This window comes from Bos javanicus, chromosome 7 (genome assembly GCF_032452875.1).
Source record: "Bos javanicus breed banteng chromosome 7, ARS-OSU_banteng_1.0, whole genome shotgun sequence".
Classification (NCBI taxonomy): Eukaryota; Metazoa; Chordata; class Mammalia; order Artiodactyla; family Bovidae; genus Bos; species Bos javanicus.
In genome coordinates, this window is record NC_083874.1 from 89,451,489 (window position 1) to 90,604,921 (window position 1,153,433).

The 1,153,433-nt window shown below is 39.3% G+C and overlaps 6 protein-coding genes, 1 long non-coding RNA gene, 1 other non-coding gene and 1 pseudogene across 15 annotated transcripts; 4 read left to right on the forward strand and 5 right to left on the reverse strand.

The window, feature by feature from the left end:
• Positions 1-61,695: 61,695 nt before the first annotated feature.
• CETN3 (centrin 3) lies at positions 61,696-79,265 on the reverse strand. Its single transcript, XM_061424373.1, has 5 exons — positions 79,106-79,265; positions 76,986-77,121; positions 75,077-75,191; positions 67,138-67,329; positions 61,696-62,096 (listed from the first exon to the last, which is right to left on the reverse strand). Exons 1-5 carry the CDS (start codon positions 79,120-79,122, stop codon positions 62,053-62,055), a joined length of 504 nt encoding a protein of 167 aa, XP_061280357.1. The 5' UTR covers positions 79,123-79,265; the 3' UTR covers positions 61,696-62,052.
• On the forward strand, positions 67,346-70,690 carry LOC133251764 (actin-related protein 2/3 complex subunit 1A-like; annotated as a pseudogene).
• A 46,773-nt stretch (positions 79,266-126,038) lies between the features above and the next one.
• Positions 126,039-150,133, reverse strand: MBLAC2 (metallo-beta-lactamase domain containing 2). Its single transcript, XM_061424375.1, has 2 exons — positions 149,680-150,133; positions 126,039-129,382 (listed from the first exon to the last, which is right to left on the reverse strand). Exons 1-2 carry the CDS (start codon positions 150,131-150,133, stop codon positions 128,997-128,999), a joined length of 840 nt encoding a protein of 279 aa, XP_061280359.1. The 3' UTR covers positions 126,039-128,996.
• Positions 150,060-195,001, forward strand: POLR3G (RNA polymerase III subunit G). Of its 4 annotated transcripts, none has more exons than XM_061424376.1 (9): positions 150,786-150,941; positions 160,453-160,685; positions 163,767-163,888; positions 166,190-166,319; positions 172,825-172,881; positions 176,007-176,057; positions 184,401-184,483; positions 190,161-190,307; positions 193,967-195,001. In XM_061424376.1, exons 2-9 carry the CDS (start codon positions 160,616-160,618, stop codon positions 194,051-194,053), a joined length of 747 nt encoding a protein of 248 aa, XP_061280360.1. In that variant the 5' UTR covers positions 150,786-150,941; positions 160,453-160,615; the 3' UTR covers positions 194,054-195,001. The 4 variants fall into 4 exon arrangements, with proteins under 4 accessions (XP_061280364.1, XP_061280360.1, XP_061280361.1 ...); XM_061424377.1 differs by having other exon boundaries at positions 150,788-150,941; positions 184,404-184,483; XM_061424380.1 differs by lacking the exons at positions 150,786-150,941; positions 160,453-160,685 and adding an exon at positions 150,060-150,143.
• Positions 195,002-196,299: 1,298 nt separating this feature from the next.
• LYSMD3 (LysM domain containing 3) lies at positions 196,300-210,870 on the reverse strand. The gene is made up of 3 exons (XM_061424374.1): positions 210,779-210,870; positions 205,305-205,567; positions 196,300-201,020 (listed from the first exon to the last, which is right to left on the reverse strand). Exons 2-3 carry the CDS (start codon positions 205,557-205,559, stop codon positions 200,355-200,357), a joined length of 921 nt encoding a protein of 306 aa, XP_061280358.1. The 5' UTR covers positions 205,560-205,567; positions 210,779-210,870; the 3' UTR covers positions 196,300-200,354.
• A 29,266-nt stretch (positions 210,871-240,136) lies between these two features.
• On the forward strand, positions 240,137-783,090 carry ADGRV1 (adhesion G protein-coupled receptor V1). Its single transcript, XM_061424381.1, has 90 exons — positions 240,137-240,389; positions 270,113-270,297; positions 272,418-272,567; positions 273,712-273,807; positions 276,613-276,717; positions 278,214-278,327; positions 280,156-280,721; positions 281,089-281,359; positions 281,967-282,296; positions 290,286-290,462; positions 292,590-292,813; positions 297,662-297,788; positions 298,836-299,021; positions 299,764-299,944; positions 300,854-301,017; positions 302,333-302,456; positions 303,456-303,722; positions 310,942-311,068; positions 311,769-311,986; positions 312,489-313,232; positions 315,709-316,082; positions 327,146-327,322; positions 331,042-331,222; positions 332,185-332,387; positions 338,841-338,970; positions 341,911-341,991; positions 343,396-343,535; positions 345,319-345,928; positions 349,792-350,007; positions 354,408-354,623; positions 355,314-355,558; positions 356,786-356,967; positions 358,037-358,848; positions 364,837-365,046; positions 372,093-372,223; positions 373,283-373,382; positions 374,363-374,542; positions 375,279-375,442; positions 379,362-379,455; positions 381,539-381,617; positions 381,718-381,856; positions 382,491-382,632; positions 384,226-384,488; positions 386,311-386,486; positions 387,471-387,595; positions 389,951-390,108; positions 390,199-390,345; positions 390,671-390,778; positions 394,525-394,789; positions 395,524-395,646; positions 402,615-402,837; positions 403,167-403,371; positions 407,416-407,562; positions 410,103-410,358; positions 411,838-412,040; positions 413,471-413,647; positions 414,010-414,189; positions 416,291-416,470; positions 419,732-419,896; positions 423,649-423,766; positions 425,639-425,762; positions 427,711-427,849; positions 428,013-428,198; positions 428,480-428,712; positions 430,420-430,568; positions 433,630-433,831; positions 434,416-434,635; positions 437,001-437,240; positions 438,673-438,822; positions 439,835-440,308; positions 446,220-446,363; positions 449,169-449,343; positions 452,498-452,633; positions 454,144-455,249; positions 458,959-459,076; positions 460,020-460,191; positions 467,611-467,853; positions 471,387-471,794; positions 476,596-476,780; positions 479,812-480,061; positions 480,560-480,699; positions 482,227-482,387; positions 490,908-491,008; positions 594,909-595,025; positions 604,168-604,346; positions 684,821-684,978; positions 713,602-713,723; positions 771,412-771,603; positions 773,854-774,031; positions 782,652-783,090. Exons 1-90 carry the CDS (start codon positions 240,368-240,370, stop codon positions 782,768-782,770), a joined length of 18,924 nt encoding a protein of 6,307 aa, XP_061280365.1. The 5' UTR covers positions 240,137-240,367; the 3' UTR covers positions 782,771-783,090.
• On the forward strand, positions 416,049-416,175 carry LOC133252220 (small nucleolar RNA SNORA40). The gene has a single exon (XR_009737845.1). It is a non-coding gene; the product is annotated as a small nucleolar RNA SNORA40 (small nucleolar RNA).
• LOC133251665 (uncharacterized) lies at positions 770,560-788,991 on the reverse strand. Its single transcript, XR_009737720.1, has 2 exons — positions 787,815-788,991; positions 770,560-773,244 (listed from the first exon to the last, which is right to left on the reverse strand). It is a non-coding gene; the product is annotated as an uncharacterized LOC133251665 (long non-coding RNA).
• A 165,621-nt stretch (positions 788,992-954,612) lies between these two features.
• ARRDC3 (arrestin domain containing 3) lies at positions 954,613-968,660 on the reverse strand. 5 transcript variants are annotated; one of them, XM_061424382.1, is made up of 8 exons: positions 968,128-968,657; positions 964,062-964,143; positions 962,022-962,169; positions 960,919-961,021; positions 960,304-960,560; positions 959,811-959,973; positions 959,384-959,538; positions 954,613-957,337 (listed from the first exon to the last, which is right to left on the reverse strand). In XM_061424382.1, the coding sequence occupies exons 1-8, from the start codon at positions 968,405-968,407 to the stop codon at positions 957,281-957,283; spliced, it is 1,245 nt and encodes a 414-aa protein (XP_061280366.1). In that variant the 5' UTR covers positions 968,408-968,657; the 3' UTR covers positions 954,613-957,280. The 5 variants fall into 5 exon arrangements, with proteins under 5 accessions (XP_061280366.1, XP_061280368.1, XP_061280370.1 ...); XM_061424384.1 differs by lacking the exon at positions 962,022-962,169 and adding an exon at positions 964,242-964,327 and having other exon boundaries at positions 968,128-968,218; XM_061424386.1 differs by lacking the exons at positions 962,022-962,169; positions 968,128-968,657 and adding an exon at positions 965,184-965,516.
• Between the last annotated feature and the right edge of the window lie 184,773 nt (positions 968,661-1,153,433).

The window sequence follows — 1,153,433 nt, forward strand, 5'->3', positions numbered from 1 at the left end:
CATGAGAAACGCTGGGCTGGATGAAGCACAAGCTGGAATCAAGACTGCCGGGAGAAATGTCAATCACCTCAGATATGCAGATGACACCACCCTTAGGGCAGAAGTGAAGAGGAACTAAAAAGCCTCTTGATGAAAGTGAAAGTGGAGAGTGAAAAAGTTGGCTTAAATCTCAACATTCAGAAAACGAAAATCATGGCATCTGGTCCCATCACTTCATGGGAAATGGATGGGAAAAGTGGAAACAGTGTCAGATTTTATTTTTGGGGACTCCAAAATCACTGCAGATGGTGATTGCAGACATGAAATTAAAAGACGCTTACTCCTTGGAAGGAAAGTTATGACCAACCTAGATAGCATATTGAAAGCAGAGATATTACTTTGCCAACAAAGGTCCATCTAGTCAAGGCTATGGTTTTTACAGTGGTCATGTATGGATGTGAGAGTTGGACAGTGAAGAAAGCTGAATGCTGAAGAATTGATGCTTTTGAACTGTGATGCTGGAGAAGACTCTTGAGAGTCCCTTGGACTGCAAGGACATCCAACCAGTCCATCCTAAGGGAGATCAGTCCTGGGTGTTCATTGGAAGGACTGATGCTGAAGCTGAAACTCCAATACTTTGGCCACTTCATGCAAAGAGTTGACTCATTGGAAAAGACCCTGATGCTGGGAGGGATTGGGAGGAGTAGGAGAAGGGGGCGACAGAGGGATGAGATGGCTGGATGGCATCACAGACTTGATGGACATGAGTTTGAGTGAACTCCGGGAGTTGGTGATGGACAGGGAGGCCTGGCATGCTGTGATTCATGGGGTCGCAAAGAGTCGGACACGACTGAGCGACTGAACTGAACTGAACTGAAGTTCAGTGAATACTAATCATGTGATCAATATATACAGGCATCTATTGGATTTATTGTTACATATATTAAGGGTAATTTTTGCAAAGTATTTTTTAAAATAGTGAATAATATCTTAAAGGACAATGGAAAATCAATGAAGGTTCTATGCAGGATAGTAGCATATTCAGAAAGATGATTTTTCCTATTATTCAGTTCAGTTCAGTTGCTCAGTCACATCCGACCTGTTGCGATCCCATGGACTGCACCATGCCAGGCTTCCCTGTCCATCACCAACTCCCAGAGCCTACTCAAATTTGTGTCCATTGAGTCGGTGATGCCATCCAACCCTCTCATCCTCAGTCATCCCCTTCTCCTCCTGCCTTCAATCTTTCCCATCATCAGGGTTTTTTCCAGTGAGTCAGTTCTTCGCATCAGGTGGCCAAAGTATTGGAGCTTCAGCTTCAGCATCAGTCCTTCCAATGAATTCAGGACCGATTTCCTTTAGGATGGACTGGTTGGATCTCCTTGTAGTCCAAGGGACTCTCAAGAGTCTTCTCTAACATCACAGTTCAAAAGCATCAATTCTTCGGTGCTCAGCTTTCTTTATAGTCCAACTCTCACATCCATACATGACTACTGGACAAACCATAGCTTTGACTAGATGGACCTTTGTTGGCAAAGTAATGTCTCTGCTTTTTAATATGCTGTCTACTTTTGTCATAGCTTTTCCTCCAAGGAGCAAGTGTCTTCTAATTTCATGGTGACAGTCACCATCTGCAGTGATATTGGAGCCCAAGAAAATAAAGTCTGTCACTGCTTCCATTGTTTCCCCATCTATTTGCCATGAAGTGATGGGACTGGATGCCAAGATCTTCATTTTTTGAATGCTGAGTTTTAAGCCAGTTTTTTCACTCTCCTCTTTCACTTTCATCAAGAGGCCCTTTAGTTCCTCTTTGCTTTCTGCATATCTGCATATCTGAGATTATTGCTATTTCTCCTGGCAATCTTGATTCCAGCTTGTGCTTCATCCATTCTGGTATTTCACATGATGTACTCTGCATATAAGTTAAATAAGCAGGGTGACAATATACAATCTTGATGTACTCCTTTCTCAATTTGGAACAAGTCTATTGTTCCATGTCGGGTTCTAGCTGTTGCTTCTTGATCTGCATACAGATTTCTCAGGAGACAGGTAAAGGTGGTCTGGTATTCCCATCTCTTTCAGAATTTTTCACAGTTTGTTGTGACCCACACAGTCAAAGGTTTTAGCATAGTCAATGAAGCAGAAATAGATGTTTTTCTGGAACTCTCTTGCTTTTTTGATGATCCAGCGGATGTTAGCAATTTGGTCTCTGGTTCCTCTGCCTTTTCTAAAACCAGCTTGAACATCTGGAAGTTCATGGTTCACATATTGTTGAAGCCTGGCTTGGAGAACTTTGAACATTACTTTACTAGCATGTGAGATGAGTGCAATTGTGCGGTAGTTTGAGCATTCTTTGGCATTGCCTTTCTTTGGGATTGGAATGAAAACTGTCCTTTTCTAGTCCTGTGGCCACTGCTGAGTTTTCCAAATTTGCTGGCATATTGGTGCAGCATTTTCACAGCATCATCTTTTAGGATTTTAAATAGCTCAGCTGGGATTCCATCATCTCTTCTAGCTTTGTTCATAGTGATGCTTCCTAGGGCCCACTTGACTTCGCACTCAAGGATGTCAGGCTCTAGGTGAGTAATTGAACCTCGTGGTTATCTGGATCATTAAGATCTTTTTGGCATAGTTCTTCTGTGTATTCTTGCCATCTCTTCTTAATATCTTCTGCTTCTGTTAGGTCCATACCATTTCTTATTACATTTCATCGACTCTTAAGACATCACTAAATATAAAATGCACCATCCTTTTACATATGACATTAAAAAAAATGCTGCTAATGGAACTATATATACCAAATCAATCATAAGATATATCCTGATTTCAGAGGAGTTAAAATGTAAAAAAAAAAAGAAGAAGTGGATATTACAGTTAATATAATACATGTGAATTTTAAGTGGGAAACCAAGGACACAGGATGACTAGTTAGAATGTATTTTCATGGCTGCTCCAGTGACTCAGGCTATTGCAGACAGATAAAATGGAAGCATAAAAGTGGCCTATAGGAGGAAAGTGAACAGAAAAGAAAGCTATTCAGCAAGTAGAACTGCAGGAACTTGCAACTGATGAATATCAGAGTGAGGATGTCTGAGGCACTGGGTGGATTGTGGTACTATTTACTGAGTTCAGATCATTACTATGGAAACTCTGAAGAGAAATCTGGGCTAGGGATATGCATTTGTGGCTTATCAGCATACAGATAGTAAATGAAGTCATGGGAGCAAAAGAGATTTGTTTTTCCCTTAGGTAGCACTTTTTAATCAAGGGCAATCACTCCAGCTGCAGGTTAAGGTGGAGATGGCCACAATGGCAGGCAGTGAAACAAATCAAAAGCTTCTTGGAGTAGTACCAGTGAGAACAAATGAGAGCCTGACAAAGGCATCAGTCATGAAACAGAAAGAGTGTTCAGACCCTACAGATATTGTAGAGGTGAAAGCTAAGGACTCAGTGACAAAATTGACTGCTGAGGCTGTGAAAGTAGAATTATTTATAGGTTCCTGGGTAGACTGTGGTGCCATTAACTATAATGAAGAAAAGAAGGAGGAGATGGAGACAGGGTTTCCAGGGAAGACAATGAAATCAGTTTTAGGCCCTTTTAATTGCTGACTATGGCATATATGGATGTGAGAGTTGGACTGTGAAGAAAGCTGAGTGCCAAAGAATTGATGCTTTTGAACTGTGGTGTTGGAGAAGACTCTTGAGAGTCCCTTGGACTGCAAGGAGATCCAACCAGTCCATTCTAAAGGAGATCGGTCCTGGGTGTTCTTTGGAAGGAATAATGCTAATGCTGAAACTCCAGTACTTTGGCCACCTCATGAGAAGAGTTGACTCATTGGAAAAGACTCTGATGCTGGGCAGGATTGGAGGCAGGAGGAGAACAAGGATGAGGATGGCTGGATGGCATCACTGACTCAATGGACGTGAGTTTGAGTGAATTCCAGGAGTTGGTGATGGACAGGGAGGCCTGGCATGCTGCAATTCATGGGGTCGCAAAGAGTCGGACACAACTGAGCGACTTAACTGAACTGATGGCCTACGGAACATCCAACTGAAAATGTCTCCCTAGCAATTTTACAAGTGCTAACAACAACAACAACTCTACACTACGCTGTATTGGAATCTGTGCTAAGTACTGCAGTCATATCTGACTTTTTGTGACCCCATGGACCATAGCCACCAGGATACTCTGTCCATGGCATTCTCCAGGCAAGAATACTGGAGTGGGTTGCCATTTCCTCCTCCAGGGGATCATCCCAACTCAGAGGTCTAACTTGAGTCTTTTACATCTCCTGCATTGGCAGGTAGGTTCTTTACCACTGGCACCAGCTGGGAAGCCCCAGTATTGGAACCTCATACATACTAGAAGGAACAGGGTGACTGTCAAGGCCTTACTTATTTTTTTTCAGAGAAAAGTGGTATCATTGGTCACAGTAGTTAGATGGACTTGAACTCCAATAGCAACAGACTGGGAGAACTTGGGCAAGACACTTTGTATCTCTGAGCCTGATTTCCTCATCAGTACACTGAGGATGACGTTTAGCTTTTAAAGGTATTTTTCAAATTAAGCAAGACACAAAAATAATCAGAACAGCACTTGGCATGTGAAAAGCACTTGATAAATTGCAGCTATTTTTATTATATGTTCTGGTGTGGGACAATCTCTTCAAATGTTCATAATTGTATTCATCTTTTTTATTCTTATATCAAATATTTATTGGACCCTGCTATGTGGGATGTACTGGTACCCATCTGCTTCTACCACATCTCTCCATCTCTTATTCTAATCATCTGAGTTGCTAGCTGCTATTCCTCAATTTTTCCTGTGTTCCCTATAGCCTTTGACATCTCACCTCCAATCTGGGTTGAAATATCAGCAAAGACTCACACGCATGTCAGCACAGAGTCACGCAAGCTTTCTTCCTAAGAGGACAAATAAAAGGACGTGAGGAAGACAGACATGAGGCAAGAAAGAGGATCCAAGTTTGAACCCAAAACTTACATTTTTGCAGAACGTATGTATTAAAAAAGAAAAATGATTTTTACATCAGAGAGAGTCAATTTCTCAAAATGATTTAAATCTCTTTTCCTGCTACACTTGCAAAAATTGCACCACGATTCATTTGTGATTCTCTTTCTCTAACATTTGTAATTTTAATCCTTACTGGTACCTTTCTTTCTTTAGGGATTTATTCCTCTTTGTTACTATTTTATCATTAAAAGGCTTTGTCACAAAGTCATTTTGAAGCTAGTCTCCCTTACAATTTTATTTTTCTCCACTTGACTTTAGCACTGATTTTAAAGTTCTTACCCAGAGTTGCCTGTTGGAAACTGACCTTGTTATAGAAGAGGTCACTGTGATTTATAATAGATCGAGATATGTATTCTTTTGTGGTTTCTAAATTTCCCTTTGCTTACTTGTTTTGGAAAATTCTTCAGTCTGCTTCTGTCTGTTAATTGATCACTTCCTCAGCTAGGATTTTACTACTTTAACTGAAAATGTTTCCTTGTAATTATTTCATTTTTATCCTCTTCTGGTCTGGGTATGCCAGTAGAATATCAGGGAGAATATCCTAGATACCACTATCCTAGTTTTAAAAGATTCCCATTCAGAGCCATCTGTTGACTCTTTGCTCATGGCAAACCACCTAGGATCCCATGTGGAAATAGAGACCTTTCATCGGTTTCTTCACTGAAGAACACACACTATAGAATTAAAACACAAACACAATTTTCTGTATTTAGAGGAACATTTATGAGCATATTTTTATGTAATATCAACATGTCATTTCTTTGTTAGCTGTTTAAGAGCTTGCAATCTAGTTGGGAGAGACAGAACACCATGGAATGGTTCAGAGAAGTGAAAGTGTTAGTCACTCAGTCATGTCCAACTCTTTGTGACCCTATGGACTATAGCCCACGAGGCTCCTCTGTCCATGGAATTCTCCAGGCAAGAATACCAGAGTGAGTTGCCATGCCCTCGTCCAGGGGATCTTCCCAACCCAGGAATCTAACCTACTTCTCTTATGTCTCCTGCATTGGCAGGCAGGTTTTTTACCACTAGCCCCACCTGAGAAGCCCTCAAAAGCAAGTTCCTAGGGAACATAAATTTTTTTAGCTATTTAACAAAATAAAGTAATCTTGTTTCTTTCAAAATAAGTAATAACATGGAGATTTCAGGGTGCCAAGAGATTTAGAGACCAATGCAATAGTTTGAAAGAAAGTGAAAGTGTTAGTCACTCAGTCATGTCTGACTTTTTGTGACCCCATGGACTCTAACCCACCAGGCTCCTCTGTCCATGGAATTCTCCAGGAAAGAATACTGGAGTGGGTTGCCATTTCCTTTTCCAGGGGATCTTCCTGACCCAGGGATTGAACTTGGGTCTCCCGCATTGCAGGCAGACTCTCTACTGACTGAGCCACCTGGTAATAGTTTGAGACCCAATCTATTCTCAGTTCAAACAATATTATATATCAGATGTTTCCACATTGGTTTCAGTTCTTTGATTATCTGGATATTTTTCCTATAAATATTTAGCAGCTAGAATTGCCCTACCTCTAGAAAATAGGGAAGGAAGGGCAGACAAACAGGTTTTTGCCTTAAGGTAAGTGATAACTTCAAAACTGAAATACAGTTGACCTTTGAACAACACAGGGGTTTGAGGAGAAGTAAAAAAAAAAACTGGAAATAGAACTGCCTTATGATCCAGCAATCCCACTGCTGGGCATACACACTGAGGAAACCAGAAGGGAAAGAGACACGTGTACCCCAATGTTCATTGCAGCACTGTTTATAATAGCCAGGACATGGAAGCAACCTAGATGTCCATCAGCAGATGAATAGATAAGAAAGCGGTGGTACATATACACAATGGAGTATTACTCAGCCATTAAAAAGAATTCGTTTGAATCAGTTCTAATGAGGTGGATGAAACTGGAGCCTATTATACATAGTGAAGTAAGCCAGAAGGAAAAACACCAATACAGTATACTAAGGCATATATATGGAATTTAGAAAGATGATAATGATAACCCGGTGTACGAGACAACAAAAGAGACACTGATGTATGGAACAGTCTTATGGACTCTGTGGGAGAGGGGGAGGGTGGGAAGATTTGGGAGAATGGTATTGAAACATGTAAAATATCGTGTATGAAACGAGATGCTAGTCCAGGTTCAATGCACGATAGTGGATGCTTGGGGCTAGTGCACTAGGATGACCCAGAGGGATGGTATGGGGAGGGAGGAGGGAGGAGGGTTCAGGATGGGGAGCACATGTATACCTGTGATGGATTCATTTTGATATTTGGCAAAACTAAGACAATTATGTAAAGTTTAAAAATAAAATAAAATTAAAAAAAAAATCTGTGTATAACTTACAGTGGGCCTCTGTATTCACAGTTCTTCCAATATATGATTCCTTCATGGCTGCAGTTCTGCACTGGAATCCAAACAACTGCAGACCATATGATACTATAGTATTTACAATTTTAAAAGCCTGCCTACTCATGGACCCAGTCATTCACAGGTCATCTCTATGTCCCTTTAAATTCCCGTGGAACAAAAACATTTGAAGGTGACAACAGCCCGTCGTAATCCCACTCCCCCTGGTGGTTCAGACAGAAAAGAATGTGCCTGCAGTGCGGGAGCCCGGATTCGATTCCTGGGTCGGAAAGATCCCCTGGAGAAGGGAATGGCAGCACACTCCAGTATTCTTGCCTGGAGAATTCCATGGACAGAGGAGCCTGGTGGGCTACATCCATGGGGTCACAAAGAGTCAGACACCACTGAACAACTAACACTCTCACTTTTTCACTTTCATATGACATTGTCCCATAACCAGGACCTTCTCCATTCCTTAGCAGAAATAAAAGTGAAGCTGGCACACTTCTAGATGGTGATTTCTTATAGAAACTCTCCATACGTTAAATGTTCTATTTGTTTGATAATTGTTTTTTGAAAAAAGTCTTGTTTCACAGAGATCTTAGTTGTTTCCCATAAGAAAGAACAAACCATTAATCATATGGTGAGTATAAGGGAAAATTTATACCATGTGAGAAGAAGCAAAAGGGAATTCTGGAATAGCCCAAAAGGAAACAAAATAAGAAACTTCCTAGAAATTTTAAGACAAACACAGGAGTTAAAAAATAAACTTTATTTTCTATGAAAGAAAATGGATATAGTCTATCAAGGAGAATAATCTTGACTTAGAGAACAGTCTCAATTAGAGTATAATTTCTCTAGAGTTTAGTTTTAGTAATTAATTTCAAACACAAAATAAAAACTACAATAAGAAAGAAATATATTAGCAAAATTACATTGGATTTTGAAAATTTATAATTCATTATAATGTGATAAGAACTTAAGAATTTAATGCTAAATAGAGAAGGTGAACATATGTTGTAAAAAAACCTCTTACTTCATGAATCACTTGATTTCAAAAGATTGGATTTCTTCATACTTGTGAGTAAAACCTGAATTTCAAAATAGAAAAAAAAAAACAAAAAAACCAACCTCATTCTAAAATAAGGGTTTCAGTAACAGACTGAGTTTTAATTCCAACTTGTCATTCACTATGTTCCTTCAGCATTTTCTTTCTATATACTAATATGTGCTGTGGAAATACATTGTGATGTATATAAAGCAACTAAAACTTCCTGTTAAGTATGGTGGATTAAACACACCTGTCTCTGGTCCTTCCCCAAAGCTCTAGAGCTCTAGATTAAAAAAAGAACAAGAGAAGGAAAAAAAAAAAAAACAATCCATACACATTAAATATGAATCTACAAGGACAACAAAAATAAGAGAAGAATGAAAGGGACAAGAGTTGACAAGATAAGTTTAATAGCTGGAAGCAAACAAGCAAAAGGCTAAGTGTCAACATATCAGAGAAAGCTGAAACCTGGCTGTCATCTACTTGTGCCAAAGAGCCTGGAAGTCTCAAGAACTCACAGCACCAAGTATTTCTGAAGCTACATGTAGAGTGGGACCAAAAACAAAATTATAGACAAATCTCTCTCCTCAATCTGTGCTGAAGACTAAAGTTTACTATCTGGGGAGGATGAACCAGGGAAGTTCTGAAACTAGGGATAGAAGTTAGAGCTAGGGCATGAGCAAGATACCAAGTTCAAAACAGGGGCACAGAGTGCAAGGTTACATTTAGAATAACACCGCTCCTCAACCTCTACTTGTCTCTTAGAACACCAGCAGGCATTCTGACCCCATAACCCATAATATCAAAGATTCTTCTCTAAATTAGCTGGCCCAAGGGAAAAGACATAGATATGAAAATAAGATGGAGAAAAGTTAAAAGTTAAGGGATCCATCCAGCAAGTCCAATATCAAAATACCAGGGTTTTCCAGAGAGAAAAAGAAAAATGGAAGGACATAAATTGTTCTAGAACTAACACAAGAAAAAAAACCTCAAATCCTAAATGTCACAAGTTCCAAACTGAAAGCTGGATAAAAATAGACTTTTTTAAAGTACTGATAGCAACAAAGGCAACTTGGACTTCAAGAGCCAAAATCACAGAGGAAGGGGAAACTCATTGAGATGAGCTTACATTCACTGATGCTTTTCCCCCAGAATATTTGTTGATTTGCACTGTGGGGCACGGAAGTTGGACAAAAAGGGTTGGCTTTTGTGTGTGTGTCAGTTTCCATGGTTTATGGAGACCTAAATTTAAGTTCAATGATACCTAGGCTTCCAAAATTTGAGGATCCAATATCCTAAAGAAAAGGGGACCACAGGAAGAAATAAACCTGACATTCCTTGTAACTTCTTTGCTTAAGGTATTTGCAGATTCTTAAGATGTCCAAGATTAGAAGCCAAGAAACCAAGCAGGAATCTGCAGGTTAGAAGCTGAAAATGAAGCAGTGTTCAACTGACCACAGTGTCAAGAAGACAAAAATGGGGGTTCAAAGTCTGTCAAAGATAAGAGGTCTTGGTAGATACCTCCAGACTTTGAGCTGAAATTTACAAACAGAAATACTGTGAGAACAGACTGAAATAACTATGCACAAATATATCAAGGTGATCCATCCCTCCTCTAACTGCCTGCCAGAGCCGGGGTCGGGGGTGGGGGGGGGGATGCGGGGGGGAATTCTCTCTGGGGAAAAAAGATAAAATCAATCATTTTTAATTTACAATGTCTGGCATTAAGTCAAAAATTATGCATGCCAGGAAGACAAAAATGACTGAAAACAAAGAGAAAGAGAAAATAGAAACACATCCCAGGTATTGGAGTTATCAATAAGAATTTCAAAATAACTATAATAACACAGTCAAGAAAATAAATGGCAAGATGAAGAATTTCATCAAAACTGCAGTCTGTATTAAAAAGAATTCAGGGAAAATTCTAAAACTGAAAAATAACAGTTTAAGAAATCAATGAGTATAGCAAAAGATTTAGATAAGCAAAAGAAAGAAAGGATTAATGAATTAGAAAATATTTCATTAGAAAAAAGATCTTAAGGAGACTAAAAGAATGGAAAAATCAGAAATAGTATTAGCGTGAAATGGAACACAGCAAAAAGATGTAGTGTAAAACTGAAAGTGTTAGTCCCTCATCATGTCCGACTCTTTTTCAATTCCATGGCTGTAGCCCACCACGCTCCTCTGTCCATGGAATTCTCCAGGCAAGAATGCTAGAGTGGGTTGTCATGCCCTTCTCCAGGGGATCTTCTCAACCCAGGGATCGAACCTGGGTCTCCTGGCATTGAGGGCATATTCTTTACCATCTGAGCCACCAGGAAAGCCCAACAGACTTATAAATGGAACTCTCAGGATGCTAGCTATGTGGCAGGCCTGAAGAACAACCAGGGCAGATTAGAGTAGAAGAAAAGAGATCTTTAAAGGGATACCTCTCACACATAATGAACATGACAGTTACCCAGTGAGTTAGGATTTCAGTTCCATCAGAGAACTGGGGATGAATTAATGATATTTACATAGAAAAGAAACAAAAACAGATTTTTTTTTAATTTCAAAGAAAATATAAGTTATATTTTAAAGGAAATGAAATAGAGTATAATACATGGTTCACTATCTGTATACAATATTTACATGGTCACCACAATGTAAATAAACATTGACAAATAAAAATGATTATATAATTTTACTGAAAGAATAAGAAAGGAGACATGTATCTATCTTGAAGAGGTGGGGATATAAGAGAGCTAAACCATAATCTTCTAGAGAAGGAAGTCAATAAATAATATTCAAAGAGACAAATCAAGAAATAGCAATAAAAGCTATTTTTATATATGGTAGCAAATATAAGACTAAATAGTTAAAAATAGAGTAGTTGCCTCTGGAGAGAAGGAATTAGAAGAGGAGAAAAATAAAATAGGGATTAGCCATTTCTTATGAGTCTTGAAGTACTGTTTGATTTTCTAAGCATTTGTCAATATAACTGTAATAAGAAAAAATTACATTAAGATAAAAAGATAAAGAACCTAACAAAATGACTGATACATGGAAGATACTCCATAAATGTTTGTTATACAAATTGTATGACCTCAGGGAATATGGTGAAAAGTAAGTAATCTACATTTGTTGAGCTCAAGATCTTCTGGAGAAGTGAAGCACTGCCTGCAATTGAATTCCTGCATATTCTGAGTGTGGTTTCTGCCCCATTTGCCAAAGTCTCTCCCAACAACTACTCAGCAGGACTATCCCTTCTCAGAGCAGAGTGGGCAGCTCCCTACATGGTCTATTTGATAACACTAAATCATCACATGACTATAGGTAATACTTCCCAGTGCCTTTTCATAGGCTCAGATTTATTCAAGTCTTCCAAGCTCATAGAGTCTAGATACTGATCCAATGGTGAGGTCAGCTGGCTTTCTTCAGCTGATTGGCAAATCATGAAGAAACTTCAAGCGCTGGTTTGATCATGCTAAGTGATCCAGATTGTGGTGGTAGACAAGAAATCCTCAATGTCAAAAAGTTGGAATACTGTATCACTATCCACCCCACTTACCCAAAAATAAAACAAAAACAAACAAACAAAATTGTAACACTCACATTTCGCCTCCAAGTAACAATCAGATCTGCTTAGGTGATCATATATCTGAGAAATGGTATTAATAGTGTGGATATTTACAGCCTCAAATAGCACAGCAAACCCGATAAGTACCTAGAGAAACAAAGCTAGTCTGTAGTAAGAGGCTCAGTATTTGTTATTAGGATGGATGTATAGTTAGATGGATATGAGGCTAAGTTTTGACTCAGAGAAAGAAATATAATTGTAGCACACAGCTAATTTTAGACATGCAGAGTCTGATAATATGAGAGTGAGGCTATACCTCATACGTTCCTTCTTTCACAATTTTGAGTTACCTTATACAGTCACAGACCTCAGAATTGGAAAAAAATATTAGGAGATGGTTTTGTTCTCTTATTTCTAACAGATGAAGAAACCAAATCTTCAAGAATTCAAGGTAGGAAGAAACTCTGGGAAGACACTGATGACAGTGGAGCAGTTTTGAATCTCCCCAAATTCTGTCATAAAAACAGAAAACAATTGTAACAGCAAAACCAAAACCCACAGACCAACATCTAATAATAAAATAGGTGATAAGGTGTCCTGTTGAACCCCCAAATCAAGCAGATAGGGACAAAATATCAACAGCTCATGACATGTGTGGAATTGGCATTTTTGTATAAGAAGGTGGAGAAGTATATTACTGAGCTGAGGATGACATTGGAAAGTGGAAAGTGTTGCAGGCTAAGACTCAAGGCTTCTTTCTAATAAAAATAAAATCATTCTTTTAGAAGTAAACATTGATGTAACTGACATCACAAATGATCGGTGAGCTATTCTGATGCCCTCGTCTGCAGACTGTTCTCAGTCGCTAAGTTGTATCCAACTCTTTGTGACCTTGGGGACTGTAGCCCACCAGGATTCTCTGTCCATGATATTTTCCAGGCAAGAATACTGGAGTGTGTTGCCATTTCGTAATCCAGAGAATATTCTCAACCCAGGGATCTCAACCCCTATCTCCTACATCAGCAGAGAGATTCTTAACCACTGAGTCACCTGGGAAGCCCACTTTGCAGATTCAGGCAGTTCAGTTGCTCAGTCATGTCTGACTCTTTGCGACCCCATGGAATGCAGCACACCAGGCTTCCCTGTCCATCACCAACTCCCGGAGTCTACCCAAACCCATGTCCATTGAGTCAGTGATGCCATCCAACCACCTCATCCTCTGACATCCCCTTCTCCTCCTGCCTTCAATCTTTCCCAGCATCAGGGTCTTTTCCAATGAGTCAGTTTTTCCATCAGGTGGCCAAATACTGAAGCTTCAGCTTCAGCATCAATCCTTCCAATGAATATTCAGGACTCTTCTCCTTTAGGACTGACTGGTTGAATCTCCTTGCTGTCTAAGGGACTCTCAAGAGTCTTCTCCAACACCACAGTTCAAAAGCATCAGGTCTTTGGCACTCAGCTTTCTTTATCGTTCAATTCTCACATCCATACATGACTACTAGAAAAACCAAAGCTTTGACTAGATGGATCTTTGTTAGCAAAGTAATGTCTTTGCTTCTTAACATGCTGTCTAGGTTTGTCATAGCTTTTCTTCCAATTTCATGGGTGCAGTCACCATCTGCAGTGACTTTGGAGCCCAAAAAAACAAGGTTTCTCACTGCTTCCATTGTTTCCCCATCTATTTACCATGAAGTGATGGGACTGGATGCCGTGATTTTTGTTTTTGAAATCTTGAGTTTTAAGCCAACTTTTTCACTCTCCTCTTTCACTTTCATCAAGAGGCTCTTTAGTTCCTCTTCACTTTCTGCCATAAGGGTGGTGTCATCTGCATATCTGAGGTCATTAACATTTCTCCTGGCAATCTTGATTCCAGCCTGTGCTTCATCCAGCCCAGCATTTCGCATGACGTACTCTGCATAGTAGTTAAATAAGCACGGTGACAATATACAGCCTTGATGTACTCCTTTCCCAATTTGGAACTAGTCCGTTGTTCCATGTCCAGTTCTAACTGCTGCTTATTGACCTGCATACAGATCTCTCAGGATGCAGGTAAGGTGGTCTGGTATTCCCAACTCTTGAAGAATTTTCCACAGTTTGTTGTGATTCACACAGTCAAAGGCTTTGGCATCTAATCTGCAGATTAGGTCACAGAAAATTTGAATATTGGAAATTCATCAAGTTGTAACAGTCCCATTAGTTGGCAATTTTTAAAAATTGGTTAGAAAATAAAAAGCAATTTGAAAGACTATTCATGTATGTGTGTGACCTTACCAATATCAATCTATCAATATTTTTATATAATCTCCCCTTCAAGTTATTTGTCCTGTACTATTTGGGGCACTAAAATGAGTACACTAGAAAATCACTATATTTTCACTTTAAAATTGTTTGAAACTATGAAATTGACCTTTAAAAATACTAATGTTTTAGCTAAATGCTCAAATATCCTTTTAGCATTTAGCTGCTCTTATCTTGGGGATAACAAGTCTGCTATTTTCCCCTCAAAATGCATGAGAAGACCCTCCAGTGTACATTGATATGGTACCCTGAGGATGTCTCTATTTATAATGTGGGGTATCTCATGAACAATTCTGGTTCTACGCCACAGTGCTCCAAGGCAGAACACAGTGATCGGTCCCAGGTGAGTTTCTTAGGTAGCCCCCTATAATGTAAATTGGGCTGCCCTCAAGGCACCCTATAAATTTATTATAAAAACCTAAAATAAAAAATACACAAACCCCCTAAAAGTTTGCATTAATAAAATGAAAACTGTTCCCCTGAACTAAATATAATTTGAAAATAGAGCAGAGCAACAAGTGCCAAAGGAAACAATGGAGGAAGCCTCTAGCACTTCCAAAAACACTTGTATATAACTCTGAAAGAAGTTTTTAAAAATCTGATTTTAAGTTGCTGAGGTGATAACAGTGTCTTCCCTGCTCTGCAAACATTATATTGTTTTGTGGGTAGACAATGAGCATTAACTATTGTTAAGAGTTCATTGTAACAAATCCAGAATTTGTTTTAATAACCTTCTTACTTTGATGTCTCCAGAAATGTATTCTGGCAAGAACTGCTAAACATTAGCTAAATACAAATCTTAAACTACCTTTTAAACTTTAATTATTTGCAAATCTGCTTCTGACCGTGATAGAAGTAAAAGTGAGCCTTCCACCTTAAACAATTAGAAAATTTGACTGAAATCCAGGAAACAATTGTTTTTAGACATTGAATAATAGGTGACACAAGAGTGTGGCTCCTAAGGAGAGGAAGACACTGTGAGCTCTGCCACCTCCAACATTCTACCTGAAGACAGTTAACAGTCCTCAGGGAATAGAAGGGAACCCAAACTGAGCCCTATGGTCTTGCTGAGCTGAAGAGACAGAAGTTGGAATTCAGAAACACCAAGACAGGGAGACTTTCTGGGGCAGAGTACCAGAGAGCAAGGAGCTACAGAAGCAAGAGAAAGCAGTAAGTAGATCAATTCTCAATTTATCTCCTATATGGATGAAAACAATCCATGTTCCCACCAGGCAGAGCAGGAAGATGTAAAATATGCTAAGCATGAGGAAGAGTCTTCAGAAGGTAGTGCCTTAGCCACAGGGCCAAATGAGCCCTAGACTAAAGGCTGTTCTGGATCTGCCCAACAAAGCTTAAAACTCAGCCTCAAAGAAATTTATTCCTAAGAATGCAATTGCATGCCAGGACAAAAGCCCCATTTTTAAAGGTACTTGAAGGAATACCAAAAAATTCACCCCCAAAAACAAAAGCACAATATCCATTATTCAATCAGTATTCACCACACAGGAAAACAGGCAAAAATGACAGAGATAATAGAATTAGCACACACAAAGTGATGAGGTGAGAAAGGGAAGATTTTATCCATGAAACTTTTAGAGATGAAAAATTTAGGAGCTGAAATTAAATATATAAATATCCTTGACATAATTAGCAAATTAGGCACTACGGGGGCGGTGGGGGGGGGGGGGATTAAGGAGGGGAAGGGGGTGGATTTGAAGACCTGTAATAGAAACTACAGGAATTGAAGCATAGAAAGAAAAGATTGGGACAAGAAAGTATCACTGACCTCTGGCATAATATAAAGTTGTCTAATATATGTACACTCAAAATCCACAGGAAAGCCAAGAGAGAGGAGGAGAGAAAAATCCATGAAGAAATAACAGTTTAAAAACTCCCAAATTTGGTAAATTCTAGTTATTTTTTAAATTTGTAATATCTCAGAGAAAATTCCATTCTCTAGTGATTGATAAGTCTAATACTTAACTTGGGAAGACAAAAATTCAAAGCTAGTACTGAGAAATTCAACATAATTAACCTTAGCTCTTGTATCAAGAGAGAGAGAGAGAAAGAAAAAGAAAATAAATAACAGTCATAGGCCGTGAATTAAGGTTAAAATGCCGTGTGGTATTTTAACCTTAATTCTGAATTTTCTTGTTCTCATCTATCTAAATTAGGCCCTAATGATATTTAAACGAAGTTACTTGTAATTCCCATAATAGGCAAATAGAAGGGAGGTTAAAATAATTCTATTATTTCACAATGATGAAACAGATTGAATATTTCAATTATTCTACTTATTATAGTACACATAGAACAATGCTCTGTAATCTGCTTCGATATATATAGGCTCTTTACCCACACCACAGTGGGACTAATGCAGTCAATTTGGTTGAGCCTCACTCGCTGATTCAGTGTTGGAATAAAGTACTTCACAGATTAGCTTAGTCTGCAGCACTTAAAGGTCAGGATTTATTGTAATGTAAATCACAAAGCAATTTTATCTTGACAGAGATTACATACTGTTACAATATTTCTCGCTGAATCTAGTGATGCGTTTGCTTTTTCTTTGCAACTGCTGTGCAAATTGGACTGTAGCCCAGAAAAGAAAAAGAGATGGCAGGCTGCTTTGGCTTTTTAGAAACAACTTAATTCTCTTCATTTTTCAAAGTTCCACAAGGGAAAAAAAAAAAAAAAACTCTGAAAATAGACATAAAACCATACATAAATACTTGTAAACCTTTACAAACCCTAAGCTCGAGTGCACATAGATATCTGTGAATGACCATCTTTCAAATATTTTGATGTGTTTTAGGACAGAGTGTAATTGCTAATGGCTGACTTCTTATAATTCATACAAAAGAGTCTTGATATATTATCTAAATTGTCTCCATTTGAAGCAAACAAACAAAAGAATAAGAAGCATTTATGCTTTCCACTCTCACAAACAAAAAGAAAACTGAGTGCAAACAAAGCAAGGTGAACATTAGGAAATCCACTGCTGTCAGCATCTAGGTAACAAATATTGAAAGACAGAATGGCAACACCTTCCTACTTTTTCTGAAACTTCAACTGAAATAGAAGGGATTGAGACTAGATATCAGAAAAACCTTTTCGATTACCAGAGAATTAAATGAACTACTCAGAGTTTGAAGAGTACTCATTCCTGAAATCTTCAAGACAAGATCAACTGTCTCCATCCTAAATCATGTATCTCAAAGAATAAACATGAATAAAATGTTCCCACAAAGTTTAAACCAGGATCTGTATTAAATTTTACCAAGTTTTATCAATTCTTCATACATTTGCTGTTGTTGTTTGGTTGCTAAGTCATGTCCAAATCTTTGCAGCCCACAGACTATAGTCCACCATGCTCCTCTGTCCATGGGATTCTCCAGGCAAGAATGCTGGAGTGGGTAGCCATTCCTTCTCTAGGGATTTTCTCAGCCCAGAGATCAAACCCACGTCCCCTGCACTGGCAGGCAGATTCTTGACCACTGAGCCACCAGGGAAGCCCTGTTCATAAGTAGTTTCCAATACTGACTACAAAAGTAGTAGTAAGGCCCAGAACTTACCAGAAAAAGTAACCAAAGCCAATTGTCAGATGCAAATACTCCATTTCTATTCCCCTCACCTGAGGCATGACTGGGTTCAGTATTTGTCTTTTCTCCAACTCTTGCAAAGCACTTTTCCTGGAATGAAAGGTGATACATTATAATATTGTTTATTCAAATACTGACTAGTTTATTCTTTCAGTCTCCTGGCTCTACCCTGTCAAGCAGGGTTTCCTACTTATCAGTCATTCTGTAATCCAATTATAATATGATTCACTTGTTTTCTTTAAATGAATTCTAAATTTGGTCTAAATAAAAGTATTTTAGTATAGAAATTTTACTTTCAAAAATACAGATTTGACGCGCTAGTTTAAAAAAATTCAGTGTTTGCTCTGTAACTCTTGAAATGGTCTCGGGTGCCACCTGTTGTCCATGTAGCACACGCTGGAGATTATAAACTATACAAAGAGCTGTGAAAATAAACAATAAGTGGTACAGGTTCAACTTGTATGTGGGCAGTAAATGTATTCTTATTCATAAAACGCCAGCATCTGTGTCCACAATAACATATACAATTAGGCATAGTGAAAGAAGTAAAAGTGAAAGTGTTGGTTGTGTCCGGCTCTTTGGCGACCCCATGGACTACAGCCCACTAGGCTCCTCTGCCCATGGGATTCTCCAGGCAAGAACACTGGAGTGGGTTGTCATTCCCTTCTCCAGAGGATCTTCCCAACTCAGGAACTGAACTCTCATCTCCTGCACTGCCGGCAGATTCTTTACCGTCTGAGCCACCAGGGAAGCCCTAGGCTCTTCCCATCTGAAATTTCCCTAAGTCCATAGGGTCACAAAGAGTCAGACATGACTGAGCAACAGAACAACGACATGGGCTGATCAGGCATCCTGGTTTGCTTGGGACACTCCCAGTTGCTGACTGTTGTACTAGAGCTCCCTCTCATTCTCAAAGAAGATTCTGGTTTGGATGATACCCAAAAAAGTGGAAAACTGGACACCCTCAGGAAACTGGACTGTCAAATGTTTCTGATAGGCCTTATTCATATCTGCTGGGTAGCTCTTCAGTTCTTCCCTACAAACTATCTTATTTCATCTTCACAGCAAACCTGTGACCTAAGAAGTACATATAAATTACAAATGGGAGGAAAGGCTCCAGGAGGTTAACAACCCAGGGTTCACACAGCTGTTCCAGAGCACAACTAGAATTCACATCCAGTCTCTGTTCCCTATCAAGAGATCTTTCCTAGGGAATTGGGAGGTGTGGGAGGTCTGGGAAGGAGAAGGGTGGGGTGTGGGAGGCAGAAGCATTCTGAGAAAGAGCCCATTCCTTTCCACGGTGCATTTGAAGGTCAGCGCAAGAAACAGCACAGTTGGTCTGCAATGTTGCCACAGTCTCATGTCATAAGAATCCCTCATTTTCCATTAAAACCATAAGCACTTGTTCAATTACCAGGATTATAAGCAGCAGGCCTCGTGAGTTAAATGGACTTTTGTGCTCTGCCCTGAAAAATCTAACCAGACTCTTAAACACAGCCAAATTTTCTAACTGGGTTTTCTTTTCTGATGCTGAAAAGAAAAGAATTAGAAGGAGGAAAAGGAGGCACCCCTGGGTGGAGATATGGAAAAAAGGGGAGGACGTGTAACAAAACACTCAGCCGGCCTTTCCCCAAGACCCTCCTTTCCTCCTGTGCCTCTGTGCGCTGCCAAGCACGTCTCCCCTCCCAGCTCGTGTGGGGGAAGGCCAAAAGCTTTACATTACACCACTGGTTTACACCCTGAGAAACGTCGCGTGAGCTGCAAAATACACTTTGAAGCAACTTTCTAAAAGGCACATCTATATTTACCAATGTGTTCCACATGATTAAACTGTGAAATTTGTCTCCAGTTTGGCAATACCTTAGAGAGATGTTGTGAGGTTTAGAAAGAAAATGCCTGTGAAGTGCCTTAAGTTCCACGGAAGGGAAGCACTACTTACATCCAAGGTGCTGTTATACGCCTTTATGTTATATTGGTGCAACAGCAAATAAAATAACGTAAGTTATGATGTCACAATGTTGTCACGCAACATCATCCACAGTGAGAGCAAGAAAAATCTGTTTTTAAAATGTCTCTTTTCCCCCCTCCTCTTCAGCATGTTAAAGCATATGGTATCCAAAACTAGTTCACAGTGAACTTCATTTCTGCCACTGCTGTAAATGAAGTTTCTTCTCAGGCAGATGTCAGTGCTAAAAGTTTGGTGCTCATAAATACCAAATTAACATAAAATCTATATAGCTTCTTTTCAAACGTCTTCCTTGGTTGATGTGGGCTGACTGGATAGAACACATAGTTCACTTATTTATTCTTGAATCCATAATACATTTTCAGATTCACTAATATGAAAAACAATCATTATAACTGAACCACAAGGGATATTCCCCGAGGCCTCTCTGACTGTGAATGTCATGTGACAAAAGAAAGAAAACACAACTAGAAAGGTAACAGATATTCTTGAACTGTTAATTTAGGCTTTATGGTTCCAAATTATAAGTCACCACTTACACAAAAAAGCATTTGTAGATGGAATAAGAAATAAATCTTGTATATACCTTACTGCCTGATAAAACCATCAAAATAACCTGTTAATAAAGCAAACCTGAGTTTATTGCTTACCACAGTACAAGAGGCCAAAGATCCTGACAAGAATCATGATGGTGTTTCAGAGGAAAGGCAAAGATGGGATACATATAAGACTTAGGGGATCTAGTTTAAGATGGATATTTTGAAGGGTTTGATTATGATTAGGCAAACTTGTGATCTGACAGTTTGGGACTGACAGACTAAGCGAGAGCAAAGATTTTTTTTTTTAATTAAAAGGGTTTCAAAGCACATCTTGAAGAGTAAAAATGTTGTACAATGCTACTTTAATTTGATTTGTCTAATATTGGTTTAAATGGATTCCCATGAATTTTCTGAAATGAACAATAAAGTTATAGTCAATTTTATCCTTCTGAACAAGAATTTTCTCATAATAAGTAAAATCATGTCAATGCAAAATATAGGCTGTTATGGGTAGAGATCACTACATATAATTACTAGTATTATTATGGAGTCCCTGGTGGCTCAGACAGTAAAGAGTCTGCCTGCAGTGCAGGAGACCTGGGTTCGATCCCTGTGTCCAGAAGATCCTCTGGAGAAGGAAATGGCAACCCACTCCAGTATTCTTGCCTGGAGAATCCCATGGTCATGGGATCGCAAAGGGTTGGACACGACTGAGCGACTTCACTTTCACCTTTCACTTTTTTCACTATTATTTATCTGGAAAAGCCCAGCACACCAAGAGCAGCTCCTGTTTTGAGAAAAGAACTCACTTTTCTCAGAAGTGAGTCACCAAAACAGAAAAGAAGTCACCAAAACAGACAATGGTCTCCTCTCAGATGCCACCTGCCTTCACCCTTGCTTTCATTGCTGACCAAATTCAGACTGGCTCATTACTTCTTAAAGAAGTTACTGCTTCTTTAAGATCAGTCAGTTTTTGGTCTAGGGATCATTCCTTTATGTGACTTAACATATCTCAATATATATAACATAATTCAACACTTCGAAGACTAACCTCAAGTTCTTTGGAAACACTTCATCATCATTTCCACAATAAAAATCCTAATCATATCTCTACTCTGCTTAAAGCTTTTTAGTAAGTCTGCTCTGTCCTCTGGATGAAGTCTAAACTTCTCAAAGTGCCTCTTGAACTGTATTATCCCCTGCTCCTCTCTCACTTTTCCACACGCATGTGTGCATACATGAATTTTATATGCCAATCACATTAAACTCTTAATACCTGCAATTCCAGAACATGTTTGGCTCTGTCTTCCCTCACTGAAAGTTCTCTTTGGTGCAGAGCTGTGGCTTTCTGGAAAACTCACCAACACTCCTTCACTTCTCTTTCTACTGGTTAATTTCTACTCATGTCAAAGATTCACTCAGCTGAGAAAGGATGACTCTTGAAAATATAAGGGAAAGTCTCCCCATTAATGCTCCCTTAAGACTATGTGCTTATTTCCATCATCCCACTCCATTCTCAATAATATGGTTCTTAGTACACTGTATTGTAATGGTCCATTTATTTGCTTACCCTGTCCTCCCTGTCAGTAAGCAACTTGAGGACAAATACCACATCTTACTGCATTGTCTGGGAAACAGAGGTCACTCAAGATATTTTTTTAATAGGCAATGAGTGAATAGATAGATAAAACCTTATGACTGTGACCAAAAAATTATAAAGATGGATAGGATTCAAAAAAAAAAAAATCATCTGATAGATCCTAAAAAGTAAAAAGGGATTAATCCTCAAAGTGATAATTACAAATCAACAGTGGAATTTAAGAAAACTAAAATTTGTACATACCAAATTAATAAAACTTTTAAAACATGGGAAGGCATTCTGTTGGTGAGGCTGTGGGAAGGCAGGCACTTTCATATCTCACCAGTATACCCTTTCAGAGGGGAATCTGACATTGACAATACCTAATAAAACCACATGTGCATGTACATCTCATCCCAGCAATTCCACTTCTAAAATTGAGCCTAAAGTTTCATTTACAATAGAAAAATACATATACACCAAGTTTTTCATTGCAACACTGTTTATAATGGCAAAATACTAGAAACAACCTAAACGCCCATAAGTAGAATAATGATTAATAAATCATACTACATTCACAAAGGGAGAATTATTACAGCTAAAAAAATAAGAATAAGGAAGATTATGAACTGATATGGAGTGATTTCCAGGATATTTGGTTAAGAGAAAACAGCAAAATGCAAAAGAGCACCATGGGATTTTACTATTTGTGTTAGAAAAGGAAAAGGGAAATATAAGAAGATACACATCTAAAGGATAAACCAAAAACTAATAAAACTGTCCACCTACAAGGGGTGGAAACAGAATGGAAGGAAGGAAGAAAAACAACATAATAAAATGGGTAAAGGGAAATTGAAGTACATCTTCTTGTACAATTCTGATTTTTAGAACAAGGACATTGTTTTAAAATATAATTCACCAGGATTTGGAGAAAACCCAAAAGAAAATATAAACAGCAACAAATGAGCCTTACTGCCCTAGCAAGGAATAACATAACCCTATTTAAGAGGACAAAGAAGAAAAGAACTAGCTTAAGCAACTTTGTGGGAGATTTTTTTAATATATATTTTAAGTCTAAAGACAATAAAGAAAACTACATAAGTACTATTCCCCAATTAATAAATTATTCTGAAATAGATGGGGAAACAGTGGAAACAGTGTCAGGGTTTATCTTTTTGGGCTCCAAAATCACTGCAGATGGTGACTGCAGCCATGAAATTAAAAGATGCTTACTCCTTGGAAGAAAAGTTATGATCAACCTAGATAGTATATTAAAAAGCAGAGACATTACTTTGCCAACAAAGGTCCGTCTAGTCAAGGCTATGGTTTTTCCTGTGGTCATGTATGGATGTGAGAGTTGGACTGTGAAGAAAGCTGAGTGCCAAAGAATTGATGCTTTTGAACTGTGGTGTTGGAGAAGACTCTTGAGAGTCCCTTGGACTGCAAGGAGATCCAACCAGGGCTGAAGGAGATCAGCCCTGGGTGTTCTTTGGAAGGAATGATGCTAAAGCTGAAACTCCAGTACTTTGGCCACCTCATGCGAAGAGTTGACTCATTGGAAAAGACTCTGATGCTGGGAGGGATTGGGGGCAGGTAGAGAAGGGGACGACAGAGGATGAGATGGCTGGATGGCATCACTGACTCGATGGACATGAGTTTGAGTGAACTCCGGGAGTTGGTGATGGACAGGGAGGCCTGGCGTGCTGCGATTCATGCGGTCGCAAAGAGTTGGATACGACTGAGCGACTAAACTGAACTGAAACATATTCTAGGACTCAGTAAATAAATACATTGTAGATAACAAAATTCAGGTATCTATTTTACTATTGGAGAAAGGATTTACAAATAATGAAAGAGGGAAGGCTAGAATGAGTCCTGTACTGTTGGACTGGAATTGAAGATATCAATATGGAATTGTGATTTTTAATCTATTCAGAGAAACAGAGAGAATGTTTCCTTGCTCTGTCCACTTAGAGGAATAACATCACAGAACTAATGAAGGCACTTAGTACCCAGATCTTGATTTATAAACATATTAATTAAATGAACCAGGACTCCTTGGAGAAATAACTGAGTCAAGGGCTGGAGCAGAGAAAGTTCAACATGGGTCTGGAATATCTCATAGAACCAGAAAGTATGGAAGTATTCAAATAGGTAATGTTGATATATTAGTCCCTACACAAATACACAAATGTCACAAAACCCAAATGAAATAAAAAAGGCAGAAAATACATGAAATTAAAAAAAATTAAAACCACTGGTAGCAAAAGAGTGTGAAGAAAAAATGAACCTGAAATATTAAAAATAGGTACCTAAAATTAATTAATTCATTTAACTCTTGTTTATTTTTTTATTTTACTTTGCCTAGGTATCCAATTTCCTCACTCACTTTTGAAGAGTATTTAGAAACACAGGATAAACAATTATTTCATATCATGTGCTCTAATACCTAAGTGGGAAAAAGAAAACACTTTATTTGCTTAATTATTTAAATACAACTTCTCTTTGCCTATTATTGCTGTTACAAATAAAGATTAAATACCTCATGTTTAGTCACTCAGTCATGTTGGACTCTGCCACCCCATGGAGTGTAGCCCGCCAGGTTCCTCTTGTCCGTGGGGATTCTCCAGGCAAGAATACTGGAGTGGGTTGCCATGCCCTCCTCAAGGGGATCTTCTCAACCCACAGATTGAACCCAGGTTTCCCACATTGCAGGTGGATTCTTTACTGTCTGAGCCACCAGGGAAGCCTGAGAATACTGGAGTGGGTTGCCATGTCCTCCTCTTAAGAGATCGTCCCAGTCCAGGAATCGAACCAGGGTCTCCTGCATTGCAGGCAGATTCTTTACCAGTTGAGCTATGAGGTACTACTTCAATGCTATTCTCAAGAATAATTTCCAACACTAAGAAGGAAGATTCACTTTTATGTCTCATGACCTTATAATAGCGGTTGGTAAACAGCTATAGACAATATTTTTTTGCCCTCCATGGGTTATCCTGGAAACAGAAAAGGGAAAAATGTAATTCTGGTTGCCAATATCAACTTCAGAGGAATGCTTTTATTTCACATGAAAGTTGACCATTCTTCAGAGAGTTGCGTTAGCACATATTTATGCTAATGGTGAGTGTTCTGACAATAACTCAGGTGCTACCTGGGGCAGCTCTTTAAAGTTGCTTTGAATGCTATTTAGATCTTCTATTTTTATTTACTTTCCACTTGTTTTTGATGTCTGTCCACTGGTGAATCCAAGAGACCTGAGGACACGTTATTTATCTTACAGCTCTCTTCCTTATGCCTCCTATGGCATGTATCACAGTATTTGCCTGAAGAAGGAGACAAGGTTTGAGGAAGACAGTGCAGTTTTGATACATGCTTTCTTTACAGAAGTTAGATCAACATTACATACTATGACTAGAAAGGACACCAATTAATCAGAAAAAATACGTTTAATCATCTTCAAACTGTCCGTTAGAAAAATGTAAAGACAAATGAGAATTTGAAAGTGATAAATATCTTTAGTCAAGTTAAATTAAACTAAACAACTTTTTAAATGGCCAAAAGTTCTTTTAGGAAAAACGTATAGGAAGTAGGAACATAAGCGTCTACTTGTTTCATCTGTACAATAATCGTATAATGTAGGAATTATTACTCCCATTTGACAGGTGAGGAAATGGAGTCTCAGAGTCATTTGCTCTGAGCAATTCACACACAATCATGCAACTAGTAATTGGCAGAACTAGAATTCACAATTCACTTTGATATCAAAGTAAATAATCTACTATGCCACAATAAGAAACACCTCTAATAAAACCTAAAAAGGATAAAATCAAAATAGTCAAATGAAGTTTTAATTATATTAAAACTAAAACAGAACATAAGAGGCAAAAACAATCTTAGATAAAAAATCAACTCAAATAGCACTAGACTAGAAGGAGACCTAGGTTCTAGATCTTTTTCTCACTTTACACCTTTTAATTCTAACACCTAGCTCAACAAAACTAGTCTTTAAATATTCATTGCCTCACCCACTGACTAAAAGATACAAATAGAACACTTAAAATCAATCACTAAACTACATTATAATAAAATTTCAATTAACCAGAACAATTAGGAGCTTGTTCATTTTTAAATAACCTTTAGCTAACTAACAACGAATGAGAAAAACCTTTTTGCAGATTAAAGGTTGCCATTGGAAACCTTTCCAAATCTGTTTTGCTAAGCAAAGCAAATTTTATTGAATAGAAGCAGCACTGGAGAACTTGCTACAATGCAGATCCCTACGTTCCCCCACAAGAGAGTCTTATTTGGTATGTCTGTCTGGAGTGATTCTTATTAAGATCTTAAGATGAAACTAAGAAACATTAAGTAAAGGATATAAAACATAATAAAACCTTTTTGAATTGCAAGGCTCACCAGTACCTCAACCATCATTCTGACCACTAATCATTTTTCCCAAATCTCAAAATAGATGTTAAAGGCACAGAGTCATGAACAAGAACCTAGAAGCCCAAAATCTGGGCTTTTACCTTTGTCTTCTAAGGAAACTATATTTAAAAACTTAAAACTGAGGTTAATTGCCATCTAGTAAATTGAAGTTTCTAAAACTAAATTGAAGTTTCTTAAAACTAAACAGAACAAAAACAATCTTAGATAAAAATCAACTCAAATAGCCCTAGACTAGAAAGAGACTTAGGTTCTAGATCTTTTTCTCACTTTTACGCCTTTTAATTCTAAAAGGCCTTTTAGGTACTATCATCAAATTTTATTAGATTTATGTGACATGGAATACAAAATGATGTTTAGGATTATTAAAAACAATGTTCATAACATGTCATGCTGCTAAGTCACTTCAGTCGTGTCCAACTCTGTGCGACCCCATAGACAGCAGCCCACCAGGCTTCCCCGTCCCTGGGATTCTCCAGGCAAGAACACTGGAGTGGGTTGCTATTTCCTTCTCCAATGCATGAAAGTGAAAAGTGAAAGTGAAGTCACTCAGTCATGTCTGACTCTGTGCGACCCCATGGACTGCAGCCTACCAGGCTCCTCCGTCTATGGGATTTTCCAGGCAAGAGTACTGGAGTGGCGTGCCATTGCCTTCTCTGTAACATACCTAAGGAATTAAGAATATGCCAATGTCATACAAATGGTGTGCACCAGACCTACCACTTCACAACTTCCTGTTTCAGTAGGTCATAGTCTTAGTATATTCATGGTCACAACACAAAGTGCATAGTCAATAGCTATGGGTTGCTAATGGACATATTAGTAATTAGTTTATAAGCAGCAGAATTTAAAATATATGTTAAACAGCTGGTACCAGAATTCTTCTTAAAGAAAGAAAGAACAATCTTTGTTTAGGGAAATGTCCTGATGAGTCACTTGGATTGGAAAATATAGATCAGGAGGAAAAAAAAAAAAAAGAGCAAAGGGAGGATTAAACTGCTGTGGATGAAAAATGTAAGGCATTTGGGGAAGGAGGTTTTCCTTGAGAGTGGAGGAAGAATGGAGAAAAATAACGGTAAGCGGTATGGCAGGAGCCTAAAGTACAAGTTATGAGAAATAGCTAAAGTTTGTCGTTTTCTTTAAGCCAGAAATGTTCAATAAAATTTTAAATTATCTGTTTGGCTAAGATATAAACTTTTTCTCTCTCTCCAAACATTCACTGACGTTTGCTACCCTCTAAACATATTTTTCATTTCAATCCCTTCTGAATTGTTCTATTTTTAATGTATATATATATATATATATATATTCATAAAAATGAAATAATATTAACATACTAAGCTCTTTGCTATTTCATTTAATCTCCAGACCAATTCTATAGAGTAGGTACTATCATTAAATCCATTTTATGGATGAGAAAGCTGAGTTCTAAAAGGCTAAACAACTTACTCAAGATCATGAAGTTACTAGATGAACTGGAATTCAAACCTTTACTAGATCAAACTTAAGTTCACAGCTAAATAGGTACATAGGGTTTCCCACATAGCCCAGTGGTAAAGAATCCACCTGCCAAGCAGGAGACATGGGTTCAGTCCCTGGGTCAGGAAGATCCCTTGGAAAAAGAAATAGCAACCCACTCCAGTATTCTTGCCTAGGAAATCCCATGGACAGAGGAGCCTGGTGGGCTACAGTCTATGGGGTCACAAATAGTTGGACACAACTTAGTGACTAAACAGCAACAACAAACAGATACATATATACATATACACATGTATACACACATAAGATAAAAAGATATCCTGGTATCCACATTTAAGCAAAATACATTTTTATAAAATAGGAATATTCAAAATACGAGTAACATTCAAAATATTAGCAATAATGCTATATTACTATTTTTTTCAAAATATTTCAAAATCACTAAAAGTTAAAGTATACAAATTCCAGCTATTGAATTCTGACTATTCAGCATTTCTACTTTATTCTTTTATCATATAATCATCTTTGAAAAGTTAATCACTAAATATTTGCTAATATTTAATAATTAATAACAAATAACTACTTAAATACTAATTATAGAGTATAATCTGTACAGCATATTAAAAAGCAGAGACGTCACTTTGCCAACAAAGGTCCATCTAGTCAAGGCTATGGTTTTTCCAGTGGTCACGTATGGATGTGAGAGTTGGACTGTGAAGAAAGCTGAGCGCTGAAGAATTGATGCTTTTGAACTGTGGTGTTGGAGAAGACTCTTGAGAGTCCCTTGGACTGCAAGGAGATCCAACCAGTCCATCTTAAAGGAGATCAGTCCTGGATGTTCATTGGAAGGACTGATGCTGAAGCTGAAACTCCAATACTTTGGCCACCTGATGCGAAGAGCTGACTCATTTGAAAAGACCCTGATGCTGGGAAAGATTGAGGGCAGGAGGAGAAGGGGACGACAGAGGATGAGATGGCTGGATGGCATCACTGACTTGATGGACTTGAGTCTGAGTGAACTCCGGGAGTTGGTGATGGACAGGGAGGCCTGGCGTGCTGCGGTTCATGGGGTCGCAAAAGGGTCGGACACAACTGAGCGACTGAACTGAACTGAACCTGTACAGTGATTTTAAAATATACCCAGATTTTTTCTGACACTCTTCCCTCTACCAAGTGGATCCTAAATCCCCTTAAGTGTGGGCTGGACTCAGTGACTCACTTTTAATAAATACTATGTGGCAAAAGTGATGGAAGCGACTAGGTCATTAAAGTCTCTAACTTCCTCGTTGCTCTCCAACTTGGATCACTTGCTCTGGGGAAAACCTGCTACCATGACACAAGGACACTCAAGCAGCCCTAAGATGAGATGCAGGTACCAAGGAACTGAGTCCTCCTGCCAACAGCCAGTGAGGAATGGAGGCCCCTATCAACAGTTAAGTGAATGAGCCACATAAGAAGTGGACCCTCCTGTACCCGTAGAGCCTTTGGAGGACAGCAGCCCTGACTGATGTCTTGAGTGCAACCCTATGAGAGACCCCAAGCAAGAACCAGCTTGAACCAACTCCCAAGACCTGGGCCCACAGAAACTGTGTACAATAATAAACCTTTAAGTCATCTAAGTTTGGAATGATTTGTTGTACTAGCAATAGTTAACTAATATACTTACTGTGTCAGTAATTCCCAAAGTGTGGTTCCAAGACCAGCAGGATCAGCCTCTTTTGGGTACGTGATAGAAGCGCAGATTCTCAGGCTCTACCCGAGATGTACTGAATCAGGAACTCTCAGGATGCTGGGCAGCAATTTGTGTTTGAACAAGCCCCCTGTGTGATTCTGGGCTTCCCAGGTGGTACAAGTGTTAAAGACCCTGACTGCCAATGCAGATGACATAGGAGACGTGGGTTCAATCCCCGGGTGGGGAAAATCTCCTCAGGGGAGGTGGGTGCCGTCACAACCCACTCCACTATTCTTGCCTGGAGAATCCCCATGGACAGAGGAGCCTGGCGGACTACAGTCCATAGGGTTGCACAGAGTCAGACACGACGAGCCACTTAGCATGCACACACATACGAGGTGGTTCTAACATACAGTAAAATTTGGGAAGCACTATGCTAAGCCCTCAATAATTCAGCTAACAGTGAACAAACCTCAAATCTCCTTAATAACAGACCTCACTCTCCACCTCCAGAGACACTTGTATTTATTCTTGGAATATGGTATAATCTTTCAGCATCAGATTGCAAACAAGCTTCATTCTCATGACAAAATGTCAGCTTGGAAAGGGCAGAGAATCCTCCTATCTCCACATTGTGCCTGGCACACAATCAATGTTAAATAAATATTACTTGACATGAATAACTGAATACACAACTATTGTTTTGTGAAGATTAAAATGAAGTCTTTCTTTTTTTTCTTTTCCATCTATCATCACTTGAACTCTTTTAAATTGACTTCAGCCAAGATCATGTTTGTTATGGTATCCATGGAAATAAGATGTTCCTAGTATACTAAAGTATATTAAAGTAGAGATTAAAATGACTAAGCCTGACTTCACAACAGACACTCACTTTGGTGGCTTGTGGAGTTGTCAAAAACAAAATGAAATTCATCAATTATCAGTAATGCACAATATGTCGCCCCAGTCCTTGTTAGGGATCTTATTAGATGTTTGAACACCAAAACAGAGCTTGAGGAACCTGGCAAATGCTAACAACTGCCTGACATTTGTTCTTATCATTCCTTTCTAAAACATGTATTATTAGAATACAACTCCAACTGACTATAGGAGTGTTTAAAAACTAACAGGTAGTGATATGAAGTCCTCCAAATCAGCCAACTTGCTGAGTTCATAACACTAATTCTGTAACATCTTTAATTAATCAAATGAAAAAAATCTCTATCCATATAATTTGGAGTTACAAGGTGGAACAACTGTTTTTCCTAGTGGACACATCAGAGCCTTTGACATACACTAATGTGAAAACATGGACACTTTTAAAGGAGCAGCTTATAAAGCTAACACTTTAGTAAACACCACCCTATTGCAAACCTTCAACAACTTCTTTACTTTCAATTTGTAATTTTAACTTTTAAGTAAATTGTTTGATTTATAAACTGTATCTCTTCTTTGTGTGTGTGTATGTGTGTATGTGTGTTAATCACTCAGTCGTGTCCAACCCTTTGCTATCCCGTGAACTGTAGCCCACCAAGCTCTCCTGTCCCTGGAATTCTCCAGGCAAGAATACTGTTGAGTAGCCATTCCCTTTGCCAGAGGATCTTCCCAACCCAGCAATAGAACCCAGGTCTTCTGCATTCCAGGCGGACACCTTACTGTCTGAGCCACCAGGGAAGCCCCTAGTGATATTTAAATCATTTAAATCATTACTTCCCATATGTCCTATATACTTAACTCCATCCCATTCCTATCTCCAAAAATATTATTATATATTCATTGATATTATTATTATATACAAAGTAATTCTTTTTAGTATAAAGTACAACTTAGTTGTTAAAATGACATACCCAAAATCATATCAGTATTTTCCCCTGGTTATTAATTTAAATAAAAACCATATAGAAATATTTTAACAGTTATAACAGCTCAAGGGAACAAGTTTATAAACTGTAATAGTCAAACCTTTTAAGAGTATAATAATCATCTATATAATTGTACTGATAATACTCTTAAGGCAATGATTTCCAACTACAGTGTGTTCCAACTGTTATCTGTAGCATATACATTCTAGATTGTCATCCTCATTCTCTGAGAACAAATATTCCACCCCATTCAGAAATGGGCTCCAGTACCCATGTATTCTGGTGCCATAGATCAGAATTAATTGGGCCAGATTTGGATACTAGACTAATATGTCCAGTCATATTCTCTTTCCAGGAAATTATATTTAGGAATAAGAAATTCTAGTTTGCCTCTACTAGGGTCAAAAAACTGAGTCCATATAAATTTGGGAACTTTGGGAATGACTCTATAGATAGAAAAGAAAAATCATTCTGCAAAGAAAACCAATAAAACATACACAACAAGGAAAGTGTATATGACCTTAGAAACGTACTTCATAAGTATCTATTTGTAAAAGCATGGTATGTTTATAATGGATGCTTTATTACACATTTAGCAGAGAAGTCCCTTCAGTTTCTCACTGCTTACCTGAAATGGTTATAAAGAAGTAGGTACGTTGTGAGCTGCAAAATCATACTTAGAAACTTCTGGTTTAACAAAAATAAAAAAATAAGGAAACAAAAACACTAAGAATTCTCCATTCTCCAAGGTCAAGCTTTCAAAGATCCTTTATCCACATCCAAAGCAGTAGCCCTACTTGTACAAATGGCTTTTGTGGCTGAGCCACATAAGAACTCAGGCTGCTCTATTTCTCTATGGGCAGATTCCATTATAGGTAATGGGGCCTTGTAAGGAAAAACTTACCTCTCTGTGTTTCTCCTTTGCTCTCACACTACTACCACACTCACAGCATTTCTGACACCAGATGCATGGGGCTTTGTCTCACACCAAACAATTCTTTGTGACACCAGCCAGGCATCCTGCAAGTCAGTTATGACACTAACCAGAATTAGTAAAGACTTAGTGCTACAATTCTGTCCCCAACTTTAGATGTCAATTATAAGCAGTAGGACCTTTCATTACACACAACTTCTGTCCAACATAGTATAAATTGGAAGTTCCTACAACCCCCTTCCTTGGGTTTGATCGTTTGCTGAAACAGCTCACAGAACTCAGGGTAACATTTCCTTACATCTACCAGATTGTTATAAAGGATAGGATAAAGGATATATAGGAAGAGTCAGATGAAGTGACACATGAAGCAAGATCTGAAAGGATCTTCACACAGGAACATCAGTCTCCAAGGAGTTGAGATGTACCAATTCCAGGTACTTAGATGTATTTGCCAACCAAGAATCTCCCTAAATCCTGTACTGTGGGGATTTTATTGGAATTTCACCAAGTAGGCACAATGGAATATTAATTCTATCTTGTTTCTGGAGAATGGAGATTAGGGCCAAAGTTTCAAGCTTTTAATTATGCCTTAGTCTTTCTAGTGATTGACTCCCAACCAGGAGTCCACTTAGAGACATCTCATTAGAACAAAACACATTCCTATCACTCAGGTATTTCAAGGCAATTCCAAGGATCTCAGGTTCAGTTCAGTTTAGTTCAGTTCAGCCACTCAGTCATGTCCAACTCTTTGCCATCCCATGAATTGCAGCACACCAGGCCTCCCTGTCCCATCACCAACTCCCGGAGTTTACTCAGACTCACGTTCATGGAGTCGGTGATGCCATCCAGCCATCTCATCCTCTGTCGTCCCCTTCTCCTCCTGCCCCCAATCCCTCCCAGCATCAGAGTCTTTTCCAATGAGTCAACCCTTCGCATGAGATGGCCAAAGTACTGGAGTTTCAGCTTTAGCATCATTCCTTCCAAAGAAATCTCAGGGCTGATCTCCTTCAGAATGGACTGGTTGGATCTCCTTGCAGTCCAAGGGACTCTCAAGAGTCTTCTCCAACATCACAGTTCAAAAGCATCAATTCTTTGGCACTCAGCCTTCTTCACAGTCCAACTCTCACATCCATACATGACCACAGGAAAAACCATAGCCTTGACTAGATGAACCTTTGTTGGCAAAGTAATGTCTCTGCTTTTGAATATGCTATCTAGGTTGGTCATAACATTCCTTTCAAGGAGTAAGCGTCTTTTAATTTCATGGCTGCAGTCACCATCTGCAGTGATTTGGGAGCCCAGAAAAATAAAGTCTGACACTGTTTCCCCATCTATTTCCCATGAAGTGATGGGACTGGATGCCATGATCTTCGTTTTCTGAATGTTGAGCTTTAAGCCAACTTTTTCACTCTCCTCTTTCACTTTCATCAAGGGGCTTTTGAGTTCCTCTTCACTTTCTGCCATAAGGGTGGTGTCATCTGCATATCTGAGGTGATTGATATTTCTCCCAGCAATCTTGATTCCAGCTTGTGTTTCTTCCAGCCCAGCGTTTCTCATGATGTACTCTGCATAGAAGTTAAATAAGCAGAGTAACAATATACAGCCTTGACGTAATCCTTTTCCTATTTGGAACCAGTCTGTTGCTCCATGTCCAGTTCTAACTGTTGCTTCCTGACCTGCATATAGGTTTCTCAAGAGGCAGGTCAGGTGGTCTGGTATTTCCATCTCTTTCAGAATTTTCCACAGTTTATTGTGATCCACACAGTCAAAGGCTTTGGCATAGTCAATAAAGCAGAAATAGATGCTTTTCTGGAACTCTCTTGCTTTTTCAATGATCCAGCAGATGTTGGCAATTTGATCTCTGGTTCCTCTGCCTTTTCTAAAACCAGCTTGAATATCTGGAAATTCATGGTTCACGTATTGCTGAAGCCTAGCTTGGAGAATTTTGAGCATTACTTTACTAGTGTGTGAGATGAGTGCAATTGTGCGGTCGTTTGAGCATTCATTGGCATTGCCTTTCTTTGGGATTGGAATGAAAACTGACCTTTTCCAGTCCTGTGGCCACTGCTGAGTTTGCCAAATTTGCTGGCATATTGAGTGCAGCACTTTCACAGCCTCATCTTTCAGGATTTGAAATAGATCAACTGGAATTCCATCACCTCCACTAGCTTTAGTCTTAGGAGCTCTGTCAGGAACCAAATTTTTTTAAGGTTTTACAACCCCACAGATAGAACAGTTTCTACCGTAACTACCATGAACTTCCACCATGAACTACCTGTGACTGACATGACCTGTTGAGAAAGCGAAAGATAAAACTTTATTAACCAAAACATATAATGTAGCTCACCTAACTTCAGAGGGAGTGGAAAGTTCACTCCTTTCAAACTCCTAAAAGTAGAATGTAATACTTATCACATTAAGACATAGTTTGCATTTGAATGCCTGATAATTCACATGTCTGGATAATAAGTAGAAAATACTCCTGCTCACCTCCATAGTCTCTTCTCAAGTGAGACTTCAAATCTGACCCAAACATTTCAGTTCATACACAGCACGTCCAACACTTCTGAGCTAGCTTCTTATGATATAGGCGAATTCACTAAGGGATTCTGGCACAGACACTAGCAACCTTCCAGAAATAAGAGGAAGATGATTTGTGTAAGCAAAAGAAATAGTGAGGCCTTGCTTTTCACATATATCTGCTACTCCTAAAGTCTATCAGTTTTGCATCTTTAGATTAAAAAGACCTTAAAATTATTTTAAATTTAGAAAGCAAATGTAAGCTCAGAAATTCCAGAGAGAATAGGAAAGAATGAAGACAATTAAAAGTACTCCTTTTCACTACCTAGAGATATCTATTTCTTATTATAGAGGACTTCAAAACATATTCAAAATTATCTAAATATTTGATACTAAGCACTTGATACATTTTATATTGTTGGGCATTTAAGGAGATTATAGTTTTTCTGTTGTTGTTCCATGTCCAGTTCTAACTGTTGCTTCCTGACCTGCATACAAATTTCTCAAGAGGCAGATCAGGTGGTCTGGTATTCCCATCTCTTTCAGAATTTTCCACAGTTTATTGTGATCCACACAGTCAAAGGCTTTGGCATAGTCAATAAAGCAGAAATAGATGCTTTTCTGGAACTCTCTTGCTTTTTCGATGATCCAGTGGATGTTGGCAATTTGATCTCTGGTTCCTCTGCCTTTTCTAAAACCAGCTTGAACATCAGGAAGTTCACGGTTCACATATTGCTGAAGCCTGGCTTGGAGAATTTTGAGCATTACTTTACTAGCATGTGAGATGAGTGCAATTGTGCAGTAGTTTGAGCATTCTTTGGCATTGCCTTTCTTTGGGATTGGAATGAAAACTGACCTTTTCCAGTCCTGTGGCCACTGCTGAGGTTTCCAAATTTGCTGGCATATTGAGTGCAGCACTTTCACAGCATCATCTTTCAGGATTTGGAATAGCTCAACTGGAATTCCATCACCTCCACTAGCTTTGTTCATAGTGATGCTTTCTAAGGCCCACTTGACTTCACATTCCAGGATGTCTGGCTCTAGGTGAGTGATCACACCATCGTGATTATCTGGTCGTGAAGATCTTTTTTGTACAGTTCTTCTGTGTATTCTTACCATCTCTTTTTAATATCTTCTGCTTCTGTTAGGTTAGGTCCATACCATTTCTGTCCTTTATCGAGCTCATCTTTGCATGAAATGTTCCTTTGGTATCTCTGATTTGGTTTCCAAATAGGAAAAGGAGTTCATCAAGGCTGTATATTGTCACCCTGTTTATTTAACTTATATGCAGAGTACATCATGAGAAACGCTGGGCTGGAAGAAACACAAGCTGGAATCAAGATTGCCGGGAGAAATATCAATCACCTCAGATATGCAGATGACACCACCCTTATGGCAGAAAGTGAAGAGGAACTCAAAAGCCTCTTGATGAAAGTGAAAGTGGAGAGTGAAAAAGTTGGCTTAAAGCTCAACATTCAGAAAACAAAGATCATGGCATCTGGTCCCATCACTTCATGGGAAATAGATGGGGAAACAGTGGAAACAGTGTCAGACTTTATTTTTCTGGGCTCCAAAATCACTACAGATGGTGACTGCAGCCATGAAATTAAAAGACGCTTACTCCTTGGAAGGAAAGTTACGACCAACCTAGATAGCACATTCAAAAGCAGAGACATTACTTTGCCAAAAAAGGTTCGTCTAGTCAAGGCTATGGTTTTTCCTGTGGTCATGTATGGATGTGAGAGTTGGACTGTGAAGAAGGCTGAGCGCCGATGAATTGATGCTTTTGAACTGTGATGTTGGAGAAGACTCTTGAGAGTCCCTTGGACTGCAAGGAGATCCAACCAGTCCATTCTAAAGGAGATCAGCCCTGGGATTTCTTTGGAAGGAATGATGCTAAAGCTGAAACTTCAGTACTTTGGCCACCTCATGCGAAGAGTTGACTCATTGGAAAAGACTCATGCTGGGAGGGATTGGGGGCAGGAGGAGAAGGGGACGACAGAGGATAAGATGGCTGGATGGCATCACTGACTCGATGGACATGAGTCTGAGTGAACTCCGGGAGTTGGTGATGGACAGGGAGGCCTGGCGTGCTGCAATTCATGGGGTCACAAAGAGTCGGACATGACTAAGCAACTGATCTGATCTGATCTTATAGTTTTTCTGCACTATAAATAATGATGCAATAGGAATTTGTATTCATCAATCTTTGTGCAAGTCTCTAAGTATCAGATTAGGTTAATAAAAACATAAAAATTAAATTTAGAAGTGTGGGCTTTCTTTAAGTTCTTAACGCATATTGCTGAACTGTAAAATCCATGAGGTCAGGAACTTTGTCATATTTGCTCCTCTATTTGTGTATGCTAAGTTGCTTCAGTTGTGTCTGACTCTTGCAACCCCATGGACTGTAGCCCACCAGGCTCCTCTGTCCATGGGATTCTTCAGGCAAGAATACTAGAGTGGGTTGATATGTCCTCCTCCAGGGGATCTCGTGACCCAGGAATCAACCAGTATCTCTTATGTCTCCAGCATTAGCAGGTGAGTTCTTTATCACTAGTGACATTTGGAAAGCTATTTGCCTCTCCTGGATCAGTAGAAAAGTGACTGGAACATAGGAGACCTTCACTAAGAATGTGCTAAATGAATGAATGAATATATTGCAAAGAAACTTTCCAAAGTAAACTGTACTTTCAAATATAATTCTTCCCTCAGAAAGTTAAGTCCATCACTTGTTACCATCCTGGTCTGATTCATTATTTAGCTCATTATTTCTTTCCTGATACTCACTAAAGGAAAATGTACATTTCATGAGAGCCATTTTCTAGGAAGTAGTAAAAAAGAGAAGGATACAAATTTACTTTTACCTCTAATTCCCTCCCCTACATTTATCAGGGACCTTAGGATTCAACAATTTTTTTGATAATTTTGCAGCAAAAAAGAGAAAAACCACCCATAGGCTGAAAATACTTATATTTTTCTAAACCCCAGATAGGTGATAGATGCTCATAGGTAAATGAATATAAGTGCTATAAATTACTGCAGTGTGTGTGTGCATGTGTGCATGTGTGCCCACTAATGGGTACAATAATACAAATTACATTTTGACCCAGATTAAAAATTGTTTTAAAAAATTGTTCATATTTTTCAAATTAATCCACATCCAAAATGCATATATTGCTTTCCATTTCTAAACAGTACTATGATAAGATCAGCCTTTGACAAATTCTTTAGCTTGCCTGACTCACCTTTCTCTAATAATACAAAGTATACATGGAGTAGTTCTATATAGGGCTTCTATATCTCAATTTCTAAATTAAGACCTTTGATGGAGCTTTTAATAATACAGTTCCACACTCCTGGAATTATAAAGTTAAAAATTATTCTTTCTTTGCCTTTCAACAAATTTCATTTCTCCCCTCTGTGTGCATGTAAATTCTATTAATGCTAATGGAGGCAACGCACATGCATACGGAGTGGAATATATCTCTAAATCACACTTTAATCTTTAGCTACAATTCTGGCACCTGTTCAAATGATACATGTGCCTCAAATACACACTGTATGTCTGTTGTTTCCTGTCTGGATATTAAAATTTATTCATGTATTTTTAGTAGCTATTACAATATTTTGGCCAACAAATTTTCTTATTATTATTATACATGTGTTGAGTTTTAACTGGGTGCTAGATGCAACTGTAAACAGTCCTGATTTATTATAATATAATTAGAATGTAAATTCAATTCCTGACCAGGTTATATTTGTATTAAAAAATGGAAATTTTCTGTTGTTTTCCACCTGGTTAAACATATGTAGTAAAGAGAAAACATAATGCAAACAAAATAAATATAAGTAACCTGGTTGCTTGTTTCTGTACTGAATCATGGTTATCCTTACATAATTTAAAAAAAATTTAACCCATGCATTTAAAACCTAGTTAAAAGATATAATATTAAGTTTACTAAAAATACCAAAATTATTATATTAACCATACTTTTTGAACAAAGTGGCTACCTAAATAATTTTGCATTATTTTTACATAATCTTAATTGATGTTCTGTAAAACCACATAGCCATTTCTCAACAGAGCCCTATGCATCTCCATATTTACATTTTTTTCTTTATTTTTCCACTTTTTATGATGTTGCCCCAAAAGGTTAAAAAAAGATGATCCTGAAATATGTAAAACATAGCATAGTCAAAATTTATATAATTTGAAGTGAAGAAAAATGGTAAAATTTCTCTACAATTTGATCTTTTCTTATTCTGAAGTCTTAGTAGGAAAAATGTTCCCAATTTAAACGTAATCCAGTCTATTTGCATTTTCGAATGTGAATATTCAGTCAGTGCAAAGTTCAAAATCTCTGTCAGATCTGTTTTTCCTCCAACTTTCCCTTTTCTTTCCAGAAACAGTAGAGGGAGTATGAAGGCTTCACATGCCTAGATGATGTAGGAAAGCTCTCCTGTGATCCATGCAGTTTTGTCAATTCTTTTGGTTACTGCCTAAACAGTCATTGGCTTCAACCGGTCTTCAGGCATCAAATCTACCTTCTGGAGGAATTTCAAATTATATGGTACTCACATGCCGTCTCAGACACTTAACTTACCCCATCCTTCAGGCATTTAATCTCTTAAAAAGAGGCACGTTGAATGCGGCTAAACTCCAATTTCAGCATTTCTCTAAAAACCTTCAGTTCAGTTCAGTTGCTCCGTCATGTCCGACCCTTTGCAACCCAATTGACTGCACCAGGTCAGGCTTCCCTGTTCATCACCAACTCCTGGAGCTTGCTCAAACTCATCTCCAGAGTCAGTAATACCATCCAACCATCTCATCCTTTGTCGTCCCCTTCTCCTCCCCTCTTCAATCTTTCCCAGCATCAGGGTCTTTTCAAATGAGTCAGTTCTTCAAATCAGGTAGCCAAAGTATTGGAGTTTCAGCTTCAGCATCAGTCCTTGCAATGAATATTCAGGATTGATTTCCTTTAGGATGGACTGGTTGGATCTTCTTGCAGTCCAACGGACTCTCAAGAGTCCTCTCCAACCCCACAGTTCAAAAGCATCAATTCTTCGGTGTTCAGTTTTGTTTATAGTCCAACTCTCACATCCACACATGACTACTGGAAAAACGATAGCTTTGACTAGACAGAGCTTTGTCAGCAAAGTAATGTCTCTGCTTTTTAATATGCTGTCTAGGTTTTAATATGCTGTCATAGATTTTCTTCCAAGGAGCGAGCGTCTTTTCATTTCATGGCTGCAGTCACCATCTGCAGTGATTTTGGAGCCCAGGAAAATAAAGTCTGTCACTGTTTCCATTGTTTCCCCATCTATCTGACATGAAGTGATGCAACCGAATGCCATGATCTTCATTTTTTGAATGCTGAGTTTTAAGCCAGCTTTTTTACTCTCCTCTTTCACTGTCATCAAAAGGCTCTTTAATTCCTCTTCGCTTTCTGCCATAGGATGCTGTTATCTGCATATATGAGGTTATTGATATTTCTTCCGGCAATCTTGATTCCAGCTAGTGCTTCATCCAGTCCAGCATTTACCTTGATGTACTCTGCACAGAAGTTAAATTAGCAGGGTGACAATATACATCCTTGACATACTCCTTTCCCAGCTTGGAACCACTCCATTGTTCCATGTCCGGTTCTAACTGTTGTTTCTTGACCTGCAGGTAAGGTGATGAGGTATTCCCATTGCTTGAAGAATTTTCCACAGTTTGTTGTGATTCACACAGTCAAAGGATTTAGGGCAGCCAATGAGACAGAAGAATTTTTCTGGAATTCCCTTGCTTTTTCTATGATCCAACATATGTTGGCAATTTGATTTCTGGTTCTTCTGTCTTTTCAAAACCCAGCTTTGAAGTTCTCAGTTCATGTACTGTTGAAGCCTAACTTGGACCATTTTGAGCAATACTTTGCTAGAGTGTGAGATGAGCACAATTGTGCAGTAGTTTGAACAATCTTTGGCATTGCCTTTCTTTGGGATTGGAATGAAAACTGACCTTTTCCAGTCCTGTGGCCACTGCTGAAGTTTCCAAATTTGCTGGCATATTGAGTGCAGCACTTTCACAGCATCATCTTTCAGAATTTGAAATAGCTCAGCCGGAATTCCATCACCTCCACTAGCTTTGTTCATAGTGATGCTTTCCAAGGTCCACTTGACTTCACATTCCAAGATGTCTGGCTCTAGGTGAGTGATCACACCATCGTGATCATCTGGGTCATGAAGAATTTTTTTGTACAGTTCTTCTGTACACCTCTTGCCACCTCCTCTTAATATCTTCTGCTTCTGTTAGGTCCATCCATTTCTGTCCTTTATTGAGCCCATCTTTGCATGAAAATGTTCCCTTGGTATCTCTAATTTTCTTGAAGAGATTTCTAGTCTTTTCCATTCTATTGTTTCCCTCTATTCTTTGCACTGATCACCGAGGAAGGCTTCTTATCTCTCCTTGCTATTCTTTGGAACTCTGCCTTCAAATAGGTATATCTTTCCTTTTCTCCTTTGCTTTTAGCTTCTCTTCTTTTCACAGCTATATGTAAGGCCTCCTCAGAAAACCATTTTGCCTTTTCGTATTTCTTTTTCTTGGGGATGGTCTTGATCCTTGTCTCCTGTAATGTCACAAACCTCCATCCATAATTCTCCAGGCACTCTGTCTATCAGATCTAATCCCTTGAATCTATTTGTCATTTCTACTGTATAATCATAAGGTATATGATTTAGGTCATACCTCAATGCTTTAGTGGTTTTCCCTACTTTCTTCAATTTCAGTCTGAATTTTGCAATAAGGAGTTTATGATCTGAGCCACAGTCAGCTCCCGGTCTTGCTTTTTGCTGACTGTATAGAGCTTCTGCAGCTTCAGCTGCAAAGAATATAATCAATCTGATTTCAATATTGACCATCTAGTGATGTCCATGTGTAGAGTCTTTTCTTGTGTTGTTAGAAGAGGGTGTTTGCTATGACCAGTGTGTTCTCTTGGCAAAATTCTGTTAGCCTTTGCCCTGCTTCATTCTGTACTCCAAGGCCAAACTGCCTGTTAGTCCAGGTATCTCTTGACTTCACTTTTGCATTCCAGTCCCCTATGATGAAAAGGACATCTTTTGGGGGTGTTAGTTCTAGAAGGTCTTGTAGGTCATCACAGAACTGTTCAGCTTTTTTGGCATTAGTGCTTGGGGCATAGACTTGGATTACTCTGATATTGAATGGTTTGCCTTGGAAATGAACACTGATTATTCTGTCCTTTTTGAGACTGCACCTAAGTATTGCATTTCAGACTCTTGTTGACCATGAGGGCTTCTCCATTTCTTCTAAGGGATTCTAGCCTACAGTAGTAGATATAGTGGTCATCTGAATTAAATTTGCCTATCTGGTCCATTTTAGTTCACTGATTCCTAAAATGTCGATGTTCACTCTTGCCATCTCCTGTTTAACCACTTCCAATTTGCCTTGATTCATGGACCTAACATTCCAGGTTCCTATGCAATATTGTTCTTTGAGCATTGGACTTTGCTTCCATCACCAGCCACATCCACAACTGGGCATTGTTTTCATTTTGACTCAGTCTTTTCATGGTTTCTGGAGCTATTTCTCCACTCTTCTCCTGTAGCATTTCAAGAACCTACCAACCTAGGGAGTTCATCTTTCAGTGTCCTATCTTTTTGCCTTTTCATACTGTTCATGGGGTTCTCAAGGCAGGAATACTGAAGTGATTTGCCACTCCCTTTGACAGTGGACCACTTTTTGTCAGAACTCTCCACCATGACCCATCCGTCTTGGGTAGCCCTACATGGCGTGGCTCATAGTCTCACTGAGTTAGACAAGGCTGTGATTCAAATGGTCAGTTTGGTTAGTTTTCTGTAATTGTGGTTTCCATCCTGTTTGTGCTCTGATGGATAAGGATAAGAGGCCTGGGGAAGCTTCCTGATGGGAGGGACTGGCTGTGGGGGAATTGGGTCTTGCTCTGATGGGCAGGGAGGGTAAATCTTTAATCCAATTTTCTGTTGATGGGTGGGGCTGTGTTCCCTCCCTCAGGCCAAACCATGGTAGGGGTAAGTCCTTCAAAAGGACTTATGCCAAGGCTGTTGTATTCAGTTCCCTGACCCCATGCAGGCCACTGTCGGCCCACCCTTCTGCCAGAGACTCCTGGACACGCACAGGCAAGTCTGGTTCCGTCTCTTGTGAGGTCGCTGCTCTTCTCTCCAGGGTCCTGGGACACACAGTGTTTTGTTCGTGCCCTCCAAGAGTCTGTTCCCCTAGTCCTGTGGAAGTTCTGTAATCAAGTCCCACTGGCCAGTTCTCAGTCCCTTTGCCAAATCCCCAGGTTGGGAAATCTGTTGTGGACCCTAGAACTTTCTTAACAGTGAATTTCTGTGGCATAATTATTCTGAAGGTTGTGGGTCGTCTAAGAGACTTGCAATGTCCTAAACCAAGTCTTAAGAAACCAAGACTAAGGGTCCTTTTTACTAGGAACCTATGTGCTTCCATCATCCTTAACCTCTGCCTGCAAGGCCCCTCCCTAAGTTTAAAACCCAAGATGGGGAGCCAGGACTTCCATCACTGACCTTTCACTGCCTTTCTCTCTCTCATTCTCTCAGTGAAAGAATTTTCTACCTTCCCTTCCTATCACACCAGAACTGTGGCTAAAATGTAGGTTTCTTCTTTCCAATTCCATGGGATTTGCCCTTCTCTTCCCTTGTTCCTTGCTAACATAATCCTGACTTTACTCAGGTATGAGATGTGTTTCAGGGGAGACTGAGCCCCTTCTCAACTTCAAAGAGCATTCTTTGGATGAAGCAACCATGGTAATTCATTACACTGGCAACCTGAGGAACGACATGTGACACAATTATGATCAAGAAATGTGAGTAGACACAGGCTGGTGCTTCTGGCAAAATGTTCAAATGTGAATGTCTTCTTCTTCCATGTAGCTCTTAGACATTGCTTATGAAGACATAAGGCCTTGAACTGCTGCAGTCGGTTATCTTGCACCTAAGACAAGAGTAGCCACCATGCTAAGAATGGCACACAGGATAAGCACAAAAAAAAATCTGGTCCCTCGTAATATCATTGAGCCATTAAACACTCTACCTAGAACCTGAAGATTTCTTTTTATGTGAGAGAATATTTCCTTATGGTTAAACACTTTTTGTTGGCTATTACTTAGCCAAAAGCATACTATTGGATTATATCTTCCCTGGGATAAAAATATCAGAAGGGCCACAGGGTGAGAAATCAGAGACTAGACAAGGAATATTATAAGGAAATATAGTATAAAAAAATATTACACCCATAACAAGTACAGGCTGTCAAATGAGGTGATGTAAAGTGATACAAATATGTAGTATCACTTCACAATTCTGAGTGGGCTCAGCTACAAGAGTTATTGGTGAATTCAGGTTTCCACCCAGGAGTAATGAGTTCCAATTAGCTACCTGGACACTACTGAGGCTAGATTTAATCTACTCTGAATTTAAAAAGAGTGCCCAAAGTGTTAACATCCCCTATTTGGTGGCATCTTTGATAGAGACCCAGATGTCTACAGTGCTTGAAAGGGAACTCAAGACAGTTCTTAATGACACAGATTAAAAAAAAAAAAATAGACAAGAGATAACTGATTTATCAGATGCTGCCTTCCATTTTTTTGTTGTTTGTGCTTTTTTTCAAACTTATAAATACACATAGTTTATGGAATCAACGAGTTCCACAAAGTTTTCACTCAGTTCAGTTCAGTTCAGCTCAGTTGCTCAGTCGTGTCCAACTCTTTGGGACCCCATGGACCACAGCATGCCAGGCCTCCCTGTCCATCACCAACTCCCAGAGTTCACCCAAACTCATGTCCATTAAGTCAGTGATGCCATCCAACCATCTCATCCTCTGTTGTCCACTTCTCCTCCTGCCCTCAATCTTTCCCAACATCAAGGTTTTTTCAAATGAGTCAGCTCTTCGCATCGGGTGGCCAAAGTTTTGGAGTTTCAGCTTCAACATCAGTCCTTCCAATGAATATTCAGGACTGATCTTCCTTAGGATGGACTGCGTGGATCTCCTTGCAGTCCAAGGGACTCTCAAGAGTCTTCTCACCACAGTTCAAAAGCATCAATTCTTTGGTGCTCAGCTTTCTTTATAGTCCAACTCTCACATCCATACATGACTACTGGAAAAACGATAGCCTTGACTAGATGGATCTTTGTTGACAAAGTAATGTCTCTGCTTTTTAATATGCTGTCTAGGTTGGTCATAACTTTCCTTCCAAGGAGTAAGTGTCTTTTAATTTCATGGCTGTAATCACCATCTGCAGTGATTTTGGAGCCCAAAAAAATAAAGTCAGCCACTGTTTCCACTGTTACCCCATCTATTTCATTAGAGGAAATAAAAAGCAATCTCTCTTCCCTACTATCATATCCTGCTTCCCAGAGGCAACCACGCTTAGCTCTTTGAAGTGAACCTTTTGGAATGTAATAATTAATTTGCTAGGGCTGCCATAACAAAATACCATAGGTTGTGCCTTAAATAAAAGAAATTTACTTTCTCACAGTTCTAGAGGCTACAAGTCTTAAGAGATCAAAGTGTCTGCAGCTTTGGTTTCTCCTAAGGCATCTCTCCTTGACTTGCCCTTTCTGTGTGCCATCTGTGAGGAAGACACACTTGTCCTCACATATCCTTTTCTCTGTGTCCATGCATGCCTGGTGTCTCTCCGTGCATGCCCTAGTGTTTTCTTATAAAGACACCAATCAGATTAGACTGAGGCCTACCCTGAAGCCCTTGCTTTAATTTAATTACCTCTTTAAAGGCCCCAGCTCCAAATATTCATTCTAAAGTACTAGAAATTAAGGCTCCCACATATGAATTTGGTGGTGGAGAAGGGCACAATTCAGTCCATAACAGGTAACATAAATTGAAAATATTTACATCACAGCTACTGTAGAGCAGTACAGTGGTGGTCTAATCTTACCTATTCATTATCCTCACAGTAACTATGTGTGATGTGTATTACCATTATCTCCTTTTTAAAGATGACTACTAATGTACAGACAAATCAAGTAACTTGTTTAAGGTCATACTGCTGGAAAGTAGCTATCATTCAAACCTAGACAGTTTCAATCCAAAGTTTATGTTTTAATACTCAAGTATGCTCCATTCTTATAGTGCTACTTCTCTCTATAGAAAATGAGCATTTAGTTCTCTAATCCTATCAAATACAGACACGTGAACAGTCTTCCCTCACCCTTTCAAATTATTATTTCATTAATTTTGGTTAGATCAATATTCAGCATTTACCTTTTGTGAATATGTATGTGATTTTATCGGAGAAGACAATGGCACCCCACTCCAGTACTCTTGCCTGGAAAATCCCATGTATGGAGGAGCCTGGTAGGATGCAGTCCTTGGGGTCACTAAGAGTCAGACATGATTGAGCGATTTCACTTTAATTTTTCACTTTCATGCATTGGAGAAGGAAATGGCAACCCACTCCAGTGTTCTTGCCTGGAGAATCCCAGGGATGGGGGAGCCTGGTGGGCTGCTGTCTATGGGGTCACACAGAGTCAGACACAAATGAAGCGACTTAGCAGTAGCAGCAGCATGTGATTTTATAGTTAGGCAATAAAGACGTTATTTTTCTTTCTTGCATAAAATTTCATTTCCCTGGAGTTAATATTAATAGCGATCTTGTTTTTACATTTGCTTAGTTTTATGTGTAGTTATCGGGTGCACAGTGGGATGATGGTGGCAGGGACAGGGATGGGTGCTGGCCTGCAGACCCAGCATGAGCGAAGTTCCCTGCAGAAAACGTGATGACTCAACATTCAGGAAACTCAGAAAACTAAAACCGTGGCATCTGGTCCCATCACTTCATGGTAAATAGATGGAGAAACAGTGGAAACAGTGACAGACTTTATTTTGGGGGGGGGGGGGCTCCAAAATCACTGCAGATAGTGACTGCAGCCATGAAATTAAAAGATGCTTGCTCCTTGGAAGGAAGGTTATGACCAACCTAGACAGCATATTAAAAAACAAAGACATTACTTTGCCAACAAAGGTCCGTCTAGTCAAGGCTATGGTTTTTCCAGTAGTCATGTATGGATGGGAGAGTTGGACTATAAAGAAAGCTGAGCACCGAAGAATTGATGCTTTTGAACTGTGGTGTTGGAGAACACTCTTGAGAGTCCCTTAAACAGCAAGTAGATCCAACCAATCCATCTTAAAGGAAATCAGTCCTGAATATTCATTGAAAAGACTGATGTTGAAGCTGAAACTCCAATACTTTGGCCACCTGATTTGAAGAACTGACTCATTTGAAAAGACCCTGATGTTGGGAAAGATTGAAGGCAGGAGGAGAAGGGGATGACAGAGGATGAGATGGTTGGATGGCATTACCAACTCAATGGACATGAGTTTGAGTAAACTCTGGGAGTTGGTGATGGACAGGGAGGCCTGGTGTGGTGTAGTCCATGGGGTCCCAAAGAGTCAGACACGACTGAGTGGCTGAACTGATGTGTAATTATCAGGGATTTCCCAGGTGGCACTAGTGGTAAAGAACCTGCCTGCCAATGCAGGAGACATAGAAAGACACATATTTAATCCCTGGGTGGGAAAGATCCCTTGGAGGAGGGCAGGCAACCCACTCCAGTATTCTTGCCTGGAGAACCCATTGGACATAGGAGCCTGGTGGGCTATGGTCTATAGGGTCACAAAGAGTCAGACACAACTGAAGCGACTTACCATGCACACACATGTGCAGTTATCACTAATTTAACCCCAAATTCTCTGAAAATTATTAAATCTCTCCTCAATTTTTTATTCACAGTAGGTATTCCAGTGATCTCATCTTGAATAATTTCTGCCAGAGCGTTCAGACTTGCTTGAATCTGGATTGGTCACTCTCTAAAGCCTAGGGCACAATTAACATCTTGGTATTTGCTTAACCCACATCACAGAGATTTTGCTTTGCTTCTTTCATAGCTACATCTTAAAGTTTCTTACTATATGTCCTCATTTCAGAGGATTTTATCTTTCAGGAGCTTCCAAAGAAGACAAATGGGGAGGTAAAATTTTTGAGAACTTGGAGGTCTCCAAATGTCAATCCTATCTCATAAGAGTTTGACTCACTATGGAATATCTAGGCTTCCCTGGTGGCTCAGACACTAAAGAATTCACCTGCAATGCGGGAGACCCAAGTTTGATCCCTGGGTCAGGAAGATCCCCTGGAGAAGCAAATGACTTACCCGCTCTAGTATTCTTGCCTGGAGAATTCCATGGACAGAGGCTATAGTTGCAGGCAGTTGGATATGACTGAGCAACTTACATTTTCATGGAATATCTGCATCGAAGTCATTTTTCTTCTCCATTTTGAATCTAATGATACACAGTCCTCAAGCTTCCAGTGTGCTAAGAAATCATTCTGATTCTTAATATTTTATGACTATCTATTCTCTCCAGAAAGTTACAGAATCTTCTTTTTGCATCCCAGTATCCTGAAATTTTGCTGTGAGGTGCCCTAATTCACAAGTGGGCTGCTTGGATCTCAACCTGAAAATTCATATCCTTAAATTTTGAGAAATGGTATTATTTTGTTGGTGGTGATTACTTCCCCCTTATTTTCCCTCATGACAATCATTTCCTCTGTGGTGTCTTTCTGAAGCTTTTTTTATTCAGATGCCACATATTTAGACTGATCTTAACACCTTTTTTTTCCTCTTTGTCCTTTTGCTCTACTTTCTGAGATTTCTTAAACTTTATCTTTCAACATATTTATTCAGTTTTTATTTTCATTTCTACCATGATATTTTTAACTTTTAGAAGCTCTTTTATATTCTTTCGATTTTTCCTCTTGTGGTGTCTTGCTTTTGCATCATGGATGTAGTATCTTCTCTAATTTATCTAAGGTTATCCATTTTTCCATTTTTCCCATTTAGATTCTAAGTAGGGTTTCCCAAGGCTGAGATTTAGGGGCAGGTGGTCAATTGGGGACCACCTTCAGGAACAATACCTTCAAGGAAGTGAGGAAGGCAGGACTGGACTGACAAAGAAGATGACCCGTGATGCAGTCACCACAGCCAATCTCACAGGGAGTTTTGAAGCTGGAATGGCTCTTTAGAGTTGTTTCCCATTTTTGTCCCCAACTGGGGCAAGGGAACCACGTCTTTGTGACACCTTCCATCTCAAACAGACTGCATGTGGGCTGCTCTGAGGGAAGGATATAACCCTAGGCAAAGTGAAATAGAAGGTCTTGGTATTCAGTTTGCAAATGCTTAATAATCACTTTGTTTTCAGCAAGTTACTTACAACGCTCCCCGTACCCCTACCTCCTCCTGGTACATCTTAATCCAAAGAGTTTTGTGGGATTTTTTTTTTTTTTAACCCAGTTCAGAAACTAAACCTTAAGATTGGGGAAGGGAATTTGCCTGGCTGTGCAACTGGGAACTGCTTTAAGAAGCTTTCAACTATTCTTCCTATTTTTAGCCCCACCTTCCGTCTCATTTCCAGAGGTAACTGGAGAAGCCAATTCCTGGTCCTTCAGGATATTCTGCAACATGAAAGCTTCTGTTTTTCCCACTGTCAGCAAAGAATCTGGCTCTCTGGGTCTGCTGAGTCAGTACCATTCATTCATCTGTTTTCCAGCTTCCAGAAATTTGCTATTTCTTCCTCTTCCAGTCTGTCCTTGTGGGTATATGCCTTTTTAAAAATATCCCTTTACTGTCATTTTAGGAAGCAAAAGTATATGTGTCTACTTAATCTCTTACATATTTTCTCTCTTTCTCAGATACGCATTTTAAAAATAGGTCGTATATTCTCCTGGCTCTAAAGAAAATGTCTTTTTTACCCATCTCTGAGCTACCCAGTTACCTCTTTTGCCTACAGTTCCAAGCAGGAAATCACTTGTATCAGTCCTCTTTGTAGCCTTTATTAGTATAAAAGGAAATATGCATATTCTCTTTCCTTTTTAGACAAAAGATGGCTTAAGACTGTTCTGCACCTTGCAGTTTTCATTTAATATTGCTTAAAGTTGTTTGCCTATCAGTGTAGAGCTTGCTCATTCTTTTCAACAGCTGTATAATAATCTATTTAACCAACCAACCACCTATCAGATGGCATTTATTTCCATTTTTCGCTATAACAAACCTATGAATAACCTCAAACATAAATAATGTTGCATGTGCACAAGTATATCCACAGGCTAAATTCTAAGCAACTTGTTGCTAGGTCAAGTAGTGTCTATCATTTACAGTGCTGATAGATATTGTCCACAGGTGGTTGCACCAATTTTTAATCCCAGCAGTGGAAGAATGTCTGGTTTATTTATTTATCCCCCCAACATATACACTTTTTAGTGTCTAACAAAGTATATTACAAAAATAACTAGGTGAAACTGGTATCTCAGAGTACTTTAACTTGGCATTTCTTTCAGTATGGGTAGAACTTTTCCTATATCTGAGTCCCATTTTCATCTCATTTTGCTTGAGTTACATTCAGTCCTTCATAGAGTCAAAACTTTTCTTTGGGGAGAAAAATTGTGTGTGAGTGTGTAAACAGAAATTCAAAGGCATCATTAAAACACTGTTGAGCCAAATGGATTATTATGATATCAACAAAAAATATCTCTTGCCACATCTACAATACCATGTATTCACATTTTCTAAGGACAAGGGAAATTATCCAAATACTTTATCTAGAGCGAGGCATTCCTCATACAGAAGAACATGTCTAGTCAGAAGACACACTAACTCAAATTATGAGTTCACTTGTTTTGGTCAAGAAATATGCTTGGAAAGATGGTTGGTCCATATCTGGACTACCTTAAAATCAACTGTGGTATTGCAGAGAAAATGCTGGGCTTAGAATAAGAAGGCAGAGTACATTACGTTAGTCAGGTCAGGTAATCATTCTCAGCCTCAATTTCCTAATCTGAAAAATGGAGACAGTAATGCCTTGCCGCACAGAATTTGTAAACTGTTCACCACTGAAAACCATTAATGTAAATTACTTCTAATCAATAAATTCAGGAAGGAGGAGCAATGCAAATCAGGTAAAAACACCTTGAATATAAAAACAATTATTTGAACCATAAAAAAGTAAGGCATATTAAGAAATATGAGCATAAACAAATAGTACCTGATGCTAAGAAAGCATGTATAATCAGAAGGCACAAAAGAGAATGTCCTCACAACTAGAAGTGAGACAAAAGATTTACCAATTTGGTGATTATACCACTTACTCACTTTATGATTATAAATATTAGCTTGGTGCAAAAGTAATTTCAGTTTTGCATTCTTGAACTTTGCCATTTGATATTGGAATACATTCTTAAATGTGGTTATGTTATATATGATTTTAATGCACATTTCTTGCTTTATGTTTTCTTGCTAATAACATTGCTGCTGCTGCTGCTGCTAAGTCACTTCAGTTGTGTCCGACTCTGTGCAACCCCATAGACGGCAGCCCACCAGGCTCCCCTGTCCCTGGGATTCTCCAGGCAAGAACACTGGAGTGGGTTGCCATTTCCTTCTCCAATGCATGAAAGTGAAAAGTGAAAGGGAAGTCACTCAGTCGTGTCCAACCCTCAGCAACCCCATGGACTGCAGCCTTCCAGGCTCCTCCGTCCTTGGGATTTTCCAGGCAAGAGTACTGGAGTGGGGTGCCATTGCCTTCTCCATGCTAATGACATTACTTGCTGTTTATTTTATATTTATTTTAGACTATAGAAATTACATTAGACAAAAAGCAAATCTGAGTGATTTTTTTTAATTCAAGCTCAAAATGGGTTCTAAAGCAGCAGAGACAACTCACAACATCAACAACGCATTTGGCCCAGGAACTGCTAACAAATGTATAGTGCAGTGGTGTTTCAAGCAGTTTTGCAAAGATGAGAGCCTTGAAGATAAGAAGCATAGTGGTCAGCCACTGCAAGTTGACAACAACAAACTGAGAGCAATCATCAAAGCTGACCTTCTTACAACTACACGAGAAACTGCCGAAGAACTCAACATCGACCATTCTATGATCATCCAGCATTTGCAGCAAATTGGAAAAGTGAAAAAGTGGGTGATTCATAAGCTGACCACAAATCAAAAAAACTGTCATTTTTGAAGTGTCATCCATCTTCTTATTTACACAACAATGAATCATTTCTCGATCGGATTGTAACAAAAAGTGGATTTTATATAATAACCAGTGACAACATACACAGTGGTTGGACTGAGAAGAAGCTCTAATGCACTTCCCAAAGCTAAATTTGCACCAAAAAAGGTCCTGGTCACCGTTTGGTGGCCTACTACCCATCTAGTCCACTACAGCTTTCTGAATCCAGGTGAAACCATTACATCTGAGAAGTATGCTCAGCAAAGCAAAAACTGCAATGCCTGCACCCGGCATCAGCCAATAGAATAACCCCAATTCTTCTCTACAACACCTGCACTTCAAAACAACCAGCACTTCAAAAGTTGAACAAATCTGGCTACAGAGTTTTGCCTCATCCACCATATCCACTGACCTCTCGCCAACCAACTACCACTTCTTCAAGCATCTCAACAACTTTTTGCAGTGATAACGCTTCCACAACCAGCAGGAGGCAGAAAATACTTTCCGAGCATTCACTGAATCGCAAAGCACTGATTTTTACACCACAGAAGTAAACAAACTTATTTCTTATTAGCAAAATGTGTTGATTGTAATGGTTCCTATTTTGATTAATAAAAATGTAAAAATCAGCCTAGTTATAATGATTTAAAATCCAAATGCTGAAACTGCTATTACTTTTGTACCAACCTAATATTATAGTATAAGCTAAAATGTTTCATAAGAATTATAAGCCTTTACATCACAGACAAAAGCCAGTAGAGTAGCAAAAATATATACTGAATTGGCAATATTTAGAAACATGTTTTGTGAAAAAGTTTCTTCTGTTTTATGTAGGTCTGCTGCTGCTGCTGCTGCTGCTGCTAAGTCACTTCAGTCCTGTCCGACTCTGTGCGACCCCACAGACGGCAGCCCACCAGACTCCCCCGTCCCTGGGATTCTCCAGGCAAGAACACTGGAGTGGGTTGCCATTTCCTTCCCCAATGCATTAAAGTGAAAAGTGAAAGTGAAGTCGCTCAGTCATGTCCGACCCTCAGCGACCCCATGGACTGCAGTCTTCAAATACAAGTTATTCACAAGACTGAACTTATATTTTTCATTTTATAATTATTTTCTAAAAAAAGTTTGTTAAATCAAACACACCTCATCTTATTTCTCCATTTTTATATTTTAATTTTTAGATAAAATGTAAAAATAAAACTATAACACAAGAAATATTTATGAGGAATATAAAAGCACTATTTCAAATGTGTGTATGCTTCAAAAAATAAAAACTATTATCATGTAACTGTCATGTGAAATTCATGTTTTCTCAGATGATTTTTTAGTTGCAGCAATAGGTCCCCCTAGTGGAGGCTGGAAGTATATTTTATCCTATTTTTCTCTCCAAATGCTATTCTAATTTGAACAGTTAGATTAAGTACATTGATATTCTTCCTTGAAGAAATCATGAGAAACACTGGGCTGGAGGAAGCACAAGCTGGAATCAAAATTACCGGGAGAAATATCAATAACCTCAGATATGCAGATGACATAACACCACCCTTATGGCAGAAAGTGAAAAACTAAAGAGCTTCTTGATGAAAGTGAAAGAGGAGAGTGAAAAAGTTGGCTTAAAACTCAACATTCAGAAAACTAAGATCATGGAATCCAGTCCCATCACTTCATGGCAAATAGATGGGGAAACAGTGGCTGACTTTATTTTTCTGGGCTCCAAAAATCACTGCAGATGGTGACTGCAGCCATGAAATTAAAAGACGCTTACTCCTTGGAAGGAAAGTTATGACCAACTTAGAATAGCATATTAAAAAGCAGAGACATTACTTTGTCAACAAAGGTTGGTCTAGTCAGGCTATGTTTTTTCCAGTGGTCACGTATGGATGTGAGAGTTGGACTATAAAGAAAGCTGAGCACAGAAGAATTGATGCTTTTGAACTCTGGTGTTGAAGAAGACTCTTGAGAGTCCCTTGGAATGCAAGGAGATCCAACCAGTCCATCCTAAAGGAGATCAGTCCTGGGTGTTCATTGGAAGGACTGATGCTGAAGGTGAAACTCCAGTACTTTGGCCACATGATGCAAAGAGCTGATTCATTTGAAAAGACCCTGATGCTGGGAAAGATTGAGGGCAGGAGGAGAAGGGGACGACAGAGGATGAGATGGTTGGATGGCATCACTGACTCAATGGACATGGGTTTGGGTGGACTCCAGGAGTTGGTGATGCACAGGGGGGCCTGGCATGCTGAGGTTCATGAGGTCACAAAGAATCAGACACGACTGAGTGACTGAACTGAACTGAACTTGAAGAAATGCATAGGGACAGTTAGTTTAAGAGAAGAATTGGCTGATTAAGAAGTCAGAAGGCCTGTGAATTTACTGTCAGTTACACTACATGTAAATTTGTTCTAAACACATTCAAAATTAGAAGAACCCAAACCCACTCCCCCTAAAAAGAACAATCTCAAAACATAAGATTTCATTAATAGAGATTAACAAAGCTGAATATGTAACAAGATGAAGCTTTAAAAAGCTAGACTCACAGATTACAAGAACCAAGCTAATGACTCCTTTTATTGGTCTATATCTATTAATGTATACAAGGCAAACAGCTCCTTAGACACAAAAGCACAATCACTGTTCATTGAAAACTCACAAGAATATTACCAAATTGAAGTGCTTTTAATTTTTTATACTTTTAATTTTTAGATGAATGGGATGATACCCTAAGTGATACAAAATGGGAGAAGTGTGTTGACTTCTACGAATGAATGAAATGGAAGGAACCAGAACCACGTGTTCCCATTCAATTCCATCAGTGGATGCCCAGCCACAGTCACCTTAGAACAGTATGGAATTTAGATTCCATTCTACGCTCTTTTGAAAACTGAGGTCAAACAGAATCAGTCCCAGGACAAAAACAGAATCGTAGATGAGATTGTTTTCCATACCCTAGAGGTCCTGGAACATTCAAGATCTGACAGTAAATGCACAGGCCAATAACTATTGAGCAGTCCTTTGCCATCAGTGTCTCTCAGCCACCCATCCTTTCCCTACAACTCCTGCAAACTTCTCCCATACCACTCCTAAACCTCTGGTTTCCTTGAGGCTAAGCATCAATTGAAGTGGTTACTGTATTCCTCAATGCCCAATTAATCAGAATCCTGAGCCATGTTTTAAGATATTGGGCCATACATTTAATTTCATGTTTCTATACTTTAGAAAGTAGTATACGGGATATGTCATTCAGTAACGAGTCTGTGCATTAATTTGCACTTCTGAAACTTCTATTTTGACACAGTAACTCATATTCCAAATCCAGCTTAAAAAAAAAAAAAAATATTGGCCCTCACCTTTTACCTTCGTCTGGATTCCTGGGACAAGTATCTTGGTTATGTAGGCCCAGCTTAACTAGGCTGTAGATTCACCACACGAAGGCACAGCAGGAGTCCAGTATTTTCCCTTCCCTATAGTGCCAGGAGTTGGGGACATGTACTGGAGAATGGGCTTCCCAGGTGGCGCTAGTGGTAAAGAACCTGCCTGCCAATGCAGGAGACACAAGAGATGAGGTTCAAGCCCTGGATTAGGAAGATTCCCTGGAGAAGGGCATGGCAACCCACGCCAGTATCCTTGCCTGGGGAATCCCCATGGACAGAAGAGCCTGGCGGCCTACAGCCCATAGGGTGGCACAGAGTCGGACACGACTGAAGCGACTTAGCGTGCACACACTGGAGAATGAGGGGCTGCTGTAGGTCTCACCCCCACTTTAACCAGAGATGGTTCTCAGTTAACTCAGCACTTCTCTAATCCCAAGGAGGCAAAAGGAAGGAGAGTACAGCGGTAAAAAGCAGCTATTTGTGATGGGAAGATCAGCCTTGTCCCCGGTCTCTGCTAGCCAGTTAATTTTAAAACTCTTTCAAATTAATACTGAATAACTAAAGTTGACTTTGATTTGTGTCTTCTTCATTTCATCTGGTTTGTAATCTATTATTTCTAATTTAATAATCTTATTGTATTTGTGCTGGAGACATTTGCTATAAATCTCTCTTTGGAAAAAGATGAGATATAAATTATCAATAAAATAGAAACAAAGAACTCTCTAAGAAAAAAATTTGCCTATCTTTTTTTCTCATGAATTAATCCTTTAGAAATGAAGACCCTCATAGCTGCCAGGAAATTAAGATTAGCTTTTTACAACAATTTTTTAAAAAAATCTTTTGACAATAATAACTTGAGTAGAAATATGCTGCTGCTGCTGCTAAGTCATTTCAGTCATGTCTGACTCTGTGTGATCCCATAGACGGAAGCCCACCAGGCTCCCCTGTCCCTGGGATTCTCCAGGTAAGAACACTGGAGTAGATTGCCATTTCCTTCTCCAAGAGTAGAAATAGAAATTGTTACAATTTTAAGCTTATTTCAACCAAATGGAAACATTTTAACATTATTACTATTTTGACCAAACATAAACAGTATATTATTTATATAATTCTCTACTTTTATATACCAAGTTCCCTAAGAACATACTTCCTTCAAATGGACTAAACACTGGGCTTACTCATCTGCTTATAAACATGTCAAAGAAACAAATGCAGGTTTAAAATTTTCCCCCTACCAATCTTCTAGCTACATGGGTCTGGGTACACCTGAGAGTCCCTTAGGGGACTTGGAGATCCCAGATGTTCTAGGACCAGACTATAGAACTACAAGTCACTTGGCCCCACAGATCAGCAATTCTAACTGTAGTACCTGTCTAGTTCTATAGCAATTTATATTTTAATAAAACTTGCAATTCACAAAACATCTTCACAAGTATAATCTGATTTAATTTTTCCCCAAACCAAAAAAGGTATTTACAACATATGTTTTCTAGTTTTTAAAAAATCTTTCCTATTTTATTTCTTTTAATCTTTGCTAAGCAGTGAAACTAGCCAATTAGATTTGAACAAAGTTTTCTCTCATAAAAAACATCCTTACAATCTAAATCTTCCCTTTTTTTTTTTTCTTTTTCCCCCTTTGAGGGAGTTATTTTGTTTTTATTGCTAATGCTGAAAAACATCACATCATCTCGTAGGAGTTAGATTAGCAATAATTATCTCTCAGCAGGACTGACATAGAGAAAGTCTCCTGGAAAGTTTAGTTTTGGCCAGCTATTTCAGATTTAATTGAACATGTTTACCTTAATAGGAAATGAAAAAGAAAAATGTTGATTTTGCTTAAAGTATGGTTAAGTTTACCAGGTTGGCAAGGACTTTAAATGCCTCAGTTTTCAACACAAGCAAAATACATGTTCTCTAAGGAAAGATAGCTTCTCTAATGAAACACAAATCATTAACCAGCTGTTACAATTAAGGAGGTCATCCATGATAGATCCCCTGGAGAAGGGTTTAAAAGTTTGATCATTTGTACCTTGAGATAGTTTATAAACATCATTGTAGGCGGATAATCTAGTGGCTATGAGCAGACTCTGGAGTCAGAACGCTTAGGAGCAAATTCCAATTCTTATTACCTTGAAGGGCTTCACTGGTATCTCAATTGGTAAAGAATCTGCCTGCAATGCAGGAGACCGGGGTTTGATCCCTGGGTCAGGGAGATCCTATGGAGAAGGAAATGGCAAGCCACTCCAGTATTCTTGCCTGGAAAATCCCACAGACAGAGGAGCCTGGCAGGAGCCTCTTTGGGGCTGCAAAGAATCGGACACAACTTAGCAACTAAAACTAAAGCATTACCTTGAACAAGTTACTTAAGCCCTCTAAGCTTTGAGTTTTGTGTATGTAAAACAAAAGCCACTCAACAGTATCTATCCCAAGTTATTAAGATTAAAATACATAATCTATATAAATACCTCTGTGTGCCTGGAACACAATAGCACTTAATTTACTAATTTTTACTGTTTTCTTTTTAATCTTTTGGCTACACCTCAAGGTATGTGGGATTTTAGTTCCCCGAGTAGGCATCAACCCATGCCCAGTATTGGCAGCACGGTCTTAACCACTGGACCACAGGGAAGTCCAAGTTACTAAATTTTTAAAGACATTTCCTTTATAAAACTTAGCTGCACAATGGATAGAATATTCATGTGGGGGAAAAAAAAAAAACTATTTCTATAATCTCATGTAAGTGCAAATGAAACAGGATGAAAGAATCTTCTCCAAAATGACAATGGATACTAGTCCCAGATAAAAGGTGACAGTATGTCCTAATTTGCCTAGACTAGTTCTGAGTTACACCTGTTGTCCCAATATAAATAATAATCTCCCCCTAAGCCCCTTCACTCTCAAGTAACCTGGTTCAGATCATAAAATAGATGGTCAATTGTGTTTGTTACTAAACTTTTTCCCCACACACCTCCAAGTCATATTCTATACTCAAATGTATAATACTGGAGGTTAGGTCTGTGTAAATGACATTTTCCCTTTGCCAGCTGAATTTTTTTAAGCTCCACTAAATACTGAACTGGGGCTTCCCAGATGGCACTAGTAGTAAAGAACCCTACTGCCAATGCAGGATATGTAAGAGATGGGGGTTCAATTCCTGGGTCAGGACAATTCCTGAAGGAGGGCATGGCAATCCACTCCAGAATTCATGCCTGGAGAATCCCCATGGATAGAGGCCCTGGAGGGCTACAGTCCAGGGGGTCGCAAAGAGTCAGATACAACTGAAGTGACTTGGCACACATGCATGCAAAAAGAGAACTAGAAGAATAAAGGAAGACAGGAGGAGGAAAGGCTCGTAACATTTCCTGTTTGCCTGGAGTTCCTGTCAACATCTCCAAGGCAACAGGTCTTCATTTCAGGAGCATCACCTGGTTCCACTCGCCAGCTTTTTCTGGAGATTTCCCAAACCAGCCTCATCAATCCCCTACCAGTGCCCTCCTCCTCAGGCAGCTCTGAGTCCCTGCTCTGCAGGACCTCTCCTCCAAACTTCTAGTTTCCAGGAACCACCACCTTTACCCTCAGCTATCTCAGTGTTCCTTTTCTGATTTTTTTCGGTTCTCTAGCACCAGTGGCAACCCACTCCAGTGTTCTTGCCTGGAGAATCCCAGGGACGGGAGAGCCTGGTGGGCTTCCGTCTCTGGGGTCGCACAGAGTCGGACACGACTGAAGCGACTTCACAGCAGCAGCAGCAGCACCAATTTAACTTATTTCCGGTATTTGCCGGTTTTAGTTGATAAGTCCTGGCGGGACTCTCTCATGACCCTAGGACTGCAGCCCGCCACGCTCTTCTGTCCATGGGATTTGCCAGGCAAGTATACTGCTGTGGGTTGCCATTTCCTTCTGCAGGGGATCTTTCACGACCCAGGGATCAAACCTGCGTCTCCTGCATTGCAGGCCGATTCTCAGTGGTACTGAGCCACCAGGGGAGTCCACTCTATATTACACTCTGTTAAAATATCCAGTTGTGCTCTTCTTGATGTCTGAAGTCTAACTGATACTGATACTATTGAGAGGAATGGGAATGGAACTGGCAATTTTAACACAAAAAAAGAATTTTTGCTGTTACTTTCTATATTATCTTTATATAATACCTACATAAGTTAAATTTAATTATATATTTTAAATGATTTTTTAAAACTATTTTGCCATCTTCACGTTGGTCTTCAGAACATTAAAAATCATCTTCAGGGTAAAACACGTCACTAGCAATTCCCAAGAGGATTTACATTCGGCGATTATCGTCAGATAGATGGCTTAGGGAGTTGAAGAAATAAGCAACCCAACTGGATAGTCCACTCATCATAGTGTTTGCTAATGCAAGGCCATTAACACTGGCACATCAACTAAATTTTAAAGTGTTCCATTAGAAATGCTATATGAATTTCCTGCAATAAACTATTAAATAAGCATTATGCATCACATATTAAGTGCATAATAAATATATTTCTGATTTCCTCCCCATCGCAACTACCTACCACCAGACCCTAATCTAGGAACTGTTGAGAGGCACATAACTTCTTAAGAAAGTAGGCTTTGTTGGCTTACATATAAAAAAAAAGATCTTAGCTGAAAAATTGCAAACTATCAAAGCTTACCAGGACACCAGAGCAGCAAACGCACCAGCTTAAGTTTAACAAGAAAGTTATTTTCTTACATCATGAAATGTCATTGCATAATCAATATAACTATAATAATAAATGACTAATACTCACCTCCACTTCCTTTTGTAAAGCAAATTCACTCCTGTCTTCTTATTGCCCCCTCTACTAGTTAATTTTATAAGCCTTTGGACTCTACAGTTATTGACACTGGAAAAAACTTTACCCTCTGTCCCTGGGATTCTCCAGGCAAGAATACTGGAGTGGGTTGCCATTTCCTTCTCCAATGCATGAAAGTGAAAAGTGAAAATGAAGTCTCTCAGTCGTCCCCAACTCTTAGCGACACCAAGGACTGGAGCCTACCAGGCTCCTCCGTCCATGGGATTTCCCAGGCAAGAGTACTGGAGTGGGATGCCATTGCCTTTTCCGAACTGTAAGAGAAAGCTTTCACAAACAAAGAACTGAGGTGAGCACTCTTCCCCTCAAGCCACAGTTTCAAAAGAAAATGCTGGCATCCCAAGGAGAAAGTATTTATATTAAGACTAAAGAAGAATCTCTGTACATGACAAAAAGTATCTTGGGTTATCTATTCCAATACAGTGGTAGAAGACTAGCAAGCCTCGCTATATGTTCGTGCTCTACTCTGCATTTTCTTTATTCTTCAACTTCCTGGAAATCAACATATTTTGTGATTGAGACAAGGAAGGCATATTCATCACTATGATACAATTTTTTTAATTTCACAGTCTATTTGTTGCCCTAGATACTGGACACTCAGTCATGTCCAGCTCTTTGTGATCCCTACACTATACTACTATGAACAATTGATTTCAAATTCAAAATTAAATTTTAATATGGTGAACAATTAACTTGCTTTCTAGATAATTACCTGAAATATCACCACTATTACATTATTCTTTACTGATTTTTTTTGCTAAGTTCCTAGTGGATAATTCTTTCTGTAGTATTCTAAGAGGCTCACATTTAGAGTGCCTCAAATTATTACTTTCCTTTAGATTTAAAACAAGAACCTAAACACCACTGAACCAAACTTTCTTCCTACCACCAGGAACAGGTGATTAGTGAAAGATGGGTATAAATTCCATTTGTCTATGACCTATCTCCCATTACCAGGTGTCTTCCCCCAACATACCCTTCTATAAGGAAGAAGAACCCACCAATACCTGGAAAATCTGCCACCACTGCTTCTTGGCAAATCACTGAATGTTCCTTTATGCAGTAAAACAGAGCCTTACATGATTTCTGTGACTCACAGTTTCCTATTTTCACCACTGTGACGTTTAATTGAGTGATAATTATCTTAAGAGATCAAAATTCCAAAATTTACATCTTTCACTTTGCCAAGAAGTTAGATGATTCAAACTGTATTCAATTAGTTTAAGATGGAAATATCCAGATTTAACTGTCATAACTTACGTTGACACCAAAAGTATTATGGAACATAATACATGAGGATAAATGAATCTATATGCACAATACTTTTTCCCTCCAAACTGAAAGACTCATGAAAAAGGAATTATGCCTATATTGAGTCATCATTTTGTACTGAAACATCAAATATCAAACTTGTAATGAAAAATGTACTATTATATTAAAATCTGTATGTCAATTTTTGTTTCTGAAACCAATAGTGTAAAGAGAAAAGATTTAAGAAAGATACTCTTGAGAATTAACAGACATTTGGAATCAAAATAAAACAAAATGTACCAAATTTTAATACACTAAAAAATAAACATTTTATTAAAGAAAGTCTGAAAAACATATGCACCAAAACAAAAGTGACTACGAATGCTAAATAAAAAACCTTCAAAAAATGTGTACCACATGATTCAACGTTTTAACTTTATATATAAAAGCTATACTATAAAATACAAAGCTAAACTATTAGAGTACTAACAATACTATTCATATAAAGAAACTTAACAGTAGTAAAATATGAATACATAAGATGCTTATTTTTGGTCCTTTCGGAAAAACAAACTAAGATTTTTTTTTTTTTTAACACAGCTCCAGGGACAAAAATAGAATATAAGATGACAACTGCAACATTCTTAGTGTTTATCCTTGTAATTCTTTAAATGTCACCAGTCATAATAGCAATGAATTCCTCTTGATTTACTGTGATAAGAAAGAAAATGTAAGTCAGAAATACAAATTTTTTTCAGAGAACATTTTTACTATTTTATACTAAGTATTTTTAAATTTTATATTATACAAAATTCTTAATAAACCAAGACATAGTATTTTGCTTTTACTTCTTTGTAGCAAATTGAATACATTAAATTGAATTTCATGAATACAAAAATATATAAAATATAATAAACATAAATATTCTATAATATTAACTAAAGTATCCAAGTTACAAAAAACCCATCATAATCATTTACACACACAATAAAATAGTTTTAAAAGCTTGTTATTTTAAATTTCTTAGATGGTTAAGCTCTCTTGATAATCTTTATTCCACTAGTTCATTTAACAAACACTTTCTGAATAAATAAGCTTAAATATATCATACATGTAAATTAGAATTATGAAGGATGAAAATAGAAAAAATGTCAACTTGTTTTTGGAACTTTTACAGACATAAAAGCCTCTGTTTAAAAGGAAACAAAACTGAAACATAGTTAAAGAAAAAACAGTGCAAAAAAAAGCTATAAGGAATTAAGAAGAATGAGTTGCTCAGAACCTGAGAAAGAACAACCAATTCATGCATTCAATATTAAACATCTACAACACAGTATGACAGACAGTGGAACAGAATACAAAACCTATAATACAAAACTCAAAATACTTTCAATGATTTTATAAACTGCAGTATTGATTTTTCACCTTTGCAGTTAAAGGAATACGCTTCAATATCTTATGACAGCTATTACCCCTTTCCCTCTCTAGTTATAAAACATAATCAAAATATATTAAAACTTTGAACAATTTCATCGATATGCACCTTCTTTTAAGAACCCCTGATTTAGAAAAATCTAGAATCAGGCATCTAGACCAAAACAGCAAACAAGAGTATATTTTTAAGGAAAACAACACAAGGAAAGTGGCCTTAGAATGATTTGACTAACATCATTTTAACAGCATAACAGAGCCATAATTAAAATATTCAAAATCTGAAAAGTACTTATGTTTTCTTACTTTAAGAAAGAAAACTTAACCTCAAACTTTTTCTCTCAATTTGTAAAATCCCAATACTCAAATTTCAAATCAAGCATCATGGAGTTCTAAAACAAAACACTGGAGCATTTCAAAAGTATTTTAAACTATTCCATAATTCCATATCTAAAAACAAAATGTTTAAGTCCAAAAAAGTAAACTTAAAAGCTGGCTCAGACAGTAAAGAATCTGTCTGCAGGACAAACCTGGGTTCCATTCCTGAGTTGGGAAGATTCCCTGGAAAAGGACATGGCAACCCACTCTAGTATTTCTTGCCTGTTGAGTTCCATGGACAGAGGAACCTGGCAGGCTACAGTCCATGGGGTCACAAAGAATTGGACACAACTGAGCGACTTCACTTCACTTCACACACTGAGCAACTTCATTTCACTTCACTTTGTTATCAGTAAGACTTTCAGACAATTAGGAGGATCGATGATGCCTTCATACATTTGGTTTTATAACCTTCTCTATCAATCGTATCTTATATCAAGTTCCTTTATTTAATAATTCTAACATAATGCCTACCTTAAAATAAGCATTTGATAAACTATATATTGAATCAAACAAATATGCCACTTCATTTTTTTGTACACTACCTTTTCAAACAAAATTTTCATCAGTCATTTTATAGGGTAAATCTTATTACATTTTATTAAAATTAAAACATTTCAGGGAAATTAAGTAGATTAATTACCTTAGAGACTATCTGGCTTCAGAGGGGAAATAACAAATTTTAACATCTGAAGTGCCAGTTGAATACTTTACTAACACATTGCTTCATATAATAATATGTAACTTAAAAAACTCTATAAACATAGAAAACTAATATTTTACTTTATAGCATAAGAGGCAATACAGTATTATGGTTAAAAGCATATTCTTTGTCATTATGGAGATTTGAGTTTAAATCTCACTCTGCTGTGTTGTGATAACCTTGAATAGGTTATTAAACTCTCAGAGCTTTAGTTTCCCCATCTATATATTCATCTATCCTAAGCATAAATATGTAAAACAATGTATTTACTTCACAAAAGCTATTATGAAAATTAAGTGACATAATCCACAAGGTAACATTATAAGCACAGAATATAAAATATATTAAGTACTAAATAAATGTTAAAGGGATTTCCTGATGGCTCAGATGGTAAAGAGTCTGTCTGCAATGTAGGAGACCCAGGTTTGATCCCTGGGTTGGGAAGATCCCCTGGAGAAAAAAATGGCAACCCACTCCAGTATTCTTGCCTGGAAAAATCCCATTGACGGAGGAGCCTGGCGGGCTACAGTCTATAAGGTCGTCAAGAGTCAGACATGACTGACCAACTTCACTTCACTTCAAATGTTAACATTCATAATTATTTAGAAGATGGTCCACTTGGAGTTTTTTAATGTTGCTACTGTTTTTCAAAAAGATTTATTGTGTTTTAGTTTATATATCTTGGGAAGGAGTCTTTCTATATCATTACCAGAGCTTTATTTAGAGAAGCAATCCTGTACCTAGTATAGGTAAAACAAACTGTTTTACCCGTATAATACTGTATAATACCTCTGGTCTTTTGACACATTAGTAGCAGGAGTATGAAACAGATATACCAAGATTCTCTCTACCACTGAAGAGAGTATGTTACATAAAGGAACTCATTTAAAGCTGCTGCTGCTGCTGCTAAGTCGCTTCAGTCGTGTCCGACTCTGTTCGACCCCAGAGACGGCAGCCCACCAGGCTCCCCCGTCCCTGGGATTCTCCAGGCAAGAACACTGGAGTGGGTTGCCATTTCCTTCTCCAATGCATGAAACTGAAAAGGGAAAGTGAAGTCGCTCAGTCATGTCCGACTCTTAGCAACCCCATGGACTGCAGCCTACCAGGCTCCTCCATCCATGGGATTTTCCAGGCAAGAGTACTGGAGTGGGGTGCCATTGCCTTCTCCGCATTTAAAGCTAACTCAGAGTAATAATCAACAGCTAGGGAAGACACAAACATTTTTTAACTATGAAGGCAGTGGATTATAAATCCAAATATTAGAGTTAGAGCTTAAGAAGTCATTTAAATTTTCTCAAGTTTCAATCATCTCTGTTTTAAAATATAATTAATTATGTTGATTCTCTTCAAAGAGCTAGTACTAAAAATAGAAAAGTTGTATGCATGTATGCTAAGTCACTTCAGTAGTGTCCAACTCTTTGCGACCCTATAGACTGTAGCCCACCAGGCTTCTCTGACCATGGGATTCTCCAGGCAAGAATACTGAAGTGAGTTGCCATCCCCTCCTCCAGAGGATCTTTCCGACCCAAGGATCAAACCCAAGCCTCCTGCATTGCAGGCAGATTCTTTACCGCTGAGCTAACCGGAAAGCCCCAGAAAAGTTGTATAATGCTCAGTAATAGTCACATAAATATAACGGGAAAGCATAATAATGCACAATTCTAACAATCTACAAATCTGTATTGACAACCAGTTGCTACTATCTTACCTCCTTATTGAAGCATCCCAGTATTTCCAAGGTTATATAAATATACGTATATACATATAAATATATATATTCATGTAAAAATGAATAGTTGGTACTATAGCAACATATATCTACTGTAACACACACTTCTGCTCACTACTTAAGTCTATAAACATCACAGTACTCATCACGTTCAAGAAAACGCAGGAGAATATAAACATGAAAAAAAAAAAAAAGGAAAACAAGTTTACACTTAATGCTAGGCATGTTCAATTATCTCCATTTCATAATCATAACCACCTTGAAAGGTATTTTTTTTTTTTTTGAAAGGTATTAAAGTTGATTTTTGTAAATAGGAAAACTGAGACTCAGAAATGTAACAACCTGCACAAAATTACAGAGCTACTAAGTAAGTGGTAGAGATTCAATTCAAATCCAGGCCTGTATGATTCCAAAGCCTCAGGCTTTTTGCACTGTATGATTCCATACTGCTCTTCAGTGGCTCACAATATAATTGAAAAGGCACATATGTATATAACTAACAGAAGGCAATGTATAAAAGGTCAAAAAAGATTGTTTCGCTAAATGGGCCCTCAATGGAAATCTCATCATTTACAAATAGAGATCAATGAGGGAGGCTTTGGGGAGTTTAAGATGAACCTGAGATAACGACTAACATTTTCGCAGACAGAACCTGGCAATTAGATTAAAGAACAGCATGATGAAAGGCACAGCATAAAAGGACAGGATGGAATATATTCTGTCAAAGTATGTATACTATATAAGTAGTGAGGGTTAGAGTAAAAAGAGGAAGAATACAGTGGAAAATAAAACGAGATAGCTGTTGTAGGACAGATCTCATTTAGGCACTAAAGAATCATAAGTGTCTGAATATGAAAATGACATCACCAAACTTGCATTTTAGGAAAAGAATGATATTAGGATGAAAACAGAGGCTTAGAGGCATAGAGGAGGCAATTAGGAGGCTACAAGAGACTCTAAGTCAGCAAGAGCAGGGACAACATCAGCCTCTTACTGGGCAGCACTGGTCAGCACACAGAACTGTGTACCAGCAGGCATTCAAGGAAATAATGAACGAAGCTATGATAAATTCCAACAAAGAAATTAGGGCCTGAATTAGGACAGCAGCAGTAAATAAAGAAATAAAACTTCAAAATATTTGAAGGGAAGACTCAAACTTAAGACATGCATAAAGGTTGAGAAAGAAAGCATTAAAGGATGAAATTTACTGAGAGGCTGAAATTTTGGAGATATTTCACCCTCAACGAAATATAATATGAGGTTCCACACTTCAATACTTTCTTGAAGTGTGGAACCTCATATTATAACCTGTACAGTTAGTTTTAAAGGTCTGCTTCATTTCAAGCCAAGTATGTGTGATACTTATGCAAAAAGCCCATTACAGAATGAACAACATTTACACTAAATAAAGGGACAGTTTGCAAACGGTCTTGAAAATCATTTGGTTTAAAAAAAATTACTTATGTGTACAAGTAGGAATATTTGGAATATATGTTTTACTCAAAACTTACTTTCTCCATCACCATCTTTATCAAATTCTTCTATCATAGCCCGAAGTTCTTCATCACTCATGTTTTCACCCAATTCTCTGGCAACACGTCGCAAATTCCTCAAGCTTATTTTACCAGAATCATCATCATCAAATAGTTTAAATGCCTTCAGTATTTCTTCATGTGGATCTCTTTCCAATATCCAGTCTGTCACTATAGTTAAAGAGAGATGAAAGGTAAACCTTCACAGTCACAAAGGCATTCATTTGTAAAATCAACTAATTATTAGATGAGAATTAAAACTGTGAAAGTAGTTTGGCAATAAAAACGCCAAACCAAAGTACAAAATCCCTGAGATAAAACCTAAAATCAGAAAAGCCAAATCCATATTTTAGAATTTAACCTTCACATTATCTACAATTTATCCTATTATATGGCTTCCCACGTGGCTCAATGGTAAAGGATCTGCCTGACAAGCAGAAGACATGGGTTTGAAGCCTGGGCCAGGAAGATCCTCAGTGAAGGAAATGGCAACCCACTACAGTATTCTTGCCTGGGAAATCCTGTAGACAATGGAGCCTGGTACATTACAGTCCATGGGGTCGCAAAAGAGTCAAACACAACTTGTGACTAAACAATAATATTCTATTTTAAGAGTAAGCATAATTATATTACACAGAAGCAAATTTTTGAAAACTATATTTATACCATATTTATTTAAGGTCTACTATTAAGAACTGTACTAGGTTCCACTGATATCAAGCACACAAGTCTGGGAGTTCGTAACCTAGTTGTAGAGATGACATACCAACAGAACAATCAAAACCAACTAAAAATTGTTTGCTGGCTAAACTTAATAGTAATACTGATCTCCAAATTTAACACAACTTAAAAACAAATTTCCCTAACAAATTTACAAAATTAACTGTCACTATTAATAAAGACACAATTTCAGATAGTATATGAAAATTCTGCTTGTATCTTCATAACTTAGAAGAACCCCTTGGTTTCTCAAAAGAAGTTCCTAAAAGGATAGAATCTGATTGTAGTAAGAATAAAAAAGTCTGGAAAGGAGATCTCTCTAAAGTCAAATCCATTCTGTTCAGCAAGATAGTAACTATCAGACAGCTAAATTAAAATTAAATGTGAGCAATTTCAGGCCTCAATAGTAACAATTATTTAATATATTAAATTTAACAATATATAATAAGAGTGAGCTTAATATTTTCATAAAACCACAGTCTTTAATCAATAGCCACAACAACAAAACTTTTTAATCTGTGGTATAAAACTTTTTAAGTTACTAGATAAAATTCTGAAAATATCAAAGTAAAAATCTTTGAAGTAATTCTACATGTTAATCTACCACTACAACAAGAGCCATTTATGATTTTCACTGTGCCATTAAAAATAACTCCATCCTGTGAGGTTTACAGAATCATTAAAAATTTGCAAAGGCTTACAGATGGAAAACACTGGAATATTTAATGCACCCAAAAGAAAAATACAATTCAAGTCCCCCACAAACTGTTGCTATGCTGCTGTCTGCATCATATCTGGTTGAATGAGCTTTAGAATAAGCACCTATTCAAGATAATGTTAAATCATCTACACATATATTCAATAATTTTCTTTTTTTCCTCTACAATAATTTTCTTTTATCCATTAATTTTATACAAAAGTCTTCCAAGTAACTAATTGAAGTATATTACTCTAAGTATGCAAATCATCAAAGCTCATAAATATTCAGTTAAAAAGGAGTTGGCATATATACAGCCATAACACCAAAATAAAATACCACACTTAACTTTATGGCTCATACTCAACTTATTTTGAATTTAGTCCCAACAAAAAAGCAGGACAAGGAAAAAAAAAAAGTGTTAAGAAATTTTCTTCACCAATTAAATAATTTACATGACAGGTGAACCAAAAAAGCAGCTTGCTGAAAATATTAATGTACTTAAAGAAGCAACAGGGTGATCTGGGGAACAGATGGGGTTCCAAGATGTATAAATTCCTATCCCAATGGTGCTTTAATTGTGTTAGTTACTTCAGACTTGTGTGTCTATAGAATCTTTTATCAATACTTTGCCTTAGAATGCAACTTTTCTTTGGAAGTATAAATACCCATCATTCTGGACAGCTAACACATTTTAACTTCATGATGACTCCCCTCCATGCCTTCATGTTCTATTCTTGCTCTACAAAGTAGAATTATAACATATATTTTTTTCAATGAAAATAAATCAACAGAAAGGCAGTAAAGGTGGGTTGAATCTATTTCACAAATTTCTGTCCATGTAACTCTATTTTCAAATGACTTAATTATACTATCAGAAATGTACTCACTCAAAATAGTTAGATCTTATACATTGTAAAAATCACTTAAGGGTCCTCTACTCGTGCCCACCAGAGTCTATGAGCATGCACTGACCAGAGTCCACGAATTCAATACTCCAAGCCCGTCCAGATGTCCCCGATCCCAGCTTTCTATGCTTCAAAAACACTAAGAACAATACCCCTGCATCAGTTTTTACTATAGCCAATCACCTTTCATGCCTAGAACACGGATCATACCCAAAGCGCCTTTAGCCCAAATAATCACAAAGTCCACATCTATAAGAAGGACGGGGGCCACTGGGTGAAAGTTCAGGAACTCAAGGAGCACAATGGACACATCACAGGTCCCGATTGGGCTCCCAAGGGTGACCATACCATCACTTGCGGGGCCCACCGCAATACCTACATCTGGAGTCAGAAAGATGGTGTCTGGAAGCTAACCCTGGTGATCCTGAGAACTAACCATGCAGCCACTTTCATCAAGTGAGAACAGATTCGCCATGGGCAGCAGGGCATGACTCATCTTTGTTTGGTACTTCGAGTCTGAAAATGATTGGTATGTGAGCAAGCACGTTAAAAAGCCCACCCGCTCCACGGTCCTCAGCGTGGACTGGCATCCCAACAACGTTTTGCTGGCAGTGGGATCCTGTGACTTCAATGAAGAGTGCTTTCTACCTACATTAAAGAAGTGGATGAGAAGCCAGCCAGTATGCCCTGGGGTGGCAAAATGCTTTTCAGTCAGCTGATGTCAGAGTATGGAGGCAGGGCACACGGGCTCAGCTTCTCGGCCAGCGGCAGCCACCTGGCTTGGGTCAGCCACAACAGCACTGTGTCCACTGCCAACGCCTCAAAAAGCATGCAAGTCTCAACCCTAAAGGTGGAGTTCCTGCCCCTCCTGAGTGTGTCGTTTGTCTCAGAGAACAGCATCGTGGCTGCTGGCCATGACTGCTGCCCCATGCTCTTTAACAAGAACAATCACAGCTGCTTGACCTTCGTCACCAAGCTGGACATCCCCAAACAGAGCATCCAACACAATATGGACAAGCGGGCCGTGACTGAGGACTGCAACACGGCCCTGGAGACACTGCACCAGAACAGCATCACTCAAGTCTCTATATATGAGGTGGACAACCAAGATTGTTGCAAATTTTGCACTAATGGCATTGACAGAGGCATGACCATTTGGGATTTTAAGACCTTAGAATCTTCCAGCCGGACCCTTCGGATAATATGAAGATGAGCAGACTTCCACGCAGGATGCGTGGGGCAGCTCCACCATTTGCATCGGAGGAGAGCCACTGCCAGGAAACACTGAAGACACACACGGCGCAAACCTTGTTCTGTGTTTTGTGTGAGTATAACTAGTGAAAGCGTTGGCTTTTTAAAAGCAGCAGAGATTGAGTTTTGTTTCATGGGTTTTTTTGTTTTGTGACTTCATTCCATTCTTGACCAAAGTTTCTCTTTAAGTAGTTTATTATGGAAAATTGTCAAGACTAACTTAAAGGAAGGGCTGGGGAGGTATATAAATTGTCTGCTAAAAAAATTAAGTAAAAACACTGAATATGTTTTAAAAAATCACTTAATACAGCAAATTAGAAAACATCACATTAAAACTTTAAACCCAAGCAGTCATATCCTAGATTACTGAGGTTACTAACTTTTTTACTCTTAACTACATCCCTTTTCTTTTCACTCTCACCACCCTCAGCACAGAAAATCTATTACAGTTGTCCCTCAGTTTCTATGGTATCCATGGGAGACTGGTTCCAGGACTTTCCTCAGATTTCAACATCTGGAATGGGTAGTATTTGCATATAACCTATGCACATACCCCTGTATACTTTAAAACATCTCTGGACTACTTACAATATCTAATACAATGTAAATGCTATGTAAATAGTTGTAAATACGACGTAGTGAAGTGAAAGTGGCATCTGACTCTTTTAGACCCCATGGGCTATACAGACCATGGAATTCTCCAGGCCAGAAGACTGGAGTGGGTAGCCTTTCCCTTCTCCAGGGGATCTTTCCAGCCCAGGGATGGAACCCAGATCTCCCACATTGCAGGCAGATGCTTTACCAGCTGAGCCACAAGGGAAGCCCAAGAATATTGGAGTGGGTAGCTTATCCCTTCTCCAGCGGATCTTCTCAACCCAGGAATCATTGCAGGATTCAATTCCTGGGTCTATTCTGATTCAGAGTAATTTGTCCCAAAGTGGGTTCGATCCCTGGGGTGGGAAGATCCCCTGGAGGAGGGCATGTGGGTTGCCTGGAGAATCCCCATAGACAGAGGAGCCTGGCGGGCTATACTCCATGGTGTCATAAAGAGTCAGATATGACTGAGCAACCAAGCACAGCACAGCACATAAAACATATATTCATCTGTGGTCAGTCATTATTTTAAAATAATCAAAAAATGAAGAGAAAACATGGTTCTTAACTATTCCCAAACAGTAATAAAATTTTATCTGACAGTTGATATTCTTAATAAGTGGCCTGAGGATAGCTAAAGTATGTGCTGAGCCTGTGAAAAGGTTGATCTTTGAAAGTCAGGGTGAAGTTTATTCATGAACATTTATTCTAGAAGGAACCCAGTATTTCTGCTCTATTAGAAACACAGAAGAGATGGAGGATCAGGAAAGGTAGAGATGACATAGGACTCTGGCTTCAGCTGCTAATAAAATCAAAATTTTAAAACTGTATCCACTTAAGATGAAATAATGTGTTTTATAAAATTATTAGAGGCAATTATATAGTGCTTAGGGCTTCCCTGGTGGCTCAGAGGTTAAAGCGTCTGCCTGCAATCTGGGAGACCTGGGTTCGATCCCTGGGTCAGGAAGATCCCCTGGAGAAGGAAATGGCAACCCAGTCCAGTATTCTTGCCTGGAGAATCCCATGGACGGAGGAGCCTGGTGGGCTACAGTCCATGGGGTCGCAGAGTCGGACACGACTGAGCGACTTCACTCACTCTCACTCATATAGTGCTTAAAATAACCTACAACCAGCTGGCACTAGTGGTAAAGAATTTGCCTGCCAATGCAGGAGACACAAGAGACGCCAGTTCAATCCCTGGGTTGGGAAGACCCCCTGAAGGAGGAAACGGCACCCCACTACACTATTCTTGCCAAGAGAAGCCCTTGGACAGAGGAGTCTAGCGGGCTACAGTACATGGGGTCACAAAGAGTAAGACACAACTGAGCGTCAACATACACAGGAAAAGGTAATGAGAAAAATACAAATACATGGAGTAGAATACTTTTTATGCTTCAACAATACACATATATCACATTTTCAAGCCATTAAAACAAAGACTAATTTTTTAAGTAATAACAAACACTTAATTGGCTCAGCTGGTAAAGAATCTGTCTGCAGTGCCCGGGAGACCTGGGCTTGATCCCTGGGTTGGGAAGATCCCCTAGAGAAGGAAAAGGCTACCTCCTCCTTAGTTCTCTCCTGGCCTGGAGAATTCCATGGACTAGATAGTCCACGGGGTCTCAAAGAGTCAGACACAACTTACCAACTTTCACTTTCAATTGAACTTACTATATACTAAGGCTCTTTTGTTAAACACTTCACATATTTTTAACTTATTTATTCCTAAGAACCCTATGAGATAGTACAACCATTCCCATTTTATAGCTGAAAATGAGGCAGAGAGAAGTAAAATGACCAAGTTACACAGCTAGCAGGTGGCAAAACCAGGATCTAAACCCAGGCAATCTGATTCCAAAATGTCCATGCTAAACCACTACACTGGACCAAATTTATTTGAAGTATAGCTCTTTCCTAGTAGTATCATTCCTATTGTATCCTGAACCTTGTTTCTATAAACAATCTAGTTGAAACTTTCGGAGAAGGCAATGGCACCCCACTCCAGTACTCTTGCCTGGAAATCCCATGGATGGAGGAGCCTGGTAGGCTGCAGTCCATGGGGTCACTAAGAGTTGGACATGACTGAGCGACTTCCCTTTCACTTTTCACTTTCATGCATTGGAGAAGGAAATGGCAACCCACTCCAGTGTTCTTGCCTGGAGAATCCCAGGGACGGACAGAGACCGGTGGGCTGCCGTCTATGGGGTCACACAGAGTTGGACACCACTGACGTGACTTAGCAGTAGCAGCAGTTAAAACTTTTGCTAAAATCATAAACCCCAAAAGCTTCAATACTGGGAAAATGAAATGGCACTATTCCTCTTCTCAAGTAAATTCTACAAATTAGAGAAAAAAAAGAAGATGCTCTCCAAAGGGACAGGCTCCTTTCCAAATAATCATCTATTAATTGGAGATCTTCTCTGTGGTGCTTTTTTTGTCTTCTAGATTTTTTCCTTTAATTTCCCTCTTCCTCGCTTTGGGTTCAAATTTTCAGATTTGAAAAAAATTACTAACGATACAAATCTATTTTTTTCCACACGTACTAACTGCTATTCCTTTTCTTTCTCATATTACTTCTTGTTGAATACTTAAAGGTTTCTTTGTATATGTCTGTGTGTAGCTGAATTTTCCTAGATTCTTAGAATATCAAAAACTAACTAAATATTTAGGATTAGGATACTATTATTATTTAGGATATTATTTAGGATATTATTATTTAGGATTATTAGGATATTATTACTAACTAAATATTAGGATATTAGAAGGATTTCCCTGGTGATCCCATGGTTAAGAATCTTCCTTGCAATGCTGAGGACATGCGTTCGATCCAGGAACTAAGATCCCATAGGCTGCAGAGCATAAAGCCCACACACTGCGACTACTCAGCCCAAGTGACACAATAAGAGTGTCTATGTACTACAATGAAAAATCCAATATGCCACAACTAAGATCCAACACAACCAAATAAATAAATTAAATATTTTTTAAAATGAACAAAGGATTTGAATAGACATTAAAAATAATAATAATATGCTTAGATTATGACCCAGCTGGTCGTTCTAAATGTTTTCTTCTGCTCCCAGTCTAGCAACTGCCACCCTTACTACAATCTTCTCCCCACCAGTGACTTTAAAGAGATGACTTTATTCATTGAGCTCAAGGTCATCTACAGTATGCAGCCCCGCTCATATGCTTTGTCAACCTGAAGGCATGTACTTCATAGATGGCTAAAGATACCATATCTTTAGATATGGTAGTTTGGTAGATACTGCTACCAATTTCTTCTTCTCCCACCGTGCCAATGAAAATCACATATTTGGATAGTCTTGGGAAATATTTTCTAAACAAAAATACACCAAATCTTATCTTTTCCTCTAAGAAAATAATTTCTCGACCATTCTTAGTTTTATCACATAATATAGGTACCCATTACGTAGAAAGACATCTTCCCGTAACAAGCAACACAACAGTTGCTTGGTTAAAATCTTCAGAACAAAGCAAAAGACAAAATGATAAATCTCATTTACAGTGAAGCTACAAATCTTTTCTTTGAAAATTAGCAAAAAAGAAAGAGCACCCCAAAAAAAACACCAAAAATAAGATGTACATTATATAGCAATGTTCAATGACAAAATTCCATAACCCAGAGAATTTTAGAAATACTGATAGTATCCAGATAATTTCCTAACAACTGTTGATTACAAAGACTTTTGTAAAACAGTGTTTACAAAACTGTAAAAATACACACCAACTTCATTGAAATCCTCAAAGGTTATTTTCCCAGTGGCTTCTCTGTCATAATCTTTAAGAATCTTCAGTACATCAGCTTTTTTTACATCAAACCCCAAGGCTCTCATTGCCACCTTTTGGATTAAAAGGGAAAAGCAAATTATAAAAAATTTTTACAAAATAAGTGAATTCCAATTCTTCAGTTCTTAAAACTTAAAAGATGACAACATATCAGTAAAGCATATTCTTTCACATGTTTTGTCTCTAAAATAACAGTGACAGTTTTTCTTCATGAATAAAATTAAATGGCATTTCTTTTCATTTTTATGTATCCCTTTTTTAATATGACAAACTAATCAATGAGTGTTTATAGAATATATTGTACAATGTATTGACTTTACTGCACAGATAATTTTAACAAGTTATTTTTTTCTCAAAGGATTAACAACCAAATTTTTAAAAAAGGCATAGCATAAATATTAAAAGTTATACAACAGAAGAGATTAAAAAATTAAAATAAGAATTACTCAACATGATTAGTTATCAAGTAAGTTATCAACTACTTACTGCTATCAAGTAAGTAGTCACAATCCCAAACTTAGAGAAAGAAAAGATCTAGTTAATAGTAACAAAGAAGAAGAGATGTTATTATTAAAGAAGTCTTACTGGAGAGATACAAGTTGGATGAAGTGGAGTAGAAGGGCATTTAGAAAAGAATGACTAGTACTAAAACACACAAAGAAATACACAACAGGCTTGAACACAGTGAACAGAGCACTCTACCTTACCTGAATGGGGAAAGAGCAGGTGGAAAAAAAGCAGTTAGCAAATGAGAAAAGTATGTGGTAGTAAAAGTGTGGGAGGCATTCAATGCAAATGAAAAAAATCTGAACTCAATCTAGTGTACAATGAGGAGCCACTAAGCATTTATGAGCAATGAATAACATGATGAAAGAATTTTAGAAAGATGAATCTAATGATAGTGTACAGGAAATGGAGAAACCATGTAGGAAGTTCCAGATACAAAAAACCACAAACCAAGATAATAAGAATGGCCACAAATAGAAGAGACATTATAAAGGAAGTAAAGTGAAGTGAAGTCAAAGTCGCTCAGTCGTGTCCGACTCTTTTCGATCCCATGGACTATACAGTCCATGGCATTCTCTAGGCCAGAATACTGGAGTGAGTAGCCTTTCCTTCTCCAGGGGGATATTTCCAACACAGGGATCAAACCCAGATCTCCAACACTGCAGGCGGATTCTTTACCAGCTGAGCCACAAGGGAAGCCCATTATAAAGGAAGAACTGATCAAAGCTAGGTAACTAAAACAGAAGGAAAAGTAAGCTAAAGAGCCACAAGGATACTACCTCTCTCATTGTGCTGAGTTTAAGATCCAAACTATCTTAAACATCAATTTCCCCTTGATTCTTTATAAAAAATTCTAAAACTTAAAACTGATATTTTTCCCCACTAGCACTGCATCAACACCAGACACCACTTATATCATTTGAATAAGAGAAAATAGGTTGAGACTGTTACTAACATGTTTAAATTAAAAAACAACACTGCCTCAATCTGAGAAATGAATGAGTCACAAAAAAAGGAAAAAAACACACAATGGGAAGAGGAATATGGTTAGAACTGTTTAAATCCTACAGTTTCAAATATTTTAACTATGTGAATGAAAAATAAGCCCCTCTACAGGAATATATTTTTACATTTAAAATATTATTCATTTTACCATGTGAAAGGGAGTTTCTAAAAAGATACAAGTACTACTCAACTATATTATAGCACTTAACAGTAAATGTTTAAAATGGTTTACATTTCCAAAACCAGTTCAATTAAAATATTTAGAAATGCATTTTTAATCAGCAGACAAAAATGCAAAACATTTTAATAGAAAAGATATATTTTAAGTGTATTACCTTTAATTCATGATAATCTATTGCTTCATCTTTGTCTGTGTCAAATAGTTCAAAAGCATCTTTAATTTCTTGTTTCTGTTCTTCAGAGAGTTCTCTTCTTTTTTTCCTCTTTGTTTTGTCTACTACAAGGTCATTTCTATGAAATGATAAGAAGAAAGTCTGTTTAGTCCACCTTAATCCTATTGTCATATGCTTCTAAATGATAAAATTCCAAAAATGCAACCAAAAAATTAGCCAATGAATAATGTTTTAAATTTCTAAAAAGTATTTTGTAAAAACATAAAGAAATTTCCTAACATGAGTCAAAGCCCTGCTCATTCCACTAAGCTGCTTTAAATTTATACCTCCCTAAAACTGAAAAGTTTTACAGTTTTAAAAGGTTATTAAAAGAAATGAGGACCTAGCTTTTCCTTCTTCCTAGCTTTGTATTTATTCCCACTAATATTACTGTGGAAGAAACAAGAAGTGTGAAAAAGAAAGTTCTGTCAGAAACCCCAACAAAAAACATAACACCCATACTTATTCTCATCATTCTACAATATAGACTGTTTAAAAAAAAGAATTCAATTCACAATTGATCTCTATATATTAGGTTTACTTTTATAGTGCTTAGAATTATCAATAGTATTGCAAAAAAAGTCTAATTCATCAATTAATTTACAAGCTATTTTGGCACTGTTAGACTACACATTTTAAACTGTTTGGCACTTTTTTGTAATTTCTCCCATTGATATTAACAAATCAGCCAAAATAATGAACGTAAGCATACCACGAATATCAAACACCAAAAAAGTACTTAATATTTGTGGTATTTTATTTATACATAAGGTGAAGAGTCAATTGTCTTGTAAATCTCAGCATATACATTTAGACAGTTTCTCACAAACTCTGAAAAAACTTAAAGTAAAAAAAGTAATTTACTTTAAAAACTAGAAATGTATTCCTTAAGAGGTGCCAATATAAGCGTTCCAAATTTTCAAATGGGGCTTACAACACTTGTACAAGTTTTGAAACAAGAATTCTATAAACTTTAAAAATGTAAAAACCAGTTGACTTTTATTCTCTGAAATCTACTCTAAAAAGGCAAGAGATGACTAGGAAATGACCAAATGAGGTTATGATAAAGCTCTTTCTTTCACAAGAGACCTGAATTCACACAAGCTTGGAAACTCCGGGGGTTATTCTCTTCCCAAGATTCTGACCGGACAAAAGTTCACAACCCACCGACAGTAGGTCTCATTCAAGGTTACCACGATTATCCCTCTTCAGAACTCGCTTCCTTTTTACTGAAGCGTAACTACATAAACACTTTTACGGTAAAACTTCTAGCTGTGGTTGGGAGAGGGAGCAACAAACAGTGAGTTAGAGGCTGGAAACGAATGAAAGGTAAAATGAGAAAATTTAGGAAATCTAAGAGATTACCAACTAAAATCACTAAAAGGAGCCTCTGATTATACCCTTTTGCAGGGCCCCAGGAGAAGGAGCAGAGGTTTTGCGTTATTTCCAAAATTTACGGGTAAATATGTTAGTAGGGGGCTTCCCAGGTGGCTCAGTGGGTAAAGAATACGCCTGCAATGCAGAAGACGCAGGTGTGGAAGATCCCCTGGAGGAAGGCAGGGCAATCCTCTCCAGTACTCTTGCCTGGAGAAACCCACACCCAGAGGAGCCTGGCGGGCTACAGCCCATAGGGTCGCAGAGTCTGACACGACTGAAACGACTGAGCACGCACGTTAGCAGGAGGTCGGCTGAGGTGGGAGCCGTGGACAAAGCACTGAACTAAGGGATGCTCCAAGGCCTGGTTTCCCGGTTTCTCGCATAAACACCGCGCATTGAAACCTCGCGATATTTCCCTGCCTCCTCAAGACTACCACAGCCCGGCTTTTTGGCGGTCTAAAGCCAGTGCCCTGACAGAAATGACCGCCTCAGCTAAAGTGCGGAGCTCACCAGGGCCCCCAAGGGGAGGAGGTCTGGGCCCGGGAACTTTGACCAAGGATCCCGTCCCTCGTCCCAAACTGCATTCCCTTTCTCGCTTCGGCCTCCAGCTGCTTCCCTTCCACACACAACCGCCCTGGGGCCCGCTGCGAGGTGTAGAGTGCATTTGCCGCCTCCTCATTACCGACCTCAGAGCTAAACTCATTTTGTCTTCGGACTGAGACGTTCCTCTCGAGAACGATTTTAACCCCCTACCCAAAGCAGCAAGACTTCCACAGGCCGTTCGACAGACGCCAACGACCCTCAGCGGTCTCAAAAACCTCCCACAAAGCAAGACACTCCTGATCTGGATTGGTTGAAATCGCTAACGTCCTGCCCATTGAGGCGAAAGCGTCACTTGTCCTCTGCTCTCATTGGGCATATTTCACGTCAATCAAATAGATCTCCCTGCCGGCATCCCCTGCTACGCCTCTCACCCTTTAGATTGGCCTGTTGCTTTCCGCCCACCCCCAATCCTTTGAGAAGCTGAGTGTTCGCTGCACTCAGGTGGGAGGTAGCTGAGCTATGCCTCTGACCGGAAAGCCTGTGGCGTGTGGCCCAGGGTCCGGAGACCCGGCGGAAAGGGAAGGGATGAGATATGCCGCAGGCTGTCCTCCGGCTAGAAGGAGGGAGCGGCTTTCGAACGGTGTCTGCGAAACTTGACTCTACTGTATTGTACATTTTTGGATGGTTTGAGTACCTGGGGGAGTGTATTTAAAACGCAGATTTAAATATCACTCATTCTGATTTCTAGTAGGTGTGAATCTGCATTTTTTTATACAAACTTCAAATGATTCTGAAGCAGATACTGTGGATTATATTTTGATAATCACTGGGTTGGATTATTAGGCTATTTACGGTTGAAGCTGTACCTAAAGGGCCATTTGCTCCCCTATTCTTCCTTTGAACGGGTTTGTTCGTTTTTGTCCTTTATTTTCGAGTGCTGTAAGCTGCTTATACTCATGATGTTATCTTCACCACCAAACGAAGTCTCTTAAAGCTCACTTGGACATTTAGTATCTTTACCTGTTCATCTCTCCTACTAATCTTAAAAGGCTTATATCCTTCATTTAACACTATTCCTAGTGCCTAAAACAATGTCTGATGCGTTGTAAATGTCTGATGCCTCTGCTCAGTAAAGATTTGTCGCATTGAATGGAATCTTGCTGTGAAAAATCACAAACTACTGAGCTAAACTGCAAATCTCAAAAAGGAATGAAATAGCCAGAGACTAGGTGTCCAGTAACAGAAGAGGGAAGGTATTAATATATAAAACTGTGACATAAATATAAAGAGATACATGTACACGTTTAGAGAAGAGAGAGAACACAGAAGGTATAAGAAAGACTTCTTGAAGGAGATGGCATATATGTTAAGCCTAGAAAGATGAGCTAAATTTGGGTAAGTAAAGATGGTAAAAACATTCAATTCCGCTTTATTGACTGCCAAAGCCTTTGACTGTGTGGATCACAACAAACTGTGGAAAATTCTGAAAGAGATGGAAATACCAGACCACCTCACCTGCCTCCTGAGAAATCTGTATACAGGTCAAGAAGCAACAGTTAGAACTGGACATGAAACAACAGACTGGTACCAAATCAGGAAAGGAGTACGTCAAGGCTATATATTGACTTATTTAATTTATATGCAGAGTACATCATGAGAAACGCTGGGCTGGATGAAACACAAGCTGGAATCAAGATTGCCAAAAGACATATCAATAACCTCAGATACACGAGATGACACCACCCTCATGGCAGAAAGCGAAGAAGAACTAAAGAACCTCTTGATGAAAGTGAAAGAAGAGAGCGAAAAAGTTGGCTTAAAACTCAGCATTCAGAAAACTATGATCATGGCATCTGGTTCCATTACTTTGTGGCAAATAGATGGGGAAACAATGGAAACAGTGACAGATTTTATTTTGGGGGGCTCCAAAATTACTGCAGATGGTGACTGCAGCCATAAAATTAAAAGACGCTTGCTCCTTGGAAGGAAAGTTATGACCAACCTAGAAAGCATATCAAGAAGCAGAGACATTACTTTGCCAACAAAGTTCTGTCTAGACAAAGCTATGGTTTTTCCAGTAGTCATGAATGGATGTGAGAGTTGGACTATAAAGAAAGCTGAGAGCCAAAGAATTGGTGCTTTTGAACTGTGGTGTTGGAGAAGACTCTTGAGAGTCCCTTGGACAACAAGGAGATCTAACCAGTCCATCCTAAAGGAGATCAGTCCTGAATATTCATTGGAAGGACTGATGCTGAAGCTGAAACTCCAATATTTTGGCACCTGATGCAAAGAACTGACTCGTTTGAAAAGACCCTGATGCTGGGAAAGATTGAAGGCAGGAGGAGAAGGGGATGACAGAGGATGAGATGGTTGGATGGCATCACCGACTCAATGGACATGAGTTTGAGTAAACTCCAGGAGTTGGTGATGGACAGGAAGGCCTGGTGTGCTGCAGTCCATGAGGTTGCAAAGAATCAGACATGACTGAGCAACTGAACTGAAAGATGGTATAGTAGCTCAGACAGTAAAGCATCCTCCTGTAATGCAGGAGACCTGAGTTGGATCCCTTGGTGGAGAAGATCCCCTGGAGTAGGAAATGGCAACCCATTCCAGTATTCTTGCCTGGAGATTTCCATGGACAGAGGAGCCTGGCGGGTCACAGTCTATGGGTGTCGCAAAAAGTCAGACCCGACTGAGCGACTAACACACACGCAGAGATGGTATAATGAAGTAAAGCTAAGAATTAATAGCTACAGGATAGCCCTTCAAAAAATAACAGAGTTAAAAAACTCTAAATTTTAAAGTATAAATCACCTTTGAGTCTAAAAGGACAGTAAAATTGCAATTACATACTAGACAGTAATGACAATGGAAAACTATATTAAAATGGTAAGATACAGACCAAGCTATAGAACAAAGTTATTTTACTATTAAACAAGAATAAAAGTAAACCAACATTGATTTGAATATTTTAGAAATGAACAAAATTAACTAATTGAAATTAGGAAGAAGAAATTACTAAAGATAAAACAACAACAAAAGAAAATAGGTTTTTAGAAGAAAATTGTGAAAGTTATAAATGATAAATAGTCTCATAATCTAATAATAAACTGGTTTTTGGCAATAGCAATAAAATGGACAGAATTAGGGAATTGTAACAAGAAAGGGAATGTTGCCACTAATAAAGTTGACAGTTTAAAAGAGAATTTCAAAAATTATTAAAATACTTTATACAACTTCATTCTGCCAATAAATATTAACACTAAAATGAAATAGTCACTTTTCAGGGAAAAAAAATAAGGACTCAAAAAAAGTAGAAAACTGAAGCTATAGATAAGACTTTAAAATTATGCAAAGCTCTGTATCACAAAACAAAAAGGCATCCAGCCTACTCAGATTTATGGGTGAGTTTTAAAAATTCTTGAAGAGCTTATTCTTGTGCTTTAAATTCAAAGTATGATGGAGAGCTTCTTAGCTTAATTTTTGAAGAGAGCACAACCCTTAGCATCTTAAAGGTGTTTACAGTCAGTGAATGCATGCTCCATGATGAGCCAGAAGAGAAAGTTGCTCAGTCGTGTGCAACTCTGCGATTCCATGGACTGTAGCTTACCAGGCTCCTTCGTCCAGGGAATTTTCCAGGCAAGAGTACTGAAGTGGGTTGCCATTTCCTTCTCCAGGGAATCAAACCCAGGTCTCCCACGTTGCAGGCAGACACTTTACCTTCTGAGCCACCAGGGAGGCCCATGATGAGCCAGAGCAGAGCCAAAAGTAAATAAAATGGTTTAGGAAGATTAGTAGCATTAGTTATTTGTTTAGCCTTCCTCCTGAAACCTTAAACAATCATTGAGAAGTTAATTTCTAATTCAGAAGTGACTTGGAGAAGCACCATCTACAGATAAGATATTTCAAAAAGATATCTGAAATATCAAAAGAGGTATGGAAACCTGTTAACAAATGACACAGATCATCAAAGTGGCATCTCAGAATTTGCAAGAGGTGACTAATGGTTCAGAGAGAGTTGATCTGCCTGGCAGAGTCCAAGACGCTAGGTTTAGAGTTACAAAGTAGAGGGTGGAAATGAGAAGAGGGCTACATAAAATGTAAGTTTAAAAACTCTAGGTAACCACTGCACTTCAGTTTCTCCAAGTTCCCCTCCTCATTATTCTCTCTTCACCTCTGTTTAGAACCCCACTCTTAAAAAGTGAATGAAAAAATCAAAAACCATTAGAGATAGGAAGAAAATCAATGGTATGAAGGATGAAACTAAGGAAACAGCTATCTACGAAGACTGAGCTTAGGAACCAAAAGAAATTCATGATAAATTAATAATATTAAGCTTTCTAAGAGTCAAGAAAATATTGTATTGGAGAATGAGATATTTTGAAAAAGAAACATCCTGACAGTAAGAAAAGACTTAAATATGATTACAGAAATTAAAATTTTAATACATTAGTGAGATGATTTAATTGAAATATTTCAGAACACAGAGCATTCAGACAAAAACATGGAAAAATTGAAAGAAAAAAAAACGTGGAGGATTAATTCAGTAGGTCCATCATATGACTAATAGGAATTCCAGAAAGAGACAGTAACAACTGGAGAAGAGGCAGAGTCATACACGACTGACCGACTGAACTGAACTGAACTGAATAAATAATTGAAGAAAAATTTCAAGAAACTGAAGAGTAGCACAGGTCTTCAGATTGATAGATATTCCTAGTGCTGAACAAAATAAATGGTAAAAGAAACCACATCTCACCACATCAACAAGATATTTCATAACATGAAAAAGAAAAGATATAGGCCTAAAAGCTTTCAGAGACAAGAATCTGATCTTCTATAAAAGAATAATAATTGAATTAGCATTAGATTTTTTATCAGAAGCATTAGACAGACCACAATGCCATCAAAATTTTAAGGGGAAATTATTTTGAATTTAGAGTTCTATCCCTTGTCAAGATAAAAATCAAATGTGAGAACATAATAAGGATATCAGTAAACTCAATCATCATCTATGCTGAGCGGTGTACTCCATAAAAATGAGTGAAATTAAAAAATAAGATAGATGTAAAAGACAAAATTTATAACTTAGTGTGGGAAATAGAATGGTTAGCCAAAAATGTCTGTGCCCTAATTCCTGAAATTTGTGAATATGTCATATTACATGGCAAAAGGAACTTTGCAGGTATAATTAATACTACCAACCTTAAGATATGGCAGTTAATTAGGGAACTTTCTCCCTGTTGAAGGAGAAGAGATCAAAGTGATGTGCAAAATGAAAAGGACTAGATCCACCATTGCTGGCTTTAAAATGAAGAAATGATGTCATGAATTAGGGAATGTGAGCAGTTTCTAGAAGCTGAGACAGCCTCCAACCATCAACCAGCAAGGAAACAGGGATTCAGTCCTACAAAAGCGCGAACTAAATCCTGGCAGTGACCTCATCTACCAGATTCATCCTCTGAGCCTCCAGAAAGAAGCATGTCACTTCTAACACCCTGATTTAGGCCTTGTGAGACCCTAAGCAGATAATTCAGTTGAACCACACTGTGCTAGACTTTTGACCCATAAATTTGAGACAAAATGAGTGGTTGTTGTTTTAAGTCATTGACTTTGTAGTAATCTTTTATGACAGTAAAAGAAAACTAATACATTGCATAATTCAATGAAAAGAGAAAAGGTAAGACACAAAAGGCTTAGAAAGCAATTAACCTAAAATAGACACCTAGAATGTTTTCAACAAGAAAAATTGAATGGATTGCAAGCAATAGATAGAATGTGTGTGTGTGTAAAAGACAAGTGTGATATTAAAACCAATAAAGATATAAAAATATAAAGATTAAAAAATTAAACAGCAGACTTCCAGGGCAGTCCAGTGGTTAAGACTTCACAAGTCCACTGCAGGTGGCTTGGGCTCAATCCCTGATCAGAGAACTAAGATCCTGATCAGGCAACTAAGGCAAATAATGAAGTAGAAAAAATATTTGCAAATACATGAAGGACAAGGGGCTATTATTTTTCATAATATAACTGAAAACTGTTTATAATCTGACCTTGACCTGTTCCAAACCAGAAGTTTGTTTTCTTGTTCTCCAAGTACTGCTTTCAAGTATATTTTACCCAATCTCTCCTTCCTGTTGCTCTCTGTCTAAGGCATCTCTTATAGCTTGCTTTTCATTGTTGATTTTAAGACTAAGGCCCTATGATTATGATTTCCTTTCTGGTATTAAAAAGTCAAATCGGGGGCAAAACTATATCTAGTCCATTACTTTTCCCTAGTAGTTAGATAAGTTGTTTTGGAACAACTGAGTAGCCTTGTAGAAGAGATAAAGGTAGGTTCATACCACCTTGGTTCATTGGTTTATGATGGAGAACTATGAATACATCTTCATACATTTCCAAAGTAATACCACATAGATGATTTTCTTGTCCCAAGGAGGGAAATGTCATTTTACCACAAGGTACCATGAGTCTGCTCTTGAACCTGCCTGCCGGTGCAGAAGACATAAGAGATGCAAGTTTGATCCCTGGGTCAGAAGATCCCCTGGAGAAGAGCACAGCAATCCACTCCAGTATTCTTGCCTGGAGAATCCCATGGACAGAGGACAGGTGGGCTACGGTCCATAGGGTTGCAAAGAGTCCAACACCACTGAAGCAACTTAGCACACACGGATACATCACCAGTCTGATATAATGGTCTAAATTAACAACACCAACTGCAATATTACCAGATATCAAATATCTGCTAATGTAATTAACATTAAGTAGCCAACCCAACCTCTTACATCTTTTAGCCTAGAATGTCTAAGTTGAATTTTATTACATTGTAATATCTAATTTTCCATTCTATAGGAAATATAAGAGATAAAGAAACCTCTTTTTAAAAAAGGACGGGGGGAGGGGGCTAGTCCAGAAAAAGCATTCTATAGGGTAATTGCGGAGAAGGCAATGGCACCCCACTCCAGTACTCTTGCCTGGAAAATCCCATGGATGGAGGAGCCTGGTAGGCTGCAGTCTATGGGGTTGCTGAGGGTCGGACACGCCTGAGCGACTTCACTTTCACTTTTCACTTTCATACATTGGAGAAGGAAATGGCAACCCACTCCAGTGTTCTTGCCTGCAGAATCCCAGGGACGGGGGAGCCTGGTGGGCTGCCATCTCTGGGGTCTCACAAAGTCGGACACGACTAAAGCGACTTAGCAGCAGCAGCAGGGTAATTGGCCATTCTCTTCAATAAGTTAGTGCATGAAAAAAGGGGCTGACCTAGTTCAAAGGGTCTTAAAAGATATTACAATCAGATAGAATGCCTTGTCCTCAATTAAATACTGATTTGGACCAAGCAGTTATAAAAGGCATTATGTAGACAACTGAGGAAATTTGAATATGGACAGGGAATTAAATGATATAAACAAATTATTATTTTGTCCATCTAATAATATTCCGTCCATCTATGAAAATGTTCTCTTATTTAGAGATACAAACTAAAGTTTTTAGAGGTAAAATGTTTAAAATGTTTATAGTTTACTTTAAAATAGCACACCAAAATCTGTTTTAAATCTTTTTTAAATACAATGATAAATTCTATGAAGAAACTAAGACAGGAGAGTGAGATAAGAGGTGAATTTACTGCTCAGAGGTTGAGTACCACAGATCTGGGAAGGCTCTGAGAAAGTGATTTTCGATCTGACATATAAAATGATTGCCAGCTGTGTTACAGATCCTCCAAGTGCAGAAGAGAAGATAGGATTAGGTGTGACAGAGACTAGGAAACATCTGTGAGGGTGAAGGTGTGGCAAGAGGAATCAAGAGAGTCTTCAAACCACAATCTAGTTGTGACACCTGGGAAGGGAGAGCAGGAAGGAAGGAAAATTAGGTTGGAAGAGCTTTAGAGTGAAATGTAAGAAAATCTGGGGCCAGTGAAGAACCCCAAAGCAAGAACTGCTCTTTTGAGGAGTCCTATGGTAGGCAGCCATGAAATTAAAAGATGCTTACTCCTTGGAAGAAAAGTTATGACCAACCTAGACAGCATATTCAAAAGCAGAGACATTACTTTGCCAACAAAGGTCCATCTAGTCAAGGCTATGTTTTTTCCAGTGGTCATGTATGGATGTGAGAGTTGGACTGTGAAGAAAGCTTAGCGCCAAAGAATTGATGCTTTTGAACTGTGGTGTTGGAGAAGACTCTTGAGAGTCCCTTGGACTGCAAGGAGATGCAACCAGTCCATTCTGAAGGAGATCAGCCCTGGGATTTCTTTGGAAGGAATGATGCTAAAGCTGAAACTCCAGTATTTTGGCCACCTCATGCTAAGAGTTGACTCATTGGAAAAGACTCTGATGCTGGGAGGGATTGGGGGCAGGAGGAGAAGGGGACGACAGAGGATGAGATGGCTGGATGGCATCACCTGACTTGATGGACGTGAGTCTGAGTGAACTCCGGGAGATGGTGATGGACAGGGGGGCCTGGCGTGCTGCGATTCGTGGGGTCACAAAGAATCAGACATGACTGAGTGACTGAACTGAACTGAACTGATGGTAGGCAGAAATAGCCTAAACTAGGTAGCTCTGATCGGAGAAGGCGATAGCACCCCACTCCAGTACTCTTGCCTGGAAAGTCCCATGGACAGAGGAGCCTGACAGGCTGCAGTCCATGGGATCGCGAAGAGTCGGACACGACTGAGCGACTTCGCTTTCACTTTTCACTTTCATGCATTGGAGAAGGAAATGGCAACCCACTCCAGTGTTCTTGCCTGGAGAATCCCAGGGACGGGGGAGCCTGGTGGGCTGCCGTCTATGGGGTCGCACAGAGTCGGACATGACTGAAGTGACGAGGCAGCAGCAGCAGCTAGCTCTGATATCCATGCTGTACTCACTAGCTAGGTGCAGCTCAGGTTAAGTGTGGTCTCAGTGTGAGTGGATCTGAAGGTATGACAGCTGGAAGGTGTTACTGTGCTCCTCACAGCAGGATTTTTTTTTTTTTTAGAAAGATGATAACGATAACCCTGTAAGCGAGACAGCAAAAGAGACACAGATGTATAGAACAGTCTTTTGGACTCTGTAGGAGAGGGAGAGGGTGGGATGATTTGGGAGAATGGCATTGAAACATGTATAGTATCATATATGAAACGAGTCGCCAGTCCAGGTTCGATGCACGATACTGGATGCTTGGGGCTGGTGCACTGGGATGACCCAGAGGGATGGTACGGGGAGGGAGGTGGGAGGGGGATTCAGGATGGGGAACACGTGTATACCTGTGGTGGATTCATGTTGACGTATGGCAAAACCAATACAATATTGTAAAGTAATTAACCTCCAATTAAAATAAATAAATTTATTTTTAAAATAATTTAAAATTTTAAAAAACTTTTAAAAAGGATTTTTTAACTTTCTTTTAAAAGTTCTTTTAAAGGATGCCTTCATTACTGTTATACAAGAGTTGCAAAGGTCTGGAGGGAGAGGATATCAAAAAGAGGAACTGGCAAAGGTCCTAAGATAGGAACAAGGTTGGCATATTCAAGGGGGGAAAAAATAGAATTCAATAAGTTTGAAGCATGATGAGAGTGGCAGAGTTGTACAGGAAGGCAGATTGATAAATAGAGTCCTAATCACATAGGAACCTAATAGACTATGATAAGGAGATGAATTTTATTTCAAGTGTAATGGAAACCCATCAGCATGTTTTAAGCAGTGAATTATTATGATCTGATTTAGGTCTTAGAGCCAAACTTCCTGAAACAATCTATATTTACAGCATCCATTTCCTCATATCTCATTTTCTCCCAGCCCACAGCAAATCTAGCTTACATCCTCACCTCACTACTTGAAGAGCTTTTACTAGGTCACCAAAGACTTCTTAATTGCTAGGTTCAATTGCTTCTTTTCAATTCCCATCCTAGTTGTCCCCTGGGTCGTGTCTGCACACTGACCACTCACTCCTTAAAATTGCTCTCATGGCTGCTTTTTTTTACTACTCCTTCTTTGATGACTTTTCTTCACCCACTGTCTAAATGTTGTTTGTTTGGTTTTTTTGGCAGAATTATATCCTTAATTTTTCCATGCTATCCTAGGCCCTCTCATCTCCTAAATTCCAACAATCACCTAAAATTTCTCAGAAATGTTCCTCTAGCCCTCTACTCTCAGTTTTCAAACCTAGATTTCCATTTCTGTGCTAGCATGTCCATCTTAATGGAAAATAATGTACCAAAACAACAGTCATTTTCTCCTAAAAGACTTCTTATGTACGCTCTACCTTGCATAACGGCCTCACCAGTCACCTAGTTCATGTAACTCAGTGGAATAAATTTAACTCCTCACTATTGTCAAAGTATAATATTCAAAACTTAAAGACATGACTATTGTACAAATGTAAAGTGAATATGTTTCCAAGCTCTATTTAATTCTTTAACCAGGAAACCAGCAAGATGATAAAGCTGGTTCACAGAAAAATTATGGAAACTGAGTGTACATAGTCACAAAAGGTGTGCTGAAATAAATTTGCTCAGTTATGATGTCCTGCTGGTTAATGTCTTTACAAGTCAAAATAAACTGTAGCCTTGATTTATATTCTCTACCAGACAAAAATCACTTGCAAAAATCTATGAGTTAACATTTTGCTCCATTTTAGCCCTGTGTGTACGTGTGCTAAGTCGCTTCAGTCATGTCCGACTCTTTGAGACAGTATGAATTGAGTGTAGCTGGCCAGGCTCCTTTGTCCAAGGGATTCTCCAGACAAGAATACTGCAGTGGGTTGCCATGCCCTTCTCCAGGGGATCTTTCTGACACAGGGGTTGAACTAGCATCTCTTACGTCTCCTGCATTTGCAGGCAAGTTCTTTGCCACTAGCGCCACCTGGGAAGCCTGCTCATACAGTCAATTAATTCACTACAAAGGCACCAATATCATTTAATGAGAAAAAGAAGATCTTCAATGAATAGTACTGCAGTGACCAAATGTCACACAAAAGAGAAATTAACCTGATTCCTATCTCTTGGCATAGACAAGAATTGATTTGAAATGAGTCTTAGACTTACAAGTGAAAGAAAATGTTTTAAAGCTTCTAAAAGAAAATATAGGAGACTATCTCCATGACTTTAGGGCAGATATGATTTCTTAAACAGGACTTAAAAAGTATTCATCATAAAATTAAAAATTGACAAATTAGACAGCATCAGAAGTTCACATTTCTCTCATCAAAGACACCATTAGGAAAGTGAAGAGGCAATCCACAAACTGGGAGAAGACATTTACAGTACATATATCTGAGAAAGCATTAGAAATCAACTATAAAAATGCTGAAAATCAAATAGAAACATTGCACAAAATATTTGAATAGGCATTTTGCAAAAGTACATATCTAAATGACCAATAAGCATATAAAGAAGTGTTCAACAGTATTAGTTCTTAGGAAAATACAAGTTAAAACCACAATGAATATCACCACTCGTGCACCAAAATGACTAAAATTTTAAAATATTAAAGTTTTTTGAAAGACTAACAATATCCAATGCTGGGAAGGATGTGGGCCAACTCTTAAACATTGCTCCTGTGTCAGTGAAATAAAACAACCACTTGTAATATTGTCTGTCTCAACTAATGTCAAGCTCACCCAACTTATGACACAGCAATTTCATTTCTAGGTATATACCCAGGAAAAGCAGTATGTCTCCCTAGAACAATTTTTGAAAGAAAGTTTATTGCAACTTTATTCACAATAACTCCAACCTGGAAACAAACCAGATTTCCACTAACAGGTTAAAGAACAAACAAATTGAGGTATATTCATACAATGGAATATTACCAGGGATAAAAGAAAAAAATTATAAACAACTGAAAAAAACAAAGAACTATTTATAGAGTCAACAAAAAGATGGATACTCATGGATACTATTTTTTTTTTCATGGATACTATTTTAAGTGAAATAAGACACAAAAAGTATGTGCGAGTAAATTTGAAGCATGATTCCATTTGTATAAAGTTCAACAACAGGCAGAACTAACCAATGTTTATCAAAATCATAACAGCATTACTTTTGGGTAGGTGGGGATGGGATAGTAGCTGGTGGTATGTACTGAAAAGAAGCACAAAGGAACTTTATAGAGTAATGGAAGTATTCTATATCTTAATCTACATGGTGGCTACAGGAGTGTATGCATGTACAAAAATCTTCTACCTGCCTACTTAAGATTACCATGCTTTATGCATTTTACTAGGTATGTTATCTATTTAAAAATATTAGTTTTTCACAGGGCCTTTGGATGCCATGTTTGTAGAATTAGGGAATACAGATTGTAGAGAGTTAAAGAATGATGAGATAGTGATTAACCTCACTTTGAAGAAATTCAGCTATGAAGAGAAGATTGAGGAATTAATAAAGATATCAGCAAGTTTTAAAAATTCCTTTAGAACAGGGAACACTTTATCAGAGGAGAAGCCAATTGAGACGTACAGGTTAAAGATGGGAGTAAAGCAGGAGAAGAGGAAATTAATAAGATTTAGATCTCTTAGAGTCGAAAGTGAAGGATTATCTACATAAAGAGAAGGAAGTTAGAGTTAAAAAAAAGAGAGGTAGGTGAAGATGCTCAGAGACTGTGAGGTAGAAGATAATTTGAGAACTTTCACTGTACTTGTTCTCAAACTTGTAAGTACAATAGGAAGTTGGGATATCCACTAAAAGTCAGGATATGGGATGAAAAGTTGACAGGAAGTAGAGTGAAAGGTTTGATGAAGCCAGTTAGCTCTTTTATTAGCTGTGAGGGGCTAGTTTTTTACTTTTCAAGCTTCCTCATCCCTGTGATGGGGATCACACTTACTTCACAAAGTTGCTTTGAAGAGTGAATAAATTAATGAGTCTAAAGTATCCATTAAGACAATCAGTAAATGTTTGTTTCTCCTTTAAAAAAAGGACCAGAGCTGCAGAAAATTATTATTCATGAGTAGTTTGACAAAAAAATTGAACAACCTGGTGTCAGGACAAAAGGTGTAGCAGAGGACAAGGAACCTAGTCCCCAGCAGTTCCTTAGCATTGTGAAGGCTGGTGCAAATGTACAAATATTTCCAAGTTACAAATCAAGTTGTGTATGTGTGTTAGTCACTCAGTTGTATCCAACTCTTTGTGATCCCATGGACTTTGTAGCCTGCCGGGTTCCTCTGTCCATGGAATTCTCCAGGCAAGAATGCTGCCATTTCCTCCTCCCGGGGATCTTCCCAACCCAGGGATTGAACCCAGGTCTCCTGCATTGCAGATAGACAGATTCTTTACCTTCTGAGGCATCAGATCAAATCAGTCGCTCAGTCGTGTCTGACTCTTTGCGACCCCATGAATCCCAGCATGCCAGGCCTCCCTGTCCATCACCAACTCCCGGAGTTCACTCATACTCACGTCCATCGAGTCAGTGATGCCATCTAGCCATCTCATCCTCTGTCATCCCCTTCTCCTCCTGCCCCCAATCCCTTCCAGCATCAGAGTCTTTTCCAATGAGTCAACTCTTAGCATGAGGTGGCCAAAGTACTGGAGTTTTAGCTTTAGCATCATTCCTTCCAAAGAAATCCCAGGGCTGATCTCCTTCAGAATGGACTGGTTGCATCTCCTTGCAGTCCAAGGGACTCTCAAGAGTCTTCTCCAACACCACAGTTCAAAAGCATCAATTCTTTGGTGCTAAGCTTTCTTCACAGTCCAACTCTCACATCTATACATGACCACAGGAAAAACCATAGCCTTGACTAGACGAACCTTTGTTGGCAAAGTAATGTTTCTGCTTTTGAATATGCTGTCTAGGTTGGTCATAACTTTCCTTCCAAGGAGTAAGTGTCTTTTAATTTCATGGCTGCAGTCACCATCTGCAGTGATTTTGGAGCCCACAAAAATAAAGTCTGACACTGTTTCCACTGTTTCCCCATCTATTTCCCATGAAGTGATGGGACCGGATGACATGATCTTCGTTTTCTGAATGTTGAGCTTTAAGCCAACTTTTTCACTCTCCATTTTCACCTTCATCAAGAGGCTTTTTAGTTCCTCTTCACTTTCTGCCATAAGGGTGGTGTCATCTGCATATCTGAGGTGATTGATATTTCTCCCGGCAATCTTGATTCCAGCTTGTGTTTCTTCCAGTCCAGCGTTTCTCATGATGTACTCTGCATAGAAGTTAAATAAGCAGCTTGACAATATACAGCCTTGACATACTCCTTTTCCTATTTGGAACCAGTCTGTTGTTCCATGTCCAGTTCTAACTGTTGCTTCCTGACCTGCATACAGATTTCTCAAGAGGCAGATCAGGTGGTCTGGTATTCCCATCTCTTTCAGAATTTCCCACAGTTCCTTGTGATCCACACAGTCAAAGGCTTTGGCATAGTCGATAAAGCAGAAATAGATGTTTTTCTGGAATTCTCTTGCTTTTTCTATGATCCAGCGGATGTTGGCAATTTGATCTCTGGTTCCTCTGCCTTTTCTAAAACCAGCTTGAACATCAGGAAGTTCACGGTTCACATATTGCTGAAGCCTGGCTTGGAGAATTTTGAGCATTACTTTACTAGCATGTGACATGAGTGCAATTGTGTGGTAGTTTGAACATTCTTTGGCATTGCCTTTCTTTGGGATTGGAATGAAAACTGACCTTTTCCAGTCCTGTGGCCACTGCTGAGTTTGCCAAATTTGCTGGCATATTGAGTGCAGCACTTTCACAGCATCATCTTTCAGGATTTGGAATAGCTCAACTGGAATTCCATCACCTCCACTAGCTTTGTTCGTAGTAATGCTTTCTAAGGCCCACTTGACTTCACATTCCAGGATGTCTGGCTCTAGGTCAGTGATCACACCATCGTGATTATCTGGGTCGTGAAGATCTTTTTTGTACAGTTCTTCTGTGTATTCTTGCCATCTCTTCTTAATATCTTCTGCTTCTGTTAGGTCCATACCATTTCTGTCCTTTATCGAGCCCATCAGGGAAGCTCATAAATCAGACTGGCAAGCGGTTAAATAAAATATGTTCTATCATCCTGCTTTAACAAACATGGCTTCATGGTGACCTGAAGTTCAGGTTCAAAGTTGGAATTCTGATTCTTTAGTGTTTCATACTGAATCCTGGTAATGGGGGAAGATCCAGACAGACTCAGCCTTTTCTTCTTTCTTCCAACTCCACCCCACACTGTGGAGGGCCTCTAGTGTACATGTGTAGATACTACAGCCTGCGAGCCCAAGCTTCATTCTCACCCTTGGCAAATTTGGCCACCCATGAGCTTAGGGTTGTACACTCCAATGGCATGGTTCTTGCCATGCAAAAATCTTAGAGGCAGACTCAGAGCCATTTGGACAAGGAATTCTGGGGTCCCAAGTATCTGGAACTTGTACACAAAGTGGGTATGTGGGCTTTGGGTGTATAGGGGAGGAAAATAATTTCCCATCTATCCCTTTGAGTTCTTGCCTGACAGCCCTGTAATAAAAGGCTGATTAACAAGAGAAAAACAAACAGAAGTTTATTAACATATTTACCCCCTATATACCTGGGAGATATCCAGTAAAAAATGAGTAATTCTAAAAAGTGGCTTAGAACTCCAGCTTATATAAAATATTCAACAAAGAACAGGACATTTGTAGAGAGGAGTTACAGGATAAAGGAAAACAATTTTAGGCTTTCAAGGGCAGAAAACTGGGAGGATTAGTCTATGAGAGGAAACTAATAGAATAAGGTTTGCAGATTCCTCTGGTGCCATCTCTGGGTTAATAAGGGTCTGTCTCTAACAAAGGGAGGGTTCGTGTCCTTTTAAGAGGTGGGTCAAGGGAGCTTTTCCTCCATCTGCTGCTTCGTAATTGCTTTGGCTCAAAAAATTTTTGTCAGAGGCATGTTTTAAAGTAATGCATTCTGCTGCTCCTCAGATGGGTATATCTTAGGCCCCTGAGACGCCTCACCACATATGAAGTACAGCTGAAGAAGGGCCAGAGTGAGTTCCAAAGTGTGGGACCCTGAGCAGGGACCTCTTATACCCAGAGCTAAGGGCAGTATAGCTAGTCATATTGAAGTCTAGGATTATCCACACTTCATGCTTCCAGCACTCAATACACGTAATATCTCTACTCACATTAACTAGAAAGAACAAAAAAACCTCAAGATTAAAATATGCTGAAATTTTTAATAAGAATCGACTAGAACATATACTTTCTACTTGAAAAGTAAGTCATCTAGCTTTTTGACTTATTTTGCTGGATTGAAAGTTTCCCGATGAAGCCTTGTATAAAACTGAAAATGATTTATTAATCTCAGAGCTACTCTTCAAATCCGAATATTTAGTCGGCAGCAGTGGTCTGGTAACCAGCTTTGGGGAGCTTTAGCTAAAGAAAAGGAAATTTCATGGCTTCTCTGTCTGGCTTTACATTTCTTAAAACCAGATAAGTTGTATTTAGACACCCATGCTTGTAGATTCATAGGATGTCTTTGAACCCAAATGGTGTTCTTATCACAGCAGTCAGAAAAAAGGATTTTGCATTTTTTTTTTTTTGGATGAATTCTCGTTGGTAATGAGGCACTAAACATGCTACTGAATTCAATATAGAGAAGATTAATAGAGTTATTTTTAGCTACCACCTACATACTATAGGCAGACAGCATCAAGAGCAGGAGGGAAATAATGGTTCTTTTAGTTTAATAAATCATAATGTTCCTGCAAAATTCTTCTCTTTCCTCCACAATTGGGGCATCTAATTATATAAAGTGATTACTGTGGCAACAGTTAAGATATTTAGAGAAAGAAAAAAGAGAAAGAGAGGGAAAAGAGGAGGATGTGGCGGGGAGGATTAGGCTATTAAACAGAAGAATAATTAAAAGAAAAAAGTATTTTGACTGAAAAGTAAACTGTGATAACTAGAAGAGAAATGAAACACTGAAATATCTATGTTTAGGTTTGAACAGTCAATAGCTGAATATCAAAGTAAAGACAAATTTTCTGACTGTAGATAAAAGAACCACAATAGTAGCTTAGGTGAGGAAATTGCAATATATTTATATCTCCAAACAAACTCTGCAAGTCACATTCGAGAGAATGTAAAATACCATAAGAAATAAGATCAAAATTTATATGTTATATAGTATATTATGTATTATTAAATATAACATTTAATATGCTTTTATATTATATTCTCCAGTCCAGAATACTGAGGTGGGTAGCTATTCCCTTCTCCAGAGGATCTTCCCAACCCAGGGATCGAACCCAGGTCTCCCTCACTGCAGGTGGATTCTTTACCAGCTGAGCCACAAGGGAAGCCCAAGAGTACTGGAGTGGGTAGCCAATCCCTTCTCCAGTAGATCTTCCCGACCCAGGAATCAAACCAGGGTCTCCTGCATCGCAGGCAGATTCTTTACCAGCTGAGCTCCCAGGGAAGCCCAACATTTGATATGTTTTTATATTAGAACCTAAAATATATAGAAGACAGCTTGCATAAAAAGAACTATAAATATCTTTCAAACATACAACTTGCTCAGCTTCTCTAAAAATAAGTAAATGCACAAATAAATTACACTGAGATACAAATTTTCACCTACTAGAAATGTCTAAGCTTGGTATTGTTTTTGTTGTTGTTTAGACGCTAAGTCGTGTCTGACTGTTTTGTGACCCCATGAAATGTAGCCCACTAGGTTCCTCTGTCTGTAGGATTTCCCAGGCAAGAATATTGGAGCAAGTTGCCATTTCCTTCTCCAGGGGACTTTTTTGACCCAGGGATTGAACCCATGTCCTCTGCAGCAGCAGGCAGATTCTTTACCCCAGAGCCACATGGGAAGCCCAAATTTGGTATTACAAACTTAACTATGGAGAATGAGCAGGAAAAACCTTTCTTAAGCGTTGTTAGGTAATTTGAAACAAACTCTTTGGAAAGCGTTGGAGATCATATGTATCAAAATTATAAATGTACATACAATTTAAACTAAGATTTATACTTCTCAGAAATTATGTTGTAAATATAGTTGCAAAAAGTGAAGCTTCCCAGGTGGCTCAGTGGTAAAGAACCCACCTATCAATGCAGGAGACCTGGGTTCCACCCCTGGGTCGGGAAGATACCGTGGAGAAAGAAATGGCTATTCCAGTATTCTTGCCTGGGAAATCCCATGGACAGAGGAGCCTGGAGGGCTACAGTCCATGGAGTAACAAAAGAGTCGGACACAACTGAGTGACTAAACAGCAGCAACGGTGTAAAATATGTGTATAACTATTCACTGCCATTTAGAAAAAAGATTGGGAAGACACTCAATGTTCATAAGGTAGTTAAATATATTTATTTACATCTGTAGCATGGAGTTATTATGCTCCTGTTAAAAAAGATAAGGCAGATCTGTACATACTAATATGTAATATGCTTGAAATATATCCTTAAGGAAAATATAAGTACAAACTAGTTATATAATAAACTATCATTTGAGTTAAAATAATATTAACAATAAGAATAAAGAGAGATTAAGGCCACTTCACAATGTCAATGCTCTTCAGCCAAAGACTACCAGAGATAACTGTAGTTGAACAAGTGAGTTTATTTATTTACATTTGCTGCAAGTGCAGTGAGAGAATTGTGACGTATCTCAGAAAAAAGAGTGTAAGAAAAGACTTGTCTCTGATTGGGTAATTTGAGGGGGTCCAAGGAAGCAGGGTCAACTATAGGAGTGGGTGTCTGAATGACTTTCATCTATAGCGAGGACAGCCGACGGGAGGATAAGGAAACAATCGAGCAGTCTCAGTTTCCCACTTGGCCTTTGCTGGCATGGGTGGGGATGAAGCCACAGTTTTTTCTGTGGCAAATTAGTTGCTTTCAAAAAGCTTTCTGTCTTGCTAGGCCACCCTTTTCTGGTCCTTTGGTTCAGGGATAAGGCATTGGTTGGACCTTTGTCAGTGCCCATTGTCATTTGCAAGTTGTCTGCTTCTCCAGTATTCATTCTAGGATGATATGCCTTAAAAAAAGAAATCCAAGGAACTCACCATGTGGTTTGCTCACTGGATCCTGAAGTCCTTAGCTGTTCTGATCTATTTTTATCCGCCAGAATCTTCATATGTTTGTGTTACATGTTATGCCCAGAGTTGTTTTTTGTTTTTGTTTTTGCAACTGGAAAAGTACAGCTACTCCATCTTCCTGGAAGTGGAAGTCTCCTGGGTATATTTTTGCAGTGTTTGAATTGTTTCACTCAAAGCATGAATCATCCATTCAAATGAATAAATACCTACATAGGTACATGCCTTGCTTTTTTAGAACTGATAATGGTGACTACAGCCATGAAATTAAAAGATGCTTTCTCCTTGGAAGAAAAGCTATGACAAACCTAGACAGCATATTATAAAACAGAAACATCACTTGGCCAACAAAGTTCCATATAGTCAAAGCTATGGTTTTTCCAGTAGTCATGTACGGATATGAGAGTTGGACCATAAAGAAGGCTGAACACCAAATAATTGATGCCTTTGTATGGCGGTGTTGGAGAAGACTTTTGAGGGTCCCTTGGACTGAAAGGAGATCCAACCAGTCAGTCCTAAAGGAGATTAACCTTGAATGTTCATTGGAAGAACTGATGCTAAAGCTGAAGCTCCAATTCTTTGGCCACCTGTTTCGAAGAGCCAACTCATTGGAAAAGACCCTCATGCTGAGAAAGATTGAAGGCAGGAGGAGAAGGGGATGACAGAGGATGAGATGGTTGGATGGCATTACCAACTCAATGCACATGAGTTTGAGCAAACTCCGGGAGATAATGAAGGATAGGGAGGCCTGCAGTTCATAGGATTGCAAAGAGTCAGACACGACTGAGTGACTAAACAATAACAATTGCTAAATATCTTTGAACAAAATAATGGAGAACATTAGGACAAAAAGTAGATGAAGTATGTAAAGCTGTGTTGGTAGAGTGGTCAAGGAAAGCCTCTCCACAGCACTTGAGCTGGGATCAAAAGCCAGCCTAGTGAAGAGCTGAAAAAGAAAATGGGAAGGGTAAATGCAAAAGTACTGAAGTAGGAATAAGCTTGGCATAATCCAGGAATAGAGAGAATTCTAATGTAAGTGGAGTGCTAGAGCTGGCTAGTATTGTCTTACTTATTGACATGCTGCTGCTGCTGCTAAGTCACTTCAGTCATGTCCAACTCTGTGCGACCCCAGAGACGGCAGCCCACCAGGCTCTGCCATCCCTGGGATTCTCCAGGCAAGAACATTGGAGTGGGTTGCCATTTCCTTCTCCAATGCATGAAAGTGAAAAGTGAAAGGGAAGTCGCTCAGTCTTGTCCGACTCTTAGCGACCCCATGGACTGCAGCCCACCAGACTTCTCCATCCATGGAATTTTCCAGGCAAGAGTACTGGATTGGGGTGCCATTGCCTTCTCTGACTTATTGACATAATGAAAACAATTAATGACCATTCATATTGGAACTACATTTGTTTATCAGTTGCAACCATAGTTTGAATACAGATACAGGATTTGGCAAAAATCAATGAGAGAATGTTGCAAAAACTAATATGCTATATGGAATTTTTAATAAAGAATATTGTCTTTATTGTGCAACATATTCCTTATATCATTAAAATTTATTCTAAAATGTATGAATCTTCATATAAACACATGTGTAGGTGTATGATGACTCAGAAAAAAAGTGAAGGATAGGAATAAATTTGAGTCATCAGTATTTAAATTGAAGTTAAAGTTGTATAACTAGATAAATCAACTAGAAAAACCAGTGTGTTTAAAAAAAAATAATCAAGTTCAAGATGAAATCCTAAGCATGTGAATGGAATGGTCAATATAAAGAAAACCAGGAGAAACTGGAAACCAAATAGGAGTAAGTGATCAGCTCAGTTGAACTTGGCAATATTGGTGATTTCAGCAGGAGCACATTAGTGCAAGGTTGTTGCTGGAAGCCAGATTGAATTAATTTAAAACAGGCATAGCATTTCTATTGTTGATCAAGATTTATGCAAAATGTATTTTGAAATTTTCTTCTAAGTTAGAGAACTATAACATAGCTGCTGCTGCTAAGTCACTTCAGTCGTGTCCGACTCTGTGCGACACCATAGACAGCAGCCCACCAGGCTCCCCCGTCCCTGAGATTCTCCAGGCAAGAACACTGGTGTGGGTTGCCATTTCCTTCTCCAATGCATGAAAGTGAAAAGTGAAAAGTGAAAGTGAAGTCGCTCAGTCGTGTTTGACTCTTAGTGACCCCATGGAGTGCAGCCTACCAGGCTCCTCCGTCCATGGGATTTTCCAGGCAAGAATACTGGAGTGGGGTGCCATTGCCTTCTCCAATGCGTGCATGCATGCTATGTCACTTCAGCTGTGTCCCACTCTGCAACCCCATGGACAGCAGCCCAGCAGGCTCCCCGTCCCTGGGATTCTCCAGGCAAGAATACTGGAGTGGGTTGCCATTTCCTTCTCCAACTATAAGTTAGAAAACTACTTAAATGTTAGGTTTACCTGATAATTGCAGAAAGAATTTCTTCCTTTAACTCTATTAGGAAACCATCCCTTCTTTCTCGTGCTTCCCCTCCCCATCGTCACTAAGAATCTTCCCACGAGACTACTGTTTCTCAGTCATCCCTTAGAAAACTGTATAAATATTGAAGTATTTACAAATGAGATGATGTGATGTCTACAGTTGGCTTCAAAATAATCCAGTATGTGTGTAGGGTAGGAGAGTAGGGATTTGATGAGGGTATGGAGGAAACAAAATTGGCCAGATGTTGAAAATTCTTGAGGATAGTCAGCTCAGGGTTTGATTATGCTACTGTTTTTCTACATCTGTATATGATTGAGATTTTCCAAAATAAAAAGATTTTTTAAGTATCAGGGAAGAACTGGATAGTCTTTACCATTAAAAAAACTTGCACACGACTTAGGACTTCCCTGATGGTCCAGTAGTTAAGATTCCACACTTCCAAAGCAAATGAGGCACGCCTTGGATTCCTGGTCAGGGAACTAAGACCCTACTTGCTGCAGAACATTAAAAAAAAAAAAAAAATGACCTTACACGCAACTTAAGAAAGGTCTTATTCAAAAGAGTTAAAACTCGGGAAGGTGAAGGGAGGAGAGTGCACCGACAGGGAGGGATGGCCCGTGGGTGTTTGAAGGAAGCCAGACTGTAGCGTGATTTGGGTATAGTAGGAATATTCATGGAATGTTTATTTCTGTGGTGCTATGTCTTACAGGTGTTTTCTCATTTACTGATCATACATCCTATGACGTCATACATACGCACAAAAAAAAATGCTAGGACGTGTTATTTTTCTTGAGTCACAAAGCTGGTAACTCTTGGTTTACTAATCTCACTGGAAAAGCCAGAATGAAAAAGTAATGGGCTAAGGGAGAGAGGGCCAGAGACCACCTACTAGCCAAATAAGACCTACAGAAGGTACGTTTAAAATGTTTGACTTTGCTCCTAACATTTAAACCAGGAACCAGAAAATGAAGAACAAAAACTTTCAATTTCCGATTTGTCTTAAAGAACGGAAGATTCAGCATTACAGATGTTGCACCCCACTCACAGTCAAGGCACTGCTGCCCTCTTTGTGTGGGACTTGAGCTTTCTCCTTTTTGCCAGAGTCCCTTTCATTTGTTTTATTGTGAACGAACTGCTTCACTTTGTGCATTATGGCCTATATAAGTATTTGAGTTCATTTTATACTAATTATATTCAACCTGGAGTGTTATGACACACTAGGGTGGCTCTGATCAGTGAGAAAGGAACAGAGGCATCGAAACGCAATATGATTTTTCCACCACATGTTGAGAACTAAAGTCCAAACCACTCCTAGCAATCAATCCCACACTCTGTGCCTATTGTAGTGTCTCTTGCAGAGTTTTTTTGTGCTATAAATGTTAATTGCCAGGTGAATGAATGGTATAATAATAAATGCTTGAGAATTCAGAGGAGGGCACAATTATTTCTGTAATCATCAAGGCAAAGAATTCTAAAGTTGTGCTGAAATTTTATGAGAAGCAAAAACATTTCAGATGGAAGTAAAATCAAAGGAAAAATGCATGAATTTAGGAAAGTACAAAATATGTGGAAGGACTAGGAAAGTAGACTAGTATAGAGCTGAGACTCCTTGATCCCGGTAACTCTATTATTCCATCAGGATCAGATGGAATCACAGAAATGTTAAAACTAGAAAGGGACTTACAGCTCATCTATACTCAAAAGCCTTCTTCCCACAGATAACAAACAAAATGTGATTTGCTTAAAGTCACATAACTAATTGGTGAAGGAATTAAAATTAGAATTTCCAATTTCTCATAGTCTTCCTCCATAACTTCCCTTCAATATGGCGTGTTTACATTATACCCAAGGAGAAGAAACTATGAGCTGAGTTCTGGATATATTGTTTTTAATAACTGCAAGTAGCAACTACCCTTTTCCTTTCATCATTCATTTCCACTTCAAATTCTTTTTTATTTATTATTATTATTATTGGTTGCACTGAGCCTTTGTTCTTGCACTTGGGCTTTCTCTAGTTGCAGTGAGTGGACCGCTCTCTAGCTGGAGGTGCATGGGTTTCTCATTGCGCTGGCTTCTCTTGTTGCAGAGTATGGGCTCTAGGGCATATGGGCTTCAGGAGCTGCTGCACAGAAACTCAATAGTTGTGGCTCAATGGTTTAGTAGCTCTGAGGCATGTGGGTTCTTCCCAGATCAGGGAAGCTGACATTCGGGAGCTTGCCTGGTGGCACAGATGGTGAAAAATCTACCCACAATCCTGAAGACCCGGGTTCAATCCCTGGGTCTGGAAGATCCCCTGGATACAGGAATGGCAACCCACTCCAATATTCTTGCCTGTATAATTCCATGTACAGAGGAATCTGACAGGCTTCAGTCCGTGGGGTCACAAAGAGTCAGACATGACTGAGCAACTATCACTTTCTTTCAAGAGGGTGGAAGAGGGTGGCAGAGGATGAGACAGTTGGATGGCATCACTATTTCAATGGACATGAACTTGGTCGAATGCCAGGAGATGGTGAGGGACAGGCAGGCCTGGCATGCTGCAGTCCATGCGGTCACAAACAGTCAGACACGACTTAGCGACTGAACAACAACAACAGAGTGGACAGTCACATGTTCTGGCCTGCAATCTCAGGCTCAGTGTTTATAAAAATAAGGGTCAGAATCTGAAAATAGCAATCAGCCTCAATATTGCTCAAAAGGGGCTGATAGGCTGCCTCTGATTTTTACTGTGAGTTGGTGATACCTGGTTTGCGTCTTGGAATTTGAGACTGGCAATATAATATAGTGTTGGGTTTGAATCCGGGCTCTAGCATTTATCAGCTAAGTGATAAGGACAATTATTTAACCTCTCCAAGCATTAAATTGCACATATATAAAATAATGATGGGAATAGTTTCTACCTCTCTCTCTGAGTTGGTATGAGAATTGAGTACCTTTGTTTGGGTTTCCCCCAGAGCAAACTCTGAGACAAGGATTTCATATAGTTTATTTGGGAGATGATCCCAGGAAACATGTGAGGGTGATGAAGTGAAACAGGGAAGGAAATCTTCCTGGGGATCCTCCAGCAAAGGCTAGGAAGCTCAGAAGGGTAATTATCCACAATCTGTATTCCCTATTGGATGAGGGTTGCCCCTGGAATATTAACTGTCCGGCACTTCTGGCTGACCCTGAGCACAGGTCTACTCCAGGGGCAGACAAACCCCCCACAGGAAAGGTTCAAGGCTTGAAGTAAGAAGCTTTGAGTTTTTCCAGGAATTATCAACCAAGGTTACAGGTGACCTGGAGGGGGCTGAGAGGATATGAGCACAGCACTGACAGCATCTTCTATAGTGAGATACTGTGCTTGTCATGGTAGCATCTGGAACATAGCCAGCATTAACAAATGAAATTAGCTACTTAAAATACAAAATACTAAGATGGCAGAGGGAAAGTCTTCCCAATTAAAAAGAAGAGACACTATTACTGAGGAGGTGAGATGAATGGACTCAAAACAAAACCTAGAAGTCATCCTTCACACTATCTTCTTCTCATCCCACCAATCGAATCACTTGAACAGTTTCCTCTCTCTCTTCTCTATCAACACTTCTTAAAGTAGGCTTTTCACATTTCTCGCTTGAATTATCAGATGATCTTCTAATTGGGCTTCCTGCTAATTTCACTTTCTTGCCCCACCCCAACCCTCACTCAACCCATTCACTCAGGACTATCAGAATGCTTTTTCTAAAATTCAACTCAGATGGAATTACCCTCTATTCATTACTTCAAATAATTCAGTGGTTCACCACTTATTTGGGGGTGAAAATACACCCTAAAGCTTAGGATACTAGACTGTTCATAGCCTAGTCCTGCTTATTTCTCCAATCCCATTTCCCTTGTACCTCACTCTTAACTCTTAAATTCCAGGTATAAGAAATTTTCCTTAGTTCCTCATATATGCCACACTATCTCATAGTTCAGGGCCATTTTTCATGCTCTTCACCACCTTTGTTCATCTAGAAAACAGCTAGTTTTTATTCAGGAATTCAAGTTGATACCACTTTTTATGAAAAACTATCCCTGATATTTTTCCCTTCCTTCTTAGTATAGATCAGTGATCAAACAGCATCTGTATATCTCTTAAAACTTGCCACTTGTATTACAAATGTCTGTTTACTTTCTAACTTACTAATGAGACCAATTTCCTCATAATCAGATACTGAGCATCTGCATTCTTAATAGGTATCCAGGGTTATTTTTATTCCTACTGAAGTCTAAGAATCATTTTATTGTACCAAGAGCATTCTAAGCCAAAAACTTGTTTCTCTATCATTTTAGTGCATGTTATAGCATCTGACATGTAGCTGATATTCAATAAGTAACTATTGGATTAATAAATACTACTGTTTACATCTTGAGTATTTCTACTCTCAAAGAGATTTTATCAGGTTGCCACCTATGGTAATATGACTCATTAATTAAACATTAAATTCATTATTTCTTGTACCAATGATGTTATAAATTGGGATTCTTATTGGTGATCTGCCAGTCCTCCAGCTAAGTGGCTATTAAACTTGACCAGTTGTTCCACTCTTTCACGCTTGGTAGACTTTAACTTTTTCTATTGAAATTATTTAGTCTTACTGGTTTTTTTTTTTAATGACATCTAGAATAGTTCTCAAACTAATATATATTATAAAGACCTGGAGAGCTTGTTAAAAATAGGTGTGGCCTCAATCTCATAGATTCTAGCTCAGTAATATTTGAGAGAGGAGGGGCAAACTTCTCTATTTTTAATAAGTTCTTGATGAAGAAATTATCCCCTATAGTAAATGAAAGTGAAAGTTGCTGTCATGTCCAACTCTTTGTGACCCCATGGACTATACAGTCTATGGCATTCTCTAGGCCAGAATACTGGAGTGGGTAGCCTTTCCCTTCTCCATGGGATCTTCCCAACCTAGAGATCGAACCCAGGTCTCCCTCATTGCAGACGATTCTTTACCAGCTGAGCCACAAGGGAAGCCCAAGACATACTGGAGTAGGGAGCCTATCTCTTCTCCAGGGAATCTTCCTATAATAAATAGATTTACATATTACATAGACAGAGAAAAGACTGACATTTCTACAAACTGATTTATACTTAAGTTTTATTTCTTCTAGTTGAATAGTGTGACCTGCTTCAGCAGAGGTCATTAACACACTTTGCAAACAGGTCTTGAATTAGCAGTGCTACAATATTTTGCCTTGATTGACTTGCCTGGTAACTTAATGTACTTAAAGAAAACACATGTCTAAATTTTTTCTTTCACTTTTGACATATATAAATGTAGATTACATACTTAATCTACCAGGATCCTTTGCTTTTATTAAACAGCTTCTTGTCAGCAAAATTGGAAACGCAGCCAAGGACTAGGAGTGTGGTCATCTAGTTTTGGCTTGTGTGTGCTCCCATGCTTCCTTCCTATATGCAGCCTCTTACTAGACACATGAATCAAATCTTACTCTAAACCTTGAGTCTGGCTTATTTTCCACAAAAACCACAACAGGATCTGTAGTTACCTGAACTCTGACAATAATTGTGTGTGTGTGTGGGACAGGGGAGGGTTGGGGAGGCAGAATGAGAATGAGTATGTGCAGTAATACTCCTTCCTTCTCTTTGTTTGTTTTTTTCCATTACCATCAATCATCATTATATGTATGTATACATATATATTATTGATAGATAGTTGATTTACAACGTTGTGTTAATTTCTGCTGCTCAACAAAGTGATTCAGTTAGGTGGCACTAGTGGTAAAGAACTCCCCTGCTAATGCAGGAGACGACAGAGATGCAAGTTTGATCCCTGGGTCCGGAAGACCCCTTAGAGGAGAGCATGGCAACCCACTCCAGTATTCTTGCCTGGAGAATCCCATGGACAGAGGAGCCTACAGTCCATAGGGTCACAACTTATTACACACATATACATACATATATTCTTTTTCATATTCTTTCCATCACATGTAAAGAATATGAATAAAGATACTGAATAAAGTTCCCTGTGCTATATGGTAGGAACTTGTTGTTTATCCATTTATATGTATTAAACTTCTCCTTACTTTAAACACTGCCCAGGGGTCATATGACAGTCTGTGCCCCTGAACCATTTTTGGAGTAGAAGGTTTCATCATTTCACATCAGGATCATAAACGGAGCCTTTGATCATAAATGTCCCTCGGTCTAGTTTCTGTGTCTCTCCTTTAGATTTTTACATCTACCCCAGAAGATGCCATGAAAAGACATCCTTTCTCTTGTTTGTCCCCAGCTGGATGGATTGCATCATGACACTTTCATGACCAAGGATGAGAAGGCTCTACCAAGTTCAAAGTAAGCATATGGTTCCCAGAGTGTAAAGTCTGCTTTAAAAGTGGAATCAGAATACTCAGAAATTTTTATTTAAAAATTCCCGTTTGAAGAAACCTGGATACATGATGGTCTGAAAATACAAGAGGAACCTGGAAAATCCCTATCACAGCTAGATGGAGTCAGAGTATCTTCGGGAGCTATTGTCTCTCATGCTGCTATTAGAAATGAAATGTTTCTACAGTACAACAGAGTAATTCTCCTTTATATAATACTATAAAAATTCACACCAATGCAGAAATGAATGATAATATCTGTGAATTTTCTGTTTACCTCTAAATAGAATTTTGCTGGTCTTTTACATATAATTTTTATGTTTAAGTGTCAAAGTTTGGGGGTTGGAGAGTTTTATAGAAATACATTTCTTCTTTTATGATCAAAACAAATGATGGAATGATATTTTACTTAATGGAATATTCTTTTGTAGAGAATTTGCTATAATGGAGCTATTTAATACAAGCAAAGGATCCTGGTATAAGAGCCTAGCTTTAAACCATACTTTAGAGGATACTGCTATAATAATTCGGAGAAGACAGTGGCACCCCACTCCAGTATTCTTGCCTGGAAAATCCCATGGACGGAGGAGCCTGGTAGGCTGCAGTCCATGGGGTCGCTAAGAGTCGGACACAACTGAGTGACTTCACTTTCACTTTCCACTTTCATGCATTGGAGAAGGAAATGGCAACCCACTCCAGTGTTCTTGCCTGGAGAATCCCAGGAACGGGGGAGCCTGGTGGGCTGCCATCTATGGGGTCGCACAGAGTCGGACACAGCTGAAGCAATTTAGCAGCAGCAGCAGCAGCTATTATAATTGTATGTAACTTGTACCTATTTATTACATATAGTTCCTTTCTAAAATTTGGTATGAACTATTCATTTGATCATTAATTTGATTTTTTTTTTATTTTATGATTTGGTTTAACATTTGGTTTGTGGCTTGCTTAACCAGTGGAACATTGTCTTTTATTACTATTTTCTTCAAATTATGAAAACGTTTTTGCTTGTTCTGATTAATACTTTACAGAGCTTAATAGTTAGGGAATATAACCTGAAAAGAGTGACTAATCTAAAAAATCAATTAAAAATATATTAATAATTTCTTTCTAAAATCAGGGTTTGGGAGGGAAATTCAAGAGGGAGGAGACATATGTATACTTATGGCTGATTTATGTTGATGTATGGCAGAAACCAACACAATATTGTAAAGCAATTATGCTTCAATTAAAAATAAATAAATGAAAATTTAAAAGTCAAGGTTTTTTTTTTGTTTCTTTTTAAATTACACTTCATATAAAGAGAGTATTATGTGAACTTTCAGAAGAAAAACTGTTTCACTGAATTTCTTCAATTAAACCACTAGATGGCAATATCTTTGTGTCTTTATGAATCAACTAGACTGGCTCTTGAAAAAAGCACTCAGTTATCATATTTTCTAAAGCTCAAACCTCAGCTACCAAATTGCAGTTCCTCAGTTGTAAAGAAAGAAAACTACAGAGGAAAAAACTGAAGTCCAGTTAAAGAGGCTGTATTGTATTTCTGGTAATAAACTAACATCCTTCTTCAGTAACCAGAGGTGTCACTGGGTCACTGAGGTGAAAATTCACTTTGAAGCACACAAATTTCTGAGATTTTGTGCCTGTAAGGATACTCTATACAGAAAGACACAGCTGAAACAGTGTTCTTGAATCTGTTTTCTTTTCTTGCAACTGCTTTTTCTTTTTTTTGCTTTCTCATCTAATTCCACTGTTTCTAACACTTCTCTTTCCCCTTTATGCATTAAAAAATACAGACAAGGGTGGAAGGAAGGGTTTGAGAGCAAACCACCTTTGTGAAGGAGATTCCTTTACCACAGAAAAGTTTACATGCTGCATGGAAAAACTATAATCACTATACCCAAAATGTTCTTTTTACCTGAAGATCACTACAACTAATTTTTGTGCAATTTAGGTTTACATATTTAGTAACCTGAGTTTCTTTTTCAGCTGGAGCTCCTGAAATGCAATGACCAAAACATCAGGTATTTAATTGCTAAAGTATTATGTCCAAAAAGAAAAAAAATAGTTTTCACTTTTATGTATACATAATATAAAATAAACACAAGTGAAAGATTTTATTCAGTTCATTAGTAATGAGAGAATCAATTTAAAAGAAAATTTCCAAAACATACATACATACGCACATAGTAAGGAATGCTGAAGAGAATCCGCTAATAGAAGCAAAACTGGTTAATAACCAATAGGGCAATAAAATTTAATGTTTGTGGTAATCTTTCCTATAAGGCAGAAGTCAGTTTTATAGCTGTAACACAAAATCAATTAATTTGCATTGCTATGTACAAGAATTATTGTTTTACTAGTAGTTTTGTACAAGTTAATTTCTACAATATTGAGATGTAAAACAGCCTCTTCAGTAGAAAGTCAGTCAAAGATACATAATGTTATGTAATCAGATAATCCCCAGGAAGTCTACTGAACTCAGTGATCTCTTTTGCCCACTTCCAAGTCATGGACAATTTTTCCTCACATGACAATTTTTTAAAATAATGATGTTGGGATGAGCGATGTAATTGTTCCAGTAAGAGCCTTATTCCATGTGCTGTAATATTAGGGCAAACCACAAGGAGGCACTTTCTGTACTAGATTTACTGTACTGCCCTGGGCTCAGACGGTAAAGCGTCTGCTCGCAGTGCGGGAGACCCGGGTTCGATTCCTGGGTTGGGAAGATCCCCTGAAGAAGGAAACGGCCACTCACTCCAGTACTCTTGCCTGGAAAACTCCATGGACTGAGAGGCTCCTCAGAGCCTGGTAGGCTACAGTCTCGCAGAGTCGGACACGACTGAGCGACTTCACTTCACTCACTTACTGCACAGGTGGTGACCAGGACCAATGATTAAATCAAGGACACTGTCATGAAAAAAGTGATAGTAAAGTCACTCGGTCATGTCCGACTCTTTGCGACCCCATGGACTATACAGTCCATGGAATTCTCCAGGCCCAGAAAACTGGAGTGGATAGCCTTTCCCTTCTCCAGGGAATCTTCCCAACCCAGGGATTGAACCCAGGTCTCCTGCATGGCAGGCGGATTCTTTACCAGCTGAGCCACAAGGAAAGCCCCACTGTAAGTAAGTTTTGTAATAAATTAAACTGACACTGAATTTCCTTAGCTCTGAAAGCAGATGTCAGAGGAGGTAAGCAAAGAATTGTCCCTAAAGTAAAAGAGAATAGAAATTATTTGTCTCTGACTTGGCTCACTGTTTTGAGTGTAATGTGGTGCCACATCATAGTCTCAAAATCTGGAGATGGGTCACAGTTTCTCTAGAGGTTAGATCTGGGAAAAAAAAAAAGAAAAAGAACACAGTGCATTTTATAAACTAAAAAGATCAAGATTTGCAAGCACAAATGCCCACAAGGGCAAGGCATTTAAGTAAAATGAGAAAAGCAGGCTGAGTGCGTACAGCACATAGCAGGGGAACTGTGACAAATTGGGAAGCTCATGACCCATCTAAAGAGGGAGATTGCTATTTGGGTCCAACCGCATGAAAATAGGGGCTTTCCAGGTGGCACTAGTGGTTAAAAAAAAAAAAAAAAAAAAAACCACCTGCCAATACAGGAGACACAGGAGACGCGGGTTCGATCCCCTGCTCAGGAGGACACTCCAGAGGAGGTCACGGCAATTCACTCCAGTATTCTTGTCCTGGAGAATCCCATGGACAAAGGAGCCTGGCGGGCTACAGTCCATGGGATCGCACAGAGTCAGACACAACTGAAGTGACTTAGCACACATGCATGTATGAAAATACAGATAACCAAACCCCGGGTTTTCAGATTTTTCAAGAGAAATAAGAACAACGTATTGTTATTTGGATTCTCCTGGTTTTTTTTTTTTTTTTTTTTAATGCTGGCTACTTAACCAAAAAATAAATAAAATATGTCTTCCCTTCCTTTCCTAAAACTTGCCTAAGGGAATTTTCTAGAATCCTTATCTCAGATGAAGCCTGTTGAAGGAGCAAGTTCTGAGAAGTGAGAGTGTGATTGAGAAGTAATGGAAGAATTGAGCAGCAGAGATGAGCAGGTCAACAATAAGTATATGTAGACTACACACTTAGGAGCCCCTTGGGAATTACTGGAAATGGAGGATCTTTTGGGGAGTTAGACTTTATGTACCTTAGAAAAGTCTAGAACACCAAAGACCACTTTTATTATTTATTGTCCTTCTTACCCTTTCCACCCCAAGTTGTCCAGTGCTGAGCTCACTGAAGGGAATCAATAAATATTACCTCACTGAGTTTTCATTCAAATAACAAGCAGAAGGATCAAAATAACAACCTTAATTTTTTGTCAGCTCTTTTATAATTTAGACACCGTGTGTATGTGTCTGTGAGTATTCTTAATTTCTTAAAATCAGTGGGGAAGAAAAGGTGTGAAAGAATAAATGGTAAGATTCCAAAATGGAGCTGGGACTGTATTGTCACCACAGCCCTCTTTACCTCTTAAGGATTTCATGAAACTGTGGATGATGTGTATTTTAACTGGTCACAGCCCCTGTAAGGACATATGCAAAGACCACCCCGCCCACCACAGCCTGTTGCTCCACCTGGAGACACCTGACCTAAACTGAAAAAATCAGATTCTTTTTCTCAGGACTTCTGAATACAGGTACTGAGTCAATGAGTCAGAAGATGCTAAATGCTCCAACTGAAAGGTCAAGCCAAGACGCGACAAAGGACAACAAATCAGTCAACTACAAGATAATTTATGGGGGAGCCAAGATGCCACAAATAAACCCCAAAGCACAGGGAAAAACAGAGTCCGTAACACTCAGAGGGATGTGAGAGGAAGTTGTTGGGTTTATAACAGCCTCTTTTCCATTTTCCAGGTGTATTTTATTCTTCATTACCTAATTGTATTTTATTCTTCAAATGTTTTTGAAATGGCCAGTTTCATTGCTTTGATAAATCCTCTTTATTGATGCTGTTTTGAGTGTGTGTTTGCAACTTGCAACCACCCAAGTCTGTCTACTAGCTGCGGCAGTGTCAGATGCAGGGAACTCGTCCTTGGCAGAACGGAGAGACCTCATTAACGTGACCTGACAACATGGTGTGGTCTCCATGGTGATTCTTGCAGTTGATTCTCAAGTACTTTTTATCGTTTTGACTCTGAGGGTTAAAGTGCTGCTAAAAGACATGAAATAGAACCTCAGGGTCAAACTGAATCTTCCTTGGCATTTCCTCTATAATTCTTTCAACATCATATGTTTCTATTAAAAACATCACGATGACTGCTGGGCTTACATTTAAAGACTGTAATTTTTGCAGTTTTTGCCATAAGAAATAGCATTTAGATATTTAAAAGTTAGTTCATTTGATTGTCTACTTAATGGCCAGATATTTTTAAAAGCTTGAATAACCTAAATAGTTCATTGGAAACAAACTAAAAAATGTTTTCTCCTTAATTCATAGATCAGTGATTCAATTACTTTTTGTCCCCTTTACCTGTTATGTCTCATTTTCCCCAATACCTTACCAGAATCTCTAGGTAGCTTGACAATATAGAACGTACTACTCATAGTCTCTATTTGTGTATTCATTTGTCAGTTCCCATAGCATTTAGTTCAGTACTGTGTATCTTATAATGTAAAATGTAAGAATTGAATTGTAGAAATGAATTAAATTATAGAAATGAATTATAAAGCAATATTTATGATTATATTTGCATTTATTTTTATATTAGAAATCTAATATTGAAACGACTTATAAACGTAGGATTTGTTTTGTTTGGGCCGAGCTGGGTCTTCACTGTGGTGTGTGCGCTTTTTCTTGTTGTGGAGCACAGGCCACAAACCGTGGAGGCTCAGCAGTTACATTGTATGGGTTCTCTCGTTGCGACATGGGCTTAGTTGCTCCAGGGAATGTGGGATCTCAGTTCTCCAAATAGGGACTGGACCCATGACCCCTGCATCTCAAGGCAGGTTCTTAACTACTGGACTACCAGGGAAGCCCCCAAAACATAGATTTTTATTTTTTTAAATCTTTTTTCAAGTCTTTTACTGGCAGGTAGCTTTGTAATCATATCTAATTATACCTACTATGTGGACAATAATGTTGTAGATAATTAAATTTCATTATTATTATTTTGCTATGAACTTAGTATAGCAATAAGAATAAATAGACTCTGTAGCTTCTTTATCTCTAGTAATAAGCTTCATCATACATTAGTTTTTACCATCAGTAAGTAAATATTAAATGACACTGTAATAGAGAGGATCTATTAAAACCAGTCTTTTCGGGAAATTATTCTATTGGTAACACTCAAAGTAAGAGAGGGAGATGATGGGAACTACATAGGAGGTTCCTGCAGTAATCTGTGTGTTAGATGATAGAGCCTTGAAATAGATGGAAAGCTGAAGGGATGAAAAGTAAGAGACCAGCTTGAAAAACATCATGAAGATGATGGTACTTTTGATAGGAAAGAATCAGGATAACTGAATGTTTGATTCTGAGTACCTATGAGAGAAATGGGGAAATCAAGAGAGATGGCTTTGTGGCAAGATATCCTGTTAGAGTGATGATACAACAATTCTTCTTCTCATGATCAATGAGAACTTTGTTATTCTCTCTTATTGGCACCATAAATGTTACTTTATCAATATTATACCTAAGAACCCAGTCATTTAGAACAATCAGGTTTGCCCACATTGACTAATCCCAACCTAGAGTAAAAATTGGCCTGAAGTAGACATCTTGTGTGTGTTTTTTCCCCTTAGTTATTCATTAAATATATTATTGAGCACATAATACCCTGAGCACATTTGTACTATTTAAAAAAACGACAAAGGGACAGGAATTATGTGAGTAGAGGGAGAGTGGGAAGAATTCAAAGGGGTAAGGGAGTAGCTTGGTAGCATCTTATAAAAGTACACAAGCCATCACTAGGACTTAATTTTCATTTGAAATGAGAAAAAGAATCATGAACGGCTTGGGGCAGAGGAGTGATAAGATTCACCTTAAGAATTTTAAAATGTCACTTTGGACACTTGGTGAGAAAACATCATGCGGAGACACGCAGGAGAAGAGAGACCAGTTGGGATTTGTTCTTGCAAAGAAAAAATAATAATAATTTGTTATTGCAATAATTCACATGAGATTTTGATGGGAGCTGAGACAGGTGACAGTGGTGGAGAGGATGAAAAGTACTCAAACTCTGAATTTGAATTAGATTTTGAAGGTAGAATTGGTCAGTCAGTTAGTTCAGTCGTTCAGTCGTGTCCGACTCTCTGCGACCCCATGAATCGCAGCACGCCAGGCCTCCCTGTCCATCACCAACTCCCGGAGTTCACTCAGACTCATGTCCATCGAGTCAGTGACGTCATCCAGCCATCTCATCCTCTGTCGCCCCCTTCTCCTCCTGCCCTCAACCCCTCCCAGCCTCAGAGTCTTTTCCAATGAATCAACTCTTCGCATGAGGTGGCCAAAGTACTGGAGTTTCAGCTTTAGCATCATTAGGTAGAATTGGTAGCATTTATCAAAAGTGGAATATATCAGTTAGGAATTTAGGAACTGTATTAAGCAATTAGGAACAGAAATCTACCTAGAGTGTTTTTGTTTTTTTTTTTAATGTAAAGTAATTCTAGAAGTAGGCTATCCATGGTATAACCTGGACATTTTATACAACCTTTCCAGAAGTCTTATAAAACATTTTTACTTATAACTCCTAAGGCAGAGCTTAGTCACAAAGCTATGCTTAATTACAAGGCACATCTGGGAAATGAGATCTCCCAGATGACATTATTGTTGCTCCCTGCCAAAAAACCCCTGGGGTTCTGATACTACGGAAATAAGAAGAATGGATACTGGTCATAACTAGCATCTTTGGACATGGGTGAGATAAACTAAGAGGTCAAGGAGGACCAGAAGGAAAGTGCTTTTACCCCTCATATGGCATGGGCCCTTTAGCCTTTAGGGAAGCCTATGAACCACCCTCTGAGAACAGCATTTTAAGTGTATGAAATGAGATACATAAGATTACACGGGAAGCTAATTCTATTAAAATATTACTATCAAAATATTAGAAAATATGTGATATGTGTGCTCCTTCATAATTGCTCCTATAAAATTCAAAGTAATGAGAAGTGTTAAAGATATTTTGAAATCTCTGCAACAACTGTACTATGATATAAAAATGTCTGTTACCATTATTCATGAGATTGTCACAGATACTACTAACACTAATGTGGTTGATTGCCTGTGATCATAAAAGTAGGAAATGTTACATTTCAGGTATAGCTTCATGGTGTGATAGGTGTGAATTTTTCCCCATCCGAGTTGATAGAGTCTGTCACCCCTTGAACCTTCATGAACCCAAAGTTAAGGACCCCTTTTCAAGAGGATTTCAGCCTATGCAACTGAAAGGATATGAGATGCTGTTACTAAGGATTGAGAGAAAAGAAATCCAAAGTCCATTTTTGGACACATTAAATTTGAGATGTCTATTTTACTGTTAAGATTAGATTCAGTTAAAATAATAGAAAAATTCTGACTATCCATGGCTTATATTGGAGAAGGCAATGGCAACCCACTCCAATACTCTTGCCTGGAAAACCCAATGGACAGAGGAGCCTGGTGGACTGCAGTCCATGGGGTCGCTAAGAGTCAGACATGACTGAGCGACTTCACTTTCACTTTTCACTCTCATGCATTGGAGAAGGAAATGGCAACCCATTCCAGTGTTCTTGCCTGGAGAATCCCAGGGATGGGGGAGCCTGGTGGGCTGCCATCTATGGGGTCTCACAAAGTCGGACACGACTAAAGCGACTTAGCAGCATGGCTTACATAACAAAAGCACATGAAAGTCTGAGAAAGGCAGTCCAGAGTTGGCATGATGGCCCCACATGTCAATAACCCAGGATCATTTCATCTTGTTGCTCCACCGTGTGCTTTTCCATTCCTAAGTTTCCTCTATGGTCCAAGATGGCTTTTGGACTTGAATCATTATATCCATTCTAAATGCCTAGAACAGAATTCTGGCAAAGAATAAATATTTGTTGAATGAATACACAATAGAGGCACAAATATTGTAGTCATCATCCCAGAAGTAACAGCTCAAGTTTTAAGAGGAGGTTAAGATTTTAAAGGAAAAAAAAAAATGTTATGTATGTGTGTGCATGTATACACACGTATATGTATGTATAAAAGCATATATATTTGAGATTTTTCTTTAAAAATCTAATTTTTATATAAAAGTTTATGTGTGTGTACATACACATTCACATACAACACACACACACATATGTAGGAGGGCCTGCATTTAGAAGGCCTCTACACTCAGTTTAATGTTCTGCTATGGCACCCCACTCCAGTACTCTTGCCTGGAAAATCCAATGGACAGAAGAGCCTGGTGGGCTGCAGTCCATGGGGTCGCGAAGAGTCAGACATGACTGAGCTACTTCACTTTCTCTTTTCACCTTCATGCATTGGAGAAGGAAATGGCAATCCACTCCAGTGTTCTTGCCTTGAGAATCCCAGGGACGGGGGAGCCTGATGGGCTGCCTGCCGTCTATGGGGTCACACAGAGTCGGACATGACTGAAGCGACTTAGCAGCAGCAGCAGCAGGGCCATCTTGAAATTCTTCATAATTTCTGAATGAAATTCATTTTTATTTTGCACTGGGGCCCCACAAATTAAGTAACTGATCCTGTGAACAGACTTTTTGCTCTGGTGATTCAAAACCTCAGCTCGGATTGTACTTTGTCTGCTGGAGAAAATAAAACCATGAGAAATCTTGGGCAAATGGGCCTATTTGCATTCGTCCATAAACAGTGAATCACAAGTTTCACCTCCCACATAAAATTTTAGTTTCCAGCAAATAACACCTGTGCTAAGACACACATACAGAATTAGTCAACATAGCCAAATACATACCTGAATAAACACGTATAGTGACTTGTTTGAATATAGATTAATACTGCTTTACTATATTTATAAGCCATAACACAGGACAAATGAATTCAACTTCCTTGCTTGTCAGAAAAGCCTCTTAAGTGGAATTCCAAGTTTTGAGACTATTCAATCTTTAATGCATGATACCAAAAAATAAAGTTAAAAAAAAAAAAAAAAACACTTGGCAGTAAGAAAAAGAGGCTGGTGGCAGATAAGGTGAAAAAAAATTTCTTGAGCTACTGTATCATCAGAAATGCAGCTGGTTCTAGTCTGCATTCCCCAGCTACACTTTTCTCACTCAAGCATAGGCCATCTGCTAACCAGCCAAGGTGACTGTCACTATCAGCCCCCAATATAAAGGAAACCAGCTGGAGAAGGCAATGGCAGGCCACTCCAGTACTCTTGCCTGGAAAATCCCATGGACAGAAGAGCCTGGTGGGCTGCAGTCCATGGGGTCGCTGAGAGTCCGACACGACTGAGCGACTTCCCTTTCACTTTTCACTTTCATGCATTGGAGAACTAAATGGCAACCCACTCCAGTGTTCTCCCCTGGAGAATCCCAGGGACACAGAAGCCTGGTGGGCTGCCGTCTATGGGGTCGCACAGAGTCAGACACGACTGAAGCGACTTAGCATAGCATAGCGTAGCATATCTCGGATAACTGTTGTGGGCATTTCGCCTAATTTAAGAAAAGAGAGGATCATTGTTACCATCTTTCTAAATTCCATATATATGAGCTAATATACTGTATTGGTGTTTTTCTTTCTAACTTACTTCACTCTGTATAATTGGACTCTGTTGGAGAAAGTGAGGGTGAGATGATTTGAGAGAATAGCATTGAAACATGTATACTATCATATGTGAAACAGATCGCCTGTCCAGGTTTGATGCATGAGACAGGGCACCCAGGGCTGGTACACTGGGATGATCCTGAGGGAAGGGATGGGGAGGGATGTGAGAGCGGGGTTCGGGATACGGAACACATGTACACCCATGGCTGATTCATGTCAGTGTATGGCAAAAACCACCACAATATTGTAAATTAATTAGCCTCCAATGAAAATACATTAATTTTTTTTTTAAAAAGAAAGAAAAGGAGACTGACCAAATCATTGTTTGTTACAACCAGATTTTTTTTTTAATTTAAAAATATGTTGACTATTCCAATTCAAAAGACCCCGGATACCTTAGAAATGGTGGAAAGAAAACAGGAATTAGCAAATCTATTGCTTAAAGTTACCTAAACTGACATTCACATTATCAGTATAATAATGTTCATACCAGTGGTTCTTAACCCATCCTCTGAGCATCAGAATCAACTTGGGAAGTTTTCAGCACTCAGATAACCAGATTTTTTTAAATTGCAGCCCTTCAGTTATATTGCAGTCATCTCACATGCTAGTAAAGTAATGCTCAAAATTCTCCAAGCCAGGCTTCAGCAATATGTGAACCGTGAACTTCCTGATGTTCAAGCTGGTTTTAGAAAAGGCAGAGCAACCAGAGATCAAATTGCCAACATCCACTGGATCATCGAAAAAGCAAGAGAGTTCCAGAAAAACATCTATTTCTGCTTTATTGACTATGCCAAAGCCTTTGACTGTGTGGATCACAAGAAACTGTGGGAAATTCTGAAAGAGATGGGAATACCAGACCACATGACCTGCCTCTTGAGAAATTTGTATGCAGGTCAGGAAGCAACAGTTAGAACTGGACATGGAACAACAGACTGGTTCCAAATAGGAAAAGGAGTTCGTCAAGGCTGTATATTGTCACCCTGTTTATTTAACTTATATGCAGAGTACATCATGAGAAACGCTGGACTGGAAGAAACACAAGCTGGAATCAAGATTGCTGGGAGAAATATCAATCACCTCAGATATGCAGATGACACCACCCTTATGGCAGAAAGTGAAGAGGAACTCAAAAGCCTCTTGATGAAAGTGAAAGTGGAGAGTGAAAAAGTTGGCTTAAAGCTCAACATTCAGAAAACGAAGATCATGGCATCCAGTCCCATCACTTCATGGGAAATAGATGGGGAAACAGTGGAAACAGTGTCAGACTTTATTTTTCTGGGCTCCAAAATCACTACAGATGGTGACTGCAGGCATGAAATTAAAAGACGCTTACTCCTTGGAAGGAAAGTTATGTCCAACCTAGATAGTATATTCAAAAGCAGAGACATTACTTTGCCAACAAAGGTTCGTCTAGTCAAGGCTGTGGTTTTTCCTGTGGTCATGTATGGATGTGAGAGTTGGACTGTGAAGAAAGCTGAGTGCCGAAGGATTGATGCTTTTGAAGTGTGGGGTTGGAGAAGACTCTTGAGAGTCCCTTGGACTACAAGGAGATCGAATCAGTCCATTCTGAAGGAGATCAGCCCTGGGATTTCCTTGGGAGGAATGATGCTAAAGCTGAAACTCCAGTACTTTGGCCACCTCATGCGAAGGGTTGACTCATTGGAAAAGACTCTGATGCTGGGAGGGATTGGGGGCAGGAGGAGAAGGGGACGACAGAGGATGAGATGGCTGGATGGCATCACTGACTCGATGGACGTGAGTTTGAGTGAACTCTGGGAGTTTGTGATGGACAGGGAGGCCTGGCATGCTGCAATTCATGGGGTCACAAAGAGTTGGACTTGACAGCGACTGAACCGAACTGATGGTATTATTGCTCTCCAGTTTGTGGGTCGTCCACCCGGCAGGTATGGGATTTGGTTTTAACATGATTACGTCCCTCCTACCATCTTGTTGTGACTCCTCCTTTGTCCTTGGACAAGGGATATCTTTTTTTGGTGGATTCAACCTCCTCCTGTTGATGGTAGCTCAACAGCTAATTGAGATTTTGGTGTTCTCAAGGAGAACATGGGCACACATTCTTCTCCTACACTGCTTGACCCAGGCCTCACAAAGATCACAGCCTTGTCATGGCGAAAGGACCTCAGTGAAGCTAAGAACCATGCCATGCAGGGCCACCCAAGATGGGCTGGATGTGGTGGAGGCTCTTGACAAAGGTGGTCCACTGGAGAAGGGAATGGCAAAACCACTCCAGAACTCCTGCCTTGAGAACCCCATGAATAGTATGAAAAGGCAAAAATATATGACACAGAAAGATGAGGCCCCCACTCCCAGGTCAGTAGATGTCCAATATACTACTGGGGAAAAGTGGAAAAATAGCTCCAGAAAGAATGAAGAGGCTGGGCCAAAGCAGAAACAATACTCAATTGTTGATGTGTCTGGTGAAAGTGAAGTCCAATGCTGTAAAGAACAATATTGCATAGGAACCTGGAATGTTAGGTCCATGAATCAAGGTAAATTGGGGGTGATCAAGAATGAGATGGCAAGAGTGAACATTGATATTTTAGGAATCAATGAACTAAAATGGACAGGAAGGGGTGAATTTTATTCAGATGACCATTATATCTATTACTTCGAGCAAGAATCCCTTAGAAGAAATGGAGTAGCCCTCATAGTCAACAAAAGAGTCCAAAATGCAGTACCTGGGTGCTCTCAAAATGACAGAATAATTTCAGTTCATTTCCAAGGCAAATCATTCAATATCACAGTAATCCAAGTCTATGCCCCAACCACTAACGCTGAAGCAGCTGAAGTTGAAGAGTTCTGTGAAGACCACAAGACCCTCTAGAACTAACACCAAAAAACGATGTCCTTTTCATTATAGGGGATGGAATGCAAAATCAGGAAGTCAAGAGATACTTGGAGTAACAGGCAAGTTTGGCCTTGGAGTACAAAATGAAGCAGGGGAAGGGCTAAAAGAGTTTTGTCAAGAGAACACATTGGGCATAGCAAACATCCTGTTCCAACAACACAAGAGAAGACTACGCATGGACGTCACCAGATGATCAATAAGGAAATCAGATTGTTTATATTTTCTACAGTTGAAGATCTTTGTTGTTCAGTCGCTAAGTCATGTCCAACACTTTGTGACCCCATGGACTGCAGCATGCCAGGCTTCCCTGTCCTTCACTATCTCCCAGAGTTTCCTCAAACTCATGTCCATTGAGTTGCTGATGCCATCCAACCATCTTATCTTCTGTTGCCCGCTTTTCCACCTGCCTTCAATCCTTTCCAGCAACAAGATATTTTCCAATAAGTCAGCTCTTCATATCAGGTAGCCAAAGTATTAGAAGTTCAGCTTCAGCATCAGCCTTTCCAATGAGTATTCAGGACTGATTTCTTTTAGGATTGACTGGTTTGATCTCCAGTTGCAAAGAGTCAGACATGACATAGTGACTGAACAACAACTGAAGATTCTATTTAACTTGTTCTTAATGAGAGAACCAGGAAAATGTCATAACTGATTCAAAGGCAAAGTTAAAGAATGGAGATATTTATAAATCAGAAATATGAAACAAATTTGCAGAGGGACCAAAAGCTTGCTTTTGGGACTGAGAGGGTCCCTATTGTCCTTCCACCAGAAAAAAATTTATGTGCATCTCTAGATAAGAATTTTATGCATTGCTCTTGACTTCCAAGGTTAGGATATCACACCCAAGCAACCCTCTGAGCCAAGTTTTATAGACAGTACCTATAAATTTGGGGAAATTCCTCGTTCTTGAAGTCTCCAAAATATTAGAATATTCTTGGATTGCTGAGAAGGAAAGTTTCCTTACCACTTGTCAGTCTGGAACTGTTCTGGCCCCTTTAACCTTCTGTAGCAAAAATACCATAGATTAGGTGGCTTATAGACAACAATGGTTACCTATTCATTGTTTCCTTACATGGCAGAGGGGTAAGGGAACTCTCTTAAACCTCTTTTATATGGGCACTAACTCCATTCATTGCAGGCTGCTCATGGCCTAATCATCTCCCAAAGGCTGCTGCTGCTGCTAAGTCACTTTAGTCGTGTCCGACTCTGTGCGACCCCATAGATGGCAGCCCACCAGGCTCCCCCATCCCTGGGATTCTCCAGGCAAGAACACTGGAGTGGGTTGCCATTTCCTTCTCCAATGCGTGAAAGTGAAGTTGCTCAGTCGTGTCCGACTCTTCGAGACCCCATGGACTGCAGCCTACCAGGCTCCTCTGTCCATGGCATTTTCCAGGCAAGAGTACTGGAGTAGGGTGCCATCGCCCTCTCCCAAAGGCACCACCTCCAAATACCAGCACATTCGATTTCAACATGAATTTTAGGGTGGGGACGCAGACATTCAGCGTATATCAGTGACCCTGTAAGTCAGGGACAGGCCAGCTTTCCTAAAAGGACTCCATAGGCACCAACTTTCCATTTCTTTGATTTTGAGTTCTTCTGGTATTAACGTATATTAGGATGACATTAAATTTGTAAATAGCAAGTATAGAAGTCTTTATGATATGGAGTCTTGCTTGTCAAAAACCAGGAAGGGTATGAAATTTTGCCACATTCACAAGCTGACAAGTTAGCCTATTACCAATTTATGTATGCTGGCAGAAGATATGAAACTTCTGAATCAGAGACAAAAGTTTTCATTACTCACTGCAATGGCAGTGGCTACAATATAATAATTTTCTTACACTGGTTTCCTAAGCACCAGTTGTGAAAAGAGCCAGGTCACACAGTGAATGTTTCACAGGAAAGAAACAGCTTAGGGATCCAAAGTTTTCATACTGGCCAGTAAGAAGACCTTCCCTTTGCTGTAGAGGAGATATCATGTCATTTTTCAAAGCTGTTTGGTATAGAAACACCATTGAAAAATTTGTCTATCTGGTGTTGATAGCAGGGTGATGCTGGCCTTGGAGATTGAGTTGACATGTTTCTCTGCACTTTCTTGAGACTGTCTTGCACTTTCATTTGTGAAGGAAAAATGTTCACTTTTCTCTAAATATGTGGTAGAATTCACCTGTTATGCCGTCTGGTTCTGGACTTTTGTTTTGGGGGAGGTTTTGTTACTGACTCAATTTCATTGCTGATAGTGGGTCTGTTCCTATTTTCTCTTTCTTCTTGGTTCAGTATGGGGAGATTGTACATTTCTTCTAGGTTTTGCATTTTGTTGCTGTATAGCTGTCCATAGCTATCTCTCATGATCCTTTATGTTTCTATACTATCGCTTATATAACTTCTCTTTCTTCATTTGTGATTTTATTGATTTGGGCCCTCTCCCTTTTCTTCTGGATGAGTCTGACTGAAGATTGATCAATTTTGTTTACCTTTTCAAAAAACTAGATCTTTGTTTGATCTTCCCTATTTTTTTAGTCTTTATTTCATTTATTTTCTGTGTCCTTTACAATTTATTTCCATCTAATAACTTTGAATTTTGTTTATTCTCCTTCTTTTAGTTCCTTTAGGTATAATGTTAGGTCATTTGAGATTTTTCCTATTTTCTAAGGTAGGTTTGCATGGCCATAAATTTCCCTCTTGGAACTGCTTTTTCATTTGTCTCCAGGTATTGTTTGATTTCCTCAGTAATCCACTGGTTGTTTAGTAGCATATTATTTAGTCTCCACATGTGTATTTTTTCTTTTTTTTTTTTTTGCAGTTTCTTTTTCTTATAGCTGATTTCTAGTCTCACAGAATTGAGGTTGGAAAAGGGTGCTTGACATTTCAGTTTTCTTAAATTTACTCTGACTTGTTTTGTAGGCCTGGCAGATGATCTATCCTGGAGCATGTTCCATGTACACTTGAAAAGAATCTGTGCTGCTGCTTTTGGGTGGAATGTTCTATAACATCTACTAAGTTCTTCTTGCCAACACGTATGTGATCATGGTAGAATGAGTTCCCCAAAATGGCTGCAGTCAGTGTCTGTCCCAACATGATCTCCGATTGCCTCCAGCCTCTCCAGGAGGCTGTCCAAGATTGGCATGTAGGTCTGAGTCAGGATCCTTTTCAAATGACTGCTTCTGCTTTGGGTCCTGAAGCATGTGAGATCTTGTATGCACTCTCTAGGAGTGGAGTTTATTTCCCATAGCCCTCTGGGTCTCCCAAAAGCGAGCCATCCTGGCCTTCAAAGCCAAACATTCTGAGGGCTTGTCTTCCTGGTGCAAGAGCCTTGGGCTGAGGAGTCCAGTGTAGGGCTCAGATTCCTTATTCTTTATTCTGCAATTGTAATTATTCTCTTGTTATAGAATAGCCCACTGGTGGGCATAGGTATGAATTGTACCACATATCTGGCCCTCTTACGTGTCTCACTGTGGCTCCTTCTTTACATATTTAGTTGTAGAAGATCATTTATGTTACTCTACTGGTCCTTCTCATCAACAGTTGTTCTTTAGATAATCTAGTTGCAATTTTGGTGCGCCCATGGGAAGGGGGCTCAAAGTCTACCTAATCTGATATGGCCATTCCCTAAAAGCTCATTTCTGCTTTTTAGCACTGAATAATATGCCATCGTCTAGATGTATTCAAGAAAATTAGAGATACCAAGGGAACATTTCATGCAAAGATGGGCTCTATAAAAGACAGAAATGGTATGGACCTAACAGAAGCAGAAGATATTAAGAAGAGGTGGCAAGAATACACAGAAGAACTGTACAAAAAAGATCTCCTGACCCAGATAATCACAATGGTGTGATCACTCACCTAGAGCCAGACATCCTGGAATGTGAAGTCAAGTGGGCCTTAGAAAACATCACTATGAACAAAGCTAGTGGAGGTGATGGAATATCAGTTCAGCTATTTCAGGAAAGTGCTTAGTAGTATAGAATTAGGGGGAATTTGATGGTCAAAGTCGCAAACTAAAATTGGAGCAAAAAGGTTTTCACTCATAGTCCTAGAGGTACCTGCTACTATCAATTTCTAAGCCTTTTTAGGGGGAATGTAAATTGGAACAGCCACTGTGGAGAACAGTATGGAGGTTCCTTAAAAAACTAAAATAGAACTACCACATGACCCAGCAGTCCCACTACAGAGAAAAACTAAATACTAATTTAAAAAGACACATGCACCCCAGTGTTCATTGCAGCACTACTTACAATGGCCAGGGCATGGAGACAACCTAAATGTCTGTCAACAGAGGAATGGATAAAGACGATGTGGTACATACACACATGAAATGCTACTCAACCATAAAAAGGAACAAAATTGGGTCATTTGTAGAGATGTAGATGGACCTAGAGACTGTCATTCTTTGTTAAAATGGTATATATGCCCTCAAGCCTATCCACTCCTCTGGGTTTTTACTTACATATAAAGACCTCCATGTACACATAAAAATATCAACATCAAATAGAATTTGTATGCTTTGCTCCTATTACTCTCTTGTATGTTTAATTCTCAGGCCCAGAAATATAGAAAAAGTCTTTCTGTATTTCTGTATAGAAAAGGTCTTTCCTGCCATATGTTAGTTTATCTTTTTCTTGCTGACTTGCAGGCATTCTTTATATTTGCCTTAAATTTTTTTCTGTTACACAAGTTAATGAATATTTTAAAATTTCTCTTTTTATATATATCTGAGTTATATCTGAGTTATAAGACATTTTAAATTCTAATATAGTTTTATCTTGTGTTTATATAAAGAGAAGATCTTCCCTATTCTAATGGCTTAAACACAATTAATTTTCTTTCAATGCATATATGATTCTGCTTTAGATGTTAAATCCACCTGGAATTTATGATGATGAATTTATCTTTATGATCAACATTTTTATGATGATGTTGATTTTTTTCCCACATCAACTGAAATATATATTTAATAGTGCATCTTTTATCCATTTATTTGAAAGGCCATATTTATGAACTAGTAAGGCTTCTATCTGCTTTGACCCAGGTGCTTCATTTGTTCTGGGGCTATTGGTAATTCTCCTTTGCTATTCCTCAGTAGCATGTCGGACACCTTCAGACCTGGAGGACTCATCTTTCGGTGTCACATCTTTTTCATCTTTTATACAGTTCATGAGGTTCTCATGGCAAGTATACTGTGGTTTGCCATTCCCTCCTCCACTGGATCACGTTTTGTCAGAACTCTCTGCTGTGACCCATCCGTCTCTGGTGGCCCTTCACGGCACGGCTCATAGCTTCACTGAGTTACACAAGCCCCTTCATCATGACAAGGCAACTGGGAAAGATTAAGGGTAAAAGGAGAAGAAGGCATCAGAGGTAAGATGGCTGGATGGCATCATGGATGCAATGAACATGAACTTGGGCAAACTTTTGCAGATAGTGAAGGGCAGGGAGGCCTGGGGTGCTGCAGTCCATGGGTCACAAAGAGTCAGACATGACTGGGTGACTGAACAACAACAAGGTTAAATAGGTATTATTCAGTTTCTAGGTTCTAATATTCTTGCCCAGGGATTTGACATCTTCTTTATTTCAAGTTTTTCCAAAATGCTTCATACAGAAAATAACCTTGCAAGACATTAAATTGAAATTTGCTAACATTTATAAAAAATACCAACCATAGATTGAAATAAAATGTTCACTTTAATCGTTATCACACAAATGTTTAGTTACAGTTATCTGAAAATTATAAGAGAACAATTTGTGCATGTCACATTCATGTTACTATCCATATAAGAACAACTACACATAATCATTTATTCAACTACATCAGGATAACACACAAGGTTTTGTTTGCTCTAGACTTCTCAGTTAAAAAGAAACACCAAATAAGGAAACTGAATTTCCAAAAATTAAGTTATTAACAAAATAAATAATAAAAATTATTTCTAAATGTCTTATATTTTGACAACTTTGAATTATACTTACATACTATTATTTCTCCAAACCAAAAATTACAACAAGGGTCACTGTCAGGGTGAAAATACATATTTTTAAAGTTTTTTTAAAATACGCTATTAAGCTTTAACATGACTTGATTTATTCTTGGCACATGTGGCATTTTGAAAAGTAAAAATACACTTTGCCAATTTTACATTATTGTGCAGGTATAAGAGAAAGAGCACAGTTTGGGAGGCAGAGAGACCTGTGTTCAGTTACCAGCTTTGTTCCCAAGTTGTGTTGTTAGGCTGGTCAATTACTTCTCGGCACTGGGGCCAGGATTAAATTAAATAATGCCTATTTTAAAATGCATAGCATGGGCACTGAATGAATGATACCTCCTTTCCCTAATTTACTCACATTGAAGCAAAAGCAAAATATCACAGTTGTATGTTCTGGTACAATTTGAAAAATCTAGGAAAAAAATGGGAAATTTAAAAATAAAATCAGTGTATTTTGAAAAATTGCACTTTTAAGAAATAAGGAAAGCTTTCATCAGGTTTAAATATTTCCCAATAAAACAGTGCCTACTATACCCTGATTTAAAAAAAAAAAAGTCCTAAAATATGATAAAATGATCAATGATTAAGGACTTTTGGTTTTCTTTTGTGCTATTGATATAAAAATAATGGCTATATTTAAGGCTCATTAAGTGATAGTCTGTAGTTGCCCTGAACCAAATCTGTAGTCTTGAAGTTGCACTATTAAAACAGACCTACTGCCTTGAATGACTATCACAGAGAAATTCCCATAATATTCTTCATTTCAACAACCATGTCCTCCTTACTGATTTTAAGTAAGGGATCATTTGGTGGCATGTGGCCATATACCTTGTCTGTCTTAAAGATGATTCTTATACACATAATCACTTTTTCATGCTAAATGTCTGGTGCTTAGAAGATCTAAGGCTCCTGAAAACTAAATCGTCACAAGGGAATAGCCTACTCTGGACAGCAACGCTTCCATCCCTATTCTTAGCACCGAAGATGCAGAAACAACCCTATTCTTATTTTCTATCCTCACCACCTAATAAATCATCTTTCCAAAGCTGACTGAAAATCTCCTCCTCCAGGACACTTTCCCTAACCAAACTTCACACTCCTCCATTTATGTCCCTGACACTCGTGTGTAATTTGTATAAACTTCAACCTGCATATACTTCTATTCATGTTTTGTCTTCTACTTCCAGCTAGGATACAGTCTCTGACTTTGTAAGCTTCCACAGTGTTTAGCACAATGAATGCATGTATGTATGTGACTGTGTGTATGTACGTGGGGTGTGTATGTGTATGTGTGTGCTGAATGAATAAAAGACTAAGAACCTGAGTGGGGTGTAGGGTAGGAAAAGTTTCATAATTTTTCAGAAATCAAAATTGCTGGACCTTCCTAATACTAAAATTTCTGATTTCCAAAGCTATCTGAGTTTGGTTTTATATGTCAATAATAAAAAGGCAGTGAAAAAAAATGTTTAAAAAAACCTTTATGAAATATTCCAAAGGTTTTTTAATAAGTTACTAAAAGCACCAAACCAAAACATCTTACTAAATAGTGGGATAATCTTTCCTATAATTTTATAAATGGAAATTTCTTTTCATTCAAGACAAAGAATACTGAACAGGAATAGGTGTTGTGAATCAGGATAAAAAAGGCAATTCATTCTAAGTCAGTATCTAACACACATTTTGCAATTAATCTGAAAAGCCTTCTGTGGTACATATGTATGCTTTGTTAAGAAAAAGAATGGTTTATTTTAGGATGTTGTCTGGTACTATAAAATAAGATACATATACTGAAGCTGCTATTTAACAAGGAAATTTTTGTTTATAATAGCTGTTACTATTAAAATAGGATATATTTTAAAAATTATTCTTAATGTGTATATTTTCAAATTTGCCTGACAGTGTCCTTTTGAAAAATCTGACAATTTGTAGTTAGATTACAGACATTTGAACTTTGTTTCTACAATTCAAAATATTACACTTACATAATAACAAAAAATAATATATTGTAGCTTTTTTACTGAAGCACTCTGCAATTAATATTTAAAGCTTTTCCATAAAATAAAATTCACTGTACTTTTTGTAAGTAAAATTACACAACACATAATGTACACTATACTTACATTAAGAACAAATAAAATGAAGCATAAAAATTCTGTACCATAACAATGGATTGTTTTAGCTGTCATTCTAAATGTTAGCTTATTTGTTATGTTTTGAGTTTTTAATCTTAAACCCAAGAACCTTTATTTTGAAATAATATACTAAAAATATCAAGTCTGGAGTTTAAAACTCTCTTATGCTCTTTTTTTCTAGATCATCTAGGAAATAAGAGAAATGAGACACAGAGATAATTCTATTACTGCAAAATGCCTCCTTGCTTCCCCATATACCTCTATATCATTTCTAGAGCAAATGATACAGGAAAATGGCAGATTACAACTTTGGCAAATTATAAGCTCATTTAAGTGGTTTCTTATTTGGAAAAAAGAAAAACTAACAAGTTCCTTTTTTGGCTTATTCATTCTCAATCTTTTTTTTCTCTAATATATAACAGTACTATAAAAGCACTTCTTAAAATGCTTACTGTTTAAACAACACAAAATGAACTGGAATAATTTATAGAATTAATCAAAGTAGATACTAGGGTGAGGTCCTAGAATTTGTTACACGTAGGGCTAAACTTGCAAGAGATCGCATGGCAAAAGTAGAGACTTTATGGCATATCCCAGCTTTTGAAATATAGTTAGAAGCCAATCGAAAAAGCCTTTCAGCACCAAAGGTATTGAAGTGCCCAGGAAGTACTTTCTCTACCAGACCTCTGTCGACTAATTCTATCAGACGTTCACAGGTTCCAACATAGTCACTTATCCTGCTGTATGGGAGCCAATCAATTAGTGATCCATCATACACGACGTCTCCACTGAAGAGAATCTTTCGGTCTTTGTCATGCAAGCAAATACTGCCCCTAGAATGACCCGGCATGTGCATAACAGTGAGCTGTCTGTCACCAAGGTTGATCACATCCCCTAAAAATGAAAACAGAATTTACAGATAAACATGTTAGATATTTGACTTCAATCACTTCAAGAACAGCAGAACACAACAGTTTCAAAGATGTTGGGAAGATGATATTTATTTTACTTTTATTGTAAAAGTAGGCTAGTAATAAAAGATAATTTAAAATAAGTTGCCTACATTTCATTTCTGTTGTTTATTAGACCAGTGTTTGCCAAAGTAAACAGTGGAACACAATTTCTGCTGGTTGTTACAATACATAAAAGAAAAGATTCAGTGGTCAAATAATTTGGAAAACTCTTCCTTCAATGAAAATTAAGCAGCTTTCTTTTCTGCAAGTTATGCTAATGTACATTTAATATGCTAATGTACATTGTGGATATACACAAGTGAAATATGGCTGTATAGTTTCACAAATTTATTTGACAAAAAAATTCATTTTCAAAACATCCATTATACTAATATCTTGGTGACACAATTCAATAATGATGCTCTAGTGAAGGGTATGGTATTTTTACCCTTTGTTTTATCACTCTGTGGAAATTAAGGTCTGAGGAATCAGTACAAATGATGATGCTCTGGCTACTGCTATTGCTGTAATAAACTTCTTAGTCTCGGACCCAGGAACTTCAACTCTTCCATCAGAATCCACTAAATCGTCGCACCTAACTTACTAACCTACAAATAGGGTAAAATCTCAAACTCCCCCCAGTTATTTGACAGTGGGGACGAAACTGAGCTATATGAATACAAAATTGCTCTTTCACTGGATTTAAACCAGTACAAACTTAGGTAAATCATAATAAAAGATTCATATTGCTATCTCTAGTGAAAACATAAACATATACAGAAAAAAATCGAAGAAAAATAGCTAAAACTAATAGTGAAATTAAAACGGCATAATAATCAGGAATACGTCAAGGCTGTAAATTGTTACCCTGTTTCTTTAACTTATATGCAGGGTACATTATGAGAAACGCTGGGCTGGAAGAAGCACAAGCTGGAATCAAGATTGCCGGGAGAAATATCAATAACCTCAGATATGCAGATGACACCACCCTTATGGCAGAAAGTGAAGAGGAACTAAAAAGCCTCTTGATGAAAGTGAAAGTGGAGAGTGAAAAAGTGGGCTTAAAGCTCAACATTCAGAAAACGAAGATCATGGCATCCAGTCCCATCACTTCATGGGAAATAGATGGGGAAACAGTGGAAACAGTGTCAGACTTTATCTTTTGGGGCTCCAAAATCACTGCAGATGGTGACTGCAGGCATGAAATTAAAAGACGCTTACTCCTTGGAAGGAAAGTTATGACAAACCTAGATAGCATATTCAAAAGCAGGGACATTACTTTGCCAACAAAGGTCCGTCTAGTCAAGGCTATGGTTTTTCCTGTGGTCATGTATGGATGTGAGAGTTGGACTGTGAAGAAAGCTTAGCGCCGAAGAACTGATGCTTTTGAACTGTGGTGTTGGAGAAGATTCTTAAGAGTCCCTTGGCTCTCTCTCCCTTGCGCTGGGGCGCTCTTCTCCTCGTGTCTTTGGATCGACCCTCACGCCTCAAAGATGGATTTTCCTGCTATCTTCTAAATAAAATAGAGCTGTAACACTGAGCTGTAACACTGATTTGTCTAAAAGCTATAACACGGTTTGTCCAAGACCTGAGAGCTGTGACGTGCCGAGGGCTTTAATGTCCATTGCTCCAAATCTTTGTTGTGATGAGACAAAGAACTGAGGAACATACACTCGTGTGACATCTGTGGTGCCGTGACTTGGATTTAACCTGGCTGAAACAATCTCTGTGCGGAAGAGGCCAAGCACAGCAGGAGCCCAACTCAGCGAAGCTCCGGAAGGCGAAGAAAACCAGCGCAGGGGAAGGCCCATCGTGCTGGAAACTGGGACAGGGAAAAACGAACTCAGCAGAAAGTTCACGTGGCCCAGTCTCAGATTCCAGAAGACATCCGGTTAAGAAACCTTGGACCACTGGGAAAAAACCCCGAGAAGGATTGTCAGAAGATCCTCTGACCAATCCTGAGGAAATCTGGTACACTGATGGAAGCAGCTTTGTCTTGGATTGAAAAAGAAGAGCTGGGTATGCAGTAGTCTCCAATTTTAAGACCATAGAGTCTAAGCCTCTGCCGCCAGATCAACAAGCTACAATATGCAGTGCCAGTTCAACAAAGATAAAAAACTACAGCCAACCACGGAAAATATCACACACCCTTAGATGGACACCGCTGTAAGGACTCTGAGGCTTGAAACTAGCAAGAGGAGGAGGCGCAATACCCCTCGCCATCCCAGTTCAGCAGGAAGTAACCAGAAAGACCTCGACGCCTCTATTCCCAAAGAATTGGGCCTCCCATCTCTTGAGGGGGGAATGTTATGTAGAATAGGGTAAAGGAGTCCAAAATGGCGGTGGCTAAAAGACAAGGAAGGGAAAAGCCCGCGAAAAGAGAACAAAGGAAGGTCAAAGGAAGGTCCAAGGACCAGAGTGAAGACTTCAGGTAGAATAAACAGCACTCCTGGCTAAGCCCAATTTGCATAGGGCAGGCGCAGGTGGAGGAAAAAACATATATAAAGAGGAGCCAAAGCACTTTCTCTCTCTCTCCCTCTCCCACACACTCCTCCACTCTCTTCTCTTCGAGTCTTTGGGTTGGCATGCCCTCACGCTTCAAGGATGGATTCTCCTGAGATCTTCTAAATCAAATACAGCTGTAACACTGAAAAAAAAAAGAGTCCCTTGGACTGCAAGGAGATCCAACCAGTCCATTCTAAAGGAGATCAGTCCTGGGTGTTCTTTGAAAGGAATGATGCTAAAGCTGAAACTCCAGTACTTCGGCCACCTGATTCGAAGAGTTGACTCATTGGAAAAGACTCTGATGCTGGGAGGGATTGGGGCAGGAGGAAAAGGGGATGATAAAGGATGAGATGGCTGGATGGCATCATCGACTCGATGGACGAGTTTGAGTGAACTCCGGGAGTTGGTGATGGACAAGGAGGCCTAGCGTGCTGCGATTCATGGGGTCGCAAAGAGTCGGACACGACTGAGCAACTAAACTGAACTGAACTGAACTGAATCAGGAATCACTAAATATAAGACACAACAAAAGAAAAATAAAGGCATAAACAGGAAATGAGACATACAAAACAAATGACAAAATGGCAGAGCTAAATACAACTGTGTCAGTCATATTAAATATGAAAGGGATAAACACCCTAATCAAAAGCAAAAATTGTCAGACTGATTTAAAAAGCAAGATATGTACTCAGTCTACAAGAGAGGAACTATAAAATCAAAGCGAAAAATAGGATGATAAGTCATACCTAATAAATAAGAATGACAAGAACTAGAGTAGTTATATTGTCAGACAAAATGATTTTTATATAAAGAATATTGGAGCAAGAGAGTTCCAGAAAAGCATCTATTTCTGCTTTATTGACTATGCCAAAGCCTTTGACTGTGTGGATCACAAGAAACTGTGGGAAATTCAGAAAGAGATGGGAATACCAGACCACCCGACCTGCCTCTTGAGAAATTTGTACGCAGGTCAGGAAGCAACAGTTAGAACTGGACATGGAACAACAGACTAGTTCCAAATGGGAAAAGGAGGACGTCAAGGCTGTATATTGTCACCCTGTTTATTTAACTTCTATGCAGAGTACATCATGAGAAACGCTAGACTGGAAGAAACACAAGCTGGAATCAAGATTGCCGGGAGAAATATCAATACCCTCAGATATGCAGATGACACCACCCTTATGGCAGAAAGTGAAGAGGAACTAAAAAGCCTCTTGATGAAAGTGAAAGTGGAGAGTGAAAAAGTGGGCTTAAAGCTCAACATTCAGAAAATGAAGATCATGGCATCCGGTCCCATCACTTCATGGGAAATAGATGGGGAAACAGTAGAAACAGTGTCAGACTTTATTTTTCTGGGCTCCAAAATCACTACAGATGGTGACTGCAGCCATGAAATTAAAAGACGCTGACTCCTTGGAAGGAAAGTTATGACCAACCTAGATAGCATATTCAAAAGCAGAGACATTACTTTGCCAACAAAGGTCCGTCTAGTCAAGGCTGCGGTTTTTCCTGTGGTCATGTATGGATGTAAGAGTTGGACTGTGAAGAAGGCTGAGCGCTGAAGAACTGATGCTTTTGAAGTGTGGTGTTGGAGAAGACTCTTGAGAGTCTCTTGGACTGCAAGGAGATGCAACCAGTCCATTCTGAAGGAGATCAGCCCTGGGATTTCTTTGGAAGGAATGATGCTAAAGCTGAAACTCCAGTACTTTGGCCACCTCATGTGAAGAGTTAACTCATTGGAAAAGACTCTGATGCTGGGAGGGATTGGGGGCAGGAGGAGAAGGGGATGACAGAGGATGAGATGGCTGGATGGCATCACTGACTCGATGGACGTGAGTCTGAGTGAACTCCGGGAGTTGGTGATGGACAGGGAGGCCTGGCATGCTGGGATTCATGGGGTCGCAAAGAGTCGGACACGACTGAGCAACTGATCTGATTTGATTACTAGAGAAAAGAGGTACATTTTATGACGACAAAATTAGGTCAATACCTAATGAAAAAAAGTCTAAATGTATATGTACCTTAAAAATTCATAAAATAAAAACTGAGAATTAAAATAAGAATAAACAGTTGAACAACTATGCTTAGATATTTGAGTAGTTTGAATAATTCATAATATAAGCAGATAGAAACAGTACGGATGCAGAAGACTTGAACAAAACCACCAGCCAACTTGATCTAGCCGACATATATAAAATAATTCATGCCAAAAGAGCAAAGTACACATTCCTTTCACATGAAAGAGATGCTTTGTTATGTCTGCACACTGAAAACTACAGTAACACTTTAAAGAGAAATTAAAGAGAATGTGAGCAAAAGGAGAAATATGCCATATCCATTGATTGGAAGACTTGAAACTGTTAAGATGGTAATTAAATTCAGTTTTTCCTACAGCTGCACTCTCTAATATGTAATTTATCAGATAATACAAATGTTCTCTATCAACACTAGGCAATATGGTCAGATCAGATCAGTCGCTCAGTCCTGTCTGACTCTTTGCGACCCCATGAATCACAGCACGCCAGGCCTCCCTGTCCATCACCAACTCCCGGAGTTCACTCAGACTCACGTCCATCGAGTCAGTGATGCCATCCAGCCATCTCATCCTCTGTCGTCCCCTTCTCCTCCTGCCCCCAATCCCTCCCAGCATCAGAGTCTTTTCCAATGAGTCAACTCTTCACATGAGGTGGCCAAAGTACTGGAGTTTCAGCTTTAGCATCATTCCTTCCAAAGAAATCCCAGGGCTGATCTCCTTCAGAATGGACTGGTTGCATCTCCTTGCAGTCCAAGGGACTCTCAAGAGTCTTCTCCAACACCACACTTCAAAAGCATCAATTCTTCCGCGCTCAGCCTTCTTCACAGTCCAACTCTTACATCCATACATGACCACAGGAAAAACCACAGCCTTGACTAGACGGACCTTTGTTGGCAAAGTAATGTCTCTGCTTTTGAATATGCTATCTAGGTTGGTCATAACTTTCCTTCCAAGGAGTCAGCGTCTTTTAATTTCATGGCTGCAGTCACCATCTGCAGTGATTTTGGAGCCCAGAAAAATAAAGTCTGACACTGTTTCTACTGTTTCCCCATCTATTTCCCATGAAGTGATGGGACCGGATGCCATGATCTTCATTTTCTGAATGTTGAGCTTTAAGCCCACTTTTTCACTCTCCACTTTCACTTTCATCAAGAGGCTTTTTAGTTCCTCTTCACTTTCTGCCATAAGGGTGGTGTCATCTGCATATCTGAGGGTATTGATATTTCTCCCGGCAATCTTGATTCCAGCTTGTGTTTCTTCCAGTCTAGCGTTTCTCATGATGTACTCTGCATAGAAGTTAAATAAACAGGGTGACAATATACAGCCTTGACGTCCTCCTTTTCCCATTTGGAACCAGTCTGTTGTTCCATGTCCAGTTCTAACTGTTGCTTCCTGACCTGCGTACAAATTTCTTAAGAGGCAGGTCAGGTGGTCTGGTATTCCCATCTCTTTCAGAATTTCCCACAGTTTCTTGTGATCCACACAGTCAAAGGCTTTATTTGATAATACAGCAGAAATAGATGCTTTTCTGGAACTCTCTCACTCTTTCCATGATCCAGCGGATGTTGGTAATTTGATCTCTGGTTCCTCTGCCTTTTCTAAAACCAGCTTGAACATCAGGAAGTTCACGGTTGATATATTGCTGAAGCCTGGCTTGGAGAATTTTGAGCATTACTTTACTAGCGTGTGAGATGAGTGCAATTGTGTGGTAGTTTGAGCATTTTTTGGCATTGCCTTTCTTTAGGACTGGAATTAAAACTGACCTTTTCCAGTCCTGTGGCCACTGCTGAGGTTTCCAAATTTGCTGGCATATTGAGTGTACCACTTTCACAGCATCATCTTCAGGATTTGAAAGAGCTCAATTGGAATTCCGTCACCTCCACGAGCTTTGTTCATAGTGATGCTTTCTAAGGCCCACTTGATTTACATTCCAGGATGTCTGGCTCTAGGTCAGTGATCACACCATCGTGATTATCTGGGTCGTGAAGATCTTTTTGTACAGTTCTTCTGTGTATTCTTGCCATCTCTTCTTAATATCTTCTGCTTCTGTTAGGTCCATACAATTTCTGTCCTTTATTGAGCCCATCTTTGCATGAAATGTTCCCTTGGTATCTCTGATTTTCTTGAAGAGATCCCTAGTCTTTCCCATTCTGTTGTTTTCCTCTATTTCTTTGCATTGATCGCTGAAGAAGGCTTTCTTATCTCTTCTTGCTCTTCTTTGGAACTCTGAATTCAGATGCTTATATCTTCCCTTTTCTCCTTTGCTTTTCACTTCTCTTCTTTTCACAGCTATTTGTAAGGCCTCCCAGACAGCCATTTTGCTTTTTAGCGTTTCTTTTCTATGGGGATGGTCTTCATCCCTGTCTCCTGTACAATGTGACGAACCTCATTCCATAGTTCATCAGGCACTCTATCTATCAGATCTAGGCCCTTAAATCTATTTCTCACTTCCACTGTATAATCATAAGGGATTTGATTTAGGTCATACCTGAATGGTCTAGTGGTTTTCCCTACTTTCTTCAACTTAAGTCTGAATTTGGCAATAAGGAGTTCATGATCTGAGCCACAGTCAGCTCCTGGTCTTGTTTTTGCTGACTGTATAGAGCTTCTCCATCTTTGGCTGCAAAGAATATAATCAGTCTGATTTCGGTGTTGACCATCTGGTGATGTCCATGTATAGAGTCTTCTCTTGTGTTGTTGGAAGAGGGTGTTTGTTATGACCAGTGCATTTTCTTGGCAAAACTCTATTAGTCTTTGCCCTGCTTCATTCCGTATGCCAAGGCCAAGTTTGCCTGTTACTCCAGGTGTTTCTTGACTTCCTACTTTTGCATTCCAGGCCCCTATAGTGAAAAGGACATATTTTTTGGGTGTTAGTTCTAAAAGGTCTTGTAGGTCTTCATAGAACCATTCAACTTCAGCTTCTTCAGTGTTTTTGGTTGGGGTATAGACTTGGATTAATGTGATATTGAATGGTTTGCCTTGGAAACGAACAGAGATCATTCCGTTATTTTTGGGATTGTATCCAAGTACTGCATTTCGGACTCTTTTGTTGACCATGATGGCTACTCCATTTCTTTTGAGGGATTCCTGCCCGCAGTAGTAGATATAATGGTCATCTGAGTTAAATTCACCCATTCCAGTCCATTTCAGTTCGCTGATTCCTAGAATGTCAACATTCACTCTTGCCATCTCTTGTTTGATCACTTCCAATTTGCCTTGATTCATGGACCTGACATTCCAGGTTCCTATGCAATATTGCTCTTTACAGCATCAGACCTTGCTTCTATCACCAGTCACATCCACAGCTGGGTATTCTTTTTGTTTTGGCTTCATCCCTTCATTCTTTTTGGAGTTATTTCTCCACTGATCTCCAGTAGCATATTGGGCACGTACTGACCTGGGGAGTTCCTCTTTCAGTATCCTATCATTTTGCCTTTTCATACTGTTCATGGGGTTCTCAAGGCAAGATACTGAAGTGGTTTGCCATTCCCTTCTCCAGTGGGCCACATTCTCTCAGATCTCTCCACCATGACTTGCCCATCTTGGGTTGCCCCATGGGCATGGCTTAGTTTCATTGAGTTAGACAAGGCTGCGGTCCTAGTGTGATTAGATTGACTAGTTTTCTGTGAGTATGGCTTCAGTGTGTTTGCCCTCTGATGCCCTCTTGCAACACCTACCATCTTACTTGGGTTTCTCTTACCTTGGGCGTGGGGTATCTCTTCATGGCTGGCTCCAGCAAAGCGCAGCCATTGCTCCTTACCTTGGATGAGGGGTATTTCCTCACCACCACCCTTCCTGACCTTCAATGTGGGATAGCTCCTCTAGGCCCTCCGCAATATGGTAGCCACTAGCTCTATGTGGCTAATGGCATGAGAAATAAAGCTAGTGTAACTAAGAAGCTAAAACTTTCATTTTAATCAATCTTAACTAATTTAAATTTGCATTAGATAGCTACATGTATTAATAGCTACATTCAGAGAAGAACTATACAAAGAAGATCTTCATGACCCAGATAACCATGATAATGTGATCACTCACATGGAGCCAGACATCCTGGAATGCAAAGTCAAGTGGGCCAGAGGAAGCATCACTACAAACAAAGCTAGTGGAGGTTATGGAATTCTAGCTGAGCTACTTCAAATCCTAAAAGATGATGCAGTGAAACTGCTGCGCTCAAAATGCCAGCGAATTTGGAAAACTCAGCAGCGTGCACAGGACTGGAAAAGATCAGTTTTCATTCCAATCCCAAAGAAAGGCAATGCCAAAGAATGCTCAAACTACTGCACAATTGCACTCATCTCACATGCTAGCAAAATAATGCTCAAAATTCTCCAAGTCAGGCTTCAACAATATGTGAATCAAGAACTTCCTGATGTTCAAGCTGGATTTAGAAAAGGCAGAGGAACCAGAGATCAAATTGCCAACACTCGTTGGATCATTGAAAAAGCAACAGAGTTCCAGAAAAACGTCTACTCCTGCTTTACTGACTATGCCAAAGCCTTTGACTGTGTGGATCACAACAAACTGTGGAAAATTCTGAAAGAGATGGGAATACCAGACCACCTGACCTGCCTCCAGGGAAAGCTGTATGCAGGTCAAGAAGCAACTGTTAGAACGGACGTGGAACAACAAACTGGTTCCAAGTTGGGAAAGGAGTACGTCAAGACTGTATATTGTCACCCTGCTTATTTAACTTCTATGCAGAGCACATCATGCAGAATGCTGGGTTGGATGAAGCACAAGCTGGAATCAAGATTTCGGAAAGAAATATCAATAACCTCAGACATGCAGATGACACCACCCTCATGGCAGAAAGCGAAGAAGAACTAAAGAATCTCTTGAAAGTGAAAGAGGAGAGTGAAAAAGTTGGCTTAAAGCTCGACATTCAGAAAATGAAGATCATGGCATCTTGTCCCATCACTTCATAGCAAATAGATGGGGAACAGTGGAAACAGTGGCTTACTTTATTTGTGTGTGTGTGTTGGGGGAGGGGTGCTCCAAAATCACTGCAGATGGTGAATGCAGCCATGAAATTAAAAGATGCTTGCTCCTTGGAAGAAAAGCTATGACCAACCTAGACAGCACATTAAAAAGCAGAGACATTACTTTGCCAAAAAAGGTCTGTCTAGTCAAAGCTATGGTTTTTCCAGTGGTCATGTATGGACATGACAGTTGGACTAAAGAAAGCTGAGTGCCGAAGAATTGATGCTTTTGAATGTGGTGTTGGAGAAGATTCTTGAGAGTTCCTTGGACTGCAAGAAGATCCAACCAGTCCATCCTAAAGGAGATCAGTCCTGGGTGTTCATTGGAAGGATTGATGTGAAGGTGATACTCCAATACTTTGGTCACCTGGTGCCAAGAACGGACTCATTGGAAAAGACCCTGATGCTGAAAAAGACTGAAGGGAGGCGAAGGGGATGACAGAAAATAAGATGGTTGGATGTCATCATTGACTCAATGAACATGAGTTTACGTAAGCTCCAGAAGTTGGTGATGGACAGGGAAGACTGGCATGCTGCAGTCCATGGGGTCGCAAAGAGTAGGACCTGACTGAGCGACTGAATTGAACTGAGCTACATGTGGCTAGTGACACAATGGTAGATGTATAGATTCAAGAATCTCAATCAAAACCTTGACATGTTTTTTTATAAAAACAAAATCTGGCTCTAAAGTTTATATGCAATGCAAATGACCTGGAACAGCCAAAGCTGGAAGACTTAAACAATCCAATTTCAAGAATTAGAATGAAGTTTAAATAATCCGGAGAGTGTTGTGCTGGCTATACGACAGACATAATCGATGAAAGAGACTAGAGTCCAGAAGAAAACATTCACATGTATGGTCAGTGGATTTTTGACAAAGGTTATCAACAAAGATAATCCACTGGGTAAAAGGACAGTCTCTTCAACTAATTGGCCTGGACTACTTTGGAAATCTATATGCAAATAAACAATAAAGCACCTCATAACCTTTCACAATCTTTGCATGAAATGTTCCCTTGATATCTCTAGTTTTCTTAATGAGGTCTCTAGTCTTTCCCATTGTATTACTTTCCTCTGTTCTGTGCATTGATCACTGAGGAAGGCTTTCTTATCTCTCCTTGCCATTCTTTGGAACTCTGCATTCAAATGGGTCTATCTTTCCTTTTCTCCTTTGCCTTTCACTTCACTTCTTTTCTCAGCTATTCGTAAGGACTTCTCAGATGACCATTTTGCCTTTATGCATTTATTTTTCTTGGGAATGGTCTTGATCATCTTGTGGTGTTGAAGCAGTCTCTTGAGAGTCCCTTGGACTGCAAGGAGATCCAACCAGTCAATCCTAAAGAAAATCAGTTCTGAATATTCATTGGAAGGACTGATGTTGAAGCTGAAACGCCAATAATTTGGCCACCTGATGCAAAGAACTGACTCACTGGAAAAGACCCTGATGCTAGGAAAGACTGAAGGCCGGAGAAGGGGCTGACAGAGAATGAGATGGTTGGATGGCATCACCGACTCTATGGACATAAGTTTCAGTAAGCTCTGGGAGTTGGTGATGGACAGGGAAGCCTGGCGTGCTGCAGTCCATGGTGTTGCAGAGTTGGACATGACTGAGCAACTGAACTGAACCTTCCACAACAGTAACAAAAATTAACTCAAAATGGATCATAATCCTAAATGTGAGAGCTTCCAAAAAAAAAGAAAATCTTTGTGATTTTGGGCTTGTCATAGAGCTCTTAGAATAACACAAAAAGCATAAAACATAAGGAAAAATGATTAATTGGACTTCATCCGAGTTAAAAACTTTCTTGCCCAAAACATTAAGGACTTCCCTGGTTGTGCAATGGACAAGAATCTGCCTGCCAAGGCAGGGAAGAGAAGTGTTAGTAGCTCAGTCCTGTCCAGCTCTTTGTGATCCCATGGACTATAGCCTGCCGGCCTCCTCTGTCCATGGGATTCTCCAGGCAAGAATACTGGAGTAGGTAGCCTTTCGCTTCTACAGGGGATCTTCTCAACCCAGGGATTGAATCTGGGTCTCCTGTATTGCAGGCGGATTGTCAACCATCTGAGTAATTCAATTCCTGGTCTGGGAAGATGTCACAGTTTGCACAGCAACTAAGCCTGTGCACCAAAACTACTTCAGGGCCTGCTAGCCGCAACTACTGAGCCTGTGTGCCAAAACTGTGGAAGTCCATGTGGCCTGGAGCCACAGACTGCAACTGCTGAAGCCTGCTCACCTATGCAGGCTAGTCCTCCACAACAAGGCAGCACAATAGGAAGCCCGCGCACCACAACAGAGAGCAGCCCTTGCTCATCGCAAGTAGAGAAAGCTCATGCACAGCAATGAAGGCCTAGTGCAACCAAAAAAACAAAGACAAAAAATTTGCTTACTTAAAAAAAAGAGGATACTATTAAGAAAATGAAAAGACATGACATACACTGGGAGTAAACACTTGCAAAATGTATATCTGATAAAGGACTTGAATTAAGAATATATAAAGAACTCTTACAGCTCAACTAGGAGAAAACAAAATTTCAATTTTTAAAAAAGAGAAAAGATTTTGATAAGATCTTTCGACAAGATATCTGAATAGCAAATAAGTGCCTGAAAAGATGTTCAACATAATCAGTCATTGAAGTGAAAGTGAAAGTGAAGTTGCTCAGTCGTGTCCAACTCTTTGCGACCCCATGGACTGCAGCCTACCAGGCTTCTCCATCCATGGGATTTTCCAGGCAAGAATACTGGACTGGGTTACCATTTCCTTCTCCAGGGCATATTCCCGACCCAGGGATCGAACCCGGGTCTCCCACATTGGAGGCAGATGCTTTAACCTCTGAGCCACCAAGGAAGCCCAAATGCAAATTAAAACCTCAATGAAATACCACTAGAATGCCTAAAATCAAAAGGACTGACAAAATCGAGTGCTGACAGTGATGTGGAGAAACTGCAACTTATACACTGCACTTGGGAATGTAAAATGGCATAGCACTTTGGAAAACAGCTTGGCACCTTCTTAAACATTTAACACACGTTTACCACGTGTGCGTATGCTGTATGCCACATTCACCACACAACCCAGAAATTCATTTCTAGCTATCTACCTACGAAATAAAAGCAGGCATCAACATAAAAACTTACATGTAAACTTTCATGCTGCATTATTCATAACAATTCCAAACTAGAAAGTTCAAATCTCCTTCAACAGGTGAATATGTAAAATGTGTTCTATTGATAAATTAGTTTCTCAGCAACAGAAGGGAATTATTCATAGATAAAACAACATGGATGAATCTCCAAAAACAGCATGCCAAAGGAAAGAAGACACAAAAGATTGCACGTGATTATGTTTTGTATTAAGTTTTCAGAAAAAGAAAACTATAATGGCAAAAACAGGTCAGTGGGGCCTGGGTGGGAACAGAGGTTGCTCTGGTCTTGTCTCGAATCCCAGTAATTATTAATACAGTAAGATGGAATTCAGTTCAGTTCAGTTCAGTTCAGTCACTCAGTCGTGTCCGACTCTTTTCGACCCCATGAATCCCAGCGTGCCAGGCCTCCCTGTCCATCACCAACTCCCGGAGTTCACTCAGACTCACGTCCATCGAGTCAGTGATGCCATCCAGCCATCTCATCCTCTGTCGTCCCCTTCTCCTCCTGCCCCAAATCCCTCCCAGCATCAGAGTCTTTTCCAATGAGTCAACTCTTCACATGAGGTGGCCAAAGTACTGGAGTTTCAGCTTTAGCATCATTCCTTCCAAAGAAATCCCAGGGCTGATCTCCTTCAGAATGGACTGGTTGCATCTCCTTGCAGTCCAAGGGACTCTCAAGAGTCTTCTCCAACACCACACTTCAAAAGCATCAATTCTTTGGCTCTAAGCTTTCTTCACAGTCCAACTCTCACATCCATACATGACCACAGGAAAAACCATAGCCTTGACTAGACGAACCTTTGTTGGCAAAGTAATGTCTCTGCTTTTGAATGTGCTATTTAGGTTGGTCGTAACTTTCCTTCCAAGGAGTAAGCGTCTTTTAATTTCATGGCTGCAGTCACCATCTGTAGTGATTTTGGAGCCCAGAAAAATAAAGTCTGACACTGTTTCTACTGTTTCCCCATCTATTTCCCATGAAGTGATGGGACCGGATGCCATGATCTTCATTTTCTGAATGTTGAGCTTTAAGCCCACTTTTTCACTCTCTACTTTCACTTTCATCAAGAGGCTTTTTAGTTCCTCTTCACTTTCTGCCATAAGGGTGGTGTCATCTGCATATCTGAGGTTATTGATATTTCTCCCAGCAATCTTGATTCCAGCTTAATTAGGTACTCTCAAATTTCCCCACATTCCAGTCATAAGGAGCCAGACTCCTTCACAGGATAATTGTTTCAGATTTAAGGTGCTTCTGGGGATCAAAAACCACTGCCATTTCCTGTATGATTGATAAGTAAGGTAAAGGATATTATAGGTAAGTTGATTTAATAATAGAACTGTTGCAGACAGTTTAATAAATGTACAGAATGAAGAAGAATGAGGGAAGTTTGATGCTAAAAATGAAGCTGTAGAGAATTACCAATGGAGGGATAGAGTCTTATGGATTTTTGATATTCAAGGCCAGGTGATATTCAAAATACTTAGCAGTAGATAAGACATAAGCACCCACGTATCAAAATGGACACCAATTGTAAACAATTGATAAGGCCACAGTGATGGAATATTATTAATATTAGGTCTGCCATTACCATATAGCTTTATAAATACCTCCCCTATGCTTATAATGCTAACACATATAATTTCATCAAGACCTCTCTTACAAGAACCACAATTGTCTATGAAATATATAAATATCATATATAAATTTATGTAAAAAAAAAATATATATCACATACTATCTATCCTTTCAAGCCTTCACCCTAACCCAGTTGTCACCACATTCCAACTACACTAGACTTTTCTTGGCTTCTCAAATATCCTTTCCCATCTTGGCATTCCCCATTTTTAATTTTCATTTCACTTTTAATTAAAGAACTAAATTACATATTTCAAATAAAACATTTCAGGAGGGCTTAAAATGCCAGAAAACATTCTTTGCCCCATTCTGGCTCTATCTCTAATCCTGCTCCCAATAGGCAACCACTGTTAACAATTTTAGCAACTTCTTCTGGTAGTTGCCTCTACTAGATATGTTGTTTGTTGTTCAACCTCTCAGTTGTATCCAACTCTTTGCGACTCCATGAACCACAGCACGCCAGGCTTTTCTGTCCTTCACTTTCTCCCAGAGTTTGCTCAAATTCATGTCCATTCAGTCAGTGATGCATCCAACCATCTCGTCCTCTGTCGTCCGCTTCTCCTCCTGCCTTCAATCTTTCCCAGGATCAGGGTCTTTTCCCATGAATCGGCTCTTCACATCAGGTGGTCAAAGTATTGGAGCCAAAGTATTATTTACAGATGACTACTGGGTATAATCATCTGTAAATGTTTATAGCTCATACTCTACTGATTTCATTCATGTATTATCATTTCTTGGTTTTTAATTTTAGATGTTATCCACTGACTTCCACTATGAAACATAAGGATTTTTAGTAGCTCTTTTTACTCCTCTCTACCACCATCATGACACATGTATACATTTCTCATCCTCCCACCCCTCGAAAGAATAATGATTCAACTGCTTAGATCTGGAATCCTCTATGCTTGAGGTTCTATCGTTGTCAGTGTCATCCTTTGCCATCATCCTGAGGCTTCAACTTTGGCGAGCTACAGTCCAGGGGTCGCTAAGAGTCGGACATGACTGAGCAACTTCACTTTCACTTTTCACTTTCCTGCATTGGAGAAGGAAATGGCAACCCACTTCAGTGTTCTTGTCTGGAGAATCCCAGGGACGGAGGAACCTGGTGGGCTGCCGTCTATGGCGTCCCACAGAGTCAGACACGACTGAATCGACTTAGCAGCATCAGCAGCAGCAGATCTTCTATTTCCTATATTCCATGTCTTCCTCTTGGTTTATCCCTTATTTTGAAGGGAGTTAGGGTGAAGTTTCTCAGTCGTGTCTGACTTTGCAACCCTATGGACTGTTGCCCCCCAGGCTCCTGAGGCCATGGGATTTTCCAGGCAATAATACTGGAGTGGGTTGCCATTTCCTTCTCCAGGGAATCTTCCCAACTCAGGGACTGAACTCAGGTCTCCTGCATTGCAGGCAGACTCTCTCTGAGCCACCAGGAACTATAAGATGTATCTTAGTGGCTTCCTAAGTAACAGCATGTGGGAAATAATTTTTTGAAAGCTTGACTGATACTGGAATGGATGTCAGAATTCTAAGTTGGAAATTGGTTTTATTCAAATAAGTCCCAGCTCTTCTTTTCTAGCTCTAAAGCCATTATGATTGGTATAGATGACCTTTTTTGTTTAAATCTGGAAGTCTGTAGACTCTTTGATCCCAGCATTCTGAAATTTTATAATAACGGGCCATGGGTTGAATATGTTTTCATCTATGGGCTCTTTCAATCTGGAAATGTACATCCCTTAATCATGGGATATTTTCTCTACTATTCTTTTTCTCTACTTTCTCTATTTGCTCTATCTGTGCTCTTATTATTCTAATGTCAGATTTTTCACACTCATTCTTTACTAGTTTTCTCCTAGTTTTTCATTTTGCCTATCTGCTGCTTTTCTAAGTTTTCAACTTCATCTTCCAGACCTTGCACTAAATAATTTCTGACATTTTAAATTCCAATGGTTCTTTTAGGAGTGTGAATATGGTTCTGCCTGTTGCTTATTTTTATGGCATCCTATTGTCTCTCAGGTATCTTGAATGCAATAGTTTCTGTTATCCCCTGATGATATTAATGATTGTCTGCTCTTCTCAAGTCACTTTATGTTCTTTTAGTATTTTACTTCATGTGAGATGATTTTCTCAGATTTTTTTTCACAATGCTTGATTACCTGTTTAAGAGTTGGAGGATAGTGAAAAAGCTATTTGAAGCACATGCATGACACCTGGTGATGCAGGCTTCACTGTAGAAAGTCCAAGCCAAGAATTACCTACGAATCAGCATCTTAATCTTAACCCCAGGGCTGGGCAGATTTCCAGATAAGATTCTTCCAATTTCCTACCTGGAGGCATGGTGGCTAAAGGCCTGGCTCTTATTCTTTTGGGAAACTAGTAAAGAACATATATATTATCTATCTATTATTTTTCTGTATTTTTATATACATTCCCATACACTTATCCCTCCTCTTTTCCATCTAAAGCCTTGAGCTCATTAGTACTTGGCATCCCTCAATCAAGAAACCCTTTTGCTTCATTCTCCCCAGAGAACCAACTAACTCTGGGGAGAGGTGCATTCACTTAGAGAGAAGAATTCCAGAGTTTTAACAGCTTCTTAAGTGACTTTCCATCAATTCTACTTATTTTAGTTTTCTTCCTTTTGCCCCTGCTAAGGTACTGGCTACTGCTAATTCTTGAGCCTATTAATCTCCTGTAGAACAAAGTGGAGTGGCTCTCAATTTTCTATTGCTGGCATAGGATAAAACTGCTAAGTCAGTCACCACAGGATTGGCAAGATCCCCTGGAGAAGGAAATGGCAACCCGCTCCAGTATTCCTGCCTGGGAAATCCCACGGACAGAGGAGCCTGGCGGGCTACGGTCCATGGGGTTGCAAAGAGTTGGACACGACTTTGCAACTAAACAACAACAACAATGGAAAACAGAACCTCAGTCAATGTGGATTTATACATAAAACAGACAAACCATGGTCCATTTGCTGCAATCTTAGTCAGATTTTGAGAGGGAGTCAAATTAAATGTGTTCGTTCAACCTGCTGCCTCTCTGTAATCTTCTTTGTTTTTAATCTCCCCAAACGATCTAAGTTTACCTAAAACTACTCTTGTACTGTCTTGATGACTCTGGGAAAATCATTTAAACACGTATAACAGGAGCCAAAATGCCTGCCTCTTGTGAAAAACAGACAGAATGATGTGTGCCCATTCATGAAGAACGTGCTGTGTCTATCTAGGGTTTATTGCTGTCTTCTTATACGAAGATATGGTTTCACTATTAGTAGGGTGAGTAGGTTTTTTCATCAAAAATGATGCAGTGGATGATGACCTCACCTTGTCCTCCTCATCTCGCATATGCAAGTCAGCTTTTGGGTTAGTGATACAGTGCACAGACTCATGCTTCTCCATGACGGGTGATCACCAATACACTAAATGAAACGTATGTAGTAAGCTAGTGAATCCAGCCTCCTCATTTTCTAACTGAAACAATGAAGACTATGCTGTTAGGTATGTGCTATTCACATGTGTGCGTAACTGTATATGAATTTTTTTTGTATATGATTTTTATATAAATATTTTATATCTCTTTCCAGGCATCTGGATTATGATAATATTAAATTAGCAGGCCACACCATTCAGAAGAGACAGGAAATTAATATTCCTGAGAGAAGAGGATATTGGATTCTATTTGAGAGGGTGAGACATCCAGCTCCTACTGAAAAACAACTTTTAATTTAACACAGTAGTATCACCTTCCAAGTGTTTAGTAAATATTAAGCTTTCTTTTCACACTTTCAAAGGCTTAAAGCACCACACAGGTAGGTTGCATGTCCCCTGCAACTCCAAAAGCCTATAATTCTAGCACTGACTGGGATTTAAGAAATCTGATTTCTAGTCCAGGCTCTTTCCCTAACAGGCTATGTGATTTCAGGCATAATATTCAAGCCTGTGTGGACTTTTCATCTATAAAACAATATTTCTTATCATTCTTTCATCATTGATTTCCTGACACAGGAGCCAAAGTAAATAAATCAAAGGTCATTTATTCTTTTAAACAACTTAAACATACTTTAAATACTGATGCAAAACTTCTCTTTTTTTGGGGGGGGGTCTGAGTTAATTTAGTCTGAATACCCATAAATTGTATGGAAATCCTACTTCTAAAGTATTAATTTCAAAGAAATATAGTAATTAAAAGCACATTTAATGTAAATTTAAATTTAGTTTTCTTTCACCTCAAAGTGTCAGGTAATGTAAGGCTTCCATCTAAACCACTTTTTTTTAATCTTCAGATAGTGGTAAGGTACAGAATATTGCTATTTTTTATATGTCAAGTGATCAAGATCTCATCTGTTAAGATAAACTCATTTTCGGAAAGTACTTCATTATTTGTCATATTGGTTGGTCATAAAGTGAGCCTTACTGTACTGCAGCAACTGGATTTTTTTTTTTGCTTCAGAACAGTTCAATAAATTAAACTGGCAAATAAAATAGTTTCAAGATAGAAAGGAAAGGGGGTTTCATATCCTATTCAGAATTACCATAAAAATTTATTTTGGGGGTAGGATTAACGTGTGATCTACACGCTTTGATCTACTGTGCCTGGGTTGGAATCCTAGCTTTTGTCTCAAGCTTGCTCTGTGGCCCCTAGGCAAGCCATTTAATTGAAGCCATTTAAGTAGCCTCACTTCAAACGTGTTGGAGGATAAAATGGTATCAACAGTAGCATTCTATATCATATATGAAACGAGTCGCCAGTCCAGGTTCGATGCACGATACTGGATGCTTGGGGCTGGTGCACCCAGAGGGATGGTACCACCCAGAGGGATGGACGACCCAGATAGGAGGGAGGAGAAAGGAGGGTTCAGGATGGGGAACACGTGTATACCTGTGGCGGATTCATTTTGATATATGGCAAAACCAATACAATATTGTAAAGTTAAAAAATTAAATTAAATTAAATTTAAAAATACCTTGAAAAGAAAAAATAAAAAGAACAAAGAAATTAATACACAAATATCACTGCTGTGACCAACTGACTCAATGGTTTGGCTCAATCATTTAAGTGCCTGTGTGGGGTTGGAAGGGTTGGAACCCTACACTATTTTATTCTATTAATTTCTTTCTGAATCCCATTCTGTTTTTCGCAGAGCCAAAGAGGCCCAAGGTTATCTATGCATTAGTCCACATACTTCACCATTATGGGAACAGCTTCCTTATTAATCTTTCTCAGGCCTGGCTTTCAGCCAGAACAGAGAGCTGTCATAACGTTAAGACTCAGGCACATTCTACTTCGTACGTTCACTATCAAGCTTTTTCTCTTGTGAGGCAGCATCAGGAGCAGAAACCTATCTGGAAGCTAAAGATGCGTGAGCAGATTAGAATCGCTGCTCTGCAATGGCCTTCTAAGCCTACAGGTGGGCACTGTCCGTACTGAGCCAATGGAGTGAGCTGTTCTCAAAAAGCACAGAGCCAACGACACGCACTCTCTCCACGAAGTGTCATTCCTTAGAAGTCTCTTCGCTAGAAAAGTGCTTGCAAATGACGGACATGTCTGAGGGGGAAAGAATGGGAATCCTAGTGACCAGTCTCTAGTGGTGTTACTGCACACCGTAGACCTTCCAGAGAAAACTGACTAGGGGGGTGGGGCTGGCTTTCAGTCGAGTACGCGGCGTCAGAGCTGGTCTCCTGCAGGAAAGGTTGCAATGGCCTTCCAGCGACTCGATGGTGGAGTGAGTGGGCTTTTTGGCCCCCAGGGAGAGGGGGAGGGAGAAAGTGAAGCAAGTGTTTCTGCGATATGACAAAACAAACCAACCTCCCCACCTCACTCCCTCAACCTCACAGCCAAGCAGGTCTGCATCAAGCATCCCTCGGAACCGTCTCTCCCCCAATCCCTTCCCTTAAATGAGACAGCAAGAGCCCGAGAAGGGGGCGGGGGGTGAGCATTACCGTCCTGCAGGACGAGGGTGGGCTGCACCGCCTGCACTCGGAACTGCCTGGCCCTCCAGCCCGGGCTCGGCGCCCGCACCACCTCGCTGTCGGACAGCCAGGTCACGGTCTCGAAGTTGTCCCCGCGGGCCAGCGCCTCGGCCTCGGCGTGGTGCACCGCCACCCGGTCGAACTGGTAGAGGCCGCCCGAGTGGTCGAAGTGCACGTGGGTAGCCACGGCCAGCAGCGGCCGGCACGCCGCGTCGTCTCTGGCCGCGCGGTCCCGCAGGAGGCCGGAGGAGTACAGGTACTCAGGGAGGCTACGCAGCCCCAGGCCGGTGTCGATCACCACGTCCTGCTCGGAGCCCCGCACCAGCCAGATGTTGGCGCGGTTGCCCGACTCGTAGAAGCGTTCCTGAATCCAGAAAATGCCGTCGCCCAGGGACTTGTGGGCGTACCACTCGAGCGCCGACATGCTGCGCGGGGTATGGCGGCCCAAGGCGAGAGGGGGTTTGTGGGCGCGCGCGCGCGTGTGTGTATGTGTGCCTTCCCGCGGGCGGTCTGGACTCGGGCGCTGCGGCGGTGTAGAGCCGTCTGCCCGCAGCCGGGGACGAGGCGCAGAGCCGGGAGGGGGCGGGCGGGGGATGCGGCTGCGGTGGGTGTGTGTGTGTGTGGAGAACTAGGCGAGGAGGAAGGACTCGGGGAGAGGCACTGCCTGGCGCGTCCGCCCGCACCCTCACGCCGGGTCCGCGGAGAGCAGACGCCGCTGTCCCCGCGCCGGGGCGCCGGAACAATTGCAGCCGTAACTGGACGCAGCAACAGGAACGTTAACGCACGGGCCAATGCAGTCGTCGGGAGATCCAGAAAGTGACACGCTTCCTAACCGCAGGGGGGTCGGACCGCAGAGCCCTTAGAGCGAGGCGGGGGCTGGGAGTGCGAGGAAGCCAGGCCGCCCACCCGCCGCGCGCCGCTACGCGCATTTCCAGCCGGCGCGGAAAGAGTCGGGCCAAGGCTCGGGCGGGGGGCGGGGCTGGAGGACTACGGCGCCTGCCGAGGGCTAAAAAAGCTCTGGGCCCGGAGGGCGGGGCCTCGCCCGGGAGTGGGCGGGGATAACTGGTTGGGATCCGAACGCCGCTGGGAGGCCGCGTGGAGGGAGGAGCGCGCCTTCTCCAGAGGTGGAACCGGCCGGCCCTGGAGCGCCGGAAGCTTCGGTCTGCACCCCTTGGTTGCCGGCCGGCACTTCAGCTGCACGCTTTCCCCGAGCCTCGAGACTTAGCGAGCAGGTAACTGAGGAGGCAATCGAGGGCTTGGGAGGAGTTGGGGTTGTGTGTGGGGGGGTAGTTAAAGGGGCACGTGGAGAAGGTGGGAGGAAGTCAGCCGTGGAGATTAATTAAAGCGCCTCTGGGTTGAGGGGCGTTGGAAGATTAAGCTTTTGGTTCCTTCTCCTAATCCCATCACACTCTTAAAAAATCGTAGTTTCCACACTTTACCTAGTCTACACTTAGGACTGCGGTGAGTTAAAAGGGAATTGATGCTCTTACTGACGCTGTGATGGGCTCAAACGCGAGTCATTGCTGCAGACTTGCAGCTAAGGGCAGGATATTCAGTATGTTTTCTTAACTGTTAGCACTTTATCCTATATTCCATGCAGGGAGGGATGTTGTTGATAAGGTTTTTCTTCTCTTCTAAAAGAATTATATATTCGTTCCCCTGCCTTCCCTTGTTTTTGGTGAGTTTGTCCGCTCTTGGAAGAGAGCAAAAAAAGTTGGTAGAGAAAGACTAAACTAAAGAGAGGGGGAAGCAGCCGCACCTTGAGGAGACGGGAAAAGTGGATAATGACATGGGTGTGGCCCCACCAGCCGCAGAGATCACCCCCACTAATAACACCAGGTTCCTCCTGTCCCCATCCCGAATCTTCTCGCTGTTGAAACACCCAATTAGGCTTCAAAAATTCCCTTGAGAACTTGACTAACCTCCCTGCTCAGCCAGGAGAAATTATGAAGACTCATGAGACAGCATTATGAAAGATAATTATGAAAACACTTACTGTGGCAGCTACTAATAAGCCTTTATAGAGGGAGAGGTGTATTCTCCTCCCCTACAGTTAACTCTTGGATGAGGATGTAGCCTTTCTGAATATTTGCCTAACCTGGTTAGAATTTATCCAGACATTCAGTTCTGCAAGCTAAGTGATGTGTAAAAGTACAGAATTTTTTTTTTTTTTTTAAGATCACAATCTGGGTTCTCAAGGAATTTGAAGGAAGATAATATTTGCACACAAATGTTGGCAATATAAAGCAAATGAGATATGTCCCCAGAGTAAGTAAAAACTAGGTTCAATGAGAATATGCATGGAAGGAACTTAGTAGCAATTTGAGCTGGCCTTAAAAGACCACTGTTAGCATGATCTCAGCAGGGACATACAGACCTCTCTGTCATTTTATTTTTCCTCTAGTCAAAGAGAGGTGAATTGCAGTGATATCCTTACCAGGCTATGAGCTCAGCAATAATTCTCCCAATTTTATTGGACTTTTGCCAGGCTCTGGTTAGTAATAGGACAGGAAAAGGTCAATGAGTCTTCAAAGAGGGCTTCACACTTACAGATCCTTCTGCTTGTACACTTTCCTCTATATATCCTTTCCTAGTTCTCAGCATGACTTTTTCCTTCACTGTGTCAGGTTTGTGTTCAAATATTACAAGATACAAGAGAACTTCTTTATCTAGTCTTTCTATAATAGCACCCATGTTTCCTGCTTTTTTTTTTTCATAGCACTGATCACTATCTGACACTTTCTATAAAGTACATTTTTTTTTCCATTTCCCATAATAGACTGTGAGCACTATGAAAGCAGGGATTTTGTTTTGTTCACTATTATATTCCAATTATATAGAAGATGATCTGACACAGAGGGTACTTAATAAATACTTGAAGAGTGGATAATTGAAGAAATTACTGAGGAGATAGACAAGAACTGACAATTACAACATGATTTTTTAAAGGGCAATAAAGGCAGTGTTTGTGCTCTGTCCCTTCAGCCATGACAAACTCTGCGACCTTATGGACCATAGATCCTATGGACACAGGCTCCTCTGTCCATGGGATTCTCCAGGCAAGAATACTGGAGTGGGTTGCCATGCCCTCCTCTAGGGGATCTTCCCAGCCCAGGGATTGAACCCGCATCTCTTATGTCTCCCTCATTGGCAGGCAGGTTCTTGGCCACTAGCACCACCTGGGAAGCCTCCAAAGCAGTGTAGCACTTGGGAAACAGGAAAGAGATAGGTCTGCCTCCACTTAGGGTGGAAGAAATGGTAGAAGAGAAGTAGTATTTGCATAGACTTTTCAGTGATGATGGGGCTTGGGCAGGTGGACGTGGCATTCCAGGCAGAAGGAACGCAATGTGACAGCGGGAATAGCAGAGTTGGGACTGGTTAGAGTTGGGGTGAGAGGGTAGTGCAGGATGCAAGAGGCGGAAAGTTAGACCCCAAAGTTCTGTTAGTTAAGAAGAGTGATACATTAAGGTTTGTGTTCAAGAGTGATGACTGGAGAATGGATTGAAAGGATGAGTCTAGCCATTAGAGGGGCTTCCCAGGTGGATAAGTGGTAAAAAATCTGCCTGCCAATGCAGAGAGACGTGGCTTCAATCCCTGGGCCAGGAATATCCCCTGGAGGAGGAAATGGTAGCCCACTCCAGTATTCTTGCCTGGGAAATTCCATGGACAGAGGAGCCTGGAGGGCTACAGTCCATGAGGTTGTGAAGAGTCAGACACAACTAAGCGATTGAGCATGCACAGGCGGCCATGAGAAGTTTACTTGTTCTGTATTAGAGATCCAAGCAAGAGATGTTGAAGCCCTGAACTAAGGCAGAAGTAAAGAAAGGCAAACTTGTAAGAAGGGACACAGAGCTGATTGTCTTCTGTGGTTAGATGAGGGGATCAAGGGAGATGGAGACAAGGTCAGCATGACTATTAGTTTCTAATTAGGGCAATTTAAGTGTCATTCATCAGGAAAGACACTGACCTGGCTTTCAGTGCCTCTCCTAGCTTCCATGTCTGCTTCTATCTGTGTATTATTCACCTAGGGAATATGTGCAAGAAACTTAACTGTGTGAGACGTGGAGGACAGCACAGTTAAGCCACAATTATAACTCATAAAACATTAGAGTGAGAAGGAGTTTCTGAGATGAGCTCAATCTCTGCCTCAGGGTTGTTTGTTATTAATTAGAATAGGCTTTCGCAGGTCAGCTCCTGGGTGCTTGAACTGCACCCATGAAACTCTCTCAGAACAATGTTGAATACGAATTTTCAGGAGGCATCCCAAAAAGGAAGGGTAGTACATCTGATTTTACATCTTTCAATCCAATTTATTTTGCCATTACTATTTCAGTTCATTGTAAAGATTAAAGATATTGCCGGGATTGAAAGGTCTTCAGCTAATCTCAAAGTGTGCTACAGGCAGCATGATATAAATATAAGGACAATGGAAAGGTAACCTGAACATTTAACTCAGTCCTGACTTTGTTAGGAATTCGCTCTGTCTTTAGGCACTCCATTGATCTTTCAGTGCCTCACTTTCCTACATAATGGGAAGTTCAGTCTGGAGCCATGGTTCATAATTTAGGTTACACACTGGAGTCTCCTGGGGTGATTTAAAAAGTCCTACTGCCTAAATCCTACCCCTGCAGATTCTGATTTCCTTGTTCTGGGGTGATGTTGGAGGGTTTCTTTATTTTTTTTCCCTTTATGCTGTTTTTTTTTTTTTTTAACTCTCCTGATGATTCCAGTGTACAACCAGGTCCCAAACTTAGTTCTAGAAGATAACAAACAAAAACAAAAATTCTTAATAGTTGGCTGAATAATTTGTATTTCTGTGGGTAAATTTGTTCATCAAATCACCGTGAGTTCAGATCAGTGGCTTAGTTGTGTCTGACTGACTCTTTGTAACACCATGGACTGCAGCACACCAGGCTTCCCTGTCCTTTACCAACTCCCAGAGTTTGCTAAAACTCATGTCCATCTCATCCTCTGTCATCCCCTTCCACGCCTTCAATCTTTCCTAGCATCCAAGTCTTTTCCAATGAATCATTTCTTTGCATCAGGTGGCCAAAGTACTGGAGTTTCAGTTTCAGCATCAGTCCTTCCAATAAATATTCAGGACTGATTTCCTTTAGGATTGGCTGGTTTGATCCTTGCAATCCAAAGGACTCTCAAGAGTCTTCTTCAACACCACAGTTCAAAAGCATCAATTCTTTGGTGCTCAGCTTTCTTCATACTCCAACTCTCACATCCATATATAACTTCTGCAAACACCATAGCCTTGACTAGATGGACCTTTGTTGGCAAAGTAATGTCTCTGCTTTTTAATATGCTGTCTAGGTTTGTAATAGCTTTTCTTCCAAGGAGCAAGCATCTTTTAATTTCATGGCTGCAGTCACCACATACAGTGATTTTGGAGCCCCAAAAAAATAAAGTCTGCCACTGTTTCCTCTGTTTCTCCATCTATTTCCCATGAAGTGATGGGACCAGATGCCATGATCTTTGTTTTCTGAATGTTGAGCTTTAAGCCAACTTTTTCACTCTCCACTTTCACCTTCATCAAGAGGCTTTTTAGTTCCTCTTCACTTTCTGCCATAAGGGTGGTGTCATCTGCATATCTGAGGTTATTGATATTTTTCCCGGCAATCTTGATTCCAGCTTGTGCTTCATCCAGCCCAGCATTTCTCATGATGTACTCTGAACATAAGTTAAATAAGCAGGGTGACAATATATAGACTTGACGTACTGCGTTTGCTATTTGGAACCAGTCTGTTGTTCCATGTCCAGTTCTAACTGTTGCTTCCTGACTTGCATAAGATTTCTCAAGAGGCAGGTCATGTGGTCTGGTATTCCCATGTCTTGAAGAATTTTCCACAGTTTCTTGTGATCCACACAGTCAAAGGCTTTGGCATAGTCAATAAAGCAGAAATAGATGTTTTTCTGGAACTCTCTTGCTTTTTCGATGATCCAGCAGATGTTGGCAATTTGATCTCTGGTTCCTCTGGCTTTTCTAAAACCAGCTTGAACATCTGAAAGTTCTGGTTCACGTACTGTTAAAGCATGGCTTGGAGACTTTTGAGCATTACTTTACTAGCGTGTGAGATGAGTGCAATTGTGTGGTAGTTTGAGCATTCTTTGGCATTGCCTTTCTTTGGGATTGGAATGAAAACTGACCTTTTCCAGTCCTGTGGCCACTGCTAGTTTTCCAAATTTGTTGCATATTGAGTGCAGCACTTTGACAGCATTATCTTTCAGGATTTGGAATAGCTCAACTGGAATTCCATCACTTCCACTAGCTTTGTTCATAGTGATACTTCCTAAGGCCCACTTGACTTCACATTCCAGGATGTCTGGCTCTAGGTGAGTGATCACACCATCATGGTAATCTGGGTCCTGAAGATTGTATAGTTCTTTTGTGTATTCTTGCCACCTTTTCTTAATCTCTTCTGCTTCTGTTGGGTCCCTACCATTTCTGTCCTTTATTGAACCCATCTTTGCATGAAATGTTCCCTTGATATCTCTAATTTTCTTGATGAGATCTCTAGTCTTTCCCATTCTATTATTTTCCTCTGTTCTTTACATTGATCACTAAGGAAGGCTTTCTTATCTCTCCTTGCTATCCTTTGGAACTCTTCATTCAAATGTGTCTATCTTTCCTTTTCTCCTTGCCTTTGACTCCTCGTCTTTTCTCAGCTATTTGTAAGGCCTCCTCAGACAACCATTTTGCCTTTTTGCGTTTCTTTTTCTTGGGGATGGTCTTGATCACTGCTTCCTGTACATTGTCCCAAACCTTTGTCCATAGTTCTTCAAACCTCTGCCCATAGTTCTTCAGGCACTCTAGCAGATCTATTTGAATCTATTTGTCACTTCCACTGTATAATCATAAGGGATTTGATTTAGGATTTGATTTAGGTCATATCTGAATGGTCTAGTGGTTTTCCTTACTTTCTTCAGTTAAAGGCTGAATTTTGCAATAAGGAATTCATGATCTGAGCCACACTCAGTTCCTGATCTTGTTTTTGCTGACTGTATAGAGTTTCTCCATCTTTGGCTGCAAAGAATATAATCAATCTGATTTCAGTGTTGACCATCTGGTGATGTCTATGTGTAGAGTATTCTCTTGAGTTGTTGGAAGAGGGTGTTTGCTATGACCAGTGCCTTCTCTTGAAATAACTCTGTTAGCCTTTGCCCCATTTCATTTTGTACTCCAAGGCCAAATTTGCGTGTTACTCCAGATATCTCTTGACTTCCTACTTTTGCATCCCATTCCAAATCAACCATAAGTCAATAAATAAGGAAACAACATTGATTATGAAACTGTTGCTACATAAAGAGTATTCTGCTAAACAGTGGGGAATATAAGATTTCTAGTGTTAATACATTTGAAGAAACAAAAAAATAGAAGTGAGTCTGCTTTGGAAAAGTTGCTTTTCCCAAAAGAGGCATTGTCTGTATTTCTTCCAGAATTGAAGAAAATGGCAAAATATATCACCTCAGTTTTTAAAAATCCATGTATTTTAACAGAAGAAAGTTTCCAAAAGCAAGTTGGGATGAACTGACAGTTGTGATGTTGAGCAAGTTAAACTGGATCTTAACGTGAAAGGGATGCAGCCAGACAAGGAGGAAGTGGTTTCCAGTGGAGAGAGTGCTAGTCAAGAAATGATTACAGGCCAGTGAGTTGGGAGGATCAGTGCAAGCATCATAAAAGGGCTCTCAATACTTGGAATAGTGAGTTTGGACTTAATTATCTAGCCAAGAGGGAAGAGAAGAGAAGCGTTTAATCAGAACTCTGCTTTAGAATGAATAGTGTGAGAGAATAAAATAAACAGGAAGAACAGGGGATACTACAAAATCTGGCAGCCGTCAAAAGTGAGGTGGAAAGGAGCCGAACTGAATTATGGTAGTGAAAACGGAAAGGAAGGGACATTTTGAAAACAGTTAGATGATTGATTCTGATAGAGGGGTGAAACAGAATGATAAATCAATCCTGAGTCACTCCAAATCTTCAAATATTGGTGACTGGGGAAATAGCATACTGTGGATAGAAATAGGGACATTCTATATGAAAAGTGAGCTAGTTACTATAGAGAGATGATCTCAGTATTTTAAGCTAAGATTGTTGTTGTTTAGTCTCTAAGTTGTGTCCAGTTGTTTTCCAACCCTTTGGACGATAGCCTGCCAGGCTCTTCTGTCTTTGGGATTTCCCAAGCAAGAATCCCGGAGTGGATTGCCATTTCTTTCTCTAGAGGAATCTTCCCAACCCAGAGATCAAACCCCCGTCTCCTGCATTGGCAGGTAGATTCTTTACCATTGAGCTGCCAGGGAAGCCCTGAGTTTAAGGTACGTCCAAATATTCTTTTGGTAGTAAGAAAATGGGATGAAACTCTGAACAAAGGTTAGTGGTATAGGTAATTGGAGGACGTTATCAAACCCTGACAGGGGGTGCTTTTTCCAAAGATAAGGAGCAGAACCTATAGATTGACCCTTAAGGAAATCCATATTTAGTAAGTTTTAAGAACAGAAGTAGACAAAAACTGGTCACGAGTTAGAAGAACCAACAATCAGACTAAAGCCTGGAGAATAGACAGTTTCATCCAAGAAGGCAATGGCAACCCACTCCAGTACTCTTGCCTGGAAAATCCCATGGATGGAGGAGCCTAGTGGGCTGCCATTTATGGGGTCGCACAGAGTTGGACACGACTGAGCGACTTCACTTTCACTTTTCACTTTCATACATTGGAGAAGGAAATGGCAACCCACTCCAGTATTCTTACCTGGAGAATCCCAGGGACAGAGGAGCCTAGTGGGCTGCTGTTTATGGGGTCACACAGAGTCGGACACAACTGAAGCAACTTAGCAGTAGCAGCAGCAGCGGCAGTAAGGATGGAGGCAATAATGAGTGGTATGCCTTGGATATACCAGTCCTATCACTTCTTGGCAAACAGATGGGGAAACAATGGAAACAGTGGCAGATTTTATTTTCTTGGGTTCCGAAATCACTGTGGACGGTGACTGCAGCCATGAAATTAAAAGACGCTTGCTCCTTGGAAGGAAAACTATGACAATATAGGCAGCACATTCGCATCATTTTGCCAACAAAAGTTCGTATAGTTAAAGCTATAGTTTTTCCATTAGTCATGTGCAGATGTGAGAGTAGGACCATAAAGAAGGCTGAGCACCAAAGAATTGATGCTTTCAAACTGTAGTGCTGGAGAAAAGACTCTTGAGAGTCCCTTGGACGCCAAGGAGATCAAACCAGTCAGTCCTAAAGGAAATCAACCCTGAATACTCATTGGAAGGGCTAATGCTAACAAAGCTTCAATACTTTGGCCACCTGATGTGAAGAGCTGACTCACTGGAAAAGACCCTAATGCTGGGAAAGATTGAAGGAAGAAGGAGAAGGGGATGACAGAGGATGAGATGGTTGGATGGCATCACTGACTCAATGGACATGAGTTTGAGCAAACTCCAGGAGATAGTGAAGGACAGGGAAGCCTGGCATGCTGCAGTGCATGGGGTCACACAGAGTTGGACACAATTGAACGACTGAACAACAACAGCATGCTTTTGAAGTCCAAAAGCATGAACAAGAGGAATAGTCCAGTGGATTTTGCCACTGAGGACTGTTAGGGACCTTTGCATTTCAGCATCTGCCTGAGTATCATTCACATCACAATAAGACAAAAGCCAAACCTTTTACCATAGCTCACACAGGGCTCCACAAGATCTGGTCTTAATCAGCCTCTCCTTGCTTCTCACCTGCATGAGCTTCTTGCTCCTCAGACACTGCATCTTACGGCTTCCTCTCCTGCCTTTGTTTTGCCTTCCGTGCATAGCCATCTTCTAGAGAAGGCAATGGCAGCCCACTCCCGTACTCTTGCCTGGAAAATCCCATGGACGGAGGAGCCTGGTAGGCTGCAGTCCATGGGCTCACTAAGAGTCAGACAAGACTGAGCGACTTCCCTTTCACTTTCATGCATTGGAGAAGGAAATGGCAACCCACTCCAGTGTTCTTGCCTGGAGAATCCCAGGGACGGGGGAGCCTGATGGGCTGCCGTCTATGGGGTTGCACAGAGTCAGACACTGAAGCGACTTAGCAGCAGCAGCAGCAGCATAGCCATCTTCACCTCATTCCTCTATCTTAAAACTCTTAGTCCCTCTACAGCATGCCACTCTAGCTTATTGTCCACAGAAAGACTGCATTTGTGTGAAAAAGTCAGTACTACACCTCTTCATTATTCTTTACCCCCTTACCATGATTTATTTTTCTTCAGAGCTATATTAATTCCTACAGCTGCCACAAACTATGTGACTTAAAAACAACAGAAATTTATTCTCTCATTTTTAGAGCCAGAAATCTGAGATCAAGGTATTAGCGGAGTTTGTTCCCTCTGGAGGCTCTGAGGGAGAATGTTCAGCGCCGCTCTTCCAGCTTCTGATGGTTCCTGGCACTCCTCGGTGTTTCTGGGTTGCTGCTATGGCACTCCAGTCTGTGCTCCCATCTTCACGTAGTGTTTCCCCTGTGTGCCTGTGTCTGCCCAAGCACCCCCGTTATAAGGACACTAGTCACTAGGAGAGGACTCACCCTTCTCTTGTATGAAAGAGAAGTGAAAGTTGCTCAGTTGTGTCCGACTCTCTGCAACCCCATGGACTATACAGTCCATGGAATTCTCCAGGCCAGAAAACTGGAGTGGGTAGCCTTTCCCTTCTCCAGGGGATCTTCCCAACACAGGGATCGAACTCAGATCTCCTCCGTTGCAGGTGGATTTTCTACCAGCTGAGCCACAAGGGAAGTCCAAGAATACTGGAGTGGGTAGCTCATCCCTTCTCCAGTGGATCTTCCCAACCCAGGAATCGAACCAGGGTCTCCTGCATTGCAGGAGGATTCTTTACCAACTGAGCTATCGGGGAAGCCCAATCTCCTATGACCTCAATGTTAATTTTATTACATCTCCAAAGACTTTATTTACAAACAAGGAAGGTCATATTCACAGGTAAGGGGTTTGGGGGAAGACATAATTCAACCCACTACAGGAGCACATAATATTATGTTACATACTTATGGTTGTTTATCCACCAAAATATAAGCCCTGAAGGCAGAGACTTTGTTTTGTTCAGTGCTCTCTGAATGCCTGGAATGCTCAATATTAATTGGATGAAATTGGCCCACATAAATTAGAGGATGATTTGGATAATGAGAAAATGGGGAAAGCTGGTTAAAAAAAAAAACCTCTTCATTCAAGAAGCTTAGCAGGATGAAAAAGGACCACGGAAATGGCTTAATCAACTTAAAGGATTTCAAGGGATTCAAACAGTGAAGCTTAGGCCACAACTTGTGAGTCTGTTTTGCCAAGAGACTGTTACCAGAGTCCAGCCATTGCCTCCCAGTTCTGCAGGAGAAGCGAATGAATTTCCAAAATAGAAAGAAATGGATTTCTAGGCCAGAATGCCATGTAATTATTAAGGGTGTCTCAAGAGTTAGGATTGATTTTTCTGCCAAGGGCAGTGCATTCACTAATGATAATCAAGTTTATACACCCAAAGGTTTCTTAATAAATATGAAACTTTAGAGTCAGCAGAATTCAATAGTTCTCAGGAGATACTCCATCAAGTAACGACGGCTGGTATACTCTCCTTTTAGGTGGGTTTTCCTCAGAGTGAAGGTGTGAGCTCTTTTTGTTCAGTTGCTCAGTCGTGTCCAACTCTGCAGCACCATGGACTGCAGCTTGCCAGGCTTCCCTGTCCTTCACCATCTCCTGGAGTTTGCTCAAAGTCTTGTCCCCTGAGTGGGTGATGCCATCCAACCATCTCATCTTCTGTCTTCCCAGACAGAAGATGAGATCCCTTCTCCTCCCGCCTTCAGTCTTTCCCAGCATCAGGGTCTTTTCCAACGAGTTGGCACTTTGCATCCGGTGGCCAAAGTATTGGAGCTTCAGGTTCAGCATTAATCTTTCCAGTGCTCAGCAATTTTCATACTTGGGAGACCTGCTTTCTATAGGTTCAGCATATGTTTTAGGGACTCAGCAATTGAAACAAGGCCATTTGTATATTTTCACTCTCTCAGTGTGGACAACTGGCATGAGCTTGGTTATTAAAATCAATATCTTTTCTATATGAATTGTATTTCATAGTAACTAAATAGTAGATGAAGGGAATTGATAACTGGTGGGATTCAAGTTAAGAAAGAAATTATAAAATTTATCACCACATTATAATCCACAGTGAACTTGTAAATCTAGGATACGATCATCAATACCTGCAGTTTTAAAAATCATTAAGTGAAAACTGATTTCATGTTACAGTTGACTTCGAACAACACAAATTTGAATTACATGGGTCCACTTATGTTTGGACTTTTTTTTTCAACTTTATACTGGACAAAACAGACTAACAGCACGTGACCCCAATGACCAGAGAACATCACTGAAAGAGACTTCATATGCATCATGTGATCAGTAGGAAAAACAGCATCTCTTTTGAGTATTTTTGTAAAAAATCAAACCCAAATTTGAGTAAGCCTCTAGTCCATCTGTTTATAGAAAATACAGGGAGTAGAGGAATGTGTTGGAGACGGCAATGGCACCCCACTCCAGTGTTCTTGCCTGGAGAATCCCAGGGACGGGCGAGTCTGATGGGCTGCTGTCTATGGGGTGGCACAGAGTTGGACACGACTGAAGCAACTTAGCAGCAGCAGCAGCAGCAGCCACATCACTGAAATCCACAGTATGGGAAATTGTCCACCCCTCCTACTCTCAAAGTGTGGTCTGCAAACCAGTAACACTGCTATCTTCAGAGAGCTTGTTAGAAATGCTGATCTTCAGGCCTCATCCTTGGCCAGCTGGTTCAGATTCTGCCTTTTTGGCAAGATTTCTGAATAATCTGCACATTCCTTAGGGCTGAAGTTGGAGAAGCATTGTAGACGATAGTGACCTGATTTCCTCAACACATAAATGGTTAGGGAGAAAAGGAAGGTAACTGTTAAAGTGGTATGGAGGACCTAGTATTGCTTTCTTGGACTTAACGGAGTTGAATGATCCTCGGTATCACCATTGGGGGAAATATTTAAAGAATGTGCATTATGATCTTCACTACAGTCCAGTGAGTTGTAGTGAAAGGGCCCTAGTGTAGGAATCCTGTTTTCACACTACGGTTGATTGAACAACACAAACTTGAATTGAATGGATCCTCTTAATATGTGGATTTTTTTCAGTGAAAACTAACAGTACACAAACTGAGGTTGGTTGAATTTCAGAATGGAGAACCATGGATTCGGAGGGTTGACTGTAAAATTATACATGGATTTTTGACTGCGTGGGGTGGTCAGTGCCCCTAACCCCATGTTGTTCAAGCATCAACTATATAGAGTAATCATGTTTCAGAAGACTCAGAAATTAAGTATAGGACTTAAGAATGATATTGTTCTCTAACAATGATAACTTTATCCCTAAAGTTACAGAGTATACAGGTTTATCTTTAACAATTTTTTCTGCTTGGACAGACCTGTTCAAAGTCTTATGAGTCCATTCCCATTTCTAAAAGGAGGACTTTGGAATAGATCTCAAGGATTCTTTCTGACACTCAGATTTTGGGATAAATAAATCATTTAAGCATTTAAAGTATGTATGACTGCTGATAGTCTTCAAGTTGATTTGGAAAACAAGGTGTCCCTTGTTCATCAGCACAGCCCCTACTGGGCCACATCTTTAACGCATATCTGAGATCCCGTTGCAGAACCACAGAGAGGTGGAGAGAATTGCACCAGCTGACTGCACACTGGTTGGGGCAGCATCGCAAAGAAGCCCCGGGGTCAGCCCTCCAGCCAGTCTGTGTGAGGTCATTGAGACCATCATCACCATACCTTCCAAGCATGACTAAGTAGGACATGTTTAGGAATCAGTTTATCCCATATTTGTTTCTTTACAAGTTTTGCTTTCCAGAAGTGTTCTAAATGAGCCATGCAACCTGAGGGGTGGAGTATATTTTGCTTTTAAATGTTGGTTTCATTTTTCTTGCAATACCATGAAACCTAAACATTAATAGTGTCTTAATTTGTCTGCTTTTTCTGATATAACTAGTTCCAATGGCTGGGAATAAAGGAAGAGGACGTGCTGCTTATACCTTTAACATTGAAGCAGTTGGATTTAGCAGAGGTGAAAAGTTACCTGATGTCGTATTGAAACCACCCCCACTGTTTCCTGTAAGTACATTAACAGCGAAATTCTCACAGGATATTTTTCATGTTTCAGAGAGAATTTAAATACTGTATAAGACTTGAATATATATTGTTGGGCTTCCCTAGTGGCTCAGACGGTAATGCGTCTGTCTGCAATGCAGGAGACCCAGGTTCGATCCCTGGGTTGGGAAGATCCCCTGGAGAAGGAAATGGCAGCCCACTCCAATATTCTTACCTGGAAAATCCCATGGACCGCGGAGCCCGGTAGGCTACCGTCCATGGGGTCTCAAAGAGTCAGACACGACTGAGCGACTTCACATTCACATGATATCCTAAACTGTAAGAAAGTAAAAGAGATGGTCACTTACCTTTAATTTAAATATTTCCACTGTTCTTTTCTGAAACATTTCTAATTTTCAGACTGCTTTCTTAAAATGCAAAAAGCTATATATATATTTTTTCCCTGAATGTAGTCAATATTTTCTGACCTATAATTTTTTTTTCAATTTTTGTGTCTTACAATGCTGTTATTGATATAGTCCAATATTAAAATAATATTTTTTAAAGTAAAGTTAGATTTTATAGTGGTCCTCACTTCCTATTTTGCCAGACCTTCACTTAATGACTTTATTCTCATCTTTCGTCTATAGAATTCAATTTTGCTCCCTAGTATACCACTGGGCCTTTTTTCCCCCACTGAGTTTTTTGTTTTTTTTGCTTAGTTCCTTATTTTATTAAAGTAAATTTTAATTTTGTCACTGTTTTTCAAAATAGAAGCATTTCGACTACGTTTAGTATTGCTTTTAAATTTAATTATGCTGCAAACTTAATTGGTGTGATTTTTAATCAAATGCTTGACTTTAGTTTAAAACTTAAGGTTACATTTCCAGATGCACATGTGCTGTGATACAAAATACGAAAATGTCATAAATAACCAGATACTCCTTCCAGGAATCTTTTCCGTCTTTCAAAAGGAAACATCCTTTGTTGAAAGATTTCTCTGAGTACAGGACCCTGAACAGATGTTCTTGGGATCTAGATGCCTCACATGGGGAGAGTCTACTTTTTACTCTTGATATTTTTCTTTTCTGATATTCAGTGCAGCCTAAAAACAAAGGTAAATATCGCAGGTATAGACAGAATGTCACTTTATATTGATTTCCTTTTAAAACAAGTTCTTCTTCATGTGTGAGATTACTTCTAAAGCTTGGGAATATTAGTACATACTATTGTTTTCTGCAGGGAATAAAATTTATTACTGGCTAAAAGGCTCTGTCTGATCTGGCTTTCTGATGTTTCTCTGATCCTTTTCCCACCACTGTCCTCATTCCTTAGCCGTGGTGGTCTCCTTTTTCCCTTAGGCATTTTCCCCTATTAGTTTCCCTGGCTGGAGCCATCGGTCTCCCCATTTCTTTGTATGGATGGCTTCATATTCTTATCCCGATCTCTGCTCAAAGGTGACTCTCCCAAGAAGTGTGTGCTTACTGGGTGGACCAGCCATTTGCAGTCTCCGTGGGCTCTGTCCGTCACTCTTTCCTCTTCTGGGCTTCAGTCCTTCTATCACTTATCACTGTCTAAAATTGTGTATTATCTTATTTGTTTACTTATTTTTCTCCCCTAGAATGTAAATTCCACACAGGCAAAAGGTTTGACTAGTTCATCACGGTGTCTCCTGTTGTATTATAAATATATATGCGTACATAATACATATGTGTGTGTACTTGTAGTTCTTAATAATTGAAGATATAGGTTCAAATTTCTGCTTTGCCACTTTTGTGTTATATGGACTTACAGATTATTCACTTCTCAGCTTCCTCACTATAAAAGGGGAATTATTGATACTTTAGATGAATTCATGGATTCTGAATATTGAGTATATCCGGGTTGTAGTAACCACTTGTTAAACAGTAGCTGCTACTACTTTTTTTTTTTTTTTAATGCTACTCTCCTACTAATACCACCATGGCTAATAGGAAACCACCATAATAGGAGACCCAGACTGCTTTGATCTGTGTGCTTTAATTTTTAAAATACAGAATCACAGTCATCAGACTATATAGCAAATGACTCTTGGTGTGGTCAGTAGAAAAATTAGGCAGGTAGGAACATTAAGTATCTTTTCTACTTATAAAGTAAGAGAAAAATAAGAGATGGGTGAAAATGTTTAATAGATAATAAAAGCTCAAAATATTTTAAGTTGATGGTAAAACTTAATGCCTATAAAATATGGTTTTTCAATAAAACTGACATGTTTTCAGAACATAGACAAAAGGGATATTAAAATATTTTATTTATTTTTTAAAAATTGCCTCTTAATGTAAACAGGATACAGACTATAAACCAGTGCCACTAAAAACAGGAGAGAGTGAAGATTATGTGCTCGCCTTGAAACAAGAGTTGAGAGAAACTGTGAAAAGAATGCCTTATTTTGTAGAAACACCTGAAGAAAAACAAGGTGCGTACTAGACTCTGATTGTGTGGTTCACTGTCTACAGATAAAACAGTGTTTCACCATGAAGTACATGATCTTTAATGCTGATTGATTTGATTCAGTGGGAAATTATCAACCACCCTGAAAAAGCATATGTATGTTGATTTAACAGAAAATATATTTTTAACTTTTTGATATTTTTAAGATTACCTTTCAAAATAAACGTGTTATATGTTCAGTGAAATTTATGAAAACAGAAATATTAAGAAAGTGAAAATCACCCTGGGACTTCCATGGTGGTCCAGTGGTTAAAGCTCAGAGCTTCCAACGCGGGAGGCGTGGGTTTGACCCCTGGTCAGGGAAGTAAGATCCCACATGCTGTGCAGTATGGCAAAAAAAAAAAGAAAAAATCACCTTTATTCCTTATGTCTAGAGAACTACTGCTGCTAAGTTACTTTAGTCATGTCCGACTCTGTGTGACCCCATAGACGGCAGCCCACCAGGCTGCCCCGTCCCTGGGATTCTCCAGGCAAGAACACTGGAGTGGGTTGCCATTTCCTTCTCCAATGTATGCAAGTGAAAAGTCAAAGTGAAGTTGCTCAGTCCTGTCTGACTCTTAGCGACCCCATGGACTGCAGCCTACCAGGCTCCTCCATCCATGGGATTTTCCAGGCAAGAGTACTAGAGTGGGGTGCCATTGCCTTCTCCCTACCACTGATATTGTATATTCCAAATTTTTCTTCTATGTGTATATCCTTTTACAAGATTGGATTCATGTTACTTTGTATCTTCCTTTTTTACTCAATAGCATATTATTAGCATTGTCACATATTCTTTTTTTTTTAATTAATCTTTATTGGAGTATAGTTGGTGTACAGTCTTGTGTTCGGTTCTGCTGTACAGCAAAGTGAATCAGTTATATGTATATCCACTCTTTCTTAGATTATGTCCTCGTACAGGTCATTACAGAGTCCTGAGTAAAGCTCCCTATGCTATACAGTAGATTCTTACTAGTTACCTATTTTATATTCTTAGAAAATACGATTTTTGATGACTGCGTGGCATTCCATTGTGTGGCTATAACGTTATTCATTGTAACGTGTGTTTGTTTTTTCCCACTTTTGGTTTGCCACTTTTAGTTCCCTGCTGTTAGATTTAAGATTGTTTTTAGTTTTTTTGCTCATATGTATAATGCTGTGATTTTTATCCTTATACATAAATCTTTAAGCAGGTCTCTGATTATTTAGTATTTTGGTTACAAATTTTGAAAGCCTTGACTATATTTTGGCTCACCATTTGTATCAAATATAAAATGTAAAAGATGTATTCATTCATTATGCCAAGGACAGAGAGGAGAAATTGTAGTTGGAGAAAGCTTGGCAATCTCAGACTGAAAGTGAGAAGTGGTTTCATAGGAAGAGAATACATTCCTGAGTAGTTATTTAGCACAGTAGAACTATATTGATTTTCAGTTTCTGCCCTTGAATGTTGAAATTAGAGAGATCGATATCATCCTTGAGTTCTCAAAACAACATCATTAAAACATGAGAAATTCCTATAGTGTCATCTCATTCCATTAGTATTAAAAATGCATACCCTTTTCCTCTTTCTAAAAGACTTAGAATTGGATAAGAATCAAAAAGGAAGTCTTATATAGTAATACCACGTGTGCCTATAATTGTAAGAGGCATTTTAGACGGGTTTAATTTTTCAAAAGAAAGCTGCTTGAAGTTATATAATAAATGATTTGACATTTTACCTCAGAAGTACTGAATTTTTTTTACTTTCATGATTATATCACATGCTTTTATCTGTTTGAGTTTAAAAATGAAATTAAAGCTCATTTTAAAGATTTAACTAAGTAAGATTAAGTGAACTAATAAATATCCACTTTTATTGAAAAAAAATGATAGTGTAGGGTATACTTTACCCTTTTAAAAATTAGTCTCTAGACTATGGAACATACATACTTAACCAAATGTAACTGTTAGTAAAGTACATATCTAATTTTAAAGTACATCATACTGTGAAGACATTTATTTGAGTCATTTAGACCAGGAACATAATTTTGTCCCTGATTTCTGGGAGTAGCTGTCTTATACCTGGGTCAAAAGGGTCTTTACCTTTTATAACTGCTTAATGAAGTTTTAAAAGTATAAGGAATCATTTGCTACTGTTTTCAGAAGAAAACTCTTGCATAGAATTTTCCAAATTGATCCAAGTATGTTCTCTTTGAATATATACATGTTTACCTCTCTTGCCTGATGTAATGTTTTTACACAAAAAAACCACTGTGGTTGTTATAGTATATACTATATGGTCTTCCCTGGTGGCTCAATGGTAAAGAATCTGCCTGCCAATGCAGAAGACCTGGGTTCCATCCCTGGCTTGGGAAGATCTCCTGGAGAAGGAAATGGCAGCCTTTCCAGTATATTTGCTTGGCAAATCTCATGGACAGAGGAGCCTGGTGGACTAGAGTCCATGGGGGTGCAAAACAGTTGGACATGACTTAGTGACTAAACAACAACATATACATATATATGTAAATACAGATTAGTATAATATATACTGTAGATACACATTATATATGTATATGTACACGCACAAATAGTGTGTATGTATACACACCATGAGTGGGAAAGAATTGACCAGACTGAATGGAAGTACACAGCTGTCGCAGGAAGCCATATTCTAGGGAGTATTCCATCAACGTATCCTCACTACCCTTTCCCCAGCACTGACTTCCTATGTGCTTTAGGACAGAGAGACTTACGGACTAACAGTGTAAAAAACTAAATCTCTAGAGACTTGGACAGACAGAGCAGGAAATCTCTTGCTGATAATCTCTTGCCCTGGTGGCTCAGGGCATTGAGATTTTTCACAAAGAACCAAGGGTCCAGAATAAACATTTTTCATGTTAGGTATTCCAGGTTTGTTTATAGTGTTCTGAGGTAGAATTAATAGAAGTGATTGGTATTTTCTCTACAGTGAAATGTATTATTTTTATAATAAAGAGAAAAAAATTAGTGAATATTATTATTTTGATGAGTTTTAGCTCCAGAGTTACATAGAGAACATCTGGTCCAGTGGTTCCCAGCTCAGGTTCCTGAAGCACTGGGGTCCTCTGAGCTAGAAACAGGAGTGACAGTGGTGATGGTTCTGTAAGCCATTTTCAGAACTTCAAAAACTTAATGGAAATCCTGCCTCTACCTACATTATGACCACGAGGTCTCTTTTGAATGAATGGAGTTTGTTTGGTTTATTAACTCTCACTATATGGTCATGGTCCACGAGACCTCATTTTAATTTTTTAGTTTCGTTTTTGGAGCATTTCTTACTATATGTAATGATCGATATTCATAATTTATATTTTCATAGAGCTCTTCCAAGAAACAGAGAGAACTTGCTTTAAAAGAGAAGAAAAGTTATTTTGTCCTAGCATTACCTGTGTTGGCCCATTGGACCCTTTCCTAAATCTAAAGTACATTTTAGAATTTCAGTGATCTTACTTTTCTTGCATCTTGAAACATTTTTGTTTCATCATGATAGATATTATTTCATCGTTTTTCATCAATTAGCCTCTACTATGCTAGAAAATGGAGAAGGAAATGGCAACCCGCTCCAGTATTCTTGCCTGGAGAATTCCAGGGACAGAGGAGCCTGGTGGGCTGCCATCTATGGGGTCGCACAAGAGTTGGATACGACTGAAGTGACTTAGCAACAGCAGCATGCTAGAAAAGACTAAAATATACAAAATGGAAGAATGATGAAATTGCATAGAAGCATCGTGCAATACTGAAATAAATCATCACTGTTAAATCATCCTTTAATTTTCTTATTGTGTTGGCCAAAGTATACTACTAATTTTTAAGAAGATATAGAATAATTTTGGAGATACTCCTGTCTGTATAGTTATTTTGGTTTTGTTTAGCTTTCATAGAATACAATTTAGAATTCAGAAATTTTCATTTTCTACCCATAACTGCAGAGAAGAAAATTGGCAGAGGAAGATGTTTCAGTTACTAGACAAATCAGAAGAGGAATGCAAAGAGATAGAAAGGAGCCCCTGATGCTAATATTGCTGGTGGAATTGATGGTATAAGCAGAGTCTCACACTGAGTCTTCAGATGACAGTATCCTAAATGAATTTTCTCAGACTTATGAATCAATAAGTAAACAGTGTCTGTCAAAGAATGAAAAGGAAAATATAGTGTTCTCATACAGTTAATCTTTGCAATGGACCTCATCACATAATATTTTGTGGTAGGAACATGAAAAATTCCATTTGCTAAAATGACATGTGACCATATTTTTTTCTTTTTTGTTGGGTTTTATGTACCAAATATTTGTAACTAGACAGCTGTTGAAAGCAAAGGCAAAGACAAAGATGACTGAAAGGAAATAGATTATGTAGAAGTGAAACAGTTTATTGGATTGATCATATTAATTGGTAATGATATATTTAATAATGAAAATGAAAATGGCTGGGCCGTCCTCTCTTCAACAGAAGTGTGAGCCATAAAAGTTTTTTAAAGCATTACTTTTTGATGGTGCAAATACAAGAATTGGACATAATGATAAGCTAGATCATGTTAATAGAAATGTACTCATAATCTAGAATCACTTGGGTGGGGCAGGTGTGAGAAAAGCCAGAAGTAATATGTTAGAATTTTTTAAAGATGTATTTGAAATCCAGAATCAGGATTATGAAATACTTGCATTTAATGTTTGCACATGACAAACTCACAATGCACAGTTGATGCACACTTAGCTGTGTTCAAAGGATGTTGCCCATTTTGGGTAAATATACCTTCAAAACCAAGAAAATGGTGGAGTATGAGTTTGAGTTTACTTAACGCTTATTAAAATTCCCAATAATTACTTTTCTTTCTTTTTAAATAACAGCTTTATTGAGATAGTGAAAATAAGTGTTAATCACTCAGTCGTGTCTGACTCTTTGTGACTCCCATGGACTGTAGCCCATAACCGCCAGGCTCCTCTGTCCATGGGATTCTCCAAGCAAGAATATCCTGGAGTGGGTTGTCATCCCCCTCTTCAGGAGCTCTTCCCGACCCGGGCACTGAACCCGGGTTTCCCACATTGCAGGCAGATTCTTTACCATCTGATCCACCAGGGAAGCCTTATTGAGATAAAAATCCAGATATATAAAATTTACTTTTTACAGCATACAGTTCAGTCCCTTTGAGTGTACTCACAAAATTGTGCCGCCAACAGTATTATCTAATTTATAGAATTGGTTCGTCATCCTGAAAAGAGACTCCCATACCCTTTCGTATCAATCCCTATTGTCCCCTCCCTGCCTCAGCCCTTGGCACCCTGTAATCGGCTTTGTCTGTTTTAGGCATTTCATATAAATGGAATCTTAATGTGTATTCTTCTGTGACTGGTTTCCTTCACTTAGCATAATGGTCTCGGGGTTCATACATAGTAGAGCATGTATCAGTGTTTCATTCCTTTTTGTGGCTGAATAATATTCCATTATATGTATATACCTCATTTTGTTCATTCCTCAGTTGATGGACGTTTGGGTCACTTCTACAGTGGGGTTTTCAAGAATAATGCTGCTATAAACATTCATGTGTGTGTTTTTGTGTACCATGTCACTTTTGTTGTATATCTAGGGTCAGATGGTAAATTTTTATTTTACATTTTGAGGAACTGCCAACTATTTTCCAAAGTGGTTGCACCATTTTATATTACCTACAATGTATAAGGGTTCCCATTTCTCCACAGCCTTGTTAACACTTATTATTGGTTCTTGCCATCCGACTGGGTATAAAGTGGTAGCTCATTGTGATGCCATCCAACCATCTCATCCTCTGTCTCCTCCTGCCCTCAATCTTTCCCAGCATCAGGGTCTTTTCCAGTGAGTTGGCTCTTTGCATCAGGTGGTCAAAGTACTGGAGCTTCAGGTTCAGCATCAGTCCTTCCAGTGAATATTCAGGGTTGATTTCCTTTAGGATGGACTGGTTTGATCTCCAACCTCGCCTCCTCCTATCCTTTTCCCCACTGTCTTTCCCAATGGGTTGTGAAAAGTGTCTCCCTGAGAAGACTGACTGAATGTGTGTATTAAGTATTTGCTTACTTTATTAGAGGTAAGCAAACAGCCCTCCATCCTCACTTAGGTACTTAATACCTCCCAGTTACACGAGATTTAAAGATTGGGAGCTAGAGGCCAGTGTCACAAGAAGAAAAGAGAAGATACACAGACCTCCCCACCTGCACCCTCCCCCCAGACTTTTTGTGTAAGTGGCTTCCTGACTTGCCTTTGGGCTTTTGTGAAAATTCTCAGAGATGAATCAGATTATCTGCTACTGAGAACTTTAATTAGGGTTTCAGTCTCTGCTCACCCCCAGCCATTTATTCTCAGGTGCTTCTTGCCACTTCCCTAGATGTGTATTACTCTGATGTCTAGGAACACATTAAACTCCCTGTACTGGAAATAAAAGATGATACCTGGTGTTTTCAATTATTTTGAAATTCTTTTTTTTCTATCTTTTTTTTCTAGATATTGAAAGATATAGTAAAAGATATATGAAGGTGTACAAAGAAGAGTGGATACCAGGTAACCATAAAACTGACAATGTTAAAATTAATCTTCAAAGGCTATCTCTCTACCATGTCTTTTTAGGACTAATTTTCTATTTTCACTATAGGAAAATAGAGCCTGGCTCTCTTCCTGTAATTAATTAGCAACATATATCTTTTGAAAACTAAGATGAAAAGATTTTTATATTGTAACAAGGAATATTTGAAGTGATATTGTAGAAGTTCTTAGGATACTTTTTTTTTCTTTTAATAAAATAGGGCTGGCCAAACTCATTGGATTTTCCATTTTCATTTGATACAATCAAAGTTTTCATCTTTAATACTAATAGTAACTCACTTCTGTGTTCCTGAGTGATTTTGTAGCTTTTGAGGAGGAAACAAGCCTAGTTTTAAGAATATTTTCAGCCGAGCTTGTGTATCTTCCTTTCTTTCCAGCAGGCATAGACTCTTTTTGGCTGTTAATGTGCCTTTTCAACAGAACCATACCTAAGAGAGTTTTTTTTTTTTTTTCAACATTCACAAAATTGCCTTGGTAGAGGCAAGGTGTAAGGGGTTGCGGAGATCTCATCTACTTCATTTTGTAGAAAATTAACAGTTGCTATAGAAACGCAGTGACCTGTCAAGGCAACTTGGAATATTGTAGTAAAACCCAGGTTTCCTCACTTCAGCACACTTCCCTTTGACATCTCTGTCCTTGGTGTGTTACAGAAACTGCCTGTATGCAGAAGCCTAAGTCACATTTACAGCATTGGTTGCCTTCCTGAGTTGCAGCGTCTCTTTTCAATGCTAATTGTTGATAATGTTGTGTCCCTCTGGAAACACTCCTCTTAGGTCTCTCATTTCTTCTACTACATAAATATTTGTCTCTAAATTATTCTCTTTAAGTACTTTGTCGTGATCACCTATGGATCATTTATGAAAACAAACATATTAGGTTGGTGTAAAAGTAATTGTGGTTTTTGTATTGTTGAACTTTGTTGTTTGATACTGGAATACATTCTTAAATAAATGTGGTTATATTATACTTCATTTTAATGCTCATTTCTTGCTTTATGTGTCTTTTTTTGGCTAAAGACAAATTACTTGCTGTTTAGATTAAGGAAATGATGTTAGACAAAAAGCAAATTCAAGTGATTTTTTAAAAATTTTTATTATTATTTTTTTAATTTTATTTTAACTTTACAATATTGTATTGGTGATTTTTTATTTGAGTTCAAAAGGAGTCGTAAAGCAATGGAGACAACTCTCAACATCAACAACACCTTTGGCCCAGGAACTGCTAATGAACATACAGGGCAGTGATGGTTCAAAAAATTTTGCAAAGGAGACGAGAGCCTTGAGGATGAGGAGTGTAGTGACCAGCTGAGAGCCATCATCGAAAGTGATCCTCTTATACCTACACAAGAAGTTGCCAAAGAACTCGACATCAACCTTTCTATGGTCGTTCAGCATTTGAAGCAAATTGGAAAGGTGAAAGGCTTGATAAGCGGGTGCCTCATGAGCTGACCGAAAATCAAAAAAACTGTCATTTTGATGTGTCTTCTTACTCTGTACAACAGTGAACCATTTCTCGATTGGATACTGACGTGCAATGAAGTGTGGATTTAAATGTCAACTAGCAATGACCAGTGCAGTGGGTAGACCAAGAAGAAGCTCCAAAGTACTTCCCAAAACCAAACTTGCACCAAAAAAGGTCATGGTCACTGTTTGGTGGTCTGATGCCCATTGTCAGACCCACTCCAGCTTTCTGAATCCAGCGAAACCATTGGATCTGAGAAGTATGCTCAGCAAATCAACGAGATGCACTGAAAACTGCAATGCCCACAGCCAGCATTGGTCAACAGAAAGGGTCCAGTTCTTCTGTACAACAGTGCCCAACCGCATGTCGCGCAACCAGTGCTTCAAAAGTTGAATGAATTGGGCTACAGAATTTTGCATCATCTACCATATTCACCTGACCTCTCACTAACTGGCTACCACATCTTCAAGCATCTTGACAAGTTTTTGCAGGGAAAATGCTTTCATAAGCAGCTGGAGGCAGAAAATGATTTCTGAAAGTTGCTCAAATTCTGAAGCACTGATTTTTACGCTATAGGAATAAACAAACTTATTTCTCATTGGCAAAAATGTGTTGATTGTAATGGTTCCTATTTTGATTAATAAAGATGTGTTTAAGCCTAGTTATAATGATTTAAAATTCACAGTCTGAACCTGCAATTACTTTTATACCAACCTAATATTTAAAGCAAAATTTATTAGTTCAGGAAAAATAGCTTGAGATATAAGTATTTTCTACAAACAGTACTGAGTTTTTTATTAGTAAGCAGCATTTTTTAAATCTGTTTTCATGTTGCTTCAGTTTTCTGATTGTCTCTTAAGCTTAAAAAAGAAAAACAAGTGACAAATTAGAGGAATTGTTTAGCTAATGCAGGCAAAATCATTCAATGGAAGGAATTTACTTTTCCATAGCTATTTCTGTTTTTAACTTTAAAGTTTTCCTATAATTATTAAATTGTTTAGTTTTGTATATATTAGGATTATGGTCACATATTTTAACTTTGAAAAAAATTTTTCATTATGTAAGAAATACATATCAACTACAGAACATGTACAAAATAGAGTAATTGAATAATAAATTACATTTAAGGAAAATAACTATAATCCCAACACAAGAAATTCCTGTAATATTTTGTTTCCAACCTAGAACTTTCTCTGCACAAATATACATCTGTTCAAGCATTTACATGTTAGGTTTATTCTTTAAATGGAATTATATATGTATTGTTTTAGAAACTTTTTAAATTTAACAGTATATCATGAATAACTTGTCATGCCCATAAATATTTTTCTACATTTTTTCATTATGAAAATTCCTGTACTTGGAGTTAACTATATAAATACTATGTAACTTAAAAGAATATTATAGAAATTTTATAAGTATTTCAAAGGTATTTTAATGAATTTTTTTCTTTATAGGAGAAAATCTATCACTATTATAGTTTAATCCCCAGCTAAATCTATACAGATATTAAATTTTATTTCCATTGCATGAGCCACTCTCATGTTCTTTAAATAGTTATACCTAGTGCCAGTAATTCCCAGAGGAAACAGCCCTTTTTATTTCTCCTTTTGTACACACAGATTGGAGAAGACTCCCTAGAGAGTTGATGCCAAGGAAAAAATGCATAAAAGGTACATTAACTAATTAATAAAATCCAGATAAGAAAAGGTTATTGCTTAACTTCTATCTATATGAAATTGTCAATATAAAGTTACACTCAATGTTCTAAACGCTTTTTCCAAAAGTATTTTTAATATTTTGATTATTTTGTTAGTGCTTTTTGCTGTCGATTTTTTGTTTTGTTTGTTTTTCCCTTAATTAGAAATTTTGATGTGCTAGGGAAAGACTTTTCAATTATGTAGATATTCTCATTTGTATATTTGAAATTTTTTAGATGATTATACTGGCTTTATTTTAAGTTTTTAACTACAACATTTGGAACTGGTAACATTTGGGAACTGGTAGGATAGAACTTTATGGTGTACATAAAATGCCGAAGTGAAAATTTTTGTTGTGTTGTTCTTTCATAATTCCACCAAATAAAAAGCTGTTGAGCATCTACTGTTGCCAGACCCTGTGCTAAGAGGGATAAGCCAGTGAGCAAAGGAGTAAACCTCACCCTCACAGAGCTTACAGATGGAGTAAAGACATTCAGCATAGCGCACTGTCTTCTCTGGGAGGTCAGGGAAGGGTTTGTTGAGGAGACGCAGTTGAACTCCAGATTGAATGACGAGTACGAGATTGCTGTGATGAGGTCATGGGAGTGACGCTGGAGAAACCGGGTTTATTAATGTGTTTTTCTTGTTGAGTCTTAAGAGTTCTTTGTGTATTTTGGATACTAATCTGTTGGAAAAATATTCCTGCTGTGTGTTTCTCCTTTCCTCTTATACCACTACTGCGTTCACAGCACTTCTGACACTAGATTTAGGGAGTTATTTTTTCTTGCATATCAAACAGTTCTCTGTAACACCAACTGCGTGTCTTATCATTTAATTCAGCTCTGACACTAATTGGAGTTAGCGCTGATCCCACTAAGGGCTCAGTCCCAGGAGACTGCTCCCTACTACAGATGTCAGTCGCAGGGATAGTGTGTCTTCAGGTTTCCCACAACTGCTGTCTGCGTTGGCTACCAGTTGGAGGTTCCTATGACCCTCCCTGGTGGGATTTGATTTACCTGAACAGCTCATGGGACATGGTGATATATTTACTTATATTTACCAGTTGACTATAATAAAGGTTATGATAAAGACGCAGATGAACAGTCAAGTGAAAAGAGGCATAAGGTCAAGTCTGGAAGGTCACCCATGCATGTCTGTGGAGTTGGGATGTGTCACCTTCCAGTTCACGAATATTTTCACCAATCCAGAAATTCTTGGAACCGCATACTTTGGGGATTTTTATGGAGGCTTCATTACATAGGCCTGACCAGTCATTAACTCAGTCTCCAGCTCCTTTCCCCTTTTCCAAGGATTCTGATCATGGCTTGATGTATCTGATAGCCAGCCCCATCCTGAAGCCACCTAGCACCCCACTGAGAGTCACCTCCTTAGAATAAAAGAGACTCCTGTGCTCAGTTGCTTCAGTTGTGTCCGACTCTTTGCGATTCCATGGGTGGTTCCTCTGTCCATGGGATTTTCCCCACAAGATTACTGGAATGGGTTGCCATGCCCTTCTCCAGGGAATCTTCCCAACCCAGGGATCGAACCCATGTCTCCTGCATTGGCAGGTGGAGTCTTTTATCTGCTGAGCCATCAGGGAATCTCCAAAAGACACTCCTGTTGTCCAGTAAATTCCAAGGAATGTAGATTCTTGTTAGAACAACAACAAAAAATTACTGTTATTACTTAGGAAGCTTTAAGAGTTTTAGCAGTTCTATGCCTGGAACCAGATGCTGAGACCAATATGTATTTGTTTCTATTTCACACAGTCCTTTTTCAAATATGTCTTTTGCAAACATTTTCTCCCATTCCATAGCTTGTCTTCTTATTCCCTTGACACTATCTTTTACACAGAAGTTTTGAGTTTTAATGTAGTCCGGGTTATCTGTTCTTTTCATGGATCATGCCTTTGGTTTTGCATCTTAAAAGTCATCATCAAGCTCAAGGTCACCTAAATTTTCTCTTATGTTATCTTTGAAGAGTTTCATAATTTTATGTTTTACATTTAGGACTGTGGTCCATTGTGAGTTAATTTTTGTGAAGGGTGTAAAGTCTGTATAAGTTTATTTTTTTGCACATGGAAGTCCAGTTGCATTTTTCTATATTTATGTGGGTCTCTTTCTGGGCTCTCTATTCTGTTTCATTGATTGATGTATTTATTTCACCTATACCATAGTTTCGATTACAATAACTTCATAGTATGTTTTTAAAATCAGGTAGGACCATCCTCTAACTTTGTTATTTTTCTTCAGTATTGTGTTGGGTGTTCTCAGTCTTTTGCCTTCCATATATATAGTAGAGTCAGTTTGCTGATATCTGTAGAATAACTTACTAGAATTTTGAGGTTGCATTGAACTTATAGATGGAATTGGGAAGAAAAGACATCTTGAAGATATTAGCTCTTCTTACCAATGAATATGTACTATGTCTCCATTTGTTTAGTTCTCTGATATCATTATTCAAAGTTTTATAGTCTTCCTCATATAGGTCATGTATATATATATTTTGTTAGATTTATACCTAAGTATTTCATTTTGGGAGATACTAATATAAATAACACTATGCTTTTCATTTCAATTTCCACTAGTTCATTGTTCATATATAGGAAATCTATTGAATTTTGTGTATTAACTTTGTATGCTGTAATCCTGCTGTAATTTCTTATTAGTTCCCAGTTTTTTAGCCCACTCTTTCAGATTTTCTCCATATTGTCTATGAACAAAGAAAGTTTTATTTCTTCCTTCCCAATCTACATACCTTTTATATCCTTTTCCTATCTTAGTGTATTAGCTAGGACTTCTAGTACAATGTTGAAAAGCAGTAGCAGGTGACGCAGGAGACACGGGTTCGATCCCTGGGTTGGGAAGGTCCCCTGGAGAAGGAAATGGCAACCCTTTCCAGTATTCTTGCCTGGAAAATTCCACGGAGAGAGGAGGCTGGCGGGCTACAGCCATGGGAGCAAAGAGTCAGACACGACTAAGCCCACACAGAAGCATGAATGATACTAGTCATGACCTAGTGGATCATGAATTTTTAGTAGACTTTAAAGGGCTGAAAAGAATATATCTGATTTGGAGGAATTCATGTTCAAATACATCCCACAACTGCTCATCCTTAGAAGCCCATGGACACATTAAAGGTTAGTAAAAGCTTCCAGCACGTCAGGCTTTTCATCTGTTGAAAAACAAAACAACAGCAAAACTTTCCTTTTCCATTCTGCTCTCATATTTTTGTTGCATATTATATAATTTTTGTGTTTTGTTCCTGGTAAGCTTCTATACTCTCTTTTGTTAAAAATGGTCTCCCCTGATTTACAAGAAAGTAGATAATACCTAAAGAGCCAAAGACAGAAAAGGTCTGTTTCTTGAAGATCCAGCTATTGGCAGGTGTTGTGTTAAAAGAAATAAAAAAATTTAAATATATGCATATATTTGGCCAAAGATAAAAAAAATGTAAATGTTTTGAGGTTGAAACAGTCTTAACAGATTTTAGTAATTTTATACTTCTTTTCCAATTATAAATAAAAGAATTGGGCATTACATAAAACCAGAATGGAATGTAGCAAAAATTGCTGAATGGACTTGAATATGCAGCTATGACTTTCTTGGGTAAGAGATTAATAATTTTTATAAGTTTATTTACCTGACCATGTTCTATAATATCCATTTAGCAGATTTATGTGTTATGAAATTTAAATAATTTGACAAAAGTTCCTTAGACAAAAAGAGTTCTTGATGTAATTTACATTCCTAGCTAGTGATTTCTGAAATCAGTAATGTATGTTGAGAGCTTGTTCATATATGATATGATATTTTACATGCTACAATTCAGATTAAACAGTCTTTGCCATCAAGGGAAGCAGAGAAAGTTACCCATTATTAAATCTAGCTATTTTTTTTAGTAACTTTTGTTTGAGCAAAACCTCACTAATATATATGTTCAGGAGTCTCAAACTTAGAGACTCCCCAAGGGGCAATTTGGTTTAACACAATAAATTGTAAATTCCATTAGTTATGGGTCACGTCCACAATCTAAAAATCTCTTGTTCTGTAGGTTAAATGTTAATCTTTAACAAAATTACATCTTTCTGAGCCATATTTTCCTGTTACCAAGTAATTTCTAAGTATTTAGCTTGACATTGGGAAAATGATGGTAATACTTGGTGATCACAATGGGACATTTTTGTAACATTATCAATTTTGTAACATAACATCATAATTTTTGTAACATGTCAGTTTTGGTAACTGACTAGAAAGATCTATATGTGAAACAATTCTCTATACCCTGCAGTTTCACAATACACTCAAAATGCAATATTTTTGATATAGCTTAAAAATTATGTATCCCAAAGCCATTAAAGGGCTTCCCTAGTAGCTCAGACAGTAAAGCGCCTGCCTGCAATACAGGCGACCTGGGTTCTATCCCTAGGTCGGGACGATCCCATGAAGAAGGAAATGGCAGCCCACTCCAGTGGTCTTACCTGGAGAATTCCATGGACAGAGGAACCTGGCGGGCTACAGTCCATGGGGTCACAAAGAATTGGACACGACTGAGTGACTAACACACACACACACACACACACACACAAAGCCATTAAAACATATTATTATTGCTTTGAGTTTTCAGATTCATGTGATTGGTATGTTCCATTTAAGTATTTTATTCTTCATTTCAAAGATAATACTATGTTGTCCTGAATATAACCTCTTTCTCATCCCTTCAACCACTGGCAAATGTGTGTTTATTCTGCACTTGCTTGTTTTTTAATTGAAGTGTACTTGATTTTAGAGAAGGCAATGGCAACCCACTCCAGTACTCTTGCCTGGAAAATCCCATGGACAGAGGAGCCTGGTAGGCTGCAGTCCATGGGGTCGCTAGGAGTCGGACACGACTGAGCGACTTCACTTTCACTTTTCACTTTCATGCATTGGAGAAGGAAATGGCGACCCACTCCAGTGTTCTTGCCTGGAGAATCCCAGGGACGGGGGAGCCTGGCCGGCTGCCATCTATGGGGTCGCACAAAGTCGGACACGACTGAAGCGACTTAGCAGCAGCAGCAGCAGTACTTGATTTTGTTGCTTTTCAGTCTCTCAGTCATGTCCAACTCTTTGCGACTCCATGGACTGCAGCAAGCCAGGCTTGCCTGTCCTTCACCATCTCCCTGAGTTTGCTCACTCATGTCCATTGAATTGGTGATGCCATCCAACTATCTCATCGTCTATCACCCTTCTCCTCTTGCCTTCAATTTTTCCTAGCATCAGGGTCTTTTTCAGTGAGTCAGCTCTTTGCATCATGTGGCCAAAGTACTGGAGTTTCAGCTTCAGCATCAGTCCTTCCGATGAACATTCAGGGTTTGTTTCCTTTAGATTGACTGGTTTGATCTCCTTGCAATCCAAGGGACTCTCAAGAGTCTTTGCCAACACCACAGTTCAAAAGCATCAATTTTTCAGTACTCAGCCTTTTTTATGGTCCACCTCTCACATCCATACATGACTGCTGGAAAAAAACATAGCTTTTGACTATATGGACCTTTGTCAGCAAAGTAATATCTCTTTTTTCAATGTGCTGTCTAGGTTTGTCATAACTTCTCTTCAAAGGAGCAAATGTCTTTTAATTTTGTGGCTGCAGTCACTTTCCACAGTGATTTGGAGCCCAAGAAAATGAAGTCTGTCACTGTTTCTATTGTTTCCCCATCTATTTGCCATGATGTGATGGGACCAGATGCCATGATCTTCTTTTTTTGAATGTTGAGTTTTAAGCCAGATTTTTCACTCTCCTCTTTCACTTTCATTAAGAGGCTCTTTAGTTTTTCTTCACTTTCTGCCATAAGGGTGATGTCATCTGCATATCTGAGCTTATTGATATTTCTCCCCACAGTTCTGATTCCAGCTTGTGCTTCATCCAGCCTGGCATTTCTCATGATGTAAGGACTTCCCTGATGGCTCAGCTGGTAAAGAATCCTCCTGTAGTGTGGGAGACCTGGGTTCAATCCCTGGGTTGGGAAGATCCCCTGGAGAAGGGAAAGGCTACCCACTCCAGTATTCTGGCCTGGAGAATTCCATGGACTACAGTCCATGGGGTCACAAAGAGTCTGACACGACTGAGCAATTTTCACTTTCACTCTGCGTATAAGTTAATAAGTCAGGTGACAACATATAGCCTTGACGTGCTCCTTTCCCAATTCTGAAGCAGTCTGTTGTTCCAAGTCTGGTTCTAACTGTTGCTTCTTGGCCTGCATACAGATTTCTCAGGAGACAGGTCAGGTGGTCTGGTATTCCCATCTCTTTCAGAATTTTCCACAGTTTGTTGTGATCCACATAGTCAAAGGCTTTAGTGTAGACAATGAGGCAGAAGCACATGTTTTTCCGGAATTCTCTTGGTTTTTCTGTTATCGAATGGATGTTGGAAATTTGATCTCTGGTTCTTCTGCCTTTTCTAAATCCAACTTGTACATCTGGAAGTTCTAGGTTCATGTACTGTTGAAACCTACCTTGGAGAACTTTGAACATTATCTTGCTAGCATGTGAAATGAGTGCAATTGTGCTGTAGTTTGAACATTCTTTAGCATTGCCCTTCTTTGGAATTGGAATGAAAACTGACTTTTTCCAGTCCTGTGGCCAACTGCTGAGTTTTCCAAATTTGCTAGCATGTTGAGTGCAGCACTTTTACAGCATCATCTTTTAGGATTTGAAATAGCTCAACTGGAATTCCATCACCTCCACTAGACCTGGTAGGCTGCTGTCCATGGGGTCACTAAGAGTCAGACAGGACTGAGCGACTTCACTTTCACTTTTCGTGCATTGGAGCAGGAAATGGCAACCCACTCCAGTGTTCTTGCCTTGAGAATCCCAGGGACGGGGGAGCCTGGTGGGCTTCCATTTATGGGGTCGCACAGAGTTGGACACGACTGAAGCAACTTAGCAGCAGCAGCAGCAGCCACTAGCTTTATTCATAGTGATGCTTCCTAAGGCCCACTTGACTTCACACTCTAGGATGTCTGGCTCTAGCTGAGTGATCACACCATCATGGTTATCCGGGTCATGAAGATCTTTTTTGTGTAGTTCTTCTGTGCATTCCTGTCACCTCTTCTAAATATGTTCTGCTTCTACCATTGTTGCAGTTTTGGCCCTGATGTCATAAATTGCCAGTTCAAATTTTTAGTAAAATATCCAGTTGTATAACAGACCAAGATGAGCATAGCCTTTAGCAGGTAGCTGTTGCTGTGTGTCCATTACTCTGTTACCAAGCAACAGGTCTTGCTCAGCTCTTGCTCGTTGCCTCAGTGGCCCTGTCCCCAAGCAGCCAGCTGTCAGTGAGGGACCACTGGGGAAGTGATTCAGTCAAGGATTGGTGGTGTGGTGGTCATCATGTGGACAGTGAGGTCAGAGGCAGATTTAGGCTTTCTGCTGGAGACCCTTCAGCTTACCCAGTCTTGGGCCAGTGGGTGAGCAGGAGGGCCCAGGGAACAGACTGGGGACTATGTCCTGCTGGGCTCCAGAGCCTTGACTAAAGCCCTCCACTAGCCGTGGCTCAGGCCTTCGGTGAGCCTTTCCCCCATACCTGTCTCTGCAAACTAATAGCAGAGGCCGTCTGTCTGGGTCACAGTCCATGAGACCTGGTCCCCCACTTTGGGGCGCCTGAGGAGACTGAGGGCCAGTTGAGTTGGGCGCCTAACTCCCTCAGGGATGACAGCTGGGCAGGATGTGGGAACCTGGCCCTGAAGGAGCCGCCAACTGAGATTTGCCCCCTTTAGCCAGGACTGGGACCGTGGAGGGTGAACCTTGTGCCTTGGGACTTTGCCCTTTCTTGTCAGGACAGAGAATAACATTCATCTGGTCGAGATTTTCAGGAACATCATTACCTGATCATGACCCGACTGAACAGTCTGCAACTACTAACCACACCCATCTCTCACCTTTTGCTTTTAAAGGGACTTGCTGAAAGCTTTCAGTAATTTTGGGGCTCCTAGGGCACGAGCCACCCATCTCCTTGTACAAATCTGTAATAAACCTTTCTCTGTTCCAAACTGACGTTTAGTATTGATGGGCTTCACTGTGCATCAGGCACAGGGGCTTGTGATTTCAGTAACAGTTGCAGTCTTAGAAAATATCCTATTAAGTGATTATCGTTTGCTCCTTATCATAGAAAATTGCCAATGTGTGCTGATTTATTTTGTTCATTCTTTAAGTTAATTCAGCCTGCAAATTATGTGGCCGGTGTGGCATACCACCCTGCTAGATGGCATATTAAAAGGCGAAGACGTTTAATACACAATTGCTGTTATACAAAAATGTGTTACCAGTGGTTTTACTTCAGCAGGCCCCAAATCCAAAAAGGCAAAGGATACAGGCAAAGGCCCTTCACTCACAAATCCTGCGGATGTATTGAAAAAAATTGAGGTAAGGTTTTCTTCTCACTATAGGAACAGACTGAGAAAATATCATACCTCTTTTTGTCTTCTGCAGCCTTTCCACCTTCTGTCTCTTTTAAATGACTTGTGAATTTGGCAGAGTTGAGCCCAGCATCCAGGGTGGCTAGCAGTGTTTGAACAGTGTTGGCTGGGAGCTATGGGGGCTCCATCCTGTTCTTTCTACTCCCCACCTGTCAGCTTGCCTCACCTTCTAGCATCTGCCTCTTTTCCACTCTATTCCTCTTTTCCTCTTGAATTATGCATGGGAAGGAAACATAAATGTATATCTCTGAAAACCTCTCATTTTTTTCTCTTATTGGTGTATGTGTGTTTTTAATGCTTTTATTCTGTCTTATGTCTAAAAGATTCTATTGAGGGAAAATCCTTTCTTGTGGCACACTTTTATTGCCTTTTAAAAAACATTTGAAAAATAAAAAGATGTAAAATTCTAAAAGTTAATAAACTGAAAATATGCCCTCCAATCTCTGCCCCTAGCCATCCATCCAAGTCCCCTATTAGAGACAACCAGTGTTACCAGTTTCTTATATATCCTTCCAGAAACATTTTATACATAGAAAATACTATTTTTTCTTTTTAATAACAAAAAGTAACATATTACATTCCTTGCCTTTTTATCTTATTACTTAAAGTATGTTGGCTTCTGTATCAGTCTACAAAAGAGTTCCATCATTCCTTTCTTTCTTTCTTTTTTTTTTTTTTGGCTACACTATAAGAATGAACCATAGTAAATTTAACCAGTAACCTGTTGATGGACATTACATACATGGCTGTCCTGGCTGTGATTGTTCGTTAAAAAGTGTTTCACAGAGGATAGGAAGCTCTGTGAAATACCAGAGGGCTTCCCAGGTGGCACTAGTGGTCAAGAACCTGTCTGCTAATGCAGGAGACGTAAAGAGATGCAGGTTCAATCCCTGGGTCAGAAAGATCCGCTGGAGAAGGGAATGGCAACCCACTCCAGTATTCTTGCCTGGAGAATCCCATGGATGGAGGAGCCTGGTGGGCTCCAGTCCATAGAGTCGCAAAGAGTCGTACAGGACTGAAGCGACTTGGCGCACACACGTGTTTCATTTAGTGTTTCACTATTGGAAGTAATGCTAGGCCTTCCCTGGCAGTCCAGTGGTTAAGACTCTGAGCTTTCACTGCAGAAGGCGCACGCATTTGATCCCTGGTTGGGAAACTAAAATCCCACATGCCATATGGCATGGCCAAAAAAGTTTTTTTTTCCATTAAAAAAAAAAAAATATATATATATATAAAAACAGTGGAACAGTGAATCCATGTTAAGTATGTGATTTCACTTGTATAAAGTAGATTTCTAGAAGTAGATTTGCTAGGTTAATTGTTATATGTACTGTATAATATAGAAAATATAGATAATATGCATAAATAATGGCAGATCATTCTCTATAGAGGTTATACCAGTTTATTCCCTTATTCCCACTGTCTATGCATGAATTATCTTGCATTGATGGTGATAGTGATGATGATGATGATATAATTATGATAGCAGCTATTGCTTTTTGAGAACTTTTTATATAGCGGGCTCTTTGATGAGCTATTTACAGCCGTTATGTCCTTAAGACTTCATAACAACAAAGAGAATAGGTATTATTTTTCCTTATTTACCGATGAGGAAGTCAAGGCTTTAAAACTTGCCTGACCAAGTTAGCATAGCTACATGGTAACAGAAACTCATCTTTTTTTTTTTTTCCCTCACTTCTCCTTTATGGAAAAATCTTTCATTCACCCTTTAAAGATAATCAGTGAACATTGCTTTAAGTTTCTACTCCCTGCAAGGTGTAGGATGAGCACAGCTGATGGAAGGCACTTAGGAATAATCTCTGATTTAAAAACCTCATTGTCTAAGGAAGAATGTAAGATGTGAACTGAACTACTTTAGTGTTTAGGATTAGTACTTAGTTGGCTGCAACACAGCAGGTGCTGGTCTCTGGTCAGTGTCTGAAGGGTTCCCTGCTGCCCGGGACCACCTCTCTCGACCATGGTGCCACAGCCTGTCTGCCGGACTATTCTGCTGCCCTGATCTGTTCCTCAGGCTCCTCTGAGGAGATCTTGGAGATCCTGGTTAAATTTTACTTTTGACCAGTACAGGCGCTGAAAATCACTTGTCTGAGAATCAAGCCAGGAGGATTGTTGAAGGAATAGCGCCAAGTGTCAGGTTTAACTGGGATGCAGGGCTGCAGAACTAGCCACCTTGTGTTGATTGAGCACAGACTCTGACTTCTTACAACTTCCTGCAAAGAAGTTGCTCAGATGACCTGTGGTATAAGGAAATTTAGTCTGGACCTCTGGATGTGGTTTTTCATCAGAACAAATTGTATCTCCTTATGCTCTACATTTAAACACCTTTTTCATCACACACATTGTTAAAACTGGAGTTTTAAATCTAGAAATCCCAATAAGTTAGCAACTTTAATAGAACAGTTAGCTTCCAGATGACTCAATTATTCATTTCTTCAGCAAAAGTCGTTGCAGGTTTTTGTTAGAGAATGGCATCCACAGTCACATCTTATGGTGGGAATAGTCAGACAGCAGTAACCTAATATTTGAGCTTATTTCTGTATGACATGCTTATAGGTGGATGTCTCTGTTGGGTGGTGTACAGTATTTAAACAAAAGGGACTGTTTCCTGTCCATAAGTTAACTGTTTCCAAAATGTTTTCACATTGTGTGTTTTACATTGTTATTCCCGTTGTTCTTAAATCCATAAAGTAGTAAGGGTAAATAGTTACATCTCACAGAAGGCAATGGCACCCCACTCCAGTACTCTTGCCTGGAAAATCCCATGGACGGAGGAGCCTGGTAGGCTGCAGTCCATGGGGTCACGAAGAGTCGTACACGACTGCTCGACTTCACTTCCACTTTTCACTTTCATGCATTGGAGAAGGAAATGGCCACCCACTCCAGTATTCTTGCCTGGAGAATCCCAGGGACGGGGGAGCCTGGTGGGCTGCCGTCTATGGGGTCGCACAGAGTCGGACACGACTGAAGTGACTTAGCAGCAGCAGCAGCACAGAAGAGAAAATGGAGACTACTAAGTAGACAGATGAAGACTAATAGCCTAACACAAAGGGAATGATGTGATGAGACAGTGTGTAGGAGGCCATTTTTCTAAATTTTATAAATCTGATATTTGTTAACTGATTTAGGTATTTTATTTGTTTGATTTAGGTCTATGTGATAGAAATAAAGTTGAGGTTATTTATTTGGAGATAATTGAGATGGCAGTATTGGAAATCAAGACCTCCTACTCCCTACAGAGATTGAATGAATTCTATATTTAAAAAATATTTTTACATAACTGGTTTAAATAATTCTATTGCTAATTATGAAATAAGAGCTAACAGCATGGTTTTTCATATATAGCGTATACTTTGCACATAGTTAAAAATAGCACTACAATTCACTTTAAACTACAGTCTTGTGGGATGTAGGCCTTTTTATTAGGGTTTGATTAAAACAAAATAAAAATGTTATATCTTAATTAACATTAACATAGCATCATTTTATATATAGGTGTGTATTTATAGACATTTCAAAATATCTGTAAGTACTATTTTGTTTGCTTGCAATTTTCCAAAGGGACTTCCAGTTGGTAAAAATTGCACACATTATATTGTAGTAATAACTCATAAAAGGTAACATGGGTCAGTAGCCCCAGGATGAAGATAAATCATCTTATATCTATTACCTTCATTTTATTTGTTCTAGCTAAGTGGGGTAGGGTGACAAGAAAGGCGGAGTTTGAATTTTTATTAAAAATTGAGACTATCTGATGTAGTCTTTCATTGCCTTTCAGTTCAGTTCAGTTCAGTTCAGTCGTTCAGTCGTGTCCAACTCTTTTCGACCCTATGAATCGCAGCACACCAGGCCTCCCTGTCCGTCACCAACTCCCGGAGTTCACTCAGACTCACGTCCATCGAGTCGGTGATGCCATCCAGCCATCTCATCCTCTGTCGTCCCCTTCTCCTCCTGCCCCCATTACCTTTGCTTTCCTTAAATTCATATTTGAGTGGATTTTAAAAAACATTTAAGAGCCAAATGGAATAAAGTTGTAGTTATGCCAAATACAAAGTATGTTTTCTCTCTGTATGTAATCTATAGAGCAAATATCTTACAATAAGGTGCAGTATTTACAGATTTATGAATTAGTGTTCTGATTACTGATTAAGGATAATAATGTTTTAGCTAAACTGATCTTATGCCTCAATTATGAGTATTAATATGTAAAACTATTGCTGTTCCCCACCTCTTACAAAACTTGTGAAATTCTGTCACTTGTGCAAATTAAACATAGGACAGATTAGTGAGTTGATAATAACAGTAATGAAAACAGGTCACTTTTATCAAATGGAAAATAAATGTTGGTAGTCATAATAGAAATATAAAGATATAATCTTAAATCTGCGTCTAACTGAAGGTGGCGTAGTGATTTTAACAAGGTAAGTGGAGCCATCACATAATCAAAGATTTTCTAACTCTGTATCTCTTCTTTGCCTCCATTCTTAGGAGTGTTAATAAGTACTAATATTGACTCAGATTTGAGTTTTAATCTCTCTTTTTTTCCACCTGCCAGATACATTACGAAACAAAAATCCTTGGATATGGGAAGTAAATAAGGAGAGAGAACAGAGATAAAAACATAGATATCAGGTTTTACAGCGGAAACCAACACAACATTTTAAAGCAATTATCCTCCAATTAAAAATAAATTTAAAAAAATAATGAAATGTTAAAAAACGTGGATAATCTGCAAATAGGATAATTCACCCCAAGATGACTTGATATTATTTTAAACAGTTTCAGTTAGCAGCTAAAACAGAGACACTTTGAAATGTTACCATTACATTCTCTTTTCTCCTTTCATGAAGGAGAAGAAAAAATAACATTCTGAAAGTTCTTCATAAGCTGAAGGAAGTAGGATAGTAATCCGGAGAAGGCAATGGCACCCCACTCCAGTACTTTTGCCTAGAAAATCCCATGGACGGAGGAGCCTGGTGGGCTGCAGTCCATGGGGTCGCTAGAGTCGGACACAACTAAGCAACTTCCCTTTCACTTTTCACTTTCATGCATTGGAGAAGGAAATGGCCACCCACTCCAGTGTTCTTGCCTGGAGAATCCCAGGGACGGGGAAGCCTGGTGGGCTGCCGTCTATGGGGTCGCACGACTGAAGTGACTTAGCAGCAGTAGCAGGATAGTAATCATAAAAATAAAGCACTATGCTATAGAGCTGAAATCGAAGCATTACCCAAGACCAATTTTTTGTGTGTGTTCTTTTTTTATATATTTTAATTTATTTGGCTGCATAGTCTTTCTTAGTTGTGGCACATGGGATCTAGTTCTCTGACCAGGAATTGAACCCAGCCCCCTGTCTTAGCCACTGGACCACCAGCAAATTCCCCCAAGACGGAGTTATAAAATAACAAAATCAAAGAAGGTACCAATGTAATGACGAGCCAGTGAGTACCTCCTGTCTTGAGGTAGCTCACAGTGTCCTAGGTGAGGAGCTGGCGGTGTTGGTAAGGGAGGGTTAGAATTAGGTGGTAGGTAACTGTTCTCTTGAGGTTGAGCAGGAACGTCAGAGTCTGGTGGTTTCCATTTAAATTAATGAAGTTCATTTATACTAGGAATTGGAAAAGAAAGGTGATGGTGAAAAATCAGATGAGGAAAATGAAGAGAAAGAAGGAAGCAAAGAGAAAAGTAAAGAAGGCGATGATGATGAGGAAGATGATGCTGCAGAACAAGAGGAATATGATGAAGAAGAGCAAGAAGAGGTAATGGGCCATTCTGGGAGAGTAGCAAAGGTCCTGAACTTAGGATGATCTAACAAGGAATCAGATATGTGGTATGTAATTAAAATGTTAAACAAAAACCAAGTTGATGGGAACCAGGGGTATATTATTATCCATGGCATCAAGTCTTTGGCACTAGGAGAATTATAGCATTGAAATTATAGTGATACCAAATGGAATGTAGGAGGTAAGAGTTACTTGATAGACAGCTTTGACCGTGGAAGTCCGTAAGTTAGGGAAATGGTTCCGTTTAGTTTGAGATTTATCTACTTATCACTTTAAGTCAGCAATAAGGTATAAATTACGGGTTTAGTCATATGTTGAGGGGGAATCCAGAAATACCATCAGGTTTTAAATCCCAAAGTGCATGTGGATGCTATCAGAGAACATTCATAATTCAACCTCAAGTATGACTGAGTCAGAACTCCGTATTTTAGATTTGGGATTTCCAACTTTCAGAAACAAGGTGCATTTCAAAGTAAGCTGGAGTCAATCAAGCACGGTGATTGTGTTGGTCACGGCCTCTTTGGGGCTTTGTAGATGCCTCACGTTAGAGTTTCTTCTGTTGATACATTCCAGTGACCACTGTCTTCACTCCATTTTGACTTCACACACCACACTGATGAATCTTTCTTTTACCTGAACTGCTCCACCTAAGAAATCTTAATTATATGCTACAGTTGCCTTAAATTTTGGTTTTATATTGGTGTGCAGGAAGCGTACTGATTCATTTTTATCTGCTTCCAAATGGCTAGCCAGTTGCCTGCCTCATGTACTAAATAATTTTCTTTCTGCATTGATTTGAAATTCTCCTTTATCAGCTCTTAGATTCCTTCATCTGCTTAGATGTATTTCTGGCCTCTGTTCCATTGATCTATGTCTGAATCATCACTAAGACATTCCAATTAATAGAAACTTCTCATTATTTGTTAATATTTTAAGAGCATGTTACTCTTTTTTGAAATTTTCTTGAATATTCTTTGGCTTTTGAAATGCTCTGTTTATAAAGTCTAGACTTGAGCTGTGTTTGAAATTAAGATCTGTCCTAACAAAAACAACAAACATTAGAATTCTAGTAATTTCAGAATTCTATATAGAGTACTAAACACCACCAATGGGTTCATATAACTGTATTTCATTTTTTAAAAACCCAACTTTTTATTTTAATAAACAAATGATACATATTTTAAAGGTGAGGCTAGGTGAGTCTGGGTATAAGCAAGCTCAGAGCCTTTCCATATTTAAAGTTACTCTCTTTGCTCTTTTTAGCAGTTAACTAATGAAAAATTACTGCTAATTAACTCATTGGAGAAGGAAATGGCAACCCACTCCAGTGTTCTTGCTTGGAGAATCCCAGGGATGGGGGAGCCTGGTGGTCTGCCGTCTATGGGGTCGCACAGAGTCGGACATGACTGAAGTGACTTGGCAGCAGCTCATTGATATATATATATTGAGGATGTGATAAGCATTTTGTTTGGAAGAGTAAAATGGAGCGAATTATCTATATAACACCTACATGTAAAATTGAGAAAATATGGACTTTTTCTTCAGCCTTTTGAATGTTGTAGTTAAAGAGCAGGGGCCCAAATGAAGGCAAGAACCCTTTACACCATCAGTTTCAACAGGTTCTGACTCTGTACCCGTCTTTGTATCAAGATGACTCATCTCACAGAATTACCAAATGTGAGTCACTGAACCCACTTGGACGTGCACATGTCTAAGCCCAAGTAGCATATGCTCAATTTGAAATGCAGTGTCTCTTCCTTTCTCATTTCCACTGTGTGTACAAACTGACTAGCTTACACTTTCACACCAGTGTCCTTAGCAAGGCGGCCTCACCTGCACCATGCCACCCCTCCCCTATACACTACCCCCAGGATTCAGCCGGGTTTCCAGACTGTTGGGTTTCTTAGCACCAGAGAAACCAGGACAGCTTCCTAGATATAGTAAGGGTCTGAGCTAGAAACAGGAAATTACAGTGTTTAGTGAGGACAAAGTAATGAAAGACATATCTGAATAATACGTTACCTTTCTTACATTATTTATATAAATTTATATATAGTATCCCACCATGCAAATCCTAAAAAAAATGATATCCAGGAGACTTTCTTTTGAGAATAGTCTCTATTTCTTAATTACTCTGTGATAATTCCTGCTATAGATAATAGAGATATGGAGATTAATTTGGCAGGGGGTGAAGTAGAAAAGAATAGCTTGTGCTTTGCCAGGCAAAGAGGGCCACAGCAGGCTAACACCCTCAAAACAATATCTTGGAGGTTAATTTTTTATGGCAAATTTCAGTCATGTTCAAAAACTAGTGACTAGTAATAAAAACACCTACAGACTCATCATTCAGCTTTAACAATCATCAATTCATAGCCAGCCTTTCTGCTGCTCTTTCATCCACCCAGTCCGCTCCTGCCCCCCAACCCCCTTCAAAGCCCCAGCTGCCTTGGATCATTGTAAAGCAAATCCCAGGCATTGTATCATTTCATCCATAAATATTTCAGTCAGCTCAGTCGCTCAGTCATATCTGACTCTTTGCGACCCCAGGGACTGCAGCATGCCAGGCCTCCCTGTCCATCACCAACTCCTGGAGCTTACTTATGTGCATCGAGTCGGTGATGCCATCCAACCATCTTATCCTCTATCATCCCCTTTTCTGTCCACTTTCAGTCTTTCCCAACATCAGGGTCATTTCTGGTGAGTCAGTTCTTTGCATCAGGTGGGTGAAGTATTGGGAAGTTCAGCTTCATTAGTTCAGTATGTACTCAAAAATAAGGGCTCTTTATCACATTATCATAGCTAATAGAATAAAATATATTTCTTTAATACCATCAAGTATTAAACCAGTGTTCAGATTGTTTTGATGGGAGAAAAATTTTTGCTTGTTCCAATTGGAATCTAGTGACAGTCCACACACTGCAGTTGGTTAATAACTCCCTTAAATTTCTTTTAATCTATATCCAAAATGGATTTTTGAATTTTTGGTAGAAAGCAGAAATATCTTGAGTCATATACATGGATAGTAGTCTTACTCACCCAGAAGAATTGGAATGTTCCCAGGGGATTAATCTCTCTTAAAAGAAACTGAGCCACCCTAGATAGAATGTAATATGTCATCCTCTATGTTTGATTCAGTATCTTGAGGTCTTTTATTTATTTTGATAGGAAGCAAAAATCTCTGCTTATGCTCAGCTATTACAACTGAAAACCTTAGTTCTGGTGTAGTCAAATGAATGTTAGTGTAAATTGGCTTCATTTATTGTTTGTACATTTGTTTGGAGTAAGTGTATAGTGGTTAAACTAGCTAAACCACGTATCATCCCTCCTCTAAGGTATAATGAATGAGATGTATCCTGGTAACATGTAATGGGCATCCGTATATGTTCTCTGAGCTAGTTGGTGCCTGAGACTAGTAGGGGATGGTGGTCTCGAGGAAGAAAGAGCACAGGTAGATGTGTGAAAGTCAATGTTTTAAGCATTGAAATAACAGAGGCTTCTTTTAAGCCTGGCCTAGTTTCTAGTTACCTAACTTTGGTATTTATAAACTTATGTTTAAAGGGATAGCCCACATTATATTCTTTAATGTTACTACTCATACTTTTGAAGTTTACTGAGGAGTGTATCATTTCACTTAGGAAAATGACTACATCAATTCCTACTTTGAAGATGGAGATGATTTTGGTGTGGACAGTGACGACAACATGGATGAAGCAACCTACTAGCTATGGAATTTCTCAAAAAATATTTTTATGAAACAGCTTCTGAACATTTGGACAGACTTATTTTCTATTTTATTTCTGATAAGGAATGAGTAAGTACTTTATTTTGTTACTGTTTTGTTGGAAAAATACTTGTTGCTAAAATATTCAGAACCACTTTGAGTTTACACACTAGTCACCTTACCAGTTAATTTCTGACACTGACCTTCCTTCTCAACACCTGTCATCTCTAATGTATTCATGTGGATTTTTTTTTTATGTTTTGGATTAGAATGTGCCTGAAGAGTTTCTGCATCTTTTTTAAAGAGTTTTTGCATCTTTTAATCTATGTATTCATACTTTAAAAAATTATTCTTATTTAACGTTGATCTTTTCTAAAACTGCTACTAGTCATCATAGTGGATTTCTATAATCTGAAAGTTGGTTTAATACTGCACATAGAGCACTTTAGAAACAAAGAAACTTGAAAATAATTTTATTTTTTACTTTTACATGGCATGTTCTGTGCTACTATATTATGACTACATAAACCTACCTGAGCTCTTACAAATGCATATTTTATGAGATTAAAAGTTTTGTGATTGGAAACACACACACAGGGAGAAATGCCAATCTGAGCTAATTTCATAATTTAATCTCAAAGCAATACGAAGACCTGGGATAAATAAATACCTGAATTTGGGGCTAACTTCATACCATCCTATAGATCAATTAATCATCCCACTGTATCAAGTTTGTTATCTTTGAGTCACTGGTTAATGAAAAATTAGACTGAGGTATTTAATTTTGTACTTGATGAAAATGTGGAGTAAGTTCAAGTTGTATAAATCTCATTGCAGAATGCATATATGTGTAATCTTTGAGGTGTAGTGGCCTCTGTTACGTTTCATAGGACTCAAACTGTCCAGTTGATTTAACAATGCAGAATAAAACTCAGGTCACTTTGAAATTGAGATTAATCTTTTTTGATTCATTTAAAAACTAGCTCCCCTTTTTGTATTGGGGTAGGAGAGAGGATATCTAAAATCTTCAGCTTCCAATGACTCACATATGCCAAAGATTTTCAAGGACATTCTTATTATGTATTTTTTAAATGATTTATTAACATTACTCTCCAAAAAAATAATTTTTTCCCTCTTGGGAAGATACCACGCATTGCTCTCTGACCTGAGAATCAGAGCCGTAGATTCTGTTTCTACCTTTACTATTAAACTCAGCCTTGAAATTGAGCTTGGTTAGGTTTTCTGTGCCTTAGTTTCTTCACTTGTAAACAGTTTTCTATAAAAACTGCTTAAATTCCAACCAGAGTTTACCATGTGTGTTCATTCTCTCACCTTGTGGCAATGATCATGCTTAAATTTGATTCTCACCCTCTAAAAAAAATTGTAACTGGCAAAGTGATTGCACAGTTTTGAGAGACAGACTTATTTTCCTCACAAAATGTATCGAAATCTGATTTTCCCATCTTATTTTCTAGAGGAAAAAATGTGTATTGTCTTGTGCCATCTTGTAATATGGCTTTCTCAGGAAAAAAAGACCACTTTCAATTGTAATATTTTCTCAGATCATTCACTATGGGTGTGAGGGCCATTATTCAGTATTGTGCTGATCCTATGTGATTTCTTAAAGGAGTTTATGAAAAATTTTAAAGATTATAAATGGAAAACATGAATGAAACACTCTAAAGTAGCAATCTACTTAAGAGTAGAAGTCTCACTTTTCAGTTGTAATGGGCAAGTCATTTAGGGTTGGTAAGTTACATGTTTCTTATTCTCTCAACTCCTTAGTACTACAGCTAAATACTATTTAATTTATACAAATCTTATTGTTCTGTTACACTTCCTTTTTTATGAATCTGAAGATAACATGTGAATCAGGCAAATACACCAAAGATACAGGAATCTTTTTTCCTGGCTTCCAGTTTGTTGCCACCATTTTAGTCCTGCAGATGGTAAAGTACCTACTATGGGCAAGGATTTGCTGGGGAGGCCCAGCCATGTCGATTAAGTGCATTGCCTTCCTCCTTGGGAAGATCTTTTTATAAGTTTAAAGTAGACTAATTGTGAGAACAGGCAAGAAGTATTTGCGGGTTGCTTTAACAGTGGCAATCTTATTTTTCTGGCTTAAAATCTAAGAAGACTGTGAAATTATTCTGTAAGAAGGTAAACTTTAGTGCAGAGATTCGCCTCATACTTGATGGTGAAGTGTCTTTAAAATTTCTATATATAAGATGCAAAATTGTTTTGTGGCTCTAATGCTTATTTTTCTGTATGTTTACACATTAAATTCCTGCAAAAAAAAAAAATTGTGTCCTTTTGTTTTATATTGTTTTATTTTGACCCTACTTGAAATGTTTGAGAAAACTAATTTGTTAATACTTATTTTACAAACTAGTACGGTAACTGTATATTTGTTGAGCAGGATGCCAGTATCAGATGTTCTTGAACAAACAACCATCAACAATAAAACTCTAGGTGATGAAAAGCTGTAAGAACAAAGAGATTTGGATATTGAGAGAATGCTGACACTCACTGGACCTTGTTAACCTTTCCTTCCCCACTTTCAGATGTACAGTATCAGGGCTTTTCTTTAGTATGCTTAAAGGTTCTGAAGTTAGTAACTTTTTATAAGAAAAATTATAAATACAATTTTAAGATTAAGATGCTTTTAAAAATGAAGAAACCAAGGTTTACACCACAGATTCTCCATTAAATAACTCCAAATACCTGATTTTTGTTACTAGTATTTCTTACAATTAGTATTTTGAGATAAAAAGTTTGTTTCATAATAAAATTTAGATGTAAATAGAGCATATTGTTACATGACCAATCTGTAATCTCCATGCCTCGTAAGGCCTTTTTCACTGCAAATAACGTTCATCTGAAATTTGTTTTCATTTCCTTTCACTTATGTACTATAAGTCATCCAGTGTATTTTGTTTCAATATAAGGGGGAATCTGAATTGGTAAATCTTCGGCAATTCAGTCTAACTTACATAGTATCTCTTTTATCAAATAGAGGAGGAGAAAAGATTTGCTTTATTCAATTAAATTAACCAGCTTCCATTTTTTGATTGAATAATAAAATAGAAACTTTATTACATTTTGTATATCTTTTAAAATATGAAAAATAAGGGGCAGAAAGTTTTAAAACCCAGTTTTACAGATGTACATGCTAACATAATATTCTACAATTCCATGCTGCATTTGTATAAAATACATTATACAAAAGTTTTATATAATTTGCATACATAAAATAATTAAAGCATTCAGATTTCTGTGATCCAACAGTGCAATATGCACATACTTGGAAGAAAAATACTGATTTCCTGAGCAACGTAATTCAAAATAAGAATGATTCCCATCATAATGTACCGTTTAAATACAGACTTCCCAAAACTCCACCTTTACTCTGTAACACTTTGACTGTATCCTGTTTCATGGTATTTCGAAAACCTAATTAATTGTATGCTTCATATTCCAAGTAGGTAATTTTAGTAAAACTAATGACTGAATAGTGGTTCATTTAAAGAACTTTTCAGGCCACTGAACAAGTAGGGCTCAGAAAAAGACAAGCTTTAAAATACAAGTTTTCGAAGAAGTTAACTTTACTGTCTTCTAATTCCTAATGACTCTATAACTGATCTTAATATATCTTTTAAGGACACAAAGCCCATAATTTTCTAGGAATAGGATTGCAAAAATTATTTAAATACCATCCATTGTTTGAAACAAGCTTAACCATTTGTACCCAAACTTTAAGAAAGAACTGCCCCTTTTAAAAATAAGCAGGTTTTTCTTAAACACTTGCAACTCCAACATTTAAAGTGAACCTAATGCAGTGATTCACAGTTGTTACTTTTACATACATACGTGTGTATGTATCTTCTAATGTAAAGTCTCAGTAAATTCAAATAAGGGTTTCAACACAAAAGCCACAATATCAAATGATAACTTTTCTTGTTTTATTAAGTTTTACAAAGTAATCTGCATTTACTACAAATTTTGTAGTACTACTTAGTACTTTTTAAAAGTTAAAATTATTTTATCTATTAAATGCTTAGGAAATTTTTTTTGACAAGGATTAAAATCTAGAATTCTATATATATAACATATAGAATTCTCTCTATATATAACATATACATAGAATTATATGTAATTCAAACTATATTCAATCAAGTAAAAATATATTTTTAATTTTTTAATTATAATATATATAATTCAAACATAAGGACAAAGGAAACTGTGTCAGAAGGATATGTTATACTTCCTTCAAGGAATAGGACACTCTGCAAGACAGAAAATGTTTTTAACCAACACAGAACACCTACTTTTTAAAATGTTAATGATTTTGGAAATCAGACTTCTCTTTGTCAATTTCCAAGTATCACAAGCAGAAAGGAATCCTTGACTATCTGAAATTTCATCAATTTGATGTAAACAAAGTTCTTCAAAGGCCATCTAGCCCATTCTATCCTAAAATAATCTTTTATTTTCTTCCCTAAAACTTGATTTTCAGCAGGCTTAATAAATACAATGTAAACTGACCAAGTTAACACTGAGCATAAATTAGAAAGATGCCCAAGGCACATTAAAACAATTTTTTAAATCTCAAACTAATAGAGTCACTCAAAAAATCAATTTGCTACAGACTTCCATATTAATGCTTTCTGGTAATCATCTAAGGTCCTCTGATATATATATGGAAGGGCTTTAATGTTTGACTTCTTTGTCCTATCTTTCTCTGACACATTGCTCCTGAAAGTACATTAAGCCTCATTAAGCATATATATATATATATTTTGTTCACCTCACTTTGTATCCAGATTGAAATCTGAAATACAAAACAACTGGTCAAAAAGCTTAAACATTAAAAGTTAGGAAATAATGCCCAGAAAATGAGGTGTTATTATGTATCTTAAGGTACATACTTTATTATACACAAAACAGGCAAGCCAGACTCTACCAAATCTTGCTTCTAATGAATTAGATAACATTTTAAAAACACATACTTTAAAAAATTAAATCATAGAATCAATATGCAAATGCAATTTAGCCAGAGTCTGTCTGATGCACAGTAGATCTTAAAATGTGGCCCTATAAACCCCTTCTTTCTGACCAAACCATACACCTCTGGCCTCTGTTCCCCAGAGATGCTCTAATTCAGGGAAAAAGGATCTAAGTTGAACATTTTCTCTTTGAAAAACTCTAGAGGCTAAGGGATCAATAAAGCAATATGTCTGTTACTGCTAATGCTAATGGTCTCTTTACCCCTGCTTTTCTGCAACAGACCTCAGAGAGAGACTGAAAATGTTTTCATCCCATTAACTTGTGCTTGATAGTGAAGGTGGAGGCTAATTTTATACAGCCTATGTTATGAATCCTATTGGACTATCTAAAACAATGCTTAATTCTAAAAATTATATAAGGCATTAAATGTAATTAAGGCATGTTATTACATGTAATACAGCAACAACTTACCACAGTATGTGAGGAAATATTTGCTAAATAATGGTAACCTGTACATGTGTAACACTTTCATCAAAGAAGAACCAAAGTGCTTTCAAATATCAGAGGCAAATAAAATTACTTAAAAAACAGAAGCAGTGGCAGCATTCTTTAAGAGATAAAGATAACTTTTACGTCCTGACATAATCCAGTGTTCTAGTGACCAAATGGCAACTTCCCAACAGTAACACATTATTTGGGGGGTTTAATAATAATATATCTCACCCTCTATTACAGACATTATAGATAACTTTCTCATTTCTGTTCTACTTATGCTTTCATAGTGTATGAACTAAATGCTTTTTTAAAACTTCAAAATAGAATTTTAAGTGCTATCAAATAATTTTAGAATTAGACTTTCTTGCAACTGAACATCTTGATGGCTCACAGTATTAAAATTTTCATCAGCTGCAGACATCTGATGCTATCATTATTTGCTTAATAAATGTATTACTAATAACCTCAAAACAAAAATACTTTAAAAATAAAATTTAAAGATAACCAGTCTTGACTAAGAAAAAGATGCATTTTTCAAGAACTTCCTAGACACACATTCAAATTCATTTCTGCTTTAAGCATTGATACAACAGATACACAGATTCACTGCTTTCAATATCAACAACTAGCAACTGTAAGGATTTTATACTCAACCCATTTGTAAGTGGCTCCAAATAACAAAAGGTGAAAAACAAAGCATCTTCAGTCTAAATTCTGCCTTTGAAGTGGTTACTGACTGTAACTGATTGACCAAGTTCCAAATGCACATGTGATTGGTAACTGTAATTGTGAACTAACTGCTATGTTTTGTGTTGAGCAGCAGGTAACTGAGAATCTTGATTATATAGTTTATGATCATCTTGTGGACCAAAGGGTATTCCTTTAGTTGGAGCAATTCCATTTTCCATTTCTCTCTGCTGTGATGGGGGTGTGACTCCTGAATGCAAATGTGAAGAATCCACCGTTGAATGGTGACTGACATCCACCTTAGCTAAAATTTCATAATACAGCAAATAAAACACTGGTGTTATTATGCCTACTATCAACATTATCACTACAGCTGTCCACCACCCTATTCCCCAGTCTGCTCCATAGTAAGGATCCTTCCGTTGAATGTTTTTGTTGTCAGGTTCAAAACGGACCTGTTGTGCTGTCAAAGCAGACACCACCTCATTAAGGTTCTCTCTTTTGGTGTCTGTACATTTTACTATTTGTTCGATGTCTCGGTCTACTTCTTTTAGAAAGCTACCAGCTGACTCGGTGGAAGAAAGACAGTCAATAGCTGACAAAACTTCCTGTTGTTCTGGAAGGTACTGAACAGTTGAAGGACGTGAAGCCTGTCTTCCTTTTGGAGGATAAAGTGTTTCAGTCAATGAACTAAACTTTTTTACTGGAATTTTGATAGACCTAAGGGCAAAAAAGTCTTGGTCACTGATGAGATTGTTAACCCTCTTGATATCTGCTACCTGTAAGAAAAAAAAAACAACAACATTCAACTAAATTCTGAATCAAAATAAAAGTAGTAACAATTCATTCATCCCAGTTACTTTTAGAGGGGAAAAAATGAGCTTAGTATTGGAAGTACTGAGTTATCACATCCAGAGAGATTTTATTTGTGGATAACAGTTCTACACCACTCTTGATCTACCAGTCTTAAGAAATCACCAATTATATTCTAACATCAACCCATATATTGTTAACACTAATTCTAGTTAAATAGATTCTAGGATCTTTTGATATTTCTCTTTGCACATCCTATACAAATATCACACTCTGCTGCTTGTAAACAATTTGTGAAGGAAGGATTACAGACTTAAGTTCTTCTTATGTGGCAGTTAGAGTATAGGCAAATGTCAACTTAACCCAATAAAAGTACCATGTTTTATCAAAACTAAGATGCCATCCACTCTTAGGATGTCCCATTATTCTATGCATCATAAAGGTAAAAAACTCCACCAAATATTGAAGATGCCACCATTCTAATTTTAAAGATGTTAAAATATTTTATTTTTAAAAATACATGTTGGAATTAATAAAGTGATAATTTATCTCCTTCACTTGTTTTCTGAAGCCATTTCCCCCCAAACTTCTTGCTGTAAATGCATTATTCAGCTCCTCCCAAGATCAGTCATTTTTATAGGCTTTCCTTGTATATTTTATATAGTCCTCAACCTGTCTATATATCCTATCCACCTGCCAACAATGGCAAGAGTAAGGGAGTATTTCTCAGGCTACCAATTACTATGCCAGGCTCTCCAACTACTTTTAAATTATTAGTTCATCAAAGCTGTAAACTAAGCCCTGATCATTTATCACCTGATTGATGTCAGAGAAGTTAAAGTAAATCTAGGATAAAACTTAGATTTCTGACATGGCCAACAATGGATAATCATGTCCCTCATTAAGATACGGAAGAGAGAATGAACACAGATTTCACACGTGTTGACTTTGAGGTGCCTGAAATATGAAAGTGGAGGATGTCCAAAAGGCAGTTAAGAGATCAATGTCTGAAATTCAGAAGAATGATCCAGCGAAAAAGAGAGATTTGTGGATTACCAGCAGAAATGATAATTGAAGTCACAAGAGTAGATAGATTTGCTAGAAGAAGGCAACAAAGCAAAGATCCCTGAGGAATGCCAACATTTGAGGTGCGTGCTGAGTAAGAGAAAGCCACAAAACAGACTGAGAAACAGTAGCCAGGAAAGCACTATATGATAGTGGTTAAAAGCACAGGTCACTTGCATTTGAAGCATGACCTTGACACTTTCTAGCTGTTACGATTTGGGGCAGGTTGTTTAACCTCTCTGCAAATCAGTTTCACATATGTAAAATGACCGTAATAATACTACCTACCACATAACGGTTACTGTGAAGATTAATGTATTAAAATGTCCAAAGAACATCTATAGTGAAACACATATATTATGCAAGTGTTAGCTCATATTAAACTTTAACAGTAGGAAAATCAGAAACCTGCAGAATCCAGGTTGTCAAAGAGGGTTTTTAAGAGGCAGTAGTGACCTGGATTAATTGCATATTACTGATCCAGTGTGATGCAGAATGAGAAAAAGTGAATTCCTTTGACGTGTATGTGTGGAAGGAAAAGAGAGAGGAGATGACAGTGTAATGTTAAAGGGTGCTTCGTCATTTTAATACCTTAGGAATCTTCTTTAAAACAAATGAGGATTCACTGACAACATGAAAGCCTGACCCTATTCTCTTTAAATGCTCTTTTGTTTGGTATTGTACATTCCAACTAATACCTACTCAGCAATCTTTCTGAACCTTGCTTCCAAGATTTAGCCTCTACCTCTCTAAACACCCCTATAATGTTTTCTCTGTTATGCTAACTTCCTTGGTTACATTTAAGATTCCAACCCTGAACTTTTTATTCCTCTTATCACTGTTTTATAACAGGCATATTTTAATAATTCCTAAGGTTGAATATTTATAAGCAGAATATAGCACTAACTTCCTTAATTTTTAAATGATAAATCCTTTTTGTAAGATTAATCGTTTTTTTCCCCTATTAGTTGAGCTCTGTCAAACAGAGCACTGTTTAACTCCTAACTCCGCTTTATCAATTTTCCCATTACTATGGCCAATGCCATCTTCTCTGTTAAGCTAACTGCCTTTCATCACTCTACATTTAATTAAGGAAACAGCAGACACATCTTGTGATTGCCCCTAATACATTTTCTATCAGCTTCTTCTCTATCCTTGCTGTAAGTATTTTAGCCCACGCACTTATATTCATTGGATATTCCAATAACCTCTTTCTTGGATTCCCTCTAATTCACCAGCAGGTTCTCCCTGCCCCACCCTACCCCCATTTTGCAGCACTCTTTAAAACCTTAAAATGATGTTCTTACTATATAGCACACTTTTCCTCAGTTATCTTAAAGCACAGTATCCTAGTCTGTGTCACTCATTTCTGACACACCTAATAAACTTCCTCTGTTGTCTGTTTATACCTCCTTGCTATCTTTTCTACTTCACTGTCATGTCTGAAATACTTTGTTCTTTTCAAAACCTCCCTGATTAAAAATATGACCTATTTTTAAATCATTCAGATGGCATTTCAGATTTCTCTTTTTCTAAGAAAACTTTCTAGGCTCTAGAAAACTGCTGTCTTTCTCTAATAAAACGACTAGACCATATTCTTCTCTTGGATCTCCATGTTGATATTTTTAGCCTTGTCCCAATCTTAAAAGTCTTGATTACTTTCCATTAACAACCTTCTAAGGTTGCTTTCTCCATGGTCTTATTTCTCTACAGAATACATATTAACAATTTTATCTGCATTAAAGAATGAAATCAAATCATTTTCTGATTTAACAATAAATGTTCCCATACATGAACAAATCACAAAAAACCCCAAACCCAGCTTTTCTTACTCCATCAAGAAATGCATTTCAATAAAATATTTTATTAAATGTTTAAATTAAAATGTGTAATATTTGTTTTGATCAATTGTGAATAACTGCAGTACTTATTCATAAAAAATAACACATAGAACCTCATGGTCGTAGGAAACTTTATAAAATTAAATTTAAATATATATATAAATTTATCAATATATGTGTGACAGGTAATCAATAAAGGTTCTCAAGCATAAATATATTTTACACTATGAAAGATTTTGAGGGGGAGAATGAAAATATTAATCAAGGAGAAAAAGGAATATATAAAATTTCATGCTACTAAAAAGACAGCTCATATATTTTAAATGAATGATTTTAGGTAGCAAATCCTGGTGGTATTTAGAATTCCATGCATACATTTAAAGAATATTCTAATAGTCTTATTTTTAAATATCAATATTGACAACATTCTGGAAATTAAATTCTTTGAAACAATTTTAAGTCATGATGTATTTAAGATGTTCACTTTAAAATGTGCGAGATGTTACATAGTACATTTCAAAATTCTTTTGGGAGCCTAAGAATAAAAACTTTGATAACAAAGGATTTAAACATGTTTACATGAAAACAGATTCCATGTTATGGATGCAAGATGGACATGACACAGATATAAAATGAATTTAAACAGAATTTAATACCTAGTAAAATAAAAAATATACCTTTCCTCTATAAATCCCTCTTAAGAGAATCTATTTCACAGAAACAAAGGTATTAGTTAGTGATGACATTCACTGCCCAATGCAAAACATGGAGGAAATCCTGACTACCCATGAATAAGAGAACAATTTAATAACTGTGGTATATCCATACTATGGAACATTGTAAGCTATATACCATAGTCAGACCTATATGGCTATGAGGGATGTCCATGATATACTAAGAAATGAAAAAGAGGCAACTTACACAGTAACATGGATAATATAAACCAATTTTAAAAACATCACCACATACATATACATCTCCCCTGAGAGAAGGTATGGAAAGAGATACACCAGTGTGTGTTATCTTAGGAAATTGGGACAGGAAAAATATTTTTCTCATATATTTCTACATTCTCTTACAACTTGAATAAGGAGAAAAATAAATACATTTCAGTGTTTTCAATCTGAAAACAGAATCATGACTTAGAAATAAACAGAATTCAAGTGTTCACTTAAAATTTAAGAAGTTAACATCCACCAACAGGATAAGAGATTTCTGTGGAAAGAGGAAAAAAAGTAGGGGGTGGAGGAACGAAGATAAAAGGGCACAGACTTTACTCCAACTTGTACTATGAACAAATGGTGTATTTGGGGCTGCATTATGCAAAATCAGATTAAAACTTACCGTACAACAGTACTGAAGGGCTATTGCATTTAAAGTGTCTCCTTCCTGTATATCTTTTGTTAACACTATAATGTCATCAAGTCTATCTTTTGATGTACTTCTTCGGATTTTTTCTTTTCCTCGGGATCGAAGCTCATACACTTCAGCATCTTCCTCCAACATATCACTGTCTGCACAATTTCCAAATGCATGTACTTGAGCACTTGAATGAATTCCTGGAAGAGGAAAACTACGATTCTGATGCCTCCCAGCCATGTCCAAATCTGGTGGGGAAAGAAGGCAGAGGAAACTGTGGAATGTAGCTGACCCATTTGACTGATTTACATGAATCTTATATTCAAGACACTCTATATTTTGTTTTTTAAAGAATGGTTTGAGTTATTTAAAAACTTAGGTTCAAGTTTTGTAGCTGTTGAAGAACAATGAGCATATCTGGCAATGGAGACAATGGGATGGAAGAGGTAATCCATTCTTTCAGATTGTTTGTCACAAAACAGTGATGCTTACATTTTAATAAGGGCAAATTGCTATATTTTTTTAGGTCAAAAAATTAAGCTTCCCCATGCTGAGTATGTGAAGAAAATATAAGAAATAATTTTAAGATCACATATCTTAAAAACGTGTGATCATATATATAATTTATAGATCTGATGGAATCAAAATATAGTTTTTACATATATACACACTTTTATAAACCCCAAACTTTCTGAGTTGTCCTGAGTTTTAAGTTCCATGAGACTGAACTATCTTTTGGACTCCCCTCCCACTTCCCTGGATCAGGCTAATTTCAGTATTTATACTTAGTACAATATGTGCCATCTATACAGGTCATGATTTTGCTCTCAACCAGGGATTTTTCTTCCCCCCCGAGATTTTTCTTCCCTCCCAAGATTTTTCTTCCCTGGCAGCTTTTCATCAAACTTTTAGCTTACCAAAGCTCCCATGAAACTAAACTTATAGTTCATAGAGACTGTGAACAGACCCCGTTTATTTAACTTATATGCAGAGTACATCATGAGAAACGTTGGACTGGAAGAAACACAAGCTGGAATCAAGACTGCCAGGAGAAATATCAATAACCTCAGATATGCAGATGACACCACCTTTATGGCAGAAAGTGAAGAGAAACTAAAAAGCCTCTTGATGAAAGTGAAAGTGGAGAGTGAAAAAGTTGGCTTAAAGCTCAACATTCAGAAAACGAAGATCATGGCATCCGGTCCCATCACTTCATGGGAAATAGATGGGGAAACAGTGGAAACAGTGTCAGACTTTATTTTTCTGGGCTCCAAAATCACTGCAGATGGTGACTGCAACCATGAAATTAAAAGACCCTTACTCCTTGGAAGGAAGGTTATGACCAACCTAGATAGCATATTCAAAAGCAGAGACATTACTTTGCCAACAAAGGTCTGTCTAGTCAAGGCTATGGTTTTTCCTGTGGTCATGTATGGATGTGAGAGTTGGACTGTGAAGAAGGCTGAGCGCTGGAGAATTGATGCTTTTGAACTGTGGTATTGGAGAAGACTCTTGAGAGTCCCTTGGACTGCAAGGAGGTCCAACCAGTCCATTCTGATTTCTTTGGAAGGAATGATGCTAAAGCTGAAACTCCAGTACTTTGGCCACCTCATGCGAAGAACTGACTCATTGGAAAAGACTCTGATGCTGGGAGGGCTTGGGGGCAAGAGGAGAAGGGGACGACAGAGGATGAGATGGCTGGATGGCATCACTGACTCGATGGACGTGAGTCTGAGTGAACTCTGGGAGTTTGTGATGGACAGGGAGGCCTGGCATGCTGCGATTCATGGGGTCGCAAAGAGTCGGACATGACTGAGTGACTGATCTGATCTGATCTGATTCACTTATACTACAGAAAAGACAATTTAAGACTGAGATGAGAGCTCACTTAAGTGTACTCACTCACAACTCACCTTCATCAAGCTGACCTATTCTCATTAAAAAAGAGTAGGTGGGAGAAATTCTCCAATGGGAGGGGCATTTGGTGCTACATGTTCTGAATGGATGACTTTGACACAGGCGTGCCACGATGTATGGCAATGGTGTCTGCGTCATCAACCACTCCTGTGAACCCAACTGCTTTCTCGAGTCATCCACGTGGAGGGCTAGGGGCACATCATCATCTTTACCTACCCTGCATTGCTTCCTGCGTGGTGAGGAGCTCATGTATGACTACAAGTCACCACTGACGATGCCAGCAACAAGATGCCGTGTAACTATGGTACCTAGTGCTGCTGAAGCTGTGGCTACCTGCCATAAGCCCTGTTGCCAACTTGGCCCTAGCCTGGGGACTTCCTCATCCCTCCCAGAGCATCTCACCCCACCATCATGTTCAGGGTGGATGTGGGCATGCAGGTGGCAAGGGCTCTGCCTCCCCACCTCCAGGCCACCCAGCAATTACCCCCTTCCTACCCTGGGGCCCCAGAATATAGACACTGCCCAAAGGTTTCTAAATCCCTTCTTACCTATGTTAGGAGAGTAGGATCCCAGGTGGCAACCAGACCCTCCCCCACCAAAGTCTATCAGTGTTAAAAACAAAAAACAAGAACATAAACCAATTCCACACTCACGGTTTTAGCTTCATATTAATTATTCACATAAGGAAGGATAGATTATTTTTAATAATTGTGAAAGAGAGTAGAGAAGTAGTAAAAGGAATTTGGAAGGTAAAATACTTAGGGCTTAACAATGTGGCTCAGATACGAAGAAAAGAAATTAGTTAAAGGTCACACCAAGATTTCTGATTTGTGTCCCTGAGTAAACGTTGGTGCCATTCACTAAGATTTGGAACTCTGGAAGAGCATGGGGTGAGGGTGGGTGACTTTGATTATAAATTGCTTTAAGATAACCAAAAAGAATGTCAAATAGTCAAGTGGACTATGTGGTCAAATTCAGAAAGGTCTGAGTGACATAATTCATGACTCGCCTGCACATAGGTGGAAACTGAAGCTGTATAGATAAGATTACCTGGAGAGAGAGGGTGCAGAATAAGAAAAGTGGGTCCAATGCGGACCCTTAGAGAACTGCTAACATCTAGAGTATCTAGATGTTACTCTAGAACATCTAGAGTATCTAGATGAAGGAAGATCAGCCTGCAAAGAGGGAAAATAAGTAATCAGAGGAGGAGGAAATCATGAAAATGCTGTGCAATGAAAGCCAAGACTAAATGATTCCCCAAAGGCAGTTGTGAATACTATGGACAAGCACCAGGTGGAAAAGAAAAAAATCAGAAAAGACCAACTCCAAAAGTCTGAATTTGTAATATATACAATAAATCATCTACTATGTTGGGACATACTTAGAAAATTTTGATAACTATTTCATATCATTGAATCCAACCCCAGAAAACCAGTTTCTGTCCCTGCTCTTATGGCAATATGGTAATGCTTTAAAAATTCAAGTTTCTACTCAATAAGTAACTAATAGCTACATATTAAGTCGATTATTTCACCTGTACAGCTACATTATTTACTACCATAAACTGACTCAGCAGCCACCAAACTACAGAAACCTACCCACATTTTACATCTCAAAAGCAGTTTTAAAATCACATCTATTCCTTCAAGGAATTCTAACAAGTGACAACTCTAACAAGGTTAAAGATGAAACTTGTTTTAATACCATAATAAATTAAGGATGCTTTATTTTTATTTTGTTCTCAAAGAAGTTGAAAGAGTATCTCACCTTCACCTAAAACAGATAATAGTTTTATTTCCACTTTTTTAACAGTCTTTCAATACTGTCTTTAATCTAGGAAATATCTGAATACTGTGGATTCCTAGGCAAAACTGTATACATATGCACACTTTTCTGGGGATAATATTCATTGTTTTCATATTCTCAAAAAGTTTTACAAGTTATGAACCACTTAATATACAGCAATTTACACTTGGTTATAGGGATTGGTGGCAGGAGGAAAAGGGGACGACAGAGGATGAGATGGCTGGATGGCATCACCGACTCCACAGACGTGAGTCTGAGTGAACTCCGGGAGTTGGTGATGGACAGGGAGGCTTGGCGTGCTGCGATTCATAGGGTCGCAGAGAGTCGGACACGACTGAGCGACTGAACTGAACTGATACTATAACTCAGTTATGCTGCCAACTTTAGACTTTTTCTCCTGATAATTTGTTCTTAGAATCCCCAAGTGGCTTAGTACCGCTGAAATTCACTGAGCAAGGCACAACAGCCATTTTAGATACTATTATCAACGTCTCTCCATAGTATGTGCTACACAGGTGGCGCCAGTGGTAAAGAACCTCTCTGCCAATGCGGAAGACCTAAGAGATGCAGGTTTGATCCACTGGTCGGGAAGATCCCCGGGAAGAGGGCATGGCAACCCACTCTGGTATTCTTGCCTGGAGAATCCCAGGCACAGAGGAGCCTGGCGGGCTACAGTCCATAGGGTCGCAGAGAGTCGGACACGACTGAAGCGACTTAGCAGCAGCGACTCCATGATCCACTGCGAAACAGTATCTGTCTCACCATCTCTTCACTCCCCTTGTACTGAAGTAACGCAGGCAGTAGAATATCACAAACTGGATCGTTTGTTTCTGAATAATCAAGAGTTGGTTGTGTCCCTAACTGACATGAAAAGCTAGACTCTGGCCCTGGCATATAATTATCTGGGCCAACTATATAAAAGATTACAAAGTACACAGTAGTGAAGTCATCTGGCTCAATTCGCGCCACCTGTTACAATTCTCTTAGGGCAGGACAGAAAGCACAAGTGCCTCCTTCAGAAAACTAAAACAAGCCTGCATGCTACGTAGATTACAAGACACCCAATGGACCCCATGTTAAAGTACTCATCAGCTCATTCGGTAACTGAAAATTATTTCCCCAATGCCTACGTGCTCTATAAATGCTGTTGGGTGTTTTCACTTTGACGTTTCTTAAGCAAGTAGCAATTAAAAGGGCCACAGGTCTCAAGCTACTTCAGCACTGGGACAGTATCAGAGAGAGTGTTTTCTCAGGGCCAATCGAGTTTCTAGAAACTTAACTTCCCTCCTCCTCCTTTCCACACGTCTAGTTTTTTTTCTGTTACACCTAGCGATGATCAAACCTCAGATCCCTATGTTGTCATCGCACTTGGGACGATGTGGACCAGCTGCTGTCAACGAATATTCAACACAAACACGAGGTTGTGGGAGAAAGGTAGCGTGTCTAGTCGGGAAACGCGATGCTCAGGGATTCGGGCAGGGAGGAGCCTTTCCTCCGAGCCTCAGTTTCCCCGAGAGTGTAACAAGGGGCTTTGGTGGAGCTGGTCTCGAAGGTCTCCGCTGCCTCGGAGTCTCTTCCAAGCGGGGCCGGGGTCCGAACCCCCGACAGCCGGCCCGCCACATCTGCGGCCGCTGGGTCCGCGCCGCCTCCAGCGAAGGGGCAGTCCGGGCCCCAACGCCGCCGGCCGGACTCGGCCACCTCCCACCCCCTCACCCACCTCTGGCCGCCATCTTTACCTGTCCCGTTAGCAGGGGGGACTTAACGAGGAGACGGCCACCAGGTCCGCCGCCGCCGCCGCGGTCCCGGGCCAGTTCATGGCCGAGCCTCAGTCTCCGACTGCCCCTGTCCTCCTCCACCGTCGCCGCCGCCGCCGCCAACGTCTCCGCCTTTCGTGCCGTGCGCCGCCGCCACGTCCGCAAACCTGCCGTGCGTCATCGCGTCAAGTGGGCGGAGGTGGGAAGAGACCGGGAGGAGGAGGAGGGCGGGGGCGCGAGGGCGAGCCCAAGAACCCGGGACTCCCTAACCACAGGCCGACGCCGGCGCGCAGGCGCAGGGATTCCGCTGTAGCCCGGGAGTCGGGTGCAGGTTCCAGCCCTGCCCCTGACTCCTCCCCTTCGGCCCCGCCCCTTCATTTTCCCCAGTACGTAAACGCTCCGGGGCCAAGTCCGCAGGCTAATCCAGCTATTTGGGCGGACAGCGTGTAGTCGTCTGTTTCATTCGTACCGCGTTGGCAAAGACCGGCTGGAAAACACTGAGGGGGGCGGTACTGATGGTTTGTGAGGGTTTGTCCGGGGCTGCTGTGCATTTCCTCTTTGCCTCTGAAGGTTTGTGTGGTGTGGGGAAGGACGCCCCTAAGCATTGACATCCATGTTTTAAATTATTCCATGCTTCTTCGTACTGAATCCTCTCGACTCCTGCAGAAAAGACAAAATACTGGAGGGAAAAAACCCTTGGGCGGCAGAGGACAATTGTTTCAGCCTTTATATTCTTAGATGAGGAAAGTGAGCCACCTAGAGTTAAGCCCCGGAAAATGTTTGCCCTCGAGCCCCGGGATTTCAGGCTTCCTTTTCTCTATGAGACAAGGCTGTTTACAAATTGCAATTTAGTTTGTTTTGAAAATTAACTGAAAGCCTACCACGTTTGTTTTGGAGTCAATAAGATTTTAGTTTGTTAAATGACAAACTCATGACATCATACATGGTGCTTCTCAGAAATTTACTGAATGAGTGTGATAACGTGTTTGCATTTATGTGAATAAGTGTAAAGCGTTTTTAATGATGTGCGTAATGTCTCCCAGTGTTGACGTTAGACTTTACACTTTGACGATCAGGCTGTTCTTATGACAATATAAATTTTAGACCCAAACAGGCAGGGTGCAGTGTACTTCTTTGAGGAATGTCTGAATATTTATGCATCATGAAGTCTTCGAGGCTTTGTTTTAGATTATTTTCAAAGATTATGTTTTCTGTTTTCTGGGAAGTGCCTCAGTAAAGGTTAGGAATTCTGCATTGCAATCTTTTTTCTTTTATTTCTGAAGATAGGCACTGTGCTCCACAATGCAAGAAAAAGAACTGGAGTAGAAGACTTAAAAAAAAAAAAATGTTTTTTAAGTTTGTCGGAGCTGTTCTGTGTGCTGTTGCCCTTCTGACACCCCTGTCTGTAACCATTTATCACTGAGACATTTTCTCATCAGTAGACAAAGGATATTTTCCCGACTGGATGTGTAGGACTCAAGCAGCTCAGCCTTCATGAATGTTAATGTGAATACAACCTTCTTTCTGCATATAGGTTTCTTTTCTTATTTTAATGTCAATAGGCAGTGGAATCCATGTGAAAGTCCAAGAGAGAGAATTTCAAGCGCTTCTACAGGACTGCTACCTATTTCCTTTGTATAAATACTTTCTCAATGATATGTGCATGCTCTTGAACCATTATTTATATTTAACAAAGGTGCAGTTACTGAACTTTGTACAAAAAGATAATAATAGAAATATATTTTATTATAAAAATATACAAAGGAGGCAGTTAGCCATGAAGTTTGGCCAAGTTCCAAAAAACTGGCCAGTAGGAACAAATACTTTGTCTGAGAAAAGGGATGTCCCTAGTACTGAGCAAGGCTAAAGGGATTTTCAGTTTTTTAGATCTCTGACAGTTTTCATTCAAAGGCTGTAGACAAAAAAAAAATGTAGTTTCTAGGAATGTGTATTTCTTTCATTAAACATTTAGATTTTGTAGTATGTCCCAGAATAAAAACTGTATTTTAATAAGAGTGTAAATTGATGCAAGCAGTTAAGACTGTTACTTGGAAATATGAAAGTTAAAAATGTAATTGACTGAATTATTACATTGCAAAGTAATTACCTTGGATTCACTTACAGATAAACATGTATAAGATGTAATGGGTATGTTCAGGAATGTTTATTACAGTAATAGTCAAAAATCTGAAAATATGTTAAATGTTCATCAATAACAGACTGAAAACTTCTAGTACTTTTAAATAATGCAATATTATGCCTTTGCTCAAAGCAATGAAGTTGTTTTTCGTATTTTCTGATTTATTAATTTAATTACCTAATATGTTTTTTCTGGAGAAGAACTATGCATGCAACCTTTGTTCTAGGCATTGGGGATACAATGCTTAAAAAGCCAAAGTTTCCTTATTCATGGGGCTTCCATAACTAGGCACATGGAAAGAAAGTACTCCAGAACGTATTTTAAAGAGAAAAAAAGTAAGATGCCACATAGAATGTGTGATGTCATTGCTTTGGAATAAAATTTTAAATGCACACCCCTCACCCTCCTTACTCTCACACACACACATTCATATATCTGTACAGGAAAATGTGTTTAATTTTTCTTTCTAGAAACTAAAGAAATTTTTGAAAGGACTAGATGTGGTGGAAACCTTTGCCCTTTCTTCTTAGACCTCTCTACATAGACTGAATTTTTATTACCATGTGCTTTTATTATTATTGAAAAATATTAAGGCTGAAGACTTTTTTTTTAATTGGCTGTGCTTGCTGGGTCTTTGTTGCTATGTGGGATTTTCTCTGGTTGCAGCGAGTGGAGGCTACTCTCTAGATGCAGTGTGGGCTTCTCATTGTGGTGCCTTCTCTTCTTGCTGAGCACGGGCCTTAGGGTATGCAGGCTTCAGTAGTTGTGTTTCCTGGGCTCTAGAGCATAGGCCTAATAGTTGTGGCACAAGGGCTTAATTGCTCTGTGGCATGTGGGATCTTCTTGCATTGGCAGGTGGATTCTTTACCACTGACCCACCAGGGAAGCCTGCTTTTTATTGTTGAATAACTGGACTTGTTTTATCCACAGTTAGCCAGTAGTCAACCATGCACCGCTTAATCATTCCTGAGTCTCTTTGTGCTTTATATCCAAGTAGTGAGTATCTATCAGAGAAGGCGATGGCACCCAACTCCAGTACTCTTGCCTGGAAAATCCCATGGGTGGAGGAGCCTGATAGGCTGCAGTCCATGGGGTGGCTAAGAGTTGGACACGACTGAGCGACTTCCCTTTCACTTTTCACTTTCATACATTGGAGAAGGAAATGCCAACCCACTCCAGTGTTCTTGCCTGGAGAATCCCAGGGACAGGGGAGCCTGGTGGGCTGCCATCTATGGGGTCACACAGAGTCGGACACGACTGAAGCGACTTAGCAGCAGCAGCAGCAGCAGTGAGTATCTATAAAAAAAAAGAACCAGATCAAGTCCCTTGGAATCAAAAGACAAAAGAGTAATGGAACATTTAATTGCTTTTATATTTCTTCCTTATTTCCCTTTGCCAGATTTCTTTCACCCTTGCTTTTTGACTCTCTGCTCCTTCTATCCTTTTATCAGCTGTTCCTTCTCATCCTACTTTCTAGAAGCAAAGACTAGTACACCAAGGAAATACTTCAAGGACTTTAAAACTGGATTATGAGATGAGACCTAAAAAAACTCCCCTCATCTCTGATCTTCAAACAATCTATATGTAGAAAAAAATTATTGTGTCTCTTCTCCAGAAGTCTTTAAAAAAACAGACTGCGTAGTTTAGATACATTCCACTAGAGGTAAGCCAGATGAACTCCCTAGTTGCTGTTCCTCCTCTACTTCTAAAGCAGAATGATTATCATAATCAAGGGCCTCCCTGGTGGCTCAGACAGTAAAGAATGCGGGAGACCCAGGTTTGATCCCTGGGTTGAGAAGATCCCCTGTAGAACGGAATGGCTACCTACTCCTGGAGAATCGCCTGGAGAATTCCAAGGACAGAGGAGCCTGTCGAGCTATAGTCCATAGGGTCACAAAGAGTAAGACATGACTGAGTGACTAACACTTTCACTTATTGTAATGCTCTGCCATAATGTGTATAAAAGAAGAGTCAAGTGTACTTCAGGAATTCAGAGTTGCTTGCAAATGCAATTTTAATGTATTTGTACATGCAAATATAAGTGGTTATAAATGCAAGTAAATATAATTCGGGGGTATTAACTATTGAATATGATTTGAATGACTTCAAATGTCTCTATCTACAGATATTATTAGACGAAAACTAGACTCAAAATACTATTCCTAAATTCTCTAGCTAGGAAGTTATTACACAAAGAAAGGAATAGTCACATGTTTACAATTAAGTAGACTGTGATTTGAAATTCCTTGTTTCCTGTGTTCTCTACAATTACTCTGGCTACATAAATAAAGGGGGCAGATGAATGCCCTAGAATATGTATCCTGCTTGCTGTCTTGCCTACTCTTCCAAAGACCTACCATGGTCAATAGACTTAATTAAGTCCACTTTCACCAAAGGAAAACACAACAGATGACCCCATCAATGGAACTGGATAAGAGCATACAAAATTGGAGAGCAACTCAAAATAAAGTCCAGAAAGTAGACATCCAGTTAGATTTCTAAGTATTCAGTAGTGTACTCATGGAGTTAGGAAGATCAGGAGGTAGGGAAGCATGAAGAGAAAATGAAGAGGTACATGGAAAGATCTCCAAAACAAAGACACAAAAGTGTTTCCCTGTTCTAGCCTAGGTCTTTCCAGATAGTTAGAGACCATTCCCATGGCAGTCCTCAGCTTAACCAACAGTATTTCAAAAAACAAGATAGAAATTCCATTCCCAGATAAAGAATCAGAACAGCGAGGTGCATATACCTAAAGGGAAGGTAGTACTCGTCTGACAAAATATAGACAGAAATTACATCTATTCATTTGATAAATATTAATTAAGCACCTACTGTGTTTCAGGCTCTGTTTTAAGGACCAGGGATCTATAGTAAACAATCAAGCCCAAATCCTTGTTTTCTTGGAGCTTATATTCTTGTGGTAGAAGAGAAAGAAATAAATGGAACATTAGTATGTAAGATAGCGATAATTTCATGGAGAAAAATTGAGTAGAGAAGAAGCTTGCAGTGGTTTGTTGTTGTTTGTTGTTTTTATTGAAGTATAGTTGGTTTACAATGTTGTGCCAATCTTTGCTGTACAGCAAAATGATTCAGTTTTACAGACATAGACAGTGTTTTGGGTTGGTGAGGGGAGTTTGCTCTGGGGATTGAGCGGGTAAGGAAAGGCCTGACTTTTGTTTCGCATGTATTTGTTTATTTATTTGGCTGTGACAGGTCTTAGCTGCTGCACATGGGATCTCGTTCCCTGACCAGGGATTGAACCCCGGGCCTTCTGCATTGGGAGCATGGAGTTTTAGCCATGAACCACCAGGGAAGTCCCAGGAAAGGGACTGATTGAAAAGGTAGATAGGCACCAGCCTGAGGAGAGTCTGGTTGAGAGCCACATTGGCAGCTGGGAGGAGAACTTGCCAGGCAGAAGGAAGAGCCAAGAGCCCAGTCGGATGGCTGGAGTGGATTGCACCAGGTCTGAGAGCAGCAGGACATGAGGTTAGAGGGGGCCAAATAGGACAGAACTGTGTAGGCCATTCCTAGGACTTGGACTTCTACTCCCAGCAAGGTGGGAAACCATGGGAGGATTTGGTGCAGAGGAGGACGTTAAATACATTGTAAGTGGATTGTTTAGTAGAGTCAGGATACAAGCAGGTAGATCACTGAGGAGGCTATGGCCATAATGGGGGCAGGAAAGAGGTTGGCTTTAGTCAGAGAGGACATAAAATATCATATTGATTTGGATTAGAAATACTTGGCTTAAAGTCATTTTTTCAAATCATGCAAATTCCTGAGGTTACATCATATTGGTTTTTAAGACACTTTTCACCAGTTCCTTCCTGTATACCTTCATTTCCCCTGTTGATACTAAATAAACCAGACTTACCACTGTGGCAATTGAAGGATCTAAGTAAAGTTTGCCTTCTCCCTTCTCACCATGTTTTCTTTTATTTACAGTTAAGGTTGAGCTGATTTTTTTTTTTTCTTTTTTTTTCCCCAAGCTTTAATCCTATCTGGCTTCTAAATCCCTTCAGAATTGTTTGAAGCAAAGAATGCCTGCTGACTTCAAAGAGTGTTTCATACTTGGATTTACTCACTGGGGCATTTAATGAGAGTGGTAGAACTTTCCTTTCCACAGAATTGCGTGTTTGGCAATGGTATATGTTGACTGGTAAGCAGTCTGTTAAGAAAAAATACCCTGAAACTCATCTTTTTTTAATCTATTATTTTACAAAGGACTTATATTCCTTCTGAATATTCTAAATCTAATCCTTTATTTTATAGGAGAATCAATTTGTATTAACAGAAAATTGATTAACTTCCCTTTCATTACTTTGACCTGAAGACTATACTACAGACTTGGTTATCTGTAGCATAACATAGTATAAATGAATAATTGGTGTATAAAGATTTCTAAATCTTATTGCTTTACTTCACCAGTCTTCAGAAGAAAATTCCTTGAGTATTACTCTTGGCTTTGTGAAAGACAATTTATATAGACTTTATAATTCATGCCGATGCAAAATCAGGCATTAGCTTGAGAAAGAATGATTCTTTGTATAAAAATATTATGGTTGCTCATAGGGTAAGGCCATTAAAAGCATTTCATAATCTAGTCTGGTAAAATACATGTGTTAGCTCTTCTATCTTAATTGGTTTTAGCAACTGGAAGGGATAGTTTGGAGGTGAACGTGATGTGAATACATGAAAGTGTTTATAATGAATCTTTTTTCTTCCTGTCTTGTCCTGCCTTCCATGAGCCATGTTCACCTTTCTCTAAATATCTAGTCTTTACTCATTAAAATTCAAATTTCATAATATTTAGAAGTGGAGACAACTACTGCTGGTTGGGTGTGTGTAATGAGAGCACCCAAAGACATCAATAGTAGACTGGAAAACTTCAACAAGGAAATTATGATAAGAATGGCAACATCTACTTCTTTTAATATTTGTGAAGTTAAGGCAGTCTATGCAAAACTGACATTTCAACAGCTCTACCAGCTTTTGTCAAAGTGTAGTCTGCCAAACTTGTCTAAGTGTAGTCTTGCCAATCCCCAAGACTCCTTCATGGAATCCTCAAGATCAAAATTATTTTTGCAGTAATACTAAGACGTTATTTATCTGGCTCACTGTGTTATCATTTATACTCATGTGAATGAATCAAGACAGTGGCATCAAACTATTAATAATAATATATTAGTAGTTATGATAATACATGGGGCTTCCCTGGTGGTTCAGTTGGTAAAGAATCTGCCTGCAATGTGGGAGACCTGAGTTCAATCCCTGGGTTGGGAAGATCCCCTGGAGGAGGACATGGCAACCTACTCAGGTATTCTTGCCTGGAGAATCCCATGGACAGAGGAGCCTGGCAGGCTGCAGTCCATGGGGTTGCAAAGAGTTGGAGACAACTGAGTGACTAAGCACAGCACAATACATTATAATGCTCACTGATACATGCTCATTTTTAAATTTTATTTCTTCATTCATTTATCTGGCTTCACTGTGCAGTTTGGAGGATCTTAGTTCCCCAACTAGGGATCGAATCTGGCCAGGCATGCAGCAATAAAAGGGCAAAATACTAACCACTGGACCACTAGGGAATTCCACATACTCATTTTTTTTTTTCTAAATAAACCTTTACTTTGAAAATGTTCCTTAATTATTATATTTCAACCCTTGAGTTCTTAGTGTTATTATTCTTTCTGATGAAATGGTTCAGTTCAGTCGCTCAGTCATGTCCAACTCTTTGCGACCCCATGAATCGCAGCACGCCAGGCCTCCCTGTCCATCATCAACTCCCAGAGTTCACTCAGACTCATGTCCATCGAGTCAGTGATGCCATCCAGCCATCTCATCCTCTGTCATCCCCTTCTCCTCCTGCCCCCAACCCCTCCCAGCATCAGAGTCTTTTCCAATGAGTCAACTCTTCGCATGAGGTGGCCAAAGTACTGGAGTTTCAGCTTTAGCATCATTCCTTCCAAAGAAATCTCAGGGCTGATCTCCTTTAGAATGGACTGGTTGGATCTCCTTGCAGTCCAAGGGACTCTCAAGAGTCTTCTCCAACACCACAGTTCAAAAGCATCAATTCTTCGGCGCTCAGCCTTCTTCACAGTCCAACTCTCACATCCATACATGACCACAGGAAAAACCATGGCCTTGACTAGACGGACCTTTGTTGGCAAAGTAATGTCTCTGGTTTTGAATACGCTATCTAGGTTGACCATAACTTTCCTTCCAAGGAGTAAGCGTCTTTTAATTTCATGGCTGCAGTCACCATCTGTAGTGATGAAATGGTAAAGCTGTACAAATATATACACTATATATATATATATATATATATTAGATATATATTCTGCTATATATATCAAAGTACAGTGGTTGCTTGGAGGGAAAGCTCTTATGCCCTTGTTTGAGTTGGAGTCATTTTTATCATCAAACACAAATTTAATAGGAAGAATGACTGATAGAAAAACTATGGTCAACAAGACTCAGATATTCGTGTACATCTTCTTGAAAATGAGCTGAGTAAGACAGTAACTTCAAAGAAGAGAGTATTGCTACCATTGATAAAATTCAAGTTTTATATCAATCAAAAATTTTATTTTAGAAAACTTTTATTGCCTCTATAGCTTTGGCAACTTCCCCAAACTGATAGAATTTTGTGATGATAAATTGGTGATGATATTAATAAGATGATTTTTCAAATATCACATAATGAATAGTATCAACACTTAGAAAATGTTCATAACTCAGTAAACCCAATATTTTCCAAATATACAATGTTACAAAATGATGTGTTGATAAAAGATCCCTTTAAAGTGTAAGGCCAAGGGGTTTTAATGTGACTACATAAAAAATGCTTATTGATATGATTTCACATGCCACATTGCAACTAACCTTTAAGAAACTATCACTTATTAAGACTTGATATAGTATCAAAGACAAATATCTATAATTATCTAAAAAAGCTTGTTAGAACTCTTTTTTCCTATCTTAACTGAGTATCTTTGAGAGGCTGGATTTTCTTCATATACTTAAGCCAAAACAATATATAGCAACAGACTGAATGCAGAGCAAATATAAGAATCTACCTGTCAGTGCCAATAGACATCTTTAGTAAAATTGTGAGATGCAAGATCAATGCATAAAATTTACTAGTGTTTCTGTACACTGCAATGAACAATCTGAAAAGAAAATTTAGAAAATAATTCCATTTTTTTAATTGAACAATGCAAAGAAATAGAGGAATTGAGATATCCAGTCTGCATTTGTTTTGTAGCCTGTACCTTGATTTGAATTTGTTTGATTACTTTCTCATGATTAAATTCAGGTTAAATGTTGAGGGGCAAGAATTGTACATGGGTGATGTTGGATACTTCTCAGGGCATCATATCAAAAGACACACAGTGTAGCTTTGTCTCATTATTGGTGACCTGGCACTTTTTTCAGTACTTAATACATTTAATTTTTAAAACAATTTATGTTTGTAGGTATTTCTTTTCTTTCATATGGATTCCAATACTTTGTGTGTAAGGACGCTGAGAGATTGTGTCTTGTCTAAGGTCAGCTAACTAGTAAATAGTAGAGCAGAGTTCTGAACTCAGTTGTCCTAGATTCTGCAAAATTAACCACTTCCTTGGGTCGGGGAGATACCCTGGAGAAGGGAATGGCTATCCATTCCATGTTCTTGCCTGGAGAATTCCATGGACAGAAGAGCCTGGCAGGCTACAGTCCATGGGTTGCAAGGAGTCGGACGTGACAGTGCAACTAACACGCACACGTGCGCACGCACGCGCACACACACACACACCTCTTTCCCAGGTTTTTCAACCCAGAACAAGCCATAAAAGAGCACAGTAGAGTGGATAAGTTTAAAAGTTGGGAGGAATCGAGAAAAAGAATGCCCATGCCTTCCTACTCCACTGTAGGCTTTAAAGTCTGGCTCAGACTCAAGCAAGCACAGACTGACTCTCAAAGTGTAAATGGAAGGGAAGTAAACTTTGCTTATGCTATCTGAGCATAAAACCATTTGTTAGCAGTTGAAATGAGTGTGAAATATGGGATCCACCCAAGATTTCATCCTGGAGCAGAAAAGAATGCAGTGCAGCTTTAATGAGTCATGGGTGAGCAAGAGCATAAGTGACTTCATTTAGTAAACTGGCTCCTTCCGTGTGGAAGTATTCCTTTCCAGTGTTTCCCCTCGGGTTAGTCTTACATTAAACTCTGGGAAACAATTTCCTCCTCCATCACTGCCAGACTGCCTCTGATCTTCAACTTTAATTTAGGAAGAGTTGTTTAATGGTTATTCTTCTCCTGGGCAACGTCCAGAATTGTGGGCTGAGCACAATTTTGTGAATTGCAAGCAGTGTGAACTGCAAACAGAACTCTTCCAGTTGTCAAATGGAAGATATTATCACAGACAACGTGGTATTTTTCAATAGTACCACCACCCAAATATTGCCCCTACAATGGGAGCCAAACGCAGCTGTCTGAGCGTGGGCCAGGCATTTGTTGGGAACCCCATTCTGCTGTTCCTGGAATATGGACAGGAAGTGAGACCTGGAATATGGACAGTGCCTGTCCACTCCCCCCTCCCTCCCCTGGTACTAAATCTTTCAGCTGGGTCTTTCAGGCAGCACTCAGTGGCAGAGTTCTTTGTCTCTTTCGACTCAGTCCCATTCTGCCCTCTTTCTCGCTTCCTTTCTTCTCTCCCTTCCACATTGTTTCTAACATGAGCCAGCTCCTCCTCTTTGGCTTTACCTTCCGCTTTCCAGCACTAGGCTTTCTCTTGAGACCTTAAGGAGACATGGTATTTCTGAGTGAGGTAGGATGGTCATCCACAGTGAGATTGGCTTTTCCTCTCTGGTTCCATTAGGATTGGGGGGCTTCCCTGGTGGCTCAGAGGTTAAAGCGTCTGCCTGCAATGTGGGAGACCTGGGTTCGATCCCTGGGTCGGGAAGATCCCCTGGAGAAGGAAATGGCAACCCACTCCAGTATTCTTGCCTGGAGAATCCCATGGACGGAGGAGCCTGGTGGGCTGCAGTCCATGGAGTCGCAAAGAGTGGGACACGACTGAGCAACTTCACTTTCACTTTCCATTAGGATTGGGCTTCCCTTGTGGCTCATCATAAAGAATCCGCCTGCAATGCGGGAGACCTGGGTTCGATCCCTAGGTTGGGAAAATCCCCTGGAGAAGGCAAAGGCTACCCACTCCAGTATTCTGGCCTGGAGAAATGGACTACACCACAAAGAGTCGGACATGACTGAGCTTTCCATTAGGATTAAGTTTCACTCTGTCTCCCTCCAGCAGCCCTACACCTCCCTCTCAGCTCCTCCAGCCCCTCAATGTGCCCACACTATCTGCTTCCGGGCCTCTCAAAGTAGCAAATGGAGGAAGCCTGGCACACTGTTTGCATCATCATTTTGTAGAGGATTATAGGAGCACATGGAGAAGGCAATGGCAACCCACTCCAGTACTCTTGCCTGGAAAATCCCATGGACGGAGGAGCCTGGTGGGCTACAGTCCATGGGTCGCTAGGAGTCGGACACGACTGAGCGACTTCACTTTCACTTTTCATTTTCATGCATTGGAGAAGGAAATGGCAACCCACTCCAGTACTCTTGCCTGGAGAATCCCAGGGACAGAGGAGCCTGGTAGGCTGCTGTCTGTGGGGTCGCACAGAGTCGGACACGACTGAAGCGACTTAGCAGCAGCAGCAGCAGCAGCAGCATGGGAGCACAGTCGATCTGGAAAAGTGTTTTCTCCTCCTAACCATCATATCAAATAGAGAAAAGCCTCCATTAAAGTGCCTCATGACTGCCTGAGGGTAGCCCCAGTAGAAAGGTGGAAAATGTTAAGTAACTGTAAGTATATCCAACTTATAAAATATTTATTAATCAAGGGGAGGAAAAGGAATATTAATCTATTCATGTGTTTAGGGAAAGGGACTAAAAATGTTAAATAGTCTAAAATAAACTGCATAAAATTGAATAACTGTTTTGTATTCTATTGAATGATGATCGATAACACAATGGGCTGCCATTTTAATGAGGAGGAAAATTGTGTATTCAAGTTATATAAAATGGCTATTAGTCAACAATTTTGCCATTATTTGACCATTTTAATGTAAGAAAATATCAGTTTCATGTGGTTCAGCCTAATATTGGTGTTTTAAAGGCATTTCTGATAGTATTTCTCTGTTGTCGATGCATGATAATGTATGTTAATCTAAATTTTTTCTTTTCTATTGTTTTCAGTTACTTTACCATGCCAGTAGACTGTGTTGGGTGCCTGGTGATATCAAAGGAGATTTGTATAATAAAAAAGTATGCTTAGACACATCTGGTTATGATTTGTGTTTCCTTTTCTCCAATTGCATAATTCAAGTTTATGCTGCATAATTCTTTCTTCTTTTATTCTATTCCATATGGTGGCAGAACAACTACCAAAAGATGAATACTTTCAGTACCTTTCATATCAAAGCTGCAGCTTTCACATTCTGTTCTATTGATACTGCATTTTGGCAGTGGATAAAGGGACACAGTTAAAATCTCTGCTCTTAATTGGGTTTTTTTTTGGGGGGGGGAGACTTTCTTTGAACTAGTGACCACCCGTGATTTTATAATTATCAAAAATTAAGCAGCTCAGCATTTCTTGTAGGAAGTATTCACAATTCACTTCTTTGCTTTTAGAAGAAAAAAGAAAAGGAAAAAGAAAAGAAAAACTAAGGCGTATTAGAGAATTCCATTTTGTTTGGGAGTATTCCATGTGGGATTATTCTAATGCAATGCTAAGGCTATATTTGTCTGCATAGTACTCTTTCAAGCACAATCTTAAAAACCTTTTATCTTGTTCAGAACCCTACAAAGAGAAAAACTTGAAACAAGTTAGCTTTTCTGAAAAGTGAGACAATTCCAGTGTAAGATTTCTGATATGGCCTGACTTACAATACGAGCTACAGACAAAGCAATGAAGCTCTCTGTGGAATACTCTTGTTTTTTTTCCTTTCTTTAAACCATTTTCTTGACATATAATTCATGTACCATACAATTCATTCATTTCAAATGTACAGTTCAATGGTTTTGATATATAACATTATTATGGTTGAAGAATAGTGGTAAAATAAATATAAAATATGCCAGTTTAATATTTTTTAAGTATGCAGTTCAATGCTATTAATAACATTCATGATATTAGATATCTCTATGGTTCACTTTAAAAACTTTTAAATCACCTTAGCCAGAAGTTGCAGAGTATTCATACATATTTCAGTATGAGTTGAAATTCGTATGGCTGTATGGAATTCAGTTCCTATGAAATTGTTTAAGAAAGCTAACTGGATATCTGGAAGATAAAGCACTCCAAACTTAAGTCTAAACCTGCTGGCAATGATGTCTGTTTTAAGTAGGCAATCGCTGACACATATGTATACTTTGCAAAGCCCTGCGTGTTCCCCAAACATACCATGGGTCAAACCTCTCTGCCCACTGGGCTTGATTTTCCCACCCATGTGGGAAATAGACAGCGGGAGCTTTGTTTGCCGTGGCTTTGTTTCCTTGCAGTCATTGGCAAAATAAACATTACTTCAGTTTGGAGAAGTCTTCAGTAGAACTTGGGGGTCCTGGGAAAGCAGATTCTATGACCCAACACAGATGACTTCATCACATTATCTCTGGTGTTGGGTCATCCTGTTAGGATAATTGCATCACAGCATCCTGTGTGTATCCTTGTAGGACTGGCCTACATCAGAAGATGCTACGTGGGAGACTGCTCAGCCCTGGAAAGAGATGTAAAGGAGGAATACTGAAGACCTGCCCTATGTGTATCAAAGCTTCAGAGACACTTCAGGGTTTCCCCAGGCAGAGTCACACTTAAAAAAATGTCTTATGCTTTCATCATTGGACAGTACTGACGAGCTCTGCACTGAATTTGGCACAGGGATAACTGAAAATACACACAGGGAGTGTTTAGAGGGAGAACTCAGACTCATTTTGTGACCCTAACCACTAGAAGCTTCAGTTCAGTTCAGTCGCTCAGTCGTGTCCAACTCTTTGCGATCTCATGAATCACAGCGTGCCAGGCCTCCCTGTCCATCACCAACTAGAAGCTTATGTGATTATAAAAAAGTCTTTGAAGAAATCTCAGTATTTGAAAATAGAAAAGATAAGTTTAATAATTTTATATTTGTCGAAGGAAAGTGGACATTATTAAACAGAAAGACTTAGTACATAAAACGCTTACCCTCGTTCTTATTAATTATGCTTCTAGATGGGATACATATAAAAATGGAATTTAAGGAATCTTACATCACAGATTTAAAGATTTTTTTCTATCACAAGAAAATCTCTCCTTCCTGCCCTCCACCCCCATAACTGCCAAGAAATTAGCTATTTGAAATCAGCATTTGATAAGCTTACCACAGCTCACACAATGTTTTCAGAAACTTTAAATTCTTTGTCACTGTTTTATCAGTCATGCAAATGCAAGCTTATTACAAGGTAATTATGCAAAGAGTGGAAACCTGATAGTCTATCCTCATGAAGTGTCAACAGAAGTCATAATCTTGGCCCACCTAGAATTTGATGATCGGAATGAAGGGTGTGTTTGCTTCGTCTGCTCCCAAACCTCAAGTAATAAATCTCAAAAGCGTCAATATTGATTCAACAAAATGAAGGGCTGAGTCACTTCAGAACGACTCTGACAAGTGGACAAATGCTGCCATGGTGACATTTTGACATCAGGGTGGTTCCTGAACTTTGCTGGTTTCTTCCCTTGCCATTAAAGCAAAATGACAAAACCACGGGAAGTACCACACACAGCGTGCCTAAACCAGAGGCAACCAAGAAATAAGATTTCATTAGCTGTTCTTAAAGGATTAAAAATTCCATACACATTCACATCTGATTTGTGGGGAAATTCCTTTCAAAATATGAGAAAAACTGTTCTGAGACACGCTTCTGCATTGCAGGTGGATTCCTTACCTGCTGAGCCATTGGGAAAGCCCTAAGACATGTTTCTTATTAAAAATTGGAAACTATTATTAATCTAAAAATAGTCTCAGAGCATTTCCTGTAAATGTTTTGTAAACGTTGCTTGAGGAAGAAATATTTTTAACTTGGCAAGATACAGTTTTAAAATATTTTCTACAGGACATAAAGTTGTACCTAATTCATCCTTTGCTAAATAATGTAATAGATATTGTATATGGTCATAATAAAAATAAAATACAATATATGTAGCCAAATACTACTACAGTGTATATTTAGATTTATAAGGAGATGAGACTATTTGTTAGAAGGTGATATGTACACTTGATCTTAATATTCATTTGATGGAGCTATTTAGCAATTATATATATATATTTTTTACTGGTGTAAAATATGCCCAGATATATTAAAAAGAGATGCTATCGCATCATAGCAATGAAAAGAAATTATTTTAAAAATCTAATGGGAAAATGCTTTTAAATACATAACTATAAAATTGTGAATGTATAATTACCATTGTAGTGCTTTCAATATTAGATTGTTTAACTCACAAGAGAAATTTTCTCAACTGTATCTAAAACACAGCCAAAGTAGGAAATCATTGTTTTTATTTTATGTCCCTGTTTTTCTGTCAGTTATTGAAATCTTACTGTATACCGGACTTCACTATCTCTTTCAATCCACGTACAAGTCTGTGCAGTAGGTATTGTAAAAACTTCCATTTTGCAGATAAGGAAAGTAAAAGTGTCAAAGATTAATAAAATTTATGTTTGTTCAATCTAGTTATACTGTATTATCTCTTGGCATCATCTGAACCTAACTAGGAGAAACAGTTTTATTTTTGTCCTTCTATGCCTTTAGAGATAGAAACTGTGTACTGATCTTACAACATCTCAACTATCAGGTTCTGTAAATGGACTTTTTGAAGAAGAATATTTTTAACTTAAGAAGGTAAAGATTTAAAGAATTTGTAGTAGAACATAAAAATCACAGTTAATTCATCCTTTACGTTTTGCTCATTAATTTTAGAAAAATTAAGTACTGAGATTATGAGAAACTTAGAAAAGGGAGATATAGCCAAGTATAGAAAAAGTGAAATGTTAATTTCACATGAAAAAAGCAAGAGATAAGTTTTAATGTTATTTATTTATTTCTGCATCACATTTCTGATTTAAAATTCTAACATGCCACCTAGCTTCTGTTATCTGTAATGGTCTGGATTGAGTGCTACCTTGTCAAATATCTCATTCTTAAATTAAAAAGTAACTACCCTTTGTATGGGTTTCCTAGGTGGCTCAGTGGTAAAGAATCTGTCTGCCAATGCAGGGGACACAGGAGAAGTGGGTTCGGTCCCTGGGTTGAGAAGATCTGGAGTAGGAAATGGCAACCCACTCCAGTTTTCGTGCCTGGGAAATTCCATGGACAGAGGAGTCTAGCGGCTACAGACTCAACTCTCATGGAGTTGCAAAGAGTCAGACACAGCTGTGCATACATGGATGTACTCTTTGTATACTTCATCTCTGTAGGAACCAAATCATTTACAGAGAAGTTTCTGACATGGCACATTAGAGTTTTCAAAACAATTGTGATAAATCATGACAAATTAGTCACCTCTAGACAGCTGCTAAGACAATTGGTAAACAGGTGTGAGTCAGGGTAACCAAAGGCTTTGGTAAGACAGGAAAATATGGGGACTATGGCTCCTGCTAATTCTTTAGCCTCCTCCAGTTGGCTCTTCTGAGTTGACTGCTGAGCAGTAACTTTCAGCAGCCCCAACTTGTCCAACTAGAATCAACCAGGGCTCGAGACTAAATCTTTCCTCATGCCCAAATCTTTTCCTGGGAAGATGTGAAGTCACCTCCAGCTGAAGCTGTGTGTGAACACTTTCTGTCTGGGCACTTCCCTCATAGTACTGTACATGTGTCAACTTTCATTTTTGGTACCATTTTTGTTTTATTTTGTAGACCTGAAACAAATAAGCTGGCAGATACTTTTTCCAGCAAAGATTGTTTATTCGGGATCAGCAGAAAATTGCAATTCAGGGCTGGCAACCATGGTGAACCACATGCAAATCCCCCACAGCAAGGAAAAGAGAGCACCTTCATATAGAGGAAAAGGAATTTGGAAGGACTGCAGGAAACAAAGGCTATTCTTTGGCTGAGTCCTTCTCAGGAAAGAAGAGGAGTCTTTCTTCTTCCTGTTAGAAAATTAAGATCATGGCATCTGGTCCCATCACTTCATGGCAAATAGAAGGGGAAAAGTGGAAACAGTGGCAGATTTTATTTTCTTGGGTTCCAAAATCACTGCAGATGGTGACTACAGCCATGAAATTAAAAGATGCTTGCTCCTTGGAAGGAAATCAATGACAAACCTAGACAGCGTATTAAAAAGCAGAGATATCACTTTGCCGACAAATGTCCCTATAGTCAAAACTATGGTTTTCCCAGTAGCCATGTACGAATGTGAGAGTTGGACTATAAGGAGGGCTGAGCCCCAAAGAATTGATGCTTTCGAATTGTGGAGCTGGAGAAGACTCTTGAGAATCCCCTGGCCAGCAAGATCAAACCAGTCAATCCTAAAGACAATCAACCCTGAATATTCATTAGAAGGACTGATTTTGAAGCTGAAGCTCCAATACTTTGGCCACCTGATGCCAAGAGCTGACTCACTGGAAAAGCCCCTGATGCTGGGAAAGATGGAAGGTGGGAGGAGAAGCAGGTGGCAGAGGATGAGATGGTTGGATGGTATCACTGGTTCAATGGACATGAGTCTGAACAAACTCTGGGAGATAGGGAAGGACAGAGGAGTCTGGTGTACTGCAGTCCATGGGGTCACAAAGAGTCGGACAGGACTGAGTGACTGAAAAACAACAGGCGCCACAGGGTGTGAGAGCTCTCTCTTCTGGTTTCCTGAGCCCATTTTAATTGAGCGTTCTGTTTATTAATTTTTTACAGCCTATAGAAGCTTGACTATGAAAGTCAGGGTAGAAAAGACATGAAAAATGCCTCTCAGGGGCTATGGCATTGATCACCGTCCACTTCTTCCAGGCATCCAACTTTATTTTCTGATATGAGTCTTATACTCCCCAGAAGGACTTCTCTCAATTTTCCAAGACCTCTTTCAGTTTTTCAACCTACTCATAAAGTACAGGTTTTCTCATGTGATCTTCGTTGGTGTGAACAACTACTGGGGGCACGCACCCCTCACACAGATTTCCATGCAAACGATATTGCTGAGACTTGCACAACTCCTGAAATTCTGGAGGAATTACCCAGACAGCAAGGAATACAACCTCCACCCCCCAAAATAGGTTTCTTTCCATTAACTGCCCAACTGGCATTCATATGACTTTGATTTTAGACCTATGGCCAGACTTCGATACTTTTTTTGAGTAGAATTTTCAATGTATTTTGAAGGTTATGAAGAGGAATCGCACAGAAAAAAATGTTTCCATGATTAAATAAATACATCAAATAGTGAGCTAAACAAATTTAAACTGGTTTGTTTACTATAGTGTTCAGATGTTTTAACATTTTATTGTGCTTAACTGTTTTCTAAGAATGTTTCCCACACTTATGGTTTGATTGCGGAGACTTTTGCCAGTTAGGGGAATTGAAATCTACAGTATATGCTTTTGAAAATGCTAATATAGCTGGTTTACTGAGGACTTTTATTCAGTGGAATTCAAATGTGAACTTCAAACATAAATATGAATCAGTGTTGTTATCCATAGTCTCTTCTGTATGTGTGCTCAATTGCTCAGTCATGTCCAACTCTTTGCGACCCCATGGACTGTAGCCCACCAGGCTCCTCTGTCCATGGAATTCTCCAGGTTAGAATACTGGAGTGGGTTGTGATTTCCTATTCCAGGGGGATCTTTCCAATCCAGGGATCGAACCCACGTCTCTTTTATCTCCTGCATTGGCAGGTGGATTCTTCACCACTGACCTACCTGGAAGCCCTCTTCTCTATGTATCCTATGTCAAATTATTCTTTCTTACTGGGTAGCAAATCTCTTGGAAGATCCTATAAGTTCAATATATGCCAAGTGAAGTGAAAGTCGCTCAGTCGTGTCCAACTATTTGCACCCCATGGACTATACAGTCCATGGAATTCTCTGGGTCAGAATACTGGAGTGGGTAGCCTTTCCCTTCTTCAGGGGATCTTCCCAACCCAGGGATCGAACCCATGTCTCCCGCATTGCAGGCGGATTCTTTACCAGCTGAGCCACCAGGGAAGCCCAAACCAACTGAGCTATCAGGGAAGCCCTCAATACATGCCAATCTCAAGCTGAATTCAAAGTTTTTTCTCCTCACTGCAACCTGGACCAATGGCTCCAGGGGCTTGAAATGAAAGGGAGACATGATCAGTTGTTGAAGTATGTAGTGGCGGGGGGTGTGTGTGTGTATGTGTGTGTCTGATGATTCTGGTTCTAGACCAGTGGCTCCAGGGGCAGGACACATGATTAGTTGTTCAAGTTTGTAGTGGGGTGTGTGTGTGTGTGTGTGTGTGTGTGTGCATGTGTGTCTGGTGATCCTGGTTCTAGAATACCTGTCTTTTCTAACTCTTTCTTTTCAAGGTCTAACTCTTTAGATGCTGAAAGCTGAGAGGGAGACGGGAAGGACAAACGTCCTTTCATCTACCCGCTTATCGGCATAGTGCCCTCTGGAAGGGCTGTGGCTGCTTCCCTGGATGGTACAGACTCACTGTCCTCTGTGTGACTGGCCCGCTGATGTTCTCAGAGGCACAAGGGTACATTCTGGTGGGTTCTGCGAGGCCTTCCCATTACACGTTTCCGTGAATTGGGTTCTTCCTTAATGGCCTCCTTCAGCTACTTCCCGGAAGTACACAGCGTCTTGTTCCTGGAATCTTCCTTCCTCATGGCCTATTCTCTTGGGTCAGGTATTGACAAGATTTTACCAAGGTGCACCCTCCATGGTATCACAATCAGTGAGAGATCTACACATTTTTGTACAAAGGTGACAGCGAGGCTGCTCCCTTGCCCACTTTCTTTCTGTCCTGCCATCTTTCTTTTCCAGTTCTCTTTTCTCTCAGCGGTAGTGTCAGGGCAGATCAACACATCTACTGACCTGAGTGGACAATAGTGGAATGAATTACCAGTCCTCCTGCTCTACTGTGATCTCCAATCTCCGATATTTACCAAAATTCTGAAGGAGAGATAAAAGCCAGAACGGCCACCACAGGTTAACTAGTTGGAGCTGATTCTTCTTCCCCCTGAGGTGAAGCTGGAGGTAGGTGATTGTCCCCTATTTGTCTTTCCACCTCTGAAAAAGCCCTGGAGGCATGATCTGGTCTCAGTGGTTGGCAGCTATCTTTACAAGTCAGTTTCTTGTCTCTTTGGTCCTGGTTTGAACCAAATCACCAGTTATGCAGGAATAGAAAATGGCCCATTCAGTACAGTGAATTTTAATACTGTACAAGGTACACAGTAGGCAGACAAGAAGATGCAGTTCATGCATACGTTGATAAGTTGTTAGCTGCTTTTTAAAAAGTTTCTTCTCTTTTTTAAAGAGTGAGAATGTTGAACTCAGGGCAGGTTTGTTAACGGGCATAAGTTTAGATCAGACTAAGCAAGAGGCTAGTCAGAATCTGTACGTATAATTGTCGTGAGGGTCAGATGAAAACATTAATTAGAAACTAGGCAGAGAAAAAAGAAACAGTTTATTATAAAAATGAGGACCTAGGACAGGGGACAGCACAGATTTCTTGCAAAGAATCAGGACTAGAATATACATAAAATGGAATATATAGAGGGACTTTGCAGAATAGGACAGCAAATTCTGGTACTGAAATCTTCATAAAGACTGAGACCATATCCTTATTCATTTTTACATTTCTGAAACATCATATATAATTGGCACTCAGTAAATGTCTGTGGTGTTGGAGAAGACTCTTGAAAGTCCCTTGGACAGCAAGGAGATCAAACCAGTCAATCCTAAAGGAAATCGACCCTGAATATTCATTAGAAGGATTGTTGCTGAAGCTAAAACTCCAGTACTTGGGCCACCTGATGGGAAAAGTTGACTCACTGATAAAGACCCTGATGCTGGGAAAGATGAGGGCACGAGGAGAAGGGGGCAGTAGAGGATGAGATGGTTGGATGGCATCATTGACACAATGGACATGAGTCTGAGCCAACTTAGATAGACAGTGAAGGACAGGGAAGCCTGGCGTGCTGCAGTCCATGGTGTTGCAGAGTCAGGAATGACTTAGCAACTGAATGACAACAACAATAATGTTTGTTGAGTGAATTAATCAATTTAGGATACCAGTGTAAAAGAAAACCTGATGACAAAAGTAACTTTTGTTTCTGCATAGAGCAGGGAGCCACAATAGCCCTTTGGCTATTTCTGCCTGCTTCTGTAAATAAGTTTTATTGGAACACAGCCATGTACTTCTGTTTACATATCGTCTTTGATTGCTTTCACACTACAATGGCAGAGTTGAATAGTTTGGACAGAGACTGCAAGTCTAAAATATTTGCTGTCTGGCCCTTTATAGAAAAGGTTTTCTGACTCCTGGCCAAGAAGTTTAAAACTGATTTTATATATGCTTCCAGTTGAACATGACTCAGTCACAGCATGGGTAAGTCAGGTCCAGAGGTCAGTGGGAGCAGCCGGCTGTTTCATCCAACAATGCCAAGCCCAGGGAACCATGGGGAGGTGGATGTGACAGGTCTGTCAGAGCCAAGAAGAAAGTCATCTTGATGCAGGCCAGTAACCTCGTCTCTCCCTTCTCTGAACTATCTTTGTATCTCTCTGATGGTCACACTGTACTTTGGATTATCATGATTTGTGTCTTCTTTCTTCAGTTCAGTGTGGACTAGAGGAGGGCAGAGATGGCATTTTGTCCATGTTTTTATCCTGAGGGTCCAGCGATGCTTCTGGTTAATCAGGTACTGATTTAGAAGATGAATTTTAGCTAACAGGATTATAGTGCTATCTGCAGAAGAAGAAAAGCCAAGTCTGGCAGCTCAGTGACAGATGGTTTTTAATTATCAGTAAACAAGAGACTGAACTGAACTGAACTGAAACAAGAGACTGGGGCTTCCCAAGCGGCATAGTGGTAAAGAATCCACCTACCGATGCAGGAGATGCAAGAGATGCAGGTTCAATCCCTGGGTTGGGAAGATCCTCTGGAGTAGAAAATGACAACCCACTCCAGTATCCTTGCCTGGGAAATCCCATGGACAGAGGAACCCAGTGGGCTACAGTCCATGTGGTCGTAAAGAGTCAGATACGACTGAACGACTGAGAATGCACGCAAAGAAGAGATTAGTTCAGTCAAAACCAGTTTTGAGCAGTGTTCGAGGGACGATTAACACCAAGGCATAGCTCTGACTGATAAAGTTCAGGGACTTGCTCAGATGTTCTGAGGCTATTTATGGCCCCAAAGCCCAAGAGTATTTGTCTTTTTCTGACCTGGGCGCAGAATCTCAAGCTTAAAGCATTCTCAGTAATTAAATGAATTCTCTGAGCCAACTTTGGCAGAGAATGGTTTCCTTTGGCTCACAAAATGAAATTCTGGATTCGACAGTGGGGCCTCCTTCTCACGCATTTGTCCAGTTACATCACTCACCAACAAATGCTTAATGAGCTACTACATCATGCCAGGCCCTTTGCGAGCTTGGGTTTAAACTGTCTGTTTTTCCATTATGAAATGCTAAGATGATAAACAAACACTCCAATTTATTGACAACTTTATGACATATTGGGGCCTGAGGAAGGAAAGTTGATTGGCTCGTTACTGAGGTGGGTGTGAACCTAGAGGCAGAAGGGTCCGGGTGTGGAGCAAGCTTCTGACAAGTCTCAATTTTTTCCTGTTTGTGCCCAGAGGAAAGAAATCTCTGGCAGGCCGATTTGGGTACTCCTATTTCTGTTTTTTTTTTTTTGGAAGGAAGGATAAGTAGATACTGCCTAAGCTTGGTTTTGTTCCTTTCATGAAATTCCCTTATGCATACCTAAGCTTAGATATTCAAACTCAGAATGTCAAGTATGAGAAACACCTTTGTCAAGGAACGAAAAAGATCTTTGGAGAAGATTTACAAGGTTTATTAGTATGCAGGACTACACTGGAGAAGGAAGAAAAATTGTAAGACATCAATACTTTTCTTACAGGCTTAAGAAAATGACTTATGCTTTAATGTGTGACATTTAATGATTTACTCGATTTCATGAAGATTCCAATAGTGCGGCAGACTTAACATTCCAACAGCGCTGCATTTGGGCGGAATTGGGAGTGAGGCCAACTTGCCTTCAGATCTTTCAACTTCCCTTTCAACGCCCTTCTCTTTCAGTGGCCCCTCCACCTCCCACCTCCAGATGTTCAGTAATCCTCTTCCTTTCTGTTTTCCTTGTCAAAGCTTGACTTGAAGACCCACTCTCTAAGCTGTAAAGGATGGAAGTAGAAAAATATCTCTGATTCCAGCATATTTGTATTTTAATATGGGATCAAGGCATGTTTTCTAAGGCTGGATCATGAAGTACAAGGAAATAGGCTCTGGGAATCTTTTTGATGGGACTGCCACCAGGTTCTTCACACAATCTTATTATATAGGCCTTTCCTCCTTCCCACCCTCCCTTCCATACATACTAACTTTCTACTATATTCCAAAGCCTATCCCAGCTGCTTGGTATAGAGCAGTGACTGAGAGCGACATGGAACCTACCCCTCTTGGAGCTTTCATTTTTACAGGTAGACAAAAATACCTAAATAAGCAAATAAGATCTTTATTAGGGATAAATAATAGGAAGAAAATAAACCAAACTAGTAGGTAATAGTGCACACAGAAGTAATCAGGGCAGACACCTCCAAAGAAAGGACAGTTGACCGCTGAGCTACCCCTGAAATGGAGGATATGGTAGAAGGAGCCAGCCATACGAAGGTCAGTGTGATAGGAATATAGTGACAGAGGGAGAATGGGACCAAGTGAGGCTGGACAGAACCAGGTGTGGCTCTTTCAGTCCAGGAGAGGAGTTTGGATTTAAGTGCAATGGGACAGATGTTCACTGAGAACTTTCAGCATTTGATAACATCTATGTGACTTTGCCGGAGAAGGCAATGGCAACCCACTTCACATGCAGCAGCAGCATGTGACTTTTCAGAGGCTTTCCAGATGGTACTAGTGGTAAAGAACCTGCCTGCCAATGCAGGAGAAGCAGGAGATGGAGGTTCGATCCCTGGGTCATTAAGATCCTCTGGAGGAGGGCATGGCAATCCACTCCAGTATTCTTGCCTGGAGAATCCCATGGACAGAGGAGCCTGGTGGGTTACAGCCCAAAGGGTCACACAGAGTTGGACATGACTGTAGCAACTTAGCACGCCTGCACATGCATGGGACTCTACTAAAAATATCAGCCGTACGGTTTGCTGTGGTTTATTTTTCAGCTCTTGGGAGAAGCTTTCAGTTTTCCATATATTCTCTTGCTGTTGAAGCATTTCCAGTACTCTCTGAGATGCTCATTTTTCTGCTTGGCATATTCTGCTTTGTGGTTCATTAAACTCTCACCCTAGCGAGAATGCAACCTGAGTGATTGTGACTCACAATCTCACAAACTCAGAGTTGTGATTTAGAGATCACTGTTTTTCCCACAGTGCCTTCCTGCATTTTCTGCTTCCTAAACACTTAGTAATAATTGTTAATTAATTACTTAGCTCCCTGGGGAAGCTTTGAGGAGAGTGGGTGTAAGTTTTCATTTTGACCCATCCCAAGGCCTAGGGCAATGTCACCCACAGAGTGAAAATGCATGCTAAGTCCAGTTGTGCGGAATGGAACCCGGTGAAACAAAGATTAATACAGAATAGTTCACTGATAAACACTGACTTCGTTCGGTCTTGGTCAAGTAATATATAGTTGCAAATAAAGCCTTTAAGCAGGCTTCCCGGGTGGTGCTAGTGGTAAAGAACCTACCTGCCAATGCAGGAAATATAAGAGACATGGGTTCAATCTCTGAGTGGGAAAGATCCCCTGGAGGAGGGCACAGCAACCCACTCCAGTATTCTTGCCTCGAGAATCCCCATGGACAGAGGAGCCTGGCTGGCTACAGTCCATAAGGTTGCACAGTCGGACTGAAGAGACTTAGCATGCACGAAAAGCCTTTAACCATCCTAACAACACAATGAAACTGTGGGTTGAATATATATTTCAGTAAGATATTTTAAATAATCAAGAAGCTACAAGAGGTCTGAAATAATTTAGGAGCCGTAAATCCATGGGGTGTATTAATAGAGTAGACGCATGTTTACAATAGTTAATGTAAGAAAATATTTTTCTAATATTGTTTTCTGTTTCACATTATCAGTACAACTGATACATTATTTTCACTCTGATTTGTCTTCAAGTTTGTTTTCTATTGCAGGATATAGTAAGCAAGTCTATGTTTACTCTGTTAATAATGCCTCATGAATTTACAGCTTCTAGACCCAGCTCCACCTTTGTAGTTGAGCCTCACGGGGAAACTCTTCAATTCCCTTGATCACTTAGGTCGCTCTTTTTACCACCTGTTCTTCACTTCTGAAGTGCCTCATTTGCATTCCCACATGGTCTCTCTAGCAGAACACTTGCCTGAATAACTTTTGGCTTTGATGCCATTTGTTGACTGTTGCAGCTTTGAGATGATAAACTTCACAACAGTTCATAATAATGCTAAATTAGTACTCCAGGATAGCAGTTTGGAGCTCAAAGAAGTATTCTAGTTATTCCTATTCCTTTTCCCTTCCTTAGGAAGGGTACCTCAGTTCAGATCAGTTCAGTCGCGCAGTCGTGTCTGACTCTTGGCTTCCCTGTCCATCACTAACTCCCAGAGCTTGCTCAAACTCCTGTCCATCGAGTTGGTAATGCCATCCAACCATCTCATCCCCTGTCGTCCCCTTCTCCTCCTGCCTTCAATCTTTTTCAGGGTCTTTTTCAAAGAATCAGCTCTTGCATCAGGTGGCCAAAGTATTGGAGTTTCAGCTTCAGTATCAGTCCTTCCAATGAATACCCAGGACTGATTTCCTTTAGGATCTCCTTGTAGTCCAAGGGACTCTCAAGAGTCTTTTCCAACACCACAGTTCAAAAGCATCAGTTCTTTGGTGCTCAGCTTTCTTTATAGTTCAACTCTCACATCCATACATGACTACTGGAAAAACCATAGCTTTGACTTGACAGACCTTTGTGGGCAAAGTAATGTCTCTGCTTTTTAATACACTGTTTGGATTGGTCATAGCTTTTCTTTCAAGGAGCAAGCGTCTTTTAATTTCATGGCTGCAGTCACCATCTGCAGAGATTTTGGAGCCCCCTCCAAAAAGTCTCACTGTTTCCATTGTTTCCCCATCTATTTGCAATGAAGTGATGGGATTGGATGCCATGATCTTAGTTTTTGAATGTTGAGATTTAATCCAACTTTTTCACTCTCCACTTTCACTTTCATCAAGAGGTTCTTCAGTTCTTCTTCGTGTTCTGCCATAAGTATGGTGTCATCTGCATTTCTGAGGTTATTGATATTTCTCCCAGAAATCTTGATTCTAGCTTGTGCTTCATCCAGCCCAGCATTTCACATGATGTACTCTGCATGTAAGTTAAATAAGCAGGGTGACAATATACAGCCTTGATGTACTCCTTTCCCAATTTGGAACCAGTCTATTGTTACATGTCTGGTTCTAACTTGCTTCTTGACCTACATACAGATTTCTCAGAAGGAAGGCAGGTGGTCTGGTATTCCCATCTCTTGAAGATTTTTCCACAGTTTGTGTGATCCATGCAGTCAAAGGCTTTAGCGTAGTCAATGAGGCAGAAGTAGATGTTTTTCTGGAATTCTCTTGCTTTTTTGATGATCCAACGAATGTTGGCAATTTAATCTCTGGTTTATCTGCCTTTCTTGAATCCAGCTTGAACATCTGGAAGTTCACAGTTCATGTACTGTTGAAGTCTGGCTTGGAGAATTTTGAGTATTACTTTGCTAGCTCCTAATACCTGGAATAATAGGTAAATTTGGCCTTGGAGTACAAAATGAGGCAGGGCAAAGGTAACAAGAGTTTTACCAAGAGAACCCACTGGTCATAGCAAACATCCTCTTCCAACAACACAAGAGAAGACTCTACACATGGACATCACCAGACGGTCAACACTGAAATCAGACTGATTATATTCTTTGTAGCCAAAGATGGAGAAACTCTATACAGTCAGCAAAAACAAGACCGGGAGCTGACTGTGGCTCAGACCATGAACTCCTTATTGCCAAATTCAGACTTAAATTGAAGAAAGTAGGAAAAACCACTAGACCATTCAGGTATGACCTAAATCAAATCCCCTATGATTATACAGTGGAAGCGGCAAATAGGTTCAAGGGATTAGATCTGATAGACCCAGTGCCTGAAGAACTATAGACAGAGGTTCATGACATTGTACAGGAGGCAGTGATCAAGACCATCCCCAAGAAAAAGAAATGTAAAAAGGCAAAATGGTTTTCTGAGGAGGCCTTACAAATAGCTGTAAAAAGAAGAGAAGCTAAAGGCAAAGGAGACACGGAAAGACATACCCATTTGAATGCAGAGTTCCAAAGAGTAGGACAGAGAGAGAAGAAAGCCTTCCTCAGTGATCAATGCAAAGAAACAGAGGAAAACAATAGAATGGGAAAGACTAGGGATATCTTCAAGAAAATTAGAGATACCGAGGGAACATTTCATGCAAAGATGGGCACAATAAAGGACAGAAATGATATGGACCTAACAGAAGCAGAGGATATTGAGAAGAGGAGGCAAGAATACACAGAATAACTATACAAAAAAGATCTTCATGACCCAGATAATAAGAATGCTTTGATCCCTCACCTAGAGCCAGACATTCTGGAATGCAAAGTCAAATGGGCCTTAGGAAGCATCACTACAAACAAAGCTAGTGGAGGTGATGGAATTCCAGTTGAGCTATTTCAAATCCTAAAAGATGATGCTGTTAAGGTGCTGCACTCAATATGCCAGCAAATTTGGAAAACTCAGCAGTGGCCACAGGACTGGGAAAGGCCAGTTTTCATTCCAATCCCAAAGAAAGGCAATGCCAAAGAATGTTCAAACTACCACACAACTGCAGTCATCTCATTTGCTAGGAAGGGTACCTACATGCCGCATATTTGGAAATAGGAACCCTAGAAAAGTGAAGTCGCTCAGTCGTGCCCGACTCTTTACGACCCCATGGACTGTAGCCTATCAGGCTCCTCTGTCCATGGGATTCTACAGGCAAGAATACTGGAGTGGGTTGCCATTTCCTTCTCCAGGGGATCTTCCCTGACCCAGGGATCAAACCCAGATCTCCCGCATTGCGGGCAGATGCTTTAACCTCTGAGCCACCAGGGATCTAGTCCTAATTATGCCTTTAACTAAGCCACTCAATCAGCTAGTATTTTAATTTTTTTCGACCCTAAAATCTGGGGTGAGGTGGTATTAGACAGGTGATTGCTAATTTCAATCTCCCTCTTGGTTTCAAATTTCTATAATTCTAATAATCCTTCATGTGCTTTATAAATCTCTGATGCAGATGGTGAGTTGCACGTTGCTGATGAGATGGTTTGACCTTGCAGGCTGAACGAATAATTGCCAACATTTGTTGAGGGTTTACCAAGTGCCAGGTGTAAAGAGTTGCACCTCACACAAACTCATTCATTTAATCCTTCCCACAGCCTTCTTAGGTAAGAATTAATAATCCTATTTTATAAACAAGGAGGCAGATAACTTACTCAGATGTTGACCTCAGTTTGTGCTTAGAAGGGTTATGTGGGAGTAGATTCCTCATTTCTAACATTTCTCCAATTCACACGCAAATTCTTAAGAGGTTAACATCTCATGGAGCGCTTCAACGTTAAAAGCCATGCCCTTTTAGGAACGAAATAAGACTCAGTACATGAGTTTTCTCTGCGGAAAGAAAACCAGCAATTGCGCACAGTTTTGTACGCAGGGCACAGTGCCCCGCTGCCTAGGTGTGCGTGATTCTTGTGCCCAAGGGGACAAACTAGCAAGCTGAGTCCAAGCGGACTACCATAAAACACGGTTCGCTCCCGAGGTCTGAGATGCGCTGCAGCTGCAGGATGCGCGCGTTGCTGCGCGCCGGCAGGTCAGCTAGGGCGCCTAGCTGCTGGAAGAGTCCATGAGGGACGGCCACGGCAGGGTGTTCCGGTCGCCGGAGGGCCGGACCTGCCGGCCCGCTGCGCAGACGAGGGCGCTTCGTCTTGGGCGGCCACCCCCGCTCCGCTAGTCAGGTGAGCGCAGCCCGGGGAGCCGCGTGTCCGATTGGAGCAGCTGGAGGAGGCCGAGGGGAGGGTGAGCGGGGGAGGATGGAGCCACCTTCCTGACGCGACCGCGGGAGAGAGACTTGGCAGCACCGGGCGAAGTGTGCGGACGCGAGCGGGAGGCGGAGCGAGGATCGGGCGAAGGGAGGCTCGGCGGGGACCTCAGGGCGCGCGCGGATGTCGGTGTCCCCGGGGCCAGGTAGGCGGTGGCTCTGCGGGGTGGTCCTGCGAGCCTCGGGGTGGCCCGCGGGAGCGCCGCAGCATCCCGGCCGTGCGCGGTGGGTCGCCCGCACCTGTTGCTGGTGGTGTGGGCGGCGAGCGAGCCATGCGCTGCGGCTCATCCAGGCGTGCCGCCCGCGGCCACACCGCCTGCAGTCCCGGCGGGGCAGCTGGCGTGGCGTTCCCCCACCCGCCCCTGCCGAAGCCGCCTCATCTCACGGAAGGTGTGAAGCGAGGAGCGGAGGGAAATAAAAGTTTTCTTCTCTTTCTGCCTGTTTGAAACTTGAATTCTGGCTTGAGTTTTAAACAGTCTGCTTGAAAAACAAGTGATCTCTAGATCTGTCTAAGGCGCGTATTAGATAATAATAACGGGAAGGTTGAGATAAATTGAAAGAGTCTTTAGGTTCCAAAACCGCTACAGTCGAAGAACTTTCAGGGAATTGATTTCAGGAAAGTAGGAATTCGCCTGGAACTGTAGAATAATGTGTATTAAAAACTTACCCATTTTTAATGTTTTAAATTATTTCAAAATTGATTTTTTTTCCTTGAAACCAAAACTTAAGAAATTATGGCAGTTTTTATCAAGCGGAAAAGCTGGTGTGAAGGTGCCGTGTTTACTTATTCTGCGTAACTCTTCTTTTAAACCATCTTTTCACGTTTCACAGAATCCACAGCCTTTAAAAATGTGTGTAATGTGTTTATATGTTAGCTGTACACTGTTTTAGAGATTACTGATATCAGATCTTAAGGATGCATAATTATTGACAATAAAGCTCAAAAAATGTGCTTTAATACATTCAACATTAAATGTAAATACTTGCTGAAGTTATTACCTTATATTACTAAAGTTCTTTTTCCTCCTCAATGTGTCATTTATCAAAAGAGCCAGATAGAACCGTAAAAAATATAAAAGGAAAAAAAGATGTTCTGTGTCTAGTAAGGATACAAATGAACTCCAGCAATCTGTTTTTTTGGGGGTTATTTCCTAGTCTGTAGGGAAATGCCAAATACACCTTGAACTGTGTTGCAGTAAAACATTTTAAATATTTGTGTTTAGATACAACGTCCTGGCACTGCCATTAATACAGTGACTTTGGACATTCGTTTACCCTTCTGTGCCTTAGTTTCTTCATTTATAAAGTAAAGGGATTGGACTAGGTGCTTGAAAAGACTTAATTCAGCTAGAAATGAAATATCTCAAGATTATAACTTTTAAAAAAGGAGTAACCAAAATGTATACACTAGAAATAAGTATGACCCAAATTGGTCCATGTTCCTGTTTCCATGACGAGTGACGATAGCAGTTGCCCAGTATTGAATGCTTGCTATCTAATGAATTCTGAGAAGCCCTTTATATAGATTATTTAACACTCACAACAAGATGTAAATTAAATAGTATTACCCAGTTTAACGATAATGCCAATAATTGTAGGCTAGGTAATGTAAATAACTGTAGACTAGAATGTAAGTCCGTAATGGAGGTGAAGGTAAATTACGAAACACATGGAGTTTTAATATCATCAAATATAGAAATGATGAATTAGCTACACCTTTATTATATTTTAATAACAGTTATAGTTTGTGTTGTATATATACTTATCAAATATTGAGTGCTAATTATATTCATTGTCAGAAAATGAGAACATAAGGTATATTTGGAACACAAATACTTTTGTGATAATCATGGATAGAAATGATATTAGGGAGGCTAGGGTTACACTTCTTCCTTTGGAGAAGGAAATGGCAACCCACTCCAGTGTTCTTGCCTGGAGAATCCCAGGGACAGCAGAGCCTGGTGGGCTGCCGTCTATGGGGTCGCACAGAGTCGGACACGACTCAAGTGACTTAGCAGGGATACACAAAAGTTACAAAAGGTTCAGATATCTTTCTAGTTAGAGGTATCGTTGGCCTTGGCACACACAAAGAAAAAGTGTTCACAGAAGAATCAGCTGTGACTAAACTCTTTTGTACATATTCCCAAGATGAGTGATAATAGTATGCCGCATTTTTCGAAAGTCCACTATATGGACTTTGTGTTTACTTGGCAAGTATTATTTGATTTGCAGATGAAGAAACTGAAGCAGAAAGATCTATGCTCTGGAAAGCTCCACAAAGAAAACACATTTTAACTCAGATTAGGTGTGTGATCCTTTATTGCTCAGAGATTCATAGACTGTGAACATGGCATTGAAATCCTCAAGCACTGGGAGGAGGCTTGCAGCCAAACTAGACTAATCCCTTTTATTTTATATTTGGGAAAACTGGAACTTTCTAAGTTAAGAGACTCACTTAAAGTCACATATTCTGTTTTCCCATTTATGACTGTAGATCTGTATATTCCCAGAAACAAATAAGTGAGAAGCATGTTAACGGATAAGTGTTTAGTTTATTGCCTCTCAACCAAATGCTGCCTCATGCCCTTTTTAATATTGCTGACCTACTGTTACTGAAAATTGCAAGGTGGCCCCAGTTAGGCCACAGAACCTTTGAGGACAGTGACTATCTTTTGTATTTCTCTAGTATCTGTAGGATTTGGCAAAGTGATACATTGAGTAACTGGCTTTGTCACCTGTTTACCTGTGACAAGGGTCCAGAGTTTGGATCTGGTTTGGATGCACTAGATCCAGGGTTTGCACAATGAAATCACTGTGCCATCACCACTTTGGCTTCGTGTACAGAGCAACTAGACAATTGATACATGCTTAGAAAGCATATTAAGCTGCTTGGGTGATGATTATTTAATTTTACTATCAAATGTAAATAGTATGTTACCATGGAGATGGATGAGCATTTCCCTGATTTCGTGGGGGGAAAAAAAATCACACAGCTAAGTATTACACACAGTTGAGTGTAAACATCTCTCTAACTTGCAGATAACTTTTTTCCAGTTGTTAATACAAATTCATGTAGAAAATTCAAATGGTACAGGGAAAAAAAAAATCACCAGGAACTCCACTGTCCAAAGGTTTTGGTGACTATCCAGTTGGAGAGATGTCTTCCTTCTATTAACTCCTGCCTAATCAGGGTGAGAGCTGAATTATTTATTTAAACCGTTGATGGTTTAAAGCTCTATTTAGTCTTAGTATTCTCTCACTCAACTGTTCTATAAACAAAGATGTTTGCTGAAAAATGAAGATAAGCATGCTGCTAATAAACTGGACTCTTGCCCTCTCATGCAGAATGAAGTAGTACAGAGAGTTGATTTTGCCACATAATGCACGTCTGTTTTTTTCCCTTCAGCGGGCAGGACTTGGGGGACAGAAGGCATCTTTGAATGTATGGAGGATTCTCTGATATGTCAGGATGTCCGGCCACACAGGAAGCCAGAGCAACAGAGCTCTGTGGTCCTGATAAGAGGTGTGGCAGAGGAGAGGAGGGTGGAACTGGGACACAGGAGGCTGTGGTAATACAAAGGCTGTGTTTTCTGATTCCACTGTGACACACTATACACTTTAAAATGTTCCACGCCAAGTCCCTCCCACAGCTGTTGGGCAGGTGGTCACGGGGCCCTTTCTGGTGCAGTCAGGCGTAAGTCTGCCTATCCCTCCGAGTAGGGGCAGGATGCTGAAAGGGCAATTTCTCATTCATTTATTCAGGATTCTGAAAACTCAGAATGGACTGCCTTTCATCTAAAGGAGTCAAACTGACTGTTGGGATAGTGGTCCATCCATGAGTTTTGAACTAATGCAAAATTATTAGTTATAAAGGAAGGCGGGAGGTTCTATTTGAGAGAGACAATGCCAGCTCTCTCTCTATGCATTTGAATGTCTTTACATTGTAAATGTTAGTTTTAAAGATTATTTGATTATTTGCATTTCATAAATTTATGTGTTATTTAAATTCCTTTTCCCTGGGCATGTTTTCTTGATTTGTACTATGTATTTGGGAGTAGCATTCTTTCATGCTTTACTTTATTAGGGGCTTAACATGGCTTAAGTCCAACCATCTGTTCCAGTCTTGGCACATCAGCACATTAGTGGTGGTGGTAGGGGCTAAATAAAATTCCCACAATTTAAAGGTTAGGGAAAGAGCTACCTTTATGAATAGATTTCAGCAAGACAATAGTGCAGAAGTGGAGTAAAAATGCATTTCATTCTCTGAAGCACAAGGTCCCCTGTCTGTCTTTAGTTTTGCTGAAAGGCAATTAGCATTTCAGCTAGCCAATTTGCTTACATGCAACGAAGTACTTGGGTTTATAATTTGCTGCTCTCTGTCTGAAGCTGTTGAGTCCAGTTCTTATGTAATCCTCTCCCAAGTAGCCTTCTCTCCAGCATAGTTATTGTTGCTGGTCTTAAATAACTAATCAACAGAGAGTTTTCCTTGCCTTCAACTGTAGGGTGCCATAGGGCATGGAAAATGAAATGCCAAGCTAATAAGGGGATGATTGTAATTATTAAATAGTCATTATTGAAGTGGGGCACAGGCTGAAAGATGCTGAATAGCTTCAAATCAAATGTAACTTCAAAAAGGCATTGTGTGGTGCTCTTAATAGTTTATTTCTGCATGCAGTATGTGCAGTAAACAAAGGGTATATATTAATATGTTGGAATTAATTGAGGAAGGTGACTCAAAATTAACAAAGAAGAAGCAATTCTTAATTATTTATATTGACTTTGCCCCTTTCTGCAAGAAAGAAGAGTATGTTTAAAGAGAAAATATTTTTTTTCTTAAGTGTTACAACAAATAAACAAGTGCTCTGAGGCATATTGTATAAACAATTCAAGGGTTTGTATTTGTATGCTAGTTGGAAATAAGATTTTGTAAGCTTCTTTAGTCATGAATTCTGATTATTGGGGTGCTATTAGTATATTTCATGCATATACTGATATCCCTCTGAAAAAGCCACTGTATATTATGATAATCCTTTTGTTAGGATAATTGGAGTAATATTATCCTTTAATCCATGTCATGGGACAGTAATTCAATTTAGCTCATCTTTTAATACAGTCCTGTTTTTGCAAAGTTATACTTATGTAATTATTTGGAAGTAAATTAATACATTCCTCATTTTTCAAAGAATGTTTAACTGAAAGAAGGCATGTATTAGATACAAGCCTTGTAAGTGATCATTATAATTGAGAACATATAGGAAAGGACTGCATGATCTTATATTTCCAGTCTGTGATATAAAGAAAAAGCCCTATCTGCAGCTATAAATAGAGTGGTTTGTATATTGTTCAACTGCATTCACCAGTGTTGATGACTAGGAATGAATCAAAGGCTTACCTGTCCTCTGGCAGACTAGTTAACTCAGGATGGAAAGTGTCCTGGAAACAGGGGCCCTTGATCTGCACTTTGAAGAGTGGTAAAGGAGAGGGAGTGCTGAGGGGTAGAGAGAAAGGCCTGGGGAATGTCTTGGATCAAAGGTGCACAGGTAAGAATGATCCGGCTGTCTTGTCCCAGATACACATTAGATCAACTTGTTGACAGAAGAGAAAAAGATGACAGAAGAGAAAAAGATGACTGAATGTATGGTGGTATGATTTTTTTTTTTAATTGAGATATAATTCACTTACCAAAAAAAAAAAAATTCACCTTTCAAAGTAGACAATTCAGTGTCACTTAATGTATTTACAAATTTGTGCCGTTGTTAACCATTGTCATTCCAGAACATTTTCATCACCTCAAAAAGAAATCCTGTTCCCATTCACCATCACTTCCTGTTCTCTCCCCACTCTCAAGTCTTTGGCAACCAGTCTACTTTCTGTCCCTATAGACGTGCCTCTTTTAGACATGTTATATACATGGAGTCATCCAGTACATGGCCTTTTGTGTCTGCCTTCTGTCACTTACCTGATATTTACAAGGTTCGTCACGTGGTAGTGTGTTTGTACACGTAAAGTACTTTGTTCTTTTTTATGGCTGAATAATTCCATTCTGTGAATATACTACTTTTTGTTTATCCATTCATCAATTGATGGATATTGAGATTGTTTCTAATTTTTAACTATTATATTATGGACAAGTTTGTGTACAAGTTTTTGTGTGAATAAATGCTTTCAGTTCTCTTGGTAAGGAGTGGAATTGCTGGGTCAATAGAGAGGTGAATAAAATAGCCAGGATGCATTAGAAGAACTTTATCCCTTCTATACATCCTGTTAAGCTCAGTGTCGCCATATAAGGCAGATGATTGAAGTGTGACCTGAAGTTTTATCACTTAGAACTCTACTTGCATAGATCTCTGCCAATTGTGTGTGTGCTAAGTCGTTTCAGTTGTTTCTGACTCTTTGCAACCCTATGAACTGTAGCCCACTAGGCCCCTCTGTCCATGGGGATTCTCCAGGCAAGAATACTAGAGTGGGTTGCCCTACCCTCCTCCTATGAACTGTAGCCCACTAGGCTCCTCTGTCCATGGGGATTCTCCAGGCAAGAATACTAGAGTGGGTTGCCCTACCCTCCTCCTATGAACTGTAGCCCACTAGGCTCCTCTGTCCATGGGGATTCTCCAGGCAAGAATACTAGAGTGGGTTGCCCTACCCTCCTCCTATGAACTGTAGCCCACTAGGCTCCTCTGTCCATGGGGATTCTCCAGGCAAGAATACTAGAGTGGGTTGCCCTACCCTCCTGCAGGGGATCTTCCCGACTTAGGGATTGAATCCACTTCTCTTATGTCTCCTGCCTTGGCAGGTGGGTTCTTTACCACTAGTGCTGCCTAGGAAGCCCAGATCTTTGCCAATTATAATTCATTTAATACAACCAAACTGTGATAAAACAAAATAAAAGGACAGTTTGCGACCAATGACTTCTCCTTCACTAGTGGCTGTAGGTTTTCTTAAGATGGGAAGTATGGTAATGGCTGGCATAATGCTTGACCTTTCTAGGATATGCTAAAATAAAAGGTGTGATTGTGTATTACATGATGCACGCTGAATTCAATTTTCTGATGACTTCTGTCCTTTCGGTAGGCATTCATCTAAATGATATGGTTGAATTGACAAAATGAGATAAATTTATTTATTCTTCTAAGGTAAACTACAGAGCTTTAAAATGTTATTTTGTTAAGGAGGGCAGTTCATAGATTATTTGATTGAAAGTTGGGCTTTAAGTAAAAGACGTGTTCAGTTCACTAATGTATAGTTTGTCAGATATCACTAATTCTGTTGTGTATGTGTACACTTGTGTATTTATCTGAAACCTTAAGTAATTTTCTGAAAGGGTCTGATGTACTTTATGAAATAAACTGACATTTGAACGAATTTGTCTAATTTTGGATGAGGCAAAATATTTTAAGCTCTTTCGAAAAAACTCGATGTATTTGCTTAGGGCCTCATGATTTGGGCTTCCCTTGTGGCTCAGCTGGTAAAGAATCCACCTGCAATACGGGAGACCTGGGTCCCATCCGTGGGTTGGGAAGATCCCCTGGGGAAGGCTACCCCCTCCAGTATTCCAGCCTGGAGAATCCCATGGACTGTATAGTCTATGGGGTCGCAAAGAGTTGGACACAACTGAGCGACATTCACTTTATGATTTGGAACATATGTTCACATAAATTTATTCATGTAATCTTAATAACCACTTCATTGTTAGAGCCAATTTGACCTCCTGATGGCAAATATTCATGCATTTTTACATTTTAATTATTTATTTAAAATTAATTTTATTAGCGTATAGTTGATTTACAGTGTTGTGGTCGTTTCTGTTGTTCCCTGCATTTTTCACAAGTAGGAATTTTCAACTGAGGCACCAAAGAAGTTGTATATCAAATGTCAAAGTGAGTTGCGAGAAATTATCAGGACTCAGAATTTCAAAGAAGATAACAGAAACTAATTGGATAATTTTAAAATTTCTTCATATAAAGTAAAAGAGTTAAGTCCGAGAGAGGATTTTCTGGAGGGAATTTATATTGGAAATCCGTGGAAGTGCTGTGACTATCCCATCTTGTGTGTATCTGTGTGTATGTGTGTTAATCAGTCAGTTGTGTCTAACTCTTTGCAACCCATGGGCTGTAGCCTGCCAGGCTTCTCTGTCCATGGGATTCTCTGGGCAAGAATACTGGAGTGGGTTGCCATTCCCTTCCCCAGGGGATTTTCCCAATTTAGGGATCAAACCTGGGTCTCCTACGTTGCAGGCAGATTCTTTAACATCTGAGTTTGTGGCTCTTCTTGAATGTGGTGGGAAGCGCTTCAGCTCTGCTTGGAGAGTCTGATTTGTGGTTGAGGACAGAAGCAAAAATGTTACCAAGAGAACTCAGCAGGGTGGAGGGATGTGTCTGGTGATGCTGTGCAAAGGGAAGTGAGCCCCAAGAGCCAGCTATGGCACTCACAATAGGGATGTTACCTGAAGTCATTTTCAAAGAATCTTGCCTAAGAGGACAGCTTGTGGCAGGCCCTGGTTGGGGTAAAAGAAAAGTTAGTGTTAAATTAGGAGAAGGCAATGGCACCCCACTCCAGTACTTTGCCTGGAAAATCCCATGGACAGAAGAGCCTGGTAGGCTGCAGTCCATTGGGTCGCTAAGAGTCGAACATGACTGAGCGACTTCACTTTCACTTTTCACTTTCATGCATTGGAGAAGGAAATGGCAACCCACTCTAGTGTTCTTGCCTGGAGAATCCCAGGGATGGGGGAGCCTGGTGGCTGCCCTCTGTGGGGTCACACAGAGTCGGACACGACTGAAGTGACTTAGCAGTAGCAGCAGTGTTAAATTAATTAGAGCTTTGATTGTTAATGTGAGTTTGCCAGTAAATAGGTATTATTATGAAAGCTTTCAAACATGTACATAAATAGAAAAGAAAAATGAACCCCTTTACACCTACTGCTCAGAATTGACAGTTTTCAAGATTTTCTGTGTGTGTTTCATGTATCAACATATCACAGAAGGAAGCTGTAAAAATACGGTTATTTTCTTACATAATCACAATTCTGTTATCTTACCTAACAAAATTAACAATAATCCCATAGTCTCGTTCACTAGTGAGTTCATTTTCAAATTTCCTTGATTGTCTCAAATATGTCTTTTTAGAGTTTGAGTCTTCTAATTAGGATGTAAATAATTCTTAGCTGTTCCTTCTGACAGAATCTCAAAGTTGTTTTGAATCTCCCTTTCCCCCCATACCTTTGATGTGTTGAATAAATTTGGTAATTTATCACCTGGTGTATCTGTGTTCTGCATTTGATTGTTTCTTTCTTTTTGGAATACTTAATGAGTTTCTTTATCCCCTGTTTTGAGTTGGTGATGGACAGGGAGGCCTGGCGTGCTGCGATTCATGGGGTCGCGAAGAGTCGGACACGACTGAGCGACTGAACTGAAACTGGGAGTTAGCTGTCAAACGTCCATTGGATTCAGGTTCTGTCTTTTGGACAATATAGGTGGTGCTGTAAAGTTTATATGCTATTTATCTGGACATGTGTGGTTCTCTGTCTTTAGTGACACTAGGCGTCAGCAGTGGATTTGAATTTAAATCAACAGTCAGAAAGCCCAGTCTCTACATTCAGAAGTTTCCCATTACCAGCCCACCCCCAATTTTACTGATATGGTTGACATGTAGCACTGTAGTATTTTAAGGTGTACAGCAAAATGATTTGATATATGTGTATATTGCAAAATGATTACCACAGTAGTTTAGATAACATCCCTCTCCTCACATAGCTATAAATATTTTTTCTTGTAATGAGAACTTTTAAGGTTTTCTCTCTTAGCAGCTTTTGAATATATAATACCATCTTGTTAGCTGTAATCATCATGCTGTGTATTACATCCTGGGAAGAACATATAACTGGGAGTTTATAGTTTTTGAACGCCTTTACCCATTTTCACCTCTATCTCCCTCTGGCAGCCCCAATGTAATCTGTTTCTGAGTTTGTTTTTTAAAATGCCACATATAAGTAAGATCATACAATATTTATCTTTCTTTGTATGACTTACTTCACTTAGCATAAAATCCTCATGGTCTATCCATGTTATAAAAATGGCAAGATTTCCTTCTTTTTTATGGCTGAATACTATTCCTGTGTGTGTGTGTGTGTGTGTGTGTGTGTGTGTGTGTGTACACATGTTTATCACAGTATCCATTCAATCCATTCATTCATTGACGGGCACTTAGGTTGTTGCTATGTTTTGGCTGTTGTAAATAATGCTACAGTGAACACGGTGATACAGATATGTCTTTGAGATAGTGATTTTGTTTCCTTCAGATATGTACCTTGAATGGGAATTGCTGGATCCTCTGTTGGTTGTATTTTTAGTTTCTTTGAGCAACCTTTATAATGTTTTCTACAGTGGCTGCACCAATTTACATTCCCTCCAATAGAGCCCAACTTCTTTTCTCCACATCCTTATTAACACATCTCTTGTCTTTTTTATTACAGCCATTCTAACAGTGTGAGGTGGTATTTTATTGTGGTTTTGATTTCATTTCCCTGATGGTTAATGATGTTGACTGTCTTTTCATGTACCTGTTGCTCATTTTTATGTCTTCTTTGGGAAATGTCTATTTAGTTTGTCTGCCTATATTTTAATCAGATATTTTTGGTATTTAGTTTATGAGTTCTTTATATCTTTTGGATAGTAACTTCTTATTAGATACATGATTTGCAAATATTTTCCTCCGTTCTGCAGGTTTCCTTTTCATTTTGTTGATGGCTTCTTTTGCTGAGTGGAAGCTTTTTAGTTTAGTGTGGTCCTACTTGCTTAGTTTTGCTTTTGTTGAATTTCCTTTTTATGTGAAATATTAAAAATCATTGCCAGAACCAATGTCAGGGAGCTTACCCCCTTGGTTTTCTTCTAGGAGTTTTATGGTTTCAGGTCTTGCATTAGAATCTTTAATCTATTTTTTTTTTAATTTTTATCTAATTGTTTCACCTATGAATGGTCATTTCTTTAGTTATTTTTTTGGAAGTAGCAAACAGGTGGTTTTCTAACTCTGTCCCTCTTGCCACATTAACTGGAATTTTTTTAAGGAAAACTTTTTCCTTAACTAGGCTATTTGGTTACTCTGAAAAGGAATTTACCTAGGATAGATAGGATAAATATTTAATTCTTTCCCTTTAAATGTTAATTTCAGAGTAAGGAGTTGATACCCTGGTTGCATTTAGTGGTGACCAAGAGACATGAAACAACAGACTGGTTCCAAATAGGAAAAGGACTACATCAAGGCTGTATATTATCACCCTGCTTATTTAGCTCATATGCAGAGTACATCATGAGAAACCCTGGACTGGAAGAAACACAAGCTGGAATCAAGATTGCCAGGAGAAATATCAGTAACCTCAGATATGCAGATGACACCACGCTTATGGCAGAAAGTGAAGAGGAACTCAAAAGCCTCTTGATGAAAGTGAAAGTGGAGAGTGAAAAAGTTGGCTTAAAGCTCAACATTCAGAAAACGAAGATCATGTCATCTGGTCCCATCACTTCATGGGAAATAGATGGGAAACAGTGGAAACAGTGTCAGACTTTTTTTTTTGGGGCTCCAAAATCACTGCAGATGGTGACTGCAGCCACGAAATTAAAAGACGCTTACTCCTTGGAAGGAAAGTTATGTCCAACCTAGATGGCATATTCAATAGCAGAGACATTACTTTGCCAACAAAGGTCCGTCTAGTCAAGGCTATGGTTTTTCCTGTGGTCATGTATGGATGTGAGAGTTGGACTGTGAAGAAAGCTGAGTGCTGGAGAATTGATGGTTTTGAACTATGGTGTTGGAGAAGACTCTTGAGAGTCCCTTGGACTGCAAGGAGATCCAACCAATCCATTCTGAAGGAGATCAGCCCTGGGATTTCTTTGGAAGGAATGATGTTAAAGCTGAAACTCCAGTACTTTGGCCACCTCATGTGAAGAATTGACTCATTGGAAAAGACTCTGATGCTGGGAGGGATTGGGGGCAAGAGGAGAAGGGGACGACAGAGGATGAGATGGCTGGATGGCATCACTGACTTGATGGATGTGAGTCTGAGTGAACTCCGGGAGTTGGTGATGGACAGGGAGGCCTGGCGTGCTGTGACTCATGGGATCGCAAAGAGTCGGACACGACTGAGTGACTGAACTGAAGGAGATCAGTCCTGGGTGTTCATTGGAAGGACTGATGCTGAGGCTGAAACTCCAGTACTTTGGCCACCTCATGCGAAGAGTTGACTCATTGGAAAAGACCCTGATGCTGGGAGGGATTGGGGCAGGAGGAGAAGGGGACGACAGAGGATGAGATGGCTGGATGGTGTCACCGACTCAATGGACATGAGTTTATGTAAATTCCGGGAGTTGGTGATGGACAGGGAGGCCTGGCGTGCTGCGATTCATGGGGTCACAAAGAGTCGGACATGACTGAGCGACTGAACTGATCTGAACTGAATGAGACAGACAGATGGAGTGATTGATTTTTGTATCCTTTTAAACTTAAGGGTTTATATATTCTGTGTGTTTCAAACAGTTGCAGTCTTTACCCTCTTAGATAGACAAAATTTTAATCTTTGGCCAATGGAAACCCTCTCATGTTCCTCTTGTGCCCCATTGACATGACCTCATTAATCTTCAGTAGCTTCCTTGCTGTTATGAGATGTTCAGGTTCATTTTGTATATTTTCCTCCCCAAGTAATCAGTTATTCCTCTAATGACCCTTGGTTCCTTTTTGTGGGGAGTGATGTTTAGAAACAAAAATGTGGGCACTAGTAATGCTTACTGTTATGGATTTGTCATTACTTTTAAGCCTTTTTAATGTTCATTTCTTTCTTATGTAGTTATTTATTATTTGTTCTATCCTACAACATATACAGTTTCAATATATATATTCTACAGTGTGTAAAATGTGGTCCTGAAATGTGTATTCTACAATATACAAATTTAATTTAAATATAATAATACTGATATTACCACTGACAGTAAGAATACCGATTGAAGTATAAACTTCCGTTGAAGCAGGGTGTTTGTCCTTAGAGTTTATTCTACTTAGGTCAGATGGTCAAAATACCATGTTCTAAAGCCACTAGAAAGAATTATTTTGTCAGTGATTATATCACCACTTGATATACAGTTAATCTTACTTGTTTCAGTTTGTTTGTCCATATGTAGTTCTGTCTGCAAAAGAAACATTGGCAACATAATTCCAGGGCTAGTAAAAGTGGTTACCTGTGGGTGGAGGGAGAAAGGAATAGATGGATAGAAGTGAGAATTCTCTGAATATACCTTGTTAAACTATAGGTTTGAGCTTGTATTCATGGAAATGCATTATATATTTTGAAAATAAAAATCAGATTAAAAATTACCTATACCTAGAGATGTCAAGTGAAAGAGGAGAGTGAAAAAGTTGGCTTAAAATTCAACATTCAGAAAACTAAGATCATGGCATCTGGTCCCATCAGTTCATGTGAAATGGATGGGAAAACAGTGGAAACAGTGGCAGACTATTTTTGGGGGCTCCAAAATCACTGCAGATAGTGATTGCAGCCATGAAATTAAAAGACACTTACTCCTTGGAAGGAAAGTTATGACCAACTTGGACAGCATATTAAAAAGCACGAGACATTACTTTGCCAACAAAGGTCCATCTAGTCAAGGCTATGGTTTTTCCAGTGGTCACGTATGGATGTGAGAGTTGGACTGTGAAGAAAGCTGAGCACCGAAGAATTGATGCTTTTGAACTGTGATGCTGGAGAAAACTCTTGAGAGTCCCTTGGACTGCAAGGAGATCCAACCAGTCCATCCTAAAGGAGACCAGTCCTGGGTGTTCATTGAAAGGACTGATGGATGCTGAGGCTGAAACTCCAGTACTTTGGCCACCTCATGCGAAGAGTTGACTCATTGGAAAAGACCCTGATACTGGGAGGGATTGGGGGCAGGAGGAGAAGGGGACGACAGAGGATGAGATGGCTGTATGGCATCACCGACTCGATGCACATGAATTTGGGTAGACTCCGGGAGTTGGTGATGGACAGGGAGGCCTGGTGTGCTGCAATTCATGGGGTCACAAAGAGTCGGACACGACTGAGCGACTGAATTGAACTGAACTGAGAGATGTCAAATAGTCTGCTGAATAAATTCCAAATTTAGAGGTGAAGTTTGGCTGGAGATGTACATTTGGAAGACTATGTTTTAAGCAGTGAGGTCAATGAGATCCCAGTGAGAGTGAGTGTAGATGCAGAAGAGGTCTGGGCTTGGTACCTGGACTGCGACCAGGGTGGTATAACTTCAAGGTATTTTGTACCCAGACTGATGCCTGTTTTATCACAAAGACATCAGAAGATAGGGATCCAGCAAAAGAGACTGAAGGGTACCTAGTGAGTGAGAAGGGAAAGCAGATGAATGTGGCATCAGGAAGCCACATGAGAAAGTGACTCAAGAAGCAGGAAGTGACCAACCACCTGCTCTTTCAGTCACTTTTTTTTTTTTTTAATTTACTTTTTGGCTGTGGGCATATAGTTCCCAACCAGGGATGGAACCCACATTCCCTGCTTTGGGAGTGTGGATTCTTTTTATTTTTTTGGCATGTGGAATCTTAGCTCCCTGACCAGGGATTGAACCCATGACTCCTGCAGTGAAAGCATGGAGTCTTAACCACTGGACCATCAGAAAAATCCCTGGAAGTGTGGATTCTTTTTTTTTTTTTTAACTTTACATAATTGTATTAGTTTTGCCAAATATCAAAATGAATCCATCACAGGTATACATGTGCTCCCCATCCTGAACCCTCCTCCCTCCTCCCTCCCCATACCATCCCTCTGGGTCGTCCCAGTGCACTAGCCCCAAGCATCCAGTATCGTGCATCGAACCTGGACTGGCATCTCGTTTCATACATGATATTTTACATGTTTCAATGCCATTCTCCCAAATCTTCCCACCCTCTCCCTCTCCCACAGAGTCCATAAGACTGTTCCATACATCAGCGTCACTTTTGCTGTCTCGTACACAGGGTTATTGTTATCATCTTTCTAAATTCCATATATATGCGTTAGTATACTGTATTGGTGTTTTTCCTTCTGGATTACTTAACCACTGGACCAGGAAAGCCCCTCAGTCACATTTTGTATTATGATTTTTCCAGCACATCCTAAACCACAAGAGCATATTTAAAAGCGTTATAGGAGGTGGCTGAACTTAGAGAAATGGGAGATATTTAGAGTGGGAAAGATGTGGTCTGATAATGGGAAAGTTAAGTCCAAGCTACAAGACAAATTCAGGTAAGTCACTTCTTGTGAAACTTTCACTTCTAAGTCTACATTCGCAGAGCCTCAACTCTCACATTTGATTTTGTAAGTTTAAATGAAACTCTGGATTCAAAATAGGGTGAAATTAAAATTTAATGTTGAAAGAAGTAACAAAAAGTATTGTCTTTCATGAATTGTGAAAAAAATACAGATAGAAAAATGATACATCTTTTTTTAAAAGCCAGTTAAACTTTATGATTGAAAGAAGGGACAATTACCATGCTAGAAGGTGAGGGCAGAGTGGGTGGCATAACTTCAAGATAATTTGTACCCTGGACACATTGATCAAAGGCAAAATAAAAAAGGAGCAACAGTCTGAGGGAGTCATTGCATTATCAGAAGAAGATTCCTTGTATTTCAATTCACGATATCAGGTCTCCTATGGCCAAGTCAAGAGATGAAATATAGTGTAGTTGATACACACAATGAATTCTATTAAAGTCTTTTTCACTGGTGAATATTCTTGTAAGGTAAGTTTTGCGTAGAAAGGATTTCATAGAAGCATGTGAAATAGACCTGTGTAGGGGGAACTGTATTCTTTTCTGAAGTTGTATATTACAGCTGAAAGAAGAAAATGGAGAATGGAGGATAAGGAAGAAAATAGGAAAGGTACAAAAAGATGATGAGAGATTTGTCTACATTCTTATTTTGATTGATATTTCTGCCTTTTTTGTTTTAGAAAAACACTTGGGCACTAAACATATCTAGAAGTTACCTATTTTATAATGTGTTGATAACACATTCATATAATTCTAAAGTTGTAGTTCTTGGATTACATTAAGCCCTAGAAATTTACAGCCACAATTCAAGTGTTAGGATGGCGATGTTAAATGATCTTTAGATTTAGATCTCATTTAGAAAATGATCTTCAGTTTCAGAGTTCTATATTTTGGTATTTTGCTTTTCAAAATAGGATTAGAAATGACCAAAGTAGAACATTTTCAAGTGCAGTAACTATGAAAAAAATAGAAAAACACAAAGAAACAGCAAAATCACTTCAAATTTCTTTTGCCTAAAGTTGACCATGGTTTTTTCAGTACTTTTCCAGGTGGATATTCACTTGTATATATAAACATGTATGTATATTTAGTATTTATATTTTATGTAAAATATTTTATTTTAAATTAACATACTGCATCATAAAATTCATTTAAGATAGACTATAATATTTTATAATATATTCTTCATTCTTTGAAATAATTATGTAATAAGATTGGATATGCATGCTCAGTCATGTCTGACTGTTTGTGACCCCGTGGACTGTAGCCCACCAGGCTCCTTTGTCCATGGAATTCTCCGGGTGAGAATACTGGAATGGGTTGCCATGCCCTCCTCCAGGGGATCTTATCGACCCAGGAATCAAACTCACATCTCTTACGTCTCCTGCATTAGCAGATTTTTCCAGCAATCATGTGCAAGTCATGTACTGATGTGAGAGTTGGACCAGAAAGAAGAATGAGCACTGAAGAATTGATGCTTTCACACTGTGGTGTTGGAGAAGACACCCTTGGACTGCAAGGGGATCAAATCAGTCAATCCTAAAAGAAATCAACCCTGAATATTCATTGGAAGGACTGATGCTGAAGCTGAAGCTCCCATACTTTGACTCTCTGATGTAAAGAGCCGACTCGTTGGAAATGACCCTGATGCTAGGAAAGATTAAGGGTAGGAGGAGAAGGGTGTGGCAGAAGATGAGATGGTTAGATAGCATCATCAACTCAATGGACATGAGTTTGAGCAAACTCCGGGAGATAGTGGACAGGAAAGTCTGGAGAGCTTCAGTCCATGGGTTCACAAAAAGTCAGACAGGACTGAGCAACTGAACAGGATCTTTTCTGTTCCACATTACTGTACAGTATCCATTTTCATCACCCATCACAACTTGTTTTTAAAAATGGAACATTTTTTTACATAGAGAAATGGATGTGGAAATACAGTCAAGATTCTTTTTGCTTAACTTATGTGGAAATCAAACATCAAAGCAATAAACATAACCAAGCTGGTGCAAGTGATTTCCAATGCTTGATTTAGGTATTTTGAGCATATTGGGCTATCTCCTGCATGGTATAATGCTGACCGTTTTCCATTAATGTCTCAATTTGATCACTGTCAACTTCAACTGGTCTGCCAGACCATGGAGCACCATCCAGAGAAATCTGCAACACAAAACTTTACAAACCACTTTTGACATGTTCCATCAGTCACGGCGTTGCCAACTACCTAGACAGTTCCATCTAGCTATTCTTAGCACATTGCCTAACCTAGAGTAACTGCTCAATAATTGTGCATTATTGTTATTAATTTACCCAATTAATACTGACAAAATGAAAGCAAAGAGGAACTAGAGTCTCTTGATAAGGGTGAAAGAGGAGAGTGAAAAAGCGAGCTTAAAACTCAGCATTCACAAAACTAAGATCGTGACATCTGTTGCCATCACTTCATGGCAAATAGAAAAAGTGGAAACAGTGACAGATTTTATTTTCTTGGGCTCCAAAATCACTGTGGATGGGGACTGCAGCCATGAAATTAAAAGACACTTGCTCCTTGGAAGAAAGCTATGACAAACCTAAACAGTATATTAAAAAGCAGAGATAACCACTTTGCCAACAAAGATCCATATAGTCAAAGCTATGGTTTTCCCATAGTCATGAATGGATGTGAGAGTTGGACTATAAAGAAAGCTAAACACCGAAGAATTGATGCTTTTGAACTGTGGTGTTGGAGAAGACTCTTGAGAGTCCCTTGGACTGCAAGGAGATCCAACCAATCCATCCTAAAGGAAATCGGTCCTGAGTGTTCATTGGAAGGATTGATGCTGAAGCTGAAACTCCAATACTTTGGCCATCTGATGCGAACAACTGACTCACTGGAAAAGACCCTGATGCTTGCTTCCCGTGTCCCTAACAAGGTGTGGAATTAGTTAATACTCTGGTTCAAGTTTTGCAGGTCATCCAGGAATATCAGGAATCCCACGGTTTTGTTCTTCGAACACAACGTTGCCGTTCATTCCCCTTCTGATCCTGAAGTCAGTGCCCACGATGGGTTTTCGTTGTGCTTTTCCAACTTTGCTAAATTCTCAATGCTTCCATCTACTGCAGACAGCCTCCTTTTATTCTGATGTTGCTGCTTTACGGGTGGGTGGATGAGAGGATGGTCTGTACACAAGGCAGTCTAGACTGCTGGATCCGTTTCTCTTGACAGCGTGGACATGGAAGGCCTAGAGCCTGGAATCTGGCCCTTGTGGCAGATGAGGGTGAGACTACCCTGATGCTGCAGCTGTTCTTTTTTCCTTCCTTTAACGCTTGAGGGAACTTGAGTCCCAGAGAAGTGAATTGGTTTGTTCAAAGTCACACAGGTGGGAAGATGGTTGAGACTAGCGTGGAGCCCATGTCTGACTCCAGCTCTAGTATTTACCTCCTGCTTGACCCCCAGACGTCCTGGCAGCATCCCGCTAGAGGCTTCATAGCACCTATCACAGAATCTTCACATGCCAGGAATGCCTCCCAGTGTCTTATAAAATCAAATGCCTGCAACTCTGCAGGGAGGCAGTCTGCAAGATGTGTAATGAGTGAATGTGTGTGTGTGCATCTATGCAGATGCACATTTGTGCCTCTTTTTCCCTCTTTGAATGGCATAAATATATGAAATATTTTACTTTCCTGTTTTACCCAAGACTGAGGAAACATGGGCAGGTTTCTGGAGAGCAAATTCTCTGTCCAAATAACAGCTGCCACTCAGATCCAGCCAATCAGGATTGTGTAAAAATGTGGACTCAGATTTACCAATTCTGTGATTTTTCAAAATAGTCCAGAAATCCACTTTTTAAAAATGCAGTATCTTCACATATGATCTTGGCACACATTCTCGTGTTATTTTGTAAATACAGTTTAGACTAAAAAACACATCTCTCTGGATTGAAACCTCTGAGTTTGTTTATGAAGCTCTCTCCCTTACCTTCCATGAGGGCAAATAATTCATTTAGAAAATACAAGCACCTAGATACTTAGTAAAAACAGATGATATTCCCTAAGTAGGTACAAAATATAAAGAAATCACACAAAGTACCTCTCCCCACCTTTTTTTTAGGTTAATACTGAATCTCAGTGGAAAGACTAGAACTAATTAGAGCTGTTTCAGTGAGACTTTAATTTCAAGAAGATTATTTTTGACTTTTGCCTTTGAGTTCTATGAAGAATTAAAAATTGTACAATGTTATGGGTGGCAAAAATTCTTACAACCTTTTTTCATAATTTGAGAAATTGTTATTGATTATTTTGGAAGATGGAGGGGTGCCATCTAATGGTGGTTCAAGAAACCTTTAGATACAGGAGCCTTGTATTTCAAAGGAGCGAAAAGACAAATGTGTCTTATCTCTTGACAGAAGACCTTTCAGATTTGGTGGCTGCAGGAACATACCTTGACTTAATTCACTGCTTTTGAATTTGCCTCAGAGGCTTTAGTGTAGTGAGTCTTTCCTTTTGTGTTTTGCCAAAGTGGAGTTGAAAGAGCACAGATGAAATCCATATTCTTGTAGCACTTCACATAGCTCTATATACTGTTCATCCTTTTTCCTCGGTGGGCATTTGTAAGCCAGATATGAGCAGCTTGACCAGTTTTTACGATACCCTTATTTGGTGACTTACAAAAATGAGAGTACATGAGCTCATGGAAAATGAAGAAACATTACATAGAAGATGGATTCCAGAATAAATAACAAAGCAACTTGGAGGTAACAAAGGCTATAAAGAGAATATTGTTGTTGTTGGTATTTAGACAATCATGTCCAACTCTTCTGTGACTTCATGGACTGTAGCCTGCCAGGCTCCTCTCACCATGAAATTCTCCAGGCAAGAACACTGGAGTAGGTTGTCATTTCCTCTTCCAGGGGATCTTCCTGACACAGGATCGAACTCATGTCTCCTGCATTGCCGGCGGATTCTTTTACTGCTGAGCCACTGGGGAAGTCCCCATAAAGAGAACAGAAAATTTAAAAAATAAGTATTTTCTGAGAAGTAAAAGATGGTTTAATGGATTAAGGGAAAAAGAACAGGCTACAACTATTTCCTAGAAATTGAAAACACAATGGGATAAACAAAAAAAATTAGAAGAACTGAAATTTTATTTTGAATTAAATTCTCTGAAATAGGGGAAAAATCAAAGGTTAGAAATTAGAGATGAAAATTAGAAAATTAGAGGGCTAGTCTGAGAAAACCAGTGTTAAAGAGTTTCAGGATGCAAGAACAGTGAAAATGGAAGGTGAAGAAATCATTGTGAAATAATATAAGAAAAATTTCTGATACCTTAAAGATGAATATATGAGTGAAAAGGACTGACTGAGTGTTTAGCCAAATAGACAAAAATAATCATGTTCCAAGAAAAATCTTGTGCAATTTTATGCTTTGGACAGAGAGAACATTCTGGGGCGTCAAGGGAGTGGGGTGTGGGGTTAACACAAATAAGCAAACACATATAATACTTTGGAATCAAAATGATTTTGAATTTCTTAACAGCAACATTGGAAGTCTGAAAACAGTGGAAACAAAGCTTTCAAAATAATGAAAGAAAACTATTTTTACCAAAAATTCTATACCCAATGAAAATATTAGTTAAATGGAAAATTAATATTAGAGTAATTTCTGATATGCAAGACCTAAAACATTTATATTCACATACACTTTTTTTGGGAAGTTACTGGAGGATGTTCTCCATCAAAAAAAGGGATAAACCAAGTAAACCATAAAAGGAAAATGTGGGAATCAGTAAACAGGAGATCAAATGGGGAACAATCAAAAACAATCCCAGGATGAAGTAAAAGGGGATCTCACGATGACTCTTGTGTTCCAGGTATAGAGGTCATGCTTAATGTAGATCTTCAGGAATGTAGGTTTGATAATGTGAGATCTAGTAAATTTCAAGTTTCCATAGTTGTGTCTACCCTTCCCTAGAGGCTGAATTGGTAGATACGGTAAAAGGCAGTGGGAACCATCATTTTACAGATGAGATCTATAAAGCTGACAGTGTGTTGTTGAGACAGTAAATATTTTCCCACGATGGATGTCTACCTCAAAGCCTAGTATTTACCTATTTATGTCTTGAAAAAATGTGTTGATTCCTGTAGTCTCTATGTAGAAGAAAACAGAATTTGTTGCATGAATTTTCTCCTGTAGACATACATATTAATATATGTACAGATTCTCTCATGAGAGACAGATAAGGTCGATAACCATAATGGACTATGTGTAGAAGAAGCATATGGCTGGTGGGGGTTGGTGTGAGGTAAACGTTTTATTGTTTACTTTTTTGTTCCTTTTTAATATGGTATCACATATATGTCATTTATAGGTGAATAAAATTATTTTCCTTAAAGTTATAAGTTATATATATATATATATATATATATATATATATAAAGGTAAGAAACATTTATAGTCTGAAAAACTATGAGACTATTCCTTTTATCATTTAAAAGTATTTAGCATTTCCTCAATTTATAACATTAGATTGTTTGATTTTGAACGATGCACATTTAAATTCTATTTTAGTATGGAAGAAGGAAACAGCCAATTTTTTGTAGTAGTTGCCAAATACCAATAACACAGATTAAGAATTCTTAGAGGCTGAATAATTGATGATGTGAATGATGAAACCTCTGTTGTTCCACAGGAGTAATTCTATAGTTTGAGAATGCCCTTTAGTAAATGTAATAGAATTCAAGTAATTCTAAACTTGAAAACCTTGCTCCATTAGGATCATATTTTCAGTATGAATTACCTGGGGGTCCCACTGTGGGAAGGATGCTTGCTATGGCGTGGAAAAGACAACAGCTGAAGCTGAAAAATCAATGTAACCCTTCAGTTCTGCACTAGTAATCTTTTTCCCTCATCCTGTCACTCACAGAGATTGTCCAGTTTTTATTGTGAAACTTAAAGAGACCAAGTTAACATTCAGATTGATGAAAGGTTATGTATGAGAGTTGATTGCTTCAAAATCGGCAAATCAGTTGCATTCTCCTGTTTTTCTTTACACTGTTATCTGTTGGGTCCTGATTTTTGTTTATGTATTTTTTTTCTGATTTGTTTCCACAGACTTATTGAAACTTAAAGTAGACCATTCCCTTTTATTTAGAATATAGTATACTTGGTACCTTTTCTATGGTACCCATTAATAAGAGGCAAGATGAGAGGAAGGTAATATCCTAGATAACAGAATTCAGAATTCCATGATTACTAGAGCGTATCGTGTTGGCAGGTATTGTTTTATAAATGAAACTTAGTTTGTTTATGTGCTAAGTAATGTGAGTGAAAAGGCTTCCCGGACAGCTCAGTGATAAAGAATCTGCCTGCCAGTGCAGGAAAAGCAGAGAGTGCCGGTTCAATCCCAGGTTCAGGAGGATCCCCTGGAGGAGGAAATGGCAACCTACTTGGTAATCTTGCCTGGAATACCCTGTAGACAGAGGATCCTCATGGGCTACAGTCCATGGGGTTGCAGAGAGTCGAGCATAACTTAAGTGACTGAGCACAGCACAATGCAAATGAAGAATGAAATTAGCAAATACCAGATTTTCAGAAGGGAAGAAAGAGCTAGACATCCAGGATAAAAGGAAGAGAAAGGAATTAATGCCTGACTAATGAAGGAAAGTTATGACCAACCTAGACAGCATATTAAAAAGCAGAGAGATTACTTTGTCAACAAAGGTCCGTCTAGTAGTCATGTATGGATGGGAGAGTTGGACTATAAAGAAAGCTGAGCACCAAAGACTTGATGCTTTTGAACTGTGGTGTTGGAGAAGACTCTTGAAAGTTCCTTGGACTGCAAGGAGATCCAAACAGTCCATCCTAAAGGAGACCAGTCCTGGGTGTTCATTGGAAGGACTGATGTTGAAGCTGAAAATCCAATACTTTGGCCACCTGATGTGAAGAGCTGACTCATTTGAAAAGACCCTGATGCTGGGAAAGATTGAGGGCAGGAGGAGAAGGGGACAACAGAGGATGAGATGGTTGGATGGCATCACTGACTTGATGGACATGGGTTTGGGTGGACTCCAGGAGTTGGTAATGGACAGGGAGGCCTGGCATACTGTGTGTGGTTCATGGGGTCGCAAATAGTCCGACATGACTGAGTGACTGAACTGAATTTGAGGAATCATGGTCTTGGGATTCCTTAGGACAGTTAGAAGTGCATTATCTTTTTCAGTACATTGAATCAGTTTGGGGTATGCCTATCTTGCTTTGTTCTATTGTGAAGACATTTTTCGTTTGTCTGTTGTAAATTTCCTCACTCGTAATTGTCCATTTCAGAGTGGAGGGGGAAATATTATAGATGGTGGTAATAATTGCATGGGGGCCTGCCTGATGGTTCAGCCTGGGAGAATTTGCCTGCCAGTACAGAAGACACGAGTTCAATCCCTGGGTCAGGAAAATCCCCTGGAGAAGGAAATGGAAACCCACTCCAGTATTCTTGCTTAGGGAATCCCCTGGACAGAGGAGCCTGGTGGGCTTCCGTCCATGGGGTCACCAAGACTTGGACACGACTTACCAACTAAACAACAGCAACAATTACATGAAAACAGGAAAGACCGCTGGTGTGGTGTCCTTTCACAGATGTTTATGAATTCTATGGCTGTTGAGTATGAGAGTGGACGAGGAGGGATCTTCCACTTGGTATATCCAAACATGAGTTTATGGTGTCTTAGGTTTGAATTTAATGGATGAATGTTTATGCTGAAAGTGACTGAGTATCTAAACCAAACTGGCTGTAGTAGAAAATGTATTTTATTGCCTTAGCCACTGAAACGGAGAAGGCAATGGCACCCCACTCCAGCACTCTTGCCTGGAAAATCCCATGGATGGAGGAGCCTGGTAGGCTGCAGTCCATGGGGTCGCTAAGAGTTGGACATGACTGAGCAGCTTCACTTTCACTTTTCACTTTCATGCATTGGAGGAGGAAATGGCAACCCACTCCAGTGTTCTTGCCTGGAGAATCCCAGGGACGGAGGAGCCTGACGGGCTGCCGTCTATGGGGTCCCATAGAGTCGGACACGACTGAAACGACTTAGCAGCAGTAGCACCCACTGAAAATGCAAGGGTAAAACTGGCTTCAGGAACTTGAACTTGAGTATCAAGACTTGGCACTTCTCCACCTCTTAGATCTGTGTTTGGCTGTGTTGCTTTACTTTCAGACTTCAGAGAAAGGTGGTCCCAATCAACATGATCCTGAATCCAACAGTAGAGGGAATCTGCATCTTTACGCTTAAGCAAAAGTCTCAGAATTGTGTCTTAAAAAATTGTTTTTTTAAATTTTATATTGGAACTATAGTTGATTTACAATGCTGTGTTTGTTTCAGAAATACAGCATAGTGATTCAGTTATACATGTATCTATTGTTTTTCAAGTTCTTTTCTCATTTAAGTTATTACAGAATATAAAGCAGAGTTCACTATGCTATGAAATAGGTCCATATTGGTTATCTATTGTATATGTAGTAGTGTGTATATGTTAATCCCCCATCTTTTCTCTTGGATAATCGTAAGGTTGTTTTCTAAGTCTGTGAGTCTGTTTCTGATTTGTTACTAAGTGCATTGTATCATTGTTTAAAACTTCCACATATAAGCGATATCATATTTGTCTTTGTCTGACTTACTCCATGTAGTGTGATAATCTCCAGGTCCGTCCATGTTGCTGCAAATGGCATTATTTCATCAGAATTGTCTTGTTGACTTTCACTGGCCTGGTCTAAGTCTGTGGCCACCCCTGTGAGTAGAATCAGGAGCAGGGCCCCTCTCTTCAGCGTCTTTGTGTCCTCAGTGATTAGCACAGGTGTTACACAACGCATAGTAGGTGCTCAGTGTGCAGGTGTTAGGTGCAACTGTAACCTGTTCTTCTGAAAGCAACCAGTTTGCATTGTTAGAGCCGTTCTAATATATTCCTGATTTTAATTTTGAAGGATTTTTGGTAGAATTAGGTGACTTGTTGGATAGGCTGAATGAAAAGTGAAAATCGCTCAGTCATGTCTGACTCTTTGCAACCTCATGGACTATACAGTCCAGGGAATTCTCCAGGCCAGAATACTGGCGTGGGTAGCCTTTCCCTTCACCAGGGGATCTTCCCAACCCAGGGATCGAACCCAGGTCTCCCGAATTGCAGGTGGACTCTTTACCAACTGAGCTATCAGGGAAGCCACATGGATAAGCTGAATATAATTACTAAAATCCAAGAACATGAGATTTTATATCTGCATATTATCTGGACTCTGTCCAAACTTCATAGTATAATTTGGGATAGACATAAAAAAGTAACCTAAATATGAGTATTGTTTAAACACAATAAGAGATTAAGAGATAAGAGATCCCCTACTGACAGGAAAAAAAAATTTTTTTTTTGAATCATGCTACCGAGGAGTGGGAGTCATGAGGGTAATGTAGATGATAGTTGGAAATGAGAGGATTTGAATTTTGGAATATCATGATATTACAATTTAGAGGAATGAGTCAGTAAAACTAAAATTACTCTTTGATGATTGTGACAGAATATGAAATAAGCACATAGTGATCTTTAAATGTATGTTTGAAATTCATTTTATAGAGACGTTTAAAATAGGTGGTCTGGTGGGTTGTGTAAAATATTCTTTAAATCTAATAAGAGAAAAAGTGACCTGAAATAGATGTAAGACTTTTGTGTTGTGTCAGTTGCTAACGCCTAATCTTCTGAGTTTAATAAAGGGAATTCCAAAGACAGGACTTTTAGTATGATAGAGGAAAATGTACCTAGTTACCCTAAAAAGAAGCTATTCAGCACTTGTGTAATTATGCCTGTCTTCTGATGGGAACTTCACTTTCAAAGCTTTTTCTGCATCATCTTAACTTCCATTGAATGCCAGCTTTGCTTCAAAAACTTTTCTTACAAGTTGAAAAGATGAAAGCAGAAGCGATTCAGTTATCAGTGATGTCACAGAATTTGAGGCATTTCCAATCATGCTTTGTTTGTTCATTTTGCATAATCTCAAAACTCACTGATGTGCGCCAATCCAAAATGAATTTAGTGACTTAACCACAGCATCTAATTGCGTGGGAGATTGAAAGAATGCATCATTTGAGCTCACTGGCCCTGGCATTAAAAGATGTTGTTAAATATTTCAAATAGTCAAGAGAATCATAGTTTCAGTTAAACAAATGTACTGTTTATCAGAATAATAAGGTGCAAACTTTTAGGAGACTCATACAGTTTTATGAAAATCAGTCCTGAATATTCATTGGAAGGACTGATGCTGAAGCTGAAGCTCCAATATTTTGGCCACCTGATTCGAAGAGCCGACTCATCAGAAAAGACCCTGATGCTGGGGAAGATTGAAGGCAGGAGGAGAAGGGGATGACAGAGGATGAGATGGTTGGATGGCATCACCGACTCGATGGACATGAGTTTGGGCAAACTCCGGGAGTTGGTGATGGACAGGGAAGCCTGGCGTGCTACAGTCCATGGGGTTGCAGTTGGACATGACTGAGTGACTGAATTGAACTGATGGTGGTTTTGGTTATTGTGTGTAAGTTTAAAATAGTAGCATGCTTGGAAATGTGTAGCATAAATGACCTCCATATTATTGAAGACAGAGATGTGTGGTTTGTAGGAATGACAGGTAGTAGACAGTCTCATGTGGTTATGGGTAGGGGGTCTGGAGGTGAACTGGGTTCAAATCTTGCCAGCCACTTACTTAGCCAAGGGATACTGCGTGTGTTAACTAATATCTGTGCCTTAGTTCCCTGAGCTATGAAATGGGGTTAATAATACTGACGCCTTCACAGAGATGTTGTAAAGATTTAAATGTGTTACTGTGTGTAAAGTACCTAGAACAACACTAAGCATTTGCTGTTGTGATTACTTTCTATAGGTCTTAAACTTTTTCTTCAGGATATATGGAATCTTACCACAGGCTTCCCTCATGGTCTAGTGGTTAAGACTTTGTCTTCCAGTGAAGGGAGTGCAGGTTCAATCCCTGGTTGTGGAACTCAGATCCCACGTGCCTCTCAGCCAAAAAAAAAAAAAAAAGCAAAGCATAAAACAGAAGTCATGTTGTAACAAATTCAATAAAGACTTTAAAAATGGTCCACATAAAAAAAATCTTAAAAACTCTGTTTAATAATGTTAAAAAAAATATGGAAAGTCTGCAGTAAGTTCAAGTGGATTGCATTGAAAAATTTAGTAATTAACTTAAAGCTACAAATGTGGTTTATTTTGTCTCCTCTAAGACACATCTCTCACACTTCCCAGGTAGGCATTGATTGTTGCGCGTGACAGATCACAAGTTATTCATCCTTTTTACGCTACGACTCAGTCTCACTCTTTCTCACTTAGAACTGCAGGTGTCGTCTTATTTCAGCTTAAGGTTCTGTCACATCTCAGGTTCAAGCAATTGCGTTTTCTTTCAAAATCAGAACAGACCAAAGTTGTCTTTTTCTTCCACATCCAGGGCCTGGGTTGCTACCTCCATACCCCCTTCACTCAGCATTCTCTTTCTTGTCCCTAGTTTCTTTCTTTCCCACTGTTTGTCATAGTGAGATGTAAAATTATTCTGGCTTTAGAATTCCACAAAAGATCTTCATTTGTCTCTGGTTTAGCCCAGCACGCCCAGTTTCCCGCCTCACCTAGGCTTTCCCAGTGCACACTCCTGGCTTAGAAGTCAGGGAAGAGATTGCAGTTGATGAGAAAGAACTATCTCCTATCTTATTTCTTCTCCCAAGTCCCTTAGCCCCATGGCAGGCTTTCTAAGAGAGAAGGCACAGGTGTTAAAAATGTCCAGAATATCTGTGCCCGTTGGTCTGTTGGAGGAAGGGGGATCCCTTCCAGGGCCCGAAACTGGGCTCTTGTCTAACACTTGGAAATTAATTGTCCGAGGAGACACATGTGCTGACAAAGCAAGAGATTTTATTGGGAAAGGGCACCCGGGTGGAGAGCAGCAGGGTAAGGGAACCCAGGAGAACTGCTCTGCCGTGTGGCTCGCAGTCTCGGGTTTTATGGTGATGGGATTGGTTTCCGGGTTGTCTTTGGCCCATCATTCTAATTCAGAGTCTTTCCTGGTGGCACACGCATCGCCCAGCCAAGATGGATGCTAGCAAGAGGGATTCTGGAAAGTGGATGGACACACGGTATCTCCTTTTGACCTTTCCCAAATTCTTCCGGTTGGTGGTAGCTTATTAGTTGTGTATTCCTTACCAGGATCTCTTGTCATAAAATAACTCACGCGAATGGTTATTAAAGGGCCTGGCCAGGGTGGGCGGTTTCAATCAGTGTGCTTCCCCTAAGGTCTATATCTCTTTCCTGGACTCTTATCTGAACTCTGCGTCCCTGTCTACAGATTTTGCAGCCTCACACATGTGAGACAATCCCAGACTGCCTTGTTTGCATATATTCCACTGAGTAGTTTGCCTTTTAACCCTAAAGTACATTAAGAACATGTGTATCTGGTGGTTCCTAAATATGAAGCCTTGTGTAGCCATGTGGCAAAGGCAGCTACATGAAAATTTTATTACTTCTTGACCAAGGTAAAGATTAATAGGAAGCATTTTGGTTCATAGAGTACGTAATGCAACTTTTTTAAAAGCCATGAACTTGTTATGTTCGGGTGGCTGCTCACATAATCCTTTGGAATCTTAATGATCCGTGAGATAAATTGCTTACATTTTTAGAGATACATCTACATCACAAAACATCAGCTCTTTCAAGAGGCCCCTGTGCTGTTGTGCTTTTGAAAACACTTGAATCACACAGAGCTGAAAGTAGGAACAATATTGGCGTCTCATAAACACACACATTGTACAAAGAAGAAAACAATAAAGGTTATGGGAAAGAAAGTAAATGCTTTGCCAAACTTGCTTAGTTTTAAAGAAGCATGGGCATTTTCTAAGAAGTGATACTAGTATTTTAGCTAGTACAATGGGAGAAATTTAAGTCCCATTAGAAACTTAGGTGTTCTTTCAAAGGATTAGCATTTCCTTGCAATAACTGAAAAATTTTAAAAAGCATTCTCAAGACAAAACTATGGGAAAAGTAGATATGACCAAGAAATAAACTTTGGCTCTCACTCACTGCCTTGTGTGACCGTTCCAAGAGTTTTGCTCATATTGATACTTGTATAATTGTCAAATAGAGAATGTCACATTATCAGTCCTTTTGATAATTTTAGTTTTTGCTTGTCTTTTACAGTTTGATTTGGGGGAAGATGGGCTTTAATTCAGTTCACATGTTGCTGCTTAGGTTTTTCTTAGAATAAATTGGAGGGACATTTAATAAACTAAATTTGATAAATAAGTGTAAGGCAAGTTATTACTATTATGTTAATATGCAAGTTAAAGGAAAAAAAAGTACTTATGAATAGTAGACAGTACCACAGAAGAGTATTGTCATTTTTGACTTATTTCTGTGGCCACACATTTGAATTGGATAGCTTAATATTTGATACATCTTTATGTCTTATTGCTTAGTAGCTCTTCACTCTGTGTTTATATCTGTAGACAATGTACCCTAATGAAAATATATTGGATATATTTTGTAAACAAAATCTTTTTCTTTTTTTTCTCTATAGGGATGCCCTCTGCATCTTTATTAGTAAATCTTCTTTCAGCTTTATTCATCCCTTTTGTGTTTGGAGAAACAGAAATCAGATTTGCCGGACAAACAGAATTTGTAGTTAATGAAACAAGTACAACAGTTATTCGTCTTGTTGTTGAAAGGATAGGAGACCCAGCAAATGTTACTGCGATTGTATCGGTAAGAGATGACAGTAGTTCTATTTTTACGGAAATAGGTAGGAAATGTCGTAGTGATCAGAATGTCTTTAACTGTTTGAGATTCTGAGTAGTTCCATTATAGTAAATAATTTGCAGATAAACTGTTCATTCTTTTTATATGTCTTGGAGGTTTATAGAGTGATCTAAGGTAGCATGTGTATTTGACAGTAATAGTATTTTAAAAATATAGACTGATTATTTTAAAATGTTAATATGCTTATTATATTTAATATATGCCAATATTAGCATATATCAATATATTTATATACTAATATATTTATTATTATAAATTAAATATATTAATTAAAATTAAATGTATTAATATATTTAATATATGCTAACATAATATGCTGATATATTTAAAACAAATATAAACCAAAAATATCAGTATTTCTAAATAAATTTTTTTTGGGATAACTTGGATTCTAGTTATTCTCTGCTTGGATTTATTGCTTAGAATCGGGTGACTTAGAGAAAAATATATGAAATTTTAAATGTAGAGGAATGGCAATTAAAAAAAACCTTTATGTTAGAGAGCTCCTCTTTTGGGAGAAATTAAGTACAGTAAGTAGCAGTGAGAAATAGAAATTTGATAGAATATTGCTCTATCTTGCACACACTTTAGTTAGTAGATGGGTTGTATGTACACGTATCTGCGTTTGTATTTAACCAGAAAATCATGTCATATGAACACTAAGGACATTGATATATTTGAGGCCCAAACTACTTGGAATTTTTTTTTTTTAAGTTTTTTTAAGCGATAGGTTAAATCGTCAAATTGGGAAACACTGTAAAAAGAGACAAGAAAAACTAAGAACCCCAGTGTTATAATTTTGTGCATTGCTTTTGGTTTTTAATTTATGACATGTTTGTATTTATTTGAATTTATTTTTAGTTTGATTATATATTTATATATTTTTAGTTTATTATATTTTATAGCCTTTTACATATAATTTTGATCATATCCTGATAACTTTTTCAGATCGCTCTGTCATATTCACAACTTTTCTTGATGATGGCATCATTTCCCAGTCATTTCTCAACAGTTTTTCATTGAGGTTGCTTCCAGTTTTTGCTGTTGTAAATATTGCTGTGATGAAACTGTACACATACATACCAATTTCTGCATATTTTGGATTGTTAAATGATTTGGGGGTTATAGGACCATGATTTTCTCTTTGTATCCATGTCTTTTGATATTTAACACTTTTGAAAGACTGCGCCAACTTTTTTATTAAGGTATGAATACAAGTTTTTTAACACCCTTAACAACTTACTTGGATTTCTCAAGTGTTTAAAACTAACTTTATTTTTGTAAAAGAGAACTAGACATTGACTATAATATCCCCATACATCCTTCATTTTTTATTTATATTCAATCATGATTTTTTTCTAGTAGCTAAGTTATTCATTTTTGTATTCTTTGGCAGAAAAACATCTCATTTGGATTTTCACAAGAAGTTGCTGCTTTATAATTTCATAATTATTGCTCCTTTGAGAATCTTAGCAATGCTGACATTACAGAATGAGGTATTAAAAAGTTCTGAGGAAAAGTTTATAATGACTAATAAATTTGGTGTACTGAAAATCGAGTCTTTATTGGTGCTGTGGGAGAATATAAATAAAGCTTCAAGTTGAAAGTTTTGGAAGGAGTAGTTTCATTAAACCCAATTTTTTTCCTGATGTATTTTTGCAGGCTACTTACACATCTTCTTTGGGAGAGTTTTAGCTACAGTTGATCTTCTTGTTAGGTTTGCTGTAATCCACATCAAATCAATCAAGAGTGGAGAAAAAAAAATTCACATCATTGTTTTCCTATGTGATTATTACTTTTCTATGAAATTATCCCTTTACCTTCAAGAGAATAAACAAATGTTTTTATGTAGAATCATTTCTTTTTATAATGCTTTTGAAAGGTGATTTTTATCAGTTGTTAGATATTTGTTTGGTTTTTGTACATCCTATTTATAAACTTCAGTGTCATTGGGTGGTTCATGTTTTTTTTTTTTTTTTTATTCTGTTGGTTGCTGTATTTAGCATCAATTCTGCTTGTCCTAACTCTATGTTATGTAAGAACTGTCTGTGTTTTGCGTTTGATAGCTGTATGGAGATGACACTGGGGACTTTTTTGACACATACGCTGCAACTTTTATACCCTTTGGAGAAACCAGTAGGACAGTGTACATAGCAGTGTGTGATGACGATTTTCCCGAGCCGGATGAAACTTTCATTTTTCACTTAACTTTACAGGTAAGTCCTTTTTTTCCCCCCTGTTAAAGCTTAAACTTATCAAAATCTTACAACGCTTAAGAATCAGTTTCTGTAGAGATAAGCCAATTTAAGTGCTTGGTGGTGGTTTTCATAGAAGCCAGAACTGACAGTCTCGTTGGCAATTCCATGGTCTGGTTATTCCTCAGACAATCTTGTGTAGAAGATTCTGCAGCTAGTTTTTGGATTAATGCAGCTTTATTTAGGAATTGCCGTGACAGATGCTCAGGGAAAGCTTGTCGTCCCTTTGGCCCGTTTCTCTTTGGTCCCTCCCCTGCTACCAGCCGCACAAAGAATGACCGTGACTTCTGAGCTCCAAGGAGAGGGCTACAAAAGCAGGCCTGGAAGTGGGGGGCCCTGTGCTTAGAAGAACTTTGGAGTGACCCTGGGAAAAACGCTTGACCAGCCTCAGGTTTAATCGTCGTTTATGACCTGATCTATTAGGTTGAGGCAATGATGGCTAACACTGCTCTAGTTAATTTTTCTCCAGTGGATTACAAGTTTTTTTTTTTTAGAAGAATTGTGTTGGTATGATTAAGATTTTTATGAAATTGGTACTGGAAGCAATCACGTTTTGCTTTTGTAAAAAACTTTTCTCATAATCCTTTATGGTGCTATTAAATATCAACAAAAATGTTGTAGCACACTCTTTACTTATTAGAAAAACTGTTGTACTGTTTTAACTTTATTTTGACTCTACAACTGATAGAAAAACTAATTCTTTAAGTTCTAGCACCTTCTATAGTATAAGAAAAGAGTCATGTTTGAACCCAATTTCATAGTCACTTAATTCTCTGTTATATTGTGTCACAGAAAAACCTGAAAGAACTTTTTGGCCAACTCAATATTAGTCATGAAATTTAAGTAATTAGAATATATTACTAGCCAGTAATGATTTAGAATTACAAAAATTTATATTTTAACAGTGATTAATGGTTTTAAAAACTCTTTTGAAGAGTTCTTTTTTGGGACTTCACCATGTTGACTTAGTTTGAATATATTATCTTAGTCACATACTTGTATTTTAATTCATTTTCTGAATGATTACTTAAAGACTGAAATGCTATTAAAATAATTGTTTTACTCTTGTTTAATGTGTTAATTTATTTTTTGGCTTTTGTTTTAGAAACCTTCAGCAAACGTGAAGCTTGGATGGCCCAGGACTGTTACTGTGACAATATTATCAAATGACAATGCATTTGGGATTATTTCCTTTAATATGGTATGGTTATAATTTGATTTATCTTGTGATTGCTGGATAATAGTTTATTAAATTTTTGGATAGCTTTTTATGTTACCTAGTATCATCCTGTGTAAACATCCTGTATGTGTACATAAGATTTGCTCAATTCATCCATATTCCACATTCTGTAGACTGTCCTTCTGTTTTATCTAAGATTACTTAGAAGTGAGGAGGCCTGTACAATCATGGTCATCTCTCGCCCTAATCTCTTTCTGCTGATCATTCCGCCTGCTTCATTTGTTCTCTAACTTGGATGTTGTCTCAGTTCAATCTGCTATAAAGAGTATTAGTACATAGACTGGGTGGTTTAATAACAACAGAAATTTATTTCTTACAGTTACAGAGGCTGACAAGTCCAAAATCTGGGCATCAGCAGATTTGGGGTTTGGTGTGGGCCCTTCTGGTTCATAGACAGTTCTCTTTTTGCTGTGTTTCCATGTGGTAGAAGGGGCAAGAGAACTCTTGGGTGTCTCTTTTATAAAAATACTAGTCTCATTCATAACAGTTCTGCCTTCATGACCTACTCCCCTCCCAAAGGCCCCAGCTTCCAATAACATCACATTGGAGGTTAGGATATGAACATGAATTTTGAGGAGGCACAGACAGTCAGTCTATAACAGATGTTGTAACTCAGTTCCTTTTGCTTGATATCCCCAACTGCCACTTAAAAAAAGCATTGTCTGTTAGCCTCCTCTGAAAGTTTGGAGTGATTCGAGACAAGAGAAATACATTGAAAGATCACTGAAAAAAAAAAACAAACAAACCCTATAGTAAGCTTAAATTGAATAGCAGACATTATAGCTCTTAAAAATTCTATAATTATTCTCTACTTGGAGATTTTCCTATTAATTAGTATTTCTTGAAGGTTAAAGCTCCATGTCATCCCTCTTAGTTTTGCTCAAAAGTTCATTTTTTTCCCTCCCTTATCACTAAATTCATGTGCCTCTGGTTAGTCCTATGTTCAGAGGGTTTTGTCTTTAGAATCCCTCCCTGATAAAAATCGTATTCAGCTCCGAAATAAAAACAGAATTTGTGTTAAGTGGAATGATATATTGCAACTACATTTTAGTCTACAATAAGGTTCCTGGTTTTTAGAGTCTTTTGAATATGCTACTGATTATCATTACTAAAAGATGATGTGACCCTCCCATCTTGTTATCTATATTCCAATTTGGATAACTCCTTCAATTGATGTATGTCATTTTCCTAGCACCTTAAATTGTCTTTGAAATAAGGTGAGCTATAGATAATATGATCTTTAGAGTTGCAGTATCCTTATTAAAAAGGATATGTGGATCATGCCAATGTAGTAGACATTTTGTTACCTCCCTTATTATAGCATTTACAAAAGTTAATTAATCAAATCACTTCTTTTTGAATGATAGGGAATTATTAGTTAATTATGAACCAGGCTCCCTTAATTGCTTGATTTTTCTCCCCACTGCCTTTACAAAACTCACTCCCAACTCTTTATCCCCAACCTCATACTGGTTAGTTTAACATCAGAATGAATCCTGGTCTCTAGCATTGTCCCAAGTTCCCAACTGTTGTGGTCTCATGGCTGCCCAGCAGTCTCTGCCTGGGTACCGGCCCTCTGTGATTAAAATTGAACTAAGTAACTGATGAGCTTGCAGTCAGTACTTTGGTTTCCTAAAGTACCTAGTCTGACTTTGGTTTCCAGACTGGATGATGATTGTATCGATGATGAAGGTGACGGAGATGGTGATAATAATTATAGCCAACCTTTGCTGGCCTTCACTGCCTGTCCTGGACTAGGATAAGCACTTAGGCGTGAATTATCTCATTGCAACCTCATCAGAACCCTTTGAGACAGGCATTCCTACCCCTGGTGATGGATGGGGATACTGAGACCTAGGGGTCACCTGCTGCCTTGGCTGGCCTGTACCTGGCCACTCACCTCTTCTACCCTGAGTTTCAACCGGCCATGCCAACACTTTCCAACACTTGAAGTCCTGGCTCTTGCTTCTCCTCAGTAATCATGTCTTGAAAAAATTCATTCAGTTCAGTTCAGTCACTCAGTTGTGTCCGACTCTTTGCGACCCCATGAACCGTAGCACGCCAGGCCTCCCTGTCCACCACCAACTCCCGGAGTCCACCTAAACCCATGTGCATTGAGTTGGTGATGCCATCCAACCATCTCATTCTCTATCGTCTCCTTCTCCTCCTGACCTCAATCTTTCCTAACATCAGGGTCCTTTCAAATGAGTCAGTTCTTCCCAGCAGGTGGCCAAAGTATTGGAGTGTCAGCTTCAGCATTAGTCCTTCCAATGCACACCCAGGACTGATCTCCTTTAGGATGGACTGGTTGGATCTCATTAGCAGCTACCTGTTTTCAGTGGCAAGCTGACCGATGAGGAAGAAACCATGGTTGAGAGCAAGGCTGAGCCACAGTCCCAGTGAACTGCCCGGGTCTGGAGGCACAACTCATTCCTGTGACCTCCTGGTTCCCTGGGAGCCTTTGAATTCATCACCTTTCAATTAGGTAACCTTTAAGATTCCTTAGTAGAACAGCTCGTTGTTGGCAGAAGCAGGGCAAGAACCTCCATCTTTTGCCTGACTAGTTTTATGTTCTCCTCATACTATTATTTGAACCTTCTAAGCCTTATTAGCTATAGTTGGTGAAGGTGAGGAGACCCCACATTCTTGAGAGCACGAAGTAGATGGATTTGTCTGTGGAAAATTAGGATTTCTAAGGTAGTAACAGTTTGTACGAGCTCCTGCCTCTGGTTGATCAGCACCTGATGGTCTTTGCTCTCCCAATAGCCTTTCTCAATCACAGTGAGTGAGCCCAGAGGCAGAAATGAATCTGTGCCTCTTACTCTCATCAGAGAAAAAGGAACCTATGGGATGGTGACTGTGACTTTTGAGGTAAGTTTACTGTGAAATCATTTTAAATGGTAATGCTTAGAAGTCATACTAGATCACTGCAATTTAAAAAATCAAGGTCCTTGGTATAATAAATATGCTGTTTAATGAAAATGAAATAGAATGCTTTCATCACCTGGTAAACTTCATGTTTAATATAAAACTGTTTTCCTTGCTGCTTGGAATATACTATGCTTCCATGAAACACAACAGATTATTTTAGATACAGGATAATAATAAACCACAAATTAATAACAATAATTCTATAAAATTCATAGAACATTTAAGACAGATCTCTTTAAGGGTATAAAATTTTAAAATGCTCGTGGGTTCCTTAGGCTTACATAAAATTATCTAATATGTAGTCTTCCCTATATACATTCTCCATTTAAAAAAATACACTTAATGGATGGTGGTAACAGCAGTCACATTCCAAAAACTGGATAAAAATTGGCTACAGAAATGATAAGGCATCATCAGGTTATAGTGTTTTCAACTCTCTGAACGTCTGAAGTTATTTTGTCGAATCGTGAGCCTTTTGTTCTGTTGAAATGATTACAGCTAACGTTCGTGGAGCACTTAACATCACTCAGCCCTGGTGTAAGTGCTTTACACTGATTATTGCTGCACGTGAACTGTAGCTCTTCCCTGGACTCAGTGTCCCTCATGCCATTTAAAATGTTTTTTTCCATAGTCCTCACCATCATCCGCCACTCATTTATTTATCTTCCATTTGTTCCCTTTCATTAAATGTCAGGTCCTGGTGGGTAGAAAGCTTGCTTTGTTCTCTGCTATATCCTTAGTACCTAAAAGAGGTCAGACACAGAGTACTTAATAAAACTTTTTGAAAGGAATATGATTTTATTAAATATTTACATCTAGCCTGGTAAGTGGACCTTATTTCCTCATTTTAAAGATGGGGAAACAGCCACACAGGGTTGTTAAAAATACCTCATCCAAGGTTACAGCACCAGGGGTAGAACTGGTATTTGATTCCATTACTTCAGAGAATATAATAATTTTGAATGCATTCTGCTCAAGAAAAAGTTTTTATAATTTTTTTCCTCAGGCTTAATATTATCGTTGAGAAAAGAGAAAACTCTTAGAAACCATGTCGTTTAATCTGCGTGTGTACTAAGTTGCTTCAATCATGTTCAACTCTCTGTGACCCTATGGACTGTAGCCCACCAGACTTCTGTGTCCATAGAATGAATTCTCCAGGCAAGAACAGTGAGATTGAACCTGGGTCTCCCACATTGCAGGCAGATTCTTTCTTCGCTGAGCCCCCAGGGAAGTCCTTGTAGTTTAATTATAGTCAAGATCTGTAATTATATTAATGGGCCTTAACTCCATTAATTAAAAGGGCAGACTTAATACAGGTTAGTGTCATTCTTCTTGCAAAACATTTTAAAGTAAGTTTGCCAGTTTATATCACAGTAATGCTTTCTTACTCTAATGAAATGTTTTATGTTTATTGATGGCACCATGTTTCTTTGCAGGTAGAGGGTGGCCCAAATCCACCTGAAGAAGATTTAAGTCCAGTTAAAGGAAATATCACTTTTCCTGCAGGCAAAGCAACAGTAGTTTATAACTTGACAGTACTTGATGATGAGGTAGGATGTGTTAAATGCTTAAAAGGAACAAGGGCTCTCTGTATTACAGTCATGTTAGAGAGTATTATGTCAAGTATTAAGTTGTGTTCAGTATTTGAAATTATTCAAGAGCACGGTCATATATAAGGTAATGTACTGCAGCCAGATATGCCATAGCTGTTAATGCCTATTTTGGAATAGATCTTGTTAATATCTACCTTATTTAATTCACATTAAGTTGTATATCTGAAAGGTGATGAACTTGAATGTAACTGACAGCCACACTCAATACAAGCATTTCAGCATTTTGTAAACCTTGGTGATTGATTTTGCTAGTCATTGCACTTTTGAGCAGGTATAGTATTACTTACCCAGCATAAATGTATTACTATAAAAGGAAAGAAAATTCTGTTGCAATTGATATTTATTTGTTTGGATGTTTTAAATGTTCACATTCCTAGGAAGGCTTTTGTTATTTTCAATTTCACAGTGAAGCTACCAAGGATTGAAATATATGACATAGCTAGAAAAGAGTGAATTTGTGCAGTATATACAGGGATGTTTCTTATGAGCTAACCAAAAGAAAACATGCCTTTTAATACAATAACCTTAGCAGTAATACCAGAAGAAAAGGGATAGCTGGGAATTTATCCCTCTACCCTCCCACAAAAAATCATGAAACTAAATCACAACAAATCCCCAAAAAGATGAATTAGAAGACATTATTGGAAAAGAGTATTTCTCTCGAAAAAGTGAGATATTGAATAGTGCTGATAGCTCTAGCTTACTGGTTATGAAAGCTAGCAAAAGCCGTTTGTTTTTAGAACCTGGAACGTTGAGCAGGTTATAGTTTGGGGGCAGTGATTAATACACATTTTAATTGTAAGTTTGAAAGACTATGGTTAATAATATAGTATTCTATACTTCAGAGTTACTGAGAGTAGGGCTTAGGCATTCTCTCCACACATACATACATAGAATTAACTGTGTGAGGTGGTGGATTTGTTAGTATCTTGATCTTTGTGATCACAATGTATATGTATATCAAATCATCGTATTGTACCCATAAATATATTGGTTATATATTTTTATTCTTCAGTAAAGTTTGAAGGAAAAAGATCTTCAGTCAAACCACTGCATTTTCTTTTTTGAGATAAATAGCTTTACTTTTTCTATTTCTATTGATGGAGGCAAAAGTATATATTATTTCACTTTCATTCATTTATAGTGAAGTAAAAATTCAAATAGCACAGTAGAGATTATCCCTGGGATTTCTGTGTAGTTAAAAAAAAAGTTTAATTTTAACAGTGTCATCATTTTGCCTAAAGTGACTCTTATAGCTTGTTTTCCAGAGATACATGATATGTATTTTGAAAATCATATAATTGATATCATGGTTAAATCTTGAGATAGGAGCTGCTTAGAAGCAAGAATAATTGATATGATAGAAAAACTAACAATTCGTGTGTGATGTTTATTGTACTCTACCAAATTCATAAATAGTATGAGACCTCGAATGTTGCTTCTGATCCTGCACACCTGATGAAACTAATAAGAACTTGTTTTTCTGTCAGATCTTTAGTTCTCTAGAGATTGATCAAGGTTGAAAGTCATTATGCTGATACTTCATTTCTTATTCGTATCATTGCTTTATCTAAAATATGTTATTTACCTTTGGAAAATAGTTTAGTAAATAGACAGTGAACAACCCTCCTTATCTGCTCCTTTCAGTTAAAGATTTTTTTAAAATTGCTGTGTAATTGCATTGAAATATAAGTACTTTTTACACTTGTGTTTTGCAGGTGTGTTAGCTACTGATGTTTTGCCATTGCTTGTATTTCTCTGACAGGTACCAGAAAATGATGAAATATTTTTGATTCAACTGAAAAGTGTGGAAGGAGGAGCTGAGATCAATACCTCCAGGAGCTCAGTGGAGATCATCGTTAAGAAAAATGATAGTCCTGTGAGATTCATTCAGAATGTTTATTTGGTACCTGAGGAAGACCACATACTCACAATTCCAGTGGTTCGTGGAAAAGATGACAGTGGAAATCTGATTGGATCTGATGACTGTGAAGTTTCTATCAGTTATGTTATCATAACTGGGAATTCAACAGCACATGCCCAGCAAAATTTAGACTTCATTGATCTCCAGCCAAACACAACTATTGTTTTTCCACCTTTTATTTATGAATCACACCTGAAATTTCAAATAGTGGATGATGCCATACCAGAGATTGCCGAATCGTTTCAAGTTGTGTTACTAAAAGATACTTTACGGGGAGATGCTGTGCTGTTTGGCCCTTCTGTTGTGCAGGTCACCATTAAGCCAAACGACAAACCTTACGGCGTCCTCTCGTTCAACAGTGTCTTGTTTGAAAGGCCAGTTATAATTGACGAAGATACAACAACAAGGTAGGATTTATCTTAAACCTTCTATTGCTGCAGTTATTTAGTATATTACTCCAAGATTTGATATTAATGGTGTTGGACACAGTGCTGAACTGTTAAGGATAATATGTGTAATTTCCTTGACCGTGGTTTCACTGTTTTCTTTCTTATTTGGGGAGTGATACTTAAAACACATATTTAAATATGCAAGCTAATTCATGTTACGGTAGTTTCCTAGAGCCTATCTTCATACCTACTCCTTCATATTAAAAGCAGTCATTCTTTATGGTTTGGATTCTGCTTACCAGTGGCTAGTGGCCAACTTGATGTTGAAAATACCCATTTCAGGGGAAAAAGAGTGTATTATGTGACCATATCATATTTCTTCCAGATTTGAAGAAATTACAGTGGTTAGAAATGGTGGCACTCATGGAAATGTTTCCGTGAACTGGGTGCTGACACGCAATAGCAGTGATCCCTCACCAGTAACGACAGATATCAGGCCAAGATCTGGAGTTCTGCATTTTGCACAAGGGCAGATGTTGGCATCAATTCCTCTCACTGTTGTTAATGATGATCTTCCAGAAGAGGCAGAAGCTTACCTACTTCAGATTCTACCTCATACCATACGAGGAGGTGCAGAAGTGAGCGAACCAGCGGAGGTAGATCTCTTGCTACGCTTTGCTTGTAGAAATACTTCTGTGCTCTCGAACAGACAAAGAATTTGATCATACACATCTTATACATGTTTAGTTTGATATGACAGGAAGAGCATGGGTTTTGGAAGCGGTGGTTAATTCCCTTGCGGAAGGTTTGTCCCATCTGTAAATAAAAAGTTTGTTCTTAAAAAAAATTCCACAAAGTTTTCAAATGTATTTTTAATTCATCTTCTTTTTGTAGTTGTTCAGTTGCTAAGTTGTGTCCGACTCTTTTGCGACCCCATAGACCGTAGCCTGCCAGTCTCCTCCGTCTGTGGGATTTCCCAGGCAAGAATACTGGAGTGGGTTGCAATTTCCTGCTCTCAACTCAGTTGGGATCTTTCCAGCTCAGGGATCGAACGTGCATCTCCTGCATCGGCAGGCAGATTCTTTACGACTGAGCCACCTGGGAAGCCCAATTCCTCTTTTACTCTGTTACTTATATGAGTAATCATTTTTAGATATGATACAGAATTACACATTAAAATTCAAAATAGCCTAGAAAATAAACAGTTTGGTGATCTCAGATGTGAGAATTTTGCTCTTTAATGTTTTATTCCTTTATCTGCAGCTTTTGTTCTACATTCAGGATAGTGATGATGTTTATGGCCTAATAACATTTTTTCCTGTGGAAAACCAGAAGATTGAAAGTAGCCCAGGTGAACGATGTTTATCCTTGAGTCTTACAAGACTGGGAGGAACTAAAGGAAATGTGAAGATATTTTATTCTGCACTTTATATTCCTGCTGGAGCTGTGGACCCTTTGCGAGCGAAAGATGGCATCTTAAATATATCCAAGAGAAGCAGTCTCATTTTTCCAGAACAGAAAACCCAAGTCACTATAAAATTGCCAATAAGAAATGATGCATTCCTTCAAAATGGGGCCCACTTTTTAGTACAGGTACTTTAATGATTAAAATAATCTCAACTTTGGTTCAGCAACAAGTATCCTTACCTGAGTGAGAGAGTTAATTAGTCATTATTTTATCCTTATTTATATTTTGGATTCTGTTGCTTACTGCAAGTTATGTAGGGAATCTAAAGAGAAACCGTCTGCCCCTCAGGTGTATAAGGATGAATAAAACAAGGGTTATACTAAGATCAGTGCTTTAATTATCCAATAATAAAAGCAGATCAGACATGAAATGTAGGTCAGTATAATTCATAATTTAATGGAGTTATTCATGAACTGTGAGTAGGGGAGGGCCGGGAGAGAGCCAGTGAGAGGTCTGTCATTCTTTTGAGTTGATTTGGGAAAATGTGACATAGAAATTTGGATTGTAGAATAAATACTTTTTTCATGATGGATATAGCAGGGAAGGCGTTCAGAAATGAAAAAAGCAATATGACAGAAAATTGTGTAGATACTTTTAAATAGTATACCAAAAAAATCTGTTAACATAGGTAGAGTCTTTGGACTTTTATTACTTAATAAGAAATAAAGCTCTCATAACATTTTTATATCTTATTTCTTTTATTTCTTAACTTTTATTAACCAAAGCATTATTTAAACATTTTTTTAATTTAAGTTTTTTAGCCATATGGCTTGGCATGCGGAATCTTAGTTCCCTGACCATGGATCAGACCCATGCTGCCTGCAGTGGAAGTGTGGAGTCTTAACTGCTGGACCGCTGGGGAAGTCCAAACCAAAGCATTGTTTTTATTGCCAAGTTTGATATATCTGTACTCACAATACTATAGTTGTATTTTCCATATGGTTGCTATTGATTGATTTTGAAAATTAGAAAGTAATAAAGGGTGCTTATCAAATTTTGATTATGTAACTAAATTTCTAAATTTCAAGCAGAATCAGATAGTATGAATAGAGCAATAAGGAAGGAATGTATAATCTGTTATCATACATTTTGCTAACTGAAGTATATATGAAATGAAATCTCATATTTTGTCAATTTCTTTGAACCATGGGATATTTAAGTTTGTTTCATATTTTTCCCTAGCTTTGTTTTATAGTTTATTATTGCTTTCTCTGGAGTTTCTGACTGCCCCCTTTTATATGCCATTCTTACCAAATTAGTTCTTCCATCCAGCTGTCTTTTTTGTGCAGTCGATAAACTGTATCCAGTTCTTTGTGACCCCATGGACTGCAGCAGGCCAGGCTTCCCTGTCCTTCACTATCTCCTGGAGTTTGCTCAAATTCATGTCCATTGAGTTGATGATGCCATCCAACCATCTCATCCTCTGTTGCCCCCTTCTCCGCCTGCCCTCAGTCTTTCCCAGCATCAGGGTCTTTTCGAATGAGTTGGCTCTTCACATCACGTGGCCAAAGTATTGGATTTTCAGTATCAGTCCTTCTAAGCTGTCTTACTTGTGTTGAATGCTGAATTTAGCTGTGCCAGCTGCTTTCTCCAACTTGCTTTTCACGTGGTGCTTGTGACTGTTTTACTAACTCCTTAATTTTCTTGATTTCTTGTGTCTTATTTCTTGGATTGTGTTTTAGTTTTGTTGTAACATATGTATCCTCAAATACATGAGCAGAAAACGTATGTGCCAGGTAAACTTCTTGAACCTTTGAGCTCAGTGAAACTTCATACATTGATTCCTGGCTTATAGGAATTTCTAGATTAAAATAATTTCTTCTTAAGAACTTGAAAGGTATTCTCTTTTAGCTTCCAGAGTAGCTAATGAGAAGTTTGAGGAGAAGAAATCATTTGCCTTTAGATTAACTTGCTCTTTATCTCTGAAAACTTTAAAAAAAAAAATCATCTTGGCATTTTGAATTTCTCATGGCTGTGTCATAACTTGCTTAGCAGTTGATGGGTTGGGCCATTTTATTCTGAAGATTTTTTTTGTCTTTTTTTTTTTGAGCTGGTCTACTTCTCGTGCTTGTATGGTTTGTGCATTAATTGAGGACTCCTAGTGAAGGTGTCTTGGAGAAGGCAATGGCACCCCACTCCAGTACTCTTGCCTGGAAAATCCTATGGACAGAGGAGCCTGGTAGGCTGCAGTCCATGGGGTCGCGAAGAGTCAGACATGACTGAGCGACTTCACTTTCAGTTTTCACTTTCATGCATTGGAGAAGGAAATGGCAACCCACTCCAGTGTTCTTGCCTGGAGAATCCCAGGCACGGGGGAGCCTGGTGGGCTGCCGTCTATGGGGTCGCACAGAGTTGGACACAACTGAAGCGACTTAGCAGCAGCAGTGGAGGTGTCTAGTGAGTGCTCTGTTAAGGGGTATACGATTTGTCAGTATGTAGGGATGACTTTTTGTGATATGTACAGGGAGACCTTTTGTCAGTATCCCAAGGCTTTGTCCCTAGTGGTGGGAGATCTGTATTTCATCTTTATTGTTATTTCTGTTATTCTGTTGTGTCTCCTCATAATGAGTAAATTATTATATGAGGCACCCTTCTGTCTATGAGGATAACCCACTTTTTAGAGGACCCTTGAATTTCTCTTCTTGGGATGATGGGTGAACAGCACATGGTATCACTCACAGTTGTTTCTGTTCCCCCTGCCACTGGGGGAATGCTCTTGTGAGATGAATGGCCAGACAGTGGTGGATCTGAATCCCTGAAGAGAAATTGAGCAAGTGGTCAAGCCCATGGTCCTGGCCCTGTTGAGCAAGAAGTTAAGGCAATTAGAATACCACTGCTGCTGCTGCTAAGTCACTTCAATCGTGTCTCTGTGTGACCCCATAGACGGCAGCCCACCAGGCTCCCCCATCCCTGGGATTCTCCAGGCAAGAACACTGGAGTGGGTGGCCATTTCCTTCTCCAATGCATGAAAGTGAAAAGTGAAAGTGAAGTCGCTCAGTCATGTCCAACTCTTAGCGACCCACCAGGCTCCTCCGTCCATGGGATTTTCCAGGCAAGAGTACTGGCGTGGGGTGCCATTGTCTTCTCCGAGAATACTGCTGCCAGAGCACATTTAGAGGTATACTTAGAAAATTTTTAAAAGCTTTAGGTTTGGCCTTCTGAAAAACATGTCGTAACTTTATTTATTTATGACTGTGCTGGGTTTTTGTAGCTGTGCATGGGCTTTCCCTGGTGGCTTAGGTGGTAAAAGTGTCTGCCTACAATGCGGGAGACCCGGGTTCGATCCCTGGGTTGGGAATATCCCCTAGAGAAGGAAATGGCATCCCACTCCAGTTCTCTTGCCTGGAAAATCCCACGGCCGGAGGAGCTTGGTAGGCTACAGTCCATGGGGGTCTCAAACAGTCGGACACGACCGAGCGACTTCGCTTTCACTTTCCGTGGGCTTTCTCTAGTTGCGGTGGCCGGGGGCTACTCTGTATCTGCGGTGCACGGGCTTCTCGTGGTGGCTTCTCCTGTTACTGAGCACAGGCTCACCGGCTTCCGTAGTTGCGGTTCCTTGGCTCCACAGCACAGGCTCAATAGTTGTGGCACACGGGCTTAGTTGCCCCATGCCATGTGAGATCTTCCCAGACCAGGGATTGAATCCGTATCCTCTGCACTGGCAGGCGGATTTTTATCCACTAGACCACCAGGGGCACTCCTTTGCCTTCTCTGCTGTTGGCGTCCTTTGGATTCAGAGCATTCTCATTAGTAGACATTGTCTTGGTCAGTTCAGGCTGTTGTAAAGATTGCCACAGACTGGGTCGTGGCTTAAACATCAGGCATTTACTCTGCTCACTTCTGGAGGCTGGGAGGTGTGAGATCAGACTCTTGGGGAGAATCCCCTTCCTGGTGTGCAGAAATGATTTCTTTTTGCTGAGTGCTCACGTGGTGCAGAGAGACAGGATCCAGATTCTTTGGTGTTTCTCCTTATAAGGGCACAAACCTCATCATGAGGGTTCTACTCTTACAATCTGGCTGCCTCCCAAAGGTCCCATCTTCAAATACCATCATACTGGGCATAAGGGTTTCAACGTATGAATTCTAGGGGTGGGGATACAAGCATTCAATTCATAGCATGTATGTTTAAGGTTTTTTGGTCCCTAGAATCTCAGTATTCAGTTCTCCCTTTGTCTCCAATCTTGGCTAGGTCAAAACTCATATGAGAAAGAAATTACTAAAACAAGTGAAATGAAGGCAGGATTTTACACAGTTGATTTTGCTTTCATGGAGCCCTGGAATTCCTATAGTAGTTGCAGTGACGTGACCCAAGAATTGATTAATTGATTGACGTGACCCGAGATTGAGAATTGATGATGCAGTGTATTGATTTTGAATTGTAGAGAACTTTTCTGTTTTCCATTTCTGATTTGTTTTCTTACGCTGCCTCAAAACCAGTTTTTACTGTGGCTAGGAAGGGTTGAGGGCAGGAGAAGAAGAGGGTGACAGAGGATGAGATGGTTGGATGGCATCACTGACTCAACAGACATGAGTTTGAGCAAACTCCGGGAGATAGTGAAGCACAGGAAGCCTGGCTTGTTGCAGTCCATGGGGTTGCAAAGAGTTGGATGTGACTAAGCGACTGAAGAACAAGAGACACCCTATATTTATGCCAGTGTTAGTAACCTTTATATTGAACTTTTAGCCTCTGAAGACATCCAATATCTCTATCCACGTGGCTGCAGAATCCCTATATAAACAAAACTCTATTAAAAATCTTCAACTGGTCAGAATTACTCTAGTGATTTTATTTCAGCCTTCTGTATGAACACGACCAGTGAAAAAGCTGGCTTAAAACTCAGCATTCAAAAAACGAAGATCATAGCATCTGGACCCATCACTTCATGGCAAATAGATGGGGAAACAATGGAAACAGTGACAGACTTTATTTTCTTGGGCTCCAAAATCACTGCAGATGGTGACTGCAGCCATAAAGTTAAAAGATGCTTGCGCCTTGGAAGAAAAGCTATGACAAACCTAGACAGTGTATTACAAAGCAGAGACATTACTTTGTTGACAAAGGTCAAAGCTATTATTCTTCCAATAGTGATGTATGGATGTGAGAGTTGGACCATAAAGAAGGCTGAGTGCCAAAGAATTGATGCTTCTGAACTGTGGTGTTGGAGAAGACTCTTGAGAGTCTCTTGGACTGCAAGGAGATCAAACCAGTCAATCCTCAAGGAAATCAGTCCTGAATATTTGTTGGAAGGACTGATGCTTAAGCTGAAACTCCAGTACTTTGGCCACCTGATGTGAAGAACTGACTCATTAGAAAAGACCTGGATGCTGGGAAAGATTGAGGGCAGGAGGAGAAGGAGGTGACAGAGGACGAGATGGTTGGATGGCATCACTGACTCAGTAGACATGATTTTGAGCAACCTCTGGGAGATAGTGAAGGACAGGGAGGCCTGGCATGCTGCAGTCCATGAGGTTGCAAAGAGTCAGACATGACTGAGCGACCAAAGAGGAAATATGAACATGACAGAGTTTATTTTTGATAATACTCGAAAAGTAAGGAGAAACTTGAAGAATATCAGAATTTTGGTGATTGTGGGTTAGAAATCTGTTTGTACTAATTCCAGACTCAATTTTTATCTATTTCTATATTCAGTTGAATAAGAAAGGTCTTATAGTGCAGACGGTCATTTTAACACTTTAGGAAGAAAGGGCATTATTAGTCACTAACACAGTTCCTTAAGGTTCAGAACAGCTGTTGGCTCTGGAAGGCTGGTTGGAAGTAAAAGGTTGTGTAGTTTGTATAGTACATAATGGATGAGCAACTTTAGAATAGGAGGCATCAGACTGCATGGAAATCTGAATGAAACTGAAGAAAGGAGAATCAGAGACATGAGCTTCTTATTCTTTAGTGACCCTCTCAGCTAAATACATTAGTCTGGGATACAGCTTTTGGCAGGCATGGGGTTACTAATGTGCTGTCCCCCTTGCAAACTGTCTGAAAGCAAAGAACAGCTATGAATGGAGTAGTCTGATTTAGCAGATGCTTAAGGAACCCAGACAAAAAAGGCTTGGAGACTAGGAAGTAAGCCATGGAAAATTAGCATTTTTGCTTTTGATCAGTTCATTTCATGGCCTTCTATATCTTCTTTCTTCCTAGTTTTTAAAAATACTATGTTTAGAATTAGTTCTGTAACTGTTTTGATAAATTTAAGTAGAATATGAATTTTCTCCTTTTTGAGAAGTTTCGAAGTAAAATATGTTGGTTTTTTTCCCCCTTGATGTTTTCAACAGTGTTATCAGTTTGACTCTGTGAATATATAGGGATGAGAGTGTTCATTCACAAACACGTTCTGACTCACACAGGACCATTGTGTTTTTAGTCTTTGCCTCTAACCAGTGTGCACTTTATATGCCAGTCAAATATATATTTTTATTTTTAAATTTTTGTGCTATCTTTAAAGATAAATACATATATATGTATATTATTTTTCTGTAGAAGAATAACAGTTATGTGGTTTTAACTATTTATTTCCACATTTCATTTATTTTATTAAGTAAATGCAGTATTCTGAAGAACTGAATGTTTTATTTTACTTGATTCAGTCTACATACCAATATTTGGCAAAATTAGTTTGATTTCTTTTTTTTTTTTTCTTTTACTCAAGTGAAGTGAATATTTACCAATTATGGGACTTTGGGTATTCTTCTCCTGTATATGATTTTCAAAGCAAAGTGTGTTACATTTAAAAAGCATTTACTTTTGCCCTTATAAACGTAGCACTGTTCATCAGAAAATGTGAGCATATGTGCAGGATCAGTTTAGTCCTTGTCCACGAGGGGAAAACCAATTTCAATCACCAGGGTCTACTGCTGGTTACGTAGTGGCTTCGTATCCACATTAAAGCCTAACAGAGGGCTCTGGAGAGGGAGAGATCCATACTGCTCCACTAAGTTTACAGTTGCTTTTTAACTTAAAATCTCTATGCTTTTTGCAGTCGTATAATGACTGTCTATTCCTGCAGTCACGTGAACACTGTGAGGATTGATAAGTCGGGTTTTCGAAAGTTGAAGATTTTGATGTATCAGGATTCGTAGAGAGTTCATTTTGTGTTGTAGGGGTAAATCAACACATTTATTGTGTAGCTGCTGCACTTACAGGTCTATGTCATGTTTCAGGAAAATATTGAGAAGGACACAGATCCACAAAAGTTCTGTAGTCCTGTTGGGAAGTAAAAGTCTGGAACATGGGAAATGATGATAAGCAAGCAATATGTGAAATTTAAAGTGAATTTCTCAGTTTAGTGAGGGTAGTAGTAGAAGTCGAGGAAGAGATAGAAGAAAGAGGGCTGGAGAATCCAAGGAAATTTTCCTAGGGGAGAGGGATATTTAACTAGTTTTTAAAAGCGAGCGCATTTTGATTTTTGAGATGGTTAGAGGCAATTTTACATGAGGAAAAACTTTGAAAGTTACAGTGACGGTCAAGTTCATTAATCACAGGGACACATGATGCATTTCTTTAAACATAAAGACATATTAAGTCACATTTGGAGTTGTGAATGGTCTTCTGATAGTGAGTTTTCTCTGGCAGAGAGGAGGAGTGAATGATTTGATTGGAGATGTGGTTCAGTGGAAGGGAGGAGGCAGGTGTGGGCAACTCGCTGATGTTTGGCTTTAAATCAGGGTAGGTGGGTACAGGCAGCAAGGAGGAAAAGTGGATGGCGGTACTGGGGAAAACCGTGTAACATGGAGCAGAGATGGTGGTTTCTTTTGTGCACATTCTATCCTGTAAGGTGTCTGCAACATTTATGTCATATTCAGTGGCAGTTATAAAGATCTGGAATTTTGAAGGAGAGATCCAGAGGTTTTTAGGGAGTGGAATTTTAAGATAAAGGTCTCAGGAAGAACCCTGGGAATAATCATAATTGAGAAGCAGGAAGAGGTTAAGAGGCCAGTGCACGAGGTTGAGTCAGGATAATAAATGAAGGAGATGGAAGTTGCCAGATTATTGGTGGCCTCTACCCATGTTTGTCTTTTCATTCAATTGAGACTTTAAAATTTTTCTTAAAAATTTCTTTTCTTTTCATTTTGTATGGTGTTTTTCTATCTGTTTATTACAGTTGGAAGCTGTGGAGTTGGTGAATATAGTTCCCCCAATCCCACCTATAAGTCCTAGATTTGGGGAAATCCAAAATATTTCTTTGGTGGTTACTCCAGACATTGCAAATGGAGAAATTGGCTTTATTAGCAGTCTTCCAATCATTTTGCATGAGCCAGAAGACTTTGCTGCTGAAGTGGTAAGTAGACTTTTTCTTATTGATGGGGCATATTGAGTTTGAGATAGAGACTTTTTTTTTGAGGGGGAGTCAGGTTAATATAGAGTTAACAGATCTTGAAAAACTTCACCGTTTATAGCAAGCCTTCAGTTTGTAATTTGACATAAAGTAATTGATGAATGTGTGATTTTTTTCATGTTTTTCCATATTTGATAGAATAAAATTAGAATTAATTGCTTACAGGAAAAGAAGGATAGTATGATGAGGCTGTTTTCAGCTAGTGCTTGTGACATTTGATAAAGTAATAGCCCAACACAATTTTTTTTTTAAAATTAGCCAAATCATATGTACCACAAGAATCCTTGACTTTTTCCATTTCCAAGCATTCCTCATACTTGCCTTGGGCAGGATTGGGGTGGTGTCCTATGTTTGGTGGTGAAAGTCGTGGTGATAAAGTAGGGGATACAAAATCTTAGGAATTATATATATATATATATAAAATTTATATATATGAATATTTCTGGATACACACACACACACTAGCATGTTCACGCATATGGCACCTCTCCCTGCCTGCCACCTGGTTGAATTTTCCTGCCATCTGTCTAGAGACCACTCTGACCTTTGACCATGCCATTCCCTGAGCCACAGTCTGTCCCTAAAACCCTCTCAAGTTCCCTCACACTTAGATTTGATTTAAACTGATTTGTGGTTCAGGTTAGGAATGTGTATAGAGTTGTTTTTGTTACCAAAGCCTCATGTCAAAATATGGTGACCACAACTTCTTTTGTTTGTGTATTTGATTCTGTGAATTGGCAGAGAAGCTCAGTTTTTCAAGATGGTTTTGATTTTTTGTATTTTTCATAATACACTGTTTTCTTCTAAAACCTCAAAAGCATTCAGTTTGAATTCAGCATTCTGAAAGAATGGTTTGTTCTTACTCATCTATCTTACAAAGCTCTACATGTACCATTCCATATTTTTCCCTGGAGGGAAATGAGCTTCTAGGGAAAGTGTTGGTCTCCCTGAACCTGTATTCTTCTCCTGGGAAACAGCAGAAGAAGTGAGAATTTCCCTTTGTTTGTCCTATTTGCAGCCTGGCCACGCCCACTCCCTTGGGGTGATTCAAGGGCCCAGCCCTTTCTTGCTGCTTCTTTTTTTTTTCCAATCTTTTCTAAGAATCTTACTTTCTTGCTAGTATCCAGCCTTGACGGTTGCTAGCCAAATTAGGAGAATGGTTAGTGAGGAAAATATCTTCCATGTTTTTCAAGATGGCCTATGTTAAAGGGCAAAGCTCAGAGGACACCTTTTTTATGCGCTTAAAAATAATTGCATACCTACTGTTAAATATTTGTTTATATTCTTTGCTTGAAAAAACTTTATTATGATCCTTTTCTTAGACATTTTGAAAGTGTGCTGTACTCAAATGACACTACCAAATACAATTTGTTTCAGAATTATTATAATAGTTTCCATTTATTTAGTTCATGCTATGGAGAGATACTTTACTCTTCACCAGGAACTTGCAAAATAGGGAACCTCTAGCTTCATTTCACATGTGGAAATTGAGGTCAGAAAGGTTAAGTAACTTGCCCATGGAAACTCAGAGCCCTGATTTGAGTATCAGCATTTGTTTGGTTAGAAGCATTTCTTATTTTTACTTGTATTATTATTTTCTTATTTTCCCCCTATGACTTTAGGATGCATTTGATGTAACTGTGTACTTCCCAGATTTATTCGCAAAAGCTTATTTTTCAGTTTGTATTGTGATATTAATTCTCTTTTCAGAGATTCTCTGATGGAGATTTACTCTTTAACTAAATTGTTCTATGTTTTTCACGGTTCTTTGGCTCTTAAAATGAAGTCTTTTTGTTAAGACAAATCTCAGGGTAGGCATTTTGTTGGGTGGGGGAAATTTAGTAGATGAATTTGACTAGCAAAAACTAATATGAAGTAATTAAATCTTATAATTGTCATGTGTAGAAAGAAGCTTGTTCAGTTGTGCTTTTAATAGCATTTTAATTGTTCGCTTCTCTATGCAGAGTGCCTAAACATTCATTTAGCGTGTGTCTATACTGACTGAAAAGCTTAGGTAGTTTGTGAGCATGTATTTCAGAAGAACTTGTTCTGTTTTTTTCTCTTTATAAGGTATGCATTCCCTTACATCGGGATGGAACTGATGGCCAGGCTACTGTCTACTGGAGTTTGAAGCCCTCTGGCTTTAATTCAAAAGCAGTGACCCTGGACGATATAGGACCCTTTAATGGCTCTGTTGTGTTTTTATCTGGGCAGAGTGACACAACAATCAACATTACTGTCAAAGCTGATGACATACCGGAAATGAATGAGACAGTAACACTTTCTCTAGACAGGTAATAGCGCATTGAGGTAGCGTTCAGTGACATGTATATGTTCATGTTCTCTGAAATAATTTTATTTCTTTTCTTCAGGTAAATTATGGAGAATAATTCTTTTTCCATGTAAAGTAAAAAGAAAAAATTAAGTAGATAATGCTCTGCTGACCTGACTTTACTGCTGTTTTATGATGGCTTTTGGTTAGATCATAAATATTATGATATAGTGAACTGTTATGCTGATATTTTTGTGAAGAAACATTACATTGAGAATTTAAGGTATTAGATACATCTTAAGCATAGCTAATATGTTGCTATATTCAAAAAATAGGCAGCAATAAATGCAAAATGTTAGGTTAGGCAAATAGCTCTGCTGGCTTCATTTTTATCAAGTAGGAGGATTAAAACTTTTGAGTGAGTAAAAAGAAAGTGTTAATATTCATATAATGAAATTCTCTTTTTTATATGGAATTTAAATATTAAATAATACTTTTTTTCCAAAGAATAAAAAAATAATACACATTTAAGGGGTATTTTTAAGTAATAGTGAGGATTTACTTAACATTTCTCAAGTAAGTGATTTAGATCAGGGAAATATCAGGATCTCTCAAAGAGAATTTTTCAGTAATTCATGAAATTCCAAAAATAAAAAAATATTTTGCTTAAGTGGTTTTAATTGAGTTAAAATTAAAACCAGCTTATCTACCATAGATCTCTAAATTAAAGTTGATACATATTAAGGCTAATGTGTGATTTGAGGACTTTGCAAAATTTTCGTTTTAGAAACAATAAAATTCATAGATGAATTCAGTGATTCAATAGGTGTTATTTTGCACTATTTTAATCAGGACTTTGGTGTGCTGCGATTCATGGGGTCGCAAAGAGTCGGACACGACTGAGCGACTGAACTGAACTGAACTGAAGTAGTAATAATCATTTTATGTAACCCCTGATCCTCTCCACATTTTGCTTTCAGACTCTTATAGTATTGTATAAATACAAACACATTTAATAAACCTTATGAGTAGTTTTTATTTTTATATGAAAGGAAAAAATTCAGAATATAGGGAACTAATCTGTTGTTCATTTTGTTTGCTTTCATAACCACGTTGTTTCTTTTTTTAAAATAAAAATTAAAACAAAACAACAGCAAAATAGGCAAACAAAGAAACCCAAAAAAGCAAAAACCAAATACTGTGTGCATGCATACACATACAGACACACACACACAGAGTCTAAATACTTATGGTTTTAATAAATATTTTACATTAAATGTTTTGGAAAGATATTTCATATGATAAAAAATTAGTGAAATGTAATGAAATGTAAACTGAAAATTATTATTTTTTCACTTATATCCTTTTTTTGTTTAAGTTAGATTTGAGTGCTTATTAAATCAATGGCCTGTCTTAAAAAGAAACTAAAGAAAAATGAACAGCAGTTATAAACCAAAGCGGCAATAATCTGTAGAGACTTTGTTAATTCATTTGAGAGTTTCAACTCTGAACTAAATGTGTAGCAAGTTCATAAGTGACTACTCTTCATATTCTTTCAAAATAGTCATTTTTAACCTTATGTAAATCTTTGAAATTAACTAAATATAATTTTAAATTATTTTTTTCTCTCTCTCTTTCCTATGGGTTAAAGTAGTACGCAAGAAAGTATAAACCACAGGGTAGAGAATTTCAGAAGTTATTGATTCCTCTTTCAACTGGAATAAATTAGTTCAAATTCATACTAAATTTTTTTAGCTCAATTAGTAACTAGCACATACTTGTATTATCTACATGTGCGTGAGCAAATTACAAATCAGTATTCTAAGACATATTGAAATAAACGTGACAATCAAATCCACAATTAAAATAAGGTATTTCGTCAAAACCTCCATCTCAATTTTGCAAATTTTTAACAAAACTAAAAGAATGAATGAATGCTAGTGTGATTATAGTAAGTTACAGTAAAATATTGCAAGAAATATACTCTTTTGAACTATTTGAATTTTTTATCATTTATATGCAGTACTTCAATTAAAAAAAAAACTTTTGTAGAAAATATTGCAAGAAAACACTTTATTCTGATATCATTTGTGATTTTCTTTTAATGTAAAATTCAAATGGAAATTTGGTATATTTCTGTTAAATAGAGATAAAAGTTGCCCTAGTACTGAATGATTTATGATGCTTTTAATACCATACTAATTAAAAATATTTTTAAGTTCTCTCCAGATCAGAAACAACTTTATTATGCCAGTTAATTTCAGGAAAATTTGAGACATATGTAGAATATATAACTCCTTATTTATGGTATTATTTGACTTGAAAAGTGAAACACTAGGGACTATATACTCTGACATGTTTCTCAAGGCTGTTTAAAAATGCAGCACATTGGAAATCTGAAAAAGTGTTTATATTTCCTGATAGAAAGTTATATTTAAGTAATATTTGTCATAATTAGAAGATACAGTGATATCTTTTGCTTTCTTAAGTATATTCCTGTGCAACCGATGAAAGGTATATATTTCTCTGCTGATAAGACTTTTTATTCTTTCCAAGAATAACTGGCTTCAGATCTGAGGCTGTGGGTTTTTTATTATTTTTTTTTGAAACCTAATTAAAACTACTAAGTAATTATAAGTCAGGCTGAATGAAATTTGCTCAGCTGCTGGGGTTTTGTGAGCACGCACAGTGCTTGGCAGGCTCTAGCGCCTTGGAGCGGGCCTGGAAAGGAATGTCTTCAATGGGTCTTGACATGCTGGCTGGCCATGGGGTCATCTTCCCTAAGTGGGAACTGCCGAACCTCTTGCTGGCATTTGTGAATAGCAAAGAACCCAGTGTGCGGAGTTCCCTTCAAGTGAATATGACCAGCTCGTGCAGGGCGGGGGCGGGGGCGGGGGCAGGGGCAGAAAAGAAAGGCTTTCTTGAGCTTTATTTTTACCCTGCCATTCCCATTTCTAGCAGCATTAGTGAAGTTTTGGCAAATACTGTCTCCCTTCCCCCTCTCCCCTGCCCCACACACACTGTCTTCTGTGTTGGTTGACAGGGTAGAAACCGAAAGGTTTGTCGTGTTCTTTGGGTAAGTGTACCGAAGAATGTCTGGTTTGCGGTGATTCAACATTTTGTTTTTGCATGCCAGTGTTTTGGACAAGGCTTCGGTTCTGCATGACTGCCAGCCCTGGGAAAGTTCGCTTGTCCACCTGCTTGTACATGCTTTGTGTGTCCATTTATCTTCTAATGATAAGCTTAGCTGAAGGTTTTGTGTGTGTGTGTGTTAGTTTTAAATTATGAATACTATTAAGATAGCTGATAAAAATTTTGAGGATTTATGTAATTACATATTTTGAAGAACTTAAAAATTTTAGCTTTCCTGATAGTGTATGTATAACCAAGAAAACAAGTAGTGTCCTTTGCTTGTGCCATTCTTACTTAACATCTTTTATGAATCTTGTGGTTGTTTCACAAAGAATTCAGAAGCAGAGCGCTCATTTCTTCCATTGATTTTTGAGTGCGTTTAAGCAGTTTCTTGCCTGCATTCTCTTTGTTGTTGTGTAAAGAACTTTTCAAAACTTTGCCTTTTTTCCAAAAGGGTAGCTTTTTTTAAGAAAGCTTAAAAATAAGTTCATTTGTTTAATGCTCAGAATGGATTTTTATATTCATTCTGATCCTGTTTTTGTCTCAGCTTATATGGACATAGGAAGTTTTAATTAATAAAAATATTCATTTAAATGAAATATGGGCAATTTACTATGAAAATAATAATAATAATAGAAAAAGCCTAACTGCCTTATTATTTTGATTATATCTTCTGTGGCCACTAGTATGCTAGGTATTGGTTGGCAGATTTCCAAAAACTGGGGAAGGATGTTAATTCAGATTCTCTGTTACACAGGAAGTGTGCTGTTCTTTCTACATATTAATTGTGGCTGCATTGTAATTTTGAGGTTTGATCAGGGTACTTTTTGATTCAATAGAACGTGACATTTGGAAAGGTTTAGAAGAGCTTGTGGGACTGAGAATTCTCAGAGTATGCTGGCTTTTAAACCCTCAGAGCCTTACAGTTCTAGTCCCTTTGATCATTTTAATTATAGATTGAACATAAAAACCAGAAATAAAAAAAGCATCTTGTTTTAATATATTCTTTTGAGATTTGTATAGGAATTGCTATAGCATATCATATATTTCAGATCCATTCCATTCCATTTTTCGTGATGTCCTACTTTTTCTTTTACTATAAAAGAAATATTATCTATTTATATTTATTATTTATAATATTTCTTTTATAATAAAAGAAAAAGCATAAGGTTAAAGTCAGGGTGAACAGAATCATGCTGAAGGTCATGAAATATTTCTAAAATCTAATCACAACTTTATTTTTTGGTCAATGTGTCTTGCTTTAGTCCAAGCAGTTATCCAACTTGTATTCAATTAGTATAATCTTATGTAATGAGTTTTTAAAAAACAAATTCAAGTGTATGTAAAGTTTAAGGAATTTTATTTAAATTACTTTAAAACTATGTATTACAAGTTAAATTTCTCTAAAACTGGAAACAAGTCTATAAATTTGATACTACTTTATAAAATATATTTAAACTTTCAATTACTGTATTTTTAATATATATATGCAGTGTTTGTTTTCAATCAAATATAAAAGATATAATGAATTCAGAAAGAGGAGTTCTCCCATAAGTGTTATCAGTGACACTGTTTTGATCTTATGTGATTTTAATATACTTAAATTTAGTTTAAGTTTTAACTTCTAATAACCTTCATATCCATTATCTGAAAGTGTTATAAATATTGTAAGTAAGACTTCAAATTCAGAAGTAAGTCTATAGTTAGTGGATACCTTTCCCCTCACTGTTTTCTCCAGGGTCAGTGTGGAAAACCAAGTGCTGAAATCTGGATATACGAGCCGTGACCTAATTATTTTGGAAAATGATGATCCTGGGGGAGTTTTTGAATTTTCTCCTGCTTCCAGAGGACCCTATATTATAAAAGTAAGTATGAAAGAGATTTCAATCTGTTCTGTACTCACAACCTCAGAAGAGAAATTTCAAAGGATTTGAACTTCTGTTGACTTTTTTCCCTATCTTTTATATGGTACTTTACTGGCAGGAACATAGTCATCATCATTATTATTGGTATCATCATATAGATAACATGTAATTAGGATCTGTTATGTTCTAGTCACTGTTCTAAGCAGTCTGTGCTATATTTCAGTGTGAAAGAGACACATTGGCACTTCTAACTGAGCCTTACACAAATTGCTTAAAGTTGTGATGCAAACCTGTTCAGTCTGAATTCAGAGTGTGGGATTATTTTTTTTTAATGCAGTTTTGAAAAAGTACTTTCCATTTACACTATTGCGCAATCTCGTCTATATTCCCCACGCTGTACACTTTGTCCTTGAGCCTCTCTTATAGCCAGTAGTTTTTACCCTCTATCCCGACCCCTCTATTGCCCTCACTCCACTAGTAACCGCTAGTTCTCTGTATATGAGCCTGCTTCTTTTTTGTTATATTCGCTAGTTTGTTGTATTTTTAGATTCCACGTTTACGTGATATCGTACATTATTTGTCTTTCTGTCTGACTTACTTCACTTAGCATAATGCCCTCTATGCCCATTCACGTTGTGTGTTGGTTGCTCAGTTGTGTCCCACTCTTTGTGACCCCGTGGCCTGTAGCCTGCCAGGCTCCTCTGTCCATGGGATTTTCCAGGCAAGAATACTGGAGTGGGTTGCCATTCCCTTGTCCAGGGGATCTTCTCAACCCAGGGGTCGAACCTGGGTCTCCTGCATTGCAGGCAGATTCTTTACCATCTGAGCCACCAGGGAAGCCATTTGGCAAATGGCAAAATTTCTTTCTTTTTGATGACTGAGTAGTATTCATTCACACACACACCCACACACACACACATCACATCTTTACCATTCATCTGTTGATGGACACTTATGTTGCTCTTTTATCTTAGCAGTTATAAATAATGCTTCCATGAACATTGGGGTGCATGTATCTTTTTGAATTTTGTGAAATTTTTTTTTAAGGAAGGAGAATCTGTAGAGCTCCACATCATCCGATATAGGGGAGCACTGGTTAAGCAGTTTCTACACTATCGAATAGAGCCAAGAGATAGCAATGAATTCTATGGCAACACAGGAGTACTGGAATTTAAACCTGGGGAAAGGGAGATTGTAATCACCTTGCTGTCAAGATTGGATGGGATACCAGAGGTATGGGATTTTATTTTTCTCTTGTGCCTTTGTGAAAAGTTGATAATATCTACTGTGTTATGAACATAAATAGTTTGAATGTTGGCAAGGAAATACAGGAAAGGAAGCAGGCAAGAAAAGATAAAGAGAAGTATACTTATGTTTGGAAACTAAAAAACAAGCTTCAAAAGCAAAGTAAGAGTCATACCAATTTGAATTGTCCATTCTTACATAAAATGATAGCCCAATCTGAAACTTATGAGTTTTCGTCTCCTTTTAGCTTTATATATGTTAAACATTGTTTTATATAATCTGTATTGACTGAACTTTCAGGATGTGGTTTCAAACTGAAGAAATTTTTCTGTAAAATTACTCTTTTAAAGAAAATAAATTTAAGTTTTAAATATATTAAGAGAACCAGATATTGTTCCGTTATGTATGTACATCATTGCATATGTAACTTTTAAATTAATTTAATTTTATTAGTTTAAATGACTGGAACATCATTATAAGATCCAGTCTCCTTACTATTTTAATGTAGTAACGTGATTTGTCTTTTCCGTTTTTGAATAATGTATATTTATACCTGATATCTCTCTTAATTGATGGAAAAATGTTAAAAATTTAAAAAAATCAGCTTTGTTTTTTTCAGTGAGTGCATCGTTGTGAAAAATTGATGGTATTAATATTTTTGAATATATATTTTTATTTGCTCTGAAAATTTCAACTTTTTATTTTTCCTAATTTGACATGCTCACTTTAGTTGGATGAACGTTATTGGGTGGTCCTCACCAGCCACGGTGAACGGGAAAGCAAGTTGGGAAGTGCTACAGTTGTCAACATAACAATTCTAAAAAATGATGATCCTCATGGGATTATAGAATTTGTTTCTGATGATCTAATTGTTACGATAAGTGAAAGTAAAGGAGACAATACCTATAGTGGTAATGTATTCTACTCCTTATATTCCATTACTCTTTACTGAAGAAAAAATTTGGTGTTTTTAAATTTATTTCTTTAGTAGATAGTTATTTTTAGTTGTCCAGCTGCTTTAAATTGCACATGGTGTAGAAATTAGTGTTTTAAAAATCATATTTAAGATTGTAATTTTTATTTCTTATGCAGTATTATGATGATGGTGGCTCAGATGGTAAAGAATCTGTCTGCAGTGCAGGAGACCTGGTTCAGTCCCTGGGTTGGGAAGATCCTCTGGAGAAGGGAATGGCTACCCACTCCATTATTCTTGCCTGAAGAATTCCATGGACAGAGGAGCCTGGTGGGCTATAGTTCATGGGGTCACAAAGAGTCAGATACGATTGAGTGGCTAACACACACATTACAGTTATATTTTGATTTCCATTGACCAAATGCAGTAGAACTCAAGCATTCAAAAGAATGGGTTGAGTCAAATAGGAAAAGCTGTGAAACTGAGAGTTACATCTGGGGAACTCTTGCAGTGGCGTGAAATGAGACGTAATTTATCTTTAGAGCCATGTCTGTCTGGATAAGAAAATCGTTTCTGAGTGCGCAGCTTTCTCTGACTGTCTTTACCAAATACCCTTATAGGACTTTGTGATAGATGTACCTAGACACCATTCTGTTCCCTGTGCTGAGTGACTTTTAAGATCTCAGACTGTGGTAGCAAAGATTGAGTCCGTTAATTTTATCAATTGTATGGCTATAGAGGAAAGACTGGGTTAATTTATATATACCTTGAGGCTGGGCTAAGCAAATGATTGATTTTTATTAAAAAGGGGGCTTATTTTTACTTCTCTTTGACCACTTTCTTTACTCATCACTTTAAAATTGTTTAATATGTGATCATGTGTGTTGTACCCATTTGTATTTCACAGCTGTTTATGGTGTGATAAGAAATCGAGGCAACTTTGGTGATGTTAATGTATCATGGGTTGTTAGTCCAGATTTTACACACGATGTGTTTCCTGTCCGAGGAACTGTTTTCTTTGGAGACCAGGAATTTTTAAAAAATATCACCATTTACTCCCTTCCAGATGAGGTAAATGTTACATGTTTAACTCTTACTGTTGTTTAATAGTTATTTTTTTTATTGAATATTAAACATCTGGTAATACTTTGCCATGAGAGTATGTGATAAAGAACTCAGGTATAATGTCTTAACTATAAACCAAAGTGATTTCTAGGTGGCTCAGTGGTAAAGAATCTGCCAACCAATGCAGGAGATGCCAGAGATGCCAGTTTGATTCCTGGATCGGGAAGATCCCCTGGAGTGGTAAATGACACCCTCTCCTGTGTTCTTGCTGGCAAAATCCCATGGGCAGAGGAGGCTGGTGGGCGATAATTCGTGAGGTCACAGAGAGTCGGACATGACCGAGTGACTGAGCGCACACACACACACAAATCAAAGTAGAAATGTTATTTTTGGTTCCCCTACGGGCATTTTTAACTTTTAGAACTGATTGATAATCGCTGGTGACACTGTGTAGGTGTCAAATATTAGAGATTCACGCTGTGAGAGAGGTTGTCAAGCGCTCGGTTTGTACTCAAGGCCCTTTGAGAATGAGAGTGCTATCTACAGAGTACACTAGGGTGCACTTGCAGGACATCGGTCCAGGTGGATGGTGGACTCAGCGTAACGCAGAGAAAAAACTTAGTAATAATGGAATGGACCTTTCTGAGGGGAATTGCACTTCAAATAGGTATGGAAACCTGTCTCCTTTCCCTCACACTCCTGCCTCCAGAGACAAAATTCAAACACTCTTCCATTTTAGGATGCGGAGAAGACTAAGTCACACGGATGAGGAGAAAGCTAAACAGAGTCCACGTGGGGAGGCATATAGGCTCAGAGATGTGGGGAATCTCACCTTGTTAGGACAGTGGAATGAGGTCTTTGTGATGCACTTCTGTGAAACTTAAAGTTTATAAGGGGCCTTTGAAAGCTAACTGAACCTTTGTTACTATTATGATTTCTGTTCTAAAAGTGTCCAGAAGTTATTTTTCTGTTTCACCATTTTTCCTTAAAAACAACATATAGCCCATTTTCTTACAGAAAAATCTTAAGCTATGTAGTATTTCTCTTTTTAATTTGCATAAGGCAAAAATATCTCTATTTCCATTACATTTTATAGTGAGTCAAAATAAGGTGGCTGTTTGGATGAGTGCATGTTAAAATTTTGAAGGGTTCTGATTCTTACTTGAATAATTTAGGGTGGTTCTGCTCAGAAGTGGAAATGAACGTTAATACTGTTATTAATAAAGGTTTTTTTTTAGAGATGAAACAATTTAGGTATATGTAGTGGAATTATTTGTACAGATCACCTAACTAAAAAGCATGTGTAACATTTTCCCAAAAGATTCCAGAGGAAATGGAGGAATTTACCATTACCCTACTTAATGCCACTGGAGGAGCTAAAATAGGAAATATAACTACTGCTACTCTGAGGATTAGAAGAAATGATGACCCCATTTATTTTGCAGGTGGTATTGCTTTCTTATTTGAGTGAGTTTATCTTTCTTGAACAGTGTTAAGGATGCTTTTTTCAATAATTGTTTTAAGTGAACATTTTCAATAAAGCATAATTGATACATGTTTAAATAGGATTTCATAATTTGACCATTATTCAATCTCTTTGACATTTTAACAGATATTTTTAAGGATTCTGAAGGAAAAATTAAGTACTATTTTGTTAGCTTTGTTTTCCTCTTTTAAATTTCAAAGTATTTTCTTTCCTTTGGCAAAAATGAACACTCTTCCATGTTACCTCTTCCAGTACACAGGGAAGTAGTGAAGACAGTTCAGGGTTTGTGTATTGTACTTAATGAATGCTTACTTACTATAATTACTGTTAATTTCATGGACATATAAATTAACATGTAAATTAAGGTTTCCCCATTTTTTCCACTTGAATGCTTTCTTTACAACTGTCTTTGCCACTGGAGACATCTTTTAGTTTAATTTGGTATCTAATTTATTGGTATCTTATTCTTCCTTAAATCATTTTTTGCAGGCTGTTCAATTTGCAACTGTAGAACTCGTAAACCTCTTGAATTTTATCGATTTATGTTTTAACCTTCAGTTAACATGTATTTAATGAATTAGTCCTGTGTTCAGTCTTCTATTAACCCTGTAGAAGATGTGGAAGGTATCTGGGCCTATTTTCAAAAAAAAATTTATGGTCCAAGTTTAGAAATGAATTCTATGAAACAGTAAGCAGAGGATTCCATATAGTATACAGTTTACTGACAAATTGGGAGTTGCAGACAATGGATTTTGTAGGAATCAAGGCAAGAGGAAAGCCACTGACTCAGAGTAATTAGAGGAGACCTCATGCAGGCATTGGAATCACAGCTGTCTTTCAGCAAAGACTCAGTGGAGGGCATTTCTTGTGGTGGGCAGGGAGAAATGTGCAATCTGATAATATGTAGATGGAATCAGAAAAGCTCACACGTTCCTTCTTTTCTTTGTGAATATTTTAGAGCCTCGTGTAGTGAGGGTTCGGGAAGGTGAGACTGCTGACTTTAAAGTTCTCAGAAATGGATCTGTTGATGTTCCCTGCACTGTCCAATATGCTACCATGGATGGGGAGGCTACTGCCAGAGAGGGAGACTTTGTTCCCATTGAAAAAGGAGAAATGCTCGTTTTTGCAGTTGGAAGTAGAGAGCAGAACATATCTGTATTCATTATGGAAGATGATATCCCAGAAACAGATGAGCCCTTTTATATAATCCTCTTTAACTCAACAGGTAAATAAATTATATTTATGGCAGATTGTTGTTTCAGTTCTTTTACAAGATGGCATTAAGTACTTCACTGTCACCTGTGAATGTTCAAGAGCAAAATTGTTTCACTGATTTCTTGAGGGAAGGGGTAAAAGAATACATGTGTTGAAACTTTGTGTACCTGGTATACACTATGTCATTATTTTTAATCTTTTTTCACAAATAGCACACACAGAAAATTATGTTATTATATGAGGAATTGAAATCTTCTAGCTGAAACTACCCGAAGTCTTTCCTAGTCACTCAAGGACTTAGGACGTTATTATCCTGTAGACTTTTCCCTCCTACCAGGGCACCGGGCATAGTGGTTGGGAAGCTGTATTCTGCAGGTGACTGAGCCCACCTGACTGATAATTCTCTGTAGCCATAATCACAGTGTGTGACAGTTTGCAAGCGGGAAAGATAGACTTTTCCCTCTTCTCTATACTGTAACTGAAGCAGAATGTTTTGCCCCTATCTTTAGTAAATTAGAGGGGCTATAGCTTCTTTTGGTAATTGTTTTATTCTTTTAAGAGTACACAGAGCTATTTTTTCCTTAATCTTTTCTAGTAAGTTGAAGACATGATACTCTATCACCCCTAATTATGCAAGTGTGTTTTTTCATATATACAAGACATTTTCCTACATAACCACAATATAACCATTAAAAGCAGGAGATTAATACCATCATTGCCTCAGACCCCATTCAGATTTCTCCAGTTTTCCCTTAGTGTCCTTTTGAGCGAAATGATCCTTTCCCAGATCATGCATTGCGTTTAATTGCTGTGTGTCTTTAATCTCTTCAGTCTGAAATACTCCGTCTTTCCTTGGCTTACGTGACCTTTATAGTATGGAAAATTACAGGGCAGTTATTGAGTCGAATGTCCTTCATTTTGGTTGGTTTGATGTTCCTCATTATTAGGTTCGGGTTTTGCATCCTTGGCAGGAATTGCGTAGAAGAATTCTGTGTTCCCATCACATCCCTTCTGTTGGCACAGATTTCTATTTTGTCCCTTTACTACCAGGTCTATTTTGACCACAATTTAGGTGGTGATTGCCAGGCTTCTCTGCTGTACTTTTTGTTCCTTTGTTTTTAATACAAATTTTGTGGGAGAAGTACTTTAGAACTACATAACTGTCCTGTTACTCATCAAACTTTAAATTTTTTCATTGACATTTATTTATCAGTATGGGCTTATGATTTCTATTTAATGCAGTGGGTTATATTTCACTATGATTGTTTACTTTGAAGGTCAGATTATCCCAGGTTTGGCTAGGGGTGGTCTGTTAAAATGACTTTCTTGTCTTTTTGACATGTTCCTATTATTCTTTGAGCATTTTCTTACTTCCTGGCACAGCAAGCTGTTCCATACTCATCTGGTACTTTTCCTGTCAAAACCCTGAAATCAGTCATTTGTTTCAAGAAGCCCTGACTCCTTTCAGTGCAGAATGCTGTTTAGAAACCAGAACCTCAATACTTGGTGTGGGAATTGCTTCTTAGGCTGTTCTCCTCCTAGGCCCACTTTCAGAGACAGGGAATGCATGTATGTCTGTATGCATTTGTGTACTGGGTGAGCTGACAAGTTTGTTTAGGTTTTTCTGTAAAGTTACGGAGAAACATGAATGAACTTTTTGACTGTCCCTATATATATATTTGTCGTTGTTGTGTAGTCGCTAAGTTGTGTTTGATTCTTTGCAACCGCATGGACTGTAGCCTGCCAGACTCCTCTGTCCAAGAGATTTCCCAGGCAAGAATACTGGAGTGGGTTGCCACTTCCTTCTTCAGGGGAGCTTCCTGACCCAGGGATCGAACCCATGTCTTCTGCCTTGGCGGTGGATTCTTTGCCTTGGAGCCCCCAGGAAAGCCCCTCAATATATACACACACACATTAACATCTGTAGTTCTGTACCCAGCTGTATATATTGAAGGCCATTGTATCTAGTATCACAGGGCTTGTTCTAGTTTTCTCTGTTTTCCTATTTATCCCTCTGTCTTCTGGTGATGAGAAATCCAGCTCCCTTTATCGTTATTTTTTAAATTAATTAATTATTATAATTGGAGGCTAATTACAATATTTGGTGGTTTTGCCATATGTTGACATGACTCAGCCACTGGTGTACATGTGTCCCCCTGTCCTGAACCCCTTTCCCACCTCCCTCCCCATCCCATCCCTCTGAGTTGGCCCAGTACACTGGCTTTGAGTGCCCTGTTTCATGCATCAAGCTTGGACTGGTGATCTTTTTCACATATGGTAATATACATGTTTCAGTGCTATTCTCTCAAATCATCCCACCCTCACCTTCTCCCACAGAGTCCAAAAGACTGTTCTTTATATCTGTGTCTCTTTTGCTGTCTCACATATAGAGTTGTTGTTACCATCTTTCTGAATTCCATATATATGCGTTAATATACTGTATTGGTGTTTTTCTTTCTGACTTACTTCACTCTGTATGATAGACTCCAGTTTCACTCACTTCATTAGAATTGACTCAAATGCATTTTTAATAGTTGAGTGATATTCCATTGTGTATATGTACCACAACTTTCTTATCCATTCATCTGCTGATGGACATCTAGGTTGCTTCCATGTCCTGGCTATTGTAAACAGTGCTGTAATGAACATTGGGGTACATGTGTCTCTTTCAATTCTGCTTTCTTCGGTGTGTATGCCCAGCAGTGGGATTGCTGGGTCGTATGGCAGTTCTATCTCCAGTTTTTTAAGGAATCTCCACACTGTTCTCCATAGTGGCTGTACTAGTTTGCATTCCCTCCAACAGTGTAAGAGGGTTCCCTTTTCTCCACACCCTCTCCAGCATTTATTGTTTGTAGACTTTTTGATAGCAGCCATTCTGACCAGCGTGAGATGGTACCTCATTGTGGTTTTGATTTGCATTTCTCTGATAATGAGTGATGTTGAGCATCTTTTCATGTGTTTGTTAGCCGTGTGTATGTCTTCTTTGGAGAAATGTCTGTTTAGTTCTTTAGCCATTTTTTTGATTGGGTCATTTATTTTCTGGTACTGAGCTACATAAGCTGCTTGTATATTTTTGAGATTCATTCTTTGTCAGTTGCTTCATTTGATATTATTTTCTCCCATTCTGAAGGCTGTCTTTTCACCTTGCTTATAGTTTCCTTCATTGTGGAAAAGCTTTTAAGTTTAATTAGGTCCCATTTGTTTATTTTTGCTTTTGTGTCCATTACTCTGGAAGGTGGGTCATAGAGGATCCTGCTGTGATTAATGTCAGAGTGTTCTGCCTGTGTTTTCTTCTAGGAGTTTTATAGTTTCTGGTCTTATATTAGATCTTTAATCCATTATGAGTTTATTTTTGTATATGGTGTTAGAAAGTGTTCTAGTTTCATTTTTTACAGGTAGTTGACCACTTGTTAAAGAGATTGTCCAGCACCACTTGTTAAAGACATTATCTTTTCTTCCTTGTATATTTTTGCCTCCTTTGTCAAAGATAGGTATCCATAGGTGTGTGGGTTTATCTCTGGGCTTTCTATTTTGTTCTACTGATCTATATTTCCGTATTTGTGCGAGTACCATACTGTCTTGATGACTGTAGCTTTGTAGTATAGCCTGAAGTCAGGCAGGTTGATTCCTCCAGTTCCATTCTTCTTTCTTAAGATTGCTTTGGCTATTTGAATTTTTTTGTGTTTCCATAGAAATTGTGAAATTATTTGTTCTAGTTCTGTGAAAAATACCGTTGGTATCTTGATAGGGATTGTATTGAATCTATAGATTGCTTTGGGTAGTATACTCAAAGTATACTTTCACTATATTTATATGTATATGAATATATACATATATATTTATATGTATAAATATATTTCACATATATTTATATATGGTAGTATATTTTCACTATATTGATACTTCCTATCCATGAACATGGTATATTTCTCCATCTATTTGTGTCGTCTTTGAATTCTTTCATCAGTGTTTTATAGTTTTCTACATATAGGTCTTTTGTTTCTTTAGGTAAATTTATTCCTAAGTATTTTATTTTCATTGCAATGGTATGGGATTGTTTTCTTAATTTCTCTTTCTGTTTTCTCATTGTTAGTGTATAGGAATGCAAGGGGTTTCTGTGTATTAATATCCTGCAACTTTACTATATTCATTGATTAGCTCTAGTAATTTTCTGGTGGAGTCTTTAGGGTTTTCTATGTAGAGGATCATGTCATCTGCAAACAGTGAGAGTTTTACTTGTTCTTTTCCAATCTGGATTCCTTTTATTTCTTTTTCTTTTCTGATTGCTGTGGCTAAAACTTCCAAAATTATGTTGAATACTAGTGGTGAGAGTGGGCACCCTTGTTTTGTTCCTGACTTTAGGGAAAATGCTTTCAGTTTTTCACCATTGAGGATAATGTTTGCTGTGGGTTTATCACATATGGCTTTTATTATGTTGAGATGTGTTCCTTCTGTGCCTGCTTTATGGAGATTTTTTTTTTTAATCATAAATGGGTGTTGAATTTTGTTAGGCTTTCTCTGCATCTATTGAGATAATCATATTGTTTTTATCTTTCGATTTGTTAATGTGTATCACACTATTGCTTTGTGAATATTGAAGAATCCTTGCCTCCCTGGGATAAAGCCCATTTGGTCATATTGCATGATCTTTTTAATATGTTGTTGGATTCTGTTTGCTAGAATTTTGTTGAGGATTTTTGCATCCGTGTTCATCAGTGATACTGGCCTGTTCAGTTCAGTTCAGTTCAGTTGCTCAGTCGTGTCCGACTCTTTGCGACCCCATGAATCGCAGCACGCCAGGCCTCCCTGTCCATCACCAACTCCCGGAGTTCACTCAGACTCACGTCCATTGAGTCAGTGATGCCATCCAGCCATCTCATCCTCTGTCGTCCCCTTCTCCTCCTGGCTCCAATCCCTCCCAGCATCAGAGACTTTTCCAAGGAGTCAACTCTTCGCATGAGGTGGCCATAGTACTGGAATTTCAGCTTTAGCATCATTCCTTCCAAAGAAATCCCAGGGATGGTCTCCTTCAGAATGGACTGATTGGATCTCCTTGCAGTCCAAGGGACTCTCAAGAGTCTTCTCCAACACCACACTTCAAAAGCATCAATTCTTCGGCACTCAGCTTTCTTCACAGTCCAACTCTCACATCCATACATGACCACTGAAAAAACCATAGCCTTGACTAGATGGACCTTTGTTGGCAAAGTAATGTCTCTGCTTTTGAATATGTTATCTAGGTTGGTCATAACTTTCCTTCCAAGGAGTAAGTGTCTTTTAATTTCATGGCTGCAGTCACCATCTGCAGTGATTTTGGAGCCCCCCAAAATAAAAGTGTGCCACTGTTTCCGCATCTATTTCCCATGAAGTGATGGGACGAGATGTCATGATCTTCGTTTTCTGAATGTTGAGCTTTAAGCCAACTTTTTCACTCTCCTCTTTGACTTTCATCAAGAGACTTTTTAGTTCCTCTTCACTTTCTGCCATAAGGGTGGTGTCATCTACATATCTGAGGTTATTGATATTTCTCCTGGCAATCTTGATTCCAGCTTGTGCTTCTTCCAGTCCAGCGTTTCTCATGATGTACTTATGTGTAACCACTTTCCATTGCTTTGTTTACCTCCTTGCTAAAACAAGATGGCCTTTCTTACTACACTTGGGTTCTCACTTGCTGCTCCAGGCCAACCCTCTTCCATCACGTGGATGTCCTCCCACTCCACTCAGACTCCAGCATCGAGCACCAAGATTTTCTCTGTTGGAGGTGTCCTTCTTCCCCTGAGCAAGCTCTAACCTTGGGCTGGGTTCCTGTGGTGCCCTGTCCCTTACCCTCTGTGTGCATGTGTGCCTCATGCCTCTTACATGCAAATACTCAGAAAGAAGATGGTGAAAAAATAGAGATTGCTTAATTTTTGTTTGTGCTGTTTGTCATTCTCCTGATCCTTTGACTCTCTCTTTTGTGTCTTCCTGTTTCCCTTCATTTCCATTATTTGCTATACCACCAATTTCCAATATTTGCTGTGACATATTGTATCACAAATGTGCATGAAAGCAGAACCCTACCAAAATTAGGCTTGCTTGTTTTTGTTTTAGATTTTATGATATATTTTAAGTTATTCTATTACTCTGTAACATCAGGATATTTTATATAACTTACTGTCTGTCTTTTTTATTTCCTCCTTTTTTCATTGGCTAATTATCTAGTATGGTTAAGTACAGCTGTATATGTATATAAATTACGTATAATGGGCTGGTTTGCCACACATGTCCGTTTCTCTAAGTTTAGTTTTAGGTGTTGTCCTCATCTAATTTTCAAAGTTTTAATTGTATCCGTTCAGTAAACTTTCATAAATACCGGTGACTGAGCCTCCACCCTGCTGGGAGATGAAGTTGATGAAGAAGCATTTGTCCAAGGACTTACAATGAATTGTGTGTGTACGTGTGTGAGTGTGTGTGTCAGTATGTATGTGTTAGTATAATGTGATAATCACTATGTTAGATTGACAAAGTGTGAAGTGGTGTAGGAATACAGCAGAGATGCACTTAACTTGGGAATTCAAGGAAAAATTCCCAAAAAGAGTTGTTGCTTGAGCTGGGTCTTGAGGAGTGATGAAAGGTGAATAAAGATGAAGACGACTTTGGTTACAGAGGTGACAGCTGCAGTGGAGAGTAAAAGCTATGAACCTCAAGGGACTGGTGAGAAGACACGTAATTTATTGGCTGTTACAGTGTTAACAGGCTGTGGAAAGAATTGGAATAGAAAGAAATCATGTTCAACATCATAAAGATTGCTTTGTTCTGTGTATGAACAGATCAAACTCTGCTATGTGAAGGCAGAGATCGAAGTACTTAAGCCAGTGATTCTAATTAATGTATCTTATAGGGTAATCCTTTAATTCATTATTTTTTTACGAAATGAATCTACCTCAACATTTAGAAATTTGATAAAGCTATATTTTAAATTTCTAATTAAACTATTGAAGTGATATTCCTATTATAAAAATATCATGTATGTTTTTCAATAAAGTAGTTCTTCTGTAATTAAACATTTCCCCAGAGACAAGTCATAGTAAACTTATTTAGGCATCTCTTTCTCTCATTTATGACCTTCAATGAGTAAATTCCTCCTGGAATTTGAACCTTATTACAAGATGTTTCTTAGTTTAAAAATACAAATTTAACAGTAAGTTAAGTACTTTTTTGTTATTTTGACTCCTCCATTTTTAATTTAGGTGATACGGTTGTATATCCATATGCAATAGCTACAGTGATAATTGAAGCTAATGATGACCCAAATGGTATTTTTGCTTTGGAGCCCATAGACAAAGCAGTTGAAGAAGGAAAGACTAATTCATTTTGGTAAGCATGTTTACATAAGGCAAATTGAAAGTTGAATAAAGTAAAATAAAATCTTTACATATGCAAAAATTTGAAACATAGTTAATCTTTCAAAATTTAAAAATATGCCTATGAATGGAATAATTTCAGAGTTGGTTGTCTGATTAAATCATAAACTTCTTTATGCTGTTTTCACTTGTTAAAAAAACTCTTGACACTTTAGATGGTAAGAGAAATTATTCTTTTTACCCTCCTTAACCCCAACTTTTGTTCCTCATCAGAACACAGAGACTTGAATTATCCATGGTCTTCTGGACTTCTTCTCTCAAGTGATATGTACCTACCCTCGCCCTGGGCTTTGCTTTTGAAGAACTTTTGTCAATTCTCATCTGAATATTTTTGATTGAATTTGTCTTGGAATTTATCTAAGAATTTATCTATTCTAGATAGAATTTTATCTATTAGAATTTATCTATTAGTTTGGATCTGTTAGTTATGATTTTTAAGCATTCTTTTCTTTATTATTTAAGGTTCTACTTCATTTGTCCTTTTCCATGAGATTCTTCATGGTTGCTCAGTAAGAACTGGCTGGCTGGTTTATATTAAAGATGATAAACAGACAAAGTGTATTTATGAGATAATACAGAAAGTTCTCAGTAGAGTTGGATTTGCCACTTCCACATTCTTCATAAGAAATAATTTTCTGTACTTTGTTTTATAGGATTTTGAGGCACCGGGGACACTTCGGCAATGTTTCCGTGGCTTGGCAGCTCTTTCAGAATGATTCTGCTTTGCAACCTGGACAAGAGTTCTATGAAACTTCAGGGACTGTTAACTTTTTGGATGGAGAAGGAGCCAAACCAATAATTCTCCATGCTTTTCCAGACAAAATTCCTGAATTCAACGAGTTTTATATTTTAAAGCTTGTAAACATTTCAGGTGCAGTGTTTTCCCATCTATTTTATTTTACCACTAAAGTTTAATATTTTATGCTGAAATAGCTAGAGCTAGGTAGAAAATGCACCTAATGAAGTTTTATGGATGGAAACTTATTTCCATTCTCAAACTTGTAAATAAAATTTTTTCCTCACACCAAATAGAGTATCTCAAACAAAACAGTAATAGGTGATAGGAAGTACAGATTCATGGTAGCTTAAAAAGCTTGGCCTTTGTACCTTAATTTAAATAATAATGTCCCCATCAATTTTGGTTTTAAGCATGAGAATTAAGTCTTTCTATTTAATATCCTCTTTTCAGCTGGTTGTTAATGAAATTATAGTGAATACCCTTGAACATGTGGTGAAAGCTGTTTGGTGACACCATGTTCATTGATCAACAAGTAAAGTACTTAATGAGAAGTTTGGTAAACAAATTCCTTTTGCCTTCACTTTATACTGGAAAGTGTTTTCAATTCTGAGTTTTCATTCTGATTTCATTACAGGTGGGTCCCCAGGTCCTGGGGGCCAGCTGGCAGCAACCAACCTCCAGGTGACAGTAATGATTCCATTCAATGATGATCCCTTTGGAGTTTTCATCTTGGATCCGGAGTGCCTAGAGAGAGAAGTGGCAGAAGATGTCCTCTCGGAAGACGCTATGTCTTATATCACCAACTTTACCGTTCTGAGACAGCAGGGTGCCTTTGGTGATGTACGAGTAGGCTGGGAAATATTGTCTAGTGAATTCACTGCTGGTTTGCCTCCGGTGACAGATTTTTTGCTGGCTGGAATTTTTCCCAGCTCCGTGCATTTGCAGCCACACATGAGGCGTCACCACAGTGGGACAGATGCATTGTACTTCAGTGGACTAGAGGGTGCATTTGGAACTGTTAATCCAAAATACCATCCCTCGAGGAACAACTCAATTGCCAACTTCACATTTTCAGCTTGGGTAATGCCCAATCCCAATACGAATGGATTTGTTATAGCAAAGGATGATGGTAATGGAGGCATCTACTATGGGGTAAAAATTCACACAAATGAATCCCACGTGACACTTTCCCTCCATTACAAAACTCTGGGTTCCAATGCTACATATGTTGCCAAGACCACTGTCATGAAATATTTGGAAGAAAATGTTTGGCTGCATCTTCTAATTGTCCTGGATGATGGTATAATTGAATTCTACCTTGATGGAAATGCAATGCCCAGAGGAATCAAGAGTCTGAAAGGAGAGGCCATTACTGATGGTGAGTGTCATCTCCACAATTAGGACCCTGAATTTTGAGTTTTGAAAAATTTTGACTTCTTAAAAGCCTCGCAGGTATTTCTGGGAAGAGGGGAGGAGAGGGTGAGATGTATGGAGAGAGTAACATGGAAACTTATGTTACCGTATGTGAAATAGGTAGCTAATGGGAATTTGCTGTATGTCTCAGGAAACTCAAACAGGGGCTCTGTATCAACCTAGAGGGGTGGGGTAGGGAGAGAGAGGGGAGGGAGGTTCAAAAGAGAGGGAATATATGTATACCTGTGGCTGATTCATGTTGGTGTTTGACAGAAAACAACAAAATTCTGTAAAGTGATTTTCCTTAAATCAAAAAAAAAAAAAAGGCCTAGCTAGTATTTAAAAATCTGCTTGGTGTTTGGTTTATAATTTCTTTAAATAAAACTGTGTGTCTACCAAGACCATAAGTTTTGTGCTGGGTACTGTAGAAATGAATTGGGCAGAGACTCCGCCTTTGAAGGTAGCTGAAATAGGCTCTGGGAGAAAGGTATGCAAACAGATCACTCTAACACATGGTAAGAAGAAAGAAAAAAAATTACCAAGTAGAAAGAAACATTTATTCCTCCTGTGGTCGTAGGAGAGTTGGGCATGATATTCCAGATAGAGAAAAGAACAAAGGTATGGAAATGTGAAATAGAATATTGAATCTGGGGAAACTGCTACCAGCTCAGTATTTCTGGAAGTAGAGTATGCTGGAGATACGATTAAAGAGGAGTCAAAAGAAACTTATATTAAGCAATCTAGCAATTACAGAGGTTTCAAGTAACAGGCTTTAAAGTGGTGAATTCTGTGGTGTGCTTTATAGAGAGGATCTTTGTTGTCTTTAAGCTGGACCACAGTATGCTGTTTCCTTGAGAAACACACTTGTGTGCATGTTTCTTCCCAAACATCACTTATCTCTATTATAATCACAATTCCCTCCCAGCCCCTCTATCCTGTGATTTGGTTCTGTTTTTGTTTTTTTCCCAATGGGAAAATAGAACAGAGCTTGTATGATATCTTAACAGATTATCTTTCCTTCTGAAACCTCCTGCATTAGCTATCTGGTTGTATTTTTTCTTTCCTAGTAGAAAAGAAGATGGGCAAAAGAAAACATATACACACTGCTGATTTCAAGCTCAAGAACTATGCTTACAGTGCTCTGTGGCATTAAATTTTGTCGTTTGATTGTGAATATAGACATGTTTGTTAACATTGATTTTTTTGGGTCATCGCATGGTGGTAGAATGAGAATGGGAAAGACGGGAAAGTAAGACCTGGTGTTTCTTTTCTCTGTGTAGCTTGCTGCAAGGAACTTACATTGTTGATGTAATTTGTAACTTAAAGTGGAGAAAGTGTGTATATATATATTTAGGTTATGAATGAAATGCAGGGTATTATATGTTTATTATAAAATATATAAAAGTACACATAAGTGTACAGATACATGAATTTTTTAAAATTTTTAAATGAATCAGTTTCAGCACTCCATATAACCAGTCCCCACATCAAGATATTTTTTTCCAGAAACCCTCTCATTTTCTCTTTGCTAGTCATTGACTCACCACCATGCCCAGCAGCTACTATTGCCATTTCTAAGAGCCTAACATTAGTTTTTAAAATTTACGTAAATAGGATTGAGCAGTGTGTACACTTGAGTGTCTGAGGTATGTCCAATGGTGTGTGTGAAGTTCATCTATATTTTTGTCTGTTGTAGACATTTCACTGTTTCAGTCAGTCCAGAACCACTGGAGAAGGCATGGAGGCAATCCCAAATCACTGCCAAACTCTCATCTTCCATAAATATTTTAGTTGAGTTATTAGAGGGAATAAGTAAAGAAATAAGAATTGTTGAATTCTTGAAAGGGTTTATTATTGCTACGTAGTAATGTAGTTAAGCTGCATGTTGTTATTATCATGAAAAAGTCCCCGAGACTCATATAATTGTAGTTCCTAGAAAGGGATATTTCTTTTTCTGCATTTATTGCATTGTTTGGGTAAAAAGTTATATTTAGTCCATAAGAATTTCTTTTGCTGAATTCTCACAACTTTAACTCAAGATAACTTTTTAACAGACCAAGAGTTGAAGTTCTCAAAGAACAGTAATACTAAAGTTTTAAAATTGTGACTGAGTTGAATCATTCCATTCTTAGATGTGCAAGGAAATTTTTAAATTTCCTGGAAGAAATGTCTGTCTTAATATATGCACATACATTTGTATATACACATACATACACATGTACAACATATCCTTTGGTACAAAATGTCTTAAATCCCAGTGATTCCTGATTCATTTTTCATTATAATATTGACAGAAAATAGCCTTTATTTGTGTTCTAGTTATGCAAAAGCTTTGCTTAGCTAATAAGACCTTTTAATAAAATCATTTCACTTTCTGAATCACACTTGTCATTTAGTACAATTGTGGTTATTGTAGCATTTAAACCCATTTCTAATTTCAGGTCCAGGAACGTTGAGAATTGGGGCCGGAGTGAATGGCAACGACAGATTTACAGGCCTGATGCAGGATGTGAGGTCCTATGAGCGGAAATTGACCCTTGAAGAAATTTATGAACTTCACGCCATGCCAGCCAAGAGTGATTTGCATCCTGTTTCTGGATATCTGGAATTCAGAGAGGGAGAAACTAACAAATCATTCATTATTTCTGCAAGAGATGACAATGAAGAGGAAGGAGAAGAATTATTCATTCTTAAGCTAGTTTCTGTATATGGAGGAGCTCGCCTTTCCGAAGAGAACACTACAGCAAGATTGGTAATACAAAAAAGTGACAATGCCAATGGCTTGTTTGGTTTCACAGGAGCCTGTATACCCGAGGTAAGTAGTGAGCTTGGTGAATTTCAGAGTGAAAAAGTTCATCACGTGGATTTGTTTGGGAGTGGACTCTCTTTCATTTGGTAAGATGGCTTGAGTGTTGACACTAGACCCAGAAGTATGCTATAGACAGTGCTGAAAATGTAAATTATAAGGTCTTTGCTCTTGTAAGTTCACAGTTTGAATCAGAAAATTAATGAGGAGAGAGAAGTAATAATAAGGTAGCAAGTGCAGCTTTAGCAATTATCCTTAGAGTTAATGCCTTTCACAGAATGTATAATTGTACTCCACATGGAATTTACTTTCTGGTTACCAGGTAAGTAAATGAAATAATATATATTGAAAGCATCTGTGAATAATTGAAATTTTATTAAAGTATATATTTTAATATTTTTCCCCCCACATGCGAAATATTCTTAGGTAGTTACAACGTTCTTCCATGCTGGGTGTAAATGCCTTTCTTATCACCCTCTTGGCCAGCTTAATTCATTAGGCAGTTTTACCATCCTTATCAGCCCTTTCCAAGCATTCAGAGATTCGTAATCATCTTGGTTTCCTGCTCAGTAACGTGAGATCGCGTGAAACTGCTTCACAGGTGTTGTGTGTGACAGCAACAGCTCAGTGTCCGTGAAAGAATGCCAGCGAACAAGAGAGGCGTTCCCTTTGCAAGTTTTTCTTGTAGGTTTACAGGGGTACATACATAAATTGAAGCAATTAACAAAAATTTGAAGGGTAGAACTTGAAAAAATATCTAGGTCACAGGCCTCATCTGTAGCTCAGATTGGGGTTACTGGCTCCCTGGAGTGTCTTATTGCCCCTCTTACTCTTTGGTGACAGTCGTAAGAGATCTTCAATACGTGCTCTTTTTTACACCAGCAATAGAATATCCTAGACGGGGAGGACAAATGTCCTCCTATGATTTAAAAGAGAAATGTATTTATCTTTAATGATAGTACTTTTAGATGCTTAGTCATCAAAGAACTTTACATGTTAAGTTTTTTGTTCAACTTTCTGACAATTCCTAATGTACTGCAACAAATATTACTCTCTTCATTTAGTAGAGTTAGAAATGGCTGGTTAGAGACCTTAGAAAATAACTAACCCTAGTTGAATTAAATGAGATAGGATCAAATAACAGATTCAAAGCCTGGCAGTTACTAGCATTTTAATAAATATTAATTTTTCTCCTCCTTTTTTTGCTCCTAAGAGGCAATGGGAAGAACTGGAATTTGAACTTATGTCTTGTGAATTCTAACCTTCTGTCTTTCCCCCTTGTATCTTCAATATCATCTTTATTTTTAAAAAGACAAAGGGACTTCCATCAGGTTGTGAGGACCATTCTGGCACCATGTAAGATTAGTTTACCTTCATATCTCTTCAGGACCTGGCACCTGCCTCTGACTTCTCGTGTTAATCTCCTCTTCGGTCAACATGTTTCGGTCAGACTTGCCTTCTTTTAGTTCCAGTCTCAGGGTCTCAGCACTTTCTAGCCTTTCTGTCTGGAACATTCTAATTCCAGATCCGCAGAATTAATCATTCGAGTCTCAGCTCCAAAGACATCTCAGTGAAGACTTTTTGATTTAAAGTAATCCTCCCACTTCTCCCAGCTGGTCAGTCTCCATCCCTTCACCTAATTTTACTTGTTTCATAGCACTGATCACACTTTTCAATTCCTTATATTATTTATAAGCCTACTTATACACTGGCTTTCCCTTTTTCCCACAAAGGGGAAAGAGCTCTGAGTGTGACAAGGTTCATTACTATATCTCTGAGACCCAGGTTTGATCCCTGGGTCAGGAAGATCCCCTGGAGAAGGAAATGGCAACCCTCTCCAGTATTCTTGCCTGGAAAATCCCATGGACGGAGGAGCCTGGTAGGCTACAGTCCATGGGGTCACAAAGAGTCGGACGTGACCGAGTGACTTCACTTCTTCTAGCTTTCTGGGCCATTAAACTCAATACTGTTTTCAGTGTTGGCTTGTCTCACAGTTTCCCCTGATAGATTGTCTTGGTGTTGTTTTAGTTGCACCTAGATACGTACCTTTGTTCCAAGATATTTCAGAATTTGAACAGGGTCAGTCAAGAGGAGCCTGGTGGGCTGCAGTCCATTGGGTCACTAAGGGTCGGACACGACTGAGCGACTTCACTTTCACTTTTCACTTTCATGCATTGGAGAAGGAAATGGCAACCCACTCCAGTGTTCTTGCCTGGAGAATCCCAGGGACAGGGGAGCCTAGTGGGCTGCTGTCTATGGGGTCGCACAGAATCAGACATGACTGAAGCGACTTAGCAGCAGCAGCAGCAGTCAGGCTTTGATTGCAGAATAGAACTTCCTTACATGAGCCACAGCACCTGTAGTTGTAAAATCTCTGGAAAGAAAAGGAAAACATGACTGATTATCCTGTAAGTCCACATGAGAGAAAAATAGCATATACATCTGTGTTGGGAAAAAGTTTAGATGGTTAATACAGGAAAAGTGTTGTGTCTTAAATAGCAGATTCTGCAATTTGATCGTCAGGAAGATTACAGAATTTTCATGCCTGAAAATGTTAAGAAGTATAGAACTCATACTTTCATCTTGGAGGGATTTGAAGACAGGGTGATGTGAAATATTTTTGTTGTGATGACTGTCATCAGTATTTATTGATTGCTTACTGAAATTGGTCTCAGAGTGTAGTCCAAGTCCAAGGACCGTTATGGGTTCTTGACTTCTTTTAGGAGTTCCACAAAGATCAAATCTAATTTTATAAAAAACTACGATGTCTTTTTCATTTTATTGACAATTGACCTTTGCACTGCAAAAGCAGTGGTTGCCAAAACTGCTAGTTGCCAGTGCCTTTGTATGAATCCAGGCAGCAGAACCTGACTGTACTAGTTGTCATTTCTGTTTATTACCACACACCTGTAGTTCAAGAGGTGAAAATCTCACTTGAGTATACTTGATGAAGGAGTACAAAACATTCATTTGATAAAATTTCAACCCTTAAATACTCACCTTTTTAACACTGTGTATCATAGGTGGTGCTAGTGGTAAAGAACCCGCCAGTCAATGCTGGAGACATAAGAGATGCGGGTTTGATCCCTGGGTGGGGAAGATCCCCTGGAGGAGGGCACAGCACCCACTCCAGAATTCTTGCCTGGAGAATCCTGTGGACAGAGGAGCCTCGTGGGCTACTGTCCATAGGGTCGCAAAGAGTCGGGCATGACTGAAGTGACTTAGCACATGCACGAATCACAAAATGAGAAGCACAGATAAAGCGCTTCTCTGCGTTAACAAAACATGGTAATTGTGGAAGGTGTGTGGATAGAGTCATCAGCTGAACTAGCTGCCCTTTTTGCGGAACAGCATTTTTCCTTGAAAAAGTGACCAGTAAAGTTTGGTTATTCAGATTTGGGCGCCTGGCAGACATTTATGGAGACAAATGAAGTGAGCCAGTGACTACCAGGAAAGCAACTGATAGTATTTATTACCAGTGGTAAAAACTTGAGCTTTCAAACAAAAATTAAGAGTTGTTGAAACATCTTACAAACTAAAGTGAGCTTGACTGTTTTCCAATACTTAAAGACTTTTTGGTTAAGATTGAAAGTGATATTAGCTTATTTTGATAGTGATTAGCTTTTATTGATAGTGATTTGCTTATTTTGTGTAGTGAAATGCATCAATATTTGGAAGATCTGTGTAACTAGGTGAACCAATATTTTCCAGATAGTCAATGTGTATTGCTACAAATATAATGACAGAGTTTAAATTTTATGGTTACTTGCTTCATTTTCAAATGTAAAAACCATTTTCATTTCTGTAGATTCTTCTCCATTGTGTTGTTGCAGTGACATTGAAAAGTTTACTTTTTCCTATCCCTTCAAAAATGCTGAAGTCAATAGAGATCCTTAAAGACTTCTGTCTGAGTTATGTTACGCTTTTAAATTTTTCATAGATTCACATGACATAAAGTAATATTAAGGTTAAAGTAAAAACATAATCAGATCTGAAACAGGTAGTGAAAGTATGTAGAATATGACGTAGTCTGCTAGTTGGCATCTTGAAAGAGATGACATTACTTTATGATATGTTTCCTCCTAACCAGGTACAGTGTGTTCTGGCAAATAGCAGATACTTAATAAATTTAATTGAAAGAATGAACAAACTTGTACGTAGTTTAGTGCCCTGGTGGGGTATGCCAAGTAGTTCTTTTTATTCCAAGAGATCCCTATACTGAACAGGTGACTGATTTTTGTTTGACTGTTGCCTAGTAACCATGTTCTCATGTTCCCTTCCTGTATTTTGCTATTCTTTGTACTTTTCAGTGTTATTTTCTCTCCACCTTCTTTTCCCACTATTTTTGTATGTCCTGAAAGCTTATATGCTCCATAATGATAAAGTTTCCTTTCCTAATGATTCATAGAAATTGCAGGTCTTATTGGTTTACTTTTACAGCCAATATTTGGATTATGTTTTATATTTTTGGTTTGTTTGTCTTTAAGCATTTATTTTTTTAAAGACTCATTTATTGATTTATTTTTGGCTGCACTGGGTTGTCGTGGCTTTGCTCTGGCTTTCTCCAGTTGTAGAGCAGGGGCTACTCTTTGTTGCAGAGCACAGAATCTAGGCACATGTGAGGGCTTAGCTGCCCCATGGCATGTAGGATCCTCCCTGATCAGGGATCAAACCTGTGTCCCCTGCATTGGCAGGCAGATTCTTAATTGCTAGACCACCAAGGAAGGCCCCGGGTTATGTTTTATATATTTAAACTTGTGGCTTAAGAATAAAGTTAGAGATAATTTTGAGAGGATCTTTGTAAAAAGAGAATATTATTTGACTTGGACTGTGTTCGCTTTTGCGTGCCTGCCATCTGTTATGTGAATAGATTCCTTTAGATAAAAGTGATGCTGATATAATCTGATGTCACACATCATCACCCAAGCATGAAACAAACTAAAAAATTAATTGAATGTGTAATTGTTTAGCTTTACTCTTCTGTTTCAGTAGAGAAATCCAATTCATGGCTTACAGTGTATTATTTTTTCTAAAAAATGTATTTCTAAAACTCTGCTCACTGTTAACCTTTATAATTACTTTTCTGATGATCTGAAGATACGACGAATTCCTGACTCAGTAGAGGAAACAGTAGTGGCTGCTATTGCTTCTTGTGAAAAACTGAGTGATGGTGGTTCTGACGTTTATTGCTTGATGTTATGCCCTTTCATATACTATCCTGAACATTTGCTTGTTTTATGATTCTAAAGTCAATTAGATGAATATTTTAATAGTAGAGAAAAATCTTTTAATTACTTATTCTCTGTGTCTTAATCCCCTTCTGGTATTACTGATTTCATCATCTCGTCTGCTACTTCCCAAAGTGCTGTGCATTGTGCATGGATGGTCTTGGATGGAAATATCTCATGCATTTTCCTCGACACCCGTCCTGAATCAAGACCCCATTTCTGAGTCAGAATCTCTGGCATGGGATGGGAGGGGAGGTAAAAAGCTGAATTTAAAAAGTCTTTTAAAGTGGAAAATACACATACAAAAAATATGATATGGCACTCCAGTTACCTCTCACCTAGTTTTAACATTTATCAGCCTTTTGTCAGTCTTGTCTTTTTCTAAGCTGGCAGAATTAATTTTAAAAGCAAATGTCAGGCATTATGTCATTTCTCTGTAAATTTATAAGTTTGTAAGGTAGATTTTTTACCAAACATCCCATGTGATTTTTTTTATGGGTGCTTGACACTTGAAACTTCTTCCTTAATTAAAACTTTAAAATTTGCTTTATTGTATAAATTATTAAGTTATTAAAATTTCTATGAAATTTTGATATATAGCATACATCTGCACACACTGTATTGAATATGGATAGTCTTTTTTGCCTTTCTTTTTAAAACTGAAAATAATAGGTGATAGATTTTAATGAAATAGACAACTTTTCCCCATGTGATTCTTGCAGACGAAAAGCTTAGTGCTGTATTCTGCCTGGCTATTTGTCATTGATTTGGTAAAAAGCTATAAGGAAACATCATACTCCCCAGTGTATCTTTGGATCTATTTAATCTATGTCTTGGACTTTGCTGGTGGCTCAAATGGTAAAGGATCTGTCTGCAATGTGAGAGACCTGGGTTGGGAAGATCCCCTGGAGGAGGGCATGGCAACCCACTCCAGTATTCTTATCTGGAGAATCCCCATGGACAGAGGAGCCTGCTGGGGTACAATCCATGGGGCTGCATGTAAGGAGAAGAAATGTAAGGGTTTTTTTCTTAGCATTTAACTGTATTATTGGGGACCATGTAAAGCACTTGTTTAACTTCCACCAAAACCCAGGAGACTTTGTGATCTGCATTCTAAGAAGAGATCACTGAGACTGAGGACGCTTGGTAAATGACAGAGTGAAACAGTCAACCAGGACTGAGTGACTGCAAAGTCGTGCTCTTTCCAGCACACACGTGTTTGTGTACCATTTGGCTCTGAGGAGCATGCTGATGTTGCTGTCTAAATTAGGTACTGTGTTAAACACCTGTGTCTGTCTGTCGTTTCTTCCCTCCAGCCTCTGAGGCTTGGAGAGCCCCACGTTCTGAATACTTTGTTTTCATGTAACATGATTGATGGGTTCCTAAAAATCACCACACTATGGCAAATCACATAATGAAAAACACAGAACTTAGGGGAAAGATGGGTTAGGAGAACACGACCCCCCAAATTGGTCAGTAGTAGAGAAATTGAAATGTAGGGACCTAGTAAAGAATAAGTTTACATAATTTTTTAAGTCTTAAATATGCTTATGAAATATGGCATGTATACCTTACAAAAAAAGTTTGTTTGTAAAAGTGGGGAAAGTGCAGTTAAGTGATGGAAGGAGGGTTATTTGAAGTCAGAGGGAAAGGTGTCACATTAGATGCAGTAAGTGGCTGCTAACACACATGCTGAGCGGAGGCAGCAGGTAGGTGTGCGTGCCCATGTAGCTTGTCTCCGGTGGTGCAGTTTTCTGTGTTTGCTATGTTTCTAACGGATGAAGTTTTACATAAATAAATGTGGACTCCATGTTATGTTTAGAATGCTTCCTGATACGTCACTTGTATTGGGACACTCGTTTCAAAACCAGGGTTACTGCAGAGCTGATTGTACTTGGTCCTGTTCTATCTAGGTTTACTTCTCTATTGTCTCATCCAGTCTTTACACACCATTTATGTCATGACATTAAAATATACCATTTGTATATGGCCTTGAAATACCACTTTTTAAACTGAACTGTAGTTGATTGATAATACTGTGTTAGTTTCAGACGTACGGCAAAGAGATTCAATTACAATGAATCAGATTCTTTTCCACTATGGGTTCTTAAAAGATATTGAATATAGTTTCCTGTTCATTTGTTCAGTCGTGTCCAACTCTTTGTGACCTCAAGAACCACAGCATGCCAGGCCTCCCTGTCCATCACCAACTCCCAGAGTTTACCCGAACTCATGTCCATTGAGTTGGTAATATGATCCTATCATCTCATCCTCTGTCGTCCCCTTCTCGTCCTGCCTTCAATCTTTCCCAGCATCAGGGTCTTTTCCAGTGAGTCAGCTCTTCGCATCAGGTGGCCAAAGTATTGGCGTTTCAGCTTCAACATCAGTACTTCCAATGAACACCCAGGACTGATCTCCTTTAGGGTGCACTGGTTGGATTGCCTTGAAGTCCAAGGGACTCTCAAGAGTCTTCTCCAACACCACAGTTCAAAAGCATCAATTCTTCAGTGCTCAGCTTTCTTTATAGTCCAACTCTCACATCCATATGTGACTACTGGAAAAACCATAGCCTTGACTAGACGGACCTTTGTTGACAAAGTAATGTGTCTCTGCTTTTTAATATGCTGTCTAGGTTGGTCATAACTTTCCTTCCAAGGAGTAAGTGTCTTTTAATTTCATGGCTGCAATCACCATCTGCAGTGATTTTGGAGCCCCCAAAAATAAAGTCTGACACTGTTTCCACTGTTTCCCCATCTATTTCCCATGAAGTGGTGGGACCGGATGCCATGATCTTCGTTTTCTGAATGTTGAGCTTTAAGCCAACTTTTTCACTCTCCTCTTTCCCTTTCATCAAGAGGCTCTTTAGTTCTTCTTCACTTTCTGCCATAAGGGTGGTGTCATCTGCATATCTGAGGTTATTGATATTTCTCCCGGCAATCTTGATTCCAGCTTGTGCTTCTTCCAGCCTAGCGTTTCTCATGATGTATTCTGCATATAAGTTAAATAAGCAGGGTGACAATATACAGCCTTGACGTACTCCTTTTCCTATTTGGAACCAGTCTGTTGTTCCATGCCCAGTTCTAACTGTTGCTTCCTGACTTGCATACAAATTTCTCAAGAGGCAGGTCAGGTGGTCTGGTATTCCCATCTCTTTCAGAATTTTCCACAGTTTATTGTGATCCACACAGTCAAAGGCTTTGGCATAGTCAATAAAGCAGAAATAGATGTTTTTTCTGGAACTCTCTTGCCTTTTCGATGATCCAGCAGATGTTGGCAATTTGATCTCTGGTTCCTCTTCCTTTTCTAAAACCAGCTTGAGCATCTGGAAGTTCACGGTTCACATACAGTGAAGCCTGGCTTGGAGACTTTTGAGCATTACTTTACTAGCGTGTGAGATGAGTGCAATTGTGTGGTAGTTTGAGCATTCTTTGGCATTGACTTGCTTTGGAATTGGAATGAAAACTGACCTTTTCCAGGCCTGTGGCCACTACTGAGTTTTCCAAATTTGCTGCATATTGAGGTGCAGCGCTTTCACAGCATCATCTTTCAGGATTTGAAATAGCTCAAGTGGAATCCCATCGCCTCCACTAGCTTTGTTCATAGTGATGCTTCCTAAGGCCCACTTGACTTCACATTCCAGGATGTCTGGCTCTAGGTGAGTGATCACAGCATCGTGATCATCTGGATTGTGAAGCTCTTTTTCGTACAGTTCTTCTGTGTATTCTTGCCACCTCTTCTTAATATCTTCTGCTTCTGTTAGGTCCATACCCTTTCTGTCCTTTATTGAGCCCATCTTTGCATGAAGTAGTTTCCTGCGCTATACAGTAAATCCTTGTTGTTTATTTTATATATGGTGTATGTATCTGTTTTCCCATACTCCTAATTTATTCTTACACCCTTTCCCCTTGGGTAACCATAAGTGTTCTGTGTCTGTGAGTCTGTTTCTGGCTTGTTTTTCTTCCCAGCTCCACACAGCTTGTGGAATCTTAGTTCCTTGACCAGGGATTGAATCTGGGTCCGTGGTAGTAAAAGCCTGATTCTTAACCACTGGACCACCAAGGAGTTCCCTGTTTCTATTTTATAAATAAGTTTATTTGTTTTATTTTTTAGATTCCACATATGAGTGGTAACAGACGATATTTATCTTTCTCTGACCTGCTTCACTTCGTATGATAATCTCTAGGTCTATCCATGTCGCAAATGGCAGTATTTCATTCTTTTTTATGGCTAATATTCCATTGTCTGTGTATGTACAACATCACCTGAAGCAGTGGGCCTGGTGTAACAGTGGAATGTCCTGTTGAAAACTCAGCCAAAGTACCAGCTCAGGGACAACATCTTGAAGGGTTGCGTGCTGTCCTCCAGGATCGAGTATGTGTACCCAGTGGCTGATAATTATTTCTGTGTCTCCAGAGATTAGACACATAAGCATAGGAAGCAAGAGGTAGTAGTAGGACTGAATCTCCATCACCTCCTGCTCCCATGTTTTAGGCTCCACTGGATTAGAAGTTCTGGTTGCACCTGGAGATAGAATATGTCCATCAGGAAACAGATTACAGGCCGTTTCTGAACAACTATATGGTCATTTTGGACTTCTTCTGCTAGTGGATGAACAGGCAAATCTTGTCTCCCATGAGGCAGTAGGGCTGTTGATGCTCAGTGAAACTCATCGGGTTTACTGGAACAACAACTGGTGTTTCCATGCTCCTTGATAACTGACTGTTGCCTGTTAGCAGACAAATTTCAAGTCTGTTTTCTTCAGCTCTGATGTTAGCACCAAAATAGCTGTATTTAATGTTGATCAGAGGTGCTTAAGATTGATATGAAAAATTTTAAAATGACATTATATATTAAGATTTATAGTTTGAGCTTTGTTCAGTTTTAGTTCTTTTTTTAATGAGTTATGTATTTGATAGTATAAAAATAGAATTGGGAGAACAAGAATATGAAGATAAGATATTCCAATATCCTACTCCACGTAATTGCTAAACATTATCTTAAAAGTGAAGTGAAGTGGATTTGCTCAGTCATGTCCGACTCTTTGCGACCCCATGGACTGTAGCCTACCAGGCTCCTCCGTCCCTGGGATTCTCCAGGCAGGAATACTGGCGTGGGTTGCCATTTCCTTCCCCAGGAGATCTTCCCAACCCAGGGATCGAACCTGGGTCTCCCGTATTGCAGGCAGACGCTTTACCATCTGAGCCACCATGGAAGTAAAAAAATGCACACACGTGTATGTAAACACACATATATGTATTTATGTCAGAAATAGCAAAAATATATTAATCATGGTATCAGTGCCCTCCTGTACCTGACTGTTGTCTCTCCACCAGGAATTTGTCAAGGTTCTCACTGGATACTTTGTATCACCTCCAAATGATTTCACCAAATACTCTTGATTATTTCTTATGTTTATGCCTAAAAAGTTCTCCCTGATGTCATGTTCCACTCTCTACCCATAACTTCAGTGCTGAACTCATCATAAAATCATGAGTTTGTTTTCCTCTTTAGACTTACCTACAAAAAGGATTGTGCTTTAAAAAAAAAACAAAAAAAACTAGCACAGTGCCAGACCTGAGAGGTTTCAATGAATGAATTACGTGGTATAGCTAATTATTGCTGTTTTGCGTTTATTTATCCTTTTAAAGGAATGAACCGAGAAACCAATGATTGTAAATACTTTTTAGCAATCAGAGATATATCTGGAAGAATATAGAGGCCTCCTTACAGATGTAGAAAGTTATAGAACAAAGTTTATGGTGAAAGAATTTCATGAACGCATTTGTAATTTTATCACTGATTTGAATCGGTGTATACTTACAAAGAGTTTATGTTCAATTTCAGATTGCAGAGGAGGGATCCACCATTTCATGTGTAGTGGAGCGGACCAGAGGAGCCCTGGATTATGTGCATGTTTTTTACACTATCTCACAGATCGAATCTGATGGTGTTAATTACCTTGTTGATGATTTTGCTAATGCTAGCGGAAGTATCACGTTCCTTCCTTGGCAGAGATCAGAGGTAAACCCTACCTTCTTTCTTTCTTTGAAAACCTCTTGGGAAGCTTCTCCTTATCCATTTGTTGTGTAATTTATTTTTAGCGTCCTGCTTTTTAAGCAATTTAGAATATTTAGGTGATTAGGTATATCTCATGATCTAAAATATTTTGTATTTATTTCTGCAAAAGAAACATTAAGAATGTTGAATAATGTGTGTTATAGTTTTGTCACTGTTTAGTCGCCAAGTTGAGTCTGACTTGTGATTCCGTGGACTGTAGCCCACACACTCCTCTGTCCAAAGGATTTCGCAGGCAAGAATACTGGAGTGGGTTTCCTCCATTTCCTTCTCCAGGGGATCTTCCTGACCCAGGATCAAACCTGCCTCTCCTGCATTGGCACTCTTTACCACTGAGCCACCAGTTATAGTTTTACCTATTGTTTAATCTACACATAATAAAAATGGTATAGCATGAAGGTTTATCATTACATGTTTTTTGTTATTACCAATACAGTGAGAAACTGCAAAATTCTTAACACTTAAAAATTCAATACTATTAAGAATTCTGTCAGTCAGCCAAGAGGAATTCTTTTGACTGTAATCTCATTTTATTTTTAAATTTGGAAAAATAGGCAATTTTTCTTTGTTTTGAAAGTAAAAGATCACCAGTTTTACCAAAAACTTGCTGTGAACCAGAGTCTGATTTCTGAATATATACTTCAGAAATAAGTGACACTTCTTATAAGTGAAATCAAAGGGAGACCTTCTCCTGTATCAAAAATTTTCTCACATTCTTTTAGTCTTGTATGTTGGAATATTTGTATCAGCATAATTTTTCACTAGAAATATAGATAGCTTATAGGTCATCAGTGATAAATAGCATAAATATTTAAGACTTGTAATCTTTGAAGAAATTTTTAAGGGACTTAGGCGTTGACTGGATGAAAAAGATAAAATTAGGGCAAACTTGAAATATTCTTAAGTTTTAAAGAGTTAAAGCTCAAGAAGAATGGCCAAATATCTATACTTTGGGGAAAGAAGGAAAAATGTTAAAAGTTCCCCAAAAGCAGTCTGAGGAGAGAGCAATGATAAATATTTTTAAATGAGGACTATGAGGACACTAGTAAGTTTTCATGGGGCTGAAATAATTCAATTTAAAGGACTATTATTGGATTTTTTTTTCATTTCTCTCCTGGATTTGAAATACTCAAATCAAATAATAGCAGTATGTGGTGATTTTTTAATGTTCCTCCTTGGAAAACAGAGTTGATCCTTACATTATTCTACTGGAAAATTTACCAACTATGAAATAAAGGTGTAACTGGGAACCACTGTTTTATAAAGTGGGTTCACATGTATTTTGAAAGAGATAAGAGTTAATAAATAAGATTTTGGTTAGGTAAATAGTCATATATGCTGCTGTCAAGATTTATTTAAAGTAATTTCTTCAATCATTTTGAAAGTTCTTTGAAAAGTAAATTGACCTTTACAGCAGCAGTAATAGCACTGAGTAAAGGTGTCGGTTTTTAGCCCCATGCCTGCTGAATCTACAGCAGCCTCTCAGTATTACCATGCCAGAGACTGGATCCTGGGGTGTCTGCTGATGCTCTATGACTGTGCTTTCCAGCACAGACAGCAGTAGTTTTGCTGTTGCTTTCTAGGTGTCTGAGGGAGTGTGTTTAATTAAATATACTTAAATTGCATCCAGAAATCTAGCTGCCAGAGAGTCTAAAAGTGTGTGTTTGTGTTTGCCGCAATGCAAGAACTTGAAATGTGTTTTTCAAGTGTTTTTAAATGGTCTATTAGTTATGAAATCAATTTAGTGAGTTATGATCAAGATTTAAAAAATAGAATAGAAAGTAGAGGGTATAGCATAATAAAGGGAAACACTGTTTTATATACTGAGTCACTGTATGAAATACATTTGTAGCTTGATATGGTCTTCCGTTTGGGAAACTCTTCATTTCACTAAAATGAGCAGTTACTTTGGTATCACTTTCAACACTTGAAAAACTATTAATTGCTTCATTGTTAATGGACAGCTTGATGTTTTGGTGTTGCTTTTCATAGTAACATTTTTCAGCTTGCTTTCTGGGGGATGAGATGCGTTAAATCTTAAGTCTACTTTTTGTTTTCTCTAGCTCAAGAACAATGACAATATTTGAGTAGAAGTGTCAATTTTATGCTTCTCCTCTGAGCACATTGGCCATTCCATATATTACTTTATTAATTAAAATTCTGATCAAAATGAACATCGAAACCAAATTCAGATTCTATCTTGGGCCTAGTGATAGAAAAACTACGTTAGAAAAAAGGCTCTCCAAATGATTTTAGGCCCAATGACTAGGGTTTGAATCTTGCATTTGGAGTTACAGTCTGTTTTCAGACGGTTGTCACCTTCCTTTCTCGAAGAAACCAGGAAATCATAGGTCATTCCTTCCTGTCCCTCACTCCCTTTGCTGAGTCTTTAAGATCTGGGTCTTTTGTCCCCAGAACAAATCTCAAGTCCGTCTCTTTTTCTCATCTCCTCTGTCCCTGCACTAGTTTAGAACCTCAGTATTTCTGGTCCGTCACCTCCTAGCTCAGCCCTTTGCACCCTTTCTGGCTCTGTCCGCTCTCTTTACGTTCTGCCTTGGTACTGATTCTAAATCGCAGTTCTCATTCTATCTGTCTCCTGCTTATGATTCTTCAGTTTTGCTTTACTCTCCATGGAATGAAGTTCATTTTTCTAATGATACCCTGATAGGTCCCTATAATCTTGACCTCTGTTTATCCATCCAGTCTTCCCTCCCACTCCAGCCTTAGTGTCTAATTGTAGTTCCCCAGATATCTTATTCTTTCATGCTCTTGTTTCTTTTACTTGCCCTTCCCCATAATTACTTAACAACTACAACCAATCCATTAAGACTTGCTTCAAACCTGTCTATTGTAAAACCTTTACTAGATAGAGGCTTCCCTGGTGGCTCAGGAAATGCAATGCAGGAGACACGGGGAGAGCTGATTGTTTTGTTCTTAGTTTATTTTGTATATAACTCTATGACATTTTTACATTGCATTTTAAATGTTTTTCCACAAGTCTCTCTCCTACAGAAAACTCTAAGTCTCAGAACTAGAAATTGCCCATTGTAGATGTCAACGTGCTTGTTCAGTTAATAGAAGAGAGAGGAATCATTTTTTCACTTTTAATTTTGACTTACCTTTTGCATAGCATGGCTGAATTATTGCTATTTCTTTTCCAAATGTGTTTTGGGCAATTTGTGTATGCCAGACTTCTAGGGTCTATTGTAAATCTATTTTCTAGCATGCTGCCTGTAGGTATGTCAGACTTTCCTTAGGCAGTAACTAGACATGTTGCCCTTTTCTACAATCCTACCACATCCTAACAGATAATGTGCAGTTCCTTGAGTAGTAATTCTATACCCTGAGGTTGGTAATACTGCTGTCTTTGGTACAAAGAATATATGATATGGGTATGTCACTATATCACATATGCTATGATACTAATATGTAACTAGGATATTTTTATACAGAAAATATTACTGTTCAGTACCCATTATTGATTAAAGAGTTAATTTCTCAGATCTTTCTCTCTCTCTCTGTGTGTGTTTTAATGTTTAAGTTTTTGTAGAAACCTCTCATGTGAGAAAGTAACGTCAGTTGGCTGCTTTATTTTCTTCTGGTTGAGTGGTAAATAATTTCTACTTGCATCATTGCTTAGTGCCTCTGGATTTTTGTATTTAAAGGTCCTGAATATTTATGTCCTTGATGATGATATTCCCGAGCTTAATGAGTATTTCCGTGTGACCTTGGTTTCTGCGATTCCTGGAGATGGGAAAATAGGTTCAACTCCCACCAGTGGTGCAAGCATAGACCCTGAAAAGGAAACAACAGATATCACCATCAAAGCGAGTGATCATCCATATGGTAACCAAGCCCTTGTGCAAGAATAGTCTTCCCTTCTCTGGGTATACTTGCTCTTGTTAAGAGTTTAAGGAACTTTTGCAAATGATTGAAGTAGACCTTCTTTGGGTCTCTCTAACCTTCTAAACTCTTGAACTTCTAAGCTGCCGTTTTGAGGGACGGTGTGTATGAAATACAAGAACCAATTTCTAAAGTTTAAAAATATATTTTATAAAGTATATGCAGGATTATTTTAAGTGAAAATCAAAATATTTTTATTCATGGCTATCGAAAGTTTTAGTTTTAAAAATTATCCTACTGTGATATGTTAACACCTGATTGAAGTACTTTGTAATTTGTGTTTTATTAGACTTCAAGAAGTAGAGTTATCACTGTCTGTTTGTATTAATTTCTTTTAGTTTTATGCTGAAAAGTGATCATTTTCTTAGTTGGGTAACAGATGTCTTATAATAAGTTGAGACTGTTTTCTGCACTGAGAAGTAGTATTTCTTTTGTAGGAAAGCATCCAATAAAAAATCTGTGTAGGAAACGTGGGAAGTTCTTCAACTCATTTTCATACTTAAATTTTCAAAAAAATGAATTGCAAGTCCTTTGGGGTGCCATTAATTTTGTTTTGCTATATGTTTAAGGATGAATTCTAGAGACAAATATGAATAAATGTGCGATAATATATATTATAAAACTCCATCACTGTTCTTTTTATTGACATTTCCTTTTAAAAAAGTTTTCTTTGGATAGAGACAAGGAAAATTGTCATTTTAGTTTTTAATATCCTGAAAGCTTCCTACCATATTCTGTGTCAAAAGCATGTTAATCAAATCGTCACTGAGGTCTTTTCTAAAGGAGAGCCCTCTGAATTTTCTCCTGGTGGTCAAAATAATTGTGTAAGATTGTTTCAAGTGCGTATGGAATTCTTCTACAGATAACTGGGGCAAATATGCCCTGCTTCTCTTTGTATCTGCCAGGCTTGCTACAGTTCTCCACTGGGCCGCCTCCGCAGCCTGAGGACACGATGACCCTGCCTGCCAGCGGTGTTCCCCACGTCACCGTGCGGGAGGAAGATGGAGAAGTTAGGTTGCTGGTCGTCCGTGCACAAGGGCTCCTGGGGAGGGTTATGGCAGAATACAGAACAGTGTCACTGACAGCATTCAGTCCTGAAGACTACCAGGTAAATCCCTTAATCCTTTTGAAGCAGTACATACGCTTGTAGAACAGACACAGTCCCCTTCGAGGATTGCAAGGGGCTTGGCACTGTACGTGCAACTTATTAAACAAGGAAAAGATCATTGATGGTTTGAGATTTATGTGAAGCCTTTAAATTTATGTGAATTTAAAGTATTTCTGTCCCCCAAGTCTGACACTTAAATAGCTATCCTATTGATTTCTCTTGTCCCTTTTATCTGTTGTAGTCTTCATTGTATTATTTAGTCTTCTAGGTTTTAATCATATGTATTTAAAAATTATGTTTTGTACACATTTAAAATCCCCTTGTCTGTGTCTGTCGAACACAGCCAAAATTGTAAAGAAATTATATGTCTATGTCATTTCAATTTTAATTTTTTTCTCCAAATGAAAACCTGGGTGGTACTGGCAAAAAAAAGAAAACCGGTTTGGAAACTGGGTTTAAACTGAGCTTCTAAATGTGTGCCCTTCACGGAGACTCAGTGTTTCCTGACCTCAGTTTCCTTCTTGGTAAGAGAGAGAAATTTTCTGTTGGGAAGGTCACCCTGAGGATTGATGGCAGTTTTAAGTGTCATGTACTGTATGTGGCATATGTATAGTAACCCTGAATAACGTTATGTAGTCTTATTATCACCACCTCTCATATTAAGTGAATGCTCATAATTTCTTCTTGGCTATACTTCTCAGGCAGTATTTTATATCCTTCAACATTTGTTTTCCCAAAGAGTCTTTTTCTTTAAATTTAATATTAATTATCTTGATTTTCCTTTTATTCCTAATACAAGCTGTACAAGGGTGTAGTATTCAGTAATTTGTGCATACTTTTCCTCCCAAATTCCAGAAAACTTGGCTAAGAGAATTCAATTAATTTCAGGTGTATTGCAGTTGGGAGAATTTTCTGATTTGTTTTATTGGGCAAGTTATATCTCTCTTGCCCTGACATTTATTTCATCTTTAGCTAGTTTGGTATGAAATACCTTCCATGGGGCGTCTCAGCTCAGCTTGGTACTGTCTTCTCTGCATTCTCTTAAAGAAATACTTTAGTCTTATACTGATGTTCTTTTAAAAGTTATTTTTTTAACTTTATTGAGGTATAGTTGACAAATAAAATTATATATATTTAAGATTTACAACGTGATATTTTGATATACATATACTGTGTGAAATAATTACCACAGTCAAGCTAATTCACATATCCATCACCTCACATAGATAATGTTTTCTTTCCCTTCCTTCCTTCCCTCCTTTCTCACTTTCTTTCAGAAAGTTTAAGATCTACCTTCTTAGCAGATTTCAGGTGCACAGTATAGTACTGCTCCAGAACTTATTCACCTTGCATTACTGAAACTTTGGAAGTATCCTTTGGTAGACATCTCCTTATTTTCCCCTTCCCCCAGTTCCTGGCAAGCACTATTCTAGGCTGATCTCTGCTTCTGTGAGTTTGACTATTTTAGATTACATGTATTAGTGAGATCATGAAGTATTTGTCTTTCTGTGTCTGGCTTATTTTACCTAGCATAATGTTCTCTAGGTTCATCTCTGTTGTTGTATATGGCGGAATTTACTTCTTTTTCTTGTCTGTGCCACTTGGCATGTGGGATCTTAGTTCCCCAACCAGAGAGGAACCCACGCCCCATTCCTGGAAGGTGGATTCTTAATCACTGGACCACCAGGGAGGACCCCTTCTTTTCTTAAGGCTGAATAATATTCTGTTCTTTCTGTCTGTCTGTTAGTGTATTTATCTATCTATATAATTTTCTTTTTTTATCTGCTGACAGACATTTAGGTTGTATATCTTGGCTGCTGTGAATAATGCTTCAGTGAACATGGAAATACAGCTGTCTCCTCAAAATAGTAAATTTATATCCTTTAGTGAATTTATATCCGGTGAATATATATCCTGGACATATATCCAGGAGTGTAATTGCTGGATCATATGACAGTTCTATTTTTAGTTTTTTGAGAAGCCTCCATACTGTTTTCCACTGTGGTTGTACCAATTTGCATTCCCACCATAGCGTATGAAGAGTCCCTTTTCTCCACATCCTGGACAACATGTGTTATTTGTGCTGTGTTTGATGTCAGCCATTCTGACGGGTGTGAGGTGATATCTCATTGTGGTTTTGATTTGCAGTTCCCTGATGATTGGCGATGTTGAGCATCTTTTCATGTGCTTGCCCATCTACAGTCCTCTTTAGAAAAAACATCTGTTCAGTTCTTTAGCCCATTTTTTAATTGAATTGATTTTTTTAATGTTGAGTTGTCTGAATTGTATATATATGTTGGATATGAATCCGTTACTTGTCATATTATTTGGAAAAAATTTCTCTTATTTGATAGATTGTATTTTCATTCTGTGGATAATTTTCTTTGCTGTGCAAAAGCTTGGAAGTTTACCTTGTTTACTTTTGCTTTCATTGGTTTTTGTGCCAGTACCATCCTGTTTTGATTACTGTAGCTTTCTAGTGTAGTCTGAAGTCAGGGAGTGTGATTTCTTCGGCTCTGTCCTTCTCAAGATTGTTTTGGCTATTTGAGGTCTTCTGTATTTCAGACAAATTCTGAAATTATTTGTTGAACAAAAGGGGTGAGAGTAGGCATGCTTGTCTTGTTTCTTATCTTAGAGGAAATGCTTTCTGCTTTCCTCCATTGAGTATGCTGTTAGTTGTGGATTTGACATATATGGCCATCTTCAATCTCCAATTGGATTATCATTTTCTTTAATAACTAAAACAAAATGAAAAAATATGTTTGTGTCCTCCATGACTGTCAGAAAGTTAATACCTTTGGAGACCTTTCTGAGAATTTTCAGGCTATGAGCTGCTGAATGAATGTTGTGTTAGCAGGCGTGAAAACAATATGAATCTTGTACATTTCCATTAGAACTCCTGGATGATCAGGTCCCTTGTCAATTAGCAGTGATATTTTGAAAGGGATTTTTTTTTTTTCCTGAGAAGTAGCTCTCCACAGTAGGCTTAAATATTTAGTAAACTATGTTGTTAACAGATGTGCTGTCATCCCGGCTTTAGCGTTCCATTTATAGAGCACAGGTTCTTGCCTGGAGAATCCCAGGGACGGGGGAGCCTGGTGGGCTGCCGTCTGTGGGGTCACACAGAGTCAGACACAACTGAAGTGACTTAGCAGCAGCAGCATAGTAGATTTAGCATCATTCTTAAGAGCCCTCGGATTTTTGGAATGGTAAATGGGCATTTGCTTCAACTTAAAGTTACCAGCTGCATTAGCCCTTAATAAGAAAGTTAGTCTGTCTTTTGAAGCTTTAAATCTTGCCATTGACTTCTTTCTAGTTCTGAAGGTCCTTGATGGTGTTTTCTTCCAGTATAAGGTTGTTGGATTTACATTGAAAGACTCTGTAGTTTAGCCACCTTCATTATCTCAGCTAGAGCTCCTGGATAACTTGCTGCAGCTTCTGCATCAGCACTTGCAGTTTCACCTTGTAGGTCTGAGTTGTGGAGTTGGCGTCTTTCTGTCAACCTTATGAACTAACCTCTGATAGCTTCAGACCTTTTTTCTGCAGCTTTCTCACCTCTCTCAGTCTTATGGAATTGAAGAGAGTTAGGGCCTTTTGTGGATTATGGTTTGGTTTAAGAGAATGTTGTGACTCGCTTGATCTGTCTAGACCACTAAAACTTTCTCCATATCATCAATAGACTGTTTTGTTTTCTTATCATTTATGTGTTCACTGGAGTAGCACTTTTAATTTCCTTCAAGAACTTTTCCTTTGCATTTAAAACTTAGCTAACTATCTGGCTTAAGGGGTATGGGTTTTGGCCTATCTCAGCTTTTGACATGCCTTTCTCATTAAGTTTAATAATCATCTCTCAGATCAGATCAGATCAGATCAGTCGCTCAGTCGTGTCCGACTCTTTGCGACCCCATGAATTGCAGCACACCAGGCCTCCCTGTCCATCACCAACTCCTGGAGTTCACTGAGACTCACATCCATCAAGTCAGCGATGCCATCCAGCCATCTCATCCTCTGTCGTCCCCTTCTCCTCCTGCCCCCAATCCCTCCCAGCATCAGAGTCTTTTCCAATGAGTCAACTCTTCGCATGAGGTGGCCAAAGTACTGGAGTTTCAGCTTTAGCATCATTCCTTCCAAAGAAATCCCAGGGCTGATCTCCTTCACAATGGACTGGTTGGATCTCCTTGCAGTCCAAGGGACTCTCAAGAGTCTTCTCCAACACCACAGTTCAAAAGCATCAATTCTTTGGCGCTCAGCCTTTTTCATAGTCCAACTTTCACATCCATACATGACCACAAGAAAAACCATAGCCTTGATTAGACGAACCTTTGTTGGCAAAGTAATGTCTCTGCTTTTGAATATGCTATCTAGATTGGTCATAATTTTCCTTCCAAGGAGTAAGCGTCTTTTAATTTCATGGCTACAGTCACCATCTGTAGTGATTTTGGAGCCCAGAAAAATAAAGTCTGACACTGTTTCCACTGTTTCCCCATCTATTTCTCATGAAGTGATGGGACAGGATGCCATGATCTTCGTTTTCTGAATGTTGAAGTGAGAGACATGTGACTCTTTCTGTCACTTGAACACTTAGAAGTCATTGTAGGGTTACTTATTAGCCTAGTTTCAATATTGTTGTGTCTGAGGAAATAGGAGGCCCCAGGAGAGGGAGCAAGATGGGGGTATGGCTGGTCAATGGAGCAGTCAGAGCACATGTGACATGTATTAAATTACCTATTTTCTATGAGTGTCTTTCCCTATGCCTCCAAACAATTATAATAGTAACATCAAAGGTCACAGATCACAGTAGCAAATATAACAATTATGACAAAATTTGAACTATGGCAAAAATTACCAGAATGTGACACAGAGACATGAAGTGAGCAAACACTGTTGGAAAAATGGTACCAAATAAACTTGTTCTGTGCAGGGTTGCCACACACTGTTAATTTGTTAAAAAAAAAAACAAAACAAAAACAGTGTCTGCAAAGTATAATAAAGTGAAGTGGAATAAAATAAGGTCTGCCAGTAGAACTTTGGGAGTTGGAAATGTATACATGACATTCAGTTCAATTCAGTCGCTCAGTCGTGTCCGACTCTTTGCGACCCCATGCATCACAGCACGCCAGGCCTCCCTGTCCATCACCAACTCCCAGAGTTCACTCAAACTCAAGTCCATCGAGTTGGTGATGCCATCCAGCCATCTCATCCTCTGTCATCCCCTTTTCCTCCTATCCCCAACAAGCTTAGAATATGGTATAACCTTGTCTAGAGATATCTGACAAGAGAATCTGATGAAGAATAGCTTTTTCAGGTCCTAGGAGAAGGTTAAAATTGCAAAGAACACAAGAATGAGCCAAAAAGGTAGGAAAAACAGAAAGTGTGATATCATGGAATACCAGAAAGTGAGGGAGTGGCCAATTGTGTAAGATATTGCTAGGGTTAAATAATATGGTTTCCTAAGACAGTCAGATGTTATTTCTGTTGTTAAAACTTGTAGAGTTACTCCTCTGATAACTGGACGCTAGGCAAAGGTCCTTTTTTTCCCTTGAGCCGACGGTATGTCTTTTATAGCCACTGTTTTCTATCCTGTGCTTAACATTCTTTCTGGAATATTTTCATGGAGATAGAGATATGTCTTGACTATTTTTGAGTCCTAAGCATCCTAAATGATGTCATGTGCATGCTATGTGTTTGAAGGTATTGTAAAAAAATTAATAAATGAATGATTAAGTGGATTGGTACTTGGGTTCCTCAGTTTAGTTTTAGGATCATTAATTGTTCCACAGGATGAAGTATAACAGTCCACAAAACCTAACCACAGAAAAATTTAAACATCTTTAAAATGTATTCTCATGACTTGTGGGGAAAATGCTTATATTAGGTAATGGGAGAAAAAAGGACCTTAAGACTTCAAGTAATTCTTTATTTTTCTCTTAGTTATGAATTTTTTTGATGGGAAATCTATATTATGAATTTCATTTGAGAGTATAATCAAAGAACAATTAATGCCCAGTGGATCAATATTTATTATTGCTAGGGGAAATTTTTGGAATGAAAATGCCATTATTATTATTATACCCTAGTATTTAAATTATTCAGTGATGTAAACTTAATAGTTCTCAGTATACTTAATCAAAGGATTTTCATATATCTCATTGAATTAATTTTTTAGGAATTTGTAGATGTTACCTGTACAGATTTCTTATTTGCCTTAATAGTTTTTTGATGAATAGGCAAGTAAGAGAAATAAAAATCCATCTACTTTATTTAGTTTGAGAGTATTTATTTAGAATTTATATTAATCACTGTTCATAGCCACTTAAATGTTTTCAATTTTATATTTATCTTCATCTGTTTCAGTATTTATAACAATCTGGGACATAGTAAACATTCTCATCTTATACATTCATACACAAAATAATTATAATCTAATGAACAAACCTTTTATTTATATTTCAGAGTGTTGCTGGTACCTTAGAATTTCAACCAGGAGAAAGATTTAAGTACATTTCTGTAAATATCACTGATAATTCTATTCCTGAATTGGAGAAATCCTTTAAAGTTGAGTTGTTAAACTTGGAAGGAGGAGGTAAGAATGGTGACTCAAAAATATCAAATGTTTACTTGTCCATTCACCAGATAGTGGATTAAGTAAATAAGTTCCTTTTGAATTAACCTATTGTGCTGGTTTTCCCTCTTTCATTATCCTTTGGTCTTTTCCTAACGTAGATGTGCTTTTGCAGTGAAATAATTTAATTATACTGAATCACCAAATTATAGTTATCACTCATAGTAGGTGCCTCTAAAATCATCTCTCCTTCTTCCTTATTTCAGTTTTCACAGTAGCTCCTTTAGCTATATCCAGTTGTAGAATAGGTCAAAATTAATCCCTTTAGGAAACCTGTTATGAAGTAATTATCAATAAAGTAGGTTAACAATATTCTCATTTCTAATATGCTGAAAACTCTGATTTATCACAGACTTTTGGAGTGAAAAATCCATTTTGTGGCAAAACTCCTCTGTATTGAAGAGAGGCTGCTTATAGTCTTTATTTATCCCAGATAGATTAACTGTATATGTTTCTTTGCAGAAGTATCACTGTATTTGATTATCAGGTGCTGCTGAGGGTTTATAGAATACATGAGATGTGTACCTTATTATCTTTATAAGTGTAAGAATTTGAGAGTTGGTATTCATCAGATCAGTCTCTTCCCTTACAAAAGCTGGTATTATTATCTTGTTATTATTTTTATGCTTTGATGAAGAAAGTCATAGTACTGAATAAGCCATCCAAGGGGGAGAAATTGGGTAGGACAGAAATACTAAGATTGTCTTTTAGTATTAATGAGACTTTGGGGTAAGTATGACAGAATTTCCCCATGTTTTCCTTCCCTATTCTCCCAAAGCCCAGGTGAAATCAAAGGAGAGGACAAGTCAGGGAAATGATTAAATAGCACCACAGCTTGGTGGACTACATAAAACAGCAAAAGTAAGCTGGACACCCTGCTGGGCTGGTGTCATGTAACAGTAGCAGCTTTGCTTGTCTCAAAGAGACAAGTCCTCCCATTTCCAGATCGTTATTTTCATGAAAGGACTTCGTTAATCAGAAGCCACTGTAAAGTATTTGAAAAGTTGTTCTTTGTATTACTTATAGTGAAAACTACTTGGGTAATAGAGAAAATGTTAGTGAGCCTTATGTAATATTGATTGATAAGGAACATTAGATTTTCTTTAGAAATTCTATTTGTGATCATAGTGTTTACTTGTGATTTTATAGAGGAGCTTCCTTCTATATCTCTAGAAGATATATCGTTGTGTATTATTGGGCACGAGTACTCATTTGAAAAGACTCTGATGCTGGGAGGGATTGGGGGCAGAAGGAGAAGGGATGACAGAGGATGAGATGGCTGGATGGTATCACCGACTCGATGGACGTGAGTTTGAGTGAACTCTGGGAGTCGGTGATGGACAGGGAGGCCTGGCGTGCTGCTATTCATGGGGTCGCAAAGAGGCGGACACGACTGAGTGACTGAACTGAACTGAACTCATTTGAAAACCAGTCTTGCACTGTCCTAAGTCAGCAGTGTTGCCAGAGAATCTGATCCTCCCAGCCCTCCTTGAGTGGGGATTGGAGGTAGTGGAACCTAGATGCTGGCCTCCATTCCTCAAGTCATAGCTGGACTGCCTAAGACATGAAATAGCTTGTAGAACTAGGCTTTTGTGGGGATCAAAGGAGAAATCCTTATTCCCCACTGTTTTGCCTGTAAGATCCATTCTACATGTGACAGCCACCCAAGTAGGTGTTCTATGCTAGTCAGGGTACATTGGGATTAAATTTCACCCCTCTTCTTGTAGCCTGTGGTTAATCCGAAAGCAGAGCCATGCACTGGATATTCCCTGAAATCCGTTGACTGTTTCAGGTTTTGGGTGTCATCAGTCCTCATGTCTGGTGTGTCCCAGTCCCAGGGAGGAGAAGCCCGGAAGAGCAGGGCAGACCTTAGCCTCACGTGTCAATCACGGATATGGTAGAAGCACATAGTGTGGATGTCATCTTGCTCCTCTTATTCCTTTTCCACCGCTGCCCTTCCTGCCTTCTTTGTTTGCAAATACTTGGTAAAATAACGGTTCGCTTCTGACATGTAGTGGAAGTAAAGTTAGAACCAGTCTTCACATATTGCCAAGGTCCCTCATTTTCTACGGTATCATTTATTTGGTTTTTAAAGCAGTTCTGTATAAAAGGCAGCAGGCACCTTTTATAGGTGAGAAAAGTGAGGTGCCAAGGGCTTTCGTGACTAGCTGAAGGTGGTGTCTGTCACAGCCAGGGCTGAAGCCGAGGTTTCTAGACCACTTGTCTAGGTGCCAAAATGTGAGAACTTAAGTGTGTGGCTAGAGGGAAATGTTAGATGCATTTCCCCAGTTTTTGAATTAGTTGTTGTAAATGGGCTTTTCTGGTGGCTCAGATGGTAAAGAATCCTCCTGCAACGTAGGAGACCCAGGTTTGATCCCTGGAGAAGGGAATGGCTGCCCACTCCAGTACTGTTGCCTGGAGAATCCCATGGACAGAGGAGCCTGGCGGGCTATACTCCGTAGGATTGCAAAAAGTCACACATGACTGAGTGACTAATACACATAGTGTTGTGAGTGGGAAGGTGACTGTCACAGGTTTATAGGAGTAAGTATAGGCTGATATATACACAGAAGTATTTAAAAATATTTATATAAATGATGAAAACAATTTACACTGCTATAAAGTGAAAATTTAAAAATAAAACTAGTTAAATTGGCAGAAATGGGAAATGCCAGTTGCAGCCTATGTGGAATATTTTCCTGAAGCTATGAATGAAAGTTTTATAACTTGGTAGCTTGACTAATGTGATACCATTACCACGTAATCTGTTTTATTTGAAAGAATGCATGTCTAGGATTACTGAAGTTTCCTCTTTGCTGGATATGTTTTAAGAACTCTCAATTTTCTCATTGTGTCAATGTCTGTTGTGTGGGTCGTGACTCTGTGTTTCTCCTTGTGAAGTGACTGAACTCTTTAGGGTTGATGGCAGTGGTAGTGGTGATGGGGACATGGAAGTCTTCCTTCCAGCTAATCGCAGACGTGGTAAGCAGCTATTCCAAGGCCCTTTACTATCCTGCATTTTAACTTCTCTTTTTAGAGACAACAGTACTAACCATTTATCTATATCCGCTATATGCAGGTCCTTTGTATAGTTTGTCTCATTAGGCAGCACAACTTTATCAAGTATTATTTATTCCATGCTGTTGTAAGTCAGCTGGAAAGTGATCAAGTCAGAATCGAATCCTGTCTGCCTCTGAAACTCAGACTCTCCTCCTTTCTTTGTTAACCTAATGCAGTTTCCTGATTCTAATTATAACAGAAATTTTGCTTGGTACCATGTACAAAAGTGATTATTGGAAAAGCTTTTACATAGCTTTGAATACCTAAAAAAGAGATAAATAGAATATTTATATTTTCACGTAAAATGTGTCATACTGATTTTCTTTACGACAGCAAGTGAGTCATTTTATGCTGCATTTAATCAAACACATGGGAAAGAGAAATTAAGCAAATGGGAGAATAAATTGCCAATTATTGAAGGAAATATTGAAAAGAGGATGCCTTTTGAATTAGATGTGTATATAAATATGGTTCAGCTTTTTCACCTCAAATATTTTTTCATATAAAGAGACAATACATAGACTATTTGTTTTTCTTTAGGAGGGACTCTTTCTAACCCTCAAAAAGATTCCTTTTGAAGAATGCGCAAAACATTCCTTTTTCACAGTGTCAGGTTTTACATTTTAGTTTCAGAAGTTGTTACCACCCCTCTCATTCCTGACTTCTGCCAATGTCTCCTGTAACTTCTGTATTTAATTACTGTTCTAATTTTGGGATTCCTTATTGTCTTGTCCACATATTTAATGTTCAACATAAAAGCTGAACATACTTCCTAGGACAAAAGTACTTCTTTGTTTAGATTTTGGCATTTTTTTAGTTATAGGACTGGACTTTGAGACCAGGAAAGATAGATCTATTATATCGTAATATGATGAAAATAGGAGTAGAATTACTGCACATTTGGAAGCCAAGAATCTGTGCGGTCAGGTTGGTGAAAATCATAGAAAAACTACTGTTTTATAAAGGTAGGAGTCATTTTGGCTCATGTTCTTCCAAGGTCAGCAAAGGTCGTGAGAGACTTTCCTCCTATGCTCTGTGTGGAAGAATGTTCTCTTTCATAGAGAAGAAAAAGAAAAACAAGTTTTCCTTGTTCGTCTTCAAGTGCTTATACAGCACTTGTATGTCACGTTAGAGCCCAAACAGAGGAAGGTCAGAAAAGCACGACTATTGTGGCAGCCATTTGTGTCTGCCTTTCTTTCGGAAGCAAATTGGAACATACTCAGTGAATGGTACAACTCTTTTCAAAAGGTTGTTCCTTGCTTTTCCCTTTGGTTTGTAAATTACTGATTAACATTTTCTTCTGTTTGTTGGAACTTATTCATGCAGCCGGTCTAGGAGTGGCTTCCCAAATTCTAGTGACAGTTGCAGCCTCTGACCATGCTCATGGTGTATTTGAGTTTAGCCCTGAGTCGCTCGTTGTCAGCGGAACAGAACCAGAAGATGGATACAGCACTGTTATGTTCAATGTGAGTACATTCTTTCCTCCAGTCCTAGACCTTTTCTGTTTTTTTTAAAAAACACTGTTTTATTGTATTATTAAGGTATACTTTGTTAATTTTTTCTATGTAAGTGGAGGGGACAATCTAGTGGCACAGACAATTCAAATTGATAATTAAACAGTGATTTGTCCTTTGTCTTTGTATTTCATTTTGCAGGCATTGTGATTCTGAGGATTCCCGACTCTTTAAGAAATATCTATTAATATAAAAATATAGTTTTCTATCTTAATTCAGATGGGCTGTGGCAACAAACATCTCCAAATTCTAATTGACTTACTACAACAAAGATCTGTTTTTCACTCATGTTTTATGTCCCATCTGAAGTTGGCTGTCATCAATCACTTAGGACTGAGGGTTGCAAAGGCTGTAACTCAATAGATACTTCTGTCTCCACTGACTGGGGAGACGTGGGTTGGGGGAAACTGCACACTGGCTTTTCAGCTTCTTTCTGGAGGTCATTCACAGCATTTCCATTTAACTTCTTTGGTCAAAGCATGTCGCATGACAACACGAAAGTAATTGGGTAGAGAAATGTAATCCTGGCTTGTATCTTTCCCAAAAGGAAAGAAAATGCAAAACATTTGTGAATAGCAATAATAATACCATCTCCATGTGGTCTCTGTGTGTATGTGTTTCTACTCTACATTCATCCAGTAGGAATTAAGGCTTCTATTGTTAGATAATTTAGAGGAGCCAGAAGCTTGCTCATTGTCCTCAGATTCAAAATATATCTGTTCTGTATTCTTATGGCAGATCTGCAGTAAACTGTTGTAGAATAAATTAAACAGCTTTAGAAAGGATAACTAATTACTCAAGAAAGAAAAGAAAAAGGATTCAGGGAAAGCATCAAGTTTATAAATAAATTTTTTAATACAAATTCCTGTCTCTGAATCAGCATTCTTATTTTAAGTATAAAAATTACTTTTAGTTGGGACTTAACTTGAAGTCTGGCTTTCCTGGTGGCTCAGACAGTACAGAATCTGCCTGCAATGCAGGAGACCCGGGTTTGATCCCTGGGTTGGGAAGATCTCCTGGAGAAGGAAATGGCAACCCACTCCAGTATACTTGCTTGGGGAATTCCATGGACAGAGGAGCCTGGTGGGCTACAGTCCATGCGATTGCAAAGAGTCGGATAAGACTGAGCGACTAACACTACAGTAACTTGAAGTGATTTTTTTTAAAAAGATTTTTCATTCTTTTTAACATACTACTGACAAAAGCATTTCTTGCTTCTTAAAAATGTAAATATATACCCTTGGGTTGAGTATATTTTTTGGTGAATTTTTGTTTTCCATAGTACATTGAAATTAAATATAATCTGTTTTAAAAAATGAATATTATGGCTAACTTTTCAGAAAAATTATCTGTCATCTATTCCTTACAATAAAGTTTATACTGTCTTTGCAGGAAATGTAAACATTTTCATGAATGTACAATATAATACACTGTTAATTGCATTTGCTTTATTACTGATATATGTTGTAGTTGCAGAAATGAAACAGCTGTGCTTTAGTTAGAATATAAGCATGTTCCTTCAATCTGTCATTTCATACAATAGTCGTTTTAAGTGGGACTCCCTGAGGGTCTTCAAAGATGGGTAGTGCATTGCCTTCAAGAATCTTATATTCTTCAGAACAGCTTATATAAAATAAAATTACAAATTACTACCCTGTTGTTTTGTATATCCAAACCTCTAAGTTGGTGGATTTAATGCCTGTTTTAACATATTTTAATATTAAATATTTTAAAGATTATGAGAAGTCATGGGGCTCTGTCTCGAGTGACTTTGCTCTGGAGCATAGACTCTGACCCTGATGGCGATCTGGCCTTCACCTCTGGCAATGTCACATTTGAGATTGGACAGAAGAGTGCCAACATCACAGTGGAAATATTGCCTGATGAAGATCCAGAACTGGATAAAGCATTCTCTGTGACCATCCTCAGCGTCTCCAGTGGCTCTCTAGGCGTTCATACTAATGCCACACTAATAGTTTTGGCTAGCGATGATCCTTACGGGGTCTTCATCTTTTCTGAGAAAAATAGACCTATTAAAGTGGAGGAAGCAACCCAGAACATCACGTTGTCAATAATAAGGTTAAAAGGCCTCTTGGGAAAAGTTAAAGTCACATACGCAACACTGGACGATATGGAAAAACTGCCTCATTTTCCACCTAATTTAGCCAGAGCAACTCAAGGGAAAGACTATTTACCAGCTTCTGGATTTGCTGTTTTTAGAGCCAATCAGAGCGAGGCAACAATAACTGTTTCAGTCTTGGATGATGATGAGCCAGAAAGGTCCGAGTCTTTGTTTGTTGAACTGCTCAACTCTACTTTAACAGAGAAAGTGCAGAATCGCCCAAGTAAGTAGCCATTAGTGTGTTGTTTTTATTATTAGAGGTAAGAATTCTGAAACAAATTAAGAATTTGGTATAGTAAAAAATTCTGTAAAAATAGTAAGCTCTGACTTTACTAGCATCCTCTTACAAGGGTTTATAAGGTAAATGGAAGTAGGACATGTGAAAATGTGCTGTCGTGTTTTAAAACTGTTACAGTCCCAGATGAAATTTTTAGAAATGCTTATGGAATCTGGTATGACTGATCTCTTATACTATTTGTACTAGATATTGTAGCTTCTGAAACCTTCTGAAATCAATCTGGGGTTCCAAGGACAGTCCTTGTAGCAAGATCCTGAGTCTCTTTCACCTTGATCCACCCTAGATGGTTCCTTAACCAACAGAGTCTCTTTGTATCGGTGGGAAGCAATACAAAGAGATGGTGGATCTGGCAACTGCATGAGGGAAGGGGGAAAGGGCTGTGTAGTAGTGAGAAGACCTGGAAATTTGGGGGTCATCCTGAGAGTTGAGATGAAGGCCCTGGTTGAGGATAAGAATGAGGAATGAGGAGTGAGTGATGAGCTGTGTTGGGCAGAGGATCTGGTTCTGCAGCTTCTATTTGGACAGAACAGCCTCTCCCCCTGGGGTCATGGCTCAGTAGCTTTGGAGGGAGCGGGGGCTGCTATCACAGAGCCGACCTGAGCTGGGGGCTCACTGTAGCTTGTTCGTTAGTCACATCTCTCTCTGAAGACCTATGACTTTAGATAGGGGTTTTTATATAAAGAGAAGAATCTAGATTTCCTGGAATAAGGCAGTAAGAAAAGGAAGGAAGATTGGTGATTTTAATTTAATATCAATGTAATGTCAGTTTTAGGATAACATTAGTAAATATGATATTAAGTAGACATCTTTTAAAATATAATAAAACTATCTTAAGAAAATTGGAATTAAATAGTCGAAAGAGTTAAGATCTGCATGTTGACTGTGTTCTACCATATAGATTAAGGTTTCTTTTTTTTTTTTTAAACTTTACAAAATTGTATTAGTTTTGCCAAATATCAAAATGAATCCGCCACAGGTATACATGTGTTCCCCATCCTGAGATTAAGGTTTCTTACAAGTATATTTTGTCACCTTACTGATACGTTGTGTAGTGGGCACCGTTCTTGCCCACATTGTAATTGTAGTCCAGGACTGTAAAAGGAAATTTACTTTTTAAGGATAACTGCTATCATTAAATTTTTAGATTACAGTCAGAGTTAAAATTCTTTCACAGTAACCTATCCCTTGTTTTCTTTGCGTGATTTAGCATCAGTTACCATAGCAATACATTGAAATAAAACCCAGGAAGTAGTCTTAGTAAGAATTATAAAAGGGCTTTCTAGGTGGTGCAGTGGTAAAGAATCCACCTGCCAATGCAGGAGACCTAGGAGATGCCAGGTGAATCCCTGGGTCAGGAAGATCCCCTGGAGGAGGAAATGGCAACCCACTCCAGTATTCTTGCCTGAAAAATTCCATAGACAGAGGATCCTGGTGGGCTACAGTCTCTGGGGTCACAGAGAGTTGGACACGACTGAGCCACTGACTACAAGAATTATATGGTATAGCCCACTTTTCAAGGAACTGGAATTTATTAAGTGAGCTAGAAGTAAAACCGGGAAGAAGGATCGCATGTAGCAGTGGCTAGGTAGGAGCTGTGGATGCTGGTGTCAGATAACTTAGGTCCAAGTGTATCATAATAAATTGTTGCCCATAAACTTTTAAAGCCCAAGTTTCCTTATCTATAGTACAGACTTATTATGGAGATTAAATATGATAATACATGTGAAAATGAATATAGGGTCTGGCATATGGTAAGCATTAAATAAATGTGAACAATTATTAATTAAGTGGTATATGCAGGATATCACTGTGCTATGGGTTGGGAGAAACAGTCAACGTGTCTTTGTTTATGCTGGATATGTTCCTGGAACCGTGCAGCATACTTGGGGAAATTCAGACTCAGCATAAGCTATGAAGTGAAACAGTTAAAGAACAATTAAGTGCACTAGAAAGGAAACAGTAAATGTCATTTAAAATGAAGAAAAAGAATAATTTAGTGCAAACCTATGTGATATGGTCTCAATTTTAATAGGTAGAATCACGCACTTTCAGGAGACAGTGTGAGAGGAGTGGTGACGACTGGCAGAGGGCAGGACGAACAGTCAGTGCAGGAAGGGTATCTACCTGGTTTGCTGAGGAATTGCAGATAGGGAGCTGGAGCTTGGACAGACCCTTACATGATGTCTCTAAAATGTGTCCAGCAGGTTCTAGTCTAATGCCTTAGCTGACTACCTCATCCGCTTTGCACCTCTGATTCCTTATCTGTGAGACCTGGACAGTGTTACCCACCACACAGAGATGGTATGGGAATTAAATTACTGGATGCAAGGAAAGTGCTTGGAACAGTGCCTGTCAAGGAGTGCACACGCGTAAAATGTCATCTGCTGCTGCAACCCTGGGTTACTGCTATTTTCCCCCAATGTGCTGCTGCCAAGTCGCTTCAGTCGTGTCCGACTCTGTGCGACCCCATGGACTGCAGCCTACCAGGCTTCTCCGTCCATGGGATTCTCCAGGCAAGAACACTGGAGTGGGTTGCCATTTCCTTCTCCACCCAATGTAGTTGAATTTAATTATATAGATTTACAGTTTGTGATTTTAACTATATAATTTAGTGTGATCTGGAACTGTTTATCATTGAAATTAAATGGTGTCATTACTTGTTTTAGATTGTCTGAAAATACCCAATTTTATTCATTGTCACATGCTTTCAAATACCACCATAGTTGGAAATGTTCTAAATATGAACTCAAAATTGTTTACTTGTAATATGAGCTTGCTGATGCTTCATTTGTGTCGAAGTTCATAAAAATTGTTTTGGCGAGGGTGCTAAGTCAGAATTGAATCTAGAAGGTAAGTCAGGGAGAGTTTGTGGAGGGTCTTAAATGCCTTCAAAATAAGTTTTGTGCTCCCTAAAATCAGTGGCAAGTAAGACGAGAGTCTTAAAGATAGGCTTAGAAGTATGGAAGTAAAAGCGTAAGTAAGGACACTCTTTCTATACCAGCTTTGGCATGACTGTTAATTGAGATGGTGCAGGGGGAATAGGTTTGTGGGGAAGGACAGTTAAGCACGGAGAGAGGCAGTAATTGAATTGGAGTGTGATGATATTCAGCTCCTCTTCGAGGACAAGGAACTAAATGACTTTCCTGCTCAATTTTGTAACTATAGTGGCTTTAAAAAAATTTATAGCACGCTGGTAACTAATTGGAAGAGCATAATTCTGTAAGTTTCATCATTACCTGTTATAATATTATGTGAAGTGATGATTAATTATCTTCTAATCATGTTTTCTTTTGAGAAATTTCTAATACCTATTAAAATAATCCTTGTGGGGTAATTATTCCTTTGCTATAATAAAAATCACCCTAGAAGTTACAGAGAAGTAGGAACTTCCTGTTTATTTTTGTATCCCCAACATCTAAAATTCATGCTGGTACATAGTAATCGATAAATATCTTTGCTATAAGTAGTAGAAAACACAAAATGATAACCCATTTGGTTCATGGATCTTGCTGCGGCTTCTTTAAAAACTTTTTTATTGAAGTTTAGTGGATTTGCAGTGTTCTGTGCATTACTGCTGTATAGCAAAATGATACACACACACACCCCACACATACATCCTTTTTCATATTCTTTTCCATTATGGTTTATCACAGGATGTTAATCATAGTTCTCTCTGTTATACAGTAGGACTCTCTTGTTTGTCCATTCTATAAATTGGCTGAGGCCTCTTGATGACTTTTGACGAGTTGTTAGAATTTTGATATATTAGTTTTTCTTCTGTCTTTCAGTTCCAAACTCTCCACGCCTGGGGCCTAAGGTAGAAGCTATTGCTGAATTAATTATCATTGCCAATGATGATGCCTTCGGAACTCTTCAGCTCTCAGCACCAGTTGTTCGAGTAGCAGAAAATCATGTTGGACCCATTATCAATGTGACAAGAACAGGAGGAACATTTGCAGATGTTTCTGTGAAGTTTAAAGCCGTGCCAATAACTGCAGTAGCTGGTGAGAAAAGACATCTAAGGAGCAGTGAATTGTTTTGAGGGAAGTTGTATCCTTGATTAACAAAACCAGTCAAAGATGTAGTGAGAAAAATCAACCAGAAAGCAGTAATACCCTTGCATCTTTTTAAGGCACAAATCTAGACTTTTTATTTATGTATTTGTGACACTGATTTTGCAAAATTTGTAAAAGCTGTTGGCAAATTGTATATGGATTTAAAAGGTTCATATGCACAAACCAATGAAAAGTAAACCAAAGAAAGCATTGTTAGGCTTTCTCCCTGAGTACTTTTAAGGTTTTTGGAAGGGATTCATGTGTAAATAATAATGAGGAATGCAGGATAAAACGTGCAGCTGTATAATTGCAGTATTGCCAACAGATATGTCTCTCAACTCATTTATTCTATTGTTTGTTTATGAAGAACATGGTAGAGACAGTTACTAGCATTAACTATTTTAATGTATAAGCAGAAGGATTTTATTGCCAAATGCAAACATTAGGAGACAGTCTTCTTTCTCGTAGTTCAGTTATGGCCTCTTAGGGAGTTTTGCCTGAGAGCTATTCAGTTAGAACCTTTTTAGTGTGCACTCAAAGGTCATGTGGAGAAGGCAATGGTACCCCACTCCAGTACTCTTGCCTGGAAAATCCCATGGACGGAGGAGTCTGGTAGGCTGCAGTCCATGGGGTCGTGAAGAGTCGGACATGAGTGAGTGACTTAGCAGCAGCAGCAGCAAAGGTCATGAGTGTGAATGGATAGGATAACCCAATTGATGTTTTGAAATAAATCATTTGGATGTGATGCTTGCTTGAAAAGAAAATAAAGCAGGCTTACCTAGTCCCTGCTGTGTGTGTGAATGACGTGAGTGTGTATGTATGAGTGTGTGTGTGAATGAGTGTGTATGTGTATGGGAGAAGTGTAGCCCAGAGGAATGCCTATATACAGAGGGCTTTACACTTTGACAGATCGTGAGGATTGATCCGTGTTCTGGGAAATTAGCCTCTAAAGTCCATAATCTCGTGCGTGCTAAGTCACTTCAGTCATGTCCGACTCTTTGCGACCCTGACGGACTGTAGCCCGCCAGACTCCCGTCTGTCCCTGGGATTCTCCAGGCAAGAATACTGGAGTGGGCTGCCATGCTCCTCTAGGGGATCTTCCTGACCCCAGGGACTGAACCTGCACCTCTACCTCTCTCTTTTCCTCATTTGCTGTTTGACCAGAGACAAAGCCACCCCGAGTGATACGCTTTTGTCGTCGTTGTTCAGTCATGTCCGACCTCTGTGACCCCCACGAACTGTAGCACGCCAGGCTCCTCTGTCCTCCACTGTTTCCTGGTGGTGTTGATGGTCAGTTGCTAAGTCCTGCCTGACCCTTTGTGACCCCATGGACTGAAGCACGCCAGGTTCCCTGTCCCTTATTATCTCCAGGAGTTTGCTCAAATTCATATCCATTGAGTCACTGATGCCATCCAACCATCTCATCCTCTGTCATCGCCTTCTCCTCTTGCCCTTAATCTTCTCCAGCATCAGGGTCCTTTTTAGTGAGTCAACTCTTCACATCAGGTGGCCAAAATATTGGAGCTTCAGCTTCAGCGTCGTCCATCCAGTGAATGTTCAGGACTGATTTCCTTTAGGATTGACTGGTTTGATCACCTTGCTGTCCTAGGAACTCTCAAGAGTCTTCTCCAACACCACAGTTCAAAAGCATCAATTCTTTGGTGCTCATCCTTCTTTATGGTCCAAATCTCACATCTATACATGACTACTGGAAAAACCATAGCTTTGACTTTATGGACTTTGGTTGGCAAAGTGATGTCTCTAGTTTTTAATACGCTGTCTAGGGTTGTCATACCTTTTCTTCCAAGGAGCAAGTGTCTTTTAATTTCATGGCTGCAGTCACCATCTGCAATGATTTTGGAGCCCAAGAAAATAAAGTCTGTCACTGTTTCCATTGTTTGCCCATCTATTTGCCATGAAGTGATAGAACTGGATACCATGATGTTAGTTTTTTGAGTGTTGAATTTTAAGCCAGCTTTTTCATTGTCTTCTTTCACCCTCATCAAGAGACTCTTTAGTTCCTCTTCACTTTCTGCCATTAAAGTGGTATCATCTGCATTTCTGAGGTTAATTGTTATTTCTCCTGGCAGTCTTGATTCCAGGTTGTGATTCATCCAGCCTGGCATTTTGCATGAATTAATGGCACTCTGCTTAGAATTTAAATAAGAAGTATGACAACATGCAGCCTTGTCATACTCCTTTCCCAATTTTGAACCAGTCCATTGTTCCTGTTCTGTTCTAACTGTTGCTTCTTGACCCACATAGAGATTTCTCAGGAAGCAGGTAAGGTGGTCTGGTATTCCCATCTCTTAAAGAATTTTCCACAGTTTGTTGTGATCCACACAGTCAATGGCTTTAGCACAGTCAATGAAGCTGAAGTAGATGTTTTTCTGGACTTCCCTTGCTTTTTCTGTGATCCAACGGATGTTGGCAATTTGATCTCTATTTCCTCTGCCTGTTTGAACTTAGCTTTTACATCTGGAAATTCTTGGTTCATGAACTGCTAAAGCCTGGTTTGAAGGATTTTGAGCGTTACCTTGCTAGCATGTGAAATGAGGGCAGTTGTATGGTAGTCTGAACATTCTTTTGCTTTGCTCTTTTTTGATTTGGAATGAAAACTAGATCTTTTCCATTCCTGTGACCACTGCTGTTTTCTAAATTTGCTTCCATATTCAGTATAGCACTTTCACAGCATCATCTTTTAGGATTTGAAATAGCTCAGCTGGAATTCTGTCACATCCACTAGCTTTGTTCATAGTGATTCTTACTAAGGCCCTCTTGACTTCACACTCCAGGATATCCAGCTGTAGGTGATTGACCACACCATCCTGCTTATCCAGGTCATTAAGACCTTTCTTCTATAGTTCTTTTTTGTATTATTGCCACCTCTTCCTAATCTCATTTGGTTCTGTTCGGTCCTTACTGTTTCAGTCCTTTATTGTGTCCACCCTTGCATGAAATGTTCCCTTGATATCTCCAGTTTTCTTTTTTTTTTTAAGAGTTCATGAATGCTTTATTTTATTTATCTAATTTCTTTTTATTTTATTTTATTTTTTAACTTTACAATATTGTATTGGTTTTGCCATCTATCAAAATGAATCCGCCACAGGTATACATGTGTTCCCCATCCTGAACCCTCCTCCCTCCTCCCTCCTCTCCAGTTTTCTTGAAGAGATCTCTAGTCTTTCCCATTTTATTGTTTTCCTCTACTTCTTTGCAGTTTTTTTTTTTAAAGATGATCTTCCTATCTCTCCTTGCTATTCTCTGGAACTCTACGTTCAGTTGGGTGTATCTTTTCCTTTCTCCCTTGCCTTTCACTTCTTTTCTTTTCTCAGCTGTTTGAAAAGCCTCCTCAGACAACCACTTTGGCTTCTTGCATTTCTTTTTCTTTGGGATTTGGCCATCATCTCCTGTATAATATGTTGAACCTCTGTCCGTAGTTCTTTAGGCACTCTGTCTATCAGATCTAATCCCTTAGAATCTATTTGTCACTTCCATGGTATAATCGTAAGGAATTTGATTTAGGTCATACATGAATGCTGCTAAGTCGCTTCAGTCGTGTCCGACTCTGTGCGACCCCATAGGTGGCAGCCCACCAGGCTCCCCCATCACTGGGATTCTCCAGGCAAGAACACTGGAGTGGGTTGCCATTTCCTTCTCTAAGGCATGAAAGTGAAAAGTGAAAGTGAAGTCGCTCAGTAGTGTCTGACTCTTAGCGACCCCATGGACTGCAGCCCACCAGGCTCCTCCATCCATGGGATTTTCCAGGCAAGAGTACTGGAGTGGGGTGCCATAGAGGGGTATACATTAGCAGCTTTTAATCCAACTCTGTAGAAACATTTTTGTTTTCCAGCTGTAAGATTGATGATATTGACATACCCGTCTCTGGGCAGCAGTGTAATTGGTCTCCCCAGTGAGATGAGAATTCTTGTTTTGTTCGTTTTGAACGTACCCTACATATTTGTTTATTTTTGTAAATAAGGGGCCATCTCGTGGTAGTGAATGATTCTTTACGTTTATGTGCCTGTCCATATCTATATGTCTGTGTGTATTTGTGGCATCCATATGTGTATATGGCACGTAGAACACTATGGATATGTATTTCTAAAAATGAAGGCATGAGCTTGAATAGCCAGGATGGTTTTTCCTTATTGTGTTGTATCAAACCCATTTTATTCTTGCAAGAGGGATGAAATCTTCTGTTTAAAATAAATGCAATCCCTGTCCTCAGAAACGGCTTGCGAAGTATGCCCATAAATTGTGATACACCATAGTATTTCCCTAGTATATAGGGAGTTTATTATCATGTCCTAGAAGAAGTTTTAGCATTTTTCTTTTTGTCTTTGTAGGTGAAGATTATAGTATAGCTTCATCGGACGTGGTCTTACTAGAAGGGGAAACCAGTAAAGCTGTGCCAATATATATCATTAATGACATCTACCCTGAGCTGGAAGAATCTTTTCTTGTGCAGCTGCTGAATGAAACAACAGGAGGGGCGAAGCTCGGGGCGTTAACAGAGGCGATCATTATTATTGAGGCCTCTGATGATCCCTATGGATTATTCGGTAATGAGACTAGTCCGAGTCTCTTACTTATTTGTATAGATTCATACATTTATTTTTAGAGCCTCAAAACTGATTTAATCTTGTTTCCTTTAAACCTGCTATTACTGATATATAAGGACATCTATGTATGTTCACCACCTGTGGTTAGAAATCAACCTCTTAGCATAAACCTAGAGATCATATACACTTTTAGGCTTTTAGGTCAAATCTGGCTCCTGGATGTATTTTGTGAATCTTAGACCGATTGTTAAAAGAACTGATTTATAGAAATTTGTACAAAAATCTGAATTTCTGAGCTTTCTTTATAGTAAAAAAAAGTATGATGACATCAAGCCCCCCTTTTTGCATAGCATCAGTCTTCAAAGCAAAATACCAGCCGCCAGGCTTGTACCATGCCATTCACCCCAGAAGTCATAGGACCCACTTCACTCATGACTGATACATGTCTGACCTCTGTGGGCATCTGAGTTTATGATTTCTGGTTCTATCGTAATGAAAAATAATTTGGAAAATTTGTCAGGCAGGCCTGAGCAATTTGTATCATAGCATGTTTCTCTGATTTTGTGGAGTTTAGCCTCTTAGATTGCTCAGGGGTGGGGGGGAATTATTGGCTGTAGGGTGGCAGTTGGTTTGCTCTATGTTGACTTAGTTTTACTTTGTATTTGAAATTATCTCTGCTTTGCCCTTTAGGTTTTCAGATTACTAAACTTATTGTAGAGGAACCTGAGTTTAACTCAGTGAAGGTAAACCTGCCAATAATTCGAAATTCTGGGACACTCGGCAATGTTACTGTTCAGTGGGTTGCCACTATTAATGGACAGCTTGCTACTGGCGACCTGCGAGTTGTCTCAGGTAATGTGACCTTTGCCCCTGGGGAAACCATTCAAACCTTGTTGTTAGAGGTCCTGGCTGACGACGTTCCGGAGATTGAAGAGGTGAGAGGAATGGCTCGTCTAGAATGACACTGTAAACCGTATCTTGTCTTATAGTAATTAGAACAGATGCCTGTTGTTGTGACATTTATAGAGGTGTCCGATAAATTATTTCTGTGAGAATGTTCACAATTTGGTAGTGATCACTTTGGAAAGTGATCCTTATAGAAAACAAAAACAAGAATGTTTTAGAAATAGGTCTCATACTTGTTCACATACTAGTTTACTAGTATAAGATTTTTTTTGTACAATTATATTTTTCTACATTTTGGTTAAGTGATTAAAAATATATAATCTGGCAGAAAGTTTGCTATATAGTTTCACATAAAAATTTGTTTGTATTCATAATCTCTCTTGGCTTGAGTGTGAGCCAATCAATCTTAATTATATGTGGATTTTGATTTTTCTTCACATTCATTTATTCTTTAGGATTTACTCTGTGACAAATTCCATGTGAGATTTACTTGCCTGATATTTATTTTTCATGATAAAGAAGTGCAGTGGCAAATAAAGATAGCGTCTCAGTGGGGAAGTTGATTCATCACTGACATATTGGCTGAAGATAATTTTATTTTATGAAATTCAAGTATTATTAAAACCTGGAGCTCATAAAATTAGATTTAACAGCATTTATTCTTTAATAGTGTCAAATTTTTATAGAAGAGAGGTCCATAAAATTTCAGTTGAGTGCTAATTGTGTCATTACTCACTTCTTAAATATTAGTTATTAGTTAATACATATAAAACATTTCTCTTTCCTTTCCTCTAAATTTAGGTGACATCATGATATATTTTTGTTTCAAATTTTATCAGAGAATTTCCCCTTATGAGAATGTGGGAAATAAAGCATAATAAATGAACTATTCATAAAACACATATGCAATATTCTCCCTTCATAAAAAAGTGTATAGGGATTACAAGTATATTATTGAAGTGGTAAACATAAAGAGGCATCTTAAAATTGATTCACACGGTTGTATAACAGAATATTAAGGAACTTAAACAGCCTGTATTTCTTACATGCAGTCATGCTCTAGTGTTAAAGTTGGTGAAGGATTGTTCTGTTACATGTTGGGTTTGTAAATGTAGTGGAGGAGTTTCTTTATGTTCATTCGTGTTACACTATATTGTGTTCTTGTATGGATATCTTTGATTTTTTTTTTCTTGCATCATGTTTATTCTAATTTCAGAACCGGGATTCTGTTAAGGAAGTTTTCACTGTATTTTTAGGTTATCCAAGTGCAACTAACTGATGCCTCTGGTGGAGGTACTATTGGGTTAGATCGAGTGGCAAATATTATTATTCCTGCCAATGATAATCCTTATGGTACAGTAGCCTTTGTTCAGTCGGTTTCTCGTGTTCAAGAGCCCCTGGAGAGAAGTTCCTGTGCTAACATAACTGTCAGGAGAAGGTATATGGGATGGCTGCTTGGGACTTGTGGGGTGGTGGAAAAGGATCTCTTGCACAATCCAACAATTTAACTATGGTAGTTTTTACATAACGTAAAATATTTTACAGGTTATTATAATCTGTTAATTAAATTATGCATATCACTATTAAGTACTCATTATTTTTCCATACCTTTTATTAGTGAAATGGTTATACATCATTTGGCTTTCTAATCCCAGACATTTATTGCTTTAATTGGTGATTTGTTTGAATTAGAACTTAAAACAACTGGTTTCTAAATTGAGGATCAGATGCCATATGAAGTAGTTGATTTTCAGGTTCTTATCTTCTCCTGCCTTTCTTTTGTGAGGCAGCGTACCATTCACTTGGAGAAGGCAATGGCACCCCACTCCAGTACTCTTGCTTGGAAAATCCCATGGATGGAGGAGCCTAGTAAGCTGCAGTCCATGGGGTCGCTAAGAGTCAGACACTACTGAGCGACTTCACTTTCACTTTTCACTTTCTTGCATTGGAGAAGGAAATGGCAACCCACTCCAGTGTTCTTGCCTGGAGAATCCCAGGGACGGGGAGCCTGGTGGGCTGCCGTCTATGGGGTCACACAGAGTCGGACACGACTGAAGTGACTTAGCAGCAGCATACCGTTCACTGAGCTCCTTCAGAAATAGAAAAATAGGTGGTCTTGCAACCTTGTGGCAAGTAATTAACATTTACATTTCTTGGAAAGTACCCATGTCGGTATCATTCATTGTTAGTTTCAGTGAAAGTTAGTAGTGAAGATTCATTTTCTAACTCTGCTCAAAAATTCTGGAGTGGATACGATTTGCGTATCTTGCAAGATATTTTCATAGCTGGGTTAAAAATAAGTATTACCTGAATGAAAATGAACCAGGTTTCCTTACATGAGAAAACTCAGTGAGACATAGAAAGCTAATTAAGAAGCATGGTTGTGTCTGTGCTAGTACCTTATCCACTTAAAAAAAGTGGAAGCCACAGTCAGCGTTCTCGCCTCTGCGTGTAATGCACAGATTGCTTTGAATGCCTAACCTGTCTCTTGTCACTCCACGTTTTAGCGGAGGGCACTTTGGTCGGCTGCTGTTGTTCTACGGCACTTCTGATATTGATGTAGTGGCTCTTGCAGTTGAGGAGGGTCAAGACTTACTGTCCTACTATGAATCGCCAATTCAAGGGCTGCCTGACCCACTCTGGAGAACTTGGGTGAATGTCTCTGCGATGGGGGAGCCTCAGGATATGTGTGCCACTTTGTGCCTCAAAGAACACGCGTGCTCAGCGTTTTCCTTTCTCAGTGCTTCTGAAGGCCCCCAGTGTTTTTGGATGACTTCATGGACCAGCCCAACCGCTAACAACTCCGACTTCTGGACCTACAAGAAAAACGTGACCAGAGTAGCATCTCTTTTTAGCGGTCAGGCTGTGGCCGGCAGTGACTATGAGCCTGTGACGAGGCAGTGGGCCATCATGCTGGAAGGCGATGAATTCGCAAATCTCACCGTTTCCATTCTTCCCGATGATTTCCCAGAGATGGATGAGAGTTTTCTGATTTCTCTCCTCGAAGTTCATCTCATGAACATCACGGCCAGTTTTAAAAACCAGCCAACCATAGGACAGCCAAACACTTCTACAGTTGTCATAGCATTAAATGGTGATGCCTTTGGAGTGTTTGTGATCTACAGTATTAGTCCCAACACCTCCGAAGATGGCTTATATGTCGAAGTTCAGGAGCAGCCTCAAAGCACAGTGGAGATGGTGATCCACAGGACAGGGGGCAGCTTAGGTCAGGTGACAGTCGAATGGCGTGTCGTTGGTGGAACAGCTACTGAAGGTTTAGATTTTATAGGTGCTGGAGACATTCTGACTTTTGCTGAAGGTGAGTGATGGTTCTCAATGGATTTCAGTTCCCCCTGGGAAAGTCATTATAGTCCATTTTTAGGATAGTGTTCATATATATTCTTACTATGTACATTCTTGCTAATATGTAAAAGTGAATGAAAAAAGTCATAGTTGGCTTGTTAATGGTTGACCTGACATATAGAGGGCTGATGGGGCCCTATGCGTGTTATCTTTTTAGTTGAATAAAAAGAGAAGAGGGAATGTGAGGATTTTATCCCTTTTATGTGTGATAGCAGAGCCTTTAAGGAAATGTAGAAGCATATCTAAAGCCAGTTTTAATTTTGTAAAGGAAGTTATAAGAACGAGCCATGTATCCACAATTAAACATGTGAGTAAAAAGTATTGATAGTCAAGAAATGGGAAGCTTTTTCATATGCACTCACAAATCAGGCTAAACCTCCAAAGAAAATAACAAGTATAAGGGCTTCCCTAGTGGCTCAGCGGTAAAGAATCTGCCTGCCAATGCAGGAGACACAGGTTCGGTCCCTGGGTTGGGAAGATCCCCTGGAGAAGGAAATGGCAACCCACTCCTGTATTCTTGCCTGGGAAATCCCATGGACAGGGTGAACTGGTGTGCTATAGTTCATGGGGTCACAAAGAGTTGGATATGACTTAGCAACTAAACAACAGCAACAGCATAAATAGTATGAACTTGGGCTTCCCTGGTTGCTCGGATGGTAAAGAATCCGCCTGCAAGCAGGAGACCTGGGTTTGATCCCACACCACTCCAGTATTCTGGCCTGGAGCATTCCATGGACAGAGGAGCCTGGCAGGCTACAGTCCATGGGATCACAGAGAGTCACACGGCTGAGGGACTTTCACTTCACTGGGTGACTTTATTCATGTTATATTAAGTGTAGTGACCTAGTGAGAGATGAGCTTGTAATACTGGTCCTAGACTTGAATGGGATCACTATTTAAAATTTTCATGAACAGTGAAATTATAGAGAACTTGGACAGTAATTAGGATAGTGCAGATTTACCAATTCTTTTCCAGGGTTGATTGAATCACCAAGTATTTGAAAATTTTGAACGTTCATATATTTAAAATGGTTTTCTTTGGATGAAAGAAAGATATCTTTACTGAAATCATTATTTAACTCATGATTTGGGCACTTATAAATTCCATATGGCTTTTTAACATAGGTTTTTTTCTGATTGAAAATAATTATACTCATAAAAGCTTCAAGTTATACAATAAAATGAAGGAAGTAAATGTTATTCGCAATTTCATATCTTAGAGCAATTCATTGCATATTTTATCCTTTAATGCATATACTTTTTTTGGAAACAGTAATTAGGGGTTATGATGCATATAGATTATACTTTTGAAACATCTAATAAGCATTACATTTTAGAGTAACTTTTTAAGATAGTTTAAAACTTGTCTATAATGGTTGGGCTTGTGCTTAGTCACTCAGTCGTGTCTTACTCTCTGCAGCCCTGTGGGCTGTAGCTTGCCAGGCTCCTCTCTCTATGGGATTTTCCAGGCAGGGATACTGGAGTGGGTTGCCATTTCCTTCTCCAGGGAATATCTTCCTGACCCAGGAATCGAACCTGTGTCTCCTACATTGTAGATGGATTCATTACCTGCTGAGCCATCAGGGAAGCCCTCTATAATGGTTATTTCCTAGTAATTGATTTTGGGAACAATGGAATACTGATACACTTGATGTGGGAGGTATGTATGTGCATAGGTCAGCAATTGGTAACATTTTCCCCTATTTCAAGGAAAGTAATGAAAATTTGAGGAGGGAATGGAGATGAAAATTTAAGATTAGCTGTTTTAGTGGCTTTGGTAACTATGAAGAATTTATCATGTAATGTAGTACCATTACAACAGTTAGTATTAACCTGGAGTTGTAACTTTAGCATCATGCAAAATGGACTATATTTTGTAGTTGACCTGTATTCTCAGATAATATATATTCTCTTGAAGCAGTCTTAACACTGAATTGATAAAACATACAGGGTCATGGGGATTCCCAGGTAAGTGGGAAGTGGTAAGGAATCTGCCTGCCAGTGCAGGAGACAGAGAGATGCAGGTTCAATCCCTGGGTTGGGAAGATCCCCCAGAGTAGGAAATGGCAACCCATTCCAGTATTCTTGCCTGGAAAATTCCATGGACAGAGGCACCTGGTGGGCTACAGTCCATGGGACCGCAAAGAGTCGGACATGCCTGAGCACACGTGTGCACTTGCACACCAGCGTCATGAAACAGAGAACATGGATTCACACCTGCTTTTTCCTTTGTCCTGCTTTTTCTCACCCTTTCAGCCTCTTTCAAAACAGTGAATTAGATGGGGACCACTGTAGGCTGAACAGCAGAATCAGTGTTGGGTTTGGGGGTGTTCAGTGGTCTGTCTACAAGTGGGGTCCTAGACTAAATCACAGAGTAAATTCTTGGCCCTGTTGCTGTCACACATTGCTTTGAGGTCCTCTTCTGCCTCCTTCCCTTATTGTCCACATCCTGAGAACTAGTATTTGATGTTGTCATCTCATCTGGCTCCCCTAAGACTTATCCCATTTAGGTGGCTTCTTTGCCTCAGAATCTCATTTTGACCACTATTCCCTAAGTGTCCTTGGTCTTTCAGGGAAGTTTTGGGCTGGTTATCTGAAAATCATTCACAGTAACACCAGGATGAGAATGAGATCCATCTTTCTGGAAGGAACTATATCTAAACAGTAGTTGCTTCAGAGTCTCTTCCCCTAGCTAGGTCATGGTTCTAGGCTAGACACCAGGAATAAAACCAGGATTCCTTGAAATAATTCTACCCTTTAACTTTACAAATTAAAAATTTCCTTTCCACAGTCTGTCCATGTTAATGAAATTTTACAGTGCTTTATAAGTGAAAAGGATATACAGGCTAACATACCAGTTCAGTCGCTCAGTTGTGTCTGACTCTTTGCGACCCTGTGGACTGCAGCACTCCAGGCTTCCCTGTCCAACACCAACTTACTTACCATGAGCTTACTCAAACTCATGTCCATTGAGTCGGTGATGCCATCCAACCATCTCATCCTCTGTCGTCCCCTTCTCCCCCAGCTTGCAATCTTTCCCAGCATCAGGGTCTTTTCCAATGAGTCAGTTCTTTTTTTTTTTTTTAATTTTATTTTATTTTTAAACTTTACATAATTGTATTAGTTTTGCTAAATATCAAAATGAATCCGCCACAGGTATACATGTGTTCCCCATCCTGAACCCTCCTCCCTCCTCCCTCCCCGTACCATCCCTCTGGGTCATCCCAGTGCACTAGCCCCAAGCATCCAGTATCATGCATCGAACCTGGACTGGCATCTCGTTTCATACATGATATTTTACATGTTTCAATGCCATTCTCCCAAATCTTCCCACCCTCTCCCTCTCCCATAGAGTCCATAAGACTGTTCTATACATCAGTGTCTCTTTTGCTGTCTCGTACACAGGGTTATTGTTATCATCTTTCTAAATTCCATATATATGCGTTATTATACTGTATTGGTGTTTTTCCTTCTGGCTTACTTCACTCTGTATAATAGGCTCCAGTTTCATCCACCTCATTAGAACTGATTCAAATGTTTTCTTTTTAATGGCTGAGTAATACTCCATTGTGTACCATAGCTTTCTTATCCATTCATCTGCTGATGGACATCTAGGTTGCTTCCATGTCCTGGCTATTATAAACAGTGCTGCGATGAACATTGGGGTACACGTGTCTCTTTCCCTTCTGGTTTCCTCAGTGTATATGCCCAGCAGTGGGATTGCTGGATCATAAGGCAGTTCTATTTCCAGTTTTTTAAGGAATCTCCACACTGTTCTCCATAGTGGCTGTACTAGTTTGCATTCCCACCAACAGTGTAAGAGGGTTCCCTTTTCTCCACACCCTCTCCAGCATTTATTATTTGTAGACTTTTGGATCGCAGCCATTCTGACTGGTGTGAAATGGTACCTCATAGTGGTTTTGATTTGCATTTCTCTGATAATGAGTGATGTTGAGCATCTTTTCATGTGTTTGTTAGCCGTGTGTATGTCTTCTTTGGAGAAATGTCTATTTAGTTCTTTGGCCCATTTTTTGATTGGGTCATTTATTTTTCTGGAGTTGAGCTGTAGGAGTTGCTTGTATATTTTTGAGATTAGTTGTTTGTCAGTTGCTTCATTTGCTATTATTTTCTCCCATTCTGAAGGCTGTCTTTTCACCTTGCTAATAGTTTCCTTTGATGTGCAGAAGCTTTTAAGGTTAATTAAGTCCCATTTGTTTATTTTTGCTTTTATTTCCAATGTTCTGGGAGGTGGGTCATAGAGGATCCTGCTGTGGTGTATGTCAGAGAGTGTTTTGCCTATGTTCTCCTCTAGGAGTTTTATAGTTTCTGGTCTTACGTTGAGATCTTTAATCCATTTTGAGTTTATTTTTGTGTATGGTGTTAGAAAGTGTTCTAGTTTCATTCTTTTACAAGTGGTTGACCAGATTTCCCAGCACCACTTGTTAAAGAGATTGTCTTTAATCCATTGTATATTCTTGCCTCCTTTGTCAAAGATAAGGTGTCCATATGTGCGTGGATTTATCTCTGGGCTTTCTATTTTGTTCCATTGATCTATATTTCTGTCTTTGTGCCAGTACCATACTGTCTTGATAACTGTGGCTTTGTAGTAGAGCCTGAAGTCAGGTAGGTTGATTCCTCCAGTTCCATTCTTCTTTCTCAAGATCGCTTTGGCTATTCGAGGTTTTTTGTATTTCCATACAAATTTTGAAGTTATTTGTTCTAGCTCTGTGAAGAATACTGTTGGTAGCTTGATAGGGATTGCATTGAATCTATAAATTGCTTTGGGTAGTATACTCATTTTCACTATATTGATTCTTCCAATCCATGAACGTGGTATATTTCTCCATCTATTCGTGTCCTCTTTGATTTCTTTCACCAGTGTTTTATAGTTTTCTATATGTAGGTCTTTAGTTTCTTTAGGTAGATATATTCCTAAGTATTTTATTCTTTCCATTGCAATGGTGAATGGAATTGTTTCCTTAATTTCTCTTTCTGTTTTCTCATTATTAGTCTATAGGAATGCAAGGGATTTCTGTGTGTTGATTTTATATCCTGCAACTTTACTATAGTCATTGATTAGTTCTAGTAATTTTCTAGTGGAGTCTTTAGAGTTTTCTATGTAGAGGATCATGTCATCTGCAAATAGTGAGAGTTTTACTTCTTCTTTTCCAAATTTTGCATCAAGTGGCCAAAGTATCGGAGTTTCAGCTTCAGCATCAGTCCTGAATATTCATTGGAAGGACTGATGCTGAAGTCCTTCCAATGAATATTCAGGACTGATTTCCTTTAGGTTTGACTGGTTGGATCTCCTTGCTGTCCAAGAGACTCTCAAGAGTCTTCTCCAACACCACAGTTCAAAAGCATCAATTCTTCGGTGCTCAGCTTTCTTTATAGTCCAATTCTCACATCCATACATGAATGCTGGGAAAACCATAGCTTTGACAAGAGGGACCTTTGTTGGCAAAGTAATGTCTCTGCTTTTTAATATGCTGTCTAGGTTGGTCATAACTTTTCTTCCAAGGAGCAAGCATCTTATAATTTCATGGCTGCAGTACATTTGCTTACAGTGACACTAATGTTGCTCAAGATATTGAACTGTTATAATTCACTCATGTATTTTTACTTAAAGGACTTCCCAGGTGGCACGATGGTAAAGAATCCACCTGCCAATGCAGGAGACACAGGTTCAATCCCTGGGTGGGGAAGAGTCCTTGGAGGAGAAATTGGCAACCCACTCCAGTATTCTTGCCTGGGAAATGCCATGAACAGAGGAAGGAGTTTGGCAAGCTGCAGTCTGTGAGGTTGCAGAAAGTCCGACATGACTGAGCAACCAAGCACCCACACATTTTAACTTACCAGTTTTTGAAGGAAGTTATTTTCGGCCTTTGTGAATTCTCTGTTGATGATTTTCTTGCTTAGGTTTTATCCCATTAATTCTTCACAGGTGAAACCAAAAAGGTTGCCGTTTTGACCATTTTGGATGACTCTGAGCCAGAGGATGATGAAATCATTGTGGTTAGTTTGGTGTACACGGAAGGTGGAAGTAGAATTTTGCCCAGTTCCGACACCGTCAGAGTGAACATTCTGGCCAATGACAACGTGGCGGGCGTTGTTGGCTTTCAAACCACTTCCAGATCTGTCATAGGTCCTGAAGGTGGGTTCTTTTTATTGCTGAGCACATTCACTCTCTTTTCCATGGAGGTAATTTTTTGTCTTGTCTTTTAAAGTTTCCCATTTTTACAAATTCTTTCATTATTTTGTACAGCTGGGTCTGTTAATATATGTGGAGCTTATTTGGGAGAGGGCTGTATAACTCGATCTGTTTAACTAGATTCAGGAGCCTCACAGATTGGTATTGTGTTCTAGCTTGCCACTCCCCACTAGTGTGGTTTTAAGGAAGTTGGTCAAACCTGGGATGCTCAGCTTTCTCATCTGTTAAATTACGGGAAATACTATTTCCTTCATTGGTTTCTGTGTGAGGATTAAATTAGCTCTAAATGCGAAGTGCTTAGCCTAGTTTTAGGCGCATAGCATATGTATGCTAAGGATTAAATGTTGATATTAAATGGTGAAATATTGACTGTTCCAAACAAATAGTAGTTTCTAATCAGTGACTATTTTAGCCTGGATTTTATATATTTGTATGGCAGTATATTTATGAACTAAGTGCCAAATTAGAAAATTTATAAAGTATCCCCTTTTCCCATAAAAAAACAGTAATTTCTTTGAAACTTAATATTTTACCTCATTTAGGGTTTACATCAATATAGGGTTTATGTTTATAGGCTGCTTTTTGTTTGTTTAAAGCATCAGGACAATGTTTTTATCTTTGAATAATTCTGTTTGAGATAAAACTGGTATTTATAGATTGTGTTTCACTATAATTTATGTTTAAAAATAATCGTATCTCAAAGATTTAAGAAATGAAAAGGATATAGATCATGCATTTGGACTTTGGTTTTTACGATGAGAAAACTGACACACAAATTAAGAGACTGGACAGAATCCTATAGCTAGTGTTGCGGCTGTGCTGGAAACTGAGGGCATTTTAGTGTGCATCATGTTTTACCTTAGCATATTCCCAACTTGCAAGTTTATTCAACTTAATGCAAATATCTGAGACATTTTCCAACACTCTTCCCTCTTATTAATGGTTTAGAATCTCATATTGTCATAGCAACAGTGAGTAAAAGTGACTAACAAATTGCTGTAAATCCAGTCTAAAGACAGATCATCAACTCTCAAAAAATTATTTGTAGTATAATATGAGTAAAACGTCACCGCAGGGTAAGTTAATCTTAATAATAATGACAACAACAATAACATTTATTGAGTGTTTTCTGCCTGCCAGACATTTTACATCCATTATTTTGCTTAATTTCAACAACAGGGCTATGAAGTGGGTATGATGATATACATCAGGTTTTCAGACAAGGAAACTGAATGTTTGAGGGACTACCCAGCATGTAGTCATTCATGGTGGGGCTTAAACCTAGTGCTGTCTGAATCCAGAGCGTGTGCTGTAGGGCACCTTGGGAGAAGAAGCTTTGTTTTGCTTGAACTTATGTCTACTGCAGAACTTGGCTATGCAGGAATGTCGGGTAAATATTTGAGTTGAAAGAATAATGAATTTGAGTAACAGTGTCCATGTGAGAGGAGGAAATGGGTGAGAGAAGCTGACTCTATCTCGAGTTAGACGAATTGGATTTTTAGAGATAATAGTTGGAATCAGGAAAATTACTAAGATTATGGTGATCGGAGGAAGAAAGGCAAGTTGTCAAGGATGGAGCTGTGTGAAATACCAGGTGAGGGTCCAGGAAAGGCAAAAGGCAAAGGAGAGAGGGGAGAGAACGCTCTGCAGCGGAGTGGGAAGAGACCAAGATAAGAGTGTTCTCATTAGTTATCAGAAGAAAGTAAGCCTTGTGTCTGTGCCATACTAACCTGGGCAACCAGTGAGATTAGATTCCCAAATGGACTATAGGAAGCAGTAGTAACGGCAGAGGAATTTTAGAGGAGAACTTGGGATGGACAGCAAATTACTGAGGATAAAAGACAGGATGTAGACACCCTGGGGGCAGTTAGCCCCTCAAAGTCTGATCCTCAAGTTGATGTCTTCACACAAAGTGTTTGTTGCTTCTGGTTTGTGACAAGATAAATTCAAAAATTGAAATAATCTTTTCTAGAGACTTTTATAATCTCATTTTGCTGTGAAATCCAAAAGTGATATCTTTGGGCTTATACTTTGTATGTGTGTCCTTTTGACATTTAACTTACCTACTCATTTATTTTTTTCTGTTTTACAAAAGTGTCAGTCTGTGATAGATCAAGGAAAACAAAACAAAAACCCCTTGTCTTTCACTGCTTTAGGGGTGAGAAGCACTGCCTTAGGGGATATTCAGCTTATTGGCTCTGAGAGCAAGGAAAGGAGAAAAACTGGAGAAAGCTGATATGATTATCGTAAATCTGCTTTATCATATCAACCTGTGAGCATGAGTTTGGTACAGGAAGTAGGACGATGGATTGCATTCATTAGTTAGTACTCGCTAGACTTTTTACATTGTAGATGGTAAAACATAGAGTATTTTGGACTTGTTTTTATTTTGTTGAAGAAATACAGAGAAGAAGGTAATGTAGAAGAAGAGGATAAAAGTGTTAGTTTCATGGAGGGTATAAATTCAGTAACCAGAAAGTATTAGATTTACTGGAGGACTTAAAAGCTGCTTTGTTGCTGCTGCTACTGCTAAGTCGCTTCAGTCGTGTCCGACTCTGTGCGACCCCATAGATGGCAGCCCACCAGGCTCCGCCATCCCTGGGATTCTCCAGGCAAGAACACTGGAGTGGGTTGCCATTTCCTTCTCCAATGTATGAAAGTGAAAAGTGAAAGTGAAGTTGCTCAGTCGTGTCTGACTCTAGCAACCCCATGCTCCTCCATCCATGGGATTTTCCAGGCAAGAGTACTGGAATGGGGTTTTCAGCAATATGATGGGATTTTTTTTCTAGGAGTACAAAAGTATTTGGATGTCCTGGATCACTTTAAGGGGATTCGAACTGTAAAGGAGCTAGTGTCATAACATTCATCTTAAGGAAATCTGGATGGTGGCGGTAGTGGTAGGTTGGGGGCTCTGAAGAAACTTAGGCTCTCTGCTGGGCTCCTAGTCGTCTTGGAGAAACTGCACGTTCTGACTCCCGTGTTCTCTTTCACCTGACTGAACTTAGCCTGAAAGCCAGATTGTGCTCTCTGCAGTTTCCAACAGCTAAATACCTGCAGGAGGATGCAAACAGGAAAAATGATTGATTCTTAAAACACATGGTCCACGTGTGTTATTGGTTAAATAGCCGCTTTATCATATCAACTTGTGAGCATGAGTTTGGTACAGGAAGCAGAAAGATGAATTGCTTTCATTTATTAGTACTCCCTAGACTTTTTACATTTTCCAAATAAAAAATGAAAGAAATTTCTATTTTTTTTTAGTTTACTTTTCTTTCCCTTTCCTCCTGAACCTTTTCTTAGAGTCTAAGTTAATTTTCTTTTTTTCAAAAGCATTATGTTCAGCCTCAAGAATTCAGCATTTTGTGTGTGTATTCTTTATGTTACTGCAAAATTGCATAGAGAAATATATATCACACAGAAGTTTACAAAAATGAAAACTTCAGGGTGATTCTTTAAAGATAACTGCTAAGGAAATGAAATTATAAAAATGCCATGTGTGCTTTGGGCAGTGTTAACATTGCTTTTGACCTAGTGTTGGAGTTTCATTTATGTGATTAGTTTTAAAATGTGGACTGTGCTGAACTTCTGGCTTTAGGATACATTTTCAGTTCATGGGGAGGAATTGCCCTGGTGTTTAACAATATATTGAATTCTGTAAAGTCCTACTTCTACATTTTTGTCCTAAGGCAATTGGATAGATGCCCAGTGGTAAATATTACTTTCTTTCAAATGTAATGGGCAGAATTGAGAAATATGGGAGAGTAGGTTTTTATCGCATGCTGTGTATAAATGCACTCTTTATAAATCTGTGTTAGATGGTTCACTTCACACAGCTCTGCAGCATCAGAATCATTATGTCCTGTTCAATAGATTTAAAATATTTCCTTATCTTAGAGACAGCATATATCTTTTGTAGGCAAATATTTGAACAAGAGATGTGATTCTTTAAAAAATATTTATCAAACTGCTATATTAGAAGCATTCAACTTTCTATCTTAACTGTTCTTATTGACAGTATGTGTTTCGTACTATTTGTATTTCTGTAGTTGTTTTAAATCATTTTCTGTTGTAGAGCACAGTCAATCTGGATGGTACCTGTGTACCATGTATACATGAATCTATTAAAACATGTTTCCCATATTTTAGTTTTCCATTATTGTTATACACATTGTAGATGATGTTTATCTTTGTGAGAAGAATCCTGATTTGTTTTGCAACAAGTAGATGAAACACTCTGGGTTATTAAAACAAATTTTATGCCTAATTCTTATTTGTGTTAGGCTAGGCCAAGGGTGCATATGATAGATCATGTGCTTAGAGTTAAAATGTATCACTGACTTTTGCTAGACTCTCGACTTCATATCAAGATGATTTTCCAGGAGTTAGACTTTTCCATAGGGGAGGGCCCTCCCTAGGGCTTCATCTTGGGAAAAAACTAGAAGCAGTGCGTCGAGACATTTGTTATCTGAAAATTTGACTTTCCCTCTCTAGGCCTTATCTTCTGTCCTTCCCTTATATTTAGAAAACTGAGCACTTATTTCTAATTTTTTCCTTTTCCTGTATTCTTTGACTCCTTCTCTAGGTAGAAGGTAGCTTTCCGCTAACTTTTCCTAGGAAGCATTTCAAATGGACCTAATTCTTAGCAGTCTTCCTTAAAGAGGCAGAGTTTTTTGATTAATAGAAAATCTTCACATCATTCATACTATTGATATGATTTTCAGTAGCTTTATACAATTATGTGTTTAAGGAATGTTTGATTTACCTTTTATGAGTGTGTGTTGTGCTTCAAATTGTGTTTCTTGTCATATTTTCTTGCAAGTTACTTGCGTGGTATCGTTAAATTTTCAAAAGTGGTCTTAAAATTGGTATTAGACTGAGTATTTTCACATGTAATAAGTTCAGAGGAGGATTTTACATCTTCTTAGCATTTCATTTTTAGTTTCACTTTTAATGATGTATTTATTCCCAAATCTCTATGTACCATCTTACAACTGTAATTTTTTATTATGAAATGTACAGGTTCCCCTTCAACATGGGTTTTCATTGATCTACATTTTTTTTGCCATTTGTATTTTTATTACATCTTTAGTAGTTTTTCAAACTTACATAATTTTCATTTTTAAATATTACTATGTTTCCTTGAAATCCATGACTCTATATAACTTTTTATTTGTGTCATCAGACAACACTGTAGGTGAAACAGCTTCATAACTCCAAAGGTCTCTCCATGGCTTTCAATAATAAACCCTTGTGGAATTCTGCATGGTATACAAAAGAGCTACTCTAGGGTTTCATGACAGTGTCTGTGTTTTATTCCTCTGAGTTATACAAGTATAAATGTTTTGGATGGTATGGCAATTATTGCTGACTGTACCCATTCTTTCAGTTATATCCTAACCTTTGGACATTCTAATAGTGTTTCCTTTCTGTTTCGAAAAAATCCAAGTCATAGCCTCCTAACATGATACAATTAAAAAATTTTTTCATATTGAAACATTTTAAAATGTATACATTAAATATTGAATTGTTTTGGGAAATTTTATTTAGAAGTCTTTCTGATGTTTTTGCTGTCTTATATTTTCTGCTGTCCCAAAATAATTTATTGCATTAAAGTTATGTGTGCTCAAATTTAGTATGAAAAATTTTTGTTTATTAGTAATTAAAAAATTGAGGGTAAGAGGAGAAAGGGGTGACAGAGGATGAGATGGTTGGATGGCATCACTGACTCAATGGACATGAGTTTGAGGAAACTCAGGGAGATAGTGATGGACAGAGAAGCCTGGTGTGCTGCAGTTCATGGGGTTGCAAAGAGTCAGACACGACTTAGCGACTGAACAACAACAAATTGAAATTAAGATAATCTCTAAATTAATTAATTTATGATATTTTAAGAAACCTGTTAGAAGTAATTATTTAATTTTTTTATTTTCAAGAGTAAAAAAGCTGTGGTAGTTAAAATATATTTGGAAAAGCTGTTCATATTTTTATTGCTATTCTCCTTTAAAAAAGGTTGGAAGTATTTAACTTGTTTAGATAACTAAATAAAAGTGATTTTTTAAATGTATATGCATAGATTTCAACTATATGTCTGTGCTATAAAATTTGAATAAGGATGTGTTCTTTTAAAGCTTTTTAAACATTAATTCACTTATCTTTTTAAAATTATTATTATATTTTAGTACTATGCTTAGTATAATGTGTTCATCATCATCAAAATTTTGAATGCAGCATATTTTCAGCAAGCCATCACCAGTTTCCATAGGAGCTTACTTTTCACTTTAAATAATTTAGAAGAGAAGTCTGTTTTGATTTTCTTAAGTTTTATAAAGTATTACATGAGGATAAAAGCCAGGAATGGAAAGTATCTAAAATGCCTCAATTATCCAGGAAGGATAACTGTAACTTTGGTGAAGTTACAGAGGTTGATATACAGATTTGACACTTTTCCTTTGTATTTCTTTTTATAAAACAAAATCATTGATGGTATATGTAAGTTACAATTTAAAGAAATGTGATTTTCAGGTATTTGCAAGCATTTTTATGCATGCATTGTGTAAAATCACATTGCATACCAGTGTAAGGAATTTGTGTCCTTTTGAGAAGTGAAGAAAGAATTTACTTGTATTATTGCTAGTTTTGACCATGAGGACTTAATTATTAAATTTTCAGAACATTTCTGTTCTGGTGCATGTTTTGGAGTGTATAAAAAGTTTGTGTTTTCCATTTTAGCATGTGCTTTTTAACTTTTACACATTAAACTTCCTGAAGTTCTACTAAATGGAAGTATTTAGAAGTGGAATCAGCAGTAATGTGTTAACAAGCACTAAGCATGTATAAAGCTTCTAGAAAATTGCAAACAGACCAGGTTTGTAATGTTCTTAGAAAAGGCGTTGTAGCAGTTGCATGTGTGGGATTTGGGTTTTGTTGACTTCAAATGAATAAGTTCATTTTACATTAAACATTCAACAATTTGTACATTTGACTTGCAGGAGAAATCTTACAGTTCCATGTGATAAGAACACCCCCTGGTCGAGGAAATGTTACTGTTAACTGGAAAATTATTGGGCAAAACCTAGAATTCAATTTTGCTAACTCTACTGGTCAACTCTTCTTTCCTGAGGTAATAGCACCAAGAAAAACTGCACTAAACTTCTTGGAGGAAACTGTGTTTTGTGAGGAAAATGGGAAAATTCTGATGATATAATAGAAGGATTAACAGAGATTGATGAGGGAGCTACTTCCTTAGGAACTCAAAGGATTTCTAAGACTTCAGGAGGAGGTTTGTTTTTGTACATGTGCTTGCATGACTAGATCTCCTTTAAGCAAACAGAAAACGCTGGCTTCGTATCTGGGGCAAGCCCTCTCGGCCTCCTGCCCGCCCAGTGTTGGTGGCAGCTGTGTCATTCTGCAGATGATGAGCACTCTCGTCCCTCTTTGCTTACTCCTCACTCTCTTGGAACGTTAATTGCCCTTGGAACTTAAATGTTTCACTGCTATGAAACAGCTAATATAGCCCTAGAAACAAATGTCTTTTTATCTCTTGTTCACACAGTGTTTTTGAGCTTGCATTTAGGTATTCTTTCTGATATTTGGAAAGAAGATGATTGGTGAAAGATAGCTATGTAAAAGCAGCTCTTGGGTACTAAGTTAGTGCTACTTCACTGTTACTCTTCATCTTCTCTTTTCCACCCTCACTTGATAGGAATTCTCGTTTGCTGACGTGTTTAATTCTTTTTCTCTTCATTTCCACTGCCTAAACATAAGCCAAACCTTTATAACCTTCTCCCTTGATTACTTGATTACATTTGACTTCTGTTAACTGGTTTCCCTAAAACACTGGTCTTGTTTTCCATACTCCAGTTATTCCCATTCACCACTGCCATAGAAATCTCTCCGGACAGTTGCATTGTCTGGAATTTTTAGTAGTGCTACATTGCTTATTAGATAAGATCTACATACATTAACTCAGCACTCAAAATCTTCTCGTTTGTTCTCTATCTACTTTAAGCCTGTTTTCCTAGGAGTCTTGTTTTCCTTTTTAATATATAATTTATTTTTAAGCCACAGAACAGTGTACGTGAAGCTATGTTTGGGTGCACGGTTTATAAAGACAGTAAAAGTAGAAGATAGTTTGTGCTCAGTGACAGTAGAGGGATGAATTTCTTTGTGTTTGATACAGGGATCATTGAATAAAACAATATCTGTGCATTTGTTGGATGACAATATTCCTGAGGAGAAAGAAGTATACCAGGTCATTCTGTATGATGTCAGGACACAAGGTAATGCAGAATTTTATTGTTATTTTTCTGGTATGTTATTTTCAGAAAAAATAATAGTTGCTATCTATATTTAACGATCGGTGAAGGCAATGGCACCCCACTCCAGTACTCTTGCCTGGAAAATCCCATGGATGGAGGACCCTGGTAGGCTGCAGTCCATGGGGTCACTAAGAGTCGGACACGACTGAGCGATTTCACTTTAATTTTTCACTTTCATGCATTGGAGAAGGAAATGGCAACCCACTCCAGTGTTCTTGCCTGGAGAATCCCAGGGACGGGAGAGCCTGGTGGGCTGCCGTCTGTGGGGTCGCACAGAGTCGGACATGACTGAAGCGACTTAGCAGCAGCAGCAGCAGCAGCAGCAGCAGCAGCAATATTTAACGATTAGGTGGATACCGATTTAAAAAATGTTACTTTAAATATCATCTGCCCTGTAACAGTTTAGATCCAAACAAATCAGCTCAGCATGAAAATACTTATAGATTCAGTTAAAAACTCTAGAATTTTTGCTAAGTATTTCCTATGGAATAAAATACATCTCCAAAGGTAGAATTTGGTGAAATTAATTTTATACTCAGTTCAGTTTAGTCGCTCAGTTGTGTCAGACTCTTTGCAACCCCATGAACCGCAGCACTTCGGCCTCCCTGTCCATCACCATCTCCCAGTTTGGATTCTGGATCAGTTATATGGGATAAATTAGATTTAGTAATTTGTGTAAGTAATCTGGGTATTTTCCTCAGTTTCTGATCACTTTCTGTAATTCAGATGACCAGTACAGCAACTAATAACAATAACTGGTCAAGAAAGAATCAGGATTTACTGCCTAAGAAGAAGAGAGGTAAAAGGTAGCTTCTGTTAGAGAAGTAACAGTAACCACTTTCTCTTACTTTACTGTGTTTCAGAGGGTGAGATTATATTTTAAGTGTTTAGCAGTTAATGCAAATCACCGTTCGATTTCTTGTGGTCCCTGACTTTCTTAGGAGTATCACCAGCAGGTGCCGCTCTGCTCGACGCTCAAGGATACGCAGCTGTTCTGACCGTAGAAGCCAGTGATGAACCACACGGAGTGTTAAATTTTGCTCTTTCATCAAGATTTGTTTTGCTGCAGGAGGCTAACACAACAGTTAAGCTTTTCATCAACAGAGAATTCGGATCTCTAGGTTTGTGTTACTCTAGAATGAATGGAATTTCCAGGCAGGTGCTTTTTAAGTATTCTACTAGGGTGGATGAAAGTCATTGCTAAAATAAACCATGAATGGGGAAAAAAATGAATATTGTACTATCTAGTGTCACAAAATGCTGTACAATATACAGTCATACAGCATATGATAGCGGGTGGGCTACAGGTCCACTAACTGAGCTGGGCTTGGCCCAGGGTGACTCTGTTCCAGTATGCCTCTCATTCTTCTCCTGCCACCGGTAGAGGCACTGAGGGCGAGCAAAAACATGCAGACTCCATCAGGTCTAGGCTCAGAACTAGCACACAGTCACTTTGTCTTTGCGCTAGCAGCCAAAATAAGTCACACAGTCAACCCAAAGTCTAGAGGCGGGGCGGTCTGCCTTGCCCACAGCGCAGTATCACTGAGCCATTACATGGTAAAGGCCAGAAACATAGGAAGGGGTGAAGAATTGGGGGCCAACAGTGTAGCTACTGAGGTGCTTTTACAAAAGTCAAAAAGCTCGTAGTGTTATTTTTAAAAATTTATTTATTTTTAATTGAAGGATGTTTGCTTTACAATATTTTGTTGGTTTCTGTCATTCATCAACATGAACTGGCCATAGGTATACCTTTAGCCATAGGTATACCTTTGGTATACCTTTGTCCCCTCCGTCTTGAACCTCCTATTTTTTAAAAAAATTTTAATTATAAAATCTTTTCCCATCCAATTCACTTAGGAGCAGTTAATGTCACGTATGCCACAGTTCCTGGAATGTTGAGCCAAAAGAACCAGACAGAAGGAAACCTCGCTGAGCCAGATGTGGACTTTGTCCCGGTCGTTGGCTTTCTGATTTTAGAAGAAGGGGAAACAGCAGGAGCCATCGACATTACCATCCTTGAGGTAAAACACTTATTTTGCTGTTGCTGCACTAAACGTGAATAGCCAGGTAACAAGTAGAAATCGATTAAATGCTCTGGTGCCTTTAAATCAGCTTATTTCTTTCTGTGATTTCTTTTTTTAACCACACAGGGATTCTGTTCTTGTCTAGACAGGGTCATCTGTTGTTGTGTATTTTATTATAGAAACAACTTTTGATAAAGAAAATTTCTTTAGAGAAGTCCCCTTTAAGATGGCATTGGCCTGAGAGATTCCAGAGGAGCATTTTGATTACTCTGAAGGATTCATTGGAGCAGTGAAGCCATGTAGGTCAGGTCTTAGTTGTTAAGACTGGTTAAATTAGAGATAGCAGGAAACTCACCAGAGGCTGATGGTATAAGATGTGATTATGGTCAAGCTTAAAGTAATCATTGGTGACTGAAATTGTGTTTTAAATGATTTTTCACATTGCAGAATCTTGTGCTGCTTTGGGACCTGGTGTTTCAACTACCTAAATTCACTTCCAAGAGGTTTATGAAAATAATACCTATGGAGAGGGTAGGAGATGACTATGAGGCAGAGGGTGGAGGAAGGAGAGAGTGAATATTGCCTTAGAAAATGAATTTTCAATTACTGTGTATTTTGGGGGTTCTGTTTCTTAAAAATTCTTATTTTCTCAGAAGCTTTTTACATTTACAAAATTATAAGTACTAAACCATCTACCATCTGAAGTCGGTAATTCTTGTTTTGTTCATTACTGTGACACTGTGACCTAATACAGTAATTTGAGAATTCTAAAGCTGTAAGATGAAAGGTAACATTATTTCAGTCTGTGACATACGACACAGGATTTAATGAAACTTTAAGGTGATCTTCTTTCAAATATAGTATCTGTTAATGTAACAATAAAAATAAATTATTCCTCAGATATGTTAGTTTTTAAAGCAGAAAGTCTCCTTTCAGAGGTCTAGTTTACAGAGTCTTGTTCTATGAACACAGAATTTCAAAGTTTCCTTTGTTTCTCCCTAGGTCTTTGTAGCCCTTTCTGTTCTTAGATTATTAGCACAAGATTAAAAGACCACAAGTCTGTATGTGCAGAAATAAACCAGGCCAGGGGGATATATACAGTCTATACAGACTGAGGAGAGTTGTTCTGTGGGGACGGGGTACAGTGAGGGTAGATGGGAGACAGTCCCTGTACATCGCTGATTTTGTAATTCATTGGTCTGTGTATTATAGAAGACAGAGCCAGTGACTTGTATTTTCTTAATTTTTCATGTGGCAACATATCTCCATTAAATAAAATGAAGAGAGAGATATATATACTGATATTATGTATTCATATATATACATACACTGCATTTCTGTGTAGATATTGCTGTCTGTCTAGTTGCTGATGATGTGGTTTTGCTAGTCCTCCTGTTTTGAGCACCTGCCTTGTTAGTCATTAATCATAGTATTATGTGAAAATTAACCATCACTAGTATTTATCACTCTGTAGGGACTCGCTCTAGGGCCAGGTACTCCATATACATTATGTATAACCAGTTTTACATATTTTTAATCAATATCCCCAAAGTAGCTGTTATTTCCCTCATTATAAATTGGAATTGGACGTCCCCTAATGGTCAGTGGTTAAGCATCTGCTATGCATTATGTTTAACCAGTTTTACATATTTTTAATCAATATCCCCCAAAAAAGAAAGGGATAGTGAAGTCGCTCAGTCCTGTCCAACTCTTTGCGACCCCATTGTAGCCTACTACGCTCCTCTATCCATGGGATTTTCCAGGCAAGAGTACTTGAGTGGGTTGCCATTTCCTTCTCCAGGGCATCATCCTGACCCAGGGATTGAACCTGGGTCTCCTGCACTGTAGGCAGAATGCTTTACCATCTGAGCCACCAGGGAAGTCCCCAAAGTAGCTGATTTTTCCTTCATTATAAATTGGAATTGGATTTCCCTGGTGGTCCATCTGCATGCTGATGCAGGGGACACAGGTTCGATCCCTGCTCCAGGAAGATCCCATGTGCTGCAGGACAACTAAACCTGTGCACTACAATGGCTGAGTCTGTGCTCTAGAGCCCAGGAGCCGCTGCTGCTGAAGCCCGCCAGCCCTAGAACCTGTGCTCTGCAGCAAGAGAAGCCTCTGCAATGAGAAGCCTGTGCACGGCAACTAGAGGGTGGCCGCTGCTCACCGCAGCTAGAGAAAGCCCACGTGCAGTAACGAACACCCGGTGTGGCCAAAAAAAAAAGGATGACAGAATTGAGGCCTGAAAGTTTTAACAACTCACCTGAAATTACAGAAATGCTGTACTAGGTCTCTTTGACTACAAAACCTGTGTTTTTCCCACCGCGTTATTCTGTTCTTCACTCTTAATTGGATGTGAAAGCAGTTTAAAATCTTTTCCTCTTATTATATTTCAAATAATATTAAGCTTGTATAGTTATATAATTGGTTTTCATATTAGTCCAGGGAAAAACTGAAATCAATATAAAATGATTTCATGTGGTTCAACATAATAACGTATAATCAGGTATAAAAGTTTAATAGTTTTATGTTTTTTTTAAAAAAATTTCAGCTTTATTGAAGTACAGTTAACCCATACTGCATGGTAAACTTATGTAAAGTCTTGAAAAGTGTATAAAATTGGAAGGTAGTTAAAGCATATATTGTGTTGATTTGATTTATATTTACATGTGAAAGGATTCTGCATATCTAGTTAACACCTCCATCACCTCATGTGTTTATCTTTTTGTGTGTGTGTGAACACACACGTTCTACTCTACCAGCAAATTTCAGTTACACAGTAAGGTGTTTTCAGCTGGAATCACCGTGTTTTACTTTAGATCCTGAGATCTTAGTCATCCTTAGCTGAGTTTGTACTCTTTTACCAATTCCTTCCCTATCCCCACCCCCAACTTCCCCACCTAGCCCCTGACAACTGGTTTTCTATTCTCTGTTTAATGAGTATGACTCTTTTTTTTTATATTCCACATATAAGTTCTACCATACAGTATGGTAGAACTTTGGCTTATTTCACTTAGCGTAATGCCTTCAAGATCCATCTTTGTTATCAAAACGAATGATTTCCTTCTTTCTTGTGGCTGAATAATGTTCCATCTTACATACGACATCTCACCCCTTCATCTGTTGATGGACACTTAGGCTGTTTCTGTAACTTGGCCACTGTGAATAATGCTGTAATGAATATGGGAGTGCGTATACCTCATCATTATTCTATTTTCATTTCCTTTGGATAAATACCAGGTGTATGATTGCTGGTGGTTCTATTTGTAAGTTTCTCAGGAGCCTTCATATCGTTTTGCACAGTGACTGCACCAGTGTACACTCTCACCAACAGTGTAAGGGGTCCCCTTTCTCCACATTCTCACCAACACTGATAGCTTTTTGATAATAGCCATTCTAACAGGTGTGAAGTGATGTCTCATTGTGGTTCTGACTTGCATTTCTATGATGGTTAGTGACATTGAGCGCATTTTCATGCACAGGTTGGCCATTTGTATATCCTCCTTGGAAAAATTTCTATTCCATTCCTCTGCATTTTAAATCCGATTATTTGTTGTTTTGCTATTGACTTATACGACTGTTAAAATATATTTTGGATCTTTGTGATTTGCAAATATTTTCTTCCATTTGATCGGTTGCCTTTTGTTTTGCTGATGTTTTCTTCTGCTATGTGGAAGCTTTTCAGTTTGATATAGTTCCACTTTGCTTTTGTTTTTGGTGTTAAATCCAAAAAAATCATTGCAAAGGCATGTTTTTTTCCCTGACTTAAATCTTTTCTACTCTGTGTTTGGATTTTTATGTTTTCTGTATACCATTTAAATATACATATTTAAAAGATAATTTCAAAAAGCAGCTTGTAAGAGGTAATTACTTTGAGAGCATAATTGTAGAGAATTTAATGGGTGAATTTTTGCAGGACGATATACCAGAACTAGAAGAATATTTCCTCGTGAATTTAACTCATGTGGAACTTATCATGGCTCCTTTCACTTCATTTCCTCCTAGATTAGGTATGCTGGCCTTTTTTGTTTGTTTGTTTCTGTTTACTCACTGCAAATGAAATAAAATTTCTTCAGTTTTTAATCAGAAATGATCATTGTGAAGTTTGCTAATCTCAGCTATATGTGAAAATATGGTGAGCTTTTAGGTTTAAAGACCCTCATATATTGTAGTTGTGTGCATCGAACAGCATAAAGACATTTAAGAATTCCTGTGTGATGCTTCTTTAAACATTGCAATTATTTTATAAACAAATTTGTAATCTTCAAAATAGAATTAGTTCTTATGAAGTCATGTTCCTTTCAAAATTTAATTTGCTGTTTTCATTAGATCTCCAGATTATCAGGTGTTTTTATTTTCTCTTAGATTAAGAACAGCATTTGTTTGTTGTGTTCTCTGCTTCTGTTTTGACTTTTTATCTCTTTCCTTTCATGCTTTAGAAAAGACTCAGTTAATTCGTTACAGACTGAAAGGTAAAACTTGAACCTTGGTACAAATTTATGTAGATTACTTTAAAAAGAGAAATTCTTCCTATTAACACACAAACTCCTGTTCACGATTTGGACAGTCGATACTGGAAAGTTTTTTGGAAACTTTCAGATGTGATGGCCTGGTGGGGGGGGCGGGGTGTGGTGAGTAGCACTGAGGTCGCCTGCTCCCTGTGCCTTGGTTAGACGGTATTCCTGGCAGAGGGGAGATGAGTCTGGGTTAAAGGCGGAGAAGCATGGCCCTGAACTGTGGCCTGAGGAGTGGGACTTCCTCACTCACTTCTGCTCAGTGTGACAACTTTGAAAGTAGCAGAAGGAAATAATCCGTTTTTAATTTATTATTTGGAAAGTTTCCATTTTTACACAAAGGAAATACATGATTCCAATGACTGGGCTGTTTATATCAAGCAGTTACTACAAGGTTATTATTGTTCACACTAAGAAAATTCACAGAGTACATCATCTTCCCTGTACTCAGAGATAATTTGAACAATTTAGCTTTGGGTTAGTGCTCTCTAATGCTCTTATTTCCAAGTGTTGTGTGTATTAGGACCCTCATTCCTTAGTAGTAGTCGTCGTAGTAGTGTTAGTCACCCAGTTGTGTCCGACTCTGCAACCCCATGCACTGTAGCCCGCCAGGCTCCTCTGTCCATGGGATTCTTCAGGCAAGAACACTGGAGTGGGTTGCCATTTCCTTCTTCAGGGGATCTTCCCAACCCAGGGATCGAACCTGGGTCTCCTGCATTGCAGGCAGATTCTTTACTGTCTGTTATGTTTGCCCGTTTTACAGATGAGGGAGCTGAGGCTTAGAGAAGCTAGGAATCATGCTGCAGTCACGCAGCTAGGAAGTGATGGGACTGGGCCTCTGCCCTGTAGCCTCTAGTCACAAGTCCTGATGTTGTATTCTTCCTCGACGTTATTGATCTCCTGACTCATAGAGAATGCCACTCTGCTTACCCTTCTTCACCTAGACAGTTGTCATAAGGATCCGAGAGTAAGGTGGAGCTTCTGAAGTTTAAAAGATAAAAATCAAACATATTAAAAAACAGAGCAAAACAGTAACTGGTTTAGTTACTATTTCAAGACTGAATAACAGATATTGGTAACATACTGAGCTTGGTGAACAGTGTAATACAGAATAAAAAGGGATTCGAAAATTTACGTTAAGCTTAGCCTTTATTCCACCTAACCTTTCCCCTTCTTTCCCACCCATCCCAACTTCTGTTTGTACCCCTGTCTCTCTCTGTCTCTTTGATGTCTGTATTTTTCTCTGCATTTCCTCTCTTTCTTGCCCCAGTTTTTCCTTCTTCTTTCTACTTCTTGCAGCTATCCCCATTTTCCTTTCCTCTTGAAATGGATTAAAATAATAGAAATAAAACCATATCTCCAATTGCTTATTTTATCCTGTTCTCAGTTGATTAGATTTCTATGCATTAGTGGTTCTTGTTAGCAAAAGCTTGCTTACTCATACAAGTATTTGTATCTTAGCATCTTTTGATTAGTGTTGACAGTACCTCTGTATACCAAAGGTATGGTCTTTAAATTCTGCATCAAATAGTTCTCTTTTTAAATGCTTATTTAAAGATATGTTTCTGTGCTTTTTCAGATTCAGAGGGCTTGACTGCCCAAATCATCATTGATGCGAATGATGGTGCTCGAGGCATAATTGAGTGGCGACAGAGCAGGTAAAGCCAAGGCTGTGTGAGAGCTCTTAACTGAGTTTCAGATTCTTTACTATCTAGTGAATAAAAGCTTGTAGAAATGAATGTTTTCTCTTTATCATAGGTTTGAAGTAAATGAAACCCAAGGAAGTCTAACGTTGGTAGCCCAGAGGAGGACAGGGGCTCTTGGCCACGTTTCCCTGTTTGTGTATGCCCAGAATTTGGAAGCACAGCTGGGAGTGGATTACACCTTTACACCAATGGTGAATTCATTGACAGTTACAGGGATTTAGGGCCTGTACATCAGTTAACCTTGAAATAATAAACTACTCTGTATTCCACAGTCAGTTAGAGCCGAAGAGTTCCACCTGGTGGAATAGCTCTCTTCACTGTTTTGGTAAATTATATAGATTGAATTTTCAGTACTGTTTCAAAGATTATTCTGTATTTCACTTCATTCATTATTTTATTGTAATATTTGATACTCACTTTTTTTTATTCATTTGCTGTCTAATTGCAATATTTGATACTGGAGGGCACACATTATTGTGTTAAAGAGTTTATATCATTAGATGACCTTACCAGAGTGCTTCTTATGCCTCTTGAAAATGTTACTGCTTTCATTTCTTTGTTTTACTTTACTGAAACACCTTTAGTGTTTGAAAATATTTTTTGTCTTGTCTCTTGTTGCCTTTTACTGCTTAGTCAAATGTTTCCTTTCTTCCTACTGCTTTTTAAACTTAATTGAAAAAAAAAAAAAGGTCATGAAAAAGTAAGGGAAAAGTCCTGTAAATAGCTTATTTCACATTCAGCAGTATGTCGTATTTATCTCCAAACATTTAAAAATGACTCAGTGTATTAAAATATAATACTGCCTACTTCTGCCTCTTGGACCAGATTCTTCATTTCGCTAATGGAGAAAGGTATAAAAATGTTGACATCATGATTCTTGATGATGACATTCCAGAAGGAGATGAAGCATTTCAGCTGATTTTAACAAATCCTTCTCCTGGACTGGAGCTGGGGGAAAATATAATAGGTAATTGATGATTTATACACAGCTCCCTCTCACCTCTCTTCACTCCTAAGTGAGCCCTGTGGTATGGGGGGGCATTGACAGCATGTGCCACAGTCACACACTAACATTGTGCAGTTTTTTTCATGTAAGTCTTTTTACTTTGATTCTTAGATATTTGGCTGGAAAATCCCATGGATGGAGGAGCCTGATGGGCTACAGTCCATGGGGTTGCTAAGAGTTGGACACGGCTGAGCGACTTCCCTTTCACTTTTCACTTTCACGCTTTGGAGAAGGAAATGGCAACCCACTCCAGTGTTCTTGCCTGGAGAATCCCAGGGACAGGGGAGCCTGGTGGGCTGCCGTCTATGGGGTCACACAGAGTTGGACACGACTGAAGCGACTTAGCAGCAGCATTATGTTGCTATTATGAACTAGGTCCCTTGTAATTATATTGTTAAGTGATTATACATCCATCTACAATGCAGGAGACCCTGGTTCGATTCCTGGGTGAGGAAAATCCCCTGGAAAAGAGATAGACTACCCACTTCAGTATTCTTGGGCTTTCCTGGTGGCTCAGAGGGTAAAGAATCCGCCTGTAATGTGGGAAGCCTGGATTCGATCCCTGGGTTGGGAAGATCCTCTGGAGGAGGGCATGACCACCCACTCTAGTATTCTTGCCTGGACAATCCCCATGGACAGAGGAGCCTGGCAGGCTGCAGTCCACGGGGTCACTAAGAGTTAGACATGACTGAGCAACTAAGCACAGCACAGCACATATCTGATATATAGACGTATTATCATTATCTTTTAGAATGCGTGCTCTGAAGCAGACTTCCTAGCTTTGACAGCCATTCCTGCCACATCCAGGCTTGTGAATGTCCACGCATTGCCTGTCTGTGCTTCAGTCATCAGTTCTGTAAAATGAGAGTAATAATAGAATCTACCCCATGGGGATACTGTGAGAATTCAGTGAGTTAAAAATGCTGGTTAAGAAATTTGTAAGTTCTCAGTAGTAGCAGTTGTTGTTTTGGCTGTTATTACCATTATTAGTAGTGGTAGTAGAAGACAGAAAGCGCTTGATTTCTGAAGGTTACTTAGCTTATATTTTGAACTCTTGTAATAGTTCATTTTTTCTCTTGCCTTCTTAAGGAAGATAATCAGGATGTCTGGAAATAGTGGATGCTGATGCTTCCTTTCCGTTGCTTTTATACCTGTTACTTGGCTGGTAGCTCCAGGGCAGTGCTGAACAGTAGCAGTGATGAGAGGCATCACTGTCTTCTAATGTTTCAGCATTAAACTTTAGTACTTTCTGTTGGCTTCTGAGAGCCAACAGAAAGTACTAAAGTATCACATTGAAGTATCACATTGAAGTATCACATTATAGTATCACATTGAAGTATCACATTGAAGAAGCTGCCTTTTGTCTCAAGATTACTGAGTCTTTTTATTTATATCATGAGTGAGGGTAGAATTTCCTTAAATGCCTTTTAACATTTATTTTTAAGATGATCTAGAAAAGCATTGGACTAGTTTACAATGAAGTATCCACATACTTCCCACCACTTATAACCCATTCTATTTTAATTTGTTGTTTTAATATTTTTATTCTGACAGCCTTCGTTACCATCCTTGCTAATGACGATGGCCCTGGAGTTCTGTCATTTAACAACAGTGAGCACTTTTTCCTACGAGAACCGACAGTGGTCTACATCCAGGAGAGTATGGCAGTGTTGTACGTTATTCGGGAGCCTGCCCAAGGGCTGTTTGGAACTGTGACCGTTCAGTTCATTGTGACCGAAGTGAATTCTTCAATGGAGTCGAAAGACCTGACTCCTTCCAAAGGCTATGTTGTTTTAGAAGAAGGTGTTCGTTTCAAGGTACAGGGTGAACCTTTAATGAGAATGAATGATTAATATTTACGAAATAATTTTCTCTTAGAGGAGCCCCCTTGATCTTAGAAAGAAAAAAAAAATCCAGGTTAGGGGATAGGTGAAGATAATGACTAGATTACTACTGTATTGTCTGTATAGAATGCAGCTGGAGAAATTTGCTCCATTAACAGAGTTGTGGAATGTGCAAATAACAAAGAAAATATGCATATTGGTGCTTTGAATGTTAAGTATATTTAAATGGCATGCTTCACGTTATTGCCTTTAAATCATAAACTACAAGAAACTCCAGGCCCTTCATTGCAGTCATAAGCAGTAGGTAGTAATTCTTTTTGCCACATTGTTATTAAAATACAGCTGCTTCCTTCAGACAGCTTGTTTGAGAAGCAAGTATCTTATGAAAACAAGAATAGCTTATTGGAGGAAGAATGCTGGATTTAGAATTAATCATAAATTGAACTATGCTTGCAGAAGTTCACTTTCTGTATGGTAATAATTTTCTGCTCCTGCTACTAAACTTTATTTTTAAAACACAGTTGAGGTTTAAAACAACTAATTGTATTAGCTTAAGCTATTTTTAAGCCAAGTATATAAAGTATAATATCTAAAATAATATATTTTAAAATATTCACTGGAAAGCAATCTATCTAATAATTAAATAATTTTATTTATGATCAATTTGTGTAACCTTCAACATACTTTTGAATTCATATTTATTTACATGTCCAGTTTTTTTTTGTTTTTGGGAATTTAGAACATTTAATTGATTTGTTCAGGGACACTTACACCTTGATACAGATAAAAAGAATTCAAATTTGAAGTATTTTATGAATTTTCTGTTGCTTTACATTCACATGCTTTCCTTTTTTAAAAAATATTTTAAACTTTGTTTATTTAACTTTTTGTATATTTTAAACTTGTTATATACTTTTTTCTTAAAAGACTTTTTCATGGTGTATTTAAAGACCTTTCTATTCATTAGGTAAATTAAATGTTTGAACAAATTGGACTAAATAGGTTTTTCTCTTACCTCTGTAATTACCTTTTTCCCCACATATTTTTATTCTCTGAGGTATGAACAGTAAAATACAAAAATTTTAGGCGCATGGGTCAGTGACTTTAAAAATATGTATCCATCAACCTAACAACCACTCGGATTAATGTGTTAAACATTGCCATCAGGCAGAAGTTTCCTTCTTGTCCCTTACCCTCCCCAGACGAAAATGCTTTCTGGTTTCTATCATCAAAGACTCATTTTACTGATTCTTGAACTTCTTATAAATAGAGTCATACAGTATTAATTCTTTTTGTGTCTAGCTTCTTTTGGTCAACACAATTTTTGATTGCACACGTGAGTAGTTAATGCTTTTTTTAATTGCCTGGTAGCATTTCATTGAATAGATGGCTGTTTGTTTATCCATTCTCCTGTTGATAAACATATGGGGTTGTTTCTAATTTGTGCTTTTTAAGCGCAAGTCCTAGGCTGAAATGAGACTAATGTTATATAGCTAGGGCAGGGTAAAGAAGTAGCAAAAAATGAAGACCTAAATTTAGTTTTTAAATCTCAATGATATTTTCAAATACTATACATATTTATTTTTCGACTTTTCAGTGGACTAAGTCACAGTGTTGATAACCTTGAAAGCTGTAACTTGAGACAGTTGTTACTATTACATTTTGAGGATCGGTATTAAAAAAGAGGTGATATTTTCCAAAAGTATTATTTTGTTGTCAAAAAATGTCAAATTACTCTATATGTATGTGGCAAAAATACTGAATTCTAGTAATAATTTTTTGCTTATGTTTTCAGGCCCTCCACATCTCTGCCATACTGGACACAGAACCAGAGATGGATGAGCATTTTGTTTGCACCTTGTTTAATCCGACTGGAGGTGCTAGACTAGGGGCACATGTTCAAACTCTGATAACCGTTTTGCAGAACCAGGCCCCTTTGGGGCTATTCAGTATCTCTGCAGTTGCAAATAGGTATAGTGTATTCATAAGAAAACTGTCATTTCTGAAGCTAAGTGGGAAATGTGATATAAAGGAAATGCATAGGAAAACTGATCTCTGTTATAATGGGAATGTTTAAAATGAGCTCTAGCCGATAGATCCAGAGAGGCCACATGTCGTCGTAACAGGAAGCATCAAAACGTAATGATGGGGCTAGTGCACTGGGACGACCCAGAGGGATGGTATGGGGAGGGAGGAGGGAGGAGGGTTCAGGATGGGGAACACATGTATACCTGTGGCAGATTCATTTTGATATTTGGCAAAACTAATACAATTATGTAAAGTTTAAAAATAAAATAAAATAAAAAAAATAAAGTGGCAAACTAAAAAAAAAATGTAATGATGCCTATTTAAATGGTGTTGTTAGAATTCTTGTTTGCTCAGAATCCACACTCTCAGGCAAGAGCACTATTTTGTGTTTTCAATAATAATAAAAAATGAGGAACAATATAAATTATGTTTAGGAGCTCAAATTAAATGAATGACGTTTTTGTGTATGACTTTTCAATCAATCATATATTAACATGATTGGGCTTTAGAAATTACATCTAGAAGTTAACAAATATATATTTTTTTAATATCTTAAAAATATTCCAGATCTAGTTTTATTAACGTTAAGAATTTTCTGATTTGTTTTTTTCTCTGTTAAGTGGTTTTGATGTACATGAAAAGAAACTTAGGAATGACAGAGCTTTGTTTTCGAATATGTGGTGTGAAGTTTCTGACACTTAGCAGTTTCTTACTTTCATAGTATGAGATCATTGTGCTTTTGAAAATCCTCATAAATGAATGTTTTGAGCTGTAGATTCTAGCCTCCCTGCTGTGTAAAATTTGATCTCATCTTGATTTGTGTAAGTTTAATAGTGTATTAAATATATATTAGCAATGTGATATAGATATTTAATATGTAGAAATGATATACTTTTTCTCCTTTCTGCAACCATTTGTTTCTTTTAGAGCCACCTCTGTAAGCATTGAAGAAGCCAACAGGACAGTATACTTAAGTGTGTCACGTACTAATGGCATTGATTTAGCCGTGAGTGTGGAGTGGGAGACAGTTTCTGAAACAGCCTTTGGCATGAGTACGTTTAGTTTCTTGTAAGAACAAAATTCTATAACCAAGAAAGATTGCGTGTTTAAGATTTACATTTTCCATTATGAGTTGGATCTTATGGCTGTATTGAAAATAGATTATAAATATTTAATTCTTTGATTGCATTCACAAATGTTTGTTGACTGTGTCCTGTGTCCAGCATGATACTGAACTTGTGGAGCTCAGAGTTTAGGGAGAGGAAGAAATAAGTAAAAATCAGTTTGTAGTTTGAACTATAATAAATGTTTTTTAAAGGTGAAGTTCTAAGTGTGAGAACATAAGACAATGCTTTCCAGGGGTGTCAGGGTTTGAAGTAAGACTTGATGATGAGTGGGGATTATGCAAAGACCTGAGTTAGAGGAACATACCAGAGAAAGCAGGAAGCCAAGGCAGAAGTGTAGAGCATATAAGTAAAAAACTGAAGAGTGGGCACTGGGTTTAGAAATAAGGGGAGTGTTGAGTTTGGAGAGCTAGGTAAGACCAAATCATTTAAGAACTTGAAGGATATTATCACATACATTAGTCTTTATTTTAGGGTTATGGAAAGTCTCGTGATCTAGGCATGAGGGAGGGCTCCCATGTATAACAGGTGGGGTGGTATGATCACATTTATGTTTTGAAGACATCATTCTTGGTGCCATGTAAAGAATGGATTGGCACAGGAGAAATGAGAAGATAAAGGGACAAACATAAGGGCAACGGATGGTGGTAGCTTGGACGAGGTGATAGACTGGATGTGGAGAAGGTGCTGGCTATGACCCCTAGGTTTCTAGCTTGTGCAGTGGTTGGAAAGTCATGCCTTCAGTTAGAAGGGGAGTACTGAATGGAAACAAAGTGTTACTTTGGTGAGGGGAGTAAAATATTTGAATTTGAGTTAAATTTTAGAAGACATTTCTTTAGACTCAATGAAAGATCTCTGCTGGAGAGAGAAATTTGAAACGGTCAGTGTGCATGTTGCTAAAAGTCATGGAAATTGACGTAAAACACTGGCCAGTGAGAATGGAGACAGAGAAGGGAAGAGAATCCAGACTGAGTCAAGTGGAAGGAGAAGGGAGATGAGAAGGAGACTTAGAAGGCCTGGTGAGAAACCCAGGGGAATGCAGGATTGCAGACAGCGGCAAAAGAGCTTTTGAAAGAGAGGAATGGTGAATTGTGCCAGCTGCTCTTGAGAAGTAAAGTAAGATGAGAACTGAAAAAATACTCATTGTCATTAGCAAGAGCTATTTGCTTAGAGGGATGCAACACAAATAATATTTTGAGGTTTGGGTTCTGCATGTGTTTTATGGATGTACTTGTGAGAGTATATGTTGGAGATTCTTAAATCTCAACAGGCATTTTTAAATTTTTCATCCACCCTCTTCCTGAATTATGGTAGGGAAGGATTTAACCATATGGTTAAGATTTCAGTGCAAAATATTCACACTCTGAATGTCAAAGCTGTGGTGTTTCAAAAGTGACAAGGCAAGACTCTAAAATATTGGATTTCTAGGAGAGGAAATCACCAATGGATAGTACATAAAAGTCATTGGCATTATGACTTCTTGAACTAGTTATCTAAAAAGTGATCAGTAATTTACAGAGAGTCCAGGTTTCAACCTTGACATTTGTTCTTGGTATGTTATGTTTGCACCATTAACTAAAGTTTGTAAAGAACTGACCTTCTATGGGAAACTGTTGTGATAATAGAACATGGGAGGGTTTTTAAAAGGTATTCTCCATTAGGTGGAGTTTTTTTGTTTTTGTTTAATTGTAGCACAGACTTTTAGGACATGTATGAAATGTAATTATTGCACAAAATTTTAGGAGATGCAGGCTGATCGAATTTGATAGCCACTGGTAGGGAGTCTGCTTTGTCATTCTTAAAATATGTAACACGTGAAGTTAGAAATTATTGGATAGGGGTAGTTTCAAATTAATAGTGTTAAGTTTTTAAAACCTAGCATTTAGCATGTTTCCATAAAAGGTGTTTATTTTAAACTTCTCAGTTGTATTTTCATTATCTTTATGGAAGCTGATAAAAATCATACTGAACATATTTCTCTTTACAATATACATTTAATATTTATTTATAAATATACTCCAGAAAAGTCTTTGTGGGTTTAGATATAAAAAATTTTTCTTGTTTTTGTAAGTTGACACTGTTACTGGTTTGAAATTCTCTAGTTTGTCCCTTTTCTTTCTTATATACACACACACACACACGCATGTGTGCACTTGCTTACCATGGAAATGTTTTCATTTCTAGTAACAAACTCACTAGTTTCATTGTTTAAATAAACTGTGACTGACTAGGTGAAGTCTGGAGAGGATTTTACACAAGGAAACCATGGTTTATGTTTTTCAGGGGGAATGGATGTTATGTTTTCTATGTTTCAAAGCTTTCTGGAAGCATCAGCTTCTGGCTGGTGTTTCTTTACTTTGGAAGACTCAGTACATGGTTTAATGTTAAGAAAATTATCTTCTACTCTTTACCGATGGCAAGGGATTTTGGTTCCATTTGAGGTAAGCATCACTTACGTTATGGTACACAGACTAAAATGTACATGTAGATTTTGGATGCCTCCTGATTTCCTATTATTCCTTGTTTCCCAGGATTTAAGTATAGAAAATCCTAAAACATGTGAAGCTTTTAATATTGGTCTTTCCCCCTACTTTGTGATTACTCATGAAGAAAGAAATGAAGAAAAGTCTTCTGTTAATAGTGTGTATACATTCACATCTGGATTCAAATTATTCCTGGTAAAAAAAACTTCACTTTTTTTTTGTAGATTGCTTTATTTAAAAGAAAAATCAGATTTGTGAGACTGAGCTAAATAGAAGATAGTATATGTTCTATGTTAACATGATAAAGGGCTTTTGTAAGTTAACACACATTTAGTAAGTTGTCTTAATCCAGGGATATTTTTGTCTTTCTTGAAATGACACAAAGATGTGCTTACCTAGGGATCAGAATGATTTTTCAAGTTTTGAGCTTCAAATATTTACTCAGCTTTACTGTATTCAGGAATTTTCTGCTTAAACTTTCCTTTAAATTTTTATCGTCACTATTCTGTATTCTTTGCAGGTACAAAGAATCAATATTTCAGAAAGTTCTCAAGTAAGATATTTTACTTCAGACAGTCAAGATTATTTGATTGTTGCAAGTCAAAGTGATGATTCTCAATTAACTCAGGTTTGATTCTTTTAAACTGAATTTTTTAATATAATCATTGAAACACATCAAAGGTTTAGTCTGTAGGTTTGGTATGAAAGAAAACCATAATTTGATTATGATAAAGTAGTAAGAATATAGATATTGATTAGTCACAGTTAACTTTTAAATGATACAGTCTTCAAGAACCAAGTGTAAAAATAGGCATGAATATTTAATTAGAATTTAATTGCATTGGAAAACATGGAGAAAAATCACACAACTGGTTTCACAGAGCTTCATCTTAACATTGCCAACAGGGCACATACCATCACCCCAGAAATCCCATATGTGTCTAATAAGCTGTATCACAGTGTCTTAATAAATATTTACTTGATAATTTTTGTCACTCCTCCAACTTCCATACCTGCTTCTCATCTCTTCACATTCAGTTTATGACTTTGTTGAAATGAGAGCTACAAGGTGGAGATTACTCATCTTCCCAACCCCAGATTCAGAAAGCCCCCAATACCCAGTCTTATTCCTCCTCCTGTTGCAATGGTAGAAGTGTTTCTTCTATAAAAACCAGGTTCCTCACATAGGCATCCCTCTTGCCTTCATAAGGGTTAGTTATTCCCTCTACTGTGTCACTAGCATCTTTATCAGATTATTATCAGTTCAGTTCAGTTCAGTCGCTCAGTCGTGTCTGACTCTTTGTGACCCCATGACCTGCAGCACGCCAAGCCTCCCTGTCCATCACCAACTCCCAGAGTCTACCCAAACCCATGTCCATTGTGTGGGTGATGCCATCCAACCATCTAATCCTCTCTCATCCCCTTCTCCTCCTGCCCTCAATCCCAGCATCAGGGTCTTTTCCAGTGAGTCAGCTCTCTGCATCATGTGGCCAAGTATTGGAGTTTCAGCTTCAACATCAGTCCTTCCAATGAACACCCAGGACTGATCTCCTTTAGGATGGACTGGTTGGATCTCCTTGCAGTCCAAGGGACTCTCAAGAGTCTTCTCCAACACCACAGTTCAAAATCATCAATTCTTCTGCACTCAGCTTTCTTTATAGTCCAACTCTCACATCCATACATGACTACAGGAAAAACCATAGTCTTGACTAGACGGACCTTTGTTGACAAAGTAATGTCTCTGCTTTTTAATATGCTGTCTAGGTTGGTCATAACTTTCCTTCCAAGGAGCAAGCGTCTTTTAATTTCATGGCTGCAATCACCATCTGCAGTGATTTTGGAGCCCAGAAAAACAAAGTCAGCCACTGTTTCCACTGTTTACCCATCTATTTGCCATGAAGTGATGGGACTGGATGCCATGATCTTAGTTTTTTGAATGTTGAGCCTTAAGCCAACTTTTTCCAATCTGTGTAATAATCTTTACATTTAAAAAGTGATTTATCTCCTGATCTCACCCCCCATTTACTTCTTGTTTCATTTCTTTTCTCCCCTCTGTAGTAAGATACCTTGAAAGAATCATCTACTTGCTTTGTAAACTTCTTCATGATTACTGATGACACCTGGCTTGCAAATGCAGTGGATGTTTTTGTCGGTCATTATTTTGCATTACTTCCCATTAGCATTTGACAGTCACTCATCCTCAAACTTAAAGCATCTCTTCCCTTGATTTTTGGGATACCACACAGATTTTTGTTCTGTTTGTCTGTGTCATCTTTCTTGGTCTCCAGTGCTGCTTCCTTCTCCCTTTTCTGAACATAGATATCTTGGAGTTTTTCAGGTTCAGTTTTTTTTCTCAGTTGTTATTTAAAAAATTGTTTTAAATTTATTTTTAATCGGAGGACAATTGCTTTACAATATTGTGTTGGTTTCTGCCATAGGTCAACATGAATCAGCCGTAGGTATAAGTATGTCTCCTCCCTCTTAAACCTCCCTTCCCACCTCCCACCCCGTCCCACCCCTTTAGGTTGTTAGAGAGCATGGGGTTGAGCTCCCTGCATCATACAGCAAATTCCCACTGGCTGTCTGTTTTCCATCTGGTAAAGTATGAGTTTCAGTGCTGCTCTCTCAGTTCATCCCTCCCTCTCCTTCCCGTGCTGTGTCCACCCGTCTCTTCTCTATGTCCATGTTTCCATTGCTGCCCTGCAGATATCACATTCAGTTTTGGTTTACAATTCTTTTTCTTTTTTTTCCCTCTCCACTCATTCTGAGTATTTTTATCAGTCCTATTACTCTGAATATCGCCTATAGGCTATCTTTCAAATTTACCAGTAGCCTTTTCTCTGTATTCTGGACCTCCTGTTGGTCCAAACTGCATGTTGGCGTGTCCACTTAGATATATTTTATGTAGCTAAGATTTAACATATCGCAAACTAAACTGTAGATTTTCTCCATGAAACTTGTTTCAAGTGTTTGCTTTTGTCTTGGGAGATAGTACCCTCATAAATATGATTGCTCAAGATAGAATGCTGGGTTATAACTTTCTTGATTTTTTCCTAGTTATTCATTCCCATCTAATTTATTATAAAGTCTTTTTGATTATATCTCCCCATACTTTTTTTGAATATGGGCAGTTCTTTTCATCTCTGCTTCTCCTTCCCCTAATCCAGGTCCTTGTCACTTCTCAGCACACTGGTGGTAGTAGCCTTCTAGCTGTTTCTCCAAACTTCTCTGACCTCCTCAGATCCATGTGCCAAGTAGCTGGAGTAATCTTTAAAAAATACTAATTCATGTTGCTCCTCATTTTAAAGTTATTCAGTGATTTCCAACTATGTTTGGAATAAATTCTAGATTATTTAATACAGATAGTTAATAGTATAATTGTATCATCTTCTTTCCCCAGCACAGTGCTGGGTTATGCCTGTTGTCCTGCAAAGATTAAGATCATCTCTTTCACCCTTCCTACAATGATTGTCTCTTTCACCCTGTGATAAATTGTATGGTCACCCAACAAAAGGAACCTCATGATCTTACCTGTCCTGTCTGATCTTCACTGCCCCGGTTCTGTCAGCTCCATTCCAGCGGGTCCAGTCTTCGTTCAGGTTGTGACGAACATTTTCTAGTTTAGAAAATCTGTCATGCCATTCTTTCTCATTTTATTTCCTAGGAGAGTCATAATTCTCTATCATACCTTCCTAATTGTTATGTTCAGCACTTGTCTCAGGTTAATAATCATACATTTATATAATTATTTATGTGTTTATTATTTGTGTTTTTCTTCTAGTTAATAAGATCCATAAAGGGAGAAGCAACTCTGTCTATAACTTCTTGCATAATGTTTGGCTTATATGTAAATCTTTGTGAAATTAACCAGATGGAATAAGAAATCAGGTGGATTCGGGGTTTTCTTTTAGTTTTAAGTACATGAACACTCACTTGAAACCTTGTATGCATTGCCACCTTCAGGAGTAAAAAGTTTAGATGTTTTATCTTCATATTCTATTGCTTGAGCAGTGAGTTATGATAATATGGTGTAGCAAAGTTTCTTTTCCAGTTCTAAAGTTTTGGTATTTAAGCAATTTTCTTTTTCTGATTTTGAATTTCTCTTCTCTTGCTGTCACCCACCCCTGCCCAGGTGTATATTTGAACTTTATTTTCAAATAACTTCTCTTCAAATCTCTGTGTATGCAGAGACACACACAGAGATAAAAAGAGGGAGAGAGCAATGAAAAAGCATGTTTTGATATCGTCTCATTTATGAAAGTATCTTCCTAACTAAATTAAAGAGTCCTAGAGAGTGACATATGATCTTGGCTCCATTCTTACAAGTGCTAAATTCCTAGTCATGAGCGTTTTGCCTTTGATCGTTCCCTGCAGGTCTTCAGATGGAACGGAGGAAGCTTTGTGTGGCATCAGACCCTCTCTGTCCGAGGTGTGCTGAGCATGGCCTTGTTCACCAGAGGCGGCGCTGTATTTTTAGCCATTGCCCAGGCTAATGCCAGGTCAAACTCCCTTTTACTCAGGTGGTCCAGCAATGAGTTTACTAACTTCCAGGAAGTTCCCATCAGTGGAACGACACAAGTGGAAGCCTTGACGTCAGGCGATGATATTTATTTAATTTTTGCCAAAGCTATCTTTCTAGGTAAGACCATAGAGTGTTTGCAAGCCATATACAGTCGTTATCAGAAGTACTTTGCATTCATATTATGTTCATATGGAAATACTCTTGTAATAATTTTTTTGGCTAATCCATAGAATATTTCTCATTGGATCTATTGACTGTCAGGTAAAGATGGATTTGGGGAACAAAGAAAAACATTCTAAGTGTTATGTCCATAACCTGTAGGTTTTCTGAATCACTGCATTAAAGATACTAAAACAAAACTGGAGTTGGGTGGGTGAAGTAGAAAGAATTAGGAAGATTTTACACTCTATGTGCAAACAGGTAACTTTTTATATGACTGTGCTTAGGATGCTACAGATAGCCTGCAGTGGTAATAAATAGTACCAAGTGACTTTTGATGAGACCATTTAAAAATACTCTCTGAATACAGATATGCTTTTTTTCTGTTTAGTGGTAGTTTCATAGGTAAAATTTCAACATTCCTAAAAAGTAAAACTTCAGTATTCTTTTTTTGATATCAAATCATAATTAGAGGCTAACCCATGCTTATACTTCTTGTGGTAAATGCAAAAAGACTTTTGAAGTGTTTCCAAGTTGTATTTTTGTTTAACTGAATGAATTCTGAAGAAATGTCATACTGTTTGTTTCTTTAATTAAATCTAACATTTTTACTATAGTTTTATTGTGTAATTTTGTCATTTTTTTTTCTGTAACTTTTGCCTTCAGATTGGTCTTTTATTCTGTTATTGTAGGAGATCAGAATTCAGTTGACATTTTCGTCTGGGAGGCAGGACAGTCTTCTTTCAGATATTTTCAATCCCTGGATTTTGCAGCTGTTAATAAGATCCACCCTTTCACACCAGCTTCAGGAATAGGTAAAGCATTTCAAATGTTAACAGATCCTAAAGGAAGTGTGAAAAGCTGGAATGGTTTCAGTCTTACTGAATTAGAAGTAGTATCACTCTAGGTACTTTCATATGGATGTAAAATTAAGATCTCTTCAATAATATTTCCAGAATTCTTAGAATTTCAAAAGGAGTGGACCCTGTGCTTGAGAAGAATCAGAATGACTAAAATAGTTCAGTTGGTCAGTCGTATCCAACTCTTTGTGACCCCACGGACTGCAGCACGCCAGGCTTCCCTGTCCATCACCAACTCTTGCAGCTTGCTCAAACTCATGTCCATAGAGTCGGTGATGCCATCCAAACATCTTATCCTCTGTTGTCCCCTTCTCCTCCCACCTTCAACCTTTCCCAGCATCAGGGTATTTCCAATGAGTCAGTTCTTCGCATCAGGTGGCCAGAGTATTGAAATTTCAGCTTCAGCATCAGTCGTTCCAATGAATATTCAGGACTGATTTCCTTTAGGATAGACTGGCTGGATCTCCTTGCAGTCCAAGGAACTCTCAAGAGTCTTCTTCAGCACCACAGTTCAAAAGCATCAATTTTAAGAGGAAAATTATTAGTGAAGGATAAATAAAGATAATGTATTTCTTTTGTCTAGAGAAAATGCAGAGTAACATTCTACACACTTTTAAAAATGAAAATATTTATAAGTGGGATAGCAAATATCCACATTTAAGAGTTTGTTTAAAGTCAGAAAATAATTATGAGAATTCTGCTTTCCTCCTTCACTCTCTGAACTTTTTCCTTCAGTCAAAATCCTTTCTTGGTCCTCTGTACCTTAAATCCACATCAGAAATATAAGCAGTCTTATAATTTCAGTGGTTTCCCCAAGTCTGTTATTGAGAACCCACGGGGTTAATGCTATCTGAGGCTGTAGGATTATTTTCAGTCGCTAAGAAAGCACTTGAGCTGAGAGGCACCTAGTAGCCATGAGGTGAAGAAGCCAAGGACAGTTGACCTCGTGAGGTTGGAGGCTGCCTCCCAGAGCAGGTGTGAACAGCTCAGAAGGCGAGTGCATGAGACAGTGTGTCTCCTGTGAGGTGCCCCATGGAACTTAGAGGCCAACCGCGAGCGACTCAGCAGGCGAATAAATCTGGGTCCCACTTGCAAACTGAGACACAGCGATGCAGTATGAATTAAATAGCATCATTTGTTAAATAGCCATATGTAAGTCAGTGTTCAAAGTTGTGAAGAATCCCTCACCTTCAAAGGCTTAATGTCTGATTGGAGAAGCAAGAAAAATATGAAGAGAAATATTCAACATAAAGTACCGATACCGTTAGCTGTGTGAGTGATATAGCACTGGAGTGGTTAAAAGGTCCGAGAGGGGAGCTGGAGCTGTGCCTGGGTGCATTGCTAGGGAATACTGTGGGCAGGGGCAGAGTTGGGAGTGAAAGAGAAAGGCAGAAGTGTGTGACGTTGAGGGCACAGTGAAGAGGCTGGAGTGCAGAGGACAGAGGCTTGGACTCAGAATCGGTGGTGGCAGGGTTGAGGACAGGCAGGCTAGAGCCTGTGCAAGAAGGTCTGGAATGGTAGGCCCGGGGGTTGAACTGTGCCCAGGGGTAGTCCAGCAGTTCCTAAACATTTTGTTCTTAGAAACTTCTCACCCTCTTAAAAAATTTGAGGACCCTGAAGAGCTTTGGTTTGTGTGAATTACATTTATTGATATATTAGAAATTAAAACTGAGAAATGTAGAAGATACTAATTCATTTAAAAGTGAGAAGTGAAAGTCTCTCATTTGTGTCTGAGTCTTTGCGACCCCATGGACTGACCGTACTGTCCGTGAAATTCTCCAGGCCAGGATACCGGGGTGGGTGTCTGTTCCCTTCTCCATATTCATTGAAAAATGACAGCAATAAACTCATTACCTGTCAACATAAATAGTATACCCCTTAATTTTAAAAACAAAACCTTTATAAGAAGAGTGGCACTGGCTTTTTTTTTTTTTTTTTTGTAGATCTCTTTACTTTCTAGTTTAATAGCTGGATTCTCATGTCTGTATCTGTAATTTAGCCTTTTGCAATAGTATCAGTCATCTGGCCTATGGGAGATCCCACTGGGCCCTCATAAGAGAATGTGAGTGAAGTAGACAGAGAGTGTCTTGGTATTATTAGGAAAGTCGTTTTGCCGTCATAGAACCTCTTAGGGGGTCTCAAGGACTCTTAGGGGTCCCTGGACTCACTCTGAACGTTACTGAGGTAGAGAAATTCTCACACGCATTTCAAAGGCAGATGACGACCCAAGGTGTGTTTTACGACTCCCACCTGGTTTCGCTGTGTAGGACATGCTGTGCTGTGTGCAGCCGCCCAGGCCAGAGGAATGGAGAATCCTTAGTGGGCGGTTAGAGGTGAGGGACTGAATCAGGAGGACATCAGTAAGAGGACCTGTTGACCTGTGGGGGTCGTTGAATTCACAGGAGTTAAAAATCGACAGAGAAAATGCTGTTGAGAAGAGGAGGGAATCTTGCACAAATGCAGGAATCTGTGGGTTTTCCTCTTAGGTGCCCGACTGCTGCTTTCTTGGGCAGGTGTTAGAACCTTTAGACACGGTCACCTTCAGCCACTGCAGCCACTGCCCAGGACTCGGAGCCCGTTTACCTCATTTTCACGGTGGACGCTTATCTGGCAGTACTGAGCTTCCGTGGGTCCTGCTCCCCCCTCCTCGGCCCCGCGTCCTCGCAGGTGTCCACGCTGCGTGCTCCCCTCACTCTGGACTCTTCTGTCATTCTCCTGCCTCTGCACGAGTCCTGTGTCTGCTGCCAGCCCCCCTGTCTGTCTCCGCTCTGCTCACACTTTTCTTAAATACCTTCCCTTTACATTGTCAGCCTCTGACAGCCTGTCGGTCTACGAAGCTATTCTGTGACAGCCACCTCTGACTTTCTTCTCACTCACTCAACAATCGACTAACTGAATAAATTCCGTATCTTCCATCATATATTTGTCTAGTTTTTGTCTGCTTGTCCTTTGATTTTGTGCCTTTATCATTTTTTTTTTTACTTTTCTCAGACCTCAAGATTTCAAGTGGACTAACTACATCTTGAGCTACTTATTATGATTCAAAAAGTTGCCTAATGAATGTGTTTAAGGATGAAGAGTGCTGCCTGAATGGGCCTTTAATTGAAGTTACAGAATTCCCTTTAAAGACTTAAAAAAATAGAATAGGCACACTTTCTAAAAGAATTTGTGAAAAATTCTGCCAGAGGCTTGTTAAGGGACCATTGTGAGGTCTCTTTCTTTCTTTTGTTTCTGTGACTTGAGGATGCAGAAGTATGAAAAGATTATAGGTAATTATTTAGAATGGCTTATTATAGATCTCCTGAAAGCTGAAATTATGCATTAAATAATATACAAGGACTTTCTTATTTTGAACATGTCAAATATTTTATTAAAAGTATTAGATTGCAGCCATGACTCGGAGGATTACATATTTATTCTGGTTAATGACTTGACAGAGATTAGTGACTGAATTCTTTAAATGAAAGGAAAAATGAGTATGACAAAGACTGCCAAGACATATAAACCTAACTTCCCCTTCTCCCTGTTTTCCTTCATTATTTAATAGATATTTCTTAGTGCCAGTTATGTGCCCAGCACAGTGGTAAACCCCGAGAAGACAGGGATAAGCAAAATCAGGTATAGTTCTTGCCCTGAAGAAGTTTTAACATCTATTAGGGAAGAAGGGCCATTATATATAATCACACAAGTTAAGTTTTTGGCTACAAACAGATGAAGTGAAGTGAAGTCGCTCAGTCGTGTCCGACTCTTTGCAACCCCATGGACTGTAGCCTACAAGGCTGCTCTGTCCATGGAATTTTCCAGGCAAGAGTACTGGAGTGGGTTGCCATTTCAGATAACCACCATTAAAAAAATAACTTGCATAATACAAAGATGAATGACCTAGTCTAAGGGATGCCCAGAATGCTTTCTTAAGGAAGAAACATTTACTTGTGAACTATAGGATGAGTAGGGGTTGATGAGACAAAGATTTGAGCATAAGGCAGGCTCTAGACAAAAGGAGCAGTGTGGGTAAAAAGGTCAGTGTCTGGGAAAGGACCTGGAAGACGGCAGTGTGGCAGTGAGGGGAGAGTGGTCCAGGGTGTAACTGAGGATGAAATCAAATAGGCCATAGGGACTTAAAGGGTTATTGTTTCTATCTGGTAAGTATTAGGGTGCCTTTTCTGAGAATGCGGTGAGGAGATGAAAAAGAGAAGGGTGCAGAGAGAGAGAAAGAGGAAGACAGACAATGAGGCAGAGATTGTGTGTGAGAGTGAGTGAGTGTGTGTGTGTGTGTGTGTGTTTTCAAAATGGAGTGTGGATTGCCAATGGGAGAAAGCGTAGAGGCTGGTAAGAGAAGACAAGCTGGGGGCTCTTATCACAATTCGCAATAAAGATCTTGAATGTTGGAGCTTGGAAAGTGGTAGGTGATCCAGGTCAAAGTCAGAGAAGTAGATTAATTCAGAAGCTGTCTCACAAGATGTGGGAGCTGGCGGTTGATTACATACGGGGGTAGGTAAGGGCGTGAATGCCAAGAAAGAGCCCTCAGTTCATTTGCTCAGTCATGTCCGACTCTTGGCGACCCCGTTGGCTGCAGCACGTCAGGCTTTCCTGTCCATCACCAACTCCCAGAGCTTGCTCAAACTCATGTCCATGAGTCGGTGATGCCATCCAACCATCTCATCCTCTGTTGTCCCCTTCTCCTGCCTTCAATCTTTCCCAGCATCAGGGTCTTTTCTAATGAGTCAGTTCTTCACATCAGGTGGCCAAAGTATTGGAGTTTAAGTTTCAGCATCAGTCCTTCCAGTGAATATTCAGGACTGATTTCCTTTAGGATGGACTGGTTTGATCTCCTTGCAGTCCAAGGGACTCTCTAGAGTCTTCTCAACACCATAGTTTAAAAGCATCAATTCTTTGGCACTCAGCTTTCTTTATGGTCCAGCTCTCACATCCATACATGACTACTGGAAAAACCATAGCTTTGATTCTACGAACATTTGCCAGTAAAGTAATGTCTCTGCTTTTCAATATGCTGTTTAGTTTGGTCATAGCTTTTCTTCCAAGGAGCAAGCGTCTTTTAATTTCGTGGCTGCAGTCACCATCTGCAGTGATTTTAGAGCTCAAGAAAATAAAGTCTGTCACTGTTTCCATTGTTTGCCCATCTATTTGCCATGAAGTGATGGGACTGGATGCCATGATTTTTGTTTTTTGAATGTTGAGTTTTAAGTTTTTCCACTCTCCTCTTTCACTTTCATCAAGAGGCTCTTTAGTTCCTGTTGGCTTTAGTCATGGAACTTCTCTTTGTCCACATGCACTTTTTAAATAATCTTATCCAATTGCCTTCCTTTGGGATATTTTTTCTTATGGAAGAGAATTCTGTAATCAGTACTAGTTAAAATTCTGTTCCCTGGAGTAGGTAGAGATTTAAGAATATTTTTTTCCTTTATAAATTCTCTGTCCAATATCATAATCTTAAACAAATATGCATGTCTATTTTCTGAGAAAGTACTCCCTGCATACATATATGTAGATTTGAGCCTGTATATTTCCTGCTCTGAATGTCTGATTATCTATTTGCTGCCTTGTCATTCTAATGAGATTGCAAGGATTTGAATAGGGTGTATCTCTAAGGGTTAAGCTACATAATCAGTGATATTCAGAACACTTCAGTTTATGATTCTGGTTAGACTATAAAATCAGTTAAACTTGAGAGAGGTTGTGATTCATCTGAAGAGATTGCTCTTTACTGACTGTGTACCATTTTACAAAGCTTTATGAAAAATATTTGATTAGTTTAAAATGAAAGTTTATTAATAACCTTTCTTGATCTTTACTATGTAACATATACTAAACTGAAATAGTAGTTAATTTAATTACCATAGATAAACATGATCAATAGTTCTTGATATTTAATAATGAGGATATGGGGTTTTCCATTTTAACCTATTGGCTACAACTGTAGAAAGACCCATGTTTTTGGTTCTGTGTGCTATTTTAATGCATAGTCAATCTTATATGATATCTTCTTATTCCAGTGTGTTTTTCCAAGTATTGGAATTTATGCATGTTTCTGACTTTTCTTCCCAGTTTTAAGTCTGAAGATTGCTGAATGGTATATACAGTGTAGTGAGCCCCCTTCTGCTCCTAACTTTTGTAGATATAATTATATGCCATTGCTTTGAACTATTAAGAGAATGCTTTCCTATCAGCATTTCAAAAAGCATTGGCAGAGTATACTGAATATATTGGTATTTATTGAATACAGAATATAATCAAAGATCATAAAGTTGCTAATATCCTTAGGGCACCTTTAAGAATTTATCAGATGAAAATAAAATGATTACCCCTGTCTCTAGTTAATATTGACAAAGAGAAAACAAAAGTAAACATCCAAAGGAGGGGAATAATTAAATATATTTTAATATTAGTAGTCTAGTATCTGTATATAAAATTATAAATCTGGATTGCTATATTATAAATATATCATTAAGCTGTTTAATTAAGTTTTCTCACATTTAGACTATTTATAATTTGTCAATTGTGAATTCATATGGATTCACTGGAAAGGAAAATGCAAAAATGAAACATTCAGTGGTAGAATTACCGATCTTGTTCACTTTAGAAAGTATCTTTCAGTGCTATTCAATAAATACATACTAAGGTGACTGCAAGAGTTTAAAATCCATTTGGGTTTTATTAGCTTTTGATTTTTTAAACAAATTAAGTGGGTTGTGGGTACATTGTCAGACTGACTTGGTTGTTTCACAGTGTTTTAAAATTATTGTTTATATCCAGTTGTTTCAGAAATTGTACCGTATTCAGTTACTTCAGCAATCTAAATGTGGCTTTGGGAGGTGGGAGAGTTTTGTTGCTATACCAGTGTTGGGAGCCTGTGAGTTGACATTCACTTTTCATTCTGGTTCCCTTTTCTTTCCTTCCTGCAGTCCACTTACTTCTTCTTGGCCAAGCTGTGTCTGCGCTTTACTGCTGGAATTCAGAGCTGAATCACTTCTCTTTTCTTCTTGAAGCACCATCTGCTTATGATGCAGCCTTTGTTACAGTGAAGTCCCTTAATTCAAGCAAAAATTTAATTGCTCTTGCAGGAGCCACCCACTCACATATATATGAGCTAGCCTATGTCTCAAGCCAGTCTGACTTTATTCCTAGGTAGGTCCAACATTTTATGTTGAATGTCTTTATCTCACCATAATTTTGTATGGCACTCATTTTTAAGTCTTTATGTAGTGATGGAAAAATACACAAAATATACAAGCTGTTTATAAACCAGAAGTTTGCTTATTATCTGTATTTCTAATATCTATTCTTCCAGGTTAATTACTATTAATTATGTTTTGGATTAAAATTTTACTAATGAAATATGATTTCTGTGCACTTTTAGTAGTAATCAACATTATGAGAATTTTATGATTACTCTACCATTTATATGGTTTTAATTTGTTGCAATAGACTTATTTCATATGTACTTCTTATGCTAGTTCAGGTGAATTGATATTTGAGCCTGGAGACAAAGAAGCTATAATAGCGGTAAATGTCCTCGATGATACAGTTCCGGAGGAAGACGAAACCTTCAGAGTTCAGCTTAAAAATCCCAAAGGAGGAGCAGAGATTGGTATTAATGGTTATGTACAAATAACTATTCTGTCTAATGATGATGCCTATGGAGTTGTTGGATTTGCTCAGGTAAAGATCCCACACTTAGAAGGCAAATGGTTTATTCACGGTATTACTTTTTAGCTGCTATCAGCACTCAGTGATTCATATTTTGAGTGTCTTAAGCCACTCTTTTGCTCCCTTTCCCACTTCACCCCCGACTCTGCATTATAAGGTGAATTCTACTGATGATTGAAATGTATAGACTGGCACAGTGGACCCTGAGTCACCTTGACTTGACCTTGTTTTGCTACTGATCTTCTTTGTAAGGTTGAATTTGAATGGTACTAGCTGGCCTTAGTCCAGGAGTTTGGCTCTGCTGTTACCCTTGTTTCCAGAGGGTAATGGTGAAGCGGATTGCAGTACACTGTACACTGTGTCTTGTCACACTCATCACCTGCAAATACATTGCTGTCCATTTATGCCTTTGTTGCTTCTTTATGAGAGAGAGATGTTTATAATTACATGTGTGTTGTTCATATGGACATGCTCTTTCCTGAGGAAAGAGACCTGTGCAGTTCTTCCCAGGTCGACTTCCACACCCAGACTTCACATCCTTTTGTTGCTTAGTTACTCAGTCATGTCCGACTCTTTGCGACCCCATGGACTATAGCCCACCAGGCTCCTCTGTCCATGGGATTTTCCAGGCAAGAATCTTGGAGTTGGTTGTCATTTCCTTCTCCAGGGGTCTTCCCAAACCAGGGATCAAAACTGCACCTCTTACATCTCCTTCATTGGCAGGCAGATTCTTTACCACTGAGCCGCCTGGGAGGCCCTTCAGCTTCCTATGCCAGTGAGGAAAAGGTCCCTCTTCATTTTGCATCATTTGGTCCTATTTGCAAAATGTATCCTGATTTCTTAGTTAGAGTTACAGCTGCAGCTATCTTGTGTGTTTTTTTAAAATACTCTGCAAGTGAGGAAACCCTGACAGAAGCTGATTTAAACGCCTAGGGTATGCCTACAGAGAAGGTGGGCTTGGAGTTGCTTGGTTGCTCTGCTCTGTCACCGTGGTTCAGATTCTTTTCGCTTCTCTACTTTGCCAACACAAAGCTTATCTTTCGTTTTGTTGTTTGAAAGCTGATGCTGTTGTTAAGGCTGCTGCTTTCTTGTCCATGTTTGTTCATGTCCAGTTGTAGAAGAGAGATGCTTTATGTGGCTCTTGGTGTAAGAAAGACGTTTCCCAAATGCCTCTTTGTATGTCTCATTGACCAGAGCTGGGGTGACAAGCTCACTCAGTCATTTATTCATTCAAGTAGAGCGTGATCTAACTCACACTTTAAAGGAATTATGTTCATAGAATTGAGACTAGGTTGTACGTGGGCAAGGACTGAAGTAGACAAGGTAGGAGACTAGAGCAGAAATGAGCAATTCAGCAGAAAATGGTAAAGCCATAAGGAGCATGAATGTGCCTTTCACCAAGACACAACCTTTGTAGAAGGAGCAGTTTGGGGGGATAAAATAAGGAGTTTTGAACTTACTAATGCTTCCACAGGTTGTGGGATCACTCTGTTACCCAGCTTGTCCATTTCTGAAGCCAAAGGCAGGTCAGCTTCCTCTGAGGCAGTTCTGCCCAACAGAATTATAATATGAGCCCCTGGCTAATTCTGAGTTTTCTAGAATCCCCATTAGAAAAGTAAAAAGAAATACGTGAAGTCAGTTTTCATGTTTTATTTAACCCAATATATTTGAAATACTGTTGTTTCAACATGTAGTCAACATAGAATTACTTAGGAAATATTTGACATCCCTTTTTTCATATTTTGTCTTCAAATCCAGTGGGCATTTTTTATTCTTAAAGAAAGGTGCCATTTCATGTGGCACGTGGCTGCTGTGTAGAACAGAGTAACCCTAAGACATGGGCTGTGGGAGGGTTAGCAAGAAAGAAGACACCCTCCTTCCTGACCAGGTGTTCACATGACTTGTTCCCTCACTTTATTTCCTCTCTGCTGAAATGCCATCTTACGAGAAAGGCCTTTTGTGATTGAAAAATGTGACTCCCACCAGTAGTCTATTGCTTTTTATTTCACCTTAATCTTCCTTATGGCACTTAGAACAGCCTAGTTTGTCTGTTTTGTTTTTTTTTCCGCTAATATTTAAGAGCATGAGGGACTCCCCAAGTGGTGCTAGAGGTCAAGAACCTACATCCAGTGCAGGAGGCATAAGAGACACGGGTTCGATCCCTGGGCCAGGAAGATCCCCTGGAGGAGGTCATGGCAACCCGCTCCAGTATTCTTCCTGGAGAATCCTAGGGACAGAGGAGCCTGCTAGGCTACGGTCCATGGGGTTGCAAAGAGTTGGACGTGACTGGAAGCATTTAGCATGCATACCTGCAAGAGCATAGAGCGCGCACACCACTTTCTTTGCAGCTTTCCCGGAACCAGAAAAGTGCCTGCCACACAGTCGGTGCTTCCTGTGAACCTGTCATTATGCAGGAGAGGAAACAGAAGACTCCCATGGGCTTCTCTGGGTCTTATACAAGTTTAGAGGATGGAACCGTAGCTCCTGGGGCAGGAACCCACATGCTCTGCCGCTCAGCCTCATCCTCTCCCCCCAGGTCATGCTGCAGTTGGGGAGTCTTATTGTGTTCCTCAACTGCCTAAGCATAGACCTCTGTTTGTGAAACTTGTTTCATAATTGCTTCAAAGCTATCACATCACTGTGGTGTGATCCTTGCCAATAGACAGAATCCTGGGTTTCTTCAGTCCACTCAGTCAAGTCCCTCAGTACAGGCCTCTTGTGTCTGGGCAACCTCATTCCAAGACGGGACTGAAGAAGATGCTGACAATTTCTTGAATATTTTCTGGCTATATTAAATCCTCATTTTACCAATCCTTGTTAATAGACGGTGTGAAACCAGAGAAAGGCTTCTTTTTTGAAATGGCATTTTCTTTATTTTTTTTAAAAAGCATTGTCTTTTGTGAAGAAATTATATGCATATTTTAAAATCAAAGCGCTTTCTGTAGGAATGTTTGATCGCCTTGAGCAGGATTTTATTACTGTGTAACAGTGTGTTGAGATGCTGTGTAAAATATTGCCATAGGGTTGGATATCTTCTCAAATTAGCATTCTAACTAGAAGCTTTCATAAGCTTAAATGAAATTTTTTAATTTCATTTGAGAAATGAATGGAGTTTTTTTTTTCAGATTTAGTAAAGAAACAGGAAAAACCTTACTGGGAAGATTTTTTAAAGTCTTTGTATTCTCTCTGTATTGCCTATGGAGGAAGCAGGGTTATTTAAGAAGAGATTCTTTGGAGTATTAATTTTGAGGAAAAGTTCGTTAAATGGCCGCACTAGAAGTTGCAGGCTTTGGGCAAAGAAAGTTCCAGTCAGAGAGATGCAAAAATCAGTCTGGAACAAAGAAAAGAGGCTCAGAAGTATAGGTGAGCCGAGGAGTAGGGGATTTTAACAGGAGGGAGAGGGATCGTTCCGGCAGGAAAAACAGTTGTAAAGAGCATGGGCTAATGGAACATTATCCATGGGAGCGTCACAGCCTGTGGAAATGTTTCAGAGGATATGAGTGTAAGGATAGGAGACATTTGTCAATGATCAGAAAGGAGCTCCTGGGTTCTCATGATGTCATTACGTTTGGATGGGACCTTGCAGACCACGTAGACCAAACACTTTTACTTTACAATCAGGAAGCAAAGACCTGGAAGGATTGCCAGAGCTTAATGTAGGGGAGGAAGAAGCCTTCTCTGTTCTGCTGACTTCCCTATGACGTTGCTCTTCTACAAGCTGCTTACATGCTGTGTATACTGCTTATAAAAATGAGCATGCTTTCTGAGTATAAAAATGATGTACGTGTATTGAAGAAAACTTGAAAAATATAGAGCTGGGGGAAAAAAAGCTATAAAATTAACATTTTCATTTACTTTAACTTAGTCTTTTACTTATTCAAACTCGCATGTTTTAAAGTACAGTCATGGTCATCCACATTACCATTTTAAAAATTATTGTTTTTTACTTAATATCTTGCTTAGTACTGTGAATTTTGCAAATGCATGCTACCGTGAAATAAAAGTCTGCCTAGATAATTTCAAATAGCTCTCTGCAGCTTCCTGTTTATTTTCCAGAATTCATTATATAAGCAAGTGGAAGAAATGGAGCAAGATAGCCTAGTAACCTTGAATGTGGAACGCTTAAAAGGAACATATGGTCGTATAACCATAGCATGGGAAGCTGACGGAAGTATTAGTGATATATTTCCTACCTCAGGAGTGGTATGTAATTTAAAACATTATAGGAAAGTCACTTTTAAATTGTGGTTACTCTTGATACATGGGACCAAACCCTGCCCATGGGTGGTGGGCATGGGTGAAGTACTTGAGTTTGACCATGTCACCACTGGATTCCTCCTAATCACCATAGAGAGGGCTACATGTTAAGGTTAGTTTTATTGTAGTGATTCTTCCTTTTTGCCCCTGTAATATCAAAACTACCTGTAAAAACACTATCCCTTCTGAAATTCAGTACACTAGTCAGCCAGATTATGGGTGTATTACACTCTCAGAAAGATAAAACCAATGCATGTGGAGCTGGAAATGTGGTTTTGAGATGTGGGTAGAATAGAAGCTATGAATAGAGAACAAGTACATGTGAAATAGCCAGGTGTATGGAAAAGTAGACCAGAGTTGTGTGGTCAGCAGTTGTGGAGTTTCCTGTTTTCCAGCTTGAGGGAGGGGTGTGATATCGCAGCCCTGATTTACCCATCCGTGGTCTCAGATCACCTCTGTTTTGGGGGCACACGTGTGTGTTCAGCTGCATCTAACTACCTGCAACCGCCTGGACTGTAGCTCGAGAGGCTCCTCTGTCCACGGGACTTCCCAGGCAATAACACTGCAGTGGGTTGCCATTCCCTTCTCCAAGGGATTTTCCCAACCCAGGGCTCAAACCTGTGTCTCCTGCATCTCCGACTTTAGCAGGTGAATTCTTTACCACCGAGCCACCTGGGAAGCCCTTTGGGGCATAACTTTGGATACAATAGTGTGCTGCGGCTGAGGACAGTTCCTATGAGAAATACAGAAGCTGTTATTCCCAATAGCTGCGGGATAGGTACATAAGTCTCAGGAAGGGGTCTGGGAGAGTATCACATTATGTACTGTTGGAGGGTAGTAGACATCCATGACACAAGTTTGAGGAGGGACTCAGAATGGGCCAAAGAAGTAGGCGACTCACAAAGAGAGGGTTCAAGGGGCTTTTGGTTCCTAACTGGAGGATGGGTTGTTTCCTTGACTTGTCTTGGGTTTAATAGATTACTCTTGTGTATTTTGCCCAAGTGTTTCTCTGAAGAGTGCTTTTAAAAGACCTCTCGTGGAATTTTATCTAAACAGGGTAGGTGTTTATTCTGGTTCATCATTTCTAGATTTCTGCATCATTGGAAAGATGATTGGAGCAAAGTGTCTTAAGAATATTATGGCAAATTGTATTGCAGTGAATATGTATTCAAACTACCAAAAACTTTTAAGTTGTATTTCTCAGGTTCTGAATTACATTTCCCCAATTAGTATTTCTCATGTAAGCTTAATTAAAATTACTTCTAATTTAAATGCCTAAGAGTGTCTTTAAGTGTGGACTGTAGTTTGGATGAGAAGTATTTTATCCAAAGGTGAGTAAATTCTGTAAAAGATCCGATAGTAAATACTTTAGACATTAGGGCCTGTATGGTCTTTTCTCCAGCTGTCAGCTTTGCTTTGTAGCACGTGGCAGCAATAGACAATATGTGATCAAATGAGCTTTTCTGTTTGCCAGTAAAACTTGATTTCTAAAAAATGGATTTGACCAAAGGGCAGTAGTGTTCTTACTCCTGATTTTATTAATAAAGCTCTTGAGTTTATATCCTGAAGTGCCTTCTCTAGGTGGAGAGATGAGTGCCAGCAAAATAGGCTTGTAATGCTAGTTTAAATAGTTGTAAATAGTTTGTATCCCTATTAATAAGTAAGTAAGTAAGTGTTAATTGCTCAGTCTTGTCTGATTCTTTGTGACCTTATGGACTATAACCTGCCAGGCTCCTCTGTCCATGGAATTTCCCAGGCAAGAATACTGGAGTGGGATGCTATTTCCTACTCCAGGGGAACTTATCGACTCGGGGACTGAACCTGAGTCTCCTGCCTTGCAGGTGGATTCTTTACTATCTGAGCCACCAGGGAAGTCCTGTGTCCTATTACTAGAGAATAAATTCTGAGGTGGGGAACAAAGGGAAATGACATTCAAGAAACAGACAGAAGCCTATCAGAAAGGACTCCAGGTGCCTTTTAGCAAATTCAGTTTTGAATCTTCAGATAATGGAGACACAGGAGAGAGCTGCTCTGATTTGTATCTCTGTCTTTCTACTTCTATTTTGACTGAATCATTGTTAAATAATACATTCAGAATTTAAGCAAGGGAAGTATCATTCCTAGCAAAAATTTTGTAGAGGAAGGTATTTAATGTTTATAGATTTTATATATGGTACCTAGGACTTAACTTTTCAGAGAGAGAGAGAGAGTGAGTGTGTAATCAGTGTTTCATTAAGAATGTAGGTTCCAGGACAGGACAGTTTGGTTACATGATTTATTAGCTTAAGTTTTAGTAGTGGTTTACTTTTTCTTTTTCCTAAAAATCTTCTCTTTCTCATGTGAAAGGCATTTGATTGATTTGTAGGGTCATATGTTGTTGCTTATTTAAGATATGGTCAGTATTAAAAGGTAATCTAACCTTTGATATTCTTACTGCACAGTGATAACTAAAATATAAATAAAATCCTCTTTCTTTAAAATTTTAGATTTCATTTTCTGAAGGCCAGGCACTGTCTACAATTACTCTGACTGTTCTTGCTGATGATCTACCAGAATTGTCAGAGATTGTCATTGTAACACTCATCCGTATTATCACAGAAGGGGTTGAGGACCCATCAAAAGGTGCTACTATTGATCAGAAAAGAAACAAGTCTGTGATAACCACTCTGCCCAATGACTCACCTTATGGCTTGGTTGGCTGGCATGCTGAGTCTCTCTTCATTAAAGTAGCAGAGCCTAAAGGTAAATCTTGTTAGATATTTTCAGGTTCTCATAAGTTTTATTGAATATTTTAATTCTAATATTTACTGGGGATATAAATTTCTTTTTGTATGATATTTTTCAGTTCGACAGGTCATAATCCTTTTTACTTTTTATTTGTCTTTATTAAATTGTCTGATCGTGTCATTATGGCTGTATGAAATACTTTTGAGATATTACTGTCGTAATAGAAATATTAATGTTTTAGTAAATCATTGTAGTAGAAGTGTTTGGCTTTTGTTTTAACTTTCTCTTTTTCATTTTTAATCTATCTGTTCTCTTTTCTTGCTCAGTTTCTCCTGTATAGATTTTCAATAGTTATAGAAAACAGTCAACAGCACAGGGAAATTCATGTGGTACTTGAGATGTTAATTATTAAACCCAAAGCAATAATTAGAATAATATTTTTCTGTGAAGTATGACTGATCAGTTTCTATTTCCCTGTTTCCTTTGAGTTTCATGTTGACATCTTTGCCTGACTATTTGTATAAATTGTAGAACAAGTAGATTTTTATAGATAAAGGTCATTTGACTTATTTAAATAAAAGGTTAAATATAATACGTATGTATTGGGTTGCTCAGAATGTTTGTTTGGGTTTTTTCATAAGACAGTACAGAAGAATCTGAACGAATCTTTTGGCCATCCCAGTATTAAGACTATGCTATCTGAAGGTTCTAAAATTTTCAAATAGAAACAGACATCTTTTAAGGACCTTTCATTTAAATAACTGATGGAGAAAAATGACATGTAATTATTCACGTAGGTCTTTATAAGTCTGTATATATGGGAACAGAAATGGTAGCCTTAAAGTAAAACGATCTGTTATCCATTCAGCAACCATAGCACCTAGTAAGTACCAAAAATCACGCTACATGTTTTGGAAGCAAGGACATGGTATTCGGTCATTAGAAACTCACAGACTGGTAGGGAAGATTGACATGCCTTTTTTTTTTTCATTTTTAGCAAATTAAATTTTAAAAATCTAAGAAATGAAATAGGTGTTGTGAGATACTTTGAGCTCTGTGATAGCCAAAGAACAAACTTGCTCTTTTAATAATGAGTCATTAAATGACTGTGTGTGTTTAATTTTTCGTTTTTGAAGAATCTTCTTAGCATTTGTCATTAGCCCCTCTGCTCATCCTCCAGGTACGCACTTTCTTAGTATTTTCAGCAGTTCTGTTAATGGGCATGCCATGTGCAGCGTAGGAGAGTGAGGGAGACCCAGAAGTGAGGGTTTAAAACTGGGAACTAATGCGGGCAGTGTATGGTGATTTCAGCACAGCTCTGGTGACTGGTTGGGAAAAGCACGAAGTATTCCTTGGGAGTATACATTGCCTTTGTTTATCTGTCTTTCTTTACCTGTCTAGAAGAGATAGTCAGAACACTCCACCCTAAGTGCTTAGAATAGCATCAACAGCTGTTAGAAAAGTTTACTTACTTAAGGCACGTCTGTCTCGTAGAGAACGTCACCGCTCTTCAGTTACAAATCGTTCGCGATAAAGGATTACTTGGAGACATAGCCATTCAGTTGGTAGCTAAACCCAATTTCTTACTGCACATCAATAATCAAGCCACTGAGAATGAAGACTATGTGCTACAAGAAACAATGATAATAATGAAAGAAAACATAAAAGAAACTTATGTCAAAGTTGCCATTTTGCCGGTGAGTCTAGGCTTCAATGAGTATGATATGATAATAAAGGAAAATGAAGATAAAAGATAAAAATGTGATGCTCTTAAAGGTAAAATCTTTAAAAAATATACTTTTAGAATATTAAGATGTAAGTACTCTAATGCTCCCACTCACCCTAATATTTAATATGTGTGCTCAGTCACTCAGTCAGGTCTGGGTCTTTGCAACACTATAGTCCACCAGGCTCTTCTGTCTGTGGAATTTTCCAGGCAAGAATACTGGAGTTAGTTGTCATTTCCTTCTCCAGGGGATCTTCCCAACCTAGGGATTAAAGCTATGTCTCCAGCATCTCCTGTTTTGCAGGTGGATTCTTTACCACTGAGCCACCAGGGAAACCTCTAATATTTAATAATAATGAATATTTTATAATGTAAAGATAAAAATAACAAGTGAATTCATTTTTTATATTTATTTTCGAACTGGAATATTGCTGGAATGAACTTTGAAGCGTTGAATTTGGATTGATTATATGTCTGGTTGGATCCTCTATTCTGTTGGTTTGTTAGTTGTTTTCAACTAATGACTGAATGAATAAAATGCCCAAGTTCATCTGGTTATTTTGAGTATCAGTTTCATATGATTACTTGAATTAAGATTAGTCTTCAGATAGATTAGATCATTCTCTTTCTCTCCTTTGTCTAAGGAGAATGTGTATACACTTCGTATATACATCTGTAATGAAGGAAAGGAAACTGAAATTGGTTAATAGTGTTATCACTAATATATAATTAAATATTTATATTGTGTACTATATAATATTAATTGTAATCATATTATTGAGTGAATATAATATTGTATAATATAGTGTTATTAATAGTGGTATTCATGGTATTAGATAATAGTGGCTTATGGAGAGGACATTCTGGAAAGACATAAGGGATAGAACAGAGACTTCCTTTCATTTTCACTAAGTGTTCTAGCTTTTGAAATTTTTTATTACCTATTGAAAAATAAGAGAACAATTTTTTTAAAGTTAATTAAAATATAAGATTATAATTAGATTTTTTAAAGTGTAGAACTTTCATTTTTAAGATGTATGAAGCATTTACCACCTTCTCCTAAATTGAGGGACTGTCATATATATAGAACATATTCAATAGTATGTGGTCAAAATTGTAGGATAGATTTTTTTTTTAATTTATTTTACTTGCTCATGAGTGTGTGGCTTCCATTGGGTAACATCATCCATATGCTTAAATATCCCCTTAGATTCGGAGGTTGTCAATAGAAATGTATTAAAACATAAAAAAGGAATATTTTTGTGTGTGTGTGGTAGAGCAGCCTATTCCTGTAGATGTCATTTTTTTACTGAAAAATATTACATTTCCATTGCAAATTGAATGTGTTTTAAAAAATAAGACCCCGTCTCTCTCTCTTCTCCCTTGGTTCTTGGCACCTAGGATGATGTTCCCGAGCTGGAGGAAGGCTTTATTGTCAGCATCATGGAGGTGCACCTGGTGAACTCCGACTTCTCTGCAGGACAGCCCAGTGTGCGAAGGCCGGGGCTGGAAATGGCTGAGATAATGATTGAAGAAAATGATGATCCCAGAGGAATTTTTAAGTTCCACGTGACCAGAGTGAGATGAACTTTCACATACTTATAGTAATACAAAAGCTTGCACCTGCTGATTGGGCCAGTGTCCCGTATTTTCTGAAAAATAATTTACTTTTATTGTAGATATTAATAAATATCTCTCAAAGTTTTTCTTATAGACTAATTCTTAAGCTCTCTTTGAGCTAGACCAAGGGATTAAGCAAGTTTATTTATAATACATTTAAATGTAAGAGTTCTGAAGACTGAATATGTGTACTTATATCCAGCTATTAATTTGAAGAGTAAAGTATAAGAACTAGTAGTAGAGATAATAAATTTAGATAGTGATGAATTGTAAGAGTTACTTTTGTCTTGCATTTTAACTTACATATTCTTCACTTAAAGGATGTTGGAGTTATTACTGCCTATGAGGTGCCTCCACCCCTGAACGTTCTTCAAATTCCTGTAGTTCGGCTGGCTGGAAGCTTTGGGGCAGTAAAGGTTTATTGGAAAGCAACAGTGGACAGTGCTGGCCTGGAAGACTTTAAGCCGTCTCATGGGATTCTTGAATTTGCAGATAGACAGGTATGTTAGTCACAGACATATTAGCAGTTTTTGGTTGTACTTCAGACATTTTATAGGCATCTACCAAATGAACGTGCAGTGGTGATGGCTAAATGTATAATATTCTAAATTCCCATGTCAGGCTAACAGAGATATTGTTAGGTAATGTATAATTTATTAATGGACATGGAGAGAGGATATAAATAAGCAAGAATCTCACCCTTTCTGAGCTTTCCCACTTTGTATTCTATTTTAAATAAAGTTATAAAAGGATAATAATTGGCTTAGAGGTGCCTAAGAATGTATAAAATATTGCCTGATGAACTAGACTATTCCTATGAATTTTAGGTTTTTTTATTCTGTTTTTTAATGTTTATAAATATAAATATTTATTTAGGATTTGCACCAAAAGTTTGTACATTTATTACTAAAGATATTTATTATGTACATTTATTGTTATCCAACAGTTTTTTTTTTTTTTTAACAATTAAAAAAGACTAAAGTGATAGAACAGGAGCATAGTAGTTAAAACTGGAAAAAACTGAAAAGCAGTATTCTAGATTTGGGTCAACCAGTGCTAAAATTACAAAATATTCCTTAAGATTTGTAAGCTTGTGAATTGGGCATTTTGCAATATGTAAGCATAAGATGTTTTCATAAATTTTTAAATCAGTAAGTGGACAAAGCACGTGAACAATCATGAAACTGTTAATAATTTCAAAGAGCAGTATTGATTTACACGCAGTCCGATTTTGCCTGCACAGATATGCAGAGTGTACATCAACTTATTAGTTGCCCTTGGGGATAGTAGGTACTGCTGAAAGATAAGCACGCAGATCTAGAGTTTCCTACACATAAAGGTCTGCTGTTCATATTTGAAATCATGAGGTTTTAGCACATTTTGGACTATAAAACGTTTTCTACTAAGAGGAAGGGAAATGTAGATTTTACATTAAAAGTAGAAACAAATTTACTTTCGTTGAGGTGGCCTTCTAACTTTATATTATCAGTAGCTTATTCTTTTCAAAAAGTTAAAGTCCCATCACTTAGCATCCTTTGAATCATCACTGTTCTTAAATTTAACATCCTGTAGGGCAAGTATTCTGTGTTCCACAGTATTGACGAGGTGCAGGCATTTGGATAAGCTTATATTTTAGCCTTTGATTTTATTCAGGTTTCTGTTTCCATGAGTATGGCATCCAGGTTTTTCATTTTCTCTGTTATATTAAAGGTGGTTTTAGGTAGGAGAACCATTTCTCGATAAATGTCTATGGCATTTCCCTCTGGGATACAAAAAAGGATTTTAAATATGGACATACAGCTGGAATATTTTTGTGGCCAATGGTTATATTACAAGCTGGATCAAATTATAAGTTATAAAACTTTTAACATAGAGCCAGGCAGATGAATAAACCCCTAATCACAAACTTCTAATAATAGAATTTGGATTTTCTCATTCTTGTCTTTTTCCCTTGTAATAACACGAACAATAATTTGGAACCAAAAAGATTTACTTTAGTTGCAGAAGATAGTAATCATTTATGAGGTACAGTTTTATATCAGGTCATATTAATACCAAATATACTAAAATTTATGTTTGGGCAATGGCTATTAGAACCTGCATGACATTTAAAATATTTTTGTTCAAGAATAAGACTTCATTGTTTTTTTTTGAATCTGTAACTATATTTTATTACTATATAATTTCCTTTATTTTGGAAACAGTGAACTGAAACCTTTTGACTTTGAAATACTATAAATATATGACTTTAAAATAATATTATGAACATAACAGGTGAAATGCCTGCTTTTTTCTTTGGTACTATGTTTCTAAATTTCTACTAAAAATGTTTGCCATCGAAAATTAGTATCACATTCTTAGCACTTGTGTTTGTTTTTGTTTAATTTGTGGACAAAGACTTACAGACAAGTGCGAAAGTAAATCCTCTTTTGCAACCCGCAACTGATTGTTCAGTATGAGTTTTGATACAGATAAGAAGGAACATGAAAAAAAAAAAAAACAACAACAAAAATTAGTATCACATTCTATCCTTCCTGCCTCTCCCCCTCCTTCTTCTTTCTCTCCCTCCCTCTTTCCTTTCTTCCTTCTTTTCTTTTATAGGTTACGGCAGTGATAGAAATCACCATAATTGATGATGATGAATTTGAGCTCTTGGAGATGTTCAATATTTCCTTAATCAAGGCGGCTGGAGGTGGCAGACTTGGCGATGACGTTGTGGTAACTGTTGTTATTCCGCAAAATGACTCTCCATTTGGAGTATTTGGATTTGAAGAAAAGACTGTAAGTGAAATATATCAGGGGGTGCGGGGTGCTTTCCTCTAGGCTCATTTTTCATTTCATTTATAGCAGAAAGGTAATTTTCTTTTTTTCTAGATTTCATTACTCTTTACTTAAAGCTTCTTTTCTCAAGGCTCTTTTGAGTGGACTGTTGAATTAGGGGCCAGTCCTCGAACCTAGGCAGTTTCACAGGAATGAGAGCTCTTAGCATCAGGCAGTTAAAAAGGAGAACACATTTCCATTATTGGCTGTGACAGACCACGAGGTACTTTTCTGGACTTTCTGTTCTCTACCTGCTCTGCTACCAGACTGCCATCCAGATTCTGTTACGTCCTGACCCCAGGATGGTTTGGCTGGGGAGAGATTTATATTCCTCACTTCTTGGGTCTTCTATCTTGATTTATATTGAACAAAACACCACAATCAGCCCTGACTCATGTATTTCCTTGTATTTCTTCTCTCTCCCCTCTTACTTCTCCTTGACTGCCTGCTTTCAAGACCTGCAAGAGTGAGCCCAATTATTATTGGTTCAGCCTCTGAGAGAGAAAAACCTTGACTCGTACTAAATTATCTCTACACCTTAAATATAAAATAAAGTGTATCATAATTATTGACATAATGATTACATTATAATTTCTATGATTTTATCTTTCAAAGGAAGTTTCAGGATGAAACAGCCATGCGAATCTTTAGATAATTTTTATGTACATCAGCTTTTCTGGCTCCTGTGTCGCCATTCCCTTTATTTTGTCACTTATAGATAATCAGTAATTCACCTTAGATCATTTTAAATAACAGCAAATAGTTCTACTGCTTATTATCTTTACTGTTCTTTGGCTGCAAGGCTAGAACTACGGCTTGCGCCACAATTTAGATAGACACTAATAACGGCCTAATTATTTGATCATTGAAATTTCAACTTCATAAGAAAATGGAAACTATAAAAGAACACAGTACTTCTGCTGCTGTAGTCTCATGATACTCTTCCTTGAGAAAGGAATGAGTGGAAGTAAGTGTTTTCTAAAGGGTGGAAGATTCACACGAGAGTATCCGTGAGTGTTTTGCAGGCAGCCTAAGAAGTCTGGGAAATACAAAAGGTATAAAGAAAAAAGCCATAATATTACTGCTGTAAGGTACATACATTAGTATTTGATTATATTTCCATCCAGGCCTTCTTTGCATATATGCAGAGTAATAGTGTATATGAATATGCAGTTTATTTTTATAAAATATATGCAATGTGCTAAAAATGTATTCTCTATTAGCTTCAAGGTTAGATTATAAATGTTCAGGGTTTAAGTAGTCCAGCCTCCAGTTGATGAAACCTTATAATAATGTTTTTACTTTTCACTTAGTCACACTTTTGGACTTAGCTGTTGGGGAGTGTCTTTACGAGTTTCTCTCACTTTTTGAGAAAATGAAGAGTTCCACTATTATTCATAAAAAATTTCTATTTATTCATTTAATTTTAGCTGCAGTTGTAAAGTTTACTGCAAAAGCCTTAGTGTACCCTTGATCTGGGTACTACTGTCTTACTGTAATAGCCTCAGATTTCCAACTTGTCTAATCATCTAAAAGTAAGATCTAAGGTGTCCAAACTCTTGTCGTGAGGAGTGAGTTGTTAAATGTAAAGCATATATAATTGGGCTTTACCCTCAGTAGGTGTCAATCGCTATTTTACTTGTTGATAGCAATAGCAGTAGCTTGTTGCTCACCCTTTGTGGCTCCTTTCCTTATATCTTATCTTTTTTTTCAGCCAGAAGCTCTTGATAACATGGAATTTAATGTGTATCTATAAGATACAGTATTTTGTGCACATAGTGCATATTCTGGTAGCATTATTTGGTAATACTGATTAGATTCAGGATTGAAAAACCCTGAGACAAGATTATTGGTATTAATCTGTCAAAATTAATAAGCTGCTCCCAGGACAATGTGCTAAATATACCAAAGCCCTGGGTAAAGCAGAGACTTATGGAAATATACTTGTGAAGCTGAAACTAGAATGTTACTATTTATAGAAACAAAAAGGACTTATATATGCAGTTTGTTAATAATGGATTTTTTTTCTTTCTTACTTAACTCTCTCTTATTTGATATTTTTGGTCTCTGAGGAGTGGTATGAACAACAGTTAGTGTGAAATCAAATTATTATAACTAAATCCCAGATTCCTTTTCTCCTAATAGATGTATATCTTTGGCCCTCAGATTTCTTAGTTTTTGTGAGGCTTAAATAAGGTAAGGTGAAAATATTAATTGCTCAGTTGTGTCTGACCCCATGGACTGTAGCCCACCAGGCTCCTCTGTCCATGGAATCCTCCAAGGAAGAATACTGGAGTGGGTAGCCATTCCCTTTTCCAGGGGCGCTTCCCGATTCAGGGATTGAACCTGGGTCTCCTGTGTTACAGGAAGATTCTTTACTGTCTGCGCTACTAGGGAGGCCCATAGTATATGTAAGAAGGTTCCTCCATCCATGGGATTTTCCAGGCAAGAGTACTGGAGTGGGTTGCCATTTCCTTCTCCAGGGGATCTTCCTGACCCAGGGATCGAACCCGGGTCTCCTGCATTGTAGGTAGATGCTTTACCATCTGAGCCACTGGGGAATAAATATCAGTTGGCTCCAAATCTCTACTCTTGGCACCAATGCAAAATGTCATTAAAAAAAAAAAAAAACAACCACAAATAGGTGTCTTTCTTGAAAATGGAAGGTGTTGTGCCATATTTTTGTGTTTACATAGCAAATGCATGGAATAGGCTCAGTTTGTACTTTGCTTCACAGAGTCAATGTGTGTAATTCATATTAGGTCTGTATTATGTGGGGAGTCTTACTACCAAAAAAGAATCCCTAAATCTCAGTTCCTTAAGAGTTTATTTCTTCTTTATGCCAAAGTCCTATGATGTTCTTCCAAGTTGGGGTCTTATGAATACCTCTTCTCCAACTGGCATCTCAGGCACTAGACTCTCCATCTGTGACTCTGCCTCCTTTAATCACCCAGCAAATGGAGACAGAGGGAAAATGGAGATTGTGTGGGAAACTGTTGGCCAGACTGTGATTAGCAGGCTCTGCCTCTGTCTTTTATGCCAGATATTCCATAACAATCTCCACCTAATTGCAAAAGAAGTTAGGAAATGCCAAGTAGCTGAGTGTCTAGGACAAAAAGAGAATGGGATTTGGTGAAGCTTTTTTTTTTTTTTTTTCCTGCCACGTGATTCCATGAATAGAACTCTAGATTCAGAAATTGCGGTTGATTTTCTCTTTTTCAGGTAATGGTAGATGAATCCCTTTTGTCTGATGACCCTGATTCATATGTGACATTGACCGTTGTCCGGTCCCCAGGAGGTAAAGGAGCTGTCCGACTTCAGTGGACCCTAGACGAGATGGCTAAGGATGACCTCAGTCCTTTAAGTGGGACGCTTCATTTTAATGAGGTATAGTCATTGTCAGGATGCTTGCAGTTTTTCTCTAATTTGTCTTTGATGTTCTTTTCCATAGTATTGCTTATAAATTCATTTGATATTAATAGTATTCACTATGTCTGGAATTTTTTGAAATCATATGCACCGTGGGAAAATCACACACACATACACACCCCTAAATGTCTGAAATCAAATTTAGTTTTGACACTGCCTACATCCAACCATTAAAACTACTCTGCTGTCCACATTACCTCCCCTGATTGAGGGCAAAACCGGCCAAGCAAGCCGGGCATCCAGCTGCCGTCCCCATCTCCATCTGTCCTGTAACTCTTGCGTATATTTGACAACCGAGATTGGTCAGTGTTCCCTTTTAAATACCCTTTCTTTCTGTTCCTCCTGCTCTGTCATGGTTGTGACAGTCCATGCCTCCATCATCTCTCCTTGGGTAATCTTTTAACTGATGGTCCCACTCCAAATCTTTTTTCTGTCCATCATCTGTGCCTCTGATTTATTTTTTTCGGTCAGTCGTGTCCGACTCTGTGTGACCCCATGGACAGCAGCACACCAGGTTTCCCTGTCCTTCACCATCTCCCGGAGTCTGCTCAAACTCAATGTCTCTTGAGTCAGTGATGCCATCCAACCATCTCGTCCTGTCTCATCCCTTTCTCCTCCTGCCTTTCTGAAAGGAAGATCTTGTTTTGCCATTTCCTGCTTAAAATGATCCATGATGTCTTCTTACCCGTAGAACTTTCAGCTCTAAAACATAGAACACAGAGCCTCTCGGAAGGAATCCTGGCTGTACCTTCCTCCCAGTTAATCCAAGCACAAGGTTTCCATGACTCCATTCTAACTAGAGCCAACTAGTAGTTATCAGCCAGACTCTGAGGTCTTTTATCCTGGAAGGAGGGATGGCAAAGTGGAAGAGAATTGACAGGCTGATTCTAAAACCTTTATGGAGATGTAAAAGACCAAGAATAGCAAGAAACTCACAAAGAAGGATGGAGGCTGGCCTTCCCCAACTGAATTTAAGATAGTATGTATTAGAGGTAAATACGATAGTATGATTGGCTTTGGGATAGACAAGTAGACAAGAGAAGAAACTGGGGAGTCTGGATTTATCCGTCTTTCATGGTTTTTACTTTCACGTTCGCATAAATCATTCTTAAATTCATAACAATGAAAACAAAAGGGAATTAGTTAAAACCCAGAAAAACTGTAGAACTGGTGGATAAGTTTTTTAAAAAGCCACAAAAAATAATCTCACAGGATAAGACCAAGTAAGAAAGAACTGTTAAAAGAGAAAGCATAAAATTGTAAGAGATTACTTTGTATCAGTTCAGTTCAGTTCAGTTGCTCAGTTGCGTCCAACTCTTTGCAACCCCATGAATTGCAACACGCCAGGCCTCAAATGTAAACGCCTATATGAAATTGATTCTAATAGATATATAGTAGATGTAGAAAGTCTAAGCAGATGAATTTCTGTAAACGAGATAAAAAATAAGAGAGTAGAAGGTCCCCAAGGTGGCCTTCTAAAAGAAAACTGACCATACATTTAAAGATAAGATAATTCCAATGAAACATAGTCTTTTTTTTTTTTTTTTTGAGTCTAGTGACCTTTTATGAGAGCTTTCAACACCAAGCAACACAGAAGCAAATACATTTTTTTCTTTCAATTTTCTAATTGGTGATTGGGCTTCCCTGGTGGTTCAACTAGTAAAGAATCCATCTGCAATGTGGGAGACCTGGGTTTGATCCCTGGGTTGGGAAGGGAGAAGGGAATGGCTACCCACTCCAGTATTCTAGCCAGGAGAATTCCATGGACAGTCCATGGAGTCAGTGATGCCCTCTGGCAATCCATTTGCCACTTGGGACATTCTGCCGCCTTTTTTGAGGTATTGGTTTCTCTAATGGAATTAGTGATCCCACGTCAGATGTCACAGATGTTTCAACCACTCATGTCTTAGATTTTGATATGTGATGGCCCAGGAGACCTCTCAGTTACATGGCCTAGCCCTCTGTAAAATCCTCACTTGGCATGAGAAGAATTTAGAGATTACTTTGAAATTTCTTTAGTGATTTCACATAGTAATAATGAACAGTCAGTTTTCAGTTACTGGATTCTAATCACTAGATCTGCTTCCCAGATGATTAGAAAGGTTTTCTGATGGTAGCAGGATATTCATGCCAAAGTGGCAAATAGTCTGATCTTTCCCCCAAGGGAATAGGGCCATCCTTGTTCAGAGTACTGAACACCAGGAGGGATAAGCTTGTGGATGACCCTGGATATGACTCCCTCCATCTTGTTCTTTGCTCCGCAACCTGGTGCTTTTCATTTACTTCTGCATAACAGCTTTGTTCTTGGATACTCAGCTCTGACATACCTATATCTCCACTCTAACAAATGGCATGTAGCTAGGCACACCAGAGAAGGCGATGGCACCCCACTCCAGTACTCTTGCCTGGAAAATCCCATGGACGGAGGAGCCTGGTAGGCTGCAGTCCATGGGGTCACGAAGAGTTGGACACGACTGAGCGACTTCACTTTCATGCATTGGAGAAGGAAATGGCAACCCACTCCAGTGTTCTTGCCTGGAGAATCCCAGGGACAGGGGAGCCTGGTGGGCTGCCGTCTATGGGGTCGCACAGAGTCGGACACGACTGAAGAAAGTTAGCAGCAGCAGCAGCAGCTCTTATATAAGATTTTTAAGAAGTATAGTACTATAAAATAGAAAAAAAGGAACTCTGAAGAAAGAGCAACTAGAGTGAAGCGATTAAAATAATACTTTTAATTCATAAAAATCTCAAAGAAAAGATGATTGCAGAACTAAGAGTCTTATTGTTTAGTCTCTAAGTCATGTCTGAATCTTTTGCCACCCCTTGGACGGTAGCCCCCCAGGCTCCTCTGTCCATGGGATTTTCCACTCAAGAATACCGGAGTGGATTGCCATTCCCTTCTCCAGGGGATCTTTACAACCCAGGGATTGAATCTGCATCTCCTGCAGTGGCAGGCGACTTCTTTACCACTGAGCCACCAGGGAAGCCTGCAATACTGAGATAAGAAGAAATAAACAGCAGAATTCAAACTGTGGAAAATTATTCAGTGATGCATGGGAAAAATTGGACTTTATTCAGTCAGCATCGGAGGAGACCTTAAAGATAAAAATGATTTCTGTCATGGTTACCTCGCAAAGTATTAAGCTTGTTGTCTTCTGTGTATTTGCTTTTCCTTGTTCTTTCTCTTCCAGTCTGTACTGAAAACTTACCATATGTTCTAAGAAATTACTGAGCTAAGTGTAAGACCAGAGAGGGAAGGAATAATATGAGCTCTCTTGAGATCAACACCTGAGAAGGAATAGGAAGGAAGCAGGAGTGGGTAGAAAGCAAAAAGCAAAAAGGGATAGTAGGTAGATAACCCTTATAAGTATTACACCTCTCACTGTGATTTATTTATATCATGCTGTGGCCATTTAACTCAAGTGATTCAACTCTCAGTGGTTGAGCTGAGAGTAAATTTTTTCAGTAAATTTGAAAGTTGTGTTCAAAATTTTTCCCTTCTTCCTGTTAAGAATCTTAATGGGATTTTTGCTCAGAGCTAATTTTTATGTAATAATTATCTCTGGAAGAAACCCGTAATTCTAAAGGGTTTAAAGAGAGGGCATCTTTAAAAAATGCTTATGAACTTAAATGTCATTCTGCTGATGAGAACATTCAAAATTTAAGTTTGGCCACTCTGAAAACACGTGTTCTCCTCTCATTTGGTGTAGACTGAGTCCCAGAAGACCATTGTGCTGCACACACTTCAGGACGCCACGTTGGAGGAGGACAGGCGTTTCATCATTCAGCTGCTCTCAGTTGATGAGGTAGAAATATCTCCAGTAAAAGGTGAGAGAGTGCGACATTTTTGGAAATTAAAAAGTATTTTTTCGGAAAAATGTGACCAAATAATCAGTAGTTACAATGATGGTTACTGTTTGCTTTTATAATTCATAAAATGTCTGTTAAAACATGAGGATGTTATTTCCTACTTGTATGACAGCTAAGGACTTTTTAAAGCTAAAATTATAATGCGCAGCATTGGTAGGGTCGCATGCCAGGGTTTTCATACTCCTTAGCTGTGTGATTTTTTAAAAAAAATAAAGATGTTTACTTTAGTAGTGTTCATAAAGTAAAATATGAAAGCTTCCTAAATGACCCAACAGCAGGGGACTGGTTAAATTTAACAGAAAAGTCTGCAGGTATTCAAAAAATGTGGCAGAAAAAGCCTTACTTGCATCAAAATTAAGAACATTTAATTACATGGATAATTTTTACGTTCATAAAACTGGCTTTATAACATGTTCAGTGTAATCCCACTTTTCATGTGCATGTCATAAACATTAGGAATTATGTACTTGAAATGTTGATGGTGGCTTTTGAGTATCTGTATTTTCCACGCATACTTAAAATGACCACAGTTACTTTTGTAATAAAATGTTGTTTTAAAACTTAGCCTGTTATTTATGTCTCTTTCAGCCTATCTATATCTGTTTTCATCATAAAATAACTACTTAGATATTTCAGCATTTCAGAAACAGGTATCATAGTTCTCATTTGCCTATGGTCCATGTGAAAATTTCTTACATCTGGAGAAAGAGGATTAATGGTGCTAAAATGGTTTCATTATGTAATGCCCATAAACAATGGCACAGCAACGTTGATATGAAAGCTCAGTTCCTGTTGCATGTCCTTTTTTGAAATTAAGAACTTCATCCTGTGCAAGGGTTTGTGGCCAAAGAAGCAGAATTCTGTGGCCAAGGAAACTCTTAGAATTGTAGAGAGTATCATATGCGGTCACCCCAGGTGTCACCTAGGGTAGTTAATCTTTTTGCATTTTTATCTAGAGTACTTTCCTTCAGGCATTCGAGTCAATCATATCTTTGCATTATATTCTTACATAAATCTTAAGTCAGCTAGCTCAGTTATTTACATTGTGTTACTCAGCAGAGTTGATGTTTCTATGGACTAATTAGATGCAAGAACAAGAGTATACCGGTGGATCAAGGTAAATCATTTGTTAATATAAACAAATTCATAATGTATTCCCAACTGTGACATACTTACACTTGGCAAACCCCTGTTGGTGCTTTAATCCATTGCCACAGAAAGTGATAGTGTAATAATCCCATCCTTTGTTTCTTGAAACTCTAATGTGTGCTTCTGGAAACAAGCTCATTTAAGTTAGTGCCAGATTATGATATGAATACTCAAAGTACTTGATATGATTTTTATTTCCATTTTCGTAGGAATACTTGACACATTTTATAAACACTTAGAAGCAAATGATTGTCAGAAAATTAAAAAAAAAAGGGTCCCCAAGAGCTCTTGCTTTTGCTACATAGCTAACAGAGATAGCCACATAGCCACTTATAGTGAACTGCAGAATGGTTACTGTAGGAGTGGATTAATGCATAGGGTAGAATGCAGTCCCATACTTGCTTGTCATGGGAGTGGTATTGGAAGTACTGCCCATTTTATCCTTTTCATTAAAATGTGATTGTGGGCAAGTCATTTGCCTTAGTGTGTTCAGTGCCTCTCTGCGCTTACATGTCTTCGTTGGTAAAATGAGAATAATATTAGTACCTAACTTATATGCTTATCATGAAGATTAACTCACAGGATTAGTATATGTAAATCCCTTAGAACTTTGCCAGGCGTGTATTAAGTAAATACATGTGTTTTCTACATTAGCGGTATTATGTATCATCTTGAACTCAGGTAGCGCATCAATAATCATTCGAGGAGATAAGGGAGCATCTGGAGAAGTTGGGATAGCTCCATCATCTAGGCATGTCCTCATTGGAGAACCCTCAGCAAAATATAATGGTACTGCCATCATCAGGTAAGGGCTTCATGATTTTTATTGCCCAGGTGAGAATTTTGAAGTTGCATTTAATTAGCATTTTTGTGCCCTAAATACATTGCTCTCAGTGCAGACATATTCTTCTTATAAACTGGTACAATCCTGTGGTAAGAGCACATTTTTTATAAACACTGAAGGTATGTTTTGACCTGTCTTGATGTTAAATCTGGAGAAGGAAATGGCAACCCACTCCAGTGTTCTTGCCTGGAGAATCCCATAGATGGAGAAGCCTGGTAGGCTGCAGTCCATGGGGTCGCACAGAGTCAGACACGACTGAAGCGACTTAGCAGGTAGCAGGATGTTAAATCTGAGGTTTGTGGTTTTTAGATGATTTGCAGAGCCCATGACGAGGAAAGCACATTGAGCGATGTCAAGAGATCTCAGCAACGTCTAGCTCTCAGCCCTGTTTTGTCATTTATGCCATAAAATAGGAGCTACTTGTATATCTGAGCTACAAAATCATTCCTTAAAAAATCATCTGAATCAAAGATTTTAAGATGTTCTAAAATTAGGACCTGTTATATAACTAAGATATTCCCAGCTGGTGCAGTGGTAAAGAATCCTGCCTGCTAATGCAAGAGACATAGGAGATGCAGGTTAGATCCCTGGGTTGGGAAGATCCTCTGGAGAAGGAAATGTCAACCCACTCCAGTATTCTTGCCTGGAAAATCCTACGAATAGAGGAGCCTGGTGGGCTATATATCCAAGGGATCTCAAAAAATATGGACAGAAATTAGCAACTAAACAAAACAACAACAACATTATGATCATAGGCAATTTTGTTTATTATAAATTCTCTCATGAGGGGTGGAATAGCAACTATCAATAAAGTAGCTGGATTTATGTTAAAACTTCTATCTTTTTGGTTGTTTTTCCAGTAGTATTGCATGTATGAAGTGTTTCCTGTTCTTTAGTCTGTTTGAGCTTTGTACCTTGTGTAGTAGGTGAAGAATCTGTACATGCATTTTTTTTTTTAATTCCTTTCAACCTTATGCTTTTAGTGTGCAGCTTTTGCCAGTATTCTTGTCAAGCAGATTTATACAAGCTCAGTATTTTGGGTGTTGTCTTGGGATTATCTGACTTTCATTTGCTTTATAGCTGATAGATAAGATTATTTAAATGCAAATAATGTTCTTAAAATAATGCCATTTGCAACAACATGGATGGACCTAGAGACTGTGGTACTGAATGAAGTAAGTCAGGCAGGGAAACGCGAATATCATATGCTATCGCCTGAATGTGGAATCTAAAAAAGGGTGCAAATGAACGTACCTACCGAATGGAAATAGGCCCACAGATGCAGAAAACAAACCTTTATGATCACCAGAGGGTAGGGTGGGGGAGGAATGAATTGGGAGATTGGGATCGATATATACCCACTGCTATGTGTAAAATGGGGCTTCCCCAGTGGCTCAGATCGTAAAGAATCTGCCTGCATCATGGGAGACCTTGGTTTGATCCCTGGGTCTGGAAGATCCTCTGGGGAAGGGAATGGCAACCCACTCCAGTGTTCTTGCCTGGAGAATCCCTTGGACAGAGGAGCGTGGTGGTCTACAGTCTATGGGGTCGCAGAGAGTAGGACAGGACTGAACAACTGACGCTATAACTTTACTTTGATATGTAAAATAGATAACTAACAAGAACCTACTGTATAGCACAGGGAACTCTACTCCATACTCTGTAATGACCTATGTGGGAAAAGAATCTAAAAAAGAGTGGAAATATGAACATATTTAAGTGATTCACTTTTCTGTACACCTGAAACTAATACAGCAGTATAAATGAACTGTACTCTAATACGAGGTTTAAAAAAATGCATAATGTTCTGGGAATGAATGAACATTTGTTATTGTTGAAGGACACAGCAAGTATCTAGGAAAAACTCTCAATAAAAGTGTACTGAAATATGCATTTTACATTGTTGTAGCCTTATTCGCGGCCCAGCGATTTCTGGGGAGGTCACAGTGTCCTGGAGGATAGTCCCTCCTTCCTTGGAGGAATTTGCTGAAACATCAGGAAAGCTGACGATGCGAGATGGACAGTCTGCGGCCGTTGTAGTGATACAGGTATCTCGGTTACTGATTGCTGTCACGCCCTTTGCTGTCAGTGTGCGTGTGTGATTGGGGGGGTAGGATTAATATCACAGCTTGTTGTCATTGCTTATGTGATATATATTTTTCTTGAAATGCTCAGATTCTGCTGCGAATGGCTCTTTCTGTCCGTCTCTAGGCTTTGAACGATGACCTTCCCGAGGAAAAGCGTTTCTATGAGTTTCAGCTCACTGAGGTCAGCGAGGGCGGAGTGTTGAGCGAGTCTAGCACCACCGCCACCATCACCGTGGTGGCCAGTGACTTTCCCTATGGCTGGTTCACCTTTTCGCAAGAGCAGCTGCGAGTGACGGAGGAAATACAAAAGGTAGCGTGTGAAATGCTTAAAGCCGTAGATGTCACTTTTTATCTTTTGTATCACGGGCGATCTTTAAAATGTGTTTCTATGTTCACATTCTCAAGCTGATTTTCACAGCTGATTTCATGTGCTCCTGCTGTCCTTTTAATGTCGACTTTATATACTTTTTTATCAATTTGCATAGAACTTCCAGATAATCTTGGTAAGTAAAATTAGAGACACTCAAAATTAAGTCTGGCCTGGTAGAGTACTCACCCAAACCAAATGAAAAAACACTGCTTCTCGCGCAGGTTAACCTCACAGTCATCCGATCGGGTGGGTCTTTTGGCCGCGTGAGGCTCTGCTTGGAGGCTGTGAGCGGGACAGCTGAGGTCGGCATAGACTTCTTGCCTCCACCTGTGCAGCTCCTCTTTGAAGCCAAAGAGACGGTGAAAATTGTGCACATTGAAATCCTTGATGACAGCCTTCCTGAAGGTCCTGAGGAGTTTTCCCTCATGATGACAGAGGTGGAAGTCCTGGGAAGGTAAAGTAAAAGAGAAAAATAGGAGAAAGAGAGAAAGGATGAGTCAAAGCTGGGCTGTGCAGGGATTAATTCTAAGCTCTAAGATGATCTACCCCGGCTTTTTCTCAACATTCATGTGACGCTGGAACAGGACATGGTGGCAAAGGCTGTTAATTATTCCACGTTGTAAAATATAATTTTTTTTCCTGAAAGTTGAAAGTATGCATTTCCGTTGTGTAGTCACTCTGCATAGCAAGAGAATTGGACACGGCGTAAGCTGGTAGTAATTGGTGAGAAAAGAGAGGAGCTGTTCTCTAGGTCAAAGGTCAGCTGGCGGGGCTGATTTTGGTTCCTCCATCTCTTGTCTGTACTCCATGAAACAGGCTGGACTGAGAGATTTCTTTCCTTGGTATCTCTGAAGACTGTATTGTCTTCTTTGTGGATGAATGAGGTAGATATTTGCCCAAAGTTGTTTTTAAAGCAGGGGAATTTTTGAGTCAGAGATAGTTGGTGGGTAGTGCACCAGGGATTCAGTGAAGATCAAGAATTAGCCCTATTGAGACTCTCCTGTTCTCTGATTTAGTGGGAGCAACTTGCTTAACAGGGTTGGGAACACATGTTCCGTGAAGAAATGGATGAAATGCTCAGAGCTTGAGTGGCATAAGGAGCACCTCGACACCTCTGGCTCATGCATAACCTTCAGCTGGAATCATGTTTGCATGTAGATAGTTCTTAGAGGAAGTTTACTTGTGCATGCAGTGAAAATGTTTTTGCATTGGTGATATTAATGCCAATCTTTAAAGCTTTCTTCTAACTAAAATATTTCCCTGAAGGAGGCAGGATGTATATCATTCCCCTGGGAAGAATTAGCTGTGAGCTGACAAACCCTTCAAATCTTCAATTTCCAGAAATGAGTCTATGTCTGATGATGGGAATGAATTTGTCCTTATAGTAAATGTATTAAAACATGCGCTGGTCAGTTTTAATTAATTGAGTGAACTTTGATAAGCATAGCACATTATGTGTGATATTATATCTGTGTTTTTAACTAAGTAGGGCTTGAAGCATTTGTCCCATTGCTATCCTTTAAAAAACCCAATTCCTACTTAAGCCTAATTCTAAGGAAGTAATGTTTTTCTTCCAGATGCATTTCCAGGCTTACTTTGATCTGAAAAGGATAGTATAAACCCAATTTTCCTAGTTTCTAGAAAACATATTGCCTTGATATTAAGTTATGTTAAGCAGCTAAGCCATAATCCTTCTCAGACTATTGATAACAGTTTATTTGAATATTTTAATGCCCACTTTTATAATTTTGCCTTATATATAATCATATTAATGAGCTTTCAAACTTTCAAAGCTAGGTAGGTTAAAAATACTAGGTAGAATTTGGAAATTGAAGGAGGGACTAAAGTGGTTTAGTGTGTGTTTAGCGGTACCTTCCTAGCCCTAGAAGTTCATTTTCCAACTTCTTCCCAATTTCCTTATAGTTTTATTATCTTCTCATGGCCTACGTTTAGTGACAGTATATTAGTTTTTATTTTATCCAGGCAGTAATAACTGAGAGCGGTGCAGAAATCTATTTCAAACATCATTTCAGAAAAGAAAAGTATTTTCGTGTTGAGCTTCATAAGACTCAATTTCAGGAGCTAGTAGGACCCTTCTTCAGTTCATACTAAGCAATTATGTACTCAGTTTATTTTACTTTATTTTTTATGACTTTGCAAGAGGGTATGATTTTACCATCCAAGAAAATGGACTTCAAATAGATCAACCTCCTGAAATAGGAAACATCTCCATTGTCCGAATCATCATAATGAAAAATGATAATGCAGAGGGAATCATTGAATTTGACCCAAGGTATACCACCTTTGAAGGTAGGTTCAGTAACCTTACTTATAAATTTAGCACCAATTTCTGATCAGAGTACCTGAGCATGACATTGTCAGTTTGAATTCCTACATGCATTTTCTTGGTTTGGGGGGGGTGTGTGTGTATTTACATATATACTTTGTATTTATTTATGTCTTTATGTGTATATATTTGTATTCATTTTTAAAACATATTTTGAGTTACTTTTGACAGTCTTGAATCTCATTGTGCATGGCAAAATGAAATGGTTAGGAATAAGGCATTTAGAAAAATTATGATTAATTTTGGGATTATTGAAATGTTTATATTTTGAAGAGTTTTATGAGTATAGTTCTAATTTATGCAGTGTTTAATTTTCTTTGCAATTAAAAATGAGTGGAATATTCACTTTCTAATGAATAATCACCTTTGAAACATTTTACTCAACTGCAGGCACAGGCAGTATCTGGACTCCCAGTCATCCCAATCATGCTTTCTTCAAACAGTTCCTAATAGCAGCTTGCCTTCTGTTGCCAATTCTCCCCTCATGTAGAAGTGGAATGTGGAATATATGATTATACATCCCATAGAAGGGTAGAAGAAGTTAGCTGCCTTTCTGTTTTTATTCAAAGGCAGAAAATGAATATACCTTTCAAAATAAACATTTTATCTTATTATTGCAATCAGTTTATCACCTTCATCGCCTCTGTCAAATTCTTTTGTTATCTGCCATTTTAAAGTTCATCAGAAATCACTTTAGGAGTGATTTATCATTGGCTTCATGGGTAGCATCATAGAAGACATCATCATTTTGCAGACTTCAGCCCACAGCAAGTAGAAGTCAGGCTGCCTTTTTACACCAAGGAAAAAATGGGGTCTTTTTTCTGTTCTCTGATTTCCGTTTGATTCACGGTCTTTGGGAAAATTGGGGGCAATGCACAGTGATAATTACAATGTAAGTTCAGTATTACTTAGCCATGGCTGTTATGAACTCTACTAAATGATATTTTAATATACTGATATTAGTATAGCTGAAGAAGAAATAAACTTTTGAATAGAATTCTTAAGTTGAAATCAAACATTGAGGATATATGTTCAGATTTACAAGTAGATAGAAGGTGAAAAATGTAATAGAATCGTATTTACATCTGGACTTTTAAAACACTTATATGATATAAATAACATGTACCTTATTTTTTAATGTTACCAATGTTTCAATTAAATATGCAGAAACAATCCAGAATGGTTTCCTTTGAGTACAGTATACATGTTTTAAGTGTTTTTTGTGTTCATCTACCATTATCTACCACTTTGTCTACCAGTAAGGGTTAGTGGAGGTGATGGAATTCCAGTTGAGCTATTTCAAATCCTGAAAGATGATGCTGTGAAAGTGCTACACTCAATATGCCAGCAAATTTGGAAAACTCAGCACTGGCCACAGAACTGGAAAAGGTCAGTTTTCATTCCCATCCCAAAGAAAGGCAATGCCAAAGAATGCTCAAACTACCGCACAATTGCACTCATCTCACACGCTTGTAAAGCAATGCTCAAAATTCTCTAAGCCAGACTTCAGCAGTACGTGAACCGTGAACTTCCAGATGTTCAAGCTGGTTTTAGAAAAGGCAGTGGAACTAGAGATCAAATTGCCAACATCCACTGGATCATTGAAAAAGCAAGAGAGTTCCAGAAAAACATCTATTTCTGCTTTATTGACTATGCCCAAGCCTTTGACTGTGTGGATCACAATAAACTGTGGAAAATTCTGAAAGAGATGGGAATACCAGACCACCTGACCTGCCTCTTGAGAAACCTTTATGCAGGTCAGGAAGCAACAGTTAGAACTGGACATGGAATAACAGACTGGTTCCAAATAGGAAAAGGAGTACATCAAGGCTGTATATTGTCACCCTGCTTATTTAACTTATATGCAGAGTACATCATGAGAAGCACTGGGCTGGAAGAAGCACAAGCTGGAATCAAGATTGCTGGGAGGAATATCAATAACTTCAGATATGCAGATGACACCACCTTTATGGCAGAAAGTGAAGAGGAACTAAAAGCCTCTTGATGAAAGTGAAAGTGGAGAGTGAAAAAGTTGGCTTAAAGCTCAACATTCAGAAAACGAAGATCATGGCATCCGGTCCCATCACTTCATGGCAAATAGATGGGGAAACAGTGGAAACAGTGGCTGACTTTATTTTTCTGGGCTCCAAAATCACTGCAGATGGTGATTGCAGCCATGAAATTAAAAGATGCTTACTCCTTGGAAGAAAAGTTATGACCAACCTAGATAGCATATTCAAAAGCAGAGACATTACTTTGCCAACAAAGGTCCGTCTAGTCAAGGCTATGGTTTTTCCAGGGGTCATGTATGGATGTGAGAGTTGGACTGTGAAGAAAGCTGAGCGCTGAAGAATTGATGCTTTTGAACTGTGGTGTTGGAGAAGACTCTTGAGAGTCCCTTGGACTGCAAGGAGATCCAACCAGTCCATCCTAAAGGAGATCAGTCCTGGGTGTTCATTGGAAGGACTGATGCTGAAGCTGAAACTCCAATACTTTGGCCACCTCATGGGAAGAGTTGACTCATTGGAAAAGACTCTGATTCTGGGAGGGATTGGGGGCAGGAGGAGAAGGGGACAACTGAGGATGAGATGGCTGGATGGCATCACTGAGTCAATGGACGTGAGTCTGAGTGAACTCCGGGAGTTGGTGATGGACAGGGAGGCCTGGCGTGCTGCGATTCATGGGGTCGCAAAGAGTCGGACACAACCGAGCGACTGAACTGAACTGAAGGGTTATTTACTTGTATGTGGCACACAGAGGCAAAATGCCTTGCTGATGATTAAGTCAATGATTTAAATTCTAGCTTACACTGCTCACTATAACTTTCAACTTTTGACACACTGTATTTCTCCTAAAAAGTAAGTGGTGAAGTGTTCGCTAATGGTTCTTTAAAGCGAGAAATGAACTGCAGAAAAATTGAGTGCTTGCATCATCCTGTTATATTTAATTGTCATGTTTAAGTGAACCATAGTAAAGTCAGTTTCTTTGGCTGGCATACCAATTCATTGCACATTCCTGTTCCAGTGGCGGAAGACATAGGGACGATCATGATTCCCGTGCAGAGGCTTCACGGCACTTATGGCCGTGTGACGGCTGATTTCGTCTCTCAGAGCTCCTCTGCGGTTCCTGGTGGTGTCGATTATGCACTGCATGGTGGTTCGGTCACCTTTCAGCATGGGCAGAACTTAAGTTTTATAAATGTTTCCATCATTGATGACGATGAAAGGTAATACTGTTTCGTATGTAACATGCACATTCGTAAATCATGAGTATTGTGTTTCGGTCTTTACCTATGTTTTGCACTGAAAATAGAATTTTAGATTATAGTTGTGCCCATGGAGAAATGAGTAAGGAATTCTAGGGGGTGGGGTTCTGGCGTAGGGTACTGGAGTAGGGTACTGGCGCAGGGTTCTGGCGTAGGGTACTGGCGTAGGGTTCTGGCGTAGGGCAAAAGGGACTGAGAGACCGTAGTGATTATGCGTCACTTTTTCTCAAACAGAAGAAGAAATACTGATTTTTGTTCTTCTAGATTGAAAAGTCTATAGTTAGAATGTGGAAACATCCTGCACATCATTTCCTTAATTCATTAAACAATTAAAAAGAAGGGCAGAAAATCTAATAACTTGCAGGTTATGTAATAGTGGAGTTGATCATTTCACGCTTCTAGCTAAGCACCCTCTCCTTAGTGCTTGGTGTGTGACTACTGTGCCTTGAATATGTATGACCAATTTGGAAAATGACTAGTTATTTGGGTTTTAGAAGCATTTTATTATGTTTAGACTCACAGAATTGCTCTTTCTTGCTATGCAGTGAATTTGAGGAGCCCATTGAAATCATGCTCATTGGAGCTACTGGCGGAGCGGTCCTTGGGCGCCACCTAGTGTGCAGAATCACGATTGCCAAGAGTGACTCTCCTTTCGGTGTAATAAGATTTCTCAATCAAAGCAGAGTTTCTGTTCCTAATCCCAATTCCACAATGATTTTACCCTTGATGCTGGAGAGGACCGGAGGACTCTTGGGGGAGATTCAGGTAGAGTTATTTTTTCCCCCATGATTTTTAAAATATATTTCTCAAATATATTCATTTATTCCCAGTCAGTAATATTTATTGATTACCAAGTAGATAGATGTAAAGCAGTTTCCAAATCCTGTGAAATACATAAAATGTATGAGGTATCCAGCTGCCTTCAGGGTACTCTTGAGAGAAAGTTAACAGTTAAATGAAGGATTTTGGTAAAATTCGTTATGTCAACAAGTACATTTGTTGAGTGCTTTCCGTGTGCCAGACCCTGTCCTAGTCCCTGAGAACGCACAGGTTAGGAGGACACAGTTCGTCCCTGCTCTCTTAGAATTGTAAAACAATGAGCAAACAGATTGCTATAAACTTCCGTCTTAGAACTGCTTTTGCTGCATCCCACAGATTTTGGATCGCTGTGTTTTTGCTGTCATTAGTTTCTCGGTCTTTTTTGATTTCCTCTTTGATTTCTTCAGTGATCCATTGGTTGTCTAGTAACATTGTTTACTGCCGGCTACCCTTGATTAGATGGTAAGGGTGTGATATTTAAGATGAAAGAGGTGCGCATGTAACCATTAGGGGGCTGAGCGTTTGGGCAGAGGAATGAGACAGTGTAGATCTACAGACCTGGTATGCTTGAGGTGCGAAGAGGTCCACGAGGTGGGTGGGCTTGGAAATGAAGGGATAACAGCCCAAGTTAGATCACAGGGGCCTGTAGATGTTGGACCTCAGAGAACTTTCTCAGTCAGACTGAAGATGAGTTGAAGTGCCAGTAGGATGCCACTGGAGAGTTTTAAGGAAAGGAATGATATCAGTGTCACCGGGTCGTCGACTCACTTAGAACCGCCGAGAAGGAAGTAGGTTGTCTAAAAGCCAGAGTAGGAGCAGGGAGGGGAGTGAGAAGCGTGTCGCCCTCTAGAGCCCACAGCAGAACTAACAATGGCTCAGACAGGGAGAGAGGTTGAGATGGCCAGGCATATTCTAGAGGTTGAGTGTATTTTGGAGGAAAAATACACGAGGGCCGATGGAGCCTGAGGGACAGAGAGGAATATAGGATAACCTAGAAATTTTAGAGGGGCAACTGGTTACATTGTAATGCTGTTTATCAAGATGTGGCAGCTTGGGGAAAAGTAAGAGTTTTGCTTTGGCTTTGTTGATTTGGGATAGCGGCAGGACACCCCAGTGCAAGGGTCAGGAAGGCAGTGGGGTGTGCAGGTATGGGTTGGGGGAGGTCAGGGCTGCAAACACCGATCTGAAAGATGGGACACACTCGGAGGCATTTGAGACTCTGAGGCCCGAGGAGTGTAGACAGGGATGGAAAAGAGAGAGACCCAAGTCCTGGGCCCCCAGCATTTATGGATTTGAGGAGGGAGAGCCAGCCAAGAAGACTGAGATGTAGAGAAGGAAAATTAGGACGACTTGTGCCAGATAAGTATCATGTAAGCCAAGGAAGATGGGACACAGTGTTTCCAGAGAAAGAAGTGGTCAGCTGTGTCTCATGCCGATCAAAGATGAAAGAAGCAAAGACAAGTGGATGTGAAAAGTATATAATTCTTTATGGATGTGAAAAGTATATAATTTTAAATTACACAAACTTTAAATGATGCCTTTGTTGCAACATAAAAATTCTTTTTCTTTTAACTCTGAACATTTCTGTTTTTCTTATACTAGGTTATTTAAGTGTACTTGTTGCTGCATACCCAACAGACTTTTCACTTGATTCAGATAGGTTTTGATGAACAGAACCTGTGCACTAGCAAGACAGTTTGTACTTGTATTTATCAGAGTTTGTATGTGTGCTCAGTTGCTTAGTCAGGTCTGATTCTGTGGCCCCATGGACTGCAGCCTGCCAGGCTCCTCTGTCCATGGGATTCTCCAGGCAAGAGTACTGGAGTGGGTTGCCATTTCCTCCTCTAGGGGGTGTTCCCGACCTGGGGTTTGAACCTGGGTCTCCTGCTTTGGCAGGCAGATTCTTTACTACTGAGCCACCTGGAAAGCCCTATAAAGTTTTTATTACTCATATATAAATATATATATATATATATATGTTTAGAGTATGTACTTTTGTATTTTTGGTATCCTGTGATGGTGACAAATGACCAGGTATTCAGATTTTTCATTACTTATTAGACATTGTTGTTCATGAAAACGGGTATTCTATAGATTACATAGTTTATGTTTGTAAAGATTATTTTAAACAACATGAGTTGATAACATAGGACTTTGTGGGAGATATTCTAGAATAACTTTCACATGTATGTATATATTTTTAATACTGTGTATATATTTTTAATATATACTATATGTATATATTTTTATCCTGCAGAGTAATTCTTTGTTTAAAGCTGATTGTTTTCTTTAAAAAACAAACACCCTGCAGGTGAACTGGGAGATTGTAGGACCCAATTCTCAGGAAGCCTTACCATCACAGAATCGAGACATCGCAGACCCAGTGAGTGGGTCCTTCTCTTTTGGAGATGGGGAAGGTGGAGTGAGAAGCATCATTCTCGTTATCTACCCACATGATGACATTGAAATTGAAAAGACTTTCATTATTAAACTTGAACTTGTGAGAGGAGAAGCTCAATTAGACTCCACAGCTAAAGATGTTACATTAACAGTAAGTCTGACTTTATTTTTCCCACAGAATTTAGGCTTTAAAGGATCTTTCAGAAAACGTGCTTACATTTGTTGAAACTCTATGGGCTTATGATGAATTAAAAGTTATAAAACCCAATGAAGTCGTAGTAATTCCTGTGGGTCAGATGTTCTGGTTGTTATATTAATTACATAACCTGATTATTGGTAATTTTTTAAGATACTGAGAAATAGTTATTTTACACTTTTTGAGAAAATTTGATGCTTTGGGGAGATTTGGCACTTTTCAAGAGGAGGCATTTGTTGTATCATAAACATTGGATATCTTTGCCATTAAAGGGTGTCAGAGTTCACAGGTAATCACAAGTCAGACTGTTGAAAGGAAGAATGGTACTTTTTCAGTCAGTGCAGTGATGGTGTGAGTCAGATCTAGATACAGTTTATTTGGTATGAATCACCCAGTCCATTGGGGCAGAAAATCCTGGAGACCAAGGTTACCAAAAAAAAGGTAGAGAGATGCACCTTGTTCTAAGTTTGGAAAAGCCTGTTTTATATGGGGTCTGTATCAATCAGATACAGAGAACTGGAGAACTGAAACTGTTAATGTTGGGAGACAGATATGAAGAAAGAAAGACATTCTGTAAGGAATTATATCCCATAACTGTGGGGCCGGCAAGTCAGAATCCATAAAACAGGTAGAAGGAATCCATAAAGCAGAATCCATAAAGCAGGCAGGAAGCTCAGGAACGAACTGAAGTTGCCTTCTTGAGTCTGAATTTCGTGGCGCAGGCCAGCAGGCTGGAAATGCTCGCAGGATTCCTAAATTGTGGTCTTGAGGCAGAATTCCTTTTTCTTTGGGAAGCCTCAGTGTTTAAAGCTTCCATCTCATTGGATGAGGTCCATCCACATTACTGAGAATAGTTTTATTGACTTTGTTAGCTGGTTGTCAGTTTTAACCACATCTAAAATATCATTACAACAACATCTGGATATCATTTGAGCAAACAGTTGGACACTTTAGCCTAGTCAGGCTGACACATAAAATTAACCATCACGGGGCCATTACCTCTCTCCATATTATCACTATAAATGCATCATAACCAGTAGAAAGAGGTTGGCTAAACTTAACTGGTTAAAGGAGGTGAACATGAGGTGAGTAAAGCTAATTCAAGCTTTGAAGTTCTATCCTTTTGAGGTTCTACAAATTGTCACTTTCTGAACACTTATTCCCGTTATCCTTGAGGAGTAAGAACCTTCTTGCTTTAGGCAACCGTCAGGGAAATGAAGGTTTTTAAAAGTTACATAGCCAGACACAGTCATGCCCAAGAGTCGCGATTGTGTTTCTTTCATCCCCTCAGTTTGTCTTGTGATACACAACGTATCAGGGCACTGAACTTGGATGCTGTGATTTCCTCCATAGTTGATACAATGTCTCCCCTCTGCTCTCTTTCTAGATAGAGAAGTTTGGTGATCCTAATGGAGTGATTCAGTTTGCTCCCGAGTCTTTGTCCGAGGAGACCTATTTGGAACCATCCACTCTGGAAGGGCCCCTGATCATTACCTTCTTTGTCAGAAGAATCAAGGGTGTTTCAGGAGAGATCATGGTACCGTTTTTCTTTGGATTTTTAAGCAGAGTAATCGTTTGCCTGATGGTTGTGGTTGAGAAGAACAGAGAAACTGTGTGTTCTGGAGAATTCGAGTTTTTGATAAACTGAAGCGACATGAATTTTCACACATGCTGAGGTTCACCGAGGCCCCTTTGGGCTGGCTCGCTGGCACCAACCTCTGGTTATCTCTTTAAATATTCAGTTGCAGTTAGGTTAAAAAGATCTTTCTCATATTTAATCACAAAGAATATGATTGAACTATTTTGTAATTTATTGTTTGCTATAATGTGAAGCTTTTTCTACTTAACAAGACTATCCATGATTTTTACAAATTGCTTAATATATTCTTTATTCTCAATATCATTGAGATGTCCTTATAAATTATCAAGATATTCATTGAACAGGTCAAGGTTATCTGTTTGCTAGCTAAATTTGTTTTGTGAAATCTCTCTATAAACTTAGCTTTTCCCCTGTACTGGAGATTAATTGTTACTTTTCTTCAGTTGAAACTTTATGGATATAAAAAATTTTTGGAAAATAAATTTTTTAGAGATTTTTTGGGAGAAATTCTTAATTTTTAAAATCTTAGGTATCCTCTTTTTATTAAAAACAAACAGAAACAAATTCAAATGTGAATATCAGATTATCTGCTTACGTTTTACCCTCAAACATGGTCTTGGTTCACTGTTGAATGTACTTGTGGAACTGGTATGGTATTTTAAAGTTAACTTGTTTCTCTTTATCTTTTCAAATTATGTTTATTAATTTAGAAGCAGGTGAAATGAGATTTTGTCATCCTGTCCTGCAAATGGCATATAATAGCCTGAAAGAGTTACGACAGTTTCTGAATTACTTAAGTAGAGATACTTGGAAAATTTAAATTTGAATATATTGATGCACACTTATATAGGGAAGCTTTTTATATATAATTGAGGTAAACGAATTTAAGGGATTTTGATTAAAAACACTGTGTTATATAACTTTGTTGGTTTTCTTCCTTTTGTTTTAGGTTTATTGGGAATTAAGTAGTGAGTTTGATATTACTGGAGACTTTCTTTCTACAAAAGGAAGTTTCACCATTGCTGATGGAGAAAGTGAAGCCAGCTTTGATGTTCATTTGCTGCCAGATGATATTCCTGAGATAGAGGAAGTGTATGTGCTCCAGCTTGTTTTAGTAAAGGGAGGAGCAAAACTGGATACAGAAAAATGTGTCATTCGGTTCTCTGTTTCTGCAAATGACGACCCGCATGGAATTTTTGCCCTGTATTCAGATCATCAGTCCATACTTATTGGGCAGAACCTTCGTAGATTCATCCAAATTAATGTAACCCGGCTTGCGGGCACATTTGGAGATGTGGCTGTTAGATATCGAATATCATCTGACTCTAAGGAGCAGTCTGTTGTTACAGAAAATGCAGAGAGGCAGTTGGTGGTCAGAGATGGTACCAGATATAAAGTGGACTCAGTGCCAGTCCAGAGTCAGGTTTGTAGCATCTCTTTCATTTTTCCAGTCATCCTGAAAGACTCCTTCAAGAAAACCCTTGTTAATCTCATGATCAGTTTAAAATCTGATTGACATATTTAAATGGAACCGTGGAAAATGCCTTAGAAAATGCATAGTAATTTTTGGGCAATACATATACTGCTGCTAAGTCGCTTCAGTCATGTCCAACTCTGTGCGACCCCATAGACGGCAGCCCACCAGGCTCCCTTGTCCCTGGGATTCTCCAGGCAAGAACACTGGAGTGGGTTGCCATTTCCTTCTCCAACGCATGAAGTGAAAAGTGAAAGTGAAGTCACTCAGCCGTGTCTGACTCTTAGCAACCCCATGGACTGCAGCCTACCAGGCTCCTCCGTCCATGGGATTTTCCAGGCAAGAGTACTGGAGTGGGGTGCCATTGCCTTGGTATTTGCAAATTATAAGTAAATAAGTATCTGTTCCTTCCTAGAGATAAAATATTTTTGTCTAGATAGTAGAAGGCAGTTATTTAGTTCTTCAGAATTCCAGGAATTGTTCCAAGTGCTGCACACACTCACATTACACACACATGTACACACTGGATGCTTACTGAGGGGGAGATATTTGTAGGCTTCCTTGTGCTCCTATCTGGAGAAGGAAATGGCAACCTACTCCAGTATTCTTGCCTGGAGAATTCCATGGATGGAGGGGCCTGGTGGGCTACAGTCCATGGGGTCACAAAGAGTCGGACACGACTGAGTGACTAACACTTGTGCTCTTACCGAAGAGCAGTGCAGTGAGAGATGGATACATGTTTCCTGGGGTCCGACAGGGCTACATGGTATCTGCTCTTCTCTCCTTAAAAATCTGCCACCCAGGAAGTCAGCTATGGGTTTTTTTGTTAATGAAGAGAGAGGACAGCAGACTATTCTGCCAACATATCAGGTGAGAGTGGCAGGAACCAAGTGGGTGCCCAGCAACCTTTCTCACTCTGAGCCACAGAAAGTGATTTGAGGGACTCTTTGTCTCAATCCTTCCAAGAGGATACCTAATGTCATTCCATATGCACGGGAGAGCAGTTCATTTATTTCACACATGGGATGCAATGCAGCAGTGGGGATTGCTATTTCATGCCCGTGAAAGTCTGTGCCAGAGGGTAGCCAGATTGGAGTTGTCTCGAGAATGGTGTGAGGTGGATTACGAAGTTAGGAGACAGTAAAAAAAGGTCATTGGAAGAGTGTGTGTTTCTGTGGTGGAATGGCGATGAGCTGAATTCTGAAGTCTTTGATGAACATACAGATGGATTCCATGAAAGGTGAAACGTTTGGGTGCCTGCCAGTGTTTTCAGGAAAGGACTACAGAAGTGAGGCAAGACCCTTGTCATTCTTCCCCAAAGCAACTCCCCACCTGTTCCAGAGGTGCCGGAAGATTGGTGGAAAGGTCCAAGAAGGGCTGGAGAAGTACTGAAAAGTCATGCCTGATCCCTCTCCCACCTTAGATCTTTAGCTGTGGATTGAGCAAGAACTGGGATAAATAGAGGAGCTTTAATGGAGTGTGAGATGAAAGTTTTTACTGGTAAGGATCTGGCCTTTACCTTCATAAAAAATGACAGGAGGCTTTGAGATCTACACACAACATTGTCAAAGATAAGAGGACAGAAATGAAACAGCTTCCTGTCTATAGTCCACCAAGTTCAGCCCACTCAGGAATGGATGACATTTAAGCCTATGATCCATAGAAAATTGGCTACCTTTTGACATCCTATACTAATTGGTACCTACTATACAGCCTTTTGATCTTTTTGTGCGCTCGAGTTTTTTACTTTTGCTGTTGAATCAGCTGGGAAAATGGAGGCTTCTTAGTGAGCCCTGGGATCCATGGTTATTCCTACATCCCTGAAGTTGTTTAAGAAATTGACTCAATAACATGGCTTTGTTGTATCAATTTTTGAATTCATGTCCTATATCCCCCAGTTCTCAAGACTGGAATAAACAGTGCAAAGCTGGGGAAATGAGAGATGGATTAAGGTAATCAGAATATTATTATATCAAGTCTCATTTACAAATTGGAAGAGTTTAAAAAAAACAGTGTGCTTTAGTTCTGTACTTGAAACATTTTCCCATACCGATCTGTGTAACACCAGCTTCTGAACACACTCAAGTTCAAATCTCTGTTATTGAGCCCTAGGAGGTCTTCCTTTAACTTTTCTAGGAATAGCTGTGTATTTTTTTTATACACGTTTCACTTAGCAATAAGGCATGCCACAGTGAAGGTTATGCTATTCTTTTACAATGTGGATAATACAAATTCAGTTCAGTTCAGTCGCTCAGTCATGTCCAACTCTTCTCGACCCCATGAACTGCAGCATGCCAGGCCTCCCTGTCCATGACCAACTCCTGGAGTTTACCCAAACTCATGTCCATTGAGTCAGTGCTGCCATCTAACCATCTTATCCTCTGTCGTCCCCTTCTCCTCCTGCCTTCAGTCTTTCCCAACATCAGGGTCTTTGCGAATAAGTCAGCTCTTCGCATCAGGTGGCCAAAGTATTGGAGTTTCAGCTTCAACATCAGTCCTTCCAGTGAACACCCAGGACTGATTTCCTTTAGGATGGACAAATTACTCTCCGACTAATTACATAAGAAAGCTGAAATATATGATATATATATCATATATGTTTATCTCACAGGGAGTAAGATCCTTGGTCTGCCTAGCTTTTAGATTATCTCTTGGGGTACCTGAGACATTTTGAAGGATGATCATCCTCTTTTCCTTTCACTTTGAATGCTTAATGGTACAGTTTATAAAGATCTTAACTTTCCTAATACCTTAACTTTCCTTTGAGGTATCTATGGATATCTTCATATCTGTTCTGAACCTATATTAATTATTTTTACTATTTCTATTTTCAATAAAGAGTAGCGAAAGTTTACTAGCTTGCACATACAAGAAAGCTCCCTCTTATTGGCATGCTTTAACATCGTTCATTAATATGATTAAATTCATATTTCATGGGTTCCTTCTGTCTCTTATATTCCAGGATGTGTGGTGTAGGCTGCTCCTAGATGATTAGGTGTTGCTGTGTGCGTTAGTCTCCAAGGTGACCCTTTAGGGCCAAGCGTGACACATGCTAAAGCGAGGGGAAGATTTCCCCAGTGGTCCCTTTCTTGCCTCACACGCTGGGTGCTCTTGAAGTTTGGGATGTTAGTTACAAGTTACATACAATTGTCCCTGCTGTGCCCTCCTGATAAATGTTAGGATTTCAGCTGGGTCAGCCACGGAGAAGGACCTTCAAGTGGGTGTTGGAACAGAGGGAGTATCCATTAGGTTCTGAAAACTAGAAGACTCTTGATGTTGGTTTAATATGAGGGTCAGAGAGTGAACAGTTCACCATCTGGTTAACAAGGTTCACGACAGGCTTCTTAGATGAAGTGACGGTAAGAAGCCCTGGTACACTAAAGAAACCTATGTTTAAGAGAACTTAGAATGCAAGATAAGATTATATCCATTGTCGTCATTTATTCAAGTATTTACGGGGCACTTAGCACGGGTCAGCGTTTGTGAGAAGCACCGCAGACACAGTGATCATGGGGTGTAATCCCTGTTGTCACACTGCTCCCTGTCGATGCAGGAGAAGGCCCTTTAACAGCCAGTTATAAAAGTGAGTGAGTAGGCAGTATTCCAGAGAAGGCAATGGCACCCCACTCCAGTCCTCTTGCCTAGAAAATCCCATGGACGGAGGAGCCTAGTAGGCTGCGGTCCATGGGGTTGTGAAGAGTGGGACATGACTGAGCAACTTCACTTTCACTTTTCACTTTCATGCATTGGAGAAGGAAATGGCAACCCACTCCAGTGTTCTTGCCTGGAGAATCCCAGGGACGGGGCAGCCTGGTGGGCTGCCGTCTATGGGGTCACACAGAGTCGGACATGGCTGAAGCGACTTAGCAGCAGCAGCAGCAGCAGCAGGCAGTATTCAAGATGCACACAGGATATTATGGGCGAGTAAATTCTATTCATGCCAAAAGCCATCAAGAATGATGGGCAATCTGTAGAGTGGTTCTGTGATGCTCTCCTGGGTCCAGAACATGAGAGGGCATAACAGAACATGCTCGACTCCTAAAAACCTTTAAGTTCCTTTTCAAATTAGTCACCCTGCTTTCCTTCTGTAGGCAAACCAGCATTTCCCCAAATGCCCCGTTGACTCCTGTTCAAACTTTAATGTTTCATTACCGCAGGCTGGGGTCCTGCCATTGCCACACGGGTCCTTGTGCCGAATGGGCCAGTGAACGGAGCTGGGTGGCAAGGCACAAATGCCTGGGTGCTTTGAGCTGACATCTGGCCCTGCATTTTTTAGGATATGGGGATAAAAAATGCTTAGCTGCCCACCCAGTGAACTGCATGGGGAGAGGGCATTCCTTCAAGGAGAGGAGGGAAGCACACAACTGAAGCCAGGAGACTGATTTATGTCTTGTTTCCTCAGCCCTTGATCTGTGCTTCATGTTCAGTGAATGTCATTTTGAAAAAATGAAGATTGATCGAATGAGTAAAACATCTGTTCCCCTCATGTTGCACATTTGAAACCACCATAGGACATATTTTACATATTTGGGTGGTTTGATATGTGTTTAAGTACATTACACTTAAAAGAAGAACAGACCTCACAGAAATGGTTATTTTTACATCCAGGAAAGATGTATAGAGTCATTAGTAATATTCTAGGTTATGGCAGCGTATCCATTATCATTAGCAAGGTTTCTATGGGCAAATATAAGTGCTAAAAAAAATCTCTGTAAAATAGTGGTGGTGGTGGTGGTGGTTTTGTTGCTAACTCGTGTCCAACTCTTGGGATCCCGTAGAAGGACCGTAGCCTGCCAGGCTCTTCCGTCCATGGGATTCTCCAGGTAAAAATACTGGAATAGGTTACCATCTCCTTCTCCACTGTAAAGTAATACAAGTTTTCAAATTCAGGATTTCCCTATTTTGTTGGATTCTAAAACTTTGAAAATTGGTAGTCTAATATATGGTGTTAGAAGTTTTTACTTGTCCAAAATATTCGGACAATCAGTGTACCTAAATCATTATCTGTTTTGAGTAAATGTCATTAGAGTTCTTAGTTCCTACCCAGTGAAGAAGGAGAAAGTGAGTTTTGCTGGTTTTAGAAGCTGACACTTTTCACCACTGTGCTCTCTCCATTCCTGGAACACGTGATTCTATCACTGAGACTCCTGGGATTCTCATCATTCTTTAGGTCATCCAGGCTTCCCTGGTAGCTCAGCTGGTAAAGAATCCTCCTGTAGTGCAGGAGACCCTGGTTCAATTTCTGGGTCTAGAAGATTCCCTGGAAAAGGGATAGGCTACCACTGCAGTATTCTTGGGCTTCCTTGGTGGCTCAGCTGGTAAAGAATCTGCCCACAATGCAGGAGACTTGGGTTCGATTCCTGGGTTGGGAAGATCCCCTGGAAAAGGCACAGGCTACCCACTCCAGTATTCTTGGGCTTCCTTGGTGCCTCAGATGGTAAAGAATCTGCCTGTAATGCAGGAGACCTGGGTTCTATCCCCCGGTTGGGAAGATTCCCCTGGAGGAGGGCATGGCAACCCACTCCAGTAATTTTGCCTGGAGAATCCCCATGGACAGAGGAGCCTGGTGGGCTACAGTCCATGGGGTTGCAAAGAGTTGGACACTTAGCTGAGCGACTAAGCACAGCATGCACAGGCATAGACGGTGAATTTGAAAATTTTGGGTATTTTTAAAAATAATATTTGACTCTCACTCTTAGCCTAAAAGTCTTCATCATGGGCCTTTGTTTTATAATGTGGGGGAAAGGGCATATATTGATGAAACCGATACAAAATGAGGCAAGTAATAATGACTCACATGTCAGTATTTTTCTTTGAAAATTATTATTTGCTAATAAAAAGTCACTTACACTGTTTATAGGTCTTCCTACCTCTGGGCTCGAATTTCACCTTACAGCTGGTGACCGTGATGCTTGTTGGTGGAAGTTTCTATGGTGTGCCCAAAATTCTCCAGGAAGCAAAATCCGCCATCCTTCCAGTTCCAGAGAAAGCTGCCAATTCTCAGGTACTTGGCACAGGGTGTGGTACTCCCCCAGAACCACTAGAGGGCCACTCTTACAGAAGGGACTAAGATTCTTAGAGTTTGATTTCTTAAATCTATATAATCCTATGAATATCAAATTTAAGCATTATGGATACCCTATATGAAAAGAATTCGGCAATTTTTGTCAGTAGGTGGAAAACCATATCTCCTTTTTTGAGTTTAAAAAAGTCTGTATCCTGTAGAATGTAAGGTATAGAATTTTAAAAATAATGGTCACCTGGAGTCAAAACTTGTTTTTTTCCCCATAATGAGTATTTAATATTGAGGCATTTTATGCTAAAAAGTTAAAATTAGAATGAAGCATCAGTTAATATTTCAGACTTTCTCATTTACTGACATTGTGAATATTTAATCCGTGGGGCTCTTTTTACTGTGGCAAGCTTGTGCTGCTGCTGCTAAGTCGCATCAGTCATGTCCGACTCTGTGCGACCCCATAGACGGCAGCCCACCAGGCTCCCCCGTCCCTGGGATTCTCCAGGCAAGAACACTGGAGTGGGTTGCCATTTCCTTCTCCAATGCATGAAAGTGAAAAGTGAAGTCGCTCAGTCGTGTCCGACTCTTCGCGACCCCTTGGACTGCAGCCCACCAGGCTCCTCCGTCCATGGGATTTTCCACACAGGAGTACTGGAGTGGGGTGCCATCGCCTTCTCTGAAGCTTGTGCTGATGTAGATGAATGCTAGTGGCACCCTTAGGGATTTGAATCTTCTGCCTAAGTTCATTTTAGGGAAGATTGTTCCCCAATCTCTTCATAATTCACTTGAGAACAAAGAATGCCCTGAGGGCTTTGCTTCCTGCGTAGGCCAGTTCTGTCAGTGTGGGAACAAGACAGGGCTGCTGTCTCTGGCTGTGGTACCATGTGTGTTTTATAAACCGTGAGAAGATGCCAGCCTGCATCCCACTCCCTCTGGTGGGGGCTCCTTCAGCTTGACCAGAAAGTGGGCATGACGTCTGTCCAGATAGACACTCGAGGCAGGAGAGTTAAGGCCTGGCCAACGGCTTATTAACAGGGTCTGTGGCCATAAAGGGGATGGTCTTCAAGTTACTACCCCCTGGGCTGCTGCTTCCCCGGGAATGAATCTGCCTTGCCCCTAAAGTGGAACCCACAGCGTTAAAAATAACTGAGCGGGATGGTTTTTGTCTGCAGCTCCTCTGTTCAAGAGGGAGTGAGATTTTAGCGTATAATGCTTTGCCGTTTTATCTTCTTTTGTTCGTAGGTCGTTATAACAAAGATTCCTTTCAACCTGAACCATTCATTTGGTGTAGTGAATTATTTTCTGCTCCTTGTCTCTGCTTGTTGTCACAACACTGTGTCACTGGGCTAGATCACAGCCAGTCATAGGGTATTCCTGTCCGTGGTGTATCCTTCTATATTCCTTACCAGTATTTGAGTGTGTGTGTATGTGTGTGTGTGTGCACACATGTGATGTTGCTAGGATACTTTCAAACAGCCTTTAACCATGTAGCGAGCACGAGCTGAGATACACTACAGATTTTGGCAGTTGCTAAGCAGAAGGCTTGCTGTAATAGGGAATCTAGACGGGTGTCAAGTTGAAGTTGTTGGTTTTCTTTTCTGTGCCTTCAGAAGCGGTCCTGTGGCCCTGTCTCACGCTTTTCTGCTCCTCTCCAGTCCAATTTAAAATGGGGAGAATGAGTCTTAATATAGAACTGTCGATCCCATGGTGTCCCAAATCGATGGATATTGGGACCAGAAGAGGTAAACTAAGTTGTCCAAATAATAGCGTGAAGCCAGGAGTCTGGTTTTATTTCTATTCTCTGACCAGAACTTATTTTATCTATAAATCCTGGGGTACTCTGGGAAGGGTGGCCCTGAAAACCAGATCTTACTTTATGTGGATGAAAAATACCATTATTTAAAAAAATCTTTGAAGCTGTCTGATCCTCAAAAAAAGATATTAAATTGAATCAAAGTCTGAAAAAATCTTTAATAGAAAATCTAGTTCATGGTGCTCACTTTATAAATTTATTGTTGTATTTCAGAAAGAAGTCAAAGTTTAGTTTTAAACAAAACAGTTTATAAAGACCCATCAGTTCAGTTCAGTCGCTCAGTCGTGTCTGATTCTTTGTGATCCCATGGACTGCAGCATGCCAGGCTTCCCTGTCCATCACAAACTCCTGGAGTTTACTCAAACTCATGTCCATTGTGTCGGTGATGCCGTACAACCATCTCATCCTCTGTTGTCCCCTTCTCCCGCCTTCAATCTTTCCCAGCATCAGGGTCTTTTCCAAAGAATCAGCTCTTTGCATCAGGTGGCCAAAGTATTGGAGTTTCAGCTTCAGCATCAGTCCTTCCAATGAATATTCAGGACTGATCTCCTTTAGGATGGACTGGTTGGATTTCCTTGCAGTCCAAGAGACTCTCAAGAGTCTTCTCCAACACCACAGTTTAAAAGCATCATTTCTTCGGCGCTCAGCTTTCTTTATAGTCCCATATAAAGAGCCATGGCAAGTCATCAAAATGCTATTTTTAATCTTTTCATTTAACCATAATTACAACTGTATTTTTAGATACTGTTAATTCAGAATTCACATTTTGATAAAAAAAAAACTATAACTATAATCAAAATTATAAATAGGATACATTTTCAAATTTCAGGTGCCATTTCTTAAATACTACTCTTAATCAAAAGTATTTTAGAGCAAAGAAATATATTGTGTAAACAAACAGAAAGTTGACTTTTAACCCACTCCTCAGAAAACAGGAACCTTTAGAGAAAAGAAAATATTCTAAGCATGTTTTCTCTCAGGTTGGGTTTGAGTTTACTGCTTTTCCACTCACGGACATCACTGCCGGGACAAGCCAAGCTGTGATTTCTAGGAGAGGCACGTATGGCTCTCTCAAGGTTTCCTGGGCGGCTGGATACGTTCCTGGGTCAGAAATCCCTGAATTCACTACTGTTGGCAACATGACCCCCAAAGTAGGTGAGTTGTGTCTTTTCTAGGATTTTGTCTATAGAATATGGAAATGTATCATTGGCCACTGATTTTCTTGGATCCTCTTCACTCTGGACAGTGAATGAGCTAGCTGTTTGCCTTCTAATGCAGTCTTCTCATATTTAAGTGATCAGAATTGCACTGAAATTAACAACGTCATACCTCACCTGAAAATGATGGTCATAAGTAGCCTGCTCGGTTTAAACATGTTGTTGTTTAGTCGCTGTCATGTCCGACTCGTTGCTACCCCAGGGACTGTAGCTTGCCAGGCTCCTGTGTCCATGGGATTTCCCAGGCAAGAATATTGGAATGGGTTGCCATTTCCTACTCCAGAAGATCTTCTTGATCCAGGGTTTAAATCCACATCTCCTGCATAGCAGGGAGATTCTTTACCACTGAGCCACCTGGGAAACCCCAGGTTTATACAGGAGGAGTTTGTGAAAAGTAACTCTAAAGACCTGATGTGGCCCATGTGTGTCTGTCGCTTAGTCATGTCTGACTCTTTGCAACCCCTTGGACTGTAGCCCGTGAGGCCCCTTTGTCCATGGGGTTCTCCAGGGAAGAATACTGGAGTGGGTAGCCATTTCCTTCTCCAGGAGATCTTCCTGACCCAGGGATCGAACCTGGGTCTCCTGCATTGCAGGCAGATACTTTACCATCTGAGCTATCAGTTCAGTTCAGTTCAGTCGCTCAGTCGTGTCTGACTCTTTGCGACCCCGTCGACCAGGGCACGCCAGGCCTCCCTGTCCATCACCGACTCTCGGAGTTCACTCAGACTCATGTCCATTGTGTCCGTGATGCCATCCAACCATCTCATCCTCTGTTGTCCCCTTCTCCTGCCCTCAATCTTGCCAGCATCAGGGTCTTTTCAAATGAGTCAGCTCTTCGCATCAGGTGGCCAAAGTATTGGAGTTTCAGCTTCAACATCAGTTCTTCCAATGAACACCCAGGACTGGTTTCCTTTAGAATGGACTGGTTGGATCTCCTTGAGTCCAAGGGGCTCTCAAGAGTCTTCTCCAACACCACAGTTCAAAAGCATCAATTCTTCGGCGCTCAGCTTTCTTTATAGTCCAACTCTCACATCCATACATGACTACTGGAAAAACCATAGCCTTGACTTTGTTGGCAAAGTAATGACTCTGCTTTTTAATATGCTGTCTAGATTGGTCATAACTTTCCCTCCAAGGAGTAAGCATCTTTTAACTTCATGGCTGCACGCCCCCAAAAATAAAGTCTGACACTGTTTCCACTGTGTACCCATCTATTTCCCATGAAGTGATGGGACCGGATGCCATGATCTTAGTTTTCTGAATGTTGAGCTTTAAGCCAACATTTTCACTCTCCTCTTTCACTTTCATCAAGAGGCTGTTTAGTTCTTCTTCACTTTCTGCCATAAGAGTGGTGTCATCTGCATATCTGAAGTTATTGATATTTCTCCTGGCAATCTTGATTCTAGCTTGTGCTTCATCCAGCCCAGCGTTTCTCATGATGTACTCTGCATATAAGTTAAATAAGCAAGGTGAAAATATACAGCCTTGACATACTCCTTTTCCTATTTGGAACCAGTCTGTTATTCCATGTCCAGTTCTAACTGTTGCTTCCTGACCTGCATACAGATTTCTCAAGAGGCAGGTCAGGTGGTCTGGTATTCCCATATCTTTCAGAATTTTCCACAGTTTATTGTGATCCACACAATCAAAGCGCATAGTCAGTAGAGCACAAGTAGATGTTTTTCTAGAACTCTCTTGCTTTTTCGATAATCCAGTGGATGTTGGCAATTTAATCTCTGGCTCCTCTGCCTTTTCTGAAACCAGCTTGAACATCTGGAAGATCACGGTTCACATACTGCTGAAGCCTGGCTTGCAGAATTTTGAGCATTACTGTACTAGCATGTGAGATGAGTGCAATTGTGCAGTAGTTTGAGCATTCTTTGGCATTGCCTTTCTTTGGGATTGGAATGGAAACTGACCTTTTCCAGTCCTGTGGCCACTGTTAAGTTTTCCAAATTTGCTGGCATATTGAGTGCAGCACTTTCACAGCATTATCTTTTAGGTTTTTAAATAGTTCAACTGGAATTCCATCACCTCCGTTAACTTTGTTCGTAGTGATGCTTTCTAAGGCCCACTTGACTTCACATTCCAGGATGTCTTTCTCTAGGTGAGTGATCACACCATCATGATTATCTGGGCCATGAAGCTCTTTTTTGTACAGTTCTTCTGTGTATTCTTGCCACCTCTTCTTAATATCTTCTGCTTCTCTCAGGTCCCTACCATTTCTGTCCTTTATCGAGCCCATCTTTGCATGAAATGTTCCCTTGGTATCTCTGATTTTCTTGAAGAGATCTCTAGTCTTTCCCCTTCTGTTGTTTTCCTCTATTTCTTTGCATTGATCACTGAGGAAGGCTTTCTTGTCTCTCCTTGCTATTCTTTGGAACTCTGCATTCAGATGCTTATATCTTTCATTTTCTCCTTTGCTTTTCACTTCTCTTCTTTTCACAGCTATTTGTAAGGCCTCCTCAGACAGCCATTTTGCTTTTTGGCATTTCTTTTTCTTGAGGGTGGTCTTGCTTCCTGTCTCCTGTACAATGTCATGAACCTCCGTCCATAGTTCATCAGGCACTCTATCAGATCTAGTCCCTTAAATCTATTTCTCACTTCCACTGCATAATCATAAGGGATTTGACTTAGGTCATACCTGAATGGTCTAGTGGTTTTCCCTACTTTCTTCAATTTAATCTGAGCTATAGGGAAGTCCCAATACAATAATCAAAAAAGACGCACTCTTATATCTATGTATGTGTTCAGCTGAATATTTCTGACAGTAAAGCAGCTGTTATTTATCTACTTTATTTTGTAGTTATACCATTAGTTCTGTGAGGGTCAGTGACATGCCAGTGTTGGATGGTTTGACTTCTACCTTGTAGAGTAGACAGGATTGAAGGCAAGGTTTATGTGGTCTACGGAGCTTCCTCTAAATTTATTTACACCCTGCCCCCACCACTGACTTTTTAAATGTTTTATCTTTTGTAGACCGTCATAGAATTTTGGAAAAGGAAAGATTTCACTATATGTTTAAGAGTTGAATCCCAATTTAAGAACTCAGAGAAATGAAACCCTGCTTCCTTTTTCCTGTTCCCTGTCAGGGAGGCTTTCCTTTTCCCATGGAGAAGAAAGTAAAAGAGTCTTGCTTTGGACACACCCAAGCCCTGGGCGGCTGGAGGCCTTTGTCGTTCACCTCTCTGGAGTGCAGAGCAGTGTCCCTGGTGGGGCCCAGCTTCGGTAAGACCCCTTGATTTTCAGCCAAGAAAGTCCCCGAGGGATAAGCTGGAATTTACTGATTCAAACAAAAAAGACAGAAGGATTTTTCTCCTTGAAGCAAAGACAAAACCAGTTTTAGTTCAGAGCAACACATGGCCTGGATGCCAAAGATGCCACACCACACACTGCTTGCATGAAGAGAGTTTATCGTGACCTCTGACTCGAGAATGTTGGCTTGGGGTACCATCTCCAGTAAGAACCATGATGGCAAAGCCATCTATTTTAAAAGGGAACTGTCTTCTGAAAGGGTAGCCCCAAATACCTGATTTTCCTTAGAGACAAAGAGTAAGAATAAGAAATCATAGTAGGATTATTCTGTGACTTTTGAGTTAAATTTATGCCCATATATTTGCAGGTAAATATGTCCCAGCCAAAAGCAGTTGACTTTTCTCATATGTGGGATAGGCTTGATCAGAACAGCAGAGAACAGATCTTAGAGCCAGCCAGACTCCTGGGTTTAATCCTGCCTCAGTCACTTACTTGCTGTGTGACTTTGGGAAAGTTACATAATCTTCCTGTTCTTTAGTTTATGTACGTGGAAACTGGGAACAGTGTGTGGGCAAAACCAGTGCGTGTTCAAGTATATTTGTTTACACGTTTATGTATGGGAGATATTGGTTGGTGTAATTCAGTTTGGCTTTTGATTTAACATGGATTAGTCTGGATTAGGCTGATGGGCTACCGGTGTTACTTCTGAGATAACTGATTAAATCACAACAGAATTCCATGAAGTGAAGTGAAAGTCTCCCAGTCATGTCTGACTCTTTGTGACCCCATGGACTATACAGTCCATGGAATTCTCCAGGCCGGAATACTGGAGAGGGTAGCCTTTCCCTTCTCCAGGGGATCTTCCCAACCCAGGGATCGAACCCAGGTCTCCCGCATTGCAGGCGGATTCTTTAGCAGCTGAGCCACCAGGGAAGCCCACAGAATTCCACATGAAAGCACTAAGAACAGATCAGTATCAATCATGGATGACTCTTCCAATTCATGTATAAGATTTTAGCAACATTTGTGTGAGAGAATAGTCCCATTTCTGGCCAGTTGAAACCAGCAAGGCTTTTTACATCTAGGAGGGGCAACTCTTCCTGCCTGGTAGATCGACATCCTGACTGTGAGACTTTGATTTTGGTCCCCGGTGTGCTGATCATGAGAGAGAACCTGCCATTTCAGATCCTTCAAAGAGCTGCTGTGGGGTGATTGGAGAAACAGGCCAGAGGCCTCTGAGCGCCTCAGCTTGCTAACACTTGTTAGGTCCTGTCACCTGCCACCGCAGCTCCTGTCGGTTCATTTCTTGTGCTCTGGTCTATTCATCAATAAGTTAGTAGGGTTTTACGGAATTTGAAAGGGCATGTCATTTTTAAGACACCCTCATGAGCAGCATCTTCCACGTGTGAAAGATGACTCTCTGCAAGTGGTAGCCCTGTTTTTTTATCAGTTCTCTCATGGTTTAATTTTTTTTTCCCCCCAGGTCAGGTTTCACTGTTGCTGAAATTGAACCAATGGGAGTCTTTCAGTTTTCGCCCAGTTCAAGAAATATCATCGTGTCGGAGGATACACAGATGATCAGATTACATGTACAAAGACTGTTTGGATTCCACGGGGAGCTTATTAAAGTTTCCTATCAGACAGCTGCAGGGAGGGCAAAGCCCCAGGAAGACTTTGAGCCTGTTCAGAACGGGGAGCTGCTTTTCCAAAAATTCCAAGTCGAGGTTGATTTTGAAATAATTATTATTGATGATGAGCTTCCTGAGATAGAAGAAATTTTTTACATTAATTTAACTTCAGTGGAAATTCAAGAATTGCCAAAATTTGATGCTAATTGGAGACCACGCCTGAATCAAGATTTCAGCGTGGCAGTGATCACAATATTGGATAATGATGACTTGGCAGGAACGGATACTTCTTTCGCCAAGACAGCTGTGACCACAGCAGTGGACACAGCCCTTCCTCTGGAAACCGACTCTGCCACCACACACCCTGACACAACCGAGATTACTGCCATTCCACAGCCCACCGACGTGGTCGCTGTGGTCACGGAGGTGGCTGGCGTACCTCCCATCCCTGAGAACCTTGTCACCCTTGCTGGGACCTCTGCCACGTCTGAGAAGCCTAATGCGGCCACTGTAACTACAGATACCTCCGTTCATGGGACATTTAGTCTTGGGCCCCCTGTTGTTTACGTCGAAGAGGAAATGGAGAATGGCACGTTGAACGCTGCAGAGGTTCTTGTCCGGAGAACTGGCGGGTCTGCTGGCAATGTCAGCGTAACAGTCAGAACTTTTGGTGAAAGATCTGCTCAGAAGGAACCAAACGCACTGCCCCTTCCTGACAGCCATGGGATTTCCAACCTGACATGGGCAACCGAAGAAGAAGATTTTAGAGCGCAGACTCTCATCCTTGCGTTTGTAGATGGAGAAAGAGAACGTAAAGTGTCGATTGCAATTCTGGATGATGGTGATCCCGAGGGACAGGAATTCTTCTACGTGTTTCTCACAGACCCACAAGGGGGAGCACAGATCGTGAAGGGAGAGGATGACGCTGGCTTTGCAGATTTTGCCATGATCATTATTACAGGTATATATTTGGAGTGATGGGGTTAAACATGTGCCTTTGTGGTACAGAATTTGTAATAAGATTATTCTACCTTAAATTTAATTTAAGAAGGTGAATTACTTGAATCACTCATAGATTCCATAGAAGTTGCTCAGTCGTGTCTGACTCTTTGCGACCCCATGGGCTGTAACCTACCACGATCCTCCATCCATGGGATTTCCTAGGCAAGAGTACTGGAGTGGGTTGCTATTTCCTTCTCCAGAGGATCTTCCCAACCCAGGGATTGAACCTGGGTCTCCTTCATTGTAGGCAGACACTTTACCGTCTGAGCCACCAGGAAAATCACTCATAGTGAATCATTAAAACTTTGTTTTCTGGTGGCATAAAACCCTAACAAAACTCATCACGTTGTTCTGAGATGCCAGGCTAGAGTTTAACTCTGAGCTAACAGTTAGCTCTGAGCTAACTAAACATTCTATACATCTGTACTTTGAAAATATACAGAAACCCTTAAAAATGCTTAAGTTCATGTATGTCTTCTGGAAAATACCTAATTTAATCACCCCAACATGATTGCCTGTCCTGTTTTGAAATCTCATTCTGAATTTCCCAACCACTTTTATTAATCCGTTGCAAAGTCTAAGATGTCATTGTCAGAAAATTCTTTGTATCTGTTGGGAAAGAGATTATAACTATTCCCTTTTGTTCTGCTTTTGAACCAATGTAGTTTATATAACGTTTGTACTATTGGGAATGTGTGTGTTGTATATATGTGCATGTTTGAAAATTTTTTAGTGATGATTTGCAATTTTCCTCTGAAATCATACTGTATTTCTTTAAGTGGATTAGCTCAACCTGTCAATAAACTTATGCTAATTAGAATATTGACAAGGCTAGCTCATGATTCTTACCTGGTCTACCCTTTTGTATAAACATTAATGAGTTTTACACAGTGTTTTAGAGTTTCAGATGGCACTATAATAGAACAGTATAGTGGAAAGAAAATTAAAAATCATGAAGTATATAATTTTGACTTAGCTCAACCATTAATTCAGAGGCCCTGATTAAATCATTTAGTGTCTATGCTCTTGGAGAAGGCACTGGCGACCCACTCCAGTACTCTTGCCTGGAAAATCCCGTGGATGGAGGGGCCTGGTAGGCTGCAGTCCACGGGGTTGCAAAGAGTCAGACACGACTGAGCGACTTCACTTTCACTTTTCACTTTCATGCACTAGAGAAGGAAATGGCAACCTACTCCACTGTTCTTGCGTAGAGAATCCCAGGGATGGGGGAGCCTGGTGAGCTGCCGTCTAAGGGGTCGCACAGAGTTGGACATGACTGATGTGACTTAACAGCAACTAGCGGCAGCAGTCTATGCTTTATGTTTCTTTTTTTTTTAAAAAAAGGAAACTTTTAGAATAAACATGTTTATATTCCATTTGCAAGATTTGGTGTTTCCTAGAATTTCATTTTAGCTGTTCAGTTATAATTCAGTCATAATTTTGCAATTGTGTAACTTCCTCTTATACCCAACATCATCCCATTTATGTTACCCTGCAAAATTATACCAATTAGAATTATCATTTATTCCTAATCATCCAGTTTATTGAATATTGTAAATGCGGATTCAATTCTCCAAGTTATTTACTGAGTTTGATTCACATTAGCTTGATACCACCTATATATTTCTTTTAAAATTAAATCAACAGTTTCTTCCCCCATTCCATGACATAGATATTTTGTTATATTTATTTGAATAAGATCAGAGTTGACAGTCAAAATATTTAGCAAGTAGTTTGACAGAGGCACAGACCAATCACAATAGTTGATGGAGGCTTTTTGCTCTCCCAAGCGTTACTCCATTAGTTACTGGATCATGGGGAGATGTTGTACTGGTTAGGCTGGTGGTTAGGGTCCCTTAGGGACTCAGGACAGTAGCTGTGTTCCAACTGGAACGGACGTGCTCCTCAGTCAGTTTGGCATACCGACGCATACCAACATGGTTCACTAATACTATGTTAGTATGGCATACCAGTGCTTACCCATAGGTCAGCTCTGAGTCTAACTCACCAGGCAATTCCCATCAACCAGCTCTGAACCTAACTTACCAGTCAGATGAGCCTCAATGAAGTTCTCTAATGTTTTTCTTCTCTGCCTAACACCAAACATCGTACACACGTGGCAAATGATTGACTCCTCTTAGAGTCATGTGGTGTAATTCATCAGCACTTCTGCATGTCAAATACCCTGACTTCCCTTACTCTGTCTGTGAATGTTCCTGTCTTCTCCTCCTTACCTGGCTTTTTATTTTAAATTAGTATTTATCTTTTAACTATATCATTAATTTTGCTGATTCCTCTTATCTTTAACCTTCATAATCATTTCACATTTAGATATTAGAACAAACGCTCAAGATAAATCAGGGGAAAATAGTTTATTTAGTTTTGTTTCTGATCATTGGCACTCTGGAAGTCTTGATTCATCTTACTAGAAACTGGACATGAAGTTTATCATTGTAGATGCTGCAAGGAAAGTATTATACTCCTTAAGACCATGCTAGTCACTATTACATTGAAAAAGAAAATGCAAGTTCTGCTTTGAGATGGTTATAATCTGTTTGTTATTAATTGAGAGACCAAATTCGTACTCAAAGTGACAAGAGAAGAATTGCTGCTGAAGAAAAAGACTTAAGGTCAGGTCCCAATGCAGGACTAAGACGCAGTCGTAGTCGTGATTAGTGAGGATGAGGATGGGCAATGGCTGAGACAAAACACCCACGAGGCACCAGGACAAGAGTGGTCCATCATCTGCGTGTCCCTAAGCTGCAGGCTCCACATTTACTCACACTTGCGAGACAGATCGTAGTTTTCTGTTTCCTTGCAGAAGTTCTGTCTGCTTGGAGTTTCAGGTTTCAGGGTGATGGGTACAAGTGGTTTTTGAGGCTGATTCCGCTGGGTCATTGCTTTTAGGATCACTTTGCAAAACTGGCTTCTTGAGAAATAGAAAGCAGCAGGAGCTGTTTACCGATAATGTCTCTTGTCTGAGAAGCTAGCTTATGTGTTGACCAGGGTTTGGGGTGACTACTTCAGCATGGTGTGGGCTGTGGGTTTGTTCCAGTTTTTGACACAGTTGTGTAGTATGATGGCGCCTCCAACCTCAAGAGTTGCTCGGAGGAGTTTTCTTTTACTCTGAGATTCCCAAGAGTTCGTTAATAATTCCGTTTTTCTCTGGGGAAAATAATCAAATGTTTAACATCAGTGGTCTTTTGGTCAACTTTCTTATAGGGAAGTAAACTAATCAGATGAAGGTCACATATTCACTAAATATTTATTAGACACTGTTCTTGGTACGAGGGATACAGCACTAAAGAAAACAATTGCTACTCAGTAGAACTTATATTCTATCAGGATGTGCTGACTTTAAACAGCAGTATCAAGGACTGAAATAAAGAGTAGAGCCTCATCAGAGAGAGATGAGCGTGTATCGGTGTGGGCAGCAGGCTTTGATGCTTGCTTTCCTTTGGTCCTTTGCTCTCACAGTGTCAACTACCTTGACGTGATCATTTTGATTCTTGTCTGTTTTGGGTAAAGATCTTTTAAAAGTTGTAGCTCCTGCCTGCCCCATTCACTTGTGAACTTCTCACTTTTATACCATCTGAGCTGGATAGATGGGGGAAACAGAGATCTTTTAAAGTCTTTGGTATATCATCATCTTCTATTTTTCTTTTCAGGGAGTGATCTTCACAATGGCATCATAGGATTCAGTGAGGAGTCCCAGAGTAGACTGGAGCTGGGTGAAGAAACTGAGATGAGCAGTCTGCATCTTACCGTTACAAGGCAGCCAAACAGGTTTTGTTTGTATCTATGTAGAAGACATAACATCCTGTGTGTCTACATGGTGTTTAATTTGCATTTATAAAATGGTAGAAGCAGGATGAAATGTTGATAGAAGAAAGTGATGCGGAATTTGATGTCAGTGTTCAAATACTCTAGTTTCTCTGGAGTAGGAAATGGCAACCCACTCCAGTATTCTTGACTGGAAAACCCCATGGACAGAAGAGATTGGCAGGGTATAGTTCATGGGGTTGCAAAGAGTCGGACGTGACTGAGCCCTGATTAGGGCTGCCTTGAACATTTAGTACTTTGTGAAGTACCATACAGATGTCAGATTATGTCAGTCATTGCTTCATCATGTTTACTATTCTCTGTCACGCTGCGTATACAACCATTTACTGTTTAGGAAGATTTAGAGTTCCAGTATTTTGCTTACAACTTAATACAGTATAGCGCACATCGGCGTGTTCATGATGTATGGGCACTTGGGATGCACACCGTTGCGTGTGTCAGTGTTACCTTTTCCATTTTGTGTCTAAATATTGTCAGAAAGGATAGATCATCTCTTGTCTTTTATAGTAATGACCATTTTTAGCAGTAGTGTTTTTCCTTTAGAAAGATTCTTGTTAAAAGACAAATGAGGAATGTTTACTTCAAGGCAATGGTTCTCTATAATTTTTATTTTCATATTTCTGGTACATAGTATCCAGAATTATATTTCAATAAGTACTTAACCGTTACTGAATGGAGTGTGGTCAAAGAATGCCACGTAAACTCTGGCCTTAATTTCTTAACTGCAGTGGGCAGAACTGGTTATTTTCAACATTATCAGTGGGAGAGAGAATGCTGGTATTGGATGAAGAGGTTCACTCCTGACGTAATGGTAATATATTCTACATTAGCGTCAGGAATAATGCAATCTGTGACTGCACTGGCATAGGTTTTTCTTTGTTCCTAGAGCCTTTGAAGATGTCGAGGTCTTTTGGCGAGTCACATTTAACAAAACAGCTGCTGTGCTCCAGAAAGATGGTGTGAGCCTGGCGGATGAGCTTCTGTCTGTATCAGGGACCACTGTCTGCAGAGCAGGTCAAACAGAGTGCTTCATCAGCATTGAGCTCAAGCCTGGAAAGGTAAGAAACAATGAGGCCCGGTGTGGTAGAATGCTGATTGTACTTCTTTAGAATTACTCATTTTCAAGCTACTTTGTTGACACGTATACGTGCATACATTACGTGGAGAGTCTTTGTGTCCGCCTAGCTGCAACGTCTGAGTCTCTTTGAGTTTCTGTAAATAAGCTCATCGGTTGTACACCTGAGACTTATATATGTTGTAAGTCACTTGTATCTCAGTAATGAAAAAGCCCATCAGTTTTTTACATTCTATTTCTTGTCATTTCCAAGATCCTTCCTGGCCCACCTGCTCACGGGTAAACGGTTCCTTGAGTCATTTTCAGCCCGATTAGTATTATTTCTGATTACTCTGAATGTTTAGTTCTTTTCCTTTTATCATGTCTATAGATTTGGTTACATTGTATTGTATTCACAGATTTCATCCTTAACATGAAAGTTCTCTCATTCACCATCCATTTAGTTAGGGAGGTCAGCTCTGATCTACCAAAGGGCACAGAGGCCATGCTCACTGAGTCTTTGGATCAATTTCTATTGGTTCATGTTGCACATGACCCCCAGGAGCCAGGCGTTCCTCTCCTCATTCTAATGGAATCTGCATTATTCAAATGGTATTGGCCGCTGAGGCTCTAACAGAGTTTTAGTCATTTAGTAATCATGTGTCACTTTTTAAAAATGACTATTCTATGATACTTTAATGTCCAAGGATCACTCAGTAGCATTTGTTCCTTGTCTACCACTTAATTTATTAAACTCAATATTTAATGCAAAACTAGCCATAATATTTTGAATGTTCAAAAGTATCATGATTTTTTTGTACATGCCAAAAACTTTAAACAGCACAAAAAGCATTGCACAAATAAAATTATTTCCAAATGGGTAGCTGTAGTTAAACCCATTCTAAATAATAATCTTGTAGATTTAACTCTTCATTCATTTTTTTTTGTCTACTTGGTTTTCTACTTTCTGAGAATTTCTGAAGCAGTTGTATTGATGTTCTCTAAGGTTACAGTAATACATAGTTTCATATCTTCCCAGAATTGTAGGAATTTTGATGGTTGCAGAAGAGAAAGACCACTCATCTCAGATCACTTCAGGTTACTTGGTTATCACCACTTTGTTCTTTGTTAGGACCACAGATCCTAATGCTTGTCTGAAGCTGTTTCAAATGAGAATTGCTGGACAGTGGATTGAGATCCACTTTATGACGTGGCTTGTGAGATCAACATGTTTTTTTAAGTTCATGCTTTACAAGTTAATGTTTTCAGCTCCATGTGTTTTCCACAGAGTGATTTGTTCTTTAAATCTTGCAGTGCCGCTTCAACCTTAACCATTGCCCTGTCACCGTCAAACATTGAGCCGGTCTATAGGGGCACTGAAAAGATAGACCTGAAATTTAAAAAAAAAAAAAAAGATAGACCTGCCTTGTTAATATCTTGTTATATTTGTGAGGGCAAGCTGGAGGCTCTACTTCATAAGAAATGAGATAACAGGGACTTCCTCAGCAGTCTGGTTGTTAAGACTCTGCCTTCCCATGCAGGGTCCATGGGTTTGATCCCAGGTAAGGTCCCACATGCTAAGGAATGTGGCACAAATTGAAAAGAAATGAGATAACAAATTTGTGATCTTAGTGCATCTTTCCAGTTCATCTGTTCTATCGTATTTGAATGAACATAAAATTGCATCATCTTTCACCTTCTGTATGAAGTACTCTTTAACTTCTGACATGTTTTCATTTGCATGCATTTCACAGGTCCTAAAAATTTATTCCTATTTTTGGTACAATTTGTATTTTTTATAGAAATGATTGTCTTACCAGCATTTCTTATTAACTCCTTCCTACATACATGCACAGAGAATGTTTACCATTCACTAATAAATCAATATATACTTAATTAAAGGCATAACTTTATTGATATGCTAACATTACCCTATACATTAAAACTAATAAAATATTAATTATACACTATTACACTCACATTTTTCATTTTAACCATTAAAATTTTTCACCTTTAAGTACCATTATGTTATAGATTCAAATTCATCTACTTTTAATTGTTTACTAAATACTTTTATTTTTGCTTTTCTTATTGTTCAGTTGCCCAGTTGTGTCTGACTCTTTGCAACCCCATGGACTACAGCACACCAGGCCTCCCTGTCCCTCACCATCTTTCGGAGTTTGCCCAAGTCCATGTTCATTGCATTGGTGATGCCTGCCAGCCATCTCATCCTCTGATGCCCAATTCTTCTTCAATAGTCATATCATAGACACTGAAAGATCTACTAAGCTACCCTTGTGTCTCTTCATATTGCTTTAACATCTCTGGATACTTATTTGCTTTATAGCAATAACCTGTGTTTTAGAGCCATCTTGATTTTTTCTGCTCTAAGACATCCAAGGATTTGATTTCTTTCATCAGCGTTTCAGAGATCTGAGTCTTTGTTCTGGAGATAGGCATGAGAGTTGATGGTTGACACAGCTGTGGCTGTGAACCATCTTGGTAGTGATGGAGCTAGAAAACAAGTTTAAAATATTGGGTTCCCACTGACTTTTTATCCAAGAATTTCATTTTTAAAAATTTTGAAATTGAAATATACTTAATGTACAGTGATGTGTTAGTTTATATGTACATGTGGGCTTCCTTGATGGCTCAGGTGGTAAAGAATCCACATTCATTGCTAGAGAACTGGGTTCTATCCCTAGGTCAGGAAAATGCCCTAGAGAAGAGAATGGCAACCCACTCCAGTATTCCTGCCTGGAGAATTCCACAGACAGAGCCACCTGATGGGGTCACAAAGTGCTGGACATGAATAAACAACTAAACAATAACATACGTGTGTGTGTGTGTGTGTGTATTTGCCTTCATATTCTTTTCCATTTAGGTATTGCAAGGTAACAAGTATAATTCTCTGTGCCATACAGTAGGTCCTATATACCTGTTTTCTGTATAGTAGTGCATATGTACTAATCCCAAACTCCTAATTTATACAAATATTATATTTTGCTTTTCTGGAGTGGGAGTTTGATCAGTTGCTATGCTTTCTATTGCCCTGAAGAAAAGGAACTGAAATTTCAATATTCAAAACTTTTGGTCATGTTATTCTACTTGATAACGTTTAAGTCCTCCTCTCTGCGTTTGTCCAAATAGTCTTATGCCTTCCTTAAGCCCCACAACTCAACATTTCCTAACTCTCCCTTAAGGACAAATAAAAATATCACTTCCTCCAGTATGTCTCCCACATCTTCAGTTTTGTTGTTGTTCAGGTGCTCAGTTGTGTCTGACTCTTTGTGACCCCGTGGACTGCAGCACGCCAGGCTTCACCATCTCCTGGAATTTGCTCAAACTCATGTCCATTTAGTTGGTGATGCCGTACAACCATCTCTTCCTTTGTCGTCCCCTTCTCCTCCTGCCTTCAATCTTTCCCAGCTTCAGGGTCTTTTCCAATGAGTCAGTTCTTCACATTAGGTGGCCAAACTATTGGAGTTTCAGCTTCAGCATCAGTCCTTCCAATGAACATTCAGGATTTATTTCCTTTAGGATTGACTGGTTGGATCTCCTTGCTGTTCAGGAGACACTCAAGCATCTTCTCCAACACCACAGTTCGAAAGCATCAATTCTTTGGCACTCGGCCTTCTGTATGGTCCAATTCTCACTACCATATATGACTACGGGAAAAACCATAGCTTTGACTATATGGACCTTTGTCAGCAAAGTAATGTCTCTGTTTTTAAATATGCTGTCTAGGTTTGTCATAGTTTTTCTTCCAAGGAGCAAGTGTCTTTTAATTTCATTACTGCAGTCACTGTCTGTAGTGATTTTGGAGCCCAAGAAAATAAAGTCTGTCACTGTTTCCATTTTTTTTCCCCATCTATTTGCCATGAAGTAATGGGACCAGATGCCATGATCTTAGTTTTTTGAATGTTGAGTTTTAGGCCAGCTTTTTCACTCTCCTCTTTTACCACCATCAAGAGGCTCTTCAGTTCCTCTTTGCTTTCTGCCATGAGAGTGGTGTCATCTGAATACCAGAGGTTATTGATATTTGTCTTGGCAATCTTGATTTCAGCTTGTGCTTTATCTACCCTGGCATTTTACATGATGTACTCTGCATAAAAGTTAAATAAGCAGGGTGATAATATACAGCCTTGATGTACTCTTTTCCCAATTTGGAACCAGTCCATTGTTCCATGTCCGGTTCTAACTGTTGCTTCTTTACCTGAATACAGATTTCTCAGGAGGCAGATAAGGTGGTCTGGTATTCCCATCACTTGAAGGATTTTCCACAGTTTGTTGTGATGCACACAGTCAAAGGCTTTAGCATAGTCAGTGAAGCAGAAGTAGATGTTTTTCTGGATTTTCTTGCTGTCTCCATGATCCAGCAAATATTGTCAGTTTTAATCTGGTTCCTCTGCCTTTTCTAAATCCATCTTGTACATCTGGAAGCTCTCGGTTCACATACTGTTGAAGCCTACCTTGAGAGACTTTTGAGCATTACCTTGCTAGCATGTGAATTGAGTGCAATTGTGTGGTAGTTTGAACATTCCTTGGCATTGCCCTTCTTTGGGATTGGAATGAAACTGACCTTTTCCAGTCCTGTGTACTGCTGAGTTTTTAAATTTGCTGGCACTTTCACAGCATCATCTTTTAGGATTTGAAATAGCTCAGCTGGAATTCCTTCACCTCCAAGTAGCTTTATTCATAGTAATGCTTCCTAAGGCCCACTTGACTTCGCATTCCAGGATGTCTGGCTCTAGGTGGGTGATCACATCATTGTGGTTATCTTGGTCATTAAAATCTTTTTTGTATAGTTCTGTGTATTCTCGCTACCTCTTCTTAATATCTTCTGCTTCTGTTAGGTGCATACATAAGATGATAGAAGACCTGGGTTCAAATTTTGACTCTTGCACTAAATAGCTTGTGACATCAGACAAGTTGCTAAGGTTTCCTGAGCTTCTCAGACTTGGTGGAGTTAATAACAGGGCCGTTATATTAAACGAGATAATGAATGAGAGGTATTTCACATGGTTCTCAGCAAGGAGTTGGCTCTTCATAGGGTGGCTTGGTATTGCTGCTATTCAGAATGGATGGGAGTGGAGCCGAGTAGTAGCCACATCAACACTAGTAGTAGGTGACTGACAACACAATACAGTTAACACAATGCATGCTTTCATCTGTGGAGTCGCACCTCTGACTGACGGCGGTTTTTCCTAAGTTCAGCCTGTCTCCCGACGCTCAACATAATGTTTTTCTAGTCTTTAGTTCAGTTCAGTCACTCAGTCGTGTCCGTATCTCTAATTATCATTCCTATAGTCATTCAGTTTTTTTATTTTCAATTTATAAAGAACTTAAGTAACTTTCCCCAGGTTGATTACTCAGTAAAGATTAGAATTCATCTTTTGAATTCCAGTTCATGCACTCTTTCTCTGCTGGGTATCTTATGGTTCTGTCATATGGTCTATATTAGCAAAATGTATGAAGGTCATAGTTAATAAACTTAGGATGCATTTCTTAACCCACAAAGTCCATTTAAACTAAACAGATTGTTGAAACATTTGTTGCACATATTTCTTTAAGAACTATTTAAGTAAGATCTTGCTTATTTATTACTTTACTTGCTTCTGAGCAGGTCTGGGCCCACAAAAAAATTATTTTATACTAGTTGGGCAAAAGATCATCTTGGAATGCTGCTGACCTAACTAGGGAAGGAACTTGAGTTCTTGTGAGGTCTCCAGTCATATTTAGGTCCAGAGAGGTTCAGATAACCATCTGTGAGTTTTGCTTTCCCAGTATACTTCAGGCATAGTCTTTGAACAGAGTATTCTGTTGTTAGACTGAAAGATTCCTTTTGTCTCTTCTAATTATGTGTTGGCACCCATCTGTACATTTGTTCAATTTCTATGGTTCCCTACTTAGATTACAACATATTTTTTGACTCAGAGTAGTTATAAGTAATGTTTTAATCATCATCACAATGAGAAGAAATACTGTACTGAAGAAAAGGCAAGAGTTTGTTGAAATGTAATATTCTGAAGTTCTTAGTGAAATGAAATTATTGTGAACTCAAGCTCATTGGCCATTAGAGAATAATAGTTGTTGAATATAGTTACCTATACTTTTCAAGTGCTGCCATTTATTGTATACCAATTTAGTTGCCAAAAGCGGGGAAAACATATTTACCTTCATTTCAACATTTACTGAGAGTTAATCAGCAAAATAAAGAAAATCTATATCACATGAAAACTAAATATGTTTCTCCAGACAATAAAAAGAGATTCGGTTCATTTACTGTGCTACTAAGATATAAATCATTTTGAATAATACTGAAGAATTTGTTGTATTGTTTCATGACATAATGATTCTCATTAAAATGATCACAAAACAAACTATTACTAAGATCCTTGCTGATAGAAAAGAAGGATGCGTTATATCAAGTTAGACAGTGAAACACACAGTTGAAAATGTATCAGCTTAGCTTCTTGGAGTTATGCTAGGAAGCTAAAAATGATGCTAAGATTTCTTAATTATTATGTAAGAGAAAATAAGTAAAAACAGGTGATTAACAGTATGTTACAGAATTGAATGCAGGCTTTAGAAAATAAATTATCTGAGATTGTTGACACAGAACCGAGGGAAAACATGACCAAAGCATAAGCAACGGACTAAATTTAGATTTCTTGATACTGAATTTAGGGAAATTTTGAATAATGCCTGAGACCACTAAATTAACCCATCAATATTTGGCCAATTTATATAAAACCTTTAACAATGAAACCTTACAGAATTGAAGCTGCTTTCTCCCCTGTCCTGTTTTTTCAGCTCCACACCCTGCACTACCCTCAGGGCCACCCCTCCAGCTGAGATCACTACTGTCCTGGTGTCTTGTTTTCTTTTATGTCTTGTTTTCTTTTTTACCCTTCAGCGAAATGTGTATCCAGTAACAAGATGTAGTAAGCTTTATGTAATTAAAAACTTTCCATTTGTTGTAGCATGGCATGTATATCATTATCGAACTTGATTTCTTTTACTCATTGTCATGTTTTTGGATCCATCCACGTTGAAAAATATTGAAATAGTTCATTCTTTTTAACTACTGGATAGCATTTTCATTGTGTGAATTATACTTTGTGTATCCTTTTGTTTATTGAAGTTTATGCATAGATTATCTCCTGACATTGATTTTCTAGTAAGATGCTCTCCCAGAGAGAGTAAAGGTGTTGAAGAAAGACCGAAAAAAAAAAAAAAATCTCATGGTAATTTAACGTAAGAATTTAATTCTGTAATTATACAGACTGTATCTCTAAATGTGTATTTATTTCTGTAATAGTGTGTATGAATGATGCTATTTCTTAATGTCAGAATTATTTTAAAATAGAAATCTATTTGTAATTATCGTCCCCCCCCCTTTTTTTTTACTCATTGGCAGATACCTCAAAGTGAAATACATTTTTTTGTGGAACTGTATGAAGTAACAGCTGGAGCAGCTCTAAACAATAGTGCCAGATTTGCACAGATTAAATTATTACAGCGTGATAAACCTCCAAGTCTCGTGTACTTCTCTGTGGGTTCTCGACTGCCGGTGGCTCATAAGAAGTCCACTCTCATTAGCCTGCAGGTGGCCAGAGACTATGGGGCAGGACTAATGATGTCTGTTAACTTCAGTACCCAGGTAAGCAGGGAGCAGGTATTAACACACAGGAAGCTCTTCTTCTTTAACTATGGCATGTGTCATGAAGCAGAGAAGATTTGATATACTATTTTCTGATGATACCATCATAATTCACATTATGTTTATTACATTAAGCTTTATCTTTGACACAGTTCAATGTTTTTCACTTAGGTCATGTTCTAAAATGATAGTCTATTGTCTTTTTGTTTCTTTTGGAAAAGTTGATGATGCAATGCAAAATGTCTTACATACATTGTATAATCAGCTTTTCCAAAAGAAACAGACAAAAGACTGTCACTTTAAAACATGACCTAAGTGAAAAAAATCTGTAGAGATTTAAAATTTCTTCAGGATGTAACTGGGTAAGACCAGAAACAAAAAGTATGGGTCTTTGTTCTGATTTTTACCTGAACTAGTTGAAAATCTTCTTTAGGACTTCAAATACTAGCTGTGTGTTTCCTGTGATCTTTGTGTTTCTTCAAATCCACGGGTTCAGGAGACTGTCTCATAGCTACTTTTAACATCCTCTCTATTAGGTGACATCAAGTGAAAGGGAGGAAGTAGTATGTTTTAAACTTTATTTTAGGAGCAAAGCTCTAATATATTGAAACAAAGCTGTACGCCTGCTCCCTTTGAAGCATGGTTGTGGAGACTGGAGCTTGCCCGCCGTAGCCCTCTGTTTTTCCTCCCCTGGACTTGTATAACTCCCAAACCCCACAGTTTGAAAGCTGCCATTCTGGGCAATGCTGCCACTTCTTTTGTTTCCAGATTTCAAGCCTGGGGATACGTTAGGCCTCAGGGTTTCTAAGCTGTGGTTTTATGCCAAGTGCTGTTCAGCGTGTGCTTGCTTGTGTCACTGTTGCGTGGCTCTCACACACAGAACGTTCTGTGCATAAGAGACAGCATGTGTGCCACCAGCCTGCCGTAGCAATCCTGTGAGTCAGGGATTGGAGGTGAGGATGGTAGCTGCGGGTAGCGAGCTGTCCTGGAAGCTTGCCGGGAAGAAAAGTTGTCTTTGTAACAGAGTCTACAGCTTGGCAAGCCAGAAGATGCAACTCTCTCACATGAGACTCTAGAAATAAACTCCATTCTAAATAGCCCTGCGGTGGTATGAGCATGAAAAGAAGTATTTTGATTCATTGGGAGATTTTAGCATTTTTCCTTTTAAGCATTTAAGATGGTAAGAGAAATGAGAAAAAAATATGTGTTCTTTCTTCTCCCATGAAATATATATCATCATATGCTCTCTACTTTGTAGGGCAGAAGAGTGGAAGAAGTGATAAAAAAAAAAAGATTTGAGACCCATTTTAAACTAGTTCATATACTCAGTTGGAAGGGGAGTTGAAAATGCCAAAAGAAGAATCTGAATGCCAATATCTCTATCATACTCATTTATGTTCTTTCTAGATGATTCACAAATGATTCCTTGTAAAACGCATGCTGTCACTAGCGTCTAAGTCATAGCATTTTAATAAGACTATAAAAATCAACATAGAGGAGCCCTGTGGTGATGAAAATGTATCTTGACTATATCAACATTCATATCCTGGTTGTGATACAATTATGCAAGATGTTATTGATATCTATGAAGGACATTAGGGAAGGGTAGAAGAGACCACTCTTTTATATTTCTTGTAAGTGCATGTGAATCTGTAATTATGTCAAAATATAAGGTTTAATTTTAAAAATTAGAAAAAATTTACCTCTCTGGTCTGATTTTATTTACTTTCCTGTTGCTTCATTGCTCTTGCATTTTCTCTCTTTGAATGCTGGGGATATTGTTAGAAGAGAAAGTCATATAATTCAGTTTTCCAAGTAGCTAGTAAGTATGAGAAAATACTTATGAACCAAGTTGCTATTCTGTTACAATAATACTAATCTTGATTTTATGTTAAACAGATTTTAATAATGTAGTTAAAACAATAACTGTAGTATACATACAGTATACCAACCTTCAGTTAGGTCAGCATTCCCAGTATGTACATACTGCTGTTGCTGCTGCTGCTAAGTCGCTTCAGTCGTGTCCGACTCTGTGCGACCCCATAGACGGCAGCCCACCAGGCTCGCCCGTCTCTGGGATTCTCCAGGCAAGAACACTGGAGTGGGTTGCCATTTCCGTCTCCAATGCAGGAAAGTGAAAAGTGAAAATGAAGTCGCTCAGTCATGTCCAACTCTTAGTGACCCCATGGACTACAGCCTACCAGGCTCCTCCGTCCATGGGATTTTCCAGGCAAGAGTACTGGAGTGGGGTGCCATTGCCTTCTCCTCATTTACATACAACACTGAATTAATCAGAAACTCCTGCTGACTCTACCTTCTAAATACATTCCCAGTCTGAGCTCTTCTCACCCTCTCTACTCATACAACCAAAGCTACCATTATTTCCTTTTTCTGCAGGAACTAATATAAAAATCTCCTATCTCTTCTCCCTTCTTCAATCCTCTCCCCCTGCTGCAGCCTACCTGTCCACAAGAGCCAGAACGCTCCCGAAAATTAGAAATAAAGTGTGTCACTCTCCTGCTGGAATCCTCCAGTGACTTCCTAGCACACTTTGTATCAGGAATGTACACGATCTGACGCATACATCTTCAAATTGTTAGTTGGCTCACCACTGGGGAAGTTCTGTAAGGCAGTAATGGCATTTCTTCTGTAATTCTCTTTCTTGGTCTATTCTAAGGCATCTATCTTTCCTAACCTCATCACTGTATGATGTGTATTTATCTCTCTAATTTATCTTGGGAGATTAGAAAAATTATAAAATTCCATGTTTTATTTACAAAAAATTTTTAAAAACACAACATGGTTATATTTTAATACACAACTGAAAGACAAAACACCATAGTAAATTAACAGCAGTAAGATACAATGTTTCGGGACTTTCTTGGTGGACCAGTGGCTAAGTCTGAGCTCCGAATGCCGAGGGCCTGGGTTTGATCCCTGGTCAGGGAACTAGATTCTGCATGCCACGACTGAGAGTGCATGTTGCAGCTCAGGGTCTTGCGTGCCACAATGAAGATGGAAGATCCTGTGTACTGCAACTAAGACCTGGCACAGCCAAATAAAAAAATAAAATACCGTGTTTCATTTGCATTGCATGACAAATGATTAATGTTCTTAGTCATAAATGAGTTCTTAGAAACCAGTAGAAAAGACATCGACTGATCAAGGGAAATGGAAAAAGAAAGAAGAAAAGGAAATAACACAAGTGACTAGTAAGGATTAAAGCGTATGTGAAGGTGACTGAGCTGAACAATAAAAGGAAAAAAAAGCAACTTCTTTGTAATATCATAATTATCAAAGATTAAAAATCTGGCATTTGTGTAGTTTGAGGAAATAGAGTCACACTGACACTGGAGGACAAGATTGGTGAGGTCCCAGAGTGAGGGAACCTCTAGTATGGACTCAAAAACTGTAAATTTAAAGCAACACCTGTCTTAATACTAGTGTTGTGGCCCATCAGATTAAGAGAAAATTGGTTCTGGACGAGATCAGAGGTTTATAGTTTCACTTAAGTGATGTTGTCTAATTTCTAGGAGTTGAGGAGCGCCGAGACCATCGGTCGTACTCTCATATCTCCAGCTATTTCTGGGAAAGACTTTGTGAGAACTGAAGGCACATTGATCTTTGAGCCTGGCCAGAGAACTACTGTCCTGGATGTCATCCTCACGCCAGAGACAGGGTCTTTGAATCCATTTCCTAAACGCTTCCAGATTGTGCTTTTTGACCCGAGAGGGGGTGCCGGAGTTGATAAAGTGTACGGGACCGCGAACATCACTCTCGTCTCTGATGCGAACTCCCAGGCCTTTTGGGGGCTTGCGGATCAGCTGCAGCAGCCCCTGGACGGCGACATTCTCAACAGGGTGCTCCACAGCGTCAGCGTCAAAGTGGCCACGGAGAACACCGATGAACAGCTCAGCGCCGTGCTGTATTTGATAGACAAGGTAAGAAACCCTTGCGAGTGTTAGCAGTTTCATACTTTTTTAAAAAGACCAAAGCCACATAACGGTTATCATATCAGTTATAATGAATTTATATGGTAGAGTCAGATTGCTGAATCTCAGAGTGGAATTCACCATATCTGACCCTGTGCTTTTGCTTGGATGCGACTGGTGCTGGTTTGGAAGCTCAGAGAAGGATGAGTTCTCTACTGTAGCAGTAAGAGTAGACTGGTGTCTGAAAAGAGGCTCCGGAGGTCAGGAGTATCTTTCTGATACTTCTAGAAACTGCATGGACATCTTCTGAGAGAGTGTGCAGTTTTTCTAGGTCCATAAATGAGGACTAGGACTAGATTATATGGCTCTTCGAGTTGAAGTGCCATGAAGCTATTGCCCTTTGCTTGTTCCCTGCTCCTCCTGGGCACTGGAAAGAATTTACTGTAGGAAATGATGTTACTTAAATTTTCTAATGATGAAATAGTATAGTACAATTACAATTTGATTTAGGCTATGAAGAGGGAAAGAATGCACAGTAACTGTATTTTAGAAAAGATACATTAAGAAAGCTACATATTAATGGTTGAGAATCAACACTTATTTAACTAGAGCTGTCAGGTAGTACATCTTGATTTTTTTTTTATTTGAATCTGTCATGAATAATGAAACTGAATTATGAAAGAAGATCCTATGGAAAAAATGTAATTAACTTTTTTTGAGTAATCATTAATAAACAGTATAAGTTCTCATATATTAAAACAATTTATGTGAAATAGGTAACTTGGCAATTATTAGAGGCATGAAATATATTTGAAGTGTTCTAAACTATTATAAGTTCAAGTAAAAAAACATTATTTGTATTCTTAAAAAGAAAATGATTTTATTTCCACTGAAGTTGCCTTTGCTCTGATTATTTTCATATGTTATTGTTACTAAATTTTTGCAATGGTATGGCATATTGTTTTCTTGAAGCTATTTATATGTCAGTACTGAAATCTGATGATTCAAGTAACTGACATCATTCAATAATATTATACATTAAAATATATGTTATATCAAGAAAACTGAAAATTTCTACTAACAGAAAAGCCTTGAAAAAATAGAAATCTATAACTTGTTCAGTAGTGGGAAGACTCAATAACATAGAGACAATAGTTTTCTATAAATTAACTTATAAATGGAATATAAGTACTATCAAAATATCAGTAAACTATTTTGGATTTTTTTAAATTAATCAAAATGATGAGTTCACCTGGGAGAACATACATCAGAAATTTTATGAAAAAGATGAAAAATGATAAACCTTATTCTTCTCAATATGAAAATATGAAGTTACAGTGATTAAAACAGGATGAATTGGTGCTGTCACAGATATTCAGATTAGTAAAATAAAATGGAAAGTGAAGAAATAAATTCAATTACATATAAAATTTCATATACGATAAAAGTGACATTTCAGGTCAGTGGGTCAGTTCAGTTCAGTTCGGAGAAGGCAATGGCACCCCACTCCAGTACTCTTGCCTGGAAAATCCCACGGATGGAGGAGCCTGGTGGGCTGCAGTCCGTGGGGTCGCTCAGAGTCGGACACGACTGAGTGACTTCACTTTCACTTTTCACTTTCATGCATTGGAGAAGGAAATGGCAACCCACTCCAGTGTTCTTGCCTGGAGAATCCCAGGGACGGGGGAGCCTGGTGCACTGTCGTCTATGGGGTCGCACAGAGTCAGACACGACTGAAGCGACTTAGCAGTGTCAGTTCAGTTCAGTCGCTCAGTCGTGTCCGACTCTTTGTGACCCCATGGACTGCAGCACACCAGGCTTCCCTGCCAATCACCGACTCCCGGAGCTTACTCAAATACATGTCCATCACGTCAGTGATGCCATCCAACCGTCTCATCCTCTGTCGTCCCCTTCTCCTCCTGCCTTCAATCTTTCCCAGCATCAGGGTATTTTCAAATTAGTCAGTTCTTCGCATCAGGTTGTCAAAGTATTGGAGTTTCAGCTTCAACATCAGTCCTTCCAATGAATATTCAGGACTGATTTTCTTTAGGACGGACTGGTTGCATGTCCTTGCAGTCCAAGGGACTCTCAAGAGTCTCCTACAACACCATAGTTCAAAAGCATCAATTCTTTGGCACTCAGCTTTCTTTGTAGTCCAACTCTCACATCCATACATGACCACTGGAAAAACCATAGCTTTGACTAGACAGACCTTTGTTGGCAAAGTAATGTCTCTGCTTTTTAATATGCTGTCTAGATTGGTCATAGCTTTTCCAAGAAGCAAGCATCTTTTAATTTCATGGCTGCAAGCACTATCTGCAGTGATTTTGGAGCCCAAAAAATAAAGTCTGTCACTGTTTCCATTGCTTCCCCACCTGTTTGCCACGAAGTAGTGGGACCAGATGCCATGATCTTAGTTTTCTGAATGTTGAGTTTTAAGCCAGCTTTTTCACTCTCTTTTACTTTCATCAAGAGGCTCTTTAATTCTTCATTTTCTGCCATAAGGGTGGTGTCATCTGCATATCTGAGGTTATTGATATTTCTCCTGGCAATCTTGATTCCACTTTGTACTTCATACAGCCTGGCATTTCACATGATGTACTCTGAATAAAAGTTAAATAAGCAAGGTGACAATATACAGCTTTGACATACTCCTTTCCCTATTTGGAACCAGTCTGTTGTTCCATGTCCAGTTCTAAATGTTGCTTCTTGACCTGCATACAGATTTCTCAAGAGGCAGTAGTTATTATTCTGTAAATGGTGTTGATACATCTGATTTAACCATTTGAAAGTAAAATAATAGCTGTATCTCCATGTTAAATCCACTCCAAAATAAATCCCAGACAGGTCAGAGGTCTAACTGTAAAGCTGAAACCAGGAAAGTAGTAGCAGAAAACATGGATGAATCACTTTTAAGATAAAAGTTTATATTGGGGAAGTGGGGAAGTTCCTTCTAAATATAAAAATGCAGAAGTCATAAAGGAAATGATTGATAAACTTGACCACATAAAGTTTAAACAAAATTTCTCTTTGCATATACCACAAGAAAAATCAAAAGGCACCTCAATTATATTGTCAAACCTATAGTTTTTCCAGTAGTCATGTATTGAGGTGAGAGTTGGACCATAAAGAAGGCTGAGTGCCAAGGAATTGATACTTTTTAATTGTGGTGTTGGGGAAGACTCTTGAGAGTCCCGTGGACTGCATGGAGATCAAACTAGTGAATCCTAAAGGAAATCAAACCTGAATATTCATTAGAAGGACTGATGCTGAAGCTGAAACTCCAACACTCAGTGCTTTGGCCACCTGATGCAAAGAGCCAACTCATTGGAAGAGACCCTGATGCTGGGAAAGATTGAAGGCGGGAGGAGAAGGGAAAGACAGGGGACGAGATGGTTGGATGGCATCACTCAATGGACATGAGTTTGAGCAGTCTCCAGGAGATAGTGAAGGAAAGGGAAACCTGGCATACTGCAGTCCATGGGGTCACAAAGAGTTGGACATGTCTGAGCATCTCAACAACAGCAATGTATATAGTCAATTATATCCCAATAAAACTGGAGGGAAAAACTAAAAAAAAGAGAGAGTGCCTAATAGGTGTGGGGAATATTTGTACAAATACCTGTATAATGAGTATTTAAGCATTACTTATAATAACAAGAATTGGGAAAACCAGCCATTAAAAGGGGCCTGCCATAGGAGAAGGCAATGGCAACCCACTCCAGTACTCTTGCCTGGAAAATCCCATGGACGGAGGAGCCTGGAAGGCTGCAGTCCATGAGGTCGCTAAGAATCGGACATGATTGAGTGACTTCACTTTCACTTTTCACTTTCATGCTTTGGAGAAGGAAATGGCAACCCACTCCAGTGTTCTTGCCTGGAGAATCCCAGGGACGGGGCAGCCTGGTGGGCTGCCGTCTATGGGGTTGCACAGAGTCAGACACGACTGAAGCCACTTAGCAGCCATATCCATAAAATGTAACATGTTTTCACAATTTAGACATATAACAATTAGACTATGACAATAATGAAACAAGCATTGAAAATATAAGGTTGAAATTTTAACAGTAAAATATGTGGTGCCAATTAACTTTGAATTTCAGATGAACAATGTATTTTTTAGTATAAGTGTATTACTGATAAAAACAAATATTTTTATTTACAAGCACTATTTGGAACATACTTATATCAGGCAATTATTGGCTGATTATTTGAAATTCAAATGGAATCACCTATGCTCTATCTGGCATACATTCATATGTCCCATATGTATTTCATATGTACTCAGATTCAGAAGTATAGGATAGGATTTCCAAGTACTGATAGAACTTTGTTCTGTTGGGTCTCATACTTTAAGTGAAATTGTTTCATGTTTGTAAGTTTTATTATCTCCCAGATTCGCACTTCTTTGAACCAGAATCTGCTTTATGCTATATATGTCTTTCATAAGGCCATACGAATTGGGATAAATGTAAAAGTGAGTTTAATTTTAACTCGTGATATTTATTATTGCAGTTAGAATTAAAGTGACCGATGCAACCCTTTGGAGCTTTATCTAGATATTATATACAAAATATTCTTGTGACTATGCCTTCTCTTTATAAAATGATTATGCTTTTTAAAGTTCAAATGTATTTGACATTTCAATGCCAAATATAATTTTGACACTAACTTGTCTTAAATTCTTTATAGGTTCATGTTTATTTTTGTTAATGTTAGTAACGGTTAATAAAGAACACATTATACCTTATGTATCATTTAAGCAGTTGATTTTTTAAAATACAGTTTCATACTTGGGATTTTTTTCCAGATAACTGTTGAAGGAAAAAACCAAGCATTAAGCATTGAAAGCCGAAATCTTTTCTATGAGATCCTTTGTGCTCTCGTTAACCCGAAGCGCAAGGACACTAGAGGATTCAGTCACTTTACTGAAGTGACGGAGAATTTTGCCTTTTCTCTACTGACTGATGTTACCTGTGGCTCTCCTGGTGAAAAGTAAGTATCTTTTAATATAATACCATACCTTATATGTATTCCTTTACAGGTTACAAAGTAATAAGAATGCAAATTGACATTTAGATGATGTAACTAAGGCTTATACAATCAATGAATTGTACCTGATGGGCAAATTAAGTTAATTATTTGAAGAAAACATAGAAACTACATCCGGAAAAAATTAATTTATACTGTCAGTAATATATTCTTGTTTTGAAGGGTCTTTAAAAAATAAAACGTCTTGTTATTTACTCTTTCTTATATAATGAGTAGAAGATACATTCTGAATAGAAAAAAAAAAGGATGATTCCAACTTTTTGAGTATTTTAGGCCATTTTTAAAATTGTGGTAACATAAACACAGACAGATTTTACCATTTAAACTATTTTTCTGTACTTCCTGGTAGTTCAGATGGTAAAGAATCTGTCTACAATGCAGGCAGACCTGGGTTCAGTTCCTGGGCGGGAGAGATCCCCTGGAGAAGGAATGGCAACTCATTCTAGTTTTCCTGTGTAGAGAATCCCATGGACAGAGGAGCCTGGCAGGCTAAAATCCATAGGGTTACAGAGAATTGGACACGACTGAGCGGCTAACACTTTCACACTATTTTTAGGTGTACAATTCAGTGACACTTAGTATATTCACAGTCGTTAGGTAACCAGCCCCAGTATGCATATCCAGAACTATCATCTTCTCAAATTAAAAATCTCTACCCATTAATAACTTTCCATTCCTCCTTCCCCCTGTCCTGGTAACCTCTATTCTACTTTTCAGTCTCTATTCAATTTGCTTATCCTAGCCATCTCATAAGTGGAATCATGTAATATTTGTCCTTTGTGTTTGGTGTACTTTGCTTAGCATAATGTTTCTTCAGGTTTTATCCATGCTCTAGCATGTGTCAGAAATTCACTTTTTTTTTTTTAATTGTTTTTATTGCTGTTATAGTTGATTTACAATGTTGTGTTTCTGCTGTAAAGCAAAGTGATTCAATTATACATATGTATATATTCTTTTCATGTTCCTTTCTCTTGTGGCTTATTACGGATGTTGAATATAGTCCCCGTGCTATACAGTAGGAGCTTGTTGTTTACACATTCTGTGCGAGAATGGTTGCATCTGCTGACCCCAAACCCCGTCCCATCCCTCCCCTGACCTTCGGCAACCACTGGTCTGTTCTCTGTCTTGAGTCTGTTCTGTGGACGGGTTCGTTTGTGTCATTTCAATTCCACATGTAAGTGATATTATGTAGTATTCGTCTTTCTAGTTCTGATTTGCTTCACTTAAGTTTGATGATGTCTGAGTCCGTCCATGTTGCTGCAAATGACGTAATTTCACTCTGTTTTATGGCCGTGTAGTATTCCATGGTATGTATGCACTTCATCTTCTCTATCCGTTCGTTTATTGATGGTCATTTAAGTTGTTTCCATGTCTTGGCTATTGTGAATAATGCTATCATGAACGTAAAGGTTCATGTATCTTTTTAAATTATAGTTTTTTCTAGACATATGCTCCGGAGTGGGATTGTTGGATCATATGGCAACTGTGTTTTTAGCCTTTTGAGAAACCTCCTTAATATTTTCCATAGCGGTTGCACCAACTTACATTTCCACCAGCCGTGGTTCGCTGGTCTCAGTCCGTTTGCACATGGCCGTGGGTGGAGAGGTCAGTAGTGGCAGCTTTAAGCTCCGAGTCACCAGTGAAGATGTGGATGCAGAGGTGAAGAGACGAGTTTTATAAGCTGTTGTGGGTGGCCTGTGTGGATTGAGATGTTTTAATATGCATCCTGGACGCAGAGGTCTGCAGTCTGAATGAATGGCTGGACTAAAGCTAAATATTCAAAAGCACCAATTCAAATATGGTAAAGAATTTTTAAAAATCTTTAAAAAAATTTTTTTTAATGTAATGTATAGCTAGAGGAAAAAGTTAGCCTTTCCCTTTTCCTTTTTTTTCTCGAATCTTCTATTTAAAATTCTCAACTCCATTTCCCAATTTAGCCTTGATGAGGTATTTGTATCCATGATGCAATTATATATACTCAGCATCACTTATGGGCCATCTCACTTACTTTTATCCTACTCTTCTCCATATTTTTTCAGACAGGTTTCACTTAAGATTTATCTTTGTGTCTTTTCATTATTTGCAGACATGATGCATCCACAGAAAAACATCTATCAGATTTTTTGGAGGACTGGTTACAAAATACAGACTCACAGAACTTCTAGCCTCCCCTAGGCAAGGATTTTTATTTAGTAAGGATGGGATGTAATGTAGAAATTTGTTTGTTTGTTTTTTGGCTAGGCCACTCAGCTTACAGGATCTTAGTTTCCTGACTAGGAATTGAACCCATTTGCCCTGCATTGGGAGCTCAGAGTCTTAACCGCTGGACCACCAGGGAAGTCCCTAGAAATCTGTATTTTTTAAAGCAAGCTTCAAGGTGATTTCAACACACATTGAGGTTTAAAAAGAAGTTTCACTGATCACAGGGTCTAGTGCCTTGGGGTTGTTGTAAACAGAATTATTAAATGGATAAAGATCCTGTTCAGGGCCATTTCTTTTATCAGACACATGGTTAAATTAGAAATGCTCTGATGGCTCAGAAAAGGGTGAGGTGAACTTGATGAGAATTTGGCTGTAGATATATAAGCTTTGTGATACTCTTGATTATAAAGCAGAGAGCTTCAGTTGAATGGTGCATCCTTTCTCACCCTGTCGCACCCATGCTGATGTGACTAACACAGCAATAGACATTTTATAGCACAGATTCTGATGCCTGTGAAACAACTTTCAGAAACCCATGTTTTAGGTTAGAGGGGGGTTCAGGCAAGAGGATACAGCAAGTTCTGTGCGAAAAATCCTAGCAATTCACCGTAAAAGAACTGAAAGCACATTCTCTTTACTGCTTCTGGGTAGGCAGTGTCATGGTTGTACATAAAGAACAGAGATCCAGTGTAATGGATTTTTAACAAATGTGAGTGGATATACATATGCAAATACATGCCATTTTAGCAGAACCTTCGCTTTTCTGTCATAGAGGCAAAACCATCCTTGACAGCTGCCCGTATTTGTCCATACTGGCTCTTCACTGGTACCCTCAGCAGATCAATGGGCACAAGTTTGAAGGAAAAGAAGGTGATTATATTCGATTTCCAGAGAGGTTATTGGATGTTCTGGATGCAGAAATAATGGCCGGGAGAAGCACGTGTGAATTAGTCCAGTTTACAGAATATAGCAGCCAGCAGTGGTTTATGACTGGAAACAATTTCCATGCCCTGAAAAATAAGGTAATCTATCATTTAAAGAATTACGTAGTTGGAATCTGCTTTTTCCTTTGCAAACATGCTCCTTAGGATACATGTACTTGATTCGACTTATGGTAAGTGCTACATATGGTAAGCTAATGATGAAATATGTCCCATCTTTATGAGCTCTTTGTAGAATGTTTAGGCTCAAAAATAGTTGCAGATATTTCTTTCATGTTTTATTGAATGAAATGAGGAGTAGGTGAAAAAAAAAAAACATAGCTTTCACTAAAGCTATATCCCACTCCTGATGAAGACTTAAAATGAAAATGAATATTGTCACTTGGAGACTGGTCAGTAGCTTTAGTGAGGTAGGTCTGCGGTGGGAAACCAACCAGATGCCCTGTATTCATAATGAAGCTAGCAATTAATAGTGTCAAAAGTGATGAGGAAAATGAAGCAAATTTCAGAATGGGAGATCCAGTCTTGACATTTAATTGGAAGATGTCATTACATTTCCGGCTCTTTCTGGCATTACAGGTATTATCTTTGAGTGTGAAAGGTCAGAGTTCACAACCCCTGACCAACAGCAATGAGATTCTCTATAGGATTTATGCTGCCGAGCCTAGAATTGTTCCTAAGACTCCTCTGTGTCTCCTTTGGAATCCAGCTGCTGCGAGGTACTTGTTAATAATTCTTTAAAATCAGAATTTGTTCCTTCTTCATTCTGGTACCATTAAGCCCAGTTTTTTGTACTGAATGTAGATGGTCTGGAGTGAGATTTTTAGACTGGAGAATCACCTCTACACTAAGTGAGCCAAAGCAGCATAGAAAGTGATCCTAGCCTTGCGCAGGTGGCAAACGGAGCCAAAAACTTAAACGTGTGTATAACACATTACTTAACTCCTTTATTATTACAACTTCCGTGGGACTTAGCATGAGTTCTGCTCAATTCAGATAACCTTCCTGTGATTACAGGTTAATTTATTGAGCGTGAAGGAAATTCTTTTGACCCCTTCCCTCTGGACTTGTGGTTCTGGATCTGATGCTCTATGTCTGGAGGGATCAGCACGGATTCATAATTCTAATCCATATATGACTTGGAGCACATTTGGGGGTTAAAGCAGGCACAAGAAGAGGAAGAAGACAGTGACTCTTCCTTTGACTCTCCTTGGCCTTATGTTTCTGAGCAGTTCTCTCTCTGGGATCTCAGCCGAGGTTGTAACGTCAGGCATGGCTGGCCTAGAGAGTTTGGAGTTCAAATCAGTCACTAGATTCTGTTACTTTCAGCCACACAAACTAAAATTCTGAAAAGGTTCCACAGCTTAGTTGGGTAACCAACTGTCCTTTTCAAACACCAAAGTTCTGGCTAGTTTCTGGAAAAATAATTTTTCTTTGAAATTCCTAATATCTCAGCAAAGACTTTAAACCTAATACACAGATACTCTACAATCCTCAATGTATAATTACTAATGAATGTTTCAAGCTTGAATCCGCTGTTGGGATTAAGAAGTTTCATGTCCTTAGAAAAATAAGGGGATCAAGAGGAACTAGAAGTGACTACTCTTGAGCAGAGTAGTCCCTGAATAGTCACTGAGGGATGCTCAGAAGTTGTGGCATGTGACACTGTATTTGCTATAATCGTGACAAACTTTTGGTGCTTAAGAAGGAAACTTATAGAAGGAAACACCTGAAAGAGGCCTAGAAAACATGTATGTAATATAACTGGCTCAAAATCCAAATAGGTGGGGAAGGAAGTACTTAGACAAGCAAGTAATTTATGTGGTTCAAAATACAGAAGTTGTGTAAATGGGGAGGGGTGAGCACTGCAGATTTTTGGCTGTGTTGACCTTTTGGTACTCTTGAATGCTAGGGAAGAGTTCTTCCTGTTGAATACCTTGGGTTTGTTTGCTTCAGATGAGGTGGGGGCTAGTACTGCTGGTTTGAGAGGGCCAGCTTCTTCTATATTGGCAATGCTTTTGCAGGATTGGTTAATATTTAGGCTGCTGTTGAAGGTGTCTGTGGGATCTGCGGTTTCATGTCTTGGACAAGGTGTTCCTTTCAGTGTTTCTTTTTAAACATGTGGTCCGCTTCCATCTTGAGTAAAGAACACTTAGGATCAATAAATTATTTTTCCTTCAAAAGCTATCTCCACGCCTTAAGTATTGATGAAAGAGGAGTGGTGACGATTGTGTATTTTGCCCTAGCTGGTTGTCCAACAGTCAGTTTTGCAAAGTGGTTGAGGACACTTCAGACTACGTGGAATGTGCCTGTTCATACATGTCTGTGTACGCGGTCTACGCCCAGACTGACAACTTGTCTTCATACAATGAAGCTTTTTTCTCTTCTGGATTTATATGTATTTCAGGTGAGTTATAATATTTTTGAGCAAATAATTTAAAAATATTGATGAGAATAAAAGTTTTCCCAGGGTCCTTATATAGATGCAAATGTACTGTAATTCATCAACACTATGAGAAAATAAACTTTCTCATGGTCTTTTTTTTGGTTTTTGTTGTTAATTTTCTTTTTTTGGCTGCATTGTGTATTGTGTGGGATCTTAGTTCTCTGACCAGCGATTGAACCTGTGCCCTCTGCGTTGGAAGCATATAGTCTTAACCACTAGGCCAGGAAAGTCCCCTCTCATATCCTATTCATTAATTCATACAGCCATTATTTATGGAGGACCAACTTTGTACTGGGGATAAGCAAGAGCAAGATATAGCTCCAACTCATCAGCAGTGTATATACAGTACAATGTGAGATAGAAGTTAGATAGTAAAAAAGAGTTAAAGTTGGTAGTGTTGATTTAGGAGGCAGATTCTGCAATAGATAACGGGATTGCATGAGATAATATAAATAAAGCATTTTGTATTTTCATTAAAAAATAAACCTACCCCATGGATTGATTTGTATTTTTCGGTCTAGATGCTTTAAGTATATTCAACCACTATGTTAAAAGATAAATTTTCTTTCACCTTCTACATCTAGGTCCCATTTCTGGCAAGAATAGGAACTTGAGTAGGGTTAATGTCTGTCAAACGATTTACCTATAAGTAAACTTTGAACAGCTATAGAATTATTCTCATTTGCTGTTTTTACTTTATGATTGGGAGTCTGAGAATTCCTTACACTATATTTCTGTCCCCACCCTTACCAAATCTGTGTCCTGAGTCAGCTTTTACAGCCCTACAGCTGCTTTTATGAACAATATGCTACACAGAGAAGTGGGTGTAGGGTGACTGTGCCTGTATTCAAATCCTGGTCCTGCCATTGGCTAGTTGTGAGACCTGGGGCAAAACCTCAGTCTCCCCGCCCCAAATACATGATTTTAAATTGTGTTAGCAGGCTGGTAGATATACTAGCTCAGACAGTCTGCTTTAATGATGTTTGGTATGTAAATGTGATTATCATTGAATGCTTAGTGTGCAAACTATCCCCTAATAAACTTTATTGATTCGGAAAATTTTGTGGAGGTAGAAGCATGTAATTAATTATTCTTCTTTGTCCTGGTTGTTAAAATCTTTCCACTGGAATTTAATATTCTTCATCCTAGTTCAAATATTTCCCCTGTAGTTTCACTTTATAAAGTTATACATTTTCCTTAATGTGTCTTAATTCTAAACCTTAGATTCAATAGCAGATGTTAATAATTTATTATTCTTAATAACATCTTCCATAAGAATGATGGTTCTTGCTTAATAGATTCTTCTAGCTTCCAAAATCAGATGGCAACACCCTATTTTATTTTGATGCAATCTATTTAGAGAAATTTCATAGACTGATGAAATAGAACCAAAAGGCACAATGCTGAAATAAAATCTAGATAATCATCTCAAACAGAGAGACCTAATTCTGAGTGCTAATATGACCCACAAAAATCCCTTGCTTGTTCTACTCAACATCAAAGCAAAGAATTTTACAAACTAAAGAGAGAATGTTATCTTGATTTTTTTAGAAGACTAGCAGGACTTTAAGATATTTTCTGAGAGAACTGTTAATAAATATATATGTTTGCAACTCACTCTTAAAAAGGCTAAATGGATTTGCTCATGTATTTGAAAACCAACATCCAGATATTAGTCTCTACCTTATTATTTCTGACTTGGAGTCACATTTGAAATCATCAGTGTTCTCCCCCTCTGTTCATGACGTTTTGTAACGTGGATTGCATGATTGGTGGTTCATGAGGAGCTTCTGGCTTTGTGCTCCGTTTCAGTTTCTGGGGAGGCTGATATTGCGCTCCTCAGAGGGCCCCCAGAAACAAGGCAAGAGATTTTTCCATATTTTACATGCACATGCTCTCATTTAAGTCAGGACACACCAAATATCCCTTTGAATTTGGGAGCACTCTAACTCTTTTCTTGAAATGTGGCAACATGCAGTCAAATAGGAATTAAACCATTGTTTAACAAAAAAAAAAAAATTAAGATAGGTCACAGTGTATCTATTCTAATTCTGGTTTACAGTTCTGGTTACTCTACTAGAGCAGAGCAGTTGAAATGATCCAAGTATGTGTAATGGGGATATAAGCCAAGAAGTTGAGTAATCCTCAATTTGGAAAGGTGAAAGATTAGGATATATATCTGTGACTTTTAAAACTGTAAACCAGTTTATCAAATTGCAAGGAATTAAACTGAAGTTATCCATTGAAACTAAAAACTATAGAGAAAAGTAAATGACTGTGCACATAAGTGTAACGTTATGGGACTCACCTATAACTTCAGGTGACAATGCCATAATCTTATAGTTACTAAGGAACCTAAGCGTGCTTCTTACTATTTGGAGAATAATGTCAAGGAAACCTGCTCTGCTTCCCATCACTGTTGACGTTGGCCTGTCAAAGGTAGACATCGGATTAAAATCATCCTGATTTGATTCTGGGTACAATTCGTATGGCCTCATGGGCTTAATGAGACCCCTACATTCCAAAATCCACTTCGTCATTAATACCAGTATGTGAACTCATTCATGTTTGATGTACTTGTAGGAGAGTCTGCTATTTTGAAGTGCTTTTAAACTGAGATTAGACTGCAGATCTCACATTTGTTTCATTTTTTTTTCTTTTTGTTCTCTGTGGTGGAGAAATCCTTTAACACATTAGTCAAACTAAAACTATCCCTTTTAAATAACTAATAGTTTTATTTACTCTATAGATTACTAAGTATATAAATCCCAACACATTGTCATTTTTTAAAGTAGATAACAGGAAATAATTGTCTGTAAATCGCTAAATACCTAGGTATACAGGATAAGTAAATCAGCACCCGGGAGAAATATCAATAACCTCGGATATGCAGATGACACCACCCTTATGACAGAAAGTGAAGAGGAACTAAAAAGCCCCTTGATGAAAGTGAAAGAGGAGAGTGAAAAAGTTGGCTTAAAGCTCAACATTCAGAAAACGAAGATCATGGCATCCGGTCCCGTCATTTCATGGGAAATAGAAGGGGAAACAGTGGAAACAGTGTCAGGCTTTATTTTGGGGGGCTCCAAAATCACTGCAGATGGTGACTGCAGCCATGAAATTAAAAGACACTTACTCCTTGGAAGGAAAGTTATGACCAACCTAGATAGCATATTCAAAAGCAGAGACATTACTTTGCCAACAAAGTTTCGTCTGGTTAAAGCTATGGTTTTTCCTGTGGTCATGTATGGATGTGAGAGTTGGACTGTGAAGAAGGCTGAGCGCCAAAGAATTGATGCTTTTGAACTGTGGTGTTGGAGAAGACTCTTGAGAGTCCCTTGGACTGCAAGGAAATCCAACCAGTCCATTCTGAAGGAGGTCAGCCCTGGGGTTTCTTTGGAGGGAATGATGCTGAAGCTGAAACTCCAGTACTTTGGCTGCCTCATGCGAAGAGTTGACTCATTGGAAAAGACTCTGATGCTGGGAGGGATTGGGGGCAGGAGGAGAAGGGGACGACAGAGGATGAGATGGCTGGATGGCATCACTGACTCGATGGACGTGAGTCTGGGTGAACTCCGGGAGCTGGTGATGGACAGGGAGGCCTGGCATGCTGCAGTTCATGGGGTCGCGAAGAGTTGGACATGACTGAGCGACTGAACTGAACTGAACTGAAATCAGCACAATCCAGAGTTCTTTGAAGCATGCTTATTATTTTGTTCAGGTTTATTAAACTGTAAGGGCTTCCAGGGTAGCTCAGACAGTAAAGTATCTGCTGCAATGTGGGAGAACTGGGTTTGACCCCAGGTTGGGAAGATGCCCTGGAGAAAGGAATGGCAACCCACTCCTGTATTCTTGCTTGTAGAATCACATGGACAGAGGAGCCTGGCAGGCTACAGTCCATGGGATTGTAAAGAGTCAGACACAGCTGAGCTACTAACACTTTCATTATACTGTAAGAATATTCTAGTTGTGCCTTTTATATTTTATAAGCTGATATTTTGATAGTTTTTCTAGAAAAAAAAAACTTTATTAGATGCCACCCATTCTTTTCAAATTATTTTTGAAGGTGAGATATTTTCTAAATTTCTGTGTGACATTCGCCCCAAAATATTAAGTTCATATTCACAGTAATCATTGTCCTAAGTTAGCCATTTTCATTATGGGGAGAGTATATCAAAAGTTTCATTCTATCAAATAGGTAGTTATTCACAAGAAGAATAGAGAAAGATGTGTAAGAGTTTAAAAAAAATTAAGTAGTTTGAAGGGGTAACTGCAGGTGATAGAGAAGTCAGAGAGCTTCGTCTAACTCTGACATGGCAGAAAAATGTAGAATTTATCTTGCTAGGTACGCGTAGCTGCGTTGTGTAGCATGACCCACACTGCACATAACCGAAGACAAGTCAAATATACCAAATAAGCAGATTTAGTTCCAGGATTGATTAGTTCAGCACCTCAGTGGCATCCTCAGGGGCCCAGCCTCTCCTCATGTCTCTGTTTTGCTCTCCTCAAAGGTTTTCCTTTTACTTTCTCCACCTCGCCTCTGCATGGTCTTGAGCTGGCTGTGGCAGCTCTGAACTTCCCACAGCTATGTCTGGGCTTGCCAAGAGAAAAGCGCTTATTTGGATCCTGTTTTAAGAGCCATGAAAACTGTGCTGAAAACCACCCAGAGTGTTTCCCCTCACATCTCTGACCAGAACTGTGTTATGTGACCTTTTATAGACAGTCCCTTTACAGTCTGACACACCGTCTCCAGTCAGTGTTTCTCCGATGATGGAAGTGTTGTGCCCTCTTCAGGGTGGTGGCTACTGACCACATCTGGTTATCGAGCCCTTGAAATGTGACTAGAACAGTTGGGACCTGAATGTTTCATTCTATTAATTCTAATTAGTTAAAATCTACGTGGCCCTGTGTGGCTATTCTAGTGAACTTCACATGTTACCCGAAGGCTGGTCTCCTGGTAACCTCTCCCCCTGGAGTAAATCCTTCCTTCTAATACACAGAACTTGTGTCCTGTCAAATGTTGCATATGGACTTTTGTTCAACCTAGTAGACTTTTCCGGATTGACAGTTTTGTTTTCCTATCCTTAGCTTAGTAGCTGTAATCCAGGGGCATTGTGTGGAAGGGAGGGTTGAAGGAATTTGGGAATTAGTAGAGATGAGCAACAGAAATGTTAAAAAGGTGATAGTTACAGCCAGCATTAGGTGGAGGAATAGAAAAATCCTAAGGTAACAGGTGAGTATCTGATTTAATAATTTAGCGGTCATTTGGTTTTTCTTATGTTTATCTATAGAGGTGGCGTTGGTGATAAAGAACCCGCTTGCCAGTGCAGGAGACATGGGTTTGATCCCTGAGTCAGAAAGATCCCCTGGAGGCGGGCATGGCAGCCCACTCTGGCATTCTTGCCTGAAGAATCCCCTGGACACAGGAGCCTGGTTCTTTCTTTTCACAAAGAATCAGACACAACTGAAGTGACTGAGCACACACGCATAGAGGAGACAGAGATACATAAGAAAACAATATAAAATTTATAAATATTTTAAAGCAATTTTCATGGGGAAAATGTAATGTTTGACTTCTGGAGTATAAGCTTTAGTTATTTTGAAAGTATATCTCATTCTTAAGGGATACCAAACAAGAGTTGTTTGCTAGATATGTATGTTCATATATAAGCATTGCACGTATTTATGCACATACGGACATTCAAATATTATATAGACAGATAACAAGAGCTTTGGTCCTCTTTGGTACTAACAAAAGAATCTAGCTGTTCTTTAGAGTTTTTCTTATCTAAATCAAAGATTATCAATGTTACTATTTTGTTAAGGGTAATTTATCTTCCCTCTTACTGTCTAATCATATAGAAAAGTCATTTGTGTTAGTAAACTGATAAATTTTTTTTCCACTGAAGTCTGTAACCTACATAGTACTAGGGAAAAAAAGTAAATGAAGATTATTCAATTAGTTACATGTTTGTTTTTCTGCCTAGTTGCCAAGGAATCAATCTCTAAGAAACTATTTAGAGATTACTTTGAGGTAATACCTGGAATTGTTATGCTTTATTTTTTAGAATTCCTTTTAGAATTATAATTTTTGTACTATGTAATTTATATATTAAGGAAATTTAAACCAAAAAATAATTGTTAGTTTAAAAAAATCTGGCTTGTATACTTAAATTTTGTATGCTAAATATAGCTCTTCAATATCAGATGAGAAAATAAAAGGTAAATACTTAGTCTTTAGGAACTCGGTAACCAAAGTATTTAATTCTTTACATCTAAGGTATTCAGTAACTCTCCCAGGGTCAGCTGAGGCCAGGCTGCTTGAGGCTTTTTTCGCTGCGTCCTTTTTTCCTAAATAAAACAAGCGCTTAGATAACATCATACATAGTTACAGGCTATCAAAATCCAGCCCATTTTCCTGCCCCTGGCTTTGAGTCCTGGACTGCCACAGGCGTCATGCTAGCATTTTTAATTAAAGCTTAGTAGACTTAATTAAATATTCTTGATCTGGTCAAGTTTAAGGGTACTAAATTTATATCACAAAATGGGAGTGTAATGGAGAATTACCAAGTTAGGGGGAAAGGCTGTAAATAAGCTCTTTTTGGGAACTAGCAAAAACAGTTGATTCAGGAGTATTTTTCCTTTGCCCATCACAAATCCCCTCGCCTCATATCGTTACCATCCACCACGGTAAGCTCGCAGAAAAGCAGCCTACATGAAATGAAACTTGCAAGGCCCTGCTTTTAAGTCAGTGTATTACACACACAGACATACACACACACACACACACACTCTCTCTCTCTCTCTCTTACACACTCAACTTGAACTTTGAGTTTAAGGTGGCTCTGATCCTCATAGAAATGCAAAATGTACATTAGTGAGTTTGGAGCAACAGCTTCAATAGTTTATAAGCTGTCTAAGCAAAGATGCAGTTTCTGGGCGTACTGTATACCTTTGTGGGTGGATTTGGGAGGCACCCTCAGGACCTGCACACCTGTCTCAGAACGCCTCATGGCAGCCTTCCAAAAAAATGGATTACTCCAGATCTCTTGGCCAAATTTCTAGGCCGAAAGCCTTGACTAATGCAGAGCCTCACTTCCTGTGTGAAACTTTGTCTACCTTTTGCAAACTTAAACATACTGAGAGCTTTTCCCTAAAGGACTTCTGAGAGGCATTTCTGTGCTGACGAGTAGTCACAGACCCCACGTAGGCATTTTGCAGCTGCCCAGTTAACTTATGCCAACATGTGGTGTATGTTCCATCGCTTCAGAAAAGATAATGAGGAAACAAAATAAATGTAGCTTCTCCCGTTTGCCAGGGGGGCATTGATGAATGACATAATGCGTGCAAAATACAGGGCAGAGCAACATACACAAGCCAGTTGTTATGCGTCAATACTTCCTAGACAAAATAACCCTACAGAAGATGAGAGTAGAGTAAAAGGCTTAAGTGATAAAGCAAATATGTTGCTTTATGCAGCACATTTAAATTTTTTAAAGTCAGGAAATCTTTTAAAATATGTATGCATTTAAAACCTAATAGTGGGGACTTCCCTGGCAGTCCAGTGGTTTAGACTTCTTCCAATGCAGGGGGGTGTTGGTTCACCCTAGTTGGTGAGCTAAGATCCTGTATCCGTGGCCAAAAATCCAAAACAGAATCAATATTGTAACAAATTCAATAAAGACTTTAAAAATGGTCCACATACAAAATCTTAAACTAATATTAAATTTATACAAATTGCAAGATAAAAAATTTATGGGTTATTCCTGAGATTCTAATTATCCCCTTGAAGTAGTGTAGGTAGGTGAAGTTCAAGTAGATTCAAAAAAAATAAGAATAATGTTTTTCACACCACTTAGAAACATAGATATTTAGGTTAAAAGCCATCTTGGTGGGAAAGAACACATTTTGTTCCTGGTTTTGGCACCTAGGAGTGTAAGGTTGCTTTTAAAATTCATAATCACCACTTGTGTAATTGCCTAACTATTCTTAGTAGATGAAAGGGGTAATTACCAAACCTGAGTTCTGGTAGCATCAATCCCAATTTTATGCCTGAAAAATTCACCTATTCACCTCCACAAATATATCTATTTAGCCAAGGCACCCATTCTTAGAAAATTTAGATTGGAATTTGATTCTTCTCTTAAGCAGTAATACTTGTCTGATGGAAACAGAAAACCAAAAGTTTAATGAAATTATTAATCAGCTTAATTTGTGCTTTGTTTTTAGTAGGGATGTAAACAAGTTGATATTTGAAATGTAAAGTTCCCCTTTGGGCTTAATTGAGAAGTGTGAGGATTTTATATGTCTGGTCAAGTGGAGTGGGTTGAAATTGAAACATGAATGTCCCCAGAGATATTGTGCTACGCGACCTTGTATTGTAAGCACAAAGATACGGTGCTTACCTTCTCTAAATATTTAAGCCTGCTCCTTTTTGTTCATGGATTGTAAAACCACACGTGGGCTTTTTTGTTCCTACAGGTCTCTGCCTGGCTGTTCTTTCCCATATCTTCTGTGCCCGGTATTCCATGTTTGCAGCTAAACTTCTGACTCACATGCTGGCAGCCAGCTTAGGTACACAGGTAGGAGAGCGTGGGATTTCCCACTTTCATGCAATGTTCATTTATTCTTCTGTGATCCTTGAGCTGAGTATATAAGTAAAATTTAATCTCACCCTAGTTGAAATAAGCTTGCTTAGTTTTATAGTGGAGAAGGAGGAGGAAGGAGACCCGTAAGAGCAAATGAGAGTATCAGGTCTAAACAATGTAACAGTTTTGAGCTCCTTTATCTCTTCTACAGATAATTACGTTAATATCACCGCTTACAAAGAAAATTGCTGCTGCTTATTAAGAAGCATCATGTTGGCAATTTATACATGTAAATATATTGTAAATGTATATATAATGTTTATATTAAAATTAGCACATTTTAGTTTAATCTGAATAAAATATGCTGTGTTACAGATCCTTTATATGGAGGTCATTAAAATGATACACATTTTAAGACATCTGGATAATATATTTTGCTTTATTTAGTATTATAGAACACAATTTGGTAGAACTTTCTTTTTTGAAAAGCTGTCTATGGCAGAAGAAATAACGTGAAAAACACTGAGTCATTCATTAGCATGCATTTTAAGCCGTATAGTTTTTAAAGCCCAGAAGGCAGATCGAGATGAAATTAAATGCCTTTTCTGTCCATAAGGTACTCACAGTCTAAAACAGTAGATGTGTGTACAGATAACTCTGATGCAGTGTGATAAGTGTAAACAGACTGTGTGTGAAGATACGTGAGGACTTAAGTTTTCTGTGAAGGTTAAGAAAGTCTTCCTAGAGGAGGTGACATTTGGGCTGAGCTCAAATGAAAAGTTCCTGCAGCTTCTTGATTAGCAGTGAGATGGGCATAGACGTAAGTATAAGTAAACATGATCCCTTCTACTTGAAGGCTGTAATTGCAGTTCTAGATTGTAAGAATACACTATATAGTGTTATTATTGAGAGAACTTGGAATGCTATTTTATAAAATTTCCTCTGTTTTGGATGGTGGGTGCACTTCTAGAGTGCAGAAAATGCCATTTCCTGATTCTTTGCTAGTGTATGCATGATTCGATTTATGTAAATTTATTGTGCTGTATGCTTAGATTTTGCATGCATTTTAAGATGCTAATAGCATTCTACTGAATTCCAGGCAGAACTTTTGAAAATATTATTAGAAGAGGGGCTTAAACATAAAATGGAAAATTATTTGGAACACTGGCCTTCTCTTGCCTTTTTACTCCCAGGAGTGAAAATGACATGAGCAAATTTCATAACACTCTTTTTCTAGGGGACAATTAACTGCTGAATTCTAAGTAGAAGATCCCAGATTGTGCTTTTAAAGTACCTATGAACTATGAGAGGTAACAGCTGTTACCAAAGAGGGGCTTCCATTGAGTTTGACGAGGCTATTTATATTGCCTTGGTAACTATCTTAGCTGTCTGATCTTGCCTTTGCTTCTTGTATTTAAGATCTTAGAAAACCCGCCTTCCATAATTAGCGTTTACTTGGCTGTATTCACCACCCACTCTGGTGATTTTTTGGCAGCAGAGTTTGTACAAGTCTTAATTATAGAACCATAGAATTACAGACAAGTCTTCAGTGTCCTAGCAGACAAATTTGCTCATGTCTAGGGATGTGAAAAAGAAGACTCAGGATTTATATCTTGGGATGTTGCCTTCTGATTCACATTGCACTTAACGTTAATTTTGGAGAAAGTGGTTAGTCAAATCCATGTTTTTCACCATATTTTTAGAAGAGATAAAACAGTGTGGCATGAAAACCCCGCACTGTTTGACTTGTGACATGGAATAACTAAAAAATAATGTCCGTAGTTTATTTTTGGCAGGAGGATTGTTGATAGGTTTTTGATAGAAAGTTCTCTTTCCTCAAAATGTTTTACCCATCTACTTTGATTTTTAAATATACTCTCTAAAATAAAGAGAATAATTTTCTCCCTTAACACCTTTTAGCTAAGCCTTTGAAAATTCCTTAGATTCTCCAAAAATAGAAATGGAACTGACTGTAGGAACTTGGGCCTGCCTTTTCTTTTATGGATTTTAAAATCATGTTTATATCTGTAGTTATAGAATCTTGCCAGTTGCAGGGGGGTAGAGGGGTCCAGGTCCTTTCTTAGATCTCTCATTTGGATCTTCTATCAACTTAAGGTTCATATTCTTGTAGAGAAGTCTTAATGGAGAAGGAAATGGCAACCCACTCCAGTGTTCTTGCCTGGAGAATCCCATGGACGGAGAAGCCTTGTAGGCTGCAGTCCATGGGGTCGCACAGAGTCGGACACGACTGAAGCGACTTAGCAGCAGCAGCAGCAGCAGCAGCAGAGAAGTCTTAAAAAAATACAGTTTGACCTGTGGTTCTTTGGCTAAAAGAATAAAATTTCTCTAGATGGCCTCAAGAGTTTGAGTTGTGAATCTTTTGCAGGCAGGTCTCCAAGACCGTTTGGTTTTAGTCTTTACTTCTGGCCTAAGTTGAATGACTTTTGTGCGAAAGGGCAGAATGGAAATGTCATGGCCTCTGACTTCCTCTCAGGACAGTGTGTCAGTGAGGGAGTCAGTCAGCAGGAGGAGAATGTGAGTCTGTCTCTGCTTCTAGAAATATCAGATCTAGAAATATATATTGTATCTAATAGTCTTGCTTTACAAGGCAAAAGATTCTGCTTTAACCTGGAATTTATGCCATTCAAGCATCTTTGAGAACCACTGACTATAAATTACCAGCAGGTGGCAGTAGACGATTTTTCTTTTCCTCCCAAAACTGGTTTTTGGTCTCTAGCAAAGATGGAATTTGAATCTGCCTGCCAGCGTAGGAGATTCAGAAGATGTGAGTTTGATCCCTGGGTCTGGAAGATCTCCTTGGAGTAGGAAATGGCAACCCAGTCTGATATTCTTGACTAGAAAATTCCATGGACAGAGGAGCCTGGTGGGTTACCTATAGTCCGTGGGGTCACAAGGAGTCGGACATGACCGAGCATACCTAACTGAACTGAAAGATGGAGTTCAGTAGAAAACTTGAGATTTTTTTCTCAGCACTTCTTTCACTGGGCTAAAGAGTATTCTACTGCAGCTTAGAAAATAGGCATTTGTAATTTTCTAGCTCTCCTCTTTTATCTCCTTTGTTCAGAATTGAGCTAATGAGTCTGAAAGGTACTGTGACAAAGCTTATGCATCACTAACTTGGACTTCCCTGGCCTCCTTGGTGGCTCAGACGGTAAAGAATCTGCCTGCAGCCCAGGAGACTCGGGTTTGATCCCTGGGTCAGGAAGATCCCCTGGAGAAGGTCTTGGCAACCCACTCCAGTATTCTTGCCTGGAGAATCCCATGGCGAAGGGGCCTGGCAGGCTACAGTCCATGGGGTCACACAGAGTCGGACATGACTGAGCAACCAATACTTTCTTCTCTACTTACTTTTCAGTAAGTAGACTATATCTTTCTATCACTTACCATTTATAGTTAAATTCAGGGGCATAACATTATTTTCGTTATATTTATGTTGTTATAAGCTTTGAGAAGTGAGTTGCTACAGGAAACTGTTTATTGAAGTGTCAGGGAAGCTTTGAGATCCAGTCTGAGTTTTCCTTATTGTTTACTTTTAAAGTATGTGCTTTTCCTTCAGTGCCGAGTTAATGTTTCTCGTTCATCTGAAAGAAGGACGAGAAATCGTGAGACCATTATCTTCAAGCTTGAAGGAGAAGAGAGCAAACACATTTTCATGGCACTGGGTGCTATTTCTCGGAAAAACATCTAATTATATCTTTGAAATTTTTATCTTAGAATCACATTGCCAACCCATGTGTGCCCTGATAAGGCTGGTAAACAGCTAGGACAAAGGACAGGTTTGCAGTTCAGGGTTCTCAGTTCTGGGGGTTCTGTCAGGAAAAGCAGTTCTCCAAATCTAAAAAAAGAACAGAAGTTTCCTCATAGAAAACATGCGATAAGATAGAACTGCATTTACTGTGATTAATAAACTTAACTGGGGCAAAATGTTTGAGTTTTTTTTCCCCCCTGATTATTTGTTTTTGTTTGTTTGCATGGCCTAAGCATGGGAGTTTCCCAAGTGGCGTGGTGGTAAAGAATCTGCCTGCCAATGCAAGAGACGTGGGTTCGATCTCTGGATCCGGAAGATCCTCTGGAGTAGGAAATGGCAACCCAGTTCAATATTCTTGCCTGGAAATTTCCATGGACAGAGGACTGTGTCAGGCTACAGTCCAGGGAGTCGCAAAGAATCGGATGCGACTGAGTACGCATGTGCAAACACACACACACACACACACACACACACACACACACACACACAGCTTAAGCACATTTTTCTGAAGCTGAAAAGCTAATTAGTCTAGAAAAAAATGTGTATAAAAATACTCTCTGAATTCAGATGATGCCACATATCTGAAAATTTGATTTGAATTATTGGTAGCCGCTTGATGTCTAGGAGTTTTAGCTTGCATAGGCCTTCTCCTTAAGAAGGGCCCAGGAAATCACCTTAAAATTCAGAGGACTGTCCTCTGGAATTTAGCAAAAGTTCACTGTCAGTGATGTGTACAGTTTTCTCATTCATTCTGTGATGTTTTGAGAGGTCATGTTGCCATGTCATTTTGTTTCCTGGGTGGGATCGTGCTCAGATCTTCCTGCCAGTAAATTCTGCTTTAAACTGCAGTTTATTTTATTTTAGCTGTGAGTATCTGCATCTTTGAGTCTCAGGATCATTGGCTGTACATGACAGAAGCCAGATGCTTGCTGTGACCTCTTCAATACTGGTTCCTTGTGGCTACTCCAGGGTCTGGTTTCTCTCCTGGCAGCTTGCATTGCTGTGTTGAGACTGTCAGCTCAAGAAGGTCATTGTGTGTGTAGGATCTGGAAACATGTATCTGATAGGCATGTTTTTGTGGATTGAAGCAGGGTCAGATGGCAGTTGTAAAATGTTCATTACTCAGAACAGATTTTTCATTAAATCTGTTTTGGTCAATAGCTTGTTAAGCAGAGTATCCTTTGTTATTTTTGCTTTTGTTATTTAAGAAAAAGAAATTTAAAAATTTAAGTACAAAAATCAAAATTGAACCTTGCTTTGAGGCCGGGAGCTTGAGAAGCACAGATATTACTATTCAGTATAACATTTATGATCTTATATTAGTGCAGATGTAAATGGATTAGGAAAGTGTTTCCTGAAGTTTGATGTAGGCATCTTGTTAAAATTCAAATACTAATCATTAAGTGTGGGTAGGTTTCTGATTTCTGTTTATTGAGGGATTAGGCTAGCTCTATCAGTGAAGAATCTGCCTGCAATGCTGGAGACCCAGGTTATATCCCTGAGTCAGGAAGATCCTCTGGAGAAAGGAGTGGCAACCCACACTCCAGTATTCTTCCCTGGAGAGTTGCATGGACAGAGGAGCCTGGCGGGCTGCAGTCCATGGGGTTGGAAAGAGTCGAGCATGACTTAGTGTGTCTGACTAACACTTTCATTATTTCATTCTGGTTGTTGATGCTGCTACTGCTGTGTTGCTGTTGTTGTTATTATTATTACTTAACCCGTAGTATTAACCTGTTTTCTTTACTATAAAATTATTTGTTGAAGAAATTCCACTAATTAAATTTTTGCTATCATTTAAAGTGTCATTGCCTTGAAACCATTTACAAACATTCATGTTTCCTTCCTGAAGAAGAAACTTCTGCTTCTGTTTCCTTCTGGTTTTCTTTTCTTCCCCCCTGGGTTACTAAAGGGGTTCCCTGGTAGCTCAGTTGGTAAAGAAGCCGCCTGCAGTACAGGAAACGCCAGTTAAGATTCCTGGGTCGGGAAGATCCACTGGAGAAGGGATAGACTACCCCCTCCAGTATTTCTTGGGCTTACCTTGTGGCTCAGCTGGTAAAGAATCTGTCTGCAGTGTGGGAGACCTGGGTTCCATCTCTGGGTTGGGAAGATCCCCAGGAGGGTTATTAAGATACTCAGACAAAGGAACTCATGTAGGCCTGAAAGCACAGACCAGGCTTTTATTTTGGTCTTTCTCATAGCATTTCACATTTCCAGAACTTCTCAGTGTTGTTTTTGGACATAAACCACCAGAAGGAAAGTATAACCAGCCCCGTCCCCCATTTCTTTCCTCTGTAGAGCTTGTAAACACTCCTACTTCAATAGTATTGAGTATGTAGAGCTTATATTTTTGTACAGAAAATTTTCAGGTATTTAACCGTATCTTTCCTTTATGTAGACATTGACTTGGTGAACATGAATAAAGAGCATTCTACACACACAGCCATGAATACACATTTGAGTTCCGCTTATTAAACTATTCACTTCTAGTTTAGGTATGCTCATTAATGTGGCCAAAATATCACCACATTCATGATTATGAATACCCATCCAGCCATCCAGTGGTGAAATTAAAACAAAAATTTGAACATCCCCCATCAGCATCGTCAATCATCTGTGAACTCACCCGCTTCCACCTCACCTACCCTATGACAGTGTTGAGATGGTGCAGCAGAAATACCAGGCAAGATATACATACATGAAGCGTGTAAATAACAGTCTGAAAATGACCCTTATGGTAAGAACCAAGCTGTATGTTAGCTCTGGGTGGGGGCCCCAATTTGAAAAGTCTCCCTGGAGCGAGTAGAATCAGACTCGGTTGTTTAAAAGATGGATGAGATGTGAAGAAACAGGATGTGGCACATTCTAGGCAAAGAAAGACCAGGAATAAAGACCCGAAGGCTATAGCGACCCTGGGAGTCCCACTTAGGAAAGGCCTGCTAGAAAAGCCAGCAACAGGTAAGGTGGTTGCATATTATCTAAGAACTGATGGGAGACACAGATGGAGTAGTCCAAAAGGGCACAACATTAAAGGATTAATCTGGCAATTAGAGATTAGATGTAAAATGGATTAAGGCAGGAGAAAATGGAATTCAGGAGATCAGTTTTGAGAAGCAGGGTAGGCAGTTTTGCCATCATCTGGTTATGACGCGTCATGAGCTTGGATAGTGGCAGTGGCAATGGAAATTCAAAGGAAAGAATTGAACGAACACACACACTCTGTTTTGGACTTCTCTGGTGGTCCAGGGGTTAAGACTCCGCACTCCCAAAGAGAGGGGCATGAGTTTGATCCCTGGTCAGGGAACTAAGACCCTCTATGCAGAGTCGGACATGACTGAAGTGACTCAGCAGCAGCATGCTGCTGTTGCTGGCAAAACTACCCCCCAAAAACAATAAGAAAAACTTGTTTGCTCTATGAAAGTGTTACTGTTTCAGTTTTGTATTTAAATCAGTACAAAAGTCACATTGTAAATTTCATCTTATTTAATGTATCAATAAACATTAATATAGTACCTCCTGAGCATTAAATGAGGTTGATATTTGATACTAATACTCTTCCTATTTTACAACTGAGGAGACTGAGGCAGGAAGAGTTTTAAGTTACTTGTTCTAGGTCATGTAGTGATACATGAAAGAACTGGAAATGGAACACAAGCAGCCTTTAACCCTGGGCTTCCCAGGTGGCTCAGTGGTAAAATAATTCGCCTGCCAATGCAGGAGACGCAAGAGATGTGGATTCAGTCCCTGGGTCGGAAAGATCCCCTGGAGAAGGAACTGGCTACCCACTCCAGTATTCTTGCCTAGAAACTTCCATGGACAGAGGAATGTGATGGGCTATAATCCATGGGGTCACAGAGTTGGACAAGACAGCATGCATGCAGCCTTTAGCCGTTATGTACACTGCCACACAAGTCATGAATTAATGGGATTTACTCTATCACCAAAAAGATAGAGAGCCTTTTCTATTAAGTCATTTGACTTAAATAGAAAAGACTGAAAGTTTTAATAGATAGAGAGGGACACATGCAGTTTGGGGCATTAGGAATTCGGAGTTCCTGTAGCACATTTAAGCTAGTGACTTAAACGTTAGCTATGTAGACAAATGTTAACGCTATAAAGTAGTTCTTTGGTACAGGTTGCAGAGAGAACCTGATTCCAGAATACACATAACTGATGTCACAGGGACTTGCCTTTAAGGCACCGAACTGTGCAAAAAGAGATTTACATGTTTTGCTTTATTCATTCCTTATAACAACCAGATGAGGTGGGCACATTGAGCATTGCTGTTTTACAAATGGAAAGAATGGGCCTAAGAGAAAATCAGTCACCTGTCTCAACCTTCAGAGCTAGACCGTGGCAGCTGGAACAGTTCAAACTCAAGTCTGTCTGCCTCCAAAACATCTGTGTTTAAGACCTTGTGCCCTGTGGAATGAGAAGGGTCGTTAGAAGCAGCTAACTAAAAGCACAGTTAAAATTTCTGAGGCCAAAGAGGAAAAAAGGTTTCAAATGGGAGGATTTAGGATCAGTGGGAGATTAGTCCTCCATTTTGGCAAGAGCGGGATCACTGGAAACCTTGGTGAGAGATGATGAATAATAAGACTTACAAGGCTGGGGAGTTCAGTAGGATGGAAGGAAATAGAAGTGGTGTTTCAGGCCACACCTGAGGGAAGTGCGGCCGTGAAAGAAGGGGGCTTTTGGGGCAAAGAAAGTGGAACAGCTCTGGCCCCTCTGATATAAAAAGCTTGCAGCTTTTTAAGGGGAGGGTTTCCTTCTCTCCCATCTGACCCTCCCGGGGCCCATTGGTATTTTTCTTTTCCTGAGATAGAACTTTCTATAGCAGTTTGATGGAACGGTGATAGGAATTAGTAAATTTCTCTCTGGCCATGTTTTTATTTTTGCTTTTTGATTACTTTGAAATTTTTTACTCCTAAGGCAAGTTGACTCCCTCCTCTCCTGCCTAACCTCCTAATCACGTTATATCTAGGAGAAGATGAAAGTCTAGTTTGAGCTCCCCACCCCCATTTCTTGAATCCAAATTTTTTTGATGACCTTATATTTTTGGCATTATTATTATTGAATTTTGCATGAACTTGTAATCCATCATGAAGAAAATTCGTAACTAGTGATTATCAAATAATTTGATAATCCAGTCTATCAGTATAAATGAAAATATTAATACTATGCTTTTCACAGGTATGTGCTTTGAGGGATTAAGTTGATACTGGTCTTTAAAATGGAAGAAAATTTGAATATTGATCAAAGTATTGAATTGCAGAAGAAATAATATATTTTATGTTTACTTTCTAAGAACACATTTTCCTTAAATATCACATTTTTTTCTTAAAAATCTTCTAATAATAAAATCTAGCTCTCTTTTTTTTAACAAGCCTTCAAAATTCAGCTCAATTGTAAACTCACTCAATTGAAAGTAAGTGGATGCTAAAGAAACAAAAATAGTATCCTGGTCACACTACTGGGAAATTCAAACTTTCCCAAGTGCTGAAGCTGCAAAGCTGCAGAAAGAGTGAGTAATATTCTGAATGAGGCTACAGTGACATTATCATGTTTGCAACATGGCTTCTGTTACTAGGAAAAATTGTGAAGCAAATCCAGACTTTACCAGAAAATACCGGTTTGGAATCTTGTATTACAGCCTCAAAAACATAAACTATCCTTGACTTTTACAAGACTTCATTTGATTTCCCAAAGTAGGGAAACATCAGCGTCTGAGAAAAAAAATGTTTTTATGAATGTTTAATGATAGCTCTAAAGAACTTTAACAAATATGGAGTGTAGGAGGAAGAGTCCCATTTTTGGAATTGAAGGGACAAATAGGGTAATATCCCAGGGCTGCAAGTGAAGAATCTTTGGAAAAATAATAAGAATATATGCCTTGCAGAGTTGTTAAGATAATCAGTCACGTTCAAAAAGCTTGAAGCACAGGGTCTGGGGGACAAACAAGGGGCAAAGTCTGAGGGTAAGGTAGTTCCTGCTATCACACACTACAGACTCCCACTGGGTTCTTCTCTGAGTCCAGTGCTTCCTAATGCTCATAGGGGAACTGAGCCTGCTTTTCTCTGCTGAAGGTTTTCTTAAATCAATAGCAGGGGCAGTGACCATTTTTTCAGCCCCACCCTTTTTATATAATCAGCTCTATCATGCCCGTTACCACACCTCTCACTGTATTATCCCAGAAAGGCTTTTATGCTAGTCTGCAATATCTCTAGACACTGTATTAATTGTGTTTTGTTTTATTGTTCAAATGTGAGTTTTTTTTCTCCTCATCTTAAGTACTTTCTAGGTGTTTGTGTCTTTATTGCTTGTATTGATTTGTTACAACCGTAGGAACTGTAGAGAGACAGATGGATGGATGGATGGATAGATGAACAGATAGATACCTATTTGGGAAAAAAAAAAAACAACTAAGTGTGTGTCTGGTTTGACCTTGTGGATGTGCATTTGAAATTTGGAATAAGGATTTATAAAAAATTTTCTTGAAGTATAGTTGATTTGCAGTTTCTGCTATACAGCATAATGACTTGGCTATACATATATATTCTTTTTCATTTTCTTTTCCCTTATGGTTTATCACAGGATGTGGACTATCGTTTGTGGTATTATACAGTCGGACCTTGTTATTTATTCTTCCTGTATATACTAACTGCATCTCCTAACCACAAACACCTAATCCTTCCCTTCCCCAGCCCCACTTCCCCTTGGCAACAGCACATCTGTTCTGTGTCTCTGAGGCTGTTTCTGTATCATACCTATGTTCATTTGTATAGTATTGTAGATTCTGCATGTAAGTGATATCACATGATATTTGTCTTCCTCTTTTTGACTTACTTTGCTTAGTATGATAGTTTCTAGATCCATCCATGATGCTGCAAATCTGCAAATGTCATTATTTCATTCTTTTTTATGGCTGAGTAATATTCCATTGTGTTATATATACACCATATCTTCTTTACGCATTCATCTCTCAGTCAAGGACCATAGGATGCATGTATCTTTTCCAGTCGAAGTTTTATCTGGGTATATCCAGCAGTAAGATTGCTTGGTCATATGGCAACTCTATTTTTTAGTTTTAGGCTTTTGTGGAACCTCTATACTGTTTTCCATAATGGCTATACCAGTTTACACTCCCATCCACAGTTAAGAGGATTCCCTTTTCTTCACACCTTCTCCAAGATTTCTTATTTGTAGACTTTTAAATGATGGCCCTCTTGCCTGGTATGAGGTGGTACTCTTTGTAGTTTTGATTTGTTTGCTAGTGATTAGCAATGATGAGCATCTTTTCATGTACCTCTCGCCATCTGTATGTCTTCTTTGGAGAAATGTCTTCAAATCTTCTGCCCATTTTTTCAGTTGGATTGTTTTATTTTATTTTATTTTTTTGATACTGAGTTGTGGAATCTGTTTGTATATTTTGGAAATTAAGCCCTTCTCTGTTACATTATTTGCAGATATTTTCATGTCTGTAGGTTTTTTTTTTTTCTTTTGTTTTGGTTTCCTTTGCTCTACAGAAGCTTGTAAGTTTGATCAGTTCCCATTTGCTTATTTTTGTTTTTATTTCTCTTGGGAATAGGCATATTTTTTTTAAACACAGAAACACTATTTAATGAAATAATACTGCTAAGGACTACCATAAGCACTTGATCTATGTGGGTCCATGCAGTCCTTAAAACACTCTCTGGAACCATCAGTCTTATTAGGATTGCCTCTGCATTGCACATGAGAAATCTGAGACCCCAAACAGATACATTACTTGTCCTAGGTCCATGGCCCCATCTCTATCTGCAAAGGACACCTCAGAACCCATCAACGGTGCTTTTCCCTCCTCTTTCACGGCACATAGTGTGTTCCCCTGCAGACATGAAAAAAAAAAAAAAAGAATAGCCTTGTTGAGATAGAATTCACATGCCATATATTTCACCCATTGAAAGTGTATAATTCAGTGGCTTTCAGTATATTCACAGAATTGTTCACCCACTTCCACAGTTTTATTTTTGTAGTTTTTATTGAGTATAGATAACATTTATTCCTGTACTGATCTTGTTCGTAGGCATCTCTTTAATCTTTATAGCTTTTGACATCCTGCTTCCTTTCGTAGATCTTTTCAATGAGCGGCCCTCACCGAATTGGTTTCTGCATTTCCATACACACCTGTAAGTCCCAGGAAGTTGTGCCTGAGTTTCAGCTGCTTGCTCTGCCAACAGTGTCTTATGTGTAATTGTCTATCGCCTAACTGAGCTTTAAGTTTCTGAGCAAAGAGATTATTCTGTTTTTTACATCATATACTATTCCCAAAAGGTATATAAGAGGGCCAGCAGTTATCCAAGTAAAGTAGCCTTTTCTTTCGGGTTGTGAGTCATGTGAGTCTAGAACCATCTTTCTGGTAGAGTCCCTTTTGGGAGCATCTTCCAAGAACATGGGCTCTGTGTTCTGACAGGAATGAAGAGGAGTTTGGTTTCAGGCACTATGTTTTAGGTGTCAAGGTGAATGTTAGTTCTAAGGGGGGATGTTACTGCCAAATAGAAACATTTACATGCCATGTATCAACAACCAGGTGCATTTCAGAAGACAGCATGTGCAAGTGCTTTCGTGGCCTGGAAACAGAGAAATTCTACTGCCATCCCAGAGCTCCCCTCTCAGCCCCACCTCATCCCAGAATATGCCCTCACTCCTCTGATACAGAAATCAAAGCTGAGTGAAAGTCAACTTCTGAAATGATATTCTCAATTTTTGCATTTTTTAAAGCTCTATTGGTATGAATATTCCCCTTCAAAAACATGTATAGTATTAACCATATCTGGGGATTTAAATGCATTGTATCTCTCTGCTTCCAGAAGATATCTCAGTTGTATCCTCTTCTGTCAATCTTTACCTTTTTCATGCTCATCTCTTTTTTATAGTAACATCCAAGTTATTGGGTTGGCCAAAAAGTTCGTTCAGGTTTTTTTCATGATGAAACGTTTATTACCCACGACTTTACCCTGGCCCCTTTCTTTATAATCTGTTTTTTTCTCAGCAGCCAGAATAGTGCTGTTAAAGACTAAATCTGCTAAAGTCCTTCAGTGACTTCCTACTGGAAATAAGAAACTTCTGACCTGCATCCAACAGGCCACGAGGATCGTCGCTGCCTGCATAGCTCTTGCCTGCTCCCATTTCCACCCATTCACCCAGCACCAGGGACAGTGGACTCTTCTCAGGTCATTAAATGTGCCACTTCCCTCTTATCCTGGGTCCTGGGTTCCAGTTAATCTCTAAGCCTGGAAAGTTCTGCACTACTGCTTTGCTCATTCATATATTTATTCATCCATCCTTCGTTCACATATGATCAGCTCACACGTCACTTCCGAACAGCCTCCCTGAGTGGCCCTCCCACCCCACAATATCTCATCATCATTATGTGTACTTCATGCCGTATATCCGTATCTGAATTCTCTTGTTCATTTACTGTATTCATTCCTCTCCTTGCTCCCTACTTCCTGCCTCCTAAAACATAAACTCTATTAGACCAGGACTCCCTGTCTTGCCCGTTGCTGTGTTTCTAGCAGCCATAAAAAAAACTTTTGGGATCATATTAGATTTCTAACAAAAGCTAGTTAACGTGGTAAGCAATGAGATGAAAGGAAATTGTAGTCTTCCTCCTAGTGGACATCTTCAATTTAAATGTAACCCACTGCCATTTTCTCATGAAAATAAACTTTCCATATTCTCAATCCCTTAAAGAAAAACCAGAATTTAAAAAAATAGATTATTCATGTTCTTGAAGAACTGTAATGTTCTAGTGAGCTACAACTTAGAAAAAAATTACATTATAAGTCTTGGTTTATAATTTAAGTATGTTCAATTCAAGATTAGTTTTTCCACACAAGTAGTTATAACGAGACATTAAGATCCCAAACCAGCTACTGAAACCCTTTAACTCTTCATCCGACTATTATGAATTCTAATAGTAACTTTTCTTCATGTATAAACACATTCTGGTTTCTATCTGGGAACTTCAAGAAAATCCTTGATGCTTCCACAGCCTCTGGTACCTGGTTTGCCGTCCTTCAGAAGTCCATAGAGGAACTTCCCTGGCGATCCGGTGGCTAAGACTCTGTGCTCCCAAAGCAGGGGGTTCAGGTTTTATTCCTGATTGGGGAACTGGATCCCATATCAGTAATGAAGAGCAAAGATCCTATGTGCTGCAAATAAGATGCAGCACAGCCAAATAAATAAAAATAATTTTTTTTAAGTCCGTAGAAGCTGACCTGAGGGTTCAGAATGGGGTAGGGAGAGGAGAGAGGAGCTCAGGGGGAGAGGAGCCCCAGGGGAGAGGCAGATTTCTTGAACCCCGCTTCCTGAATTTGGATAAACGCTTCTGTACATGAGTTGGATAGCAAATCTGAAGGGTTTCTAGAGCTTGTGGGCATCGTGTTAAGATAGAGATTTGGTTCATAAAGCAGAGTAGCTTTATTAACTTCTTATTGAGAAGCAAGGTTAGAGACGAGAGAAGTACCACTGGAATACACAGAATAAGTTTTTCTGTACTCTGTAATAAAATCGCTGTATCACATAGGAATAACATTTTGTGTTGAGCGTAGACACTCAGGAGAGATAGTAACCAATTATAACAGCTGCTTCTAATAAACAGTTCACTAATAAGTGTCTGTAAGTGCCAAAGTAATTAAAATGGGCCACTGAAAATAAGGATGTAAGTATCAAGGTTGTCACATTGGATAGTGTGTTGAAATTAGGGCTTTGATGAAATAACCCAACACGCTGTGATATGTCTAGATATAACAAACAATCCTGCCTTGTTTAGGTCATGTTTTTAATCATTATGAAACCACTGTTAGTTTCTGAGCTTATTGCACATACGTGATACCACATCCCCAAAGCCTTTGAATCTGTGCGTAATGGAAAGCGTTCATTTCTATGCCTGGTATTACAAGTGGGTTAATTTGATACAGCAATCACAAAACCCCACTCTGTCCCTCCAAAAATTTTTTTAAAAATTAGAGCCTTTGCCTTTACGGAGTATGGTTTTGTACCTCGGAAACCTTTAGATAAAAATGTGAAAGTATTGGTTAAGTTCCTTCGCCTCTTTGAATCTGCCTAGAGAAGTGTTCAATAAATATTTGTTTTACCAGGGCAATATAAGCATGTTAAATTATATAAATAGAGGTGTGTAGGTATTGCTTACACAGTTTCTTTATTCCACAGCAGTACAAAGGCTGGAGGCGTTCAAGAGGTTAACCCCAGGAGGACAGAGTGGCAAGAGTGTCACTGTCAGCTCAGGTCACGGTCACAGCTCAGGTCACAGTCACAGCTCAGGTCACGGTCATGACCTCTGCTAACTCACTGGGTGCTTGTGGCACTCCATAAACCCAGTCTTATGTTGTACAGACAGCCCATACTTGAGCAACTCGCAGCTCTGAGGATTAGGAATCGCTCTTCGAAAATGTTTGTCAGGGTTAATTATTGAAGGCTCTCGTATGAAGGTAGAGGAGTCAAATGAGGGCAGCTGGGTCTGTCTCCTGCCTCTTGTTTGAGTCTAAGTCAGAGCAGCAGAAGAAATATATTTATTCTCTAGGTAGCCAAAAGAAAAGGGCCTTTCCTGAAGTTTTTGTGGAAACCCAATTTAAATTTATCTCCTTGTGTATATATCAACCACCTTTCATTGTTCACATTTTGCAAGCGTTTAATGTCATATGTAACATTCAGCTCTTTGCTAGGAAAGGCAGACATAAATGAGATGTGCTTTAGACACTGGAGCATTTATAGTCTTCTACAGTGGGGAATAAACATGTAAATAAACGAATGCAGTCGAGTGTGGTAGGCGTATGATTGTAGTCTGTGCAGCATACAGTGGGAAACCAAAAAAGGGGAGTTATTAAATCTTTCCAGGGTAAGGGGTGGGGTCAGGAGAGTCTTTATAAGATGAGAGTACTAAAGCTGTTTTGAAATATAGAAGTCTTTACCAGGCGGAATCTACATATAATTAAAATACAGACATTAGTAAAGGCAGAGGAATGGGCTGTGTCTGGCAGGATTGCAAAAAGGATTGCTCTACATTGCATGCTATTTATTTTGCAAGGCTTTAGGGGTGGATCAACTAGTTAAGGGTTGATGGTGAGAAAAGAATGACTTCTGCTGCAGACCTGGAAGACATGGAGAATAGTCTCCAGAGCTGAGCAGAACTGATACTTGGGGAAGGAGCAGGAAACAAGAATTTTATATAGGTTTTTCTAGGATACAGTTTGTATGCCAGAGATATATGTCTGTGTCTCGTGAGAGTTTTTCTTAGAAATGTGTTGACTAGTCTAACCAGAAAAAGGCTAACACATCCAATTCTATACCACTGCTCATAAAAAAAAAAAAAATCAAAAGTCTCTACTCTATAAAGTATCAATAAAAGTTCATTTTATTCTTTTATTAATGGATGAGGTAATACCTCCTAGAAATTGAAGCATTTATTATGCATGGACATAGAAAGCTACTTCATATTTTAAAGAATAATTCCTCAAAACAACCCTGATGAGCTCTTTGTTGTTAGTTTTAGTTAAAAAATAGGAAAAAGCTGATCAGGTATAAAGTATTTTTCAGTGTAATTTCATATATAGTCTACAATCGTATGTTAAAGACCCATAAAGGCATAAGTCAACATATATATATATATCACAATATTTAAACTCAGATCAGTGGTCATGTATGGATGTGAGAGTTGGATTGTGAAGAAAGCTGAGCACCGAAGAAGTGATGCTTTTGAACTGTGGTGTTGGACAAGACTCTTGAGAGTCCCTTGGACTGCAAGGAGATCCAACCAGTCCATTCTAAAGGAGATCAACCCTGGGATTTCTTTGGAAGGAATGATGCTAAGCTGAAACTCCAGTACTTTGGCCACCTCATGTGAAGAGTTGACTCATTGGAAAAGACTCTGATGCTGGGAGGGATTGGGGGCAGGAGGAGAAGGGGACGACAGAGGATGAGATGGCTGGATGGCATCACTGACTCGATGGACGTGAGTCTGAGTGAACTCCAGGAGTTGGTGATAGACAGGGAGGCCTGGCGTGCTGCAATTCATGGGGTTGCAAAGAGCTGGACACGACTGAGCGACTGAACTGAACTGAAACATATTTATACAGGCTTCCCAGGTGGTGTTAGTGCTAAAGAACCCACATGCCAGTGCAGGAGACTTAAGAGATACTGGTTTGATCCCTGGGTAGGGAAGATTCCCTGGAGGAGGGCATAGCAACTCATACCAGTATTCTTGCCTGGAGAATCCCTCAGACAGAGGAGCCTGGTGGGCTACAGTCCGTGGGGTTGCCAAGAGTCAGACACGACTGAATTAATTTAGCACTCACACACACAAACATTTCAATACAGCACTACATTTGCCCTTTAAGTAAGTCCTAAGGACAGAATTCTCCACCCTCCCCCCCAAAAAAAAACTCCAGAGGAATTATGATAACTTTAACTGTATAATGATAGGAAATATATCCTGTGTGTTTTTTTCCATGGTACTACTCTTTGTGAATGTACTATTGAATTCATATTCTTGGGGTAAAGATAGAATTCAGAGCACAGAGAAAGGCAGCAAAAATACCCCAGGAAAGGATTTGTGGTGTCGTTTAAAATTCAGTGTGCGTAACTTTTTTCTAAGTTATTAATAGGCTTGGGAACAACAATATAAGCCATTTTTCCTAAATAGAAGCTAGTCTGAGAGAATAGACTTCCGTCAGAAGTGGCCGCTGTTAGGGAGAGGGGAAGCTGAATTCAAACAGTTTTGTGAGAAACTGGAAAAGAGGAAGCAATTCAGCTTCCCAATCGGTCCCTGATATTTGATTTACTCTCTTTGGAGTTTACAAGTAGCTGCCAAGTTACGTATAATGCACACTGACTAATCCTGGGAGGCCTCTCCCAGTTGATGTCTGCGTCAGGGTGGTCATGAGAGAGGAAGCAACTTGGGGAAAAGATTGTTTACCACTTTGGTTTGACATGAAATTAGAAGATTAAAGTGAGTGGTTTAAGACACCCTGGAATACTGTTTTGTATAAATTTAAAAGATCTACTTAGTATCTAGTCCTAAATGTTAATTAGAATCTCATTCTTTTTTTCTTTTTTTTAAGGATTTTTCAATGCAGACCATTTTTAAACTTGGGCTCCCATTGTGGCTTACCTGCAGTACGGGAGACTTGGGTTCGATCCCTGGGTTGGGACAATCCCCCGGAGAAGGGAATGACTACCCACTCCAGTATTCTGGCCTGGAGAATTCCATGACTGTAGAGTCCATGGGGTTGCAAAGAGTTGGACACGACTGAGCGACTTGCACGCTTTCACATTTTTAAAGTCTATATATTGAATTTATTACAGTTCTGCTTCTGTTTTATATTATGGCTTTTTGGCCACAAGGCATGTGGGAGTCTTTAGCTCCCTGACCGGGGATCAAACCCATAACCCTTGCATTGGAAGGTGAAGTCTTAATCACTGCACCACCAGGGAAGTCCCTGAGATCTCATTCTTCAGAGTACCTTTTTACCATTTCATTGGGAGGGTAATTATAAAAAGTCAAAGACATAACTTTTCATAAATACCTCTTATCTTTAGAGTGATTATAAATTCTGCATGAAATTTAGCAGATAATCAGACTGGCTAACAAACCCCCAAGTAGTCACAATTGTGTCTTCAAGAAGGTTATAACCTAAGAAATGCTGGGGCCATTTGTACAGATATGGAACCAGAGAAAGTAAGGAGAGCCTGAAATCAGCTACCTGTGGTGTATGGCTCTCTCACATTCTTTACACTTTTCCCTGCTTACACATGATAATTTACTTGATGGGGAGGACTCAAACCACTTTTGTTTGTTTGCATCTCTTTCTGCGGAAAGACTGGAACAAATGGGAAAAGAAACCATTGACCAGCTGCGTGTGAGTAATTCTTTCCCTGGAATAAGCCTACCTCAGCTTTCCGGGGGAGGATGGCTTGAGGAAGGTGTTGTAGAAACAAGGTCACAGACCCAGACAGGTTTGAAAGGAGGCTTTTGCCTCTGTTCACCCCGTCTGCAAGCAGGCGGAAGGCAAGGGAGCACCCAGCAGCAAAAGCAGAGTAAAACCTACACATTCACTTGCAGGGTTCACACACGACTCAGGAGTGAAACCTAAGATTCTCCACCCCTACTCTCTCTCCAGAAGTCATTGTGAGAGCTCCAGGAAAGATGAGTCTTACGCCTACAAGTAAACACACTTCACATGTACATCGGAAGTGAGGTCCAAGTGCACATTTTGAAAACAAGTATCACTGAACAAGATGAGATATAAATTTGAAAGGAGATTTGCAAAGAAAAGAACTAAAGGTTTTCATTCAGATAAATAAATAAGGCATGATATTGTGGGAGTAAAACAGTTAAGGTATTTTGTTAGCTTTGTTGTTCAGTCGCTCAGTTGATCTGACGCTTTGCGACCCTATGGACTGCAGCGCACCAGGCTTCCCTGTCCTTCACTGTCTCATGGAGTTTGCTCAGATTCATGTTTATTGAGTCAGTGATGGCCATCCGACCATCTCATCCTCCGCCACCCGCTTCGCTTCAATCTTTCCCAGCATCAGGGTATTTTCCAATAAATAAAGCCTTTTAAGAGCCTATTTTCTGGATTTTTTTCCAATTGTATTTATATACCGTCTGGAGAGGTGATGACATTGTTAATAATATCCTTTTTAAGCTCCTGTTATAATTCAGAAATTTTAACGATGGCTACTTCATTCTGTTCTCAAAATAGTGAACTTGGTAGGCATTGTTGTCTTTATTTTATAGCTAAGACTTAGAGTCTCACAGAATGTAATTAAATTTGCCCAACATGCCGCAACTACAAAGCAGGACTAAGATTTGAATCCGTGTGTGTCTGGTTGTCTTCCATCCACTGAACTACCCACAGGCGTGTCTGCACGTGTATGTCATAGGTACGTGACTGTGTGTCAGATAGAGTGGCGCTTTTCCCTTTTCTGTGAAATTGCTGAATGCTTTAGCCAGATAGATGAAATTGAAACAGTCAGAGTTGGAAGGTGACTCTTAGTGAGAAGAAAGCCTTTTGAGTAAAGAAAGCAGCATGGATAAAACCTTGGGTTTAAGAAAGTACTGCTAAGCTAAGTCGCTTCAGTCATGTCCAACTCTGCGTGACCCCATCGACTGCAGCCCACCAGGCTCCCCCGTCCCTGGGATTCTCCAGGCAAGAGCACTGGAGTGGGTTGCCATTTCCTTCTCCAGTGCATGAAAGTGAAAAGTGAAAGTGAAGTCGCTCAGTTGTGTCCAACTCTTAGCGACTCCATGGACTGCAGCCTACCAGGCTCCTCCGTCCATGGGATTCTCCAGGCAAGAGTACTGGAGTGGGGTGCCATTGCCTTCTCCGAGGAAAGTACAGGATGTGTTTTTAAAATCCCTACCCAGAGTAGGACATTGTGACTGACATGCCTCATTTTTGAATGAGAGTGTCGAGGGAAAAGCTTGGAAAGTCAGATCCAGATAAGTTTAGGAGAGACCTTGACATCTCAGTTTGAGAAGCTGAGGCTTTACTTTGCAGGCATTGGAAAGTTTTGGTCAGAGAAATTACACAATCAGAAGGTCTGTCCCAGAGCCATCTCTCAACTCAGCTTGTATGGGCATATGGAATTACTAACTTAAGCAGTTCCTCAGCTGTTGACAGCAGCAGCAGCATCCCAATATGTCAGTTTTCTGGAGACTCTTGCTGTTAAGATATGGTAATAATCTCGTTTCCCATTCCTTTGTAGTATCTTACCCTTATAAGTGAGTTTGCACTGAAAAGTGGACAGAGTTTAGCAGTGACCTTTTCTGATCAGTGACTGCTCTTATAAACCCCATGTTTCTGTGTGGCCCTGCAGAGTTCTGACATCCCTGCTATGACTCTTTCAGTTCAGTCCAGTCGCTCAGTCGTGTCCGACTCTTTGCAACCCCATGAACCGCAGCACCCCGGGCCTCCCTGACCATCACCAACTCCCGGAGTTTACCCAAACTCATGTCCGTTGAGTCAGTGTTGCCATCCAACCATCTCATCCTCTGTCGTCCCCTTCTCCTCCTGCCCTCAACCTTTCCCAGCTTCAGGGTCTTTTCAAATGAGTCAGCTCTTCGCATCAGGTGGCCAAAGTACTGGAGCTTCAGCTTCAGCATCAGTCCTTCCAATGAACACCCAGGACTGATCTTCTTTCGGATGGACTAATTGGATCTCCTTGCAGTCCAAGGGACTCTTTAAGAGTCTTCTCCAACACCACAGTTCAAAAGCATCAATTCTTCTGTGCTCAGCTTTGTTTATAGTCACTCTTTGGGGAAAGTTAAAACTCTGCTTGGTGACGTTCTCGTCATATCTGGATGATGTCCGGGCTGCTTGGTAGCCAACTCGGACTCTGAGGGTGCATACCAATATGAGAAATTTTATTGTACATTTCATCCCTAGTTGGTAATTGATGGAATATAGAATCCCAGGGACGGCAGAGCCTGGTGGGCTGCCGTCTATGGGGTTGCACAGAGTCGGACACGACTGAAGCAACTTAGCAGCAGCAGCAGCAGCAGCGTTACATTTCTTGGATCCTACCTCAGTGCATTGCCAAGAAACTGCTGGATTCCACCTGTGCAATTTGTTAAAAGAAATTAAATGATGTCTTCCAGGAAGAGTTCACATTTGCTCATTATTTCTGGCTTAAGTTGAGGAGAAAGAATAAAAAGTAGTTAAGACCAGAGCACCCAAAAGCAGTGTTGCCGGAAATTATGACCCTGTTACTTTGGCATTTTGTGTGTATGTAGCAAAGGGGTCCAATTATTGGGCTGCTAATAATATTATTTAAGAACTCATTAAATGTGCTACCATTTAATAGACTTGTCTTGATCACAAACCTTCATTAAAAGTCTTAGAAAATTGTTATTAAATCTTGTATTTTTCCATAAAAGTCACATCACTGGATAACTCGTGAGAGATGGACTTTGGCCTGTGAGTCACAGTAAAGGACAAAGATTGGGTATTGTGTTTGAAGGATGCTCAAAATTTGTAGTGTTTCATAGATGTCCCTGTAGTATTAATGCAAAAGTTTGAAAATAAATCTGGAAAATGCTTAGTGATTGGAAAGAAGAGATACCAAGAAAAAGATTTGCAGATTTTATCATTAACATTTGACTGCAAGTTAACTTTTACCAAGGATGAAGTCAATGGAAAAATGTCTAAAATTCACTTTTGAGAGAAAATTCCAGATTTTCTCATAGGGGTAAAGCCATTCTCTCTTCCATTAGTATATTTACCTCCAAACAAAAAGCTACTTCTGGGTTTTAAAATTGAATATTTTGATTTAGGGTAATTGTTTTAAAAGAAATACTTTTCTCATTTCACTGCTTCTCCGTGTGTCTTTCTCATTCATTTTGGAGGTGAAGATAGGAAATAATAATGAACACTCCCTGAAAACTAGATATTGTAAACTCTTTTAAATCCCCAATTTACAGATGTAGAGACAGATTTCCCATAGTCACCTGCCTGAGTAGCTGAGGAAGCTGTGACTATAACTTGTATCAGGCTCATTTCAAAACCTGTTTTGTGTTTTTTTTTTCCTATTACACATATACCTGTCTATATATTTTTCATGACTGACTTTTAAAAACTTCTGTTCTATTTCTTGTTTAATACTTTCAAGAAAGCTATTGTTCTGGATGGGAAAACACCACCTGTGCCCAGACAGGCCTTTGGATGCACTCACCACTTACCTGTTCAGACATGATAAATTGCTCACTGCGTTTGCATTTCAAGCTAGAAAATATATACCTTTTATTTTTCTAAGGGGCTTCCCTTTTTCTAAAGAAACTTGTATATATGGATTAAGTCCATACAAGATAAGAGACAACATCCAAAAATACATAGATCTTTTTAAGTAATAAGTACATAATAAATACATAGCAAACAAGTAATTTTAACAAGAATAGAAATGGTATTTCGAAATTCTAAAATAGTCTATCAGTGTCCTTAATATTGTGTTGAATTAAAAAGTCTTACTTTAAAAAGTGTCTTGACCATATTATATATTATTCTATTCGTAATTAGAGTTTGTAAATTAGGGAGTTTTTTTCTAGTAATATTTCTATGAAAATAGCAATGCAGCAAAAAAGAATGCCATCTTTACTTTGAAGGTTCAAACTTTGAACAGTTATTGGATATGTCCTTAAAACTACTGTTTGCCTTAATTATCTCTGAATTGATTTAGTTTAACAATATGATTTTAAAGAATCATTTTTCTTTTTAAAATATTTTCAGATGAATCCTAATAGATTTGAAGTGATAGAGATATTACATATTCATCTCTGGGAATCAGAAGGAAGGTTGCTCTGTCTTCTAGAATAGCTGCATAGTAGCTCAGGCCTAGAAGTAGAGAGATAGCAAATATATGCTGATTCTTAAATAGTTGTCTGATATTTCATAAATAATATGAAAAATAATATTTTTCATATTATTTAAATAATTATAAAGTCCAGTATTGAGTTGTATAGAAAACATTGGTCTGCAGATCCCTAGTTAGTACATTTCATTTTGATTAATGGTTTTCTTACCAACTGGTCCTTTTTTATCATACACAGTTCCCTTTCACGGACTTCCCTGGTGGCTCAGACGGTAAAGCATTTGCCTACAATGCGGGAGACCCCTCAGGTTCAATCCCTGGGTCGGGAAGATCTCCTGGAGAAGGCAATGGCACCCCACTCCAGTATTGTTGCCTGGAAAATCCCATGGACGGAGGAGCCTGGTAGGCTACAGTCCATGGGGTCGCAAAGAGTCAGACATGACTGAGCGACTTCACTTTCTTTTCTTTTTTTTTTTTCCCCTTTCACAGCTTCCAGATTTAACTGGAGGAATATTCGTGCCATGTTAGTCTCAGAATTACATTTTTAGAATAAAAGTATTTTTCATGCACTTTAACCTCACTGGCATTATCTAAGTGGTTTTCATAAAGGTTTTATTGACCTAAAATAAGACTTCTCAACCTCTGCATTATTTTGGGCCAGAAAATTTGTTGTGAGGGACCATCCTGTGCACCGTAGAATGTTTAACACCATTCCTGGCCCCTGCCTATTAAATGCCAGCAACACCCTGCCACCCAACTGGGATAGCTAAAGATGTCTTCAAGGCATTATCAGATGTTTCCTGAGGATCAAAATTGCCTGCAGTGGAGAGCCCGTTCTCTAGACAGTCAGTCTATTCCTTTTATCATTTTACCTACATGCTTTATGAAATGTATCCTGTTTTTATGTTTTCTTTCAGTTTGATTGAAATATAATTGATATACAGCACTGTATAATTGCAAAATGTGTAGCAAAACGATTTACCTTACATACGTCATGGAATGATTACTACGTTGTTTAGTGAACATCCATCATTTCATGTAGACACAAATAAAAGGAAAAATTTCCATGTGATGAGAACTCTTAGGATTTACTCACTTAATGACTTTCATGTATAACATACAGCAGTTTTAGTTTTATTAATCATATTGTGCGTTGCATCCCTAGTACTTATTTATCTCCTAACGAAATTCGCACCTTTCATATGCCTTTGTCCAATTCCTCCTACTCTTATCTCTAGGAACCACAAATCTGATCTCTCTTTTTCTCTAAGTTTTTTTGTTGATTGGCTTTTGAAGAATAATTGACCTAGAACACTGTGGCAGTTCCTGGTGTGCAATGTAATGATTTGATATTTCTGTGTATTTCAAAAAGATCACCACAGTAAGTTTAGTTACCATCTATCACCATATGAAGGTATTGCATCATTATGGACTGTATTCTCCACACATACACTACATACCTGTCACTCATGTATTTTGTAAATGGAAGGTTGTTCCTCTTAATATCTCTTACCTATTTCTTTCTTCCTCTCTCTTCTTTCCCCTCTAACAAACTCCTGTTTGTTCTCTGTATCTATGACTCTATTTATGTTTTGTTTTGATTGTTCATTTGTTTTGTTTTTTATATTCCACATACAAGGGAAATCATACAGTCTTTTTGTCTGACATATTTCACTTGTCATAATACCCTCTAGATCCATCAGGTTGTTGCAAATGGCAAGATTTCATTTCTTTTATGGCTAAGTAATATTCCTTTGTTTATTTACACCTCCTTTTCTTTACCCAGTCATCTGTTGATGGACACTTCGGTTGCATCCATATCTTGGCTATTGTAAATAATGCTGCAGTGAACATAGGGATGCATATATCTTTTCTAATTAGTGTTTTTTGTTTTCGTCAGATAAGTACCCGAGTAGAATTGCTAGATCGTACATTAGTTCTATTTATAATCTCTTTTGGAACCTCCATACTGTTTTCCACAGTATCTGCACCAGTTTGCATTCTCACCAACAGTGTGTGAAGGTGCCCTTTTCTCCACATCCTCGCCAGCATATGTTATCTGTGGTCTTTTTGATAATAGACATTCTGACAGGTGTGGTATGATATCTCATTATGATTTTGATTTGCATTTCCCCAGTAATTAGCAATGTTGAGCATCTTTTCATGTGCCTATTGGACATCTGTATGTCTTTAGAAAAATGTCTATTCAGGCAGGTCCTTTGCCCATTTTTAAATGAATTGTTTGGTTTTTTGTTGCTGAGTTATCTGAAATCTTTGTATATTTGGATATTAACCACTTTTTGAATGTATCGTTTGCAAATATCCTCTACCACTCAGTACACGGCCTTTTTCAATTTGTTGATAGTTTTCCTTTGCTGTGCAGAAGGTTTTTAGTTGGATGTGATCTATTTGTTTAGTTTTGCTTTTGTTTTCCACGTCTGAGGAGACAGATCAAAAAAAAAAAATGTTTATAAGACTAATGGCAAAGAGTATACTGCCTGTTTTCTTACAGATATTTTATGGATTTGGATCTTACATTTAAGTCTTTAATCTGTTTTGAATTTGTTTGTGTATCATGTGAAAAAGTAGTCTGATCTTTCGCAGGTAGCTGTTGTGTTTTACCACCACCATTTGTGGAAGTGGCTGTCTTTTCCCCATTGGATATTCTTCCCTCCTCTGTCATTGGTTAATTGTCCATGTAAGTGTGAATTCAGTTCAGGGCTTATTATTCTGTTCCATTAATCTGTGTGTCTGCTTTTGTGCCAGTACTATGCTGTTTTGATGACTGTAGCTTTGTAGTATAAGCCTGAAGCCAATGAGTGGCTTCTCCACCTTTTTTCCTCATATTTTCTTGTTTTTGTGTTTTATTTTGTTTTGCTATTTGGGGTATTTTGTGTTTCCATACAAATTTCAGAATTTTTTATTCTAGTTTTGTGAAAAATGCCATTGCTATTTTGATAGGGATTTCATTTACTCTTCAGATTGTTTTGATTAGTATGTTCATTTTAGCAATATTAAATTTTCTAGTTCATGAGATTGGTATGCCTTTCCACATGTTTGTGTCATCTTTCTTTCATCATTGTCTTACAGGTTTTTGAATATAGATCTTTTAACTCCTTAGATTTATTCCTATTTATTTTACTCTTTTTGATACAGTTGTAAAGGGGATGGTTTTAATTTCTCATCCTTTTAATTTGTGCTTAGTGTGTACAAATGCAGCAGATTTCTATGTATTAATTTTGTATCCTACTACTTTACTGAATTCATTGATAAGTTCTAATCAGTTTTTTGGTGGTGTTTTTAGGTCTGTATATGCTCATGTCATCTCAAATAGTGACAGTTTTACTTTTTCCTTTACAGCTTGAAATCCTTTTATTTTTTCTTGTCTGACTGCTGTGGCTAGGACTTCCAATATTATTTTGAATTAAAGTGGTCATTCATATCTTATTTATGATCTCAGGATGTGCTTTCAGCTTTCGCGCTTGCTTGTGACATTAGCTGTGAGCTTATCATATATGACCTTTATTATGTTCAGGAATGTTCCGTCTATACCCACTTTATGGATTTTTTTTTTTTTGGTGAGTAAATGTTGAATTTTGTCAAAAGCTTTTTCTGCTTTTGAGATGATCATATGATTTTTATCCTTCACTTTTATTGATTGATATGTGGATATTGAACCATACCTGTGTCCCTGGAATGAATCCTTCTGGATTATGGTGTATGATTCTTTTAATGTATTGTTAGATTTGTTTTGCTACTATTTTGTTGCAGATTTTTACATCTGTGTTTATCAGTTATATTGACCTGTGATTTTTTGTGATATCTTCATCTGGTTTTGGTATTAGAGTGATACTGGCATCATAAAATGAGTTAAGAAGTGGCCTTTGCAGTTTTTTGGAATATTTTGAGAAGGATAGATGTTTACTCTTCCTTAAATGTTTGGTAGAATTCATCTGTGAAGTGTCTAGTCCTGGACTCTCATTCATCAGTTTTTAAGTTATTGATTCAATTCCGTTCCTGGTTAGTCTGTTCATGTTTTCTATTTATTCCTAATTCAGTTTTAGGAAATTGTACATTTCTAGATAGACATGAGTTTGAGTGAACTCCGGGAGTTGGTGATGGACAGGGAGGCCTGGCATGCTGCAATTCATGGGGTCGCAGAGTCGGACACGACTGAGCGACTGACCTGAACTGAACTGAGGTAATTTGTCCATTTGTTCTAGGTTGGCCATTTTATTAGTGTGTAACAGTTCATAGTAATTTCATATGACCCTTTGTATTTCTGTGGTATGAGTTGTAACTTTCTCATTTCTCATTTTATTTATATGACCCCTCTCTCTTTTTTACCTGATGACTCTGGCAAAAGGTTTATCAATTTGCTTACTTTTATGAAAAAGCAGCCCTTAGTTTCACTGATCTCTTCTATTTTTTGAACTATATTTCATTTATTTTTGCTCTGATTTTTATGGTTTTGTTTTTCTACTAACTTTGTATTAATTTATTCTTTTTCTAGTTCCTTTAGGTGTATGGATAGGTTTTTTTATTTTAATTTTCTTGTTTCATGAGACAGATTTATATTGCTATAAACTACCTTCTGAGAACTACTTTGCTGCATCCCATGGGTTTTAGATTGTTGTGTTTTTGTTTTTGTTTGTCTGTAGGCATTATTTCTTAGTTGATTTCTTCAGTGACCTATTGGTTGTTTCAGTTCAGTTCAGTTGCTCATTGGTTGTTTAGTAGCATATTGTTTATCTTTTTGTCATAATTGATTTCTAGTCTTATAGAATTGTAGTTGACAAAGATGCTTGATATGATTTTCATTTTCTTAAATTTGCTGGGGCTTGTTTTGTGGCCTAGCACATGATTTATCCTAGAGGGTGTTGCATGTGACTTGAAAATAATGTGTATTTGCTACTTTTGAATGGAATGTTTTATATATGTCTATTAAATCCATCTAATCTAATCTGTCCAGAGGTGGAAATGGCAACCCACGCCAGTATTCTCGCCTGGAGAATTCCATGGATGGAGGAGCCTGGTGGGCTCTAGTCCATGGGGTCACAAAGAGTCAGACACGACTGAGTGACCAACACAATCTAATGTAACACTTAAGGCCAACGTTTTCTTATTGATTTTTTGTCTGGAAGATCTGTCCATTGACATAAGTGGGTGTTAAAGTCCCTTACTATTCTGGTATTACTGTCAAGTTCTCCCTTTCTTTTGTTAATATTTGCTTTATGCATTTAAGTGCTCCTATGTTGCATGCATGTATATTTACAATTGTCATATCTTCTTGCTGGATCAGTCTCTTTATCATTAGGTAATGTCCTTCTTTGCCTTTTGTTACAGCCCTTGTTTAAAATCTGTTTTCTCTGATATAAGTACTGCTACCTTAGCTTTCTTTTCATTTCAATTTGTATGGGATATCTTTTTCCATCCTATTACTTTCAGTCTGTGCGTGTCTTTAGATCTAAAGTGAGTCCTTTGGTAGGCAGTATATATATAGGTCTTGTATGTATATATACATATAGGTCTTGTTTTCATATCCATTTAGCCACTCCGTGTCTTCTGGTTGGATCATTTAGTCCATTTCCATTTAAATTATTGATAGGTATGTACTTCCTGCCCTTTTTAAATTGTTTAGGGGATGTTGTTAGAGTTCTTTTTTGCTCCTTCCGTCTTCTTTTGTTCTCTTTCCTTGTGACATGTTGACTACTTTAGTGTTATATTTAGCTTCCTTTCTCTTTTTTGTTTGTATATCTATTGTAGGTTTTTGGTTTGTAGTTATGGTGAACTGCATGAGCTTTATATATTGCAGAGTGTTTATGTATACATGATTATTTGAAGTTGGTCATTCCTTAAGTTCAAGTGCTTTTTAACAAGTCTATATTTTTACTGTCCCTCCATGATGTTTACTGTTTTTGATATAATATTTTATATTTTTGTATGTATTCTTTAAGCGCTTATTGTGGATATAGATACCTTTATTAATTTTGTCTTTTATTTTTCTTTATAGCATTATAAATGGTTGATCTATTTAACTGTATATTTGTCTTTACCAATGAGATTTTTTATCTTTTGTAATTTTTGTGTTTCTGGTTGTGGCTTTGTCTTCTGCTTAGAGAAATCCTTCTAACACTTCTCCTAAAGCCTGTTTTGTAGTGCTAAAACTCTTTTAGCTTTTGCCTATTTCTAAAACTTTTGATCTCTCCATCAAATCTGAATGAAAGCCTTGCCAGATAGGGTATTCTTGATTGTAGATTTTCCCTTTTCATCACTTTAAATATATCATGCTACCTCTTTCTGACCTGCAGAGTTTCTGTTGAAATGTTTACTGATACTTTTTTGGGTAAACATTGTTTGGATAAACATAACTTATTGCTTTTCCTTTGTTGCTATTAATATTCTCCCTTTATTTTTATAGTTTGCCATTTTAATTACAATGTGTCTTGGGGTGGATCTCTTTGGGTTGACCTTGTTTGAGACTTTGTGCTTTCTAGACCTGGATATCTGGGTTCTTTTCCAGGTTAGAGAAATTTTCAGCTATTATGTCTCCAAACATGTTCTCTACCCACTTTCTTTCTCTCTTTTTCTTCTGGGAACTCACTAATGAGAATATGAGTATGTTTAATGTTGGCCCAGAGGCTGCTTAAATGGTCCTCATTTTTATTTATTTATTTTTATCTTCTTCTGTTCAGCTTGACTGATTTCCACTATTCTGTCTCACAGTTGGATAATTTGATCCTATTATCTAATCTACTGTTCCTTCTAGTGTATTTTTCATTTCAGGTATTGTATTCTTCATCTCTTTTTGGTTCTTTTCCATTATTTTCTAACTCTTTATTAAACTTCTCACTGTGTTCACCCATTCTTCATCCAGGTTCTTTGAGCATCCTTCTGTCCATTGCTCTGAATTCTTTATCAGGTAGATTGCTTATCACCATTTCAATTAGTTCTTTTTCTATGATTTTATCTTGTTTCTTTGGAACACATTCCTGTATCACCTCATTTTGCTAGTTCTTTGTTCTCCTTTCTATGTATTAGGTAAGTCTGCTACATTTCCTGATCTTGGAGAAGTGACTTTATGTAGGAGATGTCCTATGGGGCCCAGAATACTCAGCTCTTGTCACCAGATCTATATGCTCCAGGGATGCCCTCTATGTGAGCTTAATGGCCCCTTCAGCTGTGATGGGGCTCACTACTTTGGGCACGCTGGTGGATGTGACTGGCCCTCAGTCCAGTTGGTAGCAAAGTCCTGGCCCCTGGGGAGGTTGTCAGCTCCTGGGGAGTTGGGCTGGGTCTTGGCACAGTTAGCTGCTCAGCCTGGTGCGTCCCAATCCTGGTTACAGCCTGTTGGTGGGCATGGCTGGATCATGGGGTAGTTGTCTGTGGGGATCCTGAGCTGGTGTTAGCCTACTGATGGGCAGGCCAGATCCCAACTCAGCAGGCCACAGGGCCCAGGAGTTCCTGGAGCTAATGCTGACCCACTGGTCAGTAGAGCTAAGTCCTGGGTCCTCTAGTGGGCAGGGCTGGATCTCAGAGTATGTGAGGGGCTTAGGTGGGTCTCTGGCATCTGGCCTGCTGGTAGTTGGGGCTTTATCCCCACACAACTAGCTGCTGGCCCTTGGGGTCCTAGGATTAGTGACCACTGGCTGGTAGGCGTGGTTAGTTCCTGGGTGCTAATAAGCTAAAGGGAGGACTCAAACTGCTGCTTCCTAGTCCCAATGTCCTCCTAGTAGGATAGGCTCCCCAAAATTGTTCTCCTCTGCTTTGTGTCCCAGGATGGGTCCTAGTTGCTCCTGCCTCTCCAGGAGGTTCTCCAAATCAGAAACCCAGACTCTTTTCAAGTTGCCACTTCTGCTCTGGGCCTCAGATTTTTTGTATGTGCCATTTAAGAGCAGAGTCTCTGTTCCTACTGCCCTCTGGCTCTCAGGAAAGCAAGCCCCAGTGGCCTTTATTCCCAACACTTTGGAGGCTCCTTTTCCTGGTGCAAGATCCCCAGGCTGGAAAGCCTGATTTGGGGCTTGGACTCCCTTCTCCTTGGAGAGAACCACTGCAGTTGTGATTATCCTCCCATTTTGGGGTTGCCTACCCAGAGGTGTGGGTCTTGTCTATAGCACATGTATACCCCTCCTGTCTGACTCATTGTGGTTTATTCTTCATATCTTTAGTTGTAGATCTTTTTTGGTTAGTCTTCAGGACATTCTGATTGATGGCTGCTGTGTCAACAGTTGTAATTTTGGTGTACCCGTGGGAGAAAGTGAACTCAGGTCTCCCTCCTCCACCATCGTGATCACTCCTCTATATCCTGTTGTCATTCGGTTACAGAACAATTAATCTACTTGACTTTAGAATGTTAGTTTCGACACTTCTGAGTTGTTAAATTGCTTCTGATTCCTTCCGTTTCCTATCATAAACTCTTCAAGAGCTGTTAATATGTTTTCACAGGGTTGTTTTTGTGTGAAATATTGAAAAGACAGTGCCAGTGAACCTGGTGCTTATGACAGTCAGTTGTCTTATTCCTCTGGCTGCTGTTTGGAGAATGTCTTGGTGATGTCTCTGCCTTCTCCTTTATATGCAGCCTATAATTTTTTTTCTAAACTAAGCTACCGGTTTCAACGTTTTTGTGAAAACCGGACTACACATTGTCATTATGTTTTGTTCACCTAGCTCCAAAGCATAGTACAATAATTGTTTTGATTTGGGATGAGCAACTATCCCTGTTAGCCCAGGACTGTCATGGTGTGGAAATGAAAATTCTGCATCCTGAGAGACTCATCAGTCCTGGGGGATCCAGAACAGTTGAAAGCCCTACTTGGTGTTAGCTCTTATTTCCTTGGCAATCAGAGAAATTTAGTCCCCCTCTGATGTCTCTTCTGCAGTGGAACGGGGAATTTAATGCAGTGGCCCTGAGATTCTTGGCCCACAGTCGGTACATGTAGACTCACGGTGCTTACCAAAAGTTGAATTCCGGTCTTGGCCGCAGAGCTCCCGACACCATGTGTCTGGTTTCCACACACATTTATGTTGTTTGCCTTGTACCCAGTTGTCTTTGGTTTGTAACCCTTCATTTAAAAATTGCTTCCAGTTTTATTATTTTGTAAAGGAAATCTTTGGCTTTATTAGATTTTTTACAAGACAGACTGCTAGACACATATTTGTTGTTCAGGATTTTTTCAGCTATCACATAACATGAAGTCAGCTTTCTGAAGCAGTTTATAATCTTTTGGCAGTCTTTTTAAGTGGTTTTTTGCTCCCAGGTGAATACCTCAGAGACTCTTAAACTGTCTGTCAAGACTTTACAAGTAAAATAGATAGGAATCTATGTGGTGTTGACTAAAGATTGTTAAAGTTATCTTCTATATACTTAGTATGTATTGTCTCCATAATAATACAGGAATGATCCAATGTTAGCTTAATGACTTCAAATTGAAGTTTGTATCTACAAAAGCTCCTGTTAAAATGCAAACTTGTGAGTAGTAACAATTCCATCAGCACGTAATAATTGTCTGGATCAACTGGTTATTACTCAAGCCCAGGTGAAATGTGACAAGCTCTGAAAGGTCATCGAAGGGAAGGCACTAAAGCTTGGTTTGTCTGACATAGGTAAGGGCCAAATGCTAACAATTCTAGGCAGGTAAACCAGTTCTAAAAATTAGTTTTAACAGGCAGGAGAAAGGCATACCGAGAAAGGAGCTAATACTAGTATATAAAGTTGAGAAAGAAGTAGAAATGAATCTGTCTGCTAATTTGTCTGGCTCTACTGGTCTTAGCCTGTTGTTTTAAGAAGTTAGTAAACATTGGAGTTTAAATTTAGTTGCATACTCCAGGAAAGAAAAGGATAAAAACTCATGGTGTTACTCAGTAGGTCATTGAAGTTCTCATTAACTCTAACATGGCCAGTACTAATCCCATAATGCCTTCTCTTGATTTCACAATAGTCATGGTCATACTTACAAAGCATCAGCAGTTGATATTGTCCATATTTTCTTCTTACAGTAACAAAGCACAGACTCATTGAGCAGCATTGAGCACTTGTGTGGACATATTATTCTGGAGGCCTGCTCTTGGCACTGTTTTATAGGAACTTGCTGAAGGGAACTCTGAGCAGATTCTTGCTAGTAGTACCTAGCAGGTACATTTTATTTTCCCATTGAAGATGGTGTGCGTTGCGTGAACCAGTCTCTCCTGGTTCGTCTATGGCTTCAACTTCTCAGAGTTGTCCAGCTACCAACTGCTAGAGTTTTCCAGTTCACTGCTGGGCTCTTTTATTTTCTGTCTCTATAGCAGTATATACCAAAATGGTACAAGAATGAGACTAGAGAGTATAATAAAAATGCAGATTCAGAGTCCTCACTTCAAACCTGCTGAGTCATAATCTCCCAGGAAATGTTTTTGCACGTTAACATGATAGAAATATTACTCTACACTCTCCATCAGTGATATCATCATTAGCCATAGCTTAAGTACCATTTTATGTTTCACGACTGACAAATTTATCAATATATCTCCACTACAAACCAGTCTTTGAAGCTCTGGTTTTGTATGCTCTCTTGCCTTTTGAAATCTCTTCTTGGATGTCTCATAGGTGTCTTAATCAATGTCCAGAAAAAATGTTTAATACTCTCTCAAACCTGTTCCTCTCACAGTCTCCCATAGCTCAGCACCTGGGGCCATCTTTCCAGAGTTTGTCCAGAGCGTTATTCATTGATTTCTCTGCCTTACACACAGTTTCTGATCTATCAGCAAGTTCAATTGATTCTGCCCCCATATGGTGCCATGATTTCATCTACTCTTTTATAGATCTGTCGAGTACCTTCTGTGCAACCCACCACCCAGACTTCTGTGACTACTGAAATTGGCCTCTAACTGGTCTGCCTATTTACCTCTAGCTCTCTTCCAACTTGTTGTCTCTTTAGGAACCAGTATCATCTTTTAAAAATGTCATGTGTATTCTTTATTCAGACTCTTTAATGACTCCCCACTGGTCTTCATAGTCAACTCAAAGATCTTAATGTGCCTGGTAGTACATGACCAGCCCAGTCTGCCTCATCAGTGTAGCCCACCCCAGCACTTCGCTTCTTGCTACTGGCCTTTCCTGGTTCCCTGAAGGTCCCTTGTCTTGGAACCTTTGTAGGGGTACTGGCCTCTTCCTGAAATGCTGTTTTTCCTGATACTTGGCTCCTTACATTGCAGATTCCTTCGTTCACTTCAGGTCTAATGTCACCTTTTTAGGGAGCCCTTATCACTCTTATTTCACTTTAATTCTCCCTCATCCTCAGCACACGGCGTTGTCTTAGTTCATTTTTCCTTTCCTCTATAATACTGAGCATGTTGTGGTTATATATTTATTCATTTCTCCTCCCGTCATGAGACTGTATTCTCCATGAGAACAAGAACTGTGGCCCTTTACATCACTGCTACACTCGATACCTAGAATAGTGCCTGGTTAATAATAAAAAATCAGTGCATATTTACTAAATTAGTGAAGGTTTAGGTTTTGTTTGTGTTTAATGTAGGGCCAGAAAAATTTGGTTGGGGAATAGAATTTGAGTGAGATTTTTCTTAATTACCGATTTTATGTTAAAAGGGGAAGCCTACAGACTAAAATCTAATGTGGCATTGCCATAATTCAACTCAGTATTATCCCATCAGTCATCTACCTTGCTTTTATATAGTCTATGTGTAAATATTTAATAACATTAACTAGCCAATGCTTACTTTCTTTATTTGTATGATTTACAGTAATATTCCTGTTCTTTATTTGCCTATATAGCAATCCAGACACAGTAACTAATTTTTTTTTCATCTGTGTGGAAACTGAACAAATACAGGCATGATCTTAAATACAGGTAGAAAATGGCCATCTGCCTTCATATGCTGACTTGAAGGAGGTTAAAAAAGCAAAAGTAACTAAAAAGTATTCTTTAACTCTTGATTTTCATGCCTGAATTTTAATCGTTTTGAATATTGTCTTCTCAAAATTATATATATATATATATATATATATATATATATTAGGGATCATTATACTGTTGAAGTTTAACATACATGAGATCTATTGCATCACTTTTGACTAGTGGAACTGGATAGCATTAAAATAATTTTTTCTTTTCCTGTAGAATGAACTTTAGGAGAAAACTGATTTCTGTATACAGGTATACCTTAAAGATATTGCCGGTTTGGTTCCAGACCATCACAATAAAACAGTGAGCATCACAATAAAGGGAGTCACACAATGTTTTTGTTTGTTTCTCAGTGCATATTAAATGTTATGCTTACACTATGTGGTCTATGAAGCGTGTGAGAGCATTATGTCTAAAATGCCAATATACATAGATTAATCAGAAATACTTTATTGCTAAAAAAATGGTAACCATCCGCTCCAATCCTTCAATTTGTGACAACAAAAAACATGCAGCATCTTCCTTGATTTACCTCATTTTCCTGTGCTTCACTTTATTGTTCTTCACAGATTCTGCATTCTTTACAAATCGAGTGTTGTGGCGATCCTGCACTGAGCAAGGCTGTTGGCATTTTTTTTTCAAGCAGCATTTGTTCACTTCATGTCTCTGTGTCACGTTTGGATAATTCTTGTCATATTTCAAGCATTTTCATTATTATTTGTTACTGTGATCAGAGACCTTTGAGGTTACTATTGCAAAAAGATTATAATTTGCTGAAGTCTCAGTTGTTTTAGACATAATGCTATTGCACACTTAACAGACTACAGTGTAGTGTAAACATAACTTTGATATGTGCTGGGAAACCAAAAAAGTCATGTGACTCACTTTATTGTGGCCATCTAGAACCAAACCCGCCATACCTCTAAGATATGCCTGTATGTGATTGCAACTCTTGTGCCTGGAATTATATATTAAGACATGCATACATGTGCTTATGGGCTTTGGAGAAAGAAATGACTCTACTTGGCCTTTTTTCATAAATAATAACATATTTGATATTGGATATCATGTGTCAGTCACTTGTTTTTAATCGTAGTACCCATTTGCTTAGTCAACTCTTACATTAATAGCTTTTGTTTTCTTCTTTCTTATCTAACCATTTTCACCTTGTATGCTTGGCTTATTTTTGTTTAGTAGTACAAATATTGAGTAACATTTGTTGACGTTGGCACACTTTCATGACTACCCCCCACCATGGCCTTTCTCCTTGTTACCTTATCTGACACTCTAGGCTGTATTTTTACTATTCTTGCACAACTGATTCAGGTGAAGCCATAGTTTTTAATCCCCAGTCTACTCTTTTTCTCACAGTAGAAACTGTGGTTATATCTGGGGTATCACGAGCGAGTTAAAAGCTGAATATCACATCTTGGATTGTGGCCTCTTATGAGTCATTTGTCTTTTGAACAAGGTGTGTCCAGAGTTGGAAAGAAATCATAGCAAGGCCTCCACTGGTGTGCCAACAAGTTTTTCAAAAGGAGTTGCTACACCCAAACCTAAAGCATTTTTTTCAAGAGCTAAGATTAACAGTAATTAATATTTAATATACCCCCACTTATTTGTCATTAAGCTTCCATGAAAACTAACATTTTAGCCATGGGTGTCAATGCTTTTCTTGATCTTTCAAAGGTATGTTTTTCTTAGATTGGTCTTTTCTCCATACAAATCTTTTTATTTTAATATTTACTGTTGTTCCATAAAGAGTAGGCTTCCCTGGTGGCTCAGACAGTAAAGAATCTGCCTGCATTGCAGGAAACCCGGGTTCAATCCCTGGGTCGGGAAGATCCACTAGAGAAGGTAGTGGCAAGCCACTCCAGTATTCTTGCTTAGAAAATTCCATGGACAGAAGAGCCTGCTGGGCTACAGTCCATGGGGCTGCAGAGTCAGACATGTCTGAGCGACTACCACTAAAAGAGTAATCTTGCTCGATAAAGGCTGATGGTCAAGGTGAATTGATGCCAACATCGTGCTCTCTTGATAGGTCTTCCTTGTTCATTACACAGAGAAGTCTTATCTGGGGAGTGAGGAGGAAGAGCTGTGTGCTAAGATCTTGTACAGATCACTGTTTTCAGAGCTAGAATCTCCCTTAAGTTTATATTCTTAAAGCGAGTACTTTATTGTTAAGAGTCTATTTCAGAAGGAGGGAGATTCCTTGACAGGCTTATCTTCCAAGTTATACCGTATAAGAACTGTTAAATTTTATTTTTGCATCATTAGTTCATCCTTTTTTGGTCATGTAAATGTAAGCCAGATTTCTTATACCATTATATGGTTTTCTATGAATGTTTGTGTGTGCAATTTGGTTTGTAAAACCTTTCCATATACTTGTGAAAACCATATCTAATGTATGTATAGTTTAGTGAAATTGTTTTGATTTTTATATGAAGATAATTGTCATAAATCAAGAATATAAGCCTTAACAATAATTATGGACCCACATGTTTAATAGGAAGCCTATGGGGTGATGATGGAGAACATCTTCCTTTTTTGCACATAAGCAGATTTTTTTAATCATTTGAAGGACTTTGCATGCATGCTCCAAACAGCTAAAAAATCCTTCACTATTCTGGGTGCTTACTCCAGAACCCAATCTGGTTTATCAGTCTTACAGTTCTCAGAACTGACACATTATCAGTTCTTAACCTCAAGGGAAATAAAAAGAGCCCATTTTTGCTCTTGACTTTATATCTTTATTAGTATGTATAGCCTTTAGCTACTTCAACTGTTGGAAATAAAGATGGGCTTAGGTGTCATGCAGGCTTCCCAGGTTGCTCAGTGGTGAAGAATCCACCTGCAGTTCAGGAGACACGAGTTCTATCCCTGAGTTGGGAAGATCCCCAGAGAAGCAAATGGCAACCCACTCCAGTACTCTTCCTGAAAAATTCCATGGACAGAGGAGCCTGGTGGGCTACAGTCCATGGGGTCATAAAGAGTTAGACACGACTGAGCAACCGAGCACACCGAGGCAAGTGCTTACCTGTCTGTCAGTATAGGTATCGTATAATGCAAATCATTTCATTTCGCACCTTGCCTTTTCTCTTTTTTCTGTTGGAATGTATGCAAGCTGCTGTGTAGTCTGGCTTTTGCATCTTACTGGCTGTGCTCTTCTGCCGCATGTGAATGGACGACCAGTTGTTTGTTCCTTCCTCTTTAATCTGCTCCTAGATGACCTCTACCCTTTCACTCTGGCATATCAGGCTTCAGAAACCCATACATAGTGGTTAACAGACTCCAGAACTAGATCTCTTGGGTTTGTGGTTCTACCACTCCTAGTTTCGCAGCTGTGGCAGTTCATAAACCTCTGTGTCTCAATGTACTCATCTGTGAAGTGTGGTATGTTTCCTCTGAGGAAGATGTGTTATGAAGATAATACAGTGAGAACATAGAAAGGACTTAGAATGGTATCTGGCATGTAAGAGTCACTGTACAATTTTAGCCATAACATTTATTAACATGGTCTTTTTACATGCCTTCTGAGGTCTCAGGGTGATACTTTCTCATGAGTAAATAGCTAGAAGGGTAATCTCTGGCCCACAGCACAGAAATATTTTCAGCTTTTTTTTTCCTGAAAATTGTTCTCTAAAGGCATTGTACCTACTTGCACTTCTACCTGCGATGTTTTCTCTCATCTTCACCAACACTTTCAGTCTGATAAGTGACAGAGTATTTCTCTGTTATTTTAACCTGCATTTTCTGATGAAGAGTGAAGTTGAAAATCTTTTCTAATTGACCTTTCTTGGAATTGCCTATTAATATTCTTTGTTCATTCTTTGTTGGAAACAAGGCATATAATACTGGATACAAGCATATGAAATGAAAATATAGGGAAACTCACTTTTTACTTCTATGAAGAAGGAGCAGGAATGGAGTGAATGAATAAGACAAATGTATCTGAACATTTTATTTTTTTAAACAACAAAAATTCAAAGAAAATTTGGAAATTTTTTATGTTAAAGCTGGGTGATGAGTAGCTAGTTATAGTTTGCCTTATTTGTCATTTTCTATATTTTATACATTTTAAAAGAGAAATCAATATACTTCTTATTATCAAGTCTGGTCATGATGTGCTTGTGATTCAGGTCTCTTTTTGACTGGACATATGTTTGTACTTTTCTTACTTTTTTGTGGGAGTCATTGGTTTTCTTAGCATCTCAAGAGTAGTTAGCCATAGATGTGTGTACAGGAGTAGTCATACCCTGTTGTGTAACACAAATTGAAAGATACTATCTTAAAATAGCCTTTATATAAAATCAATTTCATATAGATAAAAAGGACAATTAAGTGGTTTGTTGTTATTTAGTTACTACGTCATGTCCAACTCTTTTGTGACCCTGTGGACTGTAGTCCAGCAGGCTCCTCTGTCCATGGGATTTTTCAGAATACTGAAATGTGTTGACATTTCTTTTTCCAGGGAATCTTCCTGACCCAGGGATTGAACCCGGGTCTCCTGCATTGCTGGCAGATTCTTTACCACTGAGTCACCTGGGAAGCCCCAGTTAAGTGTTAGCAATAGTCTAAATATCATCGATTAAGAAACTTAGTGTGTACATGTTACTGGAAGCTAACCAATTACAGTAAAACCTTAGTTATAAAAGTATAAAATTAAAATGATAACTATTCACTTTATTTAAAAATATGGAAAATATATTTGGAAAGTAATGGGATCAGATAAGGGACAATCTTTAACTTCTTGACAATAAAGGATAATTGTGATGTGATTAAATAATAAAATATTATATAGAATATTCTGTTTTAAATGGTTTATTGAATATGAGTTACTAAAATTAACTGTATCAGTTATTATACTTGGATATCATATAAAAGTTCTGTTGCCCTTAGTTTTAGAATGACTTCCATTTTAAACAACATCATTAAACAGATTAAATGTTATTGCTGATATAAGGAAGTAAATCACATAAACCCACCTAGTCTCATTGTCTGTTTAGCATGTTTCAAGGCTCTTGAAACTCACACTCAGCTCACAAAATCTACTTTAGCAGGATCTGTATGCCTAATATACATGAGCTGATTATCTAAGTCTTACAACTTCTTGAATAATACTTTTTAAAAGCACATATTTATTTAACAGTTTATTATCAGCCATTTAAAATCACAATATGTATTTCCTTTGAATACCCGTTATATTTCAAGAACTTTTTGTAAATCTGGTGTATTTCATGTCTTTGTGTTGGTTAAACCTACAACATGTTGTGAAAGAATCTGATTCTATTAGTTGTAGTTTTATTCAGAAGGATTAATAATAAATATTGAATTAGAAAAGTTAACTAAATTTTTTTTTTAATTTTACCCAAGCCCTATTATGGCTCACACGGTAAAGAGTCTGTCTGCAATGAGGTAGACCCGGGTTCAATCCCTGGGTTTGGAAGATCCCCTGAAGAAGGGAATGGCAACCTACTCCAGTATTCTTGCCTGGAAAATCCTGTGGCTGGAAGAGCCTGGTGGGCTACAGTCCATAGGGTCACAAAAAGTCAGACACGACTGAGCGGCTAACACAAACCGTAGCAAAAAGTCATTTATTTTGAAAATTGTTATTGGGTTGTTCATACTTTTCAATGTTTTTCCTGTATTTTAGATGTAGATAGTTTTAAAATTCCTTAGTAGTGTAGCTTTGAAAATTGGTATGGGGAGAAATAAAGAAGAGGATTTGAGTGTAAAAATAAACTCCACTTAGAAATTTAGCATACTCTTAAAAAGATCACCTAAAGCTAAATTATAGTATAGTTAAACTCTAATAAAGATTCAAAATATTAATACATGTTCTCACATATTAATAGTAATAGAGGATGTGATTCAAAATAGGCCCCCAAATGCAAACAATGAAACAAAATTGAGCACAGCATCCAAAAACCTGGCAGTGATGTCATTTTGCCCCGCCCTGTAGCTCATGCAGTTCCCAAGGAAGAAGCAGTGCATTCCTAAGGCTTCAGTTTTGCAGAGGTTTTCATCTCTCTCAGTCCTCCTTACGCTCCCAGTTCTGTATTCCATTTCACTCTTCTTTTCATACTCTTGTTTGGGTTCCTCGTCATTGCCGCTACTGATCACTTCATAAACCCGCTACTGATCAGGAACACCTGCACAGCTTGATGTAATTCACCTGCACCTCAAAACAGAGCAGCATCTAAAATGAGTAAGCAAAACAGCTTTCCTTTGCTTAGTAACTTGAAGACCCACTTATTGGGGGCGGGGGGTAAGAGTAGAAGAGAGACTGTTTTTGTTGGCTAACTGACAAAACTGAGTAGCCGAATACATTTTGACTGTTCTATTCCCAGAACAGTTCTCTATTTCATCACTATTTATGCCTTTTTAAGAGTGCAGCAGTCACAGTCTACAAGGCAGGTCGGTTTCTCAGACTGCAGCAGGTTCCCTGAGTGTTGGCATCAATGCACCAAGCCTAGCATGTGGCAGAGATAGGGCACCGAGTATCTACTCCAAGAATGAGTGTGGCACCTAATTCATTCTTTACCTTGACTTTCTTCAAGGTAAATTTTGATTCAATGACAGTATTAAGGAACACTGTCTTATTTTTTAAATTTAATCCTGAAGATGCTTTTATTAAATCAGTTTTAATAATTCATTTAGTTCAGTTCAGTCACTCAGTCATGTCCAACTCTTTGCAACCCCATGGACCGCAGCACGCCAGGCTTCCCTGTCCATCACCAACTCCCGGAGCTTACTCAAACTCATGTCCATCAAGTCGGTGATGCCATCCAACCATCTCATCCTCTGTCATCCCCTTTTCCTCCTGCCCTTAATCTTTCCCAGCATCAGGGTCTTTTCAAATGAGTCAGCTCTTTGCATCAGGTGGCCAAAGTATTGGAGTTTCAGCTTCAACATCAGTCCTTCCAATGAATATTCAGGACTGATCTCGTTTAGGATGGACTGGTTGGATCTCCTTGCAGTCCAAGGGACTCTCCAGACTCTTCTCCAACACCACAGTTCAAAAGCATCCATTCTTTGGTGCTCAGCTATCTTTATAGTCCAACTCTCACATCCTAACATGACTACTGGGAAAATCACAGCTTTGACTATATGGACTTTTGTTGGCAAAGTAATGTCTCTGCTTTTTAATATACTGTCTAGGTTGATCATAACTTTTCTTCCAAGGAGCAAGCGTCTTTTAATTTTATGGCTGCAATCACCATCTGCAGTGATTTTGGAGCCCCAAAAATAGTTTCTCACTGTTTCTATTGTTTCCCTATCTATTTGTCATGAAGTGATGGGACCAGATGCCATCATCTTAGTTTTCTGAATGTTGAGTTTTAAGCCAACTTTTCTCTCTCCTCTTTCATTTTCATCAAGAAGTGCTTTAGTTTTTCTTCACTTTTTCTGCTGTAAGGGTGGTGTTATCTGCATATCTGAGGTTATTGATATTTCCCCCAGCAATCTTGATTCCAGCTTGTGCTTTATTCAGCCTGGCATTTCACATGATGTACTTTGCATATAAGTTAAATAAGCAGGAGCCTTGACATACTCCTTTACTGAATCATTCATTACATTCATGAATATTTGTTGAGTTTCTAATAAGGGCCAAGCAACCACATTCACTGTGGTAAACAAAAAAGAGTAAGGCCTCTACTTCTTGAGTGTATATATCTTAGCATTTGAGACAGACATAAAGAGGTGGATAAACACACTTTACATACTGGTAAGTGTTAGCGTGAAAATCTGTTGGAGGGATGTAGAGTCAGAGAAGGTATCCCTGGAGAGGTGACATGTGAACTGAGAAAAAAATGCAAAGATTGGGGCAAGAACCTTCTTGGAAGAGAAAACAGCAAGTGCAAAGGAAGGCCTGGAAACTAGAACAAGATTGGCAAAGTTCAGCAATAGAAATGACAGTGTGGCCCTTGCCTAGTGAACAAGATGGGAAATCTTAGAAAATGTCATCGGGGAAGGCAATGGCACCCCACTCCAGTACTTTTGCCTAGAAAATCCCATGGACGGAGAAGCCTGGAGGGCTGCAGTCCATGGGGTCGCTAGAGTTAGACACGACTGAGCGACTTCACTTTCACTTTTCACTTTCATGCATTGGAGAAGGAAATGGCAACCCCACTCCAGTGTTCTTGCCTGGAGAATCCCAGGGACGGGGGAGCCTGGTGGGCTGCCGTCTCTGGGGTCGCACAGAGTCGGACACGACTGAAGCAACTTAGCAGCAGCAGCAGCAGCAGCAGCAAATGTCATCGGGGTGGGCGGGGCCTTGGTAGAACATATCTTTTTTTTTTAATTTTTTAGTTTGTTTTGGGGTATAGCTGATTAACAATGTTGTAGTAGTTTCAGGTGAACAGAGAAGGGACTCAGCCATCCATACACATGTGTCCATTCTCCCCCTAACTCCACTCCCATCCAGGCTGCCATGTAACATTGAGCAGAGTTCCCTGTGCTGTGCAAAAGGTCCTTGTCTGTTACCCACTGTAAATAAACAGTGTGTACATGTGCATCCCAAATTCCCTAACTATTCCTTCCCCTGTCCCTCCCGCCAGCGACCGTTAGCTCATTCTCTAAGTCTGTGAGTCTTTCTGTTTTATAAGTAAGTTCATCTGTGTCGTGCCCTTCTAGAGTCCACATATGGAGCATGTCTTAAAACTTAGCATTTCTTTTTTCTTCAGTTCAATAAACACGTAGACGGCCTCTTTTCCAGCAAACTTTAGGTTAGAGGACTAGCTTTTAAATGTCATTATTTTGGCTATTTATAGTTGAAATAATTTTTGTTTTGCCAGTGTCTCCAGTTTGGGAGATGTCCTATGACATGGAGTGAGCATGTAGCCAAGATCTGTACAGACCGTTGTGAGCAAGCAGGAGGGACATATAAAAAAGAAGAATAGTATTTGCATTTTGCTTTAATCAAACAGTCATTTATCTCTTCATTTTGTGCACAGAGTTGTTTCATCTATAGATTTGTGCCATTCATTAGAATGAGGTGTGCTCTGATCTGTCAAGGCTCAGGCATGCCTGTAGAGTTGCAGAAAACTCCTTGAAACCCAACCTCTGACACAGTTGACTATCAAATGATCAAGCTAAGTGAACTTAACTGTAGCTGAAGATATAAATTGTCAGACCATACACTTTTTTAAAACTGTCATCAGTTAGTTTAAATGCAGTCTATCCTCAGTTTCTTTCTGAGATATATCAGAGTCTACAGAAAGAACTTTATCTCTCATTTACTTGAACTTGTGAATTTACCTGAAGTGATCAAATTTAAAAACAAATTCATTATTGCAGTGAATTACTTGTTACTCATTGCATATGCATCGGGGTTTATTCTTCAGAACTGAGCAGAAAACAGTTTGTATCGTAGCGAAAGTATCTAGCAGTTGATAACCATTCAGTGTGTTTAGTCCTTGGTTGCTGTGCTTTATTCTTACGGTCTCGATGTACATGTATTAGAAGTAAAACTAGCATTATAAAATGCATTTTCCATGTGAATGAAAAAGTAAGCACTATGATTTCTCAAGGAAAAAATACTATTAAAAAATAGCCTTGTGCTGAGCTCCTTTTTACTGCACCAGCATAGAGCTGAGTTAAACGCCCAAGAGGGGGATCACCTTGGTCCACCCGCAGCTCATCATGGTGCCATCTTGTTGGCAAGGACACCAGCGTAGGGATAGACAGTGAAGTACCTAAGTGCTGAAGCTCCTCTGCAGACAAAGACAAAATAATGAGTAACACTTTCTGTTCACAGAGAACAGAAGGGTCTCTGATGACTTTAATCAGTATTCTTTGGCCAAGAAGTAGGGATCCAGCAACAGTCACCTTTTTGGGGTCCGCGGTGGTCATTCCATTGCCTTAAGCGCTTGATATATTTTAATTTAGCTTCTGTTTCAGATTGGTCGTGGAAATTCATTTTTAAAGCTTGATAAACAGACAAGTTCCAAGGCTTAGTTGGCTTAGTCGGTCTTGAGTCATTAGAGTATTCTCACTTTCATAGCAAATGTCATCAATAGGATTTATTATACTGAAGTACTTTCCTCCTCAATAAAATGTAGGTTAGCGTTTTCAATGTGCCTGATTTTCAGGCATGCTTGAATAAATTTAAATGCTGGTAACTGGTGGAAAGTAACTGAATCAGAGCAACCGGGGATGGTGGTGTCACTGATTCTTGGAAATCATTTATGGTTACAGATTAGAATGGACTCTGCCGCTGCCTGTCTCTGTTGTGCAAACATCAAGTCCAAGAATCACATGATATTGAAAAAAATTACTGAGCTTGTGCAAAACATTTTTTTTAACTCTTTCTTTAAATAGTTTCATGATCATACTCTGTTTTCAAAGTCCATGAAACAGTTGAACTTCCTGGCTGCTGGGTTTTAACCAAAATATCTCAGATGGCGCACTCACTGGCTTCATTCACCTGCAGTGGAGGAAGACGCATGGTTCTGTTGGGTCATCACACTGCCCAGTCCTGCAGGACAGTGTATCTCACCTCCAGTCTACTTGGGGGACACTTCACTCCACATACCTCTCTGTGTTTATGTTCCGTATGCTACCTGACCCTTAATAGGTAAAACATCCCTTACCTGGCCAAAAACAACAAAGTTGGAAAAAAACTTGGCTGAATCAGAAACTGGTTATTAATCTGCCTTTTCCTGTTTCCCGGGGTCCAACTTCAGGCCACGATGCTTCCTCCCTGGCCGTGACCTCAGCTCCCATCTAGCATATGAATTTGGACTTTGCCCTCTCTGCCTTGGAGAAGGAAATGGCAGCCCACTCCAGTATTCTTGCCTGGAGAATCCCAGGAACAGAGGAGCCTGGTGGGCTACAGTCCATGGTGTCACAAAGAGTCGGACACGACTGAGTGACTACCACACTCTCTCCCTCATTTCACTCTCTCCTTTTGTACCCTGCCACTAATCTTTATACTCCAGATTACTTTTGGATTTTCTTCTTTCTTTGAATGGACTTTCAGGTTTCCCCTGGCCTGATGTGCCTCTCCACCCCACCTGCTGATCTCTCACTCTTCATTCTTCCAACTTCTCCCCCACCATTGCCCCATCTTTTCCACCTCTGAACAGTCTGAAATCAAGTGTGAGCTTCCTCCATCTCAATCTTATAGAATTTTGGCCAGCTAACCTTCCCCCACCATCTAGGGCACCTCACCCTCCTGTCTTCTGTCCACCAGGGGTGACACCCATTGCCACTGGTTCTCTAGGAGAAGGAGTTCTTACTATGGATTTGTCCTAATGGATCCCCCTGGTTTCCTTTCTATGACTCAGCTCGTCCTTGCACTTTTTCTCGCCATAACTTTCATGTTGGATGCACAATAAGCATACACACATCCTTCTTTCATTTACTATTTTAGTAAGTTTTACCACCTAGCGCTCACTTTAGATCACTCTACTTATTTTGTTTGATCTTGTTAACTAATGATAAACAGAATGGAATAGATTTTACTAGCAGAAAGTCATGCTTTAGAAATGTCTATTAGATAGGCTTGTTTCCATTTACAGAGGGATTTTGTGGTTCTCTTAGTCTACATTCAGACTGCTGTTATTCTTTTATTTGATCTGGAATTGTGCTTCTCAGACTTTAGAGTGAATATGGATTTCTATACAGAACAAGTAAGCAAATATGTGTCTTGTATTTAATGGGCAAAATCACCCTCAAAAAATCCCTTAAGCTTTGGCCCTTTTGAGAGTTATGTATTTTTGTTTTTTAGCTTAAATCATTTGCCAACATTTAAAGAGCAGGACACTTTAAAAATCCAGATTTTCAGTGTCAAAAAAATTTTTAAATCTGGCAATACCATTGCTTTGCATTTCTCTGTGGCAGCTGTTTTTTGGCACCAAGGAAGAGCTGCCCCTTGACATGGTGATGTACTCACTAGTTTGATACAATTCCCATCCTGCGGGCTTCACTCATTCATATTAGCTGCTGGGCCTTATAGTATAGAGGGGTTAATTTCTCCTTCAACAAGTTCCCCCACCATAAACTACCTTTTTCCTCAGGAGATGCTGTAATATCAAGTTTTCAGAATCCATTCATTTTGTTAGTAGGGCGTTAGATGTTCTGCCAATCAGGAACTCTAATAGCTCCCATTCAGGGTTCTCTCTGGCCAGTAGGTACAAGTAGAAAAGGTGTCTGTCAGTTGGTTTCATGAGGGCTTCCCAGGTGGCTCAGTGGTAAAGGATCTTCCTGGCAGAAAGTGAAGAGGAACTAAAAAGCCACTTGATGAAAGTGAAAGAGGAGAGTGAAAAAGTTGGCTTAAAGCTCAACATTCAGAAAACGAAGATCATAGCATCCGGTCCCATCACTTCATGGGAAACAGATGGGGAAACAGTGGACACAGTGTCAGACTTTATTTTTCTGGGCTCCAAAAATCACTACAGATGATGACTGCAGCCATGAAATTAAAAGACGCTTACTCCTTGGAAGGAAAGTTATGACCAACCTAGAGAGCATATTCAAAAGCAGAGACATTACTTTGCCAACAAAGGTTCATCTAGTCAAGGCTATGGTTTTTCCAGTGGTCATGTATGGATGTGAGAGTTGGACTGTGAAGAAGGCTGAGCGCCGAAGAAGTGATGCTTTTGAACTGTGGTGTTGGAGAAGACTCTTGAGAGTCCCTTGGACTGCAAGGAGATCCAACCAGTCCATTCTGAAGGAGATCAGCCCTGGGATTTCTTTGGAAGGAATGATGCTAAAGCTGAAACTCCAGTACTTTGGCCACCTCATGTGAAGAGTTGACTTGTTGGAAAAGACTCTGATGCTGGGAGGGATTGGGGGGCAAGAGGAGAAGGGGACGACAGAGGATGAGATGGCTGGATGGCATCACTGACTCGATGGATGCGAGTCTGAGTGAAGTCTGGGAGTTGGTGATGGACAGGGAGGCCTGGCGTGCTGCAATTCATGGGGTCGCAAAGAGTAGGACACGACTGAGCGACTGATCTGATCTGATCTGATCTGCCAATGGAAGATGCACAGGAATCGTGGGTTTGAACCCTGAGTGAGGAAGATCCCCTGGTGGAAGAAATGGCAACCCACTGCAGTGTTCTTGCCTGGAAAATCCCTTGGACAGAGGAGCCTGGTGGGCCACAGTCCATGTGGGTCGCAAAAGAGTCCCATATGACTTGGCAACTGAGCACACAGTTGGTTCCAGAGTGGTTTAAATAGGACAACAGCACAGTCCTGAGTCCTTTTCACGGGTTACTTGATAAGTATTCATAAATGTGGGATATTTCAAAGCAGTTGGGTTCATCTTAGTCCTGACCTCACCTGTTCAGGAAGGTGCATTTTTCAAAGATTGTGACCAGCTTCAGGCCAGTGGAAGAAGTGAATACAATCCAGTATTCATCTGAACCAAAACTCAGAAATTCAGCTGGCTTTCATGTGATATAACATGCCCAGCTCCACATCATTGCCTTCAAACCATTGCATGCCCGTGGGGATGAATGTGAACCTTTTGATTTTTGTTCAGACTACTTATACCCTTACCAATCTCTCATTGTAGTTGCTATGCATGTTAGCAGTTCACCTTATTTATACTTAGATGTTTAGGATGCAAATAATTTTTTAAAAGTTATTGTTTAAACTCCTTTGCTTACTCCCAAAGATAATTTAATCTATAAAATGGCTGTGATATATAAATACATATATATTAAGATTATAAAACCAATTTTTCAATGACAAAGTATAGAACTGAACACTGTAGTATTTAATTGGTGTTGAGTTGAGGTCAGTGTCATCCTTATTAGAAATATGTACTCTTCCAGCAATATAATGGGTTAAATGGGATTCCATGGTCTGTTGGGGAAACCTCACCATCTCCTATCATGGTTTCTATGGAGAAGTGCATTCTGTAATAAGCATGTTCGAAAGGCTACAAAGATGCTGGGAAACTCTTTAAATTGGATAGTTGCTTTACAGAATTATGTTGTTTTCTGTCAAACATCAAGATGAATCAGCCATTGGTGTACTTATGTTCCCTCCCTCTTGAACCTCCCTCCCATCTCCCTGCCCGTCCACCCCTCTAGGTTGATACAGAGCCACTGTTTGAGTTCCCTGAGACATACAGCAAATTCCCATTGGCTAGCTATTTTACATATGGTAATGTAAGTTTCCATGTTACTCTCTCCATACATCTCACCCTCTCCTCCCCTCTCCCCATGTCCATAAGTCTATTCTCTATGTCTGTTTTCCCATTGCTGCCCTGCAGATAAATTCATCAGCACCATTGTTCTAGATTCCATACATTCAGCCGTAACCCCTGGGCAAGGTGGTTAAGTGTGTGTGACTTTGGATCTTTGGGATTAAGGATTAAGGTCTTTTGGGGTCTTTGGGATTAAGACTAGAACCGTAGCACCTCCACTTATCCCAGCTCCACATGGTATGTGTGGCACATTTTGGTGCCTGTATTTCCCCTCTCTTCCTGTCTCTCTTTTCTTATCATTTCTCTCCTGTTTGCTCTCACACATGCAGTGTTGGTGAACATCTCCCATGCTTCAAAGGAATGTATTCGCCCATAGCCATAGGTTATTTCTGTGTGTCTTTCTACTTACTATTCTTATCTTAAAGACAAATTTGAAAATGCCTTATTGTACTGCTTTATTTATTCGGTAATCAGGCAAATCACCGCTATTGTTATTTCCAAATGTAAATTTCTGCAATTAAGTTCAAAAGCAAATTCTTCTAGCTGAGATGGGACACATGATTAAATACTGTCTGTACATGGTCAGGGTTTAGTGTTCATGAAACAGTTAACTGAGATTTTGAATTGAATACTGGGAGGAAGTCTAGGATGGCTTGGCTGGAGAAAGCAGGGCAGAGAATGGAAGAGGATGACTTTTTAAGGGAGAAGTAGGGTCCAGATAGTGTAAGGTCCAGTTGCTTATGTGTGATGCCAAGTCAGTATAAAGTTTTGACTGCTGAGTGGAGGATTGTTGTTGTTCAGTCGCTCAGGCATGTCCGACTGTTTGCAACCCCATGGACTGCAGCACGCCAGGCTTCCCTGTCCTTCCTTCACAATCTCCCAGAGCTTGCTCAAACTCATTTCCGTTGAGTCAGTGATGCCATCCAACCATCTCTTCCTCTATAGTCCCCTTCTCCTCCTGCCTTCAAGCTTTTCCAGGCTCAGGGTCTTTTTAAATGAGTTGGCTCTTTGCATCAGGTGGCCAAAGTATTGGAGCTTCAGCTTCAGCATCAGTCCTTCCAATGAATATTCAGGATTGATTTCCTTTAGGATTGAGAGGTTTGATCTCCTTGTAGTTCAAGGGACTCTCAAGAGTCTTCTCCAACACCCCAGTTCAAAAGCATCAGTTATTTGGTGCTCAGCCTTATTTATGGTGCAGCTCTCACATGTATACATGACTACTGGAAAAACCATAGCTTTGACTAAACCATAGCTTTGACTATATGGACCTTTGTTGGCAAAGTAATATGTCTACTTTTTAATATGCTATCTAGGTTTATCATAGATTTTCTTCCAAGGAGCAAGCCTCTTTTAACATCATGGCTGCAATCACCATCTGCAGTGACTTTGGAGTCCAAGAAAATAAAGTCTGTTACTGTTCCCATTGTTTCTCCATCTATTTGCCACAAAGTGATTGGACCAGGTGCCATGATCTTAATTTTTCATGGACGATAGACTGTGGTGAACAGTGGCTCGTGGCGAACAGTGAAGACAAAGAGAAGAGTTAAGCATTTGCAGGTGTCCAGGTGAAAGATAGTGATGGCTTGAACTAAGGGATCCATGGCAGGGAGAAGAGGTTTAAGATTTACACTATACTTTGAAGGTGAAACCAATAGAATTTCCTACTGGATGAGATGTTACGGGTAAGAGGAAACAGAGAGTCCGGGGAAACCCCTGGTTTGAGTCATCTAATCGTCGTGATTATTTTTCTTCAGCACACCAGTTATCCAAGCTATTTCTTCATAGGAGAGATCAACTCTGAGCCATACTCCATGAGTCAGTTGCTTCCCATCACTTCTGCCACCACCCTCCCCTGGAAGCTTACCAATTGTACCTATTCTGTGAACTTTGTAACAGATTTTGAAATCCTTTCTCTTTCATCAAACTCTTCCGACTGACCAAAGACCAGACTATTTCCACATAGTTTATTCAGTTGGGAGGAAGAATGTCCATCACTTTCCTGTCCTCAACCTGGTGATGTATGTTGCCTCCTTGCTGCAGTGCATACTACCTGTAACTGCGAAATGCTTGTGCCTCGTTTTCTGTTCAGATACTTGCTCTACAAGTTTAAGTCCATGTTGCAACATATGTACATTTGTCTGAAGTGCCTATCTTTGGTTTTTAATACCTTGATGGCACTTCCTACCTTATACTTGTGCAATTCAATTTTAAATATACGTTTTAAAAATATACTATTTGACTCCGTCATAGTAGCACTGTTTCATTAAGAATTTTAATCACACTTTTCCAGTAGTCAGGCTCCTTCCCCTCAACCGTGTTAAAGTGGTGATACACCTGGGTTTTAAGGCAGCACTGTGCCTTCAGGTTTGAAGGACCCCTCTCTTCACCACACAGAGTTTACCATGCTCTCCATTATGCCAGTGTCTTACCTTTCCCAATCTACAAGTTCACCACCAATTTCCCAATCCTGGAAAGCTACTTTTGTGTTAGAAACTGTTTGGAAAGGGATGGAAAAATATCTTGTTTTATTAAGAAAAAAAATGACACCTTGTTTAAGTCATAAATCTAGATTTTTTTAAATTGAGTTGACTTTAATAATATGTTTTTATGAACAGTGTTTAGCAAAGGCAATTAATTTCCTTTGAGAATCATCATGAACTTTCAAAAACCAAGATTGATTTATTTGCTTTTGTCTAAGATTAACCAAGTTAAGAATGGAAAAATCCTATTAGGTCATAAAAGGCTGTTCCCTTCCCCACTGCAGGGTGATGCTGGACAGCATACTTCCTAATCTTTGTTCTTTTTAATAACATTCTTCCTGTATCCATTTGAAAGTCATTACCCCCAAATATTTCCACAAAATTATAATTTTGTGCACGATTTCAGGTGGAGATAAACTCCTTATGTTTGTTTTATAATATACTGCAAAGTTTAAAAAAAAATACTGAGTAATGTTTATCTCTTTCAAATGGAACAATTGTATTAGCTTTCTACAAGTTAGATAATAGCAGTATTTTCTTTTACTTGAGTAGCTTTCACTATCATTTTGGAAGAGTGATATTTTGTTTGGAACATGCTATGGACTGGATCATTCATCATATATGCTTTATAAAGAAATTAGAGTATACCCTAAACTGAGAGGCAAATAGGTCAGGATTTTTTTGTGTATCTTTTTGGTTTCTATTTTTTAATATAAAACGGGCAGAATGGTAGACATGAATAACTCAAGTAGTAATTTGTATTACTCTGTATATATGAATGTGTAAATAAATTATATATATTTTTATATGTATATAAATTACTCTCTATATATCTCCATCTGTAGAGATGCTCATACAGACCTCCCAGACCTCTCAGCAGGTGACCTGTGCTGTCATTCATGATTCCTAGATGATAGTTCAGGTAGGATTTAAGTTTTTGAAGTTAAGATGCATCTAGAAAATGCGACTAGGAAATAGTCTGTTAATTGTTAATTAGCAAATTATTAGGCATGTCATTATTAATACACAAAGCGGTGTCATTGTGGACATTTCTCTTTCAGTCTAATGGTGTGTGTGTTTTAAATTATTCTCAAAGATAGTTTGGAAGTCATCTGGCTTTAAAAAAAAATTAGCTAACTCAGAAACAAAAGAATTAGTCTGAATGTTATATATCACTTTCAATTCTCATACTAATAATTATCTTAGTAATTAAATAACCACTTAATAGTTAATTTTTTTTAAATAGTTAATTTTTTTCACCAACCCGGATGAAATCTACTTATTTACTACTTTAAACTTGGCAATGGCTCCTCCGTCAGTGCTTCCCAGATGAAGCCTAAACTCCTTACCATCATGTGAGCTTCCGTCTCACCTTCCATCCCTTCTCTTCCTGACATACCCTCCTTCCCCACACCCATGCTCTGGTGGTCTCATAGCTTTGCTCCTGTAGACCAGGCTACCACCTGCAATTTCTCTCCTGTCTTTGCCTAGTGAGCTCCTACTCATTTTTCATCCCTAATGTCAAATGGCTGGACAGCCTTTCTGGGTTTGATTACGTGGGCTTATTTTGCATTCTCTAGTCTTTTCTACAGAGAAGGCAATGGCACCCCACTCCAGTACTCTTGCCTGGAAAATCCCATGGATGGAGGAGCCTGGTGGGCCGCAGTCCATGGGGTCACTGAGAGTTGGACAAGACTCAGCGACTTCGCTTTCACTTTTCACTTTCCTGCATTGGAGAAGGCAATGGCAACCCACTCCAGTGTTCTTGCCTGGAGAATCTCCGGGATGGGGGAGCCTCGTGGGCTGCCATCTATGGAGTCGCACAGAGTCGGACACGACTGAAGCGACTTAGCAGTAGTAGCAGTAGTCTTTTCTAAGGTTGAGATGATGCTTCATTCATTTTGATATTCCTCTTTTCACCTAGCATATATCCTAGTGTCTTTATGCTATTGAGTAGCAGGGGTATTGTAAGTATTTGTGAAATTTGTCAAATTAATAAGTGAATGTACAGTGACCTCTTCCTGGATGGATAATAGTCAGTGCTTTAGTGACTAGTGGCCAATATTTCCTATTCTGTTTTCATATTTCACATAAGTGAAGAAATCTATTATATTTTGGTGAAGAAGCCTCTTTTTATTTGCTAACCTTTACTTTGAATTTACTGGTAAAATTCTGTGATAATTATCTCCAGTAAATTAGGTGAATTACCCAATCTGATATATATGCTAAACAGTGAGTGCATGCCTGTCTCTGCAGTTGTCTGGGTGAAGAATCACATCACAATATTCTAAGAACTCTCAGAAACATTTAAGAAGCATTGACTACCAGAAGTCAAACTGTACCGTGAAGGCATAGCTCACCAGGTCTTCGGAATCTCGTTAGGCACACTGACACATGAAATTTAAAAAATGCAAAGCTTTACGTAGTTGTTTTAGAATGCTCAGAGGATGAAATAATTGCTGTAGGAATTCATAGAGTGGTGTTGGGATAGTTAAGGAAGGACTTAGGGAGCAGTAAGATTTGTGTGTGATTTTAAGGATGCATAGGATGAGAGCATCATAGGAGAGGTGCAGGCTGGAGAATATTCCCTTGATCTCTCCTCCTTATTCCACCATTTCCTCCAGATACTCAGATTTGCACAGGGTCACACTAGCCAAGTTCTGGGAAAGGATCCAGTAGGAAACGTGTAAGAAACTTCCTGGCCAATTCCAAAATTGCTTCAGTATCAAATTGCTTTGTTGCTTGGGTCTCGCATCTGTTTCCTTGTCCTTTCAGCAACTCCCGTGCTAGTTAAAGTGGGTCTCCTGGTTCCTGACTCCATGACCTTTTGACCATTCTTGAAGCGTTGCCATTGTGCCTCGGGGTTCTCGTCTGTCTGCTTGGTTACTTTTCTACCTTTAGACTCGGAGCTCCAGTGACCCGTGTGTTCTCATTTATGCCTGGCCGAGGTTTCCGACTTGCTCTTCTCCCTCGGACCCTGGGCTTGTTTATATCGTTAGCTTACCCTCTATCTAATCACTCGCTTACTATCTGTCTGTTGATAGTTGCTGACCTGCTGCATAGGCTACGTTTCCAACCAGAGACTGTTGTAGTCTCAGTTTTCTGCCCAGTTTCTTTTTCTATCATAACAACCAGCTTGCTTGCCGCAAAAGGTTCATTTGTGGGAATACTGAAAAAATATTTGTGGAAATTTTAAAAGAAAAAGGTTAAAGTTGCGCTGTGAAGGAATTTTCAAGACAGGTTGAATTGTATACTTCTGTGTCAGTGGTCTTCAAAATGGAGTGTTCTTACCTCAAAAATATACAGGATGATCCATTGGGGTGTGGAAAGATATTATTACCATATTTAGTTCAGTGCATGTTTATCCTTAAAATTTTTTAATGACTATAATTACTTAAAATACAAAATAAGTATAAAATGAAAATATTTAAAATAAATAATTTAAAAAGTGGGCAGAGGCTTCCCTGGTGGCCCAGCAGTAAAGAATCCATTTGCCAGTGTAGAAGACATAGGTTTGATCCCTGGGTCAGAAAGAAGGAAATGACAACCCACTCCAGTATTCTTGCTGAGAATATACCATGGACAGAGAAGCTTGGCAAGCTACTATCCATGAGGCTGCAAAAGAGTCGGACATGAGTTAGCAACTAAACAACAGCAACAAATCAAAAATACAAATATTTCAATCATAGAGTAGTCCAGGGTTCTCTGTATGCTAGATAATCAGGCATCACATGTGAAAACAGGTTTCTGGAGGGAGGAATCTAAATGCAGCAACCCAGAAGGGTTGCCAGTATGGACCTTATGTGTTTATTCACTTTCAGCTTTTTGGGGGATATTGCAGTTTATGTGTGCATAGATTTACAAATTGTGTTTCTAGCTTTAACCAAAATAGCACTCACAAAAGGATCAAGAGCCTTAAAAAGATTCTTGCCAAGAACCTGCAGACTGAAGCTACTACTCATGACGCGATCATATGTTGAAGCTGATACTTCTAATACCAATCCTCCCTGAGCTGCATTTAGAGCAAAAGTCAGTGGTATTTTAGTCAGGTATCACAGAAACCCCATCAATGAAAGTAGATAATTTCCAAGTGGACTATAGAGAAGTACATACACACCAATATCCTGGAAGAAGAACTTCATCCTAAGTGTATATTCTACTTTGAGAAAGTAAGCACTGTGAGTGTGGTGCGTGCTACAGTCTTTGTGGCCCTGTGGACTCTAGCCCATCAGGCTCCTCTGTCCATAGGATTCTCTTCTTTTTTGGCTTTCCTTCCAATTTAGGTCACTATAGAGCATTGAGTAGGGTTCCTAGGGAAGGATTGTTAATAGAGGACTGTAGCATCTTAAACAAATGGATTGTTAATAGGGAACTATAACATCTTAAACAAATTTGATAATGGTTTTGCCAAGCAAAGTAATTATAGCTGTAAAATCCGTACGGCTCTATTTTTAAGTGAGGTTCTTCAGGAAAAGGGGTTAAGTAGCATGATGAGAATTCTATTTTTAACTTAAGTCCGTTCTTTCATGTATTGACAACATGACCCTTTCAGACAGACAACTCAGCATTTACTTTTTGAACTCTTTCGTATTCTGTAAACATTAGGAAGGATCAGTTTGCCTCTTGATCCAGCAATTCTCTTCCAGGCTTTATGTGCTGAATCTCTGATCAGTTACCTTTGTTTATTCAAAATCTCTTAAAAGGGATGATTTGGATCTGTTCTTGTAATATTTCCATAGAAACTAAAAAATTAATCTATAATGTTGTTTTACATACTGGCTTCCCTAGAAGGAGAATAAAGTTTATTTTAGCTTGTGAGAATTTTTATTAATATAAAACATATAAATCACACAAAAGTTGACCTTGAAACTTCTCATTTGTTATATTAGTGGTTTTAATGTTATTCCAGCTGAATTTCAATAAATATTAAGTATTAAATATCTAATATTCCCTCCACTTATTTATGGGTTTTTTTTGGGGGGGGGGGAGGGCTTCTGCCTTCTTAGCTTTCTGGATCTCTAAAAGAAGATACAGTTTTTGAATCTGAAACAGTATCATGGACTTTTTTCTGCTTATGCTCTTAGGAAGTTAATTAAAATGGGAACTGTTTCAGGTCCCACAAAAAAGCATCTTCCCATAGCTCAGGTTGAGGGCACACTACACATAAGAGAATGATTGCACAGTCTCCTGTGGAAGTAGCCCCATAGTGATCAGAGCTCTGAGTCTGCAGTGCAGCTCCCTGGATTTATGTCTTGGCTCGGCCAATTCTGAGCTTTTTGCTGTGAGCAGCTGACTTAATGAGCCAATATCAGGAAGTTAGTAGAAGAACAAAATGCAAAATAATAATAATGATAGTAGTAGTAGTATATAAATGCCTTCACAAGATGCCTGACACGTGGTAAGTACTTCTTAAGTAAAAGCTGTTATTATTGTCGTTATGATTGTGGAGAGGACGGACCCTTGTTGAAAGGGGAGTTTAAGGAACTATATACTTTTATTTCCCAAAAAGACCAGTGATGTGACTTCCCAGGTGGCTCAGTAGTAAAGAATCTACCTGTAATGCCGGAGATACAGGTTTGATTACTGGGTCAGGAAGATTCCATGGAGAAGGAGGTGACAACTCACTCCAGTATTCTTGCCTGGGAAATCCCATGGACAGAGGAGGCTGGCAGGCTACAGTCTATGGGATCACAAAAGTTTAGTGACTAAACAACAAATGCACACACACGTGGATACATACATACACACACACACACACACACACACAGATATATATCCTCACAATTATCCTAGGTACTTATTATCATTATACAGTTGAAAATATTGAGGCACAAGAAATTTAACTTTCCTGAGATCCAGTATCCATTAACCACCTTAGTATATGTTTCTGCTCCAGAGCTCATGTCCAGACCTCTGTGTCCCATCACCTCTCTTAACCTTATTCTGTATTAATAAAATAGACATAGATTTCTGATCCTTAAAAGCCTCACATAAAAATAATGTACCACATTTAACCAGGAATTGGTGACTTGGCTGGTTAATTTGTGCTCCAGGCAAATTATGTGCATTATAGACTGCAGAAATATGCCTTCTCAGTGAGTTAATACTGAGGGCAGGGTAGATGCAGTGCTCTGCATTGATCTGGGTCCACCTTTAGAATGAAGTGTCATCCCTCGTGATAGCAGCACTTACCCTAGCCATCAGAAAATTAGCACTTTCATGGATTTCACTCTTCACCTAAACATAAGCCTAAATTTGTAGACTTTTCACTGCAGTTATCCTTGTATATCAATACTTGCCATTTTCTTAATGAGAATGTTTACTTTTATGATTTGGTAAAAAGTCATCTAACTAATTGGGCTTCCCTGGAGGCTCAGTGTTAAAGAATCCACCTGCCAACGCAGGAGATATGGGTTCAATCTTTGGGTCAGGAAGATCCCCTGGAGAAGGAAATGGCAACCCACTCCAGTACTCTTGCCTGGGAAATCCCATGGACAGAGGAGCCTGGTGAACTACAGTCCCTGGGGTCACAAAAGGGTCAGACACAACTCAGTGACTAAACAACAGCATCTGATTAGGTCTAATAGAAGTTTTACTTCTGAAAGTGGTGGCATTTAAAAATTAGTTTTGGATTTAATGACTGATATAGAATTAAAAATAACTTTATAATAGTATCCATTATAGTAAAATTTTAAGTCTTTAGATTTTTTTTTCTCAATTGCAAGGAATATAAACTTGATATGGGAAACCTAGGTATCCTTCATTCAGAGTTTTTTGGCTGTGTGCCTTGTAAGCCCTATTTGTCACAATTCATGCATCTCTTTCCGTTGCTGAGTAGTTTGCTAAATATATCACAAAGGGTGAGCTTCCTTTCTGTAAAACCTCATTTTAAACTGAGTTCCATGTGAGTGTCCACAGGGAAAACCGAGGCAACCCAGAGTTGCTTTCAAGTGATTTTCATTCATGTGTTCATTTTATGTGAAAATCTTTAGAGTTAGTTGTTCATAGATGTGTGATACTTTTGTCCTGCCTCAGCATGATAAATCTATACAGGTGAATATCATGCTATAATGCTTTGTCACATGACACGGATCTTAAAGTCTTCATGAGACCCTCGTAGCAGTTACACTGACAGTGCAGATCTAATTCTTTGTTAGGTGTGCAATGTAGTGTGTGGAACTATGATAATGGGTCCAGGCTTAGCTGAATAATAACCTTATTGAGTTTGAACTCTGTGCCAGCTACTGTGCTAAAGCTTTCCGGGAGGTCATCTCATTCAATCACAACAAATCTTTGAGTGAGCTCCTCTTATCGTCCCTATTTTAAGAATGATAAATCTGGGGCTCAGAGAGTTTATTCAGCTTGTCTAAAGTCACACAGCTGCTAATTGGTGATACATTAATTGGTCCTTAATTCCAGACCAAGGAATTTGTATATTGCACATAGTGAAGCATAACTGTAGTGTTTGACTAAATATTATATAGGAGAAAAATTTGCAAATGTGACTATTTTATCTAGTAATTAGTAAAAGAGATTTTCCTTCCATTTCTCATTGGTTTTCACTTACCAGCAGCTGCTAGATTCTTTTCATTAAGTTTTTAGGTCAAGTGGTTAACAATCTTTAAACAGACCTTTAAATCTACCAGATAAGTTTATTTATTAACAACAATAAAGACAAAACAGCCTGTTTTCCAAGAAACCTTTTCTAATTAACAGTAGTCATATGATCATGATATTTTAATTACCCTCCAAGGTCTCTTAAGAGACAAATTCTCCAACTAACTGTTAGAATACTTATAAACAAAAATAATTTAGTGTTTGCCTGTGTGTTCTCAAAACTGGATAAGTTGTGTTTTTTTTCAGTTACGTGTATGTAAACATACATACACATTTTCGGTTTTATATATATATGCACACGTATATGTGTACATATATTAATGTATATGTACATATTCCTGCGTGCCTAACTCACCATCCAGTGCTGACTCCTGGAATCCTTGTCTCTCTCCTCACTTCTCTGCCCCACTTAACAAACTGGCACCAGCCCTAATTATTAAACACAGAACATGTCTGGTGTGGATATCTTGAAGAATGCAAAACGATCTGATATTTCTCTAAACTATACAATAATGACTTGGACTCCATAGGCCACAACTGGCATGTAGTTTATTCCTGTAAAAATATTCAGTGTATATTGTGCTTAAAGTTTCTCCAAAGACTCATTTTGCAGTGGCAATGCAAAATAACAACGAAATAATACCTTGGGAATTTTTTTAAAAGACATAGTTTCTGGATTCTTTTCCATTATAAGTTATCATGGGATATTGAATACTGTTCCCTGTGCTGTATAATAAATCATTTTTTTAAATTTTATATATAGTGTTGTGTATTTGTTATCCCCCCTTTGGTTTGTTTTCTAGTCTATTTCTGTTTTGTAAATAAGTTTGTGTGTGTTATTTTTTAGATTCCACATGTAAATGATACGTATGTCTGTCTTTCTCTGTCTTAGTCACTGCACTTAGTGTGATCATTTTCAGGTCTGTCCATGTTGCTACATGGGCTTCCCTGGTGATTCACACAGTACAAAATCTGTCTACAATAGAGGAGATTCGGATTTGTCCCCTGGGTCAGAAAGATCCCCTGGAGAAGGGAAAGGCTACCCACTCCAGTATTCTTGCCTGAAGAATCCCATGGACAGAGGAGCCTGGCACGTGGTTGTAGAGTCACACACAGCTGAGTTACTAACACTTTGATGTTGCTACAAATGATGATATTTTATTCTTTTTTATGGCTGAGTAATATTCCTGTGTGTGTGTGTGTACGTGTATGTGTGTGTACCACATATATATTCATTCATCTATTGATGGATACTTAAGTTGCTTCCAGATAAATTGAAATGTTTGTAATTTTTTTTTTGCTTTCTTTGTTTTTCTTTTAACTTTGATAAATTTAAGTATGGTTAAACTCTTTTTAATATTCACTGTAATTAATTAGTGGGAATTATTCCCTAGAAAAGACTAATTATGAAGACAGTACAGTAAACTTAGAAAATATAATGTATTCAACTGTAGCTTAGCATAACTTGTAAAAATTATTTGTTAAAGGGTATTATTTTTAAATAGCAAATACAATTTTTAAATAATCAGTATTCTGGTTTAAACAGATATTCATGTTAAAATATTACTTTGAAACTTGTGTTGAGTGACTGTGGAGTTTGGCTTGAGAATTCAGTGTTTTTTTTCATTCTCTAGCTTAATATTACTTATTAATCTCTGTCACCTTTGGTCAGATATCTGGGGAAGAGCACATGAACCGAGCATGATAAAGTCCATGACCTTGTTTGCTTGTTTTTTCATTGTGTCTGAAGGCTAAACTCTCTTAGGAGGGCAAAAGCATTCTGCAAAAAATGAATGCTGACTGTGAGATTGATAGAAAAGGGGGTGGGAACGAAGTAAAAAAAAATACACTTTAAATTCTAAAATTAGCCACTGTTATCAGTGTGCTGCCCACCAGGGGCTGTTGGCTGGCCCACTTTTGGGAGGACCCTCCCCCTCCCACTAGGGTGCCTGGGGAGGAGGAGCCCAGCCTCCTGATCACAGGCTTTGCCCTTATAAGTATATTCTGTGGGCGTGCTTCATCCTTAGGCAGAAAAATTACCAAGATCACTTCCAAAGAGAAGATTGGTTGATTTCAGTCATAATGCACACGTAACTGACAGTTCAGCATTTTATAATACATTCAGACTCTCCTGATTAGGCTTTTGTAAGTATGGCCATACTTAGCAGCATCATTTGTCCATGTTTTCCTGCCCTCGAATGTTTCTGATGTGCCTGTATTTGGGGTTGACGAGTCATGGTTTAGATGGGCATGGGCCAGGAATATTAACCTCCTTGCGTTTCCAGGAGGTTTTCTCTGGGTTTGGAGTAACAGCAGAGCTTGGAGAGCTGGAGAGACATGGATCCGGTATTTGAATGTGGGTGCTTTTGGCCTCCACACGGAGTCTTCGGTTTAGCCACTTTATTACATTTTTACGGGATTGCTTCTAGAATCCCATTCCAGTGAGTTAATGAAAAGTCAGGATTATAATTTTATAAGGCAATGGCAATTAAGAAAAACAACAATGTAGACTTAATATAACAATTGTTATTAAATTTGAAGTGGTGCTGATTAAGGTGATTTAATAATATTTAAATCATCTGTGTGATTTTAAAACATTTGAAAATATGAAAGTATTTTGAAATTGATAACATCATCATACAGAATATAGAGAAAATGTAAATTCTCAACACTTTTGTCACCAATCCATCAATTGATTGGAATCCTTTTGTGGTGGATCCTTGGCATTTAAATATTTAAGAAGCTCTGCAGGTGGTACATGCAGCCTGGGGTAAAGAACTGATGTTTTATGTAGTTTTAACTACAGTGTGTGTTATTTTACATTTTATTTGTCTGTACCATTTTACTTAATGTTATAGCAAATATTTCACTAAAATGTCCATATATCTGTGTTTCATAATTTCTGGAAATCATTCTTATAATGTTCAGTGTTATAATGTGTAAGTCAGTAGAAAAGAGTGGTGCAGCATTATTTGATTTCTGTTGGATCATTTCCAGGCCAAATCGGAGAGATGAGTAATAAACCTTGCCGCTCATCATTGCCACATCGCTTTCATAAGGGATGTAGCAATCCCAGTACTATCAGCAGTGAGTGCTTTCACCACGGATTTCCTGGAACTGGGAACTATCATCTACTAAGCACGTGTTAAATCTTCATGATTTTGGGGACTCCAAAAATCAGAAGATGAGGGAAAGTGCTGTAAATAGCTACATTTACAAATAGAACCATGGGCAATTCCCTGGCAGTAAGGGAATGTACATCATGCTGTGTCTGTAATCAGATTGATAGAGGTACATTATTCTAATTTGAAAATGACTTTCTAAATCATTACCAATAAAAAGAGTTTTTAAATGAAAATTACCTATAGCAGCCCAGAATAGATGAAAATTAGCTACCATGGCTAATGCCAACCACAGTCACATGTTAGCAGTTGAGCTACTCAAAATAATCAAACAAGATCATAGTAAATCAAAACAAAATGAACAAGTGAAATCAGCTGTACATTCTTAGGTTTTTATCAGGCTCTGAATCTGACACACTGCTAAAGAAATTAGTTTTAAACCTGATAGTCTCTTGGAGAGAACAAATTTCTTTCCTTACAAGAAAAACCACCTAGAGTCTCATCTTATTACCTCTTAACTATGGAAGCATACTTCCAAGCACAAAGAAGGTTCAGATCAGATCAGATCAGTTGCTCAGTTGTGTCCTACTCTTTGCGACCCCATGAATCACAGCACGCCAGGCCTCCCTGTCCATCACCATCTCCCAGAGTTCACTCAAACTCACATCCATCGAGTCGGTGATGCCATCCAGCCATCTCATCCTCTGTCGTCCCCTTCTCCTCCTGCCCCCAATCCCTCCCAGCATCAGAGTCTTTTCCAATGAGTCAACTGTTCGCATGAGGTGGCCAAAGTACTGGAGTTTCAGCTTTAGCATCATTCCTTCCAAAGAAATCCCAGGGCTGATCTCCTTTAGAATGGACTGGTTGGCGCTCCTTGCAGTCCAAGGGACTCTCAAGAGTCTTCTCCAACACCACAGTTCAAAAGCATCAATTCTTCGGCACTCAGCCTTCTTCACAGTCCAACTCTCACATCCATACATGACCACTGGAAAAACCATAGCCTTGACTAGACGGACCTTTGTTGGCAAAGTAATGTCTCTGCTTTTCAATATGCTATCTAGGTTGGTCATAACTTTTCTTCCAAGGAATGCTGCTGCTGCTGCTAAGTCACTTCAGTCGTGTCCGACTCTGTGGGACCCCATAGACGGCAGGCCACCAGGCCCCGCTGTCCCTGGGATTCTCTAGGCAAGAACACTGGAGTGGGTTGCCATTTCCTCCTCCAATGCATGAAAGTGAAAAGTGAAAGTGAAGTCGCTCAGTCGTGTCTGACTCTTAGCAACCCATGGACTGCAGCCTACCAGACTCCTCCATCCATGGGATTTTCCAGGCAAGAGTACTGGAGTGGGGTGCCATTGCCTTCTCCCTTCTTCCAAGGAATAAGGGTCTTTTAATTTCATGGCTGCAGTCGCCATCTGCAGTGATTTTGGAGCCCCCAAAAATAAAGTCTGATACTGTTTCCACTGTTTCCCCATCTATTTCCCATGAAGTGATGGGACCAGATGCCATGATCTTTGGTTTCTGAATGTTGAGCTTTAAGCCAACTTTTTCACTCTCCTCTTTCACTCTCATCAAGAGGCTATTGGCTAACAAATGCGTAGAGGTGCAGATGTTCAGGGAATATCTCTGAACTTCTGAATTAGACTCCTTCTCTTCTTCCCCTTCCTCATCCTCTAGCATTTTTATCATCATCATCGCCATCAGAACGCCTAATAAAGAAGCATTTGTCAAGGACTGTACTGAATACTTTCTCTGCCCTGTTTTGTTTCATTTTTATCATAGCTGTTAGGGAGATGTATTTCACTGTTTCATTTTTCAGATGAAGAAACTGAGCATGGAGAGAATAAACACCCAATTCCAGGTTATAGGACTAGTAAGAACAGAAGCTGGAATTTGACTGAGACCTGTGCCATCCCAGAATCGATCCTTCTGATCCCTGTAATCAGACGTCTAAATAGACTTTCTGAGAGTGGCTCCCACAGTTGCTGTGATTTGGGTGCGAAACCATTCCAGTCTAGTAGCTATGAAAATGAAAGTTGCTCAGTCGTGTCCAACTGTTTGCAAACCCATGGACTATACAGTCCATGGAATTCTCCAGACCAGGATACTGGAGTGGGTAGCCTTTCCCTTCTCCAGGGGATCTTCCCAACCCAGGGATCAAACCCAGGCCTCCCGCATTGCAGGCAGATTCTTTACCGGCTGAGCCACAAGGGAAGTCCAAGAATACTGGAGTGGGTAGCTGATCCCTTCTCCAGTGGATCTTCCTGACCCAGGAATCGAACCAGGGTCTCCTGCGTTGCAGGTGGATTCTTTACCAACTGAGCTATGAGGGAAGCCCAAGAGAAGGTGCTAATTCCTGTAGGAAATTTTCCCAGAATTTGACCCACCTCTGACTCCTTGACTTTCAGGAAGCCTGCAGTGGGTTTATGACGAGCCATGTTTACTAGACTAAACAAAGGTTCAGGTTCAGAGAGAAGTTATCTAAAGTTCTGTTTTTCAGAGACGAGTTCTCTTTTATTAACATTCACATCAGTAGGTTTGAATCTTGAGGCTATTTTGTCTGATTTTTATCTCTCACATCTTCCATGTCTATGAGTCACTAAGTTCAGTAGGAGAGGTAGGTACAAAGATTAGTGTGGAAAGACTGCAGATTTTCAATGTAGCTATTTCCAATTTTGAAATCCAGCCCCACTATTGACTGTTTTTGTAACTTCAGACAACTAAGTCATTTAATATCTCTGTGCTTTGGTTTTTTTCTTTAAAATGTTTATAATGGTAACAGGTTTGCAGGGTTTTATGGAGACTGACACATCTGTATATAAATTTTGATATAGTTTCTGATACATGTAGGCTCTGATCCCCAGTGCTTTTAACTCCACAATGATTATTTAAGATATTATTTTACATTTCCACTTCTAATATTACTACAGCCAAGGCTTCCCTCTCTTCATTTCTTAGTTAGTGGAACATATACCTATACCAGCTACCAAGATCTTTTCAAATAATCTTATAACCATGTGTTACCCTGATAGCTCAGCTAGTAAAGAATTTGCCTGCAATGCAGGAGACCCTGGTTCGATTCCTGGGTCAGAAAGATCCTCTGCAGAAGGGATAGGCTACCCACTCCAGTATTCTTGGGCTTCCCTGGTGGCTCAGCTGGTAAAGAATCCGCCTGCAATGTGGGAGACCTGGGTTCAATCCCTGGGTTGGGAAGATCCCATGGAGAAAGGAAAGGCTACCCACTCCAGTATTCTGGCCTGGAGAATTCCATGGACTGCAGTCCATAGGGTCACAAAGAGTTGGACACAACTGAGCGACTTTCACTTTCCTCAGTTTAGGGACCTGATCAGTCTGTCCCCAGGTCAGACCATCTACCTAGTGTGTCTTTCTCTGATAGGGATTTCAGGATATATATTATCTAAAAGTACTAATTGCAACCCATTTTTTCAGCCTTAGAAAAGAAAGGCACATTTCCCAATATAGTTACTGCTCCTTAGTTTTGCATTTTTTCCATTAATTTCTATACATCTGTTTTTTTTTTTCTTTTGTGCCATAATGCAAGCTTTTCTAAAAGTTTGCTGTCTTTGATCTTTAAAATATATATATTGATTTTAAAGTGACTCTTTCAGACTTTACTGATGCCGTCTACATCCCAGTTTCTATTTGTGCTTATTCTTTCCATATTTATCATTATACAGACTTTCATTCTGTCTCCCTTAGCCTTCTTGTCTTGAGTCCTAAAGATTGAATTTGTCAGATAGTCACTGCAGCACTTCTTCCATCCTTGTCAGCATTTTATTTGATTCCAGACATTATTACACATCAACTTTTACATGCATGAGAACTTTGTCTTTCTAGGTGGATTGTGATGCATAAACTTGCTTGGGCGCTTTGTCTGGAGCAGCATAGGGCTTTGAGGAAGCAGCCTTCAAGGACCATACAATTTCGTATTCATCTTTTAAAGCTGGCAGAAAGTTCATTGTTCATTCATAGTGTTTGGGCTAGTTTCTCTCAAAGCTTTTTTTCTGTTTGTTTTAATTTGCCTTCTAAAGATCATGCCTCGTTTTTTTGGCTACACATAAAACATTGTAAATTACCCACTATCCCAAATATCAGATCAGAACCTCTGTTTCTACTTTTCTATTTCAGCTACGAATAGCATTCTTCCTGTCACCTATATTTAGAATGACAGGATCAGAAACGACCGTGAAACTCATCTGGTCCAATCATTTCCTTTCTGTCCAAGCTTGCACCCTTCTTCCTATATCATCTCTTATATACTTCTTGACAGTGACTCTGTGTTCCCAAGCACCAGTGAAATACAAAATCTTACCCAATCGTATAGCAGTTTATTTTGATGATTATAGGGGTGGTTGTTGTTTGTTGTTGTTAGTCTCTAAGTTGTGTCCGCCTCTTTGCGACCCTGTGAATTGTAGCCCACCAGGCTCCTTTGTCCATGGGATTTCCCAGGCAGGAACACTGAAGTGGGTCGCCATTTCATTTTTCAGGGGATCTTCCTGACCCAGGGGTTGAACCCACACCTCCTGCATTGCAGGCGGTTTCTTTACCACTGAGCCACCAGGGATTAGATGGAATTAGAAATTTCAAAAAGAAGTATAAGAGAAAATTATGTTGGGAAACATAATTTCTCTCTCTCTCTCTCTCTCTCTCTCTCTCTATATATATATATATATATATTCTTTTACTATAAATTCAAATTTGAAATTAATTTTTTATCAGAATCTTAGATTATAATTTTCAGTAAGAAAAAAACAGCTAGAGTTTGAAAATTGAAGTTCTTCCTTGAAAGTCATCTCTTGCTAAAATATACTACAATTATTTAATGTACTTATCTGTGATTCAGGTGAGGTTTAGTTTAAGTTTTGAGTTTAGCTCCATTAGAGGAGACATATACAATGCCTGGAGATCACATCGCTACTAGAATAAATAGGAAATATATTTTGAAAGAGGATTATTTTGCAATACTCTTGAAAATTGTTTGTTTGCTTCTTGAATAAAAATGGTATTTCTTCCCTTCAGAGTCAGCTCTTACTTTTCATTATTCTAGATTGTGCTGTCCCCTGGAAGGTATGTAATTTTATCAGAAATGGGACTAACTTTTAATATGCTAATAGAGAATGAGTAACACTTTATAGTTTATTCCTATAAGCTAAGCTAATTAAGAAATCTGTTTTGTTAGATGAAGTTATGATCTCATTAGTATTTTTTCTTCTATTGAAGAAGTAAAATTTATTTTTCTCATAATTATATTTCCTATAAACTGAAAAATTCAACAGAAATAGTGTAGTTGATGTTTAAAATGTAAACATGAAATTCTTGTCTGTTAATTTAAAAAATCTAACTCAGCTCTTCTGTACTTATTAAAATTCCTCTTATAAATGTCATTAACGAACTGCTATCTGCCAAATTCAATTGTTTTTCCATTTCTCATCTTTGATACTGTTTATAGCATACTATACTCTGTGAAACTTTTTCTAGCATTTTAATTACTTTCAAAATTCTATTGTGAAACATGTAAACTATTAAAAATGTGAGCACTTAGGTGCTGCCTTCCAGTTTGATAAATAAAATAATATCACCAGAGTTCAGGGTTCCTGTGTATTCCTTCCTGATGGTAATTTCCTCCCTGCACAGACAGAAGTTATCAAAGATTTGGTATTTACCATTCTTATGCACTTTTTTATACTTTTATTGAATATGTGTACTCCTACTCAGTATGTCATATGTCACATTTTTGTGTTTTAACCTTTATGTAAATGAGATCAAAGTGTGTGTGTGTGTGTGTGTGTTATTTAGCATCTGTTTTTGTATTTGTCACTTGGCGTTGCTTTATGAGCTTTGTCCTCTCTTTTATTTACTTAAACTTCTGCGAGACTGTTTTTGGTTCTCCCGATGACTGCCCTACTCATCTTCCTTGGTTGGACTGTCCTCCTCAATTGGTTTTGTTCTCAGGGTCCTCTAACTGTCAGCCTTCTCTTTTTCACTGCAAAGCCTGTCTCTGCACCCCCTACCTCCAGTGACTTCTGCAGAGCTCTTGTATTCTCTTGAGATCCAGGCCTTGTTTGTCTAAAAATTTACTGGATATCTGCAACAGGATATCCTACAAGTACCATCAACTTCAACCCTCAAAAAGTGAGTTTACTCTCTTCTCCCTAGCCCTGAAATTCCTTCTAATATCTCTTGATTTGAATAAGGGTACACCATCAATCAGCCCTGTAGTTCATAACGGTTTAATTGGGTCCTTCTGTAATCCCTAGTGTTCCTTACTTTTCACAGCTGCTTAAATCACCAAATCCTCTAGAGGCTGAAAGTAAAAACTAAGCTACTTGAACAAGACACATATTAATTCAAGTGCATAATAAGCACGCTTTAAGCCAGTAGAGTTTTGTCTTATTTTGTGTTTTTGTGTTTTTCTCATGCACCCAGTTTGAAGTGAGTGCTCAGGTCAGTGGACAGCTCTGATCCTCACATTTCATTAGAGACTCAGTCTACAACAGCTCTCCCATCTTCAACACGGGACTTCCAGTGTCACCATTCCAGCCAGTGTGAGAGGGGCTGGTGGAAGCACAGGGTCAAAGACGGATTAAGGGCTAAGTTGTTCACATCGCTTCCACTCATATGCTGGTGACTGCGGATGTCCATGAAACACAGTCTCTAGGTTTAACTCTGTACCGTGAAAGCCTGGGAGAATGGACTTTGTGGATGGTTCCAGGTCTGGGCCACATATAGCTTCATGAATGTTTTGGGGCGGGGGGTGGATCCTCATCCCCACCTTATTTACATGCCACTGCTGAGGTCCAAGGCTTCAGTATCTCTGAAAGTGAAGTAAAAATGAAAGTTGCTCAGTCCTGTCTGACTCTTTGCGACCCCATCGACAATACAGTCTATGGAATTCTCCAGGCCAGAATACTGGAGTGGGTAGCCTTTCCTCTCTTCAGGGGATCTTCCCAAGCCAGGGATTGAACGCAGGTCTCCTGCATTGCAGGTGGATTCTTTACCAGCTGAGCCACAAGGGAAGCCAAAGAATACTGGAGTGGGTAGCCTATCCCTTCTGCAGAGGATCTTCCCGACCCAGGAATTGAACCGGGGTCTCCTGCATTGCAGGCGGTTTCTTTACCAACTGAGCTATCAGGGAAGCCCCAATAGTTTCAGCATCTCTAGCTTAAAATATTTCAGATAACTGTTTCCCTGATTATGTTTATCTTTCCAGTCCATTCCCCGTACTAATGTCAAAATTAACTTTCTAAAGTATTGGTGTGTAATGCATAGTATAATGAATATAGACAACAACAATATGCTATAATCGTCAAACTTGCTAAGAGACTAAAATTTAATTATCCCAGCCACTAAAAAAAAATTATGTAATAATGTAGGTGCTAATTATCGCTACAACAGGAATAGTATTACAGTATATAAGTGTACCAAAGTAACATGTTGTATACCTTAAATTTACATAATGTTATATGTCAGATATTTTCAATTAAAAAATTAACAAAAAAAAGTCCCATATCCCCCTGGAATCTCTGTACTGCTTAGTGAATAAATTCCATGATGCATGACAGATGTATAGAACAGGCCCACCCAGCCTCAGGTTACTTCTGTGACCTTGTCTCCTGGCACCCTTTTCACATATTCTATACTTGGAACACCTTTGCTAGATCATTATCATTTAACTATATTATGCATTTTCGTCACTGTATGTTTTTAATTTTGAAGTTTTCTGCAACTAGAGCTCTTTCTCCCTTTATCCTGTATAGTTGTCACCTCCTATCAGTGGCTTTCCTAGATAATTTTCCTTTGAAGTACAGTTAATTAGTGCTTTACCTGTGTTGCCAAGAATTTAAACCTTCACTGCTCAGAATGTGGTCTGCAGACCAGTGACCCTGGCATCCACTGGAGACATCCGAGAAATGTGGAATGCTGGGCCCAGCCAGACCTACTGAATCAGCATCTGTGTTTGTAACTAGCAACCATGAGATCTGCTGGTGTGCAGGCTTTAGAAATTATATATATATATTTGTTGTTGTTGTTTAGTCGCTAAGTCGTGTCCAACTCTTTTGCGACTCCATGGACTATAGCCTACCAGGTTCCTCTATCCATGGGATTTCCCAGGCAAGACTACTGGACTGGGTTGCCATTTCCTCTTTCAGGGATTGAACTTGCATCTTCTAATTTGCTGGAGGATTGTTTACCACTGAGTCACCAGGAAAGCTCCTAAACAGTGACGTGTGTGTGTGTGTGTGTGTGTGTGTATCGGGTTCTTGATGCATTGACAGGAACTGTATCTTGTTCAATGCGGAGTCCTCAAAAACTTCTACAGAGCATCTGTTACGTAGTGGCTCTCAGTACATTTATACCGAATGACCAGGTTTACATTTCATCTTGTCTTCTCCGGAGATATAGTGTCTTTAGAAATCATTACCTAAAATTAAAGAGTAAGGGAAGCATTATCTAAAATTAAATATATTCTGGAATACACACACAGACACACACACACACACACACACATTGCATATATACACACACAACCTGGAAGTTAAAAGGTACTGCTGCTGCTACTGCTGTTGCTAAGTCGCTTCGTCCAACTCTGTGCGACCCCATAGACGGCAGCCCACCAGGCTCCTCGTCCCTGGGATTCTCCAGGCAAGAACACTGGAGTGGGTTGCCATTTCCTTCTCCAATGCATGAAAGTGAAAAGTGAAAGTGAAGTCATTCCGTCGTGTCCGACTCTAGCGACCTCATGGACTGCAGCCTACCAGGCTCCTCCGTCCATGGGATTTTCCAGGTAAAAGTACTGGAGTGGGGTGCCATTGCCTTCTCCGAAGGTACTGCTAGTATTTGTCTTTTTATTTTGCTATTTATGACCAGGCACATCTCTAAATAGCTTTTGGTCATGAGTTGGTCCAGTATAGATTATACTGCTCTGAGTATATTTAAGTTGTTGACTAATATATAGATATATGAGTATTTTTTTTCTGTACATTGTGAAGGAAAGTAGAGTGATGACTATGGGCTACAAAAACATTAAAAGTCATTCTTAAGGAAGGTTTGTATTTTAGCTCAGTTGTTCATCCATATTCTCCTTATCGCCAAATTCAGACTTAAATTGAAGTAGGGGAACCCACTAGACCATTCAGGTATGACCTAAATCAAATCCCTTATGACTACACAGTGGAAGTGATAATTAGATTCTAGGGATTAGATCTGATAGACAGAGTGCCTGAAGAAATATGGACGGAGGTTCATGCATTGTACAGGAGTCAGTGATCAAGACAACCCCAAGAAAAAAGAAATGCAAATAGGCATTACTGAGGAGGCCTTACAAATAGCTGAGAAAAGAAGAGAAGTGAAAGGCAAAGGAGAAAAGGAAAGATAATACCCATTTGAATGCAGACTTTTGAAGAATAGCAAGAAGAGATAAGAAAACCTTCCTCAGGGATCAATGCAAAGTAAAAGAGGAAAACAATAGAATGGGCAAGACTAGAGATCTCTTCAAGAAAATTCGAGATAACAATGGAATATTTCATGCAAAGATGGGCTCAGTAAAAGGCAGAAATGGTATGGACCTAACAGAAGCAGAAGATACCAAGAAGAGATGGCAAGAATACACAGAACTATACAAAAAAGATTTTCATGACCCAGATATCCATGGTGGTGTGATCACTCACCTAGAGCCAGACATCCTGGAATGCGAAGTTAAGTGGGCCTTAAGAAGCATCACTACCAACAAAGCTAGTGGAGGTGATGGAATTCCATTTGAGCTATTTCAAATCCTAAAAGATGATGCTGTGAAAGTGCTGCACTCAATATGCCAGCAAATTTGGAAAGCTCAGGAGAGGCCACAGGACTGGAAAAGATCAGTTTTCATTTCAATACCAAAGAAGGTCTGTGCCAAAGAATGTTCAAACTTCCGCACAATTGCACTCATCTCACATACTCACAAAGTAATGCTCAAAATTCTCCAAGCCAGGCTTCAACAGTACATGAACTATGAACTTCTAGATGTTCAAGCTGGATTTAGGAAAGGCAGAGGAACCAGATCAAATTGTGAACATCCAATGGATCATAGAAAAAGCAAGAGGATTCGAGAAAAACATCTACTTCTGCTTTACTGACTATGCCAAAGCCTTTGACTCTGTAGATCACAAAGAAACTGTGGAAAATTCTTCGAGATGTGAATACCAGACCACCTTACCTGCCTCCTGAGAAATCTGTATCAGGTCAAGAAGCAACAATTAGAACCAGATATGGAACAACAGACAGGTTCCAAATTGGGAAAGGAGTACGTCAAGGCTGCATATTGTCATGCAGTTTATTTAATTTCTATGCATAGTGCGTGCTTGCGTGCATGATAAATCACTGTCGTGTCTGACTCTTTGCAACCCCATAGCCTGCCAGGCTCCTCTGTCCATGGGACTCTCCAGACAAGAATACGGGAGTGGGTTGCCATGCCCTTCTCCATATCATGCAAAATGCAGGGCTGGATGAAGTACAAGATGGAATAAAGATTGCCAGGAGAAATATCAATAACCTGGCTTAAATATCAATAAGCTGGTTTAAAACTCAACTTTCAAAACAACGAAGATCATAGCATCCAGTCCCTTCAGTTCATTTCAGTTCGGTCGCTCAGTTGTGCCCGACTCTTTGCAACCCCATGAACTGCAGCACACCAGGCCTCCCTGTCCATCACCAACTCCCGGAGTTCGCCCAGACTCACATCCATCGAGTCAGTGATGCCATCCAGCCATCTCACCCTCTGTCATCCCCTTCTCCTCCTGCCCTCAATCTTTCCCAGCATCAGGGTCTTTTCCAGTGAGTCAGCTCTTCGCGTCATGTGGGCAAAGTATTGCAGTTTCAGCTTCAACATCAGTCCAAGGATTTTTATAACTTTGCATTTAATGTGTGAATTTATGTAAGTGCAATATTGTTTTTTGCATGTGTATTAAGTTTTTTACCCAAATAGAAAGTATCCAAATGTCAATATTGGCTAAACTTTTAATTTTTTAAATATTAGAGAATTTTTTTCAGATTTCCATGAGTCCAAATTTCTGAGTGGGCAATATAATTATCCTTTGCTCGTGTGATAATTTTATTATCCTAATCAGCTTGATCTTGGACTTTTATGAACCATTCCATTTAATGGAAAAGAGGAAATACTGTGGTTTCAAGTTTAATTATAATAATTTTACCTAGATTTGAAAGACACATTTCTCATCGTGTGAGACCCTATATAATATAGATTACCCAACTCAATTAACACTTGCACAGCATCCACTATGGACAGTGTATGGTGCACAGGGCCAGGGATAAACAGTACCTGACTTTAAAAAGGGGAAAGCAAAACAGGTTGATTTACTACAGAGTGTCCGTGCTAAAATATGACTTCTGAACAGGTGCCATGAGAGCTCAGAGAAGCAACCACTTCATTCATCCCAAGGTGACTTCAAACAGATGATATCCCAACTGATCATGCAAAGAGATTAGCTCAGTAGACTTTTGATAGGTCAGTTGAAGGAGGAAGGGAAGAGGAGATACTGGCTGCAGTGTGTCCAGGTAGAGCAAGTAGCCTTGCTAAACACAGGCAGTTCTGATAGAATTTGTCATGCGTTGATGGAGAAAGAGATCAAAGTTCAGTTTAAGATGACTGGAGTGAGTATAAAGTAAAACTGGGGCAAAGTGGAAGATGAAACTGAACTGGTAAGCAAGAGCTTGTGATCAAGATCCAGGTGTCAAAGAAGCTTGTAATTTACCATTGATTGGGAAACAGTGAAGATTTAAGAGTAGCGAGGTGATAGGAAAGGAATCAGTTATTGAAAAACTTAGTCATTTATCCAAGAATATAGCTAACTCAGTGGAGCTTCTGAAAAGTTGACATCTTTTATTTTTAGTTCAGCAAATTGATAAATATCATTGGGCGAAATGTTTAATTGCTTAAAAGTGATATAATTTTACTTAGAAATTGGTAAATCTTTTACAATCACGGATTATAAGAATAAATACCTTTTTGCTCTCATCAGTACTTTAGAGCTAAATTGTATATAATGATTAAATTGAAGCATGGAAAGTAGAGAAGATTCAGCAGCATGCAATTGATGACACAATTTCTGAAGAGAAATATTTCAGTAACTTGCCCTTTCTTCTTCTTTGATTAACTTATAATTAGGTGTGTTTCCTTGATGGTGGACAGATATGAAATCACTATCTCTGAATAGGCACATACTTGAAAATCTTTGCTATATACCGACCGAGAGAAAAATCACTGACAGTTTACCGCTAATCTAGATTTGAGCACTTGAAATCTTAACACCTTAATTGAAATTGATCAGAAAATAAGTGGTTCAAAGGAGCTGAGCTACAAAGTTAGAATAGCAAAGACCATAAAGAACTCTCACTTTATGTTTTTACTTTACTCATTTGGTTTTATTTTCCTTCACCACCTAAATTGTTAGAAATTTTCCACTTGCTAGAAAGGGTTTCTCAAGCACTGTTAGACAGTTCCTGAAAAGTTAGTCCTTTATTTTAGCTTATCTTCCTTGTGGATAAATCTGTCTGTAATCATTTTAACAGGTGAGAGAATTCAAGGAAGTGGTCATTTGCTCGGAAATGAGTTTGCAAGGCTGTGAATTTTTTTTCGTTAGGAGTATGATTTCCCATTTCATTTTCGCGTGAAAGGTACTTTTCCACCTTGTCACGTCTACATTGAGCAAGTCTGCCCACTAGGAGGCGCTCTTTCCAAGCTCATTTATCAAAGCACCCAATAAACCTTGTTGGGGTATTCACTTTTTCTGTTTCTAAGCTAAAGATGCTAACACACAGTCCTTTTTTGCTAGTGAAAGCAGGCCTTTTTTTATTGTTGTTAAAACAACAATAACAAAAACTTCCAGACGTTTTGGTTGGTACCTGTTTTTCTAGGTATTGTTTTGTGGCCAGAGGTGTTTAATTTTTTAGAAAAATGCAGTCTCTTTGGTTTCACATGTTCATTAAAAGTTCTAATAATGCCTTTAAAATAGTGATTCTTTCCCCAATATTTTTTTCTCTTAAGTAAAATCATATAGATCCCTAATTTTATCTCAGCTGTGAAATGTTGAGGCTATTAAGCCATAATAGAATGCAGTGTTACAAAAAGTAATCAGTGATTTGTGTTAAGAAGAGTTTTCAGTTTCCTAAAATCATCAGAGACTGTAGGGATGGTGTGTAGCATATATACGTAAACATAAACACCGTTGAGAATTACCAGACCATAGAGAACATTTTCTTAGTAGCATGTGAAAGTCAGTCTCATTGTGGCTGGTCCCATACTGCTATAAGCAGGCCCCTGGTCATAAGGATGCACATAAAATTTAACTAAAGTCATTAGGGGTGTCAGAGAAAAAATCACACTCTGCATCTTAGAGATAGTAATTAATACAGCTATTTAATTTTCAGACAATTTCAAACTTCTGTTATTGAAGAGAATAACTGAACATTTAAAATGCATTTCAAATCGGGATTGGCTGGTTTACCTTAAAAAGCATGAATTTTCAGATTTGTTGTGTCAGAGTTAGAGACCTGGCCCCATGTATTCATTCATTCATTAAGTGCAGACGGTCCTATCCCGGACTTTGTTAAGAGCAATCAACATAAGGACAGAAATCCCTTTACTTGTGTTTATATTTGGTTAGTGGTGGTGGCAGGGGACAAGGGTGTGTACCAGGTTGCAAGAAAAAAGGGTAAAGCTCTTAGAAGAGGATTGAAAGTAGCAGAAGCTGAGCTATTTTATACGGGAGAGGCAAGGAGAGGTCTCTCTGAAAAGGTATCATTTGAGCAGAGATCTGAAAGAAGTGAGAAAGAAGCTCACACGCAGGACTAAGGGAGAAAGTTTCAGACAAAAGGAAAAGCGGGCACAGTTCTGTGGTTTATTCTAGGAACAGTCAGAGAACCTGGGCCTGAAATGTGGAGAAGGGTGTTGGCAGAGGAAGACAGAGAGATGAGAGCCGGCCAAGTAGAATTTTCCTACCAATGAGATGGGGATATCATGGGTGGGATTTGTGCAGAAGAATGGACTCATCTGACTCAACTTTTCACAGGGTCACTCTAATTTCCGAGGTGAATCTAGGCCACATGGGGCTGGAATGAAAGAGAGAAAATTAGCTTAAGTGGTTTTGCAATTGTTTAGGCAAGAGATGATGGGTTTTTGATGAACCTGAGGAAGTTCCTTAACTTTGTTGAGGCTATTCCCTCCTGGCAGCAGAAGATAATGAGACCGATGTATCAACTTGTTTTGAGGATTAAATGACAGAACATGCTGGCTTCATTTGGCTAAGGTCGTGTAGAACTGATTCGTTCAGAAGGTCATCTCTTTGAGTTTTATATGCATAGATCTTTGAGTTTTATATGCATGGACATGTGTGCACACACCCATGTGTAATATCCTGTATGTGTATTTCACTCAGTCAAAATCATGTCTTTGATTATTGTAGGAGTCAGTCTACTTACTGTTCTCTCGGTCTCCTTTCTTCTTCATCAAATAACATTTTTCCACGTTAACTATATTTCTCAACAAAGTTCTGAGTATGTGTTTCTTTGCCAGCACACTCCCAGGTCCCAGACCTGTGATGATCCCCTGTAGCTTTGTCATCGTCAACTCAGTGGACATGAAGCTGATCAAACTCCGGGAGATAGTGAAGGACAGGGAAGCCTGGCGTGCTGCAGTGCACGGGGTCGCACAGAGTCAGATACCACTGAGCGACTGAACAACAACAATAACTTTAGCATAAACTCAGAACTTTTGAATTCAGTTATTTGAAGTCTTCAATATTCAGTTTCCTTCACCCACTGTTGAAGCAACACCAGACTGCTTGCTAGTTCCTGTAAGTGCCCTGTTCTTTAATCTTCTTGTGTTTGATTTAGGGTCCTTCTACCTAGAATGTCCAGGGTATGAATCTCAGTTCCCCTCACACACAGATATGGAAGGAATATGACTCTTATTTGATCATAGCCGGATCGAGCCCCATTCTGCTAGGGTGTAGAAACGTAATCTGGCAATTCTGGGCTTCCTTGGCCTTTTCCTGTGGCTATACTCAGGTCCTTGGGGACTCTTGTAATTGTAAGCCACTGGGGGGAGGAAGGCAGGGACATCAGTCTGGTCCTCCGTGGAGATCCCTTGGCAATAACATACTGCCTCGCATCTCACATGTCTGCCACTCAGCTGCTCCAGAGTCAGAGACCAAGGCCCTCCCTTCTCTTCCCTCAGGGGTGAGTAGTTCTGAGACTTGGTATCTCCCTGCAGTCCCCTGGGCCCTGAATGCCAGCAGTGGACTGTGGGGGATTAGCTGTAACTTATTCGGGCAGGTTTTGCTCTCTAGTAGAGAGAGGAGAGATTGATTATGCTCTGAGACTTTTGGAAGTTCATAGTGTTGTATGTTCAGCAGGAAAACATGGGCATATGATTTGCTAATCGTTCTTTTGTTATTGTTTTTAGTTAATAACTCTGTGGGCACCACAGAATTTACACCTTTACCCCTGTACGCCTGTGATGTGTGTTCACGACAGAAAGATGTGCTGAACTTTTATATGTGGATGTCCGGATGTCCTGTGTCTTAAAGCGGTGTTTCTCAGAAGATGGGTGGAAAGCCAAGTCGATCAGGGCTACTTGTTCAAAATGTGGTTATTCCAGAATTTTTGACTTGGAATCTTTCATGATGAAGACTGAGAGTCTGCATTTGTAATGAATTTCTAAGGTGATTCTTTTGTACCCTAAAATTTTTGAACCATCATTGTAACTTGTGGAGAAAGACAATGGCCATAAGACAGTGTTCTTCCAAATAACCTTTTTGATTTCTTCTGGGCCAGGGTATTTTGGACTATGGATCACACAGAGCTAATTAGTACTGGATTATTAATTAGTTTACTATCTGTGTATTTCCAACATAGATTGTACTTTTCTTTCTCTCTCACATGAATACAAACATTTTGTCAGTATCTAAATCTAGATTTAGATCTATACTTAAGAACTTTTAATCTTTTTATGATTTTTAAAGTGCTGTCAATTTATCTATAAATCTCTTTCCATTTTCATACTCAGTATTGTTTATTTGTGCCTCTTTTCTTGATAAGCCTTTCTGTAGGTTCATCTATTTTATTTATTTCTTCAAAGAACCAAGCTATGGTTTTGCTTATTGTCTCTGCTTTTTTCAAGTAAATGTTTTTTCTTTATTATTTATTTTTCTACTTAATATTTACTTTTTAATCTATAGTTAGTTTTGAATTAATTTATCTCTTTTTAGTTTTATAAATAAGTACAATTAAGTCTATAAATTTACTTTTCATGTCACTATAGCAGCTTTACAATAAAATTCGGTAACTTCATCTAGTTCTGAACATTCTGTGATTTTCATTTTAACTTTAGTTTGAGAGCACAGTTTTTAAATGTTTTCTTTTCCTACTGAGTCCTCATATTGTAGTGTTGGGTCAAAAGTGGAGTATATATGAAATCATTTTGGAAAAAAAAATTTGAGATTTTAGCAGGAATCTTGTACATAGTCAGTTTTTATAAATATTTTCTGTTAACTTGCCAAACTTTTTATTTGTTCAGACTCTTTTTTATTCTTGTAATTTTTTTTATCTGCTTGATCTATCAGTATCTGACAAAAGTGTTTTAAAGCTTTTATTTTGACTGGGTATTTCTTACTGTCTCCTTTGAATTCCATCAAGTTTTACCAAATATGTTTTAAGATTACATCAATATTTTTCATATATTTTGATAGTTTTTCTATTATCAATATCCTTTTAATACTTTTTCTTTTAAATTATATATTTGTCTGATTTCCTTATTGCTAAGATAGCCTTTTATTACTGTTTTTAGCATATTTATATTATCTTTTTCATACTTTATTTTCAGCCTTTTATGTGTTTTTGTTTTAGATGGGATTCTTGTTAAGCAATAAATAGCTTGATTTTTTTTTTAATGAATTCAAGTGTTCTCTTTTCTAATGAGTTTAGTTTATGTTTATTGTGATTACTGATTTATTTGATAACTTATGGCTTTATGTTTTCTGTTTATTATCTTTTTTCTTCCCTTCTTCATTTTTTCTCCTTCCCTGTGTTCTGGTGAATTAATAATGTTTTCTTTAACCTCTTATTTTTTCCTGATAATTTGGAAATTGTGGATTGTTTTAATGTTTATTCATGAATTTTAACATGTATTATTTGTGAGAAGTTTAGCAGTATCTGTAGTTACTGTCTTTGTCCTCTTTGTAATTAAAATGAGTCATCAATTTTTATTTATAGATTTTTTCAACAAGAATTGTCATTTGTTTAACAAATAGATAAAAATTTTGGCCCACATAGTAACTTGCTATGTTTATCTTTGTTTCTTATATATTGTACCTTCCTGCTGAGTTTAATTTTTCTTGTTCCAGAAGAATTTATTTTAATGAGTCTTTTGGTAAGTGTGTTAGTGTCAAGTATTTCAGTCATTTTATGTCTGAAATATATGTATTTACCCTCAATTCTTGAATAATAGTTTGAGTAGTTATGAAATTTTAGGTTAAGAGTTTTATTTCCTTGGCACCTTTCTAATATCTCTTCATTGTTTCTTGCCATCTGTTGTTGCCTGTCCATCATTCTAATGTAGATAACACATACTTGTAGTTCAGTTCAGTTGCTCAGTCATGTCCAACTCTTTGCAACCCCATGGACTGCAGTACACCAGGCCTCCCTGTCCATCACCAACTCCCGGAGTTTACCCAAACTCATGTCTGTTGCATGTTAGCTAATGACATGGTCTGGCTTAATTTTTAAAATTTCTCAGCAGTTGCCTTATCACATATTTCTTTATCAATTCTCTTTTTCTGAAAGGTATATTAGGATTCTTTCCAATGGGCTTCTCTGGTAGGTCAGATGGTAAAGAATCTGCCTGCAATGCAGGAGACCCCAGGTTTAATCCTTGGATCGGGAAGATCCCCTGGAGAAGGGAATGGCTACCCACTCCAGGATTCTAGCCTGGAGAATTCCATGGACAAAGGAGCCTGGCAGGCTACAGTGCATGGGATTCAAAGTTGGGTACAACTGAGCTATTAACACACGCACGCACTTTCCAAAATTTTACATATTCTTTTATAATTTTTAACCTTGTCTTTCTGTGCTGCATTTTGGGTGAGTTTTTCAGTATTTACTACCCTTTCATTACTTCATTCTTTGATGCCAGCCTAAAGTTATCCCACTGATTGTATCTTTCATTTCAATAACTGTGCTTTTAAATATCAGTTCAGTTAAGTCACTCAGTCGTGTCCAACTCTTTGCAACCCCATGAATCACAGCACACCAGGCCTCCCTGTCCATCACAAACTCCTGGAGTTCACTCAGACTCACGTCCATTGAGTCAGTCCATCCAGCCATCTCATCCTCTGTTATCCCCTTCTTCTCCTGTCCCCAATCCCTCCCAGCATCAGAGTCTTTTCCAATGAGTCAACTCTTTGCATGAGGTGGCCAAAGTACTGGAGTTTCAGCTTTAGCATCATTCCCTCCAAAGAAATCCCAGGGCTGATCTCCTTCAGAACGGACTGGTTGGATCTCCTTGCAGTCCAAGGGACTCTCAAGAGTCTTCTCCAACACCACAGTTCAAAAGCATCAATTCTTCGGCGCTCAGCCTTCTTCACAGTCCAACTCTCACATCCGTACATGATCACTGGAAAAACCATAGCCTTGACTACCTGGACCTTTGTTGGCACAGTAATGTCTCTGCTTTTGAATATGCTGTCTAGGTTGGTCATAACTTTCCTTCCAAGGAGTAAGCGTCTTTTAATTTCATGGCTGCAGTCACCATCTGCAGTGATTTTGGAGCCCAGAAAAATAAAGTCTGACACTGTTTCCACTGTTTCCCCATCTATTTCCCATGAAGTGATGGGACCGGATGCCATGATCTTCGTTTTCTGAATGTTGAACATTAAGCCAACTTTTTCACTCTCCACTTTCACTTTCATCAAGAGGCTTTTGAGTTCCTCTTCACTTTCTGCCATAAGGGTGGTGTCATCTGCATATATGAGGTTATTGATATTTCTCCAGGCAATCTTGATTCCAGCCTGTGTTTCTTCCAGTCCAACGTTTCTCATGATGTACTCTGCATATAAGTTAAATAAGCAGGGTGATAATATACAGCCTTGATGTACACCTTTTCCTATATTTTTCTCATTTGTCTATTCATATTTCACTTCTGTGTATATTTTGTGGACTCTTGTTACTTTTATTGATAATTTTGTCTACACTAAATTCTGGTCATCATTAACTTACTCTTTTAAGGTCTTTGTCAGATTGTTCATGAAATTAATTTCATCTGGAGCACATTTATATTCAAATAGTTGATTTTATTGATTGCCTTTTATTTGCATTAGGTTTATTCATGTGTTTTAAAGTATTGGTTGGCAGGCTTATTTGGAGTAGTGGATTCTTTTTTCTTCTCTTTTTTCTCCTCTTTTTCCTTTTCTTCATCATCTTTTCATGTCTAACAGTATTGCAATGGCTTCCATCCAACACTTAGAGTCTCCATTCTGGGACTCAGACTGATAATAACTACATACTAGTCAATCTAGTCTAGGAGCTAAATAATGTCTTGGCTCAGTTTCTGGTAGGGTGGCTGTATTGATGTTTTCACTTAGCAAGTCTTGCAACTTCATAAAACACTAACACAGGTGGCAGTTGACAGAAACTGTTTCAGTCTTTTATTAGGAAGTTGAGGTAGGGAGACATCAGAGCATGCCACCTGCAGTCCCCTGTCTCCTGTGAAACATTCTCGTTTCTCTTTATCCCACAGAGGCTGAAATTTCTGATGTCTCAGCATACTTACAGACCATAATCCAACAAGATCACTACTTTAGCACCTGCCCAGTCTCTTGATTTTTATTCCTTTCCAGTTCACAAAAATATTTGATTATATTTGAAGCTGGCTATAATTTTTACTCTTCCTATACCCTTAGAAAAAACTCTTATCATTGGGCTGTATTTAGAGTGGACTTTTCCTCTGTGAAGCTATTGTGAGTCTTAAGTTGGAAGTTCTGAACTGTTTGAGCAAGAGGAAGAAATAAATAATTTTATTTGTTATCATTAAGTAATGTTTAATGTCTGTTAAGGCAGAAGTAGCTTTTTTATTTACTGACTTTTATTCTAGTTGTGGAACCCATTGCTCTGAAAACTTCACTTTGATTGCCTTGAAGCTTTTCTTATTTAGATTGCCTCAATTTTGGTACTGCTTCATTTTGACTTATAATTTGTTGCCAAAATTAATACACTACCCATAAGTATTGAAGAGTATGCTTTTGGGATGGAAAGTATAACAGCAAGGCTGGCAATGTTTCAGTGTCAAAAGAGATTATTTTATTAAAGGCTTCCCTACTGAACACTTCTAATAAAGATTTTTGTGAGTTACTCTGGATAATATTACTCTGCTTCCTCAACCAGAGCCTCTGTTTAATTCTCCACTTTTTTTCACCCAACAGATACTTATTGAGTACCTATTATATGCAAGCCACTGTTCTATGCATAACATATGGGCATGTGACAGCAGACAAATCATATAAAATCTCCATCTTCTTGAAGCTTACATTTCAGCTTATTGTTAATAATAGCTTTGGTTTGGCAGCATTTTCATTAATCAGTAAACTCTAAGGAAATTGGTTATTATGTACAATATTGGTTAGAGAAAAGCAATTGGTGCTTCAAGGTTCACTTTTATTATCTTTCTACCTGGGAGTTATGTCCAGAGGAACTCAATTGATAATTCTTGTCACATGCCTGAAACAGGGACACAAGAAATCCTACCCCTGTCTGCCTGTGCTTGTCTCTCTCTATATATTTTCTATTATAAATCTATGGTGGCAGAACACTATCAGTTATTCTATTGCTGTTGTTATGGACTTAAATGAAGGAAATCCAGGAAAAGATAATATACTTTGTCTAAATATTAAAAGTTTGTCTAAAAATTAAATGTGCCACTTGTAGAAAACCACATTGAAACCTTCCAGCTTGAGAAGCAAAGTTAAACCAAGGTGATGAAAAAAAACTTGTTGTCAGTTTAAGCCATGATATTATGTTTTAAAACATAGTCAAAGAAGGGTCCCCTTTTTAATGAGGTACAAGATATGGATTAGAGTTTCTCTCATTAATTAGTTAGCTGTATGAGGAATGACACTTAAAAGCAACTCTAGGGTATCAGTTTTCATTGACTTACTCGTTTTGTTCAGATTTGCTGCTGTGATTAATGAATTTTTGAGCAATGATGATTAGGTTAATTTGAGTTCATTATTCAAAACCAGGGCTTAACAGATGGAACACTAAACTGAAGGTCAGGAAATGTGAATTCCATTCTAGGCTCACTGCTTACTTTCCATGCAATTTGAATTTCCTCCTGCCTTGTAGAAGTATTGTGGATTAACATTATTGTGAAAGAAATACTTTAAAGGACTAGAATATAAAGTATTATGAAAATATGTACAAAGCAAAATTATCATAATTTAGAGAAAAAAAAACTTTCTTGTTCACCTTGGAATAATATTTAGAATTGATAAACAACTTTTCAGTGGAAATTTAGATAGAATGCTCTATCAGTTAGAAAAATAGCTTTCTTCTCCAAAATTTAAAGAATAATCATAAAACTTAACATTTGAATAGTGATTTCTAAATTTTTAAGCACTTTCTCATTCTAACTTCATATCACACTTACAAAAGCCCTGTAAGATAGACCATGTATGTATCAGTTCAGTGAGTTCAGTTGCTCAGTCGTGTCCAACTCTTTGCAACCCCATGAATTGCAGCACACCAGGCCTCCCTGTCCATCACCAACTCCCGGAGTTCACTCAGACTCATGTCCATTGAGTCAGTGATACCATCCAGCCATCTCATCCTCTGTCATCCCCTTCTCCTCCTGTCTCCAATCCCTCCCAGCATCAGAGTCTTTTCCAATGAGTCAACTCTTCGCATGAGGTGGCCAAAGTACTGGAGTTTCAGCTTCAGCATCATTCCTTCCAAAGAAATCCCAGGGCTGATCTCCTTTAGAATGGACTGGTTGGATCTCCTTGCAGTCCAAGGGACTCTCAAGAGTCTTCTCCAACACCACAGTTCAAAAGCATCAATTCTTCGGCGCTAAGCCTTCTTCACAGTCCAACTCTCATATCCATACATGACCACAGGAAAAACCATAGCCTTGACTAGACGAACCTTTGTTGGCAAAGTAATGTCTCTGCTTTTGAATGTGCTATCTAGGTTGGACATAACTTTCCTTCCAAGGAGTAAGTGTCTTTTAATTTCATGGCTGCAGTCACCATCTGCAGTGATTTTGGAGCCCAGAAAAATAAAGCCTGACACTGTTTCCACTGTTTCCCCATCTATTTCCCATGAAGTGATGGGACCGGATGCCATGATCTTCGTTTTCTGAATGTTGAGCTTTAAGCCAACTTTTTCACTCTCCTCTTTCACTTTCATCAAGAGGCTTTTTAGTTCCTCTTCACTTTCTGCCATAAGGGTGGTGTCATCTGCGTATCTGAGGTTATTGATATTTCTCCCAACAGTTTTGATTCCAGCTTGTGCTTCTTCCAGCCCAGCGTTTCTCATGATGTACTCTGCATATAAGTTAAATAAGCAGGGTGACAATATACAGCCTTGATGTACTCCTTTTCCTATTTGGAACCAGTCTGTTGTTCCATGTCCAGTTCTAACTGTTGCTTCCTGACCTGCATACAAATTTCTCAAGAGGCAGGTCAGGTGGTCTGGTATTCCCATCTCTTTCAGAATTGTCCACAGTTTATTGTGATCCACACAGTCAAAGGCTTTGGCATAGTCAATAAAGCAGAAATAGATGTTTTTCTGGAACTCTCTTGCTTTTTCCATGATCCAGTGAATGTTGGCTCATGAAAAAAAGACAGAACTCTTTTCTTGTGGGGCTTAGGAGTCACTGGACTCATTTGTCTTATCCTTTAACACCGATGTCAATTTAGAATTTCCCCCTAGAGGCCAGAGACCCTGCCACTGCCATGCCACCTTTTCCTGCAGTTCAGAAATAACATATTTTCCAAGCATACTGCTTGATATTCTGATTTTCCTTAGACCTTCCAAACACCACTGTTGTCTTTTTTCTCTTCAGGACTGTTCTTGTAAATGGCTCTTAGCACTTACCGCGCACTAGCAGAAGAGCAGAGGAACTGCAGTCATTTCAGAAGAAGAATGTAAACAGACTAAGAATCTACCACCCTCCACTGACTGTCCTTTAAGGGATGGGATGTAAATCTGATCCTGTCTTATCCAAAATATGAGCTACTCTAATTCTGATGTACAGAAGCCCAGTCAGCATTCAAACGATTTCACAAAAGGGAAAACAGACTATTTGTATCATTTTCTACTTTTCTCTAAGAATTCACAGTAAGGCAACAGGCCACAGTTAGTTGGCATTTACTCTGAATCTGTGAGTCATCCATGATTTTGACGCTGTTACTTCGTATTCCAGTTTGATCCATTTCTGGCCAAAGGAGGACGCCGAGGAGAACTGACTGAGTTTCAGTATAAAGCTCTGTCTAATTGTAAACATGAACACTGGGGACAGGCAGTCTGGGATTTTGTATACACTGTCATAACTGTTGTCACAGCGAATTTGCTTCTGAGATGAAAGTCCCAAAGCAGAGAGGAAAGTGTGTGTCAGGAGCTTGGAGACGGGCCTTATGATGTGGTCAGTGGAGATGTTAGGTCATTGGACTCAGTTTCTGAAGTGAGGTACCAGACTCTCCGTCCTTTGGGGGCCGGTCACACAAATGAAGACAAATATAAGGCAGAGGGGACACCAGGAGCACAGGCCCTGCCGAGGGGAGCTTACATTCCAGTTATTAAAGACGCTGCACTGGTCAAACAGAGCACGCGGTCAGGCTGAAGGTCACTCTCCCGTGTGTCCCGCCTGCTGTCAGGCCAAGTTCAGTTGTCTCAGCAGTTTAGTCTGGGGGAGCCCATCAGATTTCTCCAGTGTGTGTCAGCATTTGAGGGGCTCCGAAGCCTTGACTGAGAGAGTCACTGACCCGGTCACGTCGCCTTCATCTTTCCTCTGTTCCTCCTCTTCCTCCTGCACACACACACACACCACACACACACACACACACACACACACACACACACACACACAGTCACGGCAGGCTTAGAAATACAGAAGCCTGATGCCTGAACTCTGCTCACACAGGCTTGTGTATTAATCTACAACACTAGAAGGGAAACTGCAGTTAACATAGGGTGGCAGTTTGTTTGATGTAAGTAAATAATGCAAGGTTTTATTTTATCAGAACATAATATTTATATGCTTTAATTGCTTTTTTATTTCCTTTGGATTATGATAATGGCGTGTACTTAATTCTAAAAATAAGAATTGCTTTTTAAGAATTTCCTTCCCACAGGTATTGCTACAGAAGGGACATATGCAGTGCTTCAAATGATTGATTCTAAAACCAGTGCATTGCTTAAAATAATGCCACTGTATCAGTGACATTCTCCAGGTTTCTCTTTGTTGGATGACTCAGGACTGTTCTGTTTATGCTTCCTGTCTGTTTAGTGGAAGAAACAGGAAAAGTTACAATATTTGAATGAACTTTGCTTGGATTCTTTGCAAATTCTTTATATACACATTTCTGTAGAACTTCATAAACAAACAGAACAGTTATATAGAATGACTTATGCTCAGCTAAGGGTTGAAAGCTATTTACTACCAGAACCAGGAGAATAGAGGAAATATAAATATATATGATAATAAATAGTAAACGTGGAGTTATAATTGCTTTAGATTAATGCTATCTGTTCAGATAATTAAGACCTTAACAGGTTACTCGGTGATGTTTTTTCAGTTTAGGGGTTAATTGCAAAGCTGCATGGAAGCAAAAAGCCATGCTCTATTCTAACTCAAACAAAAGCCCAGAGAAACAGAGGAAGGATGCTGCAGAGACTGGAGCCAGCCAGTTTGAACCGGCACTAGTTAGTAATGACAGGGAGAACCGAGGTGGGACCGGCAGAGAGGAGGAGTGCACAGAAGGGAAATTACATTCAGCCAGAGCCTTGTTTCAAGGTTCACTGTGAAAGCCATTTAGAAGCTCTCATTTAAATGTGTGGTTACGGACATAATTTCTTGCAAACTTCTTACTCTTTTGTGGAAGAAACACAGAAATAACTGTGTGATAGCCAAGCTTTATATGCTTTCCCCCTGGGATTTGCTCCTGTTTTCCCCTCTTGTTTGGAGCAGAAAATGAATACTAATAAAATCCTTAATTTGGAACATTTCCTAAGGAAAAAAAAAAGCCAAATATAAATAAAGCCTGCTTCTAAAGAATTCCTAAGAATATTGTGCCAAGTGAAATCACTTCTTTTAAATATTGGAAGCAAACTTCACCATCCAAAGCAAATGAAGCTTTCCTTCAGAACGCTGATTACAATGTTGTAAAACGTGCATCAGGGCCATTCACTTGCTCCAAATGAACAGGGACAGGAAATCACTTATAATCCTCTGTGAGGCTTAAAGTCACAAAAAAGTTTCTTAAGTAAAAGGAAATGAAATTGGTTGATAGTAAATGATCAGTCTTGTGGAAATGTGTAATACATAAAGCTTTTTTTTTTTTTTTTAAATGAGAACCACCTTCAGGAATGAGTTAAATTGAGTGGGCAAGAGTGTGGATATGGAGCTTCTGGCATATTTCAAACTCATCATTCTCAAATCAGTTCTGTCTCATTAATTGTGGTTTTACTACTACCAGGCAACAGTCCAAAACCATTTAAAACCTGCTAGATGGTTTCTGCTCTAGGAGTCACTGCCAATCTAGTCCCCCAACTGAAAATACAGGGATTGGAGACAGAATTGGGAGAACGGTCTAACCCCCATTCTCAGCCACACAGTTATCTTAGGAATTTAAAGATTCAACTTCAGAGCCGACTCTCATGCAGAACAAGGATAGTCTAAATTCAGGTGCGTATGAAATAAAAGCCATAGCTAACTTGACATCTCATTTAGTAGAAGCAATCCAGGATTAACTCATAGGGTTATAATGATTACGGAAGTTAAAATATGATGATGCAATTGGTTTTTAATTTTGATAATGTAATTGGTTAATCCAAGGTAGTCTGATAACCTTATTTTAGCCAGTGATTTCAGTCTTTCTCCTCATAAAGTCTTGTGTTAGAGCATTTGCAAGAAAACTATATACCCTTCTGTATTCTCTCCACTCTTTGTTAGCTACTTCATAGTAAAGAATTGTCTGAAAATAAGAGGGTGAAGCCTAGAGCCTAGCGAATATAATCCAAAAGTGTGAATAATTAGAATTATTAACTAGCCCACCTTTCTTTGATGATGACTCATTGAGACCATTCACTCATCAAACACTTTATGCAACTAACCATGAATATTTTAAGTGTTAAGACGATAGGAAAGACATTCATGAAAACACTGTATAACCTTTGGCTTAAATATATGTACTTGATAATTAATTAACAATGCCAGTCAGCATTCAATTAAGAAAACTTTAGCAGACATAATAAGGAGTTAGTTCTAGAAAAGTAATGGGCCAGATATATTTGGCTTAAATGTCAAATATATGGCTTAACGTATGGTGTTCCCTGGAGGAGGGGTAGATTTGACTAAAAGAAAGCTGAGAAAGAAATGAATATGAGATATTTACAGAAGAATAAGGAGTTTCTCAGGGTTAATAGTAGGTTCTGCGTTTGAGACTAGTGAGAGATTTAAATGTACAGATAATGCAGGGTCAGGTTGGAGATTGTAAAGTTAATTTTTATAGAACAAGACTCACAGACCCAAATGCCTACAGGAGACCAGAAAAGCTATTTAAGTGTGGCCCTGGGGACTATGGTAACTGGTAAATGTATGCCCTTTCTAAGTGGAAGCCATTACCCAACTCTGACTAATCATTCCCTATGTCAAGGACTTTTGACTTTTTAAGAAAAATTGAGTATCTAAACTATTGTGTGAAATATTTGGATTTTTTAAAAGCACTAAGCAGATCAAGCAAAAACCTACCCGAAAGCTGATTTTAGCCTATGATATTACAGCTACAGTTTGTGTAGGATAAAGATGAGCCTTTCAGCTTTTTTCATCAAGCCAGAGACCTGATGAATATTTCAAGAAGGTTTCACAGTGGTTGCCTCTAGGTGATTTTGAATCACACAGAGCTACAGCCTCCAGGAAACCTTTTCTGCCTCTTCTTCAACTAGGAGCTACAAATAATCACTAAGACTTGAAGACTGATTAAGCTGGTTTTCACATGTGTTTCTCTAGGGTGCTTTGGCCAGGAGGAAAAATTGTAGAATAGCTCTTTAGTACTAGCCTTCTCCTATCTCATAAAAATGTCCTTTGTCAGCAATCTCTGCTCAGCCTCTAGCCATACTTCACTTTTAATTGCCAAAAAAAAATTGAACACTGAGGGGTGGATGGCTGAGGGAATTGGCCAGTTGGTTGGTTGTTTTGAGGCTGTTCTGAGATCTGGGAGGTAGTGTGAGAGCTGTAACCCCTGGTCTTTGAATCTGAAGTCTTAGAACCAAGTCTCAGTTCTTCTCTTCCTGGTCTTCTCATCTTGGACAAATCATTCCTCTTATTGAACCTGATAGACCCTTCTCCATCCTGGGAATCATGGCACGTGCTGTGTTTCCTTGGCTTGCAAAACCTCTCTTACGCTTACCTGGCCACCACTTTCTTGTCTTTAGTGCTTAGTCACTCAGTTGTGTCCGACTCTTGGCGACCCCATGGACTGTAGTTGGCCAGGCTCCTCTGTCCATGGGATTCTCCAGGCAAGAGTACTGGAGTGGGTTGCCATGCCCTCCTCCATTCTTGTCTTAAGATGACAGCTAAAACGTCAGTTCTTCAAAGAGGCATCCCATGAGCTGTCCATCGAAAGATGAACCTGTGCTCGTTTCCTAGGGTTGCTGTAACAAAGCACCACAGTTGGGGCAGTGGTGCAGAAATTTATTCTCTCATAGTCCTGGAGGCTAGAGATCTGAGATCACAGTGTCAGCAGGTCTGTGCCCCACTAAAGACTCTAGGGAAGAACCTTTCCTTGCCTCTTCAAAGTTTTTGGTGATTTCTAGTGATCCTTAGCATTCTTGACTTTCAGCTTTTCACTTCTAGTTGCTGCCTCTGTCATCATATGGACTTCTTCCCTGTGTATGAGTCTGTTTGCATATGGTCTTCTTATTAGGACCAGTCAGTCATTGGACTTACGGCCTACTCTAAGCCAGTGTGACCTCCTCTAAACTAATGAATCTATAAGACCCTGTTTCCTAATAAAATGTTCCAGGTAGTTATAAATTTTTGGGTCCCACTATTCAAACTAGGAGGAGCCCCCATTTATTTATTTTTTTAAATGCAATTCCAAAATGCCTAAGCAACACAGTGCAAGACCTTCCCTGGCCATTGAACTGAATTTCTTTTTATTCAAAAGACAGATTTTTCTTCTCCTTTTTGTTTTTCTTTAGTATTCTAAGCAGGCTTGAAACACTGTTATTTAAGAGCGGTAGAAGGAAGGGAATGCAGGTTCTGAAACAACATGGAGAAGGTCAAGATTGTCTGTTCTTTTCACAGGTATATTTATCCCCTGGATAAAGGAGGACAGTGTTGCAGAGTGAATGAGAACCCATGTGTTGGTCCTATCTTCCTACATCATCAGTTATCAGTGTTGTTTTACAGCAAAATAAAATTAATATACATATAGTTAGATAAGCATGATGATATTAAGCAACATGTAAAAATCACATGGGCTTACCAGGTGGCACTGCTGCTGCCGCGAAGTCACTTCAGTTGTATCTGACTCTGTGCAACCCCATAGACGGCAGCCCACCAGGCTCCCCCGTCCCTGGGATTCTCCAGGCAAGAACACTGGAGCGGGTTGCCATTTCCTTCTCCAATGCATGAAAGTGAAAAGTGAAAGTGAAGTCGCTCAGTCGTGTCCACCTCTTAGCGACCCCATGGACTGCAGCCTATCAGGCTCCTCTATCCATGGGATTTTCCAGGCAAGAGTACTGGAGTGGGGTGCCATTGCCTTCTCGGCTGCCAGTGCAGGAGATGTAAGAGACACAGTTTCCGTCCCTGGGTTGGTAAGATCCCCTGGAGGAGGGCATGGCAACCCACTCCCGTATTCTTGCCTGGAGAATCTCATGGACAGAGGAGCTTGGCGGGCTACAGTCCATAGAGTCGCAAAGAGTTGCACACAACTGGAGTGACTTAGCAGGCATGTATGCAAAATTCGTGTATGCATGAATACTGTATGCACACATGCGGTATTTAAGATTAAGTATGATACACACACAAAAGAAGTATTTGTCAAGGATACAGCCCCAGACTTCCCAGGAGTCAGACATGCATATCCTTTTCCAGTAAAGTTTGAGATACGCTACATGTGACATAACTTATTCTTCACAACTACCCCACAAGATGAATATAGTTAGCTTGATTTTAAAGATATATATAGTGAAGTTCAGAAAGTTGAATAACTTCCCTGACATCACTATTGTCTACTGGTAATATTAAAATTTGAATCCAGGACGCTTTGGTTCAGAAGAGTGAAATCTTTATGTTGTATAAGGAAGAGATTTAGAAGCAAGCAAATGTAAAGAAGGAAGGTATGCCAATAACATAAAATATCAAAGTGATCAAGTTGCATGAATACTAAAAAGTAGTCTTAGTGGCTCCTTGGTAACCATGGAACCTAGTTAAAGAGGGTTAAAAAATGAATGTGAACCAGAATGATACACAATTGTTCATCAACCAGAATGACTAAAATTCAGAAAAAACATACAATACCAGGTGTTGCCAATGGGAATTTCTGCTAAACAAGCACACACCTATCCTACAGTCTATTTTCTTCTTAAATATGTACCCAAGATAAATAAGTCATAAAAGAGTAGTCTGTGAGATATTTATTACAGCTTTATTCATCAGTTCAGTTCAGTCACTCACTCGTGTCCGAATCTTTGCAGCACCATGGACTCCAGCATGCCAGGCCTCCCTGTCTATCACCAACTCCTGGAGTCCACCCAAAATCACATCTATCGAGTCAGTGATGCCATCCAGTCATCTTATCCTCTGTCGTCCCCTTCTCCTCCTGCCCTCAATCCCTCCCAGCATCAGGGTCTTTTCCAAAGGGTCAGCTCTTCACATCAGGTGGCCAAAGTATTGGAGTTTCAGCTTCAACATCAGTCCTTCCAATGAACACCCAGGACTGATCTCCTTTAGGGTGGACTGGTTGGATCTCCTTGCAGTCCAAGGGACTCTCAAGAGTCTTCTCCAATACCACCGTTCAAAAGCATCAATTTTTCAGTGCTTAGCTTTCATTATAGTCCAGCTCTCACATCCATACATGACTACTGGAAAAACTATAGCTTTGACTAGATGGACATTTGTTGGCAAATTAATGTCTCTGCTTTTTAATATGCTGTCTAGGTTGGTCATAGCTTTTCTTCCAAGGAACACGTGTCTTTTAATTTCATGGCTGCAGTCACCATCTGCAGTGATTTTGGAGCTGCTCCCCACCTGCCCCCCCCCCCCCCCCCCGCCAAATAAAGTCTCTCACTGTTTCCATTGTTTCCCCATCTATTTGCCATGAAGTGATGGGACTGTATGCCATGATGTTAGTTTTCTGAATGTTGAGTTTTAAGCATAATATTCCCAAATTGTAGATAACCCAAATGTCCGTAGGAAGTAGAATGAATACATTTTGGTATATTCGTTCAGTGGAATACTACACAGCAATTAAAAAGAGTGAAACATTATTACAACAACATAGATGAATCTCACAAACATTTGTTAAGAGAAATAAACCAGATATGAAATAGTACATACTACAGTCCATTCAGAATGAAGTTTAAGAATAGGCAGAACTAACTGATGGTAATACAGGTGTGTATGGTGATTTTCTTGAAGCTACTGGGTATTAACTGGGAAGGGAAATAAGTGAACCTTATGAAATGTTGGAAATGTTCTATATCTTGATCTTGATGGTGATTTTATAGTGGGTATATAGAGATGTAAAATTTTGTCTAATTGCAATTAAAGGTTCCTGAGATCTACTGTATATATGGTAGACTTTAAGTTTAAAAATGTTAAACTTTTTTCTTATGAGTATCTTCATGAGATAGATGGGGAACAAGGAGGTAGTAAATAAAAAGAATATATTTTTAGAAGAAGAAGGAAAGAAGAAATCAGGCCAGAAGGTCCAATACCTAGTTAATAATGGATCTAGAAAGTATGAAAAGAGACAATGGAGAGGAAGAAATTATCAAAGAAATATATAATAAAAATGGCCAGAATTGAAGAATATGATTCATAAGAACCCTTAAAATGCTTAGCAAACAAAACCAAACAAGGTGTGAGATCACTGTGACGTTTCAGAACACTGTAATAAAACGAAAGAGCTAAGGATTTCCAGAGGATCCACCCACCCCCAGCCCAGTGTCACATGTTGGGGATTAGAATGGTCTTAGACGTCTCAACAGCAACACCAGAGGACAAAAATGAGTAACTTTAGAATTCGGATTGTAAATTGTTTTTTATAATACAGTCAAACAAGACCTCAGTTATACAAGTCTTCAAAAAAAATGATCTCTGTGTACTGATGTAGCTACTAGAGATGTGCTTCAGTACAGGAAGGAGGAGGAAAATAGAAATTCAGAATCTGGAATGCAAGGGAAATCCCAGGACAATGAGTGCACGGCAGGCCTTAGAGCACAGCTGGTCTGTTCTCAACCTTCTAAAACAATTGAAACTTAAAAACCATGTACATGAAATTGTTTTAATGACTATAAAAACTGAATTTAAAATGAATTGGGCTTAGATGGTAGAGGTAATAAATGGGTGAGTGGAATCCCAGAATAGGACACAGAAGAAGGAATTGGTTATGAGTGTGGGTGTTGAAAGGCTTCCCAGGTGGCTCAGTAGTAAAGAGTCTGCCTGCCAATGCAGAAGATGCAAGTTCAATCCCTGGGCCAGGAAGATCCCCTGGAGTAGGAAATGCAACCCCCTCTAGGATTCTTGCCTGCAAAGAAAGAGTTGGACACCACTGAGCTATTGAGCATGCACGCACGAGTGTAGAGAAGGGAGGGTGCTTGCCTTTCTCTGATATAGGTAAACTCTAGGGGTTCTCTGCATCTTAAAGTACCTGTGCACATGATGGCTGAATTTGGTTTAAAGTCTGAGCCACATATTCTGAGATGCATTCAAATGACAAGTCAGAATGAAGCAAAACAAAAAACAAAAAAAAACAGATCATGATATTTTAGAGCAGTGTGGTAAGGCACATTAGCCTGCATCCAGCCCAGTCCTCTTAGTTTTTAAAATAGAGCATGTTCCATTCACTGTTTGGAAGTGACTCAGTAAAGTACATGGTGTTCTAATATGGAGCTTCTTTGACAAAGGAGGGATGACTTCACTCATGCTTGATTAACCATTTCCAGAATAATGCATTGTTAAACTTGAACTTTGTACAACAGCTGCTCCATAATTCCTATCAGTATCTTAACTATTGAATGGTTCCAAATATTAGAAGAGCTGGCCATATATTCATAATTATGGTAGTTATTTCAATGAAGAATACAGTAATAAGTAGATATAAAAGTTTGGTGCTTCATTTTGAACTGTATTCATCTCCTGGATAAAACTGAATATATATATGGTGAGAAGGAGAAAGAGAGATATACAGTATGTATGTATAGCTATGAAAGTGAAAGTGTTAGTAGTGGGTTCCGTCCCTGGTCAGGGAGCTATGATCTCACATGCCTCATGGCCAAAAAACCAAAACATAACACAGAAGCAATATTGTGGCAAATTCAATAAAAACTTTAAAAACGGCCCACATCAATAAAATCTTCAAAAAATTAATAATCTATTATAAATAATGTCCTCTTCCTGCAGATGAAATGGCTAATTGAGCTAAACATTAATGCTATTTCATTTTACTACCATTGATAGAAATAAGCCTCAATCTTCTTTTATATCCTTATTCCTACTTGGCAGAACAAAGAATGATCACTTTATAAAGTTCGTGATTAAGGCATAAAAAGAGTAGGAGAGAGGGAATCTTGTGTGGGACTCAGCCTTGATATAGAACATCTCATCTCTGCTTCTAGGTAATCCATTGTTCCCAACTAGGAAACATTTCTTCCGCTCCTTAGTGTCTTCCATAGAGCCCGCCTCAGTGCTAGATACTCTATGCCTACTAGGTAACTAGTTGAACTGGGTTGTAGAGAGAAGATGAGATCGCTAATTTTTCAAGACCAAGTCAGGAACAAGGCAGAATTTTGAATTCTTTTTAAAGTGATACAGAATTTTGAAGATACTTGTTCCTTTTGCTTTACTGAGGAAAGAATGAATAAAATTTCATCACTTACTGTGAATCCTTGAAAATAGACTGTATGATTTTAAACATTTTCCTGAAAATTTCTCAAGTTTTAAATGTAGAACCATTCTTTGTAAACAGCCTTTTAATCTCCCTCACCCACTTCTTTGCTCCACTCGCTTCCCTCCACTCTGGCAACCACCTGTTTGTTCTCTGAATCTGTATATCTATTTCTGTTTTGTTATGCTTGGTCATTTTTATTTTTTTATATTCCATGCACAAGTGAAATAATATAGTACTTGTCTTCCTCTGACTTATTTTACTTGGCTTAATACCAACTAAGTCCATTCATGTTGTTGTAAATGGCAAGATTTCATTCTCTTCTATGGCTGAATAATATTCCAATATCTCTTTCACACACACACACACACACACACCTATTGATTGGCACTTAGGTTCCTTCCATATCTTCTTCCATATATTAGCTATTGTAAATAATGCTGCAATGAACAGAGGGATGCATGTATCTTTTCTAATTAGTATTTTTGTTTTCCCTGGGTTAATGCCCCAAATTCCTTAGTGGAATTGGTAGGTTATATGGTAATTCCATTTTTAATTTTTTGAGGCACCATCATACTGTTTTCCATAGGGACTGCACCAACTTGCATTCCCATCAGCAGTGTACAGGGGTTCCTTTTGCTCTACAACTTTGCCAACATTTGTTATCTGTGGTCCTTTTGACAGCCATTCTGACAGGTGTGCCGTGATATCCCATTGTGGTTTTGATTTGCATGTCCCTCACGATTAATGGGGCATCCTGAGTAGCTCAGCTGGTAAAGTATTCTTGGGCTTCCTTGGTGGCTCAGATGGTAAAGAATCTGCCTGCAATGCTGGAAACCTGGGTTCAATCCCTGGGTTGTGAAGATCCCCTGGAGGAGGGCATGGCAACCCACTCCAGTATTCTTGCCTGGAGAATCCCCAGGCAAGACAGAGGGACAGAGGAGCCTGGCGGGTTACAGTCCATGGGGTCACAAAGAGTTGAACACGACCGAGCGACTAAGCACAGCCCATCATGATTAATGATGTTGAGTGTCTTTTCATGTGCCATCTGTATCTCTTCTTCGGAAAAATGTCTATTCAGATCCTCCACCTATTTTTTAATCAACAACCTATTTTTAACAACCTTAATTTTTAAGGTTGTTTGGTTTTATTTGAAGAAGAGTTGTATGAGCTCTTTATATATTTTGAATGTTAATTCCTTATCAAGTGTATCATTTGTAAATATTTTCCCCTGTTTAGTAGATGGCCTTTTCATTTTGCCAATAGTTTCCTTCTTTAGTTTGATGTAGTCTCGTCTGTTTATTTTTGCTTTTGTTCTCTGCAAATGAGGAGACACATCCAAAAATACTGAGACTGAAATGTATTACTGAGACCACTGTCAAAGAGCTCGCCTCTGTTTTCTTCTAGAAATTTTATGGTTTCAGGTTTTATATTTAAGTCTTTGATCTGTTTTTGAATTTAGTTTTATGCATAGTGTGAGAGAGTAACCCAGTTTGAGTCTTTTGAGTGTAGCTGACCGGTTTTCCCAAAACCGGTTACTAAAGAGGCTGTCTTTTCCCTGTGTATATTTTTGCCTCATTTGTCATAGATTAATTGTTCATATAAGTGTGGATTCGTTCCTGGACTCTCTGTTCTAGGCCATTAATCTATGTGTCTGTTTTTGTGCCAGTGTTATACTGCTTTGATGACTGTAGCTTTGTAGTATAGTTTGAAATCAAGGAATGTGATACCTCCAACTTTGTTCTTCTTCCTCAAGATTGTTTCAGCTATTCATGGTCTTATATGTTTTCATACAAATTTTAGAACTATTTGTTCTAGTTTTGTGAAAAATGTTATGGGTATTTGGATAGCCATTGCATTGAATCTGTAGATGGCTTTGAGTAGTATGGTCATTTTAACAATATTAATTCTTCTAATTCATGAGCATGGTTTATCTTTCCATCAGTTTGTGTCTTCTTCAATTTCAGGTCTTTTATCTTCTTAGTTAGATTTGTTCCTAGATATTTTATTCTTGTTGATGCAGATGTAAAGGGGACTATTTTCTTAATTTCTCTAATAGTTAGTTGTTAGTATATAGTTCATGAGTTGCAACATGTGGGCTCAGTAGCTGTAGCTTGATGGCTGTAGATCGTGGTTCCAGTATTCGTGGTATGCAGGCTTAGTTGCACCATATAGCATGTGGAATCTTTCTAGACAAGGGATTGAACACACGTTCCCTGCATTGCTGGGTGAATTCTTAACCACTGGACCACCAGGTAAGTCCCTTAATCAGGTTTTTAAAAGATTAAATACACAGCATATGGTCCAGCCATTTCTCTCCTAAGTATTTACTCAAGATAAATGAAAGCATATGTCCATACTAAGATTTGTACATTGATAGCAGCTTTTCTTCGTAAAAGCCAAAAATTGGAAACAACCCGAATATCCGTCAACAGGTGATAGGACACGTTATTAGAATATTACTCAACAATAAAAAGAGAGTAAACCATTGATACATTATTTTGGATGAATTTCACAATAATGATGCTGAGTAAAATAAGCCAGAAAGAAAAGAGTATACGTGTTTCCATTAACATGGAATTCTAGTAAATGAAACTAATGTGTAGTGACAGAAAACAGGTTGCCTGACGATGTGCAATGTGGTGGTGGTGCAAGGAGGTACTACAAAGGTCGTGAGGAAGCTTGGGGCGTGATACGTTAATTATCTTGATTGTGAAGATGGTTTCACAGGTCAAAACTAATTGAATCATACAGATTATATATGTCCCATTTATTGTCTGTCAATCATACGTCAATAACACTGTTTAAGAAAATACTATGCTCAAAATCATGATAGAGGCTGTATGGGATACTGAATACTTAATAATGTTTTCCTTCTTAAAAATATATTCAAAATAATAATAATAGAGGATATTACTGGATTGTTGCCTTTAAGGAGGTGACAGTTTTCCAGGAGATTAAAGTTAATTTGTAATCTAAGAATTGGGAGAATTGGATAGCAAAATGGATTCATTGTTATAACAGAATCCTGTCTTTAAAAATTCAGAGCTTGAAATGGTTATTTATGGTTGAAGGAAATAGCCATATGATAGAGTTGACATTTCCACTACACCTTGAAAAATGGACATAATTTTGAATAGAGAAAGCTCAGACAAAAATTCAAGCTACACAGAAGACAACGAACAAAAGCAAAGAGTTGAGAGATGATGTGAACATGTTTTAGAGAAGGGCAATCAATGCGGTTAGAGCAGCAGGTTTGGAATACGAAGGATCCTGAGGAAGAGAAGGTAAGGCCAAGCCACTGCATTGTTTCCTCTTTGAATATTCCTCTGACTTCCATACACAAGCAGAACTATTCAGCCTTGACTTTGCATTCCCCTGAGGTTTCACACCATCCTCTACTTCAGCACCTGTCATATTTTATTGCATCGTATGTGCATGTCTTGCTTCCTCCTAGGAACTTCCCTGTTCGAAAGGACAACTTTTGGCCCAGTATAAATGCTCAGCAAGTGCTGTTAGCACTCCAAAAAATAGAAAAGTCTGGGAGTCTGTCATGACCAGAGTAGGTGAAATTTGAGCTGCTTCTGTAAAAACTGAGTAGGTTTGGGTACGATGGAGAGTAGAGAGAAGACTGTTTCATAGAGAGAGGAGAGGGAATGTGTGTGGTAAAGGGAGGGGATGGTAGCAGGAGTGTGTATAAAGGAGTACTGAGAAATGGAGTCTACAGGAAAACCAGCTTTTATTATTTGTTATTATTTAGCCCAAGGAAGAAGAGACACGTGCTATATATTTGAAGTGAAAAAAGAATTATTTCCCTCCATGTCCTCCCTGTGTGTGTGTGTGTGTGTGTGTGAAAGTCGCTCAGTCGTGTCTGACTCTTTGCAACCCCATGGACTATACAGTCTGTGGAAATCTCTAGGCCAGAATACTGGAGTGGGTAGCCTTTCCCTTCTCCAGGGGATCTTCCCAACCCAGAGGTCGAACCCAGGTCTCCCGTATTGCAGGTGGATTATTTACCAGCCGAACCACCAGGGAAGCCTATGTCTTCCCTTAGCTGTTATAATAGATCTCTAATCAACCAGAAGAAGAAAGAATTTAATAAGTTGTCAACAAAATATATCAGATATTCTCTTTTGGGAATACAGTTTTCTTTTAGTTAAGATGTACATATGTTGTATCAATATAGAATTCAGAGTAATGTTATATTTGCCATAGTTATTATGTTCTGTTGCTATTGGGAACCTGCGGTGGCCCATGGGTTAAAAAACGTTGAGAAACAAACACTAAACTAGAATTTCAGGACTTTGAGATAGGACTCCTGCTTGATGTTGAATAGCTTGGGGAGCAGCAGCATGATGTTCTAGAAAGAACACTGGTTTTACAAATCAGAACACCAGGATTTGAGTCCCACTTTAATGTTTGTTCAGTGACCCTTAAACAAGTTAGTTCTCCTATCAGATCCTCTGTCATCATTTACTAAATTGAGATGGAAACAATAATGACTTCACAGCATTAGTATGTGACATGCATGCACGTGTGCTCACACACATGCAAACCAAGAGAAAATATGTAGCACCTCAATTTACACTGTTTTCTGGCATCATATTCTTCATCTTGCATAGATAGTATAGTGCTTTGTAGGTGGTAGGCACTCCAACACTTGCTTACCGAATGAATCAACACCTGATTGATGGAGAACCATTGAAAAAATTATTGTTTCCTCCTATGGTGTTCAGCTTAGTGTATCCAGAGAACTAATTAATAATATCCCTTTTTCCTGGACATCTCTATGTGTTTGAGTAAAAAAACAGTGGTAAACTTCCTGTCTCTTAGGTTATGTGTCTTAAGGATATGTGAGCCAAATATGCTAGATTTTATTTTACTTTCATTAATTTGTATTTTAATTCATTTTAATTTAGTTGTAGATAGGCCCAATATTGTGTAATTGCTGGTTCTCCAAGTATTCTTAGTTCATCCCTGTTTTTGTACTGTTTATTAAGAGCTCAGCCTTCTCTTGCTTATCAATCTATCAATCTTTTCCCATTAAGAGAAAAAGCATTTCTCTTAGAGAACATTCTGGAAGAACATTCATAGTTTACACAATAGGTTTGTAACTAGTCTTATGATTTAGAAAAAATTACAACATAATAAAACATGAAGAAGTATCTTAAGAATGAGATTTTAGGTGTTAATTAAAATTGGATTTTGAAAGTAAATACAGTTTTAAACAATGATTTGCACTGGTTTGTTTCAAAGAAATAAACATTGAGAAGAATAAGAATCATTTAAATTAGTGTACCACTTAGAAATAGTTTCATAGAATGCATAAAACTAAGCATATTCAATTATAGTTTGGAAAATGAAAAGTGAAAATGTTAGTCTCTCAGTCATGTCTGACTCTTTGCAACCCGTGGACTGTAGCCCGCCGGGGTCCTCTGTCCATGGAATTCTCCAGGCAAGAATACTGGAGTAGGTAGCCATTCTCTTCTCCAGGGAATCTTCCCGACCCAGAGATCAAATCCAGGTCTTCTGCATTACAGGCAGATTGTTTACCTTCTGAGCCACCAGGGAAGCCCTACAGTTTCAGTTAGGCTGGTTTGTTTTGTTGTTCTACCTAACAAACTATTCAGGTTGATTGGAACAAAAATACAGAGTAAATTCAACACAGTCTATACTATAGAATCTGAATGAGAGGTTTATAAGTACTCTTATAAAGACTTTATGAAAAGATGACACTCTGTAAAAAGGAAAACATACAATTTTGAAATTATTATTTTGGGGGGGGGCTGAATCTCATAGCTCTGTGTCTCTTGAATCTTTTGAGGCACAGTTTCTGGTGTTTATTGTTCATTAGTGTTTTGATGAGAGTGTTAAGAGAATGGACTTCCCTGATAGCTCAGCTGGTAAAGAATCCGCCTGCAATGCAGGAGACCCTGGTTTGATCCTGGGTTGAGAAGATCTGCTGAAGAAGGAATAGGCTACCCACTCCAGTATTCTTGGCCTTCCCTGTGGCTCAGCTGGTAAAGAAACCATTTGTACAATTTAGGAAGGTTAAATTTATGACAAATTACAACTCAGAACTTAGAAGCTAAAAGTCTAGGAAAATCTGAGTATGTTTTTAAGGTAAGCCCTAATTAAATCAAAAGCTATTTGTGATATGTTCTGGAAAGGGAATTTGTTGACTTTGTTTATTCAGGGAACTCATTTATACCAGATTGTTAGGAAATAATGCTACTTTCATTCTTAGTGTCTGCTTTTATTTTATTGTGAGCAACGTATACTCCCAACCTAGAACTAAATAAACAAAAAAATGAAATAGGAATACTTCTCATTTGAAAAAGAATACTGGAATTTTGAAGTAGAAACGGACTTTACAGTTAATTTTTTCTAACCTCCTCCTTATTACTGATGAGGGAATTAGTCCCCAAAGGGTAAACTGACTTGTTCAGTGTCCATAGCTTGAAAAAGAAAAAAAAAAAGCAGGATTCTTTTTCTCCTATACTTGGTACAGGAAGTACTCAATAAATAATTCCAAAGAGGGAAGAGTCAGCATGGCATGAGATACATATGATTGTAAATTTATGAATTAGCATTTTGGTTCTCCTGTAATTGGCTGAGGAGACTGGTTATGGTTAGTCTTTCCCTGTGAGATAGTGGTGCTGGAAGCATGTGAAGTCTCGTCCCAGATCCTGTCATTCGCCACAGTGATGCCATCCTGGGAAAACTTGCGGGCAGAAATTTTTGAGAAAATTTAATGTGCACATGTTTGGGACAAGTAGATGGGGAGGGGCAATAGAAACAATACTCTGATTTGATTTTGAGCAAATTATTCTTTTTTTTTTAATCCAAGAAGCACTAGTGATATTTGTATTTCCTTTTTAGAAGCTGTGCTATTTTGAGACATAAGTCAGTTTTCTCCTTTCAACACCCCTCTATCATTTTGGAATCTATCTTTCTTTCTTTCTTTCAACAATCATTTATTGAACATTTCAGGCATGTTTCAGGCATAGTGGTAGCTTATAAAAATATTAAGTCAAGAAGACTTGGTCTCTGAACTAAAGAGGGAGGGAATTTATTCCTTGCAATGTTACAGTATGTTATTATTGCTGTAAAGTTTCCCTTGCTGTGTGTACTTTCCATTATAAAATTTAACACAATAGTCATATAATAGAGAAAATACAAAATAATAGAAATCACAGGAGTGTTTCACTTTGTTTATTTATCCATTTATTCAACAAGTACTTATTGAGTACCTCCAATAAAAGATTTACCTACTATGTTCCAGATACTGGGCTATGTGAGTTGGGTACAACAGTGAGTAAAACATTCAGTGATTCTGCCTTTACAGGGATTACATTCTAATAAGTGAGACTAAAAATGACCAAGAAACATAAGAAATAAATTACAGAACGTGTTAGAAAGTGGCAAGTGCTATTAAAAAAAAAAAAGAGTCAGATGATCACGTGAGTGCGAAATAAACAAGAAAAGGGGATGTAATTTTCAATAGTGTAGTCAAGAGAGATCTTATTGTGAAGGATACTTCTGAACAGACTTGAAGGCAGTTGAAATAAAAATCCAAGAATTAGGGTAACTGTAGGGTTTGAAATTTAAAATTTATTTTAAGTCTATTTTGTTACATGAATTACTTCCTAATGAGATGATGCAGATGATAATAAACTTAGAAATTTTGCCTCTCTTTTCTTTTTCTCTCCTATGAGGTTTGACTTATGTAAAGAATGGTACTTCCACTCTATTTTCTCATTTGTACTTAAGTAAATATATTTCATATGATTTTTGTCCATCCATGATAAGAACAAAATTTACTCTATGAGAATTTCCAATGACAGTCCAAAACAGCATGTAGCATAATTTCATATCATTAATTTTTTTCTTAGACACATAAAAACCCATGTATTTTTGTTTTAGGATGACTTAGTCTTCTCAGTTTGGGCAACAAATCAACTTATTTTCCCTTTGAGTCATTGAATCATTGATTCGAATAAGAAAATTGGTTTTTAAAAATATTCTTGATTGACTTTAACATGATTTAAAAATAAAGGTATTTGTTTCTTACAGATTGTATTTCTGGCGTCTGCATATGCAAGTCCCCGACTCACAGAGGAGAGCTGTTCAGCCATTGCCGCAGTCACACATTACCTGTATCTGTGCCAGTTTAGCTGGATGCTCATCCAGGTTGGTACCTCATTTCCTCTTTCTACCCCATGCAACTTTCCAGGGCGTCTGGAGGGAGTGGCCTTTATATCTGATATTCTTTATACTGAAATGGAAGTAATTCCGTATGTCCATCACTGCATTCCCAGGAGATCAGTGTAAGAAAACCCTTCCAAACTGTACAGCATTAGAAAGCATAGTGAATCTGAGGAAGTGGGAAGAGATCTAGTAGAGTTTTGTAAGTGACTGGTAGGAGATGAGGCTTGTGATGTGGGTCCTATAAGACATAGTAAGAAACTTTAATTTTTTTTCCTAGGGGAAGTCAATGGAATTATTTTTAAGCAAAAGAGTGACATGATGAGATTTGGATTTTAGAAAAACTCCCTGTTGTAGTGAATTGAGCTCAGGAAAGAGTTGATACAGGAACCATTTAAGCAGCTTTAGCTGGATTCTGGGGAAAGAACATAGTGGTGTGAACCAGAGAGGAACAGAAGGGACAAAGCGGAGTGAACAGCTTCTGAAAATTGGTTTTTAAAGTAGGACTTCAGGATTAGAGATTTATTATTAGTAGTGCAGAAGGTTGCTTACCCAAGTTTCCAGTGTGAGTGAATGGATGGATAGCAGTGCCTTGAACTGAAATAATGATTGCTGGAGATTGGCAAAAGATGGTGAGTTTTGTTTTTTTTTTTTAAGACAAGCTGAGTGTAAAGTTCTTGTGAGTTCTCCAGTGGAGACTCTGAGAGAAGTGGAATGGTAAATTCCAGAACAGAGGTGCATGCTAGAGAAATACACTAAATGACTTTTGGCTTAGAGTTGGAAAATGGAGCCATTGCTTTAGAAGAGATCACTTTGGGAGAGTACAGAGTAAGACCAAGAGAGACCCAGCATACTCTCCTGAGGAACTGGGAAGTGTTGAGGAGAGATTTGAATACTCCTTTTCTGACTCAAACTCCAGATTCTACTGCCCAGTGCTGATTTGCTTGATAAAGAGGCTAATGTGAGAACTGGATCCACTTAAGCACTATTAATGTCACTAGTTCAATAGGTCAACTAAAATATGCTTCCTTTGAAAATGATTTCTACATGGTCGTAACGTTCAGTCTTTCATGAGAAATAGTCTCCTATGTGTTTCTGAGTATGCTTGTGAACTTTTTTATGTAAACAGATGCGTTCAGGCCCTTGCATATTCTTTTTTCTTGTTTAATAAGGAGAATGTAGGATTTCTACCATCTGGAAATTTTGGAGGAAAGTGAGGAGATACTATTAAGAGAGAACACTGTACAGACTCAAGGCAGGGACCTTTTCCCAGGTATGATACTATAGTTAGTTCTGAAGGAGAATGGAGAAGGAAATGGCAACCCACTCCAGTTTTCTTGCCTCGAAAATCCCATGGATGGAGGAGCCTGCCGTGGGGTCACAAAGAGTCGGACATGACTGAGCGACTTCACTTCACTTTTGAAGGAGAAGAAAACAGAACTGTTTGGTTAATAGAACTAGTTGGAACAATTAGAGACCTGCATCTGGGTTTGAATTCTGGCTCCGTCATTACCTTTGTAACCTTAATCAAGTTATTGACTCTCGCCAAGTTTTGTTTCCAAATCTGCCTTATGGGGACAGTAATTCCTACCTCATAGAATTATTGTTTTATAACTCTTTGAGAAGTCCTAATTATGGAAGGTTTATGGTGTTCTCCAACCTCCCACCAAACAATTAAAAAGCAAAGCTAAACTGTACAGCATAAAACAAATACTTGCTGAAATTAAAGTCGCATTTGCAAGATTCTCTGATCCTCTTTAGCCGTTTATCTGATTTGAACTTTTTATGTGCATCCCAAGGTCCTTAGAGGTTTGCTGAAGGCCTCTGTCCATGTCCCTGACCTATTCAGTTTTTGATGAATGACCTGGATGAAGACACAGGAAGCTGTTTTATTAGGTATACAGATGATACAGAGCTCAAAAGCTAGCTAAAATATAAGCTGCCTGTGCTAAGAGTACAGATAGAACAAATATGGTGAAACTGTACCGTGACAGCTTGAAAATGAGAGTGAAAGATGTAATCTGATGGGGGTTAATGTAAACACCTTGAAATTTTAATTTAACCCAAACTCAGTAGCAATCAAATGTGTGATCAGATTGCTTAAACCATAGCAACTAGGGTTAACTACAGAAACACAGGCCTGGGTTACATAAATAACAGTATGGAGACAGCCGAGGGAGCCATGTTTACACTGTAATCTACAACAGCTTGGCACCCTGTAGCTACTTCCAGCAAGAACATTAACCAGCCAATGAGAAGCTGAAAGACAGTCCTATAATAAACTTGGAGGCAGCTGGAGATAACTAACCTGGAAAAAACTTACGGAGATGGGCTGGCTGTCTACAAATTACTGGGAGGGCTGCTATAGCACAGAAAAGAATGGACTATATAACTTGCTTTGGAAGAGCCAGAAGAAATGGGTCAAAAATTAGGGAAGCAAATTTTGATTCACGTCAAGAACTTTTATAGCCAATAAAAATTTCAAAGTTGAAAAAGCTGGGTCTGAAAGTAGAGAGCATCTGCTTGATGAAATATATTCAAACGGGGAAATGACCGACTTTCAGATAATGTTTTAGGTGGATCTCCTGCTTTAGGGGAGTGTTAATAGGATCACATATAAATTCTCACCCAGTTTAATAGAGATTAGTATATTCTATATGTCTTCGAGTTTTGAGTAAATATGATTGTGGCTGATGCATATTTAACAAGCTAATTACATTTCTGTATGCCTGATGGCTTAGGAAAACTATTTAAAGTACCAGCGAAGTTTAATGTGTTTTAGGTGGTATACCGCACATTTTTCATGGTCTGTGGTATGACCACAAGGGAAAAATTCAGTAACTTCTCATTCTAGGTAGGTTACCTCTAATGAGTTACTTTGTGGTCAAAGGTTGTCGCTTTACTAACCTGTATTTTCCCGTTTATAAAATACTGTCTGCTAAAAATCTTATTAAAGCTAAATTTTTTTAAAAAAAATTACATAAAAGATTAGACTACTGTTAATCCAGTCTTATTAGTTGAATAAAGTTGAAATAGCTGAAAGAATGTTAACATTTTAATAATTCTACTTCATATAGCAACATAGAGAATTTGATATATGTATGTGTGTGTGTAGCTTATAATGATAAAAGGTTAATGACTAACTTAATCATTGGGCTCAGCATGTAAGGACTATTTATTTTCATCTGCATTATATCTGCAATCAGAATAAATGGATTTAAATGAATTTATCTTGGAGAGTTGCTTTACTTTTATATCATACTTTAAGTACATTATAGTAACATCGAATTCTGTTTTAGAGTAAAGAACAGTTTTGTAGTTGAACATGTTACGTAACTTCTCCGAGCCTAGATTTTCTTAGCGAATGACTAGATTTGTAGATTTATAGTAATGGTACCTGTCTTTGAGGACTGTGGAAAAACAGAATGAATGAATACCTGGAGAGAGCTTGGAGCAGTAGTTCCTGGGATGGACTGCTCACTCCGTATGTGTTGATTTACCATATTAATGGCTAGGAAAATACATGGGCACATGTTGAATACTCTTTTTCCAATATAATTCACATCTTTGTTTTGCAAAAGAGAATTAGCTTGATACAGGGGAAAGAGAAGGCTGACAGAATGAGGCAGACACTAGCTGCAAAGCTGAACAAACTGATAACCTCTAACCTCTTTACTGAAGGGCACACGTGGTGTGTAGCCAGCTCCAGAGCTGGTGACCTTGACTGTTTCTTTAGTTTTCCCCTTTCCTGACTTTTTCTTTAAGCTCCCCTCTTCTCTGGAAGGGAAATCATATTGTGCATGATGGGAATAGAGTAACAAATTATTTTGCTTATTTTTTTAGAGGTATACAACTCACAAATTCCCTCTTTGCCTGTGGAAATTGAGTTATCCTTCTGTTTGCTGTTTATGTAAGATCACTCTGAAATTATTGAAACACTTTCCCACGTCCTTCGACCAGCCGAGTTTTGTCTATTTCTCCTTCTTTCATATGCTTTCCACCCTCTGCTCTACCCTCACCCTACTCCTGAAGGTAAACACTGTTAATTGTTTCCTGTGTATGCCTCCAGATATATTCCACAAATATATAAATATTTGTAAATATGTAAAGAAGCACATATGTGTGTTTGTGTGTATAGTCTATATATGTTTGTATACTATATATATATAAATTTATCCCATCCTGATATACTTTCTTTTCTATACTATAATATGGTTATTCCATAATTTATTTTTCTGATCTCCTAGTGATTAAGTTCTGGTTATTTTCAGTTACTTTATAAACAAGGTTTCCTTGAACATCCTTGGACTCTGAATATTTATTTACTTATAGAATATCCATGGAATAAATTCCTAGAACTAATGTCTTTGCTCTTAACATCTACGTGAAACATGTTACCAGATGGGTGGCCAGACCATGAGTTAATCTATGCAGGAAATAAATCACAAGTAAATTATTTGAGATATAAATATATAATATAGGTAAGTAGAAACTTAATTTTGCCTGTGTATTCATTTGGCCCAGTGTTAGAATCATTTCCTATCACCAAGTTAAATTGTATAAAAAAATGCTTCAGTTAATATCCACGCCTGGATTGTTCTTACAATCTCTTCATTTATGCCGAGGGACACAGCTTAATCAAAAATATAATGTGTTATTTTGAAACTAAAGCTTACTTGAAGAACATATTTTTAAATAGTAGAATAAAGTTAGAAATCATTTCACAGTTGTGGTTGAGCATTCACCTCTTGTACTTTAATTTCTCTGTAAAATCAGGTTATGAAGAACCAAATGTACATAGATTTATTCCTTGGTAGAAAGACTACTTAGTGCCAGAACATAACAACAGGAAGGGAAAAGCTAATATTAGCTGTGTTTTTCCTTCATCATTGATTTAATTTGAGGGAACATCAAAGGTATTAAGGGCAACAGGCTGGTAATTATCAAGATAAAATGACATACCCAGGAAATACTGAATTCTCCAATCTTCACAAAGCCTTGTAAAAATTGTTGAAAGGAAGCATAACTGGAACAAGGACACGTGATAACATTTCTCAGATTCTCCTCTGAAAAGAATGACTAAGAACCTATGGTAATAACAAAATTAATAGCATCTATGATCTGTGACAAAACTTGAGGTTATATATCAGTGCAAGGTTTCTGGTGACGCAATTAATCAAATATTAAACAACAGGCTGACCCTTCTCATTAGGAGTTCAAGTCAGTCCTACAGTTCTTTCTGGGAAGGTAGCATATAAATGAGTAAACTCAATAACTCAACCAAATTATGACGTTTTTACTGAATTCAGTGATAATTGTTAAATATTGAAATTGTGTACATCTTCATTTGTTTTATGCTTCTCAGTAAAGATTGTATGCAAAGCATTTTACTAGGTACTACAAGGTATACACCAATTAATCTTCCATGGCTCATGGGTATGTTTCAGCCATTTCTATTCTGAATGTCCTTTGTAAATTCTCATTTAGTTTTGGCAAATGAGAGAGTGGGTTATCTCCAAGCTTGAACAAGGAGTATGCATCTCCACTAACACATACAGCTGGGCGGGGAGGAATGAAGACAAAATGTAAGCCTTGTGTAAATAACAAATCATCAGTATTTGTATGACTTTCTATGGAAATACATCTTAACCTTAGTCTTCACAAGATGCTTTGCTCTATAGCTAATGCAAATATGAAAAAGTTATGCTTTTCTCTAACCACCTCAGCTTCCTTATCTCTAAATAAGATGTCCTAAAGTGGTCCATAAGATGGTTCTAACAAAATATTTAAAACTAGAGCTAGAAATGTAATTGGAGACCTAGATACTGACATTACAATTCACAGTAAGTCTTTAGCAGGAAATAGGTATGTGTGGTAAGCTGTTCTCAGTCAGTATGAAGCATGTTGGTGAGAATAACACCTTTAACTCATATTGAATTTTCATAACTTTTTTGTTCTAACATTGGTTAAACATAGATACTGGGGCACATATGCTGTATATCTGTCAACATAAAAATATCATGCAAAGATAATGGTCTCTTGATGTATGTACTCTTTCATGTACAAAGGAGGAGCCATGATTACAAGGAAAGGAATATATCTCAAATGTTCCCTTCCCACCTTATTGTGGAGAATGGAAGTAACTGGAACTTTTAACACAAATGCTCCAGAAGAGCGACATGTATCTCAAATTTTTAGAACAATGAAGGAACCTAAATTTAAGCAAACACTCAAATCATAAAAGGGCGAGTAAGCATATAGGCTAGCTCATTGAACCCATGCTCTGTATCATTGGACCTCAGGGAGCTGTGAGCAGGAATGGAAGGCATTGTCCATTCTTCTCTACACTTTATCTCTTCACTGTGCTTTTTGCTACTCTTATCACTAAAGTTCATATGTTTTCTTTTTTTTTTTTTAAGTCAACCAGCCTAGACTCTCACAAAATTTCAGGGCTTTCAATCCCAGATAAGTGGTCCAGCCTGGGTCAGGCTTCTCCAGATCCACAGCTTTGGCAGAAGGGCAGGGTCATGAGCATACATTGCGTGTGTTGGCGACCGGTGGGAGGATGTGAGGAGAGAGACAGGGTTCAGAGAGAGAGGGCTGATGACCTGGGCACACTTTCCAGAACGTACCTCCCATACATACTATACTAAAATATTTAAAATTCAAGGAAAACTTAGAGTGAGTTAGTCAAAACAACTCTTAGATTTAGACCACGTAGTATGTCCCAGAATAATTAAATGTTGTTTCATAACATAACGTTTCCACTCTTTAACCACAATAAATAAAAAGTCATACAATGGTAAATACTGTCCTTTGAGTAGACTTTAATGATTGGATTCTTTAAAGAAAGAAAGAGACTTTTTTTTTTTTTAATTGACAAAAGCTCATGACATTCAGAGCTGGATTTGCTTAACTGAGTATTCAAGAATTCAATGACACTGTTCCTTGAGCTCTTTGAAGCAGAAGTATTGCGTGTATAAATCTGACAACGCAATTACATTTGTCTCAGTCTTATCTGAGGTAAAGGTCAGACAGCTGCTGAAAGGTTCAATGATTCTAACTGATGGACTAATGTTCGTTTGTGTAAAAGTGGACATTTTGGAAATGCCCTGATCTTTATCATGATGAATCAACTTAAAAGTCATTTACCAGTCTGTACTCTCCTGATTCTTCTGCCAACTGTACCACCGAGTAACCCTGTTATAAGAATATATACAATTCTATTTAAAATAAATGGCCCATACTTTTATTTTGGGGATGGGTTAGTCATCCTTACTTGGCATGAATTTTCTTGCTTTAAACAGACAGTATCGACCACTCTAGCATCAGACACTTGGTCCAGTCCCACCTGTTTGGGTCATGTCCCTTCACTAAGGACTTCCTTCATAGCTCAGTTGGTAAAGAAATCTGCCTGTAATGCAGGAGACCCGTGTTTGATTCCTGGGTCGGGAAGATCCTCTGGAGAAGGAAATGGCAACCCATGCCAGTTCTTGGCTGGAGAATCCCATGGACAGATTAGCCTAGCAGGCTACACACGACTTAGGGAGTAAACCAGCACCACCTAACTAATAATAGAAAGGAGGTAAAAAGCCTCTTGGGCCATTAAAAAAAAAACAAAAAACTCAGAACAAATTTACATAAGCAACAACTCAAAACAGGCTTCATACTTACAGATACAAACAGATGTACACAAAGATACGGAGTGCTGACAGGAAATAAAATTCAGACACAAAAATCTGCAAGTAACCAAACATTTTTATCCTTTCCTGCTTTAGGCCAATCAATACTAATCCCCCAAGGCTAATTTGGTCCAGATAGACTCTTACTTGGAAGCCTCAGTAAAACATCTGAAAACCTTCCCAGGAACATTAGGCATGATGTTTTTCACATAGCAGAGTTTCCATTGTATCACTGCGTACTTTGGGTCTTTAACTATTTATCTTTTGTCTTTCACACCGTCTGACATCTTAATGGGAGAGTTAAGTGAGGCGATCACATTTTCCAGCGATGACTATGTGCTTAGCACTTTGTATATAGTGTCTTATGTAATCTTTATAACTTTGTTGTATGCATAAAGAAACTGAGGCACTGGGATTGGTGTCACTTGCCAAAGCTATTCCTGTAACATATAAAAATCTATATATACGATTAATCTGTACCCACAAACTCTCTGCCATATGAAGTTGAGGAAGGGGATTTAGCTAGTGGATAAGTGTCATTGTGTGAAATATGTGTGATATGACTTTCAGGGTTGTTTCTGTAATAAATGATAATTAAACATAAGTACTCTCTTGGAAAAAGAACACTAGAAGGCGGAATATATAAGTTCAAGATTTGACTTCCATACGGGGCTAGGTGTGATTTGGGACCAAGAGTAACATTTGTAGGCCTCAGATTGCTACTGTCTGGAAAGGAAGATTCAAGAAGGTAAATACCTCTGTCATCTCTGCTACTGTTATAGTCCCAGTGCCTAGATGGGCCTTTGAAATTTAGTATGCTCTCAGGAATGTTTATCAAGTGAATGAATGAAAGAGAGTATAAATTGAGAAAGAAAAATGGCCATAAAACCTAGCCCATCGCAGAACATTTTCTCTGTGCAAACATTCTTTGTTTTCTTGTCTGTCTCCCACTGGGGACTGAGACCTGGGGCTGTGATCGCATTTCCCCATTCCCTGGAACCATGTCTGATTCTACCACCTGATCAGCTCTCAATAAGTAAAAAATTGTTTAAAAGTCTGGAACAAAGGACTGTTTACTTCATCATCCTCACGAGGCTGTTCACATGGAAAGGAGGTTTGAATATCGGCGTGGGTTTCTTCAAGCACACATTTACAGAACAATGACAGTTGATTATGACTGAGAGTAAATCAAAACAAATGAAGCAAAATATAAAGTAACATAAATACACTAAGCATTTCCTAACGTTTTCAGACTTTGGGGATACCCTGAATTTCTTGTATGGAAAAAAATGAATGTGTGAACTAATTAAAAAATCAAGTCAGAACTTTAATCGTTGAGTAGATCCCGGCCCTTTGTTGGTCAGTAACTCTTCATGTCTAAGCCATGTGAGTGTGTGTCCTGAGCTATCAGACCTGCTCATCTTATGTTCTCTTTTCTTTCCTAGTCTGTGAATTTCTGGTACGTGCTGGTGATGAATGATGAACACACAGAAAGGCGCTATCTGCTCTTCCTCCTTCTGAGCTGGGGACTCCCAGCTTTAGTGGTGGTCCTCCTCATAGTTATTTTGAGAGCAGCCTATCATCAGAGCATGCCACAGATCTATGGACTCATCCACGGTGACCTGTAAGTACATCCAGGGAGCGCACACTGCCCCCTCAGCCTCCTCTACTGATAGATGCTGGGAGCCGCTGACTGGGGGTTCCGACTGAAGAAGCACCATGAGGAAAGACCTTTTCTTCCTGCCACACCATCTACATCTCTCCTTCCTCTAATTCTCTCTTTAAATAAAGAACTGTAGCCTCTTGCTGTTTTCTCAGGTGGGTTGTATATCAAACAGTTCATGGCCATTTATATCGATACCTCGCCATAGTCTAGTTTGTTAGATTGTGACAAACCAGAAATACCCAGTGCAGTCAGGGAACTATGAACATTTTGATCAAGAATTTAATCAGTCGATAATTTGGAGAGTGGCACATCGTCTAAGGAGTCTGATGCTTTTGGGAGGGGGAGCAGAGTTTGGCAGGTACCATCATCCATAAGGTACCTAAATACAAAAAGACTATGTCTTGGAGTGAATGGAGAGTGGCTGCAAGAGTACATGGGAAGGAGCCATGGTCAGCTAGGTCCTTCTGATAGATTCTTATTAAAGTTCACTGTAGCCTTGAAATCTAACAGATCTTTATACATGCATGTGTATGCATGTCTTAATCCTGAATCTGGTGTCTCACAACTTTGAGGACCACTCAACCCCTTCAAAAAAACCTTTGTGATAATAAAGGTTAATCAACTCCCTTGGTGTAATGAAGATTCAGAGGACAAAGTAACGTTTGTGAATGAGAAAGAATTAGCCTAGTTGCAATCTTCTGAGGACAGTAGTACCTCTCTATCTCACAGGTTATCATGAAGAAAATAATTAGGTAATAGATGTGAAAAATCTTTTAAAATGAAAGTACTATATAAGCAGAAGTTATTTCAATGTTATTTTTGCCTACAATCAGTTATAATCATTCATCATATACTTAATCAATGCTTGTTATCCACGTGTGCAGATACACTTCACACATGGGTAGTCACACACTGATATCCTGCATGCCATTTGACCAAAGGATATTAACTATGTAATACACACATACCTATTGAGATACCGTATATAGTAATTTTGTCATTCTATTTAAATTCAGTAAGATTCCTTCATGCTCATTAATTTGTAGTATTACAACAATTTATTAAAATATAGTAGTCACTAAGAGTCCGACACAACTGAGCGACTTGACTTTCACTTTTCACTTTCATGCACTGGAGAAGGAAATGGCAACCCGCTCCAGTGTTCTTGCCTGGAGAGTCCCAGGGACAGGGGAGCCTGGTGAGCTGCCGTGTATGGTGTCGCACAGAGTCGGACAAGACTGAAGCGACTTAGCAGCAGCAGCAGTATATTCCGTCCATATACAATTCTTAAAGCCTAATCTTCCAGAAAGGAGTAGTTGTGTCTTTTTCCAATTATATATGACATTTAAAAATTTTTTATTGGAGGGACTTCCCTGGTGGTCCAGTGGCTAAGACTTCATGCTCCCAGTGCAGAGGGTGTGGGTTCAATCCCTGGTCAGGAAAGTAGAGCCCACCTCTCCCAACTAAAAGTTTACATGCTGCAGCTACAGATCCCTACTGCAGCTACAGTAGGCCACAACTAAGACCCAGCACAGCCAGATATGTAAATAAATGGTTTTAAAATATAAAATAAATATATTGGAATATAGTTGATTTGCCATGTTGTATTAGTTTCAGGTGTACAGCCAAGTGAATCAGTTAGGCATATATATATATATATATCTCCCCTCTTTTTTTTTATTCTTTTCCTGGATGGAGCATTACAGAGTATTGAGTAGAGTTTCCTGTTCTGTACAGCAGGTTCTTATAGTTATCTGTTTTGTATATAGCGCTGTGTATATGTCAGTCCCAGTCTCCCAGTTTATCCCTCCCCTCCCCCACCCCCTTGTGACCGTAAATTTGTTTTCTACATCTGTGATTCTCCTTCTGTTTTAAATAAGTTCCTTATGACCTTTACTACTCCTGACATTAATTTAAATCTTGGACTGCCAGGATTAATTTCAGAAAGTTTTGCATCTTTCTTTGTCAGATACAACATAACCATGAGACAAGTCCTGGGGGCCCTCAGCCATCTCTTTCATGAGCTCCCTGGTGAAACAGGGTTATTTGGTGGCAGTTTTAGCATCACATGTGGATACACCCAGTATGGATAAATGGGACCCAATGCAAGTGATGTTAGTAAAAATAAACTATACAAGAAGGTCCAAATCACCCGAGTTTTAAAATATTTGCCTCTGAGGCTTTTGCAGAAAGTTCTTTTTAACCAACTCAGCTATAATAAATGAAATGTAACATATATTAACCTTTTACCCAGTCTTAATATTATAGGATTATTGAAACTTTGTTTGGTTAGTATAGGTTATTTAGCTTCTTCATTCACATACAATATTCATGTGAATTTTTTCCAGATTTTTAAAAAGTGTGTATTTTTAATATTACTTTAATCTCAATGTAGAAAGAATAATTACTATGTTATTTTTTTAGTATTTATGAAAAATATTTTATGCTTATATAATCATTTAAAAACATGCCTTTCCTCTGGGGATGATAGGATTTGTGGTTGTAAAATAGTAGGACATCTGTTGTGCAATAGTTGTTTGTAATAATAAAACTTTTTCAGTTAAGAATTTTCCCTAAGTAGATCTCTAATGCGTTAATATATTCAAGTTGTTACAATGCTTTTGTCAAATCTTGGAACCAAGATTATGATAATTAGATAAAACCAGGAAGTGATCTCTCTTTTCCTGTTAGCTGAAAAAGTTTACAAGTTTGGTGTTATTTCTTCTTTATTATTTTTGAAGAAGTCACACATGAACCCAGCTAGGCCTCATGTTTTCTTTGCAGGAAGACTTTTAATTACAGATTCATTTTCCTTTAAACATATACAACTATTAATATTTTCTGTATGCAGTTCTTTCTGTGTCAATTTGATATATTGTCTTTTTTTCTAGGAATGTTTCTATTTCATCTACCTATTCAAATTTTTTAGTGTTTGTAGGAATGAATATTTTTTTCATTCTTGATATTAATAATTAGTATCTTCTCTCACTTTTTATCTCTTGATCAGTTTCCTGTGAATATTGTTGTTTTTTCCCAAGTTCAACTTTTGACTTTTTCATATTCTCAATTGTGCATTTGTTTGCAATTTCATTGCTCATTTCCTTATTTTATTTTTATTTTTAGGTTTCATCTAATTTTTCTTTTTTTATTTATTCTATTTATCTTATTTGCTTTGTTTACTATGTGCTAGGTACTGTGTATTTATTTTATTTATTTAAAATAAATTTCCTCAGCTTTATGGAGATATTATTCACATATATAATTTTATAAGTTTAAGGTATCCAATGTGATGATTTGGTACTCACATCTGTTGTGAATTAATTATCACAATAAGATTGGTTAACACTTCCATCACCTCACATAATTGTGTGTGTGTGTGTGTGTGTGTGTGTGTGTGTATGGTAAGAACATTCAAGATTTCTTCTCTTAACAACTTGCAAGTACATAATATATTATTGTTAAATATAGCCACCATGCTATACATTGGATCCCCAGAACTTATTTATAACTAGCAGTTTGTGCCTTTTGACCAACATCTCTCCACTTTTCCCATCCTTGGGTCATAGCAGCCACCATCCTAATCTCTGTTTCTATGAGTTCAACTTTTTAAACATTCCTCATATAAATAAGGTTATATAATATCTATCTTCCTGTGTCTAAATTATTTCACTTAGCATAATGCCCTCAAGATCTATCCGTGTTGTTGCACATGGCAGGATTTCCTTTCTTGTGACTGAATAATATTGTAGTGTATTGTATATATTGCAATATATATCTCACATATTTATCCATTCACTCATAGACAGATTCTTAGGTTGTTTCTATATCTTTGCTACTGTGAATAACACTGCTATGAACATGGGGGTGCAGATATCTCTTCACAATCCTGATTTCATTCCCTCTGTGTGTATACCCAGAGGTGGGATTGGATCTTATAATAGTTCTATTTTTAACTTTTTGAGGAACCTCCATATCGTTTTCTATAGTGATTCTAACAATTTGCATTCCCACCAACAGTTTGTGATCTTTATTATTTCCTTCCTTCTGCTAACTTTGGGTTTCTAGTTCCTTGAGGTTTAAAGTTAGATTGTTTATTTGAGATCTTTCTTTTTTCTTCATGTAAGCTTTTATCACTATAAACTTTATCTTAGAATTGCTTTTGCAGCATCCCATGAGTTTGGTATATTGTTTTCCATTTTTAAGAATTTTTTTTTTAATTTCCCTTTTGATTTCTTCTTTCATTCATTGGTTGCTTAGGAGTATATTGTTTAATTTCCACATATCTGTGAATTTGCCAATTTTATTCCTATAGTTGATTTCTAGTTTCATACTATTGTGGTTAGCAAACATACTTGATATGGTTTGAGTATTTTTAAATCTGTTGACTGATTTTGTGGCCTAACATATGGTCTATCCTGGAGAATGTTCTGTGTGCACTTGAGAAAAGTAGATATTCTACTGCTGTTGGATGGCATGTTCTGTATGCCTTTTAGGTCCGTTTGGTCTAAAGAATAGCTCAAGTCCAACATTCTCTTATTGATTATTTGGCTGGGTGATATATCCATTGTTGAAAGTGGGATGTTGAAGGCCCCTACTATTACTGTATTTTTGTCCACTTCTCCTTTTAGATTGGTTAGTATTTGCTTAGTATATTTGGGTTCTCTGATGTTGGGTACAGATATTTGTGATTATTATATCCTCTTGATTAATTTACCCTTTATCCTTGTATTATGACTGTCTTTATCTCTTGCTATACCTTTTGAGTTAGTCTAGTTGTATGATATAAATATAACTACCCCTATTCACTTTCAGTTTCATTCATTCACTTAAGCCCTTGTGTGTCCATAAAGGGGAAGTGAATCTCTTGTAGGCATCATATATTTGGGTCTTTAAAAAAAAAAATCTATCCGTCATTTTGTGCCTTTATATTGGAGAATTTAATCTATTTACATTTAGAGTAATTATTGATAAGGACTTACTGATTCATCTTACTGTTCTCTGACTATTTTATTGTTCATTTGTTCTTTTCCACTTTTCTTGCTAATCTTCCGTTTTGAACCGGTGATTTTCCATAGTGATATGTTTTAATTTCCTTCTCTTTATCCATTATGAGTCTACTGTAGATTTTTGCCTCATGGTTACCATGAAGCTTACAATAAAATATCTTACTTATATAATGTTAAATTTTATACTAATAACAACTTCATTTATATATAAAAACTGCTTTTACTTCTCCCTTTTACTTTTTGGGGTCACACTTTACATCTCTTTATATTATATATTTATTAACAAATGAATGCAGTATAGTTATTTTTAATATTTCTGTCCTTTAACCTTTTAAATAGAGTTACATGGTCAACACATTGCCTAAGTACTGTATCAGAATATTCTGAATTTGACTGTATGCTTACCTTTACCAGTATGTTGTATATTTTCATGTGAGTAATTAGTGTCCTTTCCTTTCAGCTTGAAGAACTCCTTTCAGCTTTTACTTGTAAAATGAGCCTAGTAATGATGAATTCCTTTGGTCTTTTCTGACAGCTTTGCCAAGTAGGAGGGTGTTGTTGGTTGGAAGGTTTCTCTTTCAGCATTTTGAATATATTATTCCACTCTCTACTGGGATATCTCTAAGGTCTATGCTGAGAAATCCACAGATGGCATTATGGAGATTCCCTTGTAGGTTACAAGCTTTTTTCTCTCTGGCTGTTTTTTAAGATTCTTTCTTTGTCTTTGATTTTTGATATTTTTATTATGTGTTTTTTTGGAGAAGGTCTCTATAAGTGTAGTTTGGGGACATCTATTATTTGTCCCCAAATAATATTGTCCCCATGTATTATTTACTCAGAAGTCCAATAAACATCTTTACCAGATGACACACAGCTATCTTATATTCAGCAAGGTTAAAATTAATCTCTTAAATATGTGCTTTGACCTACAGTCTGTATGAAAAGTCAACCATCTTCCCGGGTTCTCAAGCTGTGAACTTGAGAGTTTTTCTACTTTTTTCCCCCTTACATTTCACATCCTATTAATCACAAATTGTGTCCTCGCCCACCTCTTAAATGTTTTCCTAATCATTTTCATTTCTTATTGCATCACCATCTCTTCAGGTCACCTGTGTCATCTTTGTCTAGTCTGTTGGATTACCTTTTAACTTGTGTTCTTATCTCTAATTTCTTCCTTTTATAACCCATCCACTAAATTTTGGAATATGGAAATGAGTATATAACTCTGATGCTTAAAATTCAAGTTGTTTTTCATCACCTCAAGGTCACGGATGTTAGGTTATCCACAGTTGACTCTGAACTCTTGAACCAGCTTCCTTAGCACCCTTCCCAGCCATCCTTTCTGGTTGCCCTTTGTAACTAAGTCCCTTGATATTTCCCATGGTCTCTTATGCCTGCACCTTTACCTATATCTTATTAATCTCAAATGCTTTCCTTATGTCTGCCCCCCAAATACCTGTTTTTTCCCTCTAAACATCAGCTTAAATATCAGCTATTTGAAGTATCTATTTTCAAATTAAAGCACTACCTCATATATACTCTTGGTAGAGTCAGAACTTTTCATAAATCCTGTGATTGTACCAATCATACTATATTATGAATATTTGATAAAGTTATCTATGCAAATTAAAATTCAGCCTGGAGGTCAGTGATTAATGCCAGAATATATGGTAAAAACAATAAATTTATGAAGAATGTAAGGTTTAATTTTTCCCTTGATGGAAGTAACTGAACCAGAAAAAAGAAAAGCCTTACAACTAAGGTAAGTGTATACAAATGTGGATTTAGAGGAAACTTTCATGCTTTCTCTATGCAATAATGTATGTATAATAAAATTTTACACCATAAAATTATTAGTAAAATGTATCTAAAATACTTGCGTGTGTGTTAGTCTCTCAGTCATGTCCAATTCTTTGTGACCCCATAGACTGCAGGCCACTGGGCTCCTCTGTCCATGGAATTCTCCAGGCAAAAATACTGGAGTGGGTTGCCATGCCCTTCTCCAGGGGATCTTCCCAACCAAGAGACCGAACCCAAGTCTCCTACTTTGCAGGCAGATTCTTTACCATCCGAGCCTCCTGGGAAACCCTGTTCTAAAATACCTAGAAGTCACCAAATGGTACTAATGTCTCAACATTTTAAATACTGTGTGAGATTTGTTGTGTCTTATAAGGAAAAAGTTTTCTTATACAAATATGATAGATAAAATCTTCTAACTCACCAAGGCTAGTGGATTTACAAGTCTGCACTGGGTGCTGTACTTCATAGACAAAACTACATTTAATATTTTATAGGCTCTTTCAAATCTTTCTCCAAATCATGTTGTGCAATTTAGGTCTAGATTCAAAAATCCACTGCTGCTGCTGTGCAATCTAGACCTAAATTGCACAACATGATTTGGAGAAAGATTTGAAAGAGCCTATAAAATATTAAATTTAGTTTTGTCTATGAAGTAGAACACCCAGTATAGACTTGTTACTGCTTCTTTTGTCACTGAACCAGGTAATCCTATGAATCTATGAAAAATTTTACTAAAAGTTAACAAAAGAAGACTTACATACTTTAAAGATTTTTTAAAAGACATTTTCATAACTTCTTGACAATTGTGCTAGAAACTCCTCTAGTTGTTTTTTAACCTTATAATTCAACAGTGCTTAACTAAAGTAAAGCTAAAGTAAATGAAATCTATCCTTGATTGATTTCCATTAGTTACCAGACATAAGTCTATTGAGAATACCCAGAGGTAGTCCCTATTGAGTGGTTTACATTTAGTGTCTTTGGAAGTAGCCACCTATTTTTCTTGGATTAGCTTCTCAGCTGCTTTAGGGAAAGGAAAAAATCTGAAGAAGAATCTCTAGCTTTATCATACCAAGTGCAGAGGAAAGAGAGTATAGCACTGAGTCAGGAGCCAGGATGGAAGCCAAAGGAATATGGGCCTGAGAAATTGTCCCTAAAGACATAATCTGCTATTAATCTGGGGCCACAATTATGTGACTGTGGAAGGATAGAATGACTGAGAATGAGTGCCAGAGGGGAGGACAGTGAATTAACTTATCTCAATATTCCAGTATTCCTACCTCTGAGCTCTAAGACCCTGACAGATTAATAAATGTCAATAACAGTAAAAGTGGTTTAACAGTGATAGATTGTTTTGTACTCCCCAGTCACTTGCATTTTTCTCTTTCTTGCTAAGTTGTATGAATTCAAACCTAAAGAAAAATCAGCAAATTACTTATTGAGTAGCTATTAATATTATGTGCTAAAGCATAACTGAATTCTCTTCTATTTAAGCTATGTATTTGTTTGTGATAAAAAAAAAATGCCTGACAATTTAAAAATCGATTACTTTTCTTTTTTAAGTTTTTCAGTATTTTAGTTTCTTAGTATGTTTGGTATGATGTTTTATTTTCAATATTCTTAGCAAATCTTAATTATAACCTATTCTGATTATCCTGCTCCTGAACTGAATTACCTGTTTTATAAATAACGCAATCCTCTGAAAACATTCTAATTTTGCTAGCTATATTAGCAGAAACCTTGTTAACATGGAGGACAAATCTGTATACTCTAAATTAGAACTAAATAGAAGTAATGGTGCTGAATGGGGCGTATGATATTATGTGATATTATGTGAGAGTCTTTATTTTTATTGAAAACAATAGTTGTGAATGTGGGAAGCCTATTTACTTATCATCTTAGAGAAAATTAGAGAAAATCATCTGAGGATTAGAGAAAATTGGTGTAAGTCTATGGAAGAGAAGTGTTGTCAGGATCTCTGCATGGATTTTCTCAAGTGGGTGGTTTATTATTGCACATGGATGTGTGTATACACACAGAGAGAGAAATGCACGGATAGAAATAGCAGCGTTCTACTAGCACTTTTCATTTATTCAGAACTCCAAAATAAAGAAATATTGAGTGTTTGCTTCCCCACAAGGTCTTAGAATCATGGAACCAAAGGGTTGGAAAATCTCCAGCTTGCCTTAATAAACTTCCAGTCATGTCCTCAAAAGCATATCATGATTCAAGCTCCTGTTCAAAGACTCATTAGCTTCTTGAACTTCTTATTCTAAACATACTCAGTTTATCTGACCTTTTATAGCTGCTGATTTTACAACTCATTCTACCACCCTTACCTCATTCTCTTTGCTCATGTTAGCTTTAGCTCCCCTAACACCAGCTTCAGCTTTTCTGACTATTGCTGCATCTCTGTGAGAAAAATTCCAACTGGTGCTTTGTCTTACATCCCTCATGGCTTCTCTTAAGTCCCTGGATTCTCTTCTTCACAAAGAAAGGGGCATGTTGATGAAAAGGAAACTTGATAAAGCCTTGAATCCAGTGTGCATCCAATCCTTGAGTAATCTTCACAGCATCACTGACAAATGTTCATTCACCTTATATTTGAACTGTTCTGTGAGAAGGCGTGTATTTCCTCTCAGGGCTTTCCATACAGAGTAGAAATCTTTTAGATTATGGCTCGAAATCTAATTGCCAGACTCACACCAAAAAACCCCTAAACATTTCAATTCAATAATCCTCCTGTTTGTCCCTATTCTTTTGCTTCCAAGCTAAACATTTCTGATTTGTTCAAATATTTCCACATAAAGCATGCTTTTGTGTGTCTTTTCATTATCTTAGTAGCTCTCCTCTATACTTGTTCTATCTATCCATCTATATTAGTCTTCTTCTACATTTTATTTTTGAAAGAATTTTAAACACAGACAAGTTGAAAAAAACTATCAAGTTCACATATACCCTTCACCCAAGGACATATATATACATACTTACATAACCGTAGTACAATGTTCAAAACCAGGAAATTAACTATGAGAAAACACACTTAACTCCACTGCAAACATTCTTCAGATTTCACCAGTTTTTGTCATCTTTGGAGACAAGCGTGTGGTTTTTTTAATGTATGTCCATATACTAACATGATGTATATTTATTAGATGGAGCATACCTACTGTTCAAGGAAGACATCCATCTTGGTCACTGTATTATTTCTTAATGTAGAGTTGGATTCTCTTTATTTTTCATTTAGTATTATTTTATCAGTGTTCAAGAGTGATGCTGATCTATTGTTTTTTTCCCCCTTTGGACCGCCTTTATTTGGTTTAGGTAATAGTGTCTGTGAATATGTGTCACACATGAAGTAATAATTGCATGCAATCTATCAGACAAGGCTGGCTAAATGTTATTGACCTCATGAATTCCTGTGGGCGGCTTACCATTTTACTACCTCCAGTTATTCTGAAACTATTATTTCAATTATTTCTATCCTTTTGGTTTGCATCTTTGACATTAGGATTGCAAATAATACACTCTCTAATATTTATGAAATTCAACTTTTATCAACCTAAGGTAGGATTAGGTTTGTTTTGCTTTCTTTTTTTTTTGTCATAAATGAGGAAAAAATGCCTCTGAAACTTGCAATTTTCTATGATACTCTCTCATTAAGTTAGACTGATATAACAGAATACCATTGGTGACTTGGAGAAGGAAATGGCAACCCACTCTAGTATTCTTGCCTGGAGAATCCTATGGACAGAGGAGCCTGGTGGGCTAAGGTCCATGGGGTCGCAAAGAGTTGGACATGACTGAAGCGACTTAGCACGCACTGGTGACTTAAGCAAGACATTTATTTCTCACAGTTCTGGAGGCTGCAGTTCCCCATCAGAGTGCCAACGGGGTCAGGTTCTTGGTGAGGTCTTGCCCTCACCAAGGTCTTGCCCATCTCACTGGTCTTGCCCTCACATGGCCTTCCTTAGTGCATGTGGAGAGAAATTCTGTGTTTCCTCTTTATCTTTATAAGAGCATTAATCCCATCACAAAGCACCACTCTATGACCTAATCTAACAGTAATTATTTCCCAAAGGTGCCACTTCCAAATACATCACATTGGGAGATAGAGTTTCAACATACGAATTTGGGGGAAGGAGAGACACAAACATTCAGTCTAAAGCTGGTCCTTTTATAGTTTATCTAAATGTAAATACAACCTGAAGTGAAAGATTAAGTATCTATTTAGTTCCAGGAACTCCTTTTAGGGAAGGTCACAAGTTGTGAAAAATAATAGAACATTAACTTCATCTATGTTGAAAGATAAATAAATGTTTTCTTCTATATTCAGAAGCAATTAGATTTATTCTAATATTATTCTCAGAGTTCAGTTCTGTTCAGTTCAGTTGCTCAGTCATGTCCGACTCTTTGCGACCCCATGGGCTGCAGCACGCCAGGCCTCCCTGTCCATCACCAACTCCCGGAGTTTACCCAGACTCACGTCCATTGAGTTGGTGATGCCATCTAACCATCTCATCCCCTGTCATCCCCTTCTCCTCTTGCCTTCAATCTTTCCCAACATCAGGGTCTTTTCCAATGAGTCATCTCTTCACATCCAGGTGGCCAAAGTATGGGAGTTTCAGCTTCAACATCAGATGGACTGGTTGGATCTCCTTGCAGTCCAAGGGACTCTCAAGAGTCTTCTCCAACACCACAGTTCAAAAACATCAATTCTTCGGCGCTCAGCTTTCTTTATAGTCCAGCTCTCACATCCATACACGACCACAGGAAAAACTACAGCCTTGACTAGATGGACCTTTGTTGGCAAAGTAATGTCTCTGCTTTTTAATATGCTGTCTAGCTTGGTCATAACTTTTCTTCTAAGGAGTAAGCGTCTTTTTGTTTCATGGCTGCAGTCACCATCTGCAGTGATTTTGGAGCCCAGAAAAATAAAGTCAGCCACTGTTTCCACTGTTTCTCCATTCTCCGAGTAGTGTCAAATAAATATTTTTATTTATGATTATTTCAGTAGTATCAATAATATCTTTTTCCAAGTCTCAATACTCATTATAATAACAATATAATAATAGATAACTTCACCTATAACTTCATATGAAAGATATTGGTACATATTTTTCTACCTTTCTTCTGTGTATATTCTAATACTTGTATATGCACTTGGTCATACACACATACATGCACACTCGGAACAAAAACAGGAGTGTTCTATTTTGCAATCTCCTTTTTCAAGTATTTCTTTTTTTTTAAAGTCTTTTATTATTCTTACTGTTATTTTATTTATTTTTATCTTCTGGCCCTGCTGCCCGGCATGTGGGATCTTAGTTTCCCAACCAGGGATCAGACCTGTGCCCCCTGTATTGAAAGCACAGCCTTAACATCTGGACCACCAGGGAAGTCCCATGCAGTCTAATTTTTATTTATGGGACAATTTTGTATATTGGTATATATCAACCACATTTTGTACTATAATATTACGTGTATTTCACCCACCTTCTATTGGTAGACTTTTGAGCTATTTCCATTTTTTCTTTGTAACATTGTTGTAATTAACTTCCCTATATAGGTATCTTTGTATGCTTGTGTTATTGTTTGCCGTAGGATGAATTTTGAACAGTGGGATGACTCATTCAAATAAGACTTTAAAAGATAGTACTAAAGTGTTTTCCAAAAGTGACACACACAAAATATGACAGAGCCTGTTACAGCACATTGTTGACAACTCTGGGCATTATAAAATATTTTTCAGTACTTGCCAACATGAGATACATATGTTTATATATACATGTAAGGATAGATATGTTTTATATGTTTATGCACATAGACGTTCTTATCTATCTATTCACCACTCAACAGGCTCTGGTGCTTTGGTTTAGTTGCTCAATTGTGTCTGACTTGTTGCAACTCATTGAGTTGCAGGCTTCTCTCTCCATGGGATTTTTCAGACAGGAATACTGGAATGGGTTACCATTTCCTTCTCCAGGGGACCTTCCCATTGAACCTGGGTCTCCTGCATTACACATGGATTAGTAACCAAGTGAGCCACTAGGGAAGCCCCTATGTTTTATTTATATATATATATATATATATATACACACACACACACATGCACACATATACTTTAATAGCTTCATTTATTATGTATCAGATGTTATACTAAGTACATTTGTACATTTATATATCATTTGTATATTTATTTACCATTTTATTTATTTTATGACTTGTTTGTTCATCTCTCTCCATTAATTTTTCTGATTGTTCATGTTTTCCAATAATTTGAAGAGATGATTTTTTTTGTCTTGTTTTCTTTTTCAGTTTTTTGGAGGTGAGGTGCACTATATTAGGGCTATTAGCTTTTGTCTCCCTTGAATTTTTATTTCTCTATTAACACATCTATCTGTTTGTAAGGAAAATTTCCATTTTAATGTATGAGATAAGCTTTTGTGTGATATTAGACTGTTTCAGAGAATTATTTTAAGTGTTTTGTGTGCTAATTAAATTTTCCAAGTACAATAATAGTACAGTTAACATGTTGGGAACATTTAAAGTGATTTACTCAGGGTCACAATGGTGAAAACTCTCAGTCTGTGTTCCTCCTAATTTATTAACTAGAGGCAGAATCAGGAAGAATAATGATTACTTTTTAATGCAGAGTGCTAGAAATTTAGGCATCTGAAATATCAAACTGAATAAAGCATTAGGAAAGAGGTAGTTGTAAAACTGCAGGAGATGGAGTTGTAATGAGAGATGCTTGTGAATTGCATTTCATCTTGCTTATTTCCTTTAAAAATTTTACATATATAATGGAAGAGTTGATCAACTTTCATTTTCAGATGCTCTGTGTTACAGGGAATCTTATAATGTATTAAAAACTCTCATTTGGAAGACTAAAAAAGCTCATACAACCACAAATGGTCAAGCCTGTGTTAGTTCAGGAAACAAATCAATTATTTATAGAGGAAGTTTTGTTGACGTCTCTAAAAAGGAAATGCCCACAAATACAAACAATTTGTCCAACAGGATATTTGGTGACTAAAGGAAACTACTCCTGGCTCAAAAGAATATTTTGACAGTTGATTTTGGGATTGTATTTTCTAGCTTTTAGCTTTTCAAGAGCAAGGAATCTGCTTGCTGTTTTTGTCCTTAAAGTCACATTTTTTTACTGTAAAATTAATCATTGTTTTAGAAATTATGGAAAACTTAGAAAATGTAATTTTAAAAAGTCAGATCATTCCTGTCATTCAGATATTAGCACTTCTAGTTGTGTGTGTGTTTCTCTAATTTATAGATTTTTGTTTTTTTAATGTAAAATTGAGGTCACACAGTTTTATCTCCTTATTTCACTTAATATTACATCGTTAGCTTTTCCCATGCCATTGGTATAGTGTGTTAGTCACTCAGTCATATCCAACTCTTTGTGACCCCATGGACTGTAGCCCACCAGGCTCCCCTATCCATGGGATTCTCCAGGCATGAATACTGGAGTGGGTTGCCATTTCCTTCTCCAGCCATTCGTATACCTCCACACTTTAATGGCATCACACAATATTTGTCTCAAGATAGACTTTATCATAGTGCATTTTCCATTCTCCAGCACTGGGCATTTAAGTTCTTTCCTTCCCTCATTTTTAATATTTAAAAGATCTGCAGTAAGTGTGCTGTGTCACATTTCTACATCACAACCTGTGGCGGATTCATTTCGATATTTGGCAAAACTAATACAATATTGTAAAGTTTAAAAATAAAATAAAATTTAAAATAAAATAAAAAGAAAAGAATTGAAATTACTGGATTTAAAAATATGAAAATTTTAGAAATATTGCCAAACAGTCATCCAGAAAGGTTGAAAACTTAATGATATTTCTGGAGAATACCAGTCTCCCAACGACAGTGCTAGTCTTGATTATGATGAGCTTTATGGTTTTGATAGGTAAACGCAGTTCATTAAACTTTTCCGGAGAAACAGAACCAATAGGGTATAGACAGGTGATAGATAAAGAAAGAAAGAAATTTACTGCTAGGAATTGACTCATGACATTACAGAGGATAGCAGTTACCAACATCTGCTGGCAAAGTCAGCAAGTTGGAGACCTAGGAGAGTTCATCGTGTAATTCCACTTCAGAGGCCGGCAGGCTTGAGACCTCAGAAGAGGTGGTGTTTCAGTTGGTGTCTGAAGGCAGGAAAAAAGCCAGTGTCCCAGTTCAAAGACCGTCAGGTAGGAAGAATTCTCATAAGGGAAAACAGTCTACTTTACTCTGTTTATCTACCAATTTAAATACTAATCTCATCCAGAAACACCCTCATAAACACAGGCAGAATAATATTTGACCAAATATCTGGGCAACCCATGGCCCAGTCAAGTTGACGAATAAAATTAGCCATCACATGCAGTGATTTATTATTGTTTCTGTTGCTGGTTCTTTAATGAAACCAGAGTTTGAATACATTTTTATATAGTTGACCATTCTTACTTCTCTTATAAATTGTTCATGTTCTTTGTTTTTCTGTTTTTTTTTTTTTTCGTGGATTTGTGAGAGCTTTGTTCCTATTAAAGATATTATCCTCTATAGTATTTGATGAAATATTTGTCACAACGTCATGTGATTTACATTTTTAATTTGTAGTAAAACCTATCTATATTTTCTTGAAATATGCATCTTGTATGCTTAGAAAAGTTGTGTGTTCTTTCAACATGAATATTTATTTCTTCCTTAATTTCAGAAAATTTTTCTTCAGTTGCATCCTAATGCCTCTCTGTGTCTTTCCATTTAGGGAGGTTCTTTATTTCCTAAATACCACCTAACTTACTGGATCCTCGTATCTCCCATATATCCATTATATTCTCCCTAATTTCTTTTCCCTTTGTGTTTTTTGGTCTCAAATATTTTCCACTTTTTGATAATTTAGTTGCTTGCTGTATTTTTTATTTCTTTTTCTCTTAAATAATTTATTATTTTTGCCAGATATTATTTTTCACACCAGAACTCTGGAAATAATTTATTATCATCTAACATTTTATATTACAGAAATTAGCCTGATACTGTTTTCCATTCAGGTAAACTTATTCTTCACCTTGGATGCTTATAGGTGTTTAACATTTTTATTTCTGTAATGTAAAAATTGGGGCTGAATAGATATATAGTTATAACTATTTTTCTCCTTTAAATGTGTTACTTGGATTCTTAACTCCACAGACATAGTGTGCTCTGCTTCTCTGAGTTGTCCAATCATATGTATTTTCTTTGCTATTTTCCCATTGTTTTAGAATCAGAGATACCACAGTATTATGAGTACGGATCACTGTACCTTGTCTTCTGTGGTCACAAGAACCACACTTTCTTCCTTGTTTTCAGTTCTCTGACTTTTTCCCGTGCATTCTGCCACAGCTTCTCGCGTTTGAAGGCCCTGTCAGTTGAGTCAGCTGAAGCCAGTGGAGTTTCAGCTTTGTCATTCTGCTCATCACGGCTTCCAAGGCAGATTTCAGTTGTTACATATTTTCCCCATTGCTTTTGCTTCTTTGACAGTTCCTTCAGACAGCATTCTTCTGGGCCTTATTTTACTTCTTTCCTTAGTCTTTGCCTTCCTTCTTAATTTTACTTAAGTTCTAAGCAGTTAAAAAAATTTTTTTTCTGGCCTCTTAGTAATTTTCAAAATCAGTATCTTTTTAAAGAGGTTTCACTGTTTCTCCTTATGTATCCTGTATTGATGCTTCAAAAATTATTTACTCATCCTGGAATGAGATTTCCCTGGAGCCTTGGGTTGTCCAATACATGAAGCTGTGAAGGTTTGCTCTGCTTGCTTTGTTCTTAGTTAGAATTTTCTTTTTAAATATAGAGACTGATTTAAGGTCCATGTACATACTAACATCCCAATTAACAATAATGTGTAGCATATATCCACTGCAGGCCTATGGGATAGCATGGCATTTTCATCTACCTACATAGCCTAGTTGTCTGCCACTTAAGTGAATAGAATACATGAAAAATGTCAGCCCCCAATAGGCATTGTTATGAAGGTTTTTCCTGTCTCTATACCTATGAAATATATCTCTCCTAGGAATCATACTTCTCAGACTACCACACCCAATACAGTCCCCTTTATTTCTATTGCTGCTGTAGATTTGATGAACTGCAGGCTTGGAAATAATGGCTGAAGGTCATTAGTATCAACTGGATTGGTGGACTGATGGCAGGAGGAAAAGAACTCTGGCTATCTTACAAGGAAATTCTGTGAGATGCTTAGCTTGCTAGTGATAGAGACCCTGGCTCTTATTAGCTAAATTAATGCCACGTAGCTCATGGCGTGGATAACTTGTTTCTTTAAGTTACAGAGAAATTAAGGTGCAAAGCCTGAAAAAATTATGGATAGTGCAGCTGGGATTAAGCCCAGTGGGTCTACTTATCCATAACTCCATAGCTGCTCTCTCATACTGGAAACCCTGTTCTGCTTAAAAGAGAGTAACTGAGGATATTTTATATTGAATACCTGATAATTTCTCAGAAGTTAGAGGAAGCAGTAAGGCAAACGTGACATAATTCTGTTCGGTTCGAGAAACAGAAACAATAAGATCCAGCAGATACCAACCTTTGCCAGATGGAGCCCTTGATAAACAGAGAAGGAAAGCCTGAACATAATTAGATATGTGTGCACACTAAAATTTAGGAAGCTCAATTTTGAAACACTCAGACAAAAATTAGATAATATTTCATGACCAGACTCTGAATGGAAATACAGTATTAGAGGAATTAAAGTTTTAAAAATGGAATGGTTACCATAATTTTAAAGGGGAAAAAGGGAAAGAGAGTCATCACAATCAATAGGGTGTGTGTGTTCTTTCTGGTGGACTCAGATGCAACATGGACAGGCATAGTGAAAGAAAGTAGGAAAGCATCATTAATAGAAAAAGAATGGCCAGTGTAAGAAAAAGGGAAGCTTAAACCTTGGATGTCATGAGATTTGAGAAAAAAATGATAAAATGACCACTGGAGGGAGAGAGGGGCCATTTACAGTTATTGTTCTGGTTAAAGATACACTCAGCAGTGGGGAAAACATCTACTATAGGAAAGCATTTAATATTAGAAAAAGAAAACATGGTTAAGGTGGTTTGGTTTTATCTTTCTCTGTCAAGTAGAATCTCTGCTGCTGCTGCTAAGTCACTTCAGTCGTGTCCGACTCTGTGTGACCCCAAAGACGGCAGCCCACCAGGCTGCCCCGTCCCTGGGATTCTCCAGGCAAGAACACTGGAGTGGGTTGCCATTTCCTTCTCCAATGCATGAAAGTGAAAAGTGAAAGTGAAGTCACTCAGTCTTGTCTGACTCTAAGCAACCCCATGGACTGCAGCCTACCAGGCTCCTCTGTCCATGGGATTTTCTAGGCAAGAGTACTGGAGTAGGGTGCCATTGCCTTCTCCGAGAAAGAATCTCTAGAGGGAGAAAAGAAGTCTACTGGTAAAAGACTTGAAACCCCAAAGAAGTGAACTGATTGTAAGAGCACCATAGTGTTCTAAAAAAACTTCACATTTCTCTTCCTGCATTGATGATGGTATTCAAATACAAGAGAATTACTCAGCGGACACTGAGTGATACAGGACAGTTAGGTAACAGAAAACAAATGGAGAACATGCAGGTATTTCCCCCAGTTTCATAAATTGCACTCTCCATCTTCCTGGTCCTGAAAAAAGTTACCAAAATATCTTTTCTGGTTTTTTTTTTTTCATTTTAAATCACTCTTTTTATTATTTTACACAGATAAAGTTTCTTAAGTCTAGGTAGACAAATCAACCTCAGATACTTATCTTATATTTTGCTTCCTGTTTTAAAAATCTATATAGCTAGTTGATTTTTATCTGATTACAGTCATCATACTTTTCAAGAAAAGGGTTTAAGCACCATATTGCCAGTAATCAGTAATTGTGTGTTCTTCACTTTAATGAGAATATCACTAGATTTTCATCATTAAGCATAATTGCTGCTTGGTGATACATGAATGAAAACACTCAAACATAAATATACACATTCCTTTATCAGACTGGAATGTTCAACTCTACTCATTACGCACTAAAATTTTAACTGGGTTCATGGCTAAAATTCAGGGGGTTTCTCCTTTCCACCATCCTATTTTTTTTTTCTTTTTGACAGAAATAAAACTAGAGGAATTTCTTACCTTCAGATAAGTATTTCTTCAAAACATCTTCCTAAACTGATTCCTTAGGAGCACTTAGAAAACAGAAAGTGGAGATAAACTGTTTATACTCTTAGACCAGTTGCCTTTATAAGGATGTGTCTATATATCAGGAGAATGCGATAAACATTGTCAACTATGACATATATTCCTATTATTTTGTAAGGACCTGATAGTAAAATATGGACTGGATATGGTTAAGTTGTTTTATGCCTGCTTAAATAAATGTGTCTGAAGGGTATTGATTTAATAATTTGCTTTGAATTCTGAAGTTAAAGTGAAATTCAAAAAACAGCCTGTCGGGAGAAGAATGGCCATGATGGTTAGGAGGATGTCAGGCGACATTATGTAGGGGGTTATGAATAGAAGCGGGGCCTTGTTATGAAAGAAAAGTCTTAGGGGACACAATAGAGCTTTCTGCAAATATGTGGAGAGCTGACATACCAAAAAGGGAGACCAGGAGAGTCAAGCTTTGATGGAAAGCTAATTAAATGACCTCTAAAGTTCTTCTGCTCTCAATGGTTTATAATTTGATTCTTTTTCATAAACCTGAAATACTGATTTGGTTTCTTTAATTGCTTTTAAATATAACACACTGCATTCAACCCTACACTAAAAAGCAGAATTCATTTTAAACTTAAAGCTTATCTATGTGCTAGTTTTAGAGTAAATGTTCAGTTAATACTCAGTAAATAAATTTGGCTGGCTGAATTACTTTAAGATTCTTCTTGTTGCTAAAAGGTCACTCAGGATATAATTCATAACCCCAAAATCGACATCTCTATGGGGAAAAAGACATGCCAAGATACTTATAAAAGAGCAATTTAGCAGTAATTTTTTAAAAGTCTATTTTTAAAGCATTCAGAACTTTCTTTTATTGAAGCTTCTTATTTTTTATTGGGGAAGAGCCGATTAACAACGTTTTGGCAGTTGTAGCTGAACAGTGAAGGGACTCAACCATGCATACACAGGAACGCATACAAAACTTTTTAAGGCAACAGTTCCAACTCGTTTGCCGCTAATATTTATATTGTGAAAATCTGCTTATGCTGCATTCTCCAACTAATTATCAGCCATATGATTTCTCTGGGTGCTCAGGCAAGAATATTTGGCAGCTTCCTCTCACCTACTTTCCACATCCTCTTAGTCACAGGGCTATCGATCCTTTTGATAACACTTGAGACCTGTTCCCTCCTGTCCTTTTCTGTTTCATAGATCTAATTCAAGTCCCTGTAGTCCTGGACAAAGCCTATTGCAATAGCTTCACAGTCAGTTATCATATTATTTACTCCCCAGTTTAATCCTTTCCTTGTACTGTCACCGAGTTCATTCTAAAACAAGATCTGCTTAAAACCCTTCAACAACTCTCTGGAAATAAAATTCAAACTCCTGTAAACAGCAGGCAGCACCATTAATGCATTGGCCCCAACTTATAATGTTTTTCAGCCGTTCTTACCCACTTGTGTATGCTAAGCCCTGGATCTATACTTTTCAAACTAGAAAACTAATAAAATGCCCCAGAGTTGTAGACAGAGCCTCAGGGTAGACATGGTTTATCTTCCTGCAGTTTAATTTTTTTTAAAAAAGATACAATAGCTTAGTTGATAAATAAAATACTACTTTTATACTAAATGTAATAGTATGCCCTGTGACATTTGAGTAGGAACACAGGCATGTGGCCTTATAGGGGCAGATCCAGATTTCAGGCCAACTGTGGAGACACTGAGATCACTGGTTGTTGCCAGGGACTGGGGAAGGGAGGAGCATCAAGGGGCACAGAGGATCTGTTTAGCCTAGTGAAATATTCTGTATTATACTACAGTGATGGAGATTTCATTGTACATTTGTCCAAACCTGTAAAATGCACAACACCAAGAATGAGTTGCAGTGTAAACTGTGGACTTTGGGTGATTATGATGTGTCAATGTAGGTTTATCAGTTGTAATCCGTGGGCCACTCCTATGCAGGAGGCTATGTGTGTGTAAGGGCAGGAGATGTGGGAGATCTCAGGACCTTCCCCTCAGTTTTGCTGTGAAGCTAAAACTGCTCTAAAAACTATGAAGTCTTAGTAAAAAAAAAAAAAAACCAACTTTATATATATATATATATATATATATATATATATATGTAAGTATATAGAGCATCATCTTATTCATTGGATATATTTCTGACAGAAGAGAAACAGAGGTCTGATAATAATCTGAAGCATTTTCCACAGGCCACCTTTCAAGAGTGTACATTTTAAACCTGTTCCTCCTCCATGCTCTTCTAAGGCTGGACTCAATTTCATGTTTTCATATTTCAGTATAATCCCTGACCCTACATGTCCTCATCACTGATGCCGAGTGAGGTGGTACAGTGGGTGATGTCGAACAATCAGTTCAGTTCAGTTCAGTTGCTCAGTCGTGTCCGACTCTTTGCAACCCCATGAACCACAGCACACCGGGCCTCCCTGCATCACCAACTCCCGAAGCTTACTCAAACTCATGTCCGTCGAGTCAGTGATACCATCCAACCATCTCATCCTCTGTCATCCCCTTCTCCTTCTGCCCTCAATCTTTCCCAGCATCAGGGTCTTTTCCAGTGAGTCAGCTCTTCGCATCAGGTGCCAAAGTATTGGAGTTTCAGCTTCAACATCAGTCCTTCCAATGAACATCCAGGACTGATCTCCTTTAGGATTGACTGGATCTCCTTGCAGTCCAAGGGACTCTCAAAAGTTTTCTCCAACGCCACAGTTCAAAAGCATCAATTCTTCGGCTCTCAGCTTTCTTTATAGTCCAACTCTCACACCCATACATCACTACTGGAAAAACCATAGCCTTGACTAGACGGACCTTTGTCGGCAAAGTATTGTCTCTGCTTTTTAATATGCTATCTAGCTTGGTCATAACTTTCTTTCCAAGGAGTGTCTTTTAATTTCATGGCTGCAGTCACCATGTGCAGTGATTTTAGTGATATCTAACAATATGTCATGATAAATGGAAATGACTCTAAGCCACGTGAATATATCCCACAGATGCCAGCAGAATTGATCCCCTCTGAATTTCCCCTTAGCCACACTGCAGTCATTCCACCATCACCTAACGCAAGAGGCAGTGTGACAGAAGAGAAGTTGGGATTGAAAAGACAGCAGTCTTAATTGATTTCAATGAAAATATCTTAGTTTTATAAATTTTGCAAAAACTCATGCCCAGGTGAACATATTTCTGGGGCCACTCCCAAACCCCTGAAAAGGGTGTATTCAAGTGAGTGGCCCTGAAGCTCAAACTTCATTCACCAGGTACATCCACCTCTAGTTCATTTTAAGAAAGACCACAGTCTACTGATACCTGGTCATATATATATTGGGAGTCCAGGGGATGATGCGAAAGCATGTCCCTCCAGTGTAGCTTAGGACATTCCAAGAAGCTTTCTCTCCTTGATCTCTCTACTTCCTTTTGTCTCGTTGGCCCTCCTCCATCTTGCTGCTGTGTCTTTTCCCATTTCTCTCTCCATCCTGGGAGATTAGTCTCCTTGCACCCTCAGAGCATAGCATATATAAGAAATACAATTGCTTCTCTTGGTAATACTGATTTTCCTTCATGCCTTTAAATACTTGATATACTGAAAAACCTTTCCCTCCCTCATGGCGAGGTTGAGATGGAACAAAGAAGATGAAGACAAGTGAAAGTGAAAATACATACAGATAATGGAAAGTTCTGATAAATTTTTGCAGCCAAACAGAAGAAGACATTTCTCTAGGCAGTGAGTCTTTTCAAACTGCAACTTCAGATCACCAGAATAACCCATTCATCCTTTGCCATTAATGATTATATGTGGTGAAGTCTAAGAAGCATTGCCCTTGACATATTCAATTATTTGGCCTTTCCAAAACATGCCAAGGCATTTCATGCTTTACCCTTTGTTCTTTTTTGGAAGCGCATTTCCCTTCTTCTCTGCTAGTGAACTTTGGCTCAATGATTAAGGTCTAGTCAAAGGTTGTTTACTCTGTGAGACCTTCTAAGAACACTTTAAGCACAGTTCATTGTGTTGCTTTCTTTTCCTGTCACATCTTTAACTCCTGTTTTCTCACTTACAAGACAAGTCTTACAGTTAAGTATTTACCTGTCTCCCAATTAGGTCATAATTTTTATGAAGACAAGGTCTTATTATTCTTTGTAATACTGGAACCCACCCTTCCAGGATCGGGCTGGTTAATGTTTAAAGTGCCTCATGGGAGCAGAACACAACTGATCTGCAGCCTTAGTTTCTAGGTTGTAATCGCTCCCACCGTGGCTAGGTTCAAGCTACCAGTGTGACTGCCCTGAAACGAGAGGTGGGAAGAGATGCATAATAGCATCCCATTATATAATATTTCTACCTGCACGTATATAATAGGTATATGAGTAATAATAAAATGTAGTCAAATATTGCATTGACCTAGAACTTTGTTCGGGTTTTTCTGTACGATGTTACAGAAAAATCCAAATGTACTTTTTGTCCAACCCACTAATTAGAAGTTTTGAGTTGGTGATGGACAGGGAGGCCTGGTGTGCTGCAGTCCATGGGGTCGCAAAGAGTCGGACACGACTGAGCAACTGAACTGAAGTTTTAAGTATTTATTGCTTTTGCTTTTAATATAGTTAACTGTAAGCGTGTATAATTTCATTTTTAATAAAGCTCTATTTGACAATTGGTTCACAAAAATTCTTAACAATTTAATAGTCTGTTCTCATGAGCTTGTACAAGCAGCATCAGCACAGCACTGTTTGTAGCTCCTTAGAAACAAATGTTGATGAATCATAGTGATCATTTTCAGAGGATTCTAGTAGAAAATCATGTTGAAAGTGGAGTAGGGACACTGATGTTTCCCCCAAGTCGATAATGATGTTGTTGTTGTTCTGTCACTAAGTTGTGTCTGACTCTGTGACCCCATGAACTGCCGCTCGCCAGGCTTCCCTGTCCTTCACTATCTCCAGGAGCTTGCTCAAACTCATGTCCGTTGAGTCGGTGATGCCATCCAACCATCTCATCCTCTGTTGCCCCCCTCTCCTGCCTTCGATCTTTCCCAAGATCAGAGTCTTTTCCAGTGAGTCAACTCTTTGCATCAGGTGGCCAAATTATTGGAGTTTCAGCTTCAGCACCAGCCCTAACAAAGAATATTCAGGGTTGATTTCCTTTAGGATTGACTGGTTTGATCTCCTTGCTGTCCACGGGACTCTCAAGAGTCTTCTCCAGCATCACAGTTTGAAAGTATCAATTTTTCAGCACTCAACCTTTATTATGGTCCAATTTTTACATCCATACATGACTACTGGAAAAGCCATAATTTTGCCTATATGGACCTTTTAGCCTCATAATCTGTTGTGTTTGTATGTGACTTGCTATTTTTTCAATTCATAAAAGTCTTCCAAATGTGTAGTCCAGAGGGGCTGATCACAGAGTAAATAATGTAAAGACTTACATTTCCTAAGTTTCCTCCAAGGGTAACTTTTCCCCCTTGTGTAGAAGTGAGATGAAAGGAGGCATGTATGACCTTCCACTCTCAGAATCTCTGGAAAATGATCTTTCATCAAGGAAATGATGGGGAGAGTAGATGTGGTATCCAGAACTGTCAGTGTTTCCCCTGATAAGGTTTTACTAGCCCAGCATTGTAAACCTGCCACGTGTCCTCAGATTCTAGGTACCTCTAGGTTCTCTTGGACAGAACTGAAACAAGACAAGGAGAATCATACAGTCCTGGCAGCTTCCAAGAATGACTTACTGCTGATTTCCCTTGACGTGAAATAAGATATTCCTGGAAGATTTCAGAATGATTTTTTTTTTACATCCAGATGTTCACACCTCTGTTGTTTGCTTTGCTCAGTCTCAGTGGTGTCCGACTCTTTGAGACCCCATGGACTGTAGCCTGCCAGGCTCCTCTGTCCATGGAATTTTCCAGGCAAGAATACTGGAGTGGATTGCCAGATGTTTGTTTTGTCATACAATAAATATCTGTCTGTGACAGATAATTAGAACCAAATAATGAAAAATAATTGCAAATTTTCTTTTGCTAAAGCTGTAACTTTTGAGTATGATTTTAATAAAAAGAATCCCACTTAAGTTTTCTTTTTCCACTTTGCAATGGTGAGAGGCAAATCAGTCGGCATAAACTAAAGTTATTTAATATGTATTAAGTTGTGCTGTAATGCCTATGGCACTAAATTCAGTGGATTTCAGAACACTCTGTCATAGCTCTTCAGGTATTTGGAGTGAAGGAGGACGAGAGACTAAAAGCATCAGAAAATTAAGACCGTATATTTAAGTTATGTTTCAGTAATTTAAAGATGGTTATATGAATTATAAGTATATATTTCATGTGTCTCTAAAACAGTGACATTTGCTTTTATTTCTGACTTCCATTAAGGTGTTACAGAAACAAAGGGACATGAACTGGATCAGGGCCACTCTAGTAATCCTGCCATCATCTTAGCATCTCGTTCACAAAAATTTGTCTATGGTAGGTCACAAACAAAATAGTCTTTAAATGCAAGTTAGTGAAAGCTGGCTGGGGTGAGACATAGATGTTAGCAGGGGTACCCAATGAATGGGAATGTTTAAAAGCTAAATTCAGCATGACACATGGGCTTCCTAAGTAATGAATAATGATCTCATTCAGTGTTTCTGAGAAGCGGTATTTTCATACGAAGTTCCTAGGGTGGATCAAAGAAACACCTAAATATGAGAACATCTGTCCATCTTCTAAAAGAGGAGGAAATGCCTGAGTGAACACAAAGACTGAGTTAAAACGCCGATCTTGTTTTCAGAGACCAGATAATCTCTGAGGCACTTTCCATTGACTCTTGTTTGCCCTTGTACAGACATAGTCACGAATAGTAAGTCATTTTTTTGCCTCTGAGTTCTAAAATATTTGGATATAGGAAAATCAGTGTTCACAGTTGTTCAGATGGATTTTTGATGGGGCAAAAATAAACTGAAAAAATTTAGGTCAAAGATATTTTGTTATTAAAACCCCTGGAGAATGAACATCTAAGTGATAGTCACTCCATAATATAAAGAAACTCTGCCTAACTTATCTGAAAATGCCTGGCTAAATAACTTTGGTAATACTTGCATTAGAAACCTGAAAATCTAGTTTTGTCTCCTAGAAATCACTTTTCATTCAACTGAAATATATCAATTTTAATTTCTAGAAAAACTTCTGAAAGTTTTGAAATGTTCAGTATGCATTAGACAAAGTAATGATTCTCAGTTTACTAAGTTCTGTATCATAATAATTGACTTCTCTGTTTCCCAATAGATAGTAAATTCCCTGCAAATAAAATCCATACATTACTTGACTTTAGGTTCTCAGCATAGCGCAGAATTAAGCTATTTGATAAATGAATAATTTCTTGGAGAGAGCAACACACTGAATTCAGTTTATATTGCAAATGTTAACATGCATAGAACAAGTCTGTACAGTGGACAGCAAACCACTAATATTTGTTTTCTCTAGGGAAGGAAATGGGGAAATGGTCAGGAGGCCTTGACTTTCTGCTTTGGATTATTTTGATTGTGTTTATCACAGACTTGCTCTACTGTTTTCATATTAATAATGTTTAAGACCAAGAATATATGGCACCTAAAAGGTTTGTAGAAGGGAAAACTTCACAACTATCTAACAACTCTCCTACATTTATATTGGCATCTTCACAAACTTCTGTTACTATTTATTTTGTTTCTAAAGGAAGAAAATTTTTATTTGAACTTTTTTTGTGATTATTAACATGTCTGTTGTAGTTCCTTTCTGGTTTCTTGGATTCAGCTTATTTTCATAGATCTGTATCCTCTTCCTTTTCTTCCAGTTTCCTCATTTAGTCATCGTCACATTAGCAAGTGGCAAAAAAAACACTAGCCTAAATCCTAGGAGATTTCACTCTACGTTTTCCTCATTCTTTTAGAACACTATTAACTTTAAAATATTTACTTTTATGGACTCTTTATATGTATTAGTATATTAGCATATTGTATAATACACAGCATTACTCAGGGCTTCCCAGATGGTGCTAGTGGTAAAGAACCTACCTGCCAATGCAGGAGACATAAGAGACTCAGGTTTGATCCCTGGCTTGGGAAAATCCCCTGGAGAAGGGCATGGCAACCCACTCCAGTATTCTTGCCTGGAGAATCCCATGGACAGAGGAGCCTCGTGGGCTACAATCCACAGGGTCGCAAAGAGCTGGACATGACTGAAGTGTCTGAGCACACATACATGCAAAGCATTACCCATCTATAAAACCAGAATACGATGAATTTTAAATTTCTCTATTCTTCCTCTTACTATCTCCTTATCATTGTCAATTTATCTTTTAATAACATGGTTTATGTTTTCCTTTTACAAAGGCTTTTATTGATTAGATTTAGTAAGGCAAGAAAAAAATGTGGTGCTAGAAAGACATTGTTTCACACCTAATAAAAGCTACTTTATTAGCTTCAAATGGCATTCCATTGATAATAGTAGCAATTAGCTGATCTATCCATTTAAGCTAACGCACTTTCCTTCTTGGGAAATGAGCCATGATTTCCTTCAATTCTGAGACTTCTCCCAGGTATCTGAACTTACCTTGACTCCATTCCCCGCCTCCATTCTTCACAGCAAATAAAATCTCCCCTTCTTTTCAATTCTTCCTTTGCAGAACATCTCACATCTGACCTTTCTTTCCATACCCACTGTGCTTAGTCATTCAGCCGTGACTCTATGTGACCCCATGGACTGTAGCCTGCCAGGCTCCTCTGTCCATGGGGATTCTTCAGCTAGAATACTGGAGTGGGTTGCCATGCCCTCCTCCAGGGGATCTTCCCCACCCAGGGATCAAACCCAGGTCTCCCACATTGCAGGCAAATTCTTTACTGTCTGAACCACCAGGGAAACCCTCCATCCCACTGCTACCACTTAAATCCATGATCTAAAATTCTGAAGTAAAATCAACCTCAATAGCTTACTGGTAGCCCTCAATCTCTCTTTACATAGGGGTCAGGTTGGTCTGTCTTCCCCTGCTGCCATCCTTCTCGTGACTGGTTTCCTACTTAGGCTTAAATAAAATTTGATTTCCCTTTGCCCAACTTTCAGTGTCCCTGGACACCATTTCAGCTTGGTCTGTAACTGTTAGACATTCCATTTGTTCCAGTCTAGTTGCAATCCTTGTTATTCCCCTTCGAATAACTGACTCCTTTCTCCACCCCTTTGCTTATACCATTTGTTTTAGTGAATCGCCTTCAGTCTTCCTTTCCTACTTCTCTGTTAAAATACATGCTTTGGGGTTAAGTTCCATGGCTTGCTAGAAGCCTTGCTTCATTTTCATCGTAGGCAGACTCTTGTGAATAGCTTCCTATTTATATAAATACTCTTTATGGCACTTATCACATATCTTCCTGTATCATTTATGTAATTTTTTCTCTCCTTATTAATTTACTCACCTATTATGTGTCAAGTCGTGTGCTGACAAGAAACCATTACTCCTTGCCTAATAAATGTTAAAGATAAAGTATACTCACAGATGATGAAAATATGTTTAACACTGAGATGGCCCAAATATACATCTATTTGTAAATTTTAATCAGCCTTTTATTGACTGATTTGGGCCATCCTTTGCCTTTAGAACAACAAAATATATTCTATTCATTCAGCAAAGATTTACTGATTATCTGTTTGGACTCAGGCGTTATGTGGTGGGAATTTCTTCAGAAATTATTAAAACCTGGAGAGTTGTTGCCCTTATGTCCTCCAGTCACTGTCTCAGTTCTCAGCCCTTGCAAGTTTCACACAGAAATGCAGATAGGTCCAGACTTGTGACCCAGGTCTCTTTTTTGAACTCTGTTTCTATCTGAATTTCCTTAAACTGACTGTTGATTAAAGGAGAGAAAACCTTGGGACTTTGAAGGAAGGGGAAATGCTGGCCAGTATTCTCTAAAAACTATTCTGTGTCCTTTGGCTTCTTTAGTTGAGAAGTAGACATCAGTCCCATAAGCTTGCCAAAGGCAAGGTTGATGGATTTTAGGTATCCTGTGGCAAATGATATTAAGGGTAAGAAATTACTCTCACTCCACTTTGAGTAGATGACTGAGTAAAGTTAAGATGGAGTAAAAGACAATGTGACCAGAGGGGAAAAACCATTTAATTAATATCACTTATCACAATATAGTATCACTTATCAATCAATATAACAAAATTGTTAATAGAAACAAAAATATAATTATTACCTGTTCAAAAGAAGAGACTGATGCATCAAACACTGGAAGACAGTGTAAAACAAATCTGTTTCACTGAAAGTATTCATAATCAGATCTTCCCAGTTTTTATCAAGCACATGCTAGGTTTTCCATATTTATTTACAAAAAGAAAGCAACAGCCAGAGACCCAATAAAGAATCTCATCCTGAAAGAGGAAGGAAAACGTTTTCTGTAAGCCTCTGAACATCACCATGCCCTACTGACCTTGTCTGTTTGAAGAGCTGGTGTCCTGCAGGAGGTCCCAGTGGGCTTCCTGGGTTGCAGTGTCATACTCTGCCAGCTCTCCCTGCCCTTAACTAGGATGCTTGGAGTTAATTGAAGCTCCAGACAGCTCTGGTAGCCAGCTGGGTTTCTCAAACAGTTCCCTCTGCTGTCCGAGAGCCTGGACAGAGATTCATGCGAGATGCCATCAGTAAACTTGATATGGGAGATTTACATAGTTGGTGGGACAGAGTTTTTGACAGAGCCTCTTCGAGAGAGGTGTTGATAGAAAAGTTGAGATTCATGTTACTCAACATCTTGACCTCAAACTGTTTGTTTTGGGTTTTGAGGTGTGAAAGTCAACTTTTGCCCTTGTAAAAGGTAACAGACATGCTAAGTCTTGCATCTCATGTTTGCTTTAAATCAGCTAATAGAAAAAAAAAATGTACATTCATGCAAATAAATTAAGTGAGTCTGATGTCCTTTTATGTAATATTCCCATTGATACTCATTTCCAAAAGCTGTGTTCTAAAGTACAATGGTACTGATTCAATAAAAGTCCCAACATATGAAACATGATTATAGTACTCAGAATTCATGTTAATAACAAAGGCAGAAACTCAGCGCTGCCTGGAAGGACATAAACCTTAACGATTATATATGTTGATCAATGTGCTGTTTTTGAATGGCTTTAAGCATTGCTGACTCCAGGGGTTTAAGGTATCGTAGCACTGTGACTTCCACCATCCAGGGGCTGAACCCATGTCAACAACAATCAGTCTTTCAGTCATTTTATTTCTGTAAGGTCTTTCTCTCAAAGTGATAGCTGGTGGCTTCAGACTAGAAGAAAGAGGTTTTTTTCTTTTCAAGAGTTCTAGCAGAAGTCCTAAACGTGAGTCTTATTGGCTTCATGAAGTCAGTGTCCAGCTCTGAACTTAACCCTGCGGATAGGGGAGCAGATGACACTAATTGGCCAGGTCATAGGCCCATTCTTAGAGAAGGAAGATGACGTCAGCTATGAACAAATCACATGGATCTCAAAGGAAATGCTGAAGTGCTGTTACCAGTAGAAGAAGAAATAAATGCTGAGCAGGCAACTAGCAACTGTGTCTATTACATAGGTATCAATACATCATAAGTAATAGTATGTAAAAATCTTTAGGAAATTAGTCATAGGACTAGGAAATGTAAGACAAGTAGCGGTGTGCTTTTTGATATCCACTCTTCTGATTGGATTGCTATCTACTTTGATCTGGTGTAGATTACCTTTCTTAGCTAGAATACTTTTAATCACCTCTTCTTCCCTTAAACTGTTGAATAGGCATGTTGCTCTTTAGTGTAAAATGAAAGCTCCTTAAGATTGCTCTTTGTACTCTTGTCTAATGGTAATAGATGGTAATAGCTTGACCATTGCTATGTCTCATTAATGTACTTAGTTTTTATCTCATTTTCTGAGGAAGCACTGGAAATGATACTATTAGATTTTTGCCTTTTTCACAGGAGTCTGATGATTAGGAAAATGCTTTAAAAAATGTTATTTTTTTAAAATATAAAATACCTAGACTCTTTGTGGTAGATGTCATCCAGATAAAATGGTTGTTAGTGAAAATACTGTCATCCAAGCACATTTTTTCGTAATGTTCTTCACATTTTAACTCTTTAGATTTGTAAGACTATTTAAATAGATATGGAGAGAAATACAATTCTTTCTCAGAGAATTTCCTGGTGCATTTGTCTAGCTGTTTCCTACTCTCTGCATCTCTCCCACTCCCAGATTTCCCATACTTTCTCCCCATATAATTATCATTTGAGCATCTGGAACTTGAAAATTCTCATCAAATAATTGGGCTCGTCTAAGCCTTGGTGATCAAAATAGGTCGTGTTTGAAAAAAATTTTAAGAAAATGTGATAGTGTTTTTAACTCTCATTTCATCATGGCTTATAGTTACAGCAGAATGACTGTGGTTTCCTCCCCATAGATTGCATATGAGACATTACATATCTGTGTAATGTTTGCTGGTTTATATTCTTTCTGGGCAGGTCCCAGTAATCATTCTTATCAGGCTGCCATGGGTGTGCGCTTCTGGAGGCCGCCTTTCATCCTCAGGAGTGGGACTGGGAATCCTACATGGGTCCAGTTGTGCTCTCAGCCCCCTAAACTTTCTTAGTATTGACACTGGCACTGCATTTACCTAAGCAGTGGATTACAGAAAAAAGAACTTTCCAGACTGCTTCTATTTGTTTTGTGACTTTCCATTTTAGAAACTGTTTTCAAGTACATTGTCCCACATGAGTCTCACAATATATGAGGCATCGTTATCCTGAGTTTTCAAGTAGACTGGAGCTTGAGCACATTTAGTAACTCATGCCAGGTTTTTGTCAGTAGGAAATGACAGAGTCAGGGCTTTAACTCTGGATTGAATATGTATGCTTTATATCACGCCATTGCCAGGAATCCCTTCTGGCATCTACAGACTGTGAGACAGCTAAGCGTGTGTAGAAGACTCTCTGCCATTGTGCATGTCCATCAGAAAGGCTGCAAGGCTGAGGGATTTCAGCTGGAAACCATAGGGGCTTGACAGAAATTGAGACTGTCAATTGGGAAGAGAATGAACCAATAGGAGACACTGTAAAGGACATGAAACCTACTGAATGCCATTTCCTTGCCATTTAAATTTCTGAAATATTAAGTGATACTAACTTTGGGTATAAGTCAGTTCTTGCACTGCTTATATCACAATTCAAATAAAAGAAATATTTTATTGAACATCACTTGTTTTGTAATAAGTAATGTTTAACTTGGAATTCTTTCAAACTTATTCCATTTACTGATATACAACAGGGAAAAAAAGCAAACTTTTAAAGTCCTTTTTAAAAATATTTTCCATTTTTACTGTAAATTTAAAGCAAATAGTCCCATATCAGAAAGAGACATAAATCAATGATTTGGAGCCCTAAGGGCAGTTATTTTATATCAGTTAATTTATTGTTGGGAGAGTGAATTGCAAAAAGAAAATATTTTCTCTAATCTCATTTCTATCTTGTTTGAAGAATGTCAATTACCACTGTCACAAATGATTTTTTTGAAGGGCTATAATGCAGAACGGCATAAAGTTGTCAGTTTCATTCATCAGTAAGTAAGATCTGACTTGAATTCTAACTGAGGGCTACTGTCTTTCCTTGGGTGGTATTATTTTTCTCTTGACTTCCTCACAATGTTGTATTTACAATGTTAAGTACATAAAATCCAATTTGAGTGCCTGGAAGCAGATCAAATAGTTTAATGAACTCAGCTTTATTTCTATTAGGTGGGGAAATCAAAGCTGAGTCTGATAATTTCTGTGCCCACAAAATAATCAGAGACCTAATTAAGCCCACACAGAGAGCCATGTTAGAGACTGCTTAGCTTCCACCCTTCCTGTATGGCATAATCCTGTACTGTCTCATCAGCTTTTACATGAATGTTTACCAAGGAAGTGCAAAACCGAGGTGCGCGTAAATCACATTGGCACTTGACAAAGGCTGGCAGCAGGTGGGTTTAGTGTGCTTGTACTCCTAGAAGACTCTTTGAGAGGTCCTTAAATGGCTAGGAGATCAAACCAGTGCATCCTAAAGGAAATCAACCCTGAGTGTTCATTGGAAGGACTGATGGTGAAGCTGAAGCTCCAACACTTTGGCCACCTGATGCAAAGAGCTGACTCATTGGAAAAGGCCCTGATGCTGGGAAAGATTGAGGGCAGGAGGAGAAGGGTTCAACAGAGGACGAGATGGTTGGATGGCATCACCGACTCGATGCGTGAGTTTGAGCAAGTTCTGGGAGTTGGTGATGGACAGGGAAGCTTGGGGTGCTGCAGTCCATGGGGTCATAAAAAGTCAGACACGGAATAGTGACTGAACAACAACAGTATCAACAACTACCCATGAGCATTGGGCAGCACTGTTATTAGTGTCCACTTCAGTCAGCACAATGGCAATTAAGGAGGTGGATATGGTGACAGATTCTAAAATTATGCCAGCAGTTGTATAGCATGCAATGTAAAACATTTTGAAATAAAAATAAAAACAGAACAGCCCGTAGAGTAATCACCCAGCACCTTCAAAACAATTCCATTTTGAACTAGTTAAAATAACATAATCATTATCTTTCTTCTAACCTTGTGTGTCTGATTCAACTATCTACAGTGTGTATCAAGGCACCCTCGGCTTGGATAACAGATCTTTAAGAGTAGAATTTATAAGCAAGTAAACATATTTCTGCTGAAGCTAGACTTCAGCTTAGACACATCCAACTGCTTTAGAATGTCCACGGAGCTCGGGTGGGAAGAACCACTAAAATTACCATCAAGGAGAGTTGAATAGTTGAAAATACAAAATACAAACATTTTCTATGGCTTCTAAGAACTTTTATTTCCCCCTGCCATGAAAATAGGCAGCAAGAGGAAAAAAAATCTGAGTGAAAGATTTGATTCAGATGCTCAACATAGAGGACCCCCTGTACTTTAAGATTTATGGAAAGGAAAGCCTCTAAGCAATTTTCCAAGTTCTGGATACATTTGGGTTCTTATTTGTATAACCCTTGTAATCAAAGCTAAATACAGACAGCTAAGAGTGTTGGCTTGGCCTGTGTTTTCTTGAAATGGCTAACATCCATTTAAAGGCTCATAAATCCTTCAAGTGTTTCCATTGTGGGGTTTGTGGAACCCCGCCCCCATTTATGAGCAACTGGAACTGGGTCACAGATAAGCTTGATTACTGGTGAAGATACAGTTTGGGGTAGATGAATACAGTGATTAGTTTCCCTTAATATGAGGACTAGATTTGTTCCAACAGGTTTTCAAGTCATAGTCTTAGCCTACAGCTTTCAGTATTGCTGTTTTAAGATGTTACATTTAAAGACAAAAGAGCCAACATAACTAAATTTAGGTGTGAAAGCTTGGGATGTTTGAAAAGAAACTTGGGATCCTAGGATTATTTCTGACATTTTTAAGCTCCGTGTTGTCTCAGGCCTTTGTGCGAGTTAAATTAGAAGTGATTTCTTTTTCCCCATTGAAGATCCTCCAGGTAAACTTAAGATCTAATGACTTTAAAGGGGGATTGATGCTTAAACAGAAACCATACAAGCAGACTTACATGTTACAGTTTTACAGTTAATAAGGCCAGTGTTTAATTAATAACAGTCTTATGACTGTAACACTGTAACATGTAGTTAGACTTTGACTTTACTATAAGCACTAGGTACTCAGAGAATTAAGGTTAATATGCAGATGTTCATAGGCTGAATTAAGGGTGGGTAATCAGAGCTCAGGGGGAACGTGTGATTGTCTAAAGAAGTGGTAAAGGTGAGGTGATAGAGATCTTACTTAGAGATGCAGTGGGAATGGAATGGAGAATAAGGACCTGACACCAGCAATACAATTGCTGCTGCATATTCAAATGAAGAGCTTCCCAGGTGGCGCTAGTGGTAAAGAACCTTCATTCTAGTGCAGGAGACTTAAGAAACACTGGTTTGATCCCTGGGTCAGGAAGATCCCCTGGAGGAAGGCATAGCAACCCACTCCAGTATTCTTACCTGGAGAATCCCATGGATAGAAGAGCCTGGCAGGCTACAGTCCATAGCGTCTCAAAAAGTCAGACAGGACTAAAGCGACTTAGCACACGTGCACGCATTCAGATTAAAAGGTGATTGTTTCCTCTCCCTATCTTTTGTTTTTGAGTTAGAGTTGTTAATTGTCCTGAACTGCTTCAGGTTTAGTTACCTAAGAATAGTGGATGAAAGATATTTGGAAATGCTTTCCAGTATCTGGTTCGAAAATACAAATCATATCCCCACCCATGGTTTCTATCTCATAATTTCAAAAGGATCCTGGACCATCCCCAAACCCCAGGGGTAACATAGGGGACAGGGGACCCAGAGTCCTAGCAAAGCTTTCCCCTGAAGCCCTGAGCAAGGCTGTTGGAACTACATTTCCTTTTTAGAAAATGCAAGTGTTTATCTGACAGAGATGGGACGGAAAACACAGAATGTTACTTCAGTTCAGTTCAGTTGCTTAGTCGTGTCCAACTTTTTGCAACCCCATGGACTGCAGCACGCCAGGCCTCCTTGTCCATCACCAACCCCGGAGTCCACCCAAACCCATGTCCATTGACTCGGTGATGCCATCCAACCATCTCATCCTCTGTCATTCCCTTCTCCTCCTGCCCTCAATCTTTCCCAACATCAGGGTCTTTTCAAATGAGTCAGCTCTTTGCATCAGGTGGCCAAATTATTGGAGTTTCAGCTTTAACATCAGTCCTTCCAATGAACACCCAGGACTGATTTCCTTTAGGATGGACTGGTTGGATCTCCTTGCAGTCCAAGGGACTCTCGAGAGTCTTCTCCAACACCACAGTACAAAAGCATCAATTCTTCTGTGCTTAGCTTTCTTTATAGTCCCAACTCTCACGTCCATAAATGACTACTAGAATGTTACTAAAATGCTTTTAAAATGCTATTTTTATTTTTAGAACCTAAATTTAATGATATATAGAAGCTAGTAACTGGGCTCCCCAGGTGGCTCAGTGGTAAAGAATCCACTTGCCAATGCAGGAGATGTGAGTTATATCCCTGGGTCAGGAAGATCCGCTGGAGAAGGAAATGGCAACCCACTCCAGTATTCTTGCCTGGAGAATCCCAGGGACCGAGGAGCCTGGTGGGCTACTGTCCAGGGGTCACAAAGAGCTGGACATGACTGAGTGCACACACAACCAGCAATTACCCATACTTGAACTTCACACGTTAAAGTTTATCCCTTCGTGTTTTTCATCCTATAGATCCATGTTCGTTTGACTGTACGTTAGAATCACGTGAAAGCTTTTTGAAACTAGAGTGAAACCAGTTTCTGTACCTAAGGCGTAGGGCTCAGGTGTGAGTAGGTTCTAAAGACTCCCCTGCTGATTTGAATGTACAGCCAGAGTTGAATTCCTCATCTCTGGATGCCCGACCACACAGCATCGCTTTGTCTCAGCTGTTATTCTCTTGATGGTCTTAGTCATTTCCCTCATTGTGTCCCTAGCCGTGTCTACTCTGTGACAATTTTGAGGCAGAAAAGAAGGGCAATGTAATTGAAAAGTTTGAGCATTTTCACTCTAGATGAAGAAAGGAAATTCATGTTGATAATATCCTATTTTGGAATGGGAAGCAATGTCTGTATGCTCTGAATTTATTTTATTGTTGTTGTTGTTCAGTCACTAAGTTGTATCTGACTCTTTGTGACCCCCTAGACTGGAGCCTGACTGGAGCCTGCAGTTCTCCAGGCAAGAGTACTAGAGTGGGTTGCCATTTCCTTCTCCAGGGGATCTTCGCAGGTCCGGGATTAAACCCACAGCTCGTATATTGCAGGTGGACTCTTTGATCAGTAAACTTTAAGTTAATGCTTTATCGTCTACCCTTTTTGCTCTGCTAACATTTAGGATTTGAAAGCATTAAACGTTTGTTTACTTCCTCTGTAAGTCAGCACTGATTTGTCTGTCTCCTGGGATTAAACTAAAGGCAGTGCTCAGTTACACACAAATTTTAAAAAATTGAACAACTATACAAAATGATTAAAAGATATAAAATTAAGTTCCTAACCCCTCAAACATGCCTCTGAATGTTTCATAATGAGGGGAACTCGGTTCTACTAAAACTTTTCCTTTTTGGTTAAAAAAGAAAATCGGTATGTTCTCATAGACACAAACCAAAGCATGACCATTTCTGTAGGGGTTTAGAACCCTGCTTATTGCATAATGGGCTAAAGAGGTTAAATCTTTCATTTAAGGAGAAACCATGCCCTTTAAATTTCTTTCCAGGGTAAGTGACAGATGAGACAATTTACATCCACTAAGATTTCAGTAACTTGATGCAATAGCCTTGGCAACAGAATTCTACCAAATGAAAAGTGTCAAATTGCACAGAATGGTGTTTGTAGCCAGTGGGTCTCCACGTAGACCTCCATGGGAATTGTGCCAAAATTAAAGGCTTTAAAGTTCCCATTGCTACTTCTGAGTTATAAACTGCGGCTTCTTGAGCCCTCATTAGACTCGGGAAGTTGAATGCCTATCACAACCTTCTTTGACCAGCCCTGTCAACCTTGAGACCATTCCAATCCATCGAAGTAGGAAGCCTATTACACATTGAGTAATGAATCCCCGTTCTGCATAATTCTCCCTCTCTTCTCTGTAACATCCCCTTGCTTTTCTGTTCTGTTTTTGCTTTTACTCCTCCCATTCACAGTTCCCCACCTCCTCTCCTGTGTAGAACTTAGCTAACTTACTTAAAAATCCCACAATTAGTCAGCAACTAGATCAGGAGCTAGAATATCGCAAAAACAATAAAGTTGCCCAAGGGCAGAAGGAAGATTTTTGAGGCCACATCTTACTTAAGCCTAAAGATTAAGCATTTTAACACCAGTTATCAAAATGGATGCATACCTGCCTTTAAAAGAACCTGGGATTGATTTAGGAAAAAAAAATGATCTACCTTTGTGGACAGAGCTGAAACAATGGATATAATTACTTTTGAATATGTAGGATCTTTTCAGTTGTGAGAGACCCTTGAGAAAAGACAGGCTCTCAGATAAGATGTTTGTTTCCGCTGATCTCTCAATGGACTGCCACAGGCAGAAGACAAAGCCAGGGGTGTGCTGTCCCCCCTCCTTCTGCGACAGCGTTTGGCTTGTAAACCACGGCCATCGCCAGTCGGCAGCAGTGAAGAGACCACACAAAGCCTTACATTTCGTTTCCATGAGTGGCCATTGCATTTATGCCAGTACTTCCACTGGCAGCCAAACAGGGAACGGAAACAACACTGTTTTAGTGCTGTAATTCCACTGTGGTTGGCCCAGGAACTCTGGATATACTGGTCAAAAATAAATAAATAAATGAAAATAAGGCCTAGTATGTAGAAAAGCTCAGTGGGTGAGCTTTGACACATGAAAGCACCTCAATTCTCAGCAAGACAGAGGTGATAAATTTGAAGAACTGGGCATATTATATTGATGAGATGATTACCCAGAAAGGGCCACCTAATAATAATAATATACTTTCTGAGTGCTTAAGATAAAGTGCTGCTATGAAGTATGTACTAATGTCATTTCCGTTTTAGAAATGAGAAAACTGAGGCACAAAGGAATGATGTAAAACTTGTACAAGTCATCTAGCTCTCAAGCGGGTTAGCTGGGATGCAGACTTGCTCCGAAGTCAGTGCTTTAAACCCCGAGCCTGCCATTGTGTTAGCCTTTAGGAAACTTCTGTGACTTACAGACCAGATTATTTTCATTTAGTTGACAAGTGTGTCCAATTCTTTGCAGCCCCATGGACTGTAGCCCACCAGGTTTCTCCGTCCATGGGATTTCCCAGGCAGGAAGACTGGAATGGGTTGCCATTTCCTTCTCCAGGGCGTCTTCCTGATGCAGAGGCTGAACCTGGGTCTCCTGCATTGGCAGGTGGGTTCTTTACCACTGAGCCATCAGGGAAGCCCAGTAAAACAAACAAAAAAAAATAGAATGCTATAAAAATCCAGCAATTTTGAAAAGCTACATTCAAAGCAGTAAAGAAAACATTTAAGAAATTTAAAAAATGTTTTTTTAAAAAATGCAGCAACTTCTAGAAAGTCCCATGTATGGAGACACCTGGAATTCAGTTTCACTGGGGCTTCTACGACATCCTCCATGGTTAATACCTCGTCTTTGTCACCTTTTCCCATTTCATGTATAAACTTCTCCCAGACAGGATTAAATGTTTGCAAATGCTTTAAAGTGGAATTGGTATGATATCAGCAAATGAAATATAAGCTGTTTCATTGGAGCAGGGCATAGAACAATGCCATTTAAAAATAAAGCAGTCAAAGATCATTTGACCACCAATATGTCACTTGGGAAACATTAACCCAACTATTTAAGAATCCTGCAATTTAATTATTACATAATATATATTTTCTATCTTGGTACAGTTCCCTTCCTCTAGGTTGGAACACAAGTTTTGAAAATGGGAAATGTCAAGATTAAATCTCTATTGAGGAGCAGTAGGAAAATACGTTTATGCCATTAACTAGGGATGACTTTGGAGTGCTGCCTCCTTGGATTTCAGTGAATAGAAGGAATTTGTTCAGTGTTGAAGCTCTTAGGGAGATTTAATAGCACTCTGAACGTGAACATTCCTGAACTCATAGGTGACATAGCCATCTGTGCTGTGAGTGGGTTTTAGAGGCATGTCAGAAAGACCTGGCAGGTGAGAGATGGGAATACCGAAAGCCTCGGTCAAATGCCTCATCTATCAGTAAGAATGAATGTTTTCTTTCATAAAGACAATTGAACCTCAGTTCTTCTAGTGTAATGAAGATAGGACCAAAAGTCCACAGGACTCTAAACCAATCCTCTCTCTGCCATTAACGAGCTGCCTAACTGGAGGAAAGGAACAATCTCTGTTATTCATTATCCAATCCATAAAATAATTAATGGACTAAGTCATGGTTGCTAGCCTCCTGGTAATCTAATGAAAACCCAGAACTCTTCTCTCTTGAGAAATGTGCAGGTATAAATTCAATGGTGTTCCTGGGCTCCTAAATCTCATCGCAGGTCCCAGGGTAAAAACATACAGATGAACTCTCACATTCTTTACAATGCCTGCGTTGGTGTGGTGCTGAGAAGTGAGATACAGTGTGTGATTCCTTGTTTGGCAACAGGGCAAGGCCAGCCCAGAATATGGAAAGATACAGGAACAGCGTGAGAAAGGGCATCAAGCACATTATTGGGTCAGTTGGGACAGGCAGTGAGTGAAAAGAGGGAGGTCACTGAAGTTAGAAGGCTCAGCTCTGCGCTGAGGATAAACTGGATTGACTTGATGGTGGTGCTGGCAGGGGAGGGGGTGACTGAGATTTTCATTTCCTTCTACTGCTTTGGTATATACTGTGCTTTATACCTTGGTCCAGACTGTCTAATCAGGATCTCATTAAGGAAAAGCTTAGCATTGTTTGAGTTCTCTTTCCCACAGCAGAGCTAAAAGTAAACAGCAGCCAAAGATAAACAAGGAACATTGCTCTTTTCCTGTGTTGTACAATAGTGAGTCTAATTTATTGACAATGTTGGTGGTGGTGTAAATACTGAATCTTACAATGAACTTTTTAAAGAGCCTGCTGCTTTCTAAGCCTTACCAGGCGAGCAGACTGTCTTTTGTTGTGAGTGGAATTTGTTTTCTAAATCAGGATTTGTTAAATAACAGGCTTTGGGTACTAGAGAACACTGGAGACCACTTGTTATTCAGGCCCATGGTTTGTTTTCTTTTGAATTCTTTAAACCAATGGATGGCTGGATTTCAACTTTTCTCTGCTTTTATTTCTTATAAAAAGACTAGAAAGACAGATTTATGAGCAAAGAATAGAATTATATATCCTTGCTTCTGAATCTGTTTTGAGGCTGCCTGGATCATGATGTAGGGAAGGATGCCTACCAAAATACCTCCTCTTTACCCTCAAACCCAGTTATCTACATAAACCTAGATAGACCTGACCTCAAAGAACCTAGAGTTCTAAACAGAGACAAGGCTGGCCTGGGTGACAGGCCTGGTTTGTGCCAGAAAATTATACTTACTGAGGCCTGCTTCACCATTCCTTTTTGCTTGCTTGCTTATTTACTTTTGACTATATTTTCAAGAGAGTTTAAGCTGACTTTGATATTCTTAAGATTGATTTTGATATCCTATTTATTTTGTACTTTGTTTGTCTGATCCAGCTTGCATCCTGCCCCTAAACTGATTCTCCCAGGAATAAGACCCTTTTACACATGACTGCACTTACCTAACACACTGCTGCTCCTAAGTTGCTTCAGTCGTGTCTGACTCTGTGTGACCTCATGGACGGAAGCCCACAAGGCTCACACACTAGAAACACCCTAATCTTCTGGTGATGCCTTGCACTGCCCCAGTGTTAAGGCATCTCTACCATCAAGGACCAGCCCCTTTGAATACAGCCTGTCCCAGACTTACCAGACTTATTGAACATGACTGAACCAAAATCCAACAAGTGAAAACAGTAGACTCTTTTTCTTAGTTTTCTTTTTAAAAGACATACTCCACAGGTACAGTTCAACTTCTCTTTCTATCCTCTGTATTATGAAGGTTACTGTGTATCCTTTCTACCCATGTTTCTATACTCTTCATGAACTAAATAGAATATTAATTTATTTAAAGGAACCTATCCTTCTGCCATTTGCTTGTTTAATCAATGTAATGTTTTAGAGGCTTTTCCAACATGGTCCATATGCCTTTGGTTCACCTATTTAAACTGTTCTCCTATATGCCACGATGTGAATAGAATGTGATTTATCTTTCCAACTTGATAGCTATCAATAGGTAGACATGTGGAGTTTCCCTGATTTTTTGTTGTTATAAATAGTGGTTCAGTGAATCTAATGTGTATGCAAAATATGCATGTGCAGAAAATAAAAATTTCTCTGGGATTTAGAACTAGAAGTACATGAAGGCACATCTCAAATATTAAAGAGGAAGGGACAAGTTGCTCTTGAAGTTGACTGCAGCCATTTATACCTGACTAGACATCTAGGAGCATATCCCCGCAGCTCTACCGATGCTTGGTAACTGGTCCTTTCAAATAATTGCCCATTCTTCCAGTAGATGGTTTGTCCTTTAGTTATTGATTTGTAGGCATTTAAATGACTTTTTTCATGATAATAGCAACTTGTCCAATAAATATGTTGCAAATATCTGCTTATCTTTTGTCCCTTGTCTTTTTAATTCCGTGTAGCTAATGAATATTCAAGTTGGTGTAGTCTATTAAACACTGTTTTCCTTTAGCACTTATATTTTTTACTTTACTTAAGAAAAAATGTCTTCTGATACCATGAATAATCTCTTACATTGTCTCCTAAGATATTTGAAGTTTTATTTTTTACTTTTAGGTATTTATCAGGAATGTATTTTTGTGAGTTGTGTCAAGTAGGGTTTTTTTCAAAAAATAACCACCAATTGTCTCAACACCACTTATTAGGCAATTGATTCTTCCCCCATTTATTTCTTTTATACTAAAATTCCCCAGCACTTGTGAGTAGACTCTTTCTTCTGTTCCTTTTGCTTACCCCATGGCCTGCGGCCCACCAGGCTCCTCCATCCATGGGATTTTCCAGGCAAGAGTACTGGAGTGGGGTGCCACTGCCTTCTCCGCATACTAAGACCATGATTTTCACATTGCTGGATAGTATTTCTCCTATAATCTGTGAGTGATAAGATTATATTTATGGATATCCTTTTATGAAGCTGTCTTTGAAATCCTTGGATAAACCCTACTTTGTTTTGGTCCACTCTTGGATTCAAATTATTAATATTTAATTTAGATTTTTTTGCATTTATCTCCATGAGCAGGACTGGTTTATTATGATTCTTTTCATATATTTCTGACCTTTTGATATCCAAGTTATGGTAGTATCAAGAAATGAGGTAGAGAAGTTTCTGTTTTATAATAATATTTATATGGTGATTGCAGCCATGAAATTAAAAGACACTTACTCCTTGGAAGGAAAGTTATGACCAACCTAGATAGCATATTAAAAAGCAGAGATGTTACTTAGCCGACAAAGGTCCGTCTAGTCAAGGCTATGGTTTTTCCAGTGGTCATATATGGATGTGAGAGTTGGACTGTGAAAAAAGCTGAGCACCAAAGAATTGATGCTTTTGAACTGTGGTGTTAGAAAAGACTCTTGAGAGTCCCTTGGACTGTAAGGCGATCCAACCAGTCCATCCTAAAGGAGATCAGCCCTGGATGTTCATTGGAAGGACTGATGTTGAAGCTGAAACTCCAGTACTTTGGCCACCTCGTGCGAAGAGTTGGCTCATTATAAAAGACCCTGCTGCTGGGAAAGATTCAGGGCAGGAGGACAAGGGGATGACAGAGGGTGAGATGGTTGGATGGCATCACAGACTCGATAGACATGGGTTTGGGTGGACTCCGGGAGTTGGTGATGGACAGGGAGGCCTGGCGTGCTGCGGTTCATGGGGTCACAAAGAGTCGGACATGACTGGGTTTGAGGGGGCATGTGGGTTGCACTTTTAAAGAAGGTGAATAGGGGAGATGTCACTGAGAAGAAGAGAATTGAACACCCCCTTTAAAAAGGGGTGGGGTAGTTAGCTATGCGAGTATCTGAGGAGAAATTCCTGGCAGAAGGAACAGCCAGGGCAAAAGCTCTAAGGCAAGAGCATCCCCAGGATTAAGAGATTGCAAAGCGACCCATGTGGCCCAAGTAGAGTGAGTGAGAGAAAGAGAAAAGGAATCAGGGAAAGAGGGAAGTGTAATCACTCTGGGTTTATGTTGAGACAGTGATGGAGGGAATGGCAGGATATGATTACAAATGTGAAGGAAGCAGGGTGAAGTTAAGAGGTTATTGCCATAATAGAGGCAAGAGGTAATGGCTGCTTAGCCCAAGGTGGTAGCAGAGCAGTGGGAATGCAGAGGTGAATCATCTCTCTGCTATTTTGGTTATTCATTTCTTTTTCAGCAGTTTTGGCTGGTATCTTTATTATAGTCTTCTACTTTCTTGAGTTGAGTAACTAGCCACCTTTTCTTAACTATTTTGTCCTACTAATTATAATTAAACATTGTATATGATCAAATCCCTTAATTATATCGTTTGTTCTTTCACTGTTTTTCTAATTTTCTGTTTTTGTCAATTTGATCTATCAGTTTCTGCAAAAAAAAAAAATGAAATTTCCCAAATAAATTGTGGATTTGTTGACTTTATATCAGTGTTGCTGCTGCTGCTAAGTCGCTTCAGTCATTTCCGACTCTCTGTGACCCCATAGACGGAAGCCCAGCAGGCCCCACCATCCCTAGGATTCTCCAGGCAAGAACACTGGAGTGGGTTGCCATTTCTTTCTCCAATGCATGAAAGTGAAAAGTGAAAGTGAAGTCGCTCAGTCGTGTCCGACTCTTAGCGACCCCATGGACTGCAGCCTACCAGGCTCCTTCGTCCATGGGGTTTTCCAGGCAAGAGTACTGGAGTGGGTTGCCATTGCCTTCTCCGTTATATCAGTGTTAGTGATATGTTATTTCAAGGCTGTCTTGCTAAGTGCATATAGATTTCAAATTATTATCTCTTCCAGGGAGAATTGTTCTTTTATCATTAAATAGGATATCTTTTTGTCTCTATCAGTGCTTATAGGGTTTCTCTTCTATTGGGTTTTGTATTAGTATTACTATCCTAGCTTTCTGTTTTGCTGTGGCATTTCCTGACCTCTATTTTCACTTTATGGGTATTATATGGATTTGGTTAAGTCAAATCTAAGCTTTATTAGCTAGTGGGTTTAATACATTTGCTGTTGTTGTTGCTCAGTCATTAAGACATGCCTGACTCTTTGCGACCCCATGAACTGCAGCACACCAGGCTTCCCTGTCCTTCACGGTGTCCTTAAGTTTGCTCAAACTCATGTCCATTGAGTTGGTGATGCCATCTCATCCTCTGTTGCCCCCTTCTCCTCCTGCACTCAATCTTTCTCAGCATCAGAGTCTTTTCCAGTGAGTGAGTCTGCTCTTTGCATCAGGTGGCCAAAGTATTGGAGCTTCAGCTTCAGTATCTGTGCTTCCAATGAATATTCAGGGTTGATTTCCTTTAGGATTTCAGGTTTGATCTCCTTGCTGTCCAAGGGACTCTCAAGAGTCTTCTCCAGTACCACAGTTTGAAAACATCATTCTTCTGTATTCAGCCTTCTTTATGGTCCAGCTCACATATCCATACATGACCACTGGACCTCTGTTGGCAAAGTAATGTCTCTGCTTTTTAATATGCTGTCTAGGTTTGTCATAGTTTTTTTTTTTTTTTTTCCCAAGGAGCAAGTGTGTTTTAATTTCATGGCTTCAGTCACCATCCACAGTGATTTTGGAGCCCAAGAAAATAAAATCTGCCACTGTTTCTACTTTCCCCTCCCCCCATCTATTTGTCATGAAGTGATGGGACCAGATGCTGTGATCTTAGTTTTTTGAATGTTGAGTTTTAAGCCAGCTTTTTCACTCTCTTCTTTCACCTTCATCAAGAGGCTCTTTAGTTCCTCTTTGCTTTCTGCCATTAAGGTGGTATCATCTACATGTCTGAGGTTGTTGATATTTCTGGCAATCTTGATTCCAGCTTGTGCTTTATCCAGTCTGGCATTCTGCATGATGTACTTTGCATATAAGTTAAATAAGCTAGGTGACAATGTGTAGCCTTGAAATTCTCCTTTCCCAATTTGTTTGTAAACTTTGAGTTAGTTCTACTAATTTTGCATTTTCTATGGACCTGAGCTTTCTGTTTAGCTTTTCTTTTTGCTATTCTTTCATTGGTTTTAATTAAGCAATTCAATTTTTTGCCTCCAAGTTTGTGTAGTTTTTATATATCTACTCAGCACATTTTTTAAAGTTAATAATGTCTTTAACATTTTCTTGAATGAATTAAGGACCTTCATTTCCTTGTATGGTCTATGATTTTTTAAGTTTGACTAGACACAGGTTGCTTTCTATAGGAATTTTTTGTGCTCTTTATTGAGTCCTATATGGTTAACAGGTTCCAAACCAGTTTTATTTTAATTTCTCAGCTTGAGGTTCCTGATTATCCAAATGTTTGAATGTGGATGTCACATCTGCATAAGGTAGAGGTTAGAGTTCAGATTTCCAGCTAGCACCTATTTTTCACTTCTTCAGGGCAGTGAGCAATGATTTCTCTGATTCCCTTTCATGATCTTGGCAGCCATTCATGGCTCCTAGATTTCTTCATAGAACTCAGTTCTATAACTTGCAGGCACAGCCCTGCCACCTCTAAACAGGCATTAAACTCAGATCTCCCTGGTTCTAATTGCTCTGAGTCACAAGACCGCAGCCTCCATTGGCCAATGTGAGGCTTTCTTTTTGACATTTAAGGATTTGTTGTTTTATATGTTGAGTTAGACTGTACATTTACATTTTTATTATTCTTGTTCATTTTTTAAGTAGTTTATTTTGAGCAAAGGGGAATTCAGTATACTCAACTGTATTGATTTGAGGTCCACCTCCACATTTTTGGTTTATATTGATATTCACAATATTAGTGACATTGTTTCATATTTCTGTTGCCTTATTCAAATACATTGTTCATTTAAAGTTTATTTTTTTCTTCTTTCAGGTCACCAAATAATTTAATATTTATATAAGAGAAATGAAATTCACTCCATAGAAATTCTCAACCAACTGCTATTTTTTGACAGCTTGATCTTATATGTGGATATAAAATTTTTAAACTTTTAAGTTAAGGTGTGGTTGAGTACTTATAAGAACGTGGAAACAATGATTGCTTTTTCTAAATCTTCCAAACTGTAGCTGAAAGACTGAGACCAGGGTAGGTTAGGAGGTTACCCACACAGTTTTCTGAGACTTGTGAAAGTGAGTCAAGGCCAGTCTAAATACAAAACACAGGGGCTTCCCTGGTGGTCTAGTGGTTAAGATTCTGCACTTCCACCTCAGGGGGTGAGGGTTCGATCCCAAGTCAGGGAACTAAGATCCCACATGCCTTATGGCCAAAAAAATAAATAATAAAGTAATAACCTTTAAAATAAATAAATACAAAACACGTTACATTTCAATCCAGTAAGACCTGGATGCAAACTTGAAGTAGGTTAAAATCTAACATGAAACTCATGGAAGAATAGCACAAAAACTCGTAGATGACAGCACTGCAGCAGGGTTTTCTGAACATCTGAAGAGAGATTCAGGAGGGGTGCCATTATTAATGTCAATTGATCTGTTTTGTTTTAGAAAAAGGATCCTTTTAGAATTTATTTATCAAGTACTCCCTCCTCTCGGGGTCACCTTCCATTTTATGGTTTTGAGAGCTCGGTCTGATCCCCCGTCACAGGAAACGCGGGGAGTCCAGTGTTCTCACCTGTATCTCCATGAACGCTTGGTTTGGATTCCTGCATTTCTTGTACTCCCCGACTCTACTCTGCATCTAGCGTCTTTCGTGAATTTTCTTCTCCCATTCTCTTGTCAATAAAGACAGAGGAAACATAGACTTCTTGCTTTTTTGTCCCCTGTCAAATTCTACAAGCATAAGTGAGGGTAAAGTGACAAACCAGTGTAATGAACACCTGGCTTGACATCCCTCTTTTTAGTTCCTCTCCTGTCTTCTCTAACATAGAGACTTTCTCAGTGGCTCTATCTTCTAGCTTGATTCTCCCATCATTTAGCTTGTCATGTCTTCTCTTTCATGTACCCTCTTTTGTATCCTAAGCTTTTACTACCTCCTTCGTTGGCTCCCCCTGGAAAGGAACCAATTTTTTCTCACTTTCTTTGAAGAGCAAATCAACCTTCGCTTGGTCTCACCTTTTCCTTCTCTTGAATCCCATGCATTTACCTCCCAGTGGCCTATTAAGTTTTGCTCACCAAATTAGACCCATAAGAAAAATTCTGTTTATCAGATTTTAATATCAGATTTTTTTCTTCCCCAACATATGTTTTAGAATCATTTTTGTTTAGCCTCAGTTTTCTGAAATGCTTCAATTAACTTTGATTTTGTCAAGTAATAAAATTTATAAGAATGTATTTTTGAAGAATGTGACTGGTTAGCTATTATCTTTTTAGTTATATAATTATCTAGCCCAACTTAGCTAAATCAAATAGCACACATAGGCTAATACGTAACAGCAAAAAGAATCCAAAAAGATCCCAAATTTTTAATCAAATTGAAAAGCCAACATAGCTTATGTGTAAGGCCATATTTATTTATTTATTTGGGGGGGTTTCTTTTTTCTTTAAATTAATTTATTTATTTTAATTGGAGGCTAATTACTTTATAATATTGTAGTGGTTTTTGCCATACGTTGACATGAATCAGCCATGGGTGTACATGTGTCCCCCATCCTGATCCCCCCTCTTCACCTCCCTCCCCATCCCATCCCTCAGGGTCATCCCAGTGCACCGGCCCTGCGCACCCTGTCTAAGGCACTGAACCTAGACTGCCGATCTATTTCACATATGGTAATATACATGTTTCAGTGCTATTCTCTCAAATCATCCCACCCTCGCCTTCTCCTCTAGAGTCCAAAAGTCTCTTCTTTACATCTGTGTCTCTAATTCATATATTTTCCAGTCTGGTTTCAAATCTTCAATCACTTTCTAGCTATGTGACTTTGGATAAGGGATTTAACTTCCTTGCTCTTCAATTTTCTCATCTGTAACATCTAATAATAATAGGACCTGCTTCATATGGATGCTGTAACATACAAGTTAATACACGTAAAGCTCTTAGAACAATGCCAGGCACCACATTAGCTCAGATTCACACATTCACACCACATCCTTTAAGTCGTTAAGAACAAAAATATGATGTAAAGAAAGAGGTTGACCAGTTGGGAATTAGATTAAGTATCACAGGTATCTGATGTTTAAAATATACTTAATGGGCCTTCCCTGGTGGCTTAGAGAATAAGAACCTACCTGCCAGTCAGGAGACACAGGTTCAATCCCTGGTCCGGGAAGATTCCGCACGCGCTAGAGCAGCTGGGCTCATGCACCACAACCACTGAGCCTACACTCTATAGCCCGCAAGCAGCAACTACCGAGCCCACATTGCACGACTACTGAAGCCTGCACACCCTGGAGCCCACATGTCACAACTGGTGAGCTCCCATGCTGCAAGTGCTAGCTGGGCTCTGCTGCAAGAGAAGCCACCACAATGGGCAGCCCATGCACCACAGCAAAGAGTAGCCCCTACTTGCCTCAGCTAGAGAGAGTCCACACAAAGCAATGAACCCAGCACAGCCAAAAGTAAATAAATAAAAATAAATATATGCATATACTTCATGAATAGATTGCTGTTTTTTCACCTTATTCTAATGTATCATGCATGCATGCTAAGTGGCTTCAGTCATGTCTGACTCTTTGAGACCCCATGGTCTGTAGCCCACCAGGCTCCTCTGTCCATGGGATTCTCCAGGGAAGAATACTGGATTGGGTTGCCATTTCCTTCTTCAGAGGATCTTCCCCATCTAGGGATCAAACTTGCATCTCTTTAAGTCTCCCACACTGGCAGTGGGGTTCTTTACCACTAGTGCCGCATGGGAAGTCCTTAATATAACTTAAATAAATCTAAAATATTCATAAAGAGGTAAGACATACACCCTTAAATGATTCTTTATATTTTTCTGGCCTTTTGGGAAATATGACAAAAGCAATTTATTCTTTTCAAGAGCTATGTTAAAACAGTAATGCTGATATATTGGATTCACTGTTCTCATGAAGCCCATCCTGGTACCTCAGCTTAAGAATTCAAGGCTTAAATATTTTCTTAGATCAGTCTCCTAAGGCAAAAAAATAAAATAAAAAGCAAAAAATAAATGGAATCTAATTAAACTTAAAAGCTTTTGCACATCAAAGGAAGCCATCAACAAAATGAGAAGACAACCTATGGAATGGGAGAAGATATCTGCAACTGATACAACTGACAAGGGTTTAGTTTCCAAAATATACAGATAGCCATACAGCTCAGCAACAAAAAAACAAACAACCCAATGGAAAAATGGGCAGTTCTAAATAGACACCTCTCCAAAAACAACATACAGATGGCTGACAAGCACATGAAAAGATGCTCAACACTGCTAATTACTAGAGAATGCAAATCAAAACCCCAGTGAGATATCACCTCACAGAATGGCTATTATCAAGAAGTCTATAAATAGCAGATGTTGGAGAGGCTGTAGAGAAAAGGTAACCTTCCTACACTGTTGGTAAAAATGTAATTTGGTCCAATCGCTATGGAAAGCAGTATAGCAGCGCCTTAAAAAACTAAAGATAGAACTACTGTATGATCCAGCAATTCTACTGGCTATCAGTTCAGTTCAGTAGCTCAGTTGTGTTTGACTCTTTGCGACCCCATGGACTGCAGCATGCCAGGCCTCCCTGTCCATCACCAACTCCCGGAGTTTACTCAAACTCATGTCCACCGACTCCTGGGTATCCCCGACTCCTAGGTATATATCTAGAAAAAACAGAAACACTAATTCAAAAAGATACATACACCCCAGTGTTCATAGCAGCACTATTTACAATAGCCAGGACATGAAAGCAACCCAAGCACCTGTCACCAGATGATTGGATTAAGAAAATGTGGTATATACATTTACCACAGATGTTACTGAGGCATAAAGAAGAATGAAATACTGCCCTTTGCAGAATGTGGATGGACCTAGGGAATATTATGCTTAGTGAAATAAGTCAGGCAGAGAAAAATGAATACTATATGATATTACTTATAGGTGGAATCTAAAGAATAGTGCATATAAATTTATATGCAAAACAGGAACAGATTCACAGATATAGAAACAGATGTGGGGGAGGGAAGGACAAATTAGGGGTATGGGCTTAATAAACTACTCTACATAAAATAGATAATCAACAAGAGAGGATATATTGTATAGCACAGGAAATTATACCCATTATCTTGTAATAACCTATAATGGAGTATAATTTGCAAAAATACTGAATCACTATGCTGTATACCTGAAATGAACATGGTATTCTAAATCAGCCATACTTCAGTAAAAAAAAAATTATGGCTTAAAGAGTTTGTAGTATAATCAGATGCCCTGAAAAGTTTTTAAATTTTTTTTAATGTTAAGGATTACAAAAAATAGATGATCTCCTGTGGTCAGAAATTCAAGATCTAAAAGTTTACCCTCCTTGCTTGCTGATAAATTATAGCCTGCCACAGTTCGTGGGTATTGGCAGATATGAGAATTCTGGATCAAGACATGACAACTTTGACACTCCTGACACATACAGCAGCTCAGCTCTTTATACCATCAGGTCCCCTTGCCCTGCCTGCTACCCCTAGATGCCCGGGACAATGCAGGGCATCCTAGCTCGATGCTGTGCCCAGAATGGATTTGCATCCCAGCTGAAGATCCATAAGGTTCAGTTCAGTTCAGTCACTCAGTCATGTCCGACTCTTTGCGACCCCATGAATCGCAGCACGCCAGGCCTCCCTGTCCATCATCAACTCCCAGAGTTCACTCAGACTCACATCCGTTGAGTCGGTGATGCCATCCAACCATCTCATCCTCTGTCGTCCCCTTCTCCTCCTGCCCCCAATCCCTCCCAGCATCAGACTCTTTTCCAATGAGTCAACTCTTCACATGAGGTGGCCAAAGTACTGGAGTTTCAGCTTCAGCATCATTCCTTCCAAAGAAATCCCAGGGCTGATCTCCTTTAGAATGGACTGGTTGGATCTCCTTGCAGTCCAAGGGACTCTCAAGAGTCTTCTCCAACACCACAGTTCAAAAGCATCAATTCTTCGGCGCTCAGCCTTCTTCACAGTCCAACTCTCACATCCATACACAACCACAGGAAAAACCATAGCCTTGACTAGACGAACCTTTGTTGGCAAAGTAATGTCTCTGCTTTTGAATGTGCTATCTAGGTTGGTCATAACTTTCCTTCCAAGGAGTAAGCATCTTTTAATTTCATGGCTGCAGTGTTAGGAAACCCCAATTGTTTTATAACAGGCTGCAGGCAAACCTGTCTGATCTTTGCACGGGAAGGACAAATATTTATTATACAAGACAGTAACTAAATCTGCCTTCTGCTCCTGAGGGAAGCATTATCTTTTCTTTCCAAAGCTGTCCATACATTCTTCAAAAGATAGTCCAGGACAGAAACTGACAGTGCCTCTGCAAGCCATCCAGAGAGAGACCCATGGAGAACTATATCCTAGTCAGAGAGAAAGGTATTATCATATGTTCACTGGGGGAAGGGGAGTAAAGTTATATGGATAGTTAATCAGTGATCTCTTCACTGTAATAGGAGGAATTTGAAGGGAACAAGATACCTAGAGCGTATGCCTTCAGGAAGCTTCCAGGTTTTAAACAGATAGGCCATAAATTGACTCATTGCAATTTGGATAGATTCCACCAAAGAAAAATAAATTATGAAATTATATACTATGGGGGTACATGGTCTAGTTCGTGATGTCAAAGAATGTGTCCCAGAGGAAGTAACAGATGAAAACAAGGCCTAGCAGAGTAGTAAGAATCATCAGGTTAAGAGTAGGGAATACAGTCTTCTGGATGGAAGGAAGATCATGCTGGATGAGGGAAGCCTAGGTTATTTGATGAACCACAAGAACTCCAAGGTTATTAAATCACAGTAAAATAAGCAGGGGCTAGATTGGAGTTTGGACTTGATCCAAGTGACACTAAGTCAATCACTGAAGGGTTAAGAGAGAGTGCCATTATTTGCATTTTTAAAAAGCCTCCCCTTCCCTACCATGTTGTGAAAGGAACATGTTGTAGGGGACTAGATGACTGCAGACAGTGGAGCTGAAGGCTTATTTCTGTAAGCCAGGCAGGAGGCGATAGTGATCTGGTCTGTAGACAGTGGCAATGTAGATGAAAAGAAATGAATGGATTCAAGAAATACTTACAAAGTACAGTTGTGAGACCCAAGTGATTGATTTGATTTAGAAAGAGAAAAATAAAATCATGGATGATTCTCAGATTACTGGCATGGGCAACTGCACAGGCAGAGTGCCTAGAAAGACTTAACTAGCCTCTTGAGGATTTATCTTAGAAATCCACTTCTGTTTCAATGACAGCAAGCTTTTTAGATATATATACATAAGGAACCTGATTCTCTCCAGGGCTCTAAGAACTGACTTCGGTGCAGATGAAAGATGAGCTGTAGGGAATTGAGATGTTACATATGCCTCCTAACCTCAATATATAGTATTCGTTTTTGTTTTGTTTTTGTTTTTGTTTGCTTGGATTCATTGAAGAATGAATATCCTTATGCTATCAGTTGGTGTAAAATTATGCCTCACATTTTCCTACCAGTTTGAGTAATCCCTTCCAAACTTCTACAATTTAAGTTAGGGTATAATGCCATCGTTAACGCTCCCTGATTTCCTAGTTTGTTAATTCTGAGGCTTATGTCCTTTTCTCATACTGCCTTACAGCTCACAGACTGAATATATAATTGATATGCAATTATATCAAATATGTATTGAGCCTGATGTTCACAATGTGTAAATAATTTTTTAGGATTTAGGACCCCATCTCAAGCTTGCCTAAGAAAATATATGCCTCATGTATGTAACATCCTTTGGAGCAGAGTAGGCTTCAGGCAGCTCTGAATACAGATTTCATCAGGTTTCTGTCTTACTCCCTGACTCACCTCTGGATTCCTTTGTTACTTTCATTATTGGCAGTCTTTCTCCATGAGACAGGAAAAGAGGCCACTGGCACTTCCTAGCCTGTGTGGTCCTTCTGGTTTCCCAATAGAAAAGTGTATTGCTTTCCCACCATGAAGACAGGGAACACTCTGAATCACATATCTGTCTCTGAACCATTCTTTGTGGCCAGAGAATGAAGTAGTGACTGTCCAACTCAAGTCACCTGTTTGCCTTAGTCAGTTTAACTACAATTTTAGGTAATCTGCTCTCCACAAGAAAAGGGGAATGTGATCCCAGAACACCAGGATAGGGGTGATGGATGGGCATGCAAACTAACAATATGTCATTTCAGGAAGGAAAATTAGGAAAGTGCAGAAACATCGCTTGAATTGAATAACTTCAATAAGGCAAAAGCAGAATTACAGACCTGAAAGATTAAAACAAGTCAGTGGATGTAAGATGAAGAGGTAATTGTGCAAAATATAAATCAGTTCAGTGCAGTTGCTCAGTCGTGTCCGACTCTGCAACCCCATGGATACGCCAGGCCTCCCTGTCCATCACCAATTCCCGGAGTTCACTCAAACTCATGTCCATTGAGTCGGTGATGCCATCGAACTATCTCATCCTCCGTCATCCCCTTCTCCTCCCACTTTCAATCTTTCCCAGCATCAGGGTCTTTTCCAGTGAGTCAGTTCTTTGCATCAGGTGGCCAAAGTATTGGACTTTCAGCTTCAGCATCAGTCTTCCAATGAATATTCAGGAGTGATTTCCTTTAGGATGGACTGGTTGGATCTCTTTGCAGTCCAAGGGACTCTCAAGAGTCTTCTCCAACACCACAGTTCAAAAGCATCAATTCTTCTGTACTCAGCGTTCTTTATAGTCCAACTCTCACATCCATACATGACTACTGGAAAAACCAGAGCTTTGACTAGACGGACCTTTGTTGGCAAAGTAATGTCTCTGCTTTTTAATATGCTGTCTAGGTTGGCCATAACTTTTCTTCAAAGGAGCAAGCATCTTTTAATTTCATGGCTGCAATCACCATCTGCAGGGATTTTGGAGCCCCCCAAAATAAAGTCTGTCGCTGTTTCCACTGTTTTCTGATCTATTTGCCATGAAATGATGGGCCCAGATGCCATGATCTTAGTTTTCTGAATGTTGAGTTTTAAGCCAACTTTTTCACTCTTCTGTTTCACTTTCATTAAGAGGTTTTTCAGTTCTTCTTCACTTTCTGCCATAAGCGTGGTGTCATCTGCATATCTGAAATTCTTGATATTTCTTCCAGCAATCTTGATTCCAGCTTGTGCTTCCTCCAGTCCAGCATTTTTCATGATGTACTCCTCATAGAAGTTAAATAAGCAGGGTGACAATATACAGCCTTGACGTACTCCTTTTCCTATTTGGAACCAGTCTGTTGTTCCATGTCCAGTTCTAACTATTGATTCCTGACCTGCATACAGGTTTCTCAAGAGGCAGGTCAAGTGGTCTGGTGTTCCCATCTCTTTCAGAATTTTCCAGTTTGTTGTGATCCACATAGTGAAAGGCTTTGGCATAGTCAATAAAGCAGAAATAGATGTTTTTCTGGAACTCTCTTGCTTTTTTGATGGTCCAGTGGATGTTGGCAATTTGGTCTCTGGTTCCTCTGCCTTTTCTAAATCCAGCTTGAACATCTGGAAGTTCACAGTTCACATACTGTTGACGCCTGACTTGGAGAATTTTGAGCATTACTTTACTAGCTTGTGAGATGAGTGCAATTGTGTGGTAGTTTGAGCATTCTTTGGCATTGCCTTTCTTTGGGATTGGAATGAAAACTGACCTTTTCCAGCCCTGTGGCCACTGCTGAGTTTTACACATTTGCTGGCATATTGAGTGTAGCACTTTCACAGAATCATCTTTTAGGATTTGAAATAGCTCAACTGGAATTCCATCACCTCCACTAGCTTTGTTTGTAGTGATGCTTCCTAAGGCCCATTTGACTTCACATTCCAGGATGTCTGGCTCTAGGTGATTATCTGGGTCATGAAGATCTTTTTTTGTATAGTTCTTCTGTATATTCTTGCCACCTCTTCTTAATATCTTCATAATATAAATAAAAGGTTGAAAAGACTATACTATGTTGCTTGTGAATCAGTAGGTGCCAAAGTTTTAAAATCAAGAAAGTAGGAAGATGAATAAAAACTATGTGTCGAGTATAGAAATAGTGATTTAGTCTTACCATTTTACTACCCTTAAACAAGATGCTTATATCCAAGCTAGTACTCTTCAACTAAAAAAATAGACTGAAAACAAATTGGAAAAGATTCAGAAGAGTTCTACAAAGATGCATGATGGGTAGAAAATGAAATTTAAATATCAATAAGTATGGCTTTGTCTATGCAATATAAAACCTTTTGAGATAGATAAAAGGTATAAAATTATTGCAATAATAAAAGAGAAATGAAATACTTTTATATATCTGTGGTTCTAATTGAGAAAAAAATTACTCTTTCTGCATCTGTACTCAAGATAGAACCGAATAAAAGAAGTTTAAGAAGAAGCATGAAATATTTGGATTTGAGATAGAGAAATTTTCAGCTGGTAGTTAATACGCATTGGAATGCATTAAAAGCCTGTCTGAAATCTTTTATTTATTTATTTATTTTTTTGAAATCTTTTAAAATAGAGTTCCTTCTTATATGTTTGACTGCTGGAGCGCCTGTGCTGCTCAGAATCAGAGTAAAGAGGTAAATGAGTACAGGCTTCATGAGGGCAAGAATCACATGTTGTGCAATTTTGCATCTTAGGGGCTGGAACATAGTAGACCCTAAAATATTTGCTGCATAAATGTGTATTAATGCCAGATGTATAATAAACTCAGTTCTTAATTATCTGTGTATGGAATCTGTTTTGTGGATCCACAAAAAAATATTTTATTTTTGCTGGTGTTGTCATCATACACAGCAGACTTCTAGCCTGCCAATTTTCTAGCTATTGTGTTCTCAATGAATAGAGGCTGGGTATGCTATTAATCCAAGTAAAAGATTAATGACAGTGTAAAACTGATATAATTTCCAGTTATCTGCAATCTTGGATCATCTGGCCCATTGTCTCCTTCTATTAGTGTCATCAACTAAGAGTTCCTTGTAACAGTAATTATGAAAGATGGAGTTTGTTAACATCATAAATTATACTAATTAAAAGCAAATGTTCATAGCACCTTTATAAGTAGACTGTATATTGAACCCAGGTTAAAATGAAATTGAATGGTAGAATTTGGGTTCTGAAAAGAAACTGAAGAAAGTTCTCTGGTCATCTCATTATTTACATGATAATGAGATTGGAGCCTGTGTTAAATGACCTTCCCAATGTAGTTGAACTTGGACTAGAACCTGCTGAGAAGATAGTTTTCACAGCCAGAAAAAAGTTTTCACAGGCTGTATCTTAGCTGAAATATTGTTTCAATTGGTTAATCTCTGCCTTAATACCATCATGAGATTTCATTGATTTCCTTTTTTCACAATGTTCTGAAAACAAATTCCATACAGGCAGATAAATACAGGTTCAGTATGTTTTCCTTTCTCTCTACGTATAAGGTATGTCTTAGATTTGAGAATTGGGTATTTAAAAACTTAACTATCCATTAGGAGGTAGTTTTAAGGATAGAGAAAAGAGGAAGTTATTTAACTGCATTTAATCTTGAGGTTGGAGAAGGCAATGGCACCCCACTCCAGTACTCTTGCCTGGCAAATCCCATGGATGGAGGAGCCTGGTGGGCTGCAGTCCATGGGGTCGCTAAGAGTTGGACACAACTGAGCGACTTCAGTTTCACTTTTCACTTTCATGCATTGGAGAAGGCAATGGCAACCCACTCCAGTGTTCTTGCCTGGAGAATCCCAGGGACGGGGGAGCCTGATGGGCTGCCATCTATGGGGTCGCACAGAGTCGAACACGACTGAAGCGACTTAGCAGCAGCAGCAATATTGAGGTTCTTCGTCAGTTTTACTGGTTTCCTTCAATCTGATTATTCCAGTCCAAACACCATTGGCCCAGGAAGACTTGCTCATTTAGTTGGAGGATCTCCTTAAACTCTTATCTTACCTTTTCTAAAATCAATTGAGTAGTTGATGCATCATGAAAAGATCATGCTTTTGCTGTAGACAATCACTTTTATTTTGAATAATATGCAATTCAGTAATCATGGTGTTGGGAGTTACCATAAGTGATAATGGATTCTAATAAGCATTACAGTCCAGTTGGTATGTCAAAAAATTAACAGCTTTCTTACAGCCACGAAGTAAACTGTTTTATTTCATCCACAGTTGGGCCAGAGCTGTGCCTTTGGACATCGTAAGACATGTCTACCACCTTGGACATTAAAACAAATGTTACACTACTTCAGCATGATACATTTTGGGTTTTTGCCAATCAAACTGTCGAGAACTATCTGTTAAATCAGGATAATTTAATATGAATAAAATGTCAGTGTTGGAAAAGCAGACTTTTAAAAATAAGACCCTACACATTAGCGAACAATCTCTGTCCTATTTCCATTTCTAAAGTTATGTATGTCAGGTGTTAAATTTCTGCTTCTAGACCCATAAATGGGAAGCACCCTAGAAGGCCACATGTGTTTCTTTCCTTTTACATGGCATTCCTAGTACTGAAAGCATTCACTGTTTTGCTCCAACTCTTTATTGAGATCCTTAAAACTTGATTTCTGGGTTTTTTTCCCTTCCCAAGAGAACAAACAAGCTATAGTTTGAACCAATGGTAACCCCCAAGCATTTTTATTAATCTGTAGTCAGCAAAGGTCTGGGGCCTTCTATGGTTACTTTATCCAGAGTCCAGTGTTTATCTGCAATTTCCTGTTTGCCATCTGGGAAAACCAGATGTAACTCTTTTGAGAAGAAGCACTAAAGTCCCATCTCTGCTTCATTATTTCAGATGTAATCAAAGAAGCAAACCTGTGGAGTGTTGTCGATTCTTAATACAGTAGAGTTGTCTATAGCCTGGACAAAATTCCATCTGTGTTATTCTTCTTCTAGAGGCATTTCTGTTCCAGATATAGTTACATTAAGTATTATGTTGGTTCAAGCTGACAAATCTTAATTTTATAAATTAAAACCAATATCTTACATCTTGATGGCAGTACTCTTTGAAGCTCTGGAAATTCTTGCTACAACTGTTTAAGGAGGCTTCACTCAATACCCATCCCCCACAGCCCCATTGTTTGGAGAGGGAGTGTTGTGCAGTGGTTAGAGAAGGGCCGCTGGAGCCAAAGCAAACTGTTTGGGTTGAAACACTGAATCTGCCTCCTCCTGGTGTTTAACCTGGAACAAGTTATTTAACTTTTCTGTGCCTTGATTCCTCTATCTTGTAAATGGAGATGATAATACTAGCACTTACTCTTAAGACTGTTGTGAGAATTAAATGTTATTCCACTCATTCTACCCTTCTCTTACTGAGATGAGTACCTAGCATTTAGTAAATAACACTTTATGTGTTACATATTTTTATGGCTGTTCCTGTCTCAAAACCTTTGCTTGATGTTCCTTCTGGCTGAATGTTCTTCTTTCAGATGTTCATATGGCATGCTCTTTTACTTCAAATATCGCACTTCAGAGAAGCCTTTCCTGACCATCTTTTTCACTCTTTATTTACTGCTTTATTTATTAGAGCCCTGATCACCACCCAGTATTATATTTTATATTTATTTCATCTTTCTGACTCTTTGTTTCTTTAAAAAATGACATAATCTCAGGAAGGATTTTGTGTAATTCTATATTGCTTGAGTCTGGAATGGATGTGGTATATAATATATAGTAGGTTCAGTTCAGTTCAGTCGCTCAGTCGTGTCAGACTCTTTGCGACCCCACGAATCGCAGCACGCCAGGCCTCCCTGTCCATCCCCAACTCTCGGAGTTCACTCAGACTCACGTCCGTTGAGTCGGTGATGCCATCCAGCCATCTCATCCTCTGTCATCCCCTTCTTCTCCTGCCCCCAATCCGCCCCAGCATCAGACTCTTTTCCAATGAGTCAACCCTTCTCATGAGGTGGCCAAAGTACTGGAGTTTCAGCTTCAGCATCATTCCTTCCAAAGAAATCCCAGGGCTGATCTCCTTCAGAATGGACTGGTTGGATCTCCTTTGCAGTCCAAGGGACTCTCAAGAGTCTTCTCCAACACCACAATTCAAAAGTATCAATTCTTCGGCGCTCAGCCTTCTTCACAGTCCAACTCTCACATCCATACATGACCACAGGAAAAGCCATAGCCTTGACTAGACGGACCTTTGTTGGGAAAGTAATGTCTCTGCTTTGGAATATGCTGTCTAGGTTGGTCATAACTTTCCTTCCAAGGAGTAAGCGTCTTTTAATTTCATGGCTGCAGTCACCATCTGCAGTGATTTTGGAGCCCCCAAAAATAAAGTCTGACACTGTTTCCACTGTTTCCCCATCTATTTGCCATGAAGTGATGGGACCGGATGCCATGATCTTTGTTTTCTGAATGTTGAGCTTTAAGCCCACTTTTTCACTCTCCACTTTCACTTTCATCAAGAGGCTTTTTAGTTCCTCTTTACTTACTCAGCAACTATTTGGTAACTGAGTAAATGAAGACATTGTAATGAAAGGAAATTTATATTAGAGTTCATTTCTGTAGATATATGGATGTCTCTATCAAAACTCCCAAAAGCACAAAATAATCACATGTACTCTAAAATGAAGTAAATTAAATAATTAAATACATGCATACTACATCAAATGGCCACACATGGACACTTGTCACCCTACATATTAATGCACACTGGTAATAAATATTACTCAGTGTATTTACTGGATAGCTTGTGTTCAGGCAAATACTCGGATTTAAGGATGACCATAATCAAATGAATTGAATTCTTACAGGACAGAAAAAAATGTCACCCTCAGACAAATTTAAGGTTTGAATTACCAGTGTCCTTTGATCATTTTTGAAGAGAGAATGCTTTAGGGAAAAGGAAAAAACTGTGAGAGAAACAATACAGTGTCTGAGGTCTAGAAATACTTCATATAAATCCATTGACTTATCAGCTACTCATTGCAATTATTTTACTAATGTGGGTCACGTTCTGCCCTTCCAGGGAGAATTCTAGGTGTCCTCCTCCAGATCCTGCTGATAAAGAATTAAAAAAATAATTCACCATACCTATTTGTGTGCATTTGGTGACAATGAGGATCTTTGTGTTTTAGAAATGATGTGATAGGATTTTTTTTCCAGTAGAGTAAGGTATTCATTGGGTGATATTCTGCCATTTCAAGACTTAGCATTAATTTGTTAGGGACAACAAGGTGTTGGTAAGAACACCGTCAGTCAGTTACCATCTTTTCCTGTTGTTTGAAAGAGACTAGTTCTAGTTCACTGATCACTAGTCTGGTTCACTTATTTGTTTATCAAAAGGTCTCATATCTCAGTTAAGATATATCTCTCTGACTCCTTGATATAACATTAGCAATTCCCAGAACTTCATAGTGACTTTATCCTGTTTTATTTTCCGTCATGGCAATTATCACCATCAGATGTAATATCTATTTATTTGAATGTGGGTTTTTAAAATATTTTCTCTTCTCTCAGGCCTCCATATCAGATTCCAATTGTGGTCTAAGAGGAAGTTTTTACTTTTTAATTTCTTCCTAATAATTTAGTATGGGACAAGTTTAGATTACAAAGAATTAAGAAAAAGCAGTATTCACTAGAAAGTAAGCCCCAGGAGGGCAGGACCTTTCTGTGATGGTAGTTTTTCACTGCTCCAGCCCTGGAGCCTTGAACAGTCTCTTGCGTTTAACAGGTGTTTGGTAAATATTCTTTAAGTGAAGGAATGGAGAAAACAATGTCTTACGGATTTGTCTTGAGGATTAAACTAAAAATTGTCTGCAAAAGTACCGAATACAACACCTAGAACAGGAGATGGAATCTAAAAGCCCTGAAAGGACCCATATGGAACCCATAAATGCCAAGCCTGACTTAGATATAAGAGTATCAACCCTTTAACTGGGAGGTACTGACTAAATGCGTGTTTTAAATAAATTTGACTTCTGAAAATTATATTCAGCATCCTTATTTTTATAATGAATGAATGTTGAGAAATCATTGTAATTTCCATTAGCAATTGGCTATTTGTTTGGCTTATAAAAAGCTTCTTGTATAAAAGATGTAATGATAGCCTAAACATTTTACCAAACCATAGACTGAGAACTATTTAGTATCTTGGCACTGATCATTTGATAAAGATTATACCTAAACTATAAAAGGAACTTTCTGACTTTGCTTTTCCTTCTTTTTAAGTTAGTATCAAAGTGCTCCACTTGGAACTCTAAGCAAATACAAATATGAACATCAGGAAGTCTGCTGTGAGATTTTGCAAAGATTAAAGAAAGGGAGTTACAAAGAACAAGATATCTGATATTAGCGTGTTTGATAGCCTGATAGCCTCTTTATTTTCTTGATCCATTCTCCTCAGGAAGATGCATCTTAGAATTTAACTTTCCAAAATGGCACTGTAATAGCACTTATTAGATGGATTGCGGTGTTTTGTGCTGTTTTTGTGGAAAGCATTGAAATAGGAGAAGCTCTGCTGTGTTTCTTTACAAGATAGCTACATGCTGACGGCGACCCAGCTCTTGGATTACAGGAGAATCTAGCTTTTAGACCTAGTGTTGTAAATATCATGTGTCTTGTTAAAAATGTCTATATCAGATTCCAGTTATAGTTTAGGAAGAATTTTTATGTATCAAGAAAGGACAAATTTACATTGAAAAGATATGAGCGGAAAACAGCCTCAAAGGCTCTTCTTCTTCCAGAAATCTTGCTTCTTCAGTGTTCTTCAGTTTGCTACTTTAGCTAACTAAAGAAAGTAGAATTTTTCAAGGAGTGGTATTTAAAAGTATAATTAAAAATTATACTTTTAATCCACTCACCAAGTGCCCTTCACTTGGTTTTGATCTTAGAGATCACATCTGGTCGTGTTCATTGGGTTGAATGGTCCTGAGACGAGAGCATTGGTTTAGTAACTTTCCTTTCTGAGGGCATCCGTGGTAACTGGATTGTCTGATTGTTCTTTTAAAATTCTTATATGGCAGGTCTCTTGAAACTTCCTCCAAAAGTATCCATCGTGCAGACTATATTAGAGGGGTTTTAAAATGACAGGTCTCTGTTTTACTCTGGGCCTTCTTTCTAAAATTAGCAAAATACATAATCTGTGTGTCTTTGGACCAATCAAACCTGGATTTTAATTCTACGTGGTTATTGATTATGGTCCTTGCCTGAAGTCATATACCCAGAATCAGGGTATATACACACATCCTTGGCCTTGAAAGCTTTATAGCCCCAGAGGAACAAAGATTAATCATAATTCTGTTATCTTCCTGAAAATCTCAGACCATACTTCCTTTTTAAGAGCCAGATGATTCCTGAAGCAACAGGAAACAGAGCTGAGAAATTTTTTGAGCATTGCCTTTTCTTTGCCGTTTTCCAGGAAAGAGAGTATGGCCCACCCAAGACTGTCCAAATCATTTTCCTATCGGGTCACTTAAGTAACAAATGTCCTTCTCGATTCTCACCTCATTTCTTTCTTGGCAAATGTGGTTACCCCCTCCAGCTCCCCTGCACACAATAACCCATGGCTTCCTTTGAGCTCTCCCCACACTCCAGGTGGCTGTGCTATCACACTTAACACATTGCACTAAGATTTGGCACGAGCCTCACCTCCTCTGTGGACTCTGATCTTCTCCAGGTCAAGAGGCATGTATTATTCATTGCTGATGAATGGCAAATAGCACGCACGTAGTTCTAACTTGGTAGATGCATGTTAAATGAATGAATAGCGGCCGTGTAAAAGTCAAACTGAATTTCCCATGAAAGTAAGATCCAGAGCATTGTCCATTGTATGACACAGTAACCGTGTTGCTCTTGTATTAGAAAGAGTTGTACTTCCCTTGAACTACTGTATATGTGTGTGTGTAGGAGTGTGTGCCTGCCTCTGAAACACCTGCTAGAAAAAGCACGCTGGAATTAATGCATAGCCTATTTTTAGCAATGAGCACTTTGCTACCCCACTCCTGATGCAGTCTTAATTTATTTTTTTATTTACCTCATTTTTATTTTATCTTACATAGATCATATAACTACTTAAAACCCTTTTAGGAACATTAGTTAAGCTTTAGTATTTTATAGAAATAATAAAGAAGCATAAATAGAGTCCAGTATCTGTTTGCTGAAGAGGAAAGTAGGGGGAAAAGCACCCCAAGGATGGTATTTACTATTACCCCAGTACTGAAATAACATGATGGAACCTTTAACAATGCTGCCTCAACTGCCAAAGAAAACGTCTTCCAAGAACAAGTAACATAGCTGTGAAAATAACGCTTAGTCAGAGTGAAGGAAACCACTGTGATGCCGTACGTCCCCTTACCCTTCAAACACAGCAGTCATAGGGAAACATCCCAGAGCAGTTAGGCAAAGGGCATCTCAACATGAAGACTTCATCACAGCACGCCTTTTTCTGGCTTGAAATCTAGGATTTAGTGTACACACTTTTAGGTTACCTTGGCAAAACCTAATGAAGATTTAAACATATATTTTTAAAGATTATATGTCTTTCTTAGCTTTCAGTGATTAATGTCAACCCAGAGCCTTAACATTTTTTATTGAAATATAATCGACGTACACTATTATATGAGTTTCAGGAATACTGCATAGTGACTTGATGTTTTTATACATTACAAAATGATCACCACAATAACTCTGATAACCATCTGCCACCATACAAAATTATTACAGTACTATTGATTATATTTCCTATGCTGTACATTTCCTATCCTTGACTTATTTATTTTACAACTGGAGTTGTTAACCTCTTAATTCCCTTCCCTTACTTCACCTGCACATTCCCTCTTCCTGCCAGCTATGAGTTTGTTCTTCATATCTGCGAGTCTGTTTCTGTTTTATTATGATTGTTCATTTGTTTTGTTTTTTAGATTCTCTGTATGAGTGAAATCATATGGTGTTTATCTTTCTCTGTCTTATTTCTCTTAACATAATACCCTCTAAGTCCATTCATGTTGTCATAAATGGCAAGATTTCTTTCTTTTTTATAGTTGAGTAATATTTCTTTGTGAATATGTATGTGTGTGTGTGTGTGTGTGTGTAAAGTGAGAGTGTTAGTCGCTCCTTCATGTGTGACTCTTTAAACCCCACAGACCATAATCTGCCAGGCTCCTCTGTCCATGGAATTCTCCAGGCAAGAATACTAGAATGAGTAGTCGTTCGCTTCTCCAAGGGATCTTCCCCTCTCAGGGATCAAACCCAGGTCTCATGCATTGTAGATAGATTCTTTACTGTCTAAGCCACCAGGGAAACCCTTATACACACACACACATACACACACACCCGTATCTTCTTTATCCATTCATCTGTCAATAGACACTTAGGTCGCTTCCATGTCTTACCTACTGTAGATAATGCTGTGGTGAACATTAGGGTGCATATATCTTTTTGAATTGCTGTTTTCATTTTCTTGGGATAAATACTCAGAAGTGAAATTGTTGCTGGGTTACATGGTAGCACTATTTTTTAATGTTTTGATTCAAGTCCCTGCTGTGGGTGTTAAAGGAAATGCTTGCTCTTCTGAGAAATGGTATTGGACACTAGATTAGAGGTGGTGATGACTTTGTGGATGAGCTTGATGTTACAAAAAAATCAATGATATTAGCCAAGTATATGAAATAGAATCTGAATACAGTTAAATGCCACATATAATTTCTGTTCACAAGTTTACATTACAGTGTTTCAGCAAGGTAATTAGACCAATTCACATGCTAAAGTAAATAACAACTGTCCTTTATTGAGTCTTTACCACATGCTAGGCATTGTGCTAAACACTTGAATCATGTTAATCTAATTCTCACTACACATTTAAGAAAAATAATAAGATTTTTATTCATATTTTATAAGCAAGGATACTGAAGCTCAGAGAGGTAACTTCCCTGCCCATAGTCACATAGCCATGAGTAGCAGTGTCAAGGTTCAAAGCCAGGCCCATCTGATTCAGAGTCCACATCTGTAAGCGCTTCACTTTCTTACTCCCTGTTGTGAAATCATCATCTTCTTCCTGTCTTCCATTGAGAATGTCCCAGACGGGAGTGTGTGCTGATGCATTTTCACCCAAAATCAAACCCAGTTGGATTAGTCTCTGTTCTTGGTGATAACAGGCAGCAGAATCTTCAAGCAAGTGTTTGATTTAGAGATGATATCTCCTGACTCCTCTCAACACACCTGCGTAATAGGCTTTCAAATGAATTATGAAAACAGTCTTGACACTTGCTTGGTAAGATTTTGTCACAGAAGTACAGTGATACCTTCCCAGTCAGCATGCATATCACACACTTGCCTTTTCAGCAAGTTTTTAAAATGATTTCCATTTTGTAGCACATGGAACTTTCATTTGAAGAAAGACAGCAAAATAAAGAGCACACTAGTGTGCCATCAGAAAGGGAAGTTTTGGAAGACTTTGGCTGGCTCAGCTCTACATGTAAGAAGTTTGGCTACAATTAAAATGTTAAGAACTTTAGCAAAAAAAAAAATTACTGCATGTTAGATCATGATATTTTTTTAATTAAAAGAAACTCAGAAAATTCATGAAGAAGATAGCCTTAGCTGTTTTGAGATAGGATTTTGGACTGTTTGTGGTTTTCTCACACATTCGTGATTGTGCTCAGAGATGAATATTGCTCTGCGGTTCCCATTTCATCTCACTGCCCTGAAATCCTGTTGTTGAAATTACAGGGCTAGAAAATAACAGGAACATCCTGTTGTCAAAAATAAATTCCTTCAGATAAAGTATTAATTCAACTGAAGCCAATTTTTTTTAGAGGGTGAGAAGGACCTCAGTGGGAGGGGAGTTTATGAATGATGGTGTGCCGTCTTGGATCCACAGCCCTTTCTTTATATCTTTGTCGTCTCTCTGACTAAATGAAATTTGTTCTTCTGTGTGAATTTTTGTATTTTGCAAAAATATAATATGTGGTATCATTAAAGACTTTCATGAAAGAGCTAAGTAAGGTCTAATGTTCTTGGGTCATTACTATTGAGTATTATATTCAGAAATATGCATGTTTATTGTTTCATTCTGTTATTTATTTAGTAGTCCCCTAGCTCCTAGGAATTCATATCCAAAGTGAAATAAAACACTGGGAACCTTTCCATAAAAGGAATTTTTAGATTATTAGCCAAATATGCCCCTGAAAACTTTCGGGGTTTTGTTTTTTTTTTTTAATGTGGATCATTTTTTTTTTTTGAAGTATTTATTGAATTTGTCACAATCATGCTTCTGTTTTATGTTTTGGTTTTTTGGCCACAAGGCCTGTGGGGTCTTAGCTCCCTGACCAGGGATCACATTGGAAGTTGAACTCTTGACTACTGGACCACCGGGGAAGTCCCTGGGTTATTTTCTTGAGTCTGACTTATGCTTCAGAGCCTCATTTGGAACACTTGACTTAGGAGCTCAGATAGTCAGGTTCTGGGCAGGCCTCAGAAGCCTTTAGGTCCTGGGTTCTTCACCCACAAAGCTAGAGGGAGGGCAGAATGACCTTTACTATTCTTTCTAGTTTGAAGAGTCTACAAAGAAAAAATGTCTTCGTGAAAGGAGGAAATACAGTTCTCTTTCTGGTGGGCAGCTCGGGTTGATGGGACATTCACAATGCCTTGCTTTCTGATAATCAATATCGGGAGCCCTCCAGCAGTCAGCCCATCCAGAGTGCGGACTTTCCAGAGGCTTGAATCTCTCCCTCTTCTAGAACACCCATCAGCTAATTGGCCTTTCCCCTCTGACACCTTGTGCCTCTTCCTTGCAGCAGGAGGGTCAGGGGAGAACAGGAAGACAGCAGGTAAGAAAGCATCTGCTCAAATGCCTAGAGAAGCCATGAACCCAGCTCTTCCCCTGCTGCTGACACTTCCGGGCCAGGCCTGCTCGTCAGCCCGTGCGGTGCTGTAATGTTCTGTTGGACCTCCTTGAGGATAACCTACCTCTTTTTGAATGACCCTTAATTACCTTGACTTTTCAAGTTGGAACCAAGTTTCCTCAACTGGTTTTGCAGAAACACAGATGAGTCATGGGGGAAAGCTGCGAAGGGAAACTTCTCCTCCTCCCCCCTCTCACAGATTCTCTGTGGACACAGGCAGATCATCTTCTTTGCATGACTAAATCACACTCAGTATCTGCTGATTGGCGAGGAATTCTGGAGGGAAAGAAGCTGCTATCAAACCCCACCTGTTCCATGAAGTCTTCCGTCACTACCCCAATTTAAAGACTTCTCTGTCTTTAAATTCATACTATTTGACTTTTCCCTACCAGATAAAAATGGTGCTAGATGTTCATCCTTCCTTCTAACCTGTATTTTTTTATTCAGACACAGGTTAAGTCTTGTGTAGACATAAGAGGATTTGGGGCTTAGTAATAGATGATGATAATCATCATAGATATCTTTACTGAGTACCTACACTGTGCCAGGCTCTGATCCAAGAGATTTACATTCAGTTCTCATTCCACTCTTACGAAGCAGTTGCTATTGTTCACTCCATTTTATTTTTTAGGAAACTGAAGTATGGAGAAGCTCAATACTGGCCCAGGTCACAGAGTTAGTAAAAGGGATACCAAGGATTGACTCAGACAGTCTGGTTCCAGAGCCTTCATGCCTTCATTCTTAACAGTACAGTCTTTTTTTTTTTCTTTTTTTGTAAGCAATATTATCCTGTTCCAATAAAGAGACTTTTACCCACTCTGTCCATCTCCCTACATGTAAATTGTCAGTAGCAAGATCAGTTTCTTTTGAGAAAATTATTTACATAAATCATAAAGGAAACCATTTTATATCTATATATCTGGTATCTAGGTTAGGACTTTCCTACTTGGGACTTTCAAATGTTGCTTCTACATCCATGTGAGCTAATCCTGAAGGTTTCAAAACTTCAAAGCAAGTGAAATGTGTCATTTCCCATCAAAGCTGGGGATTCCCCATAGCATGGCTGGAACTTTAGTCTCCATTTGCTTCCAGTTTTACTTTCCTTTTCTGAAATTGGTGCATGAACTCTGTCTTGTTTTCTCCAGGTATTTTGTCCTGTATTTCTTAACCCTTTAAGCATTTATTAGATATCTCTCACAGGTTGGCAGTATATTATGGAATTTTATCACATTCGCTCATTGTTATATTATATTTTCTTGCTCCAAGACTCTTCCGGGGAGAAGTTATGTCTTTTACATTTGCTAAGTTTCCAGGTGAAACTATAGTATTGCAGAACATATAAAAATACTCAATAAATACTCATTAATTGTAGTGTCATAGACAAGCTTTAACAACTGCCTAGTATGTACATATTAAGGGTATTTAGATATCTTATACCCAACTGAATGCAGAGTTCCAAAGAATAGCAAGGAGAGATAAGAAAGCCTTCTTCAGTGATAAATGCAAAGAAATAGAGGAAAACAATAGAATGGGAAAGACTAGAGGTCTCTTCAAGAACATTAGATATACCAAGGGAACATTTTGTGTAAAGTGAAATGAAATCGCTCAGTCTCGTCCGACACTTTGCAACCTCCGGACTGTGGCCTACCAGGCTCCTCTGTCCATGGGATTTTCCAGGCAAGAGTACTGGAGTGGGTTGCGATTTCCTTCTCCAATTTTGTGCAAAGATAGGCTCAATAAAGGACAGAAGCAGCAAGGACCTAACAGAAGCACAAGAGATTAAGAAGAGGTGGCAAGAATATACAGAAGAACTGTACAAAAAAGGTCTTAATCACCCAGGTCACGTTAATGGTGTGGTCAGTCACCTGGAGCCAGACATCCTGGAGTGCAAAGTCAAGTGGACCTTAGGAAGCATAACTACAAACAAAGCTAATGGAGGTGATGGAATTCCAGCTGAGCCATTTCATATCCTAAAAGATGATGCTGTTAAAGTGCTGCACTCAATATTCCAGCAAATTTGGAAAACTCAGCAATGGCCACAGGACTGGAAAAGGTCACTTTCATTCCAATCCCAAAGAAGGGCAGTGCCAAAGAATGTTCAAACTACTACACAATTGCACTTATTTCACATGCCAGTAAGGTAATGCTCAAAATCCTTCGAGCTAGGCTTCAACAGTACGTGAACTGAGAACTTCCAGATGTACAAGCTGGATTTAGAAAAGGCAGAGGAACCACAGATCAAATTGCCAACATCTGTTGGATCATAGAAAAAGCAAGGGAATTCCAGAAACATCTGCTTCATTGACTTCATGAAAGCCTCTGACTGTGTGGATCACAACAAACTGTGGAAAATTCTTCAAGAGATGGGAATACCAGACTACCTTACCTGCCTCCTGAGAAACCTGTAAGCAGGTCAAGAAGTAACAGTTAGAACCAGACATAGAAAAAACGGGAAATTGGGAAAGGAGTACGTCAAGGCTATATATTGTCACCTTGCTTATTTAACTTATATGCAGAATATATCATGTGAAATGCCAGACTGGATGAATCACAAGCTGGAGTCAAGATTGCCAGGAGAAATCTCAACAACCGCAGATATGCAGATGACACCACCCTTATGGCAGAAAGCGAAGAAGAAATAGAGCCTCTTGAAGGTGAAAGAGAACAGCAAAAAAGCTGACTGAAAACTCAGCATTGAACAAATGAAGATCACGGCATCTGGTCCATCACTTCATGGCAAAGAGAAGGGGAAAAAATGGACACAGCGACAGATTTTATTCTCTTGGTCTCCAAAATTGCTGCAGACAGTGACTACAGCCATGAAATTAAAAGATGCTTGCTCATTGGAAGGAAACTATGACAAACCTAGACAGTATATTAAAAAGCAGAGATATCACTTTGCTGACAAAGGTCCATATAGTTAAATCTACGGTTTTTCCAGTAGCCATGTATGAATATGAGAGTTGGGCCATGAAGAAGGCTGAGTGCTAAAGAATTGATGCTTTCAAACTTTGATGCTGGAGAAGACTCTTGAGAGTCCCTTGACTGCAAGGAGATCAAACCAGTCCATCCTAAAGGACATCAGTCCTGAATATTGATCGGAAGGACTGACACTGAAGCTGAAGCCCCAGTACTCTGGCCACCTGATGCAAATAGCCAACTCATTGGAAAAGACCTCGATGCAGGGAAAGATTGAGGGCAAGAGGAGAAGTGGGTGACAGAGGATGAGATAGTTGGGTCGCATCACCGACTCAATGGACATGAGTTTGAGCAAATTCAGGGGAGATAGTGAAGGACAGGGAAGCCTGGTGTGCTGCCGTTCATGGGATCGCAAAGAATCGGACACGACTTAGCGACTGAACCAAGATATCTTATAAGACTTCTTTGATATGCTAACGCAATACTCTGAAGACCAACATCCTTAAAAATTTCTTCAATAAAAATTCAGCACATCAAATTGAATTGGACTCAGCAATAGAGTATTGGAGTTGAGAGAGAACTCTGTTATCTACAACTTGACATGACCTTGAAATAATTGACATATCACCTCATCTATTTACATTATCTTTGTTTACTCAGTAGTTAAATGTTACCTCTGTTGTTTTCAGAATTAAAATTTTGCAGAAAGCACAAGGAAGTGTATAGTGTGTTTTAAACAGGGTCTGACTAACTTTGATTAACAATTTCTTAGTGATTTTAAGTCAACATTTAGGAACATTACTGATTAAAATGTGCTGTGAATATTAGCAAGAGTATAGATAATAAAAGATGGGCTTTAACTGAGCATTCACTCCTATAGGGAAGGTGCTGGACATTTTTTTCTTGGAGTACTTGCGACTTTCACATAAAGGCAGAAAAATCTGTGGACCTAATCTTCAGGACAATGTAATTTGGCCATTGTTCAGTTGTATGTCTGTGTGTTCAGTTGCTTAGTCATGTCCGACCCTTGCGATCCCATGGTTGGCAGCCTGCCAGGCTCCTCTGTCCATGGGATTCTCCAGGCAAGAATACTACAGTGGGTTGTCATGCCCTCCTCCAGGGGATCTTCCCAACCCAGGAATCAAACCTGCATCTCTTATGTCTCTTTTATTGGCAAGCCGGTTCTTTACCACTGGTGCCACCTGGAAGCCCTAAATGAAGATGGGGTGTGGTGCAAAAAGACTAATATTTTTTGGACTTTAATCTTGTATTCCTATGGTCACCTCTGTACATTTATTTTTTATGAACTTAAAAAACTTTATGATTTTTCTATTTTAAGATACAGGAAAGTGATAGGATTAGTTAAGGGGAAAAAAACTTTTTTAGCCATTCATTCAGAGGCTTGGTTAGCAAGGAATAAAGATGGGACACCTTTGAAGGTTCTAGGGCAATGATGTTTCTAGTACCAAACAATTTTGTTTTATGAGAACATAGAGCATTATTAGTACATGCAAAAAAGAGCAAGTCAGCCTGACCTTATTCTGATTAAATTCTGAAAGAGCTTGATTCACTGGAACCTACCTGGAGTAGAGTTGGCAAGCACTGACCACTAGACATATTTCAACAGTTTCACCAAGTTGTTCAGGGAACAGACTGCTCAGATTTGAGTTTCTTCCATGGGGTGGGGGGCGGGTCATTTGGGGGTATGATGATTTTCAGACTGTTTTTCATCAAATCTAACTTGTTAATATTTTGAGTTTTAAATGAGCTGGGGTGGGGACAGGTGTCTCATTCATCAGAAGCTAATTATGTACAGTACAAGACTGCATTTATAATATGTCTGACTACTTCAAAATTTAAGACAGTTTAATACTCAGTGAATCAAGATATCTGTTCCTTTTGAAGTAAATGAGATAGGAGTGCTCCAATATGTCTTCATTTTTCTTTGCTCAGTCATTTCAAGTAATATAAGCACAGGACAAGTTTTAGGTACTAAAAGGTGAGACTAATTCTTATTCTTTGGTCCCTTGTCAGTGCATAGAATTAGATGACAATGCTAACAGCGTGGTAGATTTGAGCTCTAAAACTGGTAGACGTGGCAGTGATACCCTAGTGTGTCTTCAAGAGCAACATAGTTTTAAAGAATAGCTGTGCGTTCACTTTCTCTCATTTTCACTAACTAGCTTTTTTTTTTTTTAACTATGGCCATTATAGTTGCATGTAAAACCCCACTAATACTACTTTAATTAAAAGGAGTGGGGTTATAGAAGTGTGTGTACCCCACAGGCATTCTCACAGACATTCAAAAGCAGGAAATGAGGTCTATGTAGACCTCAGAGGACCTGGAATCAGAATGCTGAAAAACAGACCTCACTCTTCATCTCTCAGGGACCACGTCCCTCAGTTCTTGTTGTGGCGAGCATCTCAACGCTCCTCCCAGCCACCACCCCTCCATTTCTCATCCTTTATTCCGTATGTGCATTGTGTGCTTACTCCAGCATGGCTCTTTGCCATGAATATATAATGGCTCTAGCACCCACTGCTGTTTCTGCTGCTAAGTCGCTTCAGTCGTGTCCGACTCTGTGCAACCCCATAGACGGCAGCCCACCAAACTCCTCTGTCCCTGGGATTCTCCAGGCAAGAACACTGGAGTGGGTTGCCATTTCCTTCTCCCTAATACCCACTACTACCTGGCAGTTGTCCATGTCACATGCTCAAGAGGAGAAAGCTGATTGGCTTAGCTGAGTGTTTAGAGCAGAGTCACCAAGTTACAAATCGTGGGCATGCCAGAATGGCTGTCTTTGGGCCAGGTATCCATCTCAGAGCTATTCACCTGTACTTGAGTGATCTGTGGCTGTGGTGTGAGGATGGAGTCATAGGGCACACGGGAGCACCTCTTTCAGAACCCGTAAGCAGTGTGGGCAGTTACAGAGCATGTCTGTTGCTCTTACAGCTGCCAGAATCCTTATTTCTTCAAGGGTGTTTGGAGACAACAGGGTTGAGTGTTTACCTCCCCCAACACCTATCGCAACCCAGCACTCCCCTTCTTGTTTCTTTCCACCGACAGCAGATCTGTTGTGTTTCTCTCACTTTATTTGCTGTCTGTCTCTCTTTTCCTGTAATGAGAACGCTCGGGTTGCTAATCCCAGCTTTCGAAATATGGTAGAAGCTAATTCCCAGGCTTCTAAATATGACAGATTTCTGCTTATCTATCCCTTTTTTTTTTTTGGGGGGGCCACTTTATTTTTTTTAATTGCAGAATAATTGCTTTACAGAATTTTGTGGTTTTCTGTCAAACATCAACAAGAATCAGCCATAGGTATACCCATGTCCCCTCCCCCCGCAACTTCCCTCCCCTCTCCCTCCCTAACCCACCCTTCTGGATTGTCACAGAGCTCCTGTTTGAGTTCCCTGAGTCACACAGCAAATTCCCATTGGCTAGCTATTTTACATATGCTGTTGTAAATTTCCATGTTACTTTCTCCATACATCTCACCCGCTCCCTCCTCAGCTCCCCCCATGTCCATAGGTCTGTTCTCTATGTCTGTTTCTCTGTTGCTGCCCTGAACATAAATTCATCAGAACCATCTTTCTGGATTCCATATATATGCATCATGTTTGTTGCAGCACTGTTTACAATAGCTGGAACATGGAGGCAACCTAGATGTCCACTGACAGATGACTGTACAAAGAAGCTACGGTAAATACAGACCATGGAATACTGCTCAGCCATGAAAAGAATGCATTTGAGTCAGTTCTCTGTCCCTTTTCCTACTGTTTTTCTCTCTCTGGTTCTTCAGGCTGCTATGACCACCTAGTGCAGCAAAATCTCTGGGCCTGATTCTCCTTGGGGTTACATAGTCCCTTGGCTTCACGGCCAAAGAGAAGTAAAGATCAGTGAATTCATTAATTCCATTAAGCTACTTTATGCCCCAGGAGTGTGCTAGAAGAGAGCTTCTCCAGCTTTCAGCGTGCGCATGAAGCACCCAGGGATCTTGTTAAAGTGTAGTTTCAGGAGCTATATTGTGGGGTGTGAGAATCTGCATCTCTAACAGACTCCCAGGTAGTATGGATGATGCTGATGAAATAACAGTACTTTGAGTCAAAGACTAGAATCATTTATTCAACTATGATCTTCTTGATGGAACGGACCATGTTTTAGGCATCTTTATCTGTCTTTCCATGACCAGCACTGTCCCTGGAATGTGAGAGATATTCAGAAGTTGCTTGGATTATGATTAAACTGAACACACAGGAAATGCAGGCCTTTCTATGCCTACTTTTTTTTAAGTGGGTGGTTTTCAAACACTGCTAAAAATCAGTGAAATCGGTGAAAATTTCTTAAGGGTCTGATTATGCAGAGGACTAGGAAAAATATTTTTAAAATTACAATCCCAGTCTTCATGGAAAACACTGGCATCTTTTCTGCTAACTCTACTGTGTCTTTGCTGGAAATGTGGAATAATTTTAGAATTACGGGGGTGGCAGAATGAGCCTATTTATGCTACTAGCACTTGACCTCAAATATTTTTTATGTCATCTTCATGTGTACAATGAGGCTAATGTGACTGTTGTGGTGTTAATGTGTAATGAGCCGTGTAAGGATTGAGTTTCATGCCTGGAACAGGGTACATGATCACTGCTAATACTGTTAGTAGTGGTAGTAGAAGTAGAAACAGTAGTAGTAGTATTTAAGATTATTTTATCCTGCTAACTCAGCTTAGGAAAATACTTTGTTCTTCCTCTTCTTCTCTAAGTCCATACATTATCCTAATAAGAGATTTCACTTTGTAGGGCTTACCTACAATTTAGTCTTAATATCATCCTTGTTTGGAATTTAAAGTTAAAGGAAAGTGAATTTTAGAACTCAACTGTATGCACTATAGCAGAAGGACAGAAAGAAGACTTTATTTTTGTACCTTGCAGCCAGTTAAATTGTTCTTTTCACTCCAATGTCTTCATAAATATATTCGTGAGAAAAAATTAATGTGCTTAACAGGGTCTCCCTAAACCTCTCCAACCATTTTGGATGGGACAGAAAATACACACATACACAAAAATATATGCACACACACATATATACATACATAAATTCACAGGTGAATTACTAGTGTATGTTTGATAATATCATTTTTGGAAAGGAAGTAAATTGAGCAGGCAAGGAAAGGACCATTGAACGCATAAGTATTGGCTTAGATATTAGTTATAAATGATAAACATCTACGTAATGAATAACATCTGTATTTTTCAACTCAGAGGGCCAGTAAACCGATGTATTGTACTTTCTGCACAAAGCAGAAAACAGTTGGTGATAAAGGAAGATTTCTTGATTCATCATGCATTTTAAAATTTCTAGAATAAAATTGGCAGACCATCTCTTTTTTTTCCCTTATAAAGAAGGGCATCACCATGATTGTCCATGTGGAAAAGGAAAGGCTGGTTGGAGTGGCAATGTAACCGTGACATAGGTGCCAATCTCCCTTCCTGGGGAAGGTTGGCACATGAGCCTGTGAATCATAACTATTATCGTTGTCTTGTTGAGGAGTAGCACTTACAAAGAAGACCTAGGAACATACATTTATTATTCTTTCATTACCTAGTTCCTTTTTCATTACCTATGTAACCCAGATGTAACCCATGTGTCAGCTGCCTGGATCGCTTCAAGTCCTCCAGTATGCCAAGGTCAGCTTGTTCTCGAAAATATAATTAAAATGGACTCAAATCACAGACTCATGTACAGGGAGTTCCCAGCATTCCTTCCAATATTTACAGCAGTTGTAAGTGAAGCCTTTGTCTCTCCTGGACTCTTGGCTTCTGAGCGCCTCCTCATGCTGATTTCACACAAGAATTAAAAAAAAAAACAACCCTGAAATACCTCGTGCCGCCCACATAATTTATTTAAATCAAGTTGAGTAATGCAAGTGGAAACACTCAAGTAAGTATAAAGAGCTACCTATGGGAGGTAATGATCTTAAGTAAATGAGAAAGTGATATAAGGCGTTGTGAATGCTCCAGGGTGGACTTGAAGGGGAAAATCTGAAGGTAATGAAACAATATCCACTCATTTCATCTGGCTGAAAATAGAGAAAAGGATGAAGTCCTGGCAGGATTTTGAAATAAAGTCGGATTGTCTGTGGGTTATAATAAGAAAAAAATTTACCCGTGAAACTTTAAAAGGGAACAACAACGAGAAGTTAGTCATGGGATTACCAGAACCCAAAGGAAATATTTAACACCAGAAGAGAGCAGGGCCACCAGAATGCTTTGAAGCCGGTTGAGCTGGTAATTAGAAGGAACAACTTTGCTCATCTTTTTTAAGAAAGCAAATCCACATGGCCTTTGTCTCATTTTCTGGTAAGTGCCAGAGCTGTCCTTGAAGCAGTAAGTTGCCAGCACGTTACTCAGCTGCTTCCACAGCCCTGTGTATGCATAGCATTCAGCCTGCTTATTTCTTCCATTGTTTTTCCAAGAATTTGTTCCCAGCCTTACTTCAGAAACCATTCTGAACGTGATAGTCACAGTTTCCCAACTCCCCACATCACTTTCATGCGATCAAATCTTCAGACTACCTGGATGGACTGCGTATCTTCTTCAGTTGGCCTAAAGAAAGTTCTGATCAATGAGGCTTTTTTTTTTTTTCTTTTAAGAGTAGGATATAGTTCACTTGGGCTTCCCTGGTGGCTAAAGAATCTGCCTGCAATGCAGGAGACCAGGGTTATATCTCTGGGTTGGGAAGATCCCCTGGAGGAGGAAATGGCTACCCACTCCAGTATTCTTGCATGGAGAATCCTATAGACAGAGAAGCCCGGCAGGTTACAGTCTGTGGGGTCACTAAGAATCAGACACGACCGAACAACTAACTTCCACTTTTCTTTCAATAGTTCATTTATCTTGGGAACTTTTAAGTTTGGGGGCTTTCCTTGTGGCCCAGCTGGTAAAGAATCCGCCTGCAATGCGGGAGACCTGGGTTCCATCCCTGGGTTGGGAAGATCCCCTGGAGAAGGGAAAAAGCTACCCATTCCAGTATTCTGGCCTGGAGAATTCCATGGACTGCAGAGTCTATGGGGTCGCAAAGAGTCGGACACGACTGAGCGACTTTCATTCACTCACTTTTAAGAGTGTGTCACAAGTTTTATTCTACATCAGTTGAAAGTCCAGTCAGACAAGATTGATCAGAAAATGAAAATACATATTTGCCTTCAAGGAAAAGTTGAGGGGGAATTTAAAACAAGAAAGCGTTAAGTATGTGAGAGAGAATGTGGAATGATGTAGCCAGCTCCCCCTGCATTCCATGACCCCAGTCACCTGAGTGGGTGCCCTGACTGCTGTCTCCGCCTGTGGGTTACCCTTTCAGCCCTGTCTCCAATGTTCGTGTTTCAACAGGGTTGTCTGAGCCCCTCATCCCTCAGAGAGAGAGTGCACAAGGCAGAGACATTTTGTTGGAGGGAGATGGGGATTGGAGTCACAGGAGTGGACAGGATTGGGTGAGGGAGACCCCTGTGGGACTGTAGGGCCTGAGGTGAAGAGGCAGGCAGGAGGGGTTGCCAACTGAGAGACACCGGGGGCCACAGCCCTCCTTGTTCATGACCTGGCCCCATGCTGCGTGTGTGGAGGGCAGACTTAGGGCCCTCTCAGGAGCCTGGTACTAACAAGCAGTCACAACCTGTGGGGCTCTGAAGAAACAGAGGGGAAGAGGGTCGCTTCAGGACTGGGTCATTTTCCTGCCCCTTTCTCTGAGAGAATGGTCCCGCACGGCCATGTCACTGTGCAAGCAGGGAGAATTGCCCGGGAGACTGTGATGAGCTAGGACACTTAGAAAGCTCCCCCTCTCTCCCCAGAGACAGCACAGGCATGCCTGCTTCCTGCTAACCGCTCAGAGTTCACTTGGCGCAATTTACTTTTGGGCCAGGGTGGTAACGCACTTCCCTGGAGTTCTTCCCAAGGTTTTCCTCTAAGGTAAAGGAAAGTTTTCAGGAACATCCTTCACACCGACAGATGAGATGCCAACATGGCCCGCCACCAGAAAGGGTAGGTGTTGGAGAGCCCAACCTGTATACCGTAGCACTCTGTACAAGATGTTTATCATCCCAAAGCAGCTCACAGTAGATTCAGCAATTATCCCCATTTTACAGCCTGAAAGTGAATTGTGATGACATTTCTCAAGATAAAAAGAAAGCACTGAAGCCTCTGTGACTTCCTTTGTCAGTGTCTGCATTTGTCTAAGCTGCCTTAAGCCAGTCTGTAGCAGTGAAACCATAATTCAGATGAAAACAATAAGAAATCATTTAAAGCCAGTGTACATGAAAGTGAGGAGCCCACATGACTACTATTTTTAGTGCAGAAATATATTCAAGATCAAAGCCATTAATGTTTGCCTATTTTATTTAATCATGTGCCTTTTACCTGGAAGATGCAGGTCTTATACAAATGAGTGTACAGGGAAAATTTTAGGCTTTATGCTGTCCAAATTAAATTCTGAAAAGACAGAAAATTCATCATTTTGACATCTCTTTGCAGATGCAGAATGTGTGTTAAAATATCTCTTGAAATGTGTCTTGTTTACTTAAGGAATACATTTAGCAGATCATGTTAATTAGAAGTAATATCTGGGTAAAGTCTTTCATAATGTATCTCTTTTTAAACATAAAAATCAAGGGGCTAATTTCCCAAGTTGTGAGAATGGATGTTCCCTCTCATTACCTGTATTTTGGATTTTGAGGTTTTCTTGTAAGTAAAAGTTTACAGCATCCTTGAGTTTTTACAGCATTGCTTGAGTTTTCAGCATCCTCTTTTTTTTTTTTTAACTATATAATAATCTAGGTTTGCAGGTGTTATGTATCAAGAAATGGAGAAGTTGGGGAAATTTTTTGAAAAAAGACATTGCCTACTCTTGAAATTCCTTGTAAAGTATTATTGTCATATAAGTTGTAGGAAGTGTGTCCTCTATAAGAATACCTCTGAAGCACAATTTTAGATATTGAGAACCTTTCTAACCACTCTCCATTTTGAGTTTTGTTTTTTTGTGTGTATGTGTGACAGATTTCATATAAACAAAACTTTTTTGGTGCATGGGTAAAAACTTCCAATTACATCTCTAAAACCATTTTCTATGGTATTTCAGTGTTACCAAAATATGTAATGTTAAGTTTACCTTAAACCTCATTGACCTAAATAAACTCCATGAATAATAGATACAATTATGTAGTATAGCTTCTAGATGGAAAATTGTCATCATTTTCAAGAGAATGAATGGCTCTGGGGAAATGTACAGCTTAGGAATGACAAAACTGTCATTCACTCAGAAAACAAAATTGTGGAAATGACAGAGTTGAGCCCTGGGAATCCTCAAATTTGCCTTTAAACAATACCTTCTTCAAACTAGTGATTACCAGTGGGGAGAAGAAAGGGGGAAAGGCAATATAGGGATAGGGGACTAAAGTGGGAACTATTAGGTATAAAGTAAGCTACAGGGAATATTGCCAATATTTTATAACAACTATAAATGGAGTAGAATCTTTTTTGATAGTTTTTTATTTTATTATTGGAGTATATTGCTTTACAATGTTTTAGTTTCTGCTGTACAATGACATGAATCAGCTGTATGTATCCATATATCCCTGCCCTCTTGAATCTCCCTTCCACTCCCCCAATTTCTCAAACTTACTTGGCCATAACCTTTTTTGAGGTTTTCTGAGCACCTCAGGTTATGCATGTTCCATGGAACCCACTTTGTGAAGCAGTGGGCTAGATTTAGTCATGTAGCCGCTACTCAAACAGAACCCCAATTTGGCAAACCAAAAAGCTGCTGTTGCCAGCCCTGAGATACAAAGAGCGAGTATAAAGCGTTGTAGTGCACCGTGCATTTAGAAATGTGGGTGTTGAAGCCGAGTTATCTCTTCTCTGGTCTCTTCCAGGTGTTTCATCCCAAACATCTACGCAGCTCTGTTCACTGCAGCTCTCGTCCCGTTAATGTGCCTCGTGGTGGTGTTCGTGGTGTTCATCCACGCCTACCAGGTGAAACCACAGTGGAAAGCATATGACGATGTCTTCAGAGGAAGGACAAATGCTGCAGGTTTGTAGGAAACCATATTCGCACTTTGGAGCTGGGCACTTTTAACGGTGGGAAAAGGTCACTGAATGGTCTCTTTATCGAGAACAGGAAGGAGGTTAGACTCAGCTTTCAGCTCTGAAGCCAAAAGTTACAGTTCTCTGATTTCTCCTGCTCCTTGGGCCTTCCTTGCAATCTCTCTCTCTTTAGGGCTCTGCAGGTTTCATTGCTGGTGCCAGTTTTGTCCCTAAGATATTAGTATTCAAGTAAATGACTCAGAACCTTTGGGAGCTGCTTCTCCAAGCATTTTTCAACTCAAGCAGTAACAACCTGGGTTCAACCTGTGAAATCTGTTCATTTCTTGCAGACTCTGAGACTTTATCACAAACAAACCTTCCTAATGCTTGTGAGTGCTGTATTTTGCATGTGGAGTTCTGATTGTGCAGACAGATGTTCAAAAACATATGTGACCAGACAGCTTCATAAGTGGCTACACATGTCTGGTTACTTAAGAGTGCAAGTCTTTCCAGCTCAAATTGGCTTTCACTACCAGCTCATTTTTTCCCTTTGAATCATACTTAACACCGGTTTTTATGATCTGATTCTTTTTCTATCGTTAGATTAGAGTCTCTTAGGAATGTTTTTAAGGAACGATAACCAAATACCTACATAAGAAAACTCAGTCTAAAATGGTTTGAGTGACTGGAATATTGAGAATCTAATGAGCTGGGGAGTGGAGGAATCCCTCTTGGGCCAAGAGGAAGACTTGTCTTTTCTATAAGATCAGTTAAAGATAAGTCAGTTGCTCAGTCGTGTCCAGCTCTTTGCGACCCCATGGACTGTAGCCCGCCAGGCTCCTCCGTCCATGGAATTTTCCAGGCAAGAATACTGGAGTGGGTTGCCATTTCCTTCTCCAGGGGATTTTCCTGACCCAGGGATTGAACCCAGGCCTCCAGCATTGCAGGCAGACGCTTTACCATCTGAGCCACCAAGGAAGCCCAAGTCTTTTCTAAGCTTTTGCAAATCTAAGGCCAAAGGAATGAGAGAAGTTCTTCACATGTTAAGTGCTGTCCAGAGTTTAAGCAAGATACCATCCATGAAGTCACTTAGAATAGTGTCTAATACATTATTAGAGGCTCAATAGATACTGTCTCTTATATGATAATAAAAAAATTCATTCTAACATAATAAAAGCCTCTAGTTCCTAAACTATGTCAGGGACGATGCAAAAAGATTTTCCTTGTAGTATAAAGAGAAAGGACTCTTTTATATTAACTTATGGGGTAGTTTGTAGGATAGCTGTACCTAGCCAATTCTTCCCTCTTCTCTCTGATTTAGCGTGCCATTATTATGTGGGCAAAAATAGCACTTAAGGTTATGATTAAATTTAGATTCTTCCATTAGAAAAGCAATGTTCAATGTAGAAATTGTACTTTTTCATGGGACATAGAATTTATCCAGAAGCTGTGCTTTTATTCAACTTGAGATTAATTCTGTTAAAATACATATTCTCTTTTGAAGGCAAAGTTTGTTTCTCCCTAATAACAAGATTTATTTTGTTCTGTATACTATATAGAAGTGCCAGTGTTTCAGTAGTGATGACATCATAAAAGCCTAACCTAATGAGTTCGTCTTTTTCATTCCTGAATCACCCCTGTGCCTGTTGGATATGATCCATGGACACAGTAGATAAACAATGGTCCAATTCTCTAAAAAACAGCTCTCAAGCATTGAACATAAAATCCCTAGAACACTTGTATCTCAACTGGTGAAACCTCTCTTACAATGAAATATATTAATAGAAGCATTGCTCTTATTATAGCTTTTCAAATAAAAAAACAATTATGGCAGTTCTGATTTCCCTGTTCCCACTCAACCTAACAGTCATTATCTCACTTGGACTCTTAAACAGTGTTTTCCTAATTAGTCACTAGTTCCAGTTCTTGTCCGTTTCGTTTTCTCAGATGTCTGTATTTCAACAATGTCAAGAGGCTCCCCTCACTCTCTAGCTTTACAATCATTCATCTTTATTGCCCAAAAGAAAGTCCAGGCTCTTTATAACACTAGAGTCTCTATGCATCCACCCCGGGCCGTCTTATCACCCCCAAGTTAGTTACCACTCAGCCTATATTCTGACCATGTCATTGATTCAGTTTTACTCATTCTTGGAATTACCTGATCTGTCATCTTTGCTCATGAAGATGCCCTCTATGAACTCCTCATCATTGGTTGATTAAAAAAAAAAAAAAACTCACGTGTTTAGTAAGTAATGAGAGAAAATGTAGAAGAGAGAGAGGTGTAAGGGACTTACTATGCTCCCTTAATCTATCTTAGCTCCCCAAAGCCATCCTCAATAAATGCATAATCTAAGTAAAAAATGTGTGCTAAACAATCCCAAGTTGACTCCTTCCAAGATACTGCTCACTTGGAAACTGTAGAAGCTCCCAGTATGCTACTTCTTCCGTGAAGACTGTGAAATTAATGTCTTTACCACACCAAATGAGAATTACTCATCCTTCTATGATTTTAAAGCATTTTGCCCCTACGGCCATTAGAGCCCTTAACACTTACTTCAGAATGGAATGGTGACTTGTTTTGGTGTGTGTGGCTGATTTCCTTAATAAATTATGGATTCCTCAAGGGCAAGGACCATTTATTATTCACCTTTGCATCACCAGAGCCTTGTGGAGTGCTTAGTGGATAGCAGGAGCATAATTAGTATTTGTTGACTGAATAATAATCATCAATGTGCCATGAAATCTTGTAATTATAGGAATGCACCCACAAGCTAAATATAGCATTAAGAAGAAGAGAAATCTGTCATATCATCCAAAGTAGAAAGTATGGAATCTATCTCATTGATCTGTTTGTAGATACCCCTTTGAAATTTATTCAAAGGGGTATCTACAAACATAAGCTCCTCTGTCCATGGGATTTTCCAGGCAAGAGTGCTGGAGTGGATTGCCATTTCCTTCTCCAGGGGATCTTCCTGACCCAGGAATCGAACCCAGGTCTCCCGCCTTGCAGGCAGATGCTTTACCATCTGAGCCACCAGGGAAGCCCAAATATAGCATTAAGAAGAAGAGAAATCTGTCATATCATCCAAAGCAGAAATTATGGAATCTATCTCATTGATCTGTTTGTAGATACCCCTTTGAAATTTATTATTAGGACTATTATTTTTTCCTTCTATGATTCTCAAAACTATGTGTTCAGCCTTGTCCTCTGACTTGATACTTTAGATTTTATTTGAAGCCTCCTTTAATTTTCCTCCACTTGAGTATTTCCACTTAGCTCAAATTCAAAATGTCAAGAAAAAAAAAATCTGTCTACTCAGGGCCATTTGATAATCTCTTTGAATCTGTTTGCTAAAATTCCATTGCCTTGACCTGAAAAATATTGTCAAGATGGGACTGTAAATTCATGTTTTGCCCATTTTGCTGTTCCAAATGCATCGCAGTTAATGACAAGATATAACAAGAAAAAATTAAGAAGAAGATGAAATGGGGATCAGAAACACAAAGTAGAATATAAGCTGGGCTGCAGCCAAGGGCCTGATGTTTTCTGGGTCCACAAGCCTGTGAATGCAGAAGTGTCTCAACTGCTGTGGTGGTAAGCTGGGATTTAGAGGTCTCACCCAGGGCAGGTAGACTGGAGCAGCAGCGCCTGCAGGAAAGGTGTCTGCGAAAGGCCCGCCGCTGTAGTGTGGGCTTTGGCTTAGGGGTCTGGGAGCCCAAGGAGAAAGCAGAGGAAGAATCTTGTCAGGTTCCTGGGCCAGACTCTCTAGAGTTCACAGTTTTATCTGCCATATTTATATGTCATTTTGGGGGTAGAAGACCCAGGATATCAAATTAGCCTTCTTTGGACAGGAAGGTTAAATGGAGGCCACCATAAAACTATTAGACAGAAAGAGGTAGCCAGAGAGGAAGACAGAGACTAGGGGAGAGAGAGAATGAGCAAAGAAGCACATGCTTTCTACTCGACTGGCTACAACGTCAAATATCCAAACACTGGAGGAAAACTGGTGAAGACAGCCCTTCAAATCACCAATCAAAAAGATAAATATGATCCAGAAAAATATATAAAGATAAACTATACATAACTTTGGTAATTATGTTCAACTCTTCAAAAAGATAAAGCAGGAATCAGCAAACTATGACCCTACCAACCACTAACCTGTTTTCTCATTTTATCTATTTCTTTTTTCACAGCTTCATTGAGATATAGTTTACATGTCATAAAGTTCATCTATTTAAACTGTAGAGTTAATTGGTATTTATTATATTTATAGAGTTGTGTAACTATCACCATAATCTAATTTTATAATTTTTTCATCATCCCTTAAAAAACCCCATACGTGTTAGCAGTCACTCCCCATTCTCCACTTCCCTGGGCCCTGCTGCTGCTGCTACTAAGTCGCTTCAGTCATGTCCAACTCTGTGTGACCCCATAGACGGCAGCCCACCAGGCTCCCCCGTCCCTGGGATTCTCCAGGCAAGAACACTGGAGTGGGTTGCCATTTCCTTCTCCAATGCATGAAAGTGAAAAGTGAAAGTGAAGTCGCTCAGTCGTGTCCGACTCTTAGCGACCTCATGGAGTGCAGCCCACCAGGCTCCTCCATCCATGGGATTTGCCAGGCAAGAGTACTGGATTGGGGTGCCATTGCCTTTTCCTCCCTGGGCCCTAGGTAACCATTAATCAGCTTTTTGTCTCTGGAGATTTGTCTGTTGTGCACATGTCTTATAAGGGGATCATAGAATAGGTGGTTGTTCAGATCTGGCTTCTTTCACTTAGCAGAGTGGTTTCCTAGTTTATCTGTGGTATAGTGTGTATCAGTACTTAGTTCTTTTTGTTGCCAAATGATATTGCACTGGATGAACACACTACATTTTTGCTTATCTGTTTCTCAGTTGACGGACATTTGGGTTGTTTTCACCTTTTCGCTATTATGAAGGTTCCTATGGACATTCATGTACAAGATTTTTTATTAATATATGTTTTCATTTCTCTTGGGCATATATACCTCGAATTGGAATCTCTGCATCATATAACTATGTTTAACATTTTGAGGAACTACAAAACTGTTTTCCAAAATAGCTCGAGTGATCTGTTTTGTAAATAAAGGGTTTTTTTGACACCCAACCACACCCATTTTTTTACATATATTCTTGACTGCTTTCACAATACAGAGTTGAGTATATGTAGTTAAATAAAAGCCATGTGACCTGAAAAATCTAGCATATTTAATATCTGGCCCTGTATAGAAAATGTTTGACCATTCATCCTTGACATAAAGGCAGATATATCCACTCAAAGCCCTTAAACATAAGAAGCAAAAATAGATATAAACAAAATAAAAATACAGACCAACATGAAAATGAAAAAAGTCTCAAAAATCTTGGCAATGAAAATACTAGTAGTTGAAAATTTTAAATATCTTAATATTTGAGATAAGATACAGATGAGACACAGAAAAGAGGGAATTAATTAGAATCTGAAACTAAGATTGAGAAATTCATCAGTGAAACCTGCAAAAAAAGAGAAAATAGGAAAACAGAGCTAAGAAGTAGGAGAATACATGGCCAGAAGAAAAGAATACAGGGAATGGAGAAAAAGATTTGAAGAGGTAGTTGTTGAAAATTTTCTAGAATTGAAGAAAAAAATAACACAACTACACATAAATATCCATTGTTTACAAAAAAAGCAGAGGGAGGTGGAAGAATGCTAAAAAGTCTAGTATGTTAGTAAAGTTCTCATGTGTATTTTTGAAAACCTGGATAGTAAATACCTTTTCTTTGCCTCGCATATTCCTTACTGTTAGAATAATTGGCACAAACCCCATTCGGGAGCTTGGAGGCCACACTGGATGCAGAGGCTGCCAAGTTCTCCAAAAACTGAAGTTTCACAAAGCAGCACAAGCTGGTCCCAAGCCTCTTCTCTTCTTCCCTATGAGATTCATGCACACCCTGTGTACACTTTATACCCAAGAAGGGGGGCAGTTCTGATTGTAGTCATCCCTCTGTATCACTGACTTCTGTATTTGAAGATTCAACCAACTATGGATCAGGAAATATTTGGGAAAATAAAATTTCAGAAAGTCCCAAAACGCAAAACTAGTTTGTCACACGCTGGCAACTATTTACGTAGCATTTACATTGTGTTTACAGCGTATTATCAGTAATCTAGAGATTATTTTAAGTATTCCAGAAGATGTGTGTAGGTTATATGCAAATACTACACCATTTTATATAAAGGACTTGAGCATCCTTGAATTTAAATTTTCTACAGAGTTCTAGAACTAATCCCCCATGGATAGAGGGAAGACTGTAGTCTCAAGCAGGTCCAGCCTATTTCTCTACAATTCCAAGCATGCAAAAGTGACTCTTTTTCCTAATGCAGCTGAGATGGTTTATGGTTTAGCTTTATTTTGCCCTGCATTTTTAAATTGGATGAGCATTTTCAGATATTGCAGTTAACCCTTGAAGAGCACGAATTTGAACTGTTCAGATCCACTTACACGCAAATGTTTTCCAGTAGCTATGTACTACAGCAAATTTGGAAAACTCAGCAGTGGCCACAGGACTGGAAGAGGTCAGTTTTCATTCCAATCTCAAAGAAAGGCAATGCCAAAGAATGCTCCAACTCCCACACAATTGCACTCATCTCACACGCTAGTAAAGTAATGCTCAAAATTCTCCAAGCCAGGCTTCAGCAAAATGTGAACCGTGAACTTCCTGGTGTTCAAGCTGGTTTTAGAAAAGGCAGAGGAACCAGAGATCAAATTGCCAACATCTGCTGGGCCATCGAAAAAGCAAGAGAGTTCCAGAAAAACATCTATTTCTGCTTTATTGACTATGCCAAAGCCTTTGACTGTGTGGATCACAACAAACTGTGGAAAATTCTGAAAGAGATGGAAATACCAGACCACCTGATCTGCCTCTTGAGAAATTTATATGCAGGTCAGGAAGCAACAGTTAGAACTGGACATGGAACAACAGACTGGTTCCAAATAGGGAAAGGAGTTCGTCAAGGCTGTATATTGTCACCCTGTTTATTTAACTTATATGTAGAGTACATCATGAGAAACGCTGGACTGGAAGAAACACAAGCTGGAATCAAGATTGTGGGAGAAATATCAATAACCTCAGATATGCAGATGACACCACCCTTATGGCAGAAAGTGAAGAGGAACTAAAAAGCCTCTTGATGAAAGTGAAAGAGGAGAGTGAAAAAGTTGGCTTAAAGCTCAACATTCAGAAAACGAAGATCATGGCATCTGGTCCCACCACTTCATGGGAAATAGATGGGGAAACAGTGGAAACAGTGTCAGACTTTATTTTTCTGGGCTCCAAAATCACTACAGATGGTGACTGCAGCCATGAAATTAAAAGACGCTTACTCCTTGGAAGGAAAGTTATGACCAACCTAGATAGCATATTCAAAAGCAGAGACATTACTTTGCCAACAAAGGTTCGTCTAGTCAAGGCTATGGTTTTTCCTGTGGTCATGTATGGATGTGAGAGTTGGACTGTGAAGAAGGCTGAGTGCCAAAGAATTGATGCTTTTGAACTGTGGTGTTGGAGAAGACTCTTGAAAGTCCCTTGGACTGCAAGGAGATCCAACCAGTCCATCCTGAAGGAGATCAGCCCTGGGATTTCTTTGGAAGGAATGATACTAAAGCTGAAACTCCAGTACTTTGGCCACCTCATGTGAAGAGTTGACTCATTGGAAAAGAGTCTGATGCTGGGAGGGATTGGGGGCAGGAGGAGAAGGGGACGACAGAGGATGAGATGGCTGGATGGCATCACTGACTCAATGGACCTGAGTCTGAGTGAAGTCTGGGAGTTGGTGATGGACAGGGAGGCCTGGTGTGCTGCGATTCATGGGGTCACAAAGAGTCGGACACGACTGAGTGACTGATCTGATCTAATATTTAAATTTATTTAAAGATTAAATATTAAATATATATTGTATAAATTTTATGATCTGATCTGATCTGTACTATAGGCTTCCCTGGTGGCTCAGATGGTAAAGAATCTGCCTGCAATGCAGGAGACCCAGGTTCAGTCCCTGAGTCCAGAAGGTCCCCTGGAAAAGGGCATGGCAACCTCTGTCCATAGGCTTCTCCAGGCAAGAACACTGGAGTGGGTTGCCATGCCTTTCTCCAGGGGATCCTCCAGACTCAGGGATTGAACCTGGGCTTCGCACATGGCAGACACAGTCTTTACCGTCTGAGCCACCAGGGAAGCCTAAAGAGTTGGACACAACTGAGTGACTTGCAGTTTTACTTTTGACAGTACTATACCACCTGCTGTTGGTTGAATCCTCAAAAGCAGGAAGTATACATATTATTATGTACACAACTATAAAGTTATATGGGGATTTTTGACTCCGAGGGGTGTGGCATCCTAACCTGCACATTGTTCAAGTGTCAACCATATGAGATAGTATTATGAGAAATACATTCTCAAATAATAAATCAAGAGTTGAAAGTCGGGACTTCCCTGGCAGTCCAGTGTTTAAGACTCCATGCTTCCGCTACAGGAGAACGTGTTCTCTTCCTGGTCGGGAGATCATGATCACCTATGCTGCATGGTGTGGCCAAAACAACAGTAAAAAAAAGAGTTGAAAGTAAATCTCCTTTTCTTATAGAAGCACAGTTTCCTGATGTTTCAAAAAGCTAGGTTTTAAGCATTTTTGATCAAACCTTGTAAAGAGTTTTTTTTTTTTTTTTTTTGCTTATTTACAAATTACTTTTAGCAATGAGTGAAATGCATTATGAGAAGGAAAGGTCAGTTTATAGTTTCCTTATAGCTAAGCTGTTTTTCATTTTTTGCTAACTGGGATAATTATGATTACATATATATCTTAGAGATTTAGGTTTGGTAAACAAATGTGATGAGTTAATACCAGCATCAGGCCTGTTTGAATAACTTAAGAGCTTGCATCAGGTATTTTGTGGGACCTGGCCTCTTCCATATTTCCACAGAACTGTTTTCCCAGCTAAGTACTCTTGTGCAGATTGGATGTGCCTGACAATAGGAGCAATTTTTCAGCAACACTTGTGTGTTGGTTATGTCTGCCCAGTATCAACCCCATTATACTCTCTCTTTTTTTTTTTTTTTAAGTGACTTTTTTGCTCCTGACATCCCTTAATTTCAGAGTTCAAATTTCCACTGAAATCCAGAGGAAATGGAGAGCAGAGGAAGAGCTGCTTGTAAATAAAATACACTCTCTGCTATAGTCTCCAGAGATGGCCTCTGTCAGTCCCTCCCTTTCTGAGTGTGGCTGGAACAGTGATGTCAGTCTGTCTTCCTTCTGTGCCCCGTTGGTTGCTCGACTGCTAAGTAACAGATTTTAAAAAGTCGATGGCTCCTAATGAAATTCACTGGCCGCCCCCTCCTTCAGTGAACTAAGTGCGCAGTAAGAATGAGTCAAGATAAAGGTATGTTCCCTGAACTCAATTTCGATGTCTCAAACAGCCTTTTAAACAAAGCCTGTAATTTTAGGCTTTGGTTTTGATCTCTGGCAATGATAAGCTTGTCTCTCCTTTTAGGCTCAATAGAATTTACTGACTTTTTCTGATTCATCAGCCAGTTCTTATGATTCATGGACCAGGAAGGAAAATTAATTTGAATGAAAAGAGGAAGTAGATGATTACAAATCCCTTTCTTATAAAAATCCCACACATATGTTTCAGTATATGTAAAAATGTAAAGGTGGCTTGATCCAGCTGGCTATGTATAACATGAATCTGAGGCAGTTGGAATCTCCTGGTGCAATAATGGCCACTTCTCTGCTTGGTAATATATTTGAAAATGAATGCTTCCATTTCTTCTCAGGTTCCATTTCTTTATATTTACTAATACTAATGGAAATCAAGATTCCATTGCTATTACAAAAATCACCGAAAGCCAATTATAATATTATGAAGTATCATCCCTTATATCCTGAGAATGAGTGACTTGTCTTCTCCTAGCATCTTAAGGTATTTCTAAAAGAGACCAAGGAAACTCATTAAAAGCCAAAGGAAAAAGAAGAGGAAATCAGTTCAGTTCAGCCGATCAGTCGTGTCTGACTCTTTGCGACCCCATGGACCGCAGCATGCCAGGCTTCCCTGTCCATCACCAACTCCCGGAGCTTACCCAAACTCATGTCCATTGAGTCGGTGATGCCATCCAACCATCTCATCCTCTGTCATCAGGGTCTTTTCAAATGAGTCAGATCTTTGCATCAGGTGGCTAAAGTATTGGAGATTCAGCTTCAACATCAGTCCCTCCAAGGAACACTCAGGACTGATCTCCTTTAGGATGGACTGGTTGGATCTCCTTGCAGTCCAAAAGACTCTCAAGAGTCTTCTCCAACACCACAGTTCAAAAGCATCAATTTTTCAGCGCTCAGCTTTCTTTATAGTCCAACTCTCACATCCATACATGACTACTTGAAAAACCATAGCCTTGACTAGATGGACCTTTATTGGCAAAGTAATGTCTCTGCTTTTTAATATGCTATCTAGGTTGGTCATAACTTTCCTTCCAAGGAGTAAGCATCTTTTAATTTCGTGGCTTCAATCACCATCTGCAGTGATTTGGGAGCCCCAGAAAATAAAATCAGCCACTGTTTCCCCATCTATTTGCCATGAAGTGATGGGACCGGATGCCATGATCTTAGTTTTCTGAATGTTGAGCTTTAGGCCAACATTTTCACTCTCCTCTTTTCACTTTCATTGAGAGGCTCTTCAGTTCTTCACTTTCTCCCGTAAGGGTGGTGTCATCTGCATATCTGAGGTTATTGATATTTCTCCTGGCAATCTTGATTCCAGCTTGTGCTTCATCCAGCTCAGCATTTCTCATGATGTACTCTGCATATAAGTTAAATAAGCAGGGTGACAATATACAGCCTTGACGTACTCCTTTTCCTATTTGGAACCAAATAGCTCTTAGTAAATGCAATATGCACTGTGCCATGTTCTCCAAAGATGGCCACCATCAGTTACTTCCCTCCCTTGATGTGTGTCCTACTCCCCACATAAAGCGGTAGAGTCTGTTTCCCCTCCCTTTAACTTTTTGGACTTGCTTAGGAAGTGAAAGTGTCAGCTGATAAGTTGTGCCTGACTCTTTGCAACCCCTTGGGCTATAGCCCACCAGGCTCTTCTGTCCGTGGAATTCTCCAGGCAAGAATATTGGAGTGGGTTGCCATTTTCTTCTCCGGGGATCTTCTCAAGCCCGGGGATCAAACCTGGGTCTCAGACTTGCTTAGACCAAGATAATCTGATGGAAGTGATACTGCCCCATAATGGGTCAAGCGTTTAGGAGGACAGGCAGTTTCAGTTTCCATTCTTTTGGAAGCCAGCCACAATATAAGAAGTCTGATTACTCTGAGACGACCATGATATTAGCATCTCCAAGCTAATTGTGTGGAGTGACCACATGAATAGGCATATATAACCCGCCTCCAGGCTTCCCAGGTAGCTCAAACAGTAAAGAATCCACCTGCAACGTGGGAGACCTGGGTTCGATCCCTAGGTGGGGAAGATCCCCTGGAGAAGAGCATGGCAACCCACTCCAGTATTCTTGCCTGGAGAATCCCCATGGACAGAGGCGCCTGCGGGATACAGTCCATGGGGTCACAAAGAATCTGACATGACTGAGCAACTAACACGTCAGCCTGCTGTTGTTTCAAGCATCCCAGCTCTGATTCCAGACATAGGAGTGAAGAAGCCTTCTTGTCGGATCCAGCCCAAGTAGACACCACACAGAACAGAAAACTGCCCAGCCTAGATTGTAAAATATTTTAAGCCACCAAGTTTCTTATGTAGCAATCAATAGCTGAAACACTGTGGTTCTGGCGTCCTGATTTTTGGCACATCAGAATTCTAAGTATGTCATTGTCATTTTAAATTTTATTGTCATTTTTATTTTATTGCATTGTTTTATTTTAATTTTTATTGCTTGTCGTTTCAAACACATATTGCAAAATTCTGAGTATATCATTGTCATTTTAAGTTTTACATGGTTTATAAATACAAATGAAAAACACAATATGCTTTTTTTCCTAAACCAAAATTGAGGTTTCCAGTGAAGCAAAGTAAAAGTAATCTTACCTAGTAATAGTACATACTTAAATCAAATCCAGAATGACCAATATTACAGGTTTCACATGTCCTTGGCAGAAAACTGCTTGTTTGCAGTCTACTCCCAGTTCCATTGCTGAAAAGAAAATAAAAAACAATACCTAGGGACCAAAGGAAAACCCCAGAACTCCTCGCTGCACAATTAACAATCTCTTCCAGTTGAGCTTTAAAAAAAATCTTTGTGAGCACAGTTTAGTCTCCCTACATTTTATCAGTAATGCTGGGGGAAATCCAAAATATTTAAAGAAACATTTTGGATGCTCATCCCCTGCTTAGATTTATATCTGTGACCTCAGTCTTCAAAGATTCCAATCAGAATCTTTGAACCTGAAAGACGATATGTAGTTGTTCAATGTGTATTGGTTTTTGTTTTTTTTTTTCATTATTGTTATTGACTGGGGACTTGATATTGCTTATTAAAATCTCCTAGAACTTTAACATCAGGAATTAGTTTCCTAAGACTTAGAACATTGAGATAAAAAGTAAAAAATAAAATCAAAGAGTCGCGAGAAAGCTTACATTTCTGTTTGAACTCCTGATTTCCACATGTAACCAAAGAAGAAAAGGGACTAGTAATTTGTGGCAGAGCTGGGTCTTTCCAAAACTCGAGTTTCCCAAATGTTTATACCTCAGGGACTGCCTTTTACCTAGTCTCTGTTTAAAACTGATGAGGACAAGGGTGGTTCTCTGTTTAGGCTATTTCAGTACTAAAGCTTCAGTTTATTTTCAAGGTGGACAGTGGGAGAGCATGGATGTAGTAGGATTGGGAGAGAATAAAAGGCTGGACTGCATGTAAGTAGCAGCTATGTGTGGACTTTAGCCCTGGTGGTATCATCATGATCATCGTAACAGCTACTAATTGCTGATATACCAGCACCCTGTGCTAAGCATTTTGTGTATATTATCTCAGTTTTCACAAGAATCCTGTGAAGCACGTATATCTAGTCCTATAGTGAGACAAGAAAATGAAAGAAATGCGAGGCTTAGAGAGGTGTCCAGATTTGCAAAGCTGTTGAATTGTGCAGTTGGGGTTAAAACCACAAGTGACTCCTAAAGTCTCCAGAGCTCTCTTCCCCAGTGCTTCACCGTTCGCCATTTTGCCGTCAAATCTTTCATGGAGAAAAATGACACGTAAATGTTAAATTAGACGTAGAGAGCTCTGATTCCATAAAAGGAATTGTTAGGCTCCATGCCCCAGAAAGAATTTGAAGTGATTCAGGCTAGCAAATTGTTTCTTCATCTTCTAATTTCCAAGAAAGACTGCCTTGTCTCTTTAAGGTACTGAAATGTGCCTAGTTTTCCTCACTATTCACATATATAGTGCAGGCATAATAATAATATTTAACTTTATAGAGCTGTTTCAAGCATTAGATGTTAATTCATATTAAGTCTTTAGTATACTCTGTAACATAGTAAGCATGCAGTATGCATTGGTATTTTTATCAGCATAACAGCTCTTTCAGTATGTAACTGGTGCAGAATATTTTGTCCTGGATCATTCCTATATATCTTTCAAATATGTGCCTCTCTTCCTTTCTTCATCTTTATGCCTGGTGTATATTAATTGACTTGAGTTGTCATAACAAAATGCCATAGACTGGGTGGTTTAAACAGTAGCTATTTATACTTCACAGTTACAGAGGTTGAGAAGTCCCACAGTCTGGGTGCTGGCCAATTTGGTTCCTAACTAGAGCCCTCTTCCTGGCCTGCAGATGACCATTCTCTTGCTATGTTCTTACTTGGGGGAGAGAAGGAAAGAGAAAGGGAAAGAGTTCGCTCATGTCTCTCCTTGTAAGGGCACGAATCCCATTGTGAGGACTCTACTCTCATGACTTAATTAACTCTTTATGTCCCTATTTCCAAATACCATCATATTGAGGGTTGGGGTTTCAACAAATGAATTTTTCAGAGACTTAATTCAGTTCTTAGCACGTAGCTTATATCATCATCTCACAGCTCTCTTAAGACTGATATTTCTTGGTTCTTGTCTGTCCCCTTTCCACATGGAACCTTTAAAAGGTTAAATTGATGGCATCATTCATTCATTCAATAGCAGTCCTGAGACTGTAGGATAAAAGGAAAATTCTGCTTTCATGCATAAAGTCTCCATAGGCACAGCCATTTTGAATTAGTGCTATTGTCTAAAAAGGACATAATGTCTGTCAAGTCTGGACTCAAATAGTGGAACTGGATTCAGTCTCACTTGCTGAGTTCATCATTCATGGTGATTGGGCAGGAGAAGGAATGCAATTGAAAATAATTTCTTGATACCCATCATGAATAGGCTTCAGCAGAATGTCAGTGGAAGATATGATCATGGTCCACGTTTAAAGCCGTTATCTAGGAGCATCACAGTGGCATTGCTGCTCATAAGCCTTGCACATTCTTTGCCCTTCATCTGTTATTGACATAGGCATACCATTGCCATGCCTCAGCTTGACCCAGAGGGTCAGTGAAACTTTCCCAATTGTTTGTAATTTTTATATATAGGCCGAGTTTTTCCATATATTTTCTTGGCAGTTTTTTTCCAAGTTAATTAAAAGTTTGCATTTTAATTTTCCTGGCATACTCCACTCTTTCAAAGGACTTCCCCCCGCCTCAAATCCTTCTTTAGTTATCTTGGGCAAATTACCAGTGAAGCATTACTTTCTACTCTTTTGAAAGCTACATGAAACAGTTATTCATGTTTATTGCTTTGATCTAAGAGCACATTCATTTCTTTAATGGGTGACTGAAATCTTTCATTCAACTTTTGGTTGATGAACATACAATTTCTGATTTTTTAAAATATCTCTCTCAAATTTGTATTCAGACTATTGCCAAAGAATATGTTAAAACTCTACTGAAGAGTAAAAAAAATGAATTTTTTAAGGCTATTTTATCTTAGAAAATCTATGCCATTGAAAACACTATTCCCCTCTAACCTAGTCTGTGAGGCACCTCAGTTGGTATCAACATGGAAACCTTGTGATATTCCATGGTTCTCTCTAATCAGGGAAACTCCAAGTAAGGTGTAAATTACATTTATTAATCTACATCTAACATGTAAATTCCATTCATTATTTGAAACTTTTTTCATTTATTCATTTTTGCCAGTCTTGTTACTTAGAGAGGGCTTCCCTGATAGCTCAGTTGGTAAAGAATCCACCTGCAAGGCAGGAGACCCTGGTTCGATTCCTAGATTGGGAAGATCCTCTAGAGACAGGATAGGCTACCCGCTCCAGTATTCTTGGGCTACTTTCAATTTATGATTCAGTGTCTGTGCAATTCTTTAAAAAATACATAGTCACTAAACAGTTGCTTGATCACACTTTAATCAACTGGTACAGTATTAAAGAGGATATCCAGAAATAAAGGAAAATAGAGTTGTTGGGACTAGGAAAATAGGGAGTGGGGACAAGCAATCTGGGGAATTTACAGTTGTATCATAAATTTCTTTAGAAGTGTATAGCTGGCACAATATCTATGATCACAGCACTATATTTAATAGTTAATGCATTATAAAACTCAAAACGTTGAATGGAGAAAAAGGACATTTTTATAAAAGTTGTTTTCTTCACCATATCAAAGGTAAAGTTTGAATTTCATTGGGCCGGAAGGCAGTAACAAACTTGATCTGAACCTTTTATAAAATGACTCTTTGACTTGTCTGATCATAACCAAAATGGCACTCTCATAAACAAATTACTTTCCTACAACCAGTTGCAAGAGGCTACTCCTTCCAACTAGTAGGATATCAAAAGTATTTGTGGTCCATCTTGAACTTCAAAGTCATTATGTCCCTGTTTAATGATTTTTCCTATTTTTAATTTTGTGTTCTTTTGCTTGCATCATCCTTGACCTATTCATATTACTGTGATTACCATTTCTCAAGCTGGCCTCCCTTCCTGGGTCCCCTTCTCCCTCTTCACATCTCCCTCTGCCCGCCTCTCGTTTCTCACTCCTACTGGTCTTTATCTTCACTGCGACCTCCCTTTAGGATATTTTCAATAGCTCCCTTGATGTCTTCACCAACATGACTCTCTTCTTAAGCAATTTCAGCATTCACCATTCTAGTCTATGTCACATACTTCTCTTTTTCCCAGCCAATTAGTGCTACTCTGCAATAGATACTGATTTATTCTGAGTAACCTTAACTGAGCCATCTCTGCTTCTCAGTGAGCCTTTGGATTATCTTTACTTGATTCTTAGGTAATCTTTAGGAAACAGATTGCCCATAAGTCTTGTGCTTAACACCTTCTATTCTCACTCTCTATATAAGATAGGAAAACAACCTGATGTTCTCTTACTTACTTTATCTGAACACTGCTTTCTGTTTTTCTCCCTTCTTTGCCACTTTTCCTCCCATTTAGGTAAGGAAGTAAATAATTCATTCTTACCAAAGAATGAATTATTGCCATGCAAAACAATTGCCATGCAATTTTCTTCTTTGGGAACTTGTTTTCATTAAATTTTCCACAGTTGCCTTGCATCTTAAATACAATACATCTTAAAAACATCTATTCTATGTTTTTCCCCTCCATCTAAAAACCTGCGTCACTGTTCGTGCTTAAAAGAACATGCTCATTATCCTGCTGCTTTATCAAGTTACCTCCCTGCCTCTCTTCTTCACCAGCTGACTTCTTGAAGAGGAGTCCATGCAAACTCTCTGTACTCATCACCTTCTGTTCTCTGCCTTGCTGTTCTCTTCGATTCATCACCCATAATGTTGAGCACCAAGTCTGCTGACCTCTCATGTTCTTGTCCTTAAAAACTCTTCTGCATAAGTTGTACTGGTAACTTCCCTTCCTTGAATAGTCTCCCTCCCTTGGTTTTCATAATACTCTTCTTTTTTATTTTCCTGTAAATCCCAGGCCATGACTCATTTTTCATGTGACTCATAACTCTGGAATAGATGTGTTTTTCAGGGATTGCCTCTGCCTTTTTCACATCACAGTGGTAATTTTCAAATCTATCCACTTGAGCTCAACTTGTTTTCTCACCTTCTTTTCTGTCCTCTTCCTGGGAATAATAGATTGTTCTCAGAAGTACAAAACTTGTCCACGACTTGCCTGCCCCAGTTTCTCTGATCTCTGTTATTGTTTCTCCCTGTTCCTTCTATTCTTCCTCTTAATCCTTTTCTCATTTTCCTAATTTTGAAGCCAGTATAATTTTTGTTTTACTTGATAGCTGTAGACTTTCAGGTCAGTAGTTGTCAAAACTGATCATCAAAATCGCTCTTTCACTAATTACGGTTTGATGAGTCTCTTTACAGCCTCAATGTATTGGAGTCTCCAGGGATGAAGTCCCAATAGCTGTATGATTTTTAAAGTTCCTCCTTGTTTTCTGATTCGGGGGTACTTCACCTTTAGATTCTTTACCATATCTTTGTGTCCATCTCCTTGTTTCTATCGTGGGAGTCACTCCTTCACCATGTTCTTGCCCCAGGTCTTCATCATGTCTCACTTGGACCACTGCCGTGATTTCCTGGCTGGTATCCCTGCCTCCAGCTTTCTGTCTACCAATCTGTTTACTTTCCCGTGAGATTAAGGAAATTTCTCTTCTGATTGGGCACTCGTCTTCTCAGAAATCTTAAATGCCTCTCCATTTCCTGTAAAATCTTTCTGTTGCTTAACCTGGTCCGAACAATCCCCTCATGACCTCATTCTTCTCACTAGTACCCTTCCCGGACCTGTCATGCAAGTCAGAAGGGTATTTTACACTAATTTCTGCACTTGCCTTTTTGCCTTTCTTTCCTACCTTAAGCTCAAAATCCACATGTTCAGACATAGCTCATCTTTAAATTCCAGGTGAAATTCCTTCTTCCTCACAAAAACCTTTCTGATACCATCTATGGGAAGTAACTGCTGCTTTCCCTGAATTTTTATGTAACTTGATCCCTTTCTTCTAATATTTATCTTCTACCTTTTATTATAGTGTGTGTGTGTGTGTGTCTGTGTGTATTCCCCCCAACCATGGAGTTCTCCAGACAAGAATACTGGAGTGGGTAGCTATTTGCGTCTCCAATATATCTTCCCAACCCAGGGGTTGAACCCAGGTCTCCTGCATTGCAGGTGGATTCCTTACCATCTGAGCCACCAGGGAAGCCTATATATATATATATATATACACACATTGGAAAGAAGATCCATATGTAATTCATCCTTTTACCTGTCACATTTTATCTAATACACTTTTGAATCTTAAATATATATGTATATTTATATCTATATTTTTTGAATAATAAGCAATCGCCAAAGTTTATATAAAACTGTTCTAAGTATTTTGCATTTCAATCATTAAATCCTCGCTGGATTTAATAAAGCATATTTAGGAGGTACTGATGTTATCTTTCTTGTACAGATGAGGAAATTGTGCATCAGAGCAGTCAAGTAACTCACCAAGGTCACACAGCTAGTAAATGGACCTCAAGTAATCTGGCCCCAGAGTCCATGCTCATAACCTCTCTACTATTCTGCCTCTTTTAGAATAAATCCCATTCAGTCAACTTCAGTACATGCTTTTTAAAAAAAATTTATTTGGCTCAGGGCCCTTGTTCAAAACATATCTTTTCTTTTAATTGAATTTGACAGAAGGAAATTATAAAATTTAGTATAAATTACCTTCAGGAAAGCAAAATGATATGATTTATAATTAGAATGCATCAGCTTCAAGAAAGAAGTAGAAATTGGGTCATAGGAAACACTAAAAATGTTGAACAATTTGAAGCTCTATTGTACAGTTTCATAAGACAGTGTAAATCGATGTGGTTGTAAATCAACAAGTAATTGAAATGAGCAATTGTTGATACTTACACATTTAATTAGATGATTTCGAAGAAGTAGGGTGATTTTCCTTTCTCCAGCATTCTCCCCGCTAATGCCAGAGTCTTTGCAAGTAAACACAATCTATGGTTATATGCCACCATGAAAAAAGGTTTTTTTTTTCAAATGTGGCTCACAGACTTTGTAACACAATAAACTTCACTTGATTTGAAAAAAAAAGAGAGAAACAAATGAAAAATGTAGAAGGATCTGTCTAACCTATTAAAGATGGAATTGAATAGTAACAGTAATACTACTACTATGAATAATAATAAGTGAGTAGCTCCATGTCGGAGGCTTGGAAAGGAAGGAAGGGAAGGAGAGAGGGAGGAAAGAAGGAAAGAAAAAGGGAAGAAAAAAGTGGAAACATAGTTGATAGCCTGAGATGAAAATAAGCTCTAATATCTACCTTCTATTTACTACTAATAGCTGACACCTGAAATAGTAATAGCTGAAACCGTCTAACCATTAACAATGTTAATTTCCACATGAAAGAGGAGAAAGAGTTAAAATTAAAATCTTACACATTTTTAGATCTACAATGGCACCCCACTCCAGTATTCTTGCCTGGAAAATCCCAAGGATGGGGGAGCATGGTGGGCTGCCGTCTATGGGGTCGCACAGAGTCAGACACGACAGAAGCAACTTAGCAGCAGTAGCAGCATAACATTGACAAATACAGAAAAAAAAATTTAAAGTTTGTCATTAGATCCAAGTCACATTGGTAAGATTACTTTGGCCACCAACATATAAATACTGTCAATGTAGATGGTTTTGGGGGGACAGCCTCCTTCTCCCTAGATCATACACATGGCCATTCACCCAGCAGATTGCCTTTCTTTCTAAGCACAATGGTTTCTCTTTCTTTTTCCTGTAAGGGCTTGATCCAAGGTTGTTAGTATGAATGAGCAATACAATATTAGTTCATTTTCATCTGCATAGACATTCCTGGCACACCTGTGGGTACTGTGCCATTGTTTAAATAGACAATGATAAGCCTTTATATAACACAGGTATTACACCACTTTATGGGCTGTTATCATATATTCTTGAAAACAGCTCTCTTTGTGGGTTTGGTATTAGTTTTCTATATTTACAGGTATAGTTATTTAACAACAGACAGTAAATAATATCCCCAAAGCTTTTGAGAAATACATAGCTATATTTTTAAGATCAGACTATGCCCTGATAATCTGATACCAGAATATCTTTTGGAAGAAGAGATGCTGTGAATCACACTGACAGGAACCAAAAGATTTCATTCAAGTGGACTTTTTAGAATAGTGACGTGGCAAAGGAAATAGAATAAACATTTTACTCAATGTTACAGTTTTGTAGTGTGAGGGCTAGAGACCCAAATTAAAGAAAGGAAATATAAGCATTGAGATCAGCTGGCATTTATTCAGATCAAGGGTCTCTACTAGGAAACAGTTCTGGGAACTGACATATTTAACACACTGTAAAAATATTTTCTTGAACACATAGAGTTATTTTTAGTGTTAATTTTTCTGAGACATTGTGTCAGAATTGACTCAAGACTTCAGTGTTGAATTAGAGCCTATTAAATTGTAATGATGGCCCTGTGATGTACTATCAAATTATCTTTAAACATAACTGCCTCAGTTCAGATCAGTTGCTCAGTCGTGTCTGACTCTCTGCGACCCCATAAATCACAGCACCTAGGCCTCCCTGTCCGTCACCAACTCCCAGAGTTCACTCAAACTCATGTCCATCAAGTCGGTGATGCCATCCAACCATCTCATCCTCTGTCGTCCCCTTCTCCTCCTGCCCCCAATCCCTCCCAGCATCAGAGTCTTTTCCAGTGAGTCAACTCTTCGCATGAGGTGGCCAAAGTATTGGAGTTTCAGCTTTAGCATCAGTCCTTCCAATGAACACCTAGGACTGATTTCCTTTACAATGGACTGGTTGGATCTCCTTATGGTCCAAGGGACTCTCAAGAGTCTTCTCCAACACCGCAACTCAAAAGCATCAATTCTTCAGTGCTCAGCTTTCTTTACAGTCCAACTCTCACATCCATATGTAACCACTGGAAAAACCATAGCCTTGACTAGACAGACCTTTGTTGACAAAGTAATGTCTCTGCTTTTGAATATGCTATCTAGGTTGGTCATAACTTTCCTTCCAGGGAGTAAGCGTCTTTTAATTTCATGGCTGCAATCACCATGTACAGTGATTTTGGAGCCCCCCAAAATACAATCTGACACTGTGTCCACTGTTTACCCATCTATTTCCCATGAAGTGATGGGACCAGATGCCATGATCTTAGTTTTCTGAATGTTGAGCTTTAAGCCAACTTTTTCACTAGTCATGGCCAAATACACAGTAACCTAATTCCTCAAATTATGAGACCATCTAGTAAGATTTAAAATATAAATGTAGAGGTTGAAAGATGCATTGTACATTTTCACTGTATTATGAAAGCCAAGTGTGTTGGGAATTGCTCTTAGGTGCCTGAGCATGCCTGGAGATGACTGTTTTGAACTCCTTCACGGCTAAGTAACTGGTAATGTAGTTAGAAAAGTAGGTTAAGCCAGTCTTCGATTGTTGGTTGGCTGACATCATGTTTGTTTTAGAACTCTGATCTTCTAAAAACGTTGGTCATAATGTCATTTTATGAAACATTTATGAAGTGTGTAGAATGTTGCTATGTTGACTGTGAAACCAAATGATATTTCTCCTTCCCATAGTTGCAAGACATTTTTCTCACAAGGAAAAAAAACAGTTCATTTCACCTTTTCCTTAAGAATCACAGACCTATTTGACAACTGCCCCCCACCCCCCGAGTAGAATATTATCTGGCAACTTTGAAGTACATGGTTCAAATGGAATTACTCTAATAACAGTGCATGCAAGGTCCATGTGGGTATGTCTCATCTAACTTGATTATTCTCCTTAGATTCAAAATTATAGCCTGCAAATTGAAAATTATATATAGCTTTTGCAAGGCGAGACCATAATTCTAGGCTTGTACCATTTTTTTTCAATCCCAATAAATCACCTTCAAAGTAGGCCTGACAGTCAACTGTCTTCTAACGTCCAGGAGAGCCCAAAGTCACCCATTTGACAAAGTACCGCTGTTTAGGTTCCCAGCAAACTTGAGACTCCTTTGAGAATTTTCTCACATTTCTCTTGTACCTGGGAAATATGCTGTAGGCCAGTATTGACTTTCTGCCTGCAGAGTCAATATATTACCTGTGCAGGTCCCTCCAAATTAGGCTTGCCTCCTTCACATCCCAGAAAAGGTCAGGGTAAATGCATATCAGAACATGATAGCAGTAGGCGTCCCATGATAATTATGTCTACTGTGCCTGCTTGATGTCTAAGATAGCCTACTAGCTTCTTGAACTATCTTTTAGAGCAAAGATTTACACATTGTGGGTCACAATACACTGGTGAGTCTCCTTGCAGTATTTTAGAGTGAAGTGGGATGGGATGGGATGGGATGGATTGGAATGGACTAGAATAGGGTAGGAGAGACTAGGAAATATCAAAGGGGACAGGGGAATAGAAGACATGGAGAGGTTCATTTTCAATAAAGGTTCATCAGGAGCTTTTGAGTGATAGTTTGCATGTGAGTGTGCACAGTAAAAGCAGCCCTCCAATCTGTGTGATCTTCATATTTCACTGGAGATGATGAATTTGGTCAGGATGGCTAAAGTGAAGAACCGGGCACGTCACTGAGTTGACATACACAGAGTCTAGCCTGCTGCAACAAACCTGTGCCGCTGTGTCTGGGGACTATGGCCAGGGGGCTTAGAGTGGATTCCCTGTTGTCCAGGTGGGTTCTCAAGAGCTCTTCTGGGAATGTGTTGAAGTACGAAGGAAATTCTAAAATAGAACCAAGTATAGGACTAAGTGACCAAAGATTAGGAATACAAACTACCCAAATGAAGTAGGGAGCATTTCTTTGAACAGTTTACAAATCCGATCTGTAAGTCTGTTGTTGTCTGTTCCACCCACAGTATCCTAATGCTGACTTGCCAGCTTTGTGAAGAATGTGCCCTGTTATCTTCTATGACATTAGGTTTATTTGCTAAAAACACTGGTGGGTGACAGTACATTGTGTCTTAACCCTTGTTAAGAAAACTCAAGAGCACATTTAATATTTTCTCACCAGGGAATGGATCAGATCAATGAAATGTCTTGGCCTTCAAGTATCTGTTCATTTCAGAATAAAGGCCCATATTTTAGAAATAAGACCTTTTGATGCCTTCTTTTCAATTACCTCTTTTTCTAATTTAAAAATGATGCGTGCTTATTGTTAGAAAGAGACCCATAAATATCTTAAATCCACATTATTTCACAGTTGTCTTCCTTGTTTTACATTGATGAGTTTGTTTTAGTAGCACATCCAAATTGTTAGACTCAGAAGGTCAGTGAGGTAAAATTAAAGCAAGTACTTTAGAAGATTGTAAACACAGAATAAATTTTCAGCTTCATGTAAATGAGGTGTGATTTCCATAATAAAGCCATAATTGCCACTGGTGCATAGCAATAAAGCCAAGGCTGCAATTACAAAGAAAAGAGATAATTCAGCACCATACTTTCTTTAAAAATGGCAATGAAATTCATTGAAGTCATATTTTACACTAAAAAATAAAGAGATTTTGTGTATTCTCAGTGGAAGCTACTAACTCCCATAAGTAGACTTTTCTAATGATAGTAATACTAAATGACAAATGCACTGGCTGAATTTTTCTGTTTGTTTTTTTTACTTTCCACCAGTAACTTCTTTCACTAAAATCTTTTCAGATGGCTTTGTTTTTCACATTAGTGATTCTTGCTAATGTAAGTATTTCAAGGATTTGTTTTTTTTCTCCCTCATTGTGGAACTTTATCTTGACACAAGCTTGTCTTTTTTTATTAATAGTATAGCTTTAAAAAATTAGTAGTAAAATATGCATAACTTAAAATTCACCATTCTAAGTGTACAGTTCAGCAGTAATAAGTGCATTCACAGTGCTGTGCAACCATTACCACCGTCTATTTTCAGAACTTTTCATCATCCCAAACATAAACTCTGTACCCATTGAGCAATAACACCCTCATCCCCTCACCCCCACCCCACCCCAGCTCCCAGTAACCTCTATTCTATGCTCTGTCTCTCAATTTGCCTGTTCTAGGCGCTTCGTGTATGTGGAATCTTACAGTATTTGTACTTTTGTGTCTGACTCATTTTACTTAACATGTTTTCATGGCTCATTCACGTTGTAGCATACATCAGAATTTCACCCCTTTTTAAGGCTGAGCAATATTTCATTGCATGTACATATCACGTTTTGTTTTTCTGTTCACCTGTTGAGGGACTTTTGGGTTGTCTCCACCTTTAGGATAGTATGAATGGTGCTGCCATGAATACTGATGTACAAATCTCTGAGTCCTTGTTTTCAGTTATTTTGAGCATATACCTAGGAGTGAAATTTCTAGACTATATAGTAATTGTATTTTTAACATTTTGAAGTACCACCAAACCATTTTCCACAGCAGCTGCACCATATTTCATTCTTACCACCAAGGCACCAGGGTTCCAATGGCTCCACATCCTTGCCAACACTTGTAGTGTTCATAATATCGACAAGAGCCATCTTGGTGGGTATTCATAGTACCTTATTGTGGGTTTAATTTGCTTTTCCTTAGTGACTAGTGATGTTGATCATCTTTGCCTGTGCTCAGTGGCCATTTGTTTATCTTTCGGGGAGAAATATCTCTTTAAATCCATTGCCCATTTTGGAATTGGGTTTTTTGGTTTCTGTTGAGTTGTAAGGGTGTTTATATGTTCTGGGTAGCACTGTCTTTTTACAGAAAAACGTTTGTTTCTTTGTTTATTATTGGCTGTGCCAGGTCTCGGTTGTGCCATGGGGGATCTTCTGTCTTCGCTGCAGCTTGTAGGATCTTTAATTGCAGCACGCAGGATCTTCAGTTGTGGCATGATCTCTTAGTTGCAGCATATGGAAGCTAGATCCCTGACCAGGGATCGAACCTCGCCCCCTGCATTGGAAGCCTCTGGACCACCAGGGGAGTCTAAACAGTCTTAATCCAGATACCATTATTCCATGGGCCCTGAACTGTGTTTTAAGGGTTTCCTTTTATTGAGAACATTGGAATGATTCTGTTTTCTGTTAAGGAATTCACTCCTAAATGTAACTTGTTAACATTGCCTCTTATAAATGGCTACATCAGTAAGCAGGGCTTACACAGCCAACAGAAAAGTTACTAGCCTTTCACCAAATGTGAAGTATCAGCTTAGGAAATATGTAACTAAACGCTGTTCATTAAAAGAGCATTCATTTTCAGTTTGCCCAGTGGATTTCATAGGAGCTTTCGAACAGAAAGAAGCGTGTCCCCCCACTTTCATTACCGTCTCCCATTCTCACATGCCTTCTTTTGATCACTGTTACTCTTGACCCCATGGGTTTCCCAGGTGGCTCGTGTGGTAAAGAACCCTCCTACTAATGCAGGAGACACAGGTTCGATTCCTGGGTCAGGAAGACCCCCTGGAGAAGGAAATGGCAATCCACACCAGTAGTCTTGCGTGGAGAATCCCATGGACAGAGGAGCCTGGTGGGCTGTGGTCTATGGGATCACAAAGAGTCAGACACAGCTGAGCAACTAATACAACACACTCCTCTTGACCCCAGAAAGGTGAAAGGTACCTCCTTTAGGTTAACCATAAAGCCGATGAAGCATACATTTTAGGGCCTCTTCACTTGCATTGGCCCCTTCCAAGATCTTCTATCTAACTATGCTTTGGAAATTTTTATTTCTTAAAGAAACTTTTCAGAGTTTTATAACCTTCAGGCCCACAGAATCCAGATTTCCCTCTGGATATGTTTCTTCCATCTGAAATCAGGTCTGAATCATTGTTGCACTGCCGGAAAAGCAGGCAAGGGTCTTCTGTTCAGTATGCTGAGTTATTTACGACTGGCTTTCTTTCCGTGCGGTTTCTGATCCGGAGTGCCAAGCTACCACACTTTTCTGCAGAGTTCCAGAAAAACATGAGCTCTGGGTGTTTCTCGCCAGCCCTGGTATGCTCTTTTGGCTTGTGCAATGAGCTTTATCAGCACACAGCGCTCGTCTGGCTCTCGGCGCTCACACAAACATGCAGGCCAGATTTTGACAATTTGGTTTGTCGCTGTTCATGCAAAATATGCACGTCCTTTTGTACTGCGCACCGAGCCAGAAATAGAACCTTGTAGTTGCACAGTGAGAGCAAAGCAGGCAATTGCCAGACTAATACCTAACCTTTGAAAACTTTTATAAGGACAGCTTAGGCAGTTTCCTAAATATTAGGGTATCTTGTCAGAAGCACAAATGAGTCTTCTGGGCTTTATCAAATTGTATGACTTCATTAAGCAAAAATAAATTTTTTTAAAAAAAGGCTAAATAAACCTTAATATATTCACTCCTGTCCTATGGTAAGGCATTAATGACAAAAGGACTATTCATCTGTAAATTATGTTGCATTATATTATTATTTGCTCTGTGTAGTGGTAATAGACAATTGACATTTTTTCCGTGAAAAGAATATCTCACAAGATGTCATCATGGTCTCCTCCGAAAAAGAAAAAGAAATGCTCATGTTCCTTCTTCCCTGCTTTTTCTTCTCTCTTCTGGAACTATTCCGTCCTAATGCCATTAGTCTGTACAGAGCAAGCTATGCACCCACTGGAAGGTGCCCAGGGTGGAGGGTCCCAGCCCCATCATCGTGAGGGGGCATCCATGTGAACAGTGGGGTGTACTCACAAGGCTCATGAGACCCTGAGTGGGTTTGGGGGGGGCCATCTGTGCCAGGGATGGATGACAGCAGTGGGAGATTGGTTGCAATCAACTCGAGCTGATCAAATAGGTAAATATTTTAGGAATAACGAGAAGTACGTTGCTTACCAACAGAGAAGGAAATTAAAATACAGAGAAAGAGAAAATTACAGTTAACCTTGTGGCACTGGATTGGAATTGAAAGTATTGGTATAAAAGGATGTTTTTCATTATACAGAGATAGATATAGATATAGGGATGTGTGTGTGTGTACACGCGCGTGCATGCACACGCACAGACATGTATGCTCTAGCTCTGAGAGGACTTAGGAACAGCAGCAATCCAACACCAAAGACTATACGCAGCCCCGGACCTTGGTTTCTAAACACCCTTCTACTAAAAGGAACCAGGACTGTGGCAGGGGAAGTGTGAGATGAACTTGAAATGGCTTTTTGGGTCAGAAGCAAGGAAATGCTCCCAGAACGATGACCTGACAGAAGTCACAGAAACCATCTTGAAGGGGCTCCCATGAATCAGACTTAGGACAATTTGAACATCAAAATAAACAGGTAGTAGTATAAGGGCTACAATCCAAGGAGTCTCAAAAGTCGGACATGACTTAGCAATTAAGCAACAAAGTATACCATAACCCATTACACTGAGAATCTATGAATTTATATGATAAAAATAAATGAATAAATCAAATGTTTGATAAGTGAAAGAATATTTACCTCGTTCCTAAGTGATGCCATACAAGATACGTACTAATTACAAAGGAAAAAGGACTAACTCTATAGTGGAGGACTCGTGCTGGCACTACCTTAATCAAGTGGCCAAAACGAACAGCCTAAATAACGGGACAAATTGAATTATTGTGGAAACCAATGGAATGCTGTAAAAAGAACCCAGCATCACTTCTGTGATTTCTGGCTAAGTTTATAATCTAAATCATGAGAAAATATCAAATTCAAATTTAAGGATGCTCTACAAGACAGACTTCCCAGGTAAGGTCAGTGGTAAAGGATCTGCCTGCCAAGCAGGAGGTGTAGTTTCGATTCCTGGGTCGGGAAGATCCCCTGGAGAAGGAAGTAGCAACCCACTCCAGCATTCTTGCCTAGAAAATCCCATGGACAGAGGAGCCTGGTGGGCTGTAGTCCATGGGGTCACAGAGCAGTTGGATGTGACTTAATGACTAAACAAGAAGAAGATCTGATTCACTTTCCATATCTTATATGGCTTGCCATTTACATCTCCCCTTTTAAGATTATTATTCTAAATCCCAAATATCAGAGATAAAGTAGAAAGGGTAATGAAGTCCTTTGGCTCGTAAGAAATCTGTTCGGGGAACTGTCAAAACAAATTTCATGATAAAATAATGGTAGAATAAACTTACTCTTGACAGTAGTGAATCAGTCACCTCATCTTTGCTCTGAACCACAGCTATAAAGCTTGGTGTCCACTCAGTCAGAAAAAAAGAGATGAATACATATGTTTCCATTACATACAAACAAGTTCATTAATGTTTCAAAACGTTAGACTAGGCTGCTGTAATTTTGGAAGCACGCTGCTGCCTGCCATTTTCTGATGGAGAGCGCTTGTGAGCAGGTTTATATACCGGGCCTTTCCCGGGATCGAAATGTGAGTGCGTCTCCGGCGCTTCCTGAACAGGCCAGCAGGTGGTAGTCTAGGAGAGGAACAGGTCTCATCCTTCTCCAGCCTTGGAGGGCAGAGAGAGAACAGAAGGAATGTAGACTCAGCAATGTTCCCTCCTCTTCTCTGGAATCCCTAAGAATGGGATTTCCAAGGTTGTTCTTGCAAAACAGGTACTTGGGCGCAAAGGGTATCTCCAGGAAGGAGCTAAAAATAATTTTGTGTATGTGTATGATTATGGAGTATTCTCAAGTTCAAAAATTCTTTTTCTTTTATGGTGTCTAGAAATTCCACTGGTTTTGTATCTCTTTGCCCTGATTTCGATGACATGGCTTTGGGGAGGCCTGCACATGGCTTACAGACTCTTCTGGATGTTGGTTCTGTTCGTCATTTTCAACAGCCTGCAGGTAAGCCTCACGGTTGGGTTACAGCACACACGTGTCCTAGTGAACACAAGGCGTGGAGTTTCAACATCCAGGAATCAAGCATCCACACAGAGGTGAATTCATATGCACAAAACATCATGCAGAGTGTTAGATCAAAGTGGTAAAGATTGTGTTAAACTTTTTTAACACCTTAAATATGGCCGGGCTTCTAACTTGCTGCTGCTGCTAAGTCGCTTCAGTTGTATCTGACTCTGTGCGACTCCATAGACAGCAGCCCACCAGGCTCCCCCGTCCCTGGGATTCTCCAGGAAAGAACACTGGAGTGGGTTGCCATTGCCTTCTCCGTCTAACTTGCTGGTTATACAAATAGAAAGACATAAAATCTTTTTACCCTCCTTCATTTTGACAACACCTAAGTAACTACAAAAACATGTTTCTTTTTCAGCGGGATTGATGTTTATAAACTTTACAGATGGCAGCTATCTAGGGCACATGCATATATTTGGACTGGGTTTGTGTCTAAAAATTAGATCAGCTGAGAGTGAAATAACAATGATGGTCAAGTAGTTCCCTATTAAGTCTGATACTTGGTGTTTTGGTTCACTGAAAATGATTGACATCCTCCAAGTCTGGCAATGCCTAGCTTAAGTTAGCTTTATGAACATGTTTGGATAGCATAACTAGGAATTATATAACTAACAAAAATTAAAACTGACTTTTTTGTTAAATGGAAAAAAAGTTGCACCCTGAAATTAGCAAATGGAACAAATGAACTCATTTTTTTTTCTTATTTTCCAAAGTAAAAAGATTTGCCTGTAGACTAAAGCAGTCTCTTGAATTTATCAAGGATTTCTCTAAACAGCCCTTGTTTGTTGGATCACCATCTTATAAAAAAACCTCTGTAGAAAAAGTATTAGGATTATAACACACAACTGAAGTATGACTCAAACCATATTTAAGTTTGCTTTTTCTGAGACAGGTTCATTAATGAGATCATATGTAACAAAGGGGTGCCTAATCAGATCAGAATATCAATTTAGGGAGGGGAAAAATACAAAGTAGCTTAACCATTTGGAATCAGGTTGATACAAGTTGACATACAGACATCTCTCAATAGAGTTATAATCGAGTACCCAGTACTGGCACAGTGATGCCAGTGCTGCCATTACGAGGACAAAGATGACAGCCCTGCTCCTCTAGGGTCTGATGATTCAGGGAGTAAGCAAACAATTAGCTGTAAGGGTATACTGTGGCAGGTGCCATGTAAACACAGTGTTATGAGAGCAGAGTGGAGGACTTGTTTGCTCCTGCCCGGGCTAGTGTTTGAGCTGAGCCCCAGAGGTTAGCCACTCAGGTCAGAGGCCCTGTCTTGGTCACCTTTGAATCCCTGGGCCTAACAGAACTAATACCAAAGTCTACACTGACAGCCTACAGATGTGTTTTGTTTGGTGAACACACAATGGTACACAGGACAGGGTTTAAAAAAAATTTTTTTTAATGTTTTCTCAATTTTAAAATTTCACATCAAAACCTGAATGTCTGGCTTTTCTTTAATGGCAGTCTTTGTATGGCAGCAATTTTCAAGTCCTGAGTAGACGTTGCCCTCTTTGGATGAAGCCTGTGACCTAATTATACTCGATATATCTCATTCATTTTACCCACTCTAGTTAGTGTCACCTTTGTGTGTCAGGCGCTTAATCGTGTCCGACTCTTTGCAACCCCTTGGACTGTAGCCCGTGAGGCCCCTCTGTCCATGGGATTCTCCAGGCAAGAATACTGGAGTGGGTTGCCATTTCTTCTCCAGGGGATGTTCCCAACCCAGGGATTGAACCTGGGTCTTCTGCATTGCAGGCGGATTCTTTACCATCTGAGCTATAGGGAAGTCCCATAAGTGACAAGGAGACATAGTTGGGTATTTCAGGCAGAGAGTACAGTATTAGACTAGGCTGCAGAACGGAAACGTGGTTAGTCTTGCCTACATGTGGGGAAGGAAGAAAGTTTATGCAGCTAGAAAAGTTGTGGTGGGAGAGGAGACAGAAGGCTGGGTTGTCTTAATTGCCATGTTTCCATGCTCAGAATGGGATGATAAACTTCAGCCTTTAGGTAAAGGGAAACCGTCAAAGTTGAGTTTTTTGTTTTTTAAATTTGGGGCATTTTTAAAAATTTGGGATAGGAATGACATGCTCATACCTACTCTTTAGAAGGATAGCTGGAAATGTTTAGAAGGGTGTTGGAAAGCAGAGCGCTCCAGGCAGGAAAGCTGTTGTCATATTCCAGCCTATACTGTTCGGGAGTGCGCCTGAGAATAGAGATAGGCGACAGCTTTGAGAACATTATAGAGATAAACATTGATGCAATTTGGTTTCGCCACTTAAATGTAGGAGTTGGGGGCTCCCCAGGTGGCGCCAATGATAAAGAACCCACCTGCCAACAGAGGAGACGTAAGAGACCCAAGTTCGATCCTTGGATCGGGGAGATTGTCAGGAGGAGGGCATGGCAACCCACTCCAGTATTCTTGCCTGGAGAATCCCATGGACAGAGGAGCCTGGCGGGCTGCAGTCCATAGGGTCACACAGAATCAGACACGACTGAAGTGACTTAGCATGCACCAGGTGTTAGAGAGCCACGTCTCCTAGAGATCTTCACTCAGGTACATGGCTGGGCACTGACTCCTTTGGTCAACATGGACATTACATCAGGAGAAAGTCCTGGGGAATATGCAGTAGAGTTGGTGAGATTTGGGAGACTTTGGTAAAACTAACCAATGTTTTAGTAAGCAGGCTAATGAAAGAGAATCAAGATACAGTGGTTTGGAACTTTTGGAAGAAAAGAAAGCTTCAAAAGAAGACCCCTAACTCTGTCCAGTTAGCAGAGAAGTGAAATAGGATAAGAAGAGGGCAGCGTGCTCCAGTGCCCTGGTCCCCGAACTGGAATGTCAGCAGAGGCAAACAAAGGACTTATTAAGACACAGATGGTAGGCCCCACACCCAGCATTTCTGATACCGTAGGTCAGGGTGAGGCCTGAGAATCTGCATTTCTGAAAGTTCTGGGTAATGCGGACGCAGCTGGAAACTACTCTGGAAAGCAGTTTGAGAACCACTGGTTGAAGTAAGTGTGACTGCAACTCCACAGCCTGCTATCTGGTTGACTTCAGCTGAGTCACAGGTATTTACCCAGTTCTACTTTCTTCATCTATGAAAAGAGAATAAAGACCATTCAAGATTACAGTGTGATTGAATTAAATAGCATAATGTGTGTAAAGCACACAGTACCTCATACATAAAGAACAGGGTTTTAGTTGCGGCTCCCTTCTGTCCTCTAAGTGCCTCCTCAACCAAATTTCAGTATAAAGGGCATCAGGTGTCTTTGGAGAAATAGCAGAAACTAGCTAGTTCTCCCGTAGAAGGCAATGGCACCCCACTCCAGTACTCTCGCCTGGAAAATCCCATGGATGGAGGAGCCTGGTGGGCTACAGTCCATGGGGTCACTAAGAGTCAGACATGACTGAGCAACTTCACTTTGACTTTTCACTTTCATGCATTGGAGAAGGAAATGGCAACCCACTCCAGTGTTCTTGCCTGAAGAATCCCAGGGACAGGGGAGCCTGGTGGGCTGCCGTCTATGGGGTCCCACAGAGTCGGACACGACTGAAGCAACTTAGCAGCAGCAGCAGTAGCAGCAGGGTTTTTTTGTTTGTGTTATTCAAGACGTTTAATGGAGAAAGCAATAGCTTAGGAAGGAAGGTTGGCTGGTGCAAAGGACATTTGGGAGTTTGGTTTTCTTGTGAAAAGAACTACTGAAAACCAGAGGAAAGACTCATTGCCTTGGCAAGATCACGGACAGGGCAGGGAGAACAGAAGAGATACACGGTCTGTCTGAGGGAGGCACAGACGGGTTTCTTTCTCCGAGGCTCAGGAAAGAAGGAAGGACAGGAGTACCCGAGAAACTATTATGGAGCTGAAATTGTGAAAAGCTGGAGTTTGTATCCAGTGCTCCCTCTTATCTGTGAAAGGCAAACAGCAAGGACGTTTGTTGAGAGGAATGGCTTAAAAGCTTGAGGTAAAAATAGTAAAAGGTAAGGAGCAGGTTCTAGGCAGGATGTAAATAGCAAACTATGGTGAGTTGGAAGATGGTCAAGGCATGACTGTCTAGAACTTGGTGGGATTCAGGTTGGACACCTGATTGTAATTCAGCAGTTAATTACATAAATTATGCCCTGAGATGAAAATGGTAGCCATTGTAACCTCTCCAGCAACACACACAAGGAAAAGGTTTATTAAGCTGTTATGGAGGGTGGAGGTTTGGTAGTAAAGGAGGATGGTTGAGCATTGAACTGTATTTCATGAGAAGATATAAAAGGAATTGTTATGGTTTCTTTCTTTGAGGAACTGAAAACAAGCTAAGTATAAGCAATAACTAAAAATATTTCAAACGCCTGTTTAATGAGCTTCCTTCCATCTCTGTGGCACCACTGAAGCTATGACTTTGTATCACTGATGCTGGGTATCTGGAGCTTTGGCACATTCCTAGTACCAGTGCTGAGTCAGAGCTAAAATGAGCACCTGTGAAGAAACACCTGGAAAACATGGTTTCTCTAGGGTTTATTAAGGTTCATTTAATGTATTAACTATCTCATGTCTTCACCTTGGGCATTTGCATGGTATATGGCTATATAGTAGTAAATGTATTCCATGAAAACAACAATTTTTTTTTTTTTTTTTTACTGAACTTCGTATTTTCTTATTGGCTTTTGTCAACACCTGTGACCACAGAAGTATATTATGTATCTTACACTTGGCTTTTATATTTTGCTCAGAGGTTATTACTGCCTCACTTTTTAATCCAGTGTATTATGTCAGCTTAATCCAGTTTATTATGTCAGCTTATCTGGTTTATTATATTCAGGTGCTCTGAAACTGACGGATGGAGGTATATTTCTATAATATTCTGATTTTTGATGTATATTATTGGATACAATTTTAAAAAGAAAACCTGATTACTTGAAATATTATCAGAAATTTCTCGATCACTTTCTCAAGATTCAGGGTTGAACTTCCAAACTTCTGTTTGAGCATTTTAAGAAAATGTATATGAAATACTTTCTAAAGAGTGATGGATGTCAATGCAAAAATGATATTAAAAAAGTTATTCTAAATATGTCAACTGTTATTTTTATTGTTTTTCCTTAAACTCTAAGACATTTTTTCCCCAAGAGCTTAACTTTAATTCATTTTTAAATTTTATATGTGTGTGTTATTTACATCTTCTTGATAAAAAAAAAATTAAACTGTTGAGTATCAAGAGTGAGCAGAGCATAGAGAATGAAGGGGGAAATGTCCTCTAAGTTTATTCCCTAGGATTTTTTTTGTAATTCTAGGGGTGTCTTGTTAGCATGTCAGAATGTTTATGGTATCTGGTTTTTTTTTTCCACTTCCCTATGATGTGCTTGATGTGTGAATGTAAGGTGAACACATCCTGATTTTCAGGGAATAAAGCAAGGAATACACTACGAAAGACTTAAATTACCCTCACCCTAGGTCACTGATTATCTGAAAATCAATCATAGGGTGACAGGTCCTCTGGCCATGCCTGAGTCATGAGCAGATGCTAACGGTGGAAAGATGTGTTGCTCTCACGAAAACCACATGCAATGGAATTCCCACCAGAAGAAAAGAGTCTCTTACCAATAGAATGGTAACAGGGCTAGGAGACCAAAGTAACACATGTCCACTAAGCCTATTTCTATATTTTCTTGTTCAGTGATGTAAGTTCAGACAAGGCCAAGTACAGCTGCTGTCAGACTATTAGAAAACGTAGTCAGCGTGACACTGGTATATTACGAATATCCTTAGGATCCATTGTAAACCAAGTGTGTCTCCATTGTCCACAGAAAGTTATAAAGGACTGTATTTAATATTTTTCTTGGTTCTCTTATCCATTAATTTGGTAATTTATATTTTTAAAAGCTAAAAATCGAGCTTATGATTTCTTTTTATATAATTATATTTATGTTTAGTTGATTGGTGATTGCTTTACAATATTGGTATGCTTTCTGTCATACATCAACTTGAATTAGCCATAGGTAGACATATGTCCCCAGCCTCTTGAACCTTCCTCCCACCTCCCACCCTCCCCCACACCTCTAGGTTGTTACAGAAGCCCCGTTTGAGTACCCTGAGTCGTACAGCAAATTCCCATGGGCTGTTTTACATATGTTAGTGTGTATGCTCCCGTGCCGCTCTCTCCATATATCTCACCCTCTCCTTCCTCTCCCCAGCCCATGTCCATCCGTCTGTTCTCTACATCTACGTCTCCACTGCTGCCCTGCAATAGGTTCATCAGCACCATCTTTCTAGATTCCATATATATGCGTTACTATATGATATTTCTTTTTCTCTTTCTGACTGACTTCACTCTGTGTAATATGCTCTAGGTTCATCCACCTCATTAGAACCGACTCAGATGTGTTCCTTTTTATGGATGAGTAGTATTTTGTTGTATATATGTACCATAGCTTCTTTATACATCCGTCTGTCAATGGGCATCTAGGTTGCTTCCATGTCCTAGCTATTGTAAATACTGATGCAATGAACATTGGAGTACATATATCTTTTTCCGTTTTGGTTTCCTTGGGGTATATGCCTAGAAGTGGTATTGCTGGATCGTATGGGAAATAGATGGGGAAACAGTGGAAACAGTGTCAGACTTTATTTTTGGGGGGCTCCAAAATCACTGCAGATGGTGACTGCAGCCATGAAATTAAAAGATGCTTACTCCTTAGAAGGAATGTTATGACCAACCTAGATAGCATATTCAAAAGCAGAGACATTACTTTGCCAACAAAGGTCCATCTAGTCAAGGCTACGGTTTTTCCAGTGATCAGTGGATGATCCAGTGATCCTAAAGGAGGTCAGTCCTGGGTGTTCATTGGAAGGACTGATGCTGAAGCTGAAACTCCAATACTTTGGCCACCTCATGTGAAGTGTTGACTCATTGGAAAAGACCCTGATGCTGGGAGGGATTGGGGGCAGGAGGAGAAGGGGATGACAGAGGATGAGATGGTTGGATGGCATCACCAACTCGATGGACATGAGTTTGGGTAAACTCTGGGAGTTGGTGATGGACAGGGAGGCCTGGCGTGCTGCAATTCATGAGGTCACAAAGAGTTGGACACGACTGAGTGACTGAACTGAACTGAACTGATGGTAGTTTTATTCCTAGTTTTTTAAGGAATCTTCATACCGTCTTCATAGTGGCTGTATCAAGTTATGTTCCCACTAGCAATGCAAGACGGAGAGGGCAGTGGCACCCCACTCCAGTACTTTTGCCTAGAAAATCCCATGGACGGAGGAGCCTGGTAGGCTGCAGTCCATGGGGTCGCTGACACAACTGAGCGACTTCTCTTTCACTTTTCACTTTCATGCATTGGAGAGGGAAATGGCAGCCCATTCCAGTGTTCTTGCCTGGAGAATCCCAGGGACAGGAAGCCTGGTGGGCTGCCGTCTATGGGGTCGCACAGAGTCGGACACGACTAAAGCGGCGCAGCAGCAGCAGCAGTGCAAGAGGGTTCCCTTTCTCCAAACCCTCTCCAGCACTTGTTGTTTGTCGATTGCTTGATGATGGCCATTCAAACCAGTGTGAGGTGATACTTCATTGTAGTTTTGATTTGCATTCAGTTGCTCAGTCATGTCCAGCTCTTTGCGACACCCTGGACTATGCAGCCCATGGAATTCTCCAGACCAGAATACTGGAGTGGGTAGCCTTTCCCTTCTCCAGCAGATCTTCCCAACCCAGGAATTGAACTGGGGTCCCCTGCACTGTAGGCAGATTCTTAACCAGCTGAGCTATCAGGGAAGCTTTTCTGGTAGAGCTTATCATTTCTAAGTAGAATTGTGCTGAAAGTTATAGGTGACAACTTTCTTAAAATGTTTAGTCCAAGCTATATCCACATTTGTGTAAACCATTAAAGGAAGTAATTACTAAGTTTGATACTCTGCTGTATCACTAGTAGAACCCTATCAATCATTATACTGTTGAAACAGCTACTGTCTAAACCCCCTGCAAGTGTTCCAGGGGACCTGCCAGCTGAAAGGCTCATGCTTGGCTAGACAGAGAGCCTCCAGCAACTGCTCCAGCGCTCGTCCTACAATCTGAGGAGTTGGTACCTATGCCGCACTCTAAACATTGTTTGCATCGCACCTAGAATAACTGTGTCCTAAAATACATTTCTATTTTTAACCTGAACCACTCAGCTTCAAACTTAAACACAGCGTATATTCCAGGCTTCTCTAGGGCTCTCCCATTTACACAGTCAAAATTTCACCGACTGATAATCTTCTTATCAGGGAATCCTGAGTAAGATAATGAGGGTAGCCAGCAGTAAAGAGGCATGAGCTTCTTGGAGATGGTGAAAAATAAGTTTTGGGAGCTGATTCATATACGGAGAAGAACCTTTCCAAAAGCTGAAATGCATTCTTCTTGGAATGCATAAGTTGGCAAGGGAGCAGAACTTTACATAGCATGGGGATATGACACTTCTCAGTATGTGAGTTATGAGACCACATTCTTCAGAGCCTTACTTGACTGTCTCTCTGTAACTGACTTAAACTTGTTCGTTTACGCGAGCATCTGGTCTCGAAATGCTCCCTGGCAGTTTTTGAGTCATTCCCTATTTCAGAGAAGGCAGTTACAACATGGAATTTGTAGCTAAAAATATATAGCCTGTATTCAAATTTAAGGTCAGCTGGTTAAAATCATTTTCATTCCTAGTCCCACATCTTAAACAGCTAAATGGCTAGGGAAATAAGTGCCTAGTTCTCAGAGGTGGGAACCGTTTCTCATACATTTTAGAAAAGATAATTGTTCTTTGGTGGCCACTCGAGTGCCTTGAACACATAAAACATTTTCCTTCTACTGGAAAATAGTGTTTCTTTTCTTTTTCTCCCTTTTCTTTCCCTCCCTCCTCCATTCCTTCCCTCTCTGTCTGCCTTCTTTCCTCTATTCTTTTCTTGTGTGTCTCTGTGTTAGTTGCTCAGTTGTGTCTGACTCTTTGAAACCCCATGGACTGCAGCCTGCCTGGCTCCTCTGTCCATGGGATTCTCCAGGCAAGAATGCTGGAGTGGGTTGCCATTCCCTTCTCCAGGGGATCTTCCTGACCTAGGAATTGAATCCAGGTCTCCTGCATTGCAGGCAAATTCTTCACTGTCTGAGCCACCAGGGAAGCCCCTTCCTTCCTTGCTTTCTATCTACTGCTTGTTGTTTTATGTTGAAGTTCAGCTTTAAAACTAAAGCCATCTTTCATGAAGAGATTTTCCCAATAAAAGTAGTCCTTGAGGTATCACAAGAAATGGAATATGTTTCCTTTCACACGAAAAGGTACAGAGTTCTTTGCAAATGGAATAGAAAAGAACATTAATAATCCTCTGTTAATTTTCTTCTCACAATTCCCATTTAGCATCCAGAGAGCTTCAGTGCAGGTGTCTGCTTAGATCCAGTACATATTTAGTCTTGGCTGCTTCCTTTTGCGGATAAACAGCTCTTGGGAAATACACATTGTTAAATAATCAGTTACAGAGGACTAATTGTTTCAAGGCACTCCCTTTGCGATTGCTTTCCAACAGTCAGCAGTAATAAGAAATGTCACTTTGTTTCCATTGGAGACTAGCACATGAACTATTCATGAAGAGTGGAAAAGCAGTCCTCCCAGAAAGCCCTGGAATAAACATGTAGAAGCCAGGGGAGGGTTGGGACTGTATCACTGATTTGTCCCAGAACCATGTCAAGTTCAGTGGAAAAAAATTAACTACACTTGTTTTGGAAAGTGAAATTCAGAAACTAATGAATGCCTCGTGTGCTCTTCAGAACATCCCAGAACATTTCTATAACTTTACAAATAAATATACAGAAGCTAAGACAAGGAGATACATTTGAATTGTCCTGACTGGGTCATGCCACTCTGTTCAGTAGCATCTGGGCTGGCGAAATATTAATATCCTTGGGCTTTCATGCAATACACTTCTTACTCCATTTGACAGTGAACAACAGCATTACCTTTTCATTAACTTGTTGATTGGCCAAGCAGGGCCCTTAAGACAGACTGCAGGATTTTTACTTTTTTTGTGCTGGGTTCGCTAAATAAAAAGTGTCAGGATCTGATCTGCCAGTGAATGTCTTCTACAAATACAGGTTTAGACATGATGGGATTGAATAGACTACCTTTTGATAACTGGTTCCATCCTTGCAAAGCAGGTACCCCTATTTCTCCTTCCCCAGTCCTATCTGAGTTTTTTACTTGGTGGTTTTTTCATTTCTAAGTTTTTCCTGTGCCCTCTATGACCACATTTTTTGCAGTTTTAACTGTGGCTTCTTGGGCTCTGTGGGTCTTTACTTTACCTGCAAAAAGACCTAGCATGCTCTGATTCCGAAATATCAAACCTATAGGAATTAAAGTAAGCAAGATACATACCACCCCTTGTTAAAAGAGTTTGAGGAGCAAACAATGAACGTTCGGGCCAGTTTTTCCCCAATCATTCAGACTCTTTGCCTTGGTGTTAATTTATCATTTTTCCAGGGTCTAAAATTCTGTTTTTATCTCACATATTACTCAGATATTGGGGTGGGGAGAATACATTTTTTTATAAATACATGCATATTTTATGATAACATTCTTTCATATTAAGCTGTTAGGTGTAGTAGAAAGAAAAAAGTGAAAGTGAAGTCTCTCAGTCATGTCCGACCCTTTGTGACCCCATGGACTGTGGCCTACCAGACTTCTCTGTCCATGGAATTTTCCAGGCAAGAATACTGGAGTGGGTTTCCATTTCCTTCTCCAGGAGATCTTCCTGACCCAGGGATTGAACCTGGGTCTCCCTCATTGTAGGCAGACGCTTTACCGTCTGAGCCACCAGGGAAGTCATAGTAGAAAGAAAATACAATTAAGTGTCTGCCAAAAGACTTGGCGTCTCTGAGCTTTAGTTAGCTAATACTTTCCAAAGGGAGATGCTGATTCTCACCCTCAGTTTTGTCCTAAGTATTATATAAATTTATATATATGTGAAATTGGTAAACTACATGATGTTTTACAAAGTCCCGCAAGTGAATAAATGAACAAAAAGAAATGTTTGTCTCAGAAGCTGTATGAAATCAACGAGAGGCCAGAGAGGAAGTTTTGTAAGCGCAGTCTTTTTTGTTAATTGAAGCTTAGTTGATTTACAGAGTTGTGTTAATTTCTGCTGTACAGCAAAGGGGTTCAGTTGTATTCTTTTTAAATCTTCTTTTCCATCGTGGTTTATCACAGGATATTGAATGTAGCTCTCTGTGCTAGACTGTTGTTTATCCTTTGTATATACGCTAGTTTGGGTCTGCTAATCCCCAACTCCGTCTGAATTCCTCCCTCACCTCCCACTCCCCCAAGCCTGTTCTCTGTGTCTGCCACAGCTCAGTCTTTAAATCCCCTCTTCAGCCAGTGGCTCACCCCACGAAAGGTCTCATCCCCTCATAGGTATTCCCCTCCTGCAGTCCTTTGTGATCACACTCACAGTGCTTGGCTTACAACATAGATCTGTTGTCATCATTCGTCTGCTTTTAAATGTGTAGGACACGCCTCAGGTTTCAAATAAGTCACTTATGTGGGGAGACAGGTTTATTGTGAGACTCCAAGGATTGGTGGGGACTGTAGAAGAATCCAACAGTACAGCCTCCTCCCCAAAGCATGCAGATGAGAAAAGCAAATATTGCGTGGGCCAAACGAAAGTTTTGGCAGGTAAACTCTCATAGGTGGCAGTCATGTGCAACTCCTGTATACAAAATTTAATTTCCTTCTCTAAAGAGGGTTTAATTTTTCTTTTGGAAGCCAAGTGGAATATAGGCCAATCACCTCTTTGGTCCAGGCACTGTGGGTTTCAGGCATTGCGATGGTTAATCCACTTATGGTCTTCGCCCTCTCTTGGGGCAAGCTCAAAGTTTGTTCAGGGTACCAAAGTGACTCAGCTGAAGCCGATCATGTTTCCTGGAACTCCTGCTCAGCAGTCTCGGGACACCATTGTTTCATTCCCTGGGACTATGAAACTGCTAGATTCTCTGCTTGGTTTGTGAGCATCTGAGCAGCTACTTTCTACGTAGTTTCTTAGCCTTTCAGCCAACACGCAGGCAGCTTCAGCTGTGGCAAATGCCTTTCCATTCCCTTTTTCTCGGGAGTCTTGGCCCCTCAAGTCCTGGGTGCTTTAGTAGATTTGAACTCTATTTTTTATCTCCGCAACCTAGTCACATGGCAGCAAGTTCCAGGCTACAACTTTCTGTTTGGCCTCTGGGCATCTCATTTTGCATTGGAAAATTCCCTGAAGAAAAAAAAGAAATGCTCCCCACTCAGTCGGTTTTGCTTTTCTCTAGGATCTTGGTCCCTCGAATACTAGCTGTTTGGATGCCCCCTCCTGCTGCTTTGATACTCTATTTGTTGTCGTTTTGTTATTGTGGTTATGTATCCGAAAGTGCATTCTCCAGCTCGTAGAACTGTGCTCAATGAGAGCTCATCAGATATAAACTCTACTAGAGCCAGGAACAAGTCTCAAATTCATCTCACCAAATGTCTAATAAATGTTTAACATAAACAGAATTCACATTAATAAATGAAGATATTTAAAGTCACTGCAGTTCATCACATATCTAATGGATATCTCTTAAAACATATGCACTGGGCTGCTGCTCCTGAGAACATCAATGAGGAAGCCTGAATAAGCATTAAGGTCAACTGATGAGGTGTGTTTTTTGTCTTGTATATCATCAGTATATGTACACACACAAACACACACATATATGTAGTATTTTTTATAAAATAAGCACTGAGTAAGATCTTAGAATTTATAATCCATCTATTGAAAACAGATTGAGAGATGATATTCTGGCTATGGAGTCACCTTACACCTATTTCACAAAATTAAACTGATAGGACAAACAGACAATCAACACGGAAACACTGAGGAGCAGCTAAAGCCTCAAGTTCCAAAAGGTTAGTGCTCTCGGAAACAGGTCTGCCTTCTCAGAATGGGGATTTAAAAAAATGCCTGTGAAAATCCTACTGACAAAATGATTTAATGGCATGAATTCAAATATAAACTAAAATTTAAAAAAAATACTTTAGATGGATCCATGAAGTCCTCCTTTCTTCATCCTTCAGAATAGATCAATTCTGTGTTGCTGTTTTCCTCTGCAAATATTTTAAATAACATTCTCTTTAGCTTGAGAAATAGCATGAAATAGTGAGCTGAAAATATTTTGAAATACAGATACTATCCTACAAATCTGTAGCTTAGACAAGTTATTTAATTTTTCCAAAACGGGAATACTATGATTTACTTTATAAGGCATCTGTGGACGTCAACCAAAAACAATATACTTTACAATTTTTAGTAATTTTTAGTACATAATAGTTGTTTGGTAACATTAACTGCCTTTCTCCTTTCCCTCACGTGACACCATGATTGCATATGAATTTAAGATTATTTTCATACAAAGGCAAACCATGAGCTTCAGACCCTCATAGTATATCACTGAAATCAGTTAGCAGTGTTTCTGTGATTGCTGATTATTAGTCTGTTCAGAACCCTGATGATGTCACAGGCCACATTCCCTAAGTTATCATCTCAATGATCTTATTGGCTACAAGACCCTAGTGTATAGATACTATATAAGTCTGATATAAACGTACAGTCTATTAGTTATTGGAGAAGGCAATGGCACCCCACTCCAGTACTCTTGCCTGGGAAATCCCATCCTTTGTTCCATAACTAACATTTTTTTAAAATTTCTAATTGGAGGGTAATTGCTTTACAATGTTGTGTTGGTTTCTGCTGTACAACAATGTGAATCAGCTATAAGTATATATATATCCCCTCCCTCTTGAACATAACTGACATTTTAGGACAACACTTCAGACTCTGTCAGTCTTAGGAACTCTCATCATAAAGTGGTGATATGGTGGATTACATGTATATTACCTTATTGTTTAAGCGAGTATCGTAACACTGAAATTTTTAAATCATCCCTTCAAAAAACAATCTATCTAGAATGTGTTTGTATATGTATGTATTAGGCCACATGTCTCCATGCCTCTGGGCTCAATATATAATATAATATAAATATATAAATATAAAATAAATATAATGAAAATCACAACAATATGACTGATATTTATTAAGTCATTTATTATTTATTAATAAGCTTATATTTATAATATAAGCTTATTATATGGAATTGTATTTATTTCATTTAGTTCTTACATACCTAGTAGCTTATCAGTTCCCCCATGTGATGGAATACTGTGGAACCTCTTATTATTTACTTATTCCACAGTGCCTTAGCAGAAGGCTGTGCTTATAGCAGCTATTCAACAAACGCTTGTTGAATTCAAAATTTTGCTAAATTAAAATGCATAAAGATGCAGCATGAATTAAAATGAATTGGTAAGCATAATTAACACATGAATTATTGTTTTATTATTTTTCACTTATAAAACTTAATGCATTTCCACAAATGTTCATCTATTTTAACATTGGCGTTCACTATAAAGTCACAGTCTCCCAGAGAACAGTCTCTTTTTGGCTTAATTGAAGATCTTCACTGGGGTCTGTAGGGTGGCAGTACCATACAGTAGAGTGAGTCCAGATCAGACGGAAGGTTCCACAGTGAATATGCTGCCCACAAGTTATCTGCCATCCTTCATTGCCCTAGTTGTGTAATTTAACCAGTCTAAATAAAAGTGACCTTGAGCATCAAGTCAGGTTAGCAAGTCAAGTTCCTCTGGCTTGCTTAAGACGTTTGTAAGCACTGAGAAAATTGAAACAGAAATAAAATACATGATTCCAGCCCTCAAATGCAGAAAAAACTCTAAAATCACATGTGAAGTTGGTGGCATGTCTGTGGCTCTCTAGCTTTCTCTTCCTATCTCATTGTCCCCACCACTCTCTAAAGCCCCTGCTCTTAACTACTGCTGCAATTTAACTGCCTTCCACCTGGACCAGTAGCCTGGTCTGTCATTTTTAAATGTCATATAGACCTTGGGTGCATGTGTGCTGTGCTCAGTCACTCAGCTGTGTCTGGCTCTTTGAGACCCCATGAACTGTGGCCCACCAGGCTCCTCCATCCATCCGATTTTCCAGGAAAGAATACTGGAGTGAGTTGCCATTTCCTCCTCCAGGGGATCTTCCCGACCCAGGGGTCAAAGCTGCATCTTCTGCATTGGAAGGCAGATTCTTTACCACTTGAGCCATCTGAGAAGCCCATATAGACCTTACTGGGTAGGAAGAACTTACACATGAGACACAGTTAGAGACTAAGACAGGGCTAGAAGAAATCAAGCATTGGATTGCATTGCCCAGCGTCCAAGCATCTCGGAAGGTGCCCCAAAGGAGACCCAAGAGCTGTATTGAACTAAACAGGACAGATGAAGTGGGCATCCCAAATCTCTGGTAACATTCTCATCCCTGAACTCCACTGTTTTCTGAAATCCCTAACACACATTACTTTTCAGTGAATATCAATGAAGTTTAAACATGGCAGCAAAAGCACAGTACAGTTACCATTTTTCTAGGAAAACGTGGTAAGTCTCTGGCTTTGTTTTTCTCCCCTTATGTGATATTTGCTGTGAAGACAAAGACAGAAAATTTAGCACTAGCTAGGGCCAGACAGCCCATCTGAAGTGATGGAAAGGAAAGGACACTTCGGATTCACTGGCTGTGTTCAGTCTGAGGAGCAGTTGTCCCGGGTGTGCTTTGGGACTTCTTAAAACAAAGTCAGGGATTCAGTGCTTGAGAAATCATTGTCTCTCTTTTGCTTATTTGCTTTCTCTTCTCTTTGAGGGTAAGGGCAGCCTCTTTGTCTGCTGGCGTGGTCATAGCTCTTTGTACTGCAGATTTCTTGTTTCATCACTGAATGCCCACCTTCATCCCCAGCACTAGCAAGAGTTAGAGAATCTTAAATAGAAGAATGCAGGGAAAAAAGATTACTGCATCTGTATAACCTAATTACTAGAGCTGTATTAGTGACCTGATCATTTACTAAAAGGGAGTTTTTCAAAGGAATTTTTTCTTCTTTTTTAATGAGTGATAAGCAAAATAAAATTGAATACATTTACCCGTTTTTTTTTAAATTAGAAAACCCGCAGATATTTTCCCTTTTATAATCTAGCAGAATTAACAGGGTAATCAGAGTTATTACAATGAGTTGGAGGGGGTATAGTCTTATTAAATAAATTTTATCACGGTTGTAAGTATTACTGAATTATAGGTTATATGCCTTTAAGGTATCCACTTTTCATAAAGAATCACTATAAAAATAAAAAGGAGGTTTACAGAGATGCCTCCCTTCACACTGCTCATCCCAAGTGTGAAAGTTAGGTGTCTCTGAGTCTGTGAGGAATCTGCTTCTTTTTAATTTTCTTATAATAATATGTATTAGTAAAAAATTTGTTCATAATAATTTTCCTATCAATAATCATTTTCTATTTCCCAGGATCTTTTTAGAAATATTCATGCTTGAAACAAATTTTAGAAAAGGAGTCATCTCTGTAGGTGCTTTTCAATATCACGTTCCTGTGAGATATTTTTGAGAAGCTTAACTTTGTCATAGCCTTTTGCTTTACTTTTATTCAGACAACCTCATTCATCGTATTTTAAGGTTTCTTTCTTCCAAAGAAGCTAAGTAAGTAGGCATTGTAGGGAAAAACTCTGCAAAAGGTTTTCACATCTATTTGAATTTTGTCCATTTCCAAATTTGGTTGCTTCCAAACTGAGAGTCACTTGGACTCCAAGGAGATCAAACCAGTCAGTCCTGAAGGAAATCACCCCTGAATATTCACTGGAAGGACTGATACTGAAGCTGAAGCTCCAATACTTTGGCCACCTGATGCAAAGAGCCGACTCATTGGAAAAGAACCTGATGCTGGGAAAGATTGAAGGTAGGAGAAGGGGCCACCAGAGGATGAGATGGTTAGATAGCATCACCAACTCAATGGACATGAGTTTGAGCAAACTCTGGGAGATAGTGAAGGACAGGGAAGCCTGGCGTGTTGCAGTCCATGGGGTCACAAAGTGTCGACTTAGCGACTGAACAACAACAAAACTAGTCTCAGTATTTTAAGGAAATATCCAAGTATATATTTTTTGTTTCTAAATACATACTGGTTTCAGATAAAGTGTTTGACGTGTCTCATCAGTGCTGATATGACCTTATATGTGTACATTCTTCAGTATGGAATAATACTCTACAAGCAAAGAGTGCCAGGTTCCTATTGACTACAGGAGCTGACTACAGAGTCTATGCTAGAGACCCTTTTCCATTCTGTTGTATACCCATGAAATCCACTTCAAAATTAAATTATCAGAAAAATTAATAACACAGAATGACATAGATGTGAATTCCCAATGCAAGAGTTGTCTTAAAGCATTCGTACCTTTGAATCATTGCTGCATTTTCTGTACTTGCCGTGTTTATCGCCCCAGTTCTTGTTGCTTTAATAAGATGTACTTGTAAAATTCTTAGTTCATCTTCTTCTTCTGTGCTTCAGTATGTTATTTATGTATAAATGATCAAAGCCACAGTGTTTTGTAACTGGTAGGTTTCTCTGAGTACACTATAATTGAGTACTTTCGTCCTTGGACAGAGTCCACAGTGTTTGTTTTTTTTATGCCTTTAAACCATATAAATCAAACATTTTATTAGGAAAAGTAGAGTCAGAGAAACAGAAAGGTCATCTCTACCAAAACAAAACCACATTTTGCTAGTGCTTGATACGTAATTTCATCATGTGCTCTTCTCTGTCAAGCCTGAAACACACATTTTTAATGCAGAAGTGAATAGAAACCAAATATAAAATCTGTTTGAAATCTGGCTTTGTTTGAATCACCGAAGGGCTGCTTTAATCGGTGTGAATTAACAAAGTCCTATGCAACCCCGACCTTGATGCTCAGTGGGTTCTTTTCTCCTGCCTGTTCTTTTCTCCTGCCTCGCTTTACTGACCTGAGGGGAAAGGCTAGTTCTACCGTGCTGGAGATCTAGCTGTGTCCCCACGCTGCCTGCCCCTGTGAATGTTCCAAGTATTTTCCATGGCTGCCACTGTAACCCCCTCACGTCTGTAGGGTTCATTCTAGCTTGTGCTTCCTTTTACTCATTGCTCTTCTTCTGCAGACCTCTCCCTCTCATTCTATACATCCAGAATTTTGACAGATTCTGCCCTTCACTCTACTGTACCCACACTACTTATAATTCTCTTCTGTTTATGGTGGTCACTTGCCCTTTTGTTTTCTGCTTCTCTGAATTATTATCTCCTATCAATTATGTTGCCTTTTTTTGCTCCTTTCCCTGTGACAGCTTGGGCACCAAAAGTAGATTTCTCATTCTACCAGGATCTCATTGACTTTAGTAAATATTGAGTCAAGTACTTCACCTCATGGATGAAGAAGCCAAGGCTGGGGAGGTTGAGTTGCGAAGTCACTAAACTTACTTTCTAAAATTTCTAATTTTCCTCTTTATTTTCACTTGGAGCCAAAATAGTCTTTGAAGAACACCACCATAGAAAGAAATCAATTGCAAATGTATGACTATATAGCCCAAATACAAATAGATATATATGGAATTGCATATCAAATAGGTTGCACTTATGGGTACTGATGACCCACGAGAAGAGCTTTGAACTAAGAATGAGGGAGCACAGATACGTGAGTAACTAATTGTATGACACTGACCAAGTCATGAGGCTGGGATTTCTTCATCTAGAAAACAAAATCAGACAAAATCTTGCCTAGCTCTGAAACTTTATGATTCTTTTCCAAAACTTTATAAACATGAATATTGCTCTGTGTGAGGAGCCAGAAAAGTTGGAGACAACTGGTTTTGCCATATATCCTTTCTATAACTTATGTGAGTACAGGTGTTTTCTGCTATTCTTTGGTTTCAAGGTGGAAAATGGGGACCTCAGAGAAAAAGATGAGCTCTAGAGTAATAGACTAGTGAGGGCGTGGTCTGGGACGTGAACCTGGATTTCCAGCAAACGGCCACTGGTCCCAGATGGCATCCTGGTGCTCTTGTGGGTCGTTACTGTTCTTTCTTCTCTCACAGGTGCCCTCCACACTCCTCCTCACTGAATCACAGATATCTCATACGTCTCCCAGAACCCCGAAGAGCAGTCCCAGGACTAACAGAAGAGTACTTTTTGTATTTGAAACTCTATTTTGGCTACTCACTAAAGCCCCTTCCCCAAACAGTACTTTTAAAATAGTTTGATGACTGTGTAGTAAATAGCAACTCAAGAGACAAAGAGATTCATAGTTAGATGCTAAACTGATGATACTGACCAGAATACTCTATCACTTCCTATCTGTCATTGGGAAATGTACTTCACTTCTCTAAGTCCCAATCTCTCCTCCTCTCTCTGAAAAATGGGGATGATAATAGTACCCACCACCTTGGGACTGAGTAATATGAATAATAAATATGAAGCATGACCAAGTCTGTGGAGCAGAAAGCAGCTCAGAAATATTAGTTACTGTTACTTTGATGGTGATGGTTGTGATATAACCCTATTTGTAGTTACTCTTAGCAACAATAGTAATAATTAGAGAAATTCATTGAAAGGTCTAGAGAAGGCATAGATGACTTTGTGAAAAATGTCGCCTATAGCTGGGCTGCACAAGATTCCAGATTCGAATGAGTTTGGAAGAGGAGAAAGTCTCTTCTAGTTCTTTGGAATGAAGAAAGGGAGGGACAAGGCATAAAGACAGGAAAGAGCATGGTCATCTTCGTCTGCTGGCACTTGTGTAGGAGAGGAAAAAGAAAGCATGGAAAAGGCCCTGGGGTGGGGATAGGGAGGTGACATGAGCCAAGTCTTTTCACCACATTGTTATGAGATCCTAGAACAGTTTCAAGAACTTTAAAAAAAAAAAAAAACCTTGTAAAAACGTCCAGTATTTGAGGTGTTGTTAAATACCTTAATCACTGTAAATATTTCATTCGGTTCTTTTGCATTCCGTCTAAAAGACAGATTCAAGGACAGTCACCGGGGTGTTTGTTCTGCCGGAATGCAGAACCGTCATCACGCGTGTTCTTGTTCTTCCCACTGTCACTGACTCGGAGTGCGCTCTGAGCAGTGTGAAAGGAATTTACTATAAATAAAGAATGCATCGTAAATGCATCAAATAAAATTGTGACCCAGAGTGTAAGCTTGAGAGCAGGGGCCATGATTTATGAATCCTCCATGCATCTGATGATCACAGCCCCTGCTACGGTGCTGAGAACTTGCTGAATGGAATCCAGAAAGCACTCGCAGTGTCGGACACTGCACGAAGGGGCCCTGCGGTGAAAGAGCTCTGTCACAGCCTTAAGGCAGAGAATGGTCACCTGGAACCTGATGGAGGGGTTCCCTGGAACCTGACACTGTATCCGTCTGAGACCCCTGGCCGTTCTTTTTTTCCCTCTTCCTATCTCTGTCTGTTCCATCAGCTGGAATCTGTTATCGTTTTTCTTTCCCTCTCAACATCTGTTGTCAATTGCACCCTGTTGTTTTTTGCCTGTCTTGATAATTCTCACACCTTCAGGGTTCCGTCAGTAGTCCTCAAGATAACTATATGTGCTATCGTCTGAGACAGCAAGCCTGCTGCTCGCAAGGACCCCCCTCTGCCTGGCGAAATCCACCTGGTTGTGGCCCGCGGGGTGTTTTTTTGGTTTGTTTTAGGAGACACGGTGAATTTCCCAGTTCAGAAAGGGTAAAATGAAAGATGAAAACCTCCAGATATGTGCGATTTTCAGAAAGCCAGGGCACATTCCTAGGCGCAGTTCATAAAGGCAGGTGCTGTGAGGAATCTGAGGCAGGAACTGGATTCCTGAAGCCAGCCCAGAGTTGATTGCTTATGTTTTTAGAGCTGCGTGAAAGAGAGATATGTAGCTGCCCCACTGCTGTGCAGGCAGCGGCGTCTCGCAGCTGCGGGCCCCGAAGCACTTTGAAAATCACCCCGAATGGTCTTCTGCCTCTGTGCTACCAACTTTTCACCTAGCCCTGCAGTGGATTGCATGCTGTGCGTCACCAGAAGCCAGCCTCTGCTGTTTTCTAAGGCGGAGAGTTGGCAAGTGTCCTGAATACAGAGTCTCAGTGTAATCTCCATAGTTTCAGGTTGAAGCAAAGAAAATATTTGAGTTGCTCTGAACTTGACTTCAGACATCATGCCTTATATTGGTCAACTTTACATTCTAATTTGGGGCCCGCGTGAAGGCATAAAACCACACACACATACACACCGCTAGGACTCTCTCCCTTGGCATGACGTTACAATGTTTTAGTGACAAATAGTTGGCTCAATTATGAGTTATCTCTCTTCCTCACCAAGTTCTCTCCCTACTCAAGCAGTTGGATTCAGAGACAGAAGGCCATCAGCAAGTGGTGGTATCTGGGCCTTTCTTGAACTTCTGCCCCTTTGGCAAAGGAAGATGATTCTTACCAGTAAGTATTCATTCTATTTCAGGGCAGCTCTGGAGGCAGGAAAAAACAGAGATGGAAATGGTTAGAGGAGGTATCAGGCAAATTGCCAGCCTAGTGCTTCTACCAGGCTCTCTTCTCAATACTTGGGGTGCCCTCACCAGCAGCTGCAGACTCCCCCCGAGTGCCAGGGGCTACGAGCACAGGCTGTTGGTCAGGAGGCCCTTGTCTAAAGGGGCAGCAGCTGCGTGGCTCCAGTTCAGCGTTTGCTAGACGGGAAATAGAGCCAGTGTCAGCCAGGTCTTCTGATTTTTCTAGAGAAGCCTGAAAGCAGATTTTTATGTGAAAGCTCCTGATGTGTTAATGTTGGCAACCATTAAAAGACAACTTTTAAATAGTGCACAGGCCAATCACAGCCTGTTGGCAGGCAGTGCTCAAGCTGCCAGTATGGGCACCCCCCTGCCCCCTGCTTATCTAGCAGGTGGGCCCTCCCTGAAGGGGGTCTTCTGTCATCGTACATGTGGATTGGGTGCAAGAAAATCTTTTCCAGCTTTTCTGTCACTGACACATTTTTTTTTTTAATACCAAACATTAAAAAAAAAATCAGCCGTTTTAAGAGTTCTTGGACCCCTTTTCTGAACATAGTCTGGAACGAACCCCAACTCCCAGGGTGGCCGCCAGGATGAGCCATCCCCTCAAGTGACCTCCAGTCCGTGGCGCGTCCAAGAGGGGAGGAGGAGAGAGGCTGGCCCTTCGGGATGTTCTGGATGACTCCAAAACGGGCTTCAGCCTTGCTCTGATCGACAGCCTGAGAGCAGGTGGAGATCCGGTTAGCTGTGCTCGATGGAGGAAAGCACATGCCTGGCAAGTCAGGTCAGAACCTCCTCGGCTGCGCGTGGCAACCTGCGTGTTCGTGCAGAAGCGAACGAGATGCTCCGGGAGACAGAAGAGAGAAAGCAGTCAGCAGATAGGGAGCGTGGGGAATGGTCCTTATCCCTGTTCCCCAACTGGAACTAAAAACAAGCCGTGAAAAATCAAAAGAAAAGTTCAGTCCCCGTGGGAAATGCTCTGTGCACCTTCTCTCCGAGTTCCTTGAGTATGCCCATCCATTCTCCGGGCTCTTGGAAATTTTCACCAAAAATAGAAGCAGTGCCAGTTGGTCCTGTGGCTGGGGTGGAGATGAGATGATTTTTGTTCCATGTGGAGGAATAGGGCCTGTGAGCAAATGACATGGAGCAAGGCAAAAGATATGTCAGCACCCCCCCACCCCCCGCCCCCGGGTTCACGGTTGTATTTCTTCTTTATGGTGTGTGAGTTGGGCAAGCAATCTGATTAACCGAGTCAGGACCTGCAGTTTCGGCTTTATGGAATTGCACTGCAAAAAAATGCAGCTCAGCTTTTGAGACCATGTCATCTGTATCTTGTGTTTTTTCTTTCTTTTTTTTTAAATTGATTTCTTTCCCCCCCAGAGAGGCAAGGATGACATCAGCCAAATATGTGAGACAGGCTCATCTAATTAAAATTGTGTTTATTTACTTGTTATTTGAAAAGAATATGAAGCATGCTTGTGAGACATTTGTGTCTGGAAAGAGTTGAGCAACTCTAAAGCTGTAGCGTGCGGCCATTGGTTAGAAATTGCTAAACTATGTTTCTTTATTTTCCACGAAATGTCAAATGTTGTTCTTTTGCTTCTATAAAGGTCAGTATGGCTGAAAGAGCGGGGAAAGAATGAAACTTGGACCATTCACTTGTTATTGAACTTCAGAAGTGTTTTATTTACCAGTAAAATTAAATCAAGAAATGTTTTCCTGGCTCTGAAACAAGAGAGACTAGATTGCAATAAAGTTAATGACTTTGTGTGCCTTTCCTCTTCTTTCTGGGCCTTTCAGTGAAAAGGCAAGGAGAAAACTGGTTTGACAAGGAAAGTTGTTGATGATTACTCCGTGTTGCACACATATGTGGAATATATATTATGTTGCATAGGTCAGGTGTCATAATTGTTCCCTTATGTTTTTCTACGCTTCGATGGTCCTGAACAGAATAGAGTTGTGGAAATAAAATTCTCTTTACTGAAATATTTCATAGGCATTTTCCAAATGCTAACCAGGGCCTTGCTCCTCAAGCAGAGACGCCGTCTCCTGTTTATAACTGATGATATACAACCGAGCATATGCACGCAGGGCCAGAAAGGGAGAAAGCACAGTTTGTTCTAGGTTAGTTCCAAATAACTATTGTTATTTATTAGCACTGTTTGATCTGGTCATGGTGCATTACCACCTCATACCTCTTCTTGGGAAAAAAAAGAAAATAAAAGTGAAAATAATAAAATAGCATTATTTAACAGTGAGAAACCATGAATCTCCATTGAGTTACCTCTTCTAATAGCTGAAAGTAGTCTGGCAAAATGCAGGTCAGGAAATGATGATTGCTGTCAGTGACAGAACACCTACCAGTAGCATTTTCAAGATTGTCATTGTTGTTCAGCTGCTAAGTCATGTCCAACTCTTTGCGACCCCAGGGACTACAGCATGCCAGGCTTGCCTGTCCTTCACTATCTCCAGGAGTTTGCTCAAACTCATGTCCATTGAGTCAGTGATACCATCCAACCGTCTTGTCCTCTGTCGCCCCTTCTCTTGCCCTCAATCTTTCTCAGCATCAGGGTCTTTTCCAGTGAGTCAGTTCTTCCCATCAGGTGGCCAAAGTATTGAAGCTTCAGCTTCAGCATCAGTCCTTCCAACGAATGTTCAGAGTTGATTTCCTTTAGGATGGACTGGTTTGGTCTCCTTGCAGTCCAAGGGTCTCTCAAGAGTCTTCTCCAGCACCACAATTCAAAGGCATCAACTCTTCAGCACTCAGCTTTCTTTATGGTCCAACTCTCACATCCATGAAGACATCACATGACTACAGGAAAACTGATAACTTTGAGTATACAGACCTTTGTTGGCAAAGTGATGTCTCCGCTTTTTAATATGCTATCTTGGTTTGTCACAGCTTTCCTTCCAGGGAGCAAGCATCTTTTAATTTTGTGGCTGTAGTCACCAACTGCAGTGATTTTGGAGCCCAAGAAAATAAAATCTGTCACTGCTTCCATTTTTTCTCCTATTTGCCATAAAGTGATGGGACCAGATGCCATGATCTTAGTTTTTTGAATGTTGAGTTTTAAGCCACCTTTTTCAATCTCCTCTTTCACCCTCACTGAGAGGCTCTTAAGTTTCTCTTCACTTTATGCCATTAGAATGGTATCATGTGCGTGTCTGAGGTTATTGATATTTCTCCCGGCAATCTTGGTTCCAGCTTGTATGTAAAAGTGTATCTTTAGTAACTCCCCACTCAGCTTCCTATGTCTTTTTCCTTCTCTTGACTCACTTACCCTACCCCTTAATTGTTTTTGAGTGGGGCTCAGTGTCGTCTATGGGGTCGCATAGAGTCGGACACGACTGAAGTGACTTAGCAGCAGCAGTGTCACTTAATCCCCCATGACAGTCTCAAGGTGCTAATCTCAGCTGTGCCTCTTGCCAGGATATTGAAATCTTAAAAAGGGACCATCCAGACCTTCCATTTCTCCTACTCCCGGAGAGAAAGTGAATATAGTAAAACCCATTCGCTTCCGTTATCCACCTTCCAGGGTATGCAAATAGCAAGCACAAGCTCTTCACCATACTTCTTGGGTTCTAATCCTGGCTTGCCATTTGCTAGTTCTATGATTTAAGACGAGTTACTTAACATACCAAGCTCCTCAAGTAGCTCAGTGGTAAAGAATCCACCTGCCAATGCAGGAGCCACAGGAGACTTGGGTTACATACCTGGGTTGGGAAAATCCCTGGAAGGAGGAAATGGCAACCTGCTCCAATATTCTTGCCTGGGGAATCCCATGGACAGAGGAGCCTGGCAGACTCCAGTCCATGGGGTCACAGAGTTGGATACAACTGAAGCAACTGAGCACTTAACATACCCGTGTGCCTCAGTTTCCTCATCTGTAAGGTGAGCATGGTAATGATACAGATCTCACAGTGCTGTTGTGAGGATTGCATGAGGCAATATATATGTAAAGCATTTCAGAGTGGTAGTACATAGTAAGCATTCAATAAATGCTCATCTTTTGTTACTACTGTTATTCACTCCCATTTTACAAATTTTATTTCATTTGTGAATTGGTCTGTAATTGCTTCTCTGTTCCATAGCTGTGAACTTTCTATAGTTAGCACTGGAAGATGCTTAATGTTAATTGATTGATTAATTAATTTCCGCTGTTTCAGGAACTATTATATGTACTTAAGATAAACCAATGAACACAACAGACCAAAATGCCTGCCCTTGAGAAACTTGCGTTTGGGTGGAAATGCAAGAAAAGAAAAGAAATGCGAAAAGAAAATCCTCCTCCTTCAGGGGATTTCCCCAACCCAGGGATCTAACCCTGAGGCTCCTACATTGGGCAATGGGGGGTAGGGGGAGTATGTATTGCAAATAAACATAATAAGGAAATTCTGTAGCCTAATAGAAGGTGATAAGTGCAAGTTCAGGAGAATGAGGGGCAGGTCAGTGGGCTGCAGTTTTAAATAAGTGGTCATGGAAGCCCACTGAGAAGACAAGTGATGACTACCTCTAAAAGGAAACCAAGGAAGGTCAAGCTTCATTTGCTTTTACTTCCTTGTCTATTTTTTAAAATTTAAAAAGTAGAAGATTTTAGCTGTATTTTTTGAGTAGCCATCAGTGAGTTCCATTATATTATTAGCATTGCAAACTGAATGTCTCTTAGACTAGCTCTTTTGATGTATTTTTTTGGCCTTTATCCTAAAATTTCCCATCACATTTATTTTCTGGGGCATTTATTTTGAGTTCATCCATCAAAAAGCACCACAAAATTAATTTTTAAAGATGTGTGTCTTGTTTTTCTCTCCCAGGTAAGTGGGGTTCATATTAGGTTCTCAGTGTAAAGTTTGAATTTCACTTTAGGCCAGTCTAGTCCTTCTGCATCAAAAGAAAGTTTAAACTTATTTGCTTCACATCACTTACCAAGGTAGGTGCTCTGTGAGCCAAACTACGACAAAAATAACTAGATCTGGAGATTGAAGAAGTTTCAGGGGTGACTTTACCGTGGCTGTTTAGAAAACGTTTTCTCCTCTAGTGCAGACGCCTGAAGGAGAAGGCAATGACAACCCACTCCAGTACTCTTGCCTGGAAAATCCCATGGACGGAGGAGCCTGGTGGGCTGCAGTCCATGAGGTCGCACAGAGTCGGACACGACTGAAGCGACTTAGCAGCAGCAGCAGCAGCAGATGCCTGAGGTTAACTTAAGGATAGAAAAGATGACAGAGGAACAAAAGCAAAATGGAGTTTTCCTCCAAAAAAAAAAAAATCTGTTCATTACAAACTTCAGCATTCCTGACAGTCAGTGAGAAAAAACAATTTTAGATGGACTGGTTTTAGTTCAGGGGAAATACATAAAAAAATTTGACTCCAAAGTTTTCCATAATACTCTCTTATATTTGAGTTTGTATGAGTTTGGATAAATGAACATCAAAAGGGATATTTTCATTGTTTTATATTAAAATTAACTTTCTATTCGAATGGGAAGTTTGCAAGTGTCTGCAACCAGGACAGTCCCTCAGAGATGTGGAGTTTCAGCCTCTTTGTTGTGGGCAATGCAGACCTCAGAGTGAACAAGACTTTGTAGATAAAACCAACAGAGTCGAGGAAGGAGCGTCACAGCACTGCTTTTCTCTGTACTTCCTGTTCAGGTGTTCACTCTCAAGACACGCCTCCCCTGAATCTATGCGAGGAGAGAGGAGTGACCCTTGATGCTCCCTGAGTGTGTTACTTCCCAGGCATTTTAAACTATGGGCTGCTGACATGATATGTAAACACTGGCCTTTAAAAGCACCTATCGTTCACTCTGAGTAGGTCCTGTTATGTAACACTGTAGGCCCCCAAAGCGGGCTTTACCATGCTCTCTACATGGATCAGGAGTGTAGTTAGAAGATACCTTGGAAGCTGTAATTTTGGAGCATCACAACACAGCATTAGGAGATGGGGAAACCTGAACGCATTGAAAATCCCCAAGGTCCAGAGAGAGTCAGGCAACACTACTCTTTTTCAAAAAAGTTTTTTAAAAACTTCTTGTTTTGTGTTGGTGTACAGCCGATTTCAGTGTTGTGTTAGTTTCAGGTGAACAGCTAAGGGACTCAGCCGTACATAGATATGTATCCATTCTCCCCCAAACTCGCCTCCCATCCAGGCTGCCACGTAACATTGAGCAGAGTTCCACGTCAAGCAACACTAGTCCTGATAAATTACAGCGAAGAGTTGGGGATTTGGAATCAGGCCCAAGTTTGAATTCCAGGTTCAATGCCATCCCAAAGTCCCCATAAATGAAATAGCGCACATAAAGTGCTTAGCCCAGCATTTGGCACATAAGTGAACACTCAATAAAGGGTAGTTTTACTATTTAAAAAAAAAGAGAGAGAGAGGAAGAGAAGAGTTGCATGGCCTTAAATAAGTCTCCAGATTTATTTTGAGTAAATGCATTTTGTGCTAAAGCTTTTCCTGGTAACCAGGTCACCGAAACATGGAAAGCACTATTGCTAGGGCATATTGGCTAGAATGAACAAATACAGCAGTTATGGCTTTTACAATACAGAGGAGTTTTATTTCACTCCCATCTCCTTGCCTCCCACCACCCTACTATGTTCACATGTAAGCATGTTCCCCTTTAAATTTTCTCCCCAAATCTTACCTTTCTTAAGGATCCAGCACTAAATGTCCCACTTCCCTGAAACCTTCTGTACCTCACGAGTTTACTGTAATCTCCTGATGCCAGCCCCGACATAGTATTCTGTATTTGCACTCTCTTGGCATATCCTCCACCACCTGGGGCTCTTTCCCTTCCAGTTCCCCGAAGACCCACTCTTCCACTTCTTTTGAACTGCCGGGATGCTTACTTACAAGGCTGGCAGAAGGTCCTCGGTAAATTCTTGTCGAACTAAATCTCTTATTTGAAATTTCCAATGTCTCCACTTCTCTCCTACAGACCTCCTCAATTTAGGGGAGTCTCTTGAAATGACTCACAACTTTTAGCACCTCATCCCAAGCTGACCTTTTCAAATTATTTACATGCTTCATAGTTTTCCAGCATGTACTACCAAAACATTTATATTAAAAGAACATATTTAATTATCATGCATTGGCCCAAAGACGTGTGTGATAGCCAGCAGCATTGTTCCACTTAAGAGCTATTTTAATAGCTGAAGGTTACATGGTTTGCTGCAAATCATCGACTTCGTGGCGGGGTCAGGGGAAAAAGGAAGGATAGCTTTCCAGGGCAGTCGGGTGGCCTTAAGGAACCAGGAAGGTGAAGTCGGCGCCTCAGCTAACTCACTCAGTTTACTGGAAGTACATATTTTCCACGTGCCAAATTCAGTAAGTCATGGAGCAAATGTTTATTTTGCTAGGCTTTAAAAAGTTGCTTCGCTTCTTGTAAGTTTTCTCGGTGGAAGAATTCCAAGATGTGACTTAATCTATGTTTGCAGCATTGAACTGGAAACAGGATTTGTTATGGGACTTGGCTCTGTGTTTATGGGCCACTTTTGTAGGGAAGGTGCGCAGAAGCATCAGGAGAAATGCCTGGTGGTTGAACAGTTGTGTCTCTCATGAGGGCAACAAGAAATATACTAATATTACTATATCTTTTTTTCATGTCACCAAGATTTTGGTTTTCCACCATGTGAAGGGAGTCATCCAACCTTACAGAAGAGTCATGTGTCCATCTTGTAGATTATTTTCACTTATTTCCAGAAATACAGTAACCGAGTAATACATGGGGTCACCTCCTTAGACCTCCCAATAACCTGGACAGAGTACCCTTTTGCACTTTCCTGTAGCTATTATGGTTTGACTGTTTTTCTAAACTCCCTCAGGCCAGAGATGAGCCAGCCATCATCAGTAGGGAAGCCCATCCCCAATCAGGGCTATTATTACCCTTTGAACTTACTCTGTAGGCATCCTATAAAGCATTTGAGACTTTGTTAACTAATAATAATCTTATTAGACATTTGACGTATTACAAAAGGGACTGCTTAACAGTTTATAGCTTAGAAAAGTCCTCAGCTGGATAAATAGTCCGTGTAGTTGCCTAGTAGACAAAGCCAAAGCAAGACTTACTGACAGTTTGAATCCTGGGTAAGAAATTAGGAAGCTAACTTAATAGGTTGACTCCAGCCCTTGCCAGAACCATTTCAAGTTTTTTTTCTGTTTTCGTAATACAAGTCTGGATTGTTTTCAAAATCAGCAGACTGTCTTGCTGTTGATTCACCACCTGAACAACTTTATCAAGCCTTTCTTAAAGTCACTCTTTAAGGGGCTTCCCTTGTGGCTCAGCTGGTAAAGAATCCGCCTGCAATGCAGGAGACCTGGGTTCGATCCTTGGGTTGGGAAGATCCCCTGGAGAAGGGAAAGGCTGCCCACTCCAGCATTCTGGCCTGGCAAATTCCATGGACTATATAGTCCATGGGGTCGCAAAAAGTCGGACACGACTGAGCGACTTTCATTTCACTTCACTAAAGTCACTCTGATTCTTGCACTCACTGGAAGTGTATTAGCTTTAAAGTGTTCGGAGTTCCTCAGCCCCACCCCCTAAAGCAGAACTCTACAATGTTTTGGGTTGGCCAAGAAATTTGTTTGGATTTTCCTGTAACATCTTATGGGAAAACCACGAGCAAACTTTTTGACCAACCCAAGAATGTAAAATCTAATCACACTTCTTGGTACTACAATTTTGAACAATCAACAGGAGTCATTTGGGGGTTTTGGAGGTTCTCATTAGGAACAGTAAGGTCCATTTAGTAACCATCTGTGATTCTCTTTAGTTTTAGAGTAAAAATAATGTGTTGCATGAAGATTCGATTCTGATATCCGAAGCGTCACTGCCCTTCTCCAGCAACCAGTGGGTTGTTAGAGCGTGGACATGTCTGGTCCTCTTGGGTACCTGCTTGTGCTGCCCTTTCATACTTTCTCCTGCCTGCCACGTGGCTTCCTGTTTTTAAAAACTCACTTAGAAGTCAGCTCTTACAAGGGATCTTATCTTCTTACCCCCAACCACTTTTTGATGTCTTTCCTTTGAGTTCCTGCAATATGATTATTTTCCTGATTCATCTGCTATAATATCATTTACTTTTGTTTTCCTATCACTCACCTGGTGGCCACTTGAAAATAAGTGTTACGTGTCTTAACTCTTTGTTCCAAACTCTTAACAATGCCTATGCCCAGTAAATATTGAATAAATGATTGGATCCATGAATGAATGAATACTTGAATGAATGCTTAGAATAATGAAAGGTTTACTGTACCTTTCCAACATGTTGACTTATACTGGTGTATCCTAAATTTAAACGACTCTCTACACGACTCCCCCCACAACCCCCACACATACACACTCTGGGGAAAAAAGCTAGTAAAGACAAGGAGATCCACTCTGCTGTTCTTGAAGTGAATTGATAAGGAACCCACCGATGTCAGAATGGTCCATCCTGTGTTCCCAGGACTTAGAAACTGAATAATCAACTTTGGGCAAATCTGAGAGGATTTATTGGGAAATAAAATTTCTGTTCCTAGAGAATTATTATAAAAACAAGGAGGCAAGGATTCTTTAATGTTAAAAAAATAAAATGAGACTTCTGTAATGAAAACCAAAAGTTATAGTATAGATGAAGAAAAACAGTAATCAGCCTAAAATAGAAAAATCCTGAGTTTAAAATATTTAATTTTCTCTGGACTAAGAAATTGATGCAGACTGTTGTGGGTGTTTTAAGATCCCAATTATTTGGACAGATGTATGCGTGTATAGAATGTTTTGCTATTTAATTTATGAGTTAGAACTAACCCTAAAATTCATCTCCTTTATTTATAAACAAATACAGTTAACATTTACTAGAGATGTTCTGTCTTCTCTGACACGTAAAATTCAGCTCTCTGTAACAAGAAGAACAAAAATCACTATTAAAGATCTATTTCTTAATTTTCCCCTGTTACCACTCTCACTTACGCAGGCCATGAGCCAGGCTAAATGAGAAAGCACTTTAGAAAGAAGGTATAATTCTTCCCTTCCTGTGAATTCTGTCATCACTTGCTGCAGTTGGATTCAGTAGTATCTTTATGATGTGTAGGAGGTGGAACTATTTGCTTTTTCTCAACTATGGAATATATTGTGCTCAAGTCACTTCAGTCATGTCTGACTGTTTGCAACCCTATGGACTATAGCCTGCCAGGCTCCTCTGTCCACGGGATTCTCCAGGTAAGAATACTGGAGTGGGTTGTCAGGCCCTTCTCCATTGAATGTATTGTAAAGACTGTTTTTATCTTTGGGGGCACCATAAATCAAAGTTTGATACTTAACTTTGCAGGCTCAAAACCCAACACTTAACAAAGCTCCAGAAAGCTCATTCACTATTAAGTATTTATGATGTGTTAATTTACAGTGAGATTTGTGTGTGGCTGGGAAATAGACCACTTGTCTACAGAAAGTAGATTTGTAGAGTTAACCTTCTTTGTGATAGGCTTTAAGAGAACACAGAATATCTGCAACTATGTTATGTTCTGCAACTATAGAAAAAAAATCAAACTTTCATTCTAGAAACATTCATATAAAATCCAGTCTACAGCTCACCTTGATTTTGCACATGAGAAACTGGGACCCTAGGTTTTCGGTACTATGTAGTGATGCAGCTGAGACTGGAATCCAGGTCTCCTGGGTAGAGATCTGTGTACTTTTCACAGCCCCTGCTGTCCCCCTGATTTTAGAGTGAAATGAATAGTCAGCAGTTGGGCCAAGAGGTGGTTCAGATTCTTTAGTGACCATAAATTAAGCTGGAAAAAAATACTCAAAAATGATATTTCTATTAAGCTGAAATCATCTGATGAAGCACCTTGTCTCCACTTTGGTGGGAGGGACCAATCAATTTCTAAATTTAAAGATGGAAGAGGACATCAAGAAATAAAGTGCCTGGGTCACTGGTTAACGATGGAGAATCTCTGACAGATTCTTGTCTGTCTCTGACTACCTAAATGATCCTTTGTCATTGGTTTTCCAAATGTTTTGTCTTCATAGAACACACTGCTAAATTTATTTTAACTACACTGTAGATCAGTGTGTCTTTAATTAAAAGATTCTCTAGAGTTTCTGATAAATTTGAGTCTTCTTGTTACCTTCATAAGTAACACATTTCCAAGTCATATTTTAGGTTATAAGTGAAAAGATTTCAACAGGCACCCTCCCTCATCATTTATTCACTCAGAGACATTTATTATGTAGGTCACTGCGTCGGGTTCTGAGCACAACAAAAATGGTCCCAAGCCGAACGTGAAGAATCACAGAGGCTGCTGCTACTGTGGGAGGCATATTTTAATAAGACAATAACACAGACCTTGTTAAAAATTGGATAAGTTCTACAAGAGAATACTGCAGGGTGCTATTTTAAAAAAAAGGAGGGGCATAAACAGAAGAAAGTTATCTAAATTTGGGGGATTCCTGAGGAAGAGAGGTCAGATGTTGGCGTAAGTGGTACCAGTTAGCCCAGAGGGGATTATGCATTTTGGAAGAGTTTTCTGGAGGGAGCAGCAGTATAAGTAAGTGGCTATTAGAATTGGGCCTGGCCATCATACCTTATGATATACATTCATGGTTGATTTAGTCACTAAGTCGTGTCTGACTCTTGTGACCCCATGGACTGTAGCCTGCCAGGCTCCTCTGTCCATGGGATTCTCAAGGCAAGAATACTGGAGTGGGTTGCTATTTCCTTCTCCAGGGGATCTTCCCAACCCAGGAATCGAACCCAGGTCTTCTGCACTGTAGACAGATTCTTTACCAACTGAGCTACAAGAGAAGCCCTTGAAAAGATGACCATGCAAAGGCCTTGAAATCAGACTAATATAGCTGAATTTGAAAAGTGCAAGCTGAGTGGTGACAAGTGAGCTTAGAAAAGTGGATAGTCCATGTCATACTTATAAAACATAGCAGGATCGGGGCATTTGTCTTAAAAAGAGTGGTAAGCCTTAAAGGGTTGTAAGGAGTGAAGTGACACTTTGTATTATCAGTTCAGTTCAGTCGCTCAGTTGTGTCCAACTCTTTGTGACCCCATGAATCGCAGCACGCCAGGCCTCCCTGTCCATCACCAACTCCCGGAGTTCACTCAGACTCACGTCCATCGAGTCGGTGATGCCATCCAGCCATCTCATCCTCTGTCGTCCCCTTCTCCTCCTGCCCCCAATCCCTCCCAGCATCAGAGTCTTTTCCAATGAGTCAACTCTTCGCATGAGGTGGCCAAAGTACTGGAGTTTCAGCTTTAGCATCATTCCTTCCAAAGAGATCCCAGGGCTGATCTCCTTCAGAATGGACTGGTTGAATCTCCTTGCAGTGCAAGGGACTCTCAAGAGTCTTCTCTAACACCACAGTTCAAAAGCATCAATTCTTCGTCACTCAGCTTTCTTCACAGTCCAACTCTCACATCCATACATGACCACTGAAAAGAATTAATTATTGTAGGACAGGAGGGGAAGACAGTAGGGGCAGGGTGATACGGAGTTTCTTGCCATGATGAAGGTGTGAAATTGTGGTAACTTTGGCTAGCGTATAAGCAATGGATTTGGAAAGAAGTCCAAGGTTCAAGAAATATTTTGGAGGTCAAATTGACTGGACTTGGTAACGGATTGGTAACGGATTGGACTGGGAATGAGGAGGAGGAGAGAGAAGGTCATCCAAGGTGGTCCCCCTCCTGGGGACCGCAGTGTGTGTAGATGATCCATCCTAGGCAGCTCTTGGTGCTCTGCAGCCCACCTGGTGCCATCTGGACTTTACCATCACCTCCAATTATTCCACCGCTCCAAGGTAAGGGAAGCACAAGCTGTTCTGCTTCTAGCCACTTCACACCTAGGTTCCTGAGCCTAGGTGGAAAACTGTGTACTTGAAGAGATTCCCAAATCCCTCTGAAGGAAGGCTTCATAGAGTTGTTCAAAGATTTTAATGACAGTGTTTGCAAAGCTCCTAATACAGTCCGTGGCACATATAGAAATGCAGTGAGGTAGAAATTGCCTTTCCTCTCTTGCATGCTGATTCTTGTATTTGCACTTCAGGGAATCCCACTAACCTTGTCTGATTTGCGAATATAGTAAATAAGTATATTTTTAATCCAGCACTTATTGTATCAGGTTCTTGGGCAGAGGTCAGCTCCACCATACAGCTTATTAAAGATACATACTTGTTGTCAGTTAGGCAGTAATGGGTCTTCTGAGGCCAGATTCCAATGTGTGTGGCGGGGAAGGGGAGTGTTTTCCACTTAGAACTAACTAGCAATTCTCAGGACACCAGGTGGATATCCTACCGCAAATCTGACACTGTCTATCTGGAGATTACATGAGATTCCTCAGGTTAAATGTTCAATCTTATAAGTCTGCCCATCTCAGCACCTGCCTCCAACTTCAGATGTCAGTTGCAAGCTCAGGTTGTTACCTGTGCTTCTAACTGACTACAAATCTGGGATTCCCAGGACCCCTCCTCAGTTCAATTAATTGCAGAGCAAAACTCAAAGATGCATTTGCTTACAAGATTATTGGTTTCTTATAAAAGGATATCAGGGGTAGCCAGATGGAAGAGATGCAAGAGCAAGGTATGGGAAAGGGGGAGAAGATCCACCCCTCCTCCAGGTCCATCACTCTCCTTGAATCTCAGTGTGTTTGCCAACCTAGAAAGTCTCCCAACCAGGTCCTTTTGGGTTTTTATGGAAACTTCACTACATAGGCATGGTTGTTGAAATCACCGGTCATTAGCAATTGATTCAGCCAGCAGCTTCTCTCCCCTCCGCGGAGGTCAGGAGGTGGGACCGAAAGTGGGGCCACTGTATCTCACCCCCACCCTGGTGCTTTCCAAAGGTCACCTCATTCACCTAACCACAAACACCTTTACTATTATTCCTTTCCTCACTAAACACATCTCCAAGAGTTTTAAGAACTCTGTGCCAGAATGGGAGTGAAGACTGAATATATATTTCTTAATATAAATCACAGTATCATAGGCAGTAACTCTGCTTGCAGCACCAGTCCTTGCTCCATTCCTTAAAATGTAGCTACCACTTTTTTAAAACAAAAGATAAATGCTCAGGAAGCCACTGCTTCAGCCTTCTATATTGAAGGTTTAATAAAGTGGAAAAGACCACCAATAGTTGTTCCCTTCCTGTGAATTCTATCATCACTTGCTATGATTGGATTCACCAGTATTTCACATCTGTGCAAAAATTATGTAGGAACAAGGAAATAATATGTACCCTACAGAGATATGTGTCCAAAATTCCTGAGGGGGAAAAAAAAATAGGCAAGCATAAAGCAATCTGTTTTACCCCATGTAACATGCAATGAATGGTCTGATGTTTCTTGGGGTCCAGATTTTGTTATTATTGACAAATGAAACAAAGGATCTCAGTCATCCTTTTGCCATGTGATAGAATACATAAATTCACTATTTTTCACCAATAACGTGTAAGTAAATATTTCTAGATTATTTTTATTAACTGTGCAAACATTTCTTATACAAATAGTTTTCTCTAATATTTTTTAGATTATTCTTTTCAGAGAATATGAGGTTTCATTTATTTGTCTTATAAATCACACATTTTCATTTGCTTATAAGATTTTTTTTTTTGGCCATGCCACATGGTTTGTGAGATATTAGTTCCCCAACCAGGGATTGAACGTGGGCCCGCTGCAGTGGAATCTCTGAGTCCTAACCACTGGACCACCAGGGAATTCCCCACATATTCATCTGTTCTGAAAATTACAGGCTAGCTTAGAGTAATGTAAAATACGCCTTCTCTTATAAGGGTGGTAAAATTTAAAGTCAAGGTACAGACTGGCAGAGTAGGACATGCACTCTGGTGAGAACACCAAAACTGGAAGTAGCTGTTGAACAGCCACCAACAGGAGGATGCTGGAACCCACCAAAGAAAGACACCCCACATCCGAAGACAAAGGAAAAGCTGCAACGAGACAGTAGGAGGGACGCAATCGTGATAAATCAAATCCCATAACTGCCAGATAAGCTAAGTCGCTTCAGTCGTGTCCGACTCTGTGCAGCCCCATAGACGGCAGCCCACCAGGCTCTGCCATCCCTGGGATTCTCCAGGCAAGAATACTGGAGTGGGTTGCCGTTTCCTTCTCCAGTGCATAAAAGAGAAAAGTGAAAGTGAAGTCGCTCAGTCGTGTCTGACTCTTAGCGACCCCATGGACTGCAGCCTACCAGGCTCCTCCATTCATGGATTTTCTAGGCAAGAGTACTGCAGTGGGGTGCCATTGCCTTCTCCGAACTGCCAGATAGGCAGCCCACAAACTGGGAAACAATAATACTAAAGAAGTGCTCCCACTGTTGTGAAGGTTCTGAGTCCCACGTCAGGCTTCCCAGCCTGGGAATCCAGCAAAAGGACTAGGAATCCCCAGGGAATCTGACTTTGAGGACCATGAGATTTGATTACAGAACTTTTGCAGGACTGGGAGAAACAGAGACTCGGAAGGTACAAACAAAATCTTGCACACACCAGGACCCAGGGGCAACGAGCGAGACTGAACGAGACCTGCTTGCTGGTGCTGGAGGGTCTCCTGAGACAGCCTGGATCGGCAGTGGCTCACTGTAGAGATGGGGACACTGGAACAGAAGTCCTGGGAGGTGCCCCCTCGGTGTGAACCCTCTTGGAGGTTACCATGAGCCCTACCATAGAGCCTATAGACTCCAGGGCTGGGTTGCCTCAGGCCCAACAATTAACAGGGAAGGAGCACAGCCTCACCCATCAGCCAACAATTGAGTTAAAGTTTTACTGAGCCTGGCCCTGTGCACCAGAGCAAGACCCAATTTTTTCCCACCACCAATCCCTCCCATCAGCAAGCTTACACAAGCCTCTTAGCCTCATCCACCAGAGGGCAGACAGAAAAAGCAAGAACGAAAATCCTATAGGCAGAATGAAAACCGCATCAGAGAAAGCTAATCAAGATGAAAAGGCAGAGGGTTATGTCCCAGATGAAGGGACAAGATAAAACCTCAGAAAAACAACTAAATGAAGTGGAGGTGGGCAACCTTCCAGAAAAAAATAGAATTCAAAATAATGATAGTGAAGATGACCCAGGATCTCAGAAAAAGAATGGAGAAGAGGCAAGAAATGTTTACCAAAGACCTAGAAGAACTAAAGAACAAAGAAACAGACCAACAGTACACTAGAGGAATGAAGAGCAGAATAACTGAGGCGGAAGAACAGATAAGTGACCTGGAAGACAGAATGGTGGAACTCACTGCTGCAAAACGAAATATAGAAAAAACATGGGGGGTGGGGAATGAAGACAGCCTAAGAGACCCCTGGGACAACACTAAATGTGCCAACATTCACATTATAGGGGTCCCAGAAGGAGAAGAGAGAAAGGAACCGAGAAAATATTTGAAGAAATAACAGCTAAAAACTTCCCTTACGTGGAAAAGAAAATAGTCAACCAAATCCAGGAAGTGCATAGTCCCAGGCAGGATAAACCCAAGGAGGAACACACCAAGACACAAAGCAATCAAACTGACAAAAATTAATGACAAAGATAAAACATTGAAAGCAACAAGGGAAAAATGACAGATAACATACAAGGTACCTCTCATCAGGCTATCAGCTGATTTTTCAACAGAAACTCTAAGCCAGAAAGGAATGGCATAATATATTTAAAGTGATGAAAGGGAAGAGTCTACAACCAAGAATACTCTACCCAGAAAGACTCTCATTCTGATTTGATGGAGAAATTAAAGTCAAAGTAGAAACTACTTTCTGCATTGAAAGATTTGCATATGTACAAAATTTGGTGTTTGGAGTTTATTCCTTAATTTTAGCAAATTTTCTTCTTAGACATAGCTGTTGCTTCATATACTTAAATTAAAATGTTTTAAACCAATAGAATAGTAAAAATGTAGCATGCTTTCACATATATACCCAAGGGCTTTAAACATGTACACAGAGGATTCAGTTTTTATTGCCTTTCCCATAACAAGCATTTCATCCCCTCCCACTATAGGTGGTTTTTGTTGCAACTTAATAACCTATAAAAATTTGTGATTACATTCCCTCCTACCCTTACTTACTTGGGATCTGAGTCACAGGAGCAGCTGCCAAAGAGAGCACCCCATTTTGTCTTCTAGAATTTCTGGTGAGGTGTATTTTAAAAAATGGCACAGATGGTACAGCTATACCCATTTCTTAGTTAAGAGTAAGCTCTTAAGACATCAGTGCTGTTCATAGTGGGATCCTGATTCTTCTTGCCCTTACTTTTCAAGGCCCCAGATGATACAGATTTGGGGAAAACTTTATATATTCCTTCATCCACTCAACAAATATTTATGAAGAACTTGGTCTTCACAGGGTGCTGTGCTGGGCTTATGGCAGTGAAAAAATCCAGTTGTCTTGATTTTGAGAAGTTGACCGTCTGCAGTGTGATATAGGACACCAGCTAGAAAACTGGCCGTGAGCATAGAGCATAATAAATGCTATAAAAGGGGGGAGTCTAGGGCTCAGGGACAGGGTGTTGGGTTACCTAACCCAGGATGAAGCGGAAGGGTAGCTGCAGAAACATCTCAGTGCCCTGGAGGAAGCTTATACTTAAAGAGAAGGGCCAGCCAGCCTAGGGGAGAAGGAACAGCAGGTCCACAGGGCAAAGCTGAGAAAAAGCACAGCTCATTTGGAGGAACTGAAAGTGCCTGGTGGTTCATTTTGCCTGGAGCATGGAGTCTGAGGCAGGGAGTGGTGACATTCAGGACCAAACCACAAAAAGCTTTATTATTAGCCAAGTTACAAGTTGTATTCTCTCTTCTGAAGGTACTGGGAACCATTGAAGCAGTGACACCTCCCTTTTGTGAAATGACTTGATGCAGAATAAATCGTATCAGCAAAAAAAAAAAACAAAACTGATGCTCAGGTCTTAAGAAAAATGGTTAAGACTTGTGTTTGTAATCATACTAAGGCAGGACAGCACCTTGGTTTGTGTTCTTTACCAATTCTGGGAAAGAAGTGGTTCTTAGCCATGGTAAATATTCAACCACCAAGATCCTGCTTGGCTTAATAGTGTTACATTATTTCTCGGAACATGACTTTGTGGCAGGCTACCTCAACTGGTAGGAATGTGCTGTGCAAAGAAAGAAGCCAACCAGGTTAAGGATGAGACTAGCTTTCTGCAAACCCTTTTAGCATAAAAGCAGTATCTCCTTATATTTATGAAGCACGTTTACAGTTTGCAAAAGCACCTTGCATTTGTTTTATCAGAGCCTTATAATCCATTGAGGTCACAGGTATTGGTTCCCATTTTATAGATGAAGCAACTGGGGTGCATATAAATATAGCTCAATATAACAGTATTTAGCAAGTAGCAAAGCACTTTATCATACTAACTATACTAATTAGTATGTACTTATTATACTAATACTACCAGTTGCATATTCAATTCCAAGATATATGACTGTAAATTTCATTCTCTACAAGAGAATGGTTATAGCCAGTCAAGAAAATTAAGTTTAGGGATAGAATGAAATCCTTATGTAGATTTTTTGTTAAATTATCAATCTTAAGAATTGAGTAGTTCCTAAAAGAACAGAAGATAATAAATAGTGTTCTTCAGCTCAGCCGCTCAGTCATTTCTGACTCTGACCCCATGGACTGCAGCACACCAGGCTTCCCTGTCCATCAACAACTCCTGGAGTTCACTCAAACTCATGTCCATCAAGTCAATGATGCCATCCAACCATCTTATCCTCTGTCATCCCCATCTCCTCCTGCCTTCAATCTTTCCCAGCATCAGGGTATTTTCTAATGAGTCAGTTCTTCGCATCAGGTGGCCAAAGTATTGGAGTTTCAGCATCAGTCCTTTCAATAAATACTCAGGGCTGATTTCCTTTAGGATGGACTGGTTGGATCTCCTTGCAGTCCAAGGGACTCTCTAGAGTCTTCTCCAACACCACAATTCAAAAGCATCAATTCTTCTGCACTCAGCTTTCTTTGTGGTCCAACTCTCACATCCATACATGACTACTGGAAAAGCCATAGCTTTGACTAGATGGACCTTTGTCAGCAAAGTAATATCTCTGCTTTTAAAGTGTTCTTAGGCTCCAAATATAAAACAATATAATACCCATTTTGCTGATTGTTATATTTGTTTTGGTCTAAGGAAAAGAAATGCTCTATTTAAAGTGTTCTTTAAAAAAAAAGGAAAATAATTAATTGACTTGACGACATGGTTATTCAAAGAGGCACCAACTAGAAAATTTATATGTTACTACCAGTATAATGTGAGATGAGTGCAATTGTGCAGTAGTTTGAGCATTCGTTGGCATTGCCTTTCTTTGGGATTGGAATGAAAACTGACCTTTTCCAGTCCTGTGGCCACTGCTGAGTTTTCCAAATTTGCTGGCATATTGAGTGCCCCACCTTCACAGCATCATCTTTCAGGATTTGAAATAACTTAACTGGAATTCCATCACCTCCACTAGCTTTGTTCGTAGTGATGCTTTCTAAGGCCCACTTGACTTCACATTCCAGGATATCTGGCTCTAGGTCAGTGATCATACCATCGTGATTATCTGGGTCGTGAAGATCTTTTTTGTACAGTTCTTCTGTGTATTCTTGCCACCTCTTCTTAATATCATCTGCTTCTGTTAGGTCCATACCATTTCTGTCCTTTATCGAGCCCATCTTTGCATGAAATGTTCCCTTGGTATCTCTAATTTTCTTGAAGAGATCTCTAGTCTTTCCCATTCTGTTGTTTTCCTCTATTTCTTTGCATTGATTGCTGAGGTCCGTCTAGTCAAGGTCCATCTAGTCAAGGCTATGGTTTTTCCTGTGGTCATGTATGGATGTGAGAGTTGGATTGTGAAGAAAGCTGAGTGACGAAGAATTGATGCTTTTGAACTGTGGTGTTGGAGAAGACTCTTGAGAGTCCCTTGCTCTGCAAGGAGATCCAACCAGCCCATTCTGAAGGAGATCAGCCCTGGGATCTCTTTGGAAAGAATGATGCTAAAGCTGAAATTCCAGTACTTTGGCCACCTCATGCGAAGAGTTGACTCATTGGAAAAGACTCTGATGCTGGGAGGGATTGGGGGCAGGAGGAGAAGGGGACGACAGAGGATGAGATGGCTGGATGGCATCACTGACTCGATGGACGTGAGTCTGAGTGAACTCCGGGAGTTGGTGATGGACAGGGAGACCTGGCGTGCTGTAATTCACGGGGTCACAAAGAGTCAGACACAACTGAGCGACTGAACTGAACCATTATAATATATATAATTGTGTTCTGAAATTTTGACTATGGAATCAACATGTGAAATTTAATCTTCTTTCCTTTGATTTTCATCACAAGAGATAATATATGCCCATATGTGAAACACACCAACTATTGCAGAGTTGAAAATTTCTGTTATGAAAGATTTTGGGAGTGTGGACCTGCATCTTAGGAGGTACTTTAAGCCACAGGACTTAATTTTATTTAGATGCCTCATATTTTTCACTCTAGGGTAAGATCTTTGAAATAGATACCCCAGCTTTATCTTATTTTATGACCCACAGAATTTTCCATGTACTAGATACTCAAAAACTTTTCAAAGAATAGTATACAACCTTATTTTGTTGAAGAAAGGTAAAAATATTTGGAAGACTATCCCAATTTAGGTAAAGCCAATCACTGGACCCATCTTTCACTTCACTTATTTCCCCTTCAAGCAACGTTCTGAGATTTAGGAAGCAGAGGAACTCCTGGTGGAGCTCCAAGCATTGAACCACAAGACTGGGCCTGAAACGCTGGACGAAGCACTCAAGCCTGTCTGTCCACTGCCTGCGTGGAACCTAAGTGCACTTCTTGGTGGGCATTCAGCTATGACATATGAACTTAATGAATGAATCAAAGGTGGTTAGGAGAGAATTTAAACTGCAGAAAACCATCCTTACAGAAAGAGGGCTGGTTAGAATCTGGATTTTTATTAAGATTTAAGATATGCTCAATAGCTCTGCTGATTCAGTCAGGATTTATTTCTCAGTGCTGGGTCCTTCTTGTGTGTGTTAGTCACTCAGTTGTGTCCAACTCTTTGCGACTCCATGGACTGTATGTAGCCCACCAGGCTCCTCTGTCCATGGGATTCTCCAAGCAAGAATACTGGAGTGGGTTGCCATTCCCTTCTCCAGGGGATCTTCCTGACCCAGGGATCAAACTGGGATCTCTCACACTAGAGGCAGATTCTTTGTCATTGAGCCACCAGGGAAGCCCGGATCCTTCTTGAGCCCTAACGTAAGGGGGGTGATGTTGATAAAAATGCTGAGACAACAGGCAAAACCAGGAATTTTTAACAAACCAGGGCTGTCCCAGGCAAACCAAGATCTAAAGTTTCTTCAACTATTGCCCAACTGTAAATCCAACCTTCAGCTCTTTTTCCCAACAAAATGCTTACATATGGAAACATGTCCTTACATAATTAACGGGTTGGGGAAAAATAAACCCTCTCTAGAAATTGTAGTTTTAAGAAAGTTTATATCCAAGATAAAGTGGTGATTTCTGAGTGTTAAGATTTGGGGATGAGGAGTGGCTTCTCTGTGTTTTATTTCCTTTTCCCCCTTCTGCAATAAATATTAACAATGAATGGGCTGCTTTAAATTATTGCTCTTTAAAATTAAAATATCCATACATTTTAGAAGTTTGTTAGTAAATTAGCTTTTCTATAGAACATTACTGGAGATATCTTAATATCCTTGTTTCTAGAAAATCGCAACAAAAAGGTACAAAATGATTTCTCCCTACTAAGTAGCTCAGTAATCATCAGAAAAGAGTATTTGAAAATAGTAACAATATTTTGATAATATGTAATATGGGCTTCCCTGGTGGCTCAGTGCTAGAAAATCCGTCTGCCCATGCAGAGGCCTTGAGTTCAATCCCTGGTCCAGGAAGATCCCCTGGAGAAGGAAATGGCAACCCACTCCAGTATTCTTGCCTAGAAAATCCCATGGACAGAGGAGCCAGGCAGGCTACAGTACATGGGATCACAAAGAGTCAGACACAACTTAGTAACTGAATAACAAAACAACAATATGATAGCTAGTTCTTAATATCTGGAATTATCAATTTCTGTTTACATGTTGTATTAACTCAAATCTGTAAATGTAAAGATTCCCAGAAGTGTAGTAACTCGGAGTTTTTATCTGCTGGTGAGATATCTCAGAATTTGCCAGTCTTGCCAATTGTGATAAATCTCTTTCTATCTCCTCAGTGCAAAATTTATACCTGTTTCCAGTACAGTGGATCATAAGATGTTGAGTTCCACATTTCTATAAAAGTCTACATGGACTGTGTCCTTATTTTGGAATTGACTCATGCAAAAATATTTCTAAAACAAGGCCATTTAGATCATCTTTGCTGTTTGACTAACCGTGTTATGATGAAATGCATAATTTCTTCAAAGCTTACTAGATTTTTTTTTTCCTTTCAAAAGCAGCATAAAAGATGTCGAAGCCCAGTAGTTATGAGTCATTGGCTGGCTGGCTGCCTTCAGCAACCTGTGGGACAGGAATAAGTCAAAAGTACAAAAATTGGGCATCTCCCAAAGGGACCTCAGTATCAGAGGTGACCTAAAATTGGCAGGAAGAAACACCCATTGTAGCAAATGTGAAATTGTCAACATTCATTCAGTATCTTCAGATGGAACGCCTGAAGTGCATAGTTTAAAGGTATTAAACTCTGTGCTCTGCAGTCTTTTGCTCTGAATGAGAATAATAATGAATGAAGTGGGTGAAGTGGAGGGAAGAAAACTCCCATCCAGTGTCAGCATGTAGTTAAACTGGCTGATCTCATGTAATGAGTCAGATCATTCCCTAACCTCAGGGTACCCTTTTTCTTGACAACCTTGTGTATTAGGTATTTAAATCTCTTCTTACTGCTCTCTAGATGGGATGACAATAGACTGAAATATATAATACATAGTGCTATCAAGGGACAAGTCCTCTTAGGATAGGGAGTGATCTGCTTGTGTTTTTCCCAGATAATTGTTGCATCTGCAGTGAAAAAATGGCTCTTTTCACGTCTTCTTAACATCCGCTTATAGTGATGTGGACCTCTCGCCCTCCTGGAGCTGAGTCTTGTCTTGGGGTTCCCAGTGTAGTCCGTGTGGCTGTCCTCTCATCTGACCTGCCTGACCAGTTGGTAGTTCCTTAAATGATTCTTCTTGTTTGTGTCCTGCAGCTGTGCTGAGTCCTGAGCACTCAGCATTTTCCTCTACAGTCAGTGTCTTCCTTAAAAAAATCATACACCCATAATGGCTTCAGCTTTCAACAGTGCACAGCTATTTCTGCACTTAAGTCTCTTTCTCTCTAACTTTTTCCTGACCTCCTGTCTAGTACTTACAATGATCATACTTATTTTCACATCAACGTGGATGATATTTCATTTAGTTTCCACAGAAGAATGATCCCTTCTCTTTTTTCCCTTACTTTTATGGGCTCTAAGTCAATTTTCCCTTTTCGTCATCATCAGCCCTGTTCTTTGGTCACCTATCACTGTCCAAACAATTAAAATGAACCCATAGAGTTATTAACAAATACCTGAATGCTGAATTTTGGAGGACTGTTGAAAAGGCAATTTAAAGGATTCTGACCAAAAACTGTTTTGAGAAGTTCTTACCGTGTTTTTTGTTTGTTTTTAATTCTTGGCTGTGCTAGTTGTCCATTGCCGCGTGGGCTTTCTCTCAGTTCAGATCAGTCGCTCAGTCGTGTCCAACTCTTTTCACCCCATGGACTGTAGCACACCACACCTGCCGGTCCATCACCAACTCCCGGAGTTTACCCAAACTCATCCATTGAGTCGGTGATGCCATCCAACCATCTCATCCTCTGTCGTCCCTATCTCCTCCTGCTTTCAACCTTTCCCAGCATCAGGGTCTTTTCCAATGAGTCAGTTCTTCATATAAGGTGGCCAAAGTATTGGGTTTCAGCTTCAACATCAGTCCTTCCAATGAATATTCAGGACTGATTTCCTTTAGGATGGACTGCTTGGATCTCCTTGCAGTCCAAGGGACTCTCAAGAGTCTTCTCCAACACCACAGTTCAAAAGCATCAGTTCTTTGGCACTCAGCTTTCTTTATAGTCCAGCTCTCACATCCATACATGACTACTGGAAAAACCATAGCTTTGACTAGACAAATCTTTGTTGGCAAAGTACTGTCTCTGCTTTTTAATATGCTGTCTAGGTTGGTCATGACTGCGGCAAATAGGGATTACTCTTCATTGCAGTGCTCAGGCTTTTCATTGAAGTGGTTCCTCTTGTTGCAGAGCACAGGCTCTAGAACATTCGGGCTTCAGTAGTTCAGCTTCCAGGCTCCAGAGCTGGCTCAGTAGTTTTGGCACACAGACTTAGTTGCTGCATGGCATGTGGAATCTCCCCAAATCAGGGATTGAATTTGTATCCCCTGCATTGGCAGGCAAATTCTTATCCACTGTGCCACCAGGGAAGTCCTCTTATAGTGTTAAGGATGGCTTTTTCATTTATAAATGTTAGGAAAAATAGGAGAATAATATTTTATGACCTGGGAAAATTGTATGAGACAAATTTCAGTGTAGTTTCGACAGAGACCATATGCCCTCCTAAGTCGAAAATATTTACTATGTGACTGCCTTCAGGAAAAGTTTGTTGACCCCTTGGTTTAAAAGATAAGCGTTCACTTTATTAAAACAGCAAAATCAAAACCCTATTTTGTTCTTCAGCCTTTAAAAAACCAGGTGGTTACACACTTGTGAAACCACAGTCAAGACAGAGAACATTTCCATCTCCCCCCAAAGATTCCCCAGGCCGCTCTGCAGACCATCCTTCCCTTTGCTCCAATAGCCAGGGAGCCACTGATCTGCTTTCTGTCACTGTATAGTAATTTGTGGTTTCTAGAATTTTGTATAAATAGACTCATACAGTGGGCACTTCTTTATGACTGACGTTTTTATCCAGCGTGCTGATTTTGAGATTCATTCATGTTATACGTATCAGTGATTTGTCCTATTTGTTACTATAGGCTTTTTTCAGCTTTGTTTAGGTATAATTGACAAATAAAATAGTAAGATATTTAAAGTGTTCATCTTGGTGATTTGCCATGTGTGTGATTTGCTCTAAGTGTACAAATGTACTGATTTTGCTGAACTTGCTACAGACTTTACTATTAGACAAGACTATTAATAATAGTAAACTTTTGCATAATCTGTTCTACATAGAAAAACCACCCCAGAGGCAAGGAAACAACTCAATCACTTTAACTATTTTATTATTGTCATTTTTATTATTATTAATAATAATAGTATTTTAGTCTACAGATTCTGGGTATTCCAGTTCCCTATGGCAGAGATTTCTCAAAGTAAACCAAAAATAATTTCAAACTATGTTTTAAGGTTCTAGTAAATATAACAGTGTTTAAATAGTCATGGTAAAGTTTGGTAATTTTTGTAATTTCAGTTAAAACTATTTTTCATGTTCAAAGCTTAATCCAAGTGGAATCTCTTCTCCACTTTCTATTAAAACCTTTAAAAATTACCCTCAGATTCCAGGCCTCTCCTCCACTCTTTAGTTCCATCTCAGTTCTCTTACAATCACTTTCAGCCTTGTCTGTTCTCAGTCCTGCCACCCAACTCAGTATGTCCTTCTGAACATGTTCTTATCTGGGAACTCTCATAGCAGGGTGTTGGTGGGGTCAGGGGTTTGTGTTATTGTAACTTTACAGAAAAAAACAACTTTAATTTTCAGTCCCTTCTATCTCGTCAGAAATAGTCCTGCTCCTGATAAGTAGTATCACAACTGATTAGCATGCCATGCTTTGAAACTTAACAGAAGCATAAAGAACATTGAGAGTCTCTGCGATAAAGTCATGTAGGACAAGGTTCAAGAGGAAAAACTGAAGGACGGGGACCATGCCATCTGGAGATGAAATTGCTGAGGCATAACTGAATAATTGTCTTCTGATTCATGAGTATCCATCCCAAAAAAGACTGACCAGATGTTTCTCCTGCCCATAAGTGACATACAGAAAAAAGGGTTCTTAAATTGCAGATAGAAACTTTAGTTGTATAAAACAAAAGGTATCTTATCTATAATCTGGATATTTCTGGTTAAAAAAAAAAAAAAACAGTTATTGCTCCTAGAATTTACAAAATTTAGAATAGACATCGGTCTAAGCCTCAACCTTGAAAGTGAAGCCATGCTACCCAGATAATTTAGTTACAAACATCTCTGAAGCCAGCAGACTAAGCTAACTGAACTTCCATTGACTCTCTTTGTTCTGAATGCTGCTGCTGCTGGTAAGTTGCTTCAGTCATGTCCGACTCTGTGCGACCCCATAGACGGCAGCCCACCAGGCTCCCCCGTCCCTGGGATTCTCCAGGCGAGAACACTGGAGTGGGTTACCATTTCCTTCTCCAATGCATGTAAGTGAAAAGTGAAAGTGAAGTCGCTCAGTGGTGTCCGACCCTCAGCGACCCCATGGACTGCAGCCTTCCAGGCTCTTCCGTCCATGGGATTTTCCAGGCAAGAGTACTGGAGTGGGGTGCCATTGCCTTCTCCTTGTTCTGAATAGCAGCCCTTAAATTAGTAAGGAATTTTAGAAGAACTTGATATAACCCATGGTGAACACTAGGTAATTACTGATCCCATCCAAATATTTTTAGGAGCATTTGGGTGATAGTTGTTCCCAAAGCATCTAAATGTTTCAATTGCACTGAGAGCCGGTGGCCATCAAGATAACTCACTTATTTTCCTTTTCTCTGTATATTTAATACACACGTCAGATTGAAGAATCTAATTGTAAATAAGAAAATTAACAAAAGCAAGTTAAATTGCGAAAAAGAGCTGTTGAAAAAAATGTGAATCAATGAAAGATGAAATTCCTAGTTTTCTCACACCTGAAGAAAATGTACAGATGCATAAATACAGTATTGGTCTTTTCAATTCTGTCGTTGGTACGAAATCCATTGTCTCTGCTGCTAAGTCACGTGGTGATACAAAACAGCAGTAGGTCAGCAGCTCTGTGTGACGCCAGAAGCAAGAAACCACGGAGACTTCACAGGGGTGTCTGCCAAGTGGAGAGCAAAAGCAGAAGCTGTGAAGCCCTCTAAGGAGAAGCAGTCACAGGAAAAGGCAGCAGCAATATGCAAACTCAGGCCCCGCAGAGAAGCCAGACACAGCCAGGAAGTCACCTGGAGGTTCACGGCCAAGCAAGCCCACCACCAGAGGGGCACAGACCCAGAAGAGCAGAGACCAGCCATCAGTGGGTGTTCATTCTCCTGCAAGAGAGTCTTGGCACGTGTAATGTGAGAAACACAAAGACTGAGCCAAAGTGAATTTTTATTGAGCAACTCCCAAATTACCTAACTATAGTGAGAAAATGAGAGGACTCGAACCAACACCTGCCTGTCCCCACCCCATCCTACTCTCTGTTACTAATGAAAATTAAAAGCCAGAATCTCTTATTTAACAAATATTTCTTAAGCTCCTTCTGGGTGCCGAGAACCTATGAACTAAAAATTGCATCAGTGAACTAACTGGACATAATGTCTTGCTTTCTAGGAGGTTACCATTGAATCAAAGATACTCTTTTTTTGTAATCCCAAATTTGTAATTTTTGAGTTGAAAAAATATAGCCTAATTTTATTGAAGATTTCATTCTTCTAAGTTCTTTATGCTGCATTGTTCTGTGTTCTTTCTTTGGCTATCCAAAAGATAGGTGGTTTTGATTAGACCACTTGTAGGACTGTACTACCTATTTCTTAACTATTTTTCATAACAGAATTAACATATACCTGGAGATTTTGAAATTGTACATTTTCCTTAGGTCTCTAAAACCATTATTCCTATTATTTTAATATTGTTGTGCTTCAGAGTTTTAAAAACAGGAAAAAAAAAGCAGTATTAATAAATGGTCCTTGTGTCTATATACTCTTTATCTACATAAAGATAAAAATAAAAGATATTGTTAAAAAAACTTGATCACTACTAATATATTGACAAATTTGCTTAGACTATTTTTTAATCATTATTTTTAGAAAAATTATAAAGATTTATTATAGGAATTGAAACAAATAATAAAAATATAAAGATTAAAAACTTTTAAAGTCACTTCAAACTTCATCCATAAGTAATCTTCATAAATATTAAGTGACTATTATGATGTCCAGGAATTTTCCAAGTTTATTAGCACAAACCCAAATCCAAATTGCTTAGAGAACCCCAAGCAAAGAAAAGTATCCTCAGGCATATCATAGTCAAATTCTCAAAAATCTGAATAGCAGATCAGGAGGGCAGCTTGGGGAAGTGCAGGAAACATTGTATTCAAGAAAGTCATAATAGAAGTTAATACTATTCTCATCAGAAACTGGAAACCAGAAGACAATGGAATGACCCCTTTAAAGTCCTGTAACAAACAAACAAAACCTGTTAACCTGCAAATCTATATGCAGTGACAATATCCCTCTAATAGCAAGGTACAATAAAAACACTTTCAGGCAAAAGCTGAAAGAATTTATTTCCAAAAAATCTGAGCATCGGGAAATGCTAAAAAGAAGTTATACAGACTGAAGGGAAAGGGAAATGATGGGAGAGAAATCTAATTCTATGAAAATTAATGGAGAACACTGGAAAGAGCAAGTAAGTCATTACATATAAAGGTTTATTTAACAAATCATTCCTACTTTATGTATTATATGTCATTTTGTCACAGACTGTTGACTATTTTAAAGTAAAAATCACATTTAAAATTAAAAAGTGATGTTCATATGTGAACATCATTTCAGATATCTTTCTAGACATACTAAATATGATTGGATGCCTACTTATAAATGTTTTAAATATGTGACCATATTATAGTTTCTGTAATATACAAAATTTAATTTCAATTTATTTGAATTTGTCTTGAGAAAAGCTAAAATGGAAGAGAAATAACTGTTAAATATCAAAAAATGCTTCTATTCCACAAAATATATTCTAATAATCACAAGAAACATAAAAGGTGTCTCAAGAAATTATAAATACAGTAAAGGATTGGAATCACTGTTTTTTATAACCTAGGTATTTCAATTTTATAGTATCAACTTGACTACATACTATAAAAGATGATGAAATCATCAATACTCAGGTCTCCTCCCATTTCACTCTTCCGAACATTAGGTGTGTGTGTGTGTATATATATACACACACACATGTGTATATATATGTATGAGTATATATATACATGTGTGTATATATGCATGTATATGTATATATATATACACATACACACACATATATATAGGGGTTTATATATATATATACGGGGTTAATATTTTATGTTTTACTTTGTCTAGGCTTAACATTTACGTTTGAATCTATAAATTTAATTCTCATAATTGTAAGATAATTCCAGTATCTAAATGCATAGATGGTAGTACCTTTTACATGATCCTTTTGCCATCATCATTACTGAATTCTGTTTTTTCATTGGTATGGACAGTTCCTCTCTTTATTAGTTATATTTTATTATCATGTAGTTTGGTTTTTAAGTTTTTTACTCAAGAAAATTTATGAATGCTGCATTCCCAGTATTGTCTTTATGTTTGACAATTTCAAATGCTATATTGGCTGAATATAATATTCTTTCTCCCACAGAACTAAATAAATATTGCTCCATTATCTTTTAACACTAAAAGTTGATATAAAGACATCTGAAGGCAGCCTAAAATTTACCATTTATTAACAGACTGGCTTGTTTTCTTTTGGAATCTCTTAAAGTTTAACACCTAATAAGGCTATGATGTGGTATCAAGGAATCTATATCAAAATTTCCCTGGTATATGGTACTTTTTTTTTATTTTATTTTTAAACTTTACATAATTGTATTAGTTTTGCCAAATATCAAAATGAATCCGCCACAGGTATACATGTGTTCCCCATCCCGAACCCTCCTCCCTCCTCCCTCCCCATACCATCCCTCTGGGCCATCCTAGTGCACCAGTATATGGTATTATAGTTAATACTTTCAATCTGTGGATTAAAGTTTTTGGTTTTTTTCCAGGAACCTTTTCTTGTGTTAATATTATATATTTTCATTCATCTTCAGTTACGTTCATTGAATTCCCTTTTTCACGGATAGTAATTACCAATTCTTGAGTATTTTTCTTACCGATTAGCTTCTTTTATTCCTTTAATCGGTTTTTTTTTTTTTCATCTTAATCCACTGGAATTTTATATTAGCCAAACCTCTTCCTGTATTTTCAAATTCTCTGAGTCATGATATGCCTCATCCATAATCAGTTCCAGCTACTGATAGCTCAGTTGTTCAGCTCTCATGGCATCCATGAGATCTGTGGTGTCTAGAAGTCCAATCTTTCATTGCCTATAGGTGTCCAGCTTTTTATTCCTCAAATATTTAAGTGCTATAATTTAAATTTATATTTTAATATAAAACACATATTCATAAAATTTACATTTTAATATAAAATATGTGTTTTATATTATAAAATTAATATAAACAATAATTTAATATTGCAAGAGGAGTCTTTACCATATGAGCCAACCAGAAAAGCCCTGTTTTTTAATATGAGTCAGTTCTTTGTGTTTTAATGGCTTGCTAGGTACTGTCACAGAGAAGGCAATGGCACCCCACTTCAGTACTCTTGCCTGGAAAATCCTATGGATGGAGGAGCCTGGTAGGCTGCAGTCCATGGGGTCGCTAGAGTCGGACACGACTGAGCGACTTGACTTTCACTTTTCACTTTCATGCATTGGAGAAGGAAATGGCAACCCACTCCAGTGTTCTTGCCTGGAGAATCCCAGGGACGGGGGAGCCTAGTGGGCTGCCGTCTATGGGGTCACACAGAGTCGGACACGACTGAAGCGACTTAGCAGCAGCAGGTTCTGTCACTGGTATATTTTTATCATATATAATAGCCTTTTGCCAGAAACTAAAATAAATATTAGAAATAGAGGCCACATGGAATCAATATGTCAGAATGCTGGACACATTTAGCTCAGGACTGCTGAGAGCTCTTGCTGTGCGGGTGTGTCCATTCTCACAGGCGGAGGATATAGCATGGGGTTTGTCGCACTCACTCCAACTGGCTGTGCGTGCAGGCCAGCACTCAGAACGCAGACAAAATAACGAACTTATGTGTCACATTATTTAGAGACAAATAAAGTTAAAGGCATGAGCTTGGGCAGCTGTTAAGTGGGTTGGTTCGTTTACTGTATTTGATTTTCTTTGCTTTTTTTATTGGAATACAGTTGCTTTACAATGTTGTGTTAGTTTCTGCTGTATCACATGGTGCATCAGTCATATATATACATGTGTACTCTCCCTGTTGATCCTCCCTCCCACCTTCCTATTCCACCCCTCTAGGCCATCACAGAGAACAGAGCTGAGCTCCCTGTGCTATCCACAGCAGCTTCCCGCCATCTATTAATATTTCACTCTTTGCAGTATGTATATCTCAATGCTACTCTCTCAGTGCATCCCACCCTCTCCTTCCCCAAAATGCTGTGTCCGAAAGTCTGTTCCCTATGCCTGCATCTCCATTCCTACCCTGCAAATAGGCTCATCAGTACCATTTTTCTAGATTCCGCACATATGTGTGAGTCTACAACATTTGGTTTTCTCTTCTTACTTACTTCACTCTCTATGACAGGCTCTAGTTTCATCCACATCACTTCAACTGACTTGATTTTGTTCCTTTGTATGGCTGAGTAATATTCCATTGTATATACGTACCACATCTGCCTTACCATTCATCTATCAACGGACACCTAGGCTGCTTTCATGTCCTGGCTATTGTAAATAGTGTTACAGTGAAGACTGGGATACATGTGTCTATTTTGAGTTCTGGTGTTCTCAGGGTACACGCCCAGTAGTGGATGCTGGGTCATATGGCAGTTCTATTTTTAGCTTTTTAAGCCACCTCCATACTGGTCTCCACAATTTACATTCTCACCAACAGTGTTAGAGGGTTCCCTTTTCTCCACACCCTCTCCAGCAATTATTGTTTATAGATTTTTTTTGATGATGCCATTGTGGCCGGTGTTAGGTGGTACCTCATTGTAGGTTTGACTTGCATTTCTCCAATAATGAGCAATGTTGAGCATCTTTTCACATGCCTCTTGGCCATCTAACCACTTTTTTTTGTAACCTGAAGAAATTATGGGATGAGAAAGGCAGAGACAAAAAGGACTGCTGACTAAGACAGCGTGCCTTTAGTTATGGCTTGATACCTGGTGTGACCCTCCTGAGATCTTTGCTTTCCCCCATTATTTGTTTATTTTTGGCTGTGCTGGGTCTTTGTTGCTGTGCGGGCTTTTCTGTAGTTGTGGTACATGGGCTTCCCAGCGCGGTGGCTTCTCTTCTTGTGGAGCACAGGCTCTAGGGCTTCAGTAGTCATGTCTCCTGGGCTCTGGAGCACAGTCTCAGCAGTTGTGGCACACGGACTTAGATGCTCTGCACCATGGGGGAGCAACATGTGGGATCTTCGTGGATCAGGGATCGAACCTGTGTCTCCTGCCTTTTCTTTACCACTGAGCCACCAGGGCAGAGAAGGTGATGGCACCCCACTCCAGTACTCTTGCCTGGAAAATCCCATGGATGGAGGAGCCTGGTAGGCTGCAGTCCATGGGGCCACGAAGAGTCAGACACAACTGAGCGACTTCACTTTCACTTTTCACTTTTATGCATTGGAGAAGGAAATGGCAACCCACTCCAGTGTTCTTGCCTGGAGAATCCCAGGGACAGAGGAGCCTAGTGGGCTGCTGTCTATGGGGTCGCACAGAGTCGGACACGACTGAAGCAACTTAGCAGCAGCAGCAGCAGAGCCACCAGGGAAACCCTCCTCTGAGATCTTTTTACAAGCTTTTAAAAGCTTAACTGTTCTTAGCTGAGGGCTGCATCTTAGGCCTCAGAGGGGACACTTAGATGAGGTTTTCAAATCAGTATGAAACCCTGAGACTTCACTTCCTTCAGAGACAAGCAGCTTAGTCAACTTCCTGTTTCCCCACTTCTCTGCCACTGCTTCTTGGGTGAATTTGTTAAATGGCAATGTTGATTCTTTCCCATCTTGTGTGGAACTGACATAAATTGCTGAGATAAGCAGCCAAAATCTCCTGTACTTATTTGCTCCCTGATGATGTTAAGAGTGTTTATTAACTCCTTTAGAGCAGGGGTAACCTTCAGGATCTAATGCCTAATGATCGAAGGTGGAGCTGATGTAATAATAATAGGAATGAAAGCACATTAAATGTAATTCACTTGAATCATCCCCCCGGCCCCAGTCTGTGGAAAAATTGTCTTCCACAAAACTGGTCCGTGGTGCCAGAAAGGTTGGGGACTGCTGCTTCAGATCATTATGGTCTCCTTTGTGTCTCACTGAGCACTTGCTAATAAGTTTAAATTCCTGCATCAAAATAAATTCCGAGCTGGCCAATCCAGATGTAATCCAACTAAAGATTTTTTGAAAGCATTTTTTCATCATTGTAGTAGGAAATCCAGTAAAATAATCAAAACAGCAATACACAGAAAGAATCTCCTTCTCTGTAAGCTTTCACTAAATAAAGACTAGGAAGGACAGATGAATTATATATATCCTGCTTCAGAAACAGTTAACCTATCATTTAGTAGGATATTGTCTTCATTAGCAACTTGGAGTAGGAGCCAACTGTTCTATCCTTGCGTCTCATTGCCTGGCAGTGCACATAGGGGTAAGTCAACACATTGGATTGAGTAACTGGGATTCTAGATGCTCTATAAAATTCTTTTACAGAGCGCCATACAGCAGAGGGGTGAGGAATCTGCTGCCAGTGCAGGGAATGCAGGAGACGTGGGTTCAATCCCTGGATTGGGAAGATCCCCTGGAGTAGGAAATGGCACCCCACTCCAGGATTCTTGCCTGGAGAATCCCATGGACAGAGGAGCCTGGGAGGCTGCAGTCCATGGGGTCGCAAAGAGTCAGACATGACTGAGTGGCTGAGCGCGCACGCGCGCGCGCGCATACACACACACACACACACACACACACACACACACACACTCAAAGGACAACCTGAGATTTAACATACAGCTTTTGAAATAGGGACTTGTTTTTACTCTGAGGTCAGAAACCTCCACAGCTGAGTACTTTGGATAATGAAAGTCCTTTTTCTATATTTGCCCAGCCTGAACTGGACACAGGCAAATGTCATACAATCTGCATTTAAACATTCTTTTCTTTCCATTTTAACAGTGTTTATATTTCCTGATACACATCTAAAAGGTTCAGAGTATTTACTGTATATGTAAATACGCTTTTAAGAAAAAAAAAAAAACAGCATATGCAGTTTTCACATGCAAGTTATTTTCAGCAGATAGTTCCTCCTCTGAAGCACAAAAGGCTTGATATAAAAACAAACAAGAGAGAATGTGCTGTTTTAACAAATGGGTCCTTGGAGATGAATTTTTAGGACATTTTTTTTTCCAATCTAGCTTTTACCCCATCACTTAGTCACACTTAGAGAAATCCTGAAATAAATCAGTGACATTCTCACAATTCTCAAGGCTGACAGTTTAATTTTTTTCCTGTTTTGTCTATTGCTGTGGCCAATATAGTTAAGTCATACCCATGTGAAAAATTACTTGTACAAGAAAAATGCTGGACGTGTGTGTTTTCAGGAAGATTTGTTTCTGCTAATGTGCATGACATCATTTGCACGTGAAGCTAATTCGCTTACCCTACGTAATTTAGAATATTAATGTTGTTTCCAAAAAACCAAAGCAAGCCCAATTCAAAAGGAAATTAATGTTTCAGTTACTAATTTTGCATTATGGTTAGAGTAATTGCATTTTAAAATATTTTAGCAGATAAACCACTGATTTCAAAACAGAGTTGTTAATTATATAGACTGGATGCCAACTCAGGATGGGGTTATTTCAGTACAAAGAGGAGAAAATCCTAATTTATAACAATATTCCAGAAATGGCAACAGAGATCAAATGTTAGTATTCCTATCTTTCAGACTGTCCTCTAATTTCATTTTCCATTAAAAGTTAGCTGTGATTCTTGTGCCTTGAGGATTTTCTAATAGACTTTTTACTATTTATTCCAGCAGGTACAAGCCTTAAGTCCACAATATTGTTTGCTTTCCTGCTTCCACACTGTCAGAAATATTAGGGGCCATGGGAGAATGCAGACCTCAAAACTGACCATACTTAACTTGTGTTTTATGAAGTTTTGACATTAATTCCTTTTTTTCTTTAACAGGCTGTGTGTCTTACTTTCATTTTTATGGATTAATATACGAATTTTAGTAACTAAGGAGATTCTTATTTGCTTCCCAAACTTAAACATCAGTATTAATAGACACAAAAGGCACAATTTAACATATTTTATTGGCTGAGTGTAAAGGTCAAAATTACCAAGCTTTATAGAAGCATGATTAGAAGTATACAGTAGACCCCTTGTAGAAATCATGAAGGAAAGCCAGTGTAGGCAATGTCTGGAACACAATTGCAAAATGTGAGTTGCTCCCTGTGACGGAAGCAGAGCAATTGTCGAGTTTGACTAGATTGCAAAAGAATTTAAAGGGGCAGCAGATGTTTAAGAAGGCATGAAATAGCTTTGTCGTCCTCATGTAATGTTCGCTGAGAAGCATGCTAGGTATTAAGCAATCCATACTGAATCCCTATGCAGTGATTTTATTTCCAACTGAGATAAGTAGGTGAGATAGATAAACAAAAGCAGAAGGCTTAATTAGTCCTGCCCTTGCCTCAGCCTCTAAGGTGGCTGGAGCATTACTCACCATTTTGCTGAGAAAAAAATTAAAGAAGAGAGTGCAATAGGTGCGGGAAGAAAAAAAACAGTAATTTTTTCAAAGGCAAGAGATTGCCCTGTAAAACAAAAGGTACATAGTGAATCAGACAGACACATTTCTCTGCAGGTCTGTATTCAGGTATTAGTAGAGCTAGATTTCAGAGTTCTGATGTTTTAACTAAGAAAAAAATGACTTATTAGCGAGAAGGCAGTTTTCTCAAATGACATTGAAGAACCTTTGTGCCATTCAAAATTTGCAACGGCCTCCTGCTTCAAACACGTTTTGTCATTCCCAGCTTTGAGGAGAATTTGGAGAATACTTGTAGAAAGGCAGCTGTGCTTCAATCATGTTTATTCTTTAGCTACGGTCGCAGGCTTCCCTTTAACATGCTAGTGTTCTCTTCTTTTGCAGGGACTTTACGTTTTTGTGGTCTATTTCATTCTACACAACCAGACGTGCTGCCCCATGAAGGCCAGCTACACAGTGGAAATGAATGGGCACCCAGGACCTAGCACCGCCTTCTTCACCCCCGGGAGTGGAATGCCTGCTGCTGGGGGCGAAATCAGCAAGTCCACCCAGAATCTTATCAGTGCTATGGAGGAGGTGCCTCTCCTTGCCCTTTCTCCTGCTCCGTCTGTCTGTCTGTCTGTCTCATACGCAACCTTTCCATTTTATAGAGTACGAGTTAAAAGGTGCCACGTAACTTTCAGATCCTTTTCCTACTGACATTCTCTGATCTCTAATATTTGCTGTGCTTACTGCCGTACCGTGTCTGTTATCTAATTCTTCTTCCTCTGTGCTTTGTGAGCTCTGCTCACCAGTGGTTTGTACTGGGAAGTCAGCATGTAATTTGTCATTTCTTTTTCCAGAAGCTTCCTAATTTGACCTTTGTGTGTAGTCACTCAGTTGTGTCCGACTCTTTGTGACCCCATGGACTGCAGCCCGCCGGGCTCCTCTGTCCTTGCAGTGACTAAATCTGCTTCAGAAATGGTGTTTCAAATACGGTTCCCGCATGAAAATATTTTCACGGCTCTCTTCCTTTGCCCATCCCAATTCACCATTCAATCCCAGCAAACAAACAAACCTCCCACTGGTCCTGACCATGTCGTTTTGGGTTCCTATGTCTAAATCACGTTGCCACCAACCCATCAATAGTGTCAGCCACAGCACTGGTACCACTGCTCGTATTTTAAAACGTACCTGAAGTTATTTGTCCAGGAAGACACGGTCAGGAGGGTTACCCTGACAATTCCTGCAGTGCCTAAGATAAGCCTGCCTACCATTCCTCACAGAGCTTATATCAGTGTCTCTATATTAAAGAGCCAAGGGAAACAGTATTTGTGTTTGTGTCCTGAAAAAAATCAAGAAATCAAAGTGCATATATCTGAAAAGAAAACAGGTAATAGGTGGATAGATAAATAGATAATCTGCCTGTTCAGTGATATGTTTTGTTGTCTTTCATGTTAAATTTTGAAAGCAATTTTATTCATGTTAGGTGAAAATTAAGTGATCACAAATAAAGTATCATATTTAAAGACTGGCATATATGTTTAGTACCCTTAAATGTTTAGCAACCTAGTACCATTTCTATATCCCAGAAGTTCTTAAAACTGAATTATTTTCACATCACAGCTGATAACCATAGAAACAAATATTGCCAGGATCAGCAGTGCAGGAGTAAATCTTTAAAACAAGTTTTTTTGTCTCTTTGATTGGTTACCCAGTTTAGATCTGTCTAGATCTGAACTGTACAATACACTAGCTATTAACCATGTGTGACTGCTTAAATTTAAACTAGCCAAATTTAAGTAACAGTAAAAATTCAATTCATCCACCACCCTGGCCACATCCAAGTGCTCAGTAGCCATCGTAATGGAGAGTAAAGGTATAAAATGTTTGTAGCCTCACAGGGCTCCACCAAACCGTACTGCACCATCACTGTCCTGAAGAGTGCTAGTCCAGATGTTCTGCTGCTTCAGGAAATGTTTTAAGGTTTCCTCTTCTCTCAGACTGACTTGTCCCTCCCTCAGATCCCTCTCCCCAGTTGCGAGGCATCCTGTAGTCCCTCAGAGCGCCTTGTATTGGGAGGCGGCAGTTGTGGCGGTTCAGTTCCTGGCCTGGGCCGCTACTTGAATGTCCGTGGCGGGTGTAGCACAAAGCCGTGCCCTCAAGTGCGCCCTGCATTCCTCAGAAGCTTGGAATTGGCCCTGCTCCAGCTGTCAGCGAGGGACTGGCGGACACATTCTGAAAAGCCAGGCAGAGAAGGGAAAGCATTAGGAAAGGAAGGATTAAGGGATTTTTTTTTTTTTTTAAGCAGTAACCAAAAAGGAAGCAAATATATTTACTCACTTCAAGATAGAACTCTCTTTTTCATCATTTAAATTTTAAAAAGGAGGACTTTAGAATTCTATCAAAGAGCTTTTCTTTTCAATTCAGTATATCCTCGTAGATAGCTACTATATTTAAAATTCTATGTTTTATCTTAAAGATTAGGAGAGCTCTTTTCTAGGTCTTATACTTTTAACCACTTTTTTTTTTTGCACATATTCTGTGAAAAACAGTTAATGTATGGATTGGGTTAAAAGATACTTCTCTTTTTCCACACATGAGAGCATAGAAATCTACAAGTAATTCTCATAGAGAAATTGTTTAGTGTCACCAGGCGAGAGTGTGTCATGAAAAGACGCACTTTTCTGAGGAACAGGTAAAATTAAATGTCTTACGTCTATAAACAGTTCAGCTTCCCCCGCTCTTGGTCTTTGTAATGAGGTATAGAGATAAATAGCTCAGATAGATTTCAGGATAAATATCTATGTACTCATATTATGGTTTCCTTTTCTTCCCATCCCAAAGGTGCCACCTGACTGGGAGAGAGCATCCTTCCAGCAAGCCAGTCAGGCCAGCCCTGACTTAAAGCCAAGCCCACAAAACGGCGCCACGTTCCCTTCCTCTGGAGGATATGGCCAGGGGTCACTAATAGCCGATGAGGAGTCCCAGGAGTTTGATGACTTGATATTTGCATTAAAAACTGGTATGTGAACCCACAGACCCATTAGAAGGAAGCACTCTTGCTCTGCTATGATTTATATCTTCTTCCCATGAAGTTTCAGAAGTACAATGTCACCCTTAGCGCATTCCAATTCCCATGACCCATTCCTAATCCCAGCCGAATTCTAGGATATTTTGTTCTTGGCACCAAATATGAGACAACCTAAAAATAATTGACAATTTGCTTCTAAGAAAAAGGCATATTTTAACTCGATGTAAATATCTGTGCACTGAAATCTTGCTGGATAGAACACCAATTGAGATAAATTCAGCACTGTAAGAATCTGGTAGCAACCTGCCTGAGAGAGTTCTGCCTCTGACCTGCCAAAGAGAATTTCTTATGGAGTAGCTTTGAGGCAGAAACTTTCAAAGGCAACATAACGTGTCTCTCGTACAGTTCTACAGTTTTTAAAGTGCCATCATATATAGTATTTCATTGGATCTTCCTATATATTCAGCTTCACCAGTCTGTGACCCCCATGGAGAGCTGTTTTCCAATCAAATATGCATCTTCTTTCTTTTCTTTTTTTTTTCCTCAGAAAAATGTTGATCTGTCACTGCTACCAAAAGTTCAGTGAACTTTCACATTTCCAGATGTACAAACATTCAAGAAGATATGTCTGTGCTCAGATGAATTTATTGAAACAGTTATTCGAAAGTACATTCTATTATATATATTCCTGTGTTCAGATCAGTGCTTGGCAGTTGGTAAACCTTTTGTAGATGTTGTTGGAAAATGAATGAATGAGAGAGAGAAAAAAAGAAAGAGAAGGAGGGAGGGAGGGAGGAAGAAAAGAAAGAAAGGTGAAATTTAAGAGTTTGCTTGGCGGAATAGACATTCACACAAACATGACATTAAGAGTAAGATAAGTAGTGGAAAGAGTTATTATTAATTATTGAGGATTCAAGGAAATTTTTTTAAAAATCTGATCCATTATGTCTTGAAGAATATGTAGAGTTTATGTAAGTAAAGCATAGAGGAAAGGCATTACAGGCTGAGGGAACAGAATTAGCCAAAGCTCAGGGCTGCAGGGGATGGGGAGTGGGGTGAGTGAAGTCAGGCAGCAGGAGAAAAGCCTGGAAAGTAGTTTACCTGCTTTGTTGATAAATCACTGTAGTTCCTCAGCTGGGTTTCAGCTGGCACCCTGTTTGGGATATTCACAGACATGCTCAGTGAAAAGGTCCCCTGACCAGATATACTTGGGAAACTGCAGAGATTCAGTATTCAGTTGAGCATTTTAGCAGGTCTAAAAAGTCCTAAAGAAACCCACTTCATTCACCTGTGGCTTCCGGAACACGGTTAGCGACAGATTCATCTGGGGAAGCGAACACTTACTGACACTCTGCATGATAGAAAATTCTCTTCAGATGCCACGCTAAGGGGTGGGGTTTTTATAGAACTCAGTAAGCCACGGAGGTTTTTGAGAAGGAGAACGACATGTTCCCACTGGTTTTGAGGCAAAGTAACTCTTAGGGAAGTCTGAAGAATAAATTTAGAAGCAAAATCAGAAAAATTGAGAGGTAATTCCCATGGCCCCAAGAAACGTGATTTAAATCTCAAATCTGGGAGGTGGCAAGAAAAAGGACAAGGGGAATGCTGAGGCAACACGGAGATGACAGTCATCAAAGACTCATGATTCTCACCTAGGAGACTGGGGAATCTTACATAGAGAATTCGCTCGTTTATTTGCTCTCAAGGGGACCCTGGTGAGTTCAGACTTGGATCATTTGATCATTCAGCCTGGTGGCTCTTATATATTCAAGTTGGGATCTTTGGTGAGAGATCAAGGTTGATCTTGAATGGCATCATGCAGAGTTACATGTGAAACTATGGGGAGAAATGAGTTTACTCTGGAAGAGTGGAAGCTAAGAGATGAGATGGAAAGAGGTTAGGAAGGAAACAGAGAGGGAAGAATGGAAGACATGAGGAGAAAGGAAAGGAAACAAGAACATCCAAGATAATACTTATGCTTAAGAGTGAATAGAAGAGGGTCCTACAAAGGACACTGTAGCAAGGTCAGCACGAGAACTAGAGAGAAGAGAGTTCCATGAAGGAGGAAGGGGCAAGTGTGTAAAATGCTCATCCGAGTTAGGACTGAAAGGGGGCGTTCAGGTTACAAATAATTCTCAGGGTAGATTATGTCCCCAGCATTGCAATGCAGACAGCTGCTGTTATGACACTGGAAGCATGAAATGAATTCCTACAACATAATTAAATCAGATCTGGGTCCTATATATATAACAAGTATTAAATGCATTCCGTTGAGGAATGCATGGAATGACTTGCTTACTTATAGACTGAGTTTAGCATTCCTTAGAGTTCACAAAACTCTTTTAGGAAGTAAATGCTTAAAAAGACCAAAATAGCAGTCTCTCACACTGGCTCCCTCTGTTTTTAGAAGAGGTACTATAATAACCAAGTCCTACCCCATAGATACTTTCCATCGTAGAATGTGGTCAAATCAAAGGGGCAGTCCACCTGCCATTCTGTCCACAGTGGAATTCACAGTTGACACACAGGCCAGGTTTGGCTTAACCGGGAGTTTTATTTGAACCTCATTGCACTTTTAACATTTTTAGGAGCCAAAATTTTAAAATGTAGAGATATCCCATAAAAATCCAGAATTTCTTCATTAAAAAAAAAAATCTACCAATAAAGTGCTTAAAATCATCGCTTGATTGGAGCTGAGTAATGGCTGCTCTTCCAGTAGGACGTGAGCTCTTCAGTTTGTCCAGTGCCCACCAGCCCTGTGTCACTGATTCATGCGAGCCTCCCTTGCAACTGTGATGTTTGAGTTTGTAAACCTTGACCTTAACTGTGGGCCACTCAAAGTCAAACTGGAAACAGTGGATCTTCCAAGTCTTTCTCATTAGAACCCCTAAACAACTTTGAAAAACTGTGTTACTGCTTGCATATATCTAAATAAGCATCTAAAGGTGTCATCATGAGTTTAAATAGTATCAAACAATATTATTTCTATTGTTATAAATTTTAGGGTTTAAGGGTTTAAGTACCAGAGCAATTTGATGCCCACTGTTATTCGTTTTATTTCAAATATATACAAGCAATCTTTTCCTTTACAGCTGGAGATTTCACACCATTCTCTTTTCTCTTTTAACTTGTATAGCCATTCTACTCACAACACAGAATTTTATCCTAATTTAATATATTTTATGTTTGAAATTCATTTGGTATAAAATACAAGCCCTGGCCCCCAAAGCAGTCATGGATTTGTTTTTCCATTTGAATTTTAACCATATTGAATTTATTTTTTAAAAAAGAACACAAAGAAAAAGAAAACACAATTGACCATTTTCATCTTTTAAATAAATTATTTGTCCCTGTATGAGAAATTCACATTTCACTCTAAAAAGAGGACATAGCGTCTTTCAATTAGTTGTTCTCTAAATACATCGGCCTCGGGCCTGGCAGGCTAGTGGATAAGACGCCAAGTTTCCACTGTAGTGGGTACACGTTTGATCCCTGCTTGGGGAACTAAGGTCCCAGCATGCCACACTGCACAACCAAAATAAAGAAGAAGGAAAAAGAAATCCATCAGGCTCTTCACAGGCAAATGAGACACGAGTGTGTTCGGCTTTGAAACAGGGTGTTTTTTCACTGGGGTTTCTCCCAGAGGGACTAATCTGACTCCCCATCTTCCTTAGTCCATTAACTTCCTTCTTTTACCTCAGACCAGTGACACTAATGTCATGGTAGACATTTCCTTACTGGAAACCTTTAAATGATTTCTTTTTCAGTCAGAAGAAAATAAATACCAAGTCCTTGAACACAAATGAAAACATTCAGAATCAAGGTCCAAATTCATGAACTCCTCAAAGAACCCATTAATAAATTTCTCTTTCAGAGGCATCACGTAAAACTACAATGACTTATTTAACTCCAAGAACTTAGGCACTCCAGTGTACTGAGCAAAGTTAGATGGAGATCAAAGTGGAAAAGTAGAATTTGAAAAGATTTTGATTTCTTTGCTTCAGAAGCCAATCGAAGGAGTGCGACCTTTGTATCACTGCCACATTTCAAAAGGTCATAGAAAATAAGAATGGGCTTTGAGTTCAGAGACGTTTGTGTTGAGATCCTAGCTCTTCAGTCTTCTGTCTGTATGGCTTTCAGTAGGGAGCTCAACCTTTCAGTTTCCTTGTTTATTATTTTTTTTTAATTATTTTAAATTTTATTTTATTTTTAAACTTTACAAATTGTTATTAGTTTTGCCAAATATCCTCGTTTATCACATAAGGGTTCTCATTGTTAGTTTTCATGAAGTTTAGAAATTGTCTATGAGAAGAGTCTACTGTAGTGTCTGACAGAATTGAAATTCAGTATGTGGTATAAATTATTTGTTATTATGCTTAAAAACAGTTTTAAATGTTTATAATGTGTTCTGTAACACCTGAGTGTTTGCTGACTCATAACTCTTGAAAACAGTGAGGTAGGTTGGTGCCTGAATATCTGCCAAGTAGTTTGAAATGTATTCTATAAACAGATGTGTGAACACTTGAAACCTGGGGGACAAAGAAGTCACACAGTTAGAGCTGACCCCATAAGAGACCATTAGTTCAGTTCAGCCCCTCAGTCATGTCTGACTCTTTGAGACCCCATGAACCACAGCACACCAGGCCTCCTTGTCCATCACCAACTCCTGGAGTTCACCCAAACTCATGTCCATCAAGTCGGTGATGCCATCCAGCCATCTCATCCTCTGTCGTCCCCTTCTCCTCCTGCCCCCAATCCCTCCCAGCATCAGTCTTTTGCAATGAGTCAGCTCTTCGCATGAGGTGGCCAGAGTATTGGAATTTCAGTTTCAACATCAGTCCTTCCAATGAACACCCAGGACTGATCTCCTTTAGGATGGACTGGTTGGATCTCCTTGTAGTCCAAGGGACTCCCAAGAGTCTCCAACACCACAGTTCAAAAGCATCAATTCTTCGGTGCTCAGCTTTCTTTATAGTCCAACTCTCACATCCACACATGACCACTGGAAAAACCATAGCCTTGACTAGACGGACCTTTGTTGACAAAGTAATGCCTCTGCTTTTCAATATGAGAGACCATAGGATGTATTAAAAGACAACACCCTACGTTTGGTGTCAGAAGTCCAGTTGGAGGGACTTCCCTGCTGGCCCACTGACTTAAGACTCTGTACTTCTAATGCAGGGAGCCCACCTTCAATCCCTGGTCAGGGGACTAGATCCCACATACTGCAACAAAGATTGAAAATCTCACATGACACAACTTAGATCCAGCATAGCCAAATAAATGGATAAATTTTTTTTTTTTAATAGAGAATTCCCTGGCAGTCCAGTGGTCAGGGGTTTTCACTGCCATGGCCCTGGATTCAGTCCCTTGTCAGAGAACTAAGATCCCACAAGCAGCATGACATGGCCAAAAACAAAGTAAAATTTAAAAAAATAAGTCCAGTTGTATATCTTCATTCTAGAATTTCCCTGCTATGTAACGTGGGCCACTCAGTGAACACCTCTGATCCCCACTCAATCTCTGTGTCTATAAAACAGGACTACTGTCATGCTTTCTAAAGTATGTTGAAATGTCGAGGAGAGACTCTAGATAAATTTGAATTGTTCCTTGTAGTTCCTTTGACATCGCCTGTTCAGTCTACCAAGAGGGAGAGTTAACTATCATCACACTTACTGGATTTTTCATAAATTTTTAGCTTAAAATTTAAGCACGAAAATGCTTTTCAGAATATCAGGATGCCTATTGCCAAATACCTTCCTAGACCACTGAATGAATTACAAAGAGACAAGAAACCTGGGCTGTGTTCCCAGTTCTGCCATGTTATACTCGTGTGGAGAATGTGTTCTGTCTTGAGTCTCGGCGAGGGATCAGGATTTGGGTATTGTGCATTTACGTCAGCTGGGAGGAACCTGAAAGAGGAGGATGAGGTGGCTCACACAGATGTGGTGGCTCAGGGAAGGCTGCATCGAGAACTTGCTGACATGGTTCAGGGCTCCACGCTACTGGACAAGGAGGCAACAGCCAGTCACTTGTATAGCTCCAGCCACGTTCAGCCTCTCAGCCCTGTGTACTCCCACCCTCACAGTCTGCTCAGCAGGGTCTCAGTTCACAAACTTCTTTCTAGCATGCTTTGTCGCCATGCTGGGCAGATGCTTATACATTCCTAGTGTCATTTAGAGGGGCTTCCTAGGTGACTCGGCAGTGAAGAATCCACCTGCAGTGGGGAGACGCAGGTTCGATCCCTGGGTCGGGAAGATCCCCTGGGCAGAAAATGGCAACCCACTCCAGTGTTCTTGCTGGAAAAATCCAACGGACAGAGGAGCCTGGTGAACTACAGTCCATGGGGTCGCAAAGAGCTGGATTCCAGCCTGGTGAACTGCAGTCCATGGAGTTGCAAAGAGCTGAATGTGACTGAGCAGACACAATGACATTTAGAGCAGGCCACCTTTGAAATCAGAGGGAGCTGGTGCTCGATTGTTACATTAAGCCCCACTTTCCCCTGGTACTAATGCTGAGGTCCTTTCTGTTTCTCTGGAGTTAATCCCATATTGGGCAACTGAACCCTTGAGTTACTCAGATCAAGCTGCTATAGGCCTCAGGGCCTCAGTCACCGCTTTATAAAATGCCAGTGTGTCACTGATCCAGTGGGAGGTTCTTCTGTTATAAGTTGGGCAGTTCCTCTGCTTCCCTGGCAGAGAAACATGGGCCCTTTGTCCTTCAAAGACAGTGTGGCAAATTCAAATATTACTTAAAACATAGGGCCAAACACCATAAGGGATTCAAGAAGGCTGATAACAACAGCAGCAAAAGACTAGAATATGTCTATTTGGTAAAGTCCAGCCGGGTTAGTATCTTGAAAGACAATGCAGCAAGTTCCAGGCTTGCAGTTTACAATAGGAACTAATGTTTGTTCTTGAGAAGGCAGTGGAATGCAGAATGGATCAGCAGGACATTCTGATGAACTGGTGATAAAAATTAAAGAGGCATTTTCAAGAACTAAGATGCAGAGCACAATTTATTACTATACTCAACAAACATTTACTGAATACACGCAGTGGCTAGGCGCTGTCCTGTGACCTGGGGGACATATTCCAATGGAAGAACTAGAAATTTTTAAAGAAAATCAACATGTTGTCACGGGTAGCACAGGAGATGCTACCTGAGTTGATATTTATAGGAAGAGTGAAAGCAACCAAGCAGAAGGGTTGAGGGGCAGGGAAAGAGCCTTCTAGGCAGAAGTGCTGATTAATGACATGGTGGGGAAAGGAAGTGACCAGTGGCTCTCGTGAGACATTTAAGCTAGAGAGCAGGCCAGAGTCAGATGGATCAGCCTTGAAGCTGGGCTGAAGACAAGCCCTCCAGAGGTCAGACAGCAGGAGACGTGAAAGAAAGCAGAAGAGCTTTGAAAAGGGTCCACAGGATAAGATGGGCCAGTGTGGTGTCACAGAACCAAAGCCAGGCAGTGGGGTTTCAACAGCAGCCTTTAAAAGAGAGAGGGTGGGAAGGACAGAGACCCAAAAAGGGAGGGTTTGGCTAGAAGGAGAACCTTAGCAGGCTCCTGCTTCCATCTCCAAATAGGTTGAGAAGAAGCTAATCCACTGTCTTCCCATAGCTACCAGCCCTGCAAAACTGCCTTTCCTACCCCCCAGGTAGAAAGGGAAGTATGAGCTGCCCGGGCAGCTGGCTTTTCACTTTCTTTCTTGTTGGCAGTCTTGTGCCCAGCAGAGGGGGTGGGGCTGGGAGCTGTAATCTCTGATGATTCAGCCAACAGCACACCCTGTGACCATATCCCTATTGTGTCTCTGTGTGTGTGTGTGTGTGTGTGTGTGTGTGTGTGTAAGAGAGAGAGAGAGTTTGTGTGTTTACACATTTCAGAAGAAAACAGCAAGGTGTTAGTCTAGGCTTGTGTCAGGTTTTCTGAATCATTCCGAGTTGGGAAAAAAGTAGTAAATAGTGGCACTTCCTCAATACAAAGATTCTGGGTGCTATCTGCAATCAACAGCTAGCTTTGTGGGATTCCTGTGCAGATCTGATTTTGGCACTGTGTTACATAATTATTCTTATCTTGGGATCAGATCTGAGTCATTCAGAGCCAGTGTCTTCTGGGCGCTGATACTATACCATGTGTTAATGCACGGTTTTCTCAGGTCCCTGCCCTCACCGAGGGTCGGCTGAGGGACCTACCAGGTTCAGTAGATGTAGGGTTGGAGGATATATGTTTTCTAACAGCAAATCCTACCCCCCGCACCCCCCGCACTGAAAAGTTCTAATTAACTTGCCTGATTTCTTTTGTACTTTAATAAACCCCCAATTAAGAAATGGTGTTCTTCGGAGTAAGTTATGCCTGTCAACCATGTAGAAACAGGAAAAAAAGATTGAGAACACAAATCCATGTCTTTAGAAATTAATCTGTACTTAACAGAAACTACCAAAAGGAATTTAAAATACAGTTTAATAGTTGTTAGGTGTCAATAATATGTATTCTAAGTGTATAGCTCACTTTTTACTAAGAGAGTGGAAATAGACGTGTGATGACTTAATGGAACTTGACTGTTAATTTGCTGGACTAATAGGTGGGAGTTTCGTGTTTATTCTTTTTCTGCTGCAGGTGCTGGTCTCAGTGTCAGTGATAATGAATCCGGACAAGGCAGCCAGGAGGGAGGCACCTTGACTGACTCCCAGATCGTGGAACTCAGAAGGATCCCCATCGCCGACACCCACCTCTAGCACCTCAGTAATCATTAGAACGAGGGTACTTTCATATTTGTATTGGCTCTGTGCTAAAATGTTCTATAATAGGATTCTGTGAATTGTACTGGATGATGAAGCCAGAAGTGATTGTTGTGTTCGGAATATAAATTACTTACCTTTGTGCACCCTGAAAATTAACTGCTTACAGTGAAAGCCTGGATCGATTTCTATCAGTTAATAGGATTGATTTATATCCGTTAATAGAATGTACATATTCCAAGAGTATTCGTTGTTTTTTAATAATGCTAACATTGTTTAATAAAAGTAATAACAATCAATAAAAACCATAGAATCCATTTGGCATCACCCAAGCTTGTTGTTTATGAGAAAATATTGTGCCCAAGCAGAGAAGCATATTCTGTCTAGCAGTGTCCACCACCCTGTTTCTTCCCACACTGATACAAGTGATCCAGATTTAAGGCTTCACCTTCATTCCTAAAAACCGTAAAATGCATTGTCTGCTGATTTTGCACCCGAGTATTGATGGACTACTGTAGTTTACATAGTCTTTCATCAAAAGTATTTATTTCTGCTCATTATAAAATTAGGGAACTGAACATCTTCCAGAATGAATGTTCTGTTCCCAGTTAAAAATAACTTCCCCAAGCATTTTAACACAGCTAAGAAGAGGATCATCCAAACAGTGCAGAGTTGTTTGGGAGAAGTTATTTCTTGGTTTGGATTTTTCAGTCTTTGTCTTGGAATGAGAAATCAGAAAGTCTGTCCTAGAACAAACACTATTGTGTTCAAGATGATTTCATTGACTATAGTTCCAGAAGAATCCTTTAAGGACAGAACAAGTTTGTTCTAAGAAAGACTTTTTGGCCTTTTATTTTTGAATTCTCAAGTATTTGGGGAAAAATCAGTAGTCATTTTAAGAAAAAATTAAAATTGAGAAAAAAAAACCCACCTAAGGGAAATTTTGTTGTTAATAATTTCCCTTAAAACCATAATTAAATCACTCAACTGTTCTATTATCACCGTGAAAAAATGGCTTTATTTTTTTATAAAGCCTGAGGTGGCGGTATTGATCTTGATGAATTATAAAATGACTCTCCTTTCTTCTCCCTGTTGGTACTCCCCTACTTCCATCTCATATTATATTGTTTTGAACAAAATCAAACAGCGTAAAGAACAAAAACATTATTGGCAGAGTCACAATCCTTTTTAGGAAGTTTAGAAATGGTGGTAATACAATTGAAATATACATTAAAAGACAAATGAATTTGTTGTCTCTCTCAATCTACAGCATTGCACTGTAGTGTCTTCCAAAATAGGGTAGAAGCAGTTGATGAAATTGGTTATAAAGTAAAAATTTAGCATGAAAATTTTGAAATGGGTAATAACCATTTTAAAAATGTTAAGGCTTTAATGAATTTGACGCTTAGATGATGATTGTAGAAATGTGAGATTTCATGGTGTAGAATCCATGAGTCATAATTACTGTAACATTTTTTGGCAGATAATTCGATTCTTATTTGTCACTTAAGGTGAAGTTAGCTTATTGTCAGCATTTTTAAAGCTCCTAAAAGGATTATAACTCCACCATGATGAATAACAAAGGCAACTGTCAATATCTGTTTTCATTTCTACTTGTCAGAATTTGGAAAAATCTGGCCAAAACCACTATCAATCAGGGACAGCTTTCTTACTTCAGCTTGCTGAGTTTCTGTTGTTATCCAAAATGCCATCTCACTAAAGAATCAGCAGAACCTCCTGCCACTGATCAGCATGATTCTTTAAATATTAAAAGGAAAGGCATGATTTTGAGAAGCTACAGTGCTAAAACAAATAAGCTTCGTATTCCAACAACGGCAATGTTTTGCCATTCAGTTTCCTCTCAATGTAGAATAAAATGGGACATCAGCCAGGGAAGGACATAGGAGGAAGCAAATCAAATCATAATCTTGAAAATTCAAAAACTAGAAGTGTAACACTTTGTGATCTTTCTTTTCCAGGTTTGTTACTCCTCCATGACATTTTAAAAACATAATTATTAAGATAGATTATTATAATTATTAAGATATTCACATTCAGTACAACTCACCCATTTAAAATGTACAATTCAGTGGTATTTGACTATATGATATTGTTGGGGTTTTTCATTTTTGTTGGAGTATAGTTCCTTTACCATGTTAATTTCTGCTGTACAACAGAGAGAATCAGTTATATGTATACATGTATTCCCCCTTCTTTAGATTTCTTTCCCATTTAGGTCATGACAGAGCATTGAATAGAGTTCCCAGTGTTACACAGTTCTCACTGGTGTTTTTTTTTTAATTGTCGTAAAATATGTGTAACACCAACATTTGCCATTTTAGCCATTTTTAAATTCAGTGATATTAATTATCCTCACAATGTTGAATATTCATTACCTTTACTTACAAAACATTTTTATCACCCTCAGAAACTCTGTATTCACCCCATCGCCTTGATATTTCTTCCCTCTGTCAGTACACATCTAATTTAATTTCTTTGGGAAATGTCCCTGCTTCTGCATTTTTGTGATTATTTAAAATTTGTGTTTCTTGTTGCTTTAGTTCTTTCTCAAGTTTTTTTAGAATTTTTTTTTTAAATAGGATTTTCCTAATTTGGATGTAAGTGCAGACAGGTATGGGGTTTCCCAGGGGCTTAGTGGGTAAGGAATCCACCCGCCAAGCAGAAGACACAGGCTCAGTCCCTGGGTCAGGAAGATCCCCTGGAGAAAGAAATGACAACCCACTCCAGTGTTCTTGCCTGGGAAATCCCATGGACGGAGAAGCCTGGCAGGCTACAGTTCATGGGGTTACACAGAGTTGGACACAACTTAATGACCAAACAGCCGCAGCAGCAGCCAACAGGTATGCACTTGAGATATGGAGTAGCAGTAGAGCCAGCAGAATTCAACTGAGAGGGGAAAACAGGCAAATGAGAATCTTAGTAAGCAAAACACAGAAAGCATTTCACCCTGGAACTGGATCTTCGAGTTGGTTTTTGGTCTCTTGAGGTGTTTTAGGGTTTAATTAGTACTTTCCATGGTTCCTAAATCTGACCAGAGAAGTTTAAACATGTAATGGGGCCGTGACTGGAAAAAAAATTGCCGTTCAGGAACCTAGCTCCCAAACAACTTGGTCTTGTGTTTACCAGCACTTAAGATCCACTCTGAGTTTAGCCTTAAGTGCCCCCAGGTAAATCTGTTTGAGGGTAGATCTCAATCAGAGAAGAGAATGTTGAATTTTCAAAGCAGCTGGGTGGCAGAATGGATCACCTCTAGGCAGCCTGACCTTAATTGGGAACAGAGAAAGCAACGAGGGAAATCCTGTGCTTCATGTGTTTTTTGTTAATGGCAAGACCTAGCTCTCCAGGACTGCTCTGCTGCTGCTGCTAAGTCGCTTCAGTCGTGTCCGACTTGTGCGACCCCATAGACGGCAGCCCAACAGGCTCTGCTGTCCCTGGGATTCTCCAGGCAAGAACACTGGAGTGGGTTGCCATTTCCTTCTCCACCAGGACTTCTCTAGGAGGATGTAAGTCAGAGGACCACATTGCCTGTAACCTTTAAAGAATGGACCAAGCGACAGAGGCTCAGAACTCTTCCATAACCTTGAATCTCTTCTAGTTTCATTGCCCAACTAGTAAAATAAAGGTGAGTGATTTTCATAAGACTTAGTTGGTACTTTGATGTTATTATTCAATACATCTCACCTACCCAAACTTTTCTCTTATTAAAATAATTTCAACACTATAATAGAAAACCAAACTCAACTTTGCAAAAATTGAGAATACCCCAGATGCTTAATTAAACTGTAATCCATACTGCCTAGCTCATATGATGAATACATGTGCAGTATTTTTAAGAAATAATAGTCCTGAGCTGGGGGAAACATTATTTCTATTGTGGTCTGTATTCACATCAACCTGACAAGTTTAGCAACTGCCTAAATTTAAATCTTTTACTTAAGAAACTTACATGGTTTCAGGAAAAGAAGCAAATAGAGATTAACCTTGTTTCCCATCATCTATAACAGTGGGATGCAGTTATCAAACACTGTTGTCATGGTCCTTGGGAGTGTCAGCTACAAATTGGCACTTTGCATGGGCACTTGCCATCTCCCTCTACAAGGATTAAATCATATGCTGCTGTAGCTGCTGATTTTCACACCCCTTGAAAGGAGTTCAGGGTGGAGAGCAGAAATGAGGCACTCTGTGCTCCAGGAAAAACTGGCAAAGCAGGTCCTCAGATAAGATATTTTCAGGAGCTGATTTTATGAGCCCAATTCTTGTATCTCCTCATATCTAGAAAAGTACTAAAATCCTTCCTGGTGACAGCTGCTCCACGTGACTAGCAGAAACTTTCTGCAGAAAATATGTACTTGATTGCATGTATTCTCCCTTCACCAAAATCACATTATGCTTCCTCCCTGCATCTTTGGAGCAGTTTCTCAGAGCTATCTGAAATGCTGTCTCCTGGGCTGCAATCCTCCCTTTGCCCCAGGTAAGATACTCAGAAGGCTCATGTTGTGCTTTTTGCTTTTTTAAGTAAGTCAGCAGGAGTACTATGGGATGCTTCATTTCAGTTCCCAGCCTACCCCTCCAGAGACTCAGCATTGGGACCCAACAACTTAGGCTGTGCCATGAGCCCCGAGGTTAGAGCTCAACCCCTAGAAGAGACTCAGCTCAAGGAAATTGCTAGCAGTTTCAGAGCATGAAATGAGAAAGATAAGTACTCATTGTTTTCTAACAGATAAAACGATTCTAACAAGGTGAGTGAAGTGAAAGTCATTCAGTCATGTCCGACTCTGAGACCCCATGGACTATATAGTCCCTGGAATTCTCCAAGCCAGAATACTGGAATGGGTAGCTTTTCCCTCCTCCAGGGGATCTTCCCAACCCAGGGATCCAACAAAGTAAGCTATGCTTTTTACTCTGATGAGCTTTTAGAAGTCTTATGAACAAAGTCATAAACTTAATATGTTTTTTAAATTCAGGAATGTTTTATAACAAGAATGAAGGGGAAAGACAATGCAAATAATTTCAACATTACCTTATTTGATTATATTTATTTCAAAGGTAAGTCTTCCCTGGTGACTCAGTGGTAAAGAATCTGCCTGAAATGCAGGAGAAGCGGTTCTAATCCCTGGGTCAAGAAGATCCCCTGGAGAAGGAAATGGCAATCCACTCCAGTATTCTTGCCTGGGAAATCCCATGGACAGAGGAGCCTAGTGGGCTACAGTCCACGAGGTCACAAAAGAGACACGACTTAGTGACAAAAACAATAATTTCAAAGGTAAGGGTGTATACATACTCACAAGAAAGAAAAACAGAGAAAGGAAGGAAGTGAAAGAGAGATTGAAAAAAAGAGTAAAAGAGTTCTGAGAAGTCAAAGCTTCTGAGCATGAAGAATTGCTGCTTTTGAACCAGAGTGTTGGAAAAGACTCTTGAAAGTCTCTTGGAGATCCAACCAGTACATCCTAAAGGAAATCAGTCCTGAATATTCATTGGAAGGACTGATGCTGAAGCTGAAACTCCAGTACTTTGGCCACCTGATTTGAAGAACTGACTCACTGGAAAAGACCCTGATGCTGGGAGAGATTGAAGGTGGGAGAAGGGGACGACAGAGGATGAGATGGCTGGATGGCATCACCAAGTCGATAGACATGAGTTTGGGTAAACTCTGGGTGTTGGTGATGGACAGGGAGGCCTGGTGTGCTGCAGGCCATGGGGTTGCAAAGAGTCGAACACAACTGAGCAACTGAACTGAACTGAGAAAAAAGCAAGGAAAATCTTGATAATAACAGTTTTTATTACACTTTACAATACACGATAAAGAGATACTTTTAAAAGCTGATTCATGAAGCATGTGACAATGTTGATCATCCTGCCCCAGAGTATATACCCATAGTCTGTGCACTCAGCAAAGTCATTTTGAAAACTTTTGCCACGTTACAGGAGGGAAGTAGTAATCATGTAATAAAAAACATGCGTGAGGTTAGAACACAAAAACAAAGTAGAAAGGTACTCAAGAACCACCAGGGACTTTACATTTCCCTAAAGTTCTATCCTATCTAATAGCACACTGGTTCAGTTCAGTTCAGTTCAGTCACTCAGTCGTGTCCGACTCTTTGTGACCCCATGAATCGCAGCACGCCAGGCCTCCCTGTCCATCACCAACTCCCAGAGTTCACTCAAACTCACGTCCATCGAGTCGGTGATGCCATCCAGTCGTCCCCTTTTCTTCCTGCCCCCAATCCCTCCCACATCATAGTCTTTTCCAATGAGTCAACTCTTCGCGTGAGGTGGCCAAAGTACTGGAGCTTCAGCTTTAGCATCATTCCCTCCAAAGTACACCCAGGACTGATCTCCTTCAGAATGGACTGGTTGGATTTCCTTGCAGTCCAAGGGACTCTCAAGAGTCTTCTCCAACACCACAGTTCAAAAGCATCAATTCTTCGTCACTCAGCTTTCTTCACAGTCCAATTCTCACATCCATACGTGACCACTGGAAAAACCATAGCCTTACAAATAGCTGTGAAAAGAAGAGAAGTGAAAAGCAAAGGAGAAAAGGAAAGATATAAGCATCTGAATGCAGAATTCCAAAGAATAGCAAGAAGAGATAAGAAAGCCTTCCTCAGTGATCAATGCAAAGAAATAGAGGAAAACAACAGAATGGGAAAGACTAGAGATCTCTTCAAGAAAATTAGAGATACCAAGGGAACATTTCATGCAAAGATGGACTCGATAAAGGACAGAAATGGTATGGACCTAACAGAAGCAGAAGATATTAAGAAGAGGTGACAAGAATACACAGAAGAACTGTACAAAATAAGATCTTCACGACCAAGATATTCACGACCAAGATATTCACGATGGTGTGATCACTCACCTAGAGCCAGACATCCTGGAATGTGAAGTCAAGTGGGCCTTAGGAAGCATCACTACGAACAAAGCACACTGGTAGTATGTAGTAAATGAGTGGTTTCTTCTTTTAAACGATCATCTGTATCCTAAGGGTTCATCCATGTGGTCATGTGTTGCAGAATTTCCTTCTTCTTTTAAGGCTGAATGGTATGTCATTGTTTGTGTACACCACATGTTCTTTATCTGTTCATCTCTTGATGGACATTTGGGTTGTTTCCATGTCTTGGCTATTATGGATAATGCTGCAATGAACATGAGAGGGTGGTATCTTCAAGACACTGATTTCAGTCCTTTTTCATAAATACCCAGCAGTGAGATTGCTGGATTATTTTAAAGTTTTTTGAGGAGCCTCCATACTTTTTTCCACAGCAGCTGTGCTACTCTGCATTCCCACCAACAGTCATCAGCATTGTTGTTTTTTGTGTTTTTCATGTTAGCCATCCTTACAGGTAATATTTCATTGTGGTCTTGATTTGCATTTTCCTGACGACTAGTGACATTGAGCGTTTTGCATATACCTGTTGGCCGTTTGTGTATCTTCTTTAGAGAAATGTATTTTTAAGTCCTTGGCCCATTTTTAAATTAGGTAATTAGTTATTTTCCTGTTGAGTTATAGAAGTTTCATATAAAGATTAATTTCTTACCAGATTTGTGGTTTATAGATATTTTCTCCCATTCCACTGGTTGCCTTTTCACTTTCTTGATAGGTGAAAATAATCCAGTGACAGAAAAACAAATTCTGCATGATTCCACTTATAAGGTATCTAAAATAGTCATATTCATAGAATCAAAATGTGGAATGGTGGTTGCCTGGGGCTGAAGGCAGGGAGAAGTGGGGAGTTTCTAGTCCGTGGACATAAAGCTTCAGTTAACAAGATGAGTAAGTGCTAGAGATCTACTCTTCAATATTGTATTTACAGGCAACAACACTGTCATATACATTTAAAATTTTGTCAGAAGGGTAGAACACATGTTCAGTGTCCTTACCCCAATAAAATAAAACAATATTTTAAATTGTTAACAAGATTGTTTGGTCACTGTTCTCCACTGCAAATGTTAGCATTGCATGGAGAAGGAAGTTCAAACAATTTTCTTAATGTTTTCCAGTCTCTTCTGGAACTCCTAGTTCACCTCTCACAGAGCCCCTAATGACATCTGCAGAACCCCCAAAAAGAAACCCACATGTGACCATAAGCTCCTGAAGAGTAAGAACTATGTCTTTTGTTTTGGTTTCCTGAGCACCTAGCACAATGTCTGGAACAAAATTGATGACCAATAAGTATTTGTCCACCCCCCAAAAAAATATCTCTATCCTACTAGGATAGCTAATTAGGGCATAATCTTTGTTGATCTTTTATGATTTTAGTTACAGATGTTTTGCCTTTAAGAATCCAAATCAATGGCAATTATTGCACAAACCAGATGCCGTATCATCTCCACATTAGCAGCAGCTTTCATTTCCAAAGCTATAATTCGTTGAATTATATATATGTAATTCATTCTGCTTCCTAGTCATCCATGGAGTCTTGAAAACCACCGAAGACCTGTGAAAAACTTGTTATTTTCATTTTGGCAGTAGTCTATATAAGTTTCAAACTAGATAGTTGTGTTTTTTTTAAGGACTACTGGGCAAGAAGGAGGCCAAGCCAAAGGTAAATAGACAACAAGAGGTGATATTTACTCCTCACATCTCATTATTATTCCATGACCTGCTCGTCATAAGGGCTTTGTGTGGGAAATTGCATGTGCATGAATATTTTGTAACCAAAGGGTTATAATCTGCAGTCTTTCTCATGCTTATCTGGTTCCACAGTAGGAAGTCAAAGAAGTATGTATGTGTCATTTCATGGCTGATTCATTATGCCGATACTAAATATATTTGAAATAACAGTCTGCATTGTAACACTCAAACCTAGATAACGTATAATTTCTAATCTTAGTGAGCCAAGGGAATAAGACTAATTGTACTCTGAAGCTAAGAAGTCATTGTCTATTAGATTAATTGTTAGTGTTCAAGCTCCGAACACACTATCATCTTCATACCTGAGTGATGTCTCTACTCCATGCTGTTAGGAACTAATTATGGACAAGAGTCAAGACCTCCCATATCCAACCATTTTGTGATTTCAAGACAACCCAAAAGATTATGGATCAAAAGTCATTGTTTCCTGTTATTCTCCAAGATAAAGACTGAACTGTGGAGAAGAGACTTTCTTTCTGGCAAAGGACCAAAAATATGTTTGAAAAAGCAACAAATTTTTTAAATAAACATTTTAGAGTCAGCCAAAAATAATTGATAAATTGCTCAAAAATCACAGTTTGCCTGTGTAGATGCTATAGAATATACAGCAGGATTGCCAGATTGGAAGGATGAACAGAAAGAGGAACAGATCAGTCCAAGTATTTTAAAACTCTATCAACTAGAACAGTATAAAACTATTTCTTAAATTAGTTTATTTTTTATTGAAGGATAATTGCTTTACAGAATTTTGCTGCTTTCAGTCAAACCTCAACATGAATCAGCCATAGGTATACATATATTCCCTCCCGTTTGAAACTCCCTCCCATCTCCCTAAACCATTTTGAAAGAGAGAAAACACATTTGTTTAATTCTACAAAATCTCCCTTTCTGTCTTACCATGTAAGACTGCTCACATAGTAGGGAAGGTTTTGGATCTTTACCCTTTGTCTTCCTATTGACCATTTCCCCTTTTCCTCATACAGGCATGCTTATTTTATATGAGAAAGAATCTCTAAAAATTTATATTAAAATAAGGTACATAAAGTATATCACATTTTTCACACTGTGAGAAAGTTTGATTATAAATAAGGATTCTGAAGGATTAAGTCCCAATGTATAGTGCAGGGAACTATATTCAGTGGAAAATAATATAAAAAAGAATGTGTAAATGTATATAACTGAGTCACTTTGCTGCACAGCAGAGGTTGGCACAACATTGTAAATCAACTATACTTCAATTTTAAAAAAGCAAAATAGAAATAAGGATTCTGATCAAAGTTTGGCTTGTATTAAGATGAAGCGCATCTACCTGCTCATTCATTACAAGAGAAGCAGGCAAAAAATGGAGATGTGTGATGTTCAGTCAGTTCTCCTAGGGCCTCAGTCCCCAGATGATAATAATTCAGCTGCTGGAGATGGTCTAAAGGGCTCAGGTGACAAGGCATGGATCAGAGACTAGACAGGGCCAGACAGGGAGGACGGAGCAGTAAACAGTAGGTTTCTCTTGGTGTTTTTATCTTATCATCAGGGTTTGTTTAAGGCTGATAGCAGCTCTAAACTGTTGCAGTTGCTCCCTAACACAGAGATGTTGACCCTGAGATTGGAATAGCCGCTGAATTAGAAGCCCTGTTAGAATATTCAGTCGTAGTAACCCTCACTTCACGGCAAGTCCTCTGTCCACAGAGAACAGATTGAGGTTGGAGCTCCGCAGTCCACAGTGAGAATCTCTCACCTCCACCGCCCCCAGGCCAGCACCTGCATTTGGGCCTCCTGCGGTTGGGGATGTTCAGAGCCAGAGAGGTTTCTGAGTGCTGATCCCCAACAAGTAACAGACCCACATGGTCAGCATATTCTTCTCACTCACATCACTTCCGCTTTGTAGCTGGAAATACCAGATAATTTTTTTTCCTCACACAATTCCCATCTATCTCCTCCCCAATGAGTGTTGAAACACAGGTTATATAATCAACACTGGATTTTTAAAAACTTCTATTTAACAAATACCTGCTCCACTACTGTCTTCAGGGAAACGGGAAGCAGTTGATATTTTCTCCCTTCTGGTATTATCATCAACCAAGTAAGCGTGGTTTCAACGTAGATAAGGTAGAAAGACACTCAACTGTAAGTGTTCTCCTTGCAATTTGTGGTTTTGGCAAAGACAGGAAAGTTGTTTTTTTTTTTTTTTCCTCTCTGTTTGTGGGTGAATTATTTTGGTATAAGATGTAGACAGGGGCTTTCCTGGTGGCTCAGTGGTAAAGAATCTGCTTGAAATGCAGACATGTGGGTTTGATCCCTGGGTTGAAAGATGCCCTGGAGAAGGAAATGGGAACCCACCCCTGTAACCTTGCCTAGAAAAATCCCATGGACAGAGGAGCCTGGTGGGCTGCAGTCCATGGGATCAGAAGAGCCAGACAAAACTGAGCAACTAAACACCAATAACTACAAACACAGGTATAGATAAGAGGGAAGATGGGATGAACCTTTTGGCTCTCTCCTCAGCAAAGGAGGAGGTTTTGTGACACTGCCCTCCCCTCCCTTTCTCCTCCTCCCTCTTCTTCATCTTTGGCTTCTCCTTTCTCTCTCTCACACACGCACACATATATATACAAAACGTAAAAAACTTAGTAAGATGTAGTTGTTAAGGGTTGAGTTACCAAATATAAAAAATTGCTAATGGTTTAAGAATAGTTTAAGAGTTTAATAGTTTAAAGTTTAAGAATACTTTATTTACACAATGATCAGTTCCCTTATGACATTCACACTAGAAGACTCTCTGCTTGTCAAGGACTAGGAAATCCTTTAAGAAAATTACTTTCCTGGATATGAAAGGAAATTATACAAATCAGATCAGATCAGTCACTCAGTCATGTCCGACTCTTTGCGACCCCATGAATCGCAGCACGCCAGGCCTCCCTGTCCATCACCAACTCCCGGAGTTCACTCAGACTCACATCCATCAAGTCAGTGATGCCATCCAGCCATCTCATCCTCTGTCGTCCCCTTCTCCTCTTGCCCACAACCCCTCCCAGCATCAGAGTCTTTTCCAATGAGTCAACTCTTCGCATGAGGTGGCCAAAGTACTGGAGCTTCAGCTTTAGCATCATTCCTTCCAAAGAAATCCCAGGGCTGATCTCTTTCAGAATGGACTGGTTGGATCTCCTTGCAGTCCAAGGGACTCTCAAGAGTCTTCTCCAACACCACAGTTCAAAAGCATCAATTCTTTGGCACTCAACCTTCTTCACAGTCCAACTCTCAAATCCATACATTACCACAGGAAAAACCATAGCCTTGACTAGACGGACCTTTGTTGGCAAAGTAATGTCTCTGCTTTTGAATATGCCATCTAGGTTGGTCATAACTTTCCTTCCAAGGAGTAAGCGTCTTTTAATTTCATGGCTGCAGTCACCATCTGCAGTGATTTTGGAGCCCAGAAAAATAAAGTCTGACACTGTTTCCATTGTTTCCCCATCTATTTCCCATGAAGTGATGGGACCAGATGCCATGATCTTCGTTTTCTGAATGTTGAGCTTTAAGCCAACTTTTTCACTCTCCACTTTCACTTTCATCAAGACGCTTTTTAGTTCCTCTTCACTTTCTGCCATAAGGGTAGTGTCATCTGCATATCTGAGGTTATTGATATTTCTCCCACAATCTTGATTCCAGCTTGTGTTTCTTCCAGTCCAATGTTTCTCATGATGTACTCTACATATAAGTTAAATAAACAGAGTGACAATATACAGCCTTGACGTACTCCTTTTCCTATTTGGAACCAGTCTGTTGTTCCATGTCCAGTTCTAACTGTTGCTTCCTGACCTGCATACAAATTTCTCAAGAGGCAGGTCAGGTGGTCTGGTATTCCCATCTCTTTCAGAATTTTCCACAGTTTATTGTGATCCACAGAGTCAAAGGCTTTGGCATAGTCAATAAAGCAGAAATAGATGTTTTTCTGGAACTCTCTTGCTTTTTCCATGATCCAGCGGATGTTGGCAATTTGATGTCTAATACAACCAATTCTATACAACTAAAGAAAAATGTATATAACAATATACTGGAATTTCATAATGAAGCAAACCGTAAAAGGAATGGATGAAAACTTTAAGACCAAACAACAAAAGGAATGAAACTCAGTCAGGTGGAGGACTGTGTTTTTTCATGTGTCACAAGTGGATGCAGTTATTAGAAATAAATCAAGAACTGAACATGCTTTAAAGGTGAGATAGATTTTATTTCTTTTGCAATACAAATTCAAGCATTGTAAAATACTGGACAAACTTGGAGCACAAAAGATTTACTAAAAAGTTGGAAAATGGTACAACTCTAAACTAATGTTTGCCTATTTTACTTAAAGGTGGTCTTACTAAGAAACAGAATTATTCACTAAATGATTATTCTGAAAAGTTTTCTTTGCAAACACCCAACAAAATCACTGCAGATGGTGACTGCAGCCATGAAATTAAAAGATGCTTACTCCTTGGAAGGAAAGTTATGACCAACCTAGATAGCATATTCAAAAGCAGAGACATTACTTTGCCAACAAAGGTCCATCTGGTCAAGGCTATGGTTTTTCCAGTGGTCATGTATGGATGTGAGAGTTGGACTATGAAGAAAGCTGAGCGCCAAAGAATTGATGCTTTTGAACTGTGGTGTTGGAGAAGACTCTTGAGAGTCCCTAGGACTGCAAGGAGATCCAACCAGTCCATTCTGAAGGAGATCAGCCGTGGGATTTCTTTGGAAGGACTGATGCTGAACCTGAAACTCCAATACTTTGGCCACCTCATGTTAAGAGTTGACTCATTGGAAAAGACCCTGATGCTGGGAGGGATTGGGGGCAGGAGGAGAAGGGGACGACAGAGGATGAGATGGTTGGATGGCATCACCAACTCGATGGACGTGAGTCTGAGTGAGCTCCGGGAGTTGGTGATGGACAGGGAGGCCTGGTGTGCTGCGATTCATGGGGTGGCAAAGAGTCGGACATGACTGAGTAACTGAACTGAACTGAACTGAACATTTTCTGAAAATACTGAATTTAGCATGCCGTGATCCATGTAAGTAAACTCAGATGCTGCTTTATTTCAACAGAGAGTAGTTTATATTTTCTATTAAAACATAACAACTGCATACTTTTCTTGCTTTCATGGTTCCATACCTGAGATTATATACTCCTATCTCATCCAACCAATAGAGGTTTACAGGCAAAATTCAGAGGATTTTGTATTTTGCTCAAATACTATTCAATACAAGGTTGTCCATTTGGAATGAAAAGATTCCTTCACTTTCAGGCATTTAAACTATTTGATATTTGCTCTCCTTGGAGGACAACCAGTCTTTGCAGGATTTAGATCACAATAAATAACTGAGACCACAAACTAGAAACTCTCTAAAGATGACAAGCCTTTTAACTTCAGTGATTTGTACTGCTCTCTGCATCCACACCTTCTCTGGAGCAAAGTTTCTGAAGACCAAGACCTGTGACTGGAAAAATGCCCGTCAGACATATAATAAATTTCATACATTTCATCAGCTCAATTCCAGTTGTCATGTGGTACAATCTGTAGAAACCAAGGCCCTATACGGCTCTTGGAATCCACAACAGTTGCTTTCTCTTTTAGGACTAAGCTGTCATGAGAAGCATCGTGGGGAATTGCTCACACTCTGCCTGCTTCAAGGCAAAGTAAAAATTAAGCTCAGCGTGTCATCACATACTTACAAGTGACTTATGTGAGCATTCTTTATAAATAGATTTTGACACTGCCAAGGTTTCCAGTGAAATAAGAAGCCACTAAAATGGTTTATCGTTTATCACTTTCATTACGGGAAAAACAAAGAGACCCCTGACTCCCCTCAGGCAATAACTGACCCTTCAAGGACTGTAAAAGAATCATAGACAATGGCACAAACTATTCATTTCCCAATAGGTCAACTTTCAAAAATCCGGCCTCTGCAGTGACCACCATGGCAGTACGTATGCTCACAGCATGTGAAGAAGTCCACGTAAAGAAAGGTTTATAAGCTTCCTTTTGGTGATGTTGGTGACTTGTAGTTCACAGTCTTCCCTAATAACTCTAAAACTTCGTTTCATAGCAGGGACTATCATTTGTTTTAAAGAAAAGTGTTAACAGTGGTAAGATTAGAAATTTACAGGAGGGTTCAGGATGGGGAACACGTGTACACCCGTGGCAGATGCATGTTGATGTATGGGAAAACCAATACAATATTGTAAAGTAAAAAATAATAATAGTAAAATTTTTTTAATAAATAAAAAAATAAAAGAAATTTACACAGTATACATGCCCTTCTGTGGTACAAATTTTGGGGAGAATGACATAAGTATTGCAAGAAAACTCTTGTGAAGTCACTTAAGAGATTATTTTTAGAGTGTCTTAAAAACATTCATTAATGTATTTAAGAAAACTGTTCTAAAGTGTATAGCTGACAAAGTTATATACAATAAAATTCCTCAATAGGAAAATATATAAATATGAAATTATATTTATATATTATATGTATGTAAATATATAACATATACATTGACATATTACATTTACAATAGTAGTATATTTTTACACACCTCTTCACAGACACATAAATGCACACATATATGTATATAACAAGTTAATAGTATTCAGAGATATTCTTTGGTTTTTGTGAATTTTTCAAGTTTTCTACAAAGAACATCTTTGAAATCAAAAAAAAAATATATAGCTTTTTGGAAATTATTTCAGCCCTGAATTTAGCACAGGTGGTGTCTAAAAAGACGCCACATTTTTTTTATTTTTTTTTTGCTCAATTTCTAGTGAAACAATTATAGCTAGTGAGATCTTTTTAAAGACAACTTTAAGAGCAGTTTTAGGTTCACAGTAAAATTGAGAGGCAAGAACAGAGATTTCCCATATACCATCTGCCCTGACGCTTGCATCGCCTCCACCATTATCAACATCCCCCAAAATGGTACATTTGTTAAGACTGATGAACCTACACTGACACATCATAATCATCCAATATCCAGAATTTACCTTAGGGTTCACTCTTGATGTTGTAATTCTCTGGGTTTGGATAAATAGGTAATGATGTAATACATCACTATTAAATCATACACAGTATTTTCACTGCCCTAAAACTCTTCCATGCTGTACCTCCTTCTCTCTTCCACACCCACCACTACCTCTGGGTGGTGAGATTTTTAGAGTTTAAGGGCCCCAAACACCCTGTTCCTTGGGGGAAATGACATGCTTTTATAATCTGCCTCATAGATTCTTCTCTCATAGCTCAGTTGGTAAAGAATCTGCTTGCAATGCAGAAGACCTGGGTTCAATTCCTGGGTCAAGAAGATCCCCTGGAAAAGGAAATGGTATTCCATTCTCTATTCTTGCCTGGAAAATCCCATGGATAGAGAAGCCTGGCAGGCTACAGTCTATGGGGTTGCAAAGGGTTGGACACGACTTAGCGACTAAACCACCATAGATGTTATTAGATGATCACAGTAATTGACTCACAGAGACCTCCATGAGCCGCAGACCACTGGAGCCATGGGCACTAGAGCCTTGGGGATCTCTAATCAGAAACTCTCAGACTTCCTAAGTCAGACAGAGAAAGAGAAATATCATATGACATCCCTTATATGTGGAATCTTGAAATGATACAAATGAACTTACTAACAAAACAGAAAGAGACTCAGGAAGGAAGGGATAGTTAGGGAGTTTGGGATGGACATGTACAGACTGCTTTATTCAAAGCGAATAACCAACAAGATCCCACTGTATAGCACAGGAACTCTGCTCAATGTTATGTGGCAGCCTGGGTGGGAGGGGAGTTTGGGGAGAATGAATACAAGTGTATGCATGGCTGAGTCCCTTCTCTGTTCACCTCAAACTATCACAACATTATTTGTTAATTGGTTATACTCCAAAACAAAATTTTAAAGTTTTTAAAAAAGGACAACAACAACAAAAAGAAACTCTTAGACTGCCCACTCAGGCTAAGGAAATCTCGAATTCTGGTGTGGAAAAGAAGGGGAAAAGAAAAGGAAAGCCCCAAGCTGCAGGAAAGGTCTGTGACAGAACAAAGGAGTGCTTTTATCACAATCAGTGGGTGCCACAATGTCAGCATACTTTAAAGATAATGACATATATTTGGTAGTTAATCACCAAAGAGTGAACATTTGGGGTGTTATTTCAGATGTTTGGATTTCTTCTCTGTTTCAGAAAAAAAAAAAAAAACTGCTATATTTCAAAGGAAATGTTAGTTCTAATTTTTTACACTTCAGACGTTTGGAAACTTCAAATAACTGTTCCAAATCTGATCACTAAATATTTCTTTTGTTGCATAGAAACTGACTTTTAAGTCACTGTATTTACTAAAAAGCAAAAGGAAAAGCTGGTCCTCTCCAGCCACATTCTCTGGGCTCCCAGGCTCAGCATGCTTCATATTTAATTGCACACAATCCAAACATTCTCTACATACAGTTCTCATCCTCCAGCACCTTCCACCCAGCAAGCTCAGAGCTTCTGGCCTCTCCTATTTTGAAATTCATGTAGCAAACCTCAGCATTTTTGAAAAATTTTTATATTTAAGAACTTTATAGCACTTTGATTTTTTTTCCTGTCTTGTATTTTTAAACACACTTAATGTATTGTGCTTCATTTACAGTTGTATGAAATAGATATTCCTTTAATTATAGTTATTAAAAATATATCAGTCTACTTTGACACAAATTAAGGTCCATTGAGAGGTGTCCTGCTCAGTTCTGAAGTTAGATCAATACATCCACAGAACGTTTTCTATCTCTAGAGGCCCTCCATGCCCAAATGCCATCTGTTTTCTGCCCTTCATCCCACCCACCTCCTTGAGTTGGGTATTCTCTCAGAGGAGTCTCTCCGTACTCTCTGCAGAGAATACTCTGAGTCTTCTCTCTCTGGGTAATATTTTTCCTGCTTCTTTATTCCTTCTTTTATTCTCTTACTGTACCAATATCAAAGACAATATCATAACCAAAGAGATACTATGTTAGTCAAGATAACTGATGCTAGCTGCTGTAAAAAACAAATAGCAACTTCCAGTGACGTACTTTATTTCTTGTTTTGCAAAATCTAATATACCTCCCCTCCAAACAATGACTCAGGAGTTCCAGTTCCTTCTCTCCTGTGGTTGCATATTTCAGACCCTTGGAATCCTTCATTTTTAGCAGAGTGGCCTGGGGAAAAAGAGAGTGGAAATCTACTTGAAATATATCATGGTCAGCACTAGAAGTTCATTGGCCAGAGCTCAGTCACATGACTGATACAAGAGGGGCCAGGAAATACTTGAACTGGAGCACTGTGAAGGAGCACATGTAGGTAAGTACCAAGAGCCTGTACCACACAGAGAGCCTCTCCATTTTTTCCATGTACAGATTGGTCCTGGGTGTTCATTGGAAGGACTGATGTTGAAGCTGAAACTCCAATACTTTGGCCACTGGATGCGAAGAGCTGACTCATTTGAAAAGACCCTGATGCTGGGAAAGATTGAGGGCAGGAGGAGAAGGGGACGACAGAGGATGAGATGGTTGGATGGCATCACCGACCCGATGGACATGGGTTTGGGGAAACTCCAGGAGTTGGTGATGGACAGGGAGACCTGGCGTGCTGCGGTTCATGGGGTCGCAAAGAATTGGACATGACTGAGCGAGTGAACTGAACTGAACATCTTAGGTGACCAACCCTTATTTCAGGCATGTGTTTTATGTACACCCTCCTCTTACCATCCCAGCCACCATGTTGCCCTCTCTGTCTTCACTCTCTGGCAGTATAATTTTGACTCACCCAGAGCTTTTCTTTGCACAGTTCCAGTAAGTTACTCCCTGCCAACCCTTCCCACTGTATTTCAAGTTCCAGGGAAGAAGCAAACATTTTCAAAGCTGATATCCTTGCCTCAGTTGTGTTGATCCCTTCAATGTTTGCAAGCAATGAAAAAATAAAGGAGAAATAAGTCAATAGAATCACCAGCCACCATAGGAAACTATTAATAAGAGTAAGAAGCAATAAAAATGGCTATGATGAAAATTCTAGAAAAGAAAGGAGCTGAAATAAGAACTTGGAGGTTTTCATAAAAGACGCACACAATAATGCTTGATACTGTGATACAAGTTTACACTCTTTCAAAATCCCCTGAGATGAAAAGGTAAATCCTTAGTGCCAGAATAGAATGCCTGGGGGTAGAAACTAGAGTTATGAAAGACAAGTGCTCCAAAGAACAAGCTGCATGAGGAAATATCTTGCAGTTTTCAGACCTGAGGTCAGTGACCCAAAGATGAGTCGAAATATTCTGAAAAACAATCTCTTACAGCAGACGTCACTACAAAACCAGATATTTTTCTTCACCGGAAACAAAAGAAAAAAAAAATAATAATGAAAAGACCTCACAGCAATTCTGGAATTCAAAACCATCCAAACACTGCCAGGAAAATAAATAGAGGGCAATACTGTGAGATTTCTTAGCCTTTTGCCTGTAGCCGTCAAATTAATCATATACAGTAAAATTTAAAAGTTCCTATTTGACTTAATTATAATAATGTTACATTTTCTTTCTAGAGCATGTTACAGTTTTTCAAACTTTGTTTAGGTTTATCTTATTAATTTCTTCATCTGTATGTCTTCGGTGACTTACGGGAGTATAACAATTCTTCTGATTTAAATTGACTTTCTGTTGGTGCTGGAGAAGACTCTTGAGAGTCCCTTGGACAGCAAGGGCATCAACCCAGTCAATCCTAAAGGAAATCAACCTGGAATAGTCATTGGTAGGACTGATGCTGAAGCTGAAGCTCCAATAATTTGGCCACCTGATGTGAACAGCTGACTCATTGGAAAAGACCCTGATGCTGGGAAAGATTGAGGGCAGTAGGAGAAGAGGGTGAAAGAGGATAAGATGGTTGGATGGCATCACCTACTCAATGAACATGAGTTTGAGCAAACTCCAGGAGATAGTGAAGGGCAAGGAAGCCTGGTAAGCTGCAGTCCCTGGATTCACAGAGATAGACACAATTTAGCAACTAAACAACAACAAATTGTTGCTGTTGAAACTTTTTTTTAATCTAAATTATTCTAAATCTTTACAAAGTCAGGCTTTGCTTGACTGAATGAGATAATAGTAGCTATAATTAAAAGTGAATAAACAACTTAGATCAAAATAAAAAAATTTCCCTGGCTCTTTTACTTACAGGAAATCATAGATTATTCTTTTCTAAAGGGTAAAAAAATAATCTTGTGTGAGTAATAAGACAAATTTTTACACAAATAACCAATAACATGAGCTAGACAGATGTTGTTTATAAATTCTTTCACTTGTGCCATTTCTCTGGGAAGTTATTCAATTTAGGAAAAAGAAAATCATTTAAAGTGCAAGAGAATAGATGCTTTGCTATGAAAACCTTATTATAATAGCAATAGACAAAGTTTGCATCATTTTTAATGTTAGTTTATCTAAATTATAAAATTGTGACATGAATAGTGTGACAGGTCCTTTTGGTTGCAGAAAGATCCACGTGTAACCAGCTTCCATGATATGAGGAAATTGACAATTTATTACAAAATTACAGGTCATGGTATGAAGCTGTCTTCTCTACTTCTCTCCCTCCCTTTAGGTGAGATTTCTGTGCTTGGCAGGTAGATATGGAAGAAAATGTGGCTGACATCATGTACCAACCTATCCTCCATTTAAGAGAATACTTCAATCCGGTCCCAATTCTTAATTCTTACAAATGAATCTCAGGTTATTCTAGTTTGAATCAAGGTTGGACCTCTGATTCAGTCAGCTTTGGTAGGGGCTGGGTCATTTCATACAAATGGGGATTTAAAGTCCACTGCTGGTACAGTTCAAGGAAAACACGATATACGGTAATAAACAACAGCAAGTTGTTTAAACACTGTAAGTGTTAAAGCCTGGAACAGTAAGCTTGAAAGTGAAACTCGCTCAGCCATGGACTCGCTCGACCCCATGGACTGTAGCCCACCAGGCTCTTCTGTCCATGGGATTTCCCAGGAAAGAACACTGGAATCTTCCCAACCCAGGGATCAAACCCAAATCTCCTGCATTTCTGGCAGATTCAGGTTAAGTTTCCTGAATCTGTATTTGAAGCCCCTTCAGTTATATTATCAACTGAAGCATGACAAATTACACACACAAAAAAACTTAGCATCTTGAAACAAAACGTATTTATTATCTCACACAATTTCTGTCAGCAATCCGGGAACAGCTTAGCTAGGAGCTTCTGGCTCAAGAGATCTCAAGGGGTTTCAGTCAAGCTGTCAGCCAGGGCTGCACCTTCATGAGGAGTCAGCTGATGGGCTGACCACCATTAGAGGCTCCACTTCCAAAATGGCTTCCTCAGATGACTGCGGGCAGAGGCCTCAGTTCATCAACATGTGGGCTTCTCAGGGGTGCCGAGTGTCCTGACCCATTTCAACTGTTCTCCCTACAGTGAAAGATGTGCTCTCATGAGAGGGAGAGAGCACCACGGGGCCTTTTTATGACTTTCATCTCCAAAGTCACACACCACAACTTCTGCTTTATACTGTTGGTTAGAAGCAATTTATTAAATCCATCCTCAAGGAGAGGGAAATTAGGCTCCACCTCACAAAGGAAATGAAACCCTGTAACTCAGATCAGGCTATGAACCCAACGCAGCCTTTTAACTGAGATTACACCTGGTCTCAGGACCTAATGAGGTTCAGGTTCATGAAGTCTCATCATAGAAAGAATTCAGTGAGAAAGTGGTACGTAAGAAGTGGATTTATTTAGAGAGAAACACACTCCACAGACGGAGTGTGGGCCAGCGCAGAAGGAAAGAAGCCCCAGGGTATGGTGGTGTCAGTTCTTATAGGGATTGGTAGTATCATAAGCTAGTGAGTGGGAGGATTCCAGCTATTTGGGGGAAGGGGAAGCAATTTCCTTCCAGGAGTTGGGCCACTGCCTCCTTTTTCACCTTTATGTTGGCCCTGGAACTGTCATGGAGCTTGTGGATGTGTCATTTAGCTTACTGATGTGTTACAATGGTGCCCATCTGGCTCAGACGGTAAAGAATCTGTCTGCAACGCAGGAGACCAAGGTTCAATACCTGCTGGGAAATTTTCCTGGAGGATGGAACGCTACCCACTCCAGTTTTCTTGCCTGGAGAATTCCCTGGCCGGTTACAACTCATGGGGTCACAAAGAGTCAGACACAACTGAGCAGTTAACATAGATGTGCTACAATGAGGGTCAAGTGGAAGTCAACTCGTCTGCCATCTTGGACCCATTTGGTTCTAATCCGTTTATGTTGTGTCCAGTGACTATGTCATTCTTTTAAAAGTTGTGCCCTACCCGCTTCCCTCCTGTTTCAGAAGGACTATCATAGAGCTTGTGAACGTGTTTTTAAAGCTGCCATTGATTTTTCAGTGACATCTTCTGAGTTAACCTTTGAGCCAGTGCTGCTGCTGCTGCTGCGAAGTCACTTCAGTCGTCTCCAACTCTGTGCGACCCCATAGACGGCAGCCCACCAGGCTCCCCCGTCCCTGGGATTCTCCAGGCAAGAACACTGGAGTGGGTTGCCATTTCCTTCTCCAATACATGAAAGTGAAGAGTGAGAGTGAAGTTGCTCAGTCGTGTCCGACTCTTCACAACCCCATGGACTGCAGCCTACCAGGCTCCTCCGCCCCTGGGATTTCCCAGGCAAGAGTACTGGGGTGGGCTGCCATTGCCTTTGTTTGAGCCAGTACTCAATTTTTATTTTTTGATTGATTGCATTGTACAATTCACCAGAGTGAGGTGGAGGAGGTATTATGATTTACAATAAGAAATATGTTTTGGGTCTTCCTCCCGTTTCTGGCATAGAGTTCCTTTAGTGGCGAGAGTAACAAAGGTGGTTTCTGTTAAGTTAATTGGGTGACGAGCCCCTGCCCGTCCCCCTCCCCCACCTAAGGCAGGGAAGGGAGGGAGCCTACAGGGTGAGTCATTCGCTAATGGCCAATGGCTTAGTCAATCTTGCCTTGTAATTAAGCTTCCTTAAAAAACCCAAAAGGAGAAGATTCGCAGAGCTCCCGGGTTGCTGGACACAGGGAGTAGTCAGGGGGAGAGTGCAGAGCTCTGCTCCCTCTCCCAGGCCAGCACTGGGAGTCTCCCCATTCGGCTGTTCCTGTGTTATATCCTTTCACAGTAAACTTGTGATCCAGTAAGTAACATGTTTCTCTGCATTCTGTGAGCCACTCTAGCAAGTTTTTTTACCCAAGGAAAGAGGGGATCACTGGAACCTCCAGTGGGTAGCCAGCTGGTCTGAACCATAGGCGACAGCCTGGCGTTGCTGTAGTGTCTGAATGGAGCCTAGGGTTGGGTCGGGTGGGACACAGTCTTGTGGGACTGACTGTGTGGAATTTGGTACTATCTCTGGGTAGATAAAATGTCAAAATTGAGTTGATTTGTAGGACACTGCTCACATCCCCAGAGAATTGGTGGTGGCGAGGAGCAACCCTCCCCCCACGCCCATTATAAATTGAGTTCTCAGAAGACCAAAAGGAGTAAACCAAAATCATAGCTCAAAATACTTGCTTCTGTTTCAACTTTCTAGAAAAGTTGTTTAGTTTCTATGTATGCTATTTAATCAAATGTATTGATTACTTATACACTTGGTAATATATTTATCCTTTCCTTTTAAATTCATTATTGAGCTCAGACTCTAACCCAGAACAATTAAATCAGAGTCTCTTGGAGAAGGGCTTGGTATTGGCAGTTTTGTATAATTCCTCTGATGATTCTAATACACAGGTGGCAACGAGAACCACTCAACCCGGTAGTAATTTTGGAAGTCTTTTTCAGCTCCAATTTTCCATGATTTATTCCCTTCCATAATGATCCTCTGACTTGATAGCAGGTCCCTCCCAAACGACCTATACAAGGGTATGCATGTAGTAACGAAGGAGGCTCAAGAGACAGTACAGGGCAAGAGAATAGGTATTTCACCACTTCCTGCCACATGGTGTGTCTTTAGCTATTTAGACATATGAAAAACATATTCCCATTTGGTAACTCTTTCTTTAATTAAGAGGATGCCTGGGATACCACTTGCATCTGCTTCTGTTGCTAGATTGTAACTAAGATTATAACTAAATACACAGCATTTCCCTCCACTGGAGTAGGAACAGGATTCAAGAGACCAGAGAGGACCCCCTCAGAGATCCATCCTAAGGGAGGACCTAGTATGCCTAGGATACATTTCTTGGGGTTTGCTGGCTCAACATATAATTGCCTGCTTCATATGAAGACTGCACCTGAGGGTAAAGATAGAGGCATCAGCTTCCTTCTTCCGTGTTTCTATATGCAGAGCTTTTACAAAGTCATTTCTCTTTGACTGGCTACAGACCTCTCTCCTCTGGGTGGAGCTGAGCTCACTGAAAGCAGAGTTATTTTGAAAACACCACACCTATAATTGAAAAGGATTTGTTAAGGCCTTTTATGATCTATCTTTTTTCTGTGGCCTCTTACACCATCCAAAATCAAACCAGCTGAATCCAGAACCCAGGTGGCAGCTGTTCAGGCTTGGCACCCCAAAGCCCTTGGGACTCAGGGCGTGACTCTTCAGTGAGATCAGATGTAACCCATGAGGCATCTCTGGCTACTTTCTAATTATTTCCATTGCAAAAGGCCCTGAGTTATTCGATGAATCATGTCATTTTTATTGAAACGTAAACCAAGGGTGGTAAAAGACCTATGGCCACACACACAAGAACCATAGGTTCATAACTGGGATCCAGAGGAAGAAAATCTGTACATACTCACTTTATATTTGGGTTCTGGGCACCAGGAATTGTGGCCAGAAGGCACATCTTCTCTACCACACATTTCAGCAAGAGTAGGGATTATGATTTGCTTTTTTTTAGGGAGCTATTTTTAGCTAAAGATAGATTGGTACATAGGCGATTTTTAAAAATTATTCCTTATGTTCCAATTCCCTTCTTATAACCATTTAATATAATAATTATTGATTGCTAGGAATGTTCTGGGCACTACTTCATGGTCTTCCTATACTTAATCTTGCTGAATCCTCCCAACTTTTCTAAAAGCCCATTGCTTGATTATTCCTGTGTTACAGAAGAGGAAACAAACCCAGAATAATTGAAATCTTTAATCAAGAATGATTTCCACCTCAGCCTTCTCCTTCCCAGCCTCTTCTAGCTTGCTTTCTGTTCCACCTTAATTTTTCGGCTTTTTCTTTTTTTTGTGGGGGGGTGCGGAGTAGTGGGCATGGGTGTGTTTGTTTTTTTTTTTTTTTCTTCTTTCTTTTCTCTGTCACTTGCTTCTCTGGGCTTCAGGAGCAAGAGTTCAATTTTAGAAGCATAAATGTTGAACTCACATAAGAGAAGACAAATACAAGCCAAGTTGAGGTGAAGCCAGGTCAACAGAGCAAGGATTTACTCATGCCCTCCCCCATCCCTGTCCTCAGAAGTGGTCTGCTCACTCACCTAACTGATGAAACAAGCTTGCCGAGGAGGTCGAAGTGAAGACAAGAGCCTGCAACAAAATCTGCCCCACCTCCCACCCACTTACTCAGAGAGCAGGAGGCTAAACATCACCTCTACTGTGTAGCTGCAGTTTAGCTCTCAACGCTGGGGGCCAAGCATCCCAAGGTATTGGGGAGACTCAGACCTGTGATATTTGAGCCATAATGTCTTCCACTTGTATAACCTCTTTACAAGGAATATTCTCACATGTCATCTCATATAATCACTTACATATTTTATTCATTGAAGTGTATGAAGTTTGAGATTAAAGCAAGGATGTTATTCCCTCAAAATAGCTTGAGACTTTGATTTTAAACAAATCCTACCTTTATGGTCCACGTTAATAGTTTTCTGATGCAGGTTCATGAAACACAGACAGGACTTGGTGGCACAAACTAGAACTCTCTCTGAAGACATTTGTGTAAAGAGCTATGGGTAGTTCCTGCATATATGCAAGTCAGCAGTATTCCACTGAAATATTGGACTCCACTGGCTGGGTGTGAGGCCTCTCCCTGTAGCCTTGCAGAAGTCTCTACTGATTTTCTAGATAGCTCATGAATGGGAGAGGTCCTCGGGTGACAAGGACTCGGAAAGACTTTTTATGGAAAACTGGGAAACTGGATTTAGAGAATTAACCAAGGGTTTAATTAATCTTCACAGTGAGCTTGTGACCTTTCAATATACTGATGTCTCAAGGATCTGTGAAGGGCATGGGTATGAGATTATTGCACTCCCCTTAATCCTTCCTGCTACTTAGCTTTCTGTTCCCAGCAGCCCTACACTTCTGCCAGCAATCCTAGCCCTTCCCAGAGGTCATTTAGAAGTGTTTTATCAATCAAAGAACAAAATGTGAATTCCTACTGGGTCTCTGCAATTTCCAGATCCACACAGAAATATCATTATATATAAAACAAGGTTGGGAAGCTCCCACAACTCCTAGAAACAACACCCATTTTGAAAGGTAAACTGGTTTGTTTCCAGCCCATGGAGATACTTCAATCTGAACTCTGCTAATCAGGCAAATAAGTAAACATATAAAATGTATAATAATATAAGTAATATAAAACATTTACTTTTATAGAGTGAATGTAAAATTTATCATTTGAAGCAAGACACTTCAGGGACTTCCCTGGTGGTCCAGTGGCTAAGACTCCATGCTCCCAATGCAGGGGGCCTGGGTTCGATCCCTGGTCAGAGAACTGAGAGTTCACAGGCCACAGGGAAGACCTGGCACAGCCAAATAGATTTTAAAAGTAAATAAATAAAAATAAGTATTAAATAAAGGATGACACTTAAGATCAAGAGGGACTGCTACTAACAGTCACAGCAGGACACCACATATAAACCTGGAATATCCTGGGCTTTAAAATAGGACATGTGGTCAACCCAACCATCAGTGAATATTTAAAACAGCTTTTCTCTGTTTCTCATAATGTTTTTATTACATTAGAGCGTGGCAAGGATCTTCACTTTCTTATTTATACTGAGAAGTGGATTTGTTCTACTTTCCTGAAAACTAATCTTATAGGCTAAGTCTCAGCTAATCTGTTCTGAACTTCATTGTATAATCTACTTCTCTGAAACCGAGCTGTAGGTTTCCCACATATCTAAGTTTCTGTGAACCCTTCAGAAGATTATTTTAAAATACCTACAGTCTTTCCCACGATTTCAACATTTCTTCAAAGACTTTTAGTTTTATTTTGAACAACTTCAAAGTTTATTTTGGAAGGAAAGTGTCAGTTTTTCCCTAAAATTCTCCAGGTTTTAGTAGAGCAATGGACTCACCTTTGGGAAGAACTTTGAGTACCTGACTATATCAGCAATTTACTGGCCAATATCAAATGATATAGACTAATTGTCCAGCCTGTACCCCAGCAGTCACTTGCCTGCCTAATTTATATATTGACATAGATATAGAAATACAGAGACAAAAATGAAGGTTAATTGGTAGACAGATAGATACATGTGTTCTTTTAGGCCTAGGTCGGACAAACACACAGGGAATATCAGTTCGAATATTCTAGATTTTAAGAGGGCTCCTTTGGCTACATTTTCAAATTTTAATTTTATTTAACAGGGTGCTATGTATTTTTCTCCTGCTGTACACATTTGTGTAAGCTTTCTCAAATTCTTTGGAATCAAAAAAGCACCAAAGAACAATCACAAGGTTGTGGTGAAGGATGTGAAAGCTAGGGTGGGCTGGGGGGTTAACCAACGGCTAGTTAGGGACAAAAATCAAATGGCATCTGCAAGGAATGAAGAGGATTCCTGCGCTTGGATCCTCCAGTTTGGATTATGAGGGGTTTTTTTAATCTATTTATTTAACATGACTGATCCAGATCTTAGTTGCAGCATTGAGAGTCCTTTGTTGTAGCATGTGGGATCTAGTTCTCTGACCAGGGATCAAACCAGGCCCCCCTTCATTGGCAGCAGAGAGTCATAGCCACTGGGCCACCAGGAAAGTCCCAAGGCATTTTTAATTTACCCATTTTCTCCCCTGTATTAGCATCCAAATATTAGTTGCCACTTTTGCAGTAGCTGATATAGTCACTCAAGGTAAGGACACTATTCTAAGGGATTTCCAAAATACCTGTTTCCAATAAAATGATCAGGTATTTATGAACATTCTAAAATTTAATGTGTTGGCATTGGGAAGCTATTCTGGATTATTTGAGTGATAAAATATGCTTTAGAAAGATTGGGCGATGAGTAAGATAACATTTACACAGTGCTTGCTCTGAACTGAGCGCCAAGTAGTTCATGTTGATTATATCACTGAATTTTCCAAGCAATTTATGTAAAGTAGATACTTTTATAATGCCCACTTTCCAGGTGAAAAAAACAAGATCTATTTGTATTGAAATAACTTGTGCAAGTTCATCTAACTATAAAAAGGTGGAGATGAGCCAAATGTCTGCTGCTGCTGCTGCTGCTGCTGCTAAGTCGCTTCAGTCGTGCCCAACTCTGTATGACCCCATAGACGGCAGCCCACCAGGCTTCCCTGTCCCTGGGATCCTCCAGGCAGGAACACTGGAGTGGGTTGCCATTTCCTTCTCCAATGCATGAAAGTGAAAAAGTGAAGTCGCTCAGTCATGTCCGACTCTTAGTGACCAAATGGACTGCAGCCTACCAGGCTCCTCTGTCCATGGGATTTTCCAGGCAAAGGTACTGGAGTGGGGTGCCATTGCCTTCTCCAATACAGACTAGATTGACTAGAATAAAACACTGAAAGCAGGAAAAGGATGTAACTAACTCCTGCAGTAGTCCAGACACAAGAGGATGAAGCAAAGGGAAGGGGTTGGGAGGTCAGGAAGATGTTACAAAGGGAGAAACAATAGGATTGTGATGCTTTTGTGGGTTTGCCAGGTTGTAAAGAAGGCACTAGATATGACTCTCTTGATTAATAGTGATTCATCAACACTGATAAACTGGTCAACACTGGCAAAAGAATAGAGGTTTTGTTGGGTGAGGGAATAGCTCCTCTTTGAACATTTTTGAATTAAAGGATATCTAGAATCAACAAATGTGATATATTGATATGGTTTGCAAAGGCAAACAAAATACCCAAATGAATGTTTGCTGGATTTCTCTACAGTGTTCCACCTCACTAAGAAAAGAAATATTTTGGTAGGACATACAGGATGTCTAACAAGAGTCATAGAAGGGAAGCTCAAGAGAGAGGGAGATATATACCTAGTTATGACTGGTTCGTGTTATTGTATGATAGAAACCAACAATTATCCTCCAATAAAAAAAAAGGGACCATATAAAGGACATATTATAACTTTGTTGCTGAAATATCAGGCTCTTAAGAACTTAAATAACTTGTAAAATCAACCAAACCTTTTGTGTTTCTTTGATGATCAATAATAAGTTAGAATACTTACCACTGGTGACGATTTTTCAGTCCCAGGAGAGCTCAAAGTGTGAAGAGGGTGCAGGAAGGAATGAACAAATGACAGACTGGTGAATGCATGCTTGGTATGCAAATTTAAGAAGAAATAAATGCTCTCCACTTGGAATTTACTTTTCCTGCTTTTCCACTAACCCCTGCAGTTTGTTTTCTTTAAAATATTACTCAAAATTTAGCCTTCATTTCTTAAAGCTTTCTAAATGGGAAATCATTTGCCTCTAATCCCTTTGCTGTTGTTCAGCAGCCCTTTGTACACCTAAGTGTAATCTCAAGATATTTCTGCTTAGAGCCTATATCGATGTTGGGCTTACTGTCCTTTAAGAAATACTGCTGTCCCAAAGGACTGGGCAGCAACTTTCAGTCTTTCCTTTTTCAGAAGTTCGTGCTAGGCCATATTTTGTGGTTCACTGGGCAAACATAACTTGGGCACTGACTGTATCTCTGCATGTGTTTGCAGGCTCGCTTCTTGCCTTTTGACTTTTAAAGCACTAGTTGGGGGAACAGGTTTCTTTCTGCTAACTGAATCTTGACAGATGAACTCCTCCTTGTTTGGAAGTATTTTAATCCTTGCCAAATTAATTTACCTAGTTGATTGACTGGAGTTAAAATTCAACTGCAAAATGAGCAGATTGTTCTCTTCCTTGCGACAGATTCATGTCCGTTGGAGTACATCATCTTCAACAAATATGACCGACGCAGGAGGTGACTCTGAGGATTAACAAGGTTTGGCCATGTTTATATAACTTTTTAAGCTCTTATTGGAAAAGTGCTTTGGGGACCATAAAATGTTGATCTTAATCTGTGTACGCTTAGAATCAGAATTGCCTTCCATAAGTTCAACTTTTTCTCCAAAGGCAGTGGGGATTAGTAAATCGTGTTTCCAGAAAGTTCAACCTATATTTGAGACCAGTTTAAATGATAGCTGATGTGAATTCAGTTGTTCCTTAGAACAGAGATCCTCCAACTTTAGGATGTCTCGAATCGCCTGGAGGGCTGGCCCGGGGCCCCAGAACTTTGGAGGCAGCAGGTCTGGGATGAAGACCAAGACCGGATATTTCTGTGAAGTTCTGAGGCGAAGTGGGTTCTCCTGGCACTTTGAGAACCACTGCCCTGGGAATTGTACACTCTGACCAGTGGGACTGAGAGCGAAAACATCCGAGGGAAGTTGTGTAAACTTCTCCAGAGAGGTTCAGATGTGGTCATTTTAAATTAGATCTGGTTTTTATTTGTTTTCTTATCTTTTGTATATTGTTTTGGAAGGGAGTTATTAAGGGGGAAAAAGATGGCTTCTAATACTCATGTCTAGATCTAGTATTATTTGACTGAGTGTCTATCAATGCCTGCTTCTAAATCCAACAGCTCCCCTCACACCTTCTCCGTCCATCCAGAACAACAACAACAAAAAAAAACAAAGCAAAAATCCAAACTGAATGTTGTCTCCTATCAGCACTTAAAAAGTTAACAACAGCACCAGGCAGAATCGCTCAGGTCAGTGGAGGGTAAAACCAGCATTTGGAAATGCTGTGAGAACACAAATAGTTTAAACTGTAGAAGAGGCCCAAGGAAATTACAGAGGGAAAACTTTCCGTCCAAGGTTCCAGTTGCCAAGGAGTTTGTGTAGGTTGCTGGAGACCTCACCCCTCCGTGGCTCCTCTGTGACTCACTGTGTCCCTGGGAAGCCTCAGATTCAGCAACCGGAGAGAATTCAAACTGGGCCTTTGATCTCACTGGGATGAAATGCACCAGGGAACTTGGCTTCTAAAACATGGATGTTTCCGATCAAATAGCTGATACTCTGGTTCCTAGAAATCAGTCTGGTTCTGGCCCAGGTGCAGAGGTTGAGATCAGAGAAAGCTGTGTCATGGGCCCCCTTGCAGCTGCAGGAGAGAGCAGGGCAGGTTAGACACACTTGGGCCCAGTGGAGATGTCTGGTCGGTTTGATACATCAGAGTTACTCCTGTTATGTTCTTGGAATCCAGCTCCCAGTTCCCCTGTTTTGAAGTTGGATGGCTGCCTACAGGTAGAAACTCCCAGCCATGAAGTAACTTTTCTTTCTGGATACCACCTTACTCTTTGCCCTTGTACATTTTGCCCTTGCTCGTCCAAATCCAGTACTAGCCGGAAACAGATATGTTCATTTTCCTTTCCATAACAATGAGGAGAATACAACCTAATGCTGCAGCACTTAATCAGACTTTCCCTGGGTTTGGATCAGTGCCTCTGACACTTTAGTGTGCATGTAAATTATCTGAGCATCTTGTAAAAAAAAAGTAGAATCTGATTCAGTAGGTCCAGGTCGGGGCCTGAGCATCTGCCTTTCCAACAAACTCCCAAGAGCTGAGCCTGCTGTTCTGAAGAGCAAGCTTGTAGTAGCAAGGGGATTCTTTCTCAACTTGGGCTTCTTAATTCTATCACCCTGAGAGGGCTGGGTGTCTGCTCTTGTTTTTGAGACCAATACCCGGATGCCCAGAGATTTTGATTTGATTAGTCTGGAGGTGGGGAGCAAGTAGTTTTAAAGAACTTCCTAGGTGCTTTATTATGCAACCAGGATAGCGAAAACAAATTCAAACAAATATTTCTCGAACTATGGGTAGCAATCCTAAGTGGGTCACAATCAGAAATAATGTTAGAAATACTGTCTAATTATAACGTGATCTACTATGTTCTGCTCAGTTCTAAAAATTTATGTTGCAACTATTTAACCTTGCTTTTATAGTGTGAAAGACATTGATAACATGCAAATGAATGGACATCATTGTGTGAAATTTGTATTTCATACTAATTTTACATATCACAAATTATTTTCTAGTGTGTTTTTTAATCATTTAAGTATATAAAATCATTATTAGCCCATGATCCCTGTGTACATTGTCTACCCAGATTGAGATATCCTCTTGGTTCTGACTCTCAACTTGATGCAATCTGTCCTAACCAATCGCTTGAAACTTGGTCCCAGAATATCTCCTATTATGGTTGGCTACTTCATATTGTTTTGATTAAAAACACCTGCATTTAGACGTGCGGGCTTTTGTGGTTGTAGTAATAATAATTGTTGTTGTTAAAACAAAATAGTATTTTGGACTTTAAAAGTCTTTGTCAAAGCCCTGTTACATATGGCAAAGTAGTGCTGGCGAAGAACTGAATCACTGGGTAGAAGACACGTGTGTTCATACTTTTGTAGCATCATTTCACTCCGATAGTGAAATCCCAATGCCTCCCTTAATAAATTGGCAGTTTATCACTATAAGGAATAGATCTGAAAGGTGTGCTTTGCAAATTAACAATTGATGACAAATAATTACACAGTGCAAGTAAGTTCCTTAACAGAAAACATGATTCTTTCATACTGTTTACAGGAAACTTTTGTTCTTGAACAGAAAAGGAAGCAATTTCAATATAAGTCATGATTGAAACACCCCTCCCTTCTCTGTTACTTGGTATATTGTATATTTGTAGTAATCTGTTATTGAACTTTATTTTAAGCCATCCAAGAGACCAGAGGTAAAAGTCCATTGGGTACTTTTTGGGGTTGGGGAGAGTGTTTCACTTATTTTGGCTATAACAATAAATAATGAATGCCCATTGTATACCTAGTATTCAGCTCAACCCTTGAGGATACAGCAGATGAGGTCTGTTATTTTTAACATGTTTCCATGACTTCTGAATTCATAGAGCTTACCATCTATCTCATGGCAGAAGCAGCTCTTGGGCAGCTACAAATAAATCTGTATTATCAACCATGATAAAGCTAAATGTAAGTGCTGCAAAGAGAGTACATTAGGGAGAATCAGTTGTGATGAGCTGTTTCATGGGAGGCATCTTTGAAGAGTGCCATTTAGTCAAGGCCTAAAAGAAGCAGTGGTTCCTCGAAGATGAGAGTGAATTTTTCCTAGGCAGAGAAGATCCTATGTGAAAACTCTGAAGGGAGAGGCCAGTGGCAGTTTCAAAGGGCTGTGAGACTGTTGCAACCAGAACCCAGAGAGGCTGGAGGAGAGTTATACAAGCTGAAACTGTCAAAGTAGCAGAGCCAGACCACAGAGGGCCTGGTGGCTGGGTAAGGATATTGCCCTTTATTCAAAGGGCAAATGGGAACAAATCTTTAAACACTTTTATAGGGTGGTTACATGAACAGATTTTCATTTTTAATTTCCAAGGGAGACAAAACTCATGTTGAGTTTATTCATCTTCAAGGCCAACAGAGTAGCACGTAATTGAACCAAATACCCATTCACTGCTGCTATGAAATACCCAGCATCACTCAGGCTACTGCTTAGAATATAATTGGGAAGATGTGCCGAGAATGAAAGTGGAAGATCTGTTGTCAGATGCTGTGTTCCAGGCCAGAGGTGATGGCATTTTTGGACAAGGATGTGTACTGTGCTTAGTCACTCAGTCATGTCTGACTCTGTGACCCCACAGACTATAGCCTGCCAGGCTCCTCTGTCCATGGAATTCTCCAGGCAAGAGTACTGGAGTGGGTAGCTGTTCCCTTCTCCAGGGCATTTTCCCAACCCAGGGATAGAACCCAGGTCTCCCGCATTGCAGGTGGATTCTTTACCATCTGAGCCACTAGGGAAAACCTTGGACAAGAATAACAGTGGTAGAAATGGAGCAAAGAGGATACATTCATGATACGTTTTAGAGCTCAAATAAGATGATTGCTTATCGACTGGATGTAAGGAGCAGAGGGAGAAGGAGAAATGAAAGGTGACTTCCAGATGTTGCTTGAGCCTTTCTATTCAGGGAACATGGGTGAAGACTTCAGTTTCACGGGATAGATTAATCAATTTGGAAACTTGTAATCTGAGATGTCTATGAAATAGTCAAGTGGGACAGTGTATGTGCAAGCTATTGGCATGTACATCGTATTTAACTTAGGTTTTGTCGTAAATGCTTAGTACCTACCACATGCCAGGCACTATTCTAGTCACTGAGACTATAAAGAGAAACAAAACAAAAACACAGTTTCATATACGAAGTCCTCTCAAGGCACAGTGCTTACATTAACCAGAATATACAGTCAGAGAGAATTAGAGCAAGAGGAGTGCCTCAAGGTGACAATTAAGAAGGGAAAGATGAAGATAGGAAACAAGCCATGCAAAGAGCTAGAAAAGTGGGCTCCAGACCAGGTAGTCAGCAATTGTGGATCCCTGAAGGAGAAGCGAGTCAATGTGCATTGGTTCAGTTCAGTTCAGTCGCTCAGTTGTGTCCGACTCTTTGCGACCCCATGAATTGCAGCACGCCAGGCCTCCCTGTCCATTAGAAACTCCTGGAGTCCACTCAGACTCATGTCCATTGAGTCAGTGATGCCATCCAACCATCTCATCCTCTGTCATCCCCTTCTCCTCCTGCCTTCAATCTTCCCCAGCATCAGGGTCTTTACCAATGAGTCAGCTCTTTGCATGGGTATGAGGAGTGATATGGAGAAGGCAATGGCACCCCACTCCAGTACTCTTGCCTGGAAAATCCCATGGACAGAGGACCCTGGTGGGCTCCAGTCCACGGGGTCGCTAAGAGTCGGGCACGACTGAGCGACTTCACTTTCACTTTTCCCTTTCATGCATTGGAGAAGGAAATGGCAACCCACTCCAGAACTCTTGCCTGGAGAATCCCAGGAACGGGGGAGCCTGGTGGGCTGCCGTCTATGGGGTTGCACAGAGTCGGACACGACTGAAGCGACTTAGCAGCAGCAGAGGAGTGATAAAAGACTTGGTGTGGCCTGTGAGCTGAACAACAAGGAAATGCAAGAAGGAAGAGGGTCTGAATCTACGGAAATTTGTAGTCCATGGAACATTGGTTTCTAAACATGGTTGGATGTCACTGGAGGATTTTTGAACGGTGGAGTGATGTTATCCAATTTGTATTTTTCAAAAATAGATCTCTGAGGATAGATTATAGGGTCTGGTAAGGAACTGGGAGATTCATTAGAAAACAGGTAGAGTCCTCCTACTCGTGTATTATATTAGTGATTTGAGTTGAATTGTGTCTTGCCCAGAATCAGTATGTTGAAGTCCTAACCCCGAGTCTGATGGTATTTGGTGATGGACCTTTGGCTGGTAATTAGGTATGGACCTAACAGAAGCAGAAGATATTAAGAAGAGGTGGCAAGGATACACAGAAGAACTGTACAAAAAAGATCTTTACAACCAAGATAATCATGATGGTGTGATCACTCACCTAGAGCCAGACATCCTGGAATGTGAAGTCAAGTGGGCCTTAGAAAGCATCATGACAAATAAAGCTAGTGGAGGTGATGGAATTCCAGTGGATCTATTTCAAATCCTGGAAGATGATGCTGTGAAAGTGCTGCACTCAATATGCCAGCAAATTTGGAAAACTCAGCAGTGACCACAGGACTGGAAAAGGTCAATTTTCATTCCAATCCCAAGAAAGGCAACGCCAAAGAAGGCCCAAACTACCACACAATTGCACTCATCTCACATGCTAGTAAAGTAATGCTCAAAATTCTCCAAGCCAGGCTTCAGCAATACGTGAACCGTGAACTTCCAGATGTTCAAGCTGGTTTTAGAAAAGGCAGAGGAACCAGAGATCAAATTGCCAACATCCGCTGGATCATGGAAAAAGCAAGAGAGTTCCAGAAAAACATCTATTTCTGCTTTATTGACTATGCCAAAGCCTTTGACTGTGTGGATCACAATAGACTGTGGAAAATTCTGAAAGAGATGGGAATACCAGACCATCTGACCTGCCTCTTGAGAAACCTATATGCAGATCAGGAAGCAACAGTTAGAACTGGACAAGGAACAACAGACTGGTTCCAAATAGGAAAAGGAGCATGTCAAGACTATATATTGTCACCCTACTTATTTAACTTCTATGCAGAGTACATCATGAGAAACGCTGGGCTGGAAGAAGCACAGGCTGGAATCAAGATTGCCAGGAGAAATATCAATAACCTCAGATATGCAGATGACACCATCCTTATGGCAGAAAGTGAAGAGGAACTAAAAAGCCTCTTGATGAAAGTGAAAGAGGAGAGTGAAAAAGTTGTGTTAAAGCTCAACATTCAGAAAACTAAGATCATGGCATCTGGTCCCATCAATTCATGGCAAATAGATGGGGAAACAGTGGAAACAGTGTCAGATTTTATTTTTGGGGGGCTCCAAAATCACTGCAGATGGTGATTGCAGCCATGAAATTAAAAGACGCTTACTCCTTGGAAGGAAAGTTATGACCAACCTAGATAGCATATTGAAAAGCAGAGACATTACTTTGCCAACAAAGGTCCATCTAGTCAAGGCTATGGTTTTTCCTGTGGTCATGTATGAATGTGAGAGTTGGTCTATAAAGAAAGCTGAGCACTGAAGAATTGATGCTTTTGACCTGTGGTGTTGGAGAAGACTCTTGAGAGTACCTTGGACTGCAAGAAGATCCAACCAGTCCATTCTAAAGGACATCAGTCCTGGGTATTCATTGGAAGGACTGATGCTGAAGCTAAAACTCCAGTACTTTGGCCATCTCATGCTAAGAGTTGACTCACTGGAAAAGACCCTGATGCTGGGAAAGATTGGGGGCGGGAAGAGAAGGGGACGACAGAGGATGAGATGGCTGGATGGCATCACCGACTCGATGGATGTGAGTTTGAGTGAACTCCGGGAGTTGGTGATGTACAAGGAGGCCTGGCGTGCTGTGATTCATGGGGTCGCAAAGAGTCGGACACAACTGGGCAACTGAACTGAACTAGGTTTGGATGAGATCATGAGGGTGGGGCTCTTAAGAGAATTAGGAATTAGATGCCTCAGAAGAATAGACACCGGAGAGCTTGCTTTGTGTCTCTCCCTCTGTCCTGTGAAGACACAGCCAGAAGGCAACCATTCACAAGGCAGGGCGAGGGCCCTCGCGTGCAACCCTGGTCATGCTGGTACTCTGACCTCAGACTTCAGCCTCTAGAGCTGTGAGAAAAGAAACTCCTGTTGTTTAAGCCAACCAGTCTATGGTATTTGTTATGGCAGCCTGGGTAGTCTGATAGGACTAACCAGAAAGGGAGAAATGATCTGATGAGGGTAATTAAGTTTGGATGAGAGGGAGGGTCCAGGAATGTCCACTTACTGGCGTTAGCTCATCAGTGTACTGTGCAGAGTTCTCATTTCCAGTGTAAACAAAAGCAGTGGGTGTGCCTGGCATGGGAAAGAAATTACTGTGGTTTGGAATAAGATCCATCTCCCGAAGAGTATGGACAAAAGAGGAGCGTCTCAGCTCTGGCAACTGTTCGCCTTCTATCCGTCTCCTTGTCACATTCATTTTCTGTCTCTGAAAAAGGCCAAACCTTTAAATGTAAAGAGAACAGTTCTACAGGTTGTAGGATTAATCAGCTCTCCAGAGGAGACTCAGAACTCCATCTGCCACAATTTATTAGATCCCTGTGAACCGCACAAGTCTGTTGATGAGTGGTAGCCAATGAAACGCCATTGCAACAATGGAGATAATGTAATAGCCATGTCATAAAACGATTACTATCATCATGGTTACATTTGAATTGTTTCTCAATGCACTGAGTGCATGAAAGGGTTGTGTTTCTACCTGCTAAATGGAATTCAGTGCTGGAGCTCCTCAGAGACACCTGCTGTGAGTGAGAGGTAATATCGTGAAGATTATTTCTGCCTGGAGAGTGATTGGACAGATATGTGCCAGCTGCCTGTCCCAGTGCCGGACTGTGTAACAGAGTGATTTAAATCCAACTGAAAATCAAATCAAAGTATTTAAATCTCCCAATAAAGCAAAATTGCAGGTAGGCTGATTTCTCCTGTCTAATTTTGTGGCCCTACTTTGGCAACAGGCTGTAGTGAGGCTTCCATGAAGCATCAGTTCAGTCGCTCAGTCATGTCTGACTCTTTGTGACCCCATGGACTGTAGCACGCAAGGCCTCCCTGTCCATCACCAACTCCTGGAGTTTACCCAAATTCATGTCCATTGAGTCGGTGATGCCATCCAACCATCTCATCCTCTGTCATCCCCTTCTCTTCCCGCCTTCAATCTTTCTCAGCTTCAGGGTCTTTTCAAATGAGTCAGTTCTTGCCATCAGGTGGCCAAAATATTGGAGTTTTAGCTTCAGTATCAGTCCTTCCAATAAATATTCAGGACTGATTTCCTTTAGGATGGACTGCTTGGATCTCCTTGTAGTCCAAGGGACTCTCAAGAGTCTTCTCCAACACCAGAGTTCAAAAGCAACAATTATTCAGTGCTCAGCTTTCTTTACAGTCCAGCTCTCACATCCATTCATCACTACAGGAAAAACCATAGCTTTAACTAGACAAAGTTTTGTTGGCAAAGTAATGTCTCTGCTTTTTAATATGCTGTCTAGGTTTGTCATAGCTTTTCTTCCAAGGAGCAATCATCTTTTAATTTCATGGCTGCAGTCACCACCTGCAGTGATTTTGGAGTGAGGCCTAGATATGTTATTATTCTAGACTCTTCCTCGGATACCTGTTTCACAGTAGGTCATTCCGTATCTGTTTTTCCTTCTGAGGAGCAGAGAGGCCTGAAAAAAGGATCTCATTTTTGGTCAAATATTTGAATCTGTCCAGTTCTTTCTCAGTTCAGAGAAAGAATTATCTGAGAAAAAATTCTTTCTCAATTCAGATTAATGAAGAAAATTGTCCTACCCCTACAATTATGAAATGAATGACAACTGATATCTAGTCACTTTCCCAGGGCTTCATCAAACAATCCTTTGACCTTCAGAATGAGGGACTGTCAAACCTGCAGCTTAGATTCATGGGCTAATTGATCATGGGTTCAGGAGAGCTGAGAAGCCAATTCTGGCACCAAATCTAGGGTTCTACCCCAGCCTTTGCTCTCTTAGTGCCACCTCCACAGAACCCGAAGGAACCCTAAAATGCAGAGCTCCAGATGTGATTCACACAGTCATCACCCATGACTGTACCCCACCCTACTGTGTCTATTATTTCCTGTAGCTTTTATTTTTGAGTGGTGGTTTTTAAACTGAAGTATGTTAATTTCGGAGAAGGCAATGGCAACCCACTCCAGTGTTTTTGCCTGGAGAATCCCAGGGACGGGGGAGCCTGGTGGGCTGCCGTCTATGGGGTCACACAGAGTCGGACACGACTGAAGCGACTTAGGAGCAGCAGCATGGTTAATTTACAAAGGTGTATTAGCTTCAGGTGTGTAGCACAGTGATCCAGCTAAATACAGGTATTCTTTTTCAGATGCTTTCCCTTCTAGGTTATTACAAAGCACTAAGTATAGTCCTCTGTGCTATGTAGTAGGTCCTGTTGGTTATTTTGCATATAGTAGTATATAAATATTAATCCCAAACTTCTGATTTATCCCTCCTCCACCCTTTCCCCTTTGGTAAGCATAAATTTGCTTTCTATGTGTGTGGGTCTGTTTCTGTTTTGTTTAAATTCCACATATAAGTGATATCATACGATATTTGTCTTTGGCTTATTTCACTTAGTATGATAATCTCTAGGTCCATCCCTGTTACTACAAATGGCATTATTTCATTCTTTTTTATGGCTCAGTAATATTCTGTTGTGTACATACGGTGTACCACATCTTCTTCATGCCGTCATCTATCAGTGGACGTCTAGGTTGCCTACACTGCTGGTGGGAATATAAATTGGAATAGCCACTATAAGGAATGGTATGGAGAGTCCTTATAAACTAAAGAGCTAATATATGACCCAGCAATCCCATGCCTAGGTATATATCTGGAGAAAACTATAATTTAAAAAGATACACTCACCTCAGTGTTCATTGCAGTCAAATAGTCCATTTGACTATTTACAGTACTCAAAGCAAGGAAGCAATCTCCACAGCTTTTGCTCAAGAAACCTATGAAGATGAAACTGCTACACTGAGAAAATTGCTAAGATTTTTCTCAGCTTAGATTTAAAAAAAAATCGATGTTTGGGCTAGAGATTATAGGGCTCATAAATATCCACATGCTTTCTGCATTCCCCAGGGTCCCTGATGGTATCTGGATCATGTGACTAGCTCACTGGTATCAACATTTCACTCCGAAAGATAGAGACTGTTTGTTCAAATCTCACTTTCCTTTTATTTGCCCAGATAGCAACAATCCCTGTGGTGAACTTCAAAGGAAGTTTTCTTAAAGCTCACTTCACTTTGCTGGGTGATTTTTGCTGTTTACCTAATGAAATAGACATTATCTGTAGAAATGAGGTTATTTCATGTTGGTTAAGGGCATTATCCCACTGGTCTCTTAGAAGTCCAAGTTAGCTTGTATTTGTATGGACCCTTTTCACAGATATCTCACAATTGTCCAGTAAGGACATTTATTCTTCCTATGGTACAGACAGGGAAGCTCTGCACATTTAGTGTAAGATAGAGCTAGGTCTCCAACTTGACTTTTCTGACTCTTGATCCCTTGTCAGTTCTTGTTCTATGAAGCACTCAAAACTAGAATGAAACTATCTTATTGTCTACGTTAGTAAAGCAGATAAAAAGCAGTAACTTATTAGAAGCATAGAGAAGTAGAAACAAAAAGGAAAATTTTTTTATTGATTTGACTGAAATGACACAAAATTAGTGGCATTGAAATATAAAATATTTTATTTTCTTTAAATGATGGACTAGAGTAAAAAATTCTTTGAAAAACAGTTGAAAAGTAGGAACGAGGCAATATGTATCCATAGATTATCTAAAATCTAATTGTTTTTCCCATGAGAAATGGCTTCTTTTCTCCGCCATTAATTCACAAGATAAAAAAGCAAATCCAGGGCACTTGGTTTGTACCTCATATACCCATCCTTTGGGATTTGAGAGAATTAAAGAAAACTGAAACAATAAAACATCAACAGAAAAAACATCACTGTGCTATTTGGCCTCTAAAACTATCCTTTCAAAATTAATTTCTCTTCACTAAACTCCCTTAGCTTCAAACTTCTGATATAGTGTTTCTTTTCAGATGAGACAGGTATATCCAGTAAATCAATGTTTAATGTGTATTTTGAGTTTACGGCTCTCTCTTTGGTGACGTCTCCTCTCAGTTTTATGCCGGTGGTCCCACTGGCTCTGAAGATTACAGAATGGTTAGTGCAGAAGGGACTGTCTCTATGGAATCCTCCATGAGAAATGGTTTCGTCTCAGAGCCAAAGTGCTAGGAGCTACCAAAATGATTCTGAGCAATGGAAAGAGAGGCCTCACATTATCTCCCGGCTCATTTAAGAGTTTGCCCCTTATCCCCAGACTTTTTCATCTTCAGTGTCGTTGCCTTTGTGGCAACCACCCCTCATCCATACAGATGTTTTCAAATGTTTCTTCTTCCTAAGAGAATCTTTCCTCTGTTACACATTTCTTTCAATCTGCAGGCATTTTACAAAATTTCCAGACAGAACACTAACATTTCATACTTCGACATCTTTATTTCCCTCTCAGTCACTGTAATCTGACTTTCTTCCATTCTACTACACTTTCCCCCTAAAGGTCTCCAAGGGCTTTTGTCTTAGGTATGGAAGCCTCTGGTCCTTCTTGTAGCATTTCAAGTGTTTGCCATGAGCACTACGTGGCACGTAAAGGCTTGCATCAGAGTTGCCTTCCTCTTCCTCCCTTAGTTTCTCCTTTGATTTAGTTGGGAATTGAAATGTAAGTGGCTCCTAAACCTCTACACTTGGCCCTCCTTTCTTTCAGCTCATGCTGGACAATCTCCCTTGCTTTATTTCATGCTTAAGTGAGAAAAAATAATCTGCACCTAAACAACTGGAGATGACACTGCAGGAGGTCTGTTCTAGACCTTATCTTTTGACAGTCGATGCCAGTATCAACCCTCACACATATCAAGCAAATTATTTGATCCTCATGTATTACTGTTGTCATAAATATGGTGGTTTTTAAATCTACCATCCTGTTTGGTTTGGGATGCCATGTATTAATTAGGGAACTGCTAGCTATTGTAGAAATATTGTAGCAAGGAAATCAAACCAGTCAATCCTAAGGAAAACAATCCTAAATGTTCATCGGAAGGACTGATGCTGAAGCTGAAGCTCCAGTACTTTGGCCACCTGATGCAAAGACCTGACTCCGTGGAAAAGCCCCTGATGCTGGGAATGATTGAGGGCAGGAGGAGAAGGGGATGACAGAGGATGAGATGGTTAGTTGGCATCACCGACTCAATGGACATGAGTTTGAACAAACTCCAGGAGACAGAGAAGGACAGAAAAGCCTGGTGTACTGCAATCCATGGGGTCGCAAAGAGCTGGACACAACTTAGTGACCGAACAACAGAAAGCTGTTGTAGGAGATAAACACCTACATCTAAGTAGTTTAATGCAATAGACATTTATTTCTTGCTCATAAGAAGTCCAAAACAGATGTTGCTAATTGTCAAGGGTGGCTCTACTCCAAGCAGAAGTCGGGGTCTCAAGTTCTATCTTGTGGCTCGGCCAGTTTCAATACCTGTTTACTTTGAGAAAGGGGAAGGAAGTGTTATGGGTCAGGCCTGCTAGTGTCACACATGACTAGCACCCACAGGCCACGGGGCTCCCGCACACAGCCACACCTAATTAGAAGGACTGGGTGACTTGGGTAACAGTCATCCAGGCTCTGCTTGAGTTAGACACCGCTTTCCATGTCTCTTGTCAGTGCCTGGCATAAGCCTGACAATAGGAGTTGGATGAGTGAATGGAAGGTAATAGAGCTTCCAGTTCTCAGCCCTGAGCTCACTAGTACAATAATCCATAAGTAGAAGCTCATGGAGAGTCTGGAAAGATTCAGAGAAGAACCAGGAGAGATTACTAAAGTAATCAGAAAATAGATATCTGTGAAAAAAGGAAGAGTTCTGGACTGTTCTTCATGGAATAAAATAGCCCAAGAAAAAAATTCATCATGTTCCTAAAAGTTACCAAAGTCTAATAACAGTAGTTCAAATATTATAATTAATCATTCTATACCACCAAGTTTTGTTTGTTGGTTGTTGAAGGCTTTTGGGAGGTATAACTAGGATTTCTAATAAGAAGTAATATCATTGGTAATTTTTTAAAAATGTTCATGTGATGTAAGATTTGCTAAAAGGAAAATCATGATGTATAAATCTCAGGTATACATCATGACCTTCATGACCTATGGATCTTTGGAAATGCCAGGCAGGGACATACTCATCTTTTTTTTTTTTTAATTGTAGGAAAAAAATAACTCTTCAGATGAATGAAATCTGCAATAGGAATTCACTCTTTTGTTGCTATATAATAATTATTTTTTCTCCTTGCTTCTACTGTGTGCAGTAAATAGCAAAAAAGTTAGGTGTAATGAACTAGGGTAGAATTTTTGTGTGATTTTCTTCTCACTAGCAGTTCTCTCTCTGGCATGAGAGATGGGAGCATGGGGAATGAAGAGAGTGCTGATATTTTAGTTGATTTAAAGTTTGGAGGATTAGATCTTAGTCCAAGAAGATGTCTTTTTTAAGATCATGGTCAGGGTGTTAACCATGTGAATGACAGTTAAACATATAAGACAAAGATGTCCAACTAATTAAGGATTTTTTCTTTTTTTAATTTCTGTTGTATGTAACCTCTTTGGAGCTTCCCTGGTGGCTCAATGGTAAAGAATCCACCTGCCAATGCAAGAGACCTGGCTTAGATCCCTGGGTTGGGAAGATCCCCTGGAGAAGGAAATGGCAACTTACTCTAGTTTTCTTGCCTGGGAAATCCAATGGACAGAGGAGCCTGGCAGGTTACAGTTCATGGGGCTGCAAGAGTTGGGCACAACTTAGCGACTAAACAACAACCTCTTTAATCATAGAGCCCGTAATACTGCTTTAGTCTATGTCACAACTAAAATGTATGTGAATAAGCTCTATAACTGGAAGTATCATAATATAACTGGGGAATAATTGGGATGGAAATCAGGACATCTGAGTTCTTCTCCCAGATCTGGAACAAACAGCGTAATCCTGAGACAGATCAGTGGGCCCCAGGCTGAACGGTTTCTCCCCTGTGGACAGAAACTCCATAAAAGCAGGATGATAGAGGAGGCTGGGCCCTGCCCAGATAAGAGATAAAAGACCACATATTCCTCATTCTCGAGATCAAGGAGAACTTCCTGACTACGCATGCACAGAAAGGTTCCTTGGAGGTCCAAAGAGAGCGGCTGTCACCTCATGGTAAATGATGTCAGCCTACTCAGAGACAGACCTCTTTGCTAGAATCCATCTTGGCTAAGAGATGAGCATGCACACATCGGGGGGTACCCTGAGAAATATCAGATATGGACTCAGAACTGGGCAAAGCAAGATGATTGGCTGCAGGAAACCCGGAAGAAATGCCGCATAAAAATGATTCAAACTACCACAAGGACACGACTCTCTGGGCCCACCTGTGTGTCTAGCCACAGGTACTGTTTTCCTCCTAATAAACACTACACTTGCCTCACTGCTTTCCATCTCTATGTGGAAATGCCTTTCCACACAGCTGACCGTCCAGGGCCTTGTCACTGGCCACTGGTCCCAGGTAGTTTCGTGGCCAGGATTCAGTGCCCTCAATGCCGCAGCCGGATCTCAGTCTCTGGCAGGAAACCAAAACCCTGCTTTAAGCTGCTGCAGGCCAAGGGCACCTGAGATGAACCTGAATAAGTGTAAAATTGAATTCATCAGTATAATGGATATAAGTCCTATGTATTTGAACACTAGGTGTTATAGGGCTTTTTAAAATATAAGCACTAGAACATAATGGTTAAAAATTGGGGCTTTGGAATCAAATATAATAAACTGAGTTTGCTTCCTGACTCTAACATATACTAAATGTGTGACACTGGGAAAGTTGCTTAATCTCTCCAAGCTTCAGGAAATGGGAATAATGAGTGTATAATAAAATAACCCTGGCTTCCCTGATGGCTCAGTGGTAAAAGAATCCACCTGCCAATGCAGGAGATGTGGGTTCAATCCCTGGGTCAGGAAGATCCCCTGGAGAAGGACATGGCAACCCACTCCAGTATTCTTGCCTGGGAAATCCCATGGACAGAGGAGCCTGGCGGGCGACAGTCCATGGGGTCACACAGAGTTGGACATGACGAAGCGACTCAACAGGAGAAGGCAATGGCACCCCACTCCAGTACTCTTGCCTGGAAAATCCCATGGACGGAGGAGCCTGGTGGGCTACAGTCCATGGAGTCGCTAAGAGTCGGACACGACTAAGCAACTTCACTTTCACTTTTCACTTTCATACATTGGAGAAGGAAATGGCAACCCACTGCAGTGTTTTTGCCTGGAGAATCCCAGGAATGGGGGAGCCTGGTGGTCTGCCGTCTATGGGGTCGCACAGAGTCAGACAGGACTGAAGCGACTTAGCAGCAGCAAGCGACTCAACAACAATGAAATAACCTACTGCGTTGCTAACAGTTGATTTGAGATTAAAGTTAGATGATGGATATAAAGTTTTAAATTCAGGGCCTGGATCTTTGTTGACCATCTTATTCACTGACGATCATGTGTATTAAAAAATGCTGTACTAATCTGACTGCTGATGCTGATTTGTGGGCAAATGATTTAGCATGAAACAATCCCCAAGAATGCTGAATAGCAAATAGTCTCACATGACAGAGGTTACTTGATTTTGCTCTCACAAGGAAAAAGCAATTACAATGAGAAAATGGGTTATTTATATGCTGAAGAATGTCTTCTGCATTGTTATTGTTAAACACTGAGAATGATTTATTTAAATCCAAAGCTAACTTTTCAGTCATTTAGCTTTTGCTCCTATAGAAGTCTTTCTTCCATTGTCTATAGTTTTAAAGACTTCAAACCTTATGTCTGAATTGATAAAATAAGGACTATACAGGCAAGGGAACTCCTTAGTACATTAGCTGTGCTAGATTGCGAAGCTAGTCACACACACACCTAATTTGCTTATAGTGCAAAAATTAATATTTCTGTTACAGCCAGAAATTAAATTTCTGTTGCTACACTTGCTTCAGATAAAAGTAAAATCAGTTGTATCAACCACTAGCCAGAGAGAAACCTAAATAATTAACTTTACTCGTATATTTCAACTGATATTCGCTCATAATTTTAAACAAGAGTTTAAAATAGTAGGTCCCTGATGTGTGAAATAGCTAGCTAGTGGCAAGCTGCTGTATAGCACGGGGGCTCAGCTCAGTGCTCTGTGATGCCCTAGAGGGATGGGGAAGGCTGAGAGAGAGGCTCAAGGAAGAGGGGATATATGTGTACATTCGGCTAATTCACTTAGCTGTACAGAAGAAACTTAGACAACACCATAAAGCAATTATACCCCAATAATCAAATAGGTCCCTCCAACAATTAGAAGTATGTGGAGTATATTGCTCTAAATATTTCTTTCAAATTACAGAAGTGATAACATTTTTTTCAGCAAATGTGGACTCAACCTTCTTTATATAGGCATTAGGTTGGTTTTGTTGTTCAGTCACTAAGTCGTGTGCTCCTCTTTGCAACCCCATGGATTGAAACATGCCAGGGTTTTGTATAGTCATTATGCTGCTGCTGCTGCTAGGTCGCTTCAGTCGTGTCCGACGCTGTGCAACCCATAGATGGCAGCCCACCAGGCTTCCCGTCCCTGGGATTCGTAAGAAAGGCTAAAAGGAAACTTGTAACAGGCTAATATTACTCTTAAAATGTTTAGGGGGTGGAATGTAAGGAATGAAGTGGAGAGAAATTAGTATGAACTCTACTGTCACGAAAATCTAGATCATTCATGTAACCTAGTTTTAATCACCTATGGAAGACACCATGCTTGGTTTAGGTCATATTATAGAGAACAACATAGAAGCAGGCCCTCCTGTCGTGGAGTTTAAGTTAAAGCAGGAGACACATATGAAACAATGAAATCCTTAATCATTTGTTTAATTGAAATCGTGACATGCTGGCAAAGAGTACAGAAAATTGATATAATAAAATCATAGAGACTGTTTTGGTTTGGGAGGATCAGAGAAAGGCTTTAAATGAAGTGAAGGTTCACTGAGCAAAACTCTGAGGCATGACCTGGAATTAACCAATAAAGGTGAGGCAGGAGAGTGCAGAGTAGGGTATATTTCAAGCAAAAAAATCTCTTTGCTCGGAGACCCAGAGAAAACCAGTAGAACTGGAATCTGCTATGCTAGAGGGGGTAGGCAGCATCTATGAGAAGAGTTTGGTCTTTATTCTAATAAAGAGCACAAAGCTTTATTCAATAACCAAGAATCGGGATCCCAGCTCACTGCAAATCAACTTCTCAATCCAGTTCAGGTGGAGATACCAAATACATAGGAGGGTCGAAGTAAAAGAATTGGAAAGAGTGGGAGGAATAAGTAAAAGAATTGGAAAGAGTGGGAGGAATATTCATGACATCAGTGATGTGGTGTGGACCTGGAACTGATGCAGCTCTCCTTTTCAGTCCTTGTCTGAGCTTTTCTAGTTGTTGTCTTGGCAACCATTAGCTGGCACGGCATTGGTGGGTGTGTCATTCAGTGTGCTAATATAATACAATGAGCGTATAATGAGGCTCAAGTTCTTCTGGAAGTCAAATCTTCCTCCATCTTGGGCCTAGTTAGTTCTAACCAAGTCTTGTTCTTCTCTCTTTGCAGCTTCCTCTTGAAACTAAGATAAGAGTAATTGGTCTTTATTCAGGAGGGCCAGGAGTCTGATTCTGGGGCAATAGTCTGGTTACAGTTCTTTCTGAAGGCTGGGAGAGAATCTCTTCCGTGCCTCTTCTCCGGTTCTGGAGATCTGCTGGCATTCTTGGGCATTCTTTGGCCTCCGCTACAGCTCCCTGATCTCTGCCTGCATCTTAGCACACATTCTCCCTGCGTGCTTTTGTCCACATTTCCCCTTTTAATAGGGACACCGGTCATATTGGATTAGGACCCACCCTACTGCTGTATCACCTCATCTTAACTAACTACATCTGCAAACAAAGACCTATTTCCCAATAAAGTCACACTCTGAGATACTAGGGGTTAGGACTTCAGCCTATGAATTTTTGAAGGACATAGTCCAACCAATACCAGTAGTATTTCTGAAGTTCAGATGGGTTAGCCTCCCAGTTTATCTTTACCTTGACATAACACTTAAGAAGAATCTCCTAACCTGGATTAGACTCTTTTCTGTTAAAGAGCAAATTCAGATTCCCAAAGACCTTACTAGCTGAAGAGGGATGATGAGACAGGAAGCAAATCTGACACCACGTGCACCACAGCGATATTAAAAAATTAGCAACAATATTAAGAATTACAGCAACAACATTAAGAATTAACCTTCCCAAATCACATTCTTCCTTTGAAACAGAACTAATCACACCTCTAAATGTCCATTGCAAGCCTGATACAAATTTCAAACTGGTCAAAGAGGTGTAAAACAGACTGAAGAACTGATATAAAACACTCCTGTTTTTCATGTAGTACCACGAATTATTTCTGATAATGGATGAGTAGCTTGTATTTAATTCACATATATCAGAAGAAAAGTTCTAGTCAGTGTAGGAAAATATGAGTTTAGCCCTTATTCAAATTTTATAATTTTGAATTATCACAGAAAATTTTTACAAATAAAGTACAAATAAAATAATTCTATGGCCAAAAATAAGGTTTTTTTTTACCTTCCCAACAACTGATACTGAGTTCTTAGAAGAGACATATTGTAAACCAAGGTAGGGTACTTTGCTTTGACTGGAAAGTCAATGTCAATTGTTTTTTATGAATACATTCTATTCCCCTAAAGTTCCATCTAAATGCAAGTACATGAGGGATCTTTTCAACAAACACATATATGAAGTGATGTCTACCAATTAAAATGGCAGCTTCAATAAAAATCTGATTTCCTACATTCTCTGGGCAAGCACAAAGTGGAGCAAAAGATATATTTTTCTCTTCTTCAGTAGAGTGTTTCTTAAAGACTTTATAGAATTGTAGAATTAATGAACTTGAAGCAATTGTGAGATTATCAGGTCTGAGGAATTTCCAGGGTTTCTCAGCAAAACCCTCAAAGTTCATGGGCATTCCAAGGTATGGAGGCAGCTGGGGGGTGGGGCTTGAGGGTGGCATAGACTGGGGGGGGCTTGGGTAGAGTGGTGGGGCATTAGGTAGGGAGTCAGGAGGAAGTGATTCTAGCCTTGTCAACCCAACCCCATCCCAACCGGACCTGGGGCAGTCTACTTTCATCATCTTCATAAAGCACCTATTGTAGCTTTGTTTGCAGAAAGGATTTCACACTTTATAAAATGAGAAAACTAAGACCCGGAGAAGCTGTGACTTATTCTCACTCCTCTAACCAGTGAGCCGCAGAACTGAGATAGAATTGAAGTTGTCTTCTTTGTCAGCTCACATTAAGCTACGTTTCTCCCCTTCTCACACAAAAGCAGGGAGGGAGACCCGCCAAAGGCCCTTTTAAGGCAAATATGTTGTCTGCCTTGATCAGGTGAGTTTACAACTCAGCCTAAAGGTTCATAAAAATAACCCAAGCCAAAATTGGAGCATTTTTAACTCAGCCCTCCCTCGCAGCATAGTGAGGATTTTTTAGGAAGTAAAATCATAAATCTTATGTATGACCTATTATATTTCAAGTTAATAACAAATCTAGACCTTTATTCCTCATCTGCAATTCTTTTTCTCTCAGTTCAATGAAGATTGTCTAATTTTTAAAGGCCACTTAGCGTGGCTGAAGCTGACTGAGCCATAGAAGTATTTCATCAAGTAAAACATCACAAAAGTTTAAATTTCAAAGACAGTAATAAGCATTTTTACTTGCTGCATGTAAATACTGTAAAGCCAGCCTGAAGCTGCTTCTTAAGTTCAGTGTACTTAACAAAGGGGTTATTTTAAATAAATATACTCCACATATTCTATTTTAGTATAAGTAGTTACATTCTTTTCTGTGCCCAAGTGGTCCTAGGAATGGCCCTCTGTTCTTTTCCTTTGCATCCCGGCTGTTTCTACTCAGGGCAGAAACGGTCAAGACTTGGAGAACAGGAGTGGTCAAAGGAAAGAAGGCCCTCTTCCTCTTTGAATGGGAGAAGAGAAGGATATTAATAGTAGAAAAGAAAGAGCCTCAGAAGCATCAAGGAGTTGGAGAAAGAGGAAAGGAGAAAAGAAGATGGGACAGAGGAGGCAGCAGAGAGAAAAAGATACATCTCATCATAGCTTCTCTTCTCTCAAATGCTTCGTTGTCCTGTCATCAGGAGTACATTTAAGTTAGCTTAAGGGAAAAAGAGGAATTGATTGGAAGGACAAAAAAGACATTTCACAGAAAACATAGACCACTGGGAGGGACTGGCATCTAATTGACAGAACAAATTGACAGGCTCCAGGGAAAACCTTCCCTCTGTTTTTATTTTTGCTCTTTCTCTCTATCTCATCTACTTTTTCTCCTCTCCTTCCCCACTATAATGTATGGTTCCTCGTCTCTTCTTCCCTTTCTCTGTGGGTGTTTCTCATTCTGTGTATGCTGGCTCACTGCTGGTCCATTCCCTTGATATGACTGACTCCCTGTAGCCCCTGGAAATCTCTCCATTTCAAGTAACCAACAGGCATTAACTTGTACAACTGTCCCCATATGCAAACTCTCAAGTATCTGGTTTACCTACCTTAGATCAAGTATCTACCCATGGTCCCATCAGTTTTCCCTTAATTGCAAAAGTAACTACTCATGTTGGATGTGACAGCAGAGAAAGCAGTCCTTTTATTTCTACACTCCTTTTCAATCTTGTCCTGGGCTCTCTCAGGACAAGATTGTCCTAAATCTCCTGCCCTTATCACAGGGGTCTTCAACCTCTTATAATAGTGTTTCTCATACTTGTATCAGTTTGTTCAGATCACTTGCATCAAAGTGTGTTTAAAAAAAAAAATGCAGACAGTCAGGTCCTTACCTATTCCAGATACCCTATTGCTAAATACACTTCGGGAACTGGCATGAAAAGCTCACTGTTGATAAGATTATTTGTATTGGAAATCATGCTGAGTTTCAAATAACCTATAGACAAAATTTCTGTTGAATTGTTCAGTCTCTAAGTCGTGTCCAACTCTCTGTGACCCCACGGACTGCGGCCCTCCAAGCTTCCCTGTCCTTCACTATCTCCCAGCATTTGCTCAAAATCATGGACACTGAGTTGGTGATGCCTTCCAACCATCTAATCCTCTGTGGTTCCCTTCTCCTCCTGCCTTCAGTCTTTCCCAGCATCAGGGTCTTTCCAGTGAATCAACTCTTCACATCAGGTGGCCAAAGTATTGGAGCTTCAGCTTCAGCATCAGTTCTTCCAGTGAATATTCAGGGAAATTAGCTTCTAGAATAAATATATTACACATAATAAATGGAAAAGACTAGTGATATGTGTTTTAAATATTAAAAATATGTGTTTAATATTTAAATATTAAAAATATGTGTTTTAAATATATCGGTGCCATATACCAAAGCATATGGTATTTTAAAAGTAAAATCCTTTAATACTTTAAATATGAAAACTTAATACTGTAATATTTCAGATGCTCTCATGCAAAAATTAATATGGAGAATTTTCATCTTTACCATTTTGTTCACTTCATGCTTCTGCAATCAGTATAAATCTATAAGGAACCTAGGAAATGCACACTGGTTTAATCACTTTCCTGCCTCTTCCCCATCCATCTTTATGACTCTCTATTTTGAGTTTATGGTCTCTTCTAGATACTAGATAATCTAGATACTTTTAACATCCCTGTCTCATTACAACTGTGCACCATATCTTATCATCAAAAGCCACTGTTCCCCTGTGAATGTCATCCACAGCAAAACTCAGGCTAACCCTCCTTACCAGCAGGTTGGTCATTAATACCCATTCTTCCCTGATAAGATCCTCTCCCCTCAAGATTCTTCTGAGTTTATGCTTCTCAGATTTGAGTACATATAACCCTGGGGATACACAGTTTCAGATCAGAAGCCACAAGTTAATGGTGATGCTTCTTACTGGAATATTTAGCTAAAGATTTAATAACTTATCTAGAACACAACCTTCATGTTATTTTTGTCTTAAACATGGATAGATTACTCTTTGCAAACCCATGGACTACAGAGTCCATGGAATTCTCTAGGCCAGAATACTGGAGTGGGTGGACTTTCCCTTCTCTAGGGGATCTTCCCAAGCCAGGGATCAAACCCAAGTTAAAGACAAGGATACACATTTCACATTAAAGTTTAAGAAAAAAGGTGAGCCTTCAAAAAATGTGAGCTATGTTTTCCAAGTTCCCAACCTGAGGCACATTATTAACTTGATAATATTTTATGGATCTAGCTGATCTTCATGAAACATGCATTCAACAGCTATGAAAATAACAGCTTAAGTAGTGAGAAAGTTTTAAAAAGCAGATCAGGTCTAGCTGTCATCTCCCTTCTCTAATTCTATCTGAGCCCCAAGGGTCTCTGATTTTCAAGGGGCTAGGAGGAACCCAGGAGAAAGCAATTTCATTTTCAAGCAAGTGTATCTTTCAGGTGATCTTCAACAGAGTAAATATCCTCTGGAGCTGGTTTCATAATAGGTTCCTCTTATGAAGACTGGCTCTAACCAGTTCTTGGGAAATGTGCTTACAGACAAGGATTGCCCAACTGATCTCAGTAGACAAGAAAGAACACAGGCCAGCAGAGGTCATGCCAATGAATACACGCCCTACACACATCTTTATGGACAAACTGATCCACCCCACAGTGCCATGCACTTACCTATCATTAGGATTTAGATAATACCCTCTAAAAGAGTTCAAGGTACTCTTCGTAAAACTAGAGAGGTAAACAATGTTGTTCATTCTTTTCCAGCTAGCAGAGTGAAAATTACCCCCATGGGGTAATCTGTACCACCATACAGATAGCTAGAGTACACAGCTGCCCACATAGTCTTTGAGAGGAGCCATAAGGTCTGACCTGTTGGAAAATAGTTTCCCCTTTGATTTCTCAGAATATAGCCTTCTTCATATTCCTGGCCTCCATTCCCACCATTAATCACCAATGAATTAGACTCTAAGTAGAAGTGTTATCTCCAGGAGGTCACTGCGAAAATGTGTAATTAAATAAGCTGGGAGGAGTGTTGGGGTTTTTTCCCATTTATACATTAAAATACATTACTCACTGACATGGGTTAATTTACCTGCATTAATTGTCAGCTTGGAAAACAAATATTAGGATTCTGATGACATATAATGTAAAATGGTAAGTTTCTAGTGAAGGTTGAGACATGAGTTTCATGGGCTATTGCCATGCATTAGAACTCTGGTTGGAGCCCAGCAGAGGGCACCCCAGGAAACCAGCAGGAGGAGCCTAGACACAGTAGTGGAGACAGATTCACTGAACCTAACCATTTCCTCCGTTTTAATTTTTGCTAAACCAGCCCTGATCACTACAAAATAAACTGGTTGAGTGGTAGTGAGTAGAGTGATCTGGGGGCAGCCAATAACTTCTGAATTCTCTAAAATGCTAAAGTGAAAGTGTTAGTCCTTCAGTCGTGTCCGACTCTTTGGGACCCCAAGGACTGTAGCCTACCAGGCTCCTCTGTCCATAGAATTCTCCAGGCAATAATACTGGAGGGGTTTGCTGTTTCCTTCTACAGGGGATCTTCCCAACCCAGGGATTGAACCCAGGTCTCCTGCATTGCAAGCAGTTTCTTTACTGTCTGAGCCACCAGGGAAGGCCTGGTAAAATGCTTTAAGATAAAAACAGCAGTCATCATCATGGTTTTCACCATCACTCCTGTGAGCCATGTATCACTTCTCTGTTGCTTCTGGTAGAATCAGTCAGTTTCATTCCTCTGGTAGATGATATAAAGTTGCAGACAGCCACAGGAAACACAAAGAAATACAGTTAGGAAGACACAGAGGGGAGTTAGGACTGATAAGCATAGTCAAGGGAAGAGTCAAAGGGTAGCCTGGGTAACATTCTCACTGATTGCTCCACAATGTAGATTGCTGGAAAGGCCATCAAATTCCTTTTCTCTTCGAAACCTGTTTGCACGCACACACCTGTACAGTCTTTATAGAAATTGACAGACTAAGCCAGATTGGTTTTTACAGAGACAAAGGATACCTCATCCACACAGCACACTAAATGGTTTCTAAGGAAAAGTATGGAGTTCACTTTAGATTCACAAAGATGATCCTGAAATAGAACTGAGCGTGTGCTTGAACATGCCAAGGAGTGGGAAATGAACTTTGAAAAATTATCAAAACTTGTCAAAGTTAATTTAAATCATCCCAATTGTATAGTGCAAAGCACGAGAAACCAACATAACACAGCCAGTAACCATTTTCCTTGCCATTCTCCTTCCCCCAAAATTAAAATAATTTTTAAACAATGATCTTATTTTGTGATATAGGCAAATGTAAACGTGTTAAGCTTTGATGAGAAAAGAGGATATAGGGTGATGAAGGCCGACACGTGTCCCTGCCGCTGTACTGCACCTTCTGTTGTCCATCTTCCGCCACTATTCTGTAAGTTATGAGCACAGAGCCAAAGTGATTTGATTTGATAAATGCTCTGCAAATATAGGGGTGACAGCCTAATTAGAGGTACTAAGAAGTCTAGTCAGACTGGTAGATCTTGATGCCCGACACGTGTGTACTTGGAGGTAACAAATGTCAGTGATATCCAGAAAGAAGTTCTGGAATATGCCAGTGGTTGAGTGACAGGAGCCCAGAAACAATAAATCTAGAAAGGGCAGCACACAAATGTACAGATGCAAGAAAAAATAAGATCAGGATGATCTGTCAGCAGTAAGCAAACTCCCAACAACAAGCTGATGTCCAGGAGAGATAGCCATTGAGAAGGCATCCAGACAAAGAAGGCAGAGGCTAAGTCCTAGAATATCAGATGATCAAGACAGGACTCTAGATATTTTAGGAATAGAAGCTTCCAAAGCTAGGGTAAACAAGAGAGGAAGTTTGGTTTCATTAGCAAGGCAAGTGATCACAGCAGGTCAGCAATAGGTGTTATTGGTCCATTTTACAGATGAGGAAACTGAGGCTCAGTGAGACTAACATGTCCAAAGCCTTACAGCTGATTTAAGTATCTAATCCCAGGTTTAAAAATAAAGCCCACCAAAGTCTAACGCTAGTTATCCCTCTTTTTCTTACTTCCACCTGCAGCTCTAGGAGATCAGTTACTATAACAAGTCCTAGTTTTTTAACTTGAGTTGACTTCTCCAGACTCCTCAGAGCACTGGACCAGCACTTTTCTAACAATCCCTGAGATGATTCCAGAGCTGAAGATGGAGCTGGGTGTGCAGTAGTGTTTCTCAACTTTGCCTGCACACTGGAATTATCTAGGGTTTTAAAAATACTGATATCTGGGTTCTGTTACCAGAGTTGATCATTTAATTGGTCTGAGGTGTGGCCTTTGTCTCAGGATTTCTAAAAAGCCTTCCAAATGATTCTAATGTTTAGCCAAGCTGGAAACTACTGGCTACAAGCAGAAGTCAAGAGCCCTCAGCTGTTTGTAGAGGAGAGATATGCAGGCCAAGCTTGTACATTTCAACGAGCTAGGAAAAATACTAGAAGACTCATAGGCTTTTTTTTTTTTTTTTTTTGGACAAGTCAACCATTTGCTTTTACAGTTTAACCTCTTAGAAAATATGCCAGAAGTAAACAGGTGTACGATTAACCTTGCAAATCAAAAGGTTCCGTGATTTTAGATTCTAAGCGCTAGCTGTGTGTGACCAAAGGCAAGGTTTTAGAACTGGATCTCCCAAATTGCTCATTACTATTCCATGCTTGGTTAAAACTTACATCATCCTGCAATGGAATGTGACCCAAGTCAAAGACAAAATAAAAACAGTTGCATTGCTTTCATGATTAGTAATGATATTAGAGAGAGGTTAAGGTGTCTCAAAACAGCTTGTACTTTTCCCAACCTATTCAAGACCTGATTCATCTACAGTTTAGTAACCTTGATACTTCCAGATGATATTGCAAATGTGTAATTTCTGGATGTGTAACTCTAGATGTGTAATGTGCTTGGACTAAATCCAAATCTGGAAACTCATTTTTTATTTAACGTATATTCTTAATAAAAAGCAAATACAGGCCCCTACTCCCAACTTCCATTATCCGAATTCTTGTCCACAGCTCCCTAATAGAAAGCAATGAACTATGAAACAAGTACACATTTGTCTGTGGTGACAATACATCCTGGTTTACCCTGACAGTCTGGGTTTATGCCTATTGTTTAAGCATAATTATTAATAGCACCCTCTCTTCGAAACGTTTCCATCTGGGTGATAAATTATCTGGGCACCTTACATATAGCTCACTCAATCAGCATTCCCTCTACAAGTACTATAGGGAAACCTCATGATTGGAGTGTGGTCACTTTATATTTAGAATGCTCCCACAGCTACACATGAAAGTAAGTGTATTCAAATATCAACCAGCTGATCAACATCCCTTCCTTAAAAACAAAATAATAGAGATTTCTAAAGTATTTCTGTTTAACTCCATCAACACAGAGGCCCCATTAAACAAAAGTAAAAACCCTGTACTTTTCCAGCTTAAAACCTGCATTCTTTATCTGTTTCTGCTAGAAACTAACAATGTGGCCTTGAACAAGACATTTGGTTTTTTGTGATCAGGTTTTTCTCCTTTGCAAAAGAGTAGATTAGAGTAAGTGGTCTCTCTCATCTTTTTGAATAACAATTCTGAAAGTCTATATTGCTACTTTCTCTAGGCATTTTACTTAACCAGTGCTTTGCCAGTTCTATCCTTCTGCACTGTCTGTTTGAAACTAAGCTCATAGATATCTAAGACCAAATCTACTGAATTCCCTTTTGCAATTTTTACTTAACCATCATAATCTATACGTGTGATAATTAAGTATCCTTTAAGTTAGTCTTGATTCCAGCAATATTTATGTAATATTTACTATCTGTGAAACTCTGTCCTGGGCACATGGATCGTCTACTAGTTAAGTTTTTACTAATTAAATTTCATTTATTTGGCCATTGTTCACTGTCTGTAGCCCACCAGGCTTCTCTGTCCATAGAATTCTCCAGGCAAGAATATTGGAGGGGGTGGCCATTTCCTTCTCCAGGGGATCTTCCCAACCCAGGGATCGAACCCAGGTCTCCTGCATTGCAAGCAGTTTCTTTACTGTCTGAGGCACCAGGGAAGCCCTTGTCTATGAGATATTTGGGCTATTTTGAAAAATACATAAAGGATTATTTTTAAGACTTAAACAGATCACTTGTTTTAAAGCATGTATCTGCCAGTTATATGTGTATTTTTAAGGACAAATGCAAAGTTTTGTGTTTAAGCTAAAAACAATATGATTAGAATTACCCATTCCTTTGTTCAATAAGCATGTATTTAAATATCCACTATATCCTGGAATGGAGATAAGCTCTGGGAATACAAGGGCAGATAAATCCTAGTCCCTCAGGTAGTTCACAGTCTAGTGCACCTGTGGAATAACCAGTCACATCACTAACAGATGGGCTTCCCTGGTGGCTCAGAGGGTAAAGAGTCTGCCTGCAATGCGGGAGACCTGGGTTCGATCCCTGGGTCGGGAAGATCCCCTGGAGAAGGAAATGGCAACCCACTCTGGTACTCTTGCCTGGGAAATCCCATGGATGGAGGAGCCTGGCAGGCTACAGTCCATGAGGTCTCAAAGAGTCGGACACGACTGAGCGACTTCACTTTCACTTTCAGTAATAGGTAGTGGTTCAGAATTACACTAGTGCAGGAGGCACAGGCAGTGCAGACTGTGGTCACCCGATTCAGGATGAAGCATAAAGTGGCCTCTTGCCTCCACTTTACGTCTAAATGCAAGGATTGGTATCTTCACCCTTTTGGACTGTTTGCAGATAGATGGGCCACAGTGAACAAAAAAATCTGTATTTCATGGTGTACACTTGTTCTCTTGTTTTATTTATCCACCCCCATGTATTCTTTTATAGAAGCACATTTTTATGATACCCTAGTGGAAGAAACGTTGACAAATGGGGAAACGTCTTGAGGAAAAGTGTCCAAGGCAATGAAAGTTGTAGAAAATGTGTCATGTGAGGAATGGCTGAGGAAACAACGCTGGGTGGCAAGCATGGTTTGCATCATATCTGACATCTTTCAATTGCAAGGACATCATTTTAAAGTAGGAAGGGGCAAATGCTATACTCCAAAGAGCAGAGCGTAGAGAGATTGGTGTTTTTAAAATCCAAGGAAGCAAACCTTAATTCAATATAAGGAAGAACTTTATCACTTACTGGCAGCAAAATAGATTGCCAAGTGAGAGAAAAAATGTGTCAACAGAAGGCGTGTACAAGTGGAAGGTGAGTCACAATCAGTGACGTTAGAGAGGAGCCTGATGCTCCTGGTGATGCTTAGAATCCAAGGTCCCCTAGTGAAACAGTTGTGAAATGGTCCTCCGCCTGGCCAGCATCCCACTCTTCTTCTGGTAGTAGCATTCTGTGTTGAACCACTTCTTCACTTCTGCGAGGTTTTAGATTTGACAGAGCCACAGTCATTTTCGGGTTCTAGCGATGGGAATGTCCTCCTGATACAGGCATTCAGCGTCCTTCAGATTCTTGGCCAAGAATGGCACATGGATCATACGCTGGGTAAGTCTGTGATAGTCCTAGGACTTTTTAAGAAACTGTTGGGTAAAAAGAATTATTTTTTGCCGAGAGAAAAAGATGTAGGCCCAGAACGTCTGACAGCCATCTTTCAAGCAGTAGGAGAGGGCTTGCCCAGGAATGAAACGAATACAAAGGAAAGTGTTGCCCATTCAGTTGTTGCCCAACTGAGTGCAGACTGCACTCAGTCTGCATCAGACTGAGTCCTGATGATTTTTAGCCCCTGTAGCCAGCAATTCCTGAAGCCAGACTAACTGGATCTTTCAGTTCTGTTTGCCAAACACATTCCTTTTTTAAATTTTAGCCAGTTGAATTGCATTTTTATTATTCGAATCAGAAAGAATCCTGAAAAATACAGGTACCACTCAACAAAACTTGATTGTATGATTATGTATTCTATAAATCTAGCTTGGCAGATTTTTCATAATTTCTTGTAGCTTTCTAACATCTCTAGTAATGCTTTGTTGGTATTTAGATGTCATTACTTACTGTAAGTACTTAGAAATTATAAAACTTCATTGCTTTTAAAAACTGGTATTTTTACATTGACCTAGAAAGTCCTTCCTCCTGTGTAATTTGAATTAATGAGGTTTTATTGCAGTGTGCACATTATCTCAACCTAGTGATCCTCAATCTAAAAGTAGTGCTGAAGCATATATCTTATTTTTAGAATTCTTAAATTGATGAATGGTATAATTTTATCTGAGCTGAAGTTGCACAGACTTAACAAATACATTTTGCTTAATATTAAAATACTTCAAAATAAGAGGTCTGTTTCTTTTAAAAACAGATTTTTTTAAAGGGATCATTTTGAAGGTATTTTTAAAAAGTGATTCATAAGGTTGACAAAATTGTTGGAAACCACCTCAACAGATGCTGTATTAGTTGGGATTCTTGATTTCTAACAATTCCAGCTAGAGTTAAGTAGAAAAGGAATTTATTGAAATGACTAGTTTACAGGCACGCTGGGAGGGTGAGGGAGCCCAATTTCAGGTTAAGAAGCCAAAGGAAAAGCTCCAAACTAAGTCTCTGTCTTGTTTTTATAAGGAAATAATTGCTGTCATTGTCATGATCACAAATACACAGAAAAAAAGTTTCTTGCATCACTAAGTACTTGGTCAAAGTCCAGCTATGACTTTAAGTCTCAAGAGACTGTTCCATCTTTAAGGGAAAGTGTTAAGTGTCTGAGCTTCGCAGGTGGCTCAATAGTAAAGAACAGACTTAATGGACGTGGTGGGGGAGGCGGAAGGGAAAGGAGAGGGTGAGATGTATAGAGAGAGTAACATGGAAACTTATATTACCATATGTAGAATAGCTAGCCAACGGGAATTTGCTGTATGGCTCAGGGAACTCAAACAGGGGCTCTGTAACCATCTAGATTGATGGGGTGGGGAAGGGAGATGGGAGGGAGGTTCAAGAGGGAGGGGACATATGTATACCTGTGGCTGATTTATGTTGATGTTCGGCAGAAAACAACAAAATTCTGTAAAGCAATTATCCTTCAATTAAAAAAAAAAAAAAAAGCCTGCCAGCCAATGCCAGAGACACAGGAGACATGGTTTTGATCCCTGGGTTGGAAAGATCCCCTAGAGAAAGAAGTGGCCACCCAATCCAGTATTTTTGCCTGGAGAACCCCATGGACAGAGGAACCTGGCGGGCTAGAGTCCATAGGGTCACAAAAAGTCTGACACGACTTAGCAACTGAGCACACAGGCACACTAAGCACCTAGCATTATCAGCTTCTAAAACAATAGACTCTCTTTGCCCACTCTACTACACCAAAGCAGAGAATTCCCCAAATATAGAAAGGGGCTTGGTTGCTATGTAGCCAAAATGAATCATAAATTTCCTGTATAAGTCAAACCTTTGACAGCCCAGCATCAATTTACACACTTCTCTTGCATTTATCCTAAAGTAACTATTTTTCCCCATATAAAGGGAATGAGCTGAAGTCTTATCCAGATTGAAATCCAGGCTTTCTGGAAGATGTCCAGTTCTTCTGGAGTTGTGCCATGGTCTTGTCTCAATATTCTATAAATTATCTACTAATATTTAAGTTAACCACCAGAAAAATACACTACATAAATCACTGGAGAAATGGAGGAAAATGTAGGAAAACTTGATAAAATATATAAACACACCCGAAAGACTATATGAGTAGATACACTCCTTATTTCTGCAACTTACCTTTGGTGCTATATTTGAGTTGTTGTTGTTTTAAATAACAATCTTTTTTTTCAAAAAGTAATTTTGTTCCTTTTGGCTGTGCTGGGTCTTTGTTGCTGCATGGGCTTTTCTCTAGTTGCAGTAAGTGGAGGCCACTCTCCAGTTGTGGGCTTCTCACTGGGGAGGCTGCTCCTGTTGGGGAGCGCTGGCTCTGGGGCATGTGGGCTTCAGTAGTTGTGGCTCCCAGGCTCTAAAGCACAGGCTCTAGAGTTGTGATGCGTGGGCTTGTTGCTGCACAGTACGTGGGATCTTCCCAGACCAGGGATTTGAACCTGTGTCCCCTGCAGTGGCAGGCAGACTCTTTACCAGTGAGCCACCTGGGAAGCCTGTATTTGTGTTATTGACTTGCCTCCTCTGTTAACAATTTCATGGTTCTTTTGCCCTTAGCCAAAAATTTACCTATGAGTTCATCCCTGAGAAAAGGGACCCCTTGACTATCTTTCCTATATTGGGTTGTTGTGGATTGCCTTTAACTTTTACTCTGCAAACGGCAGTCTTGAAAAGCACCTCGGAAGATCACTGGGTTTCCATCAACCTCTTGTTGACCCCATTGTGGGAGAGCAGCACTCTTTCCCCATTACAGCTGCAATCAATCATTTCTGTCACTCCATAATCCTCTTTGTAACTACTCATCCTGTGGTTTCAGAATCAGAATCAGAAAAGTGGCACTCTCAGCCTCCAATTCCATTAATCTAGTCAATCTTTACTTGATTCCAAGGCAGCAACATCACCCACCCCCAGCATACTAAGACTCCTAAACCCAGGGAGCCTAAAGGGCTTGGAATAGGATATAAAACTTTGGTGAGGGAGCTGTTAGGTGAATATGCGGGAGGGTGCCCCTTGCTTACCAGAGTCCCTGTATTCTGGCTGTGGAAGCATCAGTACCATAAATGTTTACTGGTTCAGAGCACATACCAAATGTAACATACTAGCACCCCAACTTCCAGGCTAGTGTAAGAACTATTTCAGGTATTGTTTCAAAATTCTGTAAGATCAGCTGCTGCGTTATAATGGGAATACACGATAAAATAATTCCATAAGCTCTAGTCCACTTTCTCCTTTCACCATAAATTTCTTGATTGGGAGTTATGTCGTATGGTGTTTCATGGTGGAGAATACACATAATAAATCTGTGAATGGGGATTCTGGCAGAAAGGACAGGAAAAACAAATACAAGCATAAAATAATCATCTAATCATTTATTCCCAGATGTGTACTTCATTTTGGAAGGAGTTCAATAAAAACAGGCCACCAGGAGGCTGGTTAGTCTCCAGAGAGTAGCTCAAGCCCAGCTGGGGGCATTATCATCCTGAAATATATTTAGCAGTTTTCTTCCCAGGGCCAGTTCTGGTTTGGGGTTTTGGGGGGAGATTTCCTTGAGTAATTATGCCAAATTCTGGTTCTTCAGCTCTCCCAATAATCCTATGAGGTACTCAATATGTTATTACTGCTAACTGCTACTGCTAAGTAATTTCAGTTGTGTCTGACTCTGTGCAACCCCACAGACGGCAGCCCACCAGGCTCCCCCATCCCTGGGATTCTCCAGGCAAGAACACTGGAGTGGGCTGCCATTTCTGTCTCCAATGCATGAAAATGAAAAGTGAAAAGTGAAGTCGCTCAGTCATGTTCGACTCTTCGCGACCCCATGGACTGCAGCCTACCAGGCTCCTCCATCCATGGGATTTTCCAGGCAAGAGGACTGGAGTGGGGTGCCATTGCCTTCTCTGCAATATGTTATTATAACTGCTTAATTCAACAACAGTTAATGTCAAGAGCTTATAACTAAGTAATAAGTAACCTTCCTAAAATAGATGCGTTTATGCAAGTTGGTTATGAGTCAACATGACACAAATTGAGTATTTATCTGTTTATTCCAAGTCACCAAATTACTGTCCAATAGGCACCTTAATCTTAATGTGTTTAAAATATAACTCGTTTTTTCTGCCTTTCCTCTCCTAGTCCTCTTTATCTTAGAGTACGATGCCACCATGCTCCCTCATGCTCAGGCCCCAACCATAGTCTTTTTTCCCCTTGTTTCTTGTCATTCTTTTATCCACCCACATCCAACAAGTTTCCATAGTTTTGCTTTCAAAGTATAATCTGAATCTACATATTGTCTCAGTTTCTACCACTGTCATTCTATTCAAAGCCTTTACCATTTCTTACCTGAACCACTGTATTAGATTTACAACTAGGCCCTCTGTTTTCACTTTTTTCCCCAAGTGGTCATTCAGCACACAGCAGCCAATATGATATTTTAAAAAGTTAAGTCGGATCATATCATTCCTGTTATGGACTGATTATTTGTATCCCCGCCTCCAAGTTCATATGCTAAAACCTTACACGGTCAATAAGGTGAAGTCGCTCAGTCGTGTCCGACTCTTTGCGACCCCATGGACTGTAGCCTACCAGGCTCCTCCCTCCATGGAATTTTCCAGGCAAGAGTACTGGAGTGGGTTGCCATTTCCTTCTCCAGGGGATCTTCCTGACCCAGGGATTGAACCTGGGTCTCCTGCATTGCAGACAGATGCTCAGAACCTCTAAAAAATAATTAAATTTAAATGAAGTCAGAAGGCTGGAGGCCCTATTCTAATGTGCTTAGTGTCTTTATAAAAAGACATATCACTAACAATTAAGTATCCAAAAATGAAATCAAACAATCCCATTTATGATAGCATTTACCAAAAAATAAACAAATAAATAATTATGAATAAGTTTAACCAAGGAGGGAAAAAAATCTGTACACTAAAAACTATAAGATTCTGATGGTCGCTCAGTCGTGTCCGACTCTTAGCGACCCCATGGACTGCAGCCTACCAGGCTCTTCCGTCCATGGGGTTTTCCAGGCAAGAGTACTGGAGTGGGGTGCCATTGCCTTCTCCAAAGAAACTAAAGAAGACACAAATGGAAAGATACCCCATGTTAGTGGATTAGAAGAATTAATATTGCCCTATCACTTTATCCTCTCACTCTTCTATTCTTCTTAATAATGCTAATCTCCACCTAAAATTGTATGTTCATCATTTTACTTGTTTTTCTAAAGTATCTTTCCCACTGGAAGATAAACTCCATCAGGGCAAGAGTCTAGCCTGTCTTGTATACTATTGTATTATAGGAATGTGCATATTCCTGTTGAAAATTCTAGCCTTCCAGATATTGGTTTTAAAAAGCCATGCATGATTCAAAAACAACTTTTGCACAAAGTTTTAAAACAAAGAACAGACAAAGTTTCTTTGTCTGAAACAGCAGACAAAGTTTTAAAAACTACATATTAAACTGAGTAGTAAAAGCTTTCTAGGAAAAATCAATAACATTTTAAGACAAGAATTGTGCTAAAAATATAACACTGCAGAGTAATGCACAGCATGACTTCACCAGAAATACATAGGAAGGAAAAGCCCTCAGCATACGATTTATGATAGAAACACCTTAGAAATGCTTCTTAAGGGACAATTAAAATCGCTGTTCAGTGAATTAACTTAGTTATGAAACGGAAACAGACTCACAGACATAGAGAACAGACTCATGGTTGCCAGTGAAGGGGAGGTCAGGACGGGGTGGATTGGGAGCTTTGGATTAGCCGATGCAAACTCTCATATATAGAATGGATAAGCGACAGGGTCCTACTATATAGCACAGGGAACTATATTCAATAGCCTATGGTAAGCCATAATAGAAAAGAGTATAAAAAAGAATGTATATGTATTTCAGAAATGTGGTCTGTAACTCTTAATACATATTACATCCCATATTTTAGAATACAAGTTCTCCAGCTGACATTAATTTTGTTGCTTCCACACTTTAGAAATCAAACATTGCTACAATGAATATCCTTTTGTTGTTCTTGTTGTTCAGTCATGTCCAACTCTTTGCGACCCCATAGACTGTAGCATGCGCGGCTTCCCATCTCCCGGAGCTTGCTCAAACTCGTGTCCATTGAATCAGTGATGCTGTCCAACCATCTTGTCCTCTGTCGTCCCCTTCCCCTCCTGCCTTCAATCATTCAATCAAGGTCTTTTCTAATGAGTCAGCTCTTCACATTAGGTGATCAAAGTACTGGAGTTTCAGCTTCAGCATCAGTCCTTCCAGTGAATATTCAGGATTGATTTGCTTTGGGATGGACTGGTTGGATCTCCTTGAAGTGCAAGGACCTCTCAAGAGTCTTTTCCAACAACACAGCTCAAAAGCATCAATTCTTCAGCGTTCAGCCTTCTTTATGGTCCAACTCTCACATCCATACATGACTACTGGAAAAACCATAGCTTTGACTATACGGACTTTGTGAGCAAAGTAATGTCTCTGCTTTTGATATGCTGTCTAGGTTGTGTCTTTTAATTTTATGGGTGCAGTCACCATCTGCAGTGATTTTGGAGCCCAAGAAAAGAAAGTCTCTCACTGTTTCCATTATTTTCCCATCTATTTGCATGAAGTGATGAGACAGAGTGACAATATATAGCCTTGACACACTCCTTTCTCAATTTTGAGCCAGTCCATTTTCCCATGTCTGTTTCTAACTTTTGCTTCTTGACCTGCATACAGATATCTCAGGAGGCAGGTCAGGTGGTCTGGTATTCCCATCTCTTGAAGAATTTTCCAAAGTTTTTTGTGACCCACAGAGTCACAACAAAGCCTGTATATTGTCACCCTGCTTCTTTAAATTATATGCAGAGTACATCATGCAAAATGCCAGGCTGGATGAAGCACAAGCTGGTATCAAGATTGCCAGAAGAAATATCAATAACCTCAGATATGCAGATGACACCACCCTTATGGCAGAAAGTGAAGAAGAAGTAAAGAGCTTCTTGATGAAGGTGAAAGAAGAGAGTGAAAGAGTTGGCTTAAAACTCAACATTCAGAAAACTAAGATCATAGCATCCAGTCCCATCACTTAATGGCAAATAGATGGGGAAACAATGGAAACAGTGAGAGACTTTATTGGGGCGGGGGGATCCAAAATCACTGCAGATGGTGACTGCAGCCATGAAATTAAAAGACGCTTACTCCTTGGAAGAAAAGCTATGGCCAACCTAGACAGCATATTAAAAATCAGAGACATTACTTTGCCAACAAAAGTCCATCTAGTTAAAGCTTTGGTTTTCCAGTAGTCATGTATGAATGTGAGAGTTAGACTATAAAGAAAGCTGAGTGCTGAAGAATTGATGCTTTTGGACTGTGGTGTTGGAAAAGACTCTTGAGAGTCCCTTGGACTTCAAGGAGATCCAACCAGTCTATCCTAAAGGAAATCAGTCCTGAATATTCATTGGGAGGACTGATGTTGATGCTGAAACTCCAATACTTAGGCCACCTGATGTGAAGAACTGACTCACTTGAAAAACACCCTGATGCTGGGAAAGATTGAGGGCAGGAGGAGAAGGGGACAACAGAGGATGAGGTGGTTGGATGGAATCACTGACTCGATGGACATGGGTTTGAGTAAGCTCCGAGCTTGGTGATGGACAGGGAGGCCTGGTGTGCTGCAGTCCATGGGGTCACAGAGTTGGACATGACTGAGTGACTGAACTGAACTGAACACAGTCAAAAACTTTAGTTTAGTCAATGAAGCAGAAGTATATGTTTTTCTGGAGCTCTCTTGCTTTTCCTATGATCCAACAGATGTTGGCAATTTTATCTCTGGTTCCTCTGCCTTTTCTGAAACCAGCTTGAACATCTGGAAGTTCATGGTTCACATACTGTTAAAGCCTGACTTGGAGAATTTTGAACATTACCTTTCTAGCATCTGAAATGACTGCAGTTGTGTGGTAGTTTGAACATTCTTTGGTATTGCCCTTTTTTGAGATTGGAATGAAATCTGACCTTTTCCAGTCCTGTGGCCACTGCTAAGTTTTCCAAATTTGCTGGCATATTGCGTGCAGCACTTTCAAAGCATCATCTTTTAGGATTTGAAATAGCTCAGCTGGAATTCCATCACTTCCACTAGCTTTGTTCATAGTGATGCTTTCAAAGGCCCACTTGACTTCACACTCCAGGATGCCTGGCTCTAGGTGAATAATTACCTAGAGCCATAATCATCATGGTGACCTGGGTCAGGAAGATCTTTTTTGTACAGTTCTTCTGTGCATTTTTGCCACCTCCTCTTAATATCTTCTACTTCTGTTAGGTCCATATCGTTTCTGTCCTTTATTGTGTCCATCTTTGCATGAAATGCTTTAACCCACTCATCTCATCCTAAGAATTCTTTTTTTTTTTTTTTTTTTGAGGATGAAGCTATAGTAAAAAAGAAAAAAAAAAGAAGAAAGAAAAAGGGAAAAACCCAAATGGCATGTATCTGTGATACCTTTAGGTTGACAATGTAATAAAGATTAGCCACTGGAGACAAAGAAAATCCCAGTTAGACATTTCTGTACTTTTGTAAATTCTCCTGCCTCTGCTCCCTGCGGCAGCAGCGCTGACTCTATGAGCAGGCAGCAGGGCAGTTTGCTCACATTCCCTGCTTAGGCAAGAAGGGTGGCTTGAAGCAACCAGGAAGACAGGTTTAAGTTGGCAACATCAGTTTCCTGATTTGACCCTGTGAATGAAGCATCTTCACAGGATGTGGGTCAGTGAATCAGTAGGTCTTTATTCAGTGCTTACTTGGTGTCCAGATGCTATTACCTCAGCCGCATAACGCTGGCAAATGTAAAAGTTAGAGGCAAGAAAACCAAAAGCAAAAGCGCAAACCCTGAGCATAGAAAATCATATTACACTGGAGAAAACTTTAGTACCGGTAAAAACTAGATCACTGTGTTCACAATTACATGAAGGAAAGAACCGTTCACAGCTGTAATCTATTGATTCAAACCAAATGTAACTGTCCGACATATGCTGAAAACACTGGATTTGTTGTTGTTCAGTCGCTAAATCGTGTTCAACTCTTTGTGACCCCATGGACTGCAGGGGGTCATGCCAGGCTTCCCTGTCCTTCACTATCTCCCAGAGTTGGCTCAAACTCATGTCCATTGAGTTGGTGATGCCACTGGATAAATATATATATTAAAGTGTTTTGCTTTTTATTTCCTAATGAGAATGCATATTTATTTTGATGAAAGAAAATTCCATACATCCCCCCACTCACCTCTCAACTTCTCATTTTTCTCAAAATTAAGCAATTGTTGAAAACATTTAAAAGCTCAAATTTGAGTACAATCAAGCACTGTGAGACAAAGCCTGGAATTGTAGTGATTCCTAAATGCACTCTAATGGCAAGAAGACGGTGGTGTCAAGCCCGCACCAAAGAAGAATCCATTGCTGTTAACAGTCTGATGTTCACATTCAGAGAGGATCTCTCCTACTGTCTCAGCTATTTTCACATCCTTGGTCTTGGAACCTCCTCCTCTGGTCTTGCATCCCTGTCTCTGGTTCAAGAGAGACTAGACGAGGCCATATGCACAAATTTGCAGCAATGTCTCAGCCTTGAATATGTTATTTTATGTGTGGGTCAAGTCCTTAGAGCCATGAGCATAGAAAACCATTATGGTTTAGCACCATCAGATATATCCACAAAGTTAATGAGATCAAGTTGCTACTTTCACATCCCCTTAGCAGAGGCCACATCTCTTACCCCACTGAGAACGGCAACAAACAGATGTGTAAGGGGCCCATGACACATTTTTTCCCCATCTCAAGAGTTTGCTCCTGCACTAAAAGGTAATTCTTCTTAATTCAAAAGTAGATCCCCTACTCTCTCTTGCAATATTTTGTTTCATAAATTATTTCCTCAAAAGTGAAAGTTGCTCAACCGTGTCTGACTCTTTGTGACAGTCCATGGAATTCTCCAGGCCAGAATATTGGAGTGGGTAGTCTTTCCCTTCTCCAGAGGATCTTCCTAACCCAGGGATTGAACCCAGGTCTCCCACATTGCAGGCGGATTCTTTACCACCTGAGCCACCAGGGAAGCCCAAGAACAGTGGAGTGGGTAGCCTATCCCTTCTCCAGGGGATCTTCCCAACCCAGAAATTGAACTGGGGTCTCTTGCATTGCAGGCAGATTCTTTACCAGCTGAGCTACCAGGGAAGCCCTTATATCCTCAAAAACTTATTTTAATATTATCCTCCTTTCCCCTGTTAAACAAACTTAATCCTACTATTATAAAATGTATAATTGAAACACTTTCCTCAACTTTACATCTACTCACAGTTGGCCACCCTGTTCCTCTACCCTTCACAGCCTAGCTCTGCAAAAGAATGGTCTTCAGTCTATGCCTACATTTCTCTCTTTTTCTAAGTTGAAGTACAGTTGGCTTCCCTAGTGGTTGAGATGGTAAAGAATCTGCCTGCAAGACAGGAGACCCAGATTCGATCCCTGGGTCAGGAAGATCCCCTGGAGAAGGGAATGGCAACCTGCTCCAGTGTTCTTGCCTGGAGAATTCCATGGACAGAGGAGCCTGGTGGCCTACAGTCCATTGGGTTGCAAAGAGTCAGACACGACTGAGCAATTAACACTTTCACTTTTCATAGTTGATTTACAATGTGTTAATTTCATGTGTTCAGTAAAGTGATTCAGTTATATATATATATATATATATAAATACACAACTGTATTATATTTATATATAACTGAATTATATACATTATATAATTTTAATTGAATTATATATATTACATACATAATTACATTATATAATTCAGTTATATATAATATATATAATTCAGTTATCTATATATACATATAAACATATATTCTTTTTCAGATTCTTCTCCATTATAGGGTTTTACAAGATACTGAATATAGTAGCTTCCTGTGGTATACAGTATGCCCTTGTTTATTTCTTTTATATTTAGTAGTGTATCTGTTAACCCCAAACTCCTAATTTACCCCTGCACTCACCCATTTCCTTTCTGATAACCATTAAGTTGTTTTCTATGTCTGTGAGTCTGTCTCTACTTTGTCTCCACCTCAGTATATCCCAATTCCTCCTTTAGTTCAGTTCAGTTCAGTTCAGTCACTCAGTCATGTCCGACTCTTTGCGACCCCATGAATCACAGCACGCCAGGCCTCCCTGTCCATCACCAACTCCCGGAGTTCACTCAGACTCACGTCCATCAAGTCAGTGATGCCATCCACCCATCTCATCCTCTGTCGTCCCCTTCTCCTCCTGCCCTCAATCCCTCCCAGCATCAGAGTCTTTTCCAATGAGTCAAGTCTTCGCATGAGGTGGCCAAAGTACTGGAGTTTCAGCTTTAGCATCATTCCCTCCAAAGAAATCCCAGAGATGGTCTCCTTCAGAATGGACCGGTTGGATCTCCTTGCAGTCCAAGGGACTCTCAAGAGTCTTCTCCAACACCACAGTTCAAAAGCATCAATTCTTCGGCGCTCAGCTTTCTTCACAGTCCAACTCTCACATCCATACATGACCACTGGACAAACCATAGCCTTAACTAGATGGACCTTTGTTGGCAAAGTAATGTCTCTGCTTTTCAATATGCCATCTAGGTTGATCATAACTTTTCTTCCAAGGAGTAAGTGTCTTTTAATTTCATGGCTGCAGTCACCATCTCTGGCTATTTTCCTTGTGGCTCAGTTTCTAACACCTCCTTGGTGAAACTCATCAAAGACTTACCTATTTTGAAACCCCTGGGTCCTTTCAGTCCTCATCTTAATAAAATTACCTTCTATGTTTCTGTGGTAGGAGTTGGACCACTTCCTTCTGGAAACCCTCACATCTCTTGTGTCCAGAGACAATTTCTCTGACCACTTCTTCTTTATCTTCCTTACTGGTATCTGCTATTTAAATGTTGGCATTTCTTTTCTATATTTCTCCACAAATTCTCCTAGGAAATTGTATGTGCTGATACCTCATAGATCTACATACCCCCTCCCTGCCTTTTACGTATCCATTCTATATTCTCCCCCATATATCCAGTTGCCTTTGAGCATGCTAAGTCAGTGATGTCAGTGGTATCTGACTCTTTGAGACACTATAAACTGTAGCCCTCCAGTCTCCTCTGTCCATGGTATTCTCCAAGCAAGAATGCTGGAGTGGGTTGCCATGCCCTCCTCCAAGGGGTCTTCCTGACCCAGGGATCAAACCCATGTCTCTCATTCTGCATCGGCAGGCAGGTTCTTTACCACTAGCGCCACCTGGGCAGACCATCCAGTTGCTTAGTCTCTTATCTATCCTGTAGTCCCAGACAAATCAGGCTCAACACATCCAAAGTAGAGATCACCTAGCTATCAAAATTTCATCCTGTGTCCGTTTTCCTTATTTTAACAAATGCCAGTGCTAGTTCTATGTCAAATGGTTCCTTGCCATCTCTATTTGTATTTATTCTGTTACCTCTGCTGAAATCACACTTTTGTCCCACATGTCTGACTAGGAGAGCTTACTCATCTTCAAGTTTGAACATCACCCCTGTCATGAAGCATTACCAACCTGGTGCAGTAAAAGTAACTACTGCCTCCTAATCCTTAAAGAGATGTCGAGAATAGTACCTGCAGCACTTAACTGTGAATGAGAAGCAGATTCCAGCACAGGGGAAAGCCTTAAGACAAGGAAGAACCACAAGAATTCTGTGTGGCTGGAGTTAAAGGGATCGTGGCAGGAGAAACAACTGAAGAACTTAGGGTCCTAATCAAGCAGGGTCTCATAGGTTATGGTAAAGACCTGCATTCTATCCTGACTACAATGGGAAGCAAAACATTTTCTAAGGCTAGAAGTGACAGGATCCAAAAATTAGGTTTTAAAATTATCTCCACAGCTAGGGTGTGAATAGATTTCAAGGAAGCAAGATTATTAAAGAGGTTATTAGTAAGTCATTACAGTAATCCAGAGGAAAAACAATGGTCACTTAGGCAGGGGTGGTGGTGGGAATGATGGAGAAGAGAGTCAGCGTTTCTGACAGATTCTCTTTTACAAGCAAACAAATGAGACTATGTTGCTTGATTTAAACTAATAATGTTTCAGGATGTTTTATGGTCATTACTGGCTGCATCCTGTGACCATCTGGAGATCAGAATGACCAGCCAAGCCCTGTGTCTTCGCACATACACACAAACAACTTTTACAAAATTCATTGGCATGTTCCTCAAAGTTTGCTGTGTTCTTTGAACTCTCGTGACCTTGGGAAAATGCTTTGCCCACAGAAAACTTTTCAGCCAATGGAGCTTGGACTCTTCTTAAAGGTCACACGGACTCTTGTATGAAAAATGCTATTTTGTACATTTCTGTTCCCTTTGTTGGCTCCAGATTCTACACTTCTGTCATAGGGCAAGCAAAGAATAAAGGGAGATGAGTGCATAAAATGGGTTTCAAGGACAAAAGTATCTGGGCTAGCTCTGAATTCAAAGCTATAGACCCAGTTGCAAAGATACTTCATTATTAAATCAGTTATACAATGTTCATTCCATAAATATTTATTGAGAACTGATTATGGTCTCAGACCCATGCTAGATGTTAGGGATGACAAAGTAATTGCCCAGAAAGGAACCCATTATCAGCCAACAGATGGACACTTTTTGTCAACAATACATCAATTTCCATCCTACAAACACAGATAATTTTTTAAATATCACATAAAAAATAGAAGTATGGCTTTTTTGGCTACCAGCTTTATATAATCAAAGGGAAATGAAAAAATAGGCTATTTTCTAATGGATTTACATATCTTGCAAATTTGAATAGTCTAAATTCATCTGGATTGGCTATCTTCCCACTATCCCTATGTCTGCTAATTAGTTATCAGTTTTTTCTTAATCTGTTTCTACAATGGATCTAAAAAGATTTTTCACATTTCTTTTAAAATACAATAGTTGTTGTTGTTCAGTCTCAGTCATATCCGACTGTTTGTGACCCCATGGACTGTAGCACTCCAGGCTTCCCTGTTCACATCTCCTGGATTTTGCTCAAATTTATGTCCATTGAGTTGGTGATGCTATTTAACCATCTCAACCTCTGTCGCCTCCTTCTCCTCCTGCTGTCAAACTTTCCCCTCATCAAGGTGTTTTCTAATGATTCAGTTCTCACATCAGTAGCCAAAGTATTGGAGTTCCAGCTTCAGCATCAGTCCTTCCAATGAATATTCAGGGTTTATTTCCTTTAAGATTGACTGGTTTGATCTCCTTGCAGTTGAAGGTACTCTCAAGAGTCTTCTCCAACACCCTAATACCATAATAGGAAACGTTGTTGAAGATGACAGCATGACAGCATATCTATGTGGGAATAAATTTCTCTGAGAACACCTTGAAATATTATTTTTAAAAAAGCTCTCAATGAGAATATAGCTCTCCATCATAAGGAAGGAAAATCATCCTATTTTATTTCATTGTTGAAAAGTATCTGATCTCTGGGGTTTTAAGGATGACTTGAGTTTGTTCTCTCTGGAAAATGGTCTTATCAGCTAAAATTCTTGCAAGATATTTTCTTAGCTATTTATACTAAGCTGAGACATGATAGCTGAAACATACTTTCAGTGTTTAGTAGCCTAGGTACAAGTGAGCAACATTTTTATGCTGGGTTTGTCTGTGTATCTTCTCTGTTTCTGATTTTTATGGTTACTGTGAAATCTCAAATAGAATAGAATCCTGAAAGTTTTTAGTCATTGGAACTTCCTCACTAATCTTTGTGTTAATTCATCTACTTATTCAGCATATATTCATTCTTTATCATGTGCCAGGTGGTGAAAGAACATAGTGGTGGCAATAAAGTAATAAGCAAGCTGAAAAAATCCTTACCTACATAGGCTTGCACATTGTAGTGGCTGGAAATAGATAGGATAAGAACAGTCAAAAAAATATGTAGTGTGATAAGTGCATGGAGAAAAAATAATCCAAGAAAGGAGATAATGGCATGTTGATTAATAATAGAATGGCAATTATTACAAGAATAATAGAAAGGTGATTATTATAAGAATAAGCCTACCTATCTCGTTATCACAGTGGTTTCACAGACTTGAATATATACTTGTTTATTACTTACAAATGTCTATAATAGCTAGGATATCCTATGGGTTCATATTATATTCAAAACAACTGGTTCTATCTTTTACATATAATCAATCAAATTACATACTGAAATTGTGCTATGATAACAGTAAGAATGAGGTTTTCTTTGTAAATTTCCACTGTGACATTCAACTGTGGTCAAATTATAACATCTTAGAACTTTGTTTTCATTGCTCTGAAGTGAAAGCTGACTTTTGTTGGCTCTACCAATTTAAGAATATAATTACCTGGCCCCTGCCAATGTGTATTCATTTGCTTTCCAGTATACACCAACCTGAACCCTACATTTGAGGAACTTTGGTCTTCTATATCAGGTTTGGCTGAGGTTCTAGGGAAGGCAATTCTTGCTTGACATCAGGATAACCTGGAGCAGACCAGAGCCAAGGTGCTTGATAAGATATTCATTTAATTACATTACACATCTCTTTTACAAACATACTAGATTGCTCAGAACTTCCCATAATTTAAAATTCCCAGTAGCTGTTTCCTAATTTTCCAAACTCATTGATCTCACAAACGCTGAAAATACTCTTCAAGGACACGACATTTTGAATAATATTTTCCAATTCTAAATCTGACTAGTCATTCTAAACCCAACTTACAAATTTCATTGCCTTCCTACAACTGAAACCACATCCATGCTTCCTTCTCTTGTTTTCCTCCTAAATAGTGATATGCTGATCAGTGTTTAACAGCTGACTTTCCAAGGTAAGAAGAACAAATTTACAGTGTTTTCCATTTCTGTGGTATAACTCTTCCAGTTGGTGGTGGTGTTTAGTTGCTCAGCTATGTCCGATTCTTTGTGGCCCTCACAACCCCATGGACTGTAGCCCACCAGGCTCCTCTGTCCATGGGATTCTCCAGGCAAGAATACTGGAGTGGATGGCCACTTGCTTCTCTAGGGAATCTTCTCAATCCAGGGGTCAAACCCATGTCTCCTGCATTGGCAGGTGGGTTCTTTACCACTGAGTCACCTGGGAAGCCCATAATTCTTCTACCAGGGCTGATCTTGAACTATCAGTATGATGTCGCTGAATGTGGGGTTGGAAAACACACATTGGTTCTCAAGAGTCAGTTTGCACCAGTTCTGGTGCACCATTGACATGACTTACCTCTTTACATTCCACTGAAAGGTACACAGAATTTGACCTGTGAAAACTTTAACTGTTTCAGGCAGTTTTGGGGATTGTAGTTGAGAAGACTGGGCATAAGATATTTGGATCTGGAATCTAGTTTATAGACAACTGCCCCAGGTACAGTCTTGTTTCATATCAATAATAATTATTATTAATGAAAATTTTATACCTCCAAAGAAAGAACTATAGATTTATTTAAATTACAAATTCCTATCCTATAATACATTCTTAATTGATTAAAAATAATATTCTATCCCCCTATACATTCTTAATTGATTAAAAGAACTATTATTTTTCACTGAGAGGTAAAGACTTTATGAAATTTTGTCCTTGGCATCCTCACATAGAAATACTAGCCAGTTCACCATCAGCTGGCCAGTGCATGATTAACATCAGAAGTATTATAAACATAGGAATATTTAATTATAATGATGGTTGGTTACTTTCATTGTTGAAGGAGAAGAGTGTGTTTTTCTTGAAGATAACTCAAAATGAGCTGTTTTGAAATATTATACGAAGTCCCCAATTAAAAGTATTTTAAAATTTTGAAAGCTGAGTTTAGAAATAGCAATATTTTAAACTTACAAAATATTACACAGTACATTAAGTTCCACTTCATGCTTGAAATTACACATGATATCATACAAACAAACAAATGTTTTGTCACTGCACAGATATGCATGATCTTCCATTTGCAGTTTCTTTCTAGCACCCACTCCAGTCCTCTTGCCTGGAAAATCCCATGGACGGAGGAGCCTGGTGGGCTGCAGTCCATGGGGTCGCTAAGAGTTGGACACGACTGAGCGACTGAGCGACTTCACTTTCACTTTCTTTCTACATGCCTGAGAGAGAGTAGATAGTTGACAATGACCTTTGAACAAGCATCATTGATAGGTAGCATGAAAACACAAGCAAAATATGTATCTAGAATGTTTCAAGTAGTGAGCTGGCACTGAAGAAACTGTTCAGAAAATATTTGTTAGGCAATATCACACTTATTAGAAATATATGCGATATTTTTATTTCAACTGTTAATTACTTGAACTATGAATTGGAAATGGACCAAAACATAGTATTTTTGCTTTACATTATATTTTTAGACCCATTAATTCATTTGATAATTTCCATCTACACATGTAAAAATATTCTGAAAATGGAAACATTTTAAAATTTAATTTTATTGGCCTATCACCCCTCCAAAATTTAAATGTTTCCCTAAAATTTTTGCATCAAAATCACCAGTTTAAAACTCTTATTGATCTTATCTCAAAGGAAACTGAACTTAATAATAATACTTTTCATTTAAAAAATGTCTGCTCCTGTGATTCTAGAATTTGTATCCCCATTTTACACATGTACACACTGGTGATGTGTGATGAGTTAGAACTCAAGTGTAGATTGTTTTTAACTAAAAATTCAAAGCATTTTATGACACTTGTTGGAAACAACATTTATTTTTGAACCTATTACTGGAGTCTTCCCCCAAATTTTATGGAGACATGAAATTTCCTTTGAATGCTTTTTTCCTTTTACTTTCTTAATTGTTGATGATTCAAAGTTTCCCTTCTTACACTGCATTTTTGTGTGTGTGATGTCTAGTAGAATTCTTCCTACCTTGTTCTCCATATATGTCTTAGTTACACTTGGTTTTTTTGCATTTTCATGAAAATTATGGACCCCGCTTATCACGTTATATACACACACTAGAATTGGAATGAGAGGTGGAAAAGTGTGCTGGAAAGAAGAATAAGGAGAGATATTGAGTGGTTTTACGGGGCATGTCGAGTACAGTGGTCGAGAGATCCACCCCTACAAACTTGGTCTACTCTACTAAGTTGTATCAGACAAAAGAAGGAAAAACAAACAAACAAAAAAAATAGATGCCTTCTTTCCTCTAATAATTCAGCTCTTAATAGGCAAAACTGTTTCACTACAAGTAGCTAACTCCAGCACGAGGCCTCCAAAGATGGGGATGATGTTCCTCACCATTTGAGGTCACTGAAAAAGAAATCAACGTTAGAGTTAACAGCAAAGTCCGTGCTTAGCACCATAAAATCTCAAGGCTCTGTGGTGGAAGAATGCAGTTAAATAACACTGGCTGGAAAGAAGGACCAATATGTGCTTTGCTTTTCAATTCTTTCTGATGAGACATTAGACTCATAAATGACCAGACTTCCAGAGACTGCCATTTTAGGGACTGTCAATCAGAAGCAGAATTGAGGATCTAAACGTGTGCATGTCTGGACTCCAAGACTGCTAAAATTGTTCCAGCTGCCAAACAGAGGAAGTTGAATGTTTTGTCAGCATGCAACAGAGGGGTAAATGAGGACAGCCCGGCTGCGTGCACAGCCACAGTTGCCTCTGTATGTTCAGTTCACGTCACAGGTTTCCTTCCCTGCAAGTCAGCTCTATCTTTCCCTCCTTTATGCTTAATAACACTCATATATTTAAATTTAAATGTAAGTTCTTTGAATATTTGTGAATGCATTTAGATGTGTGGTGTTTTTTTTTAATCTCTTTTTGAGATAAAGCTTGTTAAGGTTAGAGATCATCTCTTCTTCCCTTATAACTCATGTGATCCGATTTGAAATAATATGAACCATGGAACAGGGCTATGACACAGAACAAAAAGCTTGCTGATTTCCTCAGCTCTCGGCAGGAGTGGTGGGGGTTGGGGCGGGGAGGGCAGTGCATTACTGATTCTAAGGAGCCTAGAGCTTCAGATTTAATGACTTACTATAAGTGATAGGAAACATTCATACAGAAATTCTTATATGAGACCCTCGCCCAGGGCCAACAAAGTTCATTTTTTCCCCCTCAGTAGGACAATTAAGAAAAAGGGAAATAAAAAAAAAGAAAATTAAAAAAAAAAAGAAAAAGGGAAATAGTAAAGAAACTTGCTTCTCTTGATCTTAACTCTGGATGAGGGTGGGAATTCTTTTTTGACAGTATTTAACCTCAAGCTAGCCCCCAATCTGAATTCGGGTCAGAATTGCTACTCAGTGTTGCTCAAAGTGCCCAGCTTAAAATTTTACATCAGGGACTTCCCCGGTGGTCCAGTGGTTAAGACTCCACATTCCAATGCAGGGGGTGAGGGTTTGATTCCTGGTCAGGGAGCTAAGACCCCACATGCCTCATGGCCAAAAAAACAAAGCATAAAACAGAAGAAATATTGTAACAAATTCAATAAAGACTTTAAAAATGGTCCACATTAAAAATTAAAAATACCATGATACTTAAAAAAAAAATTACATCAAAGCAATCCTAGGTCGGCAATGTTCCCAGGAAGCAGTGATAGAACAAAGTGTATGGTTCTTAAATCCAGGTTTCAAAGAGTTCTCACAGATACATTTCCAAGGAACAGGAACACAACATGAAAAATCTCAAAACATATAACACAAAAGGCCACTCTGAACAGGAGAAACAAGAAGAAAACAAAATGATATTACCACAGGAGATATCACCACACCAAAATTGCAAAGATGCTAAAATTATAGCTACAGAATATAAGATAATAAGCTTGTTTAATGCATTTAAGATAATTATTTTTAAAAGAACTAATAGATTCTAAAAATAAAATATATAATAATTAAAGTTTGAAATTCTGCATTCAGTTGAAAGAGTTTATACACATAGCTGAAAGGTGAATTAGTGTGCAAGATGATTACTTAAGAAATTGTCCAAAAGGAAAAAAAATGTCCAGAATTGTGCACAGCTGTGTGTACAATTGCTAGTAGAAAATAAGTTTTTAAAATGTAAAGGAGAATACTCTAGGATTGAGAAAAGATACAAATCTTTACATTCAGGAACATAAGGAACCCCAAGCAAGATGAATGAAATCCACACCTAAGATCAAATCAGATCAGATCAGTCACTCAGTCGTGTCCGACTCTTTGAGACCCTGTGAATCGCAGCACACCAGGCCTCCCTGTCCATCACCAACTCCCAGAGTTCACTCAGACTCATGTCCATCGAGTCAGTGATGCCATCCAGCCATCTCATCCTCTGTCATCCCCTTCTCCTCCTGCCCCCAATCTTTCCCAGCATCAGAGTCTTTTCCAGTGAGTTAACTCTTCGCATGAGGTGGCCAAAGTACTGGAGTTTCAGCTTTAGCATCATTCCTTCCAAAGAAATCCCAGGGCTGATCTCCTTTAGAATGGACTGGTTGGATCTCCTTGCAGTCCAAGGGACTCTCAAGAGTCTTCTCCAACACCACAGTTCAAAAGCATCAATTCTTCGGCGCTCAGCCTTCTTCACAGTCCAACTCTCACATCCATACATGACCACAGGAAAAACCATGGCCTTGACTAGACGAACCTTTGTTGGCAAAGTAATGTCTCTGCTTTTGAATATGCTCTCTAGGTTGGTCATAACTTTCCTTCCAAGGAGTAAGCGTCTTTTAATTTCATGGCTTCAGTCACCATCTGTAATGATTTTGGAGCCCAGAAAAATAAAGTCTGACACTGTTTCCACTGTTTCCCCATCTATTTCCCATGAAGTGATGGGACCGGATGCCATGATCTAAACTCATAGTTAAACTGCAGAAAAGAACAATTGCACCAAGAACAAAAGAGAATGGGAAGTCTAAATAGGACTCTGAAAACCAGATGCATTTAGCAGAACTCAAGAAGCTTCCTACTCTAAAATGACAGCCATTGTCATCTATACATGCTCAGTTGTGTCCAGCTCTTGCAACCCCATGGACTGTAGCCTGCCAGGGTCTGCTGCCCATGGAATTTTCCAGGCAAGAATACTGGAGTGTGTTGCCATTCCCTTCTCCAGGGAATCTTTCCGACTCAGGGATAGCACCAGGGTCTCTTACATTGGCAGGTGATTTCTTTACTGTCTGAGCTACAAGGGAATCCCCCAAAACGACAGTAGAGAAAGCAAAAAGAGCAACCGAGTATATATCCCTCAAAGTTACTAGTATTCTCAACATTGCCAAGATCTCATCATTTTGGAAGTGGGAGTCAAGTTGGGCCTAAAAAAGAAGGACCTAGTCACCCAGAGCCTTACAGCCAGAGGACTGCTCTTCTTGCTCTAGCAGAACTCTGGAGGTTTATTCCCTAGAGAGACTAGAACAGTATTTTTCTTGACTGGAGGGCTCAGGGCACAGCTGAGGGCAGAACTGGCTACCACCCTGAAAACAGAAGGATTAAATGAAATGTTTACAAACTGGCTGCTGAGATACCATCAACCCCCACCAGCCTCCTGACTCTGAAACATTAGCAGTCAGGTTTCAAAGGCAAGGAAGGAGAAAGGAAGAATCTCTTCTGGGGAATCTTCCAGGTCTCATTAAAAAAAAAAAAAAAACCAATAGGCAAGATGACAGGGATTCCCTAATAAAATGGTTTAGACAAAACATTTTAAAATAAGCTCGCAGTCAATAAGCCCCAGACATGAAAACGGAACTCAGAACATATTGTTAATGCCCCATCCTTAAATGAGAGTGAGAGGCCAAGGATCACTATGAGATACTGAAGAATATGAGAGTCACCCAAGCCAACAAAACAGAAAAGAGCATTTCCAAGAAAACAGAGATCACACAAAGAGGAGGAAAATATTTTACAGTTGTTAAAAAGATAGATAAATAAGATGGTGTAGCCATAAAAGAATCTGAGTCTTTAGTAAAAGAACAGATGAGGAAAAGGAACTGTATAAGAAAAACCACCCTGTTTTTTTCTCTCCTGTGTCTCTCCTTTACTACTCACAGAGAATACTCACTTTTGATATTCTGATCACCAAACATGTGGAGGTTTTCCTCTACATCAGGCAACTCTCCATGACTTCAACTGGGTGTCCTATAGTTTAACTTCATACTGCCTGGAGATAGTGTCAGATGCCACAGGTTAAAAACTCAGTTCCACAAGATTGCCCCACCCCTCTTCATCTGTCAATCACAAGTAGTAGGTCCCTAGGTTACTTCTGTCCAGTTTGGCTACAAAATAGAAGTTCCCGTGATCCCCTTTTCAGGCTTGATTATTTCACTAGAGCAGCTCACAGAACTCAGGGGAACACTTACTTCTGTTTACCATATATGAAAGGATATGATAAAGGATGCAGATGAACAGCCATATGAAGACATACACAGCGGGAGGGCTTGGAGTGTCTGAGAGTGGGACCATCTGTCCCCATAGGAGTCGGGGTACACTACCCTCCCGGTGTGGATTTGTTCACCAACTTGGAAGTTCTCTGAACCCATACTACTGGGATTTCTATGGAGGCTTCTTTACATGAAAGTGTAAGTGAAGTCACTCAGTCGTATCTGACTCTTTGTGACCCCACGGACTGTACCTTCCAGGCTCTTCCGTCCATGGGATTTTCCAGGCAAGAATACTGGAGTGGGTTGCCATTTCCTTCTCCAGGGGATCTTCCCAACCCAGGGATCGAACCCAGGTCTCCTGCATTGCAGGCAGACTCTTCACCATCTGAGCCACAAGGGAAGCTCTTCTTTACATAGGCATGATCAATTAACTCCATTTTCAGCCTCTTTGCCCTCTCTAGAGAAGTAAGGGGACAGGGCTGAAAGCTCTAAGCTTCCAACTGTGGCTTTGTCTTTCCCAGTGTCACCACATAGAACAAAACATGCTTTAATCATTTAGAAAATTACAAGGGTTCTAGGAGTTCTGTGCCAGGAACAAGGGGCAAAGACTAATATATATACATTTCTTTTATCTCATAGAAGCCACTGGAAATTATAGACATGATAGAAATTAGAAGGACTTAAAGACAGAATTAAGACAATGAATGTCCCAGAAAGTACAGCAAAAAGGCAAAGTGATTTATTTAAAAATGAGAGAAAATTGTTAAAAAGTTCGAACACCAGCCCATCACATTCAAAGTTCAAATTAAGAATAGATAATCATCAAAAAATTAATCCAATAACATTTTATAGAGCAGGAGCTCATGAATTTTCAGAATGAAAGGGCTCACTGAGTGCTCAGCACATGGATAAAAATAAACCCACACCGAGACACGGTTGTGAAATTTCTGCAGACAAAGAGCTTCCATAGAGGGTGAAAAGCAGGTTACAAAGGATAAAGAATCAGAGTGGCATCAGGTGTCTGAAAAGCAACACTGGAAGCCAGACGGTAGTGAAATAGTGCCTTCAAAATCCTGAGGTAAAATTTTTTCCAACCTAGAATTCTATACTCTGTCAAACTAGCAACATTGGGAAGGGAAACACAGGAGTTTCTAAGACAGGAGTAATGTTTTTCTTTTAGGCTTGCTGGAGAGTACACATTACACTTTAAGTCATACAGGTGAGTTCTATATACTATTTAAACTAATCTAGCACATTGTCAAAAGGAATAATTTTTAAAAATTAGCAACTAATGTTAATATTAGAACAAAATGTTAGAATTCGATGGAGTCAAATGCTGGGTACATGGATGTTGGTTATGTTATTCTCTGTACTTTCTTGTATATTTAATATATATTATGATAAAATAGATTTTTTAATTTATTTAAAGAATAAAGGTTTGGAGTGGAGATAATATGGAAAAAGAGAGAATGAGTAATAGCTCACTAAAAGAACATTCTCTCTGTCCAAGATTATAAAAAGACTTCCTCATGGTAGGCTCTGATCTTTATTACCTTATCTTTGTCATTTTTATTTTATCTGCTGAGGACCTTATGAATCCCAAGCAAATGGACTCAGTGAATAGTCTATTCCACGTACAAACCACAACATAATCCTATCTGTCAACTTAAAGATCTCTTGGCTTTTTACATATGCTAATTCAAACTGCATGTTGATGCCTTTCTTCTTCTGATATTCTACACTAGAAACAGGAAGGCTGTCATGATCCATCCAGTGCTGTCATTATGTTCTTAGAGTTGACTACCTTGTATGGATGAGCTGGGCTCTAACCACTTGGTAGTAAGTTTCTTAGTAAGTTTCTATCTTCTTTTCCAGTATCCTCATTAGTATATTGATAATAGCGTCTGGTTTATGAGGTTTTCTGAGGATTCATGTTAGCTATTATTTATTATCATTATTTACAAATGGCAGAGTTGTATTGTCATTTAAAAAAAGTGGTCATCATAGTTCTCTAATACTGTTACATAAATGCATAATGAACATTTTTACTTCAAGGCTAGATGTAAACATAGTCACATTGCAGAGAGACAATAAAGTTATCCTAAAATGAATATAAATATGACAACACTAAAGATCAGTGTACAACAGTACTAAAAGGGTGTCAGAAATACAGAGCTGTTCATTAGTTTTGAAAGAATTTTGTTGGCATGGAGTTTTGAGTTTTTTTCCCCCAATGAATACTCTCAACCCTTCTTACAGTGCAAGGTAGTTGAAGGACAGCTAAGAACTTTTGGTTTGCTAAAAAATATATTACCAAAAAGGACAAAATGAATGAAGATGGCCTTGTCTCCTTGGAAACCAGTTCAGTTCAGTTCAGTTGCTCAGTTGTGTCCGACTCTTTGTGATCCCATGGACTGCAGCACACCAGGCTTTCCTGTCCATCACCAGCTCCTGGAGTTTGCTCAAACTCATGTCCATTGAGTTGGTGATTCCATCCTACCATCTCATCCACTGTCATCCCCTTCTCCTCCCGCCTTTAATCTTTCCCAGGATCAGGGTCTTTTTCAATGAGTTAGTTCTTTTTCAGTGAATCAGGTCTTTTTCTGACAATGAGTCAGGTCTTTTTCAATGAGTCAATTCTTCATCAGATGGCCAAAGTATTGTAGCTTCAGCTTCAGCATCAGTCCTTCCAATGAATATTCAGGATTGATTTACTTTAGGATTGACTGGTTTGATTTCCTTGCAGTCCAAACCAAAATCATAATTATTTCTACCAAACAAGTATGGTTTGGCTGAAGTCTTAAAAAAGTAGGGTAGCTTAAATACTAAATTTCCTAGCCAGTGGTTGCTCATAACAGGTTGAAAAGATCACAAGACTGATCAAAAATAATATTAAATGCAGCATTTAAAAGATCAAGTAAACTTCATATAAACACATTGGTAGTATTAAAATTTGTCATGAGTTCATGTTGTCTTAATTTTAACTTATAATTTCTGCCCTTTGACTGTCAGTAAAGCATTCCCGAATTAACTCTAAAATTATAATGTTGTTTAAACTTGAAAACGTATATAGTATATCAACCTGAAGGCATCAATTATAGAGTTCAACATTAGTGAATTTTGGTGCTAAATCTGGAATAATTTGGTTATGATCCTGATTACATCAGAGGACAAGATTAAATGAACTCTTGTCCCTTCTAACCTGTGCAATCATAGGACTTATTTGAGTTTGAGCTATACTGTAGTTAAAGATGCAAACACAAAATGCATTAAAAATTTTTCCAAGCCTATTATCATTTTTTTGTCTGCCCAGACTTCACTCATTCTCAATCTATAAGACTCAGATAAAACTGACACCACCCAGGCCTAAGTCATGACTCAAGAGAACAAAAAGAATAGCCCATCCTCTTGGGCAAGAGATTGGTTCCCTCACTGGAGCTATTGAGAAAAAGATTCTCTTTATCTGCTGAAGTTTCTAAACCATGAGGATGTAAGTTCAGAGCTGCTTGTGTGTGTGTGTGTGTGTGTGTGTGTGCGCACGCGCGCTCAGCCGAGTCTGACTCTTTGCACCTCCATGGACTGTATGGCCTGCCAGGCTCCTCTCTCCAAGGAATTTTCCAGGCAAGAATACTGGAGAGGGTTACCCTTTCCTACTCCAGGTAATCTTCCTGACCTAGGGATCAAACCTGCGTCTCTCTCATCTCCTACTTTGGCAGGCGGATTCTTTACCACTGCACCACCTGGGAAAACCTCAGAGCTGCCTCCTGGGATTGCCTGCCTTAGAATGAAAGTAACTCTGAATAAAACAGAGCAGATCAAAGGAGTAATGTAATTTTTTTTATTGGAATATAGTTGCTTTACATTAGTTTCTACTGTACAGCAAAGTGTACATATATGTATAGATACAACTCCTGTTTTTTGGATTTCCTTTCCATTTAGGTCACCACAAAGCACTGCATAGACTTTCCCATCCTATACAGTAAGTTCTCATTAGTTATCAATAGTGTATACCTGTCGATAGTGTATCAATAGTGTATAAGTGTCAATTCCAATCTCCCAACATTTGAATCTCTGTATCTGAAACAGATCAAATCACAAACTTCTAATTTCACAAATGAAGAAACAAGACAAAGACCAACTCTAAGGGAAACAAAAGATTATGAAGGAAAGAAGAAAAAAATTATAAAATGCTACAGGGATCTGCTGTGAATGACTTTAACATACTCATGATAATGTAAATAATGAATATTGCAATATAATTATATTAGTTGGATGCGAGGATGAGAAGAAAGAGAGACGAACCAGATAATGGTGAAACAATACTAAACCTACCACATAAGGAAGTCAATTGATAATACTTAAAGCTGCCAAATTAAAAAGCAGCAATATAAACACATGATTCTGAAATATGGCAAAAAATACAGAGAGAGTGGAAAATTTAGAAATCCTTGTTGTGTGTACTTGGTAGTCTTTTTTTTTTTTTTTTAAGTATTTATTTATTTGGCTGCATTGGGTCTTAGTTGCCGCTCCCAGAATCTTCACTGTGTCATGCGGGATCTTTCATTGAGGCACACCGATTCTCTAGTTGTGGTGTGCAGACTCCATAGATGCCGAGTATAGGCTCTAAATCAAGCAGGCTTCAGTAGTTACAGCAAGGAGGGTTATCTGCCCATGGCATGTGGGATCTTACTTCACTGACCAGGGATCAAACCCGTGTCCCCTGCATTGCAGGGTGGATTCTTAAACACTGGACCCCCAGGGCAGTCTCAGTAGTCCATTTTAATGGGAGTATTCACATCTTTCAGTTCTGCAAAATGTTCATGATTTCCCTATTTGATTATTTTCTTCCATTCATTTTCTGTTATCTCTATTTCTTAAATTCCTGTTATTCTGATGATGGACTTCCTAGATGGTCCACAGTTTTTCCTTCCTTCTTACCCTCTCATTGTCTTTTTGCTCTGCTTTCAGAAAGATGTTCTCAACTTATCTCTTTATCTTTTGATCCTTTACTTTTTTTAAAATTATACTTTTATAATTTGAATTTTTATGAGCTCTTTTTTGTTCTCCTTATAGATGATAGACAGACAGTCACCCTGTTCTAACTTTACGGCTACTGCACTCTGTCTTGTCGATCTGGGATACAAAAGACATGTGTTTTTATTTCCTTCCCTTGCCTGCGTTCATCTCTTCAATGCTGCTTTTGGATGATTGTTTCCATCTTTGTCTTTCACACAGAGGCTCCCCTTAGATACTGAATGAATTTTGGTTTTCTAAGAGTGCAGGGACTAGAAGGCTGAGGGCAGGCTCTGAGCACCTCTGGGTGGGTGGTTTGGGTAGCCCATGTCATTGAAGGAACCCTGCTTGTCAGGATCTCGAAGCTGGTCAGATTCCCCAAAGATCATTTTTCCATTCCTAGGCCTGGGAGGTAGAGGTTTGGAAGCTAGTGTTCTAGGAACCAAGGGTGAAAAGATAAGATGGTTGTTCTTAGAATTTCATATCTTAACATTCACTTAATTCTACTGGTTTAAGCAAGGTACCAGTACCTTCGATTTTGCCTGGTGTTCTCCTTTTCAAAAATCCTCTGTAGAATAAACTTGCGATCTTCTGTACTGGTTGGGGAGGCACAGGTTGCCCATTCTAGAGAGTAGGGAGGAAGCTCTGTGACAGAGAAGTGTCCAAATGCATCCCATAGACACTCAACTCATTCTCTTGTTTATAGCCTCGCAATTAACACATTTCAAAAGCACCTAATGTCAACAATTTTGAGCCCTGGGGAATTCTGAAATGTAAATTAATTGCTTCTTGACTTTGCCTAAAGTTCCTTTCTAAAGTCTTAATAGGCAGTTACCACTTTCAGTCTGCTTCTCAGTTTCTAGAATTTTCTTGTGTTAACTCCTCTTCTATCCTCTTTGTCATTATGGATTAGTTCTTCTTTTTAAATCACTGTCATTTTGATGATACTATAAAAGGAAGCAAACACAAGTACATATATTTGATCCTTTATCTAGAGGTCTAAACTCAATTTTTCATTATTTTAACTATTACAGCAAGCACCCTAAAGCTATAGGTATTAGGTTTATATAAAATATCCAAAGGTAGATAGCATTTAAGTGGTTTAGATTTAAGCAAATCATGGACACTCTTATTTGGTCTCACAAATTTTTTGGCTTTTACAACAGTTCATGCATTTCTTAAATTGACTCAGAAAAAGTTCCCCTCTAATTTTCTAGATCCTAAAACTGATTTATTCTGTACATAATTTCCTCTATATTTTGAATTCGATAGGAGATTGTTTCACTAACAGAAGATAATATTTTCAAATCTATTTTCATCAAAATACTTGTATGTATATATATTTACATATACATCTATATTTCTTATGGCATATAAACAATAAGCAAGCTCTTAAAACTGTATTTTCCCTTCATTCCCCATTCTATTTTTAATGATAAAAACAAAAATAACATTAATCATTTATTTTGACAGTAGCATATTGTAAAGCACAGCTACCAGGTACATCTTAGTATACATTCAACTTCACAGAACTTATGGGATTATCTCTGGTGGATGTTAAGCATCTGGATATCAAATACAGATGAATGTTTTTGTGTTTCTTTCCATGTCTAACACAGTGAATTGTACCTCAAACTTGCACAATAAATGATCATTGAAGTGCAACTGATATTCAGTATAGTGACCATGAGTCAGGATTACATATGAAAAATCAAAACTTCAGCAGTCTCTAGGTAATTTTTACCAAAAATTTAGTACCAAAAATGATGATGATTATTTTTTTCTTTCTAAAGAACACCAAGAGGAAACAGTTTGGACTATGTAGTGATTAGGTGAGATGACTGAGCAGAATGTCCAACAAGATTGTATAATTAGTCAAATTTTATATTTAAGCTGTTTTTCTAAAATTTAATTGCTTAGTTTAAATGCTTGCCTCTTTGATGCTTTCAGAATCTGTTTATAAAGGACACTGGAGTGCTTGGTGTACATTGCACATTATCTCATGTGTTCCTTGTCCGCACCAGGAAGCAGAACCAGTATTATTTTTTCCTTTCTGAGAGTGAAGAAGCCCAGAGGTCACCTGGCTGGTCAGGACTTCTTCGTAAAATAAGGACCTCATTTAAAGGAAACATTTTCAAAACTGTTTATTTACTCCATGGTATTGTCCAAAAGAGTCCTGTGATTCTGACAAAATTTGGTTCTCTAAAGAAGGATATCAGTCAGTTCACTTGCTCAGTCATGTCCCACTCTGCGACCCCATGGACTCCAAGAAGGATATCAAGAAATACATAAAGTTTTTATCTAATCTGAAGCAAAATTTGTCACTAAGAACTAGATTATAAATCCTTACAAGGTAAAGACTATTCATTTTATCTCTCATATTTCTTCATCACCCTAAACCACTGATGGACATAAAATAGATGTTCAATGCCCTTGTTGGCTGACTAATTAACAGCAGTTTCTGAATGGGCTTATCTTTTCCAATTTTAAATAAACTCTATTGAAATTTACTGCCTGGGCAATGTCAATTTGTTACTTCATTGAGGAAGAGCTATAATTCACATTTCTACTGGTTGGCTAAGTCTTCCAAAGTTGTTTAGCAAAATGAACTTGGAGTTCAATCAGCTCAAAGGTTAGAAAAGTCAGTAAGAGTCTTTGTTTATTATTTCATTTATTATTTTACTTATTCTGCCTATTCTGATGTTCCAGAATTAAATGAACCCCAATTTTGCTTGTATTTAGAGGCCTGCATTTTATTTGGAAAAGAAGATCCTTCCCATTAACAACTTACTACACTTTCAATATATACCAGTATAAAATGTGCATTTGTACTCTCTCCATCAGCAAACAGCAAACTTCTTTGCCAAAAGAACAGCTCAGAATCAGGGATATCTGATTCAGGGCCTCGCTGATCTTCAAATGTAAAATTAATTAATCATGTTCTGGTACTCATTCTACTGTTCATGTAACTTTTAGATGATTGCACCACATTTAAATAATCATACCTCTGTCTGTGAAATAGAAATACCACCTCATGAATAGTTTCAAGGAATAGTAAAGAAAATGCATTTTAATACTAAAGTACATCTGTGTGTATAGACGTAAGGAGTCATGGTTGATTAAAGAAAAAAAAAATGATCAGGTATCAAACTTATGTGGCAAATTATTAGATATTATAAAGAAGGTTGAAATTCAGCCTTAGAAAGAAATATGCTCCTTTAATTTTTCCCAAAATTAGGTAAAAAGCTTTCTTTATAAAATTTTAAGCTATTTAGTCTTAACTATTTAATAAAATATGTTTACATCATATTAAGTCAACAGTAAGAATCTTGTCAGCCATCTTTGCTTTGGTAAACAAGGCTTCCAGAATTACTGAACAATCTACTTATACTTAATTTTTCCAAATACACACAGCTGTTGTGTTTAAGAGTGACAAGTTACCATTATGGCCTAATTACTGGTGCCAGCTCTAGACATATGCAAATTATTTATAACAGACTAAAATTGCCTTGGTACAGATAAATTCTACAGCCCTCTCTTTTTAAATCTTTATTTTTTATTTTAGGAGAAATGTATGCTCAGCATCAGAGAAGTAAAAATTACAGTTTCTAACTCTGCTTTGTTTAAATGTGTTTGCAAATATTCCTTCTGTGTGGATTTCTAAACATCCCCTTCATTCCCCTGCAACACACACACATTTGGACAGATTTTGCCATTGCAAAATAAATCTACACAATTATAGTAGCACTAGATGTTTCAAAATACTTAGGGGAACTGATACAGATCATAGTTTTCTTAGAAATTGGTTTGTACAAAGTTTTTATACTTTACTGATCTATCATTTGGTTTGTTGTTGTTCAGTCGCTCAGTCGTGTCTGATTCTTTGTGACCTCATGGACTGCAGCACACCAGGCTTCCCTGTCCATCACCAACTCCCAGAGCTTGCTCAAACTCATGTCCATTGAGTCAGTGATGCCATCCAACCATCTCATCCTCTGTCACCCACTTCTCCTCCTGCCCTCAAACTTTCCAACCATCAAGGTCTTTTCTAATGAGTCAGTTCTTCGCATCAGGTGGCCAAAATATTGGAGCTTCAGCAGCAGTCCTTCCAATGACTATCCAGGGTTGATTTTCTTTAGAATTGACTGGTTTGATCTCCATGCTGTCCAAGGGACTCTTAAGAGTCTTCTCCAGCACCAGAGTTCAAAAGCATCAATTCTTCGGTGTTCAGCCTTTTTTATGGTTCAAATCTCACATGACTACTGGAAAAGCCATAGTTTTGACTATAGGGACCTTTGTCGGCAAGCTGATGTCTCTGGCTGTCTAAGTTTGTCATAGCTTTTATTCCAAGAAGCATCTTCTAATTTCATGGCTGTAGTCATCATCCACAGTGATTTTGGAGACCAAGAAGAGAAATCTGTCACTGTTTCCATTTTTTCGCCCATCTATTTGCCATGAAGTGATGGGACTATATGCTATTATCTTTGTTTTTTGAATGTTAAGTTTTAAGCCAACTTTTTCACTCTCCTCTTTCACCTTCATCAAGAGGCTCTTTAGTTCCTCTTCACTTTCTGCCATTAGGGTGGTGTCATCTGCATATCTGAGGTTATTGACATTTCTCCCAGCAATCTTGATTCCAGCTTGTGCTTAAACCAGCCCAGCATTTTGCACGATGTACTCTGCATATAAGTTAAATAAGCAGGGTGACAATATGCAGCCTTGACATATTCCTTTCCCAATTTTGAACAACCAGTCCACTGTTGGATCTTACTAAATATGGTAACATCATATAGGATCTTCTTATAATTATCTATTGAGGTTTCTGGATATATGTCATAGGTATTAAAGGCATTGATATTTAATATCCATCATTAAAGCAGACAGAAAAAATAGCCCTGAGGAGGAGTCAGCAATGATCAAAAGTATTATCTGCACTACAATTTGAATCAGTAGACTCTGATCCTAGTCTCTGATTCATTAGATTTGATCCAAAGGGTCATATATTTATCTTGACTTTTAACTTATAACCTATAGAGTAGTAAGACTAATTGTTGCTCATTTTATAGGATTGCTATGATTTTCATTTTACTCTCTTATTAGTTATTTTCCAAACTTTGAGTGAAGTATTTTTATATACTCAGGATTCTAAAGCATTGACAAATCAACATGTAATCTATATATTACATTTTTTCATAACACTGAATTTTACTGTAGGTAGACACCATGAGCTATTTAGATTGAAAATATTTGGGGTGATTAACATAGTCTGGATTTGCCAGTGACGATGACTTTCAACTTAGTTTCTGAGTTTTTAAGGATAAAAACTGTGTGATTGTTTTCTCCCTTTTTCTTCTTGAAACGGATTTCCCCCTATACTTAGAGGAAGTGTAAGCTTGGAATTAAATCAATAAGTTTGACTCCTCTTTACAGAATACTTTCAATCCATTGGTTACACTGTCAGCTCTGCCTTCAGAACACGTCCAGAATCCCACCACTTCTCTTCAGCTTCACTGTTAACATTCTGGTCCAGTCTCCCATCTGGGCAATTGTAGTAACCTCCTAACCAATGTGGGCTTCCCTCATAGTCCAATCAGTAAAGAGTCTGCCTGCAATGCAGGAGACCCAGGTTCACTTCCTGGGTCGGGAAGATCCCCTGGAGAAGGAAATGGCAACCCACTGCAGTATTCTTGCCTGGAGAATCCATTGGGTGGAGGAGCCTAGCAGTGCTACAGTCTATGGGGTCACAAGAGTCGGACACGACTGAGCGACTAAGCACACCTAACTGATATACCTACATCAAGGCTTGCCTCCTATAATTTATGTCCAATATTAGAGTGATTTCTTCTAAAATATGACACACTGTCTCCTTTTAATGCTCAAAATCCTCTAATAACTTCCGATTTCATTCTTTCCAAAGTTCATTAGCCTAAAAACTCTACGTGAGCTGGACTTTATACTTTTCTGACCTCATTTCCTATTTTCCTCTCTCATCTCATTGCAGCCCCCTTGGTTTCCTTGATATTCCTCATACACATCAAGTTCTTTTGCACATGATGTTCTCTTTGCCTTCTGAATACTGTTCCCTGAAATATTTTCATGGTATTCTCCTTCACTTCCTTCAGGTCTTTGCTCAAATGCCTAGCAAGCATTTTCTGACCATCTTCTACAAATAACCATGTATTTCTCTATACACAAATGTCTATAGCGGCTTTACTCACGACATCTCTCAAATGGATACAACCCAAATGTCCCTCAGCAGGCGAGTGCATAAACAAATGGTGGTATATCCATAAAATGGAATACTACTCCGAGGGGAAACGAAAGAACACGTTGCAGACACATGCAACAACACTGACAGATCCCCACTAAGTTTATGCTAAGTGAAAAACCAGACCCAAATGAATACATGCTGTTTGTAGGAAATTATGCCAAAAGTAAGACTAATCCATCATGTTAGAATGCAGAACAATTGCCTGAGATTGGGCGTAGACATAGGACTGACTGAAAAGTGTGTTAGCAAGACTTTGAGTGGGGAGATGCTTTTATCTTGTAGCTATGGTTTGAGTGCCTATGTGCTCAGTACTGTCCAGCTCTTTGCGACCCCATGGACTGTAGCCCATTAGGCTCCTCTGTCCATGGAATTCTCCAGGCAAGAATACTGGAGTCCATTTCCTCCTCCAGGGGATCTTTCTGACCCAGGGATCAAACCCATGACTCCTGTGTCTCCAGCACTGCAGGCAGATTCTTGATCACTGAATCATCGGGGAAGCCCAGTGATGGCTTACTCAAGTATAGATATATTTGTCAAGATTGTACAGTTAGAATGGGTGCATTTTATTGTACGTAAACTCTAACTCAATACAGGATTTATTTTTTAAAGGAGGCTTTATAAGAAAAAGAATTGTATCTATGGCTGAAAACAGTGTTTTTAATTATATAGCTTAGAAGAGAGGAGAATCTGAGGGTACATCATTGAAAGTTTTGATTCATTTTTTCAAATACAGTTCCACTATGTGTTACAACTTAAAACGGCTGGTAAAAGCATCTGGTTAGCATGATAAGAAAGGTGAAGAAGTCACCACGAAATCAAAGCTATGATTCCTGTTAAGCTTCTGAGCTAGTACTGAAGCTCTGGTCCTTAAGAACATGAAAAGCAGTGTCTTGGAGATGCAATGTCACAAAGAATAAAATCCAAAAGGTTGGGCAGGTGGTGAAAGGGGGATAGTGCTAATACCAACCTAGCTCCTTTGCTGAGAACTCTTGTTATCTTGTTCTGTATTTATCTAGTGCCTGCCATATTTAGAAAAGATTAAATCAAAACTGTGAAATTAAAACATGATGAGTGACAGTTGTGAGAGACGACAGCTGTGGCATTAGACTTTCATCATGTCAGGCCTGAGATCTGTATTTCAGGTCACTGCTTTCCACTGGCACCAATCCTGAAGGACAAGAATTGTCTTTCTATTGGCTATTTACTAACCCACCTGTTGCTTCCACGTGGTAAAAGATTAACAGGGTTTCAATGGGAAGGGAGCCATTTCAGAGGTCTGGGTTGAATAGGGTCTTCATAGAGCACTTACCCTCAGAAGGTTAAGCAAAATGTTATCTAATGTTATCAGCAATAATAATCAGATGTGATCTATTCCCATTCTAGGTAGAGAAAACCTTTCAAATCATAGCACACGCTTCAAATGTACATCCACAGGGTTGAACAAATATGTATACTTTTTTCAGTTACGTGAAAAATGTATTTTTTAAAATAGATACACCTAGTATATAGTCAAATAAATCTAAAGTAATTACACAATTCAAGGCACAAATGGAATATACCTTATTTTTTCCTCTTCTTGATAAATGCATAATTTCATAGTCATGAAGCCATCCTCTTTTACAAAATAATTAATGATCAGTTAAATATTAATAATTGGATAAACCAACTATGGTACATCCATACAATGGAATATTATTGCAATAAAAAGGAACAAACTAATGATACATGCAAGAAAATGGTAAATCTTAAATACATTATACTAAATGAAAGAGGCCAAGTTCAAAAGGCTACATACTGTTTGATGATATTTATATGGCATTCGGGAAGAGGAAAAACTGTGTGTAGAGAAAACAGATCAGTGATTACCAGAGGCTAGGGGGAAGGTAGGACTTGACTTTATAAATGAGCTTGAAGGGACTTTGAGGAATAATGGAATTGTTCTGTTTTGATTGTGATGGTGGCTGTGTGTCTGTATGCATTCATCAAATCTCACAGAAAAATGCACTAAAAAGGCTAAAAATTACTGCATGTAAATTATACCTTAATATTTAAAAAGAGAAAAAAATTAATATTTTCATAGAACTATTTTCCCCCAAAATGTGTTTTAATATGAAGGAGCTACTAATGGTCATCACAGGGTGTTACAAATCTAAAAATCCTCATTAGATTTTCAGTGTACAAAATGAGTCATCAGGCTGTCCTATTAATAGAAATTGAACTGTGTGAATAGCAATATTTTAGTAAGGATATACGACTTATAAAGAGCTGTGGATACTGTTGCGGGTTGTAGTTGCTTTTTTTTTTTCCCTCCCCCTTTACATCTGTGTTCAGATGTAGTAAGTATAAGAGGTACTGTATGTTTGAATTTTGCTCTTTTGTATTTTGTGAAATCGGGACACTTGATTAAAAGGGAACCAGGAACTTTCTACCAGATCACTCACATTTAGTTTTAGAATGCTCTATATATGTTTTAAATTTACCTTTGTTGAATTGTTTAAAGTGAGTAGATTGTGCTTTTTGTGCATATAAATACTAGTTCTCCAGCCTCCATATCCACTATGCAACAACTAATACAAGCATGTGATGGAGAGAGACGGTTGAGAGTAGAAAATAAGGATTCTGAGAAGCTGTGTACCTCATTTAAATTAAATTTTATCAGTAGAACTCAAAAAGACACACACTTAGTGTTGACCAATATGAAGGCTTTAGGCTAATCTTTGCTTGCAAAGAAAAGATCACATTTAATCTGGCATAACAGAGACACTGTTTCTATTTTGTTGATCAGCCCGCTGGTAAACAGCTCTAATTAGAAACTTTGGAGTACTCTTCTTTAATCCCTTTAATACTGCAAGTATCATGAAAACCACAATGAGCCATTGGAGGCAACATAAAGAAGATTATTGGTGTCTAGGAGTATGACAAGAGTGATTCTCTCTTTTGTACCCCTTGGCAATTTGGATGGTTCCGAAGGGAAGAATGACTCAGCTTGAAACACAGGGCAATAATGATAGCTGAAAAAAATCAATTGAAGAAAGCTGAAAAGAACTTCATTACATTTCAAGAGTACATTCTTTTTTAAGCTCGTCTTTTATCTTTAGTCACATATTTGCTATTACCCATACTTCTTTTTTTTTTTTTTTTAAGAGTTTTACTCTTTATTTTACTTATTTATTTTTGGCTGTGCTGGGATTTTGTTACTGTGTGTGGACTTTGTCTAGTTGCGGTGAGCAGGGAGCTCCTTTTCATTGCTGCGTAAGGGCTTCTTCTGTTGCGCAGCACAGGTTCTAGAGTGTGGGCTCAGGAGTTGTGGTGCATGGGCTTAGTTGCTCTGTGGCATGTGGAATCTCCCCAGACCAGGGATTAAATGCATATCCCCCTGCTCTGGCAGGTGGATTCCTGTCCACTGTACACCAGGGAAGTCCTCAAGAGTACATATTTTGTTCACTGTGAATGCAAACTACTATTTCAGGTTGTCCTTGTAGGGTGGCTGTAGGCAATATGTGTCCTCCCCATCAATATTTTCCTAGTAGTTCCGTTCCTTTGGCTGGAAGCAATAGAAACCAACTGGGCCTAACTCATGGCCCCATAAAAAATAATTAACAATAAATTATAAGAAGATAGTAGAAAATAATGATCTAAAAAGAATAAGTTAAAAATAAACATTGAACTCTTACATTTTTAAATAAATTAAAATTTGGAAGGATACTGGGTAGCTCTTAGGAAAAAAAGAAGAGTTAAATAATTGGGACTTGAGAAGACTGTAACTGGGGTTACTCTGGAATTCTCAACGGTGAAACGAACAAACAGAAACACCTGGTTGGTGTCTGAAATGACCACTGACATGACTCACCTTCAACCGCTTTCTGCATTTTTGACACTCACCCAGATTTACATGTGAGGACAAAAAGTAAACAGTCACGTGTTTTAGCCTTGGGAGGAGGGGGGAAGGGAAACCCTGTGGTTGGCAGTCCTGCACAGAAGTGCTGGAGAGAATGAGAACTTGCTCAGAGGAATGGGGGAAAATGCATGCTGAGCAAACAAAATCAGCCGCCCACTACAAACTGTCAAAGGTTTTTAAAAAGACATTACTGTGTTGGAGCTGGCTCTCTGATCCTATTCTTATCCTTTCTTGAGGTTATAAGGATTCCCTTCACTTTCTTACCCTGGTCCTAAGATGGTTTCAGTTGTAAGTACTTTTCCCCTTTATTTTAGGGCTTAATTTTTATGGTCAAGCTCATCTTTGTGGTAGAATTTTCTCTGACCCTGTACCACCAGTTGATTAAAACATGTGAGATTTTCTACATTTGTCTAATAGTATATTATAACTTAATCGTCATACTTAATAACTACTAAGCTCTTACTATGAACTCAGCATCGTGTAAAAAAGGGTTGCAAAGAAATCTGGTTTTGGAAAGAGTTCATTATCCAGCTAAGAGAATACAAGACAAAAGGGTGAAATAATAGCCAACAGGAGAGAATAGTTTATAATTATTTTATAAAATATGATCAGATTATTTTATAATACTTATGTTTAATGTTATTTTTCACATAATACATTTCTATATATTGAAACCACTCCCTTCTCCAGGGGATCTTCCCAACCTAGGGATCAAACCCATGTCTCTAGCATTAAAGACATATTGAAAATGGGATTTCCATATCTACCTATTATGGATTGAATTGTGCCCCCCAAAGAGATATGATGAAGCTATAACCCCTGGTATCTGTCTATATGATCTTGTTTGGAAAATCCTGTAGATGTAATCAATTTAGCCTGAGTTCATTAGGATGGGCCATCATCCAATAATCACTGATGTCCTTATAAGAAGGAATGTAGTGCTCGCTTCGGCAGCACATATACTAAAAAAGAAGAAATGTAGAGACGAGACCACAGGGACTATACAGTCCATGGAATTCTCCAGGCCATAATATTGGAGTGGGTAGCCTTTCCCTTCTTCAGGGGATCTTCCCAACCCAGGGATCGAACCCAGGTCTCCTGTACTGCAGGCAGATTCATTACCAGCTGAGCCACCAGGGAAGCCCAAGAATACCTGAGTGGGTAGCCTATCCCTTCTCCAGTGGATCTTCCCAACTCAGGAATTGAACTGGGGTCTCCTGCATTGCAGAAGGATTCTTTACCAGCTGAGCTACCAGGGAAGCCCTTATAAGAAGACCTGTAAAAACAAGAGACACACAGGAAGAAGGCCATGTGATGATAGGGGCAAAGATAGGAATGATGCAGCTATAACTAACAAACACCAAAGATCCATGTCTATCACAAGAAGCTGAAAAGAGTTCTACTTAGTCTCAGGGAAAACATGGCCTTGCTGACACCTTGATTTTGACTTCTTGCCTCCAGAACTGTGGAAGAATAAATTTGTTATAAACCACTTAGTTTGTGGTACTTTGTTACAGCAGCCCAAAGAAACAAATTTACCCTACTGAATTTCTTCTCTTTTCCTCCAGCAACCCCAGAGTATAACTCTTCCCATTAATATAAGATAGCACTGCCCAAATTTTAATATACAAACAAATCACTTGGGGATCTTACTAAAGTATTGATTTTGATTCAGAGTTCTGGATGGGACCTGAGAATCTGCATTTCTTACAAGTTTCCAGGTGATATGCATGCTGCTAGTCCAGAGACCACGCTTGAAGAAGTAAGGCTATATGTGTACAGTCACCAAGGAGATGTTTCTTTCGGGTGTGGGTCAGATCTAGGCTTTTGGACACAATACTAACAGGGATGAAATGAAAAAACTTATTCAGTGAGACAAAAATAAAATGAGTAAATAAAATATTCAAAGAAAGAGAGTAAGAAAAATTTCAAAATAAACTTCCAGATTATTCTTCAATCATCTGCCATCCTCCCCATCCACTCCCCTCAAAAGATCTGGAATACAAAAATTTCAAACTTGCTTTCTGAATAAGTGAATTTATCAATACAATAAGAAGCTGATATTTTATGTGGTCACTTTTAACTTTATTTTTTTAATGGTGATTTCAAAAGCAAACAGTACAGCCTGAGAGATGAGTAAGCACCACAGTGAACACAGGCCAACCACCCTGCAGTTAATGACATTTTTATTGTATTTGGGGGCTGCTCTGGTGGCTTAGTGGAGAAGGAAATGGCAACCTACTCCAGTACCCTCGCCTGGAAAATCTCATGGATGGAGGAGACTGATTGGCTACAGTCCATGGGGTCTGAATGAGTCAGACACGACTGATGGACTTCACTTCACTTCACTTCTGGTGGCTCAGAAGGTAGAATCTGCCTGCAATGTGGGAGACATGGGTTCGATCCCTGGGTTGGGAAGATCCCCTGGAGAAGGGAATGGCAACCCATTCCAGTATTCTTGCCTGGAGAATTCCATGGACAGACAAGCCTGGCAGGCTACAGTCTTCAGGTTGCAGAGTTGGACATGACTGAGAGACTAACACTTAACTACTTATTGTATTTGGGAAGAGTGCCCTTTTGCAAAGGTACAGAGACTAACTTGCAGAGCTTTGCCAACTGCCTGTTCTTGAAACTGCACTGTCCTTCCGATAATGGTTCTTTAGGCCTAGGGTCTGGCCCAGGGATTAGAATCTTCTAATGCCTTATGGGTAATTCTGATGCAAAGTCAGGTTTGGGAAATACTGGTCTGAAATAACAAAATGTACTCAATAGGTCGGAGAAGGCGATGGCACCCCACTCCAGTACTCTTGCCTAGAAAATCCCATGGGTGGAGGAGCCTGGTAGGCTGCAGTCCATGGGGTCGCTAAGAGTCAGACACGACTGAGCGACTTCACTTTCACTTTTCACTTTCATGCATTGGAGAAGGAAATGGCAACCCACTGCAGTGTTCTTGCCTGGAGAATCCCAGGGACTGGGGAGCCTGGTGGGCGGCCGTCTCTGGGGTCGCACAGAGTCGGACACGACTGAAGCGACTTAGCAGCAGCAGCAGCACTCAATAGGTACTTCGTTTTATTCTAAACCCGAATTTCCAATTAAAAAGAAAAAAAAATCTGTTAAAACAAACATAATACTATATATAAAACTAATTTTAGATATAGGATTGCCTGGCATTAGAACTTCAATATCGACTTTAGAGCAGTGTGTTCTTGAGTAGAAAGATTTCTCCTGGTCTTAACAGAATAATATCTCATAGCCTCATCCTCTACCTGCTGCTGCTAAGTCGCTTCAGTCGTGTCCGACTCTGTGCGACCCCACAGCAGTTTACAAATCTAAGAGTACATCAGAATCCTTTACGGGCTGATTTCCAGACCCTAACCCAGGACACTCTGAGTTTGCAGTCTAGAGTGAGGTCTAAGAATCTGCCTTTTGACCAAATATCGCCAGGCACCCTCCATGCAGATGGCCTGTGGGCTACACCTGAAGAAATACTGTGTCGGTATTCCTCTCTGCGCTGAACCTCAGAGAGGAGGAAACCAGCATGACCGCTCAAGAATCCGGCTATTAGCAACGTAAATGGATCCCAGGACCTCGCAAAGGGTACTGACAGACTGCAAATGAACGTGGCATCTAATCAGGAAGCGAGATGGCAGATACGGACGTCTTTATGAAGCGTTCTCTGGCTTTTACAGTAAAGCCACTCAAGGTCCAAACAAACTGCCAAGTCCCAACCTGATCTGCGTCACCCCAGTTATGGGTGTGTGCCAAGGTCTCACACACTGAAATGATAACCTGCCCACACATGGGCCAAAAGAAGATGCGAGCTCGGTACGACCGAAGCAAAAATCTGAGTGGAGGTCATCTCTAAGTCACCGTGGACGGACGCCGTTCGGGATTTGTTCCAACAAGCTTTTGGAAGAATTTCACCAGTGGACTATGGAGCCCTTCAAAGTCAAAGAAAACAAAGCCAGTTAATTCCCTGCTTGTTCGGGATTCAAAAGCTATAAAATCCGCCCTGCTCTGTTGCAAGCGCCGAGCCTGGTCTGCGCAGGAAGGGACTGGGGAGCAGGCGTCGGGGGGCGGGGGGGCGGGGAGGGGAGCCGTGCGGGCGGAGCGCGCGGACCGGGAAAGCCACCCGGCAGCGGCCGCGGTGAGTCAGCGCTGAGTCACGCCAGGCGCTACGTGCGGGCCGGGCGCCCCGGCCGAATGCGCAGGCGTGGGCCCCGGTGCGCTCGGGTCTTCCTGGAAGACCCTCCCCGCGCCGCTGGCCCCCCCGCCCCACCCCGTCCCCGCCCTGGACCCCCGCGGTCACATACTCACCAGCTTGCACGCACAGCCTCCTCGCTCCGGCCTGGAGGCTTCAGCGCTGGAGTCACAGATGACAGTCGGTGACAGAGCTCCGGCGGATGCTTCAATCCCATGTGTTTCCTCAAGACCGAGATTCCAGTTGCTCTGGGTTTTTTTTTTTTTTTTTTTTCGTATTTTCTGGTTAGTTTTTTTTTTCTTTTTCCTGGCAGGGGAGTAACATGCTTATCTTTTTATAGTTTCCAGTATTTTAAATGAAGCACAGGAAGAATGGATTAATAAAACATGTGTTGAAAATTATGCATCCGATGCTCACACTGCTTTGGAGTCTAAAATTATGATGGGACTGCAGTTAGAGCTCTGAAGGCTGGGTAAACTGGAGAAAAAGACTAACTCTGTTCTGATTTGCTTTTTTGTTGGTGGGGAAAAAAAAATCTTTACCGGTTTGTCCAATCACCTTTCTAATAACTAAATTATTTTGAAGACTGGAGACGTGTTTGTTAGTGATTTGATACGGTGTTACCAGAGAATGGGGGAACATGTCTGTGTGTGACGTAGGATATTCCCCTGTCCGTATGGATGATATTTTGTTGGTCTTAGAAAATATGGCCATGATGGCATCAGTGCTGAAAGTAGATAGCAGGTATTACGTCATTAAGTGTAGCTAGTCAAGGAGATGGTCCTGGTGCAGATGGGGTAATTATTATTTAGGGGCTGTTTGAGGCTGATGATTTCCAAACAGGGTCAGACTGGGTCTTTAGAAGTTGTTGTGCCAGCTGTTGCCAGTTGTTTTGCTTCTTCAGAAGAATTATATCCCTCCTTATCCCCTATGTGCGTGTGAGATGATGCAAAACATTCGAGTGTTCTTGTATTTTGACAGCCTTTCCTGCAAGGAAGGAGACTGAAGTAATTAGAGGTTGAACTGACTCACCAAGTTTACAGAGAAGCATGACTGTTCAGTTTTTTAAAAGTAGGAAAAAGCTACCAAACTGAAAAAAAAATAAGGAAATATGAAAATATGAGAAACGATAAGAGCCCAGAAAAGCAAAATGGGTCGTATGGACCAGAAATGGAATTTAATAAACTATTCAGAGCCAGAGATATATGCTAGACGTAAAAAAAAAAAAAAGTTAAATTATTCTCATATAAAATATCTAAAAACTTAACTAAGTTTATATAGGTCTCCTTCAACTTATAATGAGTTTGTGTCCCAAAACAACTATTGTAAGTATAATATATAAATCAAAAATGCATTTACTCTTTCTAACCTACTGAACATCATAGCTCAGCCTAACCTACCTTACAGACTTCCCAAGTGGTGCTGGTGGTAAAGAACCCACCTGCCAATGCTGGAAATGTAAAGAGATGTGGGTTCAATCCCTGGCTCGGGGAGATCCCCTGGAGGTCATGGCAACCCACTCTAGTATTCTTGCCTGGAGCATCCCACTGACAGAGGAGCCCTGGCAGGCTACAGTCCACAGAGTCACGACTGAAGAGTCAAGAGTTGGACACGACTGAAGTGACTGAGCAACCTGTCTTAAACATGCTCAGAACACTTAGATTAGCCTATAGTTGGGCAAAATCATCTAACACAAAGTCTACTGTATAATAAAATATTGACTCTCTCATGTAATGTATTGAATATGGATGGCAAAGAACAAGAGAGTGTAAATACACTGTGTAAGTTGTGTAAGTTGTATCACCCTTGTGCTCATGTGGCTAATGGGGGGGCTGCTGCTCACTGCCTCTGGAGTGTACACCTCATAGCTCATGTGCTTGGAAAAAGATCAAAATTCAGAGTACCATTTCTACTGAATGTGTATCACTTTCCCATCACTGTAAAGTCAAAAAATGATCAATTCAAACCATTGTAGGTTAAGGGATCATCTGTATATCATTTGATGTTTAAAAACATGTATATTATTCTGATTCTTTCTTATTATCTTGTCAACATTGATACTGCCTTGGCATTTATGGAATTGTTTGAAACCCAAGTTCACTTTTTAACAGCGTGAACTTGTGCTACATACTTAGCTTCACTATATCTTAGTTCCGTCCTCTGTGAAATGGAAGTTAAAATTACTATTTGATAGGCTTGTTAGACAAGATTAAAAGAGATGATGCTTAAAAATGGTTTTGCACATTGCTAGCCATATTTAAAAGACACATTAAAAAAAAAAAAAAAACTCCTGTAGATGAATGTTTGTATCCTATTGTCATTATTATTGAACTTGATTAACCTGTGGATTAGATCACAAAGAGGCAGTATTTTGTCCAGCTCATTGGACTAATAAATCTTTGAAATATACATCACAAACGCATTGACTCAGTGATCTTTCGCAAGATATTTGGGTAAGATTGTAAAACAGCTGGGTGAGTGTTTAGTGTTCTTTGGTTATGAGAGGAAAGCTAAAAGAGAATGACTACAATCATCAGTTGGCCGCAAAGGTGATGCAAAATAGCCAAGCAAGAGCCCTTTTCTTCTGTCCTCAGAGAGAACAGCTTGGCAGAATAGTATGGCAGTCACTAGGCAAAGAGAATATAAAATTTTCCCTTTAAACTATAGATCAACCCCCATGATATAAGATAATTCATTATTTTACAGAGACAGAAACTTGGTTCTTTCCAAGTGTAAAGTAATGAGCTTAGCTATTAATGAAGGTTAACAGCCAGTCTCCCATCAACCACTCCAAACAGTTCTGAGCCCCCTACTCATAAGATGTAACAGTCATTCTCTTGAAATAATTAAATATTTCTTTTAGAATTACCCTCAAATAAAGCAACTGCTTTGTACATGATTGCAGTCCTACATTTACCAAATCAGGAGGTGAACATGGGCATGAAAGCAATTACATTTAATGATAGTTACTTGTTATAATGGCTTTCCATTTACTTCCTTTTGCTTATCTATTCAATATTCTCTGCGGTCTTCAGCATTAGATCCTGGAGACTGAAAAATGAACCTGACAGACAAGACCTAATTGTAGAAGTTATATTCTGGTAGGAAGAACAAACATTTTAAAAGCTAAGAAACTAACTAATTGAGAAAGTATCAAAAGTTGTCAAAAAAAAAAAAAAAAAGGACAATTCACAGGCTGCCATTTAGAATCCCAGAAAGAAATTGTTTATATAGTTAGATTAAAAAGACCTCTCAGAGGAGGTGATATTTAAGCTGGAGCCCTTAAAGTCAGGGCTTCCCTGATAGCTCAGTTGGTAAAGAATCCACCTGCAATGCAGGAGACCCCAGTTCGATTCCTGGGTCAGGAAGATCTGCTGGAGAAGGGATAGGCTGCCCACTCCAGTATTCTTGGGCTTCCCTGGTGGCTTAGCTGGTAGAGACTTGGGTTTGATCCCTGGGTTGGGAAGATCCCCTGGAGAAGGGAGAGGCTACCTGTTCCAATATTCTGGCCTGGAGAATTCTATAGTCCACGGGGTCTCAAAGAGTCAGACACAACTGAGTGATTTTCACTTTCACTTCACTTGAAGGGTAAGAAGTTTACATAAAACAGGAGGAGTAACAGCTCAGGCAGAGAGCACGGGGAGCATGAAGACCTTGAGTCTGGAAGCACTTTGTTCAAAGAACAGCAATTGAGGGGATGAGTAACACGACATTAGTTTTGAGACGCCAGATTCTGCATAGACTTGAAGGCCAGAGTAAACCATCTGGATTATATGCTCAGTATGATTGACAACTGTTGAAAGGTTTTCAGCAGAGGGTTCCATGGTGTGATTTACATGGTCAGAAGACTACCCTATGGCAAATGCATTGTAGGGTCAGGAATGAAAGAGGGTGCCTTTAGCATCTGTGCAACAGTGGATAACGAACGCTAATATTGGGGCAGTGGAAATAAAAGGGGAGGAAACTGAGATATATGCTAGAGGAAGAAGAGCCAGAAGGAGCTGATGGACTGGAGTGAATCAAGAGTAAGAGGAATCATAGATGAGCTCTTTTCTGGGTGCAGAGCCTTTGGGGATTCACCAGGTCTTGGTGTTGTTTTCCTGCCAAAATTTAAAGTCAAGAGTTCTGACATGTGTGCTCACATGTACACACATACACACTTGTGAACACCCCTACTGCCACTTATGAAAATAAGAGTTCACACTGAGAGAAGTCAGTTCTGCTTAAGGGATGACTAAAAAGTGCTTAAACGAATGCCTCATGCTTAATGGCATTTATCTCTTCCTCTGTACTTTTATCCAGGCACAGAAGTGCAAGGTGCATAATACCCTCCCCTCTCCTCTCCTCTCCTCTTTGAATTTGTGTACTCAAATCCAGCTCAGTATTTATGCACAGGTAAAGGTCTATTTTCTCTATGACACCCAAATCAAAGGGATCTCACTGTCTATGTCCAATCTGCTTGACCCTTGAAATTTGGCCTTGTCAAGTGGCTGTACCAGTGTCTCATAAATGCTATATAAATGTCTCTCCAACTAAACTTTAACCCTCTTAAGATCAGAGACAGATTCTCATATGCCTGTTATAGCACCCACAATATCAGCAATGTGTTCCGAACATAGGCGGGGCTCAATAGCAATGAATCACTGGCATTTTTATGTGGATGAAAACTTGGTGACCACCAAGTCTAATAGTCCACTTATTTAGTAAATAGATTAGGTCACAAAGTGATAGTACTCTTCCAGATCATAGAGCTCATAGAACATTTGGGAATTTATTTCACAAACATGTGATCTCAGTCACCTTAAGTGGGATCTTTTACTTCTGGACCTCTAATTCTCATTTAAAAACTGTAGGAGTTTACACCTTGAGATCTCAAAAGTTCTTTCAGGATTTTTTTTTTTTTTAAACCACAGTTTACTATCTATTTTTATGAGCCAGATACTGAAGTAGGCACTCTAAGAGTTGCTTAGTCAGGTCCAACTCTTTGCAACCCCACAGACTGTAGCCCACCAGGCTCCCCTGTCCATGGAATTCTCCAGGCAAGAATACTGGAGTGGATAGCCATTGTATTCTCCAGGGGATCTTCCCAACCCAGGGATAGAACTTGAGTCTCCTGCATTACTGGCAGATTCTTTACCATCTGTGTCACCAGAAAAGCCCAAGTAATCACTATAGACTTGCCTTTATTTAATTCTTGTAAAAGCAATTTTGTGAGGTGAGGTGGCACTATTTGCATTTTCACCGATCAGAAAGCAAAGAAATAGAAAGTTTAGGTAACTTGCCCAAGAGTACTTAGCTAATAAGCGGTAGAATAGAATTGAATTGGAATCCAGGCCTGTCCAGCTGCAAAGGCTGAGGTCATCATCCTAATGCTATTCTGCCTCTTTTCTACACTCTACATTTTTACAGGGTCTGAGAAAAGTTAGATATTTCACTCAGAACTTCACATCTAGAGATTGGTAGAAGCAGCCCTGAATTCCAGCACCAGCTCTTTCCTTTATAACATACTTAAAGTATCAATTTTATCAACGAATATTCAGAATGGGGGTTGTTTTAGCCTATTACTGGTATTATAGTCAATGCCATTGAATATAATTCAACAATGAACTTAGTTGATTGTATTTGTGGAATAAATGAGTTTCTCCTCTAGTTTACAAAATACCTCTATGTTCACAAGTTCTAAGTCAAAATCAATGAAAAAGCAGGTACCTGGTAGTTTCTAGTAAGTAACTGTGGAAACACCCTGGAGTGTGAGAGGTAGCAGCTGTCACTAAATTGTAGGAACCAGCCTCTGTGTGCAGTTTATTGAGAAAAGTAAAGTGTGTTCTTTCTTAATCACATTGTCTAGGAATGACATAGAGCATGTCATCTCTATCTTCAAGGAATAATAAATGTGGTTTTTTGCCCTGAGATCAAATTTTGATGTGACTCACCCCAGAACCCACTTTTTCTCAGGAGGGTCTCTCAGGGTGTAGCTCATGAAATATACAAAAGAATAGCATGGACCCCCAACTGCAGGAGTTTGTAATCTACTTTAGGAAACAAAGTCAAGAAAGGAAGTCTAGGGCCTAGCAGATCTATCCTTGACCACTTCTGTCCCTTGAGTAAGGCCCCTAAAATGACCTTGCTGGGCGTTCTGTGAAGACAGGCAGGCCTGGAAACCACTCAGCATCTTAGACCTTCTGGTCTCTCAGATCTGAATTCAGTTAGAACAGCAATGAAATGGTGATGAAGGCCTTTCGGAGAGCCCAGTGTGAGAAAGAAACAATTTTGAAGGGATGGACCTACACTAGAAAGATGATGATGGTGGTGATCTAATCACATGTCCCAACCCAAATATTCCTAGAGAAAACCCTGGGATTTTCCACAGCCAGACCAAAGCATAAAGCTGGCGTTTGTCCCAGTAGATCAGGGCTTGTTTTGAGTCTCCTCAGCAATTTGACAGACCCTGAGGAAACTTGAGTAATAGTGAAAAAAACAGGCTCTTTTGTGTCTTCAAACATCAGAGAGTTGCCCTTAGGGTTAAGAATGATCATTTGCAACTTCGTGTGTGTTTTTCCCACAATTGTACACAACATATGTATTTGTATGACTAAAGAATGATTCACCAGTATTTCTAGATGAGGTCTAAAGAAGGCAGAGACTTCAGGGTAGCTTGAATAACATATGTAGATGCCAAGGAACATTTATTCTTATTAATGATTGTAAGAAAGCATAGCTTTGCTTTTTAAAGGGCTGGCCAAATGTTGATCTGTATAATTTTTCTTTTCAACAGTATAATCAGATGAAAAAAGATCTGTGAGTGGAGGGCAGGCCTAATTCAACTGACATTTGGCCACTTGCATTTCATATGGCCTGCTTTCATATGGCCAAGTCTTTGCCTCTAAACTTCACACTTTGTAGGACAGAACTTCCATCTAACGGAATAAGTCGGTTTTGCTTTGTTTCAGAAGCTAGGAGAGATACTCAGAGGCTCAGTTGAGTTCTCTATCTTGAATGAAATCTAGAGGCCCACAGTGAAAATGCCACACTTTACATTAATTCAGGGAATGGCTGTAGTAAACAAACTGACTCACCATTAACCAATGCTGGTTAATGATAATCACAGCATTTGCATAGTGCTTTGTCCTTCAAAAGTACAATCTTTTGTTTTACATAATACCCCTTTGAGGCAAACTGCCACAGAATCATTATCCCCCTTTTGTAAATAAACTAACTGAGTCAAGAGATTGAAAGCCTTGAGGCCACCCAGAGATCAAGCAAAGACTTTATGGTGCCTTTTCTGCCAGATACAGACTATTAGCCCCTGTGGCTATTGTTTTATTACCTGTGTGTGTGTGTGTGTGTGTGTGTGTGTGTGTGTTAGTGGCTCAGTCGTGTCTGACTCTTTGTGACCCCATGGACTGTAGCCTGCCAGCTCCTCTGTCCATGGAATTCTCCAGACAAGAATACTGGAGTGGGTTGCCCTGCCCTTCTCCAGGGGATCTTCCGGACCCAGGAATCAAATCTGGGGACACAGCAGTTTCCACAGCCTTTGTATTTTGATAGCCTTAGGGGGTTGGAACTGGGATTGCCCACCCACTCTTGAAAAAGAGACATCTTGAATGCTTTGTCTGGTGAAATTTCTCAAATCACAAGGAGGCCCCTAGAGACATGGATATTGCTGCCATATCAAAAATGTTGTAAATACTGGTTACTATATGAGGGCAATACATTAATAAAACCAGTCCATGACTGAATCTCCTAAAGGAGTTTTCAGTATGCCAAGCATAAAGCGGTGTTCTAGAGTGTGTGCCAGGATTAGCTCAAGGACACTGTGCTTCTGATGAGTTAGGCAGAGAGGAAACCAAATGTGGAAACTTTGGGCCACCCGCCATACTTCCACCTAAGAGATAGGGGGTGGGGGTGGGGTGGGAAACTGGAAACAAACTTTCCTCATTTAAAATTTAGATTTCTGTCTTACTTTTATTCCTTTATCCAAAGGAATCTTACCTCAAATTTTGCCAAATCTAGAGGTACGTATCTCTCCCTCAGAACAAGCTCTCAGAATTAAAAATAAACATAAACAAACATGTAAGAGGGGGTACACCTTAAATACCGTCTCTAAGGACCTGTGCACGAATGTCCCCTTCAGCTCTTAGTAAAACCAGGTAACCCAGATTGGGACTTCAACCCCCAGTCTTTTAATTGAGATCGTGTCCAGCCTCAGAACTTCATGCAGCTCAGGGTCTTGATGTCTCGTTGCAGAGAGAATTCAGTGTGAGACAAAGTGATAGGTAAGAAATGGATTTATTTCGAGAGATACACACTCCACAGAGTACGGGCCATCTCAGAAGGTGAGAGGCACTGGGGGAAACATGCTCCATGCCATTGTGGGCCATCTCAAAAGGAGAAAGTGGCCCCACCGTAGAGATTTGTCAGTTTTTGTAAGGATGGGTAATTTCATGAGCTCATGAGTGAGAGGAGAATTCCAGCCGTTTGGGGGATGGGGTGGGGATTTCTAGGAATTGGGCCACTGCCCACTTTTTGACCTTTATGGTTGACCTTGGAACTGTCTTAGTGCCTGTGGGGATGTCATTTAGCTTGCTGATGTGTTGCAATAAGCAGATACTGAGGCTCAGAGTCAAGTGGAAGTTGACTGTCTGCTGTCTTTGACCTATCTGGTTCTGATCAGATCATGTCATGTCCTTGGGCTATGTCATTCTTTTAAAGATTGTGTTCTTTCCCCTTCCCTTCTGTTTCATTAGCATTTACAATCTTGGTAGCTGGATGTGCAATGCTATGTGTACAATAGGTAATTAAATCCTACCAATTAAAAGTTCTGCAGTCCATGGGGTGGCAAAGAGTCAGACACAACTGAGCTTCTGAACTGAACTGAATTAAAAGTTCAGACTCAGAATGAACAAATGCACAATGATAATTATTGTCCCAATCATGATAAGTAACGTTTACTAAAGGCGTGTGTGTGTGTGCACGTGCACTCAGTCACGTACAACTCTTTGTGACCCCCTGGACTGTAGCCTGCCGCCTCTATCCGTGGGATTTTTCAGGCAAGAGTACTGGTGTGGGTTAGTTGGTAAGGGCTTACCATATGCCAGGTCTTAGGGTAACACCTGTATCTCATTTAATCCTCACAATAAGGCTACAAGATACTTTTATTCTTAGTTTAACTGAAGCAGAATCTTGTATAAAAAAAATTTGCCCAAGGTTATCCAGCTATTTTTTGCCACTAGAATCTATGATATGACTGAGCTTATGTATTCCATTGGGCATGTAATTCCAGACAAAGACTCCGGTATAGCATTGTTACAAAATTGGTTATATAGACCCCCACTTGGGCCCTAGCCCAACAAGAGCCTCATGTCTTGGCAAGGACGATTCTTTTTCTGTTTGGATACATACAGCCAATAAGGAAACTGTTGCTGAGACTGAAACAGTACAAGCTTTATTCAATGGCCAGAGAATGGAGAAAGAAGAACTTAGTTTGCAAGTCAACTTTCAAACCCACTCGGGCCAAGACACCATATATACAAGAAGGTCAAGGTAAAAGGGAGGGAATTGAGTAAAGAGAGAGAGAAATATTCACGACTCCATCAGTCCTTGCAGGGTTCTTTCGTCTGTTGCCAAGACAATTGTTAACTGTCATGGCACTACTGGGTGTGTTTTGTGGCATGCTAACGCATTACAATGAGTCTATTATAAAGCCAAGGTCCACTGGAGGTCAAAGCTTCTGCCATCTTGAGCCTTCTTGGTTCAACCGCTTCTGGTGGATTCTTGTTTTTCGTTTCTGGTGGTTTCCTGTAAGACAAAGATAATGCTTCTGTACAGCCTACCTGGTTCCCTTGAAGAAGAGGGAGGCTTAGAGCTGGAGGCTAACAGTCATGATGACAGCATGCAGTTTTGTTTCTCTATTACTAATCTTAGCCTAGCCCTACTTCCACTGCCAGTGAAAAACTGCATTTTGGTAGTTCAAAACTCATTTTCTTTTGAGTAATTCTCACTTAACTCAGGATTACTCTTTCTCTCTTTCCCCTCTCCTTTTCTGGAGATGAGATATTGAAAAGAGGAGAGTAAAGCATGTATATCACCTTGACATCTGGTAAGAATGTGGTCCTTGGTCTTCCATCGTCCTCCGTCCCTGCAGCCTTGGTGGGCATAGAACCCAATCTGCTCTGTCCCTCCAGTCTCCACTGCTGATGCTCACAATCCATGTACTGCAGGTGTCATGACCAGAATTCTATATCCTCTTCATCAGAACCCAGGCTCCTTTGGGCCCCCTGGCTATTGTCAGCCACCCCTGTGCTCTTGAGAACTGGGGGGTCTGGTGGGTCCCCTCGTGCCCTGTGTGGGATGAGACTCCCCTCAGTTCTGACTGCTCAGATCCTCTCTCATCCACTATGCTCTGTTGTCCTGCTGGACATGACATTTCTCTGAAATGTCTGGAGCTTCCTCTGGGCATACTCTACAAACAGGCAAGATTTCCCACATTTTCCATCTCTAGTCTTCCTAAGTCTTTATGGGGCTTCTACTGCACCCTCTCAGGGACTCAGGTGCTAACCAGGTCTCCCTTTGAATTTCTCACCACTTCAAGCTGGAGAAGCGTGTATCTCCTATCTTAATGATAAGGACACTAGCCATTTTATCCACTTCCTGCCTTACACTGAAGCTCCCTGGGGCTCTGGCTCCCTCGGGCTCCAAGTCTTATGGAACTTAAAACATCCTTTATTCTTTTGTAAATATGGGCTTTCAAGATAATTCTTTCTATCTGAGCATTCAGCAAAGCTACTGAGTAATTTACTTTGGTACTCTTCTCTTTTTTTTTTTTTTACTATCTTTGATCTTTCTGAGGCAATATTTCCCCCCTAACCTACAGGTTGATGTGGGAAAGCAAGAGAAATGCAAAAAATAAGAACCTTAAACATTATCTCTAATAGTAACTCATAAAATTTCTGTATAGAAATATGTATATTGTGTGTGTGAACAGTCATACTTTATAATTGTCTTCTAGGTTAAGTGTCTTAACATCAGCAGTGTCTTAACCTCAACTTTCCCTGTAAATGTATATCTTTTTGTCGTTTTTCAATAGTCTTCAGGATATATTACCTGCTAATAAAATGAAGGATGCCACAGTTTCATGATTTGCAGTTTCTCTTTCCTTAGCAGAAAAGCAATTAAGATGTGTGAAAAGCACTATATTTGTGTGTGTGTGTCTGTGCCTGTGAACTAATCAGGCTGCCACTTTGCACATATATTCTAATTGCCTTTTGTGCTAAGAGCTGTGCAAAAGTGAGCCATAAAATTTTAGCCACTGGGAAGGTTCATTCCAATTTCATTGCATTCATATCGTTGACATTTTCAGCTGAATCACATATCATGAATTCATTAGCATGGCCCCTCCTGGCTGGTTAAAGTCAGTCTGGTGCTGGCCTAAGCTGGGCCCTGAAACCCAAGTACCCGACTCTTGGCTCCATGACTCGTCTTTGAAAACCAGATGCTCTTTGTGCCAGAGGCCACGCCTCCGCTGCATGACGCATCCTGGATGCCACACCAGAGGGCTCTCCTCTGTCATGAGGTCACAGAATCATGCAGGGGCGAGCCGAGAAGGAGAGGAGGGAGGCACACTGCCCCAGCATCTCCTCCACCTGCTGCCCCAGAACCTGGGGCAGATGAAGAGAACACTGAGAGCCCCTTTTTGTAAAAATAAACCCCCCAAAAGCACAAACTCATAGAGACATTTACATGTATGCATATGTGTGTGTGTATATATGTATATTTATTTGTGTATATGTGTGTGTGTGTATATATTTGGGCTTCCTAGGTGGTGCTAGTGGTAAGGAACTCACCTGCCAATGCAAGAGACACGAGAGAGGCGGATTTGATCCCTGGGTCAGGAAGACCCCTGGAGGAGGGCATGGCAACCCACTCTAATATTCTTCCCTGGAGAATCCCATGGACAAAGGAGCCTGGCTGGATATGGTCCATAGGGTCACAAAGAGTTGGACACGACTGAAGCGACTTAGCACATGCATGCACACACACACACACACACACACACACACACACACACACACATATATTTTCTCCAGAAAAGCACCAAGGCCGGGGGTGGGTGGGGCGGGGTACAGAGGGTAATAATATGGACTTCTACCTTCGATTTATACAACTCTATGCTATTCTGATTTTTTTCCTGGAGAAGGCAATGGCACCCCACTCCAGTACTCTTGCCTGGAAAATCCCATGGACGGAGGAGCCTGGTAGACTGCAGTCCATGGGGTCGCTGAGGGTTGGACATGACTGAGCAACTTCACTTTCACTTTTCACTGTCATGCATTGGAGAAGGAAATGGCAACCCACTCCAGATTCTTGCCTGGAAAATCCCAGGGATGGGGGAGCCTGATGGGCTGCCGTCTATGGGGTCACACAGAGTCGGACACGACTGAAGCGACTTAGCATAGCAAGTACAGTCTACATTGTAGTTTTAAAATATATATATATTTATATTTTATGAACAAGAACATCAATGCCAGCATTGAAAGGGAACAAGTCATGCCAGAAGGAGTGGTGGAGAGGTGTTTGCTTCCTTCAGCTGCAGAGTCGGCTCCGGGAACCACTGTTGTAGAAGCCTTTGGTTTTACAGAAGGAGCAAGGCGGGGAACATAAGTGCTTTACTCTGAAGAATGAGAAAACAAAAGGGTCCAGGAGCAGCTTTCAGGTACATGATGGAGAGGTGGGCTGAAATCTACAGGCTACAGCCTGACTCTTCTCTCATACATGCCTCCCAAGGGTGAGACATAGACTCAGCGTGCATCTTGACTCTGAATCAACAGCATCTCTGCCCACTTGCCCAGAAATTCAGTATTTTAACCAAGTGAAGGATGTGTGGCAAGCCCAGCTCTGCAGTTGGGACACAGCCCTGGCACACCTCTGGCTGACATGTGCCACTCCTGGAATGCTGGGCCACTCCACCCTTAAACTAACTTCTGGCTGAACTGGGGGTATCCTGGCTCTAGCTGAGAAGAGGCTTCAGTCCTGCTTTTCATACTTGAACTTTTGGTTCAAGAGCAAAAGCCAAAAAATGCAACCTACCCTGAGCAATAGCCAGGATGTTGATGCTGCCAGGCAATTCCTGGCTCACTGGACCACTGCCTCCCACTTTCTTGACCAAGAGGATATACCAGAGACCAACCTTCCATGATTCAGGCCTTGCTGACCAATCACTCATCCAGCCAGAGTGCTTCCTTTGCTTGACTTACTACCTGCTATTGAGTTACACATTTTGCGAGGTGTATTAATACTCTTACACTAGCAAGATGTGGAAGGAATTCATGCAGCATTTATTTTAAAGTCATGGCCTTGGGGACTAGAAGAGTTTTAGGGGAGGTGAAATTTTATTTTTACTACCATATCTGCTCTAACAAGTTTAAAACTCCGTATAACTTGCTACTGATGTGATTCATTGTATCATCATCGCAATTCTAGTATGGTGGTGTTTCTTTTTATGCAGAAGTGTTAAATGCACGGGACTTAAACTGCTGTGATCAGGTCACAACTGTATGGGAGGATAATTCTTAATCTCCTTGGGAAAGTGGACCGTGATGTGAATAAACTAAACCAACAGGTTGTGGTACCCATTAGTACAATGTGGTGTAGTAAAGATGAGAACATCTAAAAATATTGAAAGAATATGCAGTGAAGAATTCTGCAATTATAATAATGACAGTTTCTCAAAGCCTTGCTTCTGGATCTGGCAATAAAACACTTAATTTGCATTTCATTTCCATATAATCTTTTTGTGCCACTTTATATTTAATTGACAATTTTACTTTTAAAAATTAATTCACATCTTCACGTTCTTTTCGCTTTATTTTGAATATTGAGTCATGAAACTTTGGCTAAATTTTGCCAAATAAATGTTCAATAGAGACAAATTCCAATCATCTCTTGACTCCAAACCAAATATGACGCATTTTATTTAACCAACCTGCCTCCAAGGCTGTGATTTCCAAGCAATTATGTTTTATTGCTGCTATTCTTAATGCCATTGCAAAACTTTAATTTTTTTTCTTTCTTCCTCATTTCTCTATTATCACTGGGCCATCTATGAGAGAGAGTCACTCAGTCATGTCTAACTCTTTGCCACCCCGTGGACTGGAGCGTGCCAGGCTCCTCTGAGCCATCTATATCATACCAGAAATGCTCAACAAATATTGAAAAAAACACACAGAAACTTTGAAAGCATAAGTAGGTTAATGGCTTAAGTACCAGAAAAAATTCTCATAGGTGCTTAGAGTAGTAGAATATGAGGCAACAAGAATATGTTTTCTTGTTTACAGTTACATTGACTTTGTCTTAACAATGAGAGCACAAAGTTCACACTTTATGTCTGGGAATGGAAGATGTTAATAACCATCTTTTTATACATTTCCAATTTCATCAGTTTACATTTTAGCTCTGGAAATTTACTGCATTTTTGTGCTAACAGTAAGAGGTTTGAAATCTTTATGAGAATACTGACTACAAGAATAATGAATAATGTCAAATAAGGCCGAAGAATTGATGCTTTTGAACTGTGGTGTTGGAGAAGACTCTTGAGAGTCCCTTAGACTGCAAGGAGATCCAACCAGTCCATTCTAAAGGAGATCTGTCCTAGGTGTTCTGTGGAAGGAATGATGCTAAAGCTGAAACTCAAATACTTCTGCCACCTCATGCAAAGAGTTGACTCATTGGAAAAGATTCTGATGCTGGGAGGGATTGGGGGCAGGAGGAGAAGGGGACGACAGAGGATGAGATGGCTGGATGGCATCACCGACTCGATAGACACGAGTTTGAGTGAACTCCGGGAGTTGGTGATGAACAGGGAGGCCTGGTGTGCTGCGATACATGGGGTCGCAAAGAATCAGACACGACTGAGTGACTGAACTGAACTGAACTGAAGAAAAACAATTCTCTCTACTTGCTTCAATTTTGACCTTGGAGAAAACAGAAAGTTTTCTTATTAGGCATTGTTTACAGTTCATGTGTTCAGATGAAGCAAGCTAGCAAATTTGTCAGAGAAAAATTAATGTTTCTTAGGAGATCAAACATTAATGCCAGCCAGCATCCCATCAAAGAACATGATTACCTATATTCATATATTGGAAACTCTACGGTTTTGTTTCTGTCATTGTAAGCTTCAGTTCATGAGCTTGTTGACATGTTCCTTTTTGGAAATCCAAACAGACGGAAAAAGGAATTGTGAAATCACATGACACTCAGAAATATTGCATCACTTTATTCCTACTTTCTATCTCAAAAGATTTGCTAACCTCTGAGAGCATCATCAGTGTGAGTAAATTGACATTTGAAAAGATGAAGAGATGTTTTTTAAAGCCCCCAAAGCATTTACTCTTAAAAAACATATATAGAATGAATTTGCCATTGAAAGTTGATGTCAGATGTGCTTGTGTTTTATTCCATCTCAAGCACAGTTGAAAGAACACTGTTGTTTTGTGTTTAAACAATATCCAGGTAGCTTTTGTTTTGTTTTACACATCTCTTCCAGTATTTGAGTAGGAAATAAAGAAGTACAGTTAGAAGAGTTGGGTGAGTGTGTATGTGTTCAGCCACTCAGTCATCTCCAGTTCCTTGTGACCCCATGAACTGTAGTGTGCCAGGCTCCTTTGTCCATGAAATTTTCCAGACAAGAATACTGGAGTGGGTTGCCATTTCCTCCCCCAGGGCACCTGCGCAATTCAGGGATTGAACCCACGTCTCTTGCATTGGCAGGCAGATTCTTTACCATTGTGCCCACCTAGGAAGCCCCCAGAGAGAATGTTAGTTCATACTGGGTTGCGACATTTTATTCAGCAAGCTATTACTATTCATTAATATAGTATTAGTACGTACTGCATTATACATTATTAGTATCTGCTTTTGGTCATTGTTGCATTTCTAATACAGAGATGAGTACTTGGTACATAAAAGGCAATCAACAGGTATTTACTGAATGGATGAGTGACTCAATCAAGAGATAAGAATTACTACTTAAAGAAGAGTAATTTTGCCCTTGTTTTACTGAGTAAAAACAGCACTTGATAATCAGCTATATTTATTTTCTTTCAAACCTTTCTTTGCTAAAACTTTGCCCTTCTTCTGTCTTTCCTGCTGAGAGTCAGTGAGCTTAGACACTCAGCTTTAATTTCATTTTTCTCCTATTTGTGGATATCATCCATATATATGACTTTCCAGCCAGTGTAATCTTTCCAGAAGTTCTTGTTGACTGCAAAAGCTTAAAAGCTCTTTATTGTTGAAGGGACGAGAAGACTGACATCCATTGTGTTTCATTTGGTGACTGAAATGTGTGACATATAACAAGGCCTTTATCCTCTGTTTATCCATCTGGAAAATGAAAACAACAATTCTCACTAGTCTGGTATGGAAGTGGTTGCCAAGGACTTTGTGATCCATGCAGGGAAGGAGACTCTTTAGTTGTACATAATACAGATGTATCCCTTTGATCGATTGAGTGTTTAGGTCCTAAGGACTTACAGAGATGTTAAGGAACAACAACCACAAAAAGAAGAATCTGGCTTATAGATTTTTTATGATATTTACATGCTTCTTTCTTAATATATTTAGTTTTTCTTTAAGAATTCTTTACATGGTCACCAATTAGAGACCACTGAGTCTGGGGCTTCTTAACCAGAGTGTGTCTACACTTCCTTGTGGAATCTTTAAATCTACACATGCCCTATCTCTACTTTAACTTCCCGGTTAAGAACAGGATAGGGGTGGGGGTCCAACCTCTTTTCTATTTTATGAAACAGCACATTGACAGCCAGGCTTCCCTGGTGGCTCAGTGATAAAGAATCTGCCTGCTAATGCAGGAGATGTGGGTTCAATGACTGAGTTGGGAAGATCCCCTGGAGAAGGGAATGGCAACCCACTCCAGTATTCTTGCCTGGGAAATCCCATGGATGGAGGAACTTGGATGGGTATATAGTCCATGGGGCCACAAAGAGTCAGACATGACTTAGCAACTAAGTAACAATGTTAAGGGCCAGCTGGTAAGTGTAATAACCTCAGGACTAAAATCCTCATCTTCTGACTTCCGATAGGTTTTTATTCCTATGTATGTGAAGCCTCTAATATATTAGTTCATATTGTTACACAGTTGACCCTTGAACAGCACAGGTTTGAAATGTGAGGAATCACTTATATGTAAATTTTTCCAATAGTAAATACTATACTACTAGACAGTTCTGGGCTGGTTGAATCTGAGGACGTGGGGCCTAATTTCTAGGGGCATAGGTGTAAGTTATACTCGAATTTTTGTGCAGAGGGCCAGCATTGCCAACCGTCACATCGTTCAAGGGTCAACTGTATTTTAACTTTTTAGATATAACTTTGTTGTAACCACTGAAAATTTAAATATCCCTGCTGCTTTTAGTTCCTAGCTATGCTCCCCTATCTGTTTTTTGCCTGTTCTGTAAAGCCTTTTGCGATTCATCTTGTTAGAAATAGATTCAACCCTTTATAAGCTTTCAAAGCAAATTACACCTGTATTGAAGCATTTATCAAACAGTACAGTCCTTTATTAAAGAACCTGATAAAGAACTCTGTCTTTCCCTAAATTGTAAACTCTTAGAGATAGAAGTCAATATACTCAATGTCTTTAGAACAGTTAACAACAAATAAAACTTAGGCACCAAGCAAGGTGTGTGACCAGCAGTTCTCAAATTTTAGCAACCATCAAAATCACCTGGAGGGCTTGTTATTAATGAAGTATTTATCGCTGGACTCCAGCCTCAGAACTTCTGATTAAGTGGTTCTGGGGTAGGGCAGAGGATTTGTGCTTCAAACAAGTTCCCAAGTAATGCCACTCTTCTGAAAGGTTTCTATTTGAATATTTGCTCCTACTTCAGTAAGGAGGTTTTATAATTCTCATTTTCACAGAAGTTATATAGCAAGTAATTGGGCAGGGGAAATACTGTAATCTCATCTTTTGACGCCTAGTGCTTTGGTCTTTCCCTTGCATGTGTGCTAAGTGGCTTCAGTCGTGTCCGACTCTGTCAACACTATGGAGCCCACCAGGCTCCTTTGTCCATGGGATTCTCCAGGCAAGACTACTGGAGTGGGTTGCCATGCCCTCCTCCAGAGGAATCTTCCCAACCCAGGGGTCAAACTTACGTCTCTTACATCTCATGCATTAGCACGCAGGTTCTTTAACACTAGTGCCACCTGGGAAGCCCTGTTTTTCCCTTAATTCTTCCTATATATCATAATCTTCCAAGAAATATACATGAAAGATAATTTGTTACGGTAGAGATAGACTTTTAAGATTCAATTATGATCTTGGGCATTGCTTCTCTTTCCTCTTCTATGCCTGTTTTCTCATCTGTAAATTAGGAAACAGCAGTATTTTACCTGTAATGCACGTTGTAGTTGCCCCGCCCCCCACCCCAGATTTGCTCCATTCCTCTTTCACTGTGTAATAGGCAGCGTGGTTCAGAAAACTGCCCCAGCTCCAGGAATATATTCTAATTCATCCAGGTCGACCAGGATAGATTCAGGAAGCTGAGCCAATTATGCCATAATATTCCTCCTTCCCCTGACTGTTATTCCCAACACTTTCTGTTTCAGAGCTAAGCAGCTGACAAGTTGGGCAGATCGTGAAGAGGAGAGGGCAGTTTTTTCACTTTTTTCATTGCATGTGGGGACACTCACTCCCCTTTGCTAGATATAAATATGGAAGCAGATTTCCTGTTGATGGCCATCCTACAGAGGGGAATTGGTGTTCGGAGGGATCCACCCCTGGATGTCAGGACAGAGACAGAACCTCGGATCTGGTGACGACGTAAAGCCACTGGATCCATAAACCAAACCTGAAGCTACCCTCTCTCTAGACTACCAGCCACGTGAGCCAACAAATGCCCTTATTGTTTGTCAGTTGAAGTTCGTTTTTTGTTTTTTCCCTATCACTTATAGTCAAACACCCTGATTGTTGTTATTTAGTTGCTAAGTCAGGCCCAACTCTTTTGTGATGCCATGGACTGTAGCCCTCCAAGCTCCTCTTTCCATGGGATTTCCCAGGCAAGAATACTGGAGTGGGTTGCTGTTTCATTCTCCAGGGGATTTCCAACCCAGGGATTGAACCTGGGTCTCCCTTATTGGCAGTTGGATTCTTTGTCAGTGAGCCACCAGGGAAGCCCCAAACACCCTGATACCTGATTTCAATGGATTACTATAAGAATTAAATGAGGTGATGCATTAAAAAAAGAAAAAAGCTTGCAGTATTAAGGATATACCAAATATGAATTAAATATCATTATCAGGGAAGTAACTAGGTCCAAATTTTTTTAAATATATATTATAGGTGGTTTGATGTTGGTTTCCTTTCAAATTCTCCCTCTCTACCAAGAGCACGTGACCTTAAATGCCGTAGTCAGCTCCTGACCGAAAGCTCCCTTGGAGGTGTTCTCAACAGCAGGATTAGAGAAACCAAAATAACCAGGTGAATATCTCTGTCAATGATAGAAAATGTGGCTATAATAGGAAAAGATTATTCTGAGTATTGAAGACTCATGGAAAAACAGACACAGTTAACTTTACTAAGTAGAGTTACAAAATAAGCGCATAAGTATAGCAATACTTGAGTCATAACAGAAGTGAAGGTTCATATTAAGTGAATTGTCCCCAGTCTTATAGCAGAGATGGGTCTCATCCAAGCCTGGTGCTTATATTACTGTGGTGGATGTCTGTCCCTTTGGTTGTCGGGCATGCCACCATTCCTTTGGGGCACTGCTTTTCTTCAACATCACATATGTAATAACATGGGATTCTTTGGGGGTTGCCAAAAATACTTAGCTCCTTTTTTTACTGGGCTAAAACAAAAGTATTATTTCTTTGATAATTACACTTATAGTCACTGATTCACTTACAAGCATATTAAAATCCAAGTTTTCAAAGGAAGCAAGAAAGGATCCATAGAGGACACATGGTCTATCTCTTTTTAAAATATTTTTATGGTTTTGGCCATTCCAGGCAGCACATGGGGTCTTAGTTCCCCAACCCAGGGACTGAACCTCCACCCCTTGCATCTGAAGCACAAAGTCTTAACCACTGGCCCACCAGGGAAGTCCCCCATTATGATATCTTTTAGGGTCTGGAACACCCTGACCAGTGCATTAGACAAAACATTTCACAAGAATTGGCTACAGAGAGGGAGAATAGATCCATTTGAAACTAAAAAGTGTGATTTGGGGAGTAAACTTGAGTAGGGAGAAGCTTACAAGTCACTGGAACATGCCTTGGACTCGGGGTCTATGTGTCTGTCTTGGTAGTAATGTTGTGTCATTGCCTCATTCTTGGCACATGGTCTGTACTCAAGAAAACCAGATTGAAAATTTGGAATCTGTGCTTTAGTGGATTGAAACTGACCTCCAGTCACTAAGGAAAAATCAAAACAAAACACATAAGAATTTAGAGAGGACATTTTTCTGCCAAAAAATAATTTTTCCTTGATGTTATTTCTTAGTTGGGCCAATATTCCAATGGGAAAAAGTAGATAGGTTGGTCAAAAGTTCAATATAATCTTTTGTAATATTTGACCTAAAGTGACATAATAAAATATTAATGACAGAAACTTGTATTCTTTCCTATGGATACATGTGTGACAACTTGTCTCACACACATTATTAAAGAGAAAAAAATAGAAAAGATAATCTAATGGTATTTTGTTTCACTTGAAATGTTAGGTCTCAAACTAATTTATTCAATACATATTTATGCCAGTTATTCTTATAGGCACTTGGGATACATCAGTGAGCGAACAAAACCAGTATCAAAACTGTACATGCAAAAGAGGGCTTAAATTGTTGCTGGGCTTCTGAGACTCTTTTGTGAAGTAATTTATTTGCTTGCTGTAATTGCTTTAATATTGTTGGCGACTATAATGTCTCATTTGGGGAAAGCTTGCTGCAGTTCATGGGGCCGCAAAGAGTCGGACATGACTGAGCGACTGAACAACGAACCAGGATCTAATTTCCTGACCTTTGTTGACCCAGATGACGTGATAGGGGGGCAGAGAGGTTAAATTGATCTTTGTGAAAGCGGGGGGGCACTCTCTGAGGTGCTGTGGAGGAAACAGGGGAGGAAAAGTGTCACCTAGGTAAGGAAGAATCTGCATGAAGGGAGATGTTGGGATTTCTACAGAAAGAGAAACCCTGAGTGAAAATGGTCAAGGTTTCAACAAGACGTTTGTTATCTTTGTGGTGTGAGGTACAGTACAAATGCCTCAGCAGTCCTTAAGAAAACTCTGATAAAACTTTCATTGCTCTTCAGTATTTTTGGTGGGGGTCTTTTATCCCCACTTGTATCTTTTCTTCTCCTCTTTTTCTTTTGCTTCTTAAAAAAAAAAAAGTCCTCTTCTTTTTTTTTTAATTAGTTGATCAGTTGTGTCCAACTCTTTGCAACCACATGGATGGTAGTCTGCCAGGCTCCTCTGTCCATGAGATTCTCCAGGCAAGAATATTGAAGTGGGTAGTCATGCCCCTCTCCAAGGGATCTTCCCGACCCAGAGATCGAACCCAGGTCACCTGCATTGCAACCAGATTCTTCACCATCTGAGCTAACTGTGTAGGAAGTAGACCTTGGGGCAGGGGCAAAACAACTTGCTTAATTAAATCAGGAGGCCATTAATCTGAGGTGGTTCTAATGCCTTAGCATCTTAGTAAGTAAACAAAAACATAAGCCTGTAAATGCCTCAAGGTTAAGAAATCAAAACCTAAGGACACCCAGTCACAAACAGCCAACCAGGCTTTTTCAAATAATGCAAAAACTTAATCTATAGCCAATAATTTCCTTGCTGTCTTGCACCTCTTTTCTGTAGAAGTCTTTCCCTGCCTCCTTATTGGCGGAGTACTCCTAACCACTTCTGGTTTGATGCTGCTCCGTTTAGTCTCATCTTTAGGGCTTCCCTGGTAGCTCAGTTGGTGAAGAATCCGCCTGCAATGCAGGAGACCCTGGCTTGATTCCTGGGTTGGGAAGATCCCCTGGAGAAGGCAAAGGCTACCCACTCCGTTATTCTGGCCTGGAGAATTTCATGGACTGTGCAGTACATGGGGTCAACAAAGAGTCGGACATGACTGAGTGAATTTCACTTGTTCAAATAAATTCTTAAAATTTTTAATATGCCTGTTTATCTCTGAACACTACTTATATTTGAGTTACATATCATTTAAAAAAACATTCAGTGATATAACTTTATGTTTGGGAAAAAATATTGCTCTCATAAATTAAACATTCTAAGTAACCTAGACAACATATTCTTGACTAGGATTTTCAACTGGGAGGTCAATATTGGGTTTTTAGATTTTTCAGAAAAGAATATGGGTCTAGAAAAGATGAGACACTCTGAACCATAGACTTCTATGATTAAACAGAAGACTACTGGTCATACTTGGAAAAATTGTTGGCTTTATACAGGCAACCTAAGTATTAGTAGTGGCCTTCCCAGGTGGCTTAGTGGTAAAGAATCCACCTGCCAATGCAGGAGAGGCAAGAGACACGGATTTGATCCCTAGGTCAGTAAGAGCCCCTGGAGGAGAAATGGTAACCCACTCCAATATTCTGGCCTGGGAAATCCCATGGACAGAGGAGCCTGGCAGGCTACAGTCCATGGGGTTGCAAAAGAGTCAGACACGACTGAGCGTTAGAGCACACAGCACAAGTAATAGTCGTGGGAAAATTGATGGCAATGATAGTAAGAAAAGTTGCAGTTGTGATGCCTTCTATTTACGAGGAGCCTTCTGTGGGTCAGGCACCATTCTAGACATAATTGCGCTGAATTCTCACAACTCTTTTATGAAGTGGGTAAATTGTTTGCTTAATGTAACACAGATTTGCAACCGTTCTTTGATACACCTGTTGGGCATGGACCATCACAGGAATAATAGATTCTCTGTCTTTAGGGATTATGGCCCATTCCGAGGAGGAGAACAAAGAGCCTTTCAGTCTCGGAGGGGGTTCTCAGGGCTTACAGTGTTGACCTGATCTCAGAATGGGCCTTCTTGATTCCAGAACTTTCCTGGTTAAGAGCCCACAAGTGTCTTCAGTCACAGGAGACTTTCCAGATCCACCTCTAGTGGATCAGGAATCTGTAGTCTATTTGAAATTCTCATTATAGAAGAAAAAAAAAATTAATGCTTTCATCTTTACTTCCAAATACAACAAAAAGTAATAGATTTTCCCCCTCCTCCCCTCCTTCTTTCTTTTATTCATTCTTCCTTCTTTCAAATATGTTCTCAACAAACAAGTATTGAGGGCCCTGCTTCATGCAAGGCCCAATGCTGGATGTTGTGATATAATAAGAAATATAGGAACTTCCCTATAGTCCAATGGTTAAGATTTCTTGTTTCTACAGCAGGGGTTAGGGGTTCCATCCCTGGTTGAGGAACTAAGTTTCTGAGTGCCACGTGGTACAGTCCCCCTGACCGCCCCCCCCCCCCCCGGAAAAAGAAGAAGAAATATTTATTTTGGTTTTCCTCCCTAGTTTCTGGCCCAGAGTACTTAAAACTCTTGGAGTTTCCTAAGTGATAGTGGTGCTAGGAACATCTTTTGCGATTCACAGTAAGCTCCTTTCAACCATACTTGAGTTGAGACACAGGTAACTCTTGCAGGGTGGGGGCTGATTACCAGTGGATGCAACCATATGATTAGAGGGTTGGAACTTTTAACCCCACTCCCTGACGTCTAGAGAGGGTCAAGGGACTGGAAATGGACTCAGTCACCATACATCAATGATTTAGTCAATCATAACTACATAATGGAATCTCCATAAATATCCTAAACTGTGGAAAGCTACTAGGTTGTGAACAAATCAGGGTACTAAGGAAGGGATGTGTCCAGAGAGGATATGGAAGCTCCATTGCTCACCCCTCCATCCCCAAACCTTGCCCCATGTCACTCTCCCATCTGGCTATTCCTGAGTGGTACCCTTTATAATAAACCAGTAAGCGTAAGTGTTCTTTCTGAGTTCTGTAAGCCATTCTGGCAAATTATCAAACCTGAGGAGGGGATCATGGAAATGCTCCGTACAGCCAGTTAGTCAGACATACAGGTGACAACTAGAACTTGGTGTCTGAAGTTGGGGCTCCTCTTATGGGACTGAGCCCTTAATCTGAGGGTTCTGGACTGTAACTCCAGACAGAATTGAGTTGAACTGTAGGATACTCAGTGTTTGCCAAGAACTGGAGAATTTCTTGGTGTGGAAAAACCCACACATCTTGGTGTCAGAAACGTTCTGTGGGTAGAGAGGAATACAGTTTTCCTTTAGTTGATGTTCCTTTTCATGGTTTACAAAGCACAGCCCCTGCCTCTAGAGGGAGAGTATAATTTCCATAAAGCATAAAACGTCAGTGTCATAAGGTCAGGAGCTGGAAGGTCTTGTTTGCCCCTGTATCCTCTACTCCTACCCCAGCACGGTCTGTAGCCCTGAACACGTGCTCCAGAACACATTGAATGAATGAGTACAAATCTAGTGTTGCTGCACTGATGGAAGGGTACTCTTGCCACTTCCTCGGGGGAAATGCCACGCTACAGGCTGCCCAAGTTGCCCGTAGGAAACACAGAACCAGTCTGCATTCAGATCCTGAGAGTGGTCATCCAGAGCACTTAACTTGTGAAACAGTAAGGATATGGAGGTTGAGTAATGATACACTTGGTTTGCAAATAGCCCATGCTCGTTTTCATGTTGCTGAAGACTCCTTGCTAGGATACGAAACACTTGTCATTTAATATGTTCTCAGAGTCTGAGGCCAAACCACCTCAAGCTGTGAACGCCTTGGCTCCGGAGAGTCAGTCAGGGTCAGGGCAGGGTAGTTCTTGGCCTGCTGCCCTTCCAGAATAAACCAAACAGCTACAGGAAGTGGTTTCCGTGATTCAGTAGGTGGCACACTTCCTTTTGAGTCAGAACTGAATCATGGCTCTGACAGGAGAAAAAGACCTATTTCTTTATCCCATACTTTCCCCCTATTCCCCATAGTCCGTTTATTCTTGTCTGTCGTCTGATATATCCTGTTGAGTTTAATGGGTTTAACTGAAATGAAAAAGATAAAAAGCAAGTCAACTAAGAAAAAGCAAGAAGGGAGTGGGAAACCCGGTAGATTATAATGAATCCAACATCTCGATTTCATCAGAGGGCTGTATTCTCTGAAGAGATGGAAAGAAAAGCCATAATGTGATTTCACTGGGGTCATTAAAGCCTATGGTCCTCTTGACTCAAATCTGACCCATTTCCAGTGGAAGCAATTAGATCACACTTACATAAACTGTGTTGCTTTAAATGGCCCTACTCTTCTCTTCGCTCACTGACCCTGGCTTACTCCCTGGCATGTCTGCTGGAAGGCTCGTCTCAGAGCTGTCCCAAGCATGGCCCTCGTTCAGCTGCGGGTGAAGTGATCCTGTTCTGAATGTACTGAATGCTGCTGGCAATGCTGTAAATTGTTCTGGGGCTTAAGGAAAAACGCAGTAGATATCAACAAGTCGTAAAAACAGATTTCCCCCCTCATCTTTTTCCCTGTGGGTCTTTCGTTCTTCAATAGTTCTGCGAACGGAATTTATTGATCCATGTTTTCACCTGATGAATTAGAGTTTACTATGTGTTCCTTGCTTCCTTCTACTCCAAGTTGTTCTGACAGGTTTCATGGTGCAAAGATTCAGATACTTGTACTATACATCATATACCTATATCACTCGGAGACTGATCATCAGACTGGAATCAGAAATCTTATTACCGTATTAATATTCCACGGATCTTTCTGTGAATTATTCCAGGAGGTTAAAGAATATAAGGGTCAAAGTCACATAGACTTGTGTTCAGATTCATGCTCAACAAAAAAATTGTAGAGCTGTGTAACCTTGGATACATCCCTTAACCTCTCTGGGCCATAGCTTCCTCAAACTGTAAAATAGGGTTCTAATATACAGACACTATTACTGTGAGAACTAAAAAAAGCTTTTGCATAGCGTCTCGGATAGCTCCTAGCTCATATCTAATGTTTCAAATAAGGTCCTGCCCTTTCCCTTTATTTACTGTACCTTTCCGTTGGAAGGTAAGTACGGCATTTGGACACAACAACCAGATGGGCACATTGTCTCATCCTTCCCAAAGACGTCACTCAGGTCCAGCAACTTTAGTACTCTCATCAACAGCGCTCGCAGCACATGTGATATCAAATGGTATCCTTAATGGAGTGGTGGAGATAGACAAGCCAGGAAGCGGGCTTGAAAGCCAAATCCAGCGCTTCTGGCCAGGACAGCCGTGGCTGATAGATGACAGCCAAATGTGAAGAGAGTCCTCATCTGACACGCTGGAGGGAGCACCTAGAGAGTGGGCAGGGAGAAGAACCATCAACAGAACTCACAGCCAGACAGAGCAGCCGGCGGGGCCAGGTCAAACCGGGCGACGGCTGGCAGACAGGTGGAAATGCAAGCGTACTGTCTGATTTGCAAAGCCCTTCTGAAACGCCCATCCTCCCAAATCCCTTTGATGCCTCCCACATCCCTTCAGTTCCTCCCAGACGGCCACACACAGAGGGTGACAGCTTTTAGAGAAGAGTAGTTACCACTTCCCATGGACGGGGGAGCCTTGCAGGCTGCCGTCCATGGGGTCCCAAAGAGTCAGAACACGACTTAGTGACTGAGCAGGCACACACATCCTCCCCACCCCAAATTAAGGTTCAAAACATCACCTTGTACTTACCTGTCTTGGAGCTGTCACTTTGTAAATTGTAGTTGCCTGAAAGAGTCTCTCCCACTAGACTCTTAGCCTCTAAAGGCAAGGAACGTGTCTCATTTATCCTTTAACCAACAACATTACCTGGAGGTCAGTGCCTCACCCATCACCAGCGCTCAACCCATGTTTGCTGACTTGACAGAAATACTGTACTAGAAAGGCCGTGAGGAAACTTTGAAACAGGAATTGGTGGCCTCTGGGGCCAAGGGGCCCCTGGATTATCGGCTGAAGAGACCCATTTGGAGGAAAGGAGGCAGAAGTCTTAACCCCCTAGAGTGATAAAATCGGGAAGAGGATGGAAACCGTTTTTGCACGTGTCGTGGGCAGTCCAAGCTGGACATGGTTTCCGCAGGTCTGGGCATTGTCTGAGTGCAGTGTTGACTGTGTGTCTCCTGGAGACTTCTGTTTAAATAGCTCCCAGAGTAGGATGACTCAGCAGCCGGCGGATGGAACAGTCTCGGGCTGTGTCCTCCTGTAAGTGACAAGTCACGTGGCCCCGGGTGCCTGTGGCGGTCCCTGATATGACACACGAGAGCTCCTTTCTTGCCAGCCCAGCAGCCCCGGTGCCAAGTCACCCGTCACTAATCTGGAAACTGACAGAAATTGCTTGACAGGCCAGACCTCGTGCTCCAAGTGTGGAGATTCTTATTTGAAATCAACTCTCAAGAACGAATTCCATTTCTGAAATTTAGAGGCTGCTTTCAAATTTTTATTCTATCTCCTTATCAAAAACCACTGATTATCTTCAGGATAAAGACAAAATTCCATCTCCTGGCAATTAGGGTCCTGCAGAACCTGATCTCCTCCTGATTCCCAACCCCCTAGACCCACCTCCTTTTACACTGGCTTGCTACTTTTTTAGCTTTGTTTTTGTCCCTGGCCGGTAAACAGGAGCAGGACAAAGCTTTAAGAAAGAGGCCTGGGAGGAAATCCTAGTGTTAGTCGCTTAGTCGTGTCTGACTCTTTGTGACCCCATGGACTGTAGCCCGCCAGGCTCCTCTGTCCATGGGATTCTCTAGGCAAGAATACTGGAGGGGGTTGCCATTCTCTTCTCCAGGGAATCTTCCTGACCCAGAGACTGAACCCTGGTATCCTGCATTGCAGGCAGATTCTTTACTGCCTGAGCCACCAGCAAAGTCCTACCTAGTAGTTATTTCCTGAGAATTGTGGAAGTTAGCATTATTAAAATGTAAGAGCATTTTAATCTCCAATTTTTTGGAGATGCACCAGCTATGAGCGCATCCTGACCAGTATATACTCTGCCCTTGAACAATGAACGAAGCTGAAAGTCACTTGGGAATGGTTACAAAAATATTAACAAATATGGCATTTTCTCGAGTGATATGGTAGATTCTTCTTTTTTAGAGAAAAACAGCGACACATCCGCAGCTCTGCCAAACTGTTGGGACTTAATTCAGACTTTAACTGGAAGCCTTTAAAAAAATCTTCCCTCTCTTTTTTCTGAAAACTCTTAACTAATACTGTCTTTACTGCTACTCTTTCTGCTTAGATCTCATATTCAAAGCTGCCTGTGGCTTTAATTATGCAAATTGGCAGGTTATTATTTTTAGAAACAAACAGCATGGAGAGTGGGGTGGGGTCCTCTGGGTGCTGAATTTTGATCCTTTGCAAGATGACAGCAGTGAGGGGGTCTCCTGGGGTTCTGCAGCTATTAATTCAGGTCACCACCATCCATGCGGTGAGTGTTCAGGAGTTCAGACTAAAAGGCAAACTGGAAATCTTTCCTTATTCTCATAAAGAGATGAAAGTGACATACTGTATGTTTATCTAACAAGGTCTGTTTTTAACACTAAATAGTTTATATCTCCATGCACTTATGTTTTCTAATAATACAGTCCATGTGGGTGTATGTTCAGACTTTGAGAATTTGATAGGATCCGTAACCATTGAAGTGTTACGATTTCAACGGCTGTGTTCCTCCCCTACTCCTTCCTTTTTAAAGCTACTTCACAAGGGTTGGAAGCTCCCTGGTTCACTTTTCCATTCCTCTCAGTGGGTAGAAGAAAGGTTGGTTGATTGTTTCCTTGTTTTTTAGTTATGCTGTTAAACTAAAAATCTCTGTTAAACTCTTCTTTCCTTTGTTCACATGACTGTTTCTTTATGGTGTTTGGCCAGTGATGCTGTGAGTTTGGGAAGATCTTTGCTGAAGACTCTTTTCCCCTGTTATTCACCCATTGTCAGTTTTTTATGTTGAACATATGAAGGACAGTAAAGTCCTAAAACATCTAAAATAAATAAATAAAATGTAAGAGCATGACACTTGCATATTGGCAATTAAAGAGCAGTTTCTCTGGATTTTTTGTTTGACAAATGCTGGTCGCCTTTCCAGTAGGGATCCAAGAATAGCTCAGATATAAGGATCAAAAACTATACCTATAGGAGCCCATAAATTAAACTCGTGAGTTGGGCTAGCTGCAAAGTGCTATCCCTGAAAACAGCTAAATAAGATTTCAAACTTTTTTTTTTAAAGCCGGCTAAGTGTTTCAAATACCTGCAGTACTGAGTCAACTTTCAAATCACATTTTTGCAACCCCTGGCTTAGATTAAATAAGTAACACACTATCCACAGACCCACTCTTCACTTCTAAAACACCATCCTTCCAGCACTCACAAAACAGCCTTCCTGGCGAGAATGGTCTTGGCTACATCAGTACAGTCACTGGTCAGCAAGCACTTTGCATCACACGCTCTGATTCTCGGGGCTTAGTTCTGTGGGTTCAGCGTAGGCAGCGTGCTTACTGTTGTGACAGTTCCTCAGTCGTGTCCGACTCTTTGCAACCCCATGAACGGCAGCCCACCAGGCTCCTCTGTCCATGAGGATTCTCCAGGCAAGAATACTGCAGTGGGTAGTTATTTCCTTCTCCAGGGGATCTTCCTAACCCAGGGATCAAACCCGGGTCTCCTGCATTGCAGGCAGATTCTTTACCATCTGAGCCACCAGGGAAGCCCTATGTGCCTGCTACCATTTATTTGACTTGAATTTGACAGAGGCCATCTCCACTAACCTCCACAGACTGCACTCAAAGATCATGGTGAATTGTGGCTTTAGTATTTACCCTCTAGGGTTTTCAGCATCAGCCTAGTTATTGTTTGCAATTATAATTTCTGTTGGCAGATGGTGGTGATTCTACAAATATCCTTTTTGGAACCCAGAGAGAAATGTTTTTCCACTTGAAATAAATACTGGATAACAAAAATTGAGAAAGAAAATACATTCAGACATTTTTCTGATTTTAATTCACTTGAAAATTTCATTTTTCTAGTTTGAGATATGTTGTAGGTACAAGCCCTTAGGAAATCCATTTTGAATTCCTTATAATAATTTTTCAACAGTATTGAAAAATGAAAGAAAATAAAGCAATACTTTGTTTCAAAATTTTATTGTAGACATTTAAAAATGTGTAGATAAGCATATAGAAGAAACTCTGAGACATCTATAATCTCACAGCCTAGAAATAACCACAGTTAGTATTCTGGAGTCCTCAGAAGTTTTTCCATATATAAGGGATTAGGTTGAATATGCTAGTCTGTTATCTACTTTTAAAATTTAATAATATATAATACATCTCTTTCTATAGCAATTTAATTGCTATAATGATTTATTATTCCATGACTTTTTCATAATATATTTAACCAAACCTCCTTATGTTTCATCCTATTACAGGAATGGTGCAAAGACACTTTTGTAAATATATGAATCTTCTATTAACCCCTACAAGTGGAGTTTCTGGATCAAGAGTCATGATTTTTCTTAAGTTTATTCTTTAATATATGGTAAAATTTCCCCTTAGAAAATTTGAGTCAATTTATCCTTCGACAGGGAAAGGTTATACTCCAGTATTCTGGCCTGGAGAATTCCATGGTCTGTATAGCGCATGGGGTGGCAAAGAGCTGGATACAACCGAGTGGCTGTCACTTTCACTTCCATTTTTCACATACTTTGACAAGTGGTGTAGAATTTTTTGGAATCACCATGGGCATGGAACAATAGACTGGTTCCAAATAGAAAAGGAATACGTTAAGGCTGTATATTGTCACCCTGATTATTTAACTTATATGCAGAGTACATCATGAGAAGCACTGGGCTGGAAGAAGCACAAGCTGGAATCAAGATTGTCGGGAGAAATATCAATAACCTCAGATATGCAGATGACACCACCCTTATGGCAGAAAGTGAAGAGGAACCAAAGAGCATCTTGATGAAGGTGAACGAGGAGAGTGAAAAAGTTGGCATAAAGCTCAACATTCAGAAAACTAAGATCACGACACCCAGTCCCATCACTTCATGGCAAATAGATGGGGAAACAGTGGAAACTGGCTGACTTTATCTTGGGGGACTCCAAAATCACTGAAGATGGTGTCTGTAGCCATGAAATTAAAAGACCCTTACTCTTTGGAAGGAAAGTTATGACCAACCTAGACAGCATATTAAAAAGCAGAGACATTACTTTGTCAACAAAGGTCCGTCTAGTCAAGGCAATGGTTTTTCCAGTGGTCATGTATGGATGTGAGAGTTGGACTATACAGAAAGCTGAGCACCAAAGAATGGATGCTTTTGAACTGTGGTGTTGGAGAAGACTCTTGAGAGTCCTTGGACTGCAAGGAGATCCAACCAGTCAATCCTAAAGAAGATCAGTCTTGAGTGCTCACTGGAAGGACTGATGCTGAGGCTGAAACTCCAATAGTTTGGCCACCTGATGCGAAGAGCTGACTCATTGGAAAAGACCCTGATGCTGGGAGGGATTGGGGGCAGGAGGAGAAGGGGATGACAGAGGATGAGATGATTGGATGGCATCACCGACTCAATGGACGTGAGCTTGGGTAAACTCCAGGATTTGGTGATCGAAAGGGAGGCCTGGTATGCTGCAGTCCATGGGGTCACAAAGAGTCCGGCATGACTTGAGTGACTGAACTGAACTGAACTGATGACAAATACCTTTAAAATAAGTGTGTGTGTGTGTGTGTGTGTGTGTGTGAATTAATAGAATTTATTGAACCTCCTCCTCGTGGCCAGTCTTGATTCTAGGCACTGGAAGAATAAACAAGGCAGACAAGGACCTTGTCTCAGAGAGCTTAAATTTTATTGATGGGATTGAACAAGAAACAAATAATATAACTTCAAACTGTGCTATATGCTATGAAGAAGACTAAAGCATTCTGTGTATGCATTTGTGTGAAAGTAGGGTGGGATGGGGGTGGAGGGAATCACTATTATAGATAGATGGCTGAGTAAGCCCAGTCTAAGGATGAGAATCAAAATAGAAATTGTTTCTAAAACTAACTCTTGATTAATTCAGAAAACTTTGAATGTGTACAAGTATAAATGGAAAATTAAAAATTACCTATAATCTTAGCAATTTGGGTTTTATTTTTTCAGTTTTTGCTTCATCATACATACACATGTCTCTGTATATTATTGAAATTACTGAAAATACTATGCACTTTTGTTCAGCATACGTAGGCAGTAGCAATCAGAGGTTTATACAGCCAGTAGTTCAAAGTGAGAAGATTCAGAGTGCTCAGAAATGTAGGGTTTTATTCTGTGGGTTAGTAGTTACCAAAAATTTTGCAATTGCAACCACGCTTGGTGATTTGACTTAAAATATTCCTTTTCCTTCTTTTTCATAAAAAGTCTATATGATGTGTATATAAGTTTGCTCTATTAATTAAAGTGGCTTAAAAGTCATTCTCTTGTGTGGAAATATCTGCAACAGTCTAGAGATAATTGAAGAAACCATAGAAGGCCCCAGGATGGTCCTAGGAATTACAGTTTTGGGTTTGGGTGGACTCCAGGAGTTGGTGATGGACAGGGAGGCCTGGCGTGATGCAGTTCATGGGATCCCAAAGAGTCAGACACGACTGAGCGACTGAACTGAACTGAACTGAGGCTTAGGTTCTAGTGGAAGTCAACCGTCTGATATCTTGGACCTATTTGGTTCTAATCAGTTCATGTCATGTCCTCAGGCCATGTCATTCTTTTAAAGGTTGTACCCTTCTGCCTAGTCAATCTAATCACACCGACAACAGCCTTGTCTAACTCAATGAAACTAAGGCATGCCGTGTGGGGCCACCCAAGATGGACGGGTCATGGTGGAGAGGTCTGACAGAATGTGGTCCACTGGAGAAGGGAATGGCAAACCACTTCAGTATTCTTGCCTTGAGAACCCCATGAACAGTATGAAAAAGCAAAATGATATGATACTGAAAGAGGAACTCACAGGTTGGTCAGTTCAGTTCAGTTCAGTCACTCAGTCGTGTCCGACTCTTTGCAACCCCATGAATTGCAGCACGCCAGGGCTCCCTGTCCATCACCAACTCCCGGAGTTCACTCAGACTCACATCCATTGAGTCAGTAATGCCCAGGTCGGTAGATGCCCAATATGCTACTGGAGATCAGTGGAGAAATAACTCCAGAAAGGATGAAGGGATGGAGCAATGGCAAAAACGATACCCAGTTGTGGACGTGACTGGTGATAGAAGCAAGGTCTGATGCTGCAAAGAGAAATATTGCATAGGAACCTGGAATGTTAGTCCATGAATCAAGGCAAATTGGAAGTGGTCAAACAGGAGATGACAAGAGTGAACGTCAACATTCTAGGAAGCAGCAAACTAAAATGGACTGGAATGGATAAATTTAACTCAAATGACCATTATATCTACTACTGTGGGCAGGAATCCCTCAGAAGAAATGGAGTAGCCATCATGGTCAACAAAAGAGTCCAAAATGCAGTACTTGGATACAATCCCAAAAACGACAGAATGATCTCTGTTCATTTCCAAGGCAAACCATTCAATATCACAGTAATCCAAGTCTATGCCCCAACCAGTAATGCTGAAGAAGCTAAAGTTGAACAGTTCTATGAAGACCTACAAGACCTTTTAGAACTAACACCCAAAGTATGTGTCCTTTTCATTATAGGGGACTGGAATGCAAAAGTAGGAAGTCAAGAAACACCTGGGGTAACAGGCAAATTTGGCCTTGGAGTACAGAATAAAGCAGGGCAAATGTTAATAGAGTCCTGCCAAGAGAACGTACTGGTCATAGCAAACACTCTCTTCCAACAACACAAGAGAAGGCTCTACACATGGACATCACCAGATGGTAGACACTGAAATCAGATTGATTATATTCTTTGCAGCCAAAATGGAGAAGCTCTATATAGTCAGCAAAAATGAACAGGAGCTGACTGTAGCTAGGATCATGAACTCTTTATTGCCAAATTCAGACTGAAATTGAAGAAAGTGGAGAAAACCACTAGACCATTTAGGTATGACCTAAATGAAATACTTTATGACTATACAGTGGAAGTGAGAAATAGATTTAAGGGACTAGATCTGATGGACAGAGTGCATGGTGAACTATGGATGGAGCTTAATGACATTGTACAGGAGACAGCCATCAAGACCATCCCCAAGAAAAAGAAATGCAAAAAAGCAAAAAAAAAAAAAAAAAGAAGAAAAAAAAAGTGCAAAAAAGCAAAAAAGGCTGTCTGGGGAGGCCTTACAAATAGCTGTGAAAAGAAGAGAAGCGAAAAGCAGAGGAGAAAAGGAAAGATATAAGCATCTGAATGCAGAGTTGCAAAGAATAGCAAGGAGAGATAAGAAAGCCTTCCTCAGCAATCAATGCAAAGAAATAGAGGAAAACAACAGAATGGGAAAGACTAGAGATCTCTTCAAGAAAATCAGAGATACCAAGGGAACATTTCATGCAAAGATGGGCTCGATAAAGGACAGAAATGATATGGACCTAACAGAAGCAGAAGATATCAAGAAGAGGTGGCAAGAATACACAGAAGAACTGTACAAAAAAGATCTTCACAACCAAGATAATCATGATGGTGTGATCACTCACCTAGAGCCAGACATCCTGGAATGTGAAGTCAAGTGGGCCTTAGAAAGCATCACTACGAACAAAGCTAGTGGAGGTGATAGAATTCCAGTGGAGCTATTTCAAATCCTGAAAGATGATGCTGTAAAAGTGCTGCACTCAATATGCCAGCAAATTTGGAAAACTCAGCAGTGGCCACAGGACTGGAAAAGGTCAGTTTTCATTCCAATCCCAAAGAAAGGCATTGCCAAAGAAGGCTCAAACTACCACACAATTGCATTCATCTCACACGCTAGTAAAGTAATGCTTAAAATTCTCCAAGCCAGGCTTCAGCAATACGTGAACCATAAACTTCCAGATGTTCAAGCTGGTTTTAGAAAAGGCAGAGGAACCAGAGATCAAATTGCCAGCATCCACTGGATCATGGAAAAAGCAAGAGAGTTCCAGAAAAGCATCTATTTCTGCTTTATTGACTATGCCAAAGCCTTTGACTGTGTGGATCACAATAAACTGTGGAAAATTCTGAAAGAGATGGGAATACCAGAGCACCTGACCTGCTTCTTGAGAAACCTATATGCAGGTCAGGAAGCAACAGTTAGAACTGGACGTGGAACAACGGACTGGTTCCAAATAGGAAAAGGAGTTCGTCAAGGCTGTATATTGTCACCCTGTTTATTTAACTTCTATGCAGAGTACATGATGAGAAACGCTGGGCTGGAAGAAGCACAAGCTGGAATCAAGATTTCCAGGAGAAATATCAATAACTTCAGATATGCAGATGACACCACCTTTATGGCAGAAAGTGAAGAGGAACTAAAAAGCCTCTTGATGAAGGTGAACGAGGAGAGTGAAAAAGTTGGCTTACAGCTCAACATTCAGAAAACGAAGATCATGGCATCCGTTCCCATCACTTCATGGGAAATAGATGGGGAAACGGAAACAGTGTCAGACTTTATTTTTGGGGGGCTCCAAAATCACTGCAGAAGGTGACTGCAGCCATGAAATTAAAAGACGCTTAGTCTTTGGAAGGAAAGTTATGACCAACCTAGATAGCATATTCAAAAGCAGAGGCATTACTTTGCCAACAAAGGTCTGTCTAGTCAAGGCTATGGTTTTTCCTGTGGTCATGTATGGATGTGAGAGTTGGAAGAAAGCTGATTGCTGAAGAACTGATGGTTTTGAATTGTGGTGTTGGAGAAGACTCTTGAGAGTCCCTTGGACTGCAAGGAGATCCAACCAGTCCATTCTAAAGGACATCAGTCCTGGGTGTTCTTTGGAAGGACTGATGCTAAAGCTGAAACTCCAATACTTTGGCCACCTGATGCGAAGAGTTGACTCATTGGAAAACACTCTGATGCTGGGAGGGATTGGGGGCAGGAGGAGAAGGGGATGACAGAGGATGAGATGGCTGGATGGCATCACCGACTCGATGGACATGAGTCTGAGTGAACTCCGGGAGTTGGTGATGGACAGGGAGGCCTGGAGTGCTGCAAATTCATGGGGTTGAAAAGAGTCGGATACCACTGATTGACTGAACTGAGCTGAACCCTTCCACCTGCCCTCCTGTTTCAGATTGGAGTGGCAAACAGAAGGAACATTCAAAAATATAAATCAGAAAATGTCTGTCCCTGTTCCAGATCCTTGAATGTGTATTTATCTCAGTCATTAGAGGGATCTACTTTTTTCCCTCTCCTGATTTCCATTAGGAAGAACTATTACTAAGTACATTCCTAGCTTCTATCGGTAGACACTCAGCTCCTGGGAAGATAGATTGACTTATCTGCTAAGAGTGGAATGGTAGACCAGGCATGGTACTTGATCCGGTCAGGTGCTCTGCTCTGCTCTGTCATCACGTGTCTCTTCCTTAGGTTGCTTCCTCCCCATTTGATATACTGATCACTGGTTCTTTCTGCCTAACTCTGGGATTCAATATTGGCAAGTCAGCTTGGCCAACTAACCCAAGGCAGCATCTAACAGCTGTACCTCTATCAGTAATAAAGCTGATGTGTTGGTTTCTGTCTTTATCTAAACATAGATTTTTTTCCTTTATTCACTCATCAAATGTTTTTTGAGACCCTTAAAAGTTTAAAAAGTGAAGTCACTCAGTCATGTCCGACCCTTTGCGACCCCATGGACTGTAGCCTATCAGGCTTCTCCGTCCATGGGATTTTCCAGGCAAGAATACTGGAGTGGGGTGCCATTTCATTCTCCAAGAGATCTTTCTGACCCAGGGATTGAACCTGGGTCTCCTGCATTGTAGGAGATGCTTTATCATCTGAGCCACCAGGGACGCCAGATACTGTTCTGCTCCTTGGGATACATTAGAAAGGGGAAGAAAAAGAATCAGATTAAAAAAAAAAAATCCTTTGCTTTATTTCATCAATTATTTAAAACCTGGTGGAGAAGAGGGGTGTAGGTTATTGGGCCTTTCTCTTTATTCAGAATCAAGTTCTAATTAAGACAGAAGGTTCTCATCATAGTCTAAAAGCTCTTCCTCACTTGGAATCCTTGCTTCCTTCTGTCCTCATCTCCTACTAAAACAGAAGGGAGGGGATAGGGCACAGACTTTAAAAGAATGACTCAGCCCAAGGATATGACATAAACTGACTAGAACCAAATAGGTCCCAGGTTGCGGACAAGTCAATTTCCACTAGACCTTGAGCCTCAGTGTGCTCTCATTGTAGCACATCAGCAAGCACCACGATAGTTCTGAGGCCAACCATCAAAGACCAAATGGGGCTGTGGTGGCCTGATTGCTGGAAATCCCCACCCCTTCCCCCAAAATAGTTGGAGTAAGCCTCCAACTCATGAGCCTATGAAATTACCCTGCCCATGAAAACTAAGCATGCTGTATTTTGAGGCTAGCCTTACCTTCTAAGCTGGACTGCACTCTGTCTGTAGAGTGAATTTCTCTTTAAATAAATCCACTTCTTTCCTATCACTTTGTTTCTCACTGAATTCTTTCTGCGATGGGACATCAAGAACCTGAGCCTCATTAAGTCCTGAGACCACGTGTGTGATCTCAGTTCTAAGACTGTAGGTTCAAGTCCCCATCGGAGTTACGTGGTTTCACCACCATGCTCCCTTTCTTGGTTGTGTGGGCTTCCTTGCTGTTCTTTGAACATGGCTGTAAAACCATGCACAGCCCCTCCTCTGTCCTCTGCTGTTCCTTCCACCCAGACCCTTCCCTAGATGGCTATGTGATCCAGGCTCTCACTTCTATCAGGTATCTGTTCAAACGTCCCTGTCACACTGAATCTTTTCCCACCCACTTGTATAAAATGAACCACCCACATCTACTTCTAGTCTTTCTCTATCTGCCACGATAGGCAGGCTGCTACTTTGTGCCCGCATACGTACTTGTGTGCCGAGTCACGTCTGACTCTTTGCCACCCCATGGACTGCAGCACGCCAGGCCTCCCTGTCCATCACCAACTTGTCCTATTTTCCTCCACCTTCAATCTTTCCCAGCATCAGGGTCTTTTCAAATGAGTCAGTTCTTAACATCAGGTGGCCAAAGTATTGGAGTTTCAGCTTCAACATCAGTCTTTCTAATGAATATTCAGGACTGATCTCCTTCAGGATGGACTGGTTGGATCTCCTTGCAGTCCAAGGGACTCTCAATAGTCTTATCCAACACCTCAGTTCAAAAGCATCCATTCTTCAGCGTTCAGCTTTCTTTATAGTCCAACTCTCACATCCATACATGACTACTGGAGAAACCATAGTTTGACTAGATGGACCTTTGTTGGCAAAGTAATGTCTCTGCTTTTTAATATGCTGTCTAGGTTGGTCATAGATTTTCTTCCAAGGAGTTAAGAGTCTTTTAATTTCATGGCTGCAGTCACCATCTGCAGTGATTTTGGAGCCCCCCAAAAGATAAAATCTCTCACTGTTTCCTTTGTTTCCCCATCTATTTCCCATGAAGTGATGGGACTGGATACCACAATCATAGTTTTCTGAATGTTGAGCTTTAAGCCAACTTTTTCACTCTCCTCTTTCACTTTCATCAAAAGGCTCTTTAGTTCTTCTTTCCTTTCTGCCATAAGGGTGGTGTCATCTGCATATCTGAGGTTATTGATATTTCTCCTAGCAAACTTGATTCCAACTTGTGCTTCATCCAGCCCAGCATTTCTCATGATGTACTCTGCATATAAGTTAAATAAGCAGGGTGACAATATACAGCTTTGACATGTTCCTTTCCCTATTTGGAACCAGTCTGTTGTTCCATGTCCAGTTCTAACTGTTGCTTCCTGACCTGCATACACATTTCTCAAGAGGCAGGTCAGGTTGTCTGGTATTCCCATCTCTTCAAGAATTTTCCACAGTTTGTTGTGATCCAGACAGTCAAAGGCTTGGCAACTATTAACTGATTAATATCATACCATATCATTTCATATCAGCCTCTAAGGTAGGAACTATTATCACCTGCATTTTACAGATAAAGCAGTTCAGGCACAGAGATTATGAGAGGTGAAGCAGAGATTTAAACACAGAGTTGTACCCTTGATGAAAATTATAAGTTGTAGTAGAGTAGGGACTTTGTTTTGTTCATGTCTTACCCCTGAGACATAGAAGAGTGCCAGGCACTTAGTAAAATGTATTAATAAATAAGAGAATATTATAGGTTTCTTAGAGTTTTGAAGATTAAAAATATTCATACACATAAAGAGTTTAAATCAGTGCCTGGCACATAGTGGGTAGTTAAAGATTAAAAAAAAAGAAGTTACCCACAGCTACCTTTCAGTTAACTTTGACTCATATTAATAATAGTCTCTCTCTTCTCAGTAGCAATTAGATGTAACCCATTCTCAACATAAAATTAGAGGAACAATTCTCAAGCTATGCTCAAATCTATTATTGCTGGACTATGAGCTGGATTAATGTCTTCAGTGCTAAAATCAAATAATGATATTTTCCCACCTCAGAAAAAAATCTCAAATAAGTGAATACAATCTTTAAAATTTTTGATTTTTCTCTCATAAATTTTTCTTTAAAACATCAGCTATTGCATCTTATTTGCTAGGTACAAAAGTGAGTGAACAAGTAACAAACAAGGACTAACAGGAAAAGGTGGAAGCGGCCCTAATTGGAAACCAAGATCCAGCCATGTTTTATCTATAAATATATGATCGAGAGAATGCTGTTTAAGACTACACCAACATTGAATAACCTTGAAAGATGAGTAAAATAAATGCATAACTTTTATGTACCTACATAGAAATCTGTCTCTAGATAGACACAGATAGGTCAGACTTATTGTACTGAATCAGAATAACTATATCTGTATTTTATCACATGACATAAAGAGCACCTTGACTTACAGAACGTTCTACTTTTGGAACAAATTAGAAAACCATTGAACTTGGAAAGAATAAAGAAAAAGTCTGAAACCTGGCAAACTCAGTGTCAGAGATTTCCCACTGGCTCACTCATCACTTAAATGAGGAAACCCACAAGGACTTTAGCAGAACTGTATTTTCAGTGTAATTTTTGGCCTGAAGTTTCTTCTCCACCTATGTGGAACTCATTCAGGTGTTCAGAGTGCCAAGACATGCAGTTCTACAATGCTACTCAGACACTATAAAGAAAACTCAAAGGTCATTTAAAAATGTATATAATTAATCAAGGAAATCATGATTTTTTTTTTCCATTGGTAAAGCTTATCAAAGAATAGCCAAAATACATTTTTTAGAAGTTATCTTATAGCCTAATATTATCTTGCTTAATTATTTTTGCAAAGGAATAATCTCAGTGCAGACACAGGATGGCAAGAAAAAGTTTTGCAGCTTAAGAGTAAAAATGTGAAAATAACAAGTCATTTGAAGGGCCTAATTATGCTTTTGCAAAGAGCACTGAACTGTAGCTATTTTCATTAGTGGACATTGACTGTGCAAATTCCCACTTCAATCCGGCCTTGCCATTGCCTCCAAACCATGCCCTTCGTGTAAATATTAGTGTAATTTCCACCACAGGCATAAATCATGGTGATATTAACCAGATCTCCTTGAACAGTTCCCCTGAGTTCCTCCTGGCTGTAATGAATCTCACCCAGCAGTCAGCTGAAACATGTTTATTTTAAAATATTTAAACATTTACTTGGTGCAAAATAAGGGAGCAGCAGCAGCATGTTTAACAGCAATTCTCTTAGCAGAAAGAGGAGAAATAGACGTACACATTTACAGTAACTCTTCCTTACCTCATGGAAAGACACATTCCAAATCCAAAAAAGAGGAAGATACAAAATCCCCACCCTGCCCGCAGCCAAAAGTTACAAAATCACTTCTCAAACCAAAACAAAACCCTCAAAACTTGGAATGTCCCCTTTCCCTAATGTTCCTGTCCTCACTGATGTTGGCGTTCCATTTCTCTTCTCTCCACTGTATCTTTCATCTTGGTAAATCCCCCTAGATCCTCACTATATTAAATTAAAAAAAGTTTCTCCCCCGGGCGCCCTTATTGAAAGTAATATAGTTTCCTCTGTACCGGCTAGGCAACCGCAGGTGGGAGTCACCTGTCACTCCAGCTGAATGACTCCTGCTCACACACAGAACCAGACAGGCTCTCTCAGCTTTTGCAAGCAAAGGTTAAGACAGGTTTGCAAGTCTCCAGAGCAGACTGAGGCTGCTCAAGCTTTCTGGGAGGGTTTCCACATCTACAAAAGTTGTGTATAATGTGCTTCAGAAAAATGCACGTGTACCAGATAGAGCTGGGACTGAGAATTCCGTTTTAGTGAAAGTGTTGCTTGTGTCCAACTTCTCTGGGCTACAACCCCGTGGACTGTAGCCCGCCAGGCTCCTCTGTCCATGGAATTCTTCAGGCAACAGTACTGGAGTGGATTGCTATTTCCTTCTCCAGGGGATCTTCCTGACTCAGGGATCGAAACTGGGTCTCCTGCATTGCAGGCAGATTCTTTTAAAATATGGAAAAAGAGATAAAAATTTTGCAAGCAGCCACTTATCTTGAGCCTTGTCTTCTGACCACACCACACAGCTGCTTCACTCTGGTGTTCAGCCTCATGGAAGATGTGACTCAGCATCTGTTGCATTTTAAGCACATCTGGTCACATTACAGAACAAAATCAACAGACAGTTCCATGTCTCTACTTCAGTCTAGTCTCACATATTGGTGGCTCACACAACAAACAACCCACTCTGGCACCTCAACCGTGTTTGGAACGTAACACAAATGTAAACCTTAATATATCTGAAGAGCTAATGCTTAAATTTCATTTTTGCCTACATCTCCATTCATGAAAAGACGTGAGTGCTTTAAAAATGCCGTGTAGGAATAGAGAATGTAAAATGTTAGGAGACTGGAGTTAGAATTTCTATTAAAAGGTTAGGAATGTTGTCTTTAAGTGCAACTACAAATCCCTTATGATTATACAGTGGAAGTGAGAAATAGATTTAAGGGACTAGATCTGATAGATAGAGTGCCTGATGAACTACGGACGGAGGTTTGTGACATTGTTCAGGAGACAGGGATCGAGACCATCCCCATGGAAAAGAAACGCAAAAAAGCAAAATGGCTGTCTGAGGAGGCCTTACAAATAGCTGTGAAAAGAAGAGAAGCGAAAAGCAAAGGAGAAAAGGAAAGATATAAGCGTCTGAATGCAGAGTTGCAAAGAACAGCAAGAAGAGATAAGAAAGCTTTCCTCAGCAATCAATGCAAAGAAATACAGGAAAACAACAGAATGGGAAAGACTAGAGATCTTTTCAAGAAAATTAGAGATACCAAGGGAACATTTCATGCAAAAAGATGGGCTCAATAAAAGACAGAAATGGTATGGACCTAACAGAAGCAGAAGATATTAAGAAGAGGTGGCAAGAATACACAGAAGAACTGTACAAAAAAGATCTTCACAACCAAGATAATCACGATGGTGTGATCACTGACCTAGAGCCAGACATCCTGGAATGTGAAGTCAAGTGGGCCTTAGAAAGCATCACTACAAACAAAGCTAGTGGAGGTGATAGAATTCCAGTTGAGCTATTCCAAATCCTGAAAGATGATGCTGTAAAAGTGCTGCACTCAATATGCCAGCAAATTTGGAAAACTCAGCAGTGGCCACAGGACTGGAAAAGGTCAGTTTTCATTCCAATCCCAAGAAAGGCAATGCCAAAGAATGTTCAAACTACTGCACAATTGCATTCATCTCACACACCAGTAAAATAATGCTCAAAATTCTCCAAGCCAGGCTTCAGCAATACGTGAACCGTGAACTTCCAGATGTTCAAGCTGGTTTTAGAAAAGGCAGAGGAACCAGAGGTCAAATTGCCAACATCCACTGGATCATGGAAAAAGCAAGAGAGTTCCAGAAAAGCATCTATTTCTGCTTTATTGACTATGCCAAAGCCTTTGACTGTGTGGATCACAATAAACTGTGGAAAATTCTGAAAGAGATGGGAATACCAGAGCACCTGACCTGCTTCTTGAGAAACCTATATGCAGGTCAGGAAGCAACAGTTAGAACTGGACGTGGAACAACGGACTGGTTCCAAATAGGAAAAGGAGTTCGTCAAGGCTGTATATTGTCACCCTGCTTATTTAACTTCTGTGCAGAGTACATCATGAGAAATGCTGGACTGGAAGAAACACAAGCTGGAATCAAGATTGCCGGGAGAAATATCAATAACTTCAGATATGCATATGACACCACCTTTATGGCAGAAAGTGAAGAGGAACTCAAAAGCCTCTTGATGAAAGTGAAAGTGGATAGTGAAAAAGTTGGCTTAAAGCTCAACATTCAGAAACGAAGATCATGGCATCCAGTCCCATTACTTCATGGGAAATAGATGGGGAAACAGTGTCAGACTTTATTTTGGGGGGCTCCAAAATCACTTCAGATGGTTATTGCAGCCATGAAATTAAAAGACGCTTACTCCTTGGAAGGAAAGTTATGACCAACCTAGATAGCATATTCAAAAGCAGAGACATTACTTTGCCAACAAAGGTTCGTCTAGTCAAGGCTATGGTTTTTCCAGTGGTCATGTATGGATGTGAGAGTTGGACTGTGAAGAAGGCTGAGTGCCAAAGAATTGATGCTTTTGAAGTGTGGTGTTGGAGAAGACTCTTGAGAGTCCCTTGGACTGCAAGGAGATCCAACCAGTCCATCCTGAAGGAGATCAGCCCTGGGATTTTTTGGAAGGAATGATGCTAAAGCTGAAACTCCAGTACTTTGGCCACCTGATGTGAAGAGTTGACTCACTGGAAAAGACTCTGATGCTGGGAGGGATTGGGGGCAGGAGGAGAAGGGGACAACAGAGGATGAGATGGCTGGATGGCATCACCGATTCAATGGACATGAGTCTGAGTGAACTCCGGGAGTTGGTGATGGACAGGGAGGCCTGGCATGCTGCAGTTCATGGGGTGGCAAAGAGTCGGACACGACTGAGCGACTGAACTGAACTGAACTGACAAAGTCACCAATGGTTATAGTGATTAGGAATCTGCATTTGTAGCATGTGATTGGCATTGACAACAAATGAAGAAGTTTCCCAGGTGGCTCAGTGGTAAGGAATCTGCCTACAAATGCAGGAGATGCAGAAGACGCACATTTGATCCTTGGGTTGGGAAGATCCCTTGGAGGAGGAAATGGCAACCCTCTCCATTATTCTTGCCTGAAGAATCCCATGGATAGAGGAGCCTAGATGGCTACAGTCTATGAATTTGCAAAGAGTCGGACACAACTGAGTGAGCATGCACAGAGGTGTATAAAATTCAAATGCTGTACTCATACTGGAGCCATATCAGGCAGTCCTAAACTAACTTCTAGAAAACTTTCAATACAAGTTCAGATTCTGTAGTTGTGCACCCTGAATTATAAGATCTGTTTTAAAATGCAAACTCAAGAATAGCCTCTATTTTTTTTTTTAGTAGATGACTATTTTTTAAAAGATGAATATTGGCTTGACCAGGTCTAGTAAGTCAATTTTCAAGTAAAAAAATCAATCTCATCTTTCAGTAATAATAAGTTCTTTTAAAAATTGGTCTCGTATACATTATTTTATACAGTTCATAAAACTTCTGCAGTGCAGAACACAGTATAGCTTATATCCTAGCATCCTCACGTTTATGGATGAAAGTGAGGAAGGAAAGGAAAACAAATACCCAGTTCTATTTACCGGGAGGGGAGTTCTGTATGTTCCATGTCCTCACATCCAATCTCCCATGAAGTCCTATTCTACATGAAAGATCCACCTTTCATTTTCCTTTCCTCCAGGACTAGTTAACCATCCTCTCTCACCCAGACCACTACAGCCTGTCTGCCCACCTTTATACTCCACATCCTTCCTGATCTTAATCTATTCTGCACCCAACAGCCAAAGAGATAATTTACACATTTAAGTCGGGTTACCTGACTCTTCTGAAAACCGAACGCATCCCGCTGCACTTAGAGCACGCAGCCAGAGCCCCTGCTTGGCCCGCCCCGGCTGCACCCTCACGTCCACTGCACTGCTTCTCACCGACTGCTCCCAGCTACACTCTGGCCTCTTCCCTGTTCCTTTAATGTGCCGACCACTTGCTTCTCCCTCTGCCTGGAACAATCGTCCTTCTGATATTTTAAGCCACCCTCAGTACTTTCATGCATTGGAGAAGGAAATGGCCCCCCACTCCAGTACTCTAGCCTGGAGAATCCCATGGACAGAGGAGCCTGGTGGGCTTTGGTCCACGGGGTCACAAGGAGTCGGACACGACTGAGCGACTTCACTTTCATTTTGCTTCTCAGCCCACTTGAAGTCTGTGGAGGCCATGTGAAAGGAAAATGAATCACTTCTGGGTAGAGGGTCGGCAGAGGCAGAGGGTCCTCTGATTTTTACATCATCATTCCCATCATCATTCAGGTTTTGGTTCAAATATCACCCACTCAGCGAGTCCCTCACTTCTAGCTCAGTCATTCTGCCCACGTGACCCTGTTTTGTTTTCTTTTTTTCTATCTCACTATCTTTTCTATCTTTTCTCTCTCTCTATCTTTCTTTTTCTCTATTACACTATTTGGGTTTCCCCGGTGGTTCAGTGGGAAAGAAGCCGCCTGCAATAGAGGAGACACAGTCTTGATTCCTGGGTTTCGAAGATCCCCTGGAGAAGAAATCAGCAACCTGCTCCAGTAGTCTTGCCTGGAAAATCCCATTGACAGGGGACCCAGGTCTTCCTCATTGCAGGCAGATTCTTTACCATTTGAGCCACCAGGGAAGTCTGGTGGCATAAATCAATTGGAGTGTGGCTTTAAAAGTACCTGCTATTTAGTGGACTTCTACACAAACAAGACTTTTGGATTCTCAGAATAATTTTACTCTTAAAATATCAGTAACCAGCAAATTTTAAGGATCAAGGCTAAATTTAATTTATGTCATTCTAAATAGGATCCTCCTGGTTTTGTCTAGGTCAGCCTGGTAGCTGGATAAATAAAACATAAACATGGTGTATAAGAAAGTAGTTTTTATTTCCAAATATATGACTTAAGTGGAAAGACATTCTGGAAACTCAAACTCTCACCAAACTCACACCCTTCAAACTCACACCAGGACAGAACATTAGAGAGCAAGAATTGCATTGAATCGGAGAGATGTCATAAATTCTCTCCCTTTCTGAGCTTTTGAGTATGCATAGTCCCTGGCATTGGTTACTAGTTTGCGTCAAGGTGTTGTTGAATTCAATTATGGAAAGGAGAGCTTGGGAACTAACACACTAAAATCGTGGGCATAATTATTGCCTAATCATTTCTTAGAAGATTAGTCTTGACAGAGACTCGGGCACAAGGAAGTGAGACTAAGGGAGGGCAAGTTTGTACCTGGGAGAAAGATCAGGAAAAGTCTGGACCAGAACAATGGTTCTTAAACATCCGTGGGATTTACGAATCACCCTAGAATCAAGCTAAAATGCAAATGCCCAGACCCATCTCTCGGGAATGTAAATTAGTAGGAATAGCAGGAGTCCCAGGAATCCGGATGCAGACATCCTGGATCGGGCTGGGTGCTGATGGGAGGGGTGTCCAGTCGGAAGAGCTGTGACACCTGCTGTCCGAGCTGTCGACACTCACCTGTATATGTTCCTGTGGACCATCCCAGGGATATAACTCGTAAACAGAGAGATTCTCTGGGAGAGGAAAACTGACAAGGATGTGCTGGACAGACAGAGAGGGTGAAAGGTTTGGAAAAAAAATTTTTTTTCTTGCATGTAGTTGTTTTTTACAACTGTTCACATTCCTTTTAGGAGCCTACATGATGAATGAAAAGAAGGTATTCAGATATATTGTTGGAATGTGGAATTACATGTTTAATGCCATAATATTCATTGCTTCTAAATTTATATTTTAAGGTTGCTGATTCGTGCAAAAAAGTTTAGGCCCCGAGAATTTCAAACTCTTAGGTCTGCATACCAAAACCCTGATGCACCCAATAGTAATACGTTTCACGTGTATCTATAGACAATTTCTTGACTTTAAAAACCAGCTGTACTCATTCCTTAGGGTCACTGTGACCACTTACTCTTTCATTCTCTCATTCACCAAACCTGTATGGTATTTATGATATATTAGGGTTGACAAGTTTAAACTCTGATAAAGACAAACAATGAATAAGTAGTACGTGGTAAGTGCCATGGGTAAGAGGGGCAAAGGGGAGAAAGCAGTGGGGTTCACTTATGTGTGTGTGTGTATATATATATATATATATATTTTTTTTTTTTTTCCATACAGTTTGTGGGATCTTAGTTCCCCAACCAGTGATTGAACCCAGGCCCCAGCAGTGAAAGCGGTGAGTCCTAACCACTGGACATCCAGGGGATACCCTAGCAGTGTGTAATTCTAAACAGAGCTTTCAGGATAGGCCTGTCACTTGAATAAAGACTTGCAGGAACTGGGGAAGATGACCATGCAGAATTTCAGGCAGAGGGACTGGCCAGTGCTGCAGCCCTAAGGCAGAGAGCTGGTGTGGGGGTATTTGAGGACAAGAAATGCAGGTAGTCCGGTGTGGCTGGCTGCATGCGTGCGTGGGTGGGAATGAGGTCATCATAAAGAGGAAGGAGGGGCCTTACTGGTCATTGTCACAGTCTTGGCTTTCACTCTGAATGAAATAGGAAGCCACTGAATGGTCACGAACAGAAAAGTGACTTGATCCGACTTTTGGTATTAAAGGATCACACTCTTGACTACTGCATCCAGAGTAACTTGTTAGAGGGCATGTATGCGTTCTGTGTGAGCACGAATAACAAGCTAATAGTTTTAAGTTCTCAGTACAGGGCACAGTGAGAGAGCTTCTATGATTTTCCTGAAAGACTCTCGTATTGCTGGCTACAAGGGCTAGTAGAGCCAAAAATCAGCAATAGAGTTCTAATATTCCTTGGGTGCTCAGTCATCTCTGATTCTTCGCGATCCCGTAGAATATAGTCCACCAGGCTCCTCTGTCCATGGGATTCTCCAGGCAAGAATACTGGAGTGTGTTGCATTTCCTTCTCTGGGGATCTTCCTGACCCAGGGACTGAACTGGCATCTCCTACATTGTCCCCTGCATAGGCAGGTGGATTCTTTACCACTGAGCCACCTGGGAAGTCCCTGTTGGAGGGCAGGCCTAGGAAATATTTGGAAAATTGGTGCAATAATCCAATGGGGAGATGATGGTGATTTAGACCAGGATGGTAGTAGTGAACATGATGGAAAACAGTTGCAGTCCTGGTATATTTTGAAGTTTCCTGGAAAATCAAATGTGGGATATAAGAGAAAGACAGAATTCAAGGATGTTTCTCTGGATTGAGCAAACAAAGGACAGAGAGAAAGAAAGGGAAGTCACTCAGTCGTGTCCAACTCTTTGGGACCCCATGGACTGTAGCCCACCAGGCTCCCCTGTCTATGGGATTTTCCAGGCAAGAATACTGGAGTGGGGTGCCATTTCCTTCTCCGGGGGATCTTCCCGACCCAGGGATCGAACCTGGGTCTCCCGCATTGTAGGCAGACGCTTTACTGTCTGAGCCACCAGGGAAGTCCGAAGGGCAGAGGTGGGATTAACTGAGATGTTATCTTGTGTTTCGCCTAGCTATGTACCATATTCAAAAGCCCACCTATCAGTGTGCACTTCTTCACACTGAGGCGTGAATGCACACTGGGTTGAGTGTGTAACCTCTGGAGGCTGACTGCCTAGGTTCTAATCTTGGCTCATCACTTACTAGCTATGTGACCAGAAGCAAGTTACTTAATTTCTAGGGCCTCAAATATTTTTTCTGTGAAATAAGGATAATGATAGTACCTTCCTGAAAGAGTTGATGTGATTCAGTGAATTAATATATGAAAACACTTTAAAGCAGAATTAAATACTAGCTGTGAAGACATTGCATCTCTTTTTCCCACACTTCATTAGAGTTGGTTTTTCCCATTTCTTTCCATAATGAGTCACTTGGTGACTTTTAGTTAGGAAGTTGTAAACCTTTCTGGGAACTTCAGAATAAAGGGTAAGTATGATTTCCATTTGCCAGTTTGTGAGATGAAAAGTCAGGGAACAAAAGAAATAATACTTGGACATGCCAGAGAAAATGTACACACATTCAAATCCTAAAATCAAAAGCAGTTATTCTCAGATTCGTGCTTCAGCTTTCACATTACAAAGAATAAAGAGAGGAAATGTTTGAAAAAGAAATCTTAGATATCATCTAGCTTAACCCTTCCTTTATTCATTCCACATTGTTTTGTAACACAGATGCCAGTGTCCAGTGACACCTGCTTGGAAGCAACTAGACCTCTAATTTTAAAGTAAGATGGACTCAAGCCTTTTATATAAATATGGGGAAACCCCAGCATCTATCTCCATATCTTCAGTAGTCCTCAAGGGGTGCAGCTTTCTCATCACTCTACTCCAACTGACTGTTCTCTGTTGAGATCTCAGGCTTCTCCCCTCTCTGATGTCTTTTTTTCATTGTGTTTCCAACGTTTGGGAACTTGGATTACTCCCATTTCACAGAGAACTACTCTTAAAAAGTTGGGAGTACAAAGTTTTTACTGGAATTCATATTGATTAATGGTTGCAGATTGGTACAGAAGAGAAACAACTTCAGAATCATTCCTAGAACTCTCTGAAAAGCTGGCAGTTATTCCCTGTCATAGAGAATTTCTGTGTCTCCTGAACATATTTTGGGGGCCCTAAGTCTCTTCTCTTCTATTTTTTTCCCATTTAAGCTATGCTTGTCAGTGTTTCCCCTTCCACAGCAAGGCATGAGAGTATGTTGTTAAACAGACATTTCTTCCAATCACCATCAGTTGTGTTAACTCCTAGAAGGCAAAACCTGGGATTCACTCATTCAGTAACATAATTGAGCTACTATATCAGACATCATGCTGGACCTTGGAGAAGAAACAGTGGGCAAATTAGCTAGTGGCTCTACATTCACAGGGGCTTCCCTGGTGGCTCAGATGGTGAAGAGTCCACCTGCGATGCAGGAGACCTGGGCTTGATCCCTGGATTGGGAAGATCCCTGGGAAAAGGAAATGGTAGTCCATTCCAGTATTCTTGCCTAGAGAATCCCATGGACAGAGGAACTTAGAGGGCTACAGTCCATGGGGTTGTAAAGAATTGGACACAACTGAACAACTAACAGTGCATTCACAAACTTATGGTCAACTAGGAGAGCTAATTTACACGAGTGTATAATGCAATCTGGGCTTCCCTGGTGGCTCAGATGGTAAAGAATCTGCCTGCAATGTGGGAGACCTGGGTTCAATCCCTGGGTTGGGAAGATCCCCTGGAGGAGGGAATTGCAACCCACTCTAGTATTCTTGTCTAGAGAATCCCCATAGACAGAGGAGCCTGGTGGGCTACAGTCCATGGGGTTGCAGAGAGTCAGACAAGATTGAGCGACTAAGCACAGCACATTATGCAAATTATGCAGAGTATTAAGAAAAAAAAAAAAAACCTATAGGATCAGGCGGCGTTAGTGGTGAAGAATCCACCTGCCAAGGCAGGAGCCATGAGAGATGCAGGTTTGATCCCTGGGTCGGGAAGATTCCCTGGAGGAGGGCATGGCAACTCACTGCCGTATTCTTGCCTGGAGAATCCCATGGACAGAGGAGCCTGGCGGGCTCTGGCAACTTGCAAAGAGTTGATCGTGATTAAAGCAACTTAGTACTCATGTACATGAGAGTGTATTTATCTAGTGAAGATGAACGGGGGAGGACTTCCTGAAACTGAGATTAGATCTGAAAGATAAGGAATGAAGAAGGAGGGGTGGGTGCAAAATTGGAAGGCTCTGAGGTGCAAGGGATCAAAGTGACAGGAATGAACTGGTGATAGCCCAAAGTGGCTTGAAGCGGGGAGGGGAGCTCCCACAGGTCTCAAAGGACATTGACCTTAGTGGGGTCCACAACAAGGGAACCTGCCATCATTTAGGCCATTCTGGCTGCTCCAGAGAAGTCTGGAATAGAGGAACAGAAGTAGAAAAAGGGAGACCTGAGGGGAGGCTACGGGAGTAGTCCACACAAGACTGTATGGTGGAATTGTAACTGTGTAACTCAGATCTGGACTTGAACCCATGGTCTTTTAACTGAGATCACACCTGGTCTCAGGAATTAATGAAGCTCAGGCTCTTGGTGTCTCATTGCAGCAAGGATTCAATGAGAGACAGCGATAGGTAAGAAGTAGGTTTAGTTAGAGAGAAACACACTCCACAGTCAGAGTGTGGGCCAGCTCAGAGGTGAGAGAGGCCCCAGGGTTCAGGGTTGTTAGTTTTTATAGGGGTGGGTAATTTTATAGTCTAATGAGTGGGAGGAATATTCCAGCTATTTTGAGGAAGGAATGGGGATTTCCCAGAATTGGGCCACTGTCCACTTTTTGACCTTTATGATTGGCCTTGGAACAGTCATGGTGCCCATGGGTGTGTCATTTAGCTTGCTGATGTGTTACAGTGAGTGTATACTGAGGCTCAAGGTCTCAGTTCAGTTCAGTTCAGTCACTCAGTCGTGTCTGACTCTTTGCAACCCCATGGACTGCAGCACACCAGGCCTCCCTGTCCATCACCAACTCCTGGAGTCCACCCAAACTCATGTCCTCTGAGTCGGTGATGCCATCCAATCATCTCATCCTCTGTCACCCCCTTCTCCTCCTGCCCTCAATCTTTCCCAGCATCAGGGTCTTTTCAAATGAGTCAGCTCTCTGCATCAGGTGGCCAAAGTATTGGAGTTTCAGCTTCAGCATCATTCCTTTCAATGAACACTCAGGACTGATCTCCTTTAGGATTGACTGGTTGGATCACTTTGCAGTCCAAGGACTCTCAAGAGCCTTCTCCAACACCACAGTTCAAAAGCATCAATTCTTCAGCGCTCAGCTTTCTTTATACTCCAACTCTCACATCCATACATGACTACTGGAAAAACCATAGCCTTGACTAGACGGACCTTTGTTGGCAAAGTAATGTCTTTGTTTTTTAATATGCTGTCTAGGTTGGTCATAACCTTCCTTCCAAGGAGTAAGTGTCTTTTAATTTCATGGCTGTGGTCACCATCTACAGTGATTTTGGAGCCCCAAAAGATAAAGTCTCTCACTGTTTCTGTTGTTTCCCCATCTATTTGCCACGAAGTGATGGGACTGGATGCCATGATCTTAGTTTTCTTAATGTTGAGCTTTAAGCCAACTTTTTCACTCTCCTCTTTACTTTCATCAAGAGGCTCTTTAGCTCTTCTTCACTTTCTGCCATAAGGGTGGTGTCATCTGCATATCTGAAGTTATTGATATTTCTCCTGGCAATCTTGATTCCAGCTTGTGCTTCATCCATCCCAGTGTTTCTCATGATGCACTCTCAAGGTCTAGTGGATGTCAGCTCTCTGCCATCTTGGACCTATCTGGTTCTAATCAGTTCATGTGGTGTTGTTGGGCTATATTATTCTTTTAAAGGTTGCGCCCTTGTTATGACCTAGAGGGATGGGATGGTTTGGGGAGGGAGGCAAAAGAGAGAAGGGATATATATATATATATGTATGACTGATTTGCATTGTTGTATGGTAGAAACCAACACAACATTGTAAAGCAATTATCCTCCAATTAAAAAAAGGTTGCACCCTGCCCTCTTCCCTCCTGTTTTACAATGGTCTAAGGTGCAGGCATTGCCTATGGCAGAAATGGTAAGTGTTAAGTTATTTTTAGCCCTGTGCACTAAATTCTGTTCCAAGAGCCCTGTGTCACATTGCACATTTCAAATAGAGGGGGACAAAAATGCATTTATATCAAAGTTACTCAGTCTCAGCACTCTCAGTATTTGGGATGGACTGATTCTGTGGGGGGTGGGTACAATTCTCTGCATCATTGGATGTTTAGGAACTTCTTTGACCTCTGCCCACTGGTTTCTGGTAGCATCCTCTCCTCTCGCCCAGTTAGGACAACCAAAAATGAATCTCGACTTCGCCAAATTTCCCCTGGGGTTGGGTAAGGGTTGGGGGTAGGAGGAGCCATAATTGTCCCTGTTGCAAATCACTGGTCCATATGTATGAACGTAGACATGTATTTATTGGAAATTATCCCAGAAATGCTACAAATTTCCAAACTGGCTTCTCTGAAAATAATTGAGATGAAGTCACAGCAAGACTGAATGCTTTTGGAAGTATTCCACAACAAAATTTCAGTTTGTGTGCAAGTAATAAGAAAAAAAAGAAAGTGGTTTAGAAGGGGAGTTTTGTTCATTATTATATTTTATGCTTTGTTTTTCAAACTAACATTTCTATATGCGTTCTATTACTGTAGGAGAAAAATCAACAACAAAAAATTTTGCCTGAATTTTTTAGGAAAGTAGTTCTCTAGGTCTTCTTCTTTCACCTCTGAGGTAATGTCCAGGAATGACTGAGTCGTGCTCCTGATTACGTAACATTTCCTTAAGAGGAAGCAGGAACTTTGCAAACACAGGCGTAGGAGTAGTTTAGAAGAATTTTCGCTGATGATGATTTCCTCTTCTTGAACACAGGGTCTAGATATTTCAGGTTCACATGAAAAACAATTCAGGCTTAAGGGCATTGGAGATTCCACCTAACACTTTCTAATTGAGGACTGGCAAAAAGTTGTATTGAATAGATTACTTGCTATCTGAAAATCTCTAAATTTGATTAGCTGTTGAGATTGCATTGGGGGAAAAAAAAAAATCTAGCCCGAAATTTGTTTTTTAAAACAGCTCATAACTTGCTTTAACAATGGTAACATTCAATTAGTGTAAGGATTTTAATATCACTGGCCTGACTGAGAGTTGATCTGCCAGGATTTTTATAGTACAAAAAGTTCTCCTTTCTCCCTGTCCCCTACCTCATCCTCCCCCCAAGTCAGCACAGCCAAAAAACTGTCCATGTGGCAGACCACTCTTAAAGGCCTCCTGGCAGGAAAAGCTCTCTTGGATTTTGTCCTTTCCCTTCCATAGATCTATTCAAATGATTGATTTGTGTTTCAGTTTCCAAATCATTATTGGCAGCTAACTGGAGTTTAGAAATATTTATTGTTTTTAATTTAAAACATCGCATTCTGAATATAGATTACAAAGTGTAATCATAGATAGAGCTCTTTCTTAAACCCCACGCGCTTCAGCACCATCAAACAGTCCAGGAGCTCCTTTATGGTTTTTAGCTTCTCTTCAGGGTATATTTTTCTTTCAAAGAAATATTTACTTTCAGTCCAGCAGGGGCTTATTTGAATCTAAGCTTACAAAAGCTGTGGAATCAAGCTAGAATTCCCTGTAGGCACTTTCAGATTTTAAAATTTGGAATTTTTTTTTTTTTTAATATGTTGGGGCTTCCCTGGTGGCTTAGCAGTAAAGAATCCACCTGCAGTGTAGGAGACGCAGGAGACAGGTTTGATCCCTGGGCCAGAAGATCCCCTGGTGAAGGAAATGGCAACCCACTCCAGTATTCTTGCCTGGGAAATCCCATGGACAGGGAAGCCTAGCAGGCTACAGTCCATTGGTCTCAAAAAAAAGAATTGGACACGACTTAGCAGCTAAGCAACACTTATTGTTTTAAAGTATTTACTTAATCAGTTGTGCCAAGTCTTAGTTATGGCATGTGAGATCTCCAGTCTTCATTTCGGCATGTGGAATTTTGAGTTGCAGCATGTGAACTCCTGGGTTTCCCTAGTGGCCAAGTTGATAAAGAGCCTGCCTGCAATCAATGCAGGAGACCCAGGTTCGATCCCTGGGTCGGGAAGATCCCCTGGAGAAGGAAATGGCAACCCACTGCAGTACTCTTGCCTGGAGAATTCCATGGATAGAGGAGCCGGGCAGGCTACAGTCCATGGGATCACAGAGTCGGACACGACTGTGAAACTTTCACTTTCAAGTGAACTCTTAGCAGCGGCATGTGCATTCTAGTTCCTGGACCAGGGATTAAACCCAGGCTCCTGCACTGGGAGCTTGGAGTCTTACCCACTGGACCACCAGGGAAGTTCCTAAAATTTGGGAAGATTTTGATCACTCTTTGACACCCTTGACCCTTGAAGCTAAACTCTGAAACTTAACCTAGAGATCATCAGAATACTTTGCATTATGTGTTTTGTGCATCAACCTAGCAAAAGCTTGTCACTTTCTCCAGGGGCTGATATGCTCTGAAGTACCATACACGTGATAGCCGCAGAACCTGTGTACAATGTGACTTTCCCCTTAACACATACCATCTGTGTCTCACACGACTGCAGTCCCTGCCTACAACCGGGACAATCAAGTTCTTCCTTCATAGTGATGCTCATTAAAAGGAAGCAAGGTCTTTGCTATGTCATTTTACATTTCATAGGCACTGGGTCTTAGAGAAAAAATACATAGAACATTCCACAGGTGTCAAATACTGTCTCGAAATTGAATCCTGGGATTACAGGAAGCCTTAAAAACTCTGGTTCATGAGAAGATGCTCACCAAAGCAGAGGCAAAATATTGCAGTGCAGAGAAAAGACCTGTCCTCTAGTCCTGTGGGAACTGTGTGCATGTGTGTGTATGGATGTATGCATGTGTAAATCATTTAGCCTTTCTGATTCTGTTTGCTCTTCTATGAATAAAATCATATTCTTAGAATTCAAGATGTCATTGATGGGAAGATGCATCATAATTTCAGGTAACATTAAAAAAGAAAAAAAATGATGCCAAGTAAACCAACAAATCCTTTTATCGTTTAGAATTATTAATTATTTTTGTAGTTGAAAGAGTTCTTTTTGATTTAGATATAAACTTTTGTCAAATGTTACTCATGTATACAGAAAAAGGGAAATGGAGATAATTAGGTAAGATATTCCTAACATTTCTTTGGTATCAGGTTTTTGGATTCACTTTTGAATCAGATTTATCAGTGCCTGTGGATGTGGAAGCAGCATTTTTAAAAAGAATATGTTATGGTTATTATGAACTTCCCCTCAAGCTTCTGACATCTATTTACAAGATTTTATGCTGTAGCTTTTTTCATCTTACCAAAAGGTATCAACAGGAAGTTTCCGTACGATAAGCACAACTCGAGTGGGTCTGAAATGACATGGGTTTGGAATTTTCCAGTCTTGCCATCAGAAATAAGTAAAAGTCTGTACAACTGCATCCTGTTCCCTGCTTGACTAACAAAAATTGCAAAATACTATCCAATTTCAAAGCTGCTAAAATGTGAAATAAAAGTGAGTTTCTTAAAATATTGATTTTAAAAAAACAAATGAGGTAGTTCTGAATTTGTAAAATGACTTAGTAAATTTTAAACATCATGCCTCTGTAATGCTTTTTTATTTAGGTATTTCCATGTCCACTTGCAATAATAAGAGAGGTAGCCATGAAGAATATTATGCCTGCTAGGTTTTGGAAGAGAAATATCAGACTCAGAGTTCAAGGTAGCTCTTTGAGAGTGTTATTTTTAGGGATCAAAGTGGTCACCTTTCCCCTGCTAGAGCATCAGAAATTCCAAAGTATTTACAGTCTTTTAGGGAAGACGTGTGTTAAAAACATAAGCAGCCTGAAAACAGGGATATGTTAATCTATGAGTAGTCAATAACACCTTGGGTTAAGGTTGTTTATCAGAATAATTATGAAATCGACAGCCCAGTTAGAGAGGAACTAATCCATAGACATGTAATAGGAAGGGAATAATTGGAAAGTAATAAACCTTAATGGTTTTGAGATGGACAACTGATTCCGGAAATCTTTTCCATATGTATCAATTCATATTTTCAGGATGTTTAAAGAAAATAATTATGTAAGAAAAAAAAATGAGGCTACAGTGGCATAGTGGATAAAGAATAGGTGGCTTCCTAGTATGACTTTTGGAAATTTCCTACACTTGCTGCATCTCTCACCCTCCCCATCCACAGTGGTGATGATAAACATATGTACACGGGTCCATGTGCTCGCCTTTCACTTTGTTCTCTGTGGCTTCCCTCGTGGGTGTCAAACAAATGCTGCTGTTTCTGGTGTCACATCTAGACACAGTAACACTGAAGACAAGAAGATAGGATGTTTCTTTCTTCTGTTTTACTTTAAGGGAAAGGAAACATTTCCCAGATGCCTCATGGCTCATTGGTGAGAGCTGAATCATGTTCTCTTTTCCCATCACTGGCAAGAGAAGAGGTTTCTTGTGATCACCTTCCCAACTAGAATTCATTCTGGAATCACTTGTAAGGGATGGATGCCCTGAGTAGATAGGAATTCTGTCGACACAGAAGTAAGTGGGAATGCCTGTAAACTGGACCACTCAACAGTAATGCTGTATTATCCCATGGGATTTTTAGAAAGCTAAATGATATGACTCCTGTAAAGTACTTAGTAATGATGATGGCAATGATGAACACTTCTGTGATGCTTGGTGTGTGTGGCACATATATATGGAGAAGGACATGGCAATCCACTCCAGTATTCTTGCCTGGAGAATCCCCATGGACAAAGGAGCCTGGTGAGCTACAATACATGGGGTCACAAAGAGTTGGACACGACTGAGCAGCTAAGCACACGAACACACATATATATGCATCTATAAAGCACATACATATACAGCTTTTTATATATAGCAATTCTTACAAAAGCCCACGAGGCATTTGTATTATTGTTATCTCTGTTTTACAGATGTGGAAACTGGGCACAAAGAGGTTGAATAATTTGCCCAGGTTTCACAGGTTGTAAGTGGCTTCACCAGGTTTAGAATCCTGCAGTCTGGTCCGGCACTGCATGTGCTTAGCCATAGTCTTAAAAAAAAGAAGAGTTCAACCCCTGTTAACTATTTCTGTCTTCTCCTTGGATCTAGGTTACTCCAGCAACCTTTATAGCATTTTCTTGTCTTGTTCTGTCCTTTGAAGAGATGGAGAGATACATTTTTAAAAATGTAATAGAAGGGATTTGAACATAAATTTAATGGAAGTGTTTTTCAAGCTTTATAACATTACCTATTAGGGGGTCAAAAAAATTCTTTGATAAGTGATGACCAATATTTTAAAACACACACACACACACAGAAGGATAGAATAAAACAGTGGAATCGAATAAAAATGTTAGGGTACACGCCATAAAATAACTTTTGTCCGTGTGTCAATTATATGTCTGCTCTGCATATGTTCTAGGTTGCCAAGTTATATGTATTTATTTTAACTTGCTGTCAAAAAAAAATTGAAAAACCTACTCTATAAAATCTTGCTACTCAAAACCAGTCATTTTGCGACATCCGAGATCTCCTTAGAAATGTGAATCTCAGGCTGAACCCTAGACCCATCTAGACCTTAGAGTCAGTCTCTGCAATTTCACAGGACCCCCAGGTGACTCTCATTTACTGTTTGGAGGTCAAGAAACTTTGTTCTAGGGACTTCCCTTGTGGTCCGGTGGTTAAGAATCCACCTTCCAGTGGATTCAAGTTTGGTCAAGTTTGGTGGTTAAGAATCTACCTTCCAATGGATTCAAACTTCCAATGGACACAAGTTTGATCCCTGGTCAGGAAACTAAGATCCCACATGCTGCAGGCTGCAACAACGGAGCTCACACACATGGAGCCCAGGCACCACAGCTGGAGCAAAGATCACACACCATAACAAGACCCCATGAGCTGCCACTGAGACCCATGAAAGTGAAAGTTGCTCAATCCTGTCTGACTCTTTGTGACCCCATGGACTATACAGTCCATGGAATTCTCCAGGCCAGAACAGAATCCTGGAGTGGGTAGACTTTCCCTTCTCCAGGGGATCTTCCCAACCCAGGAATTGAACCTAGGTCTCCAGCATTGCAGGCGGGCGGATTCTTTACCAGCTGAGTCACATGCAGCCAAATAAATAAAATAAATTTTTTAAAAAAGGACCCCTGTTCTGGCACTGCCCATTTTCTGCCTAATAACATCTGTGAGGGCTAGTCTCGCAGATGGGGGAGAGGAGACATGAGTGTAGTTTGAAAATGATGATTCAGGCTGCTCCTCAGGCTCCTTGAAGATGACTTGTCTAAAGGATGAGTGGGAAAAATGGCTCACTGACTTTCTTTTTTCCTTCCCTCACCCTTCTTTCCTTCTTTTGGACTGAACACTGATTTTTTTTTTTTTTTTTTTTCTGACTGGTTCATTTTACACACACACATGCCCACACTCCATATACATACATTTTCAGGTTCTCTTGAAAAATTTTTGACAATCTGACAGCACAAGGGTGATATTTCTAAGAGCAACACATCTGTGAAACTGATTAGCCCCTGTGCACTTTGAACAGAGCAGACTAATCCTCAGTCCTCTCCATGCCCCGCCATTCACAACTGACTCATGTGTGGTACCTGCCTGGACACTGGTGGCCTTTGATTTTGTATTATCTGCACTGCATTATTCCGGCTTTAAGCTTTCCTTCATAGATCTTAATCTGCAGTCATTAGATCTTCTGTGGAGTTGCCCACTGAAAATGACTTTTAAAAAATTAGGCTTCTGACCCCTGAATCAGCAAGAGAGTTTAGTTAAGAGTGTATTATCCCAACCATGACAGAAAGACACGATTCTGGATCTCCTGTGTTTGCAGTTGTTTTTATGCTGTTGACTCTCATTCGACTGCTAAGAAAATGAGACCCTGGCTTTTTTTGGTGGTTTTTACAATTATTTCCTTAATTCTTCTCATTGGAATTTTGGTCCTCCTGAGGCAGGAGGTAGATGGGCCCCAGGCTGAACAGCTGAAGTTTCTTCCCTGTGGACAAATACTCCAAAAATAGCAAGAAGGAGAAGAGTGCAGCCCTGCCCAGATAAGAGATAAAAGACTACATATTCCTCATTCTTGAGGTCAAGAAGACCTTCCTGACTACAGGTGCGCAGAAGGGTTTCTTGGAGGTCAAACGAGAAGGGCTGTCACCTCATAGTAGGTGATGTCATCCTACCCATAGTCCTTTTCACTAGAATCCATCTTGGCTAAGAGATGTGTGTGTACACAGGGAGGATCCTGAGACAAACCAAACATGGACTCAGAATCAACAAAGCAAGATAATTGGTGAAGAAATTATCAGAAGAAATGCTCCATAAAAGTAATTCAGACTACCGCAAGGGCGCCGCTCTCTGAGCCCGTGTGTCTACCCACACCTACTGTGCTCTTTTTCTTCCTAATAAACGCTTTACTTACTTCACTACTTTCCATCTCTATGTAGAAATTCATTTCCACACAGCTGACACACGAGGGCCTTGTTGCTGGATACTGGTCCCTGGTGGTCAAGTGGCCAGGATTCAGCGCACTCACCACTGCAGCCTGACCTCAGTCTCTCTGGCTGGGAATAGAAATCCTGCTTCAGGTTGCTGAAGGCCACCTAAGATCACTTCTAATACATGCCCTTGCTTTGCTTCTTCAATTGTTCATTCAGTTCTGTTTATTTGATCAGAGACTTTAGTTTGTTCTTTGAGGACAAATTTATGTAATTTCTATTTAATGTACTCAGAGTGAAATGCCTCAGGCTGTGGGATGGGCCAGCACTTACAGAGAAACAGTGTTGGAGGGTTGGGACAGATGTTCCTACAAAGCATTTGGGGGATGAATTGGGTCAGATAACAATTCATAAAATACAAAAGGAGAAGGTCTGAATTTTCTCCTGTGAATAACAGTTTCTTCATTGTAATGGGCTTAGCTCTCCTTTCTGTAAGAAAGATGTTTCTGGTTGCAAGTATTTGAAGGCCAGGCTCACACTGCCTATGAAGGAAATTTACCAACTCATAAAACCAAAAAGTTCAAGCGGTCAGGCTTCAGGTGTCATCTGATCAAAGTTCCCTCTCTATTTCGCCTCTCTCTCTCAGCTCTGCCCCTCTATGAGTCTGCTTCCTTTTTAGCCTGCCTTCCTACACAGCAAATAAACAGCTGAAGCAATTCCACACACAACAAATTAATGTTGAGAGAATATCTGTCTTGACAACTCTTTGTTGAGAGCAAGGAATTTCCCCAGAAATTCCCACAAAATTCTTCTTATATCCATCTGGTCAGCATCGAATCATTTATGTATCCTTGAAGGATTCACTGTGGTCAAGGAAACAAGACCAAGCTAACCAAGGCTTTGTCTTTATTAAGCCCATTCATGTGCTGTGCTAAGTTGCCTCATTCGTGTCTGACTTATTGAGATCCTATGGACTGTAACCTGCCAAGCTCCTCTATCCTTGGGATTTTCCAGGCAAGAATACTGGATTGGGTTGCCATGCCCTTCTCCAGGGGATCTTCCCAACCCAGGGATTGAAGCTGTATCTCTTGTGTCTCCTGCATTGATAGGTGGGCTCATTACCACTAGCACCACTTCATACCTCATGGCTAAGAGGTGTGGAGTAACAAAATAAGATAGACTGGCTGACTTAAGCAACAGAATTTAATTTTCTCACAGTTCTAGATGTTGGGAAGTCCAAGATCAGGGTACTAGCATGGCTGGCTTCTGGTGAGAGCTTTCTTCTGGGTTTGCAGAAGACTGCCTTTTTGCTGTTTCTTCACATTGGCACAGAGAGAGAAGGAGGTAGGGGGAAGAGAGAGAAAGGGAGAGACACAGGAAGAGATCTCTCATCCTAATAAGGCCTTAGTCCTATCAGAACAGGGCCCTACCCTTAAGACCTTGTTTACCTTTAATTCCCTTCTGAAGACCCTGTCTTCAGATAAATGACTTGGGTATTACTGCTTCAACATAAGAATTGGAGAGGGCAGGGCGCATTCAGTACATAGCAGTGGCTAAATGTTAACTATTGCCTAGTATTTTTTGAGCAACTGTCCTGGAACAGGCTGGATCAGGCATTATGAAGGTTGAGAGTAGGGTTGGGTGGGATAAAATACTCACTGGGGAGGTAAGACCAGGATATCATAAACTAGAATAAATGCTGAGGGTACTCCAGAGTATCAGGGACCCATGAGGGCTTGGAATGATCAAGAAATGAAAATGGGGGAAAATGGGATTTTAAAATGGGTGGAAAGAAGTAAGCATTGGGTGAGAGGATGAAAACCTAGACGAGGAGGGTAGCAACGGGAGTGGAAGAACAGGGACAGGGACCCTGGAGATCTTACGAGAAGACCGAGGAAACTTCATACCTTACTCACATGGAGAAAACCTCAGTAACTGAGGCATGGAGTCAATGGGTGAGGAGAGCAATTCTTTTTAACAGAGACCAGAACTTCCAGATAAAGGGCAATGGCACCCCACTCCAGTGCTCTTGCCTGGAAAATCCCATGGACGGAGGAGCCTGTTAGGCTGTAATCCATGGGGTCGCTAAGAGTCGGATACGACTGAGCGACTTCACTTTCACTTCTCACTTTCATACATTGGAGAAGGAAATGGCAACCCACTCCAGTGTTCTTGCCTGGAGAATCCCAGGGACGGGGGAGCCTGGTGGGCTGCCTAGACGGTCTATGGAGAGTCGGACACGACTGAAGTGACTTAGCATAGCATATTGAGGGTGGGGGCGGGTTAGGTACATGAGGAAAGATGAGTTCATTTTAGAAATACAGATTTTCAGGAACTGAAGACTTTACTGAGTAAAATATCCATAACATCTTGGGAATAAGAACAAAGAGATGGGGAAAAGTAGGATCAAAGATAATGGCTATTTGAATCACTATCATAGAATTGATAACTGAAGCTAGAGAAATGAAAGATTTCTTTGCAAAAATATGTAGAGAGATGTATGGAAAGCAAAGGACTATTAGCCATTACTCACTCTCTGAAGGATCTAGCAACAGCAAATGGCCTAGTGGTATAAGGCTATTGAAATTTTAATGGGTTTAGTTCTGATTTTTCTCAGGGCACACACAGTACTTAGTGCCACATATAATGAATATTTGTTGTTTGACAAAGACTGAATGAGTAAATTTTAGAAGTTTCAAATCCAAAATGCCTCGTGGGCATCAGGGAAGATTTTGAAGTCAATGAGCTTTCCCACCTCCACTGAACTGAGTGCTGTGAGCATTATTTATTACTCAATCCTGTGGCTCAGACGGTAAAGGATCTGCCTGTGATGAAGGAGACCAGGGTTCGATCCCTGGGTCGTGAAGATCCTCTGAAGAAGGGAATGACAATGCACTCCAATATTCTTGCCTGGAGAGCTCGATGGACAGAGAAGCCTGGAGGGCTACAGTTTGTGGGGTCGCAAAGAGTTGGACACGACTGAGCGACTCACACACACATGCACACACTGAAGAAATGATTAGCTAAAATGGTTCTCCCATCACATGAAGGGATTAATTAGTTCAGTTTTCAAAGGAGTCATCTGACTATCAGACTAGCCCAGGTACATTCACTGAGACATTCCCAGCAGGCAGGGAGCCTGGGAGAGAATAGCACAGAGGCGCTGTGCTATGACCTAGTTTTCCCCTTGGAATCAGGTCCCGTCTCCTGGGCCCGCCGTGGCCTCTCCCCGTGGCAGTTCCGCTCTCACTGACCTTTCTCCTGTACCAGCAGCTGCTGCTGACAGCTGGGCTCTGACTCCCTCGGTGAAGGCAACATGGAGTAGTCTGCCCTGAAACTTCCTGCTTGTCCCCTCGGAGCTCAGGGCTGCCTACAACTGCACCCAACCGTTTCCGCCTTCCACTTGCAATGTTTAGCACCATAGTGTCTAGTTCTTGAGGGGTCCTAGTGAGGATGAACGAGTTTTATGCTAACCAGGGGCTTTCTGAAGACAAAGCCTCGATTCAGATAAAGGGTTCATTAATAATATGTGCAGCATTACAGCAAAATGCCAGGGCTTTAAATATATACAATCCTGGAGGTGAGTCACAGATCTTTAATGGGATAGGTGTGTGGTTTGAGACAGTTGCTCAAAATTTTCTTCCTGGCTCTCTTTCTTTTAAAAATAATTTTTATTTCTCTATTTTTGGCTGTGCCGGGTCTTCGTTGCTATGAGTTGGCGTTCTCTAGTTGTGGTGAGGGGGTGCTACTCTCTATTTGCGGTGCACGGCTTCTCAGTGTGGTGGCTTCTCTTGATGCAGAGCACAGGCTCCAGGGCACATGGGCTCACTAGTTGCGACTCCTGGGCTCTACGGCACCGGCTCAGTAGTTGAAATACTCAGTATCTAAAATACTGGGCTCTAGTGCACAGGCCTAGTAGCTCTGTGGAATCTTCTTGGACCAGGAATCGGATCGTGTCTCCTGCATTGGGCAGGTGGATTCTTGACCACTGAGCCACCAGGGAGGCCCTTGATCAAACTTTCTTGAAAACAGTTTCCCCAACTAAAAACGACGACATGTAATAACTATCTTTGAAAGTGGCTGTAAGGATGAATAAGATAATGCACATAAAGAGACCTTGCAGGGTGCCTGACACATTGTAGGAGCTTCAGAGGTTGGTATTCGAAAGACAGGCCAAAGAAAAGCACACGTGTACCATTTCTACGCTTCACAAATCATTCCACATGGGCTTAGGACAAAGATGAAGGCAGACGGACACACAATCTTTCCCTTAGTTTAGGAATGTATATTCCGGGTTCTACCTGGTCAGAGCATTTCAATTTCTGTAATGTTATTTTGTAAGCTAGTTCTTCAGCATATGGAAGAATAGTACCTTAGAGAACGAAACGAGTTAATAGATTTTCCTCAAATTGGAGCAATTTTCTTCTTCTTTATTGAATCAGGAAAGCTAACTGTCAAAGAGGCATAGAGTGGCGTAGATAATGCCCTAAGGTAACAAAACTCTATTATGTTGTGTTACATTAGCACCGAGCGAAGGGTATTTTAGAAGGAAATTTCACTGTGTAATAAGGGGGAATTGTAGCTCAAACTTTATCCTGCATTTTTCCATGTTTTTCTACTTTGTGCCGTAGCAGCATTGCCCCAGATGGAAGTATCCCAGGTGTACTTTTTCCTCTTGAAAGAATCTAGTGTTAGCACTAAATTGAAGATTATCTTTGAAGTAAACTACCTTATGATGAACAGAGACATACTCAGTTTCCCTTTGAAGGGATGTTTTGACTTATCATCTATCTCCATCCCTCCTTTGATGGAAGCCAGGGTCACCAGTGTCTTCACCCTAAATAAGGAGGCAGGTGACCTTGCAGCTGCTCCCGTGTGTGTGCATGCTAAGTCACTTCAGTCATGTCCAGCTCTTTGTAACCCTATGGACTGTAGCCTGCCTCTGTGCATGGAATTCTCCAGTCAAGAATACCAGAGTGGGTTTCCATTCCCTTCTCCATGGGATCTTCCTGACCCAGGCATCGAAGCCTGGTTTCCTGCATTGCAAGCAGATTCTTTACCACCTTTACTATGGCTCAGAAGCAGCTGCTCCTGAGTACTAGCCAAATCTTCTCCAGAAGAAGTTTTACTCTATTCTGACTCTTATACCAACTCAGACTCAGTGGCTCTTTCTATAAATTAATGTTTGCTCTCATAAATCTTACAAAACCGAATATATTTCTCGTTTAATAGTCATATACTAAAATTTTAAAAATGATACCTCAGAGCATTAGGAAAATGTATTAAAATTGCTCAATAGTAGGTAAAAACACCAATTTTTGTGCTAGAATTGAGAAGATTCTAGTTACTTTAAGAAAGGCTAATCCATTAATAGTCAAACTCATGTCAAATCACATAGTTTCAGTATGTGGTACTCTGAGAGCAAGGTCACACCTGAGTTCCTACCCACTGGGTAAGAAAGAGGTTTGTCTACAAGAAACTGCAAAAGTCCTGGAAAAGTTTCACTTTTACTGTTGAAGAATGAAGAAGCTGAGGTTCCAGTCTGTGGCCTATCAGAAAGTGGGGTGCAGGAGGTGAGTGGCAGATGAGCAAGGCTTCAAAGTACCAAAGCTTCTTCTGCCACTCTTCATTGCTCCAGGGAAGATCCCCTGGAAGGCATGACAATCCACTCCAGTGTTCTTGCCTGGAGAATCCCATGAACAGAAGAGCCTGGTGAAATACGGTCCATAGGGTAGCAAAGAATCAGACGTGACCGAATAACTGAACGTGCACACGCAATGAGCCACATACTACTACAAACTGGTTTTGAGGGTGAAATTCAATTGTATAAGTTTTAAAAGCTACAGTATTGGTGTAAGTGTAGGGAAATTATAATTTTTGTAATAATATGAAATCTTAGAAACCCTAGAGTCTGAACACAAGGTATTTTCACTCCATTATATCAGGTAACCCAAGTAGAAAGGTATTGTTGGAAGTGTCCCCAAAGACTTCTGTTTCTTAAATGAGGAAACAGAAAATGGGGGTGCCAGAAAACTCAAATGACTTGTCCAAGTTCATTCGCCTTCTTAGTGTCTGTGGACCAGAATTTAGGTTTCTTACCTCCCAGATGAGTTCTTGCCTACCACAGCCTCTCAACAGGCCCCCCTCAAAGTGGGAGCTTTTCCTTTATAAATGCTGTATTGTTATGATGGTTTCATTTTTGGCATGAAGGAAGGTGTTATGGGTTGAATTTTGTCTCCTAAAAAGATATGCTAAAGACCTGATCCCCAACATCTCAGAAAGTGAGCTTATTTGGAAAAGGGTTATTATAGATGTAATAGTATAATAAGGGCAAACTGGAGTAGTTGTTGTTCTTCAGTCCCTAAGTTGTGTCCGACTGTTTTCGACCCCATGGACTAGCTTCCCTGTCCTTCCTATCTCCCAGAGTTTGCTCAAACTCATGTCCATTGAGTTGGTGCTGCCATCCAACCATCTCGTCCTCTGTTGCCCCATTCTCTTACCCTCAATCTTTCTCAGCATCAGGGTCTTTTCCAATGAGTCTGCTCTTCGCATTAGGTGACCAACGTATTGGAGCTTTAGCTTCAGCATCAGTCCTTCCAGTGAATATTCAGGGTTGATTTCCTTTAGGATTAATTGGTTTGATCTCCTTGCAGTCCAAGGGGCTCTGAAGTGTTTTCTTCAGCACCACAATTAGAAAGCATCAATTCCTGGGTGCTCAGCCTTCTTTACGGTCCAACTCTCACATCTGTATATGACTACTAGAAAAATCATAGCTTTGACTATACGGACCTTTGTTGGCAAGGCTTCCCGGGCGGCTCAGATGGTAAAGAATATGCCTGCGATGAGGGAGACCCAGGTTCGATCCCTGGGTTGGCAAGATCCCCTGGAGAAGGAAATGGCACCCTGCTCCAATATTCTTGGAATATTGACCTGGAATATTCCATGGACAGAGGAATCTGGCAGGCTACAGTCCATGGGCTCACAGAGTCAGACACGACTGAGTGACCAACAGAAACTGGGGTAGGGTGGGTCCTTAATCTGATATGACTGTGTCCTAACCAGAAGAGAGAGTCAGAGAGAATGCCATACGAAGGCAGAGAGACACACAGGAAGATGATGGCCATGAGATAACAGTGGCAGACACTCCAGTGAGGCATCTGAAAGCCAATGAAGTGCGAAGACTGCCTCCTACTATCAGAAGCAAGAATTTCTTCTTCGGACTTCAGATGAAACATGGCCCTGCCATCATTTTTACTTCTAGCCTCCAGAACTGTGAGTGAATAAATTTTGGTTGTTTTAAGTCTCCTGGTTTGTGGTACTTTGTTAAGGCAGCTATAGGAAATGGATACACTTGGCAGTGTAACACGGCAATTTATTTGGCTTTTCCGGATCAGTCTGCCCAAGGACTCATAAAAGCTCAGCAGTCTGAGGCATTTGTCTACGGCTTCCCTACACAGCATGTACTCCCATGGCTATTTCTTCTCTAGGGTTTTGTAGAATTGGTTTTTCCAAAGGGAAGGAAAAACAGTGAAGGGGAGGGAACATTTTCTTCTCTGCTTTTTGTAATTTTGGAAGGCAGCTATGTGTACCACTACACCACCAACGCTGCTATTGTAATTTTGGAATTGACGATTTGGAGAACAGCCTGTGTGATTTTATTGTTGTAGGTTCTGGGTATGCTTTTATAGGCTGCCAGCATACTGTTTGTTTGCATGATCCACGTGCTGAATTTGAGTTTCCTATTATTTTCCTAATTAGTCTAAACATTTGGGTACACTTTGTGGGATTCAGACCTGTCAAAATGTCTAGATTATCAAAGTGGGCCTTGCACTAGAAGATGGAGATGCTGATTTTCTAAAAAAAAAAAAAAGAAAAAGAGCAGAACTGGCTCATTCTAACATTTGTTTCTTTGCATTTATATCATTGTGTAAGCTATTAACTCATTTAACAAAAATGACTTAATAAATCCGAATTCCTATATTCAATAAGGATCAGATAGCTTTTGGCAAAAATTCATATCATCTAAAACAGTAACAGAGTAATAACTTTGACTTTCACTATTTCGCAAAGAGTCGGACACGACTGAGCGACTGATCTGATCTGATCTGTATCATTACCGTTGGATCTATGAGTTGGCAAAATTAACACCATCTTATAGGGTTAAAAATTAGGAGAGTATATTTTAATCTTTCACATTCTTCTGTTCACTGGTAAGACTCATATGTAACTGGGAAACAGACCTCTAAGTTATACAAAATGATGTTCTCATTGTTTTATTTCAGAACTAGCAAAAATCCATTTCCCGTTGATAGCTATGATTTATCAGTTATTTTTTCAAATAATTTTCTTGATTAGGCAACACATTTTCTTATTTTTAAAAAATTTATTTTGGCTGTAGTGGGCCTTCATTGCTGTGCGGGCTTTTCTCTAGTTGCGGCGAGCAGTGGCTGCTCTCTTGCAGTGGCTTCTCTTGTAGTGCATGGGCTCTAGAGTGTGCAGGCTTCAGAAGTTGTGGCTTGTGGGCTCTAGAACCCAGGCTCAATAGTTGTGGTGCATGGGCTTAACATCTTCTGGTTGTTTTCCTAAAAATGTTTTTTTTATTGTTAAGATCAGAGACTGCTGCTGCTGCTGCTAAGTCAATTCAGTCGTGCCTGACTCTGTGTGACCCCATAGACGGCAGCCCACCAGGATCCCCCGTCCCTGGGATTCTCCAGGCAAGAACACTGGAGTGGGTTGCCATTTCCTTCTCCAATGCAGGAAAGTAAAAAGTGAAAAGTGAAGTCTCTCAGTCATGTCTGACTCTTAGCAACCCCATGGACTGCAGCCTATCAGGCTCCTCCACCCATGGGATTTTCCAGGCAAGAGTACTGGAATGGGGTGTCATTGCCTTCTCCGATTGCAGACTTACAATCCTCAAAAGTCAAAGTCAAATTTATCAATAGTTTTTTTTTTTTCTCATGACATGAAAAATGTTATTTCCCCTCTGTATTGATTTGATATCATGAAAAGGCAAAATCAGTCATGGAAGTTTTGAAAATTGCTGATTGTAGACCTGAGGGTTCTGAAGCTATAGTAACTGCTAGCATCTCAGTAGTGACAAAGATCTTTCAAAAATATCAAGCCATGAATACTCTGTGAGATTTGAAATGGCAAGTTTATTTTTCACTAAGTGCCCCAAACCCTCAACTCAATTACACCTTGGTATTCATGAGAACAAATTTGCCTATTGCTTCCATTTTATACTTTTGTTTGGTGTGCTGCAGTTTCTCAAACTTTGTTGTACTTACAAATCACCTGGGAATCATGTCAACAGGTGTTTTGGGTCAATATTCTGAGATAGACCTTGATATCGTCCTCTTCTCAGATGATGCCATTACTGCTGGTTTGGACAACACTTGAACAGTAAAAATATAGTGATCTTCCCCTGTGGCTCAGCTGGCTAAGAATCCGCCTGCAATGCGGTAGAGACCTGGGTTCGATCCCTGGGTTGGGAAGATCCCCTGGAGAAGGGAATGGCTACTCACTCCTGTATTCTGGCCTGGAGAATTCCATGGACTGTATTGTCTTCGGGGTTGCAAAGAGTCGGACACGACTGAACGACTTTCCCTTTTCTCTCTTCTGGAAACCAAATTCTATTGGGAAATCCATTCTAAGTAGCATGAAACACGACCAAGGTACTGGCCAACTACGATTTTCTCTAACAAATGTCTTGGGGGCTTAAGGTAACATTTCTTCTGTGAGCTATAAAAGCTGAGGTCATCTTTCCTGACCCATCTAACATGAGACAATGAGTCTGATAAGAAAGACTAATGCTAATACAAAAAAAGGGAGTGAACGGAGTTAAGTGTATCCTTACAGTATTTGGATTTCTGGATCCAAATGTGCTTAATACAGTTTATCCCTGGAATTACTATTTAACATATTTTACTTAAGTAAAAAAAAAAGCTGTTTTCCCTGTTACAATCAAAAGTCCTGATAAGTATACCAATGTTGACTATTCAATAAATTAACAACACAGGGAATTTGCTAAGTAAGCTGAAACTCTTAATACTTTGGCCACCTGATGCAAAGAACTGACTCATCGGAAAAGACCCTAATGTTGGGAAAGACTGAAGGTGGGAGAAGAGGATGACAGAGGATGAGATGGTTGGATGGTATCACCAACTCAATGGATCTGACTTTGAGTAAACTCCGGAGTTGGTGATGGAAAGGGAGGCCTGGCGTGCTGTAGTCCATGGGGTTGCAGAGAGTTGGACACAACTGAGCGACTGAACTGAACTGAACTGAGGTGATACAAGGAAAAATCAGACCCAAGTAACTCACTTTTATGTAACTTGAGACATGTACTGAACTAGAAGTACTCAAATGCAAATTTAGAAGTAACAAGGTTAATTTCCAACATTTCAGCAACTGACAGAGCATCATTTATCTAAAGTTGTATTATAACTGCATACTGTTCCACTGTAGATGAAGAAATCAAAATTCACACATCTTGTTCAGTTTTATCTAAAGTCAAAGAACCCAGAACATAGATGTTCCCTTCTCATGATTCCTCTCCTAGTCATTTTTACTTCCTTATTGTATTAAGATATTGTGCAGATTGGTTTTACTTAACAAGGATAGTGTATTGCTATAAAATCGATTACAAATGTCTGTCTCTTAATGTCACTTTGTAGCACACTTCTTCCATGTGTATATACATTTGAGAATAGGGGAGAATCATATAGTAATGTACAACTTGACAGCTCATCCATGAGTATATAAACACTGTAAGAAGGTAACTTCTAAGTGTGATTCCAAATGTTACTTAATGTTACAAACCACTATAAAATCCAGACATTCTTTGAGGGAAAAAAGGTTTTAAAATTTAGAAAAATTATTTTTAGATTAATACAATTTCTAAATTTATGTGCTCTTGAAATACTAGAAACTTGGGACACATCAGTTAGTACCTGAGAAGTGAAAACATACCTGGTTCAGTCTGGTTCATATTATAACATGGAAACATACTGAACTTCTAAACCAAAAAAAAAAAAAAGCATCTATCACTTAATGAATTAAGTAAAACAATGATAATTTATATTAAAAAAATCCTCTCCACTAGTAGAGATCTAGAAACAATTCTTATCCAGCAAGGCTTAAAATAAGTTTTTTTTTGTTTTTTTTTACTTTTTGGGGCTTGCAGGGTCTCAGTTCTTCAACTAGGGTTGAACCTGCGCCACAGCACTGAAAGAGCCTGATTCTAACCACTAGACCACCAGGGAACTCCCTAATTGTAGTCTTAATAGTGTTTGCATGTATGATGAGTTACTGAAATGATTAAAATTCAAATAAATCTCCAAACAATTTTATAAAAAAGAAAAAAAAAAGAAACACTTTTATTTTCCACAAGGAAGAGCAATAGGAAAAATTAAATCATTTCCCACATGTTGTTTTCTTAAAACAGCCTACAAGGACATATTCAGCACCAAATAAAAGAGAAGGAAAAAAGGGAATTACAAACAGCCATAGAATATAATCTATAAAGCAAACATTTAATATTGCACTTCGTTTTGCTAACATTTTGGATTTTACTTTTCCTAATTGAAAAATCAGGAATCTATCTTTGAATACTGGAATACACCTGTGAAGCTCATATCTTATATCAAGAATTGACCAATATTTAGAAAACAGTAATGCCTCTAAGTAAGAAAGTAAAGGAATAATGGGGGAAATAAAACTTTATTTGATAAAGTTTTATATATTTAAAATTGTATCACATTTTGTGACCCAGTGCCAATTATTAGAATATTGGTCATTCCTTCCTCAAGTGTTATTTATAAGAGTATATGGTGATAAGTATTCCAATGCTATGCATATCAACAATTGTTCCCTAGTCAGTTAGACATAAGAAGAGAGAAAAGAAAAGGGATTTTCTGACAACCCAACCCCCCCACCCCCAACAAAAACCACCAAATGCCCTTTATGCCAAATATTCCATTAGCTTCTTTTGAGGGGGACATTCACAAAATGATTTAACAACAATAAAAAAATATTCACCCCCATTTCCTTATTATCTAGTATTAGTTTGCTATGGGAGCCCAAACCCTTTAACCGAATCACTTAAAACGCGATTCATTTTTACATGGGCTTTCTTCACCCTGTCAGCATTTTTCAAACATGAATTGTCTTCCATGTTTTCTTAAAGGCCACTTATGGAAAAGCCTATTTGTTTTGTATGAAGCTTTAAGACAGTATTTAACCAGGTCAAGCACCAAGCCAGAGTTACTATTATTTTCAGCCACTTTATTAACTGTGGGATTAAATGGCAGGATAGATATAAGACCCATTTCACACATATGCTGCAACATCAGAGATGCTGATTTTCATTAAAAAAAAAAAAAAAAAAAATCAGAGCTGAAATCCTTCTAAAATAAAGACATTCAGTACACTTGGTACCTTGGAAAATGCAGTTTTAAGGGTCTTAATGAATGCTGGTATATTTATGAGCCAACTGTAAATTATCTTTCACACAAGTTGTAATTTAGTGATGTGATCATTCTTCATAACTATATATACTCAAAGTGAATGATTTCTCTCATTTAGCAAAATCTTCTTTAGGTTATGGAAAAACATACTTTTGTTTAAAAAAACAAAAACAAAAAAAATAACGATTCCAACAAATATTCTAGTATTTCTAATTTTTACATTCTATACTTTTATAATATACTGGGGCTTTCAAGCTGTGAAGCTTGAGCAGGACAGGAAATGTATAAAATGAGCTCTCTCATAATCTGAACATCCATATTCCTGCTCATGAAAATACCCTGCACCAGCAAAAATGATTTCCAACATATGTGTTTTGGAGGTAATTAAGTAACTCTGTATAAAAATAAATGCACTTTCTCCTCCTTTCCAGTGACCGGAAAACTTCCATACTTTTAAAATAATAATAAAAAATAACAATAATTTGTAAGAGCAACAGCCCTTAACTCTTTGCTGGTGCCTGCCATACTGCCTTTCTTGACTCCATTCTCAGCTCTGCTAGCTTCTTCTTATATGTAATGATAAAAAGGGAATGCGGGTGGGTTATCACTTTTGTGTATGTCCCTTTTCCAAATTTCCCTCTCCAAAAAGCCAACCAAACAAACAAAAAATAACTCAACAGTGCAACAAAACACAAATAGCATTCCAACAGTTTGGCAAGTGATGCGTTCACCTGAGATTAAGTGATTTTAGGCAGTCAATAACAAAATGCTGCTTTGCTGTAATAGTAGAAAGGCAACAAATTCTTAAAAGAAACCAAGAAGGTATACAATCTTGACAAAGTCTATTAGCTTCCTCCTCTTATCTCTTTTCCCACATATCTGTTGCTTATCTACCACAGTAGGCTGCAAACATACAGCAAGAAGGATTGGCTTGAAGGCATTTGATGTTTGTAAATAAATCCACAATAGGATCCAAGCTGAAGAGGTGATACATGGTCAGCCTAGTAGGACAATTCTGAGCATGTGCATACGCAGGTAAAGTCCAGGCTATATTAAATAAAAAAAAAAATGTCAGTGCATTTTTTTTCATGTTAAAGTTTCTTTCAAAGCTTTCTTTTGTTCCTTGTTGTGCTCACCACAAACAAGTTTTAAAAGAGTATCAAGAGTCTGGCATAAATGGAAAAAAAAAAAGCTGTAGTGACATTGAACCGCACAATGTAAGCATTGAGCATGTGCAAATTTTCAAATCAAAAGAAGGAAATCATCCCTCTTTACAACGTGGTGTCTTGACACGTATGACCATAGGCTAAGAAGACTGCTCTTAGTATGTGCCAGTTTTAAAGGAGAAAAGCTTAGATCTTCAAGCATGTTGGAGCAGTCCCAGAATGTTGCTGTAGGCTTCTAAAGCGTGATCACTGGTTGTTTCATGTTTGCCATTTTTCTGGGCAAAAGCTATTCCACCTCCTCTGAAAACATGTTTCCAAGATACTTCTCTGTCCTCAGCCGGGAAGGGAAGAGATACAGTTCAGAACCCACATCAACTTGATTTAACCAAGTATTCCTTCAGCGAGAGGGGCAAGATGGTCTATCATCAGCTGGCTGATCAGGATTTGGATCAATCTAGAAAGGGAAAAAAACAGAAACAAAAACCTCAAAACCGAAGTTAACTGATAGCATTTAGTAAGAATGTAGCAAACAGGCTAATATTTTGAATGCTGTAATCAGAATGAACATAAAGGCCTTGTATGGGGAAGAAAGGATTAGTATCATTTATGAAGGACTTGCTTTTCAATTACTAGATTAACAATTATATTTGTAGAGGTATGCCAGGATAGTTTTATTTAACAAAAGCTAAGGGTAATATTTTATCAGATAACAGGAGCTTTATTCAGCACTTAATAGAACTTAAGACTTAAATATATAATGGCCAACATTTTCATAGAGATGATTGTCTCCTATAGTTTCCATTTCATTCTATTACCAAAAAGTCAACTGATGTTTTCCCTAGGCTTTGGGAAGAATGTAGTTGTGTAAACAATGTTCTTGGTGTTTACTTGAGGTGATAGCTCATGAGCCTAAAGCCCCAGAGAGAGCCTCGGAATAAATATAGTGTGTATCAAGAAATAAGAATGATGAACTCAAATGCTCCATAGATAGCCAATTTTGCCTCTTTCTGTAGTGACATTCATATGCACTTAACAACTTTTCTTTCTTTTTAATGACTATCCTTTAAAGAAAAAAAAAATTCAAAATAGCTTTAATACAATCAAGAATCCCCCCCATCCCCAATATGACTAGATGTTAAACAATTAAATCACATCCTGAACCAATTTAGCCTTTTAAAAGTTTTATATTCTTTTAATTAGCTTTACTTCATTTTAAAAGAAGGTAGAATTTTATGACAAATTGCTTAAAAGTGGATACTTAAGATTGCCATTCTTTAAAAATGCCTGTTGTACAACTAAGATGCCTCAGATCAAATCACAAATGAGGAACTTAATAACCAAGACAGAAATGTCAAAATAAAAATGTAGTGAAAGTATTTCTAACAAGTGGGAGGATACTTTTAGCATCTAATGAAAAATTTCATGAACTGAAATAGTGAGACAAAAAAACTATGTGCAAAAAAGAATTTGCAGAGAACAGAACAGATTTTGGAACATCCTATAATCAATGAATACAGTGGATTTCATATTAATCACATCCAAATGAAAATTGACTCTTCTAGTCACGGAATTAAGGGGAAAAAAATAAAAACAACTTGTAGAAGAGTGAAACAATCCTCTTGTATCTTTCTTGGGAGTAGTATTTCACTGCAAAATAGCTGTCTAAACTATAGCAACAAAAAAACAAAAGCTGATTCCAGTGATTTAAAAAGTTATCTGGTAATATATTGTTATCAAGGCCAATTCTAAAAGTCTCTTACAATGCATATTACATATATGCATATGTATACATTCTGAAGTATCCTGAAATTGCTGGATTTCTCCCCAACTCCTATTTTTCTTCCCGCCTGGAATATTCTATATTTTGAGAAAATTTACTCTTTAAGAATCAGCTTAACAATCACCTTCTTAGGGAAGCCTCAAGACCAATAAGCTGCTCCTCAAATGAACTGTGCATTCCTATCACGTTGTTATGTAATATTTTGCTTCTTAATTTTTTTTCTCACCAGTCTGTACACTTCTCCCAAATAAGGGCCATGTTTTATTCATATAAGTGCTTAGTTACTTGAGACGAATAAAAATAATCTAACCGTGCAGGAATGCTGTTTAAGTACGTTACTGCAAATGTTATTTTCCCCTATCACTGAGAATGCGGAAATACAAAAATTAAAAAGGATGACGAGTAAGATAAATTCTAGCTATCTAATCAATGGTTGCAAATGCCAGTTCTACAGATGCTTTAAAATATTTATTCCTTTAACTGGCATGTTACAAGCATTAGGTTAGATCATTATCTTTATTTAGCCAATAATATAAGAGACCAGTCCAATGCTGGGTCAGACTTTGTATTAAGTATTGACAATCTAACTTTTAATCTGTTGTTCAAAATTATTTATTTCTCTCTTACCATGATAATCAAAACCTAACTGTATTTTCAGAAACTCTGCAATATTGCTTAGTAAGAGTCAGCCCATTTTGTAGTTGAGGGTGTGATGCTTACCTCTGAATAAAGGGGTGGAGGCAAGAAACGAAACTCTTGAATATATGCAAACAGTGGTCCTTGAAGTGCTCTCTCAAAGTCATCACAAACACTTCCTGGTGCAAGATTGTTCCGTCTTTGTTCCTCTGTTACCACTTCTGCATAGCTGGGTGGTGCTGAAGGAAAAAGATACACGCAATTCGAACAGCATGTTCTTATGCATGTCAAAATACACAGAATAGAAGGTATTAAAAATGAATGTCAAAGTAAAATAATAATAATCTGTCTTGTGATTAAAACTAGGGAAATATACATTTTAAATCTAACATTAGGGGCACACCCCATTCTTCAATACAGACAAATTTTATCTAATCATAAAATATCAGAAGCAAAATTATTTTCTTGCAAATACCAGATTAAGCTTAGATACGCATTATCAAATTATTACCTTCAGGTCTTTCAGGTAGGGATAAACCAAGCCAGTTCATGTTCATGCTACACTGACTGCTTACACTTGAGGTTCTGCTTCCAAATGGATGTAGAGGAATGGTACCAATGACAAGTGGCAAATTAAGAAATAAATCCATAGCTCCAGGAATATCCACATATACCTAGACAATAAAAAGAAATGTTAGGTTTAGAATCCCAAGCACTATTTCTTTTTTAAGAAGAAATAACCCAATCTATTGTCTGAGGTCCTCATCTACTTCATTTTTTAATGATATACTTGAAAAATTTCTCCATTATGTACACTGTTATATGGTACACTGACCTCAGGTAAAATGAGTAATTATAGTCCAAGTTATATAAAGAATTACATGTAACTGTATCTATCATATATGGAAAAAAAAATCATATTCTAGATACAAAACAAAAATGATACCCTTATGACATTAAAACTTCAGAAAACATCCACTCGAAACCCTTAAATCTGTACGTACCATTAGTGAATATTCCACACGGATTATACTACAGTCAAGGATGGAGGGAGAGACTGGTGGAATTTTCAGCAACTTGCCATTCCATGTCTCTGTCTTTCCAGATGATAAGGATTCCCCACGCAAGTTAGCCACAAGCTGTTTGACTTCCTTCATTTTCCCTTTGGCATAGAAGGCCTGTGTTTGGTAAATGGCTGCCTTTGGCACCACCATTCGGGAAGAGCAGTTCTCAATCTCAGCAAATATCTGAATTGATTCACCTACAGGGAAAAAAAAAAAAAAATATATATATATATCTACTGTTAAAAAACAACCAACCAACCCCAAAACAAATGTAGATTCTTGGACTCAAGTTTGAAAGTTCAATGAATCATACGGATTAAGAAGCCACCCTAAGAGCAGCAAGTAACTTTTAAAAATCAACTACACACTGACAGTAGCTATTTAAAAAACAAGACTACATTCCAATTCACAAAAGAAAACTGGATAAGCACAATTTACGACAGTTTACCAAAGAATACTGTACCATCTTTGCATTTAGTAGAAAAAAATGTAAATTCATGCACAGAAGTTAAATGAAGAAAGATCAGTCTTGGTGGGAGTCCACCTCATACGTACCTGGCGTATAGCCCTTCCTTTCGATCTTGGCACTTAAGGATATGGGGCCTGAGGTACAGAACCAGCAACAGAGAGTCTTTTCTTTTGTGCCTGCTTGGGGTGACTGTAAGATATAAATTTAGAGAAAAAAATCAAGGTATGAATTGAGACAGGAATAAAATTTTTAAAATATAATCCTCAATTCCTAAATAATTTTACATTAAAAGCAGTGTTGCTGTTCTGTAGCAAATATACTTTTCCACCAACTGACAGCTTTTGATTTATACTGGTATTTCTGTCTTTATACAAGTTTCCATTCAATTAAAGAAAAAAGGGCTTAACATATTTCATAAACAGTTTTAGCACACACTACATACAGTAATTAAAAGCCAACTTAAAAAAAAAAAACAAAAAAACCCTTTCCACATTCTATTTAAACTGCCTTAAAAAAAAAAAGGCAGTTTGGAAAGCAACTTGGTTATAATCTCAAATGATAACATCTTTCTTTGAGAAATGTAAAACCCAGAATGTAAAAAAAAGAAAATTCATTTTTAAGACTGATTCTTATTTGTGTAAAGATGTTATTATTTGTTTAAACCAAGTAAAGTTTTTGAATTCGAATTTGAAACTTGTGAAAAAAATGCAATTAAAAAAGATTTTCTTTAAAACAGAATTTAAATTTTTTCATGAAAATAATAATCTCCCCATGATTTGACAACTATCCCTATATTGGAGTAATGCAATGCAGTACAAATTTTACATTATAATATTTTCAAGTTAAGTGATATTGTTGTAGTAATAATTGATATTACTGTTCCTTTTCCACTAAAAGTATCCAGGGAACAGATTTATTTTTGTTACTGTTGTTATCTTCTGAGTTAAGAGATATTTCATACCAAATATTGGTCTTATTTTAAATATTTACTTCAAGTTATTACAATATCAGAAAATATGAGCATATTCTGCATTAATCAGTATTGCTCTTCACTGTAGTTTGGAAAATATTTACGTAATTTAAAAATAAAGTTACTATTTATAAATTGTAAAGAATATATAGAGTAGGTGATTATTCTTTGGTATTTATATGCCAAAAACAGAGAATGAAGAATTCAGTCAATTCTTACCAGTAATGAAGGAGTGTTGATATCTATATGCTCAAAGACTGTAAATTCCTTCTTTAATTTTACTGGTAGAAGCCAAGGCCTGTGCAATTCGGCTTTCACCCAATAGCGCACACTGCCATGTCGGCCTTCGAATGAGGTAGCAAGTGGTCTGTGCAGAATATAAAGATCATATATTAATCTTACACCTCTTTTTAATTAATTATACAGCAGGTCAGCATAGAAGTGTTAATATATTATATGTTTATACACCAATGAGGTATCGAAGGTGTAATTTATATTTCCAAAGGGATAAGTCACTGGGGGGGGGGGGGGGAGCCTTCCAAATAATAAAATAGATAATTGTCAAACATTGCAGAAATTTGGTTAAAAAAAGCCAGAAGAATACAATTGCTTTAAACTAAGAAGAGGCTACTTTTAATGCTGGTGGCAAAATTATCAAAGTCTGGAAATGAACAGTTTTTGAAAAGGTCAAGACTTTAAAAATAAAATTAAGAATTGTTTAACTATTTCTCTTGAGAAATTCTAGACTCTGGTTAAACATTCAGACCAAACTCCCTGTGGTGCTCCATTTTTCATTAGCTAAAAATTACTATTTCCTATTATAGCAACTAATTAAGATCCAGAAAAGGTCTGGAATAGTCATCATGGCTTCAAAAGCTTTTTACATTTCATTAAGTCCACTGATCTCTTAAAAAATGCTTTCCATTTCCTAATTTACTTATATTCTAACTCTTTTTGGCCATGTTTTCTAACTACATTATAGACTTAAAAAGAAAAAGGATTTCTTCCGTTGACCTGTGTCAAAAGAATGAGAATTCTTCTCAACTCTCGGATTTTATTACTTGTGGAAGATTTTATTTTAGTTAATTTAGTCTCCTTTTCATATTTCATCAGAAAAATGCACAAGCTTCATTTATTTACAAGGTAGAGTGCTAGTTTTTTTGAGGAGTAGTGGTGTTTACTTTTTGTTTTACATTTTAGACTTCTGCATTAATTTGTATAGCACAGAGAAATAAAATGCAGGATCTATGCAAGACTTCTACAGTTTATTTTAAATGACTGTGGCTTATTGAAAGAATTAAAATATATATTTATATTAAATCACCTTCATCCTTTGAAAATATTCAGGCCCAATTGTATTAGCCCTATTGTATTTACGAACTTAAAATATTTCTCTTAGTAATTAGGGTATTGTATTAAAAATGTTCTTCAGCAATATGATACTCTGAAAAATACTCCTTATGAACTCTATCCACATATAATAAGTACTAGAATTAAAGAACACACAGAATTATGTACATTTGGCACTTGACAAAATCTTCTGTAATTCAAGTTTATCTTTCAGAATCAAACATTACAAGTACCACTTTAATATCTGTTAAGGCATTATTTTAAAAACTACTTTTTGTATAATTTCCTCTAATACCTTATTATTACATTATGTATATTTTACTTTCCTTTTTCCTTTCATCCTATATTCCAGGCCTTACATTAAGATATCTGATTGACATTTTCTTTTAAGTCTAGATCACAATATCTCTTGTGTGACATTCTCAATAGCTCCTTGCACAGAAGCTAATGAATTCATATCATAAACACACATTACTTCTAAAGTTAGGATATTCCTAATTTTTTTGACCTTCTTAGCTTACTGCTGTTGCTAAGTGTCAGCAGAAAGGACAGAACACTTACTTTTTATAAACTACTAAATGACAGACTTGGTATGTTCTCTTTTTTCAGCTAATGCTGATGGTGAACTATTAAGTGCTTACTATTTGACTAGCACCTTCCAATTCATTCACTTTAAATGAAATACTTTTAAACACCATACAAATCCTGAGACGGAATATTGAGGTTTGCTTTCTATAATTTTGCCACTCCAGATTAAAAAATAGCTTCTTTTTTTTTAGTATATTGTTTTCCTCTATCAAGTTTCAGTAATGAAAAGGGTTTTTTTAAAACTAAAAATATTTAAATATACAATGTTTCATTTTAAAAGAAAGTATGTTTATGAAAAACGCCTGTTAACAAAATACTTACGTCTGTGGAAGCTCGAAGCTGAATGCATATTCATGCCTTCCTGAATGAATAGTGTTGAAGCCTTCTTCGGAATTATCATCATCTAAAACAGAAAACAAAAAATTTATTAATAAACCTTCACACTCTCTTCATGATGTCAGAACTTTAAAGATGCTCACATAGTTAAGTAAGGCCACAAACTTTGGAGTGTGAGAGATCTGAATTCTAATTCCAACTTCCATCACTTCCTCTGGGTAAAATAAAACTCCTGTCTTCAGCTGGTTCATCTGTAGAATGGGGATAATTAATATTTATACCCCATAGGTGATTTTTTAATGGAAAACAACCTAAACTGCAAAGCATTTACAGCTAACATCCTACAGGCTAAAAGACTCAGACCTCAAATCTCATACTAAGATGTTACCTTTGTCTTCAACCATTTACTTAAATTTATCCTAATAAGCTTATATATAAAATGAAAACTATTCACGTAAACCTTTAAAAAAAATGTGTTTTTATATGGAAAATGTGAATGTGAAAACTCAAATGATTAGAAAACTGCCAAGTAGATGTTGGGAGTTTAAAAAAAAAAAAAAAAGGAACAGTGATTTTAACGTCGGTTTCATAGTCAAAAATATTCTTACTGAACCTAAAATTATGACTTCAGTCTCATAGCTAAAAATTCGCATATATATAAGATGTACCTTAGATTTAAAATGTGCCTGCTTCACGGGAAAACACAGGTCACACATCCTTGAAAAATGAAGATGCTAGAAAAATGCTAGAAATGCTAGAAAAAAACAGGATGACCTTTGATTTTATATCCAATTTCTTTTGATCAAATAGGTTCTTTTTCAAAATATCTCCAAAAAAAAAAAAAAAAAACCAAAAAAAAAAACACCACAGGGAAATATGGGAGGGGTTCTGGATTCTTAACATGCTTTTCTGAAGCGTTCTAACTAGGTAATTTAATTACATAAATGTCTATTAATGCAGTTTCCTCGGTGTAGAAACCTTTATCATTAACTAGGAGGCTATCAGAAACGGCTATTATCATTTAACTTTCCCTCAAAAAAGTAATAAATACACACAAAAAACATGCTTCCCTCAGAGGGGGGGAAAAAGGTGCCTATATGTGGATACCTTTTATTCAATAACCATCACGACTCAGTCTTCTGTCACCAGTATTTCCCACCCCCCGCAAATTCTCTCTCCGGGATTTCGGCCCTGAAAGCCGGCTGATGAGTTGGGGGCCATTTAAAACCGCTCCCTCCTGAAGACGGCCAAAGTTTGCCTCCCTGTCTCTCCTTTTCTTCCCTTCTCGCTCCCTTTTTGTGCCAGCTCAGCAGTCTCATTGAGGCGAGCGGCGGCGGCGGCCCCGCCGTGGTAAACAAGTGCTGGGCTGTCAATCAAGAACTAGACCGGAGCAGGAGAGGACCGGCCTAAACCGGCGCGAGCAGATCCCAGCCGGCCCGCCCGCGCGCCGCCGCCGCCCGCGCGCCCCGCTATACATACGGCATATGTCGCGCGGCGCTCGCGCTCGCGCTCGCGCAGCCTAACCTGCTGGCGGCCGGGGTAGACGGGGGCGGGGCCAGCGCGCCGCAGCGCTTCCGCTTTACACGCCCCAGCCGGTGACCGGTTCGATCTGGCTCGGGCCACCCTGACACCTTTACATTTGCGGCAAAGGAAATGGGGGCGGGGGCGGCGAAGGGACGCAAAAGCCCGGTGGTGGGGGGAACAATGGCGGGGGTGGTGGTGACAGGGAATAGTTGCCAAGGCCCCCACCAAACCCTCCCTTCGATGTTCGTGTCACTTTCCCCGTCCCGCAGCCTTGGGGGCTCGCTCTCCCCTCAGGGCAAATCAAGGTAGCCCGTCTGGTGACTGCAGAGACCAGGCAACATGCTTTTGTTTCAGCTGCGAGGGGGGACAAGCGTTCAAAGGAGCTTCCTAACAACATCCACCTGAGAAACCTGGAAAATGGGGTCCGGCTAACCCGGCCCACCCAACTTCCCCCGTGAGAGAACTGTCAGCTAAAAAGTTGCGCCCAGGGCCACCTGGCACCTGGAAGGCTTGCCTCTCCTCTCTGTTGAAACCTGAATTCGTCCCTTTCCAGGTCTGCAAGAGAGGTGAGGTGAGCGGGGGAGAACGTTATGTGACAGGAGCCCCGTGCGCTTCCAGAAGCCCGGGCAGGGACTCGAGAAGGGGCGGGGGCAGCGGCGGCTCAGGAGGGACCTTTACCGGCGCACGCCGGTTCCAAGCCTCGCCCCAGCCGGCGAGCCTTCTCTCCCCACCCGCCTGCGCCCAATCCAATCAGAGCCTGGCATCGCCTTAGCAACAGGCTAACAAACCCGGCTCCGCCTATCGCCGGCCGCCCGGGGCGGGGCCTCAGTTACCAGGCTAGTTTGAGAGGTCCCAGTTCTAAAGTCATTGAAACTCTTCCAAGCCGAAGAGCTCGTCCATGCTTGCAGGGGTTGAGGGGTGTCCCGAGGGGTGCAACATAGTGTTCTTTACTATGAAACCGTGGTGGAAGCATTTGAAATTTGTGTTTGTCCCCGTAAGTCGTATTATTATTCTACTTTTACCCCACTGCACACCACAACTCCTTAAAAACCTGTTTCTTCTAACCCATCTTAAAAAAAGCTACCAGTCAAGGAAGGATCAAATACAAACTCCTGGGCGTCCTGTTCAGCCAATACCAGGACTGTCATTAGGCAGTTCCATTTCTTATGACTGTCAGTGCTTGGGGAGATTAACTAGAAATTATTTCAGGATGCAAATGATCTGTGTGTAACTGAAAACGCAATTAAAAGACTAATTTCATCTTAATACTTTAAAAATGCATTCATGCTGTAATTCAAAGCACCCTACGTTTCCACACTTGGCCTTAGTTCAATTAGCACTTCCTCATGGGTGTGTATTTTTCAATTAAAAAAAAGTTAAAAACGTGCTCTATTTTTTAAAAAATTTCAACATTCGAACTAAATACTGCATTAAAAAGGAGAAGCACAAAATTACATAACCAGTTTTCACATTATATTCTTCTTGGGCTAGGAATTAAGTCATCGCCACCACCTGACGCGTGTAACCAATCTGCTGAGAGCAGAACAAGCGCCCCTCCTCACCACCCCCCAGAACTGGTCCGAAACAGGATTGAACCGCTTCTAACAAAGGGTGGAAACTTAGAAAAACAAGCTTAGAGTCTCCTATATTTCCACAATGTAACCATTTAAACAATAGATTGGAAATCTCAGGACCCCCTTTCCCTTTGACAACCCTTTATCTTCCTTTTCTAACCAAAAATCAAATCCAATGAGCCGAATACTTTTCAATTCCATTTGACTGGCAGGGGTTTCATTGAATCCACGTTCCAAAGTTCGGCATGATGCTCGGAAAAGAAAATTTCTGACCCTAAATGGCTTCTAAAACTGATTTTTAACACATCGTCATGATTGGTGCTGTCCTTTAAAATAGAGAACGCCTGATGTAAATTTCTGAAGGAATTGGAAAGAATAGGGAAAAAACACGTGGGGTGTTGATACCATATGTCAAAATAAGCCACAGAAACCCTTTATCAAAGAACTACGGTCAATTCTCTAAAAGTCTTTTGCGTGTCAATATTAAAAAATGAAATACACCTATTAACCCACTTTAAAGTGTTATTCATTGAAGCTTAGTTTTTAAGATGTCAGGTTGCAGCGTATAAGGGAAAAATCTAATATTGGACTGCAGCCTTTAGCAATTCATTTGAAAATATAAAAGTAAAATTACTGAATCGGTTTTAAGCATAATTTATATGTAAGGTTGAAATGGATTCCAAATGCGTATGGCACAAACCAAGCCGGGTATAGAGGTAGTTGAATAAGTGCAGTTTGCAGTCACTTTGCAGATGCCTGCATGCGTTACGGCTTAACACACGATGAATGTCAAGGAGAATCCAAATCTTCTAACTTTGCTAACCTTTATCAAACTGCTATATGTTATGCTAGGAGCAGGATTACATTAACTCAGAAAAATTGAAAAGGTACTTTGCAAAGAAAGGTCTAATAATTTCTTACCAATGTTAAAAAAAAAACAAAAAACAACTTACCTCTTTCGTGTCCAATTAAGATGTCTTTATGGTTGAAATATTCTACTTCTTCAGTGTAATTCTGTGTGTAGGCAGTATTGGAGCCGGCGTTTCTCGATTCGGTCCAGCGTACTTTCGCATGTCCTCTTGCATGAATTTTAAGAGATTTTACTCTGATTTCCCCCGTAACTTCTAAATTCACCCTTCCTGAGACTGTATCCCCACTAGAATACACAGGGACATTGCTGTCATTAAGACAGTCAAAGCTTATTGTCAAACTCTTTACCTTTCCCAGCACCATGTTTATAACAAAATCTATAAAAAATATAATGTAAGACAAAAAAGTCAAGATCACATATATGATGTGATCCTCACTTAACACTGATCGATGTCTTTGCCGTGCAAAAAGCTTGCAGGCAGATCAGCGCTTCTTTACAAATAGTTCATTGAGATTTCTTAAAAAGTCGGGGCAGCACAGAGGCTGCTGGCTGCTCCGCGCTTCTGCGAGTCTCAGTGGTCTCCTTACAAAGACGGGCGGCTGGAAGCTGCCAGCTCACTTTAAGAGGAGCTTTGTGAAAAACAACCCCGGTGCGCATGCGCACGCCGCGGCTGCTGTCGGCCCTCCCAGCGCGCCCCCTCCCGCGCCCGGCTCGCTCCCTGGCTCGTTTGCTCGCTCGCGGGTACAGTAGGTGTAAGCCACGGGAGGACGACACTGGGGCTGCCGGGAGGCTGAACCAGACTTCTCTGCATTGTGGCCTCCTATTGGTAGGCAGGCTACCGTAAACTCTCGATGTGCTAGCCGGAGTCCCTAATTGAGCACACTCTAGTAGAAAGATGATGGCCGAGGGGGCCACCGGGGAACAAGGTTTTGGGGGGGAGCTGTTTGCCAAGGCCAGTAAGGATAAAACTGCTGAGTGACCGGCCCGAAGCGTGCGTTCCCGGCCCTGCAGGGTTTTGCCCACTTGCCTGGATGGGAGGAGGAAAAAGTGATGTGTGTAGAGAGATGGGGGAAGGGGAGAAACCGGTTGGGCAAGGGCTGGTCGCTGAGCATAATCTTAACGAATTTCAAAAGAAAATGTAATAAAAACCAGAGAAGAGATAATGTTCAGTAGACAAGAGCATTCTTGGCTTGGGGTTTTTTTTTTTTTTTTTTAAAGACCAGTGCCTTGTAGGCAGGGTGGAAATGACCCAGTCGAGACCTTAAGAGATTGCAATAAGGAGCAAGGAAAAGAAGCATCTATAATTTAATCATTATATTTTGCTTTCTCCTCCACTGCTTTCTCTTCCATCTCTTAATTCGATAGCAATGAAAAACAACCAAGATGTTTGCTTGATGACACCAGGGGAAAAAAGGTTTGACCACTTCCTTGAAGGAAGAAGCCGTCCTTTTTTTGAGACACCACCAGCTAGATTTGCAGGGTATGACATGATTGTAACTCCTGTGTCCAGAGGGTTAAGAATAGGATTTGGCCTAAAAATGTACCACCTTATAAAAGCAGCATGACATAGTGTTTTAGCTGACATAATGTTTACAGCAGCATTGAAAAATCATTGTTAGAAGTTAGTGAAGCCCAGAGGATGGTTTTTAAAAAAGAATGATTTGTTATATAACTAGGACTTAATTCTGTGAAGGTTTAATTTTGATTTTCAGCTTCGGACAGTTCAACATAATAATTCACATAATACATCTATCTTAAGGACAAGTACATTTGTCTCTTTGTTGAGAATGTTTTGCTAACAAATTGGAGTGCTTTCCTGTATCACACTGGGAAGCAAGGCTTAACAGCATAAAATCATCTAGATTGTATGGAATCAATGAAATTACCTGTAAGAGAGAAATGGGGAGAAAAGAATATGAATCTCAAATTATGTATACATAACCAAATATTCTTTGGAAGATTTTTGACTGTGTGTAAACTGCTTTAAATTATTTTGTGCAGTGTATTCAGATAGGATGAAGTTCTAAATCATGACCCATTGAGCTCATTGGTCTTGCTGTTTTTTTTTTTAAATCCAGAAACTAAGTATTATTTGTTGCCTTTAGTTGAAAGGCAGTATTTTGGAGTCAAGAGCATTATATAAATTGCTTACATGGAATATAAATATGCAAACTATTTTGACAGTTAATGGGCTGGACATTTATCTCTGATGGAGCTTAGATGGTTTTGCTTAAAACTATGAATTGGTGTATTTCAGTGGTGGTGAGTGGGAATAGTCTTTTTTCCCTCTTGGATGACACCTGGTGGCTTTTCTAGCTGTTCATATACTTGGGATCTTGTACTGCCCTTGATAACTGGTGCTATTTGGGTTTTTCTTGCCACCTAGTGGTGAAAGTGGTGAATTTGTGTTAGCTTAGCAGTAAGGTCAAACTATATATCTAGTGTTCAGGTGACTTTGGGCATGGATTTAAAAGTGACGTTTATGGTGAGGCCTTTACTACCAAAGTTATTTTAAATTATTAAGGGCCAGTGAGCAATGGTTGAATTCTTCAGAATTTTTTAGTAAAATTTCTCCTTTACTAAAACCTCTTTACTCTTTACTAAAATCTCTTTAGTAAGATGGAGTATAACTTATTTCTGAAAAAATAAGTCAGCTGTTTAAGACAACTAGAATTCCATTTAACCAAAAAGAATTCTGAAGAGATTTACTTGTATTTTGGGAAAATTTTTTAGCCCATTAAATGATTCAATCCTGTCATTATATTACATGATTCCTTCTGTCTGAAGCTTTTAGGATATTATAAATCATTCTCGTCATTATTTTTCTACTTCTCTCTGTTTTCTTTTTACAATGTCTTCCTAAACACTTTAGTAACTGACAAGTTGCCAAGAAATTCCTATCACTTTGACTCAAGATCCTACTCACTTACCCTAATTATAACCACTCTTCTCTGTGGATTCAGTCATGTGATTATTTCTTAACCACCTAAGCTTGAGTTTACTTTTTGCGTTTTGTTTTCCTCCTCCTGTGTATTCAAGCTATAAAACCATCGGGAACAAACAACAAATGAACACCACTGGCACCTCTTAATCCCTGCTTGTGTTTTCATTTCTGTGAAAACACTTGGACCAAGTTTTAAATGTTTTGCCTCCTGACTTATAACCTCCCCCTTTTAAGACCCCTTATCTCAGTATCTACCCTTTGGACAGCTTGAAATGTTGTCCTGTAGCCATTGTCTCAGGCTTCTGGACTTGCTGCACTGGGCCCTAATTGTATTTTGTGTTACATTTAAGCTATTCATCTTTACCATCAAGACTCTTTCCTACTGCACCCCTGCCAATGTCTCATATGCCATCTACTCTTCTAACTCTCTATACTCCTGTCAAGTACATCTTCTGTTCGCATTGTTAACTTGTCTCACTGTTGCCAAAATAGAGTTACAGGCGGCTTTTCTGGGCCCAGAAAGACATCCCACTGCTGTGTTGCCTTCTTTCTCTTCCTCTAACCCCTCTACTAGATTCACTCGGAACAGCTGAATAAAATTCTGACTAGGCAGAATAACCGGTTCCTCCTCCCCTTTTTATAGATTCTTCAGAAATTGTATAGGAATCTCTTCTTATGGTATTTGTTTCTTGGATTTTTTTTTTTTTTTTTGCCTGGCTTCATGGCATATGGGATCTTAGTTCCCTGACCAGGGATTGAACCCATGTGCCCTGCATTGGAAGCATGGAGTCTTAACCACTGGACCGCCAGGGAAGTCCCTTCTTGGATTTTAAATTCCTTGGCTATTCCACCTTACTATGTAAAGTTTGAAACTCAAGCTCAACAACTCTGTCAATAATAGACAAATGACAGTTGCTTTTAAGATATAATATTGAGGCCATATGTCAAAATTACTGCAGAGTCTGGAGTTTTCCATGTATAATATGAAAATGCTGAGTATCATTAAAAGCAAGGCATCTCAACCAAAAGTCTTGTGTTGTGGTTGTAAGAAAAACTGTATCAGCCGTCAGAACCTGTTTCTTAAGGAGAAATAGGAAGTCCATGCTTACTCCTTCCATGCTTACTCCTTATTTTAACTAACACCTGACAGGCTTCAGTGCTGTAGAACTAAGGGAGATTTTGTTTGTTTGTTTTTTGAGTCTTAACTCTGCATTTCAAGATTTTGCAGCTGTGGCTTAACTTTAACATCTTCAGGCTGCAACACATTTGACTTTGATGTGGAGATTAGAGGTAAGATTTGCTATACGTAGTATTAGCAAAATGAGTAAGATTTGCTTTTTATATTATATGGTATGTTTAATACATTCTTTTTACTTAATAAATGTTTTGATGTCTTGTGGCTTTTGTGATAAAGTTCAGTACCAAATTTGGTTTCTGTTTGCCATCATTAAGAAATAGTGTGATATGTATTATGTGAATGCCATTTAATCTTATTTTTGATTTAATGTAAAATCATTCATAAGTATTCTATTCACCCAGAGATGCCACTGTTACCATTTTGGTACATTTCCCTCTAGCTGTACATCTAAAAAAAAAACATTACCAGTTAAGCAATTACAGTGCTGCTTATCAAGCACAATTTTTAAACTTTAAAAAGAAGGAACATAAGTGTTAGGTATGGAAAGAAAATAAAGAAAGAAAGTAAAGTTGCTCAGTCGTGTCCGACTCTTTGCAACCCCACAGATTGTAGCCTACCAGGCTTCTCTGTCCATGGGATTTTCCAGGCAAGAGTACTGGAGTGGGTTGCACTTTCCTTCTCCAAGTGTTAGGTATACAGCATTGTAATTCAACATGTTTGCACACTACAAAATAATTTGCACCACAAGTCTAGTTACCATTCATCACCATTCCCTTCCCTTTTCTTACCCACCCTCCAACTCCCTTCCCCTTTGGTAAGATCAGATCTGATCTTTGTGTCTGAGTTTATTTTTGTTTAATTTTTTTGTTCACTTGTTTTTTTGTTTTATACTCCACATATGAGTAAAACTGTAAGATATTTCTCTTTCTTCGTTTGACTTATTTCACTTGACTTCCCAGGTGGCTCAGTGGTAAAGAACCTTCCTGCTAATGCAGGAGACTTGCAGGAGATGCAGGTTTGCTCCTTGGGTTGGGAAGATCCCCTGGAGAAAGAAATGGCAGCCCACTCCAGTATTCTTGCCTAGAGAATCCCAAGGACAGAGGGGCCCGGTGGGCTCCAGTGCATGGGGTCACAAAGAGTCGGACATGGCTGAGCACGCTCAGCACACATTTCATTTAGCGTAATATTCTCCAGGTTCGTTCAGATGGGGAACATGATATTCTCTGTCATTGCAGATGGCTGAATTCATTCTCATTTAGCTAATTATACACTTTGTATGTATAACACACCTTCATCCATTCATCCATCTATGGACACTTAGGTTGTATTCATATTTTGGCTATTATAAACAATGCTGCAGTGAACATCAGGGTACACGTATGTTTTCAAGTTAGTGGTTCTTCAAGTAGCTACCCAGAAGTAGAATAGCTGAGTCATACAGTAGTCCTATTCTTAGTTTTTTTGAGGAATCTCGCTCCTGTTTTCCACTGTGGCTGCACCAGTTTAGAGTTCTACCATAGTGTGTGAGGTTTCCCTTTGCTCTGTGTCCTCTATAACATTTGTTATTTTGTGTCTCTTTGATAATAGCCATACTGACCGGTGTGAGGTGATACCTCATTGTGGTTTTTGTTTGCATTTCTTGATAGTGTTGTTGAACATCTTTTCATCTGACTGTTGGCCATCTGTATGTCTTCTTTGGAAAAATATCTATTTAGATCCTCTGCCCATTTTTTAAATCAGGTTGTATTTTTGTTGTTGAGTCCAGTAGAATATTTTGACAACAGATTTATTTGATTAGTGGCTCCAAGAGTATAGTCTGCTTGCTTGCTAAATTAGATGAGTTGAAAAAGTTTATTCATCCAGGCTCATGTGGCATCAGACCTAGAAGAAGGATCAGAAATGGTAAATTTCTTTTCTGAACTATTTTATGATTTTTGACCAGGCACATCATTATGTAATGAGGATAAAAGAATTCTAATTATAATAACTAATATTTTCTGATCGATGTTGAGTTTTAGTGGCAAAGTATTAACTGAAAGGAACCAGTTCTCCATTTTTTTACATCAAATTCATATTGGGCCAACTAGGATTTCATATTCAGTATCTTACTTGAAGTATTTTCCCTTTCTAGTTATCTATATATTTTTCTTTTAATGTAGAGGATCATTATGAACGATTAAAAAAAAAACCCAAACTTGTTACTTACTGCCACTATCTTCTCAATACTGTTTAATGGAAGCATTTTCCAAAGGTTTGCCTTCTGTTTTATTTACTGTTAATTATTATTATCATAATTTAAAAGCTGTAAGAGAGAATTCTTGCTCCTCACCCATCTATAATCAGCTCGGTTTTCATGTTACTGTCATTTCTGTTGTTGAGGAATTTTACTTGCTACCACATTGAAGAAATAGTTGTGATGAAGGACGTATTCAGTGTGAAAAGCTGTGAGGAGAAGGGGCGATTTAAGTTTAGAAGTTTCCTGAGCACTCACTGTCTCCAGAATTTTAAGAATTTCAAGTGACTTTTTATTTCAGGGTCAGGAAACAGTTTAGGTGATAGCTAAACCTTAAAATTACACATTCAATCTATGACCTAGTAAATTCATATGTGGATCATCAGCAATTAGCGTTATATTCGTTTTTGTAACCTAAATGGCTTTTTTAGTTCACGGATAAACTTCTTAAATTAGTACATTTCAGTGGAAACATGAGGCGACTATAATTTTCTGACTCAACTTGTAACATTTTGTGGTCATTTAAGAATTTCTGATTATTTTGCTGCAGGATATCTGATTAAAAAAATATTTTGGACTTTGAAACGTACATGAAGGATTTTGTTGGCATGGTGGATACACGTTGTTGTAAAGACGCCAGGAGTGAAGTATCCAAAGCGAGGAACAGAATTAAATTCTAGCTAATTTACAAATTAAAATAATATAGTCTGTCTTGGTCTTTAGAAAGTATGCTAATAGTAATGCTTTGATAAAGCCAAAACAATTTTGTAAGGTATAGGTTAAAAACAAAATTGGGAAGCTAGAGTGGATACCCTTTTGTGTGATTGTGTGTGCTCAGTCGTGTCTGGCTCTTTGTGATACCATGGACTGTAGCCCACCAGACTCCTCTTTTTGTGAAAATTTCTAGACAAGAATATTGGAGCAGGTTGTCATTTTTTTCTCCAGGGACTCTTCCCACCCCAGGGATTGAACCCGCATCTCTCATGTCTCCTGCATTGGCAGGCGGGTTCTTTACCACTGCACCACTTGGGAAGCTGCCAGATAGCCTTTTGCTCAATAGTTATAATACCTCATCATATGTTTTGCACTCTTAGAATAAGGAACACTTTATTTCTTCCATGAATCACTTGAATAGGAAAATGTCTTTTAACTTTAATTTGTTATTTATTATTATTATTTCCTGCTATCATTTGAATTTTTTTTGGTGAAATTTGGTAAAAGGTCTCAAAAAGGTGAATGTGTAAGAAGAATTGAATTGAGCCCTGCTGCTCCCATAGGTCTTTCTGCAAATAGAGGAGAAAATCTTTTAGAAAAAGTCACTTGATAGATGCGTGGCCAGTGGGAGATTATTAGCCTGGATTGTAAAAAAGAGTTATGATCCTAAAGAGAATAATGTAGGAAAGAACAAAAGGCCCAGCTGTTACTCTTTTTCTAGCACTAGCATTCCTCAGCCTCACAAACCTTGATGATTTTGCGTTCAAATCACATTTTTTTTTTCTGTCTCTGCAATAATGATAACTCCAAATGAAATAAATATTGGCTACTGGCTTGGAGACATGGTGGCTAATAGTTAAGAGGGCAAAGCTGATAAAGTGAAATGCATAAAAATTTCCAAAACACTGGTAAGAAATGCCCACCAGAGAGCAGTGTGGGGGTGAAGGCCACGAGATGTGTCCCCTGGTGAATATGGGGAACAGTGAAGGAGAGGAAAGTGGTGGTGGACAGGTAGTCCAGAGATGCGTCAGCGGTCAGACTCATGTTCAAAGAATGAACGTGGTGCAGGTATGTCTGGTAATGACCGCAAGTCAGGCCAGCTTTTCAGGAGACTGGAAAGCCTGGCTGACACCAGAAGACGGGTGACGATGGAGTAGGTTTTTCTTTGATAGGTGTGTGGGACATGAGTACATTGGCCAAGAAGTCTAGAAACCCCCAGGCTGTATGCTGAGTGGGGTGTGAGAAAGAGATTATGACAACCAGAATACAAGTACATCTTATGTGCTTTCTACTCTTATTTGGTCCTCCTAACAGCCTGATGAGGTAAATACTATTACATCCATTTGATAAGGAAACAAGGTTGGGATGATAAAGTAAGTTGTCCAAACTTATACAGCTGGTAAAAGATGATGCTAGGATTTGAACCCATGCTTAGTTACTAGGCCGTACTGCAAGCAAGTCAGCGGGCTTATTTATCCGTTCCTCCTCCAAGAAGGCTCCTGTCACCATCCTCTCCTCCGCCTGCTTGGAATATGTATTTCTCTTCTTTGTACACAACACCTTATAAAAACACTATTCCTTAACAATTTTTTATATAGTTTGTACATTAATTATCTCTTCTGCAGTGCTCCAGGCCTCTCAAGGGCACACTTCATGTCTTATCTAGTGCTCAAGTGTTAGTAATTTTTATATCTCCAGCACTTAGCACAGTGCCTGGCACATGATAAACACTCAATAAATATTTACTGATATGTGATAAATTGATAATGGAGTATTATCTTTAAGCAGTTTTCCATTGTAAGATTGTAGACTCTTATGGGAAGTTTTTCCAGACAACCACAGAAGACTGAAGAATTAAAAATAAGTTTCAAACCATCATTTTCTAAATATATGCTGATTGCCACAAGGTCACTATCATGATGTATGATCCAATACCAGTTAAAGCAAGTAAGGATTACGAGTCTTTGCTAAAGTTTTGTGACTATAATAATCATATTAAAATATGATGATTAATAGTATATCCTCAGGACATTTTTCTAGTTATATTACATTATTTACAACTGAAGAACAAAGAGTCTTCCAGCTTGCTTTTGATTGCTTAGGAAAAATGCAGTTGTGTGCCATAGCAGAGAGCAAAATACCAGATTGTAAAAATTTAGGGAGGTTAAATGAAACTTGTAATATTGTTTACCTGTATTCTTGACACAGTTTCACAGCTGACATTTAATAAAGTATTCTGAACAGATTTGCAAGTAGGCAATAGGTTTATTTCAAAGGTTTCAATTATATGGTACTTTATTTGCTACATATATTTAGGTTATGTAGAGATGATATCTCTTAGAAATTAAAATCACTAAAAGCACTTCTGAAGACCAACACTTATTCATAGCTTTGGTAAATTCAACAGTTATGTGAAACCCTAGTTGTTAAAAATACATATTATTTTAAAATGATTTTACATATACTGTTGACCCTTGACCTTTAGGGCTACAGACAACAACCTCCCCCCTCCCCTGTGCATATAATCTGTGTGTAACTTTGCAGTCAGCCCTGCATTTCCTGCTGCTGCTGCTGCTAAGTCGTGTCAGTCGTGTCTGACTCAGTGCCACCCCATAGACAGCAGCCCACCGGGCTCCTCTGTCCCTGGGATTCTCCAGGCAAGAACACTGGAGTGGGTCACCATTTCCTTCTCCAATCATGAAAGTGAAAAGTGGAAGTGAAGTCCCTCAGTCGTGTCTGACTCTTCGCGACCCCATGGACTGCAGCCCACCAGGGTCCTCCGTCCATGGGATTTTCCAGGCAAGAGTACTGGAGTGGGGTGCCATCGCCTTCTCCCTGCATTTCCTAGGTTTCTCCAAATCCAAGATTCTGTGGCCTCTGATTCAACCAACCCCAGACAAACTCAGATTGCCTAGTCCTATAGTATATATTCGGTGAAAAAAGTCCTCATATCCATGCAGTTCAAACCCATGTTGCTCAAGGGTCAACTATATTTTTAAATATGTTTTTATTTTTAAAAATGTGAAATAATTAGGTGGAATATTATGTAATATTTGCTATGAGAAGCAGATATTTATGCATTTATGACTCAAGATGTAACATTCCAGATATTCGCAAGATACCAGAAAGCTTGAGCAATGGTTAGTGCTGTGGGTTAAATTTGTTTGTATAAATTTAACTCTGATAATATGAATTACTTTCCTTTAATAATGAAAAGAAAAGCTTTAGGGATGTGGTTACTGTATTATCTTATATACTTTACTAAACAAAGGGTATCTATGATTAAATTGTACAATTAACAAAGATAAAACAATGACAGTTAAACTTAGTATAGTCAGTGAGTAGAAATATATAGTCTTGTAATTCTGAATTTTCACTTCTAGAAGCCATAATTTTTAGCTTAAAAATTATAAAAGACACACTATAAGATAGTTTCAAAATACCTACATATTTTTCTTCACAGTTAATTAAATCCAAAAGGCTTTTAAATGTCATATTCAGTGTTTAATCTGTCAGTGTAGGACTCATTAATTGTTGTTGTTGAATTATTCTTTTTTATTTCAGTAGGGCTTTCTTTCCCCAAATAATGTTTAGTTATTAATAAACAACTCTTTACGTGATTGAAGACATTGTTTTCCACAAATTTATACATTTTGCCCCCAGATATGTTTAAAATATATATATGCGCTATATTTGCTATACTACATATATGAAGAATTTGCTATGGGAACTTGTCTATACTCACTAGAACAGAGAGGAAAGAAATATCCCCTCCCTGAGAAGAGCTAATCATTTTTGGTGTTATCTCATTTCCCAGAAGATAACTTTCTGAAAGGACATGTGTTTTCTTTAAAAAAATAAATTAAAGAGAACTTTATCATAGAGACTTGTTATATTTGTGTTAAGAAATAATCTTGCCCAAGAGTAACTTGCTCAAGGTCGCACTCTCAGGAGCAGAGTTATCTGTACAGAAATACAGCTTAAGAGGTAATACAAACAAATAGGTATACTAGACATGTATGCAATAGAAAGAGTTGCTAATAGGATTAGTATAGTGTTGCTGCTGCTGCCGCTAAGTCGCTTCAGTTGTGTCCTACTCTGCGCGACCCCATAGACGGCAGCCCACCAGGCTCCCCTGTCCCTGGGATTCTCCAGGCAAGAACACTGGAGTGGGTTGCCATTTCCTTCTCCAATGCATGAATATGAAAAATGAAAGTGAAGTCACTCAGTCGTGACCGGCTCTTAGCGACCCCATGGACTACAGCCTACCAGGCTCCCCCATCCATGGGATTTTCCAGGCAAGAGTACTGGAGTGGGGTGCCATTGCCTTCTCCAGTATAGTTTTAGGGAGCTTATTTAACTTATATGCAGAGTACATCATGAGAAACGCTGGGCTGGAAGGAGCACAAGCTGGAATCAAGATTGCCGGGAGGAATATCAATAACCTCAGATATGCAGATGATACTACCCTTATGGCAGAAAGTGAAGAGTAACTAAAGAGCCTCTTGATGAAAGTGAAAGAGGAGAGTGAAAAAGTTGGCTTAAAGCTCAACATTCAGAAAACGAAGATCATGGCATCTGGTCCCATCACTTCATGGGAAATAGATGGAGAAACAGTGGAAACAGTGTCAGACTTTATTTTGGGGGGCTCCAAAATCACTGCAGATGGTGAATGTAGGCATGAAATTAAAAGACGCTTACTCCTTGGAAATTTATGACCAACCTAGATAGCATGTTCAAAAGCAGAGATATTACTTTGCCAACAAAGGTCCATCTAGTCAAGGCTATGGTTTTTCCAGTGGTCATGTATGGATGTGAGAGTTGGACTGTGAAGAAAGCTGAGCGCTGAAGAATTGATGCTTTTGAACTGTGGTGTTGGAGAAGACTCGTGAGAGTCCCTTGGAGTGCAAGGAGATCCAACCAGTCCATTCTAAAGGAGATCAGTCCTGGGTGTTCATTGGAAGGACTGATGCTAAAGCTGAAACTCTTAATACTTTGGTCACCTCATGCAAAGAGTTGACTCATTGGAAAAGAGTCTGATGCTGGGAGGGATTGGGGGTAGGAGGAGAAGGGGACAACAGAGGATGAGATGGCTGGATGGCATCACCAACTCGATGGACATGAGTTTGAGTGAACTCCGGGAGTTGGTGATGGACAGGGAGGCCTGGCGTGCTGTGATTCATGGGGTTGCAAAGAGTTGGACAGGACTGAGTGACTGAACTGAACTGAACTGAAGGGAGCGTTTAGCAAAGGTAGTGAATTCTGATCCAGTGCTTAGGCAGAACTTTCCAGAAGAGTTGAGATTCACTAGCAAGGAGAGGAAAATTGGGCGAGTGCTTAATGATCATCAGGCTACAGAAGTAAACAGAGGCCAGATCCTTGTTATGTCTGTCATTGTTGGGGCTTCCTAGGTGGCGCTAGTGATAAAGAACTCACCTGCCAATACAGTTGTTCAGTGCTAACTTGTGTCTGTCTCTGTGCAACCCCATGGACTGCAGCACGCCAGGCTTCCCTGTCCTTCACTATCTCCCAAAGCTTGCTCAAACTCATGTCCATTGAGTCAGTGATGCTATCTAACCATATCATCTTCTGTCATCTACTTCTCCTGCCTTCAGTGTTGCCCAGCATCAGCATCTTTTCCAATGAGTAGCTCTTTGCATCAGGTAGTCAAAGTATTGGAGCTTCAGCATCAGTCCTTCCAATGAATATTCAGAGTTGATTTCCTCCAGGATTGACTGCTTTAATCTCCTTGCAGTCTAAGGGACTCTCAGGATTCTTCTCCAGCACCACAATTTGAAAGCATCAGTTCTTCAGCACTCAGCCTTTTCTTCTTTATGGTCCAACTCTCCCATCCATACATGACTATTAGAAAAACCATAGCTTTGACTATCGGACCTTTGTTGCCAAAGTGATGTCTCTGCTTTTTAATATGCTGTCTAGGTTTGTGATAGCTTTTCTTCCAAGGAGCAAGTGTCTTTTAATTTCATGACTGCAGTCACTGTCCACAGTGATTTTGGAGCCCAAGAAAATAAAGTCTGTCACTGTTCCCATATTTTCCCCATCTATTTGCCATGAAGTGATGGAATCAGATGCCAAGATCTTCGTTTTTTGAATGTTGAGTTTTAAGGCAGCTTTTTCACTGTACTCTTTCACCTTCATCAAAATGCTCTTTAATTCCTTTTCACTTTCTGCAAAGAGTTGGACACAATTGAGCACACACACAGTATTGATTGTCCTGGTTGGGACACGTGAGAATGAAAAGGAGGCCACTAATGTCTGTTTCAGTACAACAGAAATGAAAACCACTTGGGCAACCCAGGATGTATGATAACATAGGGAATTCGGACTTTAGGAGGAATAAAGAGTACCTAAGGGTTTTTAAGGGAAAATAACATGATCGTATTTGTGTTTTAGTGATAGAATAACTCAGACTGATGTGTGGGAAATGCATTGGAGGAGGTTTGAGCTTATTTTAGGAGACTGTTTAGTAATGCAGGAGAGTGAGGATGCTGGCCGGAAATCAGAGAAGTAGAGAGATGAATAAGTTCAAGATGTACTCAGGGTGTAGAATCACTGGAGCCTGATGTGTGATTGGATGTGGGTTCAGTGGGAGACATTAGTTGGACATGTAATTGAGGGAAGCAGAGTCAAGGATGACACTAGCTTAGTCAACTTGATTAATGAATGGTGCAGTCATTCACTGAGATGAGGAACATGAGAAGGACTAAGGATGACAATGAATTTGTATTTTAGTTTTATATTTGTTCATTTAAAATTTTTTCAATCAATGTAATACACCACATTAACAAATTGAAAAATAAAAACCATATGATTATCTCAATAGATGCAGAGAAAGCCTTTGACAAAATTCAACATCCATTTATGATAAAAAACTCTCCAGAAAGCAGGAATAGAAGGAACATACCTCAACATAATAAAAGCTATATATGACAAACCCACAGCAAACATTATCCTCAATGGTGAAAAATTGAAAGCATTTCCTGTAAAGTCAGGAACAAGACAAGGGTGCCCACTTTCACCATTACTATTCAACATAGTTTTGGAAGTTTTGGCCACAGCAATCAGAGCAGAAAAAGAAATAAAAGGAATCCAAATTGGAAAAGAAGAAGTAAAACTCTCACTATTTGCAGATGACATGATCCTCTACATAGAAAACCCTAAAGACTCCACCAGAAAATTACTAGAAATAATCAATGACTATAGTAAAGTTGCAGGATATAAAATCAACACACAGAAATCCCTTGCATTCCTATACACTAATAATGAGAAAACAGAGAAATTAAGGAAACAATTCCATTCACCATTGCAATGGAAAGAATAAAATACTTAGGAATATATCTACCTAAAGAAACTAAAGACCTATATATAGAAAACTATAAAACACTGGTGAAAGAAATCAAAGAGGACACTAATAGATGGAGAAATATACCATGTTCATGGATTGGAAGAATCAATATAGTGAAAATGAGTATACTACCCAAAGCAATTTATAGATTCAACGCAATCCCTATCAAGCTACCAACAGTATTCTTCACAGAGCTAGAACAAATAGTTTCACAATTTGTATGGAAATACAAAAAACCTCGAATAGCCAAAGCGATCTTGAGAAAGAAGAATGGAACTGGAGGAATCAACCTACCTGATTTCAGGCTCTACTACAAAGCCACAGTTATCAAGACAGTATGGTACTGGCACAAAGACAGAAATATTGATCAATGGAATAAAATAGAAAGCCCAGAGATAAATCCACACACATATGGACACCTTATCTTTGACAAAGGAGGCAAGAATATACAATGGATTAAAGACAATCTCTTTAACAAGTGGTGCTGGGAAATCTGGTCAACCACTTGTAAAAGAATGAAACTAGAACCCTTTCTAACACCGTACACAAAAATAAACTCAAAATGGATTAAAGATCTAAACGTAAGACCAGAAACTATAAAACTCCTAGAGGAGAACATAGGCAAAACACTCTCCGACATACATCACAGCAGGCTCCTCTATGACCCACCTCCCAGAATATTGGAAATAAAAGCAAAAATAAACAAATGGGACCTAATTAACCTTAAAAGCTTCTGCACATCAAAGGAAACTATTAGCAAGGTGAAAAGACAGCCTTCAGAATGGGAGAAAATAATAGCAAATGAAGCAACTGACAAACAACTAATCTCAAAAATATACAAGCAACTCCTACAGCTCAACTCCAGAAAAATAAACGATCCAATCAAAAAATGGGCCAAAGAACTAAATAGACATTTCTCCAAAGAAGACATACAGATGGCTAACAAACACATGAAAAGAGGCTCAACATCACTCATTATCAGAGAAACACAAATCAAAACCACTATGAGGTACCATTTCACACCAGTCAGAATGGCTGCGATCCAAAAGTCTACAAATAATAAATGCTAGAGAGGGTGTGGAGAAAAGGGAACCCTCTTACACTGTTGGTGGGAATGCAAACTAGTACAGCCACTATGGAGAACAGTGTGGAGATTCCTTAAAAAACTGGAAATAGAACTGCCTTATGATCCAGCAATCCCACTGCTGGGCATACACACTGAGGAAACCAGAAGGGAAAGAGACACGTGTACCCCAATGTTCATCGCAGCACTGTTTATAATAGCCAGGACATGGAAGCAACCTAGATGTCCATCAGCAGATGAATGGATAAGAAAGCTGTGGTACATATACACAAGGGAGTATTACTCAGCCATTAAAAAGAATACATTTGAATCAGTTCTAATGAGGTGGATGAAACTGGAGCCTATTATACAGAGTGAAGTAAGCCAGAAGGAAAAACATAAATACAGTATACTAACGCATATATATGGAATTTAGAAAGATGGTAACAATAACCCGGTGTATGAGACAGCAAAAGAGACACTGATGTATAGAACAGTCTTATGGACTCTGTGGGAGAGGGAGAGGGTGGGAAGATTTGGGAGAATGGCATTGAAACATGTAAAATATCATGTAGGAAATGAGTTGCCAGTCCAGGTTCGATGCACGATGCTGGATGCTTGGGGCTGGTGCACTGGGACGGCCCAGAGGGATGGTATGGGGAGGGAGGAGGGAGGAGGGTTCGGGATGGGGAACACATGTATACCTGTGGTGGATTCATTTTGATATTTGGCAAAACTAATACAATTATGTAAAGTTTAAAAATAAAATTAGAAAAAAAAATTTTTTTTTATTTTTAGTTTTGAAGCAATGAAAAATTGATAGAGAATTTCCAGGCACAAAAAAGTACAAAGACTTTCTTTCCTGAACCATTTGGAAGTAATTTGTCTGTATGCTACCCCTAAATCCTTTAGTATGTGTTTTCTGTAAGTAAGGACTTTTGCCTAAAAAACCATAACACAACTTTGGAAATCAGGTCATTGACACTCTACATTGACTACCATCAAATCCCAATCAAGTTTGTTGTCTTAATACCATACTTTGGAACGAAAAGATACAGTTCAAAATCACCTGTTGTGTATAGTTGTCATGACTTTTTAGTGTCCTTCAGTTCGGAGTGGCAACACAATCTTTTCCTAGTCTTTAATGACCTTGACATTATGAAAATTATAGATCAGTTCTTTTATGGACTGTACCTCTGGGCCTTTTCCATTCTGGGTTCTAGAAGAGAATTAAGCTCTAACATCCTAAAGCATCTATTGTATGAAAAAAATTAACTTCTCTCAGTACACCAAAGCAGTTACGAACTGTTCTTGAGAGAGTTGAGGAAATAGTATGTTTCTATGGTTCAGTTTAAAAAGGCTAAATTATTACATTTTGACAGAAATACCTCAAAAGTGATGCTATTTTCTTCTCATCGAATCCTGTTAGATGATAAACAATTTTGATTTGTCCCATTACTAACGGTTACTTGATTAAGGATGTGTTTGTCAAGATTGTCAGCAATTCAGTTTTTTTACTTTGGGCAGTTAATATTTTGTGGGGAAGTTCTTTGAGAGTTTGCATGTATATCATTGGTCATCAAGCTTTCAATATACACATTTATAGTTCTTTGTTATTGTTCAGTCGCTCAGCTGTGTCCGACTATTTGTGACCCCACGGAATGCAGCACACCAAGCTTCCCTTCACTATCTCCTGGAGCTGGCTCAAACTCATGTCCATCGAGTCAGTGATGCCATCCAGCCATCTCATCCTCTGTCGTCCCCTTCTCCTCCTGCCTTCAGTCTTTCCCAGCATCAGGGTCTTTTCCAGTGAGTCAGTTCTTTACATCATGTGGGCAAAGTATTGGAGTTTCAGCTTCAGCATCAGTCCTTCCAATGAATATTCAGAATTGATTACCTTTAGAATTCACTGGTTGGATCTCCTTGCAGTCCAAGGGACTCTCAAGAGTCTTCTGCAACACCACAGTTCTATTCATAGTTCTGCTGCTGCTGCTGCTAAATTGCTTCAGTCGTGTCCGACTCTGTGCGACCCCATAGATGGCAGCCCACCAGGCTCCCCCATCCCTGGGATTCTCCAGGCAAGAATACTGGAGTGGGTTGCCATTTCCTTCTCCAATGCATCAAAGTGAAAAGTGAAAGTGAAGTCGCTCAGTTGTGTCCGACTCTTAGCGACCCCATGGACTGTGGCCCACCAGGGTCCTCGGTCCATGGGATTTTCCAGGCAAGAGTACTGGAGTGGGGTGCCATTGCCTTCTCCGATTCATAGTTCTACTGAGTCTTAATTCATTAGTATCATTATTTATCTTGATGTTCATATTGTTCCCAATTTAGCTAGTGGAAACTCCTTCCAGGTGTGTCTCTTGTATTTTTCTGTCACTTTTTGACAACTTTCTTTCTGGCACAAGATAGTAACAAGTTCATCTTGTACTTTCCCTCCCCTAGCTCTGGAATTAGCTATTTTAGACCTGAGTCTTTTTAGCAGAGAATAGTATTTAGAAGACAGGATCTGTGCATTAGGTATGCTCTTTGCTTTTGGAGTATGGTACTTGAAGCCTGTGAAGAGATTAGGATAAATATGCATATACATAGGAATGTACATACACACCTTTGTGTTTTATCTGTCTGCCTGGCCATGAATGTAGACTGATACCATCAGTTCTAATTTCGCACTGCAGAGTTTCTACTAATTTACTTCCTTTCCATATACGGTACCCCCCTTTGATGCTGAGAAATGTGGCTCCCATTGGCTTTCTTAGATTTACTTGTTTATTCATTCTCCCTGTATGTAATGAATCTCTCCGCTGCCATCCCTTCTCTCATATAGGTGTTCTCGTCTGCATGGGCTCAGACAGACATCCAGCATCAGACTGCCCCTCTGCATAGCTGTATCCTCACCCTACAGGCTTGGCCTCTGCACTGGACTGACATTTGTGTGATGTTGTTTTCCTGCTGTACCAGGAGGGGTCTGACTCACAAGCTGCTCCTATTGTTTCCTCCTTCTATGCCCTTCCTTCCCCAAGAAGGGCAGATATAGGATGATTTGAATTTAGTTGTGAGTGAGTAGAGAAAGGACAGTAGCTGAAAGGTGACTCATTCAGGAAAGAATTGTTTTTTGTAAGATGCCCATTTGGAGGGTGAGGTTAAAGATATAGAAGAGACAGAGATAATTGACAAAGCTACTTCTCTCAGAAGGTAGAGAAGAATAGGATCTAGAGCATAATCTTAAGGGTTAAAGTACAAAACTCTTTTTCCACTCCAGCAGAGAATGGGAGGGAAGAATGGGTTTAATACAGATTTCTTTGAGAGTTTGCCACCTGGAAGAGGAGTGAATTTCCATCCTATGGCTTTTACTTTCTTTGTGTGGAGATTGCTGAGGAGTGATTTAGTTGGAGATTTGAGTAAAGTGGAGAGAGTTCTAAAATCATTGTAGAAAATGAGAACTGAAATGAGCAAAAACACAGGAAGATTTCTGAGTGGTATGGCAAATCTAATCGAAAATAGAAACTGAACATCAATGAAGACACTAGCCTGGTCAGTTGTAGTATTTTCTCAGCAGTCCCAGTAATAGGAGTGGAGAAGGCAGGTTTTATCAGTTAAATAGTTAAATAGAAAGACATGGTGAAAGTTGGAGATACTGACTAGAGAGAGGCTGACATGAAGGAAATAAATATTGAATGTTGAATAGTTCTTTTATAAAATTTATTGAAATATAGCCGATTTACAATGAATGTTATATTAGTTTCAGGTGTACAGCAAAGTGATTCAATTATATATATATATATATATGATTATGTAGATTTGAATTCTTTCCCCTTATAGGGTATTATAAGATATTAAGCATAGTTTCCTGTGCTATATAGTATGTCCTTGTTGGCGATCTATTTTTTTAAATTTTTAATTAATTAATTTATTTTTGGCTTTGACGAGTCTTAGTTGTGGCATGGCATTGAGGCTCTAGTTGCAGCTCTTAGACTCAGATGCCCCAAAGCATGTGGGATCTTAGTTCCCTGACCAGGGATTGAACCCGTGTCCCCTGCATTGCAGGGCAGATTCTCAATCACTGGACCACCAGGGAAGTCTCAGCTATTTATTTTATGTATTTGTTGTTCAGTCGCTAAGTTGTGGCTGATTCTCTGCAACTCCATGGACTGTAGCACGCAAGACTTCCCTGTCCTTAACTATCTCCCGGAGTTTGCTTGAACTCATGTCCATTGAGTCAGTGATGCCATCCAACCATCTCATTCTTTGTCACCCCCTTCTCCTTCTGCTCTGTCTTTCCCAGCATCAGGGTCTTTTCTAGTGAGTCAGCTCTTTGCATCAGGTGGCCAAAGTATTAGAGTTTCAGCTTCAGCATCAGTCTTTCCTATGAATATTCAGGGTTGATTTTCTTTAGGATTGACTGGTTCCATCTCCTTGCTGTCCAAGGGACTCTCAAGAGTCTTCTCCAGCTCCACAATTTGAATGCATCAGTTCTTCTGCACTCAGCCTTCTTTATGGTCCAACTCTCCTATCTGTACATGACTACTGGAACAACCATAGCTTTGATTAGATGAACCTTAAAGTGATGTCTCTGCTTTTTAATATGCTGTCTAGGCTTATGATAGCTTTTCTTCCAAGGAGCAAGCATCTTTTAATTTCATGGCTGTGGTCACCATCTGCAGTGATTTTGAAGCCCAAGGAAATAAAATCTGCCACTGTTTGCTCATCTATTTTCTATGAAGTAATGCACCTGGATGCCATGATCTTTGTTTTTTGAATATTGAGTTTTAAGCAATGCTTTTCAGTCTCCTTTTTCATCCTCATTAAGAGGCTCTTTAGTTCCTCTTCTCTTTTGCCATTAGAGTGGTATCATCTGCATGTCTGAGGTTGTTGATATTTCTTCTGGCAATCTTGATTCTAGCTCATGATTTATCCAGCTTGGCATTTTGCATAATGTACTCTGCATATAAGTTAAACAGGCAGGGTGACAATATACAGCCTTAATGTCCTCCTTTCCCTATTTGGGATACGGGTAGTTCCTCAAAAGAAAACAAATGTGTTGTTAAGAGAAGGAAGAGAATGGATGCTATGGTGCCAGAAACATGTTTAGCAGTAGTAGATTGCTTGCATGGTATTGAATTTATATAGGATAAAGCATGATTTGATATAGAAAGGAAGATGATACATAAAATATATATATATATATATTTTTACCTTTTTTATTTTTAAAAAATTTTATTTTATTTAACTTTACAATATTGTATTGGTTTTGCCATATATCAAAATGAATCTGCCACAGGTATACCTGTGTTCCCCATCCTGAACCATCCTCCCTCCTCCCTCCCCATACCATCCCTCTGGGTCATCCCAGTGCACCAGCCCCAAGCTGGTGACTCATTTCATATATGATATTATACATATTTCAGTGCCATTCTCCCAAATCATCCCACCCTCTCCCTCTCCCACAGAGTCCAAAAGACTGTTCTATACATCTTAACTTTTATTTTCTTAATCACAAAAAATAAATCTACATTATAAAAATAATGAAAACTATTGCCCTTTCCCACATCTTTAGTGACTGTGAATCAGTGAGCAAGATATAACAACAAAGGGGAGAAGTTGGTAGAAGGTGATAGATGGATCTGAAAATCAAGGTTTGGACATTTTCTGTGGTTCAGGTCTGTCATGTACACTGTGGATATGAAACACATAATGAGAGTCTGTTCTCTTGCTTGTAAGTTAAAGTACAAAACAGTGCCTTGAAAACTTTGAAGTCAATACCAAGGTTGGTTTTAATAAAAATGTCCCCTTTTGGAAAAGACGTAGGTAACTATTATATTCAACTTATACAATAAAATAAAATATGTATGATTTTTTTTCTAAAATCTCTGTCCACGATCCCTACATTTACGAACTGACTTGTTTTCATTATCATTGTTCTTTTCATTGTCCATTATTCTTGAGACAGTGTGTAACCTTCTTCCTCTCAAAACAACCCCTCCCAGCCTACTTTCAAAAGTCAACATTTAAGTGTAAACAGTTTATTGAATAGACTGTACTTTATGGATATTAACACAGTGATGTTTTTATTTTTCTCCAATCACAATTCCCAGTAGTGCTATACAGAATCTCCCAAGACAATATCTTGGGTACATTCCACAACTTTCTCATCACTTTCCGTTATTAAAAAAACAAAGCCAAGCCAGTCTAATTTCACTCCTGTGTAAAAATCCAATCTCGAATCTGATTCAAATATAATCCTTTCAATTCCCTCTGCTATCATCTAACTCCTTTGTGTGGAGGGTGGGGGAAGGAAGGAAGAATATGAGAGATGGCAGGGGGTGCCATTAGAGATGAAGACTGCTCCTCCCCACAAAACTGTGCCTGATTCTGTTGCTGCTTGTGGCCTCTGAGGATGTGGTGGTCTCCTCATAACTTTGTGCAATTTTTATAGTTGTTTAGCTTTACCTTGGGCTACCACATCACTGAGGATGACCTCCAGAGGGAGCACCTATGTCTTCCTGTAGTCTTACCTTTGATCCACATCCCAACCATATTTCCTCTCTTCTCTATATTCCTTCCTAAGATGTCAAGGGCTTTCCAGGCGGCGCTAGTGGTAAAGAACCTGCCTGCCAATGCAGGAGACATAAGAGACGCGGGTTCGATCTCTGGGTCAGGAAGATCCCCTGGAGAAGGGCATGGGAACCCACTTCAGTATTCTTGCCTGGAGAATCTCATGGACAGAGGAGTCTGGTGGGCTACAGTCCACAGGGTCGCAAAGAGTCAGACACGACTTAGCGACTTAGCATGCATGCACGCTAGGGGTCAAACATGCAAGTCCCTCTCTGCACCCTCTGAAAGATGAGGAAACCTGGAATAGGGTGGAGACTTCCTTACCTTCTTTTTAAGTTCTCTATAACATAGTCTCTTTTTATTCCACTTTCCTGGGCTCAGCCAGCAAGTCCTTGTCCTTCAAAATCTCCAGGCACAATCTTTGGTGTTCAGATATGTTCCCAAATTCCAGAAGACACAAGTCAAATTCTTCCCCAGACTCCTTCATGGGACTCACTGCACTTTGAAGGCAGGCATCAGGTTGATTGCCGACTCTGCAAGTCTTCAGCCAGGAAGCAGGTTTTAATCTTTCCTCCTTGCCAGCATTCACATTCTGTGTTTCATTGAAATTCCTCATTCACTTGGCTTCAGGGGTTTGGTGGTTGGTATTGGTTTAGTCTCTAAGTTGTGTCCAACTCTTGTAACCCCATGGAATGTAGCCTGCCAGACTCCTCTGTCCTCTGTCCATGGGATTTCCAGGCAAGAATACTGGAGTGGGTTGCCATTTCCTTCTCCAGGGGATCATCCTGACCCAGGGATCAAACCCTGGTCTCTTGCATTGCAAGTGGATTCTTTACTGACTGAGTCACCAGGGAAGGCCTTCAGAGGCTTGAGGGGAAATATTTTTCTGCCCACCTAGGACTGAGATATCAGTTAGCAGGAGCAGAGATGGTTACTATGCCACTGAGGATGTCCTCTGGGAGACTTTGGACCCTAGTAGTTAGAGAGGCCTTTAAAAGCATGAAATCCTTTTGCCTTTTTGTTATGACTTTTCAGTGAGAATAACTAATTTCAAGGCAACAGGAAAAATCCAATTCAACATTCTGTTATAAAACTAAATAGTAACCTTTATTCTTAGTTGATACTGCAGTTTACAATGATAAGAAAAACATCCAAACTCTAGCCCATAAGTTATGGCAAACCAGATCTTTCAGTGCCTCAGATTTTTAGTTAGGTATGTTTAAAACAGCATCGATTTTCCAGTCATCAGAAATATTACTTACGAATAATATTATAGTTGTTTTTCCTGGCTTCCTATTGGAATATGGTAGGTGACAGTGAAGGAGAGGAGTTAGGCCTATTATTAAATCATTGGTCAGTCAAAAATATAGCTCAGGGACAATGTTTAACTATTTTTATTAGAAGGGCTTTCAATATAATAAGCAGAATCAGCATCAATTAAAAAAGAAATAGATCTTCATTTAAGACCTTTGAAAGATAATTTAAAAAATTTAAGTAGATGTTAAAATGTATTTGTTAATCTTGCACCTCATAGTCCCCTTAAGAGAGGTTTGAATAGGGAAGTATTTTAGGTTCTGGCTTAAATATGAAGATGATTTTAAGCGTTCCCAGTGGCTAACAAATATAATGATAATCATTCCCAGAGTAGTACTGTCTTTAGACTTTCTCAGCTGAATTCTTTTCTGAGTGACAGTTCTGCTATCCATATCTTTCTTGTTAAGAATTCAATAATGGACTAGGTTAATTAGAGATAGGTAATCTTACCTTATAGTAATCATCCTTCTGTCAGAATAAATTAACCTTTTTAGCTCCCATTTTCTGGAATTCCCAGCCTCTGTAGACTGTCTTCTCAAGGCATTAAATAGCCTCGTAAAACTTTAAACTCATTTGAATTTAGAAATCCCCATCACTGATAGAATTATTAAACGTGATAATCAGAGATTTACTCTGAGATCGTTGAAGGTAACCCTAATTCAGGCATGTCACAGCCTTGTTCCTTCCTAGCTGTGTATCTGGGGAGATTCAGTGATCATCTCTGGGTCTTCATTTCCTGACTTAGAGAATAGGGATAAATTGTAGCTACTTCAACTTGTAGAAATCCAATGGAATAGCACCTCCAGTAGATTCTCAGAGCCCTGCTGAAATGTTTGAGATGGTGAGGATTGTTTTGAAATGTGATCAAGTCAGAGGACTTTACTTTTTCCTCTGTTGATGTTAACTTATCCTTGATATCATGGAGTCTTCCCCTGGCTCCCCTGTATCCTTGGCAGGGAGAAAAATAATGGTGAACAGTTGTGTGAGAGAGGATTCTCTCCACCTGTGGTTCCCACAAGTCTTTGTTATATGTGTGGCCCAGGGACCAAATGTGTCAGTCCATCAGAGACTAGAGCTCGTTGGGCCATCTATGCTAGAGATTCGTGATACCCCGTGACAACCGCACTGAAAATTACCATGCCCTGAAAAAAATCTATTAATAATTGTACATATAAGTTCGTCTGCCTTTTTTTTAAAGGCAAAATATTGCAGTGAATTTCATCAGAAGTAATTTGGGATCTATTCAAACATTTGGCTTTAATTAGGAAACAGGAAAATATGTCAAAACTAGATCCCATTTGGACAGGATTTGTTTATCCTTCTAATCTTGAGTTTAATCCCCAAATCCTAGTTTTGACTAGTTCTTAAGTGTTTTCTCCAAATTTGGGCAGAGCCTTTGGCCTATTTACATACAGATGCAACTTAGTTCAGTGTTGGATAAGAAGGATGGTGGCCTATGCATATCAGCCCCCCAAAATGGAGAGCAGGAGAAAGTCTCGGGGTATGTAATGCTGCCTGTGTGGACAGAGGGGCACCACTAGTGGGTGAGTGAGTTCTTCATGAGGTGGAAGAAATGCCATTCCTTAGAGCTGCTCCTGAGCAAAGAATGGGTGTATTTTTAAAAAATGCTTTGATAAACTACTGGGGAATAATTGTTAGTACTTGGGTTTCCACATAGAGCCCTTTGTTTTTGGTCACTTCCCTAAAGAGTTGGTAAGCAGATTTGCAGGTAGAATTAAGGAGAGGGCTGAGTCTGGGAGTGTTTACGAGCAGAATGGAATAAGAGATTCTGAAGAATGCTGGGGGCAGTGAGGAGCCAGTTTGTTGGGCCCTTTAGAGAGGGAGTAAAGGAAAGCAGCCACTTGGTTTAAGAAAGACATTGAAAAACAAGCATGTTCAATAAAGAGATTTTTAAAATTAATTTTTTGAATAGAAGGTAGAAACACATGTTTCAACAAAAGTGTAAAAACATGGACCATAAAGTTTCATTAATAGCCTGATCCCTTAGTGTTCACCCCTTTCTCCACCAGGAGACAACCGTTTTTTTTTATTTTTAATGTAAGCTTGCAAATTTCTTTATATGCATAAAAGCAAATATGAATATTGATCTTTAGCTTCCTCCTCTGCTTTTTTTAACACCAAATATAGGTTATTTTATTGTTTTGTACCTTAATTTTTTTTTTTTTCATTGTACTATATATTTTGGATGGAGTTCCCAGGTGGGTCAATGGTAAAGAATCCACCTGCCAATGCAGGAGATGTGGGTTCAATCCCTGGGACAGGAAGATCTCCTGGAGGAGGAAATGGCAACCCACTCCAGTATTCTTGCCTGGAAAATCCCAAGGACAGTGGAGCCTGGTAGGCTACAGTCCCCGGGGTCACAAAGAGTAAGACATGACTGAGCATGCGTACATAACAACAAATATGTTTCGCACATCTTTCTTGTCACCACATAGAGAACTTTATGATTCTTTTTATTGTCCTGTTGCATTCCATTTTATTGATATATCATAATTGATCTAACCTATTTGTGGACATTGGGTTATTTCTAATTGTTTGAATTTATAATATTGAGGAAACTTATATAGAGCTTGGGGCTTCCCAGGTGGCACTAGTGGTAAAGAACCTGCCTGCCAGTGCAGGGGACATAAGAGATGCAGTTTTGATCTTTCGGTTGGGAAGATCCCCTGGAGAAGGAAATTTCAAACCACTCCTGTATTCATGCTTGGAGAATTCCATGGGGCTACAGTCCATGGGGCTGCACAGAGTTGTACACGACAGAAGCAACTAGAGGCAGACATTCTGGAATGTGAAGTCAAGTGGGCCTTAGGAAGCATCACTATGAACAAAGCTAGTGGAATTCCAGTTGAGTTATTTCAAATCCTAAAAGGTGATGCTGTGAAAGTGCTGCACTCAATATGCCAGCAAATTTGGAAGACTCAGCAGTGGCCATGGGACTGGAAAAGGTCAGTTTTTATTCCAGTCCCAAAGGAAGACAATGCCAAAGAACACTCAAACCACCGCACAATTGCATTCATCTCACACGCTAGCAAAGTAATGTTCAAAATTCTCCAAGCCAGGCTTCAGCAATACGTGAACTGTGAACTTCCAGATGTTCAAGCTGGATTTAGAAAAGGCAGAGGAACCAGAGATCAAGTTGCCAACATCCACTGGATCATGGAAAAAGCAAGAGAGTTCCAGAAAAACATCTATTTCTGCTTTATTGACTATGCCAAAGCCTTTGACTGTGTGGACCACAATAAACTGTGGAAAATTCTTCAAGAGATGGGAATACCAGACCACCTGACCTGCCTCTTGAGAAATCTGTATACAGGTCAGGAAGCAATAGTTAGAACAGGACATGGAACAACAGACTGGTTCCAAATAGGAAAAGGAGTACGTCAAGGCTGTATATTGTCACCCTGCTTATTTAACTTCTGTGCAGAGTACATCATGAGAAATGCTGGGCTGGAAGAAGCACAAGCTGAAATCAAGATTGCCGGGAGAAATATCAATAACCTCAGATATGCAGATGATACCACCCTTATGGCAGAAAGTGAAGAAGAACTTAAGAGCCTCTTGATGAGAGGGAAGTGGAGAGTGAAAAAGTTGGCTTAAAGCTCAATATTCAGAAAACGAAGATCATGGCATCTGGTCCCATCACTTCATGGGAAATAGATGGGGAAACAGTGGAAACAGTGGCTGGCTTTATTTTTTGGGCTCCAAAATCACTGCAGATGGTGATTGCAGCCATGAAATTAAAAGACTCTTATTCCTTGGAAGGAAAGTTATGACCAACCTAGAGAGCACATTGAAAAGCAAAGACATTACTTTGCCAACAAAGGTCTGTCTAGTCAAGGCTATGGTTTTTCCAGTAGTCATGTATGGATGTGAGAGTTGGACCATAAAGAAAGCTGAGCACTGAAAAATTGATGCTTTTGAACTGTGATGTTGAAGACTCTTGAGAGTCCCTTGGACTGCAAGGAGATTCAACCAGTCCATCCTAAAGGAGATCAGTCCTGGGTGTTCATTGAAGGACTGATGTTGAAGCTGAAGCTCCAGTACTTTGGCCACCTGATGCAAAGAGCTGCCTCATTTGAAAAGACCCTGATGCTTGGAAAGATTGAGGGCAGGCGGAGAGGGAGATGGCAGAGAATGAGATGGTTGGATGGCATCACCAACTCAATGGATGTGAGTTTGGGTAAACTCCGGGAGTTGGTGATGGACAGGGAGGCCTGGCATGCTGCGGTTCATGGGGTCGCAAAGAGTCAGACACGACTGAACTGAAGCAACTTAGCATGCCATTTCATATAGAGCTTATTTTGCATTAGCACAAACATACCCACAGAAAGAATTCCCAGTGTTGGTATTGTTGGACAACATGTATGCAGTTGGAATTTTTGATTAACTTTGCTACATTTCCCTCCTAAGGAGTTGTACCAATTTATACTCCCAACAGAAGTAAATGAAAGCCCTTGTCTTTCCTAAGCTTTGCCAATGCAGTGTATGTCAGATTTTTAGATTTTCACAAACCTGGTAAGTAACAAATAGCATCTTGGTGTCTAGGGTTTTTCTTTTCTTTTTTTTTTTTTTTATCAAGTTCAGTTTTTCAAAAATGTCAAGCTATCTCAAACTTATAGGAAAGTTTTTTTTCCCCCCTATTTAATAGTAAGTTGCTGACATGATAACTCCTGCACTCTGGAAAACCTTACGTATATATTTTACAAACAAGTACATTGTTTTTATAACCAAAATAAAATCATCAATCTCAGGGCATTAGCTTTGCTACATAACTACCATCTAACCCTCAGATTCCATTTATGTTTAGCTTATTATCCATAATGTGTCCTTTATTTTTATAGAAAAAAATATCTAGTAAGAATCATGTGTTGTGCTTAGCTGCTTGGCCTTTTTAACCTCTTTCAATCTGAAATGGTTCCTTCCACTTTCTTTACCTTTCATGATCTTGAAAGGCCAGATATATTGTAAAATTTCTCTTAATTTGGGTTTGCCTGATGTTTCCTTTTGACTCAACTCAGATTATGCATCTTTGGCAGGGATATCACAGAAGCAACGCTGTGTTCTCATTGTAACCTATCAGATGGTGTATAATTTTGAGTTACTGCATTAATGACGATGTTCATTCTGGTCATCTGGTTGAAGTCGTGGCTGCCAGGATTCTCCATTGTAAATGTAATCTTTTCCTTTTGCAATTGCTAATGTCTTGTGGTAGGGTCCTTTTGAAATTATATAAATATCTCTTTCAGTATTAGAATTTGATTTTACTAATTTGTTTCTTTTAGTTATATCACTGTGAACTCATTGGTTTCTATTATATTCAATAGATCATAATCTGTTACTGTCTTTATTTATATTGTTGGTCAGATTACCCTAGATTTGATGAGTGGGTGCTCCTTCAACCTGGCTCCTCTATCCTTTTGACTTACTTCTATCATTCTGTGAGCATTTCCTTGTTTTCTGATTCAGAGAGATGTTCCAGGGCCAGCTTGTAATTTTTCTGACCCAGACTTGGACTTACTAATTTCTTCAAGGAAGCTTTTAGCAGAGAGTGGTGTATGGAAGTTACGATCTGCTGCTAGGTGTGCTCCTTCTTATTGGGGTGTCTCTGTTCTTAGGCCACCTTAACAGACACATATTCAAGTCTATATTTGTTTATTTACTTCTATAGTAAAAATTATGAGTCTATACTATGCTTTCAATTCTTACCTGACACCACGGGATGGATTTTAGTTTTCTCCCTTTGCATCTTTTTAGTTGCCTTCTCTGACAGTCAGAAGCTAGCTCTCATTATCCTCACAGATTTCCCTAACTGATCATTCCCTGTGTGTAAACATCTCACGCACTGGTTCACTCCCGCATAAAGACTTGCCGCTCTCCACGTGGGCTTTGTGTCCCCTCTTCCATTTCCCGCTCCGCCTCCCCCATCTCCCAGAGAAGTTCTCTTTGCTCCTCCTCAAGCTTCTGAGTGCAGTTTTAATTTATATTCTTTTTGTTGTGAGTGAGGTTGAGCAATTTTTAATGCAGAGTGCCAATATAAACCCTATCTTCATTTCCCATACAAAATGTTCAGTAAAATCAACATTGCCCAATAGTATTTTTGTTTGAGTGAATTATTTAGTAGTATTTGAATCAGAGCTGAGTTTTATGTTCAGCTGCACAGAGTGAGTGCAGTTATTTAAATCATTTATTCACTTAACAAATTATTTGTTGAAATCAAATCACTGTACGTTCCAGCCACTCTTCTAGGCACCGAGGATCAAAAGGTTAAAAAAGAGAGACAAATTGTCTTCCCTCATAGAATTTATATTTTTAACGGTGGACTCAAATAATGAGCAAGTTAACCTATCAGCTTAGAGTGTAGTTTCCAGTAGTGAAAAAAGCTAAAAAAGAGAATAAAGCACAGTGACAGTATCTACTGTTGTAGGTGCCAGAGCAGCAGGGAAGCCTCAATGGACACCCAGGGACAGAATGAAAGAAATGTTTTGTGTGTAGATCCTCAAGGATCAGCATCTGGTGAATCGTGTCCACCTGGAAAGAACAAGCCAATTTCAGGGTTTCAGAGCCTGGATCAGAGAGCCAAAGCAGATAGGAAGGAAGCCACTCCATAGTCTGTAGACATCTTGCTAATTAACTTTGAAGTCACTTCCCCCACGTAGGCCTGTGCAATACTGCCTTCTCAGCTTCAGTTATAACAAAAACATGAGAGGCAGCAACTTCAAAAGTAACCAAAAAAATCTTTGTCTTGAAAACCTATTTCTAATGTTGATGACATCATTCTTGCAGGTTAGGAGATATTACTTCCTTCTTACAGATGAGGAAACTGAGACTTTTAAAGATCAATAATGTACTCAGTATTATGTAGCTAGTAAGACATTGAGCAGTGATTAACTCCAAAGCTCAGCTCTTCCAGCTGTTGACAAGGGTCAGACTCAGTCCTGTTATTTTTTGGGAAGCGCTTTGCAGAGGCAGTTCGCATATGATGTAAACTAGGGCCCTAAATAAACCAGGATTCTCTAGACAATGGGCCTTATGCTGAAACTTAACATCCTCTGTCAGGTAGATCTGTTTCCATTTCAATTATACTAAAATATAAGCAAATTTTTATTCACCTTTTTAGGTTGAGACATTATCTTCTAATGTTAAGAATCCAGGGTATATTCGATGATTAGTTATATACTTCCAATAAACTAAAAGTATACATCCTTATAGGAAATAAAAATGCATAATATTATTTCACAGCAAGTACAACTACCCCACCTGATACTCTTATAAATGTACATCTCTGTACTGTATTTTACCAATGAGGTCACAGATAAATTCACCCAATCAACTCAGCAGAGCCCTGATCACAGATCAATTACTTAAATAGATTTATTTGGATTAGATATGAGAACTCAGTAATTAAACTGTAGAGATGGTTAATATTACACTTGAAAGCATCAGATAATTAATAAAACAAACTTCATAATTGGGGAACAAGTTAACAATATTATATCCATCAAAAATCAAGTTTTAAAAAACCCAGAAAAGGTAATAAGAGCAAAATAGTTGAATTGCTTTGTTTATAATGAGAAAGACATGTCACTGTGGAAAAGTGAAATTTGTCTCTTCTGGGCTTTAACCTGAACATGGGAGAGTGTTACCTTACTGGTCATTTGTGGTCACTTGGGAGTTCCTGCCTGGAATGATGTATTGAGAGACTGTGAATACTAATCAGGTTGTTTTTCAGTTGCTCAGTTGTGTCCGACTCTGTGACCCCATGGACTGCAGCACGCACGCCAGGCTTCCCTGTCCTTCACTATCTCCCTGAGTTTGCTCAAACTCATGTCCATTGAGTTGGTGATGTCATCATCCAACCATCTCATCCTCTCTCTTGCTTGGAAAGGTGAATCACTGATGGCTTTCTTTTTGCCTGGGGCTGCACAGATCTTGAAGTCACTGCCAAACTAACTCTGCAGTGGCAACTTCAGAACACAAAATAAGCACTAGACCTAGAAATGCTCGACACCCAAACTTAACGTATAGTCAAATAAATGGTTTAGTCTAGCACCTACCAGCCTTTAAGAAGAGCTTGTCAGTATACTCTTTCCTGTTGAAAGGAAAGAGTTGGAGAAGTCTCCAGTGCTGGGGGAAAGGAAATCAAGACTGTGTGAGGAGATGGCCTGAGAGATGGAGGCGTTGCTAGGGTCTTCAACAGCTGTGGCCTCTACCAGCTGGCATCAAGGCCCTGGTTACAGCCCAGGCAGGAGAAGCATGTGGAAGTGGAAAGGAATTCTGCACAGGAAAACTAATAAATCATGCCATAAATAGCAGCATTCGGTGAAAAGAAAAGAATCTCTTGGCAGTATCTTTTTCAACACAGAAGCAAAATGTATGTAGGTTTTTGGGGAGTGATATTCAAGAAACTATTAGTACTTGGGTACGAGTGGGGAATAGGTGTTCCATAAACCTGATTTTTCACTATGTACCTTCTTGTACTGTTTGAAATTTTAAATCATGCATGTATACTTTTTAATTGTAAAGAACAAGTTTAAAGTTAAGACTTTTATTTTCTATATATAGAGGTCTTAACAGCGGTGTGTTCACTCACCTAGAGCCAGACATCCTGGAGTGTGAAGTCAAGTGGAGCTTAGGAAGCATTACTATGAACAGAGCTAATGGAGGTGATGAAATTCCAGTTGAGCTATTTCAAATCCTAAAAGATGATGCTATTAAATTGCTGCACTCATTATGGTAGCACATTTGGAAAACAGCATTGGCCACAGGACTGGAAAAAGGTCAGTTTTCATTCCAATCCCAAAGAAGGGCAATGTCAGAGAATGTTCAAATTACCGTACAATTGCACTCATTTCACATGCTAGCAAGATTATGCTCAAAATCCTTCAAGCTAGGCTTTAACAGTACTTGAACTGACAATTCCAGATGTATAAGCTGGATTTAGAAAAGGCAGAGGAGGAGCCTGGTAGGCTGCAGTCCATGGGTTGCGAAGAGTCGGACACGACTGAATGACTTCGCTTTCACTTTTCACTTTCATGCGTTGGAGAAGGAAATGGCAACCCACTCCAGTGTTCTTGCCTGGAGAATCCCAGGGACGGGGGAGCCTGGTGGGCTGCCGTCTATGGGGTTGCACAGAGTCGGACACGACTGAAGCGACTTAGCAGTAGCAGCAGCAGCAGCAGCAGCAGCAGAGGAATCAGAGATTAAATTGCCAACATACGCTGGATCATAGAAAAAGCAAGGGAATTCCAAAAAAAACATCTACTTCTGCTTCATTGACTATGCTAAAGCCTTTGACTACATGAATCACAGCAAACTGTGGAATATTCTTAATGAGATGGTAATACCAGACCACCTTATCTGCTTCCTGAGAAGCCTGTGTGCAGGACAAGGAGCAGCAGTTAGAACCGGACATGAAACAATGGACTAGTTCAGAATTGGGAAAGGAGTACGTCAAGGCTGTATATTGTCACCCTGCTTATTTAACTTCTATGGAGAGTGAAGCAAAAGTGAAAGTTGCTCAGTCGTGTTTGACTCTTTGTGACCCCATGGACTATATACAGTCCATGGAATTCTCTAGGCCAGAATACTGGAGTGGGTAGCCTTTTCCTTCTCCAGGGGATCTTTCCAACCCAGGGATCAAACCCAGGTCTCCCACATTGCAGGCAAATTCTTTACCAGCTGAGCCACAAGGGAAGCCCAAGGACACTGGAATGGGTAGCCTATCCCTTCTCCAGTGGATCTTCCCGACCTAGGAATTGAACCAGAGTCTCCTGCATTGCAGGTGGATTCTTTACCAACTGAGCTATTGGAAAACATCATGCAAAATGCCAGGCTGGATGAAGCATAAGCTGGAATCAAGATTGCCAGGAGAAATATCAATAACCTCAGATATGCAGATGACACCACTTTACTGGCAGAATGTGAAGAGGAGCTAAAGAGCCTCTTGATGAAGGTGAAAAAGGAGAATGAAAAAGCTGGCTTAAAGCTCAGCATTCAAAAAACAAAGATCACAGCATCCGGTCCCATCACCTCATGGCGAATAGATGGGGAAAATGTGGAAACAGTATCAGATTTCATTTTCTTGGACTCCAAAGTCCCTGTGGATAGTAACTGCAACCATAAAATTAAAATATGCTTGCTCCTTGTAAGAATAGCTACAACAAACATAGTGTATTAAAAAGCAGAGATATCACTTTGCCGACAAAGGTCAATATAGTCCATATGGTTTTTCCAGTAGTCATGTATGAATGTGAGAGTTGGATCATAAAGACAGCTGAGCAGCAAAGAATTGATGCTTTTGAATTGTGGTGTTGGAAAAGACTCTTGAGAGTCCCTTGGACTGCAGGGAGATCCAGCCAGTCAATCTAAAGGACGTCATCACTGACTATTCATTGGAAGGATTGATGCTGAAGCTCCAATACTTTGGCCACCTGATGCAAAGAGCCAACTGATTGGGAAAGACCTGGATGCTGGGAAAGATTGAAGGCAGGAAAATGAGACCACAGAGGATGAGAATGGTTGGATGGCATCACCGACTCAATGGACGTGAGTTTGAGCAAACTCAGGGAGATAGTGAAGGACAGGGAATCCTGGCGTGCTGCGGTTCATGGAGTTGTAAAGAGCTGGACATGACTTAGTGACTGAACAACAGTAGGTAAATCTCCACTTAGGGCAGACATTTTTCCAAAATATTGTTTCACCTATTGAAATAGAAATTTTCATTGGTGAATTCTGGAAGTGAGCTATTGCTAACAGAATGATCCTTAGAATTTTCAATATGTATGAATTGAATCTGTATAAAATTATCTATAATCAATCAGGATCTATAATTATAGTTTATAATGGTGAAATAATGTATAATATGTGTTGGATCTGATTTAATCCTAATTTTTAATTCAGTTCTTTGGATTAGAAGTGTTTCTAATTAACTGAAACTAAATCACAATAGTGACTTAATTTATCACTTATGAAGCCTGTGACACATTTCAGCCAATCGTAAGCACAGACTTTTTTGTAATATTGATTGTTATTTATTTGACTGTGCTGGGTCTTAGTTGTGGCACGCGGGATCTTTAGTTGCTTAGTTGTGGCTTGTGAACTTTTAGTTGTGACATGTGGGATCTAGTCCCCTGACCGGGGATTGAATCTCCTTCATTGGGAGCACGGAGTCTTAGCCTCTGGCCACCAGGAAGTCCCACAAGCTTAGACTTTTAAAATAGCATGTGAGCAGCCAACAGTGGCTTTAAAATGAATAATAATATGTAACATTCTTGTTTATTAAAATCATGTATATTTGTTTCAGGATACTTGGAAATTGTAGAAATAGTAAACATTCCCCACCTATAAAATTTCCATCTTTTACACCTACTTCTATGAGTGTATTTTCTTGCAACCTTCTTCCTCTTCAGTCAGTTCAGTTCAGTCGTTCAGTTGTGTCTGACTCTTTGTGACCCCATGGATTGCAGCATGCCAGGCTTCCATGTCTATCACCAACTCCTGGAGTTTACTCAAACTGATGTCCATTGAGTCAGTGATACCATCCAACCATCTCATCCTCCGTAGTGATACCATCCAACCATCTCATCCTCCGTTGTCCCCTTCTCTTCCCGCCTTCAATCTTTCCTGGCATCAGGGTCTTTTCCAATGAGTCAGGTTTTCACATTAGGTGGCCAAAGTATTGGAATTTCAGCTTCAGCATCAGTCCTTTCAATGAATATTCAGGGTTGATTTCTTTTAAGATTGACTGGCGTGATCTCCTTGCAGTCCAAGGGACTCTCTAGAGTCTTCTCCAACACCACAGTTCTAGATGGAACTGAGGAAGCTGAGTGCATGTATGGAGTGAGGCCAGTGGCTGAGTGGGCGGAAGAGAGCCAGAAAGCAGTGGGTTCAGGGGAGACTTTGAACCCTGGAAGTAGGGTCAGCCCAAGCTTAGCATGAGTATATCCAGTCTCCTTGGCTTCCAAACAGTCAAGAAGGAGTTGGGACTCAAAGCAGAATGGAAGAACAAATAGACCATTCAGTGAAATAGAGCTTTTGGATGGAGAAAAAGGAAATCCTGAATTCAAAAATGAGAAGAGCACACAAGAAAATAAAAATGCATCACAAAGAGGCTTTCTAGAGCCAAAAACAAACAAAACAACCAAATACATAATATATTAGAGGAACTTGGGGAGAGGGTGTTCCCACTGTTGAAATCTGACATTTTCTGAAAATCAGTGCCAAGACACTTCCCCAACAGCAGAGTAAACAGATAAAGAGATGGGCATCTAGGAAAGCAATTAGACACCTAGAAAATGTGTCTAGAAGGTCTACCATGAGACTTATGGTAGTTTCAGAAGAGCAAAAAGGAAGTCAGATAATAATTAAACTAATGAACTCAGTTTCCATAAAATGAAAGCAATGAGTTTGCAGATATTAATCTCACCGAGTTCCAGGCTGGAGAGATGAGGGAAAACCCTTAGTATATCATGATAAAATCCCAGAACTCCAGTTATTAATAGAAAATGGTATATGACTTCGGGCAGGAAGAACAAATTCTATAAGGAGAAAAATCTCGTACTGATAAGAGTTCTCTTTTACCATGCTGGAAGCCAGAAGACAATGGAGTCGCGTCTATTGGTACTTCTTAAATACCTTAGAAATATTAATTAATTCATTTATTCTTCACAACAGTCCTGTGAGGTAGGTATCTTAATGTACTTTTCACCAGTGAGAAAACTGGGCTCAGAGGGGTTTAGTAATAGGGCCAGGGTCTCATAGCTAGAAAGTGACAGAGCCAGCTCCAGAGGCACATTGATTTTTTATCACACCAAAGTAAAATTAAGACTTTTACCTAACATCATACTCAAACATATATTTTTGGCATATTAAAGCCTTAAAGGGAGAAGGCAATGGCACCCCACTCCAGTACTCTTGCTCGGAAAATCCCATGGATGGAGGAGCCTGGTAGGCTGCAGTCCATGGGGTCACTAAGAGTCGGACATGACTGATTGACTTCACTTTCACTTTTCACTTTCATGCATTGGAGAAGGAAATGGCAACCCACTCCAGTGTTCTTGCCTGGAGAATCCCAGGGACGGATAAGCCTGGTAGGCTGCAGTCCATGGGGTCACACAGAGTCGGACACGACTGAAGCGACTTGGCAGCAAAGCCTTAAATGTGCATGAAAAGCTTTAAAATTTTTTAAATAAAATGTAAGAAAATATCTTTCACCCATAAAATAGTGATTATTATTTTAAACAAGACACAAGATACAAGAAGTACAAACCATAAAGCAGAAGAGATGAAGCTGCCTGGTAGACATTCCTAATATTACTTTATGTACATTTAAAAAGCATTAAAAAGTAAAAATAGGAGCCACAGATGGAAAGAAGATATTTGCAATACTTATTCCTGACTTTCAAAGGAATGGTATTCCAAATATACAAAGAATCCTACAAAATTAATAATAGGGATATCAGCAACCTGATAGAGATATAGATAAGTGTATGAAAAGGCATGTCATAGAAGGGAAAAACTGGCCACTAGCCCAAGAAAAGATGCTTCAACTCACTTGTAATTCAGAAAAATAAACTAAAAAAAAAAACTCATTGCAATACTATTTCACACTTATCAGACTGGCATATGATTTGAAAATTTTGTTAAAAAATTTAGTGAGAAAGAGAAACAAAGAACTCATACCACTAATGAGAGACTGTGTCAAGTCAGTGATGTACCTCAAAATGTGGAATTCAGGCAAAGTCTTTCATGGGCACAAGGAGATTGGGGCAAGAAGGTTGATGCCAGCATTGTTCATAAGTATGGAAAAATGTCTAATTCCAATAATAAAAGTGTGGATAAGTGATGTGTATGTGGTGGAAAATCTGAATGACCTTTAGTCACATGTGTCACTGTGTAGCTAAATCCCAACATTATTATGTTAGAGGAAAAGGCAAAACGGGAAAGCATCTGTACAATAGAATACTATGTGTATAAAGTTTAAAGATATGCCAAATAATGTTGTACCTTGTTCATAGGTGCTTAGATAAGTAGTAAAGATATAGCAACATGCAGGATCATGATGACATCAAGTTAAGAGTTTATCTCTGGGATGAGATTACGGTGTCTGGAGATGCACAGGAAATTTAATGTTCTGTTTCATATTTTAAGCTCAGGGAAGGGTTCTTAGCTATTTCTACTGTTACTATCTGTATGTTTTGATAGGCCTGAAAAATTTTACACTTAAAATGAGGGAAAAATTCACTTGTTATATTTTAAAAGCATACGGCAGTAGGCATTTTCCAAAACGATGAATAACATTATAATGAACTTGATTGGATTCATCTTTTAAAAATTAAGGCATCTGTTGAATGGATAAAGAAGCTGTGGTACATATGTACAATGGAATACTGCTCAGCCATAAAAAGGCATGCATTTGAATCTGTTCTAATGAGGTGGATGAAACTAGAGCCCATTATATAAAGTGAAGTAAGTCAGAAAGGGAAATATAAATATCGTATATGGAATCTGAAGAGATGACGCTGATGAATTTATTTTCAGGGCAGCAATGGAGAAACAGACATAGAGAACAGACCTATGGACAAGGTGGGAGGAGAGGAGGGAGAAGGGAAGATGTATGGAGAAAGTAACATAGAAATTTACAATGCCATGTGTAAAACAGTAGCCAATGGGAATCTGCTGTATGGCACAGGGAACTCAAACACGGGGCTCTGAGAAAGGCTGAAGGGTGGGGTGGGGAGGGAGAGGGGAGGAAGGTCTGGGAGGGAGGGGACATGGGTGTATTTCTGGCTGATTCTTGTTGATGTGTGACAGAAAACCACAAAATTCTGTAAAGCAATTATCCTCCAATTAAAAAAAAAAAAAGGCATCTCTCAATTTATTTGCAGTGGAAAAGAATGCCCTGTATAAAGAAATATGTTTTTAAAAGTTAATGTAGAACAGCCTTTATTTTTTTTAAGATAAGTATTATTTTACTTCAAAGGACAACACTGTGATTTAAAGTTAGGTTAAAATCTTGATGGAAAATGTACTCTTGGTTTCAATAACTCCTGATAAATACTCATAGTTTAATCTAAGTAATGCTCTCTTTCTCCAGAGAGACAAATAATAATAAATAACTAAGTGCTTAAAGTGAGAAAAAGTGAAAGTTGCTCAGTCATGTCTGACTGTGATTCCACAGACTGTAGCCTGCCAGGCTCCTCTGTCCATGGACTTCTCCAGGCAAGAATACTGGAGTGGGTTGCCATTTTCTCATCCAGGGGATCTTCCTGACCTGGGATTTAGTGCTTAAGTAGTATTGTTTTCATAGGATGATATGGTTGAATGGGTCACAATGAAAGTTAAAACACAAATAAGATTAGCATTAGATTAGTTTGCTGCATTTCCCTGGGGCCAACTCTGGGAGAGAAGGTTTCTGTGTTAGTCCCAGAACTGTGGAGGGTGTTGAAATGCTTTCTAATTGCCCAGTTAAAGCTTTGTTTATATAGCATTTTTCAAGATTCATGAAACATGTTGAGGTGTCAGATATTCAAGAACTCTGTTATACAAATCATTGAAAGAAAACCTTCCCGGATAGGGAGGTGGGAGGTAGCAGCGGGGGTGTGTTGGACTCTGCTATGCTGTGGACTGTGGCCTGCCAGGAGAGAACAGGTTTATTTTTAAGGTCTCTTTTTGCTTTCCCTCCACCATGCCTCTCCTGTCTGCATCCTAATCCAGGCTCCTGTGTCTTGCTGGGTTACTGTAGGTCATTTTATGTGTTCTTTCTTCTAGACCTGCTTGCAGCCTCCCACCCCAATTCTAGTTGGCCTTCTACTCAGAAACGTACAGTAGTTACTGGTTTCCCACCAGAGCAGATTACTCTGCCTTGTTTTGAAGAGTGCTGACTTTCTCATTCATTTCAGTTTGGACTCTGTTTTCAGGTCAGCTACTCACAGAAGCTGGCTTGTGACAGTTTTCACTGGCCCATAGTAAAATGAAAAAAATATGGAAAATGTGGCTAGAATAGTGCATTCAAATTTCAAGAAATTGAGATTGTTTTTCTTGCTTTTTTTTTGTGATCAGGTGTTCATTCTTCATCAAATGCTGGTTGTTGATGGCAGAATTTTGGAAAAGATCTTGCTTGGGAAAAGCGTAAGTTGACGAGTTTGATGGTTGCCTTCTTTCCACCTCAACACCTCTCTTAGTTCTCCCCACCACAAAAACACGATAAGACACACACACACACACACACACACACACACACACACTTTGTCTCTCATTTTCTCTTTCACTCACACACACACATACTTTTTTTTTTTTCTCAAATTTTGTTTTTGTTTTTGCAGGGCAGGGAAACGATGATCTAGGTCGTTTTACGTAATTCATGCTCAACAGTTGTTTATTCCCACTTCTCTGTCCTTTTTCACAGTCATATTATCTCAAATATCCTCCTGCTACTTCAGTACAAATTCTACACTTCCTGTAATGCTCAGATCAACTCGCCTCTCCTTCAGCTAATTTCCGTAATCACTGTGACAGTTTTATCACTTTATTTATTGGTATGAGTATTGGTTGACGTAAGAATTTTGTTTTTTTGATGCCTGTGAAAGAAAGAACTTTAGCATTTCGTTAATACTAGGGAGATTTGGTAAGGCCATAAAAATTTATATAAAATGGTTCCTATTAGTCCTAAATCTGTTGTATATGGTAGAGTCTTAATGTAATAGTTATGAATAGCATACAGTGACTCTTCACCAGGTATTTCCAGCATTCTGCTTTGCAGGTCTCCTGGTGTTAGGTGTATCCGTGTGACTGATTTTGGCCATTGAGATGTGAATGAAAGTGGAGTGTTACTCCCAGATGGAAGCTTTTGAGCAACTATAGCAATATTCCAGTTGGCAGGTGATCTTTAGCTTGGCTTCTAGGGGCTTCCCTGGTGGCTCAGACAGTAAAGAATCTGCCTGCAATGCAGGAGACCTGGATTTGATCCCAGGGTTGGGAAGATCCTCTAGAGAAGAAAATGGCAACCCACTCCAGTATTCTTGCCTGGAGAATCCCACAGACAGCCTCCATGGGGTCACAAAGAGTTGGACATGACTGAGTGACTAATGCTTTCACTTTTTTGAGTCCTAGAGTGAGTATGATGTGAAAGAGAGCCCCAAAGAACCTTCAATGGACTTGCAGTGTGAGCAAGAAATAAACTTTTGTTTCTTAAACCACTGAGATTTTGGAGGTTGTAGATAATATTAATAACAGCACAACTTAATCTATTGATACAAATATACATTTTACAAAAATAAAATTTCTAACTTTATTGATAATTTAAAAATTTATCATTTACAATGTTAAATATCTACCATTTCAATATATTCTATTTCTTATATTTAAAATGGAAGTGAATATTGACACCTGAATCATTTTAATGAGATAAATACCAAAGTCTCAGGATCTCATAGTATCATTCAGAAACATGTAGAATGGATTTTAAAATGTACAGTGGAACACTGAAAGTGGCAAATTGGCAACTAAAATACAGATGAGGAAGAAGATTCATATGTAGATTAAAATATTAAGAGCAAAGCAAGAATGTGGTAAGATCTCAAAAAGGAGTCTTGACCCTTGAGAAATAATTTCCCTTGATTCTTCAAGATGGTTGTGTTTGTAACCACAAAGGTCAGTAAGCAACTGACTCAACTTTTAGACCTAAATTAACTTCTGAGTGCGGTTTTGGGTGCCTGCCACAAAGATTTTTGGGAGCTTGGCGCCATCTTCTGGTCAAATGCTAACTTTTCAGATTCAAAACCTTTTTTGACTTTTCAGTAACTACTTTGATTATAATTTCTAGTAAACACCATTAAGTAGTAAAATTTTTCAAATATAAATTTCAGGAACTTATGCATATAAAATGAATGTATGTCTGTACAGTTTTAAGCTACCTATATTTATATGACAGTTGCAATTTTGATTTTTTTTTTAAATTTTACTTGTTTTTGAGAACATTACACAAATAAAACTGTCACCTTTTTCTTAATATAAAGAAGAATGTTTTCCAAGGAGAATTTAGATTTATCTGAATAAATTATAGATTTATTCAGATATAATTGAATAAATTATAGATTTATTCAATAATACTTAAATTTATATTTTCACATTTCTATAAAAACTTGATCTAGAGGTGGTGTGTGTGTTTAATTTCAGAAACGATTTTTAAAATACAAGAAGGAGAAAGGGAAGGAAGCTGTAAATAACTGTAATAGCTGTAAATTTATCTGTGTTGTATTCAGCCTTGTGCTGGGTGCTTTTAGAAGGTGGTCTCATTTTCTTCCCACCACCCTGCCTTTGAGTAGGCAGTGTTGCCTTAGTTTTACTGCTCAAGAAATAAGTCTAAAAGGTTATGGACATAAATGCTGATGTTTGGGGAGAAAGCAACTTTATTTTACTAGAATGATTGCTATTGCTCATTTATTAAGCTGTTCCAGGAACACTGAATCGACAGGTTCTTTTCAATCTTTTCTTTTGTTGTTGTTGGAACTGATTTTTGTCATTGTTAATTAGATGCAGTAGATGTCTAATATAATTCCGTTTTTAGGATAGTGAAGGGCACAGAGGTGTCTGTGTTCTTTCCTGTTACGCTTTGGTCACCGCTGTCTCCAGGGTCCAGAGGAAGCAGCAGCCTTAAGTGTAAAGTAGGCATTCAATTTCTGTTTCAACAGAAAGAGAAAAGAAAGGGAGAAATTTAGAGAGAGAAAGGAAAAGAAGGGAAGACAGGAAGGGAGAGGAGCTAATCCTCTCAGTTCAGTTCAGTCACTCAGTCATGTCCGACTCTTTGCGACCCCATGGACTGCAGCACGCCAGGCCTCCCTGTCCATCACTAACTCCCCGAGTTTACAGAAACTCATGTCCATTGAGTCAGTGATGCCATCCAGCCATCTCATCCTCTGTCGTCCCCTTCTCCACTTGCCCTGAATCTTTCCCAGCATCAGGGTCTTTTCAGATGAGTCAGTTCGTCGCATCAGGTGGACTGAGTGTTGGAGTTTCAGCTTCAACATCAGTCCTTCCAATGAATACCCAGGACTTCTCTCCTTTAGGATGGACTGGTTGGATCTATTTGCAGTCCAAGGGACTCTCAAGAGTCTTCTCCAACTACTTAGCACATAAAAGGCCAAGTACGGGTGTTGTGGACTTCGGATGGTGGAAGGTTAGCACTCAATATAATTTTCTATACGCCATGCATGATTAAAGGGTCCCCTGGTGATGACACCACCCTTATGGCAGAAAGTGAAGAGGAACTAAAAAGCCTCTTAATGAAAGTGAAAGTGGAGAGTGAAAAAGTTGGCTTAAAGCTCAACATTCAAAAAACGAAGATCATGGCATCCAGTCCCATCACTTCATGGGAAATATATGGGGAAACAGTGGAAACAGTGTCAGACTTTATTTTTTTGGGCTTCAAAATCACTGCAGATGGTGACTGCAGCCATGAAATTAAAAGACGCTTACTCCTTGGAAAATCCCATGGACAGAGGAGCCTGTTAGGCTGCAATCCATGAGGTCGCTGAGTCAGATACGACTGAGCGACTTCAGTTTCACTTTTCACTTTCATGCATTGGAGAAGGAAATGGCAGCCTACTCCAGTGTTCTTGCCTGGAGAATCCCAGGGACGGGGGAGCCTGGTGGGCTGCCGTCTATGGGGTCGCACAGAGTCGGACACGACTGAAGTGACTCCTTGGAAGGAAAGTTATGACCAACCTAGAGAGCATATTCAAAAGCAGAGACATTACTTTGCCAACAAAGGTTCGTCTAGTCAAGGCTATGGTTTTTCCTGTGGTCATGTATGGATATGAGAGTTGGACTGTGAAGAAGGCTGAGTGCCGAAGAATTGATGCTTTTGAACTGTGGTGTTGGAGAAGACTCTTGAGAGTCCCTTGGACTGCAAGGAGATCCAACCAGTCCATTCTGAAGGAGATCAGCCCTGGGATTTCTTTGGAAGGAATGATGCTAAAGCTGAAACTCCAGTACTTTGGCCACCTCATGCAAAGAGGTGACTCATTGGAAAAGACTCTGATGCTGGGAGGGATTGGGGCAGGAGGAGAAGGGGACGACAGAGGATGAGATGGCTGGATGGCATCACTGACTTGATGGACGTGAGTCTGGGTGAACTCTGGGAGTTGGTGATGGATGGGGAGGCCTGGCGTGCTGCGATTCATGGGGTCGCAAAGAGTCGGACACGACTGAGTGAGTGAACCGAACTGAACTGGTGGCTCATTAGGTCAAGAATCCAGCTGCAATGCAGAAGACCCAGGTTCGATCCCTGGGTTGGGAAGATCCCCTGGAAAAGGAAATGGCAACCCACTCCAGTATTCTTGCCTGGGAAATCCCATGGACAGAGGAGCCTGTCAGGCGATGGTCCATGGGATCTTAAGAGTTGAAAACGATTTAGGGACTAAAGCTACTACTACTATGCACTGTTAAGCACATTATACCCATAATTTCATTAGTCCTAAAGCTAACCAAGTGAGCTCTTTATTATTGTTTTCAATTCCACAAATGAGAAAATTATACTTAGTGTGGTTAAGTATTTTACCCAAGGTCACATAGCTCACAGTCAAGACTTAAATCTTTATCTGACTTATAAGACTTATTTTTAAATGGACTATTTACTCATTCATTAGCAAACATTTACTGGTGTGTCACTCTTGTCAGATAATCTCATATCTTCATATGTAATATGTTTCACCTAATTTGCACGAATCAAATTCTAGATTTTAGCCCTCGATTTTTCTTTTCCTGGGTCTCCATTTCCTCTGCAAATAATCAATATAGTTAATAAAATCAGAAAATTGGGAGTCATCCTTAAACCAATACAATATTGTAAAGTAAAAAATAAATAAATTAAAAAAATAAAATAAAATAAATAAATAATAAAAAAAAAAAATAAAAACTCTCAAACCCTAATCTCATGTTTTACAAGATTTTGTAAGGCCTGCCTCCTACCCCATCTCTACCTTCATTTCTTTCCTGATGCTTATCTGCTAGTCATGCAGGCATTCTAGAAATTTTGAGAACAAATCAAGCTCTTTCTTACAAAAGGATTTGGTATGTGACATCATCTTTCTGAAATGCTTCCTTTATCATTTCTCTCAGGTCTCAATTTAAATGAAGCCTCTGCAAAGAAATTTGATCCTGACAAACCATAATTTAAGCTTTTCTTTTTTAAAATTTCTGAGTAGATCCTTTGTTATTCTATCATAACACTTTTCTCATTTTCTTTTTAGTACTTGAAATAGTATAGAATTATTTTTACTTTGTTTTCTTGTTAAGTGCATCTCCATAATAAACTGTTAGGTCTTCTCATCTTTAAATTTGTCCGTCTGGTTCTTGCTGCAAACCTGTGAGCACTGGACTGAGTACCTAGATGGTATTTGATGAATATTGGCTTAATCAACAAATAAACAGTTTTTGGTGGAACTTCTTGCATCCTGTCTGTGCATTCAGAATGCTTCTCCGAGGCCCATAATGATACCTATTTTATGAACAGGAACACTTGTTCTACCAGGATTTTGTCTTCAGCCTCTTCTGTTTTCTCTCACAGATCTCCATGGATTAGAATCTCCTAAACCTAACCCTTTAGCTGGGACATTTCTTTTAATTTTAGGCTGCTATTACTATGAGTCTTCTGAATACAAGTAACTTAAACGTAATGTTTTATCAAAGCCAACTAGTTATTTTCTTCCCATACTTCTTTCTTCTTATAAATCAAGATCGACATCCACAGCATTCACACAGTCCACCAGGCTAGCAATGTGAGTCCTCTGGAGTATTGGTCTATTTCATCCCATATCTGATCAAGGAAGTCTAGTCCATTTTAGCTCAGATGTGTCTCCCGGTCTGATTGCTTATCTCATCTTTGCTGCCTGTGCCGAAACACATGTCACACTCCATCTCAGAGACCTTTTGTCCCTTTACTGTCCACAGGATAAATTCTAACCATCTTTCCATCAGTGCGCCAAGCCGTGCTTTACCCTTTAAGAATTAGCCCACGTCTGTGTGAGGCTCCTTAGTCACTTTCTCTTCTGATATCCCACTCTGCATTGTGTACACATTTAATTGAGCACTTCTCATGTTGAATTGTCATCTGTCCATTAAATTTTGGATTTTTTAAAAAAAATATTGTGTTGGGTCTTAGGTGTGGCATGTAGGATCTTCCCTGTGGCAAATGGCCTTCTTGCTAGATGTGGCACATGGGGTCTAGAGCGTGCTGGCTCGATAGTTGTGCCACATGGGTTTAGCTGCCCTGTGGCAGGTGGGATCTTAGTTCCCCGACCAGGGATCAAACCCACATCCCCTCCACTGGAAGGCGAATTCTTAACCACTGGACCGCCAGGGAAGTTCCAGATTTTGAACTTTGAGAAGACAGTGTCTGGCCATCTCCATCTAAGCAAGTTGCTTTTGCAGAGTTTCAGTTGGTGTTTAATGTCTATTTTCAAGACAAATGATGATCAGAGAGGTCGAATGGGTACCCCACTCTTATGGCAGAAAGCAAAGGAGAACTAAAGAGCCTCTTGATGAAAGTGAAAGAGGACAGTTTAAAACCTGGCTTAAAACTCAACTTTCAGAAAATTAAGATCATGGCATCTGGTCTCATCACTTCATGGAAAATAGATGGGGAACTAATGGAGACAGTGACAGACTTCATTTTTGGGGCTCCAAAATCACTGCAGATGGTGACTGCAGCCATGAAATTAAAAGATGTTTGCTCCTTGGTGGAAAAGCTATGCCCAACCTAGACAGAATATTAAAAAGCAAAGACATTACTTTGCCAACAAAGATCCATCTAATCAAAGCTATGGTTTTTCCAGTAGTCATGTATGGATGTGAGAGTTGGACCATAAAGAAAGCTGAGTGCCGAAGAATTGACGCTTTTGAACTGTGGTGTTGGAGAAGACTCTTGAGAGTCCCTTGGATGGCAAGGAGATCCAACCAGTCCATTCTAAAGGAAATCAGTCCTGAATATTCATTGGAAGGACTGATGCTAAGGCTGAAACTCCAATACTTTGGACACCTTATGCAAAGAACTGACTCATTTGAAAAGACCCTGATGCTGGGAAAGATTGAAGTCAGGAGGAGAAGGGGATGACAGAGGATGAGATGGTTGGATGGTATCACCGACTCGATGAACATGAGTTTGAGTAGGCTCCAGGAGTTGGTGATGGACAGGGAGGCCTGGTGTGCTGCAATTCATGGGGTCACAAAGAGTCGGACATAACAGAGTGACTGAACTGACTGAAGGTAACATGCCTCTTTCTGGAAGGTTGAACTTAGGTCCTCTAATGCTTTTGGCTCCTGTAGTGTCGGCATAAAGAGGCACTTTGAGGAGAAGACTACATCTTTTTGTAACCTACAGCCTTTCTTCCCTATTTATTCATCCCACATAAATTTACAGTCTAAAGAAAAATACCATGATCATTTTGCAAAAATAGGCCAAGATTAACCCCACTCTGCAACCAATTCACCTAAGTCCCTTCTATAAAATGACATTCTGTACTTGCTTATTTAGATTGCATTACGTAGACTTCATAGCTAATATAAATATGCAGATTAGCACAATGCACTTACAACTGATGAAAAGCTGTCTGTATTTACTAATTTATGTATTTTTTGGTATTCATTAGATATGAGATTACTCTGAAAAAAGAACAGGTTAATGAGATGAACTCTAATAGCTTTTGAACAGGTCTGAGATCATTCGTATGACTTGCATTTTCATATGCATGTTCATGTAATAACTCATTAGTAACTACAGCATAGATCAGTATACTAAAATGGAAGTACACTATTTTCAAAACAATAGGGCAGTTTTTGTGTTAGATTGGTTATTAAATATTATCATATGAAATCTTACAAATTGATTGTTATCTCCCATGGGATTTTTATAAATGTTTGTTAAATATCTTCATAGTCTGAAACAGAGGTTGGCAAATTATAGCCAATGGACCAAATACAGCCTACCTCCTATGTTTGTATGGCTGCAAACAAAGAATAGTTTTAGCATTCTTGCTACTGTTAAGTCGCTTCAGTTGTGTCCAACTCTGTGCGACCCCATAGATGGCCGCCCACCAGGCTCCCCCGTCCCTGGGATTCTCCAGGCAAGAGTACTGGAGTGGGGTGCCATTGCCTTCTTAAGTCATTTGCATTCTTAAGTGGTTGAAAAAAGTCAAAAGAGAAATGATATTTTTTAACACATGAGAATCATATGAAATTCACATTTGAGTGTCCCTAAAGTTTCATTGAGACACAGTCATGCAACTTTGTCTATGTATGGCTGCTTTTGTGCTATAACTGCCCAGTTGAGCAGCTGCAACAGAGCTGTAATGGCCTACAAAGCCTAGAATGTTTACTCTTTGGACCTTTACAGAAAACCTTTGCCTTCTTCTGGTCTGAAATAGAGCAGAGACTCCCCAGATCCCTTCAGGTGCCACCCATCCCTGGAGTGCAAAATCCTTGCCTCTGTCTGAGGGCTTTCTCTGGGCCTGAGCGCCCTCACCTGGGTTCTCAGCAGGTTGGAAGCAGCCACAGATAGCTAACTTGAGGGAGTTGTTTTGTCTGAGTGAGTATTGATGGATGCACACCCAGGCTCCCTTGTCCCTCGTTGGGCATATTCAACAGTATTAGAGTCCTCTTTGGTTGCCCACAGTGCAAACTGCCTCAGTACAGCACCCTTCACTGCCTTCCGCTCCACACTGTTTCCTCGAAATCTTCTACATCAACTACGTGTACTAGAATCCTTGTTGCAGAGTGTGCTTCTGGGGGAAAATCCAAACCAAGACAAATGTGAATTATTCCTGTATATATATTATTTAGGGTGTCACTTTGATATATAAGCTGCTCAGGTGTGATGAAAAATTTATAACCAAACATTTGGGTCATTTTTTTCCTTACTACTAAAGGAAAGGCAGGTTTTATTAATTGATAGTTTTATTCTATATGACATTTATCGGCCAAATTTATCCTGAAAGATGCAGTTTGATAATTTTCTCATATTTTTGAACATAAATGTCTGTTCCAGGACAGTGATTCTTGAAGTATCAAATTAATCTTTCATATGGCCAAATCTTTCTTTCATCTTTTGTTAAATTTATATTTTCTCCTTTTATACTAATAAAACTTTCCTGCTTCCTCTTCAGAAAACTTCAGCCTAAATTTTATTTTGCATCAATACTAGATGGAAAAGCAAGCTCAGTATTAGAGGTAGCCAAGATAATATTTTCTATATGATAATTAGCTATGGGCTTCCCTGGTGGCTCAGCTGTAAAGAATCTGCCTGCAATGCAGGAGACCTGGGTTTCACAATTAAAAAAAAATGTATTTCATAACTCTGAAAAATGTCTATATTTTGTTCTTAGTATACCCTTCATATTTTTTCTCCTATTGGTTAGTTAAAATTAATTAAATATTGTCATACCTAAACCTTTGCTAGTTACCATTTAAGATTCTATAGGTGTCTGTTGCTTGAGTAAAACTTTAATGTTACTACTTAAATTACATTGCCTGATTTTTTATTTGCTTAATGAATATAAAATTTGATATTGCTAAACTGTTTCAAGGAATGCAATATACATTTTATAGATTTAATTAAAAAACCCTGAGGAATAGAATATTTATTTTGTTTTCACTACATTAATGTTTTATTGTTTAAACAATTATACTGATTCAAATTACTTGGATATTATCCAGTTTTTGCTTCTTTTTTGTGTATATGTTAATGCAGTGTATTGTTTAACAATTTTGGAGACATGATTATATGAGAAAAAGTTACATTTTGCATTTAAAATATAGCCATTTGTGTAAAGAGATACTCACATATATTTGTATGAATAATTACCTAGGATATGTTTAAAACAATACAGAGGAAACTAGTAGCCATGCTTTTCTTGCAGAATGGGAGTGGGAGACCAGAATCAGAGGTGAGAGAGAGACTTTTCACTGTATGCTTTAGACACTATTTGTGAAGTTTTTGGACCATTTATATGAATAACTAAAAAAGGAAGTTCAAAAGAAATGAAAGAAGGGAGAAGGGAAGGGAGAAGGCAAATAAGGGGACTCTGGTGTTAGAGGTACCCAGGTGTGAATACCAGTTCAGCCACTTACTGACTGTATGATTTCATTGACATCACTTAATCTCTCTGATCTATAAAGTGCAGATAATACAATTATAATACACATATAGGGCACTTTGCATACTGCCTAGTACCTAGTAAGCCTCCAATAAATGGTTATGTGACCATATGCATTATTAATGTTTAAAATAATCATCTCCCCTGACTTCTACACAGAGTAGGTTTTCATTTACCCACTCACTCAACACATGTTTTCTGAGTATTAGTCACACTACGTCACTTCTGCCTACTCCGTTGGTCCTAAGATTCAAGGGGAGGGGCTCCAGACTACGTTTCTGTGGGAGGAGTCTAAGAATTTATCGTCATTGTCAGTCTACCTCAGTCTGCTTTCTGATGGCAGATTATTTACATCCTTCTCACTTGCAAAAACATGTGCCCCTTCCAGAGTTTTCCAAAGTGTCCTTCTACTATAGCATCAGTTCATAATCCAGGATTTCTTTAACTACATTGGATCCAGGTGTGGTTGAAGAGCCTCACATGTGGTAACTTGGGTACAGTTTCTTGCATTCAGAGCCATTTATTCTGAAGACCTGTTCATTGAAGAGACTGGTTAACTGTCCTTCTTCCCCAATTTAACATCCCCACTGTTAACATTGTGGGAGAAATATCAATAACCTCAGATATGCAGATGACACCACACTTATGGTAGAAAGCGAAGAACTAAAGAGCCTCTTGATGAAAGTGAAAGAGGACAGAGTGAAAAGGTTGGCTTAAAACTCAACATTCAGAAAACTAAGATCATGGCATCCGGTCCCATCACTTCATGGCAAATAGATGGGGAAATAATGGAAACAGTGACAGACTTTATTTTTTTGGGCTTCAAACTCACTGCAGATGGTGACTGCAGCCATGAAATTAAAAGAGGCTTGTTCCTTGGATGAAAAGTTATGACCAACTTAGACAGCATATTACAAAAAGATCTGTCTAATCAAAGCTACGGTTTTTCTAGTAGTCATGTATGGATGCGAGAGTTGAATTATAAAAACTGAGTGCCAAAAAAAAAAATAAATAAATAAATAAAAACTGAGTGCCGAAGAATTGATGCTTTTGAACTGTGGTGTTGGAGAAGATTCTTGAGAGTTCCTTGGACTGCAAGGAGATCCAGTCAGTCAATCCTAAAGGAAATCAGTCCTGAATATTCATTGCAAGGACTGATAACTGAAGCTGAAACTCCAATACTTTGGCTGCCTGATGTGAAGAACTGACTCATTGGAAAAGAATCTGATGCTGGCAAAGATTGAAAGTGGGAGGAGAAGGGGATGACAGAAGATGAGATGGTTGGATGGCATCACTGACTCAATGGACATGAGTTTGAGCAAGCTCCAGGAGTTGGTGATGGACAGGGAGGCCTGGAGTGCTACAGTCCATGAGGTGGCAAAGGGTTGGACATGACTGAGCGACTGAACTGAACTGAACATCCCCACTCCCATGCATACCTTGGTGAGATGGAGATAGGATGGATCATTGCAGAAGCTGTCCTACTAAAAAGGGGGAGAATGGAAGGCTTGTACCGCTTAGTGATTATGATTGATAAAACAAAACCCCTCTCCATGTCCTAATCCCCAGAATCTGAATATTTTGCCTTCCATAGCCAAGTGGACTTTGCAGGTGTGTTTAAGGTTAAAGGACTTGAAATGGGAAGATTATTCTACATTGTCCAGATCACCTGCGTCCTTAAAAGTAGAAGAGGAAGGCAGAAGAGTGAGTCAGAGAAAGGCTGCTGCTGGCTGTGAAGGCGGAGAATGGAGACTATGAGCTGAGGAATGTCAGAAATGGCTGGAAATGGACGGAAATGGCCTCAGTTTATAGTCAGGAAGAAAATAGGAAACTCATTCCTATAATCTCAAGCTATCGAATTTTGCCAAAGACCAGAATGAGCAGATAACAGATTCTGTCTTAGAGCCTCCAGAGAACACTGCCAGTACCTTGGCTTTTTTTTTTTTTTTAAAATTTTATTTAATTTAACTTTACAATATTGTATTGGTTTTGCCATATATCAAAATGAATCTGCCACAGGTATACATGTGTTCCCCATCCTGAACTCTCCTCCCTTCTCCCTCCCCATACCATCCCTCTGGGTCATCCCAGTGCACCAGCCCCAAGCATCCAGTATCGTGCATCGAACCTGGACTGGAGACTCGTTTCATATATGATATTATACATATTTCAATGCCATTCTCCCAAATCATCCCATCCTCTCCCTCTCCCACAGAGTCCAAAAGACTGTTCTATACATCAGTGTCTCTTTTGCTGTCTCGTATACAGGGTTATTGTTACCATCTTTCTAAATTCCATTTATATGCGTTAGTATACTGTATTGGTGTTTTTCTTTCTGGCTTACTTCACTCTGTATAATAGGCTCCAGTTTCATCCACCTCATTAGAACTGATTCAAATGAATTCTTTTTAATGGCTGAGTAATACTCCATTGTGTATTTGGGCTTTCATCTGGTGAAACTTGTACCTGATTTCTGATCTCTAACATCATAAATTTGTGTTGTTTTAATCCACTGAATTTGGGGTATTTTGTTATGGCATCAGTGGGAAATGAGTCTCCTGATCCATAGCAATTCTGAAATGCATTCTGGCACAGGCTGCCACCAGTTCCTTGATCAGGCCCTGGTGATGCCCTGGTTATATGTCTCTAAGCTCTTGGCTCCATATCCTAGGATCTTTGGGTCTACCCTCTGTATTATCCTTCCTCGTCCATGTGGTAGTTGGGCAGACTAACTTTGCAGACGGCTTTCCACCCTCTGCAGAATTGGTGACACCATGGATCTTCCTTGTCCCCTTTAGTTTGAGCCAATGGTGCTCCTGTTGGTACAATTTTCTTGAAAGTTTTGTGAGTTTTCTATGAGTCCTGTTGGGGTTTACTGCATTAGATAAAAACCACACCCACAAGTCTCTTCAAGACAGATCTCTCTGGGTTGGCTGATAGGGTGCTATGAGACAAAGCCCTTACTAGTCACAGAAGCCAGTTGGAATGGTGGAAAGGATTAGTTTTTCTAAAGACTTAAAAAAAAGTTTCATAGTCACATCCTTAAATAATCTTTATGCTACTTTGACGACCTCTTGCCTGGAGAGGTTGGGAATGACTTTGGTGCTTTCTGTGGCTTTTCCTTCTGAATTAATTTATAGCAAATATTCTTGTCTGCTCTTGCCTGCTTGCTCATTACAAATACAGAATAATGCAGTTTTTCTCACTTTTTAACACATATCAGAATCACTTGGGGCTGATGCCTGGGCCTTATATACAGAAATGCTAATGAGCTCTTCTAGGATGTAGTCTGGACAGTAGGAATTTTAAAAGCTCCCCACATGATTCTAACAAGGATTCAAGATGGGGAACAGTTGCCTTTAAACAACACTGTGCTATTGCTTACAGTCAAAGTGAGCTTTCAGTTCAGATCAGTTCAGTCGCTCAGTCATGTCCAACTCTTTGCGACCCCATGAACTGCAGCGTGCCAGCCTCCCTGTCCATCACCAACTCCTGGAGTTCACTCAAACGCACGTCCATCGAGTCGGTGATGCCATCCAGCCATCTCATCCTCTGTCGTCCCCTTCTCCTCCTGCCCCCAATCCCTCCCAGCATCAGAGTCTTTTCCAATGAGTTAACTCTTTGCATGATATGGCCAAAGTATTGAAGTTTCAGCTTTAGCATTATTTCTTCCAAAGAACACCCAGGACTGATCTCCTTTACAATGGACTGGTTGGATCTCCTTGCAGTCCAAGGGACTCTGAAGAGTGTTCTCCAACACCACAGTTCAAAAGCATCAATTCTTCAGCACTCAGCTTTCTTCACAGTCCAACTCTCACATCCATACATGACTACTGGAAAAACCATAGCCTTGACTAGACGGACCTTTGTTGGCAAAGTAATGTCTCTGCTTTTTAATATGCTATCTAGGTTGGTCATAACTTTCCTTCCAAGGAGTAAGCGTCTTTTAATTTCATGGCTGCAATAACCATCTGAAGTGATTTTGGAGCCCCCCAAAATAAAGTCAGCCACTGTTTCCACTGTTTCCCCATCTATTTCCCATGAAGTGATGGGACCGGATGCCATGATGTTCATTTTCTGAATGTTGAGCTTTAAGCCAACTTTTTCACTCTCCTCTTTCACTTTCATCAAGAGGCTTTTTAGTTCCTCTTCACTTTCTGCCATAAGGATGGTGTCATCTGCATATCTGAGGTTATTGATATTTCTTCCAGCAATCTTGATTGCAGCTTATGCTTCTTCCAGCCCAGCGTTTCTCATGATGTACTCTGCATAGAAGTTAAATAAGCAGGGTGACAATAGTGAGCTTTAAAGCGTATTTATTTTGTCTTGAATTCCTAAACTTTTTTTTTCCCCTATAGGAATTTCCTAAAGAATCAAATATGTGATAAAGGAGCATTTTTAGGTCTCCATGTTTTAGTAAATTGTGAAGTTCAGAGTAAAAAGCCCATATACTTAGCTTTTCAATTTTATAAAATAATTTTGACACAAACCAGAAATTTTACAGCCGTCCTAAGAATTAGTGTGAATAGATGCTTTCAAATAACTCTATGGAAATATTGTTTTTATTTCATAGTTTCTCAGTCTAACTACTATATTAGGCACTTTGAAAATGATGATCAATTCCCTTGTAAACTACTTAGATAGAACACTATATTTTATAAGAACAAAATACCGTGAACAGGAAGACATCCCCTGCTCCCTGCAAATTAATGTGTCTACAGTTGCCCATGGTGCTATGTGTGGCTTTAAATGTAGAATATTCTGGTTCGTTGCATGCACTCTTTGTGAGCAACGTCTTTTTAAAACTGATTTTGGTTTGCGTTAGAAGGAATACTTTTCTTGTTCGGCAGCTGGTATGAATTTAATTATTGAAAATAAATATGACCTAATGTTTCATTGAGCTTTCTGAATAACAGGATAATTTGGTCAGCACTGCTATCTGAAAGGGCCTGGAAGAAAGCCAAATCGCTAGAAGCAACTGCTCTGGTGAGGAGGAAATTATCAGCAAATTCACGTGATTTATGCCATTTAACATACAATTAAAAGCTGGTATGGATTTGCTTGATACTCTAAATGCTTCTTTATCTTGCAACTTGGTGACAGAGAAATGTTATAAAAGGGAAATAGCTGCTGATGTATGTTCTACATTTAACATGTGGTTTCACAACTGAAGCTACTGTCCCTGAGTAGAACTGCTGCTTACAGTGGCAGCTGGATTGGAAGGTGCAAGACCAGGAGCATTTGCAATGTGAATTTGTTCTTGGGGCTGAAAGTGCATAGGCAGCGAAGAGAAACAGGGTTTGAAATGCAGAGAACCAGAGACCAGGCATAAATAAAAGAAACTTAATGAGAAGCCTTGTCAAATTAAAAAAAAAATTCCCCCAATTTTCTCAATTCCATATTAGGTGATGTTGTGAAAGAAACTTTTAGAATCTGTTTTAATAAAAACAAAAAATCTGCCAACTGTGTTAGAAGAAAGACTGAATTACTTTTCTATTCCCTCTTTAGAAAATATGAGCTGTTGTCATTTAAAGAGATGGTCAATGTGTATACAGATTAAAACAATGTAGAAATCAGTCTTAAAACTCTGGCAGATATGCCATAGAGATAGGTATCAAAAAGTATATGTACAGATATAGATAGGTTAACAGTAGCAACAGAAAGATTTTTTAAAATACCTTGGAATAAATATAACTAGAAATGAGCAGAACCTTCTTGAAGAAAATGTTATATCTCTATCTCTATGTCCATAAAAGATGACTTAAATAAATCACATACTTATCTTGGGATAAAAAGCTTAAATTTGTAAAGCAGTCAATTCCATTTAGATTAATGTATACATTTATTGAGATACAAATAAAAATATGGGAAAGACTCAAAAAAATGTGTCAGATATGTCATCTTTAAAAAATAATTAATTCATTGTTATTTATTTTCTAATTCTAAATAAATTTTCACTTTTATGCCAATTTAAAAATAAACAAACAAAAAAAGTCAGTCTGCATATCATACAAACGTCAGTCTTCCCCTGCCAATCTGATTGAAGCAATTCACCTTACAGACTTTTCCTTCTCTCCTTCTGGGTCCTAACTTACTTTTTTTTTTTTTAAACTTTTTATGTTGTATTGGGGCATAGCCAGTTAACAATATTGTGGTAGTTTCAGGGGAGCAGCCAAGGGACTCAGCCATCTATATACTTGCTTCTTATACATTCCCATTTTTTTCACTTCTGCTTTTAATCTGTGTTTCTACTGGTGACTAGCTTACATCAGAGCCAAATGTCTGGGTCCAGACTTTCTAAGTGCTTGCAGTTTTCATCCCTGTAGCACAAGACCCCTTTCCGTGGCAGTGGCTATTCATGCACTAATTTACCAAGGGCAGCTCTAGGTATTTTAACAGAGTTGACCGGGACTTAAACGTCTGGGCTTATTAGTGTGGGAAGCTGGGGGCAACGTGAATGGTCACATAGAGGAAGGAGCACCGTGGAGACTTTTTTAGCAACTTGTAAGTCATAACGTTTTCTCTTCCTGTGTTTGTCTCTATCTGAGAGCTAGTTGGTTGAGCAGGGATTGATGGATCCACATCACTGAAACTGAAACAGAAACTGAGAGATGAGGGCCGGGTCGGGGTGGGGTGGAGGAGAGAAGGGGAAGGTAGAAAGAGAGGGAGGGGGAGGAAAGGAGAGACTGGTTTGTAGATGTGTAGTTGGGCAAAATAAGTATTAGCTTTGGGGACAGCTGATGAGGACACCTGCAAACTTCTTTGGGCACAGGACTTGAGAATAAGATTTACCTGTTGATCAGGTTAGTTAACCTATCTTAGTAGGTGGTTTACTTCACTGGAATATAAAAAGCCATTCCTAGTACTTACTATTTGAGGTAGCAAGTGCAGGGTGAATGATGCCAGTTTCATGAATGATGAAATCAGTTTAGATTGTGACTTATAAAGCTTTTGAAAACCGTCATAGAAGTTCTTTGATGGATAAAGAAAAGCAGAAACTGCAAGTAAAAATCTTCCAGGTGTTAGAAAACAGATAAAGAAATTTAATTTCTAATATTAAAGGAGCATGGAAAAGTAAATGAAAGCTGTATTGAAGTTTTAAAATTTAAGCAGAAAAAAGATGTGTTAACTCTGAGATCTAGTTGTGTGATCTGGCTGTAGACAGTTTTAAAATTGTGACTGATGGGGATTGGGAGAATATATATTTTTTATAAACTTTATGCTAAAAAATTGCAGGTGATATAAATAATACAAGAAGAATAAGTAATTTTCATTGTGGGAAATCACTGTTTTGGCAAATAGACACAACTTGGCCTATTACCTGTGTAGGAATATCAGAAAATAGTGCTATTGGAAGTGATTCTAAAATTCTTTTACCAAGTCAGGATATTAACTCACCTTGGTAATGAGATAGGTTGTCTCTGTGGAAACCATCTGGCTTGGGGATTGAGAGTCCAGTAGGGCAGAGTTATTGTGCGAAACTCCTGCACTCACTTGCTGTCTAGCTCTTAGCTGCGTGCCATAGCGCACTGCAGATACAAACTTCAGCCTAGTTATTGAGCAAATTCTATTCTTCTGCAATTCAACTTTTCCATGTACTCTTTTCTCTTGCGCCTAATTTTCTTAAGTTTGGTATGTTACAAAAGTCTGGTTTTATGTTAGTTTCTATTCTTTGACCTTTTCATCTGTGACATGGCATTGGCACTTACTGACATTGGATGGGTGTGGTGGAGAGTTTTATTTTGCAAGGCGTTTTCAAACTTTTTTCCTTAAGGGGCCCAAGAATATACAGTTGATTTATTTATTAAGAGACTATCATGGGAGGGACTTAATTGTATGAAATGATATGTGTATCACTGAGGTGTTTCAGGCTTCAGGAAGCAAAGAGTCTCCCTAGTAAGTTTAAGCCAAAAAAGGGGAAGCAGAGGAAGAGTTGAAAATTCAAGTCCTTGGGAAGGTCAGCAACCAGAGTAGCTCCAAGGATCTCTATGATAAGAACTCATGGAGTATCTAGGGGCACTAGGCTTGAAATGTCTCAGTTCCAAATTCCTTCTGTCCTGTGTGACTCTCTCTACTCAGATTTCAGATCCTAAGAGAGAGAGGCTGATTGAATGCTTGGTCCAGAAGTTGGCCAGCTACAGTAGGAAGACTCTTAGGATATCATAGTCTTGATACTGTGCTTATCCTTTGTTTGTAGACCCAGAAGGACTTCATGGAACAGAAACCTTTAGGGACAACAGCGTACTGTTACCAAAACAGATACCCATTACAAGTCCACTGGGCTACACTATCCAGACTTGAGTAAATCTCAAATCAGGTGGTGGGGTAAAATCATTGACTTACTAGATTAGTTTGCTACAGCTGCCATAACAAAGTACCACAGACTGGCTTAAACCACAGAAATTAATTTTTCTTACAGTCTTGGGTGCTGGAAGTCCAAGTAAGTCTTCTCGTTGGCTTGTAGATGGCTCCAGTGTCTTTGTGAGGTATTGCTTCTGTGTGTCATTTCCTGATCACTTCTTATGAGGAGACTAGTTGTATTGGACCGGGACCCATTCACATGACCTCATTCTTTACTTTAGCACTTTAAAGGCCTATCTTCAAAGAGAATCACATTCTGAAGTTCTGGGAGTTAGAACTACAACATATGACTTTGGGGGGAACATGATTCAAGCCATAAAACCTACCTAGTAAGTTGTAGGTTAAATGACAGTGTATTTAAGTGGCCAGCATAGTCTTCAATCAGTGGTAGCTAAAATATTGTTGCACAGCTCAGAATATTTGTATTGATGATGAAGTATCAGGTTATTATACTGAGTACTCTGATACAAAGATGGATAAATTACAGCTCTCGCTTTTGGGAAGCTCAGTAATATATATTTTGCATGAATTGTGTGAATATACATAGATATGTGTGTGCTATATATCTAAGTGTATATGTATAATATTATATACAGTACTTGGTAATCATACCGCCTGATTCAGAAGACAGACATCAGTTCCTGCTTTGGCAAATGACATCCTCTCTTCTGTTCCCTGAGAATTCGTACGTAATCCTTCACCCATCCCTCAAAATACCTTTTGTTTGTAGGCCCAGAGGTGACAGCAAGTCAAGAGAACCAAGAATAAAACTTAGTCTAGGAATTATTTTGTATTTTTTCTTAGTTTTTAAAAAGTGATTTTCCCCACAAATTCACATAGTTCTCATAATTTTTTTGAGCGGAAGTGAGGTTTTGTTTTAGATAAGGCCATACATTTGCTTAAGCAAATCTTTTGTGCAAGAGATTTGTCGTTCCTTAGATTTCTGATATTCAGCAAGTTATTTTTGTATGTATGAAAAACCAGAAAACCTTCTTGCTTGAAACACACATTAAGTGTGAATATATATGCTCATTGTAAGAATCCAAAACAATATACGGAACTACACAGGGAAAAAGTCAATACCTCTCTTTACATTTCCCTCCTCTAACTCCCTCCAACCGGTTCTCTCGAAAGGCCGGCATGGTGAGAATTTGGTTTGCAGCCTCTGTGACCTTTTCAAACATTATTCTCATAATTGTATAAGAACATACACAGAATTTGGGGACATTTTTATTTGACAGAAGCAGAATTATCGTGTAGATATTGTTCTAAGGCTTTTCTTTCTTCCACTAAAATATTTGTGCTGGAATTTTTGGTGGAATTTTAATACTGAATTCTACCACTGGCCCACCTGGTCTCTAGGACTCTTGACTGGTAAACAACCACCGAGAGCCTGGGAGGAGGGGACCAAAGTACAAGCCATGGCTTCTGAGATAGAATAGCTGGACAAGTGCCCGGAGCTTTAGAAGCTGCCGAGGTCCAGCCCCGGCTGATCCAGGGAGTTCGAAGCGGGGACGGTGTCGGCGAGGATCAGGATACAATAGCTTCAATTAGATATTAATTAGAGATGTAAAGAGTAATAGAATGAGGATAGCTCAGCAGGAAAATTCAGTGGAGAAAAGAGGCTGAGTAGCTTGGTTTACGTGGGAAACCAATAAAACCTCAAGACAAGAAGTTTGCACCACTTACGTAGGCCACAGGCGTCCTTCCGTTCTCCCGTAGGAGAGGAGACACTGAGGTCTCCCCGGTCGGATCTTAGAAGCCCAGGTATAATTAGTAAGCATGGTGGGCTCCGCGCTCCAGATGGAGACTCAGCCAGAGTGGGAGAGAGAGCGACATGGGGAGACCAGTATTTCGAGAAACTGATCCCAATTCTTTATTTTCCATGGTCTACTTTTATACACTGAGATGTTATGCAAAAGTCACGTGGGGTCAGCAGTCCTGACTTTTATCAAAGTCAGGTGCTTCATACAAATGTATACAGAGGTCTTAGGGGTGTTACATCATCTTCTGGCCAGGGGGCCTGCTGACAATTTATGACCCTCTCCTTGTGACAGTGGTCAGTCAACCAGGACACTTATTTCTCCAAGGGTGATTATTCTTAAAAAAGACTCCACCTTCTGAAGGTACCAGATAAAGTTACATTCCTATAGGGTGAAGGTGTAGTGGGTTTTAGTTAAGGAAAGAATTTACTTAGCCTAAGGTCTAACATGATTAATATCAAAGGTTAATACCTATTTCTTCTATATATTCATTAATGTGTATAAGGGCAGGGCATGTGGAGACTTAGCAGTGAACATTGGCTCAACAAATGAAAAACCCTTCACCAATACAATTTCTAATCAGCCCACTATACTTATACTAATAGTTTTCTAACTTCTCTAAAGAACCTGTTTTTAGAAGATTTAAAGCATCTCGTGCCTCTCATGGTTGGGAGGCTGTGAGCAATCACATGTGGCCGGACAAGCCTGTCAGGCAGGCTAGAGAACCTTCAGAGGAGTTTGTAAGTTTGGAACACTCCTGTCATGCCCAGGAATTATTATTAACTGGAGCTCTAAGTTAACTCTTTCTCTGAAAGAGGTGGTGGGGGACAGCTCCCCGTAAAGTCAGAGATGTAGGTGAGAGCACAAAGTAGTAAAGTAGGCAGGCTCTGGTTATGGGGGTAGATGCTCGAGAATTTCCAGGGGGACTCCCAAGGCTCGATCCCGCCTTTGCGTATGTCGAGCCTCCTTCCTTATGACCTTTGCCATGGGTGGAGGTCCTCCCGCCAGCTCCCAGCAGACAGCAGGTTTCCTTGTGAAATGTCAGTGGTTCATGAGGAAGTGGCCTAGCCCTCTAGGCTAGGCTCCTTGCCCCTGGCTTCCTAAGTCCAGGTACCTAGCCAGCCCCTGGGTAAGGATGCTGGCCTGCTTCTGAGGCTAGGCTCTGGTCTGTGAACCAATAGAAGAGGATCAGGTAGCAACAGAAAGTTAGTGGAATTTATTCTTAATTTTTGGAATAGTAGCTCTGTTACTAGTCAACTTTGATCCAAGCGTGAGGCTGATGACATCAGTGTTTCCTCTCATAGGAGGCAGACAAAGAGCTGAGAAGTGGGTAGAGAGATGGCCTGGGAGCACAGGTGAGAGTATGCTCTCTTCCATGGGCTGACAAGAAGACGTGAGGGAGAAAGATTAAAATGTCTTCTTAGAAAATAATATCTTGAAAACCTTACCATTTCAACCCATGAAAATTTAAATCGTGAAGAAAGCTGAGCGCAGAAGAATTGATGATTTTGAACTGTGGTATTGGAGAAGACTCTTGAGAGTCCCTTGGACTGCAAGGAGATCTAACCAGTCCATCCTAAAGGAGATCAGCCCTGGGTGTTCTTTGGAGGGAATGATGCTAAAGCTGAAACTCCAATACTTTGGCCACATCATGCGAAGAGTTGACTCATTGGAAAAGACTCTGATGCTGGGAGGGATTGGGGACAGGAGAAGGGGACGACAGAGGATGAGATGGCTGGATGGCATCACAGACTTGATGGATGTGAGTCTGAGTGAACTCCGGGAGTTGGTGATGGACAGGGAGGCCTGGCATGCTGCAATTCATGGGGTCGCAAAGAGTCGGACATGACTGAGCGACTGAACTGAACTCAAAGGGGTGATGGCAGCCTACTCCAGTGTTCTCACCTGGACAATCCCATGGACAGAGGGGCCTGGTGGGCTACAGTCCATGGGGTTGCAAAGAGTCGGACATGACAAAGCAACTAACACTTTCACACACTTTCACAAAGGGGTGATACTATTTTATAACTTACATTTATGTAGCGTTTTGACGTTTTAAAAACTTTGTACTTTCCCCCTGATTTTATTCTCACAACAGTTATGTATAGGGCTTGTTTCATAGATATGGAAGTGAAGCCTTAAGTGAGGGCAGGGATGGGATGGGGAGGGTCAAGGTATTTTTCTGTGAATTTAAGATCTCTGGCCATCTGGTGCAGTTCCCTTTCCACTATAACATATTGCTTCTTGTTAAATGTTAGTTTATATTCAAGTTGGGCAGGAGTAATTGCCTGCTATTACAATTATTTGTTAATAAGAACTCTTTTTTATGAAAGGCCTAATTTCAGCTCTTTGTTGTAAATGTGATTAATTTATTGAAAACTGTCATTGATATGTTTATTTTGTGTCAGTTTTTATTTTTTGACGTCCAACATCTGAACCCACACCTATATTCTGGATAATCGTCTCTTTTATTTCTGGGGGTAGCAATTTGGTCAGAATTATAAAGCACAAGCAAACATTTGTGTATCCAGCCTCCCTTGCAGCTAAGATACATGTTCACGATCTAGGCTTGGCTAATTTTTACACCCACATTAGGTAGACTTTGAATTGGTAGCTACTGACCCGAGAAGCCAGGACAGAGAATCTTCTCTGCTGGCACGGGGTTGTCACGAAGTGTTCATATTCAGTTTCGAGGGCTGTAGGGCTAACAGGCAGAGAAGGCAATGGCATCCAACTCCAGTACACTTGCCTGGAAAATCCCATGGATGGAGGAGCCTGGAAGGCTGCAGTCCATGTGGTCGCTGAGGGTCGGACGCGACTGAGCGACTTCACTTTGACTTTTCACTTTCATGCACTGGAGAAGGAAATGGCAACCCACTCCAGTGTTCTTGCCTGGAGAATCCCAGGGACAGGGGAGCCTCGTGGGCTGCCATCTATGGGGTTGCACAGAGTCGGACACGACTGAAGCGACTTAGCAGCAGCAGCAGCAGCAGCAGCAGGGCTAACAGGGGCAGTGAATCCTGATGGAGCTTTGCATGCTTCATGCCCTGGATGATGGCAGTGGTATGCTCTCTGGAGTCCAGTCTCCAGAAATAGTCATGCTGTGTCCCCACAGCCCAACTGATTTGGGCTGTGACCCTCAATATTCACTGGCCTTTTAAAAATTTCTATTCAGTTCTCAACCTAGATCACCAAAAAGTATAGTGATTATATAAGCTATCAAGTAACTTGTCATTTTTCAAATTTACATACAGTAAATTCACTCTTTGTGGTAGATAGTTCTATAGATTTTGACAATGTATTAATATAAAATTATTTACCCACCACTGTAGTCATCCTCAGCCACCCCAAACCCTAATCTGTTTTCTGTTTCTATCGTTTTTCCTTTCCCAGAATCTTTGAGTATTATCTGATAACCTTTTAATAATGTTTCATTATTAAATCAATAACCTTTATTTTTAATTTTTATTGGAGTATGGTTGATTTACATTGTTGTGTTAGTTTCAGGTGTACAGCAGAGTGAATGAGTTATACATATATATTTATCCACTCTTTTTTAGATTGTTTTCCCATATCGGTTATTACAGAGTGTTAAACAGCGTTCCCTCTGCTATACAGTAGGTCTTTATTAGTATCTATGTTTAGTTGTGTATATATGTCAATTCCAATCTCCCAATTTATCTCTCACCCACCTTTCCCCTTGGTAACCATAGGTTTGTTTCCTACACACCTATGGTCACTTTTGTGACTCTATTTCTGTCTTGTAAATAAGTTCTTTTGTACCAGTTTTTTAGATTCCACATACAAGTGATATCATATGCTATTTGTCTTTCACCCTATGACTTACTTCACTCAGTATAACAATGTTAGATCCATCTATGTTGCTGCAGATGGCATTATTTAATTCTTCTTATGGCTGAGTAATAGTCCATTGTATATATGTACTACATCTTTATCCATTTCACTGTTTTTTTGTTTGTTTGTTTGCTTTGTTTTTTGCTGTGAGATGGGTATTTTTTTTCCTTTTTATTGAAGGATAATTGCTTTACAGAATTTTGTTGTTTTCTGCCAAACCTCAACATGAATCAGCCATAGGTATACATATATCCCCTCCCTTTTGAACCTCCCTTCATCTCCCTCCCCATCCCACCCCTTTAGGTTGATACAGAGCCCCTGTTTGAGTTTCCTGAGCCATACAGCAAATTCCCGTTGGCTTTCTATTTTACATATGGTAATGTAAGGTTCCATGTTACTCTTTCCATACATCTTGCCCTCTCCTTCCCTCTCCCCATGTCCATAAGTCTAGTCTCTATGTCTGTTTCTCCATTCAGTTCAGTTCAGTCACTCAGTCGTGGCGAACTCTTTGTGACCCCATGAACCGCAGCACGGCAGGCCTCCCTGTCCATCACCAACTGCTGGACTCCATCCAAACCCATGTCTATCGAGTCAGTGATGCCATCCAACCATCTCATCCTCTGTCGTCCCCTTCTCCTCCCACCCTCAGTCTTTCCCAGCATCAGGGTCTTTTCAGTTGAGTCAACTCTTTGCATCAGGTGGCCAAACTATTGATGTTTCAGCTTCAACATTAGTCCTTCCAAAGAACACCCAGGACTGATCTTCTTTAGGATGGACTGGTTGGATCTCCTTGCAGTCCAAGGAACTCTCAAGAGTCTTCTCCAACACCACAGTTCAAAAGCATCAATTATTCTGCCCTCAGCTTTCTTTATAGTCCAACTCTCACATCCATACATGACCTTTGGAAAAATCATAGCCTTGACTAGATGGACCTTTGTTGGCAAAGTAATGTCTCTGCTTTTGAATATGCTGTCTCGGTTGGTCATAACTTTCCTTCCAAGGAGTGAACATCATTTAATTTCATGGCTGCATCACCATCTGCAGTGATTTTGGAGCCCAGAAAAATAAAGTCAGCCACTGTTTCTACTGTTTCCCCATCTATTTGCCATGAAGTGATGGGACTGGATGCCATGATCTTCGTTTCTGAATGTTGAGCTTTAAGCCAACTTTTTCACTCTCTTCTTTCACTTTCATCAAGAGGCTCTTTAGTTCTTCATTTTCTGCCATAAGGGTGGTGTCATCTGCGTATCTGAGGTTATTGATATTTCTCCCAGCAACCTTGATTCCACCTCGTGCTTCCTCCAGCCCAGCATTTCTCATGATGTACTCTGCATATAAGTTAAATAAGCAATGTGACAATATACAGCTTTGATGTACTCCTTTTCCTATTTGGAACCAGTCTGTTGTTCCATGTCCAGTTCTAACTGTTGCTTCCTGACCTGCATATAGGTTTCTCAAGAGGCAGGTCAGGTGTTCTGGTATTCCCATCTCTTTCAGAATTTTTCACAGTTTATTGTGGTCCACACTGTCAAAGGCTTTGGCATAGTCAATAAACCAGAAATAGATGTTTTTATGGAACTCTCTTGCTTTTTCCATGATCCAGTGAATGTTGGCAATTTGATCTCTGGTTCCTCTGCCTTTTCTAAATCCAGCTTGAACATCTGGAATTTCACGGTTCACGTATTGCTGAAGCCTGGCTTGGAGAATTTTGAACATTACTAGCGTGTGAGATGAGTGCAATTGTGCAGTAGTTTGAGTCTTCTTTGTCATTGCCTTTCTTTGGGATTGGAATGAAAACTGACCTTTTCCAGTCCTGTGGCCACTGCTGAGTTTTCCAAATTTGCTGGCATATTGAGTGTTGCGCTTTCATAGCATCATCTTTCAGGATTTGAAATAGCTCAACTGGATTCCATCACCTCCACTAGCTTTGTTCATAGTGATGCTTCCTAAGTCCCACTTGACTTCACATTCCAGGATGTCTGGCTCTAGGTGAGTGATCACACCATTGTGGTTATCTGGGTCATGAAGATCTTTTTTTGTATAGTTCTTCTGTGTATTCTTGCCACCCCTTCTTAATATCTTCTGCTTCTGTTAGGTCCCTACCATTTCTGTCCTTTATTGTGCCCATCTTTGCATGAAATGTTCCCTTGGTATGTTTTATCTTTCCTTGCTATTCTTTGGAACTCTGCATTCAGATGCTTATATCTTTCCTTTTCTCCTTTTCTTTTTGCTTCTCTTCTTTTCACAGCTATTTGTAAGGCCTCCTCAGACAGCCATTTTGCTTTTTTGTGTTTCTTTTTCTTGGGGATGGTCTTGATTCCTGTCTCCTGTACAATGTCATGAATCTCCATCCATAGTTCATCAGGCACTCTGTCTATCAGACCTAGTCCCTTAAATCTATTTCTCACTTCCATTATATAGTCATAAGGGGTTTGATTTAGGTCATATCTGAATGATCTTTTGCGAAGAGTTGACTCATTGGAAAAGACTCTGATGCTGGGAGGGATTGGGGGCAGGAGGAGAAGGGGACGACAGAGGATGAGATGGCTGGAGGCATAGCTGACTCGATGGACGTGAGTCTGAGTGAACTGCGGGAGTTGGTGATGGACAGGGAGGCCTGGCGTGCTGTGATTCATGGGGTCGCAAAGAGTTGGACACGACGGAGTGACTGAACTGAACTAAACTGAACTGAATGGTCTAGTGGTTTTCTCCACTTTATTCAATTTCAGTCTCAATTTGGCAATAAGGAGTTAATGATCCTAGCCACAGTCAGCTCCCGGTCTTGTTTTTGCTGACTGTTTAGAGCTTCTCCATCTTTGGCTGCAAAGAATATAATCAGTCTGATTATGGTGTCTACCATCTGGTCATGTCCATGCGTAGAGTCTTCTCTTGTGCTGTTGGAAGAGGGTGTTTGCTATGACCAGTGCGTTCTGTTGGCAGAACTCTATTAGCCTTTGCCCTGCTTCATTGTGTACTCCAAGGCCAAATTTGCCTGTTACTCCAGATGGTTTGCCTTGGAAACAAACAGAGATCATTCTGTCATTTTTGAGATTGCATCCAAGTACTGCATTTTGGACTCTTTTGTTGACTATGATGGCTATTCCATTTCTTCTAAGGGATTCCTACCCACAGTAGTAGATATAATGGTCATTTGAGTTAAATTCACCCATTCCAGTCCATCTTAGTTCACTGATTCCTAGAATGTCGATGTTCACTCCTATCATCTCCTGTTTGACCACTTCCAATTTGCCTTGATTCATGGACCTAACATTTCAGGTTCCTATGCAGTATTGCTCTTTACAGCATCGAACCCTGCTTCCAAAACCAGTCCCATTCACAACTGGGTGTTGTTTTTGCTTTGGCTCCATCCCTTCATTCTTTCTGGAGTTATTTCTCCATTGATCTCCCCTAGCATATTGGGCACCTACTGACCTGGGGAGTTCATCTTTCAGTGTCCTATCTTTTTGCCTTTTCATACTGTTCATGGGCTTCTCAAGGCAGGAATACTGAAGTGGTCTGCCGTTCCCTTCTGCAGTGGACCACATTCTGTCAGACTTCTCCACCATGACCCGTCCATCTTGGGTGGCCCCACACAGCATGGCTTAGTTTCATTGAGTTAGACAAGGCTGTGGTCTGTGTGACCAGATTGGCTAGTTGTCTGTGATTGTAGTTTCAGTCTGTCTGCTTTCTGATCCCCTCTCTCAGTGCCTACCGTCTTACTTGGGTTTCTCTTACCTTGGACGTGGGGTCTTTCTTTATGGCTGCTGCAGCAAAGCACAGCTGCAGCTCATTACCTCTGATGCGGGTAGCTCCTCTTGGTCACCGCCCCTGCCCTCGGGCGTGGGGTAGCTCCTCTAGGCCGTGCTCATGTGCCGTCGCAGCCCTGTAAATAAGTTCTTTAGTACCATTTTTCTAGATTCTGTTTGTATGTGTTAGAATACAATATTTATCTTTCTCTTTCTGACTCACTTCACTCTGTATAATAGGTTCTAGGTTCATCCACCTCATCAAAACTGACTCAAATGCATTCCTTTTTATGTCTGAATAACATTCCACTGTGTATATGTACCACATCTTCTTTATCCATTCATCTGTCGATGGACATCTAGGTTGCTTCCATGTTCTAGTTATAGTATATAGTGCTGCCATGAACAATGGGATACATGTGTCTTTTTCAATTTTGGTTTCCTTAGGGTATATGCCTTGGAGTGGGGTTGCTGGGTCATATGGTGGTTTTATTCTTTGTTTTTAAAGGAGTCTCCATACTGTCTTCCATAGTGGCTGTATCAATTTACATTCCCACTAACAGTGCAAGAGCATTCCCTTTTCTCCATACCCTCTCCAGCATTTATTGTTTTTAAACTTCTTGATGATGGCCATTCTGATTGGTGTGAGGTAATATCTCATTGTAGTTTTGATTTGCATTTGTCTAATAATGAGCGATGGCACCCGACTCCAGTACTTTTGCCTGGAAAATCCCATGGATGGAGGAGCCTGGTAGGCTGTAGTCCATGGGATTGCTAGAGTCGGACATGACTGAGCGACTTCACTTTCACTTTTCACTTTCATGCATTGGAGAAGGAAATGGCAACCCACTCCAGTGTTCTTGCTTGGAGAATCCCAGGGACGGGGAAGCCTGGTGGGCTGCCATCTATGGGGTCGCACAGAGTCGGACACGACTGATGCGACTTAGCAGCAGCAGCAGCAGCAGCAGCAGCAGCAATAATGAGTGATGTTGGGCATCTTTTCATGTGTTTGTTAGCCATCTGTATGTCTTCTTTGGAGAAATGTCTGTTTAGGTCTTTTTCCCACTTTTTGATTGTTTTTTTTTTTTTTTGGCATTGAGTTGTATGAGCTGCTTGTATATTTTGGATATTAATCCTTTGTCAGTTGTTTCATTTGCTATTATTTTCTCCCATTCTGAGGGTTGTCTTTTCACCTTGCTAGTAGTTTCCTTTGCTGTGCAAAAGCTTTTAAGTTTAATCAGGTCCCACTTGTTTACTTTTGCTTTTATTTCCATTACTCTAGGAGGTGGGTCATAGAGGATCTTGCTTTGATTTATGTCATTGAGTGTTCTGCCTATGTTTTCCTCTAAGAGTTTTATAGTTTCTGGTCTTACATTTAGGTCTTTAATCCATTTTGAGTTTATCTTTGTGGATGGTGATAGGAAGTATTCTAATTTCATTCTTTTACATGTAGCTGTCCAGTTTTCCCAGCACCATTTATTGAAGAGGCTGTTTTTGCTTCATTGTATATTCTTGCCTCATTTGTAAATAATAAGGTACCCATAGGTGCATATGTTTATTTCTGGGCTTTCTATCTTGTTCCATTGGTCTATATTTCTGTTTTTGTGCCAGTACCATACTGTCTTGATGACTGTAGCTTTGTGGTATAATCTGAAGTCAGGATGGTTGATTCCTCTAGCTACCTTCTTTCTCAAGACTGCTTTGGCTGTTTGGGGTCTTTTGTGTTTCCATATGAATTGTGAAATTTTTTTTCTAGTTCTGTGAAAAATGGCATTGGTAATTTGACAGGGATTGCATTGAATCTGTAGATTGCGTTTGGTAGTATCATCATTTTCACAACATTGATTCTTCCTACCCAGAGACATGGAATATCTCTCCATCTGTTTATGGTGTCTTTGATATCTTTCATTAGTGTCTTATAATTTTCTGTGTATAGTTCTTTTGTCTTGTTAGGTAAGTTTGTTCCTAGATATTTAATTCTTTTTGTTGCAATGGTGAATGGGATTGATTCCTTAGTTTCTTTGTTAGATTTTTCATTGTTAGTATATAGAAATGCAAGTGATTTCTGTACATTGATTTTGTAGCCTGCAATTTTGCCAAATTCACTGATTAGCTCTAGTAATTTTCTGATATGATCTTTAGGGTTTTCTGTGTACAGTATCATGTCTTCTGAAAACAGTAAAAACTTTACTTCTTCTTTTCCAATCTGGATTCTTTTTATTTCTTTTTCTTGTTTGATTTCTATAGCCAGGACTTCCAAAATGATGTTGAATAATAGTGTTGAAAGTGGACAGCCTTGTCTTGTTCCTGATCTTAGGGGGAATGGTTTCAGTTTTTCACCATTGAGAATAAAGTTTGCTATAGGCTTATCATATATGGCCTTTACTATGTTGAGGTCGGAGAAGGCAATGACACCCCACTCCAATACTCTTGCCTGGAAAATCCCATGGATGGAGGAGCCTGGTGGGCTACAGTCCATGGGGTCGCGAAGAGTCAGACACGACTGAGTGACTTCACTTTCACTTTCCACTTTTATGCATTGGAGAAGGAAATGGCAACCCACTCCAGTGTTCTTGCCTGGAGAATCCCAGGGACGGGGGAGCCTGGTGGGCTGCCATCTGTGGGGTCGCACAGAGTCAGACACGACTGAAGCAACTTAGCAGCAGCAGCAACAGCATGTTGAGGTAGGTTCCTTCTATGCCCATTTTTTGAAGAGTTTTAATCATAAATGGGTGCTGAGTTTTGTCAAAGCCTTTTTCTGCATCTATTGAGATTATCATATGATTTTTATCTGTCAATTTGTTAATATGGTGTATCACATTGATTGATTTGTGTGTGTTGAAGAATCCTTGCATTCCTGGAATAAACCCAACTTGATCATGGTGTATGAGCTTTTTGATGTGTTGCTGAATTCTGTTTGCTAAAATTTTGTTGAGGATTTTTACATCTATGTTCATCAGTGATATTGGTCTGTAGTTTTCTTTTTTTGTGTTGTCTTTGTCTGGTTTTGGCATCAAGGTGATGGTGACTGCATAGAATGAGTTTGGAAGTGTTCTTCTTCTGCAATTTTTGGAAAGAGTTTTAGAAGGATAGGAATTAGCTCTTCTCTAAATGTTTGATAGAATTCACCTATGAAGCCATCTGGTCCTAGTCTTTTGTTTTGGGGGAGATTTTTGATCACAGTTTCAATTTCAGTGCTTGTAATTGGGTTGTTCATAATTTCTATTTCTTCCTGGTTCAGTTTTGGGTTGAACTTTTCTAAGAATCTGTCCATTTCTTCTAGATTATCCATTTTATTGCCATATAGTTGTTCATAGTAATCTCTTATAATCCTTTGTATTTCTGCATTGTCTGTTGTAACCTCTGTTTTTTCACTTCTAATTTTGTTGATTTGATTCTTCTCTCTTTTTTTCTTGATGAGTCTGGCTAAAGGTTTGTCAATTTTGTTTATCTTCTCAAAGAACCAGCTTTTAGTTTTATTGATCTTTACTATTGTTTCTTTCATTTCTTTTTCATTTATTTCTGCTTGGATCTTTATGCTTTCTTTCCTTCTACTGATGTTGGGGTTTTTTCGTTTTTCTTTTTCCAGTTGCTTTAGGTATAAAGTTAGGTTGTCTATTTAATGTTTTTCTTGTTTCCTGAGGTAGGATTGTGTTGCTATAAACTTCCCTCTTAGAACTGCTTTTGCTGCATCCCATAGGTTTTGAGTTTTGTTTTCATTGTCATTTGTTTCTAGAAATTTTTTTGATTTCCCTTTTGATTTCTTCAGTAACCTGTTGGTTATTTATAAACGTGTTGTTTAGTCTCCATGTGTTTGTGTTTCTTACAGTTTTTTTCTTGTTATTGATGTCTAGTCTCATAGTGTTGTGGTTGGAGAATATGCTTGAAATGATTTCAATTTTCTTAAATTTACTGAGGTTTGATCTGTGACCCAAGATGTGGTCTATCCTGGAGAATGTTCCATGTGCACTTGAGAAGAAGGTGTATTCTTCTGCATTTGGATGGAATGTCCTGAAGATATCAATGAGATCAACCTCATCTGATGTATCATTTAAGACTTGTGTTTCCTTATTAATTTTCTGTTTTGATGATCTGTCCATTGGTGTGAGTGGAGTGTTAAAGTCTCTTACTATTATTGTGTTACTGTCAATTTCTCCTTTTATGTCTATTAGTGTTTGTCTTATGTATTGAGGTGCTTCTATGTTGGGTGCATAGATACTTACAATTGTTATGTCTTCCTCTTGGATTGATCCCTTGATCATTATGTAGTGTCCTTCCTTGTCTCTTGTAATCTTCCTTATTTTAAGGTCTTTTTTGTCTCTTAGGAGGATTGCTATTCCAGCGTTCTTTTGCTTCCCATTTGCATGGAATATATTTTTCCATCCTCTCACTTTGAGTCTATATGTGTCTTTAGGTCCAAAGTGGGTTTCTTGTAGACAGCATACATATGGGTCTCGTTTTCGTATCCATTCAGCCAGTCTGTGTCTTTTGGTTGGAGCATTTAATCCATTTACATTTAAAGTAATTATTGATATATATGTTTCTATTGCCATTTTCTTAATTGTTTGGGATTGACTTTGTAGATCTTTTTTCTTCTCTTGTATTTCTAGACTACATAAGTCCCCTTAACATTTGTTGTAAAGCTAGTTTGGTGGTACTGAGGTCTCTTAACTTTTGCTTGTCTGAAAACTTGTTATTTCTCCATCAATTATGAATGAGATCCTTGCCGGTACAGTAATCTTGGTTGTAGCTTTTTCCTTTTCAGTGTTTTAAATATATCCTGCCTTTCCCTTCTGGCCTGAAGAGTTTTTGCTGAAAGATCAGCTGTTAAGCATATGGTGCTTCCCCTGTATGTTACTTGTTGCTTCTTCCTTGCTGCTTGTAATATTCTTTTTTTGTGTTTAGTCTTTGTTAGTTTGATTAGTATGTATCTTGGTGTGTTTCTCCTTAGGTTTATCCTGTATGGGACTCTTTGTGCCTCTTGGACTTGATTGACTATTTCCTTTTCCATATTGGGGAAATTTTCAACTATAATCTCTTCAAAAATTTTCTCATACCCTTTCTTTTTCTCTTCTTCTTCTGGGATCCCTATAATTCAAATGTTGGTGCATTTGATATTGTCCCAGAGGTCTCTGAGACTATCCTCAGTTCTTTTCATTCTTTTTTACTTTATTCTGCTATTCAGAAGTTATTTCCACCATTTTATCTTCCAGCTCACTGATTTGTTCTTCTGTCCATTCCCCTGTTGATGGACATTTAGGTTGCTCCCATGTCTTGGCTATTGTAAACAGTGCTGCAATGAACATTGGGGTGCATATACCTTTTTGAATTATAATTTTCTCTGGATATATGTCCAGAAGTGTGATTGCTGGATGAGATGGTAGTTCTGTTTTTAATATTTTAAGGAACCTCCGTACTATTCTCCATAGTGGCTGTACCAATTTACATTCCCACCAACAGTTTAATAGGGTTCACACTTCTCCACACCCTCTCTGGCATTTACTGTTTGTAGATTTTTTGATGGTGACCATTGTGACTGGTGTGAGGTGATACCTCATTGTAGTTTTGATTTGCATTTCTCTAGTGGTTAGTAGTGTTGAACTTTTCATGTGTGATTTTTGGCTATCTGTGTGTCTTCTTTGGAGAAATGTATATTTAGATCTTCTGCTTATTTGTTAATTGACTTGTCTGTTTTTTATATTGAACTGTATGAGCTGAAAAATAACCTTTGAAATTAATATTAGTAAATTTATTTTCTGCTTTAAATAATAATAGTAAAAATTTACTGGATGCTTAACATTTACTTTGTTTTGTTCTTACTAAATGCTTTAGATGAAAAGGTGCATTTAATCCTCACCACAGTTGTAATCCATAGATCTTCTTGTAACCCCAATTTTACATGTGAAGAAGCTGAGGCACACAGAGATTAAGAAACCTGTCCAAGACCACAGAGGTAATAAGGGGCAGAGTCAGCATCCAAATCTGGGCAGCTTGTGACTGACATAGATTTTTAACCTGTAGATTTTTAACCTTTTTGTCTCTTATGCTGTAAATAAGTCATAACTGGTTGCTTCCACCCATTGAATTTGAATGATAGAACTGGTGAGCAAAGTCTCAAAGTACATACCCTTATGGAAGTTATCATTGAGCTGTGGACACAGACATTATTAGAGTATCCTCTTGCAGATTGCCTGAGATATATCCATATTCCATCATGAACGCATAATTGCAAATGTAGATAAGTGACAGAAAGGATCATAATCCTTTCGAGTTGCTCACAAACAAACTTGACCTAGACTGGGGAGTTATGAAAAGTTTCCCTGAGAAAGTGATACTTTAACAGAGATTGCATCAAGACTATGTGTGGGGGCCCGTGGAGCATGTGACTAGAATCTTCCAGAGGGAGCTGCAGGTGCCAGGGCGCTGGGGCAAGAGGCAAGGTGGCTGCTGTAACTGGAGCATGGAGATTTGGGGGAGCTCCACTGCTCACCAAGGCAGTGGGGAGTTAGAGGTAGACGAGTGGCCAAGTCATGCAGAGCCTTGTAGGTCACATCAAATACCTATGAGGCTTTGTCTCCCTCTGATTCTAAATAACACTGGAGAGTCTTTAATCACCCATGCAAAGCAAGAAAACCAGAGGGCAGTGTACACAAAAGACTGTACTTTTTCATGGAACAGGGAAAGGCAGTGATGGTAAGGCAGTGGGCCCAGGATCTCTTGCATAGTTCCTGGAAGGTGTTCTTGGACCACTTGTCTTACCTCAGGAGGTTTCTGGGTATATATGGGGACCCATTGATGGTGCATAGAAGCACTGTGAGGCTGACTTCTGTTCATTGTTAGGCTTGAAATTGTTACAGAGTCTCTCCAAACCTCATTGCAGACTATGTATTTGGTGTCCTTGAGTGACTGGTAGGTCTCTCCACGAGCAGGGAAAAGTCAGCAAACAGACATAGGCTCTTGACTCTGCAGGTTTCACAGACCCAGACTTCAATGAACCATGGCCATGTTAGAATGTAGCCTCATTTTACAAATAAGGACAAGTTGCTGCTGCTGCTGCTGCTAAGTCGCTTCAGTTGTGTCCGACTCTGTGCGACCCCGTAGATGGCAGCCACCAGGCTCCCCCATCCCTGGGATTCTCCAGGCAAGAACATTGGAGTGGGTTGCCATTTCCTTCTCCAATGCATGAAAGTGAAAAGTGAAAGTGAAGTCGCTCAGTCGTGTCTGACTCCCAGCGACTCCACAGACTGCAGCCTACCAGGCTCCTCCATCCATGGGATTTTCCAGGCAAGAGTACTGGAGTGGGGTGCCATTGCCTTCTCCAAGGACAAGTTAATCCAACACAAAAAGACAGGTTAACTTGAACAGGGTTGCAAAAGTAGTGAATGAAACAATCACAATGAATTCTCATGGGCTTTGACCTCCTACCTATTTGATATGTATTTTAACACATTATTTCTAAAACAGATCAATGACAATCATTGTTTAAATGGCTCAATTTGATGGTGCTGGCAGATACATTTGTATTTGAGAGAAAGTAGATTCAAGAAACACAGAGTTGAATTTTTCCTAGATACTACAAGTGCATTTTGAGTAAACTAATTTAAAAAATCAGTAACAGAAGGCTTATGATAATTTTTTTAAAAACTTTTTTTCATAATTTTACATTTGACTGATCTTTTATAATTACCCAAATGTACGGCCATGAGTTCGTGCTGAGAGGAAAACTTTCAGAAATCTATGAACTGAGGAGGACCATGAGGCATTCAGAAAATAAGTTAATATTCTGAGGTGTATTAATTAATACTTTTGACTACCCTGACCAGTTAAGATCCTAAGAGACATAAACCCCAATTTCAAATCCAATTAAAGTGATATCCATTACTAAATTAACCCATGTACATGCAAATCTTGAAATAAAATGACATAGTCTCAAGACACCAATTAATCAAACATGCAAGAATATGTCAAGAAAATTATTAATCCATCCATTCCGATGTTATATCTCAAAGGTCTTCAAGCTCCTTATATATTAGAAGTATTATATACCACATCAATTTGTCTTCACTTCATTTAAAAGATAACCCTGAAAAGATATTTCACCATATGCTTGTTTTAGATGCAGTGAAAAAATGTTCTTTTCAAAGCATATGGTGATATAATTAGGTGTCTCCGAATACAGCAAGGTTGGAAAGAGGAACTGTATGAACTAAATTGAAACAATTTGCTCCTCTGGTATTCCCCCAACCCCTACCCTCACCCCCACCATCGCAGTATCTTCTCAGGGTTAGCATCGTGTTAATGAAGAAATGCTATCTTAAGCACTTGCAGATGAGACAAGTCTGCTGTCACATCCCATAGCTATGGCTAAGAGGATCCCCGCCTGCTCCCCTCGCCCTTTCCCTTTGTAAGCCTGTGTGATCACGTTCCCTGGCTGAGGCGTCCTGGCGTCTCTCCAGCATCATTGACATCAGTGTAAAGTTCTGCCGCCGGGAGCCTGTTTGTATCTATGGCTTCCCTCGCTTTCTTCATCGACCTCATGGGATTATCTTCTACTCGTGGTGAGAGGCCTCGAGTTCCTTTTACTTCAATAAAAGGGTTTGTTTTAAAATATTTCTTCCTCTTTTGCTAGACTCAATCTCTGAAGGAAAGACAAAGTTTGAAAATAGATTTTATATGATTTGATAAGGACATTGGTTGTTTGTTGGGAGAGATGTAAAGATTCATGTTTTGAAATCTGGGAAACAGAGCATCCTGACTTCAGATGGATTTGGACATGATCTTGTATACTGTTTTGTTTTTTTTTTTTCCATTTCCCCCAGCTCATCAGCATCATTTACCAGTACAATAAGGGTAGTGGGATGTGTCACTTAAAAAAATTTTTTTTTTACTTAGTTGGCTGTGCCTAGTCTTAGTTGGCAGCATATGGAATCTCTGATCTTGACTGCAGCGTGCAGGTTCTTTTAGTTGTGGCATGCAGACTCTTAGTCGTGGCATTATGGGGTCTAGTTTCCTGACCAGGGATTGAGCCCAGGCCCCCCGCATTGGGAACATGCAGTCTTAGGCACTGGACTACTAGGGAGGTCCCAGACTTGTCTCATTTTAAACAAGTTCTTGAGTACATTTGAATAACGCACCTTTCATTTTAGAACATAAGTGTCTAATATTCCACTGATAACTGGAGTCAGGATATATATTTTTTTTAATTTTAATATTTTTCTACAAAGTGTCTGACTGGAATGGGTAATATGTGTTTATCTTAGGCATATGTTGTTTTCAGCCAAATTCATTGCTAACTGATACGGTAAGTTTCACTAATTTTAAGTCCTATTTTTATATCGTTTATAGTGAGTATTCTTGGTTTTGGTTAACAAGTGAAACTGTCAGCAAACAAATGTGGATTGTATAGCAATATACATAGCAGATAGATGCTGCTGAGAGTGGTGCCTCATGATCACTTAATGGATTAGTTGCCGTGCTTCTTTTGTGACATTTTGATAGATATTGAAGAGATGAGTCATTTCCTCTAGCTCTCCTAGCACAGGGACTTTCTAGTCAACTTGTTTTTGTTTTCACCTTTTATCAGGGGACCAGTACCTCCTGGGGTGAAATGCTGTCACGAGCCAAATCCTATTCCCTAGTTCAGGGGTTTGCAAACTTGTGTGTTTGTCAGAGTCACCTGGAGGCTTAGTAAAATACAGATTGCTGGGCCTCAGCCCCAGAGGTTTTAATTCAGCAGGTCACCAGAGGGGCTGCAGCATTTACATATCAAGCAGGTTCCCAGGTATAAATGACACACTGGCCTGGAAACCACATTTTGAGAAGCACTCCTATAGTACAGCTCCAAGCGCCTGTCCTCCGGCTGGTCATCCCTCTGTCCCTGGTGTGCCGTGGGCTCAGTCACTCAGTTGTGTCTGCCTCTTTGTGACCCCATGAACTGTAGTGCACCAAGCTCCTCTGTCCATGGGATTTCCCATGCAAGATTACTGAAGTGGGTTGCCATTTCGTCCTCCAGGGGATCTTCCTAACCCAGGGATTGAACCTGCATCTCCTGTGTGTCCTGCATTGGTAGGCAGATTCTTTACTGCTGCACCATCAGGGAAGATGGTGAAATGTCCTGCTGCTTATTGAGATGGACCCCAACCAGTTCCCAGGCACCCGAGTTCAATCCCCCTCTCTTTCTTCTTTTGACCACAGAGCTTGGTCACTTCACTTAGGTTTTTCTGTCTTGAGCACTTCTGCTGCAAACTGTCACTAAAGGTCTTCATTCTCCCTACTCAGCCTAGTTGTTAAAAAAAGAAGCTCCTTTTTTCTCTACTGTGCCTGAATATAAGCACCTAGATCTTCTTCCCTTTGTGGGTTTTCAACAAATCACTTTGGACAAAAAGAAGTTAACGAAGTAAATATACTTAAGAAACTTCCAAAGTTCATAAATTTTCCTAGTAGTGATTCTGGTTCATAGGCCCCAGCCTCCTTTGAAATGGTAGCTGGAAGCCTCAGTGGGGTTTTCTCTTGGTTTGTGTTCCCAGAGATGGAGCCGAACAAAGTTAAAATTACCTTTAATCCAGCCCTGTGGTCTCTTTCCTTCCTGGGGTCTTATCAAGGAAAAGCAGTGGTACCTGTGTGATTCAAGTGAAAGTATATATCTTGGAGGACATCTATGTGTCTGTCTTGAAAATTTTTATTCATTTGATACTTTCTCTCTGAAAGATAATCAGCCATTTTGTTCTTTGAAGTGGTATAATGGGTGGTAAGTATTTAATTTACAGCTAGGCAGATTCAGATTTAATCTTGATTTTGTATCCTGTTAACTGCATGATCTTGCATATGCCATATAAACAGAGAGAACCTCAGTTTCCTCACCTGTAAAGTGGAGTGATAATACTTATCTCATGCAAGTATTTACATGAGACTACATAGGAGAAGGCAATGGCACCCCACTCCAGTACTCTTGCCTGGAAAATCCCATGGACGGAGGAGCCTGGTAGGCTGCAGTCCATGCTAAAGGTCGGACACGACTGAGTGACTTCACTTTCACTTTTCACTTTCCTGCATTGGAGAAGGAAATGGCAACCCACTCCAATGTTCTTGCCTGGAGAATCCCAGGGACGGGGGAGCCTAGTGGGCTGCCGTCTATGGGGTCATACAGAGTCGGACCTGACTAAAGTGACTTAGCAGCAGCACATGGGGCACTTAGCATAAAGCCTTTGAAATATGAGTTTTCAGTGGTTGGTAGCTAATATTGTTAGTAATAATAATATTATTAATAAAAACACAAAGTGTCCCAAGTGTTAGAATGCCAAATGATGCTCTTCTGAACAGACCTCTGGTAAAATGACAGAATCTTGGATTCGGACTAGACCCCTCAGAAGAATCTTCTCTCTCTCATCACTTCGTCTGTTATTTATTGAGTATTTACTGTGTACCAGCCACTGCTTGCTCTAGTGCATGGCTTTGATATAGCACTATTGATCCTCTGGGTAAACACCTACATGTTACTTTAGAGCAGTCTCCATTCCATGTCCAAATTACTTTAATGGTTGGAAATTTGTTCCATAATGTAGTAAAATCTGCATCTCTGTTAACTTCCACCCACTGAACCATTATACCTTAGTCTAAAGTCAACACAGAGCCCTTGTCAGAACAGTAAGTCCCCTACATACAAATGAGTTCCATTCTGAGAATGCGGAAGTAGGTCCAATTGGTTCCTAAGTACAACTAAGTTATTCTAAGTACCCAACTAACATAATCAGATATATGGTACTGTACTGTAGTAGGTTTATAATACTCTTCACACCAATAATATGGAAAAATAAACAAACATAAAACATAAAAAATTTTTAAGTTTACAGTGCAGTACCTTGAAAATACAGTAGTACTAGCTACATGACTGCGACTTTTACACTTGCTTCCAGACATCCCGGGCTTGAACTAAAGATACTGTCCGACTGTCCTCTCTCTAGTACTCTACAGTAGCATATACAAAGGCACAACCACGTGTAGAGGATGCACGCTTGTGACAATACACGCCAGACACATGAACTAGCTTATGTGATTGGGCAGGTGAACACACGTTTGCATCTTTGAAAGTTCAAAACTTGAAAGTTTGTATGTAGAAGACTTACTGTACGTGGAAGTTATTATGCAGGAAATTCCTTTAAGAAGTTTGAAATAAAATTTATTCTTAGTTAAATTTTTTAAAAATTAATAAAATTTTTGGCTGCACTGGTTTTTAAATTTATTTCAATTTATTTTTGGCTTCACTGGCTCTTTGTCGCTTCGCATAGGTTTTCTCTAGTTGTGACGAGTGGTTTGGTGCTTGGGCTTCTCATGTGCACAGGCTTAGTTGCAAATGTCAGACTCATGTCCCCTGCAGTGGCAGGCAGATTCTTCACCACTGCGCCACCAGGGAGTTCCTGCACTGGGTTTTTTGTTGTTGTTGTTGCTTTATCAGGCTTTCTCTAGTTGGGGCAAGCAGGGGCTATGCTTCACTGCATTGAGCAGGCTTCCCTTGTTGCGGAGCACAGGCTCTGGGTGCATGGGCTTCAGTCTTGTTGCATGGGCTTTGTTACTCCATATTATATGCAATCTTCCCAGATCAGGGATTGAACCCATGTCCCCTGCATTGTCAGATGGATTCTTATCCACTGCTCCACCAAGGAAGTCATTGAATGTTAAATTTAAAGAACAACACAAAAGAGGACATACAGATACATACATAGCCACTTTAAAATGTGAGTGGTTCCAGGCATACAAAAAATGGCCTCTAGCCAAGGGGTTGCAAACTTAGAAGCTTCAGAGAACTCAGTTCAGTTCAGTCGCTCGGTCGTCTCCAACTCTTTGTGACCCCATGAACTGCAGCACCCCAGGCCTCCCTGTCCACCACCAACTCCCAGAACTTGCTCAAACTCATGTCCCTCGAGTTGGTGATGCCATCCAACCATCTCATCCTCTGTCGTCCCCTTCTCCTCCCACCTTCAATCTTTCCCAGCATCAGGGTCTTTTCAAATGAGTCAGCCCTTTGCATCAGATGGCCAAAGTATTGGAGCTTCAGCTTCAGCATCAGTCCTTCCAGTGAATAGTCAGGACTGATTTCCTTTAGGATTGACAGGTTGGATCTCCTTGCTGTCCAAGGGACTCTCAAGAGTCTTCTCCAGGACCACAGTTCAAAATCAATTCTTCGGTGTTCAGGTTTCTTTATAGTCCAACTCTCACATCCATACATGACTACTGGAAAAACCATAGCTAGACAAAAAATAATTCAAGACCTATGAAGTGGGTACATTTTTTAGTACTATCAGTCAGGAGCATTATTTTGCTGAGCATTGAGTGAAAGTCACAGTGATCACAGGAATATACTCTCCTCAGGTAAACTAGGTTATATTGTTCATGGAGAAAAATTAAGATTTGATATTGTTATGGGTTGAACTGTGTCCATACAAAGATGTTTAAATCCTTACCCCTGGTATCTGTTAATGTGACCTTATTTGGAAGTAGAGTCTCTGCAGGTGAAATATGAATTAAAATGAGGTAATTCTGGTTTAGGGTAGTGAAGTGAAAGTCGCTCAGTCATGTCTAACTCTTTGTGATCCCATGGACTATGTAGTCCATGGAATTCTCCAGGCCAGAATACTGTGGTGGATAGCTGTTCTTGTCTCCAGGGGATCTTCCCAACTCAGGGATCAAACCCAGGTGTCCCACATTGGAGGTGGATTCTTTACCAGCTGAGCCACAAGGGAAGCCTGGTTGAGGATAGGCCCTTATCAAATGACTGGTATCCTTATAAGAAGCGGGAATGTAGGGCACAGACACAGGCATAGGAGAATGTCATGTGACCATGTAAGCAGAAATACAAACCAAGGAATACCAGTAGTCCTTGCAAATTTTATGTGATTTACTACAATGTTATAATAAATATACAAATATGTGAAATCCACATGAGTGTTGATGATGTCAGGTTATATGTGATCATTGTACCCTGTGTAATCCATACAATCTGTCTGATTATGCATAGAGACCTTCCCTGCAAATTTGGATGGCAAGAATATCCAGAAAAGAATGCATCTATCAGAAGGGATGGTCCACTTACCCAGGAAACAGAAAAGAGTTGCTGGGAAAACATTAACATTGCTAATCCAGTCCTTGTTTCTGGGGAGTCAGATCTGAAGGTCTGTTCCAACGGTGATGCACACTCAGTTCCTCTGGCGCTGTTCAGGATCTGAATTGTGTTATCACTTCGTGACATTGATTGTATGCTGATTGCTAATCGTAATTTTGTCTCCGAGACTGGAGCGGGGCAGGCAGATTGAGTGACTGGTTCTGTATGACTGTTCTTTCACTGGCTGCTTCAGGTTTGCCTTCTGGTGTCAGTGTTGTTGTTGCTCTCTTGCTGAAGGGTGGACCCATTCTCAGTGTTCTGACCCATCAGATTTCGTGGCATTGGCGGTATTCATTTCCTTGCTGGCTGTTGGACAGAGACTGCTCTCTCTTCCTTGCTGTGTGGCCGTCTCTACAGTAGCATGCACACAGCATGGAGGCTTGCTTCTTCAAAGCCAGCAAGGGAGAGTCTCATAGCATGATGGACATTATCATCTTAAGTAATGTAATCATATATGTATAATCATTACCGTTACCATATTGTATTATTAGCTAGAAACAAGTCATGGGTCCTGCTCACCCTCAAGCAGAGGGTTTAATACAAGCATGTGAATTACCTGGTAAAAGGGATCACAGGGCCATCTTAGAGTCTGTGTGTCAAAACTGAGTATATACCTGTTCAGCTAGCGTCTACATTTCCTAGCCTTCCTTGTAGCTAGGGGTTGCTCTAAGTTTTGACCAATGGGAAGATAGAAGAATTAATGGGTAGAAGTTTTGAATCTATCTTAATAAGGAAATTTCTTGCCGTCCACTTTGCTCTTTCCCCCTTTCTACAAGAGATAGTGTGAATATGGTGCTGGTGAGTCACGTTGACCGTGCAGATGAAGATAACTTTAGGAGGTGACAGAGGATGAGCTTGAAACGACCGCTTGCCTGGCCAAACTTGTATAGCAGAGCCACTTCGCCAGCCCTGCAGTGTTTATTTCTCAACTGTTACATGAGAGAAAAATAATCCTCTTTGTTTCTCTGTGTTTTGGAGCCTCTTTGTTACAGCAACTTAACTTATCCCTAACTCATGGCATTCATTCTAATGACAGACTGTCTTAACATGGTGGTCAGCCACTCGGCATTCTCTAAATCAGGGATCTCAGCTGTGCTGAAGGATAGTACAATTAGTACAACAGACTTCATAAAATTTTATTTTATATGATAAAGGTATCACATTAAAAACAAACTTTTATGTAAATTACCTTAAAACATGCTTTTAGGAAAAAAGACTAGTTTCTAATGTTAATCCTTCTTGTATTAAAAAGTGACTTTAATAAGTAGCTGCAATGGACATGAGTTTGAGTAAACTCCGGGAGTTGGTGATGGACACGGAAGCCTGGCATGCTGCAGTCCGTGGGGTCATAAAGAGTCGGACACAACTGAGCAACTGAGCTGAACTGAACTGTTCTAATTATCTATTGCTTTGTAATAAATTGTTCCAAAATGTAGTGGTTTCAAACAACAGGAATAATTTAATTTTTGTTCCTCTTATGATTCTGGGGGTAATTGGGCTCAGCTTGGTGGTTCTTCCTTGGGATGTCCATCAAGTAGTGAGCAGTCAGATAAAGGCTGTGCCTAGATTATCTCTAAGCTCACTCCCTCATGTGTCTGGAGGTTGATGCTGCCTCTTGCCTGTGACCTCACCCAGGGCTGTTGGCTAGAACACTGTTATGTGGTTCTCAGTGAGATCTTTCCTCTTCCTCCTGATGGAATCACTTATTCCAAGAGGGAGTGTCCCAAGGGGCCCAGGTGGAAACAGTTTCCCCTTTTATAGCCTGTGTTCTGAGACTGAATCACTTCTGTCATGATCCTTGACTTGCCCACATTTAAGGAGGAGGGGACATGTACCCCCTTGGTGGGAGGAGGCAGCTTACCAGGTCACATTGCAAGAACATCAGTGGTGGGAGGTCTCACTGTGGTTAGGTTGGAGAGTAGTGTCAGTTGCAGTCAACTCTTTGGCCATAACATTTTAAATCCCTCCCTTGTGCAAAATACACTTATTCCACCCCCTTCCTCCCAGTCTTATTCTATGATGGCATTTGCTCAAAGTCTGGGATCTTGTCATGGAAGTCAGGTGCAGGTCAAGCTTCTTGAATATTTCCTCGGGTACATCTGCCTAGTTACCTTCCTCTCAGTTTGAAGACCTATAACTAAAGGGACAGACTGTCTTCCTCTCACACACCAACATACAGCTGTGGGATAGTGCCCCAAGGATAAAACAAGAGCCACTGGTTTTCAGCTTGTTTCCTATGTCAAAGCACCTGCTTGGCTCTTGGCTCCATCTACTTTCTGGGCTCTTGGTTGTGCCCTGAGTCATCCTTAAAAAAAATTTTTTTTTCCAATAGGAAAGCTTGAGTTTGCAATTGAGAAGCCTTCTCAGCTTGCTTCCTGCCTATAAAATAGAAATTTAAAGTCCTCTTTTTATTTAGTATTTATCTGTCCCTTTTGTTCTAAGATGACCGTGGTTCCACCGGAATAATTCTCTTAAAAGCACTGTGAGTTTGTGTGTCTTTAAATGTATCACTTTATAATCCTATTTTTTCAAACTAAATTCTTCTTTACCAGAGTGCATATGACACTGGTGTGTGATGACATCTTTAAGATTATGAGAGGCCCAATTATTCAACTAAGAGGGTCTGTAAGGCATGTTCTCAAGAGCCTTGAAAAGCTTTGGGGCTGATTGAAAGGGTCTGTGAGGTACTCTTTTAGATCTTTCTAAAATCTTAACAAAGAATTTTAGTCGTGCCCTCACTTTCATTTTTAGACCACGCTTTCTTGATAGTGCACTGGATTTCATCTCTGCCCAGAAGCTACTTTTAATTTTAGAATCATTTGCTGTCTAGAGAGGCTGGGAATAAGAAATCGTTTTATTTTCAAACCCAGCGAGTCTTGGCGCCTCTGTATTAACAGTTCATTCTTTAGCTCTTTCCTTTCGCATTTTATCACTGGCAGGAGAAGAAGCCAGGTGGCAATTTCAGTATCCTGCCTGAAAAGCTCCTTAGCTAGATCTTCGAGTTCGTTAGGTACACTTCACATTTTGCACCTTACCGCAGGCGACAGCATTGCTGAACTTTGCGATTCTTCATGACAATTGCACCCTTTCCTCTTGCTTCCGGTGGGACTGACCTTCCTTTGCCAACCCTCGCTGGCAGCCTTCTTGAGGCCCTCGGGTTCCACGGATACTTTCATTGAGGTTCTTTAGTTTTCCACTAACAGCCTCCTCAGTGTTCTTCCATTTTCTGCTCTCAACCTGGTCCCACACACAATACTGCGTGTCTTGGATTTTGTTACGACAGCATCCCAGTTACAGGAGCCAGAATTCTTCTTAATTATTGACTGTTAGGAAACAAGTCACTCTAAGGCATAATGGCTTAAAACTACAACAATCTGTTCCTGATTACCTCCTGTGGTGATGGGGTGGCCTGGGCTCAGTTAGGCATTTCTCACTTGAGTTCAGGCCTGCGGGGGCCGTCAGATGGTGGCCGGGCCTGGGACTTCAGCTCAGGCTGGTTTTGTGGCCATGTTGAAAAATACAAGCTGACCCAGTAGCTGTGTCAGAAGAATTTAAAATGTAAATCCTACACAGAAACCCTCACTGATTAATTACAACAGGGAAGAAAGCAAAAAAAGAACTCGGTGAGAGTAACTGTGTAAATTATAGTACTGATGGATTGGTAGGGAAACCAGCCCCAGTAAATTCAAAGCCAAGAGCTGGTGGAAGGTAATGACAAGTTTTCACTGGATGAGGGGTGGAAGGGGAGAAGGATCTAATCACTGAAGGAGCAGAGTCTACCTGGTCTCTTACCTTGAAATATGGAGGTGATGAAAAATGCACCGACATTGTCAAGGCTTAATGTGTGTTAGCAGCGTTATGATTTCCTTATATTTACATTTTCATTTTGTTCTCCTTTCATTACAATCATTATCCTATAATCTCCCACTGTTAAAATCTACTCATCCTTAAAAAATCAGCTCACATGCCGATATTCCCTAAGGCTTTGCTGGGTTTGCCAAGCAGAACTGACTTCTCTCTTCTAACTCACAGTGCACTTCTCCTTTATCTTATGAAACTTACTGCAGAATGTTTAGTATTAAAGTATGTGTTAACCTGCCTTATCAACCTAACCAGATGTAAGTACCTTTAGGGCAACATGAGGTTCTGCATTTCAGCAACTATGGATCCTTCTAGCTTGTCTATATATGCAAAGGAAAGTCAGAAATTCCCATGGACGGAGGAGCCTGGTAGGCTGCAGTCCATGTGGTCGCAGAGCTGGACACGACTGAGCAACTTCACTTTCACTTTTCACTTTCCTGCATTGGAGAAGGAAATGGCAACCCACTCCAGTGTTCTTGCCTGAAGAATCCCAGGGACGGGGGAGCCTGGTGGGCTGCCGTCTATGGGGTTGCACAGAGTTGGACACGACTTAGCAGCAGCAGCATCAGAGTATCTCAAAGCAACAGGTGCTCAGACATATTTGTTGAACAAATGAGGCTGGGTACCAAGGTAGAGATTTTGTAAACAGCTTAGTAATGAGTTCTGCATGAATATTTCCAATCTATTGATTAAAAAACCCATAAAGATCATTCTCTTCCCTTAATGTGTCATTAATTGAAAGCTTTCAGAAGATCACATAGAACAGAAGCTTTTTTTTTTAATTTGAAAATACTTTGAGGTTAATGATTGATATTACCTCAGAATATTGAATAGGATGAAACAGCAAAATATCTCAAAATAATTAGTTTCCTTCCCTGTAATTTTAACCAGTGACTCAAAGTGATTTTTGTTTTCATTATTAGGTAAGTGCTTTCTGTGGATGACAAATAGCTTTGCTGTTAGATCTGATACATTTTTTTTGCCCATCAGTTAAATGTGGATATGCTTGTAATTTTTAGATTGATTAAATTATTATGATTGAGAACCTCTATTTTTACTTCTATGCTGCTATTTTAATGCTTAGCCAAGACAGAAAAATGAACATGTGCAAAATCAGATCTCAGCCAAATGAAAGTGCATGTACCATGGAAACCTAAAAATTTGAAAATAACATTTGAGTGTGGTATCCATCTTTTAAAATGGCCCTCAAAGATCCCCACCTCTAGTATTGAAACCCTTGTGTAATCCCCTCCCATATTATACCAGGTTTGGTTTGTGTGACCGTTAGAACATGGTAGAAGTGATGCTCTGTGACTCCCAAGGGTGGGTTTAGAAGACAGTGCCTCTTCAGCCTTGTGCTCTTGGATCAGACATTGGGGTTTCCAGCTCTCATGTCATGAGGACATTCAAAGAGCTTTCTAGAGTTTCACATCAAAGGGACTGGTATGTCTTGCCAGAGGGTCAGCGCCAACTTGCTAGTCACATGTTAACAATCTTGGAAGCAGATTCTCCAGCCACAGTCAAATCATAAGATGTCTACAGCACTGGCACCTAAGCTTCAACCTCATGAGAGACCCTGGGCCATAACTACCCAGCCAAGCCACTTCTGATTTCCTGACCCGCTGGAACCTTGAGATAGGAAATTATTCATATTATTGTGTTTTGAACCATTACACTTTGCGAGTAACTTGTTACACAGCATAAAACTAATAAAAAGACATGTTTGTTCAATTTAAAATATGCAAATATAAGGCAAATAAATAGAGACTGAGGACATTGTAAAGATTTCTTTAATTAGCTAACCATACAGCTCACAGTGCAGATATTTTCCCATAAGTACTATAGTTGTCAAGAACTAAGTAGAAAATGTGTTGGACATAGATTTGGCAAGGAATTTATTGTTTTTTTTTTTTTTTTTTGCTGTATGATGACTTGAAGATGGGTACCATACTGTACATATGTTCAACTGTGACAGCTAAAGTTATTTCTCCATTAGACTTTTGCAACAGGTTCTACCAATGTATCTTAAGCATATAGTTATATTGGTGAGAAATATGTGTCCACTTATAGGTGAAAATATTTCCAGAAAATCATCTTATTATTTGTGAAAGTTCAGCATCTTAGCAAATGATGCCTGGGTTTTGTGACATTGCTGAGTGCCTCTCCATATGGGGAGCTGAGCCTGCACACACGTGGTAATGCATGCATCACCACATATTCACTAATGAAGCAAGGTAAAGAAATAGAAAAGCTTTCATTCCCTCAACATGCAGCTGGTGTGCGATGCCAGATGTAAAATCATTGATGCTCTTGCCAAGTTCTCAGGATCATGTCATGGTTTATTTAAGCTCAGACATTCAAGAATACGTGGATTTTAAAAAACAATTGTCAAATTCAAGGAGACTGATTAGTAGGTGACTAGAAATATATCTTTTAAAATAAAATGTTGGGCCTCTGCTAAATATGAGATTCTTATTTACACCTTTCATTCTTTGTGGGCTATTGTGTGTTTTTCTGTGAAGAAAGAGTTAATGACTCTACTTTCTAATCCCTCAACTCCTACAGAATTACTTTATAATGAGGCACATAAATTCACTAGAGCTATAATTGAAAAAAGAAATCTATGTTATTTTGAAACAAGTGTTACAGATGCCTATCCAAAATGGATAGTACATGGCATGTCTTCTTTTAATAGTCTCAAGCATTTCCTTTGGTACTTTGTAATTTATGATTAGAGTTGATTTTAATAGAGACCAAGCTGTAGGGTTTCTTCCAGAGGGGCTATATCTCCACCATCTGCAGTATCAGGACGTGAACCGCTGCAACAGTTAGAGACCTTTTTCTCCCTAGAGGAACCTTTTAATCTGGTGGTAGGAACTGCAGGCATTCTGGGGGACTTGTCACGGTCAGGGGCAGCTGTAATCTAGAACTATTGGAAAGGGGAACTGACTTTATCAAGCCTCTGCCATGTGCCAGGCACGCTGGTATCTCACTCCATTCTCAAGACAACCTTGTGTTTCAGTAGCACAACTTCCTTTCATTCTTACCGTAGGTCCGTAGGGGACATTTTTAAAAACTGTGGCAAAAATCCAACCTAATAAGAAGTTTACAATTTGAATCTTTTTTAAAGGTACAGTTCGGTTAGTTCAGGAGCAGCAAGTGCATTCACGTTGCTGTGCAACCATCCCCATCTTCCATCTCCACAGTCAAGGAGCCCTTCATCTCTCCAGGAAAATTACCCAGAGAATGAACAAAGGTGAAAAGTACAGTAAGGTAGTTCATGTTTATTTAACCTTAGAGCAGATCAATCAATGTTTTAGTGCCTACAAGAAACAAGATATCATACTCAGCTATTTAGAGGATATCAGAGGATATACCTGGAGATGTGAAAGGCTACCCTCTCCAGTATTCTGGCCTGGAGAATTCCATGAACTGTATATATAGCCCATGGGATCGCAGAGTCGGACACGACTGAGCGACTTTCGCCTTCACTTTCACAGAGGATATACAAACTAATGAGCTGAAAGCCCAACTCTCCAATGTAGACTGGATTTCTGCAGCCTGACCTCAATTCCTTTATGAAGCTATTCGTTTGAAAAGTCTAGAATATTTTCTTCATGCCACGAGCTCTGCTTGGCATTGACGCGTAGTGTCGTGCAGTTGGAGCCCGCTTGTAACTACATTCAAATCTCTGTCAGCTTAGCCCTCATCTGTTCCTCCTCAGCTTGTGTGAGGGGAGTTGGAAGGGTAACCCCCAAACTGTGCGGAAGGAATGACAGCAGCCTTTTGTTGTAGGTTTGCTTATACAAGCACTTTATCAACAGCTATAATCTTATTGAAGTCGTACAATGACCCTAAAAAGTAGATATGCTTGTCATTTTTATTTTAGGGATGAGGAGTTCTAAGCAGACACATGTTAAATAAGGCCCATAGCCATGCAGTGGTAGGACTGAGGTATAAGCCCAGGTCATCTTCTAGAAGCTGGGTGTTTAGCCCTCTGCCACACTGCCTCTGTTACATGACCTTCATGGAGCTCCGTCTAAATTAATCATTCAAAATAAAGCACTCTTGAAGGGAGGCTGGTGAAGGGAGGGGCAAACAGAGGCCAGAATTTGCTCTAGGATGTCACCCTCCACGTGGGAGGGTTTCCTACCACAGAGCAGCAAGGCCAGCCCCAAGGTCCTTTGTGAAAGTCAGAAATAGGTAAATGCTCCTCCTGGAAGGTTTCAGTTAAAACGTTTTCCTCAGGAAATGTTTGCATTAAAAGTGACACACATTTATGATCACTGTGATGCAGATGACACATGTTGGAGTTGTATAATGTGTCACAGGCACAACTATATTTGGCAGCCCTGCCCCCTAACCTGCTATTGTGGGCTGAATTGTGTCTCCCTGGCCCCTGCCCCCCCATTTTTATTTTGAAATCTCATACCCCAGTTCCTCAGAATATAACTGTATTTGAAAGTCAGCTTTGTAAAAGAGGTGTTTGTATTAAAATGAGGCCTTCACATACCTCAAGAAACAAGAAAAAAGTCAAACAAATAACCTAACTCAACACCTAAAGCAACTAGAAAAGGAAGAAATGAAGAACCCCAGGGTTAGTAGAAGGAAAGAAATCTTAAAAATTAGGGCAGAAATAAATGAAAAAGAAACAAAAGAGACCATAGCAAAAATCAACAAAGCCAAAAGCTGGTTCTTTGAAAGGATAAATAAAATTGACAAACCACTAGCCAGACTCATCAAGAAACAAAGGGAGAAAAATCAAATCAATAAAATTAGAAATGAAAATGGAGAGATCACAACAGACAACACAGAAATACAAAGGATCATAAGAGACTACTATCAACAATTATATGCCAATAAAATGGACAGCGTGGAAGAAATAGACAAATTCTTAGAAAAGTACAACTTTCCAAAACTGGACCAGGAAGAAATAGAAAATCTTAACAGACCCATCACAAGCACGGAAATTGAAACTGTAATCAAAAATCTTCCAGCAAACAAAAGCCCAGGTCCAGATGGCTTCACAGCTGAATTCTACCAAAAATTTAGAGAAGAGCTAACACCTATCCTACTCAAACTCTTCCAGAAAATTGCAGAGGAAGGTAAACTTCCAAACTCATTCTATGAGGCCACCATCACCCTAATACCAAAACCTGACAAAGATCCCACAAAAAAAGAAAACTACAGGCCAATATCACTGATGAACATAGATGCAAACATCCTTAACAAAATTCTAGCAATCAGAATCCAACAACACATTAAAAAGATCATACACCATGACCAAGTGGGCTTTATCCCAGGGATGCAAGGATTCTTAAATATCTGCAAATCAATCAATATAATATACCACATTAACAAATTGAAAAATAAAAACCATGATTATCTCAATAGATGCAGAGAAAGCCTTTGACAAAATTCAACATCCATTTATGATAAAAACTCTCCAGAAAGCAGGAATAGAAGGAACATACCTCAACATAATAAAAGCTATATATGACAAACCCACAGCAAACATTATCCTCAATGGTGAAAAATTGAAAGCATTTCCTGTAAAGTCAGGAACAAGACAAGGGTGCCCACTTTCACCATTACTATTCAACATAGTTTTGGAAGTTTTGGCCACAGCAATCAGAGCAGAAAAAGAAATAAAAGGAATCCAAATTGGAAAAGAAGAAGTAAAACTCTCACTATTTGCAGATGACATGATCCTCTATATAGAAAACCCTAAAGACTCCACCAGAAAATTACTAGAACTAATCAATGATTATAGTAAAGTTGCAGGATATAAAATCAACACACAGAAATCCCTTGCATTCCTATACACTAATAATGAGAAAACAGAGAAATTAAGGAAACAATTCCATTCACCATTGCAACGAAAAGAATAAAATACTTAGAAATATATCTACCTAAAGAAACTAAAGACCTACATATAGAAAACGATAAAACACTGGTGAAAGAAATCAAAGAGGACACTAATAGATGGAGAAATATACCATGTTCATGGATTGGAAGAATCAATATAGTGAAAATGAGTATACTACCCAAAGCAATTTACAGATTCAATGCAATCCCTATCAAGCTACCAACGGTATTCTTCACAGAACTAGAACAAATAGTTTCACAATTTGTATGGAAATACAAAAAACCTCGAATAGCCAAAGCTATCTTGAGAAAGAAGAATGGAACTGGAAGAATCAACCTACCTGACTTCAGGCTCTACTACAAAGCCACAGTCATCAAGACAGTATGGTACTGGCACAAAGACAGAAATATAGATCAATGGAACAAAATATAAAGCCCAGAGATAAATCCACGCACATATGGACACCTTATCTTTGACAAAGGAGGCAAGAATATGCAATGGAGAAAAGACAATCTCTTTAACAAGTGGTGCTGGGAAAACTGGCCAACCACTTGTAAAAGAATGAAACTAGACCACTTTCTAACACGATACACAAAAATAAACTCAAAATGGATTAAAGATCTCAATGTAAGACCAGAAACTATAAAACTCCTAGAGGAGAACATAGGCAAAACACTCTCCAACATACATCACAGCAGGATCCTCTATGACCCACCTCCCAGAATATTGGAAATAAAAACAAAAATAAACAAATGGGACCTAATTAAACTTAAAAGCTTCTGCACAACAAAGGAAACTATTAGCAAGGTGAAAAGACAGCCTTCAGAATGGGAGAAAATAATAGCAAATGAAGCAACTGACAAACAACTAATCTCAAAAATATACAAGCAACTCCTACAGCTCAACTCCAGAAAAATAAATGACTCAATCAAAAAATGGGCCAAAGAACTAAATAGACATTTATCCAAAGAAGACATACAGATGGCTAACAAACACATGAAAAGATGCTCAACATCACTCATTATCAGAGAAATGCAAATCAAAACCACTATGAGGTACCATTTCACGCCAGTCAGAATGGCTGCGATCCAAAAGTCTACAAGCAATAAATGCTGGAGAGGATGTGGAGAAAAGGGAACCCTCTTACACTGTTGGTGGGAATGCAAACTAGTACAGCCACTATGGAGACCAGTGTGGAGATTCCTCAAAAAACTGGAAATAGAACTGCCTTATGATCCAGCAATCACACTGCTGGGCATACACACTGAGGAAACCAGAAGGGAAAGAGACACGTGTACCCCAATGTTCATCGCAGCACTGTTTATAATAGCCAGGACATGGAAGCAACCTAGATGTCCATCAGCAGATGAATGGATAAGAAAGCTGTGGTACATATACACAAGGGAGTATTACTCAGCCATTAAAAAGAATTCATTTGAATCAGTTCTAATGAGGTGGATGAAACTGGAACCTATTATACAGAGTGAAGTAAGCCAGAAAGAAAAACACCAATACAGTATACTAACACATATATATGGAATTTAGAAAGATGGTAACAATAACCCTGTATACGAGACAGCAAAAGAGACACTGATGTATAGAACAGTCTTATGGACTCTGTGGGAGAGGGAGAGGGTGGGAAGATTTGGGAGAATGGCATTGAAACATGTATACTATCATGTATGAAACGAGTCGCCAGTCCAGGTTCGATGCATGATACTGGATGCTTGGGGCTGGTGCACTGGGACGACCCAGAGGGATGGTATGGGGAGGGGGAGGGAGGAGGGTTCAGGATGGGGAACACATGTATACCTGTGGTGGATTCATTTCAATATTTGGCAAAACCAATACAATATTGTAAAGTTTAAAAATAAAATAAAATTAAAAAAAAAATAAAATGAGGCCTTCAGGGTGTGGTCCTAATCCAGCCTGACAGGTGTCCTCCTAAGAAGAAGTGATACCAGGGGCAGCAGGCACAGGGGAAAACCATGCCAAGAGGCAGCGGGAGGGTGGCCATCTGCAGGCCGAGGAGGAAGGTCTCAGAGAAAACATGCCCTGCTGGCACCTTGAACTTGAACGTCTAGCCTCTGGAAATGTGGGAAAAAGGACTTATCTTGTTTAAGACACCAGTCTGAACTGTTTTGTTATGGAAACCCCAGAAAAATAATATGTATCTGTAACATATTCAGTTGGGTAAGTTAAAGCATAGGAATGGATATGCCGTGATGGAAATTGAGAGAGAGAGAAGAAGGGAAAGAAATGAGAGAAACCTTCCTTACTGAGGTGGAGACACCTCAGCATCTTAAAGTCTGATGTTTCTAATTCTGCCTCGGGTGCTGTATTACATCTGTTTTGTAGCATCAGTTACAATTATGTATTTATTTGTATGCTTATTTGAGTAACCCCCTCCTTCTCCTCAGCCGCAATACTTTATGCTTCATGAGAAGAGACCTTGCTTGTGTCCTTAGCACCATAGTGAATGGCATATATGAGTGATCAATAATTACGTGTTGGGTGAAAGAATAGAGGAAGGAAGGAGGGTACTTCTGAACTTGTGAATGTTTTCAGTCAGATTATTCCCAGCTTAACAGGGATACATACATCCCAGAAAAGTGAAAATATAATATACAGAATAATACATTTTTTTCCAGTTAAAATGACTAAAGCATACCCAGAAGTAAAACATGACTTCTTTAGCGTACTTTTGCTTAAAAGATGTATTTGATGACATGTAAACCTGGAAGAAGCACAAGCTGGAATCAAGATTGCCGGAAGAAATATCAATAACCTCAGATACACAGATGACACCACCCTTATGACAAAAAGAGATGAAGAACTAAAGAGCCTCTCGATGAAAGTGAAAGAGGAGAGTGACAAAGTTGGCTTAAAATTCAACATTCAGAAAACTAAGATCATGGTATCTGGTCCCATCATTTCATGGCAAATAGATGGGGAAATAATGGAAACAGTGACAGACTTTATTATTTTGGGCTCTAAAATCACTGCAGATGGTGACTGCAGCCATGAAATTAAAAGATGCTTGCTCCTTGGAGGAAAAGCTATGACCAACCTAGACAGCACATTAAAAAGCAGAGACATTACTGCCAACAAAGATCCATCTAGTCAAAGCTATGGTTTTCCCAGTAGTCATGTATGGGTGTGAGAATTCAACTATAAAGAAAGCTGAGCGCTGAAGAATTGATGCTTTTGAACTGTGGTATTAGAGAAGACTCTTGAGAGTCCCTTGGACTTCAAGGAGATCCAAACAGTCCATCCTAAAGGAGATTGAGTGTTCATTGGAAGGACTGATGTTGAAGCTGAAACTCCAATACTTTGGCCACCTCATGCAAAGAGCTGACTCATTTGAAGAGACCCTGATGCTGGGAAAGATTGAAGTTAGGAGGAGAAGGGGGTGACAGAAGATGAGATGGTTGGATGGCATCACCGACTTGATGGACATGAGTTTGAGCAAGCTACAGGAGTTGGTAGTGAACAGGAAGCCTGGCGTGCTGCAGTCCATGGGTTCGCAAAGAGTTGGAGATGACCGAGCAACTGAACTGAACTGAAATCTGAAATCTGGATCATTTTCTATCATTAGAAGTCCATAGCTTTGACTAGATGGACCTTTGTTGGCAAAGTAATGTCTCTGCTTTTTAATATGCTGTCCAGTTTGGTCATAGATTTTCTTCCAAGGAGCAAGCGTCTTTTAATTTCATGGCTGCAGTCACCATCTGCAGTGGTTTTGGAGCTCCCCAAGATAAAGTCTGTCACTGTTTCCATTATTTCCCCATCTATTTGCCATGAAGTAATGGGACTGGATACCATGATCTTAATTTTTTGAATGTTGAGTTTAAAGCCAACATTGTCACTCTCCTCTTTCACTTTCATCAAGAGGCTCTTTAGTTCTTCTTCACTTTCTGCCATAAAGGTGGTGTCATCTACATATCTGAGGTTATTGATATTTCTCCCGGTCATGTTGATTCCAGCTTGTGCTTCATCCAGTCCAGCATTTCTTATGATGTACTCTGCATATAAGCTTGGTGACAATAAGCTTAAACATTAAATAAGCTTGGTGACAATATACAGCCTTGACGTACTCCTTTTCTATTTGGAACCAGTCTGTTGTTCCATGTCTCATTCTAACTGTTGCTTCCTGACCTGCATACAGATTTCTCAAGAATCAGGTCAGGTGGTCTGGTATTCCCATGTCTTTCAGAATTTTCCACAGTTTATTGTGATCCACACAGTCAAAGGCTTTGCCATAGTCAATAAAGCAGAAATAGATGTTTTTCTGGAACTCTCTTGCTTTTTCCATGATCCAGTGGATGTTGGCAATTTGATCTCTGGCTCCTCTGCCTTTTCTAAAACCAGCTTGAACATCTGGAAGTTCATGGTTCACATACTGTTGTAGCCTGGCTTGGAGAATTTTGAGCATTACTTTACTAGTGTGTGAGATGAGTGCAATTGTGCAGTAGTTTGATCCTTCTTTGGCATTGCCTTTCTTTGGGATTGGAATGAAAACTGACTTTTTCCAGTCCTGTGGCTAATGCTGCTTTTCCCAAATTTGCTGGCATATTGAGTGCAGCACTTTCACAGCATCATCTTTCAGGATTTGAAATAGCTAACTGGAATTCCATCACCTCCACTAGCTTTATTCGCAGTGATGCTTCCTAAGGCCCACTTGACTTCGCATTCCAGGATGTCTGGCTCTAGGTGAGTGATCACATCACTGTGATTATCTAGGTCGTGAAGAGATTTTTAAAATAGTTCTGTGTATTCTCACCTTATCTTTGACAAAGGAGGCAAGAATATACAATGGATTAAAGACAACCTCTTTAACAAGTGGTGCTGGGAAAACTGGTCAACCACTTGTAAAAGAATGAAACTAGACCACTTTCTAACACGATACACAAAAATAAACTCAAAATGGATTAAAGATCTCAATGTAAGACCAGAAACTATAAAACTCCTAGAGGAGAACATAGGCAAAACACTCTCCAACATACATCACAGCAGGATCCTCTATGACCCACCTCCCAGAATATTGGAAATAAAAGCAAAAATAAACAAATGGGACCTAATTAAACTTAAAAGCTTCTGCACAACAAAGGAAACTATTAACAAGGTGAAAAGGCAGCCTTCAGAATGGGAGAAAATAATAGCAAATGAAGCAACTGACAAACAACTAATCTCAAAAATATACAAGCAACTCCTACAGCTCAACTCCAGTGGTGCACTGGGACAATCCAGAGGGAGGGGAGGGGAGGGAGGAGGGTGGAGGGTTCAGGATGGGGAACGCGGGTATACCTGTGGTGGATTCATTTCGATATTTGGCAAAACTAATACAATATTGTAAAGTTTAAAAATAAAATAAAATTTAAAAAAAAAGAAAAACAAACAAACAAAAAATAGTTCTGTGTATTCTTGCCACCTCTTCTTAATATCTTCTGATTTTCTTAGGTCCATACCATTTCTGTCCTTTATTAAGTCCATCTTTGCATGAAATGTTCCCTTGGTGTATCTAATTTTCTTAAAGAGATCTCTAGTCTTTCCCATTCTATTGTTTCCTCTATTTCTTTGCATTGATCACTGAGGAAGGCTTTCTTATCTCTCCTTGCTATTTTTCGGAACTCTGTATTCAAATGGGTATATCTTTCCTCTTCTCCTTTGCCTTTCACTTCTCTTCTTCTCTCAGCTATTTTTAAGGCCTCCTCACACAACAATCTTCCTTTTTTGCCTCTCTTTTTCTTGGAAATGGTCTTGATAACTGCCTCCTGTACAATGTCACAAACCTCCATCCATAGTTCTTCAGGCACTCTGTCTATCAGATCTAATTCGTTGAATCTGTTTGTCACTTCCAGTGTATAATCATAAGGGATTTGATTTAGGTCATACCTAAATGGTCTTACTCTACCTTGTAAGGTTGGTTGCCGGGGACCAGCCCCGGCTGATCCAGGGTATTCGAAGGAGAGACGGCATAGGCGAGGATCAGGATACAATAGCTTCAATTAGATATTAATTAAAGATATAAAGAGTAATAGAATAAGGATAGCTCAGTAGGAAAATTCAGTGGAGAAAAGAGGCTGAGTGGCTTGGTTTACGCGGGAGACCAATAAAACTTCAAGACAAGAAGTTTGCACCACTTACGTAGGCCGCAGGTGTCCTTCCATTCTCCCGAAGGAGAGGAGACACTGAGGCCTCCCCGGTCGGATCTTAGAAGCCCAGGCATAATTAGTAAGCATGGTGGGTTCCGCGCTCCAGATGGAGACTCAGCCAGAGTGGGAGAGAGAGCGACATGGGGAGACCAGTATTTCGAGAAACTGATCCCAATTCTTTATTTTCCATGGTCTACTTTTATACACTGAGATGTTATGCAAAAGTCACGTGGGGTCAGCAGTCCTGACTTTTATCAAAGTCAGGTGCTTCATACAAATATATACAGAGGTCTTAGGGGTGTTACATCATCTTCTGGCCAGGGGGCCTGCTGACAATTTATGACCCTCTCCTTGTGACAACGGTCAGTCAACCAGGACACTTATTTCTCCAGGGGTGATTATTCTTAAAACAGACACCACCCAAATAAAGTTACATTCCTATAGGGTGAGGGTGTAGTGGGTTTTAGTTAAGGAAAGAATTTACTTAGCCTAAGGTCTAACGTGATTAATATCAAAGGTTAATACTTATTTTTTCTATATATTCATTAATGTGTGTAAGGGCAGGGGATATGGAGACTTAGCAACAAACATTGGCTCAACAAATGAAAAACCCTTCACCAATACAATTTCTAATCAGCCCATTATACTTATACTAATAGTTTTCTAACTTTTCTAAGGAACCTGTTTTTAGAAGGTTTAAAGCATCTCGTGCCTCTCACGGTTGGGAGGCTGTGAGCAATCACATGTGGCCGGACAAGCCTGTCAGGCAGGCTAGAGAACCTTCAGAGGAGTTTGTAGGTTAAAACACTCTTATCACACCCAGGAATTATTAACTGGAGCTCTAGGTTAACTCCTTCTCCGAAAGAGGTCGTGGGGGACAGCCCCCCGTAAAGTCAGAGGTGTAGGTAAGAGCACAAAGTAGTAAAGTAGGCAGGCTCTGGTTATGGGGGTAGACGCTCGAGGATTTCCAGGGGGACTCCTGAGGCTCGATCCCGCCTTTGTGTATGTCGAGCCTCCTTCCTCATGACCTTTGCCATGGTCGGAGTACCTCACTCTGGCCCCCAACAGTTGGTACAATCTTTGACCCACTTTTTTTAGAAAGTAACCCACTGCAGTTGGGTGAGTTAAGTGACTTGCTTAAGGTGGCCCAGCTATCTCTAGAATCCAGACTTTTTTGATCCTCGTTAAAAATATTACATTTATTATAGGTAGTGTATAAAATATATAAAGTATTAAGAACAAAATAAAAAAAAAAAACAGTAACCCCAAAGCCAGAAATAACCATGATTGACATTTTGATGAATGTTTTTCCAGGGTTAACTTTCCATGATAATGTGTGTCTGATAAATGTATTTTGGGTTGGCCAAATAGTTCATTTAGGTATCTTCTGTAAGGTGATATTTATTAGTGTGCTTCTCAAAAATTTTTATATTATTTCATTGAATACATTTCTGCAGCATCACTTTTAGTGATCATAGGAAAGTGAAAGTTGCTCAGTCAAGTCCAACTCTTTGCAACCTCATGGTGAGAATACTGGAGTGTGTAGCCTTTCCCTTCTCCAGGGGATTTTCCCAACCCAGGGATTGAGCCCATGTCTCTCGCATTGCAGGTAGATTCTTTACCAGCTGAGCCACAAGGGAAGCCCAGTGATCATATACTATTCTGATTTATTAACTAATTATATCTCATTTTACCAATCTGTAACTTATGGACACTTAATCTATAGTTAATTTGCTATTAAAAATACAGTGACTAAATCTTTATACATACTTTTTTTTTTTACATCCATGATTATTTACTTTGGCTATATTTCTAAAACTAGAGTTAATGCTTTAAAGGTAAACTATTCTTTTTTCATATTAGTTACTTATAATAACAATTTATAATAAAAGGTAAATTGTTAAAATATATACTTTTATGTAATTAACATTGTCTCTAAATTCTATAGAAAAAATAATTTTCTCTGAATTCATGGACTTTTTAAGGAAGGACAAGTTCTATTTTTCTCCATTTACATAATCTTCTTGCATGAACAGTGTCTTGCCTAAAAATTAGTGATCAGGGACGTCTTCCCTAAAGAAGACTGACTCTAAAGCGCGGGTGAACTTGACATAGATGGAAAATGGTTCCAGAAAAGCCAGATGAAGCCAGAGTGCAGATAGGCAAAGTTGAATTTCCATTCTATTAGGGAAAATCATTTTGCCTTTTTCTTTTTACTATCTACTATTGTACAATTTTAAAGGACAAGTTTTTTTTTTTTTTTTCTTTTTGAGAGGGGAGAGGAGCCAACAAAATTTCTATTGCAAACCAAAACATTTCTATAAAGGAATAGATTGCTATTTTTGTGTATTTTCAATAGTAAATTACAGTAAATGTCCAAGAATTTTTTTTTTCTTGGAATGCAAGCTATTTTCAGTAGAAACTACCAACTGAAATATTATCCCACTTGATTTATTTGACCGAGTAAATGATCTTTAAAATATAAAATTTAACTACAAATTATATCTGTGTTTATTATTATTAAGCATCAGCTTATTATTATTACTATTATTGAACATTAATTGTTTGGCTAAGTTGAGTTGTGAAGTTTTTTTAAGTATTCTTTTTTTTAAAAGAATGATAGCTTAGTGTGGAATCTGTCTCAGCTTTGAGACTACTAATTGCTTAGGCAACACCTTTTCCCATGGAAACTAATGGAGTTATTTATTTATTTATAACATTTGCCCTTTTCTTTTTAAAATTTTTTAGTTATACATACATATATATATATCCATTCTTTTTCTGATTCCTTTCCCACATAAGTTATTACAGAATATTGAGTAGAGTTCTCTGTGCTATACAATAGGTCCTTGTTGATTATCTTTTTTATATATAGTAGTGTGTATATTTTAATCCCAAACTCCTAATCTATCTCTGCCCCTACCACCTTTCTCCTTTGGTAATCATAAGTTTGTGTTCTAAGTCTATGAGTCCATTTCTGTTTTATGAATAAATTCATTTATAACATCTTTTTAGATTCCCATATAAGTGATATCATGTGATATTTGTCTTTGTTTGAATTGCTTCACTTTTTGTATGGTAACCTCTAGGTCCATTCATGTTGTTGCAAATGGCATTGTTTCATTCTTTTTTAATGGCTGGGTAATATTCCATTGTATATATGTACCATATCTTCTTTATTCATTCATCTGCTGATGAACACTTAAGTTGCTTCCATGTCCTGGCTATTGCAAATAGTGCTGCAGTGAACTTTGTGTGTATGTATCTTTTTGAATTATGGTTTTCTCCAGATGTATGCCCAGGAGTGGGGTTGCTGGATCATGCTGCTGCTAAGTCGTTTCAGTCGTGTCCGACTCATATGGTAGCTCTATTTTTAGTTTTTTCAGAAACCTCCATACTGTTCTCCATAGTGATTGCACCAATTTACATTCCCACCAACAGTGGAGGGAGTTCCCTTTTCTCCACACCCTCCCCAGCATTTATCGTTTGCAGACTTCTTAATGATGGCCATTACGACTGGTGTGAGGTGATATTTCATGGTAGTTTTGATTTTCATTTCTCTCATAATGAGCGGTGTTGAACATCTTTTCATGTGCTTTATGGCCATCTGTATGTCTTCTTTGGGGAAATGTTGATTTGTATCTGCCACCTATTTTTTGATTGGGTTGTTTTTTTTTTTTTTTGATATTGAGATGGAGCTATTTGTATATTTTGGAGACTAATTCTTCGTTGGTTGCTTTACTTGCAAATATATTCTCCCATTCTGTGGGTTCTCTTTTCATTTTGTTTATGCTTTCCTTTGCTGTGCATAAGTATTCAATTAGGTCATGTTTGTTTATTTTTGTTTTTATTTTCATTAGTATAAGAGGTGGGAGTTTTACTTTCAAAAGCATTTAAAACACATATTTTTGGGTCTCAGACTATCTTTTTTAAAATTTGAATTATAGCTGCTGTACATATTATGTAATATTATGTAAGTTATAGGTGTACAATATAGTGATTCACAAATTTTAAAGTTTATAATCCATTTATAGTTATAAAATGTTGGCTGTACTCCTTGTGTTGTACAATATATCTTTGTAGCTTATTTAATATCTGATAGTTTGAACCTTTTAATCTGCTACCTCTATATTGCCCCTTCCTACTACCCTCTCCCTGCTGGTAATCACTAGTTTGTTCTCTATAGCTGACCATATCTTTTGAATCAGAATATCTGAACAAGCATCACAGGAAATTCTGTGGCATCCTAAAGCTTGAAAAACCCTGTTTTTGAAAAAAAAAATATACATGAAACAGTCATTTTGGTTCTGCATTGACTCATATAAAATAGTTCCTGAACACTCGGTCCATAAGAGGGACCATGCTAGGCACTGAGAAGACAAATTAGGCAAATTAGACATGGTTTTTCCTAGCATGAGCAGAGGGTTTAATCGGGAAAGAAGATCCTGAATAAAAACAACAGCTACAATACAAAGCAATATGTTTTCCTATCAAATTAAGGGAAACGAAGGCTCTAAGAACAGGAAATACTTCTGGTGGGAAAATCTGTGGAGACGTGAAGTGAGACTTGAAGGTATGGAGGACATGTGAATTGATGCCAAAATGTGTGTGTGTGTGTGTGTGTGTGTGTGGTTGGCATGTGCTGGGCCTGGGGAGATTGTAGTACAGGAAAAGGAAATGGCAGGAATTAGGGTGGTAGACTGTGGTAATGCCAGCTTAGCTGGTGCCCAGAAAGATAGGAAAAAGGTAAAACTACAGGGCAGCTTCGGGTGCATTTGGAAGTAAAGCTTGAAATATTTGTACAGTAGACAAGGGCGAATCACAAAATACTTCTGATGAAAATAGTGACCCAGGCAAGGCAGAGTTCAAACTCCAAAGGGACGCTCCTGCCAGATAGATTGGAAGAGTTAAGAGGCTGTCGTCAGGGAGCCAAGTGTGAGGTCAAAACCACATTAGAGATGAAGCAATGGGAAAAGAAAGCAGCAGAGAGAGCTGCAAAAAAGTGCTGAAGAAAAAGCTGTTCCAATTTGGTGTTTAATTAGATATGATGGAGGTGGGTGAGGAATGAGGCAAGATGACTCATGTTTGGAGCCTGAGAGAACAAGTGTACCCTCAACGAACAAGGAAGTCAGCAGAAACTGGTTCTTGGGAAGTTTAATTTTAGAAATGTTAAGCTTGGGGTGCTTCTGGGTATCCAAATTTAACCCTTTTATTGGGTCTTCTATTGCCCAGACTAACAGGCAAATATATTCCATTACCAGAGAGTCCTGCTGTTAACAGATCATCTACCTTACTTTTTTCAGTGAGTTCCCTACCCTCTTCCCCAGGATTCTTTAAAATCCTTCTTGCATGGGCAATGTCAAGTCTTTTTGGCACATTCTTGAACTCAAGACACTGGAGAATCTGCAAGACTTGTGAACATTTTTTCTCGTTAAATTGAGTACTTTCCATATTAAAACGTCAAAGGGTTGCTAGGGTAGCCCATGATGGTTCTTTTTACTAGGTCTTATTAAAGATGCCTTCCATGCGCTAGCAGGAAGGTCATGAAGAAAGGACAGAGTGAATTACAGAGAAATTTTACTACCCAATCTAGTCATATAGTTAGGCAAGTGGAACTGGAACTCTTGGAGAGGTCAGGATTAGAAAGAGAGATTGATCTGGGAGTTTTTTTTTTTTTTGAATGAAAATTGAGTAGGAAAGCAGCAAGGCAGTGGGTTTTCTGACTGCATGCTTTAGCACGTTCTGTTTTACAGTTCACAGCTCTTGGTGGCTGGCTGTCTTCTAAAATAGATTGCACTGTCCTCAGGCACAGTGAGTCACTTCACATCATTCTCCTCAGTTCTACTCTGCGTGTGTGCCTTACCAGTTTGCTCTCATCTCTCACCCTTTTGCCAGTGTTTCTAAGCCTTTCTCCAGTCTCCACCAAGGTCAGAGAAAAGGAAAATAGACTGAAATCACCATCCCATCAACAAGAGTTTAAAGGGTACCTTGCATGTGCTTTGCATAATTCTGGGTGTTTCAGTCATGTCATATGAGTGATTGAAGTTAGGTTAAAAAGGCTTACCTTTATGTGACAATTGTTAAAAGTTGGCACAGGTTATCTAGAGAGGTTGCGTATTCTAAACTTGGAAGAAATGGTTAGAATAGGTGCTGCATGGTAATTGATAATGTAACACAAGTTCTATATGTTCTTGAGATCATATGAATATGTTTTCAATTATTTTCTTGCTGACACCTGGGTCAATTGTTTTCCACTTCTTTTCACACCTGTATAAACAGAACCCTTATCACTGAGCTTGTGTCTCTTTTTATATATGACTACTTTAAATGGCAACCCACTCCAGTACTCTTGCCTAGGAAATCCCAGGGATAGAGGAGCCTGGGGGGCTACAGTCCATGGGGTCACAAAATAGTTGGACAGGAGTCAGTGATTAAAACAATAACTTTATATCTGCCATGTCCTCCATATTGGCCTGTATGTTGGCCAATACAATAGGAAATTCCATTCTTTCACTTGAAACTTTTTTTTATTTCAGTCATTGTGGAAATAATCAGTTCTGAATCATGTTCTTTAAATGAGAATGATAAATAATTTTCTTCCTATACATATTGGATACTATGCAAATAACAAAATTCTTTCACTTGAATTAAGACAGAAGAAATAGTATTCTACTGTAGCAGGAGGTACTTTTGTTTTACATAACTAAGGCATTCCCAATTTAGGAACAGCAGTAGGTCAACGTTCAGGTAGGAGGTCAGTGAAAGACCGATATAATGTATTTTCTCTAGATTTCTCTGAATAGAACAGGAACTGACCTCTACAGGATGTTTGGGTGAAGGCAAGGCTAATATGAGGCACATCTGCTTTGTAAGTACCACAGTCTTGCCTCCCTCTGGCTGAAGCCCTAGCCCTTGAGTACTTGGCTGCTTTTCTTGGACTCTCCCCTCAAAAATCTCCTACCCTAACCCCAGACCTTGCTGTTTTCCTTGGTGGCTCTGCTGGAAGTAGTAGAACCACCTGATATATGCTGGACATGGGGCATTATTTGGGAGCAGTATTTTTCCTCTTTAGCATCTCTATTCTAACTATTCTTTTTGGGTTGTAGCTTCACTCTAATTATAGCAAAAGCTAACACAGTGAACTTTAGTCTAGAAAATTTCAATTCTACAATTTGAGAGAGAAAAGTTTTTCAAATAATTTCTTCACTTACTGGTTTTCATTCTGCTTTGTGGGATAAATCTAGTTAATTGATTAGTCATCTTAATTACAACTGGCAGGATAGTGGACAAGTAAAATCTCTAAGCTTATTTACTATCCAAAAGTGAACATAGCCACATTTCAATTCTAGGTTCTGAGGATGAAACAAGATTGTGCATAATGTGTAGAACATATATTTGGTAAAAGAATCGATTCAGTTCAGTTTACTACCAGTATTATGATGTGCTAAATCCACTGTTAATTCTGAATTTCACAGTTTTGAGAATGGCTCAGATAATTTTGCATTGACTTAATTATAATAGCAACCACTTACTGAGTGGAAAGTCCTACAGTACCAGGAGGTAAGTTGCATTATCTCTGTTCTATGAAGCTTGGATAGAAGTAGCTTGCCTAGTGGCAGCCTCTTAAAGTCCAACACCAAGGTCTATACCCCTCGTTATACTATTCTGCCTCCTTGTGACCATCTTCTAAATATTGGTGTCATATTTTGAAAGAACAATATACAAACTTGAGCATGCTCAGTCACTTCAGTCGTGTCTAACTCTTTGTGACCCTCCCTATGGAGTGTAGCCCACCAGGCTCCTCTGTCTATGGGATTTTCCAGGCAAGAATACTGGAGTGGGTTGCCATTTCCTTCTCCAACAAACTTGAGCAGCTGTTCTTTTGTAATGATTGTGAAGTTGACCCAGGTAGGAAAATGTTGCAATTAAAGGGGAAAAAGATTATGGACTTGAAACTCTCTGATGGGCGTTGAATCAGCTGGGGACAGCATTTCTTCCTTTCTAGAGCATCAGCTAAGACCCTGGCTCTAGAATTATACAACCTGGGTTGTATCCTAGCTCTGCCACTTAGTAGATTTGTGACCTAGGATGAGCTCAGCTTTCCAAGCCTCAGTTTTCTTATCTATAAAAAGGGGGATAATACTACTCACCTCACAGAGTTGTAAGAATTAAATGATAATACATGTAGTTTCCTTAAAATAGTGGCTGACCTTTGGTGAACACTACTAGGTACTATTAGTATTTCTATGTCCTTCACTTTATAGCTCCTTTCTGACTGCCTCTCTGTGAGCAGTCATACTCTTGCTAAGAAAGGCATGGTTTTACTTTAAAATGTTGTAATACTTGTCCCTATGATCATAAATTGCTTTTGTAGTTTTTAGTAAAGAGAAAGGTTAATTGTTACTCTTACAGATTTTCCACCTTCAGAAATAATTATTGCTTAAGAATGAATGAGATTAATAATCCTTTATGTTTATTTCTGACTTCAAAATTAATGAAATCAAAACCTGTTTAAAATCAATATTAACAAAGGCCAAATATATTAAGTGGCCTTATCTTTAGTCATCATTTCAGATTAGAAGCAAAAGTGAATTTACACTATGTGACTATATAGAATCTTTTCTATTTCCATGCATGCTTTGTGAGTGAAGTGCCTGGTTAGACATCTTAGACTTTTTGCCCAGCTCAAGGAAGAGTTAATAAAGTAAAGTTATGTAAAGTGCATCAAACTCCTCAGGAGAGAAGTGTTATATTAATACCTGCCTCACAGTGATGTTCTCAGACTTAATGATAGAAAGTTTGTAAATTGCCTTGGTACTCCCAGTAACATCCTGATGAAGCATCATTTCATTTTATTGCAAGGAGCTCTAAGCTACACAGACTGCAAGTTAAGGGGGAAATAATATCCCAGTTTTTATTTTATAATCAGAGGTACATAAAATAAAAAGAAAACATTTTGTTTTAGTTTTGAGTGATAGAGTTGATCATTTTTACATTATCTCTTTCTATTATTTTTGAGAAGAGGAGGAATTTATAATGCACAGTTTAATCAAGTACTCATCATTAAAGTGTATAATGGCAGAAAGAGCAATCATGATAGAGACCTTTAAGAACACTAGTATTCAAATATTTAAAAATTAAATTCCAGTTTTAAAAGAGTCAAACTCTTTTTTTATATGATTACTATTAGGTTTGGCATTTTTGAGACATGTCTTCAATCAATACCTGTAATACTTACAAACATCGGTAGGGAGAATAGTATTGTAAACACATATTCTTGCTGTAGGGTACATTTTAAATGTCTAAACACTAATCAATATAGAGAAATTAAGTATTGACTAAAATAGCTTTATAATAAGTAATTATTGGTTTGCTCTTTTAGAAATTAGACATTTTCACTTTGGGAATAAAGAGTAAATTTACTGTCATGAAATTAAAGTGTTTTTGACCTTTTTGTACAACTTTCCTCTCTCTATGAAATGATTAGGTTTAAATATGATTGCACAGCTGTATTATGTTGCAAGCATCAATTTTTAATTATTATAAGGTCAATGTTAGAACAGATGTGATTAGTATAGTACCTCAATGCCCTTATTTACTTTCCACTCAGAAACCACCCACTGTTTACCAAAACCAGCCTGAACCTCTCTTTATTGTTTTGACTAATTAGATTTATGCCAAATCCTTTATTTTCTTCCCTCAGTGTTCATCCTATGTATGTTATTTTGTTGATTCTTTCAGCATTAAAAAAATACACATTGCTTGATTTATCTCTTCCCTTCGTAGAAGGACTTTTATTTTCCTGTGTGGCTCTGTGCAGGGTCTCTGTGCATATAACCATAAGGATGAACAACTTCACAGTTCTCCTGCCTTTGTGTAACATGTCTTTAGTTAGCTTGGGCTGCCATAACAGAATACAGTAGACTGGGTAGCTTAAACAATAAACATGTATGTCTCCCAATTCTGGAAACTGGGAAATCCAAAGTCAAGATGCCAGCAGATTCGGTGCTGGTGGGAGCCTTCATCCTTCTTTACAAATGGCCATCCTCTGTCCATGTCCAGGGCCATGTCCTCATATGGCCTTTCTTTGGTGTGTATACATGGAGACAGAGAGAGAGAGAGCGATTACTCTTCTTTCCAGAGCATTCATTCTGTCGTGAGGGCACCACCCTCATGGCCCCATTGGCATCATAGCCTAATTACCTCCCAGAGGCCCCACCTCCATAAATCAGGGCTGATTTGTATGAAGTCCACCTAAAAAAGAAGAGAAGTTTCCTTTCCAGACACGGGTTTATTTGCTTACGTGTTTGTAGAGACTTGCCATTCATCCCTCTTTTTCCTATTGCTCTATGAGACTTTGGATATAGCTCTTAAAATGAAATGACATTGCATATGAAACCCACAGAGTAGAACAGGATCTACACAAACCATTAAAATTCCCCAGATGTTCATCTGCTTGATGTTATGTGGCAGCCTGGGTGGGAGGGGAGTTTGGGGGAGAATAGATACGGGTATATGTATAGTTGAGTCCCTTTGCTGTGCACCTGAAACAACATTAGTAACCGGCTATATTCCAATATAAAATAAAAAGTTAAAAAAGATTCCCCAAATGTTCAGCCTGAATGGTACTTCAGGTTTTAATGCAAAAGTAGTTTTCTAATTCTTAGTGAGGTTTTTAGATTTAATTTTCTGTTGATATATTATTTACATTTAAAAATGACAACGCTAGACAAAAACTTTTGTTGTATTTAGTGAATGAGGTAGCATAAGGTTTCCTACAAACTAGAAACACACAGGCTAGCTGCTCCATCTCTGCAGCTTGGGGAATGAATGGTCAGAAGCTTGTTGGGTTCCAGTGGGAATCTTAAGATGTGGTAGTGGAGAGAAGACCACGACTGAGTGACTTCACTTTCACTTTTCACTTTCATGCATTGGAGAAGGAAATGGCAACCCACTCCAGTGTTCTTGCCTGGAGAATCCCAGGGATGGGGGAGCCTGGTGGACTGCCATCTATGGGGTTGCACAGGGTCGGACACGACTGAAGCGACTTAGCAGCAGCAGCAGGGGCAAAATGGGGTGGGGAGATGACTCATTATTATTGATTAGGGTGGGCTTGGAAGAAGATAAGTCTTGCCTTAGATTCATATTTCTTCAGTTAACTGAGTAGAGGCATAAAGGACACGTGCAAGAATTCCAAGAATTTACTCCTATGTTAGATGGTGCAGCCCCCCACCCCACCACCCATTCCCTGCTCATCTATTAGTAGTATGTTATTTTTGAGTCACATATTCTAAAACAGTTGCTTTAAAAAAAGAAATAAGTAGGGTGCTCTTGTTGAGAAATTTTAGGGCCTGATATTTAAGGTCTAATGATCAGATTCTAGGCATTGAAGCAAGGAGTTAGGAGCTAATTGAAGATTAGATGATTCTTTTCTGAACCTCTTAAATTGTTACCCAAGAAGAAGCTTATTCTAAATGGTTTTGTGAGCCACTTTTTCTCCTACTCCAGCTCCGCTACTGCTTCTACCCTCACTACCTACATAGCAAAATATTTATGAATAATGCACCAGAAATATTGCTATAGAATTTCTTTTTATTTTCAACAGGACATCATGAAAGCAAAGAAAGAATTTATTATACACTAAACTTGTAGGAAGATCATGAATGTATGATTTGGTAGAATGTAAAAGCCACAGAAATACTACTGTTCAAAGTTAAAATCATGCTTTATTTCTCTCAGCCATGGAATTTGGGCAAAAGCTTTTTGAACTAGGAAAATGTCACTGATTTAAGTGATCACACATCTGATGTAGGAATTAACATGGTGCCTTCTCAGTTACTTTTGTCGACTTGAAAAATAGTTACAGCCTTAAAGTTGGGAGTTGTTTTATTTAGTGGAAATTTTTAGGACTTCAAGCCCAGGAGACAGAATCTCAAGTGACCCCGAGAGAACCATTCTGAGACAGTCAGGTTATAGAAGTTTGAAACAAGGGGCAGGTAGTCTGAATATCAGAAGTGTTTTTGTGAATTAAAGAAAACCAGATATCTCAAGTTAAAGAATCTGCCTGCAGTGCAGAAGACCCAGATTTGATGCCTGGGTTGGGAAGATCCCCTGGAGAAGGAAATGGCAACCCACTCCAATAGTCTTGCCTGGACATTTCCATGGACAGAGGAGCCTGGTGGGCTATGTATAGTCCATGGGGTCACAAAGAGTCAGACACGACTGAGTGACTAACACTACGTATGGGAAGATACGAGAGTCTGGGCATGACTAACACTGTGTATGGGAAGATACGAGAGTCTGGGCATACTAAAATCATTCTTTCATATACATCTCAGCTGTCTGGGCAAGTATCCTGTGTTTGTCACATCCTGAGTTCCTCAGTGCTCTCTTTAGGAAGTGGCTGCAGCCTCATGGCTGCCATGTTGCAGGTATTCTCCTTTCCAATTTCCCTTAGGGCTCAGGAATTCACATTGGGAGGGCTGGAATCGCTGATGACTGTCACATCCTTGTTTACTGATATCACAGGAAATACTCCATTTCTCACCTTCACTGACCCCAACCCTTTTCCCAAGACATAATTAAGCCATCTTGGAAGATGAGATGGCCAGCTGTGACACCTCATTTTCAGTCTCTAACTGCTTCTAGATTTGGTTTATCTTTTAAGACTATGCTAATTATTATCCAGATTTTTAGATGTGTAATAATTTGTATGGATTGTACTTTTAGAGCCAATTTCACTGAGTTTATTTTTTGTAAACTAGTGTGGGGAGTATAAACATGGTCCAGAAAATGAAGGTTTTCATATAAGCACTATCATATTGATATATGTTTCTAGGTCAAATAAAGCCCATGTATTCATTATCCACCTTAGTGTGACTAGATAATCATTATTAATGGTAGTTTGTTGCTTTCTTCTCTTTTGGTTTGGAATGGGATCCTCAGATGTCCTATCCAAAGTGAAAACACTAGGAAAGTGCTTTTGGGCACCATTTAATTTGTTTTATGGGTTTCCCTGGTGGCTCAGATGGTAAAAAAATCTGCCTGCAAAGTGGGAGACCCAGGAACTCACTCCAGCATTCTTTCCTGGAGAATCCCATGGACAGAGGAGCCTCGTGGGATACAGTCCATGGGGTCGCAAAGAGTGGGTCATGACCGAAAGACTAACAATTTCACTTTCACTAGCTTGTTTTTGCCATGGTGATAGATGCTCTCAGTACAAACTTTGATGGTCAATTTGGAAGTGCAGGGCTCTGACCCTAAGCAAAGCTAGGAGAGAGAATCATTCCAGAGTGATAATCTTTAAAAGACTATTAGAAAATGAAGTTTTTGAATAGTCTGGAGCCATTTCACCTAGCCTGCTCATATCAGCCTATCTCTGGCATAGTGATTTTTCCATAAAGCTACGTGAAGAGCCAGTTATCCTGTGAAACATGATTGGTCACATTAGGAAAATGAAAATTAATATTAAATGAGATATTATTTTATACTTCTAGATAGCAAGAATTAAAAATGAAGACTGTAGCAAGTGATGGCGAAGACAGGGAGAAGTGAAACAGCTAAGTTGCTGGTGGGAGGATAAACAGGCGCAACCAAAGTCTATAGTCACGATGCTTAACCCCCGGGTCAGACATTGACCTTTAGCTACTGAACTGTGGGAAGCTGGTCAAGTAGTGGGACCAACTTGTCATAGTTTGCTGGGAACTTTTTTTAGTTTAAGTGAATATCCTGTGTTCCCCAAACCTTCTCAGTGTCAGGCAAACCAGAATAGTTTAGTCACCCTGTGGCCATATTAAATGCAGGGGGACCCTTACAGGACTCAGGATGGCAGCTATTTCTTAACTATGGAATCATTTCAACATTAAAAAAACTGGTGAAGCCACACTAGTGAGCACCTGCTGCACACGAGTTCTGGATACACCCACACTGGAAGGCAATGTGACGTTATCCTGTGAAATTCAATATACACACATCCTATGACTCCCAAATTCCTCTCTATCGCAACTATATCAGGGCATCTCTTGCACATGTATACTAGGAGTCATGTACAAGAATTTTGTAACATCATTATGTGTAATAACAACAGCAAAAAAATGGAAACAACTTGAACATCCTACAGTAAGAGTGGATAACTACATTTAATTTTTCATATGATGAAACACTATGATAGAGGCCTGGATGATGTGTGGAACCTGCCTTGTGAATATTTGGGAAAGAGCATTCTAGGCAGAGTGAAGAATCAACTTACTTCCCAAGGCCCACTCTAAAACCTTCCCCCTCATCCAGGGCATTTTGTGCAAAAAGTAGAGGTCCCCACCCCTCACACCTCCAAATACCTTCTGTTTTTCTAGCGTTGGGCAACTGAACCTCTTTTCCTTGATAAGGCCACTTCCCATCCTCACTGAACTCTGTGGCTTCCTGTAAGTAGAAGATTTAAAAAATGGAGCCTTATTAACTTTCCCCTTTGGCAAGAGGGTCCAAGCAGTCCAGGGTTCATTTTCTCTCTGGTAGGGGGAAGAGGCATATCTCTCATTCTTTGAGTCTTGGAAGAAGCAAGAAGAAAACACATGATTATTGCAGTAGACTTATCTTGTCACATTTTGCATGATTAAATGATTTTTTAAATGTTTCTTTTTTTATTATTTTTAAAAATATTTGTTGACATGTTTTTTGTTTTCTTTTTTTTTTTCAAAGAATTTTTAATTGAAGGATAATTGCTTTACAGAATTTTGTGGTTTTCTGTCATACATCAACAAGAATCAGCCACAGGTACATCCATGTCCCCTCCCTCCCAAACCTCTCCTCCATCTCCCTCCCTGATGAAATGTTTTGAAGCCTGGTTGATTATGATGTCTGCTAAAGTCCAAGAACCAATCTTCAAAAAGACCTGGAGTAGAAGGTTTTCTGGGCTTCCCAAGTGGTCTACTTAGTAGTTGTGGTTAAGTTTCTGTTCTGAGTCTTCTTCATTCATAAGCTGAATATTCATTCAAAAATATTTTGGTGGCTTACATAATTAGACACTGTATTATAAGGCATTAGAAAATAATAATAATGGAATAATACTCACTACTAACTCAAAACTTTATCTCAAGGAATAAATAAGTTACCCACAATATCTGGGACAGTGCTTGGTGCATAGCTGTAGAAGTAAGTATTACATATTATGTGAGAAATGCTTATATCTTCAGTTCTGATATTTTCCTTAAACTCTAGACATGTATATCCCATTGCTCTCTTATCTCTGCTTAGGTATATTATGGATCTTTCAAATTTCACATATCTGAAAAAACAAACCCTCAGTTCTTTCCTTAGTATTTTTTTTTGCCATCTTTCTTATCTTGAGTAAATAGCACAATCATTCATTATTTTGCTTAGGCCTCTACTGTCTTAATTAGCCTTGACCCTGTGTGTTCTATTGCATGCTGCATCCAATTTAGCTGACACGTTCATTATGATTTTGTAACTAAATAAATGAAGGCTTAGAGAGTTTAAGTAATGTGTACATGATCCCATACCAGTAAACTAAAAGAGGGTACTGGCATTCCAGCTCAAGTCTTCTGCTTTGTAGTCCAGGGCTGTTTCCATTTTACTACTATTCTACTATTTTGAGGTGTCAGGGCATGAGTAGGGATTCCTCTTTATCATCTTGGTTAATTAAATGAATGGCTATATGTTGATTTAATACTCGTATAATAATTATCACCTTTAGCAAATACCAGAGGATATAAATAGCAGCCAGAAAATTATAAAGTACCATTCAAAGAAAGGTATTTGTTTCTGAAAAGCCAATTTCAACAGGAGGGCAAATGGAAATTTATATTATCAAATAAATAGAGCACTGATGACAAGCAAATTTGTATGAGCTTATACTATGAGATACTGTCATACAGAACCAATGACATCTTTCTGAATCTGTTATAAGTCACAACATAAGCAATACAGGGAACTGGAAATCTCTTCAAATTTCCTTCTTTGTTTAATCATGAGGAAATCTCCAGGACGGTATGAATGGTAATTATATTTTCCAAGTAAAATAAACACTCTTCTCTGTTGCCAAATGTTAGCAAGAAACATAGCAGGCAAAGAGCGAGAAAAACACGAGAGAATTTATTTAGGCTGATTTACAGAATGCTGAGTGTCACAGTTATTAATTGCAATAAAAAGGCACTAATTAGACTTATATTTGATGTTGAAAGCAGCAACGTCCTCTGTGATTTCTCAAACTCATTTTTAAATGAAAATATAGGAACCCAAAAAACGACTTGATTAAACTCTTTACTTTTGACATTGGTGATTACCACAATAATTTTTTATTTCACTCTCTTTGAATAGCAGTTATCTGTTTAACTTTATGAAGCCTGTCACTGACATACTAACCGCTAGAAGTTGATGTGGTGATACAGTTACATTAGGGCTTACTGATGTGTGAATTAAACATTGGGATAAAAGATGCTTCTCACAGTCATGGAAATGTTAGTTAAATTGGTAAATATAAAAACACTTCTTTGGAGGAACTTTTAATTTAAGCAGTCAGAATGAATATATGACATATTTAGTTCAGTTCAGTCGCTCAGTCGTGTCCGACTCTTTGCGACCCCATGAATCGCAGCACGCCAGGCCTCCCTGTCCATTACCAGCTCCCAGAGTTCACTCAATCTCACGTCCATTGAGTTGGTGATGCCATCCAGCCATCTCATCCTCTGTCGTCCCCTTCTCCTCCTGCCCCCAATCTCTCCCAGCATCAGAGTCTTTTCCAATGAGTCAACTCATCGCATGAGGTGGCCAAAGTACTGGAGTTTCAGCTTTAGCATCATCCCTTCCAAAGAAATCCCAGGGCTGATCTCCTTCAGAATGGACTGGTTGGATCTCCTTGCAGTCCGAGGGACTCTCAAGAGTCTTCTCCACACCACAGTTCAAAAGCATCAATTCTTCGGCGCTCAGCTTTCTTCACGGTCCAACTCTCACATCCATACATGACTACTGGAAAAACCATAGCCTTGACTAGATGGACCTTAGTTGGCAAAGTAATGTCTCTGCTTTTGAACATGCTATCTAGGTTGGTCATAACTTTCCTTCCAAGGAGTAAGAGTCTTTTAATTTCATGGCTGCAGTCACCATCTGCAGTGATTTTGGAGCCCCCCAAAATAAAGTCTGACACTGTTTCCACTGTTTCCCCATCTATTTCCCATGAAGTGATGGGACCAGATGCCATGATCTTTGTTTTCTGAATGTTGAGCTTTAAACCAACTTTTTCACTCTCCACTTTCACTTTCATCAAGAGGCTTTGTAGTTCCTCTTCACTTCCTGCCTTAAGGGTGGTGTCATCTGCATATCTGAGGTTATTGATATTCCTCCTGGCAATCTTGATTCCAGCTTGTGCTTCTTCCAGCCCAGTGTTTCTCATGATGTACTCTGCATATAAGTTAAATAAGCAGGGTGACAGTATACAGCTTTGACGTCCTCCTTTTCCTATTTGGAATCAGTCTGTTGTTCCATGTCCAGTTCTAACTGTTGCTTCCTGACCTGCATATACGTTAGGAGAGTCCAATTCATGTCTTTTGGGATAAAGTGACTTTAGCAGGTTCCTTCTTAAAGTCATCAAATAGGCGTATGTTTTTCTAATTAAGTATTTTGACACAAACTTTTGAGTGTAATAAGGTAATATTGAAAGCTGATTTATAGAAAGATAACTCGTAAAGCAACAAGATGATGAGGCTGCCAAAAAAAGCTAGCACAATTTTTAACTGTGATAAAGCTGTGGTGTACAGGAAGGTGTACAACAGATGGTGTTGCTGTACTTCTTGTTGGGGGGATGGGTGTGGGCTGTTGTCTTCATCATAGAGGGTTTGGCTTGGAATCAGGAGGATGACCAGCATTGGGAGAGGACTGGAAACCATGCTAATGAAGCCACTTCTAAAAGTGACCTGAATATTTAGTGTAGAGAGAGAGAAAGACATAGATGTCTCTTCCTTTTCTCTCTCTTTTTCTCTTTCTTTCTTACTCCTTCCTTCCTTCGTATCTTCCTTCCTTCCTTTTATTTTGAGAAGGAAGCATTGGTTAACTGGTGTCCTTGTTATAGTGGCTAGTAAATATTAATATTTTCCTCCAATATGTCAGAAAGCCCATTAATATGAGTGAAAAATTTTTTCATGATCAGACAGTCCTTTTCTTTTCTTTTTTATTGAGGTATAATTGACAACATTATATTAGTTTCAGGTGTATAACATAATGATTCAGTATTTGTATAAAATGATCACTACAATAAGTCTAGTTAACATCCATCACCATATGTAGTTACAATTTTTTTTCTTGTAAGGAGAACTTTTAAGATCTACTATTTTAAGATCCACCTTCAAATATGCACTACAGTACTATTAACCATAGTCACCATGCTGTACATTACATCCCCATGACTTAATCATTTAATAAATGGAAGTTTTTACTTTTTGATCTTCATCCATTTTGCCAACCTCCATGCCCCACCTTTGGCAACCATCAAACTATGAAATTAGTTTTAACAGAGCTACTAAAAGATCATTCACTTGAAAAAATCCATTCTTTGTAAAAGGCAATAGGGATTATGAACTAATTTATATATATATATTTTTTGGACCTACGTATATTCAAAACCTGGAGAAGGCAATGGCACCCCACTCCAGTACTCTTGCCTGGAGAATCCCATGGATGGAGGAGCCTGGCGGGCTACAGTCCATGGGGTCGCTAAGAGTCGGACACGACTGAGCAACTTCACTTTCACTTTTCACTTTCATGCATTGGAGAAGGAAATGGCAAGCCACTCCAGTGTTCTTGCCTGGAGAATCCCAGGGACGGGGGAGCCTGGTGGGCTGCTGTCTATGGGGTCACACAGAGTCCGACACGACTGAAGCGACTTAGCAGCAGCAGCAGCACATTCAAAACCAAGAGGCGGTGGCCAAGAGGAGTTACCCCACGTCCGAGGTCAGGGGCAGTGGCTGAGAGTGCCAGGCTGCGACGGCACAGGAATGGCTGAGAGGAGCTATCCCAGTCCGAGGTCAGAGGTGGTGGCCGAGAGGAGCTACCCCACATCTGAGGCCAGGGGCGGTGGCTGGGAGGAGCTACCCCATGTCCAAGGAGAGGTGGCTGTGTGGGCACAGAAGGGCCTAGAGGAGCTATTCCACGTTCAAGGTCAGGAGGGGTGGCAGTGAGGAGATACCCCTCGTCCAAGGTAAGGAGCAGCGGCTGCACTTTGCTGGAGCAGCTGTGAAGAGATACCCCATGTCCAAGGTAAGAGAAACCCAAGTAAGATGGTAGGTGTTGCAAGAGGGCACCAGAGGGCAGACACTCTGAAACCATAATCACAGAAAACTAGTCAATCTAATCACACTAGGACCACAGCCTTGTCTAACTCAATGAAACTAAGCCATGCCCGTGGGGCCACCCAAGACGGCCGGGTCATGGTGGAGAGGTCTGACAGAATGTGGTCCACTGGAGAAGGGAATGGCAAACCAATTCAGTATTCTTGCCTTGAGAAACCCATGAACAGTATGAAAAGGCAAAATGATAGGATACTGAAAGAGGAACTCCCCAGGTCAGTAGGTGCCCAATATGCTACAGGAGATCAGTGGAGAAATAACTCCAGAAAGAATGAAGGGATGGAGCCAAAGCAAAAACAATACCCAGTTGTGGATGTGACTGGTGAGAGAAGCAAGGTCTGATACAGTAAAGAGCAATATTGCATAGGAACCTGGAATGTCAGGTCCATGGATCAAGGCAAATTGGAAGTGGTCCAACAAGAGATGGCAAGAGTGAATGTCGACATTCTAGGAATCAGTGAACTGAAATGGACTGGAATGGGTGAATTTAACTCAGATGACCATTATATCTACTGCGGGCAGGAATCCCTCAGAAGAAATGGAGTAGCCGTCATGGTCAACAAAAGAGTCGAAATGCAGTACTTGGCTGCAGTCTCAAAAACGACAGAATGATCTCTGTTCGTTTCCAAGGAAAACCATTCAATATCACAGTAATCCAAGTTTATGCCCCAACCAGTAATGCTGAAGAAGCTGAAGTTGAACGGTTCTATGAAGACCTACAAGACCTTTTAGAATTAACACGCAAAAAAGATGTCCTTTTCATTATAGAGGACTGGAATGCAAAAGAAGGAAGTCAAGAAACACCTGGAATAACATGCAAATTTGGCCTTGGAATACGGAATGAATCAGGGAAAAGACTAATAGAGTTTTGCTAAGAAAATGCACTGGTCATAGCGAACACCCTCTTCCAACAACACAAGAGAAGACTCTATGCATGGACATCACCAGATGGTCAACACCAAAATCAGATTGATTATATTCTTTGCAGCCAAAGATGGAGAAGCTCTATATAGTCAGCAAAAAAAGACCGGGAGCTGACTGTAGCTAGGATCATGAACTCTTTATTGCCAAATTCAGACTGAAATTGAAGAAAGTGGAGAAAACCAGTAAACCATTTAGGTATGACCTAAATGAAATACTTTATGACTATACAGTGGAAGTGAGAAATAGATTTAAGGGACTAGATCTGATGGACAGAGTGCATGGTGAACTATGGATGGAGGTTCATGACATTGTACAGGAGACGGGAATCAAGACCATCCTCATGGAAAAGAAATTCAAAAAAGCAAAATGGCTGTCTGGGGAGGCCTTACAAATAGTTGTGAAAAGAAGAGAAGTGAAAAGCAAAGGGGAAAAGGAAAGATATAAGCATCTGAATGCAGAGTTCCAAAGAATAGCAAGAAGAGATAAGAAAGCCTTCCTCAGCGATCAATACAAAGAAATGGAGGAAAACAACAGAATGTGAAAGACTAGAGACCTCTTCAAGAAAATTAGAGATACCAAGGGAACATTTCATGCAAAGATGGGCTCGATAAAGGACAGAAATGGTATGGACCTAACAGAAGCAGAAGATATTAAGAAGAGGTGGCAAGAATACACAGAAGAACTGTACAAAAAAGATCTTCATGACCCAGATAACCACGATGGTGTGATCACTCACCTTGAGCCAGACATCCTGGAATGTGAAGTCAAGTGGGCCTTAGAAAGCATCACTACGAACAAAGCTAGTGGAAGTGATGGAATTCCAGTTGAGCTATTTCAAATCCTGAAAGATGATGCTGTGAAAGTGTTGCACTCAATATGCCAGCAAATGTGGAAAACTCAGCAGTGGCCACAGGGCTGGAAAAGGTCAATTTTCATTCCAATCCCAAAGAAAGGCAATGCCAAAGAATGCTTAAACTACCACACAATTGCACTCATCTCACACACTAGTAAAGTAATGCTCAAAATTCTCCAAGCCAGGCTTCAGTAATACATGAACCGTGAACTTCCAGATGTTCAAGCTGGTTTTAGAAAAGGCAGAGGAACCAGAGATCAAATTGCCAACATCCACTGGATCATGGAAAAAGCAAGAGAGTTCCATAAAAACATCTATTTCTGCTTTATTGACTATGCCAAAACCTTTGACTGTGTGGATCACAATAAACTGTGGGAAATTCTGAAAGAGATGGGAATACCAGACCACCTGACCTGCCTCTTGAAAAACCTATATGCAGGTCAGGAAGCAACAGTTAGAACTGGACATGGAACAACAGACTGGTTCCAAATAGGAAAAGGAGGACGTCAAGGCTGTATATTGTCACCCTGCTTATTTAACTTATATGCAGAGTACATCATGAGAATGCTGGGCTGGAAGAAGCACAAGCTGGAATCAAGATTGTCGGGAGGAATATCAATAACCTCAGATATGCAGATGACACCACCCTTATGGCAGAAAGTGAAGAGGAACTAAAAAGCCTCTTGATGAAAATGAAAGTGGAGAGTGAAAAAGTTGGCTTAAAGCTCAACATTCAGAAAACGAACATCATGGCATCTCGTCCCATCACTTCATGGGAAATAGATGGGGAAACAGTGGAAACAGTGTCAGACTTTATTTTTGGGGGCTCCAAAATCACTGCAGATGGTGACTGCAGCCATGAAATTAAAAGACACTTTCTCCTTGGAAGGAAAGTTATGACCAACCTAGATAGCATATTGAAAAGCAGAGACATTACTTTGCCAACTAAAGTCCGTCTAGTCAAGGCTATGGTTTTTCCAATGGTCATGTATGGATGTGAGAGTTGGACTGTAAAGAAGGCTGAACGCTGAAGAATTTATGCTTTTGAACTGTGGTGTGGAGAAGACTCTTGAGAGTCCCTTGGACTACAAGGAGATGCAACCAGTCCATTCTGAAGGAGATCAGCCCTGGGATTTCTTTGGAAGGAATGATGCTAAAGGTGAAGCTCCAGTACTTTGGCCACCTCATGCCAAGAGTTGACTCATTGGAAAAGACCCTGATGCTGAGAGGGATTGGGGGCAGGAGGAGAAGGGGACAACAGAGGATGAGATGGCTGGATGGCATCACTGACTTGATGGACGTGAGTCTGAGTGAACTCCGGGAGTTGGTGATGGACAGGGAGGCCTGGCGTGCCGCGATTCATGGAGTTGCAGAGTCGGATATGACTGAGCGACTGAACTGACTGACTAACTGATAGTCAAAACCAGGACTAAATGAGGTCAGGATTCATGTGTAATTTGACAGTTATATAAGAATCAGGTATTAAACATTAATTGACTGGTGCCATGTTCTCAGTTTATTTAGGGGATTTTTGGTGTCTATTCTGATCTGGCATCCTGGCAGCTGTCTTGCCTATCCACATCTTAACACAATGTTAATTGGATAATGTAATTATTGAAAAAATACATAATAAAATCAAGTGGAGATACAGGACTCTTAAGCTTGTACCAACTCTAAAATACTGTAGTAGAAACTTACAAGATAATTTGGTTCAGGGATACACAGAAACATCTTGACTGAAACTATTCAGCTAACCAATTGATCTGACTTCTGTGTCTTGATATTAGGACAAAATAGTTAGAGCTGTACACAATTACTAGAGGGAAGAGTCAATAAAATTCATGTTTTGTTCTCCCTCGTATTTGTGCTGTCTCGAAAGATTTTTCTTAGTTTTTGATTATAGAATCTCCCAAATGAAAATGATTGCATTTATAACTTTTCAGAATAAAATTTTAAGAGATTATGAAGTTGATATCCAGAATGGGGAACCAACACTTTGCTTCATTACTAATGTTACTTGTGACTTCTAATTAAGACAGAGACAGTTTGCTGAAGAGACAGTTTGTGTGAAGTATAAACAGAGAGTGGTTTGTAATTTGCAGATGGGGCTTTCCTGTTCTTGCCTCTAGTCAGCATTTTATTTTAAACCATTTACCATGAAAGCAGTATGTGTGTGTATGTGTGTGAGTGTATTTTAAGTTACTTGTTATAAAATATTCCAGTCAAACATTTATCAGGGGATAAATAGAATGCTTTTGTGTGTGTGTGTGTGTGTGTCTTTCAGTGACCATGGATTTGCTGTAGTTCATTTCTACTTTTTGCCTGCTGGGCATTATAACTGGTCTACAACTGGGACTGCCCTATTATCTTGACTTTGTTAATGCAGGAATCTCATTAGCTCAGCTCTCTAGTATAATTCTGATTGAGAACTTGGTCATGGCCCATGCTAATTATCTGGGAGCCAGAAAGCAAGTTTGCAATTTAGTTGGGCTTATTTGCTCTTCACTACCACATTAAGTAGGAAAACTATGAAATATTAGAACTAAACTTCTAAAGAAGGAAAATATACCTATACAAAGAAAGCTGTAACATCTATTGAAGTCCAATAACTAATCTGAAAGACACTATGTTTTTGAATGGGAAGATTCAATAACATAAAATGTAAAAAATAGCAAATTAATACATACATTTAATGTAACTTCAGCTAGAATCTCATTATTTTAAAAATACACTGGATAATATGATGCTCAGTATTTGAATGTAAAATAATGAACCATAAAAGGTAGCCAAAAATGCTAAGAAAAGATGAACAGTGAGAATAAATTTTCCTTAATGTGTATTAAGACATTAATCCATTATTAACAAATACATACAGATGGTATAGTATCAGAATTTATATATATATATATATACTATATATTTGTACATATATATACATAAAATAGAGCTCAAGGCAGCAAAAGGGATTTAATATATGGCAATTTTCTGGGAATATATGTTTTATTTAATAAATAGTGTTAATACAACTGGTTGTTCATTTTGAAGACAGTAAAAATAGGCTCTTCATTCCTTTTATCATATATAAAACTCAAATTCCAAAAGGAATAAGGATTTATATATTATGAATTCATTGAAATAAGTTTTTAACTCTACCCTCTATCAGTTGAGTTTGAGAAATTTTCAAAAATAGAGATAAACCATGCCAGTTCCTACCCCTCTCTAGCACCATACACACAGTGAAAGCCACAGAAAACTATATTCTAGGTTTCTAACTCTGGTTATCTTGATGAAGATGTGATAACTTATAGAAAGGCAGAGGGAAGACTGTTGGATGGCATCACTGACTCATGGACATGAGTTTGAGCAAACTCCGGGAGGTGGTGAAGGACAGGGAAGCCTAGTATTTTGCAGTCCATGGAGTCACAAAGAGTTGAACATGACTTAGCGACTGAACAAAAAGGGGGAAGATGAGGAAAGCAAACACATAAGCAAAGAGGTAAATAAATAAAAGTTGTTCATAATAAAAAATACCTTGGATGATCTAAAGTATGTGTGTACAGATGCATAAAGAAACCCATGAGCAATGATCATTGAAGTATTAATGGTGGTCATTGCAGTGTTATGGAATTTCCAATCATTTTTTGCCATCTTCATTATGCTTTTATGTGTTGATTAAATTTTATTTGTAAACAACATTTACAGTTATATAAGCAGAAAAACAACTGATTACGTTTTTCTGATTGTATGGCAATCAAACCTGAGGGACAAGAGGAAGGAAAGGGCAGGGCTTTACATGCTCACAAGAAGATGCTAAGTCACTATGTAACCCAGCCACTGGTTAATAGTTTTGCCTTCCTAACAATTGACATGCAAAGAAAAAAATCACAATTTATTATAGAATATGAAGCTTTTACTTGTTTTGTTCAAGCATTTTTGCAGTGTTTGTGGAGAAAGAATATAACAAAGGGAAGAACATAACTTTTGCTGCCTCTGTGGCTATGATTGTTTTGTACGGTGTCAGCTAAGTTTGGTCTTGTTTCCCACTGTTCATTTTCCTGTTTGGTTCTGGGTTAGAGTTGCCACAGAAAAAATATGAGTGAAATTTAGAGGGCAAAAGTGAGGCGACAGCCAATACACTGTGATTTATGTACCTGATGAACTTAGAAATACAGTATTGCTCAATAGATTTAGACATTACCAAATAATTTTTTAGTGCTGCTAATTAAAAAAAATGAGAAGAGATATGAAGTCAAGAAGGAACTTTTTTGAATAGAATTTAGAGAAATTTATGAAACAGTTTTAAGCAAAATTAGAGGAAATACAAATAAATCAGGACTTTTCTGTGTTAAATAAAATTGTTTTCATCTTCAATGTCTCATTTTCAAGATTTTTAAAGTCATTGATGACATCAGAGAAAGATCAAATCCAAGATGGTACAAATAAAGGTATCAGGAATATACCTGTAAGATTCTTTGTTATGACCAGAGAAAAATTTAAGGGTGTATTTTTTTTTTTTTTAGTTTGACATTAAATATGTTCTATTTCTTGAGTGGCTAGTTTTTAAATGACATAAGTCTAATTTACACCAAGATAATATATTTAAAACATTTTTTATTTTATATTGAAGTGTAAAATTAGCAATATTGTGTTAGTTTCAGGCGTACAGCAAAGTGATTCAGTCATATATATACACGTTGTTCAGTCGCTCAGTCGGGTCTTTGTGACCCCATGGATTTCATATGTATCTATTCTTTTTTAAGTTCTTTTCCCATTAAGTTTGTTACAGAATATTGAGCAGAGTTCCCTGTACTAACAGTAGGTTAAGAGTGTGCTTAATAGAACTTCTAAGAATATTCTGATATTTCTTTTCTGCTAGAAAACAGAACCTGTGAGGAATCTTAAGAGTGTGATTCTTAGATATTTTCAACTACACAAAAGAACTTCTAAGTATTCTAAGGTCACTGTCTCATAGGGTCTTGGTGTGTAGGTCAAGTATTTTTTGGGAAGAAATTGGGGTGTGACTTTTGTTGAATGGAGCAGATTATAATTTGATACATAGGAAGCTCATAAAGCTTTGAGAGAATTCTATAAACTTGGGATGAAAGGGATGAAGTGAAGTGAAGTGCAAGTCGCTCAGTCGTGTCCAACTCTTTGCGACCCCATGGACTACACAGTCCATGGGATTCTGTAGGCCAGAATACTGGAGTGGGTAGCCTTTCCCTTCTCCAGGGGATCTTCTCAACCCAGGGATTGAACCGGGGTCTCCTACATTGCAGGCGGATTCTTTACCAACTGAGCTATCAGGGAAGCCCATGAAAGGGATAAAATAATACAAATGAAAAGCTTTTTTTCCAGTTAACCTGAGGCTGAAGAAATTAGTTACAAGGATGGTTATTCTCATGGGGAAAGAAGGATGACTCAGAGGGTCAGAACCAAGATTTCAAAAGGAACAACCAAAATCTCTAGTGAATCATTCTCAGGAAAATAGGGCTATGCCATGGAAGAGGAAATGGCAACCATTCCGGTATTCTTGTTTGGGAAATCCCATGAACAGAGGAACCTGGTGGCTACAGTCCATGGGGTTACAAAAGAGTTGAACACAACTTAGTGACTAAGCAACAATAGCAGAATAATTAAAGAACTGATGACCCACGCCCAAATGGATTTCAGAACTACTGTGGACCTGCTGTGTTCTTCCCATTTTGTCTCTTTGGGACAGAGAGTATCTACTCAGTTATCCTATGCCTTTTCCCCATTGTGTGGGGTGTGCTTGTGTGGCAAATAATTTGTCTCTCTAGTTAAGAGGTCTTCAGACTAATAGGAACTATGCTGGAAGAACTAAACCTGAGAAAACATCACATCTGATTTAAATGACAAGATCTTGGCCCTCAAGTCTGAGTCTGAAGTCATAGTGGGTTGAAAATGTTGGGAGTCTTAGAAGAGTGAGCCTGAAGAGCATGGATTTTTGGTGGCCAAAGGGTAGATTGTAATAGATAGTAAAATATTACCCTTGTAAATTCTTTTCCACTTGGTATACACATGCTCCTACTCATGTTAAGAGGTTGAGTTTAATTTCTTTTTCCTTAGATCCATGCTGACCTTAGCAACTTGCTTAACCAATAGAATGTGATGAAAAGTGATGTTATGGAACTTCTGAGGCTAAATGATAAGTTTTCCAGCATCTACTTTGCTCTGTGGTGGTGCTTGCTTATGAGACGTCTCCTCTTAGAAACTAGTCACTGCTGTGAGAAGCCCAAGAGACACAGAGAAGCCACTTGCCGGCACTCCAGTCACACACTCGAGCTGCGCTCTCTCCATGAGCCTGCAATCCACCGCCATCTTGGATGAGCAGCCCACTGAGCCTTCGCCTCTGTCTAACTCCAATTGTGTGAGAAACCCCAAGTAAATGCCACCCAGCAGAGCTCAGTCAATTAACAGAACCACGAGAGAGTATAAAACAGTGCTGAAGCCACCAGATTTTATGATGTTGAGTTACACAGTGATATCAAAACAGTAACCATTTTCTACAGCTTCCACACCGTTCACCTTTCCCCTCCACACGGGATACCTTGGTTTGACACTTATCCAGCATCCCACAAGGAAATGTTTCATCTGGATTCTACTTCAGAACTCTAAATAAAATTTACTCTCTCCTTTACTGAGTAATTCCGTTGTTTCTGACTCTCTCCTCCGCATCTGAGATATGATTGGTCTCATGTTAATTTGCACTTAGTCACACTTTGTTTTCAAAAGCCCTTGATTCATTCTCAAGTGGTGCACACTCTGCTTTCTCTGCTTAGCTGCAGATTTCTTAAGATAGTCTCAATCTCCTCTTTTTCTCCTCAACCCCTCTCCTTCACAGTCTCCGTTTATTCTGATCACTCAATAATTTTAACTCCCTATATCTCTTTTAGATTACTTTTTATAACTGGATGGACAACACTCTCTGTTTTTTGTGCAGCCCTACTGAACTGGTTTAGTATCAACCGTTAGCCACCACATGAAATTTTCTGTTCTGTACCACATTAACAGCTTGGAGTTATGATGACTGCTGATTTATCTTGAGTTGTTATTAATCTGTTTTCTAATTTTCCCCTGATGCTGCCTTGATTTGATCCATTTTCCTCACTTCTTACCTGTGGCCCTGGTGTTTTTTCCTGTCTTTTGCCAAGTTTTTTCCTGTTTTAACACCGTTCCCTTTGATGTTCCTTCAACCCTAATCCAACCCTTCAATCATTGTGTTTCTTCTGTTCCTTGACTTCTTCATTTCCTCGTGCTCCCAGATCAAATGTCATATCCTCAGAGATCTTTTCTCCAGCCATCCACTCCAAAGTAGTTTCAAACTCCAGTCCTGTCTCTGTCCTTTTATTTGAATTTTCTTCAGTGCATTCATCATTCTGTGGGGTTATCCTTCTCATTTGTTTGTTTATTCTATGGTACTTCATCTTCTTTGCCCTCCTTTCTTACTAGTATGTGAGGTCCAGGAAAGAGGAATTCTGTTTTGGTTGTTATTTATTTCAGTTATCACTACATGCTCAGGATATGGCAGATTGCCTGGTGCATAGCAGACATTCAATAAATATTTGTTGAGTGAATAAATAGACTCATATTCTTCTTCCCCATCAGCCCTGGGTAAGCCTTGGGGAACCAGCTCAATCCAAGACCTCTTGATTCTGCCCACTGGGAACTCAGTGACTGTACCAGGGCTGACTACTGGGAGGGGTAACAGTGGCGAAGGCTGCTCCTTCAACGAATTTAAAGAAGCCCAACTCATTCTGCTAAGGTTAAATTAAAAATATTGGAGTTTTAGAGTTCTTGTTAATATTTTTGCTTAAAATCTGTGTTTATGCTTTAATGAGCCAGGATTGGAATGACTGGTTGTCAAAATGAAAAATTTTATTTTAAATTATTTTTACTACTTTGCCAATTGGAACAAGTTAACAAAAATTTTAAAGATAAGTATTTTTATTAGCTTAAACTATAGGCGGAATATTCACTTTCCTCATATATATTCCTGGGGCAGCTTCAATAATGGAATCAGCTGTTACTCTTACCTGGTGTCCTAGAGGGAATTTTTTTGTCTCGGTTTGTAACATGAGAGATTCCAGAGGATGGACATGTTTCTCAAGATTCTACAAGGAGAGGTGCCTGTGATAAGCTTGGGAATCTCTTTTTGAAAGTTATTTATCTATTTCTGGTTGTGCAGGCTTTTCTCTAGTTGCAGTGAGTGTGGGCTATTCTTCCTTGCAATGTGTGGCCTTTTCAGTCCTGTGGCTTCTCTTGTGGAGCACAGGTTCTAGGGTGTGCGGGCTTCAGTAACTGTGGCACATGGACTCAGTAGTTGCAGTTCCAGGGCTCTAGAGCACAGGCTCAGTAGTTGGGGCTCATGGGCTTAGCTGCTGTGCGGCCTGTGGCATCTTCCTGGACCAGGCATTGAACCTGTGTCTCCTGCATCGGCAGGAGGGTTCTTTACCACTGAGCCAAGAGAGATGCCCTGGGAAACTTTATTCTTTAAGAACATATAAATTTGTCACTTCTTAAGTTCACCCATATCCCATTTCTTCTTCCAGACACATAGGAAGATTATGTCTTCTCTTGACCTTGCAGTTGCTACAAGCCATGTAACTAGTTCTGGCCAATGGGCTGTGGGCACAAAAGAGTTGTAATTTAGTCATGTAATCAATGTCTCGGGACCTGGAGTTTTGCTCCTTCTATGGTATCTCAGGAGCCTGTGTACTGAGGTGCGGAGTCCTCGGAGATGGTAGGGCCTCCACAAACCCGGCTCTTTCAGTGACTCTCCGGTGACCTGTGTGGAATATGTAGTATGTAGAGTGAGTCCCTGAGTCATTGAGTCCTTAAATGACTGTCTGTGGACTGTTTGAGGTACAAGAACTGAACCAAAAAGTACTGTGAGAGTTTGTGGTTGGTTGTTACTGCATTATAGCCAGTTCTAAATGCAAAATATAGCTGAGAAATGGGAACAGAGATTGATTTTTATTAGCTTATCTCTAGCAGAAAAGGTTTATAAATGTTTAAGGAATGCCTTTAAACTATTTTGCAATTTTTTTTTAAAGAACAAAAGTTTGTATGACGTATGTCTGAATTTAAAAGAGGGGAATACTTTATGCATTTCCAGTTTTTCTTAATAGTATTGAAGGATAAATTGAGTACTGAGGTACCTGGTTATAGTATTACATGCCTTGATCATATATGAATACAGAGGAAAAAGCTCTGGGTCTTCTGTGGTTTTAATTCAAAAAGCCATCTTTTAATTCCACTTAAAAGTAGCTATAGCTACTGTCACAAGATATTTTTTCAGCTTTCATTGTGCCATGGAAATTAGCATTTTTATTAGCACAAATTATTCTTGTTTGCTAATTCCAGAGATGTCCAAAAGCAAGAACAGCCTCCTGGGCTGTTCAACTTTGGAAGAGAATAGTAAATCAACGGGTAGATAGGACCATATATCATATTAAACACAGGGAATTCACCACAAAATCATTACACTAAAAAGTGACAATTTTGATTGATTAAAATGGTATGGGCTGGATAGTGTTAAATCACTGTGAGTGATATGACATTATAATTTTACATAGCATATTTCTGCCAAGACAATGAAGGTAAAAGGCATTGTCATCAGATGATAACAGACAATAAGAAGAATCCTGATGTTAGATTTATTACCTGGTTTAGATTTAGAAAGAAGTAATTCTTGTCCTGTTCCACTTATCAAATGACTGTAAATTCAGTGATGATGTAAAATCCTAAGGCTGAGCCACTTATAGGTTTGACAAAGTGCCAGCTATAAAGTATTTATTGCCTTCAATGTTTCTGCCTTACACACTTAAATATTTATCAGAAACATAAGCCCCTCTGATAAATGTTTCTGATCTTTGTGGCTAGATTTTTTTTTTAACATCTAGATTTTTTATCAGAAACTACATCTACATTTTTATTACGTTAATAACTTTGAGCTGACAATTTGAAAAGGCAGTGGATGAATTTTAAAATTTTCTTTTAACTTCTTTTTTTAAGTGTGGAATTTTTGCAGTAGTAGTCTTCATATAGAAATCAGGACTTCCTTATTTTGCTATATGGGCAGAAGCCCAGTCAAATGTTCTAAATTTCATCCTGTGGATATGCCAAATGCAGTGTAAATTGATGATGGTCTAGGTACACTCTAAGAAAATGTATGGTGTCCAAGTACATTCAGTCAGTCGCTCAGTCACGTCCGACTCTTTGTGACCCCATGAACCGCAGCACGCCAGGCCTCCCTGTCCATCACCAACTTCCGGAGTCCACCCAAACCCATGTCCATCAAGTCAGTGATGCCATCCAACCATCTCATCCTCTGCCATCCCCTTCTCCTCCTGCCCTCAATCTTTCCCAACATCAGGGTCTTTTCAAATGACTTAGCTCTTCGCATTAGGTGGCCAAAGTACCAGAGTTTCAGCTTCAACATCAGTCCTTCCAATAAACACCCAGGACTGATCTCCCTTAGGATGGACTGGTTGGATCTCCTTGCAGTCCAAGGGACTCTCAAGAGTCTTTTCCCACACCACAGTTCAAAAGCATCAATTCTTCAGCACTCAGCTTTCTTTATAGTCCAATTCTCATATCCATACATGACCACTGGAAAAACCATAGCCTTGACTAGATGGACCTTTGTTGGCAAAATAATGTCTCTGCTTTTTAATATGCTGTCTAGGTTGATCATGCATTGGAGAAGGAAATGGCAACTCACTCCAGTGTTCTTGCCTGGAGAATCCCAGGGACGGGGGAGCCTGGTGGGCTGCCATCTCTGGGGTCGCACAGAGTCGGACACGACTGAAGCGACTTAGCAGCAGCAGCAGCAGGTTGACCATAACTTTCCTTCCAAAGAGTAAGTGTCTTTTAATTTCATTGCTGCAATCACCAAGTACATTAGGTGTTTATTTTAATGTCACTTAACTCCATATCCTGTCTCGAAGGATACAGGTACAGGGCGGTCCTTACCCTGGGCATGGGGGGATCTTGCTTGGGAGCACAGTTGTTGGGATCAAAGATTAGCACCCAATTAATTGTGCTGGCCTGTGATTGGTGGGGAGGCATGTCACTGGCATGAAAACCCTGGGAAACAGGGTGCTGTCCAGGAGGTGCGAGTCTGGTCCTGATTAGATCTTCTTAAGGCATTCAGAGGGAGACACACGAATGGTAAAGCAACTCGGAGCACAGAGACACACAGGAAGAAAGCAATGAGTAGACTCCATAAGGTTTCCAAGGCCACCACGTACAAGAGCCAGAGGGTGAAGGAAGAAAAGCACTGTCACCGAGTGAGCAGCAAGAGAAGTAGAAGTTATACGAGCTGCAGGAGAAAGTTGGGCAACCATTAGGGAACTGCAACTCTGATTCAGGATGAAAGTGGTCTAGGCTGCTAGAAGAAAGCTGCTGAGATTACCTTTTGTCATTATTCTTCCATTCCCGGAGTATCGGTACAGGAAACTAACTTTAACAATAGTAAACTGGGCTTCTCACTCTTCTCCCAACTTTAAAAAGTCTAACACATGTAAGAAAGTAGAATGAACTCATCCGATCGCAGAATTTTAGCTCTACAAGACAGCTTAGAGGCGTCTTGCCAAAATACTTTTCTACTTATTTTTATTATGAAGAACTTCATAATAAAAATAAAGCTCCCCCCCCGCCTCTTTTTTTTTGCTCTACTGGCTGATCATATACTGTGATCGTGAGCTTCTTAAAGCCACAGACATATCTTAAGTGTTTCTTCTGGCTCTGGTACAAAGGCTCTGCTCTTTGAACAGTGAGTCATAGCAAAATCTTATGGCATTTGTTAATTTAGATTTGCTGGCAGAGCTGGTTAATTATAAATAGTTAAAAGAGGGTATATAGTAAAAAAAAAATGAAGTGGTAAGACTAACCCTCTGCAGTCTATTTTAACACTCTCTCTCCTGCACATTATACACACACTCATATACACATTCAAATAAAGGAATTCTTAGCCTTGTCGGTTGATTAAGGAGGTTTTATACCCATCAAATTTGGTCCTGGAAAATTCATTGCACAAGGCTAGCATCTGGGGTTCAAAATTGCTTGGGCAATAGGGCACTGACAGTATCCAACTAATTTACAGTTAGGTCTCCACACTTGCTTAAATTCATGGATTAAATGTGAGAAGGGTTTTACATTTGGAACATTTTCTGTTTCAAGGATAAGGAAGGTTAGTATGAAGCTCTGTTCTCCTTTCCTCTAATAATTCACGTGGAATGTTCAGTATCAGTGTCATTTTCTTGAATACCAAAGGCTAAAGATTATTTTGAATAAATCTAAACCTAAATGAAGTCTCTGGGAAATATGACATGTCCATTAAGCAGACGGTTTCATAGAAGGAGAACAATTAGTTGAATTCAGGGACATTTCTTCAGTTTTAGTCATCTCTATGAAAGAAGGGCTGTCAAAGTTACATCTGTCACACAAATTTGCTTCGACTTTAGTCTTATATTCCTTTGAGATAAATCCTTCAAAGCCAGAATAAATAATTCTCCAAAATAGCATGTAACAAAGAAAGAATGCTATTTCTAATCTTCATCTGGGTTTTATCTTAGGAGTTATAAAGACAAAGCCTTAGTTTTGGAGTAATCTTGAATTGTGGTCTGCATTGGAGAGTTGGCTTCCTTTTGCTATGAAAGTGTTTAAATTTCCTAGTTGAAAGTGGCTTCAAATGGACTTCTGAGAATTGTGATGATTTATGATACATTAGTTAGGGGTTGGGTTTAGGAGACAGAGAAACCCAGCAACTTCCATACTAAGTACTCTTGGAGGAGTGGACGTGTTCAGGACAAAGGCAGACGCAGGATGCATTGTGACCACTCAGATTACTCTGCTTTTTGTGCCACATGGGGTGTGTGGATTCTGTGTGACAGCAATTTTTGTCTGAATTCTAGAACAGAACAAATCAAAGAGAAACTCAAGAAGGTTTGGAGTCCTTATTTGTGTAAAAAGAAAGAAACAAGAATGAAAGTGATGAGGATCCTGTAAACAGAAAAACTTTATCTTGTGCTGAGAAGAAAAAGACATTTCAAATGTTGAGATGTGTCTTTTTAAAGGAGAACCTAAAATTGTCCTTCCCAAGGCTCAGGGCTGCTAGAATTTGAGAGGAAACCCTAATCCTATTGGAGGAGACAAGATCATCTTCAAAATTCTTTAGGAACCAAACCTTTTTTTTTTTTTTTTAAAGAATTAGTTCTAAGGGGCCCAGGGGGCTTATTATGTCTACCACACATGATTTGTTTGTCAGTTTCACTTGATTATCAGAAATCAGTTCATTTTGTGATCAAAGTTCTTTGCTGCTCTTGGCTATCTTGTTCACAACAGGAATCCTGAGTAGTTTTCACTTGGACGGAAAGGGCCATGGTTCTGCTCGCCTTGCTTCGGTTGTACTGTTGAGAGCAGGGACTTCAGACCCTGGGTCTGTCATCCACAAGGATGGCCTCTAGGAAATCCTGCTTCTTCCTGGAAAAATCGCAAAAGCACGCCCATCGGGTGGGGCAGTCAGACAGGCACCAGGATGCACAGATTGGTTAGAAATTAAGAGGCAGATTACAGCACTGTTTCAGCAGGGTACAACCTGTACACAATAGCTCTCCTTCTTCACTTAGAATTTCTGCAGACAGGGTCTCATGCCTTCGGCCTCTGCCCTAAACCCTTATTGGCTTCACACCTGGAGCCACCAGAGGGCGACCCATGTCTCACAATGACCCCCTAGGGCTTAGCTTAGTGCTGAACACAGCGCTCTGAACCCTGTTCAGCTGGCATCTGTGGGTGGCAGCACAAGACCATAACCTCTCTTTAGACAAAAGTTAAACCTTTTAAATGGAAATGTACAGATCCCTAGGATCTCACTTAAGATGATTAAGAGTCATTGCAGGCCATCTTATGATAGGTTAAAAATATATATATATATATATATAATATATATATATATATCGGGCTTCATCTTGTGCGATGAATCAAGGCTGAGTGCCCTGTCATATATTTTAGGCCCAAGGAATCAGCTACTCAGAGAACTCACATATGGCCAGGAACCCTCAGAGGAAGAATTCCTGTAACCACGTTCATTCTGAGTTCCAGCTTCCCTGGAGAAAGTCGGGTTGAAGTGTCTGACATTTTATGAAGACAGATTTTCTCAATAGGGTTCACTCGAGGAAGAAATTCTCTGCTGTTATTAGCTTTATTAAGCTTCCTGGACATTTGGGCGAAGAATTCTAGATGTCTTGTAGTCATTTTCTTATTCTATAGTCTCTCCTGAAGTCACACATATTAAGAAACAGTTGGTGACCCGGGCCACAGGAGATGGGTCGTGTTATTTAAACAGTCTTCTATTTGTCACAGGACAAGAGTTAGATCTCTATGGGAGGATTTGCCATCTTGGGATTGAAGGTACTAAGGGTCAGACTAGCCACAAGGATTTAGGAAAAATAATAGTAGACCTCAAAAATCTTTAATGATGAGATCCTGAAATTGCTCAAGATTCTTCTGGACACATGTGAAAAAAATGCAATTCAAATCACCTCGAGAAGAAAGAAAATGGGATGGTTTTTTTAGCTGGAATAACTCACAGGCCCAAAGGAACTGCTGGAGGAACCAGGACCTCAGATCCTAGAAGGGACCTCAGTACCGCTGCACTAACGTTCTCTTTCCATCCTACTTTTATCTCTGCCGGGCTCTGATTGGCTTTGTTCCGCACACTAGCCCGTTCAAAAGACGGAAAAGACGCCTGCTGGCAGCCCCAGTCCTGGCTTCCAAACTTAGCAACCTCAGCGGAGTGAGAACTCTTTTCTGCCAAGTCCAGTTCCATGGAAGGACTCTGGTCTTCCTTATGTCCTGTGCTCAAAAGCTCCCCCCAAACACCCTCTCTTGCCAGACAGATGGGGAACTATGGTTTGACCCTCCTGGCCCACGTTTCCTTGAACTTTTCGCTTACCTGTTGGTAGGAGGCACCCTGAGAAGAAAGTGATGAGTCAGAGGGGCCAGGATAGGGTGAGGAGGGCAAGACACTCACTTCAGATACAAAATATAAGATGACATCTAACAACTCAGAAATCAAGATTAAATATGATATTTCAGGAAAGTCAAATTGGCCACCTGTGCCTAAAAGGATTGACTGCCTGTTTTGGCTCATAAAGTTTTATTGGCACCAGGGCTGAGATGGGGGTGGGCCAGAGAGGTAGGGTCGTGTGAAAGCAGGGTCAGCGTCCATCTGTGTTAAAATTGTGATATTTCGTTCAAAAGTCGTCCTGGGAAAACATAAAATGTAAGATGTAAAAGTCACGGAAGTAACTTGTTAGGGTTTAAAAGGCCAGTTTTATACTCTTTTATCCATATATGCCTATCATATGAGGCAGATAGCATTTTTTTTTTTTTTTAGATTTTGATTTATTTTCCCCCTGTTCTACAGGATAATTGTTTGCCACGCATGCAGCTTGTAGGATCCCAGTTCCTGACCCAGGACTGAACCCTGGCTATGGCAGTGAAAGCCTGGAATCCTAACTACTAGTTAGGGAACTCCCAATATTTTAAAACATTACTCTTTTTTTTTTCTTCTGTTAAAAGCTTTTGGAGAAAGTGGTTTTGCAATGATCCGACCCCCTCCTCACCTGCCTCTTCACCCATCAGCTCTAACACCGACGATGGCACACCCTGACGGCAGGGGAGGTCAGCTGTTTAGAGGAGTGCCTTTTGCCTAGCTTCCTGGTTTGACTGGTTCAGGGCAGCAAGAAAGAGAACCCTGTTTTTCCTTCCCTGTAGATTTTAGCAAATAAGCACCACCTTGCAGTCAAGGCAATCACGGAAAGAAAGGGGCAGGAGGCAAGGCGTGCTACCAGAGGGTCTCTTTGCCACTAATAATGACTTGAAAGGACCTTCCTTTGTTTACTTCCACATATTTGAAACCTTGTTTTTCTCTAATAAATAGCACTGTCTTTGGAATGGAGACTGTCATTTATACTTCTGCTTAAAAAACATCATATGTCTGAACTGCTCCACTTACAACTAGGGTCAGGGTTATAAACTGCTGGTGACTACTGAGTGCTCCTACAGGAGGCTTCTCAGTGTTGCATTCTGGTTATAGAGTCGTGTCCTAAAGTAGCTGAAGATCCATTGGAGAGGCAGGTGGGTATTAGTGAAACAAGGTAAGTCATGTCAAGAACCAGTGACTGCTTCAAGCCAGACAAAGGAGACATTGGGAGGAGAGCAGCGTTAAGGAAATTGTCATGAAAGGGGATAGCCTTAGGCCTTGAAGACAGGGCGCTCTAAGCAAAGGGAACAGCATCAGTCAAGTTACAGGACCTGGAATATACATGGGATATTTGGAGACTGGTAGAATATTTGACCGGTGTGAATCACCGGTCGTGGATGAAAGTTACCAAAGCAAATTACAACACATTAAACACTTTCTACAGACCAAACTCTGTAGAGCCTTTCATGTATCAGTAAATTTAATCCTTTACAAGCTCATTTCATCAATGAAGAAGCTGAAATTTACACTGGTTATACAATGTTTTCTGGTCCCATAGATAATATTGAAGACATAGGAATAAAATCCAGGTCTGTTTGACTTCAGTTTTCATGTCTTATTAATAACTTCTGCAATATGGTGAAGCTGAGGCTAGGAAGGCAGGAAAGAGACAGGCTGGGGAATCTGCCCTTGGGTTTGCTCAGTCCCTCATGAGGAGGGAGAAAGCAAAATGTGATTGCGACTGCGGTTTTGTGCTTGAGTGTGTTTTTAAAAAGTTTGTGCACATACTGAATACTTGTTTTGAATTACCCATGTTGTATATCCATAACATAAAGTATGGGTAAAGAACATGAAAAGAGCAAACATAGCCTTGATCTTGTATTTTTTGTTTGTTTGTTTGTTTCATGCAGGTAAGAGAGACAAGCCAGTAACCAGAAGCTAAAAGCACTATAAAATTAAGTCTCCTAAAGAACACACAGAGTGGTCGGGTCTTTGTGGGCTTACACAAAAATGGGAGATACTCGTTGAAATAACCTCTAGTTTTCCAAGGTAGCAATTTATACTTTTATTGGTCTTCCCAGGTGCCTCAGTGATAAAAGAATCTGCCTGCAATGCAGGAGACACGGGTTCAATTCCTGGACCGGAAAGATCCCCTGGAGGAGGGAATGGCAACCCACTCCGGTGTTCTTGCCTGGAGAAGTCCATGGACAGAGGAGCCTGGCGGGCTGCAGTCCATGGTGTCACACAGAGTTGGACACCTGAGTAGGGGCATGGGCAGTCTATTTTTATGCATAATTTGAATAGATTAGCGAGGCAATGGCACCCCACTCCAGTGCTCTTGCCTGGAAAATCCCATGGACGGAGGAGCCTGGTGGGCTGCAGTCCATGGGGTCGTGAAGAGTCGGACACGACTGAGCGACTTCACTTTCACTTTTCACTTTCATGCATTGGAGAAGGAAATGGCAACCCACTCCAGTGCTCTTGCCTGGAGAATCCCAGGGACGGGGGAACCTGGTAGGCTGTAGTCCATGGGGTCACTAAGAGTTGGACACGTCTGGAGTGACTTAGCAGCAGCAGCAGCAGCAGCGAGTGTTGCCACTTACTGCCACTAGATGGCACTGTAAGACTAAAGTTAAATAACTTTTTTCACTCTCTGCTCCCCCTGCGGCACCCCACCCATTTGTTTTCCAGTGAAAAAATGGATTAAGAAGTAATAAGAAGGCACACATGTTAAGGGGAGGAGGCTTAAAAAAAGAATAGCTTTATCCTAAGTATTATTCTTTATTCTACTGCATTTCCTTTTGGGGAACATTTACTTGCAGAAAAAGTAATTTCCAGTAGGTATTTATTTCGAGTTAATATTTCAAATTAGTTTTGGTTTGAAAATATACTCATTCACTCATAGGTGGGTAGAGCTTTAGACCTAGACTTTGGGTTGTCCTTTTGTGATGGTGTTTTAAATTGTGGTTTTAATAAAAAGAAAGCAGACATAAGACAGTGTCCTGTGACTATTGCTATCCACATTTATGAAAACAGTATATCTTCAGAATGATATGGTGTTGGGGAGATATTCTTTTGACTCTACAGTCTCGGTGAGTTTAACAGAAGATAGCTCAGCACCTTTTATGAATGTCGTTTGACTCAAAGATACCTAGCTTGGCTAAAATTCACACAATTTTATTGTCTAAATTATGTGATGAAGATTTTTTAAAGAGGAGGAAGGCTTTATTTTTTCCCTTCCCTGTTGTAGTCCTTGCTTTAATATGCAGATTTTATTTCAGATAAAATATTTAGGATTTAGGGCTTCTGGCTTCATTTTTAATATTTCAGAATGTTAATATTGTTTTATGATCGCTTCCTTTATTCTGACGGTCTTGTATTTCATCCCGGCTCTGACACATGAGTGCTTTCTGCCTCCTTTCCTCTGCTTGTGATTCTTTCTCTGTTCTTCCTCTCTGGCTCCTGGCAAAGAAGTCCATCTCAAGAAATCTTCTCTGCTGCATTCATGGTGTATGAATGCTTCCTTTTTCTATTTTATTTACTTCTCTGAATTTACTTCCTTATGTAGTCTTATCCTTTTCAGCTGCCTTCTTTTTTTTTTTTTTTTAGCAACTTTCATTAACCTTAGGTAACAATAAAGAATGTGAAAATAATAGTTTATTTCCCGCATTTTACCTTTCTCATCATTTTTGTGACTATATGACAGCTAAGTAACTGGTTGAGAAACCAATTTAGAAGACCAGTGTCTCCTTTTCATAACATCCAATCTAACACTTCCTTGGACTGATATTCATTCCCAGTGAAAAGACTGGATAGCTGGATTCATATGGAATTAGCCTTTGTTTCTTTCCATTTCCCACAGTTGCTCAGGGTTTTCACTGTTTCTAGCCAATTTCATCCCACCATTTTCTGCTGCCTTTAGGAGATTTCTTACAGTTCTGAATGTTTGGGATTACACAGGGCATGGGAACAGGGCTTATGTTTCTCAATGCCCGCTATTAAACCGTTTTTTTTTTTTTTTGCTATCGTGCAAACATAGGTTGAAACCAACACATCTGAGATCTAGGTAGAGGTCTCAAAATTTCTCTTTCTGTAGAGCCTGATTTCTGCCACGTGAGGATACACTGTTCTTCTTAGTCCTGCAGACCTCATCTCACCTGCATCAGCTTTTCTTGGATGTGGCCAGTGCTGGCTTGTTAGGGGGCCTGCTGCCTGATGATCTGATCAGCCAGCCCGAAACTTTCATCCTTCTATATTAGGAGGAGATAGGTTTTTGAATGTTTCATCAATAATTGAATAACGAATATACAGGGTGTATGGGGCACAAGGGGCTTCCCAGATGGCTCTAGTTGTAAAGAACCTGCCTACCAATGCAGGAGACCTAAGAGATGTGGGTTCAATCCCTGGGTCAGAAAGATCCCCTGGAGGAGGGCGTGGCAACCCACTCCAGTATTCTTGCCTGGAGAATCCCATGGACGGAGGAGCCTGGTGGGCTTGGTCCATAGGGTCGCAAAGAGTTGGATATGACTGAAGCGACTTGGCTTGCGCTCTCACACACATAGGTCACAAGAAAAACCAATAATCAAATACCAGTTATCAAATAGTTCCTATGGAGTGCAGCTAGGAAACAGAGAATATGACCCATAGTACACAAAAGAGAAATGATTGAGAAGTCACAAATTTAAGCCCAGGGTTAAGTTTGCTTTAAATATCTTGGAGCAAAACAGACCAGTTGTAACTTTTGTTTGAATGAATCTATCTGGTAGGAACTTATGTTGATATGCAGGGGAATCTAGGTCATTGCTACCCAGAGTGTGGTCCGTGGACCACACTGCTGCTAAGTTGCTTCAGTCGTGTGCGACTCTGTGCTACCCCATAGACGGCAGCCCACCAGGCTTCCCGTCCCTGGGATTCTCCAGGCAAGAACACTGGAGTGGGTTGCCATTTCCTTCTCCAATGCATGAAAGTGAAAAGTGAAAGTGAAGTCGCTCAGTCGTGTCCGACTCTAGCGACCTCATGGACTGCAGCCCACCAGGCTCCTCTGTCCATGGGATTTTCTAGGCAAAAGTATTGGAGTGGAGTGTGGTCCACGGACCATCTGCCATCAACCAGGACCTTTCAGAATTATGGACTCTCTTCTGAGTCAGAAGTTGCGGTTTAGCAAGAGCTCCAGGTGATGTGCATGAACATTATAGTGTGACAAATACTGACTCAGGTCCTGATTAGAATGAGGACAGCTTTGTCTCTCTCCAATTCCACCTTGAGATTCCCTGTAAAACAGCTCCAGTGGTTCAAGTATGACTTGAACTTTGTTCTGTGTAAGTCTTTGTCCCCAAATAAAGCGATTTTACACAAAGTCCCCTTCCCCCCACTACATGTGTATTCATTTTCTTTCTTTTTTATAAAGATAATTTGATTTGCTGATTTAATTTTGGCCATACCGGTCTTCATGGCTGTGTGGGCTTTTCCCTAGTTGCGGGAGCGGGGGCGACTCAGGCTGTGGTGCCCGCGTCTCTCCCTGCAGTGGCCTCTCTCGTCTGCGGCTCTCCGGCCCTAGAGCACAGGCTCAATAGTTGTGGAGCTAGGTTGCTCCAAGGTACGTGGGATCATCCTGGATCGGGGATCAAATCCATGTCTCCTGCGTTGGCAGGTGGATTCTTTGCTGAGCCCCCGAGGAAGGCCTGTATTAATTTTCAGTTGTCTCCCTTGGCCCTTTCAGCTGTGAAATGACTTTCTTTTCTCCTCTTTCTCTCAGGTCTCACCTGGTTTCCCCCTCCCCCTCCTCCCGATTCCAGCTGGTAACAGTTTAGGAAGCACGTTGTAGTGTTAATACCGTGTTAAGGTGGTTTCAGCTGCTGGCTCTTGGCGACGTCAGCGTCAGGACTGTTTCACCGTGAACCGTTGCCGGGTAGGGTGAACCTGGGGCCCTGCTGAACGTCTCCCTTCTCACACTGCAGGAAGCCGCACCACTTTTGGCGTCTCTTCCCTGATGGCGGCGTTGCTGGCTGGGTAAGCAATTAGAAGTATTCTGCTTCTGGTCAAATAATTAGGACAGTTTCAAGACTTAAAATTATTTAGTGGGCTTGACATGACATCACTGGGATCCCCTGCTATTTTAAACTTCAGGGCAGTTAGGCATTGGAGTTAATGATGGAATGAATATTATAATCTTTATTTTTAACATGTGACATGTAACATTTTAGAATTTATAGCACAGAAAAAAAGAAAATACTTAAAAAAAATTTTTTTTTTCATACCAGCATGTTGTTTAGGATCGTCTTCAACTTCATTAGGGTGTTTCAGTTTGGCAGTTGATGTTTTAGATTTTAGCAGTAATATTTTGTAAACATTAAGTTTTTTTCCAACGTACCATCATATATTGAAAGCATTTTCTTCCTTCTTTTTTCTTCAAGAAACATACATTCTCCAGATCTCCACTGTGAGAAGAAAGAGGGATTAAAAACACTTTGGTGGCTCAAATCTAATAGAAGCCAGTTTTGCCCACAAAGCGGCATACCTAGTCTTTTTTTTCCCTCCACAAAAGAGTATGTAGTGTGTAACATGTTAGTCTTTTTTCACACTTATTTTGGTTAATTTAAACATGCAATTTGGTCAATTTTTACTCTTGCTTGCAAGGTTAACTATGGGCCACCACTGCTTATTTCTTTAATATTGACTTAACTCTGACTGCTGTTGGCATTTTTTAAGGTCTATTTCTTTTAATACTACATAATTTAAGGGGAAAAAATCAAGACTAATTAGTTGTTAATGAGAAATGCACATAATGAGAAACAAATGTAACATTAATGTCATGTACAATGTATGTCTGTGTGGTTTAAAAGGTAGGAACACAACCATTATTCAAAATTAGGGAATAAAATCATCATCATAATCACTAACAGATGTGTTGTAACTTGTGTCGCAAGTCAAGATTTCTTTGTCAGGACAATGTGTTGCCGCGTTTGATAGCATGCGTTTGATAGGATTTGTGAAGGGTTTATGTATTTTTTTCCCACCAAAATGTTTTAAAATCCAGCTGCCTGGCATTGTGAGAAGATTAGAAAAGACAAGCAAATTCTTTCTCTTCCTCACAACTTTATTGTCCTCTCCTCAGCACAGAGATGCTCCCTGACGTGCTGTTGTCAGGTTGGGTTGTGGCAGCCCGTCACTTTGCCAGGCCTCTGTACACTCATGGTTTGAGCATCCTGTGTGTCCCAACTCCAAGTTTACAAATCACCCACTTATTTCGACAGGCTATTACGTTCCGTGCAATGGCTGGAATGTAGCAATGAGAGGACCTCGTGTATCCCCGGTGTACCTGAAGCTGCCCAGCTGGTCCCCGTAATTCTCAGCCTCACGTCCCAGAACTTGCACAGCTGAGCATTCTCTCGGGTTCCAGAAACAGCCTTGCCACTTCAGAGAATTCTCGTTGTTGTTCAGTTGCTAAGTGGTATCTGACTCTGCAACCCCACGGACCCCAGGAAGCATGCTAGGCTTCCCTGTCCTTCACTGTCTCTTGGAGTTTGCTCAAATTTATGTCCATGGAGTCGGTGATGCCATCCAACCATCTCATCCTCTGTCATCCCCTTCTCCCCTGGCCCTCAATCTTTCCCAACATCAGGGTCTTTTCCAATGACTCAGCTCTTTGCATCAGGTGGCCAAAGTATTGGAGCTTCAGCATCAGCCCTTCCAATGAATACTCCGGACTGATTTCCTTTAAGATTGACTGGTTGATCGTACAGTCCAAGGGACTCTCAAGAGTCTTCTTCAGCATTGAAGTTTGAAAGCATCAATTCTTTGGCTCTTAGCCTTCTTTATGGTCTAGATGGAGGGAATTCTGAAATATTTTCCTACCCGAATTACAAACCAGAAGGACTATGGTCCTTTGGCTGGTGGTGGTGAAGATGTGAGGATGAGTGTGTGTAGGGCAAAGAAGGCAAGACAGATGGTAAAAGCCATCTAGAAATATCAGCAGGTGTGAAGTTTCAATTCTCAAGCTTTTGAATGGTGTAAACCTAAGTAGGTAAAAGTAAAACAGCAGTTTTCATAGTTCTGCTCATTGATCCATCCAACAGATTTTTATTGTGCCCTCTATGTGTTGGAGCAAAAGTTACAGCAATGAATAAAACACAGAAAGTCTCTGGTCTCATTAGACTTATGGTCTGCTGCTGCTGCTGCTAAGTCACTTCAGTCGTGTCCAACTCTGTGCGACCCCATAGATGGCAGCCCATCGGGCTCCCCCGTCCCTGGGATTCTCCAGGCAAGAGCACTGGAGTGGGTTGCCATTTCCTTCTCCAATGCATGAAAGTGAAAAGTGAAGGTGGTCGCTCAGTCGTGTCTAACTCTTAGCGACCCCATGGACTGCAGCCCTCCAGGCTCCTCCGTCCATGGGATTTTCCAGGCAAGAGTACTGGAGTGGGGTGCCACTGCCTTCTCCGGGACTTATGGTCTAGTGAAGAATAGCTAATAATATTGAAGCTTACTGATTTGTAAGCACTCTTCTAATAATATGTGATACCTCATTTGATCCTTATAGCAATCCTCATATTGTTCTAATTGAAAAAGTAATAAGACTAAAATGCGACATCACTGATACTAAAAATTAGAATAACACAATAACACATCCTTACAGAGATACCTACTTGTTAGAAAAATAGTTTTGATTATTGCAAACAAACATTCAAGCTACTGGAAGAATTATGTAAATATCAGTAAAAGTTAAGAAAACATATATATTATATAAAGAGTTTCCAAAACCATAAAATTAACTCTGACAAAACACAGTTAAAGGGAAAAGCAAGCACTGGAGTATGTGTAGGAGGGTATTTCACATTTATGTTGGAACCAGTTACTAACTGGCTTCTGATAACAGACCCGTAATTTTCCCCCAAAGTATGATAAGTACATAGACCACTTGCCTCAGAGCCACCTGGAATGTTTGCTGAAATTGCCAATTGGCGAAATTTCTTAGACATAGTGTATACGAGTAGCTGGAGGCACAGCTCAGGAGTCTATTTTCCTCGAAATCCCTATATGATTCTTATATACATTAAAGTTTGAGAAGCACTGATGCAGAAGGTCATTTTCACAGTCTAGTATCTCAGATGGTCTCTATTTGAAATTCTCAAAGAGTTATGCAGTGAGCTGGTGAACATCTGCCTGAAATTCTAATACAGGCACTAATAGTGCGTAATAACCTACAGTTTCCATTAATGTGGAACAAGGGTGTCTGTTCTCTGGCACTATGAAGCCTACAGTATTGTTTTGCTTTCTACGTGTGTTACGAACCAGTGGCATAAATCTCAGTTTTTGTCTGACTTTATTTCAGATGTCTGTTATTTCGTTTATCATACTCAATGTTTTTAGTTTTTTGTTTGTTTGTTTCCTGTGATTTTATTATATACCCAATCTTCTCTCCAAACCAATTTCTTTAGTTATTTTGAAAATAATTATTTTTGTAAGGGTAAGGACAACTGATTACTAACCAATCTGTAATCAGGATCAGTAAATTATTAAATACATATATGTATGTTTGTCTTTTTATTGGTCAGGGTAAGAGAGGCTGGATTATGATAACAATTAATTTCAAAAATCTCAGTGGCTTGCCACACATGACATTTGTTTCTCAGTTTTGCCACAAGTCTAACATGAGCATGTGGGGCTCTGCTTGTCACTGTCACAGAGGAATGTGGGCTCAAGAAAGCTCTGCTTTGCTGCTGCGCTGAGACATGTGCCTCTTGTAGGAGGTTTGAGGGTTGAAGGGTCCCATATGGACTTGTAAATGCTTTGGTCTAGAAGGGACATGTACCATTTTCTCTCATAGACCGTGGGGCATAACTGGTTGCCTGGCTTCACCTAATATAACAAGGGGCGGAAAAGTTGGGACAGAGTTTGTAACTTCCATGGGCAGTAATAGTCTTGCTGTATTTTTGCTACCTTTAAAATTCCAGTTCAGTTCCATGCCACTTACCATGAACAAAGCAGATGTGGGTTACTGTATTACATTTAACTAGGAAGGAGACAGAAAGAAGACACCTTTGCTATAAGACATTGTTACTTGTACCTTTCCATCTGTGAAAACAAGTTTTATTAAACCCCTGTGTATTTCTTACACAAATAGAAATAATGTGTAATATACAAAAGGAGAAAAATCATGATACAAAAGAGAAACAGGATACTTGATAAAATAAAACCCATGCAATAGTTTTTAATTAAAAAAAATTTTTTTTTAAACAGAACAATGCTAACACAAAAGCATACTGGTCAGGTGCTACAAGAAACTGCATAGAAATTTTTTTTGGCTTAAAATTTTTAATAAGTAAGTTATATGAAAATGCATGTTGCTCCAGCAGAAGTTACAGCAGTGAATAAAACAAACGAAGTGCTTTACATTAAATTTACATTAAAGAGCATAATAATGGTTGACATGTATTCAGGATCACTATTAGTTCTCTTGTTACTCCTTTACAAACATTATCTCTTTTAATCCTTAATAACAATCTTATGAGGTGGTTGGAGTTGACGAGGGAATAGTAAGATAAATTTTGAGGAGATTGGTGCCCTCTCTTTAATTTTGTTTTGCTTTTTAATTCTTGTGTATCATCAGTAGACTTAGAAATATTAGGTTGGACTATCTGGAATGATTATTTTTATAGGCCAAAATGATCAAATATTGTCAGTTTCATGCATTTTAACCTAACAATCAAAATTTCTGAACATAACTTTCGGAACAAAATATTCATCATTATAATCCACTATTATTATATTAGGGCTTCCCAGATGGCTCAGTGGTAAAGAATCCACCTGCCAATGCAGGAGACACAGGAGACCCACGTTTGATCCTTGAGATGGGAAGACCCCCTGGAGGAGGGCATGGCAACTCACTCTGGTTTCTTGTCTGGAGAATCCCATGGACAGAGGAGCCTAGAGGGCTACAGTCCATGGGGTTGCAGAGTCAGGCACAACTGAGCATGCATTATCATGTTAGCATTTATTGAATAGTTCAATATTTTTTATCATTTTTGAATTACGTTTGGTGTGCTAACATTTTGCATGTATTTTTCACTTAATTCTAGATTAGGTTCCTATGGTTTCTGCAAGCAAATTGCCACAAATTTAAAAAGCCCACAAATTTATTATCTTTAAATTCTGGAAGTCAGAAGTCTAAATAGGTTTCACTGGGTTCAGATTAAATTATTGGTAGGATTATGTTCCTTCTGAAGATTCAGGGGAGAATCTGTTCCCGTGCCTTTTTCAAACTCCAGAGTCTGTCTGCATTCCCTGACTCATGGCTTCAGCCTCCATCTTTAAAAGCCAGTGACCACACCACCTGACCTCTGATGTCAGGGTCACAGCTCTTTCCCTGACTCCAAAGGACACTGTAATTACACTGGATTCACCATGCTAATATAAAATAATCTCCCCATCTCAAGGTCCTTAATTTAATTGCATCTGCAGAGTCCCTTTGTCACATAAGGTAACAAAGTCCCACGTTCCTGGGATAAGAATGGGACTACTTCAGGAGTCATTATCCATGCCCAGCACATGTGGCATTATAAAGCACATTTTTGCAGCTTTGTAGAACTACTTTTTGAGTGCACTGATGTAACTGAACATTCTTAACATAAATATTTACAGAAAAAATTCCTCAATGTTAGTAAGATATAAGTAATAAATCACCTTTCCTTTTATTTCTACGACTGCCGGGAAACTCGGCCTAAATTATACTCGGTCACTGAACAACTTCTTTTCTCCTTTTCTGTGAATTCATGTTTATTTTTCTTTATGAAACATATATATGCATGTTTCAAATTATTTAAGAAACATGACCAGGTTGTATATTTTCAATAAGTAATACCAAAATCATCTCTAAGCTACCAAATACAGCTTCTTGGTGAGTGGTTTCAGGATAATGATTTCTAAACCTGATGAATTTAGGAAGGGAAAGGTCTTACAACTCTCTTTTGTAATAATAATATTGTTTTATTCCTCAAAGGCATCCATGGACAGAAACTCTTATTGGCAACGTGACTACTTCTTCAGGGGGTTGATGGTAGGGCTGTGTCTACAATTCCACTTGTCATTCCTGTGACTTGCTCTGCCTGATGCTGAGATAGGAGGTGTCTAAGTGAATAATTCTGGACAGATAGAACTTAATGAGGGATCTGAATTGCCCAGTGGCCTGAGGTCCTGGGGTCATCTTCCAGGATGGTGGGTATGCACATGGTCAGAGATTTTGAGCAGCACTTTCCAGTCTGGCATGCCATCACATAAACTAGAGTGTGTCTTTAACCCTGAAGTACTAGTCAATGGAAATCTTGTTATCAGTTCTCAGACAGAATGCCTGCCACACAGTAAATGCTTCATAACTATTGTTGAATTACCAAGAACAAATTTTGAATAGTGCACACCTTTGGAAGTGTGTTTTCTAGTACTAAAAGCAAGATTCAGAGTCTGGTTGTTTGTAGAACTGGTGGCGTCATGATGCCTTGGGATATTTCTTTGTAAAGCTAACAGTGTGAGGGCTTTTGATGGTGAAATGAGTGACTGAAATGGGAAATAGGAGTGTTATCGTTCATAGAGTCATGGTGAGAAGAGGCCAAGTTGATGAGGACAGCAGAGATAGCAGGGTGAAACCTGTTTCTCTGACTGGTTTAAGGAACTGGCTCCCAGCCCCCGGGAGAGAAGCTGAAGGAAGAGCCATGGTACCTTGGGCAGAAGCAAGGCTGATGGGCCCCCGGGAAAGAAGTGTGCCACACACCTCTGAGGACAGAGTTATCCTGTCCTTCGCTGAGCTGTTGTTGTTCAGTCGCTCAGTCGTGTCCGACTCTTTGCGACCCCATGGACAGCACCAGGCCAGGCTTCCCTGTCCATCACCATCTCCCCGAGTTTGCTCAAACTCATGTCCACTGAGCCAGTGAGGCCATCCAACGATCTCATCCTCTGTCACCCCCTTCTCTGGGTTGATCTGTGGATCCCATGTTCGCCTGGGTGCCGTGAGGGTCTTGGCTGCCATGTGTATGAGAACCCTGCTCATTTCACAGATGGCATGGCCGGCTAACACGGTACCTCAGAAACAAATCAGCTTGTTTCCGGGCACCTGTGTGTTACCTCTGGTGATTCTCAGACATTACTGGGGAGGATTTTGAGTGGGTCTTTGTATTCAAGGGCACACTGACTCCCTACACTTGAGTTTGTCTTTGGGAGGAAGCTGTTGGTGTCTCTCTTTCCCCTTAAGCTGTTAGAGAAGTTTTAAAGGAGAAACTGGGTTTTCATGCCCTATTTCCCTTTCTCTTGGGAAGGAGCCTGGTTGCAGGCAGTACAGATCCTGCTGGTCAGTTAGAAGGGCCTGTCTCCGATAGACAAGCCTGTGGTTTTCCTCCACTACTCGTGACTTGGTGGGGGTGTGTATAGTGCAGGGTTAACATTAAAAAGTCCCACACACCCGCAGCCATGGGTCACGTTCTCCCATCATATTTCTACTGCTAGTAAAGATGATATTTTGGACTCCCATCTTCAGTTCAGTTCAGTTCAGTCGCTCAGTCATGTCCGACTCTTTGCGATGCCATGAATCACAGCACGCCAGGCTTCCCTGTCCATCACCAACTCCCAGAGTTCACTCAGATTCATGTCATCAAGTCAGTGATGCCACCCAGCCATCTCATCCTCTGTCGTCCCCTTCTCCTCTTGCCCCTAATCCCTCCCAGCATCAGAGTCCTCTCCAATGAGTCAACTCTTCGCATGAGGTGGCCAAAGTACTGGAGTTTCAGCTTTAGCATCATTCCTTCCAAAGAAATCCCAGGGCTGATCTCCTTCAGAATGGACTGGTTGGATCTCCTTGTAGTCCAAGGGACTCTCAAGAGTCTTCTCCAACACCACACTTCAAAAGCATCAATTCTTCGGTGCTCAGCCTTCTTCACAGTCCAACTCTCACATCCATACATGACCACAGGAAAAACCATAGCCTTGACTAGATGAACCTTTGTTGGCAAAGTAATGTCTCTGCTTTTGAATATGCTATCTAGGTTGGTCATAACTTTCCTTCCAAGGAGTAAGCGTCATTTAATTTCAAGGCTGTGGTCACCATCTTACTCTGGCTTTATTTCGCAAATGTTTCAGGACACAGGTAGAAACTGTAACAACCAAGAGTGCGAGATACATAATTCACATGCAAAAATCCATTGCCTTCCTATACATCAGTGTTTCTTTTTTTTTTTTTAATACACCAGTGTTTCTTAACTGAGGGCAATCTCAGCCTCTCCCCCATGTGAGAGGCAGTGTCTGAGGACAGTCTGGCTTGTCATGACTGGGGAAGGTAGTGCTGCTGGCATCTAGTGGGTGGTGGTCAGAGATCTGCAAATATCTTACAATGTGCTGGAAAGCTCCCACAGCAAAGAATTACTGGGCCCAAGATATGAATAGTGCAGTGTCAAGTTTGAGAGACCCTTATAGACACAAGTAGCAACTTGATAGGAGATATAATGAAAAAATTCCATTTAGCAGAAATTCCGTATCTGCTAAAAATTTAAAATTTTCATCTAGAGAAATCTCTGGCAACAACAACAAAATGGAAGAATCGTTAGGGACAAACCTAACAATAAATGTGCCAGATCAAAACTATATCCTTTTCTTCTACCAGTAAACAAAAATAAACTTAAAATGGATTGTATTTCAAAGTAAAAAGACTTATATAGGGTCCTACTAAAATCTGGATTTAGGGAATGATTTCCCAAGTATGATTTCAAGTAAAGATGAATTAAAGAAAAAATTTGAAAAGTTTGACTATATAAACATTTATTTTTTGTTTCAAAAATAATACCACAAGCAAAATCAAAAGTCTAAAATTCCTAAAACATGAAGAACCTTTCAAAGTTGAGAGAAGAAAGACAAAAATCCCATAGAAAAATAGGCAAAAATGCATTGAGACAACTTATAAAAAAATTTGCAGCAGGTGCATGCTTATGATGTCAAGTTTATTTCATAACACCTTAGTACGTTCAAGTTAAATTTCTCTTCTCATATATACTCTTCCAGATATGCTCTGTCTTTTGCTCCCTATTTTAATTTGTATAATCCCTATGTACTCCATAAACTAGAAACCTTGAGATCTTTTTTTTTTTTTATTTTTTTCACTCATTGTCCACATAAATCTAGGATTCTAAGTATTCTTGAACTTGTATCTTTTATTTCTGTGGCCACTGGTATTGCAGTGGTTTAGGTTGTCATATGCCTGAGTTAATGATGAGTTTTTAACATTGAAAGCAATTATCTAAACTCATAATATGAATAATTCATATTATTCATTCATATTCTAAATTCATAATATTATCTAATTTACAGTCTGTGCTATATTAAATGTAATTATAGGTAATATTTTTCCTTTAAAAATTTATGAAATATTATCTTATTGCTACCAGATAGAAAAATCTAAGCATGTAAAAGAAAAGTGAATGATTTCCTTATGAATTTATGTTTTCACTTTGCTGAAATCAACCACATGAATAGCAGAGTACATGATATTCTCCACCTGTCTTCATGTACATAAAAAGGTATCAAATATGTGTAAACGTAAACAGGTTTTTAAATAAGAAAATACTACTGTACATATTAAAAATTAAAAGACACTTGTTCCTTAGAAGAAAAGCTATGACAAACCTAGACAGTGTATTAAAAAGCAGAGACATTACTTTGCCGACAAAGGTCTGTCTAGTCAGAGCCATGGTTTTTCCAGTAGTCGTATATGGATGTGAGAGTTGGACCATGACGAAGGCTGAGCACTGAAGAATTGATGCTTTTGAACTGTGGTGTTGGAGAAGACTCTTGAGATTCCCTTGGACTGCAAGGAGATCCAACCAGTCCATCCTAAAGGAAATCAGTCTTGAATATTCATTGGAAGGACTGATGCTAAAGCTGAAACTCCAGTACTTTGGCCACCTGATGTGAAGAGTCAACACATTAGACAAGACCCTGATGCTGAGTAAAATTGGAGGCAGGAGAAGGGGACGACAGAGGGTGAGATGGTTGGATGGCATCACCAACTCAATGGACTCATGGTTTTGAGCAAACTCCGGGAGATGGTGAAGGAGAGCAAGGCCTGGCATCCTGCAGTCAATGGTGTTGCAAAGAGACACAACTGAGTGACTGAACAAAACCCACAACTGTACATGTTATTCTACTTTTTTTTTTACTTGAATTAACTTAATTAAATTTTTTTTAATAGAGCAGTATGTTCAGTCACAAACTCCCAATCTAGCCCTCCCCCTCTTCCTCCCTTATAAACATAAATTCTTTATCTAAGAGACTTTGCTTTTTTAAATAGGCCTCCAGATTAATAGAAAACATTTTTTATTGCCTGGTGTTGTATATTTCACAATGAACATACTATATTTTCATCATCTTCCTGTACATAATAATCAAATTTATTTCAGTTTTCCTTTGACACATAAATATCTTTGTACGTATATCCCTATATTCTAATGCTTTTAATAATGTCAAAAATATTTCACATAGTGAGATTTCTGTTTTTAAGGACATTCAGCATCTTGTTTTAACTTTAATTTTCCCGAATACTAGTGAGATTGTACATCATTTCATTTATTTGTTTGCAGTTTGGATATGTGGTCCCTAAGTTTGCCCACTTTTACGATCACTGTCTATCTTCTATCCATCTGTATGTGTACTTTCCATTCTCCTGGGCTAGGAATGGATGAGTTGGCCAGTTCTCAGTCCTCAATGATTTATTGGGAAGAAGAATCTCTGTTCTGAGATTTCTAAGGTGCAAAGGAACAGTCCTTTCATTACAGAAACTGGGAACAGTTTTCTCATGATCTAGCTTTCTTCCAGGACAACTGAGCTTGGTGGGGTTGTGCTGTTGGCCCAAGGATTCCATGTATAAGGTTCTCCGGAGAAACTTTGTCTTGGTTTTGATGGGTCAGTGGGTTCTGTTGACTTTTGCTAGCTGTACCCTTTTAGAAAGCCAATAAATTTCAGTTTTCTGCCTTGGGCTTTAAAGAGAAGTTATTTTTGTGTGTGATTCCCACCCCTCCACCACCCTCTGCCACCCCTGCCTCCCCTGGGTCTCATCTGCCTCTGGGAGAAAAGCTCTGGTGATACCCTTGGAGATTCAAGTAGAACTTAGGACTGTAGGCACATCCCCTAGTCTCTGTCACCATGCTGGAGTGGTTGTTGACTTACTCCTGAGGGACCACGGAAGGCAGAGGTATTGCTGAGACCTCTCAGCTTCTCTGTGTTCAGGTTTTATTACTAAATTATAGATTTGCTCGACTAACCAGACATTTTTTGACTTGTGATTCTGAAATTATTTTCCCAAGGAAATGCTTCTCAGTTTGGGATTATCTAACCCTTAGGGTTATGTAGACAGCATTGTGTAGCAATTAAGAACCAGAAATTTTGGAAAGAAATACATTTCAGGTCCTAGTTATTTACTTGTTAACAGGGCTTCCATTTATTTAGTATAAGCATGGTGATTATTACATTGTAGGATCATTTTAAAAAGTAGGAATTAAGTGAAGAAAAAGTTAAAGTGCTTAGTGAAGTGTCTGACATGTAAAGACCTAATAAATAGAAACTAAGTAGGAATATTTATGATTGAGTCTGTTGGTGTGTATGCATATCCTTGAGTTAATCTTTTGGTTCTGGTAAGTCTAACTACTGTGAATTCCCTCTACTGATCAGTCTTCACCTTTGCTGTTCCAGCAAACATCTCTCCGTGTCATTCCTTTATATGTTTCAAAAGTTTGCCAAGTAGTTTAGTCCTTTTTCATCTGTATTTAGTGGTCAGATTTCCTTCACTTTCAGAATTTTACTTAGAATGCATTCAAAATGAAAAGCACATTCCTGTGGGCTTTGTGAAAATCAGTATTTTACTTGTGTGCTGCTTTTGGGGGAATCTTAAGCATCATTTTTGAAACTATTTTTAATGTGTTAAAATTGGTTTAATATAAATAATGGCAGAGGCAGACAACTTGCAGAATTGAATGCTAATAAATTTTTTTGCCTTCTTCAGTAAAGGTTTCAGGTGAAACTTAAGTTTAAAGTCAAGTCTTCGGCAGCCTCAGGCTCTGCAAAAAACAGCTCCAGCAACAAATCAAAGAGTGATGTTTATGTTCTTCTTATAGAAAGATCATTACCAATTGATCTTTTCAGCAAAACCTACACACATGAATAGCTGTAGAATAATTGAAGTGGAATCAGTATGTTTTTTTTTTGAAAGTGACCAACAATGTTATGTGATGTAACTAACCCTTTGAAAGCCTTCTCTCTGGAACATGTGAACATGCTGAAATTTATTTTGATTACGTATTGTTAAAAATTCCTGTTGGGCTTTTTGTCTTGGAAATTCTGTTATTTTTCATTGTATTTCAGGAAATGTGCCTATAGTGGCCATCCATGATTCTCGTGTAAGGCAGTTGACCTTAGAGAGTTTAGAGAGAAGGAGTTGGGCATCCATTCATTCAGTGAGCACTGACTCACTGCTAGGACCTGTGCTCAGTTCCGAAGCTGCAGTGAAGGTAAACAAAAATGGACATGATCTTCTTGGAGTCCTAGCCTGGGGGAAAAGACAGATGTTGCATTTTAAGAGTAATTAATTACAGTTGTGAGAAATGCCATGAAGGAAAAGTGTAGTTAAAACAAGCAGGGTGACAGAGTATTGTTGCCTTAACAGGCAGATCTTACACTATAAATTTCACACCAACCCTTCCTGAGAGATGATATCTGGGAGTTTTAGATGTGACACTTGTAACTGGACAAGGGAACAGGAAGGAAGCTAGAACATGAGAAAACTGTTCCCAGTTTCTGTAACGAAAGGACTGTCCCTTTGCACCTTAAAAATCTCAGAACAGAGATTCTTCTTCCCAATAAATCATAGAGGACTGAGAGTTGGCTTCATGGATATTTTCTGTAAAATGTTAAGAGAATGTTACCACTCAAGTTCCTTCTTTTCACTTGAGGCTCTCAAAGCAAATAGAAAAGGAGGCATAATTTGTGTGTCCTAAGTGACTAGGAAAAATCAGCATTTTCATGATTATTTGAAATAGTTTCACTTGAAAAAAGTCTTTGGGTGGTTAGCGAACTTGTTAAAAAAAAAGTGATACAGGAAGTACTGTTTCTTTGGTATTTACTAGGGGAAATGGTCAATTTCATGAATACCCTTTTAATTATGTACCTTAATGCAATACAAAGCCTTTAAATTAGATTTTATAACATCTGCCTGTTAAGACAGTATTCAGTTAAATGGAAAAATACTTCAAAGTCATGTCAGGCATATGAAGGTGAACTATTTTATATGTATACAAACTTTTGATTCATGTAATATCCTCTCTAAATGTAGAGATGATTCACAAAGTAGAAAAGACTGACACAAAATACAGGAAAGGAGAAGAAAACTGCTTTCAGGTGCAAAGTAGTGAATGCATAATCCAACCGTTAAAAAGAATAAATTTATGACCAGCTGATCAGTTAACATTATTTGTGGCTTCCTGTGTTTAAATGGTACAGCTAATTCCATTCTCTTTCATGATCCACAAACATTCATTTGCTGATGAGAATTAAAGTGACACACTCAGTAAATGGGTCTAAAAACCAACTAATAAAAGTGGAAGTTGTGGATAGTGGCCTCTCAGTGTCAGTTCCAGACTTCACACAACACCAAGCTTGCTTCCCAGAAATCTAGTCCATTGGTATTCATTTGGTATTAGACATTAGTTATTTACTTATAAAATATGTTCTCATTACAAAGGTCTGTGAGTGCAGTTGCATTAATTATTCATCCTAAGATTCTCAAACATGTTGGAGGTTCCGAAAGGTAATTTCAACTACTGATGGGAAACGTTCCACATGAGAGCCCATCAGCAAGGTTTCAGGAAGTGGGTCATGGATTGGGAAGGTCACAACCAGTCAGGCACTTTTACCATCTCCTGTAAAGTTCTCTGCCATTTAGAAAGATAGAAGAGATAATTAGGAAATTAGATATACTTTTTTCCCCTGAAAAATCAATATATTAAAATCTGTTGAAATACATACATTTGTATCTTATTTACATCCTTTTCCTCCCCAACCACAGTCCCTTGAGTGACTAGAGAGTAAGAATTACAACATCATGAGGTTGTAGAAATGAGGTTTGTTTTACTGTATTTATGTTTTAATGGAGTAAGAGTGAACCACACATTGATGACAGACTATATCAATGTAGAAATCTAGGCATGAAGATGGAAAAATTAGAAGATTGTTAATTCATTTTACAAAATGTTTTATTTTTTCAGTGTTTAATATTTTCCATGGTTTTTGTCTTAAATACTAAGCTCTCAATGCCTTAAAATGATTTATCTTTTAAAATTTAGTTTTAGTTACTCTAAAACATTCTAAAAATATTAGTCATTAATTTCACATATACACAAACATATTATACAAAGTATAACTATATATCATTGTTAAAAAAAACCAAGCTGTACGTACCTATAGTCAGAAAAATGTGGAAGTGTCCCTTCATCATTCCCCTACCTCCATTCTTCTTCTGAGAGAGAACACTGTCAATAATTTTATGAGCTTCTTTCCTATCCTTTCTCTTAATTTGCTAATAGGAGTATACACACATACACATATATTCATATATATCTCCTTAACTTGTAAAAATGGGATAAAGTACTTTAAAAATTAAATTTATTAGAAATATTAGGATAAATAGTCTCATATGAAGTAAAATGTTAGAGAAAGACATCGCTTATATGTGGAATCTAGAAAACAAAACAAAGAAATATATATAGATGTGTGTATATGTACATATTTATATATAACAGACTCACAGATAAAAAGAAGAAACTGGTAGTTACCAGTGAAGAGGGGAGGGGAGATAGGGGTATGGGACTAAGATATACAAACTTCTATGTATAAAATAAATAAGCAACAAGGATATATTGTATAGCACAGGAAAATATATCCATTGTTTGGAAATAACCTTAAATGGAGTATAATCTATAAAAATATTGAATCACTATGTTGTACACTTGAAGCTAATATAAATTAACTATACTTCAAATAAAAAAAAGATGAAGAGTTTAATGTTTTGAACACATACAAAAAATGAATAAAAATAAGTTTATATTTGATTCTTTTTCTTGGAAGTGATATATTTAGTATTTGTTAGAGTTTCACCGGAGAAGGCAATGGCACCCCGCTCCAGCACTCTTGCCTGGCAAATCCCATGGACGGAGGAGCCTGGAAGGCTGCAGTCCATGGGGTCGTGAAGAGTCGGACACAACTGAGCAACTTCCCTTTCACTTTTCACTTTTCTGCATTGGAGAAGGAAATGGCAACCCACTCCAGTGTTCTTGCCTGGAGAATTCCAGGAACGGGGGAGCCTGGTGGGCTGCCGTCTATGGGGTCGCACAGAGTCAGACACGACTGAAGCGACTTAGCAGCAGCAGCAGCAGGGTTTCACATAGAAAAAAAGTCTCTCATATGAAGCTCTGTCTATTTTTATAGTCATTATTAATGCATTCTGTTTTCTTTTGTGTTAATTACCTAGTGTAAACTTGTAGTGGTCTTTCATTAACAGTAATTCTTGTAATCTTTTGTTCCATGTAAATGCAAAGTGCTTGGAATATATTACTGTTTAAAATTGTTTTCTTTGTAATTTACAATGAAGGTATACTTGCATTTTCTGATTAGATAATTTGTGAAGGGATAGTCTAAAATAGAAGCAAGTATATAAACATGTAGTATTTGATTTTGCAAAGAGAAAAAAGATATGTAATAAGAAATCCCTAACTTCCTTGTGAGACATAGTGAACTGAAAATGAACCCTGGTATTTCAGGAGAGTTAGAGCCCTTTTGTTAAAGATACAAAGATGCTATTGTATATGTAAGGGGAAAATGAGGAGGGAGAGAGAAAAAGCAGTTTTTAAAACATTTAACATATATATATATATATTTATTTATTTCCAGAGGATATTAAACTATTTTATCTTACTGTAAACTTTCTTTTCCTCTTAATTTCAAAAGGTATTTTTGCACATAGATAAAATAATTCAGACAGTATTGAATGGCACCGAATATAAAGTAAAATCCTCTGACCCTTATCCTATGCCTATTATCAATCCCACTCTAAGAGGTACCTTTTAAAATGTTCCTTTACTCCCTAAATCCCAACTCAAGAAGTGATTAAAAAGCTTATTGACACTGAATTTGATGAAACCATGAGACAGAGATCCTTTATGCTCTAATAATAGGGCTCTGTGGTATCAAGATAGCCTGAACCCTTAGCCATAGGTTAGAATTTTTCCATTGTTAAAAGCTTCTGGAGTTCTAACTATAATAGCTCTGGATGGGCCCATGTTAACAGGTGCAGACAACAGAGGGTTACTTGGGTTTATCTGTTCTTATGTTTCTGTGGCACATCTGTGACTAAGAAGTATGTGGGTGAAATGTTCATTCAATAAACATTTATTGAATATCTATTATATGAAGCCATACGTAGGCATGTTCTAGGTTATGGAAATGCAAATATGAACTAAACAAACCACCTGTCCTCGTAGAGCTTACATTTTAATAGAGCATTCTGTCAATGAACAAGGACAAATAAATTTATAACATGAGGTAGTAATAAATTCTTTCTATAAAAATATAATACACATAGTGTATATTTAGATAGAGTGTCAGGGGAGGCCTTTACGAGAAAGATAAATGTCAACAGAAATTAGAATGAAACTAGGAAGTGATCCATGAGGAGGAAAAACATTCCAGTTGAAGGGAATGTCAAGTACACATTTCCATGGCAGCAGCATACTGCTTTGGGGGAATTGCACAAAGGTTAGTATCCTGGAGTGGAGTAAGTAAAGGGGAGAATACTAGTGTTTCATCTAAGAGACCAGAAATGTGACCAGGGGACAAACCAAGTGGGATTTAGAGGCCAAGGAAAGAACTGTTGATTTATTTGATATAATGAGAAATTGTTGGAGAATTCTGAGCAAGAGATTGGCAACATTTATTTTTACATTTAAAGAAAACTGGTCTGGCTGCTGTGTGTCTTTCTATGTGCAATGTTGGAAATCTTGGTATAGAAAGCATTCCATAGAGGGTATATGCAGACTTTGAAAGTGGGGACAATATCAGATTCATGCCAGAGCTATTCTGTGTGAAGCCCTCCCTTGTAAGTTCTCTCAACACAGGATGCTTTTCCCAGCTATTAAAACTGGTCAAGGAGCAGGAGGAGTGGAAGCTAAAGGCAGGCTGGGAGGGCAGCAAAAGCACTTCCCAGAAGCGGTCCTTATCCTAACATGTGCAGGGCCCGAGGTATGTATTTACCATGAAGGACTGCATGGCATTTCCAAATATTTAAAAGGTAATAATCATGCTAATAATGAAGAATAGCAAGGAGAGATAAGAGAGCCTTCCTAAGTGAACAATACAAAGAAACAGAGGGAATCAATAGAGTGGGAAAGACTAGAGATCTCTTCAGGAAAATTAGGGATACCAAGGGAATGTTTCATGCAAAGATGGGCACAGTACAGGAATAAATGGTATGGACCTAATAGAAGCAGAAGATATTAAAAAGAGGTGGCAAGAATACACAGAAGAACTGTACAAAAAAAGATCTTCGTGACCCAGATAACCATGATGGTGTGGTCACTCACCTAGAGCCAGACATCCTGGAATGTGAAGTCAAGTGGGTCTTAGGAAGCATCACTACGGATGATGCTAGTGGAAGTGATGGAATTCCAGCTGAGCTATTTCAAATCCTAAATGATGAGGCTGTGAAAGTGCTGCACTCAATATGCCAGCAAATTTGGAAAACTCAGCAGTGGCCACAGGACTGAAAAAGGTCAGTTCTCATTACAGTCCCAAAGAAAGGCAATGCCAAAGAATGCTCAAACTACCGCACAATTGCACTCATCTCACACGCTAGCTAAGTAATGCTCAAAATTCTCCAACAAAGCTTCAACAGTACATGAACCAAGAATTTCCAGATGTTGAAGCTGGATTTAGAAAAGGCAAATGAACTAGAGATCAAATTGCCAACATCAGTTGGATCATAGAAAAAGAAAAAATTCCAGAAAAACATCTATTTCTGCATCATTGACTACATTAAAGCCTTTGACTGTGTGGATCACAGCAAACTGCGGAAAATTCTTAAAGAGATGGGAATACCAGACCACCTTACCTGCCTCCTAAGAAACCTGTATGCAGGTCAAGAAGCAACAATTAGAATCAGACATGGAACAATGGACTGGTTCCAAATTGGTAAAGGAGTATGTCAGTGGACTGGAATGCAAAAGTAGGAAGTCAAGAAACACCTGAAGTAACAGGCACATTTGGCCTTGGAATACCGAATGAAACAGGGCAAAGACTAATAGAGTTTTGTGAAGAAAATGCACTGGTCATAACAAACACCCACTTCCAACAACACAAGAGAAGACTCTATACATGGACATCACCAGATGGTCAACACTGAAATCAGATTGATTATATTCTTCGCAGCCAAAGATGGAGAAGCTCTATACAGTCAGCAAAAACAAGACCAGGAGCTGACTGTGGCTCAGACCATGAACTCCTTATTGCCAAATTCAGACTTAAATTGAAGAAAGTAGGGAAAACCACTAGACTGTTCAGGTATGACCTAAATCAAATTCCTTATGATTATACAGTGGAAGTGAGAAGTAGATTTAAGGGACTAGATCTGATAGATAGAGTGCCTGATGAACTATGGAATGAGGTTCGTGACATTGTACAGGAGACAGGGATCAAGACCATCCCCATAGAAAAGAAATGCAAAAAGCAAAATGGCTGTCTGGGGAGGCCTTACAAATAGCTGTGAAAAGAAGAGAAGTGAAAAGCAAAGGAGAAAAGGAAAGATGCAAACATCTGAATGCAGAGTTCCAAAGAATAGCAAGAAGAGATAAGAAAGCCTTCTTCAGCGATCAATGCAAAGAAATAGAGGAAAACAACAGAATGGGAAAGACTAGAGATCTCTTCAAGAAAATCAGAGATACCAAAGGAACATTTCATGCAAAGATGGGCTCGATAAAGGACAGAAATGGTATGGACCTAACAGAAGCAGAAGATATCAAGAAGAGATGGCAAGAATACACAGAAGAACTGTACAAAAAAGATCTTCATGACCCAGATAATCACGATGGTGTGGTCACTCACCTAGAGCCAGACATCCTGGAATGTGAAGTCAAGTGGGCCTTGGAAAGCATCACTGTGAACAAAGCTAGTGGAGGTGATAGAATTCCAGTTGAGCTATTCCAAATCCTGAAAGATGATGCCGTGAAAGTGTTGCACTCAATATGCCAGCAAATGTGGAAAACTCAGCAGTGGCCACAGGACTGGAAAAGGTCAGTTTTCACTCCCATCCCAAAGAAAGGCAATGCCAAAGAATGCTCAAACTACCACACAATTGCACTCATCTCACACGCTAGTAAAGTAATGCTTAAAATTCTCCAAGCCAGGCTTCAGCAATATGTGAACCGTGAACTTCCTGATGTTCAAGCTGGTTTTAGAAAAGGCAGAGGAACCAGAGATCAAATTGTCAACATCTGCTGGATCATAGAAAAAGCAAGAGAGTTCCAGAAAAACATCTATTTCTGCTTTATTGACTATGCCAAAGCCTTTGACTGTGTGGATCACAATAAACTGTGGAAAATTCTGAAAGGGATGGGAATACCAGACCACCTGACCTGCCTCTTGAGAAATTTGTATGCAGGTCAGGAAGCAACAGTTAGAACTGGACGTGGAACAACAGACTGGTTCCAAATAGGAAGAGGAGTACGTCAAGGCTGTATATTGTCACCCTGTTTATTTAACTTATATGCAGAGTACATCATGAGAAATGCTGGACTGGAAGAAGCACAAGCTGGAATCAAGATTGCCAGGAGAAATATCAATCACCTCAGATATGCAGATGACACCACCCTTATGGCAGAAAGTGAAGAGGAACTAAAAAGCCTCTTGATGAAGGTGAAAGTGGAGAGTGAAAAAGTTGGCTTAAAGCTCAACATTCAGAAAACAAAGATCATGGCATCTGGTCCCATCACTTCATGGGAAATAGATGGGGAAACAGTGGAAACAGTGTCAGACTTTATTTTTCTGGGCTCCAAAATCACTGCAGATAGTGACTGCAGCCATGAAATTAAAAGACACTTACTCCTTGGAAGGAAAGTTATGACCAACCTAGATAGCATATTCAAAAGCAGAGACATTACTTTGCCAACAAAGGTCCGGCTAGTCAAGGCTATGGTTTTCCTGTGGTCATGTATGGATGTGAGAGTTAGACTGTGAAGAAGGCTGAGCACCGAAGAATTGATGCTTTTGAAGTGTGGTGTTGGAGAAGACACTTGAGAGTCCCTTGGACTGCAAGGAGATGCAACCAGTCCATTCTGAAGGAGATCAGCCCTGGGATTTCTTTGGAAGGAATGATGCTAAAGCTGAAACTCCAGTACTTTGGCCACCTCATGCGAAGAGTTGACTCATTGGAAAAGACTCTGATGCTGGGAGGGATTGGGGGCAAGAGGAGAAGGGGCGACAGAGGATGAGATGGCCGGATGGCATCACTGACTCAATGGAAATGAGTCTGAGTGAACTCCGGGAGTTGGTGATGGACAGGGAGGCCTGGCGTGCTGCGATTCATGGCATCACAAAGAGTCAGACACAACTGACCAACTGATCTGATCTGATGTCAAGGTTGTATATTGTCACCCTGCTTATTTAACTTATATACAGAGTACATCTTGTGAAATGCCAGGTGAATGAAGCACAAGCTGGAATCAAGATTCCCGGAAGAAATATCAATAACCTCATATATGTATATGATACCACCCTTATGGCAGAAGGAGAAGAGGAACTCACTAAAAGTGAAAGGGGAGAGTGAAAAAGCTGGCTTAAAACTCAACATTCAGAAAACTAAGTTCATGGCATTCAGTCCCATCACTTTATGGTAAATAGATGGGCTAACAATGGAACAGTGACAGACTTTATTTTCTTGGGCTCCAAAATCACTGCAGATGGTGACTACAGCCTTGTAATTAAAAGGCACTTGCTCCTTGAAGGAAAAGCTATGAGAAACAGACAGCATATTAAAAAGAAGAGACATTACTTTGCCAACTCAGGTCCGTATAGTCAAAGCTATGGTTTTTCCAGTAGTCATGTATGGATGTGAGAGTTGGACCGTAAAGAATACTGAGTGCCGAAGGATTGATGCTTTTGAATTGCAGTGTAGAGAAGACTCTTGAGAATCCCTTGAACAGCAAAGAGATCAAACCAGTCAATCCTAAAGGAGATCAGTCCTGAATATTCACTGGAAGAACTGTTGCTGAAGTTCCAATACTTCGGCCACCTGATACAAAGAGCTGACTGATTAGAAAAGACCCTGATGCTGGGAAAGGTTGAAGGTGGGAGGAGAAGGGGACGATAGAGGATGAGATGGTTGTATAGCATCACCAACTCAGTGGACATGAGTTTGAATAAGCTCTGGGAGATGGTGAAAGACAGGGAAATGTGGCATACTGCAGTCCAAGGGGGTCACAAAAAGTTGGACACAACTGAGCGACTGAACAATAAATCAAGCTAAAGTGCATTCTGTTCTTATTCTTTAGTAAGTATACTTTCAAAATTCCCCTGGAGGAGGAAATGACAACCCACTTCACTATTCCTGCCTGGAGAATTCCATGGGCAGAGGAGCCTGGTGGGCTACATCCATGGTGTTGCACAGAGTGGGCATCACCATCACATGGTGTTGCACAGAGTGGGCATAATACCCTCCAAGTCCATCTATGTTGGTGCAAATGGAAAAATCTCATTTTAAAAATATGAGCTTCACATGCAACCTCTTTGAAGAAACTACTTAAAAGATTGGCAAACACTGTAAGATATCCCACTTTATCCATTCATTTGTTGATGGGCGCTTGGCCTGCTTCCGTATCTGATAATTGTGAACGATGCCACTATGAACATGTGTCACTCTATTTTCATAGTTCTTTGATTCATTTTTGTGAAGGATTTTGGGTTCAAGACAGTTTTTAAAATCAGAATCGTAAAGCATTCCCCCCCTCACATTTACTCTAGCACTCAGAACCAAAAGGTAACACAGTTCAACACTAATATTGGTCTTTCTTTAGGTAATTTTTTTTTTTTAGGTGTCATGTCATCAGTTGTATTTTTCTTTTTTTTAAAAATACAGATTAATTATATTTTTTAATTTACAGGGTTTCTTCTGTGATTGCTTCTTTTGCCCCCAGAAGCTTACTCTTGTGCTTTGAATACAGTAGCCACCTCAAATCCTCTGATAGAGCCAGTTACATTTTTTGATGTGTCTCCTCTTTTCCAGAGTTATCTCTGTTCTACCATGGGTCATTTCTCCCATTTGTTCACCTTTATCTTTCTCTTTTTGCTATTGGTTTTATTTATATTTCTGAGCAAAATAGTAGGTAAATGTAAAATCAGAAATAATCTAAAAGAAGGGTGAACATACTAAGTTACTCTTAATTTTTATTGATTTAAATAAATAGGAAATTATGGATGTTTTGTTCTGTTAAGCATATGTCTGTTTGTAAAGCATCATGTGTATTTTTTTCTGTCTCTAATCAAGTAAGAATCAAAAGTGATGAGTGAGCCATACGTTTCTGGGGGAAAAATGTGACTAAGAGGGTTGTGACAGAGCACTTAGGAGAGATTAGAATAAGCGGGTGGTGGTGGTTTAGTCCCTAAGTCATGTCAGGACTTTTTGCAACTCCATGGACTAGCCCATAAAGCTCCTCTGTTCATGGAATTTTCCAGGCAAGAATACTGAAGTGGATTGCCATTTCCTTCTCCAGGGGAGCTTCCTGATCCAGGGATCAAACCTGTGTCTCCTGCATTGCAGGCTGATTCCTTACCATCTGAGCCACCGTGGATTCCCAACCAGGTGGATAAGGAGCTGAGTTTATTAGTGACATATGTTGAATATACTTTAATCAGTTTTGTGTTGCAAAAGTGATAAAATAGCTAATTTCCTTTTCTTTTATTGAGGTATAGTTGATTTACAATATTATATAATCTTCAGGTATATAAACAGTGATTGACAATTTTAAAGGTTATACTCCAATTTAAGTTATTATGAAATATTATCTATAATTCTGCTAAAACAGCCAGATTTTCTTGAAATGGTAGTAACTGTATCTCAACAAATCTGGGGTGCCTTTGAATGAAAGATGTATCATTTTTTTACACTACCAAGAAAAAGAAAATCACTGCCAAAAATCATTCTTATCATTTAGAGTATTTAGACTTGGTTAGGTGTAATTTTAATCCTTGTGAATACACACAGGGAAAATCTAAGCAGAATAAATTAGGGTCTAACTAAAACTTTTTCACATCCCAATTCTTCTAAGCCACTTCTTGACTCAAAGTCATCAGGGTCTGAGTTTTTTTTTTTAATACAGTTCCACACTTTTGACTCTTGAAAGTATTGATGAAGCAGCATTTTGTAGACATGTGCTTCACTCATTATCTCTGGGAGTTTCTTCAAAGCCATTGACATCCCTTCAGCAAGTTTTGATGCTGATGTTTTCCTGTTCTTGACAGCAGGTATCAATGGCAAGTTTCAGTCAACAAGCAGTTCTCATAGCTCTTCCTTAAATATTTTGATTTTTGAAATGAGGGCTTGCTGTTGTCCAGTCATACCCCTTGGGATAACAACCAAGTAAGTGCATGACAAAACAGTGGCTACACTGTGTCACACCTACTCTGGATAGAACCACACTGATGATGCCCTTTATTGGGATGGGGAGGGAAGTGGGAGGGAGTTTCAAAAGGGAGGGGATCTAAGTATACCTATGGCTGATTCATGTTGAGGTTTGATAGAAAACAGCAAAATTCTATAAAACAATTATCCTTCAATAAAAAGTAAATTAATTAAAAAAAGAAATCCTGTGCGCAACAATGAAGACCCAGCACAATCAAAATAAATGATTAAAGAAATAAAAAAGAAAAAAAAAGATATTAATGTGGAAGGAAAAGGGAGTGTCTTTGAAATAATGGAAAAGCAGAATTTGTTTTTTACCTCTGAAAGACAAAACTTCTAATTTCTATCAGTTCAGTTCAGTTGCTCAGTTGTGTTCGATTCTTTGTGACCCTATGGACTGTAGCACACCAGGCTTCCCTGTCCATCACCAACTCCCGGAGCTTACTTAAACTCATTGTCCATCAAGTTGGTGATGCCATCCAGTCATCTCATCCTCTGTCATCCCCTTCTGCTCCCACATTCAATCTTTCCCAGCATCAGGGTCTTTTTCAGTGAGTCTGTTCTTCGCATCAGGTGGCCAAAGTATTGGAGTTTCAGCATCAGTCCTTCCAATGAATATTCAGGACTGATTTCCTTTAGGATGGACTGGTTAGATCTTCTTGCATTCCAAGGGACTCTCAAGAGTCTTCTCCAACACCAGTTCAAAAGCATCAATTCTTCAGCGCTCAGCTTTCTTTATAGTTCAACTCTCACATCCATACATGACCACTGGAAAAAACCATAGCCTTCACTAAACGGACCTTTGTTTCTAAATTTCTATCACCACTACAAATTTTAATGGAGTCCTTTTAAGAGACACACGTTTTTGTTTTTTTTTTTTGGTAATGATAACAGCTAACATTTATTGAGCACTTACTGTGTACTAGGGTGGATATTATCTTCTGCTTTCTAGGTGTTAACTCAGTTACAACAGCATAATGCGGTAGGTACATTTTTTTTTTTTTAACTTTTTATTTCATGTTGGAGTCTAGCTTGTGGACAATGTTATGATAGTTCTGGGTGGACCGCGAAGGCACTCAGCCATACATATACATGTATCCATTATTGCCCAAACTCCCCCCTTATCCAGTCTGCTGCATAACATTGATCAGAGTTCCCTGTACTGTACAGTAGGAAAAATGCAGCTATTTTTAATGATACCAAAAGTCAAGTTAGTAGATCAGATTATAGGAAAATTGGTAAGATATAGTTGGTTATTTGACTCGTAAAGAGCGTTTTATTTCTGAGAAAAGCAAACTGTTAAAATCTGTAATTGTATCCGTAGTTAGGCTTCTCTCCATATGTGCTGCTTCTCTCCGTATGTAGTCGTCTATACCGTTTGGATTTACTTCCGTCTCCACTCCGTGTCTGTCTCAGGAGTCTTAGCCCGCCTCAGGAGATCCTTCGCTTTCTTTAGAAAGCGCTTCTGTGGTCTTATTCTGAGGCATTGCTGCTACCTCATCCTCTGAGAGAAGGAAGAGAAAGGCTTGAGAGGACAGCTCACTGACTGGTCCATGCAAAGTCCCTTCCTTTATCTCCTGATTACAGCCCCACAGCATTCTGTTGTTCCTTGCTCTTGTTCCCTCAAAACTTGACACCTCTACAGTGGTCTTCTGCAACTTTTTAGCTTATACTCTCTTATTTGCCTCTCTTTAGACTCCAAGTTGAGAAAATTCTGTGGTCTACTGATGGCTGCTATTCTCATCTCAGTACTATTCAACGTTTAGTCCCTTCTGTTCATATTTCTATTATTTTCATGTGATTTTAGGAAACAAGGAGGGTGAATGTGTATAGTCTGCCATTTCGATCTGGAAACCCACAGGATTTTAAAAGATGTCAAGATTGTACATTCCAAGAAACTACGATTTTTGTATGTGTGTGGTTTAGATGTACCTTAAATTTGAAGATATAAATAGTTTGAGTCTGTAGCTAGGTATTACGTTCAGCTTATGTTCTCATGTTGTACAGATATTGTAGGTGCACGCATCAGTTTGGCACAAAGGTTTGGATTTACTCTTTAAGTTATTCCGATTTAGTTTGGGATATCCCAGTTGAGCATCTCAAATTTAGAAAAATTTCAAGTTCTTAAGGAACAGATTATGTTTTAATTATTGCATTTCAGAGTCACAAAATACTCAGTCATTTTTACCACTAGAATATGTTCCATAAGGAAATAAAATCTAAACTGAAGTACCGTTCCTTCTGTTGCTAAGAGAAAAATGTTCTTAAAAGGCTTACCTCATAGAGTTGGATTTACAGACTACTTTCTAAGCAGCTCACCTCACAGCCATCATTGACTTCCATAACTTAATATAAAGAAAATCTCTTTCTTCATAGATTAGGGTTGTAAGATTTATTGGTGACTGAAGCATGTAATTCCCATAAATAAGCTCTGGGTTAGAGTCTCCAAGGCCAAAGGGCTCACGTGACATTTTTCATTTGGGTACAGAATGGCCATTTGGGCTTATGGGATCATTGAGTCTACATTTCTAGTGGTTGACACTGATCCATTCAAAGTCTATAAAATATAGGAGATGCCTCAGATGCCTCTAAAGTTTTGAAATAAATAATTCAGACACCTTATAATTTTTTGGCTGCAGGCTCTCTGACACTAAGTGAAGGCAAACTTGGTCAGTACTTACATGGGAAATAGGCAAATAAAGAATGGAACAAGCGATGGCTAAAGCAACAATAATCCTTCCCCTCCTCCCAGTATTTTTACAATCTTCATGGAGCAATTTCTGGTATAATATTAATACTGTTTTGCAGTGAGTAGGAGTTTTTCAGATGGTACTTTTTAGTTTTTAGATGAAAGAAGGAAGGTGATCTTAGTTCAGATACTACAAAATAAATCTGCTTGGACAGAAACTATTTAATCTTTATAGTCAGACTAAAATAATCTGCTAGGAATTAATGGAAACATTTCTAAATGTTAGTAGAGTGATTTTTTTTTTTTTTTAGAAATTGCATTTCAGTTGTTTTCCCTTTTTTCTTTTTTTCTATTTATGTCTTAGATGAGCAAAGTAGATTAATGCATATTCTAAACACTTTTAACAGAAATATAGTAAAATGTATACTATTTACATACATATTTGTATATACGTACAGCTATAGTTCTTCAACAGTTAGATAAAATTTTTATATGTTGCAGGATATAGCATTTGAGATGCCTGAATTTGAGGCATCCCAAGTGCTATATCCTGCAACATATAAGTGATGGGATACAAAATGGGCTTCTCAAGTGGCGCTAGTGGTAAAGAACCCGACTCCCAATCCAGGAGACATGAGAGATGCGGGTTCAGTCCCTAGGTTGGGAATATCCCCTGGAGGCAGGCATGCAACCTACTCCAGTATTCTTCCTTGGAGAATCCCCATGGGCAGAGAGCCTGGCGGGCTACAGTCCATGGGGTTGCAAAGAGATGGACAGGACTGAAGCAACTAAGCATGCACACACAGGATATAAAACAATAAATATGACTCACGGTATCTGAGCATTTTGTTTAGTAGGTACTCATAGTGGAGAGAAAAGCAACTGTACATGTGTGCTATGTGATATAGAGTGGAAGAAAGCAACATCATTAACTTCCTGTCTTGTCCTTGACATTTCCTGTATCTGACCGCAAAAATAGATAAAGAATAGTGTTAGATGTTCCTTGCTTTTATTTTTCAATATCACATATTCAGTCGTATTTTCAGTGTTTCTTAATCTTATATATAATGTTACAGGAATAATCTAATCTAATAAATAGTTGATGTCTTGCAATGGATTTATGGCTAGTGGTGATATTAAGGGTGTTCTCCATTCATTCTGATGACTTGAATCATAAATGGATGGTCCTCAATCCTATCTTCAAGATGGCTTTTCTCCTGAGCTCCAAATTTCTGAGTCCATATTCAACTGCCCTTGTTTTAGGATCCTGCTAACTGCAAAGGAGATGGGGAATGTAGTTCACTGGGATGTCTTGGCAGAAGAGGAGCATGGATTTGGTGAACAGTTACCAGTCTCGATCACAAAGCTTCACCTTCCTAACTCTAAGTTTAGTTAATAGTTTCACTTTTTTTCAAAGTTAGAAGTCTTGGATATACTGTGAATTGTTTCCACTCTTTCTACAATTACTTGAAACTGGTCACCAGATTCCACCAGTTATATCTCTTTAATCCAGTTTCTCTCCATTCCACTGTTGTTCAGTCACTCAGTTGTGTCTGACTTATAGTGACCCCATGGGCTGCAGCATACCAGGCTTCCCTGTCCTTCACCATTTCCCAGTGTTTGCTCAAACTCGTGTCCATTGAGTCGGTGATGCCGTCCAACCATCTCATCCTCTGTCGTCCCCTTCTCCTGCCTTCTGTCTTTCACAGCGTCAGGGTCTTTTCCAATGAGTCGGCTCTTCACACCAAGTGGCCAAACTACTGGAGCTTCAGCTTTAGCATCAGTCCTTCCAATGAATGTTCAGGACCGATTTCCTTTAGGATTGACTGCTTTGATCTCCTGAAGAGTCTTCTCTAGCACCACAGTTGGAAAGCATCAATTTTTTGGCTCTCAGCCTTTTGTATTGTCCAGCTCTCACATGCATGCATGATTACTGGAAAAACCATAGCTTTGACTAGAATGACCTTTTTTGGCAAAGTAATGTCTCTGCTTTTAATATGCTGTTTAGATTTGTCATAGCTTTTCTTCTGAGAAACAAGCATCTTTTAATTTCATGGCTGCAGTCAATGTCCACAGTGATTTTAGAGCCCAAGAAAATAAAGTCTCTCACTGTTTCTATTATTTCCCCATCTATTTGCCATGAAGTGATGGGACTGGATGCCATGATCTTCATTTTTTGAATGTTGAATTTTAAACCAGCTTTTTCGCTCTTCTCTTTCACTTTCATGAAGAGGCTCTTTAGTTCTTCCTCTTCACTTTCTGCCATAGGGTGGTGTCATCTGCATATCTGAGGTTATTGATATTTCTCCCTGCAACCTTGATTCCTGCTTGTGCTTCATCCAGCCTGGCATTTCACATGACGTACTCTGCATAGAAGTTGAATAAGCAGGGTGACAATATATGGCCTTGATGTGCTCCTTTCCCAATTTGGAGCTAGTCTGTTGTTCCATGTCCAGTTCTAACTGTTGCTTCCTGACCTGCATACAGATTTCTTAAGAGGCAGGTCAGGTGGTCTGGTATTCCCATCTCTTTAAGAGTTTTCCACAGTTTCCACAGTTTGTTGTGATCCATGTAGTCAAAGGCTTTAGTGTAATCAACAAACCAGAAGTAGATGTTTTTCAGGAACTCTCTTGCTTTTTCTATGATCCAATGGATGTTGGCAATTTGATCTCTTGTTCCTCTGCCTTTTCTGAATCCAGCTTGAACATCTGGAAGTTCTCGGTTTACATACTGTTGAAGCCTAGCTGGAAAGATTTTGAGCCATTGCTTTGCTAGCATGTAAAATGAGTGCAGTTCTGTGGTAGTTTGAACATTCTTTGGCATTACTCTTCTTTGGGATTGGAATGAAAACTGACCTTTAGAAATGAAAGGTAAAGGAGAAAAGGAAAGGTATACCCATCTAAATGCAGAGTTCCAAAGAATAGCAAGGAGATATAAGAAAGCCTTCCTCAGTGATCAGTGCAAAGGAATAGAGGAGAACAGTAGAATGGGAAAGACTATGGATATCTTATTGGTATCTGCAATAAAATTAGAGATACCAAGGGAACATTTCATGCAAAGATGGGCACAATAAAGAACAGAAATGGTATGGACCAAACAGAAGCAGAAGATATTAAGAAGAGGTGGCAAGAATACACAGAAGAACTATATAAAAAAGATCTTAATGACCCCGATAATCATGATGGTGTGATCACTCACCTAGAGCCAGACATCCTGGAATGGACCTTGGGAAGTGATGGAATTCCAGTTGAGCTATTTCAAATCCTAAAAGATGATGCTGTGAAAGTGCTGTACTCAGTATGCCAGCAAATTTCGAAAACTCCATTCCACTGCTATCGCACTATTTCTTGTGTGGCCAGTTGCCTCCTACCCGTTTCCCATTTACCTTAGTCCTCCTTCCAGACTGGTGGAGCAGTGATATTACTCAGAAATTAGGTGAGAATTAAAGATATCAGCTGTCTTCACTTCTTTTAAAGCAGGGCCTCATGACTCACTGAAGTGTAAAATTTAAACAAAATTAGTTTGGTGTATATGTTGCTCCTTGCAATCTGACCTTTATCAAGTCATGCTCCACTAACACTGAACTGTGTTTATTTACCAAATACATTATTCCCATTGGGTCCTTACGAATCTTGGTCTTTGGTAGCAGTGCCCTCTCTTACTTTCTAAGTGGGCAAATACTCATCCTGTTCCCTAGTTCACATGCAGGCAGGGATTCTGCAGTGCATCTTCCTCTGTAGCCTTGATAACATTTTTCATGCATTTGTTAGTAAAACTGATAACATACTTTGACAATTTGAGTGGATGGGTATTATGTTAACATTTAGCACGGTACCTGGAACATTATGGATACTCAGTAAATGTTTACAGAATTAATAAATACCATAAATTGGTATTGCCAAGAACTCATCACTAATAGCTATTGTGTAGCTATCCCAAGGCTTTTAGATAACCAGAGGATGACATTAGTTTAATTTCTGATGTATGAACCAAGAATACTTAATGCTAAAGAACTGAACTGTGACTCATTCTGAAATCACATGGTCTCCTGGAGAGGATGGTTGTTAAGAAGACTGAAAATTCAGGCAATGGGGGATGTACCAGTAACTGGCCACGCTACATTCCCTGTGATTTAGAGCAGTATCAATCAGTGTGGCCGCCAATCATATCTTTCCATGTATCAGAAATAGAAATGTGTCAAAAGAAGATTTTTTTTCTTTAATTTGAGGCAATGATCTCATAATTGTTCATGATTAGGATTGACTTGTTTAGGCCACCTGGTCTTATCTATTTAAAACTTTCAAAGCCTGAGCCCTCTTCCTTTTTTTCAAATGGGATAAAAAAGCACATTGGGAATCCAGTTGATACCTTTGAATGGAAATATACTTCCAGTTGATGAGACCTTGTCTTTATATACTCAGCATTCAGCAGTAATTTTAAAAGACTGCAAAGAGCATCATTTTCCTTTGAACCAGTTTCCTGTTTTCTATAGTTGTGCTTATTTAACCTTTGAATTCCCAGATTTTGGACCCTGTCTTTATAATCCTACCTTCCTGACTTTGTTGACGTCCTGAAACTTTTATATTCATGTTATCCATCTAGTTTCTTGCTTACTGAGTTTTATCTCTGGCTTCTTATGACCATCAATGTGTATGTAGCTTCTCTCTCTACCTCTCTGCAATGGACTGTCTTGAAAAGAATTTTTAACCTGATTGGATCTAAATAAAAAAGGAAGTACATGGAATGAGTCTGGAGCCTAGAAATACTCATGATGATTTTTGCCAGCCGTACAAGAGTTGCCATATTTTCCGGTGACTTTAGAGCATTAGCCAGAGCATTAACACAGTATGGTGCCTGTCCCTACAGAGAATGCAATTTACTGAAACTGTGAAATGTCCTTTTATAAAAAGTGAATGTATGAAATGGAAATTCATGATGATAATTTATCTGTAGAGTAAAAAATAAATGTTTATCTGCTCCTTGTCTCTTTGCGGGGGTTACCTATCCTTCATTCTTGGTCACTGTAACCCAGAGAACTGAACTCACTCCTTGAATCCAGAGCTGGGTGTGTGATCCACGTCTTGCCAATCAGTATGACACACACTTTGGAAAGAACAAACCGTTCAGAGCTGCAAGTTCACTAAAGCTCAGTCTGAGTCAGTTTGAGATTTTTAGCTGAAACTACTGGGAAAGACACATTCCCTTTCCACTTGGGTTATTGCGCTGATAGAAAATTCTCTCGGTGTTATCAGGGGGCATCCTTACTCACTGTGTGGGGAAGGCATATTTCACAATAAAGCAGATGGAGGGAAATAGAGTTAAGACATAAAGAGACAGGGACAGTGTTGTGATGAATTTATTGAAGCAACCGGATTCAGCACACACTTTAGTCACGTGAAGTGGTAAATTTTTTTGTTTTAAGCTGGTTTGAGTTGAATTTTTGTCTTCTGTAACTGAAAGAAACTTGAGTCAGTCATTTGAATATAGCCTTTAGATGAGAAATTTAATGGTTTTGTAATCAGTAGGCTTACTTTTCTTGTTGGAAATAATGCCTTAAAGCATTTTTCTTGTTTTCCTTACAAAATATCACATCCCTCTGAGAAGATAACTATCTTGCTAACATCACAGTTGTTTACATCTTGATGAATTTTTAAAACACAGTAGTTATCAGACACATTTGGAAACAAATTAGTTACCTTTTCCTCGCTTGAGCTCTGAGGATCATAAGCGCCCATTTCCTGAACATTACGGAGAAAGCCTTGTTTTGTGTTTTCTTTCTTCTGTGATTGTATACAGATAGTTAATGATCCCTGTAGAATGTACCTAAACAGTAGAATCCTACTTAAATCCGCTTGAGCTGTCTCTGGACTTGAAATAGCGTATGTCCCATAACTGTTAAAGATGTGGTTAGCTGAAGGACTGTCTACCTTCTATGTCTTGGGAATTTTCATTTCACTCTTTGACCCATCACTGAACTTGAGAGGGCACAGTGGCCATTTCTTAGGTCAGATCTTATCCTTTTAGATTTCTAAGGCTGCCTGTGAATTTCTTTGTTATTTTATGACTAGATAGGCTTGTCTCTGAGTAAATTTCCAGAATGAAAGGGAGCTTGGAAAACATCTCATTATCATGAAAACACGGTTTCTTATGAGCTCTATTCCATATGTAAATACCCACTCATTTGAGTTTCTTTTCAATGTTTGGCATTTCAGTTTGTATACATCTACATATTTATATATAAATTATTCCACACATTTTAGGAAAAACTATTATGGGGGTGGGAAACATTATGTTAAATAATTGTCATTTTTACAATTTGAAAGACTTTTTTTCCTTTTCTGTTTTAAAAACACTACCCCTCTCGAGCTTATGAAGTAGTGATATTGCAAGTTCCACCGTTCCGACCCCTGGATTTCAAATACCATTTTATTCTTGAATCATCAGAGTTCGTTGTAATTGGAGATTTCTGTAGAGACTATTCAGCATATCTCCATGGTCTCTCTACCTTGTCTGTCCAATTGATGAGCGACTGTTTCCAAACTTCTCTGAGAAAATTGCACCTAACAGCTTGTGATGCAAATTATGCACGTGCAGGATTATATATTTATATACATAGAGCAGTGTTTGTGGTGGTGCTTGTGCATAGAAATGAGGCTTCCGACCTCTGCTTACCACCTGATCACAGCAGACCACTGCTTGAAATGAGGAAATGACGCTCCATGGTCAGAAAGTTGAGTTCCAGCACCTGTGCATGCTGACATGCTTTGCATCTTGCATTTCCTGGTTCCAGTCCCATGAACATGTCCCCGGCTCTCATGTGGTTTCAGACTGTGGGCTTCGACACAGGCTGTTGTCTCAGTCTGCAGTGCTCTCTCTGCCTGCTTTCGTCCCTGGCAAGCTCAAGGCTCAGTGTAAGTGTAGTATCTTGAAAGTGAAAGTTTCTCAGTAGTGTCCGATTCTTTGCCACCCCATGGATGGTAGTCCCTGGAATTCTCCTGACCAGAATACTGGAGTGGGTAGATGAGGCCTTTACTGACGGCTCTGAGCAATCTTTTCCTCTTTGACCCTCATGTACTTTTTGTATATCATTATCACAGCGATTGTAGTATTCTTATTTGTTGAGATGTGATATTAATATGGTAGACTAAGAACACAGGCAGACTTTGCCTACGCTTACTTTGCTGCATCTTAAGGCAGGGTGGCTTCAACTGAGGAGTCATAGTTTCTTTCCTCAAAACTGGTGGAAATAGCATACTTTGTGCAATAAACCTACTCCCAAATCTAGACCTCTTTTACAGAACTTGCTTTAAACAAGTATGATTTTATAGTTTTGGATTTGTTTACTGCTTCATGATTCATTCATGTCTGCTTCCAAGGACCTTTCATCAAGAATATTCTACTCTGTCCCTTGATATGGAATCATTGGATAAATGCATTAAGTTAGCTGTATCTAAGTCCAAGGCCTTGGTTTATATGTGAGACAAAAATTCAAGGTAACATGATTAGAGTTAGGCTTTAGAATCCATGGGCTTCCCTAGTGGCTCAGTTGGTAAAGAATCCGCCTGCAATGCAGGAGACCCGGGTTCAATCCTTGGGTCAGGAAGATCCCCTGGAGAAATAAAATGGCAACTCACTGCAGTATTCTTATCTGGGAAATCCAAAGGACAGAGGAACCTGGTGGGTTACAGTTCATGGGCTCGCAAAAGAGTTGGTCATGACTTAGCGACTGAACCATTACCACCACCACTGGAATCCATCTTCTGGACTCTGTCCCAAAGTACCTGGCCCTGCCAAAGTCAGTGCAGAGCCAACACTCAGATGAATCTATCCTATGCTTGGTTTGTAACCGTAGAAAACTCATCCCCAGGAATTAAGACAGCTGTCCTTCTCATGGATATACTTGATGATTGTGTGATCCGGCCACCGCTTTGGGCTTTACTATCTCATATACCCCAATGATGCTCAGTCCTGTTTGACTCAATCCACATGGACAAGTGTCCTCTAATGACCTAGGTTGCTATAAAGCCTGAAGAGCGGAAGGTGGGTCTGGATACAGGGGCCACAGCCTGCACAGTGCAGGACCACAGCAGAGATGCTGAGGGGTGGAAATACCAGCGTTTTCCCTCTGAGACCACGCAGTATCAACGAAACTGAAAGTGACCAGATGGAATCAGACATCTCTCAGGGTGAAAAACAAAAGGTGCAAGTCCTCCTGATTACTTGCCCTCTCACTTTCTTGGCTTTTCATGAGTGGTGTATTGAGAGCGGTGGGATTGGTAGGAGGAGACTTAGAGAAGTTGTTACAATTTAAGAATTGGTCTACAATGTGGCCTGACTCCTAGATACAGATGCTAAAAATGTATCTTGAGGTTATGTAGGCCAAATTGTTTTCACCTTCCTCGTCTTCATATCTGTTATTCCAAGACCCAGAGACCTGACTACCACAGGAAAGGAGTCCTCGGTAGTAGTAAAAATACTCTGTCTGTTACATGTCTTAAATGTCTTTTCCCCTTTCCATATGAACATATTGCAGCATATACTTACTCTTTTCATTTCTGTATCCTTAGCATCTAGCATAATGCCCAGGTCTCCATGAAATAAATGAATTCTGAGTGAATGAATGGTGATGCATGGTTTGCTTTGATGGAAAACATACATTTGAGGAGGCTGCTGGTATGCTTATTTGTATCAATCTTAGGACCTCCCTGAACATGGCATTCTGTAAATATTTCTATATGAACATGGTTGTTAGCTTTTGCTTCAAGACCTTTTTGCAGTTGTAAGCTAGCAAGATCAATGCAGGATTCTATGAATGCCATTATTTTCAGCATCCACTCATTTTAGAAGGAAAGGAAGTTCTTTTCCTCACCTCCCACAGCCTGAAGAAAAGTTTCTTTTTTGAGCACAAAATTACCATTTGTTTCAAGCTTTCTCTTCATTTATAGGAATTTCCACATGTTTTAAACTATTCTCAGCAAGAGGAAAATCAACATGTACACTTTTGATACATAGGCTAAGCTAATTGACACAGGTTTAAAGGCCTCATGGCTACAACAGATAAACTGGAAGATTTTTCTTTATTTGCCCTTGACTGTTGTCAATGCTGTCTATGAACTCAGAAGCACAACAAACTGAACTTTTCCCCCTTTTTTTAGTGCCCCTTCAGGAAGGAGCTGAGAGGGCTCACGGATGCCCGCCTCACTTGCCCTTTGCCTTATGATGGTTCTGCATCTTCTAAACAAGGGGAAGCAACCTTGTTTAGGACACTGAGCTGTTGTTTTGAGTGCTGTTAAATGGGCCACGTAAAGTGGACCTTGAACTGTACTACCCAGCAACTTAATCTCTTCTTGAGGATGAGACAGCATACCATTTAGCTGAAGTTGTGCCCACTTATTGATTATGTTGCACAGACTTTGGTTGGGGGGACAGTAAGACAGCATCCTTTACAGTCCCCTAGCTTTGGCCTGCCAATTCCAGCTCCTGACAGGTAGCAGGCTAGATTCTTGGCTGCAAAGAATCTCAAAAACAGTTTCTAGATGCTCTAGGGAGGGCAAGTGTTTAGCCTGAGCAATTCAAAGAAGCATAATTGTGCTTCACACTACACAGAAAGTCACCACATCTGTTTCATATTTTTGGCTTTTAGAACTGAACTAGAACAGAGAAATAAACATACAGCTTTGAATATAGAGTAAAAACAAGTTCATGGTGCACAGATGAGCATATTGTATGTAACTCAGTGAAAATTTCCTTAATGAGGGTTTCTTTTGGTTAAGTGAGAAATATTTCTGGTGTTAATCAAGGTTTTTTAAAAGAGATTTAATAGAAAATATTATCTATTTAAATGTCAAGGCAGCCTATCATCCCCCCTTAAATCTATTACAGTCAATTGTTGAGATGCTGCAGCGGTGTTCACGTGACCTATTGCAAATATTTGAGGAGTCATCTGCACTGCATTAGCCTTCCTAGTGGATGTTATTTAAAAAAAATAATTTGGATGTAGCAGGCTAAAAACATTCAAGGCAATGAATTAGAACTTCATTAACCACTTTCATCTTTTATTTTGGTTCAAATGTAAATGCAGTCATTTGATATCTAAGTGTATATAATATGTGATGACGGTCTTTTAAAAGTGTAATCTAGCAGAAAATACATCTTAATTTGAATGTAACACTGTCTTAAATATAATTTTAATATTCTTCAGCATCTGGCGTCTCAAAGAATGAGGTCATTTGAGGTTAAGAAACTTTTCCCTGCAAAAATAATAATAATACTAATCTTTAGACAAACAGTGAACAAAGCAAGCACTTATCTAAATGATCAGATGCCATGGAGAAAAGGGAAGAAAGACACTAATGTGCACTAAGGTTTTCCTTTTGCTAGGGATTTTTACAGTATTATACTCATGTATTTCCTACATAAGTATCATAATGTAAGAATTGGAAATATAAGTCCATGCAAATACTGGTATGGGTATATTCATTTCAATATTATTCATAATAGCTCAAATGTCCATTGACAGATGAATGGATAAACCAAATGTGATATATCCATACAACGGAATATTATTCAGCCAAAAGAAAGAATGAAATACTTATTCATACTATAACACGGATGGCCTTGAAGTTCTTACACTATGTGATAGAAGGCAGACACAATGATCCCATTTATATGAAGGGCTTCCCTGGTGGCTCAGCGATAAAGAATCTGCCTGTAATGCAGGAGCTGCAGGAGACTTGGGTTCAATCCCTGGATTGGGAAGATCCCCTGGAGAAGGGAATGGCAACCCACTCCAGGATTCTTGCCTGGATAATCCCATGGACAGAGGAGCCTGGCTGGCTATCATCCGTACATTGGAAAGAGTCAGACGACTGAGCAAGTAACACGTTCGCTTTCACTTTGGGCTTCCCTGGTAGCTCAGTTGGTAAAGAATCCTCCTGCAATGCGGGAGATGTGGGTTTGATCCCTGGGTGGGGAAGATCCCTGGAGAAGGCAACTGCTACCCACTCCAGTATTCTTGCCTGGAGAATTCCATGGACAGAGGAACCTCGTGGGCTGCAGTCCATGGGGCTGCAAAGAGTGGGACACAAATGAGAGCGTTTCACTTTCCCTTTGTTGGGCCTCACTGGTAGTTGAGATGGTAAAGAATCTGCCTGCAGTGCAGGAAACCCAAGTTTGATCCCTGGGTCGGACGATCCCCTAGAGTAGGAAATGGCAACCCAACATTCTTGCCTGGAGAATTCCATGGACAGAGGAGGCTGGCAGGCTGCTTTCATGGGGCTGCAAAGAGTCAGAGACACCTGAGCGATTTTGACCTAAGTATTTCCTACCGTAACATATAGATAATATTTTTGAGATCTTTCAGATGATGAATCTGACATGAAATAATTAGCTCAAACATCACAAGATCTGCCATCCTCTCTTATTTTCTTTCAATCTTGCAATTACGTGTTTTTGTATTTCTGTTTTAAAATCTATCTTCATAGAGATCTGGAAGCTCCACACGGCCAAGCACTGTGTCTGCCTTCACTGTGTACTCATGAATTGGCTCACATATGAATAATAACTAATTGATAAATACTGGCAGTAATAGATGCCAGGTCCTGTTCTAAACTACTCAAATTTATTGACCCATTTGAACCCCCCCAACAAAACTTTGAGTTGATCATTATTATTTCTCCTTTATAAGTGAAGAAAAAAAGAGGTACACAGAGAAGTTACCTGTCAAAGTCACACAGCTGTAGGTGGAGGGAAGCAGAATTTAAGCCTCAGAAGTCTGATTCTATCTAGATCCAAACTTTGAACTATAAGATGCATTCCTGGAAGAGTAAGAAATATTCTGAAGTTCATCAAGATTGATAAAAAAAACCCTCTTAGACAAAATTGCTCACTTAGATGTTAAGGTATAACATGATCACTTAGGTGTTATAATGACCACTTTAAAGCAGGGTTTTCCCAACTCCAAAATCAGTTCTCTATCATTGTGTAATGTTCAAATCTCTTTCCTTTCTCTGATTATTAATCCAACAGAGGTAGGTCTTACTAGCCAAACTGTGGTGACACCTAGAAAGATATTAATCTCCTTGATTTTTAGCTTCCCGATTTTCATATTTAATGACATGGACTTTGTGAGTAACGTGGGTCTGTTTTCTCCTAGCCTGGCAGAACTGTAGGATGGAGCCGAGGCTCACCTCTGTAACTGATCTAGGATGATGGGAGTTGAAAGTGTAGCCCTGAAGTTATGGGCCAAGAGACTCCATGGTTCTGTGCTGCAAGCCAGAAGGAATAAATTATTCTGTTCCCTTCTTCTGTCATTTTAAATCTGAAAAGGAATCGTGTGCTATAAAAACCTGAAACCTGTTCCTCTATTGTTAAAATCTAATTTTTTTTTAGTAGGCTGTCAGAGATAAGAGAGAGAGGTTGCACAGTTCAACCTTTATTTTCAATCAGGTACCTATCATGCATTTTATATCAGAAAGCCAACGAGTATTTGGTAATTACAGCGATCATATAATCTTTTAAATGCAAATAGTCTGACTCAGATTTCCGTTTGGTACCAAGTGATGATGGAAGAATGGTATAGCCTGAACGTTGTTTTACTCCCATCTGTGTGCACCAGGCAATCACCACTTACAGATGGTTGTGATTCAGAGACAGGTTGCACATGCAAAAAAAGTATGTTTCAGTTATTTTAATAAGATTTATTGCAGTAGTCACAGTTAAATGCTTAAACCTTAATGATAATTGCTGCTAATCTTTCAAGAAAATGATTAGAGTTTAATAAACCTCAAGAAGGATATTTTGCTATACACTTCAGCAGAATTACAAAGGTAAATTTTATGTTTACTCCCTGATCTCATAAATCAGAATGCTGCTTACACCCTTTTCCATCTTCTGAAATTAGATTTTGTATATATACACACACGTGTTTATATTGACTGGGGACAAATTAAGACACCCAGTTGCACTGAAAGACATAATTGGTCAAGTGGCAATGAATATTTCTAAACAAACAGACTAAAACAATTTCTATCAGCCTTGGACTCTTTCGTGGTAAATATATGTAACATTTATCATTTTAACCATTTTCAAGTGTGCAACTCAGTGGAATTAAGTACACTTACAATGTCATACATCTATCACTACTATCCATTTATAGAACCCTTTCATCTTACCAAGCAGAAAACTTATGCCCATTTAACAGTTACTCTCCTTGTGCCTTAGCCCAGCTCCTGGTAACCTCCATTCTGCTTTCTGTCTCTATGAGTTTGTCTATTCTAGGGACCTCATATAAGTCGAATCATAACATATTTTTTTGTCATTTTGTGTCTGGCTTATTTAATTTAGCATAATATTTTTCACTTGACATAATGCCTTCAGGGATCTTTCATATATCAGAAATGTATTCCCTTTATGGTTGAAGAATATTTCATTGTGTGTATATATATACCATGGTTTTTAATCCATTCATCTATTGATGGATATTGGCATGGACATGGGGAATAATGCTACCATGAACAAGGGTTTAAATCTTTGAGTCTTTGCCTCTAATTCTTTTGGATATAAACCTAAGAGTGGAATTGTTGGGTCATGTAGTAGTTCTATGCTTAACTTTTTGAGGAGCTGATGAACTTTTTCACGGTGGTGACTCCATTTTATATTTCTACCAGCAATGCATGAAGGTTCCAATTTTTCCACATCCTTGCCAAAAACATGGAGAAAGGGTACTTCTTTACCCCTCTCATTAAAAAAAAAAAAAATAACAGCCTGATGGGTATTAACCTTATAATTTTTATGTTAAATTTTTTGAATAATTATATGTAAATTTCTATTTACTAATCCTGTGCAAATATTCACAAAGTTGGGAATTTAGAATGATCTTAATTTTAATTATTCCATTATTTTTGTATGATATCTTCAAGAAAATTAGAGATACCAAGGGAACATTTCATGCAAAGATGGGCTCAATAAAGGACAGAAATGGTATGGACCTAACAGAAGTAGACGATATTAAGAAGAGGTATAAAGAATACACAGAAAAACTATACAAAAAAGATCATGACCCAGATAATCACAATGGTCTGATCACTCACCTAGAGCCAGAAGTCAAGTGGGCCTTAGAAAGCATCACTATGAACAAAGCTAGTGGAGGTGATGGAATTCCAGTTGAGCTCTTTCAAATCCTGAAAGATGATGCTATGAAAGTGCGGCACTCAATATGCCAGCAAATGTGGAAAACTCAGCAGTGGTCAAAGGACTGGAAAAGGTCAGTTTTCATTCCAATCCCAAAGAAAGGCAATGCCAAAGAATGCTCAAACTACTGCACAATTGCACTCATCTCACGCTCAAAAGTAATGCTCAAAATTCTCCGGGCAAGCTTCAACAATACGTAAACCATGAACTTCCAAATGTTCGCACTGGTTTTAGAAAAGACAGAGGAACTAGAGATCAAATTGCCAACATCCCCTGGATCATGGAAAAAGCAAGAGAGCTCCAGAAAAACATCTATTTCTGCTTTATAGACTATTCCAAAGCCTTTGACTGTGTGGATCACAACAAACTGTGAAAAACTCTGAGAGATGGGAATACCAGACCACCTGACCTGCCTCTGGAGAAATCTGTATGCAGGTCAGGAAGCAACAGTTAGAACTGGACATGGACCAACAGACTGGTTCCAAATTGGGAAAGTAGTACATCAAGGGTGTATATTGTCACCCTGATTATTTAACGTACATGCAGAGTTCATCATGAGAAATGCTGGGCTGGATGAAGCACAAACTGGAATCTAGATAACGAGGAGAAATATCAATAACCTCAGATATGCAGATGACACCACCCTTATGGCAGAAAGTGAAGAAGAGCTAAAGAGCCTCTTGATGAAAGTGAAAGAGGAGAGTGAAAAAGTTGGCTTGAAACTCAATACTCAGAAAACTAAGATCATGGCATCTGGTCCCATCACTTCATGGCAAATAGATGGGGAAACAGTGACAGACTTTATTTTTTGGGGTTCCAAAATCACTGCAGATGGTGATTGCAACCATGAAATTAAAAGATGCTTACTCCTTGGAGGAAATGTTATGACCAATCTAGACAGCATATTAAAAAGCAGTGACATTACTTTGCCAACAAAGGTCTGTCCAGTCAAAGCTATGGTTTTTCCAGAAGTCATGTATGGAGAGTTGGCCTGTTAAGAAAGCTGAATGCTGAAGAATTGATGCTTTCAAACTGTGGTGTTGGAAAAGACTCTTGAGAGTCCTTTGGATTTCAGGGAGATCCAACCAGTCCATCCTAAAGGAAATCAGTCTTGAATGTTCATTAGAAAGACTGATGCTGAAGCTGAAAGTCCAATGCTTTGGCCACTTGATATGAAGAACTGACTCAGTGGAAAAGACCCTGATGCTGGGAAAGATTGAAGGTGGGAGGAGAAGGGGATGACGGAGGATGAGATGGTTGGATGGCATCACTGATATGATGGACGTGAGTTTGAGTAAGCTCCAGGAGTTTATGATGGACAGGGAAGCCTGGCATGCTGCAGTCCATGAGGTCGGAAAGAGTCAGACATAACTGAACAACTGAACTGAACTGAATTTCCACAACTCTGAACAGGAAAGTTTGTTCACTTAAAGGTGATGCCAAAAAGACAAATATAAATAATTTTCAACCCTTTATGAAGGCTTAAATAGCAAAATAGTTTTATCTTAGTGTATAAAATAGGAACAGCAATAAAATGCATAAATACATGAAAGAGATAAAACAATACAGCTTAAAATTCAGGGCATTTCTGTTGTTCAGATAGGAGGTTGTGTGTTCACTTGACTAAGTTGAAATAGGGTGTGTGTGTGTGTGTGTGTGTGTGTGTGTGTGTGTGTGTGTTTATACATACATACATGGAGATCCACACACATATACACAAATCTCGATTAATCAGGAGGCAATTGCAGAGAAGGTATGGGTAGTTAACTGGAATCCTGATGGCTCTCAAAACCTGGGATACCCTTGTTAACCTTGGATTTCAGAGTTTGTCGTTACTGAGAATGCAGTGGTTTTTTTGGGAATGACTTAACAAACAGGTGTCATCTATTAGGCACATTCTAATTACAACAATTTCCTTTTCAAGCCAGGAACTAAATCTGCCTCTTGATTTGAGTGAAATTACTGCCTTTTTAAAGATTGTGCTGTGTTAAGTCCAGACTTCTGGCTGGGGCAAATGTGGAGACTGGGTGTTGGGGAAGAGTTCCGTATGAGAGAGGCCACTCAGAGGGGAACCAGGCCTCCTGTTTTGGGGAAAAAATCAATGGGTACTGAGTTTTGATTGAAGATGGCTACAAAGCATCTGTGAGACACATTTTAAGGTTTAGTATTTCATTTCTTGTACTAAGCACCAGCATTTTATCACCATATAATTCTAGGTTTATATGGCTTTGGAGCTTCAACTTTGGGTTCATGTCTGAAATAAAAGTCCTTAAATTATTTATTTGTAGTTTTAAGATGAAATAACTTAGTCGTATTTATTTTTTTCAGAATCAGGTACACCATAGTTTGTAGAACTATTATGTAGAAAACTCATTTAAGAAAGTAGATACAAATGAAATAATTCTTCTTTGAGATCTACAATGCTGGTAGCATTTTCACTGATACCATTCAGTGTTTATAAGTAAATTATAAGATGCTAGTGTTAAAACAAATGTTTTGCTGGTCTGATCAGGGCACTGAAAAATATAAATTAAAAAAAATGTGTTATTTTCTCAGGCAACTTACCTTTCAAGTAGCACTATAGTGCACTGCAAGATGGGCCATTGTACAGATATTTAAAATGCAACCATAAATGAGAGACCACATTGTCAGGAATAGCCAATATTCTCATTGTACTGGAAATGCGCGTTAGCCTGGGTAGTTGTGGAAAGGAATGAATCATAGCCTCTTTTCCAATGAATGAGTCATGGCTGGCTGAATGGAGGTGGGAGTTTTAAGCGCTTTTTCTTTGAGTGATGGAAAGAATTTTTCATTGTTTTATATATTATTCAATATCTCTGTCACTGTCTCTGTTGAAAAATGATATGAAAAATGATCATTTATCATTTAAAATCAATTGAGATATTTACAACTAATACTTTTCTTCCATGGATCTCAAAGTGCTTTCTAAAAATCAATTAATTTAATTTGCACAATATACTACTGTAAGGTTTTTCTTATTATCACCATTTTATGGATAAATTCATAGCAAGAGAGGTTAATTAACCCATCACAGAGTCCAAAGGGCCAGAGTGGCAAGGCGAAATGGACTGAACACCAACTTGAAGGCCAGGAACTCTGCTTTTATCATGAATTTTAATTGATTTAGATCAGTTTTTCTAGCCTAAAAAGCACAAGCAATAATTCTGAATTATCATGCAGCAATATAGTGTGGATTAAATAATTAATATTCTGAAGCCCTTTATAAATGTGAATTATTATTACTCATTCTAGCCTAGACTGCTAAGTCGGCCAAACTACCTTCCAGCACTGGTGACTAAAGTGTAAATTAATTGACTAAGTGAGAAATTCATCTCACACATTTCCTGCTGAGAGATAAGACTCCTCTGTTCTGTTTGGAAATCTATATATACATGGCTGTATTTTACTCTGCTTCCCTTAATGTATATATTTGCATCTGATTCCCCAATAAACTGGTAATTAATTTTATACCAAGAGATACATATTTAAGGTACCAGTATAAAATGCTCATCCTATTAGAAAAGCATATCTCCCATCTTTTAGAGATGTACTTTGAATATTGTTTTATGGCTAGCCAAATAATAATTTGCTTTACTACCCTTTTACATGTTTGGAAGTATTATCAAAAAAATAATAGTTTCTCCAAAAATATACTTTCTGGAATACTAATCTTTGTGCTTATATTTGGTGCTTTTTCTATAAATGTACTTTGGGAACATTATAATTACTGGAATTCCAAGGGTTGCTTGATTGATAGCTTTTTTCCCCCTAACTATTTGATTAAAAAAGCTATTGTTAGAGAGGAAAGATCCTCAGAACACTTCATGTAAAGGAAAGGACGGCTGGGGATTGAAAGGTATGAGGACTAAAACTAATTAGTGTTAGGCATAAGCAAGGGCATATAAAAATGTCTTAACCTATTATTGAATACATGATAAGAATAATTTTCAAGACTGTTATGACAGCATTTCAATCATTTATTGAACAAATATCTTTTGGGTGCCTATCTTATGCTGGGCACACAGTTCTAGATGCTGAGAATAAGAAGCAAGTCTATGACTCTGTCCTCTGTCACTTGCAGTAAACAAAAGAATAAACGTGTGTATGTGTGAGTGTATATGTATGTGTGTATTCTAAGTTGATTAGATAAGGGCTAGGGTGAAAGGATATATATGCAGAGTACATCATGAGAAATGCTGGACTGGAGGAAACACAGGCTGAAATCAAGATTGCCGGGAGAAATATCAATAACCTCATATATGCAGATGACACCTCCCTTAAGGCAAAAAGTGAAGAGGAACTAAAAAGCCTCTTGATGAAAGTGAAAGTGGAGTGTGAAAAAGTTGGCTTAAAGCTCAACATTCAGAAAACAAAGATCATGGCATCCGTTCCCATCACTTCATGGGAAATAGATGGGGAAACAGTGGAAACAATGTCAGACTTTATTTTTCTGGGCTCCAAAATCACTGCAGATGGTGACTGCAGCCATGAAATTAAAAGACACTTACTCCTTGGAAGGAAAGTTATGACCAACCTAGATAGCATATTCAAAAGCAGAGACATTATTTTGCCAACAAAGGTTCATCTAGTCAAGGCTATGGTTTTTCCAGTGGTCATGTATGGATGTGAGAGCTGGACTGTGAAGAAGGCTGAGCACTGAAGAATTGATGCTTTTGAAGTGTGGTGTTGGAGAAGACTCTTGAGAGTCCCTTGGACTGCAAGGAGATGCAACCAGTCCATTCTGAAGGAGATCAGCCCTGGGATTTCTTTGGAAGGAATGATGCTAAAGCTGAAACTCCAGTACTTTGGCCACCTCATGCGAAGAGTTGACTCATTGGAAAAGACTCTGATGCTTGGAGGGATTGGGGGCAAGAGGAGAAGGGGACGACAGAGGATGAGATGGCTGGATGGCATCACTGACTCGATGGACATGAGTCTGGGTGAACTCCCGGAGTTGGTGATGGACAGGGAGGCCTGGCGTGCTGCGATTCATGGGGTCGCAAAGAGTCAGACACGACTGAGCGACTGAACTGAACTGAGGGTGAAAGGATTAAATGGTGAAAGGAGACAGAGTATAGTGAGAGTACTGTTTTCAAAGGACTGGCCAAGAAAGGAGGGGTTTAACAGTAAAGCAGAAGTTTGAACAAAGTAAAGATGCAAACCCTATAAGTATTTTTGGGAAGAACATACCACCACATAGACACAGTAGTCATGCGAGAGCCCTGAGAAGGTGACGTGTGGCAAGAGAAAGCATTGTGGTGATTCTGAGTCATCCTGGGGCTTAGATATTCCTCAGCACACTCAATTCTCAGAGAACAGCAAAGAGACCTTCGGCAATGGTAGTTGTGCATATGT

What these genes read in the sequence shown, in the direction of transcription:
- CETN3 (XM_061424373.1), bottom strand. An exon ending in TAGATTATCATGAATTAAAG is followed by an intron (nt 75,192 to 76,985) that starts GTAATACACTTA and finishes TTAATCCAAAAG; the next exon opens with GTGGCAATGAGAGCCTTGGG. An exon ending in TGAGGATTTCAATGAAGTTG is followed by an intron (nt 67,330 to 75,076) that starts GTGTGTATTTTT and finishes CTTTAACTATAG; the next exon opens with TGACAGACTGGATATTGGAA.
- MBLAC2 (XM_061424375.1), bottom strand. Translation starts at nt 150,133, where the DNA reads ATGTCGGCGCTCGAGTGGTACGCCCACAAGTCCCTGGGCGACGGCATT. An exon ending in CACCCTCGTCCTGCAGGACG is followed by an intron (nt 129,383 to 149,679) that starts GTAATGCTCACC and finishes TTTCATTTTTAG; the next exon opens with GGGATGTGATCAACCTTGGT.
- POLR3G (XM_061424376.1), top strand. Translation starts at nt 160,616, where the DNA reads ATGACCTCAATGTTAATTTTATTACATCTCCAAAGACTTTATTTACAA. An exon ending in CAAAGAAGAGTGGATACCAG is followed by an intron (nt 172,882 to 176,006) that starts GTAACCATAAAA and finishes TTGTACACACAG; the next exon opens with ATTGGAGAAGACTCCCTAGA. An exon ending in ATGAAGAAGAGCAAGAAGAG is followed by an intron (nt 190,308 to 193,966) that starts GTAATGGGCCAT and finishes CATTTCACTTAG; the next exon opens with GAAAATGACTACATCAATTC.
- LYSMD3 (XM_061424374.1), bottom strand. Translation starts at nt 205,559, where the DNA reads ATGGCTGGGAGGCATCAGAATCGTAGTTTTCCTCTTCCAGGAATTCAT. An exon ending in CCCTTCAGTACTGTTGTACG is followed by an intron (nt 201,021 to 205,304) that starts GTAAGTTTTAAT and finishes TTTTTCTTACAG; the next exon opens with GTAGCAGATATCAAGAGGGT.
- ADGRV1 (XM_061424381.1), top strand. Translation starts at nt 240,368, where the DNA reads ATGTCGGTGTCCCCGGGGCCAG. An exon ending in CTGGATTCAAATTATTCCTG is followed by an intron (nt 390,346 to 390,670) that starts GTAAAAAAAACT and finishes TATTCTTTGCAG; the next exon opens with GTACAAAGAATCAATATTTC. An exon ending in TTAAGTTCCACGTGACCAGA is followed by an intron (nt 413,648 to 414,009) that starts GTGAGATGAACT and finishes CTTCACTTAAAG; the next exon opens with GATGTTGGAGTTATTACTGC.
- ARRDC3 (XM_061424382.1), bottom strand. Translation starts at nt 968,407, where the DNA reads ATGGTGCTGGGAAAGGTAAAGAGTTTGACAATAAGCTTTGACTGTCTT. An exon ending in CTTAATTGGACACGAAAGAG is followed by an intron (nt 964,144 to 968,127) that starts GTAAGTTGTTTT and finishes TTTCTGTTTTAG; the next exon opens with ATGATGATAATTCCGAAGAA. An exon ending in CCTACCTGAAAGACCTGAAG is followed by an intron (nt 959,539 to 959,810) that starts GTAATAATTTGA and finishes TTTTTCCTTCAG; the next exon opens with CACCACCCAGCTATGCAGAA.